This window comes from Anoplolepis gracilipes, chromosome 9 (genome assembly GCF_047496725.1).
Source record: "Anoplolepis gracilipes chromosome 9, ASM4749672v1, whole genome shotgun sequence".
NCBI classification, from domain to species: domain Eukaryota; kingdom Metazoa; phylum Arthropoda; class Insecta; order Hymenoptera; family Formicidae; genus Anoplolepis; species Anoplolepis gracilipes.
The window spans coordinates 1,613,959-2,652,500 of NC_132978.1; the positions used below are offsets into that span (position 1 = coordinate 1,613,959).

General features: G+C 34.3%; 70 protein-coding genes and 1 long non-coding RNA gene across 175 annotated transcripts in view; 27 read left to right on the top strand and 44 right to left on the bottom strand.

The window, feature by feature from the left end:
• The window catches only part of Bai (transmembrane emp24 domain-containing protein bai), a 95,531-nt gene extending 54,637 nt beyond the window's left edge, over window positions 1–40,894 (top strand). Inside the window, exons 3-7 of the mRNA XM_072899137.1 lie at window positions 38,319–38,646; window positions 38,928–39,057; window positions 39,161–39,231; window positions 40,374–40,500; window positions 40,739–40,894. Of these exons, the coding sequence (XP_072755238.1) occupies window positions 38,319–38,646; window positions 38,928–39,057; window positions 39,161–39,231; window positions 40,374–40,500; window positions 40,739–40,860 (778 nt within the window). The 3' untranslated portion in view covers window positions 40,861–40,894. The remainder of the gene's footprint in view (window positions 1–38,318; window positions 38,647–38,927; window positions 39,058–39,160; window positions 39,232–40,373; window positions 40,501–40,738) is intronic.
• Window positions 8,332–35,252, bottom strand: LOC140669350 (uncharacterized). Of its 2 annotated transcripts, XM_072899119.1 has the most exons (12): window positions 34,871–35,251; window positions 21,534–21,572; window positions 19,581–19,805; window positions 18,946–19,034; window positions 18,298–18,587; window positions 14,326–14,364; window positions 13,637–13,681; window positions 13,053–13,559; window positions 12,258–12,327; window positions 10,849–11,064; window positions 10,317–10,557; window positions 8,332–9,931 (listed from the first exon to the last, which is right to left on the bottom strand). In XM_072899119.1, the coding sequence occupies exons 1-12, from the start codon at window positions 34,943–34,945 to the stop codon at window positions 9,743–9,745; spliced, it is 2,025 nt and encodes a 674-aa protein (XP_072755220.1). In that variant the 5' UTR covers window positions 34,946–35,251; the 3' UTR covers window positions 8,332–9,742. The 2 variants fall into 2 exon arrangements, with proteins under 2 accessions (XP_072755220.1, XP_072755221.1); XM_072899120.1 differs by lacking the exon at window positions 14,326–14,364 and having other exon boundaries at window positions 34,871–35,252.
• On the bottom strand, window positions 36,964–38,117 carry Srp14 (signal recognition particle 14). Its single transcript, XM_072899149.1, has 4 exons — window positions 37,960–38,117; window positions 37,816–37,888; window positions 37,503–37,615; window positions 36,964–37,427 (listed from the first exon to the last, which is right to left on the bottom strand). The coding sequence occupies exons 1-4, from the start codon at window positions 37,981–37,983 to the stop codon at window positions 37,311–37,313; spliced, it is 327 nt and encodes a 108-aa protein (XP_072755250.1). The 5' UTR covers window positions 37,984–38,117; the 3' UTR covers window positions 36,964–37,310.
• A 539-nt stretch (window positions 40,895–41,433) lies between the features above and the next one.
• LOC140669352 (choline/ethanolamine transporter flvcr2a) lies at window positions 41,434–96,668 on the bottom strand. Of its 6 annotated transcripts, XM_072899125.1 has the most exons (10): window positions 96,538–96,668; window positions 95,664–95,895; window positions 49,034–49,223; window positions 48,263–48,484; window positions 47,476–47,700; window positions 45,438–45,579; window positions 44,797–45,002; window positions 44,521–44,624; window positions 44,117–44,224; window positions 41,434–43,851 (listed from the first exon to the last, which is right to left on the bottom strand). In XM_072899125.1, exons 3-10 carry the CDS (start codon window positions 49,124–49,126, stop codon window positions 43,590–43,592), a joined length of 1,362 nt encoding a protein of 453 aa, XP_072755226.1. In that variant the 5' UTR covers window positions 49,127–49,223; window positions 95,664–95,895; window positions 96,538–96,668; the 3' UTR covers window positions 41,434–43,589. The 6 variants fall into 6 exon arrangements, with proteins under 6 accessions (XP_072755226.1, XP_072755228.1, XP_072755227.1 ...); XM_072899127.1 differs by lacking the exons at window positions 95,664–95,895; window positions 96,538–96,668 and adding an exon at window positions 82,379–82,484; XM_072899126.1 differs by lacking the exons at window positions 95,664–95,895; window positions 96,538–96,668 and adding an exon at window positions 81,669–82,054.
• On the top strand, window positions 56,186–94,588 carry LOC140669345 (uncharacterized). Of its 8 annotated transcripts, none has more exons than XM_072899106.1 (16): window positions 56,337–56,428; window positions 66,467–66,643; window positions 66,907–67,013; window positions 67,943–68,101; window positions 68,180–68,263; window positions 83,198–83,391; window positions 83,750–83,837; window positions 83,917–84,038; window positions 84,272–84,392; window positions 84,701–85,649; window positions 86,115–86,218; window positions 86,566–86,695; window positions 86,777–86,854; window positions 87,160–87,316; window positions 91,801–92,859; window positions 93,326–94,588. In XM_072899106.1, exons 1-16 carry the CDS (start codon window positions 56,349–56,351, stop codon window positions 93,626–93,628), a joined length of 3,912 nt encoding a protein of 1,303 aa, XP_072755207.1. In that variant the 5' UTR covers window positions 56,337–56,348; the 3' UTR covers window positions 93,629–94,588. The 8 variants fall into 8 exon arrangements, with proteins under 8 accessions (XP_072755205.1, XP_072755207.1, XP_072755208.1 ...); XM_072899107.1 differs by having other exon boundaries at window positions 91,801–92,844; XM_072899104.1 differs by lacking the exons at window positions 91,801–92,859; window positions 93,326–94,588 and having other exon boundaries at window positions 56,186–56,428; window positions 87,160–89,590.
• Window positions 96,669–98,050: 1,382 nt separating the features above from the next.
• On the bottom strand, window positions 98,051–101,667 carry LOC140669354 (queuosine 5'-phosphate N-glycosylase/hydrolase-like). 4 transcript variants are annotated; one of them, XM_072899136.1, is made up of 6 exons: window positions 101,447–101,667; window positions 100,609–100,842; window positions 100,150–100,309; window positions 99,728–99,841; window positions 99,200–99,231; window positions 98,051–98,755 (listed from the first exon to the last, which is right to left on the bottom strand). In XM_072899136.1, exons 1-5 carry the CDS (start codon window positions 101,564–101,566, stop codon window positions 99,218–99,220), a joined length of 642 nt encoding a protein of 213 aa, XP_072755237.1. In that variant the 5' UTR covers window positions 101,567–101,667; the 3' UTR covers window positions 98,051–98,755; window positions 99,200–99,217. The 4 variants fall into 4 exon arrangements, with proteins under 4 accessions (XP_072755237.1, XP_072755233.1, XP_072755236.1 ...); XM_072899132.1 differs by having other exon boundaries at window positions 98,062–98,755; window positions 99,200–99,388; window positions 101,447–101,665; XM_072899135.1 differs by having other exon boundaries at window positions 98,064–98,755; window positions 99,200–99,388; window positions 100,609–100,718; window positions 101,460–101,664.
• A 966-nt stretch (window positions 101,668–102,633) lies between these two features.
• LOC140669608 (uncharacterized) lies at window positions 102,634–117,962 on the bottom strand. The gene is made up of 12 exons (XM_072899607.1): window positions 117,365–117,962; window positions 116,427–116,666; window positions 112,473–112,635; window positions 110,524–110,637; window positions 109,204–109,392; window positions 108,611–108,846; window positions 107,410–107,538; window positions 106,466–106,714; window positions 105,119–105,281; window positions 104,732–104,845; window positions 104,184–104,378; window positions 102,634–103,459 (listed from the first exon to the last, which is right to left on the bottom strand). The coding sequence occupies exons 1-12, from the start codon at window positions 117,464–117,466 to the stop codon at window positions 103,212–103,214; spliced, it is 2,142 nt and encodes a 713-aa protein (XP_072755708.1). The 5' UTR covers window positions 117,467–117,962; the 3' UTR covers window positions 102,634–103,211.
• On the top strand, window positions 113,719–116,429 carry LOC140669232 (uncharacterized). Its single transcript, XM_072898876.1, has 6 exons — window positions 113,719–114,146; window positions 114,826–115,173; window positions 115,312–115,448; window positions 115,676–115,779; window positions 115,850–115,933; window positions 116,112–116,429. Exons 1-6 carry the CDS (start codon window positions 113,734–113,736, stop codon window positions 116,148–116,150), a joined length of 1,125 nt encoding a protein of 374 aa, XP_072754977.1. The 5' UTR covers window positions 113,719–113,733; the 3' UTR covers window positions 116,151–116,429.
• A 133-nt stretch (window positions 117,963–118,095) lies between the features above and the next one.
• On the bottom strand, window positions 118,096–129,196 carry Su(var)3-9 (suppressor of variegation 3-9). Of its 2 annotated transcripts, XM_072898874.1 has the most exons (9): window positions 128,988–129,184; window positions 127,579–127,642; window positions 127,136–127,246; window positions 119,984–120,217; window positions 119,739–119,897; window positions 119,273–119,502; window positions 119,056–119,200; window positions 118,771–118,940; window positions 118,096–118,490 (listed from the first exon to the last, which is right to left on the bottom strand). In XM_072898874.1, exons 1-9 carry the CDS (start codon window positions 129,057–129,059, stop codon window positions 118,254–118,256), a joined length of 1,422 nt encoding a protein of 473 aa, XP_072754975.1. In that variant the 5' UTR covers window positions 129,060–129,184; the 3' UTR covers window positions 118,096–118,253. The 2 variants fall into 2 exon arrangements, with proteins under 2 accessions (XP_072754975.1, XP_072754974.1); XM_072898873.1 differs by lacking the exons at window positions 118,096–118,490; window positions 118,771–118,940; window positions 119,056–119,200; ... (1 more) ...; window positions 119,739–119,897; window positions 119,984–120,217 and adding an exon at window positions 120,784–125,887 and having other exon boundaries at window positions 128,988–129,196.
• A 322-nt stretch (window positions 129,197–129,518) lies between these two features.
• On the bottom strand, window positions 129,519–131,804 carry Atpsyngamma (ATP synthase, gamma subunit). The gene is made up of 3 exons (XM_072898875.1): window positions 131,667–131,804; window positions 130,451–131,000; window positions 129,519–130,128 (listed from the first exon to the last, which is right to left on the bottom strand). The coding sequence occupies exons 2-3, from the start codon at window positions 130,978–130,980 to the stop codon at window positions 129,762–129,764; spliced, it is 897 nt and encodes a 298-aa protein (XP_072754976.1). The 5' UTR covers window positions 130,981–131,000; window positions 131,667–131,804; the 3' UTR covers window positions 129,519–129,761.
• A 437-nt stretch (window positions 131,805–132,241) lies between these two features.
• Nd-15 (NADH dehydrogenase (ubiquinone) 15 kDa subunit) lies at window positions 132,242–133,201 on the bottom strand. The gene is made up of 2 exons (XM_072899308.1): window positions 133,052–133,201; window positions 132,242–132,710 (listed from the first exon to the last, which is right to left on the bottom strand). Exon 2 carries the CDS (start codon window positions 132,701–132,703, stop codon window positions 132,374–132,376), a length of 330 nt encoding a protein of 109 aa, XP_072755409.1. The 5' UTR covers window positions 132,704–132,710; window positions 133,052–133,201; the 3' UTR covers window positions 132,242–132,373.
• A 633-nt stretch (window positions 133,202–133,834) lies between these two features.
• Smid (nuclear valosin-containing protein-like smid) lies at window positions 133,835–138,436 on the top strand. Its single transcript, XM_072899175.1, has 11 exons — window positions 133,835–134,243; window positions 134,438–134,656; window positions 134,732–135,070; window positions 135,151–135,453; window positions 135,678–135,897; window positions 135,986–136,268; window positions 136,352–136,838; window positions 136,969–137,136; window positions 137,199–137,525; window positions 137,647–137,865; window positions 137,949–138,436. Exons 1-11 carry the CDS (start codon window positions 134,091–134,093, stop codon window positions 138,084–138,086), a joined length of 2,856 nt encoding a protein of 951 aa, XP_072755276.1. The 5' UTR covers window positions 133,835–134,090; the 3' UTR covers window positions 138,087–138,436.
• A 173-nt stretch (window positions 138,437–138,609) lies between these two features.
• On the bottom strand, window positions 138,610–140,829 carry LOC140669388 (aurora kinase C). The gene is made up of 5 exons (XM_072899176.1): window positions 140,715–140,829; window positions 139,819–140,435; window positions 139,567–139,701; window positions 139,088–139,478; window positions 138,610–139,004 (listed from the first exon to the last, which is right to left on the bottom strand). Exons 2-5 carry the CDS (start codon window positions 140,382–140,384, stop codon window positions 138,912–138,914), a joined length of 1,185 nt encoding a protein of 394 aa, XP_072755277.1. The 5' UTR covers window positions 140,385–140,435; window positions 140,715–140,829; the 3' UTR covers window positions 138,610–138,911.
• Window positions 140,830–141,245: 416 nt separating this feature from the next.
• LOC140669378 (translocase of outer membrane 7) lies at window positions 141,246–141,888 on the bottom strand. Its single transcript, XM_072899164.1, has 3 exons — window positions 141,652–141,888; window positions 141,514–141,562; window positions 141,246–141,411 (listed from the first exon to the last, which is right to left on the bottom strand). The coding sequence occupies exons 1-3, from the start codon at window positions 141,749–141,751 to the stop codon at window positions 141,396–141,398; spliced, it is 165 nt and encodes a 54-aa protein (XP_072755265.1). The 5' UTR covers window positions 141,752–141,888; the 3' UTR covers window positions 141,246–141,395.
• A 209-nt stretch (window positions 141,889–142,097) lies between these two features.
• On the bottom strand, window positions 142,098–143,009 carry Rpii18 (RNA polymerase II subunit RpII18). The gene is made up of 3 exons (XM_072899163.1): window positions 142,862–143,009; window positions 142,458–142,610; window positions 142,098–142,375 (listed from the first exon to the last, which is right to left on the bottom strand). Exons 1-3 carry the CDS (start codon window positions 142,885–142,887, stop codon window positions 142,165–142,167), a joined length of 390 nt encoding a protein of 129 aa, XP_072755264.1. The 5' UTR covers window positions 142,888–143,009; the 3' UTR covers window positions 142,098–142,164.
• Window positions 143,010–143,702: 693 nt separating this feature from the next.
• LOC140669243 (uncharacterized) lies at window positions 143,703–147,619 on the top strand. 2 transcript variants are annotated; one of them, XM_072898895.1, is made up of 3 exons: window positions 143,703–143,986; window positions 144,065–144,180; window positions 144,265–147,619. In XM_072898895.1, the coding sequence occupies exon 3, from the start codon at window positions 144,378–144,380 to the stop codon at window positions 145,872–145,874; it is 1,497 nt and encodes a 498-aa protein (XP_072754996.1). In that variant the 5' UTR covers window positions 143,703–143,986; window positions 144,065–144,180; window positions 144,265–144,377; the 3' UTR covers window positions 145,875–147,619. The 2 variants fall into 2 exon arrangements, with proteins under 2 accessions (XP_072754996.1, XP_072754995.1); XM_072898894.1 differs by having other exon boundaries at window positions 143,703–144,180.
• Window positions 146,937–165,887, bottom strand: Setd3 (SET domain containing 3). The gene is made up of 7 exons (XM_072898896.1): window positions 165,304–165,887; window positions 163,780–164,271; window positions 163,437–163,560; window positions 149,154–149,268; window positions 148,937–149,089; window positions 148,372–148,695; window positions 146,937–148,279 (listed from the first exon to the last, which is right to left on the bottom strand). The coding sequence occupies exons 1-7, from the start codon at window positions 165,419–165,421 to the stop codon at window positions 148,154–148,156; spliced, it is 1,452 nt and encodes a 483-aa protein (XP_072754997.1). The 5' UTR covers window positions 165,422–165,887; the 3' UTR covers window positions 146,937–148,153.
• On the top strand, window positions 155,158–163,250 carry LOC140669242 (uncharacterized). Of its 2 annotated transcripts, none has more exons than XM_072898893.1 (2): window positions 155,158–156,178; window positions 159,569–163,250. In XM_072898893.1, the coding sequence occupies exons 1-2, from the start codon at window positions 156,050–156,052 to the stop codon at window positions 162,614–162,616; spliced, it is 3,177 nt and encodes a 1,058-aa protein (XP_072754994.1). In that variant the 5' UTR covers window positions 155,158–156,049; the 3' UTR covers window positions 162,617–163,250. The 2 variants fall into 2 exon arrangements, with proteins under 2 accessions (XP_072754994.1, XP_072754993.1); XM_072898892.1 differs by having other exon boundaries at window positions 155,159–156,178; window positions 159,566–163,250.
• Window positions 165,888–166,911: 1,024 nt separating the features above from the next.
• LOC140669319 (regulator of microtubule dynamics protein 1) lies at window positions 166,912–168,940 on the bottom strand. 3 transcript variants are annotated; one of them, XM_072899040.1, is made up of 5 exons: window positions 168,803–168,940; window positions 168,173–168,275; window positions 167,889–168,086; window positions 167,569–167,817; window positions 166,912–167,423 (listed from the first exon to the last, which is right to left on the bottom strand). In XM_072899040.1, the coding sequence occupies exons 2-5, from the start codon at window positions 168,254–168,256 to the stop codon at window positions 167,076–167,078; spliced, it is 879 nt and encodes a 292-aa protein (XP_072755141.1). In that variant the 5' UTR covers window positions 168,257–168,275; window positions 168,803–168,940; the 3' UTR covers window positions 166,912–167,075. The 3 variants fall into 3 exon arrangements, with proteins under 3 accessions (XP_072755141.1, XP_072755142.1, XP_072755140.1); XM_072899041.1 differs by having other exon boundaries at window positions 168,821–168,913; XM_072899039.1 differs by lacking the exon at window positions 168,803–168,940 and having other exon boundaries at window positions 166,913–167,423; window positions 168,173–168,708.
• Window positions 168,941–169,723: 783 nt separating this feature from the next.
• Capr (caprin family member) lies at window positions 169,724–174,441 on the bottom strand. Its single transcript, XM_072899165.1, has 6 exons — window positions 174,283–174,441; window positions 173,317–173,535; window positions 172,875–173,228; window positions 172,020–172,790; window positions 171,645–171,936; window positions 169,724–171,511 (listed from the first exon to the last, which is right to left on the bottom strand). The coding sequence occupies exons 1-6, from the start codon at window positions 174,394–174,396 to the stop codon at window positions 171,288–171,290; spliced, it is 1,974 nt and encodes a 657-aa protein (XP_072755266.1). The 5' UTR covers window positions 174,397–174,441; the 3' UTR covers window positions 169,724–171,287.
• A 3,849-nt stretch (window positions 174,442–178,290) lies between these two features.
• LOC140669149 (uncharacterized) lies at window positions 178,291–186,006 on the bottom strand. Of its 5 annotated transcripts, none has more exons than XM_072898692.1 (10): window positions 185,597–186,006; window positions 181,031–184,756; window positions 180,524–180,936; window positions 180,185–180,208; window positions 179,954–180,091; window positions 179,752–179,873; window positions 179,543–179,667; window positions 179,131–179,414; window positions 178,870–179,052; window positions 178,291–178,786 (listed from the first exon to the last, which is right to left on the bottom strand). In XM_072898692.1, exons 2-10 carry the CDS (start codon window positions 184,518–184,520, stop codon window positions 178,532–178,534), a joined length of 5,034 nt encoding a protein of 1,677 aa, XP_072754793.1. In that variant the 5' UTR covers window positions 184,521–184,756; window positions 185,597–186,006; the 3' UTR covers window positions 178,291–178,531. The 5 variants fall into 5 exon arrangements, with proteins under 5 accessions (XP_072754793.1, XP_072754792.1, XP_072754794.1 ...); XM_072898691.1 differs by having other exon boundaries at window positions 185,174–186,006; XM_072898693.1 differs by having other exon boundaries at window positions 180,524–180,933; window positions 185,161–186,006.
• A 473-nt stretch (window positions 186,007–186,479) lies between these two features.
• Window positions 186,480–190,892, bottom strand: Tfb1 (transcription factor B1). 2 transcript variants are annotated; one of them, XM_072898696.1, is made up of 8 exons: window positions 190,790–190,892; window positions 189,718–189,922; window positions 189,424–189,625; window positions 189,189–189,345; window positions 188,555–189,097; window positions 188,130–188,457; window positions 187,842–188,017; window positions 186,480–187,762 (listed from the first exon to the last, which is right to left on the bottom strand). In XM_072898696.1, exons 2-8 carry the CDS (start codon window positions 189,869–189,871, stop codon window positions 187,640–187,642), a joined length of 1,683 nt encoding a protein of 560 aa, XP_072754797.1. In that variant the 5' UTR covers window positions 189,872–189,922; window positions 190,790–190,892; the 3' UTR covers window positions 186,480–187,639. The 2 variants fall into 2 exon arrangements, with proteins under 2 accessions (XP_072754797.1, XP_072754796.1); XM_072898695.1 differs by lacking the exon at window positions 190,790–190,892 and adding an exon at window positions 190,531–190,672.
• Window positions 190,758–192,590, top strand: LOC140669152 (uncharacterized). 4 transcript variants are annotated; one of them, XM_072898699.1, is made up of 5 exons: window positions 190,758–191,125; window positions 191,473–191,654; window positions 191,772–191,965; window positions 192,030–192,282; window positions 192,354–192,590. In XM_072898699.1, the coding sequence occupies exons 1-5, from the start codon at window positions 191,119–191,121 to the stop codon at window positions 192,480–192,482; spliced, it is 765 nt and encodes a 254-aa protein (XP_072754800.1). In that variant the 5' UTR covers window positions 190,758–191,118; the 3' UTR covers window positions 192,483–192,590. The 4 variants fall into 4 exon arrangements, with proteins under 4 accessions (XP_072754800.1, XP_072754801.1, XP_072754802.1 ...); XM_072898701.1 differs by lacking the exon at window positions 190,758–191,125 and adding an exon at window positions 191,263–191,359; XM_072898700.1 differs by lacking the exon at window positions 190,758–191,125 and having other exon boundaries at window positions 191,253–191,654; window positions 192,081–192,282.
• Window positions 192,591–192,641: 51 nt separating this feature from the next.
• Window positions 192,642–200,934, bottom strand: LOC140669148 (uncharacterized). 2 transcript variants are annotated; one of them, XR_012047306.1, is made up of 13 exons: window positions 200,639–200,934; window positions 199,563–200,485; window positions 199,380–199,481; window positions 199,096–199,227; window positions 198,717–198,992; window positions 198,373–198,644; window positions 197,956–198,105; window positions 197,686–197,871; window positions 196,600–197,610; window positions 196,308–196,499; window positions 195,938–196,218; window positions 194,128–195,802; window positions 192,642–192,825 (listed from the first exon to the last, which is right to left on the bottom strand). XR_012047306.1 is itself a non-coding variant. In XM_072898689.1 (12 exons), the coding sequence occupies exons 1-12, from the start codon at window positions 200,800–200,802 to the stop codon at window positions 194,362–194,364; spliced, it is 5,130 nt and encodes a 1,709-aa protein (XP_072754790.1). In that variant the 5' UTR covers window positions 200,803–200,934; the 3' UTR covers window positions 193,735–194,361. The 2 variants fall into 2 exon arrangements, 1 of the variants encoding a protein (XP_072754790.1); XM_072898689.1 differs by lacking the exon at window positions 192,642–192,825 and having other exon boundaries at window positions 193,735–195,802.
• Window positions 200,935–201,757: 823 nt separating this feature from the next.
• LOC140669492 (sugar transporter SWEET1) lies at window positions 201,758–204,748 on the bottom strand. Its single transcript, XM_072899385.1, has 7 exons — window positions 204,367–204,748; window positions 204,091–204,251; window positions 203,570–203,647; window positions 203,205–203,328; window positions 202,951–203,106; window positions 202,739–202,858; window positions 201,758–202,623 (listed from the first exon to the last, which is right to left on the bottom strand). Exons 2-7 carry the CDS (start codon window positions 204,165–204,167, stop codon window positions 202,510–202,512), a joined length of 669 nt encoding a protein of 222 aa, XP_072755486.1. The 5' UTR covers window positions 204,168–204,251; window positions 204,367–204,748; the 3' UTR covers window positions 201,758–202,509.
• Mus304 (mutagen-sensitive 304) lies at window positions 204,514–209,738 on the bottom strand. 4 transcript variants are annotated; one of them, XR_012047348.1, is made up of 14 exons: window positions 209,190–209,734; window positions 208,828–209,098; window positions 208,510–208,745; window positions 208,310–208,440; window positions 208,114–208,208; window positions 207,888–208,028; window positions 207,662–207,807; window positions 207,132–207,539; window positions 206,944–207,032; window positions 206,738–206,877; window positions 206,618–206,665; window positions 205,905–206,468; window positions 205,271–205,581; window positions 204,514–204,767 (listed from the first exon to the last, which is right to left on the bottom strand). XR_012047348.1 is itself a non-coding variant. In XM_072899371.1 (14 exons), exons 1-14 carry the CDS (start codon window positions 209,493–209,495, stop codon window positions 205,355–205,357), a joined length of 2,730 nt encoding a protein of 909 aa, XP_072755472.1. In that variant the 5' UTR covers window positions 209,496–209,734; the 3' UTR covers window positions 204,514–205,354. The 4 variants fall into 4 exon arrangements, 3 of the variants coding, with proteins under 3 accessions (XP_072755472.1, XP_072755473.1, XP_072755471.1); XM_072899371.1 differs by having other exon boundaries at window positions 204,514–205,581; window positions 209,190–209,412; window positions 209,485–209,734; XM_072899372.1 differs by having other exon boundaries at window positions 204,514–205,581; window positions 209,202–209,738.
• Window positions 209,739–211,105: 1,367 nt separating this feature from the next.
• LOC140669588 (uncharacterized) lies at window positions 211,106–213,920 on the bottom strand. The gene is made up of 4 exons (XM_072899583.1): window positions 213,566–213,920; window positions 212,827–213,157; window positions 212,028–212,585; window positions 211,106–211,937 (listed from the first exon to the last, which is right to left on the bottom strand). Exons 1-4 carry the CDS (start codon window positions 213,707–213,709, stop codon window positions 211,243–211,245), a joined length of 1,728 nt encoding a protein of 575 aa, XP_072755684.1. The 5' UTR covers window positions 213,710–213,920; the 3' UTR covers window positions 211,106–211,242.
• Window positions 213,921–214,770: 850 nt separating this feature from the next.
• Window positions 214,771–218,892, bottom strand: LOC140669487 (uncharacterized). Of its 4 annotated transcripts, none has more exons than XM_072899378.1 (5): window positions 218,738–218,892; window positions 217,084–217,280; window positions 215,725–216,503; window positions 215,306–215,457; window positions 214,771–215,183 (listed from the first exon to the last, which is right to left on the bottom strand). In XM_072899378.1, exons 3-5 carry the CDS (start codon window positions 216,499–216,501, stop codon window positions 214,775–214,777), a joined length of 1,338 nt encoding a protein of 445 aa, XP_072755479.1. In that variant the 5' UTR covers window positions 216,502–216,503; window positions 217,084–217,280; window positions 218,738–218,892; the 3' UTR covers window positions 214,771–214,774. The 4 variants fall into 4 exon arrangements, with proteins under 4 accessions (XP_072755479.1, XP_072755482.1, XP_072755481.1 ...); XM_072899381.1 differs by having other exon boundaries at window positions 218,836–218,859; XM_072899380.1 differs by lacking the exon at window positions 218,738–218,892 and adding an exon at window positions 217,514–218,694.
• Window positions 218,893–219,328: 436 nt separating this feature from the next.
• Tcs3 (Probable tRNA N6-adenosine threonylcarbamoyltransferase Tcs3) lies at window positions 219,329–227,951 on the top strand. Of its 3 annotated transcripts, none has more exons than XR_012047349.1 (6): window positions 219,329–219,596; window positions 219,998–220,439; window positions 220,576–220,754; window positions 220,828–221,113; window positions 221,669–223,554; window positions 227,842–227,951. XR_012047349.1 is itself a non-coding variant. In XM_072899383.1 (5 exons), the coding sequence occupies exons 1-4, from the start codon at window positions 219,482–219,484 to the stop codon at window positions 221,097–221,099; spliced, it is 1,008 nt and encodes a 335-aa protein (XP_072755484.1). In that variant the 5' UTR covers window positions 219,329–219,481; the 3' UTR covers window positions 221,100–221,113; window positions 227,842–227,951. The 3 variants fall into 3 exon arrangements, 1 of the variants encoding a protein (XP_072755484.1); XR_012047350.1 differs by having other exon boundaries at window positions 223,190–223,554; XM_072899383.1 differs by lacking the exon at window positions 221,669–223,554.
• A 134-nt stretch (window positions 227,952–228,085) lies between these two features.
• On the top strand, window positions 228,086–274,626 carry Shab (Shaker cognate b). 4 transcript variants are annotated; one of them, XM_072899368.1, is made up of 9 exons: window positions 228,086–229,179; window positions 239,018–239,864; window positions 241,262–241,563; window positions 258,873–258,956; window positions 263,468–263,800; window positions 264,984–265,217; window positions 269,762–269,978; window positions 270,445–270,849; window positions 271,542–274,626. In XM_072899368.1, exons 1-9 carry the CDS (start codon window positions 228,118–228,120, stop codon window positions 271,799–271,801), a joined length of 3,744 nt encoding a protein of 1,247 aa, XP_072755469.1. In that variant the 5' UTR covers window positions 228,086–228,117; the 3' UTR covers window positions 271,802–274,626. The 4 variants fall into 4 exon arrangements, 2 of the variants coding, with proteins under 2 accessions (XP_072755469.1, XP_072755470.1); XR_012047347.1 differs by lacking the exons at window positions 270,445–270,849; window positions 271,542–274,626 and adding an exon at window positions 266,686–266,817 and having other exon boundaries at window positions 269,762–269,895; XR_012047346.1 differs by lacking the exons at window positions 270,445–270,849; window positions 271,542–274,626 and adding an exon at window positions 266,686–266,875 and having other exon boundaries at window positions 269,762–269,883.
• An 816-nt stretch (window positions 274,627–275,442) lies between these two features.
• Uvop (ultraviolet-sensitive opsin) lies at window positions 275,443–277,822 on the bottom strand. Its single transcript, XM_072899382.1, has 5 exons — window positions 277,429–277,822; window positions 276,960–277,175; window positions 276,399–276,780; window positions 275,767–275,951; window positions 275,443–275,689 (listed from the first exon to the last, which is right to left on the bottom strand). Exons 1-5 carry the CDS (start codon window positions 277,653–277,655, stop codon window positions 275,587–275,589), a joined length of 1,113 nt encoding a protein of 370 aa, XP_072755483.1. The 5' UTR covers window positions 277,656–277,822; the 3' UTR covers window positions 275,443–275,586.
• A 287-nt stretch (window positions 277,823–278,109) lies between these two features.
• LOC140669486 (FAD synthase) lies at window positions 278,110–283,708 on the bottom strand. Of its 5 annotated transcripts, none has more exons than XM_072899377.1 (7): window positions 283,531–283,708; window positions 281,975–282,881; window positions 280,217–280,377; window positions 279,722–279,968; window positions 279,067–279,502; window positions 278,769–278,910; window positions 278,110–278,675 (listed from the first exon to the last, which is right to left on the bottom strand). In XM_072899377.1, exons 2-7 carry the CDS (start codon window positions 282,876–282,878, stop codon window positions 278,250–278,252), a joined length of 2,316 nt encoding a protein of 771 aa, XP_072755478.1. In that variant the 5' UTR covers window positions 282,879–282,881; window positions 283,531–283,708; the 3' UTR covers window positions 278,110–278,249. The 5 variants fall into 5 exon arrangements, with proteins under 5 accessions (XP_072755478.1, XP_072755475.1, XP_072755474.1 ...); XM_072899374.1 differs by having other exon boundaries at window positions 279,067–279,520; window positions 280,217–280,398; window positions 282,762–282,881; window positions 283,531–283,707; XM_072899373.1 differs by having other exon boundaries at window positions 279,067–279,520; window positions 280,217–280,398; window positions 282,755–282,881; window positions 283,531–283,707.
• Window positions 281,310–285,634, top strand: Tub (interleukin 1 receptor associated kinase 4 tube). Its single transcript, XM_072899384.1, has 4 exons — window positions 281,310–281,851; window positions 283,848–284,096; window positions 284,217–284,386; window positions 284,929–285,634. The coding sequence occupies exons 2-4, from the start codon at window positions 283,936–283,938 to the stop codon at window positions 285,423–285,425; spliced, it is 828 nt and encodes a 275-aa protein (XP_072755485.1). The 5' UTR covers window positions 281,310–281,851; window positions 283,848–283,935; the 3' UTR covers window positions 285,426–285,634.
• Window positions 285,635–286,186: 552 nt separating this feature from the next.
• Rpl12 (ribosomal protein L12) lies at window positions 286,187–287,732 on the top strand. The gene is made up of 4 exons (XM_072899396.1): window positions 286,187–286,343; window positions 286,458–286,531; window positions 286,616–287,008; window positions 287,358–287,732. Exons 1-3 carry the CDS (start codon window positions 286,307–286,309, stop codon window positions 287,000–287,002), a joined length of 498 nt encoding a protein of 165 aa, XP_072755497.1. The 5' UTR covers window positions 286,187–286,306; the 3' UTR covers window positions 287,003–287,008; window positions 287,358–287,732.
• Window positions 287,309–289,480, bottom strand: Der-1 (derlin 1). The gene is made up of 2 exons (XM_072899395.1): window positions 288,728–289,480; window positions 287,309–288,608 (listed from the first exon to the last, which is right to left on the bottom strand). The coding sequence occupies exons 1-2, from the start codon at window positions 289,164–289,166 to the stop codon at window positions 288,286–288,288; spliced, it is 762 nt and encodes a 253-aa protein (XP_072755496.1). The 5' UTR covers window positions 289,167–289,480; the 3' UTR covers window positions 287,309–288,285.
• Window positions 289,481–290,000: 520 nt separating this feature from the next.
• On the bottom strand, window positions 290,001–292,977 carry L(1)g0320 (signal sequence receptor subunit 1 l(1)G0320). Its single transcript, XM_072899342.1, has 5 exons — window positions 292,728–292,977; window positions 292,021–292,197; window positions 291,668–291,927; window positions 291,043–291,310; window positions 290,001–290,595 (listed from the first exon to the last, which is right to left on the bottom strand). Exons 1-5 carry the CDS (start codon window positions 292,789–292,791, stop codon window positions 290,522–290,524), a joined length of 843 nt encoding a protein of 280 aa, XP_072755443.1. The 5' UTR covers window positions 292,792–292,977; the 3' UTR covers window positions 290,001–290,521.
• A 354-nt stretch (window positions 292,978–293,331) lies between these two features.
• On the top strand, window positions 293,332–296,891 carry Pick1 (protein interacting with PRKCA 1). Of its 4 annotated transcripts, XM_072899338.1 has the most exons (7): window positions 293,332–293,478; window positions 293,674–293,738; window positions 293,871–294,017; window positions 294,149–294,208; window positions 295,237–295,555; window positions 295,649–295,844; window positions 295,915–296,891. In XM_072899338.1, the coding sequence occupies exons 2-7, from the start codon at window positions 293,683–293,685 to the stop codon at window positions 296,610–296,612; spliced, it is 1,476 nt and encodes a 491-aa protein (XP_072755439.1). In that variant the 5' UTR covers window positions 293,332–293,478; window positions 293,674–293,682; the 3' UTR covers window positions 296,613–296,891. The 4 variants fall into 4 exon arrangements, with proteins under 4 accessions (XP_072755439.1, XP_072755440.1, XP_072755441.1 ...); XM_072899339.1 differs by lacking the exon at window positions 294,149–294,208; XM_072899340.1 differs by lacking the exon at window positions 293,871–294,017.
• A 1,001-nt stretch (window positions 296,892–297,892) lies between these two features.
• Window positions 297,893–299,642, top strand: LOC140669454 (60S acidic ribosomal protein P1). The gene is made up of 4 exons (XM_072899314.1): window positions 297,893–298,130; window positions 298,716–298,869; window positions 299,238–299,339; window positions 299,551–299,642. Exons 1-4 carry the CDS (start codon window positions 298,059–298,061, stop codon window positions 299,562–299,564), a joined length of 342 nt encoding a protein of 113 aa, XP_072755415.1. The 5' UTR covers window positions 297,893–298,058; the 3' UTR covers window positions 299,565–299,642.
• Window positions 299,643–299,739: 97 nt separating this feature from the next.
• On the bottom strand, window positions 299,740–304,417 carry LOC140669453 (synaptotagmin-5-like). Its single transcript, XM_072899313.1, has 8 exons — window positions 304,272–304,417; window positions 303,627–303,785; window positions 303,249–303,430; window positions 302,725–302,918; window positions 302,516–302,623; window positions 302,304–302,424; window positions 301,864–302,207; window positions 299,740–301,792 (listed from the first exon to the last, which is right to left on the bottom strand). Exons 2-8 carry the CDS (start codon window positions 303,770–303,772, stop codon window positions 301,487–301,489), a joined length of 1,401 nt encoding a protein of 466 aa, XP_072755414.1. The 5' UTR covers window positions 303,773–303,785; window positions 304,272–304,417; the 3' UTR covers window positions 299,740–301,486.
• Window positions 304,418–317,371: 12,954 nt separating this feature from the next.
• On the top strand, window positions 317,372–318,207 carry Nd-13a (NADH dehydrogenase (ubiquinone) 13 kDa A subunit). Its single transcript, XM_072899737.1, has 3 exons — window positions 317,372–317,542; window positions 317,649–317,825; window positions 318,035–318,207. Exons 1-3 carry the CDS (start codon window positions 317,375–317,377, stop codon window positions 318,098–318,100), a joined length of 411 nt encoding a protein of 136 aa, XP_072755838.1. The 5' UTR covers window positions 317,372–317,374; the 3' UTR covers window positions 318,101–318,207.
• Window positions 318,208–318,432: 225 nt separating this feature from the next.
• On the bottom strand, window positions 318,433–319,784 carry Sys1 (Sys1 golgi trafficking protein). The gene is made up of 2 exons (XM_072899736.1): window positions 319,413–319,784; window positions 318,433–319,203 (listed from the first exon to the last, which is right to left on the bottom strand). Exon 2 carries the CDS (start codon window positions 319,116–319,118, stop codon window positions 318,636–318,638), a length of 483 nt encoding a protein of 160 aa, XP_072755837.1. The 5' UTR covers window positions 319,119–319,203; window positions 319,413–319,784; the 3' UTR covers window positions 318,433–318,635.
• A 2,162-nt stretch (window positions 319,785–321,946) lies between these two features.
• Window positions 321,947–331,447, bottom strand: Cnk (connector enhancer of ksr). The gene is made up of 12 exons (XM_072899166.1): window positions 331,218–331,447; window positions 329,732–330,321; window positions 329,186–329,296; window positions 328,855–329,105; window positions 326,292–328,612; window positions 325,907–326,036; window positions 325,322–325,822; window positions 325,105–325,254; window positions 324,282–325,000; window positions 323,613–324,011; window positions 323,291–323,517; window positions 321,947–322,713 (listed from the first exon to the last, which is right to left on the bottom strand). The coding sequence occupies exons 1-12, from the start codon at window positions 331,273–331,275 to the stop codon at window positions 322,495–322,497; spliced, it is 5,676 nt and encodes a 1,891-aa protein (XP_072755267.1). The 5' UTR covers window positions 331,276–331,447; the 3' UTR covers window positions 321,947–322,494.
• A 609-nt stretch (window positions 331,448–332,056) lies between these two features.
• Window positions 332,057–340,275, top strand: Su(dx) (Suppressor of deltex). Of its 5 annotated transcripts, XM_072898996.1 has the most exons (13): window positions 332,276–332,417; window positions 332,517–332,971; window positions 333,268–333,404; window positions 334,053–334,481; window positions 334,618–336,163; window positions 336,246–336,477; window positions 336,588–336,895; window positions 336,987–337,229; window positions 337,598–337,757; window positions 337,870–338,144; window positions 338,234–338,459; window positions 338,638–338,734; window positions 338,971–340,275. In XM_072898996.1, the coding sequence occupies exons 3-13, from the start codon at window positions 333,347–333,349 to the stop codon at window positions 339,141–339,143; spliced, it is 3,747 nt and encodes a 1,248-aa protein (XP_072755097.1). In that variant the 5' UTR covers window positions 332,276–332,417; window positions 332,517–332,971; window positions 333,268–333,346; the 3' UTR covers window positions 339,144–340,275. The 5 variants fall into 5 exon arrangements, with proteins under 5 accessions (XP_072755100.1, XP_072755099.1, XP_072755097.1 ...); XM_072898999.1 differs by lacking the exons at window positions 332,276–332,417; window positions 332,517–332,971 and adding an exon at window positions 332,057–332,170; XM_072898998.1 differs by lacking the exons at window positions 332,276–332,417; window positions 332,517–332,971 and adding an exon at window positions 332,138–332,265.
• A 911-nt stretch (window positions 340,276–341,186) lies between these two features.
• On the bottom strand, window positions 341,187–343,781 carry LOC140669298 (uncharacterized). Its single transcript, XM_072899000.1, has 6 exons — window positions 343,621–343,781; window positions 342,961–343,047; window positions 342,742–342,866; window positions 342,492–342,624; window positions 342,119–342,399; window positions 341,187–341,530 (listed from the first exon to the last, which is right to left on the bottom strand). The coding sequence occupies exons 1-6, from the start codon at window positions 343,686–343,688 to the stop codon at window positions 341,409–341,411; spliced, it is 816 nt and encodes a 271-aa protein (XP_072755101.1). The 5' UTR covers window positions 343,689–343,781; the 3' UTR covers window positions 341,187–341,408.
• Window positions 343,782–344,268: 487 nt separating this feature from the next.
• On the top strand, window positions 344,269–351,432 carry Cta (Guanine nucleotide-binding protein subunit alpha cta). Its single transcript, XM_072899344.1, has 5 exons — window positions 344,269–345,586; window positions 346,344–346,604; window positions 346,727–346,777; window positions 346,955–347,172; window positions 347,260–351,432. The coding sequence occupies exons 1-5, from the start codon at window positions 345,371–345,373 to the stop codon at window positions 347,615–347,617; spliced, it is 1,104 nt and encodes a 367-aa protein (XP_072755445.1). The 5' UTR covers window positions 344,269–345,370; the 3' UTR covers window positions 347,618–351,432.
• A 1,310-nt stretch (window positions 351,433–352,742) lies between these two features.
• On the bottom strand, window positions 352,743–401,449 carry Frl (formin-like protein). 4 transcript variants are annotated; one of them, XM_072899844.1, is made up of 18 exons: window positions 401,288–401,449; window positions 400,018–400,855; window positions 365,314–365,397; window positions 363,805–363,891; window positions 362,894–363,000; window positions 362,313–362,452; window positions 361,816–361,994; window positions 361,142–361,218; window positions 360,553–360,868; window positions 360,221–360,337; window positions 359,676–359,916; window positions 359,093–359,367; window positions 358,661–358,928; window positions 358,452–358,579; window positions 357,912–358,356; window positions 357,464–357,738; window positions 357,233–357,346; window positions 352,743–354,021 (listed from the first exon to the last, which is right to left on the bottom strand). In XM_072899844.1, the coding sequence occupies exons 2-18, from the start codon at window positions 400,234–400,236 to the stop codon at window positions 353,809–353,811; spliced, it is 3,285 nt and encodes a 1,094-aa protein (XP_072755945.1). In that variant the 5' UTR covers window positions 400,237–400,855; window positions 401,288–401,449; the 3' UTR covers window positions 352,743–353,808. The 4 variants fall into 4 exon arrangements, with proteins under 4 accessions (XP_072755945.1, XP_072755944.1, XP_072755946.1 ...); XM_072899843.1 differs by having other exon boundaries at window positions 400,018–400,878; XM_072899846.1 differs by adding an exon at window positions 355,390–355,489 and having other exon boundaries at window positions 353,881–354,021; window positions 400,018–401,448.
• A 220-nt stretch (window positions 401,450–401,669) lies between these two features.
• Window positions 401,670–407,643, top strand: Mof (males absent on the first). Of its 2 annotated transcripts, XM_072899848.1 has the most exons (8): window positions 401,670–401,998; window positions 402,582–402,835; window positions 402,943–403,033; window positions 403,115–403,242; window positions 403,337–403,567; window positions 403,803–404,047; window positions 404,127–404,363; window positions 406,661–407,643. In XM_072899848.1, the coding sequence occupies exons 1-7, from the start codon at window positions 401,809–401,811 to the stop codon at window positions 404,344–404,346; spliced, it is 1,359 nt and encodes a 452-aa protein (XP_072755949.1). In that variant the 5' UTR covers window positions 401,670–401,808; the 3' UTR covers window positions 404,347–404,363; window positions 406,661–407,643. The 2 variants fall into 2 exon arrangements, with proteins under 2 accessions (XP_072755949.1, XP_072755948.1); XM_072899847.1 differs by having other exon boundaries at window positions 404,127–407,643.
• On the bottom strand, window positions 404,648–406,829 carry Daao1 (D-amino acid oxidase 1). The gene is made up of 6 exons (XM_072899849.1): window positions 406,639–406,829; window positions 405,955–406,078; window positions 405,663–405,808; window positions 405,435–405,591; window positions 405,063–405,353; window positions 404,648–404,991 (listed from the first exon to the last, which is right to left on the bottom strand). The coding sequence occupies exons 1-6, from the start codon at window positions 406,827–406,829 to the stop codon at window positions 404,878–404,880; spliced, it is 1,023 nt and encodes a 340-aa protein (XP_072755950.1). The 3' UTR covers window positions 404,648–404,877.
• Window positions 407,539–420,682, bottom strand: LOC140669758 (uncharacterized). 4 transcript variants are annotated; one of them, XM_072899842.1, is made up of 20 exons: window positions 420,466–420,682; window positions 419,874–419,942; window positions 419,431–419,787; window positions 418,985–419,065; window positions 418,780–418,924; window positions 418,170–418,643; window positions 417,747–418,019; window positions 417,461–417,669; window positions 414,864–417,370; window positions 413,477–413,836; window positions 412,552–413,401; window positions 412,267–412,435; window positions 411,919–412,116; window positions 411,408–411,764; window positions 411,017–411,331; window positions 410,714–410,876; window positions 410,188–410,629; window positions 409,484–410,102; window positions 408,952–409,336; window positions 407,539–408,823 (listed from the first exon to the last, which is right to left on the bottom strand). In XM_072899842.1, the coding sequence occupies exons 2-20, from the start codon at window positions 419,902–419,904 to the stop codon at window positions 408,524–408,526; spliced, it is 8,235 nt and encodes a 2,744-aa protein (XP_072755943.1). In that variant the 5' UTR covers window positions 419,905–419,942; window positions 420,466–420,682; the 3' UTR covers window positions 407,539–408,523. The 4 variants fall into 4 exon arrangements, with proteins under 4 accessions (XP_072755943.1, XP_072755941.1, XP_072755942.1 ...); XM_072899840.1 differs by having other exon boundaries at window positions 412,552–413,836; window positions 419,874–419,927; XM_072899841.1 differs by having other exon boundaries at window positions 408,952–409,333; window positions 412,552–413,836.
• Window positions 420,683–420,936: 254 nt separating this feature from the next.
• On the top strand, window positions 420,937–423,332 carry LOC140669382 (RAB6A-GEF complex partner protein 2). Of its 2 annotated transcripts, none has more exons than XM_072899168.1 (6): window positions 420,937–421,300; window positions 421,394–421,515; window positions 421,605–421,712; window positions 421,808–421,954; window positions 422,074–422,186; window positions 422,272–423,332. In XM_072899168.1, the coding sequence occupies exons 1-6, from the start codon at window positions 421,179–421,181 to the stop codon at window positions 422,800–422,802; spliced, it is 1,143 nt and encodes a 380-aa protein (XP_072755269.1). In that variant the 5' UTR covers window positions 420,937–421,178; the 3' UTR covers window positions 422,803–423,332. The 2 variants fall into 2 exon arrangements, with proteins under 2 accessions (XP_072755269.1, XP_072755268.1); XM_072899167.1 differs by having other exon boundaries at window positions 420,938–421,300; window positions 421,808–421,957.
• Window positions 423,333–423,425: 93 nt separating this feature from the next.
• Window positions 423,426–428,961, bottom strand: Sage (salivary gland-expressed bHLH). 2 transcript variants are annotated; one of them, XM_072899171.1, is made up of 4 exons: window positions 428,535–428,961; window positions 428,005–428,158; window positions 427,519–427,749; window positions 423,426–424,115 (listed from the first exon to the last, which is right to left on the bottom strand). In XM_072899171.1, exons 1-4 carry the CDS (start codon window positions 428,637–428,639, stop codon window positions 423,694–423,696), a joined length of 912 nt encoding a protein of 303 aa, XP_072755272.1. In that variant the 5' UTR covers window positions 428,640–428,961; the 3' UTR covers window positions 423,426–423,693. The 2 variants fall into 2 exon arrangements, with proteins under 2 accessions (XP_072755272.1, XP_072755273.1); XM_072899172.1 differs by having other exon boundaries at window positions 427,549–427,749; window positions 428,535–428,960.
• Window positions 425,419–427,512, top strand: LOC140669385 (uncharacterized). Its single transcript, XM_072899173.1, has 3 exons — window positions 425,419–425,759; window positions 426,197–426,719; window positions 427,105–427,512. The coding sequence occupies exons 1-3, from the start codon at window positions 425,450–425,452 to the stop codon at window positions 427,316–427,318; spliced, it is 1,047 nt and encodes a 348-aa protein (XP_072755274.1). The 5' UTR covers window positions 425,419–425,449; the 3' UTR covers window positions 427,319–427,512.
• An 807-nt stretch (window positions 428,962–429,768) lies between the features above and the next one.
• Window positions 429,769–433,274, bottom strand: LOC140669383 (vasopressin V1a receptor-like). The gene is made up of 6 exons (XM_072899169.1): window positions 432,839–433,274; window positions 431,839–432,046; window positions 431,376–431,470; window positions 430,677–430,972; window positions 430,248–430,388; window positions 429,769–430,042 (listed from the first exon to the last, which is right to left on the bottom strand). The coding sequence occupies exons 1-6, from the start codon at window positions 433,126–433,128 to the stop codon at window positions 429,945–429,947; spliced, it is 1,128 nt and encodes a 375-aa protein (XP_072755270.1). The 5' UTR covers window positions 433,129–433,274; the 3' UTR covers window positions 429,769–429,944.
• Window positions 433,275–461,133: 27,859 nt separating this feature from the next.
• LOC140669658 (dynein axonemal intermediate chain 3) lies at window positions 461,134–473,487 on the bottom strand. The gene is made up of 13 exons (XM_072899675.1): window positions 473,301–473,487; window positions 472,233–472,417; window positions 471,518–471,949; window positions 470,257–470,577; window positions 469,811–470,059; window positions 469,460–469,618; window positions 466,731–467,056; window positions 464,718–465,052; window positions 464,262–464,490; window positions 463,201–463,501; window positions 462,502–462,678; window positions 461,931–462,275; window positions 461,134–461,340 (listed from the first exon to the last, which is right to left on the bottom strand). The coding sequence occupies exons 1-13, from the start codon at window positions 473,485–473,487 to the stop codon at window positions 461,134–461,136; spliced, it is 3,453 nt and encodes a 1,150-aa protein (XP_072755776.1).
• On the top strand, window positions 468,068–531,567 carry LOC140669662 (uncharacterized). Its single transcript, XR_012047370.1, has 2 exons — window positions 468,068–468,744; window positions 531,450–531,567. It is a non-coding gene; the product is annotated as an uncharacterized lncRNA (long non-coding RNA).
• Window positions 511,489–891,600, bottom strand: LOC140669659 (nephrin). 15 transcript variants are annotated; one of them, XM_072899678.1, is made up of 20 exons: window positions 891,481–891,594; window positions 890,572–890,855; window positions 889,827–889,983; window positions 851,023–851,102; window positions 835,842–836,046; window positions 789,526–790,137; window positions 752,170–752,208; window positions 588,314–588,443; window positions 562,643–562,851; window positions 557,523–557,633; window positions 555,477–555,683; window positions 539,429–539,583; window positions 533,270–533,414; window positions 531,437–531,567; window positions 529,873–530,032; window positions 528,413–528,712; window positions 527,837–528,136; window positions 523,715–523,957; window positions 521,020–521,186; window positions 511,489–518,527 (listed from the first exon to the last, which is right to left on the bottom strand). In XM_072899678.1, the coding sequence occupies exons 6-20, from the start codon at window positions 789,584–789,586 to the stop codon at window positions 518,138–518,140; spliced, it is 2,748 nt and encodes a 915-aa protein (XP_072755779.1). In that variant the 5' UTR covers window positions 789,587–790,137; window positions 835,842–836,046; window positions 851,023–851,102; window positions 889,827–889,983; window positions 890,572–890,855; window positions 891,481–891,594; the 3' UTR covers window positions 511,489–518,137. The 15 variants fall into 15 exon arrangements, with proteins under 15 accessions (XP_072755779.1, XP_072755780.1, XP_072755787.1 ...); XM_072899679.1 differs by lacking the exon at window positions 851,023–851,102; XM_072899686.1 differs by lacking the exons at window positions 789,526–790,137; window positions 835,842–836,046 and adding an exon at window positions 869,679–869,762.
• A 96-nt stretch (window positions 891,601–891,696) lies between these two features.
• On the top strand, window positions 891,697–894,211 carry LOC140669660 (uncharacterized). 2 transcript variants are annotated; one of them, XM_072899693.1, is made up of 5 exons: window positions 891,697–892,178; window positions 892,310–893,161; window positions 893,270–893,416; window positions 893,520–893,753; window positions 893,835–894,211. In XM_072899693.1, exons 1-5 carry the CDS (start codon window positions 892,116–892,118, stop codon window positions 893,835–893,837), a joined length of 1,299 nt encoding a protein of 432 aa, XP_072755794.1. In that variant the 5' UTR covers window positions 891,697–892,115; the 3' UTR covers window positions 893,838–894,211. The 2 variants fall into 2 exon arrangements, with proteins under 2 accessions (XP_072755794.1, XP_072755793.1); XM_072899692.1 differs by having other exon boundaries at window positions 893,830–894,204.
• Window positions 894,212–894,336: 125 nt separating this feature from the next.
• On the bottom strand, window positions 894,337–895,461 carry LOC140669661 (iron-sulfur cluster assembly 2 homolog, mitochondrial). The gene is made up of 3 exons (XM_072899695.1): window positions 895,326–895,461; window positions 894,804–895,022; window positions 894,337–894,735 (listed from the first exon to the last, which is right to left on the bottom strand). The coding sequence occupies exons 1-3, from the start codon at window positions 895,400–895,402 to the stop codon at window positions 894,558–894,560; spliced, it is 474 nt and encodes a 157-aa protein (XP_072755796.1). The 5' UTR covers window positions 895,403–895,461; the 3' UTR covers window positions 894,337–894,557.
• A 7,860-nt stretch (window positions 895,462–903,321) lies between these two features.
• Window positions 903,322–907,425, top strand: Atg14 (autophagy related protein 14). Of its 2 annotated transcripts, none has more exons than XM_072899367.1 (9): window positions 903,322–904,318; window positions 904,518–904,623; window positions 904,924–905,005; window positions 905,076–905,313; window positions 905,476–905,666; window positions 905,731–905,887; window positions 906,089–906,265; window positions 906,367–906,490; window positions 906,597–907,425. In XM_072899367.1, exons 1-9 carry the CDS (start codon window positions 904,119–904,121, stop codon window positions 906,756–906,758), a joined length of 1,437 nt encoding a protein of 478 aa, XP_072755468.1. In that variant the 5' UTR covers window positions 903,322–904,118; the 3' UTR covers window positions 906,759–907,425. The 2 variants fall into 2 exon arrangements, with proteins under 2 accessions (XP_072755468.1, XP_072755467.1); XM_072899366.1 differs by having other exon boundaries at window positions 903,327–904,318; window positions 906,367–906,505.
• A 2,012-nt stretch (window positions 907,426–909,437) lies between these two features.
• Window positions 909,438–920,647, bottom strand: LOC140669641 (protein phosphatase 1B). 6 transcript variants are annotated; one of them, XR_012047369.1, is made up of 7 exons: window positions 920,231–920,646; window positions 918,652–919,573; window positions 918,154–918,271; window positions 915,215–915,332; window positions 914,621–914,675; window positions 913,514–913,615; window positions 909,438–910,226 (listed from the first exon to the last, which is right to left on the bottom strand). XR_012047369.1 is itself a non-coding variant. In XM_072899656.1 (7 exons), the coding sequence occupies exons 2-6, from the start codon at window positions 919,462–919,464 to the stop codon at window positions 911,981–911,983; spliced, it is 1,146 nt and encodes a 381-aa protein (XP_072755757.1). In that variant the 5' UTR covers window positions 919,465–919,573; window positions 920,231–920,647; the 3' UTR covers window positions 909,438–910,226; window positions 911,956–911,980. The 6 variants fall into 6 exon arrangements, 3 of the variants coding, with proteins under 3 accessions (XP_072755757.1, XP_072755758.1, XP_072755759.1); XR_012047368.1 differs by adding an exon at window positions 911,956–912,022 and having other exon boundaries at window positions 913,514–914,675; window positions 920,231–920,645; XM_072899656.1 differs by lacking the exon at window positions 913,514–913,615 and adding an exon at window positions 911,956–912,022 and having other exon boundaries at window positions 920,231–920,647.
• A 789-nt stretch (window positions 920,648–921,436) lies between these two features.
• Window positions 921,437–923,656, bottom strand: Trprs (Tryptophanyl-tRNA synthetase). The gene is made up of 3 exons (XM_072899655.1): window positions 923,267–923,656; window positions 922,100–923,037; window positions 921,437–922,010 (listed from the first exon to the last, which is right to left on the bottom strand). The coding sequence occupies exons 1-3, from the start codon at window positions 923,424–923,426 to the stop codon at window positions 921,843–921,845; spliced, it is 1,266 nt and encodes a 421-aa protein (XP_072755756.1). The 5' UTR covers window positions 923,427–923,656; the 3' UTR covers window positions 921,437–921,842.
• A 1,154-nt stretch (window positions 923,657–924,810) lies between these two features.
• LOC140669642 (26S proteasome non-ATPase regulatory subunit 9) lies at window positions 924,811–926,416 on the bottom strand. 2 transcript variants are annotated; one of them, XM_072899660.1, is made up of 5 exons: window positions 926,292–926,416; window positions 925,794–925,975; window positions 925,560–925,659; window positions 925,301–925,488; window positions 924,811–925,141 (listed from the first exon to the last, which is right to left on the bottom strand). In XM_072899660.1, exons 1-5 carry the CDS (start codon window positions 926,347–926,349, stop codon window positions 924,914–924,916), a joined length of 756 nt encoding a protein of 251 aa, XP_072755761.1. In that variant the 5' UTR covers window positions 926,350–926,416; the 3' UTR covers window positions 924,811–924,913. The 2 variants fall into 2 exon arrangements, with proteins under 2 accessions (XP_072755761.1, XP_072755760.1); XM_072899659.1 differs by having other exon boundaries at window positions 926,250–926,354.
• A 41-nt stretch (window positions 926,417–926,457) lies between these two features.
• On the top strand, window positions 926,458–928,358 carry Arf102f (ADP ribosylation factor 4). The gene is made up of 2 exons (XM_072899664.1): window positions 926,458–926,596; window positions 926,699–928,358. Exon 2 carries the CDS (start codon window positions 926,792–926,794, stop codon window positions 927,332–927,334), a length of 543 nt encoding a protein of 180 aa, XP_072755765.1. The 5' UTR covers window positions 926,458–926,596; window positions 926,699–926,791; the 3' UTR covers window positions 927,335–928,358.
• LOC140669637 (E3 ubiquitin-protein ligase ZNF598) lies at window positions 928,300–939,560 on the bottom strand. 4 transcript variants are annotated; one of them, XM_072899647.1, is made up of 3 exons: window positions 939,538–939,560; window positions 931,589–932,180; window positions 928,300–931,487 (listed from the first exon to the last, which is right to left on the bottom strand). In XM_072899647.1, exons 2-3 carry the CDS (start codon window positions 932,000–932,002, stop codon window positions 929,097–929,099), a joined length of 2,805 nt encoding a protein of 934 aa, XP_072755748.1. In that variant the 5' UTR covers window positions 932,003–932,180; window positions 939,538–939,560; the 3' UTR covers window positions 928,300–929,096. The 4 variants fall into 4 exon arrangements, with proteins under 4 accessions (XP_072755748.1, XP_072755747.1, XP_072755746.1 ...); XM_072899646.1 differs by lacking the exon at window positions 939,538–939,560 and adding an exon at window positions 932,880–933,448; XM_072899645.1 differs by lacking the exon at window positions 939,538–939,560 and adding an exon at window positions 932,698–932,873.
• On the top strand, window positions 933,917–971,805 carry Hnf4 (Hepatocyte nuclear factor 4). Of its 6 annotated transcripts, none has more exons than XM_072899649.1 (8): window positions 933,917–934,159; window positions 937,386–937,528; window positions 963,223–963,415; window positions 963,554–963,648; window positions 963,932–964,053; window positions 964,743–965,019; window positions 967,360–967,518; window positions 968,056–971,805. In XM_072899649.1, the coding sequence occupies exons 2-8, from the start codon at window positions 937,432–937,434 to the stop codon at window positions 968,523–968,525; spliced, it is 1,413 nt and encodes a 470-aa protein (XP_072755750.1). In that variant the 5' UTR covers window positions 933,917–934,159; window positions 937,386–937,431; the 3' UTR covers window positions 968,526–971,805. The 6 variants fall into 6 exon arrangements, with proteins under 6 accessions (XP_072755750.1, XP_072755749.1, XP_072755751.1 ...); XM_072899648.1 differs by lacking the exon at window positions 933,917–934,159 and adding an exon at window positions 935,263–935,750; XM_072899650.1 differs by lacking the exon at window positions 933,917–934,159 and adding an exon at window positions 935,263–935,618.
• Window positions 971,513–973,583, bottom strand: Psf3 (DNA replication complex GINS protein PSF3). The gene is made up of 5 exons (XM_072899662.1): window positions 973,450–973,583; window positions 973,126–973,345; window positions 972,662–972,806; window positions 972,235–972,364; window positions 971,513–972,153 (listed from the first exon to the last, which is right to left on the bottom strand). The coding sequence occupies exons 2-5, from the start codon at window positions 973,232–973,234 to the stop codon at window positions 971,926–971,928; spliced, it is 612 nt and encodes a 203-aa protein (XP_072755763.1). The 5' UTR covers window positions 973,235–973,345; window positions 973,450–973,583; the 3' UTR covers window positions 971,513–971,925.
• A 376-nt stretch (window positions 973,584–973,959) lies between these two features.
• Window positions 973,960–974,923, top strand: LOC140669644 (CREB-binding protein). The gene is made up of 3 exons (XM_072899661.1): window positions 973,960–974,144; window positions 974,220–974,540; window positions 974,630–974,923. The coding sequence occupies exons 1-3, from the start codon at window positions 974,024–974,026 to the stop codon at window positions 974,887–974,889; spliced, it is 702 nt and encodes a 233-aa protein (XP_072755762.1). The 5' UTR covers window positions 973,960–974,023; the 3' UTR covers window positions 974,890–974,923.
• A 1,421-nt stretch (window positions 974,924–976,344) lies between these two features.
• Window positions 976,345–977,772, top strand: LOC140669277 (NEDD8-conjugating enzyme UBE2F). Its single transcript, XM_072898961.1, has 5 exons — window positions 976,345–976,353; window positions 976,724–976,843; window positions 976,929–977,090; window positions 977,175–977,336; window positions 977,416–977,772. Exons 2-5 carry the CDS (start codon window positions 976,742–976,744, stop codon window positions 977,530–977,532), a joined length of 543 nt encoding a protein of 180 aa, XP_072755062.1. The 5' UTR covers window positions 976,345–976,353; window positions 976,724–976,741; the 3' UTR covers window positions 977,533–977,772.
• Window positions 977,773–978,100: 328 nt separating this feature from the next.
• Window positions 978,101–1,026,426, bottom strand: Obsc (Obscurin). Of its 13 annotated transcripts, none has more exons than XM_072898946.1 (39): window positions 1,026,277–1,026,426; window positions 1,022,125–1,022,199; window positions 1,021,768–1,021,856; window positions 1,010,463–1,010,572; window positions 1,008,913–1,009,068; window positions 1,006,860–1,006,982; window positions 1,006,407–1,006,577; window positions 1,005,260–1,005,341; window positions 1,004,327–1,004,422; window positions 1,001,791–1,001,883; window positions 1,000,109–1,000,273; window positions 999,745–999,882; window positions 998,819–999,668; window positions 998,211–998,465; window positions 997,601–997,636; window positions 995,767–996,012; window positions 995,436–995,577; window positions 994,714–995,111; window positions 993,494–994,398; window positions 992,769–993,348; window positions 991,781–991,930; window positions 990,941–991,045; window positions 989,788–990,579; window positions 988,029–988,431; window positions 987,560–987,743; window positions 987,176–987,476; window positions 986,453–987,031; window positions 985,940–986,364; window positions 985,057–985,820; window positions 984,677–984,975; window positions 983,663–984,582; window positions 983,146–983,585; window positions 982,694–982,832; window positions 982,088–982,557; window positions 981,588–981,821; window positions 981,230–981,374; window positions 980,597–981,097; window positions 979,323–980,479; window positions 978,101–978,759 (listed from the first exon to the last, which is right to left on the bottom strand). In XM_072898946.1, the coding sequence occupies exons 2-39, from the start codon at window positions 1,022,168–1,022,170 to the stop codon at window positions 978,513–978,515; spliced, it is 12,936 nt and encodes a 4,311-aa protein (XP_072755047.1). In that variant the 5' UTR covers window positions 1,022,171–1,022,199; window positions 1,026,277–1,026,426; the 3' UTR covers window positions 978,101–978,512. The 13 variants fall into 13 exon arrangements, with proteins under 13 accessions (XP_072755047.1, XP_072755045.1, XP_072755050.1 ...); XM_072898944.1 differs by having other exon boundaries at window positions 1,026,146–1,026,417; XM_072898949.1 differs by lacking the exon at window positions 1,026,277–1,026,426 and adding an exon at window positions 1,025,935–1,026,099.
• An 854-nt stretch (window positions 1,026,427–1,027,280) lies between these two features.
• Window positions 1,027,281–1,030,947, top strand: LOC140669396 (uncharacterized). 2 transcript variants are annotated; one of them, XM_072899193.1, is made up of 5 exons: window positions 1,027,281–1,027,600; window positions 1,027,674–1,028,190; window positions 1,028,470–1,029,961; window positions 1,030,346–1,030,582; window positions 1,030,685–1,030,947. In XM_072899193.1, exons 1-5 carry the CDS (start codon window positions 1,027,422–1,027,424, stop codon window positions 1,030,945–1,030,947), a joined length of 2,688 nt encoding a protein of 895 aa, XP_072755294.1. In that variant the 5' UTR covers window positions 1,027,281–1,027,421. The 2 variants fall into 2 exon arrangements, with proteins under 2 accessions (XP_072755294.1, XP_072755295.1); XM_072899194.1 differs by having other exon boundaries at window positions 1,027,454–1,027,571.
• Window positions 1,030,948–1,031,284: 337 nt separating this feature from the next.
• The window catches only part of LOC140669278 (uncharacterized), a 10,251-nt gene continuing 2,993 nt past the window's right edge, over window positions 1,031,285–1,038,542 (bottom strand). Inside the window, exons 4-14 of the mRNA XM_072898962.1 lie at window positions 1,038,458–1,038,542; window positions 1,038,276–1,038,381; window positions 1,037,763–1,037,992; window positions 1,037,015–1,037,399; window positions 1,036,503–1,036,933; window positions 1,035,043–1,035,673; window positions 1,034,711–1,034,959; window positions 1,031,985–1,032,183; window positions 1,031,755–1,031,902; window positions 1,031,505–1,031,607; window positions 1,031,285–1,031,431 (exon numbers count right to left, since the gene is read on the bottom strand). The exon at window positions 1,038,458–1,038,542 is cut by the window's right edge and continues 25 nt beyond it. Of these exons, the coding sequence (XP_072755063.1) occupies window positions 1,031,363–1,031,431; window positions 1,031,505–1,031,607; window positions 1,031,755–1,031,902; window positions 1,031,985–1,032,183; window positions 1,034,711–1,034,959; window positions 1,035,043–1,035,673; window positions 1,036,503–1,036,933; window positions 1,037,015–1,037,399; window positions 1,037,763–1,037,992; window positions 1,038,276–1,038,381; window positions 1,038,458–1,038,542 (2,636 nt within the window). The 3' untranslated portion in view covers window positions 1,031,285–1,031,362. The remainder of the gene's footprint in view (window positions 1,031,432–1,031,504; window positions 1,031,608–1,031,754; window positions 1,031,903–1,031,984; window positions 1,032,184–1,034,710; window positions 1,034,960–1,035,042; window positions 1,035,674–1,036,502; window positions 1,036,934–1,037,014; window positions 1,037,400–1,037,762; window positions 1,037,993–1,038,275; window positions 1,038,382–1,038,457) is intronic.

The following is a 1,038,542-nucleotide window of genomic DNA, read 5'->3' on the forward strand; positions in this document are numbered from 1 at the left end:
TTCAAGAAATGTATAATTTAATATATATAATTTTTTTGTGTAAATAAGATGCAATTTTGTTATAACTAAACAAATTTGAGATTTAAAAAATCATCAAAGATGTATTAAAAGTATAATGCGAGAAATTCTTTATAATTTTTTCAATTTTATCATAATGTTAACTTTATTTAATGTTAACTTTAATTTTATCTATACTTATTTTTAATTTAATAATTATAATATTGTTTACGAATGTCATTTGCGATCCTCAGTTATTCACTTTTGCAAACAATTTATGTTTGCTTAAATTACGAGTATTTTTATCTGTATACATGACTGGCTATTTTATTTTTTAATCTATTATCTGGATTTTTTTTTTTTTTTTTTAAGAAAAAATGATATAATTTATATTAAAGCGTCAAGTCGCAGTCTATTTAAATCTTTTACTTATGCACGATCCCGTATTTACTCGCGCTAAATATTTCGCTATGAGCGTGGAACACGCGATTTCCTCAGTCGGTTTCCGACCTTCTGAGCGGGAATAGCGTCATCGATTCACCATGACGACGATGCTGACGATTTCCTTCGTCATTGGCCATTCTTAGGCCGTCTTTTAGAGGTATCACCTGGCAGTCGCTTACGATGTGCTTGCGTGATGTACGACGGGAAGAATTGTTTGTTAGCGGTCGAGGGTGGTTAGGAAAATCCCTTGAAGAGGATGTACTGATTCGCTGACTAGCGTTGTCGAAATTGCATCTGAAACGATTGAAATATGGAATATGAATTGAGTGCAACTTTGAACTTAGAGATAAACCGAAAGTTCTGAAAATCAATATAGAAGGCAAAACATTATTATAGATTAATATTATTATTATACATAGCTCTCAATATTATACGAAATTATAGGTTGTTATATAAAGCATCTTATTTTTGATAATTAGACTTGTTATAAATTACATATGTAATATATAAATCCCCGAGTCTCTAACTAAACGAATTTTTTACTAGCGAACATTTAATATGATGATTTATTAAGACAATAATTTTTTTAAAATATTATAGTATGATATATAACAATAATTAAAATTTAATAAAATAATTAAATGTTTGTTTCTTTAAACATAATGTAATTATGCATTAATATTATTATTAACTATTGTTTTTAATTTATTCTTGTTAATCATTTATTTTGCACAGATAAGTTTCGTGGTTATTTGGATAATTGAGAAATTTCGTAGCGAAAGAATTTCATGACGTGAAAATTCCAATAATTATAACAATCTTTGATGTAAATATTTTACACGGGATGATGAAGCACTACAGTGTCAAAACTATGTTTTATACATGTTGCTATATTGAATATTTTTTAACAAAAAGATATCATTCTATAAAATATTACAAGTTATGAAGATTTATTTAGAAGAATTTAATTACATAAACTTCTTAACAGTTTAATATTAAAATGTACCTTTATATCAAAAGAGATCTTATGTGAATTGCAAATTACGAAGGTCTTACCCTGTTGAAATTTTAAGGAGATATTCTGAAATTTTATTCTCCGTGAAAAAAAAATATTTTTTTCACATTCCTTAATTTAATTGCAAAAATTGAAAATAAAATAGATTATTATTTACAAATATTGTTAAGAATCTATTTGAAGGAAGCTATAAGTAAAGTATTCTTGTTTACAAAGTGTGACAGGGTTTAAACAAGTATATATATATATTATACATATATTATAACATAATTTAATGAGCACAGATAATGACATCTCCTTTAATCCGTCTTTGATCCTTAAGGAGTTAATCTGGAACGTCTTGTCCTTACCCATAAACGCGTAACATACGAAATTGGAGAGAACTGCCCTATCGGCGTTCTTGGCCCTCGTTAGCAACCCTCTTACAACCATCATCGTTGGTGTAGATCAGTTAAGAGGATATCACGGATTTAGAGATTTTTTCAGTTTAAAATTGATCTTTTTTTAAGAAACGCACGTAAATCGCTCTTACACGCTGTTCGCGATATTTGCAAAGCTGTGTTTTTATAACTCCCGTTGCTAATCTGATTTTCAAGGGAAATTACTCGCGAGAATTTATGTCGAGCACCCTTTTAGCGTACCCGTGGCATAAAATTTTTTCTCGGGTCTCTGTTGGGTTGTACAACCGTCAATGCGATTGATGATAGTCCGGAAAAAAAGGATCCCGTCTTGCTTCTATTCCTATCCTCGCAGGAGACTTAACAGCATCGGTTATTGGCCGTCCCTTAAAGCGATGAGATAATATATCAGAGGCGAAAGCATAATTGGTTTCAGGAAACTCTGAAAGTAATAAAAACGCAATTCACTTAAAACTTGAATGAAATTTGTTTGAAAAGTTCCTACGAAATTTGATATTCCATTGCAGTATATCTTAAATATGATTTGAATGAATATTGCTTGTTTCGCAGTTAAAATATTTCGAAAATTATTTGATTCAAGGTAATTCAGGGTATTTGCATAATTGATGATTATTCAGATAAAAAGTATATACTCTTCCCCGAAATAATGATTGACAATTTTAATTAAGTAAATATCTTGGGTCGAGAACAAACGTTATTTCTGCAACTTTTTATTAATCATTATCTCATTATGGATGGATAATATTATTAAATTAGTTCATGTGTGATCAAATTCAGCATCGACGAAGTTTGAATTGAAGTGAATATCACACAATTGGAATTTTAATCAACTCTCTTCAATGCTTTTACTATCAACAATGTTTTTCGAAAGAAACCAATTATGCTTTTCCATCTTTCCAATTTTATTCTATTTTGCTAATTTATTTATTTTTTTTTTTTTTGTTAATTTAATTTGTGATTTAAAATATCTTTCCGGGCGTTCTCTTATCATGTGAATAGAAATATCAAAATACACGTGTGCGTTTCTCAAGCAGTGAGACACGTGCCGTAATTTACCGGCGCCAGACAACGACTTCGAAATGCCGGGAATCTCAGAACCCGTGCTCATCGTTTTCCATCTTCCGTCTCCAACGGAAAGCCATAGCTGCTTGCTACTTCGATAATCGACGCATCATGTTCGTAATAAAACCTTAGATTCGCGGCGCCGTAGTATGACGGACATGTACGCGCCCACGTGCAGCCCCAGAAAGGATATTCTCCCTAGAAAGAGATATTCCGTAGATATTCTTACGTAGATGAAGTTTTTTTCCTGAAGCACACAACTTGGTTATTTCCTCTGATTTTTGCAAAATCGAATAATTGATTGAAAAAAATTTGTCATCCATATAATTCAAGGTTAGTAATATTTTATTACTTATCTGTCTGTCATGCCTCAACCAAATCGTTTTTTAATGAGCTTGTCGATTGTAACATCGCCGAGTATAGATATTTAATGATAGGTACAGCATATCTTTAAAAAATAAGCTCCTTAGAGAATATATATATATATATATATATATATAAGTTGATTTTAAAACAATAGGTATTAAAAATTGGAAAAAAAGATTGTTCTAAAATTTAAAATTTTTTAGTTTATACGAACAGTATTTTGTAATTTATTAGTAATAAAATGAAACAAATATCTTCCGAAAAGTAAAAAGAAAAAATTGAAGAAATATATCGTACGATCGCATAAATTAGATTTCAATAGCCAGTCTTCGCTAATTCGCGTTAGTGTGTTTGAATTTATAAGTATTGCGAAGATATGTTTTTGACATTTAGTACTGATGAATATGATGTAAGAAAAGTTACTGCCGACGTACGAAAGAATAAAATATACATTCCAATTGAAAGCCGTAGACGCCTGTCGAAGAGAATGTTGAAAACTCTGCTGGGAGTCACGCCAGAAGAGATAAACGACAGCCCAATGCGACGGATATTACGTAAGGGAGCTCGTAAAGAGAATACACGATCGACTGAAATTTGTTAAGTGCGGGTAAACCACTTCAAAGAGACAGAAAAAAGAAACAGTAAATATATCCATGTCAAGTTGAGAACTGACATGAATATTGAAATTATCCATATGTGATCTATATATTTACAAAATAAAATATGCATAAAAAATTATCTCGGTTATTTAAACTTTTCTCTTTCTTTTTCATTTATTATTGTTATCATTTATATTTTCTCTTTACTTTTTCTTTCTGCAAAATATCGACAATATTATACAAATTATTCTTATATACTAGATATTGCTTTGATATCTCGAATATTGATATATAAATTGTGAGAATTTTACAATTTTTAGATAAAATGAAAAAAAATAAGATGATAATATCGACAATATTAAAAAAAATTTTTTTTATAAACGAATCTTTATTTGCTCTTAAGAGCAGATATATAGATCATCTGTTGCAATACAATACTTGCGTAAATATTTTGCTGAGAATAACGAATACTTTATAGGACAACGAAATATTATGTTGCTCTACAAAATAAAGTTTTTTAACTTTAAGGTAGTTGAAGTATTTCACTTGTTGCAGATAAATTCAAACCTTTTTTTAATGATAGATAATATTAATTTAAACATTTTGGTGCAACTTTATAGAATTTATTATGTAGTTTTAGTAATAGTGATTTAGAATATACACAATGACATGAGTGTTTATGGAAACAAATCGAATCTTTTTGATGATTAAAGTTGTAGAAAATATGAAATTCTAAAAAAATTTGCAATAAATGCAACAAAAAATTAAGAATAATTTGAAAATTATTTACGTCTAGTTTTTTACAATAATTAATTTTTGATGATGAACAAGTAGCGAATGTCAACGCAAAATTGCACTTTAAACACCAGAAATATATTTTTTGCCAAAGATGTTACATTCATTATGCTCGATTTTTCGATATGAATTGATTCAGCTTCTGAGGTGACTTTTTTTCATTTCTTAGTAGCTATGTTGTCATTTGCATTTGACAACATAGATTATGACATCTGCTGTCAAGCGAGATAGATTATAAAATTTAAAAAATGTTTATAATAATTAAAATTAAGACAAAAAAATGTTCAATTATAAATGTAATAATAATTATACTTATAATAATAATATAGTTCACTCAAGGACTGTAGCGAACTGCCCCATCTACTTTAAATCCGCTCAATTAGTCTTATTGTAAAAGCAGAAAACTAATCATATCATAGACGTAGATTGAATTTTATTAGTCGTATTAGTTACGATATTAAATTTTGGTGGGGACGCAAATATTTTTTGTAATGTAAATAATTTATAAAGATATGATAAAATCTCTTTAAAAAAATATTTACATAACATATATAGGAAGAGTGTAAAGTAAATTATGGAGGAAAATTATATTTTAACAAGTGCTATTATAGTTAATTACTAATAAATTACAAATCGACTTTAAATTTGATAATTTATTGCTAACATTAAAGCTGCGAATTTCTTTAGTCATCCTACGCACTATTATTATATATCTGCAACTCACTATCGTGACAATTCATTGTGATACGATGCTTGTGAAACCCGCGCTAGTCCCTCTTTTTATTGTCGCGACTATGACGTCAATAGTCGCTAATCTTGGAGCTCACTTCCGAAAATTATGACGCTCGCAACACGGACATTTAAAGTGATTATTCGTTTGACGATGACACATACGGCTGTCCTCTTCTATTATTTTTTATCTAGAAAATTACACGACATTACCATTGAGAAAATATTATTTATTTTATAATTATGAAATATGACGACTGTGGAAAATTAGTTTTTTTATGATATTGGATATATTAAATTTTTTAATGTTTCTTGTAAAATATATTGAATTTTTTAATATTTCTTGTAAAATATATTAAATTTTTTAATATTTCTTGTAAAAAAAAGTCGAAGTAAATCAAATGTTTGATTGAAAACATTATTCTCTACTTATTAATTATTCTCTACATATTAGTTATTCTTAGCAAAACCGAGTATATTTTTATTTTGTTTTTTTAACGGATTTTTAGAATCAAAACATAATATTGATCACAGAAAAATACGTGCCAAGCGAAAATAAATAGAATCGTCTAGGCATAATGCAGATGTAACTCGATTTGGAGCCCGCGTAAATTAGAGCAAATTTTTCTGGCCGAAATATCAATTTTTTCTCTAAACTATTATTTTTCTTCTCTCAATTCTTTATTCCTCAAGACGCAAGCGGCAAAGATTTTTTTACTGCGTGTAAATCGTCGCGGTTTGATAAAAAGAGGCTGCCGTTGTTACCCTTGGCCATCGCGATCGCGTAAACACGGCAATTGTTGACGACAATCGTCGTGTTTTTCCCGAGAGAAAGAAAACGGCTCGTTCATCGACGAAGTGCACAGCCGCGAATCGCGCGATCACAACGGTCAACGATTTTTCCACCCACGCTTTTTCCTTTTTTTTTTTTTTTTCTCTTCTTCGACTTCCAAACGAAATGCTCAATCCCGGATAATGACGCAACTGACATAACACCGGCACCGTCGTCACGAGCGACGTTATATTCTTTTTCTCGTTATCAACTCCCAAAGACTCCTCAAAGTTGCGCAATTTTTCGTCAAGGTTAAAGGATGTATAAGCTTCTTAGAAAAGAGAACATTTAATTAAGATTTAATGTTTAAATTACATGACGATAAAAATATATAATATATAATACGACGTAGAGTGCTAACGTAATAAATGAATATAATGTACGTATTATAATATAGTTACTTTTTTTTAAATTTAAGTCATATTTCATACTTTTATTTGGCGATATTTTGTAAGTATGATTCACAACTTTTGGGTCATTCAATGTATACACCCACGAAGCTTCATCCAGATTAATGAGTTCGACTTAGCAGTGTTAGACGTCAAGACCGTTATATGGAGATACAAAAAGAGAGAGAGAGTCGCTCTGAGGCAAGTTGCTGCGAGAGCTTTCGTCGGCCGAGACCGCCAATTAATCGCGTCCAAGGATTAGCGCGTCGGAATTCGTCTTATTACTATTTCCAAGCTGAATGATTCTTAAGGGCGATGGTCGAGTTATTTAACTTCGAGAAATTAGGTCAGCTTGGTGGTTTCGGATTATTTGTCGAGAAATCAGTCGGCTCGAGCTCCCAAGTTATTATTTATATTTCAAAGAGACTTGTATTCAGAAATATTTACATCTTATTTGCATTGTATGTATATATATATATATATATATATATATTGCTGAGAAAAAATTAACAAAATTAATTAGCAGGAAATTGAAAATAAGAATTAAAAAAATTAAAAGTAATAAATAAAAGAATTAATTTTTGACATGACCAGCCAATTCAAAAAATTGCAAGACGCAATTTTCCTCGAAATCTGACGTAGATATTTAGATTATTCGCGATGGCTTAATATATAACATCGCCAACTGCTTTTTCGTGCAGTAAAAAGCTTTGGGTAGTTTGCCCGTTGACGCCAGTTTTAGAGTCTGTTAATTTAACGATAGCTTTTTGCGCGTACCGAGATTGATCAAGCGTGGTGCGATGGAAGCGTCTCGATTATAAATAATTTTGTTCCAGCGACGCGTTTTACTGGCTTTATCTACACATAACACACACACACACACACACACATACACACACACACAGAGTCAGTTACAGTCAATGTAAGAACCGCAATATTACCACTGTAGGTCTGTTCAATGACAGTAGACGCATGGCGTGCATACATTTACAGTCGTGCCCTCGGTGTTTCTCACATCAGCTGGACGAGTATGCTGGCATACATATTTAACCTCGTTTTTGCTTTGAAGCCGTGTCGGGTCTTCCTTTGAGCCAAACGCGATTTGGCCCACTTCGGCCGATCGCCATTGAGAGAGACCGAAATGTTCCCCTTGTGTTTATACACGCGATGTGAAAAACATCCGCGAAAATTCCAGGCACTTGACACGAGCGAGACGACGATAAGTTTACGAGCAGTCGCGATTTACTACTTCCGAACACGTTTCCTCGCGAGAGACGCTATCCAAGTTGATTATTTGGCGGGTGAACGATTGCGAGATTTTCCAAAGGGATGTTGACTTGGATAATTCAACATAAACTCGAAAATGAGATTCTCTTGTTTGCTTGAGAATTTTAAAGGTTTTGTTTCTTGTATAATTAGAATGCTAGTGTTTTAAATTTATAATTGTAATTCTTTTTTTATTTTCTATTGAATTGGAAACGTTGATAATGATTGATATATTTATGATAATAATTAAATTTGTAAAAATGGTTACAATGTATAAAAATTGCCAAACGATAAAAAATATTCTAAAGTGTATTCATGTATTGTATTGTATTGTTTATGATAATTTTAGCTCAATTTTATGCTATTTGTTAGTATTTCATTAATTGTAATATGCGAGGTAAAATCAATTCGTCATTGCTAAACATTAACATTTATAATCTTTATTGTTTTTAATCGTAAAGAAAATAGGCATTGCGTGAGTATACATTGCGTGCTACGTCCATTACAAGTGCGCATTAAATATAACAACATAAATTAAATATTGATAAAGTCGTTACTTATTAAGTTCTGGTTTAAGTGCTTTTTTATTCCTTTAATACACAGCACACAACGATGTCCTAGTAGATTGTGCAACCTTATTTACGTATAATTTGAAGTTCGAGTCTCTCACGGCATAAAAGCAAGGAGTTTTCCGGAATAAAAGGATATAAAGTATATTTATTTTTTGTATCGAAAATATTTATACCTATTAGGTTTGCTTTATTGTGTCAATAGCATAGAAATTTTAATTATAAAATATTAAGTTTATACCTGATTGTTAATTAAGAAATTGACCTCACATTTCATTTAACCATTTCCGTGCTCCACAATTTTTTTTCACAATGCTTCTCGCAGAAAAAAAAATGAACTCCAGCTCTATGTATATGTGTTAAGTCGGAGCAAACTCCATATTGATTACTTACATTATTACCACACTTTTTTAATAAATATATTTTTTATAATAAATATAATATACTAGAGAGATACATATATGTATAAAGTGCAGACTGCCATTTCTGAACAACGAGGAATCACGAGATGGTTAATTATCAACGTGCTTCCTCGATTATTTCCGGAATCCTTGTCCTTCCGAATCGATTGCTCGGACAATCGCAGTCAAATCAATTTCATGGTTGGAGCTGGAAGCTGTTACTGTAAAAATAGACGACGACGACGAAGCCAGCTTGACTGCACGAATGAACGGCTAAAATTCGTCGCGATATTTCTACCCGATTACTATCCGAGACTATAAACGAATCATCATCACCCCACTACTGGCAGACCAACGGAAATCGATACTCATGTCAGACTCGATCTACGGGTTGCCGTTCTCCGATACGAGATAATATGGTATATGGTCAGTAATGAAATAAATACGCGCAGATGACACGAGACCACAAACGAGTCCTCAATCAGTCCTTTTGAAATCAGTTGAAAATAATCGTTAGAAATTCTATAGTTTTAGAATCTCATATCGATCCACGCGAATTATATCTTAATACGATTAACATAACTTAACATGAAATTCACAATGTAATGTATATTAATGGAACGCGAAAATTAATGTGAAATGTGCATTTAATGAAAAAATAAAAAGAAAAGAGATCAAATTAGATATTATAAAAAATGTAATTAAGATTTCTTCATTACCCAACATCTACGACGATGACGGCTTAAATAAAATTCGCAGAAATGATAGACGAAGGCGCTTTAAATCCTAGCATTTAATGATGACGGTAAAGGAACGTGGTCCATCGACGCCGCGAATCAGTCCGAGCCGGTCGGACCAATTATGCGTCCTGATCACCCCATTCGAATTCCTCGCCGCCGGAAGTGATCTCTTCGATCTGCGGTTCATCTTCATCGACCGCCAATGGTCCCGTTTGCGACTTGCTTTCAGCCCCTTCCGGTTCCTCGACGAACGGATTTTCAGTTACCTCCAAGTGCTCTTCTTCTTCGGGAACGTTCTCTTCCTCAATCTGAAAGGTGGATTCCTTGCGATTTAACTCATCTGACGGGTCTCTTCAACTATCGGTTCTTAAATAGTAACTCTATTCTTTCGCGATGAAAATTCACCGATATATATGTATATATATATATATATATATATATATATATATATATATATAGTTATGACTACACAAAGAAAGTTACTAAATATATTTAATTTAAAAAATAAGACTCTTTTTAAAAAAAAGTAAGAGCTTTTAAGATTTATATAATTTTTAAAAAAGTCTGCAATGTTACAAACATTACGTATCCTGATATTGTTAAAATTTACATCTTAAAATTTTATGTACCGCGAATAAAAAAAATCGATGATTTTTAAAGGAAATTAGGATGTTTTAAAATAACTACTCTTACCCGTGTTTCATCATCTGTAGTAACATCGCAAGGTTTTTCTTCTCTTTCTTGATCGGTTATCTCGCCAGGATCCACTGGATCTTCTGCACAGTTGATATCATTAAATTCGGTAGCTGGAACTTGCGCGGTATCTGCTTCTTCTTGCTCTTGTTTCTGCTTCTGAACTTCTTCGAGCTGTTCCTCGATTATCAACCGTTCTTGTTCTTGTATGAGAGCTGTGAGTTTCTCCTGGTTGATTAATCTGACAATAGAAAGCAATAGAGCGAATTAGATATTTTGTTGTACGATATATAAATATAATGTGACATATATTCATTAATTAAATATAACTATGGAAATTTTTATTTAGAATGTGCTAAAGAAAATATATTAATATTTATAAATGAATTATATATTTTTTGAAAGTACATATATATATATATAATTTTATTTATATAATTTATATAATTTTAATTTTTAAAATTTTTATTATTAATTAAGGTACAAGCTTTGTCACTTATGTGAGAGTTTTTTTACAAATAGCGGAACACACCTCTCTCCTTCCTCTATTCTCTCCGTTTCCTCACGTTCCGCTTGTAGCTTTGCTTCCTCCGCCTTCCTCTCGACTTCCTGTCGTTCGGTCTCCAGTATCTCGCAAAGCTCGGCTTTCCGTTCTTGTGCAAGCTGTAGTGCCTCCCACGCTTTCCTCTCCTCCATTTCAAGCTGCAGTCGTTCTTCCTCTGCAGCTTTCCGCCTCTCCTCTTCCGACCTTCAAAATGAAATTATTCGCAATTCGCGAAAGGAGTACCAGAATGTAACAAGGCAAATGTTGACATATAAAATATAAGAATATAAAATTAATTTACGAAAAAAGAATCGAAAGTCTGTGTCTTTATATTAATTTTAAGTCTGAAATCTAAATTACACACATACACACGTACAAAAATTTGAAGAAAGATTACAGTAGTTCTATATTTAATTTATATTAAACTTTAATCATTTAATTATTATCATAATTTTTTAATAAAACTCCTAAATTCGCAAAAGTTTCAAATCTGCAATTTTGTCTCATCTCTGTAATCTCTCAATTTCGACAAATTATTTACATTGTCCGTGTAAAGTTATATAGGTACATAATAAAATCTCGATAAAATCGATGCGAAAAAAATAACATATAAATCACGAGTTACATTTAAATTTGCTAATTAAAAGAAATCACGTTAAAGTGTGTGGTATGTGTAAAAAAGTTATCTGTCAAATGTTTTTTAATAAAATTTACACATTCCAGATTTTTCAATACGCATTTCCTGGATATTTTGCGCAGAATAAGATATTTAATTTTAAACTGCATGAATATAAATTATTTTTTATTTAAATATGCATGGATAATTTATTTTTGTTAAAATCTCCTTTAAAACATTTTTTTTGCATGCAAGATTATAATTGTCACCGATAACATATTAGTATTATTAAAGTATAGCTAAAAAATAGTAATAATTATTTAATAATAATAAATATATCATAATTTAATAATTTTATAAATAATAATATTATAATAATAATTTTTATTATTCTCTTCTTTTAAGAAATAATCATAATATAATATAATGATCTTATAATAAACACGAAAAATTATATATGAAAAAATTATACAAAAAAGCGCGTGCTAATTATTTATTACTTTTATATATTTAAAATAGAGTTTAAAATCTAAGTTACATTTTTAATTTATTATATTATATTGAATCACTTTATATGAACTTATATTCCATGAACTGTGGACGAAAGGTCAAAAATTTGGCACTTTGATTGTCACGAGTCATATATATAGCAGATCATTTGGCTAATTTTAATGCTAATGTTATGTAAAATGTTATCTTGTGTCTATATATTAGTAATTAATTTGAACGATTGGCACATCCGCTACTCAATTAATATCTTTCTAAAACAAAAATGACTTACTGCGCTTCCCGAGCTGCTTTAGCAAGATACTCCTCGGCTTTTCTTATGGCATCTTCTTTATCTTTTTTCACTGCAACAGGATAATTTAATTAGAATCTCGATGATAAGAAAAAATCTTACACAATACACAATGTATGTTTAATCATTTTAAATGATTTTATATCTGAATGTTTTTATATATACTTATCTTACATTTGTCAATTTTAATATATTTGTTCGCAAAATATTATAAAAACAGTTTTTTTTAATGAATATTTAAATTTTGATAATAAAATTAATCTTGATTACTCGGTATAATTAAAAATTTGTTTACAATTTTTTCCACTACAATGTATTAAATGAATTAAAATAAAAAAAAATTATAATCTCTTATTCGAATGAGAGCTATCAATATTCAGACAATTTCTAAATTGAATTCAGTTTATATTTAACTAAAAATGTTTTATGAATGATTTATTTATGCATCACGATTAAATCTGTCTCTAATGTCTTCACATTGTATAATTTTGGGGAAAATGGTGACATATATGTACGCGGCATTCTGCGAGGTCACATCGTATTCTTATGAGGAAGACATTTATCATCAAAACGAACAACGGGTCTCTGGACGCTACCTAAACTAAATACATTTATTTTCGTGCAGTCGATACGAAAAGATGCTGTTAAAAGTGATATAAGTTAACCATCGATCTTTGCCTACCCCAAAAGATACCTGCAGTTTGCGTGATAAGTTCGTTTCCGATCATCAAAATAGAATATTTCCGGTCCAATATTGATCGAGAAATTTCAACGTACCCTTTTCCTCCTTCGCTTCGTCACTTACAGCCTCCGCACTTTCGATCGGCGCATTCTCCGCGATTGGTTCCGCTGGTGCTTCCGGTTCTGCTGCAGTTTCAGGTTCCGGTTCTGCAACGGGCACTGATTCTTTTGCTGATTCCTGTACAGGCTCGGGCTCAGGTTCTTTTACTGGTTCTGGTTCCTTAATGGGTTTTGCTTCCGGTGTGGGTTCCGGTTTAGGCTCAGCTGCTTTCGCGGATTTTGTCGGTTTCGCCGATTTTGAACCTTTCATCGGTTTCGACGGTTTCACAGAAGCCAGTTCTTCGATTGGTTTCGTTTGCGGTTCCGCCACCGATTCCGGTTCTTTTGCGAGTTCGGATACAGGTTCGACTTCTTTTATGGGCTCGGCTTCTTTTACCGGCTCGGGTTCTGCTTCACGTGTCGGTTTCGGTTCTTTCTTCGGTTCTGGCTCCACTTGCTTTTTTGATTTCTTCTCTGATTTCTCTTCTAATTGTGGAGCGGGAGCTATGACGTTTACAGGTTGAATGTGAACGAGGAATGACAAGGAAAATTGATATAAATTTGCGATTTCCGCGACTTACTTATTTTCTGTTCCTGGGCTGTCGAATCGATGCCTAACGCGCGTGCTAAAAATTGTGAAAAGACATGAGACATGGAGAATGTAAGAAAAGAGGGGCACAGTAGAACATCAATCAAACTATGACAAAAAATACAAGGATGACGATTGCAATTTAAATATTATTCAAATTAGAGGAAAATTTAATTCTGTCAAAATTGTTTAAGTCCTTTGTAAGTTAAAAGTTAGACCTCTATAAGATTAGAAATTTTGATATATAAACTTATTAAATAGATAAATTTTATATTGTATTTTGTTTACAAGATATTTTTATACCTAATAAGTTCTATAAATATTAATATTCTAATATTAAATAATTTTATAATTCGAAGTTATAGTTATATGTTTTTAAATAATTTTGTTACTCAAAATTTTTTATGTTAAATAAATATAATAAGTTTATGTTGAATTAATAAGTTTATAATAAATTTATGTTGTTCTTTTTATATACAATTTTGATAAATAAAATATAGAACTGTAAACTATTGTCTGAAGACTTTGATTATATGTTTCATTTTCAACAACAGTTATGATATAAAGTTTATTTCTTTCTTAAAACGTCCCCACAATCGCGATTGTTTACTAATCCAAGTTCTACTGCACTCTATTCTTTTATTATTCGCAAGAAAGATTACTTCGTGTGTGCCTACTGACCCTTTCGCATCTCTCGTTCTGTCATTGGTTGACGGGGGGCTGTAGGGTACATGAAACGTAAAGAATCGATTAACGATAAAGGATTCTTGTGGATTTCATTAATTAAACTCAAGAAAGTGATAGAAAAAGCACAGAAAACTATATATTACGAATATTGTACGACATTATAGGAAACGATTATTATGATTACTTTACATATAGAATTGATATGAAAGTGAAGTGATGAGGCATGTATTATATGTATATGTTGGCCAATTACAGATCACATAGAATAGGAATACATATGCACTTTTATGTACACATTGGGCAATAAATATTACGTACACATATGCGGCGAATAAATTACAATAATTAGTCATTAACGAAATGGAAGTATTTTAAGGATTAAGGATGAGTTATCAAGCTTATTTTCGATGACGCGGAATTGTCGCATACGTCGATATTTTAATGTCGATGAAATCAGTGAAATTAACGAGATTGCAATTCTCGTTTTTTTTTCTGATGAAAATGATTATCACTGAGCGTCACGGTCCGAGTTAACGTGACATACGATTAAAGATCACACTTGATATATCTATAGCGATAGACTTGCCAGATTTCTGTCTCTGAAACCAGATGATTATTTTATTATAAATGAATATTTTATTGCTAAATTATACGGTTAAATCTTTTATATTCCAATTTTTTCTAACTATGTTATATTTTTCTAACGTAAACTTACATCATTAAATCAAATTACGCGTCAAAATTCAAGACTTTAATTAATATTGAACATATATGTCTTAATTTTATAAGTAGTTTCTACTGAATTTATATTCAAAGGAATATATGTATATTATAGAACTCTTTTATATTTAAACATACTTTTACGTATACCCGTTTGTTTTTTTTAGGTTTTAAGGAAAAATGTACAAAATAATTTTATTTAGCAAAATATTTCTTTTCAATTATTCCATTCAGTTAATCGATTCCACAAATAGTGGATTTCAGAGGCAAAACGATGTCGTTTGTTAAACTACGAAGCATACGAAGAAGCTTACCTCGAAAACAGTGTATTCTCGTTACGCAGCTCGCCTACTATTCCCATTACTTTCTCGTGTAAAGTAAAGTAATTGATTTGGGAACTTCCGTTTCTCTATCGAACATTATTATATTATTCGTATCTTTTTCACTATCTCAAATACGGAACAGAACAGGAGTTACAAAATCGAAAGAGTAGTGGACATCACGATGATGATAGTGTCAATATTTTTAATTTGTTTTTCTTTTTTATTATTAAACACGTGCGAGTTTTACGTTTTACTCTTGTACCAATTTAATCAGTTCCTCTTTTTTTTTATCTCTTTCTCGCATTATTGTGTTCCTTCTCTCGTGTTTGTTTCACTTCATAGATCGCATCGATCGAATACAAATAACGTTTCAATAGTCACGATGATTTTATTCGTTCGTTGCAATTTCATTAAAGTTCATCGAATAAAAATCGAATGAAAGATGCTCAGAAAATACAGCACGTTCTATGATTATTGCGAATAACGGCACATTGAAGTTTAATGAAGTGATCGACGAGTGCATGACCAGAATAGAAGAAAGTAAAACTAAAAAAGAATGAAGACGGATATTAGATTTTTTCGATCGTGATTAATCCAGCAAACGCGCACAGTAAAATAATTTCGTTTTAAGAGGATTTTTGCCAGACTTACGAACCGAATATAAAAGTATTGACAATGAATATAAAAGTACTGAAATAAAAAATATGAAAAAGCTAAAATAGATAATATTTGAAAACTAAAATTATTTTCTTTCACTTGTAGTGATCAAAATCAAAAGTAAAAATAAAATGTTGATATCAAAATCGAATGAAATTATTCTAGCAGATAAATTGATATATTTGCCTAGTTTCTACAATAATTATATTTCAGAATAAAATTTTATTTGAAAAATGAAAGTTTGTACAATTTATATATATATATATAATCCAATCTCTGATATAGAGACAAAATTATATTTGGATCTATACAATTTAGTTTTGTTGCGAAACAAAATTTCATTATTCTTTCTATCTTTATTTTTTATATCTTTTTTCTTTGATTAATTTAGAATAATCGTTATTTCTTCACGTAAATTTGATCAAGTGCTATACTATTTATACTTTAAATTTTTTATACTTTAATACTTCAGACTCTGATGCAAGACCCATTTATAATTTATTGAAGAATAAATTTTTGTTAAAAAAAATAGCTGCTTTCCGGTTCGTAGTCCTGACTTTCGCATGTCGCATAATGGTTATCGTTCTATCCTTCCACGTGCGGATGCGCCACTTCCGGAACGCAAAATTGGATGGTATCGGCCACAGTTCGTACGATGATGAATGACGAAGTCACTCTTCAGCAGCCTCGATCTCTCCCTCAGCTTCGCTCTTTTTGCTTGGCTTCTCATACAGCTCCGGCACTTTCTCTCTCCAACCTTTGCCTGAAATGTTCAAAAAAGCCGCACTGCTTCCTATCTGCCATTTGCTCTTTTATTCGCGAGCGCCACAAAATTCTGCTTTTGGCGCGCGATCCCAGTCGCTTGATTCCGCCTGGAGTCCCCTTCGTGTAAATGTCTTGCTCTCTCTCGTTCCTTCGTTTCTTTTGATTTTTTGGCTCTTGGTTTGTCTTTTTGTTACTGTGTCGTTTTGCGCTGTACTTTTCGATTGCCCGATACCGCAACAAAAAATAGCGATACGTCTGTTGGCTCGCAAAAAATTGTAAACCGCCGCCGAATCGATGAATCGTATGGTCGATGATTGAATCCATCATTCCGGTAAGAACATGATTTGATCTTTTTATTACTAAATGTAAAAATTAGTTGTACTTTCTTGGTAAAATTATTTGCTAAATTTAAAAATATATTATTTATTTTAGTTTATATCTAATAATTTGTATGAAAAAACCATCAATGATAAAATAAAAATTGACATTTTCAGGGCTAAATCACATGTCCTTTCTATGAAGATCGATTCAATTGCATATGTCTTTCCTACAGAATAATAATAATAATAATAATAATAAAAACGCGCTATTTCGCGGTCGATATTGAGTACATATTACAAGTGGTTATACAAAAACGGATGCGGGGTACGGTGGGAAGAGTAGTGTACGATTGCGTTGTTGTACGATTAGACACAATACTATCGAACAGTAATGCAGCCACGACAAAAAAAGACGTAGGTACAAAAAGACGTACAAAAAGAAAATAATAAGGAAAGATCAACTGTTGTGTGACTAACAAGAAAACAGCAAAAATACCATAAAAACACACGTGCTCGTCAGCACAAACAAAAATTTTTCAGACAGTGTCAAACCAGAGGTGTCAGCCAATCTAAGAAGAGGGATAAAAAAATATAGAAACGAGAGGGCGGGGGCGGGGGCGGTGGAACTAAAAAAAAGTAGACAAAAAGAGAGTTGCACACAACGGCGTCGTGGGGCCGTCTTTTATTTTCCCAAATCTATTTAAAAAATCGTTTTGAACTATGAGATCGTAGCGTAGCTGTTTTTTCAGAGCTTATTTCCTTAATTGAAATGTTTTTCCAGACTTAACATAAAATTTCTGTAAAAAGTATAATCTTATCGGTTTGCATTTTATCCTTTACAAAAACATATGATTTTAATCTTACTCGTAAAAAATTTCAAATAATCTAGATTAATATTATAATCGACAAGGTCATTGTACAGATCTCTCTCTCTCTCTTTAATTTTGAAAAATTTTTCGCTACGCCACTTTCCCGTTAATCTCGTGTTCCGAACTACGTTCTTCGTATATGTCGTATAATGTCTTGTCAAAACGAGACCGACGATTTTCGAACGACGTTTTGTTCTTGAAGAGAAACCTCTTCAAGATCAAAGCGAGGATCGCAATATGGTCTCATATTGTCGTTATTGTCGTCATATGTCGTTGTCATCGTCGTTTTCGTCATCATGACCAATTACTCACAGGCAGTCGCGGCCGCCTGACGATTCTTGCTGTAGTAGCTGAGGAAGTTGACGTCGTTTCGGATGTCAGCCGGTCGTAGATCCGCGACCTTGACATACGGCTTCCGGACGGATTGTGGCCTGCCAGCGACGTACTTGACGCACGCCAGGGTGCCGAAAGCGCCTCGGTCAGGCACCTCGTACCAGCCCAGGTGTTCCACCTCTTTCTTCGCGTTGTTGCGGCCGGTGAGCAGCCGGCGAACATAGTCGTGGCTGCGCATACGTTCTGGGACGATCTCCTCGGCAAAGTCGCTAGAAAATGTAAGAAAAGATCGCTGGTTACCTCGGTGCGAAAGCAACGGACGCTCTATTCCGTGACTCGAAAGCGGAAATCTCCGGAAATTGCGAAAACTTGTGCTTATTTTAGAACGGATATAACAAATGTCGTGACAAGCAGAGAAAAAAAGGATATTTGAATTTTTATTTTCCAAATCGAAGAATTATTTTAATGATTCTTGTTTTTCTCAAGAAATATAATTTATATTATTAAGACAGAGAATTAGACGTGCATTTCTTGACAATCAAGGAATCATTCAAGGGATTTTTGGAATAGATTTTCATTAATTTAGTCATCTACTTAAATGCACATCATTCTTTTTTCGTCGGATACCTTGCTACTGCCCTTGGCACAAACACGTGGACCCGTCGAAGAAGGGAATCCACTCTCGCGCGAATCTCCCTCGCCTCATCGTCAAAAAACTGTGAAAAGATACATGTGACATGTTACTATATAAACAAACCGCTCGATCTCTTGCATAAAACATAATTATAATTTGTAGCGAGAATATCATTTTTAAAAGTTAGAAATAAAACTATTTATTATTCTCCAAAATAAAAGAATTAGAAATTATTCCCTAATTTAATTTTTGCGTTGAACAGAGAGATAAATTGAAATGTACTATTCAAGAAAATATTTATCCGCTCTTTACATGCTATATTACTTAAAAATTTATCTGTTACTAAAGATGAACGTCTCGAGCATTGCAACGATACGATTCCATAGTGTCCGACATAGACGGACGTTGATGACGTATCGTTATGATGATGACGCAGATGAGAATGGCGATGATGAGTCATTCATGAATCGGCGACGTCTTACCACGTGTTCTTATGATTATGATGTCAGGCTAGTTTAGGCCGAAAAGAAAGAAAAAGAAAGAGAGAGAGAGAGAGAGAGAGAGAGAGAGAAGGAGAGAAAAAGAAAAAAAGAAAGAGTAATCAGGTTAAATCTTGTGCCAGACTTACTATGTTGTCTCGAGAGTTTAGGTACTCTTCAATGTAGGATTTGGTGGATGGTCTTGGTAGCTCACGTATCCTGTTGAGTTCGGCTGCAAGGATGCTAGGCCGTACGCGCGCCCGCACTCTTATCGGTACCATCGCGCCAGCGTAGTACACGTGATGGACCGGCGAGGTGACTATGGTGACGAGTCTCTTGTGTGCCACGTATGGCAAATGAGGAACGCTCCTCAACTGGAGGCAACGAACGTCTCGTTTTTACTAATCACCCGGCAGCAGCGAGCTGCAAAGCGGATTGCTTGGTACAAGTCAAGATACCAGGCGATCAACGCGTTTGGTGACAATATATGTTGTAAACTTTCATCAAAGATGTGCAGAATTTAAATGTTTATACTTTCAACAATTTTTAAGATAGATCTGAGATACAAATGTCAATTTATATGTTGTATAATAATTGCGAGAATAAAACTAAATTTAAGACATATGGTTGCTGAAAATATTTGCTGTTAAAAAATTATAACAATAGTCTTCAAGTTTTTACTGAAGACAAATTATTAAGGAAACATCTATTATTAAAAATAAATTTATAAATTTAATAATAATGTTGAAAAATTTGTATTCTATAAAAAATTCTAATTTACATTATATTGTTATATATCAAAGATTTTACAATAAAATTTGTATTTTAAAAGAGAGAGAAAAATTAAAAAATAAATACTTTATTAACATTTATTTTTTATTGATATAAAAATTACTGTCACCAAAAGGTTGACAATAGCAAAGCGTAGCGTTCGATGAACATCTCCAGCTATGAGCAGACCACATGCTCGACACGTAAATAGCACACAAAAGGTTTCAATGCTTAATTATATTAACGAGGGTTGCGCAACGTTAAGTTTAATGTGTCAATGAAGAACGTGACAGCGAAAATTAATCAATGTGTTACATTATCTTGAATTATGTGCGATACCGTAAAGGCGAATATTACTGCGATGAAGTAGCGCTTTAGGATTAGTAAACTTCGAAATTTGTAATTAATTAGCGCGAGACGGTGTAAGAGCGGCAAAGCGTGTCATTACGTCTATTTCAAGAACCTTTCCATAAATTACCGGCAAGTTTTATGTAACATCCTGTTGGCATTGAGGTGATAATACACAATATACATGATTGATTATATATATATATATATATATATATATATATATATATATATATATACAAGATTATTTCCAATTATATAAATTAAAAAATTTATCATTAAACAAAGTGTTAAACATTGTCATCGAATGCAAGCAAATCAAATGATCGGTCGACATTTTCTTTGATCAGATTTAAAAATTCTTATTAATTTTACAAATTTCAGAAAAATCTAAAATTGTATAAACTAATTATAAAAACTACATTGATTATAGTTATTAAAAAATTTATAATTTCTTACATATTAATCGACCTCATTATTGTTGAAGTACTTTTTGGAATTATTCGAAAATGAAAGGAAATGTCGATCTATAAAATCGTGTGAAAAGATGCCAGTCGATCCTAAAATGTCGATAAATAAATTATTATTAACTCTATTTATGATTCAGTGAAAGTTTTCAAACTTTCAAACAATCTTTGAAAAACTTTTGTTTGTGCTGTTTCAATAAGATATATTTTAAAATTTCACTGGATTGTAATATTGAATTTGCAAACTTAATTGGAGGCAAATCAATTATCAAATGAACGACGAATTACTTGTTTGCTTTTTTAATCAAAAATAATAGAAATTAATTTGTTTAGTCGATTTGTCTACTATGTGCGTTTGTAGAATTTCAATACAAAACTAGGACGAGCATATAAATCGGACGCGACGCGAAAATCAGAATCGACGATCGCACCTGTTGCGTTCTTAATGATGAAAGCAGTCGATCATTTGCAATGCACTTCAATCGTAATCCATCAGGAGCAGATGAGAATACCTACCTGAATGATGCTGGAGAGTGGTATGACGATGGGTCGATACTGCACGGTGGCGCGTTCACAGGGATGTGTTTTAATTATTTTTTTTTTTTATTTTTTTATCCGTAGAAATCCAACGATGAAGGTGTCGACGGCGGTGGCGACGGTGACGAAGAACGAGGAGTAGTCGCATGTGACAGGCAGAATAAATAGAAAGAAGAAGAACAACACTTGGTTAATGACTCAGGTGACGTGTGTATCGCTCCTTTTCCTCTTCATCCCGTTTTTTTCTTCGCTATTTCGTTTGCCTCGCGTTTGCTTAACGCTCTTTCGTGGCGTTTCAAGAGGGTTGATCAGAAGGGATAAGAAGAAGGGGCATTGGAGGAAGAAAAAGAGAGAAAAGGGCGCAGAAGATCTCGTATGCCGCGAAGAGTTTTTTTTTTTTTTCGTGATGTTTAAGATATCGACTTGGCCAATTGTCGCGTTGTGTGTCTATTGAGATGACGAACGATGATGACGATGACGATGACAATATTGATGATAATGTGTCGTTGTTAGTCACGATTAGTAGAGTTCGTTTCATCTCGCGAGAAGAAAGCAACTATGTGGAAGTTCTTCATAGTATCTTGCGATGATGTTATATATACTAATCATAATTTCAGGAGACAAGACAATAATTCTTAGAAAGTATAACAAAAGTTACAGTTCAAAAATTCGAAATCATCTATATTAATCGCTATACAGGCGCTATGACACTTGAATTATTACTAATATATGACTTTTGAAGAGAGATTTATATTTCGAAAATTAACGTAATTTGACCAAATCTCTTTATCAAATATAACGAGAATAGATAAGGTGATAAATTTCTAAAGAAAATTGTCAATAACAGTTTATTATTTCTTATATTAATATTTCATATTTTATTGCATTCAAATATTAAGTGATCCACAAAAAAAAAATATGTATTAATCAGAACTTTTTCATTTTCCGAGATTATAGATTACCTTGTAATAGAGCAATAGACATCTCGTAAGATGATACATTTTCATAGAAACATCGGATTAACACAAACTTCCCGATTGACACTCACTAAACTAAAGATTCATGAAAAACGGCTATACGAAAAATTAAAACATTCCCAAAGGAAAAAGGTGAATCTACAAGTCAGGAGAAGGCATTAGGAATAGATAATTAAAAACAAACAATCCGCGAGATTTTGAATTTTTGTAGGCGGTTTCGTGATTAAATAATTACAGGAATATATCTTCACATTGATAAAATATATATATGTAAAATTGATACAAATTTTTCTAGTACTATTCCATGCAATTTATTGTAGTGATTGTTTACAATTTTTACGCTACACGTAAAGCGCAAAAAATTTTAAAGGACTCAAAATTTTAGGTTTACAAATATACATTTTTTTAGAGTAAATCAAAAACCACCTGCAACGTGTATCGCTTATATTGATTAAAACTAAGAAACTCGATTAAAATGTCAACACGAAAAATAAACAGCTTGTTGCTCTCGATATTAGAGTGATTATCTTTATTATTATATTATCTAAATATAGCTGCGTATATCACTGGCTCGGACTACGATAATAGAGATATAATTCAAGTGACAACAGTTTAAAAATATCATATTGTTTTCCTGTTGATTGATGCACATCTTGAAGCGCAAAAAATTCTTTTTTTTTTGTTGCAAATACTTTTTTAAGAAAATCAAGCTTACAAAATTAGCGCTAGGATAAAAGGGAATCTTCAAACGGCGAACGACAGAAAGACGATATTCCAATTTCATTGATACCGACGACCAATCTAAATTAAAAATTTCCATTTGAAACTTTCCGATTCTCAAATGGTCTTTATCTTTTATGTAACAAATGAATTTAAATCGATAAGTGATCTCATTGTGGTAAAATACATTTATATGTGTGAATATCAATATTTTTTGATGCATTTTTATCATTACTGTCACTGGATCTAACTTTACAATCCTTTTTGAAAGAAAATCTCTGACAACGACTCGTAAGATCTAACTTTGTAATCTTCGTTGAAAGAAAATCTTTGTCATCGACAGATGTCCGTTCTATGTAGCATTCTCTAAATAACACGACTCGATTTCCGCGTGTTTCTTGCATCAGTCATGTTTATTGATATCAAAAGCGCGTGTTTGACGTTTGCGAGTTTGCATTCGTATTTCTATGCATTTTTAAATACATCATCGCGAATAGACGTCGAAAAGCGATATTGCAAAAAGGTTTCATAACGTTTCACATCCAAAATATATGTTTTTTTTTTTATTTCCGACACAATGTCTTTGATATCACCGAAAAAATTGCCGATGTAAAGATAATTTCGAAAGTCGTCGGAATAGATGAAGGTGGAAATGCAATCGGCGGGAGGCAGGGGGGGAGAGGACAATTTAGACCCGATAGGAGTAATGACGGTAGGTGGTGCCGCCGGGCAGACGACCGGAAGCAGTGGACTCGTAAGAGGAGCGGTAGCTCCCAGGACCGCCGCCGGATGATGTTCTAGTCGATCTCTCGGTCGAATATGAGCCGTACGGACCGCTCTCCTTCTTGACGACGCTCTCCTGGGTGTAGCTGCTCCTCTGGGGACGACTGCTATACGGATCCGAGCTGGACGAGCTGGCCGAGCTGGAGTTGGTGTACGAATAGCTGTACTGCTCTTGGGCCGACCTCACCCCGGCTTCCGGATAGTCGCGAACCACGTAGTGACGAGGCGTCTACAGATTCGGGGTTAGATCAAGGTCAAACGACATGGAGGAAAACAGGCTCGCCTCTGGAAAACGGCGCGGCGTCTCCGTCGACGAGTCCCGGCTTGATCTTTTCAATACACGATTACTGTCATATTTAATTAAATATAAAATGTCATACTAAAGCCGCGAAATGCAAAGTAACATAGAAATTCACTTATGTTAACATTAATCATTGATATCATCGCCCAAGAGATTATCAATGTATAAAGATTGTAAATATGTAAACAAGAAAATAATTTTGACAAAATAATAATATTAGATTTATATTTAATGAAATTTTTTATAAATTTATACTGCGACTGATTTCATGAGATATAAATTTCTAGATTTTTTTCGTTTCTTCAAATCTTGCGGAGTGTGGATGTTGTATAGAAGTAACATGTGTGTATATATGCCAGGCCTTATTCATCTCGGGACGACTCTCTTGGTTTTCCATCCGCGAGCCGCTAATGGATTTTCGGATCAGGAGATAGGTTGTGAAATTCAAAGATCCTGATCATATCATGATCGATTTATTCGGTCGGAGAATAGATGAAAAATATCGAGACGGATTGATAAGATTTACGTTATACGCAAAAATGTAGAGCTCTCTTTTTGAAAATTAAATTTCCAATACAGTGAATTCTTACTCTTCATTCCATTTCAAGCAAACTTTATATTTTGAAATTTACTGCCAATGAGATATATATATTTATTTATTAATAAAGATATTTAATATTAAAAAATGAAAGTTATGTCAAGGGAAAATCGACTTTAAAGAATCTATAAAAAAATAAGAATTTGCTTATTAACTCAGGAACATATATATCTTATATAAATTTTCATTTTTACGTAAAAGCTATTTTTGCCGGACATACAATTTTGATATAAATTTCCCTTTTTTTTGCGTGTTTCATGACGAAATACTCGTTTTCTCAAAATATCATCTGGCTCTGTTCTCCGACCGAGAGAGAAAAGAGGCGTAGAAGATGGAAAGTGGGCGAACAGGTGCACCGCTGCGTCGTCTGGCTTGACGTTGTCCATAACTACTTGCGGATAATTAATCCGCAACTCGGCGAGTGACGTACGCGTTCGTTTTATTCTAAGAGAGAGATTTGCAAATTTGCCGTTTTTCTTGGAGGAAGTTTGACCGATAATACCGTCCAGATGGCCGGCTGGGCTCGCGGCCAGATAAGGAAAAAGTCTGGCGAAATCCAGACGACGCTGAAATTCGTTTCGTTGGACTTTCATGAGCGCGATTAACCCTTCGCTGTATTATCTCACGCGATATTATTTTGCGTCAGCTGGATGGATTTCCACCATTCGTAGTTTGAACTTTCGCGATGTATAATTAAACTTTATATTTGTGAAAATGTAATAAACGAGATAATTTTTTTTTTTTTTTTCAAGTTTAAAACGTGATTTTCTTCGTTTTTCTGAAGCGATACAAATCTGTTTTAACTGTTTAACGTTTTCACATATTTAATTAATTAATTAATTTCACTGCTCACAGTATGATTCTGATAATAGTACGTCGCGAGTTACAATGCAAAAGGTTAATAGACTCAAGAGAGAAGGAAGAAGTACAAATGCCAGGGAAGGGAATAACATGATGATGAACAGTTTACTTGTTATTCCTACATAAAGGCAAAAGTATGATGGATCCCGGCGACATGTTTGCGCTAATAACATGTCGATCTATCTGTAGACACACAACGTGCGGGCCAACTATAAACGCGGAGCGGTATATAACATATGCATTTTTTAATAATGTCTCCTTGCAGAAATATTCAGGACACTCCGAACGCGTTGGGCAACGATACGTGCCCTTGCCAAGAAACGCGTGGGTAACATTACGAGTGTACGTGTGTATGTGTGTTGGTGTGTGTGTGTGTGTATGTTGCAAACATCTGTCCCACCACGTGTGCACTCGGTGTCTCATTCCGAATCTTCTTCGAGCGCGAAACTTTGTGTTAAATTGCGGATTCACGCATCATTGAATTTAATTACGGTTAAATTGAAGTTGCTCGATTAATCGAATATGTTCTCTCACAGTCGTGTGCGGCATGGAAAATGATTTAACTCCAGATTCGCATGCGATTTACAAAATCGCGTTAATTTGACAATGAACAGGATTGAAGAACTGTGGATAAATAACATGATTTAAATTGTCATCAAAGCGTGTTTTTTTTTTTTTTTTTTTTTTTTTTATTAAACTTCAAGAGAGAAGTGCTTTTTTTATATTATAAAATATCGCGTAAATTTCTGTATCAATATTTTTCGGAAGTAAGATTACTCAATCAGCCCTTAACGCGATTGTATCGTAAAAATTAATGTTAAACAATTTAGTAAATATCACATACAAGCCAGTTAAAGTTATTACTCTCGGAAAGATTCACAAGTCAAAGCTATACAAACTTGAATGTGTACAATGAGAATTTGTACCACTTCTTTATACTTACGAATTCTTTTATATTGATTATTATATATATATATATATATCTATTTAATTTAATCATTAATAACATAATTATCTTTTTTATTTAATTTATAATATGATAATAGAAGATGGAGGGAAGATGTGTTTAATCAGGACTTACGATAGAACTGCGCGTGATAACGCTAGATACGAAGGAATTAATTAAATCCTCGTTTAATTAATCTAGGTCATAGTCTTAGGACAAACAGGTCTGATAAATTCGTCTCTATAAAATGACATAATAACTTTATTGATTTCGTCTTACACGTGTAAATGTGTGACTATGCGCGCAATGTTCATGTTTATTAATAAAAAAAAAAATTAATCAAGATTCGGTTGAATAATCCAAAAAACGAGATGCATGGAAATACGTATACAGTACGGAATGCACTGAAACGAAAAGCACGGATTCCTACAAGTGATTTTGTACGATCGCAATCGTTTATGTTAGAGTCAGTTGAAAGAAAGAATTTTCGAGATTTATTACGAGAGATTCTACGCGTTTTCAAGCGCGTCAATCCTTCCATGAAAAAAGAGCAAACTGCAAGAATTTTCGCGCTGTGAATCCACGTTAAAAATTACAAATGAAAAATATATTTTATTCTTTTTACAAACATTCAGAGGAAAAATGTCGCTGGCAATTTTTAAAAACTCGATAATCAATGTATGAGCGTAAAGATATCTTTCCGATTACGTCCAAAAAATGCAATCGTCATTAAAATAAAATCCAACAAACTTTTAAGAGGATAAAAGTTTAACAATCCACTGAAAATATTCTTCCATAAAAATTGACCGTTAAATCTAACGATCTAATCAACTATCTATACATTGAAACACGAAATAAAAGAAGCGAGCATAATGTTACGCGCATAATCGTTATCCGAAAAAATTCGTATCTAATATGAAAAGTCATCGTTATAACGCGATTACCTCTTTGTCTCTTTATTGACAAAGCAGAGACATTTATGCAAAGAGTATAACGTGTGTCCCACAAATATCAATCGTTATTATTAATTGCATCTTGCTTTTCGAGAAGAGATTTCACAAAGTATTATCTCCCTATTTCTCTCTCTCTCTCTCTCTCTCTCTCTCTCTCTCTCTCTCTCTCTCTCTCTCTCTTTGTCTCCTTCTTTTCGTACGTCGTTAGAATCGATACCAGGACGGCGTCTGGAGAGCCATCAGGATCCTGGTGCGACCGGTAGCGGGCGTGATGACATGTTTGACTTTGCTAGACGGCCGTGCAAGTACGCCCTTTTCGAAGACGTGGCCGCGGGTGGCCAGTTCAGCAGCGGCATCCAGACCGACCTTCGACACGGCACCGCTGTCGACCAGCTGGCGGGTATGATCGTCCTTGGCGGCGTCCTTGCCGCGCACCACGCTCTCCTTCTCTGACAGGGTGACATACTGATAGAATTCCTTGCGCGGGTCCTGCTTCTTGCGGCCCCAGACAGTGAATGGTTCCGGCACCAACGACGGTCGCGGTACGAATGGCACCTTTTCCCACGGGAAGTAATCCTGCTTCTTGGTTTCCGTCTGCAAATTTGTGCCCGATAAACAATCCGTCAGGATGACGAGTCCTCGAACCGGTAAACGTCATTCGGGGCGATTATCAGTTACTCAGAATCCTCGAGTTTCTCTCGATCCACAGAGTGATTCCATTGGAATTGCGCAAAGTTTTGGTGCTTTTTTTCTTTCTTTTTTGAAAACAAGTTTCCCAGATTCATCAAGGAAAGTTGCTCACCGACGTCTCTTTGAGCTTCCACACCACTCTTCCACTACTGCCACGCCTGTTCTCTTTGCTAAACCGCGACCGTCGTCGTGGTACCGCTCGTGTTCTCCTCGATGTCCCATCCGGTGGATTAAGATTAGAATCACGGTTAATTCTGTCTTTTCTGGCTTTTTTTTTTTGGTATTACCGAATATATCCGTACAATCGGAACCAAGTTTTCTTTTTTCAGGTCACGGAATAAGAGGTGGCTTCGAGAGATTATCGAAAAACGAAGAACGTGTGCAGCGTGAATCAAAGTACTAAAATAGAAGAGATGACTACTCGCTTGAAACTGTTCTCGCACGGTCGAAAAGTAAAAAAAGTCATCCCCAAATATAGACACGATGATTGAGAGAGAAACAGTGAGATAAAGAATTATTAACATTTAATAATTTAGTGAAAACCTTGTTATGTAGTAACATTATTTTCAGAATAAATATAATTTACGTCAAATATATATAATACATATTATATATATGTATATAATATTGATGCTATCCAAAAAAAGTTATATCATATAGACATTTATAAAAACTGTTTCGAAATAAAAGAGAAAATCGTAATCGAATCTTATTTATTAATGAAATTATCAATATAACGTGTGTGTGTTTTACTATTCTTTATTTCAGCTGTCTTCTGACCAATTTAGTATCTATTTTTTTTTATAAAAGTGTTACTGAAAAATTGTTGAGAAAGGATCGAAAATTTTGATATTTCTTGAACGAAACTTCAACGACAAGTTTCTTTTCTCTGCGCAAAAATAAATAACGTTAACGGTGCTTCCAAGAGTTTGACAGTCAGACCACTCATAATCACCCCCGCAAATTCTCAAGTGCTGACTACTACTAGAATAATGTCAGATGTACGTTTATGCACAGATAATAAAGACAACAGAAACATATATATATTTTCTATTAAACTTAGCTCTTGGCTATTATTGTCATTTATTTTGTAATCATTCACATGATATGATATATTATAAGCATAAAAGAGTGACTCAAATATCTTCACATTTGCCAGATTTTATCCACATTTCAGTGACACTAATAAATATAATTAATACCTTAATAAAAAAAGATGTAAGAATACTAGAAATACATATTTAATATTGTTATGAAGAAATTTATATCATTTGAGTTTTTTTCGGTTATATATTTCTGAATCTAAAACTTCCACAAAAAGAACAACATAGCATAAGTTACTTAGTTTGGTAGCTAGCGTTAAAACATTTCGTTACAAAATTTTGACCCCGTTTTTATATTAAAATATGACATAAAAAGCTACATGCTACTGAAATACAATAGCATGCAGCAACTAGAAGTAATTTGATAATCGAGGAATAGAACATCTTTTCTGAGAGTTTTCCTTTTTCTGCGAAATTCTAATAAAAAAAGGACCAATATCGAAATCCCTCCAATCTTTTTTATTTTTTTTTCTGTTCTTCACTGTTGAAGTAAAAGCAGTGACCTTTTAAAGTAGGCATAAATCGCTCTTATAAAAGACTGAAAAACCCAGCTTTTCGCGCATAAAAAATATTAAATTCACATAACATTCGTCATCGTTTTCTAGCGAATCGTAAAGACATTAAAGTCTAGTTGGAGCATAAATCCCATAAATTTCGATATAGACTTATAGAGATATTCATATTAGAGACATTGATATAAAGTCGAAACAGGTCAAAAGAGTGTGGAGAGAAATTTTAAAGAAAAACGCGTCCCGGCTCTAAAAATAAGTCTGCCTTACGCACACTGTATATTATGAATATCACAAAGATAAAAAACAGGAGATAAAAACAAAAAGGCACATCAAGGTAAAAGATTATAATTTTTGAGAAATTTCACAGAAACTAAAACACTTGATTTATATATATAATCTGGTTCTCAATAAAAACCGCTCGCTTTGATATATACTTTTAAAAGTTTTATCATTTTCATAGGTGGCTATTTTTATTACATGATAATCAGTTTTTTGTTTCCTTAATATTAAGATGCCTATATCTGAACTAAGATTTAATCTTATATTACGAATTTCAGAGGCAGATTATTTCGATATTGGTTCAACACGTGTTCCATGAAGATACGATAGCCGAGGAGACGACGCCTCGCACAAATGTATTCGCGTCGGTTGGCGTTGGTGGGCGCGTATATGAATTCTCACGTCGACGAAATCCGACGGTGGGCGTCGCGCCGTCGGTGCGTCTAAATTAGGGCAGAGTAACGCAACACCGATTCTCTCCCCTCGAGAACGCGCAACACGACGACGGGGCAAATATCTTAATAATCATCACGTACGACGATCTGGAATGTGTTCTTCGCGCGCGTCACTGTAGCCGAATTGCTCCTCATTTCGAAATGAATTAAAATATCAATCATATCCTTACATCAAGGGAGTTTCAAGTGGATTTTTATAAATGAGCGTATTTGATTTGACACCGTTAATTTTTCATATTCGTTTATTTTTTTGTTATAATTATATCTATAATGTCATCGTAATTAATGTATATTATAATCGTAATTATATATATCTGCGTAGATGATATATTAATATAATTTAGAGCTGTATAATATTGTTGAATTTTAATCGCAATTTAGGATAATTATAATGTGTTATTGCATTATAATGTTATTACTGTAAAATCTAATTCCAAACCGTCAAACTGACAAAATAGCGTTTGACAAGACAGTATTAGGACGCAAATTACTATCTATAAAAATTTAAAAATCATGACATTTATCTGAAAAGTTTGCTTAAGTTATGTTCTCTTTAATTTTGCCTTAACTTTACAGACGGTGGCTTTAAACATTCATTAATTCTGCGAAACGTAGTCGTTTCTAATCTTTATAAATAGACGCCTATTAAGCACGAGCAACTCTCTCTCTCTCTCTCTCTCTTTCTTTCTTTTTTACTCTCTTTCTTCTCTTCGTGCCAATACTAAGTAAAGCGAATCGCTGTATGGCAGCCCAACGCTATAACTTGAACTTTCAAAACGTAAACGAGAATCTGAAGAGTCTCGCGTAATTCGTATCGCTAAAACAGGCGCGCGGGAGAAAAAAAACGCAGGATAAGATTCGGCGCAGGAACCATCTAACATCGGAAAATCCAAAATTATTATAAATAGAGCTGCCGGAGGGCAAGGAATTATAGAACGGAAGCTATTCATAGCGTTGCAGCCATTTTCCGGGACTTCGCGACGTTAAACTTAGATACCGCGTGACCCAGCGAATCTCAAATTCACTGGCAGAAAAATGTATTTGGCCGACGATCCGAGAGCCCTGTGAACAGGACTCGATAAAGTATGTATATGAGAGATTATTGAGTTATGTCCGAGAAAGAATTGCATCGCAGTTTGAAGTGCAACAAGTTTGGTTTTAGCTGCCAAAATATATGATGTCATAGAATTGACAATGATAATTATAGAGAGATTCCTATTCTTCGAATCGTGAAAGTATCCTTTGATATCCGTTTGACGAGCAAAAAAACATAAAGTAAAATAATTTGTAATTGAGATTCTTGATTATTAAAATTATTCGTGAATAATCTGGTCTTAAATTTTAAATTATTTACTTTTGACTTACAATTATCTTAAAATCACACATCACAATACACTGCTTTATTTTTAAATAAAGTATTTTTTTATTCACGGATTGATACTACTTCCCAAAAACGGTTAATAATTTCAAACGGTGACTATTAATAAATATCGTGTCTTCCTCCTGGTCTTTCCCCTTCTTCGGATGTAAAAAAAGATTTAAATTTAACCCTGACGAGTTGAAAATTAAACATAATCCTCAGGCGTTACAGTTTCCTTTGCAAGAACATCCGCCTGTCAACTATGTGCCATTTATCTCACGCTGTCTTCGGCCGCTTATCGTCAGACTGGTGATCAATGGCAACCCCTAAAGTTAACCCAGATTCCCAGTCCCTCGACAATTCTAACTATGCCTAAGAGAGATTTCTCCTCAAATAGCGATGGAGTTAAATCTTTAACGAGTAAAATTAATGATGTTTGCAATAAAATAAAACTTTTGAATCTTTCTTTTAAAGAATATTTCTTAAAGTTTGACAAATTTTTATTACAACTTTAAAGGAAAACTAAATCAATTAAAAATAAATTAACAATTGTTTTTTACGTAATAATTTTTTTAAAAATATAATTTTTTTTTAAACGTCAAACGAGAAGTTTTAAAAAAATGTTATAATAATATCCCTTTTTTTCTCTGCTTTCATCTGTTTGTTGTATCTAATTAACGTCATTCAATTCCATTTTAATTCAATAACAATCAATCAAAAAACATCAAGTAACTACCGATCGTTAGAAACATATATTGTTGCGCGGATTTTGCAAAAAATCCGCGAACGGTTCTCACAACGGATCGAGTTGCGATTAACATAAACGATGTGCAGCGAGTCCTATCGCACGCACATCACAATTTCCCTGAACGTTTCAGGGTCATGGACATGGACAACATTTATGAGACAAGAGCTAATATGCTATCCCTTGAATTTATCAAGAGCAGCCATATGAAACACGAAAACAGAAAAAATTACAAGATAAATCACAAACCCTGCGCGCGCGGGAAAGATCCTTTGCGAATCCATTTATCCTGGTGGACTCAGGTGATTGCGGTTATTTATATACATATAATCCACTTCTTGTACTTTCACTATTATTATAAAAAACACAACAACAAAAAAAACGAGAAATATTCACCGAATTTTCATCAAGCCAGGATTTGTGTTTCGCGGAATTGAATTGCGAGTTCCATGAAATTGTGCTGTGCGGACATAATGAGAATATATAATAGTTTCATGAGAGTCTCTGTCTATCCTACTAGAGTTTCCGGAAACTCCTACCGTATCCCCCTGTATCCTTTAAACTTTCGCCGGCCGGAAAGTTCAACCATTCACCGTTCTCCGGGACACCGAGTGCACGTTCTCTCGAGTACAGGAGCAGTAGTAGTAGCTGTAGTATAGTAGTAATAGTGGTAGTAGTGGTAGTAGAAGTAATAGTAGCAGTAATCTGGTAGTATAGTGCTAGTATAGTAGTAGTAGTAGTGGTATAAACACAATGGTCGGAGTGAAGTGTGGAAGTCGAGATCTGTCTCGGTGACGATTTTGGCGAGTCGCGACGTCGAGCTCGACGACGAACAGCAGCGACGAGGATTCTCATGGGATCCTCGAGAAGGACGGAGAACGCTTGGATCATCGAGGTGTTTCCGGTCGCGTCGCTCGCTCTCTGTCGTCGAGCGACCTCGTCGACGAACCAAGTGCCAAGTTCTCAATCGTCGCTTCGTGCGCACCAAGACGTCTCAATCACGGCATGTCGGTCGCGACCGCAGCAAAATCGCGACCGACCGAATGCGGGTCAACGTTGTTATACTTTGCTCTGTGACTTATTTTCTCGACGATATTATAATTCGCGGAATTAAATAAACATTTGATGTTATTCTCATTTTTCTTTTCATTGAGATCCCAAAGATATTTATAAAACTATTAATCTTAAGACTTGAACATTTTTTTGAAACGTGAATAATATTCGATGATAAATGAATGAAAAAAAAAAAGAAAAATCTTATCAATGCATCCACATACCAACATGGTGGATTAAAAATTAATAAACAGAGCATTAGACATTTTTTTTAAGATTTACATTTTTTATTTTATTATCGATGAGCTATTTTAGATGTATGTATAGTCTGAGATTGACATTGAGAGACTACGGATAAAATATATTAAAAAATATATAAAAAAAAGTCATTAAAAGATTATTTAGTCTTTTAATATCGATTCTTTTAACCTGTATAAAAATCAATTATTTAATCTTTGAATTATTATTAACATATATCGCGTTGAGCCGGTGATTGAAATTAGTTAATCATCGATCATTATTTAATAACTCGTTTTGATTCGAATTGATTTTTGGACAGCCTTGACTAATTTTTCACACAATGCTGCTAACAATATGCTTTAAATATGATTGTTGTTTTATTGCTAAAGATCACGAAATGTGACATGTTTTATTTAACAAAGTCTGAATTAACAAAGCATTTTAAATTTTGAACATCAATCAAAGACGAGTTAAATTTTTGATGTATCAAGAAACGATGGATGTATCGAATAAATAAATCGGCCGGTGAGACGTCGGCGCAATCCAGCGAGATCACAGGGGATGCTGATTTTGGCTGCTAAAAGGTACGAGGGGTTGGTATTTCCTGTCGCAAACGGGGCTCTCTCTCTTTCTCGACGTTAGTACCACGTGTAGCAAAAAACATTATTAAAACATTTCCATTTCGCCCTCTCTTGGCGTAAGGAAATAATAAAAAATGCAGAATCTCTCAGAATACTGACCGTGACGCTGTAGGATGAGACGAGCGGCCGCGAGTAGGGTCGCCGAGTCGTGTAAAAGTCGCTCTCGTAAACCATGGTTGTAGCTGTTCGGCTAGCTTGGTCTACTCTCGAGTTTTTCGGACGCTGGACTAGTTTGTCGAGGAGTCAGGCTCGCGCTCGAGCTCTCTCAACGGACGTGTCGTATTTTCGTGCGCGCGTGCGAGGGGGTAGGATACGCGACGACGATGCGGTCGCGATGAAGGTTCGTATGTTTCTGCCAGGTTCTGCTTCTTCGACTGCCGACACCGCTTCTTCTTCGTCTTCTTCATCCGGTCTCTCCTCTCCTCGATGTCCCTCTTCGTCCACTTCGTCACCACGCCACGACTCGCGGGAGAATATTGCATCACTCTTGTGGTCCCCTTCGAGACAGCCGATGCATCCGCGAAAAAAATAGATTCGTGTTAAGGTTGCAGGTGACTACTTTAACACGTCGACAATGTAAATCTTATGAGCAAGATAACCGAAATCATCCCAAATACATCTCAAAAATATTTATATAAGAATAAAAATTTATATGTAGAATAAAAAGGAAAGCATTACATTTTTTATAAATTTGTTTACTGAAAACTCAACGGTTCTCTTCTGCAAATTTATTTCTTCTTTGATCAGTTTACGCGCCTTCTGTTTGTAATAATTTTGTTTTGTGAGCCAGAAAAATGTACATTTCTAAGAATGATATTTTTAGAATGAAATATAGCTCGCGCGCATTTCTGGAACTGGACAATCGTGTCAAGGTACTTTTAATATTTTTTTTCGCGCGTAGATATAAATGAATCGATCCTCATTTTTATCATTTCAATTAATCAGTGCGTTGTTATAATGTTGCATAAAATTTCTCATTGTTACAAATAACAAAATTTTATTAATTGGTTCTCCAATGATTGAAAATTTATGGTATTAAAGCTGTAATTTTAGAAAGAAGAGATAAATTCCTTAACTGTTTCTTACTATCAAAATTTCTTGTCATCCAATTTGCGTAATTTTCCAAAATGACGAAAATGCAGTGGAGAAGATTCGTGAAGACGCGATTCACTCCCGTTTGTTTATTCGTCGTAATGTATACAATAATAAATTCATGTTATACACATTAGATATCACATTGGCAGCCCTCCAGGATTTTGCACAATGGTCCGCGTTTGGATTCAGTGCCAAAGTTTACTCGTAGAATATATAATGCCGCACACAGATTGTCGAATTACGATGATTGAGATGAGGAAAACATAATTTCATAGAGTAAAAAATAAAATCGTACTGACTGACATAATATCAATCGAAACAACTTAATTTTACGAACTCTCTTCTTACTCTCATTTAACATTATTGTCAAATAAGAACGCGCATAGTGTCGCAATTTTTATCGATAATGTTATTTTAAAAGTTTTTAAGACGCACGATTTTAGGATAAAATTCTCGATATAAATTGTTTCTTTTAAGAATGACGAAGACCAAAATCCGAAACAAAATGAATCTAATATACAGATGCAAATTATTGCACTTCTCTTCGTTTTAACAAATCAGTAAAATCTAATTCATAGCACAATCAAAATAAATTCGTTTATGTATGCAACGATTATGTAATCAGTTAATTGTTGCTCAAAAAGAAGATTTATTTATTAGTCGACAAGAGACAAACGATAAATCGATCAGATATTTTTGCGACTGAAAATTTAACTTCATAAATCTCGTGAAACGGAGACAAAAATTATTTCGCATCATTCGAAACAATATTTTTACGACAAACGATTAGACAGGTGATATATCTCGAAGTATTATTCAAGTCACTGAATCCATTGTTTGAAAGACAATAGCATCGGAATTTAATCTCTTCGAAATTTTTCCAATACAGTGCGATAAAAATATATAGAAGAGCGACAATACTCTTATACCTGAAGATATTTAAGTTTTAGAAAGAAAATTATTATTCTATCACACACACATATATAACTCAACAAAAAAATAAAATATGAAGAATATAGTGATAAAATATATGAAAAATATTATCTGAATTTATGTTTTAAATTAAGAGATTGATAAAAATAAGCAATATATAAAACTCCGTTTAAATTTGACGCCTCAGATTAAGATAGGTATTTTTAATTTTTATCCCAATTATTTATCTTAAAATCTATTTTAATCGACTAATTGTCCTGAATATTGGAATATTGTTTTATTACGATTGCACAAATTTATGAAAATGTGCGTTTATAAAATGCGATTGTATGTGTTTTCATAACAATATTATTTACCTTTTGTACATTAGTCTATACAAAATGTTGCACAAAACGCACCTTCCTCGTCGGTTTACACAGTAGATAAAGAGTGTCGATATATGGCAAACACAGTATAAAAGAGTTTAATAACAAAGAAATAAATAACTGCTACGCAGTTAGTTCTCGTTGGGTCAGTGAACCTTTGGCTTTGCTGATTTTGCCTTCTTCAGCTTCCTTAGCCCACTTATATTTGTCTTCAAGAGATTCCAATATGCCTGTTGGAATTTGTTTACATCTTTGGAATGAATCTGAAAAATAAAAATATCATGTAAGAAAGACATAAATAAGCCATTGTCATTTACCGCTAAAAAACAGATATATACAACAGTGGAAATCTTCTTATTACGAAAAGATGCTCGAACTAGGCAAAGATACTCCGTTGGAGTTGGCAGAGGAGGCCTGCCTTTCCTGGGCACAGGTTTGTTATGTCCATTAACTACAAGAAAAATAAAAAATCTCTTACAATACAAATAGAAAGAGAGGAATGTATAAAAGTATAGATTTTCACAATCCTTTTTATTTTCTTGTTAAACGTATGTAATTTATTAAAAGCCAATGTTTTCCAAATAAATTAATAAAAGTATAAAATAGTTTTTTATATTTTAAGAAGGAATGAATGAAAAACAGGATACTCACATCTTTTAATAGTGAGCGATACTGCACCAGACAAACGCGACTTCTCAAAGAGTTTGGTTAGCTCCGCTAAGAACTGCAATTAAGAGTCATCGGTTAGTCTTTCACGCTTGAGAAAACCATACCACCGGTGAAATGTCAAATTACCGCGTCATTCTCCAACAGGACCATTCTGACGATGGTAGCATATGTTAAATGTCAAAAGCCGTCAAAAGCAGTCTCCCAAAGAGATGAAATGAGAGGTTAGAAAATGCAGTCGCAATCCTTGCTTATATTGACAGAACCATAGACTATGTAAAACTCTAGAAGACGATCCACGTATATGAAATTGATCATTCGTAATGGATGTTAAATATTCCATGGGATTATATAATATATTTTTATATTTCAAGAGAAAGAGAGAGAAATGTTTTTTATAATTATATATACTTCAAACCATTCACGTTTTTGCATGTAAGAAAAAGTAATCAATCGCCAAGTAATATAAAGTTAGTGTCCTCTCTAAGTTATTACGTATTTAATGGTCAATGGCTGCCACCTCATCGTGATGTTGACGAACGTTCTGTAACTGTGGAATGCGTGGAACTTGCTGGTAATAAGTCAGACCCCATCGGAGTTTTTCCAGGACGATCATCGACAATAACAACAACCAGGATGAGCCGCGCTCACGTCAAAGCTCTCCTGGCGATTTTCTGCATCGCTCAGGTTCACGGTATCATGTTCTACCTGGAACCTAACAGCCACAAGTGTCTCAAGGAGGAGGTTCACGCGGATGTGCTCGTTACGGGCGAGTACGAGGTGTCGGAGGCGATAGGTCAGAAAACTGATTACGTGGTAAGTAGATTGTGATTTATCACAGAATACCTTTTATTCATCCTTCGTCGAAATAATGTCCTGTAAGAGCAGAGGTTAGGAAAGACATAACCATACATGTCAATGTGAACTGACAGCTGTGACAGAAAATTTCTCATTTTTTTAAGTATAATAATATATATATAAGAGTTAAATAAATAATATTTTTGTTTACAAATATAGGATTCCAAAAGGCGCATATTGTTTCTTTTATTATCATTAAATATAACAATAAATATAAATGTATAATTTTTTGCTTACAGATACAGGATTCCAAAGGACACATATTGTCCCAGAAAGAAGATATTCCTCATGGAAAGCCGTTAAAGTTCTCCTTTGTAACTGAAACTTATGATACTTTTGAAATATGCTTTGCTTCACATGTTCCAAATCGTATGTATATATTCAGGTTATTTAATTATTTATCATACCCTGTTATAAAATTCTGGTCCTTACATAAAATATGAGATTTATATGCATATATATATGATTTCAGATCAACGTGGTATTAGGCAAGAAGTTATGCTAATCACGAAACGTGGCATTGAAGCTAAGAGTTACGAAGGCGTAAGTCCCATACATTATATATGATTGTATAAATGATTATATTTATTACTTATTATATACCTATCTTATTTTCGGTATCATTTAACAAGAAACTATCTGATCTTATTTTATCTACTTTCTCTTTATATGTGGCTTATTTCCACGATGCAGTTGGTAAAGTAGAGTTTTCAATATTGTGTTTTCACATAGCATGCATTTTATCACAAACAGATTATTATATATGATAACCAACTTTAAAATTAAGCTGTTTAGGAACATAGCATAAGTTTTCATTATTTTGTGCATGAATTTATTGCTGATGTTCCATTAACACAGAATTGTTATTTCATCTGTATAAACACGACAAGTGTTTAATACTAAAATCAATTATATTTACTCTATCAATTAAACATATTATTTTATTCTATTCAGAAATTTTTACTAATTCTAACAATTGATATTTGAAACAAATATTTTGGCCATTAAAAATTATTGAAATTTTCTGTAGAAAATATCTTCTATTTTAATGATTAATTTTTAAAAAATACATTAATGGTGCATCTTCATATAACAGTAATAGAACAGTAGTAGTGACACATGCTAATACTGTTGTGAGTATTTCAGCTCTTTTTCAATAATACTAAAGACACAAATACTACTAAATTATTTCATCATATACATAGTATTTTTCAAAGATTGCAATAGAACTATTCCTCTATTATATTGTAATATTTTTTCTGTCTCTAAAACATTTGGTAAATTTAGATAAATGTAGGTTAAAATATTAATAATTAATATAATTATTTAGATATTTTTCAATAGATTTTTTATGTAGTTTTTAATATAAAACTTACATTCGAAATATATATGTCTTTAAGAATCAAAGATTTTAATAATCAACTATCCAAAATAATGAGTTGACTTTATCACATTTGGTGTTCAAAGATTAAAGCTATTGCAATCTTAGAATTTGCGAGGTCGTATAATATTTCTTGTTGCTTTGTACAAAACACATACACACAAAGATTATTCATTATTTGGCCTTAATTTTATAGTAAAAATGTGTTCTTTTTTTATTAAGTCATAATTTATATCGATACTAACAATATTGCTAATTTTTATTATCGCCGATTTCTAAGAATCGTTATTTTCTTTATTGATAGATCGGTGAAGCAGCCAAATTAAAACCAGTAGAAGTAGAATTGAAACGATTGGAGGATTTGTCTGAGGCGATAGTGCAAGACTTCGCCAGAATGCGTAAGAATGAGGAAGAAATGAGAGATACAAATGGTAAGAAAAAAAAATATCTATATCTATATAAATTACTCACAGAAAAAATACTAAAATATTACATAGCCAATATTACTTTTTCAAACAGCAAAAAAAATAGTTTTATTAAAAAAGGAAACTTTTAAATTATATAATTACAATTGATGCAAATCGAAATAGTTATATTTTCATAGTTCAGCATTGCTTTCATATCCTACTCGATAATCGAATTACGAATGGGCGTCTTTTTTTATTTCAGAGGCCACAAACACTCGAGTGCTATACTTCAGTTTATTCTCGATATGCATTCTCTTTGGTTTATCAACTTGGCAACTCTTCTATTTCCGACGTTTCTTTAGGATGAAGAAACTCATAGAATAGATTTGTAACAAATAAATTTATTTTTTGAATTTCAGTTTGTGTTATTTACAATTTTGTATTTAAATGCGGATTTAAACATTATGAAACACTTTTTACATTTGCCACAACGTAAGAAGAGTTTAAAATAAACAAACAGGAGAAATGTTACAATCATGTTACTACATTTAAATCAATGTAAAATAGGATTTCTTATCATCTCTCATACACTACACATATGTCACGTTATCGAGAACATAATATTTAAAAAATGTAAGATAGAAGGTTTCTTAAATAAAAGGTTATTGATATATAATATTAATTGTGTCTTTTTGCATACAAACATCTAGCATTAAATTAATCATTTGTCCTTCAAAATATTATATAAAATAAATGTATCATGTAAAATAAATATAATGGAAATCTTTTATTATATAAAAGAGATATCTGTATATATCAATTTTATATTGATTTTTAATTATATATTAATTTTTTAATTATATATTAATTTATATCAATATTAAAACAAGATTCGTATTTCTTATGATATATAAAAATTGACATCTCTTTTTTACAATGTAGAGCTTGATCAATATATAAAATATAAAAAATATCATTATTTTAATATTTTATTTATAAAATAGAACCATCTTATATGAGAATAATAAATGCCTTAAAAAATATAATGGAGAAATATCGCTCGGAAGACAATTTATTTGTCGGTTCGGATAATTTTAAAATTAGGATAATTGAATTTTAAAAATTGACATTGATATTGATATCGATTGATTGTAAAATATAGAACACTTTTTGCTTGTAGTATAGTCTTGAAGCAATATTAACATCAGGTCTATTTCGTATACGAATAAAAATTTAACATTATATCTAAATGCGCTCTCGTATTTAATTTTTACTTTTAGAGCCAAATATTAAATTAATGGCACACAAGATGATCGTAAAAGTTTTAAAGCAGCTTTATATTCACAGTTGGATAGCCTCTTACAGCTAATTGTAAGTATGATGACTTCTTTTCTAACAATAAATATTTTATATTTGAATGAATGTATTGTCACATACTGGATACTGTCAAATTCACTCGAGTTAATTTATAAAGATATACCCTAATAACCGTCTAGTCTTCGGCAATATTTGCAATAGGAAAATAATGTATATTTATCTTTTACTTAATGATTATTTATCATAAGATAAAATGAAGCGATTAAAGATGGAATCAAACATAACAATGATTTAAACATTATTAATATATGAAACTAACCCAAGAAAGAGACCTAAATCGTGATAATAAAGTTGCATTTCATATTCATTGGTAATATACGATAAATTACGCAACGATTTGTATAGAGCTAGTTGTAATTATCTATATACAATTATATATTTAATGCTTTCAAACCGGAAATTATTATATTATCTTCTACTTATAATTTATCACAAAATGAGCAATTAAAATTGTAGTTTCTCGCAAATGATAACAAATTGAACTAGATATATTGTACTACTGCCAAATAATACAAGAGACTAAATACAAGAGTTTTTACATATTTTAACAATAAAATGATTCATTAGTAAAAAACTATAATTGCTATTATTATCGATTTAATGTAACAATTATTATAGTGGTCATTAATCAACAATAATTAATGCCACGAGATAACAGAGAGATAGAATATATATTTGTTATCGTTATATATTACGTATCATTATCAGTTTCTACTTTATAACATATATTTTTTATCGCAATAACTTGGACAGTCATTATTATTAGGCTTATCATTTTTAATTATTCTTAAAGATTTCTATATCATTTGTAAATTTATCCACAATAAATATTTGCGGCTGAACGTTTGTACATATTCATGATTAGGTATTTCCTAATTAATGTTATGCAGCAAAAAATTTGTCCCGACTGCAAATTTTAATCAGACTAACAATAAGATCAATTTATTTTTTTTTCTTCTGATTATTGATCAATATTAAAATAAATTAATAGGAAAGCATGGAAATTGAAAAAATGCAAAAAGACAAAATTTAAATGTTAATATTGAGCGTTATAGATATATGAGAATACATGATTTTTATAACGCATAAATTGCTAAAATAATTTCTTTGCTGCATAACACTATCTAAATACTACAGTATACCTGAGATAAAGAAGACCAGCTAACAATAGGATCGAAAAGAGTTTTTCAACGATTTTTGTTTTTTTTTATTGTCATTTGTACCTCCAATAGAATACTATTTTATATCTAAGAATGTATAGCATAGAGACAAAAATATATATATATATATATATATATATTCTTTTTTCTTTGAATACTTTGGCAAATCTGATTATTAAATTTTTCCACACAAAATTATCATTTCTAAAGATATAGTTTTCTAATTTTCAAGCATCTTAATATTTAGACAACAAGCGTTCAATTAAATTTGTGTGCATCTTAAAATATAAATCTGAGAATTTTACGAACAATTATATTTTTCATTTCATAACATTCAACTAGTCTTTTTCATAATTTTTAGTTTCAGGAAAGATACATCTTTCCTCGGTAGGTACACGTGACTCAGAGAAATTTATGCGCTATTCTGGGCGCATAAAGTGTGTACTCGTGTGAGGAATAAATTAAGTCCCAAATGGACTATGACGAGGTGTTGTGAAGAGAATTGTCAAGGCGGAAATCACTCGTACCGAGCTGTGGAAGCTCATCGCTCATTACGGTTGACTGCCATTTAGAATGTCAAATCTTCGCGTTTTGGCGTCTCAGATCATTGGGTATCATGATCGTGAGCAAGGTGCCGATTCCAAGGCCGATGCACATCGCGATATTTGCCCATAAATCGCCCAATTTTCCCAACAAAAACCCATAGAGCATCGTGAAGGCGATGCCGAAAACTTGCACCACTGCGTTCAACAAACCTGCCGCCGTTCCTTCTGGTTCTGGATACGTAAGTTCAGCGGCGAATTCAAAACCGACCGGCAGATAACCGGTAATGAAGAAGCTAGAAATAGAGTTCAGAAGTTTCAAACTAAAAACGTTCTTTATCGAATGCGCGGACTTTTACAGAAGGGACAATCAATTTTAACAAGAGATTTTTTGACAAAGTCTGGTTTTTAACTAATTCAAAGATAGAATATCTTATAATAAATTTATGTTTAAATTAAAAAAGGCGCATCGCGAAAATCATAATTAAATATGTTTGTAAGAATAAAGTACTTCTTTTAAAAAAATTTTACAAATGACATAATTAAATTGCTGGAATTTACCCCAAGATGCCGGCCGTGATGTAGACAACGTATATTTTGCTGTTCAGTGTCAAAGTAAAGATTATCATTCCTAGGAAACAACATAGGTAGACTGCTAGCGTAGTCTGTCTGAAAATTTATATATTTTTCGTGTCGTTTTAATCGCATAGATCTCAATTTATATCATTCGATGAAATGATATAAATTAAAATACAGAAATATACAATGTATCATTAAATAATATATCATTTGATGAATTATTTTTACATAAATGACAAATCCTGATAAGATTTTACAATAATTATTATCAGAAACTGGATTTACTGATTTGAAAAAATCGAATTCGTTAAAATAATATTGCTGTTGTTAAAATGATAACGCTGAACAATATTAAAATATAAGCTACGAATTCATAGATTACTTACTTGAACTTGTGTGTTTTATCCAATATAACGCCGCATATAACGGAACTCAACATCCCAGTGCAAACTATCGTTAAACCGATACGACCGGCGTCCTCTTCATGTCCCTGAGAGAAAGAAAAGTTTAAAAGAAGCAAATTCTATAATTTTCCAGAGAATCGAGAAAATACACATATTGGAATATTCAATGTTAATAATTAACAATTTGTAAAATAGAATCCAAAAAGTATGTCGAAAGAAGCGAAGAACTTGCAATTTTTTAAAGGGAAATATACCTACCGGGAAATATTTGAGAACAACTTGATTTAAGAGAGTGCTTATGGCGTAAAGGACAGCGATATTGATGCCATAGCTGAATAAAAGCAACACGTAACCGAAATTGGTGAGCAGCCTCTTGATAGAACGAGAAAACGCCTCTTTCTCGACGTTCTCTCTTTGCACAGCTTGAGCAGGGCTAGGTGGTAAAGGCGGTGCCGACTTGAAAACTATAAATTACTGGTTTCTATTAAGTGATAAGAGAAAATGTGCATGTCTTGACAATAAAATTTCAGAGCTGTTTAAAAAAAATATATAAATTTGTGTAAAAATGAAATATATTATTTACTCGAAGTATCTCTTCTTGATGAGATAGCATTTCTAAAATATAATGTGCGATATTTTATAAGAAAATTATCTATATAAAATATCTTTTTAATTGTACATATGTATTGTAAAATAAATTCTTTTATATTCTTGTTTTTTAAATTGATAATCTTTTTGTAGTGAAATATTTAAATTATTAAGTCATATTGAAAGATGGGTCATCAATCATATTAATTACTTTATTTGTAAGTCAAATAATATTTTTCCTAAATTTTTTAGCTTCGAGATTTTATCATCAGATTGTATAACTATCCGATATAAATAAAAGCTAAACGTACAAAATAATATGAGGACTAGCACGAGTGTCGTGATAGCCGCCACAATATAGAACATAAGTCGCAATCCCCTTTCGACGTTGCAGTTATTGTCACTGTTGGGCACTAACATTGGTGGAAATAAAAAACCGATAGCTATACCTAGCTGCAACAGAAAGTCAAGAGACGAATGCCCTAAGAAATTGCTTTCGAGTTCTAGGAAAAAGTTTTTGAAAGAAATATTTGTTGTGTAAGTTCAATCTTTTCTGATTGCAGCATACATAACAATGCTTATCTTGAAAATGTCCATCGTATACCTAAACGAAATTTGTATTACTTGTATTTTCTGTATACATATATTTTCACAGACTTACTTATACACCGAAGGAGAACGTTTTCGTTTCCAACTGTTAAAACAAGTCATTTAAGAATTAGTGAAATGTATTTTAAAAGAACACGCCCAGCAAATTAAAATTATATTACATGAAAAAGAGACTATGTTCACTTTTTATATTTTTTATTTTGTAAATATTTTTGAAGACATTTTTTAAATTAATGTTTTATTTTTTCTAAAAATTTCAGATTCTCGAATTGAAGTGATTTAAAATTCAGATTGAGATCCATGTAAAATGCATCGAATTAAACTTCTGTTTTATTAATAGCTGAATCAATATAATTAAGGCGTGACCGCTTTTCCCGATAAAAAAACACGAATGCGACAGCTGATAAAATGATAGCGGCTGCACACAGTCCGCACCTAGGATCAATTGAATCCGATATAGGGTGAGCCCCCTGCCCCCTTCGTTTTATCCGTCCGCCCCCGCACAGACATGGCCGATCTGTCTGTCGAGGTAGTGAAATTAATCGTGGGTGTCCACTTCGACTCGGTTTCCCACCTAATCACAGTCGCAATTTAAATCTCCTGAAACACCCTTCGTCGATTAGCGAATACTCCAGACTGCTACTTCCGTTATTCCGCGCACGCGGGATCCAATTTATGTTTGCCTGCACGTGCAACGACACGTGTCGCTGTAATAATAATCAAGTGTCTTCTCGATGACGTATGTTTTCTGAAACAACGCTATTTTGTTGGAAAACGAGTCTTATATAAGGAGCTTCAAGCGACAATCTTCAAAAGACTTCAAAACTTTAAGAAACAATCAAGATTTTGTATAATAATTCCTAAGAATTGTTAGAACGATGACAATCACTTGAAATATTTTGCATACATTAAATACATAATACATTAAATAATACATAATACATTAAATTAAATTAGAGAGGAGACAATTAAATATAAAAATTGACCTTATTATATGTGTAATTATAATAATGATGAACAATGCAAATTTTTTAAAAATTTTTAACATGCTTTTACATTGTTCTTCCCGATCGAAATTATATAAAATAAAATTAAATTACATTCAACTGAATAAAAATGCGTGCAGATATGCAATAAATTTAAAAGTTAATAATTTGGAGCAAAAAAGACGGAATTATCAAGATATTCAAATATTTCTTATGTAACAGTTATTTTGTAATCTATGAGAGAAATGTAAGAATTTGATTTAATACCCATATCGCGTTGAACAAATTTATTTGTTTCATCGTTACATCGATTGTCTATTATCGCGCGCTCTTGATGCGTGTAATCAAAGATTATTTTATTGCGTGGATTAACAATTGGCGTCTCTTTTTGCTTTATGAAGTTAACACATTACGGACAGATGATATGCTGCTCGTAATTATTCCATGCTTTTAACGAAGATAATCGTATAAAGATAACGAGAGAAAAAGACAAAAAGAGATATTTGTACAAAATTAAATTCTTACTATTAAGAAAAAGTAATTGAAAGCAATTATTAATTTGAGCTTAAAAAATCTCTCAATTTTAAAGAAAAATTTAAAAATAAATTTTTAATATAATTCAAGACAATAAGTAGACATAATAATAAAAAAAATCACATTTAAATTAGACGTTATCAAATCTTTTCTAAACATCAAGTTCAAGTATTCTATTTCAAATAGAATACTTTAATGATGCATAAGGATGTTTACATACCTGATTGCCGAAGACACCGATACTGCAGGCACTGCTAACTTGATCAGGCCCGAACCATACAGCAGCCAACCGGGCTGGAACTGACAGAACGAAAGTTTGACTGACTGCCACTAGACTTTGGCCGAGAAACGTGATCCAGAAACGATCGTTAGCTATGCTGAACACCTTTATCCAGGAACCGAGGGCGGTCCCAAGTGCTCCGAAGATCACGGCATATCTGAGGCCCTAAAATCCCACCCCACCCACCGATGTGAGAGCGTTTAGATATTAATAAATATGAATCTGTGATATTATGCGGAATGAAATGTATTCGATCAACATCAACGATTACTTGAAAGAAAGTGACTTTCAAAAGATATCGTCCGTGAGATTAAATCCGGTTAGTCCTGTTGATCCCGAAATTGTATCCAAACTCATTTATTTGATGAACATTTGTTTATTCTAAGTAGAAGGAAATGTTATCGTTTGATTAGATAAGATACTACATATACTACAAGTTCTTAGTAAATTATGCAAATTTCATGTGCCGTCAAAATTCGCTATCATACTTAAAAAAAAATCAGACGAATGAGGAGGAAGTCCAATTTTGCGAATTTTCTCTAATAATTTCTAATAATTTATCTAATAAACTGTCTAATAATTTCAAAAGTCTACTATGCGAGAGAAGAAATGGTAATAAATTAAAGAAAATGATTCTGAGATACAGTATATGTAGTATATAAAGATATGTATATTTTGTTCTATTATATATATATATATATATATTGTTAATAACATTATTACTTACGAATTTATCGAGCAGATAACTAGCGGGAAATATCAACGGAATATATGTTATCATAAATATCATGCTTGTCATGTCTATCAGAAAACTCGAAACATTGTAATAGCGCGTTACAATGTTCGCTATAATACTGTATTGGATCCACTGCATGGCATTGCTCGCGCTGTATAATACGAAGAGGATAAGCATCAGCCATCTTTTCTTGTAAATTTTAATCTCCAGGCCCTACAATCAACAACATCCATTCTCGATCTTTCCATTTCTTATGCACATCAAATATCTAACTAATATTATAATATTATGTAAAAATTTAGCGACATTATCAGCCTTTTGTGTGCTTCATGTTATCGATTGGAAGAATAAAAGCTACGAAGAATTAATCCTCGGTCATTATATATCGATCGTAAAAATGACATTAAATTATGTACATGTCGGTTTCTTTTATATACATTATTATATATAAAAATGACATTAAAGCATTTTATAGTTTCATCTAAAAATGCAGAATATAAATTTTTCTTCTCTATAGAATTTCATATTTCTTTGAAAAAATCCATCTCTTTTTTAAAAATACAGATCTTGAAAAAAAAAAATTAAAGAAAAAAGAATTTTAATTAAACATATTACATAAATTTAATAATAACTCTAAGATTGAAATAATAGGTAGCTTACTAAAATAAAGTTAAATATTTGCGTCAACTCGAAGCGAAGACTCTTTCATTAATTTTTCTTTGTTTGATCTTATTGAAATTTATTCAACACAGAATTATTTACCTGTGCCGGTTGTATACCGCCTTCAACGGTCTTTATGTAATCGCCGGAAGCCTTCCCCGTTTTTTCAGACACTTGCATTCGTTCCGCCTCCATGATCAATATTAATAATATTAACGAGAGTGATTGAAACGATATTGTTGGAAGACGAATCTAAACGGTTTTTCCTCTTTCATTAATACGGCTTTACTTCCTAAAACAAGTATCGATATCATTTCTCGTATCTTGAACGTATTTCTCGAACATAAAAACTTCGATAAAAGCACAAAATGAAAACAATAAAAAATATAAATATCTGGAATGTCGAAAGCAAGATATTTAAATATTATTTGAAGCAGATTTTTAAAACGCCATTATTTCAAAAGAATGCATATATTTATCATGTTGCATAAAAACAGAAATTTCTGCGAAAATATATCGGAAAAAGTAATCTGCAATTCGCGTATTTCCGAAAAATATATTATATGTATAGCTAACATGATAATAAAACGATAATTAAGACTACTCATAAGTTGTTTTTATCTAATGTGTATTATACATATATGCGAATATATGAGTTTATATGTGCGTGATTCATGTGTACATATGTAACCGGATGCACATTGAATCTAACGATATTGAAATAGAGTATGAGTCACTTAATAAACGCTGAACATTTTTTTTATTGTACTAAATATTCAAAAATTGAATTGAACTCTCATTACTTATTTCTTTCGACATTCTTAGTAATTATGTTACAAATTTTAATCATCCATTCCACGTTGATATTCTAATTAAATATCGACGAATATTTATGATCTATAGTATTTCGCGAAACTCCAAAATTGTCAATTTCTAAAAGATAACTATTATTAAAACCTAAATAGTAAAGCTACTTAAAATTAATATTTTTCTCAAGAGAGTACTCTAAATATCATTTACATAAATTGGAACATATATACACAAAATCTTTTGACACATTTAAATCTTCAGTAACATAATTTTGCTTTTATTTATGTATATATATGTATTAATATATACCATAAAATAAAATTGGATATTCATTGTATTAATAATTATTAAATAGTATAAATAATAAATTAAAGAAGCATTATATAAATGATAAAAAAACAAAATGATAAAAGAACGAAATCAATTAAAGTATGTATATGAAATGTATATGCATATGATGCAAGAATAGAATCTATATTAGTAAGTATTGGTAAAATGTCTTCTCCTTATGTAATTTTCATAAAACACTTCAAGTTGTTTGCATTTTATTTTTAAAATGTATTGAAATATCTAAATGTTAATTTCTGATTGAAATGATTGAGAACGTTTGAAATATTCAAATATTTTATATATAAACATATGTTCGTTCAATCTTCTCGTATTAATCATGAATATTTGAAATATTTTTTCCGATTGCTTTATTCAGGCAAGTGACTCACGATCACTCCTTCATCGCGCTATTCATCACGAATGTCCTTTGGCGCGTCCAAATTCACGTACGTAGATGCGATTGCACAGATGTTACATCGGTCTGTCACGTCTCACCGCCGGCATGCCGATAACGTTGATAACGGAAAGCGACTCACTCTATCACGAATGTCGGACGTAAACTAAGTGCATCGTGAATTCTACGAGGGCGCTCGTTCTGCCACTCTCAGCGTAAATGCCTCTCTATCGTTATTCCCTTCCCCAACATCGCACGTAATCGCACGTGAAAATATTTACGCACACAAATATATCCGCCGTGTCTGTATGTGCAACGGTTACGCGCGCATCTATCAATGACGATATCGTTGACGAATGCGCCGTCGCAATTCTAGTCGTTCACGAGTGTCCGACGAGAACTGCCTCGACAATCATCTTCTCACCGTTATTATTGTTAATAACCGCGAATAAATCAGTAAATAAAAAAATTACACGAAATTACTGTGATTAAATAAGAACTTTGCAATTCAGAAAACTTGTTTCTTTGGCAATGCAATTTTAAAAAACTGAAGTTAAAAAAATTGAAGCTAACAAAATTTTTATTTCTTTTTAACGGGTGACCGATTGTATTACAATTGTATTATAATTCAATGAAATCGAGTTCAATAGGATTTATTGGAATTTATGGAATTTCAATACAATTTATTGGAATTTCAATAAGATTTATTAATTTATGGAAATGATTTGCATATTAACAAATATATGTTTTTCTATGATAAAAGATTTGGTATAGATTTAAAAAAAGAGATTCATTTTCGAAAATAATATTTTGACTTTTTTAATCATCGTAAAACGATTTTATTAACGATAACATTTCTCGATACTTTTCATCATGCACGAAATTTTCTACTCAAAAATAAAAATAAAAGAAACAACATACAACTAATTAGACAGTTTAGTCTATATCTTATGTCTGTGTATTTTAAATACATAAACAGTTTATTTTATCAATGTTATGTGCGGCTTGATAATCTTAAATCGGCATGGACAAGTTTCACCCTTCAGCTTGGAAAATTTTCAAAGAGAAACGCGGATGTATGTAAATTTCCAACATCATGCTTATCTTCTGATGACCTGGTTTCGTTCCGATATATCGCAGACTATATTCTATATATATTTCTCTTTAAAGATATATCCGTTATAACGATATAAAATTTAGAATCACGATCAAAATAACCTTTACCGAATAACCTTTGCGAAAACTGCATCAAAACATTAATTTATTTAAATATATTTTATTTAATTAACGTAAGTTAATGAGAATGTTTGATGAAATTCATAACAATCATTTAGTATTCGTATAGTTTCACATCGTAGTTTTATATAAATATCAAATTATCTCTTAATTAATATATAATTGAATTTATTCAATGCATTCCAGAATTCAGTACAAAAAATTTAATAGATATTGTTATATATATTTGTTGAAAAATAATAAAAAATTCGACGAATAAACTTATCAGCAAATATAATATTACAAAATAACTTTGTAATGTAAATTTATACGTATTATATTACAAAAAGTCAGCATTTTGAGTTTCAAAATCATTTTATAAAATGATGATTTTGCTTTATGATAATATAATGGAACGACTTTTCACATAAATACAATATTAATACAAAGTCTAACAGAAAAACATTTTCTGCCACAGTAATTTAATTTCTAAAGTGATTTCTTCATATAATAAAATGTATTTTATTTATTTATTTCAATATTATACATCAATTTTAATTAAATAATAACGTAGTTTAAAATACTTTGGTAAAATTAACTTTAGTATTTATAATATATGTATAAAGTTATATTTTTTGGTATAATAAAGTTAATTATTAAAAAATAGAAATATTAGTGCAAGATTTACTTTTTTATATTTGCATTCTTGGACAGACATTGAGAACTTATATCTAACTACATATCGATTTCAGAGATTCCATTTTTTGTCTTATCTACATATTAAGAAATCGACGCGAAAAAACTGGATTCCTGTTGAAAATATTAGATCTCATTTTAGTTCATCGTTAAGACTGAATTCTGTTCTACTTTCAATTTTAATTATCACAAACACGCGAAAATTTTCTTGAAATGCAAGTTTAATAGATTTAAATCGACTGGGGATAAAAGTGATCACTGACAGAAAGCGTGATAATTTTTCAAAACTGTTAACGTTTCTCGAGTAACACTTCTCAAGTATCGTTTTCTCTTCAGTCAGCGAAAAAATCGGTGAAAAGTCGTGTGTTTATTTGACTACCATGGCCATTGAAAAAGAAAGAAAACAATTTTTTTTAGTTTTTCGACATAGTATATACAATCAAAATGACCAAACAATTAGCGCCATTTGTAACATGCGAAATGTGAACACTAAGACTAAAGTCTTCTAATAGAGTCTTCTAGACAATCAGTGAAGTCGGCGATTAAGAAATATATCCCATATATATTTGAAAAATAGAATCATTTTTTAGTTAATATGTATAATAGGCATGAACATATTAACGATACTAGTGTCTCTAATTTTTGTCTATAAATTATTGAATTCTTTTAGACATAAAAATATTTGAAGTCTGATAATTCTTACATATAATAATTAATAATTCAAGCAAACTATTTTTAAATGAAATATATTCATGTGTGCATTTATTGTACAATATTTGCGATATAATTTACTTTTTAATTGAAAAAAATTATTATTATTAAGAAATACATAAGTTATTAATTTTCAAATTATTAATTACTTCTAATATAAAAGAGAAAAGTACATTAAAATTGTATCATACGATACTATTTCGTGTGAAATATTTAAAATTTTCTTTTACATTATGTTTATTTTGAAAAACTTATATGTAAAAAATTAGATACTAAAAAATATTCTAAATTATATACATTTATTAGGTCATATATTTAATTTCCAGGATGCGTAAGTTTCTTGAATAAAAAAATCAAAACTAATTTAAGTAAAATAAAAAATTTAGTAACAAGAGGTAAATAAGATTTTTAATAAACAGCTAAAGCAAATTATAATCTTCTTCGCAGCAGAAAAGTATCTGATAAATAATTAACTCCGATAATACCATATCTATCACGTGAACTCGTGTTCTGCCATGCAAAAAAGCTAATACGATAATGTGTTATATGATATTTTGACATTATGAAAGTACGTCAAAATTGTTCTACATCACAAGACTTCAACTGGCAATACAAACGTCACACAAGCATTGTATAAAGTAAAGTGACGTTACGTTGACAGCATTTAGTATTAAATGAATTTACGTCGCAATCTATTCATTTTCATATCAGCAGTTTTGCGACGTGACGTGATAATTACACGTCTTTGTCTTTAAGAAGTACTACGTACGCATTTAAATAAAAATGTATTAAAAAATCCTATTTTAGAAACTAAAAGAAAATCAAGTTTTTTCCTATTTTTATTTATAAATTAAATTGAATATATCATTTGATATTAACAAAAAAATTTATAAAAATTGCTATATAATAATTTGATCAGTTTAGCATTTTCTTGGCAGCTACAAAAGTGTTACTGGATAATTGTTTATATGAATTTATCTTAAGGTTTAAAAATTTACATTTATTTAAAATGTAATACAACTGATTGTGAGATATGAAAACCTTCAATATGCTCAATACCGTGATAATTCAACCACAACGAATGACTAGACCTTCAACATGCAACTACAATTTAATAATAAGAATTCGACATGCATGCACTAATATTATTTTTTACATTGAATCGATAATAAAATAAAATATTACAAGGTAATGGTTTTTATGTGATATTTTGCACTACTATTTTACTATTGTATTTTTTTATTAAAAAAAAAATCTATACAAACGTGCGTTTCTACAGATCGATGACATACTGAACACAAAAATTACGTTATTAGGATACTATTAAATGTGAAAGCGTCTAGGGTCCCGACAGGCGAAAATACATCACTGTAATTCACGTGCTTCGCGCAACACGATGAGGCAAATATCGCGCACTGTGTGAACCGACAAAGATGCAAACTTCTCTAACTCGTGAAAAGTCGTCTGAACAGTAGAATCGGAATTTACAATTAGTCGGGCCTTATCGCGAGCACGATACGTGCGAAGCGATATGCAGGTGTAATTCTTGTGAGATATTATTCGTGTAGGAATGAGAACGTTTCTTCTCTCTAAAATAGGTGAACGCCTTCTTTTCCGAGAGAGATAAATGCACGAGAAATGAATCTCGTGCAAATAAAGTGACAGTGAAATAGACAGTGAATAGAGAAATGTGAAGTATACTTCAACGATAGAGAATTAAAATTCATATTACATCAATTCAAATTCACATTTTTCAAGATTTATGGTAAAGTTGAAAAATTTCTTACAAAAAAAAATATTAGCCATAAGTTAATATTCTTCTTCACTTCAAAACTGAACTATTAAATTAGAAGTTAAATTTTAAAAATTAATTAATATTACACTAGAAAACCGACTGCATTTTTAACTTTAAATAATAAGAGAAATGAAATTCTTGCATCCGTATCTTTCACTTTGTGTTATGTAAAATGATATATTGAATATTACAAAAAGATAAAAATATGATTATAAAAACATTTTTTTCTCTTTCTGTGCAATTTTCAAAATGTAATAAATGTCACATACATAAAAATCTGAAGTAGAATATAAATATTGAAGAATTTGAAATTTTTTATAAAAAGAATTTGAATTATTTTGATTTTTAAATTTTTCAAATATTTTTTTTATTTTATAGAATTTTTCAGATTTATTGTATTTTTTGAATTTGATTATTATTAATATAGAAGAAAATACGAACGCTATTCAGTATTTTTCTCTACCAAAGGTCACGGAAAATCGATAAGAATTGAATATACGACCGATGATACTGCTCTTTAAAAATAGATCTATATTTAATTATCAAGAAGAAAAGCGCTGTCACGTTATTTGTGACTGGTATGCAATGCTTTTTACATATATGCTGCTTTTAATCGTTAAAAATGTCACGCATTCCAGAAATAAAGTATATGGTCTAAGAAGTCTATAATTGAAAACTTTTTAAAATACTTAAAAATATTTTTACATAAATTCTCCAAAATATACATGACTTGAAGATTCAATAGAATATATTTGTTCATTTTTCATTTTTTTTTTACTGAAAAAATCTTATTAAGTATAAAATGTACAAAGTGTGAAAAGAATAATGTATTTATCAAATATTTAAAATTCTTACATTAAATTATGAATAAAATAATATATAATTCGTACAAACGTGATAGCTCGAGAATTATTATATAAGAATAAAAATACTCTTTAAATAAAACAGCTTAATTCTAAATATATTAAATAAAAATTAAAATTATATGACATTAAATATAACTGAATATATGTATAGAGTAATCGTTACATTTAACACTTGGTAATGCAAATAAATCATTGAGGAACATAAAGATGATATATTGCCAACATTCGCCTATAATAAATTATAGTTTAAATGACAAAATCTTTCGGGCCACGTCCTTGCTTACGCCTGCCGATGAGTCGTAATGATGCTAATCGCTCCGAAATATTTCTGCACACTTTACGCTAGGTCGAACGATTGTTATCGATTGAATCGATATATGCATGACGCTTACGTACGTATCATATCGTGAAAAACAGTCACTCGAAGTGCGTACTTCTAATCACATCTCAGAAATATCTGCTCTCTCTTAAAAAGAAAAATATCGAATAAAAAGAAACTTATCCTTGTATCTTCTAAAAAAGTGTTCTTTCATATTTTCGTTAACGAAAATTATATTCTTGAATCTTTCAAATTTCAAATTTTGGAAGAAAACAAGAAACATGGTCGTCTCGTCCAGTATTGGTCTATTGATACTTGGAGTGGCTTCTGGGATTTTCCTTTTTATTGGACTCCGAGCGAGGTAAGTATTATGTTTTAAAGCTGATCAATTGATCGCGTAATATATTGTAGATTAAAAAATTTAAAAAGAATTCCAAATCCCTTTTCATGGAAAAAATCCTTTAGTTCGTGAATCTAATCTAATCCTTCAGGACTATTTTATTCTTTTTAAAATAATATTCTGAATATTTGAATTAAGTTTTTGGGTTTTGGATTATAAGTATTCAAAAAATCTGCAATTTTAAAATTTTTTAAATGTCGAATTTTTTTAGCGCACTAATTTTAATATCAGATCTATAATTTTTAATTATTTTTAAATGCCAAAAAGTTTGTATATTTAAAAACTTAAACCTTTTTGAATTTTTCTATGTAAATATATTTTTCCTAATTTTTTCATTAACTTTTTTCTTTTTTCATTAAATATTGTTTTCTCGTTTTTTTTAAATAATGATATAAATTATATCCAGAAATTCTAAGATTATCGATAAGTGGATTTAAGCTTATCATACATATATTATACATATACAGTATAATATCAATGTCAAAACTTTTTTATGCTTCTTCGAAAGAAAACCCGTGTTATTCACGCTAATATTATTTAAGTGTTAATGTCATAACATTATAACCATTAAAAAATCAATTACATTCTAAATGGTTTCCATTTGTTTTTTACATTTAGCATTGTTCGTATCTTTTTTGTAAACTAAAATAAACGTCATCTGTTCTCTCATAAAAAAAAGAAGAATAAATCTTCACTTTTTATTGTTTATTTCGAATACAGAGTTTTATCAAATGTGATAAAGATAACTATTATGCTAAAGATAACTATTAAAGTATGACAATACTATGATATAATATTCTTTGAGACTATTTAATTGACAAAATAATTTGGAATAGTTTATTTTGTGTTCAAATCGAAAGGCGCCACAGGCTTATTAATTTAATGCAAATCGATACCAAAACAAATGTCATCTGGTATTGTAAAATGGCGAGATAGCATTGTATTGGCTACCTTTGACCCAGATTAAAAATTAATTTTATTTTTCGTATTCCCAGCTCATGTGTCATTACTAATAATAGAAGCAATATCGTAAAATGATTTTATTGTATTGTTAGATTTTTCGATATTCTTTTATATTTGGACAGATTATTTTTGAAAAGGACGCATGTTACTTTTTGATGAGTTTTCTATTAAGTTAAAAAAATGTATACATGTACTTAATTAAAATAAACTATGTTCTTGCAGAGGACAAGTTATTTTTACGTATTATTGGATAAAATAAGATTAGTCTCTTCATCTAAATTATCTTTGTAAAAACAATAAAGATCTAAATATTTAAAATCATCAGAAGCAACTGCGAACTATAATTTCTATCTAATAGTTGGTCAAAAGACATGTAATAGAAAATTCTTAATAAATTATAAATACTAAAAATTACTATTCTCAATAAAAATATAATTATTATTTTATAATTTAAAATTACTTTAATAATTTTCTAAAACTGATTACATCTTATCTTATTTTGCTACGTCATTTTGATCCAACATTTCAAATAATAGATTTCCAAATCGCTTTTAATTCGTGTTTCTCTCTCCGTGAATCAATGTGCTTTAGCTTTCTTATATTCGCTTTAATTTTATCTATCTACATCTTATCTTATCTTACCGCACGTACTATCGCATTCTTTTTCTCCACGTTATTACACGATCGCGACGGAGAGAATGTTGCGTACAATGCTCCCGTGCGTGTAAATACCCGGTGGTACCGCGATCTCATCAGACGAGCCGATTTAGGCTCGCACGGCGTTACCGGAAGTGCCTACGCCACAGTGATGTATGCGACGTATCGACCACGTATCGACGACGTATCAATACGCAAGAACGGAGAGAAAGAGGAAGAAGAAAAGAGAGAGAGAGAGAGAAAGAGAGAGGGAAGGGAAAAGAAGCGTCATTAATTAAGGATGCACGTGGCGGTCCTGGGCGTGGAATACGTCAACGGCGAAACGTCGGACATTACACAATGACCGACCGGCGCGGCACGTATCGAACAAACAATGGATGCAACGGCGCGTAGGGGAACCGGAAGCGCCGCGTATAGGAACCGAACACCCGGGGATCCGAGCGCACCAATCTGACGCTCTCTTCCATTGTCGGGATACTCGCTGTCGTGGATAGTTGGTCATTTTCAGTGTAAAACGCTTAGAGTGAATCTCTCTCGAGTGAGCTTCGAAACGTGCGAAAATGTTAGCCCTTTAGTTCTCTATTTAGTCAATACAGCAGCTGATTGGATTCTCTCGTACGATATAATCAAGAGACTAAGTTTCCATTTTACGATGCTTAAAATCGATTCTCTATGAAGTTAGAGGTAGGGTGATCTATTGTAATGACACTCGACAATTAATTGGATTTTCTGGCTCATATTATTCGACGTCGATGAGAGAGAGAGAGAGAGAGAGAGACAGAAAGAGAGAAAGTTCTTATTCGACTTTACTTGGAACAAATTTTCTGCAAAGTTAGAAATCCGCTTTATTGTCTGCTTTAAGAACAGTAAAGTAAGAAATAAACAAACTTGATGCTACGTGCGACATTATTGCAATAACTGAGACTGACAAAATTTCTCAACGTTGGAAATTAATTTTCTACAAAGTTTCAAGTCTGCGTTATTATTTATTTTAAAATTGATAAAAAACAATATCCTCAAATATAAGAGATCATATAATTGCCAATAATAACTTCACATAATAAATCCACGAAAATTTTAATGTGTTATTTGGAAGAAAAAAACATAAGATACACAAATAAAAAAGTTGATATCAAATAAAAAAAGGAGGTAAATCACAGATCGAAATAACGTCAACAAAATAAAATAAAACAAAAATATAAAAAGTGTGAAAAAAATAGAAAATCCAGACATTTTTATCATATGAGAAATGAAACCGGAGAAACGGCGTTAGACAATAAATTGAACAGTTCGTCGTCTTTACTTTTACTCGATGACAATAGCGCGAAACGTTCGCATTTATGTTCATTGTGAGATTGAATTGAAGCTGAACGACCGATGAAACATTTTTTTCTAAGGATCCTCTGCGGGAGAAAGCGAGAGAAACGGTAAGTGTGAACAGTGACTAGATCTTGATAATTATAGAGTTTCTGCAAAGTTATACTAATAAAGTAAGAAAGTAATGTTAAGTTTTTATTCGATATTACACTAGAAACAGAATATCGTATAAACGAAAGTGATTTTTACTAAAAATAGCTCATGCGTAAATTATTATTTCTAATTGTTAAATTTCACTGTACCTTTTTCGTGCAAGAAATTTTTCACTAATTTACTTTGAAAAAGAAACGAAAAAATGTATCTTAATAAGATAATAAAATTAAAAACATAGTAAAAATTACTTAGAGAATCTTGCAATGCAATCCCGAAATAATTTCATGTATTTATTCCAAATAATTCTTATTCCAGATATTTCTTTACAAATTAATGTATTATAAGACTAATATATCAATTGTAACATATTTTATCAAGTCTACTTTCTAAAAAATTAGAACGATTTATTTGGTTGGTTAGAAAGTTTTTTCGTATTTTATGTTTATCGTAATATATAAAATACGAAAAGACTTTCTGACCAATCTGATAATTAAAAAATGATTTATATTCATAGGTTAAAAAAATCACATACATTTCTTCATTTTCCCATTATTTCATGTCTCATCTCAACAAGGGAAGTGTCTTCCAACACTTTGCTTGTAAGATAAGTTTCATAGAAGTATTTTTGTCCATTCTACAAAGTCTGTATATATATTATGTATTATACATATATCAAGAAAAAATTTATTATATAATAATCAAAGATTCATTAAGTAATGATGCGAAGTTACGCAGTTATTAAAAGTGATTATTATATAATACAAAGTAAAGAGTTACTCGATAGAGTATTACATAATCGCATTACAGCATCGTCGTGAAGATGCAAATTGTCATAAGCGGAGAAATGAGGAAATAATCGAAGTATATACACAAGAAGTTTCTCACATGTCATCGAAAACGATCAATTTTATAATCATTATTTAATATTTAATCGTTTGCTATGGACCACACTTTTTATCGGTAATAATTATTTGTTCTATAGATTAAAATTTTAGAAGATGAATAGATGTATTTTTTAACACAATGTGTGTATGTATGGCTGGCTTATTGTTAGTCACATTATCATATAAATTTAATTTATGATATGTATGCAACAGGAATAACAAATTATTTCAGACCTATAAAAAAATTTAATATATTTAATTTTTCTTCTTCTATTAAATGTAATTTATTCAATGAATGATTACACTTTCAAATAAATTATTATCACTTTGAATACTGTGATTATTTAAGAAATGAAAAAATGTTAATTATTTTCAAAACGAAATTTTGTAATAAAAATAAACATATACATGTAAAAGTATTTTCTCACATATTTATCGTCTATTCGGTAATTTCAAAGGATTATATTAATGAATATTGAACAGAAATTTATTATGTGTTTGACGCAAATTTTTAACTTTACATTAAATATTTTTACAATTTCCGCAAAAAAATACAAGTGAGTTTAGTAACATAATGTGTATTAAAATTAAGAGTGTAGTAAAAAAATATAAATATATAAAAAATGTGTATCAAAAAAGCGTATGAAACCAACATTTTCATTACATATTTTGTAAAAAGTTTATGCAGACATTCGATAATGTAATCTTTAATTAAATTTTTATTACCGTGAAAACTGTTTTATAGAGTGAAAACAATTCTAGAGAGAACAATCATAGAGGGAAAACAGCGGTGTTAATTTTTAATTCAAATGTTAATCACTTTCTAATATAAAAAAATATTTTCCAGAAACTCAGAGAACTTTATTCTCTTTAGTAAAACAAAAAAATAGAAAGAAAATTGAAGAATCAGGTACATATAATACAATTCTCTCTCATTCTAATAAATAATTCAAATTTATGTGACCATGCCACTCATTATTAATCATCTTGAAATCTCGAATTTGTTTGCATTTCGCATCTGCGTCGTGATTTAACTTTCGATGTGTTACATCATATTGTATTTTCATAAAATTAGCGACATGAATTGGCAACATTTGCCGTAGAGTAAAATAAAAAATAAGAACCAATGATTTTTCTGATCCTGTCATAATCGGACGTTTGCCGACTGTTTCGAGCGATCACCGAAATTCAGTGAAAGTTTCTATCAATCGTGAACATGGGTTACCGGTTAAAGAGAGATAAAGAGAGAGAGAAGGTGAAAGACAGAAACAGAGCAAGAGAAAGGAATACATCGTCGCGGCGTATGTAACGAAGATGGAGATTCCTACCATCGGCAAGAAACCGGCGCGCATAACCACGCGATCGTGGGTTTCCCTGGCCAACGACAGTTCACTGTCACTTTCGAGCCAACAGTCCGATACGAGGATACGATCACGCCGGTTCTCTGCGGCGCGTCTGGTCCACGGAAATGGCATGCCGAGCGAGTTAACACGTCTGCGGTCTGACCGCGTGCCAAACTCGCACTTCCGTCAACAACAGTCGAAGATGCTTGAATTGTAACTTTCTAAAAAAAACCTCAAAGTAAAACGATCTTCTGGAGAACAATAAAGACTGAGATAAAGTGCCTAGTCCAGAGTATTAAAATATTAAACTGGACTCCGGATCAGAGAATATTAAACAGTGATTGTGGACAGTTAGAGGGAAGATAAACAGAAAGACTCGAGAAGAGTGGAGAGAAGAAAAAGACTAAAAGAGAAAAAAAATCGCTTCAGGCCACCTGGAGAAACGAAAAAAATCGCAAGAGAAAAGGTACAAAGAAGGAGATATTCGATTGTAGGAATTACCTGAAAAAATTGAAGAAGCTTTCAAATTGTTTCGCAAGATGACAATATTACAGCAAGTCTGGTTTGTTGGGATAAAAGAAGATTGAGAAGACCCGAAGTGAAAGGAAGAAGAGATCATAGGTGTTGAATAGAGAGAATTATCTAAAGTGATTGACGCGTTGTAAGTAACGGGAGAAGCAATCTAATATTCGTGGAATCATAACGTGATCATGAAGTAACGGATGCACATTAGACAAGATACAAGATTTATCAAATTGAAAAGAACAAGAGGCCGTGGGAGTCTATCATTCAAGTAATTCGATCGAGAAGATCGACCAAGCTTATCGAAACAACGAGAGGAAGATCTAGTATTCTGTGAGAACGAGCTACATTGTTACAAGGAAGATATATCTATTTAAAAAAAGTTAACAAAGACACCTGATTAAGAGGATTATCTGAGGAAGATGAAGCATGAGACATAAGAAGAAGAAGAAATAGTGAAATCCGAGAAAAAGTCATGTGAATCTGGGACACGTGACAATAAAAAAACAGAATCGATCAAAGAGAAAGTCGAGAAATTTGATTGACAAAATCATCATAAAAAGAATTGAAGAGAATAATGGAACAAAAAGATATAATGAAACAAAAAGAGAACCTAATCCATCAAAAAAAATTACAAAGATCCAATTAAGATAATTACTATAATTAATAAAAAGGAACAAGAAAAAAATAATACAATTAATTTAAAAATATAACTTGAAGAAATCAAAGCGCGGTGAAAAGCACATGAATATGTCAGAAAAAAATAACAAGAAGATAATAGCAGCACAAAAATCGAGGATGCAAAAGTGAAAGACTAAGTAGGTTACTGCTTTCATCAAAAATTAAGATTTTATAATTTAAAAAAACTTTCATGGAATTAAGATTAAATTCAGTACGCCATTTCCGTGTTTATATCCTTTTTACCAGGACGTTTCTTACATTGAACTAGACATATGTGTTCCTGCATATGAATGTTTATAAAACAACACAGATTAGAAATAATTGCGTCGTTACGTAAGACAACGTAACTCTCAACGTCGATCGCGCGCGTTGGAAAGCTGTGTCGCGATCGCGTAACCGGCAAATTGGAACGCGAATTGCGTAGAACGCGATTCACAACGAGACATCGTAAATATATGTAAATGTGGATGGCCAGAAGACGGCACGGATGAACCAAGGAAGTCGTCGGGGAAAGCGAAGCTCGCAGGCCAGATGCGAAATCGTCGAATCATTGCGTGTGACATCGAAATTAGAGCCGCGCGACACGAAAACACTTTTGCGTATTAAGTTGCGATTAATTAGGTGCAAAATCTACAGACCTGGTTCAAAGTATGATCTTGGCAATTCAATGGAATCACCGAAGCCAATTGGATCAATATCAATCAGAACTAATTGCTATAAACTTTTTATTTCAAATTAATATTATAATTAATATTAATATTAATGCTATAATTTAGAAAAGAATAAGAAATTTATATTGCAAAGGAAAAAAATTTAATTAACGACAAGTTGTGATTAATTGTAAAATTATCGCTTTAAATTGAAAGTACTATGATTTAGAAAGAGAAGAGAAGTATTTATTCAAATCGGAGTAAAATTCTGCGATTACTGCAACATTGGCTAAAACTTGATTAATCCTATAATCTATTTTGCATAATTTATATGATAACATGTATCATTATATAAAAAATAATAAACAACTGATAATGAAAGGACAAAGTTAACGGAAAGACGAGTGTTACTTTCGCAAGAAAACGCATTTTGCAAGCTGCAACATGCTGATTTACGTTTTCAGCTTGATCTCGACGCTTCTAATCGAGAGTGACAAAGTCGTGCCTGGTCAAGAGAGATACAACATGGCGACCTTTATGGTCTTGTTTCTGCTAATTACCATTGAGGTGGTAGTAGTGAAGGTCGTCACTTCCGATATGGAACGAGACGAGGACAGTCACTCGCCGCTAAGCGCGGCCGCAGCGTTTTTCGATCACGAAGATTAGAAAATCAAGTGACAAGTTTAAGAATAATGATAATTTATATCAATTTCATCGAAGGTGGCATAAACGAGTGTTTAACAAATTTTTCAATAATAATAAATTTTTCAATAATATCGCACGAATATCGCAAATAAAAGTTTTTGCTCTTCTTATAATCGTATTAATTTTTATATAGTATTAATTTCTGTTTTTATGGCTAATACAATTGTTTCAAAAAATAAGTAAAATGACATAACACATGTTTTATAATCACTATGATATATATTCACGATACTTTAATATTGCAAAACTGAAATAATCAATGTGTTACAAGCATGACACATGACACATGATTTATGACATTTATATATGTTTGACTTTTGCCACTTTCCAAATAAATATAAATCGTTAATTGAGAGCGTGCGCAATGACCGAAAAAAGAATAACTAGAAAAAAATGCGCTATTACGGCACAAAATAATAGTATCCGTGTCTATTAATACGTACTTTCTATCACATTCTCTTTCGTACTATTGGCTCGCGCCAATTATAGGTCTCGATAATATAAGATCTCGTATAGCAATATATGTATACAGGGTGTCCTAGAATTGTCTTCAAATAATTTGGATTTTTTTAAATTTTACTTTAAACTAGATTTTTCTTTTAATTAAAAAAATATTTTGGGATACTTTTCAAATAACAAACTTTCAAATAATGAAAAATTTTCATTAATAAAATTTTAAATTAAGTGTAAATTAAATGTAAATAAAAAATTATTACACGACTCTCGATTAAGTCATATTCTAACATCAGGACATTATTTAAGAAAATATTTAATTTTAGTTTAGGAAACGTTATTATATTGTAAATTTGTAATATTGTAAAATATATTTAATGCTGAAAAGTACATGAATACAATGTGATGTGCCATGAAAAAATTTAGGAATTTTAAAATTTAAATTCGGTATAGTAGAAAGGAATTAATTTTTCGTATGGATTTCTGCGATCTATGTGATTATTTTGTGATGTATAAATACTTTCGTCAAAATTATTTAGTCTTAAAATTAATCTTAACAATTTTCAGTGATGATTAGTAAAAAACAAAAACAATTAATCTTGGAAATAAAATGAAAAAGTTTTTAAGTCACTTGAAGAATTTAGAAATTCTTTAGTTTTGCTATAGAAGAATAAAATTATGTCCGATTGCCACAGTTTTGCAAAGCACCCTGTATAATAAATGCGCATTGTAGTTTGTACATGCATATGCAATAAGTGCGGTTATTTTGTACCGTTACGACGTTGTAAATATGTAACGACTGTGCCCTAGAATACGTAGTTCGAGTCGATCGTTGTGGCTTCACAATATGATAAATTGCGGTAGTTTTATTGCGTGTGATATACGCTTATCCTTCGATTATTATTTTATTACTTTGTTCAATGAGTGACATGAACTACAATTATATCATCTTATGTTACAAGTGTCCATGCAAAAAATGTTTGTATCTTAGAAATAAATTTAATCAATGATTCATTCATCGAACTGCCCAGAATTTTTTTAGAGTTGATTTTTACTTCGAATTATTTTATTATTGAACAGTTCGTAAACAACAATTTTTTCAGAATATATTTTTTCTGTAAATTTTATAATATTAATTAAATAAATATGCTGCTTATTTGTAGTTTATACGTCTTTTATTTTCACACATGCACACCAAATCTATTTCTTTTAGTTTAATATATGATAATACATATAATTAGATTATAATATTGTATATATATATATATAGTATTATAATTTAATTATATTATCTATACAATATAATAATAAGATATCTAAATCAGAATCAAGATGTACGAGAGAAAAAGTAGAAAATAAATATTTAAATTATATTTAAAAATTTATAAGTTTACTACTGACTATGCAAAATGCCTACTTAATAAATTGACAACTCAGCATCATGACTTTTGTTTTCTTAGTTTGTTATATGTAGAGTCCGCTTAGATTGTATTAGAAATTACTATATACTATTAAAATGAGATCCAAATTTTTAATTTTATTTAAATTTAAATTAATTTAAAATTCAAGATAAACAATGTATTTTAAATCGGTCTACGTATGTCATCGGTATACATTATTTTTCTGGTGAAATTTTCATGATTCGCATTCTAGATAAAAACGATTTTTCAGGAAAAATTCGAAAACGAAACGAGTGGACAACGGCTGTTGCGCCTGTTGCTTGGCATCATTCTTAATCAGCCGTAGTGTGCGCTGCAACGATTGCGGCGCTAAGTCCTGTCTAAAGTCTTGTTCCCGTTGGAACACATCGGATAATGCTTGGAATTGCATATTCTGTCATCAACGAAGGTCATTTTAATACGTACTAATCACAATGTATTATTTTTTATTTTTTACATAGTTATTAATATTACTTTATTTTCTCGCAAAAATCGTTCTTTATTTTTTATGCACTATAAACTATACGAATAATTTTTGTTTAAATATGTCTCATTGTCCTTATTTTTAACAGACTTAATATTAGATCAACACGTGTAGCATTAAAGATTTTCTTCGAAGAAGAATTTATTTTTAATAAAGTTCTAAAAAAAGCATAATTCTTAATTTTGCAGAGCGTGGATAAAAAGGAATGAGAAATGTTTTGAAAATTTCGACGATACGACAAATGAAAAGGAGAAACTACATAGCTTCTTTGGAACTGCTAAATTCCACGTTGCAGGTAAAATGCGTAAAAATCGTGTTAAGTTTTTTAATGTTTAATCAAATATTTCTATGATTTACGATAAATTGTCAAAAGTTTTTCCATAATTAAACGATATAATTAATGCATAATCTTCGTTGTTTTATTTTTCTAATTTAAATATCATTATAGCTCATATATATATACAATATATATCTTTAGAAACTTTAAATATAAGAAATATGATATTCAGAAATAATGACATTATAATTAGCGTATATTTTCAACATATATATTATATTTGTTTAATTATACTTTTTTGCAATTTTGTATATCGCACATTATTTTGTTCGTGATTGGCGAATGTCTGTCCTTGTTGTAAAACGGAAAAGTCGCGTAACGGAAGGAGACTGACATGAACAGTAAGAATGACTCGAAAAGTCTCTCACGACGATGCTCATTGTTCGGTGTGCGCCGCGTGATCCACCACATAATCGTATCAACGCGCTCGATCGAGAAAGAGCACGAGCGACCTAACGGACGTGGAGGTGTATATGTGGTCCAAGATTTAGAAAGCAACTTTTCTTCGTTTCGTGACAAACGTGCAGGCGGACTGTGACAGCAGTAAAACGCGATGCGCATTTCGAATAGTATCGCGATATAAGAAATGTGTGAGATAGTGAAATGTGATATAGTATATAAATCAAACATTGAAAGAACGTGATTTTATACGAATATGATATCTGCGATTTTATAACGTAAACTTTATTGAGAAATTAATACAAGTTTGGAGCGCGTACATTTATGATAAGCACGGTTCTCTTAATTTTAATATTTACTCTTTTATACTTGTTTTTTTATATAAGCATATTACAAGAAAATTGTATTTGTGGTTTTTTCAATCAAATTTTTACCTCGAATATTAAAGATAAACTATATTTCTAAGAATTTTCAAAATGATTTTTTAGAAAATGCAGTCGCGACGAACGTTCAGGAGCAGACTCAGGAGAATCAGGAGGAAAAGCGCACGGTACACGTAATCCAGAATTTTGTTGAGCAAGTAGTCGAGGGTCTCATTGATAATGTGAACGACACATCGATCGACCGACTCTACAAAAACTCCGAATGTAAGCGTATTCTATATACTGTACCTAAAAAAATAACTAAAACAAAAACTATAATCGGAACTTAATTTCAATCAACAGACGACAAATTTTTGGACAAACATCGTTCGCCATTGATTGCTGCTTTGACTCGATTAGCTACGTGTCTGGAAACATCTCTTATGAGTACGTATACTATTCGTAATTATTTAATTTAATCGATACTTTGTTATTAATCGCATTATAAAGAGAAACAGTTTTCTTTATTACATTTAAATTTATGAATTAATTTTTTTAAGATATTTTTCAAAATATGTTGCGACTTATAAAGCGCAGTAGGTATTGCCTTAAGTTAAATCCACTTTCGCCCTGTTACGAAAAAAAAAAAAAAAAAAAAAAAAAAAAATTGATCTGATGTTATTATATCAAGTTCTTGCAGTGAAATCTTCAAAAACAAGTATCGTAACCTGCATTTAAATATTTTATACTTCGAGCTCACTAATACACGTTGTCATTTTAATCTCGTATTATCAGAAAAAAATTCGATGGATGTCATATAATTTCAACTTCTCCGCGGTACATCTATAAACGGCGCGTCCATATAGAGTGTTTCCTTCGAAATACAACTAAAATTTTATACTTGATACATCATATTTATGATATTATCATAAATTATGTAAACGCACTACTGCTTATAAGTTCAAAATTTTTAGTTATAATCATAAGTGTAATATAACATAAATGTAAAATGTAAAAAACTATTTAATTAAATAATTTAAGCATTTAATAATTTAAAAATTAAAGCCTGTGAATAACTATTTAAATTAAGAGACACTTAATATATGTTCTCATTTAAAATGAGAGAAAATCAATTCGATTCTTAAACTTGTTAAAGAAAAAATAACAACCGTCAAACTTTAACGCGATATGAGCGGAAAAACATGATCAGTACCGAATACCATTCGCGGATGAGACTTAAGGTCGACACCCGGTGTATTCTCACCTCGATCACGCACACCAGTGATTAACCGCCACCGCGATAATCCCGACGAAGACAATGCGCTCCGTTCCGCTTCAACCCTGGCTGCCGTTCTCCAGGCACTTTAATCATTATACCTGCGCCCGCGACATCTTGACGGCGAGATTACGTAAAAGACCCTGCCAGTGTTCGTAATTATCGTAGCTCATCCTCCTCTCACTTGGCTCATTCCGTGCAATTTTGCTTTCCCACGGCTGGCGCGACGCGATTCCGTTAAACACGAAAACCAGCTGCTTCTGTCGCAGCGAAAGTGGATTGCAAATTCGTTATCAACAAGTGCACGCAGAAATCGGAACACCCAGATATTGCGAACAGGAAGCCTGAGATATTCAGTGTTTATTGTTTAAAACAAATGTTTCTTTATATCTGCTTAAAAAAAAATAAAGTTTTTACCGCAATAATTCTTTTCAACTCTTTTTTCATTGATTTACGCTATATGTATATTACATTTTTTATTGTATTAAACATTATGAGATCGTATGACTGAATAGATTGTCTGATAATGTAGCTTTGCGAAAAGTTTATTTCTTTCGAGATAATATCACTGTAGTTTTTGTATTTTGTTGATAAGTTGATAATGCTATGGAATATAATTTATTAGAACCAATATGTGATACGATATTTCGTAGATTTTATTTTTATATTTAAAAAAAAAACATTTGCGCAGAATTTATATACATGTATATATAAAACATGTGTACGTAGTTCAGTGAAAAGTCGATAGATTGTGCACGCTGTACCATTACAATATTCCTTTTAAAATGTCTGATGTGTAAAATTTTACAGACAATTACTAATAGCATTTTTAATAAAAGTAACTGCAAATACAAATCTTTCAAGCATTATTTCTGATATGTTTGGTATAATACAATTAATTAACAAAAGAATAATGACAAAATTTCTTATTTTAATGAAATAAAATTTTAATAAATAGAATTACCGTTTTAGTAAAAATAACTTTGCGCAAATAAATATCGAAATCAAATTTCTATTACTGAATATCTTCTTAATATGATTTTATTTTTCGCAAGAAAATATGTATGTATAAACATCTAATTATTCTGGTTAAAAAAGAAACCTTGTAGCTTTCACACAAATCTGTTGGGTATTTATTCAAACTTGAATCACTTCTTCAATACTTTCTAATGTCTGTATTGAATTACAGGGAATAAAATTTTTTTCCAATCTTTGAATATTATTAGACTTTAACAAAAAAAAAAAAAAAAAAAAAAAAAAAAGAATTTTCCATTCTGTAGAGAATTTATCCAATTGTATCTTTGATAAATTATAAAAAAGAATATTCCGATTCTTTGCGTGATTAGCCTTATTATTTATAATGGCATGATAGTACGAACGCGTTAAAGAAAGAAACAGTCAATCGACTCAAAAAGTAGACTTGAAAGCCGATCGCCATTAACAGCGGTTTCCCGATGGCGAAAGTTGAAACTTCAACTTATTCGACGAGTTAGTTTCAAAGATACTTCGCGAAGGTGATCGTAAATATTTTTTTCAACAGCTCGAAGATTATAGAAACACTAACTTCTAGTAATCGCTTGTTTAATAATAAATTTTAGTAGCCTTATGCAATAATATATACATATTGAATTAATATTAACAATAATTTATTTTCAAGAATTTATAATAATTGGAAAAGTACTTAGGATGTCAGAATCAATATAGATATGAATAATTGAAAAAATAGATATGAATAATTGAAAAAATAAAGCAGTAAATAAAGTCTACGATTTCTGAGATTCAAGGATTTAATTAATTATGAAGCGGGAGAATTGTTTACTTAATTGTTTATGCAAAACGGTTTTTTACATAAAATTAAAAAAATTTAATCGTCATGGAAAATACAATAAATCTGAAGGAAGAGTCATAAAGAATCTTGAAATACAGCGCTTCTTTCTGAATGAATCATTGCAATTTCTGACTTGAAGGATAGATTTCTGATTAGCTGATTCGCTAATTGAAGGAAATTATAAAGGAAATAATAAATAATTGCAATGATCTTGCCGAATGATAATCATTAACAATAAGTCATCATATCTGATTCATTTCAAAAATATATAAACTCATCTCATTGAAATTTAAAAATCAGTAATACACTATATATATATATATGTATCCACAAATATCTCTTCCTCTCTCCTCTAATATATATATAAAACAAAAAAAATTTCGATAATTAAGCATGAAACAATTAAAAACTATCGAGAGCGTTATAATTTTTACGAAAAATTAACATACAAAAAATAAAAATTACTATTATGTACTCAGGAGATATCTTGAAATAAGAAAAATATAATTTAATTATAATAAAGCCTTAGAAAAGCTTTACTTAAAAATTTGACCACTTTCCTTTGCATATTTCGTACAAAAATATTTGTAAAAGACTGTTATTCATATATATTTAGAAAAAATAAAATATTTAAATTCCCATGGCGTAATATATTTATTGTAATTAAAGAAGTATTAAGAACAGAACAGTTTTGTTTTTATTAATATAAATATTTTTATTTTATTAATATAAATTTTAAAATAGAAAACAAAAAACATATTCCATAAGAGTGTAATGCAAATAACAAAACTTGTAACTAAAAATACATAATCACTCATATAAAACAATAAAATTTACAAAAGACTCTGAGGAGAGGTGTTTTCAATATTCACCATCATATTTCATAAAAAAAGATAATTAATCTCCAAATAACTGTATCTTTTTTTCACCGAATTCTAATATATGTTAACTTTGAAAAAAAATACATTTTTTTTGTGATTTTTCTCCATTTTTACAGAGATTCATTTAGAGCAGCTATCGTTTTTTGTATTAAATATACATATACTTTCAATAATGTTATTTATATTGAAATTAAAAAATTCTATTTTTATCTATCTCTATCTATCTCACTCATTAGCAAAATCAAAATTGATTGCATCATGAATTCTTTTTGAGAAAACCTCTTATTCTTATTCATTACATGTAAAATTTATAGAATGACATCGTGGAAAAATCAAGAAATTGTGTCATTCTTAAAATGATCTAATATCAATAATTTACTATTTTTTTCAAATCTGATAACGAGATTAGTATTATAGCAAAGAATGTTGAAATATAATTGATGAACATTATAAATTTTTTAAAATTTGGATTTAAATTAGTTCATAAAAAAAATTACGTCCTTTAAAAACATATGTCATTTACTAATGTACAGTACATAAAAAATACATTCTATTTAAACTAATTAATTAATTTAGAGATTACAATTGTATAAAGTGACTCACAGAACCTGACGATTTTCAAAATAAAATAAATAAATGAAATATAACTTAAATATTTATTTCTTGTCAAATAACAATGGATAGAATGCCATTTGAATATAAGTAAATTTTTTTAAAAATTTTATAAAATGAATAAGATCAAATAATATACTCAAATGGCATTATGTAATATCCTATTGTTATCTGACAAAAAATAAATTTTTTTTCAAGTTATATTTCTTTATTTCATTTTAAAAATCGTCAGGTTTCCATGATTCATCTTATATAATATTTAGAAATTTATAAACACACCCACAAGACATAGTCGACTAAAAGCTTGTCTTTTATCAACTCTTTTTTTATAGTATTTTCATACAAGTAATTAAGTATTTTCATACAATTAATTAAAATATTTCATCATACAATAGTATTATCTATATATTATACGAGTATTATCTTTTACAAAGAAATATTGCAATTACTCAAATATTTTGATATATAAATAATCGTCAATAAACAATAGAACAAATATATAATTTATCATCTTTATAGTTTATACAGAAAGGGTCATTAATGCCTTTACACATAAATTTATGTACATATTGGAACACATACAGTTTCTATATATGTATATACAAAATATATAAATATGTTGATATGTATTGATATGCATAAATTAGTTTATAAAGGCAATTATGACATCTTCTGTACATATGCACAATTAATTTATTATGGACGTGTGGAGATACGAGCGTCTCAGTACTTATTATATATCTGATATCTATATCTCAAACAATTTAATTGTTTAATTAATATTCTAATAATTTTTACACATAGCACTTTTTGTAAAACTAGCGTAGAATTTTCAAGCGCTTAAAAGCTGATAAAAAATGCTTAAAAATCGTCAATAAACAAAGCAAGACGCAATAAACTTGACATCTCAGTTTGTCTTATTTTTTTTGTTTAATAGTCAGAATTATTTTTAGTCAGTTTAATTTTATCAAGAACTGTAGAAAAATACTTTATTAAAAATAAAGCCAAAACTCTCAACAATTAATGAGTTTCCACGAAGTGAAACGCCAGTTTAACACACACGGTTGACTATTTACAAAATGAAAAACAAAATTATCAAAAAAAGAATTTTCGAAAAAATTTCCTCAATGTCAATAAAATTCCATGAGACTTCCCTGATTTTTCCAGATACAAAAGAAATCCCTGAATATTCCCGGTTTTCCATGTTTTTTCAAGAAGTAAATACCTTGATTTCCTAATTACCTATTTCTTTGATTTGCTTTATCAATATACGACTTGAATTCACGAAAAAATAAACTTAATTTAAGTTATTGCTCTAGATAATTTGATATATTTTAAATACTTATAACAACGAAATTCCAATTTTCAACTCGTCCGTTCAAGATATAATATTATTTTCACATGATTTATTTTTTTTAGAAAATGTTCCTTTACGTCACTCATCCAAGACACTTGATTTTTAATTGTCTAGTAATTGAAAATAATTTTTTTGTCACATCTATTCAAAATCGATAGCTTATTTACTGTTCCACAAATTATTCTTGAGACACCCGCATAAAATAAAATTTGCTAAACATATCCTCGCACATTTTCATTCTATGCATCTTTTGTTTTTTAAAATGAAATCATGTCACGTACTATAACCGACTTTCACAATCACGTCTTATCTAATCTAAGTAAACCTTTTTCTTAAGATTCGCGAATAAATTGTTTATGAAGTTATCAGTTTTAGAATCATCTCTGACAGCTTTTAAAAAAGAAAAAAAACACACTACATCCACGCCAATTTTATCCTTTCTGCAAGGCATGTGCTCTTTTACATACAACTATCGTTTCTAATATCAACACAATATAGAAGCCTTAGACATGATGTAACGTTTTGCTAATCACACACAAGTCGAAGTCGATTGCCGTATTAATTGCTTTACATCAATCGTCTCAATTGCATTATATTCTGTTTTCTGCATTAAAATGGATATGCATTCAATATTTAAAAGAAAAAATTCTTGACAAACTAATGTTTCTTTTTCATAGATCTTAAAGAGAGCAACAGTGCCTATATTTTTTAGTACAAAACACGGAAGAAACTGTCAAGAATTTTTAATTGACTATATGAAATAAATGAATGAGAATGTCGGATGGAGTTTTTCCGGATTCTATTAAAGTGTTTCTATTAAATTGATAACTATTAAATTGCTTTTAACACGGGATATTTCAAGGAATAATAATTTTTGTTTATGGCATGTTATGTTAATTTTTATACACCTTTTGTGAGCTCTCGATATTTTCCTTATTTATTTATCGCAGGTTTGCATTTTTGTTATAATTTTTTCATTTTATAAATAAACAAATATATATATACATATATACTAGATTTAACAAACAAGAAATCTACAAGAAATCTACAAGAAAATTCAGGCCGACACTAAAAGCAAGCAAATTTGCAGATAAGGGAAACGAGTTCCGACTCTTCCGCGAATCGAGGTGCCATTTACGCAGTTACGATTGATTAATTCAATGTTGGTTATTGACGTTGCGGAATTTATGGAGTTAAAATCGTGTATTTCTGTAACCAAACGCGTAGTAATTCCAATCCGTTTCAAGAAATAGTATAAGATTGATCCTCGTGTAATTTCAACGATTACTTTTGCTTTCTATCATGCGGGCACGAATGGTTCTCTTCTTTAGAATTTGAAAGAGAACTAAAAAGTCGCTGTCGCATGACTGAGTAGTAAATGTAGAACCGCGTTTATCAGCGCGATAACGATTGTTAAACCATAACATAGCGAACGCCAACGATTATTGGTATCGCCACATGTCTGGTATCGCTCCAATTCTTTTACTATAAGTTGTGTGGCTTCGCAAACTTAAGCTCATGTGCTAATAATTGCAGACATTGTTAAAGTTTTATCATAATCGAAAAGATATGAATAATGATATCTTGAACAAAATAGAAAACTTAAAATTCTATATTTCTTATTATATTCTTATTATATTAGATTAATACGGATAACATATAATGATTAACGTTTTCATAAAATGTAAAAGACAATTTTATTATTGTATATACATATATATATATATATATATATATATATATATATATATATATAAAGCTAATCGTTTATAAATACGATTGGCTTTACTGACAAACATCTATGCGATTACGGTCTACTGTATCTTACTACGTCTCATGCTACATTTTTACACGAGCTAAAATTGATAAGAATAACTAAGAGCTTTGCTTTATTTAGCTATTCTATAACAGAAATTAACCAAACGTTTTAATTTCTAGAATGCTACAATTTTTACAATCGCACTAATATTAAAAATTTTATTTTTTTAAAAATATTAATATGATTGTAAGTTTATAGTATTCTTATTAATTTTCTATAAAAAAAATCTTGTAAATATGTTTTCAAATATTCTATAAATATCTTAAAGAGCTTATCAAAAAAATAAAAATCATAAATTTTTGCGTAATTTTTTTTTTTTATTCGAAGTGATTATCCCAGGAAAGTTAAAATATCGTATGTCGAAATTAATTGGAACCGCAAGACAATTACAGTTTACTATGAGCCTAATTTCGAGACTTGAGCGGCCGTAATTAGCGCTAAACGCGCGTCGTGAATGCGGGCCATCGTGGTCCCACAAAACCAAGGGCCTGCCTGGGAGTCGACGACGCGACGCGGTAGAAGCGCGATTTCACGATAGAAGCGTGTTCTCTCGCAAATACGACCGACTCCCCACTATGAGGAGAAGCCATAGGTCGTACACATCGTCGTCGTACAGGTGGACGAGGACGAACGATGTGCGTGTCGTCTTTGGATTCAGTCGCGAGCGAGCGGTACGAGAGCGCGCGAGTGAGATTTCGCGCGGCCTGCGCGCGCGATTAAGAAGCGGCGATACAAATAGTCGTGACGACAGAGAAAAATATACACGGGGTACTCGGGGTGACGAATGCACCCCGTGAAAAAAACCAAGTGAGAGAGAAACGGCTAGGTGTCTTTTGACAAGTGTGACAGCTAATCTTTAATCGCCGATTATGATCGTCCGACTTTATTTACGATAAATCGGTGTAATCGGAGATAATCTGATTGATGGAAACGTTTGAATGCGTATTCTATACGAAATTGGTGAATTGACAGAAATTAACAGATGTTTGTTATGCGAAATTCAATTTCTCATTCGGAAATGTATCATTAATATATTTTCTCATAGAAAGAGAAAGTTAATTTATATATTTAAAATGTGACAAATTGTATAAATTTTAATGAATTTTTTGAACAATGATGTCATTTCGACAAATGTAAGAAATTTATAATCAAAAATAACGAGTAATTTATTACGAGTTTCTTAAACTTTCCATCAATTTAACAATTTCAGTTTAAAATCTAAAAAATTTAATGTAATTAAATTAATTTAATAATTTCCAAATATATTAATCTCGTAATGATCACACAAAGATTAAAGAACTGAATATGAAGAATAGATCCTGTCATTTTATTGTCATCATTTCTTCAGGACAGATAAAAAAAGAAGAGAAAAATTTTGCGTACGATGTCTTATATTTAGCGATCGCGTAATATTATATATTGATTATGTCGGTCTTGTACGAAATATATAAAGAAATATAAGCGATCGTATCTGGGCGATTCGCAATCGAATAAAATAAAAAAAATGTGTTCGTAGTTTGCCTAAGAAGTTTGCATTATATTAAAGTATCAAGGTTAATGCTAATTACGATAAGAGTCAATATCGGTCGCATAAGTAAAAGAAGGATAGACCTCATGTTCGAGAAATCGATTCGGAGGCCCTGAAACTAAACATTCGCTCTAAACAAGTGCTCTAACCGTTCACTTTTGATCCTACTTCACGCGGAATCAATCTAATAAATGATTTGATTTTTGTAATATAACCGCAAAAAATTCTTATAGAACTCACAGTATACGTTCAGATCAGATTGAAATAGAAACGATCTCCTAGTGATCCAAATCTGTTGTTCGTTTGTATGAAAGCTTTTAAATTGTTATCGTATTTTTTTTCTTAAACACAAAAACATTTGTATCTTTAATATTAAAAATTCTTCTAAATTGTTCTTTCGAGAAGTAAAGTTAATTTTTCCCTTTTATTGTCACTTAGCTTTTTGAAATTTAAAGAGTTTTTCGAAAAATCATAAATTTTGTTTGTTATATAAATCTCGAGAATCTACAAAAAATATATAAAATAATACATCAATGATCAAACGATTAACTGTACTATTTAACATAAATTATTATTTTTCACTTCAATTATTATGCGCTTTTCGTAATTCTTTATTTACAAATTTGTTGCCAAAACATGCTGTTAAAAGAATTCTTAGCAATTTTTGTCGAGATGTAAAACTATATGTTTGCAGCTGACATTATTTTTCGCTCTGATTTTTATAAAGAATTGTAAAGATGTTATTTATTCTGACTTGTTAACTTGTTAGTTTTATACCTTTTCAAATATTTTTGTATTCTTTAAATAAATATATAAATAATTAATCTATCTTAAAGTGAAGTCACATGAATAGGCTTTCAGCAAATGTTACTATTTAACTAGCATGAATAGTAAAAGGATTTCACATGCTAAGAAAGAGGACGATCTTATTTAGCTCTTGTTATCGTCACGCGTAACAATCTTTTATCAATGCGTGACACAACTGAACAAACTAGATACTTTTAAACCGAGAAATGAGATCATGACTTTCAGTCGTTGAATCTTTTCAGCACGATGACATCAAAATAATTTTTATGCAAACTATGAAAATGGCAGAAAGAATTAATCTTACAACTAAATGTTTTAAGTCGTGACATGTATTTTTGAAAGACGATGCTGCGCTCACCGAATTGTAGCGTAAAGTTTATACACTTGTATCGTACAATATATATCTTTTACAAACATCTGTTATTTTCTTTTCTACAGTCATTTAGAGTGTTTATTTAAAGAGTATTTTTAAAAATACTTGATGTTGAAAATCAAAACAGTGGACATCCTGCTCTGTGAGAAATTTAATTTTCTTTAGTTTGCGAAATATATATCTATACTTAACAATTAATTAAAACTAGACACATTGTATAAAAATAACACAAAAGATAAATATTCATTTTTCACAAATAATTATGAAACTGTCTTATCGAGTATGACATAAAACTCGTAGAGTTGACTATTTATAATAAAAAATGATGTAAAAATTTAGAATTTTAAAATAAATAAATATAATATTAAAATTATAAATATTATATTAACATAAAGAATATAATCTTAACAAAAAGAGAAATCTCAAAATCAAAATAAATTAAAATTATTAAATAATGTTCAATTTATTTTCGCGGAATTATACATTTAAATAGGGTTTTATAATTTAAATTGATTGTCGTAAAAATTTTAATTTCACGCATTAATATTAATAAACGATTTTACGTAAGAGTATTTATATAATATTTCCATGCATATCGTGTGTCTATTTAGCATGCAAACTAAAGTTATGCATATGAAAAATATCGAAAAACGTGACCTGCTCGATCATAAGTCCTTCATAAAGAGACTTCGACCGCATACAATATAGAGACGTAACGATAATAATAAAAAAACCACGGAAGCGCGTTCAGAAAGAATTTCAAAGTTCAAATATCAACAGCGTTGAGCTCTGTTCCGTTGCTTCGTCATTGCTATGCAAATAAGACTTTTAAGTTGCTCGTAAAAAAATAAAAAAAAAGAATAAGTCGCATTACATTATCGCACAATTTTCGTCAAGATTAATATACACATCTCAAAATCTTGACAACCGTAATTAATCCTTTATACGGTAGTAGATGCCGATAATACTTGTGCTCCAATCAAAACATAATTCGTATCATCGCGAAACTCATTATTATCATTTTATCTCATGATACACGATAACTCTTAAAAGTTATCAGAATCAACTTTCGATGTGAAATCTTTTTTATATTAAACTTTATATTTAATCCTAAACGCGAGTAAATTCCATAACACGTGATTTTACTTTTTTGTTTAAAGTCAAAAGTATATAAACTATATTTAGTAATTTTTTAAAATATTACTAAACGTCACTATATTTTTAAATTGGAAGCAATTTTAAAATTCGTAAAAGACGTATATAATATATCTAACAAAGAGAGCATAGTTATAGTTATCAAAAGTATCATGAAATAATAAAGTCTTATGCTTGACAAGTAAATGACAATCTCATTGATAAACATATAATATGCAAAAGTGCACAAGTCCTCACTCATTGTTGGCTTGTCACTCATTGCATTCAAACTTTTGCGAAGAAATTCCGGTAGTCGAGGAAATATAAAAGAATAGGAGGGAAATAGAGTAACCGTGATCGAGTTGGCGATAGGATGTGAAAGGTGCAGTTTATGCAACTGCAGTGGACCGAAGAGATGTTGACATTGATTGGTGGTCTGATCGTCGCCTATTTCATCTATGTTCTGATTATAAAGAAAAATGGTAAATATCTGTATCAAATGTTCATTTACTTTTCTTAAGTATATTCGAATCAGTACTTATCTAAATAAATTCTAAATATATTATTTTTATCAATTTTTCTGTAGCTATATTATATGTCAAATTATTATAAATTCGTAGATAATAATCTGTATTGTCCATAGATGTGCAAATATTTGAAGACATAATTTTTGTTATCATAAAAATCGTTTTATCAATATTTGTTACAATGGACATGCGTCATTGGTATGCTATAATCTTTACGCCGTAAAAAACTTTGACTTCTTATCTTCTTATCTTTAAACAATCTCTAGATAAATGAAGAACTGCAATGATCATCATTTCTTGATGAATATAATAAGAAAATAATAACCTTACATAAAACTCTTATTTTATTATATTGCAATATATATATATTTTTTTTTTCCTATTTATTATATAACTATATATCTATTTAAATTTTTCCTAACAGTAATATCAAATAGTGTAAAAAATATAGCAAAGATATTTAATATAATATTCTACACACTTTTTCCTTATTTCTTTATTTTCCTTATTAATTTACTTTAATATTATAATATATTTTAATACATTTTAAGATATTATATAATATATTATATTTTAATATATTATATATTTTTGATTTTCTTATCCCCCACACACAAACTGTTACTATTCCCATGAAAGTATATCCAGATGCACGAATTTTTTCTCATTCATTGTATATCAACGATTTCGAACTTTCGCACGAAAATTCTCGGGGCGCACATCCTCGCAAGAGATATCGTCGTTTTCTCTCTGCGCAAAACTGGTCCAGTAACCTCTTCTCCAATTCATTGAGTGCAATAGACCATTTATAATGTCGCGATCGAAGAAAAACAAAAAAAAGAAAAAAAGAAAATGCCTTGGCGCAACGGTTTTACAATTTCCGTTATCCGCATTTTTGTGTAAAAAGTTCGTGCTATATTAAAGTATCGTTGTTGAATTGAACGTTGAATTTCTCCGCGAGGAACGGGTTTCCCACATAAAACATGCTCATTACTGTGCCTTAGATAGAGTTTATCCACCAAATAATTCACATACAAATAGAAAAGTATTTATCTGTAAACCAAATTGTTATTTTATAGAGTATTGTTTCCAAATAATGTGATAATTGACGTTACGTCGTGAGAAAATCGATGATTGTTGATTTCTTTCGTAAAGTAAATTGTATGGTAAATTAATGTATTTACAGTTATGTTTCCAGTCAAAATTAAACTTGTTATAAGTAAAAGTACAAAAAGAAAATTAGCATAAAAATAAATAAAAAAATTATTCAAAATTCTGAATCATAAAAGTTTTTAGTTAATAATTTTTTGAGGTTGATTTATTATGCGTCCATGATTAATAAAGTTGACGGTTGTTACTTTGACATTATTCTTCCCTCCACAAGGTTAACATTACGTTGCAGTCACGTGAACGATGATCAAGCTTTATTTTCTGCGTCTAATCATTCACGATAAAAAAAAAGGATTATCTTGAATTAATTATGCATGATGATTATTCTTTTATATCACGCCACCAGAATATATCATTTAATGTAGTCGCACGAGGAAAGTAAAAGATCGATCAAAGGTCAATAGCAATGTCACTGCCTTTATTATCATTAACGGATCGAGAAAACGATTTTGCCTGCTAAAGCAATCTTTCTTGCATGCCGGTTAATAATACATACAACTTATGTTTAAGACGGCCGTCGCCGTCTCACGCGCAAAATACCTGTAGCCGACCTTCACCTTCTACAGCGTGAGATCAAGGCTGGATGGTCTCGGAAAGAGATCCCTGGATCGATTATGCGTACAGAATAAGTGTTTGTGTGATCCACGACGTACCAAGCGTCTGTCTGATTCACGACTGTATGGAGAGAGAGAAAGAGAGAGGGAAAGGCTTGCCTTGCGCAGTTAGCACGCAACGTGTTTATTTCCAAATTCGACGTATCCTTGAAAGGATTATTAGTCTATATGTATACATGCATATATAGGGTATCATGGATAATATAATACGCGCTTTTCTTTTCGATCAAAGATTCCTTGATTAAAATCTAGATGTTATTTTGTCGAAAATATTTTAACAGAGAAAATTTTTCAGCTCATCATCGTCGTTTCTGTAATTTTCCAAAGTATAGAAATTTGATATTTTTTTAAATAAAATTCCGAATAAACTCCTTTAAGAATTCTAATGATTATTTTGAATATATTCGCGACAGAGAGTAGAAATAGAATTGAAGATCTTTTGTGGTGATTTTTCAATTTCCGGATAAAATTGAAGACTTTCAAATTTGTGAAAGTATATACTTTTCTCTCTTTCTCAATCAACCACTAAGTATAAAAATTTTCGCAGAATGCAGATTATTCAGTAAATGAAGATGGGTGAAAATACAGACGGAAAAAATCAGCACCGCAAACGTGACTGCCGATAAAAGAACGTACCTTGAGTTTCCCGCGGAAAGAGTTCAGGAGGTCGGTGAATTTCACCTGCGACGCGTGATCCGCACGTCGGGCGAGATGAAACGCAAAAGGAAGATGCAAAAGGAAGAGAGAAGGAGAGACGGGATAAAGTCGCGAGAGAATCGTCGACGAGAGGAGTGGTTTTCGCGCGAGTGTGTATCGCCGGCAAGGTCGCGTCGGAGAAATTACGGGAGAGATGCGGCGGCAGCGATGGTATTTGCGACATTGCTGACGGCCGTATATCGCCGTTATCTCTCGCCATGGCTCGATCACGCTGAAGAAAGTTGCGGCTGGCCGTGCCGATGTCGGCGAACTGTCCGACAGTCGCTCGGAACGCTTTCCGTGGAACCGCGATGGATCCATAGGATCGCCAATCGACCGTGAATCAACAATAGTGGAGTCGCGGACGACATAAATAATATTTCTAAATGTTAGAAAAATTGTAATTTTTTTTCTTCGCCTAAAGAGGATTTTTTCCCTTTTAATATAGGCAGCGTTTTAATTTATTATTTATATTAATAATGGGTGTTATTATGGGATAAGAATGTAGTCGGTTAAATTCTCAATATGGAAAAAACATGACCTACGTCACTCTGTCGCCAAAGTCTGCGGCTAATTCATCGAAATTGGTGCGTTTAAGCTTCTGATATAACTAGGAAAGACTTATATATAGAGTTTAATTTGTATTATAATTAGAGATTTGATATGTGTAAAAAAAAGTAATGTTGAATACGTCATTCGAAGAGAATCAAGATACATTTTTGATGTCACATTCACATTAGATTTTATTTAATGTTTCAGATAAACCATCTATGGATCCGCCAGCTGCGGCGCATGCAGCTCTCAAAGAGATCGTCGAGCGAGCTGTCGTGGAAGCTCGGAAGTTACCGGGATTGGGTCCATCTGCGGATACCGAGCATCCTACAGAAAGTCGCCCAATCGCCCAATCTGATCATAGTTACGAGGACCTTCTTGCGACCGCGATACTCAATAAGGTTGCTTAATGCTAAAATATTTTATTTATAAATATCTTATACACACACACAACATACAACACACAAATTGATTATAAGAGAAATTAAAATCTGCAGTAAAAGATGAACAATTTCTTAATTATTAAATAAAATCTACATATATTTCTTAAACAAATTATTACGTAATGTGAAACGCACCTTATATTTTTTACACACAAATTATACTGTCAATTGTAAATTACGTTTGCAATCTCCGAATAAATCATGAGAGAAAGCACGTTTGCGCATGCATAAAATTTTAATATTATTTATTACTAATTAAAGTGTGTGCTGCAACTTTTTAAACTGAATATGATCAAATACACGGTGGGCATTTTAGGTCGTCGAAAGATTCCAAAGAGAACGAGTGGACGGCAACAGCAATGTACTACATGACATAGATTCGCCTAAGGCGAAATATACCACGAGTACGTAGAATTTACTTAACATGTTATCGCGCATAAAGTATGGGATGTCATATTTACGAAGACGATGTTCCTCTTTCAGCTGAGAGCGAACATGGCCTTGAGGAAGATGCGGCGAGCCACACGTCCTATCGTCGCGAATGCAACGGTAATCATAGCGCGATCAGGCGAAATGGACATAATCGGGAACCGGTGTCTTTTATGGTACGTATATCGTGATTACGATCGTACATATTTATATTTTTATATTTTTACATAGCGAAATGCAGAATGTAACGCTACCAAGACGCAAAAGATAGTGACATAATATCTATATATCAAATTTTAATTCCTCGCACGACGATATAATACAACATATATATAATCAATATAATAAAATATCATTATGTCATATTACATTTTTGAAAGAGAGAGCAAGAAACCGAATCTTATTGCAGATGGAAGAACAAATAGAAGAGGTAACTACGATCACGTCAGATGATGATGGCCACGATATAATAGAATTCGAATGCAGCAGGCGTGTTCCGTTTCCGGAACTTGGAATGGATATCGTTGACCGTCAGTACTCAATTTTCACTTAGAATATTATTTATAAAAAAAAATATATGAAATTATCATTGGAATAAATTGTGTGTACGGGAGACTATACGTTTATATACTTTAAGATTAATGTAAATAAAATCATATGACTTAGAATCATTTCGACTTTTGAACAATCGTGCAAAAATATCTATTGGTTTTTATTTTCTTAAAAAACATGCGAAAAATAAGAATTTCTTACAATTGTAAATTTCTAGCAAAAAACAAAATAATAATTTTATCGTGAATTACAAAGTGATTATTTTTTTTTTTTTTTATGAAAATAGCTCCGCGAGAGTTGTCATCGCCATCATCGTCAGATTCTTCAGATTTAGATCGCAATGAATATTCGACCAGGACAAAACGTCATGTCGCTGGTCAAGCGATAGATCTTATTTCGCCTGTCGAATCCTGGGAGGACAATTGGCTATTCCAGAAGAAGAGAACTTCTCGAACACAGCCAGATTCAGTGGCTATGTTGGTACCGAGTTCTAACGCGTATTACAAGGCCCTGATCGGCGACAGAGATGCTGAGGACACGTCAGATTTATCCGAATGTTCCTCCACGAAATCCGATGAGGAAATCGAGAAGGAGCTGATGGAAGCTATCAACAATGTGGTCCCGAGGACTCCCAGGACATCCGAATGCGACGCGAAAAATAATCAAACGGAAAATAATCCAGAAGTGCCAAATATCGTTATGCAATTCGGAAAAGACGAAATCGACATCTGTCAAGTAAGAGAAACTGAAAAAAATTTACCTGAAAATGTTTGCGAGCATTTCGATGAGAAAATTAATGAGACATTCTCGAAATCTTCGGAAATCTCGGAAAAGAAAACAATCGAGGATGTAAATGATAAAGAGAAACTAAGTGAAAGTTCCTTTGCGTTGATAACGGCGGCAAAAGAAGAAGACGAAACCAAAGAGAAACCTAAGGATACAGCCGATTGCGGCGAAAGGATAAACGCGATCACAGTGGAAAGTTCTGTGCGAAAGGACACGCAATCTGAAAAAGCGAGCGAGAGAAATGATCGAACGGACAACGTCGTCGACGAAGATGAAGAACAACGAGAAAGCGAATACACCGAACACTACGACACAGCGATCCAAAGGCACTTAGACAGTCTAACGAAAGTCGAAGTTTGCTCTGGAGAAAACGAGATAACTGACGAAACGAGTGAAACAATCGATCAGCTCAGACAATTGGAAAATAACTCGATCGAGGAACACGAAAGGTAAGATTCTCGAAATTTACTTTTTTAACCACTAATTATTTGTAATTCATCATAATTCGATAATTATAATTTAATTGATATAAAAGTGAAGTTACTGTTTATTTTTTTAATATTTTGCAAACTAAATATATAAATAGAAAATTATTAAATCTATAATTATAAATTAAATATATCTTATATTTGAATATATTATTTAAATGTATATTTTTTTATTGTATGTGTTTTTGTCAATCTTACTTTTAGTCTACATTTCTAGTTTTTTATATGCATTTTATTGGCAAGGATACAATAAATACTAATAAAATGAGCCTCTATTTCGAAATAATCACGTAATAAGCGATAATGATAGTTCGGTTCCCTATACAACACGGTATTGCATGAATTCTGTATTCTGCTATGTAATTCTTTCCATTATTTCGTCGCGACACGTTGTACTTCTTTCGTAATTCTTTTCCTTTCATACAGTGAATGCTTGCAAACCAAAGTCCAACTATCTTATGCAACGACTAATGAAAATCACATCGGTATGACGTCTGAAAACGACCGATTAAGCACCCCACCACGTCCAGGTAACTTTAATTATTCATAATAAACTTATGTATATATAATCATGGACGTCGTAATTCCACACCTTCACATTGAATTTAGAAAAAGAAATCTACTTTTTTTCATATAATTTTATAACAGAAAAATAAAATGAAATACTTCTTTTACTGATATAAAATTATATGTACGATAAAAGTATATAATTTATTATATTAATTATTATATTAAATACATATTTTTTATAGAGAGAAAAAGAAAAAAAATTTTTATTATTTTTGATGTTCTGCAATAAAACGTGATAAAAATCGAATATGAATACACATGCATTATAATATTAAGAATATAATAATAAAATATAATAATCACACAGGCACAATTGCGGAACGTGAACATAAGAAATGGGAAAATGCTCCACCGATCGAAAATAATCCTTACAGCGAGGAGAGTATACGAAAACGATGTTTGGAAAGGCAATATTCAAGAAATTCAGATATTCCAGGGTAAGAATCGAACGAAAATATTTATGAATATCCATATAATAACCGCAAAACCTTTAAAACTTGATATCTTGTTTTGTTCAGAGCTCATTATGATTTAAAGAAGTTAAACGAAGTGAATCTGGAGACGCTTCTGGCACCTGACCGTCCAGATATCAAACGGTAATTTTCATCAACTTCCTCGATATAATAATTAATATTATTCAATTTCTCCGAAGTAATAAAATATATAGAAATATCCAAATTTCCTTTTATAATTTTTTCCTCATATAAAGACGGAAAAGTACAAATATTCCAGTTAGCTTTGAGAAGGAAACTTCAAACAAATCATTTCTTTGGATAATTGTTTTGTAACTACAGTTTTTGATTAAAAATATATTCACTCAAAGTATTAATTGGATTAATAAACAAAAATTTAAGTATTATTTTGTTGTCATCGATTCGATTTTATCGGTCATTCGGCACAGATTCGGCAGGGACTACTATATCAACCAGTCGAAAGCGGCTAGCGGAGAGCGACCAGAGCAGGCTACCAGGTCAACGATGTCTTCGATGTCGAGCAGACCGAGCAGCTCACTGTCCCAGCGATCGAGCTGTACTGGCAACGAACAACACGAACAACAGGTGAGTCATCACGAGCTCGAGCAATTCGAGGCCGCCTCACTGCGCGACAGTCTTCCTAGACGACGCTGTCGCGATCCCCTTGCCAGTCCGCATTTCGCGATCAACCCCCTCCTGCATCTGAAGTTCGATCTGAGCGATCGGTTATCCCACGATGACGACGACAACCAGCAAGTCATAATCAAGGATGTCATAGAGAATAAACGAATAAACGATCGCGAAGACATGGGGAGCACGATTGAAGACACAACGGGAGATCAAAGATTTAGGAGCGAAAATTTTGAAGCGATAATTGATAGAAAGGAGAACAACTACGTTTTGCCAGAGAATTTGAGGATTGACACGAATTTCGGAAAATTAATATCGGCGGATTTGAATCAATTTTCAAACGATCGGAATGGAAATACCGATCGCGAGGCTGAAGAGCCAATAATACCGCGATACGATGCTAATCGTGGAGGTTTGCTGGACGATCAAAACGATTGCGATCCGGGTGATCATGATTCCGGAATCGGTTCGCGCGATTCAATAATCAGCGATCGCTGGCGACGACTGTATCGATTGGCAGATAACAATCGTTACAACGACGATGAGCAGATATCGTCAATCGGTGGTAAAAAATTCTGGCCGACCGGCGGATATAAATACCACACATTCGGCGGCATCAGAATCCGGCCGAAGGAAAGAGAAGACCTCGACGATCTTGAAGACGAATCAACTTCGCCACCAGAGGATCAGTTCGCGAAGGCTCATCCACTGGAGTTCGCGAAATTAAAATTTCAGACTTTTGGCGGAATTAAAAGGAGCCGAAGGATCAATAGCAACAAAATTCCGAATTATAGAAGGATCCGGTTGAGATCAATCCTACCAGAAACAGTATCTGTCGTAGCCAACGCTGACAAAAATCACGATCCAGCTATAACGGAAAAATCGAATTTTAAATTGTATTCTAACATCGATAGTTTAGGAAGCTTCGATCGGTTAACAAACTTAAATCATTCCACGAGCTTCGAAGGCTTCACTAGCATCGAGCATTCTACGAGCTCGACTTTCGAGGAGAGCGATTGGCAGGACGAAGAGGATGACGTTGCGAACAATTGGATTGCATGTAGACGCGTTGGCAAACATCGAACGACCGCTTTCAAAACGAGCTCCGCGACCAAATATAGGAATCCGATTCGTAAGAAGAAGGTAAATTCGTCCTCTCTCTGGTCCTTAGAAAACAAGGACGACGAATGGCAGGACGAGATTAATTCTATCTCCGATGACAGTATAATGAACAAATTCACGAATGACATTTCAAAGAGGCGAAAAACTACCGCATTCAGCGACGATGACATTTCGAGACGAGGAAGAGAAACGCGATCTCGAAGGTATCGGGAAATCTTTGAGGAAGGCAACGGCAGAAAGTTGGAGAAATTGATAAACAGGAACACTAAGAAGAGCCTGGATAGCTCGAAGAAACTTCGACGAGCGCAAGAACAGAAAAGCGATGATAAGAGGCAATACAGAAAGTTGTATGTGAGAAGTTTGAGTGACGTCACGATATGGTGACAATAAGCGTTAATGATGAATGGAATAAACATCGACTTCTAAAAGATGTACAAAATATATCACGTTAATAATTATAACGTGATTTTCATGAAGAAATATTCTGTTGTAGGAAAATAATCCTAAAGATATTTTTGCCATATTATATCTTAAATGCCAAGAGACTTTTTACTACTAATTAATAAAGAAAAATAGAAAAAAATACTTCAAATTGATATACACAATCAAGAATTAATGAAGGATATTGCGAAATTTTTGACGAATATTAGATATTCAGAATCCGAGCTTCCATGCGATAATTGCCGGATTATAAAAATATATTAGCAATAATTTAATATAATTGCTACAATGTTATATAATTTATTTACTTTTCTCAATACAATAACGTGCCTGAGAAAATGTATTTATATTAGTGCCGTAATTCTGTGGCCATATTTTTCAAGATAGAAGTGCCATGGCGCAATGCGCTAATACATTATGAATGAGTGCAATAATAATTATATACAAAATTAAAAAGTCAAATTTATACAATAAGTCGCAAGTGGTAAATAAATACGGGTATACAAAAATATGAGATGTATCACAATGCTGATTATCCTATTCCTTTGCAAATTTTTACAACTATTCTTTATTTCTGTTTTATAAATTGTTTTTTTTAAACATTAAACCTTAAAAATTAAATAATTTTTTGCATTTTTAATTCCAAATAATTGACCTAATTCGAGATTAAAATTAACACTTTTATATATATCTTTTTTATATATCTCATTTTGTTAATCTAAATAAATGATACAATAGAAAAACGATACAAAATATATTTAAATATAGATATTTGAAATTGTTAAAATCTTGGAAAATTATATAATTGCACACACAATATCTTGTGTGTGTGCGTATGTGTGTGTGCGTGTGCGTATGTATGTATATATTTTTTGTTTCATATCGAATATATGATAACCTAATTAATTAACTAATTTAATTAATGAGATAAAACCTGATCTTATTTTTCAATCGCATGAAACTTGCAGGTGACGGTTGTTGTTTAATATTAATTTTAACATTTACAAATTATTGCGGAAGTTTGCAAGAGTCCATTTTGAATTTCATTTTGATGATGTCGATTAAACAGGCTTTACATATTACATATTATAACTTATACCTATGTGTATATGTATACATATATATATATATATATATATATATACACACATATATATTGCATATTTTAAAAACAGATTTTTACATTAAAATTTCATATTTTTTGCATTGTAGATATGAATTTATTATTTTAGAGAGAATTATGTTATAATAAAACTTTTGCAAACTTCTAATCATGTATTATGAAAATTCTATATACAATAATTCTATAAATAATAATTATATATTATAATTTTCGAATGCCTTGACGGTATAAAATAAATTTGCACATTCGGTGCTATATGCTTTTCTATACATCAATAGAAAAAATTCATGTAAAAACATTTCAAGGTTCAGTAAAAGATTTATATATGTAGTATATTGCCATATACATTTATTAATAACGTACACTGATCGTAAATTTCATTTTTGCCAATTTTTCTTAAAATAAAGAAAGATATTTTCAAGATATCTTTAATTTTGCATCAATCATTGTTCATCATTCGTAAATGCGTTTATCGCGGTCGTACAAAATTTCTACAAAGAATTCTAATTTGTTTTCCATTCGTTCTTGATGTAATCTAATAAAATGTGAGATATGTTCGGTTCACGTTAATACGACGGAATCACACAATTTCGCATCTGAGCTACAAAAAAAGTACTTTAATTGGTAAGTACCATCTATTTTTACATATGTACAATATGGTAACTAATAAATGAATATATTAATATTTTCTATAAAGCATTTGCAAACAATAACAATTCTTATAAATTCTGTTATTACTATTCTGCAATTCAACAATTATATTGTTTACATTTTTATCTAATAATTCCTCTAAATCTATGCTTTATAAATTATTCATGGAATCATCAATATGATCCACGACAATTACTGACAATAATGATAAATAATAACTACTGGCAATTAATGATAATATTTATGCGTAATCATAACATTCTATTATCAACTTTTACAGCTTATAAATATCATATATAATACATTAGCAACAATATTAACCACATAAGAAAGCTTTTCTATTGCATGATTATTAGCATGAATAGCTTATTTTTAATTTGCAAAAGCGTATACATAACTTTTTACTTAAAACATATTGGTCATTATAACATATCGACATTTGTCTTCAAAAACTAAAATTTGTGTAAATAAAAAATAAAAATTTAGTACTCTCGAATATGATAAATTGTTATTTTTTTAAACTTTAAAAATTTGAAAATTATATTTTCAAAATAACAAAATTTATGATTAATAATTAGTATGATATATAAATTATTAATAATAAATCTATTATATTAATATTTAACATGTAGAAATTAAACTTCTATAACACTATCAGTTTCTGTCACTAAGAAAAGAAAAAAATGCTAATAAAGTCGCGACCAATATGTATTAAGCGCAAATAGGCATTCATACGATTAATAATTATTGTCAGCAACTTTTTCAAATGTCAATGATATTACAGATCACATGCGTTGTGCTAACTAACGCTAAAAATTCTTATTGTTATAACCATATTGTAAATATAAAAATCGTATATATATTATTATTCATTGTCAACATTATATATTACAGTAGATAATAATATTAATCGTATAATAGCTCTATGAAAGAGAAGAGAAGCAAAGAGAAAAGAGGTGAGAATTCTATCCATTGCAGCGTGTAAAAATAAACGAAAAGTAATGACAAAAACTCAGGACACAACGTGATTATGAAACATGCGCAGCTTTCGAATGATTTAACGCGAGACAATTAACATCAGCCAATTCTTCGTGTGTTCCAGGAAGAATCTACGATATCCAAAGAAACCGACGATATTTCAATTATGCAAGAAGACAATATAAAAGTGACGGAGGAATTGTGTCGTAGGAACAATGCCGAAGTAATTAGTCACGAAACAAATAATCGCTCTGTGAATTCGCGTACTTCGATCGATACCGACGACGATCAGAAAGTCAAATGTGACAAAGGTGCGCCTGACCAAACGACATGGAAGGATCATCAACAAACAGATGACATCTTGGAGGATCAGAGGAAAAATAGTAAAAATGAAATCAATGCCAAGCTGAACAATCAGGAGCATAATCTGGAGACAGAGTGCAAGAATGATGAGAAACGAAAGGTTCGCAAGATCGATTTGAAAGCATATGGTTTCGAGAACGAATTCACAGATAAAAAGAGAATCATCCGACAGCAGAGGGTGGTCAACAAATTGGACCTGAAGTCTTTCGGCTACCAGGACGGCCTGCGTCGCGCTTGCTCCAATAATCAACTGGATCAACCGTTGCGAAATAACGAAAAATCAAACTTGACAAGACGCGCGATTGAACGTCTAAAGTTTAAAGGATATCTGATCGACGCGCCACAGTCACTCGGTTGTAAAGATTTCGCGAAAAGTTCGAGGGATCTGCATAAGCTGCGGGATAAGGTTGAGGAAGTGGGTTTGGGATTAATATCGGCCAAATCAATGCCGAATGTTGGTGATGAAATGTATTATCATGCGAATCCAGTTCACGTGAACGAGAACCGAGATCAGCAGGACGAATTGACTGCCAGGAATTTATTGGATCGCGCAATCGATAAATCGGAGGAAGAAACAACGACGGATGAACGCGACGCGATCGTCGACGAAGACGAATCGTTGCCGAACAGTTACGATGAAATTTCTTCTGACGTGGACAGGTCTTTCGAGGATGTATTTATCAGAAGCAAGGAACAATTTCGAGCAACGGGAAAAGAGTGGCGGACGATGCCCTCGGTGAAAAGACTCGCGGAAGCGTTTGGCAGACGACAAATTTCCGAAACAGAGACTACCGTGCTAGCGAAAGTAAACAGAACTTCGGTAACTAATGAAAAAGCATTCTCACTTCAGTCAGATTTCATTTAGATCTTAATTAAATTTCAATTTAAGCTCGACATATTTGAAGAACATTCAAAGCAAGACTGAAAGAGAGAAAGATCCATATAATTTATAAAAATGCATAAAGTCTAGATAGATAAATAAACATACAAAAAGAGATAGATTTATATTAGAGATACAAAAATATAAGTAAGAAAATATTTATAATTTTATAAAGAAATTTACGTAAATTCAATTAAATATATTCATATTTAAAAAAAAAATTACAAATTATGATGACTTAACCCGTGCTTTATTTATCATATACAATAAGTTTATTGAGCATATAAAATACTTATCAAATAAAACATTTTTAAATTAATATACATTTAAATCATGCCAATAATTCATCTTATATATGCTAATAAATTTGAATATTTTATCAATTCCATGCATTTTTATCTCATAGGTGGCGAAGATAGACGATATCAAGGACAGATCGTTTACACCCGAGATACAGATAATCGAAACACCAAGACAGATGCACAGTTTGACGGCCAGATTTCTTTCAAAAGAATTTCGAGAAGGACTTCGTCAAATGCCCGGTAAAGTGTCCTCACCACCAGTCAGCCGGTCACTGATAGAAGAGCGACCAACGAATCGAACAGAAATCATACGATCGAAACGAGAAGACAACGATACAGACGTAATCTCGCCCGGCAAGCTCAAATCGAACATTATATTTTGGGAGCAAATGCAAAAAAGAAGTTAAACAGTATGCTTTTCTTTTTATTTGATAATGATAAAGAGTTAAATAGAATGAAAAGTTAAACATGATCATAATAAGATTGATTTTTTGTATATAAGTAAGAACAGCAAGCAAAATTGCAAGGTACACGATTAAAACAATGTATTATACAGTAGCGAAATACTAAAATAAATTGCGATAAAGTCAAATCACGTATTTATAAAATAGATTCTAAGAAGAAGTTAAAGACATACAAGTATGATAATTATCATAATGACATAATGATAAATAATAATTATTAGAAAATAAATTGTTTTATATCGAGGCAAAATTTATATATACATATATGTATATATTATCAAATGAAATGTCGTAACAAAATGTCGTTTTTGACAAAATTATTAAAGTTAAAAAAACAAGCTTAAAATATTTTTACAAATGTCGTAGTTAATATTTTGTATATTTATAAATAATTTTGTATATGTAGGATATTTCCGAACAAATAATTATGGAAATTTAATATACAATTATACGTCATACAAAATCAAATCAAACACTATATTGCAGGAATAATATTAAAAAAAGAAGCCGATTTGCATTTACTTTGTAATAAAATTCTTAATGTTGCTATCCTTGCGAGACTAAGGATATGTTAACGTCTACATTGAAAAAGTAATAGTCTCTCTTAGCTTTGTTATAGATCTACTTACATGATGTTATATGTAAGCATGGTAGAATAAACAAGATCATCTTTTGTTGTTAGATGATAATAACAGATGATCAATAAAAATAATTTGCATAAAGGTATGATTAAATTCGTGTCAAATGGCGTCATGACACATTAATAGCCAAAGAAAATGTTCCGAATATCAGTACTCATTAGAAATGAGAAATCAGTTAAACCCTTTCTTTCTTGATTTATATTATAGCAGTTAAATGTAAATAAAAATTATTGAATTACAAAAATATAATAGTATCTGATCATGTATAATCCATGATTTTTATCATCCATTAATTTTTAATTGTACAAATGTTGATAAATCCATAAAAAAGTATCAATATCATCTACATATTAAAATACCTCATGCCAAGATATTTAATCTATGCGACACACATAAATGTGGAATTTCATGTATATGATTTCATCAACGAGCAAATCTTTCACAAAACTAATAATTTAATTTCTATATCCGTAATGTGATTATATCAGCAAAAATTGTTGATAATGCAAAACTATTTACAAACTGTTATATGAAAAGCTACTTAATGAATATGAATGATAAGAGAAAAGTCTCTTTTGCAAGAAATAATTGAAATAATAAAGCAAAGTGCATAATAAAGTCTTTAAACAGAAACAAATATGTATTTTATGTTAAATACTCTTTTGATGCAAGATGGAAAAGAAATTAAACAATAACTTGTAAAATGTTGTGCATTATCCATTAAAATATGTAAAAAGCATAAGACAAAGTAAATATTTTTCACTTATTTTGCCAGTTTTAAATTTTAATACAAATTCTGCAATCATTCTGAATAACAATTTGATACAAGTAACAAACAGTTGAATGTAATTCAGAAAATAAAATATTGCAAGCACGAATCTTATAACAAAGTAAAATAACATGTAAAAATCGAATAAACTTAGCATAAAAAAAAAAGAATGACAACTGTGATGTAAACCACCAGAAACAAAAGCATAATATGTTATTAGTTATTTCAATCATTTAAAAAAAAGAAATATGAGTCATATCTTGTAAAAGCCAATAAAAAAGTGGGAGTGACACTAAATCATGTTAATAATACTTCAAAATATATTGACATAAATATCAATATGATAATGTTAGTATTAGGTTAATATTAAGAATTATTAAAGAATATTATTTAAAACTGAGCAAAATCAAAAGTGGGAGTGACATTAAATCATGTTAATAATACTTCAAAATATATTGACATAAATATCAATATGATACAAAATGTTGGTATTAGGTTAATATTAAGAATTATTAAAGAATATTATTTAAAACTGAGCAAAATCAAAATAAATAAGTGTTGTACTCACGATAAAAATTTTTTTGAATGCAATGTACAATGCCAAATTTCTCAGTTGGTCCATCAATTGCCCACTGCATAGTCTTTGGAGTCCAGAATGAAAATTTCAATGTATATAGTATGAATAGCCAGTCCATTGCTCTGCCATTGAACCGATAGGAAGAAACATCATGTTGATTTTTCATGAGACAGCAGGCAACTTTAGATAAGTTCTTGCTATCCCATATTATACAGCGTAACATCTATATAAATCAAATAAAATTTTATTTATTAGAATATTTCTTTGGAAACCTTCAAGTAAAGAACTAAATTTAATTGAGCAAGATGATTTTCAAATATTGCATATTATTTACAGCAATGAAATAACATATAATTACCACAATTCTTTGCAATATTCATGTGCTTTAAATCATGATTAAATTATATTTGTTAAGTACTATGCATTTTTGTATACAAAGTGTTACTCAATTCATGACTGAACTGAATTAAGATTCTACATGACGAAATGAGATAAAAACATATAATAAATGATTTCATAAGGTTTATATTTGTAAAAAAAAGTTAATATTGAATATTGAAGATTTCTTTTCTTATGCTCTTGATTCACTTCTTCATTCAAAATCCGTACCTCTTATTGACTATCTTTCACTACTTATTTTCGAGATCATTACCGAATAAAATTTATTATTCGTTATTTCACCTTTATCCTTAACCGTTTAACTTCATATTTCAAAACAAGATTATTTATATTACGATATTGGAGTCGACTTTTAAAACGGCGCGCCTAGAAAAATCTAACATAACCTAACCTAACGAATCTTTCTTGATATTCACAGAAAAAGATCTTTTCTCAAATGACTTTTCAACAAAATAAGGAAACTCACTTTCGACACGAATGCCTTTACGTCTATTGCATTGATAAATTCATCTTGCGCATTTTCGACGATGATTTCTCTGCCAACCACACAGTTCCCGTTATCCCGTCACCTGTCAACACTGCTTACGTCTTAAGGTGCCTTTTCATGCTGACGCTCGACGCTCATTGGCTCATTTTCAGCGTCAAAAGACATCACGTGACCAAAAATAAAAATACCAATTCGTCAATTTTGATCACGTGATCTGTTTTAACGCCACAAATGAGCGTCGAGCGTCAGCATGAAAAGGCACCTTTACGTCTTACGCCGGTTCCTTCAAAATGTCGATTGCGATTATTTCAATTATGATCACTTCTTTTAATATGGCTATAATAGAGAAAATAAATGTGATATTAAAATATAATGTTTTTATTTTTTTATTTGTAAAAATATATTATTCACAAATTGCATTTGCTTCTGGAATATAATATAACAACAAAAAATGAATATAATAAAATATACACACCTTTTTTTCAATCAATATCAGCCACATACAATTTAAAATTAGAGAAAAAAGCTTTTGGCTGAATAATATATATAGTATTACTTTTTTTTTAAGTATGTAAAAATTAAAATATTTTTTAAAATAAGCAAAAAAATAAGAGCACATGCTTATTACTTACAAAGAAAGGTATGAAAGTGTCCCCCTCTGATTTTAATGCGCTTTAAACATGTGTATAGTCTAGATCAAAATAGGAGAAACGTATTTTTCAAGAAATGAAAGGAGCAGGGGGATTTCGAAAAATATGATATTTCCAAAAAATTTGATTATGCAGTTTTAAAATACATTAAAAACCATAAAACCTTTATTAGAAACTTTTTTTTATGTCTCTTACCGTTTCGACAGCATTTGCTCAGAAATATATAAAAACCGATTTTTCTCGAGAGGGTGTTTCACCCCCTTAATAGTCATATCGGCACGTATAAAAAATACGTGTCTCCTATTTTGACCCAGACTATAATATATTTAAAGCGCATTAAAATCGAAGGAAAACACTGCTTTTATACCTTTCTTTGTTAGTCTACATGCATAATATGTTTATGTGTTATTAGAAAAAAATATAAACTTAAAAAAATAATAATTAAAAATTTTTAAAATGAGAATAAAGTTGCAAAATAAATAAATATATACATATATACATACACATTATTAAAGTCAGAAAGATTGTATATATTAAACTGTATTTTTAAAAAATCAAAAGAGTTAACTCTGTGCATTAATAATTGCAAGTAAGAGATAATGTAATTTAAAATTTTATAAAAATTTTGTGTCATTAAAAAAATAAAAAAAATACATCTATTATATTTCAATAAATAAATATTACACAGACAAAGAATATCTCTTTGTTACTTATTTAAATTAAATAAGAATTTGTAGGAATGGATGTGATATATAAAAATTGACAAGTAAAATAAAAATAAAAAAACTTGTAATAAAAAATAATCGATTATACAAAAACCAAAAAAAAAATCAGAGAAAAATCTATAAAAATATGACATTTTTTATATTCGTCATTACAAGCATTCAAAAGATAATTAATTGAAAAATAAATACATTTTCCATCAAATTCTAATATACATGTGTGTATTAAATTTTTTAAAAATTTTTTGCATATATTAGAATAATCTACATTATAATTTTACATATTAATATTATTATACTCAATATTACTCTAATTTATTAAAATTTGATACAAATACCTATTTGTCAAAATGCAAAATATTTTTGTATAAAAAAATCTATATCAACCGATAAAATCAGAAGCAACTGCCTTATACTATAATTAAACAATAATAATATTTATATTTTTTTAATAATTAAGATGAAATATTGAATTGTATTAATGAAGAGTATGTTGTACTTTGTCATGGCATATTGTTACAAAAACACTTGTTATATTTTAAACAGCAACTCTCAAATTAACGATGATATAATATAGTGATCTAATAATGCACCATTCTAATATAATGAAATGGTTTTTACTCTATAATTTTGTTGACAAAGTGAAACTTAAATTTAGGGTAAAATAATTATCGACCAAAATCAAGGCGTTGAATTCCTCGGTATTTACAACAGATGCTACATCTTTGCTTTTCTTTAGCACTTCTTTGCATAGTTTTGTTAAAGCAAAAAGTGAACAACCGTGTATCTCAAGTTCTTCCCTGCTTCCATATTCAAGCGGTTTATCTACAAAAAAATGCAGTAGGTTTTGATATAATTCTCTAAAAATATAATAAACTAATCATAACGGAAATAAAATTAATCAAAACAAAAAATGTTTTTTAGATGCACTTTTATATAATATGTAAAATATCATAATTAAAACAATGATAAATTTGAAAAATATTATAAAGTTATAAAGCTTTATAGCAATGTTTTAACGTCTCATAGATAGAAATCAGCTTTTAACTTATTTATCGTGATAAATCGTGCAAAATCATGAAATGTCTTTCTAATTTGTGAGTAAACAAATTTTAAGTCTCATTTGACAAAATACATTTTTTACACATCTGATAAAAGAACATATCTATTCATCATATAATACAAGTATATGTTCTTAGAATTAAAGAATATTTAGAAAATTAAAAGATTTGCTAATAATAAAAAATAATTTAATGTTAAGCATCTTACTAATATCTTCAAGTCTGGTCATAAGCCTGTCACTATAGGAAAGAACAAAAGAATAAAAGAAAAGTTGGGGATAATGTATAAACATTATAGGCATCATATTTTTTGTGTTTAGTTTAAATAATAAGTCATTATCCTTATAATAAGCCCATATATCACTCACTAGTGCTTTAGCTTTACTATGAAAACGAACTGAAAGATATTTTAATTAAAAAATATATAATATTAATAATAAAATAATATGCAAAACATGCTAAAAAATGATTTAAACTAGTATTACTACTTAATTATAAAACAAACATTACAATTGTAATTCTATAATATTTATTAATATATTTAAATACGTTTATCATAGATATTATAATAAATGGAAATAGTTCAAAATATACATCAACTTCTAAATTTACTTATTATTTAAAAAACTAAATTTATTAATATATTATTTTTAATATTTTTTTATTATTTGATGATATCGCCCGCTTTATGCGTGAGATTCTCAAATGCTTCTGTAATACCATTAACTATAATTACCCGTTAAGCCTTCGTATACTGCTTCATCTCGATACGACTCGAATTCATTGACAATTAATTTCACCAAATTATCTGCATCGTTATCAGATGCTTTTATACATTCTACAAAAGTACCTATAACAATATCGATAATATATTATTTTAATAATGCATATATCTTTTTTATATATGTTTGTATATATTTATGTATATTATATATATTTTATATATTATATGCATATATCTTTTTTTATAAATTTGTGAATGTAAACTGATATATCTAATATTAAATTACATTTCATAGAAAATATTCTTTTTTTCTTCCTAAAAGACAGAAAAAAGTTAATTGATTTTGAACGAATTATTCTGTATCGATTAAAAAATGCTGTAAAATAAATACTTTTTATTTTTATGTGTTACAAGTTTATTATCATAGTTTATACCTTTATACTTGTTCAACAAAACTTCTCCAACCTCATGTAAAATCCTACATCTTTCATGTATAAGTGGAATGGGAGTTTCATCGTCACCTCGAAATATATGTTCAAACTCACATTGCATCATTTTAGAATAACATCTAGGATCCCACGTACGCATTCCTTTCTATTGCAAATATCATATAAAAAAGTTACATAAAGTTAGCATAAACAAACAATAAGTTAAAAACTGTGATACCGACGAAAGCTTTGTCAACAAAGGAAAAAAAATTTAATATGTTAATAGCAATATTAAAAGAGGTTCAGTAATATTTTGTAAAAACAAATAAAAAGTTAATATAATAAAAATTCATATTAAATTATATTAGCAGTACATTAGAGAGTAATGAGAATGATGCACTAATGTAATAATCTTAGTGATTACAATAGTTATGTCATTCAAAAATAAATAAGCATTGCACTCACCTCGCTAATCTTTTTCATAGCAGCACATAATCCGAAGAATCCCTGTGCGCCATTAACTCTCCATTGCTTGGTATTGTTTGGATTCCAGAGAGAAAAATTTAATGTATGTACTACAAAAAGCCAATCCGCCACATTACGATCATTAATAAAGGAATAAGTGTCAAATTTTTGCAAGAAATGAGTTGAAATTGTTGGTAACTTATTTTCGAAAGTATCTAAGAAAAATTCCATTATCTGTGAATTAATCAAAATATCTATTTCAAAAATATTTTCTTTGTAAAATTCTAGAAAAGAAAGAAATCAATCCTATTAATACAACAATAACTCTCAAGTATCGCCAGTGCTCGCAACAGTAAAACGATAATAACTTCTCAGATACTTTCACAATACTTGTGTTTTGAATCACTGATTATACGAAAGAATCTCTGAATACTATATGTATATCTACGCAAATATCATGCAACTAATTATATAAATGAACTTAAAAACTATATAAATAAATAATGTCAAAAAATAAGTAAAAAACTTAGGATAGGAATGTTTTTAAAAATGTTATATACTTAACGACAAATTAATTTATATATATGTGTGTGTAGAAACTTGAAAATTCATATTTTTTCTTCGCTCAATATAATTTTTCATTTATAATAACTTCATTTTCTTATCCTTGAAAATTTTATACAAAATAAATTTTATTAAATATTTAAATAAAATTTAATTACGTTGAAAGCGCGATTTATTTAATCAATTAAATTCTTTCCGTTTTACATTTCCGAGTAAACCGTAAATATGTCGCGAAATATTTCAGTTTTTAAGAAAGATGTTAAAAAAAACATACGGTTGATGCTAACTTTTTGATGTTTTCTTCATTAATATGTACATCTTGTGCCTTTTCAGCAATAAATTTGGCCGCCAATGACTCCACCATATCACAGTCATAGCTATTACCTTCAGCCATGACGTTATTTCGCAGATTATTTAAACTGAACCGTGTAACTAATTTTTATCGTAATCACCATACTGAGATTGCCACGTTTCTTAAAAAAAAACAAATCGGACACATATTATGAAGACATAAACATAAGCATTTGTTTGTTTGTATACAAAAATACACATTAGTATCATATATTATTCGAATTATTGAGTGTTACATATGATTCAAATCTACGTTTATCGTTTGTGCCATTATATTCTTTTCCAATTATATTACTTCAATTTTTATCTATATTCTTTTATATCAAACGCTCGGAAATATAATAATTTCATGTTAGATAATATATCTTTTATAAAGAACAGACTTTTTTATTTTTTTCTTCTTTCAACTGCGCTATAAATATATACATTTTTGTACTTGAAATAAAATGGAGATGCGTTTGGTATTTGTAAAAAAAAGCGGCAAAAATAAATATTTTAGATAATGCAGCTGAATAAAATATAGCTTTTCCTGTTTGTCATTCACAATATGCAAATAATTTCTGTCTCCTAATTACACTTGGTCACATTTTTGTTTTGTTTCTTATCATATATCTAAAATGGTATAGATTCTTATTCTGAAATAAAAATTTCAAAAGACATTTATTGCAATTCTAGAAATTAATTTTTGGTTAAAATCTTCGAAATAATACTCCAGATTACTCTGATTTCCTACCAGATTTATGTCACATGTGCTAAAATATATTGTATACATTATTTAAAAAAATAATAATTAAAAAAAAGCTGTATATTAATTCGGCGTCTCTATCTTTTTTTTGTTTAATTGAAGCAACTTTTATAATATTAGTTATTATATTCAATAATAACTAATATTACATTGTTCTTAAAAAAATCAAAAAAGTTACTCCTGCAACAAATGCAGGAGATAATATAATTTAAGAACAAAAGTTTTGAATCATTAAAAAAAATGAGATAAATACATCTATTAATTCAATAAATAAACTATTAGACACCAAATATTTTTTATTACAAATTTAAATTAAAAAATTTGGTTTTTTGAAATGAGAATAATATAAAAAAATAATGACAAAATAAAAATAAAATATCTTTTAATAAAAAATAATCAATCATATAAAAAAAATCACAAAAAATTTGCGAAAACATTGCAATTCGATATTCATCTTCAAAGGTAGTCAAAATAAAGATAATTAATTAAAGAATCAACACATCTTCCTTCAAATTCTAATGTACATACATACTCTAAATTTGCATATATTTCCTCGATTTTTTCAGTTTTGCATATATGTCGGAATATATAATGTTTATTATTATTTTTCAAGTACCAATATTTACAATACAATTCTATTTGTATTAAAGTATTGGAAGCAAATAATTTTTGTATTAAAAATTTATTTCAATTAGATAAAATAAAAATTAAATAAAATAAATTCTGAATAAAATCAAGAATTGTTTATACCGTATAATTTCTAAATTATAATTTATATTTCTTCTTAGTAATTTTTAAGACGAAATATTACATTAATGAAAAGCATGTTATACTTTGTAATAACATATTATTACAAAAATACTTGTTATATTTTATATGTAAAGCCATTTTAAGATTAATAATATAAGTAATAATAATATAAGTAATAATAATATATAATATTTTAATAGTGTATTGTTCTAATATAATGGAATGGTTCTTGTTGTATACATTGTTCTTTGTCAGTTATATATTTAAACAAAAAATTATCGACCAGCATCGACACATTAAACTCTTCTGTAGATTGAACAGGTACTTCATTTATGTTACCTTTACTTATCTCTTGCACTTCTTCGCATACTTTTATAAAAGCAAAAAGTGAACAACCGCGTATCTCAAGTTCTTCCCTGCTTCCATGCTCAAGTGGTTCATCTATCAAAAAAATACAATGAGTTTTGAAATGATTCTAACAATATAGCAAACTAATTATAACAAAAGAAAAATAGGACTAAAAACGTTTTTTAAATTCAAACTTTTATGCAGTATGTAAAATACATTATTAAAAGAGTGATAAATTTGAAAGACGTTATAAAACAAGGTCTCATAGTTTTATTTAAGTCAGCTTTTAAGCTACTTAAATAATAAGATCGAGTAACGTCTTGCTTTCGAGCGAGCAAATTTTAGGTCTTATATATATATCTGGTAACAAAAATTAATATATTTAACTTCATAAAACCAATGTAATTGATTTCATAAAATATCGCTTTAAATCGGTTATCGTCTAAACAAAAATCAATAAGATTTACAAAACTGTAAAGATTTTTGCAAGATAAGTTTGCGCTTCAGATCGATCAAATTACTTAAATAAAAAATATCCCCTGCGATATAGTTACTTTCAAGATAGACATTGCAAATCTTCAATGTTGAGTAAATATGTATAGCAATACAAATCATTTTTGCGAAGAAAGTAATAAATAATTTAGAATAAAGAAGTTCATTACTGTATTCATTATGGTATCGCACATCATGAAGAAAAAAACATTATTTTTATTTATCATACAATACACAAGTATAAGTTTCGAGAGTTAAAGAATATTTTAAAAATTAAAAGATTTGTCAAGTAATTGTAAAAAATAATTTAATTTAAGCATCTTACTGTTATTTTCGAATATGTCCACAAGTCTATCACTATAACGGAGAACATTGAAATGAAGAAGAACTTGAGGAGCACAATAATTTATAAACATCGTAGACATTCTGTTTTTTGTATCTAGTTTAAATTCAAGTTTATTATTCTTATAATAAGACCATACATCGCTTACTAGTGCTCTAGCTTTATTGTAAAAACAAACTGAAAGATAATTTAATAAAGAAATGTATACTAGTAAACTAGTAATAAGAAGCATACAAAGCACGCTAAAAAATTAATCAAACTAGTATTATTGTTTAATTATAAACATTAAAATTATAATTGTATAACATTTAGTAATGTGTTTAAATACGTTTATATAATAATAGTAAATATTATAATAAATAGAAATAGTACAAAATATACATCAACTTATAAATTTATTTATTATTTAAAAAATTAATTTTATTAATATATTATTTTTACTAATTTTTTTTTATTATTTAATGATATCGCACGCCTTGTGCGCGCGTGAGATTCTCAAATGCTTCTATAATACCATTAACTATAATTACCCGTTAAGCCTTCGTATAATGATTCATCTCGATACGACTCGAATTCATTCACAAGTAATTTCACCAAATTATTTGCGTCTTTTCCAGATGATTTTATACATTCTACAAAAGTACCTATAACAATATAAAAAATTTATTATTTTAATAATAATTACGTGTATATATCTTTTTAATGAATTTTTCAATATTAACTATGATATATTTAATATTAAATCATATTTCGTAGAAAGCATTCTTTTTGTCTCTTTCTAAGAAATAGAAAAAAGTCGATTGATTTCGAGGGAATTATTTTGTATCGACTAAAAAAATGTTGTAAAATAAATATTTTTTAATTCAATGTATTTTATAAAAATTAATAATAAAAAAGTTCATTGTCATAATTTATACCTTTGTACTTGTTCAACAAAACTTGTCCAACCTCACGTAAAATCCTAAGTCTTTCGTCTATAAGCGGAATAGGAGTTTCACTATCGTCACCTTGAAACATGTGTTCGAACTCAGATTTCGTCATTTTTGTGTAACATTTAGGATCCCATATACGCATTCTTTTCTATTGCAAACATTATGCATTATGTTAAAAGATTAATATCAAAAGGATATGTTAAAACATAGACATGTTAAAACAAATTTCGAAAATAGTGCCATATATACATCTAAAGTTTCTCATTTAATTTATACATTCTAAATAACTTTTATTTCTGGACTTGATGTATTATATTATATTAACAAATGTAATATTATATTAACAAATATTATATTATATTACCTATATTTATATTAACAAATTTTAAATAAAAATTATTTAATTTCAAAGGCGCAAATAAATAGGAATATCTGTTTCTGTGTTTTATATTCTATCGTGTGTTCGCAATATTTACACATATTAGTCATGTACGATTAGCAATATAAAATAAAGTATACTTTTCATATTTTATTTTATAAACAAATTTTCATATTTTATTTTACCAAACGTAAGTAGACAAAATTAAAAATAAATTGCATAAATGCGTCATATTTCAACAATTGTGAATTCTTCATGCATAATTATGTACATTAACCATGTTATCCTGTTCTCAAATAATATAGAAAAATATGTTTTCAAAAATTTACGATGTAAATAATTTGCTATATACATCAATTGATGAACATTATAAATAAAATTTAGCAAACTGTATAAATATTTACTTCTATATAAAGCATACGGAGAAACTTTTATATTAAAGATTACTATGGTATGTAGTAATTGTGAATCATTAGGAACATTCCAAGTTAAAATGCTATGTAGAACTGTAAAAACTGACGTGATTTATGTAAAAATTACGTCAATTACGTCAATTTTTATAGTTTTACATAGTATTTTAACTTGGAATGTTCCTAATGATCTATAGTTACTACATACTATAGTAATTTTTAATATAAAATTTTCTCCGTGCATAAATTGACTTACTTACTCAAATATTTATAATAAAATATGCAAAAAAACTAAAAGAAATCACCAATACTATTATATTAGCGTATTTATCATTACTCTCTAGTGTACTGCTAATATAATTTAATTTGATTTTTTATTATATTAACTTTTTATTTGTTTTTACAAAATATTACTAAACCTCTTTTAATATTGCTATTAACATATTAAATTTTTTGTTTTTTATTGATAAAGCTTTCGTCGATATCACAGTTTCTAACTTGTTTGCTAATTTCTCTTAAAAATGAATGAGCATTTGTACTCACATCGCTAATCCTTCTCATAGCAGAACATAATCCAGAAAATCCTTGTACCCTATTAACTGTCCATTGCTTAGTATCCTTAGGATTCCAGAGAGAAAAATTTAATGTATGTAACACAAATAGCCAATCTATCGCATAGATATAAGTAGGAGGTAGATAATAATCATATCTTCGGAAAAATTTGATTGTAAACATATTAACCTTATTTGATAGACGTGCGTCATTTTCTGTTTGTTCTAAAAATCTGATCACCTATGTGAATTAACCAAAATATCTATTTTAGAAGTATTTTCTTTGTAAAGTTAAAAAAAAAATAAATTAGTTATATTCACAATAATTTTCAAATATTGCATAGTGCTCACGTTAGCGAAATAACGCAAAATAACTTTTTTGGACTGCAATAAAACAAAATAATTTCCCAATTATCTTCTCAATACTTGTGTTTTAAATCGCAAATAACACAAAAAGATTTTATGTGCTACACATATTTACGCAAAATATATCATGCAATTGATTATGTATAAATAAACTGCAGACGAAAAAATAAGTAAAAAATCTAAGATAAAAATGTTTATATAAGTGTAATACATATTTATCGGCAAATTAATTTGGAAACTTGAAAATTTAATTATTTTTGTTTGATATAATTCTTTATTTAATATTTAAGTTTTATATAATTATATAATTATTAAAGTTTCATTTTTTATTTTTAAAAAACTTAACAAAGTAAAATTTTCTAAATACATCCCTTTCCTTATAACTACGTTTTATTTTCTCGAAATAAGATCACGAAAAGAAGTTTAATTACGTATAAAAAATTGCACGCCTAATATAATTAATTAAATTTTTAATTTCTTTCTTTTCCATTCTACATTTGCGAACAAACCGCCGGATGTATCTTGAAATGTTTTGAAGTTTTTAAATAAAAGTTAAAAGGAAATGCCCACCTCCTGCGCCAATTTTTTGATGCCTTCTTCATTGATGTATATATCTTTTGCTTTTTCAGCAATAAATTTAGCCGCCAAAAACTCCACCTCATCATAGTTACTGCTATTATCTTCAGCCATGGTGTTGTGTTATATTTCGTAGACTATTTCAAACTTTTAACTGTCTGACTAACTTTTAGTCACCTTATTCAGATTGCCTGGTTAGTTAAAGTAAACAAATCCGACATATATTATTTAAGAAAGACATAAACACAAATATTTGTTCCTGTACAAAACATGTTTCGTAAATATTATTCGTATTTTTGTGTCCCACATATGATTCAAATCTGCGTTAAAAAATTATATTGTATATAATGAAATAAATAAATTTAAAAAAGAATTTGTTTTGTGTTATATACGAATTTTGCAATCTAAATTGTCAGAAAATGGGAATGTTACAGGAAAGTATGGATAGATAATAAAAATAAAAAAATAATTAAAAATAATTTTTAATATTACACAAGAAAACAATAGAGTTCTACAACAAATGCAACATTCACTCTATTATACGTAATAAATACAAATAATTATTCTAAATGTATGCTTGGTCACATCTCTATCTTTCTCTATTATAAAGTAATATGTTATAATTATAAAGTAAATATGTACATTAATTTCGAAAATATAAAATTGTATATTTTTTTGTTGTTTTATTATATTTTGATGAAATATCTACAATGGCATGCAAAATTTAATTACATTGATGCCTCGTTGTTGTGCTGCAATGGTTGCCTCCAAAGACAACAAAGTATTAAGTTTAACATTTTTTTGTCATTTTCAAATCATACTTTTACGCTGTTTATAATAAAATATTGTAGAAAAAAAAATTTAAAATTATTAAAAGTTTGTAAGCTTATATAATTTTGTATATAACATATAGTGGCGTGCAAAAGTGTATAAGTTTGGCTCAAAACTTATATACTTTTGCACGCCACTATATGTTTATAATTTTATTTTATTAGAATGTTAAAAGAAATCATTTATGTATTAAAAAATCCATTTCTCAATTGATAAAATTTAGAATCAATTATGTCATTTTTTTAGTAGTAGTAAAAAAATTGTGTTTATGATAAAAAAGACAATTGTTCTAAAACAATACATTATTACAATAAAAGAAATTTACTTTCGTGATCAATGAAATCACGACAAAGGAGTTCTAGTAGTACACACATTTAATATTTGGAAGTGGTTGTGTCTCCATCAATAGCTGATCGTGTACGTGTCGAAAATCCCACAAGAAATTATCGATTACAGTAAAATAATTAATATCTTCTTTGGGACTAACTTTCTTCGATAAATTGTCAATCTCTTTTATTTTTTTAGATAGTAATTCTATTGCAACGATCGAGCAACTACGTATCTCTACTTCTTCTTTGCTCCCGTACTTCAGCTGCTCGTCTGCAAGAAAATGCAATATTTTACTTTATAACACAGCAAATCCTTCATATATTATAAAAGTTAATTAAAGTAAAGAATATTTGGAAATTTTTATGTAGTATGTAAAATATGAATATAGTGATTAGAATAAAAAAATAGCTTGCAGCTGTATAAAATCTTTTAACAATAATAATAATTAAAAGTATAATCCAATTTTTATTTCAATATTTAATTGTATTTATTATTGGCATTCTAACTGGATTTATTGAAAAAATGTTTAATTTTCATTCATGGAATCCACAGCTTATAAATAAAGATTTTGAATAAAAATGAAAGATTTATCGTTTCTAAAGAATTATGTAACATTAAGAGTCTTACTGTTTTCTAATTTAGTCATAAGTTCTTTACTATAGCGAAGAATTCCAAAATGAAGGAGAACTTGAGAACTGCGATAATCGGCGAACATTGAAGATTGGATATATGAAGAGAATTTAAAACTCAACTTATCGTTTCTAAAACAATACCCTATATCGTTTACTAATGTGTCAAGCTTGGTCAATAGATTAACTGAAATTATTCAATAAAACGACATTATAGTATTAATTACAAATATAAAGTACATATTACTTAAATCCATTAATTACACAGCTCCACAAAAAAAAATTATCGAAAATTTAGTTCAACCAGAGTGGGTCTCCGACAAGGATTTTTGGTCATTAAATTCGAATCTGAAGTCCGTTTTCCTCCATCCTGTTTTTTTGTAAAATGGTTGAACGGTTTAAATATATTATATATGTATGATTCATTCTTTGTCAAAACGGCCATCCACCTTGCACACTTCAATGTTTGAAATAAAAAATTCTACCATGGCTTAAAATTTTCGTCTAAGTATCTACTGTTTTATGTCATATGACCTTTTTGAAAATTCAAACTTTTATTCGCGTCATACCATACACTTATACTTATAGACTGCGCCTTCTTATGGGTGACCGCACGACAACATAGAAGGACAGAGATATTGATAGACGAAAATTTTAAGCCATGGTAGAATTTTTCAGATTCGAATTCAGTGACCAAAAATCCTTGTCGAAGACCCACTCTGGTTAAACTAAATTTTCGATCATTTTTTTTTTGTGGAGCTGTGTTATAGATTAAATTATATTTCTATAATCTAGTATATTATTCTATAGTATAGTAGAAAATAAATATTTTTCACTGATGAATACTGTAGAAAAATAATTTAATCTTTGTAATATAGAAATATAATTTAATCTCTTATATTATGTTCACACAAGAACATACATTTTTTTGAAATTTTACTCTACACTTTGCAAATTTCACACTTTTACATCAGGTCTTATAATACAATACAGACCTCTCATCAATACTTATAATCAAGAATACCAAATATTAAAATACTAATCATTGAATATTATATATACAAATCTTCTAAATGTAGCATAACTTCAATCGTTAGATTTACAATACTCTCTGTGTTTCAATTTATATAAAATACTTAATATAAAAGTATTATATATATATATATATATATATATATATATATATATATATATGTGTGTGTGTGTGTGTGTGTGTGTGTGTGTGTGTGTGTGTGTGTGCGTACAGATTTGCACTGAGGGACCGTGTGTATGTATTTTATATATATATATATATAACACATTATCTAGAAATAATTACCTTCCTTATCTGCATATAGTGGTATATCTTGATATGATTCGAATTCTTTCAGTATTATCCTCCTCAATTGAGATGGATCATTTTTACACAATTCGATACATTTTCTAAAAGTACCTACAACACAACAGCGTCTTATCTACTCTGTCACCGTTAAATTATTATTTTATTGAGTGTATCTATTTATCTAATATGTAATGTCATATTACAAAATAAATCAAATTTGCAACAAAAAGTGTTTATTTTTTTATTAATAATATCTATCTTTCCGCATAGAGATTTATTTATTAATTAATTTTCCAATTGCCACATTTTGGACGACGTTTTATTTCAACTAATAAATATTATAATAATATTATATAACAAGAATATTATAATAATATAATAATTTTATATGAGCGTATGTAAAATGTAAGTTCTAAGTAAGATTGTTGGACGCTTGTTGTGTGTAAAAGTATGACATAAAAGATGTAAAAACATAAGAAAATAGTTTGAGATTAATCTTAAGATATTATAAGAAAATAATATACAAATATGAATAAAATAAAACGAAAGTTTTAATAACTTTAAGGAAAAATAATTAAAAACTATCATAATTCTTAATATTTTTTATGATCTGTAATACTAGAAAAATTAATTGCAATGTAAAGAGCCGCAAGCGTTGCGACACATAATTTTTTCGCTCATTTCTCAAAAATTTAATTTTATAAAATAATGTTATTATAAATGGATTGAATTTGGAATAAAATTGTATTTAATTTTTATTCATAGAAGAAATTAAATGCCAAATAAATAATAAGAGTTGGGGATATTAAAAAAATTATATTACATTTTAAGAAAATCTAAATATATGTATATATAATTTATAAAGTATATAGAAAACCATAAAAATTTTACTTTATAATATTTGTTTATACTACATCTTATTGTTTCGACGATAGTTACACATACAGTACGTACGAGTAGGGATAGCATACGTACGGAGGTGTTTATAATTAATTCTCGAAAATAATCTTTCGTAACGTAACTTTATTATATTTGGTTAAATTAAAAAAAATAACCTTTAATTTGGTAAAAAAAAATTTGGGTGGTAGGAGTTTTTTGAAAAAAAAAAAAAAATTTTTTTGTCATAATTTTAAAGTACTTTTGAAGTCGTTAAACTTTTTTTTTCAAAGGGATGTTTTACTCCTTAAACATGAGATTGCGCACATATAAAGAAATACGTGTTTTTTAGATTTTTGTGTTTCACACATATTTAAAAGAGATTCAAATCAGTTCCCGACAGTTGTGACAATGTCCTTTGTAAATTAACACTCAATTTTTCTTAATAACTTGCGATGTTCAAAGTTATAAACTAAGTTAAATTAGTTAAAATTAAAGTTGAAGTTAATAGTCTACAAATTAACTAAATTTACGTTAAATTAGAAGTAACTCAGTTAAAAATTAAGTTAAAAAAATTAAATTAACTTATTAAAGTTAAAAATTAATTATGCATATAAAATTCTCTATCTAAGCGATACATCCGACAAATAAAATATTAGCTTTAATATATTTTTGATACATTGCGACTAATCATTTTCACACGACTTTAATATTGATAAATTATTTTAACTAGTATAAAAAAAGTTAATAAGTTAACATCAATGTATTTAAAAATGACTAGTTTAAGTTAAAAATTAATACATTTAAAATTAACTAACAAGTTAAATTAAAAGTTATTAACTTTGTAATTGTTTAACTTAATTTTTAACTTTTTATTATAGTTACTACCCAACTCTGGCTCTGTAAAATTGTAATACATTTATTATATTTTATTAAAGCATCTTTCTTCCTATCGTTTAAAGAAAAGGAATAATTCTGATTAAATTATATTACAACGAGCAAAAGAAAATATTATAACAGACTGTATGGAAAAAATCCTTTTTTGCATGTTAAATTCTGTTGTAATTTACCTTTATATTTGCGTAACAAAACGTTTCCAACATGATGCAAAATTTTAAGTCTTTCATTTATAAGTGGAATGCTAGTTTTCTTATCGTCACCTTTGAAAATGATTTTCAACACATCTTCCTTTAAGTATGCATAATATTTTGGATTCCATATTGGTATATTGTTCTATTACAAATATTAATGTCATATTAAATATTGTACTAAAAAAGTATATTGATGCATTTAAATAAGTTTGGGAAACTTATGATGATAATATATAACAAAACTATGGACACTGAATTCATTACGAAATATTTTTACCATATCGTCTACTATACTACACATTACTAAAACAATTAGCCAATTATTTTAATTCGCGATTCTTAATCAATATAATTAAAATATTTATTTCTAAAAAAAGTATTATTCTTTATTATAATGTGCACATGCAGTTATCAAATTTTTTTATGCATTTTTATAAATATATTTACTTAAGAAATTTTAATCTTAAATCCTGCATATGTTATAAAAAATTTAAAAATTATATATATGCGATATAAAGTAATCAAGATGTTTTTCTAATATTTTCTTATGAAACAAGTGAAGAAAGATATTTACAAAATTTGTATGCACGTGTAATATTCAATAGTTATAATTGGCACTATTATAAATGTAATATTGTGTGAAAAGACAGTACTGACATGTTTTAAATTTATGACGTATTTTACCTCATATCAAAAATTGGCATGCATAATGATTGGAATTAAAAGAATCACGTAAGTATCTTTTGTATTGCACACACATGTAATTCACCGATTAACCTATATAATTAAATATCGAATATTTTTTATTTGCAATATCCAATATTTTATATGAAAATTACCAAAAATTATTCAGCCACATAAAAAAAAACAGATAAAAATCTATGTATGTTAATTCATTAGACTTCCAGTTATAAGTTACAAAATATATAATCTTTATGTTAGTACATTACGTTAATTTACGTTGCTTTAATTTATGCCTTCATGCAAAATGAATTTTTTTAAATTTAATAAATAAAAGACAAGATATCTAATCGTATAAAATAAAAAATATTGATTTAAATTATTGATCTCTATAAACCGGTTGAAATATTATATATGTATTCCTTTAAATCTTAGTATATGTAATAGGTTTACATGTGAATTAAGGGTTATTTATTTAAATAGAGACATAGACCGATTAGCGGAGACAATTCCGAAGCCGAAGGACGCCGTGCTTGAGTTCGGTCTACCGAAATGGAAAATGATGCCTCTAGAACATAAGATACCTATGATACCCGGACCCAAGGATGCTTACAATTTCACACGACGTAAGGTAGGAAAGAATCTATGGGAGATGGACGGACCGAGGCTGGAGTTCGATCTGAATGATCCTTATTGTCATGAATACGGATTCTCTTACGAACCCCTACACGATAAGTATCTACACGATTTTTTCCATAGACCGGCTAACTTGAAATGTCTACTGAAAGCCGGTCTTATCACAGTCAATATGGACGTGAAATGTTCACTGAGCGAATATAATGCCTATAGAAAATATTTGAGAAAAATACACACTGATCGTATCAGAAGGGAACTGAAAAGAAGAAATTGTTTATTCATCGAAAGCAGAGCCCTTCGTTTCGCCGAGGACCAAGCGCGCAAGGAAGCGAAAAGGTATATTTCATAATTATTATGTAGCTAAAAAAGAAAGAAGGAAAAGATCCCTTAATTTACAAAATTAAAATTTTTTTCAACCAAGAAAACCTTTGTTCTCCAGAGGATATTTCAAAATTATCGGGTATTCTTTTAAAAACAGATTTGCTCAATTTAAAATTGATTTTTAGTAAATATCAAATATAATTTTTTAGTTATAAATCATTGAAAAAGAAGAGTTTTTTATGAAGCAAAGAAACATGGAACTAAATGATTGACAAGACTATAATTTTCAACTAATTTCAAATAAAATTTATTTAGCAAAATTTTGATTTAAGAATTAGAAAGATATATATATATATATATATATATATATATATATATATATACATACATATATATATATATAAAATGCGAAAAATAAAGTTATAAAAATTACCTCTATATGTATGTTTATTATATTTTTCTCTACTATATTTTAAAAAATCGATTCTAAATTATAATTAAAAAATCTGTCATCAAAAAGATATTTGATAGTTTCAGAATCTATTCTATTCTTTATTTGTATTAGAATATGTCGAAAAATATGATGAGTCAGTTCTTTTTCTTTTTATAATTATTGATATTTTTATATTATTTTTGTTTGAGTTTATAGGATAAACATATTTATTATAGATAAATTTTTTTATGAAAATGTCAGATTAAGAGAAAAAGAAAAGTTAGCCAAAAGTAGACAGCAACGTGTGCAACAGCGACTGTTACAAAAAGAATCAAAAATCCAGAAACAAAAAGAAAGAGCGCGTAAAACAGCACAAAGATTGCAGCTGTTAAAGTTCATTAGACAAGAAGAGCAAAGGCTATTAAATATTAAACGTAAAAAACGAGCTGAACAGATCAAACAAAAATGCAAAACCGCGGCGGAGATTGCCCGACGTAAAGTGATCGATGTTTTGGCAGATTGGAAAAAAAAAGACAAGAGGCGAAAAAAAACCAAAAACATACGACTTATAAACGTTAAACAACAACAGCAGAAAGTTATAGAAGAAAGGTGTTTATATATTTTTTTGACACATTAGATTAAAAATATGAACAACATCCGTCAAAATATTTACAAACTAATTTAACGATTTTAGTTTAAATAAATTAATCTAGTAGAAAAACAGCTCTATTTTCAAAATTTTTACAGATGGAAAAAAAGACAGTACTTCCAAGAAAAGGATATTGCAAAGCAGAAAGCATTATTACAATATATAGATATTCGTCGACAACAATTTATACAGAATTATAATGACAAAATCAACAAAGAAACCGTAAAAATGCAAAGTAAGAATAGGAGAAAAATATTTCAAAATTATTATATTAATATTTACTAATATATAATTTATTACACATATTTATTGATTGTAAATTTTGAGATTGATATTATATTGCGAATTATGTAATAGTAATGTCGGATTATCATTTAGCAAAAAAACCCATAAGATGAAATAAGACAGTATTATAAACTTATAATAATTTAATTTTATTATTTATAATATAATTTTGCGTAGGACTTTTGGATAATGCAAAGATGTTTACAAATTGCTACGTTAAAAGGTATTTACCAAATGGAAGAGAACGTATTTGCTGTAAAAAATATGTAAAGAGCAATAAGGTAAAAAAACATAAAATACTTTAAGTAAGTGTAAATTTCGATTGAATTATTTTCTAATTATATATCGCAGGATAAAAAAGAAAATAAATTAAGAAATAATTCTCAAAATTCGATAAATATTTTGCCACAATTTAGAAAACAAAAAAAGCACAAGGTATGAAATTAATATTCTTAATTTGTTTTATTCAACACTTCAAATTTTAATAAAAACTATTATTTCAAATAATTGTTAAATGCAAATAGTAAATGCCAAAATGCAATACAAAAGATTGAATATATTGCACGCATAAATCGTAACAAGGTAAAATAACATGCACAAATTTGACTAACAGGAAATATTGGGCAGAAAAAAATTAAAGGATGTCAAATAATTGTAATACAAACGAAATTCATGCCAACAAAGAAATATTATAGAAATATTATATGCGTCATTAACATTGTTAAGAAACAAATATCAATACCGTTTCATAAAAGCCAATAAACAGTTTAAATTATATTTAACTTATATCATATAAGTTAACTTATATGTTAAATTATATTAACAATAGTCCAGAGTGTAACGATATTGATGTGATGATAAAATATATTAAATATAATAATATAGTATCTACAAATGTGTGTAAAAATTGTATAATTGTTGTATATACACTAATCGCTCTTTTAATAGCAACACATAATGCTTGATATCCAGTTAGTTCATTAACTGTCCATTGTTTGGTAGCCTTTGGATTCCAAAGTGCAAAATTCATGGTGTTTAAGACAAATAGCCAATCCGCCGCCTTAGAATCGTACTTATCTGGATGATACTCAAGTGTAAAACGTGAAAAATGTTTCGATATTTGAGACAATTGATCATTCTGAATATTAGTATTCAAATAAGACATCACCTACACATTATAATTGCAGTATCAATGTGTGAAATTTTCTTTACAAAGAAAACAAAAAACTTTATATTAAAATTTTAACTAAAATAATTTATATTTTCAAATTTTTAATTACTTTTGATGATGAATAAAATTAAATTAAATAAGTTGCTAGATTTTTCAAAAAATTTTAAATCATCTGCGCTAGTAAAGATTTGAATATTAAATACATATCGAAATATATGATAGATGTTTCACTAATATTATTGAGAATGTGTGTGTGTAACAGTTATATGTGGAAAGATAAGCTAAAAATGTAGAATAAAATTATTTTTGTAATGTCTTATGTTTCTGAGAAAATCAATTTCAAATTTTATAAAAATGTCTTATTCTTTAATATTTTATTTTCTCTTTTATTTAAAAAATTACTTATTAATTACTTATATTACTACTTATTAATTAATTATATTACTAGTTTTCTCTGTCGCGAATATCATTCCTACAAGATAAAATCTATTAAATATGTACGCGATTTCTATTTCTTGTCTTCTTTTTTATCATTTCATTAATCGATCATATTCCACATGATGATATTCAAATCCATTTTCGAAACCGTGTCTAATTTAATCAAACAAAATTTTGATCTAAAATATTTGTGAATAAATTACTGGAATGTCACAAGCTGTTCTGAAATTTTTCAAAGAAAAAGTAAGTAAACTCACCTCCCACTGTATTTTTGATACATCTTCTAAGCATATGGACACGTCTTTTGCATGCTTAACAACGTATTGTTTACCATCAATGAAGTCTTCTTCATTGTTCATATTATTAACGTTTTTGTTTATAATTATGTTAACTGTTAATAATTATACTTTATTAGTCGTTCCAAATTGTTAACTGTGATTACCTCAACGACACTCTTACGATTGCGAAATATATATATATAAAATCTGTTTATATTTATTTTGAAACTCTATTATCGTGTCAACACGAGAACGTTACCACGCTCTGCGCTATAATTTAATTTTAAAATGTACACCTGCTAACTGTATTTAAGTTTAAAAAAATATGAATTCTCTAATAGAAAGTGCAAATAAAATCCATACATTTTTTCATACTTTATGTTCTCGAGATAATGCAAATAATGTGTTCTCTTTTTTTCTACATCTTCTATAAATTTTTCATTTTATTCTTAATTTTGAGCCTAAAATTTTATATCTACGATTTCTAGAACTCGGACCGAATTTATCATAATAAACATAAACAATAATTTCTTTGTCTTGATTAATCAGTTAAACGTTATTTTCAAATATTATTACCAGACATTATGATATTATTACCGGTAGATTTTTTTAACGGAATTTCGAAGATTTATATCAGATTTTTAAATAAAAAACTTTAGATAATGTAGATTTTGTTTCATTATCTAAATCAAATTAAAGTTTATGAAATGTTTTATTACAAAGATACGTTTATTGTATTCTGAATAGACGTTAACAAATAAGAAAAATTATTATAGTATATAATAATTACACTCTTTTAATTTAAAAAAATGTAGATTTAAAGAAGCCATTAAATAATTTATTAGTTCATTTGAATAAATCTTTTTATTTATTTTCGATCCAGAATAGGATCTATCGTTTGACCACCACAAATCTGTCCCCATCCGATCAGACGCCAATGCTTCTCGACGCGCCTAGATAGCGCAATCTTCTCGTCAATTTCCGTGCAAACCGGATTCGTTAAGCTAATTTTCGCCAAATCGGCGCGAGTAGCCAGCACTCTGCCGCCGGTGCTTAATGAGCCAATATTTACTAACAATACTTCTCCTCTTGACAATTTTGGTACCTATAATGCCAAAGAGATATTTATGTAAATAAAAAATAATTTTAATTTTAAATAAAATGTATGTATAATTAAAGTATTTCTTACACAACAAATCTGTATCAAAATAAAATATTATAAATCTTAAAATCTAAGAATTATCGCAACAGTATTAAAGAGACAATTTTAATTAAAATATTCTTAAAATCCTGTAATCATGTTTTTGGAGAAACGAATGTTAATTTTGGAAATGTATTGTTGTAGATTTATATATAAATATTGTGGAAATAATTAGTAGACTTACTCTCGCGCCCTTTTTGTCACCCTCAGTTCTCACACCCAACAAACGTTTGAGCAGATAATAGGAAATTTCCAATTCAATAAATATTTGTGGTAACGCGCCAACACTTCCAAGAATTTGACCGACTAAACGATCAGCGCGACAGAGTGTAGGTTCGATTTTGGTTCCAACACCTTAAAATGTATAATAATCTCTTTAGGATTATTTATCATTTGCTGAGATTTTATTTATATTAGGTCAATTATTAATGCAAACATGTATATAAACAAATATTAGAAATATATTTACCTATTAAACCACCCGGTACAGCAAATTGCAATTCATTTTGTTCAGCGAACAAAGATACAATTCGCGAAAATATTGGGCGACAGGTCAGCTTACCTTCGCTGTCCTTAGACACTAATCCTGGTCGGACTTCAATTTCCATGCCGACCTAAAAAAATCATAATATTTATGATTGTTTATGTATAACCTCTTATTTAAGGATATTTAGCTTTATCTTTACCTTTAATACTCCTCTAAGGATACTTCCGCCTGCTACGCCGCCTTTTAAATCATCCACCTCACATCCTGGTTTATTAACGTCAAAAGATCGAATAACAATCAATCGCGGTTCTGATGTAAAATCTCTCATCGGTACTGGAATTTTCTTTGTAATATATTCGCAGAGTACTTCAATATTGTACTTAAGTTGCGCTGAAATCGGTATTATCGGTGCACCTTCCGCTACCGTACCTAATTTAAAGAAAATTATGTAAATATAAAATATACTACATAACATAAATAATTAACTTCTATTAATTTTTTTGTAAATAGAAAATATTTAATATTTCTATCTGTAAGTTATGGTAATTTTAGAAATGCATAAAATTTATATTCTAGATTTTATATAAATATGAAATGACGTGAAAATATAACTAATTTTACATTGAAAAACAATATAATGAAAAATAATAATAAATAATTAGCACCTTGAATAAATTTCAATATCTGTTCATACTGCTCTTTCGCTTGCGCCTCTTTCACTAGATCAATCTTATTTTGTAATATTACTATATGTTTTAGTTTCATAATTTCGATAGCCGCCAAGTGTTCCGATGTTTGAGGTTGCGGACATGACTCGTTACCAGCTGCAATTAAACAATCCATTATTCGTAAAAAAGTATTGAGATATGGGACAATTTGATAAGAGAATAAGAATATCTAAATTATTTACCGATTAAGAGTAAGGCAGCATCCATAACAGCTGCTCCGTTAAGCATAGTTGCCATAAGAATATCGTGTCCAGGACAATCAACGAAGGAGACATGGCGAACTAACTGAAATCTTCCAGAGCAAACTGGGCGCAAGCAGGGGAAGGAATCGTCTTTACTAGATCCACCGGATATGTAGCGCCCTGGTCGGGGACACTTTGGATTTTCACATTCGTAAATCTTAGCATTTGCGTATCCTGAAATAAAAAAAGCAATTAGATATAATTTACATTTCTCCCAAATTCATTTTTTTTTTTCTTCGTCCTGTTTGCGAGAACTCTTTTTGTAAAAAAAGACTGCTCAAGCATACTGTATGTTATTCAGCAACATATTATATGTGTTTATCTGAAATAAATTTAATGTTTTTGTGTGTGCATCCATTAATAAGAATTTTAATATCTCAGATTTAATATTTAATACACATCCAAAGATACATATATATATAAAAAAATTTTTCAAACAATATCTAATTTAAAATGTTCTCATCTCTTGTAATTTTTTTGTTTACCTAGAAATCTAGACGGTTTATCACTAGAAAAAGTTTATTTTATTGTTTATAAAAATTTTTAAATTAAAAAAAATTATATATATTTTATATTTATTATATATAAAATAATTATATAATATATATCATGTTCTTAAAATATTCTCCATTCACCATAGATATAAAAACATGTAGCTATTTACATGTTTTTAGATATAACAAATAGAGTTTCTTCAAAATATTCTAGCTAAGTAATTTTATGTCAAAAAACAAGTGCTCTAATTTGCATATAAATTTTTATTTCAAGTTCATTGACAACAATGACATTTGTATGAGTCTTACAGAGAGAATATGTTTTCTTAGCTATTTTGTTTTGTCTTTTAAAACTGAGAGGGCATCGATATATGTATATAAATAGAGTAATTATTATTCATACTATTTCGCATGAAAAGACAGAATAATAATAGATGAATCTTTTATAAATAAAGAAATTAGAGCAACAGATATCTGGCATATATATGTCGAAATAGATCCGAAATACTGACAATATAGAACTAAAAAGATAATTTATTTCTAATGAGCAACGTATACAAGTTCGCGTCGACTCTTTACGTTCCGAAATGGTTAAGTAAAAAAAAAAAAAAAGAAAAAAAAAGATAGAAAGAAAAACGAAATTCTAACATATATAAAACAAATTATCATATTTATTAACTATTATTAATTATTTACTATTGAAATAATTGTACAATAGCTTTGTGATTACTTAACATAATTGTTGCAACTATGTGTGGTATTAATTATATGCTAATTATTTTATATATTGATAAATATAATAAACTTAATATTTAAAGGTATGTGTATATGTGTGTGTGTGTGTGTATGTGTGTGTGTACGTGTGTGTGTCTACATTTAAACAATATGCTATTTTTTAATGTCTCTAACATTTGATTAAACGTCGTTGTATTTGTTACAGATTTCTTTGGCACAACTCTTATAATGTGATCAAATTTTTAATTAAAAAAGAACAACGTATGTGTCTGGTTGTTTGGAGGACTTAAGCACCTTATATAAATAATGCACCCCAGTTCTGAATGTAAAAAGTCGATTTCTGCCGTTCATCAATTTCAAATATCTTTCCAAAGATTCCCTAATGATTTTTATAGTGTTAAAATTACCTTACAATTTATATAGTATGAAAATAATCGAAAATATGCGTTTTCTCAGAATAAAAATAAAATACCTTTTTTACTTATATCTTAGCATTACGTTTTATCAATTTTAATTTACATATCAATTAGGATACAGAGTTGAGATTATGTATTTTAATATCAAACACACATTCTCTCTCTTTATTTTATAAATAAAGTAACAAAAGTCGTAATTGTGCTCCTCATGAACGAATTAATAAGTGATTCTGGTTATGCAAATAAAAGCAAAATAAATATGTTAATAGAATCTATAACTTACAAGATTATAACGATATTACGATTAACGTGTTAGTGAACACCGAGACATCGTGTGTACACCGATATTTTCGTAGCATTTTCATTATAACAATATTTCATGTCTAAATATATGAATTATACCCTTACAGATGAGAGTAATTCAAACTCGCAGCATCTCTTGTCATCTGACTTTCGAGATAAAGACATCGTGTTTTGTACATTTTTTAATTTTATTTCTTTAAATGCTTATAACATGAATGGAATCTATTAATATATTTAAAAGCTTTAATAATAGAAATTTTAAACTTTTTTCCGAAAGCCCTCTGACTGAAACACTGCAAAATTGGCATACCGGAAATAATATATATAAATGTACGCGCACGCAAGAAATATGAACATATATTCATATTCTCCAAAAAAAATGCAAAATTAACAAATAATTTTTATTGCCATGCTTTCTTATACAATACTGTTTCTCTATATAATAATAAAAGGAGAATACGAATTTTCGTCTCACGCGTTTACCTTTGTACAATTAGTTGAGTATAAAAATAAGCATATAGAATGTATTAAAACAAAACCACATAACAAACAGCTTTGTCATACTCTTTCATAACATTTTTCAGTATATTCAAGAAACTTAACATTAATAACTATTAATTAGATCAGTCAAAAAGTTCGGCTTCATTTACGATACAAATCTGAAACAGGCAATTGTAGAGTGTGTTGATCATTTCTAATATTATTATAAAGTTAAAATCATTTGAGCGTGGAATTAATTCATTTTATTTATGTGCAATGTGCTACTTATTATTTACCCATTTATCAAAAATAAATATTGAAAAAGTGCACATTTGCATAATATTATCAGTTAAATTTTAATAAAATAATAATATTTAGGTTTAGGTATAATATGAATATTTTCATCAAAAATAGTGCTGTCATCAAACGTATATTTGTAAAATTTATTGAAGAGACTGTTGAAAACGTCTGTTGGAAAAGAGTATACGTAATTTAGACGTGATTAATTTTAATTTAGAAAACAAGTCAAGTTATGAGATCAATTTTTTGTTTGGTTGGTTGATTAAATAAAGATCCATATTTAGAACGATTGACGACCAGAAGGATTAATAGTAGAGACAAAAATGTCCAACAACAGAGATTAAAACAAACAAAAAAGCCTGGCAAACTAGTGCTAAAAATTGATTTTTCACTCTCAGAAGATAGTACTGCCTGTATACAAAGGATTGGAATTACAAAAATAAAAATCGAATTAAACTTTTTAACTGATTACTGATATAATTTGATATGACAATAATTCGCATGACAAGTTCATTTAACGAGTCGTATTAATCGTACATCATTGACAAAATGTATAATACAATGAAATACAACAGTAATATCTTTGAAATGTATTATGTATATGTATGTGTGCGTACGTGCATGTGCGTGTGTGTGTGTGTGTGTGTGTGTGTGTGTTTTCATATTTTTCTCTTAATTTCCTCAAAAATTTTGAATAAAAAAATTGTTTAATTGTTAGAAAATTGACTCTTTAATTATAATCAAACTTTTCTATTTTGAACATATCTAAATAATCTTTTTATTCTTAGTATTGTTTCTCAATTTACTAATGATATATATGCGAAATGAGTTTTGTATTCAATATCAAGCAAATGTATGAAATAAGAAACTAGAGCTAAACAAGTTAAGAATGCCAAAAATACGGAGGTATTAAGAATTCGACTGTATTAACACAGTAATCACTGTCCGTAACTTTGCTACAAATTGGATAAACACTGCAATTTTGAGATAATAAAACTAGTCACTTGCATTACTTGAGTTATGTTTACAATATCTCACTTTACTGACAGTCATAACTCAACTCAAAAGGAAAAGTAGAATTTAAATAGATAATTAATAAAAAATTTCAGATTACTTGATCGAATTAATAAGATTACTTAATCAAATTACCTCGACCTAAATTAACTAGTCTTAAATAAATGATTTATTTCTTTCATTCTTCGAATATAATTGTTGCTAGCTCGATAATATATACAGGAAAAAACTGACCTAATCAAAACTAATATCAGTTGAATCATTAAGACAGGCAGCTCGTAACAACTGATATAATCCAAAAATAAACAATCTCTAAAATAAATACCGCCGACACGTTGCAGCGCCGCATTTGCAGAGAGTCCTATTCTTCGAGATATTTTCGGCGTTTGGTTCATTGTCCAGTAGCTGCTGTTGCATCTTCTCATTACCGCCACGTGGTGTCTGGCACGTATAATCAAAAGTAAGCTCCTCGTTCTGCTTAATGTCCTTGATGGCGAAGAGCGCGAGATTCGGCAAGTTTGGATCTAAACAATTGATCCAGATCGCGTATACCGCAAGATTTGGATCGCATGAGTGATTAATGAAGTGCGAGATGTTGCCGTACATGGCGGCGTCTACAGTGTACGGGCACTGGCCATCGGTCTCGTTGTAATCGAGATCAAAGAGATATGTACGACCGGTCACGTCGTATTGTTTGCCGCGTCTCTCCGCTTCCTCGCTACTGATCACTTCGCCCACGTACTGGATGACAAAGGTGCCCTTCTTGATCGCGCGCAGAGTACGCACACCCCAACCACGACCGTTATCCGTTCGAAAAATACATAGTTGCGTACCACTACCACGCTGCACCACACGATTCGGACAAATTAGTGCGTCGCAGGCGCAGCGCTTGTTGCATTCATAAATAGGTGTACCAGGAGGGACACGTATCCGACATGCTGACGTATACGGCAACGATGATACACCGTTCTGTGCGAAACAGCAACCAGACTTTTTACCGGATTCGCAACTGTCACATTCGCAACCGATCGGCGGATCATCCGGTATTATGACACCCGCGCCTGGCAAATAATTGTCGATGTAATAAAAGTCCTGTGGCGCGCTCTCCAAATCCACTAGATTCTCTACTCGTATCGTCGGCTTATTTTTCGTGATACTATTCATCTCGTTCTCCCAGTCCTGTAGCGACTCGAGCTGATCACGACGCAGTTCCAGCAGAAGCATGTACAGGATCTGTTGTTTTATCTTTATTTCCAGTTTGCTGCCACGCAATGGTCTATTGAGATAATGCTCAATATCTGTGTATATATTGTCATCGGCAACAGTGGCAGAGGCAACGGATGTAGTGTCATCGATCGATATATCCTTATACAAAAGAAAGTCCTCGACTTCGCGCACATTTGGATAAAAGTTTGTCTTCGCTTTGAATCGATTGATCAATTTCTGCCGTTTGTTCTCAAATTCACGCAGCAAATCCTCACAATTGAGATTGTGTAATGGCTCCCACGTATTGTACTTGATATCCCAGTTTTTCCATTTGATCAAATAGAACGCCTTGCCATTCTTTTCGCGCTTCTGTATAATCCTCTCCACTTCCCAGAGCTTGCTCGCCTGTTTGCTCGACGCGAAGGATTTGCCAGGTACTGTTAATTCACGATTGTTTTCACTGTGCTTGATATCGTGTAATAACACTCGTACCTCTTTCAATTCGAAGTCACGAGAAATCAGACTGTCATCTCGTGCGGACAATCTACCATCAGACGACGACTCGCAGTCTGACTGTCGACCATCGCTACCTGGATCTCTCATACTTCTGTTGCGTAAACGAGGACGGTTGTGTGCTTCGAGCGCCCGTTGCGTGATGACTTCTCGCTGCGCTCGCAGACGTTTCGATGATACGGAGCGGAACGTATTTCTGTTGTCCAGCTGACGGGATATATTGTTGTTGTGGCTTCCTGTGTTGAGTCTAGGCTGCTTGGCGCATGGTGCGTCAATGCTTCCAACAGGGGAGAGGTGTCGTTTTTGGTAAACGGCTGGCGTTTCACTATCTACGCTGCCGGGTATATCTGCTGATTCGCTGCTGCTACCGCAATCCACTGCGTCTGCAATGCCAAACATTTAAACAGCGTCATTGTTTCATCTTTCGTTTCCTTTTACTTGTAACGACCACTCTCTCCTTTCGCCCACTTTTCTTTTCCTTATATCTGCTTTTTTTCCATTTTTGCTTTTTTCTCTTCAAAGTTCCTTTTCACTTTTTTTCTCGACATGCCGGACGAATAATAGTAACAAATAACAATATTTTCTGAAGAGATATCCGACTTTTTTATCTTAATCACAGCTTCAGAGATTACAAAAAAATCAGAGGTTTTCACATTTGCACATTTGGCATTAAATCTATTTTTCTACTAAAACACAATGCATATTATTTCGATTTACATTTTAATGAAACGTATAACGCAATCTCTCATGACACAATTATCATATCTTATATAAAGTCTTCATGTCATCGTTATATCATAAATATCCATGTAAAAAAGCTGATAGACATTTTATTACAAATAAATTTCACTAACACACAAATAATATACAATGACGTAGGTACAAATATTATAGACATACATAAATTAGTACTAGACTATATTAATATTGTGATTTTTGTATGTGCCTCAATTTTACTGTTAAATGCTGAAGAGATTAAAATATATATTTGTGAGTAAAAATAAAATAAATAAAATCAAAGTAAAAGATCATAAATTCGCATTTTGAAAATGTACATACATTTCATCTTAAATAAATAATATAATATATGCTGTTATTAAAGCAAAAAGCAGTTTAATAGTCTGTATAATTACATTTGTGTAATTTTGGTCATAATTGCATGCTTTTCTTTGAAATAATTAATTTTAAATTGTTATTACAGTATAAAAATAATACTTACCTTTCTTTTATCTCAATTTTTCTCACATATTAAAAAAGAGAAACATTTCATAATTTAATCAAAATGACCATTCTCAACAATTGAGTAATTATTAGATCATTTGATTATTTAATATGATAATTACTATTTTAACCATAATCAATATATAATATCACCATTTCACCAAATGTCTTACACATTTGTTGTATGACATAATTAAAAAAAATATTATTTCTTTCAATAAACGTTCAAAGGATTTTTTATTGTTCATAGTTGTGCACTTTCATGAAAAAAATAAACCGACACAAAAATACTTTTGCAAAAGCATTTCAACAAGTATATTTGTGCAACATTTTTCTTTGTATTAAATTAAAAGAATTGCAATATGCAATATGTAGTGGAAAAAATATTTAATATATTTTAATGGACTCACCGAGTTTAATGGTGATATTCCTTTCTAGTTCATTTTTAAAACGAACAGTCTGCACTCCTGAAATGGCTTTTACAATTGTCGACTTGCCATGTGCTACATGCCCAATGGTACCTGTAATAAATTTAGAATACATTTAGAATAAAAATATCAAAATAATATCAAATTTTAAGGGGATGGTGGACTACCCATCGAGTTCTAATCTAACAAAACAATATATTTGCTTAATATAAAAATTGTAATTTATACACATAAAATAAAATAGGTTCTTCTGGGACAGAATTGTATGAAAGATGTGATTTTATGTGTATAAATTGCAACTTTTATATTATGCAAATATATTGTTTTGTTAGATTAGAACTTGATAGGTAGTCCAGCATCCCCTTAAAATAGAATTAAAATATATATTAAATAAATTTCAAATTAAAAAAATCTTGTATACTCACCAATATTAATTGTAGCTTGCCTGCTGATCACCTCACGTGACAATGCAGTTAATTTACTAACATCCTATGCAAAACCAAAGAATAAACATTATCTTCTTTAAATACTTACAGCACTTTACAACATCAATCAAATTCAATTTAATTAAAACCATCACTTAAGGTATTTTTAAGTGCTATTTTTATAATCGAAGTGTATTTATCTCTAATATAAAACAATATTTTTGATTTTATAATAATAATAAATAATTTATAACTATTATCATTTCTAGATTTTTATACAGAAAACTTTGATTCAAAATTAATGAAAAATTTTATTACTAAAATTTGACTTGGTGTCTATGGAAAATATTACATCATTCCGGACATCCTGTATATATGTATGATGTAATATTTTCCATAGACATCAAGTCAAATTGTAGTAATAAAATTGTTAATTAATTTCAAATCAAAGTTTTCTGTATAAAAATGTAGAAAATCGCCCGCAATACTTCGGGAAGTAGATTTATATAGCTTTTTCCTCCTTTTTGAATCTTGAATCACTTCCCGAAGTACTGCAGACGATTTTCCTGACATTATGCCTGTATGTTTTTTTTTTCTAACAGAAAAGAGATAAATGATATTTCTGTCACGGATAATCAATCACACTTCACATTTACAGGAATAAACATTCCAACCCTATCATTGCATAATTAAAATAATATTACTGCATTAAACAGAATAACGCATTTTTATAAAATTTGCAGACAGTATTAATAAAAAGTGAAAAATTCGCGGGAAAGAAAATGTACGATTGGCGTATGTTATAAGATAATCGAGAGGTATACAATCTGCTATTTTTATAAATAGTACAGTGAATAGTAAGTAAAGAATGATCGATCATCTCTTTCTATTAATAATAATTTCATATAAAATATGCAGAGGCAAAGTTAATTTCGTTGGTCAAATTCACCATAAATCTCAACCGCAATTTACGCCATTAAGGCCCGATTGCACCAACATTATTTTGGATTTAAGTGAGACTTAAACATGTGTCTATCTTTATATTTTTTTCTAAAAAGACAGATATATATTTAAGTATCGTTTAAAGCCAAAATAATGTTCATGTAATCGGGCCTAACTTCTTGATAAGACAAAATCTTAGACAGTTAAAAACTTTTGTATTTTATATTTTTCCTTTTTTTAAAGAAAACTGTTATACGAGTTTAATTTATGGTATGTGGAAAAAAAAGATTATTTTTTCAAATACGTATATATATATATATATATATATATATATATTTATATATATATATATATATTTAAATGAGTCAATATCGTCGTCCAGACGAATCAGTATGTTGGGGAAAAAACAAGGTTAAGTGGCGAGCGCAAACTGACGCGGCGCGCAAACGACCATCGTCGAGACTTACGAGCTTCGACAGGTCCTGTTTGTAGAGATTCGGCTGGCCGGTAGTAACACCAAGTCCTTCTTCGCCACCCATCTTCTATTACAGTAATGTTCAGTGTATAATTACAAGCTCGCACTTATCACGTTCGTTTCGGAAAAGTGCGAAGAACCAAGAGACTTGGCTAACGGCTCCGATCGTGACGGCAGGGGAGGTAGAAGGGAGGGAGATAAAATCGCGCCAGCGCGATGTGCGAGGTGCAAGGTACTCTCCACTCGCGCGACGAATCGTGCTCTTTCGCGATTGGTGGATACTTTTGCTCGGTGTCCACGTTTGCCTTAAGTTTTATTCGTCGATATCGAACTTCTCGAAGCTTGTTGAAAACAAACCCTTATAACATTTTGTCCTTATCGACTTTATTATTTACATGAATACTGTGTTATCTATCTATATGTTCTTATTTTATTCATCATTTATCAATTTTATATAGAATATAAAGAATTTTTGTTATGATGGGACATATTTTTTTAATTTATATTTTATTGAAACATGTGATTTCTTAACTCAATTGGTTTATTGAACAGCTTGGACATATAAATAATGTTAAGTGTGTAAAGTTCTTGGTGTTCATAAAATAATTTTATGTATAATGGAACACCGTCCAAGTTGATTGGAAATTTCATTCTTCGCCAATATACAGATTTTTCTCCTCTCGTATTTCTTCTTTTTCCAATAATGCATTCTCATTCTATTTGTTCGAACTAGAAATTGAGAAACTAATTATTCTCCAGGATATTCTTAATCCAGAGCTGCAGCACCAGAAATAATTTCAATCAATTCTCTAGTGATCACAGCTTGTCGAGTACGATTGAAAGTAAGAGTAAGTTGGTTAATCATTTCGCCGGCGTTTTTAGTGGCACTGTCCATCGCTGTCATACGGCTGGATTGTTCGCTGCAAGCACCTTCTTTCATCGAATAAAACAACAATGAGGCGAGCGAAAATTCTACATAGCTCTGTATCACCTCCTCGTCAAGCGAGTCGTATATTGATAGCTTCGGTGCGGCAATCACCGCGTTTTTATCGAATAGTGGCAGATTATCAACTGCATATGACACCACAGATTTAAATCTGTTGTATACTATACGTCCAGAACCAAAGGAATAACTGGAAAAAAATAATGCAAACAAAATTTATATTATTCTTACGTGCCATATTTTTGAAAAAATTTAATGGCACACATTCTGTATAACCAAAAGAAAAAATTCAAATAGTTAAGTTACAAATATTTAAATAGTAATATATATAAGTTAGATATAATATTTATATCTAACTACAATATAATGATAATACATACATAGTAAATTGCAATACTACAAATTAACTGTTTAAATAGTAATATAATAATTATTCTGAGTTTAAGTGATTATTATTTAGTTATTTAAGTTATATATCTTTAAATTTATATAATTAACTGAGCTAAACATACCCGCTGTTCATTATTTCTATGGCTATCTTAGCTGCATCATTGAATGTCGGTGGCTTACGGCCAACCTCGGATGCGACAAAGAGTATATTGTTTGCGAAGATTCGCTGGAGGATCGCTCGGGATTTTTCACCAACACATATGATTTTTGTGTTCTCACGTTCCTTGGGATCGGCCAGTAATTGATCGCGAATGTTACGGGATACTCCAGTATGTACAGCGCCGCACAGACCACGATCGCTGGTTATGGCAACAACGAGCTTCTTCGGCTCCTCCGGTGGTGCTTGGATCTCAGCTTGCTCATAAAACGTCTTTGTGCCAATGCCGAGAGGACGAGCCTGCTGCAAGTCGCGCTCTGCACGATTGTACTTGGCCGCCGACACCATCTTCATGGATGCCGTGATCTTTTGAGTACTTTTGACAGACTTTAGACGTATGGAGATAGCTTTGAGAGTGGCCATCCCTCTTTGTTGTTGCCATTGCTGATCCTGTGCAGCCAACCGCAGGATTGCTGACAAACGGTTGTTGAACATCGCTGTTGGATGTTAGATCCCTACAAATTTAAATTTTAGGAACTATATTCAGCACTTTTCAAACCACAATAATTATAATTATTTTGTTACAAGTTACAAAATATTTAACACCTTTATTTTTTTGTATAAAATATGCATAAATATTTCATACTATTCTTAACATTATTTATAGATTAAAACATAGAATTCAATTTTTTATTATTCTGTAGAAAATCATTAACATAATAACTACAAATATATTGAAAAATCATGATATACAGAATATTGCATGTAGCTTTATGATAATAATATATGTAAATGACAATGTTATTAAAAATAATAAATATGTTGTGTAAAAAAACTGTAAGAAAAAATTTGTGACATTTTATACTTCTCTAACTAGATATCTCTTTCTTTATGAAATATCTTTTTTCTAATGTGTAATTGTTTGCTGATAAAGTAATTATTATACGTAGAAGTCAATGTAATTGATTTAAATTAATAAATATGATATGTCAAGTCTGACAATATAATGGATAATTTTAAACACAGCCACAGTAGCACTATCATTTATGTAATAGCAGACAGGGCTGGTCAGGAAATGAGCGCGCGAATAAATCTTTTACTCATTTTCACAGAATCAGATCGAGTACGTGACACAAATATTTGGGAATAGCTCAGAGCAATGCAGATAAACCGACACTCACCAACCAATTCCGAAATAATTCCTACAAAATCACAAAAAACTCTTCACTTCTCGTTTCCGTATGCGGAAACCACGAACCACGAAGGAGATCCGTGCACACGTAACGCGACGTTAAGGCGAATTCGCAATTATCAAAGATCCACGCGTCATCTGCAAGCGATAAATGTCACTATATATTGATAGGGAAATCTGGGATGGATCTACTACATATGTAATTTATATTTTATGCTCATTCTTATTATCCACATAAATTTTATTCTATAAACATAAAATATGCATATATATATATATATATATATATATATATATATAAAAAGATATAATTATTCTAAACATCTATGTATTTTAACAGATCTCACTACAAATTGCAAATTGATTTTTTAGAGATTTTCAATGTTGTAGTTTTTTAATAGTTTATCTTTTAATAAAGATTGTATATATCTATATACAATGAATAAAATATAAATTAAAAAATAAGGGAAAGTACAAATATCAATCTTTGAATATATTGACAAAATATTTCTAGGAGTAAAGAGATAGGAAACAATAAACTAAGTTTTTTTTTTTATAGATGATAAAACATTATTGTCATCTATAATCATTTTTCACGTTTATCTATAATCATTTCACAGAGTATCATAGAGTATACGACACATATTATGTGTATCTATACATGAACTATATATCTTATAAACAAAGAACAACGATTTAAAATAGATCAAGTGGTGGAGTTTCCGCCCATAGCTTTTCTCTCTCACCATTCTTATATTGCCGATATCGCTCTTTCTGCATGACTTCAATGCGCCGTAATCTTTTTATTTTCATCACACATTCATACATATCGTCCAATATCAGTCTGCATTGTTTCTTGCCTTTATGATAACCATATGCTTCCATACAATCCATATATTGTAGTTCGTATTGCGCACACTCTTTGAGACATTGAAAATTACGTATATTACCTAAGAAATCTGTGATGGGCCCCTTAAATAAAGGAGCACCCCATCTAAATCCAGCAATATTCTCGTGATCTATCATAATGTACCTGAAAAGAGCAGAGTTAAGAAATATGCATTGCATAAAAATCATTTGACATATAGCCTGGATATAATTTTTATTATGAACAAATATTCTCTCGAATCAAGAAGTTTAATAAATTTCCAAGAGATACAGAGCTTCGACTTTAACAGTACTTCTTTGTCGAACAGCAATACATAATTGCAATATTTATATAGTAATAATTTAATGAAGAATATTAGAAGAAAAACATAAACTATATATCTATTTATTATGAAATATATATATGTATATATACATATTTCATAATTTACAGAATGTTACATGAGTAATCACTGATTTCATAAAAACGAGTACAGTATTACTTACTAGTAACATATAAAACTTTTCAATCTTTCAATTATTTATGTTTTCAATCATTGAAATCACTTGGGTTATATAATTGTGTCACCATAGATGTTATTATACATAGATATTGCTAGCATCCATAGAGATATTAGATATAGAACACGCGAGTGCTATGCTAGTCCGTAAGTAGATGCGATAAGAATTAGAAAGAGAACGCTGCATATAGGCCCTTTGCGTCCTTGTCTAATCGCGCATGCGCAAGCTGACTAGCTAGCACAAGTTTCCCTTTGCTACAAAGGGAGATGAGTATCGATCGGACAATGCTTATTGGCCAGATGAAAATGAGATCCTTTGATTGGTCAACTGTGCTGGTTACCCTAGGCATCGGTCAATTTGTGTGACGTGTCCGATCGAACATGTGCGCAATCGGGAGATATAATTTGTCCGTATCTTTGTCTAATATTCAGTGAATAACAAGGATATGCTGACAGTACTGGCAGTGAATTTTGGAACATTGTCTAATGGAGAAATCACACGGTAGGAGAATCAACGTGCGGGACAGAGGATGCGTGATTCGAACAGCCAATCAGCGCGGATAAAAAATGTGGAAGAGCGCTGATTGGCTGTTCGAATCACGCATTCTCTTTCCCGCATGCTGATTCCCGTACCGTATGATTTTACCATAAGTCACGCATGCGTAGAACGGCCAAATTGTTTGCTATACATGTCTCTTTTCGACATGTTTTTTGTCTGTTTCCTCTTATTGGGTTAGCAATACCGAGTATTACATATATATATATTGAACAACTACTGATTGGCTGACTGCCATTCATGCTCATGTCCGATTTAAGTGTCGATTATGCCGGTTTTTCCTCCTTGTGTTATGCTAGTAGTGCGGATTGACCTGCACAGATTTTGTATACCATTGTATGCTACAGAAAGTGATGCGAGTTGAAATCGCGTCAATTCAGATCGAGAGTAATTTACAGGAATAATTGTGAGACTCGTCTTTCTCAAACGATTTGCACACGGTTTCCTTGGTTTCGCTGCATCCGAGAATATGCAGAAAGTAGGCAAATTGAACTCTTCGATCGATATTATTCCATTACAAGGATCGAGTGGTGATTACAGATCAAGACACTTGGACAATAAGTACATAAGAATGGATCAGAGATATTTCCGGGATCAAACTTTGATCGCACGCGTACAAACGGTAACATCAAACGAAATTTTGATCGTTTCTTTGATGTAGTCGACAAAATTACAATATATATCATATGAACAGAATCATGAATTACTCCGATAGTTTTATGTTCTTCGAATATACAAACGCGACGTTTTAAAATCTAATTAAAAAATCCAATTTCTACATCACTATAACTGTATTTAATTTTATGTGTTTTGCAGTATATGCATGAAAATGAAAATAAGGTGTACATTGACGTCAATGAGATGGCAGATGCATTGCAGAGGCGATACAGAGACTATCGTAATAAAAAGCGTGCTGCATTTCGTGGGATGGTACGTAAGGCTTACGATGAGCTTACAGAGATATTTGCAAAGAAACCGCAAGTACGTGAATCTCCTGCATATGACGATGATGATTTTGAGGATGTTGATGTTGAGGTATTTAAATATATTGCTTAAATATTACATTTGCATAAGTGTGATGATATTTTTAACAAAACTGTTCAATTTTAGTCAGAGATGCAACACACTTCATTAGGTGAAATGTTAATACATATGTATAAGAAACAGAATGGAAACTCGAGTGACAAAGAATTGATAGACATCAGTAGCGATGATGATGTATCTAAAAATGAATCTAAGACCGGTAAAGAAAAAAAGGCAGATGTATGTAATGTTACTGATGAATCTGCGCACACACCTTTAATGACTATTTCAAAGTCAGAAACAGCTGTTCAGAAGCTGGAAATGCCTACCTCAAAACCTGAACCATCTGTGTCAAAGCCAGAAACAGATGTCTCAAAACCAGAGACACTTGTTTTAAAATCAGAAATACCTGTGAAATCAAAAGCGGTATGTGTTTTTGTACATGATTCATGATTAAGATTGTGCTAAATTATCAAGGAATAATAACTGTTGCTATCACATTTCAGCTTGTGAATGAGGTCACAAAACAGCCACTAGTAGAATCTATAAGAAAACGACAAAGGGACAAGGAAAATGATAGTGGGCAGTTTTCAGTAAAAAAGGCAAGAACTACTCCTGTTACAGAACCAAAAGTTACATTTTCTGATGTAGGAGGTAATGACAAAATTTTGAAAACTGTTTGCAAATTACTGGTCCATATGAAACATCCCGAAATCTTCAAACAGCTTGGTATATCTCCACCAAGGGGATTTTTACTTCATGGACCACCTGGATGTGGAAAAACATTATTGGCATATGCAATCGCAGGAGTAAGACTATTTAATTCTAGAAAAAATCTAACATATGTTACAAATAGAGTTATCTGTTTAGGTTATTATAATGAATAAAACAGTTGATACATTTATAGTATTAATTATTACTATAGATTATAATAGTTGTATAGAAATTATATTTTTGTTATTTTCTCTCTTTCTCTTTCATATGTAGAAAACTAGTTCTTTCTCATGATAATATTTTGTATCCTTTATATTAGGAATTAAATATACCTCTACTAAAAGTAGCAGGACCAGAGCTTGTAGCTGGAGTATCTGGTGAGAGTGAAGGTCGTATTAGAGACTTATTTGAGCAAGCTTTGGCTCTTGCACCATGCATCATTTTCTTGGATGAAATAGATGCTGTTGCACCACATAGAGCTACAGCTCAAAGGGAAATGGAAAGGAGAATTGTTGCACAATTATTGTCAAGCTTAGATGGTAAAATACTATTAATTGATGTTGTCATATGTTTTGTATTATCTATGTTGATCTTTATAAAATACAACGTTTTTCTTTTTTCTATTAGAATTGAATCTAAAGGAAAATGGAGATAGAGTATTGGTGATTGGAGCGACAAATCGACCTGATTCATTAGATCCTGCTTTAAGAAGAGCAGGACGTTTTGATCGTGAAGTGTGCCTTGGAATACCAGACAGAGAGGCAAGAGCTAAGATTCTAGCAGTACATACTGAAAACGTTGTACTGGCTCCTAATATTAGCTTGTCAACAATAGCTTCTCTTACTCCAGGTTTTGTAGGTGCAGATTTGGTTGCCTTAATTAGAGAAGCTGCTATGGTTGCTGTAGATAGGTAAATCTTTCAAATTAAATTTAATCATATGTATATACACATATGTGTGTACATATATAATATAAATAATAAAACTTTTATAGAGTATTCGTCGAGGATCTAAACAGATCAAAACAGGCAGAAAAATTGCCAGAAATAACCGAAACTGATAAGCAATTTGATAAGGAAGCAGAGACATTTGAAAACTTGAAAAATTTAGTTGATACTAATGTTACAACAGAAACATCTACTGCAATAGAAAATACAATAGAAGCTTCTACTGCAACAGAAAACACTTCAACATACCTGAGAGACTCGCCTAAAAATCCAAGCCCGGAAACTACTGAAATGGATGTAATACAAGAACATTCGCCGGATTTTTCAAGCTTACTGACTTGGTTGCATAACGAACTTCCACTTTCCTCAGAGCGTTTGTCAACCTTGTGTATTAAGCATAGTGATTTTGAAACTGCTTTACGCGTTGTTCAACCTTCAGCAAAAAGGGAAGGATTTGCAACAGTTCCTGATGTAACATGGGATGATGTTGGCTCATTGCAAGATATTCGACAGGAATTGCAAATGGCGATTCTCGTAAATATCAAGATAAAATTTTATACTTGTTATATTTTGTATCTTTTAAAGTTCTTGTAAATATTTGTACTATTTATTTTAATAACGAATTTTTTCGGCACATACATTTAAATATAATTATTTATTGCAGGCTCCTGTTAAGCATACTGAACACTTTAATGCATTAGGTTTATCTGCTGCTAGTGGAGTATTATTATGTGGTCCACCTGGTTGTGGAAAAACATTGCTAGCTAAAGCCATTGCTAATGAGGCTGGAATTAATTTTATTTCTGTTAAAGGACCTGAACTTTTGAATATGGTAAGTTTATTATAATAAGAAGAATGTAAGGGATTTAATGATAATTTGTTTTATATTTTTAGTACGTTGGCGAAAGTGAAAAAGCAGTTCGTCAATGTTTCTTAAGAGCGAGAAATTCGATGCCGTGTGTCATATTTTTCGATGAAATAGATGCGTTATGTCCTAAGAGAACAGAAGGCGATAATTCTGCAACATCACGTGTTGTGAATCAAATGCTTACAGAAATGGACGGTGTAGAGAGTCGACAGGGAGTATTTCTTATGGCTGCTAGTAATCGTCCTGATATCATAGATTCAGCTGTTTTACGACCAGGAAGACTGGACAAAATTTTGTACGTTGGTTTTCCGACAGCGTCGGATCGAGTTGATATTTTACGTGCAATAACGAAGGTATTTACATTTTTATTCTGTATATGTATGTACAAAACAAAGAAATATTTTTCTTGTATTAATAAATAAATTATATAATTTTCTCTCTTAATACAAACGAACATACTGTCATAATTTGTAGAATGCAACAAGACCAAAACTAGCTGCTGATGTTGATTTAAATCAAGTGGGATATAACGATAAATGTGAAGGTTATACTGGTGCAGATTTGGCAGCTTTAATAAAAGAAGCTGGCATGGAAGCATTGAAGGAAATAATTGCTGGTTATGGACAACCAGAAATTTCTATGCAACACATCTATCGAGCATTTGAAAAAGTGAAACCATCTGTTCGCGAGAAGGCAAGTATATAAGTATTTACTTGATTTATGTTTCAATGTATTTTAGATAATAACACAAATAACAGATAATATATATTGTACAGGACATAAAATATTATGAAAAATTTAGTAAGCTATATTCAATTAAAAAGAAATCTGAAGTTATGCCAATGGAAACACCAATGGAAACGCCACTAGATGCTCTAATTGTTGATGTAGTTATGGAACCAATGGAAACATGAAGTACAATTATTAAAAATTTAGACATTTGCTAAAGAATTCTTCCACTATCAAACACTTTACATAAACTTTTACACAAAAGAGACAAAAGGTATTTCCTTTAATGATATAGTTTAGTTTCTACATGTTGATAATTCGTAAATGGACGTAGCTTTAAATTTACTGAAGTAACGATAATCAACAATATCTGTTTAAAACGCACAATTGCGACAGAGTTTCATTATATTTCATTCTATATCATTATTTTTTAGATATGTAAGTATAACATACATAACTTGTAAAGTTGTAAAACTTCAATGTAACAAGGATCCTTGATAAAATTTTCATTAATAAAAGTTTATGTTCAATAACATTCATTTTATTATATGTGTAAATTAAATCGCACACATGTACACAAAAGCAAATATATTTTAAGTAGCATCAATCTCATGTTATCCCTCTTTAGTTTATTTGTATTCTGTATTAAATATTCTTAATAATAATAATACAAACTATATATTCATATATTCTTCATTTATTCAGTCATATTTTATTCATAGCAATTTAGTCTATTTCACTAGAAAACAGGTGCCGAAAAATTATAAAAAATGTCAATGCTATTGATATACTTTGTTGCATAAATAAATCACTTTTAATAAAATTATAAACTAAAATTCACTAAACATCCCAAAACCATGTATATGAAAGATATTTTTAAATGTCTAAACAATATGAATGAATCTATGTACAAATTATGTTTTTTTTTTATGATAATTATTGTGTTCAGAATTGTAACATTTATATGTGGTTTATACAATTATATTTTGTATTATATAATTATATTTTATTCATGCTTTTTTCTCTTCGCGATTTTTTACAATCCAAGGATGCTTAAGAACTCCGTCCATATCCAATCTTTTTTCAGGGTTAATAATTATTAACTGGAATATAATTTGTTAAAAATTAAGTTTTTTTAAAATAATATATGTACTATTAATATTTAAATTTTATTTATTAAACTAACCTTTGAAATTAAATCTCTTGCATCTTCACTGACAAAGCTTGGAAATGTGTATTGCAATTTTTTTATGTTCATATAAGTTTCGTCATTAGTTGTTGCATAAAAAGGAGGTTTACCAACCAAAAATTCATAACATAATACTCCAAGACTCCAATTATCAACTGTATGATTATGTGTTTTGCCAGATACCATTTCAGGTGGTAAGTAATCTAAAGTGCCACATAAAGTGTCTCGTCGAGAGGAAGGAGCATGCACAGACCATCCAAAGTCGGCAACTTTTATTTCGCCATTTAATCCAAGGAGTAAATTTTCGGGTTTAATATCACGATGGATAACGCTTTTACTATGACAATATTTTAAAGCGTCTGCTAATTGAGCTATAAAAGTTGCTGTTCTAAAAGTATATAAATGATTAATTTTTACTTATATAAAATGATTAATTTTTACAGCTTATATAAAATAATTTTTCAATAAATACCTACCTTACTTCATCAAATCGCTTGTTAGGTTGGTTATTTAATTCTTTATAAAGCTCTCCTCCTGGAGCATATTCTAATATTAAATAAATTCTCTTATCATCATAGAAATATCCATACATCCTTAAAATATTTGGATGCCTATGAAAATAAAGTTTATGTCGAATATTACTTTTATTTTATGTAAGTCTTATTAAACATACATGTATACATATATATATAGTCTTTAAAATAATAGATAATTGATAAAAGTAATACCTTAAATGGGTTTGAATTTCTATCTCTCTTATTACTTGATGCGTAATGTTTGCATCTGATATTTGCGATTTAAATAATACCTTCATGGCTATTATAAATTTCGTCCTTTTTTCTCTGGCTAAATACACATGACCAAATTTTCCTTTGCCTAAAGGTCGACCAATATCAAAATCTGTCAATACCCATCTCTTCTCTGTTTGATTCTCCTTTTGATTTGTATTAGCTGTATCTGAATTAGAGACTTTCTGAATATCACTACTTTTCTTATCCCTTATTTCTTTGCTATTTTCATTATTAGATTTTTGTTGATCTTGGACAACTAATTTAGGTGTTAATTTAGGCGGTGGCATTAATTCTACAGATGTTTTTGCGCTATTATTTTTTTCTAGGTCTGTAGTTTTTGTTGAACTAGTTTCACAGATCTTTTTCTTGTAGTCACTTGTATTATTTATACTTTTTAAAAAGTTACATGTTGGAGTTGTTGTGGAAATATGCAAATTCTTGAAACTACTGCCTTGTAATACTTGTTGTGTAGTTAATTGCTGTGTCTTATTTTCTTTGTCCATTCTAAGTTATGTCAATTTTTCACAGTCAATATTTTTTATCTCAAAACTTATCTATAATAAAAACAAGATAAAGAACAATACTTCTGTAGTAATTTATATATACTTCAGAAGAAAATTATATTATAATTCGTAAAGTATATATCGCTGTATCATTAATTTTTGTCATGTATTTTAGTTTTACGAATGTCAATTTGATATCACATGCACCCATAAAACTTATATCTGTTTTTAATAGTAGAATATTATATTTTTCATATAAATAATTATCTAAAAGATCGATTTAAATAATTATATAAGAATAAAAATATACAATCTCTGAAAAGTTCTTACTTTTAACGAAATGATAGCTTCAAGTGTCAATGTTGGATTAGAAACCTCTGAACCTTTCTTCAAACGGTTTATCGAAATTTAAATGAACCAAATGCTTCTCGCTGATTGGCCAATATGTCATATAACAACGAAACTATAGATGGGAAACTCGAATAATTGTGTCTCGACGGATATAAAATGGGAATTGTCCCGATTGCACACATGTTCGATCGGACACACCACACAAATCGACCAATGGTAACCAGAACAGTTGACCAATCAAAGAATCTCATTTTCATCTGACCAATAAGCATTGTGTCCGATCGAAACTCACTCTATAAAATGTTATTCGCTGAGATAGATGCAGTATGCTTTATTTGATGTAGTAACAACATGGCACAGCCAATTAGATTTGTGACGTTTTCTGCTACAAACTTTTTTTTTTTGTTTAAAAATCATACAAGATCAGTTATATATCTTCAATAAATGTTTACTGCTTGTATTTTTATTAACACAATGTTTTGGATCATACATATAATAAAAAATTATCTATTTTACTTAATGTTTTAATATTTATTCAATAAAATATAATCCATTATTCTGATTGTGGGAAGAACTATCATATAATAGTTTTTAATTATTGTATTTTATATAACATACTTGTATATAATACATATAATTTTTTAATGAAAAGAAGAGAATTCACTGCCATAGTAAGCTGAAAAAAACAAAGTGTTAGAAAATATATTGTTCTTAAAAGAATAATTTTTTGAAAAGAATAAACAGTTCTGTAAAAAAATCGTGTTGCACAGTTACTTACTTCATAAGAGTTAATTCGGGCATGCCTGGGTCTGCACCTTTTTTGAATCCTAAAAATTAATTTTTTTTAACTTTCAATATTTTGCTACATATATTTGAGATATGTATGATGTAATATAAAATTAATTTATAAATTAACCTAAGAACAGGACGGCAGGAATAAAGCCCCATTGAAACACAAATTTGCTCACATCCAAAACAATGGCTATTCTCTGTTTTGTGGTCGGATTTAAACTCATTTTGACACTTTATTGTCTCTTTAGTATTGCAATGAGTATGTCGTGTATTCGCACTAAGTAATGCTCGTGAAATAATTATCTTGCAACAACGTGCGACATGCGACTGATCAACGAGGTTATAAACAGCGATTAAAGAAACTACGAGGACCTCTGACGTGGAATCGTGAACTATATAGATCTGCATTTTTCATTCAAAAAATATAGAAAGAGAATTTTATCACGTTTTATACTTGTGATTAGTATTTTATATTTAGTTCAAGGAAATAGAACAAATTTCTTAGAAAAATTAAAATAAAAATTTTATTATATTTATATAAAATACGAGATAATAAAATAAATTATTGTATTGATAATTAGGATTAATATATAATTAGCATATGGTATACACATAATTTTATACTACTTTACTAACATTAATGATCTATTATAATAAGTTCGTCAATGCCCCAATCCTCATAACTGTTATCAGGCAGATAGCGACGTATGATTATGGGAATTTTTCGCTGCTTTAATTCCTTCATTGCAATTTGCAATGGATCAGTTTCGCCTTCTAATTCTACCATTACAGGCGCACACATTGCTATTTGTAGTGCTCTTGTGCCTAAAACCCTTGCCCTTTCATATCTGTAAATTAAATTTAATATATCATTAAAGTAATTTATATTTTCACTATGTGAAAATAGTATATTATAAATAGTATACACACTTTGTCATATATCTTGTTGTTATTCTTTTTGACTTTTGAACACCAGCAGTAGCTTCGTTAGCATTTAACAATTCAATATTTTCACCATCATCTTCCTGTGGCTCTAATTCAATGTTGTCCTCGTCGTCTACATCATCAAAATCATCTGCGACCCTACAAATAATAACATTAATTACATGTAAACTTACGAAAAAATTCATAAATTTTTACCCATTTGCTTTTCTCTATTGTTTTTAGTTTACAAAAAATAGGATATAAGTTCAAAAAATTTGATTGCTTAATTAGTGATAGTAATAAAATGCGAAATAACCTATAAAATATACATTTCTATATATGCTGATATGCATATGCCTAACTACATACTTTTGTCCGAATATATGTTAGAGAAATTGCATTATACTTACTCGTCTCCATCAAAATCATCAGCCATTATTTATTTATACAAATATATATTGTATTGTTATAAATTGTTATTTTTAAACGTATATTGAAACTCCAACAGAGAGAAGTCTGAGAGACTGAGAGACGCCACGGCCCGGTTTTACGTGATCCCTTCTCGAAAGTGATACGTCCTCTGTGGACATAAAAACGTGGACATTGAACTACATAGCCAATGTCCATGAATGTTCTCAATGGATAACGCATAATGTGCACAGTTTTGGTTGCGATCCGTGCTATGTCCAATATGAATTTTAATTTCAGTGAATTAATTTATAAAAAAAATTTTAATAATAATAGCTAATGATACATAATAGAACTAACAATATAATTTAACAAATAATTTACAGAACATACGATTTATTATCATTTTATGCGACAATAAAAATATTTCGACATTCGAAGCACATTTCTGTAATTATAATATTCGTGAGAAATCGAACGCGAATATAAAATCTAATGCTCAATTTATTTTTAATTCACTTTATTTTTATGATTTTATATAAAAATTTTTATGATATTAAAAAATTAACATTTTTCTCTAATTAAAAAAATTATGTATGTATATACACATAACAGGACTAATACTGTTCAAGGTAATTTAGAAAAATTTTCTTTTATAAAAATAACACATATATTTCTTGCGTGGCAATTTTTTTACTGATCATATTACATATCTTTTTTATTAGCTCCTGCACCAAAAAATGGATTTGGCTATGTAGTTCCGCCATTGTAAAATGAATCCAGTGGTCGCTAGCGTACTGCAAGGAAAAAGCGTCGTATGAAAAACGTCGGCGTGGCCGCTCTCAGAGGCTTTTCTCTGTTATCGGTCCAGGTGTTTGAAGGAAGTAAGAGAAGCACAAAAGACATCGGATCTTTTCTTTTACATCAATTTGCGATGTAAACGAACTATCGCTTATTTTCTAACAATTTCCTTTCTATTTCTTAAAGAAACAGTACAGTGATAAGCAATATACAAGTGCGACGAACGAAATCCTATTTTTCCATTTTTCTCTCTCTCTTGTCTCGAGGAACAGCTGATCCAGTTTTATCGAGAAGAGAAACGCTCATGTTCTCTCGAATCTCACACGGTAAACGCACAACTAACGTTAATACATTAAACGTTTTCTTGCAATTTTATCATGCTACTAAGAATAATATAAATATAGCCATTGTTTTGAAACATATATGGATTCCGAGAAAAATCAATGTTAAGGGTCGCAACGTGATAACGCGTCGCGAAAAGTGACAGGCCTTTCGTCGGCACACGACTAATTACAGTTCAGTAAGTATATATTTCTTAATTTTTGTAAAATCGCCTGCGAAAATGGAAACCCATATTTCTAACGTGTTGCTTGATTATTAATAGGATATGCAAAGGCGCCAGGTTATGTTACGACTGTGATCGTAAACATGCGTATATAACTTTACCACAATGACTGTATGATACAATATTGATGAGGCAATTTAAAGACTGACAAGATGTTAAAGTTGGACGAAATCGAATGTAAGAACATGTCCAAGAAAGCGAGGAAAAATTTGGAGGACAAGAAAAATAAATGTCACAAGAAGAATAAGCATACCACTAGCAGTGGACGCAAGTTAAGAAGCAACATGGAACAACATGTTCTATGCAAGGAAGAACCTCAGGAAGAGGAAGAGGAGACGTCGATAGAACTATTGTATCTCACAAAGGATGCTATAGACTCTAATGTTTCATGTAAATTGGAAGTGGAACCATCTGTGTCTAATGAGAACAATTATATTCTAGTACCTCCGTTGGAGAGTCTAAAAGATGCAGTTAGTATGGAGGAATTATTAGAACAGAGTATGCATAAGATCTCTAAGAATCAAAAGAACAGTAGGTGGAAACATAGTTACAAGATGATATTCTGGCGAAATTGTTTGACCAATGGTAATCAGTCGACAGGGGATGAAATCGATCAGAGCACATCCTCTGAAAAGCACGAGCGTATTCCTAACATCGAGGATTTCACATGTGAAAATTCTGGAAAAATCAAAAGGGACCAAAAATGGACGAGGAAGTTAAATCCTCTGTCCCTGCATTATACGGATAAAAATAGACCCTATTTAAAATGCTCAGCATGTGGTGCGACCTTCTTCAGCCCGAATACGTATCAGAGGCATCTAATCTCTCACATTCATGAAGTGGAAGAGAGTTACTTGTGCAATTTTTGTAATTATACAAACACAGAACTCGGAATGTTATTTGCTCATTTGACCAAGCATCAAAACCAATGTGAATCCTGCAACGAGAATCTGTTGCGCAAGGATAATTATGAAAAACATAAGCGCTCGAGCAGTTCATTAGAGTTCACGCTGAAGCGCGATCATCATGGAATGTTCGTCTGTACGGTTTGCGAATTGGTGTTCGATCTCTCGGCTCAATTGGAAAAACACTGGTTCAAACATACCTGTAAGAGACGAAAATCCTATCAGTGCAATGAGTGTAGCGGTATGTATGAGAACATGGAGACCTTGAAGAATCACATATGCTTGAAGTGTCCCATTTGCGGTGAGGTCTACGAGAGTCTGCACAGATTGAAGACACATACAAGATGGACGAAGCATAATCTAAAGTGTCCGATCTGCTCCTACGAATTTGTTCTCTCTATGGATCACAAGAAACATATGGCCCTACACAGAAAGGTTTATCAGCCCATGAAGGATTATACGCACTGTTTACGCGCGGCTGACGGCAAGACGTTTCAGTGCAATCTCTGTGACAAGATATTTTACGCCTTACCCGCTCTTTTTACGCACCTCACGGAAGAGCATGATGTTGGAAACATAAAAACGGAAGAGGCAATGGAAGATGATACTTATGAACTGAAGGGAGACGCTATCAATATCGTTGTAGTTCCTGATTTTAAAGAAACCGATGATTGTAACTACTTTGACAACTGTGAGGACATTGATCCTTTGCAACAGGAAACTGATCTCTATGATCCATCATAAAATACGAGAAAATACTGATCCGCTTGAGCTTAAGTTGTAAAAATAAAAGCAACACATTTCTTTTGGAAAGAATTGTTGGAGCTTTTGTTGTCAACCAACTTCTCAAGAATTCTCATAATATTGATACTCAAATCGGATTACCAAATGAAAAATTGATACAATTGTAAGTGCCGTTTACAAATTATAGATATGTAACTTATGTATAAAATGCTATTTTTAAAGGTGTATTATTTGCTTCACAGTTTTGATATCAATTTATACAAAACGTTAATTTTACACAGATCGTATATCATCTTTTTGTTAAACAGAATATATTGATGAGAGGATAATTAGACACATATTTTAACAATCTCAAAGTAGAAGTTAACAAAATAGCCATGAAACGATCGAAATAATAGATATTTTCTAATAAATCTAATAACGAATTCGTCTGCGTTTCGCTTACTCTACATTGATGCATATTAAAGTTTTGTGTCACGTAAAATTCTCTGAGTAAAAAACTTATCGCATATCTTGATCAATAAAATATTCGATACATATTTCAAGCAAAAGGCATAATATTTCATTAATGAAAATTATACATTTGCGAGATAATTTCACATATCATAGCCTTTAATGTGCATCAGTACGAAAATTCAAATTCGTCACACATTATTGTTGAAAAATTTAGGAACACAGGTTCAATAAATAATTATTATTAACGATTGTGATCTTAATCCATTTTAGAACAAAAAGTAACATTTTGATCAACTCATCAAAAATTTTTTCTTTAGCCAATAATTTAAAAAAAATATATATTTTAAAGAATTTGATTATATCAAAATTTCCTTATGAAATGGAATGAGGAATGAATAGTTGATATACAAAACAATAATGATCCTTTAAAATTTAGATCTAGATTTAAATTTGATTTTTTATAATTTATTAATGTTAAACATGCACACACACACGTACACACACATACATATATAATTTCTTATTTATAAAATTACATATACATACGTATTATATTTTATTTATAAAAATTTGAAACTTTTACTAACAAAAATCTTTTATTTTCTGTGGTCTTAAATTTTCTGATGGTAATGTCTTTATAAACTACTAAACAGAATTTTTAAAATGTTTAATGTAAATACATTCCATTATCATATTTAACGTTCTTTTTATGCCAAGATTACTCACTCGAAAAATTTACATCACAGATGTAATTAATTTTCCTGTAGCCCATAAAGGTACATTGATCACATTAGGAAAGGGAGGAATTAAATCTCATCATATGTGTTTTATATGTCAAGTGATATATGTTTATCTAATATCTTTTTTCAAGATTATGTTTATGTGTTGAAATATATTTAAAAAAGCGATATATTCCGCGAGCTATCAGTCCTGCTGTAGCCTGATTATAATATCTCGCTACAATTAATATCGTTAATTTTAATTAATTTTAATTAATGAAATCTGGTATTTCTTAGAGATGTAATTACTATTTTCGCAATGCATGATTTATGCAGTAACATGACAACACCGGACTAAACACAATGGCATTTTTATAATACACGATAAATACTCGAAAACACCTCGCAGGGTCGTATTTACGCGGGTCGTTCAAATTCACTCGTGCGTCAGGAAATATTTTGCAGCATTAGATAAATGTAGGTCTAATGTGTAGGCCTATAATATCATAGTTTACATTAAGAATTTCAGCTGTTATGTACTCGTTTTGAAAAATAAATGTTCATTAACAAGATTTTCTTCTGTAGAGATATCACTTTTTTTATCATATTAAAGCAGCGCAAGAGTAAAATATCAATTCTTGTAATCATAGATCACAGATCGCTTGATTAGCGTTTGATTCGTGTTACAATTTAAGAGAGAACAAATGTATTAGAAAAAAAAAGTATGAAAGTTTGCATCTCACATGAAAACAAGAATTGAAATATTCTTACTGAGCACGCAATTATTGTACAATTACATTGTATATCACTTACGTAGACGTACACATAATCGTCGATCGTTCATATAGTTCTCAGTATTTTACAATATGTCTCTCTCTTGTAATTAATATGCACATACACGTCGAGCAGTTTTATGTATTATAGGCAATAGATATATATTACGCTTTTTATTACATATAATTCGTCCGCTTTTATATTTTACTTTTATACTGAAAATCGTCGTTCAGAAATATTGCAAAAATAAAATTGATTTCTCTCGAGATGTTTTTAACTCGTAACTGTATAAGTATATATTCCCTGGCCGAAATGTAACCGATAATCATTTCAAGCCTTTATCCACTGCTCCACGTATTCTAGTGCGCCCAGAAGTATCCTTTTCTCCGTGACTCTCAATTGAATAGCCATTTTTTTTATCTGTGGCAATGTGGTCTCTAATAACTCTAGATCCTCCTGCAAGAAAAGACATTTATATTGATAACGGCATGCGATCGACACACCAGAAGACAGAATAATGACTATGCAACATCGGGTTTCACTTTCACCTTCAATGTTGTCGGATAATTAGCGATTAAAAGTTGCAGCCTAGTCAGCAAAAATTTTCTGACATTCTCTTCAACGACCGTCTCCAACGCACAGTCCATGTGCTTCAGGTCGAAGACCTTGTCCGAGCGTAACCAGTGCGCGAGCTCGGCTTTTCGCATACTGAACACTCGCAGGAAAGCCAATAACGTATCGGAAATGGGTTCCGTACCCGGCTTTAGTAAAAATTCTCCTACCGACGGCAAACCCAGTTTGCTCAATAGGTCTATGCGCTCTTTCTGAAGAGAATCTGCTTTACTGATGCCAAGACGAAGTTTAAAACCATCCTGTAAAAATTATAATATATTTATATATTATATTTATATTTGTAGAAATTGCATCGCGTAATTCTTGCGTTCATTCTTAATTACTCATTTCTCTCCTGACATTAATCAAAATACTCGATAAAAATATAATAAAACATTATTTATGTATATAATTTTTTTAAATTTCTCAATATATTAAATTATTAAATCTCTCTTTCTATAATTTTTTTCTAGTTTTTTTGTTTATTTCGAATATACATACTTGTTTGTTATTCATATAGACAAAGCCCGAATGCACGAAAAAATCGGAATTTGTTCTTGGGCCATAACTTATGAATATTTGCTCCCCTTTCTTGAAGTCTCTCAACGCATAGCACTCGCAGCGATCCGATGTCGCGTTGAAATCTGTCGTAATCTACGGCAATGACAGAGAAAACAGCATTAAATCGTCCTACGCGAGTTCATTATCCGTTACTTACTCTGCCATTCTCGTGATTGCACATATCCCACATCGGGATTAAGGCATGGATCATGCGCGAGCCGTCTGGACTCGGAATTAAATTCTGCCTCGTCATCACAGTCGAAACTGCCCAACTGAAAAAAAAAATAAACATTTTGATATCAGTAGAAATTCTGATTAAAAAGCCGATTTTTATTAATCATATAACATTAATGTAATCGATATATTGGTTTCGTTTTATTAACATGTACAATCAATAGATATTAAATATCCTCTAGTCTAATATCCAAATTTTTATCAATAATCGGGAGAATTAACTGACAATTTTTTTTTCTAAAACCGCTTCTTGATTCGAGGTGAAATCCAGTTATCGACTATCAAAAAGACCGTTGCGGCGTAATGCATGTGCATTCGCGTCAATCTCCGGAGCGTGAAGCGTCGACTTTCGCCTTCGGGGAAGATTAAGGAAACAACACTGTCAACCTGCCACGAGCGAGCGGCTACTTTTCGGGCGCACGAGAACTTGACCCAGAATTCCGGAAATGAATGTACAAGAAGACGCATTGCCGTCCGACACAGCGTACTTTCTCTCTTTCTGTCCGGAGAAACGCGCGCTTCTCACCGTCACCACCACCAGCACCAACATCATCATCCACGTGAGAGGATCGCGTGTTACTCTCGTTCACCGAGATTTTCATCGTTTACACATATAATAATGGGACCTGCGCATATATAAATTATTGTCCAATGTGCCGGTTGCGTGATCCAGAGCGTGATCTTCTTCCTTGTAGAACAAATTCCAGTAAACCGTGTCAAGCTAATTATGCCTGATTATCTTTGATAAAACCTACTCTCTCATGCAACCTTTCAAATTCATTTTGGATGATTTCTAGAATTTGAAGCAGAATTTTAGCGCTTCTTTCGACAAAATCAAAACTGTATTCTATGAAAAGCGCGATATACAATTTCAATGGATTAATTTGGAAATTTCGATGGATTAATTTGGAAACTTCAATTCGGGAAATCGACTTAGAATTCTATGTATCGATGAGATTCTATCGCTAGTTATATATATCAGGATATTAAAGATCAACGAGTTTGATTCACGAAAAAGTCAATGACCCTGTGCGAAATATATATTTAGATTCAATTGCAAAATAAATCTAGGATAAGAACAGGTTCGCTATCGTGGTTTCTCTATGCGATACCGCAAACTAACACGTCCATGCTACTTGGTACCGCTATCCATTACCTTGCACGCAAAAAGTCTAAACGAATAATCATCAGTAAATAGAACAATCGTGTCGTAATGACGATAAAAGTGAAATTTTAGTAAAAAATGTTCGTCGTAATAATCGTAGAAAATCAGGTATCCTCACTATTTTAATCGCATTTGTTAATGATAACATGAAAAAAAATAGTATAATTGGTTAATAACTGCATTAAATTATCCCTGCTAACATTTGCAGTTTATAATTTGATACAACTTTTCAAAATCGCGTGAGAAATGTGAGGTATATTTTGTACGCAATAGAAAGCATGTGAAATTAGTAAACCATCTGCACACGGTATTCGATGTTTTTATTAATGTGATAATTGCGGCGTGGAAAGATTTTTTCATATTTAATAGCATTTCCGAGTGAAGCAAGTTTGATCGCTCTGATTGTGAGAATGATTAATAAATTTTTGGATTACTTAGATTATTAAATTAATCAATGAAATATTCCAAGTAAACGATTGATTGATTAATCAAGACAAAGAATCTTGTTCTTTAAAGCCATAATAATCAAACGAGCTGTACTTTATATTATTAATGTATATTATTATTTTATATTAAAATCAAAACTCATTTATATTAAAATCAAAAACATTTTCGAACATATGTATGTTTATGGCAAATTGAATTTAATTATTTTTAAATCAATATATAATAAAATCCGTTGTTATATTTAAGATTATCTTACAGACTCCAGTCAATCAGATGACAGAATGGAATCTAAAGACATTTACTTGAGAGGATCTTAAATATAAGAATGGATTATGAATACCTTAGAGCGATCAAATCTCCTTCTCTCGAAAACGTTATAATACTCAATATTATTATTGCTAGTTAAAATTACGATAATATTTATGATATTAAAAGGAGATTTGTGACAATTATATGAAAGTTCGGATGAAATCCGTGAAAGTATGCGATACGTCTCGTATCGCGACTTCCTCGCGAGCGGAGATCTAGAGGAGAGGATATCGCGTCGAGAGTAGCGAAGAGCGCGTTCTCCGATGTTTTCGCTCGAAAAAAGCAGCGCTCTTCGTCGATCGTTTCCTCGACACAACTCTTCCAATCACTTCGCATCTACATGTCTGCATGTGTGCGTTTGTCTGTACTATATGTACACCGCATGCTGCGAAAGCAATCGGGCAACGCGATCTTTCGCGGTCTACGTTTGGCGATATGATTAACGATAACGCGCTAATAACGCTAGTATATCTCTCATCCGCAACATTTTTAATATTCGCCGCACGTTTTCTTTTCACACTGATAAATCTCAAAATGCAATCAGAATTTTGATATCGTGTTTAGTTTACATGTGACAGTTTTGCTATGACGTTTTGAAAGATATTAACAACGCATATATTAATATGTAATATGAAAATTTATCATAAAACCGTTTATTTATAAAGATGATGAATATTTTGTATTAATAATTTGAATTGTTTGCTATCAGGTTACGAAAGCAAGTAGGACACAAATACATCAGATAATTAGTATGTAACTTGCATACATGTATATGTAAATATACATCTACATATGTACATACAAAGAATTAGCTGGAGATTGCTCAAGTTTTCGTAATGAGAAATTTTTAACAAGCACATAAATATATATTTTTCTCATAATACAACAAAGTCTCTCTCTCTCTTTCTCTCTAATGACATAAAATAATATAGCTAACCGGGACAGAAACGTTACGCGGATTCCCGCGTTAGAAATCTTCAAGTGTTAATGTAATGTTTTGCAGTTATCATTAATCATCGTGAGTATAATATGTGAATACAATATCTATAATAACATTTATATAGCAATATAAAATAAATTCATCAAAACCTAATAATAAATTAGATTTTATAAAAACTAGATATGCTCTGATGCACGAGTTGTGTAACAAATAAATATGTTTTCTATACATCTTTCATAAATATTTCTCCAAATAAGCGAGATGATATTTTAACGCAAAATTACCATAGTAATGCTATGAGAAAATTTTGCAATGCGAAAATAGAAACAAATTCAAAGTAATTATATCTTGAAAGAGAGAAAGAAAGAGATTCATCATCCGATGTATCATCATATTTCCTCATATTGACACGTTAGATTGGAAAGTATCGCCGGTCAGAGAGTTCTCGACACTCTCTCGCGTACTAATATCATCCTTGTGGGTTAAAAGAACCAAGTTTTATTAGATGCACGGTAACGCGATCGCTATTATTTTCAGACTGAAACGTATTCGAGGTCGGTCGATCCCTTCGCCTAAGCGCAATCCTTCGCTTATCCCGTAGAAAGTATGCATATAGAGAAGATCTCATGATCCGCGATTCATCGCGCGACCTTCCCACGAGTATGCTCGAGTGTATATCCATTCCCTATGTGTACTAGCATTAAAGCTCATTTCAAACAATTTACATATGTGATCGAAACTCATATTGAATTTATAATTAAACTAAATAATTGCAGAGTCCTTCATATATTAGTTCAATTAAAATTTAGACTAAGATCATTGTTCCATAAAAGTCTTAATTATATTTGTTAAACGTACCTAATTTGACGTTTTGCGATTTTACTTTTTTATTTACTTATTAATTACAATATATTTTATATCACAAAAAAGACCTTAGATATATTAAATTATATATCAAATTTTCTGTAGTGTATATTCATTTCCTGTGTACTAGCAGTAAAGCTCATTTCAAACAATCTACATATGTGATCGAAACTCATATTGAATTTATAATTAAACTAAATAATTGCAGAGTCCTTCATATATTAGTTCAATTAAAATTTAGACTAAGATCATTGTTCCATAAAAGTCTTAATTATATTTGTTAAACGTATCTAATTTGACGTTTTGCGATTTTACTTTTTTATTTACTTATTAATTACAATATATTTTATATCACAAAAAAGACCTTAGATATATTAAATTATATATAAAATTTTCTGTAGTGTATATTCATTTCTTGTGTGTACTAGCAGTAAAGCTCATTTCACACAATCTACATATGTGATCGAAGCTCATATTGAATTTATAATTAAACTAAATAATTGCAGAGTTCTTCATATATTAGTTCAATTAAAATTTAGACTAAGATCATTGTTCCATAAAAGTCTTAATTATATTTGTTAAACGTATCTAATTTGACGTTTTGCGATTTTACTTTTTTATTTACTTATTAATTACAATATATTTTATATCACAAAAAAACATTAAATATATTAAATTATATAAATTTTTTATCACATATTACAGATCGTCTAAGATGAGCTTAAGGTACTTCAGCTTTTCATGTCCATCTGCATCTTGGCAAAAGATTGCATTATCATCCTCGTCATCGTCGTTTTATCGCCGTTCATTAACAACGAACTCGTGAAAGTCGTTTTCGTCAACCTCATCCTGCACATCCAATGCATACTCGAAATTTTTCGCACGCGAGTTCTTTGGAGAAATAAAAAATTTCATTGTTAATCGTGATCAATTTAAAGCTTCTTACATTTATGATCTGTATTTTTATCGTTTTACCAAAACTTAAAAAACTGAAAAAAAGTAAGTTATTCATTATTCTAATTATTTAATATATATTTTCCTCTCCCCACACGTAAAATATAAAAGTAGAAAAATATAATAAATTAAATAAAAATGTTAAATAAAAAAAAAGAAAGATGATAATTTACATTAGTTTAAACACTGAATTTTTGATTCTATAGACACTGTGTTCAAGATATCTTGTCATGGATAATGTCATAATTTCCAGAAAATTATTGTAAATTATGTTCAGTTTCTTTGAATAAATGTCTCACTTTAAAAAGAGAGGAGAAAGGAAGAGAAATTATGGTTACTATAAACGTTATCTACGTAAATTACGCGTAAAAAGATAGTTTACATAGCTTCGTCGTGTGCTATTGTTATAAATGTTCGACACAGTTTTCTACTTTATGCTCATTTGTTAATCATAATTTGTGACGTATGTATGTCATGATATAAAAATACACTTTACAGCGCACGTAATACTTTATTCTTATAATATTATATTTAATATTGTAAAATATTCATATTTAAACAATTCACAAAATAATATCATCTTATATGCATTTGTATGCATCGCATGATAAATCAATATCAACAATTCATAGTTTATTAGCGTATTCCTAATAACGTGGCACAAGCGTTAAGAGCTACCAGAATCTCGCCGCAAGCGCGAGTTCTTCATCGCAATTAAAGATTCACAGGTGATAGATACACACACACGAGATTTACGTTTAAAGGATTTTCGCTTCGAGTGCCTAACGACTTCCTTTCCTCTGCCACTCGATGCGACTGTATAGTACCGCGGATTCTGCAATCACGATAAATATGCAAATAACTAAAGTCTCTTAGTACATAAACTAACAACCTATCGAATGATCACGTGTAAATATTCATGTGTAATTACGTTTTTCATATGCCAATAGCGACTATTTATTAAACGAGATAATATATTTTGTGCCAACATTTAATCTTCTCCCATTATGATGAAATATATCAATATATACATAGCTCCCGATTGCTTATATAATATTCTATTTTAATATAATTTAATATTTTATCACATCTAAAATATGCTAGTTTATATTTCTCTCCGAGAACGTGCTACTTTCTCCAGCATCACTTTTTTCCCTTCTACAAGACGTCGAAAACGCGAGACCATCGTGTCGAAGGTAGAATACCTTCCATCATCACGTTTCTCAATTTGAATAGTGCCACGTGCACGGCGGATTCTTCGCGGATCGAATGTTATCCGATCGGATCAGTTTGTGTGTAGTTACCGGATTCATCTCCGGCGCGACTCGGTTCCGGAGAACATCTTGTCGAGAGCGGGCGAGTAGTAGTAGTAGTAGTAGTAGTAGTAGTAGAAGTATAAGACTCTACTCCTCTCGCGAGTTTCACCGACTTACTTAGGCGCGCGCTCGGAGAAAAGCGACGTCAGTTCGCAGAGGCGATTTGCCGAGAACGCAAAAGAAGCACGAGCGCGAGCGCGAAAGTTTCATAGAAAAGTTTCATAGAAGCTCGAATGTGACGTACGAGCGGTTCCTCTTTCTACGCGAGATCGAAAATGGAAAACGCATCCGCCGATCGCGACGTTTTTCGCTTGGTGATCGAGAAGAAACTTTCATGACCTAATAAAAAAAAAAAATAAAACGCAAGAGGAAACAGACGGAACAACATTCCTAGATCTCAGAGTGTCTTCATTAAAGCCAAATATTACTGGCAAATAAGAGTGATATGCGATGGATTAAAAAACGCATTGACACACAAGCTGAGATAAGCTCGCGGACTAATTAATAATTATCTCAGTGTGTTATAATTGCAATGCAAAGAGAGAGTAGAGGATTACGAGTTTGTTCCATCACAATCTACTTTTTGTATATTTTTGTAAATTTTTTGTATTAATTTAACGGACATCGGGGATTAAGTGCACATTCGCCTGTATGATTCTTGAGGAGATCCGTAGTTTGTGCAACAGGAAAAACGTGATCTTTATTATTCTGTGCGTCGCGGTCATTTACGTGCATCTCATCTGCGAGAACAAGACAAAGTGTGAGAGAGGATCGCGGTGTCGCGACGACGAGGAGGCATCGAGGTTCCTGATTGCGCTGCAACTATGCGGAAGGCGGTTTCCGTGCTCGCGCTAATCGCATTTGCGTGTGACATCTCGCGCGACCCTCTGGTCCACGGTGGCTCCATCGGGAATCCGGAAGTTGCGGGAAGAAGCGATGACTATGAGCATCAGGTAAACCGTGAAAAGCTTATTCTTACACCCCTCCGAACAAATTTACTTCGATTATACTTGAACATCTCGATTAAGCAAAAAATTTATGGAAATCTATCCAGTTTTGGGAATAAAAAAAACTACTCACGAATTAACAAAGGCTGATTTTAAAAACGCGAAAAGATTACTATAAGAGCATGTAATAATAATTTGTTAATTCGTGAGTAGTTTTTTTTATTCCCAAAACTGGATAGATTTCCATAAATTTTTTGCTTAATCGAGATGTTATATATATATGACGTAAAAGATTTATATATTTTTTATTATTTTACTATTATACATCTTGTACGTTATATCTTTTAACTATTTTAAAAAATCTGAGCAATTTATACACATTAGAAAATAATATTAAATGTTCATTATTGAATATTTCACAGATTTTACAGTGATTTTAGCGCAAAACGAGATCCTAAAGTAATCGCGATTTAGACGCGCAAAAAATTAATGACTATATATCATTGACTGCAGAGAGCCAAAAGTTGTTCTTCCGATACTTTTAACCGGTTATGTTTTTTTTTCGCGAAAACTGGTATTGATTGCGAAATTCCATAATCTTTCTGCAGCAAGAACATTCGTCATACGGTGTCACAGTGTGATTTTAACTCGAGCGAGAGAATAAATATACGCACGTCAGTCCCGACCTCTCGATTACGAAATGATTGTGACGTTCGCGGGTGACAGGTCCAAGTTCCGTCGTAATTGCATTCATTAAGTGTCATTAAACTCAAGTGATTCAAGTTAAGCGCAGGATATTAAGAATATTTTTTAATTCCGCCTTTTTGCCTGTCTGTCAGAGTAATAAAAGTTTGGCCATGACGTCTTCTTCATGATAAGTCAGTATTTTTTTCATCATAGTTGTAATCATAAATGACAAAATTAATATTTCAATATACTTAATAATTATTCACTGTTTTACTTTTCACTAAAACTTTTCATTAAAAAACCTTTGCAATGTAAATTATAGTTTTCAAAATATTTTCTCCTTTTCAATCTTAATCGACAAACTAATAAATTTAAAGCTGATTCAATGCAACTGCGTGCCATGTTTGATCATATGTCTCTTTAACTTTTAACGTCAAAATTTTAGCAAGTCAAATTAAAATAAAATCCACTGAAACTTAAATCACTAAAATTATTTTTCGATCTCTTATAACACGGAAATAATCGCAATATGGAAACAATCAATTTCTCAATCTAAATCTAATTTAATAGTTTATAGTTGAGAGAAAGTGTGAATTCTGCGTATCTGCTTACATTCTCGTGATTGCCATTATATTTTGTGGCGTATCGAAATCGACTCTAAGATTGCTCTATCGGAACGCTTTTCCTTCAGAATTTTTCGCCGATGCAGAGCCGCGAAATTGACGTACCGAGACGAGAAAACTGACGCGTAAACCACGAGAGAAAGAGAAAGCTGGCACGGCGCGGAAAGTTCGAGACTTTATTAACACTTTGTCGTATCCTTATTTCCATGTATTCCTATTATCATTTTTATCTAAAGTAAAAACACGAGAAGCCAAATCCAGTGCTTACTCCGGCAAACGCATTCTTTAGAGAGAGAGAGAGAGGCGGAAAATGCACGCAAAAAGCGCACCGATTGTTATTCTAAGATTTTTAACAAACTTGGAGAAAATATACAACTATATTTAAATTGCGGAGAATCTATGTCATAGAAAATAAAAAATTGAATTCTACAAAATACGCGTGCTGTATTAGTGTCAAAAATGATGGATCTAACAATAAGAGCAAACGCGTGGGGTCTTCGATAATCGGCGAGCGAACAAAATACGGCGAGTCATTTCCGTTACTCGCGAGAGAATAATTGTGAATAATTTCTCACGAATTCGTGATTCGCGAATATGCGAAATTGGACCGTGGAAAAATCGGAACGCGCGCGCGTGCGGTCCTTTTCATGGCGAGAAAGTGAAGTGAAAATCATCCGCGAAAGCACGGAACTTTGTACTAATGAAGTTACGAAATGCTTTAATATAACGATAACGAACCAATTGAATTAATGCTCCCTTACGAAACGCTACAATGGCTCACTTATACTTGATCTATCATTTGCGTCTAATGCACCGATACTTTAACAACGTAACGAAATATCTCGGTAATAAGGATACTATGAAACAAAATTATTTTATATGCATATAACAAATAAATAATCTCTACTAATTGTCATTAAAAATTTGAGTAGATTAAATAAATTAGTATAAAAATAATGTGTGTAAAAATTAGTTTATAATAATAATAAAAAAATATATAATAATAAAACGAGTAAATTAAATTATTTTCCTCGTTATAAAAGCAAATAACGATTAATCTTTGTATATACATATAATTTATATAATTCCGGTAGCGAATTAACTTGTATAGAAGATTCGTTTCGCAGAAAACGAGAACGGAAAAGCGTCCTCCAGGCGAAGAATCGCACTCGGCACTTTATTTCGCACGTTCTCACGCGCGCGCGTCCGGCTTGCGAAAGTAAAAGCGAGAAATCACCGAATCTCCTTTCAACTTACCGCTTGAAGAAGATCCTGACGAATAATCGAGAGATACGTGCGCAAGATCCACATGTTCGCGACGCGTACTTCCGCGACTGTTAACTCACAAATCATCATTTTTGACAAAAACGACGAATGCAAAAAATGTTCCCAATTTGTGATTATCTTTTCCATCTAACACCGTAAAAGTTTATTCTCTTTCTTCGACTTTGTATTAAAAAAATATTATTTTTTTCGATAAGATATTGATTTGCAATTTACGTAAAAATACTATTTGACAGTATTTATTATTCAAAATGTTGCAAAAAGCTCAATACTTTCTATCGTCACGGTTGTTAGTTTTACTGTTATTCGCAACCGTATGCCTCGTTTAACAACGATTTCCCGCGTGACTTGTAACGAATTGCAATTTGCCAAAGTTTATTTAACTTTATTCTCGCAAATTATTTCAAATGGCAAACGCAGCGATGCTAAGCTCATAAAAATTTCCCAGAATAACAGAATAATTTTCCAAATGTAATAATTAAATATTATAAAATATATCAGGAAGAAACTTGTACCAATATAAAAAAATAATAAATTGCTGCGAAAAATCGTTTTATAAAATTAATTGTAAAAGTAAAAAAATTAATATAATCATTCCTATATAAACATGATACTTTTCTATATCATTAAAACCTATTTGAATATTAAAACATTTTTCTTACATATCTATAGGCATTATCGTAATTGATAAAGTTTGTATTATACGAAACGATTATATTCGCATTCGTCAATTATATTAATAATAAAAACCTCTATTAAATAAATATTAATCATTAGAAAATTCCTAATTCTCTTTCAGAAGGAACCGAATGGACGGTTCAACGACGCGGAAGTGTCACGAAGATCCGTGGAGGATCTTCATGAGCGAAGTCCGAGCGAGCCCATAGGTAGATGGAGAAGCAACGGAGAGGCTCTCGAACCAAAGTGGCGAGACGGTGATTATATACCTCTTCTACCATTTTCTCACTATCGGTCCTACACAAGGGACGAGGTCGACGACGTCGAGGACTTTCCCGAAATAAGTCGTCGACCGTTCAAGCATCGTTACTCGATCGACCAACCGAATCGTCCTCGAGGAAGTCCAGACAGGCGAGGCGTTCCATCTCCGGGCAACTACGACGAAATGACATATCGAAGTCGCGAAGATTATCCGCGCGAAAAACGTCCATCGAAAAATCCGCGCGATGAGGAAGAAACGATCGAGAGCGCGGCGACCAACGATGGGAAACGCAGTCGCAACATCGTCGACGATTCGGCCAACAACAGGGAAGTCACCTCGAGATATCGCGAGGCCTTCCAGGCTCGACCTGACGAGTACGAGCACGAGTTCAACGACGAGGAATACATGAAACCTCGCCCAAGGAAAAGGAGACCACCGCAGAATTACGAGTTTGCTCTAGCGAACGAAGCATCTTCTAATGAGGAAAACGAAGAATCGAGAGATTTCTCGCCGCCAAACGGCAGTGAGAATCTCCCGGTAATGACGCCTACGTCCGACAACGAACGAGAAAACGCGCTCGAGCTGAAATCACTCTTGAAGATGCAGCAAGAAGAGGGTTTGAGTCTCTCAGAGATTTTGCAACGCAGAAATCTAAGCTTAAGCGATCTCTTGAAGGGCAAGTCCGATGTGATCAACGCTCTGAAATCGAAAATCGCCGATGAGTCCGACGAATACATCGAGGAGATGTCGAGGGTAATGTCCGATTCGTTAATGAAGCTCGCTGCAACGGGAACACCACCTTGGAAGTCCATGACGACCAAAAGTACTCCTGTAAAAATTGCTGCAAATACTTCAAATACTTCAGATAACTCCATATCCAGGATAATGATCGTCTCGCATATAGTTTCAAAGAAGTATGACGAAGTATCTTCAAACGACACACATCGCGTTAAAGAAGAATCTAAGGATGCAAAAAATATCGCAACACAATCCATGCGCGATTCTTTGTGGCGAAGAATAACTTCGACAACTCCTCCGATCGTCTCGACGGTGATTACCACGTCGACGACGTCGCCGCCGATCGCGATAAACTCCATGGAGTACTTTCTGAACGACGACGGCAACGCGGGATCGACGAGCGATCGCGTAGCAAAATTCGGAAATCTTGACGAGGACGAAATCATGGAATTCTCGGATTTTACAGACTTCAAGAAGGGAAAGAGTTCAGCGACGAACGAGAGGATCGTCTCGCAACAACAACCTCGCGATATCGAGTCCACTTTGAGCATCGAACAAATTCTTAATCCCACGGAGCGCATCGAACCGACGAGATATCGCGAGAACGATCAGAACGGCAATACTGAAAGTAATAACGATAAAAAAATTATTCAGGATAACAATCAATCAATTCTTCTTGGCGAACCGGCGTTTGCGGAGGATTATAACACGTTTATCGAAACCGAATATCAGAATGATGCTCCGATCCCTAAAGAAGATCATGGAAAGCAGAATAAAGTGAAGAGTAATCCAAGCGCTAGTCAAACTGACACTGTCACGAGTCCACTTGAGAGAAAACACATCGCGAATCCAAACGATGATACAAAGAAACTGTATGATAAGAATCACTCGACCGAGTATCATCAAGTGATCCGATCGCCGATGGAAAAGATTCACGATCGCGCGAGTCTAGAGAACCATAATAATGCAGATGGTAGGCGTTATGAAGAAGTCATCTCCGAGATCGAGCCAGAGGCACGAGCGGAGATCTTCGAGCTATTCGCGTCCGGTTCAGCCGGCAAACGATTGGAGCGGCTTCTAAAGTCGAGAAACATGAGCGTGGAGGAGTTAATAGCACTACGTCAAAGAGGGTCTAGCAAGGTGCACTTGACGGAAGTGTCGCGATTGAGAGTAACTAAACCGCAGAACAATCTTCAGACCTTGGAAACCTCCAATGCAAACAATGAAGAAATTATTATACTCTCACCAACTAAGAATGCCAATGGACGCGTGGTCGACGAAGGTAAGAAGCTCTCTGAAGAGGAAGACACGATGAGAGAGAAGACGGAAGAATCGCTGACTCAGTTCATCAAGCAAGACATCATGAGCTATCTACACAATCCGTTCTTCGACAAGGACGTGGAGAACATATCGATGTCAAGATTGTTGGATCTCGTCGAGCGTGACAAGAACGCGTCGAGGGAAACGTTTCCTGAAAATGATACACTAGCTGAACATAGCGAACTGAAGAATTCTCGTCAAGCGGTGCAGATCGTCGATTTACTTACGACATTCGGTTCTCTTCCTTTCGTAAAGGAAGTGCAGCGACAGTTTGAGACGGCCGAAATCGACAACGAATTTGAACCTAAGCTTTCGATAGACAAGGATAACGCGAGCGTAGTGTCAGTCGACGAGGAAACGAAGATCATTGGAGCCGATAACTCTTCTGGTCAATTCCATACCGGGTATGTGAAAGAAATCGTAAGGGAGGAACCGAATGTCATCGATATAAGAACGATTTATGGGGAAACAATGAGCGAGAAAGAAGAGAGAAAGACCCTGTCACATATGAAGCCAAGCATAATAGCGAGCGGCGCGATATTAGGCGTGACGATCGTCGTGTTCCTGGCGATTTTCATCGTGTGCCGGATTCGTCAGAAGCAGAAGTACACGTACAGAAACACGTTTTCTCGCGCGGTGTTCCAGAACCCGGTTATGGTGGCGAGAAAGCTGTCGAATTCCAGTAGCCTAAGCACCGTGATGGTAAACGTCGTCGCGACATCAACGACCAAGAGGCCCGAAAGAACGGAAATGCAGGAGGCCGTGGAGGAGTTTGACGGTAAAAGCGACATGGACAACGACTCGCTGGACGGAAACGACAGCTGGGAGACGATACCCGATTACGCGAAATAAAATAAAACTCATTGCCGGTACAATACGATTAGTCTATCAGTTTGATGCAGAAAAGATTTGCCACGTTTATCAAATGAAATTAAAAACAACATTATACTCATTTTTAATTGTATATTTTTTTTATTTCGTTATAATTTTTATTTTAACCGATATAATATTATCATCATTGAGATTCCCAATATATTTCTTCTATTTAAAAAATTTTTCAATTTTTTTAAGTTTATATTTCATAAAATAAGATTTAAAGAATTAAAAATGCCAATAGAAACTTTTGCATCAATCTAATAGAAAACTATCAGTATTTTCGCTTATCAAAAGTAAACTATACCATGAAAGGCTGATTGGATACCCTTAGTGAGCACCTTGAAGCACCATATTGATTAAATTAGTCGTCGTGATATTTTATCGACAAAGATTTAAAATATATATAAATATAGTTCCGTAAATGTATATATACATATTTTTCTAAATTAAGTCGACCAATACAAAATTACAGAAAAAATTTTAATTAAAATGTCATTAAAGTACCCTCTGAATAATATTTATCACCTTAGCACAAATAATCGAGTTAAATCTAATGTGACTTTATATTATTAAGTTGATAATAAGTTATATTTTGCTTAGGAAAAACTTCCATATAGAATAAGACATATTTATTTATAGGTTTATATATATATATATATATATATATATATATATTAGTTGTATTAGTTATATTTTATATATAAAATTGTAAATTTTTTACTCGTTTTATTTTATGATTACCTATCATCATTTAAAACTTAAGAGATTCGATAATGCAATTATTTGAATTACTCACCAATATTTTTCATAGGTGAAAACATCCCTGAGTATCACTGAGACGGAGTTATTGTTGCTTTGAAACACTTTGTTAAAGTAGGAATACTGCCTTGCAATATTTCGGCATTGCTTCAATGCAGCTTCTGCAAAAATAAAATAAATCTAAAAATGTGGAAATAAATACTTCAACTATTCAATTAAAGAGTACAAAATAAACTTAAATCTGAATATATTATTAATGTAAAGATTAAAATTATTATCTTTCATACATTTACAAAGAATATAAATGAAATATGGATCTTTAGGATAAAAGAGCGTGAAGAGCAAAGGTCTTTCTAAATATGATTTTTCTATGCATATACCTAATGTAGGACTGCCTTTGAGCTCAATCATATCATTGGCTTTCATGTATAAAACTGTGTTGTAACTGCTAGGAAGCATATCCAGATAAGGCTTCCACTTGGAGTTCTCCTTATGTCTCTCTACGAGAAGCGCTATCGCCAATGCCACTTGCGGCATATGTTGCACTAGTGGATCATTTTGCAGGACTGTCAGTTCTGGTGCTGCTGTATATGTACTGAAGATAAGAGCCCTCGGTATTTCCAGGATCAATTGGTTCTCAGCAAAATCAGTCTCTGCCTTTAGTCCTAAATCGCATCCCGGAAATTCGGCGATACTTGTACCATCTATGCCTGCTCCATTTTCTGTGAGCCAATTCATGAATTGTCCAATCCCCTGGGATCGCTGGGACGATTCCGTCTTCATTTCCTCCAGACGTTTAACCTTCAGCAGAACTTCTGATATATCCAAGTAGTTGTTCCATAATTGTGTCACGTATGCTGGATTGCTGCTTACTGCAACACCACCAAAATAACAAGTAAAAACAAACAATTTTCTCACAACTGAAAACAACTAAGGAATAGATTCTGATAGTCATATATACATATATATATGAAAACAAAGTATGAAAGTAATATCACAAGAAATCTTTGTCGAGCATATATTTATATCCTATCTTTTTCCATATCTTAATCAAGATTATATTTACATTAATTTATTATCAACACAATTTAATAGAAGATATGTTGTATAATGAAGAAGATATTGAAAATAGTTTGAAAGAGAGAGAGAGAGAGAGCATGACATACAAAGACAATTAGAAGATGCAAGATTCAGGGAGGCAAAGTATAATAAAAGGTATAAAGATTTAGGTATGGAGAACACAAAGCCCAACTTTTTAAGGAAAGAAATGCTTGATAGGTATATGTATGGGGATGAGATAAGAGCCCTGGTAAAATGCGGTAATCTAGAAAAATATAATAAGCATTGATTAAGTGATGAGTGTAGTGTGTAAATTTTGTAACAGAGGATGGGATAAGATTGAACACTTTGTATCGAAATGTATGGTGACGAAGGAATGATTTAGTGAGATAGGTGAAGAATGCGCTGAAGAAAGAATACCAAGAATTTTCAATGATGAATTAGATGTGAAGAAAGGTGTATTGTTAAAAAGGTTTTGGAAGGAAAAAGAAATTAGAAAGAATAAGAGTTTATGTGAGAATGTGAGAGGATGAGGGTAGATTTGAGATTTTGGAATTAAAATTTAGATAAGGTATTTATTTATGTGTATATTTATTGATGCTGTGAAAGATAGAGTAGGCATGATGTAATGATGTGATCGAGGAAAGGTATGGAAGAATGTGTGATTTAGATTTTTTGTAATCCCTTCTTGGCTTATTTGCTGATGAATAAATTATATATACTATACAATACTATTATCAACACAATTTTTCTTACTCTATCCCAAATTTTGAGAGGAAAGCATTCCTCTTTGATGTGCCGACAGTACATCGCACAAGAAGATACTCAAACGTGAAAATACTCACGATGAAAGAGTTTCTCGCACAAGGCATTGAGCTCGTTCCTCTTCGCCGCGGATATGTGCTTCTGCTGCGATGATGGGCCGTGTTGTTTACCTTTTGCGTGAGCCTTCTTCCTGCCCATTTTGGTCTACTATCTCACGGCGCTCTCGTCAAGGCTCGCCCTCAAACACATTATAATGCGTAACGCGCGGCGCCTATGACTACTGGTAAGAATAAACACTCTCTCGCCGCAACGAAAATAGCACGTACGGGTCTACCCGTACGACGCGGGTGGTGCGGGTGTCGAAATACGGGTGACATAACCTGAAAAGCGCGGAGGCCGCGTTCCACGGTATCGCGCGATTCTCGCTTCGGCCTTCGGCCTTCGGCTCTCTTCCCGCACCGCACTTTATTGATTTTTCAATTTCTGCCAGGGGGGTGGGTCACCTACTTTCTCGTAACTCCTATATACTTCTTGAATTTTACCGCTAGATCTCGATCATTTCTTCCTTGAATTACTGTACCGGCGAGCGATAAATGAAATATTTATTCCAAAATGACGTATATCCTTGATATCTGTTACAGTACATGCGTCAGTACATGCATACAAAAAATTCATAACAATATAAAATTTTATCTATATATATATAGATGCAAAAGATAATTCATTTGAGATAATATCGAATATAATTCTTCACAATTCATCTCGTAATCTCCAGACGTAACATTTCCTCGTTATTTTTACACACATGTATATATTAATATGTATATATATATATATATATATATATATATATATATATATATATATGTATAACATTATTTAAAAATTTAAATAAAAAAATATATATATAAAACATGATGTATATATATATATATATATATATTTTTTTTTATCTGGTAATTATAATAAAAACGAAACGTGACGAGTCATAATGTACATACAAACATATACGCATAAATTTCATTTATGTCTATTATAATCTATATACCTTGTAAAAATTATATGTGTGGATTCATGTACACTTTTTCTCATGTACAGCTTTTAAAAAATCCGTTTGCATTCAATGCATTTCTACTAAATCTTATTATGTGTAACTATGAAGCGTATTGTCTGCTACATAATAGAATCTTTAGAATGTATAGAGAGAGAGGCAAATATATAGATAGTATATATATATATATATATATATATATATATATATATATATATATATATATATAGATTGCAAGATTTTTCTCCCTCTCATCTCTAAGAATAACAATTAAATGATTATTCCCTATTAATTACGAGCTTTAATTTTAAGACTCAATCTCTTAGAACATATATAAATAACAATAATACATTACATATATATATATATATATATATATATAATTATATATATTATTATATAATATTTAATACTTTATATATGTTTTAAGCTTAAACTCTATACATACATATGACAATATAAATACAATAATCAAATTATATTTATAGAAATATTGTAATTATTGTATTTTATGTAAATACATATGCATTAATATAACAATATAAAATACACACATATATATATATATATATATATGTAAATAAGTGTAAAATATAATTAAAAATATAAAAAAGTGAAAACACACTGTTTATTACATACAATTACATTGTGGTTGCATAGTATCAAAAATATTTTATAAAAATAATATATACAATATATAAATCAATATATATTCAATGTATTAATATTCAAGTCATATATTTTTTCTCTTTTAAAAAAATAGTGTAAAAATATTTAAATTTATTTGTATTTTCTATGTCCCTAAACACTGCTCAATATTTTCTGTGCTTCCTGTTTCGCTTTCTGATCGTCATCATTTTTGGCAGAAAATTCAGCGGCCTTCTTCAAATATTTTATCGCATCTTCCTTACGATTTAATTTCAAATATGTTTTTCCTAACATTAGTAAATTTCGACTATAAAAGTTTGGATCAACTTTCTCAGCGTTTTCATGATACATCAATGCTTCCTCAAAAGACGAAATTGGGGGCGCTTGAAATATAACAGACGCTATCTTTCGTTGATACCACGCCAAATTTGAAATTTCATAACACCAGCATCCAAGCATATAAAATGTTGTTGCATCAGTAGGTTTTAATTCTGCTGCTCTCTACAATTTGAATAACATTAACAATAACGTTAACTGATTTCCAAGTTACAGTCATTTTCTAATATCTTCTTTTGTAAAAAAATTTAATATTTTATTATTTTTTACTTATAAACCAATATTTGTGTTTTGTTATCAAGTATCTTACCAGCAAATGTTTTTTAATGTTGTACAATTCTTTAATATGTGCTTTTGTGCCCTCCAAAGTACCCTTACTGTTAAGGAATATAGACATCCATTTATGAACGGCATAGTGATCTTCTTGAATATCAAGAGCTGTGCATATCAAATCATATCCTTCATAAATCAATTTCCGTGCTTCAACATCGCTGGCCATTTCAGACATTTTATAAATGGCTCTACATAAACGCCATAAGATGTCAACATCCTTACTATCCTATGTAAAACAAATAATTGTATAATAATTGGAGTTATATATTATAAAGATAATTAAAAAAAATTAATTACCTTATATTTTGACAAGAGATTATATATACTTTTATAGTCTCCTTGATCATAAAGTACATCTACTTTGGCAAGAAGAACCTCTTTTGTCGTAATTTGTGTTTCAGTTTCATCTTTGTTCTTTATAAATCCCCACATTCCTATTATGGTGAATGGTGACGTTATCCATAATTTTCTGATAGTTTGTATACCACTTTCCTTCTGAAAAAATAATTTTGATTTGAAAATGATTTGTTAATAATGGAATATATGTTTTATATCCATTTTGTTAGAATTCTATTTTATACCTTATAAACTGAATAAATATTTTTATATAGAATTCTTTGTAAAATTCTATAGTTTGTAACACGATAGAGTCTCTGTAGCAACATCTTGTATCTTGATTGAAAACTGATTAGAGATTTTTTTTAAAAATATAAGCAATTTTTTTTTTTTAATGAAAAATAATTAAGCTAAATTATGTCAGTGTAACAAAAATAAAACTTTAACCTACAAACCATACTTGCAACTATTTGAAAATAATTACTTTGATAGTCTAATAATTTATGGTTCTAAAGCATGGATAATTTTGATATAAACACTCATCAAAAATCATGAAATCATGATATGACAGGTATCATATTTAAGGCGTACAGTTATGGTTTTGTAAGTAAGCTAAAACTTTTTATCTGACATTAAACTTTCTAATTAAGCTGTACTGAACGAGGAAAGGGCAATGATATATCCCATATTCAATATATATATAGATATTCATATCGAATTCGATTGGACTGAATTAGTTATCGTACACAAATTATTTATATTGGCATAATTAAAAAAATAAAATAATACTAAGAGCTATTATTATTCGATAACAATAATAATATCAATTTATATTGTTATAATTATCTTAATGGTTTTTAATTATTTATATTTACATTATAAATTTGTGTAACCTTTAATATGCACCAATGGTAGCACACTGGTACATCTAACCGAATTCGCTATCAATGTTACTCAGTGATTCAGTAGTAAACAAAAAATGATAGATCCTCGGATCTATAGGCGCGTTCCGATATTCACTGCCAGTACTGAAAATCTACAATTTACGTCACGTACACTATAGATTTTCAGTACTGGCAGTGAATATCGGAACGCGCCTTATGTCTATATAATCTGTCCTTGTTTGTCATATTATCAATTGAAAATTATGTTAGAAAAAGAGATAGATAACTTTGAGAGACAGTCTAGAGGCGCGTTCCGATATTCACTGCAAGTACTGAAAATCTATAGTGTACGTAGTGACGTAAATTATAGATTTTCAGTACTGGCAGTGAATATCAGAACGCGCCTTAGAACTGTCTCTCTCAAATATCACGTGATCCGGAAGCCAGTTGATTCTAGAGGGAAGGAAGGAAGGAGAGAGAGAGAGAGAGAGAGAAAGAGAGAGAGAAAAGCTAGAAAACAGTCAATCTATATATCTACAACAATAAGGGATACAAAACGTATAAAAAGATCTAACAACGCAAACAATTAATACAAAATCTCTATTGTATATATTATATGTCATTGACAGTACCCGTAATTTTAATATGTAAATGCGATTATATTTGAAAGCGCGCTCTTTCTTTCAAGCGTATGTGATGTATTTATTAAATAAAAAGCATCAGATTTAATGTACATAATATAGTAATCTTATACAATATATCATTATTTTATTAATTATTAAGGAACACTTAATAAAAAAGATTAACGATTATATAGAATCATTGACGAGACACTTGATTATAAATTTTTGTAGATCAAGAATCCAAATGAAATCAGATCTTTCTCATATCGGGAATAAAGGCTCAATTAAGCAGGGTTGAATTAGATCTTTATTTGGAAGATACATAGGCATTCGTAGGATAGTTTAACGTTTAACGTAATCGTGACGGGGAAGGGTAAGGAGGTGATTAAACACAAATGTACAAACAAAATATGATATTTTTCATCGGTGTAAAGTGTGACTTATCGGCGGCGCACTTTGAACACACCTTTCTTCGTTTGAATCTAGTCAATAATTGTACACTGAACTCGACTTATATGCTAAAGAGCTCCGTACGCTCTTTCTCTCTCTCTCTTTCTAATCGCTTCCTCCGTTTTAAAAATAATTATACGTTTCTTTCCTTTTCTTAATACAAAAAAAATTAGATAATGCATTTTATCATAAATGAGGACATTGCACCGCGATCTCTTTCGCTTGGCGGTGTAAGGCGCGACCATTGTGCGAGAAATTTTGGGAATCACGCAGAAAAAAACAGAAGGGAGAGAGCGATAGGAATTCGAAATGTGTACAGTGTCACGATATATATGTATCTCTTTGTGAAAAAAAATGTCGCTCTTGTCAGATATTTATATATCATAACTCGTTACAACTTTCTCAAACTATCATCTCAATACGAAATTTTTAATTGTTTTCTTCTTCAAATTCGTATACCAGATACGAACTAGAAAATCGAAAAGATATTTTCAGCAGTTTGGAGAAGGCATTGCTCGCTATGTCCTCTTTTTTTCTGGTATCTTAAAAAATTCTCTGTGGAAGCGATGCGCCGCAAGACGAAGAGATAGTCGTGCAGATTGCCTATTTTATATATATATATATATTTATATATACTTATAATCATCTTAACGTTATTTTTAAATACGTTCCTGTAGTCTTTACATGAAATATTGGAGAATTCTTTTTTTTTTTCTTTTTTTTTAATAATAAAATTTTTTTCTATTTTCGTTAATCTGCTGTTGTTGCCCTGTGAAACCTGCCTTCTGTCACATAATACAATAATACTTGCACGGTAGGTTCACGCTTCTGAATTTGGTTGATTTTCCTTATATATCACAATGTGTTACCTCTGCATCGTCTTTTTTTATTAACATTAATCTTCTCTTCATAATTACAGACACCAAATTCAAATGCAAAGTTTTACTTTTTCAATGTCATATTTAAGAAACATCCTAAGCCGCAAGTCTCAGCATATGCCAACAAAAGATAAGATTCTTTAAATTCGTTTTTCGTTATCATCGTACATAACTTTACACGAAATTACATTGCAAAACTATATTTTGTGTACAACTCTAATCAGCTTTATCTTCTAAAAGATACTTAATGTATGTGCAATAAAAAAAAAAAAAAAAAAAAAAAAAAAAAACATGCAACACGGTTGCTATCGCATTACTACATCAGTCACTTAATCGATCTTTAATATCAAAGTTATTGCATATTAATACTTATGCACGTGATACCTACTTTGAAATCTCACTTCATATTGCAAATGCATTCTCGACTTAAGTTTTTTCGTAAATAGACAGTTGAATTGTAATCGCAGAACATCATTTTTATAGTGCGTTTCACTGTGTATTTACGCTAGCGTTTTGCCCTCTCGCTTATTGTGCGGGATGAGGTTTGCTACGTGGCGTATATCCACCACGGTTGGTCCTATTTTGTCCTCGATATTGTCCACGACCGACGCGCTCGTTGCGCGCACCCCTCGCTGCTCCGCCACCAGTACGTTTAAAACCGGTAGAGTAGCTATTATTTCCATCGTTGTTACCCCAAGAACGTTGCTGATATCCATTTTGGTAGTTGCTGTCGTTGCGGTAATATGTGCCTAGAAAAAAGAGAAAATTTATGCCATTTCTTGAGTTTTTCTAATAAGAAAGAGCTTTATTTAAAGAAATTGTAAAAATCTTTTCAGAAGGCTCTTACACGTACCCGTATTTAATATCTGATTGTTTTTTTACCTTGTCCTGCGCGTCCATTTTGTTGATAATTGTTCCTGGATCTGCTATTATAGCCATTAGTAGCCCCCCTTCTATTTCCCCTTGATCTATACCCACGTTGTTGATCACCCCAAGTCTGCTGTGATGTCTGTTGTTGCGACACTTGTTGGGGATCTTGAATAGATTGCTGTTGTTGATCAGACTGACTCCAATCATTTGTCTCGGTCATCTGACACCAATCGACAGATTCAGTCTGTTGTTCCAACGATGAGTCCGTAGTAGCAGTTTCATTTTGACCATTCTCAGTTTTTTCCTAAAGAGTTTACAAATCATTGAAAGTTAATAATATCAATCATTTTTTTTTTATCGATTTTATATCAGAAGAATTGAACTTACCTCTGTGGATGTTTGAGTCTCTTGTTGGTGCGGTGATCTTTGTTCATTAAAATTTTGCGTCTGTCCTTGTGGCAATTGTGGAACCGCGTTTTGTTGCTGTTGCGTTTGTTGAGGTTGAAAACCGGTCGGATGTTGCGGACTGTATTGCATGTTTGGTTGCTGATGCGAAGGTGGCATAGGAATCGGTGGCGGTGGATTAGGATTCGCGAATCCAGGAATGTGCGACATATCCTGCGGTGGTTGGTGCTGATATATAACTTGTTGAGGGACGCCCACGGTTGCATTTGCAAAGTTTTGGTTCGTAAAGGTTTGTGAAGGAATGGGCGCGTTGACTGCGGGAGGAATGTGCGATACGATGGGTGTTTGCGACGTAACATCCGGCGAATCGAGTTCGGATTCTTGTAAAAAGAAGAAGTTCGGTGTGCCTATAACATCATTGATTCGAGGCGCCGGTGGAGGCTGCTGCTGGGATTGTTGTTGAGTTTGCTGCTGCTGTTGTGGAACAAAGTTGGTGGCATTTGTATAGTAAGGCGTATCGACCGGTGCTGCTGGATGAGGTGGCATAGGCTGTGGAACGACCGAAATGGGTCCCGAGACTGGAGCAGCGCCAGAAACAACGGGAAGTGGCGCAACTTGAACTGGAAAATTTGGAATGGGTATCATGGGTTCCGGTGGAATGTGCCTGTCGTTGCCATTATTATATTCCTCGTTGATCTGTTCCTGCCCTGTTTGTGGATCGGTAAGCTTCGTTTCCACTACAGCTTCTGCAACCTATAGAAATAAAAATCACAATTAGATTATATATATATATATACACACACACACACACATACACATGTATATTGAAATATATACCTCTTCTACTGGTATTGCCTCTGAACATTCATGAACTTGGTCAAAATAACCACATTGATTGATTTTTGTAATAATCTCCTTCAATTTATTATAAGTAGTGCCAATAACTTCACGTTGTTTTCCATCCACAATTGCCACATAATGCTCTGCTACTTTTTGGACTTGTTGTCCAAATGTTAACTCGTCCTCTTCGCGTTGATGTTTCATAATTACTTCAATATATAAGTTCTCCAGGTACTTTAACTCCTCCTCTGATAGTTTTACAGCTCCGTTTGTTCCTTGAGTGAAATCATTTCTAATGGAATCAGTGGCCATGCTTACCAAGATGTGTTGAATAAGTAGCACTTCTTTTACCTGTAACCATATCACAAGCACATTTCAATATTTTCTCGAACTTAATTTCAAATATAAATAAAATTATATTTAAAATATTGATACATACTTTTGCAATGTCTTGCTGCATACGCTCGACAGCCTCTTTTCGTGCCTGTTTCTTCTGCTGTTTAACCGAATCATTGGCAATGTTGACAATTTGTTTGTACAGATCCCGAGTATTGTCCAAGGTTTGAAGCACTTCATCATATTTGGCCACTGCTGTTTTCTGGTCTGCATTCAGCTCCCTTCCATTTTTCTGCAAATCCCTATACGACTCGAGCTTGCCCTAAATTAAAAAAATTATATTTATAAATTTATCTCTTTTGTAGCTATTTATTATTCTCTCTTTTTCTCTATGTATACATTTAAATATTATTTTAAAACTTGGGAACTAAATCTTGTATCATGTTTCTTAAGATGATATGAGACACAGCAAGGTACAAAATGCATATTTAAAAAATGTTAAAATACAATTTATAATTTTAAGATATCCCGTGCTACGCGTATACGGGGAAATCCTGCGATATGATTCGATGTGGCAGCATATCAGCGTTCGCCGCAATCAAACTGAAATAGAGAAACGCCAAACGTGTCATCATGTATTTTGCGTCGCGTCGCAAGATACGCGATCATTAGTAAACTCATTATATCAGTATGTATCGGCCATGGTGTCCCGGTTAACAGTGTTAAAATGTACATCGTGTACAAAGACAAGTCTCGTGTCTCGTGCGTACAATAGAAGACACACCGCCATGATACGACGTCGCCGATAGCAAAATTGGCGCGTTCCGGACCTCGGAATTCCATTGTCGGTTCGATTCACACGTCGCCGACAATTTCTCCGACATTCGATCGCGAACAAAACGCCGACGAGACGAACTCGACGCGCGTTATAAATATACGGGAAAATATCGAGCCGCGAGCACATGGCGCATCGGGATCATGGCGGATCGCACGGTGAGGAAGCCACGGGGATTGACAGATCGACTTTTGTCTGTAATTACGACGAGTCGGCTTGTGACGTTGCATTTACCTTACGCTTCTCGAGATTCCGTATCTTATGCTCGATTACGGTGATCACTTGGCGTAGAGGTTCCACGGTCTCCGTAGAGGCCTGTTTCTCTAGTTTAGGGTTGGCAGAAGGCATCCTTCACGGGCAACAAACACGAACTGGAATCCGAACGGTAAGCAAATTGAAGCAAGTCGCGAAAGGAGTGGTGGGGATGATGGGAGTAGCAAAACGAAGTGATGGCGGGCCCGACATTGGCCGGTATTCATAGTCCGTTCTTATATATAACATCATCTACATGTTTTTAGTTGACTTAAGACTACGTTCAGCCAATCAGATGGCTGAATAGAATTTTAAGACGACGAGCTTAAATATAAGAACGGACTATGAATACCGGCCATTATCAAACAAATGAGGATTCGCATGTGCAGCGACAGATACTAAAGCCCGTATCGGATTACGCATTGAAGACATTGGAATTTGATTAATCAAATTTTAATCTATCAATGTATAATCTGACAGACAAGCAACTTATTTTGTTTCTTTTATTCTGATTGATTAATCAAACGCTACTCTAGTCCAAAGAATAAACGTAATCCAAAGATGAAAGTGTTGATTCAAATCCACATTTCCTATTGGATATCAGATGAGGTCGTATATTTATTATCTAGATATATTTGTGTATCATGATTGTAGGGTTCAAGACGCGAAGCGGTAATTTCAAATAGTTTTTTCACGGATGATATATCTATAAGATATTACTTATTATTATGTCTATTAATAGTTATATATTATATATGTAATAAACTATTATACATATAATTTATATTATTATATTAGTTATATATTTATTTGAATATTTAGATATGATGCATTTGACTTGAAAATAAAAGTATTATATATTAATGTCATTTGTATGTATACATATAATTACCGGATATTTTTATAATGAAAAAAAATTAGTATTAAAATAAAATTAAATGTATACATGAAACATACATACACTACATTTGCATATAGTAGATAAAAATTCAATAAAGAAAAAGATTACACTCGTTAAAAGCTTTTTTCTGATAATTATCATTGCAATTGTTGCTCATATTATTTTAAGGCTGTACAAAATAAAGATATGATACTCGTATATATTATTTTACGGATTCTTCCATTTTTTTTATTGAAAATGGTTAATAAAAAAACATAAATATACGAGTAATGTTTTATTATTTATAATATTTTGATCATATTTTTTTTTCTTGATCGCACGATAACAAAAAATACTGCACAGGGTCACTTTTCGTTTTATGATTAATAATTTTCATAATTAATTTGCGTGAATGAGAGAAAGCGCTAAATAAAATTTACAATCGAATAAAAATTATATTTTCAGTTATTTCCTAAAGGAAAAAATATATAATAATATTATTAATAGTTTTGCTTAATATAATATTGACAATAATGTATGTTGTATATCAAGGCTTCCGGTTCCTCTGCAACTATATTAAATTACGAGAAGCAAAAAATTATATCCGTGAATATTCTTGTCTTATTAAATTAAAATAAAATACTGTTAAAATAAGTCATTTTTTCATATATGTATATCACCATTTGTTTAATAGTATGGATTAAAATATACCTGAAAATATATCAGAAAGACTCTTCTCATAGATTAATAAATAGTTGTAAGTCTAAATCAATTTTATTAATCCATACTATTGAATGAGAATGGTAGCAAAAAAAATTTCGCAATTACAGTTTCGCTTTTGATATCGTAATTCTGCAGTGAGGAAACAGGCACCTTAACCGAGTACTACGTGCGATAACGCAATCTTATGGAAGAAGATTCGATCGAACCATATACTCACAATCAATTTACATCACTGTTCGAATTATCGCACGCAATAAAGATTACGCCCGATATGAACTATTGCATGGCACATTCGTTGAAAACAAATCTTCCGTAGCTACATATTTTATTTTATTTGTTAGTTATTCTGCGCCAGTGTCCAAATGCCCGCATTTTAGCTCTCGTATGTCAATATATAAATCATCCGATAATTTATTGTACAACCGATTTTCATCGGGATAATTGTCATTATGTGAAATTTTATACAAATTGTTCAATTTGTCGAAATATACGAAATATGTTTAAAATTTTCGTCCATACGCAGCAGCTGATCATTTCCTCACTCTCTCGCTCTATTATATCTTTACAATTTACAAATATAATTTGATACATCATCTTTGAAAAATACATTCGTTCCATACATGCACATATCACTATTCCGCTCTTTAGAAAACATTCATTTTCTTCTTTCTAATAAATCTAGAAACAAGTCAAAAACTTAAACAGTTAAAGATTTAAAACAATGATATCAATAATAGTGACGATATTATAATAATAATAATCATTGTAATATAATAATAATAATAATAATAAATTTTATGGAGTAAGCACAAATGTCGCTTGAAGTGTATTTAATATACAACGAAATTCTTATCGCACTATCTTAAGATACTTATCAACTATTGGAAAGTATTTGTCTTAACATATAATACAAATAACATATAATCCAAATATAAATATTTTTTTTTTGCTCTAATTTAAATAAAATTAAGTTTTGATTTTTGAAAATATTCCATGAAAATAGAAATATTCTTTTGATAAAAACATAAAAGTTATTTTAAATAATTTTCTAAAATTCTAAAGCAAAGGCATTTTACTTGTTTTTTGTTAATAAAAATTATTTTAATATATATTTAGTATATTAGCATAAAGAAATTATTTCAATGTTGTATTTTAATTTTTGATAATTATTCTCGTCATTTATCACATTCATTTTCAAATTTTCAAATAAATAATTTTGATATGAGAAACAGAGAATTAACAAAACATTCCTTTGTATGTCATATTGCTTTCAATTTTCCATAAATATTATTATGCTGGAGAAAATCAATGTGTAATAAATATTGCAAAATGTGAAATACAAACACCCTAAAAAAAAGAATTAGAATAACATTAGAATAATAACAATCTTTTCTTTTAAAAACCGCTTTACAACACAATGTTTAAACCATTTATACATATAATGCTCAAATATGGAAGAATTTGCATACATTACATTACATTATTATATTCCATGGGAAGAAATGTTTGTTAAACATGTTTTCTGAAATATGTAAAGTAACATTAAACATAAATATTAGGAATTGCATCTATATTATAGAACTTTGTTTTGAAATATATTAAATACAAGCATTTGATTTATTTCTCTATAGTTTTATGATATTTCAGCAATTGTCATGTTTTATGTAATTGTATGTATGCACATGTAAAACAAAATTTAGAGCAAATACAAATTGTGAAATTATTTGAAACAATATATAATTATTGTAAATTGTTTTGCGAAAAACACATACTTATATTTCTGTAAAATACTCAAAAAAATAATTTAGTTCTCTACAATTATACAAAAATTATAATTTCGTAATTTGATAAACATGATGCAAATATATTATTCAAAAAGTAGTGACGTATAATATCACGTCATATCTATGACCATTATAATATTTCAATATGTTTTGGATTTTATCATATATCGAAGCTTATATAAGATCATCACGATATAAAGACTAAACTAAATGCCTATATTCACATGAATATTAGAGTAAATTCGATTGGACTGCACTAGTGAGCACATTAAAGATATTATTATACATAAATTTACAATATAAACATAAGTAATTAAAATATTAAGATAATTAGAATAATATAAATTAATATTATTATTACAATAATAATCAATAGTTTTTAATTATTTTACTTCTTTAATTACTTATGCCAATGTAAATTTGTGTAGGATAACTTTTATGTGCATCAGTCCGCACTAGTTCATTTAATCGAATTCGTTATTAGTTTTTGCTATCATTATTATGCTATAATTATGCTATAATGGCAAATTTGGGCTAAAGCTAGACTTCTATATCAAACGTGAATATGTTACATATGTATGAATTTTTTCCTTTTGTGCTTACCTGATATACATATATGTACTATGGCTTATCACTACACTAGTCTCTCGATTACACTTTTAATTCGTCTTTTACGATATATATCTTTATAAATAAGATTCTTCACTGGTATCACATGCAAAACATGTGTTTTATTGGTGTCGATATTGGCGATAAACGTTCGTGCGTTATTAGAAATGTATCACTGAACTTGTAACAGTCTTGATGCATTTTGCATTAAATGTAAACAGTTGTCATAATACCACTAAGATGGTTCACTATGCATTTGCACATCGCTAGATACTGATTGGGGATTATGTTCGGTATTCTGTATAGGCACCTGTGAATCAGAAGTATTAGCAGTCTCTTTAGACGTAAGTACAGAAGGAGCAGTCACAGTTGTTGTCTCTGTTTTATGATTTTGTTTCAGTGATGATGACAAAATTGCTTTCGATTTCGTTTTAACTTGTTGCTCCATGCTATCAATTTCAGCCCAAATGTTTCTCACTTCTTTAAACAACTAGAAAAAAACAAAAGCAAATTTATTTTTGTTCAACAATAAGTAATGTTTATAGCTGAACAGTAAATAAAAAATATACTTACTTGATTCAACCATGCTTCATCTGCTAATAATTCGTTTAATATTATTGTAGTGTCTTTGTGTGGATCAGCCATCTTTTTATCCGCCACTCTTCTCGCACATTCCAAAAACATTAAATATTTTTGATGAGCGACTTTATTGTATAAGGCTATTTTCTTTTGACAAATGCGACACAACAAAAAGTCCTAAAAACAGATATGAGTGAATAATAATTGATACAGATTTTGTTATGTATTATTACATTTCATTTGTGCATAACATACTTTTTCATGAGGTACTCTTGGATCCGGTGGCGAACCTTCCAATGTAGTACTGTTGTATGGTTGTCCATAAAGCAGAATTCTTGCATAGATTCTAGTTTGTTGACAACCTGCACAACATTTCCCTTTAATTTCTGAAGATGGTAAATCTTTAAGCACATTAACACACGGCCACGTCGATAATGCTGTCACGACATTCGGTTTCCATTTAGTCGTAGCCAAAAGGCGACGTTTTCTCTCTTCCGTTACTTCATCGACAGTTTTAACGTTAGACAGAAAATAATCATCTAAACAATAAAAAAAAAAAAACACATTATCCTGCTAACAAAGGGACATTTGCCTACATATAATTATTATAGTATCATAACATTTAAATATAAAAATATGAAATATCAATTTATTAATTTCGTCTCACCTTGTTCCTGAAATATTTCAGTAAGGAAATTGGAATCCAAAGCTTGCGAGATCAATGTCTGTATGTACACTTCAAAATTATCTTGATATCTCTCAGTATCTTTCATAGATTTATCGATATTCTCGCTAATCACAGAAAGAAATAAACGTTATATAAAATCTATAAAACACTCGAAAGATTTGAAATATTTTTCATATACAAGTATTCACCTATCATCAACAATCATCTCGTCCCTTAAGAATTCTACAATTGTTTCTATTTTGCCCTGCTGCCAGAATTTCACCGGCACTTGTTGATATATGTGACGATTTTGTGAAACCCATGCAGAATACTGTAAAATTCATATTGTAAAATATTTAATTCGCATACTTGTGGTATAATATACTTTACAACACTTAATTATAAATTTACCGTAGATATGTTTCTGTACAAAGTTTTTCCATTGGATTTGAATGGCTCATATTTCTGAAGCAATGTTTTACCATCTATCCTCCAAAGAGGAGGATATTCTTCATCCAAATCTGTCTTAATCACAACAAACTCGCCAGACTGAAAAAAATATGAGGCAAATTATTAGTCTCTAAAAAAAAGCACATTATTCTTTAATAAATTTTAATTCAAAATAAAACTGAAGAGATTTACCGCATCTTCTGCATTGCCTAAATGCTGCATGTAAGATATGAAATTAATAAGATTATTAATTGAATTATTTCTGCAAAATATAATCAATATAATAATTCAGATTCTTGAATTTTTTGTTTGATTTAATTTTACATAAAATTAAAAAAATATATATGAAAAGTTTTAGATGTGTATGTATATGTATGTTTTATAAGAAGTTTTATAAAAAATCAATTATTATACATAAAGAAAAACAATATAAAAAAAAAACAAAAATAAATAATTCTTATAAAAATATTGTGTATCAGATCTGAAAGAGATAAATTATTGTAACAGAATAACGTTAAATGTATAATATACCTTAAATGGCGAAATATCAATATCCTCGTCACTTGCTGCCGCTACTAATTTTTCGTCAATCTTACAAGAAAGTTTGCCAACATTATTGGAATTTTTTGAAGGCATCTCGTGTTTTTTTCTCGATGATTTTTTCGAGACAAGAACTTCTCCAGATGAATACCCATCTTCCTCTAAGATTTTTCTAATCTTTTTAGTAATGACAGGTCTCAAGCGTTTTTTCCTCTTTTCATCCTCGTCTCCGACTAATTTTACAGCAGGCGTCCACGCTGGATCAGAATCGGAATCAGCCTGTTCTTCGTCATTGTCGAAATAATCAATACCCTGTTGCCGATCCAAAAATTGTTTCGCTGATGTCTTTTCCTTTGCCTTTCTTCTCGACGTCTCGCGTCTCGGAGGGAGTAATAAGGGATCTACTGTACAAAATATACATGCGTTTTTAAAGCCATGAAAAGGATAAAAAAAAAAAAAAAAAAAAAACAAAGATTTATATACTAAAGATATATTTACCTTCTTCAATTTTTTTCGAAGATTTTTTCTCCGTATCTGCTGCTGCTGTTGCTGCTGCTGCTGCTGCTGCTGCTGCCGCCGCTGCCGCTGCTGCAGCAGCTTTTCTCTTCCTATCTGTAGGTCCACCAGGCTTAATAGGCCGACCTTTTCTACCTTTACTTTCCGGTTTTACAGCAACAACTTCGATATTATTCGTATTATTCGCATTCTGCACTTTCTTTTCAGTTTTCTTAGGGGGAAATAGAAAGTCATCATCGCTAGTAAATCCGTCATCACTCGAATCAAAATTTGCTTTTTTCCTTTCTTTCGGTAATGGAAAATATCTAGGATCATTCGCGTAGTCTATCACCGGTGTTTCCTTAACTGGTGTCTCTTTAACTAGTGGCTTCTCTTGAGATTTAACAGTCTCACCGTTGGTCGAAGCTTCCGCAGGTTTACTCGGTTCGACTGGTATATACGGCTTTGACCTATTCCACGTCGCTTTTCTACCGCCGCGTATAGCAGGTGGCGGAGAAGGATCCCTTTCACCTTGGAGAAACTTTAAATAACTCGTCATAAAACCTGTATTGGGATCTTTGCTGGGCCGTTTGAAGTCTTTATTCATTTGACTCGTATTTTGCACCAATTGCTGATCTTGTTGAAGAAAACCGAGTTCCTCTTCGATATTAGGAACGACTACCTTAGGCTGGTCGTCTCTGACCTCTTGATTGTAATTGGCGTTTTGATTCGCAACATTCTCAGCACCGAACCCTATCGACGTAATTTCAACCGAAGGCTGAAACTCGTGCGGATGATGCGGATGATGACCCGCGGGGATATGGAAAGCCGGGAAATATGGGATAGGTGGTGGCGGATGATGATGCGACACCATCAACGATTGATGCTGATGAGCTGGAGTATTTGCAAAATTACTTGAATGATGTAACGAAGACTGTGAACCAAAGGCGCCAGACGCAGCGGGAAACATTTTGGTGTGTGGAGGCGGAATATTCCACCGTTCAAAGTCAAAATAGCCATTTTGTTGTTGTTGATTTGCGTTGTGATGAGCTGGCGGAGGTATCCTACCGAGGTATTCCGTCATTGTCGTGGTCCCCGTAAGCTCGTTCGGTGCTGTACCGTGACCAACAGTCTTTTCCAAATTTTTTCTCTTTTTGTTAGCATTATCGACCTTTCGTCTGTTTTCCTCAACTTGCTTTTGTTGTTCTGTCGTGCCGACCGTAACAATCGCGTGCTGTTGGGACACCTGACAGGGACCTTGTTGTAGCGTTTGCAAGTTCTTTACAATACTCATTGGATCTCCCCTGCAACTGCTCAAATCCTGTAGTGCCACTTGATTGGGTTCAAAATACGGTTGTTGTCTGTTATCCGACATGTTCACCAGCCTTTGCACTTGTTGCTGCTGAACTGGCAAGTTCTGCGCGTTCATGTCTCCCGTGTTCGCGCCGGTATATACAGAGACGGAAAACTTTCTGTTGCCATTCGTCGTTTGGCGGTTGTCATTCTCCCAGCAGACCTGTTGCTTCTGCGTCTGTGAAAAGTCTTGCTGTTGTCCATCGTATGTCGCTTTATTCTCTGTATTATAAGCGGTTTTATTGTTCTCCGTGCTAGTACCTAATGCTCGTGTAATCACCGAGGAATACGCGACTTGTCCTTGCGATGACGGCCTAGGAACAGTGACGTCCAGAGGTGATGGTGGAGTAACTTGTTGTTGCACTCCGCTTTTGTAAGGCTGTCCAGTATTTGTACACTGATTACCATTGTTCTCAGCATGTTGTTGCAACGGCGACGGCGATGACATGGTCGCCATCGGACTGTTGTACATGGGATACGCGGGACTTGGCACATGACCCAGGGGACTGGCTTGCGAATGAGCCTGCAAGGGACTTGGTCGTCGTGGAACAACAACGCTACAATCGGGTCCATTTTGCGTTGAGGTATTGGAGGAATAAGCAGAATCTGTCGAGGTCGCGGACTTGGATCTGCCTGGATGATGATATTCCGTATCGTTCGTTCCCGATCCCGTTAGATAATGTCTGTAAGATGTGGTTTGTTGTTGTTGTTGTTGTTGTTGATTTAAAACGTGAAACGCCTGCTGCTGCTGCTGAGGATGCGATTGTAGATTGCTGTTAGACGGCGTCCTCTGGCTATTTGTAAGCTTGCCACTCGAGTTGTTACAATTAGTGGAATTATTCGGAGCGTAATTCAAACCGCGATTGTCCATAATGGAGAAGCTTATCGGTGATGATTGGTTATTATCGTGTTGCTCGTTTCTCCGATGTTCAGCTCCGTGGCTGCCCAAGTCCGGATAAATCTTGGTCTGTGCTTTAGTTTGGATATTCTGTTGAGCAGTGGCAGTCGCCGCTTTGTTAGGCGGGGACGCAAAATTGCCATTGCGCGTTCCCTGCTTATCTTGCTGAATCGCTTGCGTGGAACCTGAGCGCGCGGAAGTGCTGAGAAAAATTGTCGTTGACGCAGTTGATCTTGAAGGCGGTTGCGGTATCCTATATTCCTTACCCGAGGCATTGCTCGGCGTCGACACGATACACGATTGCTGATGTTGCAATCCTGAAGACTGCACCTTTCCATTTCCAGCAACGGACTGATTACCATTTCCCGCACTCGGATAATTGTTCGTCAAAGTATCGGAACTGAAAGTACTTGTCGGTACTTGATGAAAAAACGTCTGTCTACCGCTAATCTGCACAGGAATGGATTTTACGGTAGTCGAGGTAGGCGACTGAGGTCTCACATTGACCGATTTCTTCGTGTCTTCAGTCGGGCAGCTGGCAACTTTAAAGTCCGCGCTGCACGCAGATGGACTAGTTAATTGAGATGCATTGATATTGTTTATAGTCTGCATTGTACTAAAATGTGCGTTGAAGGTATTTTCGTAGCCGCTAGTATTGCTAGATTTTGTGGAAGGCGGACCTGGGGATGACGGAACGACACTCTCGTGCGGTAAAATACCAAACGGACTAGGGAGCTGCGTATTGTTCTGAGGTGTCCAGGCCAGAGTCGATGTCGTAGGCGAAGTCGACGCTCCTTGCTCGAAAAACGTAGCTTGATGCGCCGAGCTATAATTCTCCCTCAACGTAGGGATATCGGATTCACTCGTTGTGTTTTGTTTTGTCACCGATACCGCTTGCGCTTGAGCAAGAGCTTGTCTATGTTGAGTGACATAATGTGCTTGCTTAGTATTGGGATGATGCGGGAAGAGCGGCGAAAAGACTTCGTAACCCACAGGGGGTGGAGTTAGAAACCCCCCAGGGTTAAAAGGGGACGGTTGACCCGCCAGAGTTGCTGTTGTATGTGCCGCTTGTAAAAGTAATTGCGACGTCGTTGTTGATGGCACTGCCTGTGTAACAGCCGTTGCTAAATGATGAGGTACAAAATCACTAGTTGTAGTTGGTGTTGCCGTTTGAAACGTTCCGGTGGTGCCGCCCGCAGTGAGACGATTATACGATGTATACCATGGACCAATGGGATCCATTACCCAAGCTTGGCACAATAGTGCCTCGCTTGGTACACGTTTAGTAAATTCTCCCAATTTGCAATGTAAAACATGCACTCCAAGATATTCATAACATAACTTTTTATCTCACAACTTTTATATATTTCTTTTCACTCTTTTCACTTTATGGGAAATTATACTGAAAATATTTCCAACAAATTCAGTCATAAAAATTTCACCCAACAATTGAGATTAGCGGCACAGAGTCTCTCCATCTAAAAAGAAAAAAGAACAAGATCATATATTTGTTATCTTGTAATCAAAAAATGATTATCTTATAATAAATATTCTAAACAAACTCAATATTCACATCGTTAAAAGTATTGAAATTACAATTTCTTTAAAAAATTCATTCTTTGCAATTTGTTTAGACATTATGCTGTTGCTTCAACAGACATTCAACACAATACGACCATGAGATTACTTAGTTAAAAGAAACATTAAAGAAACAAAATATAGATAACTCTACACCTTTCTTATGACAGTCTCTTTTGCCTTTATTAATTCTGTCAATAAACGCAGCGCATTCTTTTAATTATGATTTTCAGATGTAACCACGCGTAGATAAGAAACACCAACCGCGTTATAAAACGATAAAAGGTATCATCGGCTTACGTACAAGAATGACGTACATAACAATGGAAAAATGCGCACTCGGTAGCCGGCTGATTAGGCGTCTCCGGGACACACCGCGGAATCGCGCGCTCGAACGTGAATGACGGCCAATCGATCGGCGACGTTGACAGAATCCGGGATTACTCGTCTCGGTGATGTCTCTCGTGACACAGCGTTCATCTACGACGATCGGTGGCGATGACAATCGGCGCGGATGCTGCACATCCGACGATGACGGGACAGCGGAGGACGATCGTCGCATACTCGACACGGAGGTGGCCCCCGCGACACGACGACGATGACGATGATGACGACTATGATGATGATGATGATGATGATGATGATGATGATGATGATGACAACGGCGACGCTATCCTTTTCAAGAGCGCGCAGCCATACGGCAAAATATATTTCTGCCAACGAAACAATGCAACGCTCACCAGATTGCTAAACACGACGACGTCTCGGCGAACAATACGGTAAATATGGCTACACAAGCTGCTACAAGACGAGCACAGTACGACAGGCGATACCAGGCGGGCGGCACCAGCAGCAGCACCAGCAGCACCACCGGACGGCGAGTCTCGGGTCTCGGGTCTCGGCTCACATGATCCGAGCGTGTACGTTGTGCGTTCACGGTGAATAGAGCGCATTCCGGGCACCGCTTGGCACGGCGTCGCGACGTCGCTCAAAATCCTCGTATGGGCTCATTTATATATCATCTAGAATAATACCGACAACAACCGACACTCGTCGACATTCGCGTGCGCCGTGCACAATGTCGTCCCGCACTGCTGCCCATTACTGACCACCATTTTGATCCCGGTCAACAATAGACCGTGCCATCTTCCGTCTGCTTCGGGTAAATCGCGCGCACGCCGAACTTTTGAATGGATAAACAAACCCGCGTTTTTTCAAATTTTTATTCAATCAATTTATTACAACAGTTTAGTCTGCGATGTTAACTAGAGAATAAATGTGTACAAAAAAATCGTCGTTATATATATTTTGTGAAATATTTCTTTATAAAATACCTACTCGTCTTTTAATCTGCGAGAATGGCTTTTAAAGGAAGGAAATAGATGGCAAGTATACGTACAAAATCAGCAACCTGTTGATTATTAAAATGGACTCTTACTTTTGCATATTTGTTTCGCTACGTTCCAAGTTTTATTTAAAATTTAAAACAGTAAGCATTTTTATTTTAAATAAAAAAATATATACATACGAGAAAGAAAAAAGAAATTATATCTAAACATATGCAAGAATGGAAAAAGGTGAGATAAAAAAAAATATTGAAAAAAAAATATTAAATATTAAAAATTCGTAATCACAATAATAACATTTATTATAATCATAATGTAAGAATATATTTATAATATTATTAGCCTAGTAATAATTAAATAGCGTAACGCGCGAGTACAATCAATCATTACTCTGTGATTGAGAGATAGGTATCGCGTTTATATTTTTTACAACTGCCAAATTATTGCTACAGTAGAGACTGAGTAGGCAGTTTATGAGAATCCGCTGATTGCCTTACCCAGTAGTGTAAAGAAAAAATAGGATTCAACAATTAAGACACTTAGTTGAGTATGTCGCAGATATCATACAAAGTATACCAATGCCACTGTCCGTATAGAAATAAATGATAGAACTTGGAAACTCTTTGCAACAATCTTCGAGAGACGTGAGATTCGAATTTACATGATCAACTTTAATTGCTGCAAAACTGCAACAATTATTTCAACTTTGGCTTGTTACAAAAAGTGATGTAAAAATCAAAGAATAAATAGACTCGTATAAATTATTGTTTTATAGATGTAAATGAAACAGTCAAGAGTATTAATTAATTATGAACGTATTATCGAGGCAAAAAAATATATTCACAAGCTTGACTGTACAGTGGCGATATCACAGTTATTTTGATATCGTACAATACTTGCAGTCATCCGTCTCATTCAAAAAACTCTTGTTAAATCAAAATAGTCGCATATTATAGACATTATATGATTATATGCAACTACATCTTTCTCGCATAAAGATTTATGTTTCTTCTGAGCATAATGAGATATCTTTAGAACATTCGTGCGCTTTTAAATATGAACACGCTCTTTCAAACATATGTGGTATAGGTTTTTTTTTTCATTAGAAGTAAATAAATAAGCTATAAACTACATATTATGAAAATATACATAGTTACGGATTGATATATCATCTTGTGACTGAATTCGGATAATTATATTGCGAAGACAGTTTGAAAAATTATTTATAAATACGTTTAAAAATAATAATAATAAATAAAGACAGTTTGTGGCAACACAGGACGCATGTGACCTGGCATAGCTTTGGTTTTTTCCTTTTTTTTTATGTAAAATACATCCACATTAATATCTAATTACGGTAACATTACAAAATGCAATATGTGATCAATATTGCTCAGTTTATTTACGTTGCTGTTTTTAAAAGATTTTAACGGACGGCTACCTCATTTGCATCTTCCGCTGTTGCCACATTGCAAATTTTCCGTACGCAGCGGTTAGCAGTTGATTGAGATGGCTCGTCAAGTGTTGACTAACTGCAGAGAATTCTCTTTGAACACGATCCTGGAAATGGAATTTATACAATATTTAAATTGAGATCCATGGAAATCAATAAGTGAGAAATAAATAAATATGCACTTACCTCAAAGGGCTTTAGTTTAGCAGAATGAAATCTACGTAGAGACTCGTGCATTCTGATCGCTTTTTCCTCGAGTTGTGGTGTTGTTGGAGGAAAACTTCGCCAAAAGTGCCTCAATAATTCGCACGCGCATACATATACATTACACAATTCTTTCTCCAAATCCTTTGGTATTAATTCTACATAACATTTATTTAAATAATTACAAATGTATATTTGTATCTATATTGATTGAAGAATACACAGAAAAAATGAATAATAAATATTATAGATTTAATGAAATATACTTACGTCCGAGACTCTCTTCTCGGAAACCTTTCATTAAAGATCCGCCAGGTGTTAATTCACCTAAAGCCGATACTGCTGCAGCCGGACTAACTAAGGATGTTGCTGCCTGTCGCGGTAATGTGTTGCCGCACAGCCATCCAGAAGCCTCCTTTTTCAACTGGCTTAATGTAACAAGTAATTCATCTGAAGTTGGTTCTGTATTTCCATATCCTGGTATAGGTCCATGTAAATATCGATCTACATGCGATAGATTTAATGGTGTTCCCTTATTTGTATTTATGTCACAGCTCGTGTCGAGATCATCGTAAGTTATCTTTTCTTGTATTTTACGCTGTAAGAAGATATTTTTATTAACGCGTTAGATGAAACATCCTTAATTTGTTTAAGCGCCAATTATAATTACAAAAGTAGAATAGATTGTACTGTACTTTTTTAGTCTTTGGTCCAGCGTCCAGTTCGTTATTCGTAACTTTACTCGCAGACGGTGTAGATCCATTTAACTGCGGTTGATTGGTTTGCGTCGATTGTTGTTTGGCAGTGCTGGCTTTCATAACCATTATACTATGTTGATTGAACCTCTTGATCATACTTTGATGAACGATATTTCCCGATGTTTTGTCAGACTTATTACATCCGCTCCCATAGTTTTCATCCAGCGTTTGATCCTCAAAGGAAGTGATATCTACCAAAGGATCGTTTATCCCGGATTGAAGTTCCTTCTTAAGTTCTTGATCATCTATTTTGGCACATTCGGTAAAAAGATCCTTGGTCCCAGCATTGATACGATCTCTGTGAAAATAATGTGACTGAAAGAACTTTGTCCAGAAATCAGACTCTGACATTTTGTGAGGCACATTTTCCTGATGTTTCCTCTTAACGGCTGGGTAAGTCTTAAATATACATTCTATTATATCGACGGTTAAATTGTATTTTAATCCATTGCAGCCATCAGTTTGTGGTTTAATATCTGCCTGAAAAATTTAATCAGTCCTTTGTAAGTACCTTTGATAATTCGTATATTAAAAAAATAAAAAAATCTTAGAATAGAAGAAAAGCACTTACTAGAAAAGCACTATTAACTCCTATCTCTTGACGTTGAATCTTTTTGGCTTGTGTATACTCTGCGGCATGTTGAGACCAAAATTCCTCAGATGTTATAACTTGTGTGATAACTAGATCACGATACAATTGGAGCAACACAGGATGTTCTTGGAGGGTTCTAAAAAAGATATTTAGAGTTAATAAGCTATTCACGCTATTCTATTCAAATAATAGAGAAAAATTAAAGAAATTTTACCTGTTCTTTTCTTCTAGCTCTTTATTAACTTTTCTCTTAAATTTTGGTAGTAGTTGTTGTAGCAACTCCTTTACATCGTCACGGTCTTTAATTTGTGCTTCTTGTCCATTTTTATTTACAAAGTGAAATGTAGATGATGTACCATCGTGTAATACTACCTGTAATTGTATCTTTGATTTTCCCTCTGGTGATATTTTTTGCGCTGCAAGAAAGAGTCAAATATCTTTTAGTCATACAGAAATTTTATTAAGATATACTAATTCACTGTAGCTATACGATTACTTAAAATCTTACATTTTATATCAGCATATTTATGGCTGACAGATACAGTATCTCTGTTATCGAGCATCCATGCTATTCGTTCGTTCATCACATACAAAGTGCCATCTCCTTTTTTATAACGTACTTGACTCACTTGCATCAAGACATCTTCTGACGATGTAGTCATTGTGAAGATACAAAGTATAATATAATTCTTCTAGAAATAGTGGACACAATCCTAAGGAAAAGAAATATATATATTAAACAAATATGAATAGAGATGTTTCAAAGAAAAAAACTCATATATATTTTATAAAAAAATATAATATATATTTAGATTAGAAAAATGGTTATTTATTACACTAATGTATAGTTTAACCAAAAAGAGATAATTTTTTGTACAAGATATTTTGTTACAGAAGCAGGTCGATCGAAACCGACTAAATCGCGAGAATTTCCGTGCAAAGAGCGACGAGAAAATCCTCTCGTAAATATCGCGTTATCAAGTTGGAGAAGGAAACCCCATAGACCTCGAATTGTTTGTCCTTGAATATCGCGCGACGATTATGCGGCGTATCTTATCACTTCGAATAAATTTCGTTTTTTTAGCGAAAAACGCGAAGGAGAAGCGGGATATATCGCATGATTATAAAAAGAGAACGTAGTTTGACGTCGTGGATACGATACAACGTCGTGGCGCCAACACCGAGACGATGCAACGCGTCGTGGAATTGCCGTTTTTCGTCGATCGGACGTTTTAATCGGCGCGAAAATCGCTCTCCCGCGTATTAGCCCACGTTTCCCGTTCACGGCGTGCGAAATCCGACGTGAAAAGCATGCGTTTACCGGTGTCAGGTCGCCAAAAGCCGCGGAGCAGTGTGAAGGCCCGTCGGGCGGCACGGCCATGTGCAGAAACACACATCGGTGGACGCATCGCGAGCGCGAGCACGGCTACGGACGGACCGTCGGTACGGACAACACCATCGACCTGCGGCGACTGACGGCACTATGTTGCTCAAGCGACAGCGTCGTCGTCGCTTCCTGTGCGGACCGCTCGCCCTTATTTTGTCTTCCGTCTCGCGTTAGTCGCGCCTTCAATTTTCACCTGTACACGTCCAGGAATGAGTTATCTCGTGCATTTAAGAATTAAATCGGCCATGCGTCCTCTCGGTACAAATTATTTTCAATTTCTCGAGTCACGACATTGAGCACAAGTCCGTTGTGCGCCGCGCGCGTAATCACACGTGCGCATGCGCGGCCGATTCAGGCGCCAAATTATGAATCGGCTTTTGGATGAAAAGATAAATGTCTGCAATATATATATATACATATATTGAGCTTTGAAATTTTTTCGGACAAATATATAATCGAGAATTTATCTTTCTCGTATATATTAAAATCTACAAATAAACAGGCCTCGAAATAAATTGCTCCATGGAAGGTGTGTGCGAACATAAATTCCGTTATATCATAAGAAAATATGTATCTTTCGATACATTTGCGTATACACTCCTTATAAATATACAAAATTCTTATTTTAATAAGTAACGTATGTATGTATTTACATCAGATGTAATAATTTTGATCATGTAATTGGTAATTAGGTTAGATCAATATTAAGGTTACCATAGAGAGTAACATGTTACACAAGTACTGAAAAGATTGACAAAATCAAGTAAAAAAACCCAGTGATATTTTTATATACATTTATAATAACGTGGAATTATATTGACAACATATATATATACACCTTTCAAGACCAGATGCAATTATTTTCTGTCAATACAGATTTCGAGTATGTAATACGGAAACCGGAGAAGCAAAGAATATGTTTCGGTTCCGGACAGTCACGCGATACCTCCAACAAGGGAGCGAGTCCCTTTATGAAATATTACATCTTAGAAGATAATCCTAATGTAGGACCTGGCTCCTACAATGTCTTGGAATCGTTTAACTCCATTAAAACTAAGGTACAAACTTTTTCATATATATATATATATATATATATATATATATACATATCAAATGTTATTATTTTCATATTAAATTACATTAGTTATATTTATTTTTAATCTCTTTTTTACTAGCCATGTTCTCATAGCATCAGCAAAAAGGGATATAATGGCTTAGCTCGATTCGGCAAATCTATTGCTTATGTGGAAGATTATCCATCACCATGCGAATACAATGTGCCTTCCTTTCCTAAACATGTCAAATCACATAAATTTCCATTTGGATCTACCAGTGAAAGAAAATTTTTCCATGTTAACAAAAATCCAGGGTAAAGAACTTTCATATATTGTTTTCACAAAAGTTTTCACAAAACAACGCTAATTTTGATTTAGGCCTGGTATGTACGTCAGTAAAGAGATAAAAGGTATTACATTTCAACATAGTTTTGGTGGTAGAGTTAAAATGCAACTCGGGGTCGATCTCAAGTGTTGTAGTCGAAACACAGATACTTGCAAGATCTGTGGTAAAAAGCCAATAGGAGATTATTGGCATTTGAATAATAAGATCTTCTTATGCAGAATGTGTATGACACGAGAATTTCAAGAACAAGTAAAATTTAAGAAAAGAGAACTTGAATTATTCCGTGTAAGATTTCAGCATTATTAATGTAAGTTCCAATAATGTTTATATAATTATACATGATTATGTAATTGTAGAAAATAAGAGACTGCTCGGGTATTCACATTCATGAAGGCACTGATGCAAAGATATGGCTGATGCATCCTGCTTTAATCAAACAGTGGACAAGAACAGAAACATATCTTTCTGCTTATTTAAAGGATTAAAGAAAATGAAATTATAACATATTTTGAGTTTAAATCTTCATCCACTCTTATTCTGTCATTATTATTATATGTGTCAAAGAAAATTTTTTTTATAGATTGAATTTATTTCATTATTAATCAATATTTATACATTTTCATAAACTTATGTATGTCTAATTTTATAGGCGCTATATACACACAAAGATTATATAAAAATATGCGCATATATGTATAGTAAATATAATTCAAATAATAGTTTAAATATTCTGAATAATCCAGTGTCAATATTTACTTGATATTATCATTACGTATACACAGTCATCAGTCAATAAGATAAATTCTGAGTTAGTTTGGATGATACCTTCTTCAGGAAAAAGAAAATATATAATATTAAATATATCATAAGTTAATTCGAGCACCAGTATTTATTAATTACCAGCTAATTTAAGGCTCCTGTTTCCTCATTGCATTTTTGCATATATTAAATTATAATGTCAAAAGTGAAAAAATATATAACATTTCTTACAAAATATAATAATTTTTTCATATGTCATCATCACTACTCACGTTTGACGATTGGTAAAATATACTGAAAATTCTATTTTTTATTATGTAAGTACTCATATAATCTTTATCTTAAGTAACAAGCAAAAATAGAATTTATGATGAATAATCAAAATTTAGAATAATTTATTAATCTATAAACCGAGAGAAAGAGGACAATCTTCAATATATTTTGGAAATCTATATTATTGTGTGCAAACGCCCTAGTGATGACATACAAAATAAATTAACTTATTTTGCAAGAAGAAAATTCATATAATTTTTTTCTTTTAACATCACAATTCAATTTAATAATACCAGTGAAGGATCAGAAATCTTAAGCATATTTTAATTAACATGTCCACATTAAACGTTATGTTTTTAAGCAGAAATATCTTATCTAGTATAGAAGAAGGAGTTTTAATGGCAAAATCCATGTAAGTATTCCATAATATTATTACTAATATTAATATGCATTCATTTCAGAATTTACATGGCATAATAATGAATGTGTGCAATTATATTATATCATAAGATATACACCTATAAAATAAATAAATGCATATAAATAAATATATATATATATATATATATATATAAATAAAAAATATATATATATATATATAATGATATATATATATTAATATATTTATCATATATATTTATTATATATATTACACATATTTATTTATTTATTTGTAGATATATATTTTTTTATATATATTGCAGACTCATTGTAAAGTTAGTCTTTTTTTATAGAAGGCTCAAATTTTTTTATAAAAATGATGGCTTACAAAAATTCGACGTTCTATTAAAAAGCTAAATCTTATTCTTGTAAAAAAAAACTCATTAAAAAAAATTAACAAGTAATTGCATGTTGCAATGTTGTACTTATAAAAGATAAAATCAGTTTTCTTCATTATTCTATGAAAAATTTAGTAAACATTTTAATCGCAGAGTGTGAATACTATATAAAATATTTCATATTTCGTCAAAATAAATTATAAAATATACTATGATTTTCTAATAATTCTTTCATACTTTTATGCAAACTAATTAAAACGACTGTGGACATATTTATGAAAAAAAATCATATATGTGATTTTATTTAAAAAAATAGTACCTTTAAATCTCCATAAGTAATTTCAGCCATAAAAAAATTTATCATCACCATACAGTAGTTTCATTCTGTACAATGCAATTTTCGTTCGATAAATTTTTCTTTTCTACTGGCACATATAGGTTTGAAGATATTGTTGATTGTTATTAGTTCATTCTGTACACACACATGTACATACAAATTTTTTTTTCTATTTTCTAGTCTAATTACAAGTCTTACACAAGTATCCAAAAGTATTTAGCTATCTCCTGACACATCCTGAATATCGTTTTGTCGATTTATCATTACCGAAACTATCTTAGCTTCTTCCACGGGATTGCCACCTTCAGGTGCTTGTCTCGATACTCCGGGAACAGATAATTCAGTGGAGCAGTAATTCTCCATTTTGGTATCGGTTTGCTGTGTTGATGATTTAGCAAATGATGTACTATCAATTGTCGATTCTGTACTATTATCCGACATTAGATCGTTATTGTTGGATTTATAAATAACAGTTACGTCGATACTACTGTCGACATTTCCCGATACATCCGAATCTGTCAAAGTAGAAAATTCTCCCGTGTTCTCTTCAGAGTCTAATATACTTGTTCGACTTTTCGTTGGTACGTCGTTTCGAGATATAGTCGTTTTGTTCTCCGTCGAATGATCGAGTCTACTATCGCGCATCATTGCCATACCAAAACTTCTCGCGTATTGATTATCCAGCTGTTCTGCTTCTCCTTCCGGCGATACAGCAGCCGTAACTTGTAGATCTGGCAACAAATGTTGATAGAGCAGCGGATTGAATATACTGTCCAAATCCATATGACGTACATTAGAAGTGATTAGATATGTCGTTAATTCATCACAATTCGAATTGTCATTATTTTCTTCCGCAACTAATTCTTCGCGTATTACCGTCGATATTCTATTACGAGGTTGCGATTCCGATATTTGAGATGATTTGGAAAAACTTTCACCGTCGACTATATTCGTTGGATGAAAATAAGCATCCGGTTCGCTCAAGTCATCAGTTTGAGTAGGAACTGAGCAAGTATCGATACCACGATTATTCTTGTCCTTGTCCTGTGGATTATTCCTGTGTTCTCGTAAACTTGCGAATAATTCGAGAATATCTTTTTTTATTGGTATGGCCGAAGGCGGTCTGGGCGGCAAGTCCAAGGAAAGCTTATCGAGAAGATGATTTATATGCGTTTTAGTACCTCGTGCCGGATATTCTGTGCTGCTGCTTGATAGATAATTACGAGTCGAACCGTATCGATTTTGATACTGATTGTGATAGTAGCCGGGATGTTGTGCGAAGCGCGTATTGGAACCGGTGCAATACCCAGTATCAGTCGCATCCGAATTTATAGCTCTAACTTGATCAGAACCCGACTCGAAATGTGAATTATAATTACTACTTATAGCGGAAGTCTGTCCTTCGTCATTCACGAGATTTCGATCGCTCTGTATATTATTCTGTTTCGGCATTTGTGACGTGTTATTTGCAGAATTTTCGTAACTTGTAATTTGCGGTGTAATTTCGCCGTTTTTGTCATCGGTATTTTCATTGTCGCTATTTGGTTCGATCATGTCGAAATCGTTATCAAAATCATCTTCGAAAGCTGTGTTTGTGACATCACTTAAACGTGTCTGCAAACGTTTTGTGATCTCGTCTAGTTCGGTCAACTTTTGCCTGTAACATATATATCAATTATTAATATAATTAAATTTATATGAAAAATAGTGAAACATACAATAACATAAATTAAGAAGATAATTCTGATATCATTAACAATAATTAAGAGAATAATCTCGATATTATACTCACTTTAAAGACAATGACAGAAAAGACATAGACACATCTTCCAAACCATGACCCATTTCTGCTACAAATTCATTCGACTTACGATTACTTTGTGCATATCTGTCTTTATCGTGGCTTGCATATGATAACATTCGATGCGTACTATTAGATTCTGTTATATCCCTGCAAGGCGTGTTGTACAGATGCAGCCAATTTGTCTGCGATAAATTACTGCATTTCGGATTAACGGCGTCAGTTGGTGCAAATTTTTCCAAAGATAAATTATCTAAAGGTGTTACAGTTATCTGAAATTAAATTAATTGCATAAGATTTTTAATTAAATATTTTAATTAAAGATATATATCTCTTGTTCAAAATTATCACAAAAATTTACTTTAATTTGTCCATTGCATTTTCCAGTAAAATCCATAATGTGAAACCATCCAGACACTGTGGGAAATCCAGCTATCAGAACCGAGAGATCGACAGCGGAAAAACCAATCACAATGTCCTTTTCTAAATTTATTTCTGTCGACGTATCTGGATCGATCAAATACCATACTTTGAGGATTAATCTTTTTTGATTCTAAAATAGGATTAATATATAAATTATTATTATAAATAAAATATATTAAATGTAAAGTTACATATAATAAGAAATATACAATGGATGTAAAGTTACATACATTTAAAAGATCCATCGGCAGTTTTGCATCACATTTCCAATTCCATTGTGGATTACAGTTGTGCGGAAAAACATTCGTTATCATGTACGAATTCAATTGGCTATTAGAATCGAGTTTATGAGTTAAATCTTGAAAGGTCACATATGTACTCGGTTCCACAAATTCATTTGGTCCTTTTATCTTCGGCAAATGTAGAGCACATTCAATTTCTACGACAGCTCGGAAGAAAGAGTCATCGCAATCGGTATTTAATTCTTCTTTTTCCACATTTTTTTTCGTCGCGGATGAAATTGAAAGATTATCGTAAGCGTTATTTCGTTGTCGATCTAATTCTTCGTCGTACTCTGCACCGACACCAACACTTCTATACATTTCCGTAGGTAATTGAAAATCATTTCTTGGACTGCAACTATTATCGCTATTGTCAGTGAGACTATTACTATTTAACGTATTTAAACGTAATTCTTTTTCATTCATTTCTCCTTCATCCGCTTGATTCATCTCTGTTTGCGCCGACTGGTCAGTGCTGATCTTATTAATGTGTAACGCATTCGTTAAACGGTCGACTAAGGCATGTAAAGCCAATTGTTCTGGAAGTTCAATTTCCTCCACTGGTTTCTCCGATTTTGCATCTTGAAGGCTCGAGATATCCGTTTGACTTTCTTGACTCTTGTAATCGGCGCAAGTTGAATCTCGATCGGTTGTATTATAAACGTGATAAGCGAAATGATTATCGCGTGTAACTTTCCGTGAACTGAGATTTAACACCTCAGGAACATTAGACGGTAAATTCTCTTGATAAGCGTTCGTTGCATTGTTTGTATTGTCAAGAACATGACAGTGATAAACTGTTCGTGGTATGACACTAGTATTTCTTAGACCTCTTGACACTTCTAGTAATGCAATTTGCTCCGCAGTACCAAGTGCGACCAGTGCAAGCAATTCTCCGCAAGATTCTCCACTTACTGGATTATTAATATTGACCCAACCGTCTACACTTATTACAGGATACTTAAAACATATTAATTTTATATAATTAATTTCGAAAAAATTAAATCTGATGAAAGTAAGATAAATTATAATTACCTTTGACAATAATAAGTGAGGTAAAACAAGTGGATCCCTATACGCAATGTATAATTGATGCACAGGTAGTTTTGCTATTCCCAACAGATTATCTGTCTCGCTGTTTTGTCGACTGTATACTTCTATGATTATATAATTATCTCTGATTCTCTCCAATAATTCTATACCGTGAATTAATGGTACCAACTGCAACAATGTTTTTAATGTAAAACTCACTTTTGTGCTTATACTTAAAATCATTTTATTAGACATAAGAGAAAAAATATGTACTTGAAAGAAATGATAAAATGGATTTTTCGTATTACTACAGATTTGACTCGTTGCTTTGTCCTCTCGCCAAAACGCTCTACATATCAAATAAGTATTAGATTCTGGTAAATTTTTACCCTCGGCTACATATATCAAACCATGAAGTAAAACCTAAAATCAAATTCAAATGTATAGTATATAATAAGATCTGTGATACATATTTACTTAAAACATAACTATTAAATATGAACAACTGTCATAATGTATATTATTTAGTCACAACCGTACTATGCACAACTGTCAATGTTGAGTGAGAATTACTGTGATTATCTTACTGTCTATTGTTATTTCCTACTTAATAACATTTTGTTCATTTAACGCGAACAGCCAAGCAGCGTTAAAGCACTCATTCGCTTTAATTATGTCATTTAAAGTTACCTTATCTTTAGTACCATTTTCTGGGTTACTTGTATCAATTTTTTTATTATCTGAGCTTCGTTCTCGGTGCTCTGCTATATCTCTTGTAGCAATCAAATCCTTATTGTTATTACTAGTTAAACATTCAATTCGTTTGGCAGAGACGGACGAGACCTTACTACTAGGTTTGGAAGAATGAGTCCCCGTTGCATTCTTGTATTTGTTACTCGAACTCGAGTTTAAAGATTCCATCTCCAAGACAGGGATATTTTCTTTTGCAGACATTACAGCATCTAATAAAATAACTCCATTATCGAATATTCGAGACGTCTACTTAATATATTCCAAAAATATATTATACTCACCAACAAATTCTTTTCCAAAGTAAGTAAAGTCACAGCCTAATTCTACCGTGACTTTTAAATCGCCTATTTTGATGCCTTTATTAATGATAACTACACGTTGTGTGCTGCTTAAGTTTACAGTATTTGTAATGTCATTAATATTCATGGAACCAAATCCTAACTCAGTTGGGAATTTTTGATTAAGATGTCGAACAAAAATTTTAAATTTCAAGGAAAAATTTTTCTTTATAATGTGTCTCTGTATACTATAAATACCTTCAGAGTTGAAGTCAATAACTGTAAAAATTGTATGTTATTTTATTAAATTTTTATAAAAAATTGTTCTTAATTATATCTTGTGTATTTAAATAATTTTCCCCAAAATAATGTAAATCTTTACCTTGACCAACTTGTTTTTTAGCACATGTTCTTACAAATTTAATTTCTTTATTAGATTTTATATTTGTTTGTCTCGCAGATCCAAATGTTGTATCATACTGAATAAAATATGTCAGTGACAATGGTATACCATCTATGTTTGAAAAAAGAACATGAAAATTACTCAAATCAAATATTTGTATAAAATATTAAAAATATATTGATATATACATATGTATTATGTATATATAATATCTATTTTTTTAAATAAAATATTAAATAACAAGAAAAGAAAAATTTACATACGTTGCAAACATGTAGACTTTGCACGTCTATATCCTGCAGGACTCAGTGTAAAGGATTCAATGAAAATTCTTATACTATCTACATAATCCAGAGGATGTGTTCCTAAAATGTAAAAAAAATTATGTATTATTATATTCAAAGATTAATTTATTCTGTTTACAAATCTTTATAAACTTTACCAACCTTTCATCTTGTCCTCAATTGTTTCTTCATAGACTGTATCTTCTACAGGACTGTTTGATTTTACAAGGGAATTTTCTTTCTTTTTAATGCTTATACTATCTTTTTTATTAGCTGTAATTGTTTCAGATGCCAGATCTATCAAACTTGGAGTGGGAGATGTTGATCTCAATGTATTTAAAGCTTTTTTCTCCTCTGAGGAAGTCATTTCAGTCCCCAAAATATATTCGTAAAGCTTTGCTTCGTTTTCTGCTGAAGCATAAGGACATAAATCATTGCTCATTGAATTATCGCTAAGAGCTAAAGAATCATCATTATAAGTCTCCTTTAATATTGCTCCTCTAAGTCGCTGTGCTCTAGCAACAATCTGAGCAACTAATTTGTCTGTTACCATTTCATTTAATTTCTTTTTTGATTCTTGAAAATCTAGTCGTTTAGCCTTGAGAACAGATCTATACACATCACATGTATCATTGTTTGTAGAATGTGTAAAGTCTTTTTTTTTAACATCAGCATTCTTGTAGAATGTCAGTGGTATTTCTTCATTATATTGCAAATTATCAACAACTGATGCTAAAACATCACTTTTCTCTTGTTTTTTATTATATTTGCATGTTTTCAATTGCATATTTGAAAACTTTGTTAAATATGTTAATTGCAAAGAAACACGTATTTTCCCTATTCTATCACCATTGTTACTTAATATTGGAACCAACTGAGTATAATATTTAAATGTAAATATCTTAGACAAGTCTCCTACATGTGCTGTACCAATAATCTCGCGACTCTTTTCTGCAATAATCACTAATTCTACAGTTCCACAGTTTTTCAGATAATCCTCAAAAAGCGTCGTATTAGTTTTTATAGCATATATTTTAGTTGTATCCTCATCTGTTCTTGTTGTATTTGTAATGCTATCTACTGGCCTAAAAAAAAACAAAATATTTAGTGTGCATTGCATAAAAAACAATAATATTTTTAAATACATTTAATCAAGACAGATTATTCGTTGTCATTCATCTTTGTCGTCTGATTCATCATAGAAAAAAGTAGCTCCAAAGCACAAACATTACAATCACCTGAATTGAGCACTGTCGTGTTCGCCCCACCAGGAAGCCACTACCGTGACATCTCCAGGACTTCTCAGCCAAAGGACTTCATCAATAACGAGTCTCAAATTACCGTGAACTTTGCCTTCGACTAATGGTGGCAGAGATCCGTACGGCTTCGTTTCTGAATCCATTTGTTTTCCGCAAAACAACGCATAGCTGACATTTCACACATCTGTCATTGGGCTTAGGTTAAAAGCACGCCGAACAACCATGCGATATGACGTGATAGAGTAGTAACAAGGATGAATGACAGCTACTAAATTGAGTACCAGGTTAATGAACGATACAGGCTTGCCAATTTAAAAAAAAAAAAAACAGACACATAGGGCTTTTGCACACAGGACGATAGCCAATCGATTTACAGCTTGTTCATAAAAGTGAAAGATGATTGGCTGTCGAAAAGCGTGACGCTTTTTGACACGTCCAAAGTAGAATAGACTTTTAGATCTAAATGTACACCAATCAGTGATCGCAGAGCTGTTGATTTTTCGCGTTTTCCATATTTTAAATACAGAATCCTCTGATGTGGGTTTTATATGTTTTTGTATGCAGAGGGTAAAGAATGTTTCTGGTTTCAGTATTTTCCTCGGCTGTGATAGGTTTTATCAATAGAATAATTATTAATAAAATATGTCTATGGTTTTATTATTAAGAAATATAAAGTTAATAAAATGTAATATAACTTTGTTTCATTGTTTATTCGATACATTGACATTTTTTTCAGACCTAACAGTCATGATGCATGAATCTCTAGATACAACATATCCATTTCAAAAATGAACTCAGAAATAAAGACAGTCCTGTTTTCCGGACAGAAAAAAGATTCAAATGATTTTTTCAGATTTCCTTAGGATTATTCGCTTTGATTCGTTTAATCGCTAATTATTTTGACAAAATTTATACACAAAATAATATATTAAAATATAAGTAAATTAAAAAATAAATAAATAAAAAATATATATATATATATATATATATATATATATATATATATATATATATATATGACTTTAGTATGCATCAGTACAATGCATTATACTTAATCAAATTCGCTAATTCTAATAAGAGAAAAAAAAACGAATATTGTAACGAAATAAATGTTATATATTTTGATTATAAACAGCATAACATTTTATTTTACAAATCTCGTTTAGCTGTATATTTGCTGCAGGAATTCATTAGAAAAATATATCTAATTTGTATGCAATACATATAAAGTGCATCATTCCTTTTTATATCTCTCCTTCCTTCGTATCGCGGCAATGCATAGTTTATCTTTGATAAATATACTCCATAATAAATATAAACTATTCTTTGTATGTAAATTTGTTTTATATTTTTTTGTGTACGCTTGTATATGTGCATTAGTTATAGATAAACTATCTGAAATTATCTGGCAGATACTGGATTTATTCAAACTAAGAAATTATCTAACAACAATAAAAAGTTGCATTACATATCTAAAATACACTTACATAATACTGTTAAAAAAGAAATGCTTTATTAAATATACTTATTTTAAAACTGATAAAAATCTAACAATATATTTTACTGTATATCGAAATATATTCGTATATATTTCTAAAATATATAAAAGTGAAATTCTATACATTAAAACAAATCAGGTATCTGCCACGCGATTAGAAGGTCAGGTTATACTTTATGTAAAATATAAGTTTTATGTAATAAAAAGTATGGAATGTCCTTCCAGTTCTTTTTGATTTATAGAAAAATCAACAATTGCAGATCTATAGTAAAATAATCTGCTACTTTATATATACATATACTATAGAAAAATAATTTCAAACATTTTTCCCTTTTAAAATTCTGGAAGACTTTTAGTTTTCTTTTTTCTCCTCCTTCAATAATTCAGCCCCTGATTTTTTGGATGGAAATATCACAAAAAGAGATAATTGAGCTATGCTAAGAGTAAAACCAACCACATTCTGAAACTGTTTAAAAATGTATAGAGAATAATAGATACCAGTAATAATTTGCAATGTACATTAGAAGGTTATCTCGCACATTTGCTTTAAGTTTTTAAACTGCTTAGCACAGTATACTTACGATAATAAAAACGTTGTTGATGATAATACCATACAGTAACCACAGGAAACTAACTAAAGTACCCATAAAAATAAGTGGAAAAGGTAGAATTTCTGTGTTTTTTGTTCTTATAATCTCCTTCTGAAAAGCCAGCAATATTATATCAATACAAATCTTTTGAAAATATGATAAAAATATTTAATATGCATAGAGAAATTGTTAACATATCTTACAAGATGTATAAGAGGAGATGCAATTAAAAGAAAAAGGAGTACTGTAACCACTAAGCCAAATCTAAATTCGACATTTGTAGGATGTTCTATTTGTGCATACACAAGAAATATTATCACAAAGACCGTTACTTTGTATATTAATTTAAGCACTTCTTCCTAGAAAAATAAAAAGACATTACATAATAATTAGAAAATACAAGTTTAATTCAAATAGTGCAAATTAAACATATTTTAATAAAGTCTTTGTCAGATACCTTATTTGGAGCATAGTAGTAGTACACTATCATATAGATAATGTTTGTTAATAAACCAAATACATTAACATTTATCATAGTAGAATCATTTAACATCAGTGCGTATCGAAGCATCAGTATGCACCTAAAAAAACATTGTTAATTTAATTATATAATGCAATTTATTTATTTATAATTTTCTTAATATTATTATTTTATTATCATATAAGTACATGCACATGTGAGTATTCAGTTTTCAATAATTAATCAGCAATGAAAAATTTTACAAAATACACTGTTATTTAGAAAATGCAAGAGAATTTAATTAAACAATTTTTGTATTTCTAACATTTAAAAATAATATGTATATGTATGTATACACTTACAATCCTATGGCACCAAGAAAAGGCATTGAATCAACTCCCTTGGCTGTACCTTTCTTGTATATGTCCTTGCATATTAATCTAAAATTATAAAAATATAGCTGTATTAAAACTAAGTAGCATTTTTCTTAATTAATACAAATTTTATAACTTTGGATACATTGCATTGCATTATGTTTAGTAAGAAGTTTCAAGAAACAGTTCATATTACTTTGTAAGCAGATATTAAAAAATAATGATCTGCAAGATATGAAAAAAATACAAGTTCTATTATTGCAGCATAATGCTGATACAGTATAATATCAATTGTTTCAGCAGTCTTGAATTTAATTTTTTTATATATACAATATCTTTTCTATATTACAATATTAAAATAAATATGAAATATTTCTACTTAAAAACTTTCTATCTTATATCTCTCTTTCTCTCTGTCTTTCTTGTTCAAAAGATTAAATTACACTTATAAAAGATATATATATATATATATATATATATATATATATATTACGTTACAATATACTTACGTTCCAGATAACATTTGTGCCATTGTAACGTACATGGCACAAGCTCCAACAATTTCTTTATATTGTTCTAAGACCATTTTATTCGAGTTGTATACGTCAATCGTTTATGCTTATTACAATTGTACACCACTTTCACCAATTATTGTTATCAGTCTCAAGTGCTGCAAATTAATCAGATTTACTGGTCACTACTCATAGATAGATGTAGAGAACTGATTCGCGGCAATAGATTAAATTGGATCGAATGACGTCAAAGGTGCACTTAAATACACTCACCGAAAACTGCACTGAATTCTTATTTCTTTTTTCAATGATACGATTTTCGTCCTATATGGAATGTAGTGATATTTCCTTCGAATTCTTTTCCTATTTCCTTTATTTTCTCAATCTTTTCTTACTTCACTTGTAAATGATGTCTTGCAATTCTTTTTTTTTTTTTGCTGGTAAACTTGTTTCTCTGAATTTTTATCAAAGTTTCGTCTTCTTAATTCCTAGACGTTAAATTCATTGAACTCTTTAAATCCGTCACTGTTTGCCTTCTAAGAAGCATACGTGTAAAGTGATAATTAGACAAAATTGGATCCAACATTTATCAAGTATATCAGTCTTTATCAGTCGACCACTTCTGCACTCTGTTACACGTACATACACGTTTTACGTAAACACTATAACCTAGACTGGGCATAAAATTGAAGGACAACAGAATGACATAGGTGTGCGAGTTAAATTGATATGCGGACATGGCAAGGACATATTACATTATACTGTCACATCACGAATGCTCTCTGTTCAACATTACTTTTCACTTGTTGAATATAATAAAATATAGACAACATAAAAAATATTTCTGTGTATCCTATCTATTGAGTAATATAAATAAAGAACATCCATAAAAGAAAAGTATAATATACTATTATTATAAAATAAAGATATATTGTCAATAATTTTTATAAGATAAAAGCAAGAAATAAAAATGTATAAGATATATAAATATAACTTTTAACAAATATTTTTATTTTATGTAATTTCCTGCTTTTACCTGGATTATAGATAATAAAATGTGAAATTATATTTTGTAAAATTTATGTTTGTATAGTATTGAGCAATATGTGTTTCTATGTTACAATTGATATACATATTGATATAATATAATATTGAACATAATATTGTAAAGTATCACCTTGCTGGGGAGCATACATATACAACACTATATACATATGTGTGCATAAAAATATAGGGACACACTCTTGAGAATTTCATAGATTTAATTATTTTTGTATTCTGGTTTAGAATTGTACAGTGCTTTAATAGTCATATATATTCTATTATAATCTTTAATTGTTTCTATACGATCACTCTTGATTCCAGGAATAATCTTCTTTTTATTTCTAATATTTAGTTCATAAACATTTATATCTTTGTGAGGTACTTCAGTTTCATTCTGTATACTTTTATTAAACAATGTAATTTTTATAATATCTAATGCTTCTCCTAAGATGATAAAACAAATATGTATATATATTATTTGCAATCAAATATAAAGGATGTTTCAGAAATAGATGTCAAATTTTAATAGCATATTTTGCATAGCATCTTAAATATGAGAAAAAAGTCATGTCTATATGTATACATGCTCGCCGCATAAATAAATATGAAAATGGAACATTTTTTTTTCAAATTAATTGAAATAATTTTCTGGTAATAAAGTTTTTTTGTTCTTAAGTATTGTTTAGATATCTATTTCTGAAACATTCTATTTAAGATAGATTCATATTATATGACATAATGTACATTATGAATCTTATAATACTTACGTTCATTTTCATGAAGTATCAAGTCGTCGAAAAACGTGATGTTTCGTATAAATAAATTAAACATGTCTTCCATGTCAGAAGAATGCGTAAGAAATTCTGGATTACAAATCGCGAGATGGGATAAAAACATAATACCCTGTTTCAATATTTTATGTTGGATCTTTTTGATACCAAACCAAAAATTTTGATCCAACTTTTCTGGATATGTATCAGACAGATGTTTTTCCATATTCTCCCCGCTGCACGTTGTCTGTGTATAATTTTTATAATTAATTTTCTTTAAAATATAATACTTTTTGGAAACAGAAAATGAATTCTGCCATTCAGTATTATTGATTAGATCTAATTTGGTTTCTGAAGATTTTTTCAACATATTAATTGTGATTCGTAATAGTTTCATATAACAGTTGCATGATTCTGAATTCTCAATCCTTAATAAATTATTATTCGTCAACAGAATATCCCACACAGATGATATTAATCCATGTGTTATATTTATAGTAGTGAGAAAATCTGGATGAAAGTGCTCGAGTTGCATTATAAGAATTTGTAAGACACAAGCATCTAAAAGCATAGAAAGTGTACTTGTCATTGTTAGATCTATTCCCTTTAAAATAAAAAATAAGTATATCATTATAAACAAATTAACTCTGTAAAAATGTAAAATTCTATGAATTTATTATTATAAAATGGTATAAGTAAATAATAGTTACCTGGTGTAAAATGTAAAGCACCTTTCCAACCTTTTAATGCTCTTGATTCTGTTAAAATAATGATAATATCAATACACAATATACAAATCTTTTATTAGATTATGCATAATATATACTTACGTGAGCTACTACAGAGTTTTGGTACAAATTCGGTATAACATTTACTAAAAATCATTAAAAAATCTACTAATGAAACATAACAGAGCGACAATGGCCTTGAAAATACAAGTTCTTTGAAAATAAGGCAAATATATTCTAATCTGGAAAAATAAAAATCATATTAACAAATTTCCAAATGTTTAATCATAAAGATAATATTGCCGTACCCTTTCTTACAGTAACCTACTTTCCGCTGTACATTACACAGTATTTTTATTATTGCATTTATAAGACCTGTAAATTGATGAGATCTTCTCTGCAAATAATATTTATCAATTATTATCAAAGATAGAGATATTTTTATCTAATAAAAACACTGATACACATCTTAAACAATACAATAATATGTACTTACAACACGTCCTATTAAAGTAACGCATTCTAGAATGATCTCAAAAATTTCAAATTCGTGATTTTTTTTCGACCATGCATTATAACGTGTCATTTGTGGCAGGTAACGATTATAGCACTCATCATTGCGTGTCATCAATAATGACTTCCCTGCCAAGTAATTGCTTAAATATGATGATTCTAAACTGATATGCGAAAGTGCACCAAGTATTCTTCTCGCTTCGATACCGCGTTCTCCTTCATGCCATGCGTTTGCTTCACACTCAGACTTGATACAAATATTATGATTTTCATAAACATTAGAAAAATATAGATCATTCATATCTCGAATATCATCGTTTCTCATAGTTTGAAAAATCATTTCTAAAACTTTTACAACATTTAGCATTAGTTCCCTCGTAGTCAAAACTAGCTAAAAAAAGGTGAAAATGTTTATATAATAAATTGATGAATATACCTACAAATAATTCTTTATTGTGATTAATTCGATATAAATGCATTATATTACATTTAAGTAGACTGAATTTTTTATACCTTATTAATAATTGGTATACATTTTTCTGATTCTATCTCGGTATTAGCTTTTTTCTCAATAGCTGCAATTTCAAGTAAAACGAATTCTATTGTCAATTTTTTCTCATCTACTATAGTAATTACCGGTTTTACCAAATCAGGATTTTCTGCAATGTAAAATATGATTATATTAATATAATTTTTATAGGACAATAATTATAAAAAAAAATACAAATATATCTCTTACCAAAAATCCTAAATGTTTCTTCTTCTTGCAAAATAGGCAAATTTCTTCTTCCAGTCTTTCCTATGACTTTAATATTAACAATGGGTTTTTCTGGTAACGATGCTTCAAACATTAATTCTGAAATTCCAGCAAGTGGGAAATCTGAAAAAAATTTGGAACACTAATTATAAAACTCAATAACATATTGCTATTGTTATCATTTTGTATATCTTTTTAACATACTCACAAGTACTGCATGTCTGAAGTTGATAATCGTTTTTCTTATAAATATCAGCTTGTACACATACTTCTTTTACTGGATTTTTGTTTATATTTGTTAATCTATTAAATTAAAACTGATTTTATATACACTTTAAATATTGACTTCAATAATCTATATCAAACAATTTAGACTTTTAATTTTCGAGAACATCAGAGCTTACCGATTAATAGAGATGTTACATTTGCTTTTATTAAAAGAAGTGTTCATGTACAATGATTGTGGTTCTTCCAATTTAATATTTCCAGATTCTAATCGTTTACAACGATCCTGAAGATTTCCTATTTCTAAATTCTGTGAATTAATAATTAATGTTATTATCTATTTTTGTAATGTAACAGAACATATAAAATATATACTCACTTTTAATTCTAATTGTGTTTTCAACTGTTCCTTTTCTTTGTAAATTTTGTTAATTTCTAATCTATGATTATTGGCTTGTTCCTCAATTAAACGCATCTTTTCTAATTTCTCATTTTCAGCTCGTAACTGAAGCTGCTGTAATTGCTGTCGTAAATATACAGTTTCACCATCTTTAGTTGTAAAGTCATTTTGTAATTTCTTATTTTCATTTTTTAATTTCTCCAATTCTTTATCATCTATAAATACATGTATGAAGAAATTATACAAACAAAATACTTTCTTATATATTTATTTCCCTAGTATCTATAGGAATACTACCTGAAACAATAAAGTTATTTCCTTTCTGAAACGTCGAGTTGTGACTTTCTCTATTTATTAATTTATTTCTAAATTGAGAATAATTAATATCTGCAATATCCTGACTCTTGGCCTGTATATCCTTTTTTATCGTACACAAGTCAGACTTTTCTGTAGGTCGTAATAACTTTAAACGTGATGGTTCATTGCAGGTAGATGGTTTCTCTGGCAAATCTGATTTCATTGAATGCAAGCCACTTTCAAACGGTTTTGAATTGTCTAATAGGCTCGTCTTGAAAATAAAGTTTGAGTTATATATCTTTTTTGAATTATTGCATATTTTTTCTCTTAAATCGAATACTTTCTGAATATAGAAGCAGTACCTGTGAACATACTTGAGATGCAATCAGATCCATCTCTTGAATATCATCTTCGTCGAAATCGTCACCCCAGAGATCATCATACTGCGCATTTTTGTTCTCGGGGATTTTCTGTGCCCTGCTATGCTGTGGATCCCTTCCTGGAGCGTCGAATCTCGCTCTTTTCGCAGACACACGACCATCTCCCACGTCTTCAGGCCGTTTAAACATCGTAACGTCAAATATTCTATTATCAAACATAATAATATGAAACAAAGTGGCTGCAAAGACCGTTCTTTACACGTTGTTTTCTTCGTACAATTTATACATTTGTTTTCTTAGCTATCAAAAAATTTGGATATCGAAAGTCTTTCATACTGTCCTCTCGCAATAAACGAGCAAAACAAACTGCAATTACGGAATTATATAAAATCAGCCATATTTCAACGAAATAATCTTGTCACTTGTCATCACTGTAAATACATGGTATGAATACAAGCATAATGGCGCGCGCAAAAATCGTGAATTTTCTAACGCATGCGTAGTGTATGAGATCTGGTCTTTTTTAGCTGCACTACTACACTAGTTCAGATTTTATCTTTCTTCTTCCAATGCAAAGAAAAAAGAAACTCTAAACTAGTGTAGTTGGTTTAGTTAAAAAGAACAGATTTCTTATTTCTTATGTATCTGTATTCTGTACATACTTACTAAATATATACACATACAATTGATATAAAGATAGAGGGATTTAAATAATAAATTTATTATTTATAATAATAGATAATAATGTGGTTGATATTTGTTCAAGTCATTTGACAATATTATGTATGTTTTACTTAAGGGTTACTATATTTTTAAATTGTCACAAATTGATTTACTCACATTTTATTTGTATTTAAAGTTATTTTTATTGTTATATAAGATAAAATCAAAATTCATGATGCTATTTCTTACATTTTTTTCTTGTTGCATTATTATTCTATTTGTTGCGATGAGTTTTAACATTTGGTAATATAACTATGTTAAATAAAACCAGACATTATTAGCTTTAATATACACATTGATAAACACACACAAATGCACTCTCTCTTTTTAAAAAAAAGCTTAAGCAGAGTTGATACAACTATGATTGTATTAATTTATTCAAACATATAATATCCTTATTGGATCTTTGTCGAGTATATGAAAACTTAATCTAAATTTTAAAAAATTCATAGTTGCGCTACATAAAACATATTTTCAATTTGCTCGCATAATATTTTTGTTATTAAAATATTACATCTATTTTCATTGTTTTAAGTAAATGTTTTTTTATAAGAGTTCTTATAAATTCTACCAATCACTTTTCAACTTAACATATAAATAATCAATAATACTAAATTAATAATACTGAATTCACAGTTCAATGAATTAAAGTAATAATAAAAGACTAGAAAAAAAAATTAACATTAATGTTCAACATTATTAATCCACTATTAACATAAATAATCCAACTTATAATACTATGATATTACTTGTACATGTAGGAAATACTTATCAACAATTAATGTTTATGCACTTATGGTTAAAATTAAAGTATTATAAAAACTGTAAACGTTTTAAAGCTATTTAGGCAGAAAGATATACTTTTTAACGTTTTTAAGCTCTCAAAGAATATACTTGTTAAAACACAAATTTTCTTTATACTTTATATATAGATGATAAATATATGCATAATAAGTATGTACAACTTGATTCAAGGCACCATTCCCAATAAAAAAAAGCAGAACTTAATGACAAATAATTTGCTGTCATTCTTTTACTCCCGATTTGATTTCAACTAACAAATATAAGTACATAGAAATTTTTAGGAACTATTAATCGTGATGTACAAAGATAGAAGATATTAGTAGATTTCTGCACTATCTTTTAAACAAATTAATCTATGATTAATTAAAATATTCCGTTCAAGAAGAAAATATTTTATCTACAATTCAATTAACTACACGAAGTAATATAAAAATTGTAAATCGTTTATCAGGTTGCGAGCGTAATATTATAAATTACAGAACGTGATTATGAAAATCGTCTGATAAAACTAAACTTCTCCATGTATTAAATTTGACATTATCGAATCCATTTTTATAACTTGTATTTTCGATGTTAATCCTTTCGTTGAGTCTACATTGTATGAGGACCAATAACTTATCAATTCTGGAAATTCATTGTTATTGATGTATTTGACTGAGATAGAACTAAATTGATTTCGTGAATTTAAATTTGGTTGACAATCAAATCCATGGCACAATAATGTAACATCACTTTGACTAGCATTAATAGCTTGAAGAACATCTGTGTAGTTTACTAGAACTATTAGGACTCTTTCTATAAGTCTTTGCTCTGTAATAGACGCTTTTTCTACATGATCGGATAGTGAATCCATCCATTGCCAAAATTTAATAGTAAACCCGAAGGTATAAGGTTTACCTGAACTCATTAAAAATACAGGATTCGATGCAAACGCGCTCGAACTCACGTGATCCCAAATGGTTATTGATTCGTTTGTTAATTTTTGCAGTGTTAAATTTACACTAGCGCGGCAAAGTTGTCCCGGACATACTCCTTCGTTTTCCACAGTCAATTGATGATAAGGTGTAGGCTTCCAACTGGATTTTTTTTCGTATTGTTTTACTATTTCAAACAATCGTGGTTTTAAGTCTGCTAATTTCATATGTACTTCTTGCATTTTTACATTGCGGAATAATTCTTTCAAAGTCATGAATTTCAATACAGCTGCAACAAATAAGCGCTTATTAATAACAATAAGATATATAAACGTAATGTTAAAATTTTAACTATAGAATGTATTTACAGTGTACATACATTTTGCATTGTCATCGTAACAATTATAAAGTATCTTGTTATTAGAGACAAGGTTATATATATCAATAGAAGTGCAATTATTGACTAAATAACGCTCCAGTAATTGACCAGTCTTGCCAGATAGAAAAGCAAGATACAACACATTTGCATCATCTATTGCTACAGTTAATAAATCTTCAATATCATCTGCATTGATATCTGGTAGAATAACTGGTAACTTTGAAAATGTGTGAGTTGTGGCACTCCAATGAATCGTTCCAGCAATTGGTTCTATACTAACGAGTAGGCCTTGTTCACCAACAACAATGCAGTCAGGCTTTCCAGATTGATCGATATCAATACTAGTACAATCTATAATAGTAGGTGATTTTTTTAATGGAACCAACCATAGTGGCAATCCACTATTTCCTTGCATTGATATAACTCCTCCTCCTTCTGGAGGTATTTGTCTTTGTATCATTGTATTCTTTGTATCATTTTCTCTGTATTGTTCACCACGAAGAAGGAATATCAGATTGTATGGAGATCCAGGTACTGTAGTAATAGGCCCATGTATTTCTGTATTTAATATAAAAACTTTATTTATTCTCTGAATTATTTTATACTAAATTATAATTTAAATTATGTATTTAAAGATTTGGTATAATATTTAATGAAATATTTAGTAATATTTAATGCAGATAATACAGTATAAATGTATATATTTTTTATAATTATTTAAAAAAAAACAAAAATTGAAAATATATACATATATATATATATATATAATTTACAATAATAATAATAGTAATAAACTTACCAACATCTTGTAAAGTTTTATCCCATGATATTGACGATTGTGATTCAATGATTGGTGGACAAACCATTGAATTGTCACAAGGTAATACATACAAAAAAATAACTATTGTAATAATGCATAATAATATGGATGCACATAAGCAGAAACGTCTCATCGGCGACATATTTTTCCTTTTCCAGAAATCATTCTGCTCGCTTCCTTCAATTACCATTACTGGTATATCGTCCTGATAACATTTAATTGTGTTTTGTCTATTTCTTGTGCTATTTTCTAGATTTTGTGTTTCATCCAGTGGATAAAATATACCATTTTCATGACCTGAATGTAATTCCTAAATAAAAAAGATAGAGTTATAATATAAAAATTTAAATTACAAGTATCGATAGTCATATTTTCTATCATATATTCAAAGAAATATATATTTATACAAATTATCTAGTTAATATATGAATAAGTTCAATATACAAATCATTTCAAAATATTATATATATTATTAGATACAAACCTAAAATGCAATATATATAGATTATATAAATAAATACATATTTATAAAGTTTATTTGAATTTTAAGAGAGATATACATTTTTTGATCTTTAAATCAAAATAAAACATAAGATCTTATTCTTTTAATTTTATAAAAATTTTACTTTAACTTCAGAGACATGAATTAAATTTTGAAGACATATATGTTTTGACATATGTATTTTTGTAACATTTGTCATATATTAATATTTCTCACAGCTATTGTCGAGGTATTGTCGATCTTGTAGGTAGATAAAGAATGATTAGGCCGAGTTAAACGTTCTTCTTCATCCTCGGTATCGGTATTGCTTATGCTTTGTGGTAAAGGCGTGTAACCTTTGCCACTGTGATCTGTCGACATCTCGGATGTAGTATCAAACGAATATCACGCTTTTGCAATTGTTCCTCTTATACAACGGTGTAATTATTATTGCAATATTGCATGATATAGCCAGATACAAATCTCCAAATCAGGCCAAGGATAGTTAGTTAACGTAAAAACAGTACGCAATAAAGGGAAACCTGAAAATGTCCATTCTGCGCGCGTCGTTTTTCGTGGAACACTTACCTCAATAAGAAGTACGGGTGTATTCGAAAATCTACTCGGAATAGAGTAACGTTTGATGGACCAATCAGAACAAAAGTAGCAAAAACTTCCTTTGTTCTGATTGATCAATTAAAAGCTATTTTAAAATGAGTGTGTTTCTGAACGCAACTCTAATAATCGACTCCATTGAGCTGTTTAACTATGGAGCTTCATTAATGGCACGTTCAAGAATTGAAACTGATAAATTGATGAATATTTGTAATAGAAGTTTCGTTAAGAGATGGTTACAAAACTAATCTTTTAAATACAACTAAATTACTTTTCAGATATCTCACATGAATTTGTTTTATCAATATTATAAAACATGTAATAAAAAACTAATTTATACTTGATTTATTCACAAAGAATATTTCTGTTTTTTCAATTCCAAATAACGATTATGCGACAGTTTTATCTGTTCTCAATACAATACGGATAGTTGGCAAACAAAAATGAGGATTAAAAGGAATTACTTGGTCTGTTATATTGATTATAATAGATATTACAATTACTCATCTAATGTATATATATTTATATTTAATCTCTCTTTGTATATATAAAACATTAGATACAATAGATTAAATTATAATGAAAATTAAATTATTTTAAACATTTGTATATATCGAAAATAACGAAACATCAAGTTTGATTTAAGACACAGCATTTTCAAAATCGCTTAATTTTTTTCTAAATTAAATTTTTTTTCACATTTATACTTTTTATTACGATACATACAGAGCGCTTATACATATACATGTTTCCTGTGTTCTCTAAGTATACAGATATTACGATATATCTTGTCAGCATAATCTGTAATAGATTTGTTGTCATATGTATATTTTAGTGAGTGGCGTTGTTGCGACGTCCACGTCTCTTGCGACTACCACCAGAAGGACGATTTGACGACGAAGCCCATTGTTCGTAAAAGCGTTCGGCTTCGAGCCATTCCTGATACTTGTACCACCATTCTTCCCATTTAATATAATCATCAAGAGTGAGATCGCGAAGGTATCCTCTCGCTTTATAATAATCGTAACGGACGCGTACATCGTCCCAACCTTCGAAACCTCTTGGCCCTTGCGCCAAAAGCGACTCGGGGTAATGTCCGGGTGGTGGCGAATCGTAACCAAGACGCGCGATTCTCTCCTCGCCTTCTATAACGACCTTCATGGCGTTCTCGCCATCTTTCGTGATGCGCATATTTTCCATGTGCCTACGGTCGACGCTCCACTGTGCCATTTTACCAAATCTATATAAAAAAAAAATAAACACAAAAATCTATTAAATTAAAAAAAATTAAAGATAAATAGCAAATTTATCCGAGTTTTATTATTGTCCTTCTATATTAAATAATATGATTTCACGAAATACCGTTCAGATAATGTCATTCTTGGCGGTCCAACATGAGATGTAGTGGAGGAACTGTCGCTATCGTCACTAGGCGAAGATTCTGGCGGAGGTCGCATCATTTGTGACGCTCCATGACTCGAATGTGTTTTTTCCACTTTGACTGCTTTACGCATCTGCACAATTTTAATACAAGTATTCCTAACATTATATTTAATTTAATTTTAAAAGAAATGTGCCACTGTATATAACATTTAATACATTAGTGTCCAGAACAGAACTAACTATACTATATAACTTTTTATTTACTCTACATTGTATACTGCTATGTAAATATACAGTATACGAATGTATCTACACTATTAAATTCCTTCTTCATAGAATTTGCTTATTTTTACAAAAGCCTTTTTCAAGAAAGAAAAAAAGGTAAACGATCATTTTACCAATGGGATGGGATCTGGTACTCGTGGATCTTCTGGCAATCTGCTATGATCTTTCTCTTTACGGCGAATCTTGGTTTCTTTTTCTTTGAGAGTCTTGTAATCCTTCTGATGACGTGGCGGCGGCTGCGGTGCCGGCGGTGGTGTACGCGGGCGCGGTAACGGCGGGGATCGCGGTCTAGCACGCGGCGGTAAAGCTCGCGAACTGGAAGCGACCACTTCCTTGGGATGCGCTCTGGCCCGTACCGGTGTGATCGATCGCGAACGCGAACGAGACAGCGGCGCGACGCGTCGTCGTTCTTTCGGCGAACAAACGGAACACGATCTATCGGAGCACGTGCTGCCTGTGCTGGGGCTACGAGCGGCCGGTTGTCTGCCTCTATTATGTTCGCGGGAAGTACGCTCGCGTGGTGATCGCGGACTCCTCGCTCGAGGACTGCGCGGTCGCGGACTGTGGGGACTACGAGGTCGAGGGCTTCTCGGGCTTCTGGGATGTCCTCTGCCGGGTTCGCCGCTGCCGCTGGTACCACCGACGTATAACTCCTTGTATCCACTGTGACGCCATCTGTTCGGATCTCGTTCTTCCGCCTCCAACAGCTTCTTGTTCCAGTAGCTCGATTGCGATTCGCGTGCTTTCCGCATCACATTGTCTATCTCTTTTCGTTTGCTAGAACTCTCGCCATGTGGTCTGGGTTGCGATACGCTCGTGTCCATTCGCAGCCTGCTTGAGCTGCTACTGCTGCCATTGCCTCTTCTTCTATCGTAATCTCGAGACGACATTTCTAGTAACAGAAATTTAATTGTTTATTATTTCATTTTATGTTAAATTATTATAATATGTACAATCAACATAAGATTTAATTTAGATCTTTATTATAAAAAACTATATTGAAATATATCAATAAACATTTACATCTTGTAAAACGTAATATATTATTATATTTTAGAATTTTGTCTAATTATTAATTAAATATATACAAATTTATATGGGATAATCTTGGAAATATTATTACATATGTAAACAAAACTCAATGTAGCAATTAAAGATTCATCTTGTTATTGTTAGAATAGATGCAAGTAACAATAATATGATAGAGAAATATGAGTCTTAGGATATGTGCTACAAAATACTGACGGATATTTATTTTGATGCACTTTAATTTAGATCGTTTTCAGACAATGATAGATATCAATCATTATAGAGACAAAAAAAACCAAAAGAAGTATGTTCCAAGTATTTTCTAGCGATTCACCAATGTTTGAGAATTTGTATTTATTTATTATATGTATATGTCTATTACATAATATTGTTATTATTATTTTTGATTTATTTAAACAAAACTGTTATAAACGAAAATTTACCTTATAGTAAAAATGCAAGATGGAAGACCAAAGGTACAGCAAAGACTATATCTAATTAATCCAGATGTAGAGTACGTTGCAGGTATCAATAATGTTAATCCTCCATAGAAAACGCTGCAACCATAAGGATAATACGCCGGCCGCCGCGAAAGACCAGAAGGAAGTACCAGAAGCACTCGTCCTTAGAATCGACTGGCCTAAGTGAAAAATTCTACATGTCACAAATCTGGTACAAGCGTCGTCGAGTCGAGAGAAGATGTTAAAGTTAGCATTCTCTAATGTTTCGGGGGATTTTTGTTCTCACGTGAATCTCCGATTTTTTTTTTTTTTTTTTTTCTACAGTTCACATAAATATATAGTACGTAATGCGTCTCCGCTGCAAAGCGGGCACATCGCCGGACAATGCGATGCCTTACCATCGGCCACTCACCGCACGTCCAGAGATCCATGCGGTTCCGCGCGCGAATCAAACTCCGGGACAGATGAGTTCCCGAAGAACTCGTGATTATCGCGGACGCGGACGCGCGCGCGAGGGACGATCAACAAGCCTCGAGGAGGAACGAACCGAAAGTGTCGCGATCGATCGCGGTCGATCGTGATCTCGCGCCGAAAACGTGTCCTCCTCGGGCGAGGTAACGAGCCGCGCCGGCGACACTCGCGACCGGCGGGGTGTAGCGCGCCACGCGCCCAATTTAGAATCGACATTTAGCCGAGATTTAGCGGACAACTCGGCAAACTCGATTCATCCGAATGGACAACACGTCATACGTCATCTTCGCGGCAGGCATCGCTTTCCCGTTGCCCGGTTGCCCGTCACAGCGAAAGCCGGGGCACGTCGCTCGCGACGCGATCACTCGCGACGCGACATTCTACTTTTATCTTCTCCCTGGATATTTATCCCTATTAGAGAGAGACAACACAGCATCACTTTTTTTTTTTTTTTTTTTTTCTTAACTGCGTGGAAATGACGCCACACAGTTTCGCGTATGTCAAAGCTCCCACGCGGGGGGCTTTGAAGCCGCGTTAAACGGTGATATCGCGCGCGCCGAAACGACACCGAAGGGGGAGGGCGTTTATTCGGATAACGCCACGATGAAATTCGCCCGTTGTGGAATGCGTTCGAGAGAGAACCGCCCGAGGAGAGAGAGTAACCGGCATAAAGAGCGCGCGTGCGCGCACGCTCACGCGCGTCTGCCCCCTTTGCTCTGTCATTTCGTAAAAGCGAACGTTGACGCCTCTTCGCTCCCATTTTTTTCTCTCTCTGTCTCTCTCTCTCTCTCGTGCGTGTCCTCACTCTTTCTCTCTCTCTCTCTCTCTTTCTCTCCTGTCGCCGCTTGCTGCATACACACATTCGCGCACCAGATTCCTCCCTCTCTTTCTCTCTCTCCCTCTAGCATTGACTCTTACTTAATGCCGCCGTCACACAACTACTAGCGAATCGCGAAATTCGTACACGTCGAGGTATTATTTTCTCGCGTGTACATTCGCTTACGCGATCGTTACAACTCACGGAAATTCGCTTGCGCGACACCAGAAATCAATCGGCCATCTAACAAGCGACGCGATCCGATCGATCCGGATATTTTCTTTTTTTTTTTTTTTTTTTTTTTTTTTGCCGGAAGCCCACGTGTATCGCGGGACGAACGACACTCACTTTTCTTAACGCGACGACCCGATAACTTGCATTTTCTGGCACGTGTGCCGGCCAGATTCGTTCTCGCGTTACGTCGAATATGTTCACAATGGACTTACTTGGGAGACGATTTCTCTCCCGTCTACCGTCGTTCAACCATCGAACGTAAACACCGACATAGATGACGAACTTGATTTTCACAGTCGCCAATACTGCCGATTGGTCGAGCCATTTTGTGGATTGAGTTTGAAAAATCTATGCGTCGAAATAAAATATTCGATGTTATTCTACTTTGAAATCTTGAAAATATCGGAAACTTTTCTTTCTTTAAAAAGTAGTTGTCTTAAAATTAATATACAAAAAAAATGGGACGAATCGTATTTTTATTTTTCCTGTATTCCTCAAGCTCAAGAAACTTTCTGACTGATGGTCAAAATAAAATAACTCCTTACCAATCAGGATAAAGAAATTCGTACTTCCTTTGTTCTGATTGGTTCATCAAACACTATTCTATCCAACAAGTAGATTTTTGAATGCAACCTTGTATTGGCTTGAAATATTAGTCTAGTTATGCCCTCTCACGAAAAAGCAAATTAATGACAGATGATCTGTCATAGATCACGTGACGTGTGTAAATAAATATATGTATATTTTTGTTTGCGATGTGTGGTGCGGCATGATATTTATTTCAATCATTCCATTCATTTATGCGTGAATAAGTATTTATTTTGATCACCAGAAACAGAAAAATTGAAATATATAAAAATGGTGATTGCTATCGGATTCGAAGGTAGCGCGAATAAACTGGGCGTAGGAATAATTCGCGATCAACAAGTGTTATCCAACGTGCGACATACCTATGTTACTCCACCGGGAGAAGGTAACCTCAAAATAATTTTACGTATACATATATTATGTGTAAATCTGTAAACAATGACTTAATATATATGATGTAAATCTTTTTGTTATTTATTGAGCAAGATTTTACAATAAAATTTATTGATAAATTTGTGCCAAGCCTAATTTAATTTTATTCATGCAATGTAGGATTCTATTTATGATGAAAACATTTTATTAAAATAGTTAAAATATTTGTACAAAACTTACACAAAAAATAAAAATACATATTTACACATTAAATTTCACAGCATAAAATAATAAGTAAAATTTTTCTATGAATAATGTTGCTAGGTAAACATTGTTTTAAATAGACTTAATATTTATAAAAAGTTTCAATGTAAATATGCTAAAATATATAATGTAGACATATCTGTTTATTAGGTTTTTTACCTCGAGAAACAGCGCAACATCATAGAAAACATATATTAGATATTTTGCAAAAAGCCTTAGATGATGCAAAGATTAACATGAAGGATGTAGATATTGTTTGTTACACAAAAGGACCAGGAATGGGAGCGCCATTGACAGTCGCTGCTTTAGTAGCTAGGACTGTTGCTCAATTACACAATAAACCAATAGTTTCAGTCAATCACTGTATCGGTCATATTGAGATGGGGCGTTTAATTACTGGTAGCGAGAATCCTACTGTTTTGTATGTTTCTGGTGGAAACACTCAAATTATTGCATATTCTCGACAAAGATATCGTATTTTTGGCGAGACAATTGACATTGCAGTAGGAAATTGTTTAGACAGATTTGCAAGACTATTAAAGCTGTCAAATGATCCCAGCCCTGGATACAACATAGAACAGTTAGCAAAAAAGTAAGCAAATTTTTATATTTAATTAATATTCTGCTAGGATTTCATCTTGGAAATCCTCGATAAATATTATCCTTTAAGATTACACTTATGGGATCTTGTATGCTGAATTCAATTAAAATTTTATGGGTATAAAAAGAGGTGAGAAACTGGCACCACTACCGTACGTTGTGAAAGGGATGGATGTATCATTCTCTGGTATCTTAAGTCACATAGAGGAACATTTGCCCAAATGGCTTGATACAAAGGAATTTACTCCTGAAGATTTATGTTTTTCTTTGCAAGAAACTGTATTTGCCATGCTCATCGAAATTACAGGTAATTATTCATTGGATGATTTTATTTTTTATATTTTATCTCTTTTCTTGTTTAATATTAAATAATGTTGCAGAACGCGCGATGGCACACGTGAGATCGAATGAAGTATTAATCGTGGGTGGTGTAGGATGCAATGAGAGACTGCAGGAAATGATGGGTGTCATGTGTAAAGAAAGAAATGCAACTCTTTATGCGACGGATGAGCGATTCTGTATAGATAACGGTGTTATGATCGCAGTCGCTGGATTGCTTCAATACAATTGCGAAGGTGGTACTCCTTGGACACAAACTACTTGCATTCAGAGATACCGAACCGACGATGTACATGTTTCTTGGAGAGAATAAAATAATATTTTCAAGTAAGTTTTTCATTGAAATATTTAACCGTCTATATTTCTTATGATATAATATACATTCTAGAATTTTTATTATGATAGAGAATTCAGTTTTCACACTGAAATATATTTCATTTTAATCCGACTACTAAGGATGAAATTACCCTATAATAAATAATAGTTTTGGTTAGGATATTTATTGTATCAAATTATTTATATATATATATAATGATGTTTATATATATATATATATATATATATATATATGAATATGCAATCATTATTAACTTTCAAAAGTTTAAAAGTTTGTAATTTTTTTGTTGCAAACATTTAAATTAATTTAAATGAGACATTCATTATCTAAGATTTTTATAGTATTCAATGTATTAAGAAAAAAGTTAAGGATTTTAATTTTAAAAAAGTGACGAAAATAGATACTTATTTTTCTACTAAATTATCAAAAAAATTAAAAGTTTCAAGTTTAAGAGTTTTGAATTTAAAAGATAATTTTTAATAATTTGATTCTTTTATTTAAAATAAATTTCTATCAATTTTTAACAAGGAAATTATGTTTTGTAGATTAATCTTTCAACGATTTTACCACAAATGTGTTGACGTTTTTTTATACGTATTGGTATTTAATAACATGTAATTGGTATTTGAATCTGCATATTATTAAATTTGCAAGCGCGATTATGCGAATGTGCAAAAATGCCGTTAAGAATCGATCACTGGTATATTATTCGTGACGACCTCCATGCTGTCTCTAAAAATAACACCTCTCTCTCTCTCTCTATTGATGATGTGATCGTATGGGCAACAACCAGCCGTATTATCTGGAAATGTGGTGACCTGATTTCATACAGACTGGATAGATTTCCTGTCGACAGCGATCGGACAGCGATTTGCTTTGATAATGCAGTTTCGGCCTTGTGCGGCCTTTAAACTTTTTTTCGACCGATTCGATATTGACCTCGTTCTGATATGATATCGATCTGACTATTAAGTAATACGTAGAACGCTTCTTCGACGCATATAGGATGCTTTATCGATTTGCTCCTCGCGAAGAACGTTGGCGATGCGGAGGCTCAATCTCCTGGCTTCGTGTCGAAAATTCCGACTTCGCGAATTCCGATGATATTGCAGTACGAGATCGCGCGCAAGAGAGAGAGAGAGAGAGAGAGAGAGAGCCAAAAAAGAGAGCCGGGTAGGGGAAAAATAGGAATGAAAACATCGATCGGGCATGGCATTCTCTGTAAAACGTATAAAAATAATATAACAATAAAGAAATTAACGACGAAATTGTGACAAAACTATAAGACATTATTTTAATATAATATTAATTGTTCATAAGTAATTTAAAAGTAAATAAAATGTCTTCCTATCTTTCCATTCCTCTCTCCCTCTCTTTCTCTCTTGGTTTTTTAATTTTACATTTTTTTATCGATAAAAGTTAAACACGTGTTTCAAGTTTTACTTTGTGAAAGAAAAAACATACTTTATAGACATCTTCCTAACACCACAAGCTAATCCTATATTATCATTTTGTATATTGTAATTTATAAAAACGATTGGGAGACTATATAATTATATAATATAAAAGTGTCCACTCTCGCGATGACGCCGCGCCCAAAAGCGATTATACGTCTTGTTGGCCGTGTAGAGAGGAGTCGCCCGCACTTTAAAAGCACCGCTTCGTCACTGGAGCAGGGTGCGGGGACGACGCGCAACTCATCGGGGCTCGGGGCGCACAGGGTAGCTCGGGATTCGGGATAATCGCCAAGGCGCACCGCTGGCTCGCGTCCAAATAGTGCCTCTGTCGGCGCCAACAGTAGTTACAGTGGTACAGAGACTGTACCGTCACCTCTAAACTATCAAAAGAGAGCGGCCGACAGCAGGCCGGTAGTAGTAATACGTTGACAGTCGTACGATTTTCGAGTTTCTCGCGCGCACGCGACTTTTCCCCCTTTTTTTTTCTTTTTTTTTTTTTTTTATTGCCGATGACGAACCGGTAGTCGAATCGGTAGCGATCGATAGCGATATAACTGCGCGATTGTCTCCCGCCTTCTTCATCTGATTATCTCGCGTCCGATATTCAAGGTACGGGACGTCTCTTCTCGGAGCATCGCGCGCACCCTCGTGTTCGTACCCCGACCGTACCCACATTGGTTTAATCGATAGACGTACGGGGCGTCGATCGCAGCGCCCGGTGTGGAACAAGTGGTAGTGCCAGTGCGGTCGTCGTCGCCGTCGCCGCCGCCGTCGTCGTCGTCGTCATCGTCGTCGTCGTCGCCGTCGCCGTCGTCGTCACCGTCTTCGTCACTGTGCGTCATCGTTATTCCCAAAGCGGATATCGCAAGGGGATTTTGCCGGGTGACGAGATGCGACATTCCAGCGCGACACGCAACGACGCGCCGCTTCCTCGACCGAGCAGCGATCATGTTTAAAGCGGAAGCAAGAGAGAGGTGAGTAGCGCGCCAAGAGATAATCTTGCTGGTAGCTTGCTTCGCACACGCCTCTTGTCTATTTCCGTATAGTAGCTGTCGCGCGACGCACACCATCGGTACAACACGCATCGTTGTCGTTGTCGTTGTCGTTGTCGTCGTCGTCGTCGTCGTCGTCGTCGTCGTCAACAAGAATGTTCCCGGACCGCGAGACCCAGATAGCACGAGATTGTCCCCGTCGTTCGCGCTCTCAGCTGGTCGCCCTTGGATCTGTCAAGCCGCGCGTAGTGCGGTTTGAACGAGCCCCTTGAAATCGAGTCCGCTTGTAATTCGGGTCAGTGATTCGCTTCCCGTTTCGTTATTAAAATCCTTGAACAAATGGAGACTTTTAATTAATCGGGATTAATATTAGTTTTTCGAGATAATTTCAAGCGAACAGTAGTTTACGGAATTTAGGTATTCGCGGAAAATGATATATTTTTAAAAGTAACTTCTCTCGCTGGTTTTGCTCCGATATATTTCAATAATTGACGGAGTATCGTAGATTTTTCTGTGGAAAATGTAGCTTAAACTTGATTTTAAAAGACGTAAAATATGTTTTTGCAATTGTCAGCAACAAATTTGCTTTATACATTGTGAAAATTGATTGTTCAAAAGAATAATTAGCAAAAAAGAAACATTTAGGAGAGATCGACATTTGTAAAAGCTCGAGAGATTATAGTAAGCATATGGGAACGCTCAGTTTCAAAATAAAACCTTTTATATTTTTATATATAATAAAATACACTATTACGGAAGAAGTGATATAATTTTAGAATAGCTTTATAGCATTTTGTTTTATTTTTCTGTTAAAATAATGCTTGATATCTATTGTGCGTAGGTTTACGTAGACGTAGATGAGATCCCAGTCTAGTGTTGTCCTTTACTACTGTCTGACAATCACGGTCGTTACTCTACTGCTCGTAAACTACCCTGTATCGAGTGAGTCTCGAGATAAACCTATTCGACGCTCGTCAAGCAAACATATATTTTTCTCTTGATAGGTGCCCTTCGAAAATATAGACTGCGGATAAATATCTGTATCTTGTTGTTTTAATTTTCGGCAATCGTATTAGTGAATTATTCTCGTGAATCGTCAACGTTGCATTGATTCGACGCCAAAAAGTTACAGCGACGCAACCGTGATGCAACCGATTGTTGCACTTGCTGTTAAATTTTTCAAATTGTCAGAGCTCTTTATGTTCTCTCTGGTATTTTGAAAGTTGTAAAGTTCGGGAATATATTTGAAATATTTTACAGAAGATTTTGGAAATGTTTGGAAATGTATCGTAAGAACGTTTCCTTGAAATATGATCCGGTAACGAAAAAACTCTTCATATTTTTACATTATTCTTTTTTCCTTTGAACATTTGCTTGATACGTTGAAGATATTCTCCGAAAGAAAAATATATGCTAAAGTTTTCTCTGAATACATTGTTCAAATATATATGTTTGCAGAAGAAGTCTTCTCGAAAAGTTTTCTCGAAGCATATTATTTATTAAACATTTTTGTTTTATCATTTAAAGCTAAGAAAAATGGACAAATAATTTTGAGAAATAACTTGCGATAAAGACGCAAAATATGATTAAAAAGGTCAACGGAGAAAAATGCCGAATCGTGCAATCCTTAAGCTGTCATGAGAAATTGATCGCGTATCACGTAATTGCCTCATAATAATGCGTCATCCATCAATGTTGACAAATTTCGTGAGTAATTATCTTGAATATATTTTCGAAGCGCGATCTACTCGACGCAAACATCCCTCGTCGTTCCGTATAATGTTTTTTATTTGAGACTCGCTATTCCATTAAGAAAAGTTCATTGAGAATTGCTTTTTTAAATTTTCTCTCTATACAAATTTAAGATAGAAGCAGTTAAATCGCATTATAAATACCTTCTTTCTATGTAAGTATTTATGTGATAAAAATATAGATCGCATAGGTCGTAGATTTGTCCATCAATCGTATTTGTTACATGTCAATAATCGTTAATATAATTAGTCATTTCAATCATCAAGATGATTACTGAATTCGAATATCTTAATGGAATATCTCGAAATATTCGGGTATACAAGGAATTTAATTTAATAATTTAATAATTTCCTTTAGCCTTGCTCTTGTCTATTTACCCTACTAACTGATATTACTGACATTTGACTGAATTAAAATTATCGTTCAGAAATATATATCTTTTTTCATAAAAAAATAATACAATAAAATAATAATTATACTATAAAATAAAAAATAATAACGATAATAATTATACTATAAAGTTTTTTTATATATTTGAATAGATATGTTTGTGATAATTATACAGAGCAATAATTAGAGATTAATTATATACAATTGTTTTCAAGTGAGAATCCGAAATTAAGCATGAGAAAATTTACGTTGAAGGTGTTCGTAACTTTCTAAACAGTATCACGTTCTGTTCTGGACCGAAAAAGTCAAAGATCAATAGTTATTCTTCGCGCAAATGTCTTAGGATCAAGTGCGCGGAAGCGCAGAAACCGGATGTTTCACGAAGTATGCGCACACAGAAGAATTCCGACTTTATGTATGCTACGTCGTATCAGAATGTCGCGTTCTCTCCTCTCCGGGGGTCAGGTCAGGTGTATAGTCCTTTGCTAGAAAGAGAAAAAGAGAGAGCGAGATGGGAGAGAAAGATCGATTTTCGTTTCTTCGCTCTCTATATATGTATATATATGTATATTTATACGGAATGGAAAGTTCACTCTCTTTGAGAAATATCTTTCGGGAAATGCCAGGTTTATGTATAATATACTGTAATATATTCGTTATATTATATATCAGAGAGGAAAAGACGTGCGTTATATGTATATTCGTACACCCATTCACGTGTTATATTTAACAGTTTACTGATTATTGAATTATTAATTTATTATTATTTCAATGTAGTGTTATTTATATTTGACTTGAAGAAATGAATTCTTAATATTTCCCTCTCTGTTTCTATCCCCCTTCTCTCCCTTTTTCTTTTTTTCTCATACCATCTACTTTAACCGTGTTTTACTCGAGTTTTTTTGTATGTATTACAATATATGTATGTACTGATAATTTATTTAAAAATATATCTTACAGATTCCACGCATGCAAACACACATACACAGATATGTACATATATATCTGTGTATGTGTGTTTTGTATGCATGGAGTCTGTAAGATATATTTTTAAACAAAGAAAGGAAAAGAAAGGGAATAAATTAAATACAATAGAATGGAAGAAAAATAGTTTTGGCCATTTTATATGCGAGTTTTGATCGCTTAGAATAACGAATATTGCGAGTATCATTGCAGATATGATGGATATAATGCTTTTAATAAAGTTATGATTTTGCGGGGGCCATGTGGTAAATTATATCGATCATTTCTTCGAGAGTTATTTGCCTTCGAAGAAACACGCAAAAACTAGAATTTGCAGAAACAGTTTTTTTTTTAAATCTATTATCTCATTATTATCTCATAGTAACATCTTGATATATTTTTCCATTATAATATAATTAAATTTATTACATATCAGTTAATGCAGCATGCATTTTAATATTCCATGGTGGAATAAGAAATGAAAAAGTGACGCAAGAATTGTCACATAAATAAATAAATATCTTATATTTTGTATATAATAAAATAATTGGAAAAATTTTCAAATATAAGATGTATCTCTTCTTGTTATACTTATACTTTTCTAGATATTTTGATAATGAAATTCAAGAATGTGTATAGGTTTCATGTGTATTACGAATATAATCAAATTTTAAAATATTTAGATTTTAAAATAATTTGAAATTTTATTGGCAGTATTTAAATCACTTAACAACTACAATTGTCTATAACTTAAAAGTGATCAATGTAAATTAATGATTAATATATGTATGTATATTTAATTTCTAGTATTTATAATTACGAGCAAAAATAAAGAAATTGCAATGGTAAAGTCAGGACAAAGAAAATTTATGCAAGCATATGTGAAATACTTTGTTTACAAACTGTTTCAATGAATATTTTTGCTTATCCTTAAAGAAAATATCTCGCATATATATCTTGAATGCAGATTTAAATACATTCACATAGATTGTTCAATATATCCAACCGTATTTGAGATAATTAAAGAAATTTAAAATAGCGTTTTAAAAAATGTTGAATTTTAAACAGAATATCCCGCGTGTCTTGCAATGTACAAGGTATAATGTATACGTAATTATCCTTGTGATACAAACACATTTATATGATTTCTCCGATGTTTTTCAGATTATGATACGGCAGAATCTGTCGACTGAGTCGACGGAAGGGGCTGGACCGATTTACGGATGAAGCTGAAGAGCAACACCGTGGACGAGGAGGAGGAGGACGAAGAAGAAGAAGAAAGAAGAAAAAAACGAGAAAGACGCGAGATAGACTCGTCAGTTATCAGACAGGAAGTATCGGCGAACGAAAGCATCGGCGTCGAGAGCAACGCGAAGGATAATCGCCTTGCAATCGCGCTGGTGGCCGACGACTTGAACCCGCCGTCGCTCGGCGCGTCCGATGCTGAACGAGAGACGGCTCGAGGACAACACACTGGCGGACGGGGAACGTAATGGTAGCGCCGTGGTCACCGGCCCGGCGCTCTCATCGTCGTCGTCGTGTACGGTGCCCTACATCAGCACCGACCAGGGCTACGTGTTTGAGGGTGGCGGTACGACGACGTTGCAGCAGCCCGGTGCAGCCGGTCGCGGGAACACCGACTGCACCGGTGGCGGAGGAGGTTTTGGGTTCGGCGTGTCGACAGGAGTTAGATCTGGAGGTGGATTCGGCGGGCTAGGATACGGTGGAGTTGGTGCCACGGGAATCGCGGGAATGGGTGGTGGAGCAGGAGGGGCAGGGAGTGGTGGAGGAGGCACGAACAAGGAAGTCCGTTACGCTCCGTTTTCGTCGTCTGTAGGACCGGTTGGTACCGTGGCGCCGGTAAACTTACCGTCTCTACCGCCACCGCCACCGCCGCCGCCGCCGCCGCCGCCACCGCCGCCGCCGCCCCTGCCGCTGCAGATGCAGCAGCAACGTGCCTTCTCGAGGTCGATGACGTCCCTACCGCCGGAGCCGTTCATGATCATGCGTTCGAAGGCGCTGAACCGGCGTGTCTCGATCAACGTCGGCGGTGTGAAGCATGAGGTTCTTTGGCGCACCCTCGAACGATTACCGCACACGCGCCTAGGCCGGCTACGGGACTGCAACACCCACGAGGCGATCACTGAGCTCTGCGACGACTACTCCCTCATCGACAACGAGTATTTTTTTGATCGACATCCCAAGTCTTTTAGCTCGATCCTCAACTTTTATCGCACCGGCAAGCTCCACCTGGTAGACGAGATGTGCGTGTTGGCGTTCAGCGACGATCTTGCTTACTGGGGCGTCGACGAGCTCTATCTCGAGAGCTGTTGCCAGCACAAGTATCATCAACGTAAAGAGCACGTGCACGAGGAAATGCGGAAGGAGGCGGAGTCGCTCCGGCAGCGCGAGGAGGAGGAATTTGGCGACGGAAAATGTGCCCAATATCAGAAGTGGCTGTGGGATCTTCTTGAGAAACCAACCACATCCATCGCGGCAAGGGTAAGTCCAGGACCAAATTATGCGCGCGCGCCCACAAAGCAAAACACAATGCAGAGATTGCGAAACGTCGCGCATTGTTGCCTTTATTATCACGTGTAACAAGTACAATCTGTACATACAATATATAGCATATCTCTGAAAGAAAAAAAAACTTGTATAAACATATATTTCGAATAATTAGAAAATTATTTTTCTCTTATGAAAAAATTCTCGGAAAAATGAGAAATATTTTCCCAATTATTAACATTTAATTACACATATAAATAACTAACATGTGTCAATATTATTTGCTCTCTCTCTATATATATTATTTGCTAATTCTGATGGTTGTTATTTAATTGTGCTAATTGATATTTAATAATTATCCACATGAATGATTTATTAAGAAGAAGTACACACGAATACCCGATTTAATTGATTGAAAAACTATTACTGATCTTCTCAATTTTTTAACACTCTGTAGAATCGCGATTTGTTAGCGGAGAACGATTGTTGAATTTGAGCCAAGAAGTTGAGTTGTCACAACAAGGACATTAATCGACACTGATCAATTTAATCTATTTTAGACCATCGTCTCTCTTTCTCTCTCTTTGAAATGTTTTTAATACAAGAAGCTTGTGACAAAAATATTTTAGGGAACCTATATATGAGGATTCTAGGGTTTAGCAAGTGATTACTTAAAGAGTGATCTTTAATAAGGTCACTGTTTTCAGGATATATTTTATTGTTATGTTTTCATGCTGCTTTCTGGCTCATAGCTACATTCTATCTACGACGTTGGGAAGTTACCAAAACGAAATTACATTTGTTCGATACTTGTACACAATATAGTTTCTTAGATTGATTGTGTGTATTGACGACAATCTAAAAAAATTAACAAACGATAAGTTAAGTTGCACTAAGAGTTCCATTGCCAGCGACATATGTGACGGATTATTCTGTCATGTAAAAATCACATTTATATTATTTTAATATCTTAGCAGTTTATACTTATAATCTCACACACAATATATTTATATTTGAAAATGCATTTGCATGGCTTTGTCTTTTTTTCTATTCATGTTCATGATGTCTTTTATATTGTTTCTTTTTTCTTTTAAATATTTTATGTGGACTTTTGTAATATTATATTTGTAAAATATGAAATGCGCGCATTTTTATCATGCAAAAGACCTTCATTTACAAAATGCGGGGGAAATTTAAAAAATAATTACTTGATAATTTTTTAGTTAGAAAAACAAATATTGAGAAAATATTTAAAATTCCAGTTTCTCTTAAATCTAAATATTTTAAAATATTTTAAAATATTTTGAATTAAAAAATATTGTAAATTAATCTAGAGTATCTGTGTGATTTATTCTTGTTTAAAAAAGAACGTTACTTCTTTATTAATAATATTTTATCTCATTTAAAAATAATATAATTTATTATATATAATTGTACTATATATTATAATAGAACATGATAGTGGAATCTAATTATTGATGGGTCACTTAATTATTGATGTTACTATATTTGCAATGATACCGCAACAGCAAACAGATTTTATAATTTTGTTCTTTTGATTATCTCCATATTATATGTAAAATGTTAACGATCAAAATTGTCATTAAAAATTAGTTAAACTTGTTGTATTGGTTATACAATTAAGAATTTAATGTTATTAGTTTAATACATGATGACGCAACAAAAGGAGAGAATTGGACTAATCGACATTATAATCAACTATCTTGATCATTAAGTTTTACGTTTAACAAACTCGATAGCCTGACCTTTCGTTAAGGCAAACGATTCGCGACGTTTCCATCCTTTTATTAAATAAAACTTTTCTTACGTCCGTCTCGTTAAGAAATACGCGTTTATTGTCGTAATCTCCTCGTCCAATCGGACCCTCATATCAGCTCGCAATTTTTTTACGCGCGTATCGTAAAATTAACGGTATTAATAGGGATCGATAAGGTCATCGAACAGCACGCACAATTTTGTACAGATTTGGAGCGTCTTAGAATCGATTTTTATAACACGATGATGAAATTACATCTAAACTCTTTCGCTTATTACAAACACCTTTCAATCGACTTTCATTTGTATTAATCCACTTAACGATATCCACAGTTCTTTGCCGGAACCTTAATTCGAGCAAAGGTATTATTAAATCGATATTACAGCATCGATTCAACGTAGCTCGTATTATATAGGCAAACAGATTAGAAAGAAGATATGACTTCGAACTCACATCATTAGATTATTTTACAAGATGCGCTCGATCGGCAGATGACAATTAATTTTGCTGACATTCCGAGATACTCATGTTTTTTTTTCTCGCAAATAAGAAACATTGTAGTAAAAATTTTGGATTATTTAATACCACATACTTTATTACGATTGGATAATGATTAGAATCATTTTTTAAAATATTAAAATATGTTATACATATAACACACACGTAAATAAATATTACCATTTAAAGTAATAATATATCTTTATCGGAAAAGAATTATATTTCTCCATTAGTGATTACTTATTTGACACATACATTGATGTGTAATCATTTATTTACGATTATTATTAAATGACTGTAATAACACATGAAGCAATAATACGCTCGAAGGTTAGATTAGATTGTTAATAATTTCAATTTTTTTTAAAGATATATAATATTTTATATAAATGTATTTAAAAAACCAATTATTGATGTTTTGTTTAAAATATCAATCCAGTTGAAAATTCATTCTTCTAATCTATTTCTTTTATTACATTACGAGCACTAATATGACATATCTTTTCGATTGCATCGCTTTTAAGAAAATAAATCATGAGTTATAAGAAATGTCGGTGAAAGGATAATAAAGTAATTGAAAAATATTATTCGAGAATATAATTTCTAAATAGTAACATTGCCAAATCGAATTCACGTGAGTCAATTGAGCGTAACTGAATAATTCATAAATCAAGTCGTAATTTAGATCATTTTCCATCTTAGCACTAGTTTCGGGGTACTGATTAACATCATAGATAGCGTTATACTTTGGCATTAATATATCTAGACAATTTAACGTCAAATATATAACATGTCTGCTCTTACATTTTAGTGTATGAGTAAGTATGTGCATATGATACCGTAGATTTTGTCAAATAATTTCCTAACGTTGATGTCGATTTCTGTAATGTATATTTTATTTCTAGGTGGTGTTGTCCAACACATGATATTAATCTGTCTCTGTCTCCTTCTCTTATTGCAATCCAGCTTTTAATCCATATAATTTTCATATTGTGTCCCAAGCATAACCATCGTGTACTGCCGTGTAATCGGCCATCGATGATAATGGGAGTGCTTTATACGCGATTACCAGGTATCACGTTGATTCTTTCTCGACACCGCTCCCTAAGCGTCATTAATGGTTTCGCTACCAGCGATTTCAATTCGACACCACAATCATATGTATATGTATATACGCACGCGTGCCTTACGTACACTTATATGAGGACATAAAATTTGTTTATATTATTTACTTATATATTTATCATATATACAAGTTTATACTATAAACAATTTTTTATGTCGAAATATAAAAATTTGCATACAGGATGTGCCAGATTTGCAGCAGTTCTCCTTATAATAAAATATTCTAATAAGCAAAGTAAGAGAAAGATACTGTTTCTTTTTAAATTTTAAATCAAAATAGTGATACGTTGTTAGTTTCTAAAAGATTTTTTCTAATTTTCTATATTTTAGAAATATATTCATTATTTATTTCCCATTATTCTTTAATCTTGCTCTTAAGCAAGATTAAAGAATGATGGAAAATTATGTTTTAAAATATGCGCAAATAGCTAATGACCTCTAACTTTTCAATTAATCCCGAATTGATTTTTTCTTAGAGGAAAATTAATTTGAGTTTTTTTTTATTTGTTAAAGTATTTAATGTTGCAAATCGAAAAATAGCAATAAATTGTAGTTTCTTTTCAAATTTATCATATAAAGAGATTAATTTCGAATTTGTCAAAGAGTAGGTGACAGTAAAGTGACTCTGAGACATCCAGTATAATAATTATTAATGAGTAACCATGTATTAATGTGATATAACTAAAGAGATATATCATATTGTATTATTAATGCCAACCCGTTCTTATGTCGAGTCCGATGTCGATACTCGTGTGTCGCACTTAACTCTAGTATGACAAATATGAATTAAACAGTATACATCTTAGAATTGCGCACTTTCTCAGCTATGGAATTTTTAAATGTCAAAACAAAAATAAAAAATGTCATTTGTTTTAATATGAAAACAAACGACATTTTTTATTACATCGAACACTTTGCAAGTAATTGAAATGAAGCCGTTTTTTGATGAATGCCGTAATGCAAATAGATAACAAAATCTTTTTTATTTAATTTCATATAGATCTCATTATAATACAAGATTTTTAACTTGTATTTTTATGGTTGAAAATTAAAAAATTGTAAAAGAATGATATCTATTTAAATTTCCAAGGAAAATACAGAATTCCAAGTTTTCTTTTTCTCCATAATTTTGCACAAGTGAGTTCAAATATCTATAGTCAAGAAATAAAGTGCCTGGAACATCTTGCAGTATATTAGCTTAAATAATATTTGTACGCGCTGATGGCGTAAAGACAAGGATCTTGTTCTACGCGTCGTGCCAGAAATCGATTACGGACTCGACAATCAATCTCACCGTTCATGAAAGAATCTTCTTGATCCAATAACACAAGCAACAAACACTTTATCTCACAAACGTATATTTCTCGATATATACTTGACACACCACAAACAATACACATTGCACACACTGTTGCTCCGAGATGAGATGTTTTTTGTGCGGGGTTTTCACATTGCACCTAATCCTCTCCTAACTCTTAAAAGACATAAATCCCGAGAAAAATTTCAACGTGACCATCCCCTCTTTTCTCCCCAGCCCCCTCCCCCTTTTCTCTTTAAAATACATTTGTACTTCTCCAAGATCATCCCCTAAGTCGCCGGAGTCCCGACATTTTCAAGTGGCTCCCGAATCACGGTTTCTGTTGCCCTTATCTCGCTGCACGCCCGTATGATAACGGCTGCAGCACAATAATGCTTCCGTAAGCTGATACACATATATCGCACCGCACTGGTGCACCAGTTTTATCCGTCGAGACACGATTCTCTCTATTCCTCGGGGCCCTTTCTCGTCTTTCGTCTCCAAACGTGTTCCCTTTAACGGGCTTATTAATATTACAGAAACTATCGATCGGCCGAGTATATTTAGAGTATATAAGAGGTCATAACACTATAATACAATTGCCGACGAGTATACCCTTCAGCCGTGATCCGCTGGTCTCATGAGAATATTGTAAAATGTCGCGACAATGTATAGTACCTGCGCATAGATTGGTGCAAATACCGTTGTGATCGTTTTAATCAAGTTACAAGTCGAGTAGATTAGAACGTCTGAATGAATAAACGATCGGCGAATAAACGGGAGTAGTAATGGAATAGCTTATTATAGAAGTATATTGATATTTGAAAGTAAAATAACGAATCTTACAACTTGAGAAAATAGTAAGATAAATTGTCTCGTTCTTAACGTTTCCTGTCAAATTTTTTATATATTTATAATTAAATCTTAAAAATTATAATTTGCAAAATTTTTTTATTTATATACTTGTAAACAACTTTGGAAATATTCATTATGTTAAATATGTGCAAAATATATTGGAATTAAAATGAGCTATTGAATTGAATACCTATTGAATAGATCTGTGAAGCCATATTTACGTATTAGGTTTTAGATATATTGTACGCAAAAAATATACATATTTTTATATTAAATTCATAATATGTATATTATGTGCATATACATATATTTATTTAGAAAATGTTTCAGAAGTTAATGTTATGCGTTACATAAAATTAAAGACTAGTTTTCCTCAGATGCAAAATTCTTTGCTAAATATTTGGTAGCTTGATCATTTGTGTTTCTCGTACAGAGACCACTATATTAAAGGATCACGTATTAGTGAATACGTCGAGACTTCCATTATTTTCTGCATGTGGCTGGAGCAATTATTTGATGACTAATAAAAGCTGTTGTCACTTCGTAACATTAAAATGTTTTTGAAGCAACTAATTACTAACAAAATAACTGATTAACGTATATTATGTTTCTACGTCAATGTGTGTGGTTTATATATTAATTAGCTATTCGTACGCATTTATTAAAATTACTATACCATTTCTCTGCGTTCTAATGCATTGATTACAGGTGTTCGCGCATTATATGTCTTGATGTGTGAGTTTTTATTTAAAATTGTATGATTGAAGTATATATATAACAAAAGTGTAGAAATATAGAATAATAAAATATTATATATATATATATATATATATATATATATATATATAATTGTGTGTTTATGCGTGTGTACACACACACACATACACACAAAATTATACAATTATATTATTATTGTAATAGTGATATTTTATTACTCTATTTCGACACTTTTATATACTACAGTCATACAAAGGAGAATTTATACATACGTCTTGATATTGCACAATTTTAATCTGTACTAAATGCGTAATCACTTTGCAGAGACATCATTCGACATTATGCGGCTGAATGATATACTTGTCCGAATAGTAATTGTAATCATGTGTCGTCGTAAGCTTGTACTTCTCGGGGGGAGGGGGGGGAGGGGGGAGGCCGCTGCATTTTAGCCTAAACAATATGTATGAATTTTTGTGAGCCTTTCTTGTCCGCTTACTTTTCTCAATCTATCTCGGCTTCTTCTAGCCCTAGCCACAATATCTTCTTAAGTGAGAAATGTAAAGAAATAACTCGCACGAACTCGCTTTACCGCACAATACTATTGAATTCCGTTCCGCACACAAAATACACTGCACGCACCTGCTTCACAATCTTAACTATTAACACATATGTACACGCACACATACACACGCACGCGCACACACACACACATACACACACATACACACACACATACACACACACAGACACATATATACACATATATATGCACTTTATTGTACATTCCTTTGGAAACATTGATTTTAACATCGACATCTCTCTCATTCGAGATTTCCCATATAATACATTTAACCCTTTTGCGGTGATATATTGAGATCTGACAATCTTTTCTCTAATAATCTTGAAGCTTTTTAATATTCGATAACTATAGTGTCGATGAACCATTTCTTAGAATTTTTATAAGTTAATAATGTCCAAATAATAAGAAAATTTACTTTTAATCAGTTTCGAAAATGTGCTCTTTTAATTTTAATGTTGTTAACATTAAAATTAAAAAAGCATATTTAATAATGATAATTATTATTGAAATCAATGTTGGATCGCAAAGGGTTAAAATATCAATGACAAATCGATTTTTGTCCCTTCGCTGTTTTTTTTTAACTTTTGCTTATAAAACAATACATTCGGGGCAAATCTAATGAATTAAAGATCAAAATTTTCAAAAATTGACAAAAGTAATATGATTTTCTAGGATTTGAACTATGTAACAATGTTTATAAAAATTGATTGCATAAATATATATATATATATATATATATATATATTGTATATTGTATAATAATATTAATTGAAGAGTGAATTGGATTTTACATAAAAATTGCGTTTATATCTTGTGATATACTTATTTATTTCTCAAATAGCAAAATACTTAATTGTTTTTGTAGATACAAATCTTTAAAACTTTTAGTTTAGCGTCTAATATTGTTAATTTCCTCACTATCCTGTCTTTCAAGAGATAATTGTAGAATTATATGAGCAGTATAAAGCTAATCAATATTTTTATTTGTCCCCGAATGTACGCGCAGTTCCCTTATTTACTTGCGATTAAATATTGCAAAGCAAGCTCCTTGTTATGTTGAGTAATCTCATGATTTCGCTGAGTCCTCAAAGCGACGAATTGATTTCGCATTGTAGCGATTGCACTGGCATAAAAGTAGAGTGGTAATAGGGAAGGGGGTGTGAAAAGGGGAGGGACGGGAAAAATGGTACACGAGTTGGTGACTTCTCGGAAAACAAGGGCATATGGGATTCAGGTCGGGCAAGGGAGCGGGGTTTTGAAGGGACATACATATGTATTTTTATACGCTGGCCGAACAATACAATGAAAACTTGTGTGAGTCGAGCGACGTCGGGCAGACTGCGTTTAAACGACGAGACCCGATAACAAAAGCTGTGTTGCGTCATATATTTTTACGATCCATTCCCTGTTACCAAATCGATCGTCCAGTTTCACAGAAGCGTCAGCGTGACATTGCGTTCTTCTTTACGTTTGTGGTGATTAATTACCGCTTGATCAGGGTTGCGTTTTGCTTCTTCGATGGTTCATCTCTCTTTCTCTTTCTCTGTATTGGTTTCGCGAAGAACCTTATATTGCAAAAATCCTTCAAAAGCTCAATGAGACGCACTCATTAATTGTGCTACTTCTCCTAATCAAAGGCGCAAGGAAGCGCAAATTTGGAGCTAAATATTCACCCGGCAAATAGTATTTCCTTAACGATATTAGGTGTTAAATGAGCAGTAGTATTATTCATCAACAAGCTTCAATTTTAGGAAATATCGTAGTGGCTTTGACTAATTTTACAATGTTTTCATATAAAATAGAATTATGGGATGTAAAAAATGGCGCGTTAACTATTATAGTCGTTTGATTAATATTCATGTAAAAATTATGCATACATGTTGTACGTAAATATAAATGTACAACTAAAATTCGATCAGAGAGTCGCTTTCTGTGTATCGCTATAGTGTATCGCTTGCTTTACTGTATAAATACACAGTGTCATATATGCTAAAAAAATTATATTATATATTAATACATACATACATATGTATATCTGCTTTAATGTATATCGCTGCAAAGAACGTATTAATCGTATCTCCATTGGCTTCGTATTTTATTGTACTATACTTTTTCGCGCAATGAGAGCTTAAATTTTTTTCCGTCACGGTTATTATCGCTTGCCAGATATTCAACATTGATTGAATTTCTATCGTGTTTTTAATTCTATGTATCTATCACCTTTATAGAATCGAATATATATTTTTCTTGTTTTTTATCTGCAATGCTTTTTTCGACAAAATTTTTGGTATCGCGTGATTAAAAAAAAAAATTATATTTGATATTGACAACATCAAGATTCCAGGGAAAAATTGTACTCAAATTATTCCATATGTTTTAGCAATTGTGTCTATTGTTCGTCACAATAGTAGTTCGTACATTTTGATCGTAGAGAATCGCTAGAATGTAGGCAGTTATTTATTTAGGCGTGTTATTTATTACCCTCCACAATGTTTTATCGTAGATGAAAAGGGTAGCATAGCTATGTATTTATACATATGAAATTAATAAAAATTGAAACACTATTGCAACAGCGAATACGCTGAAATCGAAAGAAAAATTCTTTATTATTATTTTTTTTCCGACGAACAGTTGTTGAGATATCGTGAGTTAATGGATTGGGCGAATGTGTGACATAGCACTTTTTATACAATCGAAATTTTAATCGTAGCTTAACAACATTTCTAAATAATATCTCGAAACTGTTCATCGGAGAAATTAATGATAAGAGACTTTTCGATTCGCTTATTAGATTCAGGTATACGCTATTACAATAGTGCTTCAATTTTTGTCAATACTATGTATATAATACAAAGTACTTCGGTAGATTTGATAAAGACGGACAAAGAAAAAAAAATATTAAGAAAGGAAAGTATTTTTATAGATCGCAGGTAGTTCGCGATTGATTAGCTCCGTTTGATCGGTTGACTCGTCGCTTTTCCAGGTGATAGCTGTGATATCAATACTCTTTATTGTGCTTTCGACGATCGCATTAACTCTCAACACCATTCCTAGTATGCAAGTGAATGATGAGAAGGGGAACTTTCAAGACAATCCGCAGCTTGCTATGGTGGAAGCCGTGTGCATCTCGTGGTTCACCCTCGAGTACTTGCTTAGGTTCAGTGCTTCACCGGACAAATGGAAATTCTTCAAAGGCGGTCTTAACGTAATCGATCTGCTGGCGATACTGCCATACTTTGTATCTCTGTTCCTGGTTGAGACGAACAAGAACGCGAACGACCAGTTCCAGGACGTGCGCAGGGTAGTGCAAATTTTTCGTATAATGCGGATCCTGAGAATTCTGAAGCTGGCCCGCCACTCGACCGGGTTACAGAGCCTTGGCTTCACCTTACGTAACTCGTACAAAGAGCTGGGCTTGCTGATGCTCTTCCTGGCGATGGGCGTCCTTATTTTCTCGAGCCTTGCCTACTTCGCCGAGAAGGAGGAGCCCGGGACCAAATTCATAAGCATTCCAGAGACCTTCTGGTGGGCAGGCATCACAATGACCACCGTCGGATACGGCGACATCTACCCCACGACCCCGCTCGGCAAGGTGATCGGCAGTGTGTGTTGTATATGTGGTGTCCTGGTAATCGCGTTGCCCATTCCCATTATCGTCAACAACTTCGCCGAATTCTACAAAAACCAGATGAGACGGGAGAAGGCCATTAAGAGGCGGGAGGCCCTTGAGAGGGCCAAGCGGGAGGGCAGCATCGTGTCCTTCCATCACATCAACCTGAGAGACGCCTTCGCCAAGAGCATGGACCTCATCGACGTCATCGTCGACACCGGTAAGCGACGGATCGATGCGCTCGCGGAGGATATCTGCGATCTGCTTTGTGTCACGAGTCACGACGCGCTTCGCGTCGCCGACTTATCGAACGAACAAACTCGGCCTCGACCCGAGATCATCGTCGCGGCTCTGCGAGCCAACTTGCGAAGCGACACGCACATCGTCCTGTTTCTTATTGTTAGCTATTTTATTTTCTCTTTTTCTTTTCCCCTCAATCTTGTCTCAATCGCGATATCGTGAGATGGAGTGGACTCGTGCAGTCTAGCTTCGTTAGTTCAGTACCACTTATCACGATTAGTTTTCGAGACATTTATCGAGGCTACGATTATGTTTTAAATTAGTCTCAGACGACATGCGAGAGACCTTACTGTTACGGAATCAATTTACCATTCGACGATTCTGACACATTTCTGTAATACGTAACATCCGGCGCGGGAGCAAGGTAAAGGGCGCATGCAAACTCTAAAATTTACCGTAATTACACTATTATCGCGATTGCGCGGATAATAGGCATCTCCTTTCCCCTGTAGATCGCAGTATATTATTAACTCGTTTCTAAGTAGCGCCGAGCACCTATATGCGCTACACCACCCTATATATAATCTTCCCCCATTTCCTAAAAGTCTGGAATTAGTATTAGTAAAATTAGTTTTAGTAACAAAAACATATGTTTTGATAGATATTTATATAAGTAAATAATCATTTTTATCTACCCTTTTGATAAAGTTTTTCATTTTTTTCCTAAGTAACTTTAAATTGTTTTGAATTATATTTCTCAAAATTGTTTTTTTAATTTTAGTTTTTACAGTTGTTTTTTCTAAGAAAATATATTCTAGTATTAAAGATGAAAATTTTATATATATATATATATATATAAATCTATCTTATATATGGATCTATCTTTACTCATAAGAAAATTACGTCAGAACAAATATAGATTTAGTTTTATTGATCAGTTCCATTAATTTGTAACTAATTAATTTATTATTATTATCACAGCTTATAATTCATTCTATCATTAATGGATTATTTGTTTTAATATTTCGAACTAATTATTTTAAAGCCTATTTAGAATAATGTCTATTGAATTTTCCACAGATTCTCGACAAATCAAATAATAGTTGCAGAGATATATAAAATATTTAAATAATTACACTTACACACACCTTTTCTTTATTTCTTTCTCTTTTTTATGAGCTTATATTAGTATACAGGAATTTAAATTAAGAATTTAAATAAGTACACTATTTTTAAAAAATATCTTTTTTCTTTAATTAATAGCACTCGCTCTCTTCTTTTCGACTCCAAGCTCATTCGCTAGAAGTTCATTCAGCGGCTTACTTTTCACCCGCGCTTCATAGTGAGGAACAACACAGACCCTAAACCTGTTTTCAGGTCATAACATGTCCGGGGTGGATGGTAACAGTACAGAGGGAGAGTCCGCGTGTGGCCGCGGACCCGCTCAGACCGGGCCCGGCTGTTACCGTAATTACGAGCATTACAGCTTGTCGAAACATCGGCGCAGTGCATCCAACGCCTGCTTCCCGAACTTGCCCAACGACCTGCCCGCTACGCCCGACAGTCCGAATCGTCGGCTACTCGACTTCGCCCAGAGCGTAACAGGTGCCCAGAACGACGATTACTATCAAGACGAGGTACCGGCGCAGCACGCCAACCAAGGGAATATCACATCTAGCGTAAGTCCCACGTGGAATGTGTGCACATACAAACACTCGCGTGTACTTATGTATGGCGCGTATGGCGAGTTGTTAATGGTTCCTAACGATGCCGAGAAATTAGTAATTTAAAAGCCAGCCTTAATTAGATCTTAATGGGGAACAGCAAAAGTAAAGTCTAGACAATTTTATTTCTCGAGAATAGGATGGGAATTTCTTGCACGATATATGCTGTATGCCTTAATTCCAATTTTAATTCCATTAATCTATATATATATATATAATCAAATATGTATATACAATTTATAATATTCAAATTAATATATATGTATATCTTGTGCTAATTGTTTCATCTTTCAAATGCTATAAAAAGTATGTAAAGTATGTAAAGCGAGATTTAAAAAATGTTGAAATTATTTTTTTCTCATTATTAAAAAATGCATTTTTTTTTCTTATTCCGAAATTTGAAATAATGAACTCTACTGACTCGGTATTAGAAACCTAAGCGAATCATCCCATACGCGCATACATAGAGATCACCGACGATTGCACTGGATGCGCGATTTCACAGTAGTAATGATGTGCGTTTAGTCGGACGGAGCTGCAGCCGTCACTGCCAATACAATTTTTCGCGCGCGATATGGCTGTCTTATTTCAAATTATATATATATATATATATTTATTCAACAAATTGAGAAATATAATGGGAAATAAATCTGAAAAAATATGATACTAATACATAACATTAGTTCCAAATTAAAGATCTTAAATTAAAGATTTTTCTTCTAAATGTTTTTTATTTTTATAAATGTTATTATATAAAATAATATTAAAATAAAATATTTTAAAATAATGACAGAGAAATTATCTTTATATTGTAATCGAAGTAAAATTTTGTTGCAACATACGTTTTGAGTATCGATTCAATTATTTGTATGTATTTTAGAATTTATATATGTATGTTTTTTTTATTTGTCAATTTGTTATTACAAGTATAAATACGTGCATCCATTGCAATCGCGATAATAAAAATCAGTTCATACTCGTCGAAATCGTGTAGCTGCAGAAAACGTTTTTTTATTCTTTTTATATTTTTTTTATATCATGCAAACTGTTGTGTAATAATAAGACGACGAGGTTGAACGCGTTCAATGTGGGCAATCTACTTCTTTTTTTTACGTGTATACAAAGGAAGCACGTCGAGCACACCCTGCTCCTACCCTTAATGCGACCGTCATTAGACGCTAATTATTTGTGATTAACCAAGTATCATTTTTCACCAATGCGAATATTCCATAAATAATAATTATGCTATTACTACATTAATAATTATGCTATTTACTAATATTTATTGATGAAAATTAATCGAAGTAAAACAGTTTTTTCGAAACTTGATTTTAAAAAATAGAGGATTTAAAAGATTTTTATCAATTAAAATTAATTGTACTATACCTTAGTTATGTCATATGACACAAGAGAAAATAATTGATCTGTCAAAATATTCACTTCATTTTAAAAAAGTCGTTAAGATTTTTACGTTATTGCAAAGTACATTATATACTTTCGAGAAGATAATTTATATCAAAAAGAAACATGATTTATGAAAACAATCTCTTCATTTCTCCATTTTTTGCTCACGTAATATGATAATCTTCGAATAATTTTCTTATTAATTATTTCAGAAAATCCATTTTTGCTACGGTAGGATCCTAAAAATATTTTACGAAAGTATATAAGTAATCCAACACATTTTTTCACTAAATAATCTAATTTCTAACATAGTTTCGTTTTTTAGAGAGAAAGAAGTTTCATAGATATAATATTATAATTTTTGTTAAGTATAAGATATATTTATTGAATTTAGAGGAATAGAACATTTGGTGAATAACTGTAATGTAGATAATATTATAATAATTGTGGATTATATATGATTAATAGCTTGTTCAATGTACCCTCCAAGTAGTCTGTTTCCGCTATAAGTAGTCTTGAATAGCACACCCTAAAATTGCAAACCCTAAAATTCTCTGCTGTACTATAAAGTAGCGATTCTCAATTAGTGAAAAAAAGAAAGAAAGTTTATGAAAATAATTAAAGATTTAAGTATTTACTAAGATACTATATTATATATATATATATATATATATATATATATATATATATATATATATATATATATATATAGTGTGCAAGCTCGTATTGTAATAACAAATTTAATCTTAACAGTAAGGCTATATTAGAGCAAGTGGATTTAATGTTATTAAGTTATTTTTTATTCACTTGAGATTGTTAGTTACAACCATTATAGTGTGATATAGTGTGGGACGTTTCGATAATAACTTTTATCTCTTCAGCCACGTTTGTTACTTACATTAAAATATACGAACTTATAAATTAATCCGTGTACATAACATCTAATTATGAATCATACTGTCAATGTCACATGTGTTGTCTTCTGAGTGGTCATCGTATACATTGTGTCCTCCTCTCTTAATTAATGTGCTAACATGATGTTATAATCAAACACAGGTCCGTCAAGACTTTGCAGGAATTTTTAAGATACTGACAGTTACACTGTTGGATGCTAAATTGAGTTGAGCATCAATTAGCATCCAACAGTGTAACTGTCAGTATCTTAAAAATTCCTGCGAAGTCTTGACGGACCTGTGTTTGATTATAACATCATGTTAGCACATTAATTAAGAGAGGAGGACACAATTTTATACGATGACCACTCAGAAGACAACACATGTGACATCGACAGTATGATTCATAATTAGACGTTATGTACACGGATTAGTTTATAAGTTCGTATATTTTAATGTAAGTAACAAACGTGGCTGAAGAGATAAAAGTTATTATCGAAACGTCCCACACTATACCACACTATAATGGTTGTAACTAACAATCTCAAGTGAATAAAAAATAACTTAATAACATTAAATTTACTTGCTCGAATATAGCCTTACTGTTAAGATTAAATTTGTTATTTAAGTATATATTAAATAAAGAAAAAAAGTATATTAATAAAAATAAAATGCTGTAAAAGAAAAGATAAAGCGAAAGACTACATTTTAATGTAATAACATGCAAGTAGAAACAAAGTGGCATTTTTTTTCAATTTTAATAATTTTTTGCTTTTCTTTATTATCATAACTGCAAACTATCTCATATGTATTATCGTGACAAGTATACAATAATATCTGTATTCATGCAAACATGTAATAAAATACACTGTTCTTATAATATACAATGAATAACATGTTTATAAAATTGACAATACCTGCGTTTTGTACATTTTTTTCTCTTAAATTTAATAATTTGTAAAGAATCTCAGAATTTATAATAAAAATGTTATACCAAAGAGATTGAAAAATTAATAAACATTGAGAATCGCTGCTTGCAGAGCTACGCGCTCGATGTGATTTTTTTGTCTATCACATACACTTGTTTTTGCCCCGATATATCGATCGAACCATGCCAATTGTGTGCGATTTCCTCTTTCGTAACCGGTGAAACCCCCGCCGGCAATATTGAGTTCACGAGTTTGGTGCACGATTTCCGCGAGTCGAGTAAATATTTCATCGGAATGGCGTTGGGCGGAGTTTTTTATCGTATGTATCGCTTATTATTTCGTATTCTCACACGGAAGCTCCTCGTGCCCTTGCCGGAAAAATATTTACTCTGGAAGACGAATACATAAGACGTATATGCTTGCGCATGGAGTCGGGCAGAACGTCTTCATGGAGAATTTTATTTCCTTCTATGATCGTTCTTTTTTTTATAACATAAATATAATAACCAATATAAAATAATATAAAATCATATATCATGATATATATCATATCATTGTATTGCTTCTCCTCTGATTTATTATTTTTAATTATATTTTTATCTGTAACTTTTATCGTTACGAGAAAAAAATCAATATGTGACTTTACGTTTTAATATTTAATAATCGTATAGAATATAGAGGAATTGGTATATCGCGAATAGCGTCAAGGACTGACGCTTTCTGCGTAACATCTGTTTCCATATCGCTCTATGCGATGCATATCGCTTAATTGAAAAGGTTACGATCTGTCATATGAGATAGAAACGCAACGTAAAGATATGTACCTGTCCCCGACTTTATCGATCGCAAGTCCTACATTCATTCGATGCAATGGCTAATCCACTTATTTATAATTACTAAAATATAAATTACTCAAGATTATTTTTTTTTTAAATTTCATTGATGACGCACAGTAGTAGTGTTTTTTAAGTAATTGGTAAAAGTAGTAAATTCAAGCATCTCTATTCGAAGTTCTTTTATAATTTAGGTAGAATGCTTTTGTTTAGAATGAATAAAGTTGTAATATCATTTTTAAAAATATTCTGGCATTTAAAAGATTTAATTAAAAAATTCCATTAACAATATGTAACAATATATTGTTTCAATGTTTTAAAACAACTCATAAATAAATAAATTTTAAACCTATTTTTCATATTAATATTTAGTTGTTTAGTTTAGATTAAAAGTTACGATGTAGACAGTTTATATGATATAATCATAATAATTAAACTATTCTTTTGAGTTGAACCGTAATAATAATGTTAATGTCAGTTCGATTACGAATCTTATTAATTATATTTTTAACAGGCAATTAATTAACTCAATTTTTCTCGATTAGTAATATTTTAATTAGGCATTCGCACGCTACTCCATTTAATTGAATTTAGTCTCGCTCCGCAAATGTTACACACTGTTAATTATATCACTCACGTAAAGTGTACCTATAATGTATACTTACGATGCATTCGCACACATGTGCTACATTATATTAGAAAATTGTGTAGGGAATTCTCTCTCGTATAATTTGGACTTGCGACGATCTGTAGTTACAGTCGGGCTCAGATACATAAATAAAATAAAGGTTTGCGCAATGTTTAGTTTTCAAGCCAAATTTGGCGTGTAGCCTCTACGAGTTCTTTATGATTCATTTTTGCTCTCTATATATATATATACAATCCTTCTTGTAGTCGGACGATCTTCGCCCAATGTTTTTCAGTTTGCGAGCGAACCGACGATACGCGGAGCCCGAAAGAATGATTTAATACTGAAAAATTTCCACGGATGCTGGAATAATAAAATTTAACGGTGAACTCTAATTAACTTTATAATTAGCGGAGAAAAGCTCACTTCTAAATTCGCGTAGTTATAGCGTTCAATGCAATAAGTTTTGAGAGAACAAACTTGTGAAATGTACCGTCTGTTAGTCACTTTATAAGTTTGTGAACGGAATCCAACGACTATTCTTTTAATGAACAATATTGTCGAATTTCACGCTAATCTGTTTGGCAAAATTCCTTATTCCAGCTTCCTTGGATGTTCCCTTTTCTTGGCAACATTTACTCTTTTCAGTCGCGAACGATCATGACATTCTTATCGATCGTTTAAAACAACTATGCTGATGACGATCACAACGCGCATTTTTGTTTAACATTCGCTTATCATTTCGTTAATAAATGATATTTGATGTTGCTCTTGATGCAACGTGAAATAAAAATATGCGGGATCTCGATCTAATTCCTATATTTAGTCAAGTATCAGAAGCAAATAGATAAGCATATTATACACGTATAATACTTATATCACTTACACAAACACACACAACAAATATTATTTTAATATATATATTATTTTACTAATACACAAAATACTTGTTGTACAATTCTATCATTGATTATTCATTTATAAATTCTCTGATTCGATGACATTTGATTTTCATTTTTCACAACATTATAACTTTTAATATATCCTCTAGTAACTAAATTTTGAATTATAAGATTTTCTCTTGTGAAATATGATGTGTATTTTATTTTAATTTAAAATTACTAATTATTAATTATTTGTATCTACCAATTTATCTTTTGCTCATTCCATTTGTTTCTGAATATATTGATGTTATTGACTTGATCGTTTTTACTTGAAAATTTGCACGCAAGATTGAATCTTTCAAACTCAAGATAAGAATATTATTCACATAATTGAAAAAAATCTATTTAATATATTTTTAATAACAAATCTACATCCTTTAATAAATTAAAAATAGACAGAAAATAGGAATAGATTCAACGACCATAAAACAACAGCATTGATAGTTGTAAATAAATAACATACACAAGTATACGCATCCGCATTGGATTTTTTATTTTACGATGTTTCGCTGAGCGATAATTTGTGAAATCGTGTCTTGTTTATTTGTCTTGCTCTTCGCGTACGGTCTTATGAACACTATACATATATCAATTATATCCCTGGGCCTAAGCAGCCATAAATCCGATGCTGTTTACATGCTAAACAGACACGTCGGCATCGATCCCCACTCTTGCAATCGAACTGACAACATCCGCCAAATACGCTTTTTGTTGACGAGTCGCACGCGTCTAATAATTCTCGAGCCACGCGATATTATTTTTAACCGAGCGTGCATCACTGCGGTCCTGGAATGCTACACTCCCGAACAATGAGTACACTGTTCTCTTTTAATAGCGAAGCGGTGGCACCCGGTTCTCACGACGCGTGTCTTATTTAAGAAGATGACTCTGCTTACGAAGACGCGACGGAGGAGAGGTAGTGTCACTCATTCCGCAAATTGTCGGAGCCGCGTTGCGACGCGCGCGTTTTACATTTCCTGAAGTACGACTTTATAAATAAACACGCGCATAAACACGGGTTATGTCTTATAGTGAAACGAGATGACCACCTATTATTTCTCTTTCTTTTAGGAGATTGTTCTGACGTACGATTGAAGCTTTTTATATTCTTTACATCTTCGTTCTTTTATATTATTGACACTTGTATTGCATAAAAAAAAGGGGTGAATTTTAGTGAATGAACTTAAGTGGATGAAAACATACTCTAAGGTTGTGTCTGTCTTTTTGTATGCTTCTCTAAATCATTTTTGACGATAATTTGTGAAACTACTGCGGAAAAGTCATTGCCGGTGAAGTGAGTTTTCCGTTCTGTTCATCTAAAATTTTGATGATCTTAAATTCACTCCTGGGTAAAGAAATATTCATGCGAAACGAGAACAAGTGCAGTTCGCGTTTGCAGAATTACATAAGAATTATGTAGTCCAAATTAGGAAGAGTTAATTAGTTCAAGAGTATTCAGGAAGACTGTTTTAACTGTTGCATGTACGATATAGTATATTCAACGGCTAAAATGTGAAATTATACGTGAAAAAATTTAATAATTACAATAAAATAATAAAGGGGTGAAAATTAATAATATATGAGACGATTAGAAAAATGTTTGACATAATTTTTAATGTTATCACAAAAGAATCATATATTGCACAATTTTAAAAATATCATTAAAAAGATATATTTTTCGCGGTACTCTCTCCCCCTTTCTCTCTCTCTCTCTCTCTCTCTCTTTCTGTCTCTTTCTCTCTTTCTTGCTCTGCCTGAATAATCATGAACCGGCGGCGCGACAAGGGTGGAACCGGGCACGACTGAACTTAGAGGACTCGCGCGCGATAAATCGATCACCTGGTGACAGCTGTCTCTCTCTCACGCACTTGGTGTCGCTATGTTGCAGGCAATGTCCGACAGCGCGCATTGACCGGCATCGTTGAGCGAAGCTGCCGAGAGACACACACTCGTCACACACTCGCTCGATCACACGCAAATTTACTACCTGCTCTAATATGTCGGACCTTGCCGAGCCCTATCAACTCGCCCCCAATCGGCGATGTGTGCTGATTCTCTTCGCCTCTAAGTGTATACTCTTCTCCCTCGCCCGCCCCCACCCCCCCCCCCCCTCTCTCCCTCCTTTGACCTTCTCTCTTCGGACACGAGCGGTCTCTCCTTTCCTCATCGGGACGAACACATACGCCGGACCGTTCACAGGATGAGGGACGGGAAAACCACAAACTCTTTGAAGTAAACGCGTGAGTCGCGTCAATACGCTGATTGACGATTTGAATCAGAGACTCGCGACAACAGAAGATTAGATGTATGATTGATTCGATTGATATTTTATTTTTACTCGTTCATTTCATGTCAAAAACAATTCTGACGTACAATTATTTAGCGGTGATTTCTTATTTATGAAGAGCTACTCGCAGGATTTATCTGAAACGATTCAACGTTCAAGTTTCTTTAATATTTAAAAAGTAGTGTACCTTTTTTCATTTACATAGTTAATCGTACGCTTTCAACTGCTTGAAATTTGCATATAACTAGAAGAATCGATGAGTTGTGAACTATATTAATGAATGCGGTCCGTATTCATCCGTCCGCATTAATGCGTTCGACTGTACAATATTTTTTATTATATCAATTTCTAATCCGAATGAATAATATCGTAGTAAAATTTTTAATAATTAATTACATTAAAAATTTTTAAAAATGAATTTCTAGTAAAAAGCTAGCTCCATTCTGTTTAATAATAATCGCGCGGATAATGCTGAATGAATTATTGAATCGATATAAAAGAATCAATGTATATAAGAATATTTATAGAGGTATCACACTCTCTTATTATTGTACTATGATTTTAAATAGAATATCTTCGTGGTAATTTAAGAAGTTACCGCTCTAATCCGCGTTATATTTTATAAAATATTGATGTCTTTTAATAGAAATGCTGTTTTAAAGCATGTATTACGTCAATTTATCCTCTATCTAATCTTCTTTGAACGTGATCGACTAGCTGTGAAAATACTTTAATCACCTTTGCGAGCGACAGAAAAGCTGATGAAAGGGCAAAGGGCGACGACGCGGGAGATGTTGCCCTTCTCCTCGCACGGTCCGGTTGCCATTGAATTCAGCCAAAAAACGCGAAACGCTGGGAAAGATTATATATTGTCAAAAATTACCAACGATTTACGCTCCCTCATATATCCCGTTTTATTTTTCACTGCATTGTTTCACGCGTTATTTTTGTATTTTTATATTTGTTGATCTCTTTATTCATCATTACACGGTCATCTTTTTGCGCCAATACAATTGTCAAAATTTCCTTGTTATTGATGAAATATTAATGTATTGATAAAATATATTCATTCATTAAATCGATATAAAAAAAATAATTTTCAAGGATAAATTGTAAAAGTTTTAAATAGTTGTGTGTGTACAATTATAGATATTAAAGAAGAATATAATATATCCCATTTTTATTCTCCTTTTCAATCTTTGCTTTGACTTAATGTATAAACATAATAAATAATGTATGTATAATATTATTAAGTAACAAAAATTATTTTGTTATTTATTGCGAGAAAATTTTCAACAAATATCTAAATCTTTTTAAATCCTATGTATTGGCTCGTCAACGTATAATCATTAATCATTGTTATCTCAAAAGTTAATATTCATATTTATGTTTCATAGTGACATAAATTTATACATTGGCATGTCTCTCACGAGAAATGGATGGATCGTGTATTTTTTTTCTTATATATCTTTCATCACGACCTGTGGATTATGCGCGAGCGTACGATCGTTGAGCATGATTTATCTTGAACTTTAGAAATTGTACCATGCTCTCGCTCGACCTTCGTATTAGCTTGCGTATCGATCATTCCCGAAAAAAATGTACAATTTCATCTTTCACGTATATTTTCGCGTAACAAAAAAAATTATTTGTATAAAAAAAATTATAGCGACAGATATAATATTTAACTACAAAATTATTACAATTACGCTTTATTAAAATTATTAATTACGTATATATTATTCACATTATTTTATTTGATTTGATAACTAATCGCGGGAGATCGGGAAGATCGAGCTTTGCTCTCGCTAAAAGATATTGTCTCCGTCCTAGATACTAATCAAATACGCTGCGAGTCAGTGCATTGAAGGAATAAGCTATGTATTAGACGTATACAGAATCGCTTTGTAGTTCCGTATAGATCGCTTAATGTATACGATATCGCTCCTTTGATTGCGGTTTAATCGAATAGATGAATGATTCCTCATAATTTAATCTTGTGCACGTTACGCGGTTTCTATGACGATACGCGAATACGAATCTCTTGAAAATCAGATATTGATTGCACTCATAATGCACGATCAAACACTTTTATACATAGTATTTGGTAACATATTACATTAAATATCATGTCACTCGCATGATAGTTGAATCTAGAAAAATATATTTGAAATAAACACATCTGGACACGTTGGCATACTTAGCGCGTCATTTTTGTTACTACATTAAAATACTTTATGTAAAAAACAAGATATATACATTTTAAACACAAGAGTAATTTTAATGAAATTTTTTTTAAACACTTGAAGTTCCAAAATTTCTATGAGAAATTAACGTACCAAAGAAAGAAATTAATCAGTAAATGCGTTTTTTAAGATATTTTACAATAAGAAAACATTAATTCTAGTCAGAAAGGCTCTGATATTCTTTGATGGTTCCTACAATATTAAAAAGAAATTTGTTTCCGTGTTTATTTTATTCTCTCTTTCTCTTTTTTTTTTGTCTTGATATTCTTCATGTCATACATACATGTTAAATATATGTATATCTGATATAATTTATACAATCGATTATATCTGTATATGTATAATATGTATATGAAACATAAAATAATTTAACATTCACTAATTAGTGTGCAATGACAAAGTTGTAATACAACGTTGTGATTTTTGTAAAATACAAATATATCCAAATTATAATATATAAACTAGTGTCCGAAATATTTAAAAGAAATAATTGTGTTTTTTTAAATTATTTGATTTTTAAAGATATTTAATGAAAAAAAAATGTTCTAAAATTTTAAATTCTAAAGTTTTAATTTACATTTTTTATATAAAATCTGGTAAATAAAAATTTAATTCTTATGTAAAGAATCTAAATAATTATTGTATAAACATCTAAAGTAACTTGGAAATATGTTATATGTACATAAAATATTAATATTATAAATATTTTATTAAATATTTTATATATGTGTAAAATAAAACCTAAAATATTTTATATATGCATTATATTAGATAATGATATAAAATAGATTATTACTGCGGGGAGATAAATGTGCAATTAATTTTATGAGTAATAAATAAATTGAATCAGTTATAAATTGCTCACCCCACGATTGCTCCACAGTCGCCCGATGGTTTCCAGGACTTACTCCTCCTCTTTGGCTTATTTTTTGTTTTTTCATGGCACAACACTCGCAAAATCATAATTAATTACAAACTCACACACGTAATCGATAGAATACGACACTTTGCACGGCACTCCCGATATTAATCACGCGACGCGCATTTTATTATATTATGATGGGAGAACAACAAAAAACTGTGATCGAAGAGAATATACGATCCGCTTATTGTTAGCTGAAAATTTAAATTTGAATCGATTCAATCGCTTGTGTCTTATATATTACTTTGCTTTCAATTCGAAAATGATGTATAAATTACATTCAAATAAGCAAAGAATTCAAAACCAAAATAAAAGACGATAATATATTCGAAATATATTTAAAGAAGCAATTAGAGCCAAATACATGTGTACGTATACGTTGCTATAAAACAATTTATAATTCCTTATCGCATGGATTCTTTCAAATAAATTTGTATTATTAATTATTATTTATTAATTAATATATTATTAATAAATATTGTGCGAAATACATGTTTCGATAATTAACCATCACCGCGATACTCTTACAAGTTATTAATCGAAAATTACTTATGCGGAACGATAATTGCTAATAGTATTTCGCTGCTGAATCATGTGATTGTACTTACTCTTGCTATTGCGTCTCGAAGACTGATAACAACAAGAAGCGACTCACGCTGTGTGAATGACAGGACCCCCACCACCGCGTGAGTAAGAACAAGATTACCGCATGTAAACACGATAGGGTAGACGAACGCCAAATACTGTTAATTCAAGAAACGTGATTATTCTCCTGACGAGTATTACAATTAACAATTAACGATTTGTAAATATATTAATATGACAGCTGTTTAACAAAATATGTATTCCGCGCAATTTATTTCTTTAGGATAGAAATCGAAGCGATAGCAATTATAAATTATTATTTTTTCCTATTTAGGGCGATAAATATTTCTACAATCTTTGGATTAGAATATATTTTACATCGCTTGAGTCGAATAATAAATCAAATGAAGGAAAACCGCGATATACTTACCGTCCAATAATACATTTATTTCGTAATATTTTGTAATATTTTATGACAGTATAGTTGAATCGCGTCTTAACTCGTTTGATTTTCGTTTGATTCTTATAATAATCGCGCGATATAAAAATAAGATGTCGCTTTACAGTTATTAATCAAATATTATAGATAGAGGTCGAATTGATGGTTAATGTTTCAAATAACCAACAGTCATGATACGCGAATATTTAGAGAATCACACGACCTAATCATGCCTGATACGCACGCAAATTCATGATTGAAGCTAATCTTACATGTGTCGACAAACTTTTTAGGCGTGTTGCTTGATTATAGGGTAAAAAATGTGTAGAGACTCGCGAACTTCTCTTGCAGCCAATTAACACGTTTGAAAAATTTGTCGTGTGACCACATGTAATATCAGCCTTAAGGCCGGGTCTACAATAGATGTAGTAAGCCTTAAGCCGTAAGAAATTAACCAACTACAATTGACTTTAAAGAAGAATAATGAATATGATTGGTTCATTTCTTACGACTTAAGGCTTATTATAGCTATTGTAGACCCGGCTTAAAGCAGTCCTGATTCCGTACGCGACAGTATCACAACGTGTACATATTTCGTGATTCAATCGATCAAGGTAAATTGTGTGACAAATTTAACTATATTTTTGAATACAGAACGGTCTGCAAATATTTATCTTTAACTTGTATATTTATTCACCTATAAAACAGATAGTAACCTGAAAGAGCGAATAAATATTACTTGTTAGCAGATATAATATTGTCGCGAATGGACCATGAATTTGACCGCGCAATTTTTCAGTGTCCAAATGATCGTAGCTTCGTAATTTTTGTTCTCCCATCGCAATATAAAATAAAGTATGCATCGTGCGCAAATATTGTTGAGAGTGTGGTAAAATGTCGCATTCGACCGATTACGTGTGTGATTGTAATTGATGTTTTCGCGAACAAGTGCCATGAAGGAAACGGCAAAGGATGAACAAGAAGGAGACGTATGTCCGGAAAACATTTGGCGAAGCAGCTCCGTAAGGTGAGCAAGCTTTAACTTATTTACTTTTTTTTATTTGTTACTTGAGAAAATTAATTGCTCCTTTATTTCTTTAGTAGATTTTAATATATCTAATATGATAAATATGATGGATATATATATACATGCAAATATTTTAGATTTTATTTTAGAAAATATTTCAGACATTTAATAATATATTTATAATTAATATTTTTGTATAAATATATATAAAATGTTTCAATATTGTTTAAAATTTATAATTGTTTAAATTCTTTATATTATATAACTAAATTGTTATTAATCATATATGTTATTGTAAAATATTTTCTTTTGAAAATTAGATAACTTTTTTTTAATTACAAATTATAAATTAAATTGAACGCGAAAATAAGTATTCTTGAAATATTAATTATTTTGGATACTGCTTTATAAGTTGGATATATTTATTTTACAGATCGACATTGTACAACTCCACAGTTGCGCATCAGATTGGTGAGCATTAAATTATTTTTTATTTTATATTTTTTATATTTCTTATTTTATATTTTATTTTATATAATCTCAAGATGATGGGGATTTATGCAAAAATTATATCATATGTACATATAAAAAAATATGTGAGATATGGAGAAAAATGGGAGACAAAGAAAGAGACAGAATATTTATACGTAAAATAAAAGAAAACATCAAGATCAATTGTATCAAGAGTTTTTAAAGAATAAATATACATAAGAGAGAAAAAGAGAACAAAGAACAAGAGTATGGACTAAATGATTTTTTAGATAATCTTTTTAGATCATGATTATTATTGAATATTCTTCTTATTACAAATTATACTTTAAGCAAAATAAAAATTTTTGTTTTGGCATATAATGTGAATTTTTACAGAAATTTTGGAACTGTAATATTTTATAGTCTTTTTGCTGTTTATTTCTCTCCAGTTTGTACTTTTATGATAATTTTATTGTTTTACATGTCCTATATGTCATTATTTTTGCAGGCTTACTTATTATTATTATTAGGAAATTTTTCATTTTTTTTAAAACGCTACAACTCTTCAAATATAAAATATTTTTCTTTTATTTCTTGACAACAATCTTGTTTTTATTTTTTTAAATCCATTAAGTAATATCCCATCTTTCCATTTATTAAAGACAAACATTTTTAATACTAAAATAATACATCACAAAAGTTTCTTACGTATAAAAGTACTTACTTAATATAATCACAGACTGAATAAGGAAGACATGATAGAAATATGTGATTTATAAATTCGGAAAAATGATTAGCTTGCAATATTACTAATAACAGTTTACTAATAGGTTTCTGTTTTGAATCTATCTGAACTTCAATGAATAAATATATTAATTATAAGATATAAATTTAAATTAAGATTTTAATTTAAATTTATATTAAGATTTTTACATGTATTAAACACCTTCTATTAGAAGGAAAGTATCTGTATTTTATAATTTGGAAATGATTTATTTTTGGAAACACTTTTAATAAGACTATTATGTTATTTTTTAATGAATAATACACGTGTGAAAAATTTGTATTATGAATTTTTAAACATACATACACCCATGCATACGCGCGCATTTTTCCATTTTGCACAAGTGCATATTAATAACACGCAATGCTATTAGTACGCAAATACTGAATAAGAGATTTAAGATGACTAGATTAGTTTGCTTAGTTTAGTTTGCTTTGATGACACTTGATGATTTCATTTCAAATTATTTCTAATAAAAAGGAAAAAAAACTTATAAATCGACGCGCTTTGTACGTCCACGTGCTCGTTTAAGAATTAAGATATTTCTCGTCAAAGTAGATATTTAATAAAGTGAAGCGTCAATGTTTACAATTTCTTCGATGATTAAAAAAATCATAACGCACCATTAATCGCACTAGATCACTTCTACGTGTATTTTTTCTTCATGTTACTAGCTATTTAATCGAAAAATTAGGCTGTATTATGATAAATGCGTCATTCAACATTCGTAAAAAATATTTAACAAATAATTAACATGCATTCGTAATAAATGCAATTTTGTAATGCAATTTTTTAAAAGCTATAATGATAGATGATAAATATAACATATTACGAAATATGTGTACGCAATATGGATTTGCGCGATTTGGTGCTTATATTACTATTAAGAATGAAATATCTTTGAAATATGTGTGCGTGCATGTGTGTATGTGCGTGTACACTGCCTATACATAAACATTGTCTCACACTGTCTGTTACTTGTCTGTAACAAACATAAATATAGAGCTGCTATAATCAGAAGTCGTTCGATCTCTTTATATATTCGCGTCATTTATATACATTATTTAGTTAGAGCAAGCGAACAAAGCAATCGATGAAGTTTACTGCGAGGTTATTGCGTTGTGCGTGAAAAAAAACGAACTTTCAGTTACAGTGAAGTTCATTGCTGCGCGCGATTATCGTGAGCTATTGTTAAAAAAAGAGACTAATTAAGATTAATTAAGATAATCTCTATTCAATTTTTTTGTTATTTAAAAGTAAAATAAATACATTAATTAAAAGAAAAAGGATATAAAACTTCTTAAAATGATTAATTATCACATATAATAATATGTGATTACAACACAGTCATTGTATATATATTGGACAAATCAATTTCTCAATCTGTTACAATGAATTAGAAACAGTTATTTCTTATCTATCCTCTTTACAAGATACAGCTATTAAATTTAAAATATGTGTAATTATATTGAAAAAGGTAAGAGAAAAAAACGTGTGAAATAAAAAATTACTTAAATCTTAACTAGTCTCTCAATTCGAAAATAATACTGTAATACTTGTGATATATATAATACAACTGACCCGAATAGAGAACAATCCTCTAAACTTAAATTGACACTGGAACGCTGTGTTTTTTTTTAGCATTTGCATATATCGTAATATGGTGGAAGAGCATATTAAAATAAAGAAATCAATTGTGTCATCGTTACAGTATTTTATTAAAGTTTGATCGCGTTCGCAACGCGCCGACATAGACAGGACAGCAGCTTGAATGCGACTCGATTTCGAAAAGTACGCTTATGAAATGTGCCATTCGCGTAAGTAACGTAATAAAAAGTAATTGTGACGTCCGTCCACGCGAAATTCCACATTCCACCGATAACACGTTTTATTCGATTTTGCGTTGTTTTTTACACTCGACACTTTCAGCACCGTGTTTGTACACCTCGGTTGTTCGTTTCTCTACGGGATTGATTATTAATGATAAATTTGTTGATGAGTTTGAAATTTATTTTTCTTTTAAATCGAGAAGACTTTTAGTATTCATCATTTCTGCAAAATTTAAACGCGATAAAACTTTAAAGTTCTGAATAAAAAGACATAAAATTTTATTTTTTAATTATACTTAAGCAATTTTTAGTTGTGTAAAATTTAATTAGAAATTTTTTTTTTATTGCATATCAAAACATTACAATCACAGTATGATTTCTCGTCATGTTTTCGATAAAAAAATTGACTACAACACAAGGAAATTACTAACTATTTTATAATTTACATGATAGAATTTCGATACTATATAAATGTATCTTATATTGGCTAAACGATAAAACATTTCTCGACCGTTTAAAAAAAAAAAATTCGTCGTTTCAAAGCAAATTAAAAGCATTAATATATGGATTATAATAAAATCAGAGACGGTATTATTTTTTTCAAAGGTTCGCGTGCGCAAAATAATTAGTAAACGGTCGAGACATATTGAAACAAATTACTCGTATACACGATAAAGAGAGACGTACATTCGATCTTCCGTTTTGTGATCGTCGACATGCTGTGACAGATTTTGTTCTCAATTTCGTGTAACACGAAAACCCTGTCTCTGTCTCTTTCTCTCTCTCTCTGGCTCCACGTGATCATACGTTGCCTCGTCTTTACGCTCACATTAAGTTTGATATTTCTGCTCGCTCGCGAAGCGGTCGAACCGTTTTATCGGCAATAATCACAATCGAGGGAACAAGTGAGAGAAAGAGAGGAAGAAGGATACATTAGAGAGTAAGGAGTAAGAAAAAGAAACGCTTCGATCGCTTCCGAACCGAGGGCCGTGTGTTTACTCACGAAAAGTAAAACAGGAAATTGTGTGTGTGACCTTTTATAGGATGAAGAGAAAAAAGACAGCAGAAAATTCGAGAAAATTGATGAATTACCTAGCGAATTCGAGTGTTGCTTTTGTACTACGAAGGTATTTACGATCACTAATGTTTTTCCTCAGGCGGCACTACATACACCAATGGGCTGTCGAGCGAGTATATAATATTCGAGACTATATGAACCAGTCGCGCGTGGACAATAAAAAAATCTAATCTCTATTTTATACTATATACCGTGAGAGCGTGATATATATGTATATATATATATATATATATATATATATATATATATATATATATGCATATACATATATATTTTTTTCTCGCTCTGCATATTTCGTACTCTTCATCCGGACACAAACTTTCGCCCGTACGGCTTTACGGGCGGCATGTGATTTTCTATTTTTTTTTTTTTTTTGCCTTAATACTCTTTCTCTCTCTTTCTCTCTTTGCTTCCCGAGAAATCGAGACATATCATTCTATGCAAATCCAAGTCTATACGCTCACCGATGTGCACACTCTTTACATAGTCCACTGGGTGTATGCATTGCCTCCCCTGCCATCTCTCCTCAACGGAGCAGCACAACTTTTTCATTGATACCAACACCATCGTTCATTCTCTAAAGCTTTAGACGCAACCGCAGCTCGTCTCTCCTATCAAAACTTGCGTGCCTAATACACGACATTTTGTAGGTCAAGGCACGTGGTGTTATCGCCTATAGGGCGGTCACGCCACGCGCCGATATGCGCGATGCCTTCTCAACACCACCATTTCCCTTGATACCCTCCAACTAGAGAGCCAAATATACTTTAGAATCGATAAACGCGCGCGTATATACCTCATGTACGACGTGAGGATAATTTCCTGCCTTCAAGTTTAAAGTTAACGAGCTGCCGCACGCGAGAAATCCGCCACGCCGAACCACTTGAGTCGTTCCCTTTACTCTGATGATTAGGAATCGCCAGGGTCTTCATCTTCGTTTTTTCGCTAAAGAAAACGTGCAAAGATCATTGCTCGTAATTTAAGACTTATTATCGAATCAAAAATTAGATTATTTGTTGAAAAATCTAATCTTAAAATAGAGCTATCTAATTTTTAAAACATTATTAAAATTATAATATAAAGATATACATATAACAATGATGATTTTATTTATGGAAGGAATAGAAGTATCAGTAATAGTAATAGTATCAGTAATAGTATCAGTACATTTTTAGTTCTTTGTATCTTTGAATATCTAATCCAATTACATCTATATATTTATGTCATTTTAGGTATCATGTAATTGTCTTTATTAATATGATGTAATCTGTTATAGATTTCGTCGTAGACTTGATATTTTTAATATATACAGAATAGATATTAAATATTTAATTGTTTTTGTTATCAGCATTATTGTATTTTTAGTTTAAAAATTACAACTAACTTACGCTGCATGCAATATATACTATATTTTATATTAATACCTTAATATATTTATTTAAATATAATTACCTAAATTGAGGATTTTAAAAATTGTTTGTCAGTTCTATTTGATCCATCTTTTTTTTTTATAATTAGCGACTTTTCCATTGTATACGTTTATTCGTAAAAAGGCAGGAAATTATTCAAAGCTATTTCATAGACGAACATAAGATGTACTTATGTTCGAATAGCATATCAATAGAGAGATCGTATGTACATAAAAATATTATACTCGCCTCTCTCTTTGAATTTCTAGTTTCTTCACTGGTACAAAGTATACATGTACTCGTCCCGAAATTCATTCGCTTCATTATCTCACGCAACACGGTCGTATACTTATCACGCAATCGAATTAATTCATAGGACGAGATTTATCAACGCGTGCTCGTCGCAAAATTTTTTGTACCACGCAATTGTGGATTTAAAAATTATCGTTTTATTTAAATAAATTTACAATCGAATTTTTCTTCATTAAATTAAATAAAATTATAAAATCGTAATATAATATTGTACATTAATATAAAATCAAACATTGAATTCGTAAGATACATTGAGTAATTTTATAAATATCTTCTTGTTGATTAAATTATCAAATGTTTATCTTATATTTTATTTTCTGTCTCATAACTCAGTACAATTTTACTCAAGAGACTATGGAAAATTATGTTGAAAATTTTTTATTTTTAGTTCTATCATGCATAGTACTCATCATATTACATATATTAAGAAATACAATTTTTTTTATTGTCAACAAATCTAATTATATATATTTTGTCTTACAACACACTAAGCTCTTGTATATTTTTTAGCAAATATTAAAGAAAAAAAAGATAAAAGAAAAAAACCTATATTTTTTAATATATCACATTGATAAATCATGTCAGAAACAGTTGTTGATTATGAGCACAATTTGAGAAAATCTCGTCCCGCAGTGATGAAATAATATCTGGTGTGAATATTAGTTTCTTCTTTTAATTGACGTAACTAAAACCGCGTTATAAAATAACATAGCACAAAACTTTCGAAACCGAAATGTTATTTCGTTAATCATGCTTACAATGATACGACTGCGTGAATATCAAATCGTACGAAGACAATTGTTTTATAACATTTTCGTTGATTGAGCAGCCGAGTAAAAGGCAATGCTCGAATTTCATCGAAATAAAAGATACACCTTTAACGATCGTATATCCATTCCGCGCGAAGCGCACTATTTCAATTTCTTTTTCTTTTTTTTTTTTTTTGACGTTTATTCCGTAATATACAGAAATTTTATATTTCACTCGTTTTGGTATCAAAATTTAATAAATAATATATTATTTAATATTAAATTCATATACAATATCAGCACGTATAGAGTGTTTTATGACCGATGTAAATATTTCTGTAAGATGCATTCGAAAGATAAGTTTTGTATAGACATATTTTATTAAAAAATTGAATCGTAAAATATTCGTAATATATTATTACGTACGTGAAATTCCTGAAATATACAATATTATGGTTAAAAAGTTACTTTCTCTTTTTACAGATAAATATATAAAAATATTAAATTACAATACTTCTAACGAAAATACTAAAGACTAAAAGGCTCATAAATAACGAAAATAGATTTATGTGAAATTGATTATCGAAGCAATAATCTCATACAAATTGTTATAATTTTTTCATTTATTTTCTAAAATAATAATTTTTAATGAATGATTCTTTATTCATTTTTTCTGATAAAACTTTCTGAACCATGAAATATACGAATATTTTTTCATCGTAATTCCTGTTATTCTATCAACAAATTTATTTGGGCTAAAAATTTCTTATACATATATTTAAAAAAAAACCTAAAAAATTAATTAATTTAATATCTATTGAATTTGAAGAAATTTTGTGAAATTATATTTTTAAAAACTTAATTTTAGGATAATATTTTATTCTTTATTCAAATTACTTTTAAAGATCAACTAAATATTTTTAAAAAGAATATCATAATCACTTTAGATTCGTCATAAAAAGAAAGAGTATCAAAAAATGTGCGCTTCGCGCGTGTATAGTATTCTTTATATGATAGCACTTACGAAGGACGAGAGACAAGATCAAAGGTGATAAGGTAATCTTTTTTCTGATTATCACACATACACATACACATACACATTATTTTACACACGTATACATGCAATATACGCAAATATGTTCTATGGTACGGCATATGTATTGTCGTGCAATGGAACGTTGCATTTTTTATAAGTATGTACAATTATACCTCTATTATATCTCTCATCACTCACCAGCAACTCGAAGCATGCTTAGAGTGACAACGAGTAGCAGCGCACGGTAGACGTATCAAAAAGACTTAAAGATTGTATCTGTCTCTCCTGCATCCGGTAGGTTAGCTCTGGCAACAGAAAAGTGCTTCAGAAACGAGATCTCAATACGTGATAAAATAGTTAATTTTTCTTCTAGATGTAGATTAAGTAGATGTGTGCGATCATATCGCATATTTTCGGCGCACATTTCGTACACGCGGACGTATAATTCAGGCGAGTATAGTAGATTAGATAGTTGTCTCACACGCCAATCTCTCGCTAGAAAACTATCCTTTCACTTGTAGAAAAAGCACGTCCTTCTGTGGCTTCTTTATTTTTTATTGTCAAACGATCGCTTCGCGAACGTTGCTAATGAGACGAGCGCATTTTCCAATGGATCGACTCTCAGTTCTTGATGACTTTGAATTGACAGCGATTCCTTGCTTTCTTCTGTGTACGCGTGTTCGTATGTATGCGTGTCTGTTATTCTATCTGTAACTTGGATAGAGAAGGAAAATTTAATTGATCCGCATAAACGTTAGTCTAATATTACAAAAGGTGCGTGATAAGACGTCTTTTACATAAATGTCTTTCTAGCATCTTTTAGATTTTAGATTTACATTTATATTGCCTGAGAAATAACAGTTTTTGTGATGAAATCGATTTTAAATGTTCTCGCTTTTTAAGAAGAAAGCTCTAAATTCGAGGACAGAGTCGAGGAAGCTGCGCCTCCCTGCATCAACGTATCATAGAATTTAGACTAATTTAAGCGCGCCGCCTCCAGCACCCTTATCCCTATTCGTATAATCGAGACTTTTCATCCACCTCGTGTTTTTAGGAGTACAAAGACTTCAGCGACGCGGAGAACATAATGCCCCTTGCTACCAGCGACTTTCGTAATCCAGTGTGTCAGGAAATGAGGTCTCTCAGGTTCAATGTTGGGGGCGGCAGCAGCAGCGGGGGCGGCGGCACCGAAAGCGGTGGCGGCGTCGAACAATTAGGTTCGTCACTCGTAGAGCCGAAGATATCGCCCGTTCAACCGTCGGAGATGTTGAGCTTTACGAGGATATACAACGAGCAGGGAAGCTACGCGAAGACGTACAACGAGCAAGGGAGCGTCGACAGTTCCGACACGTACGCGAGCTGTCAAACGCATCCGTCACATTCGCAGGTACGCGAGTCGCGCGAATAATAGCGAGGTCAAACTCGCGCGTGCAGCGTTTAATCGTCACGTGAAAGTCAACACGTGATGCGAGACAATATGAAGCAGATTCGTGTAAAAATATAACATAATACGTACGTCATGTAAACCAGGGCTTCCCCCAACATCGTTCTGCCACGAGATATTGTACTTGTGAATATTTCTTATACAGTGACAACAAATCTTAAAATTATTCTTTAAAAATTACATTTAAATGGTTATTGCGTGCTTCTATCATCTTTGTCTGAATCTATTATCATTCTCTGAATCTGCCATATAAATATTTTATAATATTTCTATGTGTGTTACGATGAGACGTGAAACATACAAGGAAGCACTGATGTAAGCTGTCCCACCTTTAACGCATCACATGTTAATGAATTATTCGGCGAATTCAAAGTTGATTTGCTCTTAATAAATATAGATCTATATTTACTTGTATACGACAGATGATGTTTAATATTGAAAATTAAAGGAAACTTATTTTTTATTTACAAATTCTGTATTAAATGCACCTAATCTTTTTATCGTTATATTACCGCACTTGAAAAAATATCGTTAAGTTGTCAATTTCCCATACAATAATCTTATTCAATTAATTTAAACTGATCAATTAATTTTTAAAATGTCTCTTGACAAAAGTACATAATCATATTGTATGTATGTAGCATCTTACGCGTGGAAAGATTTTTTTTACATTTAATTAATTTATTATGTTTTTGTGACGTGCACGCGTGCGCATAATTCAACAAATAATAATAATAAACATCCAGGTCAACATAACTAAATAAATTAAATAGACATTCAATTAATTTCAAGTGGAATTGTAATTCCCGTGAAACTCTATTGTGTACGCAATGATGTATTTAACGATAAAAATTAAAAATGTGTGCTCTTTTTAATATAATGGTTGTTTATTCAATCTTCGTTATATGCAAAAATATACCCTAAATTCGTCAAGGAATCATTAACATTTGAAAACGATGAAAATGAGATATCCCCCTGCTCGCTTTACTATATATCTAATCTGCTATTACTAGACTAATATAGATTATAGTCGCCTGCACGCGAGAACATTTGTCGCTTCCGCGACGAAGTTACGCTCTATAGAGTCTCAAATCTCGGTCGCGGGACAATCCCTTCGCTTCCGTAGGGCGATCTGACTGAGGAAGCGGACAGCAATCTTTATGTGAATCCTCTGGAAGTAACGGAAAAGTGTGGAACTGGTCGTGTGAAAAAATCTATTTCCGGCGAGGTCGGCCGAAACATCATCACCGATACGTCACCCAGCATCGAATCCCTGAAGGAGATACGGTCTTCTAATGAGGCCAGCAAGGTCAACCTGAATGACATGATACCCAAGCATAGGAAGATAAGGATCCAACAGGTGAGCTCTTTAAGTTTATTTATATAATTTGTTCTGAATAATTAAATCTCTTTTTATTTTGTACTATGTGCGATTATCGATACCAATGAACGAAAATGAAATAAATTAAAGACAACGAAGTGCGACTAGTAAACTATAAAATACGAGCATAATCCCAAACTATCATTATCAGTCACTTTCAGTCTTTTCGATTTCGATTCAAATAGAATAAATGTGATATTGTAATCTCTTTCAATGATAAAGTAATTGTATATTTATTTTTTTAATATGAATTTTTTCCGTAATCATTGTTTTAATTTTCAAAATATTGTCATTGCAAGATATTACGCTGTTACATTTATTCCACATTTTCATAATCATTTCAGTCAACACTGAATATACTTTCGAATAACAGTATACCGCAGAAATTTTTTAATAAAAAGAAAACAATAGAAAAAAAAGAATTAATACAAACAAGAAATTTTTATCAAAATACTTCTTTTTATAGAAAGACTTTTTATTGAATGTAAATGTAATATCAAAATTGCACTACTATGTATATCATCGTATATTGCTAATAGCAAACGGATTTATCTACTTCCACTTATGTATATATAAAAGTAAAGGCAGATTAATCCATTTGCTAATACGATGATATACATAGTGCAATTTTTATATGAAAAGTTATAAACATATGGAAAACAAATGTTTTTTTCTCTTTCTTTCTCTCTTTCTCTCTCGCACACATAATGTTTATTGTAGTACATAAAAAAGATATTTTTTAATACCAATTTTTTTTTAGTAGTACTTTTTTAGCTATAAATGATGGAATATAAAAAGATATTTTACGATTCATATCTCAAGTTACAATGTCTATATCCGTGAGATGTGTATATGTCAAGAACTTATTACATATACATTATGAATTACATTTTTTATTTGAAACTTTTGTATGTATACACAGTTTACAACTTGTAAATAGAATAATATAATACTTTTACAGTATAACGATCTCGATCCTAATAAATTATCTTTTAATATGTATAATAAAAGTAAGAAAAAAAAATTGAAAAATATATTAAATTTCATGTGGTTGTACTAATTCTTTTTTTTCAATTTTAAAATTTCTGCTCCCGATAGGATCTACATCTTCTCTTTAAAAATAGGGCAACTCAAAAAAGCACGCTCTTCTGATTAATATGTATCATTTGATTAAAAATTTTTTTTTAATTGAATTTATCTGCCACGAACGATTTTGCAAGATTTATTAATTAAACTTGCGCAATATCCAATTTGTGACATTTTTATGAGTAAAGTTTTTATTGTTGTGGAAACCGTAATGTGCACATTAAGCAGAGAAAATCTCGTAGTGACACTTTGTGGTGTGTGTCACGTGTCACACTTTTAAAGAGATGGTGCTAGTCACATATTACACCCCATCACGCACGGCCGCACGCACTCATGCGCCGCACCTCGCTGCTTTTTTCAGCCGCAAAAACCACCGAGACTACAAGCGGAGCGCAGTTGAGCGATTGCCACAGGCTATCGTACTTTTCTGAACGCTCCGATGCTCGTCAGAGGGGAAACGCGCGATATCGCACGTTGGCGCTCGGAAACGGAAGTAAGCTCGTTCGCAGCGTGACAGCGTGTTCGTGCGCTTGGCTGGCGACAGATAGCGGGTATCGTTCACCTTGCGTCACGGAACTATCGTCTCAGGGCCAATGGCATGTGCATTATGCCCGATAAAAAGCGTAGAAAAATGAGAGACTTTATCGAACTGACAGTCGATTTTTCTTCACAGCTTAAACTGTTAATTTTCGCACTTTAAACTGAACTCAATTAGGTCAGCATCAAAGTTTTGAATTACACTTTCCACATACAAGAAAATACATCAATGAAGAAATTTACTTCTTTATTAAATTTTAATTTGTTATATTATTGAGAGATTAAATATTGAGAATGGAAGATTAAGTTTGAAGGATAATAATATTTAAAAAAATTTTTGTTACAGAAAAATTGGTGTCAAATTTGGAAAAAATATTTTTCCATTTTTATCTATCGTTCTATTACTGCGCTTTTTACCGGAAAAATTATATATATGAATCGAGAATTCTCATAATTTTTTCCATAGGAAATACAGAGAATGAAGTTAACGGAATTCTCAAGTTACGTCGCAGGATCTGCGTGATTTCAACGATTTGTTATGACAATTTCTTTTTATCAATCAAGCTGCATATTAAATGTTAAATTTTAATTTAACACATTGACACATTTAACATTTTTACCAAATTTTTATAATCGATTTTCTTAATTGATAATAATATTTATACGCATTTTTTATAGACCGCGATACAGTCACCCTTATTAGTGCAATAGTATATATAATGATGCTCGTTTAGAAGTCTAACGATTCAAGCTAATTGTATCTTTAATTTTGAACGAATAATTCGATATTCTTGTGTATTATTAATTTTAATCCGCAGTCTAAATTACGAAACGGAATTAATATGATTTTTGAGTTCAAATTAGTCAGTTTACGTCATCTTATCCCGAATGACTATTTGCCAATCTTTCAGATTAATCCAAAAACTATAAACTAATCAGATATAGTACGCACTAGAGGAATTTATTTTATTGTCAGTTAACTAATTAATATGATCATGTTATTTGGTCTATATGCTCGTCATGTATCGTGTTGTTTACACTACTTACCGTCACAAACAATACTAATTATATCTATATGTAAAATTCTTTTTTTTTTTTAATTTACATTATAAAGCTAATGTGGAAAGAAAACAAAATCTGAGTTAATTCTCTAGAATAATCGTAACACCAACGTATATATATATATATATATACCTCATTAATCATATTCATTAACAATACACATGCATGTATACTCATCTGGTAAACTTTTCATATTGATGTAACCCTCTATTATCCTCTATATCCCATAGCACATTTATATATATTTTTCTTAAGCACCTCATCTAATCCAGAATAGCATGATTAAATTAATATATTATTAGATAATACAAAAGGTATTCAAAAAATGATTGAAACCAAAGTTGGGAAGAAAAAAAAAGCAAGAGAAGATGGAAAAAAAAGAAAAGAAATTATGAATGTTTTCTCTTTTAATATAGAACGATCTTAACATAAAATTATATTTTAAAAATAGGACTTTGTTATATATTTATTTGATCATGAGTCCATTTATTACGTATATATTTTTTTTATCTAGATTTCTATTACGCGAGTTTATCATAAAGATTTAGATTAAAAAAATTTTTTTAATTGTAAAGAACATTTCTACACAAACATTTTCTACATCATTTTTTATATATTTTAATAAACATACACGACTTTACAGCAGTAATCTGTTACAGTTGTATGCATTATATCTCGTAAGCAACTGTTCGTGCTATGTCACGCATCTACCTTGAACTTGAAAATGAACTTTAAACGCTTTAAACAAAACTTACTCGTATAAATATAACCAAGGTTAACTATAATAGCACATAGTTTCCGCGTATAAATATGATAACCAATAAATAAATACAGTTGCGTAAAAAAGTACAAATAATTTATAAACATGATGTGTTTTTGTGTAAATATTAAAAATTCTTTTTATATAAATATGTCGAGCGAATAATTGGAAATTAATTAATTATTTGACGCTTTCTTGGTGATCAATGTTGCATACATTCGTAATCATATAATTAAAATACAACAGAATAATAATGCGACGATTCTTTTGTGGGAGACTATATAATATTAATCGCGTGACAAAATTTAAATTTCTCCGTGATTAAGTAATTATTATATTATATTAGATCACGCTATTGTAATTGAAAACTAAATTATGTTTTTGTCTCTTAATAATTTTAAAAAGCGATTAATATATTTCTCTTTCAAAGCTAGAATATATATTTTGCGATATATTATACGAAGTATATTACTCGTAGTATATTTGTAAAGTAATGAAACTTCCAATTTTGATCCTCAAGTCCTCTTCTTGACCAGGGACATTTGCACTTTCCACAGCTTTTACTGACCTATGTATATATTCTCTAACTTAGATTTTTATTTAAACCGAGCTAATCTTTAATTTTGTTTATTTTTATATCTTACATTAATAATGAAATAAATATTTTGCGACCTTTTTTATAATTAAAGTATTGATAGAAAGCTGTCAATTTTTTTAACCGATCTATCACGCTATATCTGACAATTCCAGCAAATCAAGTATCCTCTCCCTTCAATGTACTTAAAAATGTATTGCACATTAATGTGCATCCTTTTACCACGTTAAATGTCTCGAATTTATTATTTATACAATGATGATTTATGATCATATATATCGCAGATTTATTGCTCTGCTTGTGATCGTGCAATTTTAACGTTTATCTGTCTAACATAAGAATTTTGCGTTTTTATGGCTGAATATGCAGCAGAGAGAATACGAGGCATAATGACTCGTTTCTACTGTTGGCACATTGTTAGATACAAGCCGCAATAGTGAAGTCCAAGTACGTGATATAATCGTCAATCGCAATTGATTGCAGAGTGTAAAGCCACGGGCGCAATTCGTCAGCGATCAGGAAGGCGTGGTAGTGCGTGGTATTCTGAAGGAGGATGCTGCCAAGGAGGACAATAACAATCATTACGGAGGACTGCGCGGTGGCAAACCCTCCACGTTTGTGCCGACGAATCTGGCGTCAGCCACGCGCATCATTAATTATCATTTGTTTGGATCCCTTGGCGGGTCGAAGCACTACACGGGTAAATATTTGATTCTCATTTAATTAGATTTCCCTCTTTTCCCCCTTCTTACTGAACAAACTCAAAAGAGAACTCTGCCCCATTAACGAAACTTGCGTTCATTATTAATTTTTTAATTTTTATTTGATTTTAATTTTCATTCAGATTTTTATTGCCACTCTAATTCAGATTTCTAAAAATTTTTAATGAACAGAAAAATATGCTTATATAATAGAACACAAAAGGCGATCAGAGTTTTTAATTTTTAATGAAACTATACATATATAAAAAAATATATCCCACAAGTTGTGTTTATAGTAAAATTAAATGAACGCTAAAGATCTTCAAAGTTAAATAGTAATGAAAGAAGCTGACGATTCAAATATCTCGTAACCGTTTTATCCTTTTTGCTGGTTTGTTAATCTCCAGTTCTTTTTATCCGATTATTTTCCCGTCGCAAAGCACAACGTAATGAGATCCGTTTCAGGAGCGAGCGCTGAGAGTAAGCTCTCGTTATCGGCGGACTCCATAGATAGCGACGGCACGCCGTTTATGGATCGTCACCGGGTGTCAAAATCGATCCTTAAAAAATCTGACAGCGGCAATAATTACTACAGCAATACCGGCGATTCGGATACCGAGAAGCTGATAACGGACAGCGTGTCCACGACGAGCATGTGTGACAATGAGACGGACGCGTGCGAGTCCAATACAACAGCCAGTATACGCTCGTCGAGAAAACGTCCAGTATCGCCGTTACTTTCGCGACAGGTCCTCGAATCGATATTTCGCACAAATAATAACACTGAGAGGGAGTATACGAGCGGTGAAGGTGACGGGAAAACTGCAATCGCGAGAGCGCCGAAGATTCTATTTAGCGACATCGTGGAAGGTTCGTATGCGAATGTTCTGCAAATTAAAGAGGCAGGTGTGCATATGCAAAATGATCAAAATATTTTAATTTTCTTTTATCTTTAAGAAAAAAATAATTAATTTCCTGAGCATTTTTCAAACTATATAAAATAATTTTAGTCCAAGTATTTAAGAAAACATTAATATATACAATAAAAATAGCATGAAATCGTTTGAAATGCTGTTCTTTAAAATCATGTTTTTCGATCGTTATATATTTTTTTGGAAACTATTGGTCTGATTATCTTTTTTTACAATTTTTCAAAATGAAGAGATTGTTTAATTTAAAGAAATTTTAATTTTATCAAAAGTTATAAGAATGATTAAAATTAAGTAGCTAAATTTTATTTAAATCGTAATTAAAATTCAAGAAGAGCTTTACTTATTGTCAATAGAAAGTATTTGTCAAAATGTTATCAATCATATAAAAAAGAAAGTGAAAAGAATTATTCGGATATATTAACTCAATTAAAAGAAATATAAAGATAAGTAGTTTTGTCACGTGATTTTACAATTTCTTAAATATTCAATAAGCGTAAAAAGAAAAACTTAGAATTAATAGTAAAACAGATCGAAAGAATCTTAAATTTTCTTATACAATTGTTACAATTACTATTTTGAATGATAAGCTCTTCTTAATTAGTCGCTTCTTCATATATATATATATCGCAGAAGAGAAACACGTCCGCAGCGAAGCTGTAGCGGAAAAACAGAACAAAGAGCCAGACGAGCAGCCACGAAAGGCGAAGGTACGCGTGCAAGAAGAGTCGAAGGAAAGTCAGGCCACTACACTGATATTACGTCCTCATAAAACAAGAAAGTCAACGATGACGGAGGAAAAGAGAAGAGCCAAGTCTAGCGGACACGGTTGCACAACTTACAAGAGCTCCGACGCGAATTGTCTTCCTCAGGAATACCGTTTCTCGTCGTAGCTGCTTCCCCCGCTTCCTACGCTATTAGATGCCGCATATAGTTACATCACCGTCGTCTCATCATCATCATCATCATCACCGCCCGACGATCGCAGTCAACGTACTTGCTCCCAAGACCGTGTAATGGCTGTAATCATCTGTGACAGATACCTGACAGGTGCGTTATCCTTAACATCGATTGCACTCTGGTTAGTCTTGATTAATTAACTGTGTAATACACCAATCGTTTTGCTAAAATTAACGCTCAACGTTTTGACCCAGGATTTTTCATTACATAAATATAACGTGGATGAAGAAAAAATAGTTAATTAATCATGATAAAGGTGCAATCAATCTTTAAATATTGCAGAAAGCAACTTACTACGTATATAAGTGTAGGAATCGCGAAATAACTCACACTCAAGGGTTGTTAATGTTTTACCTAATGAATCTGTTGCGAAACGGACAAACAATATAGAACACTAAGACAGTAATTTCCAATTTTACTGTCGCATAGATAATAAGAGGACCCTGACGAGTTCAAAATTTTTAACTTGCGAGATACATAGATAGCTCCTAATTCTGAGCGCGATTTTTTTCCTTCGGTGTAATTTTGGATGAGCAAAAGGATAACTAGAGGAGAGTTTCGTTCGTTTTCATCTTGGATGAGATAACATAATTGACGTTTCAAACTGATTTTAATTGGCTCACTTGGATCCACGTCTATAAAAGCAAAAGTATTTGGGAGCGCGCGACTGGACTGCATCTTTTATCATTACATATTCAACATCATAATTGATGTATAAAATTCTTATACGCTTAGATACACGACTTTCGTGGCCGTTAACCTGCCATTTTTAACGACAATGTGTATCGCGTATGCCTAAATCAAAATCGATATCTATCTCTTCATAAAACTCATGCGATCGTTTAGAATGATAGCAAGTGTTCGCATCTCAAGATGCAGTTGCAGTAGCAATTACATATGCGTATCCTAGACGAACGGAACGGAATATAGAACAAGTATAAATCTTCGCATCGTAGATTTCGCATCGTAGTCTTACCTGAACGAACAAGCGAGTTGTTTGTCTCATTGTCAGTAGCTCGTTGCCGAGATAGATTCGTAAGTTCTCGAAATCGCATCTCGGATTATATTTGCGAGTGTAACTGTCACTTTCACGCCGAAAAATTCTCGCACTTGTGATCGATCGTTTTATCCGTCGAGACCGCATCTCGCGCCGGTTCTTTTGCAACAATCTAAATCGCGCGATGAACGCAACACTCTAGTCTAATTTTAGATGTTTATCGATGGAGTACATATCTGCAACAAGACATTTGTAGTTCATTGTTATTAGTAGTCGTAGGGGTAATATAAAGAGAAGGGTGATAAGCAAGCGTATATTATTAATGCCCGCGTGGCTCGTTGTTATTGCGCCAATGTTCTGTATAAATCGCGCGCCTCGAATATTTTCTACTTACATTCGTAAAAGTCGCTTCCGCTGCGTACACAATTTATGTATATTCCGAATGATTGGTTTCAAGTTGCTGCCTCTGCCTCTTCTTGTAGTTTTTAACAACTGTAAGGGTTGCACGAATGGATTTGAGAAGAGTGTGAGACACCATCGTGAGAAAAGCAGATGAATGAAAAAAAATGTTGAAGGAAATAATTTCCAAATATCTTGAAGCAATCATAAATTGTGTGGTACAGATGTGTATAATGACGTTCCATTCCTCGATACGCTTATCCGTCATGCTTATATTCTTATATAAGTTCAGATGCGCGATATTTTTCTTTTTTTCTGTGATGGATTACGTTCCCTTTTAAGCCCTTGTGTGTTATAAAAAACGTTATAAAAAAAAGGGTTTTTAATTACTAAAGTATACATCATATATATCCTTTTAGATGCTAATTAGAAAAACAAAATTGGAATTATATCTTTCTTATGTTTATTATTAAGATAATTTTATCGAATTTTAAGTATGAATTATTTGCTAAATGTAAACAATTTCCATGTTTCCTGTGCAAATATTTTTAAAACAAATAGAATACGGAATGGAACACAATGTAGGCTATATACGTAATCTTAATGATGATGTTCAATTTAGAGCTTTGAATTTCCATAAGGCTAGCTTTTTAATAAGCTACAAGCTACAGTGATAAATGGAATAAATTACATCTAACTTTTTAATATCTCGTATATTATAAAAAAATATAAACTATATCAAATTTTAAAATCTACACTAATTGTAAGACATCCGTGAATATATTTCTCGAAAAAGAAGAACTTATATTCTCGGAAAAATCGAGATGTTTGATTATTATCGAAGAGGGAAATAACAAGAACATCGAAGCCTTTGAAGAGAGTATGATAAATGCACCAGTCTCTGATTAAAGCACACGACGATTGTGCCAAGCAAGTGATTTCGCGAGACAAAACGCTCTTACCTTTTCACGAGCATTCCGTACATAGTTTGCGTACCTGTTATTCAGAGTCGGATACCTTACGCCGCTTATAGAGAATTTTTAAATAAACGAAATCGATGTCTTCTGCGAGCTAACGTAGTCGAATTTAAGAAGTTCCTAGGGACTGTGTAAAAGAGAAAAGATGGTTTATTATTTATTATTGTAATTGTGTATTAGCGGCAAAAAAAAAACAGCACCATTTAGAGCAGTGAAAATAGTACAAAGGATGTCATCTCGTAGAACGTGCGCGTTACGAGAAAATCGACTGGATGATAATGCTCTTTATGTAATCGTTACGAAAATGCTGTTGTCTTCGTGTTTAATTAAATTACGTTTATGACAGTTGTCGACGCTTACTCAAGGAATTTTAACTGACATTTATTTATGAATGACAACAAACAGATGTGATTCTGGCCACTTTGAAGAACCCCGCCGAATTTTTCTTCGGATTTATAGAATCTATTTATTTTTTTACCTCGACTTCTCTCTTCCATTTTCCACGCTGGCTGTAATGCAGCTGCAATGAATTATCACAATAATGTCGATATATGTTAAGCGCTAGCCATTTTTCGATCGATCGCGTAAATTTTATTTTTTCGGTCTTGTAAGGCCTATTAGTTTTAAGGCTGGTAAAAAGTATAAAAATGAATAAAATTGTAACTTGCTAGTTTTTGTTCCTTATATAGTTGTGGTTTTTCATCGCTCCAGTATTTCCCTTCAGTCTATAATGATTATTTATAATGAATAATATTAGATATTAAACGTACCTTAATCCAAAAAATTTCTGCAACTCTTTTTCTATTCAGAATAAAATTAGTATAAAATTTCGTAGAATCGACGAGATTGTCAGAATCTGAGTATCGCTCTATATTTATCTAAAAATAAACAGGTAGCTTTCCAAATAAAAAGTTTTAAAGCACTTAAAATTTCATGCATACACGGATTAAGATTATGGCAAATCTTAAATTAAAGGGAGATTTATTTATGTAAAAGCATTCATAAAATTGCATTATTTATGCGATTTATTGCATTTTCACTACACATGACCGATACTGTTTCGATATAGGGATAAGTGTCACGCTTTTATATCAATAGTCGTATTTATCATTCATACATAAAGTGAATTAGTTGCAATAGCTGTTATAAATGTTACACTTGTCAAGTTTGCACCGTTTGTTGATGGCAGAATTTATAATTATTTTTTTATTATTATATTTTATTTTATTGTATCAATGCATGATGACGTTTGCTTTTTTTCATAAAAGATACGAATTTCGCGATGACGGTGGCAACTGTGATCACTGACATAATTTTCTCTAACAATAAGTTTTTCGGACGAGATTTAGGACGAGGGTGCGTTCACTACTTCAGTCGTGGTGCTCTGCGTGTCCGCAATTGGCTTCTCTTGCAGTTCTAACCACGGTAATCGTTTTTGAAGTTCCAACCTGTGGAATAACATAATGTTAGAAGGAATATTAAAGTTCCTGATTTATATTAATATAATTATGTTAAATATATTTGCCTGTATCTCGGATGGCTTATAGCATACACATACGGATCCAAGCAAGCCACAAATTTACATGTGCACGCTGGTATCATAGTAATGCCTGGAGTTAATAAGGCTTTATTTCCGAATGCACCGATCATCGCAAGAGCGCCATATGGAGTCCATGAGAGAACGAAAAGAAAGCAAATCGTAATCGCAGCCTACAAAAAAGATACATAATATATGTCATGCAACTTTTTTTTTTAAATGCATGTATTTTAATAAATATGATAAATATAATATGATAAATATAAATAACTAAAATTTTAATCGTTAGAATTTTTATAAAATATACACATCAGGGGTTTTTGAGCAAAAGAATCAGAAAATCATATCAAAATTCTAAAACTTTGCTAATTTCACAGAAATGATTTTCAGAAAAAAAATCATTTTTAAAATTTAATATATAATACTTGTAGACATATTTAAATTTATCTGAATAAATAAAAGTTTGCTAAACATCTGCACAAACAAAATTTCAGTTTTAAAGATAAGTTTGACTTATTAACATTATAGTTTTAAAAAAGTAAAGTTTTGACTTTGAATTTCTTCGAAGATATAATTTGTATAAAAAATTATTTTATTATTATGATTAATTATTATGATACCTTGGCTATTCGTATTTCCGCACTTTGAGCATTCGCATTTGCGTTGCTTCTTAGACTTTCAACGTTCATCTTCTTCGCTTGTTCACGAAGAGCTTTCTCATGACTGACTACGTGACCGACGATTTGACTATAATAATATATGATAAGAGACATTGGTATACAATAGGAAAAGGTGAATATTGTGGCCACGAAGTATCGTATCTCTGGCGTATCTGTCAAATAATCGAAAGAGCAGCTTGTCAAAAAGCCTTCAGGCACGAAACGACCCCAGACGTGCATCAATGGCATCAAGGCCCAAGGAATCGTGTATGTCCAGATGAGCACGATAAGAAGCATCACTTGACCACGTGATAACTTTCCGTCGAGTGGTCGAGCTATAGTACTAATTTTATTTATATTTATATAAATATAAATTATATATCAGTATATGTGCATATGCAATATAGCATTTATTTTAACATATACATGTACATTAAATAGTAATATATATATATATATTATTATGAAATTTTATTAATTAAAAATTTAATATTAATTTTATTTGGAAAGGTTTTCTGATACCTGTATCTATCATATGCAATCGCGGCATTTGTCATAGCGGCTCCAATTCCACTAAGTGCTCCCATACAAGCAAAGATCTGACATCCCATATGACCCGTAGCAAATCCAGTATTAAAGGAATTATATATAAATATTGGAGCCTTAAGCATCATCATGAAATCGCAAAATGCCAAGTTCACCACAAACAAATTCGAGGGAGTTCTCAGCGATTTGGCTCTACATATAAAAGAGATGTCGACATGACTTCTTTAATTTTTAATTATAATATTTTAAATTCTGATATTTTTAATAATAAAAGATATATTAAAGATTACGAGAGAAATCCAATAAATTAGACAAAGAAATATTAAACTTTATTAATTTTTGAATATTTTTCGTATGTTTGTAAAATTGGCACAGTTTATCTATAGTTGAATAGAATTTCTTGCCAAAATATTTAATCATATGTGTATGCGTGTGCAAAACTTACGAAGAGAATATCCATAAAACCAGTCCATTTCCGAGTAGTGCCACAAAAGTGAAGAGTATATACAGAATAGCTAGCAAATAGTGAAGGGAGGGGTTGGGCTCGGGATAGACCAGCCAATGTTCCGGTATGTGGACCAATTCTTCAGCAGGTACGTTCCATCCCAACAACCGTGGTGGTCCTGCTGGCAGAATTCTCGCCTCCCAATGAACGCTTCCGTTGGTATACATATTGCGGTCTGCCAACCCCTCACCTTATTTTACTTTGTATCATTGGAGTTTTTATATGTTTTGCGGATTCAAATCCGCGAAACCTTAATCTATCTAGCTTAAATGGCTTCGAACAGAGGATCAGTCGAGGATTAGCCCCAACTTGCTGATCAACATGCTTTTTATTACATCAGATAGTTATCGAATTGTTTATAGTAGGATTTTCTTATTATTTGATTGCGCGATAGGATTCTTATTTTTGGTTTCTTAAGGAAAAAAGTATCAAAAATAATTTATTTTTTTTAAATTACATAGATGCATCCGTCATTGAGTTCAAATAATATTAAAAAGTTTAATCTATTTTTACTTGCAGAGGATAATATGCCCATACTGCAATTAATATAATTGTAAGAATAAAATTTAATTTATAAGAAAATATTTAATATTAATAATTATTGCAAAATAATTACCAATATATTATTATATATTAACAATTAATATATTAAAAATAATCATTAATATTAGTCAATTAAATACATATGCATAGAAATATATGCATATGGAATTTATAATTTTTAAAATTTATACTAAAATTTATGCTAAATTCACGTTTTATTATATTCTGCCTTCTCTTTCGGCAGATTTATCGAGCAAAGCATATGCTGGTAAATAAGATGACGGATTGTTAGGATCTTTTAACAACGGATTTCGTGTCGTGGTACTTTTGCTACCGATACTCGTGTATCCTTGATCGTAGAGCGAGCAATAAGGGATGTTATGTTTTAGTATGAATGTCCATACTTGACTGTACGACCAGTGCAAGATAGGATTAACACGCATTAATTGTGCCCAGTCCGAGTCAGTGGGCGCAAATGGCTGCAGATTTTCAGAACCCGGGTCACCTTTCCTCATTCCCATAAGACTTGCTTTCAAATTGCATCTCTCTTCCAATAATGCGGACAACGCGGATTGTATCGGCCGTTGCTTTCGTACTATTTCCAGACCATAATACTGAGAAGCTGATTCCACGAACGTTTCCAACTATTACATATAATTTTATTATATATAATTTCAATATGGTATATAAAAATACTTTAATTATATGTTACATTATTTAATCATTAATGCTCTTACCTCTGGAAAGGAATCGGCAGTTACGTATAAACATAATAAGGGCGAAATATTACGTAACTTGGCGATGGTAGCAGCTAAATGTAAGACTACTGTACAATCTTTACCACCATTAAAACTAATGAATACTTCATCTGAATTATATCTATAAAACATATACATATTTTAATAAACAGGATACCAGAACATATATATACATAATAATTCAAGATATGTGTTTGTATATATGTGCACATATAAAAGACAAATTCATTGATTGAAAATGTTGATATAGTTTTTCATTATTTATTTATGTGTATACCTATTGTAGCATTCATTTAATATATCTAAGGCACATTTAACATGCGCTTCATTTTTACTATCTTCCAGAATAGTATTCATTTGAAAACGACCGAATCCATGTTTTAGATTCATAATCTTTTGTATAGGCAAATAATACAAAAATTCTTCTTTCGCCTCCACAGTTTTTTCCTTAGATCCCTCCAAAGTAATTCTTGTAAAAGTTTGTGGTTCTGATTGCGGATAACTACCAATTTTCACTTTGCCATTCCATCGTTTTGATTGTTTATCCAAAATATTTACTATTGCTAGTTCATCTAATTCAATATCTATATGTTCATAATGTAGTGGCATGCATCCTCTCAGTCGAGATATTATTACATCTGCAGCAGCTTCGAAGTACTTTGGCGAACCAGGCAATACATATACATTTTTCACACTTATCACCGGGAAAATTTCTGAAAATTTCAATATCTCTATATCATGTATTAATATAGCATATAATATTTTGATGATAAAACATTAAATAATTTTTTCAAACATTCTTTTGTGCGGTTATAATTTTTACTCATATAAAAATTTAAATGAAATAAAATATATTATACGTGTATACCAAATATGTGAATATATGTATATGATAAAAATAAAATAAATTTTGAATAAAAATATGTACACACTTGTAGAATTAATGTTGATAATTTCACAAGAACTAGGAGCAATAGCAAGTCGTTTTATTTCATGCTGCCCAGGAATTAATCGACTATATATATCAAACAACTCCTGATGAAATTCGAGTTTTAATTCAAAAGCCTTTGCTACAGCTTCGTAAGTTACGTCATCATGAGTAGGCCCAACACCACCGGATGTAAATACAGCAGAATATTGTTTTGAAGCACTATTGATTTCTTTAGCAATGTCATACACCTAGAAACACCATTAAATATTAATATCATTATCATTATGTATGTACGAGATAATTAAAGGTATTATATTTGTTATATGAAATTATGACAATTAAAAAAATGTTTTTTAATTTTTTAATATTGTTAAAGAATAAAATATGATTGATATCTATTAATAAATATTTTTATATATAATATCCATTGTACTTGTTAAGAATATTTATCTTTTATGTTTGTATACAGCAATAATGATGATAAGATAATACATACAACATCAGGGACCACTATAACTTTCTGTAGTCTTACTCCAGCAGCAGTTAAATTTCTTGCCAGATATGATGTATTGGTATCAACTATTTGTCCGCGTAAAATTTCGTCTCCTATAGTTATCAAACACACTGTACAAGGACGACATATCCGTTGCGACATATCCTTCTAAATTCTGCCGTTCACTGAGTAAAACGAAAAAGAATAATAAAGCCAGAAATAACTCTTTTTTGTACCAACAATAAATAATATGCAATCTACAGTTTCTCTTTACTATGCATGACGTACAATATTATGATTTATGATTTTTACTTTATCTGTATCTTATCTAGTATATGATACATTTTTAACAAGTTAAACTAAATCATTAGATATTTGTCTAGTAGTGAAAAAAGGTAGGGAAGTCAAATAATAAGTGACATAACTTTTTGATATTTATTGTTATAAAAATTATATAACAAAGTAAGAGAGAAAGAGAAAGAGAGAGAGAGAGAGAGATAGTAAAATATAATATTAATAAAGTATTATATCATTTTATGTTGTACATTTTTTAAATATACATGTAGTTGAAAATAGAAAAGTGAATTATACAATTTTATTTGAATTCGTCTATTTTTCCACTTTTTGTCACAGTTGCATCTGCTCTATCTTTAAAGCTGTTGCATTTGTTTGTGCTGGCGTTACTAGAGGTTTAGACACCAGAGGTTTTGTATTTTTTTTAATTGTTTTCTTTTCGGTAGTATTAAGTTTTGCTTTGGAATTAAATACATCCTTGCGCAATTCTTGTAATAGTTGATCCATCTTGGCTGTTTTATCCTTGTCTGATATCTTATTTCCTTTTGAATCAATCTGATTTTAAAACAAAAAAATTGTTTTTTTGTAAAACATTTTTAAGTCATATTTTATTATATTCTACATATTAGTCTCTTGCATGCATTTGACTCTTTTAAAATTTTTGTAAATCTTAATCAAATAGCGAATAATATTAATTTTTATTTCACTATTGCATTTTAGATAAGTTAAACTGGCGATTTTTGCTTTGACTTGGCTTTAAATATTTCCAAGAAATCATATGTAGATTGCAATTTCATAATAATTCTTTCATTTGTACATATATTAATTTTATTTTAATTTGTAATTATCCATCACACACTTACTTTCTTGGGATTAATAATTTTCTGTGCTTTAGCTTTTAGCTTGATACTGCGAGCTGTTGCCACTTTGAAAACATTTTTGTTTTTACGAATTTCCTTCTTCTTTCCCATTGTTTTCTGTAACATCAGTGTTACATCGTTAATTACAAGTAAACTGTTATATATAATTAGTCTTTTTTAAGTTTCTTCATTGCTGGCTCCTTGTCTTTAAGCATATTTTCTTTCAACAAAAATGATACTCGAACCATTTCTTTATTTGGTGAGACATCTCTAATATCCTGTATATCAACAATAGCATCAGTAGACAGTGTATAATTAAGCTTTTCTTCAACCAATAACCTTCCAAGCTTGCAAACATTGTCTGTTTTACTTGCTTTTACAAAACAATATACATGAAATGTAAGTGGTTTGAGGCAAACTTTTTCAAACTCCTCTTGGGTAAACCAATCAGGCAATATGTCTAAGAATTCAACAGCTGATGCAGGTAAGTTCATTATTATATGTTCAGAACCAGCTAAATCTTGAGCACGTCTTGACAAAATATCATCTTTAACAATATTTCTTAAAAAATCTCTGCCATCCATGTTAAAAGCTTTAAAATTATTTTTCAATTTGTTAAGAGTGGCATTATTTTTAAGCCACTTGTACGATTCAGGATTCAAGTCATTAGCAAATACTTGGATTTTTTTTCGTGCGGCAGGAATAGCGAAGGGTCCTACTCCTGCAAATACATCGTACAGGACATCCCCTTGTGTCATAAATGTTGTCATTCGTACATGTTCAGTAGACAAACGTGAATTCCAATAAACTTGGGCGAAATCAAACTGATATGTACAACCATGTTCTTTTGTAATTGTTATTGTGTCCTTTTCACCAGCTAGAATTTCCATAGCAAAATATCGAAACGTTGTATCAATTGTATTCATTTTATTTACTACTGTTCGTACATTTGGAGTCTTGTCAAGAAAAATTTGACCAATAATACTTTTGTACGGCAAATGTACATCACGTAAATTCAACTGCATAATATGTCCCACTAAAGTATACGCTGTGGGAATTTGAATATCCTCTGGTAGAATTGATTTTAATATCTCATCACGACGCCAATTATCGTACTTCATTGTAATGCTCATCAAATCAAAATGTTCATATTGATCTGCTAGCAATTTTCTGTCATTCTCAGTAATGTCTTCAAATTTTGTGACAATGTTTGGATTTAAATAAACAATAACTCCTTCGTTTGTTTTTTGAATTGGTTTAAAATTACATATCTTTAGCAAATATTTCTTCAAGATGTGCATAATTCTTGAGACAGTAGTGTTGCATAATTTTAATGTTGGTACATTCATAATTGTTGTAAATGCATCACGATCCAAGCATGTCATACCACGTACTGACACTGGAGGAACCAGCAAGGAAGTCATAGTTGTATAAAAGCAGTACTGATATTTCAAGCAGCTAGAATGCCATATTGCACTGATGGATCTGCCAACTGCCATATACAGGATCATGGACTGCACAACAGAAATGATTTGCAATAAGAACTGTTTTATATAATTTTCATTATTTGATAAACAATAAGAAATAGTAACAATATCATTTCCTAAATACATGCAGATTTATAAAGAAGAAAGTGAAAAATATAAACTGTGTACGTTGCTGTAATTTTATTAATGAATTGGCTTATATCACAGCTGTTAAATATTGTGTTAATTAAATTTAAGTTATTTGCCAATAATCAAAGAAACAAAAATATATATATTTTATATAATTCATTAATATATTTATTAATAACTAAACGCAATATTTATTAGTATATTTTAATTATTTAGATTTTTCTAAGTGTTTTCTGATCCTGTATATTGGCAAGAAATCTTTCTTTAGCTGCATTTTTTTTTACAACTTCTTTTTATCTTTTTTTTCTTTCAAACTATAAATTTTCACTCTAAAGATAAAACGTAAAAAGCTACAGCTAAAAAAAGAGCAGATCTAAGCTTGGCAATATTATCATGCGTCTAACATCTTTTTATTATTGTAATTATATTTTAATAAACATAACGTAAAAATCGCAACAAAAAATAAAAAGGATAGATTAAGTTGCAATTATTGAGACAAAAACAAGATATTAATAAAAAGAATATAAGCTGAAATATAATTCTTTACCTGATTTATAGAAAATCCAATGTCCAATACAGATATTTCATACAAATATTCAATGTTAATAACAATTAAAAATTAAATGTTACTCGAAAAGACAATTCGATATGTAATAAAAGCATAACCCTTCTTCTTGCACAAACATGTGTCTGTTCGTTTTGATTGCACCTTGCACCTTGCACCTTCTACATTTAGGTATTTTTGACACTAGACACACTGCACGCGATTGGTTATCAAATAAAAAAATTTTCAGGATTTTAGAAATTCTCTATTCAATAGCCAATGTGTAACTTTATTGAATCTAGTATTTTTGTTTTTGGTAGATTAGCAATCTTGAATCCAAAGCTTTGCGCTTCCACCGCAGAAGTCTTCAATTCGACCACCTGTCTGTTCGTGTGATTCCTGTCAAAAATGTCTTCTGAAGTGTGTTTGGATATGGAAATACGAAAATTAAGACCCGGCGAATTGTATACCTTAAGCAATATATTAAGTATTTCTGATTCATGGAAGAAACTAATGGCTATCGTGCCTAAACAAGAAAATGTACCTAAATTCAATAATGATCATATCAGGTAAGCAGGAAAATATTCTTTACATTAATTTTCATTGTAAAAGATGTTGTTACATTGTGAAAAAGGCAAGTATTACATTTTTTTGTAATATAATATAACTCAGAGTTTTTCATTATATAGCATAATTGAGCAAACAGCATACGGAGACAAACGCAATGCAGCTGAAGTATTTTTAGACGAATGGAGTACTATGGGAAAAAAAAGGCCAACAATAAGATTATTACTGGAACTTCTTATAAAAGCGGAATTATTTAGAGCAGCTGATTATGTAGCATGTGATATACTAAAACGTAAGATTATAATATAATTTTTTTTAAATATATTTAAAGTAGTAGTTAGTAGTTTTAAATTTAATCAATATGCAGAAAATGACTTGTTGATTTCAAAAGAGTGGTATATATGTATTTTTTAGTGTATAAAATATCAAAAGGTAATTAAAAGCTGTTGCTTGATACTATAAACTATATAACAATGTTCTTCAAGTTGAGAAAGTTTATTATACTGACCAAATAAATGTTAAGAAATTAAAGATTTTCTTATAAATACTTTTACATTTCTAATGAATCTTTTTATATAAATTGTTATTCAATTAAAATGTTAAAAATATATTGATTGTATTATAGTATTGAACACATTAATATAGCATATTTTAATTTTAACAATTATTTTATTTCTACAAGTTTCAACTTTTTCTAATATAAAGCAATAATTTTCATTATTATTTTACTATCATATTATCGTATATTTTACTATCAAGTTGTGTTAAAATTTTAAAATGAAACTTATTTTGTACATTTATTCCAGAAATTCTTATTGCTTTTTAATTTTACAGGGGAAAGACCAAAAAGGCCAGATTATGGTCCAGCTGCTTCTATCGATATAAGTGATGCAGCTATAAACAAATTATTAGGAAAGCAAATGCTTTCACAGGCTGTTACATCTGCCGATCCTGTGATAGTAGGATCAACTTTAGAACTGATTTCAGAAATTAATAGAATATATTCTGATAATGACACAAATAAAGCTGTCAATGAAAATGTATTGGATGCAGATAATGTGGATGTTGATAATTCTTCAAATTATCAAAAGTCTATAGAAGTTGCTGCTTCACTTGCAAGTGTCACATCAGATTTAATAAAATTTAGTGTCACAGATATTTGTAAAGAAGTGAACAAACATACAGAGCATACATCTGCTTCAACATCCAAATATAATCCTGCAGAGATTAAAAAAGAGAATCCAGAAAAACCATTAGATGTAACAGCACAATGCTATGAATATGAAGAAGTATCATCTCAAGAATTACCAGTATGTCTTAACCAATCCTAAATAATCTAGTGCTAAAATGCTGAATGGACACATTGGTTTTCATCCAATATTTTATATATTTAAAACAGTAATATTTAATATTGGCCTAATTTGTTAATAATGATTTTTATTGAAGGAATACTTATATGTGCAATATAAATTATGTAAATAATTTTTTTTAATTAGTAGACATTTCTCATAAAAGATAGATACAAAAATATAAATGTTATAATTTAATGAGGAATATATAAATATCATAAGGAAATTAAGTACCTTAAAAGAATTATAAATTAAATTTAAAAAAAATTATATATATATATATATACAATTTTATATACACAATATTTTTAAAATAAATAATTTTATATATTCTGTAATATATATCTAAACAGTTTATTTTTATCCTTTCCATGATTACGATATATTGTATGACTATTATATAATTTAACATTTTAAATTATTTATATTATAATTTATTCAGTTTATTTAACGTTATAGTTTAAAAATATTTGGTATATCAAGGAATAAATTATGCAGGTAACAACAATTTTTATCACAGAAAAATAATTTTGACCACCGATTTTTGAAAGAAAGCTAAAGCTCGTTTCAGAGATAAGTGATGCATTAAAAATTAAAGACTGGAACCAATCAGAATAAAAGGAATTAAAGTTTCTTTCTTCTGATTGGTCAATTTTTAATCTTTATCACTTGTGTTTCTGCGCATGCGCAAGATTTGTTCATCTAGTTACGCTGTTTTCCTTTCTTCTTGCTTGTTGCTTCCTGCCCACTTATTCTTTCTCGTGTGAGGGTTGTCGCGTGGAGACGTGTATTAATTTTGCAGTTCGTCGTAATCAGATTTCATCCGTGATTTTTCTTAAAAATCTTCAACAAAAACTGTAATCATGCCTCCTAAATTCGACCCAAATGAAATCAAGAAAGGTATTTTTTAAATATCTTTTTGCGCATACACACATGATTAAGATTTTTATAACCTTTATAATCGATATAAAAGCACTAATTGTTAATTAAATTGATTTTTTGTTTCTTGTACAGTATTTTTGCGATGTGTTGGTGGTGAAGTAGGAGCCACTTCGTCCCTTGCTCCAAAAATTGGTCCTCTTGGTTTGGTAAGTTTGGAAAAACTTAATTTTTTTAGAGTTTGCATAAGCAGTAATTTATTTCATATTTAATAAATTATTTTTACATTTCAGTCTCCCAAAAAAGTTGGTGATGACATCGCTAAGGCAACCAGTGATTGGAAAGGTCTAAAAATTACAGTTCAGTTGACCATTCAAAACAGACAAGCTACAATTTCAGTTGTACCTTCCGCGGCTTCTTTAATAATTAAAGCACTGAAAGAACCACCCAGAGATCGCAAAAGACAGAAGAATATCAAACATAGTGGCAATTTGACATTTGATGATATAGTTTCCATTGCCCGTGCTATGAGAACAAGATCGATGTCGCGAACACTTAGTGGCACTGTTAAAGAGATCTTAGGTACATGTCAGTCAGTTGGATGCACCGTGGAAGGCAGACCATCCCATGATCTCATAGATGATATTAACGCCGGAGAATTAGAAGTTCCTGAAGAATAATTTTTGGTAGGTATAGAGTCCTTAATTCACTCTTTTCATTTTTCACATGATAAAATATTGTTTGAATAATTTACTAGCATTTATCATAAATTATGTGATGATAACATGTGCTAATATAGAATTTTAAATTTTTTGATGTTTAACTTTTGATAAAATTATAATGGAAAGAGTTAACTTTGGACTCTTGGTAGGGGTTGGCATCCCATCCAACTTTCTAGCATTAATTTCATTGTTTGATGTCATTGTGTGCTAGGAAGCCACATTTTAGCCACTGAGGAGACAACCTCAATAAAAAATCATATAATCTCCATGATAATAAAAATGTGTTCTTATTATTGAATATCTTTTTTTACAGACAAACTTTTGTAAGGCGTGGAAATAAAGCATTATAAAAAAAAAGTTAAATGTATCATATTTCCTTTTTAGTTTATATGTATTAAATATATCCTATTCATTTATTTCATACATCAGTACATTAACATACACAATTTTAAATTAAGAAAGACTTGTTCCTCCAAGAATATAAATTTATAGATATATCTCTACAATACAGCAAACAAGACAAAAAAAGTTTGATTTATTTGTATTATTGTTCAGAATCAACTTTTAATAATTTATTAATAAGATCAAGGTACATATCAATTTTCTACATTTCATTAAGATGCTTCTTATAAAATTTATAAGACATATATTTTTAATTCTATATTTTCTATATTTTTTCTTTTATTACTAAATATGAAAATGTACAGAAAATAAATATATACAGATTTACTTTGATGAGAGCATACTATAGATTGTAATTAGTGGTCAGTTATGTACTGCAAAGAATGTAATATGTTGTGAAGAAATTAAACAATTTATAATTATCTTGTATTCATTTGTTAAAAGTATATTCACATAGGTGTAAGTATATATAAAGTTGTGAATATATATATTTATAGTTTTTATAACAAAATTTAAATCTCTAATTTTATATATTTTTCATATAATAAAAAATATAAGACCATAATAATAATATAAAAAAAGATTTATCTGAATCTTTCTATGTTTATATAGATAATAGTATGCATATATATTATTTATTAAATTACTTTAAAATGCATATATATTTTATAGTTTAATTATTCAAGTTATGTAATAGTTTACAAAAAGAGATACTCTTGGAAGAATCGGTAACACAGACATCAAGAAACCAGTATTGCTCTTGCATATGAACCATAAGTCAAAATGAATATATATTAAGATAGAAAATTTCTTGTGTTTCAATAAGTAAATTTTGTTAATTATTGACCCAATACATGACCTCTTCCCCAGTTATGACCCCCAAATATATTTCTTCCTTGAGCATTTTGTTCTCCTGCTGGCCTATATGTTGGTGCACTTCCAAACGATCGAACCCCACTTCTTTGAGGTGGGAAATAACTTTCAAGTATTTTTGGAGTGTTGAGTAATTCTGGGCCACCAAGTTCTTGGGGATACTTAAATTTCAAGAAGACATACAGATGTCCAACTAGAATGCCAAACAGCTCCATCATTCCACCGCCAGAAATGATCAAGTTAAATCCAAACAAAACCCATGGCAGATACATGGCTTTGAATCGTGTTCCTGTCAACAGATTTATTTACATAAGCTAATATATTTTAATTGCTAAATTCTTAAGGAATTATATCGATATTGCGATACAATTTATAAATAAATAATAGAATGAGAAAGGGCAAACGTACCAAACCAAAAGTTTACGATAGCATCCTTATTCAGTTGACACCATACATACAACACGCTGAGCACCATAGGATCCATGAGCAGGGAAAGATCACCGATAAGTCCGATGATAACGCAGCATATCCAATTGAATAGTAGAAGGAAGCAATAATCCGCGGGTTTACCATCGTATTCCCCGCGCTCTAACCTCAACGAATAATTGTACAAGAAGTAGCAGTTGACCAAGAAGTGAAAGCCCGAGACCGGATTGAGCGGATAGTAAAAGACGCTCGTGACCGCTCGCCAGATTTCGAAATTATTCAAAAATCGATCGGGCCACAGTATCATCGACTCCGGGCTCAGAAGTCCGAATCTGCCGAGTAATGTCAGGACCGCGGTACACAGTAACCAGTACCTCGTAAATATTGGCAGAGTGCTAAACCAGTCTCCCACATCTGACATTTTAACGTGTCCTTTAACGTCACCCTTACCGTTCCGGTACGACGTGTGACAGCTGATCGCGAAACACTGTCAGCGAAGTAATGACGTGTGATTGCACCGTCCGAGATATACGATGTCACGAGTCACGACAGATTTCTTAGGTTACGTGTACGTACGGCATACGTGCATATAGGTTATAAAACGCGAAAACATTACAGTCTACCAGAGTGTTCTCTAGATAATCTCGAAATCATAGATATGTAGATAAAGATAAAATAAAGATGGTCCTGTATTTTTGTCTAAAGCTGTGATCAAGACTGTGATGCTACGAATGCTTCCAAACATCATTCTATCTTTATTCTCATGGAATATATAATAAGGATAGAATGATAGATTTTGAAGCATTCGTAGCGCAATCCTAACCGCAGTTCTAATCTAAGATTATGAAGATTTTCATCTAGATATTCTAAAAATAATAATGCTTTTAAAAAGAAGAACAATTCCATGTGTTTACATTGATGTAAACTAAACTTGCTAAACATTATCTTGAATAATTTTAAGAAAATATTTTTTAAATCAGAGATGATATATATTTTGATACTCTAATGAAGTGGTCATTTCCTCTTGTTGATTATCTACTTTTATTCAGAAAAAAAATTGATATCTAAGCTTATGTACATGTGTTACATTTCAAATATAAAATAGTTCTACAATAAAAAAGAACAAATTTTAACATAAAATATATCTATAGTGAAAGAACTTATTTTTTTTAGATAAATTTATAAGTTGTTTGTACAAAATTGATTTTATTATTAAATGTTTACATATTGTTACAATAATTACAGAATTACAACTTTATTTGTATCACACGCACACATTTGTGGAAATAACGTATATAAAAAATGGGCAATTAATCAAACTCAAAGGAAATATAAATCTTGCTAAGTACAATAAAATTCTGTATGTAAATTTTGTGCAAACCAAATTATTGAGTATCATTATACCATTGTCTCTATAGAATATTAAACATATATATTATAGATAAATGTTTTGTAATATTACAGAATACAGCTAAATAACTTTTTCCATAATATTGCCCAATTAAACATATATCATTAGAAAATTACACACACATACACACACATACACACACACACACACATATATATATATATGTGTGTGTGTGTGTATGTGTATGTGTGTGTACATTTTGTATAACTATTGGAACTGAATATTTCTTATTTACTCAATTTGTTTCACTAGAATTTTGGAACCTTAAATTATTTTTAAAAAATTATTGCAATTATTTTGCGCAATGCAGATTCATCTATATCAATTTTAAATAATATACATATATAAATATTAATGTATAACATTCAGTCGTCGGAACCAGCTGTTCTCTTTGCTTTTCTTTGCCTTGGACTTTGCTTTGGAGTTCTAGGAGATTTATCTGAAAAAAAATTTAGGTTTTTGTATTCTGTAAACTCTGTATTTTATTTTAAAATAGTAACTTAATTAATATAGAAATTTATCATATTAACTAAGGACTTATAACAGTATTATAACAGTGATAACATTTTTATATATTTGTTTCTGACTTCATTTTTATATATTTTATACCTTTTTGATATTTAATAACAATTGGGAAAACAAAAAGCAATGTTAATTTGTATTGTTTACTTAAAAATTCTACTAATTTCCAAAATATCAGTTAAAACCATTAGATTACTATTGAGTGTAAAGTTTTATATATATACTTGTAGAAAATTATCTTTATACCATAGATAAAAATTCACATGAAAAATTTTATTAAAAACCTACTTGACTCTTATTTTAATTCAAATTGATATAAATAAATTATATATTAATTTATGCTTGCTATTAATTTATCACTTACTGATTCTATTGAGAGTCTCCTTTGGCAACCAATCGTAATCTACATTATTTGGATTAGATGTGCCCATTTCTACTGCTGTTTTACGAGTAGTAGAAGAACGTGACTTGCGTCCCAAAGATGATAACAACTGCTGACCTCCTACAAGGGCCAGTATAATGCATGCTGCGAGGAATACATAAAGGAAAACAGTTTCTCCATCGAGACCATCATCTATTTCTATAATTTGTACAGTTTCATTAAAGACTGCTTCATTGTATGAAATCCCATTCTGCAAAAGCATAATGTATTAATATCTTCAAATAATATATTCACAATTTAGTCTATTTGAATATTGAATATAGTATATTTAAATATACTATAAAAATAAGATGTTTTAAAGAGGTTTAAAGAGTATGCAGTATTTGATAAACTAAATACAAAATTATTAATTTAACATAGATTAAAATATTAATTCTGTCAATCAGAAGCAATTTTTAATTTTAATAATATAATGATTTTCTTGTAATATTCTATGAAAACGAAAAATTATATTTTTACAAAGTTTAGTATTACATTTCCTCTTTTAAATCATCTTTTTTATGCTCTGTACGTATAACATGTTATATATATATAAATTCATACATACTGTATCTCTATAATTCAAATTAACATTCAATCCAAATGGTCTCCCAGCAAAACTTTCAGATGGTATGAAGGAATAAGCTAAGGTAGCTTCGTGCTTAGGTTTCACAACCTTGTTAAATGTAAATGTTGAAAAATTTTGAATATAAAAATTGAAGTCCATTGCATAACGGAAAGAGGCATCCAGCGATTCCAAAACAAAATCATTTTCACCCTTATTAATAAAACCCACAAGAAATTCTACTATATTTCCAGCTGGTAATTCTGTGAAATTCACAATCTATTTTAGTATCATAAAATATTACGTGATAATCTAAATAAAAATAATTAAAAGGAAGAAATATAATAAAAATGTACCAAGAGTAGAAAGCATGTTGTAAACAGGTTTTGTAAAAAGTATTGTTGTATCAGCGTCAGCTGAGGCATTACTAGTTTCTTCTACTGTTTCTTCATCTGTTATTATACTGCCTTCTTCACCTTCTACATCAACAATGTCATCAATATTCTCATCTTCTTCAGCATAGACGCCATACCCTATAAATATAAAATTAAATATAAAAATTTGTTAAATTTTTTAATGCAAGATTTGACAAAATTTTTGAGAAACATTTAAATATTATACACAGAAAGCAACAATAATAGTAATTACAGTTTTATATTATAATTTTTGCAATTAGTAACTTTTAGATTTATGAAATATATCTTATGAACAGATGTTTATGTTAGTATATTGTACAAATGAATAAATACATATATATATTTATATTTATAAAAAATTGTATAAAACCTTAACATAAAATATCCGAATTTCCTAGTTTGTTACAAAAATATCCTTCTATTTACAAGTGTTTTACAGAATTACATATTTAATCGTGCGCTTTGTAAAAATTGGCATAACAACAGCTGGAGTTTTTGAAATATTGAAAAATTTCGTTTAATCATTCGTTCGAAACAATTTTATTGATTAAACCGTCACATACGCGAGAAAAGAATGCTTATCGAGCAGTAATATATCTCTGTGTATAACCATAAAATGCACGAGTAAGTCGTTAATCGCGTATTACCTGTGTTGATTGTGAATACAATCGCCGAAACGGCGAAAAATAGAAAAATCCTAAATCCTTTCATTTTACTCCACCGCTCGGCAGACGCACTTTCTGTTAAGAATCCTAATTTATTTGATCTCACATCCACTCGCTACGATGCCGTTCGTCCTACAACGCGACGTTGCCTCGGCATAATGTCACGGCTACCATCACCAGCATCGCGCCGCGTGTCTACGTGGAGGGTCAGCAGGATAGTCGTCAGTCGTCAATTCGTCAACGTGGAACGTGGAACACGAACGCAACGCATACCGCGGCCACGGAGCACGCAAGATAAGAAATCCTTAAGCCCGTATCAGACTACACATTTGAAAATTGAAGATTGAAGATTAAAGATTGAATGTTGACCAATCAGGACAAAGAAATTTTAGTTCCTTTTGTTCTGATTAGTCAAACTCTAATCTTTTAATCTTCATTTTAATTTGCAATACCAAGACGACTATTGAAGATTAGAATTTGACTAATCAGAATAAAAGGAGCTAAAATTTCTTTATCCTGATTGGTCAAATTTCAGTTTTCATTTACGACATAGTTTATATCATCTATATATACTTATTACGTTTACGTCTCAATCTTTGAGATGGACGTGAATGACAGAAATTGACAGATAGGATGTTTGTCTCAATTGATATATATCTATATATACATATTGTCTTTTATTGTATCAAGATTTAAATTTGTACTATATCATCTTTGATTTTTCAATCTAAATGTAAAGTCATTATGCCTCGTTACGTCTCTTTCTCTAGTATATCAATAATAATTTTCACAAAATACTATTGTCAAATAACATTGTTGTCAAAATATGTTTGATTCTGAATTTATGTTAAACAGTCACAAATCAAATAAAAGTCACAAAAAGAACAAAGATTAGATAATATATAAATAACGAGTGCTAATATTACAGATTGCAAATATGACGGGCCTGGGAATGGACTTCGAAGACGACTTCTTCTTCGAGGAGGATAAAATGTTGGTTATGAAAAATTGCGGACATTGATTTTTATTTAGCTGTAATTTGTCACGCCGCATTACAGTTTTAATGTGCTTTCTTTCCTGGTCATAATATGCATGCCTGAATGCCACGGTGCGGTGGAAACACAGTTTGATAAACGATTCAACCTTATCCACGAATAGTAGCAGTCTTCAAAATTCAAGTGGATCAACTTTGGATAAAGTTTCTATTGCTCTTACCACCGTACCATCGGCTAGCATCGAATTGCACCAACTAGCTATGATGGAAGATCGCATGTACGCACTTATATTTTTATGTCACAGTTCTTATTTTGTTTTTTTACTTCTTTTGGCTTCACGCGCACCTCTTTTCGTACAAAATTTCAATTTTTTCCTTCTGTATTGTCGCTTATCAAATTGGGATTTAGACCAGACATAGAACTGGTCGAACAAGATCAATGTATGCAGCAGAAGCCTGTCAACCAGATGTAAGTTTTTTTCAAGCATTTTTGTTATCAAAGATATTTATAACACATCGAGTTATAATTTATATAATATTGAAAATAATTTTTAGTATGAAAAAACTTAGAATATAATAGGGTGAACAAGAGCAGTTTAGTTTTTCTTAAAAACAGTACTTATGGAATTTCAAATAGTACTATCATTTATAATTTTTCTTAGATAAAAAATATAAGCTTATACAAGTTTTATATTTATGATATAAATATTGCTTTTCATACAAATATATAATTGCTTAGCTGTTCTTGATAATTCTACTTTTTTGTTCTTATGATATTTTATTTAAAAAAAGAAAAAATACATAAAAGTAAAATTCTTTCTGAGTAAAATATTTTCGATGAGTAGGTTGTGGGAGCTTTTTCTAGCTGCTTTATTTCTTAATATAATTTTGGCTCTTTTAATTTTAATTCATTGTTTTATATATATATATATATATATATATATATATATATATATATATATATGTGTGTGTGTGTGTATGTATGTATGTATGTATGTATGTATGAATGAATGTATGAATATATGTATGTATGTATGTATGTATGTATTGTACATTGTAATTATGGTTAGATGTATATTATTATTTGCACGTGTATATAGAGAGAAGCTACTATTATTTGAAATTTAATTTAGACAATATATGTCAAGTAATTTTTGTGCATATAAACATTATTTTTATAATATGTAAGAAGAAAAAAAAGGAGAAACTTATATATATATATATATATATATATATATATAACGCTATAATATGCTACACATAGACTTTTATTGTGTCATATATTTATTTGAATTTTTATATCGAAATAATCTTTCTTTAGTATGCATTTTGCAAGCTTTGTAAAATTCAACTTTGTATTTGCATTTTGTGATTTATTTGAGAAATTTAGCTGTATATGTGTATATGTATTTACATTTATTGAAAACTTTATTATATCACATACATATTATATCATAAAATTTATTGTATTATACATATATATTTTTTTTCTAATAGGGGTATGACAATTACATCCGGGAATGTTATGATACAGAAGGACTCCAGTAATCTTATCGGTATAAGCATCGGCGGTGGTGCGCCACTTTGTCCATGTCTGTACATTGTACAAATCTTTGACAATACGCCCGTCGCTTTAGACGGTACTCTTCAAGCGGGTGACGAGCTCGTGGCGGTGAATGGAGCATCAGTGAGGGGGAAAACTAAAGTGGAGGTGGCAAAAATGATACAATCCTGCGATTCGCAGGTCAGCATCAATTACAATAAATTACACGCCGATCCGAAACAAGGTCGCACGCTTGACATCGCTCTCAAAAAAGCAAGTATATGCTGGCGATATGATGCTTTAATATAATGTTTATCCTATTGAAATAGCATAATTAAATTAAAATTTAAATTTTCGATTTTATAGGTGAAACATAGACTAGTCGAAGGTATGGGAAGTACTACAGCTGACGCGCTTGGACTGTCGCGAGCCATTCTCTGCAACGATGCCCTTGTCCAAAGATTGATGGCGTTGAAACGTACAGAAAATTTCTATAGAGGTCTAGTTACGCATGCCAAAGCTACGTTACACGCTTTCTTCGATCTGACACAGATCTACAAAGGTATTTTCCAATTAAATATGGAAAGTCGCACATGTAAAATTATATACTCATCTTCTGTTGTATTCTTCAGTATTCGGAGACGCGTTCGCTGCTATTGGAGTGCGAGAACCGCAACCACGAGCCAGTGAAGCTTTTAGACAATTTGGCGAGCAGCACAGGCAAATGGAAAAGTTTGGTGTGACGATGTTGAAGACCTTGAAACCAATTTTGAGCGATCTGGGAACGTACCTTAACAAGGCCATACCGGACACACGGTTGACCATCAGCAAATATGCCGACGCGAAATTTGAATATCTGTCCTACTGTCTGAAAGTAAAGGAACTGGACGATGAAGAACAGAGTTGCGCTGCTCTGCAAGAACCCCTCTATCGCGTGGAAACGGGTAATTACGAGTATCGGTTGGTACTGCGATGTCGACAAGAAGCCCGCGCGAGGTTCGCAAAGCTGCGTTCCGACGTATTAGTAAAACTCGAATTGTTAGACAATAAGCATGTTCAAGATGTTGTGTGGCAGCTACACAAGTTTGCAGCCGGTTTAGCCAAGTATTACGCTAACACGCGAGACCTGCTGTCGACGGTGACGCTTTTCCCAGTCGAGGTCGATCTATCGCATTCCGCGTTTCAGTATAAATCCATCGGACCGCAAACACTGACAGATTCAAGTGAGGATATTGAAGAGTACGAACCGGAAGATAAGCAACGCAATATAAACGAGGAACTTCTTATCGATACATCAAGTTTCCCTCCAGAACCAACCGATAATACATAGCGGCACTTATTACTGAATTTTTAAAAAAATTCCATAAGTTGAATAAAATGATTTTTATATAACAATCGACAATGTATACATAAAAGTTTCTGAATTTAATTCAAATTGTTATATATCATGTTGCATGAATGATGTATACTTGTATACATATTCCTTAAAAATTGTGATGAGTATAGGATTCTTTAATTTTCCATTACATTCTGCATTATCATTAAATGCAATAACTACATTTAATATTTTTGCATTTATTTGTTATGTACAGTACGATAGAATATAATTATTTTCACCCATATATTACAATTTGCAAATGCAAATTTTGTTTTTGAATGTTTTATTATCTTTATATCTTCTAAGGTATATTAGCAAATATTTAATTTGTTACCAAATCTTGTCTTCTAACTCAAGTTGAAGTAGTATTTATTTCAGATATAAAGTAGTATTAATTATATCTCTTAATTATATGTATAAATCTTTATAATATAATAACAATTTGTAAAATAAGCTATAGATAATATATAAGATGGAATATACAAGTGTGTGATATCACTAATGATTTACACAAATAAAATATACTACCAAAGCTATTATTTGTGACAAATATGAAGCATGTACTTTTTTGTCACCTAGTCTTGTATAAAATTGTTTTACTAACAAGAGTAAGATGTACATATATAAATGAAATAATAATCTCTATATAATATATATAACATAGACTTTTTTTCATTGTAATTAATATAATTGAATGATAAACACAAAAATAGCAAATGTAAATGCAATGCATATTATATAATTAGTTCTTTATATAGAATTATTACTAATTAATATTTGAAAATTTAAAAGTAAGCTGTATAGGCTACATATTTGATACAAAAGTTTATGATTTTGGAATTAAAGATCTTTTTTTCTAAATTTTAAGCCTAGAAAATACAAAAAAAAGGATAATAAAATATTATATTTTATTCAATTTTATAAAAATAATCTTTGCATTCGAATTTTAATTTCGAGCTAAGATATATATTATTATTTAATATCAAAAATTAAAAAATAATAAGTGATCATTTTTGCAAACTTTTTTAATAAAAATTTTTAGTTTTATTTAAATAAAAAAAATTTCTTTTAACGTTTTATATGATAAATTAATGATAGCCATGACATATATTTTTTTTTAATTCTAATACTAATATAGGTATGTTTCATATTTTAATGTTGCAGTTGCGTACGCGCATGCGCTTCGCTTGATGCGTGTGCGCATTAAATGTAGCGCCTATAGTCACGTGACATCCGCTGTGGAAGGCTCGTGGAGAGTATCTTCTATCTTCGATCTCTTCCGCTTGAATCCGGGAACTTGAGTGCTTGTTCTCTCTCGTGGAGCTAAGGTCGTATCGACAACTTGCACCAGTTTTAAAGTTCCATCTGATTCTCAGAGACTAAATTTAAACACAAAAAATGACGACCGAAGCCGAGCTCGCTTGCGTTTACTCCGCTTTGATACTCGTCGACGACGATATCGCGGTAACTGTAAGTATCGTTTCACGTGGTTTCATATCGTGGTTTAATTTCATTATTCTTACCGATCTCATTAATAAATGTGTTGCATTCTTGATATTATTTATTTGTTAAATATCGCATTTACATCGCCTACGTTTGTGTGTATTTTTATTAAAATTTTTCTATTTAAAATTACATTGTTAACCTCTCTCTTTAATCTCAAATATAGCATGATACATCTGTGAATTCTATTATATATTCTATATAGTTATACTTTTAATATACTTTAACGAATATATTCAAACGTACAAAATGCATTTATTTCTTACCAATGTTTACAGCAGAAGATTGATTTTGTTTATAACTGTAATATATATAATTGTGGTATTCATTTGTTAATATGAGAGAAATATTATAATGAAGATTGATGAATAAACTTAAATCAATTTCATTAACATAATATATTATGACTATTATAAATAAAGGCATTATGGATAAACATTTGTTGTTTGTCGCAGCTTCTTCTGTGAAAAAAATCTATGTGATAGATATTGAATAAAAAATAAGAACGTAAATGTATGGCATTATTGAATTAATTATATTTTTGTTCTACAGGGCGAGAAAATACAAACAATTCTAAAGGCTGCAAATGTAAACGTTGATTCTTACTGGCCTGGACTTTTCGCCAAGGCTTTAGAGGGTGTAAATGTTAAGGAACTGATCACCAATATCGGATCTGGTGTCGGAGCTGCACCTGCAGGAGCAGGCGGTAAATTTATTTCTTTTTTTCAATAGCTATTTACAACCATGTTTTGTAAATCTTAATTTTTCTTTCTTTAAGCTAATTAAAAAAAATTGCACATTTTTATCCTCTTCATCCACTGATCTAGACTATTCAGTTATCTAGCCCGGTCAGCAAAAGAGGAGAAAAAAAATAAAAACAAAAACTCTCTGATTTTATCCAAAGATATAATCGTCAAGTTTTTGTTAGTAACATTACACAAAAACTATTTTTATTATAATCTCAGTTTTTTAATATAATCTCACCTGTCTAATGATATTTTTACTGGAAAATCTTTTTATAAGTATTATCAATAATTCTATTTTAAAAATAACATTTATATTTTACTTTTGCAGCTCCTGCTGCTGCAGCACCTGCCAGCACTGAGGCTGCCCCAGCCAAAGAGGAAAAGAAGAAGGAAGAGCCAGAAGAAGAATCAGATGATGACATGGGCTTTGGTAAGTAATATCAAATTTAATATTTAATGTCATAAAAATATGACAAAAGAAAAATATAGACGTAAAGAACATTCAATGATTAATATAACATGTATTAGCTACGGAATATAGATATGATGACAATATTTCAAAATGAGAATACACTGAATCAAATCCTATTCAACAAAATCTTTATTCTACATTCTTAATTGCGCTATTTTTTTGGTTACAGGTTTATTCGACTAAGGTCAAGGATCGTATTGGTCCATTCCTTTTATATATGTACAGTTACATTGTACAATAAACAATGAAACAATTTGACAAGTATATACTTTCTTTTTAACCTTACAAAAGCGATCACAAACAATGAAGATATAATTTTTTTTTTTATTTTTTAATAATCTTTTTATTATGTGCTCTCTCTTTCTATATATACGAATATCAATAAAACATGCATAGAACATGTTTGACAATCTGTATATAGGATGAAAATATATTATTTTCTATCTCTGTCCTGCTATACACACATGTACATCCGAATGTCTCTATATTTGTTTTCTATAATGTGTATATTCTATCAGTGAACTACAATTCTAACCATTTTATTATATATTTTGTCTTTGGTATGCTGATTGATAATATTTTAATAAATTTAATTAATCTCACTTTATGTGATGTTTAAGCCTATTTCTTTTGCATTGTCATCAATCATATCGAATTATAATATCAGAAACGAGAAATCAAATTATTTTCTTGCAATGTATGTCGAAATAAACTTTTTTTATCATTATTCGCGTTCGATAATATAAATTAATAAAATATATCGTTTTTCGCTTCCTCAATTGATAAATAGCTGTAAATCGAGTTTTCCAGCAAGCATGCAACACAGTGTCCATTAATGCAAGAGGTAACATCAGTGTGTGTTGTTCACACTGTGTTATATTGTGTCTTGTCTCCCCTATTGTAATTCGTAAAATTTATTTTTGCTGGAAATAAGACATTGATTGAATTATATATGTGCATTTACTAATATCATAGATAATAAAAGAGAAAAGGATTTTTCCGTATATTTTACAAATCCATCCTATTAAACGCAAAGTATATGAGAAAATTCATTTATTCCAATATATTTTGTAAGAAAAGAATTTTACATGAGGTTCTCGTTTCTATGTCGTAATTCAATATGATTACAATGAGGAAACAGGAACGTTGATAACAAATTATTCCATCATTGAAAGAACCTGCTTTCATTAATGGATTCATTTTTTTTACTTTTTATATAATAATTTGTTTCGTGTAACAAAATGAAAATAACTGTATATGTATCGTTATATAGTATAGAATCAACTTGTGCAATTATTACAATTTATCATGTAATAATTTAACTTGATGACATACTTGTGCTTTTCTAAATTGATTAATTTAGATAATGTCCTGTCGTTTCATCGTTAATCAGTTGGTGTATATGGAACGGAAATGGTCGTCATAAAATTTTTGATGTACATAAAAATCTAGATGTACATCAAATTTCCTATTATTTTTTCCTTTAAACACGATAAAAAAGTATACGTATAAAATATGCACACACAGTATATAGCTGTCGATAAGATAATCTGCAAAACGTATTGAGTATTGTTCGATATGCGAATTGATCCAACTGTTCGGCGGTAAGATTCTAATATTTCATTGTCAGTTTAATAATCGATCATAAATATAATACGCATAAAATTCAGAGTAAGCAGAAGAGTAAATATCGCTATGAATAGTTTGACTGTCGCACTTGACAGACTTTACCAATTTGCTAGTAATATGCTATAAATTTCAATAAAAATAATTGTTAATTTTATACAGTCGGAAGTCATATTACGAAATCTGCAATGTTTTCAAGGTGCGTCAATGCAAAAAATATATGTACAAATTATAATTAGTTATACGGCGCCAGCGCGTCAATTTGCATCGTAAAAGAAATATATATTTGGAATCGGTATTCATTTGAATATTGAATATGTTAATTCCAATATTGAACTGCTTTATCCAATTCGAGAATAAAAAAGATGAAATTCTTAATTTTTCGTGGAAGCGTTTAGTTAATAATACACATTTCAAAACAATTATACGATACGATGCATTTTCATATATTTTACTTATATTTTAACAACGATTCTCTTCTAATCTTTCGACTCGCCGTTATCACTGTGTTGCGCTTCTGGTTCCGATAATGGTAACCATTGCGCTGACGCGCCTTTGCCGGATAATACACGCTGAAATAATTCTCTTTGGCACGAGCCGGATACCTCGCATTTGGCCAAAAGATCGCCGTTGGCTCGTAACACAGAGAATTGTAAGATACATTTTGATAACACGTCGCTACTGATGTCAAAGCTAAGGATATCGTTCCATACGGGACTAGTAGTCTCACGCTGTATACCTGATTTTTTCTTCTTAAGACTCTTACCATCCTGAATGATTGACACCTGTAACAATGCAGAACAATTAGCAACAAGAGTAAAAATATTCAAGGAAATTTTATCTATACGTTACGTACTTTTACGTATGAATTTGCGTTCGCGGGATCGTCGAGAACGGGTAAATTTCTCGCTCTGACGACGATAATTGTCAGTTTCTCTAGAGACAGCTGGTACGAGATGGAAACCATTAGTTCTCCTAGAGGTGGTGCTTTAAAACCACCCTCCACTCCGTATCGCAGAACTGGTTTCGTGAGGGTGATCAAGTTTATACCGAGATCTGACACGGAGCATAAGGGAAGCTGCACGTAACCCAAACCTCGGTGTCGTGTAAATGCATCAAAATCATAGAGCAGAATTTCTAATGTCCTTCCGGCTAATGATGATGGAGGCGTTATTTCGAAGACAAAATCCTCATCGAATACTAGAGAATGAAATCAGATGTATAAGGTATTTTTCTTATATCTTTCTTGAATAAGTTTTTTTATGATAATTTTGTGAGTAATGAGAAAATATTTACCGGGATTCAGAGTACGCCTGTGTATCGTAGTTTGCCATACGTTGCTTCGATCAGGTAGCAAACGTATCTTAGCGTAAGGATCTGCAGTTCCACTCAATTCCCGAGCACGAAGATCGTGCGCCTTTAAAGAAGAAAATTATTTTTCCAATTTACATATTTGGCGAGACGATAAATATAATACGTCACATACACGTGAGAGATAGAAATGTTACCTCGATAAGTCTCACAGTAAGTATTCCAGCGGTAACGTCGTAAATCAATCCCAATTTTAATTCACCTCTGATTTCATCAGATGATGAGGTCGAAGAGGATGAGGAGAGCTATAAATATATAAAAACACAGTTATATGACAGATGCGGTAATTATGGATGAATTAATATAATAATTATAATATAATAAAATTGTACGATATATAAAATACCTTGTGTCGTCGAGTTGACTCGACAATTTCGACACTATTTAATCGGGAGTGAGATCCGTCTATACTTCGCAGTTGCGGCCTGACGATCACCATGCGCTTCTCGGATGCGACCACTGTACCTTCCGGAAGAGGTGGCGCGAGAGGACTCAACGGAGACGGAGGGATGTCATCCGATTCCGAGAGATGCTGCATAACTGTAAAAAGAAGATCCGGATAAGAAATATATATATACAGAAGAAGAAAAATAAGGTAATTCTTTTAATTTATATATTATATATATTTTATTATCTATTCATAATTTTTTTAAGTAGCGTTGCGTATGTCATATATAAAAATTTCGAGAATAATTTTGTAAAATATATTGAAATTAAACATATTATATATCGTACTAAATTAACGTAATTCTTTTATCAAAATTACTTCAATTTTTTTCATGAAGTAATTTTTTTCTTAATATAATCATCGCGGTTTGTTTTGACAATCTGATCATTTTTTTTAATAGAATTTTTTTAAATAAAACTTACTTCTTCTAGGAGAATCGCTGGCAATGCTATCAAATACATGATCGGACTGCCATTCGTCGTCATCAGAGTGACTGTCACTACGCCTGGTAATTTTATTATCTCGCGAAAGCGCGACACCAACTAAAACATCCTTTGACGATCTGGCTGCCTCCTCGGCTCTATCTAGTAAATCCTTTTCAAACCTATAAGAGAATCGCATTATTATATTCCTTTTAGACATTTATGTATCTATAAATTATATGCAAAATAAAAATTATATTTTTTACATTTTTTGTCAAGCAATATTATCTTGTGATTTCAAAATAATTTAAGGTAATTAGCCGTCTTTATTCGAACATAGTGAATAAATGCATATCCAAAAAACACAAAGATACGTGCCAGTTAAGTGGTCCTCCGACGGAAGTAAGTAGCGGCGATCGTCGACGGCGCGCACAAATGGTGTAGACAATCACTGCCGAGATCGCCCCGGTAGCGGCTCCAACTGTGCCCAGAACGGCAACTACTCCGGCACCGTGAACATCCATCTTAATTACGAACCTGTATCCGCATCGTTACGTTTAAATCTTCCGTCAACGAATGATCTATCACGATTTACGTATCGCGACGTATTGCGACTGCAAACAGCTGTCATTCGATCTCGCCAAAAATTAATCGCAACAACATTTTCGATTTAAAACCGTAGTTTATTTTGCGAATTTTTTATCTTTCATTAACATATTTCTCTTTGTGTATATTATCTCTTTTTAATGTAAAATTGTAATTTATAAAAAGATCCAATTATTTAAGTTACTACTTAATTTCTTATTCCAGACGACGTTGATGCAACTGATACACACAAAAAAAAAATCCTTTACAAATCACTGATGATCATCTGACACTTATTGTTTTATTAAAGAGCATCTTAGGTTACCATTATAAAACGAAACACAAATAATATTTACAATGGAAATGTAACGCAAGAGACACAGAGATTATCAGTCCGACATACGGTAGAGTGAGAGATAAATGTACGTCAATACTTACTCCAGTTCGTTCCCGCGACGTTACATTATTCTCTTGTTCAACTGGAACGAGAGGCAAGGGCTATTTCTTGGCCCTCCAATAAATCACAAGAGGAACATCGCATCAGTAGCTTCGGAAAGCAATTCGTCACGTCCACTTCGCGACTGTCCACAGCTACATATATATATATATATATATATAATGTACATATATATATATATATATATATACACTCTTTCATCTTGTAGACTCACCCCCAGAAGAGCGTTTCTTTGCGCCTGCGTTCGTATACGAGCGATAACGAGGGATCATCGAGCGACCTTGAATTAGAGGGTAAAAAGCATGTTTCGTGTACGATTCGGAAAGTTTTCCTACCATCATCTCGTTTACATATGCACAAAAATAATCAAGGAGGATGGAAGTGATAAAGAAACATTCCGCAAGGCTAAAAATTTACAAAAAATTTATAGTTTAAGTTTTTTATATAAGCCTTTTAAAATTATTGAAAAAAATATTTTTCGGATAAAAAGTGTGTAATAATCATTAGCAATCAAAGTGTAATAATTTTTTACATAATTTCGACTTATTGTTTAATAATCAATCCTATTCTCGATAGCTTTAAGATCTTATTGTCAATAAATAAAAAATAATTTTAATGATTTTAAATTTTAATTTTTAATACTTTTGTATTTATTATTTCTTTCTTCTCGTTGAAATGAAGAAAAAAAAATTTAACTCTGATATAATTCGTAATTTCTTAAAATAATTTGCTGCATATAACACTTAGAACCGCGTGAGCTTAAATCCGGCACTGAGAAGAATGGCTATTTATCTACTTATCCCACATTGATACGTCAAGAAAGAAAAAGAGAGAGAGAAAGAGAGAGAGAGAGACAGAAATCGATATCTTTATTGAGATTTCTGTGCGTAATCGCACTCTAAATCGCTCTTTCGTGACCCAGTATCATTTTCGTACTAGTTCAAATCTTGAATTTTGTTTACAAAAATTTTTTTGTTTAAAATGTTTGATAAAAACTTGATATGTACATTTAATGCGATAATTTCTTTTTTTATATATCCATATATAAAAAGAGAATAAAAGTCTAGCATCGTTCTCACGAAATCTTGTTTATGGTTCGACATATATATTGCATTTTTAAGAGTACATTCCCCAAAGATATTTTTTTTCTTTAAATAAATAAATATATATATATATATATATATATATATATGTGTGTGTGTAATATGTACGAGATGTAATTAAATCAAGCAAATATTTGTTCTAAATAAAATTAAATATAAACAATTTCGTTAATTTTTAGCATCTTTATCATATTTAGAAAAACATTTTAAAAAAAATTTAAATGTACTTATATATTTGTATATTTTGACTTATTTAATTGCTGTTTTATATAGATTTAGAGAAATTTCAGTATAAGATTGTCCATTTATTGATTTAGCCATGATAAATTCAATATTAAAACAGATATTAGAGATATAAAAAAATTATATATTATATATTATATATTATATATTATATATTATATATTATATATTATAAATTAAATATATAATTTGATTTTAATTAAATATATATATATATATATATATTTTTTAAATATTTAAATATTAGTTATTATATTAAACTTTTACACATAAACATATAGGATATATAGGTAATATATATAAATACTATATAAAAATAATATGTATAAAATTATGTATAAAAATAAGAAAGAAAAAGAAAGAAACATCTTTTAGAACTTACAATTATTAGACATAAAAGGAAACAAGTCGAAACGTTATTGACTTTGATTTGCATATACTTGTGTGAATATTTATATATGCATAAATACACGCTTGTGTGAGTAACGTGTTCTTTACATTTGTAACTGAACATTTGTAGCTGTCTCTTATTTCTTCCAGGGAGAAACCTGAGAGATGCCATGAGCCCGTTTTTTTTGAAACGCTTTTTCCCCAAGACAGTGGCGCTAACTAGATCCATTTTATAGCCGGCAGAATTAAATGGCTGGATTCACTTTTTGATGCTACGGTAAAACGACCGATTGGTTCGTGTCCGTGCTGGATTTATAATTGTAGCTAGGAAAGATACACGAAAATCTTTCTATCACTATAGATTTATTAATATATATTTTATTATATCTTATTTCATCTCACATCTTTTTTCATCTTAATATATATTATAGATAACAATATAGCTATATGTACTGGTAGAGAAATTATTAAAATTATGTATATATATAAAAATTTACATATTTATTATATATATAAAATAGAAATCTTCTAAGATACAACTAATTGTATATACGTATTGTATAAAAAAATATTTTAATAATAATTTTAAAAACATATATATAATACGTGTAGATGTATGTGTATATGTTATTATTAAAATTATTTAATTACTTTTTACAAAATTATTGAACATACGCGCACATAAAGAATATTATTTGATACAATAAATCTCTAAGATACAAAATAAATTAATTATAAATTAATTGTACCTTATTGTTAGAAAACCTCTATTTTTTCAAAAATAATCGTTAACACCATTGACATAATTTTCATTACATGTTTGTTCATTATAAATTAATAAATGTAACAAGAAAACAGAATCGTTCGTACACAATATAAGATTACTTTGCAATAAGTTAAAATACATTTTGCGAATTATAAGTATTTTGTAATCGCGTTACACACTTTAAAGTGCGTTAAATGTATTAAATAATAATATAATTTTAGTTAGAGAATTTTATATGCATTATAGAATTACTTAATATATATATTTTATTTTGTCACTAATAGTATGGGAGAGGAAGAGAGAGAGAGGAAGAGAGAGAGAGAGAAAGAGAGAGAGAGAGAGAGAGAGAGAGAGAGAGAGAGAGAGAGAGAGAGAGAGAGAGCACATTGTCCTTGACGTTACGTGAAGTACATTGCCGATATTTATGTAAAATATTTTATTAATAAAAATTGAACTTTTGAAGAGATTAAAAAACACATATTACAAATTCGCAAAGAATGAATATGATATAAAATTTAATATAAAATATATTACAAAATGTGTAAAATACATTGTAAAATGTACAAAATACATATTATATATAATTAATTCAATGGTACATATAGAGAATTAATTATATTACAAATATATTTTACAAAATTTAATTAAAACGTCACCGAGAAAGGCAATTAAGAGCTAGGCGCAGATGTATACAAAATTTAATATAAAATATAATTTTAATTTTTAATTCAAAATAATTTTATTACATGGAATTATACGAAATATCCGAAATTGACCTATATAATTTATTAGAAATTTTTAAAACGTAATTGATATAGTCTATATCACGACCAAAAGATCGAATTATTAATAAATTTATCGATACGTCTCTCTCAATTAAGAAAACCTAGAATTTTAATGGAATTTTATGTTATTGTACGTATTCTTCCATTTCGTGTAATTTTACTTTTTACAATAAGTATATAATAAATATAATTCATACATATAATATAACGCAACTTAAATCTATCTCTTACGCAAATAATATCTTATACTATTTTAATAATATAATATAATATTGAAAATTCATATTTAATGTTCATATAATCTTATGCAATATAATATATAAATCTTATGCAATATAATATATAACATACCATAAATACAATGTTATACCTGTATAATATACATCTTAATCTAATAGATATGCATATTATATACGTACATACAATAAATAAGTTACATTTTTTTACGTTTTTCATAATTAAACTAAATTTTATTATAAATATAATTTTAATTTTTACCTAATAATGTTTTAATACTTGTTTTTACAGTTTTTATATGTAATTTATATTTAATGAATTTTTTATTTTATTGAAAAAAATATTAAATTTTTATATTTTTACAATTTTATATTATCTTATTTTTATATTTTTTTCCTTAAAAATAAATTTAATTTTATAATGGCTATAATTTTTCTTTTATTAAATTTTATGTCTTTTTTAACTAGCTACATCAGCAAAAACCCGATAAAGCAAGATTTGGGGAGTCCTAATTGGAAATTTGCGATTACATATTTTTCACGTATTGTGGCCAGAATTGACCACGTATTTTCAGCCAGTTGGACCTACCTTTTGTTGCTCCTGGCTATTCATTTTGACTCGATTTCTACGAGCCAGAACTTGAGGAAGAGCAGTAACTTCTTCCTACTGCCGGTTAATTATTATCGTCGGTAATAAGACGATTTATATTTGTTTAAAATCATACGATATTATAATCGTTTTGTAGACGCGTTATTCAATCGTCAAAAGTCGTAAAAGATAAATATAATCGCATACATAAAGAAAATTGTATTCTCGAAATATATACTACATAAATAGTATCTTCTCAATATTCTAAGATATTCTTAATAAATAAGCATATTTTCTTCTTTTACGTGATATATTTTGAATTACCTTATTTATAAATTAAGTAAAAAACTAATGTATATATATTTAACTTGTCAAAGTTTTAATAAATGGCAAATGTCTATTTGTAAAAATTATTTTTTAAACACGTAACTATTAACTGGGCAAATTATTTTTTGTTATTAGGATTAATAATCTTAAATATTAAATAATATAATAATAAAAAAATATTTCTCATTCAGCATATATATTCTTATATGTTAAAAATATATTCGAAACTACTCTACTCTTTATACGATTTTTCTCTTAAACTTAGAGAATGCTTTTCGCTTATTTTAAAGAAAAATATTGTACATAGATAAGTAAAATATATTCTTAAAATGAGAATATAATTTGTTCGGTGTATATATGTAAGATATATAGTATGCAAAAATATTAGCATGCATATTAACCCCTCTGTCGGCGGATCATTAAAGATTTGTATCATTAAAATTGTTTTATAAAATTCATATATACATATATATAATCAAAAAAATATTTCATGTATCTTATATAAAATTAAAATAAATATCGTATATTTTTAATTTAAAAATATTTTTCTTTTTTCTTTAATTTTTAATTTATACAAATATTATATCTATTTTAAAGTTTAAAAAATGAATTAAAAATATAAAATTTTATCTTGGAATATAATAAGTGGAGTATAATCACAAAAATAATTTTTTTTATGATTTAAAATCGACCCAAAGTTCGCCATGCACGCGACTATCCCGCCGTCCGAGGGTTAAAACAACGGATTTATCTACAATCTATACATTTGTCTACACAATCTACACTCTGTCTACATAATCTACAAATCTATACGCAAATCCGTTGTTTTAAAAAAAAGGTTTTTTGTTACTCACCGACACTGATGCGCAACGGCGGAGTTGTTGACATTGAAGCTTGTCTGTAACATACAATATAAAATCCAAATTATAGCAATGTTTAAAATAATTAATATTAAGAAATTATTATGTACTCATTAAATTTGATATTTGATGGATACAATAATAATACGCAAATATATGTGGAATAATTTTATAAATTAAAAAAATAAACTATTTTTTAAACAGAAACTTTTGTAAGATTTATGTAAAAGTCTTTATCGCTGACTCTCTTTTACTTAAATTATTCAAACAAATAAACTAAATTAATTTGTATAAGGTATTTATAATAATTAATGTAGAAATAATAAAATAAAAATAATACTTACCCTAGGGTTGCTCCGCCGGTGCAGGATGCCTCTTCTAGGCCTCCTCCTCCTCTCAGATTGTAAGGGACGTCAGGAACTATTGTTTTATACGCGCGATATACTTTTTTTAATTTGTTGAAACCACACAAAAATAAAATCGCGAAATATTTTAAACCGTACAAAAGTAAAAACGCGCGATAGTTTGACGGCACTCCCGTACTTTTACGCGCGATACTTTGACGGCACTCCCGAATTTGGGAACGATCGAAAATCCCATTTCATCACGCACGAGAATCATACTTGAAGTCGACAAGTCGGGCGCGATCAAACTCCAAGCAAGAGTTAAGAGAACGAAAACACGACCGCGATCGCGATGAAGCCGAGAGCCGAGACGAATGTCAAAAACAATAGCGCGCTATATGTCACCAAGGTCGAATGTTACTATTTTATTTCGAAATCATTTTAGACGTATTTTAATACGTTAAGATTTATCGTAGTATTATTGCATATTATTCGTATTATTATTACGTATATTATCGTCGCGAGAAACGTGTACGGCGCGCTCGACCTCGAAGTGACCGAACGCGAGGCGCACGTGCCGGCGCCGGCGCCGACATCGGAGTAAGAACACGTGCGCACACTACGCCCGCCGGAGTAAGAATGAATGACTCATGGCTGTCACTAGTCACGTACGCCGTACGCGCCGGGCTCCCCTCTCTTACTATGGAATGCATGACGTCAAAGACAAGGTCGAGTATACTCAGTCTCTCACTCTCTTTCTCCTCGCGCCAGACAATAACAAATCCACACTATACTACGTGATATAATTTAACGCGTTGAAATATGTACAATCAAATGATTCTAAAATACATATAAAATTCCTTAACTAAAATGATATTATTATTCGATTTAATGCGATATATTTAAAATACATGAAACGCGATTACGAAATGTGTGAAATACTTCAACGAAAGCAATCTTATGACTTGCTGTATGTATGACTATTATAATTGCACGATTTATTTATTATATTCGTAAAAAATTATATCAACGATGTGTGTGTATGTGTGTGTGTGTGTGTGTGTGTGTGTGTGTGTGTGTGTGTGTGTGTGTGTGTGTGTGTGTGTGTGTGTGTGTGTGTGTGTGTGTGTGTGTGTGTGTGTGTGTGTGTGTGTGTGTGTGTGTGTGTGTGTGAACAATTATTTGTAAAAGCGATAGAAATTTATATTATAGATACACATATATATTTATAGACGTATATAATAATTAAATATGAACTAATAATGAAAAATATGTACAAATTTACTGCCTTATACGTACTTATTACATTTACTAAATATGTATAACTCTCTGTAATTATAGAAATTTGTCATATTATATTAAATAAATGTTCTCTCTTTCATCGTAACTATTTAATTAATCATTCATATAAATTACTTATCAAAATTAATTAACCGAGATCATTGTTGCAAGAGACTCATATATAAGTATATTTATAATGTAATTTTATTTTATTTAATTACTGTAATTTTATACATCTATTGACTCGTTTAATTCATCTATTTGTCGCTTTGAATTTACAATTTTAATAGCAGGACCTTTGATATATTAATTTCGGGAAATGAAACTTTATTAATTACTGTTAATTAATGCCGATTATGTAATTGACATACTCATACGCGATTGATAATATGTGTCTTCTAATATCCTCGAAAGTTCAATTTTTATTAATAAAATATTTTACATAAATATCGGCAACATACTTCACGAGCAATAATGTATTTTAAAATGCTCGGAAATTCGCTTCTGAGTTATTAGGAAAACATATTTCGCAAAGAAGGTATCGTTCTTCCCGCGGATTTTAGCGATACCTTCTTTGCGAAATAAAAAAAAAGTTTCATTTCCCGAAAGCGACATAAAATTACAGTAATTAAATAAAATAAAATTACATTATAAATATACTTATATATGAGTCTCTTGCAACAATGATCTCGGTTAATTAATTTTGATAAGTAATTTATATGAATGATTAATTAAATAGTTACGATGAAAGAGAGAACATTTATTTAATATAATATGACAAATTTCTATAATTACAGAGAGTTATACATATTTAGTAAATGTAATAAGTACGTATAAGGCAGTAAATTTGTACATATTTTTCATTATTAGTTCATATTTAATTATTATACGTCTATAAATATATATGTGTATCTATAATATAAATTTCTATCGCTTTTACAAATAATTGTTCACACACACACACACACACACACACACACACACACACACACACACACACACACACACACACACACACACACACACACACACACACACACACACACACACACACACACACACACACACACACACACACACATACACACACATCGTTGATATAATTTTTTACGAATATAATAAATAAATCGTGCAATTATAATAGTCATACATACAGCAAGTCATAAGATTGCTTTCGTTGAAGTATTTCACACATTTCGTAATCGCGTTTCATGTATTTTAAATATATCGCATTAAATCGAATAATAATATCATTTTAGTTAAGGAATTTTATATGTATTTTAGAATCATTTGATTGTACATATTTCAACGCGTTAAATTATATCACGTAGTATAGTGTGGATTTGTTATTGTCTGGCGCGAGGAGAAAGAGAGTGAGAGACTGAGTATACTCGACCTTGTCTTTGACGTCATGCATTCCATAGTAAGAGAGGGGAGCCCGGCGCGTACGGCGTACGTGACTAGTGACAGCCATGAGTCATTCATTCTTACTCCGGCGGGCGTAGTGTGCGCACGTGTTCTTACTCCGATGTCGGCGCCGGCGCCGGCACGTGCGCCTCGCGTTCGGTCACTTCGAGGTCGAGCGCGCCGTACACGTTTCTCGCGACGATAATATACGTAATAATAATACGAATAATATGCAATAATACTACGATAAATCTTAACGTATTAAAATACGTCTAAAATGATTTCGAAATAAAATAGTAACATTCGACCTTGGTGACATATAGCGCGCTATTGTTTTTGACATTCGTCTCGGCTCTCGGCTTCATCGCGATCGCGGTCGTGTTTTCGTTCTCTTAACTCTTGCTTGGAGTTTGATCGCGCCCGACTTGTCGACTTCAAGTATGATTCTCGTGCGTGATGAAATGGGATTTTCGATCGTTCCCAAATTCGGGAGTGCCGTCAAAGTATCGCGCGTAAAAGTACGGGAGTGCCGTCAAACTATCGCGCGTTTTTACTTTTGTACGGTTTAAAATATTTCGCGATTTTATTTTTGTGTGGTTTCAACAAATTAAAAAAAGTATATCGCGCGTATAAAACAATAGTTCCTGACGTCCCTTACAATCTGAGAGGAGGAGGAGGCCTAGAAGAGGCATCCTGCACCGGCGGAGCAACCCTAGGGTAAGTATTATTTTTATTTTATTATTTCTACATTAATTATTATAAATACCTTATACAAATTAATTTAGTTTATTTGTTTGAATAATTTAAGTAAAAGAGAGTCAGCGATAAAGACTTTTACATAAATCTTACAAAAGTTTCTGTTTAAAAAATAGTTTATTTTTTTAATTTATAAAATTATTCCACATATATTTGCGTATTATTATTGTATCCATCAAATATCAAATTTAATGAGTACATAATAATTTCTTAATATTAATTATTTTAAACATTGCTATAATTTGGATTTTATATTGTATGTTACAGACAAGCTTCAATGTCAACAACTCCGCCGTTGCGCATCAGTGTCGGTGAGTAACAAAAAACCTTTTTTTTAAAACAACGGATTTGCGTATAGATTTGTAGATTATGTAGACAGAGTGTAGATTGTGTAGACAAATGTATAGATTGTAGATAAATCCGTTGTTTTAACCCTCGGACGGCGGGATAGTCGCGTGCATGGCGAACTTTGGGTCGATTTTAAATCATAAAAAAAATTATTTTTGTGATTATACTCCACTTATTATATTCCAAGATAAAATTTTATATTTTTAATTCATTTTTTAAACTTTAAAATAGATATAATATTTGTATAAATTAAAAATTAAAGAAAAAAGAAAAATATTTTTAAATTAAAAATATACGATATTTATTTTAATTTTATATAAGATACATGAAATATTTTTTTGATTATATATATGTATATATGAATTTTATAAAACAATTTTAATGATACAAATCTTTAATGATCCGCCGACAGAGGGGTTAATATGCATGCTAATATTTTTGCATACTATATATCTTACATATATACACCGAAAAAATTATATTCTCATTTTAAGAATATATTTTACTTATCTATGTACAATATTTTTCTTTAAAATAAGCGAAAAGCATTCTCTAAGTTTAAGAGAAAAATCGTATAAAGAGTAGAGTAGTTTCGAATATATTTTTAACATATAAGAATATATATGCTGAATGAGAAATATTTTTTTATTATTATATTATTTAATATTTAAGATTATTAATCCTAATAACAAAAAATAATTTGCCCAGTTAATAGTTACGTGTTTAAAAAATAATTTTTACAAATAGACATTTGCCATTTATTAAAACTTTGACAAGTTAAATATATATACATTAGTTTTTTACTTAATTTATAAATAAGGTAATTCAAAATATATCACGTAAAAGAAGAAAATATGCTTATTTATTAAGAATATCTTAGAATATTGAGAAGATACTATTTATGTAGTATATATTTCGAGAATACAATTTTCTTTATGTATGCGATTATATTTATCTTTTACGACTTTTGACGATTGAATAACGCGTCTACAAAACGATTATAATATCGTATGATTTTAAACAAATATAAATCGTCTTATTACCGACGATAATAATTAACCGGCAGTAGGAAGAAGTTACTGCTCTTCCTCAAGTTCTGGCTCGTAGAAATCGAGTCAAAATGAATAGCCAGGAGCAACAAAAGGTAGGTCCAACTGGCTGAAAATACGTGGTCAATTCTGGCCACAATACGTGAAAAATATGTAATCGCAAATTTCCAATTAGGACTCCCCAAATCTTGCTTTATCGGGTTTTTGCTGATGTAGCTAGTTAAAAAAGACATAAAATTTAATAAAAGAAAAATTATAGCCATTATAAAATTAAATTTATTTTTAAGGAAAAAAATATAAAAATAAGATAATATAAAATTGTAAAAATATAAAAATTTAATATTTTTTTCAATAAAATAAAAAATTCATTAAATATAAATTACATATAAAAACTGTAAAAACAAGTATTAAAACATTATTAGGTAAAAATTAAAATTATATTTATAATAAAATTTAGTTTAATTATGAAAAACGTAAAAAAATGTAACTTATTTATTGTATGTACGTATATAATATGCATATCTATTAGATTAAGATGTATATTATACAGGTATAACATTGTATTTATGGTATGTTATATATTATATTGCATAAGATTTATATATTATATTGCATAAGATTATATGAACATTAAATATGAATTTTCAATATTATATTATATTATTAAAATAGTATAAGATATTATTTGCGTAAGAGATAGATTTAAGTTGCGTTATATTATATGTATGAATTATATTTATTATATACTTATTGTAAAAAGTAAAATTACACGAAATGGAAGAATACGTACAATAACATAAAATTCCATTAAAATTCTAGGTTTTCTTAATTGAGAGAGACGTATCGATAAATTTATTAATAATTCGATCTTTTGGTCGTGATATAGACTATATCAATTACGTTTTAAAAATTTCTAATAAATTATATAGGTCAATTTCGGATATTTCGTATAATTCCATGTAATAAAATTATTTTGAATTAAAAATTAAAATTATTTTATATTAAATTTTGTATACATCGGCGCTTAGCTCTTAATTGCCTTTCTCGGTGACGTTTTAATTAAATTTTGTAAAATATATTTGTAATATAATTAATTCTCTATATGTAACATTGAATTAATTATATATAATATGTATTTTGTACATTTTACAATGTATTTTACACATTTTGTAATATATTTTACACATTTTGTAATATATTTTATATTAAATTTTATATCATATTCATTCTTTGCGAATACATTATCTTATTTCGGTATGGCGTTTCTAATTTCCTGAACTGAATAATTCATGCAGACTCGATCGACAGCTAATGAATCTTTTCGATTTTCGATCGAATAGAGAATTCGAATTTCGTTTACCGCGGAACATTTCGCAACATCTTATTGATCTTTTGATTTCTTTCTTTTCGCATCCTTCTAGCATTCTCATCACATATCCTTCTGGCTATGTCTTATCTTTAATTTTTAATAAGGCATGTTCGATGAACGAGCATCACTTGACTTCTCTGTAAAATTGATACGCAGAAATGTAAAAATGCACCGTTGCAGTTTTCACATATATTATACTCGAAAGTCTGAAATAATATATATTTATTTAGATGACTTGTCTTTCTTATTATCAACTACTGTCCAGTAACACAAAGCAATAGTAATGTAACATCAATGTTATTTTCCACTCAACGATATAATTGCAATATAACAAGCTTTGTACATAACATTTATATTGTTGAGTGGGAAATTATAACATTGATGTTACATTATTGTTCCTTTGTGTTTACTGGACAGTTATTTATGTCTTAATTTATAGTTACACAGATTTATATATTTTAATTACTCACACACACAATTATAATATCGATGTCGTTCCGAGTATTTTTTACGTAGAAAATAAATGTACACATTTATCTTTTAATTCTTAACAATAAATAATTAACGTCTTAATATAGATATAAATATATTACTATTAATTTATTGCTGATTTTTATTTTAAAATTTTAATTCTTAAAATTCTTTTTATAAATTAAATTAAAATAATTGAATTCAAAATTCATATTTTAACTGAATAAATTGAATATTTTTTTATAGAAAAATCTATAATAAACACACATGCATATATATATATATATATATATATATATATATATATATATATATATATATAATAAAAAATATTTTTGTGATAAATAAATATTAAAATATTAAATAATATTTAATAAATTAATGTTTTTAAGAATAATGATGGAATAAATAATAGAATATACTGTTCTTTTGCCTCTTTTTTCTTTTCTCTAATAGAAAAAGAACAAACACTACGTGTAATAGGAATTATTAAATAGTTTCGACAAAAGAGAGAATATTTATTTAATATAACAAATAGTAGCTGAAATTGTAGCTAAACATTTATAGATAACTTTTCTTTTCTTATTGCAAAATTTTAGACTGCGTTTGTATGACACTATAAATGCTGCAAAGATTTCGACCAATCCGGATAAAGAGAAGATCTTTGCCTCGATTGGTCAATCAAATACTTTCAGTACTTATGTACAGCATTAAAACAAACGCAGCTTTAGCTTCACATCTGTGAGTTGTAAATTTATGGATGATCAATTGTCAACAATCGTCAAATATGGCGACCAAAAGGGTGAGTGGATTATGTACCCCTTTTAGCAAATTGTACAGAAAAAATGCGTCCGCGTTAAACACAATAACGCAACGTATGTATGCAACCGTGGACGAAGGTGATACTCAAGTCACTCACACTGGTCAGGTGAACTATCCTTTATTTGTTCATTATTGATTTATTTAAAGGAAAAAGGGTCAACCCCCATTTAATAACTATTTTTTTCTTAAATTAAAATTACATACTTTATCAGGTGTTTGAAAAGGATGATTATCGTTTGGTAAGATTCATGGACAGACCAAAAGAAGTTAATAAAAATTGGGCGATTAATTTGATAAATGAAGTGCCACCATCTCCTAATAAAGAAAGAATAGTAGCTTGCGATGGTGGTGGAGGCCCACTTGGACATCCTAAAGTATATATAAATCTGGTAAGACATGTATCGATGCATACATAAAATATTTGTATTCAAGCATTTGTTGGTCAATATTCAGAGTTGAAAAAATTTAATTCATAAATAGCATTATACATAAAATAAAAATAAACAATATTATAAAAATATAATAGATTATATATTAAATATAATAGATTATATATTAAATCTATTTTTATTTTTAAAAAGAGATATTTCTTTCTTAGGATAAACCAGGCAATCATAGTTGTGGTTATTGTGGTTTGCGTTTTTATAAAGAGGATCATCATTAGGTGGATATTATATATAAGTAGTTATATTATCAATTAAAAAATATGTATATATTTTAGACTACAATATGCATGTTTTATGTTGAAATAAAATAAAATTCTGCAAGCTATACACTGCAATTTAATCATATTTCAACCGTATAAAATTGTATAAATAATATATAATAACTTAATGTTGAATGATGTATAGTACCAGTACTATGCATACTTATTTATCTACAAACAATTCAAGATTTACATTTATAGTTTATTATAGTTCCAAAAATTTGTTTAATATTATATAAATTATATATAAACTGAACATAAATTATATATAATTAAATTAAAACATAAAACTATCAGAAAATGAAATTTTGGAAGCTTATACTTATTTGTGAGAAAGTTTTAAATACATTAAAAATTAAATGACAATAGAAATCCTCCAATAAAAATTTTAATTGGCATAATACAAAGAATATGTATTTACTGAAAAGATTTTATTTATGCTTTTTTATTAATTTTTTTATCTCACAAATATTATATGCATCTCATTTGTATCTCATAAGGCTGTCTTCTGACTGTTCATACTTAAGGGTATTGCTTGCAATTCTGTTCTCATACAAAGAAATTCCCCGCAAACGCACATTATACTTAATGACACGAGATTTAAACACCACCAACTGAAGGATGTTGGATAAGTCCCATTGTACACCCAGCAACAGATCAAATGGATAAAATGGGCTGTACATGCAAAATCCATGCACAATTTCGTTCTTTGCACTAACCACCATAATGCAACTGCACCCACCAGTGCATTTAAAATAAATGTAACAATAACTAATTGTCCTCCAAAATCACGAACATGTATTTCCTTGTACTGAAAGATATAATCCAACGATTTTGTCGAACCCAATATCGATGCGACAATCCAAATCCAGAATCCGAGACAGAAATACATAATAGTCTGCACAGCAATTATCTGAGAAATTATAAGAATTGGATCCCATGTTGTCTTACGAAACTGTCCAGCAAGATTATTCATTATGTTGCACTGGAATGGCAACTTATTCCAGAAATAAAAGTTTTTTAAATGAATATATAAAAACTTTCATTATTGTGTCAAATACCTGTAAATGACAAAACTATATATATATATATTTTTTTTTTTTTTGGAAAAATAAAATATAGTAAAGTAATAAAACTTAAACGTAATAAATATTCTTTTTTGAAAAACAATAACTTTTAAAAAAATAAGCACACGAAATATATGATTTTGTTTGAAAATCTTGATTGGATAATTTAAGGCTAGAATATCACCACATAACGTAATACTTACATCTTACATTATAAACCGAAATCTTGAATATTATCGAAAATTGAATGTAGAATAATCCAATTTGTAAAGTATTTTTCCAGATATATTTCACAGAATGGATAAAAAAGAGACATACGTAAACAGAGAATTACAAGTGTAACGTGAAAACCATGTTTGCATGACCATGATTGACGTAGACAGTGTTTAAGTACAACACATAATCAGTCTGATTTTTAATAAGTTGTACAGAAAAATATCTCTTTTCTATTATAAATAAAAAAAAGATGCAAAATAATATTTATTGCAAAAAATAATATAAGTAATATTTATTGCAAAAATTATTCAATCGTAAAAACAATCCGCGTTTATTTGCTATTTGCTATATTTCATTAAATCAGCTGTGCACAATGATAAGCGTGAACTAGCAAGCTCTTGCGTTCAAGATACAAACTATTCGCATAAGGCGGGATTTATAACTTAATTTTATTTATAATTTTATTTATATATGTAGGCACAAGGATATAAAAGTTCTTATATTCGTTAAAACTCCATTTATTGAGCATAAATTATAATTGATATAATGTTAGACAACATAATATACAAAATTTAAAAAAAAGAGAAAAAAGGACTATAATTTGCTTTAATAAATATCGTTTAATTTATTTAAATACCAAATACATATATCTTATATATAGAGAGAGAAAGAAAGAGAGAGAAGAGAGCTTGTTGTATTTCATTATAATATTCAATATAATATGTATTATAATTTATATTATAATATTTATATTAGTGCAAATGTTCATATCTTTTCATGAAAGAAATTATAATGGTTTGTGTAATGTTTACTTCTAATTAAATATAAAGTATATACATAAATTAATATAAACAAAATCGAATAAATATGTATTTCATAAGATCCTCCTCTTTCTCTTTCTATTAGTTATTCTATCATCTTTTAAATTTAGAATTTTTATTTTTATAATACTTTCTCTAAAGAGTTTATATTGAGCATAAATTATAATTGATATAATGTTAGACAACATTCCATAGAAAGATATAAAAAACTGATATAAATTTTGTCATGTATTGTATGTACATACACAAGGATATTTATATATAATCTTAAAAATATACTATCTCTATCTTATTTGAATAATATTATATTTAGAAGAAATACGCAGGCACTTTAACGCACATCTTGTATATGTTTTTTTTATAATATATATAGTAATACATTTAAAATCAGGTGTTACGTAATATTTTCTTTCAATAATCTAAGAAATCTATCTAAAAATCTAAGAAATATTTTTAAAAGATTATTTATAAGAAATATAATAAGTCGAAAAAATATTATCTATATGTGTATATGAAATATTGCTAATATGTGAAGAAACTGATACAAAATAATTTTAAAAAAGTTTTAATTTCCTATATGTGAATAATGATTTGCAGCATTAAAAAGTATTCATCGTGAAATTTTAATTAATATTAGGTTAAATCATAATATGTTGTAATAGCTTGTACATTTTTTCTTTATATGGAGAATAATATAAAATTATTTAAATAAGACTGTAGCTGAAAACATCTTAGTATACATATAGTTTTACTAACTTTATACCCAGTGTAACCCTGTATACATTTCATGTTCTATATTAATTGACTGCTATCTATTAAAAGAGAAAAGTTTCATTTACAATATAAATATATACAAGATATGTAATTTCTACTGTAAATTGTTAAAAAAGCAAAAAATATATTATAAATTAGTAGTTAACAAAATAAACTAAATGTATTAAAAAAACACACAAATCCCTATTATATACATTTTTTTACATTAATATTGATAAAAAAAATACACTGTTATTCGTACATCTGTGCTTATAAATATATTGTTGTTATTGCATATTAAATGATCAAAATGTCTTTGTTTTTGTATAAAATTATAATATGTAATGAGAGATTGGATTCTATATCTTTTGCTCTTTATATCAATAAAATTTTCAAATCAAATCATTTGATAAAAAAAAAGAATAATTTTTTAAAACTACATGAAAGCATTAATGCACTAAGATACAGAATTTCAAGGCAAAAAATGTATGAGAAATTATGATTGTTTTAGCAAAGAACATTTAACAATATAGCAATAAAAAATACCTTTAAAGAGTTAATTATTTCCAGAAAATACAGATTTTTTTTAAATAGAGCCAATATGTATATGCATTATGTTTACATTAAAATAATTTATTTTTAATGAAATTGTAGTTATATTGAAAATTTTACTAATAATTCGGCTACTTTACTTGCAATAACTTTACACAAATAAATCTTTCATCAATCATGAAATATTATTTATGAAAAAAATGTGAATAAATATCTTTCCATAGTAAGAAAGTGATTATTATGCGCTATATTTAATCTTTTAAATATGATAAAATAATTGATGAAAGTTATTAATATTAATAAAGATATTATTACGGTGTGTGTATATATATATATATATATATATATATATATATATACATACATATACGTAATAAAAATTGTTAATCATGTGTCTTAAACATTATGAATATACATATATAGAATTTGTATATAATTTTATAAATTGCTTCAGAAATTACAATAAATTATTTTACAATTCAATTTTACGATTTTTCAACAAGAACAATCATACTATTAATAACAAAGTAGTTTTTTTTAATCAAAATAGATAAAACTTCGAAATAGATAAAAATCGGTAAGTTACAGTATCTAACAGGCAATGTTAGATAATATGTAGTTCAGTCTTCTCCATATTGTGACGTTAGATTCAACTCTTTGTAAAATATTTCGTCTTTAGGGCACACTTTGGAGAAAAATAAACTCTTTATAATTTCGATAACTATATGAATATATGAATAATTGTTACATTTGTGGAACCAGACAATGGACGGTCTGACTTACTTGATAATGGCAGAAAATATTCTAACTTTAATTATAATATACGATATGTAGTAAATTCAACTGTGCCTCTATATATATTAAAATATCTATCGACCAATTGATCGATCGAAAGAAATTCTTATCTTTGGTTGTTAAAGAAATGAATTTGGCTCGTTTCTTGTTATTGGGTTGTGTCTTGACTATTTTTATTGCGATTGCGCAATAACGATGCATCCGAAAGAGAGTAAGTACCAGGTTCGAATACCGGCGGATATTCTAAGCCAGGATAATCTGGTGGCGGAGATGTTGGCGGTGGTATATATGGTAACGTTGGAGGTGCCAACGAACTCCTGCTGGAATTGGAGAAGCCTCTGTGACCAGACAAATATCCACTACCATACTGTGAAAAAAATACATTGTTTTTTTTTATTGGATGTTTCACTATTAATCATTAATAAAATAAATTTGTATACAAAATTTAGTATGATTTATGTAATGAAATCGTTTTTATTGCTCTACTTTTATTATTTCACCTTTTGCACTGTCCTTTTATTATTTTTTATATTTTTTATTTCACTTGAGTATGCAAACATGCATAAAGTGAAATAAGAAGTGAAAGACAGAAAGAAAATTTGTCTATAATTTTTTTGATCAATTCCATCTATCGTATTAGTTACATTATTATTTAACATTTTAATATTTTGATTTTTGATAGCAGGAATGTCCTGATAATAATAGAAGACTTAACTTTTGTAATAATATTGTTTTAATGATGTTGAAGATGTATTGATACTAAGAATGTTTTTAAGACAAGAAATATAAAGCTAAATATAACATAATTTTGAAGGCAAGGTACAAAAAGTATGATAAATTTGTTTAAGAAGAAGTAATAGAGAAAAATGATATGAATAACTGAAAGTAGAGGTAAAGTGAGATTGGAGGTAGCAAAATATAAGAGTAAAGAATCGACTGCATACCTTTGATATGTTAGATGGTATTATATCTGGACTCCAATCACTGACTGAGCTGACTGAACTGAAACTTTGACTGAGTGTCTGAGAAGGACTATTGCCGCTGAAAGAACTGTGAGATTGACTGATTCCACTATCACCAGGACTCTGACTACCGGAACGAGAGGACAATCGATGCTGCGATTGATTAGAACATTTGTCCCGAAATAACGCTCTATGTAATCTCGGCGAGCCTGTTTGTACGTAATGATAACAAAATTTAAGATTAGTTTGCTTGAAAAAAATCGTTGTATTTTCAATATCTTTATATTTAATAGAAATTACTTGCCTAATATAGTTTTTTGAGTGTCTTTAGGAAGATCCAAAGTACAAGGTTTCTGTTGTTTCGTGCTGAATAAATTTTTCAGACGATTTCCCTTTTGCATTTGTTCGCTCTTGTCCAAATGCATTTCAAATGCAGCTTTCATACCTTCTTGTTCGAAAGGTGATGTCGTTATAGGTGGTGGTTGATATTGTGCGACGTGTTTCAAACGATTCTGATCATAATTCGAGCCTTTCTTGTCGCTACCACGTCTTAATGAGTCTAGCCAGTGTTTATCGGAAGAATTACAATCGTGACGATTAGTGAGATTGAAACTTCCTTTCCGATTAATCGTTACATTATTTGTACGTTGTTGTGCCTCGAATGATGTGTGACTCACGAGGTCACTACTAGATCCAGAATAGTCTAAATAAAAAAAAAGCCAAAATAGATTTAATTGAAATAATAATTATAACCAATAAATAAATAATTTCATTGAAGCATTAAAGCTGCTCACTGCAGTCATAATAAATTATTACATCAGATGTGAAAGTTTATATAAGTTTTTTCTGTGTATGATAGTGATAAAAAGATTAATTTATTCTGACCTATATAATGTAAGAAAAATTATTATAATTTTTTGCTTCTAACAAAACTTTTATGATTCAACATGATTCGGAAGGTTGGTAAAATTACCGTCATTTCTTATGAGACGTTTCGGTACAGTCTTGAAATCTTCTATTAAGGTACCAATACTCCTGGGTGGAAGACAATCGTGTGTCTGGTAGCTTTCATGATTGGAAGATTGTACATGAGTATTATGCTCGTAATCTCTACTGTAACTCGGAGAATCATGCTTATTTACAGGGCTATTCATTGGGCTTCTCCTATGATTTGAATCGCCTATATGTCTTGCCTGCTGTACATTCGCAAGTTCCTGCATTCTTCTTTTTTGTGTGGAACTGGAGGGATCCCATATCTTTTTCTGTCCAAGCGCGTACTTGCTACAAGATTTATCACTTACACAATCGCCTTTGTTCTCAGATCGGGCGGTAACTAAGCAGTCTCCGCTGAATTGACGCACAGTATGCTCGTGCGCATTTCTCGAGTGAGCATATGTAGTGCTACTACTTCTCGATATTTCATCGCTAGTTTTGCCATAAATACATCCAATGTCATTGTTTAAGAACATATCATTTAGCTGTCTGCTTTGCTCGCCGTACGCCGCATTATTATTTAAGTTCCTATGCTCCACATGCACGTGATCACCGGTCAAAGGTGTCACGCGTGGAGACAACGATCTATTTATCGTACTTGACCGCTGTTGATCCTCATTCTGTTGAGATAACATGAATTCTTCCAGCGTAATAAAGCTTTGCAAATCATCCGGTCTTCTATTACGGCTATCCACAGATCTGTTATAATAAAATGTTATAAAATATATTCTAATCTATTTTCTGCATAAAAAAACGTTCTTCTGCAATGTTATATTGTAAAAAAAAATATACATAAAAATTACCTATCTGTAGCACGTCGATAATCACCCATGTCTTGATTACTTGACGAGCTCGACATATCCGTACTACTCTGCGAGCCGCTTAATCCATAAAATGTGCTACCCGCGATAGTCATTTGCAAATCCGGGGAATTTGAATTAGAATCTTCTTTTCTATAAAAGGACATTATGTTAAAAGAGGATATATAATATAGGATGCTCTCGATGTTGTTATTCTTACTTGTTTGGTGTCGATGTGGGAAGTACTCTTCTGTAACTTCTAAACTGCGCTGTTGGAACTGGCATATTTTGATTTCTGGCGCCGAGAAACTTTAAATATTTTCGATCCAAGCTTGCCCCGCTAATTTCATGATGATCTTTAAATGATCCAATATCCTTTCGCACAACCTTTTTCAAAGAACCGAATGAATTCTTTTCTAGATTTGGTTTATATTCCAGGGTACACTTTGACTTGCTCTTGTGACTCTCGTTGTCGCTTTCGTCGGTTTCGCTGAAAAGTCCGGCGGTCTGATTGTGGGTGTCTGCGCCTAGAGTGCCTTTAGTGATTGCGTCCAGCCACATAATCAATGAATCCTCGGCATCGGCGGCAAAGTAAAACACCGTCCCTGTATGGTATACTTTGAAGGCATACTTTCTCGATTTTACTTCGCTAGCTGGTGATACAGTAAAACCCGTTAACACGATCAAGCAGTCGGCTTTCATACTGTCCTGTGTCTTAAATCTAAAAAATAAAATTAATATATTTATTTGTATACTATACATAGAAGTTGTCATAACACGCATCTGTCAAACAACAAAGTTTTACCTGTACAATGATGAGCACTTTAGCACGAACCAAGCCTTTGCCCATGCGCCGCCTGCTCCTCTGCTTCGGTATATCAGCCATCCTTCTAAATCACCACTACCAACTTCTTTTACGGATACGTTTCTCCTTTCTTAAAAAGAGAAAAAGCGATATATCTTTTTCATATTCTTAAATAATTTAAAATATAAGATATAGTTTTGAAAATAATATTAAATTCATATCAAACTACAATGTATTATATTTAAATAAAAAATAAATTTTGTGCAAAAATATATATAATACATATTTTAACAAATTTTAAAAAAATGTTATTGATATTACTATTGAAATAAATCTATCTCATGTATAATAAATCGAGAAAAAATCATTATTTAATTGTACTTACTTGCCAGTAACATATTACGTTTTCTGCTACTTCTGGGACTGCTATTAGATTTGCTCAAACTACTGTGTAAGCCAATACTTCTAGCTACCATCATAGCTCTATTAACAACACTTTTCTCACTTTTATCCTTGTCCGATGATTTCGTTTTTAAATCCAAAGATACCATTTGTTTCGAGTGTGTCACACCATCAGGGCACTCGATATTACGAGGAGAATGACAAGATTTATAACAGTCTGTTATAGATTGACTCGAGCAACCAAACTTTTCGACAAATGGCTCGTATTTTTCAAAAGAATATTTATCTTCCCTCGATTGTTTATTGGTATTTTCATTATATAACGAAGTATCGGATTGAGTAAACTTTTGATCATTTAGACTTATAATTTGTTGTTCGATAAAATCAATTGAATTTTCTGTATTAACGGAGGAGAAATTTTCTCTATCTTGACAATCTGAATTGCTTCTGATGTGATTCGCAGATAAATTTAAATTATCTATTTTTCTAAAGTCTCGTCTTATTTTGGGTCTCTCTGGAACTTGAGGTTTTTCCAAACGATTCGGAATTTTTAAAGGAGTATTTAATTTCAAATCGGTCACCGCAGCATGCTTTGTATAATATTTACGAGGCGGTGGTTCTGGCGGTGTTAGGTGAGATTTATTTTCAAGTCTAACAGACTCGATCTTGGGTAACTCTATATAACGGCAAGATTGTACCGTAGCCTGCGCCAAAGGCGAGTCTGCAGATTTTATTTCTTTAGCTTGTGGTTTTCCACTAATTTGCATTTTCGAAACATTCGGCAGATCGTCTTCGATAGACGATTTGACATTATTGCTTGGCAATATTTTTGTCTTGGTAGAATCCTCTTTCGATATTGTCACGGAAGACTTTTCAAGCAATTTTGCATGTTGAGTTAAGGCGCAATCGACTGTTTGCAAAATTTTACCAAATTTTTGCAACGTCTCATCTCTTTCAATGCTGTTGCTACTACTTCTATTACTATTATTACTACTGTATGCTTCTTCATTGTTTGACACTTCCGAGTTATTGCAAACAATATTTTCCCGACATTCATCTGCCAAATTTGTCGAGCAAATAGCTCCAGGATGGAGTTTGTTTATAACATCTTTTTTGCATTCAGTAGTTAATTTCTTCTCGTCACATGTATTCATTTCCGCTATATTACATTCGATATTGCTTTGGTTTTTCTCTTCTATACAATTATTGTTAGGACTCGTGTTGTTTATCGTAATGCGTATAATATTCTTACGTGAATCTAATTCCTTAGGCACTCCAAAGACACTTGCTTGTTCCTCCGCATTTCCATGCGCTATCTGTTTCTCGATGTCGTTGACTTTTCGCGCAACATTACCGCTACACATCCTTGACATGGAAATTTCTTCTTGCTCTCCATTTGTATTATTCAATTTTTCGTGATCAGTACTCTCGGTATATATACAAACATCAGTCTTTGTTGAAGCACCGCTTGGTATATTCGAAGAATGAGCAGGTAAATCTAATTTACAAAATGGACTCTGAAAAAGCGCTAATTTTCTATCCTCCTTATCCTCGGTGTCCGATAGATCATACGCGGGTGTACTGTGGCTTTTATCTAATTTACCACGTTCTTTAACATACCGTACGCCGGTCTCTGCCTCGTTTTCCGACGCATTCTTATTAATACTCCATGTATCGTCGATAAAATTATTACATTCATCCAAAGGCACGATTATATCACTTATGTTATTGCTATCGTCGACATTATTCGTCAATACTTGTTCCTTATTATTGCTATTTTTATTTGTGACGTTCGTACCGTCGTCGCAGCTTTGCGTAGAAGTAACTTTTTCCTTTGCATTGTGAATCGTTTTCTTTACATCGTCCGGATGAGTGCTTTCAACGTCGGTTAATTTTTCTTCAAACTGTACCTTCTTATCGTTTGTTTGTTCATCAGTCTTTTTTCTCTTTTTCGCCGATTCTAATCCTAAACATGTTTGCGGTCGTATATTTACTACCGGTAATACGTTATCCAAACCATGGGCACAGGACGCCGCTTTGTCGCGCAACTGGAAGGTCGTACTGTGCTCTTGCTTTAATTCCTTCCAAAATTGTTCGATATCGATCCCGTGTTTCGACGTAGGACTGGCACCCGTTATCGTAGCTCGCCTTTGGACTAAGTTTCTCGGTTTTGCAGAATACAAGCGGATAGAAAGAGGCGGTTCTACCTCGCTGTCCGAGTCGCTATCTGTAGCCATTGTATCCAACATATTAACTGTATCTAAAATACTTGCCGGTTCCGGACTGGGATTCTTTGGCATATGTCTATGTAACAGAATATTTTAATTAGAAATAAATAAAAATAAATTTATGCTTAAATTCAAAATAAAGAAGCAATAACATACATTTGTTAGACTAAAACTACGTACTACATATACATATATACACACACACACACAATTTTATTATGATGTAAATCATGTGTATGCATATGTGTCAATATTATTAGATAAAGAAAAGAATATTAGCAGCAAAAGTCACAATTAAGATGTAGAAAGACAGCTTACCTAGGTAATGGCATTGTAAAGTCAGGTATTGTTAATAATTCTGGTCTAGGAGATGGAAGATTATGTTGCCATCGTGTTGTGTAAGAGGTTTTTTTGTTACTTGGAAGTCTATATGGTTTTATATAAATTTGCCCATAAACTTTAGTATGCCTCGGCCTACGTTTTAGAGTCAGGAGGATTTCTGCTGGGCTCTCACGAAATAATTCAAGCAAATTCTTTCTCTCCCAACCAACTACCGTTTGATAATTTACCTAACAAATTTACACATATGTATATATTTTACAATTAAATAATTTACCAAAATTTAATTACAAAATTGAATTTTGCCTACCTGAACTATCTCATCACCTTCTTCCATTTTACCACATTGGTGTGCGGCAGATCCAAACTTAATTTCAGCTATTTGATGCGCTCCATGGAAGGATGGTAAAATATAAAAACCCTAAGGAATAATAAAGGAAAAAAAAGAATAAAGAATTTAACTTTCACAATTAGATAAACACTATTATAAATATGCAACATATATTTGTGAGAAAATTGTAATTAACTTAATAGGGGTATCTTGATTAAGTGCTTTCAAAGCAAATTATCTAGACAGGAAGTCACAGTCACAATATTATAGTTTGTTTGATAGAGCTTTATCAATGCAGGATGTGATGGCCAAATCATTCTAGAGTAAATATAGCTACTCAATAAGTAATTTCATATTAAGAGAAAATTTTATTGTAATAAAATATTTTAAATAAACATATGAAATCTAGATATAAATATTTAAAATAAAATATTAAACTTGAATAAAGTGTGAAAAATTGATATGATAATTAAGATCTAGCTAGCAGTTAGCAATCTAATAATTATGTAATTATTAAAAACTTACCAAATCATCACCAGATTTCTTTTTTAATGTTGCTAGATCTAAACTGGCAGGCTGTAGAATCATAGGATCATCGGTATCTTGAATAATATAATCTGCTAACTTTGCTAGTTGATCACAAGTTGTTCTGATCTCTTCGATCGGCTTTTCAGCAAATCTATCTCTTTGTGCACACGTAGCCATTTCCAAAGATAATTTCATTAACTCAGCCTTCTTGTCATTATATACCAATTGTCCACAGAATGGAGGACGATCTAGCCATCTCACTAAAGGTTTGACTGCCATCACAACTGATGCTACGTCTGATAATGTTTGAGTTGTAACAGGCTTTGAATCGGTTTGACGAGACAATTCATTGTGTAAACTGTGTGCCTGACATGAAAGTCGTAGTGCCAGTAGCTGCAGATTTTCTCTGTCCAACTCATAATGAAAATTTCTCAAATACTCCACAGCCTCAAGTATAATTTCTTGATGCCCAAGTTTTAGAACACCCAAATATTCCAAATCCTCTGGTTGTAAACTCAATAATTGTTGTCCATTAACACTATGATTCATAAAACTATGGACATAGGGAAGTATGGAATTATCTAACCCTGTAACACAAAAAAAAAAGTGATGATGATGGGAAACATTCCTGAATGAGTCATAGGTGGTAATTATATAGAATGATACTTCATTGTTCTACTAACAAAGCATTGGAAAGTTTTAGTGTATTGTAGACAAATACTGATATAACTTAAGAATTTAACAAATTATGTTTAACAATTAAATTATAATATAATCTCTTATCTGTTGCTTTGATTTTATATATGTATATAATTATTATTTATTTATTTTCCTAACAATAGAATAATAAATATCTATTTAAAATACTAGAATAATAGATAAAAAAATAATAATAGATAAATAATAAAATATGAGATTATATATAATGTAATATATATATATATATATATATATATATATATATATATATATATATTACATTATATTAAACAAAATAATCATGCTAAACTGTAAAAATACAAAATTAGTATCAAATCTGCTTATAAGATAATAAACTACAGTAATTTTTAAAAATCACTGATTATAAAAAAAATGACGTTCATTGTTATTCATTAGAGATTCGTTTTAAAGAATCGTTTAATCTTAATCGATTAAATTTCATCAAGAACACAGGAAATCGTGTAAGAATTATGCAACGAAGATCGAACAAATAAATGAATGAATGAACGAATGAATGAACGAATGAGTGAATGAAAGCAGCCTTTTACACGCATTAATAAACCGATAGGCCGAAGGGAAAGGTGGAGTGGAGCGGGTGGGAGCGGGGGAGGGTACAGGCGAAGAGAGAATGGATTTTCTCATGCACATACACATACAAACACACACATAAAATTGAATAGAATTCCGACATGCTTTTCGCGGCACTGCCCGTTTTTCCCACAATATCAAATGTGCTAATTAATTAAAAACATTCCTGTCGCACCTTTTAGCCATTCGCACACCTGATCCGTCTTCCACTCGGCTACATTGACATACGCCATTAGAGAAAAGAAGAGAGTGAGAGACCTGATTATACATATATCCCGAGATAAGAAGGTTACGATACATCCGCGGCCGTTCCGCTAATTTTCTCTCGCCTCGTCGATATGTAATTCGATTCTATGATAGGCACACGAGCGCGCGTGTCAATACGACGCGCGCGCTATACACACTGACAGACTGACACTGACATATACGCCGCATAGAAAAATCGTGAGACAAAACTGTGCGCATGCGCCAAGCGTCAGGTCTCAGTAACGTATGTACATGCATAATTTCTCTCTATAAGGATACCATTATCTATATGAGATAAAAATACACAAAATATTGAAAGAAATAATATACACATTATTTATTTTTATTTTATTTTATGATATTACTTTTTTACATTGCGTGTAAATAAAATTTATTCGTCAAATAAATACCTATTCGTCAGGTAGAATATCTTGATTGATTAATGAAAATAAAAAAATGTTCCTTTTATCTTGATTGGTCAAACAAATGTCTATTTTGCTCCGATGAGTATTTTTTTTTAGAGAACGCAACCTTTTATTACACTTGTCATGCAACGAGTTTATTGTTATCTGATTGGCTATCAGATAGAGAATTTTTAGGAAGTTTCTTGCATTAGCCAATCAGTAGCACACATTATATTTGTTAAACATACATACGTCAAGTTTGAGCTTTGCACTGAACATGTCGCGAATAATCATGAAGCATTAATATCTAGACGCGATATATCCGATCTGAAAATGTCTCTGAACTTGAAATAAAGACATTTCTAACGTTTTGTGTACATACATACAAATACGTCGGACATCAATTCGCATGTTAATCTTTCTATTTTAGAGAGAGAGAGAGAGAGAGAGAGAGAGAGAAACAACGATTCACACACACGTAAGTTATCTCCCATCGCGACATTTTTTTATCATCAGAACTCGTCCAGCATATACATATATAGGAATTCGGTGTGATTGGTTCTTTACATCTTGGTAAATATCTTTATCTCTTTTCCAAAGATGTATCTTGGAGTAGTTGTCTTTATCGGTGAGCGTGACTGAGCGTAAGCGAGACTTGCGAGTTTGCGATACAGCTTTTCGCGTGTGAAACAAACTCGGGTAAATTTCACGGATGGAAATATAAAGTATGCATATATCTAGCGCGAGACTCGCATTCCCGGCTGTCTAGCAGCGGAATATTTTTTTTAATTATAAAAAAAACAACCTGCGCGATTACTTTGCAGTCTTTCGCACACGATACGATACATAAAGAGACTCTACGTTTGACGTATGAAAAGATGGTGACCGATTGATACAGAGAGGTTTAATGATAACGCAAATCCCGAGTGTTTCCGTCAATTTTTGCCGCGATAAGATCGTTAATCGAGCGAGGGATGGAAGACGGCAGATCGTCGTTGGGGATATCGTGAACAGCCGGAGACGTCGATTTCGGTTCGTATGTCGGTTAGCTTAGTTTGTTACGAGATATTTGTTCTTTTAGTCGGGATTCTCTCAACACGAAGAGTTTGCGATAGTTCATAGAGTGTGATAACATTTCAACGACAATCGTAAGATTAAATCATCGATGATCTTGTAATTTCTCGTCCGCCCTCGTAGATATTTTTTTAGACCGAAAGAATTAGTTTCTCAGCTTTATAACATCCGATGTCAAATTGCACAGGTCTAGGAATACGTTCTTGTAAGTTGTTTAAAGATATTCTTGCTTATAATATTTTTATAGATTTGCTAGAACAGCTCAATCTGGGCAGATATGTATCATGTTACTGAGAACTTGTATAGTTTTTCAAAATAACAAAAATATTTACAACTTTTTGTTCTCCTTAAATGACAGAAATAATTGTAATATTATTTATGTTAATATATATGAATCTCTAATGATTGTGATACAAACATAAAGAGTTGCAGATAATCTTAAAGAGTTGAGAATGTATAATTTTTTATTAAACTTATATTCTCTTTCTCTCTCCCTTGCAGGTATTACAAGAGAGTAATTTGATAGGAGAATTATGAATTCTTTAAAGATATTATTTTGAATTATAATTAACCTTGTACAATGTCCCATTGCGAGGAGGAAGCGGTATCACCTGGTTTTCACCAATTAAGTATTACAAGTAAGTAACTTGAAACTTTGGAGACGATAAGACATATAAGACATGTACCATCAACATTCATAAACAAATTTTCATCAATAAACAAATACAATTTGTATAAAAATATATTTCTGAAAAACAGCAAAAGTTTTTGTACTATTATAAACTATTACATTATTTTTTTGTCTTTCAAATACTCTTATCATGTTATATCTTTGATTAAATATCTTATCTATTAAGATATATATATATATATATATATATATATATACATTTATAAGTTTTTACAACATTAATGTTGATTCTCAGTTTCTTAATTGTTGAATCAATATAAAGGTTTATTCAATTTTGGTAGTAAATTAATCAATAATTAATAAATAATGAATAATAGTTTATTTTCTTTTATTATATGTATGTATATAATGTTTTATATATACATATATGTGATATATAAAAATATTTATTTTTTAAATATATTTAAAATAATTTATATATATTTTCTTGTGAAAAAATATAATTTTATTATATGTTGTATTTAAAAGATTTGTTTATATATTTTTTTTTCTAAAATTATTTTAAATTCTTTTTTAAAAGAATGATATAAGATAATCTGAATTACATAAGCAGTCAACTAATTCTATCTTAATAATGATATTACTTTTATTTTAGTTGAAGCAGCAATATTAAGAAGTTCGACTTTCTTAAAGCCTAATCCATATATAGAGTTTTCAGTCGATGATAAAAGTCCTCGTAAAACAGAAGTATCAAAATCTACGTATCAGCCAAAATGGAACGAAGAATTCACTATACTTGTCACACCATATTCGCAATTACACTTTCGACTGCTTGACCACAGTACATTTCGCAAAGATGCGTTAATAGGAGAAAAACGGATAAGCCTATTTCAAGTATTATCACATTATAATGGCAAATTAGAAAATTTGGAATTAACATTTGATTTAATGAGTGAAAGCAAGCATGATTCTCAATTATGCAAAGTTGGTGAATTGATTACGGTATTTGATGGACTTAGAATTGATACTACTAACGAGATACCAGTAAATGTTAATGAACCACTCTGTCAAATACAATCAGATGGTAAGAAAAATTTTATCATAATTGATAAAAAAAATTTATAAAAATCAAATATCAATATAAGTCGAATTTTAATATTTAAGTTTATATCGCTAAATTTTTTTTTGTCTATTCTTTACTATAGATTATATGGTTTTAGGTGCTACAAACATTGATACAATGAATAATCGAAGTATTCTCAACGGTGGAGTCCGCGCGCGTATGAGATTGCATAGTTCAGATAGCCTTGCGCCGTCTATGTGTCGTTTGACAAATATCCATCTTAGTCCCAACTACAACAGTGGGAATAGTCAAACAAACAGTAACACAGCAAACATTGGATCTTCTACTACAGTTTCGAACGTGGACGGTACGTCGGGAAATAATGTTAACAGCAGCAGCAGCAGTAGCAGTCTCTCTGCAAGCACTTTAATGAACGGACACGCGATTCCAATAACGGATAAATCTATGATGTCCCCGGGAAATCGGCATGCCGCAGATATACGAACTTTCGCAGGTAGATTGACTATTAAGGAGCAATCTCCGGCGTCGGCTAATTCGCCGGAAGGCCGAGTGTACAGACGAGCTAGTTATGGCAATCCGGCGGAGCAGCAATCCGCGATGGTCAAATCGGATCTACGTAATATGCCGCGATCGGAACAATCCTCCTCGATGATGCCCGGGCAGCAGACGGATGTTCGCGGAATTTTGCGACAAGATCAGCCAATGGACAATTCCGGTGCTTCTCAAACCGACTTGAACGTATCTCTTCATGCAGATGCACGTAGTAGCGGTGGTGTTCTAAGAATAGAACAACCGACTGTTGTTCCATCTTCACCGGATGGTCGTGTAATAACACGATCGGAACATGCACTACGAATAGAACAACCGATTGTCGGGACACGAACACCGGAACATGCTTTACGAATCGAACAACCGACAGTTGTCACGACCTTACAAGACGGTCGTGTAGTGGCGCGATCGGAGCAATCGACAAGCGGCAATCACTTGACAGACGATTTACGCGAGACGAGACAATCTACAGAACAGTCTACGAATATTCGACGAGTGAGTACAACAAATGAGGATTTACGTACGATAAGACAACCGGAACAATCCATCGCGAACAGCATTCGTGTATCTGAGGATATACGTGGAATGAGACAGCATACCGAACAATCGACGAACAACATTCGTCTGAACGAAGATTCGCGAGGAATGAGGCAATCCGAGCAATCCGTTCGTACGGGCGAGGATCTACGCGCGGCGAGGCAACAACCTATAGAACAATCTACAAGCGTTCGCCTGCAGGAGGATTTACGAGTTCCTCGCGCAGAGCAGTCATTGAATACAGATTTACGTGGTGTTTCGCGTGGTGCTGGTCAACAAAATGCGAATATTCTGCCGACAGACGGTCACCGCACCACGTCGTCTAGCTCTCGACCGGAACAATCGACGGTGTTTTCTTTGCCCGACGGACGGACTATTTCTATCGCGGAACATATGCCCTCCCCTGCCGCATTACCGGATCCTCGTTCTAGTGTGTCGCGAATGCCGCAAACTGCGGCTTCGTTGCCAAGTCAATCTATGGCTGTACCCGCGACAGCGCAATCAGGATCTTCAGTACTGCTCGCTGAAGATGTTAATCATTCCGAAGAACCCTTACCGCCTGGTTGGGAAATGAGATATGATTTGTATGGGAGAAGGTAAGATATATATTGATTAAGTATCTTTTTAGAGAGAAATTTGTATCTTTGTCACGTTTTTTTTTTTTTTTTTTTTTTTTAGATACTACGTCGATCATAATACTCGAAGCACATCTTGGGAGAGACCTCAGCCCTTGCCTCCTGGATGGGAAGTTCGTCGCGATCCAAGAGGTAGAATCTATTACGTCGATCATAATACGAGAAGCACTACGTGGCAAAGGCCAAATACAGAAAGATTACAGCATTTCCAACATTGGCAAGGTGAAAGACAATATGTCGTTCAACAAGGCAATCAAAGGTTTCTTTATCCTCAGGTGAATGAGCTGATTAATAAACAATAAATAAAATGCTTTAAATATATTTCTACAGGAATGAGAAAAAAGATGTATTTTAACTAATTACAATTATTATAATTTTATCGTAGGCTCATGGAAATCAAGTTGCAGCGGGTCCGTCAACGTCCGCGGCCGACGATGACGATGCTTTGGGACCATTACCGGCTGGTTGGGAAAGACGAAAGCAACCAGAAGGAAGAGTTTATTATGTAAATCATAAGAACAGAACCACGCAATGGGAGGATCCTCGAACACAAGGTCAGGAAACCGGAATGGATGAACCACCATTGCCGGACGGTTGGGAAATACGATTAACAGAAGATGGAGTTCGTTATTTCGTTGATCACAATACTCGAACAACAACGTTTCAAGATCCAAGACCGGGTGCACCCAAAGGGTTTGTTATCGAACTATATTATGTCAAATTGGCGTATTATTTAACATTTAAAATATTAGATTATCATATATTTTGTTTTTCTCTCGTGCAGTCCCAAAGGTGTATACCGTGTTCCACGAGCGTATGAAAGGTCATTCCGGTGGAAATTGTCTCAGTTCCGGTTCTTATGTCAGACTAACGCGTTGCCTAACCATATTAAGATTAGCGTTAGTCGGCAGACATTGTTCGAGGATTCTTATCATCAAATAATGAATGCAGAAGCTTTCGCGCTAAGACGACGATTATACATAATATTTAAAGGAGAAGAAGGTCTAGACTATGGAGGTGTATCTAGGTATGTAATATACAAAAAATTTATATTATTGATATTTTAAATTCTAAAAAAAACTTATCTTTTGTTCTCTATATTCTAATATAGCATATGTCCAGGATGAAAATATTATTTTGTCTTTCATTTGTTTTCTTACTTTGATACATAATTGCATAAATATAACAGCAACAAATGAGGAATGTTAAGTTTAAATATTTAAAGCAAAATTGTTAATTTTGAATAAAAGAAGATAGGAAAATATGAGAAGAATTTAAAAAAAAAATCAACTGTATTATGGCTTTTATTATACATTAACATAGAGCCTCTCTCAAAACTTATTATTTGGTTTTATTACAAGAGAAATTAAAAGAAAGCATTTATGTGATTTTCAGGGAATGGTTTTTCTTACTGAGCCACGAAGTTTTGAATCCGATGTACTGCCTATTCGAATATGCCAATAAAAGCAATTATAGTTTGCAAATAAATCCAGCATCGTACGTCAATCCTGATCATTTACAATATTTCAAATTTATTGGCAGGTTTATTGCAATGGTATGATCTCTTATTTCAAATAACAATTTATATCTCGTTTTGTATCTCTTATATAACATGATTTATATGTATGTATTACTTTATATGAAGACAATTGGAAACATCTTTTCAGGCTCTTTATCATGGCCGATTTATATATAGCGGATTTACAATGCCGTTCTACAAACGCATGTTGAATAAAAAATTAGTTATGAAGGATATAGAATCCATTGATCCAGAATTTTATAAATCCCTTGTATGGATTAAGGAAAATAACATTGACGAGTGCGGCCTAGAATTGTATTATAGTGTGGATTTCGAGATTCTTGGTCAAGTAATACATCACGAATTAAAGGATGGCGGTGATAAAGTTAGAGTAGGTGAAGACAATAAAGAAGAATATATCAGGTATAATTTCTTTTCAACAACAAACGATTGCAAATTTACATCTGTAGAAAGCAAAGTTTTAATCTTGAACATTTTAATATCTTTAATAGGTTAATGACGGAATGGAGAATGACAAGGGGTATAGAGGAACAAACAAAGGCATTTTTGGAAGGCTTTAATTCAGTTGTACCTCTCGAATGGCTCAAATATTTTGATGAACGCGAGCTAGAACTTATGCTTTGCGGGATGCAGGAAATAGATGTTGAAGATTGGCAACGCAATACTATTTATAGACATTACACTCGTAATAGTAAACAGATCCTGTGGTTCTGGCAGGTTTGTTAAGTATTTTTGTCTTATTCTGACTGGATAGGCTAGGAAAATATTTATATAAATTGCTTACAATAACATAATTAAATATAAGTGCAGTATAAACTGTAATGTTAAGATATAAAATATTTTTTAATAATCATAATTTAATGTTATATTTAAACGTTTGCTATTTTTATTTCAGTTTGTAACAAGAACAGATAGTGAAAAAAGAGCTAGATTATTGCAGTTTGTAACTGGTACTTGCCGTGTACCTGTTGGTGGATTTGCAGAACTAATGGGTAAGAGATAACTTTTTTTTTAAAATAAAAACAGGAGTAAATCATTGTGTCTTGATTTTATAAATATAATATATTTTATAAATATATTATATAAATATATAAATATAGATTTAATTGGAAAATTGATACCAAAATTATTAACTATAAATATTATCAGTCACTAAGTGAAATTACTTAACAATTAAAATAATAGTTGAAGCGTATAAATAATTGTATTTTATTATGTTGTGTTATAGGAAGCAATGGTCCGCAAAGATTTTGTATAGAAAAATTTGGAAAAGATACCTGGCTGCCAAGATCACATACTTGTTTCAACAGATTAGACTTGCCACCGTACAAAAGTTATGACCAATTAGTGGAGAAATTAAATTATGCAATTGAAGAAACAGAAGGTTTTGGCCAAGAATAATTGTAATAATGCTAATTAATGGTATATAGTAGGTATGCTACATATTATGTATATGAATAGTGGATGATATATACAAACAAAATTTAGAATAGCACTACAAACCAATGGTGAAATGGAGTTTATGCTACATCTGAAATTTGTTGGGGATAACTATTATTAACAGTGTAAAGGTTGCAAATAATTAAAGATGTTTATAGGTACGTTGCTTGAAAAATTTGTATGAGGTATCGTAATAATTACATGTAAAGATAATATAATATTATCTAAATTAATATCAATTTATTTCAACTTATTTCATATCTTATTGACATTTTTTTATTTGTAATACATAAAAATTGCATAAAACGTTAATAAGACATGAAATTTAATAAAGTTTATAGTACATACATGTATATGTATATATGTATGTGCATATATATGTATAAATAGAAAAAGTTAGAATATGTATATTTTTTTGTAGCATATATACGCATCAACCAAAAAAATTATTTCAATGTTTTAAAAAATTGATTTATCTTTATTAAAAAAAAAAAATAATGTGTATAATAGAATATTGCAACCCAATTTATACAGTGCAACTTACTATTTGTATTTGTTATAATTTAGAAATCATAATTTTATATATACAGGAACAATTGAAATTTATATATTATATATAATACCTTTTACTATATTTTAATATATTTTAAAGCCTAAATACGTATAGATTTTGAAAATTCTTTCTCTTTCATAATATATATTGTACATATTAAATTTATAAATAACTATGACACGCATAATGTGTATAGATGATCAACAATTTTATCCTGGGAAGTCCACAGATAAAGTGTGGCAGTAATTATCTTTTCTATATAGCAGATATTAAAAGTATATCTGTATTTAGATAGATAATCGATATCTGCTACATAAATAGCCAACCAATAAAAAAGCCAATTACTTTTATCATTTAGTGTTTGTTATATATACTCCATGTTAATGTTATCATTTATGAGACCTATTGATTGGCATATTGCATGTTGCCTTTTAAATATGTGTGAAACACATGTGTGAAGTTACCCTGAAAAATATCAAATATTTTGTAATGTATTTACAACAACGAAAATATTAAGACTCCTGGGATTGTGATCTTAAACTTGTGTATTTGTTTACTAATAATTTGTATGTACACACAACATATCTATACAGTATACAGATAATTATTTGTGTTTGCGATTGCATAAACAGATGTGCATAATACATTGGACGACACTATTTAAATATGTATGATCTGGATTATAAAAATTGATTTAAGTTTTATTTATACATTATCGAATTATCGAATAGAAATAAGAATGTGGTATGTGCCACTTGTCATATTATTTATGTTTAGACATTCTTTTATGAAAGTAAAAAATATGTAAATTAGATTAAAAAAAATTTGTTGCACAAGATCTATTCTTGCAATGTGTTTAATATGTTGATATCATAGTTTGATAGCATTATATTCTTTTTATGTTATCTCATGTATAAAATTAATTTGTATACATATTTATAGATAACTTCAAATCTTTATTGTACGAATTTTATTTTATATCTTCATATTCTATTTGTTTTTAATATATGGAAAAAGAAAAGCAATGCTATTTTACAAATTTAGAATTAGAAAAACTATTTTTTTGGAACTCCTATATGCATATAAAATTACAAAATTAAAATTATATAAATTAAATCATTTATATATATTGCTAGCTGTTTATACAAAGAGTAAGCATTGTAATTAATATTTGAATATTTATTTCAAAAAATTTGTTTTAAAAGTTCAAACTAGTGTAGCTTTAAATAATGTGCAGATACATTTGTACTGCACGTGGTATGTGGGGTATTATGATTATCCAATTATATATATTTAATAATAGATAATAAATAAATAAATAATACTTAACAATTGAAGTTCTTATACAATGTAAAAACAGGTCAAATTCTTAGCAGTGATAGTAATTTATCACATTTAACGATTTTACTTTTCCAGTGAGAGAATTTGATTGTGTAAACTTGAAAAAAATATTTCTTTGCATAAATTATAAATTTTATTAAACATGTATATGTATATAATATATATGTACAGAATATTAATCCATGAAATAAAGAAATTTACAGTTAGAAATAAATATCAAATACTACCTTTGATTTAAATAATTTATTGGGTAGTTAATATAGATTACAAAGGAGGCATGTGTCAGCCATTAGGAAAAGGAGACTATTACTTTCTATTCACTTCATTTTCTGCTATAATTTGGGATTGGGACCAAAAAATTTTTCCCATGGAAAGTGATTTAAAGTTGTATCATGGCCATCTATGTTATCTTTTATAGTAGGTATCCACTTTTGTGTAAAGTCTTCAAGTTCACCTGTAATTTGCCAAATTTCTGTTTGTATTAATTAAATTATAGTAATTAGTAAAGAATTTAAATATCCAAATATATTTTATCCACACACACACACACACATACATACATACATACATACATAATTAATATTATGTGTACAAAGTGTCTTACATTTTAAATAGTACGTAGTAGACATAAAATATTTCAGAAACACAAAAAAGAAAAAAGAAAAAAAAAAAAAAATTGGACAAAAGTTGCAGGAAAAAGTGGAGATTAACATTTGAAATTTTTTAAATGATTTCGATATGATCTTTCAGATATCAGTTGATAATTAAATTTATCCATCTATTCCCTTTCAAATTCTACAACTGTGTCTAAAGTATTTTTTTTGATATATCAAATACAGTGTTTCCAAAATATTTTATTATATCACTTGTACACTGTGTCCATAAGATGTACCATATTATCATATATAAATTAATGTGACACAAATGTTTGGGGCGTCAAGTATATATCTATACAATATATAATTGTACATGTCAAATTATTTTATTCAGTTTTTATATATATATGAATTTAGTATAATTGTTTCTTCTTTTAAATACTTACTTTCATCCATATTAAACAAATCTTCGGATTTTGTTTCAACGCCATTTTTATCCTTTTTTGTAGTAATAACATATTTTTTGTCACCTATTTCCTTTGAAACTATTGTCTCCTCATTACCTTCACTGTCTCTGATTATTTGCTTTTGTTCTATAGTTCCATCAGATCTACGAATGATCTCTTTCCTAACAGACCTTCCAGTTGAGAAGCTGTGTGGTACAAAAGGCTTTACTGTTTCCATATTTCCTTTGTTCCACAATCTTGAAAATTCTTCTGCAGTGATTCTGTATAACAAGGGAAAGAGAGAGAGAGAGTTATGTTAAACATTCCAGACAGATAGTATAAATAAGTGAAAAAATGTATATTTAGCGCTTACTTTCCATCTAAATCTGTATCTATTTTTTTTTCTGGTGATATATTTGCATCAGGATAACATTTCAGCACTTTGTCACGTAAATGTCCATCCTTTTCAGGTTCAGCAAATGGTAATGCTCTAATGGCTTCATTTCCTGTAAGAATTATTCATTTAAAATGTGTTAAAAATATTTCTATAAGTTAATAATAATCAATAAATAAAACTCTGTACACTCCATTTATATAACAAATTTTATGCAAAATGGACATACCAAAAAATTCATTGTTGAATCCAAAAAAGAAATTTTTTAACATATTGTCCATCTGAGATTCAAAGTAACGTGTTATTTCAAGTGGGTCGCTAAAGATGCTAAAGTGCATGCTGCTTCTAGGATGTCTAGAAAATAATAACCAAATTGAGGCTAAATTTATATCGACAATAGATATTAATATATAGACATTGATAGATATAAAAATATCCTTTTTTTTACCTAAAATCATCTATGTCGTCATCATCCTCGTCGCTTTGCCAAATTGGATTTCGAAAACTGTCTCTGTGTGAATCATCATTGCCAAGCCTAAAATAATATTATTGATTAATTGCAGCTTAAAATTGTACAATCTTACTGTTATAGTCTGATATTGTTAAATATAATATAGCACAATCAATAATATGAAAAGATGAAGAAAAGAGAAAAATGTTATATATTACATTTTGTAATCTATTAAATGTATATACTTTTTTTTGAATTACATTTATATTAGAAACTAATTAAACACAAAAATAAAAGTAATTGAAAATTAAAGTTGGACAAATCGATCGAGTAAAATTCTATCTATGAAATATATCGTTGAAAATATATATGTATCATATATATAAATTAATGTAGATTTCAAATTTATCAAAGCATTTGTATAATTGATATGAATTATGCAATATTTAATATATTATGACATACAAAGTAAAAAAGATGTACGAAAAAAAAAAACATTTCAATTCTAAGATTTATAATTTATACAATCAATATTATGAAATATAAAATGTCAACCTTTTGACACGTATATAAACATCTAGAATGATCTATGATGAAATCTATGAAATATATGTATATATATATTAATACATATCATAAAATACGTCAAACTCTTACCCGCTTGTGCCAGGCTCGTTGCGACGTTTCACACCGAGAAAATTTCGAAAAAAGTCAAAGAATGACATTTCTAAAAAAAAAGTAGAAGCACTACTACGTACGAGGAACTCCAATCATCATCACACAATTGACATGAAACTACAACGAAATTACATCATGTCCACGGTTCATCCATAGCTAGAAGAAGCTCTAACACTCGTAACATATCGACCAATAAGAGCGGCGGACAAAATAATTTTAGAATTGCGTTCGAAAATTCTACTCGTAAGATATAACTCTTGATTGACCAATCAGAACAAAAGGAACTCATTTCAGTAAATAGAGTCCAATCTAGTGACAATATATTTTTTTCACGCATGCGTGACATGGCAAATACAGCGCACATATAATGGGCGCTATACATTCAAATTGTTTTAAATGATTTTTTATAAATTGTATTAAATTACTTGATTGATTTCACAGTTATAGTTTTATATATCATATAACCTTATTTATTTCACCTTTTTAATGAACTTTTATACTTCTAAATTTATTTTAAAAGTGATTAAATATAGGAATCATATAGGACCTTGTTTTACTCAAACTAAATACTTTCTTGGATATCACATCGATGCGCATGCGCGAAAAAAGGAACCCGTCTATCAACATTATTCAGTCCAACTCGGTCGCAGTGTTCGATGGTAATAGAAGGAGAATAGTCGGAGGATACTGAGTAATTAAAGTGGCATTTTTTTACTCCTCGAGTTGTGTGGTTCACGTGTTTGTGTCAGTGCCATTACCATGTAGCAGTTATCATTTAGCATTAGCAATTAGCTCAGTCGCATCGGATATCGTGCACGCGTACGTCAACACGAAGGGAAAAGGTGTGCCGCGGAGCAAATAGGTCGACTTGCCGCTTCTTAGAAACGAGAAGGAGGGAGAAAGAAAGAGAGAGAGAGAGAGAGAGAGAGAGAGAGAGAGAGAGAGAGAGAGAGGAAGAGAAAGAGAAAGAATTAAGGCGGTGCAGCGAGCAAGACGTATCAGAGAGGCGGTCGTGACACACAAAACGTGCTCGCGAGGCGACGAGAGGAGCGGCCGGTAATTACCGTGATTATTTAATCATGCCTAATTCGCGGGTGACCAGAGACGATTGCGCGAAGCGAGCAGCGACGGTGACATCGTCGGCGTGATTACTCCTTCCGCGGATGCGTCCACCCTTCGAGATGCTACCGTGTACTCGTTCGTATCCTGCGTATATCGTAACCAGGTGCTGTACGTGTGTGGGTGAAGGTGATATGCGGCTCGTTTGAAATCGATCGGGAAAAAGCCGCCCGCGTCGACGTGCGAGTGCGTGCACGATAACACTTGGTCCGCTTCTTGATGGTGGCGGTAGTGGTAGTAGTATCGCGCATTCCGGCCGGTTACACCTGGCCTGGCCGAGAAATGCAGTTGTGAATTGACGATTCTTCCAATTGTTGGTTCGTGTATTGGGGTGGGTGGATGGCAGACGGCGGCAGCTTGGACGGGTAGGGACCTTGTCATCCTCGAAGTGTGTTTGACCGATTACGCTCCGTTGTCACTTTGTCGAGAGAGATCAGAGATTGATTGTTTACGGGTCAGGAAACGAACCGTAAAACGGAGCGACGTCGCGTAAGGAACGCCGGAAGGAGGACAGAACGAAAGCGAGGAAGGAAAGTGGGAAGGTGGTGAGGAGGCGGAAGAGGGTAAGACAGAAAGGACGGACAGAGAGGGAGAAGCAGGATAGAGCAAGATGGCGAGCTCCTTAACGTGGTCGTGCTGCCTGCGTTTTAAATTCAGCCCGGAGGAGATCGAGCAACGTTACAAGAGCCAGGAGATCGATCGGATGCTGGAAAAGGATCGCCAAACGTTTCGCCGACAGGTCAAGCTACTGCTGCTCGGCGCGGGCGAGAGCGGCAAGTCGACATTCCTCAAACAGATGCGGATCATACACGGAATCAAGTTCGAGGTAAGATACGAAACATTCGGTTCGCGCATGTTCACGATCCTCGCGGTCTCGTCGATCTTCGCTGATCGGTTCTTTCGATTACTCCAGAGACCATCGACGTCGGGAACACGACGGGAACTCGATCCATCTCGTGCAGAACGCTCGGTTACTTGTTCTGCAGTTCTTCAGTTAGCAATATAGCTAGAATATTTAAATGCGATTTTTTTATCCCGATATTTTACTAGTAATTGACATTATAATCGATACAAGATATAACATATAAAGCGTCCACAAGAATAAATATAGTAAACATAAAAAACATGCTCGATACGTATGTATGTTTTTGTTTTCTAAAACAGAGTGTGTGAAAATAATAATAAATTTTTCAAATTGTAAAAAAATAAGCATTTTGAAATTTAATCGAAAATAGACGTTGTATTATATCACAAATTCAGTTATATTTATTTATTTATTATAAATTAACGAGTGCTAATGCACAACCTAATACATTATGTTGCTTTATAAATATATAAACATAAATTCTTTATAGAACAACACTAATTTACTTATAAGTATGCAATAGAGTTTTAAAAAATCTTAAATCAGTAAAGATTGATTGACTGTTTACTTTGTTTACATATGTATGTACATTTATTTTATATAGGTATATGTAATTTCTGAACAATGAATCCTTGTGTTATGAACATCTATTTTGATGCCTAATATCTTTTTGCACTTCTTTAATAAGATTTGATATCATATTTAATATTTTTTTCAGCCTGAATTAGTTAGAGAATATCAACATGTGATCTACCAGAATATAATTAAAGGAATGAAAGTCTTGGTAGATGCTAGGGATAAGCTAAATATCCCTTGGGAGAATTCTAAGAATTATGATATCGGCTTTCAATTACTCAAGTTTGAAAATACTATGGTACTGGATACTAGATTATTTTTGCATTATGTACCATCGTTACAAAGTTTATGGAAGGATGCATCGATAAGAAGAGCATTTGATAGGCGAAGAGAATTTCAATTAGTAAGACTTTCAGATTAACAAATTTCACATTACATGTATTATACATCTATATGATTATTTATTTTTGTAATTGTTTTTTAATTTTGTATGCTGAATTTATATATGCAGTTTGGTATTTTCAGAGTGATTCTGTCCAGTATTTCTTGGATAATCTTGATAGGATTGCAAAAGTGGTAATGACTTTTCTTTTTAGCAAATATAATATTCTATGTAATTAAAAAACTGTAATTTATATTGCGTTATATATTTCAATTTACTAAAATAGAAAAGTATATTATTGCTTAGAAAATATGTTATTTTTAATTTAGGCAGTTATTATTTACAGAATGTATAAGAAAAATATTTTTCAGGATTATTCGCCTACACATCAGGATATTTTACACTGTAGGAAGGCAACAAAAGGAATTTCCGAATTTGTAATACCAATTAACAATATTCCTTTTCTCTTTGTCGATGTTGGCGGCCAAAGATCTCAAAGGCAAAAATGGTACCAATGCTTTGATTGCGTAACTTCTATACTTTTTCTTGTATCATCGTCGGAATTTGACCAAGTCTTGTTGGAGGATAGGTATGTTTTATTTATGTTTATGTAATCTCTAATATATATAAAATATTTTAAAATAAAATACAATAATGTTTGTGTTTCAACTTATAGGAGAACTAACAGATTGGAAGAATCTAGAAACATATTTGATACAATTGTAAACAATATGATATTCTGTGGTGTCTCTATTATTTTGTTTCTAAACAAAACGGATTTGCTTGATAAAAAAGTGAGGTCACAAGATACAAATGTCCGTTTGTACTTTCCACAATTTGTGGGTGATCCACATTCCATGAAAGATGTGCAAAATTTTATCCTTGATATGTTTGTCTCTGTCAAGAGGGATCCAAGGAAGCCATTATTTCATCACTTTACTACTGCAGTAGACACAGAAAATATTAAGGTTGTCTTCAATGCCGTGAAGGATACTATTCTACATCGAAACTTAGAGTCATTAATGCTTCAATAATGATGTAGAAGCGAAGGAATTAAGTACATAAAGCAGCTAGTAAAACAAAGGTACACAGTAAAAATTAATATTTAATATGTATTATTAATCCAATTTGTAGTTTTCGAGGAATATATTGCAATACACAGGTCAAAATACGTTTTTGATAAGACAATATATTATGTATGAATATGAAATGAATGTTTATTTCTGTATATATAGATATGTTTATAGTAAAAAAAAAAGAGAACTGCCTGATGTAAAGATATATTAAAAATTTTAACTCTATATACACCATATACATATATATATACATACATACATACATACATACATATAAGATATATTTTCATTGTGCTTTTGATAAATATTGAATGTAAGGAGATTATTATACAAACTCTATTGTACATAAGGATATATATTATATTGTGAATAATTTCTATGATAATGAATTGACACACAAAACACATACACGCATACATATTTGTATAAAGAGAAGGAAAGTTACAAATAATTCAGTTTAGATTCTTATGTTGGTATAGATATATGTGATTCAAATATACACACGCATAATGTTTTTCCCATGTGTGTGATATAATATTTAAGATTATTGCTGGTTGTTATTAAACCAGAGTTTTTACATAAAAACATGAATATAACTTATTTCTTATTTAAGATTAACTTGATTAACGCACAAGATAAATTAAGTAACAAGAAAACCAAATACTAGGTCCAAGCCATATAAACCAAATGAAGTTAACCAGTTTGTGTTCAAATTGCTGTGGAAAAAAGTTATTGATTATTTCTTCTTTTTTGAAGAAATGATACAACATTATTCAATATAATACTGTAGTCAAACTTTTATGTCTTGGATTCTATAAATTAAACTTTTTAGACTGCTGTTGTATCATTGTCAAAAACTAAAATATAATAATTGAAGCTAAAATATGATCATATTAATCACAATTGTTTTCTTTTTTTGTATAATTATTGTTATTGAAATTTTTTATAAATCCTGTATATATTTTAATATATATAAAGCTCACTTTAGACAGAACCTCTAATTTGCAACAGAATTCGAAATAGAACTCTATGTATGTATGTTTGTGTGTGTATATGTATGTGTGTGTGAGTTTTCTAATATAAACAGAGTTTTGTTATAAATTATAGATATCTAGTGAGTTTAAAGTATGGCAGTTTTTTTTTTTTTTTTTTTTTTTTTTTGGAGTCAAAATTGGAGATACAAAATTAATTATACATTTTAGAAACAGCAGTTATTTAAAATTTTAGTATAACTGTATCATGTAATACAATTTTTCTATTCATCATAAATATTCTATTTGCTTGTTCTATAATTTTTATATATAACTGATCCTTTATTGATTATTATACATTTGAAAGAAAATTCAAATAAAATAATCAGTATTATCTTTTTCCGTACTGTGCAAAATGACATTTTTAATTTCTAATATTACATAAGGCCAGATTGAAGCAGCAATTTGTATGAATTGTCTAATATAGCATATTATAAATATAATATTGAATTTACATTTATACACATGCTTGTTTATAAATTCGGTTATCTTCTGATTTATGTGTGCAAGTAGATGTCAGTTAAAAAAGCTGGCATAATTTGGACTGAACCATTGTATTATACCAAAAATTACGAAAAATGTAAAAAAAACTATATATATCTTGTATAATCTAAATTTACTGCCCATTTCTGTTATTGGCAAAAAAAAGTTGTAATATCTTTTATATTGTATGTATATGCAAATGAATTATATTCAAAGATTTTATGTAATGATATTGATTAAGCCAAAGAATTCTATGTAGAATTCCAGGAAATTTCTACCTATATAATTTAGATTTTCATTAATTTATTTAACAATTCACAATATATTGATGTACGTATTATGTTATGTATATTTTCAAAAACATCTTGTTAATTAAGCTACAAGTTATTTTTTAATTCTATAATTAAATTATTCATTACATAAAATCTTTGTTATTTTTAATCTGCGAAAGAGTGTTGTGGTGTTTGGTAAAATGATGTACATTTACTAACAAGTAAATTTATAAATTTATAATATACACTTCCATTATTAACTAGAACAATACTGATTATATACATTTATATAAGTTATATATATATGTATATGTGAGTTAAGACTATTGAAAATTATATGATATATTTAAGTTCTTACACACATATATATATATTGGTTATAAACACAAAAAAATGGTTGATATAATCGGTATATATATTTTGTACATGATATTTTTACATTCCTATAAAAAGATAATCAGACTTAACTTATTGATACTTTTATATTTGCAAATTTTATATCATTTTTATAACATAATAATATCTCAAATATATCTTGTTTTTATATTATCTACATATACAGAATCGATTAATGCTCACACACTCTAAAGAAGGCCTATGATTTTTACATGCAGATTTATAGGAGATAAAATGTGTATACTGACACATTCGTCGCGTTAACAAATTTAGTAGATATATAATTCTAATAATTATATTTTATATATAATAAATCTGGTTCGCATACAGGTTTTTTGATATTTGAATTGTCTAAAAGAATTTATAAATAGTTCTCGTTGCGAATATTGAAATGCTGAGCATTCTGTTGGCACTGTATTTGGTACATTATCGGCCTACATCTTATAGTACGTTGCAATATTTTATTATGAATAATATTCTTAACGTATGGCGTGACGGATGTATTATATGTATTTTCTGTTAAATTTTCTATAAATGGAACAATAGGAATACACATGTAATAATGCATATGCAGACTGTATACTTGAAATTTTACTGTACTATAGACTACGAGAGTGTAGAGAATAATTATGTGATAATGATTGTTTTAAAAGTTTAGAAATTTTCAAGTTTAAAAAGATGATTTCCATACGTCCAATTTAATTCATCAAGAGTATGATGTTTCAAAACTTGTGAAGATTGTAAAGACGTATTTAAATCAAACATTATCGAAAGTGGAATATATATTTTTTATTTACATTCACATTAATAAATTCTGAAGAAAAAATGTGAATATTTATATTTATTCTTTATCGTGCAACGAGAGAAGAAATTGGAAAGAATATTAGAACAGTAAATTATACTGTCATGATTTTTGCACATCTAATGTATTTTTTGTTTCTTACAATTACTTAAAAAAAAAATAGCTCAATATATTCGTGAGAAATTCTGCAATATTTTGACATTAACACTAATATACAGGCTTACAGCAATAAAATATAATCTACTAGAACGTTGCTCGGAAATATATTATCAATAACACAATACATAAAATATAAATATAATGCTTTTGTTACTTAATATACAGGATGTCTGAAAACTACATCAAAAGATAATTTATATTTTATGGACTTCGATAAAATTAAAAATCTTTTTCTTGTGAAAAGTCACACAAAAAAACTTACCGTTCTTTGTAATGTTTCAATTTTTATTATATATTAAATATTCAATTTATTAAAAATTTTAGTAAGTTTTAAATAAAATTTATTTGAAATGAAATAAAAAAATAAGGCTTTATATTATTAATTCTTATTCTGAAAACTTTTGGATTTTCAATTATTGTTAACTGGAATTATCAATGCTTCAACGTTCTTTTGTTAAAAAAAATGATGAATTGTTTAATGTGGACATTCTGTCTATATAGTATACTTAATAGAAGCAAAACAGATTAATAAAAATCTTTGTAACATTATATATTATATATACTTCTACAATTAAAAATTTTTACTTTACCATCTTGCATTTTATTGTACATGATCTAAAGAATGTAGATATATTGTGCCTTTTGTATATTGTATATTTGTATATAAAATATATTTTACACGAATTATTATCAAAATGTAGTTTATTTGTACGAACAATAAATAAACAACTTTAATAAAATATATAAATGCGGTATTATACTAATTCACTAATCATGGCCTAACAAATATATAATATTACTTTATTAATTCATAATAAAAAATACTTGATATATAATATCAGTGGAGAAAATGTATTTGTCAATTATTGTAAATTATTTGCAATTGTATTATTAATGTATTTTTATTTTTTCACATGTGTGGAACCATCTTTTAAATGGTTATATCATTAATACACACTTATATAAATTTTAAATAATAAATAAATAAGCCATTTGTTTTGATGTATTAATTATATATATTTGTTTATATTCGATTTTTTTTATACAAAAAGCATATTGCTAATAATTTTTATAACTTATATAATGAAATGCACATTATATATATGTATATATATATACATTTTTGCAAAAAGATATTTAAGATACGTCAATGCTTCAATCCTAAAATGTTCGAAATTTCGTTAACTTTTTTTCGTCATGTGTTGTTAATGAACAATATAATGGCTCTCTAAATAATACTAATACAACACAAAATATTTTATCTAAACATCACATTGGCAATTGTTTTAATCAATATAATTACATTATTTTATATATAATCATTTATATAATTATATAAGTGATTATACATAATTTTATATATAATCACTTAAGAGTATTTTATATATTACAGTGCTATTTACATTTTTTTCCCTCTATAAGTGTATAATATATAAAAAACATATAAAAGTAAAAATATATAACTCCGTTTTTTCGAAAGCTTGAGATATGTTGTCAATTAGGAAAAGGCTCATAGAACTACAGTCTTTTGCTACAAGTTTACTTAATAACAATTTTAGAGAATGTAATGATCCACTTTTTGATTCATATTTTTGCATATTTCTTTTTTATAGAACTTTAATATATTGTATTAAACTATAGTATAAAATTCTATTATAGTCTTTTAGTTTGTGCATTATGTGAATATTCTTGATAGAAAATGCAAGGAATGTAATAAGTATGCTGCAAAAATGTTTTCGAAATATGTTTAAAGAATCTGAGAAAATTTAGATCTTTTAATATTACTTTTGTTTGTATGTCATAATAAGAGGCGCTTATATATTGAGTTATGAAAAAAGTTACACATGGAATATTACATATAGTCATTCATCATTTTTGTAATATACGATCTTATCCTTTTACTTTTGTTGTAAGAAGATATATTTTTATAACTTTCATAATATGAAAGTGTAAGCATTTATTTCGAATCTCATGCATTTGCTTTCAAGTCGTACATTTATATATTTTGTAACAGGCTTTCCCAGCTTACTGCACGTTTCGTTGGAATGTTTACAGATACCATACGTATTATAAATTTATAAAAATCTGCGACTGAGCTCTAGACCGATTCTACACACAAACTTACGTTAAGAGTTAAATGACTTTGTCCATTTGACATTAAGCAATTACAAGATGTAATTAATTTAATGAATACATATTTATATAATTGAATTATAAATATTTTCAATACATATAACAATCAACAACTAAATTTAATTAAACAATTTTATACGTTTCACGGAACAGAGTATGGAACAGAGGAAAACAAAAGTAATTATATAATCAATATACGTAAAAATTCTACAAATATAAATGTCTCGAACAGTGTTAAAAGGAATTGCATAGAAATGCAAAGAAGTGCGTCTTAATTAATGATAGTATTATGCTATCTTGGAAAGGTGCTTATACATCTTTAATTACGAGATTCATGTATAAACTATGCATATAGAAAGATCATTAAATATCAAGCGTTTTCTAAGATCTCTAATAATATATACCGTTCAGCAATAATTAATAATAATTAATACTGCCGTTCGGAAAATTTACATTCTAGAGATGTGTAAGTAAATTTCAAGTTTATGACAATTGCGAACTTTCAGCACCACTAAGCGACTTGTGCTCAAAAGTTAATTCTTGGACGTACTGAATTGATATTATTTTTAGGTTGCAGATTTGTATGCTCGTAACAGAGCATACACGTAAAAAGCTTCCAAAAATTGTGAAAATATCGAATGTATGTAATACACATATTATCTAGTTGTGTGTGCGCGCGTAGTTAATATTTTCAAAAGTACATTCTCAAACTATATATCGATGTTCTCTTTGTTAATTTGTTGTCGTTTTTTTTTATGTAAAGCTAAATTACAATGAGACTTTAATTCTGTAAATTCATCAAATTGCAAGGCAATCTTCTATAGAATTGAAGCACTTTAAGAGATGTGGATGGATTATTAGAAATGCAAAAAATTAGAGTTCAAGTTCTTCGGCAGTGCGCGATAGTCTATGATTATCGATACGTCGTCGTTGACTACGTCTCACAGCATCCGCTCTGCGATACGGTTCGGATCTGAGACCGAGAAGAATATCTTCCAAAGCACCGTTATACACCTCGTCCTGCTGCAATAGCTTCTTCTCTTGCACCAATCGCGTTTTGTTCTTTAGTTCATTTATGACAGCATCCTGATAATATACAAAGAAAACATAATATTATAGATGTTCAAACTATGCGACATATATTACTCACAAAATCATAGCTTTACTGCTATGTAAAGTTTTCAATATTAAGTTTATATATATATATATATATATATATATATATATATATATATATATCGGTTTATTAAAAAATTTGAACATAAAATTAATGAAAAATTATTTTACCTAGTCTTTAATATTTGAAAAAAAAAAATTTATTATATTAATTTTTTACTTATACTTATGTAGATCATTTATGTTATATGATATATGAAGTTTTATACAGTGATAGCAAAAGATAAGTGATAATGGGAAAATTCTCTCAAGCAACATCAATGCGAGCTAAAACATGCGAATGCATATTTTGATGCATTGTTGTTAGTATAGATGTGATGTAAAAATGAGTTTATGTAGAACATAACATATACATATACAGAGTGTCAATTATAATCAATGGTGTCAATAGTTTTGTTCAATAAATAAAGCTGATATTTTACTTTTTGAAATTTCAAGAAAATATAATTTTATCGAAATATTTTTTGTTTAAATGAAGATGCCAAGATGGTATAATTAAATTTAAAAAAAATGAAGAGGCGACTTTGATATCTTCACTTAATTTTAGACAAATATTTCAGTAAAAAAATTATCCCTCCTTTTCTAAACCATAAATATTATAAGAAAAATAACTGCTTTAATTTAATTTCAAAGAAATTTAACTCCATTGATTACAATTGGATAATAATCATCCACATATTATTCACGATAAATATGTATATGATTATATTAAAAATGTTTACTTGGATGATTCTCTCCAATTGCTTTTTTATTTTTTAATTTTAATTTCAATAAATTAAATTTAATATAAAATCTTTTTTTAATTTAATTATTTCTCAATTGTTTAGTCCACAAGATGTCCTCAATATATTAAAAAGAACGTATATAGAGATATAAAAGACTTTATAAGCCTCTACAATAGGACTCTGCTATTCTGGAGATCAATTGTCCTTTCATAAACTGGAATTCTCCTCTTGAATTGCTCTCCGACTGGTCATTTATCATATATATAACATGATCATGCATAGAATGAAAAAAAGTGGAAGGCAGTGCAATAACATTTTCATTCTACACATATGTCATTAGAATAGACTGAGTGAAGGATGCCAGAATAGCAGAATAATAGTTTCGTCTCAATGATTTCAGAATATCGAGATTCTATTGTATATAAAATAAGAAGAAAAACACTTTTCACGACTTTCAATGAAAAGTTTACATGTTGTATATAATGCGATGTTTGTGTATAGATATTAAAAATCATATGTCAACAGGAGAGAAAGTGAGTAAAGACGAACTTACATGTTGTGAATTGTTTATACATTTGTTATGTTCTGAGCTCCAGTTCATTAAGATGGCGGTGTAACAGACTCTTGTTCGAGTTACAGCAAAATTTCGGTGACTTTAAATCCAAATAAATATGTAACAAATAAGAAAACAGATATTCATGAAATGTATAGTGCTTAAGGAATTGAAATTGCTAAAAAGCCACTCGTGAAATAATCAGAATCGATGTAATTGTTGATCCCTGTAACACATGTCATGCTATTTCACAACATGCAGGAAAAAAAATGTTTTTTGTATTTATTTCTCTATATTTGTTAAAAAAAATTTCAATTTTTATATCGCGAATTTACATACATAGAAATATTTATAATATTATGTAATTTTTAATAATTACATAAATAATAAATTTTTTTTAATCAAGATTATAATGATTTTTAAGAATATAATCAAGATTATAATGATTTTGAAGATTATATAAAAACTATCCAATATGTAATTTATCTAATAATATAACTTAAATTAAAAAGGATAAATAACTTCTTATTTTAAATTTATTATTTTAAAAAACCAAAGTTTGTAAAAGTGCGAATATATCAAAATATATATATATATATATATATATATATATATATATATATATAATAATGTTGTAAAAAAAAAGTATATATATAATTATTAATTTGTAGTTTTCATTTAACAAAAATATAAAAAAAAACAAGTATTCATGCAACAAATTGATAAGATCGCGAATAAAAAAAAGTAAGCATAATTTAGAAATTTTTCTTGACAAATACGAAATAAATTAATTATTAATATATTAATTACAATATATTAATAATTAATTATAATATTTTAATTTCTTGAAACAAGCAATAATTTATATAGATTTATTCAGTTATATTTTTTTTGGTTTTTTATTTTTTACGCAATATTCCGTTATATATAAAAATATTATTCATCAATTTTCTTAGATATAAATTGTGATTATATGATGTGTGATGTATGAGTATTAATTTTAAATAAATGTGCATTGATGTTGTAGGAGAGAAGCACAGAAGATATGAAATACACAGAAAATATGAGTATAGAGAATACACAGAAAATATAAATAATACAAAATATATATATACTAATAGAAAGTGTATTTATTACAGTTATGATGCAAACAATATTAGTAAGCAGATTCATAAAAGAAAAATATTTAAGAATGTAATAGTGATATATACATATACACAGATCTAATAGAATATCTAGAGAAAGTTAAATGATGACAGTAATAATAATTTGAGATATATATATATTCAAATAAAGATTTAAAATTTTATATATATTAATATATATAATTTTAAATCTTTCTTAATTTAAAGAAACAAAAAGATTATATTATATTAGAAAGAAATATCCATTCTACCTTTATTGTGAAGATCAGAATTAAAGAAATTTACAAAATGTACATATCAAAGTCTCGGTAAATTTAATGTGTGTAAAGTAATGATCAATTTGCTAAAAAATTATATAATGTCAAAACTTCTGTTTTTTGCATTCATATTAAATTATGATATAAACAATGAGAGAAAGAGCATGTAATTATTTTTTCTAACTCTCCTGTGTTTTATAAAATATTTTTTACGTTAAAAGTAAGAATAATACATGAGTAAATTTGGCAGTTAAAGTGTTCAAAGAACACAGGAAATACACACATTAAAATAAAATATTTTTGAATTCATATATTAAGCATAGCATGTTATATATGAAGAATTTAAGAAAGATAAAGTATATTCATCTCATTTTCATAATCACCGATAGTTTACACTTGTATAAATACATAGGAATAAAATATTAAAGACATGCGACATACCTGTTGTTTCTTTTGATTCAATTTATTACGTTTTATGATTTCCTCTGAAGTATTTAAAGCTTCTGCTGCAGCAGCTTCTAACCTACGACGCTGTTCATTTTCTTGATCCGCTGCCTACAAATTCGTACAATGTTTTATTATTCAGTACATGTTATTGTGTATTTGACAGAATTGATTCAATGTAATAAGAGTTAAAAATTTCGATATATAGATAGAAGATGACTAGCGCACCTTAAATGCTCTCGCAAATCTGACAAGAAGTGAGAAAAAGGTATTAGCATCAGCTTGTCTCGGACTTTCTCCGAAAAATTCGACACATTCTCGGAAAGCTTCACCGGCAGTGCGTGCGTCAAGTTTCAAACGACGTAATTTTTCCTCAGAATTATTTAAGAAATCGCGCAATACCGTATTGTGCTTTTCTTTGCCGCGCAATTCGTATTCTTTTCGCACAAGATCCATGCCTTTTTCCAACTCGTGAACATCGGTTGTTATATTTTCAAGCGAAACTGTAATTACAATTTTACGATATAAATATGATATAAATATAAATTGAGTGACAATGTGAAATATAAATCAAAATTTTTAAGTAGTAAAATATTAAAATAGAGCTTCAATAATAATTCTTTTAATAATTGAATTTTAAGATTAATATTAAACATATAAAATAAAACGAGCATACCTGTTGCAGCCTTGTCAATGTACATCAATTCTGATTCAAAATTGATCAGTTCTGGGAACTTGACTCGTATTGTGGCAACAATATAATGTAAAAGGCACATCCTTTTATCAGTCGATTTCGTATCCAATAATGTATCTAAGCTTTGTAATTTGAAGCCGTACGCAGGGCCTCGTTTGCTACTGTTTAAATAGTTACCAAAGGCAAGAATAATTTCTAATACTGCTCTTAATTTTTTTGAGCTCTTAACCGAACTGGACGCAGATATCACAGCATGTATTTGTGGCGTAATAAGGTGTAAATTGTCGAAAAAGTTTCCTATGTAGTTCATAATTGATAACTTGGTAGATATCCTTTCTACTTTACCGAGTTGCATCAAAAATTTATCTTCTTCTGTTAACAAGTTGACATTTTTCTTTTCTATGATATATTCGCGGTAAGCCTTTATCTGAAAAGATATATTATTTGTTAGTATTATAAAACGAGTTTTTTTTCTAAATAATAACAATATTTTTATCGAATAAGCAACAGGGACAAGCGTACTTCTTGGTCTGTAGGTACCATACGTTGTAACAATTCCACATTTTCAAGCGAAAGAACTTTCAAGTCCAGAGCATTTACCGCCATTATTACTTTCTCCACTGGCATTTCCATTTTGCGACGCGATATGGCTAAAGCGAAAAGCAAACGGGAAATTAATGATAAACTTGTTTCTACGTCAGCAAACATCATAAATAAAGTTTATTACTAACCAATATTTCGCAATCGCGTGTGTTCCAAGAGTGATACATTTTCAGGCTTCTTGAATCGTTTACTGGGGAAGCTTTGAAGTCCATCAATTTCGCTGCTACCGTTGGCCACGTGTCCACTCATGCCGATCTTAAATCGCTCTTCAAAGTCAGAGAAATCAATGTAGTTGTGCAGACGATCATCATCCAGTTCATTGAAGATAGTACCCCGTACTTGATTAGGTTTCAGAGCAATCCAATTAAGCGTAGGAAGTTTGTACTTTGTTTGGACCTGAATGTGGGAATTCAATTACATAGTAAACTACATAATAAATTATTAATATAATATTAATAATAAAATATTAATAAAATATAAATAATAAAATATTAATACATAGTAAATTAAAGCAATGATCTGAGAAAAATATAAATAATGGTTACCAACAAATTACATACTTTTCGTTTAATAGTCATCGCTCCATCGGGCGCTTGCATCATGCCGGCGGGTGGCGGAGGTATAGGAACAGGTGGCGGTAATTTATGATCTCCTGAAGAAAATGGTGCCATAGGAGGCGGTGGTGGACACGGCGGCGGAGGCGGAGGTGGCGGCGCAGGAGCCGGTGGAGGCGCTTGATCCGATATCGGTGACGGTGTCGAGTTAAATATTTCAGGTGTAATATTATTCGAGTCATTTAGAGGACTCGTTGCAATACCGTTTCGTAGACTAGCGACTGAAAGATTAATAAAAATGCATTAGAGGTCTTAGTTTACGCTTGTTTTATTGCATTAATTATACAAATACAATTAAACCTCCGTATTTGTAATATTTTAATCAGTCTCTCGATTCTTAAAAAAAAAATCATACATATGCAAAATGTCGTAAAATAATTTTTTCATCTCATACATGTGATGATACATATAAAACAGTACAGGAATTGTTAAACAGTACAGGAAATAAAAGATATTAAAGATATATGGAAATGTTAAAAATACGGAGGTTTGATTGTACGATTGTACTTTGATCTAGAAAATAAAATACCTGATGAGCCTTTTGTAAGCGTATCCGTAAGACTTTCCAACTCGATTATCTTATTTTCCAAAACGCTTTGCCTTCGGGCGGAATCTTGTCTTTGTCTCTTCAAAGCCGTAAGTTCTTCTTCTACTAATCTACGTGCTTCCAAGGCGTCGGCGTATTCTACTTTTAATGCGCCTAATTCGGTCTCTAACTCCGCCAATTTTGCCAACGATTCTCTTTCTAATTCTGCCATACGATCGTGCGCCTGTAACAACAATTATGATAATTAGTAAACTAATATTATTAGTATATGAAATAATATAATATTATAATACTAATAACATTAATAATATTAATATATGTATATACTTTAATGTAATTACACCCATTATAATAAATTTCTAAATTAAAAGTGGATCGAGTTTATAATTTCTACCGCATTTTAAATATAAAATTATATATAAAATTGGAAAAAACTTATAAATTATAATTTATAAATAATATTTTATGACTCATTTTCCTTTTCAACATATCATATATAATACCATAGATAAAGCTATATCACTTACATGACCAAGTTCGTCTTCTAATTCCGCTACTTTCTCTAATGCTGCAGTCTTTGTTTCGCTGTCCTCCATCAAGGCAGCTACATCAAATACATTATCCAGATAAGCCGATATTTGAACCTACAAAAGTGAAGTATCTCGATTAACTGTTATTATTTTCAAATAAAAACAAAAAAGAGTCACAACAAATTTGTCGCTTTGCTTTTTCTGTTTTTTCGTAATTAATCAAAATTAATCGAATAAAGGTACGATTTAAAATGTATATTCATATTTATTGATTATTTACTATCCAAGGATAAGCGTTGAATTATAACAAAAATATTCAATTTACTCACTTGCAAATCTTCGCTCTCTGTGTGTCTAAGTTTCTCAAGATATTCATCTAATCCAAGTTTTGTAAACTCGTATTGCAAATGTACTCTGAAGTTCATGTCCTCGACCGAATGCACGACAATATTAACAAATTGCATACAGGCAACCATAAATTCTATATGAAAACTATCGTACTGGGTGAAATACGCCATAAGTGTCGTGAATCTTCTCCTCTCGGAACAGACTTCTTTAAAGTTATCGAACGCTGACAAAATGATTTCATGGCCGCCCTTTACCAAACAGATTGCTGCAAGGAGCTCTAGTACTAGAGCTTTCGTTCTAAAAAAGAGATTTATTAGATATAATAGTGATATATTACAACAGATTTGATTATTGAAAATAAAAAGGGAGAAAAGATAATGCGCAAAAAGATTATTTTTTTAATCTTGTATATAATTATTAAAAATTTGCATTGGTTTGAATGTGAAGCAAGCGATTAAGTATAATATAAAAAATTGTAGATATTGCTTTGTGAGCGTTTACAGCGCTTTCTATCTGACTTTCTAAGACATATGAGATACAATAATAGATAATAGACAATACATGACTCACCTCAGACTTTTATGGATTAAACTTAATGCAATACAATTGATAGCTTCTCTGTGTTGAATAACCATGTTAAATCCGTACTGTAAAAAACCAATGCAAATATATATCATACACATGTGCTTCTATATGCTTATAGATGTAAATAAAAAGATGATATATTAATACTTTTTAAATAAAAGGTATGATAGATGATTTTAATAAAAGATCACTATTCATATGTTGCGAAGAACTTGAAAAGACTATAAAAATTAGGGGTAAAAACTTATTCTATAATAATAGCTTAAAAATATCTATTATAACATTATATGTGTTCATTCTCAAAATAAATATGACAATTATAATAATATCTTCGAGAATATCTTCAGTCAGATTGAAATATGCATATAAAATAATATGTTTATATATAATTATAATCATATTAATTATAAGAATATCTTCAATCAGATTGAAATATGCATATAAAATAATATATTTATGTATGTTATATAATTTCTATTTTGAAAACTATACAAAAATATATTATATAGAATTATAATAATTTTTTTACACTTGTAACTTATAGAATTTATTTTCCAAGTTATTGCACAATACGCTAATGATAATCGTTATCTTTCGTTTTATCGAATGCAGAATTAAATTTTATCTATCTATATGTGTGCACTAGATTTCATATTAACCTTATTATTCATAATGGCACGCATGCATAATATGCAAACATGAATGTCGTCCTTTGCTTCACCCATATTTAAGCGCGCTACGTGTCGGGATCTCCTTTTGACACCAGGACTGTCTTTAAGCTCGTGAAGAGATGGCCTCAAGCATCCGTTGTTTAATGTTGAGGTATCACCGGTGCTTGCTGCGTCAATATTATTATAAAATATATAATATAATATAATTATAATCTTTTTTCAAAGATATTTTATTCGGTTATTCGAAGATATATTTTTTATTAAATAATTGAAGTAATTATTTTCTAGATAAATATGGAAGTTGGTTTGTAAGTATAAAATGTTTGTTTCTATTCTATAGACTATTCTGTTACAAGAAATTTCATATATATTATTGTTTTTCGTGAATTAAAATGCCTAAAATTTATTATGTTTATCTAAGGCTCAGATATGCTCTTTTCGTTTCAAGATTCGTTTCTTTTTTGGTTTTCTAATCGACTTCTTACCGGTTTGTAATTTTTCCTCAGAACTTGTGTGAGATTCTAAGAGCCGTTGCTCATGCCGCATCATCAGTAGCCTGAAGCTGAGGTAGTCTATCAAGGCATCTAGGCCTTGATTTTCCTCATCCAAGAACTCTCTTACCCATCTATAACACTATTCAGCTCAGAATACAGCCTTTCGAAAGGACGAGAGCACGAATGAACGAACTCTAATCATATTAGTACAATTATCTATCAATTATCATGATTAATGGTTTAGGTGATTGGCGTGATTATATAATTACATAGCGTAAAATAGAAAGTGTGGACGGAAAGTATGTATCACAATTTCAATTTTCTTCTTCTTTTTCATTTTAAATGTTAACAAGCACAATATTAAAAGTTTACAAATACTTTTAAAAATTTAGTTCACATTTATCTAATATACCATTCGCCTAAAAAACTTATCTAAAGGAAAAGTAAACGAATGTTGCTATTAAGAAAGATGATTAGTAGATACATTTTAAAGACTTTGGCAAAATAATTGAAATAATAGATGAATGATAAATAATTATTATGATGACTAAACGACTATTAGATTTGCTTACTCAATGTGATTTGTGCGTAAAGATATTTCCAAATCTCGTAATACTTGGGTCGATGTAGATTCTCCAACCATTTTCCTTTTCTGGAAGAATGTAAGAAAACGATACGACTGTGTAATCATTAGTATCGGTTTGATAGAGAACCTCTTGGGCGCGAGCGGGAAGATGTAATATAATTACTATCTCCGAAAAAAAATAAAAACAAAAATGCACGTTTATCCGTATTGTTTGATTTTCATATACTATATTGTGAAATATCAGAATCTCTAAATCAGCTAATCACACTTGTTAGAATTTAATATGCAATAGATATAATACGTGTGTTAAAAATAAATTAAACTATTTAGATTCACTGCATGTTTCGTGCTAAAAATGATTGATCTGCATTTTCTGATATTTCATACATAACAACAAAATATATAATTAAAACATTAAAAATGTAGTGACAATACGGATATATTTTTAAAATATTTTTTTTTTAAACAATCTATTACATTAAACGAGAGTCATTCGTCACCTAAATTGTTACAGATAAATATTTCTGAACTCGAATAATATCGAAAAACTGGCACTTTTATAATTGCAAGAACATGTAAAAGAATCAATTAAAATATGTAAAAAGAAACATATATATATGGTTTCATGTCGTTTAAATAACAAAGATGAGCTAGACTCAAAATGTCTAAGAAGCTGCTTCAGCTAGAAACATTTCAAATATCGTAAACAATGTATCACTTGCAATCATAAAATTATCAATAAACAGTTTCTTGATATCTTATTTTAATTAAGAAATACTGACTTGTAACAGTTACGTGACTCATCTTATATACGCGACCCAAAAACATATTGCGATACTCAAGGAGAAAAGAAGATAAAAAAAAAAAAAAAACTGAAAGAAAAATAAAGCAACGTACTCGATGGCTTCGTGATGCTTTGGGGTCCAGGTAAGTCCGTAACTTTGCCAAATAATGGGACGGTGGATCCTTAGCTTGTACTCTTTCCTGTAAATATTTCAAATATTTCAGTATAATAAATTTGTCGATTTTTTTATATAGCAAATTAACTTTGCTTTTGTTTTCATATTTTTGCAACTAATTAAATATTAAGAGAAACTCGATTTTCTTCGAAGATTTATTCGCGAAATCGATTCTGTCGCATATTAATTAATGGATACGATTTGTTTTTTCGGAGCTTCGAAAATTTCGTTTGTGTGTAGTCTGCGGTGACTTTAGCAGTTACATTTAGAGAAGGAAATGTTGCGAATACATGCCGTCGCGAGAAGGGATGCTGCGTATTTTTTTGCGGGTACATCGTATAATAAGCACGGCTGGCATTACATCCGTCTCGTGTTACACATATGGCCCTACAGGCCGGTTCAAACATACATCCAGACAAACCATCCATGACCCATGAACTATTCCCACCTTGAGAAGGCATTGATATATTTTCGTAAGATATTCTTGTATCTTTTATGTATTTTATTAAATAGGAAAAGAGATCATAAAGTATGCACGATTTATTCGTTGCAATCGAAATAAGCTTCGATTAAAACAGAATGTGTAGAATTTTGTTACTTCAATATTAACAAAAATTAACATTTTGGCAATAATAGAGAAAAAGCTATCATAAGTCATCCTGGCTTTTAGCGTACCATACTACTAATTGTTTATAATGTATTAAAACTAAAAAATGAGATTCTAAAACTTATATTAGAAAAGAGGGAATAATGATCAATAGAAATATTTAATTTTTAATATTTTACGTTCTCTTTGAAACAACTATATAAAAATAATATTGTAGACAATTCATAAATTATGAAGATTTATTGTAATAATTTTTTAAATAATTTCTAAATTATAATTAAATCTATTTCATTATAAAGATTAAAAATTAACCCGAAAAATATTTCATAATATGTATTTACTTTTTTTTTAAAAGAGTAGGTTAGTGAAAGTATTGAAACAAAAAGACAGAAAAAGAAAGATATAAATTAATAATAAACCCATGCAATTTCTTAGCCGAATCGATTATGTCATCTGTTACTCAATTCGCCGCGATTTAAATTGCTTGCTTACTTTCGCGAAATCGACGATGGTCTATGATTAAATTTTATTAATAATTTTTACAATAATCATTTGTATATAAATCACTTTCCTTGATTTATTAAAAATAAAATAAAGGAGAGCAAAATTAAAATTATTTAAAAATATTTAAGAGTAATAATATTTAATATTTTTTTGTACTATTTGACACATTATATTAACATAAAAGATTCGTTTTTGATCGCTTTTGATATTATTAGTATGCAATAAACCGATCTTTATTATATCCTCTATAGATATAGTATTAATTATATCAATTTTAGTCTCTGCTCTTTCTATATGGACTTTTATATAGTATCCTAATATTATATATATGCTTACTTGATCACATATAATGTCCCATTTCTTCTCGTTGTCGTACTGTTTCAAAAGCTTCGCCTTGTCCGGTGGCAAATCCATGGAGGCCTACAACACAAAAAGTAGCCACTTTAATATCCGTCTGGATACGAGTTCTGTTTAAAGTGAGAAATTAACGCAAAAGATCACAGCAATTTGCGCAAGATAATTAAGTAGCACGATGTATCAAAAAAATCAATAAAAATAACTAAATAATTAAAAAGGATTTTAAATGAAGAATAAAATTTGGATCTGTAATTTAAGAAGTTTGTTTTAGATAGTTTGACCCTTTTTGATCAAGGCCTTGTAATTTCGTAAATTTTTATTTTTAGGTCTACATTTAGTCTTTAATATTTTTATTGAACATTTTATTGAACTTGTACATATGTCTAATTGTAATTTGTTTATTAAACATTTTGTTTATAAGTAAACAAAATTTTTGCAAAAATGACTATTAGATTTATTCGTATTAATTTATTAAAACCTATTATTTAAATATTTATACAAAATATTTAAATATAAAATATTTTACACTCTTAATAAACTTTTATTAAGTCTCAACAATCCAATAATTAATTATTATTGTTTGATTCGCTCGATGATGTGATTAAAATAACAATTTATTTGCGAAGAAAATAAAACGTAGACTATTATAGTCTAAGATGAGTATGGTAAACGAATAATTATTATCAGAGAGCGGAAGCCACGATTGCATGACATCATCATACACACGCACATGCATACGAAAGTCTTCCTAAATAACTGAACGCTATGATGATATGATAAACGAATTTTACATATGAATTGTATAAATTGTGAATTATATACTTTGAAAAACTAATGTTAAAAAACAATCTCGTTACTGGTACTGCATAATACAATAATAAAACGTTATTATATTATGGTTAAGTGAACAGATGATAATTGCTTACGCGAAATATTTAAGCGTAAAAACTAGCAATGCGTAATAATATAATGCTTGTTCTATGTAACAGTTCATAATTGTTATGAGTTTATTAAAAGTACATTGGCATACACTTTTTTTGTTGAACAATAAAACATCAAATTTATAAGTTCGAACATTATAATGATAAAACAAACCGTTAAGAATTGATGTAGACAACTACAATTAAAAAATAAAAGTAATAACAAGCTTCTGTTTGATTGAAAATTACGTGTTTTGTGAGAGCTGATCTATGTTTAAAAAAAAATTAAATTTATAAAAAAAAACTTACAATATATGTATATACATAACATCAAATTTTATCTGTGTTTTTATTTTAACTTTTCTTCTAAATGTTTTTATATTTTATATATTTTGAATGAAATTTAAATATTATACATGTTTCAACTTCATTAAATTTCTAGACATATAATCATAGAAAAATATCAGTGTGAGTTCATGTAATATTTCATGTAAATTGATAAGTATGAAACGGTGCTAAATTGTATCAAAAGTAATTTAATATGTAAAAGATATGCACATGTCTAGCTTTCTGCTCTATTAGATGAGACACAAGATTACGGAGTATTTCGAATGCATAATCGCACGATTATTATCTTGCTCGTCGACAAACTTTTTGCTTGATCTTGTACTTTTTGGAGAAAGTTAACACGCACGTTCTCCTTCGATGACCAGAATGAGTTACTGTTTCCAGCAACGTAATACGATTTCTGTTTCCGTTTCATGGCAATAGCTACCGTCGCGTTGCAATTCTGCCGCATTAGCATAATATTTGTTCTTGAGTTATGGTTTCTACTCAACTGGAGCGAATAATTCTCTCTTTCATTTTTCGGATTTGTAGAAGAACATGGTAATGCTAGCTTTCTTCTAAGAAACTATAAAAAATATAAGCGATTTATAACGGATTTTAATTTTATTGCCAATCGCATAATAACTTCACTTTGCACTTGAAAACATTTTTTCACACTTCTACATAAGTAGTTACCATATCAGTTAATGCTATTATGTTCTTAACATATAATCTTCTCTTTCAAAAAAAAAAAAAACAAACAGATGATAGTGTATTTCCAATCTTCTATACTGCAAGTCATATTCATGTTGTGCTAGCATTCTTCTTTAATCAAAATTTAAAAGCATCAAATTTCACATTATCTTATTGTATATGTATATAATAAGTTAGTAATTAATTTTAAGATTCATGAAAAATTATATTTTTATTTGTAATTCTTTATTCAATAGTAGAATCGCGAAATTTCTTTGTCATTAATAAATAATTGAATATTATGTCTCTTTCTCTCATATTATTTAAAATTATTTATCTAATTACCATTCCTTTAACATAATTTAACAATTCGGGAAGTAAATTAAATTTCATAAATTATTAATAATAATTATTAATAAGACTGTCAATAGTAAAATAGCTTTGTAATTTTTTCAAGGAAATTCTCTGCTCTTTACAAATTGAAGAGCTTTCTATCGTATCCAACGCTTTTATAATTTAGCTCTTTAAGTCTTGAAAGCAACGCGAAATGACAGTTACTTTAAGACTACTTTGAGAGTACTTAAGAAAGTAAACAAGAGTTGGAAGCAAATGACAGTATGTATACAGAGAGTTACATAATCGATAATTCTAAGTGACGTGACGATAAGTATGTTTAATAGTCAAGTTATAGACATTGACTTCGTAGCATAAAGTTCTATTATGTAGCATAAAAGATAAAGTATAATATACAAAATGCAAGCTGTAAAAATATTAATAAAGGTTCTTATAAACTTATTTTAATCTATTTTTTAACTAATAATCAGTTTCTTTTTAAGCTGCTTGTATATAAAATTATTCATAAAATATGTGTTCAAACTTTATGTATATAAAAATGTAACAGTTTAAACATTTATCATTAAAAATATATTTGGACAAAAACTTCGTAATTAATATTATCTAATTTTTGCAAAACGTTTACGGACGATTATTAAATAATTAGTAAAGTACTGAAAAATGTAACTCATTTATCACTAGTGTGAAAATCATTTCTAGAAACATTACTACATACATTTAAATTTATACCTTATAAAAAACTTCTACATTGCTGTGAATCGTCACTAGTTAAGAACAAATTATGGGCGTCGTAAATGACAAAACTGTGACATCAAAGAACTCTTGGATTACGTTCGTCCCCTGTAATGTTCTGTTATATCTTACCAAGATAATGGAACATCACAATTAAGAAACTACGAGTATTTATTTATCATGATTCATTGCATTGACAAGACAATCACCTCGTTTATCGAAGAAATGTATCCATTTTACGTTTATCACGTCTTAAAGTTTAATTTAAGGGATCAATTTTAAAAAATTATTGATTTTTCTTTTTAGAAAAAATATATATTAATAAAATTATATACATTTTACATATAAGATATATTAATAGAATTTTACAATATAAAAACATTTATTATTTTAATTTGTACAATATTCATTTATGACATTTAAAAATTCTATTCAAAAGTATCAGGAATAAAGTGAAAGATAGCTCTATCATGGTATTCAGCACAATACAATGTCAAACTAAGAAAATATTATAAATTCTATATACATGTAGTGGGATTAGAAATGGTATTAATTACTAATTTATTTCCGCAGGATGTTTATTTTCACGATATTATTAAGATTTCTCTTCCCTCTCTTTGGATTAGTAAATTAAATATGTCGAAGAATTAGTAATTCTGGGGGAAAGTGCGAGATTTCTGTCCTATAAATGCAATTGTTAAAATGCTTCGAATGGTAGAGAGCGAGTTCAACTATGGGGTACGAACGCTGCAATCATTGGTTTCGCTTCGCTGCAATGCGCTTTCGCTTTCAGCGTGACAGAGATACGAATCTTCAATTGTGCAAAATGTTACTTGAAAAAAGATTCATCATCGCGACTGAAGATAGCATAAGTTAAAATACATAAAAATAATTCCATAAATAAATAACATGACAAAAAATAAATTTATAAATTAAAGTCTGCACGTATTTAAATAGCGAAGTGTTATTCCACATTCAGAGATTTAATCAAATAAAATAAAATATTTTAAATGAAGACTGCTGCATATTCTAGGCACACGTACTCAAGTTCTACGCATATAATCCCATATAAAATAACGTAAAAAAACAGCAATAATCTCAGAAACGATTTCCTTTTCACTATTAAGCAAACTTACTACTAGACGACGATCCTCTTTCAGGAAAAATGGGTCGGCGATAAATCCGTAGATGAGACCAGACTAAATTCTTAGTATTACATGCTACGTTGCGTTGATATAATGCAACGAGTGTTTTCGGGTCATTGGAAACGGGGCTACAGTAACGATTAGAAATAAGCGTCGCATAGTAGTAGCACGTGCAGACATTTTGAACAATGAAACGACGAACAAAATCGTATTGTTCATTAATTGTCCGGTAACTATACGTGAAATATATAGTTTTGTAAATAAATAAATATATATATTTTTTAAATTTGCTTTAAAGTAAATTGTGATTTTCTATTATTTATTTACGATAATTTTGACATTTTATAATTAAGAAACTTTACACTTTTAATAAATTATAATGTGAAACGAGTTAATAAAAGTCAATCCTAAAAGAGCTCCATAATAACAACAAGATCGAACATTATCTATTTGACACATGACAAAAAGTAATTTGTAATATATATATATATATAAGACAGTGTGTGGGAAGATTTCCTGTGCGATAAATCATGAAGGTGCATCAGAGCGAACGAATGTGTGGCCAATTGTTGTAACACGTACGAAGTGAGACAGGATTTATGGTCAGGAAGTCTTTCTGTGTCGGCAGCCTCCTCCCTCGGAAGAAAGCTCATGTTTTACGAGTATTCGTTTGGTCTTACGAATAAAATCCGATAAAAAGCCGTCATATAGGTATGCTAGTAAAAGAGAGTTAATATATTCGACGTAATTGTACGTTTGAAATTTTTCAACAAGTTCTGATCGATTTATGTATATATCAGATAAATCACTCATGCACGATCGTAATAATTACGAATATTCGCACGAAATATGTGAATATATACGCGAAGAAAATTAAAAGATGGAAAACATTCAAGTTCTTTATTTTTTCGAATTTTCTCAAATTACATTGTACTAATTTTGGAAAAGAGAATATTATGTTTTTTTCGAATAGTAAATCTCATTTTAATTTCTTCGATAAATAACGAATCTCTACATACATATATATATAAAAAAAACTTTTGCATTTGAAAATTTAAAAGAGTAAAGAATTAAGATAATAGTCGTTTTTAATAACTATTTGAGTACAGTTCTAGGAGTTTGTCAGTTGTGCTAATTGACAATTGGACAGGAAATTTTTTTTCATTAGAAAATATGCAATTCAAAAATTCTATATATCAAATGTTCTCTACTTAATAAGCATCCATGAATCACAAACTTGTACAAACTTATAACAAATATAATAAAAATATATAATAAAAAATGTAATACATTATTTATGCAAACTCTCTAGTAATAACATCAATATTAACTTTCTAATACTCTATTTTTTATAATTATATAAATTTCTAATATAATTTTAATTTCAAATTTAGGATCTAATAATTACGAAGATATGTAATGTCAAACACTGGCATATTGCGAAAAGTGATATTCTACTTTGACATTTTCGTAGAGGAAAAAACTCCTTAGAGAATCCCTCCCCCAGTAAGAGCTTTTATGCTTTAATGGTGCGATATATATTACATATATTATTGGTATAATATGTTAACAAGCCATTTTCAAAGTGTCTTGATACTTGTCACTAATACGCTTATTTAATGCAGGAAAAGAAAAGACTTTGTCGACTAATCAATTATACGACGATCATTCCTTTCAGTAAGATTAATTCTCAAATTAGTCGATTTGATGTTTCTTTGCTTATTTTTTTGTTTTTTGAACAACAATCGATGCCTAAAGGCGGTGTGTATCTCTTTCATCGCGTACCAACATGAGTATACTCGTGAATATGTGCTGTCGAGCAACGTTGCATATGTATGCGGCATGTACGTGTGAAAGCAAATCTACCGTGAATGCAATTAGACATGGACAAAGGGATGTAAAGGATTTGCACTTGTGTGCCTCTGGAGGTTTTCGACAGGAGAAAAAAAGCTCAACTCAAAAATATTTAAATAATTGAATACACATATAAAATAAGTATGGTAGTTAAGTAAGTAGTTTTTAGTGCTAATATTATTCATCAAATTGAATAATTCAGCAGAATTTTTTTCCGAATTTTTTTGTATTAAACTTCGATATGCAATATTATTAAACTGTTGTTATTCGTTATTTATAAATAATTGCTTTAAAGCCAGACATTAATGATTCTTATTAATTCATAAAAATTTAAAAAATTACAAGTTAAACAAATATATAAAATATAATTATATCCCACATATAATATCAAGATTTTTAATTCAACAGAATTCTACGAAATATATCTATAACATTTTTATTCTTTTTTAAAGATATTTAGCGCTAGTAATTATAAAGTTATAAAAATAAATAACTAGTTTAGTTAGATTAAAAAAAAAAATATATAATAGTATATTTGAAAAACTATATATATAATTCAATCAGTTTATAAAAATAAAATAATTTGTAATAATTTGGAAACATAATTTGCATTATGTTGTATTATTAAAGTCGAGTTTCTATCTTTGTCTATATGCGATAATAATTCATTTTTATTATTAAATATTAACAATAATTAACAAAATTAAGAAGATAATAATACAAAATATACGAAAACAAAAACTTCATCTGATTAATCTTCAGATATAGTATCGTGCTAACTGGTTATATTTGCACAAAGAAACGGGATCCGTTTGCAAAATGCATTCATAAATACGTTTCAGTTGTGAACGAAAGCGAATGAATGAATAGCCATTGAAAGTAGAGTTTACGTCTTTGTCAGGCATCCCGACCATTGTAGAAGTATCCTATTAGAGGTAATCCGATATCCACTAAAGCGCAATTATGTCGTGAAAAGCTGCTTCAATAAAGTATGCAAGGATAAAAAAGGCGACGCGATTCTTTTCATATTTCTTGCTTTTACATGCTATCGGTTTAAAATGTCAAAATGTTAAAATTACACTAAGAATATCAAAATATATATAAGAAATAATTTTTTTTCCTCTGAAAGTATGCGTGTATGTGTTTGCGAAAAAATCTGTTTTAACTAATACCAAAACACTTGATTATAATTTATCTCTTCATGGAATCGAAAAAAACTTTAAAACTCATTTCTATTACATCAGAAACGATTATACAAATCATTTATTAATCAGGTAAATGTCTTTATTAACGTCTAATATCTCTAAAACAATAAATTTAATATATGTGTAATACACATCTGATTATCAATATATTTAACGATTTGTATGTATTTGAATATTGCAAAAAGAGCAAACACGAAAGATTTTAACATGGCAATAAATATTTAAAGACGTTGACCAAAGAATCGACGACGTAACTTCATTTCAATACCCACAGATACCCTTCGAATATCGAATTACCTCGACACCCGAGTGGTCATATCGGCAATAAAATGACGTCTTAACGGCGTCAAGAACGAAACTAATCTTTATTGGTGAGTTCACCGGGGTTACCAATGGACTACCGCTCGTTACATGGGCATTGACCTTTGAAGCTAACAAGAGAGAGCTCTCAACTTGTGACATTCATCAATGTATATTTGGTAAAAGGGTAAGTTTTTTGAATTCATGAATGATCCTGTGCAATCTACAATTTTTCACATATTATTTTCTTTCTAGTTTGTTTGCTCTTTATTCGGCTATTAAAGAGATTTGTCGAATTTTATTTCACGTTGTGCCAGAGAAAAATGACTTCGCATAAAGTTCACGCCTATTCATGCCAATATATTATATTATGGATATTTATTCTGAATTATATAGACATACTTTTTGACACATCAGAAGCATAAAGCTCTATAGACAAATTGCTTCATGTTGTGCCCGAATCTTTTCACAGCTTTGATCCAAAGCCGAGGGGTTCTTAATCGGATCAATGGTTCTCTTATGTGGAGCGAATACTGTGCAAATTTAATGAACTACAAGTACGACATTTTTATTAAAAAGTTGGGAAATCATTCTTTGAAATTAATAAAATTTACATATTATTTTCCTATTACTATTTTTTTATAAATATATATTTTTATGATTCGTTGCCTGTGTGTATATTGATATTTTTAAATTCTTAAAATTGATATAACTATTATACTCTTTATAATTTTCCAAATTTTTAGACAAATATAAAAAAAATGTTCATTTTATTTTTATAATTATTTTGTTTTATAATTAGTATCTCTCACGCACAAAAATTATATTAAAAAAAATATAAATTTTGACCTTTCTTAAAATATAAATTTTGTCAATTTCTACTTTTCTCACATTTATCATTATAATTCTAATTATAAGTTTATTTTCTCGTTTTTGCTATATGTTTTGATTTAATAAAAATAATTATATTAATTCAAAAATATATTCTATATATACATATAAAAATTAAATTCATTGAAACTATTGGTACCCACTAACAATAAGAATTAATAATATTTCGTGTTTAAAAAATTTTTATAATTTATGATTTTTCAAATAATGTGTTTTAAGATACAATATATTCACCTCTTAACCTTCATATTCATCAACAAAATTTATGGAACGTATGTCTTGGCACAGATCCAAGCGAATTTGACGTGAACAGACTACCTCTATGTAAAGAAAATACTTTGGATGCATCACCACGTGCTATTTCATGAAATTAATGGACTCATTGTAACAATTTTATGAGCGATTCCATACACTGTATCTTTGTTAATAATTCTTGTTAATAAATTTCATTTACACACACATAGATACATGCACGTATAACACATGCATACATAAAAACACAATAAATATATAATAAGTTAAATACATTATAAAAATTTAAAATATATGAATTATATATTCGTGAGTGAAAAAAATTAACTAAAATGTTATTAAAATTTTCAAAAATAATTTAATATATAAATGTATGTGTATATATTTTAAAACAAAATGGAATTATAATACCAGAGATAAACTATGCTAATTGATTGTCTCATTAAATTTTATCTATAAGATATTGAGAGATTCTTCAATATTAAATACAAAGATGTGTAATAAATATTTAAAATTATTTCTTTTGTGTTTTTTTATTTATTAAATTTTACGACTTTGCGTTATACACGTATTGCTGAAACTATTTAATTATTTGAAATTAATCCACATATGCACGCACTTACGAACGCACGCACGCACGAATGCACGCACGAACGTACGACGCAGGTACACCCACACACGCATACATGCATAGACGACAGGATATAAAACACAAATATTTGAAAAATTTAATTACTTTAAAATATTGTGTATGTTACTATTTTAATTAACGTCTAATAATAGTGCAAATAATAATAAAAAGAATGCATTATAGAAAAATAAAAAATAACTTTGTAAAATTTTGTAGAAGTAAATTATTACACGAAGCCAGATGAAAATTGCATCCGAGGGCAGATTAATGCATGCGATTCTCCGCTCGAGATAAAGTTCACGTGACATGCAAAGATTGGAGAAAGTCGACTATGCCGATATTAAAGCTAACGATAGCAATCTAACATAATAAATATGTGGATAAATACGATCGTGCAAGAATTCGAACTAGTATTAAAGTAAAACCAATCTCGTATAAACACAAGTCTAATGAGTCAATTCTAGGCGCCCGGCGCCAGATCAGGAAGGAAACTAGAAATAAGAACATCAGGTCCTGTTTCCTCAGCTCGGCAAATTAGTCTGCATTCTACATTCGTTTTTTTCAAATGCATAGAATAAAATATTATGCGCAATATTTTATACTTGATAAACATAAAATTGTGTAATAACTTTTAATACATTTAAGATGTATATATATATATATATATATATGTAATACTTATATTAAGATTATATTTAATAAAATAAACGACTGACGAATTTCATATTAGAACAAACAGACTGAAATTTAATTTGTCTAAATCTGAACCTATCGCAATATTTATTAACTAAAACGTAGAAATAATAGTTGTTTTTCTTATTCCATTATCAGATTTTACTAATTTTAGAATCAAGATGTTTTCATTATATTTATATAGCCTTATATGTTTCAAATTACATTGTATTTTCAAGCTATCTTTACTATTTATTGTTTTTTGCAATATTTCGTATTAATGATTTAGTAATGATTTCAATTCAATATCAAATATTTAGCAAGCATTACTTTTGTGACATTAGATGCGCGTTAGCAATTACTTTTCGTGTTCTCGAGAGAAATGTTAACATTGGCATCAGCAATAGCAAACTCAAAAAGTATTCGCGAGAGCGAGACGCAAATAAATGAACATAAGAAATCCCATCAGCACAACAAGTTAAACGTATTTGTGCATGTTCAATAGACGAGCGTATACATTATACATCCTCGAAATATGAAAGAATTGGCCGTTGTCAAGTACTTAAGCTTCAGCGAACCGTCGTCACTTGAATCATACACGTCGTGCACAAGTCGTTAAAGCCATCGTTAACAACATGACACATGCATATACGCACGTGCAAAGTGCATAGAACCAGCTGAATTCGACATTATAATTTATCGAGATTCATTGTGATCAGAATTCATGATGCGTACACAGCTATTATTTTGAATTGTGGAGCAAGAAGGAATTTATATGGATTAACTGAAGCCTCTCTTTGAATTACTATTCGAATTATATTAGAATTTTTTTTCGTAACTAATTACATATTATTTAATTATTATTAAGCTGACGTAACTTCTTGTTGTTCTAATAAATTGCAAGATTTTATAATGATTAAATTTTCATTATAAATAACTTATGATAGAATAGAATTATATTAATCTAATTAATTAAGTCTTTAATTTTTATTGATAAATAATTATCAATTTCAATCCAATTACCCTTCCAAGTATCGTAATGTTTTTTTCAAAATTTTTATATAATCCTTGTTAATCTTCTTTAAAGTTATGTCACTACAAATATATATATATATATAGTATATCTCGCAATAAAATATCACACGCAATTAACATGTTTTCCTTCCTGTAATATGATGTAATATTTGACGAAAGCAACTAAATGAGATAATTGAAAATAATAAAGGACAATTTTGTGTCGACATTTTCTAATTATTTATTATTACTCAAGGTAATTATTTAATTTTTATATAATATTTATATTCGCGCGTATGTTCTCATGTTTCATTATCAGTTTGATGCTATAACAATGCAAAGTGTAATCTGCATGTTAGATTATAAATTAATAACGACAGAGGAAACTATATAACAGTAACAGCAATATTGAATTTAAAGCATCGTATATAATCAATACTGTAGTTTTTATACATATAACTCAAATCTTAATCTGATCTAGATGCTTCGCGTCGCTGCATCAATATTCCTTCCTTTGATTAATCGGACACGCAAATAAGTTGGTACATATTACATTAGGAAGTAGATCTAACAAGTATTCAATAAATAATATAACAGACCAAGTCGGGTATTGCTTGAATATTCATTAAGTTTTAAAGATCATTACAATTTTGTATTGAATTCTCGCACGTCCATAATCGTTTATTAAAAATAAAAGTTTCTGATTGTTCATATACATCCATATACATACATATACAGTTTTATTTTTTCTTTAAAGGTATATCTATGCTAACTTAATCTATCAAATGATATTAATTCTCTTGTAAAAAATACTATTTTACTTATATTGTCGTGTATGTGTATCATATACAAACTAACTGCCCAGAATCTTATCAAAACTTTCTTTTTCAAGTGACACATGTACTAACAATTTTCGATATTATGGGCATTTCTTATATGCTCACGTAAGTTACGAAAATATATTTATTACATTGAAATATAATCTAATAATAAAAAATAACAAATTTTTACTTTCGTAATTTTGTTTCTCAGAAATTTGCACTAGCTGAAAATTGTTAACAATTTCCGCTTAATAGAACTATTACGAACGCAATCTATTGTATTATATTGTGGAATTGCTATTACTGCAGAAGTACTAAGTAAGTTTCTGCGAAGCTTTATTAATTGAACTTTACTCATAAAACTATCATGTAAAAACGTTGCCACATATATATACTAAATTTAATACAAGCAACAATTATTATTATAATGAGTTTTCAGTAACAACGGATAGTAAACTTTTACGATCTCATTCGATCCGGCGATTTCGAGACGGCGCCTCGTAAAACTGAATGAGAGAGCGGCGATCTAAAATTAAGTGATAACGTCACGATGTGCACCCGGCCATGGTGACATCATCTCGCAAGTTTTGCGCATGCCTCATACGTGCATGTGTGTGTAGACCTCAGTTTCCCTCTTTTTTTTTTCTTTAGCCACTCTCTTCCTGTCAAGAGACCGTTGCAAAAATATGCTTATGTAAAGTTTTTTCCGCAAGGAATACTCGATGTAAAGTTCGTACAATGTGTATGTGTATCTCTGATGTAATTTTCATAAATCTATTACCTCCAGATTGTAAAACAAAAATATGTAGCATCAATTTTATAAGAATAAGATGTAAAATTGCAACAATTTTTCTTTGATATTAAATCTAATCCAACTCTGACTAAACTTGATTCTAAGAGAACATGAATTTTTAATTTTATAGTTTGTAATGTAATATCCTGGATTAAACGTCAAACTGGTTTTTCTTGAACTTTCTATAACTTTTTTTAGTTTTTAGTTTTTATAAATTTTATTAACCACTGTTTTAAACTTAAAGTCGATTTCTTTCTCTGTCTCTAATGTCAATTATCTGTAATCGTATTAACTTCTTATTTAAATTTTATTTAAATTAAAATCAAAGTTAATAGAGGCTAATGTGTAAACTAGACCTTTAGATTTGATCAGTATAAAACGCACATTTGTTTAGTTAAATGCGGAGTTAATACATTTGAGCTTTTTGAGGTCTGGCTTAAATATATGATCGCGGAGAAATCTCAGAAGACTCATATGCTTCTCAAGAAGAACCGAAGGTCAGAGGAGGTTTAATATAGTAGCGGGGGTGAATAAAGATCATACGGTCGACCAGATGAAACAGGTTAGGGTGGAACTAGGACGGAGGAAGGGTGAGAGGCGTATTTTAATAGACGATGCGAAGCAATCTCTAGAGGATGTTAATCCTTATGCTTCCACAATCGATAGAGAAATTATAGAATATTTTTATTTTGATAAATATAAGAAATATTATTAGTCTCACATACAGAATCTATCAGAACTTTAAATCCCCATTGCATGCATTTTTTAACATAAAAATATATTTTATATGTGCAAAAAAATTTAACATCTTAATGGAATTCCGCAACTTTAAAATATAACTCGTGTCAAATATTTATTTAATATAGCTTTATTAAAACAATCTATCAAACAAGTATCAAATAAGAACACTTTACAGGTGCAAGAAAATTTAACATATATAGAAGAGAAAGAATAGATAATATTACAGAACCTATGCCAAAGGATAATATAATATTTCTTCTGTATTGCTATTTAAAGATAATTAACGAAACTATTGTACTATTAAAAATTTACTTGCCAAGAAAAAACTTTTTTGCCAAACTTAGCGAGAAAGCTGGATATAAATCATCATGCAGATTATTATATCAGAATCATTACATTGTTTCTCAATTATAAAATTATCCTTAATAAATATGGAGAGTTTGTTTTTCAATCAAATATTTGACGATTTTAAAGCTATAACCGTACAACTATCGATCAAATATTTGACGATTAAAGCTAATAACCGTACAACTATCGATATTATTGAAACATCGTTAGCATCCTAAGCCACAATGTGTCGGTTAGTAACACACCCAGGATTATCTGTGTGGTAGTCTTTGTGGTAGTAGGTACCAGGCCGACACCCTCGTCCTCATCCACATCACGCTTGAATAAACCCACGTATGTGCGATGAGAGGGAAGGAAAGAGAGAAAGAGAAAAAGAGAGAACAAGTGAGAGGGTAACGACCCGATGGAAAGAAAGAGACGTATATTGGATTAATGAACGGTGAAGGGACATTAGAGGGAATAAACGAAAAGGGAGGCGGCGACTGTATACGAAACTTGTTTGTATATGTGTATGAGGGAAGATAACGAAGGGTTGGTCGAGAAAGAGATGAAAAATATAGTAAATGTGCAGAGACAGGAGGTATAATATAATATTAGTATAAAAAGGAACAATGAAGAAAATACTACAAAGAAATGCGAAAAAAATGAAAAATGGCGAGTATTAAGATCAAATAAAATAAAAAATTTTAATAATATTTGTGACAAGAAAGAAAAAAAAGACAATTTAATAATCTAATAAAGGAAAGAAAGGAAAGAGTGAAAAATAAGAAAGAGAAAAAATGCAGAAAAAAAGAATTGTCTACGTCTGCATATATCGTTAAATAAATTATTTCAAAAATATTTCCTATTTTAATTTAAATTATTTCTGGCATACGTATCACTATGATAAGACTTGAGAGAGCATTTGATTGTTCGCGACACGCCCTGTACGCAACCCCTGACGCGAGGAGGAAAAAGAGTAACCCCTCCGCACGCGTGCAGTTTCCATGACGGCCAATCTCATGGAAATGCAACTCCTCTCTCATGGAACGGCTCTTATTCGTTACCAAACATTTCGATTCAATTCCAGTCGCTCCGCTTTGTCATCGTTCGCTCCACGAAGTTGTCATTCGAGCATGACATTGCGGTTAAAAATGTCGCTCACAAATGTTCGAGCTAGAATTAAAATTATGTATTTTTCTGACTTCATAACATCGCATAGTTTTTCGAACAATAAGAGTCTAGGAGAGATAAACAGTTTTGAAAATTTTTAGACATTTAGAGATATAATAATATTTAACATATGCACATGCGCATACAGCTTTAACATAAGATTTATTTAAAAATAATATTTATGAAAATTTTTAATCATAAGTTAAATTCTGTTTCAGAGAATGGGTGTGTGAAGTTAGCACCCCGAAATGCAATTTTTATAGTTCTGATTAGAGTCCTAGCTTCTTCTTAAAGAGTTTGAGTTCTTTATAAAAAGTAAAAAGAGTTCCAAACTCTTTTTATTTTTTACAAAGAACTCTTAAACTCTTTAAGAAGAAGCGAGGACTCTAATTAGAACTATAAAAATTGCATTTCGGGATGCTAACTTTACACACCCTCAGAGAATTGCTTCGTAAAGAAAACGTTAGAAGTCAATAAAAATGATGTTATAAGGCATTTCTTGTGTAAATAAATTTTATGTTTTAAGGCATTCCTGTTCCCATTGTGTGGAAGGAAACTATCTAGAAAACTTAAAAGTTACGCTCTGTTATCCATCGATTTTAACGTTGCATCGTTAGCATTTTGTACGCGCCATTACTTTTATTGCTTAACTATTTATTAATATATAGCACTATCAAATAAATTCTATCATAATTCTATATATGCTTCGCTATAAAAACAGCATATGTAGACCGTAAAAGAAAATTATTCTCAAAATAAATTACATTAGATTGCTTGTTAGCAAAAATTGCATTTTGTGCAATCAAATGACGGACTTAACATAAAAAACTAATAGAGAATAATCACTAAACACAATTTTGAGAGCGTAAAAGTTATTTTATCGTAAAAACAATCATATTATATTTTCTTTAATTAAAATAATTTGTTGATAATGTTTAGAACATAATATGCGATATATACGTCAGAATAAATAAAATCTCGTAATATAAAATAATTTTAAGCCTATTGCTAAAATATATATGCTAAAATAATTTAAGTAATAATTTTCACTTTTAAAATATCTTAAGATCCCAACAAATTGCGCAAAAAAAATTTCAACTGTAATTGCGCAGATGAAAAATTCTAGTGTCTTCGGACACGAAGTAGAAGACAATCGTGCAGTTTGAGTGAAGACGTGATTTAACGAGAGTACCTGCGGTAATATCTCGTCAGAGAAGTAAAAAAAGAAAAAAAACTGATATATCTACGTTTCTGTGACTTCCGCGCATCAAGCTCAAAGAGCAATTGTTTTTAACCGCGATTGCAAACGCGCGCGACTGAGGCTCGCTTAAACAACGACTGTCTTCCTGCGATTACGATGCACATCTGCGGTCCCGCTGAATTCTTTATGACGCCTCAATATAGAGACGTACGTGCAACAACGGCTACATGTGTGAACCGGAACAGAAAGTTCATTCGCGATTTGGAGTTCTTCGAACTTTTATGCGCAAGGTAAATATTGAGACGCTCATCCTATGCTATGGAACTCGCACCGGAACTCGCGACGCGAGTTACTACAAAATAATCGCCGTGTTCTTTTTATTCGCAACCTGCCTAGATATTAGCATACAATGGTCGGGAATTATCGATCGCGGTTTAATGTCAGCGCTGGAAATGCAATCGATCGCACGTTCGCGACGCTTTCAGCCGTTTGCCTCAGAGAACGCCGATTATCATTGTCGAACAGAATCAGCAATTTCTCGTTCCGCGCCTATTCTGCTAGATAGACTGCGTTCGAAGTATCGTGACTCTGCGATGATGACCTCGCAGATATGAGCATCTAATTAGCATAAATAATTCTGATTTATGTCTGCGATAGAAACGCCATTATATCGGTTGCAAAAAGACAACGATTAATTTAGCGCACAATTCTTTGATGCACTCTACACGTTATGTAAAACTATATATGCTCAATGTTTCAGATGATTAAATTTATTCGTGACGTATTTATATATCATCAATACATGTGGAGTTATCTTGATATGTCTAAATGTTGTAATTTAAGTTATTGTACAATTAACTATAAATAATTTTACTTTATACAATTAACAAATTTGATTTTTATTCTATAACAAATAATGTATAATTTTAGAAACTATTGTGTTAATAACTATTATGTAATGTTTGTAATTTATAAAATTCAAAGTTTGAATAATTGATTAATAAAAGTATAGTATTCGATATTTAAATCTTTACGGAAAAATATGTAAAAATAATTGAATGTATGTATTATGTAATATACATATATGTAATATATATAATTTTTGAATATAATTAAAAAATTATTTAACTTTTGAAATGCATGCAATTATTTGTTATTAATCACTTTTTCAGACATTATCTTTTAAAAATTTTTTAGAAAAAATAGTCATTATTGTTTATAGCATTATTTAAAAAATATTACTATTCCGTTTTGTACCAAAATATCTTTATTGATGTAATAAAAGATCAAACATATATATGTATATAACGTATAAATAAAATAAGGAAAATTCTCATCGACATTGATCGTAAATATTGATAGTTCTTCTAATTAAGAGTAAGAGTCTCTAATTAAATGAATTAGCCAAGAATTTTCACGGTCAAGCGATAACGTTTAGGCGCCACCAGTAGCCGCCAGTGTCCCTGATGCATCGGCAGCGTCTTTTATTTACTATCCAAAAATAACTCTATTCGCACGTGCACGCCATTTGGCTATGGGCCATTTCGCGGTACGTACACACTTATTATCTCTTCTTTTCATCTCCTTTTCTTTGTCTTCTTTTACGTAAAGGAAGTTCTGACCAGTTAACGTTAACGGTGTCGTGTTTTACCTGAGATCCATCCGGCAGCGGTGCACGTGACGACGTGCACGTGACGTCGACAAGAGGTTCCCAAATCGCAGAATTGAATCGGGAAAGATTCCACACCGGATATACGAGACAATATTTTCCATAAAAGATAAAGCAGAATGATATGAATTCTCTGAATTCTCTCATCTCTCAGAATTTTTTCTCAAGGAAATTTATTAAAATTGTTAAAATTTTTTATCTTACAATTAATTAAATATGAAAAAGGGCACATTTGCATCCAGTTCCTTAAGGCTTCTGTTTTATATTTTTTGTTTTATCAGTGACGTCTTTTGTTCTATTTGCTTATATATGCATAATGTGTTTATCATTATTTGTAAACATATAATTTGATATAGAATAATTATTTTTAAAATTGTATGTAATTATATGTAATTTAATAAAGAATTGTTATAATGTGATCGCACAATATTTTCATGCTGAGATATACTTGCTTGAGAATGCAATTTCGCGTAAAAGAGAAGGAGAGAGAAAGAGAAATGAGATTCGTCGTATTGCTTAGAACACGGATACATAAATTCACTACAGATTACGTTGTCTTTTTGGTGGAAAACAAAATCCCACGGTAATAAACATTATTCCTGCGTAATTGCTCGATAAACTTAGTAACCCGGACAAACGAGTTCCACCTTCAATCGATAACATACTGATATTTTTCATAGTATCGGCCAATGCTTCTCGTAGTATGCACACGTACATATGTAGATTTCTTTCCAGGTCGAAAGTTCCTCTTCGGCGATATCTCTTCTCAATTTTTCTACTATTGAGAAATCGTGAGAAAAAGATTTATTTCCAGAAATATGCATATAGAATGTTTAATTGCTATTATAATTAAAAAGTAACTCTTTTATAAACAAATACGTTTCTATGATAAAGTTATGAAAAATTGTGAGTTATAAGTATTTATAAACCTCTATCAAAAAAATATATGTGATAATAACATATAAATAAATAATAAAATAAATATGTGTGTAATATAAAAATAATAAAAACTTAAAATTATTAAAAGAATAATATTAATGTAGATATTTACAAAAAATTAATGCAATAATACTAAAAATTCTCTGTTTATATAAATATTTCTAAAACATAAGAAATCTTGTATTGAAAAATCTTGTTCGGTAAACAGATGTATTAAGTGGTGAGAAAAATTCTTTTCTCGATAAAACTAAATATATGAAATCAAATTTATACAACTACTATATATTTACAAATATATTGCGCGCAAAAAAGATATATCGTGCAAATATCTGATAAATTCGCTATCATTTCTGAATATACCGCGTGCAAGTTATATAACATGATTTTCCGTCGCTTCTATAGCACATTCCCACAGTGCAATGAAATTGCAGCGTGCGCCATGGGTGTCATTTGGATATCCTGTTTATGCACTCGGAAGGACACGATTGCACCGCAACGCGAGACAACTATCATCTTAGCAAGAAACGCAAACAGAGGTGGACACGTGTATGGCCATTCACACACGCGAGTAAGTCATTTAATCTTTCAGTGTCGTGTTGTGTATGCCGCATATATGCTTACGTAAAAAAGTTATTTTCTTTCTACGCGAACGCTCTTATGCACGCGAGAGATATTGCCTTAATAACTTTAGTTATTCTTCTCATATATTTGCTTATTTTTATTTTCAAATTGTTTGAAATAGCTGTTATTACTCTTCCACTTAAATCGTTCCTTAATATATCCATATATTTTTGAATGATAATCAAGTTTTCTCTTTTCTAAGTACAGTGTTATCTGATGCAACAGTTTTTATCGCAAAATGGATGAATCAGCTTCAGCTTCAATTTAAAATAAAGTTTATAATTTATAATTTAAAGGCGTGAAAGCATAGAAAATCGCGTTTTTCGCATCGTGGACTTATAAACTTTAATAAAATAATTATCTGCATTAAAAATAGAAAAGAAATGAGCAAACGGTGTGTGATACCTTACTGTAGATCGAAGCAAAGAAGTAGCAACACAATACAAGAAAGACCGCCAATCTCCAATTACGGAAATTCCTGCACATTCCCGTGGTGTTTTTTGTCTCGCGAAATGCTTATGTAAACGAGTGACGAGTATTACTTCATTGATTTTATCAGTTTCGTTTTGGACTTGGTTTCGCACCTAATACAGTTGTACTTGGTGGATCTTTCTCGTGCGAACGCGTGTATATGATAAATGAGTCTACGAAGAGGGATCCTTGAAGAATATAATTCATAACGCCGCTTTCACTCGCATGAATAATTCAACCGAGTAAGGGAAACCGCGTCTATAACCATGATGCATTTATTAAATACTGGTTTCTTGCTAGAGCTTATTTATTTTGATGATAATAGCTCAAGTGGATTTAAAGTTATTATATATGTAACTAGATCTGTATAAACTCTTGACATTCCAATTTTAATAAATTGAGTTTTTAATATATGTAATAATTAAGATAAAATTGTATTTCGTGTCAATCGCAAATATCTTGTATTACTTTTAAACGATTCAATTACAAAAGAAAAAGATCGAACAATTACAAAGGTATTTGAATCAAGCGATTTTATATCAACTTTTTTTTATTTTAAAATCGAATAACAGTTACTCTTTGCATTTTTTAAATGCTATCATTTTTTTGCATTATAAAATTGATTAAACTTGCCAAATTTACATAGAGTAACATAAATATCGTTTGTAAAAGTTAGGCTTGCATTAACAATTTATCACTATCCAAATGTCAATTCCGGAAATAGATATGTAAAGATGTCATAAGCGGATTAATCACGATTAGATAATTTTCTATAAATTTTATTGCGGTTTGTTGAATACATTATATATTCTGCAATAATAACGCTTAAGTCATTTTAATGAAATGGATGATTCATTCCGTCATTTATTTTTCCTGGAAAAATTAACGACAGTTAGGACATTCATAAAGATAATGTCGATAATCAAAGCTTATGTAAACATTTCATGTTCTGTTTCAAATTTGTTCAAACAGATTGAGAGCGTTTTATAATATTAAATTAAAATAATATTTAGCAATTTTGTCAATAAAATCTCCTTATCTTTGATTATAATTCATGTATATAGTTCAACCTAACAATGATTCTTTTAATGCTAACTATATTATAGACAATAATTATGGCTAATGAAAACTTTTAATCACGAAGTGTTTACAATGCGAATCTTAACTCTGAGATTCTTTTGACCTATCTCCACAAAGAAAGTTAAACTGCACACGATTTTAATTTCATTATGGAATTTCTGACATGAGAAGCACTGACTAAAGTCATTCTATATATAGAATACGTCGGTTTTATCTCTTCCCGTGGATATTTTCGAGTGGCAGTCTTTGAGCGTGATTGTTCAACTGGAGAACCAAATCTGCTGATATATCAATGCACTTCGATTTTTTTCTCTTTCTCTTATCATTATCATGGTATTTTCTAAGTTCTGTGTTATCATTCTTCTTATTTTGATCTACCTTTCAATAATTTACAATAAAATATATGTGTAATTTAATATTTTGAATTTTATTTTGCAAACTTAAATTTACACATAAAATTATCTGTGATTTGTATATCTATTTTCTGATTTTAAAACGTATTTTTATTTTTATATTAGTCAATTAAATGTTTTAATATTGAATACTGTCAAACTTTTGAATTATAACGTGCACCGCAAAAGCTCTACGTGATTATCATTTCTTTTTTCATAAATAACGATTATCGATCGAGTGACGAGAGATTTATCAAATGTTTATTAATATTTTGAAATAGTTACATTCCGACTGAGAAAAGGAACTTTTGATATAATTATTTACAAAAGTGTTCTTGATATATAAATGTTATTACGTTAAAATTATTATTCATATACTCAAAGATTCTGAATTTATTAAATTTCTCTAGATACATCAATTTTTCCTAATAATAAAACTTCATCAACCGTCTACGAAAAAAGGTTGTCCTTCGGCCGGTTTCAGAGGGAGTGAAAGATATTTTAGTCCCAAAATAAAAATAAAACAAAAACGTAACAAACGTGATTGGATGCAGAAGCAGATATACCAAGCCTCAAAAGTCTTTTCTCTATCGAATATTTGTTTCCATTTCTATCAAAGTATTAATTCTAATAATGCCTAATTATTTTAATAATACCCTCAGGAATTTATTAAGTAATTTCATCGGTAAAATATATTTAATAAGTTGTTTTTTTCCCCGGAGAACAGAAAAATATATTTTTGCAAAAAATGTTTTATGTAATTATTTCTTAAGTTATATTTTATTTCATCTAATTATATTTTATATATGTACTATATTACTTTTCTATAGAGAAAAAAAAGACATTTTTTGTAATGAGAAATTGTCATGCACATGATATATGAAAAAATAATTTTTATCAAAAAAATTCAATTGCGTAATAAATAGTTAATAAATAAAAAATAATTAAGTTTCTTGACATACGAGCACATAAGTTTTAATGCGAGCACGATACCTTGATTTTTGAATTTTTACGTTAACGTATTGAATAATTTATACTAACGTATATTCTTCAGCGTATTCTTAGCTGATAATTTATTACTAGCTTAGTAGCGCGATCGTTTCAAAGCTGCCGTTCATCACCATTCCGAGGATGCAGCGTGCAAATAGCGACTTTATTAAAGACACATCAATAATGCAAAACGTAGGCTCTCGAGTCGCCAGGAAGGCTCAAAAGTTGGCGCGACAAGATGCCGCAGCGAAAATGCGAAAATAAATATACAGCGAGGGAAATAACCTTAGGCATATTGATATATTTTTCCATGCTTTAATAGCAATTAAAATTTAACAAAAGTTGTATATCAAAATTTTAAACTTTTCAAGCAAAAAAAAAGGAGAAAAAGAAATAGTTTCTGATGAATAACGTAAAAACGCGTGGAGAAAAATCTTTTAAAATTAAAACAAATATTTTTTGCAAAAATCATAATTATGTTTTAATATTAGTTTTAAAATAAAAATTTAAACTTAATTAAAAACTTAAAAATTTAAACTCTCTGTTTCTGACAATGAGTCTACTTTTAAAAGGAATCAGTTAAACTTTAATTATATTTAACAAATATTTATAGATGTGTTTAATAGGCAATATAATATCATCATTGATATGTTATTAACCCTGCAGTATTATGAGTATTTATATGTAATTTATTTTTAAGGTTAAAATTTCTATTTATTTCTTTTATTGTTTTTAACTTTTTTATATTTAATAAAGATAAAATTTTTTCTTATATACTCGTAATTTTTATTGACGATATCAATTTAAAAAAATAAACATATGTAATACTCTCTATTTATTTTATGAGAGTTACAAGAAATTCGAGTGTTTCATATCCTATAGTCGTTATCGTTGTAGTATTTAAAGTAAAGATATCGTAAGTATTTCTATTTTGTAAAATCCTCCAACTCGCGAGAAATTCTCTTCGTACTTCGTTCGTTCATTCGTGTTCGGGTAGTTGGCCATTCCAGTTGGCATAGTTCCAGGACCCATTGTCACGATCCACAAGAGAAGTGGGCGTCGTCGGTCAAAGGGTGGAGAAATTGTATATGTGTTAGTGGATATGTGAATACTTGTGTGTATGTATGTGTGTGTATGTGTGCGTATGAGCGCGTGCTGCTCGTGTAAGTTAGTCCCCGAGAAGAGGATAGTCTGCTTTCGTTGCTGTCAAGCCGGCGGGTACATGTATCTTCTCTATAAACCGGTAAGCTTATGCTCGGTCGACAGCTCATCCTTAAGAATGCGACAAAATTGGGCGCAGGTTAAGATAGCGTGCATTGACTTTATGATCTCTAAAACCGAGCAACATTTCTACACAAGCGGCACAGGTCCACTGCCGAATTAACGAAAGAAAGACGAAATCGTAGATGAAATAGCAAAGTTGTTGAATTACAGTATGTAATGTGTAACAATTAAAAATTCATTTGAACTCGTTCATTGATGATATAAAATTGTCTTTTTAAGATAAAGATTTTTCTCTGATTACTCATTCCAACACACGTACATCTACTGCATTTTTCACCATTATAAATTGAAATAGCAACCAGGAAGTCAGTTGAAGCTCTTTCCAGCTGCCTAGCGTTCTATAAATGTGCCTTTATATGATATATTACACTCGGGAGAATGAACACTTGGAACAATCATATATACGTATGTAAATGTATGTAACTGTTATCAATCAGTAGTAATATAATCATAATATTATCTTGATGATAAATGCGTTTATATTTATGAGTTTTGTTAGTGATTTATAAAATATATAAATATTTATATTTATAATATTTATAAATTTGAAGAATGACCTATGTACATATAATACGAAAAAAACGGAAATTAGAATAATTAAATTAATAATTAAAAATACTCGAAGAATGTTAATTTTTCTTCACAATTATAAAGTTATTAAAATTGCAAAAAATAAGATTATAAAGTTATCAAGTTATAAAACAGTAAGAGAGTTTTTTGCATTCAATTAACTCATTTTTAAACTGATATCCTGATATGAGATTATTACAAAGGGAGGAGACAATCTAGGTCGTAATTTGTATTTTAAGTCACTGATGATAGAAGTTTATATCTCGTCAAACACGTAATTAACAAACAACAGGTAATTATCCGAACAAACAGGATAACAAGGCAAAGACACGATCGGTAATAATGGCTCAACTCACACACACACACGTGAGTGTTCACGTGCATAAACGTCAAACAAAGGCGCGGAATACACGTAATACGAGTCCATATACATCATATGTTTAATAATTAGTGATATAGCCGGTAAATATGTTTTTCTTATCACAGAATTAATCAATTTGCAATATTGAAAGTTTTCTCTTTAAATTAATTTGCAAGTTTAATGTTTTGATGTTTGTAAAAATAGTTATTAGAGTGTCGCATATATAAAATATCACTTTTACATTGATAATGTCTAGATGAAATTTTTCAGAAGATAAAATATACATTTTAAAGACTCAATAATGTTTTCACATTTTTTAAGATAAAAAGTCACCTTCAGAATCTCATACTGAATTAAATAATTGTAATAAAAAAGAGCAACTAAAAATCTAAAATATATTTTTTTAACTTTATATTCCAAAAACTTATTGTAACTTTTTATATATAGAATATATATGTATGTATATTTCAAACTTTTTTCCTAAATAATTAAAATATGATTAAACATTGAAATTATTTAATTTGTTAATTATATTTTTATTGTTTATCAAATATTATAATTATGTTTTTAATTATATTGTGTAGCAAATTAGATTAGTAGATTACATACAGTTTCGTAAAAAATTTTATGTATAATCATAGTTTTGAAAATAATTATAAATTATTAAACGCATATTAAATAAATATAAAAATAATTTAAACATAGAAGTGTGATTTTGAAAAGAAATAGGTGTATATATATATATATTTGTGCAAACTTACGTCAATATATGAACATCAAATCTTAAAGCTTTTCTCAGTTATATAATTAATTATTATATACTGTATAGACACTTTGACACTTTGACTATAACTCGCGTTATTGTGCACTGACACGTGCGATATTGAAAACATGAGCCGCGTTGATTTCTTCGAGACAATAATATCATTGTGTTGCAATCAAGAACCGAGACATAATCAAATATAGAATAAAATATAAGAAAAGTACAATACGTATAAAAAATTGTAAGAAATATATATTAGTATACATTATAGATATTAAAAATAAATGCTTTTTATATCTTTTATCGATTAAGAGACACGCTTTTTTTCTGTTCATATTTTTCCATAACATATAAGACTTTTATTTATTTTAATTGGTTGAAATATTTTAAGAACAATTATCCATTTTTTCAAAAGTGTGTTTATATGTTTAATGTAGTTAAATGTAATCATTCATTACACATTTTATAATACAAAAATAATAATAGTTGGTGATATAATTCGAAGAAATAACGTTGCGTTTCCGCGATTGATTTTCGTTCCTAGTGGTTACGCAATATTAGGAATATCGATTTTCGTAATGACTGAGCGGTGATGAGAAATGACACTAGAAATGGACATAGCATTTTGTTTACCACGATATTTATATATAATTTTCCTTTCATTTTATCAATTTTTTCTAAATGTCAATTGAGCAAGGGAAACCTGTTAACAAATATCTATGTCCAATTGTGTTAAGCGACTTTTAATAATGCTTTTTTGCAATAATAATTTTCTATATTTATAACCGAGAAAAAATATGCCAATCAGCGAAAAAACAGTACTCCTCGAGTTTATAAATTATCGAAGTCAACGAAAATAATAAATATGATTTGTAGCAAATTAGAATAATTGTCTCAATTTACGTTTACAGATTCATTAAGAAAATATGTTATCGAAAGATAACTCTGAATTTCTATTTACTAAATACTAACATTTGTCACTTGCGTTTTCACACTGCGTACATGGAACAAATTGTAGAATAATGAATTTTTTCTCTACAGTGGTTGGTAGTTACTGCAGTTGAATAAATCTTAATAAATCTCGAACTCAAATCATAATTTTTAGTATATACTCTCATTGCAATAAGATATACAATACATATATATATATATATATATTTTAGATTTATAAATTTACAAATATATATATGTATATATCTTATTGCAATGAGAGTATATACTAAAAATTACGATTTGAATAATGTAACATTATAAAAAATAGTTATTTAAATCAGTTATTTAAATTATGTGTATATGTTTTACTAAAGAAAATCACAAGAAAGAACATTTTCTAACTAGTTTAATTATTATTACCTTTTAATTAATATTATTAATTTAATTATTTATTATTTACTTCCTAATTTCTGTCCATAACGTTAAAAAATAATCAATTTTAGAAATTATAAAAGCTATTTGTGTGGCACTACTTTTAGTTGATAAAATCTTTATTGGATAAAATGTTTATTTGATAATTATTATTTTCCGTTAAAAAAACAATAAGATAAATGTTTAATAATTTTATATTTATATATTTGTAGAATAATGAATCTTATAATGTACAAAATATTTTTCAACCAATCAATTTCTTACAACATTTCTTGTAGTAAAATTATCAAAGTATATAAAAATCAAATATGTTTCTCTTTGTATGAGAATTGGCATATTGAGGTAACTGTTCGTTGCGTATAATGTGTTTCCTGCACTTGTGGTTAGCCACCTCAGAAATGTGCTGACCGGTTATTGCTCTCATCTTGGCTGTTTTTTTTTATATGAATAAACTTTATGTTACAGAAAAAAATGTGATAAAAATAATATCAGATAGAATCGCTTATAAAAATCCTGCTAAATTATATACATTTCACTTTCTGTCATAAATGTATTCAGCTTTATACATTTCACTCTATTGTCATAATTTCATTTCTTGTATTCCGAAAATTGCTATTTATTTATTATATGTTTTTGTTAGCATATTTATACTATACCTGTATAAGTGTTAACGATATCTTCAGTTTGATTAAATTATTTTATTTATTTGCTTTTATATTGTTCTGACGCAGTTTAATTCATATTCAACAATTCATGATAGGTACATACACGCATGGATTTTGATTTTAAGATCGTAATAAGTGTATACTTATCTAATTTGACTAAAATATAATAAGATATACAATACAGCATAATTAACGAGAAATAAATTTCTAAATAAATTGATATTAATAAATTTGCTTGCAGAAAATTTTATTGTAAATTCACCAATAATATAATCTACTATGAAGAAATAGATGGTTAAATGGAACGAAATTAATGAAATGTACACAAGTCATGTGTATCGAAAAAAAGAAAAATTCATTCACTACGCGATGAAATGTAATAGCGCGAATAACAAGAAAATGATTCGTCTTTCAAGTCTTATATTAGATTTCCGCCTGTGGAAATCGTGAGAGAACAGGCTAGAGAAGATGAGGATATAACATCGAGGCCGGGAAAAACTTTGACGCGCCCTGCAGTCAAGTCTCGTGATTCAAGCACAAGGCGGTTTCTACGACTAATCGGCGCGGCGGCGATATGACTCATCGACAAGCATCTATAATGAAACGAAATCCCACGATAATATTTCCAGCCGCCGACGAGATGACGATGACGCGAATAATCTCGTGCTCTCTTCGAGGAGTGTCGTTAACGTTTCTCATGCCACACGCATCAACAATTTTTTGAATTTTCATCACGCAATGTGTCGTGCACTCCCTTTTCATTACTCGACGACGGATTCTCGGAGTCGGCCACCGGCTGAATCGTCCTGCCGTTATCAACGGACCGACAATCGTAAATATAACTCGCGATAGTTGACAACCCCTCTCTCAAGCGCGTACTATTCAGTGTTTCAGAACGTGACCGGCGTGCTTTGTTGGCACAGCGTTTCTCAACTTATTGTTGATTTTACGCGATATCAAAAGCATCGGAAAAGAGAGCCCGAGCCAAATTTCCAGCCTTTTCAGATAAATTTCAACATCGAGCTCTGTCGCGAATATCCATCATAATTTTCATCAAGTCAAACCCGTCCCGTCGTAAACATTTCTGCGAGATTTATAATTTGTTTACTTTAGTCACGCGTAGTTCATATGAATGAATTAACATGAATAATATTTTGAGATATTCTATACACACGTTTATATACATTATATAAAAGAAAAAAAGCAGATGCTAAATAAAAAGACTATGGCAAATTCTCCTGTTTTCAGATAAATGAAATAATTAGTAAATTATAATTATTTCAAAATGGAGACAGAACATTTATATGATTTAATTTTAATTATTTATTTTTTATTAATTAATTATATCTGTTTTCCTTTTACATATGTTTCAAGAGCTGAAATCTTTATTTCTCAATCTTTTCCCCCAAGGGTTTCTCGTTTCTCTCATTCTGATTTATTAAAATGTTGAAGAGATTTTTAGATAACATCACAATAATTTATTATCCTATCTTATCCTTGAAATAAGTAAGATTTTTTTAATTACAACCACGTAAGTTATATAATATTGAATCGTGCTAATTTTTAATCATGTCTACGACGGTGTTGTTCATCGCACATGCAGATCGGATATCAAAGCATTCGCACCATGTATTTTTCTACCCGATACTAGTGTTGGCAATATTAAAGGCTCTCTAGAGATACGATTACTTGCAAAGTAAAATCTCTAATTACAGATAAAGATACTTTCAGCACACGTTGTATATAAACACAAGTGCAAAAAAAATAATATACCTTAATTGAATCACATTGTTACATTTTTCTTTATATGTAACGAATTTAATCGTGAACTTGTAATATATGTACGCTTAATATATATGCTTATCAGAAGATTAAAAAAAGAATACTAATATACTAATATACAGCAATTTCATTATAGCTACGTATAAAAATAATTCCTAATTAGTTTAATATGTGTCAAAAATTTACACTAGGAAATAATATTGTAATTTTAAGTATAAAAAGAAATATATAAAATTATTTTTTCTTTATATAAAATTATAATACAATATTAATTTCTAGTATAAATTTTTTAAACATTATTTAATTTAGATTATTATTCTAATCAAGATCGATCTGAATTATAAAAATATCAGTTTTAGAAATAACATCGTTCAGCCACTGTCATTAAGAGGTTTACGACCTATTAATGGTGAAAACGAGCTTCTTGATGAAAAAGATACGAGATGTCGCGAAAATAATGATCCATGTTAACGTTAAAGACACCGATCGACCGCTTCGTGACAGTGAGAAGGAAAATAGGAAGAGGAAGATGTCGAATGTTGCAAGGAGCGCGCTTAACGATAATTAGCATCCTTAACGCCGCTCGTCACGTCTCATAATGCGGTCAACGGCGTTTTTCCGGCCGGTTGAGCCGGTTGAACAAAATCACCCGCGATGATCGCGTGCCGGTGCTTTCTCGATGCGGGTATAATTTCGATCTCTGGCGACGTAGATGTACAACCATTTTCCGTAACGACTTGATTGATCCTCTATTATTACGAGAACCCGCGGGAATCTTACGGTTTTTTTCATTAGTTTTGCTTGACAGTTACTAGTGGATATTACTACTACGTATATGTAAAATGTAGAATTAAATGAACGTCCCAATATCTCATTAATAAGTACAACGATATTTATTCTATATATATAAATAGAAATATTCAAAATTATTTCAAAAAAATCCAGTCCGAATTAATTAAATATCGTCGCATAATTAATTTTACGATTAATTGTAATATTTAATTATTTTACGAAATGTTAATTTTATTGTGTCCCCAAAATAATTTATTAATATTATTTCTTCGATTTAAGACATATTAATATCGCATCGTTTATTAATAAAATATTATTAATAATTTTATTAAAATTATAATATAATAAATAACCAGATTTCTCTTAAATTTTTGAATTTAAGAAGAGTACAGAAAGTTTTGGAGAATTTAAATCACTTTCGAATCTTATTTCGTGCACTTTGTTGTGTTAATAATTGCTATTTATATTTTAAAGTTCATTTAAAATATAAGCAGAGGTAAATTAGATTAATAAAAAATTAACAAAATGTTAGTATCATAACAACAAAATTTTAATTGTTTGCAGTTTTATATACGTTAATTTCTAAATAAATATTACAAAATAAGAAGCATGAGAGACACAAAGTCTTTTCGAACAAAATTTTTATACATATTTTTGTTTTATCTTCACTTTAATATATATTTCAGATTTTTTTTCTTATTAATCTTCTTTCCTATACATTTTCTTAGCCTTGTAACTTTACTCATCACTATCAAAAATTCTCGACTGACATACATTGCTCTATTTTTGAGCTTATTCCGCAAAGATATCTTTAGATGCAAAGACATGAGTTGAAAATACAGTAGCAGATATATCTGGCTACATAAAGGATTCAATGTAACGAAATACCGAGAATTATATCGATGGTTACAAAGACGGAGAGTCACGGAGGTCAAGAGCCAAGGATGGCCAGATGGAAGGGACAGTCAGACGAAAGAAGCAGAGAAAATCGAATAAAGTCAAGTTAATACAAGCTGAAGAGAAGACTTGTTGTTTACGATATGTTCGTCGTTGCCGCGACGTTGGCAGTACGATTCACAATCGAATCTTATTTGGTGAGAGTTGCTCGTAGGCGTACCATGCCCTCTTCCACCTTCGTCATCTGTCTCTCTCTCTTTCTCCTTTCTCTTTACCTTTTTTGAGCACACATTCTTTTGAACTTCTAACATTTCATTCTACGAGAAGGAGGGTTCAGGAAATTCATTAATAAATTTATTATTAATCTGACACCATTATTCAATTTCTGACAGCAAACATAAATGATTTATAAATAGTATGCAATAATTATATATATAAAATTATTATCTATATTTTTGATAAGACCTATCATGCCTCTATTCTATCAAATACGATATATATAATTAACGGGTAAAAGCGTAATCGAGCTATGCAATCACCGCTATGTGGAATTTCGATTAAACCGCGATAAAACAATTCAAGATATCGACCTCTTGCTCAAGGCGTGTCAAACGAGCATCGCTCGATCTTATCATTAAATAATTTAACGCGTTTAATCATTTCTGAGATATTAGACTATGGTTATAATAATTCATACGTGTTTTGACTTTAAAACTCATTCTGATGAAACCGTCAGAACTAATCAAACATAAATCACAATTATAATTTATACATGTGATTAATTCTTACCCTGTAATCAATGATAGATGTAGGAAATTTCTACGAAATAATTATCAAAATTAAAAAGAATACATTTTCGAACAGATTTTAGTAATACATTTTTATGTATTATGTTTTTATTTTCATTTATCAATATCTCTTTTTAAATGTGTATGCAGCAATTGAATTATAAATTATAAATTCTTTGATTTTCCTTTTAAATTTAGCATTTATTACAAACAAACATCTATATACACGTGTGCGTTTTATTATTTATACATATTTATATTTTTGAGTTATTATCTTTTTGTGCAACAATTTGTAGAAGAAAATGTCTCATTTTTTTATAAATAATATATTTCCCTTTTCCCTATTTTTGATAATATAAATATACATATATCTAAAAGTACTAACTGTCATTTACATTTTTGTTATTGTAGTTTACAGTGAGTATATATTACGTCTCAAGTTTTATAAGCTAATTAAATTTTGTTAGTATATATAAATTTGACAGAACTCGCCAGAATATGCATTTGTCACCGTGATATATCCACAATAATAAAAAGTAATATAATAAAATAATTAAATTTGAATAAAAGTCATAATAAAATAAATAAAGGAAAGAGTTATCTTTTAATTTATAGATTGCTTATTAATTTTAATAAGTTGTAATCAATTTCTCTAATTAATCATTTATTTCATTATATCACGCTATGGTCTATAGTATCAAGCTTGTAAAAATGGTATTTATATCGTGATATGTCGTAAAAGTGAGACAGCGGAATTACGAGACCGTAAATAGCGTGTTGTGACGCGAATAAAAACATTCAATTGTATAAAATCAAGGTTTGCGGTAATACCGATAATCTTTGCGTCTGTTTGTAGCCTGTCCTTCGTTAAACTTCATATTCTTGCACATTTTATGAGTCTAAATTTCCCAAACCATATTTCATATTTTCGCATTGCTAATTATTAAAAATAAGAATTCTAAATCTTTCAAAAATATATACATGATTTCTAAATTTTTCCTCTATCTAATTCCTTATTTTCGTCACACACTCATGAGAATTCTATCAATATTATCGATATGATATATTGGTTCAATAATATAGATAAATTAAAGCGTCTTTACAAATATAAAGTATGATTACAGGTAAGCATCGTACGACTCGAGCAGAGTTCAGATTCTTTTTTATAGTCTTATGTTATAAATTACAAATCACGTGTTGATACCAATCCGCTTATTATGTTACACCTTGAGGCAGTAAAGATAAATACGTGCTCTCATGTCATATCGATACGCAGCTGAACGAAAATACATGCTATCCGCTGCACACATCTCACTCACTGTTATAACCAAATTAAAGTTTGCCTGTAAACAAAGCCACTAGAGCTTGCGTCTCGTTGTCAACAAGCAATATTTATCAAAGATTTAAACATATTGACTATTCTGTATGTATAATGTATTTGAATTTATTAAAGCTAATTTTAATTATTTGATCAATTTGCGTGTTTATATCAATAAACATTTTTTTATAATTTTTTAATGTTTCATATTTATAATTTGATAATAAGAATTAAAATTAAAATTTTATTCAAAGTTTTGAGTTGAAATTCATAAAACAAATTTCGTGAAACAAATTAAAGACTATGTACAATAATTATATAGACTTAATATTAGAGATATAATTACTTGCATTTCTAAAATTTAATTCAAGAAAAGTGTATTTACATGCTGTATTTGTAACTGTCACTATAAACGTGACATTTATAAAAAATAGACTTCTGCAACTAGAAAAAAAATTTCATCAAAAAATTAACAATTTTGAAACACTAACAGAGTTAAAAAAATAATGTTTGTAAATAGATATAAATCGTGTAGTAATGATATTTAGTTTGTATTTCATTTTCAAAATATGTCATAAAATGTTTTGCAATATTCATCATCAAATATATTTTACATTATTATCAGTATTGAAATATTGATAATGAATTTTATTCGTGCAATAAAATGGATTACAAAAATATGGTATAATATAATATAGGAGTTTTATAGTCTCAACAAATGTCTTTAAAGTAAATATCTAGAGAAAGATATTTGTAATTTGTAATTTAAAAAATAATTTTGCTTAAAAAGTTTTAAATTTTAAATTCATTAAATTTATTCGCAATTAACGTTCTGTATAAAATTGTAAATTCACATAATTAGATTCTGTATTTTTAAAACATCAAAGATCAAAGAAATATGATATTGTAAAGGGTTCATTATGTCGTGCTTTCGTTCGCAAGACACGCGCCAAATGCGTGCCTTAATTGGTCATCGGGAATATTCAGATGTCGAGACAATTAACAGTCACGTGGATAGCTTGGCTATTTTATTCGAATAAAACTAATGGAGAGCAAAAAAAATATAATATAAATTTCAATAAGTTTTAAACACGTTTGCAAAGAATTTAAAATTTAAAAGTTTTGTAAAATATATTATAGAAAGATTTCCTTTTTAAAGAGGCTTATGAGTTTAATAATCCTCTTAATTTGTTTTATAAATATTTATCAAATATATTGTTCAATCACTTTCAAGTAAACATACCTGTAAGATTAATTACATCGATATAAACATGTGTTATTTCTATTAATATATTAAATGAGCAGACCTTTAAAATTACTCAAATACTCATGTCAAATACTACTCAATACTCATATATTTTTAAAAATATTAAATCGTCAAACATACAAGAGCAAGCGAAATATCAAGATTAAATGCAATTATCTACCTGTGACTGCAAAGTAATTTTTATATAGTGATTGTAACTTATTTTTATTTATCGTTTATATTTTGTATATTTATTTTACTTTATATTTTGTATTATTGCTCCTAAGATATTTTCTAATAAAGTATTTGATTGAAATAAATGTTGCGCGCAGAAATATTCACTCAAAATCACAGTCTAGAGATTGCATTCCGAAATATTATTCGGAGTAAATCTCGCTAATATAATTTAAAAAAAAAAGAACTTTTTTACATAATTTTTTATCATTGTAATATTTAGATTCAGATTTCTGTATGAATAAGACAAAACATTTCTAGAGTAAACACAGAAATTTCTCCAAATTGTCAACACGGAGAGTAATATTTCCAAGGACAGAACCGATCACAAAGTTTCATTCAACTTGTGATTTATTACGGTTAGAACGAACAGAGAGAAGAGAGATAGATTTTTTTTTCCACGTACTCACCAGCACTTTGGTGAAACGCCTCTCGAGCTCGATCGCGTCCGGCATCGGTTGTCTCGGCGCGCTGCGGACGCTGCCGCTGCGTGTGTGAGGTCCGCCCAGGCTGCCCATGCCCAGGCTGGGTTGACACGAGTGATGAGGCACGCCGGCCTTGACACCGCCGACGAATACCTCGCGAACACCGCCATCGCTCTCGCCGCCGCGGCTCTGCACGATTCCCATACCTTCGTCGGTTTTGCACGCGCGCGCGCGCGAGCGCGAGCTCGTTTTTCGCGCCGGTATGGGATTCCTCGGATTCTCGAGTCGACACGCAACCGCTGCTGCAACGCGGCTGCAGGCGTGACGTAAAAGACCGCGCGTCGACGATTGACGCGACTGTTAGCACGCACACATACACACACTCTGCTGTCGCGCGACGCACACGCGTACACACTGTAGGGAAACGTCAACAACGAGTGCGAACGCGGCGGTACATCCTTCACTTCGCCCTTGAGTCGCCGGTGGGCACCGGTGAACACTTTAGAAAGGGCGACGGTGGGCGTCCGAGACGAGTCGGGGTCCCGGGCCGGATCGTGCAACAGGTATCGCCGGACGGCCGTCCATCGCGAATAGGGAGGCTTCCACGAACTCTCACGAACGCGCGCGCGGCTTTTCAGTACCGACGTACGTCGTTCACCCTCCACCACCTTCACCGGACGAAACGTTTGCGGCATCTGCGCCGAATTCGCTGCGTCTCATCCATGCCTCCCTTCTCTCACTAGACACTTTTATCGCGCATGCGCGCTCGTGGCGCTATCCCCCTCGGCGCGAGATTCAAATGTCAAATTGCGCGTTTTAAGCTCTATTATATGTATGAAACGAGTTCTGTCATATTAAATAAATATTTTCAGAAAATCATAAATAGAAAACGACAAAGAGAGAGAAAGCGACTTGTCGGGCGATATGTCTTTATGTTTACAATATTTTGACGGCGAAAAATTAGATAAAAATTAATAAAATCTTTTTTTCTCTCATTCGCGTTATTTGCGTTGTAACGTTTACGTGGAACGATCAGGAGCTCGCATAATTGAATACTCAATGATTTTTTAACAAGGATTTAAAGATATAAAAGGATTCAATTCTTTACCTCTTTTCCTGACAAAATAAAGTAATGACTGAAATTTGTTCTCTCTCTATCAAACAGCTGCATATTTATATCGTTGAATGTTCAACAATGCAAATGGATGATTCAGCGAACGTCACTATTAAGAAAAAATGAGATTCGATTTTTTACCTAATTTTCATCATCAAAGTATTATACGATGATTATACTATTTGATCTATTTTTGACAAATATCACGAAATATCACACTGCACTTGAAGACACACAACTTTTCACGTTTCTTTGTCTTTGTTATACTATTATTAAAATTAATTAATTTTCTCGTTACAATAAGTCTCTTATTTCACTTTTATGACGCGCGAGTCTAATGCCACATAATATGTAAGCAGTCAATAAGATGTGCATACGTATTTTTTTTTTTTTTCTTTTGTGCAAAGCTACTGCGCATGCGTGGAGAAAAATCCTAGAATTATTGCGCATAATAGCAATTTTTTGGACCAATTTCTGATTGGTCAACCACTGTGCCTCTTCGGGAATGGTAGGTACATCTATATATTGCATCATAGTCATGGGTACGCGGATGTTGAGCGTTTCGTCGCGTTGTTGCGTCAATCTGTGCAATGTTCGGCTATTTTTGGTCAGTTTTCGGTGTTGAATGTGATTCTCGTGACGCGTGAATTACAGTCGGAATTATGGCCGAATCTGAACAGAGAAACAAGGACGGTTGCAACACGACGAGGGAGACAATGGTCAAGCAAGAGAAACGTGAGAATACGTTGACGAATGGCGGGAAGGGCTCCGGCGATGACGCGGACAGCCTCGAGGAGTTGCCGCTCGATATCGGCGAGCACTATCTCGTTCGCAGATCTGACGACTCCTGGCGTGCGTAAGATTCATAAGTAGTCCTCAAACTGAACAGGGTTTTTTTTTTACACCGTAATCCTGAACACGTGGGTTACTGACATTCGGACCAATATTTGTACTCTAGAATCATTTAAAACTTAAGTAAAGTTATCCAAGCACAAAGGCACAATATAAATACTTTGACAATGAAATAATTAATGTATATCTTGCTAAATTACAAGATAATATCAAAAATTTAATATTGGTCATGATATGTATTTTAACATTAAATAATTTTATGTATGTCAGAGTTTTTATCTACATCAATACAGATGATAAATTCGCAAAGTTTTTTTAAACTTTATTCAAAAAGCTGATAATTATTAATGGTTTAATAATTATTAACTATACTTTACTATTTCATAAATATTTGTTGTCTCTGTATTTCATTTCCAGCTTTTTATCAATAGTATTTGTCAAGATTTTTGAAGGATTGAAGCATTCTCTAATACTATACACATTGTTTTATTGGAATTATATTATTTTTGAACAAAAAATTAATATTAGAGGACTATTTATTTCTATTTGATATTATTACAATTGCTGTTTTATTATTGTATAGATCCTGCTGAAATTATCCAAACACGTTACAATGAGAATGAAAATCACTACGAATACTATGTACACTATGAAGGACATAACAGAAGATTAGACGAATGGGTACCTCGTGACAGAATTATGTCAAGCAGATTTGACATGAGTGAAATAGAACGGCATGATAGAAATTCTGGAACTGATCTGTTAGCAGACTCTTCGGATCGTAAAATTACTAGAAATCAGAAAAGACGCCATGATGAAATCAACCATGTACAAAAGGTAAAGGATATATTTATGTAAAAAAAAATATTGTTATAAGCAAAAGTTTTATTATTAGTTTTTTGGTATTAGTATTATATTTGACAAATTATTTTTATTATTTTTAGACTTATGCAGAAATGGACCCTACCACAGCTGCACTGGAGAAAGAACATGAAGCAATAACAAAAGTCAAATATATAGATAGAATACAGATTGGTAAGTATTATTGTATCACTCACACATTATAATTCAATTAATGCGAGAAGAATTTCATGATTTTCAAAAGTTTGTTTCTAGGCAAGTACGAGATTGACACTTGGTATTTCAGTCCATATCCAGAAGAATATGGCAAGCAACCAAAGCTCTGGATCTGCGAATACTGTTTAAAGTATATGCGTCTCGAAAAAACATATAGATATCATATGGTAAAATATGGAAGAATTATTTATATTTGTTGATTTCTTATTACATATAAGAGTATGTATGCATATGATTGATATATATTTTTTTTTGTTTTAGAGTGAATGCACTCATAGACAGCCAGTTGGAAAAGAAATCTACCGAAAAGGAACATTAAGTATTTGGGAAGTAGATGGCAGAGAACACAAGATATATTGTCAGAATCTATGTTTGTTAGCTAAATTATTCCTGGATCACAAAACGCTTTATTTCGACGTAGAACCGTTTCTTTTTTACATTTTATGTGAGGTGGATAAACATGGTGCACATTTAGTCGGTTATTTTTCTAAGGTATGCGAACTACGAACTTAAGTAAAACACTCTAAGTATCAACACCAGAAAATATAGACTTTCTTTGATTTCACTAAAGTTTTCAAAAAATTATTGAAGAAATGCTTATATTCTGCATCTTTTCTAAAAGTTCAAGTATTAGTTATCTTCACTATTTGAATTTTTTGGCTGTTTTTTTACTTAAATATTTTGTAATCATTCTATAGAATTATCATAAATTATCTTCTGTTTTCAGGAAAAAGAATCACCCGATGGTAATAATGTTGCATGTATCTTAACTTTACCACCTTTTCAAAGACAAGGCTATGGCAAATTACTGATAGCTTTTAGTTATGAATTAAGCAGAATTGAACAAACAGTTGGAAGTCCAGAGAAACCTCTAAGTGATTTAGGAAAATTGTCTTATCGCAGTTATTGGAGTTGGATTCTGTTAGAAATCCTTCGAGATTTTAGAGGAACGCTTAGTATTAAAGATCTTAGGTAAAACATCAAACACATATGTTATTAATTGTTTCAATAGCAGAATATAAAAAGGTACATAATACAAATCTATTTACAGTCAAATGACCAGCATCTCGCAAACTGACATCATATCGACGTTACAAAGTATGAACATGGTTAAATACTGGAAAGGACAACATGTTATTTGTGTCACACCAAAATTAGTGGAAGAACATATAAAAAGCAGCCAATACAAGAGGCCACGTCTTACAGTCGATAGCAGTGCATTGAGATGGGGAGCACCACCTCGGAAAAATGTGAAACCCGGCAAAAAATAGCACTTGAGTGGGCTAATGTAATTATTTTTTTCTATAGTAATATCATTATGACGACACGATATCATTTTATAACGGTCGATAAATATTTGAACATATTAATTTATGACATTCATAAGTTTATAAGCCTCTACAATGCATTTGCAAATACAATTAATATCAAGCTTCTCATCATTATATGTATCTCACAAAATAATTGATCGATAGGCAACATAAGCTTGATACAAGAATAATTGTGTATATAAAAATGAACTATAGCTCTTTAATTTCAGCGAATTGTTAGGATTTAGATTGTTAAAAAAAATACATTAAATTGCATTTATTCGATCAGTGGAATAAATATGTATCATACATCTGATAATTAATCTTCAGAAATTCTGATTGTAAGTGCATTTCGATAAACAATACCGCGCAGTATTAGATCATTCTACTTTTCATATGTAAATTCGTTAATAAAGAATGTAGCCATTTGCAGATAGAGAAGAACGTTTTTTTGTAATGTATGTACAAAATAGAAAAAAAATTTTATAATAATTATATTTTGGAGCAGGTAGCTTTATGAAATTCAACGACAGTGTCGATAGTCGCTATAGCGGTTCCTGGTGCCATGCAAACTCCGTAACCACCATGTCCGTAATTATGTACGATCTGCAAAAAAAATACGATGCAGTCAATTTATGAATTAATACGTAACTCTTTTTTACTATTCAAGTACTGACTATGGTTTTATTAGAGCAATCACTGTTAACGATATTTCCCTCCCCAATTCTAACACCGCCTTCTCTATGCGGTCGCAAACCGACTTCCTGTCGCAGGAGTTCCGCATCTTTTAAAGATGGAATCAATGTTTCGCATCTTTCGCGAATCGCTGCAGATTCGTATGGACATAGTTTTGTATTTTCGGAATCGAAGCTTCTAGATCCACCCAGAGTAACCATATCGTGGAAACCTGGTATAACATAAGTGTCAAGCTCGCCGTAAAAGAAAGTTTTAATCCACGGAGCCCTTACCTGCATAGATGAAAAATAAATAAAATGTTAAGATTGTATCGATAAGAATTGATATCGAAAGTCAAAGATATGATAGCGTACTTTGAGGACTTGACCACGTATAGAAACAAGACGTCTGTCATTGCATAATTTACGCGCTCCAAGCCCAGTGCAATTTATTACAATATCAAATTCGCCAGTTAATTCCTTGAGAGAATTTAGTTTTTTTTGTTTAAACGTAACTCCGTTTATTAGCAATCTGTAGTAAGGTATAAATAATTCAAACCATGATAATTTCTCGACTGTCAATAATTATAACATGTCATTTACTTTTGCTTAATCCATGGAAGATACAAACTGCTTTGTGTAAGAAGAGTCGAAAAAAATGACCCATATTTCCATTTGCCATAAACCAATTGAAATTCTTCCTCTGTCGCTCTTCTGTATACTGGGACTACGTTTTCAAGCCAATGATTCTAATTGAAGCAGTTAAACTAATCAGCACAAATTGAGGCGACATATATGTATGCTTACGTTATAAATTTATATCGATAAAATTCTTACGAAATAATTTTAATTTTAGTTTTAATTCTTGATAAAAGAATAATTTCTTGATCTTTACCTGAACAGTATGTGGAGATGAATTAGCAAATATATATCCAGAAATATTAGTCACTCCAGCATTAGAAGCATAATCAGATTTTCGAATGTCGTCGTAAAATTCATAAGAATCTTTTACCCATTTTCTCGAAAAATAATTTATTATAAATATAATATACGATAAAAAATCGCGATATAAGGGAGAATACATAAAAATATCTCTTCGTATATGAAGATAAATCGAAATATAAAATAAATATTCGTTCTATTTGAGAAAAATAACTTTAAAAATTGAAAATCTAAATAATATATTTCAGCCTTTTGAAACTTGAATGAGTTTTTAACGCGTGTAAAGTTATTTTTCAAGATTATTTTTACTTTTTAAATAGAATTTCTCTGTAAATTCATTTTATTATGCTGTTTATATTGTTAATTTTTTATGACAGCTTTTACAAAATAAGATACACAGAAATCTCTGATGAGAAAAATTATAATTTAAAAATTTAAGAAACACACACACCATATATATATATATATATATATATATACATATACACATTCATGTATGTATACATAAATATACATATATTATAAATATAGTTACACTAATTTTTTTTAAACACAAACGCGTTCTGAATACGAGCCAAGAGATATATATATGTGTGCGTGTGTGTGTATTGATAAAATAGCGGAAAATTTTTGTTACTTCGTAATGTTTTCCTCATTAGAGCCACCAAATGAAGCACCAACTCTAAAAATTCCTGCAGCCACATGACTGACAATATCATCATAATCTGAAGCTAAAACCGTTATATCAGCATTACGAAGAGATCCATTTTGCGCAATTGTGGCCGTCGTTAATCCGACGACTCCTCCACCGACAATAGCTACTTTCATTTCGCTTTTTTACACTGCGAATTAATAAAAATAGCTAAAACTTAATGGAATAAATTACGGCACTGTTAGAAAATTATCTTTAACTATTGAGAATTATCTACCGTTACTGACTCCTCTTACGTGTCGTAGACATGATATACTTGTAACTTGTAGCAGTAATGCAATACTTGTACGCGTTCTATTTGTGTGCATAATGATATCAATTTTCTGCTGTTATCATTATACTTAAGTGTACTTTAATCATACACGATAAGTATTTTTTTATTACAAAACACAATATTTCATTTATATTACATATTATTTAACGTTTTTTTTTTTTTTTTGAAAAATGCTGGAATTCGATTTTTGATACCCAATTATAAAAAAATAGAATTATAAAGCTGGTTGCATTTATTAGTGACTTTTCTGCAATGTATTCTATCTTTTTATAATCATATAATTTCTGTAATTTTTTTGTTCACTGAGCAGACACAGTATATTGAACGACGAATATGCGATAATATTGAGCGATTTAATAATTCTATTTGCAATGTATACTAACGTAATTTAATGTTATCTCACATTAAACATTTTATAGATGCAAAATACTTTACTTTTCGCTGAAATTTCTTTAAGAGCATTTAATAAATATATATCTATCGATATATTGTACTATCTTAAAATCTCTAAATACATAATACAGAAGAAGGCAATAGAGTAATACATGTGATTATTCTTTTTATGAAATCAAATATCATATTTTTGTGTATACTTTGTCATTATACATTAATGATAAGATTATGTTATTAAGTATTTCACACAGTAATAAGAAAAATTGCACAGGGATCTAATTTTTAGTCATATAACATTTGCATTTGAGTCACGTGTATTTGTGACAAATAATTATATATAATACAATGTGTATATACATTGCATTTTTTTGGATATGCCCTTACTTATAATAATAAATCTTGTTAAACAATATATCATGACAATTAATTACACTATATTCATTGCTATCATAATTTTCTAATATATGCGACGTTTCTCAATATCGAAAAATATACGAATATACGAACTGAATTATTATATATATCTCCTCGTTAATAGAAAGGTGTTTGGAGCTTACCATTTTCTGTTATTGAAATGGTAGATCTTTATTTTATAGTTTTTTTTTAAAGATTGTCTAAAATTTTGTCGATTTAGTGAAAACGAAATAAGAATAAAGAAATAAAAGAGACTGAGAGAAAAAAGAATGAAAAATTTTTGACTTCAAAAACTAGAGCATTGTCAAATATTCAAATGCTCACGGGATAAAAATTCTTCATATAAGATTTGCTTGCACAAAGAGGAAGAGGAAGAAAAAAGCGAAGGAAAATAACTTCCTGTTAATAAAACAAAATCTTTCTGTTAATGAGGAAATACTGTATAAATTACTAAAAATTACGCGGACGCAATAGATTAAGATTTATAATTTCTTGGTCAGGAAGTAATGATCATATTTACAATATTACTGCAAGTTCTCCGACAATTTGTATTTTCCACTTCTAACTTCGTTATTATTGAAATCTTAAATTCGAGACTAATATTCTCGTTTAGTGTCCAATCCTCAATGCATAAATCTATCACTTTCACATTGTGTTTTATGAGAAAAGAATAGTCAGTATCAAAAGAATTCGCAAAACCTGTGTACTTGATTGGTATTTGGTATTATATTAAGCCTTACTGCAAGGTTGGATGGTATAATTTAGCGGAGGAGGCGGGACCAGAAGAGGCAATGGAGTCGGCGGTGGTGGAGCTTGAACAGATGTTAAGGTGGGAGTTGTAGTTTGTGGTTGTTCGACTGTTCGAACTGTTGTATTATAAACTGAGAGATAGCTAGGCCAGAGATGTGGCGGTGGTGGAGAACCAGGAGGCGGCGGAGGTGGTGAACGATCGTCTATTTCGTCAGAGTCGTCCATCATCATGGCTGTTAATGGGGTAACGCGCGGTTTCTTCAATTTAATTATCTTCACCTGCAAAAGTATAAAAGATAAAATATATTTTAAGTAATACAATTAAAAATGTTTTCTTCCCTTCAAAAGGAAGGAAAGAAAATTTCCTTCCCTTTTTTATAAATTAAAGAATGATAAATCGCATGTACCTTGACTTTCTTCTTCGTCTTTGGTAGTCTTGCCCTTTTCTCCTGCTTTCTACTCTTTCGTGAACTGTAAATTTTGTCTTTTCTCAAATCCTTGAGTCCTTCACGCAAATCTATTCTTTTGGGAGGTGGTGGTGAAGGCATGTCGCCTTCGCCACCGCTGGGACTTGTGCCTTCACCAGGTTTTATACCATCAGCAAATTGAACTGATTTTTTGTTTCTGTTCATTTTTTTCAATAATTTTGCTGCTTTACCAGATTTGGTATCAGGTCCCGCGTCTTTGTTACATTCATTATTCTTATCTGTTTCATCATCTTTGTCACTATTGTCCTTGATATCATCTACATCCGATAAATCATCCAAGTTGCCATTAGGAATTGAGTCCCTTCTTAAAAAAAAAAAAAAAATTATTTATACAACTATATATAAATAAAATACAATATTTTGCAAATTGACGAGATAAAATACGAGATTTAGACAATAGAATGCCATCAGAGAGTATTTTTAAAAGATACTAAAACTAATATCGACGAACCTAAATCCTGGTGCAATCAAAATGCCTTTTAATGGTGGAGGTGGTAACTCTGGCCATTCTTTTGTAGTTTCAATTTCCGCTTGATCCTTATTTATATCAACGGATATTGTCGCTTCATCAGCTTCGATTCGTTGATTAATCATTTGTGATGATTTCTCTTCATCATCATTGTCATCTTCATCCTCATCCTCTGCTTCTTCTTCCTCTTCCTCATCATCTTCCGCTTCGGCTTCGGCCTCGTCTTCATCGTCATCTTCATCCTCGTCTGCGGCAGCGTCTTCGTCTTCCTCCTTTATAGATGCCACTGGCTCTTCCTCTTCCTCTTTCACAGAATTAGTTTGAGATGGGGATTCAGTTTCGGCTTGTTCTTCTCCCTCCTTCAACGCTTTCAAAACCGATGGATCTACCACAGAACCCTTACGATGATCCAACAATACTTCACCTGCTGGTCGTGACGTATTATTTTTCTCCAATAAACGCAGAGCTCGTCGATTAATCCGCTCTATTTTTTTGCGTTCCTTTTCTTTTCTGCGTAACTCGCGTAATCTTTTACGTTCTTCCCGTTCCTTGCGGCGCGTTTCGAGTATAGCTTCGTAATTATAAACAGGTTGAACTACTTCTATAACGCAAAAATTTTTTTATTCAATAATGCGTGAAATATATTCGAGACAGAAAAATATACTGACAAATTTATTTATACATACTTTGCGACTGGATTTCATTTCTTGGAAATGCTGTTGCTGTGACAGGGGAGATTGGGACAGGTACGGGAACAGGTATTGGCAACGGTAGCTGCAGTGGAGCAGCAGATGCGACAGTCGCGGCAGGAGCGAGAGTATTCGTCCCAGCAGGCGGGACGGGTAATGGGACTGGAACAGGAATGGGTACAGACATGGGAACTGAAGACGCCGACGGCGAGGGTGCCGGCACTGCTGAGGAATATAAAAGTCCATTCGATTGATCCGTACTTGTTGATTGACCGCTCCAGTCTAACGACGTAGGTACTACTTGAAGAACATTACCTACGCGGACTACCTGGCTAGATCCAGGCCGTACAGGCGGTGTGGTACAGGTTGCAGGTACTTCTCGTCGTGATGATTGCACTCCATTGAAGTCAGCAGGAACCACTTGTAAAACATTCCCAACCTTAACACAGGAGAAATAATATTTATAATTTTTTTTCAATAAATAAATATATATACAAACAAAGATATTCTATAAATCAAATACTTGTAGAACAGTAGGCTGTTGTCTGTACATCATTTGCTGTTGTTGTTGTTGAGGAGGAGACGGATACGCGATAACATTAGAATTAAAGTTGGAAGAATAATCTCCAGATACCCCAGTGGAATCCTTACTATGTTGTTTCTTAATACCCAATTCTAATTCTAACCTATAAGGAATATATGTGATACATGTGGTTGATTCTATATCGAAGAATATTTGAATAAAAGCGCAACAGATAAAAAATATAAAATTAATTTTAACAATATACAGGGGAATAGATTAGAAAAAACTAGCACAAATTCTTACCTATCATCAAGCGATAAACGTTTCGGAGAACCAGTGGTCAATTCATCTATGCAAGGAGGATAAGTTAAATTATTCTCTGTATAATAATATTCATTTCCACCTTCAATTTCATTTAGATATTGGAAATTTGCTGCGTCCATATTGCCACCCATTTCTGAGTCTAAGATGTTCGTTCCTCCTGGTGCAACTCCTGATTGAACTATAGTCTCTATACGTCTGCCCCTTTCACCACAAATATTAAGCTTCCTGTTTTCGTCCTCATCTTTCCTTTCCCTTTCTATTTCATTCAGTCTACTCCTTCCAGGCGAGGGAGATCTATATGCAAAGAATTATTCTGATTTACATCAGAGCAAGCAGACACTTTAAGGTTTAACTGCAAGTTGAATTCTACCTGGAAGACCGCAATTCGGACATTCTTAATCCACGATCGGGGCTTCTCAATCTTGACGTAGAGATCGATCTCGCTCTCGATCTTACGTCCGATGGAGATCTGCTTCTTGATCTCATTCTCGGTCTTGATCTTGACGTTGATCTAGAACGCGATCTGGATCGTGACCGTGATCTCGATTTCGACCAAGATCTTGAGCGCGATTTGGATTTTCGTCGGAATCGTTCTTGTCGTATTGGCGAATATCTCGACCGCGGCGGTGTCCGATTTCGTAATCTATGTCCTTGACGATCCAAATCCGAAATCGAGTCTTTATCCTTTTCCCATTGCCAATCTCTTCTTGTGCTCGATCTGCCATGGCTAAAAAATGAAAAATTTGTTATGCTTTTCACGCGACAGCTCTTGTAAAATAAAATATAATGATCGACAAAGATTTCATTAATGTTTTCTCATTAACATTTAGTTTCGAATCCGCTTAGTATATGTAAATGCACATAACACAAATTATAAATACCTTCTCCTATATTTCGACAGTGGTTGAGGCGAATGTATCGTATCTCTTTCCAAACTTTCTTCTCCATAATACGTTCGATCGTCATACTCGGCAGGCAAATCTTGTCCAGCGGCATAAGAATCCACAGATTCATTGCCATCTCGCAGGATATTACTGTTTTCATACTGCCAAAATGTATGATCTTCTTCTGTGTGAAATCTGTAGAATTATTCATATCCTCAATCCCACATTGTGACATTATAGATACAAGTTCTATCTTTGCTTTATTTTTTTTCTAAGTTATTAGAGAATTGTGTATAAAACGTTCAGATATATAAATAATTTCAAGGAAATATTTTAAAATAATACCTGTTATCTCTATATTTCTCAGATTCCATCGTTCTCTCTCTCAACAGCTCCATTGGATCATAAGCTCTAGCATCTTTTTCACGATCTACATCCACACTGTCATATCTCCTTCTACCCCAATCTTCACGATTTCCTTTAGAGGATGCAGAGCTATGCTTCTTGAAGTTATCTATAAGAAAATAAAAATATATATGAGACAATTTACTGAAATTAAGATAAAAATTTATTAAGATAATAATTTATTATAAAAAGAATAATCTCGCGTGTTGTTAAACTTTTTCTTACCTTCATTGTAGGAGCGTGGTGAAGATCGCATATATCTTTCTCTTCTCTCATCTGTTCGTGATCTATTTGATCGTTCATCGTCGTACCTTTCTCTTCTCTTGTCTCTATCTCGTACACTGGTAGTAGCTTCGTCTTTTCTCTTTGGACTTCTACTGCGACTTCTACTCCAACTGTGACCAGAACTTCTACTGCCGCTTCCTTGTTCCCATGAGGCGTATGGACTTCTGCTCCTTTTTCTCTTTCCTCGTCCAGAAGGACTCGACTTCCTTCGGCTATCCGCAAAGTCCGTTTTGAAACCTTTATTGTCCCTTCTGTCGGACTTTTCTCCATCGTCAGATCTCCTTTCCTTCTTATCTTTACTATAATCATGCGAATATCGTTTCTCGCTCTCTTTCTTACCAGGACTTTTTTTCCTATGTTCTCTAATAGGAGATCGTACACCTGAGACATTAACATCACTTAGATTTCGACTTGTTTTATATTTTTTCACGTCATCGTTCTTACTTTCTCTGTTGTCATAATTTTCAGACTGTCCAGATCGAATAGAAATCGCCTTTTCCGAAGCTGGAGATTGTCGTATCGCTATTACCGACGATTTGGAGGCTACAGCGAATTCAGTTGTGTCTAATAATTTGTCGACTTTGCTATTACTTTCTGTATTATACGATTTAAATTGATCTACTGGCTCTTTATTTGATAATTTTTTAATATCATTTTCTAATCCATGTGATTCTAGCAGTTTCTTTTGTATCGTTAACAATGCCGCCGCATGCTGAGCAGGATCTTGTAACGGTGTCTCTAGGATACGTTTCGTCGGCTTTACTTGTTCATTAGTACGTCGTATCAGAAGCTGTTTAGGGATAAGTTTAAGTGCGGTTTTTTCTGCGTTCGTTTCATCGTCTTTTATATGTGTTGTTAAACTTACATTAGAATTTATAACACGTTGCTTACTACGTGATCCTTCTGATCCATATTCAGCAAAAATATCCATACATACTGATTGAGAGTTATGTGTTTCTGGGCATAGTTCATTCATCGATAAATCGTCAAACAAATTGTCAGTGTTTTTAATGTCAAATTTATGGGTGGAGCTTTTATCCTCCAGTTGTACTTTGTCTTCAATTTTTTCATTTGCTGCATGTTTAGTATCACGCAGTTTTGTTAATTGTAATGGTATACCAACAGTAGGAATTGATAGTTCTTCTGTTTCAATCAACATTTCTTTTTTCTTTTTCTTAAAAGGCAAAGAAGTAGAGCTGCTACTGTCATTAGATCCTTCTACTTCCTAAAAAAACAAAAGAAATAATTATTTAAATAAAGAAAAACTATTATATTAAATATACCACAATATACACAATTATATCCAAGTAAAAAGGATATTAAAAAAGTTACATATATTGAATATCAATAAGAATTTCGTCAAGAATGTTCTCGATATTATTATTTTATTTTGTATAATAACGGAGATGTTATACTATCTTAGGCATGGTGGAAAAAATACAAGGTGAATCATTGCGCATATATCATGGGCAGAGCCTAAATTTTTAACCAATCCAACACTGCCCCATAGATCAAAGAATCAATGTTGGCCATATAGAATTATGCTTTGAGGCTCTCTTTGATTGGTTGATTGCTCTCCTCTACTTTTTAGACTGTGCAGCCACCGGAATGATGCACCTTCTATTCTTTCCACCATGATCTTAGGCATCCCCCTGAGATTAGTTCGCGCTCCAAAGTAAAACTTACAAAGATTAATAAAAAAAGATAAACTAAATATTTCTATTTTTAATTCAGAACCACAAGGCAGCAGAATAATGGTTCCTTTTTTTTACTTTTTTGTATTTTTATTTTCTTTTTAGTTCTTTTATATTTTTATATTGTTTTTTAATTTTTATAACGTTTTTTCTCGCTGCTGCGCCGCCACGCGGTTGTCGTAGACTAGTCGCACACACATACGAGCATGAACGCGCTACATATGCTCCCCACTATCAACTTCTACGCATGTCGTGTTCGCGCTTGTGTGTATATACGACTTGACGTCAAATCTGGCATGTCTGGAGTAGAAACGAATTATCGCATAGACCGAGAAGTCAAAGTTTTTAGACGTTTTTGTTTGTAAAATTATTGATGTCTATCTAAATTTTACGCTCCTTCAAATTTTCCTTTATTGCAACGCCTCCGCGTATTGACCGACACAGAAAGCTGATTCAAATTTTTTAATCTAGAATTTTCTATCAAATCGCAGATATTAATTTATAATCCTTTTGTTTGGATATATTTTATAATACTTACATGCAAGTAAAAACACTCACCTGAGACTTTTGAGAAAGTGCTGGAGAGCTAGGACTATATAATTCTATAGCTTTCTCTTTAAATTTTGCATTCAAATCCAAAATTTCTTTAAATTGATCTCTAGCCTGATGTTCCTTGGTAGATGCAATCTGCTCATCGTTTGTTTTCACAGAAATTAAATTTTTCACCGATGTATCTTCAACTTTCTTTGTTTGTACAGGTCTAGTCGCTATTTCTTCTGATGTCCATGCTCTTTCTAACGAGTCTCTACTTTGTGAGTTTTTATGATAATAATCTATCAGATCAGATGTAGCTGAGCTTTCTGAATAAGTTGCAGCGCGTGAATCTCTTTTTTCCATTTCTTCATGTTCATATTTATTAATCTTGGACCATTCTGAATATTCTTCCTCCCATATGTCTTTAGTTTCTGATTTCTCTTCGGAATGTGAACCCATATCCCAACGACTCTTTCTAACTCGCTTAGAACCAATTGATTCAAGTTTTATTTCCAATTTATTTGGTTCTTCATTGACATTTGTATCTTCATTTGGTTTAATCCATTCCTTTTCTATCCCGACAATGTCGTTAACTTTACAAATTTCTTCAGTATTCTTGCATAAAAATGATTCCTCTTCTATATCCCAATCGTCTTTTTTATGCTTAGTCTTTTGTTTCAAAAGCATCATCTCTTCCTTTTCACCTTCCTCTTGTTCTTCCTCCCATATTCTTATTGCGCATAAACGTTCCTGTCTCTTCTTCATTTCTTTTGCACTTTCTTTTTCTATTGCAATATAAGTATCCGTTTTTTCATCATATCTAACTTGCTTTTCCATCTTCTTTGATATGCTGTGACTGCTTTTTCGCTTGCTAATAGTCAGATCTGTTATTGCTATTGCTTCCAAACTATCTACTTCCCACTCATCAGCTAGGAGTTGTTTTTGACATACCTCTTTTTCAAGCTGTGTCAAAGATGGCACATTCAATGTATCAAAATCTGTTTCTCCCCATTTTTCTTTCTTTTGTTTTTTTTCCAATTTTTTTGAAAATTTGACTTCGTTTTGTATTATTTGCTGATTAATACGCTCACCTTCTCTTTCCCAATCCGCAAGAAACTCAGTGCTGCTTCTAACATCTTTCTCTCTTCTTTTCTTTCTTTTTATCTCGTGTTCCTCATCCGATTTTTCTTTTCCTTCCTGAATCCTTTCTTCATTGATTTTAGACGATCTATCTTTGTCTTGCATATTATCTCGATTATGCTTTCTTTTCTTTCGATGTGTACTTTTTTCAGAGCCATCCATCTTTTCCAATTCGCCAGTATGATCCCGACTTGACTCGCCATCATTTGATTGCAGTGTAATCATAGAATCTACTTCCCATTGTTTCATGCATTCATTATCATGCACACTTATACCACTAATAATTTTTCTCGTTGATGTGATCTGATCAGTTCTTTTTTTATCTTTAACTATAACTTCTTCTTTAATGTTTTTTATCAAAGTCCCTGAATGTAATGCCTTTGTTTCATCTGAAGATGAAGCTGTTACAGGAGATTTGGATATGATTTTGCTTATATCCCCATTATTAATAGATTTAGCTTCCTTTATTTTTTTCTTCATCTTCTTTTTTTTCTTTATATGTTCATCCGAATCGCTGCTGCTGGAATCAGTGCTCATCTTCCTCCTTCGCTTTTTCTTTGTTCGTGCAGCACGTCTTGCCTTCTTTCTTTTCTTTCCAACTGTCTTCTTCTTCCGCCTTCTTTTCCTTTTTTCGTCTGAGCTACTGGAGTCGCTACTACTACTGCTACTACTGTCAGTGCTATCAGAGTCTGAGGAAGACGAATTACTCAATATTTTGCGTTTGCGTTTCTTTTTTTTCTTTTCCTTTTCTGAGTCTGAAGAACTAGTACTACTAGACGAATCACTGCTGTACATTACTTTCTTTTGTTTTTCCTTTTTTTTTATTTCTCTCGATTCAGTGTTCTCGTCACTTAGTCGTTCAACTTTGATTCTAACATTTTCCCAATCACTGGGTATCGATTTAGAATTTTCAGATGCGTCGTTGCTGTTTGTGTGCTCAATTTGTATATTACTCTCATCAATCTGTATTTGACAATCTGTGGATATAGTAGACTCCTCACATTCTGTACTTTTTATTGATTCTTCTAAAGTTTGCAATTTATCTTTTTTCTCTTTCAATGATATTTCGATGTCCGTGTTATCTTCTACCAAATTAGATTCTATATTGAATTCATGATAAGTAAGTGGGGAAGTTTTAACAGGATTTTTCTTTGGCAAATATTCCTTAATCACATCAGTTACAGTGCATACCATCTTCATGAATTGTTCATATTCTGAAGCTAGCTTTTCATCTCCAGTAGATTGTAGCAAAGGGGATGTCGAAGCTTCATCATTTGTCGTTGTATTATCAATTGTCTTTTCACTGGATTCATTATCCCCTTTAATGTCTTCGAGGTTGTTATCAACCTTATCTTCGTCAGTTGTGCTAGAGGCTGTGGAACATCTCTCTTCTTTTAAAATAAAAAATAAATTATTATTATTTCTAAAATTTCAATATTTATTTGTTATACACATTCTCTCTATTATAAAAAGCCACTTACGTTGAGCGACGGAAATGTGTAATTTATTTATTGGTTTTTTAATCTCTTCTTTCGCTGTACCAATAGATGTCGTTTCTTCATCTTCACTATCCCACTTTGACCTGGGAAGTTGTACAGTTACTTGCCACTTAGCATCTTTATGACACTTGGTTGCATTTATTTGCTGATACCAATTACGCTTTTGCAGTGCTATGTCTTCTGTATCAAATCTACAATTATATACAAAGATCTGGAATAGGTAACGATTTGGATAGGAAATTGTTACTGAATAGACATTATGATATACCGTGGTAAAGACGCCTCGCATATGTCTCGTATTTTCTCACGACGTTCAGGAGACACAGCTTGTAGAAGTTGCGAGGTACATAAGAAAAGAGACGTACGTGGATTTTCACAATATAATAATTGAGCTCCCTTTGCTCGTTTTGTCATTTTGATCGATTCAGGTGGATATTTTTTAGGACCGTCAAGTCCTTCAGCTATTAGTGCTTGACGTTTTAGATGATAATTGTTTAACATTAACATATGTTCAAGATAACGCGCATAATCTTGTGTTGTTCTGAAAAACATAACATATATATATATATATAATGTATATACAATATATATACATGTCTACACACATATATAAACATGCGTGTATAAATATGCACATGCATATAAATTTGAAATATATTACTTAAATTTGTATGTTGTAATTGTGTTATACCTATTTCTTGCAGATCGTTCTGTATTATCGTGTCTTCTAAGATGACTGATATCATTAAGAGTTAAACCAGATTTTTGTAATTCCATCCAAGAATTACACTTCAATAATTCTTTTTCCTTCCATCTATCTTTATCTTTTTCCTTTTTATCCTTACCTTCCGCTTCCACTTCCAACATATCATTTCGTTTGTCTTTTACATTCTCTTTCTTACTATTTTTTCCTTCTCTTCTTTCTTTTGTCTCTTCCCGTTTTTCTTTAACATTTTCTTTCTTATCCTTTTCTTCTTCTTTCTTTTCACGACCCGTATCCGCCTTGCTATCTTCCCGTTTATCTTTATCATCTTTTCTTTTCTTATCTTTCTTACGTGTTTCCCTGTCTTGAGATGATTTTTGTATAGAACATTCAGTACTTTCATTTCGATCTTTTTCTTCTCGATTTGAGCTACTCCTATCAGTTTTGTCACGGTGCCGATGCCTGAAAATGATAAAATATAGAAAATAATAAAAAAGACATATTGCACATGTATAATATTAAAAAATAATATTAAAAAAGAAATTTTATTATTAGATAAAATATACATTTTTTTAAATATTATTTTCGCTCTTTGTACCTTTCTGAATATTTTCGGTTTATTGTTGATCTACTTTTCCGAGAGTCGTTTATTCCCTCGTATCTGCTTTTTATCTTTGCATGTCTTTTACTCTCCAATAAATCGGATGTATTCTTGCCAGTATGATTTTCGTCTTCCATACTTGCTATAAAAAGTTTTTGTCATTGAATATCTGATATTAATTACAACTATATAAAAATAATACCTGCTGCCATAGATGCCATGGCTAACATTTTACTTTTAGATTCTTCTCTTCGAATTTCTTCAATAGCTAAAATCTTTTCCTCTGTAAAAAATTGTAAAAGATTTCTATAATATCTTAATTATAAAATTAAACATTAAGTTCAAAATCTTTAAACTATTGGGTGTTTCCTATGTATAGTCTATAAAAAATTTAAATACTTAATCTTTTACTCTCTACAAATCAATATAAATTTAAATTGTAATTTTACATTGTTAATATATTTTATAATAAAAACAATTCTAATAAAGCTTTAACTTAATTGTAATAGTCTTGACTAAATTATTATATGGAAAAGTTTAACATTTGTTTAATTCTTCATCAATGCATTAATTTATAGTCATATAATATAAAGATGATAATTATGAGGTGCTATATACTAAAATATATAATTTTATAGTATCACATACCTGTCTTTTTTCGTGATTTATGTGTATTTGTATCATCTTGCATTGTTTTATCTTTTGTTTTTAAAGCTCTGGTGGAATGTTGTAAATTTGATTTAATTTGGGACTTGGATAATACTTTAATCTGATTAGCAAATGCCATTAATCGTTTTTTCGCTTGAATTTTTCCTAGCACTGGTTTCACTGTCTTTGGGCTTTCTAATCTTGATGTATCTCCATCACTTATTTGCCCTTTGGTACTTTCTGGTGTTTCTGGCATTTGTATGTCTGACAAGCAAATTGAGGTGTCCGGAGTTGGTTCTTCCGGCACATAAGCATCTTTTGATTGCGTGGTATCATTTGATTGAGTGTCATCTTTTTCTAATTGTATTGCACAAAGTAATCATTTAGTAGCAAATTAAATTTAACAAAGTATTTATAACACACTAGTAAAAGATATTCCTTACCCAAAAGAGCCACCCCTTCTGTCTCTGCCATTGATGGAGAGCTTTAATATCTACCTAAATTATATTTATCTGGAAGTTATATTATTCATATCTTATTAAATTAAAAAAAATTCTAATTCTGACATACAACAAATTGTATATAATTCTGAAATATTATAAAGAAAAAAGGAATATAAACAATATTAATATATATATTTAAAAAGCAACATATGATTTACAGAAAACTGATAAGGAAAATAAGACAATAAGAGACCAATAAATTATATAGTTAATATTACATAATTAAATTAAATAATTTGCTATCATTTAATAATTTATAAATCAATTAAAGTAATTTATTTTTTTTTCTCTATCATAATTATGAAAGATAAATGTATAAATATACATACAATTATCTAGGCAAATTATAATTGTAATAACACTTATTGTACATATATATTTGATAATATAGAAAAAAATATGAGTTTATTTATGTCTATTTATACTTGAGTGTGTTTACAGACTGTATGAAAAAAATTCACATTTAATGGGGGTATGTGTATGCAATTTCTTAAACATATCAGTATATATATATCTCGATCTGACATCTTACCGCGTAATTTATATAACTAAATCACTGAGAGACACATGATTTAGCCAAAGTTTTTGGCGTCAATGCGCTTTATGATTTAAAATATATACTCAAGATTACTGTAAACGTGTTTCTTGAAATGGTTCGCTGTTCTTCTATCAAAGTCAAACGAAACTAGCGCACGAAACGTACGACAGACATGTCAAGACATGTTCGACATATTGTCCAAGTTACAGGCTGCTTACCGAGCAAAACGATCAACCTAACTAAACGATAATAACTAGATCTTGTAACTATAGTTTCTAACTATTATTCTCTGACGTAGTGGTCGTTGATTGGCTCTTGGTCAGAAAATTTGTCCAGAAATTTTTCTCTCAAATTCAGATTGGGTAAAGGTATCTATGCTCCTTTTATTCTGATTGGTCAATCAAATGCTACTCCGATAATTAAATTTTTGAACGCATTCCAAAAGTATTTCGTCAGACGCCAATGTAGTGATAGGTGACAGTCAGTGACAGTAGTGGAATGTCATCTCATGTCAGCTTTGGTTGGAAATAAACACTTTACATGATTTTAAAAATAAATATGCAATAAAAAATATTATAAAATATATATAAATTAATAGACTTGTAGATTTTTTGGATCAGAAAGAGATGGAGTGTGTAAAATTGGAATCTCAATAACAAATATATCTTGATTAAAAAGATACATACGTTAACTTAAAAAGAGCCAACATGATAGAAATTACAGCGAAACTCATTCGGGGTCCTATATATTTCTCCGGAGAAATTATAGAATGTTTGGTGACGTTTACTAATCCCCCGAATCCGAATCATCAAATATCACAAAGTCACAGGTACAGAGTATAATAATATTGTCAATAATATAATAAACTATTACTTGTAACTATTCACAATTATTCACAAAGTTAATTTACATTCTCTTATAGTGATCTGTTTGAGAGTCTTGCATGGGCAAGTGCACAGGTACATTGCCAGTGTACCACGAATAGTAAAATGGTGCTTTCAGAAAAAATAAATACTACAGCTCGTTCAGTAGCAATCAATGCAAGTAAGAATTTAGAATAATTATTTTAATATTTTCTATTTTAGTATCTTTTTACTATATTTTCTTACTAATTTATTTTTATTTTATTATAGATACCACCTTTGCACCATGGCAGCAGGATAATGGTCATGTAGTACTGAATACAAAGCCAAAAATTTTGTGTTGCGATTTAAGACTGTCACCTGGAGAAAGTAAGACCTGTAAGTTTAGAAGTAATCTTAATTAAGAATGTATATCTGAACATTTTTATTTAATAATTCTTGCATATTTTATTATATTAAAATTTTCTTATTAGACATTTATCGTGAGACAATACCAAGCGATGCTCCACCTTCTTATAAAGGACAGGCTGTGAAATATTCATATAAGATAACAATTGGAACGCAAAGAGTGAATACAGTTATAAAGCTACTACGAGTACCATTTAGAGTACTATCTTTAAGTGGTAATAAAGTTGCAAGATTAAAAAAGAAATATATAGTTTTTTTTTATAAGGCGAATATCTCTTCTACATAAAGTATAATTTGTTTATTAATATATTGTTTTAATATTGTTTTACAGAATTGCCAGAGATTACAGCTTGCAATGATAGTGTAGATTTGAGTCCCAATAATCCATTTATGGAAACACAGCACAGAGAAACTCCATTAGATATTGCGCTACAAACATTACAGGTTGCCTACTTTCTTTTGTTGTATTTGATTTAAGAATTTTATATAGTGTTTCAACGCGCAATTATATCTTTTAACGATGTTTCAGAATTTAACAGCTAGACGCAGTCCAAATTTTTACAATGTGACAAACGGTCGCGGACGCGTAGTGCGATTCTGTCTTTTTAAGAATTCCTACAAACTCGGCGAGGACATAGTTGGGACCTTTGACTTTTCGAATGCGACTGTCTCCTGCGTACAGGTATCCGTATCCTTGCAGTCTGAAGAGCACGTGTCGGAAGAGTACAAGCGAGGCAAGGTCACCACACCGACGTTGATTAGCTACAACAAGCATCATGAAATGTGTCTAGGCTTGAAATACTCGCACTTGGTATTACCAATACCTCTTCACGTTACGCCAGACTTTACCACCGATTTGGTGACACTCAAGTGGCGCCTGCACTTTGAATTTGTTACGACACCAAAGCTGGTAGAAATGCCCAGCGAGAACACCATCAGCTGGCATGGACCAGCATCTCTGGATGTCGAGACGATGATTTGGGATCTTCCATTGCACATCCATCCGACCACCACGCCACCGAACACGGCGCAACAGACGAAATACAACACAATCATATAATTAACATCATAACATAGCATATATATATACGAGTATTGTATATGTAGGATATGTAAACGAATTATCTAGAGCTAGAGCAAAGATAATGTAGAAACGGAAATAAGAAATTCTCCGTTTCATGGAGAATTTCTCCGGTGACTCTCTTTCTCTCTCTCTCTCTCTCTTGCGATATACCATTATTCTCCACTATACTTTAGAAAATTTATATTCTGTATGGTAATTTATTGTACACAAGAGAGAAAGATATATTTTCGTATATTTATGAATTGGATAAGAAAGTTGCATAATGAAAGAATATGTTAGAATCACTTTTGTGAGAGCATATTTTTACATCTCTGTGATAAGTTTTATAATTATACTTTAACTATATATCACACAGCAGCATTTTGGATTACTGCGTATTAAATTCCTAATGCAGGATTGTGCTCCTACTTAGAGTAATAGTTTCTCGGAAGATTAATGACTTTGTAGGAATGATATATCACAGTGACGAAGAAAAATAGACAGACTGGTTTAATCTCTATAAATAAGGCACTCGTATAAATTTTCCTTTTTACATGATTCATGAGATTTGTTTTCTTTTTAACTGTACTTTTTTACGTTTTACTTTTTTCATAGCAATCTTGTTTTTCCTATTTTTTCCTTGAAAATCTAAATGTGTTATTTCATTCATAAAGCGAATAAAAAGGCGCAGCTAACAAAAACAGATCTTATAACAAAATGATAAATGTCTTCGAGGCCAATCTGAAGCAAAATCAAAATTATGAAATTGAAAATACATAGCGACTCTATTACAGCTATTTCTTCTATTTCACACTATTTCTTCATTGAAGGAAAAAAAATACTTTTAAAACACTCAAACGGTCAATCAATTTCTTGAAAAAGACTACGTTAGTGGCGCGTTTCGTAAGGGAACTGTCGATCGTCCTGGTCGATCGGTAGTCTCGACTGCAGGGGTGGCACCAAGGTCGGCGGCGACGGGGTTGCGAAGGATGTGTGATAATCGTATCGGTAGTAAGCTAGGGATTCCCATCGGCCCGGATGCACTTCGTAGGACGTCGGTGGGGGGGGTGCCGCGTAGTAGCCGCCACCGCCGGGTCGATCAGGCACGCTGGGCATGGGATAACTATACTGTGGCTCCAGCAGGCTTTGCAGGTGCCTGATGTATGTGATGGCGTGGCGCAGCGACTCGATCTTGGAGAGCTTCTTGCCGGGCGGCTTGCAGATCGGTAGCTTCGATCGTAGCAGCTCGAATGCGCGATTCATGTCGCGCATTCGTGTGCGCTCACGATCGCACGCCGACTTCTTGTAGTCTGAAATCGTTAATTACAGGGAGTTAACGACTGTTCTTGCTCCGGTGCACTCATTGTCGTCGTCGTTGTCGCGCGACAACGACTTACCCGAATGATTGAACGAATCAGTTGTTTTTTTTCATCGGGTGCGCTAAAATCGAACTTTTTGGAAAAGTACCTTTAGCAGAATGTTGATAAATTATGTGCATAAATATATATTAATTAATGATAAATATAAATTATATATAAACTCTTGACATGGGAATTATGAAAAGTGTGAAGAGAGAGATTCTATAAAAAATGATTATGAAAGTTTTCTTTTTCTCTGAATTATAAACAATTGAGAATAAATATGGTTTTTTGTGGCTTAATTATTATTGACAAAAATTTTATTTTAAATTGACTAGAGAATGGGTTATTGTAACTGTAAAAATATTTATTTGATAAATTATTCAATTTTATTAATAGAGAGAGAAAAGAGTTACATATGCCCAATAAAACATAGTTGCTTTATGCAAAATTGAATGATAAAAATGAAATCTCGAAATCACCAGCTCGTAATTCGAGAGACATTTCTGTAAAACAAAAAAGAGACTAATATGATTAATAAACACAAACATGTGCATAAATTTTGAGTATTTATTTGGTAAAATGTCCAAGAAAAACAGACTAAAAAAATACACCGTAATATTTTACTAGTTATTTTTGGATGGAAGCACGGAATTTGGAAAGAAATCGAGAAATATTTAAAAATGACAAACATGAAAGCAAGCCGCAAAGGTTAGAACCGATTAAAAGCGCGATAAATATTATTTAAATATGCATTAAATGAGTGTGAAGGGGGACTGTAAATATTTCTGTAAAATATATGAAATTTTACAGCTCCGGGTAATTTGTTGTATATCGCATATTAATTGCAAAACTTATCATATATTCAATGTAATTCAGTTTGTCACGTATTTGATTATGCGTCATGTGATTATTTTTCGCATATCAAATAGCGTGTCTCGCAAAAAAATTATTTTACATTAAAATCTAAGAAACCGCGATCTATCTCAAGATAATTTTTTCTTAATATTATAACGGTTCTCCCATTACAATAAGGTTTTGTTACAAATTGTATGTATTATTCGTTTTTTAAACATATTTAAATAGACAATTTTTTAAATTGATTTCGCGGAAATCAATATGACGTTTAATTAAATGACGTCTGTATCTCAAGTAGCTTGATTATATTTTGTATACAAGTAAACGTATATCTGTGTGTAATATAACATGTAACTAGGTGTTTCTAAGGCTGTAGATATTATTAGACGAGGATAGGTCCAAAAAAATTCGATAATCTTTCGAAATCCATGAGAAGATGCTACGCGATGCATGTGAGATCAACGAAAAATAATTTTTTTTTGCATATATTAAAAGGAACACGGCTGAACGAAGCGCGGTACTTTCGAGTACCCTTGCCACATACGCGCAAGAGGATGACAATGATACACGTGATACCACGAGTCTCAGATTCGGAGCCGGATCATTTCCGTGCGATTCAGGTTACGGCAAATCCTCGATGCAGAACCGCTCGAGACTGCGGCAAGACAATAGAATCTAAGCAAAGCTCAGTCGAAATGGCGCTTGTGACGTGCCACGGTTTCGGAAACATTAATCAAAGTGAGAAGTAAAAATTAAATAGCAATAAAAAACATACCTATGTCTCTATTTCTCTCTTTTTCGATCGTTCAAAATCCAAGTATTGAGTAGATAAATACGTCGACTCAATCCTCGTTATTCGTTATGATTGATCTCTGGCATAGATAAAATGAAAGAAATTGTTGATAAATAGCAACTCAAATTATTAACAATACAGAAAGAATATTTATATTTTTAATATTCAAAAAATTGTATGTTTTGTATAAATTTTATTTATTTATATATTCCAAAGAATTGTTTAAAAATACGTATGAACTGTAGACTGATTTAATATATATTAATTTTTTAATATAATCTAGTATACAAGATGAATGTTTTTATAAGCAAGAAAACGTTAACAACCGTATATAAAGTTATATCATAGTCGATAGAATGTTCATAATATGTGTATTTCGAAGATAAGAAGGAATATCAAGATATTTGCTTAGAAACCGAAGTTAGTGAGTCTTCCAGCGATCCACTGCCCTCGACGAAGCAAAAAGACATTCCAACGATTATTCAGGATGATTCCGGAAAATCTACAGAATTTCCACAAGAAGAAAACGACCAGTGTCGGCAAACCATAGGCGTTGTGTGCAAAGAGAAATTGCGAGGTCACGTGGAGGAGCGTGGCCATGAAAGCGTCGACCGGAAACAGAACTGTGGCGATCGTGTTATCAAGATCGAGAAGGAGAAGAGGTGTAATAGTTGGTGGAAGGACGGCAGGCAAACAATTTTACATTTTTTCGCCAAGATCCTGGGAAAACGCGTTAGTGTCGAAATCGACACTAACAATAAGAGATCTATGGATCGTGTCTCGCCTGTCGGCAAGCGTGTCAAGCGCGTCTCAAGGGGTGGCAAAAATCAAAACAGGAAGGGCATCAAAGGTATACGTTTGAAGAGAGTCGACAACGACTACATTGTTACGAATCACGTACATAGGTATAAAATAATTTTGTACAGAGTATATAATATAAAAAAAACACTCTTTACTGTGTGTTATCGACATGTAATTTGATTTAAAGAATCATTCAGAAATTAATGCGGATGCACTTTAAATGCGCGATCTTTTGACTTTTTAAAAGTTTCGTGATTTTTTTTGCAAGCGTATCAACTTCATAAGTTTGAACGTACATGTAAATTTGATTGACGACAATGCGTACGCACGTCTACAAATAATTTTAAACATGTCGTGCGACGCGTAAAAATGTGCACCTAAAATTGAGCGCAGTCGTGATGCGAAAATAACTCCCCTTTTTCCCGAAAATACGTGCATACACGTTTCACCCGAATTGATATTCATGCGCCTACCATATCGTATTTGCAGGAACGCAAGGAGTCGGAAGGCCACGGCGGAAAATAAGTCGCACGAGGAACAGCATCACCCTTCGATTCTCGTACGACAGATACAACGGACTCGTGACAAAAATCTACGGATCATGCTGCTGGAGCGGGAATTACGCATACGTTCATCTAAGAAAGGCACACATTTAACTACGAACGGCATTAACATCAGACAATTAAGCAGTCCTCTTTGTTGAATCTTGTAAGAAAAACTGAAACTCGCTGAAAAAAATCTGGCTTCATTTGTAGACAATTCCGATTAATTAATCGTGTCACCTCGATTTTTTCTCGGAAACGGAAAAGTGTGTCAGGGGTATCTTCTAGCACATTAATTACCTTCAATATCGTGCGATTCTAAGACGTGTAAATTAGAGTTTAATCGTGGATGTGACCTCACCAGGCGACGCGCAATTCGACATTGCCGCACCTTTCTCAGTCTGCGACGGCTCCCGTTGCACCGATTTGATGTTGGCTTCGTGGAGCATCTCGAGATGCGAGTGTCCGCCGATGATCTCCGGTTCCGGTACTCTAATTATGAGTACTCTCTCTCCATCTGGAGTCTGCTGACCGCGCGCCTCGTAGCTCGTTTCTTGCCATCTTCTTACAGGCTGTGAATGCGTAGTTTCTTCTATCGGAAACGATACGCAGATAATGATTTCGGCTACATATTAATAATCTTGTGTGATCTGCTCGAATTATGATCTAACAAGTTGAAAAAGCCAACTTTCGATTTTGTCAGTATATACAACAATGAAAATTACGTTAAAAAGCTGATTAACTGATGACGTTGATACATAATGATGGAGAACCGTTAAACTGATACATAATGGATAATTTTCTGACGTATTTTTGACGTATAGGAGAGTTTAAAGTCCTTACGTACCTGGAACTAATACTTGGTCCTGCTGATTTACCGCGGAACTCGGTGAGCTCACTTCTCGACTCGCAGCTTTCTGTTGCTGCTGTTTCGAATTCTCATCCAGGTCAAGCAACACTGGCGAACGCGTATAATCCTCTTCGTTACTCTCATTCTCGGACTGGAACATAAGTTTACTTCTTTTTTTTGCGCCGACAAGTTTGCGCAACAGATTCTAGCAGCGTAATTTTTCGATGAACCAACTTCTCTTTCTTTCTCTTCCATATGTTTTAAATTAAGAGAAAAAAACAAAATACAAATCACACGGGAAACTGCACAAGATATTGATTTTAAAATATAGCGTGTTGTTTGGAAAAATTTAATTAGAAACACAAGAAGTACAAAGTAATCCTTTATGTTACAGATTTTCATGTCAGCGCTATATATAATCCATATTTGTGATATCAGACTTGCACAAAATTATAAGAAAATGACGACAATCGATCGCGTATATTGGAAAATATTTGCAACGATTGTGTCATAAATTCCACTTGTACCTCATTCTTCGCCGATTCGGCGTGATATTCGTCCGAATTTTGCTCCATCGCAGGCACCCGATCAAGTACAAATGACATCTCCTCGTTGATTTCGGTATCATCCATCGATGCACCGTAAAGAAACTACGAAAACTGATGAATCGCCTTTCTCACCGAAGTCTGGTAAGGTATATATCACGTGGGTCTAGCGGCCGCGTTTGTCTTCGGATAAGATGTGGATCGACTATAGTCGTTTTATTAATGTTAATTTTATCCGTTTATTAAGTATTCAGGTGTTCCGTCAGGGGTTCTTAGTTTACCGCGACCAGATGGTCGCCGCAACGTGAGAGATGTACCGAATAATCTTGTGTGCCCTGCTCGAATTATATTTTAAATTGAAAAAGTTACAATAACGCCAACTTTCAATTTTGAAAACTGAGATCATTGGAAAATTGTAGAAAGTTATTGATACAATAATAATGCCAGGAAAACAAAATAATATGAAAATTGATAACTCTATAAAATAACAGCAAATGCAATTATTATCTTGTGAAATATATTGGAATATTTTTTTTTCATAATTACTATAAAAAATTTGTATATACAATTGATACAAAAAGAGCATTTTGTAGAATTTGGTCAATTTTTTATATGCTCAAAAAAAAGTAAAAAAAGATTCGTGTTTTTAATTTTTTAATCGATCGATAATTAATCTTTGAAAAAAGATTAATTCAATAGCTAGTAGTGCTTATAATGTTTATATATTTTCATTCCTAAATATTTTTTTTGTATCTTCAAAGAATTAAACGGATAGAATGATGGTGCCCTGGCACGTGTGTCTATACCTGATGCACGATATTAGCATATGAGAGCCTCTGGGATGATCGGGATAAAAATGGGAGTACAAACATCGGGACATAATAGACGTTCCACCGATGAAAATACTAATGAAGTGGAACCGTATAAAAGTATAACAGATCATGTAAGAATGGCGCACGTGGATGGAGATGCGATGGGAATTTCAAATATAATGGAAAAGAAAAGACTTGAAAGCGAAGGCATATTAGACTTTCGCCAGGTTATGCGGTATGTGATAAATATGCAAAATTGAATGTCATAAATATTTTCAAGTGACGAAGATTCATAACAATGGATATCACAACCATATGGCTAATTAGACCGAAGTAGTCTCTTATAAAAGAGTGACACTCTTTTATACAGGTATTTAAAAAAAAAGCAAATCATTTTTTAATAAAAATGGTTAAGTTTTATCAAGAAATTCTTATAAAAAAATGCTAGGCGACATTGTTATATCGCGAAACGTATCTACACATCATGTAGATACGTTTGTACAAAAAAGACTATATATTTACAATATATTCTTTATATTCAAAGCAGTTTTCAAAATGCAAACTTTGTTTCGTTTTCTTCTCACCCGAATATCTTTGAACTTGCAAGTCGCGAAATTCTAGAAATAAACGACGACGTCGTAGAAGGTACATCCGACACATTTCGACGTGCTTCTACATCTGTATGATAAAATAATATATATATAAAAACATTATTTTTATATATATGTACATGTTCTTTCTCTTTCTTTCTCTATCTCTCTTTCTCTCTCTCTCTCTCTCTCTCTCACACTCTCTCTCGTGATGTTTGTGCTCTTTACAATAAAAGTACACACATATACGAGATTGATTACAAAGTATTATATGTATAAAAAATCATGATTACCATAATTCAACGAATAATCTTTCTTTTTGTAGAAAAGAGTTGTCAATGCTGCACGTAAATCTTTGTTGAATACAAAATAAATCCAAGGATTGATGCAACTCGTGAGACTATTTAGCAGACTTAGAATGGTGAAAGCAGCTCCTGCAAATTAAAGCACAATATAAGGTAAAAACTAATAAACTTGAAGCCTTGGAATTTAGATATTAGACCAAAAAAAGTATACATATGAGAGTCTGTCATTGATACAAAGATTTTTAAAATAATAAATTGATATTGTCAAATATCATTAAATTATGTAAGACAGTTACAATTACAACTTGTTTTAAAGAATATCAATATGAATCGCTAAGTATTATATTAATTTTCGTAGCTAATAATGACGTGTCAATTACATTGATTTATGTCACTGCTATTTTACAGAGTATTTACCAGTAAAAAATGGTGAAGTGTAAGCTTTAGGATCCCACGTTGCCCAGAGTACACATCCGATAAATGGGGTACTGGTAGCAATATACAAAGTAATAACAATGATAGTCTGTTTCACGGTATTGAGCAAGGCTTTAGAGATGAAGGGATCCCGATTTTGCTGCGAGAAATTGGCTTTGTTGTTCTTTTTGAGATCAACGACTCCTGACATCTTACTGCTCATCCATATTGCTATACATATCTTTGTATACGTGTATACAAGTACTATAAAAGGTAATAGAAACTGCACGATACTGTACCTATAATTAAAAATGCAGGAGAATTACGATATTTTAAAATTTATATCCACGTCAAGCTCATATGTAATGTAAGACATATAAAAATATTTAAAATTTTGGTCCATTTTTCTATAAAAAATTATTTGATTTTTAAAACACGATTTTCTCTCTATAAAAAAAGTGTATTTATTCTACATTGCGCATTAAATTATGTAATAAAGTAAAGATATACCTAACACCTCGTTTCTTACATTTCACTTTTCATATTGATAATAAAAAATTGGCATCGTAATTTAATATATAAAAATTGTGTGTACATGAAAAAACGTTCTTTATATATTTCTTTAAAAGAAAAAAGGTGTTTATCTCTTCTCCAAAAAATTACTATATACATATATGTATAATATATAAACGTAAACATTACCAAGTGACATAAGCTCTCTCGCCATATTTCAGATAAAAGGTAGCCCAACATTCCCAAATGCCTGGCGATATTTCCTCATATGAAAATATAAAAACCTAGGATTTGTAAACAAAAAAACCTGTATTTTTTTTCTCTCTCATAATAATAATAAATATTTACAAAATTTATTTTCATGGTCCAACCGGATATACATTTATTAAAGATGTCAAGAAATTCGTAGAAGAGATTTCTCGCATGAGACAAACGGATGATACATTTATAAGCGACAAGTTCGTGCAATTAGCGCTCTCATAAATTAGTCTGTCGAGACGCGCGCTATTAGATTTGCGCGTCCCCTGTCTGCATAGGATAAAAATTAATATCTCAAGCGCTAACTGATCCGCCCTTCGTGTAAAGCAAAGTGGCAGTATGAATAAGATACGCCTTGCAAAGAGTGGAAATGCGAATTAAATTTTCAACAAACCTGCGGTACACACAGTATAGCAGCGAACGTCCATGCCCCGTATATCATCATTTTCGATCTTCTAGACGTGATGCTGCAGTAACTAAATGGATGGCAAATGGCGTAATACCTGTCTATCGCGGTAACCGTCAGGACATAGGAACTGAGATACAAACCGAATGGCTGTCCAAATTTGATCAGTTTACAGAGCACCGCTCCGCCCTGAAATCTGATGAACATTTTGTCAAACTCATTTAATCGGATCATCCATATTAAGCTGTTGAATGACGGCAGAATTCGTGCGAGAAAATGCAATAGAAATTTTTATATACTGAAGATATATTAAATTTATATAAAAAAAGTTTTTGCATTTTCTCTCAATTTTTTCAATTCGTTTGCCTATTATTTTAAAATGTTGACGAGTGAATATTTGAAAGTAATAAATTGAATTTTTATGCTATATACATAAATCACTAATAAAACGGGCAAACGGCTGTTGTTTTCAGAGTTTTAGGAATTCTCTGACAATGAGATGAGATTACATTTTTCAATTGCGAAAGGTAAGCATTGATAAAAAAAATTTTTAAATACCAACTTAAATCAATCCTGTCATATGACAGGACATCAAATGGATTTCTTGATATTGATATGATTATGTTGAAAAGAATAGAAAATTTATCTTTTTGTGTTAGTTTTCTTGAATTTTAATTTTTATATTGCAATGTATTTTTTAATTTCAAAAAATAACATTTAATTTATTTATCCGCTGCCAATTAAAACATTGATAAAATTTGGAAAGAGAAGTTTCCTTTCGTTTCCAGCATTATGTGTATTTATATATGACATAATATACACTAATTTTAAATTTTAAACATTTTTTTAAATAAAAGAACCAATAACCATATCATGGTTGCTATCAGTTTAAAGTACACAGCTGTCGTATTTTCTCTTACTAGCTTGACAAAATTATACATACTCATTAAAGAAATAGAAGGCTAATTAGAGTGACGGAGCAGTTTACCTGAATGTTATATCCCAAGCAAGTTGTGGTAAAACATCGAGCAAACCTGTCAATAGGTCGGCGATGCTCAAATGTAGAATGAAGAAATACATTCTGGTAAACTTTCGTCGCTGATAACGTTTCCTGGCATAAAGGGCAAACAAGATCAAAGCATTGCCGATGAGCGTGACGAGAAATATGTTGGTTAAAACTGCAATTTCCCATTTGGCGAGATACTCGTCTCTCGTGTCATCTGGCGGCTGCACCGAAGGTGACAAAGACGATAGCGAAGTATCCGAATCGTACGACATGTCTTTTTCAAAATAGTCTTCGCACTGTTTTTCTTCAATCTCTTTCTCCACCTTTCACTTTGTCATCTAGACAAAACTCGTCTCGAAAAAAAAGAGAACTCCAAAGATCCGCGCGGATCCGCGCCTGCTACGAGCGTGCGACGTGAAACTTGCGCGCCAATTGAATATTCATACGAACTTCCGGTAGCAATGATGTAATGGCTTCTGTAGGACACGATAACGCGCAGCAAAAGGCGATGCGATAGCCAATCAACTTATAACTTTTCCATAAGAGCGAAAAATTAATTGGCTACCGCGTCGCTTTTTGCCGCGCGACAAGCATTACCGCGTTCTATCTGTAAGAGACGTAACAACGCTCGTTGCCTCGATACCATTTTTGTGAAAAATATTGTCGAACACATCGTAAAGCGCCCTGATCGAGAACGATCAAGCACGGTTCGATGTTGCTGTCAAGAGACGAACGTATCCGGTCGAAAATCCGCCGGGCTGTTGGAGAAACGCGGGAGAGTAAAATCCGCGAACAGCGAAATCCCACGGGCAATCAGCTTTTTGCAAATCGCTTAAACAACTTTCTCGAGCTACGCAACTCACGCGAGTGCAATATCGATATTGTCACGATGTACTCGTCCGGATCGTTTCGCGTCTCGCCTCGAGTCATCCAAGAGGTGCAGAATTGACAAGAAAAATCGACGAGAAAGAACAGAGGCATATGATGTTAAAGTTCACAAAATCGTGTATGGATTATGTATTATATATGGCAATTATGTATGTGAACAGATGTAACTCACAAACATTTTTTAGTCTTTTTTTAAACGATATATATAATTCGATATATGTATATATATATAAGAAAAATTTGTTTTCTAGAAATAACTTAAAACAATAGATGCAAACTCTCTTATTGTATATAGGTATATTCGTATTATATATATTATACATATTGTGTATGTGTATATATATATATATATATATATATATATATATATATATATACTTCTGAAAAAAATATTTTCTTGTTGGATATTTAATACATTCCGTGGAAGCGAAAGTTGTTAAAAAAAATATCTTTTGCAAAACACATTTTATACCCAATGTAGTTTGAAAAGCGCATACAAATTTTAAGTTACATGAAACAAGCATAAAATTAAAGTACAACATACTCTCTTAGATTTTCATTATGCATGAATTAACCGAGGAATAACTTCAAGAAATGAACATTAATTTATTATTCATTCCAAAAAAATTATGAATCTCTTTAATATAGGTAATATATGGATAATCTATTGACCTGTTGACCTATGATAATCTATGAATATGTACACTCACATTGGCTGTTGATGGCAAAATATTATTATAAAAAACATTTTTCATAATTATAAAAACATCGCAATATCGTCACTTATCATTTTTATGAATCATACTTAAATTTATTAAATTATGTCAAAAGTTAATTTTTAAATGGGACTTTGCTAATAAAGTAGGACACTACAGAAATGAAATTATAATAATGTAAAGTCATCTGACTACAATATTTGTCGAGAATTGTAGTAAATGGTATATTATGAAAAATTATAAAGATTTTTTATGCTGGTTATACAAGTTAGTATAAATCGACGATTTTTCTCTAAAAAATTTAGAGCAATTTTTTTATTAATTTTTATATGCATATGTATGTTTTATTAATTTTTATATATGTACAATTAAAAGAATAATAAAAATTTCCAATTACTTTCAGTATTTTTAGGTAATTGATTCTGATTTGAAACGTGTATCGTTTTTCTATATCTATTTATTATTTTATTGTTCACTTTTCTTTTTTAATCGCATTTAAATTAAAAACGTTTACGTGTATTATTATAGCTTTGCTTTATAGATTCGAAGAATATTCGCAATCGAGAGGTAGAATTTCTTGAAAAATGGTTGTTTTTCACGTCAAGATATATAAAACAGTTTTTTGTTAATATGCATTAATCATACTGTAAAATGAATTGGAGCAAACATCTTATCTTAATAATTATGTTGTCTAGTTTTAATTATAGAAATTTTTTTCGTTAATAAGCAATTAATATCGATTATCGCATATCGTACAGAAGCTGTGAGGTATTGATGTCCGTGAAACATGCGACACAATCTCTTTGTGTCGTCTCGGAGGCGTTCCGTATAATTATTTATGGTAGTATCGAACGATACGAAGTGTGCACAATGGACTTTTTTATGGTGAACCATTTATCGTTCCCTGGCGTATTCGCCGAGGTCTCGCCGAAATACTTCGCAAAAAGCGTCTTCCTCTAGCGCGCGATGCAATATATGTATAATCTTGCTAATGCACTTTGACCCGCGGCAAAAATGCCAGTTTTTATCGGGTTTTTTCATTGAGTTTAAATTAAGGTCGTTTATAAGTTCACGCGCTTCGTTCGAATTTGAAAGACACGAATCGATCGACGAGAGGAAATTTAATATCACAAGATATTAATTTTTTTATAACACGTCACAGTAAAAAGATACTATTATTTTGCAAAAAAAAATTATATTTTCGCTTGTTAAATAAAACTATTGTTATCTATGACTCCATTCTAAAAATCTTACAGAAAGATGAAATATCCCAGATATAGCACGTGCATGTCAAATGACGTGCATTTGCTATCTGACAATGAAACATTGATATAATTCAAATGAAATCATACGTGACATGCCTTTTTCTAAGAAACGACAATTTTTAGATTATATCGAGTATTTTTACACATAAGTGCGTATCTAAAGATCGTGCCTCTTTTTATTTACGCTTCTCGCATGATAAAAAAAATAATATCAATGTTGTGTGTCTTTTGCTCTCTTAACTGAGGAATAATATAATATAGTGCTTTTTAATTTATTTGGTAGAATGACAATGTAAGCATGACTTGATAATTGACTCGCAGCTAGGTAACTATAATGTATAATTAATTAGTGAAACGCAATCTCGATGTAAATGCGTTCATGTGCTGGTTAATGATCGAGCGACAATGTCGAGCGGACTGGGCGTGATCGCGACACAGCTTCGGACGTTTGTTTGATCAAGGTGTAGGTATACTCGGTTCGTTTATTATGCGCCGTATGGCATTGAATGGTTAAACAGTTCAATTAAATAGACGTACCTATATGACCTGATTCACGCGGATCGCGAAAAAACGTGTGAGCTGAAAGGTCTTGGTGCGTTATATTTATCACAACTTGTTTTTTGTATGCATTTAAAATTTTAAAGTCTCACATAAAGCAAGCTCCGTAAATATATTTTACTCCTATATTCCTTACAAAGTTGAAAGTTTAACATTTTACATCGCTGTTTATCAACTTTTTCTTGTTTGTAATTCTTTTTTTTTTTTTTTTTTTGCAGTTTTCGTTTACGTAAAAGATTTTATTTTTTCGTGGTCAATTAAACAAGATATTAAAAAATTAGTATTAAAAAAAGGAAAGAAATTTCCTATGATGAACAGAAGTTTTTATATTTTGTACGTGCACTCTTTTGAAATACGATGTAGTGTTTCGAATTGAGAACCACCGCTTACATCATCCCTCACGATACATCACAGGCGCATCCCCTTTCAATGGGTGTCGCGCGTAATTGACTCAGGGGGAGGCAATCGATGCTGTTCGACTCTCTCATAACTTACTCCGCTATCGTCGACGCATTACTCCGCCCTGTGCCCAAAGGAGGGTTGTAATATCTTTGCGTTTTCTTCATTTCTATGGTCTCGGCGAGTCATGTCGGTGCCTCGTATGTGCCTGCCCTTCACCTTTTCGCCGGCGCAGCAAGTAAAGACGTTTATCATTGTCGACGCCGCTCGTCGCCCTGCTCATCCTTCTCGGTTATTACGGGTTATGAACGTCCTAGAAGACGCGTCGCACACCGCTCGATATAAAGGGAGAAAGTGATGACCTCGGCGCGCGTTCTGGAAAACCTTCATAAAGTAAATTACTATGTGCCTCACGTACATCTTATGAGGATTAAGGAGAGACGATACAGACCGGAGTAGACACCCCGCCGTCTCTCTTTTGGTGGACTTCATCCCTGTTTTTTATTCCCGACGTACTTACCGAGATGGTTGAAAATCACGAGATGCTCTCTCTTTTTCTTTCTCTCTTTCCTGCCCCGTAGTTGTACGTTTGCCGATGAAGAAAAAGGGGGACACCGCAAGTAGGGTTCAAACACAGACGGGGAAACTTGTATAGATTACAACGTTAAGCGTGTAATAAGTTCGGTTTTATTAGATTTTTTTCTTTCAGCAAAAAGAAAATAAATTCAGGCAATTTGTAATCTATTTTCTTGTTATTTTTCTTAATTGCATGTAGCGAAGAATCAGGAACGCACGGTGACTGAAGCTAATACTTTCAGAAGATCCGATAAATAAACCGCATATTACAAGCAAAATATTCAATTTCATTCCCGTCTATTTTACGTAATATTTTACTTTACAAAAAAAATAAATAAAACAATTTCTTTGAACACACAGTTATTCCACGGCAGTCTTGGAGCTCTGAAGCTTAAGTTTTATTAGTTTCCATTCTTAAATGCTTCTCTGTAGAAATTACATCATGATAAACATATCAAAGTTTCATTTATACAAGTTCTGTGTCTGTTATAAGCATTATTAACTAGATGCCTATATCGACGAGCATGCTGGAAGATATTACTGACAATGAAAGTCAGTCAGACGTCGTATTTATCTCGTTTAAGTGACAATAACAGTAGTTTGACAAAATATTGAAAAAAAAACTTTCTCAATTATTAACTGTAATACTACTTCTAAAGTTCAACAAAATTTAATATCCGTGTCAAGTATGTTTGGAATAATTAATAATGTTAGGTACAATTAATTAATTGGCATAAGAAAGTTCTCGTTTTTGCGCATCGATTTGTCATAACGATATTAAAAAACAAATAATAAAATAACCTCGACAAACATTTTATTATGTTTATTTATAAATATTCATTGCTATTAATTTTCCGTTTTATCGTAAAGAGAAACCGACTATTGGACACATTTTTTTACTTCATGAAAATCGTGTGAATCCTAAATCCTCTTGATTATCCTGATCATACTATTTTCTCCTCGCGTGTAATGCGACATTGAGGAAATCTGACAATGAGCTTTTCGTTAAGACAATTAATCGTAAATATACGAGAAGGTTCACACGAGCGAGAAGAGGGTGACGCGGAGATGGGAGAACTAAAGGGAATGACAAATATTGACGGATAAAAGAAGAGAACGATCCGGAGAACTTGGAGAGTTTGTGTGTGTGTGTGTGTGTGTGTGTGTGTGTGTATGCAGTTTAATATTAAAAAGAGGCCTTTCTCTCTCTTCCTTGATATCTACTGAAAGTCCATTCTCACTTATATTATCTCTATTGAATATCTTGCGTATTCAATATGCGATTTTCCAGTGAAACTTATAAAGATTGGAATTAATAGCGCGCCATAACGACAGCTATATAAAATGTGATCGCAGATTATATTAATAAAACGTATATTTTCATGCTGTCGTCTTGATTATTAACTATCAGAACAGTTATAGAACTGACTCTTAAATATACATACTGTATTGAAAATAACATAAACAGAGAGATTATTATATATTGTCTGAATAAACAATAATTGAATGCGTAACTTATTAGCTATTCGTTTATATTACAGAGTGTACGTGTGTGTGTGTGTGTGTGTGTGTGTGTATATATATATATATATATATGTATATATGTATATATACATACACATAGGCTGTCCAGTAATTCGTGAAAGACCTGCTAATGGCAGATTCTTGAGATCATTTGGAGACGATTTTTCCTCAACAAAAAATGTCGAGGTATCAATAATTTCCGACTTATAAGCGATTGAGAAAAAGGCGCTTTTCGCAAACTAAACTCTTTGAAATTACAAAATTACTGAAACTACATTCATCAATTAATTTCAGATAGAGTTTACTCTAATAGAATTTTAATTTAAGACTTAATTACAAAAATATATAATGTAATGATTAAAATTGGAAACTTGCAAAAAATGATGACGTTTCACGATATTTTCGCTGAGAAAAAATCGACTTCAAATGATCTCAAGAATCTGTCAGGTTTTTCACCAATATCGGACACCCTGTATATACATATATATATAGATTTGTAGATAAAAATATTAAGTTAAACGAAGATTAACTTGAAGCGTAATTAATCCTCGATTAGTTTCAAGTTTAAAGATTATATACAAAAAAATACAGTTCTGGCTGGATCAATAGTTAGATATTTAATATGTTTTTATAAAATACATTGCTACAGAAAAAAATTCATTATTCAAAGCCAAATGTTACGTGTGTGTGTGTCTATATTTACGTAATTTTTACTTAATTAAAATAATACAAATAATGTCAATGTGTCGTTACTTTTAAGAAAAATCATCTAATAAATGTAACTCTAAATAAAACTCTATATAAACAACTATGGAATTTTATCACGAAAGGGCGTAGACATCAGTCATAATTCATTTCCTAAGATCGTATTAAAATCTAAAGTATTTTATTATGATTAATTTACTTAAGTTTTAGAGAGTGAATTAAAATATTGCTGGTCGCAAATTATTCATTAAAAGTTTAGCTAGCAAAAAGGTACTTTGTTAGTTGATCTTCTCCTTCCTTCTTAATGTAAATCTGAACTGTGACTTCAATCATATTTCTTTGCATCTCGCATTCCGCTGCGTTCAATATCAAATGTAGACATTGCCATTACGTAATTTTCACGAGATGTTCTTTCCTGTGCATCGTGATTTTAGATTCAACTTTGGTAAGAAGTTGGCAAGAGAATATACAGAGTCAACAGTGTTTGTTTTATTGCCGTAGATAGGTCTCGCGCCTATCGATCGAATCTTTAAAAAGCCGTCCGCTAATGTTTGTGGTCGCAATTTGATCAATATAGAGTTAAAAATATTACTCGCGATTTTTTAAGGGCTCATTTGCGCACGTGCGATGCAAAAGCACATTTGTCGATCGAATATAAATTCGAATATCGTGATTTCACGGAATTAATTCGGGAGGCGTGGTTAATTAGGTAACTCTGTTATATATTTTAATAATTTCAACCGAGATTCAAGAAAGAGAGAGAGAGAGAGAGAGAGAGAGAGAGAGAGAGAGAGAGAGAGAGAGAGAAGGAGAGGGAGAGGGAGAGACAGAGAGAGTGCCCCACGCAATAATAAATATGCTTATAGCGCGGCGCATTCGCGTTCCAACTGATGACGGATCTCGTGCTCGCACGCGAGGTAACTAAATTGGCCAAAGTTACTGCAAATTTCACGCCCTGGTGTAAAGCAGCTCGGAAGGAAAATTAAAGAGGATGCGACTGTGTGCCGGGGCGAAACACGCAAGAAGCGGATGAAGAAAACGTAGCGCGCTGTAATTTCGCGCTTCGTAAGAGCTCTTCGTCCCCTCTCTCTCTCTCCTCTCTCTCTTTCTTTCTCTCTCTTTAGACAGACCACGACGTGCTCGCACGACTCGGCGTCGGACCCAGCAAGAACCAGTTTAGTAACCGAGGTTTAATTGTCTGTCTTCGAGGGGCTAATAGTTCTCTCTCGCGCCTGTCTTAATCAGATAACGAAGAAATTAATTGTAAATCGCGGTACGAGATGCAATTTCCTTCGCGTTCATCACGAGAATTGTATGGAGAAAAATTAACGGATGAGATTAAGGTTAATTAGAATACAGTAGGGGATTTATTACTAATAAAGTTACATTATTTATTATCATCGGAATCTTGTTACTATGTAAATAAAGAACTATGATCAGTTAAATGCTATTAAAAATATCTTCTGAATATTGCTACACAATATATAATTAATTGTGGTATTAATTGTAATTGTCTGTTGCTCTCTGGATTTGCACAAAAAAAAAGCAACGAGAGTACGAGAGTGAGAGAGAGAGAGAGAGAGAAAGAGAGAGGGAAAGAGAATTTTGAATACACGAAATAACGTTAAGCAAGGTACTTCGTCAGGATATTTCTCGGAGCTTCTTGCGCTCGAGCTTACCAAATGTTTACGCAGCACCGTGGCAAACGACGCAAAAACGACAATGTGCTCTATGTATGCTTTAAAACGGCAACGTTTCTCACGTACACAAGTCGAGAGGCAGAAAGACATCACTATTAAACTCTCTGCCCGAGCTAGACAAAAATGTATATGCGCTTGGCTTGGCTGTTGTTAAGCGTGCAATAGGCAGCCCGGGACGCTTAGTCCGCACAAGGTAACAAAACACACGGGAACTTCTGGGAAACTTCCGACCGTGACTTGAAATCTTGTTAAATAATTTAGCTCTTTTGTGTACACCCTCTCCCTTAGTTTCTTCCTCAGCTTACCACACACACGCCCGGCTTCTCTAAATGTAAAATACACATGACTAAGCTCTTTATTATGACTTGATATTCCATTCGCTCTGTTGTAATTCAGATTAATAGTCTTTTCTGTATTGCGGGCTCTGTTTGTTTTCTGTCTCGTTGCATTGCTGCCGAAAATTATCACGTAATTGAGAAATCTTGCACAATTCTGAGAAATGTATTTGTAAGATTTTTCTGACGTAATAATCGATGGAGATATTTTATCGTCATCTATGTTTTATTATTATATTAATAATATAACACACTGCTTTTTTTATTACTTTATACGATAATAATCTAAAAAAACATGTTGAAGAAACTATGAAAATTGAAAAATTGTTGCTAAGGAATGATAACTCCCGGCCTCACGTATGTATGTACATACATACACAACGTACATGTTTCACATTTTGTAGTCGAATATAGTCTGTTAATATGTACACGTCTGTCTTTGCATTAAAAAAAAAGAAAATGAGACAGAGAGAGAGAGAGAGAGAGAGAGAGAGAGAGAAGAAATACTCAAAGATTAATCGATATAAATTGTTAATAAATATTTTTTTCTGCAGCTGTTTTCAACTTCAGTAAGGTTTATTATGCATTTTTTTTGCCTTTCATAATTATTTGTTGTTAATATTGTATGATCTAAAACTAAAAAAAAATAATATATACATGTTGTGAGTGCGTGCGTGCAATATATATTTTTAACATAAAATTGAGACAATTGCAATAATAAAATTGAGATAATTGTATTATATACTCATGATACATTAATAATAATTTTAATAATTTTATGATGTATTTGTTATTTCTATATTTTGAAGCTTAACAGCTTTTATAATTTTTAATGAGTGTGTTTTCTTCCAAAATAGATGAATAATTTTGAAACATTTTTGTCATTAATTCGAATACATGTATGTTATTTATTTTTTCTATAATAAATCAGCGTAACATTGACATTACGATTAAAATTTGAATTACTTATAAAATGATGCATTTCACTTGAAATTACATTATTTTATTTATAATATATATTTTTCTTATTTATAATATTAATTTTTAATTTATTAAATTATTAAGATAACAAGTAGATTAATTAATTTATATATATATATAATTTAATAGAAGCATTTTTTAAAATTTATATGGATCTTTCTTTTCTCTTTATATTTTTAGCCAATATTTTTATAAAAGTCACACACATACGATTATACTAATAATCGAGATTAATATTGAAATAATTAACCTGTTTTGTGCAACTTTAATCAAAATTGATACTATAAGAATTATATTATTCAATTTATTTTCTATCTCATTATTTCTATTTTGAAAGAATTCAAAAGATTTATTTATTGAAATTTTACGAGATTTGTAATTTATGGAACTTCTGATTATTAGCACAAGTTTTGCCAATCTTACATTAAAAACATGTGAGAATTATCTATTTTCATTCTATTTTATATTAGATTATATATAGTTTAACATTAATATTAATGTGTAATTATATCAGAAATAAAGATATATTATTAAATATATATTATTAAATTCTTGAATTTTAAAAACATTTTTTTTTTCAAAAATCAAGCTTTAAAAAGAAAAGTTTACCCTATTTTCAATTAATTTTTGTGGAAAGAATCATTAGAACCATTTCTTCCCTCTTTTCTATTATACTATATTTCCCGACTTTTATTATGTATTGAAGTCTTTTCTTTTAACATCCTCATGACGCGTAAATGTAAATGTCACGAAACACACAGCGATAAAGAAACAGAACGACCGAAAAAATCGTTTTTTGTCTAAACTTGAAATTTTTACGAAGCGCAAAAAGGACTTGAGAAGAGTTATCTGGACTAATTGAAGTTTGCGCAACTTTAGTCGTGTTAAAAAAATGTTCCGCAAAAGAGACAGGCGAAAAAAAGTGTAGGCAAAGAATAGAGAAGATGACATAAGGACCCTTACACATGCATACACACACACACACACACACATAGGAATGAGTTTTTCTCTCTCTTTCTCAATGAGAGTCATCTCTCTCGCTGCATTTAAGTATAAAGTTACTAATGGATGTAGCACGGGTGCAGCACAAACAGCTGGTGGGGTCTGGTATAGACAACGATAAACACGGTTAGGCGACATGACTCGTTCGATGGAAAATGGAAATGGCGAGACATCGAAGCGAATGTCCATCCGCTTGTAATTTCGGCCTGACACCGAATAATTATGCTGGCATGCACGCGCTCGGCCGCGGAATTTTATCATTTCAAATACTGGCCGAATCTTTTGTCAAAAATGCTTTTAACCGATATGCATAGTCGAAATGGGTTACATCGCGCGGATTGTTACATATATTTTTTCTTTTTATGCTGTGACACGATTATACAAATTGAAAAATTATAGCATTATAACTGTAAAAAATATTCGTTATTTTAAAAGTTACATTACGTGGCGTAAGTAATTACATTTATTTTATTGCACGCCTCCCTTATTTACATTTGCTTAACTGTCCCTTATGGAATTATTTGTCATGTCTTTTCAATTGACGTCTGCCATATTTATCGTATCAATATGTGTCAATTAGATTGCTTGTCTCCTGATACATAGATTCGCATTGATCCGCAGTAGAATAATTTATATCTGAGACGACACGTATCTCGAGTTCTCTGCGGGACTGATTTGGTTTATCATTGACCTCTATCGATCACTGAAATATTTCATTTAAACGCGAGAAAAAGAACGAATAGTAGTATATTTTTTTAATTTGCGCGTTGATTCATATTACAAAAAAAAATATCAGAATATCGAGAAAAATTACGTTTTTGAAAATAAGCATGTATATTTCTTATTGTTAGTTAGATGAATATATGTGCGTATCTTTTGTTATAATTTTCTTGTATATCTATCGGATTCTTTCAGAAAATTTTTCGTTAATAATCATACAATATTTTGCACAATATACTACATTATTACTATCAGCATGCAGCTTCCACAAAGTTACGGAAGTTCTCTCGGGTAATACGGTGCTATAATCTCACCTATTAACAATTCCGTGTACACATTTTTGGGTCACAAGGAACAAGATAGAGATTGCGGCCATTACGCGAGTCTGCTCGTTGTGGCAAATGCACTAAGAAGCCCAGCAGAATGAGCCAAGCCTAAGCTTCATTAAGAACTTACTCGGCCGTCCAATGGCCGTGTTTGTTCACTGAAGTTCCAGCGCGACGTGGTAAGGGTCTAATATATGTTTACATACGAGACGACGACTTTACGTCGTTGTAGCGCCGTTTACATTATCTAACGCAATAGCCACTTATATATCTATATGTATATGTATATTTATATATATATGTGTGCGTATGTGTAGCCGTTCTTTAAAATTTAATTACGCAACTACGGTTGCGAGTTGGAATGAATCTTCCGTACACTTCGAGTAGGTGCAGCGCTCTCATTATGGGTCTTAAGCACGCCTAAGAGCTTCCATTATGTAAGATTTTTTAAGTATCTGCAAAGAGAGAGAAAGAAAGACGGAAAGAGGGAAAGAGAGACGGAAAAATTAAGTTGCCGTGCGGCGCCGCTAAGTACGCTTTAAGCGTACTCCGTAAAGAAAATAGAATAAGAGCTCATACATCTCAGCTTTCTCGAAGTCCTTAATAAAAACGCCGCGAGAAAGGCCACGAATCGCGCGATGTGCTCGATAAATTACGCTCATGGTTCAAAATACGTGCCCAAATGTCGCGTAAGCTGGAAGAATGGGACAATTAATTAGAAAATCCTTCCTGAGAATTACAAAGACGATACGATTCGATTTTGCGATACGGTTGAGAAACGTGTCATCTCAAGATACCATCCATTATCCTCTTCGCTTATCTCACATCATGAAGGGTGAAAATCCCATTGTATTTTCGAGCGATGGTTGATGCAGTTTGATTAAAAAATCTAAAATGTGATGTCAAATTTTATTAAGAAAATTTTGTATGGATTTGGCAAATATATACACATACATTAAATGTGATTATTTTTTTTAATTGCTTTGGAGAATATGAGCTGTTATTTTACTGCTGCACTGTCTTAGAAATCGTATATTAAAATTTATCGCGGCTGTTGTGCTACATAAATATCATAACGATTGACAATTATTGTTTATTTTTGAGTTTCAACAATTTCAAATTTCTATTGTGGAGAACCTATTAAAGTTTTTAGGGCGTGTAAGTATTTGCATTCACGGTGATATAGTTAAAATTGCTCGATGGTTATTCTTATAAGAGAAAATTTTCTTGCGCAAAATCTTTTTCCAGCAATTGTGTGAGTCAATATTTAAAGTTAAAAAAGTTTTAATTACGTTGTCCGATGCACCTCAAATCGATAACGACGAGCGACTCAATCAGTAATATAGTGCAAGAACAATTTTTATTTTTAATAGATTGTTTCTCTAAGATTTTTAATAAATTTAAATTATATAATTTTTTAATTATATATTTTTAATAATAAATTAATTTTAATTATATATTTAGGCAAAAATATCATATCTCAATATAGTATATATTAAATAGATAATAATATGTGCGAGAAATAAAGAAAAAATTGAAAAAATAAAACGACATTTACATACACGCATTGTTTTTAGAAGTTAATATTATTATTAAACTAAAATAATAATCCTTGTTTTCGACGTCAACAACTTTTTCAATTCGCCAACAAACAGTAGACTTAAAGCTGCTAAACTGTAAGCTTAAAAATTGCTGTGTCACAAACACTCAACCTACAAACCATTATGAAACAAAGTTGGTATTACAGACAGATTAATTTTTAATTTAATTTAATTTGTGGATGTGATCCACTTTTATATCCAGGGTTGCATCAGAATGCAAACATCTAAAATCTCGTTTGAAAATCGTAGTAATAGTGAAAATGACATTTCGCGAAAGCTAGCGTTAGGATTAGCGATCGGTGCGATTTTTTTTTCATGTAAACGTGCGTCGAACGTGAGACCCAAGGGGTGAGAAACACGAGAGAACTCGATCGGGAAGGGGTTAAATTGAGCACGATTAACGTTCAGGCGATGCTTGGGTAGTAGCACGGATTGTAGTGAATGAATCACCGGGAAATCGTATACACTGGTATTATGAACGACAAGGGGATGCGTTACACGCTCGTTCGCCACCGCGACGAGCGACATGAGCACAGAGGTGCGCTTGTAAATTCGACCGCAATATATTCGTGGCAATGGTAGAGCAATCACGCAACAGCATTGCTCGCCTGAACGTAATGAGCGATTTAAGTCGAGTTCATTGTCGGTCCATCTGTCATGACGCGTTAGTAGTACGCCTCGCTCCGAAAGGGAATCTCGAAGTGAGTTTCGCCCCCGATCGTAATGTCTTTTCCACTCCTGCATACATACATATTTTGGAATATTGCTCGAAATGCAGAAAGAGCAGAAAGAGACAGTGCACAAGTAAATTTGTCGGAGCGTGATGACTCTGAGCGAAACTTTCCTCGCTTTTTCGCCTCGACTTTCAAACATCGTACATTTTACCTAAGCTGTTTATGCGCTTTGCTCAGCGATACAAGTTCGCACGATACCAATATGTTTCTCGTGCTTTTCCTCATCTCGCAAGAGGGAAGGCGAATGATATACTTTTCCAAAAATATCATTGTCCGACACCGTTTGCGCGTGTGTTTGCGTGTGTACACGTAAGGGTCTGCATTATATATTTATATCCATAAGCTGAGCGTTTGCTGGATATTTACGACAGATTGTCCGGTTAAGCGGCTTTGCAGTTCCAATATTCTCAAAAGAGGCTGTTTCGGTGAGACTTGAGCGTACTCTTGCTCGCCCACCAACGCGACGGAAAATAGTTTTGTACGACATCGTATATACCAAGTGCATTACCTCTTGCAAAATAAATCACGTAATCGATATCGCGGTGATTCACCAACTTAACGAGAACAACCGTCTCGTAACGACGCGAAATCGATCGTGAAACAAAGAGGAATTTCACGTTCCGCAGAGAATTGTACTTCTTCAAACATGACGACCATTAGTCGTTATTTGAGGTTGTTTGTATTTGAAAAGTAAGTAAGAGAATATCGATATCGTCGTTACAAATGGAAACAAGAATTAACTTTATTTTCATGTTGATGTGATATAGGAAAAATTTTATTCTATTTTGTTTATTGATTAGATGAAACTGTAAAACTGAATGAAAAAATTGATTAAAAATTATTATTTTTTTTTTTTTTTTTACTAAAAAAAGATGACAAGAGAAAAAAAGAAAATTTCAATTACTTTATTTAGTTTTACATAAAATTCGAGACTATTATTGTTATAATTTTTGTTTAGCTATATAATAATTAAATTTTGACGAAAATTTAAGACATGTCGATTCCATGTGTTTATAAAGCATTATATGAATAGTGGAGATTAGATAAGACAGAATAGCACAGTCTTTGTTGTCTTGATATTTTTGTCTTGAAAAGGAACAATCTCGTGATATTACGCAACGAGCAACGAATACCGCTTGGTTATTACGTATTCATCCTTCGTCAAGTGAGAGAAACGACAAACGGCGAGAATACGTTGCCAACAGTATCCTAGCAGCTGTTATTAATCCACTCGTTTGTCACAAGCGCTTACCTTGTACAATCCTTCTCATCCCGGTGTCCCTTTGCGGATATTTCCTCTCCCTTTCGTTGCTTACGTTCGTTCCGCCAGTTCGTTTGCGACGATTACAGAAACATTGCATTTACATTGCGGAGCAATTTTTTTCTTATAACATCTTCAGCAAATTTATGATATAACGAGTAGTAAATATCATGTTGCATATCTTCTTTTCTTTTGAATGCAATTAAATACGTGTTCTGTGATGAGTTATGACTATATATTGTAAAGCTGGACAAAATTGAAAAATAAATATTTTAAGTAAATAAGATAAATTAATTATAATAATAAAATTAATTAATAATAAATAAATAAATAATGTTTCTCACGCTCTTAAAAATACATATTTAAAATGGATAGCACTTTGCGTTAAAGATAGTATAAATATACATATACAGTTATTATTACAGTGTAGAGATTGATTTTCTAAACTTATATCATCTTCAAAATAACTGATTTGTTATTTAATATTTATATTATATAGTAAAGTATATTATATCTTTCCAAAGTTTATATCAAATTTTCAATTTCTTTACATAGACAGTGTACGTTTAATTTTAATGTATTTTTGTTTTAAACAAATGTTTATTTATACATTTATTTATTATACATATTTATTTTTTTCTATTAGTAGAATCTATCTTAATATAGCATTGATAATATTGATATATAATTATTCTATTTATTTGTATATATGGTTTAAAAAATATATATATTTATATAGAAAAATTACTATTTTCGTACAAAAAATTAATATAGTATTTTTGTAAAAATTTCATGATTTTTAATATAATTTTGTCAGATATATTTGTGTGTAAATAATTGTTTAATATTTTATTAATAGTTATAAGGATGATATTACGGTACCAAAGTATTTGGTGAGAAAAATTTCTACAAGCTGATCGACAGTCGAATTGAAGAAAAATTTCTAAAGTGGCCTTTTGAGCGATTCAATGCCAGAAAAGGTCACTAAAGTGGTCTTTAGTTCGATAAAAGTTCCTCACGATAAGTGATTCGCAAATGTTGTCATATTTTGCTAGTTATTTGTGAAAAAAAATATAATTTGAAGAAAAGTAATAATAAAAATAACATTTTTCACTTATGTTATTATTTCAATTAAATAAGTTTTAATATTATCGCATAGAATTAATATACTAGTATTTTCGAACATCCATATTAAGATATTTTTTATACGTCTGAGTACATGAGACTTAAGACCGACAGAAAAGTGAACTACTTGATTAAGGCAGCGGAGAAATTATTCTCGCATAATTTCATTATTCTCCTCGGCAATGAAGGGGTTAAAGGGGTTAAACATGAAAAGGAACACACGGTTGGTGTACGTTTTTTTTCGACTGGAGAACATATTTATTTCTTCACCCTTTATCTTCACCCGGCGCGGCGCCGAGGGCGCCGATATAGGACGATCGGAAGCGGCAGACTAGCCGTAATCGATCGGGTCGAGCCAGTGATTAGCGTGTAATCGAATAAGGCCGAGCGATCGTCGATTAGCGATAACCGATAGCCATCCCGTTAGGTAACCGATAAATTGCTGCACACACATATAGACACACACGCGCACGTACATATACTCACGTGTTCGCTATCCACGTCGCCCCGGGCTGCTGCACGACGCGAATGAGAGAAGAGGGCACCGTGATTGGGCCCCCTTGAATTCCCCCGAGTACCCGTAAGTCGACCTCGACAGGGCAGCTGGTGCGAGTACCCCGCGTTTAATATTCCGTCTAATTCAGCAAATAGGAATGCAATGAGATGCGAGGATCCGCAGATGGATTTGACCTGATCTAGTTCGCCAAAATGGTATTTTGCGTATCGCGAAATAGGCAATGCGCCTCCGGTATTGGGATCGGCGTCCAGGTGCAAATTAGTAAATTGCGTATCATCGATTTAGCACATGAAACTCTATCAAGTGTTATGTATTTTCTACAAAGAAAATATAATAATATCGATAGAGTTGTCTATCGTTGTCAATGAAGCTTATGTTAATTATTAGAAAAAATGCGAGCAACTTACAAATATATTAATGCAGAAAATTTTAAAGCGAAATAAAATTCTTTTGATCTTTAGCGGACGGAAATTAATCTCCTATACATCACGTACATCACGTATCGGAGCGTACAATGTTAATCTGGGGATTTTCGTACCTTTCAAAATACATATTGTGTTTTAAATATATTTTTTTAATATTTATTTAGATATTAACACGTATCTCTCTTTAATACAGCGATAAATATCCTGCCATATATATCAACAATCAGAAAAAACAGAATTAACACGATTAAAATGTATTATATGTGATAATTGTCGTAATCACGATCACGTGTTTAATAGATATTCTGCAAACAATGCAAAAGAAATAAATTTTTTTGTACTTAAGGACCTTACTACTAAAAGTGTAAAATGCTTTTACTTCGAAATGATCTTGCTAATCTGATATGTAATGTTTTTTTTTTGCTTTTATGATATTAATTTTTTTGTGAACAACTGATTATATTTCAATCTAACGTCTGTCTTTTTCGCTAACTGCGTCAAAACGAAATTCTACGTTTCGCTTGTCGAAATCTTCTCGAGATACTTTAACCGGCAAAAATCGACCCGCGTTTTAACGCCCGTGGATTAACAGAAAATTTATCACGACGATTTATATACGCGCGGTTTAAAGGGCGAATCTGCGAAAAACAGAGGAAAAACGAACACGACAGTCCCGGGATACACCCTCTCTTACTCCCGGTTCTGTCATGGAGAAACTCGTAAGAAAACAGGAAACCGACTCAACCGCACTTCTTCGGCGTATTTCTCGCAAAAAGAAAGGAGAAGTACTGTCGGGGGAGAATTTCAGTTCCTTCTGTTTGTTCGTCCCTAAGGGATGCGTAGAATAGACGACGGTTAAACGTTTCGCGTCGACGGTTCTCGGGCACAATCGCCCGCATCCGCACGGAAACGATAGTATACTATTTTACTTGTTGCCCTGGATATTATGACTGACAATGAAATGCGTATTATGTCTCGTTACGAGTGTATCTGACTTTCATTTTTAAAGTCATACTCGAATGAGCCATAAAAATAAAGATCATTTATAACGTTACTTGAAACAACTTCATTAAATTAATGAGATCGGCAATTAATTCAAAAGAAAAAAATTAGATTTTTTTAAATTACTAAAGAATTGAGAGAAACATAAATAAACTTGAAAACTACATTTTAAGTTTAAGATCCGAGAGAAAATAATGACGGACTGAAACTCTTTTTTTAATTCTCTGTGTGATAAAAAATTGTATATCGCTTCTCAAGATACTTGGTATTATCTTTGCTAATAAGTCACCATTTAGTTCTTATGTATAAAAAATTGTTCTTTAAATTTTAATAACATTTTTTTCAGTAAAATTTTATGTAAATAATTCTTGGAGAAACGCTTATAATTACAAGATACCCTACATCTATATTTAGTTTTATTTTTATCAACATATTTCTTTCTCGACATACGACTAATAACGCGTGCAGCTCGGGAAAATTCACTTGTAAATTCATGTCACGAGACAATGGTGTGCCTAAAGGCAAGACCGGCACGTTGTAATTTCGTCTCATTGTTTCCCAAGCGTCGACGGGCGGTAGCCAATGGAAATTTAATTTTTTTTTCTTTTTCTTCCGCACCTCTCGAACTCTACTCGCACTCTCTTTAACTCTTCTTTCTTATCTTCTTCGGTCTGCCCAGGGGCGGATTTGTTTTGAAAAACGAAAAATTACTACTGAAAATTGAGTTTTACACTGTTAACTGTCAAGAGATTTTACGTTGTGGGGTATTTTGTTTAAAAATATATCTATCAATATTTGAAACTTATATATTACTAGAAGTAGAATAAAAAAAGTGTTTGTTCGCTTCGAATGTAAAATTGTAGCTTAAATTTTGTTTTATATCTATGAAATAAGAATGAAAAGGAGAAAAGCTCAATTTTATATCTTATTTATCTTGCGAAAAAGAATCTCGATGCAAACGCAGTTAGTTACAGCTCCACCGATGCTGTCAAGGAGAGTTTGAAAAAAATATTAGATCCCGAGGAAGTTAGGATCCATTCCTGGATCTATCCTCCCGGCCGATCCGTATTTCTTTTTCTTGTTGCATGTAAATTTTCCTTTTCTCTCGCGCGTTCTTTCCTTGTAAGCTACTTTTTCCTTCTCTCCGGTTACCTCGTGTTCGTATGTTGGAAGAACGACACGGTATATCTACGAAGACGAAGACGACTAGCGATGCGATTTGAAATTCAACGATGCCGGACGCGACGCGCGCCCGCCGCTCGTCCTTCTCGTGTCGGATCCGTTGTCCTGTTGTCACAGCTGCGGGTACCAAAGCTATCGTATGTCCTCGCGAGATGTACTATCCTTCCGTTTGGATTCCGCGAGACTGCCGTTACTGGTGTACGAATGTTACCGGTGTCGTTCACGCTCGAAACGTTTCGTGTGCGACGTCGGACGTATTCCCGAGCGATTAAGTTTTAAAGAGATGGATATGTAGAGCGAGTAAATTTCGTTGAATTTTGGTCAATTGAGAACTACAATATGGATTTAATTTATTAAAATAGAAGGAGAAGATTTAGAGCTAGATAATTATTAATTAATACAAAAATGTTATTAGTATTTAATATATACACGGTAAAAAATTTTGTGTTAAATTTAACACATTTCTCGTGTCCCAATTTAGCCACTCTAATTTTAACGTTAATTTAATAGAAGGCAAACATGTAAACAAATAACACAAATAATATGTAAAAAATTAACACGAAAATGTGAATTAGTGTAAGATTTACTTGTTATTGTGTTGTTTTAACTCTTAGAAACGGTAAATATTAACTCAATGAAGAAAAGTTAAAATAATAATGACAGTATGTCATATTAACATATAAGAGTATGTTAAAAATTTAACACAAAAATTTCTACACAAGAAAATTTCAACAAAAATACAAAATGTTTTTTACCGTGTATTTATTATATAATTAATGATATGTGATTATAATTAAAATTTTTTATATATACATATATTAAATTATAATTATTATTTTATGAGCCCAATTGAAATAATCTATAATTAATTTAAAATGACAGCGAATTTTATGTATATAATTTTATGTCTCTTTTAATAAGAAATATTTGAAAAGTCACAATACAAATTAAAATACAGTTCTATCAAAATATTTGGCATAAAAAATAATAGATATAAATCTATTTTGAATTCTTTATATAAATTATGTAAAGTGGGCTTTGAGAAAATTATATATTTAGATTTATGATAATAGCTTTTAAAATAAAAGAGCTATAATTAAAAAGATTTATTATTATTGATTATAATATTTATTATAATATTTTCAAGGGATATTACTATAATATATAAGATATATTATACAAGAGAGAATTACTTGTGTTTCGTTATTTGTTATCAGTGTTCATTGTTTATAAGTGTTAGTTCTGTTCTGGAAACAGCATGTACGTGCAATAAAACGAATTGTAAACGATAGTATAGCGTATAACAGTTTTTCTACTGTTAGAATGAACGGGGAGAGGAGTACTCTTCTCCCCAATTTTATTGCATTAGCAATGCAACGTCGATCGGGTGCAGCGACGCGGACGGTCTTTCGTGATATCGTATTGTCCTATCTAACGTTCTTGGCACGAGTTGCTGTGCAAACGAGATTAAGGATAACGAGGATGGAATTAAGAATGGTAGGGGAATGCCACAAGATCGGGTGAGGGTGAAAAAGGAAGATGAAGGGAGGGGAAGAGATGATTCTCTTCGGACGCGGTACATCTTTTTAGCTACCATAGTTACTAAAGTTAATGGAAAGAAGTCGAGGTAGCTCTTCGTGCATTAACAATTCGAAAGGTCCTCCTGTTTCTCCCTCTCTCATTTCTTCTTCTACACCTCTTCTTCCTTTCGTCAAAGTCGCAAGTCCGCCGTAAGATTCCCATTTGAAATGGGTAGAAAGGCAATCACGATGGCATACTTTGCCTTCCTTCTTCTCCTTCTCCGGTTTTTCACCGTTTTGCGTTTCGTTAGCGCCGTAATGGCTGATGAATAATCCCCGGCAAATGAATTAAGAAAAAAGATGTCGCCGAGCAAGCAGCCTTCTCTCCTCATCGCGGCTCGCCTTCGTCTCCCCCCCGAGTTATAAATTCCCGGACTACGTCGGTAGTTAATAGAGACAATGAGAAAATGAGGTAGTTCGCTATCGCTAAAATATCGCGCTCACCACTCTCATAAATCTGACATTCATCTTATTTAAAAGCACGTTCGATGTCGCCTGTCTAAATGATGCCTTTCGCGTTTATATGATTAATTAGGTTGCTTCAAAATACAAATCATGTCACGTTCGAACGAAGGATCAATATCGACGTAATATGTTTGCGCGATACATGTAGAACGACGTTGCAGCTCGCATACTCGTTATAAATTCATTGTCTGAAAATCGTTATTCGTTCGGGTGACTTAACTGATGATGTTTTAATTGAATATTTCAACTCTAATATTGCAGCGAACACACATATATATATTTTTTTTCAATATATCTCTCTTTATTCTTTTATTGACGTAATTTTATATCAAGTGTCCACTCCCTGGAAAAATATGAAAAATCTAGAATTTTCAGGAATTTCTTTTGTATTTGGAAGAATCAGGGTAGTCTTATGGAATTTTGTTGGGATTTCAGGGAATTTTTTTGAAAATTCTCTTTTTGATAATTTTGTTCTCGTAAAAAACAGTCAACCGTGTATGTAAAATTGGCGTCTCACTTTATGGAAATTCATTAATTGTTGAGAGGATTCTGGATTTATTTTTAATAGTTGTGGAATTCTTGATAGATTAACTAAATAGTTCTGACTATTAAACAAAACAAAAGGTTCGGGATAAACTGAGATCCCAAGTTCACGCTGCATATTTATTTTGTTCGCTGACGATTTTTTTAGCATTTTTTAATCAGGTTTTAAATGCTTGAAAATTCTACTCTAATAGTTCTATAAAAAGTTCTATATGTAAAAATTATTAAAATATTAATTAAACAAATTAAATCATTCGAGATGCTGGACAAGTACCGAATACTTATATACATATACGTCATTAATGCCTTTACAAATAAATTTCTACACATACCAATACATTTATATATTTTGTATATACATATATGCAGAATCGGGAAAGTTGCTTTATAAAAGTAACTCGTTACCGTTATTTGTTATTAATTAAAAAAAAAAAATAACTCGTTACCGTTATTGTTACTCAAAAAGTAACGAATTGTTACAATTTCCATTACTTTTTTTGTATACAAACTTTATATAAAAGTTTTTTAACACAAGATCAAATTAAATTATAAATTCACATCAAACATTTTTAAACATAAAAATTTTTAAACATTATTTTACATTAAGGTAATCAAAATGATATAATTTTGCAAGTGAACATAACTGCAAATGAACTTGGCGTCTCAGTTTGTCCTGCAATTTTTAATAAAAAATTATTTAATGACTAGAACTATTTTTTTACTTTGTGTGCAAAGAATTCTAGAAAAACAAAAATAAAGCCAGAACTTTCAATAATTTAATTTTCAATAATAAAATTTTCATTAATTCATTATGAGTTTCAAAGTGAGATACCAGTTTAACACACAACTGTCAGTCAGCTAAACAAATTATATTAAAATATATTATAAATATATATATATATATATATATATATATATATTATTTTTATTTATATATTCAATGCTTTAACATATAATATTGAATGTAAAGTACATATTCTTTGTAATTCTTTTTAGTGATAAAAATGAAAATTTTGTACAAATGAAAAACGCTTATTTTATTCAGATATTTTAAATACATTTATAAATCTAACACTTGAAACTTAAAACGCTCTGTATTTTTCCTTCGTATGAATGAAAAACATTAGAAAATCCATATAATAAAAAATTTATTTTAGAGCAAGTAGTATTAAAAAAATCTTGAAAATATTCTCTTTACTTGGAATTTGAGACAAAAATATCTGGAAAATCAGAAAATTTTCAAAGAATATTTTTACAAGATTTGTGAGTAGATACTCTCTTATACATAATAGCATGTAATTTTTTCAATATATAATTGATCCCACGTTTTACCCCTATATTAATGACTCATACGTAGCGATAGTTATTAAAGGGATTACGTGGAACATGTTACCTAATAACTTATCTTGACGACGATCCGCTTCATGTTGTCAAGCGCAAGACAAATTGTGTGAACTGATTGTATTTAAGGGAATCATGGAAATCCGCAGGGCTAGATATGGGATGGGCTCTTAATCTTTTCCGTGGTCGATTGCGCGGATAAGCGAGACGCCGCGATTACTTTATCCCTCTTTATTAATTCATCTTGTATATCGCTATATATAGAGAGCTTGGGAAGGTTAATTGCTGTACGATACGTATGAAATATTAATGACCCGTGCGAGGTGATGATAATACCGCTTAATATCACGCCTTATGTCGATATAGAAACATTCAAGTCAAAGTTTAGTTAAATCACCATTTTTTATTAAAGAAAAATAAAATTTTTTGTAATTAAGTAAAAATCAAATTAATATTTATTATAACGTTATATTCAATATTATTTTTTTATATATATATATATATATATATATATATATATATATCTAATTAAATTTATTTTTATTGATTCTGTTCATATAAAAGTTGATAAAAATAAATTTAATAAATTATTATTAATTATCGCTGAATAGAATAAAATCGATAAGTTAAATTTAAATTTAATATCGTATATACCATATATAAGACAGAATAAGACAGAAGTAATGTTATATAATTCATGGAGTGATCGATGATACGTTTTTTTCTCCTCGTGACATGTTACTGTCTCGCGTTACCGATTCGTGGCGAGTATCGTTAAAAATTGATCTACGAAGTAAATGCTCGATGCGAAGTGAACAGAACGACCGATAGTTTTTACACCGGATTTTGGTATCAAGCAAATCCCAGCTGCGTCAATAATCGACGCATCCATCGTTCACCGTAGCAATTTTACGATCCTCGTTATCACTCGCGTTGAAACTCGACGGACGTGACGGTATCGCCGAAAAACCTTCTCTCACATCCTCCAAATTCACGGACAGCTGTGGTTCCGAGCCGGGACTAATTCGTGGATTCGTAAGAGATTAATTGGTAGAGAATTAAAAGTGCCGCGCGTCATCGCGTTGTCAGTGTCGATAGATATTACAGTTCGATGGAAGAAAACGCTTTTTTTTCTATGTCCATTGGTACGCTTGTTTTTAGGTACGATCGAAAGCGAGTGACTTATGTATTCGCGTTTGCAAAAACAACGTAACGGCAGAGATATTTTTAAAATCGACCGAGATATATATATATATATATATTGAAAAAAATTCTTTTGCATTTTCACATTTCGTGCAGAAATATAAAACGTTATGTTCAGGAAAAATCGATTGCAGAAAAAAAGTAAAGATTAAAATAGTCTCTCTAATTCTTTTGATTTAACGTTACATATTAGCTAATACAATAATTCCTCCAACGCTAACAATAAGTTATTTTCTTTTATTGGATTAATTTATTTTTCGAAATAAATGCGGTGCTTTTAACATAAAAATTATACATTTTGTAATATTATACGATTATATGAAATTTACCGAGAATATCTGCCCTTATTAATTATCTGTGACAAGATTTTCAACAAATTTAAAATAAATTTCTCATCATACCTCATAGAGAAGAATTTTGAGAGAGAAAATTTTTTAAGACTGCATATTTTATAATATACGTATTATACGTATATAGGATTTTTTCTATATATTTTATAATAAATGTTTAATCAGAATAAATTTAATAAAATATCTCAAAACTGACAATGGGTACATCTCCACAAGTACAAATGGGTCAGTGTAAATAATGGAAATATGTAACCTAACCCATGTAACTGGACAAGTAGCATGACATCTAAAGAAATGGAGCATATGCATACTCATTCGTAATCGAGCCGAGAGCGGTGTGATGCATTGACCAATTCATCATCGCAGTTGCATACAGCGCGCTGATCGTTGTAATGGATGAACAACTTTTGTAATCGACCACCATATTCGGCTCCTTCTCTTTCTGATTCTTGCTTTTCGAGTACAATGGACTGTCGTATATCTAGTTGTTTCACGTGCAGAGAGTGGATTATTTGGATGTAAAGTTAGCGAACTAGCGAGCGAATGTTTCGCATCGTCAATGATTCTTGTCAGTTGGATGTGCGGTCCGAAAGAAAGCGCACGCGGGAGAAAAGTCGCGAGAAACGATCGTCCCGTGCGGCGCATACTGTTCATGACTGGTCCAGGAAAACTTTGATCGTTCGGGACTCGGGACAAAGCAAATTCCAAAAAGGCGGCAAAGCGAGAAAAATAGAGAAACACTTGCACGCAAGAACGAATCTATGTCCGCTGGGATGTTCCGAACTTGGGCAATAAGACGGCAGTCAGCTGCAGAGGGTCCTGGATAGTTTCGAAAACTTGCGATACGGTAGCCGCACTCTTTCGGTCCTCTTATTTTTCCATAATAATCCATTGCTATTTATTAAGCCATTCCTTCGATTCGCATTCGTTTCTTTTACTTTTGTTTCTCTCACTCTTCTCCCTGCTCGTTAAAAACAAACTCGAGCGAATGGCACATATTAAATTACTACAAATCTAAAGTATTATCATCTTTATCTCGACAAACTTTGTGAAATGTGATTTGGAAAAGAAAAAATAAAGTTTACGCTTTCTAATATTTTACAGTAAGTTATATAACAATTTTAGCTAAACTTAAACTCACTCTTCTGGATTATTTTAGAAATCTTTCATTTTTTATTGCCATATTTTATGAGTAAATAATTTTATAAGAATTTTTGTTATTAATTTATGCGTTAATAGATATTTATAAAGTCAAACTATAATTTGCCATACAAAACTATTATATTTTCAAAACTCTTTGTTGAAAATCATTTTTTGACTCATAAACATTCGTTCTACCGCCTAACAGCGTTTCAAATAGGGTGTTCCGTTACAAAACTCGACTATTTTACGTATGAGTAGTTCTGTAAAAAGCTACATAGATACGAAAGATAGAGAGAGAAAAACAGGGAGAAAGTTGCAAAAATACCGAAAAAATATCGCGCAGCACTGTTATTTAGGAATATTTTTTGCACGCGTGTGCTTTTTTTTTTTATTTAGAGCAAGCCACACAATTTTTTATTTGTACAATAGTGACGTAAGCTTTTATGCGACACCGAAGTTTGTTTCGTTAGCAATTATAAATGTTGTTTATGAATCTGTATACGTAGTGCGATCTGCTTTGATGTCGACACCGGAGTAGTATTCAAGCATCTCAATCTATGTTTGGACGTTACCCATGAAAAAGTATCATTCTCCGTAACATCAAAGAGTAGATATTGCAGTAAATTAAATCGAGAGGAGTATGTTACTCTGGGGAAATAGAGTAGGTAAAGCCACTATATATAAGTTGCGCGCAACTCGGATCCTCGTAGATCCATTTACAGCGAGAAGGAATGACAAAGAAAAGGCAACTCGTGGTGGATAAATGGAGGAGAGAGAGAGAGAGAGAAAGAGAGAGCACAGCTAGTTTGAAATTTCAAATTCATTTACGGCCCCACTGCCGAGTTTTAATCCGTTTTAATTATGAAAAATCGCCAAGTGCTGCCGACCTACCTACCCATCTATTCCCCTTCCGTCTCTTTTGCTTTCAGACATATCTTTGCGTCGAAGCGAAGATCGTTAGTCTTTCTTAACTGCCACATTTCTCTCCTTGCGATATCCAATTACTATAATTATCTCGTACGTATTAATTACTATATAAGTATTATTCAATTGTTGTCTACATGTGGAATGGAAGAAATGTGTGAAGAATAAAATTAATTTCAATTAAATGCGTTTAGAATGTTTTCTCGAAATCGCTTTAAGATTGTTGATACACAAACTGAATTTTCATGTGTAACAATCTAATACAGCGGATAGAGAGAGAGAGAGAGAGAGAGAGACGTTGACAGAAATATTCCATTTTTATTTCTTTCAGACGTTCCATTTCCTTTGCTGTCATGTATTTCTCCTGTTTATCGACATATTCAATTACCGCGATGACATGCACATTAAATGCTACGACATCCGGGGAAGCATACACAATATATATCAAAATACACATATATTCATCATTTTCTTTTAAATATCACGATAAGACTACTGGTCAGAATATCTAGTTTCCTTGTTACGGTAGTTTTACAACATTCAGCAAACTTCGTAAAATCATATTATATTTGCGGACTTATGTTTCAAAGGTACCTGTTACAGTAGCGAGCACAATTCTGATTAAAAGGATTACAAGGAACCTCTAAATGAATGTATTGTATATGGCACTGCAAAAGTGCACGGTACTCACGTTTCATTTTCCAAAGGTACAATTATATTAAGACCATGCATTATCGCAAATGGAATCAAAATCATAAATTCAATTTTAGAATCAAAAGCTACGGGTCTACAAAGAAATATGGTTGTAGCCATATTTCTTTGTAGACCCGTAGCTTTTACATCTGATTCGTAAAATAATGTTACTATAATAGATTATAATAAGCGTATAGTATTAAATTTTGTTTATCTACAAATTATCACATATTAAAACTTTTATCTTCTTTTTTGTTGATTGTAACTAAAAACCAAGCGAATATAAACAATTACTGTGTCTCACATAATAAATTAATCTTCTGTCCTGCATTTTTCAGACAAATCTAACGAATATCCATATTATAAGAATTTGTAATCGTTAGTTACACAAATTCATGAGATACGAAAGAACGCAAGTTTAAAATGTAAAATGGAAATGTACCTTTAATGCGCACGTCTTGTATCACGTTGCAGGAAAGTCGTGATACATCGTTCACATCGTCCACTTTGCCGTCTTCTTCAGCTTGTTTAACTTCTTGAGTTCGATGTCCATCGATCTTCTTCTCGACTTTCCTTGCACGAGTACTTTGCGCCAGTTGAACGTGCGTTCGAAAGGTGCGCTCTTTAATTTGGCCAAAGCCTCGGCTTGTACTTCCATAAAATTGTATATAATTTCTTCCTTTGGGTCGGCAAAAACGTCCTTTTCAACGGAAAGAACAATTAGTATCTAAAGACAACATATCGTTAACTTATATAATTAAACACACGATATTTTTCAACATATAAAATGTAAAATAATACTTAAACAAAATATCTTGCAAAAAATAAATAAAAAATATTAGTTTGGCAAAAATATCGGTTAAGTTAAATTATTTTGCAATTTTGATCTCTAAATAAATCAAATACATAAGCGACGGATTTATTTTAAAGAGAGGAATTTATAATATAATAATTTTAAAAATATCTCTGCAATATAATCATATCTTGCAAGAAATAAATAAAAAATATTAATTTGGCAAAAATATCGGTTAAGTTAAATTATTTTGCAATTTTGATCTCTAAATAAATCAAATACATAAGCGACGGATTTATTTTAAAGAGAGGAATTTATAATATAATAATTTTAAAAATATCTCTGCAATATAATCATATCTGCGTATTGATATTTTATCATAATTAATACTTTGCATCACAATATACATTTAATTTGCGCTATTATTTACGTAAAAGAATTTTGCATTAATTATTTGCGAAGGATTTCCGCTAGATTAATTGATTCCCTTGACGTACTTCTTTTCGAAAAGCGGTTTCCTCCTTAATGAACTCGTCGATCGTTAAGCGTCTATCGGTCGCAGAGACTGGCAAAGGGGGCAACAAAGTTTCACTGCGCTCCTGCTCCGGAAAGAGGAATACGACAGCTTCCTCAAAGATCTTGTCCTGTAGGTTCAGGATCTCGCGTATCTTGCGCTTCTTTGTCCTCTTCTCCTGTCGCAATCTAAGAAGGGGCGCGCGCTGTCTTTCGAGAACGTCCTTCCTCAGCCCTTTTTTCTCTAGGATCAGTCGTTGCATGCGCTTTACTTCCATTGACATCCATCGTTCCTTGGCTTCTTCGAGGAACTGCCAGGGCTTCCGCTGCTGAATAGCACGAAATTAATTTAATAAAAAAAAGAGAGATAAATTAGAGTTTACTTTTTCGTAAGATGTGTTCAACTAAATCCGAAATATATCCGAGAATTTACAGGAGACGTTATTCACGCGATTATAAACGTTCGTGAACTCAGTTTTGAGCGTGTGTTTTATGTGAATAAAAAAAACAAAAGTCATTGAATTATTTATCAATATGTAGCATGTTAAATTGTACTGTGGTCTTCGTAGGTGTGGTTGTGCGAACAGTTGCTGCGATCGTGTCGACTTTAATCCGCTGCTCGGTTTCCAAACGTTTTTTCATCTCTGCCATTTTACCCTGGTTTTTCTTCATCTCGATATCCTCGCGATTTGTTTCGCGCCATGTTTCCTGCCAGGCTTTAAACTCTCTTATCTGATTGTATACGGAAATAGAAAATTGTTTATGAATGTAGAAGAAAAAGAAATTTTATTATCAGTTGAGACAGTTAAATTTACAGCAAATCACTGTAAAAGCAACAGAATAAAGATCTTTTTTTTTTTTTTTTTTTACGATCGCGAATTCCATTCAGATCGAATATATTTTCGTCTCATAGAAATGTAAAGTTTTATGAATCGCGTGGAGATTCAAACGCATTTTGTTCTGAATGTTACATCAATGCATCTGAAGATATCACATACCTATACATACCATTACTTTTATAATATCAACGGAATAATTATGTTTAATAATTCGTATGATTATATTAATTCTTTATTGCTTTATGCAATGTGTCTGCAATTCTTTTTTTATTCTTCATAAAGTATATTATATTCGCTTTTTAAAAAGTAAGTTTTTTAAACGAAAAAGATATTTTTGCTCAGGCACTTAATCAGACATCTAATCGATATCACTCGCTCTGTATATGTCGGCGCCTCACTTTTTATGATCCCTTACCCTTTGAACTTGTCGATCGATGAACTTTTTCAGCCACTCAACGTCGCTCACGTCGTACGTCACTAAGACACGCGGTGCCGTGAACACTCTTAGAGAACCATTGAAATCGCAAAATCCGACACATTGCGGTTCAAGCGGCAGCTCGTGCGTATAGATGCCTGTAATTATCCGTCCGGACAAGCTTTGCACGAAACTCGGCTCGTGACTCTTGACCACCAAATCCCAAATTTCTATGGTTCCATCCATTCTTCCCAAAATCAAAATGGTCGGACGCAAAATTCCCCAAGAACACGCTGTATATCTATATTTTGTAAAAAGCGACAATAGACTGACAGTCGCGCTCTTGTCGATTTTTTTCCTTTACATATGATCAATATATTGTTGTAATAATTACATTGTATTTGGAAGCTGATTTACATGTATGAGGTAAACTTTAGCTGAAAAGATTCTCATAAACGTTGGAATCGCAAGAGTTCGATTCGGCAACGTTCGAATGTACATGTATATAACTATCTATGTATCGAAAATAATTTTCATAACAGACTAGTAATAGTACGCGAGCGTGTTGTAAGTTATGATCATATTGTCATGCAGATCATATCGAAAGTTCGATTTGTCGAAAACTATGCGCGGAACGTGAAGTGCGAACGAGTTCGTGCTGGGCAATACGAAACGCTACATTGCAATTACGCACTGTGCATTGTGGCAATTTATCGCGCGAGAAGGGAAGAGAGAGAGAGAAATTGCTTGTTATTTTTATCGTTAATAAAAGGCCTGTCGTGCCGCGCTTATGTATATTCATGACCATGTTTCGCTAATTCTCGCGCTATCGACGCTTCTCTCTTGCAAGAATAATTTCTCGACTCACAATTCTCGCGATATCGCACGTTCAGTTAGTTTCAACTCCTTCTCTCTTTTGCATTTCATCTATTAAGCAGAATTAACTTTCTTCTTCGTATATATACGGCGAAAATCACTTAGCGCCCGATCGTTTACTTTAACGCGAAAGCAAAAGTGTCAGATTTATTTTACTCTGTTACCCTCTGGTTACCCTCACCCACCTGACGTTGGACTTCTTCCAAATGAGCGGCTCGCCAAAATCATCCCTCCATATAGCGAAAATTTTGCCTCCTATCGTGACCACCATCTGTTGATAATAATTGGATCTAACCGAGTGCGTCACCGGCCCGTCGTGCGTCCTCTTTATCCAAAGCCATCGTGCCGTTTCGCGATTCACGCTCACGTCGGTGGCGAATTCGTAGCCGGTCCATGTTATGCAGCCGAAATCACCTGTTGCCATAGTTCATCGCTTTAACCACTTTGCGTCGTTGATATTATTCAATTAGATCGATCTTATTAGGTAAATTTTGAGCATAATTAATGGTCTGTTTAATTAATGGAATTTAAATTGTATTAATATTAATAAACTTGGGAATATAATCGTATCGTATATCTATGTGAATAAGGCAGGAAATTGAATCGCTGTGTCTAAGGAAATATTATACGAGATCGTTCACCTTCGACGGTTCCGACGAGCATCTTTGGTTCCATGACATAGTCCGGCTTCTCGATTATGGGTCTATAGTACTTTCTAATTGTGATGTCGTCTCTTACCGGGACCGGTTCGACTTGGTCTTTGCGAAACTTTGGATTGTACATGCTGAGCGTCGTTATCACGAGCTGCCGACTCTCATCCGGATATTGAATCACGAGGATGTAATCGGGCTTCAAGACGCGATCGAGAATCTTAAAGGGCGACTTGGACCGCGTCATCAACTCCTGGATATCTGGTTGTATCTTTCTCTTTTGCTTGTTACGAACTTGTCGAATGTCCTTTTCCGAAGGTTGCCATCTTTTATAGAATTTTATTGTGTGTTCTTCATCAAAAATAAAATATATTTTTTACGTTATCTCATTGTTGATAATGAGATAACGTAATGCGAATAGTTATTAAAAGTTATAATGCCTATTTTTTTTCATACAATATGTGTGTTTTATCGTGTATGTATGTATGTGTTTTTTTTTTTATATGTGTGTACGTCAAGTATCTTGTATAAAAGATAAAATTTTAACAGTTAATGAGCTATAAGTCTGAATTTATTATGAGATTTTAATTTTAATCTTTTATTCGGGTAGAAAGATTTTTAGTGCAATTTTATGATATATGCCTTTCCCTTACTAAAATGTTGAGAGTAGGATGTAACGTCGTATCGTGCCAATTTCGTACCGAGCAAGGAAACAGTTCACTAGTGTGTGAGTATCTACATATCCATTGTGACACAACCGAAATGAAGAGCGACTCTCCCTCGCACCCCAATGGGCGCACACAGAGAACAGCGAGGGCAAGGAGGTAGTTGACAGGTTCTGAGGACTACTTCGAATAGTAAAGGACGCGGGAAGGATTAGGAGCGAGGGTTGAATACCGATCAACGATTATAGAGGAATAGTCTATCCATTTTCGGACCATATAAACGCCAACTTTGGAGGAATCACGAGGAACAGCAGCGAGTCAAGTCGCAGAACCATTACGGTTCCGCAGATCGGGGGAGTTTCTTGGAAAGGATGGGCACGGGGATGGGATGAAAGCGGAAGGCGAATCGTCGTCTCGCGTCCGGAGAGAAGGACTCGAAAGGCAAGTCGAACGGTGACGATGTTCGCTCTTTAACGTTTAGCTTGCGACAAGTTTCCCTCTCGTGGAACATTCAAAGTCGCTAACTTCCAGTCTCGGGAGACGACCGGGAACCTTTCCCGTGGTTGCCAATTGGTCGCTAGCCACAGCCATGTAGGTTGTTCTTGTATTTTTTAAGAAAAACGATATGATATTTTTACCTGGGCTACGATACTACTACAAAACTACTACGAGAAAAATATATTTTGACATCTTTTTACTTTTGAAATCAATATTTATAAGATATTTTAGAAGATGTAGCACAACATGTTAAAAATATTCATATTTTCCAACTTTCGTAAAATTATTAATAATATTTGTACTCTCTTTCTATAAATATAGACTTTTAAAATAAAATAATATTAAAATATATTTTTCGTAGTAATAAAAAATAATATATATAAGCTTCTAAGTATACAATTTTTTTCTGTTTTATAAAAGCATTTATAGGATCTTCTCTAAAAGTTTTAAATTTTGAAATCAAAGGAGCTCCATACTAGTAATTTAGAAAAATGAAAAGTCATTTTTTAAATCTTTATTATAAAAAATCATAGATTATATTTATGAAAAATGTTTCGCGCGTATAATATATTTTCCCGTTATCATATATGCATAATGCTGCACAAGATAAATATCACTTAATTTAAAATGCATACTTAAAACATATATATTGTACATATATGTACATATATCTATATATGCATACGTATAAAAATATTTTTTATTTACACACATCTTATACTCTTAAAAAATTATTTTTCCATATAAATGTTTTGAAGAAAAAATGCTTATATTTTAAAATAACAAAAGAGTTGGCTATTTAATAATAAATTATTAAACCTTGATAGACTATTGTACTTACTTAAGATCCCAGAAGGCGATCGTACCATCCTCGCTTGCAGTTACGAACTGACAGCTCAAATCGTTTAAAATCGCGTTGTCCGGCAAAGACAAGATTCGGCCGTTTTTATCGACTTTATGATGCGAGGGCAGCCAGATTACCTGGGTGATGCCCGCCTTCTGGCTGTACTTGAGCGAAGACATCGCCACCGGACTGATCAGCGACGTTACCGTCGTCTCGTGCATCCACGTCATCAGGCTCCTCATCGCGATGCTATACTTTGCTCCCGTCTGTGCTATCACCGATTCTACTTGCTCGATTTTGCCAGGAATGTCCCAGATAGCGATCTACTACAACGATACAAGCATATTTTACTACTATCCCTCTCATCTCGTTTCGTCGCATTCTACATTTTCGAATTTTACGATCGTAGTAGCAAATTTTCTATCCGTGTTTATTGCCTTTTTTTATCCAAAACTGGCTAAGTCGAGTTCGCAAAATGTATAGGATAATCAAAACAATTTGCGCGATCTCTTTCTTGTCAATAAAAAATTATTAATAAAATCATTAATACACTTATTAATAAAATATAAATCAACCCATATATATATATATATATATATATATATATATTCATTCATATTTTATTAATATAATATATATATAAATAGATGGAAAAGGTCAAATCTAACGATTATCACGATATATTAATTTAGTAACGATTAATTTGTTTATTAGTATTACTAATAAACAACATAGAGCTTATATCTAAAGATATCTTGCGCGTGAGCACTGATTAAGCGAGAGAGGAAATATTTCTTGTAGATTACGTGTGATGTATGTATGTATGTACGTGTGCGTACAAGAACACGCACATGTATGTGTATATGCGTGTGAATACATTTACTATATTTTGAGTAAGATAAAGGATAGAAAATATTTCTCTCTCTCTCTCTCTCTCTCTCTCTCTCTCTCTTTCTCTTTCTCTATTAACGAACACTTTGCAAGAATAAAAAAAGTATATAAACGGCATCTCTATAAGTGTTACAATATATGTAAAGTCTATAGTATTTATATACCGACCCCGATGTCTATTCGTTTTAATATTCCCGATAACGATCTCTTTTTATACTACGTTTGTGTTTCTCCGAAGTTGTACAAAGATTAATCGAATAACTAAAACTTCGACATTAATCTAATTATTATTATTAGATAAGCTATGTATTTTAACATTCTCGATAAAGTAGCGACATCGCGCCGCTATTTTGACAACGTCGTGTGAACGCGCCACGTGGACACGTCACGTCACGTGATCGAGATCGGAAACCGTTCACTTCACGCTTGACGTTGCCGCGCGCGTGTACAGTAATACATACAGTCGACGGTTACGGTGATTTTATGTTTCTTTTCATTTATCTCGAGCGAATATCGTATAGCAACGGATGTCGGTAGTGCTGAATTGAGTGACGAGTGATCGATATCCATATTAATTGTCGCGCGCGCGTCGTGATTAACGCATCTCTCAATATTCATAACTAATGTACGTTGCTTCGCGTTCCATTTTCCGTTACGCGCGTTTCGCGCTATTTGCTCGACCGACGACCGAGTGCCATCTAATATTCAAAACATCGAGAGGCATTGTGACAAGAGGAGCAACGAGAGACAGCCACGACGAATTAACGAAGACAGTTGAGCCGCATGCATACGATATTTGTGTTATTCGCGCTCGCCGCGATCGACAGACGCGCGCGTCACTTCTCGAATTTTCACGTCGTGATAAACAACGCCAAATCGGGAGTATCGGGTGTCGGGATATATTATATACGCGCAATTGCAATGTGTTTTTTTCGATATTTGTGACTGATATCGATTGTGTGATTATGATTGAATTGCAGAAGGACATGGAAGGAATTTGTTTACGAATGTACGTGTCTCGTGAGTAGTCAAGCGGACGCGAACGCATCGAGAGAGGCAACGAAGGATGGGAATAAGTTAATCGAGACAAAGGGAATTGTTGCACGTCTACAATATTGAGGTAAATGTTTATTTATTTGCGTTACTTACTATCGAATATTTCTTCTCAAATTCTTTTTTCTATCCTTTTTTAAATTCTATGATTATATTATCAAAAAATATTTATAAAAATATTCATATTTTTCTTTTATTATAATTAAATTGTTCCTTTTAATTAAATTGTCAAACATGATATACAGAAAAATATTTGATTATCGTAACAAAATCGTCATTGCGTATGTATAGTACGTATAAATGTATCTATGCTGCAGCGTATTCGATGTGAAAGTAAATAAATTTTGTTATTATAATTTAATTATTTAATATAACAATTAAATTTTGTCGAATAGATTTGTACTCATAAAAATATGAATTTAATTATTGTTAAACTGAAATAACTTTTGCAAATTTTATTATTGCAGCAAGACAATTTAATTAGTATATTTAAATAATTTTTATTGTTAGTAAAATTTCTCTAACAAATACTATTAATATTTTTTAGAAATTTTTTCTTGCTATACATGTAAGAAATAATGATATTTGCTAACGTCGACATAAAATGTGCTATTCTGTATTGTTCGTGAGAAAAATCTCTTTCTCTATCTATCTCATTGTGAGTAAAAAAAAATCTTTTTTCTCTATCTATCTCAGTCAGAAAAAATATCTACAGCAAAAAATAGAATATTTTGAGAGAAGAAAAGATTTGAAAAATATTATAAGTGATTGATTAAATTTACCTGGCCGTTTTTACAACCGCCTACGATAATGCTACCATCCAGAGGACAGACACCAATAGATGTTACTTCTCGCGGACATTCAAGGATCAGTTTAGGCGACAAACAATCAGTGAAGGACCATATTAGTATTCGATTATTGTTTTCACAAGCTAAGAATATCTAAAAAAAATGTGCTACTTTGAATTAAACTGTTTTTACATGTATAATATAAACGTTGCATGCGCGTTTATATTAATAAAAAATATATTCTATATTAGAAATTAATTTTTTTTTAAATTAGTCAATGTAAAGAAATTTTAAGAGCAATATATAAAAGTAAATTCGAGAAATAATCTGTGGCGATTGATAAACCTCGTCATAAGTTTTGGGACCGATCAGATTCTCGCCTTTGGCATGTTGCGTGTAAGTAGTTATCGCCGTTCCGGTCCAAAACGGATGCCAACAAAAATCGTTGATAACTTTGTCCGCGATGATTTTTCCGTCATAATAGCTCTGATGTTCTTCGTAAACTATCGGCACTAGTGCCTGCGTATCCTTTTCATTGCGCACCAGATTTGCAAAATCGTTCGTATATATATCCCACGTGGAATTCATTAAAATCTAAAAAAGAACAAAGTAGATATATTGGAGATATAATTGCTAATTGCATTATAAGCTCTTACTTAAAAATAAAATATCTTGAATATTTTGATAACTAATCTCCTAATTAAATTGCGTTTTACGCAATAAATGTTAAAATTGTTATTAAAATCTTATTAGAAAAATCGAGGCGAAAAATAATATTTGTAATGTATTACTTGGTCGCACATGTCGTCGGTATAACGTTCCAGGAAATCCTTCAAGGAGTCTATCTTGTCTTCGGTGTAAGTAGACAAATCGATTGTCTCGTATTCATACAGATATTGGTACCAGGAATTGACGGATATCGATGGCGCCGTTTGCGCCTCGTTGTGTTGTACCATTGGTATCACTTGCGTGGCCCTGCTTACCAATTTACGCCATACATTTTCGAATATTTGCCGGTACGGCAGCAACTCGATGTATCCATCTCTTTGATCATCCGCCTTTCTGTCCGTCAGATTCACTGACACGTTTAGCAAATTAGCTGTAGACGTCACCTAATAATTAAATGCAAAATATACGATCGATATCGACGATGCACATCGTACAATTTACGCAGCATATCTCACAAATATGATCATATAAATAATACTAATTTTGCGGGATTTATGAACTATTTCTTGCACTCGATTGAAAACGGGATAAAGTGATTAATAAATAATTTATTATAATTTATGAATTTGCCGCTGTATGATATTATTGTCGATTCACTGTGCAGTATTTATAGACGGGATTAGTAGAAATTTACGGTAATCGCTTTAATACCGTGGGTTGGAGTTAACATACGCGAGCTATCAATATCCATGTTCTGCACACGCGCAAGTCACGCATTAGTTAGTGCATGCTATGTTGTGTATGTTGTCGGAAGGTAATAGAAATTTTCAAAAATTTCCAACACGCTACACGACGCGAATTTGAACACGGTCGAATAGATATGCAAATCGCGAGCAGAAAGTTCGGCGAAGGAGAGTGAAAAGTCGCAAGTCGATAGCTACGTTAGCGTAGAGATATATTTGACTTGAGAACTGTTGACATTTTTGTAGTTTGCTTTAATATATTCGATAACTTAACGCTTAAAAATTATTCTTCCATTTTCTATCAATTTTTGTGTTTAATTTAACAATTAAATTTAATCCATATTATTTTATAACGGTACAAATGAATAATTCAGATGATTTATATGATAATTTTTACAACTTTGAAAATAATTTTTACAAGTTCTTAAAATATTAAATTAAACACTACATTATTCAATCCTTTAATTAGTTGTTAAAATATCATTTAGTTTTTTGTAGTTAAAAAATATTTTAGATTAATATTTTATTTCAAGTTAGAAATAGTAGATTGACCAGAGTATAACTTTTTACAACTTGATGCTAAAGAATTGAAGTTTTATGGTTCTTTAAATAGATTATGATTTTTTAATGTTATGCAAACCTCGATCTCGAATAGCGGCCTCGTATTTTTGACGACACAGGCGTCGACCTCGGCACCGCTACCTAAATCGTACCATCGACCGACAGGTTTGTAGATTGCATATCGCACGCGATTCTCGTGATTCTCTCTTTGAATTTGTAGAGACCTCATTATTGCATCTTTACTCTGTTCGGTGAGAACAATATAGAACTGTCCCTCTTTGGAAAGAGATGGTGCATAGCCGATGAGAATCTTTTCGTCAGGATATTCTTGAATCTCGTCCTTTATCGGCAGGAAGTCACTGCTCTCAGAATGCAGATCTATATTATCTTCGATGACATCCTTTCTAACGTATACCCATGGATATTCCGTAGTGACGTTCTCGCCGATGACACAACCGACGATCTTCTGCGTCAGCGGCGACAAATCGATTCTCGCTATTCCCAACATTCCCTGAGATAGAATCAAACAAATGTAATAAAGATATTTTTCTTTTTTATGTATACAAGAAACGTTTCGGATAAAAATTAGAGAGAGAGAAAAACATACATATGAGGTGTCAGAACGCTCGATTTAAATAGTGAATATTTAATTTGAGATATATTTGAGAACTAGCGATGAATTTCTTATTCGTGTGTAAATTGCCTGTAAAATTCTATTTAGTACAGCAATTCAATTAAAGACGATATGAAATTTCTAAAATAGAATAAACTGCTGTTACGGTGGAAATATTCACCATCGACACGGAATATCGAACTTTCTTCTTCGGTTCTGCAGCTATCTGCGCTATGTCAAATTTCCAAATGTCGTTCACTGACGGCCCAGAGGAAGCGAGATCGTAGATAGTCGTCCGTTTTTTCATCGGATCATCCATTTCTATACGAACGTTCTTCTTCGCCTCCTTCTCCCAATCTTGAATAGCTGAAAGGATAATGAAACAGATAAAAAGTAATTCAATTTTTTTTTAAGTAAAAAGTAATGACAATATATAAGTTAATCACAATCTTGAATCTTTAAAGTAACATACATAAATAGTAGGGCATGCGCTCGCATTTTTCGCAATTTATTAAATAAATAGTAAATTAATAATACTATTATAGCAAAATGTTAAGAGCGTTTAAATTGCTGAGGTTTAAAATAATAAAAGTAGTTACTTATTATATTTTAACAAGTTATTTAAATACAACATTTGTATATATTTATTAGATTTGCATGATTCATATATTTAAATAAATTAAAATTATAATTTCTTTTATTATCCGAACTTGCTACTTTAAATCGCGTCATTAATATTTGAATATGTACGTATTTATGGTCGACTAAGTTTACGTTTCATTGTTAATACAGTGCGTACTTCCACTCGACACGCGTATCCGATACGCATCATCGATCTTCGTTCGTGCATAATTTTAACCCATTCGTTACAAAGTTTCAATATTGGTACATTCGACATTATCGACATTCTTCTTGGTAATACAACGTGTTATATACTTTCGACAGAATACATATTGTCATTAAAGAATATGTATTTTTAAACAAATAAATTAAAATATATTAATATTACACACAAATAAAAAAAGTAACAACTATGTAAACTAAATATAGAAAAATAACAAGCGTTAACTTCAATGTTTTTTATTTTCTATATTTAATTTTTTGTAAATAACAGAAAAAATTGAAAAGAATTAACAGATCCGATGATTATAAGAGAAAAATATCATTGATAGCACAGATATATTATAAAATATATATTCACCAAAATTGTTTGGTTACTTGTCAGATTATCTTAAAAATCATAACCTACACAATTTCGCTTTTTCTTCTTCTTCCCATTCTCTCTCCTCGTAAGATTCTTCCTCTTCCGAGTCGCTAGGGTTTTCCATTTCAAAAAAATCATCTTCATATCTGTATTCTTGTTTAGTATCATTCTCTTGAAACGTTTCATCTTCCAATATTTCTTCCGTATTTTCCTCGTGTACTTCTTCGTCCATGATGTAAATTGCCTACTCGATTATATTACGTTTCCAAGACCACGTCGATGAGTTATGCACGAGCGACATATGAAGATACAACTACATACGCATTCGTAATTCATATGTATGTATGTATGTACATATATATATGCATACGTAACGCGCATACGAATCGATCGATATGACGAGACGAAAGATAGACGAAATCTTTGCGATAGGAATTGATTCACCCCGGTATAACAATTTTTTAATTTAAACTGTATAACATCGGCAACGCGGCTGACAATGTATATGGAGGTTTAACGAAATTTTGAATCGGGTACATTTGCAGTTTGATTGAACATTGAAATCTCGGGTTTCATCGTCAGACCGTCGTCCATCGCGAAGTGGATAGATGTTTCGGAATATCAATTTTTCCCTCGAAATACGTATACATGCGGGCGACGAGGGCGATTTAATTGTTTTTATATCAGGCGAATGAATCTGGTCGTTCGTGCACTTAACCCATTTCGCAAACTCGATATACCACAGGCATTGTCAGCGCTGACGAAACGTTTTGTAATCCAATGAGTGATTTAATTGCGCAGCGACCAATTCGTCGTTAAACGCGATGTATCACCAATTGATAATATTGGATTGAACAATTTATCTATTATAAATATTGCTAAAGTATTTATTAACGCAATAATGAGTAATATATTGCATATTAAATGAAAAAAGTATAAATTGTATATAATTTTGCAAATAATTATTTTTTACTATAAAATATTCATTGTATATTCTTCAAATGTGATGCGAAATATCTTTATTAAATTAAATAATTTTAAAGAAATATAATTTTTCTTTGCAATTATATATTTGAATATAAAATTGTGCAATTGTGCCATTGAGTTTGCTTGCTAGTATGCTGGGAATTGTAATTAAAAGGTTTCCATCAAACGGCTGTTTAAATGCAATTACCGACAGTATAAAATGTTTTTGTTTGTCAAAGCAAAGTTTTATTCGTCAAATGTAATAAATTATTACAACAATGAATGTTACATGCGATATCTTTTCTTTCTGATTAATATAATCTTATATAACGAAATTTGGCAATATATTTTTCATAAACGTCATAACTAGCATCAATCTGTAACTAATATTTTTGTAGTGAAAATGTTTTGCCATTGCACCAATAATTCGTTACAAAAGGCATATATTATTCATACATTCGGTAAAATATACACAAAAAGAGATTGGTGTATATCGTGGAAATGTTAAAGCGATTTTAAATTTTTCGTTTAGCAAAATTTATAACTTATCCTTCACAATACGGCAGTGAGATAAACTTACATGTACTTTGCATACATCTTAAAAATTCCCTACCCTTATAATGTTACGGTTGCGTAGAGAGGATCGCTCTACGTTAAATAGAGGGCAAATATTTATTCAAGATTACGGCAACGCAGATTACGATACGACTTTATCCTGCATGCAATGTATATATATATTTTCGCATATATATGTATGTATACATACATTGTATATGCATACATAACATGCGTACATATACGATTCTATTTAAAGAAAGGAAGCCTATGGCTATTTAATCTCGTCCGACGATGACGTTTATCTCAGTTTAGTGAATTATTTATCGAATAGACATTATTAGAAATAAAATAAATAAAAATGGAAGAAAAATGAAAATAACAAAGAAGTATGTAAATTATTAAAAACATTGAAAATTGTGAAATAAAATATCGGATGAGATTATAAGAATAAACTAGTGCAAATGCAAATTAATCGTGCACTCTGGCAATCAAAATATACCGCGTTTGAAATATCTGGCATACACATTGTTGCGTACTCTTTACGTACTATTTTATTTGCAGCATAATTCTTTCGATTTTTAAGTATTTATTAAAAATACAACGAGCGCTGTTTTTATTTTTGCATTATTTTTATTTCTTCTTTGAATGCTTACTTGAAAAATATATTTTATATTTGCCTTTTTATCTATCTTTCTTTTTTCCTATAAGTCATAAAAAAGTATCAGTTTTTTTTAAGAGCTTTCAGTTACCGTAGATTTAATTTCGCGCAAAGCGAAATATTGCATGTGCTTACGAGTTACTATTTCACGACTTTTTATATTAAAGAGATTCTTTATATATACAATTTTTTTATTTATTCGCTGTAAAACTCGCGTATTACATTATAAAGGCGGATCAGCTGCGTGAAAAACTTTGGCTACTTACTCTGTCATTTTGTCATCGCCAGACGTCAAAGCGATGCTGATGTAGTTTAAGTCTGGTATATTCAATTAAAAAATTGTCGATTGCATTATTATATGGTAACGAGATTCTAGAGTAAACATTCTGTATGTGTTTCGGCAATCGTTATTTTCAGCGTTTGAATAGTGGACCCGGTAATCGACGATTCGCACGCCCTGTTGGAAAAATAGATTCCGGCGTTTAGACAATTTGGCTTCGCGGCCGGGCGATTAATCAATTGCAAATATATACCACGTAGATTGAAAATACACGCTGCCTATTTCCTGTTTAATCGAATCAAATTGAGATGGTATTTTCCCTGTGTCCGGTCTCCCCATTTATCGGGCCGAAATGTCGAGTGGTGCTTTTCTCCCCGTTCAACGTAGAACGTAAACGACCCAAAATATACGCTCACTGACGATTAATCGATCAAAGGGAAAACCACGGAAAGTTCGTGCCGAGAAGGACATAGAAAAATATTGGGCAGAAATAACCTTTTATTATTTTCCTGATGTACATTATAGATTCGAATAATTTGCAAAATTTGGTTTTGCGATAATTTTGTCTATAAAAACGTACACGTACGAAATATTATCTTATTATTTTTAAATCACCTTTTAAATCACAATTATTATTTCTTATTCTCTGTGTGCGTAAATCTCTCATATCTCTTTATTTTTATCGTATATCTTTTTATCGTTAAATTTTTCACTTTTATATGTATATATAATAAAGAGATGAAAATAATTTATTCATAGTGAAATGATTTAAGTAGCCGGATGCAGAACTAAGAGGCACTTTTTTCGCGGAAATGCAAAGGATTTCATTGCAAACAGATGTTAAAATATATCCGGAGTCTTTGCGCGACACGTTTACTGTCGCGTTTTATTTCGAAAATTTAGAATAGAGCGCTTTTTTAAGTCCCGCCGGACGGAACTTTTATGCTGCTTTTGTAGTAGTCGACACGGCAACGACGGACATTTTATCGTTTTAGCTTTTATTCCGCGTACTCGCTCACTCGCTCGTTCGTTCGCGCGAGCTCGAAGCTCCCTGTGGATATAGAGAATCGCACGGGACAAACGCACGCGGCCCATACAAGTGACGCATTGAAAATATTGGGTTGTTTTTAACGCCACCGTTCATCCTAGCGACATGAATTTTTACGACGATTTGACAGCTGTGAGATTTTCATATGAAAGGATCTCCTGTCGAGGTCACGTCGAGAAAATTATTTGAGAAATAAAATTTATACTTCCGGCCTGGATTTTCGGAATAGACATTGGCAGCTCGTATATTGACAAACGATATTAGCACGATGTTGACTCGTGTATAAAAGCCATTTAACAAGTTAATTTCTCAGTTTTGTGACATAAAAATATATTCTGGAAAAAAAGTTATATATAAATTTATATTAAATGTGAATTTTTGGAAAAAGTACAAGCGAATATAAATTTCGATAATTATATTATATCTAACATTATATTAATGCGAAATGCAAGATATCATTAAATAGTTTTATACATATACATAATTATATAAAACATAACTGCATGTAATTATATCATTTGCACATATATTTTTTATAAACTTTATATTTAATATAAAATTTACAGTTTATATTTTTGGGAATATATTATTTTTAAATTTGACATATTAGAAAAAAATACATTTTGATATATTATAATTATTTAATTTCTAATTATTCGTTAAATACGTGTCTATTCCTAATATTGTTGTACAAGTTTCTGTTTTATTTATTTACTTCGTGGTAAAGATTTTCCGAAATTGAATCGTTTCCTTTCTCTTGCAAAAATAGAAGACAATAAATACCTTGTCGTTTGTGCTTCTGAAATTTTCATTCAAAGCGTTTCGAATGTCTGACGCGACGTGACATGAGCCCGAAATATGTATAACAGCTCAACATTCACCGAATAGACGACCGATTTAATTTTGCCGTGTCACTCGCTATCGCGCGCACACCGGCATTTAGCGATCGCGAGTTGCGCTCTATTTTCATTTCCATTATGAATAATGTCGAGGTAGTGTAAACGGCAGCGGCCTACTATGTCGTGATTTGCATGAGACCATTTTAATCGTAAAACGGCGACAACGATAATGGAACGAGGGCGATATGTAACTCGGAAAGAATTTCTCATGTTATAAGTATAAAAAAAATCATCTTGTGTGTGATGCTTCTTATCACCTCCAGTAAAATATATAAAATTAACGTATAACGATTTTTTTCTCTTTTACGTTTTTTACTTGAAAAATTTACGTAAAAATTTCAAGTTTTATATTGTGATGAATAACCACGTTCAGTACTGAATGTAAAATACGAAAATTAGTGGATTTTATATTTTCATATTCTTATATACAGTCCAATGAATTTAATATCAAATGTATAGTGGTATCTTTATTTTTATTTTCTCTATATATGCTCAACGCGTAAACTGTCTGTATTATAAATTTAAAATCAGACAATTATTTATATTATATTTTTGTTGGGGTTATATCTTTTATATGTTCAGAATTGGATAAAAGTTTAAGATGTCTAAGAAACAATTAACAATTTTTAATATATTTTATAAGAATCTTGACGATATAAGTGTGTAAAAAATAAAAGTTTGAAGTAATACAGGAATACCAACTTTACATTATTATTGTTATATAATACAAAAATTGATAATAACTTTTTAATCATTATCGCCATTTGATTTGTAATACTTTTCAATATAAATGCTAAAACTTTCGAGAAAGTGTCACATTAGCGAAAAAACTTTTAAGACACGAGAAACTTGATAAAAGATTTTTATCAGGAAAGTCTGAAAGATTCACGTAAGTTACTCTTTTTCACTTTTGTTTTATCGGTAATTGCTAAAACTATTTTTGAAATCACAAGGATCATATTTAACGATAAATTTAAAAGTACAATATAACAAAAATGTTCTATGTCCTTTCAGAATATTTTTAACGCACGAAATGACAATAAAGATTGACTATTTCGAAATACAATTCTCCAAAAAAGTATAAATCTGTAAAGTGCTCATAAAGAATTTCGGAACGCGGCCAAAGTGTACTTGGAAAAACGCGCTACACGCGAATCGCGTAGTCGGAATAAGGCCAGTATGCATTTTACAGAGGAAAATGCGGACGATATAATCCTGAAAGTCGGATACACGGCAGTGATGCGATGCAAAAGTGGCATGGCATGGTGTAGCATGGCATGCAGCATAAGGGGTTCTACGGGAGGTAGACGGAGCGGTATCGCATCGTCGACTCGTAAAATCTCATGAGGTCGCTGTCTCGGTATCGAGAGATGTCTCGTAAGCAGGATAGACGCTGGCAGCGAGGCGGAGAAAGACACGACGACGACGAAGAGGGTTGGAATGTCGCGAGACGTATATTCGATCTGAGTGAGGTAAGTCTGATCGGAAGAGCAGAAGGGGAACGGCGGTCCATCACAATTTCACATTTCACGAGCTGTTGCTGCTGCTGCTGTAGCGAGCAAGCGTTTTGCCGTGCATCTGTCGCTCGTTCGCTCGCTCGCGGCGCGATTTCCATGACCGTGGATATTTTAAAGGAAAGTTCGTCGACACGCCGTATTCGGCGCAGAAAATCTCTTTTCGTAACCTCGCAGGAAAACTCGGCGTTTCCGAAATATAATCCTGCATTTCATTCGCTCGTCTCTACTACATCTGTTAAAATGCAATTTTTGCGCGTAAAAATCGTGCAAATGATAGACAAGAAAAAGGAATACTCGTTTTAATGGCACTAATTTAGACACATATTGCATTCGTACAAGTTAACGTGCAATTGGAGAGATAGAGTTTATTATACAGATATGGAGATAAAATATTGTATTATTCATTTTTTTTTATTTTGCACCATTTTATATAAATTATTGTAGAGTAATTATTTAATATTTATTTATTTTATTTTTCCCTATCAATCAATAATAAAAAAGAAAACCATTATATCGTCAACTTTAAATGTAGTAATAATCCTTCTTTCTTAGAAAAATGCGTTTTTTTTTCATCGGAATATCACACTCGGCATTTTTAGCGATGCTTTAATTTCACTTATATAGTCCGAAAATTGTGCCAGGCCATTGTATAACTTTCGCCTCGGATATACATATTCCTCGGGGTAATCACGCGCAGACAGGTATCTCGTTAATGAAGGGAGAAAGAGGAGGCCAATCCCAGATCATCGAGATGGAAGCCGGACCGCGTAACACGATGCGTATCTGCGACGACGCGTAAGCCCGATTTACTTATCGGCGTTCTGCGAGGTCCTCTCTCAGCCAGTGGATGATGCATATCGGGTTAACGAGAGAACGTGCAACCGGGAGAAACGTGATTAGAGCGCGCGGGCGGAGGTCGTGCGCACACAGATGGACGACGGTTGGTTAATTTTCAATTAACCGAGGGAGAGCGAGCGCGCGGCTTCGCTCGGACGGGGGACACCGGATTATATCCGACGACGGCGATCGGCACGTCGGATAGCCAGGTGACTGCCGATCCGGGCTCCGCTTGTGTAATGTACACCCGGGTTTACACTACACACGTTGCGGGCGCTCCTCTTTCCGATCGCAGCCTCCCCTGAATTGATTGGACACAGCCGTGCAAGCCGTACTCGATTAAATCGTCGCGCGAATACGGACTGGTATCTGTCTCCCCCTTCTCATTATGTCTCCCACTCACCCTCTCTCTCTCTCTCTCTCTCTCTCTCTCTCTCTCTTCTCTGAGATTGCCCCAGTAAAGCCAGGTCTCTTCAAAGCACTCTGCGCGCATCAGTGTCGACGTAATCGCTAATTCATCGAGGGCTCGTGATCGGCGTCGCTATCATCTTCGCGTAATACCGCTAACGAAGTTAAATCGGGGATGTGGCTAGGAGTGGTAACCCGATATACGCATATTGCCGCTATAACGCCGTTTGCTTTAGCGTTATCCATCGTTTATTAACGATTATGTACTTCTGGGTGCAAAAGTAAATTTGTAAAATGTATATTCTTTTATGTGTGTTTATCAAAAGTTTATCTAATATATACATACATACTTTTTAATTTTATTTATTTACTTATTTAAAAAATTTAAACATACTTCAAATTGGCAAGAAAAAATTCATTATAGTAAAACGTTACAATAAAACGGAGAAAATAACAGATTTATCCTTTTTCTTGTTCTCTAACAGTGATTATGGACATTGAATTTTAAAAATGTGTCCAACTTCGCGTAATTGGTAGGCCGATATTCTTTTATCTCTCTCATTTTTTTCTGTTACATTTTATTTTTTTCTTAGTTAGTCGTTTATACTGGGGTCTTTATTCTCGCTGCTTTCTCACACCCCGAATGTGAAAAAACTCCTCCTTGCCGACGCCATTCAATTTCCCTTTTCTTCTCTCGCGAACACGACGCGAGCCGAGCCGCCATCTCGTTAGTAACGCGATCTTTTTTACGCGCGAGACAAGTAATTTTCCATCATCTCCATTTTTTTGTCCATTGCGCCGAAATTGCCGGTGCTCTCGCGTTACCGCAATTAATTTTCCGTCGGGTGGAAGCGCAGCTATCAATCGGGCGATGGTGAGGACGACGTCCTTTTTCATGGCGCAAACGTCGCGCCCATCCTTCAAGCGAAACTGAATCTTTATTACAGCGAAATACTACCCCCGTGCGGTAAGACGGGAAAACTTATTTCGTCGGAAGCTCTCGCAAGAAGATCTATATATGTCATGTGCTGCCGATTCGATCTTCAGTCTCATCTTGGACCTAGTCTCGGATGCTTGGCTCGGAAGAAAGCATCGATTCTGTTTAAAGCAGGATAAGCTTGATAAAACGGCTTAACTTCGTCAACAACCGTGAACGTGTCTTAAAATGTAAATAAATCTGACTTGCAATGGTATCTTCTTGTGAAAAATTACAAAACGTATTCTTATTTTAATGGAATCACAGAATATAATTCATAAAGAAGCTACATGTGTTATAAAAATTAAACTAAAATTAAAAAAAGAAAGATAATTATATTTATTTTAATGAACATGGTGATCTTCATTTTCACCTCAACATTGATCTTAACTCCCAAAAAAGTTGAACTATGTATAATTATATAGATCTCATTTTGCATCGAAAACATTAATAGATTAAATACATTAAATCTAGCTTTGCGTGTTAAGTAAAAATTACCAGAACTTTATTTTATACTTTGATGTCATAATTTCTCAAGTACATATGATTGCTGATTAAAGCCTATGTAGGTAATTGATTTTCGTTGAGACAACATTAAAGTCAAAATGAAGATTATCCAAGCTACTATCTTTTAAAATGAATAATTAAAAAAATAGATCACACATATTATTCCTCTCCTTTCTTCAGCAAAATATATAAACATAATATATGTATAATTTTTTAAATCTAATTTTAATTGCACAGTTGCATAATACATTACTAACAATAAGTATCGAAAAAGATTAAAATTTTGTGTAGTAGAAGTACACGAGCATCTTGATCAGAGTCAATGACTTTCGAAATTATCGGAATAATTATCGAAGCTTCGTACATATAAAGAATACGCGTATTTTTATAGCCCACTAAACGAGAAAGTTGCTTTATAAATCATTGTTCGTACAATGTGCTACTCTGTCGTTTTACGAGGCAACTTGCAGCAAGAGGTTCCTTTAGGAATTCGAGTCATGTCTCGTCGATGGAATGCCGGCTCGTTGAAGGCAAGCTCGAGAAGGGTGGGTGGGTCGGATAAAGGCGATCAACTACGAAGACGACCTCTTACCGCACCTTATACGTGTAATAACGATTAACATCGATGGTGCACCTGTCGCTCTTGTATATTGTCACAGCTTACGCTCATTGGCGGCGCTGTTAACTTGCAACGTTATCTCCGAACAACCAAGTACTTTCGGCCGACCTACTTTTGTGTAAATACCCGATTCTTCATATCTATCCAGACTAGGTACCGGAATGATAGGTAATAAAAAAAATATTTAAATTGAATATGCAGGTGTTGCAATTTTACATATAATTAAAAAAGCTGCTATTATAATAATTACGATCAAATTTATTATTTCCAATCAATCTCTACTCTTTCTCTTATGATTTGTAAATACGAATAGTTATTTTATTGGGAAACGTTTATGTGTGTGTGTATGCGTGTGTGTGGTGAAATGTGACCGGTTTGTATATTCCGTTTTTTGCATATTTAACTTTTTGGCCTGCCGTTTGTGGCTACTGCGGTGTAACTGCAGCCGAAATTTTAGTTTAATAGCCACTTGTTCCATAACTGTCAGCCTGTTGATTGTGCTGTTCAAATGGAATTGACTCCTTTTGCATCAAACTTATCGATCTCATTATATGGCATAAGATCAATGGTAAATATTATGTGGCAAAAATTTTACGTCGAACAAATTTTAAACAAAAATTTGATTGTTGAAATTTTATTAAAATTTTCAACGACCATGTTAATATTTTTATTTAATTAATTGAATTAAACTGCTTGAAACTAGAGTTGAAAATTCACTTATTCTCTCGTTGTCGAGTTCACGTACGCTTACGAGGGGCTTAACATGATTGCGAAAATAACCTGTGAGGTAGGTCATTTTCATCGTGGCGCATTTTACGCGATGGAGCGCTGAAATTCTCCACTACGATTTGCCTCAAGTTACCGATCCCGTGCAACTTCCTTCCTCTCGTATAGACGGATATCGAGTTTACAACTCCGATGTTATCTATTCGAAGCACACGATTTATGCTTAGAAAAGATGGGGTATGCCAAGAGTTGGTTAGGTCAGTGGCATGTAGAATGTGTATAAGAACGTTTCGTAACTCGATGCAATTATTGATACAGTCGAGATGTCGAGTTTAAATCATATTCTTCAAAATAATATTCAAAATAATAATTCGAGTTTGCACTCGAGTCTCTAAAAAAGATAAAATAATAGCTTGGATAAAGAAACGAAGAAAATTAAAAATTTTTTAATTGTTCTCTCACGTATCTAATAAATCTCTTTAAAAATTGTACACAAATACTCAGTTTTTTACTTTAAAAAAAAATTATTTTTATTAATTTAAGAAGAAAGGGAGCAAGAAAAATATTACTGGATACAATAATTATCTTTAGTGAAGAAAATAACAATGATTATCTTGGCAAAGTCCTGTCGCAACAACAACTGTCATTGTTATTATTTACAACAGTATAGTGTCAAAGATTACAGCTCATAATGAACAATTCATGTTTTACTTGGCAGAGACGCTCTGATTACTATACCTCTGATGAACGGCTAGTTGCATCGTCGCGAGTTTGTAAACAGTCAGTTCGTGGAATATCGGCGCATCATCAAAGTGATTAGGTGTTTGTCATTCGCGTGCGGGTGATAGTTCGATTGAATTTCTAACTCCAAAAAGTGGTTTTAATTATCGACTGCGCCCATCGAGTGTGGAGGGATAGCGGAGAAGCAATTAGCTTTTTGCACACCCGAGGTTGGCCCCTTTCCCACATTCACCGTCGCTCAAAGGAGAGAAATTCTTGCGAGAATTAAATGTCAATCAGCCATGACGTTCATTAAGCGGCGCCGTTTGTTCTGACTTTTTAGTTTTTTTTTTTCGCCGTCCGCGCAAAAGAGGACTCGTATTATCGTCATTCATGTATTCTATAATCTGGATTGTCGCATCGCATCGTCAGAATCGGTTTTTTGATCGATTTGTTTCAGAAAGATTTCTTCGCGACATGCTGTCTTTCTCGACAATATATGTACGCCCAATTTTTATATACAAAATTAACAAAAGTATCCAAAAAAGTGTGCAATCTATATTAAATATCTATTTATTTTTATAATTGTTTATTTACATTTTATTAACATTCTCAAGATTAAAATAAAATAAACAATGAAATATAACATTAATTGCCAGATATTATGCCATCAGTTAAATGTTAAATTTCTCTTGAATTTCTGTAATTTACACAAAGAGAGAGATTAAGAACCAGGGGAAGGGGGGGGGGGTGAGAGAAAGTGGGAGAAAGAGAGCAAATACACATCGTAGTATTTCGAGCACCAATACAATAATGCTTTCTAAAATTTTTATAATGGGGCCAACATTTGCACTGTGCACGATAGACAACACACGGTGTAACTTTGATAAATGGTAACGCGAGAACAGCCATTTCTCGTTTAGACGGCGGCGCTTCTTTGCGAGCTGCCTTTTCACGGCGGAATAGGCTGCCGCTTTCCTTTGCATAAAACATAATTACTTAGAACGGCGGAGAGTAATGCCGAGTGCTCTTCGAAACACAAAAGGCGACGTACACACGCTCCGAGGTATCTTAGGTAGCGTAAGCGCGACCCGAGGTGTTTCTTAGCGAAAGCATAACAGTGCGTATAAGATCAAATGCACATCCATTTCCGCGGAAATAGGTTCATTCCGTTTCGTAAGTTTCGTACAACACCTGTGTCCCGGTCTAACGCGATTAAATTTATGATCCACAGCATATCAGAGAGCTGTCATTAAAGATATATCATTACGTAATATTTTATTAAAGAAAAAAAAAGAGTCACTGCAGTATATAATTTCACGACTTATCGTTCTCCTCATCTTACTCCAAGTTTTTAGAAAACTAGTCGAGAGGTTGGACACTTTAAATTTCTCATGAATATCGCAACCCAAATGGTATCCTCGGTGACGGGAAAATGCTTTCCCATCATTCCAACGTCGTCGTCATCGATCCGACCTTCCTCTCGGAGTCGAAAGTGTAGAAATGGCCGCGCGTGCCCATTCGTATTCACGGTTACGTTCCCGACGGCAATTCTCATAAGTTTTTCCTCTAACTTTCCCGTATTCAATTTGCGTGCCACGCTGCGGTAGTCCTTCTCATTTTTCTTTATACCTTTGCAAAAAACCGTTCGGTCGCAACTCGGGTATCGCATACTCACTTTCCCAGTAAGCACAGGAGACGATGTAAGAAGCAGGGACTCTGCATATAGATATATATCACTTATATTATCGCACATATGTATATATATCATTAAGTGTTTCTAATTTCGTATCATACTGTTCGAACTGTGTCTCGAAAGAAATATTGTCTAGAAAATTGGCAAGAGACATTCTCTTCTCTTCTCGTGGAAAATTTCAGACTTTCGTTGGCAAAGTATTATACACATACTCGCGACCGACATTGCGAATCTGACATCCGCCACTTTTGCGTGATACACCGATCTTCGCTTTCGTATGCGCGTGTGCATTCGCGTGTATACATTACATATATGTGCGCGGAAAATTGCGCGTATCGTCAGGTATACATTACGCATACAGACAACACCGTCGATCCGGAGCTTTTGTGCAAGAGAACCCAAGTTCCGTGCCCCTTCCCTCACGATTCGCCTCTACGAGAAGAAGCGTCGCTCGTAATGGATGTAAAACGTATGCGGCTTGGTCCATTCTTTATCTTATACATGCCTATACACACATATATACGCGAGACTGGGGATGCCTCGAAGTAAGCGTGCATTCGTAGCAATATACTTCGCTCGTGAAAATGGAAATGGAATCGCTTTTACCGCGGCTCCGGGCTCATATCGTGTTTCGACGGTGTAAATGGGCCGGTCGGCAAATTTATATAGCCACCATATATATTATATGTATATATAAATATATATATATATATATATATATATATATAAATAAATAAATATATATATATATATAAATAAATAAATAAATATATATATATATATATATATATATACATTATAGTTTAATAATCTTTCTTTGCGATGACAACACTATATTTTTGTATAAAAAAAATTATTTCTCGATTATGCAGTTTTTTTCATAAATGAATAGTGTTATATATTTTTTGTAAGAGAATCTGCTTTGATAGTGTTGTCACGCTATGTTAAAAAAAAACTTACATTCTTTTTTTTCATGCTGATGATAATTACGCGTAGTGTATGATTTTTAAATCGATTCTGAAATGAATACCTTTTGCCAAATATTGCTGTTATAAATAATAGCGATGAAAATTATTGTAAAAACATAATACAATGAAATTGCTTCTTCTTATATAAATTTGTTAAAATTTTTCAAATTAATTTTGTTTTATTTTAAAATTCTTTTGCATCGTATTAGATATGTATTAATCGGGAAACACTAATTAAATTTCGTCGTAATGAAAATTTTTATCGATAATGATTATAATCGGTTTTCATTGTAGCAAAAGTATCTCATGTGAAACAAAATCGTGATATTGTCATATAGTAAATTATAGCATTGTGATTTATTGTTTTGTGAATATATATATATATATATAATTTTATTTATATAATTGCAATTATATCTTCAAATATGGGGATAATTTTACAATAATATACTATTCTTGTATAAAAAAGACTGAGTAATCGGAAAACAATTTTTTATATAAAAATATGATGTCATCACAACCGGAGAAAGATTATTAAACTATAATATTATTTGTGTGAAATAATTATGTAAAATAACATTAACAGCTCATAAAAAAATATACTATTACGATGATGTAACTATTACGATGATAAGCATTATATGATAGGTAATGAAAACATAATGACAACGCGTCACACAAAAGTCGATTAAATATGAATATAATATAAAATAATAGGAACGCGATAAACGTGGTAATTTAATTTAAAGCTTTTATGCTATCGTTGATCATGTATATTAGCAGCTTCAATAGCTTCGCGCTGCAGCTTTGTTCGGCAAATATAGTAGCCTATAAGTTCATTAGCTACTGTATGCATATATACGTACGGGCATATTCACAATATTGTTTGCAAATAATTGCATAAGGAAAGTAGTGAAAAAAAAGAGTTGAGTATAAAAATCGAAGCTTTGTGTGGACTCAAAATTTTAATATGATGATAGCTATGTGTAAGAATATATAAATATATATTTTTTTACATGTGTATATAACGATATTGAAAAAATGTAATAACCACGATTATGCTCATTAAATTCTCATTGCTGCAATATAGCAATCTATATATTGTATATATATATATATATATATATATATATATATATATATAATATATATATACGAGAGTAATTTTTAATAATTTTTTTCTTATTATTGTCAGTAATAGTAAATCTTAAAATGGATGGATCCTATATTATTTAATGTTTCTTTATATAATTAATATTTTATTTCTTATCGATTGTTATCATTGTCGTATGGCGAATTATTTAGGTTTTATTGCACTGTAACTATAGATTGATTGTAAACGGAAACAAAAAATTCGCGTTTTATAAAACGGTAAATTTTGAAATGCTAGCGTACGTTTTATTATTTTGTCTTTGTATTTCGGTATTTTCCTCTAGCGAGACGAAATATATACAATATATATATATATATATATATATATATATATATATATATATATATATATATATATATATAGAACATGTATATATATATATATATAGAGCATGTATATATATATATATACATATACATATATATATATATATATACACATGCTCTACCATATACGTGCCGAACAAAAACATAAACTCCGAAACTTCGGTGTACGTTACAATCGCAAACAACAGCGGCTAACTATTATTTGCTCGAAAGATCTTTTATATTCCCGAATAAACGTGAAAAAAATAATACGATTGCGTATCTAAGGCGACTATTCTAAATTCTCCAATAATTCTAATTTTAGAATTACATTTTCATTACTATTTTATTTAATAGAAGATTCGAATTTGCATATCAGTAATATAATATTAATATCATGTATCCTTGCATTAGCGATTCAGATATTACATTTCCACCAATTTTAGACCATTTTAGGGGAGTAGTTATGAAATTAATAATTTATCCTAACAATCGAAAATCAGATATATTACAGTGAGCTCTGTCAATTTTGTTAGATGTCGCATTACTGAGAGTAAGTATAATATTATTTCTGCGATGCCTCACAGAAAGCTCTATTTCTGTTTTTCGCCTCTGTTGAGATTTCTCGACAAAATTAATCTCAGCTTGAATTCATCTTGTAAATATAACTTTGTGTGTGCGCAATTTTCTCAGCATAATTCACAATCGTTGCGCTTCAAATGTCACATTGTTTCTCGAATTACTTCATTTTCTCGCGGGACAATTACTCGCGGAAAATGACGACAGCCGGCGAGGCGTGGCTTCTCGTATATCGTGTCCCTCCACCGGTCGTCTGTTTATTACGCAAACATAAATATTAATATTAATTCCGTATACACACGCGCGCGCGTACGTAGGTAGCAGTTAGTGTTTCTCGCATTTCACGTATTCCGCATGCAAACCGCTGCAGCGCGCCATCGCATAATCGATTCCACGTATCTGCGCGATGATGAATGACTTTGGAAGAGGTACTTCGGAGATAAATAAACATTTTGCGTTGCAAATATTACCTAAAGCCGCTCTGTTATTGATCGATTTGTCGAACGGCGGTTATACAGGTGGCATAACGGGAAACATGATAAGTAATATCAGCTTGAATACAAAACAGCAGCTATCACTCCGTAAATAAAGGCGTGCATCGGTTATGAAATATGTAGAAGAGAGTCACGTTACATCATGAACACGCGTAGCCGCGCTTTTCTCAACATCTACTTACCTTTTTTTTTTTTACGAGCAGATTTCGATTTTTCCAGTAATAAAAATTCCTCGAAATCGCATTTCGCGAGAATATTATGCGGCGCTTACGTAAGAGGGGTCTCCAAAAGCAAGTGTTACCAGCCATGGTGTTGATCGACCGATGGCGAGTTGCCAAGAGGGACTATCGTGATAACACGCCGGAACACAGCGTGGCGGAATGCCCCGTGGAAGGGAATAAAATTGGTCGAACGCCCGATAAATGCATCGCCCGAGAAAGACGAGGGATGAAATTCAAGGGTTTGCACAAGAGAAATGCCCTTGCGCTCTTTTGCGAACAAAGAAGATCTTATATATATTTATATATACCGGGGATCGTTAAAGGCTTACAGCACTAATGACTTTCCATATCGACGATTGCATATCCGTGCCGTTATATTTGAACTTTCCCCGTTTGTAAATCGCGTCTGTAACTTAATAAGCGACTTAATCTCAACGCTATGATCAACGTTGATTGATGACCGCGCGTGCAAAATCGTTATTACGTTCATTTATTATAGCGATTAGCGGCAGCGTGTGTTCTTCACATAACGCGTATTTGGACGTATTTTACGATGAGAAGTCGGAGGAGTGGAAGAACAATGTGCGGTTGGTTTTTCTTGTCACGAACGAAAGGGATGAACGAGGGAGGTCCCGTCTCCGGGGGCGTTGGATATAGCTGAAAGAATAACGCGAGCGTCACAATTGTAACTTTAATTTCTCGAGGCGACTATCTCGATGGAATCGCGACGGAACAATCGTGGGATAGGACTCGGATACTCGGACAGAACGGATACGGGGCCGCAAGGAAGAATGGAAGGGGAGAAAGACCGAGAATGTTATCCACATCGGTTGGTAGAGCAAATGGAAGAGAAGGGGAGGAGGTGGTAAGTTGGTTTGCAGCTTGGAAGGTTAACCCCCTGTCCTTTTGGCCCGCGTGTTTTCCTCCACCTGTTTCCACGTCCGTATGAAACTTATCCTGTTCCGAAAGTTTCGATCGTGTCGTGTTGTCGAGTCGCTTTATAACGCGGCCAACTTTTGCGCGGCGCACACACCGATCAGGTTCGGTAATTGAACTTTAGAACATTACCACGCGCACACTGCTTGCCGCTTTGATGGCAACGAGCCCGGACAGCAGTCGACGGAAGAGGGTCGATTTTAACGAAAACACCGTGTAATCGAGAGAACGACGCGCTTTTAGTAATGAAAGTAATAAAAGGAGTACCCTTGCAAAGGTCTGAAGGAGCGCGAGAATAAGAGACTAATATAAGTTGAGTCCTCTTTTTCCCAATTATATATTTTCTATACTATATTTTATAATTACCTTCTTAATGTTTTTATTCTTCTTTAATTATACAGTTTTGTTTTTCTTTTTTTTTCTTTGCTCGCAACTCTTTGTTTTTGTTAAACTTCTTTACACCATGAGTACCTCTCAGAGTATCATCTCTTTGAGGGGGTTTAACACTCTAAAAATTTAGTGGTTCGATGGTACGAAGGGAGCAACGGTGGAAAAGTAAAGAGGATGAAAAGATCGCATTCGACTTTTCCGGATGACTTTGTGAATCCTAGCTGTTCCGTGTAAGTGGCGGATAAGAGGGAAACCTTGTCGGCAAATCTACTTAACTTAATCTCGACTGTAACTTGATAGTTATTCTTTACGTAATAGTTAAGCAGCATTATAGTTCAATAGTGTGTAGGATGTAAAGAAAATTTCTTACGTTATAAAACATATTATAGTGTGTAGGATGTAAAGGAAAATTTTCAAGTTATAAAACATGTTATAATATATACGCATGGCTAAAGGTAAATTTAAATAATTCTGGAAAAAACTATTTATATTATAATGTACACTAAAAAAATTTATTTTTGAAAGGGTTAAAATAAATTTTAAAAATTGCAATAATATAATATATGCTCACTCGATGAGAGACGTATAATAAATGTGCTCGAATTAAATATTTTGCGAGCTAACTTTTCATACTTAATTTTTCATACTTTATTATCAAATTAGTGATTTCTTTAGTTTTTTTATCTCATTAAAATTTACATATAAAATATATCAGATAAATCAAATATCATCAATTTACTATTTGTCCAATTACATGTTTATCACTGTTGCATGCGTATTTAAATAACTTTTCTCTCTGAATGCGCAACATAAACGATACCAACTTTAATTTGATCACGAAAGGAAATTAAACGGTTTGTGCTAAGGCCGGCGTGTTTTACTAGAATCTATTTCGCTGCCGAATTACGAAGGCGCGTACCGAGAATTTATCGACTGACGACTTTTCGTGGGCTAGACGACCGACCAACCACCTACGTCGCCTTTGCTTTAGCGCATTCTCTACGTCGCCGCCATGAAAATTAATGAACGCCTAGAACTCCGACGAGCTTCCGTTTCCGGTCGTCCAGGCGAGCGCGAGCGAGAAACGCTGGCGGTGAGAGGGACAGAGAGAGAGAGAGAGGGAAGGAAAATCCGGAGAGTTCGGTCAGAAAACGTAGTGTTTCGCTCGTAGCTCGTTAGAATAGAGAAGGAGCGAGCAGCATAATTTCCAGTTTAAAACATTCGTTCTCGTCGCTCGTACTTTTACGCCGAGAGTTTTATCCGGGACTGACTGTTGGCTGCCACTAATAAAATGCAATCTGATATACTTTTGCAACCATTAAAGCATATTTCCCACTTAAAACATTCATCGTTAATAAGCGAGCCTAACAATAGAAACACGTGAGATATTCGCGCAAGTTTCAGCGTAAGATATTTAGAATGAAATATATCAGTGAGAAAAATGAATCTAATGTGATAAATATCATCAAAATATATTTTTCAATCGCGATTGTACGTTTCTTTTTATCTCGAATATTCTCTAAAATTGGGACTTATTATATAAATATAATGTAATATATATATATATATATATATATATATATATATATATATATAATACAATAAGTTTACAACTCATATTGTAGGTATCTGGTTTTCTAGATTATCTCGAGATTAGTCACTGATAGACCGCTGGACATTTTCAGGATATCAAGACAATATCGGTCTCTCGATATATTATCTATGTTTCTTGTCAATAAAGCTGATATTGATTGCCGATACTGTTAAAGATATGGCTTGATATCATGTTGATATTCGTTGCCAATCAAGTGTCAACGTTGCTCCAATATCAGATTGATCGTGAATTTCTGCATCGATGAGATCGACGAGATAGCTTATTACGGATTCTCTTTTCTATCCACGTCTGGGCGATGAAACAAGTTGCGAGGCATGCGGTAGAAAACGGAGTTTACATTATGACGAAAAAGGGTGGAGTTTCGGTCGTAAATCAGTTTTACCTCAAGAGTTAATCGCGGGAAAGAGACACGAATACAGGAGAGGAGAGAAGAAGAACAAAGAAGGGAAGGGAGATAGTATAGAGTAAGACGACATTTCTCCTCCTTCAGATTAGAAGCGGATAAAGCTAAGGCCAAAGCAGAGACAAGTTACCGCCGGCCGAGCTAGAGTCTTTAAATGCATAACACGCTTAATCCTACGTAATACCATGCTTCCTTATCGTTCTTTACTTTCGAGAAACGACTCTTCTCTCTGCGTCGCTATTGCTTTTGTCGCTCTATTTTGTCTCACGAGCCTTACTATCAGCCGCGACACGGCTGTTGTTTCCGTATTCGATGAACATGGCCGATCTCGGAATAACGACGAGGTTGGGAAAGAGGACTAAAAGAACAACAGAGGGACCGGTGTTCCGGAAAATAAACCATCCGTGGTGCAGTTTCGAAAAAAATTTATCTCACGGGTAAAAAAGAGGAGAGAAAACGCGCTAGATCCGTTTGGTGAATCACTGCGGAACGGAAATGGAACAAGCTGGTTCCACACACGCTGACCATAACCACTCTAAGATATTCTGTTTAAAAAAAATCGGACTCGCATCGCGTTCTTTTCCGAGACTTTGATGAATAAAATTACTTGCGAAAGAGAAGCGCTCATTTACATAGTGGATTTTACCGAAGCGACAAGACTCTAGGCGGGGTTTTGTAGTTTTATGCTAATGAGATTAATGTAACGGGATTTACGCGTAAATGACTCGCGCATTTTTTCGATTTTGCGATTGAAGTAATACGAGAGGATTTGACTCGCCCATACCCTGTGAAAAATTTGCGCTTCGCTTACGGATTTCCTAACGTCTCCGACGTCTCTACGATAATGGAGATTACGTGCCATTCGGCCTTATGTGGGTGTAAAAAATAGAAGAGACGCGTTGAGAAAGTTTCAAACCGGAGTTTCTCGCGCGTCGGCGCCATCGCGTTGCTTCGGTGAAAAAAAAATTCAAGTACTGTAGTTTTCCGAACGAGAGTGTTCGATGATTCGGATGCAGCTTCAATGATACTGCTGATTGTTTCTGCCTTTTACTTGGAAAATAGAGGCAGATGAATGCGATGCGCTACAATGAAAAAGAAAATAGAAAAAGCCGATGCTTTTATTCGCCGGTCGGGCATTTACGTCTTAATTACAGGGTGCGTACGGTTTTTGAGAGCGAAAAAATTTTCTGTTCGTACAATTCACTTCTGAATGTGTTCTGGCGCCGTCATCCGGGATAACATTATGACGCAGCGTACACGAGACGATGTAAATCCGTATTATTTCGGACGTAATGGAATCGATAGAACAGACTGGCGCCTGTTTACTTGCGAAACAAGCGGAGTCAACGAAAAATAAAAGATTAAAATAGGCGGTTCGGCGATCACTCGTGCGTTGAACGAAAATATTTTTTCCCGAGCAGCTGACCACGATATGTTTATTCCCGCCGAGCAGTCTGCGCGCGCGATTCGCGTTTTTATCCAAAATTGACCGAAAACACGGATTTTGTTTACATCTGCCGAATTATATTTTACAAATTTAGATTTTTTTTTTTCTTCAAAATTATTGGGGATAATTTGCGATCAAAGACAGAAAGGAATCTCGAGTTCTTATTGAGTGTATCTGCACGTTTTTCGCGATCGAGAAATGCTTTCACGTGCAGTATCGGTGAGATATTTTTTTTTTTTTTTTCCATCCCGAAATAACGGACACAGAGTTGAGAAACGAAACGACTTGAGGAAGAAACGTAGAATTAAACCTTGGTTGGCGTGCGCGGTTGCTGTATAAAGCATATACAGACCACGTCCATTAAGCAGTACTTACCGCGCGCGCGCGCGCGTCGAGTATGCGTCAGTATTCCGCTTTATCGATATTATTATCGTGGTTCCCATTTAGGCGTTACGTGCGTACAATGCGATTACAATTCCGTGTACGATCGTGTTTGCAATTCCATAGCGGAGCTTAAGTCAGTTTGTGGGTACAGCCGGGAAAATTGCCGCCAAGACGCAATCGACGAGAGTGTCTATATCGGAGAAAAAAAAAAAAGATACATTTGCGCGTATTTCGTACGATATCGCCCATTCTCCATAATTATATGGAAATACACATTAAACGAGTGTCTTGCGCCGTTGTATAGACAATAGGAATAAAAAACAATGAGTTATTTGCATAAAATCGATTTGCTGAATTCCGCGTCGCAGTCGCCTCGCCGACTCGGGAAGCGTCGTGGCGAGTGAAAGAAAAATTCAGGATAAATAGGAGGGTTTGATAGGCACAGGTCGCAAGGCTTGTTTCGATGCCAGCTATGTGGAAAAGAGCAATCGGTCCTGGCTTACGGCCGTTTAACGTTCTTTAGGCAAATAAAAATTGAATGTAAAGTAAATATTATTTTAACGTGGCGCGGGAAAGAGAAAAACCCTGTTATTTCTTGCGTTTTAAACGTGTTGTATAAGCAAATGCGGCGCATATAAATTTATCCTCGTTTACCGGTACCTACCTACCGTCAATATTATGTCTATACTGCAACGTTATGTACGCCTGTGATACTATTTGCCGAGCGACAGAAGCTGACACTTCTAGTTTGATATCATATAATGAATTGTCAATAATATTCCGTTCTCCATATTTCACAGGGCGTTCGCAAACTTTAAGAAACTCCGTTAAATTAATCCTGCAGCATTCCTATCTTTTTACGAAAATACATCATGCGTGTTTCGCGATATGTGATACATATAAACGCGAAAGCTAAGAGAAGAAGAAAAGAATATAAAATAAGAGATAAAAAAGACAAATGGAAAATAGGAGGTTGGGGTCAGTACTCGCTCTGGGGAGAAATAGGATTTATCCCTTCCAAATAACCGGTACCTGTCAGTGCCCCGTCGTTCGCAGGTAACAGTTGTAGAAACTTGTCACGAGGAACGACGACGTCGTACCGTCCGTTCGTGGGAATATTGCGCGAGAGGCGGAGAAGGAAAAAAGGACATAGTACGAGCGGAAAGATTGAAGAGTTAGCGAGGGTTGGAAGCGCGTGAGGAACGGGAGGGGCGCGGAAGATGGAAACGTTAGATTTTTCGTGTTCCTCGCGCAAAAGAGAGGAAGTGGATGGAAAAGCATTAGCGAGCGATAAAACCCTTCTCTCGTCTTTCTTTCTCTTTCTCTCTTTTTCTATTTTCCTCTTTCTCTCTTTTTCACTTTTCTTCTTTCCGATCGTGTCATTCTTTTTTTTTTTTTTTCATCGTGTACTTCTGTCTTCTTTATTGCCGCAAAGCGCGACGCATTTTTGTCACGCATTCAAATATTGTGCGAGGAAAAGTTCGATCCACTTTCGAAAATGCAACGACTAACAGCGGTAGGGAAGAATGTCGATGGTATGAGTAAACGAGTGTAATGTACCGTGTAGAATAGCTAGATGCGAATGCGCGCACGAATCAACGATGGTAAAAGTTGATAGCCGTTTTGACATCAGTGAATTGCAAATGTCACGAAATTTTGCGCAGTGATGTTTAATATGTAACTGCACTCCCGGCTCGATTATCGATCTTTATTTCTTGATAATTTGAGCCTGCCTTTCTTGTTTACATGTAACAACTGAATAGAATTACACGAGGCTTTGGAAAAGTATTTTGCAATATTATTATGCTTATAACCGACACATCTCTCTCTCTCTCTCTCTCTCTTTCTCAGCGCAATAGATTGCGAAGTAACAGAATTGCCGCGACAAAAAGACGTCGCATTTGTCCAGATTTCATTTTCCAAATTCTAAGTGAGAATCGAAGCATTTTCCCGTTTCCGCGGTAAAGGGCACTTTCGTTCGCGAAGGACCGCTTTGCAGAGATGGAGACTGCGCTAGAAGCTAACCGGAGAATAACCGGCGGAATCGACGAAGTCGCTCGAGCGTAGCGCGGACACATCCGTGCATCTCGGAGATTTCTCCGACAGTTCCGCTTCTGCGAATTGCTTGAATTCGCGAAACCACAGAGACTTCATCCGCTCACGTTTTATCCACCGGTGTGTCTGTGTCTTTCGATCAGCTTTACGAAAGCGTCGCCGCGATTTATAGTAGAACACGGGATTTAGTATAAGAATGAAATAAATCCATAATTTATAAGATCCGTTTTATGTATAGTTGAATGAGTTAATGCTGCGCTTATATTCAACGATCAAATTTCTCTAATAGTACTCTAGAAATATATTTTTTGTTCGCAGAATTCAATTTGCAATTTAATTGCTTTACATAATCGCGAGGAATAAATTGCCGAATTGCATATTAATATTCTTGTAAACGCGTGACCGATACTTAAAATACATTTTAAAAATTTTCTTACTTGCTTATATTGAATTCACCCTATACATACACACGCATGCACATTCATCATTCACATAATTCAACGTTGACTTTTTCTTATATTTAAAAATTATTTTTATAAATCTTTCTTCTTAAAATTTCTTAGAATTTCTTGTCGATAATTTTACATGTTATATAATTTCAAATACACACGCCTACACACAAAATATAATACATTTATTAGAGAGTCTCCAAGAACCGGATGTGCCCTTTTAGCTTAAATTAGATCATACCCAAAATTAATCCGACGTAAGCGGCGTTTCCAACGTAATCGCATTTCCTTAAGTGACACTTGAAAATCCCGGGCCTTATTGGTTCTCGGCTTAATTCAAGTACCAATTATTTTCAGAAGATTAATGTTAAGCGCGCGCGAGGTACGGGCTGTGCACTCCACTTACGGGAAGTTTATCTCGCTAAAAGAGAAACGTTACGTTCGATGATTACCTCTGTACGGAAAGAGGCAAACATACTCAACGCACGTGGGGAGGGGAGGACGAATGTTGGGGGTTTCTACTCACGATTAGCTGCGCTTTCACAGTTGTACTCTAGGATGCACTTATGTAGTTGGCAATGCGGGACCGAGAGTCGGACGCGCGTATTTGCCATGGAAAAGCATCTCTTTCTCGTGCTCTCCTTCCTTTGCCGGTGTGTTATTTTTTCCACCAGAATACCACCATTTTGATACTTTTTTCCCCCTTTTTCCTTCTCGTTCGTTCTTTCTACTTTGCGCGGTCTACCGTCCTGCGGAAAAGCTTCTTAAAAGGTGGCATCTACCTCTTTCTACGCTACTTTCTCATGCCACAATCTTCCTTTTCTACTTAGAATTTCTCGCTCGTAATTTTTAATAATATTTAATATTGTTCAAATTTTTAATAATATTCAAAACTATGTGTTAACAGAGGTCCGCTGCTCTGTAATGTTAACGCTTTAGCTTTACTTTAGCTTTTTGCCACTAAATTTAATTTTTACTTTATACCGCAAAATCTTATCAGATGATTGTGTCTTCTTTCTTGAAATATTAAAAAAAAAATTAATATTTAAGTGCAAGATTTAAACTGTTTTAAGTTTTGATAAAGAGCTAGCTCCCATTCTTCAAGATTTCAAGAATTAGTTGAAAAACACTGATATATTTTCTTCTTCCTATAAATAACGTTTTTAGAGATTAATAAAATGTCAATGATTATCTATATATGTATTTTGCACATGAAAAATAATATAATATACAATACATTTTGTTTCAGATTTAAATTGTTATCTCGAATGTCGAAAAATTTGACATTTTGATCATTTAACATTTATATCTTAAAACAATAACAGTTACATGAGATAAATCAATAACGACAGTGGCTAGAAATAATTATGTTACAAAAGAGTAATTAAACGCGGTCTAATATTTTTCCAGAGTGCAGCGCAGATAATATTTACAAGCAATTATCATGCAACTTGTATGTTGCAACATTATTTTCGCTTTATTTGGAATTGGTGTAAAACTTTATGCCAAGTATATTAAACAGCGCGCTATCGGTTTAATTGTTTGCGTTGCAACGCGAATGACACGATTAATCATTTTGAGCCGGTGCGTATCAAACAATTGAAGTTGCGAGGTACGCTGGACTAAATGGACTGAAGTAACCTGTCGCGTATCTGGAAACACGTGCAGTATATAACAGGCACGTGAGCAATGTGACGCGTTGCGATATGACGGAAGACAATGTGACAGGTGGACCAAGCGGAATAACTTATAGTAGCCGAAATATTAAAGGTGAAGAATACTCGCAGTATAATAAGTATATTTATGTATGAGAAACATTACGAGATGCAAGTTTAACTCGGAAAAGATGAGGTAAAATTCTCGGCGTATTTCAATTATTAAAAACTTGAATTATTTATAATGTATAAAATATATATGACATTTTTTATCGCGTACTTGTATACTATAGCACGAAAGTGTCATTATAAAATAAAACACTGATTTTTTTCTTTTTGATAAAAAATATTAAGGGATAAACATTTTCAAAAAATAACATTTAAATATTTCAAAATGAGTTAATTATTATTCGACTCGTTATTAGATGTACATTATTCGCGCAAAATTAATCTAAATTCTTTTCAATTTTTTTGATGAAAATAATATCATTGGTATTGATCAATGGAACTTTATTATGGAACAACTAGATATTATCAAAATAATATTCATGCATTTAAATATTAGGTAATAATATTCTGGTCTCAATATTCATATATGTTTTGTAAAGTAAATCATTATTACCATTATATAATTTTATGTATTATATATATTTATATATCTATGATATATGTATATGATATATGATTATTAATACGGTATTTTGTTTTTTTTTTTGTAAAATTATGAAAAAATCATTCTTAAATATTAATAAAATAATAAATCTGTCAAATATTATTTCCCTATTTATGAGTTAATAACTTATGACGATATAATCTCCGCATGAGAAAGTTTAAGCCAACATCGAACGTCTGCTGCGACGTTCTATCATTGAGATTTCATCAGGGGGTATCTAAGGGGTGTCATAAGCAGCTGCTGTGGACAAGAGTACTTGAAAGCACTTCTGCCCGTTCCAAACTCGAAAATAGCTCCGCTTCGTGCGTTAGTTTCGTCGTTGGGCGATGACAGCACACGGACACATCGATTTCCAAGAATTGCAGATTGTATACTAAAACGCGTCGATCTTATTAGTGAATAATCAACAATCTAATATAAATATTTAATTAAAAATTAAATATATTAAATAGAGAGATAAACAGCTTGAATTTTTTTTTTAATTAAAAATTTGCTAGCATATTAGAAATTAAAATCTATTTTATTTCTTAAATGTTTATCGTAACATTTGATACTTTTCCTTCTAATGTATTATATGGAGACATTTATTTACATTTCTCAGTAGATAATACATGTAATATTTATTATATTTCTTACAAATTGATGTAATAACAATGTGCGAACGTACCGTATAGAGTTATGAAATCATAATTTCAAATGGAATTCTGCTGTGGATATTTCGCATCGGATTTTGCGTGCGTTGAAAAGCTGTCGCATTGACATCGAGCGGATCTCGTTGGATTATCGGGCTCTCCGCGAAATTATTGCGATCGCGGAAGAACACGGATGGTATTTTGGAATTTCGAGAGAATCACGCGCGCGGTAAAGGGAAAGGGGATGGTCCGCTTGACGGTATAACCGATGGATAACAGACTAACGCTTCGTTATACGCGGACAATAACTATACCTATCCTACCTGCCGCGCTCGTGTCCGTTGAATTATTTATGCAATTAGGCGTCATCGCTGCACGTTATGCGTATCCACCGTGAATCTACGCCGCCGACAACGCCAGCGCTATTGCTGGGCGTATATATCCGTCGATTGACGGGCGTGGAAAGACTACATTCGATAGTTGACTTCGTTCCATGAATCGATCCATCGCTGCCGGAGATTCTGCGTGACTAAGCTTTAAGAGAGTGCAGATGGATACGCGCTTCCATCAACGTGTATAGTGAAAGAGAGAGAAAGAGAGGAATTTGGTCTTCTCTTTCGCTTCGATAAAAATAATAGATTTATTTATATCTCACAGAGCAAATTCAAATGTATGAGTCGTGCATGACGTTAACTCTCGAATGGCACGAAATAGAGCATGAACACATTACTGCTATCGTATTTGACAGTCATATTTAATGAAATCAGCACATTATGATTGGATCGACGCAAGTGTGATACATACAAGGTGTCCTGTAATTGGTGAAAAATCAGCGAAAATGTCAAGGCATCAATAATATTTCGAGTTATAAGCGATTACGAAAAACAGGCGCTTTTCGCAAATTTTTTGGAGTTAAAAATTACTAAAACTATATTTTTTTGCTAATTTTAGAGCTTACTGTAATAGAATTTTAATTTAAGACTTAATTACAAAGATATATAATGACAAAAATTGAAAACTAACACAAAAAGAATGACGTCCCTCGATATTTTCACAGAGGAAATATCGACTCCAAATAATCTCAATAATCTGCCATTAGCTTAGCAGGTTTTTCACCAATCAGAGGACACCCTGTATTTAGTATGCGAAATAATAAATTGTGTATTTTGTGTTTGAATTGTGTATTTTTTTCGCGTTCGTTGTAAACTTAATTTTGTTTATATCATGCTAAACGCGTGCCCTTTTTTTTAATCGTGCTACGCATCACCGGTTACAACTGCATGATTATAAACGATACGTTTTCGAGTGAATAAGACCTCCCAAATTATCCGTCGATATATTCATTCCATTAACAATTAGAAGCTTAGACGAAAAAGTAATCCGGAAAAGTTGGAGGGAATTAATAGAGCCGGTGCTCGCAAGAGCTCTAGCGGTAAGACTCTAATGGCAGTAAAATCGAATTATTTGAAATAATTCACGAAACTTGGGCGGGCGATTTGTTCGTCGAGTTTGTAGTCCGTGAAGCGCTAATTTTTCCTCTACGTGACCATCCGAGCGGCTCGTCCGTACCATAATTCGTTTTAGTAGTCGTGAATCGAGCGCGCACCTACGGCGCGATTTATTATCTCGCGAACGAAAAACTCTTAGTTCCCCGTTGGTCTATTCGACGCGTTCGTACGTCGGACGATCAGCGAAAACTCGTTGGAAAGTAGAAATCTACTCTAGATACGTGACCGGTGATTTTCGCGATTTATATCTCCGCGACTCGTGTGCGATAGCGTTTTCGCGCAAATGCATCGTGCGTTTGCAAGCTTTAAAAAGCCAATCGTGTCCGTAAAGTCCTTGGCGCCACGTGTTCAAATATTTTCATCATTAAAAGCTACGCTATTTGCGTGCGCGCGTGCTCGCGAGAGGGAGGATCGCGAATCGATGAAACGGCAGCTGCAACCCCGATACGTGGCTGTCGGAATTGCCATTTTGACAACATGTTATTTTGTTCCACTTGCCTAATGCAACTGCAAATCGCCTTTGTAAAGCCCGCTACCGACCGATATGAATTCGCAGCGCGGCAGCGCAACAAATACGAAACTGATTGTGTTACAATTCCTGTAACAAATTTCCACACATCTACATGTATTTAAATCTTTGCTTCTCGTTATATCATTATGTTATTTAATCGAAAATTATTTTACTTTACAAATCGATCGGTTTGAAAAATTCCTGGCTCCCATTTTATCTGCTTTTATTTGTTTGAGCATTCTAATTTCTTACTCTATTTTTCGTGCAGAAATTTTTGTGTTTTTATATCAAATTTTTTAATTTAAATATTATATGCAATCAGGTTTAATATTAATATTTTGCAATCATGCTTAAATTATTCCATCTCTCATATAGTGTCGCAGTACGTAAAATACATGATTTTTCATGTTTATCCATAAATGGTGCGAAGTCCATGTAACTCTTTTATACTAGGTTGTTTGTGAAACGTTTGTCATATTGTAAATTGATAATCCTGTCGACGAATTTTTGATGCTTCTATTTGTACGCGTATTCACAGCGTGTTTCTAGGGACACGCTACTCTCTTTCGCTACTCTTTCGCGTGTATATTTTATACGCAGAAAACATCACGTGTGTGCAGTATTATATCTGCTTTCCCATAAACTTCATATTTACTTTCACGTTACTTTCCGTATGTAATTAAAGTATAATTGCGTAAAATATATTAATTATCCGAAATTTTGATTTTTTTTTGTTAATTACGTATAAATTTTCTATTACACTACATTACTATGCTGTCTGCGAATTAATTATGCTTGTCGAAAAATTGTTGAATTCTTTATTGTACTTATTCATCATACATATTTCTAATTGCTTTTCGATTCAAGCATGATTGTTGCACAAAAATATTCTGTTTTATATATATGCACATAGTAAAGTTTAGTTTTAATTTTTTTTAATGAGAAAGAGAGAAAAGGAGGAAGCAAAAAAAAATAATAGATACAACAAAATTTCATGTATATATATATACTCTAAAATTTAAATAAAGGAAAAAAGCCTCACACATAAAATAATTTAAAATAAAAAATGACCATTTTTGTGTTACTCATTTATTTTTTAAGTTAATTTTATATGTATTTTATATGTATATGATATATATTTATTTTTATTTATTTATTTATGTAAATTTTGGGTTTTTTTCAATGTTGCAAATATTATCTTTAATGTTACATTATTATATTATTCTATGCAAATAAAGTTGCGCATCAGTTAGCTAAAAAAAGATAATATAACATATTTTATTTAACAAATACGCTAAATATATATTATCTTTACAAGTATTTTATTTTATCGTTTATCTTATCTGTTGTATCTGGGGATGAAATAAAGAGTTTTGTCATTATATCTAGCAATTTTACCGCGGGTTATTACCGTGAAGCGAATTTCTGGAATCGCCCTAAAATAGAGTAGACCGCCGACTAAACTAGTCGTTCGCGCTGGTATAATATCGAGAGTCCGGGAGCCACGTCATTATTAGTATGCTAACGTAAACATTACTGCCCGTGGCTATGCAGAGCCAGGTAGCGTAGTCGGTAGCGTAATCCGATACTGTTGTAGGTTATGCCGCGGGTAACTGTGCCAAAACTGGGAAGTCTACTGTAATCACGATTGGCAGGTTGGAGAGTAGAAGCGCAGATTGCACGCGGTTAGAGCTGTGTGTATAATTAATTTCAGGAAATAAAATATGGCTATTATGTATTATAAATTTTGCAACAGTTTTTTTTTTTTTTTTTTTGTTTAACTTGTATATCTTTTTTTTGTTTTAGATTTTCTTTCTATTTTTTTTTTATATCATTTTTGTTTGATCCGATAAATAACTAGTTCGCGAAAAATCTAGATATCTGGAAAATCGTTCCGCATGCCAAGGAAACCTAGCGCAAAATAAAATATGTATCGGCCACCCTCGTTTCTCTCTAGCGTCTAGTTCGTGCTGCAATCCGCCAGCAAATCCATCGGCATCGATTTATTATCCGCAAAACGAGTCTGGCTGGTCGTAAGTTCACCCGCAATCGAATTTGTGGTGGACATTGCTGAATTAATCGATAACGTAAAGATAGGAAGATGAAATTTTTTCTAAACATTTAATTAATAATATTTTTTTAAGGGAATAAGAAGTTGTTTAACAATAAATGATAATACACATTTTTTATTTTTTAAAAATATTAATAAGCGTTTTTATAAAAATGCATTGCTGCGAATATAATATTTTTCAATGACACTTAATAAAAATATGCATTAATTATTCTGTCCCATTAATTTTATTGTTTTTACGAAGGATGATTACAGCTGCTGAGTTATATTTTAATAAAATTATCAATTTTTAATCGCATATTTAATCGCGAGTCTGTGTTTAAAGTCATCTCCTATATCGCAGATGATGGTACTCAAAAAAACGGATGATTTCGCAGAAGAGAATAAGACTCGTCGTGTTGATGGCAAATATATATGTGAAATCGAGACGATCGGTGGATTCTTTATATAAGCACGTGATTTCTTTGAATTATGCTCCAATTCGTTCTCGCGTTTCGTTCTAAGCGCCTCGAGGTAATCGAGCGTCACGCCAGATCGCGTTACAAAAATCGTTTCTCGAGGCGTGAGAATCCCCCGCCGTTGGCCGGCACTTTATTGGCTCGTCCGTGACGCGTAGACCGCTTCTGGGTCTGACTAATGGCAGTGGCTGACTACTGGCGCGGTCTGACTACTGGCGATCGAGTTATCTTGTTAGCGGCAATCGATATCAGCCAACTGTGAAGAGAGGAGTTATTCTGTCAAATGATGCCATTTCAGTTCTCGACCTCTGTTTTTCTTCTCATTCCGATAATTGATGGACGAAAGAGGCATATTGTCCGTTAATGATATTTTAAGACTAAGATAAACGCGAGCGACTGAATTATACAATTACGAAATGGCAAATGAATACTCATTTCTACAAGTTTTTTAAATCCTTGATGGAATATTTATTTTACAAAGAATATTTATCTCAGTATTTCTCTCTCTCTCTCTCTTCTCAGTAGTCGTATAAATATATTCTTATCGTTTGCATTAAAAAGAAGGATAAATTTTGCAAGTAACATTCTCGATTATTGGCTTGGTTTTTTTATTTATATAGTTTTGCCAAGAGCATATATTTTTACATTTATTTAGATTTTAGCTGTTTAAGGCTGTTGCACACTTATTTTATTTTATCTTTTTGGAACAACCAGTTATGTCTTATACGAGACAATAAAGTGAACTTTGATAAGAGCCATCGTGCAAATAGAATTTCTCGTTTGCTACGTATATAGAGACGATTACATAACGTACGATAATTTGCTTCAGATAATTTAGCAAAGCGACAAAAATGAATTACTCGGTACAGTTGTGTTTTCTGTTTGCCATTTCATTTTCTGTTATATCTTGGTGCAATTTCGAACGTCGTTGAAAGGACGCCATTATCTCGAGCACGTACTTTACTCAGGCATATTTGCTTTGCACGAGTAAGTAGGTACGCAAATCAGCAGAAATAGAGAAAAATATGCCCTTGCTTCCTTAATATTCTCTCCTAGCAACACACCGGGGCGCTAATTTTATGCAACTTGGCGACTTTACTTTTAAATTTACATTCGAAATCCTGGAATAACTTTAAATCAAAGCTATCGACTATATACGTTAAAATTAATTGATATTCGTCGCGCATTAATAGACAACGCTAAACATAGCCGGAGTCAAGGTTAAAGCTGTATTTGACGAGGTGATAAAGTCACAATCGATTTTGAAAGGTTACATGCGCATGTCATTTTCTTTTATAAAGGAGCAAAGGTGAAAAATGAAAAAATGAAAATTTTCAAGCGAAAATAACTAGTCCAATTTTTCTATAAAATATTTATTTATCTAAGATATTTATGACTCTTTGTGACTTTACTTTTAAAAGAAATGCATGACGGAAGACATAATGATAATTTCATATGGAAATCCTGTACGCCGTCAGACTCATCTTCCGTAAAGAAATACGAAGCGTTTTGTGACTTGCTACTGGAGACGGAAACAATATTCTTCCTTCTCCATACCTAATAGAGGGATCCTGCTTAAGCCGTATTATCCTTGTGAAAAATTCACGGTCTCTAAAAGCACGGCTATTTCGGACCCGCTCGATCGTCTTGTATATTCGTCGCCGTCCCTGGCCCGGAATTCACATTTCCATAAGAGTCACGAGGATTTTCCCATCGAATTTTTTATCATTCCGTCATCTCTTCTCGAAACCTCTCGCGTATCTATTTACGAACCCTTAACGATGTTACAATGCACCGATCGATGGGAATAATTCATAGACGACAATATTTCATAGAGTCCTGTGACTGTTTCGTTCTTCGCTATAGACGCGCGTTAGAACTTAAATCATGTCTCGCATCCTGTCTGTTAGAAACGACACAGAGTCACGACTGTCGTCGCGTTGTTACGAGCAGTAATATGAACGTACAATTGGCATTATAGAGACACGCGACGTTAATGGACGGTTAGCGGTGAGCGGAACGGGCGATTAACTGTCAGAATAGTGAGATCAAATTGTTCCGCAAAATATTTGTCGTTTTCCATCCCGGAAAGAATGATTAAAGATCTCATGAAATTGCCATAAAATCTCATCCAATTGGCGTTACGTTTACATGTAATGTAACAAGTACTTTAAACGATATATATTTAAAGTTTTATAATTAACGTTATATGCGAGCCTTATATAGAAATAAAATTTATATTAAAATTTTTTACCTCAATTAATTGTTTCTGATTTTACATGCGGTATACAATATATATTTTCGATATTATAAAGATTAAATTGATGAAAATTTATGTATACGTATCTGCGAAAAGGTAATTTTATTTAAACATACCAAAAGTAAAAATCATCAAACTTTTTTGAGAATCTGTGAAGAAGTTTCGCGGTGAGTATAATGCACTACTTTTTGTTTGCCTTTTGTTTTAGAAAAAGTAGACAAACATTTATCTTGTGCCAACGGTGCAACGTTGCAGGAAAAATTGACAGGTTTTTTTTTTTTTTTGTTTCAAACTCTCTCTACCCTATAAAGTACCGGACACATTTATCGATTTACTTACGAAGCCAATTACGACGATGTGTAATAGCATTACTCTAACCAGTCATTCTTTTGTAGTTCTAGAAAAATAGAGCATTATCGTAAGAATGTATTCACTGTCGACGTCTCAGGCTTCCCGATATTTCGCCGGCCATGTAATCTTGATAAAAATAGAGAAAATAAATTGCCATGGAAAATGAAGGGACGGAGAGCCCCGGCTATCATCGTTCATCATTAAAAATTTTATATTATGAGGTTTATATCGCGTGACACTTCGGAAATTACAGCGAACGTGGTGTCTTATCTGTAAATATTTCAGCACGTTAAATTAGATATTAATCCTTAAGCTTCTTCAATCCATTTCAATGCGGATTGCAACTCGCAGGTTCTATAATAATAATGATAACACTGGTAGGGACTACATTTATTAAGCACATTGTGATATGATGATATTTATTGTATATAACGTGGACATAGTAAATTACTTTATGTTCTTTTTTTTACATTTTAGTTTTTTCAAATTTGAAATATATATATATTTTATTAATAGCTAATGAAAAATATAGAAAATTATTCGGCCAGTTGTGCGTAAAAGCGCAATAGTGTAAATGGCAGAAATGTATTAAAATAAGAGAAAGCTCATGTAACTAAATTTTATATTACAAAAGCTTTGATTTTATATCAACTAAAAATTACATTATTTTTATTTAATAGTGAAAAGTGTAGTATTAATGATTTTTAATTAAAATTATATGAAATATGCAAAATGTAAATATAAAAAAATAGTGCTGTGCACATATATTTTTACATTAAATAAATTTACAAATTGTTATTTGCTATATAACGTTAATTGCTTCAAGATGGAAAATAATATTAAGAAAATTTCGGTAAGCATTGTTTTTTCTGCTCGATCGTACGAGTACTCGAAACTTGGCTTCATTACTGAATTCCGTGTGTGAGTCGCGAATTTAAAGGCTACTTGCATAATGGAAACGCCCTTAGAACGATAGTGGCATATTTCATCTCTCGAACGAGTGAATGCCCCTTCTACCACTTCCCCCACGAATTATTGGTACTTTTGCGACACGGTACGTACGTGCAACTGGCTCATGACTCGTGCGTATATATTTTACCCTGGCATATTAATTAACTCCGAAGCACATAGCCAGGGTTTTTGCGCTGGTCGACTTGCGCAGTGCGAAACGTCGCGAAATTCACTTCAGCGATTATAAATGCGCTAAAATGAAACAAATAAAGGATAACGGTTCTCTAGAGGGCCGCAAATGTGGGGTACGAGCCGGATAAGCGATTTATTCTTCTCTTTACTTAAATATTTATTTCAAGTTTTAGCTTGAGATTTACGCGCTCGGTATTTTATATATTATATATTAGAATAAATGATAACCGAGCGCTTTTTATTATTGTAATTGATAATTGTGTTTTATTTCATATAATCATGATGAAAGGCAAATGGTGAACAATCAATTTTCATCAATATAATCACTTACAGCGTATTTTTCGCTTTTCCTATGTTCTTTCATCTACTAATAAAAATTAATAAATGTGATAATAATAATATAATTTCTTTATAATTTCAATCAATATGCAGATAAAGCGAATTATTCACGGATATAAAAATTTATATTATTGATTTACGTTTCGTGTTCTTTTGACATCAGTTTTTCTTAATAAGTCAAAAGACAAACTAACCAACATTCGACTGCACTTTGAATGCATTTAATTAATAAGATATTATGCATTTGTCACCATTTCTGATATTTCCGATGAATTAAATATGTTGGGCGATTAAACAAATAAAACTACACCAATATGCCCATTTTCCATTTGTGTGCAGCACGTTACGCGTATACACACGTATGTTGTATCAAGAAGCGGTTGTCATTTGGCGATCCAATTTGTTGTTTTAACAAAATAAATTACAAATTCGCGTAACGCGATTCTCTCGTCGGATCGACAGGGTTCGCGGCCTCTCGGTGCGAACTGCAGTTCAAATTGAATAATGAATCGCGTCCTATATTTTTCATTTCCGGTACTTCAAGGTTAATTAAAAAGTGCTATTTATTTAACTAGCGCGCGTAACACTGCCCTTATACAATATTACAATACTTTGGACATAATTACGATGTACGTGCTACTAACAAATCGACCGCCTGTGTTTAAAATCCTTTGACGGCTGAATTTCTCATTCCCGTCAGTGGAAAAGGTTTACGCTGGACGCGCCATATAATCGGGATACAAAACGAATTTTCCATTCGTGCCGTTCGTGTCAACGACTCGCGATTGTGCGCGATTGTGTACGCGATTGGAAAAAGGGAGGGAAGGGGGGGGGGAAACTAGCGGAAAATTTTTAAAGGCATAGGGAACGAACAAAATCTCGTTTCTCCGAGAGGGCAAAGCTCGAAAACTCGTTCCACGGCGAGCGGGCAGAGAGTCCGTAACTTAATACCCTGCCGCGTTGTCATCGCGAAAAGTAAAGAGAAATCCGACGTGTACTTAATAAGTTTTCGGTAATAACCGGAGCTCGGATCTCCATGGTGAGACGCTTGACTTCGCCGACTTGCCACGTCAGTGCCCTTATTACCCACCTACTCCACTAAAACCCTCTACTCGCGCCAGAGCGCGTAATCTTAATAACTGCCGCGATCCAGGCTCAGGCCCGGAATAACTATCAAGCGGAATTTATTCGTGGTATTTTTAAATTGCGAAGCGATAACTCTAATTTTGTTGGAATTACCGTGCTTCTCGAAGCGGTTTAAAATGAAATCGTTAATCAAGTTTTCCGACCATTTCAGACTATTACGCAATAAAATAGTAATTCGTTCTAACTACTAAATATTGCCGATAAATAAGAGTTTCCTATACGAAGCTTTTCCGGCAAAAAAAAAAAAAAAAAAAAATGATTCGAGTCAAAAGCAGATGAAACGCACATCTCACGTATATATATTTGTGTTCAAACTCTATCGGAAAGAAAGCTCACTGAAATTGTACCTACCGTTGAAGCCAGCTTTACGGCAATTGAATTTTACGTTAGCGCGACATCGGGCCGAGCGAGGGTCGGCACCGAGGAACAGTGAAATATGAATCTCGGTCGGCGAGAGCAGTCAACGAAACCGAGATAATCAAACGCCGCTATCTACCATTGCGCTCTGTAAATCCCAGAAGCAATAAAGCTGCGGTAGAGACGGATAGGGAAGCATGGGAAAAGGGCAGGAGGGCAGGAGGACAGGAGGAGAGAGACAACGGCGTACTTTCCGTTAGCACCTTCTTCCACGAATAGAATGGTTGCGCGAAAGAGAAAACGGAGAGAGAGAGAGAGAGAGAGAGAGAGGTAGGTTTTCTCCCGACGATTTTTTAATTACTCGCTCGCAATTTCGCGTCTCCGCACCAGCGCAAACGCCGACGTAAACGGCATTTCGCGCGAGGAAGACGGCCGGCAGACAATTGGCGAGAGGGACGAAGAGAGGCCGGTGCGGAGAGATGCTGTCGGAACGATCCGGGATTTATGTTATCTCTCGAGGACTCGCGGGAGGCTCGCACGTGTCGGGGAAACTGGATTGGCGGAAAAGAGGAGAGGCACGTGAAGGTCGTTCCGGCCGATATATAGGTGCGCCAGGCGGGAAGGTAACCCCCTTCACGGAGCTCTGCGAATTCTCACCTCGCTCTATCCTCGTAATCCTACCTTCCCGAGAGTAGATTACACATTATCGTGCTCGCGCGTGCGCGCTCGCACTCGCATATAGGTGCATGATAAATGAAATAATGAAACTCGGCGTCTCTGGCTCTCCGTGCTTCGAGCTCCGCGTAATTAATAGGAGGAAATGCGACAAAGTGTGTTCGTTACGGCAGCGCCGCTTCTAATTTCGTCGTGCTGTAATACACAGTATTAATTTCGCCTGCTTTATTATCCACATGTAGTATCCCGCCGTTTTTACTCTGGAATATTTAATGCGGATGTACATTACATACATTACGTAATTGATCGGGACATGTAGCAAAATTTATTATTTGTTACATCGTCAAAAGATGTGTCTTTTCGCAATCTAAAAAAATAATGAATAATATCGGCAACACACTTACCTGTAACCAGATTACAAAGATGAATCTTCACAGAGTTTTGCAAAGGTGTTAATAAATTAGTTCCAGCGAACGTTGGTTGACTTTAAATTCCTGCGTCGGAAATGAAAATTTAAAAATATTCTACCATATAATGTTGTATTATATCATACACAGATGATTGTAAAAAATCTTGATCTTTTTGTGCACTCTTGGAATTCTTTAAAGTCGTCCAAAGATCGGCAGACTCTTCTCATCTATTCGTTTTTCATATCAACACGTTTATTCTGATTACGTTGAGGTGTGTATATATTTATAGAGAGAGATCTATAATTATTGTAGATACACGTAGTATGGTCATCGCAATTTCAATATTTGACACGCTCTCATCAGGCTCATCGGATGAAATTTCACGCAACATTTGCACTCACAGACACGCGATTTTACAGAAGAATGTACAAACGAGCACGCACATTTTTACTCGGTCAGAAAATTATGTATGTACAATTCAACATATACGCGCGATTCGCCAAACTTCTTGTCGCACAATTCACGTTATTCGCATAGAAAAGAACGCAGTTATGTCAACAAAAAGTGAAAGGTCAAAAAAATACTACCGTTATTAAGCGCCAAAAATAATATTTGATGAAAAAACCATTTCAAATACTGAATTTGCAGAAACACTGTTAATCAGTTTAGTATTTAAGCTGTCAAATTTTTTTTGTACTCGATTGTTTTCGTGCCTTTCCTACTCTTTAATTATTCATTCCTAATTACGACAATAATTAATACAATCGCAAAATATTGCAACGTAACATAAATGTAATGGGAAAAGAGAATATTAGATTCACGAAGAACATCTGAGAATAAGCCATTGCGTGATGCACTCGAACGTGCTTGAATTTTTCGTCGTGTGATGTATAATGAGCAATTAATGGTCATTTCCCGGAAATACGCGGAAATTCGGACATTGTGGTGATACAGTTCGATATCCGATAGATATTCAAGAGAATGCATCGGAATATCCGTACTACGGAGTAGAGGATGTATTATTACGGATTCCGGGAAGTCCGGGATTGATGCGGCGCGATTATCGCGGCGAGTGATACGTACGAGCGCGGCGTAAATGAATATTCCGTTACAGAAAAGGACTTTTGAGAGAACCTTTATCAGAGTTTTTCACGCTTTCCTACAGGTTAATAGATTTTACCCCGCGGAGAGAAGAATTGACTTTTAGATTCGATAAGCCGGATCTCGCATAACGGGCAAGAGAGGGGAGATTTCTTTTGAAAACTGGCACGAGGCGCCGCGCCGGCCCGGGCCACCTTTGGCCTCGAGATTTCCCTTGTCGCGGATGCAACGTACGCCGCAATGCAGACACGATGTACAAAGTGCAGCTTTGCTACTTTGGAAGCTGCGGTGAAACTGAATGAGCGATCTAACGGTCGGTTCTTATTGAAATTTCGCGCGGATGGTCTGTTTTTTTTCGCGTACTTTGATCAATTGAAAAGCGTAATTTTAACACCGAACAAGACAATGTGATTAATTCATGGCGATTTGTTAACGAAAAAATAATACAATATATCTTACATCGGCCCTGCCGTGCAATGAGGACGATAATCTCTCCATTATACATGATAAAAAAATATATATGTAAAAGGAATCAAAGAGAAAATTAATAAAGTTTTTAGCGTTAAAAAAATCCGATATTTAAATCTGAATACTGCAATATTCTCAAAAATAATAATCGATACTTTTTAATTTAGCTTTTTTATTTATTAACTGTAATTATTATCATAAAATATACACACAGTGACGATATTTCCATCTATCGAAAGATAATGTGAACCGTATCTACGTGTAATGACACGCGACTTAAACATTGCAGCTAGTTGGAAACACGCAACTCGTATGATGTCACGTATTGACTTGCAATCGCTCATTCTGTGCGAGAATACGAAATTGGGTCGCGAAATTCCGGTGGTCCGCTCGTTTCTTTATCACTGTCGAAAATTTCGCGGCAACAAAACGTGCTCGTGGTATTTGACAGGAAACGTGGAATGTATTGTAGCATGCGAGAAGCGAGAATGTACGAAGGAGGCGCATGTGGAGTAGAAAACTGGCGCGTGATCGTTAACGGAGCGCGTGCTTAAAATACCTGCGAAACCGGAAGGACGCTGCCAATCGAACTTTTGTGTATGTGTACGGATACATCCGGTGTACGTATCGAGTGGATCTACACTGCAGCTATTGCACTGCAGATTATTGTACGCGTTGTACGTGGTAAGTTATAACTTTACCGAAGTACATTGTATTCAAGTGTCAAAATATTCTTTTTTTCGTAAGAGATCTCTTGGATTTTATCTCTCTTCAGAAGAAATAAAAAGGATTTTAAATTACATATTTAAGTTAAAATCCTTTAAGTAAAATATTTTCAATCGTGATTGTATGCAGAAATTTTTCTGCAAAGAAATAAAAAGAAATAAAAAAATTGTATTATTATATGTGAAAATATTAATATATAATGTCAAACAATATAATGCATAAGAACAGGATAAAAGAAGAACAGTTAAACAGCATAGTTCGATACCTTTTGAGTTGGAAGGAAAGTCGATCTTACGGAGATTTGATTGAAGCACTCGAGATATAATTTTCTTTTCTCCGTCCACTTCGATCTCGTTCGAGCGTCGGACATAAAAGAAAAAGAACCGTCTCGATTCAGCTCTTTCATTCTTGAATTCTTGAAAAATTTTTTTATTACGAAATAGCTGCGATACTCTCACTACAATAGAAAGCAAGGCGCAAATATGTTCAATATCTAAAATAATAATATATTCAAATATAGTATTAATATAGCACATGTTTCGATAACTGTCGATTAGTAAAAAAGATGTTCAAGATCCAAATAAAGCGTGAAAGAATTAATGCGTAAATTGTTCTTTACTACAGTATAAATCACGTGAGAAAATCGTGAAATAGCGCATACACACATACATATATATCTCTTTGTTTTATTATTCTTAATCCTCGACTTTGCAGAACTACCACGGTCGCAAACACACGGCAAAAGGTAGATTTACGCTCACGCGACACATACGTACATACACACACACACACACACATACACACACACACACACACACACACACATATACATACACACACACAACAGGCACACATGCGCATACGTACATATACATATATCTTTAGTTCTTTGTCTGACCATTAATCGCAATCCGATCGTTTAATTATACAGTCCCGCCCGCTCTTAAAACGGGCCTCGCCTTTAATTGGGCGCCCAAGACGATATACGCGGAGGTATTGTATTACGCACACTCTGAAAAAATATCTCAGCGCTGTACATCGGAGCATATATCTTACAAATTACGAAAGGGCGTATATGTACGCACGAAGGAACGCTCGTCACGTCGACTTTCTTCGCGTTCGTCGGTCGACGACGACAACGACGATCAATAACGTATTTTATGTCGTACGTTTAATATCGGTTAGCCACGAGAAGGAACGATAAAATTTTTTATTTTTTTTGATAGTAATCGTTAAAAAACGTACATTCAAATTGCATGTGATAAGAAACTGAATAATACATAAATAATTATTATCTCGTGAATAAAACTCGTGATATTTTTTTTTAAAGCAAAAGAAAACAAGATTCGAGTACGAATTAGAATCATCGTGTCTTTCCTTTTCCGTGAACCAACAACAAGATAATGATGCTCGATATAATTTCTTTGGGAACGTACGTAACTCTTGTAACGTCGTTAACGGATCCGTCGATATAACGATCCTTCGTGTGTCTGTTCTGTTGTCGTCCTTCGAAGAAGACGTAGGGGTTTAACCTCGAGCATCTCTCGCGAATAAAGTCTCTCTTTTCTCGATGTGTCCTTATGTACAAATTATTTACAACTGCGGTCTTCGCTGCGTATGACCGCGACGATGAGGACCAATATATGTATATATCTCTAAGATGTACACGCGTGTACATACATTTGTACGGTGCACAACGTACGGCGACGCGCGAAAGATACTCCTCTCGATTGTTCTTCGTTATTTTCGACGAATAAACTCAATGAAAACGAATGCGACATGGCAGTTGTGCGCGTTTGGCAGTCCTATAGGACACAGGTCTGTCCACAAGATTTCCTTGTAAAATAATGCACGTCGCGGCAGTATATTTTTTTTTTTTTTTTTTTTTTTTTTTTTAGGGATCGACGTAAAGTGAAGATATAATCGACCGCTAAACACTAAATTACATCGCGTGATTTGATATAAATTAAATACAGTCTTCATATGAAGAATTCATATAGATAACGAATTATTTTCAAATATATTCTTCATTCTCAAGTGCGCTTCTTTTGATTGCTAATTTTTAACGTATGATATTAGTACTCTTCAAATTGTAAATTTCAATATCAGCTTCGATGTACGAGATGATAAAAAAAAAAAACAAGTAAGCTTGTTTTGCTGGAAGGAAATATAAAAATTGATAAACGAATAAAAGATAAAATATTATTGCCGATATTTCAAGGAAGCTCAAATAAGCTCAATTAAGTTCGAAAAAAAATACAATGCGCGATGTAATTGACCGTTCATGAGCCGCTTTTAACTCAACAGTCCTGCAACGTTATTGTCTCTTTATTCACGAATGACGATCCCGTCGCAAAATATCTTCCGTTCGAACTAAATGGAATTATGAATAATGCATGAATGCTCGCGTCGCTATTGAACGATGCGCAGTGTACAAGGTACGTTTAGTAATTAGAATTAATATACATATTTTCGGAGCGCGGGTATGCTCTTTATCAACGCACACGATATAATTTCGATAATTAATCTAAATTTATATTTCGTGTCCTCGTCCTCGAGGAAAAGTTATTATTTACAATGTCTTACGAGAATGTGTGTCAGGTCATTATTTCACAAATTCTTTCTCAAGTTATTGTGGAAATACGACTTATGCGAAATTTCCGCGCAAATATTATTCACACGTCACGCGTTTAGATAAGAGAAAATTCATATAAATAGACTAGAATGATGAAAAGATAAAGCGAACGGACTACGTGAGAAAAGAGGATCGATAGTTCCGCTTATTTTATATAGTCAGCAAATTTATTCTTACCTTGCAAGTTTCTGTGGTGTGCGGCATACTGTAAATAATTCAGAATAAATGTCGATATAGAAACTGAGATTTAATTAATCAACTCCTGTCAACGTGACAGACACACTTGAAATGTTAACTGTAACATGCCGCACACATAAACGAAAGCGATTATATGTATGCTTTTTCGGGAGAATCGATCAATCGTTGAACAACAGCACTGATTTGACTGTTTAATCATTTAATTACTTTCTTCATAATTAAACTGATATTGTGCGAGATAAAATTTTATTGGCCGTGCACGAATTTATTTATAGGATTGATCGATGCGATCGGAAATTGAATAGTCTATAAAATTGTGAGTATTTTTGATACTGAAAATTCGACAAAAGAAAAAGAACGTGTCCGACATTGAGAAAAACGTCACGTCTCTCAATGTCGTAATGCTACCATGTTCTATGCGACATACTTATTCCGCGTCGCAACACGGAAATATTTTGAGGATTTTCGCGGAATAGATTGATCCTCTCCCCGTCGTAGATCTTTCCCGTCTTTGAAATTTGTCGTCGCGACGTAATCGACACGATACGGTACTCCGAGAGAGAAGGAGAAAGGGAGCATATCGATAAAGACGCGCCATTTTACGAAAATACACTCAACGCGCGACGATCTTCTTTATTCCCATACCTACTTTGTAATACAAAGTATACTCTTGGGATAGAAAATTTTTACATTCGCCGTCGCGAGATATAAGTACATCGCCTCTCGTGATACGAACATCTCGCGAAATGTAGAAATTTAGATTTTTTCGACATGTTTCTTTCCACTTTATCGGCTTTTTTTCGGTCAACCAATAGAATTTTCCATGATTTCGTAGATTTTTACACACCCGTTGATTTCCCGAAATCAAAACGATTATATAAGAATGACGATTCTCTTGTGAATAAATTCGTTTCATCACCGTGCGACGTTCTCGATCAATGGCGTTTTAGAATACACTTTTTTATACGTCTTCTTTTTAAATATTATAATATAAATTTCTCAAGTGTTTACATGTGTATTCTCTTGGAATTTTAAACTTTTTCTTGTATATGTTTTTAATTTTCATTAAAGATAATACAATGAGTTTTTGAAATCTTTAGAAATTGGATAGTAATTATCTCGATATTTTTTTTTATAGATTTGTATAATATAAGTATGTATTTATGTCATATATGTATATTTTCTCGTAAACACACAATGTAATATCTCGGATCGAAAAAAATTCAGTTGCTGCATCCGACATATTAAAACCTTTTGATATATACATATTTATCAAATTATATTATTTGAGCAGTCTTTACTGTTTAGATTCGCTATCTCGATAGGATCGCATAAATAGGTTGCATTAAAGAAATGCATTTGATTTTCTCACCTCCTCATGATCCTCGATATTCATGAGAATTCTTTACTAAAGCGCAATAGTTCGATCATCGTTGCACGATTCAAAGTTTATCCATTTCACGAGCACTGCCATTCGGCAGTAGAGTTCCTAACAGTCGTCATCGACGAAAATGTCTCGTATCTCTCGGAGAGCGAGCGATCACGTCGCAGCCGGACGAAACGCATAATTCACATCATTCGTATAGAGATATCTTTTCCCGAGAATTCGAGGACGTTTTATTTTAAAGAGAGCGCCGCGCAAAATTCTAAGGAATCGAAAGGTCGGCCACGAAGACGCGCACAATCGTCACGAGTCGGCGGCCATATCAGACGTAGTACTCGTTGACGTTGAGCGCGTCAGAATCGCGTCCCTATACGCAGCTCTCCTGGGTCGAGATGAGGGGCGTACGGACGGTGACGACCTCCCTCGCCGGGTGATGCTGCTTGCCGCTCATCACGGTGGAGACGGTAGAGTCCTGGAGCACGTTCGCCGTCGTTATAGGAGTGGTCGCGCACGACGGCGCGTTCGAGACGTCTACTTTGGGCGGCCTGGCGTTGTGATCGATGCACGCGTAGACGGTGGCTTCTTTCGTGTACGGTTTGCCGCCCACGATCACCCCGAGACCGCTACCATAACCCGGAAGACCGCCCAGACCGCCGACTCCGCCGCCGAGGCTAGCCAGTTTGGCGTCGGTCGCTAGGGTGGACAGGGTGGTGGGCCTCGCCAGGCACAGCTCGGCATATGTCACCTCGCCGGACAGCTGGAAAAAAGAAAATTGGGACACGCTACACACAAAGATCATTCGGAGAGAAAAAAGAAACCTCGGTGTTGCCGTAAAAAGAATTGTATTATTCTTTTTTTCATAAAAATTTTCACGAGACGCGAAATTAATTATCGTATAACGATGATTGTCAAAGTTATGTAAATAGTATGAGTTACGTAGCAACAATTGCGATCAAAGATACAATTACTTTAGCTGTGTATGAAATACGCGATGGAGGGCACAGAGAAGAGTCAACTCCAACTGAATGAGATTCATTGGATCATACGATGAACGTTGAATTCCACATTAGCCTTGAATCCGATTATGATTGCAGTGTGCATATTGTTTCGATCGATCGAATCGGTCGTGTATTACGCAACAAGTCCGGCTCGGATATCTAATGACACGTGGGGAACAGGAGATTAAGCTAATTTCAGTACATTAGCGTTGAATTATATAGATATGTATGCGCAGTGTAATCTTCGCTAAAGTAAATGCAACCGGGATAATGCATATACGACCGGGCATTTAAATAATCCCGTGCAACCCAACGCGAAACGCCAGCCAACTTTCGAGATAGAACCAAAGCGTTCCTAAGAAACTAAGGGGAGAGTTTTCGCGGCGCATTTTCCCTATTCCCGGGACTTAGATAATACGGACAGGTCTAACTTTCGAAATTTTCACTCCTGAATATTCCTAAGAGACCGCCCGGACTAGTTGGGTCGTATCACGGAAACTTTTGACGGCGGGAGTTCCTTCGACTGTTTAGGACGGAAACCCTCGAGTGCCCGACGCCATTTCCTATAAATTGGACGCAAAACAGCGCGGGAAATGTTCCCTCGCGATGGAACACAGGAAGGAAAGGCATAGACGTAGACGAAGTTGTTTGCAGCGAGCGGGCTACTTTATTGGATTTTATAGCGTAAAGGATTAATGAAAGAAGAAACGTGAATTCTGCTTGAATTTACAAAACGCGAACTGATGCTGTCTGCCTTTTACTATATCGTTAAGCTCTATCTATATTTTCCATACGAATTTATCGCGAAAACTCTGACAATTTTCTATATGAAAATTATATGCGAGAGACTCTAAATCATATTATTAATTTTCGAAGAAATTCCAAATTTAGCAAAAGGATTGGAACAATTGGAGATTAAAAAAAAAAAAAAAAACAACAATTAACTAGAGGTGAAATGGAATACGAAAATTCTTAGCGATAATCAAAGTTTTCCACTCTGGAGTTTTGTTCTTGCCGAGGTTTTACTAACAGAACTTTAGATCCCAGCGGTAATTAGCAATTAATTTGGTGTGAAATTGAGGGTGAAGTTTCAGCGAATCGTGACGAAAGGAACTTGAGTATGAGATTGAGGAAAATTTGAAGGAGGAAACGCGTGTGAAGGTAACGAAAAAAGGGACGGGCGAGTTTTAATTCCGATCGTTTGTCATCGCGATTGTAAAAATTCGCCTCTATAATTCGCCGATTAACGATATTGCATTGGGTGCAATATAATTTTATTCGGAAAAAGATTACGCGTTCCTACCGTCCGTTTGTATTTCGGTATTTAGGATATTTCTTTCGGTCTCGGAATGTTTCTCAAAATCGGAAAGAAACGTTGACAGTGCAATTTTCCACTTTGGAACTGCTGGCAACGTCCGCTTCCCAGTTGAAACTTTACGCAGCCCGGGTGCCATCCTCTCCGGATGGATACTGTTATTTCAAACTATACCGCTCGGACGACTTTCTCGAAAATGTTGGTCGAAGCTTATCGCGAAGGGAAAAGGCGAACGACGCGACAGAGTACGACAACGGCCGCGATTCGGCAAACTGTCTCGCTTCTTCCGTTTCTTTGCACTTCACTTTGCAGTTTCCCATCTCATTGGATAAATCTATTAATTTTATTAAAACGCTTCTGCCGCGCAGAACTAAAATGAAACTCTCGTGATTTAAATCATCGACGTTAATTGTTTAAAATCTCTCTCTGCTACAAACGATACTTGCCGCATTCACTTGCGTCTCGTGCAATCAGAACATCCATTTACATGTAATGGCTATACCAACTATATGGCATGAGTATGCACCGAGTAGGACAACAAAGTATAATTTAACACGGAATCTAAAGGGAATCGTTAGTTTGTTGGAGAATTGGCTTTTGCATGCACGGCAGTATTCGCTAAGTGTGTGTGTGTGTGTGTATGTATTTTATACACAAAGTACTATTCAATTTCCACGTTATCTCTAAGGTTTTACGTATCAAGATTTATTAATATTTACATTATAATATATATAGCAAAAGATTTTTAATAAAGTTATGTGCAATGTACAACGTCATTGTAATCCATAAAGAGCGTCATTTGATTAATGAACAATAGAAGGAGAAGAAAGGGATGAGAATCAACGTTTCGCGTCGGACGTTAATTTTCTCGCAGATAAAATCGAGAAAATTAATAAATTTCGTTAGAAAAGAACTTCCGTGTCGCGCATTACTTACCGGCAAGGTTGGATAATTGCTGTAGTCGTTATGCGAATAGGCGGGAAGTCCTTGCAGGTGATTATTCGTCTGCTGGGCCGGAAGGGACGACGGTGGAAGACCATCCGGTGTGTTTTGCGTTGCCAACGGCGTGCCGGAAGTCGAGCCGGTTAGTTGATAATCTGAATCTTTCAGTTCAAGCACATGAAAAATTTCCTCCGTTCTGCTCCGCAACAAATTACTATCGAGTATAATTTTGTTGGAAGGTTTCTGTCTGTTTTTCAAACGGTATCTCGAAATATCGCTTTTTAAAATCGATAATGTATCGTATGACTAAATGTAAACTTTTCAGATAAAATAGTAAAATAATATACAACACATGTGTTATTTATAGAAAATAAAAATATATTTGTGACTTGTGTATATTTGTAATATCTGTAAAATAAACATACCGCCACCTTTTTTTAAATAATGTATAAAAAAATGTTTATATAAAAAGATGGAATGTTTTGTTTCTTTCATGTACATATTATGAACTAACATTAATTACGTACGTGAGAGTTGCGAGATATATTTTATTGATACTATCCACTTTAGTAAGGGTTATTAGAGAGACGTTAAAGCAACGTTACAGCTGTGAATATTATTTGCAGAGTTTATTATACTATTACATATAAAAAGAAAACCACCATGTAACGTATATTCATTTATCCTATGAAATTAATTTAATCACTAATTTACATCGTGATGATGCACTGAACTTTATCGTAATAAACTAATAACTATAAAGCATTACGAATGTATCGATACGCGGCTTAATTTACCGAGGAGCGGTACGCTAATGCGATATGTTAATTAAATAGTAATTTGTACCTAAACAGATATATAACATCGATCGTGATTAAATAATTAACTAAGTAATATCGCGTCCAGAGTAATTTTCTTCATTCGATTAACATTAAATATTTTGTTTGAACGACAAATTAGCATCCCGAATATACATATATTTCGCGAATATAACTAGAAACTGTTGGATAATTATATAAAGGAAATAATAATTTACTTTTATCATGGATAAAACTCGATCGATATTTTGTTATTCGATTTAAAAAGTCTATGAAACAAAAATGATGAATTTTACATGAAAAGAATTATAAATAATTTTTTTCATGGTTGTATTACATACGATATAACAAAGCTCGCCAGTGCGATTATAACTGTTCAAATGTTGTGTATCGGATTCGCATAAGCGAGTTTGGTGAGCAGGTCTGCCTTGTAATCGGTCGAGTAATTTATTAACAAGTCGGAGGTTAAGTTCTATAGCAACCATATACTCGATCTATAACCGCTAGTACTGTTCCCGTGCATTATTATGAACGATGTAATGACGCATAGCATAGTTGTAACGCGATGCTGTTAACGAATCGCGTTACATCGGTGCGGTGCGTTGCACTCGCAATAGAGTCCTGAATTTCCGGTTTCGAGTACACTCGGTACCAAGTGTTCGCGATCGCTGTCAATCAGGCATTACGCTTGAAAGCCAGCGGCAATGTAGCTGATAAAATTTCCATGTCCAATCAAATGTCAAACTCTCGGAATAGCAATATTAATTCTATTTCTGCCTTTCTTCTTTATTTTTGCATATACATTCTGTTTGTTCGAATAAATGTTCTATTTTTAAATTTAATATTTTTTCAATTAAATATCGTTTCTTTTTCTATCGCGTAGATATTTATTTAAAGATAAAAAATTATAAAATTATAAAAAATTAAAAAATGTTAGAGGTGCTGTGTGCTTCTCTACAAAGTTACATTTTATGAAAAAATTCTAAGTAAAAATGAATCGAATAGAACTGGACGAAACAACGGGATTAAATGGATAGCGAACTCGTTTCCACGCGGCCGATTCTTTTAAATTACAGATCAAATTGGAAATCCGGTTCTAAAGTAAATTCACCAAAGCATACATAGAGAAAAGTGGAATAACCAGACACCATTTCGTTCACATACATACGTACGCATGTGACAAAAAATAATTAAAATGTCTAATATTATAAAGAAAGATCATTACATAGTTTTCATCATTTTCATTCTTTTCTATCTCGTGATGTTTACGCGGTAACAAATTTTTGCACGAGCCAACGAAAGTTTAAATTGAAATTAAGTCGCGAATTCTTCAAAAACTGCGAAATTTATTTTTCGCGAACGTAAATTTTTACATCAGTCAAAAGACAGGTACAGCATTATCGCAGCAGGAGTACGTTACGTTGTATTTCATCTCGTTCTTCGAACATAGAGAACGCAGAGAGATATATCCGTTTGAAATTTTCAGGACAAACGCGAATGTCGATCACTGCTCGATGTGCGTTATGGGTTATTCGTTATTCGTCGTTGTATACGGGACAGGCGTTACACCCTGTAGGCCGATTTACGTAGCTAAATAATTTCGTGCATTGTCCGAATTTTTTCGAGCGTGCGCTTTACGCCAGATATATGTATATTTAGAATATTTCCGAATTTTTTATTTACACATTTCCCGCGTATATAAAGTTTGCCGTCAAACGACGCAAATATTAAACAATTTGACAGTAAAAATGGCAAATGTGAGATAAATTTGTCCGAAACGCGTGCGCGTAATTTTTTGAATACATTTAAAATATCCGCATTTCTTTTTGTTAATTTTTTACATCACGTCACGAACAATTTTGAGGACATACCTTTGTTGGTCGGCACAACGTCCGGATTTCTGTCGTCTGCGTCATAAAGGTCCTCGGAACTTGGCGCGGTGGCCTTCTTTAAAGGTAAATCGCCTGGCCTTTGAGCTCGCCTCTCGCTCCTCACTTTCAACGCTGCCAGAATGGTGGCGGTGACAAGTAAAAGTGCGGTAACCACACCGATCAGACCCCCGAGTAACGGGGTGAACTCGAAGGGTACCGGAGTACCTGTGAACAAAACGCGTACTGCTCTCGTGCAAGTATGTCGATACAAGTTTCTTTGTATGTGTGATAAATTAAAAGAAGGTGATTCTCTTTTTCAAATATCTTATCAAATCACAAATAATAAGATGAAGATAAGATTGCGAATTAAATATATCTAGGGTATTCGCGTACAACGACAGCCTCTGTCTGCGTTGCACTCACACGAGATAAGATAATGAAACTAAGCAGCAACTCGCGAGAAAAGTAGCGACGGGACAATTTTCCAGACGGACTGCCGAGGGTAAACGGATTAAACGGAGTTAAAGTCGCATTACGCCGTAAAAAGATTCGAGATATTTGGCCTGCGCGCGAGAATGGGGCCATCTGACTACCAACTTACCTACCATTTCTAAGATTAATGAATTCGAATCCTTTTGATATCTCTCTACGTTTAAACACCGTCCCAGGCGACGTTTAATTTTCCACGTCTCTTCCGCAACGTCTTCCCTTCGTACTCGCGTGCGCGCGCTATCGCTCTCTACCTGTCCGTTTTTTAATCTCTTTCCTTAGCCCGGGTGCCCCTCCTCAGAGACATCGCTCGTAATTGCCACTCGTTTTAGTCACGAGCGACCGAGTGTTTTTACTCCGTGCTCCGATGCACAGCCAAAGTGCACGTTAATTTTTAATCAAGGCGAAAGTGCACCATGAGTATCCATGATATTTACCTGCCATCTGCTTTTCTTCGTCACCTCTTTCCGTCACTTTTTCCCTATTTTGTCCTAAACTGCGTCGTAAAAATACATTTCTGTTTAATGCTTTTTGTTCTCTTACATGGTCTCTTTATCGGAAAAATTATAAATCAGACTTGCATTCTTAATTTGATTTTAGTATATACTGAGAGAAAACGCGAAATTCCCCTGAAGTCTCGTGCTAAGATTTCGAACGTTCGTAAAACATTAAAGCGATAAGACGAGTAAAACGAATTTATAATATAAAGAAATCATTAATCATTCAAATTTCAGGGATCTTTCTATGAAACGACGATATATTTTTAGGTCATAGAAATTTACGACGAAAAAGATGAAGCACAGCAGCAGCGCTTATTTATTAATATATATATTCGTCATTTATAATTTTTTTCGAAAAATACGACTCTATCCTGAAAAGTTTTATTTAATATTTTAACTTTTAATTTAATTTTCTTTATTTGTGATCGCTGTTTTGTCTGTTTGATTTTCTGACTGATTCTAAAAATCTTTTTGCAAAATCAACTGGTTTTACACAAGAATATTGTGTTACATTGAATATCGATGATATTATATTTAATACATTACATTTTGTTCTGCATCAAACCTTGTTTATTTTCCGTGTGATACGAAAAGACTTTTAATAATACACCCTCTCATTGGAATAATATTTATCGAACCGCGCGATACAATACAGCAGTCGTAAGCCAGAAATTTCTGCACCGTGGAAGGCTTACGAATAATAGTACATGGAATTAAGCTCTCGTCGCGTCGCGAGCATTTGATCGTATCGCGGAAATAGAACGCTGTCTCTTCACTTTTTTTTTTTCCACATCGGTCAAAATTAAAAAATACAATAAGGTGTCCCGCATTAGCTTGTTTTTCGATATACGTATTTGACTCGTAGATGCAAAAAGGTTGCACCGGTGCGGTTTGTATGCGACCTTTGCACATGTATAATTTGTACTTTACACACCGGAGAGTACGAGGGACGCCGAGATTTTAGAAGCGCCTGCTGCTCCTCCTGGTAGCATGGCCCGTGCGAGGTCGGACGTTCGTGGGATCTGAAGCTTTTCTGCGCTTTCTCTCGGGAAAGAGAAGAGGCGCGCGAGCGAGACGAGGCGGGCGATGCGACGTAGAGAGATAGCGGATCCGGGAATTTTATTAAAGTTTCACACTCGCCGGGCCTCTCTCTCTGCCCCTCTCTCTCTCTCTCTCTCTCTCTCTCTTTCTCTCTCTTGCGCGCCCGGCGAGTGGATCGATTTTCGAACCGACCATTCCACCCGCATACGCGTATACCAGCTTATATATACCCGGTGTACGTATACACCACGTCGCGGATGTGCACTCGCCTGAACCGTGGAAACTGACCGAAAGAGCAATTTCACTTGTAAATTCGTCTCAGACCGACATATATACACACATATGCGTGTATATAAATATATATATATATATATATATATATATATATATATATATATATATATATATGTATATAGACACATATACATGTATGTATGTCCGGGTCGAGTATATCCGTTCTAGAGGGAGATAGATCTCAAATCTCTTGCTCTTCTCGTCGGTCGAGATCCCCCCAGCCAGAAATCTACGAGATGAATGCGGCTAGCGAGGGATGGATTCGACGAGATCCATTCTCTCGGGCATCTGGACCGGGCTCAACCGTGTAGGATTCGCCGGTAATTCCGCGCGCGGTTTGCGTTTCTTATGGAGCATTCGGTAGGTAAGTCGTCGTACTTTCTCCTCTTCCCCTTTCCCTTCACGAAATCCCGTTGTTTCTGTAGGGAAATATATGCATGGGGTTGCTACAAACCCTCGATGCGCCGAGATGCTAGAACTTTACTACCGAGAATCGTACGCGAATGTAAATATTTGCGAGCACGAGAGAAGGGGATGTTAAGCGGACCGAACAATCAATCTCCCTGTATCAATTTTCCGCGGTTTTATTCCGACGAATAATCATACGGACTTCATCAACGTGTTACCGTGTAGATCTGGTCGTTGGAGCGATTATATAGCTCGCGGGAATAGAAAGTTTCATGCTGCTCTCATAGATCTTTCCCACTTTCGTAATTACAGGTGGACGGCGAGATTAATTCTCGTAATTACTCATGATATACCTGTTTCTGACTGCTTGCGCTTTGCAAATATTACCATCTCCTCAGTGGAATAGAAATTTCTCTCCGTCTTTTTTTAACCAAGTCTCCTTAGCATCGGATCGAAAAAATAAGCACCATTACCGATTCAACGAGTCACGACATTTCGTATATTTCGAAGGGAGTATATAGGCATGCGGACCCTTTGGAAATCTGGCCGTAGAGTTTTACGCACCGTCAGAACCGCCGTCAATTTTTGGCCGAAACCGTTTCGTGGATTGGAAAACGTCGGAATAGATTACTACTCGCAGAGAACGGCCGTTTCGTAGAACAATCCACAATCCACAATCCACACATGCACACATCCCACACACTCGACGTAGACATAACCTGCGTAATATCCATCCAGGTGATCGTGCGTGCTTATGTGTTTGTTTGCCGACGATTGAATTTTATCGATCTAGATGCTCAATTTCCACGGTGAAACCTTTCGTATGGTCCATGTGGTCTTTAGCTGCGAGAAAGGACGAAGCGGTATATCGTGTTCGATTCGGGGATTCGGGCCGGATGAACGGATTAAAACGTTACATGGGACAATCCGCACGGGTCCGTTCAATTTAATTCGCTAATTCGATTAACCCAACGTCCTCTCGACTAGTCTCATAATTTATGGGGGTGGCGTTGCGCCGATAATTTGCTCGGACGCTTCTATCAAATTACTTATTTCAGTGACGTAGGTACGATCGATAACGTCAGACCTCGAAGCGACCCGACTCGGAGATTGTCGATCATCATTAGTGCCATCAATTTTAGATCCAAGCAAGCAACGTTGTTGCGGTTGTATTCTATATAAGGATATAAGGGTATAAAAATATAAGGATTCTTTGACAAATCATTATTTTATTATCGTTTTAAAAATTCATCTTTTCACGCGTTAGATTTTTCGATGTTTTATCATCAATTATCTCATTGTCAAATAATACTTTGCGAAAGAAACATTTTGTTATAATTTTCAAAGTTTCCGAAAAATCTTCCGACGTAATATTTCTAGCACAACTTACCAGTCTGCTTCTCGGCGACTTTGAGCGTGAAACCTTCCAATAACGTAGAATCGCTTCTTCCCTTTGCATTTACCGCGTACAGAAACATATTTAGAACCTTGCCCGGTTCTAAACCCTGTACAGTGAAAGCCGCATTATCTCTGGACGTGACGTTGGCCTGCAGGACTCCCGTGTGCTGATCGAACACTTCAAGAAGGAAGTGTTGAGGCTGACCACCGTCAAAACCAGCAGTGCATTCCACCGAGAGTGATTCGGTGGTCTGGTTGGTCAGCGTGCAGTTGTACGGAGCTTCCGGTTTGCCTGTACGCGTCATTAACATCGTTTACAATCTATATATATATATATATATATATATATATATATATATATATATATCTTCTCTCTCTCTCTCTCTATCTATCTCAACGAAAAATATTTGTGAATTACTGATTTAGCGACACAATTTAGACACAATGTTGTTCCGGCACAGCATCGCAAAACGCTCAGCATGCGCGTTTCGCAGAATGCTTCTCCGGAACTTTTCCCGGAAATCCTTAGCGATTCAGAGAGGACATACGCTGCTACGTGCGTACATACCCGCAGGAATGATGTGAAATATGCAGGCATTCTTCTGCTGCCCGGCCGTGTTACTCGCCCAGCACAACACGGTGCCGTAGTCCATTTCCGTGACCGGCCGGTATGTGAGCACGCTCTCGGTATGTCTGGTCGAATTCTTGTAACGCGCCTGGGGCACGTCGACCATCTCCTCGGTATTGTTGAAGGCCCAACGGAAGCTTTCCGGCGGCGGGAACGCCTCGACCTTGCATATCACGTGAGCGTCCTCGTGTCTCGCCACCCCGTAGATTCTCTTCTGATCCGACACGCAGATCGGTTTGTCTACAAGAGGAAATCAAATAGATCTCACTTTGTTAATCAACGACAGTTACTGCGAATTGTGATTCGCCGGAATCAAAGTGAAAAGTTTCGGAGAATTTTCAGTAGATAAAATATGTATATTTTTATTACAAATACAACAGCTCGACAACTCCCTTCTAGGGAATTCTTACGCGTTTAATATCTCGTGAGTCGTGAGTATATCTTTGAGGCAAAAATTATATAGTAAAAATAAATTATATATATAACGTAGAAATAATTATATAATAAAAATTTATGCCGAGAAAAAAATTAGATATGATTTTCACGATACAGCGGACAGAGAGAAAACCGCAGCATGCGACATGCAGATCGGAACTGTAGAGTTTACACGCATTTATTAAAAGTGCGAGGGAGAAGGGAGGGAAGGGGGGCGGCACGAAGCGGAATGACCACCGCCCGGCTTTTCGACGGAAGATCGATGGGCATTATTCGCCCGTTCGCTCGAATAGTTTCCCCATTTTTCGCGGCGCAAACGAAGGCAGAACGGGGAAAGAGGGGGAGGGAGGGGAAATCGGAGTTTGCCGGTTCGGAATAATTTGTTGGTTCGTTGTGGATCGTGCTATTTTTCTTCGTTACATTCAATCCCCTCCTTTCTATTCCATCGGCTGTTCAACCCTTTCAACTGTGTTTTTAATGAATAATTATGCCGACATCTTGATGTTTGACGTTTATTCACTCAGTAATATCCTCGGAGTCTCATAAGCCCGGTGACCAATTACGGAGGTTAGACAGTCGCGATTCTCCCGAAAGCCACTCTCTCTCTTTCTCTCTCTCTCTCTCTCTCTCTCTCTCTCTCTCTCTCGAAGGCGCTTAATAACGTCGCTATTTAAATGTCCGTCATCATCGGTTACGTTGCCGCATCGTTTACTTCGTATTACATTGAGATATTTGCGACGTTGCGACGAGTGTCTCTTGGAAATGAAAACGGAATAATCGAGATCGGCTTCGTAAAGAATGAAAATAAGAGGTGGAAACATTATTTTCAACAAAGGAGTGGTCGAGCGATATCGAGAGAGAATTTCCTCGGAATAAAATTTTTCATACAAACAAGATTTGCGCTTTGAATCGCGTGCGTTTCTAGCGCGTCAGTGATAACGCGATCAACGATAATGGGTGCTTACACATGATCTTAAGCTCCACGATATTGCTGTAGCCATCGCCTTCGACGTTGCTGGCAACGCAGGTGTAATTTCCGGCTTGGGACCGATTCACCTCTCGGAGAGCCAAACCATATTGCTGGACTATAACGCCGTTCTTCGCGTTATTCTGAATCACGTGCCCCTGGAACAATGTGCATTCGCGATTAGATTCAAGTGCCATCGTGATATCTCTCACCAAGTACCTAGGTTATTATTTCCAATCTACATGGTAATGTACGCCAATATTGCCTACTTCAAAAATCGTTGCCTATCGTTTTATGAATATAACGCTTGTATATTAATCGATCGATAATTAAACTCGTCGAAACAAAGAGAGAGAATGTAAAATTGTACTTTATGTCTAAAACAATATAATATGTAGTCTCTGTTGACGTAATATTTCACATTGAATGTTGAAATAACCCAACGATAGGCGTGTTTCAGACAACAGGATTTTACTTAATTAAATGAGGTTTTATATTGAGTTAATGAACTTCTGTGTTCAATGAACGAAATCGGTAAAGTTAAATATTTTGCGTATTTACAAAGCATTTATAAACGCCACGCCATAATACAATGTACTGTATTAAACAATACATGATGACATCAGCGTTAGCGAAGGTAGCAAGGACGCAAAATGTGAATAGACGTCGAGGAAAAATAGAAAAAAAAAAAAGGAGAGAGAAGAGACGCGTAATGAGATGTGCGAATAACGCGAACGTAAAAACGACGTCGACGTAACGAAGGGAAATTACACTACTATTTATATCAAGATACCGTAGTAGACTTTCAGCAGTGATCTTCGAAGGAGCGTAGATCAAATTTTTGCATGTTACGTGGAAAGAAAAACTACATTAATGTTTCTTTATCTCTGGAGTGAAATTCATGGAAATGAAATTGATTACATGTACTTTACTCGAAGAAAAATCATTACGATAGTCCTAATGAAAACAGTCGCAAAACAGTCAGCAAGATAAAACAACTTTTAGCACGTTTCTCTGTTATATAAATGAAAAAGTTGATTAAGATAAAGAACGAGCTAATTTAAGATTGCATTAAGAAAGATACATTTAAGATTATATTAAGGAAAGTTCTTGTGTGGTGTAATTGTATTATGTTTGCGTAATGGATGAACATTACCGTTCGCAAGTTAGTATTTAGAGAGGCAGCAGAGGTTTTAGGCATGCGGAAAGTTTGTTTCCTATTTGTCGGTTTCGACTGCAATAGCCATTATTCTGAACCAACAATTTTAGGTAGAGTCGGAACTATTCAGGCGCAAATATATCACTCGAGAGAATCCAGAGGTCATTGTTCAAATTCAAGCCTTGAGCTTTCTCAATTCGTTTATGTGTGTGTACATACACAGTTGTTTTATAAAGAATTTTATCAATTAATCTGTTAATTTTTAAATAACAGATATTGATCAATGTGTGTTTTTACTAAATATTTCGAACTACATTTAAAATTATAAACAGCATATTTTTTGCATACATATATTATATATGTACTTATGAGACCACAAAAGATCTTTTTTAATTTTACTTACATTATGCTTCCAGACCACTTTGTAGGCATCCGGATTCGCACGAACTTTGCACTCGAAATATACGTCATCGCCTTCTTCGATGTCATCCGGATTCATGTTCGAGCCAAGTTGCAAATGCAAGATTGGAACAACTGCAACGAGAAAATACGTAACGTGAGTTATTGAAACAACGTATTGATTATTTGTTTTTGTAATTTACAAAAGACTGTTTGTCGTATAAATAAAGATAAATAAATATCCGCAAAGCAATTAAAAATTGAAGAGAACGTATATAAGACATAAACAAGTCGAAATTTTTAAAAATTGTTACAGAAAAGATGACAGAAAATTACCTAGCGTTTAAAAAAATAATTAGAAACGAGCTTCTCACGTGTATGTAAGAGTATTAATATTTTTAATTTATATAAATTCTTAAATTCACATATATAAATTTATTAAAAAAAAAAAAAAAAAAAAAAACTAAATTATTTTTATGTTCCCTATATTATATTAAACATCGATCAAGGCTTCTTTTTTTTACAGCACACAAAATTATCCCTATTCAATTTTAATTGTCATATTCACGGAGAATTAAATTTCCAGCTGCTGCCCACAGAGAGAAGATCTAGAAATCTTTATTTGCAAAGATACAAATTGTTTGTCGAAAACAGTGGACTTGCCTTGCCTTGCATCGGGATTTTCGAATTCGCGAGATGTCAGCAACGCGCCGTGGCAAGCGAATAAATCGCCGCCGTGCCGAACGTTCCATTTTGGCCGCCGTCGTTGACGTCTCGTTATTGTGATTACATTCGCGTTTGCACGAACGTAATCTATATCGACGGTCTTGTTTCGGCCTGCCAAGCTTTTAACCCGTTTACCCGTCGTCCGATGCATACATATATATACATATACGTACACAGCTGTACGCGTTATGTGCCGTGCACGCGGATTTTTCGATGTGTCGATTGCGCGAAGAGCGACACGCGTTTACGAGTTTAGGACTTGATGAATCACTGCCAACCTTGTTTTTACGCGACGATTCGCATCCAAATTTTCGAAACTGTTTGTTTTTGTTTGTACCATCAGTTATATCTCAAATATATATTTTACGTCCTTTACAAGGAAAAAGAGAATTCCAGACGGATACAGTTGGAGCGCGAGCTCGCTAAAGTGAAATTTTTGCTAGGATAACATAGAAATGTTTGCAGTGCGCGTAACAATTTCATTCCCGATGAGACTTGTGTTTACTTTCATAGTCGTATAAAAATAAAAAGCGAATACCGCGCGTTTATTATACACTGAGAAATATTCTTTACTCGTTTGTTTTTATTGCGCGGCAAGGCATAAAAGAGAGAAATGATCGCGCGTTATTGTCCTATATAATAATGTTGGATCTGGAGCATTGTTGGCGCTCTCGCATAATATTGACGGCGGTGTGTTAATGAATAATGATATCAGTGATAATAATGCCGGCTCCGCAGAGCGTATCATGTTGCCATTACGAGTATGTAAACTCGTGGTCTACCCCAGCTATTGGTTTGTGATCTGATATTATCGTCATCCAATTTTTTTTTTTATACTGCCTGTACCAATATCATATATGTCGTGTATCGTAATTATTCTGATTATGCAGACGGTAGTAGTATGTCGTTGGGAATAATATTTAACAAAACACGTACATTATGTTATTGTTATTATATTATTGATAAATGTTATAGACACAAAATATGTCTATAATTACTGAATATTGAACAATTGTATTCGATTCTATGAAAACTATTGGAAAGTCTTTCATTTTCATCGCTTATATATAATTCTTTTTATTTATATTTGTATGTAAAAATGCATACTTACAAAAAACATTCAGCTTCCACGTATCCTCTGCTACGCCGCGTTGAATTTTAGAATTTTCAGCTCTGCACGTGATAATTTTATCGTGATCTAATAGAGTAGGTTGAAATGTTAAGATGGAACTCGTCATGTTACCATCCTGTGAAACCTATAACAAAATCGGGTCACAATATTCATTTTATTATTATTATTATTATTATTAACACAATTTATTAACTATCGATTAACGAGAAAAGATATTTTGTGTAGTTATATTATGTATTATAAGATGAGATAATATAAAGCTATTAATTATACGTCGTATTAAATTTTATATATTGGCACGGTCTCGAGTTCAGAAAGAGAGAGAGAGAGAGAGAGAGAGTATTGGATTTATATAAAATTATTCTCATAATCGATATATCGAAATTATAATTATGCGTTACATATTTTAATGTGCCTTATGCCGCATCTGTTAATTACATTCCCGATATTTTTTGCTACAGCGCGCTTATTAAAGTGCGCATCGTGCACGAGTAATTAGATCACGTGTACTTAATGCTAATGCTTAATATGAACGCGTTATCTGTTTTGTTAATAGCAATAAATGAACAATTTGCGACAGCAAATCAGGTATATCCACCCATTATCAGTTACGATACTGTACCAACGTTTCGTTTATTTATTTTGCGCATATGTTGTTACGTATATTAATTTGCAAGCGTTTCATTAAAGTTTCGCTGCTAATTAGTGTCGGCGCCAGATATCGCGTACAGTAGATGCAGAAATATGATATATGCATTTTAACGTGAAGGAAGAGCTAATTATAATCGACTAAGACAAGCTAACCGTAAACTATGGTTCTTTTTATTTTGCGCTTATAAATACTGTACGCAGTTGTGTAATTTTTTGAAACAATTTTTTTTTAATTTTATTAAAAAGATAACTTCGAATCACAAAGGATGGTACAGTTTTAGGCAGGTTTAATTATTCGTACTCGAACGAGGTAGCGCGCGTTTGAGGTAAGGGCTTATAAGCCAAGCGTTAATCCAGCGATAAGTCTTAATGACCGGACGAGTCAGTCCAGGAGAGGCGTTTATCACCCACCTTTGCAGGTGTAATAGGACCTGGCTTTCACGTGAGTATTTCACCCCTTTACACGGATGAATGTAACTTTAACGTAACCGGCACGAAACTAGCTTCTATATTTGCGTAAATCTACACGTGGCGTAGGTGTCTTGTCAGAAAACATGTAATTATCAAACATTTATACACGACTACATCTTTGATGCTCGCGCGCAATCTTCCTTGTGCGAGGGAGAATCTGTACAAAGTCTAAAACATTATTTAATAGCATCTGTAGATTAATTAAAATAAAAAATCTTGAAATCTCGAAAAACATCGAGATCGATATTGCACTGTAAGTTTGCAAGTTTAAGATTCTAATTTTATTATATTCACAAACGTATTGAGTATTGAGTATCTAAGTATTATGATTTTCACAGTTTATTATTATAATTTAATCGACAGAAATTTAATTTTCGTTTTTCTCAAAGAAGTATTTTTATGAAAAGTATTATAATTTTTATTTTCGTATTTTAGAAAAATAAAATTATATGGTTTTAATAGATTCAATAATTTTAATATATTTGGCTTAACTTTAATTTAAATTAATTTAAAGTTATAATAATTATTAATTTCATCATTTCTTTAGTTCTTCCGCTTTCTAAGATGTAACAAATTTTCTATTAAATAGTAAAATTATCAGCTCCAAATTAGAGTGTAATTCAATTTTACAAATATAATTAAACAATTCTCTCCCTCTTCTACTAAAACTGCGATAAATTCATGCAGCAATGATGAGAGTGACAACGAACTATCTCATAATCACGTTTGCAATCTCGTCTTATCACGTCACTCCGTATCGGTCAGCCTAATGGACTCGAAGCTAATTGAATGGCTCTAAATCAGCAGCTTTCAAATCAAAAGCTTAAGTTAATGTGCTTATGTAAAAGAGATCGGTTGTATTTGTTACTCGATTAATAACAATTTTCTCATTTTACTATCTCGTTTATATAAGAAACTTGATTGCTTTCTTGATAAATTTTTTCTGACAACTGTAGTGGATAACACGTTGTCATTGCTACTTTGTTGCTCTTTTATTTATTATTTATTATAATATGACTAAGATCAATGACTAAATAGGATCGAAAATAACCTATAAAATACAAATTTTAAATAAAAATTTCTTGAGCTTATTATTGACTCAAATCTTCAACAATAAAAAAGTATATTAATATTTGTTATAAATATTAAAATTAAATCACTTTTATCAAATTCAAAAAAAAAGATTAATTTTGCTTTTAAAATATGAATTTTATAAATTAAATTATTATTTAATTTTAAAAAAGTGAAGAGAATCTGTCTATTATAATTTTTATTAAATACTTCAAATTTTCAAAAATATTTGTATCATATTTTAAATTCTTTAAAATTTAAGGTATTGAATATTTCAAAATATTTCAAAAAGCTTAGAAAGACAATACGTATATACAGTTTTATTTTTCACACCAGTTTTGATGAAATTTGTATTGATTTAGAGAATTTATTACAAACATATTATACAACACGAATTTTCAGATTAAGTACAAAAAAAACAATGGTTTCATGCACGTAATAAGAATGCTGCGATTAATAAACTATATGCATATTTGGTCCCATTAAAAATATTAAAGTTGCAACCGTGCAATTTCCTTAAGAGCGCGATTAAAATCATATTAATACATTTTAAAAAGAGCACGCAACATTTTAGGTACTTTCGCAGAAGTAAATATAAGGTATGGGTATCATAATTATGATGCGATAGAAAAAAAACGCAAGCATATCCTGAAAAGAAATAACTTAAATTTATAACATATATACACAATTAATTTCGTTAAGGGGATATTTATGATTAACGTTATTACTGCATTTCGCTCAATTTTCAATACAAAAAGATTTGGAATATCTTAACGAGCAAATACAGATTGCAGATGAAGAGATTGAAACTTTTGCATCGCAGTGTACGTATGCGAGGGCAGCGAAGCCCGGAACGAAATTGGCCCGAAATTCGCGTGGCGGTCATAAATCGGCAAAGTCGAATCACCCACTGCCAACTATACTGTCCACAATCCACCCTCTCTTCCTATCCCCTTCTCGTTTCATCCCTGTGTTTTTCTGTCCTCTCTCTCTCTCTCTCTCTCTTTCTATTCACCGTGCCTCGATATGTCTACCGGTACCGAACTTCATTCGACACCGCGATATTATGACGTATAACGCGAGATAGCGCGAACGTGTCAGAACTGGATGCCTGGCACCGGCCAACAACGTGATCGTTATTTGCGGCGGAAAATATCAGCTCTTTGAATCTCTCCGCCACTGCGGCGGATCATCGTCGATCACAAGCGCGCGCGCGCGCATCCGCGCGAGCGCGAAATCGATCGAATCGTTATTGCAAAATTCACGCGTACGGATGGTAGCGAGGTCCGCGCGCCTACCCGCGCTCATTTTTCATTCGGAAAATTTTACTGCATCTCGATTATGCATACGGAATAGCCAGCGAGAGAGTGGCATTACGTGAAATTGTTGCACCCAGAGATCAGTATATCTTTATGGCTTCTTTGATCATAATTTATTACACAGTTCTACAATTAAATAATCACCATGTTCGTATCTTTGTACTATATCACACAAATTGTCACGTGAATTTGATTGCAAAAGGAAAATATTGTTTTTCGATACAGAGGAATATTCAAATAACATGCGTGAAATCGAATTTTTTAAAAGAATCATGGATAAGACGATAAATGAAGAGAATAGTTGGAATAGATACAGTTGGTTTTCCAATATTCATTTTAATTTTGTCCGACGAATTGTATATTTTAGACAGATTTTCTGATAAAAAACCGCTCAATAAATATAAAGATTGATTTATCAGAGAGTTGAAATACGATGGCAATTTCATTATCATTGTGCTTGCAAAAACGATATATCAAAATGAGTTTTATGTTTTAATACTTAAGATCTTTTTCCTAATCAAATTTAGTAAATAACTAAAAGAGATTTTTAGAATGTTGAAGAAACGATTTACATAATTTGAAATTTAGAAAAAATACATATATCATCCAAGTTAATTAGATTAATGTAAAAGCTAAGGATTTAAATAAAATTATATTACATCTTATACAATAGCGTGCTAAAAATTTAAGCATGACATAAATAAAAAGAGAAAAATAACGATAAGAGATTGCAGTAGACAGAAATATAATTACGCGCTTGTATTGTTCTATATTCTCAACACACTATATACATCTCCCAATATTCGAATCTGTCATATAACTATTGACAAGTCGTCGGATGATGGATGGTGTCCATCGTTCCATAGTTACGTATGTATCTATATTAGATAAGTTTGTCCTGTTTCAAGATCAGATGGATCTCCTTAATGTCAACCGTCTCAAATTCACATCTATCAATTCACTATCAATCTATCGCTTATGCAATTAATTAGAGTAGCAGGAGCAAACTAAGTAGATTAAAATGTATATGAATATTCCATTGTATATGCATCTAAAAAGTATATATTACGAGATATATATTGCGGCAAAAAACTGTTGTTAAAGTTAAAAAAATGTAATCTGAAAATATTCTAAATCATTACATATTTTAGTATCGTACTCTCTCCTCTCTTTCAAGAGAAAATCTTTTCCGTTTCGCAAAATGAGCCGAATTTCTGTACAACCGATTCAATTGCGTACGTTTACCGTTCGAACTGAAAAAAAGAAACTTAGAAAAAAAAAGAAAAACAAGCGGCATTTGCGGGAGACTCGAGCGCGGCGTGTACATCGAGATTCGAGATGCAATTTGAGGGCGGTTGGGTCAAAGAATCACGTTTCAGGAAGAGTTTGCGCCGCGGAAACGCAAGACGGGAGTAGATCGATGGTTCGCCCGAGAGTTCGAGTACGTATATACGAAGGAGTTTCCTCGTGATGTTAGGATCAAAGAGCGGGGGAGACGCGCACGCGAGATAGAGAGCAGAAGGGGGGCGAATCGCAAGAGCGAGAGCGAGAGATCACGAAAGCATCGCCGCTATCCGGTAATTGCGCCATAGCGTGTCGGAGGGGGAGCTTAATGGCAACGATGCAAATACCGATACCGGCGCTAATGTCAGTGATTTCGTGGGGAAACAGGCATCTCGAAGGAGATGCCGCATACATCGCATAGATCGCGCGGTTTTTTCGAGCCTCCTGTCGGACGCGTTAACTCTTTTCAACGAAATCCGTTTTTAATCCGTTTTTTTTTCTTTTTTTTTTTTTTATATCGTACCCCGCAGGAAACAACGAGAAACACGTGCGATGTGATGTATTTTTTTACGCCGACGTTGAATCATCTCGCGACGACAAGTTGGCGTGACTCGTCCCCAAGACAAGGTATTAGAGTTCCGCCGAATAAAAATTTCATAGACGTTCGAGATATGTCATATTACAAATAAAAGATCGGCGTGACACGAGAAGGAGAGATAATGGAGATCGATCGTTTCGGTATCGATAATAATATTAACGAGTTAGAGGTGGCGAAGGGGAAATATAAGCTACGATGAATCATTTTGTTTTTCACTCTACACTTTGGCACGAAAGCGCAGAATAGGAAATTATTTTACGGTTCGTGTCGTTTGTTTCCCTTTCTACTAGTATTTCGCCTATGACGGTTGTCACACATTAATTTTACTCGCGCGGAGCATTTTATCAATAGGAAAAACGAATATCGAATATCGTGTTTTTTGGCTCTCGAAACAGTTACAGTTGTGTGAAATCATACACGCAGAAACAAAGTAATCATCCTAGAAAAAAATACGAGTTGACAGTTTTATCAACCAAATCTTTTTAAGCGCTTGAAGAGAAATTATGACAATTATTTTCCCTTGAAAGAGTAAATTATGTTTGTAAAATACAAAGGATGTCGAAAGATACGTAACGGGTAAAAATATTTTTAACGTATTTCACGTTCATGTATCAAAATACCACGCAAGAGTTGCTTTTCATTGATATTTTGTCCCTTACACGAGACATGTTCTTCTCGCGCGATATCAAATCCTAATAAATTATTAGTAATAATGTATCGTGAGATCAGCCGTACAGGCCTTACCTTGTTCGTGTGATTATCGAGCCTCTTGCCGTCCATGTACCAGGACAGCTCTGCCGGCGGCCTTGAACCGACTGTCATGCAGTTGATGTCGTATTTCCGATTCGCGCTGAGGGGCGCGTCTTCGCTACTGAGTATCGTGACGCTCAGGGGTCTCACTGAAACACAAAGAGGAGGATCGAGGTCGATCACAAGAGTGGACCACGTAAATAGCGCGCGGACGTTGATGGACGCCCGATCAAAAAGCACGAACAAGAATTGCGGCAGCTGCGGAATTGCGGTGCTTAAAGCGGCTACGGACTTGCACCACCGTCCGCCCGCTCCCTAATGCGTTTTAAACGAGTGGTACCACGCTACAGTTACCACCCTGAACGTATTGCCGCAAAACCTACACCCTGATAGCCTCGGGGAGGGCAGTGACGCGCTAGCTCCGAACCGCGCCTCTCATAGATTAAGGACTGGTGGGCGTTTCACGTTGATTAATTGAGCCAAGTATTGAATAGTGCACAGACAAAATGGAGTTAAACATCAATCTTTAGCCTAATCTCGGGGTATTGTAAAATTAACTACCGGCGCGATAACAATGTGAAACGTCTTTCATCTTTCATTTCTGCAACCGTAAGTATTAGTATTTTATTCCTTTCAAAGAAATATTAGCAAATCTTTTCTTAAATCGTATAATTGTGAAAAATAATCGATTGTCAGATAGAAATATGAATAAAAAAAAATCTTTCAAGAGTAATATATAAATTATTGATAATAAAACTGAAAATATTAGCTCTCGATTATAGAAAGGTGTGTTTCAATAGAGAAATCCATCACCTTGAACAAAAGTTAGTTACTTAAAAGTCTCGTAAGCGGAGTGTACGCTCAATGTTTACGAGACATCAAATTGCCTCTCGTAAGAACGTCACGGTAAGTGACGGTATTGACATCTCGACGACGTGGATGAAAGTGCCGATATAGTCGCTCGATTCAACCACGAAATAAGTCTCGGTCGAATCACCCACACCCCGGCATCTTTCCATCGAATTTAATCGTCAACGGCTCGGCAAAGGAACGTCTTTCTTCGCTACGGCTGAGGAACGAAAAAAGTGCGAGTGCGACGACTAAGGGCCGGCTGTGAGAGAAAGAGAGAGAGAGAGAGAGAGAGATAGATAGATAGAGACGAACGTAGCTTGGCATAGGTAGTACAGAAGCAGAGGAGAGATTTTTCATTCAACTCGCACACCATCGCGCTCAGGGAGAGTCTGGAATTAAACTTTCAGTACGCCGAACTTTTGACTCCAATGAAAAATTTTCCTCTCTTCCTTCCTTTCGCCACGTCCACCATTACCTTCACCTTCGCTAACCTTAATCTACCAGCTACAATCTCGCCCGCCGCGTTCAATCGGCATATTGATGCTAAAAGCACGATTACCGACATAAGCCGCCGGTACTCGAGCGTCTATACAATCGTGTTGCATATTCGCATCACGCAATTCTGTGTTTATGCGGTAAATGCGGCTTTGTAATTCCGTCTTGAACGCGTTATTCAATTCTCTGATCTTCAACCCTGTGTGCTTGAAATGTAATTAGTTCATCTTCAATATCTTTTAAAAGTCACATTTTATTTCCGTGATTTCGTTTGTATTTAACAATGTTTTTTATAATGAAAAAAAAAAAATAAATAAATAAAATCTGCACACACACGCGTTCTCAGTTTTTGCAAATTAATGAAAAATTAATATTATCTTTCCCTTCTTTGACTCTATCTTTCATTATGGTACATTATGGCGTTTATCTCACAACCTTTTTATTTTGTCTCCTCTTTTTCTCATGTTTATTATTTCATTATTACGAATAAAGCAACGCATGCATATTTTTTTTTTTTTGCTTTCTCGTCATTACGTGAGTGGACTAGGCAAAAAGACGTGACTAGTAGCAACATTCTTCTCACGTTGTATAAACGTTCGTCAGCTTTTTCACGGGCTGTATTGTATGCGCTCGACGGATAGTCATGATGAACGAAGGGTTGCGCGAAAAAGTGCGTCAGTGTCCATTAAATGACCCACTGAGTGTCCAACGAGCATGTGAGCGCGTCACGATCACACGCCGATGGTCTAATGGGTGCCTGATGGATGATACGAACTAGCATTTACAAACAATGCTTCCATAGATTCGGCGAATGCTCTTTTATTGCAAGTTTTTTTAAATAAATAAATTTTGTCAATTGTATTGTTTCATATTTTGCGAGACGCATTACATATGTTAAAGAATAGTGAGAATAATTTATTAAATTGAATAATTTTATTTAATTCGAATAAATCCTCAGATATTTAACTGATAGTTGAATTAACATATAATTGCAAAATAGTTTATTTAGAAAATATAATATCATTCATAGCATATTATATTTATTCATTTATTATTAAATCTAGTTTGAAACGCAATAAGAGCATTTGAATTATTTTATTGCATATTGATTTATATTATACTTTTTTTCGGTCAGAGAATTCAGTACAATTTTTATAATGAATTCCTATCTCGAGCGAAATAGAAATAAGACTTCGTCTCATTTTATTTTGTAAAATAAAATTTTAATTGGAACTTGTTGAAGAAGAACATAGAATATTATAAGAAAACCGATAATACAATGGCAAATAATCTATCGATATGCAATTTATTCGATATCATAAAGAGAATACTAATAATTTCCGTTCTGATAATTACTCTATTTCTCTACGATAAAACTAAAACGTTTATAATATACTATTCGCATATATATTTATACGTAAAAAGCTTGAGTTGCTTAGACAGACAAACTGTAAATAATGCCAATAAAGAATGCCGATGGGCATCAAATACAATCATTCTTCGGGGGATTGTCGGCGATTGCGAAAGGATTCGATACAGTTCGGATAAGAGGCAGGGAATGACGGAATAAAAACGATACTAACGAGATCGGAGTACCTGCAAAAAAAAAAAAAAAAAAAAAGGTTAAAGAGAAAGGATGGAGAACAGAACGAAAGAGAGTTAGAGGAGAAGATAGAGCGGCTGAGTAACGAACGAGCGGACGAGGTTGAACTTATTGCTATCGCGAATTGAAAATACGTCCGTGCTTAATCCGACGGGGCTTACGGTCCCGCGTTTGCATATCCCGGCTGCCTACTTCTGCCCGGATATCCCGCAGCTACCGTCCGTCGTACCGGTAGTTTTTGGTGAGTCCACGCCGCGCCACATCCGCTCGTTACTCTCTATGTTTATTCGTATCTCGCTTTATTACGTTTCCGGATTAATGCAAAGTTGCAGACAAAAAGATTGTAGGTATTAAATGTATTGGTTGTATGCGCGACACGCACAGAATAAAAACAGAGTGTATCCGCCACGTATCCGGGCGAATAATGTTACATAAATGGACCCAAACAGAGCATACTCTGTCTCGCATCGGTTCACCCTTTTTTAACGCATCGCGAAAAATGCAAAACAATTTCCCTTCAACGTGAACAACATGTGTCATTCTAGACAGAAAGATGTCCTGCCATGATACGTGCATGAAAGATGCATATTAAATTCTCTATTCAAGGCACTTTTTAAGTTTTGTCTTGCGCAACAAGAAATATCAAAAGATACTTAAAAATTCAATACATATATCTTTTTATAAAATGTAGCGTCGCAAAAAATCCATTATTGTATCTTAAATTACGTAAAATAATAATGTAAAATTCATCCTTTTATTCAGATTGTGTAGACTAGTTTCGCGGAGATTTTCTAAGTCATTATTGATATATTTGATAAAATTTACGAATATAAATATCATAATTTATTAAATTTTGTTCGATTAAAAAAGGTGATACATTTAAAGGTTTTTAGATTTATAATCAATCGCAATAATAAAGAACCAATAAAAGTCTAAGATATATACAATATTATATGATATATATTCATATGTTTAAAAATTAATATAAAAATACTTTTATATTAAATACATTTTAGCTTAAATATATTTCGACTTTTATCTATGATAACAAACTTAGATTAATTTAATATAAATAAAAGACTGATTACTTTTGAATACCTAAATAAGTATTATATGTTCAAATCAGTGAAAGTTTTCAATAGTGGCTTAAAAATGAATGGTATATTATATCTTTACTGAGGGATTCGAGAACTTTATTCATGAATTATCATCATGTAAAATTGTTGACATGTACGTGCAAGAAAAGTGTCAAAATGCAAATCGTTGAATCAGGATTTGTCGTTTGCCAGATAAATGTTCTTCTGATTCAGTCATTCGTGCTTGTATTATTTTTTCGCTTATATAATTTTCCTATAATAAGTTGCTGATAATTTTAAAATATTTCACTCATCAAATGATAGAGATTCAAAATGAATCAAAACATCGCTAAAAGACAAACATATATGTATAATACAACATAAAGACACTTTTGATCATCGGGCAAATTATCGACATAATCTGAGTTTAAAACACAACACCGCTATATCAAAATATTGTATTCAGCAAAGCTACGAAAATAATTACTATTTTTTAAAAACTTAAAGAAAAAAATTTTGTTTATCGAGCTATATTTCACTACCGCTTTTTATCATGCGAAATGTGTATGTGAAGATGACTGCGTAGAGTGTAATTAGCATCGAAGTTTACGGAATCGCGATATTACATTGTGCGCATTGGCGCTCTAATGAGTAACTCCTGGCAATCCGCCGTGTAAATTTGTTGGTCGACTCCTGTACATTAGTAGTAACGGACGGAAGGACGCTAATGAGTAGGCGAGACCGCCTGACGCCGTGGATGTTGTTTGAATAGAGCGCAAGACAAAGTTAACTCGAACTGGTAGATGAAGAGTCTGGGAAATAGCGTCGGCGCGAGTACGACGGACAAAATTAACGGTGCGCCGGCGGTTTCTGGTTGCAAGGAATCGCGGCTATTGTGGACGCGAATCACACTGTAATTTCGATCGCCCAAAAGCGCGTCTGTCCAGTCTAAAATCCTCCCTCGCAGCAAATTCAAGCCGAGGACGAGATCAATGTGAATGCGTTTCGCTCGGAGTCGTCAACAAACGGCGTCATGGCCGCGCTTTTATTTGCGTTCATTAGCAATTGCATCGTGTTATGAAACTTTATATAACGGCGATCGAAAACAGCGGTGTTTCTAGAAACTTTGTTCAATGGTCGAGTTCGTAAATCAATTATCCGTTATTTCGTCCATGAAATGATTGCGGCCGCGCTTGTGTGAGTTTCCCGCGTATTGACGTGCGTTGCATGTGCGTAATTTATTTATCTCGTGAATTTTCAGGATATATATATATATATATATATATAATATTCATCCGCGTTCTATAAACCGACTAATCCGAGAAGTTGGTGAAAGCTTCCTTAAAATACATGGTGTGTTGTTGAAGGCTTGTAATCCATTCTCACCGGAAACCTTGACGTTATTCTTAATAATCGATTCGTACAATCTGACAAATTTTTATAATGCATACGCAGCATTTTCAACGAAATCAGAAACAATCGATGCGCTGATAATGACTTACGCATGGGAAAGCACGCTTATCATTTTCCTTAATTCCAGCTCTCTCTCTCTCTGAGTAACACACATCTATCCCGCTCAACAATGATCACCAATGATATTAATCAAGAACATTGCCGCCACGCCAGCATGTCGCTTGACAGCGGTCCGACTTTATTCGTGGTCTGTGCGTCTCTTGACAATTCTTGGAACATTTACGGCTCTCTCGTTACGTTGTCGGCGAGATCTCTCAGTGCGAGCGAGGAAAGAGGCGAGAGGGTCGCGCCGAGGGAACATTTGTAAATGTGGCTGCCGTATAACACGGGCGTTTCTACAGCTGCGGATATTGTTCACGAGTAACACAGCCTTGTCTCGAGGTCACACGAGACTCACTCGACTTCAACCGTAGTCTGAGAGGGCTCTCCTGTCTCCTTCAGAGTCTCCTGTCTCCGGTATACAATCAAGCCCCCGGCAGTTCGAGGACTTGTACCTCCTTCATTGCTTTCTCTCTTCCTCATATTCTCTTTTGTCCCTTTCTCTTTCTTTGGCTATTCCATCGGTGGCTTACCCCGTTGTCAGCATCCTTGTCGACGGCTGTATCGCGATGTCACCGGATACCACAGAGGGAAATGTTGAGGCCATCTCGTCTTGTCTTTAACTATCTCCAAGGATATGCATACAATTTGATATACATATCTGCTTTATTTCCTTCTCGCTGTACTTTCTACGCAACTTTTTTGCTGTTTATTCGATATCGTGTTTTCTTTTGTAAATTTCTTCGCGAATTTCGTAACATCGTTTATTAATGATGTCGTAAAATTTGTAAAACATTAAGCTTTGATGGCGCGGCGATCTGCTTTTGAAAGAATTATAATCTGTATTAAACGTTAGGCAAAAATATAATTGAGAACAAGTATCAAATCGATATATAAATATCTTTATAGAATTTCAGGTCATTTAATCATCTAGATCTAAATAAAACTCTTGTATAAATCTATAGTAAAAACCCAGTTATTCTTAAAATAATCGATTATTCTTAAAATAATAACTTATAAGATAATTTAAAGACTTCTCGAAATAGGAGAGATCTCGACTGCTTTCATTTAACAATATTGCGAAAGCTGAAATCTCATACTGGCAACTATTATAAGACTTTTTTTTATGATAATAAACGGACAAAATTAGATAATATTTTGAAAAATATCAAAGGTGAAGCTCTGTAAAACGAAAAGTGTGATGAAAAACGAAACAGATGCAGAAAGATTTTATATGTGAAATAGTATATATTATATTTATTATATAGTATTAGTTATTTAAATAACATATATTAATTTTATTTTTTTTAATTATATTTTTTGAAAACAATACGTTATTTTAATATAATTTTTTTCTCCTTATTAAGTGTTCACACTATTTTTATTTCAATAAGAAAAGAATTGTTTAATTTATAAACAACTATTTCTAATGTGTTTGTAATCTCTTCACTTTTTTTAATATATATAAATTAAATCTAAATAAGATAAAATAAAAATCTATTTTTATTTGTAAAACAATAATATATTAAATAATTAATTAAATCACTGTGTTAGGATAAGTCGCGAGATATTTTTAAATTATCTTGATATTAATAAGCCTCGTATAGCTCATCTAAAATATTAAATGCATTTAATTATACATTTGCGATTACCTTCTAGAAAATCGTTTCTTATATATACGTATAATATATTAATAAAATATAATCCATAAGATGGCTAAAAATTCAACTACATCTTGATTTCTACATCTTGAGATATTTGTAGATTTATCAAGTTTTATATATTTATATAGCAAATTAAATATTTAAATATTCTTAGATTAATAATATCGGTGAGTCTTTAAACGAGTATTCACTACTATTATTTCTGTGATCATTATTTCATTCTATCTGTGGTATGATTACCATATTTATAGAAAAACAATAAATGTTCCTTCTGAATGAAAAAGAAAAGTAAATGTCGGCGGAGCGGAAAAAGCAAGAGATTCGCATAAAGAAATCTCGCCTAATCTTGGGAAATGATATCGCGGATTCCCGCCGACGTAGTACGCCCGGGAGAGCCGCAAAAACGACTGAATAGTCGGTGATCGGACGGAGAGAGTAAAACGGGCTTTTCTCTTTCCTCTCCCTGGAGGGAGCCAGTTTTCCAGCCAACTCTTCCCCGAAGAGTTTCTCAATTTTCAATTCCATGAATAGTAGCGCGTGCGCCCGCGCGCACGCGTGCGCGTGTGATGTCTCTTTGCTTAAAATGGCCATCGTGGATCCCATCGATATGGATCTTTTTGTCTCACGCGACTTATCAGCCATGACGGCGAGGTAGGAGAGTCGCATTGAAAAATCACCGATTCCATTAAAAGTTGAGCGGATTTCCGGGGCTCAACTGATTCTCACTCGCCTCACGTCACAGTCCTAAAAAGATCAGCTCGGCGCGGCTTCTGAATGCTCGCTCCGTGTCGCAGAAAGCGACCTGATCACCAACAGCCAATCCGAAAGCTAAAACTCTCGTCGACATTACGAGTCTTTTTCCCGGGTTTCTTCATTTTTTTTTTTCTTCCGTTTCTCTGTCCCGTTCGCGGTCCGGGCTTACTTCTATTTCTCTCTCCATTCGCGTACCCATCATCCTTATTCTCCGCGGCCAATCTCCAAGACCGTCGCACTGTAAATCAGGCCCACCGTCACCCAATTTCGCTGGCTGACTCCATTACCAGCCAACTGCCCTCTAATTAGTCAGGCTCGATTAGGTTGGGGTGGATCAGGCTGGGCCGGGCACACGAGGTAGTGCTAGAGTTTGTTCTCTATTCCTCTCCCTCTCTCTCTCTCTCTCTCTCTCTCTCTCTCGAGAGAGAGAGAGAGAGAGAGAGAGAGAGAGAGAGAGAGAGAGAGCACCGATTCAATCCCAAGGTCGCTCTCTTTCTCGCTCTCTGCCTTCGGAACCTCCGTATTCTATTTCCATCCCCGCTATTCTGTGGCGTGTAATTCTATTTCTATCTTCCTCTTTCCCTCTCTCTCTCTCTCTCTCTCTCTCTCTCTTTCTCTCTCTCTCTCTTCTTTCCCCCTTTCTCCATCCTTGCTCCTTTTCACGTTTTAATGAAACGATAACGTACGTGATCTCATTTCGTCCGTTGTCCGGGTTTGTTCGCTTTTGACGATGTAATCCCTCATTTGCTTGCAAACTCAGAGCGCTCAGCTTTTTGGTGTAGAGTAGCTGCTTATAGTTCTGACTAATTAAATCCGAATGCAAGTCGGTGATCACACAAACGCTTAATATCCTTAGTTTACATATATATCACGCATTATTTTATAGCATGCAGTCAAAAAGTATTAATAATTAAACTTATTATGTGCGATTAACCGCGACATGATTTTGCGCGATTTGTATTAATGATTCGTATATATAATATTCGTCGGAAAAAAAATATCTGCTATTCTGTACCGAGTCGAGCAAGGACTGTGAGAAATGGAAAAAGGATCGACCCCTGTTAAGACTTACTAACAAGGGTATCAAATAAGCTCTATAAATCCGGAATATCACATTCGATACGGTACGATTCGATCAAAGGTTAGTCAGACTGATTCGTTACATTAATCTTTCCGAGGTTTTTTTTTCTCTTCCTCCCGGCGAAAGCTTGACCTTTCTCCCATTCGCAAGCAAGATTGAAACCTTTCGTCTCCGATTTCGTCGATTCGAATTATACTGCGATTACCAATTATATGACGCGGAAAATTGTTGAGAAAGAAAAAGATACAAGAAATTTAATTCCGTTATTAATATTATATATTGTATTTCACGAGAACGTATTCATCAGCATTAGATAGAAATATTCTTCTACGTTTACGCAGTAAATATACGCGGTGTAGTATAACTTTATCTACCATTCTAAAATATACGCGAGATGTATAAAAGTTTATTAAAAACATGCCCACGTAAATGTTTAACGTATATACTCGGTATCTTAATATAAGACGTCGTGCATTTATGTAACGCGACGAAAGCCTTTACAATATTCTAAAGGGCGTATAAAATCTATAAAGTTTGCTTGTTAAGCGACCAAAATAAACGAAAAGCATTACTTCTACAAGGAAAAGAGCCAAGTTTAAGGCACCATACTTTATATTGCCCAGTAGGAGAAAAGATACGGTTCAGCTGATTAGCTTCAAACTTCTCAACTATTCCGACGAATAATGAATACAATTTTATTCTTAAATCGCGAGGACGATAGTAAAGAAGTTTCCAACAAAATTATCGTTAGAAAAAGATTTCACTGAGCGACGTTCGCGCATTACTACTACCACAGATAAAATTACGAAAAGTATTCGCAATTATTTTAATTTTGCGCCGCGTGTCGTATCGGTTTTCCCTTTGCGTTTCGCGCGCGGTTTATTTCCATTTCTCATGGCTACCAGTGAACGAGCGAGCATCCCGATGAAAATAATTCGTGCGATAAACCTCTGCCGGGGAAAAATATGCCATTACCGGGCGCTCCATTTGTAAATGCGACGATTTTCGAGCGTACAAGCGTTAAATATTAATTTTCTCGGAATAATGGGATTTCAAAACCACGGTACACACAACTGAATGTGACACGCGATGTACCTCGACTGGCGGTACTTCGGAATTTGCGTAGAAAGACTCGATAAACCGTGAAATAATAATGATCCGCGATTAAACTGCGTTATATGTGCGGCCATCGTTCAGCGCGCCGTACGTTTTGATAATTTATTTCACAACGTTCGTGTATACCCCTCCTGTCACGGCTCATATTAACGACCGTGGTTTATTTATTATCAAACGTTTGCTAGCTGACCGAAGGACCAGGTCGATTTACTCTTCGATAGGGACATCAAAAATGCTTTTCCTCCATAAATCGCAGATCCGGTTCAAATGTGATTCCGTTGATTATTCTCGTATGTGATATCAAAAATCACTATATTGACATTACATTATGTATGAATATTATATACACAGAAACAATAATTATATAATTTGCTATAATTGTGTGTAAAACTTAAAAAAAATGAAAATGTAATTAATATTTTTTTCTATAAAAGAAAGAGAAAGAGAAAAAAAAAAAAGATATTTATCTTGCATAATACATTGCAGTACATTTTCAGTTATTAGAAAAGATAAAAAATGTTACTTTCATCTTTATATTGATATAAAATTAATTTTATTATAGAATATAGAATATTCTAAATTAATTTAAAGAAACGTAGAATTTTATGGTGCAGCATCCTCTATGTGTAATTTGGGTCAAAAATATTTTCCGCTTTTTATATACATTTAATCTTCTCCAAAATATCGTCCAATATCAATTAAAGAAAATCTAATCAATCATCTCATCAATTTAATGCGTTTGACTCGATTTCGTCACAGAATGTCCGTAGACCTCTTTGTCAGTGCAACAATATGAGATTTATATAAGTTTTCGCAGGCAGGAAATTGCATTTTCCCCATCCACGTCGCGAAAGTCAACCTTTCGCGACGTTAGGCGAATACTTTTCCGTCCATTCGCGATTTGCATCCATCCGACGAGCAGTCATGCAAATGCTCGAACGTATGTCCGTTGGAATCGCACAACTAGTCGGCGGGGATAAGAGGAAGGTGAGCAGGAAAGAGGCAAGAGTAACCGGGGGAGGAGGGGGTAAAGAGGTTAGAAAGCATAAAGTCGCGTGGAAATCGCTCTCGTTTGTCCATAAAAGGCGGCAGAGAGGCGGACGTAAGGACGCATACCGATAATTCCACGGAGTGCTCCATGGAATTTATGAGGTTTAATCCTTTGCGGAATCCAAGAGAGGCGGCCCTCTTTTCCTTCCTCCCCTCCCCACCTACCCCAATGCCACCGTGTACGGCGGTTTAAGAGGGTTGAGGATGATCTCGGCCTGACGGTGCGGGGAAGGGGAAGGGGAAAGGCTGCACGTCGGAGACGGCGGGTTCAAAGGTGCAAGAGGAAGAAAGCTCACCGCTCGCTTCCTGCCTTGGCGAAAGAGCGAGCTTTAACGCCGGGCAATAAAACCCGTGGAGTGGCGTAATGCCTATATACGAGTGATGCCTGCGAATATAATACCTTGAAAGATATGTAGATATACCGTACACCGTACACACAGCTTGGAGATGCATTCCAGAAGAAAGGAGAGAGCGGGGTACGGAGGGGAGGAAAGAGAGGAGCGGTGCGCTTATTTCCTGCGTTATTCGGCGAAACGTAAAGCGGAAATTAAAGCCGATAGACCGAGTAATGGCACGTGGCCCAGATAATTATGTAGTTCGTTTCACGTCTCTACCCCTTTTGCAGAATCGGTCCGAAGACTTATTTACATAACGGTTATATTGAATTGTTGCAGCGCGAGTTATATTATCTGGCGTGTATTTCTGGTCGTCGGTGCGGTGACGAGAGAGACGAGCGGTGGGATTGCATCAAATATGCGATGCGACTCATTTCGAGAATACGTGATAATTTGAGCGGAAAATTATTCGCGAGAACAAAACTGTTGCCGTTAGTTAGATAATCGTATTTAGTGTGTAAATATTTAAGTTACGACATCGGTGCGTTATATATATATATATATGTTGTTGATGTTAATCAGTCTTTGACAAAACGCGAATTTAATACGCGGGGTGTCATCTGTTCTGCTCTTGTCTATTCGCCGGATAAGATCATCGATAAACCACGTCTAAGATTCTTCTTCCTTCGTACAATATATATTCGAGATCGATGGAAGCGCGAAAGTGTTCCGCTTAATGGCTGCGGGATATAACTTTCTCGTATGTATCGCACTTTTTCAGCACCGTGCAAGCGCAGAGTCCGCAACTTTCTCATCTAATTAAAAATAATTGAATGCAAAATCCGCTTTAATTCGCCAACTTTTAGACGGCTTGTGATAGCAGCTTGTAATTATGCGCGCGAGCTATATAAGACTCTTCGCTAAAAACGCTTGCGCGCTCTCGCGTTTTTATCACCATATACCTTTATATTTTTATGACGAGTATGCATCGCTCAGTCATGACGGATATACGGCAAAAGATATGGGTGGTATGTGCCGAGTTTTTATGCCGAAAAGAGAGAGGCAACGAAGAGAGAGAGAGAGAGAGAGAGAGAGAGAGAGAGAGAGAGAAGGTAAAAGGATGACAGAACAACGATAAAAGCGGAAAAGAGAAAAAGAGCAAAGGGTTCTTTACGCGATTTATTATAATTATCACTAAAACACGGTATGCAACAATGTGCAATGACATTTAGCAATGTGGATTCGGCAGTTGTCGATGGGTGGTTCGCGATACGCGGACGTATTCAATTGATTCGCGCTGCGAATGCGTGTCATCAACGTTATAGCTCGCGAGTTCGTCGAGTTAATGCCTTTACTCGTCTTTCACGACGAGCCGGAGAAGAGAAAATGCCCGCCTTATCGATCACATTGGATTCTTCATTTACTCGATGAGAGTACGTATTACTCGGCACATTGTGCGAACGATAAAAATTCACGCCGCTAATATGCCGGAAGACGCACGTCGTATTGGCACGTCACTAATGCACCATTACTCGAATATTTCGAACGTGAAAATTGTAACGCGCACACGCATGTACATACGTGAACTATAAAAATTGAGTCCCCGCGACTTTAAGGAGGAATTAAATGGATCAAATGTTAATAAATCTAATATAATCGAATATACTAACTTTTTTATAGAAAGACTGTACCATGATTTTAATTATACGATTAACAAAAATTTATGAAAATAAAAATTTTAATTATACCGAGCATAAATATTTACTTGAACTCACAAATTAATTATTAATTATTATTTTTAGATTTAATTAATATATAATGTATCGTTAATTATTATTTTATATTTTAACAAGCTGAAAGTGCTTTGCGCAAATTCATGAATCTCGAAATCTATTAAATTTATTAACTTTTGATATAGCCGATTCGTCCAGTTCCTCCATAATTGAACGACTATTGACGCGCGTTATTCTCGAATGTTTGTCCGTAGATGCACGAGAAGTAGATATATGATGAGATAATAATTGGACGCGGGCTTACGGGACATTTGCTCTTCTTCATCGTTCGTCGCAGTTGTCGCCGTTAAATGCACGCGTTCAATAAAAAAGATCCGGATACGAGCAAAAAGAAAGATGGATTTTCGATAATTTCCCGAATGAAATCGATGTCCGTCGACATATTCGACTTGGTCTGGTCTCGTAAATTCCATTCCTCCAATGAAAATCCATGTTTTTTTTTGCGCTAGAGAGCATGCATTATCACTTTGCCAAAAAAAGTGTCTATCGAAGTTTTTTATTACCATCATCCCATCGTGAACGCTTGTTGTCGCTAATATTCCGCTAATATCCTCTTTTGTGCTCTCGTCTTTGATATTATTTACGTCTTTAGACTGACGGTAATCTGGTCATTCTTCATTTTGATGGAAAAACCAAAAGTTGGTTTTTTTAAATGGCTGTTGGCTTCTTACGACAGAGAGAGTTTCCTCGCGAATTACATCATAAAAGATCTGTATGATTATGTTGTCTTTTCTCTAAAGACTTGTAGACATTTCTCTAAAGACTTACATTCGCACATCTTCCGACGAAAAGCTTTCTCTGCTAAAACTATTAATTTTCTTTGTGAGCGCTTTGCGACCGCGTTAGTAGTTTTCCGCGGAGCTTGAGGCATCTCGCGCGAAGCGAGATAAATATTCGATTCTGAGAAGATAATAATAAGGCTGCGACATTGTCGATGAACATCGGCAAAATTGGATGAGCCAATTTCAAATGCACTCTGCGAGAGCGTGATAAAGTCGGGGAAACCGCGATGACTTTTTGCGCGACCTCGGCTGACCTCCGAGAAGAATCCCTTCTCTCTCTCTCTCTCTCTCTCTCTCTCTTGGAATTTAATAAAAATCCGAAAGCTTCCGAAATCGAGCTTGCAGTTCGCCGTCGCTGAAGAACATTATGCGGTTCTTCTCTTTCCTCGGTAATGTATTACTCTCTTCGATTCTATTTCGCTTTACTTTCCCTATCTCGCGGCCTCCAATCTCGTCTCTTTTTCTTTATTTTTGCGTTTCTCCCTTGTCCTCTCCTCCCTTCATTCCATCCTCCTCATATTTCATCGAGAGACGCATTCCCGAATAACTTTTTAGACAAATTGCGTCGCCGAACGATGCTTGGATACACCATTTCGCGGGAATTGAGATATTTGTTATAAATATTGGTAATACAACGCACGGTTTGTTATTCTGTCGACAGATCAATTGCATGTCGTCTCCCGGAGATTGCGGGACTGGATCTCAATTTAGATTAGTCTCATGCAAGAATATTATTACATGTGTGTATTATATTGTACACAAATTACATGGTATTCATATTGATGTTAAATTATACAGAGTATTTGTATAATAATTTAATATCGTATGTCAGGCAATTTTTTCTACTATATATTCTTTGACAAATAGATCGAATTTTTCTTAATGGGAATTTAAAGATAATTTTTTCGCTCTTTTTCAATTTTCAACGTTAAATATTTTCATAACTGAGCTCCAAATTAATTTTCAGTAAAATACATTTCACGTGGAAGATTGGTTAAAAATTGAATAAGTGTTGAATGACGCATATATACTTTTATGTAAAATCATCAGAGAACAGAATTTTATCTGCATCGTGGTAGAATGGCTACATAGTGAAATCTTTTGATATTTTTCACTTACAATTAGCATAAAACATTTTTTATACATAAAAGAAATAAAAAAAAAACTCTCATCCTGAATAATGAGCATCGCGAGAATTTTCAAAAGTGTGAAATAATTTCCAGTATACCGATACGCAATAAAATATTACTGTTTATTAAAGACACAATTGCAAAGATTCGCATAATCGAGATGTGAAACTCACGATCGTGTAAAAATCCCTGTGTAATTATCTCTGTCATCGGTCAAGTTTAACATTGTCTCGTAATTCTTTTTCGCGACTCGAAATTGGGAGAATGGAAATGGTGAAATACCGTGGGAGAAAGAAGAAATCGAGAGCACGTGGGCTGCGGGATAAACGGGATTGCGCGGATCCGAAGCCGTGGCCGAACCGAGAGGCTGGGTTAAATACTTTCCCGCTTCGGTATTCAGCTTCGTTTACTCGACAACGCAGATTTTCCCTTTGGTACGATTCGCAAATGCATTCCTTTTGCGCCGATTCACTGAGGGAGAGAGAAGCGAGCATGGATCGATTGTACCCTTTGGATTTATTCTCTTGAGAGACCGCGGGCGGTGTTACACTTTGTAACTACGGCGCAACAACGGAACTACGAAGCTTCATGAGTTTCAGCTATCTGTGCCTCAAGCTTTGCTCTACAAAAGTATTCTTAATATTTTATAATTTAATAACATGAAATACACTTTATACTTTTTCTTTGTACGCATTATGATATTATTATTTATACAGTTTTATTCGGGAAACATTGCGTTGGTTTCCAATTTATGAAGAAAGAAATACATTTGTTGAAAAAAAAACATAGGTAATACTTACGATGCATTTCAATCGCTACCGACATTGACGCGGGTTGACTGATATTGTTGTTGGATGCTTGACATTCAAACACCGCGTGAAGATCCGCTCTTGACAATTCGTGGATGATTAGTGTGTTCCTACGAACATCGTGGGAATCACCTGGCTCATCCTTAGAGTCTAAAAGTATCTCTCCGCGCCACCATCTCACTTTAGGTTCGGGGCGACCTAGAAACAAATGTCGTATTTATTTATAAGTTTCGAAAAAATATAAAAGACAGAGAATTTAATATTAAAAAAAAAAAAAAAATGTTTTACGTATCCTAAATGCTTTAATATTATTATTAAAATATTTAATATTTTAATTTTATTTTCTATTTTTATCCATTGCACATTCTCCATAACGACGATGATATACATATAATAGATTAGTAATAATGCGTTAATTAAAAAAAGTGCGTGTTTAAAATAGAGCACTATCTTTTATTTTTTAAAGTTTTATATTACAATTAGACATAAAAATAATTAATTGTATATCTTTAGGAACTATCCTGTTTTAAATATAACTTAATTACTTATTATGTCGAACATTACGAGTTGCGGAAAAACATATCGTTAATTAAAAAGTTAATTAAGCAAACATAATTTAGCTAAAAGCATAAAATACAATCTTTTATAATATTTTCCATAAATTGGGGATGCAAGAATAAGTTGAGTGGGTGATGTATTTGCCATTTATATATTTAGCCTTCAGCTTCAATATATTTAGCTCTCTTGAGAATACTTATGAAAGCTTAGAGGCTTGATATTTTCGATGCAAAAACTAGCTACAATATTCCGACATCGGCATATCTGCGATACATTGCACGGATAGTGCAATGTATCGCTCACTCCTTTCCCCCCTGTCTTCCCCGTGTGTTCCTGCTATCTTATACTATTTCTCCGTGAACGATCGCCGTGGGTTTCTTGCGTATAGATAGGTACGTACGTACACACTCGCCCACTCTTCGCCTGCTCTACATCAGGTACAGGCTTCGCGGTACGCGTTAATTCATAATTCATAATGGTCGTTGCGTGCGGATAATCCCTCGAGGGTGAATATCCCGTTAAAGAGAGGCGGTGAGTCGACGAGACCGTCTAGCTTATGTGCTGGGGCAACCTCATTATTTTTTACTGGACCTATTTTCGTTCAGAAGGGACAAGCAGAAAAACACGCGGCGACGAGCGGTAAGAGGGGCAATTGTAGGAGAAGAATGGAATTGTAGGCAGCGGTAAAGAGTGTATAAGAGTTGTATAGCTCTGTCGTCTCCCTCGGGTGGTGACATGCGAGGTAATAAAAATAAATTTATTATCGTTATTGTCCCTCGTCTTGCTGACACATTGGCGCGCGCCCGGATATTAAAATGTAATAGAATAAAGTGGAGTGTTGTTGTGAATGCAAATGCGTGCATCACGACTGTCACTAAAACACTCGACGCTTTGTCGAACCGTTTAACAATCTGGGCAACGGTACTCCTTCTATTTAATTCCGCGTATTTACTGTGGAAGATGAAGGATAAAGAAAAATGGCGATAAGGAAATAAGCGTTAATAAAGCGACATTCGGATTATCAAGGATTTAGAATTTCATAACGCAATAGTAAACGAGTTATTGTGAGATAATCATGTAAATGAAAGAAAGAGAGAAAATTATCCGATATAGTAAAGATTAAATATAACATACAAGTAACAGAAAGAAAATGAATCTGGAATTCAAAGAATTTGATGACGTCAAAGACTTACAGAATAATGTCGTTTATCCGTACCATCAAACTATGGTCATGTGAAGTTTTAATTAGGCGCTATAGCTAAGAATAACACGGCTCCGTTCTGCAGGGTAAATTGGATCGTGGTTGTTTTACATGCGAGAGCGAGAGAATGTTGTTGAACCAAGAGAACGTATATTCCCATTGGTCGTACCAATTATTCTGCCAACTTTTTTGCGGCATATTCACGACCATGACTTTTAAAAAAGAATACGGTTGTATTTTCATTCAATCTATCTCTCATTATAAAAACTACGACTTACCCCCAAAGACGTAGCAATGCAGTCTCATATCGCCGCCTTCTTCGTAAGGTCCGGCGACCGACGAGACGGCATTTCCTTGTTCGTCGATAATGTTCGGCTTCTGCGGTGGCACTGTAACAAGAAAAAAGAAAGGGAGATAAAATGTCACGTTCGTCACGATGCGTAGATAATTTCAAATAAGGACAAATTATTTTAGGTCAATAATTCTCAAAGAACGGAATTTATAAATAAATTTATTTAGCATAGTTTTTTTACTTATCGATCGTAAGTGTAAAACATTCAAAGTTTTATAAAATTATGCAATTTTGATACAATTTCTTCTTTATGTCAACATAATATTTTTAATGATACTATCTTTTTCTGTAGCGTGACGTATGTTAATTAGCCTTGTATAATATATAGCGTCTTGTAATTTTATAACTAACGTAAAAACTTGATAAATATTTAATCGCTCTACTCTCTTAGGTTTTCACATCACTTTTTCTGCGTCGCGGCGCAAAAAATACCTGTTGTAGAATCTGTGTGTGATCTGCTCTTACTTTGAAATTTTGATCTGCTTTTATCCGTTTGTTATAGTACGCGACTTTACAGATACAGTTGGCGCAGCCAATCGTTTGAGTGGCTTCGAGTTTGACCGCCTCTGACATCGCTACGAGCTATTTAAGCGCAGATAGGAAACTTTCCATGTAAGTCAGTAGCGTCCGGGGAGGAGTAATTCACGATACTCGTGCCACGAACACCGCACGAATAGTCGAACAAGCAGGTGTACAGGTGTTACAGGTAACCGCTTGAAACTCGTACTCGGGTAAGCGAGCTAGCACGAAGGCCATTCGCGGCTTTCGCCGTAGAGTAGTTTGGTGTACACTCGAACTCGAGAGACGAAGTAAGACATAGTATAAAAAAAAAGATCAATATTTTACGAGAAATACATCCTATATATCATAAAAACAAAAATTATAATATACATATATATATATATATATATATATATATATATAATCTATATTAATCAGCAACGTATAAATATTTCCCTTATGTCACGCGCTTGTCTAAACTATTTCAGGTTTTATATACACAAGCGGGAGATGCCTTTCAAATTGATATCAGCTACGATCCTTTCAAGATAGTTCGCAACCTCTTATTATGTCGGTGTAATTCGGTACACCCATCGTGCGCGCAATAAAGCATTTTGCGTGCAAGGAAACAATGCGCCGCGAGGTATCAAAAGGGCACGTAAGAGGGGGAGGGGGAGGGGGGTCATGCGGGAATCGTCGTGTATAGCTTAGCTCCGACATGCGGATGGGTGTGGAAGGTGGGTCTATCGTGGCGTGTAAACGCCGGCAATTGAATATCGGAAATAGCGGCGTGTCGGAACGTCAGAAGGTGAGTAGCGGGCGTATTGCCTCGAAAATAGGCTACCAGTCGCGATCGGGATGTCGGATGTCCGTCCAAACGAAACGGGCTCTACGAAAATTCACAACGGCGTATGCGGAATACCTCGGACGGAATCGATCGTTAACACGACTCCATAGAAGCGTTAAAATCACGATACACTTTTTAATTGGCATTCTTCTAAAATTTAAATTCGTAGCAGATAAAATTTTTGAAGATCCTGAACCGCGAGAATGCAATCCTCTTTCTTTTTCTCCTTATTATTGCGCGTAATTAAGGACACGGCTTTACAGGCTATAATGACCTTACATCGAGTTAAAGTTCAACCTTTCTACTTTATAATTATCCTCACGAACACTCGAACACGTGTCCGAGCAGGACAAATTGAAGCAGTGAACCGGATAGGAAATAAACCGGATTAACATGGACGCCGAGTTAAGCCGTCGGTCACGATACCGTGCAAGTGAGAAAGTCCCGACGTGAAAACGTTATCCGATACCATCTGGAAATAGCGACGAGTGAAGCACCTCTGAAAGTAGGATTATACCATATCCTCTATATTTTATATCGTGTATAATCGATACATTAGTAGATTCTTTGGTATTAACCACAGCCACTCTCCTCTTGGTACTTGCTAAATATCAGCTTTACATGTGAACAACGGTTCGAAACGTGCGCGAATTAAATTATCAAAACATGTACTGACACAATACTTGCACAAGCGATATGGATGATAATCGGTTATATGAGAATATAATAGAAATTATGTATGTTTGTACATTTTAAATTTATAATGCACTGTTATAATATCGAGTGATATATAATCTAAACGATAAGCTCAATATAAGGTAATCCTTTTCAATGGGGAAAATAATCGGAAAGTAAAATTTTTGACGATACAATACATTCAAAAACTGTGCCGGAGCAAAATTATACACATATATAATTACCTATGAGATAAGGATGATAATAATAAAGTTTTAATTTATCATGTTGTAAAATGAAAGCTTTTCGTCCAGAAAAGAAATCAAAGTTAGAAATAATAATAATAAATTAGCATTACATAACTAATTTAACTGGGAGATTTCTCTGTAACAATTAAACTATTTACTTAATTTTGAATTTCATTTAATACAATGTTAATATTGTTAAATATTAATAAAGTGTGTGTGTATATATATATATATATGTATACAATATTTTAATAACATAGCATTATATATACATACATTATATATATATATAATGTATTTTATTAATTTCTACGAAGCTTGAGAAATGGTGTTTGCAGCATTTCTCTCGCTGGCGACTGGTTTCCATTGTTCATGAACTTCGTGGAAGAACCAGGACATTTCCAACGAACATTTTCGCGTGACAAATGATATGCTGGAATTTAACGAGTTAATTTGTAGCACCTCTAAGTTTCAACATTGGCGGGAGTTGATGTGCCCTCGCAAATTATGATGTTTGGTACGTGACATGGAAGAGGAATAGTTAGAGCGTATCGTTTCCGGATGCGAGTGTATTTCGAAAATACGAAGATACATTTCTGTAGCAGGATGAGCGTCGCAGGGACAAGTAACCGCAATTAATCCGCACTGCTCCAAGAGTTAAGCTCTTTTCACGCGAAATACTTGTAGAAGTATCCGCTAACTGGAAATATACACCGGTTGTATCTAGTAGTTTATTCCTTTCTTTCAATCTTTACGCACATTTTATCCATTTATTCCAAGTGTCTTGAGTGAAAATCGCAATCATTCTATCACATTTTTTTTTTTTTTTTTTTGCGTAAAAAACGCAACATCAAAATACAATATAAATACAAAGACATTAATTTTAATCTTCAATGTATATCAGTTAGGTTAATTGTGTATTTATATTATTCCGACGATGAGTGTTTCGTACGAAAAAGCTTTTACCTCTCAATCTAACAGTAAGATTCCTCAGGGGAATGACCGCGCTAGTAGTTTTTTCTGAAGGGTTACTCCGTGAAATGAACATCCAGTAAATTGAGGAATCATGTAACGAAGTTTCTTTTCTGGAAAAGCGCTCTTTGCACGATCGCCGAAAGAAATGTCCAGTTTCGAAGTGAACGTTGCTTTTGAAAAATCTCGTCTCTTCCCAGGATACATTAAGCTTTCCAAAGTGTATAGTCGAAGCAGCGCTTTAAACGGGGATCAAACGTTCTTTGTGACAGATAAATGGTACTGCAACAATGACTGCGAGAAAGGAAGACAAAAGAAACGTGTGAATTGTAATATAAAAAAGATACTGTGCGAGAGATTCTTTTTTCACGAGATAAACAGATATACCTTCTTCGATATCCTGTTATATAATAATTTAAAAAAAATGTTATTTAATGACAGACACAGGATGAATTGCCGACTTTTTAGCACTTTTAAAATTATTATGAATGAAAACAAAGTACTTACATAGAAATTATTCTTCAGTTGTATTAAAAAAATAAAAAACAACATAATATTAGAAATATATTTTTTCATTAAATTTATATTGTATATAAGATTTATTAGTTATAAAAAAGATGCATACTAATCAACTAATAATTTTTGGAATGTTCTGTTTAATCAAAATTAATTTAACACTTATTGTAAGAATAATATAGACATAGTACAGATATAATATGACATAGAATATAGAACATAAAAAATGCGAGGTAGCCAATAGACACAATGAAGATTACGTATTTAACTATTCCAACTATGTGAAACTGACTAATGGAATTTGCTCGCATACTGTTTCCCGAACATGTATTTTCACGAATCGTGCATAATAGAATTCTATTGAAGTTCTATCGCTGTAATCAATAAATTATAACTTGGCCCATAATAACGTTTATCATTATTTTAATATTCTTCACTAATTGCAATATAAAGTTATTCATTATTATAGTTACATACACAACATATATTTGATATTGAATTATATATATAAATGAAAAAAATTGTATTTATTCATGCGATTATTTGCATTAATCGATTTGTTCTGAACTGAAATATTAACAAAGATTAATGTTTTACATGATGATTGAACAAGCTATGTTGAAGAGTGATTACAGTTTCATTAATCACTAAATAAATAAAACAAATTATTAGTTTCAAGAATGTAATGTAAACTATGCAGACTATTGTCAGATTAAATAATCTCTAATTAAACAAAAAATAAAATTAACTAATCATAAAATTGGTTGTTACGATTAATTACGAATTTTGGAAAAGTAACAATTTTTTACTGCTTTTATTATTAATATTTATCATTTCTCTTTTATAGAACGTCCTAATTAACTTGTTAAAATTTAGAAGTAAAAAAAAATTAATATATTATTTTATATTATATCATTCATATTCATAGATTTTCTAACAAAATTTTTGTAAACACAATAAATTCAAGGAATCATGTCAAACCAATGTCAAAACATTACATAATTTAAAAAATTACATATACATGAAAACAATAAGAAAATGTTGCGCACTTGTACATAATAAAAATAATTACGTATTTTTATCATCGCATAATCATTGAAGTCGAAAATAAGATGACAAAGTAACCGAAACGTCTAATTACATGGATTTCTAAAAAGATTATTTTTCTTTTTACTTGCGTCCCGTGTAACGCGCTAGACTCTTTTATTTGTCAAAATTTTATTGTCAATTGTCAAATTAGATTTACATTTTAGGCATAAAATATGTGCTGTTAAATAGAGTACAAACCTATCACTGTCAGTTGAATTCTGGAGTTTCTCGTCGGACTTGTGGTAAAGTCCACTCGGCACCTAAATTCACCTTCGTCCTGATCCTGTATGTGGTCAACTCTCAAAGTTGCTGGTTCTGTTGTTGTTCTGAAGAACGCTCGATTGTTGAGATATTCATTATCCTGCCAATGCGATGCCTTGTCCGAGTGCTTGCCGCGTAGATCGTAACTGAAACAAATATTTAAATTTTATATTTTTGATTTGTTGTAAGTGTAAGAATATTTGACTCGTCATAAATGTAATCGCGAAATAAAGTTTGTATATTGCAGTTGATATATAGATATTATGAAAACAAACGTAAAGTGAGAGAAACAAGACCGGATATTCTAAAAAACGACATATCTTGTTTGTAAGATAAATAACATGCAAAAGGTGAGAAGGGTCATTTAATCTTTGTAATCTTTAATCAATTGCGTTAAAATAAAAAAATTAAGAGCTTGTGTATATGTGAACAGAAAAACTTTTTAGCGCGAAGATTAAGTTCTTATGAAATTTCTGCAAGAGATCAAAGATAGTTCAATAAATTATCGTAAATTAAATCTGTATTGTTCAAAATATTTCATTGCAATAGATCACTTCTTTCGCAAACATATTTAATTTCACACATTTCACACATTTCTTTCGCACTCCTATAGGATTAATAAAAAGATACTAAATTTCTTAAAAAAAGTGTGAAATTCAGAAAGAGAGAGAACGAGATAAAGAAAAATGAAAAGAGAAAAAATGCTTAGTGTTTGAACAATATGATCTTTCGTATACTATAAGTGAAAATCGTATCACGACATGACTGCGCCATGTGTCGCTTTATGTTTTATATTTTTGATATTCCGCGGAGTAGGTAGCGGATCGCGATGAAAAATAAAGTGAAGCAAATACTAAACTTCAGAAGTAATATCGCGACGAGAATTTCGTTAACTCCCCCCACTCTTTAATATGTTGAGCGCTTCGTGTATATTTGATACATAGAAGAGCAAGCTGGATAATACAGGACACATACATATGACATAGTAGAGAGTATAATTTCATTAATTAATTTAATACAATATGTGGGTCCATTTCTGTGAGATAAACTTTATATTTAAAATTTTGTATACCTACTAAATATGAACTAAAAATTGTGTAATATATTTTTAATTAAATATAAATCTTGCCGTAAAAAATCCAATATTCCTGTTTTTCTCACATGCGTGTATTGTAGAGAGATTTGTTTTCAAAATCTTTTTTATACAATCTCATACAATTTTATAATTCTATACACACATGCATTATGATTAACTCGATATTTTTCGAAAATTAAAAATTACGCTTGAACGTCTCTCTTATTTCATCTAATCCTTCATCTGCTGTAATAAATGGTAATCAGGACTGGTAATTTTACATTCGAACGTGCCCTGTTGTCGCGTCGACAACACAGAAAAAGAACGTGCCAAGTTGTACACTGGGGGGGTGTTAATTAAGAATGTATCGGCCAGCCGGTCGTCCTCCATCCTCGACCGAGGAGGAAGCTGCGCTGCAACCGTCCAGACAGACGCTTCACCGCAGATCGCCCCGCGGTGCAACTCAACCCCTCGCATACCTCTCGTCCCCGGGACATCGGGAGAGCATCGAATTTGCGGAAATACCACGAGTGCCTCGCCTGGTACCAGATTCGGCCGCGCGTAGATACGGACCGGGGGATGAGAACGAAGGGGGTTAAATAGTACGGCTACGGCGCCAGTGGGGAAATCAGGGGGAGGGGGAGGGACGTCGTTGTACATTCCTCCGGTGTATTACGAGCCAGTACACCCGCCAGCTGGCGAAGCGTGTATACCGAGTCGTCCGAGAGCGCGATCGCATATGCTGAACAACAACGATGCGGACGGTACTTCCGTGGACGCATTCTCTCGCTGGTTGCATCCAGCACGTGTGTCGACGTAACACGTGTATGCACGCGCGTTTACACACACGCGTGCGCGCGTATGTACATTTCGCACGGTGGAGGTAGAAGTTAACCGAAACAGAGAAGTTGACGCCGCGAAAACGCGCGAGCTAAACATTAAAGCGAGAAACTACCCTTTTATATATATATATATATATATATATATATATATATATATATATACATACACATATTTATATATATACATACACACATATATATGTATTGTAGGTGCAACGGGCAACGTCGAGAGATCGGGGGTTCCAAACAACCTTGGCTGGTTGCTAGATAGACCAGCAGAAACGATTACTTATACAGCACGGCGTGCCTGCAAATTGCAGCACACGTAGTACGTCGTTCGAAAGTTACAGGGTACCGTAAGGGTGCACGAGCGACCGTGGAATGGCGTACACATTACCTCTTAAATTTGTCAATATAGTATGTACAGCGACAGTATTAAAGGAAACGCGCACCTTTCACATTTTCTTTTCAACACACAGGGGATACATTTATCTCATGAGAAATTAAAAATGATTTTTTATGAAACTATTCAAATTAATCCAATCTGCGTATATATATAAATAAATAATAAATATAAATAAATGAAGAAAAACGTTACGCTTCTTGAAGAAGCTGTAATTGAAAAATTAATAGTACAATAATTACGATTAATAGGATCGCGATTGAGTATTTTACTCAAGCTTGTAACATACGTAAGGATATATGCTTGACTATCGATATTGCAACGCATTGCAATGTCGTGTTAACGACGTTGCACGTGATACACAGCAAGCGTACAACAGATTAGTGGTTGGACGTTCATATCGGGACGCGGTTATGCCTGTCATAAGCCAGGGCGACCAATTATAGCGCAACATCTCTGCGTTCTCCATCAGAACGTACTACGTAACGTTTCCGGTCGCGCATGTACATACTCCACGATCGTGCGAGAAAGTTGGCGCAAAGTTTGAAATCAATCTCGCTCGTAAGCAAAATACACGTTAGGACATTATAGTGAAAAGCCAATCTAGAAATACTTTGAAGCGAATAAAATAGTAAATTTCACATTACTAAATATTGTTTTCATATACCAGGCATGAATATCCATTCAAGAAAGATAGATTAAATAATAATAAGCCGCTACTTTTTCGTGTATAAAAAGAATGCGTTCTCGTGTGCCATCGCAATTTGAATTTTCATCGTGCTTAAAAATGAGATTCCGTTGTAGCCATCGGACTACCGGATACATAGCTCTGTGTACACTTTGTATACTTTGGAATATGAAATTAGTGTATTATTATTAATGGAAGAGACACGATAGCCGCATAGCGTGCGATTATACGCTAGAAGAAAAAAAGAAAAAAAGAACGCGTATATTACAACACCGACTAGCGTTTAGCAATGCGTCACGCACGATCGTTCGCCCGTGTAATAATTCACGTTAGATTTATGCTTTGTTATACCTATCTTTTCTTATTCCGCTATTTTTATTTCTTTTCTGAATTTAGTAATGAATTTTTGTCGTCCAACAAATTGATATAGGTTCTCAATGCAAAAAATATGTAAATGTTCCTTTAATTATATTTAACAAATGTGATTATATGTCTAATTATATTACTAAATAAATTATAATCTTATAGATGAGGAATATTAAAAAAATGTCTGATGAAAAATATACTTTGGTAGAAATTTCCAAATAACGAATTCGTATTGCTGTTTCTCGAGAATTAGAGAAGATTTGTCAGAATTGTAATTTGATTTTCAAGATGCCTGTAAAGTTTACGATGCAAACGCGCCATCGGCTTTAGATGAAGTTGAAGCATCGCTGAGGAACGTTAGAAAAATGCGCGACTATTTAATGCCTATAAATTTACTATAGCGCAGCAAGAACTTCCGCCGGGGGAGTCTGTTTGCGCGCGGCATTTCCGAAACTACCGTGAAAGTTTCGAGCTCTCGTAGGAAGGGGATGGTAGTTCGCAATGGTACGGCACGATGTTGTAGCTACAGCGGGGCGGTTCGTCGTAAATTCCTACAAATACTGTAACAGGTCGACGCGTTCTATATAACAGCCGACGTTCATCCGTCGTTATATTACGGCGCTGTACGTCGTTATGAATTTTATGATCCTGCGCGCCATAAGTAATACGGGAATTTATAATCCCGCTCTTTCTCCCTTTGAATAGCACCGCCGCCGGCGTTTTGTGAAATTCGCGGCCCGCACGCTCGATCGTTATACAGCTGGAAATTTTTATCTTACACGACGATCGCTGCGAAAAGATGACGCTTTTCAGCGTTAATGAGGAGCTTTTCGTCTCTTCGAGTTTCCTATTATATAATGGAGTAAAATAAAGTATGCGATTTTAATTCACAGACACATTTTATCACCGCTGTAAGCTCTCGACTTGAGAAAATTAAAATAATATTAATTAAGGTTTATTTTTAATTATTTCTTTCACCTTTCATTTTAACATATGTATTTAACAAATGTAATAAGATAGCAAGAATAATTGAAAAGGTGAGGTGGAGAGGGTTGGTTAGAACCTAGTACAACTTTTAATACGCGTTTCCATTAAGAAAGATATACATTCAACTGTGCCGAAGTGTTAAAAAGTATTATTAAATACGATATCACATATAACGTGGCCTTGTTTGATATCTCTTGAATGCGCAAATCGTATTATTATTCTATAGTTCTATAGTTCCATCTATATGTCGTGATCGAGCAAGATAGCACTTCCGCCCATTGAGCCCATCGGGAAAGAGGGAGGTATTAAACGGAAATTGTTGACAGATGCATCCGGCCTGCAAGGTCGCAGACTCGCGTGAATTAATAACCGAAGATCCCTCTCGCAAAGAGTTAATTAGCGCATTGGCTTAATACGAAATGTCACGTGTCGAGATAATTCGCGTCCACCGGTCGGAAGCCGGCTTTCGCTTCCTCTCTCTGTCTCTCTCTCTCTCTCTCTCTCTCGTTGTATGTATCTATCTATTTATGTCGTGTATGAATCTGCGACGGATTCCGCGAATAGTGCGCTGCTTGGACATCGGACGTGACGATCGTGCATTGCCGATGCGTGGTGCATAAAGGACGTGGCGACGGCGGCGACGGCGAGCGACCCCTGGCCGTTCGTTGTGCTCGCGGCACACCGGAAGCCAACCTGATAGAATGCACGGACAATGAAGTCTCCTCTCCGTCGGAGGAAGCTGGCGCCGTCGGCTTCGACGGTACGCGCGCCCCATTGATTGGTACGCGCAACGTACGGCCGGCTGCCCTTTGTGCCCTACCTTGCTCGCGAGGTGCATTCACCTTGGTCATATTACGGTTTAATTGAAGTTGATGCCGGCCGCCTGTAAAGGCCCGGGACGATATATCGCAGCCGGGGATCTTGATGGGAAATGTAATTCGTGAGATTAAAGTGGAACGCGGGTCAAAGGATGTTAATCATTTTTAGTGCCGAACCCGGTGTCCCAAATTGTCTCACTTTTTTTGTACGTTCAAACCAGTCGCATGATGATCGAACTATTCGGCTGTGGTGGATGTACGGAAAATGTAGCTCTTTCGGAATATTTGCGCAACAAATTAAAAACATTTCATGGAGATTACATATACAAGGTTAATGATATTATGTGTATTTCGCGACATGTAAATTTCTAACATTAACTAGTAATTATTATATTTTAAAAATATATTTGTCGTTGGAAATTTTATTTTTATTTTTATGCAATGTTCCGACTAATTTCTCACATGCTTCCATTGTTTATACATATGAAATTGTCGTGATAACGATTTATCGATATGAAACGGCTTCAGTAACTATTGAACGCCGCAACTTCCAATATATCGAAAATCCGATTAAATCGAAAACGTCAATGAATCAATTTAATCGAAATAGGCAAAAATACGATTGTCTTTTCGATTATTTGAGTAATTCGATTTCGCGAACTGAATGGTTTCCCGACCAGTCATTTATCAAATAAGCCCAGCTCTAGAGACAAATTCAGATAGAATAACGATTAAATAAGTCTGTAACAAAACGTTCACTTAAATTTTCATTAAGCATTCAACTATATAAAATTACATTTCTACTATTAATCCTCGTATTACGACAGAGACAAATGTTTTTTTTTTTTTTCTTTCTTTAAAACAAAACTAATAAATTTTAAAAGTCTCGGAGAAAAATATTTTATATCTATCTCGATACAATATTTAAAAAAGTGACAATTTGTCATCAACAAAATTGTTTTCTTGACAGCCGGTAACTTGAAGCTTCTCTAATCAGATCTAATCAGCCTACCTCTAAATCCCTGTACTTGCCACGATGCATCCGGCAAGCGGAATAGCCGTTTCAATGCTCGTAATCATTATTCTCGGACGTCCCCTCGTAAAAATTGATCCTTATCGCCGAGAAAGAGAGAGAAAGAGAGAGAGAGAGAGAGAGAGAGAGAGAGAGAGAGAGAGAGAGAGAGAGAGAGAGACACGTTCTCCGGATGTTCAATTAAAGCGAGCGGCTCAAACGCGTCGATATACGGCGCGCCTAGATGCACCGGCAATGCAGACGGTCCTTCCCCTTCAACCCCCTTCGGGATTTCACCGGGCCGCATGCACACGCATGCCGCCGCACACAACCTGCGTCTCTTATCGATTTCGCGATATCGGCGGGACGCTTCACCCCGCGATGCGCCGGTCTATGGCAATTTCCGCGGCTCTCGTATCCATTTGAATAGCTAGGATAACTTCGGGAGCTAACGTCGACGGGTAGAGTATATTACCGAGCGCGCGATCGGTATTCTGGCACTCTCTCGGCCAAACTACTTCCGATCGAGGATGGGTATGGAAGGGGATTGGCGGCAGGCGCCCACGAGGGTTGGGTGGGCCTTGGAATTCATCGGCTGCCGAGGCGCGTTAAGCGTATCGCTTCCGTTCATCCGGAAACAGCTTCGATATAAATCGAGATCATTTCTGCTGAAATGAACTCGTTGCGCTCTGAATTCCGTACATATTTCTCGCACGTCTCTTTCCGAGTTTCATATTTTTGTTAAATCGTCCGATTAGCTACGTGTTCTGCCGTTTCTCACCGCAGGTAAGAGGAGCGGTGCGAAGAGAGAGAGAGAGAGAGAGAATCACGCGTCAGAAACTAATTCTGAAAGAGCAATCCATCGCAAGCGGATCACGAGAAAAATGGTATATAATTTGAAAATATGAATTTCCGCTAAATTGTACAGATGACAGATGATGATCAAATTCAGAATCTGATTGAACGCAACATCAAGCAGATTTACGCAAATTAGTAGAGTTATATCATTTTTCATGTCATTTGATGAAAAGGGAAATTCTGTTTGCGAGACAATTTTTTTTTTATAGGCATACAATGACACTGATTATAGAGACTTACTAAAATCTGTCAAACATGCAAGCATATTACAACTATAATCGGCAACATGGACATTATCTATGATGTTGATCTCAAAAAGGCAAAAGCATAAAGGCTGCTTTTAAGTCCTTGACATTTAAGTTGCATGCCGTGCATATGATCCAATATTGACGACGCAGCACTGAATTTTAATTGCTTCGATGGTCAGGCAGATTAAGCGCTTCGATTTTTCTCGGGATTTTCGCGTGAAATGAATGGCAGATATTCGACGTACTGCAAAAGCGGCACTGCTTCTCGACGTTGCCGAGAATGTTGAGAAATTTCAATTAAACTAGCGCTGGATGCCACTATGCTGCGACGCTGCGCTCGATCAAGAAGCTTCTATCGATTTTGAGCATATATACTTATATATATATATATATATATATATATATATATATATATATATATATATGCATTGTGTGTGTGTCACGGTGATCAATCACGTTTACTATGCGAACGTTTAATAGGCCGAACTGCATTTTGAGAAATGCAATAGATTCGATTTTTTAATAAGAAAGAATTAAAGCCAATCATTGATTCAACAAAGCCAAAAAATGTCGTAAACACGTTTGAAACCAGAAAGATTTCCTCCAGCGTGTTTATTTCTTCCGGTAGACTCGCGTAGTGTCTATCGTCGAAAGGAAGTGAGATTCAGAGGCAGCAACGTTGTACGCGCATAAACTATGTAACACGACAGTCTCTTCAGGACAATTTCGAGTATTCGTGTGTTGTCAGAGTGTGCAGGAATTTTGCATCGCCGTTAGTGGCACCAACACCCGCCAACTATTACCACCACCGTGTTACCAGCAACAGTAGTAACAGCCAGCAGTAGCAACAGCAGCAGTAGTAGCAGCAGCAGGAACGTCACTTCTATCTTCCTCTCCTTCGGGCAACTACTCGGGGAAGCGATTTGCATATTCATTAAATACCCACGAAGCCTACATATAGGCGCTACTCGCTTCACACCCTCGCACGTCTATACCGAGTACTTTTGCACCCTCGCTTGTAGATGCTCTCTTTCGCGGGGAGACGCGGGGAAATGCGGAGAGACGCGTAACGTCCGACAAGCACATGGATGGCGGGGCCAAAGAGGCTGTCATCGGTAAGAACCTGGACTAGGGCGTCTGTCGTTAACGAGCGAAATTTAAGACCTATTTGCATTCGGACCGTTGCCGCTTGGCGCAAGTTGATAACGACTGGATCCGCCACCTCGGTCTCCATCGGCCTCGCAGTAATGTACGTTCGCCAGTGTACTTGCAGTTACAAGGGTGTGCAGTAAGAACGCGTTTTCTATCTTCCTACGACCTGCCACACTGCAAGTAGCTCTACGCCTTTCGAGCTAGCGTTCGCTTCTGTTCGTAATTAATTCGGGCGTTGCTGTACGTATCGTCTTCTCTCTTCAGTAGCCGAAGGTAAGTTCGAAAGCGGAAGCGAAAGAGCGGGGCGTGCCAAATGGAGACCAACGAGAGGTGTCAGGCGGATGGCGAAAAAGAGGGAGAGAAAAGCACGAGGGAGAAAGAGGGAAGAAGAAGAGCCGACTTTCTAGCCCCGTAAGAGTTCTACGACGGTGCCAGTCGGCGAGCACCAGCGCCGAATTATGCATTTTCTTGTCGTCCCGTCGAATAAGAGCCAACTGAATATTAATGCCACCGGTGTAATAGTTTGTAAACTAGGTCTCCGGCTGTTAGGGGGATCGTCGTCTCCCGTCGTTAGTGCGCATAAATGTGCGCCCGTGGGCGCCGTCCGCGGAATACGACATCGCGGTGAATGACTGATATCGTCGAGCCCTGGGAATACCGAGAAGATGAATAATTAGATAAACAGAATTTACTTTGAACCTCTGAGAGAGACAATTAAATTCTTTCAGATTTTTAATATAATTAATAATGATTAAAATAAAAATAAATAGTTAAAGTGAAATGTGAATTTATGTAATGTACTGAAAACATGATTAAAAATTTCACCTCTTGTATAAAAAAAATTTCCCCAGCACAATTTTCATTCACATTAACATAACATTTCTAATAAACTTTGAAAACAGGCATAGTAAATATATATCTTTGTCGAGATATGTAACAATTAAATGCAATAGAAAGAAAATTAAAAAGTCAAAATTATTTGTGTCATTTGCCGCGTTAGATTTAAAAGAATCATTTTTTTTCTTCATATTGCAAATTTTCTCTCAAAGACACGCAAAAAGAAACAGAAAAACATTTCGTTAAAAATCTTTGAAATATTGGCAGCATCAAATTAAAATAGCTGCGAGCTACGAGTGAAAGAAACTGTTCAAGTTTATTACATTTTTGTAGCGAGTGCGTCGACAGAAGTAACTGGTCGTGTAACGCCGATGTGTAGCTCAAGTTATCGCGATATTATTACGGTAATTTCAACAAACTGCAACCTTTTCAATAGTTTAATACATGAGTACAAACGCAAGAGATCGGATTTCTGTATCACAGTTGATAAAAAAGGTAAGAGTATCCATATTCAATATTCTCAATCATGAGCAGAATTAGGAGTCTCCTCGTTTGCAGTCCCATCTTCTATATCTCCGTATTATCCATCTCTTATCTCTTACACTCTGCCGCTGTCTCTTTTTCGTCTCTTTTCGCCCATATTCTAGTGCGTTTTCTCATGTTTCGTTTCTGGCGACAGTCGAACAATCCATATGGGCGCGCGGCGCCCATTATTCATACCTATTTCTGCATCGTTGCTCTCTCTCTCTTTCTCTCTCCTCATCTCTTTCCATTTTGCAAATAACTCTTCATTTTCCGACAACACGGCCTCGCCTCACGTTTCTTTCTCGGTTTCTTTTCTTTCTGTTTACGTTCGGAAAGTTCCGAATATTGTTCGGTAAAAGACAAAATAATCACGCGACACAGTCGCTTTTATGTCAAAATAATGCCACAATATTGATAATACACATGCTTCAAAATGACAACTTAATGTGTTATAGGGATTTTTGTTCGATTACGAAAATAATATATTTTGTAAAGAGAATAAATATATATATATATATAATATATATATATATATATAATATATATATATATATATATATATATATATATATATAATATTAATATATCTTTTGATTTCTGTGAAATATATATTGGAAAAATTTTTTATTCTCTTTACAAAATATATTATTTTCGTAATCGAACAAAAATCCCTATAACACATTAAGTTGTCATTTTGAAGCATGTGTATTATCAATATATATATATATATATTTCAAAATTTCGGATTTATATATATTCGTTCGTTCTCGTGTATTTTTAGAGTACTCTCTATTTCGTGACGAGTTTTATAGGTAAAATTAGTGTTTGTAGTTAGTGCCGTTACCATACCACGTTGCATAGTAATAATAGCACATTTGCATGGTTTGTATTGTGCTTTCGGACAGACACATATCTATGTTCTCTACGAGTGGATCATGTTATTACGTTACCATGACGTAAAAGAGAGTCCTTGTTTCGTCCGAGTTACGCGTATGACAAACGATTTGTTTTACATGTCGCGTATATTTATTTACGCGTTATTAATGCACCGTACGTTGGCAAGACTCGGATACTTTATATACATATACATACATCAAGACTGCGCTCTCTCTTTATTTTCCATTACTTACAACTTGTTAGTCTCCGAACAAGTCGCTACTGTGTCACACTGAGTTATCTGAATAGAATATTCTTTTCTTTTTTGAATCGTACATATCACGATATTTTTTTTCACACACTGTCATTCGCGTTCGATACAATTGTAAAACAATAGAAATTTTCTTTTTAATTCAGTTCTATTAATACGAAAGAGTAGATAGTCGTACACACGTAATTTAAATAATGTGTTTTGAAGAAAACGATATCTGATGAGAATTTGTTAAAAATTGTTTATTTATTTATTCCTTTTAAGAGTTTAACATTTCAGAATTTTACCTCGGTTCTATTACTTTCTCGATAAACGAAAATTTATCTTTCTTAAAATACCGAATGTATATATGATGCGTTTACGCCGTGTCGAATTTTGACGAGTAGTTTCGGCCATCACGTTTTCCTAGTCGAGAGAGACGGATCTACTCTCGTGCGACGAACTGTCCTGGAAACCGCAAAGAGCGGCCCGCGCCCGCCGTAAACTTTCGAATTATCGCGTAAACATACCGCGCGCGTACATGTTTCTTCCAAGCTTTCGAGTATACGAGCACAGAGATTCGTTATGTCCGTGTGAGGATGTAGAGGAACAAACATAGTCAGAATCTCCACCTATCGTCTCCGCTCTATCCCACGTTGTCCTCGACGACGATCGTTAAGCCGCCACTCCCCGGCCCACATTAACACGTCGACTTTGGTCTCGTCATCAACCAGTGGATCTACGACGAGTTGATACGTCTCCAGACCCGTTCTCGACGCTCAGAACACTCGTAATCCTCGACAATGAGCCGTAGAACTGTGATCAACTCTTCATTGCTGTCCGGTTTGTAGACTAGAATTATCTGTCTTATCTCTCTCTCTCCCTTTCTCTCTTTTTATTAAAATAATCTTACAATCCTAATGCCGCAGTAATTAAGGCTACATGGGAGTCTAAAGTTAATAATTTGTTAAATTTATATTAAAAAATTATTTGTAAACATTCTAAATAGGAATATAATTGAAATATTGTAAAGTATTAAAGAGTTTCTATTTTTTACGTTAAATATATTACTCTTAAAAATATTTTTCAACAAAATTATCTTCCGAGATTTTCTGACAGTTCTATATTTGAAATATATATTTATAATCTTGCAATCATATTAATCATTACTGCATGATAATTTTAGCTTAAAGGAAATAATTTTTCGAAAAAATCCAAGCAAAAAAATTTTAAAGAATTTCTATTTACAAGTTGTTAGAGTAATTAATATTTCTTTTTTGAAAATTAATAAATATTTTTAAATAAAATAATTCGTCAGAATTCTCTTATATAATAGTTGGATTTAAAGTTCAAACTTCTCTAAATTTTGTTATACATTTGTTTTTGAGAACGACTTAATTCTCAATTATCCTCAAATATATTTTAAAAAAATTATTAATTTAATTTCTACTATTATGAAATCCATTAACCATCATATTTCCTTCTCTATCTTTCTCCCTTTCTCACTCGTCAGATACAGACTACTGATTTGGAAATTAGGAAGCTGTATTAAACGTGTTAATTGATAATGAAGCTTGATATCTAGCAGATCGGGAAACAATAGTGCATGATAGTAAACTATGATTGCTTGTATCGATTACATCGACTAGATTCTGCTTGCATTATTGGGAAATATAACATGATATGTGATTGATATATGTATAACTATTGAAATATAATATCTGTATGTATGAGAATTTGTCTAATCATTAGATTACTACAGTTTAAATATCTCGTTGTTATCCTCCTATTTCTCTCAACTTTACTCTAGACTCAGGTCTATCATCATCATAATTATCATCGTTATTAATTATTATTAATTATTTGCGCATAATTGATTCACTAGCGAACATTGTTAGCAGAAATAATAGCTGCTCGAAAACACTGAGTATCTCTTTTCTCTGATTGATTTTAGTTTCCGATTGATATAAACATGAATTGGCATTTGATATCCGTTGAGGGTTCGAGGTAGTTTCAATCGTGTAATATATACATATATATATTTCCGTTGAAAAATATCTGGAATATCAATCCGTTTCATCGGGATTATGACTGGCATGTTCAAAATAATCGGTTTGCTCGACTTTAATTCATACTAATAGCGGATCAGCGTTGAAGCTCAAGCCTGTTATATCGCGGACGTTGTTGCGTTTATCTCGCGGCGTTTACCTGTTGCCGGAAAATGCGCGCATTCGGTTAGTCACGACGGAAATTAGTTCGAATTATTCCGAAGCAACAGTCACCGCGAACGAGGCGTAAAGATGTAATTACTCGTTGCTGTGACCAGCAGCGGTGTAGTCATGATCCTGCGGTTGACGTTTTCTTTTTAAGTTTGCAATTATTCGAGGAGACAGGGAGAAGACGAGGAAGCGCGAACAGAAAAGAACGAGGGTAGTCCTTTTGATCGCGTTCGGTATATCAAGCCTTTAATTTTGCGTGCGAATGGAAGAGAAATAACCTGGCAACTTTCTCTCTCTCTCTCTCTCTCTCTCTCTCTCTTTCCGTTTCACTCTCTACTCGACCGCCTCTATCCACTTGCATGCCTAATATAGATGGTTGGTAATTAACTCACAAATTACGAGACCGTGGCGTTGGAACTTTCCGCTGTTCCAAGTAGACTCGAATACCGTAGGTTTCTAACTAGACAGAAGGAGGGCAGTAGGGGAAGAACGCTTTAAAGGCTTGTGATCGAAAATCCAACAAATTTTATGTCAACAAACGACATAGGATAGCGAAGTATTCCATAACGAATGGAGAAATTCAGTTAAGAAGAAAAAAAGATGTCTGTTGTATCGTGTTAATAATATGCCCTGGATTAGTCATTCGATCAAAAGATATTTAAATACTTTTTGTACAAATTTGAGTGCATTATCCCGTAATAATGCGTTTCTCCATCTAATCTCGCGTAAATTCGATGACATATATGCAAGCCGTTGAATCATTTCCATGTCGATTTTCCTCGCCCTATTCGCGGGGAGAACGACACATGGGAGAACGCAACCCCTTTCACGAAACGACCAAGAAATCGATGACGTACGATAACCACAGGGATAGCAGCGTATTAAACCACCCTTCCGCTCACTTTGTATCCTAATCACCATGAAGGATTTCCTTTCATCTTCGATATTTTCCCTCTTCTGAAAATTTTATGACGGTACGCGTTTCTATTTCAGGAAATCCTTCCCGGAAAGAGAAATATTTTAAAGTCAACCAGCAATGAGTCGAAGATAACTCAAATGCCGTCAAATATTCTCGTGTACTCGAATTAACCGTTTGTGCGAAAATCGGCCACGATATCAGATGTGCGATTAAACTTTTATCGCTCTGTAAACTTTATTCGCGCGTACCGCTTTCCTACTTGAAGTGGAAGATAATAATCGGAACTTGGTTGAAAATTCTCATGAGCCTTCGATGACGAGCAGTCGTTCGTGAAAGTTTGTAATAAGCCTCGATTCTCCGATCTTGAAGATTCCCGGTTTCATTTCGCTTTAAAGAGAACCGACATTGGGGGATAATGTTGACGGCAGCGACGCGGGCAATGGATGGCAAAAGGGATGGCAGAGATGGCGAGAAAGGGGCGGGGGAGAAGCGCCACTCGTAACAAACAAGGCGTACCGTAGAGACAAGAGCATTGTCCCTCGACTGTATGCAACTAACCCACGGTATAATGTACTCCCATCCCATCCTCCTTGGCGTCGCGCGGGACCAGGGGGAGGGTGAGACGGGGGGGGGGGAGAAGGGTGTACCTTACGCTCGCAACTACCGTACTACAGATCCAGAGGCGCCGTTACCTTCTATTATACCGTTCCTATACCGGGTAGCGTCGCTGTGCGAAACAACCGACTAAATGAAGACACATTGCTTTCATTATGAACTACCTAGTATACGGCTGACGCCGCACAACCAGCCCTTCCCGCTCTCTCGGGCCTTACATGCGATTATCTCTAGGAATAAACTAGCCAGTAGATACATAAACTCTTCTTGTATACATTAGAATACATTTCACAAAACGCTCTAAACCCATCACATTTTTCGTTCAGCGATTCCCGATTCGCGACAAAAATTTTAATATTAAAGCAGTATAATATAATGTTTAAATAATAAGATTTTAAATAATAAAAGTCGCAATCGAATAGTCAAATTTTTGAAGAATTTATTTTTATCGTAACCTGATAGAGAGGCATAATTTAATAGAGAAAAATAATGAAAATTTCATTAGATTCATAACCAGTTTTGGAACGATTTTTTCAGAATCTTTCACCATAAATAATATATGTCGTTTAACTGTCACAACAATTTGATATGTAAAGAAGTTTCAATAAAACTTTCTCAAATAACGTAAATAAATCTTACAGATCGTGTTTCTTTGACAATATCTAAATAGATTAAGAAATCATTTTGATCAATATATAAATATTAAGATATCGCTTAAGATATTATAAATTAAGATACGCTGTAAGTGATATCCTAGACTCCTCTTACATTTTCTTTTATCTATGGATAACGGAATAATGTGGAATATTAGTGGAAGCTAAGCTGAAAAACTGAGTATGTATAACGGCCGAAAAAGTACGTGCAAAGTACACATCGAGACCCTGACAAAACCGCGAGCTGTCAGGAACATCGGACGCTTTCGTGGACTCTTCCCCTTCCCTCTCCTCCTCCTCTTCCTCGTCGCGGGGCGCACGCGTTTCTTGTTACGGTCGTTATCAGCAGCTACCCTCCATCGGTCTGGAATTCGCGGATGCAGCGGCGAATTATGGTTCGTCAAATATAAACCCGCGGGGCGTCCGTTTCCGCGCAACGTCGCGCCCCGCGGGGGAGCGATTTATTAAGGTGCAAAAACGGGCCTTTAAGAACGATACTGCGGACGAAGAGGACGGGAAGAGACGTCGCTACTAAAAGACATTTGTCTTATTCAAATGGCAGCGAGTGGAAGAAGTTGAGGGAAGAAACGCACGGGATACGAGGACGAGGTGCTCCCGATGAGGAGATTGTAGGTAGAATGTGAAACACAGACAGCACATCCTCTCACCATCCTCCCCTTCTCCTCTCTTCATCTCTGTCGTCGTCCCGTCGTCCTCCCGGCGAACTCGTCGCTTACAAGCTCACCGCTGGGACCGACTCTGCAGTTTCCACTGTTTTTCACGTAATTAGAAGCCGGATAATTTATTTAACAACGCTCGACGCGCGGTCGCGCAACTTTTATTGTTTCGTGACTCCCGGCGGGTCGACGACGGACCCGGGCTTGAGGACGCAAGAAAACTAGATTGCAACGTGGATGCCGCGTTGCTGGACGCTACTTCCGCTCGCGTAAACCATCCCTTTGACGTTCACGGGCTCATTCACCTTCGGTAGTGGCGGTTTAGATGCAGAGTTTGCAGTCAACCTAGAAATGATTACTAGGGATACAGCGAATTGGATTACAATTGTGTAAATACGACGAGAGTGTAATATATATCTTTTTCTTCGTTAGAGAAGCAGTTATCAGTTGCAAAAAAATAAATTCTATCACTAATGTGTAAGTTTACAATTATTTATGACAATAGATTGTCTAGAATGACATCTATCCGTTTTTATCAGACACGGAACTATCTACGCATTTAAATAAGTTAATATTAATTTTCAATTTTTTTAAATTGTGATTGTGTATAACTATATAAAAAATATAGACATTCAAAAGATTCTCCCGATTGTATGTAACATGTAAGTTAAACGAATGATATACGTATTAATTAACGTGCGTGCGTTAAATATATGTATTAAATTTGATATTTAAAATGTTCTAAACCTTCTTCTCAGATTGTCTTATTTGAAATTAAAAATGTTCATTATACATCACCTTCTTTAATTTCAGAGGTACGACACGTCGCGTGACGCTCTTCATCGATGCGATCTGTAGATTAGAGTTTTCCTCGAAGATAACCGTGACGTTTCATTTTGTTGCAATTCTTATAGTTCCTGTCCATGCGCCGATCCAAACGTCAGTGGGCTTAACGTCGCGCGTTGACAACGTCGTGTCGCGTCGTTACGCTCTTCTCAACCGAGTGTTGCTCTCGTTAACCGGGCGTGAAAATACGCGACGTCGGTCCGCCGCCGTGACGAGATAGCTCGCGCACGATTTTCATGGTTTTTATATTTTTTTTTTGTTTTTTTTTGTTTTTGTTTTTTTTTTTTTTTTTTCTTTATCAGTCACGAGTTCCGATTTCCCGGCTGGAGTCGCTTCACACGCGCCTTTTTTTTTTAATAAATATGCATGTCGACGTAACACAGGCGGACCCGGATGCCGTTGCATTAGGCAAAAGTGCACGGCTAAGAGGCGGATGCGACGAATGTCGGCTGATATTGTTTGCCGCGCATATTATCCCGGAAAACCGGGAGCGATACCGACAATTATTATTTGTCACGCCTTGTCCGCTCTCGCCGCTCCTGGAATACCGAGACGAGCTATTAACCGGCGGACACATCCGCGTTGTATCCTCGGCTTGAGCTTCTTCCGGATATATATACCCGCTCTTTTGCCCTTCCATCCCGTTTTCAACGATTACGCAACGTTTCCGTGGCATGGCGTAACGATTACACCGTGGCCTGGCATAATTCATAATTTCATCCCGCCACGCTTTATCTCGCGAGCCATTTCGAGCAGCGATTACATATTTCGCCGCTGCGTACATCAGCGTAGTCCAGCGCGACTTTTGCGAAACAGAAACCGTAATTGCGACCCTCGGCCAGACCTCCTGCGATAGCGTGACTTCCATAGCGTTCCGCAATTATCCGGAATGCGAACTGGCCAAGCGGTATGTGTGTCGTTCTATGCTAACTTCCTCTAGGTAACTTTAACCGCTTTTGCGCGCAAAAGCTTTCTCACTTGACTCTCCTTCGACCGCTTGTTTTTTTCTATCTTGCGGTATTCTTCCCTTTTTTTTTTTTTTTTTTTTTTTTTTTTGACAATTCTCGTGAAATATGCAATGCGTATCGCTCATCAAAGTCGCGAAGCCAAAATGGATAATCGCATTATCAGGCAATATCAATGCGTCGAGAAATTACCATCCGTCACCGTCGTCAATCGTCGATATTTTGCGAAGAATTTTCCTGACAGGGATTTTTTACCCATTACGCGCGGCGCATTTTATCAAAGGCTTTCAATGGTAAATTCAATCAAAATTCGTCAAACCGAAATGACAGCTTCCGTGCGTGTACGGATGACTAGACGGACCGACTGGCAGTCCGTAGACGGACAACCATGGCCCAGCTAATAGCAGTTACGAGAGCAGTCGTGTAGCGAGACAGAAAAAACGTGATGAGACTTCTAAACGTTAGAGGAAGAGTTAGATTTAAAGTTATATTTGGAAATATCGATAGTGCAGGTAGATTTTGGGAGTCCGAGAGTTTGAAAGTTCAAATAAACAACAATGATACAACATATATACATCGGAAAAATTACGTAGAGACATACATATATAATGTCATTATTTTATTTGTTGTCTATTATTATCATTATTCTATATTAATATCTTTGATTATTTTGTAAAACATTACGTTAAGTTAAAGTTTTAAATGTCAGACGAATTAAAATATATTTTTCTTTCTTTGAACGTTTAATTAATATGATTAAAGTAAATGGAAATTTTAAAAGTTTTTCTAGTTTCTTTAAAATTTATTTTTTTTTTTTAGAGAATATCTTTCACTTTGATTTAAGTTTAATAAAGATAATTTAAATAAATGTATACTATAAAAATTTATTTTTAGAGTAATTCTAAAGCTCACATACGTATTTTTACGATATAAAGTCTCTAGTATGACTCAAGTTGATCTTGTAATTGTCTTTAACAACTTATATTGAGAGAAGAGTAAACATTGCTCGGTATGGTTCGATCAATACGCTTAAAGACTTAAGTCTTACATTTTGCATTGTCTGGTGGACTTAACTTTGCCCAAAGTCGACGTCTGACTCAACTCGCTATAGCATCACTGTGTTTGCCCGACTGCAAATTCGGCCCCACCCACTCTACTGAAACCTTTACTAAAGCATACACACATACGTACCTAAAATACACATGAATTATACAAACACACAATGTTTGCACAAAGACGAGAAAGATCGCGCGAAAGTGACAAGGAAACATGATGTTACATTTCTTCTTTTTATAGCTTTGTTTGTATTTTCGTATGATATACTGTCACGCATACTGTCAGTACGTATCGATCAAGTTATAGTCAATTTAGTTAAATATTTTACATCCATCAGGATAACGTAGACTTGTTAATCTTCTTGTATATCGAAACATAGCTGATACTAATTATAAGATAGAACAATACGGAGTTTATTCTTATCTGTATTTTCGAAATTCGATTAATCAAGCGTAATTTTTAAATCTTTATCAACCCTTTTCGAACACATAATTCCCAACAGTTCTGACTTGAAAAATGTGTAGGTATGATGAAAAGAAAATTATATTAATAGCAATCAATAGAATGTATAAAAACGTAATAAGCGTTGACTTGAGAGAGAAAACAAGAAACAAACGTGTGTAGCGATACGAATAGAAATGTCAATATCTCCTTATGTATTCCGCTTGAATATGATGCATAATAAATCATAATACAATGAACTTATAATGTCAGTATTAGCTCTCGACACGTTTCATTATGTACTTCCTCTTTCCAAGCGCACACAAAGGACATTACGTATGCGGCGCTTCCCCAATTGGCTTCCATGCTAAAACGTTTCAAAATTTCTGCTCGACTCCCGCATGGGAATGTGCAAGCGAGTCACTGACAATAAATAAAAAAAAAAAAAAAAAAAAAATAACAAACGTCTAGTTTTGCATGTAACATTTTGCAACGGCGCACGCGGAATGTATAGGAACCGCAACTCTTATGTAATATTTATACCGCGGGAGAGTCATTATGTGTACGTCTTCCGTTTGCGATCCCTCTTTCCTCGATCGCGCGACTGCCTTTGTTTCTATTTTCGAACATTCAGGTGTATACGATCGCATCGTGGTAACGGCTAAGGAACGAGATCGGCGATAATTGCCAGTGAAATAGTAATGCAAATGTGCGATAGATTAGCATGTTGGCGTACACCGGCCGGGTGAGAACTGACGCTTCTTCCCCGTTTGCACGATACGAGGAGTATAATGGCTTTCCGATATTTATAACGGACACTCGAGAGGAAGATATCGCCTTAGAAATCTCTATTTTTAATCGTAGCGAATTATAACGTGTCTCGTGTGTAAATTCTTCGAAAAGAGTATAGTTTTCCTTGTGTTTCAAAAGGGGATTATATTTTATATATCCTCAAACTCTTTAGATTAACTCCATCTTGAATATTAATGTAACGTCTCATAAACGCCGTCCACAGTAAACTTTTCCATAAATCATCTCGAGAGCAACTGGAAGAGGTATATAAAGTGAAGAAATATTTAGTGAGTTTGCTTCATGAATAGTAATCGCAACTTTAAAAATATATCCTGCTCCGTCAGGCGGAGACGTGATTATAAAGATGAAAATGTAAATGTTACATTGACGTCATCCCGACGCTTCTAAAGCAGGCAAGTTGATACCACCTGTGATTACAGGATACATAACGAAGCGCGTTTCGTAATAACGCAAAATGCAACGATCGCCACTCACCGCATGTACGAGTGCGCGCGTGTACGAGATTTGACGTTAATGAAAACGCTCGCGTACACCAATTCAACTTCAAATTGAATTCGTTTATGACATTTCGTGACTTCACAGAGAACGATGCGACAACGAAAATACAACAAAGAGCTACAGCGAAATAGTCGACGTGAAATGAGGTTGGACTATCAGAAATTGGGATATAGTACACGTATTCTGCATTTAAGTATATCTCGCAATAGTAAGACACATTTACAAGATAATGTAAAATCGCCACTTATTCGACCGACACTCTTTCTCAATCGAGTATTTAATATTAACGATATTCTTTAACCGCTCAATTAAAAGTTTAAAGATTAAAATTATTTCGCTATAATAAAAAGATTTTATTCATAAGATTTCATAAAGCAAAGTATCTGTATAAAGGTTCAAAAGTTTTCGGCTCTACGGCACTTTCGTGGTTTTCAGGAATTTTAATATAACATTAATAACGTCAATATATATTGACTTTACCGAAGTAGCGTTATAACAAGGTGCTTAAAAGTTTGCGGGTTTCCGAAACAGAATTGATTATGATCGCATAATACAAAACTTGTAATGCGATACAGCCGATGTAAACTGACATTATACCGAACAACATAGCCAAGCCTTTCAAGCCTTTCGACATCATCAAAAATAGAAGAAGAAATCGTGAAATTAGGTCAAACAATGTAATTTGAACACGCGATAGCAATGCGATATATTATTAGTTTATATTGCATTATTTAATTACGTCATAAGAGATTGCGCAATAACTTTCTTTAATTAACAATTTACTTTAATTATCATTTCGTAAGCGACAATATTTTGTGCGTTGCGGTTATTTTCAGTTTCTCAAAGAATATAAAAACATGGTAGCTATCAAAATTTCAATTTTAAAGAATTTGTAAAGATTAATGTTTATATTTATATCATTATACATAGACTCCAAGAACGTATCGACTTTCCGTTTAAAAAAATTTAATTTATCTAGCAGTCCTTATCGATTTACCGGTATGTCGAAAGTAAAATTACTGACAAATCAGATATTCACGAATAAAGCCGAAAATAGCTAATATAGAGCAATTTTCAAGATACATTGATTCAAGACAGGAGAAAATATTACACATTGACATGCTCTTTTCTTCAATTAAAATCCACTTTCTTTATTTACACATTATTATTTTTCTCACATTCCAGAAGTTGTCAATCGTAAACCATTTATCGAAAAATGATACGAAAGATTTATCGAATATTACATGTCGAAAGATGCCTTCTTTCAAATTAATTCAAATTTCTACACTTCTTATGTTTCTACTATAAATGACATTTGACATTAACACAAAATTAGCATCGCATACGATTTACGACTGTATTCGGCGCAAAAGCTGCGGCGAAAATAACGATCTACATTTTTGTTCACAAAACGCGAATTTCTTCTCTTCGTGTTCCTGTCGGATCGATACGACACACGGAGACGTACAATGTCATCGTCCCGCGTGGTCGGATATATATTTATCGACTCGCGTCAATTTTACAATCTAACGTGATTTACGAGGTGGATCCACCCGCGACGTTTTCAATGCCGGACGAAAACCGTTAGGGAGAAAATCGGTTACGTGACGAATAACATACGTACTGCGACCGTGAAATATGATCGACATTTGTGACAAAGTAGCTTCCTTTAAATCGCGCCACCGACCTGTGCGATACACCATTATCTTGCGGAATGTCTTCCAATATATGCCTTGTATACATCACCAGTTTTCTTCCCCAGTTTTCTCATATCTTTCTTTTCCTTCGAGCCCGACTCCATCATCTCGCGTCTGCGCTTTAGCCAAGTAATTCCGGGAAGGACGACCCACCATCGAAGTAGATTCACGCGACAGAATTCATCGATAACATCAGCTATCCGCGGCGGAGGATATGAGCGATTTACGATTGCCGCCGGAGTTAACAGGCGGAAGTACATCGATGTTTACTTACGCTTTATGCGCATTGTAATTCCCACGGCTATCTCGACACGCTAGTTTCCCATTAATCGATACTATATTCGCATTACCGTAATGAAAAGAGCGACGTCAAGCTGATTAGCGCGAATTAACTTGATTAAGATCGCGTCATCTCTCGATGGTCTGTAAATTAATAAGCGACCATAGATCTCGCTGTAAGCTGCAATATTCATCTATCTATTTTAGGACGTGGCTTTAGTAACTATTTCATAAAGTATTCTGTGATCCTTTTCAAATTTAGACATGCCAGACAGAAAGCAAAACTTTGTGTGCGAAACGATAGCGAAGTGAAACAGGCAATTTCAATTATAAATTTTAATTGACGATTTGAAAATAGTTACTTGAATAGAGAAAAGTCACTCTTGATGCCACAAATGCTAAATTTTCAGATTTAATTTCTATTGTACATATATATATATATATGTGATCTCTGACTTCAATATGCTGATGTGTATGCAAAATTCAATCTTTATCTAGTATTTACAGTATCGTTCTCTCTTTATTTCTCTCTGTTTATTTATTTCATATTTTTTCTCGTGACAATTGTGTTTCGAGTCGAAATAAAGTCCATGATTAAAACTTCTTACTGTTAGTAAACAAGGTTAATTACTTTTATTTATTTAAACATTAACCAAAAACTACCTTTATCCTCCTTTTTCTCTTTGAGATTTAAATATATTATTTCGTTTTAAATTTCTGAGCTACACATTTTAAAATATATAAGAGTTCTAATAAAAAGATAGAATAAAATATTAATTTTTTTCCTTGACCAAAATTTTTTCTTACATATGTAATATTTTTCTCATCCTTTTTAACGCAATTTGTAGGTATATGAAACGCACTCTCTGTGCGCGCACGCATGTGTGTGTATTTCTTCTATTTCTTAAATATAAAAATATCTCATATGGGTCGAAACGAACAGTTTCTTGTCTGCGACTTTATTCGAGGGACAGACAGCCAATTGCGAGGAATAGAGAAATTTATCTGACGAATGCGTGACTATGCAGCCGATTTGATTGCGGTCAGCGTATCGAGGAAAATGTCAAACAAACGACCCGTCGCTTTTTCATTCGGACTTTCAATTCGACGTTGTGAATTGTTGCTCGCTCGATCCGACGATTTTATCTGGCTATCGCCGGCGTATCAACGAGCAATCTTTTAGTAGCCGATACTAGCGCGAGTACTTTTCCTCGTGCGATCGAAGAATAATATTTGCAACATTTTCGCGGTAACGAAAAATGGCCCTTTCAAACTACTACTCTGGAAAACTGTCTTGAGGAGAAGCGCACGGTAAAGGCGTTTCCGAATATTCACTTAAACTTATATTTGCTCCGTTATGTATTTACATTTAGGCGTTCGGCGTAATATCAAAGACGCAGCAAAACTTTTAGGAAACTTTCGAGATTGACCCAGGAAAGTTTGGAAGGTCCCAGTATAACCGATTCCCTTTCCTTCCCCCTAACTCAGTTGCTATTTGTTTTATGCTAACATGCAGTTAATTACACCGATGCCGGAGTTGGTGTTTGGGATGCTTGATTATATTTCGCGAAACTGCGTTTAATTGCATTTTCATATGATTACGAGAAACTTACTTTGATATTAAAACGAAGACTTTTCGAATCCTGAGATTAATCGATTTTTATGATCCCCAATAAACAAGCGGAACGATTATTAGATATAAAGAAAATATTCCTTCTCTTATTTTACCTAATATAACATGTAAAAAAATTAGAAAACACAATACATGCAAAAAAATAATGGCAGACCTATTTAAATTTAAATTTCATTAGTCAGCTGGCATAAATACGCCACCCTCCCCCCTCCCCCCTCCCCCCGCTTAATACGCTTACAATAATTATCCGGCCGGTGGAATGTTTGCGGAGAGAGGTCGTAAATATGAGAGTCACCCTTAGCCGACCTCTCTGGTTTGTATTATATTTTTTTGCTCTTGCCGTTGGATTCGTGTGCTCGGGCGAGCTCACATTTTTGCAAAGGGGCCGGCTCGTATCGGGCGCAGCCATCGAGAAATCGACGTCCAGCTCGCAATACACGAAAGCGGTACACGCGAGTGTAACACGCGTGTGAATATCGCTTACGTGGACCAAGCTTGCGCGGGACTTCTTCCTATCGTCGCCCTTATCGTGACGTTTAACGAGCACGGGTCACGGGTTGTATTATCCCAGGGTGGTTCGCTTTTTATATGACCGCGCCGCGGTGTTAACTTTAACCCCGATAGGGGTTAGGAGGGACGAGGAGATAAGTGATAAAGGCGAATGCGAATGAGCTCAGCGCGAAGAAATAATTATCAATTAGATATAAAAAAGCAATAAAAAAGAAACCACAAAAGTTTTTATTGTGCCACTTGACAATTTCGTAACGGCGCACCTTACTCGCCATGTTCTACATCTAGAGTGCTAGCGTTATTTTTTTATACGATTTTGTACGTAGCAGTAACTTTCAATCCCAATGTGGCAGGAAAAGGTGAGTGATAAAAGTAGGCAAACGACATGAAAACGAAAGAAATAATTAACCATTATATCCATTGAATAAAACACTGGCTCTCTTATTTTCTCTCTCTCTCTCTTTCTCTCTTTTTAATCTTATACATTCGTTTTGCTTTTATTCTCGTCAATTTTTATACATAGATATTATTTGAATAGATACCTATTATTCGAATAAAATTCGAAACTGTATTAAACGATGCTGCAGCTTTACATATTTGAAAATATGTCGAATTGAATTTCGGTATCGATTAACCCCGGAATATCGGTAAATTCTTGAAAACTTAATATCCTGTTAAAAAAAATTACCGCGAAGCGAAACAGAGAATATATATATATATATCAGATACGGCGTAAACTATGACTTTATATATAGTCCTACATTTAACGATTCTTTACATGCGATGCACGTTGAGTTGTAGGGTTCTTGTTCTGCTCAATAACCATAAGAAGCAAGAATTAAGAGCTTACCTGTAGATCGGCATGACGTCATTTTTGTACCAGACGACCAAGATAGCAGAATCGTTGCGATGAGGTGGACGAATGTCGCATGGCAGCTCAGCTATTCCACCGAGAATCGCTTTTACGGACAATGGCGGTCCTAAAACATAAAATACTGATTAAATAGCTGTCATCTGCCATTTTCATTGTGTGATTCTACGATTTTAAAAATTTCGAAACTAGCGTAGCATTTTTATTTCTTATATTGTCCACTATCGGCAATAATCTTTATAAGATGCGCATTATATATTATTAATTATGTACGTATAATATGTAGAATTTACAAGATAAATATTACGAATTAAAATTTGATAAAAAACGATAAGGGTTCTTAAATCTATAACCCACATATAATATAACTATAGTAAATGAGTAGTACGATATTAAAACAGAGTTTATATTTATATAACTATCACGTATTCGCAAAAATATAAAAATATTTTTAATCTATTTTAAATTCAAATATATTTAATCTATTTTAAATTCTCATTCCCGATAAACTTAGATTAATTCAGTATAAATAAATAAATAAAATAAATAAAATACAGATTTAAGCATAGTTAAAAAAATCGAAGTAAATATTCAGACCAGTGCAAGTTTCTGATTAATGTTCAAAGGCTCACACTAATCTGCGAATATAAGTAGATAATTAAAAAAACTTTTTAATTATTCACAAATTATTGTTATGTAAAATTTTTGACATAATTTAGATATAAGGAAAACTAATTTTACGAGAGGACTGGATGGAATTACCATCGAAAACTATCAACTTATATATGTACATGGAAGAACTTTATTTATTGGTAAACAATATAACTTTCTCAATGTAGGAATGTTTACTAAATAATCGTTTTGCCTTTCTGTGTGTGTACGTCGTCTCTCTTCCTGTCTTTATTCCCTTTTCGATGCTTTTAGAGTAACGCACTTCTAACTATGCCATATTTGCATACCGTCAAATATGTGAATAAGGATATGTACCTACTGCTATTATATAATAAATGAAAAAAATATTAAGAACACAAAGGTCAAGGTCGAATCTAGATCTATCGTTTGATAGATACATGGTTTGCAAGTATACTATTATATTCCCTACATTTTTCTATATTTATCATAAATATCTCACGATGATAATTGGCTGATATTTTAAAAATATCTTGTTTCATAAAATCTATGTTTTTATTACCAAATAAGAATCCGAAGTAAATCGTTTACTAAAATACTTTAATAAACAAATATATTAAAATAATATATTGGAATGTGTGTACAGAGAACAAATACATATGTTTCTCACATTTCTCAGGCAAATCATTAGTTTTACATTAATGTGTGAATTTGAAACAGTAAATTATATTCAAGTATCGATATATTTCTTGCCATTTGAGTGAAAAGTTCTTTAATGGGAAATCTAAGATTCTTAGTTGCAAACAATCATTGAATTAATTGATACCAATCTAATAAAATTCCAGCTATACAGCCCAATTTTCTAATATTAAAGAGTAATCGGCGTTGTATATTTTGATATCGTTAAATAAAAATATTTATGTATTGATTTTTATTATACAGCAAAGATATTTTATTAAACATTATCATTCTTTTCAACATGAATCAAAATCTGTAAAAACAAAATCTTTCTTCTCGATAATTTTATTTTTTTGACTGTAAATATAACATACCTCTCACACACACACATACACACACGAAATAATTTTAAAAATTAATACAGACAAACATCAAAGGAAAGAGATTAATTTCGTTGATTATTTCGTTATGCAAACGAATAAAGATAACCAGAAATATATCTTTTTTATAGATACATATATAACTGCAGTGATTAGTTTGATGTTAAAAAGTTACATTACCATGCAACGAGTTTCATGTTCAATAAGAGATCTATGTTATTGCTACTCTTATATTGCATTAGCAATAACTTTGAGTGGTTATTTCCGACGTAGGAAATCCGTTTTACTTATAAATAACAGCACTGACGCAGGTGCGACACGAAAGGTGATTGCATTTCGTAGATTTACCCGTCCTTTACCAAGAAACGTATACACGGTCGCGTATTACGGCATATATAGCGCACACAGATCGCATCTACTTTCAACTTCAATAATTTTCTAAATTATGCTTTTACGTTTCGTGGTACGTATTTTACAATTTTAGAAAGTCGACTACAAAGTTAAAAAAGAAAATGCTGAATGATTTATTTATAATTAAAGTACTGCGCTGGCGAATCAATTGTCGTAATTAAAATATCACTTATGCAATTAAAAGTATCGGCTGCGTTAATGAAACACGATATTGTCATAATTATTTTGCATTTGATGAAGATAAAATTAAATATTCAAGAAATAATAATCGTCATAAAGTTAATTCGATACATTAGTTGTAATAGATTTAAAAGGAAGATCCGGTATTCAGGCGATTTACTTTTACGCGAAATAACGAAGAATTTGTTGAGAAATAATTCCGCGATATATCGACAAAATTCGTGCCAGTCTCTCCTATCGAGATGAATGATCGAATATTTCCGAGATAAAATAAAAAAAAAAAAAAAAAAAAAAAAAAGTAAATTCAAATGACGAAGATGTTGGCGTATGCAGAACAAAAGAGAGGTCACGTGACAATTTCGCGCTCCAGAAAGCGTTGTTTCCACTGGACTTCCCGGACATCGTCGGTCTGGGTCAGGTATTGAAGGATCGGCGAGAATATTTGCGGAGGAGATCGGGACGAGCGACGCGGAAGAGGATGTCAGCGAGAACAACGCGCGCCGGAAAGCGGAAACGGGGATGTATATATACGCCGGTTGTCCGAGCGTATTAAAACTGAGCGAATCGCGGATGGATTTTCTTTCCAGTCTGTCAGCCGTGGAGGAAAGGTCGATCCGTTCGCTCTCTTGCCCCGACGATGGTTGAATTTTTCCAAATTCCTCTCTCGATTTTTCGACACAGTCGATCGATAAAAGAATTCGCGTCGAGATCCCTGACTTTGTTTTGATTGACCAAACTTATTTCCGAGACAGAGTGTACATAAAATTCGCTTCAGTAAAGCAGCAACGATACCATCGATCGGCCATTACTAATTTACTTTTTTCGATAACTACTACGGAAGCTATTGATTTTGTAAAGCACCGCTAGGGTGTAATGTCTGCGAGTGTGTCCGCTGGGACAGAAAATATTCGTTGAATATAGTTTCTCAAGCTCCCAAGATAATTAATAATAATATTTTAATACGAAACGTTCCTTAAGAAAAATGATTTTTATTCTTAAAACATTCCATCACTGTATCTTTCGATTACTTCAGATGTCTTAATTGTCTCGTTAATTTTTTATCAGTTTTGAAACTTGCTTGAAAATGTATGCAAACGTGTAATTGGAGATGAATACTTTATAACGAGAAAAATTTTGAAGTGACAGTCTATAAATTTTCAAAAGAGGTATCTTAAAGTACATTATATACTAATATACAATATATACGTATGTACATTATGCATTAATATACGCAGTTATTAATTCTTTTACATCTTAAGAATGCATAGAATAACATTAATTATTTTCGTCTCATCTTCTTGAAAATGTGTTTCTCCCTCATTCGCGGCAAGCAATGCGATGTGCAAAACAAAAGTGGCGGGCATTCTATTATCAAACTTGGCGGAGCCTTTATCTTGCTTCGTCCAATTTCTGAGTTTCTGTCATAAGAGTCATTTCTCTTCCTTACATTTTCAGAGCCCCATGAGCGATAGTTCGCACGGCGCGCATATTAGGTCTCTCGTTCCAAGTTTTGAATTTTTAAGCAGAATTTTCACTCTGTGCCGCCGTCACGGGAGGGAATATATTATGCAGTCCCTAATTTACCGTCCTAGCGCGCCTCAGCCTCACGGAACGGAGAAACGAGTTTACGCGAAGGAACAAATGGAAGGCCATGGTGCCTACTTCATGGTACCGCTTATTTGAGCATTCTTTGTTTCGCATCCAACACAAAATTTGCCAGAATAAAATTCATTGTGTTCAGTCAATTATATTTTTCATAAATTATATTCAATTACAAAAAGGAGCATATTCATTTCATATTTATTTTTTTCGTCTTGTATTGTTTTTTTAACAGGGTGTCTTACATATTGCTGACATGGAATAAATTAGAATTGAGCTCGATGCCACCAAAATTTCAGTCATTTGACATGTACGAGTATTTACTTTAACTTAACGATTCTTTATCAGACTTTTTTAATAATCTTCGAGCGTTTCAAAGTTTCCGGTGAAACTATTTTTAATGAATTTCTACGGTGAGATTTTGCCCGTTTCAAATCTGTGACAACGTCACCGGCGTAGAAAAGTGTATCGAAATTTTACCGTGTAGGTGTTTTGATCCGGCGCACCTCGATGGATGGAAATCCCTTTGGCGTGTCCACGTAATATAAAACACACATGCGAGAACCGAGATATCCACGCATCGTCGTGATAGAATTTTACTTTCCGAGGTGCGCATTAATTCCCTTGATTAGATTACACGAGTTCAAGTTCCTCTGTCAACCGATCTCGCGAGGCATATAATATCCGCGCGTGCATATCGATCTCTGGGATTATCATACATGATTAGAATGATATACAATAGTTAATTACTTTGCGTCGAGTTCAATGCATTCAGAGTAGACGGAGACGTTAATTAAATTTGCAGGTAACCAAAGTGGTACTACTTCGCGCGCGAGCTTCTTTTTTCGCGCATTATACATTTATACTCGAATAAGGGGCAGCCCCCCTTTCCCTTTCACCCTCGCACAGTCATCTTCGCGCCGCGTGCTCTTCCATTTTTCTTACGCCCGTAGTTCATAGAGTTAACGTTAACGGTGTTACCCGGCACGTCGGAAACGCGCGCGGATGCTTTTACCCTTACCTACCTACCTACCTACCTACCTACATATATCTCTACGTACGTGGGATCTCTAGTCTCGCGTGTACGCCGCTGTAAGCATATAAAACAACGGTTTTCACGGCGCCCGCTAAATTTCCCTTGGGCTGCCCGCGGTGCATTATGAGTCCTGAAGGGTGGCGGCAACTGTGGATCGTTCCTGTCGCGCATCTCGTTCCCGTGCTCTCTCCTTCCCCCTCTCCCCATGTTGTTACCTGCCCAGAGGGTAACAGCGCGCGACAGTCGCGAATCATGCTGAAAAGCGTTTTGAAAAACAAAAAACAAAAAAAAAAAAACCGAGGGCTTCTGTGATGCGCCGTCTGCCTATTTGACATACTTTTGAAAAAAGGAACAACAACAAACGAAAGAGAGAGAGAGAGAGAGAGAGAGAACCGAGTGAGTAATGAGTCAGTATACAATCCCTTTCGACGACTGGCAGAAATTCTTCCTAGTCTCGTGTTTCAATGATGATTTTTCCAAACGACGGATAAGCATTGCGCTCGTACAGATTACTTTGTAAAAGTTGTTTTGCTATCGCGATGAAAACGTCGCGTTCTTTTTTGACATTTGTCTCGTAAAAATCCTCCCATGCTACACCTCGTGGTTGATGAATATTCATTGGAAAAATTATTACGCGGTGGATTAGACTCTACGCCGTAATCGACGTTATATCGAAACGTTTCACCTTTCCTCAAACTAATTCGAAATTGATCTTCTACAACGACGTGAAATAAAATTTTCGTTCCATATCGCGTTGCAGACATGTTGGAGTGAATTTCCGCCTCTCTTTCTCTCTTTCTCTTTCTCTTTCTATGAGAAAGAATAACATTGCGTACGTGATACTACTCCTCTCTTCTTTTTTCCTCCCCGGGGATCCAATTTCGGAAAGTTGTTACACGGCATGCAACAAACTAGCTCGCGAATTTCGCAAATCGCAATCCTGATGATTAATCTTCGAATATCGGGACTAGTATACGAGAGATGCGCAAAAACCGCGTAAAAAAATATATTTCACGTACAAAAAAATATTCTTAACAGTTTATTTTAGATATAAACCAAAAATACAGAGGAATTGTTATAAAAATATTTAGAATATAATGTATATAAAATTTTATTTTGCAACTCGAACGCTGAAACATGAAATATCGGTTAGCTCTGTAGATGTAACGTTGCCGTTCTTACCGGATAGTATTATTAAAGACACACGCGTGTTACGTCAAAGTGACGATTCTTTTGGAGAATTCTGTCGGAGCAAAGCGTGCTTCGCCAGCACGGATATTTACCGTGTAACGTGCCCCACCGGGCACGAGAGGAAAGTGATATCGTCGACGCAGCGGAAAAGCCGTGCTTTATGAAATGCTGCTGAATCGACGCTGCGGTTTCCGTACCTAGCGCATGGGTTTACACAAGTTTTGGTGAGCTTCGGGAGGAAATGGGTAACAAGGAAAGGTTGTCAGCGAAAATCCGAATGGACCAAGAAACAAGATCGATCGCGAACGATGAAAATTCTACGCGTCACAACCGTGCAAAAATCTCCCGTCCGAGTCGTTTCTGGTCTATTTTAGAAAAAAAAAGATGGCAAAAATAAAAATTATACACATAGTCTAGAGAAATTTGTCAAAAAATTACATTTTTTAAATAGATTTTACATGCATATATCACAGTGCATTCTACATAGTTGTAATATATTCAGAGCGTTAATTAACAAGAGTTTCAATTTGCACAGTAGTTTCCAAAGCATTAAAGCAGTAACAACGCAAATTAAGGGCAATCTGCAAGCTAACGATCAATGTACAATGTGTATGTAACTTGGAATTTGTAATAGCTGCAAGATAATAAATATATATATATATGTCAAGCTAAAAATGATTTAAAAACAGAAGCAACTTTTTTCTCTCTCTCTTTCTTAATATTTCTAATCAATTTTTTAATCACGTTGTCACATACATATAAATATAAAAAAATGAAACTAAAAGACATTTATTATTGCACGCAACATTGTACAATCAGATTAATAAAATTTAGTACAATAATACTACAATGTTCCTCGAACGCTTTACGATTGCTGATTACTTAATCGCGCGATAGCGCTATTTCGGTCTTTATGTTGCGTCGCGAGGGAAAGAGATAGGGAAAAGGATAAGACAAGATACGTGAATAGTTGGCCGATAAGGAATACGGGAATACAACGAGCGCGCTGCCGAAGCTAGAGGCCGGAAATCAGTGTTACGGCTACCCTCGTCCGGGCAAGGCTCGCGCAGAAATAACCCAAACGGGTATCCGGCTAAGCCGATAATCCGCGGGTCAGACAGTGTCGAGAAGCCGTACAACTTTGCTTAGACCCGCCCTCACTCTACGATCGTTCGTAGGAAACGTGCGGTTAGCCTGGAAGTAGCTACCGTTTCTGCGCTTTGACTACCGCCACACCTTGTAGAAATCAATTTACTCTCGAACGATTCTACGGGATCAACGGTGAAAGATTGCTGCTGCTGCTGCTACTTCGCGAAGACGAGGATTAGAGAGAATAAATACGAAAACCGCGCGAAGTCTTTAGTAATCGGAGACACGTCGATATCGTCACTTGCTAGTTCAACCGTGGCTAAGCGATAAAGTTAAACTGATTGTGAGCATAGTTCCGTGATGGAAGACAATTGACAAGTACAAGATATTCGGCTATCGAAGGTTCATTTAACTTTCGAATCAGTTTCGTCGTCCATGACTACTCTTTGACGAAATCTAAAATTATTATTTGTACGATCGTTTGATTATTTTCTTTTCTGTTTATTATAGAAAAAGACAGGAATTCTCTTATTATATAGGATAGAAGAGATCAAATCCTTTGCCTGAAACGAACATTTCAAATAAAATTTATTATAAAATATTTTTATTTTATTAATTAAATTCCATTATTAATTTCAAATTATTAATTAAACTCGTCTGAAATTAAACCCGCAAATTATAGATTAAAATAAAACCTATAAAATTTAAATTTATTTTTACCTTTCTAATATTAACATCAACTGCCGGAAATCTGATCGATTCTTTTCTCCAATAAACAGCTTCGTCTCGATTCTTCGCTCACGAAGGAAGACGGCATCCGGAAACGGGAAAACTGTGAGACCTTGCTAAATCAAGATTAACCGTCGAGATAACCCTGCATCAGATTGTGAAGAGTGAAACGCCACGTGTGTCACGTATTACATAAGAGAGAAGAAGAAAGAGAAATCATTTTCTTTCAATCGGATATCTCAAAATCATCAGATCGCTCCGGCCAGAGCGCTCGAATAATAAAATCGGAAACATCAACTCGCGTGTGTGTACGTGTATACGTTCATGTGTGTGCGAAGGCGAAGATATACGTTGTTCCGAGCGCGCAATATCGTCGAGTTTTAGGGTTTTCGCAGCTGTGACAATGGCTGTCCGCAAGAACGGTACCACACGATTTTCCCCAAAACTCTCGCCAATATCACCATAACCATAATTCCACGATTCCATTGGGAACTTTTTTCCATTCGTGCCGCGTGGCTCTAGCTACTGGTTCGCCGTATCCTTCACCGTTCTTCTCCTTCCTCTAAGGACACGTGCGAAACTTTTTGCGAACAAGACAACCACCGTAATGTAACGTTCTTCGCGGTACCAAAATTATTTTACAAAACTTATTATCCTTTCTTCGATAATCATAGTAATGCTTGAATTTTACGACACAAATAATATCATTCTATCAACTTTACAAAGTGATTGTTTTGCATAAAAAATGAAGCCATGTCTCGATTCACAAAGAGAGATAAAAAAAAAAAAAAAAAAAAAAGAAGGCGGATTGTTTTATAAATTTAATAAAAGTTTAAAGATTTGCATCGAAACACGATAATGTAAATAAAAGCAAGATTACGTATGTAACAAGAGTTTATGTCTTTGCATTCGACAAGCAGAGTCTCAATACACTCGCTCTGTCGCTCATCCTCAAGCTTTACTATACAAATAGATATGTATATAAAATATTCGTCTTAAATTTATATATCTAACAACAGCGGTTCCGCGCAAGCAACCGGGTGTGTGTTCAGCGTCATGCTTTTTGCAATCTGGTTTTCTCTCGCTCGATACTCCACTTCAAAGCGTAATGTTTAGCCGCTCTTGATCCGAGTACTCTGGTACTCTGTCGAAGGAAAATGTGAGACGAGAGAGAAAAGGGGACAAAGGAAGGCACAGTCACATAGTATCTCGCATCGATTGACAGACACACCTTGTTTCGGTGACACCTGATTGAAACGAATAACGCGCTCAGAACCTGACACACGAAGAGATGTATTAAGTCTTATCGCTTAGAAAAACAAGCTAGGGTCTTGTTAAAACAGTATCTCGTAATGTTAGACTAGAGAAAACTTTAGTGTCACTACATTTTTACTTTATATTTTGTCTTATCTATATTTTATCTAATTTTTAGCATAAAAATCTCCAATCTGCTTAAACGCGTGTATGTTTAATCTATCTATTAAATTTTTAAATACAATATTTATATATCTTTTGTCCTCGTTTAATATTGTAAGCTTAACTATTATGTATTTTTTTCACATATTTTTATAACAATTTTATTTTATTTTATTTGATTATTATAAACACAATCTTATTCAAATTATTTATTGATAATTCACCTCTTTTGTTTTATATGCTTTATTATTATTTTAATCCTTTATATATATAAAATCATCTGAACGAGATGATCAAAATATATATATATATATATATTTTTTTTTTTTTTTTTTTTTTTATCATCTCGTTCAGAAGATATAACGTGTTGCGTGTACGGCAGCTGTTTTTGTTTCTTTATTTGCTTTGGTCCGCTACTCGACATCAAAGCCGGTAGCTCGGACAATTTCGACCAACCTTGTCGTTTACGCGTCGAGTTTACTCGAGGGAAATGTGATGGAGAAAGCGGTGCGCAAAATACATCCGTTACCCGTTGATCCACTATGCAAAAGCCTACGAACTTGCTGCGCCGCAAATTGTTGTGCTTGTTTTCGCACACATTGAGTTCAAACCTGACTTGTGATTCACGTAAATTAGAAACTCTTCAAGAAACAAAGGACATACTGTATACACTGACATTCCAATTAAAGGAAGAATAATTCAGGAAGCTAATTCAAGAAGAAAAATAAATTATAATAGTAACGGTAAAAATGTATTTAGAAAAAAAAGAAATAATTACGCGTTTTTAAAATACAATACTATACTATAATATCTTTTACAACTCTATCGTTTACACACATAAACATAAAATATGTTATATTATATTAATATTATTTTATAAAAATAAAGGTATACGTGTGTATAAAAAATATGTATACAATGTGTATACAAAGATTTTATTAGTCACTGATAAATAATATTAAAATAAAATAGTAAAATGAAATATTGCAATACGCTTTTGTCCTAGTAAAAAAAAATTATTCCACAACAAATTTATAAAAGTTTTTTTTAAATTTATATTTTCATCGCTGCTATTTCCTTATGGCTTTAGTGAATATGATATGTAACAACCAGAAATCTCGGTAAAAGTGTACGCAAAAATCGAATGCTCTTGAGAGCGTGTCGATCTGGTTTCTGTGTTCGCATTTTCCAAGGAGAATAATGGATCGTGAGGTTTTCCGAGTGAGTTTACGGGAGATTCATACTCAATTCACCGCCGATAAGCTCACTCGTAAAGATAAAGACAGAGATACTAGAAAATACTCGAGGGACTCAGGATGCTTTCAGGATAGACAAGGCAATACGATTTCGAGTGAAATGCTTTTGTTTTAGAGTAAAAAGGAAAAAGGAACGCAAATGCACTTAATACAGCATTCTATTTTTCATGGCTCCTTCAGAACTCAGTCTTTTTAGTATTAATAATTGTCGAATGGAAATGCAAAAGCGATGTAAAGTGCTAAGAAAATGGCTTTGAATCAAATAAAGAAAATAAAAGATTTTACATAACAGAAAACGCTTATATAACGTAATTACCTATACAATGAAAAAGAAATAATTAAAAATACTAACTGTAAGAGCACAAAATTAAATATACATTAAGAGTAATAGAGAGAAAGAGTGAGAGAGTGAAAGCAAAATTTCACGAGATTGATTAACAAATTGTTATAAATATTTCGTAGACATTTATATAACGTATAATGTAGAAATGTATATAAATGTATATAATGTTAGAAGCTCGATTTACTATTTTATATTCCGATCTTTACTTCCTTTTGCTGTTTATATGGCAACTTTGGTGTAAGCTCGCCTTCTAATGAGTAACAAAGTTCTTTATCGTTTACGACGTCCCTTCTATCGGTGTGAAAATCTGCTCTTCCCACACTTTTCGCTACTTTCGTGTACATTTGGTCCTTTGTCTGGCACGAAGTGCCGGCTGTTGCACGTACTCGTACTTTTTCCGTCCTCCCCTTGTTCACGAGTATTCTCTTAGGTTCCGGAGATTTTGTGCACCGGAACACGGAGGTTAAGGGCGAAGGGCGAAAATGCCGTTAATGGCGTCGTTAAGGGTCTCATTAACGTTCTCGCGAGGGGCGGATAACGACGAAGTAATTAAAATTTGATCAACATCTTATAAAACCAGCTCGTCACTTTTTTTCTTTCAAACACGCAATGCGATTCTTCCTTATTCATTATTCAAAATCTTATTATTGACGTTAGATTATAATATCGAGAGACAAGTAAAAGAAACTTGTTGTAATTATTTTTTTTTTTTTTTTTTTTTTATATCATTTTTTTATGTCGAGAGTTTAGTTTAGCAATCAATGCAATTAATACAATTAATACAATTAATAACAATATTTTGAAAAATATAATTTTTCTACTTATTGGACATAAATAATGGAAACTATTTCGTCATTAAGCTTTGTTGAACATTTCATCATTGAATTTTTCAGACCGCCATCGGCTACAAACGACGCTTGATGATGAGTAGACATTTGCCTTCGCCTTAGCGCGATTTTTCGTCCGGAATTACTTACGAACCGAATCGAAACTCACTCTCGATAAGGCGAAAGAGAAATGCCACGAGAAATGTCGCGAGAGGAAGAGAAAGGAAGAGGAAGGATGATGAATAAAAGGGAGGGAACGGATGGAAGCTGCCAGGTCGTAACTATGAAACGATCTCGCCCGAGGGAACGTCCTGCGCCGTATGTCCTCTGCATACAAATACCTTTCCTATAGCCGTTCACCGAAGCTATCAGGGTTACCGCAGAAAACGGAAGACTGGCTTGCCAATTTTAAAGGGCCGTTTGTGAATGATGTACAATGTCTGCGCGTGTCTAGCTGTTCATTTGACGATACGTATATCGATATATACTGTATACGTACCTATCGATATGTACTGTAACTGCGAGATATCGTATCGGCAACAAAAACGTATCTCGCGAATACGTGTACACGAACCAGATTGTTTACGGTGGAAAGCGCTGTAATGGTTTCATGCAGTTTATTGTCAAGAGTAGACCGTCTGTCTCTCTATCCCAGAAAATAACGGAAAATAAATCAAATTCGTTCTTGATATCGGATTTAAATCGATTATACGCGTTTCTCGTTTAGTCCTTAATTTCTCGATTACATTAAGGCAGAATATGATGGAATATTAAATGGAATTTTTACATACTTGTATCGCAATTGTATAAAATATAATAGAGAACTAAGGGATTTGCGTAATTGTTCGATATATCCATAATAGAAGTGAATTATTCTTAAATAAAAAGATAAACACACAAGTAATAATTCACATTGTAAATTACTTTGTTTTCGTCGACAGTCAATTATCTTCTTATTATTTTCTGTCGCGTAAATATATATATATATATATATATGATGCAAAATTTTGCCTAATTGGAATATATAATCTGTACGCGTTAATTGGAGACAAAAATGCTCTGATAAAAGATGCATTGTACGTATTCGCGAACGCATTATCAGACTAATGCGCAAATTAATACCTATGCGGTTATTGTAATACTAATTTAATAATTTGTAATGATAGTCGAACGATTCTGATACGTTTACGTTAATGATCCGCGTTGGAAATATTCCGCTGCGATATTACGCACAGATTTAATGTTTAATTTGGCAGTTTTTCGGGTCATTGATCCATCATGTAACATCTGTTCTGTTATGCTGTCATAAAATACAACGTTCCGGCTCTCGGCGAGGGACTCTGCGTCTCACAATTTTGTTAACTTACTAATTAAAGCTGGCGCTCGATCGCAGTTGGTTTCGCTAGATGTACGTGTCGGTACGCTAAATTTAATTAAGGCGCATACGTTAATTTATTCGCATGCTCATGGGACGCATACTTTGGTTTTACAGCTTTTGTTGTGACGCGGATTAAACACGCGGCTAATAATAATAATAATAATAATAATAATAATATTAATGATAATGATGATAATAATAATAATAATAACAATAATAATAATAATAATAATAATAATAATAATTCGTAACATCGAGATACGATAATATTGCCCATAAATTCGTCCGTATCATATATTTTAACAACAACGATCGAACCATATTTTTTTACTCCACTTTCATCGCCTAATCAATGACGACGCGCATGAAACAGTCAGCTGCTCCCGCGAATGTACGGCGATTGCATCGGCTGCACCTGCATTCACCTCTTTAGATGCCGCGTCATATAGCTGCTGCGATGCATTAGATCGCCGTGGAAACTCTCAATAAGAGCGACGTGCACTTTCCCGCAACGGGCCGGGAGGCCAGGGAGGAAACGCGAAACGTCTTGCGGTTAGTTTCGAGGCGTTTCGGGGGTTGAGGTTTTACAGCGCGCGCGCACGCGAAATTCACGGAGGGGCGCACACAGAGCACTCAAAAAGTTTAGCGAGGATAAGGAGGGAGGAGAGCGAACGTTCACAAAGTGAAAGCGGTATTTCCGAAAGCGATTAGAGTTTTGTGACAGAGACGGCACGAATTCCGACAGGTATAATTACAGTCGGTGTTGCACGACTTCCTGAGTCGTGCACGAGCTTCGGTTTTTTTTTTTTTTTTTTTTTTTTTTTTTTTTTTACGTAACTTAACTGGTAATGCAAATTAAGTCCTCGGCAATTTACGATTAGTGCACGTTCAAAGTAATCGCGATTCAACGTTAGACGTTAGAACGGTAGACGCTTGATCTTTCGATACCTGACGTGTGGGCTTTACGCGCGACGGGGCATTAAAATATCGGCAGTCTGGTTTACGATCGGCAGCGGCGCTTTTATCGTGTGAACGCGCATTGGAACGTTGGGGGATGATTGGCCCTTATGCAGCCGGGACGACGTACGGGAAGTTTGAAGCACGTCGAACTTTCCGAACTATCAGCACTTAGACGATAATTCTCTTGAGGGACGAAGACCGTTCTCAGCTCGCGCGACCCTGCCTTCGTGAAAATTAATTACCCTCGTCGATCGCTTTTCATTCTCTCTTTCACCCCGTTCGTGTCTCGACTGCTTCCCTGCTCCCTTTTCACCTTCACCGAGGCACGAAACCTACCCCATCTCGTCGGCGTCGGCGTCGGCGTCGGCGTCGGCGCCAGTGACGCTCTATATGCAGGTGACAAGAAGACGGGAGAGGAAGAAAAACGGGGAGGAGAAGACGGAAGGAAGGAAAAGTCAAAGCCAGAGTGAAAAAAATGGCTCGTCTATGATGAAATAAAACGCAGCCTGCGCGAGAAATCAGGGTAGTTGCGTGAAAGCTGGCAAATTCTGTACCGGCGCGACATTCCACAATTTCCACGTACTTGGCGCGTTTCGCGTTCTTCGAGTAATTATCCGCGCATAATTGCTTCGTCCCGGTCGTATATATTGCGTACATGCGCCCCCTACTATAACACACGTATACGTTTATAAGGGCACTTGAGTATGTATATGTATAACTGTAGGGCCGAGGAAATTAAACGCGTTAAACGCCTCAGACACGCACGATTCAGATTACAACGATGGCACATATAAATTATCGCTCTAAAAATAACGACTGAATACTACTGAATCGTCTGGTACAGCGACTCGATCTTTCAGGGAGAAATTGTAGTACACACACAAAGACGAAAAAATATACTACTTTGTGTGCATTTTGTTTCTTTCATGTTGCTTCTATCATATTGCGCTGTATTCTTTAGCAACACAATGTGCTTTGTTAACAATAAGTCCTATTAAAGGCAGACTTTGTTGCACAACGGAAACGACAATTCGAAACGTTGTTAACGAGAATAGAAGTCTAAAGTGACATGTTGCAAATCAAGTTATTACATTAGAATATTCTTGCTTCTGTTTGTAAATAAATCAAATTGCAATACTTATTTGTGGAATATTGGTTTCTGAAAAAGTTTGTTAAACATGATATCTTTAAATGTCAGAGTATAAATTAATTTGGTATTACAAATACATTATATATACGTCGATATATTCGCCATATTTTTAGAAACAAGTTCTTTGATTCAATCGCTATTTCGAACATATCTCAAAATATATAAAAATATAGAAACATAGAATCTTTCAGTGAGAATAAATTTAAACATTTATAGATAACAAAGCATTTTTTAGTCAAATGGAACATGACAAAAAATAGCTCGATGATGTTGTTATTTTCTTATCAAATTAGATTTTTTGACGATTCGCATGCCACCGAGATTGGATCGATTTACGGTGTTTGGAGATATTTGGGGCACGTGGTCCGTCGCTGGCGAATTCTAATATATATGCCGAGAGTTCTCCCGTTAAGAATTCTCGTCACGCGGTAGAAGACTGGACCCGCTGGAAACAATAACCTCGCTTCTACGTAATCTCTGTTTCGAGGGGCAGTTTGGAATTTTATATAACAAATACTGTTTTTATCCGGTCTTCTACCTTTCTCGTTTCATCAGCGCAGTTCTACTTTTTTTCGTGGCTCGTTTTCCATGTATAGAATACGGTTAAAAATATATACCATCAAGAATAGAATGATTTCTCGTGCAAAAATAAATCAAAAGTGTAAAATAAAATTTTTTTTTATACGAGGCAAGTTATTTTTGTTTTTTTTTTTTGAAAAATTAGTTTTGAAAATTAATACATTTATATTTCTTGAAACTTGAATAGTCTCTAATGATTTTATGTGAAATGTTTCTAAATTTATTTCGATGACAGTTATTAATATATAAAAAAATACAATATTCAATTTCGTAAAACAATTTAAAATAATTCAAGTACAAAAAATTATAAGATATTAAAAGAGAGAGAAATCATTTCTATTTTTTTTCAATAAAAAACGTCTTTTTATATAATATAAAATCTACATTGTCGAGATGAATTCAATGATGTATAATACTAGATTATTATAGGTAATTCAAACTTTGAAAACAAATATTTTAATTCTCCAATTTTTAAAAATTATTTTGGATAATAAAACATAATGCATAAAACATTCAATTCTATACGGTATTATTATTATGCTCTTTTTTCGCTTGCACGATTTTAGATACATCTATATAAAGGCGAAAATTGGAACCACTCAACGCTATCGGGAAAAATCATTCTTCTCTCACGATTTCAAGCAAACTACTTCAAGGATTTCCGGAAATAACATCATTTCCATGTACCGTCTCTCGTTCGTGTATTGTTCCGCAAATTTCTTTTTATCACATCTCTCTTATTCTTCTCTTCATTTACTTAAAATACTTGCTGCTTCATTCTTTAGGGAATGTCGATCCTTTTATTATTCTTCATTTTCTTTTTGCAAGTGCAAAAAAAAGAGATACATATTATTCGATAAAGAAATCAGAAAATCGATTTAGTACAGTATAAAAATTTAGATAATGCTCTCTATTTTATTCTCGCCGCTCAATTCAAACAGCCATGACAAATAACAAATGAATAATAAATAACTTTATTTATAAGATATATATATATAGGCAGATATGTATATACAGATTATAATATTTTTTTAAGAATGAAAATATATTGAGCATATCAATCGCGTAAAAATATCGAATCCACAATAACGAGTATATGTGAGTTATGAACTTTGTAACATATATAGAGTTACATCGACTCACTTTACCTCATTTCCTCCTTTTACATCTTGTCGTAGTATAAAAATGGCAAAAATGACGGCTGAACAAATCGATCTGAACGCTACTTGCGCTAAAGTCTTAAAAAGAAGAAACCGAAATGAAAGAAAACTATTCTTGTTATTCTTCTCGCTGCTGCGAACTGTTCCGCCAACTCGTGATGCAAATTTTCTTCCCGTAAAAAAAAAAGTAAGGCATCAGTCCTCAGATATTCGTACCCAGAGTTCTTTTAGAATATCTTTTGAGCTTTGCTTTTTCTTCTCTTATTTCGCCAACGTGCTTCTCGAGTAGATGAGCCATTACGCAAGTGCATTTTACGAATAATCGAAAGCAGGGATTTTATACGCAGATATTAATACATTATTTGCGTTCACGGGAAATTGCATCTTCCAATCTGTATAAAATCAAAGCGAAAAAGTGAAATCTCTCTCTCTCTCTCTCTCTCTCTCTCTCTCTCTCTCTCTCTCTCTCTCTCTCTCTCTTTCTCTCTTTTTTTTTCGGATATGCGTACTTTATTTGTGTCAAAGTTACGATCAGTCTGCTTAATATCATATTTTTATTTTAAAAAGGGATTATTAGTAAATATATATATGCGCGAAAGCGCAGCTGATAGGAAAAAAACAAGCCTCAACGAGAGAGAAATAAAGAGAGAAGCTCGAGGAGATGATCCTAACAGAGATTTGCGTTGCGACGTTATCGTTACTGCATCCCAGCTATGAATGGAATTATTATCCGGCAAACGCATTCCCTATGTTTACTCTACATCTCTTCCCTTTATATCTCGCCTTCGCACCAACCTCATACTATTCTCCTCTCAAGCGCATCTCGTAACACGTGCCTGAATGAAAGCGGTTAGGTTCCCCCTATTCACATACAGAGTGGTCGAAAAGGAACGAAAGGGGAAATTGCGGTGTCGAATATCTCGATTGATAACCGAATTCAGCGATCAATGCGATGTTGTCGCGAATGGAATCTTCGACACTTGTCTGTTTCCACATCGCATAGATATAAAAAGTATCGAAATCCTTGTGTCAAAATCCTTTAATTATTAATTTTTGTCGATAACCAATTGCATACTGTATGTTATAAAAGTAATATCTTTATTTTTTTTTTTCATTACTCCATTACTTCATTACAATTTTACAACTCTGTTTAAAGTATAATTTTATCTTTACTTCCTTCAACCTTTTCATTCCGTGCCTTCCACGGCTTCTCATTTTTGTGTGATATATAAATATCTCGAGGCGTTATTTACATATAGCGCCACGTTCCTTTTTCAGGCTCGATCTATATCTGTAGCTTGGTTGCATAACGAAAACGAGGAAGGCATCGCGAATACAAGATGCGCCCCCGATAGATGGTAGAACGTGGCGAGTCACCGCAATAACCTCGCAAACGATGATCAAAGCTCGTATGGAAAGCCATGCATGAGGTAGCGATCGTTAAATGACCTTTGGAAGTTATACATCCCTAAAGCCACCTCCGAAGTACTGGACCAAGTGACCACAACTCCGAGTATTTGGCAGCTGTTTTCGTTCGGTGACGATGTACCAAAAATGGAGAATGTCCGATCGCTTGTATTCGCGTGCAACTCGAAATAGAAGAGGAAGAGAGAATGCTCATGCTAAAATATTAAACTGTAATAAATACACTCGCGCGCTCGCGAGAGTTTCAAACTTTGAATCCGTGTAAACTACAATTATACGCTCGTGCTCGCGAATATGTTTTGCCGACGTACGTCCGGCTTATCGAGCGCATAAAAATGTCACCCCGTAATTCAGGAAAGTTTTCGCGGGCGCGCGCTCGCGCTTGCATACACACACGCACACATGCACGCGTTAGTTATAATGGTGCGTACAGGTCGGTATAACGGATTGCTAATTACGAGAACGACGTGAAAACTACCGCGACATTCATCACATCAGGCATGCTCAAACTGCATCCAAAGTCTAGGTAGTTTTGATTAAGTTTCTAACGGATGGCTGGATTCGTTCTAGGATCCTGTCAGACGTCAGGGAGGTATTCGCGCGTTCTCATTCATAGCCAAGGAATAGGGTGAAATTGAAGTTGAAGTGCCTTCGTGGAGCTGGACAGGTCCGTCAAGGGTCCACAGATAGGTAAGAGAAAAGGATGTGATGGAAAAGAGATCGCGGAATGAAAAATCAAAGAGGTTGGGGGGGGAGGGGGAGGGAGGAAGAAGGAAGGAAGGAAGAGGAATCGATTCGATTGATTCTTATATATATTTTCATCGAGAACGCTACAGGCGGATAAAAGAATTCAATGTTCTTATCTCCATTCATCGTTCTACTGTATCTTTTTTCTCGTTCATCCCCTCTCTGCGAACGTTCTGATATCTTCTGCCGTGTTTTATTTTTAGATTGCCGTATATTGGATAAAGTTTGCGGCGCGATAGTGCTACATCGATCGCGCCATTGCGAAAAGTTTTACAAGAGCGCTTACTTAGTTACTTACGGATCTCTCACAATTTAGCGCCTCCCCATATTTAATAACGACTTAATAATTATATTTCGGATATCTAGTAAATTACGTCACCTGCCCCGTGTTTCTTACGTTTGTAAAAAAACATATATTCAGTTCGCGCAAATCTCGTTTTTTCAATTTAATTATTTCCCTGAAAGAGACTCTGATCTGAGATTCTCGTACTACTCCTCAGTTGCAATCTGAGAATGTCGGAATAGATCTTTGATGGGTCTTGAGAACAAGATCCCGCATCGTACGAACAACGTTCTTCGAAAGAGACTCGTGTCTACTCATCCATTGAAGCAACGTAGATGGTAGAGCATCCCGGGAAGGAGGGAGAGAGGGAGGGAGGGGGGGAGAGAAAGAGATGGGGTCAGAGAAGTAGGAGCGAGATACGCTGGAGGATGGTGCCTTGTGCTTGGAACAACGAACCGATGGAATAGACTCTTGCCGTAGACAGAGAGTGGGTGGAACGTTGATCGATTCCTCCTGCGGTTTCGTCTGGAGGGAACCTATTGACTTTCTGAAGATACGCTTTCTCGCGGAAGATCACGGAGAGGTGCATCGCCAGGGGGTGTACATAGTTCGGCGCACGGGTATGCACTGCCACGCTCCGCGGGTAAGATCACCCATTGTTTTCCGTGCTCCCTTGTCCCGACTGATGTCTCGATCTTCGATTTCGAGTCCTTTCCTCTTCTCCTCTTCGATCACCGAGATCCGCGCTATACGTTACGCCGGCGGGATCGAACGTTATCCTTGGCGCGGCGACGCAAACACGCGCTCTCGGATGAAGGTGACGGCTGAGAAAGCGTATCAAGAAGTGCATCGAGCATCGTAACATCGGGATTTCGTCGTCGAGATCGAATTAGATCGACAAAGCGACGAACGTCTGCTTGTGACACGGAAACGATATTCGCGACGAACGGCAATTTCACTGGCACTTTGTTGCGAATCCGTCGCACGGATGGTGCGCGACAGGAAGACATGGAATAAACATTGAATCGATCAAGAAGTGGAAGCGCCATTTTCATATACCCAGACGGTTCGCGTGCCGGGATCATTTGTCATGAGCGGACGCATCCGAGCGCGCGCGAGATACTGACAAGAAAAGTCATAAGTCTTCCTCCGTCGGCTTAATCGTGTCTTTCATCCTCTAACTGAAATACCCCTCGCGGCGCTTACATTTTTCCCGCGGAATTACTATGACATCGAGCAGAACGCGCGAAAAGCGACGTGCCGAAAAGCACTCCGGTAAAAAAAAAAAAAAAAAGAGGCGAGAATGATCGGTCGCTAAAGTACGATTTGTTTTTCTCTCAGGGTGGGCGAATGAAATGGGGATGATGCTCGACGCAAACTTCGTGTTACAGGCTTGTAAAAAAGCGGCCGACGGGATGAAATTAAAGGAGCGACCGCAAAAGCTCGGCCCGACCTGATACTCCGATAATTTCGGATCCTCGCGCCGCAGGTGGCGCGGAGACAGAAAAAGAAGGAGAACATCATACCGGGGGTGGAAGGGGCAGGGGGAGGAGAGGTGGAACAAAGTCGCAGGCCGCGCTGGTCGGACCGACGCCGGTGTAACCGGATGCCTTACTCCGTGCTGGCTGCCGGCCAAGGCTCGTAAATCCCAAATTACACGACGAAAGTACAGATTTCGTCTGTTCGCGTCCACAGTGGAAATTCCCGGTTCTTTAACGGAAGGCGCGGATCGTCGCTCTCATCATCGCGATTACATCGTAATTCTAGCGATCAATTACAACTGCGAGCATTCATATAAATCATCAAATAAGAGAGTATTATTTTTATCCCCAACGTGAACTTTATGCCGGTAATCATTTTTTCCCCCCAAGTATCGTCGCGTAATTTATCGCTTTCTCCATTTCGTGATGACATATTATATTTAAGGATACCTTATATCCGTTATATATATTAATAAAAACATTATTATGATAATGCAATTCGTTAGCCTGGCCAAAGAGTTAAAGATGATCAATTAAACTAAAGATTTATTCAAAGAAAATATTCAAATACAAAGTTATAAATCTTCTCACGAGCGAATATGCTCTTGGAGTTTCGCACAATTATCTTATTAATTATTCCATCGCTCACGCTTGACGTCGTCAAAGAATTTGTCTCTATTCAGCAATTTCTTTCGAGAAATATCATATTACTATTACAACGAGTTGTATTCCAGTAGCGATTCCTTAATGTGAAATTTCTTGACACGAGGAACACAAAATTGGAACGGTTAACGCCCGACTGGAGTTACCGCATCTAAATAGGAAAAGAGAGAAACAGATGCCGAGAAAAGCAGATACGAAAGAAAAGAAACTAGCTTTTCGACCCTACGTTAGGTGAAACGAAAACATTAGAAACGCGTTGAAATGATCTAAAGAGGCAAGCTTCCGTTTGAGTTAAGCTCACAAATTCGCCTGCAGCTCGACGGGGAAAAGGAGTCCCGGATGGGGAAGGATAGAGTATACGTTCCTCAGCGCACGATGACACAAAGGAGAAGAGCTTTCTAGCGGTTGAAAGAGGATTCTGAAGCCACCAACGGCCATTATATATCGAGGCGATACATCGCGAATGTACTTTCACTCGCGTCTCTGTTTCTTCTCGAATCGCCTACGGATAGCAAAATTCCAATGTATTCCAATGTATCCCAGCAAAAGGATTCGCAAACGAGTGAGACTGTGCGAGAGAGGAGAAAGACGCTGTGTACTTACGTGTATATATAACGCGCGGATACGAATGAACAAAAAGACCGAAATACCGTGAAGTAGAAAACGCTAAAGCCAATAGCGTATATCACAAGTATGAATTTGCGATCGCGTAATAAAATAGCGATAAAATCCTGGCGTAAAATTATACGTATATGTATACATATGTATGTGTATGTATGTACGTGCAGTCATATTATTCAATCTATGAGAGAAGAGAAAAAGTAAAAATAAAGTTACCATCGACACGGAATTTTACAGTACAAATTACATGAAAAATACATTCCCTTTTCCAACATTTATTGTAAAGCTAAAATATAACGACATTAAAGTATTTATTACTATAAAAATTGTAAACTATGCATTTATTTTATTGTTTGTTAACGATTATGCATTTGTTTGTGCATGGAAATTCAATAATTACAAAATACTTCTTTGTAAAATATAATATGTATATATGTATTATTAAATATTATTGAATAAAAATATTGTACTTTCTCTCTTATACATATATTAATATTCCACAATTATAAAAATTATATTGTATAATTTTTATTTTAATATTTTCTTTATGCGCTCATTATACGGTATAGCAAATAATCTTTTGAATATAATTAGCGTGTTTGCCTTTTCGCGAATAGAATCTTTCCAGAATCTTCAAATTGAAGCCAAATGAAAAGCAAATAGGCAAACAGTTACGTCACTACGTGGTAATTCTATTTTAAAACGCTGCTAATAATACGGTAATTTATGTATAATTCTTTTTGAACGCTAAAGATTAATGAAAAACGTGGGTTAACGATTACCGGCGTCGACGATAACTCTTCAGCCGAATGACGAATAGTCGATATATCGGTCACCGGAATATTACGTGTCTCCCAGATCGCGATCGTATCCGTTATTGTTATTTCCGCGTGATAATCGTATTTCGTTTCTCCACGACATAGCTTCGCTGGCTGTCCCGTCGTCCGTAGAGTACCGCGAGAATCGCGATATCAAAGTTTCACGATCGTATCCCTCCGACATATCCGCGAGAGAAGAAACTCGATAATGCCGCGAAAGAAAGGCGTTGAGAAACATCTTTGAAGATATATCAACGATGTTCGCGCGGGGCTCGAACGGCGGCTTTAAAACTCGACGCTTCCGTCTGCGTTCCCCTTTAGTTCTATCCGCGTAGCCTAGACAGCTTCCCCGTCTTTTTCAGACAGATACCTGCGATAACCTGCCGTTCCTGGATTCGACATTATAATGGCTATAGTAGGCGTTCCATTTCCGTTGCTTTCTTAGAAAACCCGGTCTTTCTTTTGACGAGGCGCTTCCCTTTTACATCCTACACTCGCCCTTTTTCTGTTCATTCAGCGAGGCATCTTCAGCCTCTCAACGCAAGACGCGGAGAGACGTTTATAGATATGCGTCATCCTTCTCTCCGTAAGAACTTCCTCTACAATCTTTTAATTATTCTGTCGTAACATACGCCACGTGTTAAAATAAAATGACGTAATATTTAAGAAAATTCGTTCGTTACAAATCGTTATAAATCGTATCTTTCTATTTTAAGAAGATATTTAGATATATTTAGACAGACATTGTATGTGTGTGTGTGTGTGTGTGTGTGTGTGTGTGTGTGTGTGTGTATGTTAAAATGTATATTACATATTGATTAGTTATATTTATATAATAATTTGGTTGATAAATGAATTAACAGACGCAAGTGTCACATATTGTACATTGCCAGCAGCATTATTCGTATACGAATATTTCGTTCGTAAAGATGTGGCGCGTGAAAAGCGTACATTTTTCTTGATTCCAGTCTTTCGGTGTAAGGAGAGCTTGCTCCAATATATACGTATATATTCTCATTTACCTTTGTTCCTTTTGTTTTCCATTCTCTCTTGCACATTTTCTATTCTTTTCAACGGAAATATAAAAGGAGAGATTTTCTCATTGCGCGTTTTAAAGTTTATTTCTATAACTCGTCAAAAATAGTGAAACTTCAAGGAAACTGTCATTGACGAACAACATAACGACGAAAATTAAAGTCGATTTCTTGCAACGAGGTCAGTTAAATCTTCAGTCTCCGATGATATGTAAATTTCTGCAATTGGCTTTAACTGGCTATGGCGCGTTCAATATGTAGATTTCGTTTAACCTCTTGGAACATGAATTATGTCTCAGCGATAAGAGCGCCTGCGATTTGATACTCCACGAAGATTATATAAAGACGATAAGAGACCTCAAGCTTGTTGACTTACGTACAATCGCAAATGTCAGCTTTTGTACTAATTTAATGACATAACTATACGTAAGTTAATAGAATTTTTTTCTGAAAAATAATTATTATATCAAAAATAATTCATATATATCTATGTATTATAATATTGTCTTTTCTACTTGGTTGTACAATAAAAGTAACGGTTTATTTTAAATTTTAAAAGAAAGAGAGAATATTTCTAATTTTATACATTAACTGAAAAAAGGAAGAGAAAAAAATGTTAATTTAATTTATTTTTGTATATCTATTATTATATATATTATATTTATCATTTATGTTTAAGTGTGCCATTACCGCGCGCATTCATTTTACGCGACGTAGAACATTTGTCGACATTTCGCGCCGCTACGCGGAACAAATGGGATAAAATATATCGCTCGCGGGGCAAATTATAAATCGCACAATCTCACGTGTGTCGCAATCGAGAACACTTAGCCGCGCATACATCAACGTCAGTTAAACGAAGGTGGGGGAATAACGAAGGCCTCTCCGAATCCGCGAGGGGTGACAAGTTCGGTTTCAACCACGTGCTATAATTTGTGACTGATAATGTCACTCCTCCCTAGTGGAATCAACTTGTTAACCCGTCCCAGTCCCTCGACTGGATCATCTATACTAGAATTATGGTGCTGTATACTATGCCGTAAACCTATTTCGCGAGAGAGCTCACAAAGATTACTACACATTCTCGCTAATGCGAAGTGAGCACGGTGAAGTTTCACTTAAGAGGTCTTGCCAACAGATATGTACCATCTGGAGCTTGCTTCCTCTCTCACAAAGAAATATCTCTTTTTACAATCTATATCTTTAAATTTATTATTCTTCTATGCATAATTTTTTGATTTTCAAATTACGTTGTATAAAATTTTTCCATTTTCAAAGATTATATGATCGATGGTAAAAATCTCAAATATAAACTTTATGGACGTAAATGTTAATCGCGACATACAAAAAGATTATATAAATCTCTCGCAATTTTTTTTTATTTTAAAGTACATTATTGGATTAGTATATATTTAAATCGAGAAATATAGTAATATTCCTTACATAGCGATATTCACGGTCTATGGCACATGAAATTTCTAGCATACAATGACATGTTTCGCGAACAGATCACCTAGGTAATTAGCAGTTGGGTTAATTCGTGTCGCAGTGCCAGTGCGCGCATTCAGGAATTAGCTTAAGGGGTAGACCACGAATAATTGTTAGTTGAATTACAGTGCTATTCTACTCATCAAACTTTCTGAGGTCGGACACACCAACTTTGGAAAGCTTTGGTTTCGTCGATGAATGCATCGTGTTTCTCGTCAAATGGAATAGTTGAACAAATGTTTTATTCCTCGACAAGCATATAAATATATATATATATATATATATATATATAATATGAAAACAGAAGAATCTAGCAGTAATGTAATTACGAGTACAAGCTCGCGCGCACGTGACAAGAACTCTTAAAACTATAGAGTTACTCTCAGAAAATAACATTCTCGATAATTAAAGTGGAAATTCAGACCGCAACGTAGCAATAAGATTGCTTGCAGAACAATTGTTATATACAAAAATTATTATATATATAATTTATAATAAGTTTCTAGATAGATATATATTTTTCTTTATTTGTCATTGGCTTCTCATAAGCAAGAGTTTTGAATGCCTTCGTGGAATACTTATTTTCAATCTATTTATCAGTTTTATTTTTCTGAATTATATTATATAAAAAAAAAATTGAGCAGATGCGTTATAAAATAGAAAGATTTTATGAAAGATTCGATGAAAATCTAAAGGATTATATGTCTTGCAACCACATACTATAATACATAGGTATGTATATTCTAAGCGAAGGAGGAAGATATCCGCTATTATCATGTCGGAAAAACACTGTTTACAATCGATATAAAGGTGTGGATATTAAAGGTCCCAATCGAGAATATCTTTCCTCGCCTCGAGAAGACGATCCTTGAAATTTCAAGCGTCTTAAACCGAAACTTAAAAACAAATCGTGAGTCGTATTAGGAGGAGTATTCGTAAGTAATTGGCAGCTTCGCCGATTGCCATTAGTACGAGCGATTATACGTTTGGAGAAGTTAGGTGCACGAAGGATGATTGGAGCACATGTCCGTCCGACAGGAATATTACCATAACGACGACAATCGTCTCTAGCGAAGCAATTACCGCGCGCAAGTTATGGCTGCGTGATACGGTGGATGTACACGTGAGGTCGGACGGCCCGCACCTACTGGAGGTTATTGATCATCGATCGGGAGGTCAACACGGCCGGGTGGCACGGCCGAATATCCGCAAGAACATCCTACACTACAGAAGGTTTATTACCCGAGGCGTTCGTTACGAAAATTAGATTGTACGTGTACGATCGAGGAGATAATTCAACGTCGTCTATTGATCGACCTTTATTCTCAGGGCTGCTCTGAAGAGAAGGTTCTCTGGTTAAATTGATAAAATTAAACTACGATCGTAGCTGAAGACAATTTCGAAATTCGTTTTAACTTGCGGAAGAACGAAAACGCTCCATCTATTTTTATTTCTGAAGCTGAACTATTTTAATTCGCCGGAAGGATTCTTCCAATTCCAAAGATCATTGATTTCTCGATAATTTCCCCAATCAAAATCAACGTTAAATTTCGCACGGAGTGCGTAACAACTACGATGTATTTGCTTTCTGCTAATTCGGAGACATCCACTAAAGAGCACGAGCGCACGCGAGAAGATCGATATCTTTAGAGGAGAATGCATCCGCGCCTTCGGATAAGTAAACGGGGGCGCAGCGGATGTCCTATCTGTTAAACGTCTTTTCTCGGTCGACGTTGCCGACGTATACCCCTCAACGTCTTTAATCTTAATCCTTCCGCGGCGCAAACAGGGGTAAGAGACGCTTATACATCCTGTTAAACCGCATTCAGGCGTCAGCGGTTAAGGCGGGCGGAATTATTGCCGCGAATTAGTGCTTCCCCGCGCCCGTAAACTTCTTCCGGCGCCCCGCCAGCCGTCGCCCCGGAGGGAAGCAGGAGGAACTTGTAGGCGAGGATAATAACGTTAATGCTGTAACGTTAATGCAGGAGGTGAGATACGTAGAATTAATACGTCGCACTTTTATCAACGTATATACTTGCGTCTCGTCGCGCGAAAGCGGCTGACGCGTGATTTGCGTTTTACAACGTTAAAAGCGACGTGAAATATAACGCACGAGAGTCGCGTATGAAGGGGAAACACAATAACAATAATGTCGCTGCAACATGTCGCATAATTCGCCGACAGAGCCCGTTTCCTCTATTCCGCCACACACATACACGCACCATTTTCACCATTATTTTTTATTTTTAATTTATGCACATTGTCTCTTTCACATCGAATGTATATATTTTACGCGCGCACTGTTAAAATCCTTTGTTGTCCGTCGTACGCTTACTCAAAATCTACAAAAATCACTCTCTATTGCCGAGGAGATAAATCTAGCGCGTAAACTCGGGTCCTTCGTCATCGATATATAGAATACGTATAAACCGATGCGTTATCTTGCGACTTCAAAGGACCAGATAAACGATAAATCAGAGCGAGCGGTCCGTTCGTATGTAATTTCGTTCCATGGCCAAGGGTCGAAATATTATGTATCGTCGGTCCGTTCCCGCGATCCTGCGCTCTCGGGGTTAATGTCGCCGTCCTTCTCCGTCAGACCCCTGGAGGAATTTCATGGGACGCGCGCGAATCTAACACGCGTCGTCGCGCGCCATCGAGCACGAAGTAACGTAGACGCTCGGGGACACGAGAAAACGGCGACGTATTAGTAAAGATGGACGCTCTCGAGATCCGGAAGAGTCGCGATTCGTCTAACGGCGACGTATAAGATCGTAACCGGCGTACGTATACCTACCTACCGGCGTTCGTGTAGGTATAAATCAAAATTGGCAGGTTTGGAATTGCGACGCGTCCGCGGAAGAGACCCTCTTCGATCCCCCGTCCCACCCTCCCTGATCGAGACGGAGAAGGGGAAGATTCGCGCGGTATGCGGGAAAGGAGAACAAGGAACGGTCGACGGGGTAGGCAGTAAATCTCGAGAGGATCGTCGAACGGTGCGAGAAAAGAGTGTCGAGGGAAGGTCGGGATGAAGAAGGGCTGAGGGGTGAGGGGTGAGGAGATAGCTGCCGCAAGGACGACGAGATGGGGTAGAATGCCACGGTAAGTGCGGCACGTTGCGACTAAACCGAGAAATCGACGTTGGCAAAGAGAGGGAGGAGGATGATGGCGCGCGATGGTGGTGGTTTAAGTCGTATAACGTCTGAGGAAGATTTAGCGTCATCGCTCGTCCTACATGTTTAATGCGGGGGTGTTTTACGCTCCCTTCGGCGACGCGCCGCTTAGCCCGCTCATTTCCAATCCGGACGCAGATTGCGGAGAGAGAGAGAGAGAGAGAGAGAGAGAGAGAGAGAGAGAGAGCAGAGGAGGAGAGAGGAGAGAAAGCGGGAAAACGCCATGTAAACGCAACTTTTATGCGTATGTAAACGCAGAACAAAATCTCTCTGGGCTGGTTACAAATTTACGACGAAAGCAGAAACTTTCGCCTCTCTCAACATTGTTCTCCATTTGGCCGTTATTATTACTTTATCATTCTCCCGCTCTATACTCGGCGACACGGCACTATTACACAATGCATTAGATAATTGGTTTTAAACTTTACGGATACTCTCGTTAATTACATTTCTTCATCTCGTTGCATTGTTTCGAAAACTTTTTCTACGAATATAAACGCTGTAATACGAAAAGATGTCGTTTTCGTTTAGTTTATTTATTATTCCAACTTCAGTTGTTTACAGTATTTACATTTATTTTTCTTATTATTTTAGGTATCTTGTAATGTATCTCAAGTATAAAAAGAATACGACGTCTTTCAATTAATTTTTGCAATGGTAGAAAAAGTATCATAACACATTTTCAGTAATTAAGTAGTTACATTTTATTAGCTTTATTACTGATCAGAAACCTATTCGTATGTTTATTGTTCATTTATATATATTCAATCAGTTCATATCGACAATTTAAAATTGAAAAATTCCAATATTTTTAAGCACAAATTACACGATCTAACTAGCGATATTTTTTTCAAATAATATTACATTATAGATTTCTAAATTTCTTTTTGGTTTTTATATATATATTTTTTATATCATACTTTTTACTATAATTCTGTACTATTCAGTGCACATATCGATTTTGATAATCAACTTTTCCAATTTGATTTCGCTTTTAAAAGCAAGACTATTTTATTCAACAGAATGCTACATCTCAATTTTGATATCTTTTTTTTTCTATGTATATTTAAACTAATATTTGCAATGATAATTTCTACAACTCGCGGCGTTTATACATGAAGAGATAAGTGTGTACTTTGCTCTCGAGTTACCGATTTCCGAAGAGAATCGCTCCATTGACGACAATTTCACGAAGAGTTTCGACGGCGTCGCGTATTTCCCGGCGAGGACGAAGCGTTCGCGTAGTCGTCGTCGTCTGCGTTTTATGCGGAATTATTCGCGCTGGTACGCGCGAGCGACGAGAACGGAGTGCAATCGGACGCACAAAGAAAACCCATTAAGATCGTGAAGCGAGCTTTCTATTAAAGCTTCCGACAGGAGCATTGAAATAAATCGAGCCGAGAATTTTAACCGACGATGGAGAAGATTCCATCCTCCACCCCTCCGGGATCGCTTAATTTTTCTTCGCGCAACACACAGGAAATGGCCGTTCTAACAACTATTTCCGGTGCGGCGTGGGTTAGGTCCAAAATGCCGGCCGGGAGGACGACAGATCGCGTAATTTCCCGGAGCGCGATTTGGCTCTCAGCATCCGGGGGCCGTTCTTTACCGGTGATATCCGACCTGCCGGGCATCTGATCCCCGGGACACGCGAGTCAGAACTTAAATCTGGCAGGCAAATGGACGACGAGCATAAATCCCGGTACGTAGCGCACGTGCCGGAAATGCCGCGAATATATTCCGGGTCAGGAGCGTTTGTCGAGACGGTGAATGCAACTAGCGTATTCATAATTATCGCGCAGATAACTCTCAAATATAATATATTGGCCGCGTCTAATTTTACAGATAATTTGTTTGGAAATCAATTGTGAATCGTTTGTGAACAGTTAAGGAATTTTGAATTTGCATTACTCGCGTATGATCTCGTCTTGTTGTGCGAAAAGTTGGCTTTTATCCTACTAAAATATAATATTAAAAAAAGATTAAATCAGCATATATAGGTTTCTCCTTCTTCCAGTCTACAAGAAAAATACTTATTTATTTTCAATTGCCTGTACTATTTGTTAATGCATGTACTGTTAATAAATAAAAAAAAAAAAAAAAAAAAAAAAAAAAAAATCACGCTGAACGACTGTATGTCCAGTATAGAGTTGACTTGCGAGCATTTTGTTTTTAAAGATTTTTTTAAAAGAGTAGATAATCTTTTAATACGCGTAGTGTATAGATTTTATGACGTGAAAAACGGACAAATGTAAATTAAAGATCATTAAGCAGAACTTGCAATGCAAATGCATTTCAGTGTGGACATGCATTTGCATCTGGATTAAATCTTCATTGCATCGGGCAATGCCAGAAATATTCATACATTAAGTGGCACACACTTTGCGTTATCTTTTTAAGCCAGTGCGGTAAAATAAATATTTTCCTGTACGTACCGTGAACGCGGCTCAAGTATATGTAACATTAAATGGAATTAATCGTAATGGAATATAGAATCGTAATGAGGAAGAAAACGAAAGAAAGAGAAGCTATATTTGAGCTTTTTATATGCTGCTCATTACAATGTGCAAATTAAAAGCTTCGCTTGCTTAATGAGAGAAATTTTGTGTAAATATTTTTATTCTTCCACTGTAAAATACTGTGTCAAGAAACCTGGAATAAAGTTTGACGGTATCAATTAAATATCCTTCTGAAACATTGTAAAATATAAAATATATATTTAAAAAATTTTTTTTTTCATAAAATATATTCTATATAATTATATTAAAAATATTTTATACAATATCTGCAAAGATGTCGTATTTAAAAAATAAGTAAAAATGACTTAAATACGCATATACTGACGAAACAAGTGGGAGATTAATAAATATTTCCCTTTATAGACCAATAGTCTATTCTGCAAAAGCAATTATCGAGCTGAGTGGTATAAATCGAAAACTGAAAATATCGCGAAATTATGAAAGAACTTTTGTATACAGCAGTGTATACAACGCATCTCCTATTTACTTATTAACGTGATAACTCGCGAGTGAAAGGTTAAAGTGTATACAAAGAGGGTCACCACGAGACATTCACAAACTTTTGATGAAATGCACTTTAACTCCCCCTTTAATGAACATCGCTGGCAAGTGTGCTTTAATTACACCGGTTAATCTCCGCAGACCTTAAAGTTTTAATGACAGCGGAGAAAAAAAAAATAGAGTTCGGAGTCAGACCTTCGAAGATTATGGACCATTTCCTCGAAAGTTTAAAAGCACGACAGGCGAAACTTGGCATCGCTCATTTCTCATGTCGATTAAAAATCTCACGTAATACGTTCGAATAACAAGTAATAGGCTATGCGAGGCAAGCTTTACAGGCCCATCGATTTAAGCCGATTAAAACTTTGTTAAAATAGTGATATCTTGCTTGGGGAGCGCGCTGTGCGATGAAGAGATAGCTCGATAAGCTTCAACTCGATCATAAATTTACCGCGTCATCCGTTTGTGTCCGTTTCCTTATTGTTGGACTTTTTCGTATTTAATTAGTGTCATTTTTTTTTCTCGCAGTTCTCCCGTCTGTCCTTCTACTCTCCTTACTGTAATCAATTAATGGTAAGTTCTTCCATAGTTCTTGACTTGCTTAGCGAGAAGAAGAACTTCAATTAAATTATCGGAAATAATTTTTTGACAAGTCCGTTCTTTTTTAATTTCCGCCAAGCAAAGATCCAATTTAAATTCATCCGTTATAAAAGTACAGAAGTTAAAAATGCTGGCGACTAGATGGTAGACCAAATTAACGCGTACACGTATTTCAATGAAACTGCATCATGGCAAACTCAAAAGACCTGTGCCTGTGAAGAGAAACTCGGGATGCGCGCGATCAAACTGGTTGGCGTTAATTAATTACGTTGGAGTAATTTATATATTCTCTCTTGGTTCTCTGCCGATCGAGCTGCCGTAAAATACGAGCGAGTGCGCTTTCAAAATAATAGAATTCGGTATGCGCATAAAAGGGCAGATTTAGTTTTTCAACATTTTACTGGCGCTGCTCTATGCTGATTCGATGAATGCGAAACACATCGTTTTTTTTTCCCTTTTATCACGTACGGTCCGGGCTCGTGCTGGCCTTTATTCAACGACGCGTATGCATCGATGATGCATTCTCGGACATCTGTGTCATTCGGGAGCTAATTTCAATCCTTGGAAAGCAATATCGTTCGCATGCATCCGCTATGTAAAGCAGCTAAAAAAAAGATATGCATTCGATATCGAAGTCTCGTGCATCAGACTCGAAATACGAAACACAAGCGAATGTGATGCAGTTCGCTACAGCAAACGATATAACGTGTCTCTTTTCACGAAGAAACAATCGCGTTTTCGTATTATTAACGATTGCGCTAGTTAAATTCCGAAAAAGAAACAAAGGTGAAAATCCCCTCTAAAATAATTGATAATGTATACTTAAATAAAACGCAAATTGCAAAGTTCAAACGGAGTTTTATTTGACGTGAAGAAATTATTCGAAAGATTAACACCACATTCAATCGGCGGGCTTTTCCTTCGAAGCGACAGCATTTTTCAAACAATTCCGAAACCAATTATCGACATTCAATTATGCAGCATACAAAAAAGTATAACGGAACGCGAAGTAAAGTGCGGACGATAAGTGAGGAGATGTCGCTCTGTTCCATTTAGAAAATTAAATGTCAAACAGCATTTTAAACAAAAAAAACCTCCCTAATGCTCCTGTCATCACTGCGCACAAAATAGTTAACAGCGCAACCCCATAATGTTCTCGAATAATATTATAGTACAAATTGTTTACACATGTTCAAAGGATGTACATGATATCTATGATTATTATTATAATATCTAAACAACGGTAAAACGAGAGAAAAGCGAGAGAGAATCACGATATTCAAGGTGAGCCGATGCTAGTGTCTCTCTGAAATTGTACGTATACATGTGTGTGTAATTAATTAATTTTATTCTCGTAATTAAAATCTTTCGCGACGAAATGCACCGGTAGTGCGTACGTGCACCCATCAGCAGAACGAGACGAATAAAAATTTAATCTTTTCTGCGTTTGTTTCTTCTTTTTCTTTTTTTGTACCGACGTTTGCAATTTTAGAGAGAGAGAGAGAGAGAGAAGAGGAAGAGGGAAAAGAGATTCTTCAGTTTTTTCTTTCTGAAAAATATTCCAGGCATACGAAAAAGAACGGGCTTTATATTCTGTCATAAGAGAATTTTCTATTTTTTTCCTTTATTATATCTCACGTACTCGAAAAATTTCCGGGAAACTATATTTAATCACATAAACAAGAGCAGCACGAATAATCATCAAATGTCATAATAACATACAAATTGATAACAAAAAAAAATAATTTTTTGTTCGATGTAACTTCGGTGTGAAAAATATTCGATTGCATCATGATTTTAAAAAAGTTTAAATGAAAATGACAGAAAAGAATTATATTAACATAATTTACTATACGCGATTTTAGAGCGTTGGAGACAGGGAGCAACGTATGATACAACATACATCTATTTGAACTTTTACTTACAATAAATACATCGTATTAACAGGGATCTAATCGCATTTCTCTGTTCTTCCGAATCTCTTTAATCGGCGAACTTGAGTACCTAAGACGCGTTAATACTTGACAAGTAGATCCACGTAATACCTAGAGAAGCGTAGCGTCTCGAAACCGCCCCGGAACATATTCCGCCACCTGAAAACGTATATATACAGACGCGAGCCGCGGAAGTGTACCGATGGTGCCGGTACAACACCAAAGCGTTGCAGTAATTCATTGAAATTACCTGAAGCACTCGACTCTGCTCTACGCGACGCGGCGCGCAACGTAACAACAATAGTAAGGAATGCATAATGGAAGGAAGCGACGCCCCGGGGCGGTAAGGTTGCCACTGCTATACCCGGGAGTGAATTTTAACGCATCCCGGGACCGGCGCGAAGGAAACGCAAAGAGGAGGAGAGAGGGAGAACGCGGAGGAATGGTATCTTTGTGTCTCCCGTGTTCTGGAATCTGGGCAAAATTCGACGATGCACGAATCCGGAGAAAACGCGACCAATGTCTTACATTGCCGGCTGACTGGCGCGCCGGTGACGAAGTCTGAACGTGACGGGAATCGTCGTCGACGGGGGATAACGAGGGCTTTTACGCCGCGCGACGATACTCGGCCGCGTATGAATCTCGCGTTAATTACGGCGGATTTTGAGCGTGCGGTTATATCTTGAGGTGAAGCCATTGTAATTCGTCGTCTGCTCCCTTTCCAAGGATATATTCAGCTTCCGAAATTATCAAGAGCGTTCCGTAGCATTTTTCTTCTTCTTCTTCAGATGTTTAACAATAAGATATACTTCCGTATACATAGTCTTTCACTCGAAAAGAACATTTTTCTTTCCCCTATAGTATATTACGTAAATCTTACATTTTTAAGAGGACAACGCAAAGCGCCTCATCTGACACTGCATTCCGTTTCTCATATCTTTCGAGACGTGCAAGGTGGTTTCTGCTATGTCTGCTCGCGCACGATAAAACAGCGTATCACGGAAACGAAGATTTGTGTCATTTCCCAGCGAGGAGATAAGCTGCGCGCAAACCACTTTCGCGTTCCGAGTAGCGTTACACGAATGTGCAACCGCTAAGAGCATTGTTATTTTCCATTATATCGCGCCCAGGATATCTCAACAATCGTATCACCTGATAACATCACACCCTCGAGCGCGCAGTTAACTTTTTCATTCTCTCTTTCTCTTTCTCTCTATGTGTAACTGACATTTCGTACATTGTGAGAAAAATCTGACAAAATCGAGATATGGATTCACCGACACGCGGTCGAATCGACATCCAGAGTTCACGCTTTTCCCCGAAGCGCAAAGACAAGCAGAAAGCTCAGGACACATAGGCAGAGGAAAGGAGTGAGAACGCGGAAAATTCTCCTAACTTTCAGCGAGGCCACCGTCAGCAGCCATCTTTCGGCGCTGGCTGGTCGGGAAAGCCAACTCGGGGGAAACTTGCTCGATTCGCCACCGACCGACATGCCTCAAGAAATCCCACGTGTCTTCTCTCAGCACCCGCACTCGCTTTTATCCTCTCTCGCAAAAATCTTTCTCTCTTCTCCTGTTCTTCCTTATCCTTTCACAACCGTTGCTCTTCGCGTTTCAACTCGCGTTCCTTTTCCACAGGGCTCGCGACACCTTTTCCAGACCTTTTCAGAAGTCTGTATATGGATCTTTGAGAATAGAGATACTGACGGATTGTCAAAGTTTCATTTAGATTTCTGACGTAATCGAAACGGACGTCTTTCACCTTCCGACGATCGTCTAGTTTGATTTCTCGACATAATGCGGATATTCTCGTTGGAAACACAAGCTATTACTAGCCAACGAGATTGACACTTTAATAAGCTCTGTCGCGTCGGAGAGTTCACAGCGTCGATTTTATTTTACCAAACGAGACCGACGAAATATCCGAGGAGATGATAATAATAATAATAGTCTTGAAACTGACAGCGCATTGCTGAAATTTAATAGAAAAGTTGTAGCTACGTTCTAAACTCGATAGAGAATAGCAGACCAAAAAATAATTTATCCCGAAGCTATTTCAAAACTAGCTCTAAACTTGATTCGTGAATCACTGATCCTCCGTCGCACACTCCTTCATTTAGCGTTTATTACGCGTGCTAATGTTGGAACAATTAAATGTTCAAAAATAAAGGAATAAAATTAGAAACGTGATAAAAGAAAGTTGAACATAAAAATAACTGCTCGCTAAATTAGACAAATTACGAAATAAGTAGAATAAATGTGTGTAGATAAAAGAATTTATAGGCGAATATCGAATTGTGTTCATTTTATAATTTTATATTCTCTCATCCTTTATTAATATTAGTAGAATATTTTCAATTTAAAATGAAAAATTAAAAAAAAAAATCTATAACAATAATCGAAATTTTACAAATCATTTCGAATTTCTGCTTAATAAAGTTATTCAAGCGAAGCTCAGACTGGTGAGTGCTTGTCACGTAAAAAAGAAAAGGGGGAAAATTCGCGAGTACGCGGCTAAAAAAAAGGCCATTTTCTACGCGCGGCCTCGCACGAAACACCATTGTTTCCGCTCGTCGGCTTGATCACAACGTATGGTCACACCATATTGCCCTCCCGTGATGCGCATTCCGAAAACGAACGTGCGAAAATGCGTTTACATAACTTCACGCTCCCGCGACGGTCTTCACCACGAAGAGCAAACTACGTTTTACGACGGACGTAATCACGACGAAGTACTTGGCGCGAAAGTAACGGGAGAAAACTTCTCGCTCTCCGAGCGGGATAAAGGTAATGAGCCCTCGTGTCGCGCGCGCTGATTTCAAGAGGGGAATCAATTATGGAGACGTGCCAGAAGTCGGTCGCGCACGTTCTCCGAATGCAATGCGACACGTGACTTTATATACTTACTCCGCTACACTCGGAAGTTACACGAACGTGTAACTTTCGCCAGGTCGGTCCCGCAAGTTGGCGAAATCATTATCGATACACTTGGAAAGTTCCGGTCTTGCGATTCCGCTACTCTTTGGAAAAAACAATTTTTTTTTTTTTTTTTCGCAGCAATAAACCGACCTACATATCGATCATTTTCAGCTGCTGCTTTCGATTTTAATAACCGGCCTCTCGAGGCGAAGAGGACTTTCGAGGCTTGTCGCGTGTTCCCTTAACGCAGAAAAGTTGCGCGATTAGGAAACTGCTTAAGGACTCGTTACTTTCAATGATGTTTCTTCTCGTTCTCCGGCGCCGTTATTATAGTCGTTGACGACGGCAACATCTACACCGACGTAACAACGACTGGGGAACGAGCCGACGCGACTCCGAAGCCAATGGCGAGCCAAAGGAATGGTACCGGCTTTATTGCCGACAAGTTTTACGAAACTTCCCGCGAACATAGCGGAGAGAAACGGAGAAAATGTATTAACTTAGTCTCGAGAGGACGGACAAACGCGAAGATTGTACTCACTTTTAATTAACAGAATCCTTTATTGCGTCGCGTCGCTAGAAGCAACTCTATCTCTTTTCCCCTCTCCTTTCGTTTTCTGGATATATAATATATACAAATGAAATAAAAATCGCAAACATACCAACGAAGGAGCTGTCAAAGGACTAACGGATTAGATGTAAGCATAAATTAAAAATTGTACATGTATGTATATGTATGGAAATATGAATGTTAATTAAATCTCTTTTTCAAATATCAAATATATCTATGTAAAAGAGAGTCTCTAAAAGATATATTGCATATAATAATATTTCGTGCGTATTTATATTTCAAAACGCGTACGCGAGTTTAGTGCAACAATAAAAGAGTGACAAAATTTTTCCTAAATTAAATTTAAAATTTTATTTTTGAGATTATAAACTTGTACATTTAATTTAACTTTCTTAATGCAAAGTGTAGCTCAATGTAATTAACACTACGGCGTAAAATGGTATACGAGCTAGCATTAAATAATGAATTACCAGTAGTACATTAAAATATAAAAGAGAAATGAGAAATATGTACCGCAGTTGAAAATTGAAGAACGATTTACTGTTTTATGATGGTTCATTTGAAATTCCACTCGATATCGCGTGTCATTTTTCATATATAAACAATCAAGGAGTATCAGATACTCTTAAATGTGATAAATCGCGTGTATTTTATCAAATTGGTTGTAAATATGTAATAAAGAAAATAGAGAGAACACGCATGACAGATATACCGTCCAACTAAAACATTGTATGTCACGCAAGATCCAACTATCATTTTTACACGAGATTCGTCGTTACAGATAACACTTTATTAATATTAGTTTTAAGTCAGCAACATCTGTAGTTGGGGCGGATGTCCAATAAACATTGGTAAGTATCTAAAGGAAACTACATAAATCCACGTGGTTATAATGGCTTTTCGATAAAGCCCGGTAAAGGTTGCTTCAAGTTCCATAAATCACGATATTTCCCACGATACAATGCGCTCTCCCTCCTTCCCTCCCTCTCTTTCTCTCTCTCTCTCTCTCTCTCTCTCTCTCTCTCTCTCTCTCTCTATCTATCTCGGTAAAAAGTAAACAGTGCACTCGGCATGCGCTCGTTTTTTCTCCCTAACCATAGGCGTGATAACTTGCACGAACATTGCGTTTTGAATATAAAACGCCCGGTAATGAAGTGCACAGTCTTATTAAACCCTTCTTTCTCTCTTTCTCTCGCCTTCTCTGCGTCGCACAATGAGATTTTGTTTTTTGCAGCGTGACAAGCATTCACATAGGGAAGGATAAGAAATACGTACGTTGAAATGCACTCACGATCGTGTGACTGCATCTCACTTTATACTCGTCTATTGTGCTTCCGCTTATCTACCATGGCAAGGGGCGAGATCTTAGCGAGAGCTAGGGGATGATTTATCGCTTTATTCGCGAAAACGACGACGGATCGACGGACGTCGGCGGATAAATGTATCGGTATAATCACGAGAGGTTTCAAGGCAAAAGACGGGTACATACTCTCACGGCATCTCATTAACAACCCTTATTTCATTAGGCTCCCTCTTCTTGCCTTGTATCTATCCGGTCGTACCGACGCTACCATCTCTACGCTCCCTCCTTTCTTCTCCTTTTACACTTCTCCTTGACTACACCTGCTTCCCCTCGCTCTTCCGCTTGAGCCAGCCTGTATTTTCACGGGGCGAAGAACGTCTGATTTATTTCCTGTCGGCGGCCAAGTAATTTCACCCGTTTGTCTCGCTAATTATTTGCTGCTGTGACTGCGTATAAATAAAATCGACTATCATTCCGCGAAGATAAAGAAACTGTCAAGTGTCTCGAAAATAATCTTGGATATAAATAAGAAGTCAACTTGGTTTTTTTATCAACATCTCGGCATTCATTATTATTAAGCGACGTTATATTAGATTAAGTATGTAACGATAACGAAATTTAGAAGATATTACTATGTTAAATAAGATAAAATACAACTTATATTGTAATATATCTTACGATACATTTAATTAATATTCATATAATTCGAAAACAAATAAGTTAATATTAAGCTACGTATGATGCGAGAAATTTTATTTATTCTTCTTGTATCTTTCTATTTTGATTTAATTTAATTGATTTGTTAATTAATTCTTTCTTTATTTTGTATAGTATAAACAGAATTGGAAATTAAAAAAAAAAAAAAAAAACTTTATCCTGCAAAGGAATAAACTAATATCAAATTATTTCAAAAATATTTTATTCATTCACTCCAATCAAATTAAAATTTTTTCCTCGTGATTGTTTATTTTCTTATAATATAAACAGAGTGTCTTTAAAATTTTATCGTGTGTTTTATAACATGTTTATATGTTTTGAAAAGAAGGCGCATAAAGGAATATGAATATAAACTCTTCGAGCAACATGTTCGCGCTAGAAAGCACTATAAAAGAACATCGATCTCATGTCGATTCAAGCGGCTTCATAATATATGCATTGAACGCGCGTGTCTGACAAAGATTTTTCGTACGTCGGAACCGGGCGCGCGGTTCATCGATAAATGTTTCGCACGTTGAAAAGAAAAATATTACGTCGAGACAATAGTGTTTCCCGGGGACCGCTCTTGTTCGCTCCAATTCTCCCTGATTTTCCGAGATTTTCACCGCGGAAGTATTCCACTAACCCCGACGCTGTTATCGCCCTTATTTACATCTTTTAGAATCCGACCTATGTACAATACCCACTCGCGGCTCTCCATCGTTTTTCTTCATCTACATATCTTTCATCTTCAAGCTATGCCATTTCAAGCGTCTCCTTCCGCAAGGTCAAAGAGATAGGGATGCCGATAGCGCGCAAAAAGGAAAAAAATTGAAATTAAAAGGCTTTGTAGAAAAGTTCGCATATATGTAATCCTTACAGTTGGAGTAACTAACCGCGAAAATGGCGTATTCATAAATCCGATATTTTGTACCCAAATGCGTAAAATGTTTCGCGAAGCAAAAGTTTGCGCGTTTTTTTTCATTACTTTTTTCACGAACGTAGAATGAAGACAGCCAAGGAAAGCTTTTGCTCGATGCTACGACGATCGATAAATCCCGAGGCTGTACTGAACTAATGTATCGGAAAAAGTTATGTTAACCGTATTATCTTAACGTAGATAATCCTGTAATTTATTTTCGCCAAAAAAGTATAGTAGCTATCTTCTTCTCGATAGAGAGTATGTATACGGTTACTTGCTCCGCATCTCGACGTTTCGCCGAGACATGCGTTTTCTTCGACAAACGTTTAAACTACGACTACGGCATAGATATCTCAATTTAATATCTATTGTTTTAATTCCTCATTCTCTCCTTTCATTTAGTTATCTTGCTTAACGAAGGCGCCAGGCGCCAGGCGCCCTTTCTTCGCGAAACAAAGGGAACCATCGTTCCTTCTAATTGAGTCTTACTGTCGTTTCGTCGTATGAAATTGGTCATCGGGGAATCAGCGCGGTTATATCGCAATGACGGGATAAGAGAGAATGAATCGGTATTGAACAAAAACGAAGTCGAAACGTTGTCGGACGAAATTTACACGAGCCGCTTAATTAGTCGCTTAATTGACGGGAGAGTTCTGGTCAGAGAGATTATGTGACCTGAATCATTAATATAATTACGTCACATTCAAAGTTAACGATCTGCCCTTGTCGCTGCTACGCTCTAGATCGATGTCTCAATTTAATCTGACCACGGAAAGCCTTTGAAACACTTGATAAAGAGAAGATGGCGGTATCTCTAATTACAGTGTTTTTGCAAATACGCAAAACTGAAAAAGTAGGTTGGATAGAAAAGTCAAGGTTACGAAGATTGGGAAGATTATAATTAAAAGATTAGGAAGAAAATATAATGAAAGATACAGAGAAATTATTATGAAACTGTCTAATTCTAATTTTACTGCAAAAGCTTGCAATACCATTTTGCTATACGTGAATTTCAAATTATTGGTTTATTTATATATTTGCAATAATTATTTTTGTAAATATAGTTGTATCGAATTATTAAATAATATTTTATAATATAACAGAATGTCTAGTAAAATCTTGTAAAAAAGTTCCTTGAAAATTTTCTGATTTTCCACGTATTTTTGTTTCAAGTTACAAAAATTCCAAGTAAAGAAAATATTTTCAAGATTTTTTAATATAACTTTTTGTAAAGAAATTTTTTTTTTTTTTTTTTATTATACTAGGTAAAACTATTTATTTAATCTACCTAGAACTATTAAATTTAATATTAATAATTAATTAATAAGAGTTTTCACAAAATGAAATCCAGCTTCATACACCCAAATGGAATTGCGTGAAATATGCTATGTGATCATCGTGACAAAAAAAAAAAAAAAAAAAAATTAATTCCACGAAAACGTAGTAAATTACCTTATTATTAAAAACCTGATGTCATCCCAAGTTTAATCCTAATCCTCTATCGATGTATTTTCGAAAGCACAAAACACTCACAAAACACTTGCACTTAAATGACCATGAGTACACTAATTAATCACTTATGATGATCGCGCGACATTTTGTACGACACTCCCGATAATAATCGCACTCCCGACGATACAAGACGCGAGAAAATCAGAGGATCAACATCGCCGGCAGTGATGGCTCCGATTAAATAATCGCGGTGACACTTTAGCACAGCAGCTATTTCCCTCCATAGGCTATCTCATAGTCGGTTTCCGTGCGATATTACGCGGTAACACGACTTGCCGCATGCATCGCCAGCAGTCGTCCCTCAGATACCGTCCCTCGTAGCGCCACGAGCCGCGACACGGCAGCCTTACCCCCTAGGCTATATAGGCTGTCTTGGTTTTTGGCGGTACGCGGCATTAACGCGCGGTATTGTACATATACATATATAAAAAAAATAGCAGGATGATTTTATTCAATATTATATATTCAATAATATTATATACGTATATTATATTTTAAAGAAATATTGCAATTATTCAAAAATCTTTAAATATCAAACTATTGCGTAATCATTTATAAACAATAAAAAAATATACATAATTTATAATTTTTATACATATATGCATAATTAGTTTTTTTCTAGATGATCGGAAAATATCTCGCGGAGCACGCACTCGATACATTATATAGTTCAATAGTCTGATGTAAATTATTAGATATAGTGTAGTGATGATTATAAATCGATTCTGGTAGCATACGGAGGAAGTGGCTTTTTCTGTCATCACTGCGTGTGCGTGATAGGCGCGTGTAGCTCTCGTCGATGTATTCTGAAAATCGTCCCTGTTTTTTCCCCGTAATACACGCTTCGCGTTGTACATGTTACCGCTCTATATTTTTTCTTTCGCGACGAAATAATATGATAAAAATTTTTACATGGAGAAAATATTATAGTAAAAATTATAATATATAATCATGGAATATGTAATCATAGAATATACTGCTTAATGTATAAATATATATTATATACGTATATTTTGTATATAAGTATATACAAAATATACGCGCTTAATATTTTTATTCAATAATATATGTGAATATTACATACGAGTATTATGTTTTATGAAGAACTATTACAATTTCAAATTTTAATGCAAACAACTCGACAAATAAATATACAATCGTTAACAAATAATTTATCATCTGTATAGTATGTATATGTGCACAATTATTATAGACAATTTATTATAGACGAAACACGAACGTCTCACCTCGGTATTTATATATACGGCGTCTCAAATAATCTAATTTTTAATTAATATTTTAATAATTTTTATGAATAGATGCTTGTGAGGCATTCTAGTGTGAACTATAGAGATTTTAAATTACAGATAATAATAGTAGATTATATATATATTAATAATATAATATATAAAAAAAAAACTATAAATAATTATAATTATAATTATAATTTAGTTCTATATATATTATATTATTAATATACACATATATATATATATATATATATTAGATTATATGTAATATACAAGACTATACTTTATAATATGTTGCATCACACTGTAATATATTAATTATGTTTGCAATCTTTCTATATTCTATGGAATATAATTATATCTATATTATTCTTTTATGTCGTTCTGTAGTCACTTATATTTAATTTCTGAACAGATTTCTAAATATCCGTAAAAATTATTAGAATATTATTAAACAAATTAGATCGAGACGCCGGTATAACACGAAATATCATTTATGTTTAATGTTTCGGGCGATCTGATTTGTATAATTTATAATCTAATAATTTTTACACATAGAACTTTTTTGTAGAACTATTGCAGCACTCTCAAGCGTCTCAAAATCTGGAGAGAAGAATGCTTTATTCCAAGAAGTAATAAGAATAAAAAAATTGTCGAAGAACAAAGTGAGACGCAGCATAAACCTGGCGTTTTAGTTTGTCTCGTTTTTTCCCCGGGTTATTCTTTTAATGGCTGGTATTATTTGTTTAATATATCAAAAATTCTAGAACTATTAAAAATAAAATCTATTATATAAATAAAAATTATAAAAAATTAAAAAAATAAAAATATTCAACAATTAATGAGTTTCCATAAAGTGAGACGTCAACTTCACACACATATTGCACGAAATATGCTATGCAATAATCGCGACAAAAAAATAATTTAATAATACGTAATAAGTCACTTTGTATGTAATAAATTATCTGATTGCTAATTTTTAATTGAAATTTCTATTTCTTATCAATATAAAATAAAAATGAGAAAATATTATAAAATTATACGTAATCAATATAATTAACATGATTATATTTTGTAGCTCGCTCTCTGAATTTTTCGTCTTTAATTTGCTAATAATTTTCGAATTAAAAACACACAGTAATACACGAGTCGCAAAATCGAGTAATTTAAATAACGAAAAGCATTGATGCATCAACCGCTAATTATTAATTAATTTGAAATTTAAGATAAATTCAATAGAATAATTACCGTGTATATTTATTTTATAGTCGCAAAAGTACAATGTGCTAAATATTTTGTGGTGATAACGGATATTATTAACTATTCACATATAGTGTGTTCGATTCTCATAATATACATAACGCGCTAGTGTGTTTACATGCGACTACTTTGTTATTATTTGAGCGGTGAGACTCGAGCAAGCCAGGTAACGGCACGAGCCGCATTGTGTGTTGCATTATCTCTCGAGGCACAATCGTGGCAAATATTAGAAGATGTTTAACGTGATTATGTTCTATGCCTGTGCTTATTATAATTATCTATCCACGCGATTAACTCTAATGCGTTTTAACTCGTGTCACGCGGTATTAGATTGAAATAGTCGATATCATATTTTTGGTCATCAATAAAACGTCTCGGATATAAGATAGCTCTACTCTAGCATTAAGTTTAGCAATAGCCTTTAATTAGTAAGTAAAATTTATCTAATCATGCGTATATTTTGATATTTACGCAATAATTAAGTGCGCAATTAGCATCGTCATGCAAAATGCTGTGTGATTGTCGTATTCTATCGATTAGAGCGCGGGTGATTGTAATTAATTGTGTTTCTGCAATTGAATAACATTATTGTGAACGTTACAAAGGAGCAACAAAGGATGAAAGCGGAGCAAGAGGGAAAGCACCAGATGATAGCAAAGCAAAAAAATGTTAAGTAAAAAAATGTACATATGTGTGTGTTGTGTATATATATATATATATATATATATATATATATATATATATATATATATATATATATATTGTATATTAATTTACATTATTTAACTTATTATTTATTTGTGTGTAAAATTAATTGGTCAATTGTGTATGAAATTAATTATCTCCGTAATAGTGAGATCAATTTTACATTATTATGAAACATAATACGTAATAAAATAATTTAGATGTTGTATATTTTGAAAAAGAGAGAGAAAAAGATATATATATATATATATATTTATAATAAAATTAACATATATTATGTGTTATATTTTTACGTAAAATATAACATATTTAAAAAAATATTATACGTTTAAGATTTATAATCAATTAAATTATTTATATTAAAATTAGGAATTTATTTTATAATTATTATAAATATATAAAATATAGTATTAAATATATTTTATATAGTAATTTATATAATAATTATATGTATATATAATGAGAACGTATATACGTAATTACAAAAAAATATCTTCTTTTATAAAACCTTATTTAAAAAAATTTTTTTTAAAGTGAAGAAACATGTATTTTTTATTAAATATTTGTTTAAAGAGTATATATATATATATATATATATATATATATATATATATATATATATGATAAGTTCTATTGTGTACAATAATTATTTTTTAAGTAAATTATTAAGTATTAAAACTAGCTCTTACACTAACAGATCTTGTTAAAGTTAACATATTTCATATATTTTAAGCGTAAAAAAAAACTAAATTTTATTTTCAAAAATTATTATTGTCTAATTTACAATCATGTTTGAATGTATAATTATATATACAAAGCATTGCTATAAATTCTAAAGAAAAAAAATAATTTGTAGTTTACATATATATATAAAATAAAGCGATGAATCTTTATTTCAAAAATTAATGTATCATACGGGATATTTACGCATTAATAATTAAAGAGAAGCTTAAAGATAGCTTTCAATTAATCGCACACCAAGTGGTCTAAAATAAATTGTAGTAGTCTGACTATTTAAGTAGTGAAATTTACTTTGAAAATTCCTTAAGCATTTATGCGCGTTGTATTCGTATCGTTAAACTCATTTTGTGGCGGATTTATGTATACAGCCGTGCATGCAAATAGTCGGAGTTAGTCTCGCGCATATCGAGAGAAACGCACACGAGCAAAGCTTTTCGTGATTTTGCAGCCGTAACGATTGCGTCGTCCTCTCGCGTTCCACGTTTTAGCTTCGATAAAACGAAAATGTATAGAAGCAAGTAGAACCTTTCGTAGTCAGATGGTGGAACATCGAGTATGTACACGATCGCGAGAACCGGGAACGTATACGCGATTCAACCGCATTAGCACGCGAGGACACGGACGTTTCAACGACTCGATTAGAGATAAGACGCAAATGTATAAAGTCGCAAGAACATAGTGTGCGAGGGGGATTCTCCCTCTGTACAATTTAATAAAATTTGCGTTCAATGATAGCCTCATCCTCGTTAGAGATCGAAGAGCGTGTCATCGTGTTTGCTATAAAAAAAAAAAAAAAACATAACGAACAAAAATTAGAAAAGGATATCTAAAAAATAAATTAAAGCAAGAAAAAAAAGAGTCATCTAACTTTTACAAATTTTATTGTATCTTTTTTAAATCTATCTTATCGATCTAAATTTAACGATTCGATTTTTACTCATACATTCTAATATAAGATATCGCAAATGGATGATCAAAAATTTCTTCTCTTAGAGCGCTGTAAAGTTAGTAACAAATTAATAAATAAATTGCGCGAATTCTAATAAATAGATATCGAGCAGCGATATTAAATGTCATTTTAATGAAGTTATTGCGCCGATGGCACAATGCGATTTATGACCTCTCTCTCTCTCTCTCTTTCTCTCTCCCTTTCTAAGGTGTGATAATAGAAATACACAACTTTCGACGCCGCGGTCGTGTGTGTGGTCGCAACAAAAGGAACACATTTACCTCGGCTCTAGCTAAATGATAGATTATACGACGAGCCGTATATATTTTGCCAACGTACGAATATGATCGATGCTTATTACCGAGCCAAACCGGAATAATAGACGGTAATTGATATCGTAACATTACACTTGCCGTCACTATCGCGGCTGTAATTATTGTGTCACGCGATAGTGGTAAACGGATCTTAATTATATTAACTAAAGTGATTTTATTCGACGTACGCGTGACGTTTTGAAACTGATATCTAATTTTGCGAAAATTTTATCAAGATATTAAATAAAATTGAATAAATCTTAAAATTAAAATCATTTAGAATTCACCGGTACGTGTAATGCGCAAAGTTGTAATGGTATATTGATCTAGAAAATATAAAATATACATACTGATTATATATACATAACAGTATTCAGAATATATAATAAGTTATCAGGTAATCAGGTTTCAAAAAATTATAAATACTTAAGATGGGCTATATGCACAATACAAGATTGACATTATATTATTATAAGTGACATTTGCATAAATATAATATATCAATCAATAGTGCTGACACTTCCATCAAGAAATGAACTTCACGTAGTCATAATTTCAAACCTTGATAAAAATTGTAACTTTAGATCATGACAAATCTATTAAATGATAAATATTCACTATGATACATTAAGTTTAAGAATTTTAAGCTTAGCTTCTTTTCTTATTTCGTTTATCTTTGATCGAGTTCTTTAAAATTACCTTTAATGATTAACTGTAATAACGCAACGAATCTTTAATCAGACGAGAGATGTAGAATAGAAAGTTAATTCAAAGATTTACAATTTTCACATAATATAACAGTATATCTCTATATTACTATACGGTCACTACTTCTTGTATTGCTTGTATATCCCGACGAGATTTTTAATCAAGCTATCAAATATTGATCAGACGGTCGCCGCATTATCAGAAATTATAACTTACATCTACGGCGTTTATCAATATTTTCGGTTTATTAAAAGTACCAACATTATTGATGTTTATTTAATTTCTCTCTTTCTCAATCACGATAGAACAAATATACTATAAATACACAGATATATAAATTATATAGATAAACATTATGTTCAGAGAATAAATCTCATTAAATAAAAAATTGTGATTTAAAAAAATATATATAAAAGCAATTTTCTCAATCCATAAAAATATACTTTTTACATTAGAAACTATAATTGAAAAATAATACTTGAAAAGAAAAAAATGAAACAGAAAGAGAAAGAGAGAGAGAGAGAGAGAGAGAGAGAGAGAGAGAGAGAGAGAGAGAGAGAGAGAGAGAGAGAGAAAGAAAAAGAGAAATAGTACTAAAAGAAATATTCTTTGAAAAGTTATAATGACAAGCGTATCTACATATCTACGAGTCACTCGGAACTTTTGAACATCGAGTGTCCGCCGTTCTTGACGTCTTTGTAACGGAAGAAACGAGCTACAATTTACGGTGGGACGGCCGGCGGTTGCAGCCAAGAAGTTCTTCGATAACGATTTTCCCGGGACAGCCAGTTGGTCCTGACCTTATCCCCTGTCCGGGAAAACGGCCCGTTCCCGTCCCTCTAAATTAAAGACGGTTTGATTTTTGAATCGGGCGCGAGCGCACAGCCCGGGATACGGGAGTTTTACGTTTCTTCCTTCGGAAGTAGTTACTCCGCCAATAGCTCAATAAAGTCCGCCCGAGTTTTCCTCCAGGGAGATCTGATTCCAACTTTCGCGCATAAAGAAAACTTTGGGCGCGCAGTCTTTAAAAGATTATATTTTATAATCTCAAACACATTTTCGAATCCGTGTGATTTCCACGCGGTCAAAAATCCGCCTTTTACTCTTCTGCAAGGCAAATGCGACGCGGAGATTACAGATTCGATATTCCATATCAGACGATTCAAATATATTTTATAATAAACTATTTTCATCGTTATTAGTCGAATTATTGTAAATATATTACTTACTGTAATTAAATTTTGTGCAAAAGGAATATAAACTATATGCAACTACTACTATTCTTAGAGTTTGCAATATGTTACAAACATAAATATAATTCATACGGCACAAAATTTCATTTATGCAAGTTTATTATTCATATTGTTTTGCCGATATTTCTGGTACGTGTTGCGAAGGAAGAGAGAGAAGGTAACAGTATTTAATAATAGTTTCCAAAACTAATGCTTAAATTTCTAATATCTTTTCCCTGGTCAGAAACATTATTTATAGAAAATGTTTACATTGCAAACACTGATATTGCAAAACACGGAAAAGTTACAGGCTACTGAACTTTTTACTAATAATAATAAGGATGAAATATATATAGCCATAAATTTATTTTATGATAAAACTGTTTTCATAAAAGTTTACACAAAAATGTAAATAACAATTAAAAACTATATATTATTAATATTATTCTTTGTCAATAAAATAATCTGTAAGCCCGGTTTTTGAATTTTATCGCATTAAAAATAATTTTAAACTAAAAAATATTTGCTTCTTTTGTAAATTTCTATCTCTCTGTGAATACTTAAAATACATACAATGTGTTCCACATACAGAGTATTATATAAAATGTATTCATGAAACATCCATTTTCATAGATTTATGTGTGTATTTACAAGAAATATCTGATATGTTTATATCTTCACTTTTTTGTGACAGTCGCAGCGACAGACTCTTCGTTGCATAAATAATTTTTCATGTGCATACACTTTGTCAAGTGCAAATTATAATTGACAATTTAAGATAATATTGCATTCGTTAAAAACGTCACGTAAACATCGCGGAATCTTATTTGACATGTCTCATATTATGTCACATGATTTTTGTGCTTAATTAATTTGAAAAATGCACTCTTTTAGATGTATGTACATACGGTTGCAAAATAAGCTGTATTACGTGCCAAGTTTTTTCTTCGTGCATATCGAGCGCATATATTTTCTATTTATAAACAATTAACGATCTAGAAATTCATGGTGCAAAAACGTTCATTTTGTTTGCATGAAAAACTTTATTTGCAGAGTTCCATTGACCTTTTAACACGGAATTCTTAACTAATAACTAACTTACACGTTTTATAGCATTAAACCCGGGCGATAGGTAGTAAATAAAATGAAAGGAAAGATACGAACGCAGGCGCGCGCAAATAATTGAAATTTCAAGGCGGATATTACATCGATCTTCGACGATACAGCGCGGAAGTAAAGAACTTTATTCCGAATTCTGTTTCGTTCCAATGTTACTTGATTAAGTATAGAGAACCTGTCCGCGTGACTTCTGGTTGAAACAAATACGTCGTACCGAAAAGCCGTCCTCGTCAGTCTCCTGAAATTTTGACGAGAACGCGTCATGAAGCCACTGTCGAAAAGTCGCCGGAAAAATCACGCTCTCTGCAAAACGGAAGCCAACCGAGGATACACCGTAAGCGGTGACAGGAAGGAAGCCCGGAAAGAGACAAAAAAAAAGAGAGAAAGAGAGACAGAGAGAGAGAGAGAGAAAGAAGGGTCATAGTAGTTTGGATGTGCAATTTTTCAGAAGCGTCGCGCACACCAACGATAGAGACAAGGGAGAGATACAGAGAGAGAGAGAGAGAGAGAGAGAGAGAGAGAGAGAGAAAAGGAAATAGAGGAAGAAAGAGAGAGAGAGAAAGTAGAAACGGTGGTCGTAACAGTAATATCGCGATACGAAAGAGAAGCTGCTAGTATACCTCGCCCTCGCCATCTCGTTTCCCTTTCCTCTACGAGGGTATAACAAGAAAATAATAGAAACGAGCGGCGCGCGTCTGTATAAACCAAGAGTAATGTGGGCTTCGCGCGGCAAGGGATACACGGATTACGACAGGCTTCCTTTTAGCGCGGGGGATTCATGCGGGGATCACCCTTTTCTTATCTCGCGGGCGACGAGATATTCCCCACTCATCCAGTTTTGGCGTATCTCGTTGACCTAAATGCGCGCGCGTTTAATACTTCCTCTCGTATGACGGAATGTTAACGCAAGAAGAAACTGTCATAGTATTTACAGTATCATGCAAATATCATATCGCCCATATCGACATTAATAGCTACAATACGTAAGATGTATTTTTTTTTTTTTTTTTTTTTATCTTCCCGTTTCGTAAAATTAATAACGATTTTTATCTGATAAATGGAGATGTGCAGATACGTAGGTACAAATATTACGTATTTTATTTGCGTAGCGTTGCGTAAGCTAAACTGAAAAATGGGACAGGGAAGACTTGTGCGATATTTTTATTCGTCCGAACATATACCCTTTCGTATAATAACTGAGCTTCGAACAAAAAGTTATATGTTGCGGATGTGATGAAACTCGTGCACGATGTGGTATTTAATAAAATGGAAAAAGTCCGGGGAAAGGGGAAAGAATATGAAAAATACTGTTTTAATTAAAATTATAATCTAATGAACATAATTAAAGCAAAAGCATACGGGGGAAAACGTGCAATGCCGCGCAGCATACCAGAATTGAGAGAATTAATTAAAACACCGTTGGGGAAAACGTCAATTTTAATCCACAGAGTTAATGCTAGCAGAGAGAATTTCAAACGGAATCGAATCAGTTATTGTTCGAGATCTTTGGAGCGTATCGCGCGAATCAATCGCGTTAAATCGCATCTTTCGTTGATCGCAATCTTCTTCGTTCCTATTTTTTTGCGTCTTTCGTGCACAATCATGCAGTGCGTTCCAGGATCTCTTCTAGGAGAGCTTTTCGACCATCTTGCATTTTTGACCTACTGCTCCGATTTAAACGAAGCACACATCAACCCGATGAGATATAGTTTCTCGCGGTCAAGGCTTAAGAGATAAAAGACTCGAGCTGAACGTATTTCGGTTCGATTGCCGGGAACTTTGTTATAAAAGACTTTGTACGAGAGGTAGAGAGAAACTGCTGGCGTAGACGAAGGGTGGAAAGATGAGAGGGGGAGGAGTGGATGGAAGTAAAGCGCGCGAACGGCAGCGAAAGCGAAGTACGTGAGAAGATTCGAGAGAAACCGTGATATCACTGTCGACTGCTGGTGCGAATAACGCGTACCTGGACCGGCAACATCGCTGACGGAAAAGCGAGAGCGGAGGATAGCGCTTGCATTAAAATTGCCGTGCCACTTTCCGCGATAGCGGACAATATTTTTGCCGGGGGGGGAGACTCTATAAGGCACCCCGCCTTTTAGAGTTCGCGTGTTTCCAGCGAGAAAGAAGATAGAAACGAGAATTGAACGCATTGGCGCGCGCGGACGAGAGAGGCGGAAAATCGGCCACACGAATTGAGTTTGGCGCGAGTAAAGAGGATGAGAGCGAAATAAGGGGAACGAAAGTGTGAGAGTGCGCGTTCGCCACTGATTGAGAGAAAAGCAGCGACTCTGTGAGAGAAGGAAGAAACGAGAGAAAGGGAGAGAAAAGTCGATGGGAGGAGACAGATAAAAAGAGTACGCAGCGAACGTGGATAAATGGCCAAATGACCATGGAGGCTTAACTCGCGCACCCTTTCCGCGTCGAGGGTCGTAAACGCCGATATTTAGGGGATGTTTTTGCCGTGTACATTGTGCGGTCGAGAATGGGAAATGGGGACGAACGGTGGCATTTTTTTCCCCGCGGTATTTTTCGCGCGCGCTTTCCGCCGCGAGGAGAGAGAGAGAGAGAGAGAGAGAGAGAGGGAGAAAGTGAAAAAAAAACGGAGAAGAGGGATGAGAGGGATGGAAGAAGAGTATAATGGCGCGACGCGCTATGATCCATTCGCGGTTAACGGTCGTATATACCGGGATACACCCGCGTAATTATTAATGAAGAACAACGCGCGCACACGGGACGATAAAACTTTCGACCTTACGTCGTAGAATGGATTTACGTCCCGCCGGGCCGACGGTGATTGTAAATCGCCGGACCCTGCGTAATTGTTCACGAGAGCGGCTCGTTCCACCAGGACGAACGTCGCGTTTGTCGCTCTTTAAGCCCCAGAACCGTGTAATAATTTTATACGTCGTATATAACGCTCTTTCCCATCGTCATTGTTATATTTTTCGCATTTTTTTTTTTCAGATATCACGTTAAGAATGTGACAGAGGTACAAAGTATAATTTTCTCCCAAGAGATATTTTCACGATCGTTTGTGAGAGCAGCGTTAAAGCTCCCGAACATGATCATTTTCTATTCATTTTTTGTATAAAACGTCAAAATTGTATTCAGTCAAAAAAAAAAAAAAAAAAAAATATCGTTACTTTATATCGCAGAACAGACTCGAGTGATCTTCAAATCGCGATCTAATGAAAGAGCGATATTATTCCCTTTTGGTTGCTCCGTTCACGTTTCGTACGCGCACAGCGGATTTATTAAAGTCTTCAAAGAGGCGGGAAATACGATATATACCAGCGCACGGAGTCAATTACCGCAAATTGAACTTTCAGTTCGGCTCTTTTCATTCAATCCAGCACCATGCACGCTCTCCTCTCTCTATCGACTCTCGAATTCGCTTAAGTTCCATTTAATTGTAAGTATCCGGATATAAAGGACTACGGTTTGTAGGAAACTTTCGCACGTTTACAGATTGAGATACTCGTGTAATTTTTTTCGCGGCTTCAGATTTTTATCCTCGTGTTACAGATAATCAGCTGAAGAATATTATTAATAAAACGTTATCTTTATGAAAATAATTATAAATAATCTGCATCTGCCTCAATCGTGCAATATTCTTTTATCATTAAACTATTTAATAACAAGACATGTGATAAAAACGGAGAAAAGAAAAGAATTAATTGGTTTACGTTGCGTTTAATTTCGACGCAAAGATATTCTTGGCAAATAAATTTAGTTATTGCAGTGACAGTTGGTCATTCCAATCATTTTCAAAATGCACTCTGCAGTCTGCAACAGTGCAATATGTGCATGCAAAAGCTGTCTATACGCTTTATATGTTTGAAGTAAGAAGATATATATAGACGGACATGTGCTTCAAGAGCTACCTGCTTTGCAAATTACAGAACGTCAGTGCGTCAGTCAAATGCAGCTTGCATTTAATCGCGACTTCAGTGCACTCTCGGTCACATAATTGATCCCATGAATAATTCTAGGATGAAATGTTGCTGAATTCGTTTGCGACAGGTGCGACGAAGAGAGAAGTGTGCGCGGTAAAGTGATGTCGAATTGAAATTAAATATGATAAGAACGCAACTGAGATTATAAAAGAACTTTAGAAATAAACAAATAGAAAAATAACATTGAAGGTAAAGTAATATACGTGCTATCGTTATAACGAACAAGCTTTTTTTAAATACATATATATTTTCAAGATATTTTCAGTGGAATAAATTAGCTGTTTGTTTAATTCAACGTCACAGGAAATTGCTTGCCCAGGGAAAGCTTAAGTTTCTTATTTTAATGAGCATTCGTATTCTCAATATTATCGAAAAAGTTTACTCTCGCAACGTAGAAATTTCGTGCAATACAGTTTGTCTAATTAACTCATTCCAGTTATCTAACCACCACCGTAACCGCCATCTCAATCCACCGCAAGGACAATGTGCCAGACCGGAAACGCGTTAGAGGAAATCCCACGCATTCTCCCAGAAGGGAACGTCTTGTTTTCTCTTGGATAGCACTCACTTCTAGAGCGAAGTAGATTGGAGAAGGTGAACCGTCGGCGTTACTATCGCCAATGAGAGGCGACCATCATTGGCGTAGCAAGATCAATGGATCCTTTTGGAAATTTTTGTTTCAAATTTTGACCCCTCTCCTCTCTTAAAAAGGAAGTTTTCTTATTTAATTTACTTTTATTTTGCGATAAAGAAATTCAATATTTTAAATTAAATAAAACAAAGAATGATACGATGAGCTCCCGTCAGGAATGTGACATCTAACGTCACATCCAGCTGGCGTTGCAATTGAGAAAAAAACATCTGCCATCGCAAAATGTTAATTGTTACAAAATTCCAGAGAGTTTAATAACCTTGTCACGACGTTTAATCGCGATGTTTAATAAACGCTCGTAAAATTATAAGAAATGCGAAGGGGGAAAAAAGTAAAAAAAAAAAGAGGCGCGATTCACATCGCAATCATGGCTACGCCTCTGTCGACCGTGCACGTAGCAACGCGGGAAAGTACCGCGCGACTGCAGCAGTCTGCCGAATGAGAGTATATATCCCTTCCCGTATCTACTCGACAAAGTACACACACGCGGCAAAGTCCCGGGGTAGAGAGTCGTGGCTGGCTTAAAGCTTCCGGAGTTGAGCTTTCTCTCCTTCTACCGGGCCTCTCCCGCACGCTCGATTCCCCGGCGATGCAACCTGGTGCCCGCAGCATCCTTGTTTCACGACTCTTCTGTTTCCCCCCCTCTCTCTCTCTCTCTCTCTCTCTCTCTCTCTCTCTCTCTCTCTCTCTTTCTCTCTCGCCTGCGGTTTGACCTTCTCCAACCAGCTTACAAGTGCGCGCAATGCCCGCGTGCATGTGCACCCCATGTACGAAATACGGTTCTATATCGAAGGTAAGATGCAACGGAGAACATACCGTGGTTCGACGAAGCATATAAAGCGTGTTTATGCAATATTATAAGCTGACTATACGGCGTATACATGCCGTATTGTTTCGGCAATTGCATATATGCCTCGTCGCTCTCCAAGATATTTTGACAAAGATATAATGAAGATATTTATGCACCCTCAATGCGTTAGTTCCGTAATGTCTCGATATCGTCATCGTCAAAAGGGCCATCAGTTTAATCTGCTCGTCACTTTTCAATATCCAAGAAAGTAAGAAGCACAAGATAACTATATTTTAGACGTGCGACATACAAACACACAATACAGACACACACGCTCAAGTACTGCCGGTCGTTCGATTACTACAATCGCTCGCACAACCTCGCGACTACCGCTCTCTTTTCGGAAATGATTTCCACCCGATGGTTCCCGACAGTCTGAAAGGATTTCAACCTGATTTCCGAGAACAGTCAGAGCTCGTACATTCGCATTTCGCCGCCGCTCGCGCAGCGTTTTCTCTTACCGCGTCTTTCACCCTTTTCCCACCCCCACCCTTGAGTTCGCTTAAGCGAAACGCGAAAAGGAAATTTCGCAAGAAAAACGAATACGTTGATAAGGGTAAATTCACAGGCAGTGGGAAGTCATCGGCGCCTTTTCTCTCTTTCTCGACGCTTTTCAGTTTACAGAGCACAAACGCAATCTCTCGCAAATGTAAAGCTACATCAATATCCCGTATCAATATGAAACTTTCCAATTTATTAGAACCGAATAGATCTATAGATTAGATTGAAGGATGTAGAAAATGATTTTCCCTCGCTTCCCGCGTGTCTGCCATTTATTTGTGATTTCTTAGCCGTTTCGAGAACACCGAGAAAACGTACTTACCACGAGTCTCGAATTAATGCAAAGGAACATTCTCGCAAAAATATCGTGCGATATCGTCAGCAGGCAATTACTTAACGTTTCGCGAAGGTAAGCCATTTTCCTCTCGCCGAGATTCTGATCGTGACTTTCCTTGCCTTACCGCCTGTGCGCGTCTAGTTTTTTTTACGTTCATTTCTACCTTTTTAAATTCAACTTGCCGCAGTGATCGTATTTTTAGAGATCGTCATAATCGGAAAAGATATCGCAGACAATTTCGCTGGGACACGTCTTATAATCTCGAAACAGTCCAATTTTATGTCCTTTAATTTCATCTCCTGTGCTATATACATAAGTATAATACAAAATCTATAGAAGGAAGGAATCTTTTATGATTTTTTTAAACATCCTGTATAAATATTAATAAATATTTCCGATAGAAATATAATTTGAAACCTTACTGAGTGATATCATCACACTCATAATTTTTACCCTTTCTCCAGTTTGATTATTTAATGAAGAAACTATTCTATGAAATATATACAATTTTAGAAATTCTCAAATTAAATTATCTCGTTGCCATCATGAGTTCAATTTTTCATTTCAATGTTCATATTTCCGTTACACATTCATCGAATTTAAATATTGTATAATCTGTTAAATCGAGATGTAAGAATCAAATATTCAAGGAATCTTAACACACGTGATTAGCACATCTTTACCTTTACGTAATTAACTTTAATATTCTTCAATTTTAAAAACGTATATTTATATGATACGTTTCTAATAGATGATAACTAATGTAATATTGCTTTATAAGTCCAATTAGATGTCGTTAATTTAGATGGATAACATATAGTCAAATCCATCTCGAAATAAAATTGTTCTTTTTTTATTCTCTGTCATTACATAATCAACATTTTATCATCATTTTTTTTCAGTTTTTTTGTCGATGAGTTAAACGAGAGACCATCGCAATGCTCACGTTTGACCTAGATAAAAAAGACGGTAGCTAAAATAAAAAAAACCTGATATATAGAAAATTCGAATATTTCGGGCGCTACTATTTCGAGAAAAGTTACCGATGAGAGGTTTCAACCACGATCGCCGGCTATAAAAATGCCGCATCCGAAAGTGTATACGATCGATGATGACCGTGATCGCGATGAGAAGATGATACCGTCGAAGAGAGATCTCGAGAGAAACTTGATAGCTCGCGCCCGAGGGATCGTAAAAGCAAGCACACGGTGTTACATCACGGGTAGACGTAGTAACGGATGCGTTCGACGCCGTGAAAGTCAACGGAGAGAGGTCGATGCCGCGTTAACGATGCCGCAGTGGCGGTGGCGGTGGCGACGGCGCGCCAGTGGCTTTACATATTGTGCCCAAGCAATTGTTAACGACAATGATCGGCCTGGTTACAATCGAAATAATTCACGCGCTCGTATAACCACTGTCACGTATCCTAACGAACGTGAGTAGACATCCGGTGTAAACACTGACAAGAGAGAAAGAGAGAGAGAGAGAGAGAGAGAGAGAGAGAGAGAGAGAGAGAGAGAGAGAGAGAGAGAGAGAGAGAGAGAGAGAGAGAGAGAGAGAGAGAGAGAGAGAGAGAGATAGAGAGAGAGCTGCTGTCTTCGGCGGATCGATACCGACTATCCCCGCTCATCCTCACCTTGTCCGTTCGTCCCTGTCGCTCGACGTCGCTAACGTTTCATGCAACCGTGGCTCGGTGATCATCTTTTGAGCGTGGCGGTCGAATTACAAAGGATTTTCCGGGACGTGGTTGTGTCGGTTAAGGGACACGTGGACGGATTAGATGTCCCTGGGCTTGTATTGGATTTACAATTAAATCACCTTTCGCTCTATGGCAACAACGCCTTTAAAGCCCTTCCCCGATACTACAGCCGGGCTTTTCGGTCGAATAATTCCTTCAATCTCTCGTTAACCTCGACTTATTCAAATCGTTCAAACGCCGACGAACTCGGTCCTACGAGGACCCTTGAACCACCGTTTATTATTCCGCACTGACCGCGTGGCGGGAGAGAATAGATCATCACGCGCAGATGCAAACTCGCAGAGTTCGCGGCTATGTACCGACGACGGTTAGGATCAAGTTGGCTTCCGCTTTACGGAAATTGTATATACCGCGATGTGGAGGAAACGATAGCCTATAGTATCTTCTACCATAAGGTTCCGAGATACACTGGGGAGCCCTAAGGAAACCACCGGTAATGGCCGAACCGTCGACAGAGTAATTTGTGAATCGCTGCCGGAGGATATATACGAACGTGACTTCTTATCAAAGCCCCTCTATTTCTTAACCATTTCAACACGGCATCAACAGAACGGAGGTAAATACGATGCGAGAGAGTTGGGAGGCAACTGAGGAAAAGAATTGAGTCTCTGATCCGAGATAAATGGGGAAAATTTATGATCACCGATGAGATTCCTTCTCCCGTTAACAGGGATCGTCTCGGTAACACGGATCGTGCTGCGTTATCGTGCTTGCTCGATTTTAAGATACATCCCTTCATTTCGCACCCGATCGATTCTCACCCCTCGATATACGTTCTTGAACACGCTTAAACGCAATGAATACTTTAACACCGTTATATACAGCTCGTTTCGTACAACTATCGCTGATAAAGATGAAATTTATTGTCGCAAGTTACAGCTAGAAAGTGAGAGAAAGGGAGAACAAGTTTAACATATTTTTTAGCCAAAAACTAATTCTATATTAATTACGTTGGATGAAGCAAAATACAAGTTGGATATAATTATACAAACGTAACTAAGACTTATTTAAAATTACAAATTTTGTTTCAATGTACAAAAAAAAAAAAAAAAACAATCAATGTTTGTTTTTAATTTCCAAGCTTAAAAAAAAAAATATGAAAACTTTAATAATCTAGAATTATACATATATTGTTAACTGGAAATATAAACTTGCATAAAATTTATATATTCGTTTAACATTACGGTTTAAATTTAATCTATTAATCCGAAAAACACAAATAAGCTTTGTTATCAAAAATCGATCAAACTAACTAGAATTATTAAACTAAAATTATAAAATTAATCATTAATATTAAATATAAAATATTCTTTTAATCTTTGATTTTGTTCTATTCTCCGAGCTTTGATAATATATATATATATATATTTTATTTATTTAAATATATCATATATCTTGAATTAGAAACATAAATTCCAATATATTTTCAACGGGATTTCTATATATTATTTTTGTACGTGTTATGCGAAGAGCATCCAAAAATATGATTTATAGATGCATTTTAACGAAGGAAAAAACCGACAAGAGCACATGTTGACCATGCATAAATAACAGTAGTGACAAATTGGAGATGGATTGCAAAATTAATATTTTACGACCGTTACAAGAATCTCCCGGAATTTGTTTAGCGATTTGTCTGAATCTTGCATGCGTACCTCCCATTTTGTAGTCCATCCGAGTGTTTCAGTGATCACGTATCGCGCATGTGTGTAGATAGGCAAACGGTAGAGGGATATGTGTTCGGACCAGTAATCAAGGTGCAGCTTAGAACTGATTAATTGAAGTGAACGCCGGCTCGGAGGGCGTGACGAAGATATCTTTAAATCACAAAGCACGCGCCATTTAAATTCACCTCTTTCCGTTCCCTTTTCGTAAAGCGAGAACAGTGAATATCTCGATATTTATGACGAGATATGTAAATGCCAGTAAATTCACTTGGCAGACTTGCACCTTCGAAATGATCAACAAACTGCAATATATAACTACCAAAATTGCTTTCTGAATCGATCCAACCCTCCGTGTTCCATTTTTAAGATAAGCCAATGTGACTCGTGTCTGTTATTTGAAATTTAACATGTACATATGCGTATGCTTATGCAATGATAACATCACGATATTTGCTCAAGACCTTGTATTTTGAGATGATATCAGAGATCAATCATAAAGACATTTATTGTGACAAATTTGCAATATCTAGTTTTATCTGATAGAATTTTAATTGCACGCTTTTACAATAGTTGAATAAAAATAGGTAATCGTAATCAGGAATGTTTTCACTATTCACAATTAAAGATTATATATATATATATATATATATATATATATATATATATATATATATATATATATATATATGTTCATATTTCATGAGAAATATAGAAATTGCTTAATTTAGCATCGACAAATTTGAATAAGTATTAATATTCTTTGAAATTTTAATATGAAATTATTAAATTTAATAAGACTAAAATTAATCAGGATATATATACGTATATGTATATACAGGGTGTAACAGAGCGCCCGTATCAGGCAATTTTTTTCAAAACGATTTTATATTAAAATTTCAAGAATTGCAAAGAATATTAATACTTATTCAAATTAGTCGATGCTAAATTAAGCAATCTCTATATTTCTCATGAAATATAAGCATTATTTATACATATATAGAAATCACATTATAACGAGCAATTATGTACATATATTGCCATTAATATCATTTAGAATTTTGCTTTACCGATATTTAATTTTAAATCTCATTACACTTGATATATCATATTAATATATTCATTTCAAGAATTGAGAAGAATATTAATGCTTATACACATTTCTCGATACTAAGCTGTCTCTAAATACTTCATATGGGATATGTATATCTATTATATAGAATTATAATATAAATATAAATTAAAAGATCTTTCAGAACACGCCGTTTTTTATGTTCCCTTTTTAATTTAGCATTACATTAATTTCCTGTCTCGCGATACGACCGTGTATGTTATACCTTCTTGCATAGCCGATACTATCGCGCGGTTCGAGCTTTCTGGTCATTTTAAAGGTAGTAAAAGCAAAAAAAAAGATTCTCTTATCGTCTTAATGTGATATTATAAAAAGCAAAACACGCGTTCTGAGGCGTGGGGGCTATATTACAGTAATGCATTACTTTACGCTGTAATATTTTAAGTGGCGCGGGACAGGCGCACAGCACAGTTCCGTCTCACTCGTACACGTATACAAAACCGCGTTATCTTAATGGCAGCGACGTTAATTTTTCATGAAGCGTATGTGACAATCGTAGGCTGCGCGCCACTGCGTGCAGCTGCGGGATGCTCGCGAGAGCTCGCGCGCGATAAAAAAGGAGAAAAAAAATAACCGCGAAAGTTTGCCGCGGATTTAGTACGGTCGCTCGCCGAATTGCGAGTGGGTTGCTCCAATTCCCAGATACGCGTGTGTGCCTGCACCTGCAGTTACCGCTAAACTTCCACGAGAGGAATAAAATGCGTATATATTACAAACAAATTAAACCCTTTACTAACAATCTTTATGAAAAAAAAAAAACATTTTTATAGTTCTTTTACAAACATGACTCAAAATATTTTCATCTAATTATTTAATATTACTTATTTACTACTACTAATTTACTTAATACCAATAATTATGCTTGTGTGTGTATTATAATTGTAAAATATATAATTTTTGTCATTTCCAGGATTTTTCTCAAAGATCTCAATCTAAATAATTTCATCTAATTAATTAAAAATTAAGTACTCAATTCAATCTCATTTTATTTAATTTTTACTTAATTTCTAATTAATTTCTATCTAATTTCTAATTTTTTTAGATCTCACTCTAAAGTTAGTGATAATAATAATCTTTGATATCAATTTGGAAATGAAAGTATTTTCGATCGATTCTCAACATACTTATAATTTGTTTAATATATGTAAATATAAATGACATATATTTATAATACTTTTCAATATTGAAAGTTATAAATTTTGATATGCAATATGTATTTTATGGAATATATTGTATGTATCTAGATCTATACATATACACATATATATATTTGCGCGCGTGCTCGACCCGTTCAAAGCAAAAGATGAAAAAAATCACGGTATTAAAAGTGAAAAAAATATTTTAGTTTCAACGTAGAGAGAGAGAGAGAGAGAGAGAGAGAGAGAGAGAGAGAGAGAGAGAGAGAGAGAGAGAGAGTTTGTAGATCACGAACGAAATAATCACGAGATACAACAAAAACGGGATGAAAGAAAACGAATAAGATAGTCGGCCGTATGCTGGTTTATGTCGAGAGTCGAGACACTCTCGCATCGTCGATCGCTGACGCTTAAGTGCACCCAAGCACGCACGAAATTCTTCGTGCATTCCAATTTCTAAGTCTCATGAAGGATGCAAAACTCATTTGCGTAGTAATTAAGAATTTACCGCGTCTGGATATCTCTCTGGGTGACGGAAAGTCGGACGAGGTGTCGCGTCGTGTTATCATTGCGCGCAAACTCGACCACAATTCGTTCGCTTCGACGAGCTGAATTTCGCCGTGATTATGAGCACTTTTCGATTGGATTCGTTCCAGACATTTCGCTAAAACATTAACAAAAACGGAACACCGTGTTTATTTTAAACGAATCTAGAGTGACGCGTAAATGCGACCCGATTTGCAATATTTAATCGTTAAATCACTCACTACCAAAATTGTTGAATTAATATTGATAAATTCTATCTCATCAAAACGCTTTCATCAAATCGCCTTAATATTGTCATAAAATATTAATAGAATATTGTTTAAGTTGATTGTACCGCTCTTTGATATATTTCTCTCTAATATATTTTTGAAAGAGGATACTTGATATTATCGTGTAAAATAGAAATTGAAAGCATTCTTTCAATTTCTTGAAATAGTCAATAAGTTAGATTTTTCGATACTATATAGACATAAAAATAAAATATATTTATTGTTGTTATTGATAGCGATAGAAATAACGATAATATGTTCTTTATATTTTTAACATTGAAAATTAAATTAACCGATTAAAGTTATATATATATTTCGTATAAACAGTAAATAATAGTTAAATCGACAGTTACCGTCAGATATCAGTTTGTAAAACCTTTAAATTGTTACTAAAAACCTTTCGTTTTGATTTATTCGAGGAGAGGATAATTTATACCAATGATTAAACTTGATTAAAAAAATGAAATCTTGATTAAAAATTGTATGAGACACTGATTAGGGAATCGAATTTAGGGTCTAATTGGTAGGTCGATGCTAATGAACAGGGGATGACAAGGTGGAGAAGAGCGACGCGTAAATCTCTCCAATAAGCGTATCATCGACGGGCTAAACGCGCATGCCATCGATGCTGGCTTGTGTCGTGGCTGATTATACGGACATAAACACGAGTGGCTCGTTAAATAAGATAGAGACTTAGAAATGCACAATGCGTGAAAAGAAAAGTAAAATTTGCAATAATCTCGCGCGAGATTCCTTTTATATATATATATATATATATTGATTTAATTTTATATATATATATATATATATTGATTTAATTTTATAATATATTATTGTAACAAATACTATATATATATATATATATATATATAGTATTTGTTACAATAATATATTATAAAATTAAATCAATATGGCTTTTATACTCGTAACCCTATTCGAACAGTAATAAAAAAATCAATTAACTATGTATATCATCGGATTTTGAACAATAATAATATCATTTTATGATATTTTATGAAATGTTCATCAATCTGTACATAATTATTCCACTCCGTTTAATATAATTTATCAATAAAGCTCCAATTAATAAGATTAAAATTATATAGACTCTAAATTGCGCGATGAATCTATTATTATCAAAAATAATAATATTTGTAGCGCCTGTATTAAGTATTTAAATCAAAGCGATATTAATCAATTAATCTCTCATTAGCTAATTGATTGTTTAATAACCGTTTATTTCTCACCAATATTACGCGTAATACGTTCCGCTTAGTTTAAATTGTAATTATTACAAATGCAAAGATATATCCGAGAGAAAAAACCTTCGTTATCAATATTTCAACGGCGGAGCGTATTCTCGTCACTGTATTCGTCGGAGATTAAAAATCAATCGCGTTTTCACATTTCAAGCACTATCGCGCAAAAAGAAATAGGTCTAGGGTGTTAATCACATCACTTTGTCAGATGGTAAACCGGTGAGCAAATGGCTGTGGAAAATGGAACCAATCACCGAAATCATGAAATGTAATGCACGCTGATTTCATGAAAAGTGAACATTTTTTCCGCTATATTTATATTACTTCTATTGTTCCAGATATCTGAACGAAACACCATTAGTACAAAGTTCTCTCTCTTTCTCTCTTTCACTCGCTTTTCGCAAAAATACTAAAATAAAATAACGACCTAGAAATTAACTTTTCGATGCATAATAGGAAAGACAAATAGCTCTGTATGTTCCGTTTATAAAAAAATTGGAGATATAAATTGACATTGTCGTAGATTATTCAGTAAGTACCTATCTAGCTAATATTAATTTATTGAACGTACACTCTATCTCTCTTTTTATCATTACACAAAATTTGATATATCTTTACAGATATATTAAATCTCACAATATATATAATTCCTCACTATCTGAGAATTATCATAACTTTAGCATTACATTTTCTAGTAAATTATACTTGGATATAAAATTGCTGTTAAAGTTTCAATTAAGCTAAGTTCATGTAAACGATCCGATCGTTCGATCGTGCACTTGCGCTTAAATTGATTAAACTTTTGCCAAAACACCAGGTGTTAAGTTAATTAATAAACGATAAACAGGTTTCGCTTACACGCTTCACTGAGCGATGTTAAATCAATAAGCGACTATCAAACTTGAACGATCTGATTAATTGAAGCAGTACTTCTTGGCAGAATGGTTATTAATTGTGGTAATTGGGATCTACTTTAATGAAGCCGACAAATATAACGCAAGAAACAGAATTAATCGAAAAACAGTCACGCAATATACAAGGAGAGAAATTCCGTTTCTCCGAGAAATTTGCATCGCAGAACGGATCGTTTCACAGGACATCGGAATCCTATTTCTCGCGCAGGGAGACGCGAAGCGCCACAAGTATTCACTTCAACTACTCAAGGCTTTCATCGGTTACCATTTCTCTGTAGTTTCTATGATATACTTATAATATCGCGCTACAACACGAGATGCACACGTTGCGGTATAATCTGACGTAGAGAATTCCGTGGAATCGGATTGCGGCTTTTATAAAGCGGAAAGGGGGAAAAAGGTAAAAAAAAAAAAAAAAAAAAAAAAAAAAGACAAAGTCGGATACGAGTGAAAATGGATAAACTTTTTTTTTGCAGAGTCTCGAGAACTTTCCCATACTCGTGGATAACGGAAGAAGAAATACAGAGAGCAAAGTACAAAAGTACCACGGGTTTGAATTCAAAGTGTAATTTAGACTCACGATGTGTAATAGTATTTCATACGTTGTTACGTTCATATATGTACGTTTGTAGAGAAAATTGCTCGTATATAACGCTATTTTACTAGTTTCTACTACTTACGCTTTGTATCAAAACGCTATTCATATAGAGATGAAAGGAAAAATTATTCATTTAAAAATTAGACAGGTCAAGTGTTTGATTAAATGACTAATGAGCAAAAAGAAATGAAAATACTTTACAACGAGGTCGTTGACATTTTAACCATATGCCATTGAGAATATGAGAATTTTAATGGGAAGACTTATTTTATCGTTTGCCTTCCATCTCTTTCTATGTCGCTGATATTTTTTTCCACTTATGCTATGTACAGGAATTCTCCTTTCCCCTCTCTCTCTCTCTCTCTCTCTCCCTCTCTATTTCAGTATAATTGCGATAGTTACGCGCAAATGCTCCCAGCAAGTTCGGTCCGCAACTTCCGAAATTGCGTCGTGAAGCGATTAACTGGCATTTTATCCTCGAGTTGCGACGAGTCGGTGAATGAAATTTCGGGTAATCGCCGAATCGGCCGGTCAGCGCGTTGAAGTCCGAACGGAAACGTCAGCCGACGCGAAAACTTGCCGCTCGAGTTGATGCTGGGAATCGCGAAAGAGAGACGACAGTTTCATGAAGCGACCGTCCGTGCTCGTTGGGTCGTAACGCTGGAATTACGCGTCGTTCTAGGAGACGCGGCATTTATTCCCCAAAATTCCGACGCGATTATTATCCTCGTAGATCCCGTTTTTAAGCATGACCGAAGCGAGTGACATGTGCGCCCGAATTTGCGAAAAATACAATAGGCAAATATTCATGAAGCTTTGAAATATATTAAAAATTCTTTTAATCTCACATGAATTTCTCACACAGCAATCTAAAAATATTGAAATAATAATCCAGCAAGTAAAACATATATATGACGTAGAATCGGGATAATAAAAGTTCTTGATTTAACGAGAAAAATGACAACGGAAAGAAGCCAATGTATGAAATTACGATTGTATAAACGAATCTTGAGGAGAGAACACCTTATATATTTTTATCGCCGAGACACCGACATTCTCGGGATAAAATCAACGCCAACGACAGCATGAGGAGGCGTCTTGCCGAGTTACCGGGATAGGGGAAGGATGGACCAACGTAATCTTGCCCGAAGGAACGAGGCGGTGGAATCGGATTGCGGCGGGAAAGCAGGGTAGTACCCGGCAGTGTGTTCTCCAACAGGGTACATCGGGGAGCAGTAGACGAACGGTAGAAGTCGTCTTGGAAACCAGTGTAAGAACGTACACGGGTATATACATATATATAAAACAGGACCATGTCCTGTAGGGAGTACACGCCGCCAGCGTATTCTTCGCTAACGTATTATCGTGAAAGCCATGAGCGCAGAAATGTAAGCGCAGTTCGATAATGCAAAAAGTGTTGTATACATATATATATATATATCGACATAGAACTCATTGAATACACACAGAGTACGTATACCGAATAAAGCCAATAGATAATAATAGCAAACGACCTTTATCGCATCAATCTTCACGACTTTTGATTTTTTCAATATCAAATAATTTAATAATAAAGAAAATCTGAAATTAGATTTTTTATTTTTTAAATCTATTTAAAATTAAGCGCGAAGAATATAAAATATTAAATATACCAATAATAAATTTCAAACTTTATATTTCGGGATAATATATTTTGAGCGAATTTTTTTCTTACAATATACAATTATCGTAGCAATATGGGAGATAACGTTATCCGGAAGCGAGAGAATCGGAGAACCACTGGCGGTGCAGTGGACGCAATCATAATCTGCCGCGTACTCGAAAGCCCGGTACACCCACACCCCGGCACAGACCCCATATTTCCCATTTCCAACCCCATCCACTTCCGACCTCGCGCGCCATCCTCTATCCTCCGAGCGAGCAACCAGGCAGCCACCATGCCACCCGGTCGTTTCTTTCTTATGTACGACTGCACGTATATATCCGTGCTCTCCTCGACACCTTTCGCAAATACCGACGCGTTAGCTTGGTACATCCACATCGGATACGAGAGGCATACGTGTGTACAACACCACATACATGGTTGCGCAACAACTAGATCGGCGCGGTGGAGTCCGTTCTACGGCATACGTGTGTTGTGAAAAATCCTCGAGAAAATTCCATCGGCGAAGATGGCAGACAGTGCCGTGCGGTGATGTACCGCATTTCGAAAGTGACCCGACCGACGACGAAGCTGACGTTTCGATTTTCATGTCTTTTATTCGTGGAATTCCTCCGCAATGAAGAGGAAAGCAAAGACGAGCGAGGGAGAGGAGTTTCAGTTTGAAGGAGAGTTCTCTCTACAAGATCTGTCTTGTACGGCGTAACGCTAAAGAGTAATTCGAGTACGATTGAATGATCACGCTCGTCTGAAACGCCATCGAAAAATCGTTTTACGAGAAATATCATTCTATCCTGTAATAGGTAGCCGACACCGAAGAAACTATCCCTTACGAAATGCCATGAGTTCCTCGAGCACTTGATTGTTTGTCGACAGCGGACTCAAGTCAACAAGCTTTCGCTTGAGAGAGATCGGCTTTGCGAAAATCTCGAAAATACAATGACGGATTATGCGGCAAAATTCCTCGTAATTCCTTTTCAAAATGTACGAGAGAGAATTCACGTTTCCATAAAAAATTACGGCAATAAAAGGGATAACACGTGGCGCAGGACGATATTCGTATCTCGAGAGGGGGATGGAAGAAGGAAGAGGGAGATTAAGTAAGACGACGATAACAATTATACAGTCGCGTGTGCTACGCAAATTTTAACGAGTGCGCGCTCTCGCGTTTGCTCGCCTCCCACGGATCGATGATCCTATCTGCTTTTTATAGACTTGACCTCCCCCTCGTTTCATTTCTGCGTGCAAGCCTGTACGTCGTTTTTATATTCCTCCTGCCGCCTACCAGCGACGAAAGCTCGCCGAGCGAAAGAGCCCGGTTGCACTGACACCGTGGCAGACAACGGACAATGCCGAAAAAGCGAGTGGCAAGAGGATGAATTGATCGTGCCATTGTAGCAGAGGATTTTGCAGATCCTCGAGAGTCTTTTAGGGACACTGATGACAGATTACATGCAGATTGTGTACCCTACAAAACATTAGGCGTTTTCTGTAGAGAGAAAATTTTCAGACAAAATTTTAAACAACAAAGAGATCATTTTTTTCCTCAGACCCGTTTTTTAATCACGCAAATTTTTGCCATGTTAAACAATGTTACACATAATTCATTTACTCGGCTTAACTTATATATCGATAATTTTATTATATAATAATATTTCTATAATTAAGACACTTTAAATTTAAACTTTATTTGTTTAAGATATTTATTTAATTTATGTATTTATTTCAAATTTCAAATTCACGCGAAGATGTAACTTTAATATCAATTAGAGAGTGGGGTATCCGCAACTTTTTGAAGAATCGACAACAATCTTGGAATAATCTCGTGTAAGCTAATATTTATCATTTAAGCAGGCCAATTTCAATATCTCGTTAGCCTTTTGGGATTTCAAGTGGAGCAATATTTACCATTCCATTCGACACATTGGCGCGTGGCGTGCAAACGTGTGCAGGTGTATAACGCCATACTAAATCTATACAAGCTTACTTTGGTATTCCTGTGTTTGACATAGCTTAACTAACTAATCTATCAGCTGTGTCTATATCCGGATTTGCCAAGCATACTGTTTGCAGATTAGCCCGAATATGGTGGTAAGTGTATCAACTCAACGCGCGCTCTTGCAAGACCGTTTTGGGTATAAGTACAACGAAGTGCTGGCAATCGCGAGGAATTTCATCTCGCAAAGACGGGACATTCGTGCTAATTAAATCTTCTATGGTCGCAGGTTTCAAACAAACGATATTTACTCCCATTCTGTCATAGACAAATCAAAACTCACACTTAAAGTTACTTTCCATTCAATTGTGTAATCGGTCGAATTTATGAAAATGATTTTAATTCCAAACATTTCCAACTCTCTGTGGCATCTTGTTTAAATAGCTGTAAATATTTTATTTTGAGATAAATTTACCTTACTCTATCACGGTACATTTCACTGTACACAGTAAATATTAAATAGGATATTTACAAGAAACGACAATACAATTTAAAATTATAAACGGAAATGTCTGGAATTTTATTAAAATGACTATTACGAGATGCCAACTATTAAAAATGTAAGTGATGGACGTAAATATGTATTGCAAAATACCTGTCCGAGAGGGGTGACTGCACGATAACGAATTTATTCGCTTGATTCAACGAAATACTAACCGGAAACTGCCGTCAGTGCCGCCAAAATGGATCTGTTTGGGCAATACAGCGAACCGAAAATAGAAGCACTAGGTGAATTTCACCAAAAAAAAATCCAGTGTAGCGTCGATCCGTTGATTGCAGTGTAAATACAAATACCATGTTTATCCGTCGGATATGGATCATCAAAGTCGTGGGCGGCCGAAACTTATCGTGATCGTTCGATTGGATTATCGCACGAATCGCGAATACGGTAAACGCGATGGAACGGATGCGAAACAGGCTCGAATGTTAATGTCAGACTTATCTCTTTGAAGACTGCAACCGGTTAGCGATAGTCCAAAAAATTCAGTCGACCAACACTCACCTGCAATCAGAAAAATAGAAACATTTTGTTAGTTTGAATCTCTCGAGTAAATGAGAAAGAATGTCATATACCGAATGTGTACTACCGCGTAACGAGAAAATTTTAGGGAATCGATCGAACATGAGAGAAAAACGTTGAAAAAAGTATAAATATATCGCGAGAAGAAGGAGACGAGAAGTATTGACAGTTTGTTGCTCGAACGCCGCCGCGGCGCCGCCGCCTGAGAACGAGCTTTTCCCTAGCGATTCTGCAAGATTGCTTTCGCTATATAACGACAAACCTCGTTCACATATTCGTCAGCGGCGACGTCGCAACGCTGACGACTTTAGAAAATCTGTCCCGATCTTGCGAGTTTTGTTCTCTTCGTTACATCCAAGTATCCAAAATTTCGAACGCATCTCTCAAGTTTTCGCGCATCGCAGAACTGTCTGCGCTGAAGATTTGCAACAATTCTCTATTCCATCAACTATAATTGTATTATATATCAAGTGCATCCGAAATCTTGGTATGGAGTAGGGAAAATAGTGATTTTTGATGTATTAATATCAAAATTGAAAACGTATAAAATTTTTTTAATGTATAAAAAATATTTTCACATACGAGAAGTTCCGTTTTCGAAATAATTTATACTTTGGAAGAATTAATAACATATATTTACGTTTCTTTAAACTTAAACAACTTGTGACAATCTTATATTATACAGCGCATCGAATTTATCTTAAAGATTATCAAAATATAATATAATAGAAAATATGTATTAAAAATACCTTCAATATTCATCGATTATTCGAGCTTAAAGAAGTTCGTGAATAATATAATATGCTATTAATTTTATAATTTTTAAAGTCAATTTTTTCAAAAATGAAAATATTTTACTCTGTTTTTAACTTATTATTTTCTTGTCAATTTCATATCACGATTTTGCATTTTATATATCAACAAATACGAGAATGTAGGCTTTTCTTTATAGTATGCATAGTTTGTTATGACGTATCGCATGTGTATGGTCGATTATTATAGGCGTTCACAGGTGTACAGATTACAATGTTACTTGCGGGACGATTTATAGCGATATTAGCGATCCATTGATCATTGTCGACAGTTATACGATGCGGTATCTTTGATATTTCGCTATTTCTAGATGCGGGCGAAACGAAAATATACCGGCCCGCGACGGTTCTCTTTTTCTCTCTCGGAAAGTCCTCGAGAATTGGTTTTCACCTATTGATAAATGTCCATCACTCTTCTCGAAAACGTTTATTTCGCACATTGTCAAAATTCCGCTGACGCATCGCTCGATCACTTGTCCAACAAGCAACAGCTATTTGTAAGAGTAGATGAAGCAAGTTCGACGGACTAACTGGTTTTCACAGTAAATTGTAAGAATTTAACTGTGTGTGGATATACTTATGACAAAATAAAATATATTTTGACGTCGCAATAAGAATAATTATTTTGCACAACTCTTGTCAAGAAAAAAGACTTTAGTTTGAAGAAAAGTAAAGAGATTAGAAAATTATTAATATACTATATAATACACTATACCTATGCTTTTACAATTAATTAAAAAGTTTAAGTTCACAATTAAGTTTTTGAAGAGAAATTATTCTTTTTTCAATTATACTATACACCCTATACATATAATATAATCTGCCACAGAGATAGATTGAATATACTTCATCTCACACGTGATCGCACCACGTACATAAATACATCTTTTCTAGAAGCTATATATGAAGTTCTAACTCAATCTTACCGAAAATATTTTCCCGACATGGCGCACTGAACGCCCTTAAAATCTTTACAAACAGACAACGTGGCGCGTCTGCCTGATAAAAATTTCCTTCAAAGCGCCGCGAGCGTAACATCAGGTTGTGTAACATAGGTATGCTCTTAATATACAGAAGCTCAAAGAGAGCGTCAAAAGTGAAACCTGCATATCGCGCGAGATGCGAAAAGGAGTCTCGGGATTCAAGAGTCAGATTCACGTGGATACGATGAGAAAGATGAGCAAAGATCTCGTCGTGAAAGGGTGGTACAATATTGTACGTCTGGTGCATCTCTATTTATTTAACGCTAATAAATGGCGGCCACAAGGAAGGAAAACAACTAAAAAGCCCAGACCAAGCCCCGCTCGAAATTGATAAATCAATTTAATTTTCTGCCCGACGAAAGTTTTCCCCACGCCGTTACGGAAGCCGGTTAAATTCTACGAACAAACAACAGATACTCTCAATGAACGACAGCGGCTACGAGCGAAATTCTACTTTTCATGCTTTGTTTCGCGTATATGTATACATCACGGTCGCGCGCGCACCGCCATCGAAATCAATTTTCGTATACACTCGGCACATGTAACCTAACCTTCCTACCATTTCACTTCCACCCCTGCTCCCTTTTTTTTATGGTCGCCGGATTAGCGAACTCCACTACTCATACTGTGTCCCACACGTAAGCGAGAAGCGTACAATTTATAGAGTTTCGATAAAATAATCAACTTCTCGTCGGTGTAATTTGGGAACGGTTGGAAAAAAAAAAAAAGCGTCTGCAGATTATCGAATTCGATGGAGGGTTTATTTTTTTTTTCTTTTTTGTCTCGCGGTGTTATGTCTACGCTGCTGTAATGAAACGAAACCATAAATCGATTTTATTCGCGTCATTCACCTGGATATTATTTCGATGTGTAACATGCGATATTTTCGACCTCACGTTGATTTCGATGAATCAGAACCAATCTGGTATCGTCAAGGTAACTCGTTTTTACTCGGGGAAAAGGTTTTTCGTGCAAAATTCAACATCCTTAACTGCTGCGGAATCATTCATGTTGATGTGTAATTAATTTCTCTTGCTACTCAAAAATAAAGAGCTGACAAAAGTGTCTTTCGCGTTATTACTTCAACCTGAAAAATTTCGACGTTACGAGACGGCGAAGTACATCGCGTGCTGATCTTTCAGGCTGGAAACGCGCTATCGCATGGCTGAAACGGAAAATGCGCGCTTAAGTCGGAACTTGAAACGCGTAACATTATCGTGACGGTTCCCAGATAACATTCTGGGTTAATATACGATTATGATAGAGGCATATATTATGGTAGCGTTTGCAGAATTTATCTTGAATATTATATATACAATATAAAAGAAATTTACACTTTATGACAAATTTTTTTTCCGTTTCTTACTAGTGCTTTATAATATTAATTAATCACGCAAATGAATAAATGAGGTGTATTATTATGTATTATCTGGAGGTATGATTCCTTAAAAGTTATAAATAAAACGTGTTTATACTAAAAATTGAGGAGAAAAAATAATAGATAAAAAAATGCATTATTTGCGAATAAGATATTCTATAAAAGGCGTGTAGAAAAGTAGAGAAGACTAACAAGAAGAAAAGATATAAAAAGGTAATATGGAAAAACGAATACGAGAAATCATAAGATTATATGTATGCAAATGTACATTCTCAACGCTGGTAAATAGTAAATAAAATGATAATTAATACCTTGAGTTAAATTATTTATGTAGGTGGAAGGAAAATAAAAAGCTAACGAAAGAGCTAGTGCTTTCTGTAATTCCATATTAAAGAAGTAAGTAGAAAGCTGTGGAAGGATATTATAAACTTATGTTTATAATGTCAACTGGATTTTAAAGAATACCATATGTGGAAGAGGCAGCCACAATTTTTTACAACACTGCGTGCGACACAATACTTGTGTACAGGTTACTCTAGTTCTCTCTTGTACTAGAAAAAGGAGTGTGAAAACAGAAAGATGTACACAGGTACAATAGTTTTCTTTAATTTGCAGAACAATAAAAAGTAAATGTAGCCAATTTAAATTATCGCGCTATGTTTAAAATTAAAAGAAAAATATTATTAACAATACATTTGGAAGACTATTATGGTGCTCTTTATTCTAGCGTTATTAATAATTAATTTAACGTAAAACGAGTTAAGTTCGCGACTTCATCAGAAATACTAGTGATAAAAAAGTATGTTTTTTTTAAAGCACTGAAAAGTTACTTTTATATTTTATATTTAATAAGTTACAGAAAGAGATACACCCTTAAAACTAGATAGCAAGAGCTGTAAAAAAAATCAAAAAGATATACATTGAAATTAACAGTATAGTTAAAAAATTACTTTAAATATAATTTTTGTAAATATGTATATAATATATTACACCTAATCTAAAAGATTCGAGTGTTCGGAGCCACAATCAAACGCGTAATAAATATTTTCAACATGTTTTAGTATAGCGATTGCAGTGGCAACTCACGCGTCTGATATTAAGAACTTCTAACGGATTATAACGGACGAAAAGATCTTTGAAAGAGCAATATTCCCGGGACTGTGCCCCCATCTAGCCTGCAAAGTTATCAGTATTTATTCGCAAAGTACGCGCGTTGTACGGGAAAACTTTTTAAGCCCTCGTAAAGGATCGCTCATAGAATCGCCGGCGCGTTTCGCGGACGATCATCAGCGACCGTAAACCATCCTTTACTCTCGACACCCTGCACGCGATCTTGTACATAGTCGCGCATAAAAAATTTATAAGTGTATAAATGTGAGCGCGTGCGTAGTAGATAAAGTTCTGCAAATACATTTCCCTCTCGTTTCGTTATCGCAAATCTCAATGCGGTAAAAGCACGATACGCGATGCTTCGCTCGCTTTTAGCAAGCAAAAATATACTTTTATATATAGGATTTTGATTTCGCTGATTTAGTTAGTTGCAAATTCGTGTCACGTTGGGAAAAAGCGCAAACGATTGCGAGGTAACCGAACCGACGCGACGTTTCTATGAAACTCGATAGATCTCATTGACGTGCTCGTTATTCTTTTATAATTCAAAGTAGAAATTGGCAGATGGGATTACATCATCGATTTAATATACTTTCTTGACGGGGAAAAATCAAGCAATTTATTAGACTCTATAAGAGTTGTAGAGATTACAACATTATGATCTTTATCTTTGAAATTCGGATCCTATTTATCCCGCATATATATCAAAGTGACACGGGAACACGACGCGCTTTCACGCGTCCAGAATCAAAGCAGTTAATCGTAGAGAACGCCAATTTCCGGAGTAATTTCATCGGTAGACGCACTTTGGATAAACTTTGTCACATATGGCGATGCGGCCCGTCTCGTCGTCCCTGCCCGACTCGATCCCAACTTTGATGATTACAGCTACAACGGATGTGTGATTTTACGTATATGCTTGTGCGTATGTGTGTGTTTGTGTTTGTGTTTGTGTGTGTATGTGTATATGTATATTCGCTACACACATGCAGTGACACATCGTCGAGCGAGCCGGCGACAAAATCGAGCGAGCTTCAGCAACGCGAGATCGATCGTCATACAAGCAAAGATTTGTCGTTCTGTTCGCAACACAACTCACCCCTTCTCTTCCCCCCCCCCTCCTTTTCCCTTCGCCTCATCTCATCTCGCGCAGCAAACAGTCTGTCAACCAACCGTACAACCGATTCGCACTTTCGCCGCTGCTTGTTTCGGACATGGCTCGTGATAATCAGATCAATCGGATTTGCACAAGCTTCTCACGGCTAATATTCATGAAACTACGCCATTTCCTATGGTATTAATTCATAAATTGATCAAACGCGAATGTATGCACCATCGTGAAAGATTTCAGAAACATTCTTTGCTCGTATGATCTCGCACCATTCTCGATAAAGTCATCCAATTTTCGAGGTATCTTTTACGACGAGCTTGTAATTAACATTGTGTTCTTTAGCAGTTTTTTGTAATAAAAACCTTTTATGGGAGCTATTATGTCTTTATATATTGAGCTAATATTAACTCAGTTAATACGTTGAGTAAATTATTTTGAGTTACCGAGTAGCGAGCGATTGGTTTTTCTTTCATCCAAAGTTATTCTTATGAAAAAGATATATGTTAACTTTTAAAAAAACATTAATGTTTTTCAATAGCACAGAGAAGGATCAAATTTTCCATATTTTGATCTAAAATACTTTGTGGCACTTTGGATCTTTATAAATTAATATGTATATTATAATGAATAAATTTTATATCACATTAACTATTAAACTCACGAAGAAATTTTAGCATCGTGTCAATTTAACACGTTTCGAAATTCTTCCATTTTATATATTAAAGTACTGATAAAACCCATGTTTTATTCTCGAATGGTAATGGCAATTTAATCGTAGGATCGTGTTTCACCCGGTGACAGAAATTAAGAAACGCGACATAAACTATGTGCGCACTATCGTTTATCAGGTTTACTGTGAAACAAGGCGATTCCTATGGGGTATTTCTCCGGGAAACGATTGCACGGTGATGCAGGTAAAATTTTACGCGCTTTTGAGACCAGTAAGGAGCATCGATAGCTCATTTGATGGATTTAATTCCAAAGTTAATTCCAAAGTTAGTTGAATTTATTGTTGGAGAATTTTGGAGTCTTAATAATTTAATTTACTCTTTTATTTATTATGTTATATATTTTTTATATATAAAGAGAGAGAGAGAGAGAGAGAGAGAGAGAGAGATCGAATGCAATATTGTAAAAATATTAATAAATATGGACTTTACATATGATATTACGTAAACATGTGCGTAAGAACGAATGCATGTAGCGTGAAAATGCGCGGAGTACGAGGGGTTAAAAATCAAACATCCGCGGGAGAGCATCGATGCGGAAATGTCTATTGCGAGAAATGCACGATAACGTACGAGGTACTCTGCGAATCCCGCCAAGCAAGGTACAAAAATCCATGTATCGACTGAAACGCGTCGTCCCCCTGGAGCCCGCGTGTTAGCCTACATTGTGGCCTTACACGCGTTACCCTCGGCTTCACCTCGATTCCGAGTCGATAAATCCGCGGAATTATTTTCGCGGCGGCGGGTCTCGAGTCATCGATGCATATTCATATGAATTAGCATAGCCTCGCCTTGGGAGGCAATGCGCTCGCGGATATTTACGTACGTACATACATACGTTCGATGTCGTGTGCGTGCCTGTATGTATGTGTGTATATATGCGTGTTCTTGGATGCAATTCCACGGGGGATGCAACCATAGACTGGTACATATATGCAAATACTGTCTCTTTCTCTCTCTATCTCTCTTTCTTCTTGTCTGTCCCCCCCCCCCCTCCCCCTACGTTCTCTTTCCGACTGCTCTTGCACGCACTTATACATACACACGGTTACAGAAACTGGAAAATGAAGAGAAAGGGAACTAGTCGGCTGAAATTGGTTAGAGGTAGGAAGTTAGACAGGAGCAATATTAGACGTATGTAAATTAGAAGAATATCGCTCCGTCTACCGGACGATTCTTCCGCAATTCTCATTTAACATTTGTCGGTCTTACTATCAGCAAGTACCTTTATTAACGACATTCAATTAATTGTTACGCATTAATTGTGACTAAAGAGATGTGTTAATTCGGTTGAGCCGAGAAATGCAAATGATAAAATGGCCTGGTTATGCAAATATTTTCGTTTCGGAGTAAAATGCTACTTTGTATGCACAAACGGAGAAATGAAGGGAAATGATACGATTCAGAGAAATAGGACGTTAGACGAGAAATGTCAGACATATGTAAATAAGTGAGATATCGTAGTCTTGCTGATCCGCGCATTTCTTCGAAAGAAATTCGACGAGATCCGTTCAAACTCATCTCACTCAATGATCTCAGATTCATGATTCTCGAAACGGCTTGATTAGACTTATTGCCATGATTGCTTCATGAATGATTGACTCTTATTCGTGACTGTGCTTTCAAACTTCGTCGCTGTATGTCCGTAAATTCGTGTAATTACTTATGAAACTGTTCCAGCTCGTGCCAATCTAAAATACAGTAATTCTCAAACTTTTATATTTAATACAGCAACTTTGCTGTATTAAAAATAAAAGTTCATCCTATATATTACGTACAATAGAACGTACAATAGATAGAATAACGTTAAAATCATTTACCAAATTTCTTCCATCAAAAATAATATACATGTCCAACGCAAATCTTACAGTTTTTGAAAACCTTTGACTTATAATTTTACGGTATAAATTTTAAATTTCAATGCAGGATGACGCGAGCGAAAACACATATGGCGGGAGGTTGAACAATTTTCGGGAAACAGAAGTCCGTTTGCAAAATTACAAACATTTTCGAGATCGCGTGTACGAACGCGTAATATGATTATAAATCGCGGTACGTGTACCTGTTGCGACTGGGTTTAGAAGCTCGGCGTTGGAGATTTGCATTTTTACCGTACTCGCAATTTTGCCCTTGCCAGCCCCGTCCGGGGGACGGGAAGAGGATAGAGGAGATTTCGCGTCCATTATGGGATTACGTTGTTATCGGTTTCGAGGTAATTGTTAGTAAACTTCGTGATACAGAATGATGAAAGTTGCATATCTTTGGGCTATCTCGCACGTGTCATTCTTTCGCACGCGCACACTCTGCGCGACACAAAAAACCACTGTTAAAAATGTCATCCTGTTTGTAGTTGTGTACGCGCCCGAGGCTAAACACGAGCTGATAGCGGCTTTTAATGAATAAACATCTTGCACTTTGGAATACATGTTGCAAAAGATTACACAAAATTTCAATAAATTATGACAAAACAAGTATATATCACTAAGGTTATTATACTGACGTCATAAAATCTGTCATCGCAAAGTTCTATTAGCCTAGGCACACACACACGCAAACTTTTTTTTTATATAAATGAGACATTGACTAAATTTTATGCAGATTCTATTATTCTTAGCGATAAACGCAAACCGTTAATTTTTTACTTCGCGATAGAATGTAACATAATGCAATTGCCAAAAGAAATGATAATACGTGTAATGACAGAATGTGAAGATGATGTAAGAAGAAGTTAGGAAAAAGAGAGACTTTGAGACTTAATCCAGACAAATGATTCTCACGTCACTCGCACGTCGAGTTTGTTATCCAATCGTTTCTTCTGGAACGGAGGAAACCCATGTATCCCTCTTTGATATTCATAAGATCTATCTCCGCGAAGTAACTGTGTCGTAAAAGCATCGATCAATTTCGCCAAATGAATGTGATAGTTGCTTCCTCGGCAGTGATGGCGAAAAATTTCTACAGTAAAACCACGTTGTCCGTGGCACTTGAAATCGACATGATCGAGATTATCGGAATCCGACAGATATTGAATGAGGTTAAATACGATTGCCACACTGGTGGTTTATTCGCATATCTTTAATCGTTCCTGTCGGAAAATTAACCAAATATCCATTTTTTATTTTTTCGCGAAATACGAGTAATGATGGGACCAATTATACTGTGCGAATGACGCGCGTCAACAGTGCGATAAATAAGCAATAATAAATAATTGGCGCAAAAAAAAATAGAGTTTACGACAATTAAATTCATTTAGTGAAATTCAACGAATATCGCGCGAAGAAGATAACTTTGAAACGACAAGTGAGAAAAATGGAAATTTCGCTTCGTATGCAAACTCTATTCATGCTTTTTAACGTAAACAACCCGAGCTACTTCAAATCCTAGACAAAATAAAAATTAAATCCTAGAATATAGTTTGAAAAGTGAGAAAAGATTAGAAGTAAAATAACATTATATATATATGAGAAATTATTTTTAAAGATGTAAATGTTGTACAATTTCGAAATCACGAGCATATTTTCTTTCTTCGACAATCTTATCTTATTATATGAATTAACAGGAAATACCAATCAGTTCTCTAATCATGGATATGCACGTTTTCGATCGTTCATAAATCAAGCATCTCAAAGACAGTAAAACCTGAAAGACAAAATTAAAATATCGTGGATTCGAGCATGCCAGGTGTTCGGCCCGATTAAATCCAGATAAACGATCCCGGCCGTCGTTCTGACCGACAGGAAGATTTATCGGTTCTTCCTCAAGATCCATTTTCCCATAAAGAAGGATCTATCTATGGATACCTTTCTTTCGCATCTCTTTCTTTTCCTTCTCATGCCCTGCCGCTTTTCAATAATACGCGAGTAGGTACGTGAATGTCGGTCGCGTTTCGAAAGTCTACGAAATTAATTTAAACAGAAGAAGCACGTCGAATGAGATACATGATAAATTTTTCAAGCTCGATTAAGTATATGTATATATCTCGAATTACAATTATTATCAAGTATCCTCATCAAAATAGCGTGAAATATGACTTATAAAAATTGTCAAATGTATTTGAACGACATTATATTTCTCTCTCGATACGTTAAATGTTAAGAATCAAGTGTTATTTATTCGACATGCAATAATTTTAAACCTTGATCTTAATTCACGCGTCCACCTATTATATTAATTGACCTGTGCGTGATTTTGCCTTACGCGTTCGAACAGTATCTGACACGTCAGAGAATTGCATATCGAGCAGTATGATGTACGCAATGTTTGACATATGCACTCGCAGGACTACAAACGGCCGGCGAGGGGAATACTATATACTTTACGAGAGAGAGAGAGACATTTCCCTTTTAGTCCGATCTATATATTAATCTAGACGTCGTCCCGGATACATCAGAGTTTGTCCTAATTTATTGGTCGCACACGCAGGCGGGCGTTTACTGATTATGACGGATATTCCTTTCGACGTCGAAGGTGATACCGTTGCTCGCAGAGGCTGCCGCCCATGTCGAAGGTTTATTAAGCTGGAAATGCGGCGTGCTTGATAGGATTATTTGCGCCCTGTGAGAGATTGAATAAGACAGTGTGTCTGATTTAGCACGCGAGCCGCTCCGATCCAATTCGATTTTCGATTGTCTTTCGACACCTTCGATTCCTCTAAGTCAGATTTAGTTCGATAAGCAATGTGAAAGTGGAATCCACACAATCTTAACAAATAAAATTAACGCAAACTTTTTTATTCCACAAAGTAAAATTAATTTTCTTAAAAAATATATTTTAATAAAATATTATTTAACTAATAAAAAATGTAGTAAAATTAAAGGTTCGTTTTTTTTTTTTAATTAAAAAAAAATGTGTTTATCTCGCTAGTATATTTGTTATAACTTGTGATTGTAACGCAATATTTTCGTATTAGCTGTTCTCGCTGCAAAAATATTGTTACTCCCATATATTAATTACAAGTTGTATTGCAATTGCTACTTTCTCGTTAATTGGACAATTTATTTTCTTAGCGTCTATTATTAAGGCAATTTAGTTTATAAATTCATCGGAGTATCTCTATTAATACTATGATGCATTGAATAATGGTACTGTCTCGAAATGGAAAATACTAACAATGCATTCGCACATCTATTACTATCAAACTCGGAGATTATCACTTTGCTCAGTTGCCATAATGCTATGTTTTCGCTATGAGAGTGCGCACGAACAATTCGGGAAACAATATAATTCGGGAGAACGGATACGATTTGGGTTATTCTATAACTGAAATTATAGATCGCGAATAATTCTCTCGCGGTGAATAAATGTGCTCAAGTTACAAATTATTAACCCACCGATATCGGTGAATCATGTATAATTATTGTCCACCAGACAATCATCGACCTCTGTTATACGAATTTTCAATTAGAGAGCACGTGTTAAAAATTATTTTAAAATTTAAACACATTCTTTACATGTACAAATCAATGTTTCGATGCGTGTATAAATAAAAAATGTTGGTGACACACATATCGGCGAATTGAAGGATTAAAAAAAGAATAAATCTCATTCATATTCGAAACAGACGAGAGAGACCATGTAGTGTACTCGAGACTTATCGCATAAACTTACCGCGAATGTATATTTGTTGCAAGTATAAAAACGATATAAAAGAAAAAAGGAAAAAAAGGGAAACGTTGGCGCGCATTGTGTCACGCGCGGCGAGGCCGACAAATCCGACTTTATCCGTGCGGGAATTATGTGCGCCGCTAAGTCCGCACCGCGGGCACTTAAAATATCCCGCTAAACGGACATTTTACAGACGCACAGACCGCCTTTCGCGAAAATAAATCGCTGGCTGACAGAACGGTCGGAAAGCCAGGTGACAAATACCTCGATCGTCTCTCTCTCTCATCGAAGCCGATGTCGTAAAAAAAATACGAGCAGTTAAATAAATAGATAGGTATAAATAAGGAGCGGAAAACGCGCGGCGATCTTTCTCTTCCTTACAACGAATAAGGCCGTTTTCGCAGCCAAACTGTTCATTCCAGGAGCCTGTCCCCTTATGTCAACTCGGGAGAGACCCGAGACCGGGGAGACGGAAAATTGATTTGTTTTGCGGCGAGAAAGCACAACCCCGATACGCTATAAAGGACTTCCTCTCGTAGCGCCGGCGTTCGCCGCGGTGGAAAATCTCAGCTTACATAAACGCGACCGCGGCACTCCCGGCTCGCACTCGATCGTGTCCGCGTGTGTTGCAGCTACCTACCTACCTACCTACCTACCTACCCTATGCGAAAGCAGCCGGTATTCGCGCGCTTCGGGTGTCATAAATCATACGAGAGGCCGGGTAGAAAACGTGCGCGCGCGAGAAAGAGAAAGAGGGTGAGAGAGAGAGAGAGAGAGGGAGAAACACAGAGTAGTGGAGCGGCATAAAACATACACAGCCGGTGTGCGGCGCGTCGTATATTTCCTATATATATATACCGAAGAGGGAGGAGGGTGCATACGAACGTATACATACAGCGAGGTGCAGCACGAGGTTTCGTCTCCTTCCATTTTTGCGGTCCATCTTTTCCGTACCATCGATCCTCCATCCGTTCTCCCCTTCCCCCTCTCAATCCCCATTTTCTCCTGGCTTTCGGTCCACCGCGACTGGGGACTCCCTCCTTCTGCCCCCTTTCTCCTTGCACCACGTAATGTTCTCGGCATTTCGATACCGACGGCGCGGCCCGCCTCGTCGAACCAAGTCTCTACTCGCGCGGTTCCCAGACTCATCTGAATCTGAATACACTCCAATTTTATCGGAACTAGAAAATTTCGCAGCTACCGCTAAGGTATTTTTCTATCCGCGCCGTTAACGAACGACGTCGTCGTCGTCGTCGTCGTCGTCGTCATCGTCGTGACGGCAGATTACTCCAAGACTTTTCGTCCACGGTTTCCGTTTTGCACGAACATTTCTCGGCGAATCGATCGATGAAATAAATCACCATCTTTAATACGAGATAATTATCGGTTCGAGGATTCTGATTTTACTTGAAATATCCAATCTAGTAGACAAAAGAAATTAAAAGGCATTTCAAAAGATTAAACCGTAAAATATTTATTCACGTATTTCGAATCCAATGGGATTTTAATGATTATAATGCCGTTGCGTCTTCAACGTGCGCGTCTATTATGTTCGCCACTTGTCCGATTGCTTTCATTCAACGTGCCAAGCACGATAGCCCCATTATATCCGTATTTACAGAAAACAAGCGTTCGTCGAGTATACAAGCAATCGATAGCGGCCAACTCTCGCAACGAGAGATCGGTAAGAGTGGAGAGAGCGGTGCGCACCGCCGGCCGTACGTGGCATCCAACTCCTTTGAGACCGTTATCGCTATCCCCATCGATTTCCTGGTTAACCGCTAGAGACCGTACTATTCGACGAGAGAACTCGAATCGGTTTCCAACTGCCTCCAGGTAGCGGTATCGGGAATTGAAATCGATTCACTACGACGACCATAATGGCGTCCTCGCTGCTAATAGCATGCTCTCGTTGGTAATTCCACGAATGTGTTCTAAGTACATAGGATGCCCCTCCCTGTGATCCTAGGAATCGTTAGGAATCGTTTATCGTGACATTCGCCTTCTGTAACGCGAATTGTTTATGGAAATTCCAGAATCATGTCATTGTACGCGATCGATATCCCGAAGTCGCGTTAAAAGCACATGTTTTGAAAGAGCAACATGTTAACAAAACAAATAAATCAAGTATTCTTTTTCCGTTTTTAGCAGAATTTTATTTAAAAAAAAGGAGATATACGCTCTTTTCATAGAGGTTTGATAAATTAAAAATTGCGTTTCTTCTCTATTATGTAATGTTACACACATAATACACTCTCTCTTATTACATACACGATATACGTATAATTTTCCGTATTATAAACGTTATCGCTCTATTGTCGGAGAAATTTTAATATTAATTTGCGCGTGTTCAATACACAGAAGAGGATGTTCGTATCCAGCCGCGCTCGTATAATCCTATAATCTCCGAGGATGATTTCGTACTGGAATTATATCGAGAATTCTAATAGTCGACTCCCACGATATATTCGCGATATAATTCCGGCGCCAATACGCTCGCGTGATCAGTCGTAAAATAAGCTTCTTTATACGATAGATTGCCTCTCGACAGGAGAATATCATCATATTTATTATAGATGTATTAACGAGGCAAGGTTTAATTTGTGCTCTTCTCGATCGGCGATGTCGAAGGAAAAAAATCATTTCAAAAATTATTTCGTTCCTTTTTTAGGAACTTTTTAGGAGCTTTTAAAAATTTCTCTTATATTTAATGTTTATCGATAAAAATATCTAAAAAAAAAAGAAAGAAAATTACTTACGTGCAATCTAATTCTCGCGCTTCTAAACACTAAGAGGAATTATTTTTTATTGCAAGTATTAGATACGGTACAACATCTATGATAATAAACGAGTTGTCTCAATCTAAAAGGATATTCCAATCGATCGACTTGAACTCGACACAAGTACAAAATCACGACTACATAAACTTGGAGGGTAAGTCATAATTGCGCGACACGAATTGTATGTACGCGTTGATGTTTGAAGATTGAACGCGGTGTAGATTGGTCGTCGATACGAATAAATACGTGCCGACGTTAACGAAATTATTGGATTTCGATTAATAGCTTCCTCGGAAAACGCTCGAGGGCCCGACTTGGAGTCACACACAGACAACGAAGACGGTTAAGGCCATAACATGACGGCAGGTAAACGGATATCCGAGTGGATATTGCCGAAGGAATATTACTGTACTAACAGCCTTGGCAGTTGCTTGCTCGAATCGTTCATAGCACATCCTAACCTGGTGGTAGAGGATGGCTGCGAGGATAGGCAATCGCACGTTGCGTCGCAGTAAAACGCGCGAATGCGCTTACCGACTCGCACGCAAATATATGTGCATACACGCGACGCAAAGCAAACGGATGATCGTTCACGTTTACGACTTTATTACCGACATATCTTTCTCGTTAATCGAGTTAGTCGGCCATCGACAACGTTAGCGGCGGAAACGCGGTGGAAAACGAAGGGAATGTGCCTGTCGTTGAATCTCGCGTGATAAACGGAACCGCGACTTTCACATGGAGAAATTTATATATTCTGTACGGACGTACAGAACGTACACACACATACACACACACACACACACACACACACATATATATATATATATATATATATATACACATGTATGTGTAACAGACGCGAAAACGCTCTCCGAAACATTCGAGCACGCCAACTAATGTGTCGCCCTGGAAATTTTAGACACGATTTTGCGACCGCAAAATTCGAGGGTAATTATACGGTTAAGTTAGTCGAAGTATTACAGACACGTGACGATTTAAATGTATCTCATATTCGCGGTATATTGCGTTTGCAATTTCAAACGATGTAAAGATTTGAGAATATATTTTAGTTTGCATTTTCAATTTGGTTTTAATCAGATATATTTTGGAGAGAATAGATTTTTTTCTCCATACGCTATCCCGGGCTATTCAATGAAAATCAAAAACGATCTTTATTCCTTTCATTAAAAGGTCTGTTGGGCGTGTCCGTGTTCTCTAATTAGCACGGCGGTTCGACCTGCCAAGAGCCGTTTGCCGTGACAAAAGAAACGGATAAAGAAAGAAACGTGAGATTTGGAGGCGAAAGGACGTCGTGTCGCTCTCTGTGTTTCAGGGCAATCATGTTCTTGACAAAGCAAAAGCGTAAGAAAGCAAGCGGAACGAGGAAGAAGTGGGTGAACAGGACCGAGAGCGAGAGACACATCAAAGAGTCTCGGAGCCATTGTAACGGTGGGCGAGAGGCGGACCTTCGCAAAATTGGCTCGCCAAACTCGGTCGCGTTACTAACGCTTTAATTATTCAGCCCGAATCGCTCTGACTCGCCTCATCTACACTCGGGCTCGACTAAAGCAACCATTGCTGTTTCTCATTTCAATTTTAATCCCGCGCAATCCCGGAAAGGGCCACAAGCCGACGTTTATTAACATCTAACGAAATGATGAAAATGTCACGGGCGTAACGGACTGGCTGGCTCGTCGTAACTTTAATGCCATGAACGATAATTCTCAGCGGCAAGTTGGAGAACGGTTAATGAGATAATTGAATTTGTGTTCTTCTTGAAAGATTCCTCCCTGTTCTGCTAATTGAAGAGATAAGTAGATCAAAAATGTATATCGTATTACGTTTTCTTCCGGTTATTATTTTAAAAGTTTAATTTTAATATAACACATACACACGCAATGATAATTTAGGATGGTGACTAAAACTATCAAATAATCTAAGTTAAGCAATATGATATTTTCTACATTTAAGTCGAATCGCGAGCTTAATTCGGAACTATTTAAATAGAATACTTTCAAAAGATTTTTTTTTTTAATTATAAAAATTTAAAATGTGAGCATCTCTTGCAAAGCTTAAAAACCACAATTAAAATATCTATCTTTACACAAATCTAACATATTCTTTATTCACATACTGATATAAACAGTTTTCAACAATATAAATTTTGGAAAATAAAAAAACAGAGAGATCTCTTAACATGCGGTTTAGTTATCGCGTAGAATGAGAAAAGTGGTAATCTGTGGAAAAAAGACTGACCGCATTATGACAATTAGATTTAAAATAATTTTTGAAAAAAGTGTAAACTAAACTTTTTAATAAAATTATAAATAATGGTTTTTAAACAGTAAATTTCTGTCAAAAAGATACACAAATATTATATATTATATATTATATTAATTAACGAGGTGGAATCAACAAACGTGAAGCTAAAATATCTGCAAGCCTCATTTATATACATATTTATAATTTTATTGTGGTTTAATAACTCGAATGGTACTCTTAAATTGTTTGTCTAAAGTTTAAAGCTCTCTACATGTTATACATTCTTCCTGTGATATTTTATTGATATTGTTTTTTTTTTTCACACGTAATGATAATCCGCTGTAATTACTTATTTGAAAATAAGTGGTTGAAAAAAAATATTTATCTCCTTTAAATCTAATTCATCCATCTGATTGATTAATTATATCATTAAAATTAGTTCAATTTTTTATTTTAAAAATCTAGATAAATCTATTAAAAGTTATTTCCAGATACAGCTCATCGTTGAATATTTAAAGTTAACATTATTCAATAAACTTAATGTTAGCATACTAAACATTCAGAAAACATAATGAATAAAATTTACTTAAATGATCTTTCAACTTTGTCCTTGTTATTATAAAAAAACATGTTAACATTTAAAATTTAAATTAATTAATAATTATAAATTGTATACAAATATCGAATAGCTTATCTGCAAATATATTGAAACATGTTTTGTATTTAAAAAATTCAAGTCCTGATCCGTCTCAATCAGGAATTCAAGGCCTCATCCGTCTATCCCGGAATGATATTACATCGAATCTCTTCATTTAACAAGCGCATGTAAGGTGAGGATGCTTTTGAGCGATTGAAACGCCGCGAAATGGATAGCGTTATCCAGGTAACACCGTATCCTTAGATAATAGCGTCATTAATTTCGTAATATCTCCCTCCCCCCTCCCTAAAGTAATGCGCAAATTAACTTTCCCGGCTGCTATCGGTTTAACGAGCTGAGTTTGGTGCAAGAGAGGGCGGAGCGTCAAACTCGTTACGCACGTTGCGCGCGATATATTCGCTCCTGTCTGTGTGCAGACTGTATGAACCCGGCTTTGCAGAAGCTTGTTAACACCGTCGCAGACACGGCGGGCGTGCCCCGTTCACAGAGGAGCTTTTGATTTCGAGCCGTTCGTGCGGCGAAGCCCGCTTGTGATCAGCAGCCACCACAATACGAACGCGCGCGAATCGATTCTTAACAATGTCACTTTGCGTTTACCGCGCTAGCGCGTCGTACGCGTTGATACCGACATAATCCACAACGCCTTGAGTTGGCTCGTTGCCCGCGATACGGACGATTGTTCGTAAATCGTGAACGCAAATGTTTGGAATAACGTTTACGAAAATTGAGATGTAGATTTTTGTTCTTTTCTCTATTCAGAATTTCGTTCACAATAATCGTTACATAAAGTTTCCAGAGATGTAAATATTCGTGTGGAAAATATTTCAATATTTGATCCGCGATGAATTGTTTTGAACGAGCGGAAGTCACAGAGAAATATCGCGCATCGCCATTATTATTTCATAATAATTCCCTTCGATATTCATAATTGTTTCCAATTGTATATCCGTTTATTCGTGGTTATTTATTATCAGCGCGTAGAAAATTGATGACAGGCGCGTCGTCCGCTTGTCATTTCCGGCAACAATCGTCTACACGTCGATATCAACGTAGCTTATCGCGATACCTTCAGCGACAATGCGACACGCGCGTCGAGCGTCGATTCCCGATAATCGATAGCCGACATACGGTTTGTCATCTTTTTACGAGCGCGTCGAAAGACATCGAGTGTGTTGCTCCGAATGTTGTCCGCCAAAGGGGACACGGCTCGACACGGACGGCGTAATTTCGGACATAGAGCGGCTCGCCAACTGTCGACGACGGTCCGGTCTGGTCACCCCCGTGGGACCATGGACAATAGTGTCGCTCTTGCCACCCTGTCGGCGTTAACCACCGACATTACGGGTCGCTCTTAAACCCCCACCGAGAGAGCGAAAAAAAAAAAAAAAAAAAAAAGACAATGAGAGAGAAAGAGAGAGATACTTTACCACCCGGTGTTTCTCTTGTACAAACAAACAGCCTCTTTATTCCAGCTCTCTTTTTTCACGACGTCGGTAGAGAGCGACGACGATCTTTCTTTCCCTTTCTACCCTTCCGGGGACAGGCTCAACAGAGAGAAGAGAAATTAATTATCGCCGATGGATTCTCGCTAATGGCTCGTTACGCCGTGACGTTAACGGAGCGTTTCGTTGACAAGCAAATGAAATAAGTACAAGCGTGTAACATGCGATATTTCGTCTCGGGCGCGATGACCGACGTGTCGAATTATTGTTTCTACGGGAAATGGTGCAACGAAATAATTACGCGCGCGGATATATAATTAACGCGACGTATACCTGTCACACGTTCGCACGTTCGATTCTGGTGACTCGAATCGTTTAATTTATTCGTTCGCACCAATGGCGCGCGTGAAAACATTACAATCCGCGCTGGCTATACCGCAGCTGGTTTAAACGACTCTCCAGGCGACGATCTTTTGACAATCATCAACACGTGCGAGTGTAAATGCGATTAACTCAGACGCGGCCCGCCTTCTGCGTCACACGCGTACAATTGGCACACTCGAAATTTGAGTCGCACTCTGACGCTTACTAAGAGAAGAGAGTAATCCCTCTTTGTCTTTCGCTTTGATCGGCACTGTTCAGACTGAGCTGTAAAGGCTTGCTAATGGAGATCTTCGAACGTCATTAAAGTTGTACCGTAATTGGAGCAGCTATATGTTCATCAGTGCAAAACTCAATCCACCTTGATATATTCAATTTAATATTATTTTTTAATACAGTATAATTTAAGAGGTTTCCATATATATTTTCAATTCCATTTTTTATATTATGATTAATTTTTTAATTTCCTTTTATACACATGGTAAAAAATTTTGTATTAAATTTAACACATTTCTCGTGTCCCAATTTATCCACTCTAATTTTAATGTTAATTTAACAGAAGGCAAATATGTAAATTAATAACACAAATAATATGTAAAAAATTAACCGAAAAATGTGAATTAGTGTAAGATTTACTTGTTATTGTGTTGGTGAATGTTAACTCAATGCAGAAAAGTTAAAATAAAATAACGATAGTATGTTATATTAACATAATTTTATGTTAAAAATTTAACACAAAAATTTCTACACAAGAAAATTTCAACAAAAATACAAAATGTTTTTTACCGTGCAATATATGATTTTCCATATTAAAGTACGGTGGTAACGAAGTTTTATTATATATAATTAAACTTTTGTCAGAAAAATGTTAATTAAAAAAGTAAACATAAATGTAAATCAGTAAATTAAAGTGAAGTACAAAATATTTAAAATAAAATAAAAAAATTGAAAGATATATTCTATAATAATACTCTTAAATATACTATAAATAATATAAATATACTCTATAACTGTCAAGTATTACAGATTTCTTTTTTTATGTGCATACGCGCATTCGAGAGGATGCCATTGCAAGAAGCATTGATTTGTATCAAACGCTCAGTGAGAATCGGAGAAAAGAACGAAGTGGCGGACTTGTGAAATTAACGGCGACAATATTTTTGCCTGGCCAAGCCAAATGCTCGGACAATGCGAATAATAGCTCGACGGGGGTTCGTATCGGTAAATATACGTATGTGTGTATGTGTGTGTGTACATGTATTGCGAGTGAGAATCTCAAGAGAATAATTCCAACGTGCGGAGCACATAAGCGGTACTATCGTAAGAACCTTGGAGTGTTCAACGAGGTTTTGGCGCCTTTGTGTCACAGTCACCCTCCGTCCCGCCCTTGGTGGCATTTAACTGAATTTACGAGCCAGAAATATCGAACGCGTTATTGTCAGACTGCTCGCAAGTGATGTGGCATTACGTACCGTGATTCGTGCATTATGTCGCGCTCGCCGAGGCAAAGCGCGATTTTTGCCGACCAGCGAGTTGAAGGAATTTACCGCCTCGTCACACTTAGTCGGCCGTCAGAAATATTTGTCGTGCTATTCGTTGCATTTGCGCAAACTTTGGTCGAATGCATCCATTTACTTGCTAGGTTTTTTATAAAGATGACGAATACGCGGTACCAAGAGATTTGCCAGCTCTCTTAAGCTGACAAGACCAAATCAGCAAAATCAAATGGGACCTAATGGATTATTTAGTACTTATTTTGTACTATTTTGTACCACCAAAAATAATTTTCTACCCCATGCCAATTCAGAAAAAATCGTGGCGCTGCTAACTTAATATTAAGCTAGCAGGACCAAAAGAAAAAATTTAAAAAAATAAATAAAACAAAACAGATACAATTAGTACTGAATTTGTATTAATTTGCACCACCGAAAATAATTTTGTACTCCGTGCAAATTAAAAAAAAATTGTGGTCCTGCTAACTTAATATTCAACTATAGTAATAACCACAATTTTTTTTAATTGGCACGGGGTACACATTTATTTTTGGTGGTACAAAATTATTTTCGGTGGTACAAATTAGTACAAATTCAGTACTAATTGTATCTGTTTTGTTTTATTTATTTTTTAAATTTTTTCTTTTGGTCCTGCTTATATTAAGTTAGCTTAATATTAAGTTAGCAGCGTCACGATTTTTTCTGAATTGGCATGGGGTACAAAATTATTTTTGGTGGTACAAAATAGTACAAAATAAGTACTAAATAATCCATTAGGTTCCATTTGATTTTGCTGATTTGGTCCTGCCAGCTTAAGAGAGCTGATATTCTTACGTGTAGTTTATCATAAGAGTTAATCAATTATGTTAATAATTCCTAATTATAAAGATTATAGGGACTAATTGTATTTTAAAAAATAATACGGTATATACGAAGTTCACGTACCTATTCCTTCGAATGTCGCCGTACATATGACAAGAGCAACCTCGTGCTACGTCTGTAAAGGTCGAGCGCCGAACACTGAGTGACGATGTAAGATAATAAATTCCTTATGCCTATAAAATAATATACGTAGGTATGCCGAATATCCTTTGTAAAAAATAGTGACGCGTCCTTGTTTGTTATCCTTGGTATGCGTGACGTAGGAAGACACGGCAGAGGACATAGTGGGGGAAAGGACCGCCGCGCCGCGCGCCGCGTCACGCAGAAAGCAGAGAGACGAAAAAATTATTATTGTTCAGCCAACGCTCGCGAGAGTTAACAGGTACGTATTCGACATACATATGTCGTTTATATCAATAAAGTTTTTCTACCTCATTGTCAGTAGCTTTCGATATACGATCTATCTGATTCTTTTGTAAAACTTGTTTTACTTACAACACCTTTCGTTCTCGAGTTTCAAAATAATTTTCTTAATAAATGAGTGTATTACAATTTTTCGCTTCATCATTCGATCCTGCGATTCGTATTATCTCAATCTGAAAATGATTAATATATTACATCATCTCAATCCGCGAAAAATTCAAAGTGCGAAAAAGCATCTAAAGTATAGTTAAAGATTATTATTAGAGAAATATGTATCGCCCGTAATAAAATAATAAAATTAATAGTTAATAATATTAAATGAAAATCGCGAGAAGTATTGCTATGATATATTCGAAATAAGAATCGCAACTAGATACTAGATATGATGAAATTCATAAAAATTAAACATACTTAGCATCATACGTTTTCAGATTTCCTCCGATTTGCATGTAAATGTAATTTTCCAATCATTTTCAGATTAAATGTATAATAATATACAAATTAGCTCTTTTAAGCTGGCAGGATCAAATCAGCAAAATCAAATGGACCTAATGGATTATTTAGTACTTATTTTGTACTATTTTGTACCACCAAAAATAATTTTCTACCCCATGCCAATTCAAAAAAAATCGTGGCGCTGCTAACTTAATATTAAGCTAGCAGAACCAAAAGAAAAAATTTAAAAAAATCAGTCTTTCTTTTTCACAGAATTTACGAAGGAATTCTAACGACATTGAAACGAGTTATTACGCGCCATCAAAGAGTTGAATTAGTATCCCTTACGCGAAAAGAGTCAACGTTCTTCTTCGACTCGAGATTCAACACGGACAGGGATTCATCACGTACGCTGACCCTCCGTGGTTTATCTCTTTTTAGAGACGGCGTTCTTCCTTCCTTGGACTACTTGCGGTGTACGAAGCAAGATCTCGTTGGTGCTAGGTTTTATCTCTCTACCTCCGTCGCCGATAAAGACGACGTGGCAGAAGCCGTGAGAGATCGAACAGGCTGAACAGGCAAAGAGACGAAAAAAAAAATGAACGAAAGAAGGACAAGAGGAAGAATGGACGTCCTATCCTTCGACCGTATCACCGGTGACGGTATTGCGTGCGAAAGCATACCGCGTCGCTCTTTCTCTCTCTCTTCATCCCTTATTCGCCCTTGTTCTCTCATCCCAACCTTCCTCCTTCCCTTTACAGCAGCGACGGCTTGCCTCCTGCTCTATGGCACGGAAAATTGCGGAGCCGTCGATAGTGTTTTCCCTCTTGCCATGCTCGACCGGCGGAATTTTCGCAAGAAGGTAATACGCGGATAATAGTGAGAGCTCGGACGAAGCTCTCCGGACGAAGAGTCTCGAAAGAAAAACATAAAGTAACGCCAGGCCGGAATACCTGTCTGCCTGGTGGAACGCAATCTGCATTTTTTATCATAGCAGCGACTTGAGCGATTATCTGCCTGATCTTCATTTAGATAAGAAATAATATACGTTTTTACATTTAAAAAAGATAAAATTTCAACAAGGATAATCCACTGGATATGAGTTATTCCGAAAGAGTATCGTTGCCGCTTTCCTGCGATGCTGTCAATCGTATTAAAAAAGTGCGGAAATTCGAATTGGTGATGAGATTCACGCACTGACAGTTTGACATTTAACGGTTGAATATATACTGGGAAAATGATTGATTGAGAGCATATAAAAATAAAGCATATAAAAAATGGAAAGAAGACATTTATATGAAAAATATGGTGATTCAGTTTATTTTATGTTCGAAGCCGTGACATGCGTGTCGAATGAAATAATACCGGAAGTATAAATTTTTTTATTTTTCAAAATATAAACTCTAAATGCACGTTAATGGCGAATACAACTCAGTTAGCTTCTTCTAAATCCGTCTCTAGAACAACAAAGAAAATTAATTAACTTTCAATTAACTTTGCTCGATGTTTGAGACAAACATTGATAAAGGCTGCAACTGCTAACAATAATAACGATATTTCTAGAATTTCGAGAATTTCAGCAATAATTGCAAACAATCGTACCAGAAGTAAAAGTAAAGCAAAAATAGCAACAATGGATAATCTTGAATAATGAATGCTCTTTGCAATATATTTCGATGGATATATTCCATAAATTCAATATTTCTAGCTGCATCTTTCGATATCGAAAAGTCGGCACGTTTCGCATGTTTTCTCGGAATTTGAACGTGCCCTCGTGATCACAGTAACCAAAATACATTTGCAAGTTACATGAACTCGGTTTCTCGCGTGCAAAGTCATGCGTTTCCCTCCCGATTTGTTATGTGAGTATTATGGCGCGCAAAGATCAGACGGTGCAAACGGTCATCGTCGTAAAGACGGCACCGTTTATGAGTCCTCGTAACCTAGAGATGCGAAATCGACAATGATTCCACATCGCGTGGAAATCGTGCCCGCGGATACCCGGAAGAAAAAAAAGTAAGAACGTTTTTTCGGATTGCCTTCAAAGTTGAATGCCATATGGATAGGAATGTATCATTATATGTTATCGAAGAAGCAAATTTGCACGTGACATTTGATTTGATCGCGTGTCTTTGTGTATCTCAGGCGCGAAACATTCTTTGATATATAAATGTTTAAATTTTAGTACACTTTTTTACAAAGTCAATATAAAAGTCGGTACGAGCGAGAAAGCAAAGAATATTTATCGAAGTCATGTAAGATAAACGACGAAAATGATCGCAAATGACATGTGCATATATCTGATTTTTGTTCAAAGAACTTACAATATTCGCAAGGCGACAGTGTATATGTCGTCACGAAGCTTCGGCAAAGAGTCGGGGCTCACGGGACATGAAAGAAATGGCCAATCCTACCGCACACCAGCGTCGTGGCACCACGACAAATCTGTGTCACATTTCACTTTGACATCTTGGATAGATGACCGCCTTACCGGTAGTACGCTTTCATTATATCAACTAGGATCAAAGGAGCATTGACGGGGCCGATCGGAAGGGTAAAGAAGGAAAGATAAAAAGCGTAGAAGCATCAGGCCAGCGAGTATGATCACGGACGATAATCGAAAAACGCGCCGGATGAAAAATCGAAGAATACGACGTAAAGAAAAAATCTTGTACAGACAGAAAACGAGACCGAGGAGAAGAAGAAAGAGAGAGAGAGAGAGAGAGAGAGAGAGAGAGAGAGAGAGAGAAAGGACCTAAAGTGGGGCAGATGGCAAAGATTGAGAAGCGGGTAGCTCGTTATAACCTTCTATGTACAATACTCCCAGGACTTAGACTATTGTGAACGTAGAGTCCCCGTCAACCATCGTCGGCGTATCATTCACGTTCGCGCTATCATCCCTGTCACCCTTTGTCGCTTTCTGCCGATACAGCTAGTTCCTGCTTCAATTCCCCCCACAAAATACAAAGTCGTAGCCTAAACGGTACGGTTGTATAAAAAACAAGCAGCTATCGGAGAAATTTGGACGTATAGAGAAAAATTGACTCGTCTTTTGTTAAATATATAAATAATAAATTTTTCACACCAACTTGAAATTCTCGTGTGGTAACGGAATCTTTTAAAGCATTCAGATATATCAATATCCGAGGAGAATCGTATACCTTTATATGCGCGAGAAGAGAAAACTCGAAATATAACAAGCCCCAGGTTCGTTGACGTCCTCCGGGTCGTAGCCGCGATCGATTCCGCCAAAGCACAGAAGGAAACCAAGCGTCTCGATGGTGTAGAGAAAAGAATATACGCGTCCCTTTATTGCGATGCATGCCAAGTTCGCGCGTACAGTACGGAACGACAACGCGATGGAGTGTGCGATGCACTCAAAACCAAAGAGACAAAATCGAGAGTCAGCATCGATGCTCTCTTCTCTCACCGTTCGTCGATCGCTATAGGAAAATTTGCATAAAATAGACTTGCCAGAAAGTCTATTTTATGGTACAGGAAATTTAGATATTTCGATTCTCGGTGTGTTTTCCATGATATACATTTATATTTCTCAACAGAAAAAGAACAAGAAAGAGAGAGAGAGAGAGAGAGAGAGAGAAAATGCACGGAAGAGAATTCAATATTCTCTCGTACGGAAAACGCAGTGTCAATGACCTAGACGGCCAAGATCGAGTGTTTCTCTCCTACTCTCATCGTCGTCGTCGTCGTCGCCGTTGTCGACGATGTCGTCGTTATCCAGGCAGCAAGTATGGCCCGTGAGGCGCGTCGCGGCACTATAAAGTCAACGACGTCCCGTTGGTCCTTACGTAAGTCGTAAGAGTTTTAGGATCGCGAGCGCAAAAGAGCAACGGAATTTATTTCATTGAACATTTCATTAAAACTGGAAATTCGATAATTTATTTGTGCCAACCGTCAATTCTCTCTAATACGACACACACGAACGTTCCCGGCTCCTCCTTTCAAAAGCAGAAAAAATGTGTTTGATTGAAATTGATTGTTGATTGTTTCTGAATTTATAATAGTTCTAGAGTTGTTGATAGATTAAACAAATAGTTCTGGCTATTAAATAAAAAAAAATTGCGGGCCAAATTGAGAGGCCAAGTTCGCACGCTGCATCGCATTTTGTCCACCGACAATTATTTTAGCATTTCTTATCAGATTTTAAGCGCCTGAGAATTTTACCATAATTCTACAGAAAGTATGGAAACTATGTATAAAAATTATTAGAATACTAATTAAACAAATTAAATTGTCAAATTAAACTTATTTCAATAATTCTATCCACTTTAAGTGAGATTTCGTATTATTTCAAAATCATTTTTAATTTCTATTGAGAGTTTTATGCGCAAAAATTATTAGAATATATTTATTAAACAAAATAGATCACCCGAGACGTAAAACTTTTAAACGCTTAATATCTGACGAGAAATGCTAAAAAAATCGCCGGAAAACAAAATGAGCAACAATGCAGCGTAAATTTGGCGTTTCAATCTCGAGCCATTTGTTTGATTTAACCGGAACTATTTGTTTAATCTATCTAGTACTATTAAAAATAAAGACAGAATCAATTAATGAGTTTTCACAGAAATGAGACACCAGCTCCATACACACCCAAATGGAATTGCACGAAACACGTTATGTGATCACCGCGACAAAATAATTAATTCCGCGAATAAAACGTAATAAATTACCTTATTATTGTTCTGATAAAGCCCAATGTTATCCCAAGCCATCCTCTCTTAATCCTTTATCGATGCATTTTCGAAAGCACTCACAAAACACTTACACTTAATTAAGTTCGCAAATGTACTAATTAATCAAATATGACCATCACGTGATATTTTACACGACATTCGCGATAATAATTGTACTCCTCGGTTGCATATTTTATTTTAATTGCGACGTAGAATAACGCAAAAAATATTAAAGTTTTCATCGCGCGAGCAAATATATAATACCTAATTTTTGGATTTTATTACATTATACAGATACGTCGAATCAATACTTGTCCGCACGAATGATAAAAATACGCGTATAGCAAGTTATATACGTACAAAAACTCGGTGTGTACTCTTTTGTACGTATTAATAAATAGTATACTGAAACGATCGTCCATCTTTCAACTCGGCACTCTCGACACTCGTTCAAAACCCGCCATTTGCAATAACGCGGTGAATTATCTCAATATCACCTACGAATATTGAAAGACGTAAATCGCGATCGCGCAAACTAATGATGTACTGAGATAATCGCCTTTTCGTTGGTCAATTCGGCACTCCCGACACTTATTTGCCCGCAAAATTCCTTCTTTCAACCGATAAAAAAAAGCGACATAGTATCAACACCTTCTGCCCGGCAGATCTTCAGAAACTGATCTCTGTAGCGTGTAGCACTGTAGCATGTAACACCGGAGCTTTCAGGGCTAACTGGAATCGGTTTCTGCGCGCTTTTACTACGCGTTCGGCGCGACTGTGTTTCGCGACGAAATAATATACCTAATAATAATTTCCCTTTACACAGAGAAAATATTACAATAAAAATTAAAACATATAATATTTTTAATCGTAAAATATATTACCATGTATATACAAGAAATCACACGCGATATTTTTATTCAATAATATTATCTACAAATATTATGTTTTAAGAAAGAATATTGCAAATATTTTGATGCACAAAATAAATACATAATCGTTAATAAACAATAGAACAAATATATAATTTTTAAAAATATTTGTTTAATTAATATTATAATAATGTTTAAACATAAAACTTTTTATAGAACTATTGTAAAAACTCTCAAGCGTTTAAAATTTGGAAGAAATGTTTAAAAAATCAGACAAAGTGAAACGATCTTAGCATTTCAGTTTGTCCTGAGCCTTTTTTTTATTTAATGACCCGAACCATTCGTTTTATATAATCAATTCTGCAACTGTTAAAAATAAAACCAGAATTCTTAAAAATTAATGAGTTTTCACAAAATGAGACGCTAGTTTCACACACACACACACACACACACACACACACACACACACAAAATTATTTAACATCCGAGACGGGAAACAGAGACGAGCGTAAATAAAGCTCATGTTTTACAAGAGCGCGGACATATTTATGTACGCACAGATTGGGCGATGTGAATGTAACAACCAACACGCATCACCCATGCACTTGTGCATGCGTTACAACATTTAATACACGCGCGGTTACACCTCTACTCGCGAAATCGAAGCGCGCTCGACTGTGAAATAAAGGAATAGAGGAGAAGAGAGAGCAAGAGGATGAGGGGCAAGAAAGGAGACGCGTTCCATATGTAAAACCCTGTAGAATAGCTTATTTTAAAACGATCACGAAACGCTTTTCATGCCCAGAAGATGATGGAATCGCGCTTTCATTCGACTGCCTCGCCATGAAAAATGATCCGCGCTAACGTTCCTTCTCCCTTTTCCAAATTTTTCCACGTGTTCCCTCTTCCTCTTGTTTTTTTTTTTTTATCTTTTTTTCTCTAGGTAGATATAAACGAGTACCGCTTATACTCTCGTCCATTCGCTTCACTCGAAGGTGCGAGCTACGTGCGTCTTATATAGATAGAATAAGAACATTGACGTCAAGAAGATGACTCGTTGCTTATCTTTTTTAGATCCGAGGCGGATCAGCACATTTTACCGAAAACATAGTACATAGTGCTCTTATTGTACAATATTTTTTTCTTCGCTTGGTTATACATGCACAAAAGAATACATGTATAAATGATGACTATATACAATATCCGTTATTGAACGTAATATCGTAAAATAATTTTAAATAAATGGCGATTGTACACGGTTTCTTAAATAAAAACTGCGAAAAACATGATCGCAAAACAATGCTCGTAAAGAGCACGGACATTATTATTAAAGAAGAGTATTCAGATTAATTAAGTGATACATGTGTGTCACCTGTCACTGTACTCGAGCAGACATATTTTAAATAAATCTACAGATATCATTTCGAAGCGGCACGCGCCGCAAATATAGTAAAGTTTCACGAGTACGCTCTGTCACTTATTGATAGTCACGTGCGAGACGTGGTACAATATTTCAAAAACCGTTATCCGTTCAATTTGGCGAATTGCACGTCCTGCATGAATAGCATTACAAAAATCAATTCAGTCGCGACATAAATCTTTGCCGATGGTCATGCACATGATAGTCGTGATATGAATCGCGCGTCTTACTACCGTGTCATCGGTTCGACGATCTTCTCATCTAGATGGTTGATGGTTTCTCGCGAAAAAAAAAAAAACGCGCTTTGCTCGTCCGTTCATTCGTTGGGCAGATCGTAACGGCCGATCGATTCCGCATTCGACGTGCATTTCGATCCGGTCGAATTCCTTTTCCCCGATTCGTTCGCCGTTCCATGTTTTATTTCCACGTCTTACATAACGTACGAGAAAGCGGTTTAACGCTGTCACGTGAGGTCTCGCTGTCGCGAAAGAAGCACGAGCTGATACGGAAATTGCGAAGGGACACGGTTCGTTTGGCTTTACGGTCGGAAGTTATGACAAATCGTGCGACGCCGTCGCGCGACTGTGGCGTATATAAAGTTCCGTCCGACTCACCCGTGGACTCGACGAGGGGTGATACCCGGCGACATTCCACGATTAACGACCTCCATTCGAGAGGCCGATTTATTATCGCGATATCTGAGACGACGGCGGAGACGCGGCGCGATACCGGAAGTCAACGCCGATAGAATCTTCGCTGGCGAAGCGTCCGTAGAATGCAATTTAATCGATGAGCACACAGAGTCGCGCGCTGCAGATATTAATTATTTCCACGAAGGGAAGAAAGGGAAGGAGTGGGGTGGGGGTGCGGGGGAATTCATTCATTTATCTTATTATATATAGCGCGCGACACAGACTCGCGATGAATACACAATGCCGATAATGACTGACATCGATTTTGAAATTGGATCACCGTCGCAAAAAGGGATGTCAATTTTCATTCGACGTCATCCCTTACGTCTGAAAGGTTAAATCGAAATCGGAGATGGGCCAATAGTTCGTTTCCCTCCCACTCCCTTACCAGCTCCTCCTTCTTTAATTCACGCTCGGCCGTGTGTCGTTTTAGAGATGCGATAACAATACCCACGAGATTCGTTCCCGTTTCGCAAACTTCATTTTCGCAACGAGTAACATGCTCAGTTCTTTCGTCTCTTTCCCCTTTACCCACACGACCGCTCTTCTTCCCAACGTTTTCCTGTACGCCGACTGCCGACAATTATTAGCCATTGTCCGACGAAAAGCCCGGGAGACCGAATTACGTCGAGTTAGAACCTCGGGTCATCTCGATGTTAGCACGTGCTGGACGAGAGCCGGCAATGGGAGAAACGTTGCGAAAGCGAGAAAGAACACGAAAGAATCAAACTATCGAAAATAGAGTAGGTATACGAGCGATAGATCGAGGAAAGATATAAAGAGAGAAAGGGAGAAACATGCTAGAGGACAAGAGACCGAGAGGTGGTCACGAAGGAAAGGTTAGACATCGTATAGAGAAAAGAGACCACCCCAAGAATTATCGCCTCCTCCCCTCTTCCTTCCAGTCCTCGTAAAGAGGATCGAGTGATTTACAACGACACCCTCGCTTCCGCTTAACGACGGCGATCGGCATTATGTACGCTGGGATACGTTTTAATGGTATTCGTTCAGCGTCAATCGTCAAGCACGATTTATAATGCGGTAGCTCCGTAACGAACACCGTTGAATTTTGAAAGCCCGCCTCGAAAATAGCCCCTTGGCCAATTCGCCTTGCCATTCGTCGTTCCATTCGACGTGAATAATGAAGAGCGTTTAAGTAGACCGCTTAACGTTCGCCCGTTCTACACAATAGAGAGACGATCTTCGATTTTCTTGCACAAACATCTTGATAATTACAGAAGCTATTAACAGAAAAGTATTTAAAATAGCCATTTTTTAAATTTCACACCTTGAACAATAGATATAGTTTTTTTAAACGAATGAAAGATTTTTCCATTTCCAACGTAATATTTCAAAGTTTCCATCTCTATGCAGTACGATAATATTTTTTTTGCAAGGGAATATTCCAATCTTCTTGTCGCTAATTTTATTCGAAATGAAATAAAGTTTCTAATAATCTTCTACTTGGGACAAATTTCTTTTTTTTAACAGAGCCATTGATCTCCGGAGAGGGCACGTTTTCACCCTCGACGCGGCACCCTCGAGCACAATATCTCCCTCGAGATATTATCCGCCAAAACTATATACATGTTCCATACCCGTTTCGGTGATATTGTAACGTTAGACGTATGACCGACGCGCGGCGCGAAAGGGAGGATGTTACGCCGTATCATTCATATTCATATCGCCAAAGAGGCGTCATCCCTCTTCCCTTTGCTTGACAGCAGGCGCACCGTCGCGTCGCGCAACTCCGAACGTATTTACGGAACAGAATGCCGTTAATACGGAAGGATCGCGGCGCTCCCTCACCAACCGCAAAGAAGATTTTAAGGGGGCGAAACGAGCCGAGTCCCCTACCTTTCAACCTGCGGTATTCACGTGTCCGTTGGCCGTATACGTAAATACACCGGGAAAGATACATGGAGCCGGCGAACCGCGCTTCGTGCAGATCTCCCTCGGGAGACCGCGCCGGGTTTACCTCGCTCGCCGCGATCCCCCCTCCCCCCCCCCCCGCCTTCTTTCCCACCAACACGAGGAAAGAGCCTTTCTTCCCTTTACAGCCCGGCCGCAGGTCTGTCCATCTCTCCCTCTCTCTCTCTCTTTCTCTGCCGCTCCAATTTCCCGTCGGACGTGCGCCGGGATTTTCACGAATCGAAGGATCCGTTCTCGAAGGATCCGATCTTAAGCCGCTTGTCCGGCACGAAAGAGCTCGGACTTTCTCGCCCCCTTCCTCTTTCCTTCCTCCCCTTCGTCGCATCCGCTACCATTTTATCTATTCACTTGCGGTCGCAAACAACACGAGTTGTTTCCTTTTGCGTGGAATCGACCGCACATTTAAAATCGGCAGCCTATTATGGATGCTTGTGTAGTCATATGATCTGTACGAGATTTTAGATCAGGTGACTTGGTGACTTTTACAATATATACTGTGCAGAGAGGATAATGATTTTGGTCAAAGTACTTGTTCGACCTTTTTTCTTTTTTTTTTCTTCCCTCCGTTCGCTGCTTGCGTCGGTTAAATGTGCCTCTAGTTTAACTGAGCCCTTGTTTTCTTACCAAAAGTAGCGGTAGAAAAAAAACGAAAAGTAAGTTAAACTACGGTTCAAGTTAAACTCGTGCAACAAGATCTCTCAAACTTTATCCAAGTTCTGCTGCTCGATATCGAGGTTACGAAAAATAAAATGGTGAATTTAATTATCTATTGTAATTTCGTTAAAAAAATTTGCTTTATTATATAATGCTATATTGTATGGCTAGAAATATATTCGAGTTTGTATATGACAACCTAGTATCAATAATGATTGATTAAAGAATTTTGTTTTTCATCGTATAAAGGCATACGTATGAATGTAGTGTGGGAAATTTAATGATATGTTGCAAATATTAATGAATCATTGATCGTATAAAAGGATATATTATTTTCACAGTAATACTCGTCGAAAAGAGAAACGAACAGCTGGAAGAATAAAATATTAAACTTGTCAAAATAATGTCCCTTTAAAATGTATCTCGTTGCAATATTGCAAAACATAAATGACATATTGTGCAGAAACAAATTATATTTTAATAGATTAAAGCGGGCTTTGTGATGATTAGTTGCTATCACGATATACATCGAGAAATTTCGATGCATGTATATCGTGGCATCCATATTTCGTGTAACTTTGACGCGTCGGGCGTAACTAAAAACTAAAAGTTATTCTTCGAATATATATCAGTCCTTTATACTGTTGTGCATATAAACGGAGAATTAATTGTATATAAAAACAGAAAAGGGACTGATCGATATTCTGAAAACGTGGCGCGTTTGTTTCACCCGTTATTAAAGGCTTGCAATAATTGAATCGAGACGCGACGGTCGCAAAGGATCTTCAGCTTTCAATACATATAATGTCAATGCATAATGCAAGAAAATAAGTGGAAAGCGAAGGAAGAGAAGTTTCTTTCGTAAGATTCAAAGAGTATATACTTGAGATATGTTTCTCAAGTATCCTCGTATGAAAAAGAGAGAGGAAGTCCCTTTTCTTTTTTCCAATATACTTTTAAATCTGTTATTGCCACTTCTATAGAAATAGACTTAGGAAAAGCGTCTCGAGTGTTGCCACCAAAGTATACATTTCTTCCTGCAAGAGTCTTGCATCTTTACTTCGTGTCTTTGATTCATTATTGATGGTGCGAAGAAATTCCAGTCTCTTTAATACTTTACGATTCACGTTATACACGCCACGTTTCTTTATCACAACACGAGTTAAAACTATTTCAACTTTTCATCATGCTTCTACTAAAAAAGTTTTTGAATATAACAAGAAATTTTATGTTTATTACTTTAATGTATCAAAATCGATATTCTACTTGTCAAGTATTTTTAGGTGATAATCTGCTGTGTACACCCATATATATATACATATATACTTTCTTCGAACTTTTAATCAGGATTAACGGCAAGTAGTGCGAGAAAATTTCACGCTTTTCTATGCTCTCGAGGGACAATTCTTATTTTCTTCTCTCGTCTACAAGACAGGAAATATATTCACCCGGATAGACGGCAACTTCTTGTCCCTTTCAGTGTTAAGCATAATTTGTAGTCTATCGCAGAGAGAAAGGTAGGCGAAATCTACGCCCTTAGTAATTAAAATAAAATCAGTGAGAGAAGCCGCGTGCTTTTCGAGAGCTCTCCAGTTCGCGTTCTCAAGAAACACAGGCGCGCGTTTTCCCTCCAATAAGACGTAAAACTTTAATGATACGGCTGCGACAACTTTTACAACAAACTTTACGGCATGGAGCAAAGTCGCGTTCCGCTATTTTCCACGGTACGTTCGCTGCTTCTCGAAGCCCGTTCGACGAAATGCGAGCCGATCGAACCAAAGTCATGCCGATATTCATGGCTTTACCGGTCAGGATTGCTAGTGGTGGCGGTTTGCGGAGGTGGCATTGCCCACTCGATATATCCGAGTTAATAATTCGCGGTCCATCTCCCCTCCTGACCTCCTATCCCTCCGATCCTATCGGGAAATGTAGAGCGCACCGAACGAACATATATACGTGTGTCATTCGAAATCATTACCTCATGTACACCAGCCATACTTCGTGTAACCGCTGAATCGCCGGTTTTGCTGTACCTCTCGCACCAATGACCAGTACGGAATGACTAAAATACGCACGTACTGTGATAATGGCTCAAAATGTTACGTACTTAACTGCTAATCGAGTGTATTAAAAGTGTCTCGAATTGTCGATTTGCGCGATTACGATGAACCGCATATTATCAAACAGTATGTATGTAAACTAAATTTCGCGATGCGCTTAGAAAAAAGAAACTGTGTATGTTTTATCTCTTTGCGAGAAAAAAATGTGGATGAAAAAACTAAAAAAAAAAATCTTATCTTTATTTTTGAAATATTTCAAGTCAAAAATTTAATTAGAGAAAATCGTATAATTTATGAAGAGAGAAATAGTTCAAAACGGATATTGTAATTTTTTATGCCATTTCTACAAGTGTAAATATACATTGGTTTAAGCTTATACATGCACATCTAAATCTATTTTGAAGCGCTTTAAGATTTGATTATAAAATCAAGATTTAATTAATGTAACCATCATGAATGCTATCTCGCCGGTGGGATCGCGAGGATTTAGTCAGATCCGACTCACTTTGTAAACCATGTCCCGACTGCACCTAGAACTTGTATACCGCAGTTATCTTCCGGCTCGAGACAGCGCGATAGCGGTTTAAAGAATGAGCTCGGTGCATTACGCGTGTGCGGAAACAGTTTGCACGCGGGAAACAATTTTCACACGATCTTCATACGATTAAAGCGAGACGTTAATTTGTGAAGATTATTATGATTAAAATAAATGGCCAAAGATATATGTGTGTATAAAAAATTTAATTTTACAATATTCTTTACAATTTTAATAATATTATTATTATCAATATTAATAGTATTATAATATACAATACAATAAATGCACATATTTAGAAGTAATTTATTTTTAATTTCGAAGAAAGTCATGTCTAAAATATACCCTTTTAACTCATAATTAAAGTGGTGAAAATCATTTAAATTATATATACGACTAAAATATTAAACATTTCAAAATAAATATTAAACATTTATAGTAATTACATTTCAACTACTTGCACTTTGTATAAGATTCTAATTAAATTGCCTTCTCGATTATATATGTATATATCTATACATGCATGCGTGTGTCAATTTCTACAGCTAAATTTTAAATTAAAAAAAAAATCCCAAGAGTAATTAGATATGCACAGATTTAAGAATACGTTATTATATTACACGAAATTGAATTAATATAAAGTATCTATAAAAAATGTTATTCATAAATTTGATTTAGCACGAATTCATCATTATTTATTTGCAAAGTATTCATTAAATTTAACGCTCACTCTCCACATGTGTTTCATTATGCTAAAAGCAAACCTCTGTCTCTCTCTCTCTTTCTGCTTCTTATTCTACCCAGTCTAAAGTCGCTCGTTACAAATGCTTTTAGCTATTAAGAGCAACGATTTCGAAGATTCGCGCGATTTTACCAATCCATGACATCCGGCGCAAATGCGAGAGGCACGCACAGTTCGACTTGTTCAAAATGGCCCCTTAAACGCACCTTATTTCCGCACTATGTATATCCAGATCCCGATTCGAGGAGAGAAGGCAGGCGGAAAACCATCGCGACTGCGTGGCACGTGCGAGACGTAATATCCCGTCCCGTACCGGGCATACGAATCGTTCTCGCTATTACGGAAGAAAGCGAGGTGGAGTTCTGGATCCTCGCGAGGCCCTTTGGCACGCGCGTAACCCAGAGGGAGGAAAGCCTCGGAGGTGGGAGAGGGCAAAAGGTACGAGTCGTGATGTAGGACAAAAGCCGAAGGGAGGAAGGAAGCGAAGGTGCGAGAAGCGAGGCTTCGTCGCGTATCTTCGGAATTCAGGCTGCGCCGCTCGTTTATGAAATATCCGATATATTCCGGAGGCCGAGTGAAATTTCTAACGGAACGGAGCACCTTCCAAGGGATTCTCCAGCGCGCTTATCTACTCGACTTAAATATGTCCGTCACGAAAGATGATGTAACATTTGACATTTCACACGTCCCATGATCGCGCTTAAAACGCAGATATCTTACAAATGGATTTGCATCATAATCGAGCCCTTATATGTAATATATAGCGGTAGAGTTTCGCATAATAATGGTTTTATCTAGTTATCCTTTATGCATAGTATAATATTATCCATATTAATATTCAGATTATATATACTATCGTAAAATTCGCTGGAGAAGAAAAGAGCGACGGAATAAAAAAAAGAAATAATCATGATGATATGATGAAGGAAGAAAACTTGGAAAGTCACGTTGCTGAGAATCTGAAAGAACCTTTTGTTGTTTTGCAGGATAGAATCGTCGCGATGAACTTTCGAGGACAACGTCGCGCATCCCGCGAGCTTTAATAGTAAAGACATCTCTCGTATAACGACGCAAAGTGTATGCGTTAAGGTGGTAAATATTTATCAAGATTAGTCTCGAAGGGAGAGTGCGGCTTTTTGTCTCTCCGTGTTGTTTGTTTGTAATTCCGTGCTTTTCGCGCGCCTTCAGTCCGTGACAGACTACCTCGCCCGATTCGTTTCCACGACTCAACTATTCTCCCTCGACACCCTATATAACGTACTTGGTTATTCCGTCCCTCTATTTTTCCTTCCCTCCTCGAGGGTAGATCATTTACAACGCAACGCCGCTTGCGGGAAGTTCAAGCAGAAGGCGGAACTTTAACTTCGGACAGGCTCCTATCCGGCTGCTTTTCATTCAACGCAACGACTACAAGACGTAGACGTCGTAAAAATCACCGCCTGAAGAAAAACGACAGTGACCTGCGGACTATATTGAAAAGAAGGGTAACTCTCTCGTGACACAACAAAAATAGCATGTTGCGAGAGAAAGGCACAAAGAGGGATTTGTCCTACATAAACATCGAAAATACAGATCTCAGCGCAACAATGTGACTTCACTCGCTTTCTTCATGCATAAATACGATAGAACAGAGACAACAACTTGATGTGATTCATTTGACATAAATGGGGGTCGCAAATTCAAAAATTAATATATTTACAAAAAGCTAGCTATCCATATCATGCATTTTGCACACGTACAGCTTGCACATCGCCAGCTTATACACACATGTATACGCACGTAATGTAGTCGGCACAGTTATAATAACTGCGATCTGTTTTACAGAAACGCACAGTATCTCTCGGCGGTCGAATACGCGACTTCGTCGGCGGTGGGCGAGACTTGACGAATAGCCTAGCTCGACCGCGCGGGTAATCCACTCGCCGGAAGGTCCGAGATCTCATCCATTTTAAGCAACTTCGTCCTACTTCCACCTAGACCGCTGTACCGAGCTTTCCAACCGTTCCGAGTCCTCCTACGCGGATAGATATCTCGTGGAATATATCCTCCGTCCCTTGCTCTCGTTCGTCGTCCCTGCCCACGACCTCTCGCATATAGCCGGGCTCATCTCCACCCCTCCTGGCCGTTAGATTCTGAGAATCCTATGAGAATCCTGACCGGCCTTTCGTATATCGACCTTTGTCTCGTGGTTGCCGACCGCACGGATGACAGCCACGTAGAATTCAGAGCGAATACAGAGAACAGGGCGACACGTGGGGAATCAGTAAGGACATATATCCAATCTAAGAAAAGCAAGATTAACAGAGCGATTATCGACTTTGGACATCGTGCGTAACATTTTTGTTGCCGCATTATGTGACATGGTTTTTTCGCTCGTTAATGTGTGTGGGAAAAAATGTAATTTATTGGACAATAATTGTGAAGAATGTTTATGACAGTTTCATTTATACAGACTTTTATATATATGATGAATGAAAAATTCCCAATATAATGTACGAAGCAGTATTAATCCAATTAAATAATTTAATTTATAAATGTGCAAAATATTATAAATGAATTACATCTAACAATAAGATGGATACATAATGGAGTGGACGTCAATCGACAAACAAAAGGATAATTTTATAATTTCAGAGATAAACATAATTTGTCGAAACAGGATGACGATCGTATATCTCATATCATGTCTGATGTCAATCTCTATATGTACATATATTCCGCGATATTGCTTATAAATATCACTTTTATGTCAAATGTGAAATTATCGTGACACAAACAGAACGCTGCCTTGCCAGAAATACGAAGTCCGGCGAATAAAGACTGAAATATTTGAACGATAAGAGTATGGTAGGCAGGTTTAACGTTAAGTGGACTCTCCGTCAACCCCACATACTACTAATATTCAATTTAAATTCTGCTCACGATACACGTAAAATCGACGAGTCTGCGTTTCACGTTGTACTCTTGCATGTAGGTCTTGGCCTAAATTATATCGGAGAACACATCACGTCTAAATTCAGAAAAAAGAACGTTTCTTTTTGAGATCTGTTGCTAATGAATACCGAAATATTGAGAAAAACGGTAGAAGAAGAGAAGCGATACATATTTATTCGTCGAGAATTTGCACGTTACTAAAAACGATTTTTAAGAAAAGATTCTACAAGGATTATAGAGAACGCGGAGAACAATTTACGGTCGATTGTTCTCGAAATCAGATTGTAATCCCTCGGAAGCATTATGAATGTTGTACCATGCAACGCTGTAATAAGGTAAATCGAATATCCGCCCGAGAATCGACACCGAGACATGCAAGATGCATTTCGCTTATACGAAGAATATTGCATTATGCGGAACGTACGGCGTTACAGCATTTTTCGGTCGAGTGGAATTCGCAGGAAGAGAGAAGATGAATTTATGCGATCGATAGAAGTATCTCGACCGCTCTCTACTTCGGATTCCGGCTGCTTCTCCGCCGTCTATGATTTTATTGAATCGGATAATACATCGTATCACGCTTGAGGCGATATGTCAATGAATATCTTTCATATATTATTCTACCACAAGCCAAGCCAACAGATTAATAGAATTATGCCAATACATTTTTTTAAATAGAAATTAATATATATTATTAATATTATTATATATAATAATACTATGTTATTAATATAATATTAACGTAATATTATTATATAATATAATATTTTTAATATAAATACACGTAAATTTGATTACAAATATATTTTATATAAATATTATACATATATACATACATATTAAAGCTATGTATATGTAAATATACAATTTATATAAAATTGGCAAGAAAAAGTATTAACTAGTATTTGCAAGATGAAAATATTCATTAAAGGAAAAAAATCATATTGTATACATAGATAATTCCGGATACGTGTTATACATTGACAAAGAAGCATGTTACGTTTTATGCTATAATGTTACTTTCGCGTGCAAGGTATAGATATCGAGTACGAACTCGCGTGGTGTGAAGGGAAAGATAAATCGCTCGAATTAGTAGAAATGGTTAAAAATAAAAAAAGAATATTGGGCAATAATGTGAATAGAATATCCATAATAGAAGGTCCATAAAATTCTAAAGTCTATAATTTAAGTTACAAGTGAAAATTATTTCTTCTACCTGCATCTCTATTTATTTCGATACTCTCTTTGCTTTCGAAATATAACATTGTTAATTTAAGTGTAAATATGTTTTTGACTGTTTCTTAAATTGGCATAAATATTATTCCAGAAATGTAAAAGAGAGAAAGAGAGAGAGAGAAAAAGGTGAAGGGGAGAGTATCTGAATTAAATTTACGAAAATACATATATCTTGATGAGGGAAAAGCTGTAGCGGATAATAATTGGTTACGGTAATGCCGGCGTAAATTGATAAATTGAAGTAATTCCGATGCCAGCTAGCGATGGGAGCCGCGTAGCTACACCACAGCTGTACCAGCCAACGGTACGAAATGCATCTAATTGGTGATCCCGAAAACGCGAGCAAGCTCGTAAAGTTGGAAGCAGGACGTTATTCGCGCAAAGTCGTGCTCGCTGTTCTTGGCAGATAGCCTAATTTATCATTGTTACTGTCTCGTCTTGTTCCTGCAACGAATCGCGTGTGAGAACGCGCTCCGGCATTTTCTTTCTCCACTCTCGATCCATTACCTCTCCTCTTTCCTCAACGATTTAGAAACCATTAAAAAAGTATTATGAGAACTTGGAATTATTACACGAATGTAATCGTCACAATATTAAATGAAAGTGTACTCTAGGTTTTGTCTACTCCCCTCGTACATTTCTACTCCTAAACGTCTATTTTGTACACGTATCTTTTTCTCTTCTTTATACATGTATATTTTTTTATTTAGTTTATATATAGAATATACAATAAAACAGTTTGATAAAATGGCTGTGCTCATCAAGAGTGAAAATCTCATTTTTATATATTGCAATAAATAAGCTCGTTATTTGAATTTAATCGCGTATATTTGGAAAATTTAAATATCGAATATTAAAGGGAAAAACGATATAATACTTTGTGTAATTTTCGGTAATTTTGACTACTCGCTCTTTCTCTCTCTCTCTCTCTCATGTAAGTACTTTCTCTACGAATTACGTAACTCGTGATCTAATTTTCCTACATTACGTGCTCGATCGTGCATTCCTAGCCTCTATCTGCTAATTCGCTTTAGTTACACGTAGTGCAACGCTTGTGCAACAGGCAAAGTTTCTAAATATTCAAAATATTTTAAGTATTGGTGAATTTTAATTCACATGTCCGTAATGGTGCTTTCCGTCTGCGAAAACTTGTAAGATTAATTGAACTTATATTTGAATCGGTTGAGATACAATCTGAAAACAATTGCAGACTAGATTCAAATAAAAAATAGTACGTGTATGCACTGTCAATACAAATTTTTTTTCTCTGTTTATATGACTAACATTTTTAAAACGGAACTTTAATAGCGCCTCCGCTTTCCCTTGTTGTCATTGTCGTTATCGCTATAACCGAAAAGAATGAATAGCGCGATTCTGTCGTTAAACTGCTGAAAGAAAAATCAGTCATCCTTCTCGGCCGCCCGGCTCTCTTCTCGCCGCAAAGTTGAATAGAAGAGGAGCAACGGGGCAAAGAGGAACGGTAGATGCGCGAAGAATGTAGAAACGGGACGGCTCTTATCGAGCTTCCTTCTGTTTTTTATCTCTCGCGGATTTTGTATCTTTATTTTAGATAGCTGCCGGCACCCAGCCGATTCTCTCGGAGGCGTAGCCGCTCTGTGTAACTCCCGTCTTTCGCGGAGGTTGAACGAGAGAAAATCTCGGATAAAGAGAGCGAAGGTAGCGAGAAAGAAGCGTCCGGCTGTTGCCTCAGAAGTGGTGGACGTGAGAAAGGAGAAATGGTAAGAAAACGAAAAAGAATAAGAAAGAATCGCTTAGTGAAAGGGAGAGGAAAAGAGAGAGAGAGAGAGAGAGTAGTGGTAGGAGGACGGTTCTCTTCCGAAGGAATGGAGTTTTTAGTTCGTCCCGGAGGGAATCGTGAGGTAATAACCTTCTTCCAAGACGGTTATGTTTCATAAAAAAAAAAAAAAAAAAAAAAATGAAAGAGAAAGAAGACACCCTATTGTTCCTATTTTCGAAATAGGCGTGTGCAATTAGCTCTTCTTTGGTCCATTATCTATTTCCTGTATCTCTTTCATAATTTATCCCCCATTTTTTCCTCCCTTTTTTATTGTCTACATATGTCCCCGCGATCTCATTTCCTTCGATTTTTCTCCCCTTTTAAATATTCTTACAAAGCTCAATGTGAACAATTAAATATATTTGGTCGTAGAAAATCTCGACGGTCTTTTCTATTCGTAAGTGACGTGATACGCTCTATTGTTTAAAGGAAAGAACTCCATTATGTGCGCAAGTCTTTGCGTAGTTGAGCACAAGCACTGTAAATGGAGAGAAAAGCGCCATTTGTTCAATCGTCGGGAGAAAATGAAAAGCGTACACATTTTGTTAATTAATCGTCGGTTAAAATCACACGATACCGATTCAACTCGTCTCTTTGATGTATTATCGAATTGATCGTGCGGAAAGAATAGCTAATGTCTACAAAAAGATCGAAACAACTTCAACTTGTGCTCAATATTGAATCGGCGAGTAATGTCTTTCGATACACCGTTCCGATGCGATAATGCGACCGCCGTTATTACACGGCGGCGACGGCGGTGGGGCCACGACAAAGAGACCATCAAGGATCGTACAATGGACGATCCGCGCTAAGTGACGATGACGGGTAGGCGCGTCCCGGCGGGACGGCATAGAAGCGAGCAACGGAACGCGGTATTGATACCGGTATTTCTCGCGTAGCTCAAGCTCGACCGACAGAATTCAGAGATTCCATTTGGCATTCTCCAGAGACAACGGCTCGGGTTAGGTTGCCAGTGTGCGTGAACGCTGCAGCACATCCTCTCTCTTTCTGTCTCTCCGTTGTCTGATAGTCACGTACACACGCGCACAACACACCCATACATGCCATCCGTCCGTCTCATCGGATGCGCATTTATGTGCGTACGAGCGTATATATACCGCGGCCATCCTTGTTTCTCTCTCTATCTGTCTGTCTGTCTCTCTTAGCAACTAAGCATTATGGTCGTCAGTGACAATGGTCTGTGGTTCCTACATGTTGGATGATCCGACAATGATATACCTGTTGGCCGTTCGACAGCCGACAGGTAGTTTCCTTATGGCATGTCGCGAAGCTTCGTTGATGCCTTCCATCCATTCGCAAAACGGCGCGTGTACCGAGTCTCTATATAATACGAGGCTTCTATGACCTCTTGTATCTCTGGCGACACTTTAGGGAGGGTGAAACTCGCGCGTATGCCCTCCACTCAGAAACAACGACCCGGGCATATTACCACCATTAATCATACCTCCGTATTGAGTGGAACACTGGCGAGAGTTGGAGAGAGACCATGTTGGATGTGACGACACGGGACGTGAAAGAGAGAGAGAGAGAGAGAGAGAAAAGGAGAGAGTGGACGAATAAGTACCGATCCACTCACACGCCTCTCGACAGCTTCCCGGGCCCGGCTATCTCATTAATTATTCCAACGCTTCTTTCCCCTTCCTTCATTACCGGATATTACAGAACGTCATCGTGTTTTTACACGAGAGTGGAAAATGATGGCGGACCTTATTTCCCGACGGCGTGGATGACGTCGGCGCAATATTACGGTTGTACTACGTGTTCGTCGAGTAACGCGGGCAAACCTTTCGTTAAGCGAAATATATAAATATCGACGCGATGCACACAATGTTCAGATACATTTTATCTGAAAAAAAAAAAAAAAATATTGATAAGCTCGAATCACTGTCCATAGTAAATCAACAAATAAGACAACTTTTGATGCAATGCAATCTGTATAAAATTACATTGCTGGTTCAACAACTGACTTTCGACGAACATACGCAATGAAATTTCGCAACAATTTTATTTGAAAAACACGAGTACTGGGCAATAACGGCTATGTATATAAGCACGTTGTGTAAAATGGAAAATATAGATTACAATGTTTATTGATTCACTGTACTACCATTTATCGATACAATTGTTAAAATAATAACGTTTTGTTGATAACTCCATTTTCAAAGAGTCGACGTGTAACACGATGTAGTTCAGTCTGCGTGCGTGTAATTTACATTCTAGATCCGTTCGTCCATTACGCGACGATGTTCGTCAACAATATTTGGGTCAACCTCACGAGAACTGGTCACGTACGGATTTCGCCCTGGCAAGCTGCCGAAATTATGAAATCAGCAGTACGTGCGAAGGATTTCCTCGATATGGCGGAAACGAGGATAGCGAACGAGATGAGAGGAACGAGAGTACAAGAAAGAGAAACGCGCAAAGGGATCGAGGACAGAGGGGCGAGGCAGTGACAGAGAGGTAGACCTCTGGCTCGGGGAAGACGTATTAACCGGGCTCCCGAGAGTGCCGTAACCTCTCCTGCACGTCACCGCGCTGCGAGGCGCCCGTATGTACACGGTGCGGGCGTTATGGTGTCTCCGGAGTAGACCGCGTCTTATCAAGAAATATGGAACAACCGCGCGTAAATTGGAACGACCGCAGAGGCGAGCCCCAAGCCGGGCCGAGCCGCGTAATTATTTCTATTCAATTATGACATCGACTTCTCAGGAGCGTCGTTGGCACAAATTGGACGATACGCATCTTATCACGGCTGGATGACAAATAAATAGTTGGTCAAAAAATAACTTTTTTTTTTCTTAATCCCAAGAGAACAAGAGCAATCGATCTCTGTAGCTTTTTCATGCTGGAAATAATTTTCATCTCCACAACGTTCCATCATATCACAATTTTTCGAAATTTAAGCTTGAAATTATAAAGATTGCTTTAATGTATTTTACTTATAACTACCTTGTATGTGTATGGCGTGTAATTAATGTACGTGTTGAAAAGTTTTATTCTATTCAAAATTAAGTATATTGTTAAAACTTTTAGTTTTCAAAAAGAATTTATTGCGAAAATGATGGTTAACAAGATTTTTGTGATTAAATGTTGAGTTAATTGCGGGAAAGTCGTAAATTAAGCTATTGAAAATCACGGACAGTTTGCCAAACATTTTACAATTGCTTATTCAAACTTAAGAGTCTTTCAGATACACTGAATACAAATCTCATGTCAAAACAATTTTAAAATAGCCAAATGAATATAGCAGATGTCAAAATTAAAGATTGTCCGTGTAATCTTCAATGGCAATGAAATTTTTAGACTTTTACAAAAATTCATACATATAAATTTTTCAGATTACTGAATATAAATTGTGAATATAAATCTGTTAAAAATCAATAAATACAATTTTACGGATCCAATATGAATAGATAATTAATTATAATTTTTCTGTATTGCGTAAAATCAATCGTTCATCATGAAAATCTTATTAATCTTAATATTTTTATAATAAATTTTTTGAGGAATCAAAATTATAACAATATACGTACATCTGAAATAATTAAATTTTGTATATTACATATGTCGATATATCATAAATATATAATAATAAATTAAGTTAAACTCGGCCATATTTTATACAATTTTAATCTCAATTCTTTTAAAATTATGGAGCATTTTGCAGAATTAATATTTATTGAATATGAAATAGACTTCAAAATACTGATAACTATTCTTTCTTGGATTGTTTTTTCGGCTGTTATTTAATTAAATTTCTTCACTCCAGATTAACCGTCGGAAAAAGCGATCCGAAAAATACGTATTTTTTTAGATTTTTTTTTTATTTCGATATGGATAATGAAAAAAAAACCTATCGTAAATTCATAGAAAGATATAATAGAACGAATCGTGAACCGACTGTCATCGAACGTGCAATCGAGTACGTATGACATTACATAGTAAGTGGAAATATAGGAGTTGGACAGATGCAGCAAATTCCAAGGTTGATTGACGGAATTCGCGTCCATCGTTGTCAAGTATTTTACGCGCGGAAAGTGTTATCCCCTTGATGTCAACTTCTCATTCCCTTTCTCTCTATCGTGGATAATTAACAGTCTTGTGGCCTGGTTTCTTCGCGGTAACTTTATCACAACCGAAACTTGGCCCTTAATCGAACAAGACTCGCGTCTAACCTCGTGGCATGAGTGCGACAACCGGTCTTTTCATGCTGGAAACACGACGGGGGTGAGAGAAGAGAGAATGGCAAGGATTGCACATCGCACCACGTTATTTCGTTCCGTTCTACATTCAGAGCGAGGAAGTTTCATCGATCGTTGCGACGGAAAATGAAATCGAGCGTTTTCTCCTTGTGCCAGGATTGTTCCGTAGGATTGGACGGACGCAGACGACCCCTGAAATGTTTGTCGCAATCATCATTTGTCTTCGTGGCCACCGATACAAGCGCTACTCGTACATCCTCAGTCTTCGTATCCCATCTCTTCCTTCTCCTTCCTGCCACGGACGGAACCCTGTTCCTTCTCTCTTGATCTTGTAGTTTTGTCTCTTGATTTTTCTACCTCGATTTGCTGCGCGCCTGGCACGAGCCTCGTTCCGTTTTTCTTGCCTTTTCGACGAACGTGCGCGGAATTGTCCGGTTGTCCGTGCGATCATTCGCGAGGATGGGGGGAGCAGATGGGAACAAACGCGAAAGGGTACGAGGACTCGGAACGTACGTGTTTCGAAAAGGTACACGCCGAAAGCAGGAAACAAACAAGAGCGGAACCGGGAACTAGTTTTAAGAATTTGTTCGGTCACGTAAGCTCGGTAAGACGTTTACTCGTGACATCGATCGTCATTGCCTGTTCTCCTCTCTTTGGAATGAGTACGCTTCTCTATACTTTGCGCGAAAATAAGAAACGTGAGATTGCAGTTTACATGAACATGTATTAAAATTATAGCGCTTCTCTCGTAAAAAAATATATTAAATTTTTGTAATATTGTGAATATTACAAAGCTTTTTGCGCTTATAAATATTATAAAGAAAAAAAATGCATAGTATTGCATAGTTTATTACGGTTAAAAAATATCTATTAATTTTTTGCCCTCTTTCTTTTATGATATTTCGAGGAATTAAGATAGTATATCGCCAAATTAATCCATCAATCGTTACCTTAAAGCGTATGCCGGAAACAATTCAGCGAAAGAGAATGCAATGACTGCCGCGAAATAGACGGCGATTTTCCACGTCCGACGCGGAAATGGAAGGAAGAGAAGACCAGACGCGGGCAAGTTCAACAGATATACGAGGAACGAATCCTGAATAGCGGGCAATCCAAACCACTCTGGGGAAAAATAGTTGAACTGAAAGGGAAGAGAATAAGAAAGAAAGAGATAGAGAAGAGGGAAAAAGAGAAACAGTGATCTTCCACGAAGAGAAGAGATAACATATTTATGGATCTGCCAATGGCACTATTGTGATTACTGCAAGAACCTCACTGCTCGATGAAAAAAATTCAAGATTTTAAACAGATTATTATACTCGAAACTTAAATATAATTAGATGTAGAACAAAGCACTTACATAATTGGATATTTAATACATTCGTTGGAAAAACAGTTGCATTAACGTCTTTGTTGGTAATTTATCTTTGTAATCATCTTCACAATCTTGATTAATAATCCTAATAGTCTATAGTCTCACGCGCGAAATGAAGGGTGATGATATGAATTACACGTTATATACATCGCTATCATATAAATTGTCCCCTCCTTATTACTTTGTAACTAGTGAAATAACGCTATAACAGTGAATGATATACTCATAAAGAGTATAACGTGAGGTAGGAAAGTGGAGCCCATTAGATTATATCTTCGCCGGGATCAATACGGCGGCTTATAAGCCGACTTTCGACAAAGAATAATATCCACGATTCTTCAGTTTCATCGAACCTGGCTATTACGTTGCACGCATACATACTCGCGTTCAATTTCTTATGTCGTCAAATTGTGCTTATGTCACTGTAATTTTTCGTCACGTGCAGCAACCCTGTCTCACGACGAAATCGATCTTAAAAATTTAATGGCGAATCAGAATCAATGACAGACGCAAATTAGACAAAATATACAGTAATTGTTATTATAATATTCTCAATTATGACGCAAAAAAATAATAGATTTCTATTGATCTTTAATTATAGATTTAAAAAAATAACTTCTTTTATTGCTTGTTACTATTATAATGATTTTAAATTACTTTTTTTTTTTACATATAATGCTACAATTCCGATATGTATATTGAAAAAGTTTTTTCCATTCAATTAAATATTTTGTGAAGGGTATAAAACATTTTACACGCCATATATACGCAGTTATAGCAGCATGATGAATTATAAAGATATTTTTTTTTACATCTTTAACCTCGCATCTCTCAAAATTCTGACGTGATGGAACATCGACCTGAATAAAATAACATTTAGCATTAAAAAACTATGAGAAATTATTTCTTTTTCTCGGACTGTTTTTGTTGAACTGTATTATACACGATGTTATTCGCAAAGTGGAAAAATTTCACGAGGAATTGAGGAAATGTAGAACATTGTCATAAACCGCAAAAGAACATCACAAGAGAGAAAAAGAGGAGGGTGGAAGGTGATACGATCCGGTGAAACGACAAGTGGTGTTCCGTCGGCGTTTTATGCGCTCGATAACGATCGATGCGAAAGAGTTTTTCGCGATAACAATTTGTATGGTGGTCATCTCTTTCCAGGCGCGCTAAGTCTGATTGCAACTATTACGGCAGTTACGGCATTAAAGCGAAGGGAGATACGTAAGGGAGGAGATCTAAAGCCCCGCTGGTGCGCGATATATGACCGTAGAACGTACCTGTAATGGATGCTTATCTCACCGCATGTTACTGTGGACGCCAGACTGTCGTTTTTCCGAGTCCCACAACGGGTAATCGATTGATTCCTTTGTAAGGCCGACGACCGTATGCACATGAGGAAAAATGATAAATAAGCAACAGAATGAAGGGGCTCTCTCGCGAGGATATCGATGCTGGCGTTTATATCCGCCGATTTTTTGTCATGATCCATAAAAAGCAAAAGCATAAACGAAAGAATTCTATGAATCAACTATGTCCGAAATTAATACATCTAATACATTTCAAAGTTTATGAATTTGACGCAAAGCACTTTTAGCCTGTTAAAATATAAAATTAATTCTGATTTCGTATTGATGGATTATTTTTATCTATGGTCTTTTAACAGCGTCAATTTTTCGAAAGTGAATAATTGTAAAACGATATATTTAAATAAATTATTTTTGAAATTTAGTATTCTAATCTTTATTTAAAAGGATTTAAAAAAGGTATACATTTTTTTATATTTTTAAAAACATTTTTACATATTAATAAATTTATTGAAAATATGCTGACCCACCTGTAAAATTAAAAGGTGCTAAAAATAACAATACGGAGTAAGAGTAATAATAATTAATTTGTAAGTTAAAGTAAAAATGTGTCCCGTAAAATATAATTTAATTTTAAAATTGTAAATATTTTATATCTAATTAAATTTTATATATAATTAAATTCTTATAGTAACTGTATCACAAGAATTTTATAGTGACTGTACGCAAAAATGAATATGAAAATTTTAATTCCACAAAATAAATCTTTACTTTAATTTCCAAATTAATTATTAATTTTATATTTTAAAAAGCAAAAAGTGCTTTGCGCAATGTTAAATTCATGAATCCAGAAATGAATGAAATATAATATTAACTTTTGACATAAATGATACATAGAGTTCTTTCTTAATTATCCTCCATTTTACACATCGCAATACACACGTTTTACATATTGCAGTATAGCTCATATAGATTATACAGACGGTTTTATCGAACTAAACGTACGTATACGTATAAAGCGCAGTAACGTATCGATTAACTTTTGCGTGCTTAAAAACGGAAGTGCATTCAATGTTCAATGCGATGTGTTTATGAGCGAGCGAACTGCGCTTTATCCGTTGAATCGTTCACCGGTACTTTGAAAGGGCTTTATGTAATGTATTTTCACGCTTGAAGCATAGTGCGATGATATTAGCAAATGGGTGTTCGAATAACATAACTGACCATACGAATTGAGCTGAATAACTTTGATATAACTATACATGTGTATGTGTGTGTGTATGTGTGTGTGTGTGTGTGTGTGTGTGTATAAATGTGTATAAGTTTGGTGACCTACAGTATTTTTGTCCGAAACATATCCCATCAACGTGCGACGTACTAAACGTGCCATTCGTTGGTGTAAGATCGTCATAAGAAAGGACGGCTGCGTGAATGAAGGAGATCCTTTTTTTCTTTTTTTTTTTTTTTTATATATATGACGGAACGAGAGACAAAAAGAAATTTGAAGGGAGAAGGGTCATGCACTGTTAGAAAGACGGTCGTCTTGCCTCTTCCTCGGGGGACCTGTTTCCTACCACGGTCAAAATCGACGAGATCTTCGCTCCGGGTAACCGAACGCCCGTAAAGACGATGTCAACCGATACAACTCAGGATTGGATGGACGGGAGATGATATTGTACGGCGCCGTTCTCCTCATCATCGTCTCGCGGCCGTCGCGTCCCCTCGCATCTTCGGCAAATAAGATCTCGAGGAAAAAAAAACCGAGATATTGGATAGCCGGTTACACGGATACCTGAGCGATGTTGGAGACCATTCGCGTCCCGTATATGCGCATAAACCCGGCTACTCTAGTGTACTGTAACTCTTCTGTATTATACGCGGAGAGAAAGGATTCCGTTTCCGAAAGGTCATCGACACCATCGTGGATAAAAAAAGGCTTCTGCAATATGAATCCTGTGGAAAACCGGTCGCGTCTCTCTCTCTCTCTCTCTCTCTCTCTATTTTTTCTGGGTAGACAAAAAAGTTTTCTAACACGATATATCATTCAGGAATCCCGGGCATTTCGGGGGCAATTTAGGTTCATAAGAAAACGAATCCAGCTCATGGAAAGATAAACAAGGTATAGGAGAGAATGGAACAATCATAAGGGAAAGTGGGGGGGGGGGGGGAAAAAAGAAGAATGCGAGAGAGAAGGTCCACTTTTGCGCTTCGAGTACACTTATGTCATTGTTTTGTGTTGTTCCGTCCATTAGATACGGTTTACCGAAGAATATATAGAGTATATATATAGAGAGAGAAAGAATTTTTATCATAGTCGCGCGTGTGTACGTTCCATACATATATGAGAACGATGAATGAGCGAAGGAAGGATGGAAGGAAGGAAGGAAGGAATGAAGGAAGGAAACAAGAAAGAAAGGAAGGAAGGAAAGAGGAAAAGATGTAACACATAGCTAAACCATTGCTTTAGATCTCGAAATACTGTTCACAGCAGCAGCAGCAGCAGCAGCAGCAGCAGCAGCGGCGAGTAGCTGGCTCGTTGTTTTCTCCTCCGCCATCTCTCATGTCCCACTCCCGCAAGTTGCAAGCCAGCCCGACTACCTTCGCGAACTTTCACCTCTTTCTCTCTAGCTCCTCGTCCTAGCACCATCCCCCTGTCACTCTCGCCCTCTTTTTCTCTCTCCCTTTCTTTCTACTTTCCTCCTTTTCAGCACTCTCTTCTTTTTACCGTTCAGACATGTTTCTGCCGCACAGAAAATTTAAGACCCTGTGCATTATCGTGTAATTTAAGATACGCGAAGCGTAGCTAAAGCGAGGCGCAGACGAAAAGAGGAATAAATTATTTCATTGGTCGAGCACGATGTGTTCGTTATACCAAAGATGGGCGTATAAATCGCGTATAACTTATTACGATACCACCTAAGAGGCCAGAAGCGCTTCTCAAGAAACTACAACGTAGATTACTTGCTCGAGAGACGGATAAAGAGAAGGGATACTGGTGAAATGACGAGCACTGAGAGGCGATCGAGAGGCATTATGGATATTATCGAACCCATACCGTAATCCCACGAAAGCCGGAGGATCCAATATGCGAACGCATCGTACGGTGCGCTCGTGCAACGTTTCATATTACGTTCCATTGTTGGATATATTGCTCTAAAGTTCATCCCGACCCAAAAATTCGTAAAAGGTTAGCGCGCATCTACATTACTTACGCGGAACGAAATTCAGTCGATTTCGGCTTATGAATCGACGGACCTTTTTACGCAACAGTGTAAAGGACGAAAAGCGGGTAAATGAAAATTTTTTTCATCCCGGAAAAATCGATATCCGAATAATTTAAAGAATTTCGAATCGAGATATTTGCACGTTGGTTCGCACGCGGGATAACTGCAGCGCACAGGGAGAGAGAGTTTCGATATCGCGCGTTACTTTGTCCGCGATACTCGCGCTTTGACGTGGCCGATGTGCCAAATAACCCTGCGACATCTCGAAGCGAGCTCGCGAGTGACCGCAATGTGAAACGCTAAACTGTAAACCAAAACCTAGCTGTTCCATTCGTTTCGATAACTGTGACATACAAACCTCTCTCCTCTCCTCTCCTCTCCTCTTCCCACTCTCTCGTTGCAACTGCAACGAATGAACGCAGGTGTAGAAACGTCCTCTCTCTCTCTCTCTCTCTCTCTCTCTCTACATATACACGTAAAATCATATACAGATATATACATATACATGGTTTACGATTCTCGACACCTGCGCGCGCAATTGCGAGCAATACGTCCGAGCGAGTATATTCAACAATCTATTGTACAATCTCCTATCGGAGATATAAACTATAGCGCGCGGTATCAAGACTAGCCGAAATACGGCTATTTTGAGTCGTCTCGATCGTCTTGCCGAGCAGCATCTTACCTTTCCCTTGTACGGCAAGAACGGAATCACGTCTTATCTTCATATTGTTGCAACGAGCAAAGCTGCTGTCATCGCGTTACGTGCGGCCGAATGATTGCGTGTCTGGTACGATAAATGGGCACCCGCGGCGACGCGTCCTTGAGCTTAATCGTTTGCAAGCCACGTGTCGCCGGAGCTACTAATTTTCTGTGGCCAATTTGCGACGCGATAGTAACGTGCTTGTATCCGGCGGAATTTGTGTTAACCAAACGTAAATTAACTAAAATACAATCTTTTCCAACACGCTTAAAGATTATAACGAGCCTTACCAAGCCAGGTCGTTTGGCTGGTAGAGTTTTTTTTACGAGCAAATTACGACGCGACACGAAATTAACACGATTGCGTTTGAAAGAACTTGTTTAGCAATGTACGTAAAATGCACCAAAGTGCACTCTTCTGAAAGAAAAGCTAATTAATCGCGAAACACTATGCAAAGCAATCGGGCGAGTTGGGTCGTTAGTTGTATCGCCTGCTGTCGCAGTACGCTAACTTTCTGCGGACAAGTCGCGACACGAAACGAAAGTGCCACGCTCGTGTTCGACGAAGGAAGGATCCGTCTAGAAGGCGCAATTTATGTAGATCACGCAAACATTGCATTTTCGTGAGAAAATTTCAACGAGAATGCCGACCGACACGTCGCCAGCTCGATCGTTAGTGTCGCCTCGCACACCAAAGTATAGTAATTCTCTCTGAACAAGTTACACGAAAGCAACGCGTTTGACGCGAGCCCTTCGCCCTTTGGCAAAAAAAAGGACACGCATTTTACGTAAAACATGTACAGTTGCAGTCTCAGAAGAATACATCAATGATGCTGGAAAGGCAAGTTAACGCGATGCGACGAAATCGCATCATGCAAATTAATGTCAAAGCTGGCTAAACGAGCTTCGAAGCGACGACACCACCGGTAATAAAGTGTCACCGCGTCGACATTTTTATTTGCACACGTCGTTTCACGTGCGTTTGCGTTATAGTTTTCACTGATTTCTTCGTGGATGCTGTACCGACTAAAACACGGCAATCGTGCTTGCTCTGTTAAAAAAAAAAAAAATGGTCGTTAAGAAGTTAAAAGCATAGAAAAAACGCGAAAATTATATTGCTTAATATATTGTCTCTAAATCATATCGCATTCTAAATATTTTACCGCTGTGAAGCTCATACGTGGTTGAATAATAAAATAATTTGTGCAAAACACATATGGATATATCAACCATTCAATTATCATTCTCAGCCTTGACATGAACGTTTGATAAAACGAGATAATTGTGGCAATTTTATTAAATGTAATAAAATAATGTATGAGATGTTGAAATATATATGAGGCACAAAATATACATATTTCAACGATGTAACTAGATTTCTACGATAAGCATATTGAAAAGAGAGGGAGAGAGAAAAAGAGAGAGATTGTTATACTTATAAATTATTTCTATTATTTCTATTATTTGCAGATTAATCTAAATTCTTTCTTCCAATTCTTAATTATGAGTTTTGTGTATATAATATTAATTTATACATAACATTACGTATCTAAATATATATATATATATATATATATATATAAGAGAAAGTTTGAAGAGCTAATGGAACTAGGCCCTTGATGCAGGTTCAAAACGAGGGACGAACGTGAGCAGCGTCGATCGGTGGCAACGTGTTTTGTGACAGCTTCGAACGAAATATCTCGCCCCCCAGCCATCGTCGGCAGTTTAATGGATAAAACGATTCGTCCGGACGCGCGGATCAGCCGAATCGCGTGAAACCCCGTTACAGATCAATCCGGGTAGAATCTGATTGCAATTAAGAGAGGGCCAACATAGAGGCCGACGCGCGGTGCACGTGCCTTTTGATTAAACGCACGCGGCGAGCGTGCGAATTGGAACGGGCGCGAGGCACGATTTTCTGTTCCTATCAATTCGAGAATCGTGAAAGTTACCTCATCTCTTCCGGCGGTATTGCGGCAGTTTGATAGAACGCGGCGCGGCTACCGTTTCGCTCAATCGAATCTTTTTTGATATTCAACGAAGATAGATGCGACGAGAGATCATTATTAATTTCGAAACGGATCGGAAATTCTAAACGTCTATTAGCTAATACCTTTCACTTTGGATTAAGTATTTTTGGAGCTAAAAATTTGTGCATCATGCTTTAGAATTGACTGAAGTATCTGACAGACAAACATATGTGTATGTGTGTGTATATACATATATGAGCAGATGAAATAAATAAATAACATGTTATACAATATTAACTAATAAAATAAATTTAAATTTCAGTTTTTTAACGTTAATAATCATAATGAATATATAATAATTGAATTCAATCCAATAATATCTCATCCAAAAGTGAGAAGCATTAATAAGTCTAATATATGCCATGATAAAAAACTTATTAAATTCGACATTTTAAATCTCGAAATTTTAACATTATATTTGAATTAAATTTTATCTCTTTCTTAAAAATCTGTATGAATTTTTTCTGTTTCTATATAAAATTTAAAATTATTTCAAGTTTTTTATTCGCTAATTGAATTTACCATTTTAAGTTTTAAATTTTTGCTTCATATTATACGACCTTAAAAATCCTTAGATATTTATAAATCTTCTAGACGAGATATAAAAAAAAATTGGCGGTCGAAAAAATTAACGAGATTTTTAACTAATCCATTCAATCAATTTTGACTATCTCGTTTTTTAGAGTAATTATTTCTCCGTCTAAAAAAATTTCTCCTAATTTTTCACTCAAATCGAGTCTCAGTTCAAGTTTATTAATATTTCAATCAAGCCAAAATTACATTAGACTTAAATTCTTGTGCTAGTGAACGAAAAGCATTATAAAGTATAAATGGTCTCGCGTGTCGCGTCAGTCGTACGCTCGTTCTACTTACGCGCGTAAAAGATAAACGTGCGTCACTTGGGCCCTATTAATATCGTATCGTATCGCCGGCCAGTCAGTGGGACGGACGAGCTTGTGACGGCAAAAGCGATTGCCGACGTCCATTGTATACGGGCTCGCAGCAAGGAAAGAGCGACACTTAGTCGGTCCCGCATAAATGTACTTAAATGAATGTCGCAAGCACAACCGCTCTCCGTGTACCGCAATGTACGACGGTGGATGGTAACGTCGACGCTATTTCTTCCGTGTATAATCCTCTGTAAAGTGCGCGGAACAAAGGCATTCCAACGCAGAGGCGCACGCGCGACGCGACGACGAAATTGTTGGTGAAAAAGTGCTCTACGCGCGGTCATTTGGGATCGATTTGTACGAACGAATGGCATTGGGAGCGGCAGGTTTTATGTTGCACTATTATCGGCGGAAAGAAAAACAGATAAACGGTTAATTGGTCACCGCGGCGTCATACCAGTATATCACGATTAATGACAGCGGTTATTTTTCTCTGCGCGATATAGAAATACAGCAATATGTGCGTATATCATTTCGATTCGAATAACGCACACGTTAATCGTTCGTTGGTATTTCCATTTTTGATATTTGATTTAACATGCAAATCTTTATTATTATACAACGGTATTTAAATGATTGACTAATAAAAAAAATATAAAAGTTATTATATAATATTTAATTATTTTATAATAAACACACACTCTACACACACATAATATTAATAAGAAACAAGAAATATCATACTGGTATTGCGTATAACGATTAAGTACGTTCCTATCATCCATCTTAGCTATCAGATTATAGCAACGTCGGATCGATAAAGCCGGAAGATGAATCGGATTAGAGTTAAAACTTCACGCCTCGCGGAAAGTACAGCGCTTGGTCATAAGAGTAACTGCCTCCTCACCACCAGGTGGATTAGCAGGGTAAGCTCAAGCGAGTGGAAGAGAGTGAATCAATAAGAAAGTTTTTAATTTAAAGTCCGATATCTCTCCCGCGCGGCAGATTCCATTCGTCTGCTGCTCGTTGCGAAACATTGCGATTGATTAACTTGTACTCTCATTGACAAAAAGAGAAAACCCGAGTACCGCTGCCCGATTAAATTTGCAGCGAAACGGTATCTAATTTTCGCGATCTCATACTCGTTTCTCATTATCTGGTCACGAGATCGGATAATATGAAAGTTTGCCGGGATAACGATCAGGCGCAGAAGCACCTGGCTCGCGGCCGGCTTTGCATTTGCCGTTACTACTCCATCCTATTTTTCGCGACTTTCTCTCTTCGTCCTGCCATCCTCTCTCGTTCTCTCTCTCTCGTCCTCCCTCCCTCTCTCTCTCTCTCTCTCTCTCTCTCTCTCTCTCTCTCTCTCTCTCTTCCCTATCGCGCCGACCTTTAGTCCCGGTTATTGTCTTCTCTGCATTTTTAACGTCCTTTTATGCTTTTTTTCCAGAGGCTGCGGAGATACACCAGCAGATTATTACCACCGCACTGCGGTGCATCTCGTTCTATTATTCCCGAAGTAAGTATTCCAGTATAATTTATCGATAAAAACACGGCTAATCGAGCGGTGACTACGATTTGAAATTCTAGAAAGTGTACGCGCGCGAAAGAGCGTGTTATCGTTCACATTCGCGTATCTTTCTGTTAACTCAAGCCCGTTAAAATAATCTTTCGTTTATTTTCTTTTTTTTATTATTATTTCTATTTTTATCGATATACTTTTATTCTATTTTTACAATTGTATTCTTCTCTCTATGTTGTTTGCCTGTGGATATATTTACAAAAACTTAATCTGTAATAATAAAAAATCACAAACGCCGAAAAAACAAGTTAATTAAGTAAGTACAATATGTTGCAGAGATATTCGAAGGGAATAATGGGACGATAGAGCGGCAATTTCGATTATTCGCGTTAAATTCGCGAGAAATTCGGGTTACGGCAAATATGTAACCTGAATCTTTGATTCTCCGGCGGTTTCGATTTTGCGAGATCCTCTTCTTGATATCTGACGCGCTTGAGAAGCGCGCGCCGGGTTCTTTTCGGCGCGCGAGATTAAAGATTCCTGACCTCAATCCCATGGCAAAGGATTATCCTAGAGATATTACCGTCATCGTCGACTTTTTCCCCCTTCGCTACCTTTCATACCTACCATCGTCCTTCCCCTTTCTCTTCTCCCCCCCCCCTCGCCTCATCACTTTTCGCAATTTTTGTTTTCGATGTTTTCAGTCCTCTTTATGTTCGCCGTTCTTTCCACATTCATATGCGTCTGCTAGTTATCACGTCATACATATATGATACGCAATCACTGATCACACCAATGGTAAAAGAATGTTTTCATCGAGAATAAAAAGCGTTACTGAATTTACGGTGAAATATCTATCTCTCTCCGCAGGGAGAGAGATAGATAGCTAAAGAGAAAAAGAGAGAAAGAAAGAAAAAAAAAAGAGTACACAAAAGAAAAATAAAAGTATTGTTGCAACAAAGAATGAATATGCTGGTTCTTTTGCAGTTTCGAATGACGGCGAGTGCTCATAAGCACGAGTCTCACGATTTACATAATCTTTGTCTTTACGTCGCGTGTATTCGCATTTACATTCTGTCCTCCATTTTTATACAAATCTATTGCAATTCTAATAAAGTGACGTTTAATAAAAGCGTAGGAAAACAATGCGGTATGTAGTTTTACATATTGGAAAAATAAATCCGATAAACAGCATTTTCCACTGCGGCGTTTAATGACGCTGGAATAACGAGATTATCGACAGGTGTAAAAATAACGTAACTTGAAATACATCGCGTACATTGACACGACCGCCGCAGAATGAACAAGTTTCCTAAATAAATAGTTTGAGAAATAGCGTTAAATTATATCTTCAAGCGGATCATTTTCGAAAAGAAAACGTATTACCGTTAGAACTGAAAATTTCTTTCGCGGAAAGTTTAACTTTATCATTTAAATTTCTAAACAATATCAGCGGCCCTTCGAGCCACTTGGTTAGACTTGTGACTTTATCGCGACATCACGCCTCAGGCTTTACGCCGTATACGTAATTGTAAGAATACTCTTGGCAAGTCACGCGAATTGCCAATCCCGCTTCTTTTTGATTTATTATTCCGAGCTCGATATACAGGAAGCTGAATAAGGAACGAGTTAAGAATGAATAAATGTCGATCTTCATCTTTGTAGTCACTACGTCACTATTGTCGAAATAAATCAATGTTAATTAGCATACTCTATTCATTAATATTAATTAATTAAGTAGTATCGTTCATTATAACAAAGCTGTTAACTTTGCAGTAATGAACAAATTAAGCAGCGAATAAAATGATTGTACGGATAAATTTGACATTATAATGTTCTGCGTAACAAGCACGTGAAAGATGAGATAAAGAGCGTACAATGACCGATGATAAACAGCTGTACATGTGCTCGCGCGCGCGCGCGCGCAAGTTAATTGGCATTAATTAATGTTTTGTCGCATGCGATGGAATGCAACATCCATTAACTAATGTCAAAAGTAAATTCAGGTTGAGGCTGACGGGTATCGATTAAGGACCGATAAGACAGTTTCATATTACGTAAGTTCACGTAATGGATGATTAATGAAACTAAGTATGCACGGTTGCCACGGGAGCGGCATTAGCGAATCTTTCCAAAAATCAGTATCGCGTGTCGGTCGGCCACTTCGATATTAATAACCACGTAATCTGTATTAACAATTATTTGTTATACACGTGTACAGAGATCTGAAAAAGTCAGATCACGCTTAGTCAACTAATTTACACTTCAAGGATAAGGCTAGCGATACCGATCGCCGCATGCAAATTTAAAAAAAAAAAAAAAAAAAAAGATCTCGTACAAAATGCTTATACAAAAATTACACGAGTAGTATCCAAGAATTTTGTTTCGTATTATCTGATGACAGAATATGTCAACAAGATATTGACGAATGCTCGAATGTCTCATTTTTTGACACATCTAAGATATTTCCTCGCGTGTTATACGTTCGTTGACAGTGACATAATTGGCGGCTTGTATTTCAACCACGTTACAGCGACTCCTCCGTATTCCGCCCTTTCAGACGTGGTATGCCGACAATTTCTGCGTTGAAATGGCCCATTCGCAGCTGTGCGAATTTAGGTCACGTTGACACAAGATTCTCAGATATTAGGATCATTGAGAGAGAGAGAGAGAGAGAGAGAGAGAGAGAGAGAGAGAGAGAGAGAGAGGGAAAGAGGGAAGCTCCCGACTAGGTACGACTCTAGTTAAGTGAGAGAAGCTTCTGAAGCATTTGCTCAAGTCTGATCAAGGAACGGCGGTTCCTAATATTTGGTTTCGCTCTAGGTAAACGCGATGTAAAAGCGTAAGCGCAAAACTTCTAACCAGATCAAATTTCAGGCAACATTAATCTTATTAATCTTTCGCGGCACATTGTAGCTTGAACGATTTGTTTACCTCTAGATATTAACAATCTTGCTGCCGTTTAATTACTCTTGCGAGATGCAACTCGCCGAGTTTAATCGAGTATTTCGATCTCGCTTTTTTCTGATTAAAAAACAGAAAAATGGTCGCGATGAGAAAAGAGATTAGGACGTGAAACGGATCGCACGCGGGTACGATTTTGATTGCTTGCCGCAGGATGCACGGACGACAGCTGTTATCTGTATCAATTTGTCGCAGACACAGCCCGGACACGTAATGCGCTCGCGCCACCACGTCCCCTAAAAGCGAGTTGTAGAAACTCCCTTTGCGTGGCCGATTTCCCGCGGTAGTTGGTTTTAGCGATTGCGATGTGCGGTCTACGATGGATAGCTGGGATTCGTATCTGCGTTTCTCCTGTGGCTTTTCCGGTAAGTTTGACCAATCGGGTTCACGGCCGGTTTCGGCCGCGCCGCAATTTCCGACCGCGAGCAAGGCGAGGAAAACACCTTGCCCAGGAGTTTCCTCCTCTCTTCCCCTGTGTGTGGGTTAGTCGGAACGGAGGAGGAGGAAGGGGATTGATGCAGATGCGCCGAGAGATACGGCGAGATGCGAATGACGGCCTCTCGTGTATCTCGCGGAAGAAAGGTAGCCCCGGGCACAGCTGCCGGGCGAGCGTCTACGATGAGCACAGCAACCAACCCTCCGTCCCCTCGCGGTCTAAATTACGGAACCGAGTGGTAAGTGGCGGAAAGTGTAAGGTCGGCTCGAAGCTTAAAGTAAACTTTACTTTTCATGCCGCGCATTTGTCCGACGCATAATTCGGAGTTCATTTCAACGAGCAAAATCCCAGCAATATTTTCTCATTCTTTCTTTCTCTCTCCCTCTTTCTCTTTACTTGATTACTTTCTTACTTCCGCTCCCTGTTGCCCTCGATATAGCTTTATCTTGTAGTATCTCTATGTTGTCCCTACAAGCGATCCCGTTTGGCTTATCATTCGCTCGGCTTAACGTCGCCAGTCAACTGTACAAGAGCGCGATTAATGCCTCAATTCCCAATGTGATATGCAGATAATCGAAACTTACGTAAGCGTGGATATTGTTACGGTCCCCGGACGTCATGGTCGATCGCGTACGTGGACGTTATCGTGTGCACGATAGGATAATGCGCGTCCAAAATAACTCGCGCGGAGTAGAACGGCTTCGAGAGGGAACAATAAGACGGTGACCTCGTGCGAATTTCAAACACGTTCATGGACCGCAATAAACTTTTTGTTATTTTATTGTGTCCCGGGAAACCAAATGGCGAATGTTCCAAAGTATCCCGCGATTGTTCTACGTGCTTCTACGTTTATCTCGCTCGCGACTCGGTCGGACATACGTCGCGATACATTTCACATTCTCAGGCGGAGGAGTCGAAATGAGAAAAGTTTTTGCAGCGTAATAAGCGACGGCCGGATCTAACCTTCCCCCTTTCTTGCGCCCCACCGACTCTTGATCCGGCTGCCGCCGCGGGATTAACACTCCAGAATGGTACGATATAGCGCGAGAAATAATAAAAAGTAGAAAAAAACAAGCTAGGAAATGAGGAAAAAAAAGAATGAGAGAGAAAGAGAGAGAGAGAGAAATAAAGGGAAGAGTAAGAAACTCTCTAACGACGATTCGTACCATCCATCTAAATGACAAAAATCCCGTTTCATATCACGCCCGTAGCGACTATCTGTCGAAAAGTATACATTCTGCGAAATGGCGCAAGCACTTTATAAATGACTAATTGCAAGTATTAATTTCCTGAAGAAAATGTGTTATACAGAGCTAACAATTCGAATGTATTTTAATCTTTTGAGACTTCTTGTAAATTCTATTTATAACATTTTCAATTATGAATAAAACTCAAAAATATCTTTATTCAGAAGTAATGTATTCACGATTTAATTAATTAGTTATTACTATATAAATTATATTAAAATATTATTGCCAAATTATTCTCGCATCCTTACAATGTCCGAAACTCGAGAGCAGATTTTTTTTAACAAGTCGGTACTCAAGAAAATTTGTGGATCATTTAATAAATCTATCTTCGCTAAGATTAACTTGCATATGCGGATTTTAATTACGAGAGAAATTATGCATCGAATGAAGGTTTTGTTTGCCCTTACATTGATTCCGCCTGCACTGAAATAAGAGTCGCGAGAGCAGATGAGAGAAGAGGAAGATGAGGTAGGTCGTGAGGTAACTACCCGTATACTATATATTCTCTGGAACATTTACCATCAGGATTTCCCCAGGTGGCTGCTGTCACGTGCCACTAGGACACGTGCCAGGCGTACGTCTGAAGGGGCTAAGAGAGCTTCCTCGCGCCTCTCATTCCCCTCATCTGCTGCAATCTTTCGCTCTTTTTCTTTCTACTCGTCCTCCTCTTTTCCCATCCTGTCGTCCTTTTCCAGAGCGTTCTCTGCGAGGCAGATCCCGCAGGAGAAAAATGCGCAGGCAGAAATGTGTGCACGTCGTGCCGGTAGGGCTGTTCACGGGTCAAGCGAGAGGAAGGGCTCAAGTCACTTTGTACATTTTGCACCTCATGTCCACGTTCATCTCGCATTCGTCCTTTCGTATCACGAGCAACGCGTTTTCATTTCGCTCTCCTCTGCCTCCTGTTTTCTGACTTGCAGTCTTGATGCTTGTAACGTCGGATTAATGAATAAACCAAGATTAACAACAAAGTACCTACAATTTATGCGTCACTCGAGTCATGACGTACTTTTACGCCAAGATCAATCGTGCTTTACCTCGATAGTGCTTTACATGTTTAATATTCCTTCTCGATATTGCCCGATTTTTTTATATTAAACAGCGCAATGCTAAATGCGTTAAAGCATCGCAAACGACGTTGCTGACGAATGAGAAAACGGACGTAAAAAGATTATTGATATATATGGATATATATTCAAGCGCGAGCCGCGAGTTCTCGAGATTCATAAACTTCACGCATGATGGAAGTCCGATAATTCCATTCGCGTTGAGAATCAATGTAAATTTTGATGCGCGTGTGATTAAATGAATGCAAGATAAGGTAGGAGGGAAAAAAAGTCTCGGAATCGACTATCGGAAACTGACGTGAAATTTCTACAATATTCCGTAGCGCTATGTTTCGCTCGCGGAAAGATTTTAATTAATTCTATCTTTGCTCGCGTCCAGTCGGCATTTAGTTAGTATAAAATCAAAAGGAACAAATATCAGAATACGTTAGCAGCCATAAGTTTACATCTATTGAAATTTTAAAAAAGTTGCCAATAAGATGACAAAATCCCTTGAGATAATAAAGTAAAATACACTCTCCGACAAAAGGAAAAGTAAACTGTATTTTCTATAGTTTACTTGAAAATTCTGGAAGGAGAAACGTATAAACAAATGGTCTATGTTGATACTGGATGCGCGTCTCTCGCGTCAAGAAGAATCATGGAAAGGAGAATCTGCGAAACGCCAGGCGGTGCCGTCCGTCTGGTAAATTTACGGGCAGCGTCGGAGTTGAGTGCGCGCACTCGGAAACGGGCTCCCCGCCAGAAAAATAACAGGTAAATGGAACAGAGGAGAGCAGGACGAAAGATTGTTCATCCGGTGTGCGTCGGCGGAGATAGAAAAAGTGACCCGTCTCCGGCGCCGACATCCACCTACGTTTCCCTTTTGCACGTGCGCTTGCTTGCGTGAACCTCCTTTCTTCGGCGATATAATGCCTTCCTTGTGAGTATTCATATCCTTTCCGCCATGTCGCGCCGATTCTCTCTCAAAACAGCGTAATCTTGTATTTTTTTTTTTTTTTTTTAATCCAGGCTGTCTTTGCCTCGTTGTCAAATCATGACATGTGTAACTCTTTTTTCAATACGCGCGTGTACCTCCGTTAATCCAGTCCCCGATAAACGTGTAAATATATTACTGTCTTTCCGAAACGTCACAATTCGACAAATGCGAAAGAGAGATTTGACGATATGCAAGATAAATGACGTAAAGGGAAACGTCCGCGAACGGAAGTGCCCGCAATCATGTTTACAAGAAGAAACGAAAACGATTTATATACCGACAATACAAAGTACTATTACATTGTCGACGAAACATGATGCGTTTCTCTTCCGCTCGGTGCATCTCTTTCGATTCACCGTGCGAATCCTCCCGCGTTCCAGCTGCTTCCCTTCACATCCATCCTGCCATTCCGCACCGGTATGTACTTGGTTTTACGCTTCTCAGACTCGCGGAGTTTCAAGCGAAAGCTACCAGATTAAAAGTGGTTATTCGAGCGCGCCCCGTCGACGCAAAGGGTCCGCTTGTACGACCTCCATTAATTCTTTGTGCTCTTTTGCGCTCGCGCCTTTCCTAGAACCCGAGAGATTCAAAGGAGCATAAGCGACGGCTGTCATAATTTGGAGTAATACGACAGGCACCGACTATATATAGCTACTAACCAGATCTTTTCATTAAATCAAAAAGATTTTATATCTTACTTTGTACTTTTAAAAGATTCCTAAAATTATATAAATATATATAGAAAAATAAGAGAAAGATGTATAATCACAAATAAAATTAATAGTATTTTTTCTGACACAAAAGTAAAGTTCGTTTTGATTCTGCCAAATTTGTATAATAAACAAACATATTTTATATTATAATTGTTATGGAAAAAGGATAATAATAATGGATAAATTTTCCACGTATTTTATATATTAATTTATTCTCTCTCTAATAGTTCTCTCATAGTTTTCTTAAACTATGTTTGACCATTCTGCCCAGATTTACCCGTGACCGCGATCTACCGTGTACAAATTGTAGTCGGAAACTACTTTCGAGATCGCTTCCCTTATTGTTCCGCGCGGGCAGACTATTAAAAATGCTTTGAAAATTTGCGGAGCGTGAAGGAGACCCCAGCGATGAGATTAATTCGGAGTACGTCGTTTGGCAAGTCTCCGCCGAGACTTTCTTCGCAATAGTTTACGAGCGCGTGCTCAGCCCTTTGCAAGCCTTTAAACGGATTTCACGATGTGCCCGCATAATTAAATTATTTATCGCGGTTAACCGTGCTACTTCGTAACATCTTTCCATCTATTCGAAGACAAAACCGAATTTATCCAGAGTTTTTTAAGTGCAATTATGAAGAATCACGTCTGTACTTTCTTTCTCTCATCTCTCATTGATCCAATTGTTCCATTTGATAACGAATATAAAGAAAAACGAAAAAAAGAGAGTCTTATAGGAAATAGGTCGCGTGTATACTTAGCACATGACTATATTTTTTAATTTAGATAACTTCAGATAGTTTTCAAAACTCAAATTTTGAAGATACTAATACACGAATGATTTCACGCGTATTGTATGCATGATGTAACAAATATATTACAATTTTAATAACAAAAAATGGATAGCGTGATCTTCCTCTACTTGCCTGTTATATTATTTCATGAATATTTTACCTTCTTCTATATATATTATATATATGCATATATGTGTGCATGTGTGTGTGTGTGTGTGTGTGTGTGTGTGTGTGTGTGTAACCGTTGCATCATCAATTATTTCTCTTTTGCGCGAGGCAACACGAACGTAAAAAAATGGCTGATTAACGATACCTATCATATGTGGTCATCAAAGTAATCGATATTACGCGTTCAATTGTTAAAATTTTAACACAATTTTATTATGTATGTACATACATACATGTGTATAGAATCGAAATGCCTTAACACATGAATTTGTAGATATATAAAAGCATACATATATATATATATATATATATATATATATATATATATATATTCATTCATATATGTCTAGACATGTGTTTAAATTCACCTATTAAGGCATTGTTATTTTTTAGTTGAGAAGCATCACGAGGAACTATCGTTTCCAACTTTTTCTCCCAATCTTTTAAAAAAAAAATTGACGCTGTCAATAATACATCATCACATGGCGAATATAACTAATCGTATCATCACGTCTTTCACCCGAAATTGCGACATATTTTCTGGAACTCTGAAATTTTATTTCTCGGAGAGGACTGCGCAGGTAAAAAAAAAGGTCCATAGGGTTTCGTCCGATGAATCACGACGTGTCGTACGAAAGGAAAGCCAATGACGCAAACTTTTAAACTGCCAGTGTCTAGTGTCATCGTCCGTCGGTTGACAAGTCCAAGGGAAAGTCCACGCAGTTCTTCTCCCGCGGGATAAAGTTGTCGGCGAACCGGCGATGAGAGGTAGTCAGCACGATGAAAGGCGATAAATAAGGCTCGATTGGATTCCTGCTGGTCCTGAAAGTTTCACCGGCGAGGTAGCCCTTTAACTCTCTCGTGCTTCCCATATGCTTTTCCCCGACTCTCCTTAACTATCCATGACTCTCCCTTTTCGTCCATTCGGTCCCGCTAACTGCGCGACTAACTAGATTAATCGAACCCTCTACAGACGGAAACGAGACCGCACTTCGCCATCGTGGTACGACTCGACGCTTATCTACATCACTAGATCGTTTTTGTAATAACGATTACAAACCGGAATGCGAATATGCAATCGATTTCTATATTTTAATCTCTTTAAAAGACATCTCTATATAATCGTCGCCTAAAAATATTATCTGTGACCGAAAATCCTTGTAATATTATGAAAAATAATAATATATATAAAAAATAAATATAAATATATAATAAATAAGATATAAAAACTATATATTTCTAGAAAAATTGCATTTTTTAATTTTAATTATTACTATCAATTATTAAAAAGTAAAATTAAATTGTGTAAAATAAAAAACTTAATATTTTACAGAATATCTTTTTTAGAAAAATACTGTTCGTAAGAGTGATTAATTAAATTTACACAACTGTTGATTAATACTTTTTTACATTCAAAACACAGTATAAGTAGAGACAAGTCCAAAATTATATTCCTCAAGTTTCTTACTTCTCTTGGAAATTTAATCGCACAGCAGGCCATTTAGTATTACAAGATGCGACAGTTGAGCTCTCTAATGCGAAAGTGATTGCTAAATATGCACTCATTATTTCGCAAAGAAAGTCTATTATTCTGAGAAAGAACACAAAAGTTTATAAAAATGCAAGCGTCACGACACCCCAATTTCCATAATATACTGCCGCATCAGCAATGAAAATGCCCTAAGCTTAAAAGCAAAAGAAGATACGTAATAAAAGTTCAAATTATCCAATTTTCCACTTTGCCTCTCGTAGATGATTATGTAAGGGGGGGATTTAATATATGCATTACATATTAAATCCCCTGTCACATCTTTCGAGATAAAGAAATATATATTTCTTTAATTTCACTGTACGCGATCCATCTTTTAAGGGATTGCTCTTATATATTTAAACAAAACGGTAACTCAATTGCAACTGAAATGCTTCTAGCGAGTGATTTTTAAAGAAAAGATTTGACGTCATTCAGAATATATGTATCCGAGGAAAAGCGCCGAGAAAAGATGGTAAGGTCGATCGTTCCATCATGGCGATCAGACTCCTTTTAGCGAAGGATTATGACTTTTTATATGTCGCGAGTCTGGTTTTATCGACGAGCTCATAGTAGCCCCTCGATGGCCTTCGATATGAATAGCGTCAGAGTCGAGGACCACCGACGCGACCTTGGATCTTCGGAAACGAGTGTGAGGGAGACGACTTGACGGTCCGGGTTTCCATTTATCTCGGACGTCCATTCCCGAAGGAGCCGTCAACGTCGTCAGGAGGATCTACCGCGAATTACGGAACGCGGTGGATCCCCTCCCTCCTTTATACTGGTACGGAATTGACCGCGGCGGGATATCCCCGACATAGAACTCGATCAAATATAAATCGCGAATCCCGGCTTACGGCTCGTCCCATTCTTCGATATCGGAGTCAATCCTAGTTTACAGTCGCCGTATATGTCGCGATAGGTCGGGAGAGAGTCTCGAATCCGCAGTGCGATACATACATATTTCAGGAGGAGTCGATCGGGTAGGAGAGCGAAAGCTGAGACACGGAGCGCAAGATGCAAGAAAGGGGAAAAGAGAGAGAGAGAGAGAGAGAGAGAGAGAGAGAGAGAGAGAGAGAGAGAGAGAGAGAGAGAGAGAGGATACGATGTCGTTTCTTCTTTATCGAAAGTTGACGGACGCGGAAGCTTATAACCAACGCTCGTCCTAGTTCCAGCGCGGAGGAATACTTGATCGACAATAATATCTCGAGCGTAAACAAGTTCCAAGCAATCCATATTCCAGTCGAGGGACGAGATCCCGATGGATTATTGCATTTATAGCCGACGCATTACACGCTAACTCACGAACCGCCAACTAGTGGTTGTGTTGTTACCTGGCCGGAATTGCCACCGGCTCGGATGATAAACAACATATTGAAATACCGTCAGATTCGCGAGATTACTATTAGAGAGAGAGAAGGAGAAAAACAGAGAGAGAGAGAGAGAGAGAGAGAGGAGAAAGAGCCAACGTGCAGATTTATACATTCTGCGAAAAAATTCACAAAAAAATCTCTGATGAAAGGAAACAAGCAAAATACCATTTTCATGATTATATTTTCGTGCCTGTTGTGATTTATTTCACAATACTAAATTATCGTACAAAAATCTATCTAAAATGTAAAAAAAATCTAAAAATGATAATAAATAACGTACGTAACTCGTACGACAAGCGCAAGTATCTATGATACACCGCTTATCCGAACATTTCGTTTCCTTTCTCTCGTCGCGGAAACAAGCCATGTCGAAGCGTTTCGGAAATCCAATTTCATGGCGAAGATCTCGAACGCGTCTACGTCCGATACTCGGAGAGATGCTAGAAAACACAATGTGCTAGCTGAGTCGAGCTGGATTCCCTAAGCGTATTTGTAATACACCGATGATCTAGTAGTAGCACAGCACAGATTCCTCGTGCAATAGCTCTTTCTCAACGACACATTTGAGAAAAATTCCACTCGTCAATACTAAATTCCTGTACGCTGTATATTAAATTCCTTACCTAGTTTTTTCGTATGCACCGAATTGTAAAATTCTTGTTTTTAATATACAGACACAATATTCACAAACATATACAAACTGATCTAAAAATTGTTTTTAAAAACTGATTATGATTTTTTTGCATAATAAAAACTAAATTTTATTAAATGTTGCATTAACATTTCTGTTTTTTTTTTTTTGTCAAAAGTCACAAAACTAAATTTGAAAAAATATGTATATTTTTACATTTGAATGTAAGTCACGCACGGTTTTGTTCTTAAAATTTTAATTTATCCCTTTACAATAACACGAATATTTTTCATCGTGTATTGATGAACAAAAAATAACGCTGGTCTGATGTTTTGCATTTGGTGCTTTTAAAACATGAGACTATCGTCCAAAAACATAGGCTATGACACGCGAGAAACACGATATACATTCCATATAATCCATGTGTGTAAATCGAAACATTCCCTATATCTCGCGATATTTATATTTCTCGATCAAATTCATCGAATGCACGTAAAAATTTACTCATTTATCTCCTATATAGGTCTCCCCCACCCTCTCATTGTTCACATGACGATAAACACTGTGAAATTGATTAATGTATACGGCATGTTACACCGTACACAACTATACGCAATCACTATCGAAAATATGCGATATTCGAGTGGAGGCAAATATAAACGGCAAATATCGACGGTCAAAAAAAAACTGCGGTATTCGCCGCTCGTTTTTGCCGCGAATACCTTGTGCACCACCTCCGCAATAGTAGTACGTTTATCGTCTCTCTTTCTCCCCCTCCCTCTTTTATCCCCTTTCCCGTAGCTCGCGTGCGGAGGCCGCGCGCTGACGTTTTAATACCAACGGCAATACATTATTACGCAATTACGCTTCGATAGCAAAATAATCGAGTATGCTGTCTGAATTACACGCGGCGTTGTCCGGAACGGCGTAACGAGTATCGCGAAAGATAACGTTATTCGCCGAATTAAAAAAAAAAAAAAAAAAAAAAAAAAACTTTCCGTCCCCATGTCTGTGGGGAAAACAAAAACTATCCCCGCTGAGTTTATTTCGATCTCTTTTTTTTTTTGCATGCTGTCGTGCCATGCATTCATCACCGTGTATTCATCACGATGAAGCATCATCAACGAAATAAAGGTAAACTATTCTATCCAGGCTGACCGATGTGCGAAGCGTTACCGCATTTCCCGCGTGTGATAATAATCGAACAATCGTTCAGTGAAGCCCGGGCTTTTACGCCGGGATATGATATTTGTAACAATGCATAGATTTGTGACGATTGTAAAAGTGGAGAATTGTCATTGCAGATTCGCTTAACGAAACCTATCTGAATCAGCATGGCCTGCAAGAGAAACGTGTATGTATATTTCGTATCGTTGCAGACTGGCAATTTCACGATTTACAAATGTGCTTTCAAACTCCAAGTTCTGTTCTGCCGCAACTAGCGCGAAACTAGCTCGTAAGCGTAAAATTTTATCGCAAGAATTGTTTTCAAGATTCCAACGTAAGAAGAATACCAGCCGCAAACAATCGCGCTCGAGCCTCCGTGGGGAAAACGAGTCCGGAAGCGAAGAAACTGCTTGTGTAGTCGGACGAAACTCTGGAGAAATTGCAGCCACCAAGATCGTACGCCGTCCTTCATCATCGTCGTTTGCGTGCGAAGTTTGTGCTGACGCTTTAATACTCGCCGCACCCGATGCTTTATTACGCGATTACATCACGATGACGGAATAATCAAATGGGGGAGAACAGAAGAGGACGAAGAGGTAGAGGAGAAGAATGAAGGAAGGGGGGAAAGAAGTAGAGAAGATGGAAAGTGCGTAGGAGGGGAAGAAAAGAAGAGAGTGAAGGAAGCAAGAAAGTAGAAAAGGCTGTGGCAGAGATGAATAAAGAAGGAGAGAGGGTAAGGATGTGGAGGAATGTCGACAGCTAGCAGGTCTATCCAGCGGAATGGGAGATGGAACTCGTAGTCCGAGATAATACTACCTGGGAAATAATTGCGACCACCCCGACGAATCGGCGATGAGACTCCGCCGCCGGTAATTTGAATATATTCTAATGAAACGTTTTCTCTCGGCGCCAGTTTTCTCCTACCCCTGTGCGTTTTTCGAACGAAAATAAAAAGTATACGTTCCTCTTCCCTTCAGGGGAAATGATAATTGCGAAATCGTCGATAAAGAGAGTACATTAGTTACGAGTTTAAAAAAAAATCCCTCCATACGCGAAGGTTTTGATTCGACGACGTGCGTCGATCGTTTTTTGGCTTGGCGAGCAATAAATTCGCCAACGCGCGAAATTATTGTCGGCGATAAAGCTTCGGCGTCGCGAAAAAATGGTGACGGATGAGAAGAATTATGTTCAGTTGACAGCTCGTCGACGCCGATGAGACTTGGACGTTGAAACGCGGACGCCGGATTTGAAAATAACAGATAGCTGATGCGCGAGTAAGCGACGTGAGCTGTTGAATGTATTTTTCAGAAGGATATGTCGCGAGTGCTCTTATGTGTAACGTCGAAATACATGCGAAGAAAATTATTCAGAGAGCTAAAGTACGAATGTCGATCTTTTCGCTGCGTTTGAATAATTTCGCTTCGCAAATATAAACTTCTATATTAACCGGTGAAAATGTGTTAAATTATTACGCGTCATATATTCAATTGTAATACAACGTATTATTGGCACAATAATAATTTAACGTGCATTTGCCCCGTGGGAAGGTCGGCGATGGATATACAATGTAATATTTACAAATCTTTAAAAAGCTGCTAATCGAAACGGTAGACCAGTTTTGTTTACCTTTACGTTAAAAGCAATTTACCTATAACAAACAGTCAAATTAATATAAATTTCCACGAGCGCGGCTTCATTATTGCATAAAATGAATAACACGTGACGCGAGAGTTAAGGAGACACTATAATATTATTATTTAATTTTCTTGGCCGTCAGAAGTAATAAAACGTCGACATTCTGCAACGTTATTTGAGAATAAAATAAATATTTCGTGATGCAATTTTTCGACAAAATTCAATGGACAGAAAATACAGAGAAGTATAAAATAAACAGTCGGCTAAAATGCTCGTAGTACCTATTACAACGTCAAATAATTCTTGTCGCTAAGTTAACAGAGTGTATGCGCCGGTCATACGAGTCCACGTCGAATTTCGCTCGAAAACGCTCTATTAACTCTCTATATGTGATTTTCTCTATATGATTTTCCGCCCGAATATATACAGAAACGTGAATTAAGTTAATTTCGCGTCGGTTCTCTTCCCCACAAATAATATTTGATATCCAGCACTTCGTACGCGAGCGCATAGCTCCATTCGTATTCTCACTTATGCCGAGTATGTATTAATTTTCACGCTTTTAACCGGCACCGCGTGCAACAAAAACGATACGGAATACGCCCCAATTATCAGATTTATCGAATATCTTGTTAAAACATATGAACGGGATAATATCAATATTCAGTCGGTTGCTATTTTTGCTTATTCTTGCGCGATCAATTGCGCTACGATTATTTATTAGCATTATTTGTTTTAGCTTACAGCGCACAAGCCACGCGTCCATCATTTTCGTCGAAAATCATCGTGAAAATCAACGCTATCGCGATGCAACCTGTATGATACGATGATCGTCAAAGTTGCTACCGATTACCGCTGTTAGTTTCGCGTTGAAGCAAAAGCTGGCAATGAAACACGTACAACGCACCCGGGCGAAATTCACCGTCAATTATCGATATTGCGACCGCATTGAAAGTGACACAACAGTCCCGCGTAACCTCGGCTTGTTGCGCGTTTTCGATATACAATCCCGATCTAATTTACGAATGACACGGCATAGACTTTGCCAAATATACTGCGTGACAAAGAAATGCCCGACAGAAAGCCCGCGAAAAAATGAAAATCAAGAGTTAAAAGGATTTTCGAGACCGCAACAAAGGGTGCCGTCGATTAGTTTTGTACACAGTTGGTCCAAATTTGTTTGACCGGAGGCCAACGCGTTGATAACTTTTTTTAACATCTGACTAAAACTGTTATTATTCGGAGCACAGGAATAAACATTTTTATATAACGCGATGATAATATTGGAATATCTGGAAATTCACCAATTTCGATCACTTTCAATCAAAGTTGATAGAGTCGGTTAATTTAATTTTCAGTCAAATATGTCTAACTTTATTACATATATGCGATATATAGTATACGTATAAAATTATTTCCATAAAAATTGCTCAACTATCTTGTTTTTTTTTTTAAAATCGATAATATTCCAAATCTCTTTATTGCTCCACTTATATATATACGATATAATTATTGCCACAGAAAAGCGAAGATGAGCAAGGAACGAGCGCAGATATACGCCATTATATACGTAATGACTATATCCCAGCGAAGACTCGAAAGAGAATGTTAATCGAACGCTAATCGAAATAATGCGCTGAAAGTACGTCCGCGAGACATAGCGTATCGATTTCGCCATCGAGACGCCGCGCGCCGCTCACCGCTCACCGTCTTCCGCATCCGGGTGTGTGCGATCACGGGAGTAGACTTTTGAGAAGGTAGGAGAGAAGCACGACGAAGCCAATTAATTAAAAGCCAATCGACGACGTAGGTGCCACTCGACTTCGGCGCGAATAATCCGGCGGTGCTAGTAGTTAGCCGCGTGTATACGCGTACATATATACATATATATCTATATATATATATATATATATATATATATATATATATATATATATATATACACGTGGATATCTACATAAACGTACGTGTATTGTATGTGTGTGTGTTGTGTATACACTCGCACACATGTACATATAAGTGTACCTAACGTAGGTACTTTTCGGACGCGGACAAGTCGATTAGCATAGAGATTGAGTCGCGGCTGTTTATGCAAATGTACAACGATAATGGTAGTAGTAACGGTAGTTGACGTCGGCGACGACGAAGACGACGTTGTCGCCGTCGGGTGTGCCCCGTCTTACGCACGTAGACCCTTCGACACTACCCTCGGAAACGGTTTTTTTTCCTCTTTTAAACACGCCACGTAGTAAGACGCGCCCCTGCCACGGCCTTTATTATTATTCTAACGCCAGAGGCACAGCGACGGCCGCGGTAATGAAAATAGCGACTATCGCAAAATTAGATCGGCCAAATTTAATAAAACGCTGACCGCGGTTAATACATTATCATTGATTCGCAATGACGGTGAATTATTATGCCAGGTAAACCGCGTTGTTACGCGTTAGCCATTCATGTATCCAGCTTGTATATTGCCAACGTGCACGCATATCTTGAAGATGGAATTGAGTTTTATATTTCAACTGTAAAAATACAAAATAGTCGAGAACAGAGTAAAAAAGTGTCTCAAATTAAATAGGATCTTTCAATTATAGTTTACTGTTATTTTTCGCGTTAAAAAAAAACAATATATAGGTGATACTAAAATTTAGTTATAAAATATATAATTTCTGTCGCTCTCTTTTTTTCCTCTTTCAACGATACAAAATAATACAAACAACATTTTACAATACAATTTTTCATTGTTACTTTAACGTTTTTAAGCGTTTATGACCAACTTTGTGTATCCTTTTTATCGTGACGTAGACAAATCGACGCAATATTCCTTCCGTTCGAAAACAAGCGCGCAACAAGACGAACAGCGGCTTCGATTGATTGGTTTATCGGACTAGTATTAAATCGTTGATAATCAATTACCGACGAGAACGCGGTACGTGACTGTCGGCCAGTCCATTCGCGAACGTGGATCGCGGCTTGTGCCGAACGACATCGACGCCATTAGCATTGACATTAGCATTAGCATTAGCATTAACGCCGACACCGGCAGTAACGTTACCCCTTCCCCTCGCCCTAGTCCTCGTTGCCGTTTCTCTATGAACACCTACGTACACGTCCGCAATATCGCTGCCTGTCCTTCTGTCGGTCTGTACGCTGATCGTTCTCCTGTGTACACCAAATTCCTCGACAGCCACAAATCGGAATTGACGTTGTCGTAGCGTTAAAAAATGTTTATCGTTTATTTAAAATGTAGGTGAAAATACAAAATGCGAATTTAATTTCTTGTAAAATCAGTTAGAGAAAAGATAAAAAAAGTGGCGACTATTTTGTTTTTAAATTATAATTAAAACTCTAAAATAATAAGTTTACATGCATAGAGATATTCACTACAGATTGCTGCTTATCAGATTACATTATAATTTGGATAAAATATAACTATAACAAATTTGTTCCTTTTTTTAAGCAGATAATCTTTTTCTAAAATAATGAAAAAGTAAAAAATTTTAGAAATTGGTTCACAACATGATCATTAAATATAGAAATATATAGAATATATACAACGAAATATTATCAAAAAAGATTTTTTATTCTATTTCTGCTATCTAGATTATGTAATTCACCAAAGAAAGAAAGTCAGGAAAAAAATTGTCCAATTTTAATATAAGCCACAGATTTTTATATATTATACTAAACTGTTAACACAGTTATATCTCATATGGAGACAAATGGAAGCAGCCATTTACAATTAGGTTGAATGTAAATGTATTAATAAATGTAAGAATTCTTACACTTACATTTACTAACATATAAATTCACATTTAACTCAATTGTAAATGGTTGTCCTGGCTTGATTTGTTACATCGTTATTACCAGGCCGGGTATATTATTATATATATAGAAGTCTATGAAAACCGATGCATATAAACAAGCGACAATTGCATAAATTATGATCTAATAAATAAACTATTTATAAATGGATTAAAAGTTTACATCAATTTTGATAAAGTATCTCGTTGAAAATATAATTTACAGATTTTCTCTCCATCTCTCTAGTATTAGAATTCTTTTTCTATTAAATAAAAATAGAATGTATATATTATTCATATAGCCTACTCTTTATTTAACTGTAACTAACTCGCACTGTGAGTTTTATTACAACTGAATTGCATAAAGGAAATACGTGACAACTTTTTCGATAGTTCGATATTTTCCTGACGCGATATCCTGATAATTTTACAAAATAATGCGTGCGATCGACATATTATTTCACATGTCGGAATATATCCGATCGATATATAACAATTGCCGTGGCGGTCGATATATATATATATATATATATATATATATATATATGTAATGACATCAGAGCTTGTGTGATACTCGCAAAACTTATCGTTCCTTCCTTTAGCAATCACTTTAGCCGTGCGTTATATATATAAGTCCGGCTACTTATTTCGCGACGTGTTTTCCTCGGGGTCTACTTTTTTTCCCTATAAAGAAAGCTTCCCCGAAGTGGGATCCGCGAACACGTATACCCGTTTAGTTTCGCTCAGGCACGGAAATGACAATGCGACACACACGCGAGAAATGAAAAAATCTTGTCCGATACGGCAGATCTTTAATCTGGATCCGATCAAAGGGGGATGACTGTGGAATGAACAATGAACGCTTCTAGGTCAGGGAAAGCGGGACACGGCGAGGGATTGTCCCGCATGCATTTGAAAGCAACTTTGGAGCGAGGCTCGTCTATTGTCACGCTGATTGGAAAGTTCTTCGTTAACGCATCGCGGCATCCACACATACGGATCTAATGAGAGCCGAGGTCTTTGATTTTTCAAAGAGAATCACGAGCGCGTGCCTTGACGTGTATCGAAAGAAGCGCAATCGTCCGAACCGAGGTCTCGCACGCATAATGAATTAATCCATCAACGTTTCGCGAGTACGTTACACATGTATTGTATGTATGCATGTAATATGACGCACGTAGTTTGCGCTATAGCGTATCTGTCGCATGTTATCGGTACGATGTGTATAGTACGGTAGCGATGTAGTGCACGCGCGGCGCACGATGCAGCGACGAGAATTATTAAAATGGCATATAAATAAATGATAACGTAATACTATAAATCAACTGAGGGCAACACGGAACGGCGAGCGCGCGATTATTTATCATTATTACGCGTATTCGGTCCGCGTCCGCGTCCGCGTCCACGAACGCAACCCAGTGTGTCCGCATGCATCTTTGATAATCGCGGGATTTGCCACGATTATGATACCCAAGCTTCGACAAATACAATATACCCGTTCGTGGCGAATGAACGCTATCAGCGAGTAGTTACAGGCAAATAATTACAGACTAGACTTATAAAATAGAACACACATGTATGTATGTATAGCCATGTTTGCATTAATAATAATAAAATATTGTTATATAATATTCACGTGTATACAGAGCGATACTTGCTTTTGGAATTGAGACAACGTAAATGTAAATTTGGGATCTCTAGACGGTTTGTTTTTCTCGTCAAGTATAACGCACCGAGTAGCGTGAAACGCCCGGGGAAACGCATAGTCGCACCCGGATTTACACAGCTCGTGGGTAACTAACTTCACCGAACCGTACTCGGACCGAATCGGAGTTGTCGCCCGGCAGCAAACGTGTACGGCATATACGCATAAGGCGGATAAGGGGAAAGAGCGAAGGGGGAAAAGGAGAGTGGGGGGGGGGGAGAATTGTTGCCATTGTGCGACAAGGGTGGTGCAACGCCACGGTTATATTGTACACGCGTCAAGCTCGCCCGTATTGTTTTGCAATATTTCGCGCACTAATTGGCCTGGAAATTGCTATTTCCTGAAATTACAACCGAGCCTCGAGGTCGCTCCCATTCAGAAGACGTAATAGCACTTCGCCTCTCTCTCTCTCTCTCTCTCTCTCTGTTTCTTTGCGTAACCGCGGGCCAGTTAGCCGAATAACTCATTTCGCAGTGACTACTCCTTGTCTTCGTAACTTTTTCCCTTTCTCGTTGATCTCGAGTATGGCGCATTCACGCTATATCTATATAATTATATGTCTCTATTGCAACGAAGACTCTAGAGAACGAAAAGACGATTAACTCGCAACCATAACTCGAGCGAGGACTTTGAGAGGCAACGAATGATTTATTAATATCATTTAGTGCTCTCTCTTTCTCTTTGTCGGATAGATTTGCGAAATCTCTTTATAGTGACTTACCAAGGGAAAAGAAAAGTTTCTGCTTTCGTCTTTCGGTACGCATTATAAACCTAATCACAATCGCTGATATTAGTCGGCAACTAAACGTCGAGAGATTTTCATGTAAAATATCGATCCTCTTGCTTCATATTAGCATTTAATACCATCGTATTAAACGCGCGTTTATAATTTTTTCAATGCTCTTAATAGTCGGCGAAATTGGCTGAAACTCTCGACATTAAGACGTCAGGCTAATAAAAGTGGAAGGTATCGTTGTATCGGGCGACAATAATAAGGGCACGCTCACTCGATGCCAATTCGACGCGACGACGGTGCTGGTTGTTCCGAAATCAAAGCGGAACGGACGAAAATGGACGATAAATTTCATACGGATGTCGTTCGGCGCAACGCGGTGGAGTTGTAAAACGGTGATTTATTTACAATGCGAGCTAATTGATTTACAATCGCGGGCAGTGCCGTTTTGCAGTCGCGGTTCGCAACCCCTGCTGCGAATGAGCATTGCGCTTTCCCTCTATCGCTCCATATGCGTATATGTATATATGCCTGTATTTCGTTTTCTCTCTCTCTCTCTCTCTCTCTCTCTCTCTTCCTCTTTTCCCTCACTATTCGGATATCATTACAGTTGAGTACGGTATCAACATATCTAAACAAACGAAAAGGCAAAACGGAAGGCAAAAACAGAATATATAAGCACAGCTTTTCTGATATAAACTTTTTGAGATTGATTGAGAAGAAATTACAAAAGAATATTGCAATATTGTATATCGATCTCTTTGTAAAAAAAAAAAAAAAAACTGGTTATAAACACTAGTTATAAACACTTTTTATAAAACGCCAAATTTTTGTAGAACAGCATTTTACAGAAAATTCATTTCAGTTTTTTGTTTTATAAAAAGACTAAATTTACAACACACACACGCACACACACACACACACCCACATGTGCCATGTAATATGTATTGCAATACATGACACAATTTCGGAACGTACATAAAAAAATGCAAGAGTTTTATAAATAATACTTAAAACGAAAATAACATATGTTTAAAAATATTGATAGTAGTGTAACCTACTTTTGTCTTTTTTTTACGCGCGACTCTTCTTTTTTTCCTCATTCAGAATAGTTTGCCCTTTCTTCCTTTTGCAAGACGACAAGATTTCGTGCACAATCATAAAACTGATATAAATATATCTCGCGGATCTGACTCGCGTGTCCATCATCATCGTTGCTTGTAAAAGCCACTTTTTATCCGGCACGCGAAATTATAAAAACATAAGGCGATTGCAACGACCACGGAATTTTATGTCCGTGTACAATCGACGTGAATAAAATTCCGCGTTTTATTAAGTTTTCCAACTATATATATAATACAATATTATAAACGAAATTTATGCATAATTTATTACAAAACAAAATTATAAATTTATAAAGAGAAACGCAAAAATAAAACAATAAAGAAACACATTTAAAGAAACAGGGCACCATGTCCTGAGATTCTATAAGAACTTAATATTAAAGATAATTACATTACATTGAAAATTTTAAATATCTTGCCACGAATGAAGAGTTAAAATAAAATTTTTACAGAGTAATAAAAATCATATTTGTACCCATATGTTTAATACATTTTTTATCTTATTACATAATAATAATAACTATTCGATAAAAATTTCGAATAATATTTCAAAGTAACCATTTCTCTCTCTCTCTCTCTCTCTCTCTCTCTCTCTCTCTCTCTCTCTCTCTCTCTCTCTCTCTCTCTCTCTCTCTCTCTCTCTCTCTCTCTCTCTCTCTGTTATCAAAATCAATATAAATCTATTATTCTATTTTATTATAACACAATAAGAACAGAAACAGATATTATATTGGAATTTGATATTCTGACAAAAATGGAAAGATGTAAAATACAATGTATGTCAATTACCTGTCGACAAGTGCAAAAATTGTAGCGTATATTTTAAGCTGCTCACTCTTCAAAACGAGGTCTCTTACCCGAATAAGCTTCAGATTATATATAACGCAGTCACGCGATCAATATAACCCCGTTTCACTCAATCTCGTAATTAGCGACATATTACGTTGCTCTGTATTCTTTAACTTTGACGACGTATAATCTCTTCATGATATGCTTAAATAATGGATATACGATCTCTTAAATCAGCAATTTAATAGGAAAACATGTTATTAACGTTACAAATTTAAAACGATACATTTTTAAAACAGAAATAAATAGAAAATCTTCTAGATGCAATATGTTCTAAAATGCATGCAAATATTAGTAAAATAACATGTGTCAAATAAATTTTGCAACGGTAGGGAAGTATTAATAATTGACATATTGACAAAAACTTTTATTAACTTTTTTTATATAAAAGACAATCTTGACAGAATATGAGAAGAAAATAATCAAATTTAAAATCAAAATGTTATGCCCTATATAAAAATTACATATATATCTCTCATATATATTTTTAGAAAGAAAATTTTTAATTTGCTTTCAATATCTATTACCAATATTTCTCATAAAAGATTTAACCAAAATTTGATATTTCATCAAAACACGTAAAAACATATAAATAAGAATTAAATAAATACTAATTATGTAAAAATTCAAAAGATTATAAATGTAGTTCATATGAAATATAAAAAAAACCCCTTTGCAATTCTTCGATAATCAAACTATCGATTGTATGTACAATAGATCACAATTCTTTCGTTAATTTCAAAGCCAATCTGTATTCAAAATATATAGAATTTCTGATGACATGTTCTTGACACGGTTTCGGAAATCCTGCGACTTAGATTCTTCCCGTAGGATTCGTGTGGTCGCGTGACAACAACACGTCACCCTCCATCCAACGCGCCTTAGTTCTGATTAACGTGTACATGAGTCCTGTCGCAGGCTTGTGGCAATTTACAGCTAGGATCAGTGTCCTTTAACAGACAATCGTACTACGGGTCGTCCCTTAATCCTCGTATATCTCGGCAACTTCGCACGCTCATCCCGTTGTCGCCAGCGTGAGCGTGAGAAGGCACAGACCCGCTCTAATCAATCAAAAGCACAAAATAACAAATATTTACAATCTGCGCATCCGTCAAATTCTTGATTTCGCATTTTTGTAAAAAAAAAATTATTTAAACAATATTTTTTTCATCAAAATAACTTGTATGACGACATAAACAGCATAAAATGCACAAATTATATCTAGATTTATCTCCTTTTCTCTACTTTCCTACATCTCTGAGGGAAACATACATTTTACATCTGAAGGTACATTTTACAAGTCTCCAACTTTATATCTGCATTTTTTAATTGACTTAAAACATAGCATAAGCCACGCTGTGAGAGACATATGCTCCACGGTAAAGCTTTCCGCCATGATTCTCATTTAAGAGAAGTAACGCAGTCGAAGGATTTTCCATGAGAGATGAAAGATTAGATATGATTAGGTATCATCGTGCATGAGTAACAAAACGAAGCGTTATAAATACTGCGATTCATAAAAATATGCGCAGATCTCAGATAATGAGAAAATAAAATGGATAATTTTATTATAGTAATGAATCTAATAAAAAATTCATACCATACATAAAATTTAAATCTACGGTGCGATGTTCGATCAAATACATATTTAAAAAATTATCCGTAAAAAAGAGTTAATTAATGAAACTAGGGTAGGGATCATCGTGATCTCTGAAAAACCAGATCAAAAGTGCATTAGAAGAGTTTATAATGAACTGCCAGGCCATCGATGCAGAGCACAGTTAGTTTATTTTGAAGAGATTTAAAGAGATGTAACTTTATTTATCTGCACTAGATAAAAACCAGTCAACGTTAGTGCAAAGACAGGACTCTTTGATCAAAAGTTGACAAAGCAAAAATATCGGTATGATTTTATAAAACCATTTGCACTATAAAGTTCCATCGTGTTTCCACTTCTGTTACGACATAAACATTATCGAATATTCCTCCGTAACGAGCGAGCTATTAATACCTTAATACATTTCTTTACATATATTATACATATGTAAGTCGCGATTTTTTGTCTATTTGCGATATTTCAATTGTTACCATGTTATAATAAATTGTGTGAATCTACGATGCAATGTACGATTTTAAATATAATAGAATTTCCGTAGAATTTCCGAAACCGAGTTAAGACCATGTCATCAGAAATTCTATATATTTTGAACACAGATTGTCCTTGAAATTAACGAAACAATTGTTATCCATTGTATAATAGATAGTTTGATTATCGAAGAATTGCAAAAGGGTTTTTTATATTTCATATAAACTGCATTTATGATCTTTTGAATATTTACATAATTAGTATTTATTTAATTCTTAGTTATCCATACAACGTCCATATGTTTCTACGTATTTTGATGAAATATCAAATTTTGGTTAAACTTTTATGAAATCTTTTATTAGAAATATTGATAATAGATATTGAAAGCAAAATAAAAACTTTTTTTTTTTAAATATATGAGAGATATATGTATATGTAACTTTTATATATAGAGCATGACATTTCGATTTTACGTTTTAAATTTGATTATTTTCTTATCACATCCTGTCAAGATTGTCTTTTATATTAAAAAATTAATAAACTTTGGTAACAAAGGTGCGGACTCGCAAAGACTGAAATATCTTACGTTTGTGGCGGAAGGAATAATGTAAACGCATTTCGTAGAAGTTATTAGTAGCTTTAATCCGTCTTCAAAATCTTGAGATAAAGAGAATGTAAAGGAAATATTTAATAATCCTAAGAGATGTACGATTATTCGAATTCCTTCTGTTGATACTTGAATATTCGCGAAACTCTATAGTTGCTTTACTAATCTTTGATTCGCCGAATAAGAAGGCGGAAGTTTATCGTTAAGTTTCCCAAATGACATGTTATGTTAATGCATAATGCCTTAAAAATATCAGCACACCTTACGGTAAACGTAAAAACACAATACCGATCGCAATGACAGTAAACAGGAGTCGGAGCCGCAGGGATTTCTGTAGTATCCGGGGTCGACCGTAAACCGGAAGAGCTTATTGCGTATTCTCTGGGCAAACTAGATTCGCCGCACACATATACACACAACTAGGCCGTTGTCGTAAATAAAAAGGTAGAGCGTCGGAAGAATATAACAAGTTTCAAAACTCCGGTAATACCGGTATTATACTGGAGCGTTGTTTATTACATCTTGAAGTAGTCAATATATTATTTTATCTTAATATACAACGCAAAATAATGAAAAATAATAAAAATAATTTTTCTTCAATCGCACGACGTAATAATTTTTATATAAAATAAGCAATCTCGGCGATGGAAGAAAACTCATTTGTCAAAGTGACTGCCGCGGAATTGCAAATAAACAATAAAATTCTGTTCTTTATGTAAATCTCAGCAAATGATTTATCGGCAAGAATTTTAAATAATCAAAAGTGTATAGTTTTAATAATATATTACGTTTGGAAATTGACTGTTACGTTGAAGGGTGATGATTTAATTATTTTAGATTGTTAAAGATTTATTGTTTCCAATTTCTCAATTTCGTTTGTTCGCGGATAAAAAAAAAATTCCATTTATTTATAAAAGATTTCGTTGTGATAAAAATCTATCACAAATTACATTCTCTTGATTTTCTAGATCCATTAAAGATACATTTAACTCTCTTGCTTTATATTATACAAGATATTCCATTTCTGTCAGCGATGTCGACCATTTTGGCGATTGAAATAGCTGACAAAGAGTAGAAACTAGGTTACCTGCAGGATGTATCGCGTCGGCTAAATCATTGTGCGAGAAGACAAACATATCCCGTTACCCGCTTGATATATCTAGAATTCTACACGAACGCCACATAAAATCGCAATAGCAGCGCGCTAAATGCCGCGCGAAATCGATCATCGATGCGAATTGTAATGGCGAGGCAACCAGCAGGGTTATCAACGCTTCGAATCGCGAGACAGATTTATCGAATCATGAGTTTTGTTTATTCATTGTGTCAATCCACGAGAATTGCGATTAATGAAAAAGCTCATAAAAATTAAACAAAGATTCGGTTCTAAAAAAACCTAATCAAGAATTGAAGAAAATAATGAAAAAAAACCTAAATACACTAAAATAAATACACCAATAGCTTTCAAAATAGAATCAGATTTTTTTCAATGATAAGGCAACCAGAGTTATCAACGCTTCTTATCGTATGACAAATTTATCAAATCAAGTTTTGTGTTATTCATGGTCAAATGGCGATCATTGAGTAAGCTCGTCGCTTATAAAAATCGAACCAAGTTACGATGTCAAGAAGCTGAATTAAAAATTAAAGAAAAAAAAACAATGTTAAATACACTAAGGAAACTAGTTAAAATATTTTTCATAATAGGATATAATTTTTTCAATGTCACTATGCGGTACATAATCTTTCCAATTAATTCTTATAAAAAAAAAAAAAAAAAAGACATAAAAATTTCAATTTTATTATCAAAAATATTCTTTGAAAAATGATTGATGAATTGAAAATACAATAAAATTAAAAAGAATTAATAGTCAATAAAAAATTATTTATTAAAGTGAAGAAAAAATATGTATTTTTGAATATTACTTGGAAAATTATTTCATCGATATTATCGATATTATGTCATGAGAGCTGAAAAAAAGATTTCGAAAATCAAAAATTTCATTTTTCATATATTAAATAAATAAAATAAATATAATTTAAATTTTATGAGATTAAAATGTCAACGTTTTTACAAGAAGGAAACTTTTGAAAATGTTATTATAATTTTAAGTTTTTAATATTTTTTTTAAACGGGAAGAGCGGCTGGAAATCAATTATGTCGACGACCTTTAAATCCGTCGTTGAGGCAGCGGCAAAAGGGAGAGAACAGTCTGACGTACGGCACGCGGCAGGATTCGGCGGCTTGAAAATCAAGGGTCGACCACGAAATGCCGTTGTAGATGGGGAAGAGCGATCCGAGCGGTTGAGGGTGCAGACGAACAGACAGACAGATGGACGGACGGATGGATGGACGGTCGGTCGGTCGGTCGGTCGGTCGGTTGGCCGACCCTTTTCGCCCTTTAGCGAGGCACAATAGCCGGTCATTTGAGGGTTCTCGGACCAAACCGAGAACCGACACGGCCTCTGTCGAAGGAGCTATCCCCGCGAGTAGATAGGTAGGTAAGTGGATAGGAACATCGTCGTCCACCACTGAGAGCATCTCAGTAAAGGGGTGAGTACGCGTTACTCGAGACTCGAACTACCATCGAGCGCAGCCATCGAGAATTCGGCTTCGTCTTTCCGCCTCTCTTTCTCTCTCTCTCTCTCTCTCTCTCTCCCCCCCTTCTTGCTCTCTTTGTACTCTCCGATGTCTTACCGAGTGTAGCCGGACGGATACCTTTGCTCGTAAGGCTGCAAACTCGTCGCCCTCTTATTTTGCACACACCTTCGGGCGGTTGTGTATCTTGAGCGGCATTGTAATGGAAATTCTCCCCGCGCGTGGTATTCACCCGCCAATCATTCAGCCTGAAGAAAACACTTATCGGGGGTACCTGTCATGTCGACGGGAGACGAGGAAAAGAGAGAGAGAGAGAAAAAGAGAAAGAGAGAACGACAAAGAAGGATTGTGCCGGATATGTGGTCAAACGAAAATCGAGCGATAAAGCTTTTCATCTTCCGTATCTATTGTATGCCTCATCGACACGCGCAACTTTGATAAATTTATTCATTTCAAGGAATTTTACGCATATAATTTGACGCAAATTAACCTTTTTCAAGATTCAGCGCTACTTATATTCCACTCATCCATTAAGCTCGGTCGGTTTCAGCATCGGTTGCGGAAACCGAGATTAATAAAATAAAAAGCAATAAAATTTTTACGCTTTATTGGAATAATAGCGAATACAATGTTTATGAAGAATGTTGTTCCGTCAAATACTGCAGCGTGCGCGCACCAACTGCATTGGACGGCTATTCAGGCAGAGAGAGAAAGAGAGAGAAAACAGAGAGTAAAATTAAAAGTTAAGCGTATAAAGCTTCAATAAAGCGTTTCGCGAACGTACTGACAGAGGTAAATTGCGCCCAACGAAAATCGGGCGACCGCTCGCGACTGAGCGAGTATTAATTTATTCGCTTTGAATGCTTCTCAGACGGCGAGTCACGACGATAAAATGAATTTGCCGTTGCAGCTGACCGAGCGACAGAAATACGGTATTTTGTGTCGAGGAACGATATCGAGTAATAAAAGCTATTTACATGTCGTTGCGCGCACCAAACGCGCTCAGACGTGCTCGACACTCGTACAAACAGCGTGTACGATTAAACAGAAAGTGTGTCTCGGACTCTCTTTTATAATACGTGCAAGCATAATTTATTATTAAAATTGAAAAAAAAACTCAGAAAAGAACGTTCCAAGATTCTCAGCGAAAGATTCCACATCTTATAAAAATCTCGATATTAAAAGGCTCTTTACAATGATCGTCGCGCAAAACGGTAAACACATCGTCTCTGGGAGGGAAATTACATCGCTCGATAAGGGAAGAATCAGGCCAAATGCCTACTTTCGATGCCGAACATGAATCCCGAAGGCGTTCGCATAAATTCGGGAAGCCGCTTTTCGCGCCGATTCCTCCCGGTCGCTAAACGCCCGGTGATCCGGACCGGCGTGCTTTATGGAGCGCACCCGCCGGACGACGACGGACGAACGTGAGGCCCCATATTTCCAGCGGATGTAGAACGATTCGTGAGTCGGTATCGCAAATGAAATCACGTACTCGCCCGTTGAACGCGGAAACGACCGCCTGGTGAACGGTTCCGTATGTTTGCGAGCGCGAATACGTTCAAACGAGAAGAAGGCACGTTTGTACAAGTTGACAATTTCGTGTCTGACATTGCGCGGCTATATCTACTGAAATACTTTCGGAACGATATAACAATCACGATTTTAAATAAATTATTATACATCCTATATTGTTTCTCGACATAGCTTCCATTTTTCGATTGACTGATTCTACTTTATATTAATTATGTGTACAAAGACAAGAGAATAAAATGTATAAATGTACGTATACGTTCAAACAAAGTTTGTAGCTTAACTCGATTAATAAAAACGCAGAAAGAAGAACTAAGATTATCGTACAATTTACCGTGACACACATAATCGACCGGTTCTTTTTTCGCGATCAAATATACCCGAGTAGAATTTTGAGAATTAAGCGTGCTGGAACTCTGATATTCTCGAAACGGTATTCACGAACAACTTTTTGAAACGTTGGAGATAAAACCACCGACTCCCTTCCTCCCGTTTGTCCAACATGTTACGTGTGGAAAGCTCGCTAGGTAATACATCGCATGCGACGGAAAGAGGAAGGAGAACGAGACGCGCGCGACAATGAAGCGACGCGACGTCCGTTGGCCGGGTTCACCTGCGCCCGGGACTAAAATCAATTGTAATCAACACCGATGTATAAATCAAATCGTCCGTAGGGTAGGCAGCGAGCGGAGAATAGAAACGGTAGGAAGAGCGGCAGAGCGGCGCGCTTCCCTTCGAATGATTTGTCGATGGCACGCTTTACGAACCGTTTCCACCAGTAGTGTGCTTCTCGTACCATTCGACGTTCCCATTCGCATCCCCTACCTATAACCGTCATCGTCGTCGCATAACGTGGTCGTTCGACGCGGAAAGGAAAAGAGGGAACGTACCCGAGAAAACTTTCGCCATATCGGCGGAAGTTTCAGATCACTTATAAGGAAATAATGCCTATAACAAGACAAGATGTGTCCCATCAACCTATATTTTTTCCCAGTATCAGGAAGTATTATTATATTCAGTTATCGGACTGCGCAATCTATACGTAATATTCTTTGTCGTTACAATCTTTTTTTCTTTCAGAATTTTATAAATATAAAGATATTAATGATGCAGAAACATTGCAGTTATTTTTCCTTATCGTTAATCTTATTAGAGGAAAAATGAAGAATAATCTGTATATTCGAGCAATTGAAAATGACGATTAAATGACTGTTTGATTGTTATATAAATATAATAGTTACTTCCTTCATATATTTGTTCTAAACCATATATTAACTTATTGTTTTTTTTTTTGCTTTCGATTCTGCTTTTCGTCAATTATCGATAAATTTAGTATGACCAAATTAACACTCTCGCGACATCCTAAATTTGTTTTATTTTATAAATTTAAAAAGTCGAATAGTACTGCAGGAAATACTTTTTTAAAGTAACTTCAATTGTCATTGAGAATGACAATTTCCTGTATTCGCTCTTTCCGTTGAGAATTCATTCAACTTTATGTTACAGTAATATCAACATTTCTCTATTTTTAAATTATGAGTATGTCAAGTTTCACGCTTAAAAATTAATTAAATACAATCAAGCATCATTTCTCTCCTATATTATCCAATGTGCATATTACATGTTCACGGCAGTAACGAAATTTTGCACGAACGTAATATTACTTGAAAATTTCATGTTGCACCACATTACAAATGTCTATTGCCGCACATATGTTACATGACGTTATGCATTTCATAACATTCACTTCATTAGAAAAAAAAAATGTATTCTCACAGGCATTCCTATAAAGTCACCGGAGAGCAGTCCTGGTGCGCCAATTTAATATCCTCGCGTGCTCGAACGCACATGATACGCGTCCTTAAATTAGACTCGCTTATCGCTCATGGACTTCATACACGAGATAATACACGGTCGAGAGATTATTCAACTCGGCACGCGGCGACGAACGGAGTTGACAGGAATTTCGTTCCAAAATGGGGGTTGAATTTCGCCAGCCGAAACAATGCACAGAGAGAGAGAGAGAGAGAGAGAGAGGAGGGGAGAGAGAGGGAGAAAACGGCGTGTGTTGTCTGCCGATGTTCCGCTTTCGCCCTAAACGTCGCGCGCATACAACACGTGTCGCGATCGCGTGTGCGCGCGATGCGTGCCGCTGCACCTGTCCGAAGCTGTGTAAGCCGCCGCCCCTCGTCTCGTAACTCCGCTAATGCAGTTTTCATCGAGGAAGTTACATCGCGCGACGTACGCGAGCAAGAGTAAGCGCGGAGTTTCGGGCGGAGATGTCAGGTCCGTATACGACGGTAACTGGCACAGCTACCCTCCGATATTTGAAACAACGAGGCGAACACTCGGACGCAGGTGTCTCTCTGTTAAGAACAAATAATTTTTGTATCAACTCCTTTTTTTCTCCCTTTCCTCTTTCGTTCAACTTTATCCATGACGTTTATTTTGGTAAGAGAAACAATTATTTTCGATAAATTAATTTTTATAGAAAGAGAGAGAGAGAGAGAGAGACACTGTCCTGATTTTCTACCCGAGATAAAGACGGTTCAATTATCTTCGTCTCTGAAATTTGATGATATTCATGTATCATATTTGATATTAATAAATTAACGATACTGCGCAGATTTCCCTGTGGAAAACGAAACTCCATTCCAAAGTTTCTTACGTTAATAATAATCAAGTCATATCATGTATCTTATTAATTTGAAGATAAATTTATATAAGAGAGATATTTTAGCATCATGCGCTTCAATAATTTTACATATATCTATTTTGAACAACTTTAATAATTTTGATGGTTTATATATATATATATTAATTTTATTCCTCATTCGCTATTTTTAATATAAAATATAAGATTCGTTTATAATTAAATTGATTATATAATAATTATGAATAATAAAAATACATTGTAAAAGATGTTTTAATATAAATAATATATTTCTATAATATAAAATAATATTGTGAAATCATGTGAATACTGAATCATGAAACTATATCATAATCCACTATTATAAAAGAATCTAATTATAATTTGCGCTTCAATTAAATCGTACGATTTAATTAATAAATAAGTTAATAGAAAAGCGAACGTAGATAATTTACCAAAATCAACCGAAAAGTACGAACGTAGTTACGCAAATTATAACGTAATTACATTTCGCGGTACAATAAAATATAATTATATCCACCAGCTACATATCTAATTTCACGTATGATCGTATTAATTACTGCCAATTTCCTGTCTAATTCCAAAATACACTCATATCACGATGACGTACGACAATTACGCGCTCGCTTAATTATTTTAAAGGTCCGTCGACACGACAAGGCGGAAAGTCGCGCGCTACATTTATCGCGGAGAAAAACCTAAATCCGCGATATTCATATCCATCTCGTAGTCTCGGAGTATTGCCGGAATATCGCGAGAAGAGCGTATTTTAAGTACCGGAATAATCCGTCTCCTCGATCCGTCTGCTATCCTTCCTTTTGGCCCCTATCTTCGCCCTGCCATCATTGTGGGGCCGTACGTCTTAGCTCGTAAAACCGAGGCGGCTTATAAGCGTAAGCGGAGGGGTAATCCAAGGCAGCCACCCGTAATTTAATGACGTTTAATATGCAGCGACAGACTATTATTCTGACCTTTGCACCAGCGCGAAATTATCTCAGGACTCTGAATCGGGTAACGGCATTATTACCGAGAGCGAGAAAAGGATTCCCTCCCCTCCCTCTCCCCATTCCCCTTCGCGCGATTATTGCGCGAAATTTTAAATCACTGCCGAAAGAATTTCTCGCGACGATAAAACATTTGTTCAGATAACACGGCGACTAATGAAATTCTGACGGGTTAGAAAAATTTCATTACAATTTCTATCGAATCATATTTTGTGCCCAATATATGAAGTATAAATAAAAAATTTATTACACAATTTAGGTAAAACTCCAGGGATTCGAATCAAAATTTATATCCAGCTAGACTCAATTATCTGATGCCGCGCATACTCCGTCTTCTCGCATAACAAATTCCAATGTTTTATTAACTGAAATAACAATCCGATTAACAAGTAATCTGTTAAATTGACGTAGCAAAAACCCGTCAAAACGCAAAAATAGCGCGTTTAAACAATATCTCGTACGTTTCGCTTGAAACGGAGAGAAAGATCGCCACAATATACCACAATTTGAATCCTTTTTCAAAATAGAGATAAAACACTTTGCGTCTCGTTTTACCATGCACGATGAAATTCTGGCTGCATCGCAAAAATACCGTTGTTGCAGGGGACGTCGAGTGCACGTCGTCGACGACGCCATCGACAAGATATCGCAGATCCTGTTCTCGACTTCCGACACGACGAGATTCGATGCTCGAGACGTCAATCTGGTAAAAAAAAAAAATCTCCGTCCCTTTTTCCTTTTTGTTTTCGCTACGCGACTTTTTACCGGTAGAATCTCCGGAGGAAACTTCAAGATTACAGTTTAGATCATTAATCCGCTTAATCATTTCATGCGATCGACAGGCATCGTCTGATAAGTCGTGCGATTCGTTCATTAAGACGATCATCGCGATGACAAATTACGATTAATCTGGAAAAATTGTATTCGAATGACCTTCGAATACAGAAATATAAATTTACTCTAAAAACATGTAACATATAAAATGCAAGAGAGAAATATATTTCAATGCATAAATATAAGGTTTTTATTACGTTTGTTTGACTGACAACAATAATACATTGCTACTGATATACACAATTTCTAAAAAATAACGCTTTTTTAAAGAAAACATTATGTCATAGGCGCAAGTCGTCACGCTTTTATTATTGGTTAACCAAGCGCAATGTACAGAAATGAAACTTTTCTATTATCATGATCGCGTATCTTACCGCAGACTGAGTGGAAGACGGCCATCCCTCTTCACCGAGCTTCACCATAGTTCATTCGACACCTGATGAATAAAATATTAGTTCTCATGCATTATGATAAAAATGTTTAGGCGGCGAGCTCGTTATAGTCGCGTATCTCGAGTAGTAGTATCTCAATCCAGAGATACATATGTAGGTAAAGATAGTAAATGGTTCGTTCAATGGAATGGTTTCAAAGCAGCATACGGACAAGTGTATCGTCTCTTTGGTATTATGTGCACAGTCTCGTTCTCGAGAAACATTAAAACTAAATATCCAATCGGCTATCTAATGTTCATCATTACAGCTAAATATCGAGTATCAGTAAATGGAACGATCAAACAGACGGGATTTACGGGTCATCCCTACGCAACGACACGAACACGTACATACACAAAAGGGGAGAGGGGGGGGGGAAGACGCGCGCATTGACAAGGCACGCACAGATAAGGACGTAATTCATCACATATCTAAACATCGATCAACTAAAACTAGAGATATAATACGAAATCTTCGATCAAAAAAAAAAAAAAAAAATAAGTAAATAAATAAAAATAAAAACAAAAAAAAAAAGAAGAAAAAAAGAGAAGACAAGTCAATCGGTGTCAATCGAGTCGGAGTGGTGATGGCGTCACACACACTGCTTGATATGAAAAATCAATCGATATATAGATCAATCGGATATACACATATCCATATATATGCGTATACATACAACTTGATACGTGTGAGTCTAAGTACACATATGCAAGGATCGAGTCTGCATGTACGTATGTATAGATATATATGCTACGATTAGTAACGATCAAAGGTGGTGATTGGTGTTAGCATGGTTAGTCGAGCGACGATCGAGGCATCAAGAGAATAAAGGGAAAGGTAGATAGTGAAAGATAGAGAGAATATATATAGATAGATATGTAGTATATATATATATGTATATATAGAGATAGATAGATAGATAGAGATATAGAAGTAATAAGAATACAGGGGAAAGATAGACGAGTAATATATTATATGTAAAAGCGAAGACTATACGCGTGAGAAGAAGAAAGAAAAAGGAGAAGGACTAGGGCTTTTAGAGAAAAAAATCTACTGACTAATCCTAATTGCAAACCAAACAAACGAACCAACCTCCTCGGTAAGGCCTAGCCGAAAATGTTCGCGGGACCCCTGTAACAAAAACATATATAAATCATAAGAAATCATAGAAGAACAAAAAGAAACAACTACTGAACTTTTAATGAGTGACAGACGTATGTTACAGTAGATATCACATGAGGGCGAGAAAGGTGAAGAGATTCGACTATCTCGGGGTGTCAAACGCGTCGACGCGATTTGATCGTCGATATCCCTTCTTTCACGTCGAGTTGTTTGTTGCGACGATAAATCGGTGTCGATATTTCTCGTATTTCTCTTCTCTCGTTCCGTATCATAAAGATTCTACGGTATCTCTCGTATATATTCGTGAAAATAAAAGCGATAATAAACAAATCTCTCTAAAATTCACGGGCACAATAGTAGTCGGCTCTAATTGTAAGCGTTCGATTTCGAAGCGTGGTCGCGCGATCGATACGCGCGTATTTGCTTATAATTGCAAACGTTTTTCTGAAACTCCGGATCGGATCCGAAAACAAAAATATTCCCGTTTGACACCCCTGCAGAGATACACAGTCTGCTTTATACCTTTTTTCACGGCCGTTGCCAGTAGGGGTATGCGATCGGGATTGCGTAGGGGGGGGGGGGCGGGGGAGAAGGACGGAGGGAGGTGTTGCATTGTGGTGGCCATCGAGCGCGAAATAAAGTTTGCACCCGCTTTTCGCCCGTGATTAGCCGCTATCGAAAGCACGCTATCGACTGACGAATAGCTAACCGCAAACCGGTCGCGTTTTAAACCAGCTCTCAAAATCCAATGCGCCCGTGCGACGAGGCTCGACGAGGCTTAAATTATATGACAAAATTAAATTAGACAAAAGTTGCCGCGGAAAAAAGGTGAATTATACGCGAGGAAGTGTGCCATTCACATCCGCCATCGATACGTCACGATGTAAATCCATACGTAAAATATTTCGATCCTGTAATTTTCAATTCTAAGCGAGAAAAATGTACGCAATAAATATCTCGCAAATTGATGTAAAAATATGGGAAACACGCGCGCGCGTATTTAACGCGTTTCTCGCGTCGAAACGAAAGACGCGGATAATTATTTTAGGATATTAATTCTCCGATTACCGACACGTAACGTATCGAAAATGCAACGAGATGTATTGCATATACATATGTGTTTTTTATCTACACATATATATATATATATATATATATATAGTCTTGCAGATGTTGAATCGATAATCTCTTTCCTCCTCTCGGTTTGGCGTATAAAGGCATCGCGCACCGTTCTAATTACTCTTTCGCGCGTAAAAAAAAATGTAGTAACGCGTGATATACTACTCCCCTATATGCCGGGACGTTTACATACGGTTATAGAACCGGTTCGTATGAGAACGCGAAATATTGCATAATAAATCGTGTCCTTTATTTCCGAACGTACGTCCGGAAACTTTATTTTTCCTACCGATGCGCGTAAAACGATCATCACTCGCCCTCTATCAAAGATGAATATCTCGCTACATCGGGGGAAAACGAACGAGAGATATATGTATGGTGTTTCTTCCTCTCGGTATCGATGATTTGAGCATTTATCGTATTTCGAAACGCGCGAAAACCAAGCTCGTTACTACTTTTTTTTTTTTTTTTTTTTTTCTCCTCTCCCAATGCGATCTACCACGCAAACGCGCCGATAATACAACAAGTTTCTAATTTACAGGCGACCGCGATAAGAGACTCTGATAACGGGGGAGAGTACCTTTTACCGTTTCTGTATTATTCGCATTCATTACATTGCGGAACGCGTTCGCTAGAAGATTAAGTTTCTCCATCCGTTCGCTGCTGCTGCTACGCTTTGTTCCACTCGGCATTACGGTAGTTCATACAGAGGAGCGTATTACTATCGCTACGATGGCGCCACGCGGTTAACTTATATACGCGGGGAAAGTCGATGGATAAATGCCCCATTGTGTAAGTGGTATACCGAGATAACGGCAAAGCACGCGGATGGAAGCCTTCTCCTCGAAAAATTGAACGTTCTGCGAACGTTACGAGGAGAGATGAACGAGAATTCTCGGTGAGCTCGCGATTATCTCGAAATTGTTTCTTGATAGCGTGACACGAGGAGAGACACAAACAGAAATAAAATATCAGACAAAAGTCGGGATGAACGTTCATACATATGACATTGTTTGAAAAGAGTTATTACAAAGTACGTTAAAAGTAGATTATGTATGTGTCTTCGAAAGGAAATTATACGATCGAGTTGCTTGCGGTAAGAAAAATGGCCGTTGCTAAAAACTTAACGCAACGTTGTCGTCGAAATGATCTCGCTGCAAACTGGTTATGCGACATGATAAATAGGAAAAAATTGCTAAGTGCGATCTCTCAAGGGAAACGCGTATATATCTCACGGAGAATAAATCAGGCTCAAGATTTTAGAAGCCGGCGATAAATACGTGCGCACAGCTGGTTACAACTGCACGACGATCGATACTTCTTACACTCCCCCGGTAGTACGACTTCACTGAATGTTACGAGAACAGCTGTGCGTGCGCGACATCTTAAACTCGGAAGTCTTACCTGCGTTTAAAGACACGTACATACATACATACGTACACACACACATACAAACTTCCAACGTTTCCATTATACACGTCGAATTTCTAACTGATGATTTATTTCTTGAAATGAAATGATTAAGGAAGACATTAGAGATGTCGACATAAACAGAAAGACAAGAAACGGAAAACGAATCAGTTCACTGATCGCTGATCACTGACGCATGACGGTTGCCAGCAAAAGTTAATCAAGAACCTTGCCAGAACAGTTGGCAGTGATTACGTCGGAAGTAGAAAGTTCCGGTCACAAGGGAGATTCTGGCGCACACACAACATAATCTCGGGAATTCTACTACGGGAGTAAAGTGCGGTGATGATGGGGTAGATGGGCGGAAGTTGGTGTTAACGGAGGTGCAACGAAGGTTGCGGGAGGTTCTAAATGTGCGGCGTTCCCGTGTCCGCACTGTGTGTTACATATGTAGTTACCAAGTGTACGTGAAGAGACACAGGCGTGACCGAAAGTCTCATAACACTTGGAAACAGGTGGCGTACTCTCGTACTCTCATCTTATTGCCTCGACTAGTTCGTGCCAGAGGCAAAGAGGAAGAAAGAGAAACAGGAACGAAGAAGAAGAAGAAGCGAAAGAGAGAGAGATATATATATATATATATAGAGAAGTTGAGTCTCGCAAAAAGTAGGAAAAAGGGCGAGAATACGAGAAGCGGAAAAGGCGCGCGACGAGCTGACGGACAAACGAGAAAGAAATCCCAATTCGATGTTAACCGAGTAAAGATGTTCAGCAAAGGGAAGACAAGATGTACACAATAGACATTTAACTTTGATCACTCCCTCTATTCCTTTGTCGCTCCAAAGTTTTACAACCAAAGACCATAGAAATCTCGCATTGCTGGGAAAAAAATTTTTCCTTATATTGGAAGAATTTATTGAAGAAACGTACCTAATAAACAGCATGTGATCACCTGTGTAACTTTGTAAGTGATATATATATATATATATATATATATATATATATATATATATATATATATAAAAGTAAACTCGAAATCTTGAAATGCTTGCGTTAATACATTCACACATGCCAAAGCTGTCGTGTCTGCGACAAACGTAACTTTCTGTAAAACTGTATCATCATGAAAATCTCCATGTTTTGAGTGTCAATTGCGTGATGAAAAAATGTCCAGGCAAGTTCAATTATTTGTATACATATTGTACAACTATTCGTTTGCAATTACTAGTATCAAAAATTAAACGAACGGAAAGAATATGCAATAATTATGATACTTCAATTATCTATGTAATCATCGTTCGTCACTTGGCTGCCTTTTCATAAGGATTTGCCAAGAAATTAAAAGACGAAAAATTAAATCGATAAACCGAGATACATATAGACGTAAAATCTCATTCTTTTTACGGCAGACACATGCCGGTACTATAATATTGTCTCTGATCTCTTAAGTTGAGTGAAACAACATCGGTGTACACGATCAGACATTGAATGCGATGTCTAAATAAGCGCCTTTTTGCACGAATCAGTTTCAGGTTGCATCGCTGTGCACTTGAAACGGCTCATCGTTTGAAAGTTCTCATTTATATAGCCCTCTACTTTCAAACAATTTTCCGCAAACAGACATAGCATCACACTGAAAATTGCTTCGTGCGAAAAGAGTCTACGCGACTGCGCTTTATACAACTACACCCTATTCCATGAAGCTACTTGGCAGTTTATCGCTTTACGCCATTACATTTTGCTTTCCTTTTCACATTTTATTTTTGAGCAAACGAAAATCGTGTACAAGCCGAATGTAAAGCGCAATGCGACAAGGTGTAAAATCGTTCGCGAGATAAAATATTGATCTGGATATAAACAGAAAAAAAAAACAACTTTTACGCATTAAAGACTATAATACAATGATTATCAATTACTAATAATTACTGTAAAAAAAAAAGTATCAAAGAAACATATGAAACGCAAGAAAATTAAGATGCATACGCATCGCCGAATAAAATTGATGAAAATGATGTATCTCTCATAATTTAACGTTCCACAGGCACAAATACATCTAAGAGGAACATGCTTCGAGTAAACGAAACGGGAGACAGGCAATCGTTCAATCAGACTTTGAGAAAGAATACAACGATAACAACAACAACAACATGCAAAATTACAACAAGAAACAATCACATGATGCGTTCAAAATATATAAATCATCCCGCAAAAGTCATCTCTTCGTGAGAACCATCGATATATAAATATATATATATATATATATATATATATATATATATATATACATACATATACATATACATAAACGTGCAAGTCGTACCATCTGGCACTGCATGCAAACGCATTTACGAAAGTACGTGTGCTCTCTACCGGTCGTAAGGAAGCGTCACACGGCAAGTAGCTGTGAAACGTTGAACGCTGCGCGTCTTGGCCTCGAGAGTGTGTCACACCTGCTCTACGCGTTGTCTCGGCGTTGTAGGTGATTCTTTTCGCCGAGTCTTTCTCGCACGTCTCACCCAGTCACCTGTACCAGCGATAGATCTCGAAGTGAACGTCCAACGTGATTAAAAAAAAAAAAAAAAAAAAAAAACTGCGGCGCTTCGTAATTCGATCGCGTTACGTTCGCCAAACTGTTTCGCTCCTCGCAGGGCGGGATCGATGGACATGTCGATACCGCAAACGATGCTGTCGGTCCTCTTGCTTGGCAAGTTCGATAATTTCCAACCTTTTGCTCCGACTCGCACTTGGGCGCAACTTTGATTAATGATACCGCCGCGGCAAACTCACTTCGCGTCACTTTTCTCGTGCGTTACTTGCTATCTGCCATGTATACGCCATTATTAGCCGTATTATCGAGGCGTGAGAGGGTCTCGCAGTATGCATAAAGGCCACGACCGCGTTCAACGAAAATGAAGATTTTGCTGTTAATGATTTTATTCGACGACTCATCTCACGCGATAACGACATACGTTCATTTTATTCGGCGAGTATTTCTTGAAAATTTATCACGTGCACTCGATTTAAAACGGAAGAGGATCTAATTTATCAAGAAGAAAATGTACGGTGGCGTAGCCACCATTGAACCCGATTGCGCATTAAATTTCTTGCCGCAAAATAATTGTGTAAACCAATTCCACGCAAGACCACGCAATCAATCAGCGAACGGTTCTGCAAACACGACTTAATTAATTACCTTTCACTTTGCCGTTGTATCAATAGCTCCCACAGATTTGTTCCGCAACAGAAATCAATGATTATGCGCAATATATTAAGAGAAATTTCATTAGTTCGTTCGCCAACATTACGACCGCCGATAAAGGCAAAATTTCATCAGGCCGGGACGGTAATTATTCTATTAATTAGTTAACCTCTTGAGGGAACACGCACGCAAAATTTACCGATTATTAACAGTATGCATTGCGAGAGTGAGTATAAAAATGCACGCTTTTCATACGCGTATTTTTTATACGAGGAGATAAGTCGCGTGAAAAATGGACTGGGCCGGCCGAGCAAAAAATAGAAATAAGAATCTGTATCGCGTCGGCCCCGCCCTTGGCGATGAAACAATATCACGCAATGTCTTCGCAATTAATTCGACTATGCTGAAACGGACGATAACTTTCGTAGGCTTCTTCAGAAGAGAAACATTGAATATCTCGCGATTTGCAATATCAAAATGCCAACGACGATCGACCCGCGCCCCCAATTATAGCAATAATCGTACGGCGTATGTACAGTTAATTTGACTGATTGGTTAAGAGTAACTTTCTGATGTCTCTCTCAAATATTCCAGTTAATGTTAGTCCCGCGTATGTGTATATCATTGAATACGATCTTTCAAGCGAGTGAACTTTGTGCCATTCGTTTTCGGGAAACTTAAACCTCTCCCCCACCAAGTCTACTTCCTTCCTTGCTTCCTTCCTTCTCTCTAGCTTTCTCCCCTTTCCTCGCTCACTCTCACGCCACTTGAACCCAACGTGGTTTCTAATCCCGACTCGGCATCTGCACGACTATCATTTTATTTCGATTTAGTCTGCCTACTCCGCTCGCGCTTTGCCACGAGTGGCAAAGTTTTTCGATTTAAGTGGAGTACAACGATATATACCGGTGCATGCGAAACGTGAGAATGAGAAAACCGGAAACGGCACGAACAAATCTCCTAAATGATTCTTATTGTTAGTAGAAGAACAAGGTATCTCGAAACCATCAAATGTGTTTTTAGTCACAAACGTAAAAAAAAAAAAAAAAAAAAAAAGAAACAATAAAACTTGAGAAATGCAGTGATAGTTGTGAAGAACGAGGCAAAAATGATTCTATTGATCTGTATAATAAAAGCACGGAAAATGTTTTTGTTTTGTTGATAATTGAGAAACATAGTCTGCCATTGTCGTGTGCTTCCGCTTAACTTTATATATATTATATATTCAGTACAATGTGTATTATAAAATATAATTTCGCACGTGCAGAGTATGACAGGCGAATATTTGCGAAATTTGCCAACCGCATCCGCATAAATACGTCTGTAATTGGAACTCTTTATTCAGCGAATTCGAATGACTTCGAATATCATTTGACATTTATAACGAGCCTCGTTTCATTTGTAATACGATATTGCAAACGATATGCGAAAAACGAGCGTGTTTCACTCTCGTGTCACGGTTATCCGAAATCGTTGTTCTGCCGTAACGAGCACGTTAGTACAAATTACCATCGTTGAAATTATTGCGCTGATTGTAAATTGATAAATTTCATAAATATCGATTATCGTACAGTTATACGAGCCTCGACGTCTGATCGATCAATTCGTGCTACTCGTAGAGAAAATGATCGAACGAATCTTTCTTCTAGACTTCACGGTCTTGAAGACTGCGCCTCTAAAAGTTTGAGAACTTGAAGAGTGATTCTTTTTTTTAAAACTTTTTCGACAAATTGCTAAAGATTGTGTTTTGCGATATTTCGGTCGGATATTTAACGCTAAATCAAATTTTTACTATAATAAACAGTTTAGAAATTAAATAGTGAAATTCACATGACAGAAAATACCCGCAAAATGTGAATCGAGAGCAACATGACAATTGCACAAAATATATTGTTCTGTTTGTTTGTATTTTTATCATTATCCGTATACGAGCAAAAAATTAATTCTAACAAAAGTTTGTTTGTTTGCGCAAAAATGGCTATTATTTCGACTATGCGTACTTTTTACTTCTCTGTGATGTCTGCGTAATTTCATCTTGAATAGATAAACACACGCCTTTTACTGAACTCTGTGAACTGAAACAGTACACGCGATAGCAATCATGATTTAATTGAAGCGACATAAAGCTCATTTTTTTCACGAGCCTCATCAGATTTAAACGCCTGCGTCTAAAACAAGCCAGCTAATGCATGCTATAAATCTGAGGTTAATAATAATTTATCGTAAATCTTTTATGGTTTGATTTACGCGGCTTTTACGGCTATCTAACTTCCTGCAAGGAATCATTTTCTTACCGTGTGTGTTGCGTGTCCCATTTTATCGTCATAGCTGCTAAAATATACCCTCAATCCAAGGAATATTAGATCCTCTACATAAACCACGCGTAACATCAAATTCGCGTAATATCTCCACGAAAGGAACTTTACATAAATATGACGAGAAGCACACATAAAAATAATTCCCGAATAAAATTTACGATAGCGATAAATGCGACAATATCTCGATAACTGTTTCAGCAAATTATTTTGGCAACGCTCGTAATAAATACAGGAACAATGAAAAATAATATTGACTATAAAAACAACGTGTTATTCTTGTCCCGAAAAGTTGGTCCGTGCGCGTTGCTCTCCGTAAACAAAACCGTGGAATCGGTATTCTACTATCGTGTGTGTCGTAAACCGATGTGGGCAAATGTTTCGACTGTTGGCTGAGCAAATGTCATTAGACACGGCGATTGTTGCTGTCCCTTTATTAGCGACGAGTACGATTCTCCGTGGGAAATCTGTTGTTTATCGCCTTGAGCGACTGGAGGGGAAATAAAAGCAAATCCGTGCGAGGAGGAGCGGAGGAGATATCACCCGCAACACCATAAAGGTTGCGAGACCGAATGCACTGTCCCGCAACTGAAATAACCTGTTGTAAAATTTACGATTGTGTTGCACGCTACCGCACGCAAAATATTTCATCTCCTTACTTTATTCTGTCGATGATTTTTAACGATAACTATCCCGGAAAAAATTACTCATTTTTTTTCAATCGTTGATTCCTATTTTATAAAACTGACCTCTTTATCGACTCGTTTCTAAATCAATAACAATCGGCTTTTTAAATAACAAATATATCAATTCCGATTATTCGATTTCATTCGGGCTTGCAATTTGATACGGCGATTTCGTCATTGCAAATCGTTTAAACAAGTTTCAAATATCAATCAAAATTATATTAGACTTTTTATTTGTCTTACAACTGATTACTTTTCAACGTTAAATGATGCGCTCTAATTGCTTAATTTAAACTAATATGAGAAACGAAAAATTTAAAGAACATTTTGAAACGAGTTTTTTAGCACCGATTATTAAATACTTTACGCAGAGAAAGAAAAAAAAAGAGAGAGAGAGAGAGAGAGAGAGATGTGTGTTATTATAATAATATATATTATATATTTATATAACGTAATATATATATATATATATATATATATATATATATATATATTTGAAATAAATATTTCAAGAGCGTTATCTAAAATTTTTGTACAAACACGGTTATTCAACTAACGACCAAATATTCAAAATTAGTGCGACATAGCTTTCACAAACGGCGACCATCGGTTTTACATGTCGGTGCTATCGAAATCCAGTTATCCGTGAACAGGCAATTAATTACGTAGAATATTGTGTAATATATTCAGCCCATTTTATCAGACCGTATAATAACGCGTATAATGCAATACGTGAAGTGAACAAAATTAGACGATAACAAAGGAGCCAGATATGAATCAGAAAAATTCAAATCCATTTTTCATTCTTTTATTGATGCCAAAAAATTTGTCCAAAATATTTATTGAATTTAATATTATTTTTGTATTTCATGTTTTAATATTCGCCCGATAAATCCTGTGAAAAGTCACTCGCTTGCACGAGAATAGTTTAACTGCGCAAGATATTCAATTATTTGTAATTATATATTCGATATGAGACACTATTGTCGCAGTACGGCCATTTTCAACTCTCGAAAGTCGAGAAGTATTTCTGCTCGTTTTTGAGCAGCGAGCTTTATTATAATATAATACTCGAGTGATCAACCGCACTGTACAATATGCTGAGATACGCGCTCTTGTCCTCGACCTCGTTTCGCCTGACATGGTGGGCCTCAACAAGACGACGACATCGACCTCGGTCGCTCTTCGTATAATTAAGGCTGTTGGCCAAGCGAGATCGCCAAGCGAAATGTTCTCGACCTTCTCCTCCACGCCCTTCAGCCACTCACGTTTTCCTCCTTTCTGTCCGCGGATGAGAGAGGGGGAGGGGACACGATTAATCTTAATTTTCGACAAACTATAATCTTTAATTAAATCGCCATTGATCCACGAGTGCCAGGACTCGCCAATCAGGAACTTTTCCCCGGCGACGAGACAAGGTTTCAAGAGAAAAAAAAAAAATATGAGAGAGCGCACCCAGCCCGGGGAATCAATTTTCTGGCCAGCGGCAAGGGGGGGGGAGGTGCGGACGGGATCTAATTATCAATTTACGGATATAAATAACGGGCGGAGGCGCGGCATTGAGAGATCGAGCTCCAAACTCTCAAACTATAGAGAAGGAGGTTTTGGGCACCTGTAAATTGTTCCCTTAATCGTTCGAGAACGGATCGATACGCGATGGATCGACGAACGTGTAAGAGGTGTGCGGTTTCTTCACGACTGTCTTAGTCGAGGCAAGCCGCGTCGAAGCCTTCTAATCGGCCCATCCGTTAAGCTCTAACCGGCGTTTTCAACCTTATCGATAAATAATTGCTCGTGCTGTAACAGCGCACATCTATTATTATTAAACGGATTGGATGAAAATTGAAATTAGGCGCGAGAAACCGCGTTATTAACCGTCTCAACGAGACACAAAAATTGCTCGGCTATCGTCAGATTGCCAGGTCGGTGGCGAGTAATAAGAACGTTAAAAAAAAAATCAAAGTAACAAACGCGGAGCCGCAAACGTTTACGAAAGATCAGCAACTTCTGATGAAAATCATTATAATGTATAATTCTTCTCAGGCACACGAGATACGCCTAATCATGGTAGACCGAGTGGAGTGGTACTAGATAAGAGGTTGACGGTGGAATAAGGACAAAGAGAGGAAAATGGAAGGAAAACTCTGAGCGAGAGGAGGGTCATCGGTGTGTAAGACGAGTAGGGCATACCTCGAGCAAGTAACGGTGTAGGAAGTGGCAAAGAGGCCGTGAAATCTAGAGGGACGCCTTTTCGATCGGTCGCTGAGTGGTCCTCGAAAGGAAGTGTATCCGAGAGCGTGCTCGTGGCTTTCTTCTCCTTTTTTTTCTTACGGAAAACAACGTTCTAAAAGTGCGTTGGTGATTCTCCGCGGAACGTTCGTCTCTCGTTCTATCGTCAGCGAAAAATTAGTTTTCTTTTTTTTTTCGAATTAATACCTTTTTTAAAACGTTTCCAGAGTAATTGTTTCATGATTAACTCATTTTCTCAATTATGTTGTACGTATAAAGTTATTAACTTCACACTAATTGTTATATCAATTATTCATAATACGCGAAGAACATATATCGACATCGAATATTATTGAAGAATATTGTATCACATCTTTGGGCACCTTTAATTATAAATATTTTCCAATTTAATTACTCTCTATGAAAAATTGTAAATCTAATTCTATTATAATTTTATTTATTTAAAATATTTTATTTTCATATTTGCAATATTTAAAAGAAAACTTTGGGAAGGAAAAAAAATTGTACAAATAAATTTTTCCTGAAAAATAACAGTTTAAAATAACAATATTGACATTATTTCGACTGCGAGATGAAATCTATCGTCGATATAAATTTCCTAACACGGCCAACTTTATCCACGTCATCATGCTCGATAGCTCTTCATTATCTCTTCATCAAGAAGAGCTCGAAATTCGGAATAAGCGACATATTAATCCTCTTGAATGCGAGAACGCGATATCCTTGAGACGGAACAATATTCCGATTCAAAGGCCAGATCGTGTTGCTGCGCTACTGTGTATGTATCTCGCACTCGAGACAAGAAGCGGAAACACGCGCACAGCACACGCGCGTAATCGCACGGCACGAAACTAACACCTAATCCGACATTCTCGCGTTCGAAAACCGCGGCGTGTCTTTATCACCAGACACCAGCGGAAGAGAATCGTAATTAAAGGCCGATCGCGTTTCGCACGATGAGAATCTCTTGTCTCCGGTCTACCTAACGCGATTAAGCAGTCACTTCCACGACGAGAAGGAGAAAGAGGAGGAGGAGGATAAATCTTGAAAATTCATCGCGTACCCAAGTCCAGTCACGTCGCCGCCGACGTTCTGTATCGCCGATTTATGCGCGCACATTTTCGCGGGATTGTATTTAATTTAATCACCGCCGCCGCCGCCGCCGAGCCATTTCTGAGGGAAACTTCTGTCGGTCTTGCGATAACACGAGAACTCGTCCTTCCTTCCTTCCAGATTCACCGTCAACGCGATTACACCCGTACCTACATCTCGCATTTTTCATATCGCGTTATTCCACGTATGATTATTATGAACCGACGATCTCTCTTGACGGTTTCTAAAAAAAATGCGATAAATATGTATAATTATATATCAGTGCTGTTTTCCGCGTGATAAATAGTTGTCCATCTAAATTAGTTGAACAAATTGCGATATATTTTTGATTAAAGCAACTTTGCAAAAATTAGTAGATGTACTCGTTTAAAATAAATTTCTCTGTAATCATATGTGTATACGGGTCAACGACACGCTATAATTCTTTCAATCTTTTATCTCATTTCCATTTTACTATATTTGTATATAAAAAGATTAGTTGATGCATTCTAATGTTCTTTTTTGTTTTTTATCCGTGATACAGTATTAATGTTCCTATACTATGCACGATCGGAATGCCAATTTAAATAAACGCTGGAAATACAACGGTATGTAAATTTAATAAAAGTTCCTTCCGCGGGTAGCAAAAGTTAGAGGTGCGATATTATCGACAAATCCGAGTCCCTGAAGCGACTGCATAATGGATACTTGTCCCAAAAGCTTTATCGTTTCAGAAAGCTCTCTCCGCTCGGTGCCAGCTTTCGTCACGTTGTATTCGAGTGTGTCGCGATAAAAAAAAATTAAGTGCTAAACGTCATCACAAAAGGGAGAGCGCGATACGTGTGATATAAAAATACTCTTAAAAACGCATTAAGGTCGCGCAAAATAATACCGCGACGTGGCACTGGCCGGCCCTTATCCAAGTATCGTAGTCAAACTAATCGTGCCATCAGCTGCGTCTTGTTATAGGATTAATGAGTCTCCATGGGAAAAACATAGATAACATTTAATGAAGAGAAGATAAGGCGGCGAGACGAAAACACTATTATAGAGATCATTTCGTCCTTAATGTGAAAAGTTTTCAGCTCGTAACAGCAAAACTCTGAGAAGTAGCGAAAAATATTTTAAATAAGAAACAATTACGCAGAAAAAGAAAGAAACAAACAAATAAAAAGCAAAGATATGTATCCTCTTTAATAAACTTCTATGACGCTTTTACACGACAAGAGAGATACGTACTTTATGAATTATTATACTTTTTTTGCAAAATTATTAATGACATCCATGTATAATATATCCCATTTGGTTAATTGATAACCGTTTTAGGCTTAAAGTAAAATACTTTAAAAATCGCACGAACGACGAATCTGGTTTATTTAAATCCTTGAATAAAAACGATCCGAAAACATCGAGCTTCAACTTCTTCGTGGAAATATCGCTTGCGAGAAACGCGACGATTACATCGATGACCATTATTCCGATCCGGTCCAACGAGCGCGCCTCCGAAAAAAGCGAGAAACACAAGATACGGAGGGTCGAACACAATGGACGATTAAATATTGAATAAACGGAGTGTTCGATGGCGTCCGACGGCGGCGGCCCTGTTATTTATTCAGGTGCCACAGCGTATAATTCGTATCGCGCGCGCGAACGACGAAAAGGTGAAGGGAAAGGGAAGAGAAAGAGGAGGGACCACGATCGGTCCGCTCGTTCTGTGTAATATAGAAATGGCTTAATTACACGACCGTGTGCGAGAGTCCTGCGGGCATATCGGAAACGGTTATAATTTGTCGATGGACGTAGGAAACCCCGATCGCGGTTCGATAGATCGCCCGATGGATGACTAGTTCGTCCCTCTCGCGGCTGCAAATTTGTATAAATAGGTTGCGTTACCTGTACACACACACACACACACACACACACACATATATATATATATATATATATATACATACATATATATATATATATATATATATATATATATATATATATAGAGAGAGAGAGAGAGAGAGAGAAAGAGAGAGAGGGCATGTGTATATAGGTCCTTTTCCCTCCCGGAATATATGTTTATCAGTATTGGTCGATGCCACGTCAGATACACGCCGCGTATCGAATCGCACAAACGACATGACCACCGCGAAGTCGGCGATGAGAAATTAATAAATCAAAATTGAATCGCACGCGAGAGATCTCGTCGAACACGTCGAATCAAACATCGCGGTCGTTATATCAGTTCGGCGAAATTCCAAGCATACCAAGCACCATCCAATCACAACTGGTTCAATAACGTCTGACTTTAGTATCGGCTCTTTCGTGATTGCGCGCTGTTACTTTTCTCTCTTCCGAGCTCTTTATCGCAAGAGAGAGAGAGAGAAAGAGAGTCGTCCGACTAGTCTTAGCCACAACGTTTGCGCGAAACGATCCGCACATGCGGCCGAGAAATGATTCTCGGTGTTCACCCTTGTTCGATCGTATATAGACTCTGGCATTTTTACGTAAACACTAGCATGTGTACGAGAAGGCCGAGAATAAGGAATGCTGAGAGAAAGAAGGAGAGGGAAAAAACAGGTATCGGTGGAGCCGGAAGGTGTCGGTACTTAAGGTATATACAAGAACTGGAACGAAAGCAACCCCTTCTCTCTTTCACCTTCCTGCCGAAGGCTCCTACTCACCTGACCCGTGACACGCGAACCTCTCGAATCCTGGCTCGATCGATATGTACCGCCGCGGCAGGCCACCCCGAGGAGAACTCGGGGGTCAGTCGACCGACCCGTCGAATATCTCGTCACGAGTGTGGAAAAAAATTTTTAAGCGAAGAGAAAGAAAGAGAGAGAGAGAGAGAGAGAGAGAGAGAGAAAGGGCGGGAGTGAGAAAATGCACTCGTGTGAATAAAACGAAATTACGATAACGAGTCTATGGACTCTGTACAGCCAATTTCCGGAAATTTTTCCCCTTTGAATGTAAGCGCGGAAAGTGGAATCGATTTTTCTCATAAAGCTAAGTGAGGCGTACGACGGATATACGGGGAACATATACGCGCTTTGCGCGATCGCGCCAATTTTCGTGCCGACCGATCAGTCGCGCCCCGCGTTACCAATCATAGATTATATTCTCGTTGACCTGTTTAAGCGTACACGCGATGGAAAAGGGACATTTGATATCGCTTCTTTCGGCGTTAACCCCGTTTTCATGCGACCGCTGTTTGTCGAGTATTTTGAAGGGTTATGTGTATATATATATATAGGGACGATTTTGGTACCTCTCGTTATAAATGGATTAAAAGGGCGGCCGTCAGTAATGACCATTGATTTATCATCCTCTCAATATTCACTCGATATATACGCTGGTATGCATTCTGTTTAAAAATATGATACTTGCGCGAATTAGATGTATACAGTTAATTCTTTGTGAAAAGAAAAGAGAGAGAGAGAGAGAGCATTTCATATAAATTAAAATCTCTAAATTTTACAGGGCAGTTATATTTTTTTAGATGACTACAGAAAATTTAGATGGACGAAATAATTAAATCATTCCCATACGTCGTAAAGCCGCTTTGGCACTCGAATCTAAATCATCCATACGAATTATCGATAGAGGAGCGAACACATTATTCGAGGGAAATTAATCGAGAACTCGTTAATCGTACACGATGGATGAACGCGTCGCGTTTTTGTCACCGGATCTTAATACGTTTCGCGAACGGCAGGAAATGTACGAGAGCGGAAATAAATGTCCGGCTCGAGGACAAACGGTCGTTTGAAACGACGGTTAACCATCGTTGCGAACACACAGGTTTCGCCGACGGGCAACGCGACGGACAGGTCGCAGATCCACGGAATATTTACTCCGACTTCCGGCTGTAATTAAATCCGGTCACTATCTGAGAATGCACTCTACGAGTGCAAAACGGTGAGAGAGATATAGTCACCGGGATACCTCGCGTTGCTTAATAAATGCTTAAACATCCGCTTTTTTCGCGTCGCGACCGGCAAGACGACGAGTCGATTCAGACACTCTCCCGCAAACATCTAAATAATGCACTTGTTTATTGACAGACGAACTTTCTGGTCTGGAGATAAACTCACGGACCCCAAATGAATAAGAAATGTCCGCGACGAAACACTGGCGAGCGACTACGTCAATTACGCGGCAGCCCGAGATGATCAAAGGAAAAATCCATCTCGGAGCGCACGTCACGCGCAATTTATTTTCATCCCTCGCTCGAGAGATACTTCGGCAAATATTTACACGAGCAAAGAGCCACGCGCACGCGCGCGTCATTTTGATATATAAATTTATAAAATATCGTTGTGTGTGGTGTATGTGTGTGTTTACATCGACTTCAGTCAAAACTTGAGAGAACCTCCGCTCATATATACACGGTCCACAACGGTTGGGTCTCGGTTTTTTTTTTTTTTTTTTTTTTCCTACTCTTATTCGAAGATAAACAGTTTATGGTATATGCACTTAGTGCTCGTCTTTCGCAAACAGCATTTACGTCTATTTAAACGAGACGATTTCGCGCAGCTCTCGCTAACGAACTGAAAAATCCCGCGGAATTATTCGACGATTCGTGGGGAACGCAGCGGCGGTGGCTGCAACGTCGGTCCGCCACGTTTCGCGACATTTCCCATGATATTTCCCCAAACGCGCGCTATGCCGAAGCTCGGAAATCCAGAGGCTTTTGTCGCGTCACGTACACGCGAGTCGCCTTCTCGTTGAAAAAAGCTCGTCTTTGACGACAAACATCGCATCGAAAGCTTTCACTCGCGGTCGATGTTTGCGCATCCGTGTATATATATATATATATATATATATATAAAATACATGCGGAATAAAATATCGAATATATATCGATGCGCGTGCGCGCGCGCGCATCTTTGTACGCACGCTAGTTTATTCACGCGCGTCTCCGCGTATGACGCGCTATATCCGCAGTATCGGTTGCATGACAAGACCATCATATACAGGAAGTTGAAGAAATTTATCGTTTCCAAGAAAGTGGAGAAAAAGAACGAATCTCTTGTACAGATAAGTATGCGCAACGGAAACTTTAACGAAATAAACGAGCTTTTTTTACTTATTATCACGTATAAAATATTACTCGTATGTATGTAATACTTGTTTCAAGTCACACAATTTTCCAATAAAACTTGAAATTGAAAAAAAAAAAAAAATCATAAAGCATTAAATTATAAAAACAAAAGAGGCATAAGATGTAAAGAGTTATATAATTTTTATATTTAATTTAAACACGTGAAGTATAAATTATATAATTTTTCCATTTAGTAAATCAAATATGTCGCAAAAATGATTAACTTTATCGAATTTAAAAAAATTATATTATCTATCTTTTCGTCCAATCAATCTACTCATAAAAACCAGCTTATTGAAAGAATCTTATTAAAAGAAGTTGTAGCGGAAAAAGTTTACAACTTTCACGAAGATTGATTAATTTTCCGATATCCTTTTTATCAATGATTTGAGATACATCAAGGCAATATTAATTTGGTAGAATAAAGTTTATCCGTTAGATCACAGACCGTAATATCGTTAGTTACATGATTAAACGGATTATATCATTTATCGCATGAAATAAATTCGTTGATCTCGATGTTATTTGAATCCTGTATAAAAAGAATCACAAGAGACACATCTCTTTGATAAACACATTGCAAGTAATATATATTAATTAATAATATATAAAATTAACCATACATCTCGACTAAAATATTGTAAATCGACTTTATAATAAAGATATAAAAGATTTGACACATATCACTATTTTTCTGAGATTTCCGACAACTGTATAGATATATTACCAAATTAATATTGAAGATTAACAGACAATAGGAAAGAATTGGCATTAAGCCAAATTATCATGAAGGAAGAATCGATTTTAATTAGCTAAAAAATGGCGAGAAAATAAAGAAAGTTACGGAACAATTACAAAGTGTTGAAACTTAATCAGAGCGAGATGTCGGTGGCCGCATACAATAACTGTACGTGGTTTAGCCTATGATCCGGTCGACCGCCACCGAGAGAGAGAAGCTCGAGGAGGCGTTGCCGCGGTACTTCGCAAAGTTCTCGCCACGGTTCGGTCGTCTAGAATTTACCGCTGACGCCAATGTCCGTACCGCGTCCGCGAGAAATACCGTTTACGCCCCCTTTTTCGAGCGATCGTTCTCAACGAATGGTCCAACGCGTCCGCCGTAGGGACAAACGATTTTCACGGCACGAAAAAGAGCGGAACAAGAGAACGTATAGTGACCGAGGGAGACCGAGGGGAGGGAAATGCCGCGCTGCGGCGAAAGGAGAGAAAAGGGGCGCCGCGAAAAAGCGGGACAACGGGTCGGGGAGAGGGTGCAGAAAGAGAGAAAAGAAAGTAGGACGCGCGCGCGCGCGCGATATAAAGGAGAGGGTGGACACGACACCGTTGGTGGCGCACGACGTTTCGGAGAACAGGCGAACGAGGGTGGAAAGAGAAAGAGAAGAATTTCCTCCCCCCGCTGCGGAGGAGTGGCTGCCGCGGAGGGGAAAACGTATGACTCCTGCGTGTGACACACGGATTTCTGCCCGCCAATAACAATATTTATGAAACGCACCGAGATGTGTGTGTGCGCTGTGCGCCCGGTGCTTGTCATCTTCTTGATAAAGTATCCCTATCGGTTCTTTCTTCCTTAAAAGAATATGTCACGTTGTATAGTAGCGGTCCCCCCTCCTCCTTTGTCCCCGATTCATGCCGAGCGCGAATGAATGAAGAAATAAAAAGGGCTCTCTCGTAATTAACGTTCTACAATAATGATGTAGAATTAAGTCTGCCAAGGTATAATATTCAGATGAAGCCTGATAATGAGAAAGATCCATTATGTTGTTAAACAATTCTTTTGAAAATTTTGTCAATTTTATGCGATGTACCTTTATCTCATAACCTCATAAACGACAAAATCGAAATATTGTCATCTTGCTTGTTAAAAACATTTGTATTTAAAAAAGTCTTCTCGCGCAAATAAAAAAATTTTTTATTACAATTGTTTACTTTACGAAAAAAAAGTAACAAGAAAAACATGATGTATTTTTTTACAATTACACGTGCTTGAAATATACTTTCAACGACAAAAAGAAACAGTTACACGGTGAACCATGTTACTGTACATAATAAACATCATTTAAAACGATGAGTAGCTTAAATGGCAAATTAATGGAGCTTATTCCGCAGGTATCGTTTATGAAGCAAACACTGCGAGCCGCATTATCACATTCAAACGTTAATTAACGGATGTTGTTGAACGTAATACAAACTATTGTATTCCGTTCACATAGACTGGCGTAGGATGATTTAATTGTATAGTAACTCGTACTTACGTAAATACATTGACAAGTCATGTAAAACATTACAAAACGTTACAGTACATTCTTCTCAGTTTAACATTCTTGAAAGAATGACTAAAAGAAAGAGATGCAACGTAGAAGTATTTTACCGTTGCATCGTTCCTTTATCGTTTCTTTTTTTTCTTCTTTTTATCTCACGAATCGCACCCCCATCGATTCCGATGCATTAACATAAAATGTTGTCTCTCTGGCGTTCGATCGTCTAAATGAAAGCGATATTTCTATCATGCTACATCCTCGATATCTCGATTGACCGGTATTTTGTCCTCGAGCGACGCGGCACACTCCTTACGTATAGAATAAGCTGGTCCAGTATCGCATAATTCGACTGCTCATTTCCTCCGCGGGCGTGCAAACTAGTTCTGTAACGTGTTCTTTAACGTGTCGTTCATCGAGAAAAATAAAAACAGGTCCGGCCGGTCCGAGAATCCTCGTGCGTGTTTTAACCCTTCTCGTGCAATTAGAATTAAGCGCGTTCTTGCAGCGATGATTCTCCTTTCCAGAAATGAGACACCTGTCTAGCGTATCAAATATCGCGTACCTCGTTAACGTAAATATAATGAGAGAGAGAGAGAGACGAGAATCTTTCCTCTTTAAAATTATGCAACAGCAATATCACGTTGCGCATTATCCGCTTTAACTTGCTGGAGGTGACAACAAAGTCGCACGCGATAAGAGACCATCTCTCTCCCTTTCAATCTCTCGCTCTCCTGTCTCTCTCTCTCTCTCTCTCTCTTCCCCTCTGTCTCTGTCTTTCTGTCTGCATGCTAGATAATTATCACTTCGATGGATCGTACGATTATCGATCGTACCGCACGGGAGAAATCGTCTATACGCCTGCGGCATTTCACGCTGCGAGCAAGCCAGCAATCCCTCGCAACATTACTGAAGGTCGAAGACACTATCGATGAGCGAGATTAAAGGGAAGGTCAGGTGCATGGAACATACAAGGTGTTAAAAGGGACACGAAGCATAAAAACCGCGAGCTTGAAAAAAAAAAAACAGTTCTCTCTCTCTCTCTTTCTCTCTTTCTGCCTCTCTGTGTCGATGGTCCTAAAGAGCAGCCCGACATTTACACACAAATTCACATTACTAATTGGCGGAAATTAATTAAACACGCCGCTTTAGTCATTAACGATAGTATGGAATTGAAGTCTATTAAAAAAAAAAAAAAAAAAAAAAAAAAAAAAAGAGATTGACATAAGCAATAAAAGCACAAATGTTGTAAAATAACTGCTCTTTTAAATAATATTCCATTTGTTTGCATAATTAATAATTAAACCTAATGCAATATACGTAATGCTATAAAATAAAATTCGTTTGCGTAAAATATTTTACAGGTCAAGATAAGCGCTTCGAAAAATGATAGAAACATCCGAATAGGTAAAATTTCATTTAAACATTCCACAAAAATGGATAAAAAATAGAAATATATTTATTTATTTCTATATCACAAGATTTAAGCGAACAAAAATAAAATAATATCGAATGTGGCATATGTCGAAGAGTGTAAAAATGCTTTACAAATATATTCTTAGAGCGATATGGATCGTTCAACAAGCGAGTTTTAACCCGTGACCGTATTGTGCATTTTTATTGCAGTGATTCGAATGATCACACAAAGCATACATACATATATACATATATGTGTATGGAATACATACAAAAGAATATATATATGAAATGCTATTCGTTAAAATGTAAAATAAAACTACGCAAACGTTGCAAGTTCTGTACAATTTTAGAATGCGCTAGTCCAAATGTATATACATTTACACACATACACACAATCTGGCTTGTGAAAATTCGAATTGATAGAAATTTCAAGTAGATTCATGATTTACCAATCGCTTATACAGGCAGATGAGCAATTTCGATTGCGCGGAAATTCCGGACGATAATAAAATGATACTTCAGTGTAATAGTAAAATAGTACGCGATATTTGCAAAATCACATATATATATATATATATATATATATATATATATATATATATATATATATATACATATATATCATAGTCAACTCTTGAAATTTCAAACAAAAATCGACTGGAATTCAAACAAACTCTACATGTTGCATAAATATAAAACAGATTTTTTTTTTATTTTCGCGCGCAGTACTTAGAGGAAAAGTTTAAAAGTCAGTAGTAAACAATTTCTTCTGATCCGCTTGTGTTCTTCTCGTATGTAAAAAGATAATTTCGAGATAATCGTAAGAGATCGTAATAAATTTCGAAACTGTTGTATTTCCAGATGCAATACGTGACAATGTTTATCTGATACTCGTTGCCTACGACAATGGTAATAGACGCCACGGAAAACTAAACCACAATACTCCCTTTTACGATCTATCCTCATCTCGGGGCCGGATCCGCCTCTTAAAGCCCCGGAATCTTCGGTTCCGGGTCAATGCGATCTGGTCGATCTGGCATCATGGTGGATTTCTCAGCAGACTTTTATTGATGGAAGTAACGCATCGTGGAAGAACGAGGGCCTGCGGATTGGATATATACGTTTCCCGTACGTATCATTCACTTAGGATCCCGAAGCGTATCGCGGAACTAACGTACTTGACGTTCGTTAAGCCAGGGAGCTGTCGATACGACCGATCTTTCAGATCCACCAACAAGATCCGGCCACGAGAGTAACGACAGCGAACGACCGAGAGAAGCCTCTGTCGGATGTTGAATTTCCAGCTCGCTACACGCCAACCCCTCGCGACGGGTAAGAAGAATTCGATTTAGATCGCGGCGTACAACGCGACCAATCGTGTACGTCGTTTTGACGAAGCGACGTACAAAAATTCACAACTTTTCCTCGATATATTGCAAAATATACAAAAATTGCATTTTACGCGAAACCGACTTGCTTCGCATTAGAAATAAATGGGCCAAGTTTCGTTGGCTGATTCAAGCAAGAGACATTCGAAGACTGAATAATGGAGCCGGAGACGCAAAAGTCGGGAATTAAATCTCTGCAACGCACTATGCGCGACAGAGAATAAGCTGAACGTAACGGCGGGCTTGACGTTTAATCTGCTAAATGAATACGCTTAAAGCCGGCGCGACATTTCAAATGTGTCATCGACAGTAAACTGACGTTGATCGCGCCACATTCGATAGATTGATTTATTCCTGTTATCAGCACGTTGTTATGTAGCGACGTTCGCGATTCCAAAGGCAAATGGATGCGTCGGCGGGCCGTCAATCTATTAAAATGATTAATTTAATTTATCGCGGAAATTTTCATGGTTCTATCTATTTTGAGATGGCCAGTGTTTTGACGCATACACATTTCGTGATACGCGAGAATGGTCCGTGATAATTAGATAAGTAATTAAGAAAGACGTTAAGGAAAATAGAAATATTTATATATTAATATTTTTGAAACACACACACACACACACACACACACACACACATACTTATTCATGTCTCTTTGGTGAAGCAAAAACAAAAAGCGAAGACAAAATATCTACGAGAGACTTGCGCCGCCTTTGCTTGTTAAAATTTATTTAGTCACATTTGTGCCTTTACAAAACGCTTTCCTCTCGACGATGTTGTTGACGATGACAGTCACAGGTGACGACGACGACGACGTGCTCGACAAAAACGACGATAGTCGGCGTGCGTAAAGTTTTGTCGCGTGCACGTCACGCGCTTGCACGTACTCGGCAGGTACATATGTATTGTATGTACATGCGATACGTCGAGTATATATATCGTACAAAAATATAACATTTACATACGTCACGTGTTCGTGCATCCACTAGAGATTTAATTAAACGTATCTACATTCAAAACTGGCGCACGATAGATCTTACTTGGCCCGCCGCCGACACTCCAAGCAACTTGCACAGCATATCCAGCGAGCCTCGTTGCTTATAATGCTCTTTAATTAGCATGGGAACACTTCGACTTTCGTCGAGCTTACCCTCGTCTCGCCCGAGCAAAAGACCACCCCGCGAATCGTTTCTACGACGCCAAAATGCGATGCAGCGTATAAGTAGCGAGAAAGAGAAATAGAGAGAGAGAGAGAGAGAGAGAGAGAGAGAGAGAGAGAGAGAGAGAGAAAAGAGAGAAACTCGCTAACTCGCCAAGAAATTCAATACCGTTTATTCCCGAGACCTTTATATCGCCGAGCGAAGCGAGCGATGACGAAAAGGAAGTTGAACTTTACTACGGGACTCGAAACGAAAGTTCGAACGAATGTAAGAAGCCCTACGTGACTTGTATCCAGAAGCGAGTAAATAAATAAATAAATACACGAGAAAAATTATGGTAGAGAGTCTAAACCAATTTTCGTAAAAATATCGTAGCTAATACACATGTCCTATCTCTCTATACAATAAGTATAGACCTTTTCATAATAAATCATCATCCTCATAATTATATTAGCCATATTAATTACCTCAGCGGTATTGATCTAATTTAAAGTGGAATATAACCTGATGCGTATACATTATTTTGCTTTCGACTGACGAGACATAGTTTACTTATATTCGAGCCGAAAAGAGAAAGAAATCATCGCAAGGGAGAAACTTGAAAATAATAAATTTCTATCAGCAGTTTCGATGTACCGTTGGAAAAAGAAAAACGCATGTTCTACCCGCCCACAGCTACATTCAATTACTTACGTCGTCTCATCGTAAATGCAATCGCTGGCGCAGCGTCCAACTTGCATGTTTCCATGCATTTATACCGCTAAACGATACCTACGATGTAATTTCCGATTAAAGGTCAACTAAGAGACGCATAAGAGATACAGCAGAATCCTCGCTCGCTTCGTAGGTGGCACACGATCCCGCAATACACTTGATTACTAAATTACGAGGCACCTGCGTTGATGCGTGGGTGCACGTGTGTGCGCATTACAATGGTACGAGGACACATTATCGATTGTAATCCGAGGCCGCCTCTCTGTGGTGGTCCACGATCGAATTTCTCCCAACAGTCGGAGGATGGACACGTAGCCTTGAAAGAGATACATCGCTAGAGAATCGCTTATCGAGCAATTACCTCCATCTATCGTAGAGAAAATTCCGCATGGCATCCCCTTAATTGGATGCATCTTTCATGCGTTTCTCACGACGCGAGTTGAAATGCCGAACGAACGATCTCTCGAGTGGGTTCGCTTATGCTTATTTAAGCGCGCAATTGTACCGTACAAACGCTTAGGTGGACAACCTGCAGCTTTAGAATAACAATGTGTACCCATCTATGTCATTCTTGTATAAAGTGCCTTTGAATCGCGTCGTGTTTTCTCTTTATAAAATATACTGACAATAAGAGAGAAATTTTAAATCCTAATATTTTTTATACATGTTTAATATTTTCTTTCTCATAATTTTTTAAAACAAAATAATATTACTGTATATTTAGTAAAATTTGGATTTTATTAACTATATATATATATATATATATATGTGTGTGTGTATATTTGTATATATGTGTGTATATATATATATATATTTAAGCAAACCGGGAGGGGGGGATTGATTGAGTTTTTAATTTTACAATATAATTAAAGTACTCAAATAATTGTCCATAGTAATGTATGCATTTAAAATATGGTTCATATTCTTTTAAACATTGTACGCGAATGATCGGTAATAATCCACGTTGATTAATTAATCCGCGGTAATTCATATTTTGCACTGAAAAGCCTCACACGCACGCACAAAATACATTTCAAGAGAGATACTGTGTTATAATTTCAGAGATAGAAATAAATTAATCTTTGCGAATCTCATATATCCGAGGGACGTGTTTCTCTTTAGAAAAAAAAAAAAAAAAAAAGATTCTTCCTTCCTCCCACACTTCCACTCTCCCCTTCATCTCTCTGTCCGCTGTCACTTTCTATATTAATTCATTATATCCTCTCGCCGCGCGCATTCCAATATTTCACGTAAAATCAGGTATAACGAAAACCGGTATCTCTCGAAAGCGAGGAGGTCCTTCCATTTTGACAGAGACAGGAATCGCGGAATGTCGAAACGGACGTTGTCGCGTCGGTGCGGGGAAAGAGGAGAAGGGAAAGGGGAGGGGAGGGGGTGGCATCGATCGCAGGGGAGAGTCGCCCGCGCGCGATTTATAATATCGTCATCTTCGTTCTGATAAAGCGACAGAGTTCGTTACGCCGCGAAATTTCATCCGCGCGGGAATAAATTTCGACCTTTCGTCGAACGGTGGACGATCTTATCGGTTCTGCCAGCCGGCGGTGTCGCTAAATTATGAACCCCGGGCACACGCGAAGCTACCGATATCCAGCCGCCGCCATCCGCGACAGTCGACAGCAGCGACAGCGCAGATAGAAGGCGGACGGGAAAAAAAGTAAAAAAAGTTAAAAAAAAAAAAAAAAAACAGAAAAGAATAAAAGAACATGAAAGATCCGCCGTACTGTCCGACGTAGTTAAATATGTATGATAGAGAATGGCCGCGCGTGGACGAGACAGAGTTTTCACTTACCCGCCAAAAAAAACTCTCTCGCTCGCGCCGATGCCTCTCGTCAAACCCATAAAGACGAATATGTCCGTCGCAAAATTTCGTATATAAAATATTTTATATTTCCAGCAAGTACATCGCAAAATGTATCTATTATTACGCTTATGTTTTAACGGGGAAAAAAAAAACACGTAAAACAGAAATTTATTAATAAATATTATTATGATTTTACGTATCTCATTTCAGTCTCATGATAGTAATATTATTAAATACATTACGTTAAATTCATATAATGCGTAAATCGCCATAATGTTTGCATGTGAAATTTGAAACTCTAAAGGTTCCAATTATCGATGGTATTCGCCGATAAATGTAATATGGAAGCTATTAAATCGTCTGCTATATTTTATTAACTTTCTCTCTCTTTCTCTCTCTATCTCTTTCTGTCTCTATTCGCAATCCGCTTCCGTTACCATCTATCCGGAATATCGGTCATGCGGATTAATTGAACCAAAAATTAAGCTCAACTCCATCGATTAAAATTGTTCGTAACTTACGAGAGGACCGTGTAAACGTCGGTCGAGGGTAGTTGGAAAGACGTCTGATTAATAGTGAAACCCGTCCCACGCACGCTCCGGCACGAAGGCCAACGCCAGGTTTTTGCCCGGAACGTCCATCCGTTCCCTTCTGGGTAGCTCTCGCAACTATTGGGTCTCGTTAATTAAAAGTTACCTAATAAACCGTGCCGCGATTTCGCGACGGGACGTACGAACTGGACCGTCGTGGACACTTTTGCCGCAAGAATGAACGTCCTCCGATTCTCCAAGTGACTTGCGTAATAATAGCGTTAGAGAATGATTAATTAAAACATGATGCGGTTGCGCACAGTTTTTCAGTTCCTCGTTTTAGCATTACGGGATAACAAAAATTAAATTTCAAATAAATAGTTTTTTTATTTAATCTCTCGTTGAATTTTATTTAAAAAAGAATAAACTAAATTTCATGTTCAGCTATAAAAATATTATCTAATTAAAAAATGGATTAAATAATGATATTTTTTTATTTTGAAAAATCTATCCTCGACTTATCGTCAAGTTTCAATGGCCACATACAGCCATTTCAATTTAGCGTTTACGAAATTCTTGAAAAAAAAAAACTTAAAGAGTAACAAATCGAAGCGAGTATGAAAAATACATGAAGTGACGTAACAATTCGGAACGAAGAACGATTCGAGTCACCACCAGGGATAAAGATACAGTGGCGTAGACCGTAGGATTTCCGTTGGCAGAGAAAAGGATAAATTGAAATGTGCGACGCTACGAATGTCGCTACACCTACCTACACACATGTATATATACTGTTACTTCCCTACGTAAGTAGCTGCCGGTGTGGCAGCGGCCTCGTGCCAAACAATTTGCAATGCTGAAACGAAAAGTTGTCGAGCGCTTTACCACGCAACCCCTTCTGCCAACGAAAGAGTAGAGAAAGAGACGAGCTTGTAGACAGAAGTCACGGAGCAGACTCAAACAGCGAAGAGATGGTGGAGGCTACCTCCGTTAAGTAGACGAAAAGAAGTGACGCGAGACGAGAGAAACGGATGCGGGAGAAGGAAGGCAAAGAAAGGAGACTTTCAATGCGACAACGATTTCCAATTCGCTCTGATACGCGGTTTACTTTTCGCAACCTCAGAAAAAAGTCGGTTCTTACATTCTCTCCTCGAGTATTCCATTACTCGTCTTTCTTTCAACTTTTCGCGCAGCTTGTTGCGCCTCTTGTTTCATGTCATTTTTACCTCGTATATCGAGAAAACACATCAATACAAAGCGATTCTTTATATAATGAACCTCGTCGCGATCTTATAAATCTTTCGTTACGAGTATAATATATGTACAAGCATGGTTTTAAAAATGTTCTTAAAAAGCTATTTTTAATAAAATTGATAATATGACTTCAAATTGACATAAAACACATTTTATGCTAAAAATAATATACTCTAATATTGTGACTCATCAATTTCTGTCTTTTTTCAGTTCTCTATTTACACTGATGCCATAAGCGTTAGTAGAAGCATGACCAAGCGATCCCGTAACGATATAAAAAAAAACAGAAGACAATGAAGTTGCATAAAAAAAAAAAAAAAAAAACGGTCGAGTTTGCGTAGTAAAACGGTTGCTTTTTCTAGATTGGACTTTTCTCTACAATACTAAAATATCACGGTCGTATTTTCGCATTGCAGTCGCAACTGAATATGAAAATTTCAAACTTGGACGCAAAAACTATTCCTTGAGAATTCGTATATGTGAAGCTGACATCTCACTTCGTGGAAACTCAATTGTTGAGATTTCTGGATTTATTTTTAACAGTTTTAGAGTTCTTGACACATTAAATAAATAGTTCTGATTAAATTAAAAAAAAATTGCTTGAAATAAATGAAACACTAAGTTCACGCGTCTCACTTTGTCCACTGACAATTTTTTTTAACATTTCTTGTCTTATTTTAAACGCTTGAGAATTTTACAATAATTTTACAAAAACTTTCTACACGGTAAAAAACATTTTGTATTTTTGTTGAAATTTTCTCGTGTAGAAATTTTTGTATGTTAAATTTTTAACATACTCTTATGTTAATATAAATACTGTCGTTATGTTATTTTAACTTTTCTACATTGAGTTAATATTCACCGTTTTTAAGAGTTAAAACAACATATCTGCCTTCTGTTAAATTAACATTAAAATTAGAGCGGATAAATTGGGACACGAGAATTGTGTTAAATTTAACACAAAATTTTTTACCGTGTGATTTTGGAATAATACGAAATCTCATTGAAAATAATCGATAGTATCGATTATTGAAATAAGATCAGTTTTGCAATTTAATTTCTTCAATTAATATTCTAATAATTTTTACGCATCTTACTTTGATTCTTATACGTCCGGTGTCTTGGACGATCTAACCTATTTTGTAAATATTCTAATAATTTTTACGCATCTGTTGTAAAACTTTCAAGCGGTTAAACTCTGATAAAAAGTGCTAAAAAAAATCGTTGGAGAACAAAATGAGCAGTAATACAACGTGAATTTGGCATCTCAGTTCCGAGCCATTTATTTGACTTAATGACCAGAATTATTTATGTTTAATCTGTCTAAAACTATTAAAATCAATTAAAAATAAAACCAGAATTAATTAATGAATTTCCACGAAATGAATCGTTTATACACATCCAAATGAAATTGCATGAAATATGCTATGCGATTACTGCAGCGAAAAAATTACTTTCGCAAATAAAACATAATAAGTTACCTCATTATTGTTCCAACAAAACCCATGATGCTATCCCAAGTCTGCTCATCGTTTCTTTTGTCAATGCATCTTCGAAAACACGCACATTTGTACTCAATTCCGCACTTTCGACACTTGTTTGCCCGTGAAATTCCTTCTTTCGACCGATAAAAGACGCGAGAAACCAAAGATCACCTTCGCACGACAGTGATCTTCAGAAACAGACCTCGGTCGCGCTGTAGCACGTAGCACAGGAGTATTTCCTTCAGGACCACTGGGGTCGGTTTCTGCGCAGTAACACTGCTAGGTATTACTACAAGATCAGCTGTGTTGCGTGCAGCGCAGTCGAAGAATTCCAAGAGTCATCCGCGATGTTTTTTCTCATAATACGCTTCGCGCTGCACGCGTTACTTCTCTGTGTTCTTTGTTCCTCGACGAAATAATAATATAATAGTAATTTTTCTTTGCACGGAGAAAATATTATAGTAAAAATTACAATATATAATATTTTTAACCGTGAAATACTAACATATATAAAAGAAATCGCGCCATAACTTTATTCAATAATATTATATACGTATCATATTTATACATATTATATTTTTAAAAAAATATTGCAATTATTCAAATATTTTGATGCACAAATAAATACATAATTGCTAACAAACAATAAAACAACAAATATAATATAATGTATCCTCTTTATAGTACAATTAATTTATTACAGATGCGCGGGGATACGAATATCTCATCTCGACATTACTTATACACGTCATCTTGAATGATTTAATTTATTTAATTAATATTTTAATAATTTTTATACATAGAACTCTTTGAACTCTCTCAAGCGCTTAAAATTTGATAAGAAATAAAAAAATCGTCGACAAAGTGAGGCGCAGTATGAACTTACAAGTTTGAGCAATTTTTTTGTTTAATAGCCACAACTATTTATTTAATCTATATCAAGAATTCTAGAACTATACTAGAAATAAAGTCAAAATTTTGTAATGTTTAATTAAAAAAGGTTGATATTGCTGAAATTAATAAAATTAATAACATTAATTTGATATACTATTCTAAATTCTTAAGAATCAATGTTCATCGAAATGATCGATATCAATCAAAATATATATATATACGAATGATATGAGAATTATTCTTGTAATTTATCCAATGGCTCTGTTATAACATTTCCGTTCATATAATACAGTAATATCAAATAGTTTACATAAACAATGGGAAAATTTAGCTATGTTTATGCATATGTTTATGTAATACGATTATCTTGTTCGCAGCGGATATTAAATTCTTACTGACTCAAATATGAATTTCCAATTAAATATACATTCATAAACACCTCTCGTATTTAATCGCCATAAGCAACTGCAAGAAAAATGTTATCCGATTAATATTCGAAAGGGATATGTTTAACGTATTTGGTGTCTTTTACAAATAACGTAGTAACAAGATTTTAACTTTTCTTTTCAAACGTTGACATAATAGGATTCCAGTAAATCATTTCCATGAGAAATGTTGTGATTTTTAATTTAACATGTATACATATATGTATACACACATTCCAAATCGAATATTCCGATAATACATAATTTGTAAAATTTATACAAGACACGCATTATGTTTTTTTCCTAATATCCTTCGCCAGATCCTTCAATTGCGATAACACGCATATATATAAAGCCTCGATAGCATTGGATTTGTATAAACTATCGTACGCGATCGGTATCAGGACAATTCTCTACGTATAACGATTGCGAGTGTAACGGCGTTAATACGTGTACTTTATCGCCGTTGATCGGTGCCACGGAAGGGCTTTAAACTGCGGAAAACTGGAACGGCATACGGGGACGTGACTGCCAGCGGTGCCGGTATAACGCGCATACGTGTACAATTCTCCTCGATTAGTTTAGTCGTGGCGGGAACACGTTGCCCGCCCGCGCGCCTTGTCTCCGCTTTTCGGCTACAACCCTCCCCCCTTTTTCCCCGCGCCTTCGATTTCCCGGGTAGTTTACGGCCGTATGCAAATTCGCTGTCGATCACAAATCATTGTTGTACGATTCGAAAGTTATCCCGGTAATCGCGATAACCTCGGACCGCCGCGCCGTACGGAGCGGAGGAAATTCATGGTGCATGCAGAGAGTTCTGTATCGAATCGATACAATTAACCCTGCAAACCACAATGGGGTTGCGCGCCGTTGTATTGGCCAACACGACGTTATAATTGCCGCCGCCGTCGTGAACGGAATAGTTTTATTCATCGTGCCACTGCGTTGAATTTATGATATTTAATCCTGTCATAAACACGCACGCATTATTCTCACCATTGTTGAAATTAACCTTTTTATCCGCCGAACGTGATAGACGTTTAATAGATTGGTTTTACGAGGATCGAGCTCTTTATTCCTGACAAAAGCCGTGAAATGTGCTTTTTCGAGAGAATTCGTGAAACGTCAAAGTATACAAATAACTGCACCGTTAAAAGTGATGAGCTGTCTTCGCTCAAACATCGCTCGATTTTATCGAAATAATTTTTATACAGCAATATCTAACAATAATAAGTCATTAAATATTCATGTGTCAAAGAATATGCAATTATAATTAGTAAAGTGAAATATTTTACAAATTAAACGAAATACGAGACGAAATATTGTATATACATGTTTATAAGAAAGTAAAATAAAAAAAAAAACAAATGTAAAAAGAACCTAGTCGTAGACGTGGCATGGATTGCACTGCTCTAATAAGTACGCCGAGCAACCAGCGTTCTCCGTGACTTGGTCGCGTCTGTACAAGGCTGCAGTAAAGACTAGCGCATCTCGTGAAGCAAGCTCTTTGACGGTACGTGAAACTTATCCCGAGTATCCGAGAGCTTTAATAAGGCAGAGACCGTGCTCCGCCAAGTTCGCGATGTAAGCGCAACGGTGCGGGCAACGCCCGTCTCATCCCTATTTCCGAGCTATCATCCAAAAGGGCGCGAGATCCCTGCTCTGGTGTCCTGCCACCTTCTCATCGCCATCTGCGCTCGATTCGTCTCACGGGCCAGGTAACTCGCACCTGGCGCCGCAAACATCGGCGAAATCCGTCGAACGAGTCGTACCGGTTCGACCGGTCGTACTTAATTGAGTACGTATTTAATTGAGTCGCGGAAAGTGACATCGCGATCTGTCGCAATCTCGTTTTAGCTTGAATTAATGTAATAAAAAAAATCTATACCGTGTGGAATATAAATGTACATTCGTAGATGTTGAAAAAAGAACGGAAAATAAAGGCAGACAAGGGAATAATTTTTTTACATAGGAATGGCTCTCTCTCTCTCTCTCTCTCTCTCCCTTCGTTTTTCTCTCTTTCTCTCTCCCTCTCTCTCGGCGATCCAATTACTCAAGACGATCGTCATCCAAGTAAAGCGACGGAACAAATTATTGTTATCGTTACTATCGCCGGATCTAATCTACGAGTAGAATTGATCCACCCCCGGGACATGCTCGTTTTCCCTCCTCTTCCCTCTACTTACTCGTCCACAACTATTTATCTAAGTCCTACGTTTTCCTCGCGCATGCTTGCCGTCTCATTATCGCTTGTATAGCGTGAGGAAAAGTCGCGTAATCGCTTAATGGCCGCTCCTCTAAAACTCATTAGTTTTTTCTCTACTCCGCATAATACAGTAGATACTTGTATAACAGGATTCAAATAATTAATGCGGAAAATTGCAATCGGTGCGCCTTCGCGAAGTAATATTATAATAGGATTAATGTTCACTTAACGTTCACCTTACGAAGTAATACATTCGATCTCTATCTTTCTCTCTCTTCCTGCACTTACAAGTTATTTCAATCAATTAATAAATTATAATTATCTCTCTTTCTCGCATGAAAGATTCAACAATCGCTATGTTTAAAATCACTTTGAAAATCATTCCGCCGAGAGTTTCGCGCACCGTAAAAATTCAGCAAACTCTATAATAATCTGTATTGTACATTTCACTATCGATATATCTATAGACCCCCGCGTGAGTACTTGACACGTATTCGCGAATAATCTGAAACGTGACATCTGAGATGTTACGACGGTTATAAACGGCATCGCAATTCGCGAAACGTAATAGTGGAATGGAGAGACGGAAAAGAGCGAGGAAGGGTGAGGCTTTAAAGATACATCGCGATTTTATACTGTCGTTGCGTCGTGTAACGCGATACGGAGTTTCTGTAAATAACGAAACGAGAAATCCCGTGCGCGCCATTTTTCGCGCGCGCGAATGAAATTCGAAAGTCGACGAAAAGACCCCCGTTATTTGACTTTTAACAAATTATCCGTTCGTTTGACTAGTACTGTTTTATCTCAACTTTTTAAATCATCACTCATGTATCGCGTATCTATTTTCTGTAACGTAATTTATCTGTGTTCCATGTAATTTACGCACACAGGTCTTAATAAGAAAATGACACTTTGATCTGTGCATGAAAAGAAATAAATATATATAGCTTTAAGAAAGATTAATAGTAACACATGATGCGTCAAACAGTATCATAGAAAACAGAATAATCTCGTAATTATTTTATATGATATTATATTATTAAATCGCCTTGAAAAACATTTTAGAGAAAACCACTGGAAATAATATTGACTTTTACGGAAGAGAGAGAGAGAGAGAGAGAGAGAGAAAGGTACAGTTAGCAGTATCCGCTCAAAGAACTACGCTGCTTATTTTTTTCCTCTTATTACGATCTAATGTATCTAACGATTGCATCTCCGACGAGTCATTTGGCCGTCGAAAACACCCTCCGAAGACAGAAAGAGAAAGATAGAGAGAGAGAGAGAGAGACGGACAGCGGATGCGATTCATCGCACAGTAATCCCGCAGTATTTATGAGACGGGAAGTCGCGTGTCCCCTCTGTCACGGAGAAAAAAAGTCTGACCGGACACGCGCACGCCGTCAACCTGTTCGCTCGAGAAGCCCTGCAAGAAGCGTACGCGACCGTATGGTGGTTATCTACGAGAGGAATAAGCGGAAAGGCCAAGGGGGGATCCATGGGGACATATGTCGGGGACACGTAATTCGCCGACCACGCCTCGGTGATCGTGCGGCACGCATGCAGCACACACGCACGCACGCGTGCGGCTTGGATTCGATTACACAAAGGTGATGGCTCTTGGGGTTACTTGTACGCCACCCTTGTCGAAGACAAAAAAAAAAACACATAAGATCGCGGAGATAGCCTCCCTCCCTCCCTCCCTCTGTACGACAAACGATTATGAGAAGCTAAGATCGTAGGATCAAAAGCACAGAAGCGCAAATTATACAGACTGGATCTATCAAATATTAAATAGAATTATGTTCGTTGACTCCCGCAAAGGCAATTTCCATCATTTTCTTAAACACACGCTAGCTGATTTTTAATGAGAATTGCTTAACACGAAATGGATTTTGTATAATGATGATGATGAGTTGAAAATATATGCTCTCTCACGCTATGGAACAATTATTAATAGATAAACTATGTAAAAGCGAAAGAGATTACCGTGTTGAAATGACGAATAATAAGCTACATATATTCTACGCATATTTCATACTGTGATTTCATACTGATATTATATTATCCATTAAAAGCCATAGATTTAGCTATAGGCGAAAACGCGACATAGTATGATCGCCATAAATTTATACGTATTATATTAAAGTTATTTTCGAAAAATTGAGGCCGCATAAAAAGTTAATGAGTGTCGAACTACATTATTTGCAGTGTAGGAATAATGGCGCGCATAATTAACCGTGCAAACAGCGAGCGAAACCCTGGAAAATCAATTTAGTGAAAGCATCCACGACTTGTAAATGCTACCGATAATCCCTATGCTTTGTATTGCGTTAAAACAAGATATTTGTATATGTGTATATATGTGTGCGTGTGTGTGTTTGTGTACATTTGTACTAAACCACCGATATGTATAAATATTTTAACGACAAATAATATATATTTTAAAGGCTAAAGTAAAAAGAAAGTAATTTGTGTCGAGACACTGATATATTCTACAAATTATAATAGTAGTCACTATTTTTTAATCAATTCTTTACGAGAATGAAATTAATGAATACAAGATTATTGTAAATATTAATGTCTTTTTGTATTTACGTAACAAAAGGAAGAGGTTTAATATTATATACTGTGATTTCATCATATTCTAAATATGGTTCATAAAATCGAGACTAACGAGATTAAGAGCTGGAAAAAAAAACGATTTCCGGCATTTATCGTTGTAATCCGTGACAAGTACAATGAACGCCAATTATTTGTCGTCTATTCAATCACGAAATGAAGTTACACGAGTGTGGATGACTTCCGTCATCCGTTCGCGCACACGCAGCCCGCGTGTACTATCGATAGCTGGCGGAGTCTAAATTTGCCCTGCTTAAAAAAAAAAAAAAAAAAAACTGTAACGACGATTGGGTAGGAATGTATTTTTGGAAATCATAAAATTCTCATCGACTCGATCCGTGTGAAGGAAAATTTCGTCAGAAAAAAAACACGTTCTAAAAGAGATACGACCCTGGTATAAAAATTTCCTCTATCAAATAAACATCATCCCGCCCTGAGTGCACATCCCCGTCGTATTCGCCGCTCTTATTTCCGTCGGCGTTTCCGCGTTTCTCCCGCGCTTCAAGAGCGGGCGATTAAAGAGAGGAGAATTCTGCGAGAGGGAAACGCGACGGGAAATACTCCCGCGCAATATTGCGCGTAATGCCCGTGTGTGTCTGTAAAAAAAACTTGGTTAGTTTAAAAACAAAAACACCCCCTCCTGCTCCTCCTCCCTCCTCCCGGGAGAAAATCGCGCGGCCACTCTGGCGAAATAATATTGTTGTTGCTTTTAGGAAGCGTCCTCGCGCGACGATGATTAATGGCCGACCCGCGACAATGGGTAGACGTCAGCAGATACGCGTGAAACCACGGTGTTACACGGTGAATGTCGGCACGTGTGCGCCATTGTTAGGGAAATAGACTTGAATGGTGTGTTAAACAAATTTCACTCGCGAACGAAATATCCGACATGGATGAAAAGTTGCGTCGTGCAAGATTCTATACCGACGACAAATGTGATTTATCCCGCGGCGATAAGCTCATACAACGTAATACGGACAATCCCGGTATTATCATGTATAGGAGATTTTGAGCTTGTATGAAAAAAGCTTTTACGAGAAATTCGCGTAAATTTTAAATATTCAGCGTATCATGTATTATTACAGAAAAATATTTTTAATGACAGATTCGTAGAATATCTATGAAAGGATGTTGTTTAAGGAGTTATTTTTAGATAAATAATTATAATGTACCGACTTATAAGATACCTATTAACAATAAATTAATTTTAAAAAGATATTGTTAATTAGATGTTTATTTTTATTAATTTTTTGGTCCGTAGAATGAATGACTGTGTTTCAAAACTTGTGCGAATTACAGAGGCGTGTAATTAAAATTCGCGTTATCCTCACGTCGGATCCTGTACTCTACTTTATGCTAAAAGATGTACCTAAAAGTTACTTATGTGCACATAAAAAGTTTGACAAGAGCAAATTTGTGTCGCTTTTGTAGCCATATTTTTAGCCAATGATGCAATATTATGAGAATTAAAGTTTTCGCAAAATACAATACGTTACAATTAAATTATCGCGAAACAGAATCTATTTTTATAAAACGAATAAGTAACGTCAAATAATTAAACAAATTTCGTAGCTTCCATCATTTTCATCACCGGAAGATGGTTTTTTTTTTTTTCTCTCTTGAGTAGTAGTGCTTTACGATTATCATATAAATTATTATTACTCGCGTGATTATATTAGCGAGAAATTTTCTCTACAAATTTAACGTTTCGCGTAAAACGAGAGACACATTTTAGTGAACGGAACGCCTTAAATTTTCGCAAGAGAAAGAAATGGGCGATCTTCTCAAAGAGATCCCGAGAACGGTCTCTCTCGCGTGCACAGAGAAAAATATCGCCGAAGTACAAACCAACACCGGGTATACGGGGCTAGAGCGGGAGAACGCAAAGTAAGACATAATTGCGCCATAGTGGGGAAACGAAGAGTAAGAATAAAAGAAGATGAGGAATGCCGGGCAACAAACTGACCTTGAGCACGGACGACGGTGAGCAGGCCGGCGAGGAGAACGATCGGATGGCACCGCATCATCTTTTTCACCTTCCTTCCCGCCTCGAGGCTATTTCCACCCGGCCGTCCTCCAGCTTCGTCTTCACTTTTCTCGTCTTCGTTTCTCGCCGCACGCGTAGACAGGTCCACTTTCCCCTCACGCAACCAAAAAGAGAACACACTGCTATTACGTTCTTCTCTCGTCCTTCGCGTTCCTTCTCTCTCTCTCTCTCTCTCTCTCTCTCTCTCTTTTTATTTCCTTTTCGCTATCTACTCGTCCCCCCCGCGCAATATCCGGTCTTCCTCGCGTGCCGATCACTCGATGGTATTTCCTTGGTACCGCTTGCAACTTGATCACCGTTTAACGTCACGAAAGATCCTGCGTGCAACACACATATCACTTGTCCCCTCTCGTCCTCTCTCTCTCGGGCACGAGAGGTCGATTCCCTGAACGAGTCCAACCGCGAATTACTTGATCGCGGTAGAAAAGTGCTTCTTCGTACGAATCACGTCACCTGTTCACTGATGACCGCTCGCGGATTCTCGCAATCCCCTGTCGACGACGATCGACGACGTCCTCTCTCGCGTTCGTTCTGGAAATAGAGAGGAGGACTGTTCGACTTTACCATCACCTAAAGCCGATAGCAAAACGATAAAGCAATAATGGTGCTTTATCGCGAAGAGCGGTAGTCAGGGTCTCGAGCGTCGTCTTTCTCAATTCGGTCGGGTCGTCCTATTTCCGTACCTTGAAGAAAACTCGTCCGGATTCCCGCTCAAACGGGAATCTCTCTCGATCGTAGCGCGGGATATTAAAGCGGCGAGAACGGAAGCGGAAGGGATCGCCGACGGGGATATCACCGTGGATATGGACTAGTGGACCAGCAGGGGGCAAATCCGATGAAACGAGGGGGAAAATTTGCGCGAGAGCATCGTTCGCGCAAGTTGTCACAACTTTCGCGTTCGAGAGGTTCCAGAGATAAAATATAGAATCTCGACGCGATTATGCTTTCTCTTCTCTTCTCTTCTCTCTACCTTCTCTTCGCGCTACCTTGAAACGAACCTGATATTGTATACCTGCCAGAAAGAAAGAGAAAATCCACTGAATACGTCTCTAATGAGCTGCGCGAATTCGTTTCCGTCTGTCTTTGCTCTCTTTAAACGCTCGCGCGTTTTGTATTGAATCGCACGAAAAAAGGACAAATGCGACGTCACGACAGGCGAATCATCGTTCCTCGACGACTTTTACGATCGTCGTCGATGATCGATGAACTTGGGGTATATGAGCGCGCGTAGCAGATGATGACTTTCTGTTGAAAAACGAGACGATGCGATGCGACACATCATCCTGTCGTTGTGGCCAACCGCGGCGCGATCCTCTCGGTCCCGAATAACACTTTTGCGAGGTTTCCGAAAGCTTCCTCGGTCGTTTCTCTCTGGATGGTAACTTCCTTCGGTAGCTCTGTACTGTCTTCGCCGCCAAACCCCGGTGCATTCCTTCCGTCTCTCTCTTTTTCTCCCTCTCCCTCCTCTCTCTCTCTCTCTCTCTTTCTCCTTCTCTCACCACTTTCAACGGCACTCGACTCCGGTCCGCAACGAGACGTAATTGAATAAAACCACTAAGTGATTAATTGCCGGAGCCTCCGTGGCGTTCTTCCATACTTGGCCCCGCCAACTTGGTACTCAAGTTTAAAAGATCTCAAGCTCGGACAAGTTTAAAGAATCTACGGGAACGAAGCAGCCCTTTCACCTTGCCGATAATTTCGACCTCCAGCATCTTCATAAATGTTCTTTTCTACAAATACTAGTATATATTTTATCTCGATATTTTTTTCAGGAAAAAGATAATTATATATTATTATGAAAGAAATTTAATGCATGTAAATTACATGCGCAAATAAATTATGAATTTTTTAAAAGTTTTTCAGAAAGTACCCATCGTAATGCGTTAGTTTCATACTTTCAAAAAGTGAATATCGTTATAGCAAAATCATTTTGTGAAACAGTACCTTATTTTAGTTGATAAATTAGAATTTTGTGGACAGACAGATCAATCGATAAAGATTCGCGATGGAACGTCTTCTTCGAAGTCGCATCATTTTTTGCGAACGAATTACCAACTTTTTCTCCGTAAAAAGAATTCCAACGATAATGTTATTGCCTCTCTACTGTACTTGACTTCGATTATTTCTTGAAGTATAAAAGTCGCATTAATACAAACACGAACGATCAAGAATTTTGTAGACGTTATTTATCGAGCTAGAAAATGTAGGTATAAACTACTCGGTAACCAATGGAAATAAAATTGCAAATATTAGAATTTATACTACAAATGCTTTTATCTTTCTCTATTGTATCCCCGTTCCTTATCGCTTTAAATTCAATAAACTATGAAAAATATGATAACGAATGATATGGAATTTTCACAAACTTTTACTTTCTCACTGAATATTTCGTCGACAAACATCTGGTCGCATCCTGTGCTTAGCAAGATCCCGGTTTACTCTATTACGGATGTTATGGTTTCTCGCGCGTTCAAACATTCAATACATCACTCTAAGACGGGCTATAACATTACCTCCTGATGTATTTTCCCTGTAGTTGATCACAACGTAAAAGCATCATAAGTAGAATACGTTTAAAAATACTCGAGTGAATAAGTCAAATGTCTAGTATTAAAATAAAATGACAATCTCATAACAAATATCATTAACGAAATATTATACCCTAATAAAATGTACAATTTCATAATATCGGCTTTCTCGATACACAACGTCGTTGCTTTTCTTTTTTCGGGAAAAAGTTCGGACGGAGTTGATTCTGCTTTAATCGTGATATATGGTCCAACTTACGCTATTAAATCGAATTTACTTATACGTCTTCTCACGTTTTAGGCCGGGAGAGAGTTTTACTAGTTCAAAACTTGTGCCGCGCCGACGAACCGTGGAGGATGCGTATCCGCGCTGGAAAGTAGAATCCGATGAATTTATCGGTTTTTACGAAAGTTAAAAGTCTTGACGAGTAAGCCCCCAGATAAGCAATTTTATTGACCTTGCGGCAATATGGTCGTGCATGTTTTTTTTTTTTTTCTATTACGTGATAATTGACACTTTCGCGAGAAACTTGAGTAAACGTCAGATTCCTCTCTCATCAGCGTCACGTTTTCTCTCGATTTAAAAAACAAAAAAAAAAAAACTCGACTCGCCAATTCATCGGTTTTCATCTCTCGTGCGTTCCATCCTTTGAAACTGGATAGCTTCGCTTTTAACGGCCAGAGCAATTTTCGTCATCGAAGCGAGAAAAGAGAAGTCGCTATTTAATAACATTTCGTTACATCGTGAAAATATTTCACGTCTTCTGCAGTATCCTCGTCACGTTTCGAAGGTATACGTATTTCGCTAGCGACGATTCAGCGGCGAAAGAGAGCCGAGAGTGCTGGACGAAAAATCGTTAACTACCCGTTTCACAGCTAGGAGCCCGAGTTACCGCAACGAATCGAATTTGCTAATAGGGCTCCGACTCCCCGAGCCTGGGGGAATCAACTCGACGCGTGGCAGGCAGGCAGTTAGGATATGTGTCCTGCGGGCCGATCCTGGTGGACGAGAGGGTTACGAGGAATGTGAGAGACTGTCGCGTTAACTGAAAACGCTCGTTAAAATACGCTCATCAGTTCTCACATACGGTATTCGCGTTGCGAATTAACCCGAACGTACATTCGAGGGGAAACGCGTTCGAGAGTTAACGAGAACTGCTAGGAAGAGAGCCGCTTTTGCGGCATGGGAAATTTGGAAATATGTGCAAAAATGTGCGTCCCGTTCGGTTTCGTTTATCTTTCGGAATATTGCGGGAGTTCTGTATACGCAACATCGGAAAAAGTCCAGTGACAAGCGCAGCCGGGCTGGTGAAACGTTATAAAACGGTGTATTCGGAAACGCGGGATCGGATTAATTGAACGAATATTAAATGTCGTCCGCGTAATTACCACGGAAGTCGCGAAAGGTCGCTTCAAATGCGAAATGCGAGAAACAAAGTTAATAGAAATAAAGCACTGAACGCGCCCCTCGAATTAGGTCAGCGGAACGTTCGAGTGGCTTGTAAAAATGCTGGTTTAAAAAAGTCACTTTCCAGATCGATCGCTTTCCAGCGGATGAAAATAAAATTGATATAATCCCTAAAAATAGAATCGAGACTCAAATTCTCACTCTTCAATTCGTGTCTCGAAGAAGACGAAGAAGAAGATCATCGTTCTCTTCTGCGTGAGAATCTACGATTCGTCGCGACACAATCTAAGAAATTATTAAGTTCCATCACGAAGAAAATCAGAAAATTCCATCGATATCGAACTGTCCTAGTTCACTGCTCGTTAAGGGGTTTGGCGAATCGTCACGAGCCTACGTGCTTCATCTATCATTCAGCCAGTTGTATCATGTTTACTTAACAAAAACACCTGTCGGCACCACCCGACGGCTCTTCCACCGTTGCTGCATCGACACCGATCGTTTTGCCGATGAAAACTACGGCAATCCGGCCAGAACGTCCGCCCAATGTCGGATTCCAATCACCGCCAACAGCCGACCGATAAAAAGCCACGGAACTCGTTAAGCTACCGCGCGACCGCGGCGAATCGACGTCGAATAAGAATCGAGAGATGCGAATCTCGGTTAGAAAAGCCTCGCGATGCACTGAGAGTCACGTCACATTATCGACCTTTCGTGATTTGCAGAAGCGAAAAGGGAAAAGGGTCGAGAGAGGAAAAAAAAAAAAAAGAAAAAATAAAATAGAGAGCAAGAGAGAGAGAGAAAAAAAAACGGGAAAAAAAGAAGCGGAACAATCGAGAGAAAAGAATCGTAGCGCGATTCATTGTCGTCGGCGAGGGACGTCGTTTCCCTCAAGGGGGGTGGCCGGTAAAAGAAAGACACCTCGAGACCCCGGGACACCAGGCTTTTAAAATCGACATGGACCTCTCCTTGTAAATCCTGATGCGGAAACGTCGATTTCTTCGATCCAATCGTCCACCCGAAGAATGTACGAAGAAGTACAATTACGACGTACAATTTCGCGCGGTCGCTCGCACGCGCGACGCGACCGTACGTTTGCTCGCGGGACGCGTGTAAATTCGGAGAACCGTGTATTTAAGGCGCGCGCGCGTGATACATACACGGTACGCACGGGATACGCGTACGCTCGCCACGATCGCGGGCTCGGCACTGGCGCGCGGTGGCGCCCGGACTTTTAGTTCATGGCGCTACCGAGTAGCGTCGCGACGCCCGTGCGACTTTTCTCTCTCTCTCTCTCTCTCTCTCGCATCCCTTTCTCCCCACTATGGGAGCGGCGACGTCCGCCCGGCGCAGCAGGGCTCTTCCGCGCGAATATTCCGCCGATACCCTCTCGTCGACGATGCCCGCCCGCGATGGGAAACCCCCGGCGCACGTGCTGTCAATCAAAAGAACGCGAGATAACATCCGCGGATAAAGGCTGTCAGTCCCGCTATCTGTACTTTAGATAATGAAATCCCTAACTTCATTTTCCACGGAGTGAAAATGCGCAATTATTCCGGCGGACGTCGATCGACGTGTATATATAAGCGACATACATAATAATTTTTCAATTGCGCTTTTTTTTATTGAATTCTCTTTTTACACTTTTTTTTTTTTTCATTTCTTTCCTTTTGAAAATGTATAACAAAATTTAGCAATGTGTTATTTGAACTGCTATAAATATAGTCGATATTTAATTGATACGTTTGCTAAATTTTTTAATTAGGACATACATTTATGTACATGTAGAATAAAAAAATAACTCTATTTTTATTATTCTTTACTTATAAATGTTAAAAGTTGTGTCAGTCATATAGAAAAAAATGGTTGAATTGTATGAATAAAATTTTATCAAAGTATTACTACATATTTCTATTAAATTGAGAATGATTATGATAAAAGTTATATAATTTATTTAAAATTCTCTCTCCCTCCCTCTCTCTTTTTCTCTGGATAATATACATATACATGTATAGAGTTCCTTCTTAAACAAGTTTCTCTTGAAACGAAAATAAAAATATCAAGAAACATCATATTTAGATTACAAATGCGATAAAGTCAGGTACTGTTTTATATTTTTTATTAGCTTCGTTTTAACTTTATGTAAACTTCGATACAACTCGCTAAAAGTTTAATTCAATTTTGCGCTTATTATAAGATACGTTAAATGCGTTGGAACGTTTCACGTACATGAATACCGTGTCACGTAAAAAAATTATAATCTGCTTGAAATTCCACCACACCGCCCCACCGAATATACGCTACACGAGATCCATTTAAATTACGCAAAGCAGGAGAATCTCGTAATCTCGGGTGTCCAAGACTAGTCCTGCTCCCGGTCTCCTAATTAGTCTAATCGCTCTATGAAATAACACATAGGTACGTACGACCATATCTAAACGACCCCGCTGAGAGAATCTTGGAATACTTGATATTTTTCTTGAATAGTTTTTCTTGGTTAGCAGAATATGTTATAAAAATTATAAAAACCGATCGATACGGTCTGGTAAGAACGAATCTAAAGAAAAAAAAAACTCTACTATTATATTATCGACGATGGCGTACATTTAACGAAAAAACAGCAAACTCTTTGAGCGAATAAAAGGAGGGTCACCGACAGATATGCGTAAAAAGATGAAAATGAAGAAACACGATACTGTTTCACGCGCAACGATCGCCACGCGCTTTATACCAACTGCGTTGCCATGGTAAAGAGAAGCTTATAGGATTTCTCTCGTTTCTCACTGGTTTACTATAGTTTTCACTGAGGCGGTAAGCAGCTCTTTTCTCGGTGCGCGGCTCTTACCGAGAGCTGGAAGCTGGGATGGAGCCTTTCAAGAACGTCTTGTGTCGAACGTCTCGACGACCATGGAAATAACGGGTAAGAGGAGACAAAGAAAGAAAGAAGGAAAAGAAAAATAACAGAGAGAGAGAGAGAGAGAGAGAGAGAGAGAGAGAGAGAAAGAGAAAGAAGAGGAAGAAAGAAGGTGTCGGAGAAAGAATCGCGAGAATGGAACGCGTACACGTCAATGTCGGTAACGTACGATCGAAGGTATTTCCGCACAATTGGTCGTGATAATGCTCGTAGAACGGTAACTTAGTTGTCATCGCTATCTAACGATTCCCACAGCGGGATATCGCGGAATGATAGGGAAAATCGCGATCGGAAATCTTGCCGCGAGCTTACTGCATCATGATGCTCGTCGAACTTAATTAATTCCCGCTAATTACGAGATACGCTCTTACCCGAATGTTTGAGGAAAATTGCTCATTAATTAAAGATAATTAAGGATAGTATGAATGTATCGCAAGCTGGCAAAGTATCGCGTCTTTCAATTATCTGTCAAATCTATTTACATGTAAGATCTTATAATATAAGTACATAATCTCTTTTTCTTTCGACAAGAAAAAATATTAACTTGACGATTTGTTGACGATAATGACTAATTAGTCTTGAAAGAAAATAAATAAACGCGTGATTGATATGGAAATAAAGTCGTGTAAAGCGATACAAGCGCATCGCTGCAAAATGATGGCCAAATGTCGTAAAGTACAAGTGGTTAAACGCGCATACGGATTGCGACGAGATTCGCAACGCCTCGACTCGTACATCCTCGCGGATTAAATTTCGCGGAAAATCCCGAGAGACGAAAAAACACATTCAGCGCAAATGTCTTATAAGAGTACTGTAAGAGCTGTACTTTACATGACACATTTCGCATCGGGGTCCTTTCGCCATTGGATCGCGCTGGTGAGTAGTGGAGAGGCGAATGGAACTTCCTGTACGAAAGGACTGTAATGGCAAAACGAGCGAAAGTAATGCCGGAACTAAAGCTGCAATGACTCGAGCAAGCCGCATAACTGCAACAGCAAACTACATTCGGGCAACATTGTAACAATTGAGATGCGCTTTGGTATTACGACGTGATAGGTACCTACCTATTTACCTTGACTTCTTTGGAAGCTGGAACGCGCGCGCGGATACGAATGAATTAATTATCTCTCTCCGCAAAACGTGCCAGGAATAATATTCAAATTAATGGTTATATTTTTCCTTTACACGCGTAAATCAAATAATATAAATTAAATGTCACCACTGAATTTAATCCCATTGAAATTTAATGAGTGTGTTTTCGTTTTCGATTGTGAAAAGGAACGTGCGTCATGTACATGTACACCTAATAATATAATTTGCCGTAAATATAAGTGAAATAATTAATCACGCCCTCTCGAGCGATGGGAGTACCGTATTGTGTAGTGAGAACACGAGGTCAAGTGAACAAGCGACAAGCGTAATATTCTCGATAATTGCATCGTTTTCACACAAAATGTTGATGTACATATAAAATAAATGAAAATAAAATTTTCGCCATATAAAACGCATTGTACAAAACGAATGGCTGCTTCACAATCGTTTAAAGAGCAGAATAACTCGTAGAGTTACAGGCGTACCTACACATGGCTACTGGAAATGAATGAAGCGCTTCCGCTATCGGTGTCAGAATCCTGAAGGGGTCTCAATTCCGATTCCGATGAAATAAGTCAAAAGAGAATGTACCATTTCTTTTTCGTTGAACGCGAACTTTCAAACGTGAATATGAGAAAATTATGAGCGTGCCATCGATCATCGGGAAAATATGAATGATTCGAATCAAGGCGAATTACAAGAGCGAGCTGATCGATATTTTTCGCAGGATCGCCTCCCCCGTTTCGTGACGTACCTATTATTAATTAGCCATTAATCGGCAAATTCCGGGATAAAGCGAAAACGTCCGATTGAATGTTTTCGGACGATGAGAGGATATCGCGATACACGAACGACGGAATGTGGCACGGCAAGTGGGGCTGCTGATGCGCGCGGCAAGGGGGTGGAAAAGAGGATAAACGCGCACGCAAGCGCTCCAGCTGCACGCAATAAACGTGCATTAAGCCACGCACATGTGGTCCAAAACCATCGGGATTATGGCGAGAGCTAATTAACTCCCTCAAACGATCGCCCTCTCTCTCTCTCTCTCTCTCTCTCTCTCTCTCTCTTTCTCTCTCTCTCTCTCTCGTCCTCATCTCTTTCGTTGTACCCTATCCAGCTAAACATTGTTTTGACAAGCTGACTGATGGCGCAATAATAGAACAGATTCTCTGCTACTCGTAGGTCACAATTTGATCATTCATCGAGCAAGGAAGAAGAGGGAGGGAGATGTGTGTCAATGGGAAATATCAAATGTATCAATGTTTTATCAGCAGCCAAAGAATTTTAAGCGGAAAATATTTTGTTTTAGTGGTCAAACAGCGAAATTCCGATCACATCGGTCGCTACCCGAAGGGTAAAATATCTGAAAAGCACAAGCATTTTTTTACACGATCCGGCTCAATACGTGCGTGCACGATAATCGCTCGTGGTACAGTAGCGGCCGGCTAAACGAATTGCTATCTGGCAGCCAATTGGAATCTCGGGGCATCGAATCGCCGGGTCGCATTGTTGCAGCACAACCGTCGTCTCGTGGATATTCCCTCGCTCTTGTCCTCTCTCTCTCTCTCTCTCTCTCTCTATCGTTCTCTATCTTTGTCTCTCTCTATACGTTGCCCAGCAGCCACCACGATTCGGGACTCGGGACAGCAGGCGCGAGTAAACGCGAAGCTCGGCTGTTTGCCCTGGCGCGGCGCTCGATTAATTTCTCGTGCAAAGCCTGCGGACTCGAAGGACATTGGCACCGATTGTTTTCGGCTTTGTCGTAGCACAGCGCTGAGTAAACGTCCGGCAGAAACCCTAGTCCGTTTCCTAATTAAACCAGCCCCGTGAGACAATCGCGCCGAGATTCGAAAACGGAGATTGGCGGACGGTGCCGACTCGCAAATGATCGCACTCGCCATTTACCACTTTGACGTACATATTTGCTAAACGATAACGTGGATTTTGCGTCAAAGTGTGCGTGCACCGCACACGGTGACGCGATTTAGCTCTAAGACCGACGCGATAACTCGGGTTTAATAAAGCGACAGAAGTAATCGGACGTTTATTACAGTTCTCGGTGTTTCGAAGTAAAAGCAAAGTATTACAGCAAAGGAGGTACAAACATAGCAGCTGTGTTTAATCACCTTCTTTTCCACATTCGTTTTTTCTTTTTTATCGAAACATTTCAAGAGACATTTTCCCCTGTTTTTCTTAAAAGAAAAATGACAGAATTTTTGTAGATGATTGAAACTCTTGATTTGATTAGAGATAGAAATCTCTCCGGTACGTACGTCTTCGTCTTTTGTCATCGTCTTCGCTTGAAACATGGCAGAACGAGATGAACGGTGCGGATCCTCGGCTCGGATCGTATCGATATCCGGAGCGACGATTTCATCACGCGCGTTCGTCTATTTGCTCCTTTTCGACCTGACACGGCCCGATGAAACAGGGCCGTCGAAACGAACGACGGTGCGATGAAAGACGAGAAAACGATGAAAAGTGGACAGTTGACGAGGATTCCTTTTCAACCGATACCCCACCCGTCCGCGCGCGTGAAAGCGCCGACGAAAATTGTCACGTTTCGTTTCTCGCCCTTTTTCACCGTCTCGCCGTCTTCTTTTCTTTCCCTCCGCACCCTCCTATCTCCTCCCTAACCGCTATCTCTTTTGTTACTTCATCCGGGTGCACGGTAAAGACATTCGCTGTCGTCGTCGGTCCTACCGACGAGACGGGCGTACGGAACGTTGGACAACAGCATAATAGACCGCCACGTTCAACGGGGATGATCGCGCCCTTTGACGATAGGCCAGGCTGTCAATGGACGAATATACGCATTAGATCCGACATACATACGTAGATTCGATGCGCCTCGTGCTGCCGCGTTTCACGGTCGACCACGATTCCCATTCTCCGCAACCGCGTTGCAGCACCACGTGCGCCAAACTCGTCGTGTAATATGCATCAAAATGGAATCTAATACTGTACGATGCGAAGCCCGGTGTGCCGTCGCGCGTTTTCCTCCACACATTTTAGCGCGATCGAAATGTATGTGAAATATTTAATATTTATGTACGTCTGAGAAAAATTGCGCTTACAACCAGGAAAGAGACGATTTGTCGCGCGAGAATAAGTCGAAAATATGGAATAAAATTTTTCTTATACTTTGTACTCGTTTTCGAGAAAATGGACTTTGAAAATTGCTAAATTTTCCAAGTTATTTTTCTCTCTTTCGAAAACAAAACTTTGTATATGAGAAAACTTTGTTTTACATTTTCGAGTTATTTTTGCGTGGAAAATCGTCGAAAAGCGTCGCCGCGATTTTCGGACACACCTCCGTGCGTTGCGTAATTGACACTGCGTAAAGAGCCACGAAAAATTCTGTGCAATTCTTATGAAAATGATGGAAAATCAATCGAGAAAATTAGACACTGAAAAAACAACAATCGCGTGTCGAGGGGGATTAACACAGGTCCAGCCGTACAATTGTTTTTTACACGCGACTGCGGTACAATAGGGACACTCTTAACCCACAAATGCGCTCGTTACGACACACCCGACATGCCATTGCGGATAAAAATCCGTGATTTTTTTTATTGAGCATCAAGCGTGCCGGCTCATTCTCGGTTCTTATCGGCGTATCATTCGTCGAATAGAGGGATTGCCGTTATTTCACTCGCCTTTGTTTTTATTGTACGTACGCTCTTACACACACGCTATCTATTACTAGTAAAAACGCATACAACCATGTATGCATGTACAGTCATTTGTACCATTTGCAATCTAACACTCGCGTAAAAATCTCGAAACAATATATTCTCTACATCTATTTAATCATACATTTCTATACAATACTCATAATGCTAATAACATAGCATCTGTCGAATGCTTCACTCAAAATTCGTTCTTAATGAAGTTTCGACGTTATATTCGATACTTAATTATTCTCGAAGCTGATGAGGTATACGACGATGGAAAATATAATAATTATCGATCATAGAGAGTACAAAATCAAAACTTCCGAGAGAAAGTTTGCAAAGTTGAAAAAATCGTAAGTATATAAAATTAAAGTTTGTAAATTGAAAAAAATTGAAAAATCAAAAAAATGAAGATTCAATGATCACTAATGATCAGCGTACAATTCACGGTATTTTCCGAAGCGATAAACTCCTCGTTAAAGAGTCAATCGGTTGATTGACATATTAACAGTGGCTTTGCTCAAAAGTAAAAAGGTGACAAAGAGTGTGAGGAAAAAGAATGATTGAAAAATCTGATTATTTATTCGCATTATACAAATATTACACACGTATTCGTATTTTACGTCCGGCTCAATATTTAACGATAGGGGGTTGTCCAAAACGATGTCCATTAAAACCGGAAGTTTTCAGCCGGGATAGCACTCTTTTCAAGCTTTTTCAATCGTTGTATAGATAATGTATTTACACATGTATACATGTATGTTTTTATACATTGTGTATGATTGCAGTATAAAAATGTCACAAATTAAAACTACATTTTAGTCATGGTTAGTTTAAAACTTTAGTATAATTAAATACCAAACAATTTTCTAAGAAACAATAGTAACAACGCATTATATCTTAGAAAACAATTTTATATAAAGTTTTATATCAAAAAGAAAAATTTGAAAAGTAAAAACTTCTCTAAAGCTTATTTCTAAAATAAAAATTTTGTTTCTAACGCAAATAGATTAAGTCACCAACGAATAAACTCTATGTAATGATTATTATATAAAAATATATATTTTACACATACATACACACACACATACACACACACACACACACACAAGAAATTTGTGTATTTTATATATTTTTTAAATAAAAAAATATGCATTAAAAAATCAATTTTTTTTAACAGCAGCTGATTGTTGAAGTTAAAATAAAAAGTTTTATTTCTACAAATTTTTGCTGTTTTTCAGTTCAACAAATTCCAAATTGTTCGTAAATATTTTCGCTATGTGAAATTACACTACAAAAGAGTCGACCAATTGCAACGTCCATGCACGTAAAATTTTACCAATTAATTCTTGGACGCTTTTTTTCATCGCAACAAAGCCTATAACTGTTTATACGAAATTTTTAACATAGTCTGCACAAATATTGTCGCTCTATTTCACACAAACGTGAGTCTAAACCGGATACTCGATTCAACGCGATGACGAGTTTGAATTATTTACCAACTTTTAACGAAATTGAACTATTATTTTTATTAATTAATCGACAGTTTGCAAGATATTTGCGGTTATAAAGCGATGATAAAACACACTGACAAAGAGGCGAACTTTGATCTCTTATTCATTTGCCGATCATTTCGATGTTCCGCGAGAGCACGTCATTCTTTTAATTTTGAAACTTTACAACAGATCATCAGTTTCATCGGTCTATTCTGATTTTAAAACGACAACCTGACTCGTTAAATCTTTGATGCTCTCGTGGCCAGAGTAAAAATATCACCGTGCCCCATTAAGGAAACGCCCTGCCCTAATTAGTCTCCGATATTCCATCGACATTCCAGATCATTAAGTCAGGAAGCAAAACTTAAATTTCAAGTCTCTCGATCGTTAAGAAACGTAATGAATAACGACAGCTTGCGTCATTCCTCCTGGTTATTAGAAGGAGGTTATCTGGAATTATATAAGTATGTAAAGTCATTATTAAATATATAAAGTTCACGTATAAAGAATTAATTCTAATAATTTCGTAATATGTGTTCGTCGTTTTATTGGAAATATCTGACTGGAAATGATGACAATTCGAATGAATGACATTCGGTTATTCGATCGATTATCGAACGTTAATTCGAATCGATTAGACAAGAAAGATTAGCGCCAATCTTTCTTCGACATCAATCAAGATATCACGACCGAAAGATATGCATATGTGAGAATATTAATAATTCGTGGACGATTGTTATTGTATATAATCCGTGCACATTTGCGTGCGCGGTAATGTTTGAACGAGAACTGGTAATAATACAAAATCTGCAAAATTGAATGTCGCGATCGATGAAAGCGCCGGCGTCCGTTCGATTCGCCGAGGCGTACCACGCCCTAGCCACGTCTCTCGCCAAGGATGCACACATAACAACTAGTATTACAAAATAAATCCGCGCTCGCCGGAGAATATCGCTCTTTGATGCTTGAAAAAAAAACGAATTGCCGGAACCGTCCGAGCGATTCCTACGCCACTGTGAAAACGCGACAAAGGACGGATCGCACGGCACAATGATTTTTATAAAAAATCATTCGCCGACACACCAGGAGCGGTTCAAATTTCTATCCGGTGATCCGACGCGCGAAATAGGCAGAAAAACGGGATAACGAACAAATACGCTCCGCTATTCTCTATCGCTCGCCGCGCGATACTGTTCCGGGGTGGCGTTTAGGCCACTGGGCAACGGTAAATGGCCGAAATTGAGCCATCCCCATCAATTCGAACGTTCAGTCTACTGTCATTCGCAATCCAGTGCGAGTAATAAAAGATTTTGTATAATTATTTACAGTAGTTTATCCGGCAGATAATCTTGATCTCGAAATAAAAGTCAGGCATAAACGATGAGATTTTCGAATAATTTACATTTTAACTACGCGAGGATCATATATTATTTCTGAAATATTTTATTCTGTATTTTTTATCGATTTTTTTAAACATGTACTTGAATTTGTAAAGTTAAATAATTTTAAAGCTGCGCGTTGTTAAAAAAAAAGTTACGTATCTATATTCTAGGTAATATGCAAATTATATATAATGTGTCAAAGTTCTACCAAACGGTTGGACGACAGTTGAAGTACACGGTAAATAAATATGTAGCGTGCCCGTCATGCATATATTCTGCATTTTGTCAAAGAACTACTCGAATTTCTCTATCCGTATAGTAGTAATTATCTATTAAAATGTACAGCACTTAGGCCAAGTTGCAAACTGAATAAACTCGTTTCTTCGAGGATGGAGGTAGTATAGAATGAGGCGTGCTACGATATTAAGGTAGAAGGACACGCGAGAACGAAGCTCCTTGCGAAATTACTACGGCGCGCGTTTCGATTCGTTGCTTTACCAAGCAACGATGATTTCCCGCGGGACGAATTAATTATTAAGTAATTAATTAATTGAACGACGACTTCTGACCCGTCCGTCCCAAAACGGGAAGGCTCGGTATCTTCTGCATCTTGTATGATATCGGAGTACTCAAAGCGACATATCCGTCCGTACCAAATTGCAACCTTTAATCGATGAGAAATTAGCACTTCGCATTATAATTTTCTAAAATTAAATCTTAGACACAAATGTATAGAACAACTTGATATTATTAACAAGTACCTGGAAATCTCATATATGATATTCAACACACACATAGACCACCATATTGAAGAAAACCTACATGGAGATCATATGCTCTTCTTGTGCTTTACGTGACTTTAATGTTAGGAGCTTTAAAGTCGATAAAAGGACGGCACATATTTTGCTTCGCTCGGGCGACAGTGAATACAGAGCGTAACGAGATAAAGCGCAAAGTAAATAGGTGAAGAGCGAGAGCGCAGAGAGACAAGAGAGAAGGAAAGAGAGGCAGAGAAAAATTTGCAGCCGGGACCTCGCGACCCGTATCCCTAGTCGGTCGATCATTCGTGACGCGTCGGGCTTTTCCGATGCATCATGGGGAAAATACAGTCACTGCGAAATCACGCGCTTCTACACGAAAAGCTTATATCGGGGTGCGATTTATCACTCGTTTAACGCACGTGTCATCGAGCGGTCTCGCTCGGCAAGAGATCCGACCTCTTCCAACCGAATCGGGACCGGTTCTCCTCTCGAACACGTGTCAACACGTTCGCGAAGCCATAGCGAGCGAATAACTTGCATGTGCTTCAAACACACATTTGCGGATGTATTTTTTATGTTTGCCAACCCGATAACATTGCGATTGTGGAAACGGCCGATACCGGCGCGCCGTTATGCCAATTCAAACAATGCTATGTAAACAATGATGTAATTTTTGCCTATCGACAAATAGAGGTATGTGTACTGGAATTTTATATTTTTTTCCAACAAATTGAAATTATGTTTCATCATCGAAATGCATCAAATTTTTAACATAACGAGATTTAATTTACATTCGAGATTAGTTCTTTTATATTTGAAATTAATAAAAAGTTTCCTTCTCATTTATTTCTACGAGCGTATATACATATTCTTTCACGATGCGAAAGGCGATATCCTATAATAATAATGACAAATTATTATTTGCAAGATCCATCGATCTGTTTGAAAATAATGAAAATATGATTTTAAAATTTGTTTATCTATATATTTTCTGACTGTATTTAAGAGAACGAAACATGACGCCATTTGTTATGAATAACAAATTAAGTCTATGAGTCAGCATGACGTCCGCTGTTTCACAATTCGGTGGGTTAACGAGCTAGCTTGTTAAAAATGGAGCTGTATCATCGTTGGTGCCAGCTCGTCGATCGTGGAGGAACCTGACGTTTTAAACTGTTACATTTACGTATACATATATATATATATATATATATATATATATATATATATATATATATATATATATATAATCTGCGCACAGATTTACGTTGCTACGTTGCCGGCAGAGTGGTAGCTTTAACATTGATTATGATTGGTTTACGTGTTAAAGTGTATTTGCATAAAAGTCTCTTTCATTGGCAAGTTTTTAATGTCATTAAAATGCGCTTTGCATATTAACTCTTCGACAACAAAGTACACGGGTCCCCGTCGTCTCTCTTGAGCGGCGCGCAGCGGAGCCTGAAAATTGCGCTTGACGCTTAACGAGAGCTTTAACCGGTGTTTTTCTTCAAGAAAATTACACATAAAACGCGTACGAATAAAGCACGGTACCGATATTATATTTTTCATGACAACAAGCTTACCTCTGCTCGCGAGTGATTATTGCTACGCTTGTCCCGTTTTTTATACACAATTGTTTTACCGTTTACAGAAATCCAGTATAAGTGAATTACGCATCCGCCTGTGATATATAAGGTGTCTCGCTAATTCTCGCAACCGTTGCTTCGCAAACGAACACTATTCGCACATAATTCGTTTACACACCGACCATCGTAAAACAGTGCTATAAATGTTACATGCGCGCCCCGTACAAAACCAAACTGTTACTCCAAATATTGTCGCGTGCTTTTTTGTCGATTTTCGGGAAGCATCACTGAATTGAAGAAGCGAAAATGTAGATTATAAAGTGGGAAAAAGGGATAGAGAGAAAGAAAGAGGCGCCAAAAATGAAAAGAGGGAGAGAGCAGGCGAGAAAATCCTGGTGTGCCACCCTCCTTAGGCATTTTCAATTACGCGAAATTACCTCGGGATATTAATAATGCCGGCTGTGTGTGTGTGTGTGTGTGTGTATGCGTGTGGGAGATATTTACACTGTTGGCGCTACCGCCACCGTCGCCGTCGTCGTGTTGCTACTCTGCGGTACTGCCGTAAATAAAGTAATACGCCGGCACGGGCAAATAAAGCTTATTAGGCGGTCGCGTGCGCTGGAAATATGCGTACCACACCGGGGCACACGCGGCTACGTGGGCTACTGTATGTATAGGACGGTATGAAATCATAGCGTTCCAATCGAGAACCACGAAACGTTAGCTGTCTCAGCTGCAAGCTGCAACATCCGAAAGCGGACGCGCTTTAATTTTACTCAGTTTCATACAACTTTTTTTTTTAAAAAAAAACAAAGACAGATCTTTATCAAATTTTTGTTAGGGAAATCAAAGTTATATATAATAATTTTTAATACCTATATTAATATTAAGTTTTCATATATATGTATAATTAAAATTTGTTTATCTATAAATATAAAATGTATATATTTATTTATATGTATATTATATTTATAAACAAATTTTAAAATTGTATATTTATTGCGTATAGTAATTGATTGTAAGATATAAATATAAAACAAACAAATTTTCTACAAATAAAAGATATAAACTCTGTTCACGTGTGCTCTTGTTTTGCAGTGACTGTCACAATTATTAACTCAATTTGCGTCACTGATTCTCTCACAAATTCAGGATTAACGTTTGCACAAAAAATAGATAAAAAATTTGGCGATAATTTCAACGATGATTGGAAAAATAACAAATTTGAGAGAATCATAGGAATATGCGATTAGTTTGCTTGTATCGATCGCGTTTGGTAAAAGATCCCTTCCTGTAATCTTGAAAATTGTAGTAGCAAAAATGTTGTTTGATATTATCAAGCTTGATGAATAAACGACGTAGCTGACATAAATAATAGCTTTCAAAGCTGCGATTACTTATACATGCCGTAACGTGCATGTATATGAAATAAGTAATTCTATTTTTTTTCTCGCAGTATTCGCGTTACCAAGCACATTGCCTTCAAAAGAGAAATTTACTCGTTTCGCCCAATTCTAGTATCTTGTAATTTCGTATCGACATTTTCAACACGCAAATCTCAATCTGACTTTAATTAGTGTTTCCTTGTGTATATAAAAATATAAAAAAAGGAGCAAACTTCCTATAATTTGTACTAATTTAATTCCTGCCAATATTCCTCGCCATTTTTTCCAGTGAACGTAAGACAGCGATTTGTGTGCAATATTCCGAAGGTGTGTCAGCAAAATCTCTCATGCGGTCTTACGCGTTAATTGCTTTGCTTTGATTGCGCGCAGCCGCCGAAATTCAACGGATTTCGCAAATTAACAATCTTCGAGCCCCGCGTACTCTCTGGGTTAAATCCTGCTGCTCTTGATTCGGCACAATTAACGCACTAGCTTGTATAAATATTACATCTAAAGCGAGAATGCCAGGTAAGTCTAAAGTGATTAAGTTTGTTAAAAAGACAGGAATGAATTGATATATCGAAAAAGAAACTCAAATTGGAGTGAACTTTTGCACGCAATCTTACGTTTTGCATATGTACACGTACAAAGGGTATAATTTAAAGTTTAAAGAAAGAATCATATTATATATAAAAGTTTATATATATATACACTTTTATCGAAACACACATTCAAAAATGTATACGTAAGAGCAACTATATTTTCGAATAGATGTAGAAAAACAGGTAAGATAGCGATATTCAAATATCCTCTATTAAATTTCACTGAATTATTCATAACTGAAAACATGTTAAATCAAATATATGGATATACATATATGTTCCTTCTGTATTCTATAGAATATATAGAATATACGATATATTATTCTTCGTTATTTTAACGTAATTTATTTTTGATAAAAATAGATTATGCACGTTTGGGAGTATTTTAATTATTTGACATGTATACATAAAGTTGTATAAAAGAAAGGTTATATATTTTGTGGAAAAATAATCTGATTTCAAAAAGTAATTACTTTCGATGCGTATAAATATTTACACAAATGTTTTTATGTGTGTTAGGACACATGTCGTTTTTAATATATTCGCGACCAAAACATGACCCGGCATTCCAATATTGTATTTTAATCATGACACGTGTACGGATGAAAAATATATTTCATATGACATTAAATTGTAATTCAAGCATTTCAAGTTTCATTTACCACTTTTGATAGCTACTTTAACGAGGGGAAAACAGCCAATTGTTTCATTAATCATTTACACGCTAAGGGCTTAATTAAGCGAATTATTGATCAAGAAAAAGCTGTATTCGTCTTGTTAAGAGCCAATTGTGAAGCAGTTATGTTCATCGTAAACCAATTATCTGTCGTAATAAGTCTATTATTCAAATTTAATCTCAAGAGTTCAATCGTGTTACATGAGCGAGCATACGATTTTGCAAAAATTAGACGCGAAATCTGTTGTAAAAGTAGATGAGACACGCAAATTTCGCGGAGAATGCCTCAGTAATTCACGAGTTTGCGCCGAAAAGTTCGTGGATGATGCTGGGAAAGTATTGGCAGAGGGATGTAAAAAGGCCTCTGCCGGTGTCGGCGAGATTTAATTACATTTTTCACCGCTTCTGTGTATCAATATCAGTTTAGACTTTGGCGATTAACGGGGCCGAGAAACTCGTTGCGGTCGGTATACTCGTTGTGGGGAGAGGAAGCGGTGGGGGTTGATTGTGTAACTCTAATGCCATCTATCACGCCTTCATTCCCCATCCTCGGACCTTCCTTCCGCAAGGCAAAGCGTGAGCGGTGAAGGGCCGTGCAGGAGGGTTGGCACAGAGGAGGAGAGAGAAGGGATGCGATGGGATAAAAGCGAGGAAAAGTAGCGTCTCGAAGATGAATGGTTCGGGCATCGATGACGCCGAAGGCGCGCGCGTCAGAGAAAGAGAGAGAGAGAGAGAGAGTATCGAAAAATTTGCCGAGCAAGAAGAGTGCCAGTGCGGTTGGCGAAAAATCGCTAATGGACCATTCATTTTTATTTGGCGCGCCGCTGTGTTACTTTTCTTGCGTATCCAGGGGAGACGTGGGAGTCGTATACCGACTTTGTCCCGGGATAAAGAATTTATGCTCGCGAATGGAATTTTCCGATTATTCCCTCTCGATGCAGAGCAAAGATGTAAGTGAGAAAACGTGTACCAGTTTTCAAGATGCACCATTTTCTCAGATTTGCCGGGACTTTATTTCGGTCAATGTAGACATGATTTATAAAATATCGAGTACTTAATATAGTCCAGTTTATATTTTAATTACAATGCCAAAGATATTGTCTTCTTCACTTTCCCAGGGGGATAAAAAGCTCGCTGATAATTCTCGTTCGATGCGCGACGGTCTAACCCTCGCATCTAATCATCCATCGAACAGGAACAGGAAGGAGAGACGCGCATGCAAATAGCACATCGTCGGGATGTCCAAGAAACATTATTTCGGCAGCACCCGAGTCGGCCACGTTCTACCGATATTTCTGCAAGGTAGAACGGAGAATGCGACTTACGCTCCCGGAATGGAATAACGCGGTGGAAAATGCCGCGGGATGATGCATGCGCCAACTGGTGCCGTGGTACGGACGAGAAACAGTGTCTCACGACGAGGGGGTAGCCTCGCTTGATTCCTTCGACCTCTCGCCCGTCCGACGTCGCCGCCGGAAGCATCCGTCTCCTGCTTCCTTCCCCCTCCCCCACATCTCTTCTTCTTTCTATAGCCTCTCCTGCCTCCTCGTTGTGGATGCAAACTTTTCAACCACGCGTTTACACGTCGCCCGTCCTCGGGCAAATTTACAAACGCGCTGATAGATTTTTGTCACGGTACCGCCCACTCTCTCCTCGCATCGCGCCTCCTCGAGAAAGTTTCGCAATTTCCGCCGAAAAACGTTCCATCTACTTATTTATTTTGCGCGTAAACTGCGCGTCGTTGATTGGCATAAAATTATTTGATTTCCCGTACTGTTGAGAGATATTTTCGATACTGCTCTATATATACATAATATGTATATTATATACAATATATATAATATATATATATATATATATATATATATATATATACATAAACGTTAAATAATATATAAACAGCTAATCATTAAATGAACACACTTTTCAATCAAGTATACACTATGCCGAATGATACATCACAAAAAAAAAAGCAGCCGTAACATTCACATAGTGTACGCGAAAGTTCAATAGCCGATAAAATCAGCTTTCAACTAACAGTTATGGCCATTAGCAATAACTGAGAGCAGGAACATTAACATATACAGAAATATACACACACGAGCATAACACAGAATCCCTTCTCCCGACCGCCGAGTTGCGCGGCTGAAAATCTCGAAAATTTCGAAAATACACGAATGTGAATGCATTGATGCATCCATGCATGATACAACGTCCTAATATTTGTTTCGTCACGCCTGACGTAATTGTTACGTCAATTAATTACAGAGATAACAAGACTCTGTTTGGATCTGTCAAATTTTCCAAAAGGGTAAAGAGAAAATTTCGTGGTTATTTTCATGAAAATTATCGGTTTAATAATAAATGAATTAAAGCAAAAAACTGACCCCTAATAAGATAACTTTGTTACCGTCTTCTATCTTTTTCATTTAATATATTCATTCTTTCTCAAAATTAATGAAGAAAAAGAATGGAGCACATTTTTATATAAGATAATATCCTAGAAAAAAATGGATCACTGGTTGAGATAAATCTTATTTTTTTTTTTAAATATATAGGAGGCCAATGGTATTAGTCAATCTTTTAATTATATTTAGTTAGTAACTTTTTTCAATATTATCGATAATTCAATCTTATTTTCAATAAAATAAAGTAAAGGTAAATATGTTTGAACTTAGATATAAAGAAAGAGTATTAAATTTTTCATAAAAAGCGAAGCTAAAAGAACATTCAATATTATTTACATTACGTTTCTTTATATAGTATGATTAGATTAAGTTTATAAAAATATTTTTAATTTCAAGTAATCCGGTCAACTATGTTTGATAAGAATTTTAAACTCATTTATTTATCTTTTAAAAATACGAGAAATGAATTAATTTTAAGATAATAAAATAGAAATAGATATAAATTACTTTTAAAAGAGATATATTATTTCTTCAATTAATTTATTTTCATATAAAAATAGACTTTGAAATAAATTACAATTACTTTTTATGTATATAGAAATAAAAACAACGCTAATAAAATACGTACAGTATACGTACAGTATACAATGTGGTAGACTTTTGACAGGAAAATAATTATATATAATATTAATCAACAATAAAATTCGACATAAATGAAACTTGCAAAAAGAAAAAAGTTTTGATAATTGATTCAATAACAAATAATAATAATTATTATTTTTCTTGAAAAAGACATTTACTACATTTGGTTATTAGAAAACAATTATCTATAACTTTATTAAACATTTTGATATAGTATTATATAAAAAAATATCTCTCGGAGGTGACTTACATTCATCTGCACGGTATAATTAAAATTTATAATTTAAAAAGTTAATTCGTATCCCAGAATTATTCTAATCGACTACAGTTCTGCGTGCTTTACGAATTAATCAATAAAATCGATAATGTGATTAATTGTGTGCAATAACGGGACGGGAATTACTCTTTGTCATTCCGGAAGTCGTTATGAAAGGAAGAGCGCGGAATAAAGACTGCTCGAGAGAAGAGTCTGGATTATGGTGTTCCATAATACACGTGCATGCATATACAAATGGCAAGCACCGTCTTTCTTGCTGTCGCACCACTTTCATTAGTTTCTCCATCGTCTCTTTCTGCATTCGATTTACCTCGACAAAGTGATATTTATTATATTATATTATCACCGAATCGACGTACAATTGTCATTTCGCGTTTTCTTATTACAAGTTTTAACAGTACTAATGCTCTGTGATGTTTAATAGGAGAACAAAATATCCCGTGCCGCGGTACAGATGTATTTCGTTTTGCTTAGTTTTGTTTCATTACAGAGAAATACGGACGGAAATATTATTTCGAGAGGGAAGATACTTTACAGCTGTTTGATGTACGTTCTTCATTAACACTGATATAATATTGATGATACATCATTTAAACTCATATTCTCGTTCGGGTTGCAATGAGCCCGCTTTTTCTTTATATATCGACATCATTAAATAAATGAATAACAAAAGCACGGATAATTATGACGTTATCATAAACAATACCATATCTTTGTGTCATTAAGAGAAAGTGTGTTCAACGAGGGTAATCTCCTCGGTAATAATAAATTTGACATTTTGTCGATTGGCATTACTGGATTCAGACCTTACCGGAAATACCGGAGAGATACTTATTGGATGTTAAATGGACATTCTCCCCATAGATCTTCCACGTCGCTCCGCGCTGTCATAATGACAGCCTTTGGAAACTCGAAATACCGCAACGCGCAGTGTCCATGACTATCCAAGACGTAACCATGCAATTCCGTTGCTTTGGAATTTGCCGCGGAATGTAGCACGCGGATATCGATCTACTACCTGCAGCCAAACTGTAATAAATGTGAGGTGGGACTGCCGAAGGGTAGAGGGATACACACACACACACACACACACACATAGACAGTATGAGTGAGCATATTTTCGCGCTTGTGACCATTTTTCACATAAAAGTACCATGAAACGAATCTAACCTTCGCACAAATGAAAAACACAGCCGCAAAAATATTTCAATAAATCTAGAAAAAAATCAAAAATGGCTATGATATATGATGGTTATTAAAAAGTCGTTCAGCGTGCATTTTATTTAATTGATTTCTAACCGAGCATATTCGCAACGAAAACATACGTTTCCGCACATGCGAAAGGGAAAATATATCGGCTTATTTTAAACTATAAAAAGAAGGGAAGTTTCTCATGAGAACCATCGTATATTTTGATATCTCATCCGCAACAGAACAATTTTGTATATGTATTGTATATGTTCTATAACACCATTTATTACAGTGATAATAATTATGATACACAATATAATTTCAATACAGATTCTTGTTCCCAAATTAATTAGATAAACTTGTTCTATTTGTTACGCGAATTTATCCGAATAATTATCTGTTTTACGTCGCGCATCAAATAATTTTAGTTCCCATGTCGCTCTTTTGATTATGCATCGAATAATTTGGCTCCTAAGTCACTCCTTAGATAAGTTTTGAATCAGATTGGAGAGATTGAAATTTCACATATCCTCTAAGCACGAAAGAGGAAATCTTGACAGAATAACGATCAAGAAGTTCTGATACCTCTCCAATTCAGGAACCCGTCCGGTTGATAACATTCTCGACGACCCATTATCTACTGATTTTGGCCAGTACGGAAGGCACACTTCAGAGATTCTTCTCCCTCTCTTCTCCATCCCTTTTGTCAACGACGAGAGGCGCGGAAAAAAGGAACACCCTTCGACCTCTACACTACAGAGCTCTTGACGCCGCTATAAAAACATTCCACGAACGGGGCATAAAAGATTCCCGGTGTCAAATAAAAAGCCGCGGTTGATCAATTCTCCGGTTCCCCCCGGCATCCTGGGATACCCACAAGGAGCTTTTCCCCCAGCCTTTAGAGAGAAGAGGAATTTCATCTATAACGCGTTCTTATATCCGCGCGGATCGGCCTTCCGAACATATTCGAAGAGCCGCGATGAAATCAATTCCAAACGTCACTTTTCGCTCACCCATCTACATTTTTACCGCGCGCCTATTCGCAACGACGGACAGCAGGCCGCTATTTTGCGAAAATTCTTCACCTTCTTCGGCCAGACAGGTCAACGTACGTTTATCTCGCGTACCTGTAATGTTACGAGCAACAAATGAACCGTAGCGCGAAATTGTGGTATATATATATATATATATATATATATATATATATATATATATATCGCTCGGGAAGAAGAATGAATAAAATACCCAGAATGAAATCCGATACGATGTAAAATTTTTTCGTCGTTTATATAATATCGTAAAAATGAAATATGAAGTAAAATAAATCCGTGATATGTATAAAGTAGCTGCATTTCTCTCATAGCCGAATACGACCCCAAACTTTTTACGAAATAAAAGAAATATGGCCTGTATCGCTGTCTAAACGGCTCAAATGTGCGCATACTACATTTCCAGTTTACAAATGTTCGAATGCTGCTTTTTCACGCTGTGCATTTCCGCATGTGCTTCGAACAATTATTTATTAACTCGTAAAAGTAACGCTCTTTCGAGCATCTGAATAAGTAACCGGCGTACTAGCTTGAGTATATAGATGATATGTCGGACATACGCGAGAGTGTTTCCGACCGAGAATACGACTTTTACGAGCGCGTTGCAAGAAGATATTAGAGCTTTTTTCCTATATTCTTGTTGTCTCGCTCGTTTTCTCGATAGTACGGAAAATCCCGAAATCAACTATCCGATAAACCGGACAGACGAAAGAATAAATCAGATATAATTATGTGATAATTAACGGGATGCACCGATATTTCTCGTCGAACAACGACCTCCAATCCGATCGATAAACATTTGCATCACAAAGTAATACAATTTACGAGGTCTACCTCGATTTCTTTTTTTAGCGTTAACGAAGCCGCGATAGCGGGTATTAGCGAGTGAATATGTCGCTTACGAGCAGTAAAGTGCTAACGATTATTCGGGGAATACGAATAAACGGTGGCCACGATAGGAGAACTGGCGATACTTTGCCCGATTAGTAACGTCGCTTCACACATTGTGGTCGAGATACTTTTAATTTTATTCTTTATATAAATATACGTACTCAATATTTATACCAGAACAAAAAAGATTTATGCTAATATAAATACATTTATCGTGTAAAAATATTGTTAAAAATATAAAAGATTTTTCGGAGATATTTTTGTATTTGTTTAAAATTAAAATATGAAAAGAAAGGAAAAAAATCGATTAAAATAAAATTAAATTTAGTCGATATTAATAAGACTATTTTAATAATAGATCGCGTGTAAAAAATAGATAGATTTAATTTCTTTCTTTTTTTAAATCTTATATGTATATAAATTGATGTTTAAATGAGATCGTAGTTTAATATTTCCAAAATAAAATGTGCGTCCTCTATCTATTTTTCTAATTTTTCGAGAAAAAATGGCTTATTTTCCCGGGAACTGTTGTATTAAAATTTCAATCTTTCCAAAGTAACAACAATTTCTCATTACTGAATCTTCTCCGATTTCAGCTTTACGAAGCCCTTACAAACCCGATACAGATCTCGATGTCAGAATCGCGCTCGTTCGCTCCTTTCCGGATTACATCGTGGACAGGGGTGCCCTAATTCTCGTGGCGTAGAACGGCGGTGGGTCATAACGTTTCGACGTGGATTCAAGCGAAGCGCAGGGAGTTAAATCGAAAGGGAGGATTATTGCGACGGTATTTCGGATATCGCCGAGGGCACGTAAACTCCCGAGGGGTTTTGCCCATAGGAGAAATTCACCCAGGAGGAGTTTGGTTCGTTCTCGTACGATGGGTTGTAATCGAGGCTCGCGGAAGGATAGTGAAATAGAGGCCGCGAAGTAGAGTGGTGGTAGTGCAGCATCGAGATGGGGGAGGAAGGCGGGGAAGAAGTGATTTCGACCATAACAGCTGCTCCTCCCTGCAGCGCGACTGGGTAGCCTGAATACGGTGCCGGAGTTCCTCTGAGAGTCGCGAGTGGAGTTGGTTAGAGTGATCCAGAACGTCTAAGACGACGAGGGTTAAGCAAATGTGTGCTCTCCGACTTGGGAGGGTCTAAGATTACCTCAAAAAGATCGAGAGAGAGAGAGAGAGAGAGAGAGAGAGAGAGAGAGAGAGAGAGAGAGAGAGAGAGAGAGTCTATACCAAAGGCGCTCTCGTGGCTGCACGTTGGGAACTTTGACACAATTTCGTACCGCGAGAATCGCTTCGCGGTATCTCCGATTCCTGTATTCGAGTACTTTTCAAGTCGGTCTCCTCTTTTGGGAATCGGAGAAGAGAATAGTATCGAGTATTCCTGCACGAAAATGTCCTGCATTGATTTTACCCTTTTTACAAGTCGGAGATCGTTTCGCTTTGCCACTCGCGATATTGCGGTTAGTTTCTGTTCTTCCACGGATGCGATTATCGATACAAAATGTTATTTTTAAAGGCAGGTAGCATTGTTCACATATTTACTGTAAAAACAGATATTTCGTTCTAGTGTTAGTGCAATTAGTTAGTGTTATTTTAAGAAAGCAATGAGCAATAAGCCTTGGACGAATATAAACGTCTCCATTATCTTTATCAATTATAACGAAGATTTTTGTTTTTTACAAAATGGAAATATCTCTAGCTATTACCGTGATTCAACGTGATTTCCGTAAGCGTATTCAACGCAGCGTAATAATATCGAACGTTATATGCATTTCTCGATTCGAGTTGCCAAAGCGTTTTACCAAGAAACGAGAATTTTCCCCTGGCCGTTTCTCCGTTTTGCATGCCAAGTTCTTCTATTCACGGGGACACAGATGCGCGGCGAGAGCCATCGAACTCTCCTGCGGCTTGCTTTAATTGGGACAAATTACTCGATGTACGTGAGCCGTGATCGAACGAACTCGCAATCGCATGGTTCAAAAGCAACTTTGCATTAACCCCTGTCTCTTTGACGCCGATACCGCGAAGTACTTTGCCGACTAAATTAAATCGATCGAGTGAATAACTCTACTTGCACTCTCCTTATTCACGCTGGAAAATCTTACTTTTTCATTACACCGAATTATTCCGCATAATTTACGACTCGGTTGAAAAACATTCTATGCACATTGAATATTATCTTTCTGTTTCTGTTTTATCAAAGCTAAAATATGCCATCACATATGAAAAATCACTTTGGTATATATCTTAATAATATCAGTCTACTATCGAGATATCAAATGTAGAGAAGTAGTTGGAATCAAAAGTTATGTAGAGCAACGAAGAAAAATGCAGGGGCGAGAGAAAGTATGGGTGGCAGTGAATTTGTCGCGCGAAATATATACTGTGCCTCTGGTGTCTCATAAAAAATGATCGATCGTGTGGCAACCACCACCGCGTTCGTGACGGACGATTGAGTCCGATTGGGTTGAGAGGCCCCGGATATTAAGAAGCGTATCAATTTATAAAAGAGTGGTTCCCTGCCATTAAAGGGCCTAAACTCACGGACTCGGTTTCTCCCTCTGTGACCCGCCGTTTTATCTTACATTGCCAACCATCGAGCCGGAGGACGTCCATTCGCTCATACGATCAAGAAACCATTGAAAGTTCCATTCTCGATCCGAGATTAAGAAACTCGCTACGAAAAGCTGGGAGGAAAAAAAGGAGGGAGGAAGGAAAGAAGATCGAACGCGAATTCTGGATGCTTTCGATCATCCATCACCGGCGGTAGTAATTTGATGTCAATTTTTCGCGATTAAGTGAAAGACAGGCGTGAGTTTGGCACGAGGGAGAAATTCGAAGGGGAATTTTTGGGGAGAGGAAGGGATGGAGCTACAGGATATTTCGTTGAAATGAGTAAGTATGGGAAAAGATACTCTTTGATGAAAGTTATGTTTAGTTAAAGCAGACTCCGTTACGAAATTTATCTGTTACCTCGACCTCTTCCACCATTAAACAGAAACGAAACAGCGTTCATTTAATTTAGCAACCTTAATGAAGACTTTAAAACATGCATATTAAATGTTTAGTTTCCAGTTTAACGTTATTCGCCTAACTTGGTATTTTATCGTTTATATTTAATTTATAAGTTATACATATTCATTTCTCCTGTAGTTCAATTGTGCAAAAGTATATAAAATTTGCCTAATGTACTACAACCAATTTACGTCAAAAATAGACATTGACGCGCACAATTTTAATTTAAAAAAAAAAAGTTTGTTATACAAATAATTGCAAAATGTTGTCGATATAGTCGATAGCGATCGCAGTGTTCGATATCGACGACATCCTAGGTCCCGGTACACATGCTCAATACTATCCTCGTCCTCGTTCCGAATGATCGCCACGACGCGGCGGCGTCAGTACATACAACGTCACGTATTTGTGCGGCGGGTGACTCGTGAATTGAACGAAGCAATCAGTACACCTCCATTATCTGGTTCGGCTTCGCCGCTGCCGTGTCGGTGGAATCTCGCATTTATCTTCGTTTTCGAGAATTTATGATAGTCAGTTACCCCCGAGTGTATCCCGAGAGCTTATTTCGTTGCCAACTCTTTTTTTCGTTTCCACATCGCAGAACCGTCACGAGACATCAGTTGCCAAACGGACGATGAAACAAAGGCTAGAGATTCTCGTTATAAATCTACAACCTTTCGTTGCAAGAAATTTAAAGGTTCTGTTTTATATCGAGTAAAATAGAAAGCATCATCTGTTTTTTGACGCGCATTGCGTGTAATATAGACGAGGCTCGTGTATAAAAAAAAAGAAAAAAAAAAAACAACATTACGGGGGACGATTATTCCCTTGCTTTATGTCGCGCTTAATATCATGCAGCGGGGCGGTTGTTTACGAAACAACTAATTCGCTAACGCGCGAGTCGGATAATGCGCGAGTATCGAAATCCGATCGGACAATAGATAGGAGTAGGGGAAGGGACATGGTGGTGAACGAACGATCGTCAAAGTTGAACCCAAGTTTCGCGCGCTGTTAAATGTTTCCCATGTCGCGGTTACGTCGGCGACGCTAGACGCATTAATTCGACGGCAGTGGCGTCCCGTATTCATATTGATGCCGTACTCGACGATAATTATTATCGGAATGCCTAATTGTTGTTTGTACCCGCGCGCAGAGTACCTACCTACTACCCTCCGATTAATGCAATTTCCAATGTCGCGGTGGCACGTAAACGCGCGTACGCGAACGCGTGACACGACCGGCCACCAACGGCGGCGATGATGCTCCAATACTACACGTATATGACTTTCGAATAAAATCCCCGTACAATAAGTCAGCGGTTCTCCGAATGCTTTATCCGCGATATTCTAAACTGCAGTCCATTTTTCATCGGTACAGTCGAACACATCGCGACGATAAATTTCGTATCTCAAAGTTAAAAACAATTTATAAAACTGCTGCGCAACACACGTAGCAAAACATTCGTGGCAAGCCGTATGCTTCGAACCTTGTTTCGACGCTCCGAAAAATCACTATCAGTAGAAATAACAATATCCTTTCCTCTGCGCAATTTTAAAAATATTTATACTTATATTAAAACTGATATATAGAAAATATATTGTGTTTGAAAAAATGACACCGTAGAAAGTGTAAAATATTTTTTGAAATTATTAATAATTAGGAATCGCGCGTGTATAAATATTTTAATAAAAGCTTATTAATGACAATTCATTACAACAATTTGGGAAACCATTAATAAAGTTCAAAAATACAAAACGGTTTATTATATGAATTAATTATTATATTATTATGTGCATAATCTAGTATTATATGTATGTATGTTATCAGGAAATATCTAAAATATTACTCTTTTTTTGAAATGTTCTTGACTTACCAATCTACAATTATTCCATAAATCGAAAATGGAGCTACGTAATTAATAGCGCATATTACATTATTTCTAATGCTGGTAATATGCGGTTATATAATTACCAATTCAGGCACATACGAAACAATGCAGTCGGGGGCGATGAATCGTAAGTATACTCTACGCAACTGCAGCATTGTTATATTTTATCGAAACATAATGTATTTTCGGCACGAATTGCGATGCTTGTATTTCATAATAATGAGCTTTTATTGGTCATTCGGAACATCATGAGCGCAATGATTCTCTCTATATGAGAGAGAGAACATTTATTTTAATAGCGTACGAAAATATAATTGAAAGCATCACGATATTACAAGATTGCGATATAAAATTATGTCTCTCGTATGTATATTTAGAGTTAATTTTTTATATTTCTTTTCTACCATCATAAATAAATATAATTTTTACAATTATAATATCGATTATGAAAATATATAGAAATTAAATTAGTTTTACTGATAATTGTATGTATCAATTTCTAACGTCTATTTATGTGATTTAATGACACAATTTTCAATAGGTTTTTTTTTTTTTCACAAAGAGTCGCGATAGTGACGGCTTAAAAGAACGTGTATGAGTGGAACTTTGTTAATTAAGAGACCGAAAATGTACGATGACGCTTGTTATACACGGGACAACCAACGCTCCGGAAACATGTTTGCCTGAATACGTGTGTATGGTTGAGAAATTATTCGCATGAAGAATGTTGAGGAGGAATGGTCGTTGAGAATGGTGGCATCGTCTGGAGCCGCGGAACGGTATTTAGAGAGGAGGCCGGTGAGACATGGCGGAGGCGAGTGGATGGCGGTTGAAGGGTTGCGGTGAGTTAAAGAGAGGGCTGAAAAATTACCAACAGGGACGAGCCGGCATCCGTGTTATCCCTCCTTGTTGGTTCAACCTTGCGCGGAAACAGGACGACGAAGAGCTCGAGGCGAAAAAGAGAGAGCGAGAGAGAGAGAGAGGGGATGAAATCGGGGTGCGACGGGGTAGCGTAAAGTCTGAGCCTCTGCGGTCTCTCGGCACATTTTTTTCCGTTTAAAGCAATTTTTCTGCTCGTTTCTAGCCATCCACCCCGATCTTCCTCTCTTCCCTTCTGTGTGTCCTGCGTTACCGCAAACTCACCCTCCGTCCAGTCGTTCTCCCTGGGTCGAGTAGAGTGTATCCCAGGCTCCTCGCGGTCTCGCGATAATTGTTTAAGATTTTCTTCCTTTCCGCCTCTCGGTCGTAGAACGTCGTCCATTTCCTTAAGCAAGTCGATTAGTTACCTCTCCGCCCTTCCGCTCCTTTTGAGCTCACCCTATTCCCGAGTGACGATAATTGGTCTAGGCCGAATCAGTCTTTCTCGCCTCTTCTTTTGCTTCCGCGACAAACTCGCTCTTGAATCGACATCTCTTCAACATTGTACGAGCATACTTTAGAACTCGCTCAGAAAATGTATCTCTATGTCCTTTTATGTTGATAGTCTACTTATGCGAAAAAGAGAGAGAGAGAAAAAAAAAGAGATAGGTGAGGATTGTTAAGCCAGAAGTAACAAGAGTATAAAGTTCCGATTGTCTCGTTACGTTAGAACTCAGCGGAACACGAGCATTCAGAAATATTCAGAAGATGCCCTACTTCCTTCGAAGCCTGTCCTATTTTTTGTCGATATACTCGACAGTATTATAATTATTATTATACAAGTTAGACATTCGTAAAGGATAAAGGAGAAAATGCGGCAGTCCTTTCCCGATAGTTAGGTAAAAAGTGCGGTATTTTCATCCTCGCTGCAGAAACATAAGGATCATAATTTCCCATTCTTCTTTTTTCTCCCTCTTCCCTTCCCTCCTTCTTTGTCGTTTGTCCCTTCCAGAGAAATCTGTCGCGGGCGTGACGTTTAATTGAAAATACCATCCCGATAGAACATTCCGCGTCGCATCTGGTAAGGCTGTATGTTCGACGACGATCGATTTAAAGTCCGGCACGTCCGACGACGGGTAGCTTGGCGCGCTGGAGACACATCGGTCGCAATCCGGCAACTGGGCTCGATAAAGTGTTAACGAGCGGCGGATTTCCCATCTGTCGCGCCGCCAGAACATCGTCCAGGAATAGCGAATCGGTGGTAGAAGGAGAAAGACGAGAAGAAGGGCTGATAGAGCGTCGCGAACGGTCGTTAACGTTAATGAATAAGTAAGGTTAATTTGCGAATGAGTTTCACACTACGTGGTTAGCCGTGCTGCCGCTTGGCTACCACGCACCCGAGGGCATCCATTTCATTATCGAGAGCGGCAAGCGGTGGCTCGCCATTCGATCTCTCTTCCAATCCTTCCTTCTCCTCCTCCTCCCCCTGCTCCCTCTCTCTTTCTCTCTTTTCTTCCTCGTTTACACATTTTTCAATTCGCGAGTTCTCGCCTTGATCCCTCAATGAATATCTTTTAGTTGCTTTCACGCTACGCTGTCTTAAGCTCTCAAAAGAGCCACACGGCGGGCTTTCGCACGCTCTTTTTCGTTCTGACGAAATATTCCGAGTTTTTCATGCATAAGTAAAACCATCAGACGCGAAATATTTATGAAATATTAATACTTTTTTATTTACAAATCTCTCTAAAACAATTAGGTATATCTAGTAGACAACATGCACGGTATAGTGTGTTATTCCCAATTATAATGAAAGAAAACAGTAAATAAAAAAATATTAAACATCGCAATATAGTAAAAATATATAAATTTCCAAGTTAAAAAAATATTGGAATTTATTTTTAATTAAAAAAAAAAAAAAACGTGCAATTTTAACGTTAAAATGTCGAGCTCGATAATATGATGTACATCTGATTGTTTCACTAATTGATACGCCAAACTCGATAACTACACAGGGCGTCAGTTTTACAAGTCCCTTAAGCTTTTATAGCGTAAAAGTTACCGACTATTTCCTATATCCGCGAACGCCTTCTCAACGTCATACCCTCGCGCCAACGACATGCCAACGACATGCCAAGTTTTCGGCGTGTAACTTTCCTCTCGCGTGAAAGTTTCGGTCGGAAACTTAATTCTATGCGCGAGATACAGGCGTCGACCCGGAAATACGTAGAAATTGGTCCCTAAGGGAACACTAGGAAGATGGACGTATCGCACAACGGATATATCGTAACGTAAAAAAAAAAGATGAAAATGGGAGAGTTTCGACGAACAACAGAGATAAAGATAAGAAAAAAAAATTCACGTAACAAAAATAAGCTCATTGGAGTAGCATACTCCGCGACCGACAATCGCGCCGTTAAAGTTAATTAAAATTCCGTTATCAAAGATAAACCTTGAATTCTTGCTACGCGACGCGTCACATTTAGCGAATGACAGTAGACGGTTCACTCGATAAGGCAGTAATGCCTCACTCGCTGACATATCGTGCGGAAGGTCACGCAAGAATTTACACGAGTATGCGAGGTTCGTTCGCCGGAGAATATGCGGTTGCGCGCTTCCAGCATAAATCACTTCTCGCAATATCCATCTAGGGTCTTCCCTCGTCCGCCTACTATTCCTTAAGGCGAATGACTTTCAGCAGCAAACCTCTGTTTGAGAGGCTCTATCTTGGCCATCGACCGAGATATAAATGCTCTTCTCTCCCTCGTCTTATCTCTCCTCTTTACGCGCGCCATGTAATCTTCCTTCGTAATCGCGTGCAAATTCTCAACAATTATTGATCCATTCAAGACTGGTTGCAGAATAGATGGTTTGTAGAGAATATTGGCAAGCTTTCAACACTCTGAGCTATCTTTTTACACACGATCCCGGCGGTCGTCTACTTTTCCACTTTATAATTTTAATATTAATTGAAAAATGCATTTTATTTTTATCTTATCCTCCGCTGAATGGCATCATCGTGCTTACTTTTTAAATATTTCACACGCAAATGCACATGCTTAGCCGCGATAAACCGATGTAATACAGCGTATATTCTTCAAGTAAACTATACAGAAAATCCAGCGCATATTGCAAGGTAAATGCTTTACGTTCCGTCGATGGCTAATAAAAATATCGCTCGTCCATCATCGTCATCCAAACTGTTTTCGCCACTTGATCCTTTTAGCATCCGAAAATCTCGATAAAAATAAAAGTGAGTTTATCCGACTATATTTTCCGAAATCGCCTTTCTCGAAAATGTCTTGTCGCCGTTTAATGAACATTTCCAAAGATGCGTCTCCGAGTCCGACGACGTTCGTTAACGTTCGCTTTATCGTGGGTTCGTTTAAGCTGCACGACGGCTCCTCGAATTTCACGCTCACCACGTGTAATCTTGACGATGAAGCAAGATGAAGGGCGACGCTGAGAAGAAGGGGAGAGGGAGGAGGAGAGATTGGAGGAGAGAAAGAACGGGGAATCTATCGTGCTCCCCTGATGAGACTTAAGGTAGAACAGACTGCCGCGAGAACTAGATACTTCAAAGCGTCATTTACGGGTGAGATTGATTTAATTGAAGGGATAGCTCGAAACGAGGATTGGATGCGATCAGCCAGTCGGGCGGACGTCGCGATTTGACGCATGTCTTCGTGCTCGCCCTCCGTATATATATATATATATATATATATAGAGTCGAAGAAAACGACTTTGCCTCGACTCTTCCCTCGAATAGAACCGACGATCCTCATCGTGGACCTTCGCGGACGAATCGACAACCGTCTTGATTTGTGTGAAAATCCCAGGGATTCGTTTTAGGCTCGTTTAATCGAGACGCGCGGCCACGAGAGAGGAAACCATCGTGTGCGTTTATCGAAGGTTCCATTAAGGTAGGCTGACCGCTGTCAAACCCTTTCCTTGTAATATTAATGTCTTCCATGTAATTATATTAACAAGCTGTTATTAACCGCGCGGTAAATTCTCCGAAAGACGAAGTATTTAATAAGAAACAATCTCCTAAGGAAATCGATGAACTCAATCACGCGCGTTGCGACAATATTAAAACTACAATATTACCATCGACTTTTCGTTTCCACTCCAAATTACTTTCATGCTTTTTATTACAGCTATCATTTCTCAGAATGTATAACGGTTATTTCTCGTATCCTCCTTCCATCCTTTCTACACTTCTCGGTCCTTTTAGGGTCGTCGTCACGATTTATACAAGACATCGTTATGACTAGGAAAACATGGCAAAGATACGCTCAACGTCTTACATACATACAGGAAGAACTTTAGCTGATACTATTTGGTCATAAACGTTCCGGGTTAAAGTGGCCTTATTCTACCTTTTTATCGGCACGCTAAAGCATGCAAACGGCTGTTGTGCTTGTACGGATATGCACTGCGATCACTAAGTTGAGGTAATGGCTCCGTAATCTCTCGGGAAAATTTCACGTGTAACGATCCTTAAATAAGATCTAATGGAAGTCAATCGTATTCCCTCGAGCAATTTTCAGACTAATATTGTATGCACAAAGTAGCTTAATTGGTAATTGTTTGTATCCACATTAATAATTAAACCATTTGATTCCTACAACACAGCTGTCGTTTTTCATCTCGGTAAAGAGACTTCGTCAGTATTGGATTAGAACATTGAGTATTGTTGGAATAAGGTCAAGGAGATTCATCAACGAACTATCGTTTTAAGAAAGAGAAATTCGTTATTAAAATAAATTAATCAAATTTTAAATTATAGACTACTTATTTTATATAACTTATTTTTATTTAATTTCTTTAAATTTATTTTATATAATTTAATAGCAAACGTTGTTAACGTCTGATTATAAAAATTTGATTAATTCACATAATTCTTTAGTTTGAGAAAGAAAGAATTTATTTATTTTCAATCTTGTGCCTTTAATTGATAAAAAATTAATTAAAAAATATATATTTAAACTATTCCCCATTTATAATGAACGTTAATCGTAATATAGTTATTATATACAATTAAATCATATGTAATAATTGTTAAAATTAATAACGCCAGAAAAATTAATGTTAATTATAAAACATGCGTTAAAATCGTTCAACAAGAATCTGTTATTTATAGATAAACAGTGTTTTTAAAATGTATTATCTCACGAAATGTTTTAGGAATAGGATGTATAGGATAGGGATCTGCACAGGGAAGTGCAAGGACTCGGTTAATAATTGGCCGATACCTTAGAAATGCATAGAGTTCTGGAGCAGTTGCCGCGGTCAAGTGTCGTTGAATCAACTCAAGACTTCCTCTCGATATGGAGCCGAGTTATTATCGAAAATCCCCTCTTCACAAGATCCATGATTTGAATAAGATGGAACATTCCAGTCTATGAAATATACGCATCGCGCATCGCTGCACTTTGATATATACATATATATATATATATATATATATATATATATATATAAGAATGTTCTTTAATACGTTTTAATTACGACCGGCAAATTACGGAATAATTACCAATCGCAATCTAGCCAGAGGCAGATCACTACTAAACAATCGACAGTTTGATTGCAGATCCGCGCATAGTTTACTCGCGTAAATATAGAACGTATTAACAAGCTCCGACCTGAGGGATACTGATAATCGTGCCAATTATTGTTCATCGGTTATCGATGGAGATATTAAGCCATCAATTAGAACCGGCAACGAAATATTCATCTTACGTGTTCATATTTATGTCTTACATGTTCTCGTCGGTAATCGCTCAGAAAAATAAAACCAAAGCAAATTCGTACAATCAAATATGGCGGAATCGAATTTTTTTTATAGATAAGACAATCAAATTTTCGGAGAGGATCGTTTACGTACATATTACAGTCACGCCGTGAGTTTGGCATTATAGCGAGTAATAAAAGCATATCGCATGTCAGTCGACGATATCATTACGCAGGATCGCGCTTTATGGCGGTCATTTTCCTCCCTGTTTTGCTACCCATAATTCGATTCGAAGCTACCGTCGATACATGAATGCGATGCGAGCTTATGAATGATTTATGTATAGCAATGATTCATATCTGAAAGAATCATTACACTAAAGTCATATTACGAACGTCTGACATTTCATATACGCAAATTTACATCTGTTACAATACTGTGCTCAATCAGTCTAATATCCGCTCAACATTGTGATTTACGCGATATGAAAATGTCTATTGACACGATAACGAAATGATAATAGATCGAATAATAGAACAAGTTATGATTCTAGATCTACTCCCGTTCTTTTTTCTCGAAAGCACATATACTTTGTTCGTTTTAAATACGGAATGTTTAAAGTGTGCAGTTAAAACAACAAGAAACGTCACGCAACGATATATTTCTTTCTCGTTTGTACTATCCGGGTAAAGCAAGCCGCGTATTATCGATTCCACCATTTTCTCGTATTCACAAGTAGCTTATATGCGAGTAACATAAATGAATCTTGGCAGTAAAAGAAAAAAAAAAAGAAAAAAAAAGAGATGATAATAAGTGAGAGAACTAAATTATCCTCTTTCAACTCATGAGTATAACGAAGAGGCGATTATCCGCCCCGAGCGCGTATAAAAAAGGGGATCGGCGCTCGAAGGCTTAGGAGGGGATATTTCTCTTATTTTTTTTTTTTTTTTTTTTTTTTTTTTTTACGAAACGTCTCCCGTTCTTTACCGGACAAATCCGCATAAAATTCCATTTGCGCCGCGCGCGGCGTAACCAAAGCAGGCTACGATCCCCCGCCGTCATTCAAGCGGAATAGATTATCGCGTAACGCGTAGATAGATTGCGTCCGATGCGGATGGAGAGAGGCGAGCGATTGGCAAGGCAAAATTCCATCGAGGAGTCAGGCCGACCGGCGTGGCAAACTGAATTCCTATCGCGCTTAATCAGCACCACTGTCGGTTAACTACTTATGACAGTACATCGTCGCTCTTCGCCTCCTCCAATTACGCGACGTGCGCGCCGTTTCGGTTCATCCGCCGCGTTGTCGGCGTCGAGTCTTGACGGATTACTCGTGAATCAACGTGATTCATATCGCGCCTTCTCTCGAATTTGCGCGTGTCTATAAAAATAAAATATAATATCGCGCTATCTAACGATTTGATAAGGGCTCTCCAAGAGAAATGCGTCAAGAGCGATTAAAGTCACTTGTTTTTAGAGTGGCCCCCAACGCTCTGTTCTCGATTCGTTCGTTTCGTTGTGTTTTGTCTATCCTATTTCGAGATAAACGATTCAATTAATAGTTATACCAACTAATTTTACACCAACCACTCGTTTATCGAGACTGCGAGCTTTTAAACTCTATATAAGAAGATTCATGGAACGCCCACACACCAAATAGATATATCTCTATAACTATCGGAGAACAGATTCGTTATGGTGTTATAGGAACAGCGTAATTTCTACCCGCATAATTAATGTGTAGAATAATTTAATCGTTTGAAAAAGCAGCGTAAGAGAAAGGGCAACCAACTGGTTTTTATATCATTATACGATATCCCGCATAAAACTGACTGCGCAGAAATATAACGGAAGAATCGGAGCAGCGGTGGCGGCGGCAGCCATAAAATATTTCCGCTGCCGTAAAATCAATTCATCCAACAAGGAATTCCCTCGCGAACGTTTATTTAAAAATTCTTTGGCGATTTATCGCAAAGCATTCAGTTTCATCAACCGACGTTCAACATTACGCGCTGTGCCCGATTGGAATTCATCAATTATGTCACATGTCGGTTTTACGCGGTTCAATTTTGATGACAGCTCATATTCGGCATTAGGCGAACGTATGCCCCGTTTCATTTCATCGCCGAACAATGGAGAGAAAATGGTAGAGTGGGAAAACGAAATCAGGAGAGAAAGCCGGAGAATGAGACTGGAACTGGTCGCGTAATTAGACCCTTTAATTAAACTGCGAGAAAGGTGGGGACGGTACGAGCGACGGAACAACGAGAGTTGCGGAGAGGAGAGGGAAAGTCCGGGATGTGCAAGTGCCGCGGAAGGAGGTGGAGATGCCGGACAAAGGGAAGAAGGTCGGCAAATGTTGCAGATGGTGATGAGAAACCGAGCGAGGCAGCCGATCATCGTTTTTTTATTATGACCGCGTAATGGAAGCTGCGATAACTGACTTCATTTCGCGATTCACGCAAGCGATTCCCTCCTCCTCTCCTCTTCTACCGATTCCTCGGTGTATCTCTCGAGCCTGCATTTATCCCTCCGTTAGGTCGAATAAGCAGGCAGCAACTATTATGAACCACGACGTAAATCCAGACGTTTTATCATCTGACTCCTCTCTCATACTTCGCTTTGCTTCCTCTTTTCTTTTCTTTATTTTTTCCATTCGTTCATCGTCTTCCCGGTGATTGAGTCGCAAATCTTTCCTACGTTCGATCGAATAATGGAGAATAATCGTTCATTAGAATCGCGAAGGGAAAGTCGACGAGTTCGTTAACTCTGCAAATTGCTTAAATGCTCGTTCAATGGCAAGCACACCGGGGTCGATTATGTCGTAAGACCATGAACAATACCTAATACTACGCAGCACGAAAACCCAATATCTCGATATTGAGCTAACCAGTCGTTCCTTTTAATCTTCTCTTCAATATTTACCATTACTGTATATATACCGGTCATATCTGGAGATATCCTGTACATACATGGTTTATGGACGCTCTTACGCTTAAACCACAAATAATAAAGGGACGCGACGAGAGTTATCCCGTGAAATAACGTCGTTCCCTTCGCGCGTTACGACGTCGACGATAGATTTATCACCCGCCATTCATTGGCACCACTGTTTTGCTTTGTTTCACACGCTTTGTACGTGCATACGTGAAGCTACAAAAGGCTACCTTGGCAACATGTACGAAGCTTCGCGACCGGAGATACAAATTTCCGAGACTCATAGTCGTGTAATTTTTATGCGAACAATGTTCCTCGAGATCCGCGCCGGTCAACGCCGGACCGTTTTAATTTCCCGTCGCTTGTGAAATTATACGAGCGAGGAATATAATTTTGTCAAGAGAATTTTCCTCCCTCTTTCTCTTTCGAGATTCTTAACTTTTCGTAGCAGTTAGTACGTCCGAAGCATGACAAATGTAAGGGAAATTTAAAAGCGCGCAAATTCTATCTTTCGCGAGCAACGAACTCCCGTAGCATGAAGAAATATCTCAAGCGCCCGGCTTTCAAACTTGTACTTCCTGCTCCTCCTAATGACAGAGATTTCAAAGTCGATACTACGATCGAAGAAATTCCGCACGTTCACAATTCTCGGAAAAGTATGACCGAACGTTATAACCATAATTTTATAATCAACGCGACACGATTCTATTCTGTTGAGATATTTCTTCATCCTCGTAGCTATTTCTTTCTTGTTTAATTATAAAACGTTTAAAGCTATCGCAGTCAGTTATCTCAACTAAATTAACACAATTCCTATAATTAATATTACTCTCTTTAATCACGGATAGCAAAGATTATTATCCGACTGTTGGCAAGAAAGATTTATATATTGCGTATATTCAGTAACAGAAGAGGGATACAATAAGGGAGGAGAGCAAAATGTTATGGCTGACATAAAAATCGATCGCCAAACTGTCATCCGATTGATTGTGAAATTCTCGAATTAGAGAAAGACCGAAATCGCAACTTGTGTGCGTACGGGACGATTTTATAGTAGTTGCGTACCCGCGCAATCTTGTCGCGAGCTCCTCGGTGTTCCCGCACATAAGATTACAGCATTTCGTATTCATGCGGTAAGGTGCGACTCGGTATTCACGGACGCAAGTACGAACTCTAACTGAAGTTTACACAGGCTAAACTAGCACCAGACCGGAGACACACTCTGTGCAGCTTAATCGGGTCGGGGCAACGAATGGGACATAAACACTAACAGTGTCTGTAAAAACACGCATGCACGCTTTAATTTTAATATTCCACGTTGCGCTCGCCACAATCTCTAGCATAATTTACATACATAGAGATTATACGAATATTATATAATGCTCGAAAGGAATCTTGACTTTACCCTATGTAGCCGATGTAAAAACTTTCGTAATGTATATACTATGGAACAATTTAGAATTCGCCAATTTTTGTAATCGCCAATGTTACGACTATACAAAATGATGTTCATTACACATTTGTCAGACAAGCAGGCAAAGTACGATATTCCGTGTTCATTGATCGGAAAATCGCGAGGGGAGAGTAGCGGTATCGAAATATTAAATCCCTTTTACACGGTCTATAATTCGCGAGAAAATTTACGACAGGATTACCACGGTAATCCCAGGAGTGATATTATGCATGAAAAAGTTCTGTTTTATACTGACCAGGAATTTAAATTAGAAATTATCCTTCGAAAAACCATAGAATCGCGCATCGGACGTTATCACTCCGAAAGTCAAATTACAAAAATTCGAAATTTACTTTTTCTCACCTTTTAAGTTCTACTCGACATAAATTATGCGTAAGACTCGAGAGTAAATTTTGCCCGCGTCCAACGTAATTCTTTTCGTAAAAATACGCGAGTTAAATCATTGCAACAAACACTCAACAATCCGTTCAATTTCTTTACACGTTTCCTTTACCTGCGATCTTTACTTTCCTTAGCTTTACCTGCCTCGCGAGTCCGTTGATAAGATTACACTTTTTGCCAGCGTGTTCACGCAGCGTACGAAGCTTGCAAAAGCGCGTAATTCCTCTGCGATATTTTTTTTTAACGCTGACCAGTTCCGTTCCGTGTCCGTTTTGCTTCGTTTCTGGAACCGCACCGCTGCCGAGATTTGTTTTCCCGCTCGTTGATTTCAATATCGTTCAAGCACGCCAGGATTCCGCGGCCGGAGCGCGATAATTCACGATAGTACGCGAGATGCATATTTATAATATTCTCTCTTACGGATGCTACTACAAGTTTGAGTTTGCATAGCCCGACAGAGAGTACGCTCTGTAGCATACACCATTAATGAATATTCTCCTGCGAACACGGTGTAACGTAAGACGAGACTTCGGGGCTCGCAGTGACTTCGCGGTGCTCCCGACACACCGCCCTGCGGTGTCTTGTTTCAGAAGTTTGTAAAACGTGAATTCGTCTCTTGCCTGCATAATTAAAGCAGCTGTCAAAACTGACGACCTCAGAGTTAAATTAGATTACATAAAAAATACCTTAACGCGCTCTTTATTTCCTTATTAAATGACATAAAGTTGATATAATTCCTTATTTTGAAAGATATTACGCTCTCTTGCTTCAATATTTTTATATTTTTACATTTTATATTTATATTCCAAAATAAAATTCTCATCGAAAAGAGAGGTTTGATAAGACTTGACGTATCAAGCAACATTTGCCGAAAGTAAATCGGTTATATATCTGACACGAATTGAATTTGATTACAACCGACATTTATCTGACGTACGAAATTTAAAGTAATTTAAAGTACTTATTTAAGCGAGTAATAACAATTATAATATACATCATATAGTGCTCCTTGTTTTCTGGTCGTTGATTTCAATCCCAAGGCATATTCCTCCCTCGGTTTTGCACTCAAGCACCGAGTCGCAGTAACTCCGAAACTTCGGACAGCCCAATCACTCCTGTTAAGCTGCAGGCAGCGAATGTTGCGACCGATAAATCCCCTGATATAATGGACACGTACAATGGGGATAGTTTCCAATATTCACTAGATATTGCCACTTCTTATATACAAGATAGATAGCATTATATATTCATAGTAATGAATAATGTTGCTCATTTCGAATCTAGAGCACTTTGGCAAAAGAGAGATCAATTTTTGAGAGAGGAATAATTGTGATGCTTAATAATAGTTCTCTCTCATCATTATTTCGAAAAGGGTCATAAAGTCAACATACAACAAATACCTCGGTCCATTGCTCTAAGATGTTTCCATTTAACGTATTGATTGACTTACAGTCGACAACGTGACGAGTCGAAACCGTATCAATTGTACACTAAAAGCGAGAACGTGACCGCTACTAGAGATATTTCGTGCTTTATCGACGCGGCATTATCGTTTCGCGATATATACAAATTATTTAAAAAGTTTCCCCTCTGTTTAATTTGTAACCGACTAATCTCTTAAAAAAATGTCAAAAGTTTGTTTTCATGGGGGATCTATGAGTGCGATAAATTCAACAATGTCGCTTCATCCCTTTTATTGAGATACTATCCCTTTAAGACTCTTAAATGGCAATAGGGGATCAAGTGGCACATCATTTTAAACATTTTTTTTTATTCACTTTGCAACCGTCTTTATTTTAATTTGAGTGGATATTTTTTTATTTTTAACTGAAAGACAAATTGCACTTGAGAGTTTTAGGTATCAAAAAAACGTTTTTTACAAAAAATGTGAAATATCGAAATAATTGTCTTTGTTATTATTTAGCAAACAGCAAAGAATATTTTGTATATTTGCTACAATAAAAGAAACTGTGAAAAGAAAGTAAATAAATTCTATTCTAATTTGGTATATTTCATATTTTTTGCATTTTCAAACGTGATTTCTCGAGAAATATCCATTCAAATTAAAAAGAAAAAAAAAACAAACACGGTTGAAAGAGAATCACAAGATTTAATAAATGATAAAACAATATGACTTGACCCCTATTGCCGCTTAAGATTTTTAAAAGGGTAGTTACCCCGATGAAGAGGATGAAATGGCAACGTTAAATTTTCCGCATTCATACGTTCCCTTTGAAAACAAAGTTGACTTTTTTTGGCATTTTTTGCAAAAATTAGTCACAAAATAAACAGAGTGGAAACTTTTCAAATAAACACTCCATATGTATACATACATACATATATATATATATATATATATATATATATATATTTATATATACATATATACTACAAGAGAAGTATTATATATAAGCGGCCATCGAAGTTCTGGTACAGGGCGAGATTCTACAGGATCGGCGCCGGCTTGCCGCTGTGTTTCTCATCTACCGCCGTGTGTAGTCACTATCCAGGCGAAAGAGAGGGGGTTGGTTGGCGGTCTCGGGAACACCGGAGATTCCCAGCAGGTTCTCCCAACTAACCTATCGGTTTCTGGCCGGCTGCCCCGCTTAATGGGAATTGAGAACTTTCGACTCCGGACGCGCGATAATTCATCGCTCTCTCGCTCTCGTAGCTGGCGGCCAGCGTATGCCCTTACCGTTACGTGCCGACCTTCGACTCGTATATACGTACATACATACGATGTACGTACGCCAACGACGACGACGACGACGACGACGACGACGACGACGACAACGACGAGGATAAGTGGTGAACGAGGATGGCTCCTGTGGATCCGCTGCCGCCGCAGGCGGGTGCGAAGATACGAGCCAATTGCGGGAGTCGGAGTTGGCCTCTCTTGTACTCCTCGACATCCGCGGATGCAGTCGGCAAACGAGTTTACCGAAGCGTGTCTGTATCCGCCACCTTCTGTCTCGTTCGCTTACCCTCCTCGCATCCCTTCCCGACCTTTCTCGCTCTTAACTATTTCTCGTTCGTTACCGCGACAGAAGATGCGCCCCCCCCCCTCCTCTAAACTATTTCTCGTCTTCTCTCTCTTCTTCAGTATATTTCTATCGAGATGCGAACGATATCGCATTGTAACAGGACGTATAGAAAAGATTTCTTTGTTTATCTCTAAGACTACGATAATTATTTTTTCTTCCAATTTCTTGCGCTTTCGATATCATATATTTTTGGGCTAAACTAAACTCTTTTGTGTGTGATATAAAAAGAGACAAAATCTTTCGTTCCTTGATGTGTTGGTTTCTTAACTTACATTAAACATTATATTATAATTATAATTCGGATTTATGAATTACTTTAAATACCTTGTATTCTACGATCTACTGTGACTCGAGGGAGAGGTTTAGAAATTACTGAAACGACACTATTTTATATAATGTGCAATGCAAGTTTTATTAAGAGAACCTGGAAAACATACGTCTTAAATTATTGCAAGTTGGACGGGCCGTTAACTCGCGTTGATGTCGTTTCACCTGTTTTATAGGCCGAGTAACGAGGAGCAACTTGTCCGCGTTTACGAGCTTCTCTAGATTCTATTGCACTCCGGCATTTGTTGTAAAACGATGACCATAAGTTTAACGGTATAATTACTTTCCCGATATTCACACGGCATGAATATCTTACGACATTACGACCATATAATTCGTGAGAGCATTAACAGATTAATAAATCCCTTGTTATTCTAACGAGCGTGATTATACCACTTTGTCGCGATAAGCGATAAAGAATAAGCGAAAAAAAAAATCTAAAGCTAAAATATATAAATATACTAATAAAATTGAAAAATAATTTTATTAAAAAAAATAATATTTATCACGTTGTCATTTTTAAATTTTACATCCCGTAAAATGTGAAAATTCTTTTCTCCTATTTTATTTATATGTTATTGATTGTGTTTTTGTTGGCCTTCAGTGGTACTCACGAATTATTAGCTTCCAATTCCAAAGAATCATCCATCCTCGCTCTCTAAGCCTTTAGAGCGTTCATCCCTCATCTCCGTCTCTCCGTATCTTGGAAGCCCTCTCACGTTACAGCAGAGAACCGTGGATATTATTTCCTCATAAAGACGATCGAACAGCGTTCCTCGATAATGCAACGAGAAAGCCGATCCGTCTGTTCGTTGAATGCTGGAAACAAGACGGACATGAAGGTAATTTCTTCTACCTCGCGCGTACAGCCTTATTAAAAGGGACGCGCAACGAGATTATCGCGAGTTATCTAGTTGGTTAGTTCGTCTCAAAGTTACTCGCGGGACGAATAGCGAGAGCTACGAGAGAAGGAGATCGGAGGGAAAACGCGACAGGAGGATCGGTAGGTTTGGGGCGGATGACTTTACTCGTTAAGCAAGCCCCGAGGCTATTCGGCTCACCTAAAGATTCTATACCTGCATCCATTTCCCGCTTCTACCCCGGTTCAGCCCCTCCTTGTGTCGTCGTCGTCGTATTCCGTCAAGGACCTCGCGTCTCCGCGTTTCTCCGAGTCAAAACGTTCTCCGTTCCCTCCCTCTGTCGCGGTACCCACATGAGCTAACTCCTTCTCGACGATCGAGCTTGCATAATGGATGACGGAGGACAGACGGAAGCAGAGGAGAGAGAAATAGATGAGAGAAGAAAGGAGAGAGGGGGGGGGGAGGAAGATTAATTCGGTGAAACCTCTATCCGCGCGTTAGATCTCCCAACAGCTCCTCCCAACTCTCCTCCGGATAATGTATCGACGGGATAAACCTACCGATTTGAGCGAGTCAATTCATCGTCCGAGCTGCCAGACAAAGCGGAATAACCCCACATCGAGTGGCGACAAACGAGAAAATGGCTCTATTAACTCATAATATTTAATTAAAACGACTTTTATAAAAGCATCTTTTGATACATTATTTTTCCACGTAGGAAAAAAAAAAAAAAAGAGTAATTTTTTATAGCGTACAATTACGAAATAAGGTCTTCAGAAGCAATTAATTTTTTTATAAATTTTTTTACGTGAGAATAATATTTCTATAACATAATCGTTTTAATTTTATAAAAATCAATTTTAATAAAAAAAACTTGGCTTGAAAAGTGTGCTACATTTAAAATTTTAAATTCTCCTTTTACAAAAGAATATTTAATTAATCTTTCCATAGACCAGAAGTTAATAATAACATTTGTTTAGAAATACGAAAATTCATATTTCACAGGCACATCTTTATATATTGTTGACACGCGGTTCTTAAATTCAAGAGCATCACCGAGATTGATGCATTTTTAGAATATGAGAATGAGTACAACCTTGCAATATCGTTCTACGAGTACGAGAAACCTCTTTCTAATTTTCTGATGGCCCCGCAATCTAAACGAGCCGTAGAAAGCGGAACTCACTTTACTGTTTCCGCACTTTCAGCGCGCTGTGCACTCTCGCCGCATGTGCGAATACTTTGCGGCCACGAAGTACAGCGGCTGCATAAGTATATATACCCCGAGAGAAGTAGTACTCATTCACGGGACGCCGATAATCCGTACAGTTATCTTTCTCTCCGACCCGGAAATGACGTTATACGAAAGAGAGAAATTCGAGCCCTTACCTTCGCTCTCATTCGAATGCCGACTCGTATATCACGTTTCGTTAACGTTGCCGGTCGGATAATATTACCGTACATCGGTATGGCGAATGACAAAAAGGTTTTAATGAGCGCGATCATCATTGACGTCGCAAAGTCAAATTTAAATTGCACGCGCGACCGACGCGACGGATGAATCTATCGAACGGTAATAAAAAACGGGCGGTTAATAAAGATACCTCGTCCGGATAATTGATACTTCTGCGAACGTGGAACGAGGTCGACGACGACGACGAGAAGGATGGAAACGACGACGGCGGCGATACGTCAAAAACATTCGACCGATCTACCGCGCGCGGGGAATGAGGGGAGAAGCGAGAGACTAATGAAACGCCGGCGCATTGAAAAATGTCATTTACCCTGCGCATACATCGTCGATCTCCATCGTCGCGTAGTAAAATATCGGGTTGAGAGTCTGTTCAAAGGGGAGAGAGAGAAAGGAGAGACGGCGAGTCCAAACACACATCGACGCTGACCTGTCTCGCGTCGGGTTATCGTATTTTTAAATTCGCGCAGGATTCGTCGCGAAGAGAGAGACGAGAACCATCATCGTCACCACCACCAGCACCGACACCGGTGGATAGCGTAGGCACGCGATAATTGTGGATAATTCTCGGCGTCGCGTGCCACCCGCTTCCTCCCGTCCTCCCTAATTATATGTCTCCCAGCCCTTCCGGCGTTCTCGCGCACATTTCATATACACACATACGTAGATATATGTATATAGATATACGTATATATATATATGTGTATATATATATATATACATACATATAGGTCTCGACGCTTCCAACGAGAGAAACCGCACTAGTGGTGGAAACATGTAAGCCCTTCAGTCAGCACAAACGGGAGAGCGAACAAAGGGAGAATAGGATGTAGGATGTCCTTATCGACAGGACAACCAATATAATCATCCGCATTCCATACCATGTTACGTACATGTGATTCACATATCAATCAGGCATGTAAAACGTGTCCGGATAAGAAAGAATTAATTATCAATAAATATTAACTTATTAGAATGTTAGATTATATGCATATATGTACTTGTTGAATTACAATTTTTATATTAATAAGTAATTCGATTTATTTCATTGTACAGCTTTATCTCATTTTTGCGAATAAATTGATATTATATAAATATCGTATTTAAAGTTCATAATACGAAAAGAAAAGTTACTCGCGAAATTAATCAAATATTTTAATCATTTTATAAAATCCAACGAGAGAAACCGTTTCATTTTTCTAAAAAAAATAACAAAATAAAAAAATGAACATATGTATATACAAAAATAGATTTTTTAAATATTATCACATATTATCGGAAATATTACAAAAATTTTACGAAAATTATTCATATAATAATATTTCTGGAATAATACATATTTCTAAATATATTACATAAAGTCTTCGAAACATTTTGGTCTTTCAGTTTCGTGAATCATTATATATATAATTACTGTGCAAGACGGAAATGACTTTTATAATATGTTAAAAATAAGTATATAAAAATTTAAATTTTCAAAAAATATCAAATTAACTTTATAATCCGAAAATGTATATCCAAGAATTCAATATTAATTTTAATTAACGGCATACAAGATCTATGTATATAAAGATTGGTAAAATATTTGGCACATTTTATTTTTAATTTATTCCAACGATTATCACAAAAATAATACATCACGACGAGATATTTAAAGCAGCAGGCACTCGCAAATAATTCCTGTCACAAAGTCGTCCGCCAGACGAGAGAAACGAGACGGATAATGACTTAAACCATACGAGAAGCCAGTCACGATGGCGCGAATGTAAAATATTTCATTTAGAGAGGAGCGCAGCTCGCCGGCTGGCTAGCAGTTTAACGAAACCGTAAAGAAAAAAACTCTCGTAAAAGTCCGCGGAAAATCTATTCCGCCACTCGCTTAAATTCTACCCTGCGTCTAATAGACCCGGACGAAGAGAACAAACGGCGGATACAAAGGTCGGTGAAGACCCCAAAACGCTCTCCTTCAAACGCGATTCGCGCGCGCATAGCTCGAAAGTAATTCCAAAAGTTTCTCCGCCCCGAAGACGGGTAAACGGCACAAAGGATTTATTCGGAATGTCAAAGAGGAAGAGAGAGAGAAGACGGCGGAGAACTGTTTCTCTACTCGCGCGTACGTTGCGGATTTGTACATTTGTAAGATAACATCCGACATTCAATCTCTTTATCTCGAGATACCTTATGATTGAAAGCCATGTACTTTGTAACTGCGTCAGTCACATTTTGACATTTTATTAACGATATTCTTATAAAACCGTTTTATAAAACTTGCATCTTTGATATCATCACAGAGAAATAACAAAAATTTCAAATATCGATACAAATATATATATATATATATATATATATATATATATATATATATATATATTAATCAATACATTTCTTTATATCAATCTATGAATAGAAATAGTATCGTTTTCTATCATTTTGCAAATAAAAAGTTTTAAAAAATTTGTAAATACATGTCTATCTATCTCTTTTTAAATGAATTCTTTTCGCACTAACAATAAGCGTCATCCTGTTGTTACTCTCTCATCTTGTCTACATGTTTCGTTTAGTAATCTATCTCTTTCATCGTTCTACGTTGACTCGTCGCGCAGGTCAGGGGCCAGACATGCGAGTCCGACGCCAGTGCAATTGCATGTAATTATTCTAATTCGTGGTACGCAAGTCCAGGGCTCGCATTCGAATGCATTTACCGCATCACTTTTTGCTTTTTCTCGCCAATTCCATGGTATGGGTGCTGAATGGCAAATCATTGCCGCACGTGATACACGCATCGAATTAACTTGGCGCGCGCATCCATAAAAACGAAAAATTTTAAAGGCAAAACTGAAAAAAAGATCCATGTCGTTGGATTCTAACTCTCGAGATCGTTTCGCGTAAAATATTAGGCTTGCAAGCAACTTTGATAATTAAATATCTTTCTGATTACAATAAATTACTATTGTATTATGCCAATCGCGCATGTGAGCCTAATGTAAACCAAGCGTAAGGTTAACATTGACATCGCGACGATGCTGTTACATTGTTACATATGTCGGTTAAACGGTGCGCGGGGATAAACTGTTTATAAGCAGCGAGCAATATGTAATTACCCTCCGACGGGGACAGGCGGATAACGTCGAATCCGCGAACGTTTTCATTTCGGCAGCAAGCGGCATGTATGTATGTTAGCTCGACCGGCCGGTCTAATGGATTTGCTTTTACCTGAAATTGAATTATAACGCTGTAGCAGTTTGCGGCTTTGCCGCGTAACAAGATTTAATAAAGCACGCCCGCGCGCGTAATAATATGGTGCAGTAATAACATATGCAGTACATTACTGCGATATACATATCCCACGTGGATATACATATATCAGTGCATGGACGCGTGAAAGAGAGAGAGAGAGAGAGAGAGAGAGAGAGAGAGAGAGAGAGAGAGAGAGAGGAGAGGAGAGAAGAGGAGAGATATTACTGGCGCCGGGGTCCTCCAAAATTGCGACGCGTCGTCGACACTCTGTTATTCAGACATCGCGCACGCGCTTTCGCGACATCCGTCTCGTCGTTCGCGCAAAGGAAACGCGCGAACTTGCGATCTTATTTAGCGTACAATTTCATTTTGCACCGTCGCGTGTGGATCGACCGCGTGCGCTCGTTCTGTCTCCGTTAAGTCCGGGGACTATCGCCGGCAATCCTCTCGCAAAGACGTAACGTCGTAACGTCTTGGAAGGCGCCTCGCTGTCTTATTTCTACGGATTGCGCGATCTCAATGTAGAATACGAAAAACCAGCGAACGCTAGGAAAGAGAGAGAAGAACGGAACTTGAGCAAAGCACACGGAATGCTCCGAATTACCCTCGTCGACCGCATCGGGCGGTGCTCATAGTTACACACAGTGTCCGCGAAAGAGCACTATATTTATATTTAGAAAAAATTTAACAATTTTTTCTTTTAATTTTGTGACAATTTTGTAAAAATCCATAATTTGTAGCAAACTGATCATTTTTACGTTAAAATTTCTCTTAAGATCAATTTTTTTAAAATTAAAATTAACTGGAAAACTTTTTGAACAAAGAATCAAGTCTTTAATCTTTATATTTAACAATAATAAATATTCTGCCATTATAAAACTATCATTAATTTTTCTTTAGTATTCGCTAATATATCCTCGACGACACCCTGTATACAAGCGCCGGACAACCAGGAGGAAGAGACAGATGGATTCGGACCGACGAGCAACATGTCGTGAGAAAAAGACAAGGAGGAAAGGGCGGAGAGAAGGGTGAATAGATGTAGAATGGCAGTTTAGCGGAGATGGGTTGCTAGGAGGAAGAAAGCAAGGAAAGGAAGATCAGGAAGGAACACGTAATTCCGGGGGGCTTAGCGCGTCCCAATTTTCGGGCCAGTAAATTCCAATAACGTCCAATGCCCTTAAACTCTTCGTACATCACATCGTCTCTTGAACCAGCGATCGATTTATAACCGAGAAATTCGAGTTATCGATACCTATCGGCACCCCCGTACGCTCCCCCGCAAGCTCTTCGTAGGAATAAAGACGCGCGCCAGCCAAAGTCTCAGACAATGATTTATGAGTCATTGAGGAAGCCATTCTGACCGTATATACGATTTTCATCGCGAGTCTATCCGCGGCTTTAATGACGCGAATGGATGAAAAAACGGAGGAGAGAAAAAAAGAGACGCGTGTCGAACCACAGTCAGTCAGTTAGTTATCGAATTTTATTTCTTCTATTCTTTTTCGTTACGAAAAACAAGCAACCGGAATTCAAGTTTTCAAGTATCGTCCTTGGGAAGCAGAGACGCGGAGAATCAACGAAACCTCAGTTAACTTTAACTGCTATTTATGGGCACGACTGTACGTCTGTCGGTTGGCATGTGCGAATTTCTCATTCTTTTTTACGATCTAGCTCTTACATCTTTCCCACTCTCTACCGTACACAACTAGAGAGTTTTATAAATTATAAGAGTTCTCCCCGTCTCTCTACCAAGAGCCTTTGTCGCGAGCTTCGGAACCAGCGGCTTTCAATCAATGACCGAGTAAGATCGAATTTCCGGCGTTTTCTTGCCTCTTGTCCTGTACGACGATCCTGAAGAAATCGATTTAGCGGCGGGAATCGTCGAGGACGGCTGTGATAGGACCCGACGTGCGCAACCCAACCGATAGTATGTGCAGAATACCGTAATGCCACCGGACACCGCCGCGAACAACGCTAGAGCCAATAACTTACGCCACGCGCTTTGAACGGTCGTCCGGGCTTGTGGCTTCGTGACTAAATAGTAATATCGGGAATGCTGCGGCAGCATCGCGCACACATACAAGCAAATACGTACATCTATACCTACATGCAACGTTCCTCCCTTTTGCCGCGATGCAAGAACCGCGGATTGCGACCCGCACGAAAGTGACACCAATTCGTCGATAAGGATCAAATTCGTTTGGCGCGATTGATTCTCTATCGCAGCAACCACCAGGAATTAATTTCACCCAACGTCCTTTCAATTGAGCGTTAAAAGCTCGAGCTCCAAGATACGATGGTACGATGATATTAATTGAAATTATACGTTACATGTCACATCGTCGTATCGCTATTATAACCGAACGCAGCATAAACTTGATGATATATTCCAAGTAAATTCCTGCGTTACAAATGGCACAACACGCGGTACCATACCCACTATTAATTTCCTGTACAGCAGTGTCTAGCTAGCCAGTGGTATAATGTAGAAGTCTATGGTATCAATGTGCATCCCTCTCCACCTTTCAATGTATAAACCTATGTATATACGGTATATGTGTGTGTACGCGTGTATAGGCGACGAGCGACGCGATGTAATACAACGCAAATCATATCAACCGCGCGAAGACAATAGAAGACCAATTAATTGGATATAGGTCGCTAGACGATTACATCTCTCCAACCATTTCGCTGGTACGTTCGTATATAACGAGATATTCAATTCGCCCCGAAGCCACCACGAGAGAGAAAGAGAGACAGAGAGGGAGAGAGAGAGAGAGAGAGAGAGAGAGAGAGAGAGAGAGAGGAAAGAGAGAGAAAGAGAGAGAGAGAGAGAGAGAGAAAGGAGGTAAAAGGACAGGTCGGAGATATCGGAGAAGTGGAATTCGGATTGGGACCGGACAAAGTGACAGTCGCAAATAACGACGACGTTTGCCCTTTGACGAGCCACTCGAGACGAATTATGTTGCCATGACCTCCCACGGATCTTCACACTACAAAGAATCGACCAATTAAGGAACTCGTGCGATTACCCGGCACGACAACGATTGCGTCAACCCTTATAACTACGATCGAACTTGCCACATTTGCGTCCTGATTACTTTCAATACACAGATCTACCACAGAGTTTAATTTCGCAGCGAAAAACGTGTTTCACACGAGAAAAATATGCAAGGGCCTATCGTAGGTAAAATTACACGAAATTGAATCCAATGTCTTAGAAATTCCATAAAAAATATTCACATAATAATAGAAAAAAATTAAGAGAAAGAAAGAGAGAGAAAAAGAGCGGATAAAAACAAATGTTTTTAATTTGTATATATTAGAAAAATATAATTAATATATTTGTAAAATATTACGAGAATAAAACTTAAAAAATTATCTTCTCTCTAAATTATAAAATAAAATTGCCAAACATATTTTTTTATTTATTAATTAGTATCTACATGTGTGTGTGTATGTGTGTGTTTCAGAGAGAAAAATATATAACGCGTAAACCTTCCGTACGCATATAGATATATCGGTAACGCAAAAACATTTCGCGAATCGATACAATCATACAATTTAATTTGCAACAAAAGCTCACGGTTTCCACAAACTGTTATCGGACATCAACTCTATCCGGAAGATGTATCGTTGCACCGGAAAACATTTGATATACCTATACCTTTAGTTCGCGGCTCATTATTCTCTCGCTCTGCCAACTTTATTTGCGATTACTCCTATAGATGAGACTGCGGACAGCGGACATCAGCGTTATCTTTGTTTTGCGCGGCACAAAGCGACGTTGCGGAGCGTGTGTGCACGCGGCAACCCACACGAATAATGAAATTTCGTTACCGCAAGACAATACTGTCATGCATGCCTGGCCAGATTCTGTTGTGCCCACGGCCCGCCCCGTTGAAAGCTACACGCCGAACAACTGTTATCGCGGCAAATTGCACGTTCCTTGTGTACCATTACGAAATTCTGCGGTAACATTGTTGTCTCTTGCACGTAACCATTATGGTTTGCGAGTTATAGGTGTCTTTTTTTTTTTTTTTTTTTTTTTTTTTAACAAATATTCGACGCGTTACCGCGGGCGATCCGAAACTGGCGTGATTACGATCCGTTCGATTATTGATGCGAACGAAATCGAAAGCAGCCGCGACGCGGGTCATCGTGAATACGATTTGCATACATTATCGGAACCGAACAAATATGAATTTACTCCGCACGTTACGCATATATCGACGAATTATGTATATGCACGAAACAACAATAGAGCACAGTATTATAATAGATCTGAGTCCGTCTTATTTCATCTAGCTTTATCTCTCGAACGTCGCTCATTTCGAGAGCCTACCTTTTGCACTGCAGAATCAACAGCAGCAAGATAGTCCGAGGTCTCGATGATCAATCCGCCATTCGATAGTTCTTGCACGCGTAATAACTTTGCTTTATTTATCGGGTCTAAATCAAGTCAACGTTCTCTCCATCTTTATCTTTTTTTTTTTTTTTTTTTTTTTTTTTTTTTTTTGCGATCGGTCACAGGCGCGAAAAGGAAGAAAACAGAGAGAAAAGAGAGATGGGTCGATGAAAGAGAAAGAAAGGGTAAAAGAGGCAAAATGAAGGAAAGCGAGGTGCAGCCGCGAGAATCGGTTCGCATAGATCGTCGGCGTAGACAGCCGCGCCATTAGATACGCCCATCTCAATCACTGGCGTACGGAGGGTCATAAATTCTCGCGGTGGAGGAGATGGTGGTGATGGTGGTGGTAATGGTGGTGGCTGCGAGGAGGTTACGCCACGAATGCAGGAGGGAGCGCATGTTGCAAATGCAACGCGGGAGGAGTTTATGGTCGGGGGTCCATTCTCGCGCCTCCCGCACTTTCACCTTAGGCGAGATTAGCGATTACTCCTATAGATGATACTGTTTGCGTTGGCATGCGTGTACTTTACGGTACGATGACGATTAGGTCGCTTCCGCGACCGACACGAGTCCCGGATTCCCATCTCGCTCCCGTGAGATGAGAAATATATATTCGCCCGCGAACACGAGCCCGACGAATAATTTCGTTAAGTACGCGGGAAATGCTAATTATACGTTTAAAGTCCAGTAGGACTTCCGTTCGCTCGCAACTGCCTCGCTAATTGCCGGTAAGATATTTTTTATAGACGCGGTAAGTGCGCGTAAATGATAAAGTAAATTGCCCTTCTCTCGCACGTAAAAGACTTGGAATCTAATGACTTTCGGGTCGAGTGTCCCGACTTTATAAACGTCAATTACACATCCTCATACGAGCACTTAGCTTCGTTTTGCTCAACAGAAAAAGAAAACGATTATTTTATTCTCGATAAAAAGAGAATACGAGCGCAACGAGGTCCCCTCTAATGTCTTTTGCTCGCCAATTATACTACTTGTACGGCGACGGCTTACTTTCAGCGAAAAATTTACGTAATCAAACTTACTTATTTACTCGAAAACAACGCAATATCTTTTGAAATATACGAAGTAATGTGATAAGAATTTTCATTGAATTTTATTTTTATCTACCTAAAAAAAAAACTCTATACGATCTTACTTTTCAAAATTAAATCAGCAAAAATTACAATCAAATTATGAGTGACAAGATTTTATCAAAGATCAGTAAATATTTCACTAATCTATTTCAGTGAAAATACATTTTTTTCCACCGTCTTACATTTCACTTAATTATGACAATTGATTTGAAAAATCAATCACTATTATTACTTTTTCTCAATGAAATGTTTATCAATGATAATACATTGATTTCATTTGAGAGAATATTATTTCACTGTATGTGTACATATATAGAATATAATAAAATAATACAGCACTCTCTTAAATGAAATCAGTGTATTATCATTGATAACCAATGCTTTCACAATTATATAAAAATAGAACATTTTAAATATATATTTATATTGATTTTTATATTTTTATATCCACACAGACACATAAGAAAGATATTGAGTTCATTATTATTATTTAACATTTATGTGTTAAAATATAAAATGTTTAATAATAAATATTTAGAAAAAAAAGAGAGAGAAATGATAAAAATATGTAAAATTATAATCATATATATAGTTTACAAGTGTAGAGAAAAAAAACTTAAAATCCATGGACGTGCTAGCGTTGCTAGGACAAACTCTGACTTTAACGAAGAAGTTTATATCCTTCGTAATATTTTCATACGATAAATATTGCCGTGCGGCTCACGTTACGCGATACTTCAACGCTGACATTTATCTACGGAATTGCCTGTCCTGCTCGTGCACGCTGACAAATGCTGCGCAATGTTAGTACATACTAATGAAAATTTCATTTAAACAGGATTAGACGACGTAAATACTAATTATTATCACGGAACATTAAACTTACGACTAGACGAACTGACGAGATCGAAAAAAAAGTTACCCTCTTTACTACACATCTTAATTAACGGAGTTACCTTTCTTACCTGACATAACTTCATTATCTTCTTTAGCAGATATAATTTTCAAAGATTAAAGATTTATTAACGAGACCCGACATGTCGTTATTCTTACAACCATATGCATGCTAGTCAAAAAAATCACATGATGAAGAACAAAAAGATGCTCACCCAGCCAGTCTCATTCAGTCGCAATTAGTAAGGTGAAAAAAAGTGTATAATACGTTGAAATTGAGAAAACCAATTTATGTGCGCAACTTCTATATTTCGTGTTAGAAGTAACTTTAGCTTAAAGAGAGGGTATACGGTACGGGGGTGGGGGGTGGGGGGGTAGTCTGAAAGCGGAGATGGCGGTTATAGGGCCTGAAAGTTGCCGCGCGAGAGCGGCGGTAGGCAGTGATCGAGCGGTCGCGACTTAATGAAACTCTTAAGTGCCAACTATTAATATGGCTTCCAAGTTACCGAGAGGCCCGCTGCACTTCCGTCCTTCGCGTCCGCGTTCCCCTCCTTTTGCTATCCCATCGATTATAAGTTTCCCAGAGAAACAGCCGTATCGCGCGATTTCACGGGGAAAAAAGTGAGAAATTAATTTTATTTATTCTCTCGTATATTTTCTGTTGCTATAAAAAATGCATCAAAAACAAACAACGAGATCTATTTCTGTTAATCTGCTCTTTCCAACTCTACAAATATCATAATGTACATGCCTACTTATTACTTTATATTTCACTAAATTATCTTATAGCTCTTCTAAATACGGCTATAAGTACTAATTCTAAGTAAATCATAAAGAATCGTTATCGTACAGGATACTTGTCATCGTATAAACGGAATGTCTAATTACAATGTCAATAACTATTATCAAATTATTAAAAACCTATTGAATGTCATATACATATATTGTCCATGAGAATAAAATTAATTTTGTCATTTGAGAATATACTACTCCCGAGGATCGCAATGAATTATTATTGAATCGGTTCAGAAAATATTGTGCAAACTATACGACGTAGGCAAGAGATGAGAATAAAAATTGGAAAGTGTCAACCATTATCCCAATCAGTTGCTTTCAGACACGGGAATTCAGCGACATTTTACGCTCGCATCCGCTAAGCGTGCTAAACCGAGTTCACGCTTTGTCGCGCTTTTCAAGCAGCTGTCACGCAAGGCGATCGGCTACCGAGGTTCGCGTCCCTGTCCCCAATTTGTCTTTGAATGAAAAATTGATCCGGTTAGCGGCTGTGTTGCAGCTTGTCGGAAATTGCGAGCCGAAGAGGAAACTGGTGAGAACCGGAGAGATCGATGACGCGCGACGATATTTTATCCGTCGCGATACCATCGTGACGACGTCTCTACAACCGAATCGCGCTCCTTCGTGTGTTCGAATAATTATTTCCAATCTCGAGATTCAATCACCTGGAGTAAATTAAAATCCAGCAGAATTCCTGCTTCCTAAATCGTCATCCCACCCGCGATTGCCGTGATCGGCACCCGATTATAAAATATCGTGAATCAAGGTAACAGCTTGTAACGAGATGATATTATATGAATTTAATTAAACATAAAGTAGAAGTTTCGATATGAATATCGAGTGAAAGTAAATTTTCTATGTAAAATTAATTTCAGCAAAAATTTTAAGAGCAAACTAGACGGATCAATTATATCAAAAGTTAATAAACGTAAAACATTGTAAACATTTTCAGCCTTTGAAAATATAAAATTAATAATTAATTTGTGAGTTAAAATTTGTCCTCAGGCAGAATTAAAATTTTTATTTTTATGAATTTTTGTGTAAGTTACTATAAAATTTCCGTGGTACAGTCACTAATAAAAAGAGAGTTCGATATAAGAATAATCTACAGGGCAAATCTTTACTTTAACTCATAAATTAATTATTACTTTTATATTTTAAAAGGGTAACAATACTTTGCGCAATGTCAAATTCATGAATCTCGAACTGTATTAGATTTAATTAACTTTTGATATAGCTGATTCATATAGTTATTCGTTAAGCAAATATAACGAAGATTAAAGAACCTTTCATTATAATAATAAATCTTTATCTACAGAATGCTTTAATTCTTAATGTACATTTCTCTTATTCAATTTTCTATAGCGCTCGGTACCCCAACTAGGACTGTTTCTGACAAACGTTCTCGGACAATAAATGGCTCGAATACGCCGTTTATCTGAGACTGACGGCACTCGTGCTTTTAGTTCACTTTGCGGGCTGTGCATTTTTCGCATCCGCACGCACGCAGACGCGCCGAAAATTCGCATCCGCTGAGCATTAATCGCTTTGTCGTCACGCCCGATACCGATTCTCCTTCCTCTCTACTCCGTTTTCCTTCTCTTTTCTCCCCCTTCTCTTCCCCTTTTCCCAATCTCGTTGGCGTGCGCGGTTTTTCGATTCGGTCGCGAGACAATGAAGTCCTTATCGCCAATGGCTATCGCCACGAATGCCGAGCGAATCGGCCGCAACCGGCGGCCGTTTCTTTTCTATTTTTATCTCTCTATATAAATATATATTTTTTTTTTGTCTCTTTGGTTTACACCGGGCCATTCGCAGCTTTTACCGCAAACGTGGCACCTTTGACCGCGACGTGTCGACAGCAACAACACGCGCGCCGACTCGACAAAATTTTCCCGATTCTACGAAAGCCATTGATAACCATTCCACTTTTCTCGTTTTTAAAATTATCAGTTTCAAAATATGTTGCAGCAATGTAAGATAAATTGCGTGCTTAATGATATACATTGATTTTAGAAATCTATCGATACAATATTGTGAAAATTTAAATAATGCTTAAATAAATCACTTTCCTCAATTGTAACTAAAAGCTAAAATCTTCCTTAATTAGCATCAGAAACTTTGTAATTTAATTACTTTGAAATTGTAAGTTGCTCTGCAAAGTGTACAAGAGTACTTGTATTTTGTATAAATGATTAATTTTATATGCGCCAGCACAAAATTATTTTTTTCTACTACTAAAAAAATATTTCTTAATTAGTATATTTTAACACTTTATTCACAAAACCAAAGAGAATTACATAAATTTTTCATAATTAACATAAAATAATTTTCCAAAATTAGAGAAATGTATGTAATATGTTATATTCTCGTAATACTTGTAAAAAGAATTACATATATTTTTCTGTCTTTTTCCAAAAAATATAGTTTTTAAATAAAGTATGCATTCAAGATTGAAAAATTTTTCAGACTCATCTGCAGATAAGTATATACATGTAAAATAAATAGTTTAAATAACAATTTTCTTCTCTTGGCGATACTAATAATCTTTTAACGAGTGCGCGTAAGTTGAGCGTATGATTACCTCGTCGGCCCGGACGAAACACGTGTCGATCGATGTAAGTACATGCCTCTTACAATTAGTTCCAGAAATAGTCGCGTCGCGCATGCTTAACAACCCTGCTTAACTTTTAATAGACTCGATGGCCTAATTATGAGCCACCGCGAAGTAACGAAGTCTGTCGCCTTTACACAAGCCAATGTATTTTGGAATATACATCGTCTCTCCAAATATATACCAAAAAGGAAACATCTAAATGCTCTTACGATGTGTCAAGATATTTAGGCAACGCAAATTATATTTAGCATTTAAATTAACTAATTTATCATTTATTTAATTACTGTTTCAAATTTCTAGAAATAACCTAATCCGAAAACCATTTAGCATTCTATCGCCGCACTTATACGACAAATAGATATCGTAGGTAAAGAAAAAAAATATTTATGCAGATATACCCAAGAAATAAATTTACTCACAGGGATTGCTGCGCATCCTGTTATCGTGGTCGTCATCCAATCTCGTCGGTCGTATTCGCAAGAGAAAAAACTCTGATAATCTGAAAATATACGCAAATCAAATCCGATTGCTACTTTCAGTGCTAAAGTTTTGTATCAAAGGCAGAGGGATGCAATGCTGTTAAACAAAGATATATGGCTGACCGAACCGAAAGCGCAAACATGCATACATACATAGGTGGCTTTGATGAAAACACGTCCACCATTTTCACGAACCGAGTCGACCGGATTGAAATCGATGGATACGCGCTTCTCGAAACATGGAATTCATGCCGATCGGTACAAAGTGGCGCGCGAGACGATATCGAAACTGCATCAGCCTTGAATAGTGGTTAAAGCATCGCCTGCAATTCAACGCACCCCCGCGTACTTGATCGCTCATTGAAGGGAACGATGGGAGAGGTCGGTATGATACGGAGAAGAGATGAATACGGCAAAGCACCCATTAATTAATTAGTCGCCAAATCGACCAATCGGCCGATCTCGCGAACAATCAATGAACCGAATCGACCTGTCGCTGATTACAGAGGACGTGTACGTACGTCCTTGCGCGGCGGACCGACTGTGATTCGATGAGCCGAGTATTGTGCGATTTATCGCGATCCACGAGTGCTACGAGTAATTAAACGGATAATAAGGTAAAAGAGAAGGGAGACGGAAGAATGCAAATTTCCTCCTTCGTCGCATTTATTGCTAAAAGGCAAAAGAAAAGTATGCAAGATTTTCAAAAATTTTAAACACAGCGAGTAAAAAATTATTATGTAAAATTATACGACACGAAATCGTAACAATTGACAAATAATGTCACCTCCATGTTAAATCTGTTAAATTATTAATAATTATTATTAATTTACATCGGAATCACCATCCCGACATTGGAACCGCAATCTTAATTATATACAAATGAATAATACAAAGCGATTATTAACATCCAGAATTAAATGATGCTTAACTTGTTACTAAATCCGAAACTAACTCGCTGCCGCTATGTAACCGACGCCGGTTAAACTCATCGTAGATCTAACTCAAAGTTAACCAATCCCAGGCCAACCGCTGCGCGGTGGTCTGGCCATCCACAAAATTGTTATTTAAAGATAATTTTAGAGGAGGAAATTTCGATGGACAGTTATTTCAGTGCTGTATTTTATTTTAGCGGTAATTGCGCATATAGATTGCGACCGAAGAATAACATACGTAAATGTTAACAAGCGCATATTATAAAATACATTCTCCTAAAATAACGTAAACGACATAAAATTAATCAAGCATACAGAATATCTCAATATTTAAAGGATCGCATTCATGATATGTATTTTTCTGAAAAATTGTAATAATTATAACATCTATAGCAAAATCAAACATTCAATTAAAATTACGAGTTTTGAAAAATTAAATAATTCACTCTAACCATTCTTTTCTAGTGACATTGAAATTCTTGATTAGATGGAAAAATTTCTGTCAATTTTTCCGTTTCATTAATTATATATTCTTGTACAGCATTTTCAAAGAGAGAGAGAGAAGGAAACGCTCACGTTTAAATAATCATGTATTCACCCTTCAATCACGTATAGCAATTACAAGTTAATCAATTCCACGATCGACGGAGAAAGTTTGCGAATCGAGATGGCACGGAAAAGAGAGAGAGAGAGAGAATACGCTCCTTGCACATATAATTAAAGTAATACTTATCAAAGACGTTAGGTCTTACATGAGAATATGAGAGTGATTGGAAATTTCATTAAACCTGTTTCTTCGATTCTCAATTATTCGATTCCTGTCAATGATCCTAGTATGTAATTTTTTAATTTTTAATATCTTAATATTTTATTAAAAATATATCTTTATATCAATGTTTGATATAATCCAGTCAGTCTGAAAGCGCTATTTGGCACATTTCCAAAAACATCATGCAAATAAGCTATTATATTAACAAAGTCTGGCGATGAATTATCTTCGCAGTAAATAATACTGAAGGACGGACATTTCGCGAACAGGCGGCCGGTGGAATGCGCATTAGCTCGCACCTTCCTCTATCCTCGTAGAGATTTATTATCTCGACAACTTCTAAAGAGATACGTTATCTCACGTAGCGTGGTTACTCTTCTTCCGTAACTAAATCGCAATAAGATATACCGATCAAAGTCACAATTTAAAAACTATATCGCCAGCGAGAATCAATATATATGGCCGTGAACTCGGTAGCGTGCTCAAAATCATTAAAAATTAAAAAGCAATACAATAAATGAACATGATCTGTTAAGTATTTTTAACAAACTAAAAATTAAAAGTTATTTGCGCTTTAAAACTTGTCATTAATATAATATTGATCTGAGTTTGATCAATTTTTCAATAGGATCTTCAAAATAAGAATGCAATTTTTGAAAAGAGACGGCCTACTATGTTCGCGCATTTATTACCTCAATGACGAAAAAAGTCAAACTATTCTATAAATGGTAGCGTAACGTAGATGGGAAAAATATCTGCAGCGCACAAAAAGTATCGGATAAAATTTATTTTCCGCACGAATTCTTCGCACACTCCGTGAAGGAAAAATTCCAGAAATTGATCGGCGGCGAACCCTTCGCGATGTGAGAATGCCACCGATACCGTTGACGACGACGACGACGACGACGACGAGGACGAGGACGAGGACGAGGACGAGGATGAGGACGAGGACGAGGACGAGGACGAGGACGAGAACGACGACAACGACTACGACACGACGATGGGAAGGTAATAAGGTGGCCGTTTGTCGCTCGAGGTGTCAAATAAGCGCATCGAGGCACCCGTTAGCGGCGCGCGACTCGATCTTTTTCTCAACACGCCATGCCACATTGGCTGCTGACACATTCCACCGAGCTGTCTTCGTATTCTCGATCCTCTTTCCGCCCGCGGCACAACGCATAGAATAATAAGACCGGGCAGTTTCGACGTATATTAAACGCGAAAGAGACGGACGTATTTGTGAAGCATCGAAACGATACGATATACAAGGAACACGTGCGTTGCATTCAATATGCGTAATATAGTCGCAAACATTTGGTTGATATCTTTTTTTAGATAAATCAAAGCGAAAAAGTTGCATTTTCAATTTATGGAATGTCACACATTATTCTCGACTAATGCAGAATACATATTTATTAAAAATAATGTAAGTATTTACTCATCGTTACGTTTAGATTAAATAAAAAAAATTCTGTTCCTTACAGTTACATTATAACATCTAAGAGCTGATCGAACGGGATCGAGTTAAGAGATGCACATGTATTTTTTGCGGCGCAAACAATATTTAAAGAATAATTAATTTTCCTTCAATGCCAAGCGAATCCAAGCGAGCGTTTTTGCACGTACTTAGTCGGTCGTTACAGAAACAGCTCGACGTCGCGCGTTCCTCCCCCGGGACAGACATTATTACCACGAGCGTTACCTTACCTACCTACCTACCTACCTATACCTAGTTGCATATGTACAGAGTGGATGCATTAAATGGTCGAAGTTCGCGCGTCGAGTTCCCGAGAGTTCTTCTATCTTCCCGGCTAAGTTCACCGAGTGTCGACGCTCGATAAAAGTGTTTCTCTTTCCCCGTCCCGCCCCCCCCCCCCCCGCTCGAGTTTATACCGCCACCAAAGCCACGCCCGACGAACTTTCGGCTTCTTGACCAGGCGGTTACGCTTCTTCTTCTTCTTCTTCTTCGTCCTCATTTTTGAGACGCCCGCTCGGCACCCGCGATAACGGAGAAATCGCGCGAGCGCACGCGGTCGTCTTACATCCCGCTCTAGGGAGGAACATTAATAATCCAAGCGCCAACTATGCCAACTTACTTTGCCCAGCATATCGTAGTTACCTCTACTTAAATTATTGCCCACGTATGAGTTATTCGTTATAATAATTATGTTACAATTCGTAAATTCTCGTTACAGTATAATAGAGTGTAACTATGAGATATTATAAAGCCATTTACAATTATTTACCTTATTAAATTCTATATCCTTATTTTCATACCGAATAGAATTTTAACACCGACTTTTAGTTGTAGAAAAATGTATGTTTTCGAGACCATTGTGTACGTGTGTTTTAAAAGGTGTGAAACAACATAGTGTCCAATTAAATTCTCGTAAGTAGCCTTCGAGAAAGTAGACTCCAAGAAAAAGTAGATTTTAAGTTGATCAAAGAATTTTTCGTAGATGAAAAGAACTACAAAGGATACAACATAACTTTCTCGTATTATAGAATATTTTATAAACTTGTATTAAAAAAACCTCAGGCGATGTTTCTTTCTAATGAATTTTGCGACAATCCTTTTTAACAGTGAAAATTTCATTGGACGCCCTTCTGTTCCCTTGAAACTTTCAAATTTTCAACTTTGAATACCTCAACAACTATATCCGGGATTAAAATTCCGAAATGCCTCGCGGTTTTTTAAACGCAAAAACGTCGCATGTACGGCGCCGGCGTCTACACAATAAGAATGTATCCAAAAAGTCCTAACAGGGCGCGAAAAGCGAGGACGTCTGTGAAAAGCCGCGTAAATCCTACTCTCCCTCTCTCGCTATTTACAGCATTCGACGGCAACGCCTACGCACGTGTACGTGCATTGTGTACGTGCATACATACACGCATACGTACATACCGTGCATACATACACATCCACAGGATCGCGCCCGAGAACGGTAAATTAACCGCGGCGCGTCGAGCGGGACTTTATAATCCGGAAATTAAAGGTGTATTATATCCGGAGAGACCGAGTAGAGTGAGGGTAACCGGGGGGGGCGGGGAGGAGGCAGGGGGGAGAGGAAGAGAAAGAGAAGGATGAAGGGGGAGTGAGAGAAAGACCAGGGAGACGTGAGCCGCTAGCCAGCCTCGTGCCGTCGAGGGAGACTCGACGAAGGTGCTACCAGCGCCCATAGCGATATGCCGTCGGGCTAACGGAGAAGGGTGAAAGAGAGAGAGAGAGAGAGAGAGAGAGAGAGAGAGAGAGAAAACGATAGAAAAGGATAGTCGCTCGAGGATTATATACGGGGCGAGATAGAAGAACCGAGAGAGAGAACAGTGAGGGGGAGAGCGGTAACTTTTCTTATAAGATCTAAAGTTTCCGCGTGCGAAGGCTCGCCGCCGTTCGTTCTTTTCCGCTTCTTCCGCTTTGCCGGTATCCCCTCCCCCCCTCCCCTCCTCTCGCAATCCTCAACCGTTTTCCGTTCCGCACACATACACACACACACACACACACACACACACACACACACACACACACACACACATACACACGCATACTCTCTCACCGCCTGTGCCCGGCAGTCTCTCTATGAAGCGAGGCAAGGCGAGTTGTGCGGCGGGAAATATTAGAGCTTTTAAACGTCGTTATTAGTTTGCACGGTAAGCCGAATAACTTTCAAGCTACCGCGAGCGAGCGAGCGAGCGAGCGAGCGGCCGCGATACCGTCGAGACGGCAAGCTATACGGCTGCTCCATTGCTGCTCGTTGTTGCTCGCCCTGGAATCTCGTCGAATAACAATTTGAGTGCCGTTTACGGCAAGGGGGATTCGGGTGATTAACGTGATCTCCGATAAAACAGGACCGGCGCCGGTATCGCGCGACCGGTTGTGCTCCCCGGAGCGAGGAGAGAGGCGCGATAACGAGAGAACACCGAAAGGATTCGCCTTCGGATCGAATAATAAATCGCCGGCGATTACAAGAGGTATTCCCTAAATAAGGAAATGAAAACGTGCTCCCTTTAAATATCTCGTCGAAATATATCCGTGTGAATTCTCTCATTTTCATCCCCCCCCCCTCCCGAATGTAATCTGTTGGAGCGCCCTTTAAACGCCGCGAGAACGAATCGGGTTAATTTTCATCAAGTTTACTTCGCTTGATTAGCGAAGAACAGCGCGACAATAGACTATCTCTCTCTCTTTCTCTCTTTTCGCGGCCAGAGCACGGGAGAAATTAATTTTCACCGGGGACAAAAGCGCTTTCGGAGGAACGCGATTTCTTGCATCGCGCTCACTTAAAACGATATACGTTCGCAAAGTTTCGCCGCGACCACCCTCGGGTCCTTCGATTCCAACTTGCGAAGGGGGAGGAAAATAGTAGACACGGCTAACGCAGCAACTTTAAAGTATAAGTTATTATTGGTTTAACCTGGATTGGATATCCGGTTTCCAATCAGCACCGGGAAAGAGGTATCGCGCGAAAAGGAAGAAAGAGCAGGAGAGACAGAGATCGGACGGGAGAGAGGGAGACGAGAGTTAAAACCAACACGCCTCGCATCGATCCGTTGGCGACGGCAAACGCATTAAAAGCGCATCTAACATCTACCAGAAAGACGTATCTATACTACGTAGATGAATTATTAGCTTCTCGGAGATTGCGCCTTGACAGCGCAACGAGAAACGAAAATATATTTTCATTTTGCCGCGCGTGGAGCCAAAGACGACGTGAAATTTGCGAGAGATAGTACAAGTACAAAGCAAAGCAAAACTGTAAGGTTTCTTCTAACTCTAAAGTCGATATGCGTGAGAGTTATATAGGAGAGATGGGACGCCAAAAAAAAAAAAAAAAAAAAATAGAAAAAAAGGGAAACGCGACACACGTTTCGCTCGTTCGTTATAAAACGTTATTCGTTTTATCCTTGACGAAAAAAAGTGCATCCGATCTCGCGAGAGCCGTTCGTCTCCGGTAAAGCAACCAAGATTTCGGCGACCTCCCACACTTATGCCGGTCAAATATCTTTTTTACACAGGATAATAGCTACAAAACTATCCTATATCACATTATATCACCCTATTGGGATGCCTCCATTTTACTCCGGTGGCACATTCAAAATTTTATACAGGGCGGCGCGAAGCTAAAGAATTGTAGAATTTGCCAGTCGCAATACCTAGTTGTATCGTTCTTTCTCTCTCGTAAAATTCACATCGCACGTTTTCTTCTCGGAGGGAGATTTTTTTACTTCGTAACACAGTTCTTTTTCACATTTTGCGCAATCGTGCCAACGATGCGTTTCAATTTCGCAAATATAAGCGTATAATATCTACTCGCGAGATATGTGAAACGTTTCGCTATGCATCTCCGTCGGCGAAATTATTAAGGGCGTATTCGGGTATATCGAATTATACTTGGGCGCGTGTCTGGCGTACGGTGATTAGCATGACACAGGATAGCGCGCGAGCGCATAGAGGATTCGCATAGATATGCGTCGTATACGACTGGCTGGTCGGCCGACCGGACAGCCGTCGGTACTTTATATCGCGGATGCTCATGGACGCGAGAGATGCCCGACGCATTCGTGAACAGCCGAGAGGTATGAAGTATAGTTAATGCTTGCCAGAATTTCCCATGTGGCACGCCACGCCGCGTTCCTGTATTTTCTCGCGTGCCGCCTACGTGTGGCATTCTATTCGCGCGCACGTTGCGCGCACGTGTGACGTGTATGAAAGCGAGCGAGCAAGAGCTCGCGTGAAATGGTGATCTTAACTTTTTGTAAGACGGATGGCACGGAGCAAAGGGGTGGAGGAGAAAAAAAAATAGCGCGAGCGTGATGAGAAGGTGACTAGAGAGGAAATGGCATGAGAGAATATCCGCTACAATTTAAACAGAGTACTATTATAATCGCATCGCACGATTCATATTTTACATTTGTATGCTATAATGGGAAACCTGTCCGTTCGGCTGTCAATTATTCTATTATAGTTAGAATTAAATATTCGAATTTTAGAATTGCTTCTGTTCAAAATGATCAGAATCATCGATAGGAGGAATATGTAAAGCATATATAGACATGTATAACTCTGAAGAGAAATATATAATTTTATTCAAAATTATGAAGAAATTGTAATCTTATTTATATTTAATATAATTAAATTATTCTAGTTATTGTTAGATGGAGTACTTCTAATCAAAATGATCAGAATCGATGAAAGAAATATGTAAAGTATATATATAATTCTAAAAGGAAATGTATAATTCTATTTAAAATATTAAAGAGATTATAGTCTTATTTATATTTAATGTAAATCAATTATTCTTTATTTAATTATCTTTACCTAACAATAAATACTGTTACTGATAAATATATGCTACTGATCAAAATGATCAGAATTGATGAAAAATAGAAGCACTATAATTCTATTTAAAAGTATGAAGAGATTGTAATCTGATTTATATATTTAATTTGAAATATCTCATTTATATAATATTTAGCATACACATATAAATCTATTGTTTTATTTTGAATTTTTTATCGTTATATTTACCTTCGTATTTTTTGGCCCATTATTATAATAAATGGTACATTGTTTATAAATATTTTGGTATTATTTGGAAGAAAATTATATAAAGAGAAAAAAGAAGGAAAGGGAGAGACAGAATATCTACCCAAATCTTGTCACTTAAATTTTAGCAATTGCTGCTGGATTTTAAACCTTGCCAGATTTGGGAGTTTTACATTTATTCTACAAAAAGTTCTATGCATAAAAATTATTAGAATATTTATTAAGTAAATTAGATCGAATATAACACGAAATCTCATTTACGTTTAGCGTCTTGGACAATTTAATTTATCATACATATTTTATTATACATAATTTAATTTGTATAATTAATATTCTAAGAATCTTCATATAAATATTCTTTATAAATCTAATAAATATTCTTATATTAAATAAATAATAATTTTTATGCATAAAACTTGTAAAATTATTGCAGCACTCTCAAGTGTTTAAAATCTGGCAAGAATACTAAAATAACCATTGAAGGATAAAGTGAGACGCACCGTGAACTTGACGTCTCAGTTTGTCCCCATTTTTCTCGGTCATTCTTTTAATGGCAGGCGCTATTTGTTTAATCTAGAAAGAAATCTCTCTGTTAAAAATAAAGCTAAAACTCTCAACAATTAAAGAGTATTCATGAGACGCTAATTTTACACGTGGCTGACTCTTTACAATATGAGGGAAAAATTATCAGAAAGAGAATTTTCAAAAACATTCCCCTGATTCCTAATAAAATTCAATGATACTTCCCTGATTTTTTCAGATACAAAACAAACCTCTAAGAATTCTAGGTTTTCCAGGAAATAGACTTTGAGAGAGAAAGGACAGAAGTTGGCAAGGTGAAGGAATAGATGTCGCGGTACTGTACCAACGGCTATTATTCGGGTAAATTACCGCGTGGTTTCACCATTCGGTGAACTCCTGACCCTGAGTTTAGGCCAAGCGTGCTCGTTAAACCGATTTTGGTCCCTTAATCCCGTCGCGAATTTATATCGTGACTGGACCTCTTATCGCCGCGCGAGCACGTCGGCCAGCATGGAAACGGTGAGGAGAATGGAATTTACACGTCGCACCAGGCAAAAGTGTCGCCGACGACGACGACGACGACGACTGTTCTCGACCCCCTTCCGTTTCCAAATACACCGCTGACGTCCCCTAACAGGCTTCGAAGAGGAGCAGCACGCCTTACGTTATTTCCGGCTGGTGCCAGTGCATATTTTGCAAACGTGTTAAGAATATATTCGAAGACGTGCACGCGGGTGTGCCAATAAAATTCGTTTCCTTCTCAAATGCGAGAAGTCGAATATCCGTTTATATCGCGCGATGCTATTAGGATAAAAGTGACTTTTCCCGCGGAATTTTTCTTCTCGTCTTTATCTTACCGTCATTTTCATATCGGAAATGTACCTTCGATTATTTGATTAGTTTGACTTTGGTACTCGTGTTCCGCTCGTCGCTTCTCTAGCAAATGTATATCAACGTTTCTTGTTATCCTTCGACACGCGACGAAATATCGTTCGCTGACGGAGCTGATAGTCGCTTTTAAATCGATATCGATGAAATCAGTCGGTCGGAAAAATCCTTACTCGAGATTCTCTGAAGAGACTACGCTGCCGAACGATAATGTAGACAGAGTTTGCTCTCGTAAAATGCGAGAGCACGACCTGCGATCGTGTTATTACCTATAAAGCGGCCTCGCGATATAACCCTCGAAGAAATATAACAAAGTTAATGGCGATGAAGGTAAGCCGCCATTCTAACGCGGCAAACAACGTCTCTTTCTAGTATAATGCTGCGGAAATTCCTTTTAAAACATAATGACTGGCGTTCGATCCTTCACGTGTATAGTGAAAGTCGCTTCTCTCAGGGCGAGAAGACGTTTGCATATACTACTTGCATATACAACTCTATACCTTTGTGTCGACACAGAATAGATAAACTAGACAATCCGTATTATATCCGATAGTTTTTACTACCGCAGATATTATCGAGAAAAACTCAGTGTCTTACGGCGGTCGTTTTATAGACGCGCGCGTGACATTTATTGCCGCATAATATATATATGTGTGTGTAAGTTTTATAGTCTAGTGCGTAACATCTCAAGCACTTACTGCCATGTTGTGCGATTCGCGTGGAATATGATTTATCGTGTGAATAAATCGGATATTAAATCGTTTTAACGCAAATATAATATAAAATCTCTTTTTCAAATCGATTAGCAATTTAGCGAAACAAAATTTAGGATATAAAGTTAATTTTGTTTTCACAATAAATTTTAATATTACATACATGCATGATTATTTTCGTCTTTTAAATTTCTTTCGCGCAACAAACTTGTATCTCTTAAAATATAGAGAGAATATTGGATGCACTTATAAAATTCTTTAAAAAATAAAACTCTGCTTTATAATATTTTTTTCATTTCCGTTTGACTTGGAAGCTGTCATTAAAAATGTTTTATTTAAAAAGGCCTCTCGATTCGCTCTCTTGATACAATTTTTTAATATTGTATTAGTTGAAGAATATATACGATCGGAGAGAATGCGATAAAAACTAGATGTCCATTAAATTCAAACGTAAACTTCGATCCAAGGGAGTTGCACAGAGGTACTTTCACGCTCGATCGGGCAAATAATTTTGATCGTTTCTGTCGTTATTCTCGTTACCGTTTCCTGTCGTAAACGATGTCATCTGCGCCTCGCGGCGAGAGTTCATCATAAATGGGAGCAGACGTATGTCAGGATTTGTCGATTTGTTTTCTCGTTCACCTGGCTCCCGTCCCTTCCCCATGAAAAATTGAATGTACAGTAATTCAGCATTGATTTAATGATTACTAAGGTCTTATGATTGGCTCTAAACTTTTATATTTTTTAAAGTGATATAACGTCAGTCACTAAAGCGAAAATAAACGTGCAATTAATTTTTAATTTTACAAACTAATTTTTCATTTATCCATTTATTTTAATTGCTTGCTAAAGATTAATTTGAATAAATAATAAATTAATACAATATTAAAATCGCTTACCTCATTTCTCTATTGTCTGCTTCTTTGAACCATGTTCTTTTTTCTTGTCTTTCCTTTGCTGCTTCTTTATGACATACGACACTCATTCGCGAAAAAACGATTATTCATTAGACTCAAACAATTGTACAATACAATGTAACACTAACAATTGCATTTTAAAAGATAGGACAATGATATACGGAGTTCTACTACACTTTCTCGCAAGTCTTACTGTACAAATGACAATAAAATGATTTTTCTAATTCCTATTTCTTGTTATTTCGATTTCTATTTAAATTGCACTATTTTCTTATTCGAGTCTTGCTACTGAAATGACAAGACCACTGAACGAAATAATTACATTATTTATAGATGATAAATGTTTAATGACGCTTATCATTTCAACATCTGGCACTTGTAATTTTTCGTCAATTTAAATATATCTACTTTATTATTTTCAGATTAAGAACATGTAGTAAAAAAAAATACACAAATCATAAGATTAAGATCGAGCAATCCAACGAAAAAACCATGATACATCGTTTGTTATTAATTATTTAAAAAATATAAGAAATCTAATATTCCGCATGGATCTTCGTATCTTGTAATGTTAAATATTTTGTGGCAACAATGATTTTATTATCACACGGTATTCGACCTGCCTTTCATGCGACGTATAAACATTGCTTATGCGAGATCGTTTTGTTGATATTCGCGCGGTGGAAATCGAGTAGCGTATAGATATTGTTAATACATGATCGTTTTTGTTATCATTCACGTAACGAAGCTCAAGCGAGAAAGTCGTAGTACGAGGAGCTCCGTCTGTCGTCGAATCTTTCAAAATGCGATTGTTACATTAGATTATATACAATTGTTTAATTTTAGTGGCTAGTATCAAACGCGATCGTAATTAATCATGTTTCCGCGAGTGAGTGTCGTGTAAATGTCATAAATGAGCAGCGAAGAAAAGACAAGAAATAAGAAAATGGTCCGAAGAGGCATTGGATAACGAAGAAGCAAACATGAGGTAGACAATTTATTATTTGTTATTTGTTTAATAATTTACGAACAATTATTATACTAAATTATTATACTAATGGATAAACAAGAAATTAATTTGTAAAATTAATTGCACATTTTTCTTCGCGGAAATGATTTGGCTTACATCATTTTGAGATACAAGCTGATTAATTACGTGCCGAAAGCAATTAGTAATCATTAAATCATTGAATTATGCTATACATATATTCGTATTTAATATCTCATAGTGAAGAAGCCAGGTTAACGTATCTATTTCACCTATTACGATATTCGTGAACATAAACGCATTCGCTTTTCACATAGAACTTAAGTCGCTCTCGAAATATAGCGACACCCGCGAAATATGTTCCTATATGTATATGAAACCTCGCTAAAACCGTTGATTTGCAGCAACGAAGAGAGAGCTTTGACGGAAAGTCGAGCGAATTCATTGTTGAATAATATAGAGCGATCTAGAATGTAGAGTTTCATTTTTGCGTTCTTTCATGAAGCAATTTGCTGTATCTTTTTATCTGGATAGATACGCTCGTTATCACATATTTCTATTCTTCACATATCTATATATCTTTCACAATAAAAAAAGTTAAGAAACTCCGTGAAACGTGTTTAAGTCGAATTTTGAGATTTTGCACTTTTTCCGTGTATCTGATTGACGTTCGATGAAGGATGAATGTTTCATTATCGAGTTCAGTTCAAAAGTTAACAGTTTGTCCACAGTTCGGTGACACTTCATATTTCCATAAGCGGAGTCAGTAAATAATATATATTGATATTAAGAAATATACTAATTTAATATTATATTTATTAAATTGTCAAACTGTAGATCATTGATTGGTAATCGACGATGTGGAATAAACTTTATCCAAATTTTGCGTGCGAAACAATGACAGATGCAGCAATAATAATACGATAAAAATTATTTGTAATAAATAAATAAATATTTTACATATTTTAAATATTTTATTTAGTTTAGTAAAAATATAATTGTAATAATTATTAGTAAAATAGTAATTATATTTGTTTGAACACATTTCATGCATTTTCATTACTTTCATATTATGGACTAACATATAACGTGCGTTTTTCATATAAGCTGTTTTTCAATTTATCAAATAAATAAAGAAAAAATCTATATATTTAAAATTACTTTATATACTTTTTTTATTTTATATATTATTTTATATTTATACATATATTTTTTTATTCTTTTACAGTATAAAAAATAAGTTATTTTTGCACAGACTTATATATGAGTATATTATATATTAAAACAGAATTGATAAAAGAATTAATGGTTTTTAAGTATATATAATATAGATATATAGAATATCAGTAAAGTAACTTTAAATATATAGATTTTTTATATAATAAATTTAAAAAAATTTTATATAATAAATTAAAAAATTAAGTCTATATAAAAATCGTGCGCAAAGTGCGCATTATTTGCCAGTAAAAGGAAAAAAGAAATGCAATCTAAGTATGCTTAGCTAAATATACTTATCTCATCAAATATTCATTTTAGTGATCAATGTAAAAAATAATGTAATAATGACAAATAATTGTCCTATTAAATTATACTTGTTAAATTATTTCATTCCTTATTAAGATTAAAATTGACTCAAAATGAAAATCATTTAAATTTTAGATTCTATTATAATATTGAGAAAGAGAGGAGAAATCTATTCTATTATACAATAATGTGAGCGCGAAGAAATGGAATATAGCTTGACTTAAAAGTAGATTTCAATGAAATAACATTAATTATAAATTATAACGAATATTATTCGAATATTTATAATAAGACATATAAAAAAATATTAAAAAATAATAATAAAATATATAATAATACATATACATATAAATAATAATAAAAATAATATAATAGTAAAATAATAATATAAAATAACAAACTTGAAAAAAGATTATTATTACAAATAATTTGTTACAATTTGTAATTTGTTATCATTAAAATATATGCAAAATTTTGCGAGACTTTTAAAAACAATTTCTTTTTATTCAAACTTCTGATGCATAGTATAAACATTTCCAATGTGCACGTATTTAGTCATTTTAATATGAAATATAGTATAATGAGTGTCTAGCATTCTGTCAATCTATAGCCATGAACTCGGACCAACAAGCGATATAGATGAAATAATTGCAGATAATTTGCAGCGTCGATTGCTACGCGTTCCCCACTTGAGTCACCCTTCTCTCACTATTCTGTCTCGTCCGCCCCCTCGTTCCCCAATTATCACTCCCCTTACTTCCTGCCTCGACTATTCGTTTCTCTCCCCTTGATATTCATTTACTTCGTCAAGGTGAATGAGACGCACATCTTTACGACCTCTTCAAAGATTACTAGAAATCCTTAAATGCGTAATTTTACGAATATATATCTTTAAATGTCTAAATGTAATTATTATTCTGTAATTATATTTTCCGAAATTTTGTAATTTATATTTTAACGAGAAAGAGAGAGAGAGAGCTCTCTTATGAGCTTTTTCAAATCGCGAAAATTTCTTCAAGTTTAACAATAGTTACATCGTCTAGACAATGAATGAAACTTGCGCAATTAACAATTCAGAGTTTAATGCATTATTGTTAAAGTTTTATAAGCTAATTACAGTAATGTAGAAACATTCTACATATATTTACTAATATATTATCTAATGTAAATATGTAATTGTAATTCTACAATTACAGAAACAAATAAAGACACAGGAAAGATAATCGATTTTAATGCCGTTAAATATTTAAAAGATGTGACAGATGAAATCGCTCGCGACTCAAGTTATTTATCGTCTTGATATTTTTGAAAATCAACAAGAGTTGATAGCCGCTTTTAAGACGCCTGCTACTAGTAAAACTAATACTGGGATTCGAACTTGAGTATAGTTGTGCAAAATTGCCTATAAGCGTACAGAAGTCTTTCGTACTGCTGTTCGTGCGAGGTGCGACTTATCGAAACTTTTATGAAAGGTCCTTTTCTCGCCTCATCACGTCGGGCTCTCTCCCTTATTGACTTTAAGCCCGGGTTTGGAAATCCCCGTCACTTCGTCCCTCGTTTTTCCCTCCTCTCGTTTCTCGTCTATTCCTTCTGCGTTACATTCGACTGACAGGATTCGACGTTTCGTGACTTAATTTGTTGACACGTCGCTCGATTTGTCAACATAAGTTAGCAAGTTTACCGTTGCCCAAAGCGAATGGAAATCGATTTTGCTTGTTACCACAATTCGCGATGCGATCGCGCGTATCTTACGATTGTTAGATATAAAAAAAACCGAACAATAGCGGAAATTAATTTAAGTTATTGAATTCACGTTTGTAATAGTTGTAACAGATATTGCACAATTTATGAGCCAATATAATAATTAAGAATCAGAATTGGTTCAATTATTAAAAATCACAATCCACTAACAGAGTTAGCTCGCAGCTATCGTACAATATTTTAGTAGCGTATTCGGAATATATTAGTAAAAATTTTATCATATGCAAAAATATATCAAATGAGCAAAACATCAATGTTTTTAATTTTTTACTGTAATAATAATTAACCATTAGCAGTTAAAATACTCAAACAATAAAAACAATAAAAAAATTAAATAATTTGCATATAACCAATAAAATTTATTATTTGTTTTCAATTTTTTCATATCAATTGATTACTATAATGCGTAACATACAATGTATAAGAAATAAAAATACAAAACTAGTCAAGCAATAAAAATTAGATTAAAAGACAATCTGTATAAAATTGCTAAAAATACTTATGGAATCATTAATTATTGCATATGATAAGTAAAGTTCGAAAAAAAATTGTGTATTATAAATTCTCTAATATAGCAGAAAATTTCTGAAATTTATCACAATAAACACTCTCTCTCTCTCTCTCTCTCTCTCTCTCTCTCTCGCTCTCTCTCTTTTTAAAACAATAAAAAAGATTTTCAAAAGTATAGAATCAATCGATCCAAATTGCTGACGCTGCTAACAAGAAATTTATCTTCCAAATTGTATCGCTCTCATAACCGTACAGCTTCGGGCAAAACGGGTCAAGAGGTTGCGACCTTGATCGTTGTCAGCGCAGGGAAACTTACGATCGGATGACCGAAGGAGACCCGCGTGAGATCGGAATGACGGTTGTACATTACCAGAGGATCGCTAGGAGGCGACGATAAGCGGCTCCACGACGCTCGTTTCCACCCTACAGGTCGGAGCGACCTCTTCATCGTTCGACCTCTGATCTCGAGAGCTCTTGTATTTTATACGATTCCGTCTAAATTAAATAGAATCAGGATAATTCGATCCCGGACACGTCCGGCCGGCCGTTCCGTACGTCGTGCTATCGCACGAGCTCTCGTTGGTTTCTTGACGAAAACAGGGACGGTTTGCAAGATTTTTTTTTTTTTTAGATTGACTTGTACAAATATATTCTTGAATAAATAATAGTCTTCTTTTTAGTCTCATATACAGACGTGTTGGGACGTCAATAATTTTAATTTTATTTATTTCATAAAATGTCTTTTCTCAAATAAGCTTTAAGAGTGAGGATAGTTAACGAAACCTTATTTGCGTTATTTTATTTTATCATTAAATAATTTAAGACCTTACTAAAATATTTAATACTAAAGATATAAAACATGTATTCTAAAAAAATAGAAAAATTATTCTTTTTCTCTCCAGTCTATATACATTTATTATAGAGGTGAATCAAATATATTTGTTAAAGAAACCGCCAAATGTAGCAGAGTTGTCAAATGTTCCAAGGAGTTTTGTATAATACAATTTTGTTTAAAAATATGCACGTTTTAAAACTAATATATATTTCGTAAAATAACAAAGCAAACGTGTCTTTTGATATATCTTTATTCATGTACGTTCCCATTAGGAATCCAATCGTTAAACTTACGCTCTGGCAAGTCACGGTCCATCCCTGGACAGAAAGGTCGAATAGGGCGCGTAAATGTAGGTGCTGCCCGTCACGATAAACTAAATAGACCGTGCCATAGCCGATCCTCGGCTTATTGGAGCGCTCTTACCCTCGGAAAGTGGTCAAGATTTCACTTACCGCTGTACGGATCTCTCTCGAGGTTACGGCGATTATACATTGCTATACACTATACACTGACTTGGCCTTTATTGGCGAAAACTGTCGATTCACACAACCTTTCATGCATAATAAATTTCAATAATTATTATATAATGACGGCAAATAATCTTATTTTTTTAAGGGAATTTTAATTTTTCTTTTTAATTCTTGAAAATATAGATTTAAAAAATTCCAGAAATAACCTCATTAAAACATAATCGATATAGAACCGAAAGAACACCTAGTAGTTTTTTTTATTTTATTTCATATTGTCTTTCTTTCGTTACGCATTAAATTGCGAGAGAGAAAAATGAGAGTATAGAGAGAATAGAGAGCGAGATGTTGACAAGAATAGTTAAGGAATTTGCACCAAATTACAGAGCAATGGTGAATCCAAGGAGCTAGTCTTCAGCAGTTCGCACGGTGCGTTGTCCCGACCTCCGGTATGTATGTAGATATATATAACTGCACAGCCAGCTGTAAATTAGTGCCCCGACTAATTGGGGCACGAAATAGGATGATCAAATATGGAAAGCTAATCCGGTATTCTCTGCAAGATTTTGGTAACCCGTTTCTCTCGGTGAACGAAAATCTTTAGATGTAATGTGTATATAAGATAGATATGTATATCCCTTTCGCAATTATTACTTCATTTTTATATCATCTTTTAGTTATTTACTTTTAAAAAAAGCAACATCAGGAACTCTGGACTATTTTTAATGTCGTCGATACTGACGCGACGTCTCGCATTAAAAGATTAACATCGCGATGCAACGCCGCAAGGGATTGATCGAAAGGAATCGATAAATTGGTCGGAATGGCTTGTATCCTATCCAATCCATCCACGAGCAATTAGTTATATATGGCGATTCATACCGGCAGCCGACAGTCGGGCACCAGTATGTTATTAATAAAGCATTGTTTTCAGTCTGCCCTCGAATACGATCTCAACTCGAAGGATATCATGCGAGACTTCTATTTATCGCCGTGAGCGAGGTTCGCGAAAAGGAAAGAACGATAAACGATGTAAGATTGCCGAACCCGAAGTGGATGACTTAAAGGCATTAAAAACATACTGGATTAAGATTGCATCAAGCCGTAAGCGAGTGTGCATTTACATATATGAACGGGTGCGGAAAAATTTACTTGTTAATATACAACTTGACGGTTCAAATAAACGCCTCGTTGTAATTCTATATGAAGCTACATGAATTTACCACGCCCATGAAGTAGGGAAGACACGTGGGAGGAATACTGAATGAAATAATGCAGATTAAGATGTCATCGTTCGCCGACTATTCCTGGAAGAGGATAATTACTATTAAATGCTTGATATGTCGTAAAAATGTATATCATTTAATTATAATGTGTTACTTCGTGCGACAGCAAACTATCACGTATTATGTATTTATATTTCTTTTATATTTCATTTAGTTATTTTCTATTTGAGAATTATTGATTGTCCTAGTTTTTAAAAATATCAACACAAAAACAAACAATATAAGTTGTATCAATTTACAATCACTAAAATTACATACGATTGCAGAGTGCAACGGAAAAATGTCAGAATTAATTAATTACAATTAAAGAGAGATTTTATTTAGATTTATTTGTGACGTTACGCTTTTAATAATGCAGTCACATGCAATTACCTATCATTATATGTTTTTACGTTATATTATATTATATTGTACAATAAAAAGTTATTGATTGCAAGAGAAATTCAAAAGCACAACAAAAATTTTAGTCTAACAAATAAAATATTTTCTGCTTAAAGGGGAGAGAGCATAAAATTGCTCTGCATATAGATAAGAAATGCATGCTGAGATTATAGAAAAAAGAGGAAGGGAGGGGAGAGAAGACCGTAAGAATCGGAAAAAAAAGTGTAGAGGAGCAAGAAGACTGTTCGATTCTCGGAGGCTGATAATTTACGAACTAGCGTGATCACATCACCCTCCCCGCGATTTAGGAGCCAATTTCCAAAGTGCGAGGCGTTGCTCCTACTTAGACGTTACTCGCTTTTAGAGGGGATCGAACGGCATGACGGAGGATAAGAAGAAGCAGCGTGAAATAGCACGGCTATCGAAGAGTAACCGAGAAGGCGGCGTCCCTCTCTCTCTCTCTCTCTCTCTTCTACCTCCTTTTCTCCCTCTCCGCCGATGGGAAAGCTTCAATTTCAATTTAAATAGTTCTTACCTCCCCACGGTCAGTAGTCTTTCGTTTCAACTAATGCGTTCGGCTCTTGCTACGCATCTACTACACTCGTGTATTCGTATAAAAGGGATCGAGAGATAAAAGAACTCAGGGAGGGATAAGATAGCAGAGCGGAGGGCTGCGGAAAGCCGTTGGTTGAGAACTGCGTGATAAAGAGTGAGACAAGAGTGGAGGTGAAGGTGGAGATGGAGATGGAAAAGAAAGTAAGGACGAGAAGTTGGGAAAAGGGTTTGCAGGAGAGTTGATGGGGGTAAGGAAGAGAGGAGAGGAAAGCAGAGGCGGAGAGGTTCGGTACTTTCTTGCCTCCGCTGAAATCCAATATTCGGACAGCGAGGAAGAATCTCGGGGTGAGTTCTCCATCTACCATTTAGTTCTTAGAAATTTATATCGCGTCGCAATTTATCTCGCGTTACGCTTCTCCTCCTCCTCCTCCTTTTCCGCCTCACGCGCCACGTCCCTCGATACAAATGTAATAAGGCGACCCGGTAGGGGCGATAAATCAGATCGCGTTAGTTTCAGATGTCGTCCTGAGGATCGTTACGACCGTTGCCGCCCTCGGAAGGCTTAAAGAGAAAAAGATCGTGACACATACTTGATCCCGGCCTTACGATGCGAAACGAGGACGCGCGCGTTCGCTATCCCGATGAGCGTCTCCGACTGAGAATGAACGAGGTTTCTGACAGCTGTTTCGGATCGAAGATCTTCAATATCTGCGCAAATCTGCGATATAAAGATGCAAATCGAGCGTGTAAACTCGCGTAAGAACATAAGTCGAGCACGAAACGTCCTGCATCTCCTCATTTAAAAGTCAGTCAACTTAGTTTTTTTTATTCATTTGCAATAATAATTAAAAAAATCATTTTAAATTATTTAATAATCTTAAAAATATACAAATCATTATATAACTTTTTTTATAAAAAAAATCAACGTAGCTAAAAATAATTAATAATTTATATAATAAACTATTTAATATATTTTATATGTAGAGATATATCAAGAATGGTATTTTTAATAAAGAAAAACATTGACGCTTACGTGGCTAAATTTATTCTTCTCGCGTTTACATTAGTAAAATATTTAAAAAATGCGAACATATTCTTGCGGCCAACCTCATTTTCCGTTTAGCCGTAACATCGCGATAGAACGTTGGAAAAGAGCACTATCGCGACGAGATAATAGCGAGGCACCAACCGCAAGCTTCGGTCGGTGAAAATGGCGAGAAACAGAGAGGCAGAAAGGGAGAGAGAGAGAAAGCGGGGGCGCTGCCCCTTCGCACCAATTAAATCTAATTACTCCAATTCCCGTAAGGGTAACGTCCATCTAATTATCGTTTGACCGAAGCATGTATTAATGATGGACGGTCTCGATGTATGCGACTATGTGTAGGCGTGAGCAGGGTGTATAGCTTAAAGCAAATTCACACGCTTTTAGTACGAAAAATAAAAAAAAAAATTGTAAATATGTAATTGAGAATTGTAAGAAATTATTACAAGATCAAGATATAAACAAAGCCGTCGGATAAATAAAAGAAAATAATGTTATTAAGTATCGAAAAATGATTTGACAATTAAAAAATAATGAAAAGAAATAATAATAATTGAGATTACATACAAAAATAATAAAATTATTAAAAATGTTATTCTTTGTCAATACGTCAAATCGTTCATATTTTGTTGTTGTATTGTTTATACATTTACTTTCATTGATAATATTGTAATAATTGTTTTAAAATTTTTCAGGAATATAATGAATAATGAATTAAAGAAAAAATTAAATAATGTTCCGCATTAAAAATTAATAATAATTATTAAAAAATTATTTAAAATTATTGATTTTATTACACATTAAAATTTAATTTAATGTTATTAAATCTTATAAACAAAATTTAAATTTATAATTTATTTTATACGAAACGACTAAAAAAATTTATCGGCCTATTGATTTACGCTGATATTTTATCCGGAATAGTCATAAATCGACCGTATAAATACGACTTTAGCTCGCACGCGGTGCGTGCACAGGCATATTTTAATGGACGACGAAAGAAACTGTAATATTGCGCCGGTGGTCAGGCCAAACCACGCAGGGTCAACGGGGGTTAAATCGCTCTTATAACGAGTCGGCCGGTCGGCTGCTGCTACAGGGACCTATGCCCTATAACTCGGTGCAAACCTGACTATGGCTATCTCGATTGACGTTTCTTTCGGTTACTTGAAGCTACGTTTTTTGCGCGTGATGAATCGCGATGTCAATGTTTCTTGTAGATAAATGGGACGCATCAATTGTGCGTTAAAGGTTTAGATTTTAAAAAAATAAAAAATAAAATTTATTTTCTTGTGACAAATGTAGACGCGTATTATTTCGGAACGAGTGTCGAATAACGTCAAAACCAGTATCAAATGGCGAGCACTTGTTGCAGTACTGCATAAAAGAGCGATTTGTAAAGAGAATCTAAATTGTCGAGATAAATATATTTCTAATAGTATTCTCGCAGAAAAACAAATACACGTAAGATTAGGAAGACATGAAAAATATCATTCGAGAAAATAATAAGACGGCGCACATATAATCTCAAACGCGAATTCTGTTCATTTTCACATCGTTTCCTTCTCGCCTGCGTCATCAAATAAAACTAGAGATACATCCGCAATAACAATTTGCCATTCGCTTCCAACTGACCGGCATTAAACGAGAGCCCGGATCGGAGAGAAATTATAGCCACACCCGCATTTTCAGGCTTACGCGTTCCCTTCGTGTAAATAAGAAATACACGTCATTTGTCATCGTTACAGCTTATCTATTATAGTGTGCGGCAAATACTCGTATAATAGAATAAAATCAAATAATACGCCTGGAACGGTATATTTTTCCCAACTACGTACTGAAGAAAATTGCATGAGTTCATACTACGCACGCGTCTTTGCAATTAATTAAAATTATTAAAAATTAAAATAATTAATAAAAATTAATATAAGAAAGTGAGGCAAAAGTTAATTATATAGAAAACAATTTAAATGAGTACGTATATAAAAGACATTGACTATTAATTATTGCTCAAGAAATTTTAATCCATTATGCGTATATTTAAATAGAAAGTAAGATTTAAAAATTAAAATTAGGACAATTCATTTTGAACAGCTGCTACAAAGTCTGTAATTTAATTCGATTATTTTTTTATTAAAAAAAGTCTTTGTATTGCTTACAATCAGATATTTTCCATAGCAATGCATTGCGATTAATATAGTATTAAACAATTTATTAAGAAAGTCTGAGAACTAATTATTATCGGTTCTTAACATCATCGCGATATTTTATTCGATTCGGATAAGTCCCAATAAAAATGTAAGAAAATGATGAAAGGAATAACATCTCAACCTTATCTCGGCCGTGCGCGCAAGTATGCGCGAATGTTTCCGAAATCGATTAATATGCTAATTCGGCTACTTCCGCAAAAGTTAAATGCTCAACGTCGTCAAGGGCTTAAAGAGATACTTATACAGGGTCATAGAGATTAGCGATTATAAGCCAGCGGATAGTAGCTAGAGTTATTAATACTAACTCAATGCAATCCTCGGCAAATTCGTCGAACGGCTTTCTGAAACTTATACCTCACAACATTTCGATATAATTGATAGAGCTTTCCCTCTTTTCCCTAAAGAATTCCCAAACATTATAATTATACAATTTAAAAAAAAAAGTTCCGCCAATTAAACGTAAAAATAAAGATACGGAGAATTCTCGCGGTCGCGCGCGATAGTTTAATATTTATCGCAGTTGTCACGTTCGTTCTTTTTTTTTCAGTTTCAGTTTTTTTCTTTGCACAGTACGGTTCTTTCAAATATTCAAAAGGCGCGCCGGCCAAAAGGAAGGAACGGCCGAGACTCATTTCACAACGGAATCGTTACTTAAAGCGCGCCCGGAAAGGCAAACAAATAATACTCAACTATTCATATCACTTCTCGCCAACTTTACGATATTCTAATTACCGTCTACTGAATTCCGCATCATCCCCCGGGCATGAATATTCTTTCTCCCAGCATCCCTCTCCTCTCTCCCTCCTATCTATCTACTCTCTCGACCCTCCGCCGACCTTTTGCCTCCCTCGCCGCGCGAATCTCTGAGCGTTGCATAAATCACTCCATCCACGGCCATTACGGACAAAACCAACGTTAAAGGGGGAAGGAAAGAGGGTTTTCTTCATCCCGACGAGACTTCGAAATGTTTTCTGTGCTCCGTATGAGAATACAGCTTTTATACGCGGCGAATAATTCTCATGGATATGAACAACACGAAGGGGCGCAGAAGGGGCCATCAGTCTACTTGCCTTTCCTCTTCCCCCTTCCTAATTCGTCGAACAAAGTCTTCAAGTCAAGAACCAGCATAAAACGAAAGATATATGCATGCTTTATCAAATGCGTGTGTACTTCTTTCTATATTCGTTTATATATATTCTTCCTGCAACATCCCATCGAATATATAATCATCTGAATACGAATAAAGCCTTAATACACATGTAAACACACAAAATATCTTTAAAATTGAATTTAATTTTCAACACAAATAAAATAAGAAAGGACTCTCTCTAATATTAATTAGGTTGAAAATCTCTCTTTCTCTCATGAGAATATTACCACATGGCTCAATCTTAATCATGAGTATGCCCGTAGATAGTAGATATCCATCAAGTATGACACTACAATGGTCCCCATAATTATTGAGGATGAACTTTTTATTTGATTATCCAATGTGTCATCAGAGTGACCACACGTGTAGCCATTTCAATAACCATTAGACTCTATTTCCTTCCAAAGAGTAGTTCTGAATAATTTTCCAATCGAATAAAATATAAGTGAATTTACTAGACAAATAATACAGTATCAAATACATTTTGTATAAAAAGCACGGCGTACGTTAAGCCACTTTAATCCTTAACCGGCTATTATATATATATATATATATATATATATATCGATTTCTGTTTATATGACAGAGCTCATATCTATCTTAATTTTATTCACGTCATTATTGAGTATTATTTATTTAATTGTTAAATTGGTCTTAATTTTTAAATTAGCTAATTTTAATTTAAATTGTTGAATATGTCATGTCTTTTAATTGATACAAATATCTTCATAATCTTCATATGAGGAGCGTATATAAAAGAAAAAATCCATAACGTTGCAAAAAAAAAAAAAGAAAAATCAACAAGACTAGGTAACCAAATAATTCTCAAAATTTTTTGATGATACTAAAAAACACTTTCAATCTTGAGACGATGAGAAATTCATAAATGCACTCTGCGATTCAGATGTGAAGAGGAAGGAAAGGACATGCGTCGAAATTTTCAATCTCGACTAAAGATTTGACGCTTTATATTAAGAAACTTCTAATTTATTCGACAGCGGTAATTAAAAACGCGCATGGCTCTTTTATTTAATTTCCATGGCAGCAGGTGAAGGAAAAGCGGAAAGAGACGAGTGTCGAAAGCAAAGGAGCGAGATGCGCGAGTCGTGAAGGTGCGTCAACCGGAAACTGACGCGCGCGCACATGCCTCCCGTGGGATAATCGAGAGAAGCCATGATGAACGACGCGCCTCTTCCCGCGGGATATGACGAAACGACCGGGAGAAAGACGCTAAGACCAAGGCTGAGCCCTGGGTATCCAGAAGTTTCCCTTTTCCGTAATACGCCGCCGGAGAGTGACGATGGCCGCGTAGGGGACGGAGGACGACGATAACGACGGCCGAGAGAGAGAGAGAGAGAGAGTTGAGAGAAGGCTGCGGAAAAAAGGGGGTCACATACATACGCGTCGACGCAATAGGACGACATAAGGAGGCACCTCGGCGCAACATAAAATCGCCATTACCGTACGGCCGTATGGCGAGTTACGATGGGGGCGCGAACGTCTTCTTACGTTCTCGACGGTCCTATAAATAAATACGTCGTTCCATCTTACGTACTTCGACGGCGCGGAGTCCGTCTTCGCCGTTTCCTCGGTATGCTGGAAACGAAGTCTCTACGACGTAGCTGCTCTTGGCGTAGCTCCACGACGAAAAGTCCCATGACGACACCAACCCCGACAGCCGACGCGAAAACGAGCGACAATGCGTGTCGACTTTTCAGTTACCGAACCTCTGGCAATGCCCGTGAGGGATCGTAGCGTGATATTATCATTCAACGACGGCTATCTTGACGAATACTTTTCGATCGCGATCGATTTTTTTCGCAGAAACGAGTCGTGAAGAGATGTGTTCGTTGTCCGATTCATCTTCGTGACGATGGTCGTATCTACATATATCTGGCCTTTATACGGATTCATCTTCGTTATCGTGTAACTTCTAATGACTCTCTGAGGAAATGGCTATTCCCGGGTCCCTTAAACTTCGAAGAATTCTACCGTAATATCTATGGGCGGGCTCTCTTCTTGTTCAATTAAACGCGAGTGACTCATTCGTAATCGTACTCCACAAAGGCGGGCAGAAGGGACTTGATGTTGTGTGATTCTCGGTATAGGATGACTCTTTGGAAAAGATCCCTTTGCTATCAAAAGATGTTGAGGATTGATAAGCACGGATATGTATTAGTAAAATCGATCTCGATAACGACGTCTCAATCCGTATATGTTTTATTGTCGTAACATTAATCTCGCAAGAAATATAAAATAAAATCATCTGCGCATCCGCAATTATCCGTAAAGTTATTCAAAAACTCGTTGTTTCCTGCTGTTACTATTTACGAATCCGCGCGAGCATTTAAGAGGTAATGGAATTTAGCACTCCGGTGGCAGGAAGGATTCGAGAGATGCGCCGGAAGAAGATTGCACAAAGAGAAAGTTCCGCGAAAACAATTCGTAATATTACCGCTCGAGGAAATTGCATTAACCAGAAATGCTGACGTATGAATTAGTAAAATTGCGAGCAACCCCGTTTACGCTTATGTTAAGCACATTACTCCCGCGAATCTGACATAATCATGGACGGAGCCTGTGAATTTTGTAGAACGAAGAAAACAGAGAGTAACTTTACGAGTACCAGATTACCAGAAGAAAGGGGGTCGAGTTATTCTTAATTTAAACACAAATATTTTCAAACAAAACGTATACAGACCAAAACAATTGCCAGACGACAAGTGGATGACAACGAGAGAGAAATTAAGCAACGACAAAGGGGCAGATGTTATGAAGCGTGCCGTTGAAAGAAAACGATAAAAATGAAAGATATTGTGAGAAACGCAGAGTCACACAGTCGTTTAGACGCGTCATAAAGCATCTTCGCTCCCTGCTTCCAACCGGAGCAAACTTTACTTTCGCTTTCTCGTCTCGTCCTATCCTATCACCGCCGTATATCCGTTCCCTCGATAGATAGGCGCATCTGCCTGTCTACTGACGGCCTGCCCGACCGAAAGGAAACGATATTTTTATTAGTCATCCCGATAAATTGGTTTCGGACAACACGAAAGGATCCTGCGGCACCTTTATGTGTATCAATGTATATCTATGTGTGTGTGTGTTTCTTTCCTCTCTTTTTCTGTTTAAACCTTCTTCTTTTATTCCGAAAGCGTTCGTCTTCTCTGTTCGAGAGCAAAAAGGTAAACGGATATACGTCTACTTCGTAACTCGATACAAGTCAAACTGCGTGCGTTCGCATCGATAACGCACAAGACAGAGCCGAGTCTTTCGTGAAGGAATGTCATGTCGGAGAAAATCGTTCAAGTCTGTTCAGAATAGAATACGTTACATGTCCGCTGCATTAATAACGACATTTCGATTATTTATATACAACTTTGGATGCAATTGGTACGGTCGCACCGAGATAACAAGACGTCTTTTGAAACGCGCGAACTCGCGTCGCGGTCTCACGTTGACAGTGCAGAAAGCAGAATTCGGTGTAAACAAAGAATAAATAAAGGGCCACGCGCGTAAATACAGGGGTTGCATAGAAACCGATGACGTAACGCGGCTGTGTCACGATTCTGATGCTAATCCTCTATTTGCGTAGAATCCTAACTTGCCGTTTATCGAAAAACATAAATCTTCTATATTTTTTCTAAATTTTCACTATGGACGATTAATGTTTGATAACTCATTCAAAATAATAATTTTCGGTACGTTTTTGAAGGATTAAAAAAATTTCGTAAAGTTTATTTCCTAATTATATTGAGACTTGCTGGTTTTCAAAAAATTACATTCAGATCAAAAATATATTTATATTTATATATTATATTATATTTATATTTTTATTTATATAATTATATATTTATTTACGTATATACGTTCAGAAAATTTGCTGAATAAAATATAATTTATAAAAAAGATATAATTTTTAATGAAAACTCTTTGAAAATTTATGAGAGTCGAAAAGCACTTTGAACACAATTATAAAATTTATTTTCACCACATAAGCGTATATTCATGAACATTATTTAACCACTATTGAATTATATAACACATATAAAAATATATTTTTTAATAAGATTAATTTTTCAATAAAATAAAAATCTCTCGAATTTTTACCTTCATATTAAAAAAAATATTTAAATTTAATCTTAAATTTATTTCGCAAATCTCTGTGGGTTTACCTTTATTATTTCAGTTTCTCGAATTCAGTTACCAGTATATTAAGACAATATTCAAGATATAATTCAAATAACGTAATTCTTTTTATTACATGCATTGTATATTTGCGTTTGTATTAAAAATCAATATAACGTTTTCGAATTATACATGTACGTATCGGAAAACTGGAAATACCATTTCATTCATGCTTTTTTTTAAAACGAGTAAAATGTATTTAGGTCTCCAGTTCTATATATAGACACGCTGTTATTTCACTCGCTAACTGGCTAATATACCGACATTAACCCAATTAATTACCTCCAATGTGAGCAAGTGTTACATGGAAATTCAACGTATGACGCATCGCTTCTATCTCGATTTGACAAAGATAATGAGTCGACGACGTCTACGAGGGGAGACAATCATTGGCACATGTATAGTATGTGGATACAACTTAACACGTACATTTGTATGACTCAATGGGAAAGCTCGCATATACCAAGTCAGCTAGTGTCTCGATATTCATGAGGTTAAAACAGCTGCACGAGTAATTCTGAAGGGTACAAAAAAGGGAGAGAAAAGTGCATAATAAGCGAGAATAAAAGTAATTGACTCTCGCACGCGAGAAAGAAATTATCGCGAATATTTCATAAAATTAAAGATTTTTATTTATAAATTAAAGCACACAATTAGTTCGATAATAATTGTATATTAATAATTATGTGGTTTACATTTACAAAATTTAACGAATTATATATGTTATGTTATATTCATTTAATGTAAAGCGGGATATACAGATTGTAATAATTTATAGACTATAAATTCTAAAATTTATCGGGAGGGAGTGATAGAAATTTTATCCGTGTGCTTTGTAACGCGGATTAATGTTAACGCGTTAAAATTATTTCAACTCTATCGGATACTAGTAGAAACCTAAATAATAATATATCGATCGAATTATTGGAAAATGTGCTCGAAGCTGTGTATGAAAATTTTATGAATAATAAAATAACTTTTTAAACAGCACTTCCTTTTATTTGTAACTTTTTAAGTTGCCCAAACCATAATATCGCAAATAAGGAATTAATAATTAAAATTAGCACTTTGGTATTATATTTTCAATAGCAGAAAAAATGCATAGTATGTATCTCGATGATCCATTTCTATCATTATTTTCATTTCTTTCTTCACACTTTCAATACAAGTTTGTTCGACACAACTCTATTTATATTTAGAGACCTCTCAAATTGTATACATACAAAATCCATCAAAAACAATAGCAAATTTGTATATTATTTCAAAACATATTACATCTCTTTTCAATTTATAATAAAAATATAAAGGATATAAGTTTTAAAATGTAAAATTATTAAGAAATTTGTAAATATAAATATTTGAAAATATATACACACACAATTACGTATACAAGAAAGCAAATGAATAATATAAAGTCAAATTTAAAAATCAGACAAATTATATTACTGAAATCAGAGCAGTTATAATTAGAATATGATAATTAGAATAAGATGTTGTAAAAGTCTTTAGTGCACTTCTCGTATTTTAAACTACATAAATGTATAGTTTTACACTGTGCATCGTATCTTTTTCGATGCTAAATAACTGGTTGCTAGTTAGTGATCAAACAGAAACTTTCATCCTGTCCAACTAAGCTAAGCACAGGTAAGCTTTCATCCCATTAATGGCTACTAACATCCACAAACGCCCGCCGGCAGGCGAACAGATGCGCGCGCGTAAAAGGTCATTGTAGCAATGTACCCTGACCTTTAATATCCGGTGTATAGCACGCAGCGCAGCAGCAACGCAACATTCCTATATAGCCTAGCATCCTTTCGTGAAATTTAATCAACGTCAAGAAACTCGATCTAATCTCAAGATGATCTCGTAATGAATTTATACGTCGCAGTGTTTAGTTAACTGGTACTTTAAATAAACTCGATGTATAAACCAATCGTTTTAACATAACGACACGGTTGCCGTACAAATAAAAGTTAAATATTATATATTTTCCGACATAATATTAAGAAATATTAATGTGTAATATTTTTTGTTAAATTATTATTAATATTATTGCGACAAAAGAAAAGATTTTTTCTCAATTTTCCTGAATTTCTCCAGGATCATTATATGTCCAAATTCCCTGATCCGCGTCATTATTTTAATACGGTTCTGCAGATAATAGTCTCATTCAATGATATTTAACTTATAATTTAGAAGACTAATCTCTGAACACGCACAGATTATTTTACGAAGTTTTTTCGGACGGATTCCGATCGACAACGGCGAGAAAAGTATTTTCCTCGATTTTTATATCAGCGCCAAAGGTGGGGGAGGAAAAAAACTCCCTGAGGGAGATCGGTTGATTAAGCTATCGAACCCAGTTTCCACGTCAGTGCGCGCATTAAGAGAATTCTTTAAAGCACGAAGTGCTGTCGCGCACGAGCATCTCGTAAATGCAAACCGGACGGTATAATTAAAATGAATACACACATATCCCGTATACTTGTACAATGGCCCGTAAGAAATTGCAAATAAATTGCCTCTCGTAACCAAGGATATATTGTCTATTGGGAAAAGAGTCAACGACACGTAATTAAGTATTTCTACCCTTGGAGAATTAAATTACGCCAACGATATAAAACACACGTTATTTTACACGTGTTGTTCTCTCTTTTTCCAACAAAATATAGAAATTCAAAAAGACTCGAATATTCTCTTCGTTTTGAGTGATTCTGTCGATGGCAAGTATCAATTACACGGATACATAATGAGTATCGCGGTAAAAAAAAAGCACGATACATCCGCGCGTAAGTAGACTAGTTTTTACGGGAGTTTCCGAGAAAAGAGGATCTTATAATAGAGGGTATGTATCGTAGTACGTGGTCACATAGAAGATTTAATGCGGATCATTGAAGTGCGGCGTAATGCGCGGTTCACGGTCAAGTGATTTGCTTTCGAGTTGCGTGCGCTAAATAGCGTAGCCTTTCGGCTCGCCTTGACACGCACATGGCACGTAGGCTCGTTGCACCGCACGTGATAAAGAGTAGCCGTCGCGTATTTTGCGCAACGCGGTCGCATTCTACGTTTCCGTTAGTCGAGATAATCGGGCACGCTGACGACTGAGAATCGGAAAAGTCGATTATGTAAATATTTCAACTCTGCCATTTTGCGCCTCAAGCCAAGCAATCGCGAAATGGACGTGCGCGCGAGAAACTCGTTCATTACGCTCTGGCTGTTCCAGTTACACTGACCAAATCCGTTACGTAAAATCGGCGTAACTTGGATTAACACATGTTGACTGAATGAACGTTTCAATCACTCGGAGCGCTCCACCGTATAATTACGAGAATTATTTATTAATAATTCGTTTACATAACGATTTTCTGTGTACATATGACTCGCGATAATTTCTTCGCAACACTGCTCATTTATAGAGAAATTTATGTTATCTTACTACTAATTTTCTTATCTCTTACGAATAAATGGATGATGTATCTGAAAGATATTTTTTCAGCAGAAATACTGTCTTAACAGATTAATTAAAGTTATCTAATCCACGATATAATATGTATATGTCGAAAGCTATCTCAGGATTGAGTTAAAATCTAATTAGATTATAATCCAAGTGAGAAATTTCATATATTATATATTATATAGCTAAATCCAACGATTCTCTTCAGTTTTATTCTTTCAAATAAATGTCTGGTTTTTTTACCGAAGTAATTTCGTACAATTTGAAATCGCGTGTGTTAAATAAAATTATTCAAATCATTGAAGAGACGCTTAGAGTTAGTTAAGTCGTAAAACAGTATATTATCGATTTAACGTCAAACGGACAGAATGGAACAGAATTATTTCGAGTAGCAAGGATAACGTGATGAGTCAAAGTTTTCGACCGCCCCTTCTCGTCTCTAGTATATATCACCCCCAGTAGACCGTTTTTATTTTCGTGCATATGTGAACGCAATGCGTATATATAGTATTTATGATAGCGTGCGCGCGACTTAATAACGAGATACGAACACAGACAGCCGGTCGCTGAGTCACTGGCTGAGGCACGTTACGTCGAGCATTATGGTGCGGGTCGACGAGCCCTCCGGGGAATATCCGAACCCCTTCTGCGACGCCCTCCTATCACTCTCTCTCTCTCTGACTCCCTCTCTCCCTCCCCCGTTCCTCTTTCGTCGGACTCGTAAACAGATCCATAGACGTAATTAAATGCGAGTAAGCGCCTATCAGCCAGGTGGAAATTAGCCATTACATCTAATCTTTCCCCCGTTCTCCCGTGCAAATTATACATTGTACTTTCTTTTGCCTGTAATACGATATTTAATAATACGCAAACTGTATTTACATCAAGATAAAATTAAGAAAGAGGGAAAGAGAAAACGCGACCGAGAACGGAAAAGAGCAGATCGGCCGATTACAACTGTAATTAATTAAAAATGCAACGTCAGATTTTTACTTTTACGATGTAGGTCAAAATAATAAATATCTTCCAATCTTCGATTCATCAAATAATCGCGGTGCAGCGTAAAATCGCGGTTATATACATAGGGGCGGAAGATTGCATTTTATTACCAATATACATATTTTTAACTCTATATATTTTCTGTTCCACGCGCCTCTCCGCGCGTGCTCTCGTTATTATCGTTTAATTGCTTTGTTCCAAAATTCACGCATCAATTATCCGCAACTCGATGCACGGTATTTTAATAATTCAGCAAAGTCCACTTCCACAGATCGTAATACCCGACGCGATTACCCAAGGGTATTTAAAAACTATCGAGCCATTGTATTTGCAATATATCGTCATTATATAATATATATATATATATTAGGACGCACGCTCAAATACACACACGCAGGCAACGCACAATCGAATACGAATCAGTCGGATAATAAACGTTCTCTCGTCATTCGGCTTCACACTTTCGCACATTGCATCGGTCAGTTTTAACCCCGTGTCGGAAAGTCCCATTCGCGCGCATGCATATCAATAAGGACCCAGGTATATTCTCCCATGATACATGGACGCGTTACGTTATCCGTGCGTTGTTTCGTTTTCGTTCGTTTCTTCGGTCATTTTTCAATGCCAGCGAGCCGCGTCGTCGCGTTGTGACGCTAAATCAACAGCGCGCGTAGCACGCGCGGATCGAAAAGAGACGAGGAGGAAAAATATATAGCCGCCGCGTAACTATACGTCTCTCTTTTTTTTTTTTTTTTTCTATCTCTCTAGACGATCTCCCACAAATATATTTCCAACTAAGATTAAAAGTGGAACGATAAGGCTTTACGTCATTGGATCGGAAAAACTCGCGCCGCGCGAAGAAGGCGAGCGAGAGAATAGAAATCCCGAAGCGAGATCGTTCGAAGAGGAAGGCGAACGAATAACGAAAAGAGAATAAGGGAAAAAGAGAGAACAGAAGGAAGCTCTTCCTTACGACGAACGGTACTCGAGGCGACAATGCTCGCACCGATTACAAATTTTACGGTGCACTCGGCGCGGCGTGCCCTCGTGGCCGGATTAAAGAGAGCTTTCGAATGCGATTTATCCGGGGCGTTTCAGGATCGTTGCAAGATCATGGTGAAAAGAAACGAAGTGTATTCTGATAGTATTCCGCATAAACAACGGAAAAGATCCCGTGAGTGGATAGAGGGAACATGGGAAAGGAAAATCGCAAGAAATTAATAACTCAATGACGATTCGAACGGTAATTTTTCTCGCGAATTTGAGAGGAGATCGGAGATCGATAATGGAATAGCGAAATCTCGGCGGATACTGTAATCATACCCTTTTGCCTTTGTGGACGTTGGTTTGCTTGTTCCCTTGGAGGCAAGCCAAAATAGGAATTGGCCATTGACCAAGGCAATGGTACCTAAATTACCACGCGCCGCGCGCACTGCGAGAAACGCTCGACCCTTGTTACGTATGTCCTGTATTGGATTATCCGCGTCATGCTTTATTACGGACTAATGTCACGACAACGATGCATCTGCGACGATCGCTTCGCCGCGATAACCGTCATCGCAACTTGCCGTCATTCGGCGTGAATTCACGAGGACGAGATGAATTCCATGGAGATGATCAATTCCATGTATATCTCTCTGAAATGGAAAGCTCTCTGCAATACGTGACTATTTCATTTTAATAACAAATTCTCTCATGAATTCGAAATCTCTTTTTTCTCGAGGAAAAAATATCAAGGTATCATCAAATTACGCTCTCTTCGAATAATTGCCGATTAAAAATAAGAAGCTCTTGACGTCTCAAGTGTTCGAAGAAAAAATGTCAAATCATAGATTTATAATCTTTACAATTAATTTTTAAAATGACTTTGCTTTAAAATTTTAATTCGAATCTTTAATGGGTAAATTAATAATTCGATTAATATACTGATCCTATTAAACGTTTTCGTTAAGGAAACTTATCATTAAAATCCCCAATGGGATGGACTTGTAAATTTGAAATTAATTTTCTCGCAGAAAATATAATATCAATTTATGTAATTGTTCACGACACGTTTGAAAACTAATCGCGGATAAAGAGCGATACGAACGTTGTTCGTTGAATAGATAAAGTCAGTGAAAATCCAGAGGTGAAAGAGAGGCGGAGAAGACGTGCGATAAAAAAGAAAGAAGGACAGAAGAAAAATAGAAGCAGCGACAACGACGGCGAACGAATTCCTCTAGGCGTGAGAGAAATGTCCGCGAGAAACCCCGCCTCCGATCCCTTCCTTTCTTTGTATATTCGAAGGATTTCCACTAATGAAATAATTAAAATTACAAAGCTCCGCTCGACGAAAAGCGACGACAACGACGAAGAACGATCGTGGAGCGCCGGAACTCGGTGCTCTATTTCCTCTTTCGTCCCCGTTACCTTTACCTAACCTATCCTAGAGAAGCGTCTTTACATCTACTCCTTCGCCAGTGGGGAACCGGTAACGGTTCAACGGGAATCAATGAAAATTCCCGACGGAAAGCAGCTTTGAAATTCCATTAGAAAATCAAAGACATCCCTCGTTTTCTCCAGCTGTTGTTTCATTTATCGCCGGTTTCGTGAGTTCGCAGTTTCACTCTTTCGAACACGAATGCATTTCAGTGCAAATGCAGAGAGAAAAGCCAAAGCGCATCATCATTTTTTTTTCACAACTTGTTCATTTTTCATAAAAACTCATTAATTAAAAATTTCCCATTCAAATATGACAAACTTACGAAAAAAAATATTGATCTAATATCGGATTTTGAAAATGTCTATAATGATCATTTTCTATGACAATTTAAAGTGAATTACGACAATCGAAATAAAGACTGAAAACAGTAAGAAAAATGTAGCAGAAAATCGCAAATAAAGTTGCAGGTCGCGAGCAATCTGATATTTTTAAATACTTATGTCATGAAAGTTTAATGCATATTTCGCGGATTTAATTCATGTTCCTACATTTCTTTGCAGTCTGCTGCTTTTTTCGTCAAATTATTCGGCATGCAAAGACATGAGAATATTCAATATCAGAATGTGAGATAAACAGATCGTGTCACAGAGATAGAGACCGTATAAATAATGAATTTACTTAATTTTTATCCTGTAAAAAGAGATTCTCATTTCTCTAATTTCTACGTATTATTCGTAGACGAAACATTTCTTACAGAAATCGGAAAACTGGTTTTCACATTCTGCACACGATACAAGAACGCGTGATAATCTAAAAACGTGTGAGCATACATGGAGCACGCGCGCGCGTAACGCAATCTATGTTCAAACACCCGCAGGATCCACCGGCATCGAGTTACTCGCTTTAGGTGGTGTTATTTGAGACAACCACCTGGGGCACGTACACACACGAGACTACCGGACGTGGAACTTCAGAAACCAGGTATACGACGAAAACACTTCGCAGATGAGGACCGGGACTATTTTCTCCCGCCCTTATTTCGGCCGCTACCTGGCCCTGAAATTGACGACGCACGAAAAAAAAAAAAAAAAGTGATCGAAACGTGTTTGCACGAGATCTGCTTCCGAGATCTGTATACATCTGTAAATATCCGTAACTTTTATGTAATCCGTGCCAGAAGCATCGATTTAAACTTATATAGAATATTATCGATCTCCCGCCTGTCGCTAATATACCCTTGTATGCGAGAATTTTCGACGAAAAAAAACAACAGACTAGAAAGAAATGTAGGACATGAACTAAATCCGCGAAATATGCATTAAACTTTCATGACATAAGTATTTAAAAATATCAGATTGCTCGCGACCTGCTACTTTATTTGCGATTTTCTGCTACATTTTTCTTACTGTTTTCAGTCTTTATTTCGATTGTCGTAATTCACTTTAAATTGTCATAGAAAATGACCATTATAGACATTTTCAAAAATAACTCAAAAGATAAATTATTTTAAACTTTTAGTTTAAACTTTTAATTAAGAGTAATATATTTCATTTGCTATTATCGTTGATCGTTTAACTTCTCTCGAGAATTTTTCAATTCTCTCCGACAATCCTCGAGTATTTGCAATGTTCTAGGGATGCGCTATCAAATCATAACCAAATAGTTAGGTAACGAGATACAAACAGTGAGCGCAAGAGGGAAACTATCACAGCGAGAGATAAAGTAAGGATCAGAAGTGCAACGAACAAAGGTAGTGAATAAACTAGGAATAAAATACTCAAAGTGATCGTAATATCCATGATTATTTTAATATATGTTATAATTTATACACTTTTGCCCAAATCACTAATGCTAAAAATAAAATGAAGAAAAAATGCAATAATTAATTAATAATTAATTAATACGTAATTAAATTATTAGAAGTTATATACAATGTATATCTTGCACGATACAAAATCTTATATGCATTATTATTAATATAAATCAAATAGCAAACATTTTCATTTAAAAATGTAAATATCGACGTAAATAGTCTAAATTATTGAAGCAAAATTCGTTACAAAAGTCTGCACACATTTACATTTTTCTCTGAATCATCTGCCAAAAATTCCACGAAAGTAAAAGTTGCAATTTCACGACGTGCTTACACGCGCAACATTAACGTACGGTTAGTTTACGAACAGGAAAAGAACAATGCGGCAAAGTTTGGTAAGAAAAAAAAAATTCCGGTATTCCTCGCGCGGGGCGGGGAAAAAGATTAAATTCTCCGAAGGAGAGAGACCGAAGGCCAAGGGAATGTTTCAGCTATTTCCTATCTCGTACTTCGTTGCTTCTTTGCCTCTGGGCGTACCACTAGTTTCCGACGTTCGCCCGGCTTTCCCTTACCTTACCCTGTCCCGGAGTTTTAGGTCACGCGACTTTCTTCGACTCGCCCCTTTTCGCGACTGTAAATTCCTCGATGTCAGGTTAAAAAGGGGCCAAAACGTTCGCGGTCGAACGAGTGAACAAGCAACGGTGGCGATGGTAGTTTCTTCTCCTTCGTACTCTGTGTACTTCAACGGAAATACATCCGCAAATCTTTTTGTTCTCACCGATCTCTCATTTGATACACGAACTCTCGATGACGACATACATTCTTTTGCCGATGTACCGGGTATCACACCGAGTCGCTTTCTATCGCTCCGTTGTCCGAAACAGTTTTTTCCGCTCTGTTTGTAATTTAATCGCCGTAAAAATCACGCCGCTAAACTTCGTCCGAACGCGCTTCTCAGGATATCGCTCGTGTCATTACGTGCTTTTTTGTGAAACGTATGTAACTGAAAGCCAGCGTGCAGCGCGTGTGTAACCGAAGAAGGCCAGTGGTATTTAAATTTCTCTCTCTTTAACATAACGTCAGATGGAATTACTTGCTTTTAAGCGTAACTTTGCGCGACGCAGTGGAAAAAAACATTTTAGAATCAGTTGACTGAGAATGAAACTTGGTAAACTTTAATGGGAATATCCACAGAAAACGGATTGTTTATTATCTATTTTCTTAAATAATAGAAACGTTTAAAATAATTTTTTAATACAGTTGAATGTTGGAGGCGTAAAATATTATTTTACAAATTTAAATGTATCATTCTAAATATTTTTCTTGTTTCAATATTAAAAAAAAACAGAAAAACTTTTTAGTAAATATATGCAAAAATAAAATACATGTATAATACAATAAGTATGTAAAGTGTATGCTATCAGGAGATAACAGGTATTAAAAAAATAGAGTTAAACACGCTAGAGAAAATAAATAGAACACATTATAACATAAATGTAACGTAATGTTTTTACGAATCTTTACTATCCTTTTTAAACTGATATTTCTTTCTAATTAGAAATCTCGCGATATTTCATCGTCGTGTTTCGCCACACTAATCAAGAGGAGACGACAGAATTATCGTTGATCATGCAAATTGCACGAATTACAGCAACGGTGCGTAACGCACGCACACTTTCGTAATATAGAGATGGGAAGGAGAAGATACAGTGAGCTACTTAATGCGACGCGCGTTCGGGATGAAGATTCCCTAAAGAAAGAAGCTCCAACGAGCGTGACTAATGCCCAGATATACGTAAACGTATCTCGGCGTGGATGCAAAGAGACGAGAGAAGGAGAGGAAAGGAAAAGAAAAGAAAACGAAGACGACTCACCCTCGCAACTGCTGACTCTCCTTCGACGAGGCTCTTACTTCCGGCGAACGGAGTTGTACTCGGTGGATAGAGGCACGTTGAGAGAGAGGAGGTGGGTAGGGGCAGCAGGATGGAAGACCCGCTGTATCCGCCGACAAATACGTCGCGTCCTTCTTCGCTGAAAAAGAAACGAGAATAATAGGCGCGCTGGGAGCGAAAAGGGTGAAACAAAAAATATAAACGCGAGGGAGACGCGAGCGTGTGGCGTTTTAACATTTTGACTCGTATCATCGCGCATTCGCGGTGAAATCCGGTTTTCGCGCCAAGCGAGAAATAAAAGCATAAATATAAATGTAAATCTGTATACGGTATCCATGGTTACTCAAATTTATGCATATGTGTATATATATATATATATATTTTGACAAGATTCTGAATTATCATCGTAAACATATTTGTCAACCACTAAAGGAATGCTTGTGGGTTATTTTTACCCTATTGATATTTTAACAATAAAATATCCCGGAGGCCTTTTAATCGGTAAAAATAATGTGCAAAATTTATTTTTTTAATTTTTATCCTACATGATTATATCTTTTACAATTGTCAAGAAATATATGTAATTTTTGTAGGAATTTTTTCAAGCATTTTGAAACAGCTAAAATTATGATATTGTGACCTATATGTGACAGAGGAACAGAGCAAAAAATGTGTGATCTACAAGGGTTATGATGTTGGAACGTTCAAAATCGAATCGAACTTTTACCTTGTGAAAATATCTAGGACGATCGTTGCCTCTTCCTACATACGACTCGATAAACCGGTTATAGAAACACATAATATTTATCCGAAAATGTCCAACGTTCATTCGATTGTTTCTCAATATCAAGAAAACACACGCGAGGAAAAGATATAAATAATTCAAACGTACACTGAATTTGTCAATAGTCTCCATCTTGAGACGCGCAATACCTTACGTGCCATCTCGCGGTCAGTTTCAGTATCAACATCACGCTATCGGTCAGGTAACTAGTGTAGTTATCGATATGCCTTGGTAAATGTGCGTATGAAATATACATATATTATATATATATATATATGTGTATGATATATAAATTAATTATATATTAAATTTTATTAAATACTACACGTGCGCACGTTGTGTGCAGAACAAACTAATAATGCGTACGATAAAAGATAATATAGATTAATAATATATAGATAATAAAACTCAATAATACACACAAATGGATGAATTAAAAAATAAAAATTATTATTAATAAAAGTATATTAAATAAGAGAGAATTGTAGATTCCTCTATCTATTTTATACGTATAGTTGCGTCACAATAACAAATAGATTTTTAGAATTCTTTCGTCTTTATTAGTTAATAACATATATGAGATGATATTGCACAAATTTTTTTGTGACGCGAGAATGATAATGATTATGTTTCATGGTTAAAATTAGAGAGATCCATGAAATAAGAACTTATGATAATATTTTATCCAATGTAAGGAAATAAAAAAATATCATAATGTAAATTAAACGATCTATATATTATTAGCGTCAAGTGTAAATAATAAATAACTAGAATTTTTTAATTGACTTTCAAGTTTTTTTCACGCGAGAAATTTAATAAGTTTTGCTGACCATACGTTTCTCATAAAAATACCTGTCATTCCGTTTGAATTTCCTTATCTGTCGCGTGATTATCATTCGTTGCGTAATCACGCAATTCTTGCTAGCGATAAGATAGACACGGCCGATACGATATGTATCCGCGAAACTGAATGCGTTGGATTCATTTGAAAGTATGTACATACATACATACATAATAAAAAATATATACATATGTATGTAAGAACCAGCTTCCGTCTGGTTGCGCGCGTTCTTGACAAGTGACGTTGACTTCGCGCACGTCGCACGTCGCACGTCGCACGCTGGATTCGGTATGATTCGATAGGGCGCCTATCGCGCTTGGGGGCGTTTTATTGGAGTGCACGAATGCGTTTAGAGTGTGTGCGCTCCTTACGAAGCCGCGTTGCGTGTTGGATGGAGTGCGGGATACGATTTCGCCGATCGCGCGGCTTTACCATAATTGTCCCGAAGTCGACCAACCGATAAGCCGACGACACCGACATCGACATCGACATCATCAGGAATGCGCGATGCGTGTCCCGGCAACACGAGCACAATATCCGAAAGTCTCGTGAATCATGTCCGGGTGTCATCAATAATAATAATAATAATACGCAGCGGAATAGTCGGGGCGCGTTAACGAGACGCATAGGTTGGGGATAGGAAGGTATGGAGGGTGTCAACGGTCAGCTGCAGACAAAGTATCAGAAAATCGCTGCGGAATACTCAAAAGTGAGCAACATTTTCACAAAACCTAACAGATTTTAACTGATTTTTACGATGCACGTTACGATGACGTTTCAATATTTTATTGCAGTTTTTATTTATAGGTAGTTGTTTGTAAAAAGTAATTTTATTTGCAGATTCGTGCGCAAGTAAATGTTTTGAAAAAGGCTGTGATAGAGGAACAAGCACGTAACACCGATATTCGGAATCATTTGAAAGAGAGGGAAGTGGAACTCCGTAGAGCTGAGCAGGAAATAGACAGTTTGACATTTCGTAATCAGCAATTGACAAAGCGTATAACTGTGCTGCAAGAGGAACTTGACAAGGCACAGAATAAGTCTAAGAAAAATAAGAGCAAAGTGTCAGAAAACAATAGTCAAATTCCATCTCCGCCGCCAAACAATATCTTAGATGAAGAATTTCAGAAGAAGATAGTAGAAAATGCTCAATTATTATCACAGATTAGTGATAAAGATAGCGAAATTGAAAGTTTATACGAGAGAATACAACAGTTAGAATATAAGGTTGATTATAGCGAAAAGTCTAAAGTAGAATCAGAGTGCCAGTATCAAAGCACTATAGATAAGTTAGAAAGAGAGAGAAATGACTTACAGAGGAAATTAAATGACAGACAAAAACAAGAGGAAACTGTATCGTGGTCCAGCAATGAAGGTAGACGCGACGGTTATGATTTTGATACGAGAGGAATACTCTCAAATCATCGTCAAACAGAACCATCGCCATTTTCTTCACCGTCTGCTTCGCGTAGATCGTCAAAATCACTTGGGGAAGGAAAGCCGCAAAAACCACAAGAAGAAAGTAATGAATTTTTCTATGCAAAATCATGTGACTTAGAGAAAGAAATTAATCACTGGAAAGCTCAATATCATATACTCAAGATAAAATATGATGAATTGGAACAAAAGAAAACTGGAGCAACTTCCCAAATTGATAATGATGTATTAAAATCTATGGAAATAAGTAATATGGTATTATTATTACGTATATATATTATTCTATTCTTCTAAAGATATATATATATATATCTTGTATGTATAACTGTAGATTACTTATATAATTATATTTCTTGTTAACAGATTGGCAAGTTGAGTGTACCTTTTGCACTACCAGAAGAAATCGAAGCTCGTGAATTAAAGATTAGAGATTATTTTCTAGAAGAAATTGAAAGAATAACAAATGAAAAACACATCTGTCACATAAAAAACTTAGCTATGGCTGCTAATGTAATGAAATATATTTTAAATCTTATTTTTTTAATAAACAAATTATTTTTATATATTTCTTTTATAATATGTTATATATACATATTTGTTCTTTGTATTTTAGAGCGAAGTTATGCATGTGCAATTAGATACAAGTGAATCAAAGAGAGAGAAATGTGAAACAGCACTATTAGAGACACTTTCTAATTATAATAGTTTACAAAAGGAGAAAGAAATGCAAGATGGAAATTACAAAATACAGCTCAATACTATGAGCGAACATCTTGCTAACATGAATGAGAAACTTATCTGCCAAACAGAAGAAATACAGCAATTGAAATTTGAACTAGCTAATAAGGTAAAAATATGTACACAAGATAAACAAAGAAACTGTAATCTTTTAAGAGCATTTAATCAAAGATGTAATTTTTCAGAATAGTAAGAAAGGAAAACAAAAGTGATCCAGATCAGAATTGCAAAGAACAATTATTGACATTCCATCAGCAGTATAATTTCATTGATCATTGAATTAAATATAATTTATAATGTATATATACAGCTCGTATTACTAAAGCAGAGGTTCATGAATTTTTATGCATACTTCGTATCTTCAACTCGCGCGATAAAGAGCTCTCTAACTCGATGTTACATTATTTATAAAATCAAAATAAAAACTTATCAACAATTTTCTTTTTATAAACACTTATGTTATAAGAAACTTTTCTTCTATATTATATGTGCAACGATTATTCTTATTTGCTCATACTTATTTACAATAACGAACTTGATATAAGATAATTTATACAATCTAAATTTATTAATAATGATAAAAAGCTCTATATATATATATATATATATATATATATATAATTTTTTTAGTATTTCTTATATAAGGCATGTATAAACTGACACTTGCAATTGTAAATTGTAATCTATTCTTTATTGTATTAAAAGAGATATAAGAAATATGTACAGCTACTGTTTATAGTAAGTGTTGTGATAAAATTAATGTATAACCCAAAGCAATTGTACATATTGCTTTGTGTGTATTAATTATATAAATAAAATATAATTCATCTCAATAACATGGTTTGAAATTTAAATTTACATTATATAAGCTATAATTCTTCTTAGCCAATGTAATATAAATAAATACATTTATTTACTCCATTTTAATAGCAAAGCTCGCACCACAACTACATCCCTGTTCAGCTAATGGGTTGTTTGTTATCCTAAAGGCAGATCGTATCAATTCTGTATGGAATTCTATTGTTGAGCCCTTAACATATTCTAATGATGTAAAATCTATAATTACTTTGGTACCATCCTTCTCAAATATTCTGTAAATCAAAACATAATATTCCTATTAATCATCATTATTTACACACTAGACATTTGTGATACATACTTGTCGTCTTCCTGTATGTTTGAGTCTAAATCAAACTTGTATTGAAATCCAGAACAACCACCACCTTCCACTGTAACTCTCAAACATGCGCCATCGCTCACTATTTCCTTCAAGCGCTTTACGCAACTGTCACTGATGATTAAAGCATCTTCAGCTTTAACAGCAGTATTTGTTGATGTTTTTCGGGATGACGTGACCATAGATATATTATACCATGGACTATAAATTATAAATTCTTTAATATCAATTATATATATATATATATATATATATATATATATATATATATATATATATATATATATATATAGGCATAGTTTTTTAATTCAATATTAATTATACATACATATCTTTTAATCATATTTTTTATTAGAATATCACAATACATATAATTGCAAATATTCTGTTATGTTTTCGGAACACACACAAAATGAAATATAAAGAATTACATATTATGTAAAACTACTTCGTGATATGTAAAATTAAATACATGACAACGAAAAGAATTTTAATTTTACTCACGTCAATAATCGAGAAAAATACCGATTTGCTGCAAAATTTGAAGAGAGACCCCACACGGCATGGGTAAACTTCGCCATGTTTTATGTTTTGGACAACAGCTGTTGAGTTTGTTCCAGAGAGAACCGTGAGAGACGCCACGGCCCAGTTTTACGAGATCCCTGAAAGCGATACGCCCTCTGTGGACATTGAACTACATAGCCAACGTCGACGAATGTTCTCAATGGATAACACATAATGTGCACAGTTTTGGTTGCGATCCGTGCTATGTCCACAAAATTTATTAACACATTTTGCTTATATTCACTTTCACCTAAAAATAATTTGTTATTTCTCCACACTGGCAATAATTTACTTTTAATATCAAATAACCATGTAAATATTGTCAATATTCTAATTTTGCCAATAATATCTTGATTTTTGGTAATTCTTTTTCTTTTATTAAACGCCATTTTTACAAATTAAAACTTATTTTATATGAAAACAAAATTTTCTTTCAACAATTTAATAATTTAGAATATTATATTGTTCTACAAATACAATAATAAACTATTAGATATCGATAGATTCAATTAAATGAAATAAAAATCAGATATATTATATGTATACATATATATACAAAATTTTTTTAATTAGAGAAAAATGTTAATTTTTTACTTATTTAAGTAAAAATTGTCCGAATTATATCGTGTTCGCTGTCATAATCGTAAAAATTTCATTAATTTTCATTACATATTATTTTAAAAAAGATAAAATAAAAAATAAAAGTTTTAATTTTTACTTGACAAGCATTTTAATTTATATGACATTTAATTCATCTACTTGTCGCTTTGAATTTACAAATTTAAGAGCAGGACGTTTGATATATTAATTTCGAGAAAAGAAACTTTATTAATTACTGTTAATTAATGCCGATTATCCAATTGGCATACTTGTACGCGATTAGTAATATTTAATTCTAAACTTTGTAATATTTTACTTTAGAATATACTCATATTTTTGTGCGATCGATATCAATATCGATCGGCGAATGTCGCGGGGTTTGTGCGCGCTTCGGTGGGCGGAAGGCCCCGACCGATCGATCTATGCCGGCGCGTATCGATTCGGGTATGGATCCGCGGTTGGATCGTGATTGACGGTTTCTCGCGGGGCTCGGTTTCGTCGGCTCGTTCGGGTGGCCGACAAGATGGCCGGAAACGGAAAGGACCGCTTTGCTCGAGGCTCGTAGAGCGCTTGGATAGGATTAAAAAATGGGCGCTCTGCGCCTCTGCCCATTGTCCGGCGGGTGTTGGCCGGGTACGAGGCTAATATTTGACCACGTACTTTTCTAGCCAGTTGGACCTACCTTTGTTGCTCCTGGCCATATTCATTCTGACTCGATTTTTAGCCAGAGATCAAAGAAGAAAAATAATTCCTTCTTATTGCCGGTTAATTATTATCGCCGGCAAATAAGACGACCTGTATTTGTTTAGGATCGTACGATGTTATAATCGTTTTCTAGACGCGTTGTACGTCATTCAGTCGTTTAAAGTCGCAAAAGATAATATAATCATGTATATACTGAAAAAATTATATTCTCGAAATATATACTTTTATAAACTCTCCTTATAGATATATTCTTAATAAACGAGAATATTTTCTTCTTTACATAATACTTTTTTGACATATCTTATATATATATATATATAAATTAAGTAAAACTATGTATATATATATATATATATATATATATATATATTTAACTTGTCAAAATTTTAATAATAAATGGCAAATGTCCATTTGTAAAATTACTTTTTTTTGTTATTGGGATTCATAATCTCAAATATTAAATAATATAATGATAAGAAAATATTCTATTCAGTATATATTATATTCTTACTTGTTAAGAATATCTGAAAGTACTCTTTAGAAGATTTTCCTCTTAAACTAACTGTAAGAAGATCTTCTTAACGTTTATTTTAAAGAAATATATTATAAAGTTAAATGAAATATTCTTAAGCTGAGAATATAATTTTTTCGGTGTATGTAAGATATATTAGCATGCATGTCAATCCCTCTGTCGGCGGGTCATTAAACATTTGTATCTTTAAAATTGTTTTATAAAAATCTAATATATATAATTAAAATAAATATTTCATGTATTTTATGTCTTGCATAAAACTGGAATAAATCATATATTTTTATTTTAAAAAATTTTTTTCTTTTTCCTTCAATTTTAATATACAAATGGTATATCTATTTTAACAAAAGTTAAAAACAAAGTAAATGAAAAATGTAATATAAAATTTTCTCTTGGAATACGTACAAAGAGAAATTTTTTTATAATTTAAAATTGACCCAGAGTACGGCATGCACGCATTCCGCCGTCCGAGGGTTAAAGCAACGAATTTATCTACAATCTACATCTTTATCTACAAGTCTATTAATCTACATCTACAAATCTCTTCACAAATCCGTTGCTTTAAAATATAATAAGAGCTTTTTGTCACTCACCGACACTGATGCGCAACAGCGGAGTTGTCGATATTGAAGCTATGTTATCTGTAACATACAAAATAAAATCCAAATTATAGCAGCAATTTTAAATAATTAATATTAAAGAATTTATTATTATACTTAATAAATTTATATTCGATGCGTACAATAGTAAGCAGATATATATAAATATGCAACAATTTTGTAAATTAAAAAAAAAATTTTTTTTTAAATAAAAACTTTATAAGATTTCTGTAAAAATCTTTATCTCTGAGTTTCTCTTCATTAATTCATTCAAATAAATGAATCGAATTCATTCGTATAAAGGATTTATAATAATTAATCTACAAATAATAATATACAAATTATATTTACCCTGGGGTTGCTTCGCCGATGCAGGATGCCTCTCCTAGGCCTCCTTCTCCTCTCAGATTGTAAGGGACGTCAGGAACTATTGTTTTATACGCGCGATATACTTTTTTTAATTTGCTGAAACGGCACAAAAATAAAATCGCGCAATATTTTAAACCGTACAAAAGTAAAAACGCGCGATAGTTTGACGCCACTCCCGCACTTTTACGCGCGATACTTTGACGGCACTCCCGAATTTCGAAACGATCGAAAATCCTATTTTATCACGCGCGAGAATCATACTTGGAGTCGACAGGTCGGGCACAATCAAGCTCCGAAGAAAGAAAGATCAAAATCGGGATAAATGAACGAAAACACTATCGCGATCTCGACGAATGTCAAAAATAATAGCGCGCTATATGTTACTAAGGTCGAATGTTATTATTTTATTTCGGAGTCATTTTAGACGTACTTTAATACGTTAAGATTTATCGTAATATTATTACGTATATTATCGTCGTGAGAAACGTGTACGGCGCGCTCGACCTCGAGGTGACCGAACGCGAGGCGCACGTGCCGGCACCGGCGCCGATTCGGAGTAAAAACACGTGCGCACACTACGCCCGCCGGAGTAAGAAGGAATGACTCTTGGCTGTCACTAGTCACGTACGCCGTACGCGCCGGGCTCCCCTCTCTTACTATGGAATGCGTGACGTCAAAGACAAGGTCGAGTATGCTCATTCTCTCTCTCTCTCTCTTTCTCCTCGCGCCAGACAATAACAAATACGCGCTATACTACGTGATATAATTTAACGCGTTGAAATATGTACAATCAAATGATTCTAAAATACATATAAAATTCCTTAACTAAAATGATATTATTATTCGATTTAATGCGATATATTTAAAATACATGAAACGCGATTACGAAATGTGTAAAATACTTTAACGAAAGCAATCTTATGACTTACTGTATGACTATTATAATTGCACGATTTATTTATTATATTCTAAAAAATTATATCAATGATGTGTGTGTGTGTGAACAATTATTTGTAAAAGCGATAGAAATTTATATTATAGATACACACATATATTTATAGACGTATAATAATTAAACTTTACAAATAAATGTTCACACACACACACACATCATTGATATAATTTTTTAGAATATAATAAATAAATCGTGCAATTATAATAGTCATACAGTAAGTCATAAGATTGCTCTCGTTAAAGTATTTTACACATTTCGTAATCGCGTTTCATGTATTTTAAATATATCGCATTAAATCGAATAATAATATCATTTTAGTTAAGGAATTTTATATGTATTTTAGAATCATTTGATTGTACATATTTCAAAGCGTTAAATTATATCACGTAGTATAGCGCGTATTTGTTATTGTCTGGCGCGAGGAGAAAGAGAGAGAGAGAGAGAGAATGAGCATACTCGACCTTGTCTTTGACGTCACGCATTCCATAGTAAGAGAGGGGAGCCCGGCGCGTACGGCGTACGTGACTAGTGACAGCCAAGAGTCATTCATTCTTACTCCGGCGGGCGTAGTGTGCGCACGTGTTTTTACTCCGAGTCGGCGCCGGTGCCGGCACGTGCGCCTCGCGTTCGGTCACCTCGAGGTCGAGCGCGCCGTACACGTTTCTCGCGACGATAATATACGTAATAATATTACGATAAATCTTGACGTATTAAAGTACGTCTAAAATGACTCCGAAATAAAATAATAACATTCGACCTTAGTAACATATAGCGCGCTATTATTTTTGACATTCGTCGAGATCGCGATAGTGTTTTCGTTCATTTATCCCGATTTTGATCTTTCTTTCTTCGGAGCTTGATTGTGCCCGACCTGTCGACTCTAAGTATGATTCTCGCGCGTGATAAAATAGGATTTTCGATCGTTTCGAAATTCGAGAGTGCCGTCAAAGTATCGCGCGTAAAAGTGCGGGAGTGGCGTCAAACTGTCGCGCGTTTTTACTTTTGTACGGTTTAAAATATTGCGCGATTTTATTTTTGTGCCGTTTCAGCAAATTAAAAAAAGTATATCGCGCGTATAAAACAATAGTTCCTGACGTCCCTTACAATCTGAGAGGAGAAGGAGGCCTAGGAAAGGCATCCTGCATCGGCGAAGCAACCCCAGGGTAAATATAATTTGTATATTATTATTTGTAGATTAATTATTATAAATCCTTTATACGAATGAATTCGATTCATTTATTTGAATGAATTAATGAAGAGAAACTCAGAGATAAAGATTTTTACAGAAATCTTATAAAGTTTTTATTTAAAAAAAAATTTTTTTTTTAATTTACAAAATTGTTGCATATTTATATATATCTGCTTACTCTTGTACGCATCGAATATAAATTTATTAAGTATAATAATAAATTCTTTAATATTAATTATTTAAAATCGCTGCTATAATTTGGATTTTATTTTGTATGTTACAGATAACATAGCTTCAATATCGACAACTCCGCTGTTGCGCATCAGTGTCGGTGAGTGACAAAAAGCTTTTACTATATTTTAAAGCAACGGATATGTGTAGAGATTTGTAGATGTAGATTAATAGACTTGTAGATAAAGATGTAGATTGTAGATAAATTCGTTGCTTTAACCCTCGGACGGCGGAATGCGTGCATGCCGTACTCTGGGTCAATTTTAAATTATAAAAAAATTTCTCTTTGTACGTATTCCAAGAGAAAATTTTATATTACATTTTTCATTTACTTTGTTTTTAACTTTTGTTAAAATAGATATACCATTTGTATATTAAAATTGAAGGAAAAAGAAAAATATTTAAAAAAATAAAAATATATGATTTATTCCAGTTTTATGCAAGACATAAAATACATGAAATATTTATTTTAATTATATATATTAGATTTTTATAAAACAATTTTAAAGATACAAATGTTTAATGACCCGCCGACAGAGGGATTGACATGCATGCTAATATATCTTACATACACCGAAAAAATTATATTCTCAGCTTAAGAATATTTCATTTAACTTTATAATATATTTCTTTAAAATAAACGTTAAGAAGATCTTCTTACAATTAGTTTAAGAGAAAAATCTTCTAAAGAGTACTTTCAGATATTCTTAACAAGTAAGAATATAATATATACTGAATAGAATATTTTCTTATTATTATATTATTTAATATTTGAGATTATGAATCCCAATAACAAAAAAAAGTAATTTTACAAATGGACATTTGCCATTTATTATTAAAATTTTGACAAGTTAAATATATATATATATATATATATATATATATATATATATATACATAGTTTTACTTAATTTATATATATATATATATAAGATATGTCAAAAAAGTATTATGTAAAGAAGAAAATATTCTCGTTTATTAAGAATATATCTATAAGGAGAGTTTATAAAAGTATATATTTCGAGAATATAATTTTTTCAGTATATAGATGATTATATTATCTTTTGCGACTTTAAACGACTGAATGACGTACAACGCGTCTAGAAAACGATTATAACATCGTACGATCCTAAACAAATATAGGTCGTCTTATTTGCCGGCGATAATAATTAACCGGCAATAAGAAGGAATTATTTTTCTTCTTTGATCTCTGGCTAAAAATCGAGTCAGAATGAATATGGCCAGGAGCAACAAAGGTAGGTCCAACTGGCTAGAAAAGTACGTGGTCAAATATTAGCCTCGTACCCGGCCAACACCCGCCGGACAATGGGCAGAGGCGCAGAGCGCCCATTTTTTAATCCTATCCAAGCGCTCTACGAGCCTCGAGCAAAGCGGTCCTTTCCGTTTCCGGCCATCTTGTCGGCCACCCGAACGAGCCGACGAAACCGAGCCCCGCGAGAAACCGTCAATCACGATCCAACCGCGGATCCATACCCGAATCGATACGCGCCGGCATAGATCGATCGGTCGGGGCCTTCCGCCCACCGAAGCGCGCACAACCCCGCGACATTCGCCGATCGATATTGATATCGATCGCACAAAAATATGAGTATATTCTAAAGTAAAATATTACAAAGTTTAGAATTAAATATTACTAATCGCGTACAAGTATGCCAATTGGATAATCGGCATTAATTAACAGTAATTAATAAAGTTTCTTTTCTCGAAATTAATATATCAAACGTCCTGCTCTTAAATTTGTAAATTCAAAGCGACAAGTAGATGAATTAAATGTCATATAAATTAAAATGCTTGTCAAGTAAAAATTAAAACTTTTATTTTTTATTTTATCTTTTTTAAAATAATATGTAATGAAAATTAATGAAATTTTTACGATTATGACAGCGAACACGATATAATTCGGACAATTTTTACTTAAATAAGTAAAAAATTAACATTTTTCTCTAATTAAAAAAATTTTGTATATATATGTATACATATAATATATCTGATTTTTATTTCATTTAATTGAATCTATCGATATCTAATAGTTTATTATTGTATTTGTAGAACAATATAATATTCTAAATTATTAAATTGTTGAAAGAAAATTTTGTTTTCATATAAAATAAGTTTTAATTTGTAAAAATGGCGTTTAATAAAAGAAAAAGAATTACCAAAAATCAAGATATTATTGGCAAAATTAGAATATTGACAATATTTACATGGTTATTTGATATTAAAAGTAAATTATTGCCAGTGTGGAGAAATAACAAATTATTTTTAAGTGAAAGTGAATATAAGCAAAATGTGTTAATAAATTTTGTGGACATAGCACGGATCGCAACCAAAACTGTGCACATTATGTGTTATCCATTGAGAACATCGTCGACGTTGGCTATGTAGTTCAATGTCCACAGAGGGCGTATCGCTTTCAGGGATCTCGTAAAACTGGGCCGTGGCGTCTCTCTGGTTTGTTCTAATCCTTGTCGTCGGTACAAGCAGAGATATTTCTGCGAGTGTGCCATCTGATCAAATTGCATATGGCCACAGCCAATCATATTAATCGGTGCCTAAAGTAACTAGCAACAATTGATCAATCAGAGAATCCTATTTTAAATTGGCAATTAAGCAACTAGTTATTTAGTTTTAATTAATATATTTTATTTCTGTAATATTTATATAAGTTCTATGTTATACAATATAATGTGTTATTTTCGATATAACCTCCGATGACAAGTGTTCTAATTAGACATTAGAGAAAATAAGTTTATAGTTGATTTTTCGCGCCATTTTACATATTGACGTTCCGCGTCAACCGCGCGTATTCTCCACGTATTTCTCTTCGTGGTTTTTATTTCGTTGGAGCACGCTCCGTTAGCGTGCGAATCGTTGGATAACTTCCAATTCTATTCTAGTCAAACGCAATATTTGAATACGCACGCTCAGATTTCGCATTCACGTGGATTCAACGTCAAAAAGTTCTCAAAACAGTGATGGACATTTGATTGGTCTAACATTCTTCGATATATCACCGAAAGCTGTCATTCGTAGCGCGAACATTAATAAGCGAAAATAAATGCGCAAATTGTGAAAAATGGCAAGTTAAAAAAAGAAGTAAGATAACAACGACAAAAAAAGAATGGTGCCACAGGGCTTTTGAACGGATAAATTTTTGACGATGAGAAAGAAGAAAATAAACAGGAGATAGCGACGACACAACGCAGAATGGGATTTGCGATTGCTCTCGAGGTGATTGAACGACAATCGCGCGTACACGATAATTGCGCGTATACGAATATCTAGCACGCGTGACATGAGCATGAAAGAGAGAGGATAGACGATAGACTTGGAAAGAAAGTAAGAGAGAGGGAGAGAATACGACAAAGAGCATCGCGAGCACGGAAAGAGAAACGGAGACAGCGGCGGCGGCGCGCGAGGCGCGAATATATACAGTGGATCAGCTGATGAGGCACAACACAACACAAGCCAGTCGGTGGACAAGGCGGAAGGAGGAAGGCTAATTGTTTTCTTGTTGCTGCTGTCGTTGGTTATGGCGACGAGTAGCTCCGACGGCTCCTGCACGGCTCCCGCGGACTTTCAGCTCTCGTCCGAGCTGGAAGATGCCTCGAGTCGTCTGAGCATGAACCTGCTCAAGTGTCCGTTGTGCCATAACAGCCGTCGGATTTTTTATTGCCGCCAGTGCATCCAAAACGGCGATTTTATACACTCGAACACCGTGTACTCGGAACGGTAGGTTTGGCCACTTTTTGCTATTTCGTGACGAGGCGATTCGTTTTTACCTTTGTATTTTTTTTAAAGCATGAAATTAAACTGATTTCGTAGAATTTTTGAAGCGCGTTCTTTGGAAATACGGACGATATCATATAGCAACGACGTCCCTTTGAAATACGCACTGGTTGCGGTTATAATTATTGATGATGTTATTTAGGTTCGCGGATAAGCAGATGCGGCTCGTACGGCTAAAAGCTGCTAGAGCTCAATTGGAGGAAAAGTGTATGAAGGCTCTTGAAAGGCATAAACAAAGAGATAAGCTGGTACTGTAAAATGTGTAAAAATAAGAAATGATTTTAAGTTCTGAATTCATGTCTCTATCCATATATAAAAGGACAGTGGATTATTATTTATAGATACACATATGTTTTAATGTGTAACCAAAGAACCAAAAGAAGTTTCTCATAGCCAGTTGGTTTTTTTTTAAATAAGAAAAAATTGTTTCAGGCATTTTTATCATATAAATAATTTGAACATATGTGTAGTCACATCAATTAAAATATCTTCATATGACAGATTAACTTGGTAATACAACATTTCATACTTTAACTGTTTAATTTCAGGTTTGTGATATAAATGTATGTAAAGAAAGAATGAGACTACTTCAGTCTCTAGTAAATGAGACAAAACAGAGTATCAATAGAGGTGAGCTTCATTAATTAATGATATCTGTAATAAATATTTCTATTGTATTAATTACTTAATTTTGTTACAGGTACTCAACGTTTGAATGTTTTAAAAGATGTCAACTCTCAGTTGACTCTACGAGTACCGAGACACGAGGACAGAATAGAAAAACTACATCGCTATGTTAATGGTTTAAAAGTTAAACAAGAAAAGCAAAAAGAAGCTGTGGACAGAAAAAGAGAGCAACTAAAGAAAGTTATCAGAACTGCTGCCAAGCAATTAATTCAATACATTTTTCCATTATCCAAGGTCCAGCCAAATAAAAGGTATTACATTTATTTATTTAAGTAAAAATATTCTAAAATTATTTGTAAATATATCTAAAAATATTCTATATTTTTTTTTATGATTGCCTCTTAAAGTTTACATAAAATTACTAAAAATGCATTCTTTTAATATATATACTAATATATATATTTTATTTGTAGTTTGTGTAGCAGTGAGGATAGTGACACTACCACGTCGGACATTGTCACTAGCGCATTGGCGGATGCATCAGGTACATCGTACGTGCGTGGCAGATGGATAAGTGAGAAAGAGAATTCATTGGAAATCCATCATTGTATAGTTGAACCAACATTGCCATCAACTGGAGATTATAGTGCTTATTCTCTTTGGGGTAATTTTGTGATTATTCACCTTGATTAATGACATTGTACATAATTATAAATATATTTCTTTAGTTGCAGCAAATAAAGATGGGGTGCCAGGTGCAAACAAAGAAAATGCGATGCACAATCCAGCATATAATATTAGTGCTGCTTTAACTTACGCTACACAATTGGTTAATGTTCTTGCCTATTATGTTAATGTAAGATTACCATATAAAGTTACTTGTGGGTATGTATTATTAAGAGAAAATTATATAAGCTGCTTGCATATATTCACTTGTGTATATACATTCATTAAGTGTTTTTCATTCGGGCATCAATTTTTATCAGTTCTAAGTAATATAATATAGATAAACACACTTTAAATATTTACAGCATAAAATATCTACAAGCTTTTCTTCAATTCCTTATTATATATATCTTTTTTCAGAGAGTTTTGTGGAAATGAACTGTCGGACCAAAAATTTGCTAGAAAAGTAGCAAGGCTAAATAGTAATGTATTACATTTATGTTTTACACAAAATACTGATATAGAAGTTTTACATCCCATGCATACATTGCAAAACCTGATGCATTTGCTCAATACCGAAATTAGTGATCTTGGAAGGTAGTTTATAATAATAATGATTTTACTTTATTCTTAAAAATATAACAACACAAGTTTGTAAATTTTTGCTAATTGTTTAAATATTGTCATGTATATTATAGAGTTGGACCAATGGAAGTTGATCCATCCATAATAGCACAACTTCATAGTCAATTAATTCCTGATTTGGAGAATAGTGATGATTCAGCTTCTGATGAAGAAGATTTGTGTTGGGGATGGGAAGCTGTAAGTCATACTTCTGTAAGTTATAAATGCCCTATATAACAGATTGCAAAAGATAGAATACATAATTACAAGGTGTTTATATTTATGACATTATATGTATAAATAGGTACCAAGTATCGCTTGTCCCGAAATGACAGTACCTACTTCTGGTGCAATGATTAATCAGCAAGCTTCTAGTATGCAAGTGCATCAGAGTGTTGCTGGTGGCTTGGTAACAAGTGCAGCAGCCAGTATCGCCTCGATTTGGCGAGGTTGGACTAATAAATAATTTTTATCTTTCAGTCAGTAAACTCTTCTTTCTATATATACATTTTCATTATCTATTTCGAATTCTTCAAATCAAAGAAAGAACAGAAATTCTAGCAAAATGCTTCAAAACAGATATGTAAAGCGATATTTATATAATTATATTTATATGTCAGCAGAGGAAGTAGATATAATGCAAAAGCAGGATGTAAATATTATACATGACTTTTCCTGACTTACGCGTGACATTTAAAGTAGTTCAAATATATGCTGTGACAAGATTTTGTTAGATCTGAGATATCTAACATAATTCAAAACTAAAGTAAATAGAAAAGGATTAGTAAATATATATACGACTGTTTAATATGAATTTATGGACATTTTATATTTCAATGCACCACAGATAATAGTTTAGAATGTGATATATTAATGTGGATGTTTATGGTCTATACAAAACAGGATGTATATTAGCACAGATATGTACTCTTATAGAATTTGTTATGGTAGAATACATGAGAGTGTGCAATGACTGCCTTTTCTATGCTCATTACATTTGATGTAATTATATATCCATAGAAAAGAGATATACTTCCTTGTATTAAAAATATGTTAATAATATAATATTTTTTATATTTCGGAAAGCCGTTTTTAATGTAGCCGATATTGAAATCCGGTTGTGTAACAAATAATCTTTGAGCATCTTGCGAAATTGTGTCCAGTATTTTGCAATCTTTGGCAACAAAGAACTTCAACTGCAATAACATATTTGTTACTAAATAATACGGAATAAAAATTAATGTATTTATTTGATGTACGTCGAATGTGAATGTTGAAATATTTTACTGTTGCATACACATTGTGTGTGGATAACATCTATTATATTATTTATTATGGGTGACTATTGCGTAAAATTGTTTATATTTTCTACCATATAGTGTTAAAATAAGATTTGTTGTAAACATTTCATACTTAATAACATAAGGAACAAGTATTATAAAACCCATTAAGTTAATTGGATTTGATTGCATTAAATTATAAAAATGAGAGCATAGTGTATAGTATTGTGGTCATTGTGGAATATATGATCATCCACTATATAGACATTCTAGCACACGAGTTTACAAAGTAGATAGTTAAAATAATATTAAATTAATTTAGATCAGTCAGTCTACAATAATTCTATTTTATTTTTGTACAGCATTGAATTAAGCTTCATGTTTTTTAGATAAAAAAATAGTAACTAATATCGGGCTATCTGATATTGCGGAAAAGGCTAAGATGAAGGTAGTTAATTTATTGACAATTAAACAATACAAACAAGCATAGTTATGCCTGTTTGTATTATCCATTTCATAATTATGATAAAAATGATTTTTACATCACATTTATACTGTGAAACATTGAAATTTCTTATAAGTTACTTTTTAGATATAAAAGTGGAAATATACGAAAAAGACGTTCTGGATAGATAAATAGACTTATTCATTGTAATATTACATAATTTTCTTATGCTTATATCCATTTTCTAAATAATGTTATAGAATTTTACAACACATATGACAAATAGGAAAAGCATTTTACAAATCACATAATATATTAGAATGTTAACAGACATGAATTAAATATATAATTTAGCAAACAGTTGTATGTCTAATTTAATGATGTGTGCGTGTGCGTGTGCGTGTGCGTGTGCGTGTATGTATGTATGTATGTATGTATGTATGTATGTATGTATGTATGTATGTATGTATGTATGTATGTATGTATGTATGTATGTATGTATGTATGTATGTATGTATGTATGTATGTATGTATGTATGTATGTATGTATGTATGTATGTATGTATGTATGTATGTATGTATGTATGTATGTATGTATGTATGTATGTATGTATGTATGTATGTATGTATGTATGTATGTATGTATGTATGTATGTATGTATGTACGTATGTACGTATGTGTATATATATATATATATATAATTATTTTTTAATGTTAATGCTTGAATGTAGCATTAAAAAGGCGTTACCAGAATACATTTCAAATTAGATGCTTAAATTGGACTAGATAATAGCAAATTTTAAATTACAGCGCAACAATTTAAATCGCACTTTTGTAAATGTACAATAATAAAATATGTTAAAAATAGCATAAGTATATATTGCATACGCATGTGAGTGTGCATGTGTGACCGACCGAATATACAATTTTATCTTATTATCTTATAAAATGGCTATGTTTTATCTGAACAAAGATACATTGTGATATCTCGAATAAATAATCTGTTCTTTTTTTTAATTGTATTACTATATATTTAAGTAATATCAATATGAATATAAGAAATCTCATACTTTTTAAATATATCAATAATAGTAATGTCCATACTATTTTAGAGATCTTTTGTATCTTCTTCAATATTTTGGAATAAATATATAAAAGTAATTTGTGTAGAGTATATTGTATTCAATATGTATATCTATATAACATAAGTAAAATAGTACTAATACTGAACACTACTAAACACTAATTGATAATAAATGCGTAATAAACAAGCTAGTAAGGCAGCTTAAAGAAATAGGAATTGCTAATAAATAAGTGTCTGATATAAAAGGAAAAAGGAATATATATATATATATATATATATATATATATATATATATATATATATATATATATATATATACACACACGTATATAGGCATTATTTTTTATTTTTATATAAAAAGCAAAATATTTTTATTTATGATAGAATAAAATTGTTTCGGTCGCACAAGAAGTGCACCAAATATAATACAAAAAAGAAATTAACTAACTCTTTGGAGTTTGTTATGCACACAATCACGTACAGCAATACCAACTGAACATATACAGATCACGATTTTTACATTTATATAATAAATATTCATGCTTATATATATTTATAAATTATGCTATCTTTTAGACAAATGTCTAAACTTTTAAAATTGAGAAAATATCATTTGTACATACATATATTTTTACAAAAAGAGAAATACATCAAATCTGGAAGTTTTTTTTTAATTTGATGGGCAATACATTTTTAATTTAATAATCAAGAGTAACTCATCTTTGTCTCTGTTATGATCTGCTGAGGCTGATAAAATTTTATAAAAGTTGGACACATATTGAAGATATTTTGTATGTGCACTCACATATACATAAAAGCATTAAAAATTGTATGTTTGAGATATATAATAAAAAAAAATTTCAAATCTTTCATTATTTTCTTTTGTTAGAGAGGAAATATTTTGTACAATGTGTATTTACTAAATGTATAGTATGATACTTTTTGAATAACATAAACTACGTTTCATTATTCAATTACCATTCTGCACAGTCTCTGCTCATGTAGCACTCCACTATGACTCTTGACGATAGATATCTCATTTTCATCACTTTTGCACTGGCCAGTCTATTGCAATTTTACGTGTATGAAATCGTATACTGTATACACTAACTGCTCTGTGATTTCTGTAAGCACATCATTATATACTATTTTAATTTTTGCACACAGACATCTTTCTGAAGAAATTTGAATATGATAAAGATAGCAAATATAGCAATAGTCACACATCTATGCGTTTATCTATATTTCTGAATATACATATATATATTTTTCTTATTCATATTAGATATTTTCGAAAAGGATAACTGATTTGGCAGTGTCATTTAGAAAAAAATGTTTATGTACAATGTCGTAATAGACAATATATTTAACATAAAATCGTACATCTTTTTTATTTATATAAAACATTATCAAAGAATATAATACGAAACAATAATAGGATATTAAAATTGTGACCAATCTTTATATTAATAAGTTTCTTAAGTCAGTTTCTGATTCTAATGAATATCATCATTAAAATAATAATGTTATTGTCATTAAAGGGGAATCACATAATCGAAAATAGAAATTTAAAGATTTTTTCTTTATCGAGTGTCGCAGATTATCTAGCATTTATGTGAAGCACTCTAATAATTGCGAAAATTAGAAGATTGTTATTTAGCCGATGCTAAATTCTGCAAAAGGAATTAAATAACTATATAAACAAAATTAGGATAAAAAATGATTGTAATAGTAGGATATATGATATTAAAATAAAAATGTTTAGATAATAAAATTTGTATATATATATATATAAAATCACAATAAAATAAATCAGTGCAATCATATATATTATCCCAATATTACAATGTTATGTCAATTGAACTTAATTAATACATAATTCTATGTAACAGTGAGATTAATAAAATACTACTTTTTCGTTTTTATGAAGACATATATTTTACACAACTTTTATTTTAATAGTCCTATTCTGTAGAGTACAAATATATCGAAATATATAGTAAATAATATATATATTAAATAACAAATTGAAAAAGTATGTAAACATACTAAGTACAAGTCACACAGGTTTCTTTACATATATAACAGTAAAGAATATTTGCCATTTTATTTGTGTAAAAGTTATCTATTTAAATTTCACGAAATATTTAGCTCAATAATGTATATTATATTCAATGTGCAGAATAGGACTATATATGTAAAAAAAAGTTTATTACTACACAGAAAAAATGATAGCCCATGTTAAAATTCTAGTTCAATGTTCTACGAAGTAGCTTACATTAACACTGTTAATACTGTGTAAATGACCAATGTTGTTTGTAAAAATTGCTATCAAATTAAGATTTTTCCATTAAGTATATTTAATTCTTCATTTAAAAGCATATAGTATCTGTATAGTTCTACTGATCACTTTGCAATATGAATTGGAAACACATATCATTAATACGGGCGTTATGCCATCGTCACTAAGTGAGGCACAAAAGTTCAGCAAAAGGAGAGATACTCAGCTATCAAACTATTTTTTTTCTTTTTATAAATTCGTAATCTAGATACTCTATAATGTTTCTAGCTAAATTTCAATCACTTCAGAAAATTATATAAAGCTTTATTTATATCTGTAAATCACAATTCTGTGAGAATCTAATAATCATCTAATTTTTATTTTTTATATGATAAAATTAAGAAAGAAATGACATTTTTTTATCAAGGCGCGAAAATTCGTTGAGTTTTTAACGGTGAGCCATCCTATTCGGATAATCCAAGATGCGTTGCTTTTGTTGACACTAATAATAGTGAATAGGAAATGTTGTTTAGATTCGATGAAAATAATTAAACATGGAGATTATACCACACCTCGATGCGTCTCAGTAACATCCGTCTAAGAAGAGTCATCACGTGAAACCTCATGAACTTCCACGCCCTATCGATTAGATGTGAAACAAAAAGTTGAAAGTATATCAGCGAGATATAGTAGCATCTTCACATTTCCATTTTTTAGTGAGACATTGTTAGTAAAAATAGAGTTAATTCATTCCTCTGCGTAAGATTTATATTTTTATTTCTAATATATATTACTTTAAAACGGTAATAGAGATTGTGTATGTTAACTTTGTTAGTTTCAGGATATTCATTTTCATAACCAGAAACGGTAATATACTTTGGTACAAGTATACTTCATCGTACGAGGCCTTGATGTATAGTTTCCATTTTTTTCTTCAAAGGGTGTGTATATTTCTATATATGTATGGTGAATGATTATAAAAATTATACATAAATGAATTAATGATTGATATGCGTTAATACACACACACACACACATGCACACACACACGCACACACACACACACACACACACACACACACACACACATACATACATACATGAATGGTAAAACATATGAGAATTGCGTTGTTTTTACTCTGTTACTATTAATATTAACTGAATTGTATACAATATGTTGATTATATATATATTTTCAAATTTATCTTATATACAATAATTAAACAATAAACATTAAACAATATCTTTTATAAGTTATTATTAAATTATTTTACGTATATATAAATATAATTAAATATATTAATTAATTTAAACACTTAAATATAAAAGACTAAAAAAAAGAATAACAATATATCCCTTGATCCATTACGATGTGAAATAGCCAAATTATATAAAGTTTATGAAATAAATTATAAGAAACTATACTCAAGGCCTCCTTGCTAAGTATTTTATATATATATGTAAATAAGTTCATCTCTTTTAAATTACTTGAAAAAAATATCAGTATAACACAATTTCTCAGACAAAAATTTTCTGTGTATATACAGGACTGATAATTTTAAAACTAAACAATCAGTTTTCTCCTACTCTTCTCTTCTATTTTGCATGAAAATGCGTGTACTGGATTGATAATTCCATAAACATTTAGAACTTATTATAAATGAAGAGTAGGAAACACCGATCATAGAGAAGTAAATATATATTCTGACAGCGCTAATATTTCCTAGATCTACAAAAATATATAATTATATATAGCAATATTATGCATTTTTTATCAACATGGCAAGAGGGTATGATAGAAATATCCTACCAAGTTCTTATTAAGTTTTTCATAAAAGTCTCACTTCATGATGTATCACGTATGTATTGTAATACAGAAGTTTTTGTACACGTTGTTGAGGAAAGTACATTCTTGATGAAAGATAATGTTAAATTTGGTTCGCATATGTGAAAGAGCTATTCAAGCGGTATAAAATGTATAGTAGTTATTCTATTGTGCAAATTTTACAGTGATTAAATATTTACGGGGATACCGTTCTTTTAAAGTATCTTGAAATAAATGCATACATAATAACATATTATGCTCTCTACACTTTTTTACATATTTATATTTAAAAAAAACACACTTACACCGTCATTATTTTCTATATCATCTAGTTTTCCATTTTTATTCCAGAGCTTGTACATCTAATTTTTAATGTAGCATCTGTTTAACCCTCTGTGTGCTTATAACTGTAATATACAAATACTTTATTCCCTGAATAAAAAAGAAATTTATAAAATCCACAGTAATAGTGATAATTATATATAAAAAAGAAAATAGTTAAATGATGAAAAAAAGGTCATTGACTAATTGGGATTACATATAAACGATCTACTTTACATTTTTCTCTTGAAATATGCCATCAGTTATAAAAACATTTTCGTGTATCTGCATGTAAGGTGTTTTGTTTGTTCAACACTTTCTTTCATGCTCTAAATAAAATATTATTCAGAATAATATAGTGTGGATTAAAATTAAATACAAAGATAGACATTTATAATTATCCTTAATCCCCTGTAATTGATATTTCACTTGTACTATTATTTCATTAAAATTATTAACTGGCTTAATCTGCAAATCAATAATTTGCATAAAGTAATAGAACTTAGTTAAGTAAACATATTCGCTAGCAATACAGAACTTAAGTTTCAGCCATACTTCTTCCTCTAGCGCAATTAAACTTTATAATCTTTGAGAGAAATATATCTTTCAGCTAAATATATTACTCCCAGAAATTGTTTTAACAGCTGTCGCGATTACTAAAGTACTTACAAAGGATAAGGAAATTTTTATGTATATAGCATGAGTCTCTAAACAAATAGTAAAGATAGAAACACTCTTACAAAAACGTATATGTAATATTTCATAAAAATTTACTGAATATTTAATTGATTTACGCACTAATTTATGTTGCCAATCATAATTTACTTTAAGGATCTACTAATTATATTTCTTATGAGAAACTTAGTTCTGTCAAGACTCACGACTTTATAGAACAATTGTAATTTTTTTTTCTTTAACATTGATAAGATTTCCTTATGGATTACTATTCAAATAAATGTGTTGTTGGTAAGTTCTCTGCATCTTTATATGAATATGGAACATGTCTTATTATTATGTAATTGTACATTTGATGCAGTATAGAAAAAGATCTCGAGGGTTAGTTATGCCAAAGGGATATATCCAACACTTACACTATACGCTTTGTTGGGACATAATTCTCGAAACACTTCCTCAATGAAGGGTTGCCTGCAAGAAAAAAGAATAAGATATCATTTTATATCATTATAAAATCTCTAAGATCGCGTATAAATACTAAAATATGCACTCAAATGCATTTAGACAAGGTCAAATATAAAATTATTGGACTCTCACGACAGAAATCTAATTATATTCTGGAATCTAGCCAAATTGGTGAAAGACTGTTGATTCTGTTGTATTTGGTAGTAGCAACGCTGATGTTACAGTGCTCTCACAGAACAAGTAGAAATCACAGAAATAATAAAAAGTAAGTTGTCTATACACTTATTATAATTTTATTCCAATAGAAATGTATACCTTGTACTTAAAAAAATATATATATTTTTTTGTTATGTAGATCTGATTCATTTTTCCTTTATTATTAAAATAATATTTTTAAATATACAAAAAAAATTAACACTTAACAATGCTCGACTATAGGCAAAGAGATAATTTATGTATTATGAGAATTCACGCTAATTAGAAATATTATGACTACATAAATTATTTTTAAAAATTGTTTTAATGTTACTAAAAATGCTACTCACTTAGCATGAAGACCACCGCCTGGAGGTAGGTAAGGAAAATCTTGGTCGCTTCCTCTAAGAAGTTCAAGCATCTTTAGATAGTCAAATTCGTTCTTATCTCCCTCTAGAGCGATTATTTCTACAAGTACAAAAAAAGATATTATATTATATAAGGTACAACTTTCATCATTAAAGAAATATTAAAGTTATGTTAATATCACACAAAATATCAATAACATAATAAAATGTGTTTTTCTTAAATTAAGTGCAATTTTAACAGCTGTTATACAAATGTATGCTTAACAAAGTGCACTTGATGTACAGTGAGATAATATTTATGATTCAAATTTCCTATAAATGAAGTAAATTATCTGTTTTCTATTAGAGTTTTCATTATTTTATGCATTCATATGTGATTATAAGTGTGTCATTTTTATTTCTATTAATACCTAAATTTAAACAGAGAGAATAAATGGGACACTCTGTGTAAAAAAAAATGTAAGCTATGCTTGTATGCGCTAATTACATGATAATACTAATAATAATAAATAGTATATAATTCTCATACATGCAATTTGTCAAATGCTTTTAGAGATGATAAAATTAATTATAAAATACATAATTAACAAATATCAAGTTGTACATAAAATGTAATATAACATATTGTGTACATGCATCTACTTAGGACTGGAAGAGTAAATTGTATACACTACATTTCTTATGGAAATATACTCTTGTCTTAAGTAGATACATTTTAGACGAGCCTTTAACAAAATTAATATGATGTACACTGTCCACCTCTGGAATTGTATGTTATTGTGGGTACTACTTTAAAAAAAAATAAAATAAACAATTTTTTTACTATGTTCCTCCATAAGAAATGCATTGTTATAAAAAAGAGATATCAAAAGTATATAATATATATATAGATAATGTTAGAGATTCTCGTAAGAAAATTTGCACCTACCTTATGGTTTAGGTGAACTTTAAAAAGAGGAATACATAAAACAAGAGAGAGGAACAATTTTTTCTTATATATAACGCAGTTTTTGCTTAGATGTAGATATAATATAGAATTTTAGATTAATTTATCAACTCCAAGGGTGGAACACATCTCTCAGCAATAATAATTTCGCATTATGTTTATTAATAATTTATGCCATTATACATGACAAAATAATGTATACTCATTTTATGATATAAAGTATATAATTTCTTGTCTTCAAAAGATTTATATGAAACACATAGATTTAATTTGATTATAAATAGAGCGTTAAAATTTGTGTAATTTTACGGCAAACCTTCCTGAATGAGAATTTTATTGCAAAACTTCACAAATTTTGATGCCCTATTCATAAATATAACATTGATGCAATACTTTTAATCAACCATGTTTGTAGTAAGTAAAGTTATTATAAAATAGTTTAATGAAACACTGTAAATACTCTTTTTATGCATATAAATTTGCATTTTTTAAATATTTTTATATTATCATATACATGACGCAATTGTACTCATAATTTTAAAGCTTTGTAATATTAATAGCAGTATTAATATTTAGGAAATAAATGTTTTACAATATCATTTAATGCTCTCAATAACAGCTGTCATATCTGTTTACACAGCATTAGTTAGTAAATTTGAAACATGTGTATGTTACATTAGTCAGATATAACACAATTTTAATAACATAAGAGATCTGAGAGAACAAAACATATGAATATATAATTGCATCTGTTCTTGCATTATATATGTATCATATACTCTAAATGAATAATTTTTACAAAAATTTGATAAGATATTTATCTTGAGAAAAGATGATAGAAATAATAGATTAAAAAATAACAGATGCAACATGATAAAAGTCACTAAGGTAAAACAGATATGCACTTTTTTTATCAACATACAAGACGATATAAGACATCAACATTATTTTATAAGTGTTTCCTCATGTGGTAGATATATCTCTCACACGAGACATTAACTTTATTAATCACAAAGTGCAATGTGTTAAGAAAAGGGAATCACATATCGCGTGGTTATTGTTACATGTAGTTGGTGCAACCAATTGTGCAAGCCTTAACATTTACATTTGTTTTTAAATGACCATTAAAGTTAATGTGTGTATCAATGTTTTAAAAAATTCAAATTGTTATTACTGCTGTGCATCTTAAAACATTGAAAAATATTTTTATGACTCTCTTTTGTAAAAGATTATTTTATAATGACTAGTTACATCTTACAGCACATATGATATGCAGATTGTAAATATCAGATTATTCTAAAAATGAAATCTTCTTTAATCAGACTAGATTAGATTAAAAGCATCTATAAGAAGTACGTCGAAAATATTCTGATTTGAATTTTTTCTATAAATTTTTGAAATACGCTACACATCACTTCTAATAACACATAACAAAACAAATTATCAGTGATAATCAGTAATTTTTCTAATAATACTATTATTTTTCTGCTAATTTCTAGTTTTAAATATCTACTATAACATTTAGTTACAAATATTTGTGAAATATTGCAATTTATTGCACTATTTAAGTCATTTGTCTTATCGTTATAATATATATTGGTCTCTCTCTCTTTCTATTATTTTAATTGTATTAAACTGCAATATTCGCAGCATTACGAAATTCTAAGAATAAAAGGGAATTTACATTGCTAAAAATAGATTTTCCCATAACAACTTTCACGATAATAATAATGTCTTTACACTTTCTTTCTCTTGAAGAAAATTCTTCTTTACAATTTGGCACTAATCAAATTCTTCACAGTTCTGCATGTTTCCGTTAAATATGCATTAAGAAGAATTTGTCATTATATACTTACATTATACACTAACAAATATTAAATTATATCACGTTTGTGATGCGTATGGCATTGTGATCTTGAATTAATGCAACAACATAAAGAATATAATGAATTGAAATATGGAAAAGTTAAAGAACCTTTAATTCTCCTTGTTATAGCCGTTTCCAACTCTGCCTCCTGTCTCTGTGCTTCGGGATTTGGTTTTGGCGCAGCCGGGAACGTCACCAGAACTATACTCATATTATCTCTGCTACCCTATAATCAAATTTCAGATTTGTGTGAATATATTCTTGCATAAGAAACATTGTAATTGTTATAAGAAAATATCATAATACAGTATTTATATTTATTATTATATATATTTTATTATTTATGTATATTTTGTTTAAACTTTAAAAAGTAAAATTGTAAAGAAAATATGGGTTGACATATAACGCATACATGACAAAGAAAAATGAATCTGTATTATTTCATAATTAAAAAGTACTATCGTTTGATATTATTTTGAACTTACAATAATCTTGATATCTTAAAATAAATTAATTTGTTATTTTGATGGAATAGCAAATTTTTTAAATTTAATTATACAAACTAATAATAAATATATAAAATGTATAAAACATAACATTATATACCTTATAAAGACAAGTGTCTACAACCAAATTGGTAACTGCTTCTAAATCATCAGTTAGGAGCAGTCTTGAATGTATAAAATTACATAAATCTTCGTTGTTCATTACATCCCAAATGCCATCACATGCTAAAACTAAAAACTCGTCGTGTTCATCGTCCCTGTCTCGCACGAATATTTCGGGTTCTGGCGACACTAACTGCTCACAAGGACCTCGATCTTTTAGATTTTTGTACTCATAATCGCCCAATGCTCGGGAAACAGCTAGAGATCCGTTAACTCTTTGGATCATTACGCTACCACCTGCATTCTGAATTCTCTCTTTTTCAGCAGGTAAGACGGGCTTGTGATCCCGTGTCGAAAAGACTGGAATTCCAGATCTACAAAGTACAGCCCGAGAATCACCGCAATTGGCGATATAAATATTTTTGGGCGATATAAATGCACACACCGCGGTAGAACCGGACTTGTCCGTGCCAGAACTCATCTCGGGCAAATCTCTCATTTCGTCGTCGAGTCTAAGAAACCCGGAATGAATTCCTTGGATAACATCCTCGGCCTTAAACTCCTCTGTTTGCATTATACATTCCAGTAAATGCTCCGCACTATGCGCCGATACTAATGCACCTGCGTGGCCATCGAACACTGCAAAGTAGCTCCAATCTGAAAGACTACCCTCTAAACAGGGAATTGCTCTGTGAGCATCTTCCATTTCCATCCGCCAGCCCTGCATACTGGCAACGCCAAACCGCAAGCCATTGCCAGTGCCATGTTCGTTACACTTGTCTGTTTTCGGAGTATCCAAAAATGCCCCCATCTTACTTATCGAATATTTGTTGTATTATAATTAATTTGTTCTCTGCTCTATTATTTGATCAGCATCATTCCTAATGATCTTGAAAATGGCACTTGTGTTAAGCTTTTACCTAAAATTAAAAACATTATATTAATTATAACATTATTATATTATATTAACAGAGTTGTAAATCTGTGAATTTGCATTTTTCACAAGATCTCAGTAGATGAAATAAACTAACTATACATTGTATATTTTACAGGATGCTCTTGAAAAAAAATTTGAGCGCTGTTTGCCGATGACAATAACAATGTATCGATAACGCGGGTCGAGTAAACTCTATTACGAGTACGAGGTTCAAACGATAAAGGCCGAGATGAGACGAGTCGAGCGCATTTACACGAACGCGAGAACGGACGCGTTTTTAGAATGTGCGTGCATGCATGCGTGAGTGCATGCGGACGCGGTGGCGTACGGTTATCACCGGTGCGAGTGTATAAATCTATCGCTTACGCCACGCGCCGTCGTCGTCGTCGTCGTCGTCGTCGTCGTCGTTGTTGACGTCGCGCGATATGTAAGTACGTACGCCTCGCACGGCGTATTTTGTCACGGCACAGGGTTTGCGCGATATCGTCCGGATATCGACGGATATCGCGCAGCGATTGCCCGACCGTTCCTCGGAACCGCTTATTTGGCAACGGAGAATTTTCGCGACTAAAATAGTTTTACGCTGCTCGCTCGCACGCGCGGCTGGCTCGCACAAGCCAGCCAGAAGCGGAGAACTTACGTCGGCGGACCGTGACCGAGTATCATCGTCGCTTCAGGTACTAAACGGGGCGCGTGCTCTGACAAACTGCTGCTGCTGCTGCTGCTGCTGCTGCTGCTGCTTGTGCTCGTGCTTGTGCTGTTGCCGTTCTACCGCGCGATAATACGTCGCAGTATATCTTGCCAGACCTCGCTAACACGCTCGCATCGTGTTTTCCTCGAGACTCGGCCGTGCGAATATATATTCACCGTCACACACCACGTCTGGTCCGTTCCAGTCCGTTCGTCTTTCGCTTCTCTTCTCGCTCAGGCTGGCCCCCGTACTCGTGCCCGCTTCGCCCGTCGCCCGCTGCTGGCTGCTGCACACACGGAACACACAGAAACAACGAAATCGACTCGCATGAATGGCGGATACACACGGCGGACGGCGGTCGGCGGTCGGCGTGGCGCGCATGCGCCGGTTTATTAATAGCGACCCGCGCGCGGTCGTCACCGCCGGCCAATCGGCGACGCGCGATTTCCGTTCAAGCCCGGCCCGATATCTCGTTTTATAAGCCACGCCACACACACGGTGTGATAAAATTAACTCACGCCGCGCGCGATACTAGAATTAACTCGCGGTAATGTCGCGCTCGAACTCAGCGTTACGCCGTCGATTTCGCGCTCGATAAATTTCGCACGCTCAACGATAATTATTCGCGACGTTAATTAGCGTCGCGTCACCCATCCGGCGGTATCAATTTCGGCGAATCGCGCCGAACCTTTCAAAAGTATACGTTTCACACCGTTCGTATTATACGGTACATATATCGGATCAGTTTATTGATCGTCTAATAACCGATGGGAATTCCGCTACGGCGAGAACGTCAACGGGTCATTGGATTACACGTTATTACACCTAGATACACTCCATTAATCCGGGTTTGTTCAAGCGTCGCTCTCGCTCTATCTATATAACGCCGCTCGTCCCTCGTCCGCCGATTGAGGGATTGAAGCAATAACTCATTGATCTTCTCGCGTGCGGGCGTGTTCGTGTTCTCGCTCTCGCTTCTCGCACGTGAAAATGCGCACGATGTTCCGAGGAATCTATCGCTCTCGACCTAGTTTCGAATAATAGTGAGAAAGTAGAACGTAACGGCGGAGAGGTATTCGCGAATCTATGCGATTCACAAAAGTTTTCTCTCGCGCGACGCATGCGCGCAAATAAGAGTTAAAAATGCGGTAGATCTATTGTTTGGACATTTTTTTTTATTCTTATATCACTATTTCTTGCAGTGTGCTGATTGAAAGATCAGTATTTTGAAAATTGTCGGTGAAAACAGTCGCAAATATATATGTTTTGCGCTCCCATAAAATAACTTCAAAATTGCAGAAGAAATTTGTACATTTTTTTACAAGAGTATTTTATACAAGACTATATGAGATTATTTTTTAATTAACAAGGCAGATTGAGATTAAAAAATCGATATTTAATCTTTTATAAGGCGACAAGGATGCGCGAAAAAAAAATTTATAAAATGTACTTTATAACAATCGCTTGTAATAATACTTTGCAATAAATAAATAAATACCTAGCAGAAATGGGTGAGTTTAAAAAATATTTCGCATAATTCGGTGCATGTTACCCGTATGTGTTACTTCATTTTCGACACAAAACCGAGATCTCTAGGAATCATAAATTGTTTAATCACATCATCTGTTATTTTACTTTTCGTTTCTTGATGCGCGGCAACAAGTCGCTGTAATATATCAATCAGCTCCTTCTTCAACTCGCCCGTCAAGATTTCTCCACTGGTGTAGTCCTGAAAATAAACGAGAAATATAATATTACCCATATATTGTAATATTAATTCCAAATCAAGAAAGATGGGGGAACAGAACAAAAACTAACTTTTCTAATTTGTTCCAGTCGCTCGTCGTCCTCTAGGAAAAATCGCAACCACTGATAAGATATGTCCACCTCGCAATTACCGCCTAGCTGCCGGTGCTCCTCCACAGTCGCCTGACCACCCGAAAACGCGTGCTTGTTGACTTTGTTTTTGATCTGCTTGGCAGTATCTGTGAGAAATATCGCCGTATTGCTGTCGCTCGCCGACATTTTCGTCTTGGATCCTTGCAAGGCCGGGAAAAAGGTTGAGTGCAGCAAAGCTGGCTTGGGAAAGCCAAGTTTAGGCGCCACATCTCTCGTCATACGAAAATATGGGTCTTGATCGATCGCGCACGGTATAAGACAGTGAACCTTCGCGTTCTTGAAGATGAAGGGAAACGAGCTGGAAATGGCCGGTGCCGCTTGTGTCGGTGGAAAAGCGATCTTTGCGATCGGATCGCTATCTCCGAATCCGAAAATGCCCTTTACTTGATTGAATGTGACGCTTCTTTGTATCCTGATCATGTTCTGATAGAATGCCGAATTATTTCCTATGTGTTCCAAATCGGAAAAGATAAATGTTTTCTCAGGGTTGAAGCCACAAGCGATAATATCCCTCGCATTGGCATAGGCCAGTGTAATGGCGTCTTCTATTTTTATATTCTTCCATATAGCTTTCTCATCGTCTGTCAACTGTATGACCAAAGGAACATTGAAAACATCTTGCAACCACTTACAAAACATGAAGGGTATAAGATGTCCCAAGTGCATTGCATTAGTACTAGGTCCCCTGCCTGTGTACAGGTAAAAAGGTTTTCCCTGTTCGTAAAGATTCAAAATAGTGTGCATATCTCTGTGAGAAAAGAATATGCCTCTTCTGAGAAAGTGATGTGGTTTTTTGCCTGTAATCTTTTCAAATCTAGCTAATAGCTCATCGTCTATCTTGGAGCTCCCAAATTTTCCTGCACAACAAAATAAGGATACATGAAAATAAATTACTTATAAAGAACTCTCAACATATATAATTATTTTATTTTATTTTTTTTATAATAAACACTTGTCAAGCATATAACCTACAAAATAGAAAATCATGGAAACTCTCCAATATTCGTTTCTATTTTTCACATTTTTTTTATATATCTTAAAAGAATAATTTTTTAGTATTGTAAAATCACACAAAATGAAACTTACTGATTAACTTGTCATAATCGATGCCGGAATCATTGTTACTAGTGACTATCCATGGTGTCACAACATCCTCATCCTCGGTAACGCCGTTTAATGCGTGATCTTGAACCTGCGCATCTTCCGTCGTCATGTTTTCCCTGAAGACGTGTGCTCCAGGGTGCATACACTTATTCCTGGAAAAGTTTTTCTTTAGTGGAGCTCCGTAGCTTATGGAACAAATTACCACGTTGCAAATTGGAAAAGCTGAGGACCGGCAGTAGTATGCAGAGATCGTGAGACAAATTCACGCATGCGCAGTAGTGTTAATTTCAGTAATGTATACACTTTACCGTAATACGAATAGTATTGCGCTCCTTGCATGCGCGAAGGAATAAAAAATGTCAAAAGAAATAATGCGGACATTTCTATGTAAAGTTAAAACGTTAAATTATGCTTTCTGCAATTTGAGAGATAATTTCTTCTTATCTAATCTTATCTAAAAATCTCAAAAAGTTTCTGTTGCATTTGTATGCGGACACATCTTGTATAGCACGAATCTGCGAAGTCGGTCACGTGGACGGTGATGTCATTCACGCATGCGCATAAAGGTCCCGCCGGTGAGATTTATTCACAGATCTTACGATCTTTCCACATGTTTCGACACTACGTGAAATCACGCGTCATCCTTGATTTGCATCTGATGCGCACGCAATCGAGTCGCCGTACTATGACATTTCAATAAACACCGTAATTGCCGAAATGATGCAATCACCTGCATTATTATTTGTTGAAAATTCAATCCATTATAAAACACGCAGTATATTACAACGCAATCGATATTGAACAGAAAAATTCTTATCATTCCGTCGTCCTGCTATCCGTCCTGCATTATAATTAATAAGAGAATTGACTTAGGGTTTTATTCGAACGTTTTATGATTTACTAAATGCAAAAAGCGTAATTTCAATTTTATTGCAACAGTAGTATAATTGTTTTACACTTTTATATATATATAATTATTATTTCACAACTTTTTCAAACGTTTTTTATATATGTCATCATTAGAATTTAATTAAATCGATGTGTCATACATCGTTTCCGATACGTCATTTCTTTTGCGAAACACATGTAAGGCTCACTTCCTGGAACTTGACGAAACTCCGCTTAACAAAGAGTGTGGTTTGCATACCGCGAACGACTAATGATATCTAATGATGATATTACATACAATCTTATGATAAGATACTAAACTTGATCATTTCAATTCACGTAATTAACGTTTTCTGCATCTTTTCTTTCTTTTTATCCTTTTTTCATTTCTAAAATTCTAAACACACACATACATGTTATTATCACGTTTTAAATATAAAAGATGCAAAAAACTAAAATATTATGAAATATTTATCTTCTTGTGTGTAAGATAATTATTCTGATTTTAATTATTCTACATTATTAATATCAGTTTTATTTATAAGTTTTAATGATTATACATCCTATATAATAAAGTTTTATTTAAACTCCATTTAATCTTGCACAAAAATATATAGGATATAATAAGAACATAAGTATTAGGAATAATAATTTATAAATATGTATTTATTAAATAAGACACAAAAATAATGTGTTGAAAATAGTTGTATGTGGCTTTATGTAACACTTACTGATATAACTTTATCTCTCAACTATTTCTAAGGGTATTACATTGCAACCTAAGAGACCTTTGCCAACCCAGGGACGTGGAGTTAATGATAAAACTGTAATATTGGATCCACGTTTGATTTTTAGCTGGACTATTTTGTATCTGCTATTTTCCACTAACTTTCCAATGTCTGTTAAAGATTTGAAGTTTCGGTAATGAATGGATCCAAATTCCAATATCAGATCTTCAACTTGAATTCCCTGAAAAATCAACACTAACTTATTTCTCACTTATATTAAATAATATATAAATTTCAAGCAAATAAATATATTAATTGTAATAAATTTAGCTAAAAATACAAGAATTAAACTGATATATATGTGTATGTGCAAGAACATGAAACATATACAATAACATACTGCAATTTCTGCTGGTGAGCCAGGTGAAACTAAATTCACTCTAAGGAAAGGCTCCAGCATTTCTGTCTCATGGCTATCGGATATATTAGATACAGGTTCTTGTGTTTTACTTCCTTCCGCTAAAGCATGAATTCTGTGCAATCCTTCCTCTATCTTTTTCATCAATGCTTTATGATCGTTTGTGAGACCTGTCAATGCAATGTAATTTAAATATATACCCACAAAAATCATTATTCTCCAAACGAATGTATTTACATACATATTATTTTGTGCCTTGTGTGTCTCACTTGATAAACATCAATATCCTGTCTGGGATATCCTTCGGAGTCCACCAATGGCTCGTCCATGCCGACATGATTCTGTGTGTAACATGTATAAAAAAAATCTTCAAAAATTGACAGATCATGCTGTAGAACGACCTTGATACTTTTCGAGACAGTAATGTCATTTTTTCGACAAAATATATATACGACGTAAGATAATATATACATACGGAATTTAAAATTTCCTTCAACGTTCGCAGATTAGATTCAATCTTTTCTTTATCCTTCATCAGCTCAAGGACAGCATCTTTAGCTTCTTGCAGCTCCATGTCGACCACCATTTTTGTTTTGGTCGAGAAATGTACTGACAGGTACGTAATTGTGTCTCTCGGGCCCCATGTAAATAAGAACCCTATGTAAAAAAATTTATAACATATAAAAACAAAGCAACTCAGAAATGTTGACATCATACGACACTGCGATTCTCAGAAGAAGATTGGTCATAAGAAAAAAATAAAGAGAGAAAAAGTTTTTTTTTATTATTGGAAGAGAATAGTTAGAATTGGTCTAAATACTAAAAGAATGCGGAAAGAACGAAAGTAAAGAAAGTATAATTAAATGTATTAATTTTATACTTAGAAGACAATAATAAAAATTAGCAGGCATAAATTTCCTATTCAAATTACGCGCGTCGGGACGCGCAAAGTTGGCAACAATGCGCGGCTCACTTCTCGTTTCTCGTCGTGCGACAACCGTGCGGGAACCGCGCTTTGTCATTCTTTGCATGGTGGTCTCTGCGATTTTGTCGCAAGATAGCTTGGAATAAAAGCGATATTCGATTGGGAAAGTTAAATCGCAAGTGTCTACACCGTGAATTGATCGGCAGCTTGATCCCAACTTGGAGCGAGCGTGACGTGCGTGGCAAATCTTGCCACCTATTTCCGGCGGCTTGGCGCCTCCGGTCAACGAGGTGACGTTTACTGTTCATCGTGCTTTTCTGGGTGTGTTGCTGCCAAAGTCAGCGGGGCAAGAGGTGAGGGACACGTCTGTCTGTGTATGTCAGCTGGACAAAATATTTTACGTCAAACGGACAAAATTAAATTAAGTCGAAAACTATTGTATTGTTGTCAACCAGGGCGAGATTTTATCATCGTCTGTTCCGTGGCAAGCCATTTCCTTTTGAACCTCTACGCGACTTCTTCGAGCTTGCGCTCCGATTTCGTAAAAGATGGGTCTCACGATTAGCAGCTTGCTCACCCGGCTCTTCGGCAAGAAGCAGATGCGGATACTAATGGTGGGTCTGGACGCCGCCGGTAAGACCACCATACTCTACAAACTGAAACTTGGTGAGATTGTCACCACCATACCCACGATCGGTTTCAACGTCGAGACGGTAGAGTACAGAAATATCTGCTTCACCGTATGGGACGTGGGCGGTCAGGACAAGATCCGGCCACTTTGGAGGCATTACTTTCAAAATACTCAAGGTCTCATCTACGTGGTTGATAGTAACGACCGTGAACGTATCAGCGAGGCGGAACGTGAATTGGCAAACATGTTAAAGGAGGATGAGTTGCGGGACGCGGTGCTGTTGGTATTTGCGAACAAGCAAGATCTACCCAATGCTATGACTGCCGCTGAGCTCACGGATAAGCTAGGTTTAAATTCGTTGCGAGGACGTCACTGGTATATACAGAGTACCTGTGCCACACAGGGACACGGATTGTACGAAGGTCTGGACTGGTTGAGTAACGAACTAGCCAAAAAGTGATAGCGTCTCACTGTAATTGGTATCCTTAAGGGCTTACTCATCCACTATGAACATAGAACGGGAAGAAGTCACTCAACAATTTCCATCTTCAATCAAATTGTATCACCTATAAACGTACAGTAACAATCATGTACAGTTTAACAGTCGCTGCAAATATAATTGCTTACAGAAATTGATGCAAATGCAAACAGAGGAAATTAGGGCGATCTGTCGACTTTTTTACCTCCTAGGTATAGTAAAATTCGTGTGAACTGTGTTCCAAAAGCGAAATTTGTTTCACAGAAAAGAAATGTGTGAAAGCATTAGGACATAACATAGATTCTTGCATCATTTATAAGAATATATATAGAGGTTGTACATAATTCTAAGTTCCTTTATACATACTTATCATTAGGTCAATTCTAATTCTGCTTTTTGATACATTGAGTGACAAAGTACTTTCTTTCAACAGATTTAATTGCGAAAAATTTATTTATTTATATGTTAGATATATTACATATAAAAAAATGATGGATGACGATTTATTTTCTATATTTTAATCTATACGTCCATACTATTCATTAGGAATGACATGATGTATTATGTGATGTTATATACACAGATCGTTTGCACTTTATCCTGTTCTAAAAAAAAGATAAGTAAATTTTTAAAATAATTACTAGTTTATAAGATTTATAGATAAGTACTTGATTAACTTTAATATCGTGGAAAGAAATAAAACTTATAATGCTGGTTTTTAAACTGCAATTCTCATTTTTAATAAAAATAGACACGTTTAAAAACTGTAAGCAGCGAGTTTAAAGGTCATAATAAACCTTGAAAATATAGAAAGAATATACAAGTTAATTAGTTTTTTCACCTTATATAAAGTTAAATCGATATTGTTTTCTTTTCTCCATTAATGTTCAATAAAAATATAGGCGGATGCTAATGGAACAAGCAGGTTTAAAATATAATAGCATTCGTTTGTTTGCTCATCAAAGTTGTGTATTGTCGTGTTAACTGAATGTACAACTTTATTACAGTACAAAACAGTACAATAATGCTACAAGTACTGTATAATGTATCAAACAATTTGTTAATTATGTATGGTGTTATTTTTTCATATATATACCACAGCAATCTACTCCACATTTCTATATGTTCCAAGAAATATATCAAATAAATTATAGAAGGAACTCTTCTATTTTTTTTCTCTTTTTTTTTTGTACGAACTTTATGTACACAGGATATCTTAAAGTATAGAGCATAGACAATCGTTGAAACATTAGTGCGCCTCGTCACTACGTATAACATATGCACGCATCTTATCATCCATGTAACTTTTAACAAGGTTTTTTTGTATTCAGTAAATCGCATTTTTTATATAAAGAGTTTATTATACAAAAAAATATTCTCATCATGCCAATTGCGTCTCGAAGTATTACATCATTAATGCAACCATTCATAAAATCTCTGGTATATATTTTTTTTTCTTTTCGATTTTAATCATCTCACCATTTACTCAACAATTATCAATTGGCGACTAATCAGCATTAATTCTATGCATAAATCGTATCAACACTAATAAGAATTGATTGACTCTTGGAATAAATATTACGCACATATTCTCGCGTAGAGATAAAAACTTCCAATACGCAATAGATTATTTCGGGTGACGATAAAAATAATAAAAGCGACATATTTACATTGTTTCAGCGCTGATATCTGGCTCGCTCAAGTCTTGGAAAACGATGACGATTGACGAGGGAGTGTAATCGACTCATTTACGTACCCACGTATTTTTTGGCGGTGGCGTATTGCTCTTATTACCCAGCGCCGGGAAATGGTTTTCCAGTGTATGACTAGACATATGCATTCGAAAATCCGTGCCGCTCTTGAGAATCTGACCGCACGTTGCGCACATCTCCAGTCCTTTCGTTTTGCCGCCAACTTCCTTTTTGTACACCTTGAACAGTTCCTGTTGCTTTACGATGTCCGGCAATAGTACCAAAAGCTCGGGGAATACGCTTTCGAAAGCATTAGTACCCATAACTTCGCGACAATGCGTGTAGTACTCTTGGGCGTCGCAGGTGCCTCCGCGAAAGAGACCGCTCACGTAACGAAACTCCTCGATCTTGTCTTGCTCGATGAGGACCTCGTTGAGTTTTGCAACTAAGCACGTGTTTCGTTTCTGAAAATCTGGTGGCGATACGTAATAAGCTTGGACGGCGTGCTTGCTGCTACTGTTATCCGGTAAGATAGAGTAACTCTCGCCGGAGCTGTTCGTGAACGTCAAGCCGTTACTGCCGTGCAATTTGTCAATGCTGTTATACTTGATGGTGAAACCGGGTGGCGGCAAGGTCGATGAAGCGAAACCAGGAGGCGGATTCGTGAAACCCGGCGGTCTGCTACTATTGCTGGTGCTACCCAAAGCGGGAAAGTCTTCCGTCCGATGGATATTATTATTGGTCGTGTTCAGGCTATCTATCTTGAGCTCGCTGCGTTTTCGTTGCTTTTCTCCGTTCAAGGTAGCATTGCTTCTACTTCCGGATTCTGTATTTATAACGGTCGTAATGCCAGAATTTCCATCCGTACTAATTTTGTTCTTTTTCTTATCTTTCTTATTCGCATGCTCCGGCTCCTTCGAATTCTGCGTACTCATAATTTTGGACGAATTACTTGTGACAATATTAGAGCCTTGCGAGTTCTCTTTAGAAGCGATACAGTGACAATTATCCAAGTCATCAGTATGCGCTAGTTCGACTTCTTTCTTCGCTGCAATAGTATTTACATTTGACTTAGAGCTATTAGACTCGTTTCCGCTCGAGCTGTTACCATTCGAAGTTTGCTTCGCTTTTTTCTTTTTTGTTTTGCCTTTGGTCTGATCCGTCGTTTTTGCATTGTTGTTAGCACTAGAACTCTGCGAGTTATTTATACTCTGAGAATTCTGTCCCCACGATGGTACTACCGTGATTGTTGATTGTTTTTTCGACTTCGATGATTTAGAAGTTAAACTAGGAAAATCTTCGCCGGACTGAATGGGCGGTGGTGATGGTATGGAAGGCGGCGGCGCGACTTTCTTGGATTTCGTCGGTGCGTTCGCTGGTGTTGATTTCGAACAGGTCCACTGAAGGACTTCCTTCCACTGAGTCGAATTGGCAGTACTGGTAGACGGCTCGGTACTACCTAAGGCCGGGAAATCGGAATCTATCGACAATTGCGCGGGACGTATTCTAATGTTGGGCCCGGATACTCTGGTAGTAACGGTGCCGTTGGGCTCGTGGTTCACCTGAATAGAAACGTTCGAGGATGCGGAAGCTTTCTGACACTGTGCTATGCCACTGGATCCCGGAGCGTTACTGCTGCTGGAGACGCTGAAGTTTACCGTTTTTGAGATACTAGGACCGGCCGAGTCTAAGCCTAACGCAGGAAAATTCTCGTCTGTTACAGCGAGTGGTTGGTTTCTCACGGTGCTGCGAATGGTCACGTTTCCTCTACTCTTGGTTTGAGTCAAAGTAGGAACGACAGGAGTGGCGGCATTACCACCTAACGTGGGAAACTCGTCGGTGCTCTGTACATCAACGGAAGGTTGTCTAGTGAATGTAGGTTCGTTGTTGGAAACAAACGAATTAGATCCGCTTGGTATCGAGGTTTGTTGGTAATCTCTTGAACTATAATCTCTACCGTTGTAATCTCTCGTACTTCTCGACGTGGACGCGCCCAGTATGCCTCTTCTATTCATTCGATTTTCACCGCGTGGAGCTAAAGTAAACTCCAACTCTAATGTTCTCGCTTGCTTAGCAGCGGCTTTACTCAATTGTTTGCCGTGAACGCTAGCCTTATGCGCCTTAAGATCTATATCGGTTCGGAAAACACTCGTAAATTTTTCCTCCGCGCATACTCCTTCCTCACACAAATAATGCTCTTGTCGAAAATGGTCTCTGAGATAGTCATACGAGCTATAATACTGATGTAAACCATCCGCGTCGCAGAAATGACAGTACAAGTGATCGCGTCTCAAATGCCGATACAACTCATCGTTATCCATATATCGCTGATCACAGAATTCGCAGAGCGGATGGCCTTTATGACTTTTATCATCAATATCACCTTTTCTCCGATGCGTAGCTAGATTTGATCTCGTGTAACAACGCCTTTCATGTGAAAATATCTGAAAATAAAAAGAAGTTGTAAGTCTAGTATATATATATTGATACATAATCATTTACTTATTAAATAATTAAAACATTACATATACAAATAGCATCCTACCTTTAAATTCTCTACACATAGATCACAATAATGCAGCTCATGTCGTTGTCGCATATGATCTTTTAAGCTATTAAAACTGCTAAATACTAGCTTCTCCTTACATATCGAGCAAGTATTAGCTAATAATTCAGTGAATTTTTCCTGGATTTCAAGACTAGTGAAGTATATATCGTATCGAGTATCTAGTAGGTTTGTCATAGTCAAACTATAGAAGGGTTTGATCTCTTGCGTGAACACAACCTTTGGGAGATCCTGCCGACAAATGGGACATTCATTTTGGCGACAGAGCACCCTCATCCTGGTGCTGCACTCGTAACACACAGGATGCTCGCACATGCCAATGCTGTAGATGTCAACATTCTTATAACACACCACACAGGTATTATTATTAAAACTATCATTATTTCCAGACATCCTGGCCACAGGAATTAAGATATTCCAAATAGTCTGTTTACTTTCACAAGGAAATATTCCTCACTCTGTTCGAACTCTTGTCTGCAATATGCAGTGATTAGAAGCCTCTTCTATGCTAATAAATGTTCTTTGTTTAAGTTTTGGTCGATGACAAAGTCTTTCTGCAACACACTGGCTCCTAAAAACAAAACATAACATGAGATGTAAGACGAGACATAGGAAAGGTAATTTAATGCAACCGCAAATTATTTGCATTGTTCGCACGTTTAGACGCGATAATCATCCGTCGTATCATCCGTCGTATCAGCCGTGATCGACGTCACGCGACGCAATCCTCGAAAATATCCAATCGTGCCGAAAACTGGCGTGAGACTCCTTCCGAGACTCGTCGGCGCGCGACCGGACACGATTTTCCGAAAATAGATAACGGCCGTTCGTCGGAAATTGGCAGCGGTTTCAGCAGATGGCAGAAATTCTCGGTGGCGGACGAGGGAGGTTATCGAAATCTCACATCTCACGTAGATTGCGTAGAGTCGTGGGGGTGTTTTTTTTTTTTTTTTTTTTTTTTTTTGATCGCGCGAAATGAAATCTCGTGTGAAACGATAAATGAGAGATAAGAAAGAGAGAGAAGGAAAGAGAGAGAAAGAAAGAGACCGACGAGCGACCTCGTCGAGAAAGCGCCGACCGAATTCTACCTGTGGCCGTCCACCTGTCTGCGGTACGTCACCTCTCTCCACGCATAGACGACGGCACCAACTCGGAAGCGGAGATTATTATTCGCGTTCGCGTGAACCCGGAAACGCGCGTATGTCACCTCCGTACGCGCATGCATTCGTATTTTCGGTCGCGTCACGCGGCAGCGACAGCAGTTTCATACCGATCGGTGATATCGTTGCGGTCTACGCCGAAAGTACGTTACGTATGCACTCGGAATGCTTCCTTATCGCATGTTGTCGATTCCATAAAAATTGCGGGCACTACGGAGAAAAAGAAAAGCAAATGACAGGCCGCGATGTAACGTGGAACGCTTCGACGTGGAAGTCGCGCTCTGGAAGATTAGGACGTATTTGTCGATCTTGCTTTTTACCGACGGTCACGTATTTCGAGATTTTCGAGATTACGCGAATTTTTTGAATGACAGGCGCTGCGAAAGATGTGGGATGAAAATTTCCAAAATGAGGACTTGTACAGCAAATTCGAACAGCGAGAAAAAATTATTTTTTTTTCTTTGTGAAATGTGTGTCGCTGTTGACATGTAATGTGACATTATCGTAAGAGTTGGTTATGAGGCAACAGGCGCCATCTGTCATGGTATAAAAATATAATGGTTGTATCATAATCGTGACATTTTATATCCGGTCCCATATCGATTAGAGCTAATCCTGATAACTCGTGAGTTTCTCTTCTTGTCTGTTACACAAGATGTAAAATTTTGGAATTTTTTTTCAACTAGATATTCTTTGAATCGTTTTAAACATAAAAAGATACATACCATAAGTGAATTATTATTTAATTAAAAAGAGAAAAAAGCTCGACATATTTTTCAAGTAAATTTTGTTTTAATATCAATTTTTTTTTATTCAAGATTTTCATAATATGTATAAATATATATTTAACATTGAATGTTAAAAACTTTTAACGTAGTCTACAATGTCTGTTGTTGAGCTAAAGAATTCATTACCGAATTTTCGTAATATGTTTATCGATATAAAATTGTTAAAGTAATGAGAATTAGCAAAAAGTTCTACTCGCGGGTCACGCGAAAAGCAAAAGAATGTTGCAACTTCCGTTCTATTAATATTCGATTATTTTAATAGAGAGAAATTATGTAACGATTCGAACTACTTTTGCACATTCACGAGTGTTGGATTGATATCCTTGCGGCGATCATAATCACCGCAACTTTACATACGTAATGAGGGTGACGTAAGCAATTCCGTCGAAGGCGATGCACATACACATATACACCAAGTCCTTTAATATAAACCGAGAAAATGCGCAAACAATTATTTAATAATTCAAGGCAGTCCTCTTTTGGTTTTTGCTCGCCGCGAACCGCGCTGACCGCGGAGCTATTAATCGGGAGCGTGTGTCGTATCACCGGGCCACGTGCTTCAACAGGTACGATATGGAGAAGAGCAACTGTGACGTAACGAGGTGAGCGTGCACCTATGTAATTTAACTCATTAATCCTGTACTAGTGACGTGTTTACATATGTGACTGATAACGCGCGGATCACTGATGAACTCTTTTTTTGCATAAGACTATCATTTTTACACAAATATATGCGATGTAAATATAGATGAGTTCATTATGTTTTTTTTATTTTTAAGTTTTATTTTTCGTCTTCGGTCAATTTTTACGTTGAAAAAATAAAATAATATATTATAAATCAACAGGTTTCAGCATGCAATCCAGTGTGAATTTTGTTTTAATGACATCTTCATTTAATATAACTTTTTGTCATAGAATAAAATATTCTTTCTAGTTAGACAATTTCTAAGAATCATTTTCATTTCTTATAACAATTTTTTAAAGTTAGTAGCTTTTTTATCACTACAACAGGTTTTGATTAAATTCATATCTTTACACTGAATATGTATTATCTCACCGAAAGATCTTAAGCCAAATATCTGATAATACAATCAATCCGTCTTAACTCGGTGATAACGAAATATCTCTTTTACACAAAGACTTATTTACTTTTCTAAATGTATTATTGTGTGTCTTTGCCAGGAACTATGCTGTTTAATTATCAACTTTGTCTACGCCGAGCAATAATATTTGTCGCGATAGCACATAATAAATATTAAATAATGCGCTTTACGAATTAAACAAGAAAACAATCTATATCATAACATAAGTAAATATATATAATTTAGTCAATGAGGTAAAGAATTCTCACAGTTTAAAATTTCAGTTATACAAATCATATATCATTTATTCTATCATTTATTTTATTCGAGATTACTCGTAAATGATATTTGTAACGCGCCGAGAATAGATTACGCGTGTTCCAAGTGTTCCAACGTCGATGTACGATCTCTCGAACCGTTCGAATAAGCTGCGGAAGAGGCAGTTTATCGTCGAAAGACGCAATTATCGCCTCGAGGAGTTTTGATCCGCGGAAACGATCTCGCGCCGCGACCGTGTCCCCGTTGAACGTCGCCGCACATCGCGCACGTGTGTATATATCTGAAAAAACGTCGCGCGGCGCGCGCAACGCGACAGGCGCGCGACGCGGTGTCGGGTGTCGCAGCCCACAGTAGAGCGAACGCGTTCCGCCGGGACGGACTTTGAGCGTTTGCCGTTTGCTGTCGCGTCGCGGAGAAGAGCGCATGCGCGAGTGTCGTTCATCCTCGGCCTAGCGCGGGGAAAGCCGGAATTGAAAGCGGCCGAGAGGAACGAAAAACGCGCGACGGCAACAAGGAAAAAGAAAGAGCGAAAGGATCGTCTCTCCGTTCCGGTTTAGAGAAGATTTATCGGCATGACAAGCGCGCGTGCGCGCATCTCGGACGCGTAACAGGTGTTATTCGCGCCGGGCGCTGTCATTGACAGGGTGCGCGTGGCACCGACGGAGGAGCGTCGCGATCGCTAGTCGGCGGTGTCAATCAGGTTAGGCTTGTCTCACGCCCGCGCTTGCTCGTTTTCGTCGACGACAACGTCGGGGACGACGGACCGGCGACGAAAATCGTCGACAACGTCGTATTTGTATGTGCGATAGCGGGGGTGTATACAGGGTGTTCTGTAAGTACCCTGTCTTTTAGCACGAAATTTTAAAGCGACGCTTTTTTTCATCGGACCTTTCTGCGCGAATTATTTTGTCGGAAGAAGAAATTGTACGTGAAAAAAATTAAATAAATTCTCAGATTGTGTTGCAGCATCAAGTTATATTTGTAATCTGTTTTGAAATATTATTTCCTAGTTTGCTGAAAGCTGCAATCCGCCTTTGTAATCATTCGCCTCGGTTGTCAAGTTTCTAAAGTCGTCTAGTACAAAACGCTATTCACACACATACATATATGAATGTATTTAATCTTCTTTACATGACTCGAATGCGACAATGGAACGCGTGATTGTGTACTTGATAATTTTTAAAATAACGAGTTGATTTCTATTCTGTGAATACATCCTCTATACATGATACTTTATGTATCAAGAATTTGAAACGATAAAAATTATAGGGAGATATCGCAATCTATCTTAACTAAATGTATTAGTGATGAATTTTAAGCGAAAATCAATATTTAAAATTATGTCATTAAGGTTTTTAGTTTCTTCATCATTGTAATCACATCAAATTATGATCGCATTAAAAATATGCCGTTATTCGACACATATCGGAGGTTTGATAGATTACTAAAATATCGAAAATTATTTTCAGTTTACAGATTAATTGATAGCATATCTTAAATAATTGTTATCAAGATTCATTCATTTTGTCAGAAAATATATTCACGCAAAAGAGAAAGAAGGAAAAGATTAGATTATATACGTGTGTGAATTTACAATACAATAATAGTTAAATGCAAGGCAGTATACGTATTGTTTTTTAAAATGTTTTATCAACCTGGATATTTTATGGATGTTACGTTGATCTTAAAATAGTCAGATGTTACATATTTCGCTAAGGAAGCGTTACAAAATTTTCTAGATGAATCGCAATTTCATCCCTATTTATAACTCGACTATTTTGGACGTTTTAATTTTAACTCGTTTAGATCTCGCCTCTCAGTTTATACCCGTCGCGAGAAAAGAGCAAGAGAGAGAGAGAGAGAGAGAGAGAGAGAGAGAGAGAGAGAGAGAGAGAGAGAGAAAGAAAGAGGGAGAGAGAGAAATTAGTCTTATTCGTGCAACATTAGAATCGTATCCAACACGTATTATCGATTACAAAAATTATTTTAATTTAAGATATTCTTATCACGAGCCTCCTTTATATCCCACTTGTCCGAAATCGGAATCGATCGGATATATGTGCGATCGATTTTACTGGGCGCGCGCGAACAATACAAGAGACATAAATTTATATAAATCACGCTTCGATTTGCTGCTTCTCATCCCTCCTGCTCGTGATGTCTTTTCTAATCTCTCTGAAAGCGAAGATTAAATGGCGACCAAGTATAGATAGCATGGAGCCGTCTCGTCGCGATATCTTTGAAGTAACCGGTGAAATAGCGAGGATCAAAAAATATGATCATTGCGAGTTATTGTCCTCTCCCTTCCCTCTCGCTCTTTTTTTGACAATCAAATCCGAAGGCAGACGCCTGTCTTCAGGCATGCATCAGGATGCTGTGAACAAAATTTCTTGACTTGACTATAGAGATACAATTTCCAGTTCGGTGTCAATACCGATATGATCAATTAATTTTTATCGCTTCGCAGTTGATGGTGCAACAAAGCGAGTGGCGGGAGCGGTCCCGGCCTTGACATGGAGGGCCACGACATTCAAGAACTAGCTGTGACAGCTAAGGACAGCGTGATCGTTAGAGGCGGATATCCGGCGCCCTATTCATCACCGAACGGCAGTGAGTACTTTGATGAATATTTTATACGTAATGAGTTTAATGTCGTTTCATTCGACAATCGATTTACATAGATTAATAAACATTTACATAGATTAAAAGATGATTTTTTTCCGACGACTCTTGACATTTATAGAATTAGAAAGAATATCATGTTTTATTTATCCTCATATTTTTTGCATATGTCATTTATAAATTACATATGAAAAATATTACATTTTGAAGTTAATATTAACAACAGATATATTATATATATATATATATATATATATATATATATATATATATATATGTCGTAAGCTTTTTCGTTAAATATTAGCTATTTGTGTTTACGCATTTTATCAATACGTATACCTCGTGTTTTAATTCCGATGACGAAAATCGCGGTCCCATCTGCGTTTTGCGCTGGACACGCGCCCAAAATGCAAGCTCTTTTGCTTCGAAATGAATATTCCGCGCGCGTTTTGCGGTAGCAATTTGGCATACTCTCTATGCATCTCGTTAGGTCGCCGTAAATAGCTCATTGCGAAGGACGATTGGGGGAAAGACGTCGGCGCGACGTGCGCGCGCTTATAAAAATCGGGAAGCCGGAGTATAGAGGAGCATGCGTGTCTGTTACGCAATCGCTCGCAGACACGCATATTCTATTCGACATTCCACGGGTAAAAATTCGTGCGGGATGAACAAGCCGCGCTTGAGATAAGGAGGCTGCGTCGCGGCCGCAGATAACCCAGAGACCCCGGCTACGCAGTACCAAAATGGCGACCAGTCTGTTTAATCGATTACGCGTGCGAATCACCGGCCCCTTAAAAAAACAATCTTCTCACTGATCCGTTGAGATTATCTTCGCGAGAGAAAGAGAGAGAAAGATTGATTGAATCTGATGAGTGAAGATTCAGAAAATAGCAATTGACTTGACAATCGATTGAAAAGGTTGCATCACTATCACTTTGGGAAAGAATCAAGCTATTAATCGTTGATCGACAAAGTAATAATGAAATATAATTTACTGATAATTCTTGCATTCCAAAATAACGGTCTCTCTTTCTTTCAAGAGACAGATTTTTAGATTAGATGTGTGCAATCAGATGCTTTTCAAAACAGCAACATGGAACATAACTCTCTTTTCGATTGACGTTGCATTTTATATCCCGGCAATGTGAGTTCAAGGCGAATGTTTATCCGCTCGTCAATAGACACGAGTATGTAAAATAAAAAACAAAGTTGTTCGCGCAAGGCAATCGTTATTAAGTATTATTTTGATAATACTCGAGATCGTTTCCACGTAAAGAGGAACGGAATTTATGTGTGCGAGAATTATGTCGACGAACAAGTTTTTACAACATATTACACATTACCTATATTGTCACGATTAATATAAACGATATTAATTCTTTGTGCGCAAATATTGTTTATAAGACGAGATGGCGTATAAAAAAAGTTCTGTTCTAATTTTCTATATAAAATCATTATTTTTGTATAAGAGATTACAATTATATTTTCTGACAAATTTTATCCGTCAGTTTTTAATGTGGACTTTAGAATAATTTTGGAAATTAATTTCAGCTTTGAACGAAATAAAATCTTAAGACATAAAATAAAATTTTGTTTTATATATTCGAATTGTATATAAAACAATTCTTTTATTATTACTGAGCCCCTCAATTGATTAACAGTAATTCATCGAGGACACATCTTTGTTAAAGCACGTGGCGTGCTTGCGTGGTTATTTCCATATTCGCGACGGGCGAATATCACGTACCAAGAAGCGTGTTTACGTGAGATAACAACTAAAAAATGGGGAAATATAATTTTTTAATTTGAAATAATTATCGTAGCGAATGGTATTTTAATTCTAATCGCTTTTTTTTTTCTTTGTACCTTGATAAAGTTGACTCAGCATTTTCCGTACAAGCTCTAATAGAATGGTAGAACCGTTTCGAAACCACGAGACTGTGCGCTAAATAAGTGCTAAATAAGCACTTATCTTTATGAGAAAAAAAATTACTTACCTAAGCATATCCTCGGGTACGAGTTAAATGCCCAAGAACGAAACGCGCCATCTTCCACAACCGTGGATGGATCCTCAGATTTCTCTTGTCGGTGAATCGCGACACGTTTCGACTGCATGACAAATCGAAGGTTGCATCCTCGGCGTGTCGTATCGGCGACTTATAATAACGTTATAAACCAACCGCGCCGCGAAGGGGTCAGCCGATAACCCTCAGTAACAAGGAAAGAGCTCAACCGTCGGGTTTCCGACCGGTCACCGAGATCGTGTAATCCCGTCAATATTTGTCGCCTTCTAATCACACCTATTTAACGAAGGACAAAGGGAATTGCTTTAATATTTGTGCGAGACGATTTGGCGAGTTCAGAATTCGTTATAGAGTACGTTTACTGACGAAAATCAGAATGCCAAGAAAAAGATTTCATGGTTTCAGAGAAGGCCGATGATTGTAACGTGGATTATTTCTTATCTGATATTAAAAAATTGATTAAAGTTTCAAGGTTATTGATCATGCAATCATATTGATTAAACGAAAAAATTCTGAATGGTGTCTGGATACATTTATCATTTGTTTGACTTTTATACTTTGTCGTTTATGTCAGGATGACTATAAAGAGAACCATTATGAAATAATTTAGTATTTTTTCAACACATATATAGTTTCAATTATTTAGAATCAGTTCTTATTACCAAAGTGTGAAATTAAATATATAGATATTTTTTTTTCATTGTTTCTGGTTAATGTTCTAATTTTCGTTAATAATAATGCACTGATTATGTATATCCTAAAATGTGTTGTTGATGATTATATTTATAACCGATGCTAACGTTACTAATAATAATATAAATAATATAATAATATATAAATAATATAATAATATAAATGTGTCCTATATTTTTACGATATAAAACACAATTCACTATATTTATAGTTACACATATTGTCGAATAGTTAAGAGTAATCAGATAAAATACTGAAGAAAAATGATTAGAATAACGAATATGTATTTTGTTATTTTTTAGTTATTACAATATACAATTATAATATACAGTGTTTTGCAAAATTAATTTAAATTTACAATATCAAAAAATTTATAAAACATGGATTTTTTTCTCCCATTATTCGTTTATTAGTTATGCATATATAAATAATAATTGCATGTTTAAATTTAGCTCGTTAGAAAATCGAGCTCGTTTATCTTCGATATTAAAGATTGATTTTAATTAGCCTATAATCATTCTTGTTATAATCCGAGTATCGATGTTATAGGAATTGAAATAACGTTTACACGTGATAAAGATTTGAACTCTACATATCAATATATATATATATATATATATATATATATATATATATATTTATGTATTTATTTATTTAACAAATAAACGAAACTCAATATTAATAAATGATATTGGTTCTAATGAAAAAAATAGTTACACACCATTGAATCTCGCTATTGTTTTAAAAGCCTGTTACTTTTCCTTCATTTTTGTTATAGATTATAGATAAATGTCAAAGCTGATAACATTAGTCGTGTTATCGTTGATGATTAAACTATTGTATCGTCAGATTATAAACACATTTCACGAATGTAAAGTTGTAGACTAAAAGCTTGTTATTACTTTTGTTTTGCCAAAGCTATATATATATATATATATATATATAAAATATGTATAAAAGGATTTCTCTTAAAGAGTGTAACAAAGCAGATTCTCTGTTAATGGTAATAAACTTTCACGAATTTGTTTACCAAACATGCAACATAAAAAATATCTTGATATAAATTATCTATCCGAGTTGTAAAACTTGAAACAGACGGATAAACCTAAGTTTTATGCGCGTTAGAATTGTGTAAACTTTGAGCATATACATATATATATATATTCAGAACTCAAAGGCACGTATTTCAAGTTCACATTTATCGTTAAATGTGTGTTTAAATGTGTTTTTACACGTGTTTGCATTTAGAGTCACATTTTGCGATAAATGCTTAGAATGCGGGTCAAATGATTTAAATGTGTGTTTTTAGTGTTGTTAGTAAAATATTTTAATAAGGAATGTAAGAAAAAATGCGACTTATCAAAAATGTATTTGATATGGTTGTTACATCTGAAATTGTTTTCGTAAATAATTTGTGTGTGTGTGTTTTTGTATATGTATGTTCTATATATGTATAGTATTACATTAAAACAATTTTTTTAATTTACAATTTTTAATCTCTTTCTTGTTTTAAACTTAATATGTCGAAAATAATTAGTTTTTTTTAAACATTACAGAAATAGAAGAAACAATGTGTAATATTTTTTATAAAATAGTTAAATGAGACACACACACACACACACACACATATATATATATATATAATTAAAAATATTTCTTTAAACTTTTTCAATAATAATTAAATTAATAAATAAAATTAAAATAAGAAACAAATACGTGAGATGAAAAATACAACAAACATATAAAATGTATCGATTATGAAAGTTATGTTAATGTATGATAATCAATTCTAATCATTAAAAAATGTAAATAGACAAAAAAATTAAGAAAATTGTTTTCCGCATAATGCTCTATAGTAGTTATCATAATATAAATAATATAGCAATATTATCAATATTATTATATAAAGCAAATATTATTCTAACAATATTGGTTAGGAATTAAATTATACAATATTTATTAGTATGTGCAAAGAATAGAATATATAAGCTATAAGAATATTGATATAGCTTGCGAAAACATTAGTATCATCACTAATTAATGCTAAAATCATATGTATTAATATAGAAAGTCTCAAATATCCACAAATTTATACGCGACAGATTGATATAAAAATATATAAGTATATATATTCACACACACACATACATGAATAAATATTTCAATATTAATATAATATTGATTCACTGCTCTTGATTAATTTTTTTAAATATACTTAAAATTTCTTTAAAAATAGAGAAATTAGACTTTTATATTCAAAGGTAATGTTTTCTTAATAGAAATCTTGAATTTATTTTTCATGATTACAAATAATTCATAATAATCATACTTTATCTGTCAAATATAATCGTACACACTTTTCTTTTTTGCTATTAATATTAAATTATACTATAATTGTACAAATACATATGTATAATTTGCAATAATTCTGATAAAAATAGCTATGATTTTGCTAATAAGAAAAGCTGCCATTTTCCTGTTGTATAATATTTAACATCATTATGATTTTATAATACTTTTTTTACATGTATTGATTAAAATCCGGCTATCTATAATCGTGTAATCGATTGATGATGAATTTGCATGCGAGCATAACACGCACTTGACGCGTGTGTGCATCTTATTCTAACGAAAGTACTCTAATGTCCTTCGCGCGTCGCTCAAGAAATAAATATGCAAAACACTATATATGATACTACTAAACTCTTCTTAGAGACACATGAAATCATAGATTACATATATATCCCGCAAATTGCTGACAAATGATTTTTAATGACGAACATTTTTTTTTATGAGAATATCTAGCTAGGTTAGCATTTTTCACAACATCTAAACCTTTTTTATCATTTATTTAATTTATTTTTTTCGATTGAATAACGGAGCTCTGAAGAAAAATCTTTGTAAATCTTTCTAAAAGAATATGAAATTTCTTTTCTCGATGACTTCTTCCAAGAATAAGCATTCGCGGATATTACAATATGCAGTGCTATATTTAACGCTAAATGTTATTTTGAAGAGTATAATAGAATCATATACCTAATATTATTATCCTAGCTATTATTTTTGCTTGATGAAAAACACGTCACAATTTATAGTTTTAAACACGTTTGTCCCGAGAATACAAGTGCGTGACATCAGTCTGTTTAGGAAGGTATAATTCGTAGGACGCGCGTGACAAATTGCCTCAAAGAGGAGAATCGCAGATTATATGACGTCACTAGTAGTCATTCAGGTGATCCGCTATCGATTGCAACTTTAATCTGTGCAACTTGAGGCGTAATTAGAGAGCAATGTTAAGATAGATTATTCTCGTTGCGCGATATCGTTACAAACTCTTATCGAATCTTACACGAATTTTCCCTGCGCACAAGTTAACGTGACTCATTGACGCGATTATTATAATTAAAAATTTATATGTCACATATCACAAAGTGATTGTTGAATCGTCGATAATTAAATGCAAATACTTGAAAGAGGAGTATTTGATTTCTTAAACACGTTGAAATAAACAATAAGGCGTTTTTTACATTCGATACAATTATTCTGTAATGTTACAATACGGAAGAAACTGTCAAAACAAAATTACTTCGGAAAAACACTTATAAAAGTCGCAAAAACTATCAAAGAGATATTGAAAAATGAGATATTGTTTTATTGTCGCTAGGTGATACTGACATGTATATCTTCGCAAAAAATCGTGACGAGCACTTCGTCGACCTGGTTACTAGGAGTCGCCATTCCATCGAACACTGATTGCCATGTTTTTCTCGCATGATTGTCATTTACATAATCTCACTACCGAGTTATCGTTATACGACACGTCGATATGTCTTGTTAATGCTTTTTATAGTAATATTCGATGTTGAGTGTGTGTATAATGATTTTATACAATACAAATGCTGAATGTGTATCTGTGTATAACAATATCTTTTTACCTCACAGATAAAAATGCATATCCTGCTTCAACAAAAACTAATTCCATACGGTATTTTCAAAAATTTTAGAAATACATATGCAATTAAAATAGAATATGTGTGCATTTTCGGCATCTACAATAAAAAAAAAGTATTGACGCGTGCATATACTCAATATCAAATACTGATATTAAAACGATGATTTTAATTTATATATACAGGGTGTCTCATAACTAACGAGCCAACGCTCGTGAACGGATAGAGTACAGTGAACTGAACAAAAAAGTATTAGGTCATTTTGTGATTTTCGCAATAATTATTAAAATATTAATTAAAAACACTTAGCGAACAATATTATACATATGTACAAGATGTCCGGTAATAATCGCCCCACCTCTCTAGGGCTGATAGAGCAGGTCAAACTGAACATAAAAGTCCTGTATCATTTTCCGATTTTCGCAATAATTATTAAAATATTATTCAAAAACGCTCAGCGTAGGAGCGCGCGCCGCATATAGCGCTCAGCATACCCTGAACGTTTTTAATTAATAGTTCAATAATTATTGCGCTAATCTTAAAATGATACAGGACTTTCATGTTCAGTTTGATCTGCTCTATCTGCCCTAGATAGTTGGGGCGATTATTATCGGACATCTTGTAGATATGTATAATATTGTTCGCTAAGCGTTTTTAATTAATATTTTAATAATTATTGCGAAAATCGCAAAATGACTTAATACTTTTTTGTTTAGTTCACTGTACTCTACCCATTCACGAGCGTTGACTCCTTAGTTATGAGACATCCTGTATATATATATATTACACACTTTATATCGATAGTAATAATAATACCGAAAAATTATGATATTGCCTTAATATTTTGACAAAAAAATTATTACAAATAAAAAGTTGTAAATTTTACATATATTTGATTTGGTCTTATATTAGTATTATTGCAACCACTTACTTTTTTTAAATGTTATTTCGAATTTTATTGAATAATACTTTTGTAACAGACTATGTGCAGTAACGGTAACGAATTATTTTTGTAAAATACTCTTTTCAGCCTTTTTATGTAAAATGCAATTTTGTATTTATCAAGAATTCATAAAAATTATCTTTACAATAGGATACACTAGAAATATTTTTTAAAAACAATTTTTTTCGAATCTTATGTAAACTGTGTTCGTTATCTTCATAATATTATTTGCTTATGTGCATTTCCACTGTTATTCCGTCATTCAGCTCATATTTAGCATTCTAATATTTATCTTTCTTTTTTACAATTGGACCTTTTTTACATTGGATCCTTCTTGTATTCTTCTTTTCAATCATATTTTCTAGTTTGTAGAAATTAAGTAAACATCCCAGTATTGTTATGTACGATTCTACCGTGTACCAACGTAGCGGAGACGCCCGACGAAGATTAGATTAGCGCCGAGTCTTTCTCCCCTTCTCTGCCCTTCCCCACTGCGAGCAACATCTACCATCTACCCTGCGAAATGAAAAATCCTGTACGGCATTTAACATAGTGCCTTCGTCGAGATCACACCGCATTCGTCCTCCACGCGTCTATAAGTAATACTACGAGCAATATCGGATTATTCTCGATATCTAGCGACGACAACAGTTCGACACATCTGCGAATCTGCGTGAAAATGCATTAATCATTGTTTATAACTTTAATATAGTGTTATTATATTTGTTTACTACTTTAGAGTAGTACTTTATAGTGATTTCTGCAGCGATAAGAAGCGAAAGACAACGTAACTCGCAATGAAAATACTTGAAAACGAAGATTTTCTTTTGGATATGCAAATTGCCGATCAGATCAATTTAGATTTCATGACTGGTGAGTACTTATGAAATTTTGGAGCGATATATTTCTCTCAATTACACATGTGAAAATCGAATTCTTTGATATTTCATTTTTATAGGCGTTATACGTTCCTTTTGTGTCGACATACTCCCCGTATAATCGATAGTCGAGTATATATTCATTTTAAATTCTCAAATCAAAATTTTATCAATTGCAATCGATCCGCAATCTTACTTTTGAATATTCCATTTTAGTCGATAATTGTGTCGAAAAAATTAATATTTAAGGAGATCCAAAAACTGTTTTATATTATTGACCAAAATTTAACCTAACATGACAATATATTTGTTTAATATAAAGGTTTTGTAATTTATGCACACAAAATAAGATAGGTTTCTGCTAGGAATTGCATGAAGAAATATTTGTGAACTTTTAGAAATGATGTCTGACGTGAGTTTGTGTTTCAATCTCGCACACTCAAAGATGCACGAGATTTTTTACAGATTTAAAAAATCTTTGTTACTAGGCTTCTAAAGTCATTTCCAAAAATTTACTAGTATTCTGTTATGTTATTCCAAACGTGGACGCTATATCTCTTGCACGGACATATCGTAGAACTTTTTATATTAAATAAATATTATTACGACGTGTAGCTGTCATTTTTTAATTTTGTATCATTTTTATCTGAAGTTATTAGCCCCCGCGTGTTGTTTTTATAAGTACTTTAATTTTGCAGAAGTCATGGAAATCAATCTTCCTAGCCAAAAAGAAGAATTTCAAAATCTGTAATTCATATTCTGTCGGTAATTTTGGATCCCTTTAAAGATATATAAGTTGTTTTGTTTATATTACACGAAAAAATTAGATGGCTTGATGCAACTCTAATTATAAGTTCCAATAAATTGGAAAGAAATAAATAAAATTGTGCAAAAAATATATAAAATATTTATTATATATATTTTACATATACATTATATATCTTTCAAATATTTGTAGTGTCAAGAAGCTACCAAAGCTTTTTATTATTTTTTATTATTTAACTCAGTAAAACAAATTTAAATTTAATAGCAATATCTTTTGCAGCAAATTGATAAATATATTAATGGAAGCACTGTTTATTATTATTAATTTTCGCGTTATAAAATCGTTTTTTTTTCTTTACTAAATCTTTATATATTTGATTGTTTTGGTTGTCTCATTTTTACATTATCAATACGTAGTAATAGACTGCCAGATAAAGATTAAAAATATTTTTTCTTATACCACTGTATTCTTTATTGAATTACTTATGGTTGAATACTTTATGTTCATTAATATGATTATAAATTATCGATAATAATATTACCATATAAAAATAAAATTTATCAAATCTAGTAATCTAGTATTTAGGATCGCTAAATTGAAGAAAAAGATATTAAAGAAAAGACAATGTTTAAAATTGGATATTTTGAAAAGCAGATATTTATGGATATTTATTGAAAGCATATTATAAATGGATATATTAAATAGAAAATTTAAGAGATTTCCACTTTTACTTTTCAAATTACTCTATTGCATAAATTTTATTTATATGATTTAAACAAATTTGTTATATAAAGTTAAAAGAGCGTGATCATTTAATATTATAAATTTTAAAACAGCGTGGAATCAAAATATATAAAATCTTTATTAGAACGCCCGTCTTTAAATGCGTTTCTCGAAAGGGAGATATTGAGATAACAATAAATATATTTTCGCGTTAAAATATACTTGCATTATACCTGTTGATTTTCCGTTCGTCTTATGGAATTTATGTAAATTTACTTTTCTTCGACCATTAGCGAAAAAACAAAGTATATTCGACTCAAGTACATACTCAAGTCGTTGTACTGCGTATATACAGTACATACCGTAATAAAAAAGATGCATTTGCGGTATTTTCCTTTATTCATATTTTTCTATTAGCACGCGCTTTATATTCATGTACATTACACCAAGCATGCTTCCGTATTTCTTCGATCTTTGAATTTGAATGGAATTATAACTGTTAGTCTGCAAGATGATTAGAAGACAAAAAATGGCGTTTTTTCTATTGTAAGAAAATTAGTTAAATTATAACATACGGTTCACTCCTTTCATATAAAATAAAATATTACTAGTATCAATGTTTAAACTAGTCGAAAACGCTAGTAATCGTAGAATACATGACTTATCATTTATGAATTGCTTCATAATATTGAGAAGATTTCTTTTATTCAATTGTCTTATCTTATCTTCTCTCTCTCTCTCTCTCTCTCTCTCTCTCTCTCTCTCTCTCTCTCTTCCTGCGTAAGATAAACATAAGTTTTGCTGCATAAATATTATATATTCGATCACGTAACCCTTGCCACTATTACGGAGTCTTTTTTAAATGTGATTATATTAATCGATATTATTTGAGTGACATATATTACGTCTCAAGTAGATATTGTATTTTTAACACATTGTGTTTACACCAAAGTTGTGGACGAATAGATTATGAAATAATATTTATACTCTTGAAATTTCCCAAGTACATAATTCTCAGGGATGAAACATCATGTTATATATAGATATTTCCTCCCTAATAATAAACACAGTAACTACAAATTGAAATAATTTCTTATCTAATAGATACGATTGTTAAAAAAGGAAGAATATTGATGAAATACCACTGTCATAGATTATATTATCGTAAAATATAGTCACATTTATTATGCGATAGTATCGCAATTATCCCGACTGTGAACAGTGTACATGTTGTGCGTACGATACAAGATCTAAAAATACAAGGCAATATCAGACATCTAAAAATATCGCGCCTACTTGTATGTCGATATTTCTGTTTTCAAACGGCAGATCCACGTGTTATCGCGGTCGTCGCACGCCACCTCCACAGATTTCAAACAATGACAAAAAAGGGTGCACCGCCGGTGACACAAGTGCACAGCGATATGCATACTAATAGGCGCGGGACACAAGAAACGCGGAGGCATGAATCATTTTTATTGCTGCCTCATTGTCCGTCAGCGAGAATAAGAGCATTCTGCATTGGGCTTTATCTTTGGCCGGGAAAACTGACTCACAGTTTGGCTCCCTGTGTGTCCAGTAGCTTTATTACGCATCGCGCATTCTCTCGCCTCTGTATGTGAGTGCTCTGTTTGCGCGAAAAGCGCGAGCAATCTCAGCACTCTTTGTCATCGTCCTGTCACAGATAACGGAACAGTCGTGTCGATGACAGAAAAAAAAAAAAAATAGCGGTTTGTGGCGTGTCTCGTGTAATTATTCACGTGCGAGAAACATTGAAAGAAGTCGATCATTGAACGGATACACACGATGATTCGTATCAAATGGAAATTAATTTTTCCATGACAATTAAATTCTTCAAATGTGTATTTTAAGCATAAAATTTTCGAGATTACATTCGAGAAGGAACTTTTCGAAAGTGTTCCTTTTCGAATGTAAATTTTCATTGTTCGATTTTCCTAAAGATTGTTTGTTGCTATACGATTACCATTAATTGTTTATGCTAACAAAAAAAAATCTGCAAGTTCAAAAAATTATGAAATTTTTTAGATACAAGAATATCTCGTCACATAATATATATATATAAAGTCATACCATTTTGCGATTTTCGCAATAATTATTAAAATATTAATTAAAAACGCTTAGCGAACAATATTATACATATCTACAAGATGTCCGGTAATAATCGCCCCAACTCTCTAGGGCAGATAGAGCAGGTCAAATTGAATATAAAAGTCCTGTATCATTTTACGATTAGCGCAATAATTATTGAACTATTAATTAAAAATGCTCAGGGTATGCTGAGCGCTATATGCGGCGCGCGCTTATACGCTGAGCGTTTTTAATTAATATTTTAATAATTATTGCGAAAATCGCAAAATGATACAGGACTTTTATATTCAGTTTGACCTGTTCTATCTGACCTACCTAGAGAGTTGGGGCGATTATTACCGGACATCTTGTATATATGTATAATATTGTTCGCTAAGTGTTTTTAATTAATATTTTAATAATTATCGAAACTGCGAAAATCGCAAAATGATATAAGACTTTTTTGCTCAGTTTACTGTGCCCTACCTGCTCATGAGCGTTGGCACAAGTGCTCTGGGACACCCTGTATATACATATATATATATATTATTTTTATTTCAAATTTATTATTCAAGTGCTTCTAATTAACTGTTTATAAAGTGTTTATAATTGTTTAAATACACATACAATTATTAATTATATGGTAAAATCTTTAAATTTCATTAAAAGAGAAGAGTAACATTTCTTTCTACAAAAATCTCTTACCTCTCTCTTTTTTTATTTACGAATAATACAATAAAAATAAAAAATAGCCCAATTTTCGGAAATTTCTCTTAGAATAATTGACAGCAAAAAAATAGGAACAGTATATTATTTATTCAAATATTTTTTCTTATAGTTTCATAATTTGTTGAATTTCCGAATTGAGAATTTTTCTTTATATTATAAATACGAATGATTTTTTAGAATTATATCAAATGCAATATTTATAAACGAGAAACGAAACAAACGTGTACGTGAGAAGTCAATATATTTTTCACAACGCAAAAATCTTATATTTTATATTTTTAGTTCGTTCCGTCACTTACGTACATTCTTGCATAAAAAAAAGAACGATTTAATTTGCGCGCATTCAATCTCAGGCGTTAATTACTAATTGCTGCGATGTAATGTCATCTGAATAACTTGACTCAAAAAGGACAATGTAAAAAAGATATGCTTTTCTTTTATCGAGACAAGAACAAAGGATCTTTAGATTTGCATGCACAACATAACCATTCTTTATCGCACAACACAAATATTGAAATTACTAGTCACATATTAGAATGATTATTAATACGTATCATTTCAACGTTGTGATGTACCATTCTTTCATATGTTTTAATCAACAAATTTTTATTTCTCGATTATTTTCTCAGAGAGAAATTTTGTCATTATAATAAATGTGACATCATAATGATTTTATCATCTTCAAACTTTTTTCTGAAAACTGACACGCGTATCATTGATACGAGTACTTACGACGACACCGTTAGAACATTAATAATGTATATAAATATCGTTTTAGAATTTGATGAAAAATCCATGAAGATTTATGTGATGCGCATGATCGCGCGAACGCGCGGCCTGCCTCCCACCATCGCGGCAAAGAACGGCGGCAAAACGTGCGTACGTTTACAGCTGTTTGCCAGTCGTCACCGGACCGCCGCCGTGGTGTCTGGCGAAGGTCATTAACGCAGTCACACAATCATCATCATCGTCGTCGCGCCTGTGTGTTCTCGTTCGTCGCTTTAAATGTCCCCTAATTTTACGATATCGCGTTTAGAGAGTTATCGCTTCGTTTCAAAAGAGCCGGGACGAAGTTTATTTTCATCATCTCGCATAACAAACGTCTTACGAAAGAACCGCTGACAAGTCGAAGAGAAAGGGAGAAAGGAGAGGAGAGCCCGCGAAAGACGGAAATAGTCATTCTCGCGAGAGAAAATTGATATTGCGACGCGGCAATTGAATGACGGATAGCTGGTAAGAAAGTAAACACATCGCCAGTGGTGATCGAGAGAGTGCCGATCTATCGAAGACGTGATCGAGAACCATTCGGTTGAAAACCGGTGCTCACGATGGGCCTGGCAGGTACGTTCCTTTTATTCTCTTTGTCGCATACGCGGTCACATTAACGTTTTATTCACGTTGTTATCTGTGAGTGGAAGATTATAAGGGGATAAGTATCATTTTCCAATTGCGACAATGTTGGGATTCTTTACGGTCTCTATTACGCGTGTATTATCATTTTCGTCATTTCAGTAACTGACTTTTTACGATGGCTACGATTTCTATATTTTTATTTTCTCACATGGTATATGTTTTATATTGAGATGGGCAAACAGTTTAATAGAAAAAAATGTGAAGATTTAAATTGGAAAAATCTTTTATTCATAATGTTAATTTGAATGCATATATAGTATTTTTTATTTTCCATTTTGCTATCAGCATGGAGTGAATGAGTCACACGATTATATACAATTAGATATTATTTTATGTATAATTATATAGATATATATATCTATTAATTATATATAATTATTTTAATAAAAAGGAACAAGAATTCTATAAGTATAATAGACTATAAATTATTATTGAAAATTATATGCAAGTACATTTGATAAATAACCGTGAACTCGTTATATAACTAGAGATTCAAGTAGAGTGGTAATATTTCAATGTTTGTATATACTAAACAAATATTCTATTATTCAAACAGCGCTATAAGTGATAGAGCAAGTGAGTTAATTGTTAGAACTCGTATAGATATATTATGATGAATAAGTGCTTAAGGTTCAATAGATTTATTGATATTATTGATCTATTTGAAAACGCGTTTATATCGAATTGTCAGAACTCTATCAACTGTTACACACTTTTCAATATTATTGTTTCTATAATATTTAATTTTCACCGTTTCTATAATAAATTTTTAACTTCTATGATTATTTTGGTTTTGCTCCGTGAAGTGAATAAAAAATATATGATCCAAAATAAAATTCAAAATACTTGATCGCATAATACAAAAATTAGTTTGATCAGATTCCGAGTAGTATAACTTAAGAATTTGAAAGAATTAATTTTTTATTTAATTTTTCTCGGACGTATATATTTTTAAACATTTTTTTCAATCTTGTGAAAACGAATTCGATATTATTGACAGAATGTTGATCTCCAATTCCAGTTTTATTCAACGTTATATGAAAATACCGCTTCTTGATAATATACATACATAAAACGCGCTTGAAAACTTTCCGGCGTGTCAATTAGCAGCGTCAATAACGATCGTCCTGAAGGAAGCTTCGTTGCGCGTGACAGTCGCTGGCTTGCGTTCGATCTAATTGTGCCATGACCTAAACGTGACTTGCGTTTTCGCGTGACATTCCGCATCCGTGTGTGACTGCAAACTGCGCGTTATAAGGTCCGGTTGAATCTACAATCTCTGGATTAATTAAGCTCGCGGCTCACAATTACTGACACTGTCTCTTTTTAGAATATAGCATTCTCTGTGCGATCGGTAAAGAAAGATAATTCATTTAATTTTATACCTGATTAGTAGAAGGCGATAAAAGTTTAAGATTATTAGTTTTGGCATTTATATTACGTAAATTATCAAAATCGGGGAAAATAAGATAAGTAGATGACGAAATAAAAATAAATCAAATTAGAACACATGACTACAAGTACTCAAAGATCGATAGATGATATGAAAAGTCACCGTTATAATAAAAAAGGAAAAAAATTCTTGTATAAAACTATTTTTTGTAAATGTAATGTGCGTATTTTTTAATCAGAAACTCTTTAAATATACATTGAGCATATATAAATATTATTTCGCATACAAATCTTGATTTGTCTGATTTTAAATTCATCTTTATGCATATTTATTATAATTTATTATATCGATAACCAAATTTACTTTAAAATTCATTTGTGAATCTCTTTGAGTATTATATAAGAGATTTTTGTTTAAAACAAAATGAGTTTTTAGACTTATGTCCTTCTATGTTTCAAAATAGTTTTCTTTTGAGAGGCGTTGCAACTATGCTGTATATCCAAAGTGTCGTTCATTTTTTTATTTCACTTTTTACACTTTATGTCTACCACTTTAAAGCTGAACTATGCAACTATGTAGTATTTTAAAACGCGAAAAGTGTAAGAAAAACGCAGCTAAAATAACGCAACTGTCAAAAACAGTGAAATCTCGTAGCAGCACTCTCTTGGATAGAGAACGACGCAATTAAAAATCTCGACGATGCGGGAAAGAAAAGCCTCCTTATCATTCCAGTTGACATATCGCTGTATTATCGTCAGTAACGTCATATATATGCTTTACGAGTATGCGTGTGCAAGCAGCGATGTATCTATGTATCTTTGTCACCCCTCCTCGCTATGTTATATTTATAGCCCTAAAAATGCTGAGGAGACAGCATTCGAAATTATCTTTCAACGAGCAAATAAAAAATTTCTTCATTGAAAAAAGATTAGAAAGGTTAAAAATTTAATTTTAGTCAGAAAAAAAATCTATTTTGATCAAAAACGAGAAAAATATAAAAATATATAAATTTAAAAGTATAAAAAAAAGCTGTTCGAAAAAAAAGATATTAGCCGGGCGTTCTACTTCGTATCCTTATTACTTATTAAATGTATCCAGGGCATTAAATTTTGCGAGCTTATATTAGTTTAACCGAACGTATGGCACTGCATGTGCGTTCTACATATTGCGAGTGGCGCTACGAAGCGCTGTGTCGGGTCATGACATGCGTATGTATGCGTGCATGTGATTGGCATGCCAATATAGCATGTAAATGATAGCGAAAATTCTCATTGTAAGGAACGGAGGAAGAGAGAGGGGACAATTCGACCAAAGTACTCGATTAACGCTGCCGTTGAAGAAAGTATCTAAAACTGACGTTTCGTAATCCATTTGATATCGTTATCTGTGATTAGTATCGGGTGTTTAATATGTTTTTAATATATTATTTTAGCAATGGAAATAGGAATGCTAATGGAATAGACTTTGTACAAAAATTATTAATAAGATTCTATTATATAAAATCCGCCTGGAAATTAATTTGGAGTCAAAGTAAGAATTTCGTTGTTTGCGAGAACTCGTGCTTGGATTTCTTTGAATCTTCTGACATATCAAGGTTGGATATTAATGAAAGCCCGAATGATAAATTCGTTCGATTATAAAGATTACAGAAGATAATGTCAATTGAAGTATGGGTAAAAACGCGTGTCCGATAAACACGTCTCGCGCCGATTATATTTTCCGTTTCGTGTAGTGCAAAAGCTGAAACGTTATTATTAATCTTTATAATGGATCATTGTATTGTTCTGATAATGCTTATTTATCCCAAGTTGCATAACAGATAATCACGATATAGCGCCTTGGCTACGTTTACTTTATTTTTTAATGATGATCATTACATAAATCATTAAATAGGATGACATTTGAAGATGCGTCGGGTATAGTTTTTCACTAAAAGACTGAAAATATATTGCCTATGACATATGCATCGATAGATAATTTTTGTGAGTACAAGGACGTAGATATCCTGAATCATATCATTCATTCGATATAATGACATATCGCATGTCTCGTGCAATCATAAATTTCTTAATTTTGAAGTAGTGTAATCTAATTACTGTTATATGTATATAGATGTAGCGGTTCATATATATATTTGTAATTTGAATTTATCATAAAAATTTCCTGGAATCCGAAATGATTCATACATACATTTAGTAAGCCGTTAATTATAATCAATATTAATCAAACAGTTTATACGAAAGATTAATGATTAATCGCGTCTGGGTGATTTCGGAGGTTTTGATCGACGTTGCAAACAGAAAACAGTGCACGATAATGTACGACGAATGTTTTTCTCTTTAGCTACTGTAAACTGATTTAATGATCAACAGGAAGACGCGCATTTTAAAATTGGCCCAAGAATAATTACGTCTTCCTTTTTTTTTTCTTTTTTCTTTCGAATATGTCCTCCCTTGCCGCTATTTAACTATGCTAATATCGCGCTAACAGCCTAGGTAAACGCAATATATCTATCTATGCGCGTCACTGAAAACTCACAAAAGTAAAAAGCCTCAACAACGACGGCTTTAAACCGCGCCGCTGCTTTTTAAGCATTATTCCGTCGGCGAAGCATGCATAAGTAATTAATAACCTGCAAATTGATTCGCGGTGTCACTATGACGAGCATGTATAGTGCGTGCACACAGTGACTTAAGAAGCATTATACGAGAAGAGGTAGAGAGAAATAGAAACGCCCCGGCTTCCTTCTTCTCCTATAACCTGTATATAAACTGGAATCCATTAGTTTACTTGGTCGAGAGAGGAAGAGAAAAAAAGAGAGATAGAGAACATTACGTAATATTATACGACATGCACGCGACGCGGCTACCGCGTGTCGCAATCGTATGTCGCTGCACATTAACTTGGTAGAGATCAATTGGATACCTGAAGGAGGAAAGAGGCGTTCTCTCCACTCCGGATAGCACATATTCCATAATATGTGGTATTACAAAATATGTATATCTCTGTGAAAATATTGTTAGCTCAATTTCTCTCAGTAAAATTATCACAGAGCATGTTTAGCTTCACTAAATTATTTTTCTGTCGAATGTTTTTCATTCAGGTATATATATTAACAGAGGTGATACTCATTTAAATAAATTTATATAATATAATTTATGTAATAAATAGATGCTATAATTGCAAATCGTATGTTATGCTTATTTAGGATAAAATCATATACTCTGATAATTCCACAATTCTGATTCTATTATAAAGAGTGATAAAAATAATAGTTTGACAAAGACAAAGATTTTTATTTTATTACTTGACACACAGTATACGTAAAAATATTCATAGAATATATTATGCCGAGAAATGGAGGCTTGTATAGAAAGGGGAGAAAAAGAAGAGTAGTTTCTCTTTCTCTATCTATCTTTCTCTCTGTCTTTCTGTCTCCAGAGGAACGGGAAACTTTAATTCCGCATTACACAAAACATATTAAAATGGCAAGAGTCAAGCGTATTATAAGAGGTACTTTTTAACACTCTCGCTGGAAGCTATACGTGAAACTAGGCAGAAAAATTCCAGAATTTGTTACTATTTTAATGAGAAACGCTGATTTATGTCGTCATTAATAGCGCTCTCGATAAGTGTAGCGAAAGTGATGGCCACGAGTGAAAGCAACAGAGATTGGAAGAAAAAAGAGCATCTTAATTTATATATATATAATGATTGATTATCGCGTAATTTTTTGTCGTTTTCACACAACATAATCTTTTTAAGTATGCTGGTTACGATATATACATATATGTCGTATATATAATATATCAAGTCATATAACCAATCATAAAACTTTTAGATCTTTTTGAAGATTATTCTTACCGACGACCAGAAAGGAATAAAAAGGAACTAAGTTTGCAGCTGCAAACTTTGTTTTTCATAATACACAAGAAAGGCTCGCGATATCGCAACATTTTCCATATATGCGGTGCGTCGCGTAAGGCAAGAATATTCAAGGCATTACGAATTTTGTGCAGCCTGACGTGGCGTAACGTCTATTCAGAAGAGAGTCCATTAACTATCGAACAATCCGGTGTTAACCATGAATTATCTTTGGAATTAATTTCAACATAGCAGAAAAAAGTCTTGTGTACGTGATACCTCTTAATTTCCAACAAAATTTTAATTTCACGACGAATATTCTCATTAAAATGAAGTTTTTTTAGCTACTTACATAATCTTGTAATTTTTGTCAATGCCTTAAATTTTCAACATAAAACATTACGTGATAAAATATATTTATTAAATTTTTGGATTTTTGAATCAATTAAATGTTTTTATTTACATATTTTATTCCCAACAAGTCGAAATTAAAAGATAGGATATTAAATCGATTATTTCTTTTTATCTGCGTGCGATGGAAATTTTAACGAAGTCTCTCCGTCATTTCATGCAATGTTTCTCAGCATATATGTACAAAATTGTTCGATTGTTAAGCAAACAACGTTATAGCTTTGCGATGCAAAGTTACCTTCGATTGCAGTTCTTAGAAAAATCATGACAGAACATTTCTATGATTGACGCAAACAGCATCGACATTGTAACGAATATCGCGAGAGATAAGATTTTCGTGTGGATTAATGTCGGATGCAAAGATTAAAGACACAAATTTCAATAAGATAAAAAAAAGAGCATTTCTCTCATGAAAAGAAATACGTTTCTTTCTTGATTAAAAATTTATATACAAGTTGTGCTACAAATTCAAAATATATCTTCATCTTCCAAAATAGCCTCTTTTCTCAGTCATTCTTGACTCAGCGCATTCCTAGCGTAAACAAATAATACATATTTGCGGAATATACGCGATTATGAATGTTACGACCATCGATCTATGCGAATATTACATGCGTGTTTCTATGTAGGGAACGCGCGACTCTAACGTCCTCGAAAATAATACGAGGAGAAGATGAACAAGGATGATCGCATATGCGTAAATGTTTTTTGTTGAAACAATAAAACTCTTTTAGAGATCCTCCAGTGTGCATTATGTTCACGTGTTAGAGGTAGATGATATGCAGGCGTGCACGCGCACCTGTTGCGCTCGCACGCGTTTAAATATACACGTTACGTTTGATATGGTTAGTCGTACGCAAGAAAAGAGTAGCCGGGAGAGATTCATATATACATGTGCAATTTTGTAATATGATAGTCAGGTAGAGGAAAGATATAGTTATGCAACTTGACCGGGTTTTGACTCCCAGTAATATCGTACGGTCATAAATTTCACGACTTAACGCGAAACCGTCGCTTTTGGGAGACCCTCACGTTTTGCAAAGACAAATTACATTGAAAGGACAAATCGAGGTAAAAAAAAAAGAAAGAAGAAGAAAAAAAAAGAAGAAAATATCGCAGAGTCACACTAGATAGAGAATGGTTCGAATTGAGAGGGTGAGTGGGATTGTACAGATGTGTTATTTTTCGCGTTTATATATACGTGTACCAGTCGTAGAAATTTCTGAGTTTATTCAAATATAATTCAAGATTTTATATTAACCGCAGAGTTATCAAAGTTCTAATCTGCTGACGCAAAATGACACAGAAAACCGCGTACACGTAACGTACGACTAACGCGAATTCAATATAGGCGTCGCATTTTTCTGCGCGATGCGATAATCATTTCCTTCGTCCTATTTTTCTTTTTTCCGTTGCAATGCGTTTGCGTTACTTCCTTGTACCCGCTTCGTTTCACGAGATTCACTTTCACAAGCGTTAATACTCGTACCTATGATAGAGCTTATAAACTTGATTTTCGCCAACTGCAAACATCTTAATGGATCTGGCTCTTTTAGGTAACAGGCGAAAGAAGATCGGTTTCCTGATTAATCCTAATAAGAGCTCTACATATCAATTATCGCAAGACCGTGAATCATCAAGCGAGATTTACATCCCTAGGATGCGTAAACTCGACATACGAACCGATGACGTACGCTTTATCGGGGACGATTTATCGCGAGAGGTGTACCGTGATTGTGCCGGGACCACGCGTATACGCACATACGAATGCGCGCGCGCGCGCGCGCGTAGCAAAGCGGGTCAAGAAGTGTTAGACTTTGGCTTACATTGTGGTAGGTTCTGTCTGGCCTGCAACGCGCGTGTGATAATACATAGCGGCTTGGCAGATTATGAACCCGGATCAGGAATACCACTATATGCGCGCGAATGCAATATCATTGTTGTCATTCCAAAGTCCGGAATGCGCGATGTCTTGCGGCCGACGACGCGACGGAGAGGAAGGGTGTTGATCATTAATCAAGCCGATTAGTCGATCCGATATATATCCTATTTTCTTCTCTAATGCCAAGGTCGTGGAAACACATGGACGCGTAATTATTCCGTTGCCGAGTTATTTCGGAAAGCGCCGTATTATGCGATTATGCGATTTTGTGCTGAGTAAGGGTGAATATGAATACCGCTGAGCATGTAGAATATTTCGTGCAAAGTTGCCATTGAAAAAGTATAAGAGTTCGAGTTATATAATACAACGATCTTGAATATTTTTTTTTACTTCCATATATGGAGTGGACCCCGTTGATTCAATTATTCTTTGAATCTGAGGCTGATTGTGCGACATTCTGTCGCATCATTTACACACTTTAATTTGATATTGAATAAAAAGTTTTTCACCTTTTTTTGAATTATTCAAAAATCTAATGTAAGTAATTATTATTTAAAGCAGAAGCAAAAAGAAAATAATCATTATTTAATTTTAATAGAATAAACCAGAAGCAATATTTCTTTAAAAAAAAGTATTATAAATAGTTGCATATTTAATGCTAAATATATTTAATGTAACTACGATCCTGAATGGAAAAAATTAAACATATATTGTTATACGTTTTGCGATTATTTGAATAAGACGTGTCATATATATATACATAATACCTATTATATTGTTTCATATTTTAGAATCGACTACTCAAACAGTGAATTCATTTTTCTTTCAAAAAGTATTCTATAAATCTTTCCGGTATCTCATCAATGACAAAAATGATAATAAGAGAGAAAATAAAAATAATTGTTGGTATTCAAATTAATATTATTAAATGCTTAAATAAAACTCTTTTAATATAGAAGTAATCTTTAAATAAGAACTGATACTGACTCAGTGTCATCAAAATAAAGTCAAAAATTATTCAGGAAACGAAATACAATATATGTGTACACACATACAAACATATATATATATATATATATATATATATATATACACACACACACACTTAGCACTTTCTGTGTCTCTCTTCGCGAATGATAAAGCCGTGAAATAAATTGTTCGTATCATGTATGTACGTATATGCAACAACAGCATTTTTCTGCATTCGCGTATAAATGCATTTGATAGACCGACAAATAATCGTTGCACAAGCAATTTCGAAAGCTCTGCTGCGTGATCAGAGATCGCAAATGAAGAAAATTTGTCTTGCACTGCGATACTAGCTAGGAAATTGCAGATTTTAATAACAATCGAAAAATTACATATATTTTTATTTTAGGAAATAAATTTAAAGTTCTATTTTCTATAAAATATGTAATTAATTTTGAGTAAATATATAAACTGAAAATAAAATTTAAATACAAACGCGCACGCATACATGTACAGCATATTTATTACGATTATAGTATTTATATAGCTTTAGGTATAATATAAAAATTAAAATTTTAATTTATACATATTTTTTAATAGATTCTTAGAATTTAGTTCACTGATATACTTACTCGTATTACCATATCTCTAATGTTGAGTTAATATTTCGTTAATCTATGCTCATAAAATATGCTTTTATAATCTAATCTCAAAATACAATATTTATGCTATTTTTGCGTTATTTAAAGATTGCTGTGTCATTTTCTCGCATATGGTACTGCAATATCTTGTTTCTGCAAGATATATTTTTGACGAATCAAGTTTTTCTTTAATCAAGAATATATGTTTGTTTTTTTTATCAGGAACATAATTTTCCGTGATAACAAATTGATACAAATCACTTATTTATGATATGATTTTCGTTTGTTTTTCAATCAAGTTCTTTTTTTTCAAGATTAGATTCGATAAGTTTGATATAAGATCGGGAATTTCCTTGCCTCTGCCTTGTGACAACCGCGTTATGAATTAGATTTTTTACATATAACTATGTCGAAGCGGAAAATTATGCACAATAAGAATTTTTTCTCGTTTAACATCATTGACATTAGTCATACAACGTGTAATATTTAATGTGGCATATAGTTAAGAGTAGGATAAATTTTATATTATTTATTAAATCGTAGTTTTTACATAGTATATCTTAAAAAAAATAAATGTTAAAAAATAAAGGTTTATATAGCAGACTTGGAATTTATAAAGCATAACTTTGGCTATGTTTCGTGACAAGGTTTTCATGCGCAGAAGATATACACAATTCAATTTGCATTTTTTTCATCTTTTTAATATCTCTGCATTTAAGTATTTATATTTACAAATAATCATAGGAGTCATTAAAAAAAAAAAAAACAGTATTATGATTTTTCATCAGATGAATTTTATACCGGAATTTTAATTCGTCCAATTTATTGACGCAAATATTTCTCACAATTATGAATTGGGGCCTACTTTGCAATTGAAATAAAGAAAAGGGAATTGACTGTACGGTTTCACGTGGTTAAAGGAAAAGGACGAAGTAAAACGGTATCACGTATCAATTAATTCTAATATCGTTCATTATAAATTATTCCAAGGTCTTAGGATTTACGTCTTTCGCGTGACACGTGCATCTCGTTCTACTACGAGCCAGTTCTGCGTGAAGGCACGCACGCGAGAACTGATTAAATGTAAGAATTAAAACATCAACGCGGTGAAGCATTAAGATATTTGTATAAAATATGACGGTAATACGTCAACGATTCTTTCTCGAAAAAGAATTTTAAGAATTTCAAATTGGTTTTAATTATACTTTATATATTGTTTAATTGATTTGAAATCCGATTATTACATTGGTTTTAATTTAAGAAAATTTGTTTTTATAAATTAAATTAACTTATATTTATAAAAGTATTATAAAAGAATAAGTTTTAAAAGAAAAAATATATATTCTACTTTTATACAATATATTGTAATAATTTATCGGAAGATATAAATAAATGTTTTATATAATTTTCAAAATTTTTGATATTTTACATATAACGAATTAATAAAAATGACAACCGTGATGATTGTAAATTTTTTTTTCATAGGTATGCGAATCTCTGTTGTCAATTTTCAATACTTTCTTACAGTAGTGCGCCTAATTAAAGTTTTAATATAATATTATTTTCTATTTTTATATCGAGAGAAAATATGCATTCTAATTATTTATAATTCTATGCAAATATAAGCCACATTTTTTAACATACTCGTGCATTTTTACGAACATAATAAAATTAAGAACTTATGTCTTAATACTTATATAACTTTTGTATCGCTGATATTGTTAGCTATTTTTCGGATTCAGCATAGACTAATTAAAATTCGATATCGCAATGTGTGTAACGTGAAAAATTTCGCTACTATACGAAATAACAGACATAAGGGTATGTCGAGTCGATATTACAATTAGTTTCGAATTAGTTGAACGTCGTCATGCAGTTTATCTTTCGCATTATGTTATCGTTGTATGCAATTTCTCAAGGTCTGCGACGATTTGCATACTTAACCCCTACTGACCCAGTATCGACGCTGAAATCCATGTTATTAAAATCTAGAATTATTCGCGACCGCTCATCGGATGTGGCATAATATTACCGCTGGGAAATGTAAATGATGATAATCTAACGATATAGAATTCGTCGATTTAATTTTAGTTTTCTTCTTTTCTTTGTTTAGTCAGTGTTTCGTATAGTGTCGCGAAAAACGAAGACACGTGTGCATTTATATGGAATATGTCAGAATATTTTTTCTTATCTGGTTTCTGGAATCCGCATATCTTCGGTATGGAAGGGACGGAGGGAGTCGCTTGGCGACTTGTCAAAAGTAACCAAAGAAAGAATCTGCATAAAAGAGACATTCTTTCTGTCTTTTGTTACAGATGCGGATTTGGGGATGGCCGCGGGGGCGGTCGGCGGCCCCGTCCTGAATCTACCTCAGGTTCCGGTGGGCAACGCTGCGTGTGCCATATGCGGTGATCGTGCCACCGGGAAGCACTACGGTGCCGCGTCTTGCGATGGTTGCAAGGGTTTCTTCCGGCGGTCTGTCAGAAAGAATCATCAGTACACGTGCAGGTACATTTGTACTCTTTTGGCGATAAATACGTACACATATTCAAAATATTTTGCTTTACACCAGCGCTGCGCGAATCTTCTACGGAACCGTTCTTCTCTTGAAAAAAAGAATTTTTTTTTTTAATCGTTATTTTACAGACTTGTGAGAAAATGTCAAATCGACAAAGACAAACGGAATCAGTGTAGATACTGCCGATTGCGCAAATGCTTCAGAGCCGGCATGAAAAAGGAGGGTGAGTTTGCAATTTCGCAAATCGTTTATCTCACACATGTCTTATATACACGATAGATTTGTCTGAAGAAATGAACCCTTTATTTTAATCCTAATAATTAATAGAAAATAATAAAGTATATATTATAATACTTAATAAAACATTCAATTAATTTTATTTTCTATTCCTTTTTCTTTGAAGATCTTTTTCATGATAGATATTCCGTTTCCACGCGTGTTTGTCTTTATTTATATTTGGAAAGAACTGTATATCGATATTAATTTAAGGATATTAATTTTCACAGCCGTACAAAACGAAAGAGACCGCATAAACAATCGACCACCGAGCAACGAAAATCACACAGAAAACAGCGGCCCGTCGATGGAAGACTTACTGATGGCTGCAAGGCATATCGGAATGCTTGAGGTCAGTGAGGCTTAACCTCAGTCGAATTGAATATTTATAATTGCAATCCGCTTCTCGTTAATTTGCGCGCTGAGAGTCCGCCACGTTATCGGACTGGTATGATCGCTGACATTTAATTACGACTATTTATTTCCCTCGATTATACCTCGAGCGTTTAGTCCGTGTCATCACCTGTTAGAAGAGAATCCTTCTAAATTATCTTCTTTTTAAATTTGATTATGATCAAATCATTTACTACACTTATTTCATGTAACAATTTAAAGCGATATTAACCATATATATTTTGCAATTTAATGCTACACATTTGTAGAAGAATTAATGCGTGATTTAAATTCTCGTTTTTAATTTAGTTTTATCGCACTCTTAATCCAAGGTTAACTATTAAAAAAAATCATAATACATATATTCAATATAAGAAAAAAATAGAATCAGTACTGCGAACTCTATATTCTTGCGTTCATTAATTATTATTCCGGTCATAAATTCTTCTATATTTGCCTCACAGATTTGTTGTTTATTTACATTATAATGCGACATTTAAAATTTTTTCTTTTTGTATATTTATATTGGAAAATTGGTGTATATTAAAATATTCTCTTTAACGTAAAATATTTGTATATTAGCTTCTCGATGTATGATGTAATATATTATTCCCTTTAAAAACCGCAACGTCATGATGATTTTAACAGCTAGGCAATCCGAAAGAAGACGTTGATCCTAGTACGAAGCGGATAGCTGGCTTGAACGACGTGTGCGATAGTATGAAGGAGCAATTGCTGATCCTGATCGAGTGGGCCAAATGCATCAAGGAATTTGAGACTCTACCGCTGGACGACAAAGTCGCGTTGCTAAGAGCCCATGCAGGTGAACACTTGCTGCTGGGGGTGGCGAGACGCAGCCAGATACATAAATTGACGGACGTGCTATTGCTTGGCAACGATTGCATCATCATGAGAAACTATCCTGGTATGTAAAATTAGTGGCAATTTATTGATTAGCACGGTGTAGCTTCTGATTTCTCCTTTTTTTTCTCAAGCGAAGCAAGCGGTGTTAAACACAGAATTTTAAAATCTGTATGTCCGCAAGACGTCTCAGATCTTTGACAGAAAGAGTTTGAACGTTTATGAAATGTCATTATGAGATGTCTTTAAGTATCTTCGGATGTCTGTCTCTTCGAGATTTGTATTGTACAGGAGGCTATGCTTATCGATGATTCATAACTCCGTGTCTGGCTCCGACTTGCTCTTATTCATAACACTTCTTTATGTTCCGCTTTACTAAATAACGACATTAGATCTCATTGTGTGGGAACGTGTGTGGTTACGCTTGAAAGTTCTCTGGGACTGAGATATTCTTTTCGGACGCGTATGCGAGGTGAATGTTAGGTAAACCCTGACCAGTTTCTTCTCGCGCACGTTGCGCAAAAGTCTCATCTCATTGCGGTTCGGACGCGTTAAACGAACGTTAAATACTATTTATGTATGCAGTATGCAAAAAATAGTTACAATAAAAGTACAAAAGAATAATAATAAAATAGCTCAATAATAATAATAATAATTATTATACTAATAATAAAACTAAAAGAAATATTCGTGAAAAAAGAGTTATCTATGGTAGATATTGTAACAACATACATGAGCATAAACTTTACTTTTTGTTTTTTTAATAAATACAAATTCCGATAAAAGTAAAAGTCAATATTTCCAAATATAAACTGCGTTTCGAAAGTAAAACCCGTGGAGTATTCCATATATGGGATATCAGCACAAGTGGAGTCTTATCGAACGAGCTAAGATATCGACGACAAATTTTGTCGATATTGGAGCGATACTGATGTGTCCTTTGCGATGCAGACTATGTTAGCATCTTTTTTTTCTGAGATTCGAGCGTACACAGTGAAAGAGAGCCTCTAAATAGCCGATTCGACGGCCTTCACCTTTTTGCTTACGTAATTTCGTCGTCCACACATGCGGATAACCGCGCTGGTTCGTCGTTAAATAGCTGCTTACCGGACGCTTCCTTTATATATCTTGTTATCGCGTTTCTCAATTTTTTTGTAAAAATTGTAACCGTGTTTTATCTACTTCATAAATTTGCGAACATTAGGAGAAAAACAAATTTTTTTGGAGATAAAATAATATTTGCAAGAACCATTGCTTTCGTTTCTTTGACGTTTTTTTCTTCTTACTATAATATATAAGATACATGTAGCAGAATGATTTTATAATATTTTATCGGCACAAACACATAGGTCTTTCCCCGGATATCAAATTTATTTGGTAAGTTGTAGAATTTCTTGCATGTGGGATTTTTAAATCATATCATTCTCTTTTTTATTTTCTTCTTTTTTACGAAATTTTCTTTTCGAATTAATCACATTTAAACTCTTAATTATAAGTGATTTTTGGATCTGTTTCTTCATGCAAATTTTATATTTACGTAATCGAATATTTAATTTACGTAATCGAATTATTAATTCTTTCCTATCATCTTATGAATTTTTATTTTAAATCAAGAATACATAAAAGTATTTAAAAATTATGTTTGGAATTCATTTTATTCCAGCACTTGCATATGCTTCGTTCTCTTTCTTTTTTTTATTTTTTTTTTCAATGCAAACATATGTTTACAATTGTCATTCTTAATCATATAAAGTGCGTGTATACATGTGATGTGTATTAATTTAATTTTCGTAAATATATAATAACTCGGTGACTGTGCGACAAGATAGGTTGATTTCTACCATATATTTTCTTCTCTTCTACTTTATTGTTACGAAGAAAGAGAGCGTCGAGACAGTATTATACTAATGCATATGAAAAAGAAAAAAACGCTCTGTCACGTCACTCGTCTTGTCACACAAGTCAATCATGTTTTATTATGTAGAACATTTTTTGCGGCAGACTGTTATTTTTTTGTGATTAACTTTACTTAATGGAAAGGATTTGAGGATCACATGACACACAAAACGATTCGTTCAGTTACAAAACTTTCGTAATATTTGCATCGAAAAATATCGATGGACTCAAAACTATGTCAGAAATATTATGTTTACTTCGTAGTAATATATCGCGATACATTAGTAAACTTACAATCAGTAACTGGATGTTTCATTTGGGTGTGCACGACTTGGGGGGGTAGATAGTTGACTGAGTTCGGGATTTATGTTGTGTGCTATTCTAAAATGCATGTCGGAGAAATTTGAATGTCGATGTGGTTTGGTTTGCAAAATGTTTTTGTTTTTTTCACCGGACTCAGTTTTTACGATCACAAGAAAATATGAATGGCATAACCGCCGTCTATCAGTAATACCGTTGCAATTCGCAGAAGGAAGCAATCAGCAGGACTTAGATATCAGCAAGGTTGGCGTTAGAGTGATGGACGAACTGGTAGAACCGTTAAAGAAGATCAAGATCGACGACACGGAATTTGCTTGTCTCAAAGCAATCGTGTTCTTTGATCCGAGTAAGTATGTCTTGTTAATAAATCTGAAAGACTTACGCCGCGTATGACAATCTATTATAATAATCGTGATTCGCAATGCAAAGTTACCCGAATGCGCGACAGAGTAGAAAAAGATTGCCGTTGCATACAATAGATAGAAACGTAAATGCATTCCGTTAATATAAATCGAATGCGATTCGTTTGCAATAATCTCTCGCGATCAATTCGATCTTGTTGAGGCAATCACGTCTCGCGGGTTCGTCAAGCTTTCATAAACAACGCAAATCATCGGTTATTTATAGGTATCAGCTGATAAGGCGTTAAAATTGTGTGTCCCAATTTGTGTTCATTTCACAAGATTTGTGATGATTCCATTTCATTAATTTTATGTCGCGCTGTAGAATATCTCTCTTCATTTATCAGTTAATTTATTAACAATTAACGCAATTTGCATCGCGAATGATTATCGGAATTGGAGAATGACACTGAAGATCTTTGCGCCGTTACATACGATTATTTCATCATTATATATTTATTATTCTTCTTTCTTTTTTACAGACGCGAAAGGTTTAAGCAATGCGGAGACAATTAGAACCCTGCGCAAAAACATTCAGATAAAACTTGAGAATTATATCAGCGATTATCGCTGTCACCTCACAGGACATTTTGGCGACATCCTGCTGTTGTTACCGGCTCTGCAGTCGATCTCGTGGCAGATGATCGAACAGATACAATTCGTCAAGCTATTCGGGATGGCGCATATCGACAATCTGCTTCAAGAGATATTTTTCGGCACCACATCGGAGGTAAACGACACTATCACATCGATACCGATCTCAAATACCGCGCCGGGCAGTTACATGAGCAGCAACGAGAGTCCTACCAGTCCTTTGACGCCAGCCAATACCGGTAACCTTAGTCCGCAGGCTGATCAAATGCCCGTTATGATCCTGAGGGATTTAGCGCCAAATCAGGATTTCAGGTTCTTCAAACAAGAACCAAGTCTCGAACCTGAGACCAGCTTCTGACTAGATTGGGAACTGACTAGCCAATAATGTTATGCTCAAACAGTTGCTCAAGTAATAAATTTCTAAATAGTATATATTACGTTACCATAGCATCGAATTAAATATGAGCGATGATATTAAAGATAATGATATAAAAAGATATATCAATATATTGCAATGCGTCAGAGAAATAATGCCGAATTCGACACATTGCCGTGCGCGAAGTGAATGAATACAGGATTTTCTATCGAATACGATATCAAAATACCATAGAGCAACGTACGTCATTTTGCTAAATGACTGAAATGGGAATTAGTTGATTTTGCATTGATGTAAAAATAAAGAATTGATGCATTACGGAACATCTTTATTGCATCCATCGTATTCGATAAAGGAAATTCATATGTCTCGACGTGCATACAACACGTTAATTTTGTTATATCAAGTTGATTTCGAATGAAATTCACCTAAAAATCCAGAACCTGGTTTATACAACTTTTATACAAGTTGATAACGCAGAATATTGTAGTTTCCACGGGCATTTGATCAGTTTACGGACAATCGCGATCCGTAATAAATCTTGCAGCTGTATAAAAAACAATTATTTGGTCTCGCCGACCAAAAGATCGCTAATATAAATGTGATAAGCGATAATATTGTATCTTGCCACTACTAGTACATACTACTGTTGTAACAGTGTTCGCGCTGTCTTCGAAATATAGATCAAGGGATCGATCATGTAATTTCACGTGAAACTTTTTACTTTTCATTTTTCACTTATCCAAATTTTACGTGCAACTCTCTCAACAGCGGAAATGTAAAACTTTTCACGCATGGCGATTATGTACGTGGCTTGCGCGGAAAGTAAAATCATTAAACATTAAAATAATATATAATTATTATAATTATATCACAAGAAAATCTATAATCTACCTTTCTATCTACAATGTGATACTACAAGAATGTACCACCACATTTATTCAATTCCAAAGTACATTTATTATTAATTCCCTATATTTCCGCCTTTCCGCTAGCAACTCTCATGGCGAAAAAGTTAACGTAAAAAATTTCACATTTCCGTTGTTGGAAGAGTTTTATAATCCCGCGAAATCATAAAATTCACATAAAACTTTTCACGTTTCCGCTCTAAGGGAAAAGTTACATGATCGTTGCTCAGGATCAAAAATCGAGGAGAATAAAACATATGTGTAATGACGTGCAAAAAAATATGACAATAATAACTAGCAGTTGCTAATTTAGTTAAATTAAAGCAAGACTTGAAGTCGATATAATTAAATAATTTTCAAATTTTTTTGTTATAATGCATACAAAAAAAACTTATCAGCTGAATATTATATTTTTATCGTCACGAATTACACATAGAAATTGATTTTCTGTGTCTTATGATATCAGAATCCAAATTCAGCGAAATAATACCGGTTTCAATCTCTGATTTTAAAAGATGCAATAGGAAGTAAAACTATATCTGACTATTATTTGTACAGGAACATACAAGTATGGCAAACCAAATGAACAGATAATCTATAGAGATGTTACAAGAAATATTTTTTTACTGTTCTGCTCAATCTGCGAATGGAAATAATATTATTCTATAATTCGTGATATATATAGTAGTGTAAATATTATGATGTAATAACGTAACAATATATAATATAATAATATATACATATATATATATATATATATATATATATATATATATATACATATGTATATGTATAACATTCCAAATATAGTTGTATCGATGTTATAAGCGTTAATTGTAAATATTCCTAAAATAACTGACGGGATACGCGCGCTAAATCATCTAGCGTGAGTTCCCTGCAAAATAAAAAATGCGCCATTGCAATGCAATTTATCCTTAGTACCATAGTGATAAGAAGTGCACGCGCATTAGCCGTTTTGCACGTGCGTATACATACATCAAACTGTCAGTAAGTCAATACACAGCAGTTGTGCTTGATCAAAATGGCTAGTGCACTTTATGTGGTGTTAGGTTTTAGCGAAGTGTCTACATTGACATATTCTGGCCGGATAAAAAGCAATAATATAGTAATCAGATAAAAATAGTAATATTAATGATAGAGAAATAATGAATACGAAAATCATAATAATGTAATATAATACAGAATGGATCGGGAAAATCGCTAGTACAATCAAAATAGCAGTGATTTTTCGTATAAAAATAAGTCTGTAATAAATATATATATAGTATTCTATTAAAAACTTTACAAAATAATTTTAATAAACAATTACGTACAATTTTTCTTTAATAAGTTAAATTGTGTGTATTTAAATCATTTTACTATCTTTCTCTAAAAAATGAAGTTACTTTTATATTTATATTTATATAATAGTTATGTAGATATCTTATTTAAGCTTAAAAAGCTTATTTATTTTTTATTTTTAAAGTTAACTTTTTTTCAAAAATAAAGTATCGTGTAAGATGAATTTTATTCTACATTTTTTTACTTATTTTTCTACAACAAATTTGATTATATTACAATTTAGATTTTCCGAATTAGATCTATCTATATACATGTTATACATTGATCATACAGATTTGTACTATAATTATTGTAATCGAGAATAATCTTAAATTCAAAAAATTTAAATACAACATAAATAAATTTGTAATTTACAAACCTTTATAACACTGCAATTTATAAGACTTTAAGATTATTCTTCTTTTAATTTAAATTTTATTTTTTTTTTTTTTCATTATGATAATTGTCATATTTGTATTATTAAATTTTGAATAATTCTTCATGATATGTATTCTGTCACACATTACATTTCTACACAAAGTTTCGATATAATATGCATAGTACTATATGAAAAAACGTTTTATAGTTTGTAAGTCGTAGATTTTACTGTAGTAAGTCCGGCAAACATATATTTTCTATTTTTGTACGAAAAAGAATTTAAGTAACATTAATGTTTAGTATAAGATATATAGTGTAGTGCAACAGAAAAAACAATTATGATTAATAATGAAAAGATATTCCATTGAAAAAGTGTAACATATTAGTGTTTCATTGTACATCTATTAGGATATATATTTTAACAATTGTTAGTCGTGGGTTGTGAAATAGATATTACCACCTTTTGTTGCACGATTCTTTCTATACATTGTTAACAGTTCAAATGTGACTGATTCCAAAATGTGTAAATAAAATTTTTATTTGTTATTTAATAAATAGAACTCACACATAGATATTCTTATATAAAGGGATATGTAATTTTAATATATAAGATAATAAATTTTATTTAATACTAAGTATAATAGATATCTTATTTTCATATTATGTAATCATCTGTACAAAACTGCAATAGATTGCTCAGGTATTATAATTATACAATTTTAATATTATTTTTTTATCACAAAATTCATGTAACTTTAATCAAGTTCATAATCTGTTCGTTTACGTTTCTTAAGATTTACTGCACTTTGCGAAGTTTCGATAACGCTCGAACCTTTACTTAACCATTCATTTAATTGTAATTTAGCTGTCCTACCTACAAGAAATAAATCTCTTTCTAATCTTGGTAGTAAACTATTAAGCGTAGGGTCGGAAACAGGATTTTGTGCCCAGTCCATAACTAATCTAAATCGTGATCTGAAAGTCTAGAAAGCATAACACATAATTGAATAATCAATGTATATGAATTAACTAACCTTATTTAAAGTCAATATTAAATTACTTACCAATAACAAACTGTCAATTATCATTTCACAATCGCGATTATTAAATTTTCTTAAATACATTCCTAGTTCATAATAATACGGATTCCACTTATTTAGTACAACAGTACAGGCATCTGCTAATAAAATTTCCCTGTAATAGATGGAAAGAACAAGTTGTTACAAGGAAGTTTCCTTTAATTTTTATTATTTATTAGAAATTAATTCTGCTAAGTGCATATTTTTTAGATTTATACTAATGTGATTTAGATGTAATCACTACAAGATTCTCGATTCTATATTAATAGGTTACTGTTAAGATTAGAGATAAACTTATTTCTTGCAAATAAAAAAAATCAAATTAAATGAATAAGTAAAGTTTAAACTGAATAAAACTGCATAAAATAATAAATCTTAAGATATATAAATTAACAGATTAACTCATATATACCTATAGCCTTCCTTGTATGTTTTAGGTATGTCTATACTGACTATTGATTCTTTCACTATATTCAGCGGCTGTGCTAGCCACAGTGGAAGCTCTACTTTTGTACCTATTTTTAAATCTTCAGATTCAGAAGAAAGATCTAGGAAACCTAAATATGCATGAGATAATATTAACAATTAATATTAATAATAAGCAGAACTCCAATTTGGTAAAATAAATAATAACATAAAGAGTGACACAAAGAATTATTGATTTATATAAACTGCTAATTTTATTTTGCAAATTATATTTCATATATTTTTAATATATAATTTAAAAGATTAATTAATAAATATATAACGCAGAAATTCTTCTTTGTAAAAGAGATGATATTTTTCATTATTACAATTCTATTTCAGATTCATAAATCATTCTTTGTATGTTTTCACAGACAAAAAAAAAAGGTTAAACCTCGGTTATAAACTTACCTAAACGAGGTAGTGTAACCTCGACTTTACACGATATTCGTTCCTCAGTACATAAAATATCTGTCAAGGAAAAGTAATCAGGCATATAACTGTATGACAAGGTCGCCATTTTTTTAAAGTTTTAGGAGTTTTGTTTGACAGCGTTCAAACAATTTCAAATAAACGACCGTATACCCGCACAGTCGCACACCTGTTGCATAATTATTCCAGTGCTGACAATCTGACAATACAAATATAATTTACAAATCAGAAAACAAACCGCTCACTAAGCGCTCAGTTATTCACGATTGGCGGAGCTTTTAGAATATAAGAGTACATATATACCAATCACGAACAGCTACTCACTGAGCGATCAGTGAGCGGTTTGTCTTCTGAATGCACCTACTATTGACAGCAGAGAGAAACCTGAGAGGTGCCCTCATCTTTTTCTTGAGACGTTTTTCTCCGCGGAATAGTGACGCTAACTAGATCCATTTTATAGCCGACGAAACTACATGGCTGGATCCACTTTTTGATGCCATTCCGTAATCGTTTTAGCTGCAATCGTAAAAATCAACCAATAACGAGCGTCCATTGACGGCGTCTCAACGGCGACGCTATCAATGGACGCTCGTTATTGGTTGATTTTTACGATTACAGCTAAAATTACGATTACGGAATTTACGTGTTTCTGGCTTTTAAGGTACGTGTTCATGGTGTCGCTCGTCGCTCATTTTTGGCGTCAAAACAGATCACGTGATCAAAATTGACGAATTGGTATTTTTATTTTTGGTCACGTGATGTCTTTTGTCGCTGAATATGAGCGACGAGCGACACCATGAACACGTACCTTTAGACCCGGGTTTCGCTCTTTTTGCTGGAACGTTATAAGCAGTCAAGTAGGTGGTACGGCAGTAGAATGCACAATAATCCACGCCAAGTTCCACTTAATCTCAGTCAGGAGTCAGGAACATCAACTGCAGGACAGCCAGGTCTACGGCAAGGTACTCAAGGAAAAATGTCTGTACCGACTCAAGCGGGTAAGTTTATATTTTTCTTTATTATATTAGGGTTATATATTTTTACTAAGATCTCTTTTTCTATTTGATATCCAGGAACAGCAAAATTGTCACCTGATCCTAAAAAATGTAGGCTTATTCAGCAGCATTTGGTACTACTTTTACATGCGAATATGTGCCAACAGAGAGAAAATCAAGCGAATGGCGAGATGCAACAATGTACCTTACCAGATTGTAAATTTATGAAGAATATTCTGAATCACTTGAGGAGTTGTCAAGCTGGCAAAAATTGCACTGTACCTCTCGGTAGTTTGTCCAGAAAGGTTATCTGTCATTGGAAACACTGCAATCGAAGTAAGTGCCCAGTCTGTTCACAGATAAAACAAGCAAAGAGACGCAGAACTAATCTCATTCAAGGTAATTTAAAAAAATTTTCTTTTATAAAGATAACGCATTTCTTGCGTGACAATTTTTTTACTGATCATATTACATATCTTTTTTATTAGCTTTTGATATTCAACCAATTAATCAGCCACATCCGAGTTTATCTGAGATGAGAATGGATTGTGATACTTTAAAGATTCAATGTCCGACAACAACACCAGGACTCTTACCTGGCCAAGACGTTGGAGTGCCAGTGCCTGGCATCGCAGGTCCCTCAGGTACACTGGGCAATGTTAATTTACCAGAGCAACCTCAAATACCAAATGAGTATGATATTCTATTAAGAAATTTTGTCGGTTGTTTGAAGAGCTTTATAATGTAAAATATTGTAAAAATAAATACCTTCAAAATAAATATAAATTAACTTGTTTCATTAAAACTACACAAATATTCTAAAGATTTTTTACAAGCAATAATTTAATGAAATGTTTGATTCAAAGTAGATTTTGTCAAAGTGACATATATTTTTTTAATCACTATTACATAAGTGTGAAACATTTTAACACTATAACTTGTGTTTCCTCAGCCACATTAAAATCAAAATTTAAAAACTTAAAAACACATGATGTTTGACTTATTGTTAAACTAATTAAGTGTTTCTTAGTGAAATTTCGCTTTTTTTTCTTATATACATATCATGCTTTTATTACACCTTTATAATCGTGTTAACAGTATCCTCAGGTATTATTCTCTCTTGTTGTATTTAATTATTTCTATGTATTACATGTGTCTTTCTGTTAAAAAAAAAGAAGGAAAAAAGTGAGAGAGAGAACAAATATTTTATTACTTTATTCTATATCATTATTCAATTAAATTAAATCATCATTAAAATCTTTCTATTTAATTTGTTTGAATGAATTTTGATCTCAATTATTTAATTTATATTTTAATAAATAATTATATTATAATTAATAATAAGTGATTTATATATAAATCGAAAAATACTTGAGAATAATGTATTTTAAATTTCTATATTATGATTTTTATCCAATTTTTATTAACCTTAATTTAATTATTATATTTATATTATGATAATTAAATTAATCTTAAATTAATATAATAATAAAAAAGTAAAAAAAACATATAATATCTCGATATTTCTTTTATTTTATTCAAGAATAATAAAACATATAATACAATTTGTGAATGTAACACGGACATAAATCGGTTGGTTCATATTACATCCATAATTATTTTATTATCATCGAAAGGGGATAAGGACATGTTAGTTTCAAGCGGCCGTAAAAGAAAAGTATGTATTATATTATCTAACAAACATTATTGACACTTTTTGGGGGTAAAGAGGGGGTATAGAATTCTCAAAAATGATATGCACCAAGTAAAATATGTGCCCTGTGCACATTTTAATTTTCGCGGAAAAAATTAATTTTTAAAGACGCATTCAACTGCGTAGTGTTCTTATTAGCTAGCTTTGATAGTTATTGTTTGTTTGTAAATATATTATATTCGAAATATTATCGACACTGTAAATGACTGCATTTATCCTGTTATCATCTGACTGTTGGCTCCTCTAGTTACAAGATTTGTCGCGAGAGGGATGCTGCTATACAAATCTCTGTAAGAACAGCGTAAGAACTCTTTTGTGTTACTCAATCGGTGGTTAAAATTGTATTTTAGCGTTCGTGATTTTGTCGATGATTTATAATTGTGCGTGCAAATTAATTTTCTGAAAAAAATAGAAATGAGAAAGCCTCCTTTACAGACACTTTAACGTACGAGTTTTAGGGGATACAGAAACGAAACTTCTTAAATTGACGAACGAAAGGTATATCTCATTATCGGATATTATACGTGCTGTTTTTCTAACCTAGAAATTACTTTTAACTAGTGCCAATAATTGCGTTTTTGATACTAATGTCCTTTTAATTCAATTATGATATGTATCAAGTTTTTACGATTCATTAAAAATTATGTTATCGCAATTTGCTGCTATATTTTTCAGCACTTCAGACTTTTTTTTTTCTATTATAAATTCGCGATATTTTTTTTGTTTATTTATTATAAATACAAGTTTTGTCCTGTATTCTGTTTAACATAATTTAAGATATTTATTTAACATAATTTAAGACAGTATTTATATTAATTATATAAACAAGAAATATAATATAAAGTACTTTGCTTTCTGTGACTGAAAGTTTTTAGAGCAGCTTAATATGATTACTTTACGTGGAAAACTGAAAAAGGACAATGATATAACAAATTCAAAGAACAACAATAGACGAGTTTCAATACGTGATAAATTATTGATCAAAGAGGTATTTATTATAACAAGATATAAGATATTTCTTGCATTTCTTGCTAATATTAACTAATGCAATTCATATGGATTATTTCACTTAGGTACAAGAAATGGAACAAACGTTGCCAATAACTTGTCAAGTCACATTCAAAGATCCACATTGTCTACATGAATTTATACTGTTAATTGTACCAGATGAAGGATATTGGCTCGGTGGTCGTTTCTATTTCCAAATTTATATAACAGAGGAATATAATATGGCGGTAATTTTATAGGTTACAATTTTATGTGTGGTATGATAGTGTTAAATATAAATAATTTTGTATCTTAAATTGTGCATTTCTTAGCCACCAATGGTAAAGTGCTTAACAAAATTATGGCATCCTAATATAAGTGAGGATGGTGACGTATGCCTTTCCATTTTAAGACAAAGTAGCATTGACGGATTGGGATGGGCACCAACACGCAAGCTAAAAGATGTTGTATGGGGTTTAAATTCGCTCTTTACTGTACGTATATGAGTATTTTTTACTTCATTTAGTGCAGCGAAGAAGATACGTCAGCTAAATTATATTTCGTTTTTTATAGGATCTCTTAAATTTTGACGATCCTTTAAATAGAGAGGCAGCAGATTTATTTATTAAGGACAAAGAATCTTTTCGAAGTAAAGTTAAAGATTATGTAATGCAATATGCAAAGAGATGATTTATATTGTAACATTTTAAAGCAAGACTAATTATGTACGTTCATCGTATTGGTTTCATGCCTCTTTATAGTGAATGAGTGAAGGGTTTGCTCAAATATACTTTAGATTCACATGATTTAATTTGGTTTATATCTTGCTAGTCTTTTATCTGAAAGAGATTACTGGTCTTTGAATTTTATATCATTCTTGGATTGTTATAGAGAGGAGTTATATTCATATATATTAATTATAATCTATATATATATATATATATATATATATATATATATACATACATACATATATATATATAATGTATGCAGAAATTGTAAATGTATGAAGACGATAAAAATGCATCACATGTACAATAATGTTTTCTCTCTCTATGAGACATGTAATGTGAGATGTAATGTTCCATTGGAACATTTGTAAATAAAATGGGTGTTTAATAATATACTCAAGTCTCATTGTAATTTACATGTTCTTCATAAGAAAACATAAGGATGATGTCACACATGTTTACTCAAAACATCGAATGTACTTAAATAAATGTTAGAGTATAGAAGGTCCCAAGATCAATGCGCGCAGTAATTTCATCAAATATTTATTTATAATTTTCATACAAGGCATAATCAAAATTTTTTGCTAACTTTCAAAAAATTCGATTTGCACTTGGACTGATTAAAAAGTATAGGCAACAATTCATTTGTGTTATACTCGTCGAATTAACGGACGGTTGAGAAACTTATCGTTTTATTTCAGCACCGACAAAATTCGTCGACGAAGCATCGACGATCGCGTGACGACGATATATATATCTTTGTTATATAATTACAAGTTGTAACAAATAAATTATAACAAAAGAGAAAACACAAGAGAGAATCCCTCGCGTTTCTCATCATTTCTTCTCGCTGTCCAGAGAAATGGACATTAACGCGAGACGAAATGTGTTTGTATAGTATGTGTCCATAAATATAAATAAAAAATCGCAGGTCCACTGTTAGAACGTGGTCCGTAGCTCTTCTTGTATGCTGGTCGATCTAATGAGCTTCTGTTTCGAGCCTAACAAACTCTCGCTTGTTAGGCTGCCACTTTTAGAAGCTAAATTCGACTTTTCTTCGTGATACTTCTCGTTATATTCCTTCAACCTGTTGCCTAGGAACACAGCCCTTTCGCGTTTCTTAATCATATATTCTGTCGGCAACAGCCACCTATGTTCGTGACACTCCTCCGCCATCGGTCTTTTACTGAAAAAAAATTAATATAATTTATTATTTATTATTTATTATTTATTCACACACACACACACACACACACATAAAGTTTACATTTTATATTAAATATAATTATCTAGTTGCAATAAAGTTATACAATGAAAACTAAATAAATAATTATGTTAATTTTGTTAAAAGTTCTATCTAGTTAATTATAATATCAAAAAGAGTTATTAATTAGATTTGTTGTATGATAAGAATTCGACATTGATCTGTATGTTTGACATTGAAAGTACAAATCACAGATACAATGTATAAAAGCTGGTTGAAGTTTGGAACGTTCCTGGAGCGATTTTTTAAAAAATAATTTGTTCCATTTTTCTTCCGAAGGGCGTGTCGGATCGATTCTTTTTTTATTTTGTTTTTGGCTCTCGAAGCTCTTCTGTACCAAAGGAGAAATGGAACAAATTATTTTAAAAAAAATTGCTCCAACGTTTCAAACTTCAACCAGTTGGTATAAACAGGATCTAGCGATAGATATAGCTAAATAAGAATCTGAAAAGAAAAGATCAAAGATCCTTAACGTCTCTACCAACCTTGGCGCACGTTTGAAGACCTGCATAAGAAATCTGGTTGCCTCCTGACTGAGTTCTTTGTAAAGATGTTCGAATCTGTATCTGACGAAGGATATATTCTGTCTGGTCTCATCCACGTCCTTGCCGCGGAAGGGAGAGACCCCGGAGAGCAGCACGTAGGTCAACACGCCGACCATCCATATGTCTGTCTGCGGATAGAGCGGCTCTTCGTTGTAAAGCTCGGGCGATCTGTACTCCGGGTGACCCAGTTGCTCAGGTACCGTTGTGCCCAGTCGGCTGACCCGGTGAGCGGATCCCATGTCGACCAACTTCACCTGTACCGATCGCACGGTCGACATAACGATGTTATCTGGCTGGATGTCCAAGTGGCAGTAGCCACGCCAGTGCAAATATTGCAAACCGTCGAGGATCTGCGTGATGGCATTTGCCACGCAGTTCTCCGTGTACTCATGTCGACTAGAGAAGTATGTGAGTATATCGGCGCCCTGAAGCTTCTCCATGATGAATACCGCAACCGGGGAACCAGAAGGTGTCTTGTAAGCCGCGTCTAACGTGGCTATCCGCTCGTGTCGCAGCGAGCGCAGTACCTCGTATTCCCGGTTCACCTGCTTTTCCGTGTCGAAGTCCAGTTCCAGTATCTTGGCGACGATTACGCAATCCGTGCTCTTATCCACGCCCTTTGCTACAGTAGAGTACTGGCCGCGTGACAACTCAGAGATGATGCTGTATTTGGCGGATAGTTGCGTGGTCTCGTTCGACCATTCGATTGGATGTTCTTCTACAGAGTAATCTATGTGCGGCTTGTCTTCTTCTAGAATAATCTCCTGGCCGGCTTCGGTCAACTCTTGAAGATGCCTCATCGCTCGTGTGATCTGCACCTTCGGGCAACCTGGTGGTCGCGTCTTAATCAGCTTCGATGGGATACCCTTCTCGCTCCAGCCTATACGATTGCGCGCCGCCAAGCGAAAGTTGTAGCTCGTATCTTGCTTCAGGTCACGCACCAAGTAAAACTCGTGATCGATGTTGGAAGCGACGTCTATCCAGGCGATCGAGTCACCTTCCTTGTACTGGAGGTTGTAGCACAACACGGGCGAATTGCCATCGTACTTGGGTTGTTTCCATCGCAGAAGGACTTCGGTATCCGAAACATCAGAAGCCTGAAAAGTTGAAAATAATATTTGATGATAGAAAGATGGAGAAAATCACCATATTTGCATTGTAGATTAATTTTTCGTTTACTTCACATATCTTAAAAAATCGTTCAATTATTATACCTCCGGAGAGTCCGGACCAAAAGGTACTGTTGCCAGCAACATTCTCGTCCTGACAACTGTTTGTCCTATAGGATTCCTCGCCACGACCTTGTATATTCCGATGTCATGCTCCTTTGTAGGATTAAAACTGAGTATGGATCTCCCTTCAGCGTCTTCTGTCACTTTGATTCTGTTGTTCTCTTGGATGACTATGTCATTTTTAAACCACTGTATCAATGGTTTCGGATTTCCTACTGCCAGACAGACAAGATGCGCCGGCTTTCCTTCTTCGATCGGACAGATCTGCGGTTTTTCACGGAAAAACGGAGGCTGACCCTCCTTCTTTGACTCGATTATCGCCTCGGCTTCGGCATAACTATCCAATCGAGTGCCTAATTCGTTCTTCAGACGTCTAAGCGTAAATGTATCCGCTCCATAACGATTGATACGTGCCCTCCTCTCGTCGTCGATCTCCTCGTCCATAACGTCCGTGAATCGACGACGTTCTCGTATAATGGGTGTCTAAACGAAGCCAAAAATTAAAAAAATAATTTCACAAAATGTAAAGTAATAGATGTATTGTGCAAGAAATAAAAAAAATTAAGTTTTAAATTAGTATATTTATTTCAGAGTATTCTTTAAAACTGCAAGTACCCTCCAGTCAAAACCGTTATCTTCGGCAATGGAACGCGAGAATCCAGGGCTGCGATTGCACGCGACTTTCATGTATTCACGTAGTCGTACAGGGAAGTCGGTATCTCGAAGCTGAAGAAGATACGTGTCTGGACCATTTTGATAACTAAAAGATAAAGGTAGATTGTATTATACCCTAGAAATCTGATGGAAAAGTTATATATAAAATTTCTATAACTTTATTCCAAAAAAACAATACTAAATTCTTGTAGAGTCAATCAAATATACTTTTCCTATAAACTATATTGATATTCTTTATTTACAGATACAAAATTTGTAATATTCAAATCAGATGTTTAGTCTATCAATGTCTTCTTACTGGCTTTCATTCGTGATAATCCCGATTTCCGTATCGATCGGTTCTCTGGATGGTATTTGATTCTCCCATGTCCTGGGCGAACGTTTCTTCAACGGACTACGACTCCTGTCGAGGCTAGGTTCAGGTGTGAATTTATGTCCGGGTGGATATACCATTCGCGATGGATCCTCGAAGGCTGTCTCTAGTTTGCGTCTGCGATACCACGTACGACACGAAGCATTACTGTACCAATCGCTGTAAAAAATATATCTCATTTACACTCAACCTCTAAGTAAGTGTATTATGATAAATCATATTAATTTCATATATTAATATAGATATATTTCGTGGATCTTATTTTCATTGCATATGTCTTATAAATATCATATAATCATTTTCTTTTTAAATTCCATCCTAATTAAACGAAATCACTGTATTATATCTGTGATAATCGTAAATTATATTTGCCAAAATTAATGCTATGTTTTTATAGTTCAAAAGATTAGATAATCTTTACTTACCGATAAAGTTTGTAATAATTCTTCAAGTTCTCAGAAGGTATCCTATAAGGTTCCGGCGGTGAATTATCGATGTAATTAAACCATGGATGAGCCAAAGCGGCCTTGATGTCCAGTCTTTTTTCGACATTGTACATCAGTAAACTACGTACAAAGTCTTGCGCTTCGTTCGAGATGTTCTTCCATCGATCGCCAAAGTCCCATCTACCTTCTCTGATCTTCTTCAACGTCTCTCTGTCGTTTGCACCTCTGAACGGTGAAATGCCCGACAGCAAGATATAAGTAATTATACCGACGGACCACATATCTGTGGGATAGCTGACACCCTCGTTATTAGTTACTTCCGGTGCAACATATTCCGGCATTCCGTACGCCAAGGTCATCAACTTTGTATGCGAAATTCTGCGAGCGAGTCCGAAATCTCCAATTTTCAGATCATCTCCATTGGCGTGCGAAATTAGTAGATCGCCAAGCTATGAAAAAGAAAGCGAGAGAAAATGAAATTGAATTAAAAATATATTAATCACAATAGAACTAAATTTATTATATCTTTAATTCGTGAAGGTTTCGTGTTCTTTTGAAGAAGACAATTTTTAAACAATAATGTACCGTTAGACCAAGATGCGCGTAATGATTTTGATGCATATATTCCAATCCCCACAATATCTGACGTATGTAACGAGCGATATCTATCTCGGTATAGTATTCTTGTCTCGTGAGAGTATCCACCAATTCGCCACCAGCCGCACTAAATTATTATCATTAAGGATTCTCTGCTATACATAATTTTCGTATTAATTTATAATTTCGAATAATATACGTATATTAAACTATTATATAGAATTATATAAAATTAAAATATTTTTTATCAATGAAATTAATAACAATGATAAAATAACTGAAAACTAATAGCTATTAAATAGTCATCACTAAAGAATTGAAAAGTAAACTTAAATAAACTTAAAAAAACTTTAAATAATAATTTATTTTATATTATGATAATTTGCATTAATTCTACATACAAGACGAAAAATAAATGTGCAAATGATAATAAAGGATACAGTTCCATGACGAGCGTAACCGAATCGTTAGTCTCGAAAGCGTCGTGCAGTCGCAGCAATTTGCGATGATGCAGATTATTCATCGTTTCCATCTCGTTGTACATGAGTGGCTTGAGATCACCACGCCCATGCATAATCTTAGATGCGTAATTCCTTCCGGTACTCCGTTCGACTGCGTGATAAGTAACGCCCTGAGTGCCGCGACCCAACTCATCGCCTAGATCGTATAAATCGCCGAACGGTTTGTCGCGTGGTTTCACGTCCATCTTCTTTCGATACGTTCTGTATCCGTATTCGTGCTCGTTCTCCTCCACGTGCAGCATCACTGAACAGGATATCGAACCGGCCACGTTACCTGCGCTGATCGAGTAGAGACCCTCGTCTTTGGTGATGGCCTCGTTGATAATGAGAGTCGTGGTGTCGGGTTCAATAAATTGAATCTATTTCATTAAAAATATAATAAGATTATACTTTTTAGAGTGAAATCAAGAATAATAGAAGCATGAATAGAACAAACCCTGATCCTGGAAGAAGAAGCTATAGGCTTCCAGTCCTTGTACCATTTAAGTTCCGGATAAGGTACGCCAGTTACGCGAGCAGTCAATTGACCGGTTCTTCTCACCATCACGATAGTTTCGTCGGGTCTCTCGATAAATGTAGGATACTCGGCGATCTTCAGGATAACTCTTTGCCTGGCTTCGCCGTGTTCGTTCGTAGCGACGGCTTCGTAGATGCCTTCGTCCCTCTCGAGCATCCTATTGATGAAGAGAGTTGCCTGACCATTCCTGGTGTAACTCTGATCATAACGACCACCCGATTCGATTAGCTGATCATTGAAGTAGTACGTCATCTTCGGCTTAGGATAACCGTAGACGAACCAGAAGAGATTGCAGTTATGATTCTTCACGCCATACTGCGTGTCGTATTCTTGACGCAGAAATCTAGGCGCCTGGGCGTAGCCGTCGTGCGGCGGTCGCTCGATGTCGAAGTCTTTCGGGAAATAGGGGCTGGTTTCGGGGCGGAAGTCGATACCCGGTGGTAAATAAGGGAAGAACTTGGGCGGCTCTGGCTCGAGTTTGGCACGGTAAGTTTGCGCGAACGGTGACGGATCGCTTATACCATACTTGTTCTCTACTCGAATACGGAACTTGTAGTCGCGGAACGGCTCAAGATTGCGTATGTCGCACACGCAGCTGCGAATGCCGCTACGTGCGGTAAACCAATCGCCGTCCGGCAGCTCGCACATCTCTATCAGGTAGGTTACAGGCACTCGTGGTCCGATCGGAATGGACGGCTTCCATGAGAGAGTAAGATGCCGGTCCATCATACGACTGATGATCGGACGGTCCGCTAGCGGTAGCGGAATCCCCGACTTTTGGTACTTGTCGTAATCCGTATATTGATCGGCGAGAGATTTCTTTGCGCGTGGCTCTAAAGCTGATATTAGAAAATGTCAAAATGTACAAATTTATTTATTTAAAAAAATTATTTCGTAACATTACACTGAAAATCTCATTATTAATTTACTTACATTCGTAAACCATTTCTGCGCTGCATGAATCTTCACCGTGAGGATTGAATATCTTCAGCACATATTTCCCGGCGTCTAGCTCGTCCACATTGGCTATCGTGAGCCGCAACAGGCTACCTTCCTGGTCCATCCTGATGCGATCAGTGGGCCAGAGCCTGTCACCGTTGCGATGCCATTCAAAATCAGGTTCCGGATAACCCGTGACGCACGCGGTGAACTTTGCCGGCATGCCTCTGTAAACCTCACAATCGCCGATTCTCTTCAAGAACGCTGGCGGTTCAACTTTCTGCATTTTTTGGCTGAAATTACAAATATTAATATATTTCAAAATATTAAAAAATTATCCTTCTTTTCCTACATTTGCTTCCGCTAAAGCTTACATCTTGTCAACAACAGCCAGGTTCGCCACGCATTCCGCCTCACCGCCCTTGTTAACCGCTTTACATTTGTACCGTCCCGAGTCGTCGTATGTGCAATCCTTCACGTACAGACAGCAGGCATCGCCATCACGCTTGATCTTGTACTTGTCATTATCCCGCAGAATCGGTTTGTCGTTGAAATACCATGTCACTTCTGGATGAGGTATACCAGTGATGCGTGCCGGGAATTTAGCGTCGTATGAAGGCAACTGCTGCAGGTCTGTGAACTTTTGCGTAAAGTTCGGCGACTGGTACACTTTGCGGACGATAGCGTTCGCGCTGGTCGTGTCGTCGCCTAGCGGATTACTCAGCCGACAGCCATAAACGCCTGCATCCTTGGGCTCGCACGGGTCAATCTGCAGACCAACCTTCTTGCTGTCGCAGCTCATCGTAACGCGTTCCGACGGCACAACCGGCTCGCCATCCTTGATCCAACTCACATCAGGAATCGGATTACCGACAAATGACACGTCCAACGCCAGTGGCTGGCCCTCTTCAACGGATACGTCGCGCATAGGACTGGTGAACACTGGTTTCTCTTCCGGTGTATCCGGTCTCACTTTACCAGCAACATCTAGCTTGGCTTTGCAGGACGCGGTGCCTTCTGTATTGCCGGCTATCACCTGGTACACACCAATGTCTTCCGGCGTTGCCTTGTCGAGAATTAGAGCTTGTCTACCGTCCGGTTGGCTGATGATCTTCATATGTTTGTTGTCCGGAGTAATCTGAAGGTATAATTAAAAGTATTCATCACCAATGTTACTTTAATAAAAGTTGATTTCGAAGAAATGTTACTACAGTTATAATAATATTTTATCAATGTGATAAAAAATATTATACTAACTTCTTCGTCATCTCGTAGCCATTTAAGCTCAGGCGCCGGTTTTCCTGTAGTTTTAACTTCCATCTTTACTGGGAAACCTTCGACAACGGTCTGTGGTTGAAGACTCGCAACAAACTCTGGTCTCTTCTCTCTTTCCTCTACCTCGACCTTGGCCGTACCCGTGATTTCACCAAGTACGTTGGAGACGATCAGTGAATAGGTGCCGGCATCCTCTGGACGTACATAATCCATTCTCAAGCCAATAAGACCATTTGGTTCATTCATAAAATACATCTCTTTTGTATGTCGCAACGGTATTCCGTCCTTAAACCATTGCACCTGCGGATTCGGGAAAGCTAGGACTTGTGCTTCCAGCTTCAACGGATGTCCAACCACGGCCTTCGTGTCTTCCAATGGCTTAGTGAATGATGGTTTTCTTCGTTCAGCTACAAAGAGCATCTCGTATTAAATAATAATTAGATCTTATTATAAACAACGAAGGTTTTACGAAGAAAAAAAATAAGATTTACTCACGCGTGACAGCGACAGCGCAGAGCGAGGAATTCTCGCCGCTGGAATTCGTAACGATGAGCTTGTAGGCGCCGCAATCGGTAGGTTTCACTACATCGATAGTGAGCTTCGTGGTACCATCTGGTAACGTACTGATCTTCACGTGATCGTCTGGAGTGAGCTTCTCGCCGTCCTTGAACCAAGCAATGTTGGGTATCGGACTACCGTCTATCTTAGCCTTGAGCTCCAAAGGTTCACCCTCGTCAACCTCCGCTGATCTCGGTAAAGCTTTACCGAACGTAGGTTCTGTTAACATCATGGAGAGCTTGCAACTGGTCTGCGTGCTTCCGCCGACATTAGTTGCCTTGCACGTTACCGTGCCCGCATCCTCGGCTGAGAAAGTTTTGATGGAGAAGGTACTGTCTACTATGCCGTCCACATGGCTCGTCACCTGGTGACGTTCGTCCTCTTTGACGATCTCGCCGTCCTTCAGCCACTCGACGGTCGGTCTTGGGATGCCCGTCACGCGGATCTTCAGTTCGATGTCTTCGCGATCGCTACATTGTAGCCTCGATAGTTCTTTCAGGAAGGTTGGAGCCTCGGCTGTGGAAAATACAAATATCTTTACGTTTTGAACTTGTAACAAAATTTAATTACCTAAACCAATATTTCAAAGATTCTTAGCCTTCTGTATTTTTTGCGTATGTTACATATTACATATTATTGTCGAAAGTTTTATGTACTTACTGTGAGGCGTAAGTGTGGCTTGAGCACTCACTTCGCCCAGATAATTCTTTGCCACAACTGTATAGGTTCCCTTATCCTGTAGAGTGAGCTTTTTAATGATAAGCTTGTATTTGCAGTTTCTTTTGTCTTCCACCATATCATACTGCTCGTTCTTTTGCAACTGCGTACCATCTTTCATCCATACGATTTCAGGTTTTGGATTTCCCTTGATAATAGCCTGCCATTCAACTCGCTCGTCAACCGACGCAGCGTGGTCTCTAAAGCTCTCAATTTCTGGTTGCAATAGAAGACTTAAAAATGCCTAAAGAAATACAAATCTTTGTCTCATAATTTCGTTATTAAATAATATTTTGTGTAATTTGCATTAATCTCTCTACTACTTACGCTTGACTCGCCTTCACCCCACTTATTTTTTAACTTCAAGGTATACTCTCCGGTATCTTCTTTGGTACATTTTGGTACCTTTAATGTAATTTTACTTTCCGTTAACTTATCAGCCGCCGGACCATTAATGATGGTCCATTTAAGTCTAGAATCATCAGGCGGAATTTCATTGCCTTTGCAAAACCTGAAAAACAGATATTTATATACAACTATTTTATAAATAATATTTGTCAGTAATGTATTCTATTTATACATAGATATATACATATTTTCCAAAATGAAATGATTTAGATTAATATAACAATAATATGAAAAAGAAAAGTAATATTTTTGTAATTATTTTTCTCATTATATTTTAAAAGATTTTATATCTCTTTCATTACATTCAAAAAATATTTTTTTCTAATGTATAAAATATATAGAGTTTGTAAAAACATATTCTTTACATATACACGCAATGCATATGTACCATGTGATATCCGGAACCGGGTCGGCCGTGAAGACGGCTTTAAATTCGCCGTCAGTTTCAGGATCGACATCGACGTCTTTGAGAGGCTCGCTGAACCTCGGTTTCCGGAGGTCATTGACAGTGCCGACTGTCAAATAGCCCTCTACAATTTCCTCGCCTAATTTGTTCGTCAAGATGCACGTATAGACACCTTCGTCCTCGAGAGTAGCTTTGCTGAGCTCCACTTCATATTTCTCTCCGGCAGTCGTAATCCTCACTCGTTCCCCGCTTCGAAGAGGCTTGCCATCTTTCAGCCACTTTTCGTCTGGTCTAGGTAAACCAGTGGCGTTTATCTCGAATAGCGTAGTTTGTGTCTCGAAGATCGTTCGATCGGTGAGATTTGTACTCACGATGTGAGGTGGAGCTGCGAGGAATAAGACATGAAGAATAAGTCGCAAACCTTTCTTTTTATTATGCATTCTTGAGAGCACTTAGGATGCATCATAGCTCGAAGAACATTGTTATGCACTTACTTTCTTTTGCAAATTATTTTACAATTTAGTAAGATATAATGTACATAAAATACATTTGTTTTGAATTTATTTTATTCGTATTATTTATACATGTACTAATTAAATTTTCAAATGTTATTAATTTAAAATTATTTAAAATATTTAAAATTGAAAACAACTAAGGGAAGAATATTATTAAAACTGCCCATTACTTAAATATGATCGTTTATGTATACAAAAATTGAAATAATTATCATTCTTTTTGAAAAAATATTTCACAAAAATAATTTGATCCTTCGTTGATGCATTTAAGCTCCATCATCAGCAATCAATTGCAAATTATTTTACAATTTAGTAAGATATAATGTACATAAAATACATTTGTTTTGAATTTATTTTATTCGTATTATTTATACATGTACTAATTAAATTTTCAAATGTTATTAATTTAAAATTATTTAAAATATTTAAAATTGAAAACAACTAAGGGAAGAATATTATTAAAACTGCCCATTACTTAAATATGATCGTTTATGTATACAAAAATTGAAATAATTATCATTCTTTTTGAAAAAATATTTCACAAAAATAATTTGATCCTTCGTTGATGCATTTAAGCTCCATCATCAGCTGTGCTTTATTATATCTATCAAATAATATACGTTTTTTAAAAACATATACTTACCTAAAAGCATATGGTTAAGCAGGTGCTCAGCAAACCGCATAGTGAAGATTATAAAATGGATCAACACTTTTTGTAGAACAAAAGCCATAATCTTACCTTGTTATACATATTTTTTTGAATGACGAAGAGTAGTATGGTGCTATAAGTAAATAACATAAAGCTACAAAGCAGATAGTGATATTGCACAGATAGTGATGTTGTGCATGGAAGCATAAATAACATATTTAGTAAAACGTGTATAATTATTATTATAATTAATTACATTTTTTAAATAAAATCTACATGTATCAATATATTAATATTACAAATATCAAGAAAAGAGACAGATAAAATTTCTAAAAATACTGATGCAATCTTATGAATTCTTATTAATAAACTCTCCATAATTGTTTTATGTTTCCATGCGAGCATGCGAATTGTTACCGAAATACGATGAAATTGTGAAAGTGACAACATGCGAGAAAGAAAGAGGCAAAAGAATAGATTTGAAAATCGTAGATAGATCTGACGATATTTCGATGACTTATAGTGCTGAAAGATTAGAATTAGCTACTGAAACTGATGGCATCCCTCGCAGTCATACCTGACTCTCTGCCCGACTCTTTATCGAGGATTTCGTCTAGCACGCTACGTTGTCGTTTAACACGAGCTAGAAGATTCTTCATCTCCTCATCAATCTCCTCGTCATTGTCGAGCTGTCCTCTCTGAGAACTCGATGGAGTTTCGCTCGACAACGTTGAGACTTTTGTCTCCTCAAACATCGCAGTCTCCTTCGACAATTCAACGGCAGAGTTTGGTTGATCCAGAGTTGTCTCCGCGATTCTCTTTGCTGGACTCAACTCGCTGATTGTTGGACTCTGGGCAGATAAGTTTATCTCCAAACTTTCCTGCCGTAAAGTTTGATTCGAAAGAACTTTCGTCAATGACGGCTCTTCGGATGACCGTTCTTCAAGGATGGTCTCCGTGATTTTAGAGATTCTATGCGATCTAAAGTCCTCCAAAGTTCTCTCATCTTCTGGTGTTTCGTTAAAGTAAAAATCGTCGACGATGCCGCTTGTTTTCTGATCGTCCGGAAACTGATCGGCCGATTGCACATCCTCCGTGCTAACGTCTCGTGACAAAGCCTTCAAGGTCGACTCGTCGTCGGAAACAGAGACAATCGTGACTCCACGATTAAAACCGAAGTCCGATCTTTTCTCTTCGGTCTCTGAAAACTCCTCGATCAGCACGCCGTTCGGTGGTTTCGAGTCCTCCTCTTGCACAGTGTAAGCATAAGAAGCGATTTCTTCGACACGTGGTCTCGATTCAATACCAAATTCCCGACACTCGACTTTGGTCGCCGTCATCTTGCTGATCGTATGACTTTCATCGGGACCTGTGAATGGTCTGACCTAATACCTTCGACTACTATCGCTCGCATATAATCGCGTGTATTTCTTCCATATTTTTAGAAATAATTTTCCTTTTTATAAATTACATGTTTATCGCTTGAATTTACTATGAAAGTAAACGATGACAAGAATTTTAAAATAAAATGATCTTTGAGCATGTTTAGTTTTCAAGAAACAGACATTACGGTTTCGTGTACCCTGTTTGTTTGTATAATTGTTAGTTTAAGATATCCAGACAACAGAAACGTCTAAAAGACATTGCAGAATTCTAGAAGAAGTCTTTTCGACTTTTATGTTGGCTGAATGGTGAATGATGATGTAAGTTTTTTAATGTGATGAGATTACCTGTGAGTATAGCTTCGTGTGATGTTGTAGAGGCCACGGAGATTGTGATTGTTTCATTGTCCCCTTGAATTACTTGGATGTTTTGTTTCTCCAGTTTGACGCGACCTAAATTTATCACAAATATTGTCGTGCTACAAAACTACCGCCAAACGACTCTTAATCAAATACCTTGTCAATATCAGTCGTTAAAGATAAGTAAGTGATAAGTATGATAAATTATGACATACGATGCGTCACACAAGTCTGTCTAATTTTCTAAAATCGCTTTGTGCGATTTTATAAATATTAAAAAAAAATTACAAAGAAGAGAATAATTATTTCCCGCAATTTCTTTAACATGGAAACGATTCCAATCTTGTAATTAGTCTGCCAAGATTTTGAGAAATTTACAAGCATTTGTGAGAATACTCTATCTGACTTTCTTTTAATTTATTGAGTATTACAAACTACGGAAAATGATAATTTCCCTTTCTTGTGTTAAAAAGAGTGATTTTTTTTGTTGAATTGTGCATATTATTAACTCTAACAAGATGCTTACAATTAGTTTTGTAATAAATCAAATGTAAAAAATGAAAATTAAAAAATTTTTTTAAATATAGATGTTACAAAACATAATTTGGCTCTAGCATGCAAAAATTATTAAGAAAAAATTGATTTTAGAATTAAAGTGTCTTCTAATAAAATTCTTGTCGATGCGTGCGATATACAAATCACGAGTTGGTGTTTTAATTGTCAAAGCATCTTTGTGATTCGTTATATTCCAAACGAAGCAAAGTCACTTTATTTCATTCTGATATATTATAATTTAGCTAATTATTCAAATTGACGCGCATGATTTACCTCCCAATTCCGATTCTTCAGCGCGCAGAGTCGTTTGCTCCGACAATTGTTCCTGCACTAATTTCTTCGTTCGCGTTTCTTCCATCGTCGTCTTCTCGGCCTTCTCTTTTGGAAGTTCTACCTTTTCGACCTTCTCATCTTCCGTTTTAGCTACGGAAGTACATTCTTTCGAATCTTTATCGTGATATGTTTCAAAATGCGATATGTCAGCACTTATGACATTTAGATAAAAAAATTGGGAAAATTTCCGAAGCAACATAAACGTAAAATGGATCGAAGTAAGAAAGAAAGAAAAACAGCGGACACGTTCTGCGTCAACGTCGATTATGTGACGCGTTGAAAGAGTGGTGTTCTCTCTTTTGGTTTCAGGAAATCAGGAGAAAATCTTTTTTACACACACATATTTAAACAACTAGAAAAACTATGAGAAAAATAAATCTCGATGGAACCTCGTCATTAAAGGTCGTCAAAAAATTCCCAGAGTGTCACGCTGGGAAATAGAAAATAAAACGAAAAAAGAAATTGTTTCGTTTGTGCATCCAGTACTTACTGAACGTTGTCGAAACATGACGACTTTTATCGTTGCAATTTCTCAAAAATTAGAAATATACACTGTTTATTGCTGACTACTCCGTTCTGGCAAATTTCACGATTTCAGCCATCCTCGGATTTCCTCAATTCTGTCAAAATTATCTCCGAATTTTTAACTCTAGAACTCGATTATGTCAGATTAAACGTGACTTCACACGAAAATAAATATTTATAAAATTATCACATAATTGCGATTTAATATTTTAAATTGTATACGTATAATATAATTATATTGTACATTAATATATTATATTAATTTACTATACTTTATTATTATTTTACAGATAGATAACATAACTTGCATTATTAATTTTATAATCGAATTTAGCTCGCATCAGACAGAATCGAGTTCCAGGGTTAGATTTGAAAAAAAAAACGAAAAGACAAAGATACTTACTCAACACGATAACCTTGCTCTTGCTAATAACGTAACCCAGGTCGTTCTCCGCCCGCACTTCGTACAAGCCGCCATCGCTGCCTTTTAGGAGTGTCACCGTTAAATCGTAGCTCTCATTCCGCTGACTATCTCTAGTGATCTTAATCCTGGCGTCCGCCGTCACCTCTTCTCCGTCCTTGTACCACTTGACTTTTGGATCCGGCGTACCGGATACCTCAAACTTCAATGTAAGCGTCTCGCCTTCCTTCAATCTCTGGTCTTCCAGCTTCTTCAACAGCTTTGGTCGAGTGTTTACCGTCAAGTTGGAACTACTCGAGTTCTCGCCATACTCGTTCTGCACCTTGCAGGTATAATTGCCCTTCAGCTCAGACTTCACCTCTTTCATGATAAGTTTGTAATTATCACCCTCCTCTACGCGAGTGTATTCTGTTCGTTTCTCCGTGATTTCGACATCGCCCAGGAACCAGTGCACGCTCGGCTTTGGAAAGCCTTCGACTTCCACGACGAACTCGATGTTCAGCTCGCCCTCATTTGCACTGATATCGCACAGTTTCGTCTTGAATTGCGGTATGCCACGTACCTGCGAACATTTTTTTATGAACATTTGAATTAAGTAATTAAAATGAGTAAATTATTTTTTAATTGATTTCAAAAATTTATTCTTGAATAGAAATTTAAAAGATAATTTTAAAATGCAATTCCAATGAAAAAATCAAGCAACGTACTCTGATTCTCGTATCATCCGAAATGGTTCCGTGCTTGTTCACCACTTCGGCCTTGTAAACCGCACCGTCTTCCACTTTTGCACCGCTAACTGTAAGTATATAATTGTTTCCGTTTTTCGTCATCTTTACGCGATCGCTCGCGGTTAGAAGCTGGTTATCCTTATACCAGTTCACCGTCGTCTCGCCTTCGGAGTCCACTTCGATTAAGAGATTCAACGTGTCTCCCTCGTTGATCACTCGCGGCTCGCCGAGTCTCTTCTTAATTTTCGGCGGACATTTGATGCCGACTCTCCAGATCTCGGTCGTTTGATTGACCTCATTTCGCGCGACAATCGAATACGAGCCTGCGTCGGTCAGTTTTGCATTCTTGATCACCAGTTTGTACGTGTCGTTATTCTCCTTGACAATCTTGATACGATCGCTTTCTTCGATCAGCTGACCGTCTTTGTACCATGTAACTTCCGGCGCTGGGGTAGCTTCCACTTGCACGATCATCGTGCCCGTGTCTTCAATCATAATCATCATGTCGGACTGTTTTTTCGTGACCTTCGGTGCGGACTTGACGATCAGCTCTATCTGCGTGCTGTCTTCGCCGAGATCATTCTTCGCTGTAATAGTATAAACGCCGGCATCTTTGGCGGTGACTTGTTTAATCACCAACGAGAGAGATTCCTCGTCCTCCCAGAGGTACTTGATTCTTCCGCCAGCCACAATCTCCTGACCGTCTTTGGTCCACTTGATGTCTGGCTTAGGATAACCCTTCACCTGCAAATCTAACATCGCGGAACCACCAATGTTTACTTCCGATAGCTTCGATTCCGTTTGCAATTTTGGTTTTTCCGGATCCTTCAGCAATTGATTCACCGCACCCTGCACCGTCAATTCCGCACTGCAACTAATATTCCCTGCATATTCGAGAATTATAAATTAATACATCTTGATATAGCATTTTTAGATTATATACATATTAAAAACACAAAAAAGTATTTTTACCTCAAAAGAACATCTTATTAAATATTTTTTAAACAATTTATCACATTTTGTATGATAAAAATGTAAAATAATATTTTACAAATGCTTTTTTACTATGCTAACTTTATTTATAAGAAATTTTAAATGATTCTCTTTCCAAATTATTCATGCACAACAGAAAAATAAATAAGGAATTTATTAAAACATTTAAATCACTACAATTCTCTTAAATAATAGTTGCAGTTTACCTGTGCTAGTTTGCGCTACGCATGTATAAAGACCGGCGTCCTCGGGTTTTACATGCTGGAATACCAGTGCCAGAGTATCTTCATTATCTTTGAAGAGAACCTTAAATCTGTCTTCAGGATCATACGGTTGTCCGTCGCGCGACCAATGGAATCGTGGTTCGGTTCCGAGCTCAAGAAGACCTTCAGGAAGTCCCAGGAACAGTGGCTTTACATCTGTCACCGTCACCACTCCCTCGCATGTAGCTTCGCCATAACGATTCATAGCTGAGCACGAATATTTTCCAGCGTCTTGTTTCTGAACGTCGGCAATCACCAGTTCATAAAATCCTTTCTCAGCGTTGTCCCGTATAATCTTTACGCGTTCGTTTTGTGCGTCGATCAAGACGCCATCCTTGAAGCTAAAAAATGTATATTTATCAATTTTTGTTCCAGATAAGTTAAATTTTGGAAACAATGCAAAATAATGAATATCTCAGATGTTTTTATTTTTTGAACATATCTATTGACATTTTCCAAATTTGTATATTATATGTATAGTTGAAAAAAATTGTTCAATAGCGAAACTTTTCTTCAATGTTATCTAATGTGAATAGATTATGAAATAATTTATAAATATATTGTAACTCTTTTCCTTTGGTATAAAAAATATTTTTTGTTAGTTTTTAATTTCAGAAAATACATGTATAAATTTTATCTATTTCTTTAATTAAATTTAAACTTACAACTTTATTACTGGATTGGGGTCTCCCTTGACCTTGATCATGAAGCGTAGATAGGTATTCTCAAGAAGTTCAGTGTCCTTTAAACGCACCAAGAATATAGGCGCATTTGCTTCTGCTCTTGCCTTTTTTTCTTCCTCACTCACTGCAATATTTTACATTAGAAACGAAAAAAAGATTGTTTTGACAAACATTTTTATATTTATTTTAATGTAAACAGGGAAATTAAAACATTTAAAATTTTACAAAAAGATCTAAAAAGACATCCTAATTTTAATTTCCAAGTTTCTTTTTTTTTAATTCTTTTTTATAAAAATTATAAATTATAACTTACACTGTTGAACTACTAGTTGAGCAGTGCATGTTGCCTCGCCGTTTGCATTCAGAGCACGTGCAATATATATACCGGAATCTGACTCATGAACATTCTGGATCTCTAGCTTGCACAAGGTGTCGGACATCGTAGTGACGACGCGATCGGCCAGTTTATCCTCCATTGGTTTGTTATCTTTCAGCCATTGCATTCTGACGGTCGGGTCGGTGGTTAACATCGTGCACTCGAAAGTGGCAACTTCTCCAGCTGTAAAAAGATCACTTGAATCAACGTAAAGCAATAATAGGTCATAAAATTCCGAGAAGAATATGAAGATGTGAGAAGCGAATCCATCAATTCAGAATAGATACAACTGGCCGATGTCCAAAATATTCCAAATGTGAATAATGTCCTATATTGTTTTTTAAAGACAATTCTTTTCAATAGAAAAAAATAAAAATTCCAGAATGCATTTAATATCAATATATCTGCTCAGCTCGATGATCTATCTATTATCTGGTTATATATGTCGAGTATGACTGGAATAACATAACATGTGATTCATGAAATGTATAATGTAGAAAATAAAATTTAAAATATATATTGAAGGAAGATGTTATCTCAATGATTGACTTTAATATGACAAAATATTTGGTTCACTAAGAGAGATACAAAATAACATACATATAGATATATGTTTGTAATGGAATATCTTATGCTTGATATTTTATTATCTGAGAGAGATAATTGAAGAAGTACTTTCTAAAGCGTGCTGAAATACTCTCTAAGTGTAAGTTAAAACTATAATGTAACTACTAATCCATAGACTAATACAAACTTTCAATAATAATAAAACAAGGTGTCTACTCCCTGAAAAAACATGGAAAACTTTACGGGCAATTTCCAAAGTGTCGGAATGAATTCAAAGACGAAAGTTCGTTTTATTACATATACATATTTATTAATCCTCGAAAAAATACACACCGAATTTTTTGTATGTATATAATGCATTGTACGCGGTGATTTTGTTATTATTCATGTAGCGATTCGTAATCAGAAAGATACTTGTGTATCAATAAACGTAATACATATATTGATCGAAATCGGGAGTGTCGTACAAAATGTCGCGAGTGTTTTGTGAGTACTTTTGAAGATGCATCAACAAAGAAAATTAGGAGAAAATGAGCAGGACAGGGAAGGCATGGGACAATCAGATACTTTATTACCTACGTAATTTATTACGTATTATTCGAGTATTTATTACGTATTATTCGTGAAATTAATTTTTTATCTCTATTATCGCATAGTATATTTCAATTGTGTGCGAAGTTACTTCATGGAAATTAATTAATCAGTTAAGAGTTTTGACTTTATTTTTAATAGCTCTACAGTTCTTAGCTTAAACAAATAGTGCCTGTTATTAAAACACTGGCTCGCGAAAAACGTATGTAATAAAAAAATTTATTTTAAGGAAAATTGTATTTAAAAATCTTGAAAATATTCTCTTTACTTGAAATGTTTAAAAAATACTGGAAAATCAGGGAATGTTTAGAGAATTTTTTTACAAGAGTAGACACCCTGTATAAAAGTAATATAATGACATAATATAAAAATATGTCAGAGTGTGATTGTGTATAAGATTGACGTCAGAGTAACTTGTGAGTGTAGTGAAATATAAATGTTTACTGTAGACATATAGTATATATAGCGAACATTTAGCGGCGAAGCATCTTTAACCAGCATAACAATATTAAAAGCATAATTGACTCAGCTAAAGAAGAAATGTTTTAAAGAGACATATAAAGAAATGCAGAAAAGTAAACGCTGATAAACTAAACAAAGTACATCACTTTACCTATAGCGTGTATTAATGCCTTTTTTGGTCGCTTCGCTAGAACAGTAAAATGTATCATATGTCTTGTGATTGAGTATATGAATTTGTTTTTTGCAATTATTTGTAGAAAATTTATAACATCAATTTTTTTTAAGTCTAATAATAATATAAGAATAAATTTGTTGAAAAAAATCTCCTGTCAATCGGTTAGATTATTCAAAATATAATTCCATATGTAGAATTTATTTAAATAATACTATATCTAATATAATATTATATAATATTATAATATTATATAAATACAACATGCGATTAGTGTAGAGATTATTATCCACAAATATAAATGTTTTTATCTACATATCTTGTACAAAGATATGTCACGTACTTTATTATATTATAAATTTTTTTTATTGTTTTATTTCTTATATTTTTTTAATGAAAAAATTAATTTTTAACAGCGTTGTTTTCTTTTTTTAATTCTTATATTTTGCTCATAATTTTAAAAATAAAATAATCAGTATCTTTTTTTAGCCGTTTCTTAGGCACTTTTAGACAGATATTTTTGGTATAATACATCCGGTATTAGTTACATGTGACATGTCTGAGTAAAGTTTCGACATCGCATACTTACGTTCTACACTGCATCCCTCTATTGTCTTGATAAACACTGGTTTGCCAGCATCGGAGCTGAGAGTGACTTTGGCAGTTCCCTTCTCGACATTCGGATTTGTTGCTGCACCACCGGTGATTGCAGTCTCGTACGAAGTTGTGGTTTCCGATATTTGATCCATCCCGTGCGACGCGGAAGACGTTTTCGTTTCGGCAGACGCCGTCGATTCCATGAAGGTGGATACTCCATTACGACTACTCGATATCGACGAGTATTCTACAGATGTTATAGTTGAAAACTATCTTACTATTTAAAACGTAGTGTGTTTGCAAGATTCGGATTGAAAGAGCTTGAAATTATTTTTCATTTCTCGGCATCGTAGTCCAGTAAAATAAAATAATTATCGTTAATATTTTAATTTTAAAAAAATCATTTTTAAAAAATTGATAAGAATTTATCTTACTCTGAGAGTTACTTCTTACAGTTTTAAATTGGGCACAGAAATATGTAATATACTTGCTATATTGCATGGCAGAATAAGCGACGCAACATCGATCTACATCCACCAACTTTAACATGCGACACCGAATTGCGAGAGAACATTTCTGTGATTTAATCAACGAACTTACCTTCCACAACTTTCGAGGAGGAGCTATATCGACTTGCGGAGTATCTTCGTGACATGTCTGCTTGCGCTTCCTCGATCTTGGTCTTCTTCGCTTCCGATGTGTCGGTCACAGAGTCCTTCCTCTTCTCCACAACCTTGGACTCTTTGATCGATTCTACCTTTGGTGGACCCGGATTCGCCTTGGTTTTTTCCTTCGCTTCTTCCTTCGCTTTCGATGTATCGGTTACAGAGTCTTTCCTCTTCTCTACAACCTTGGTGGACTCTTTGATCGATTCTACCTTCGGTGGAGCCGGATTCGCCTTAGCTTTTTCCTTCACCTCTTCTTTCGCTTTCGATGTATCGGTTACAGAGTCTTTCTTCTTCTCCACAATCTTGGTAGACTCGTTGATCGATTCTACCTTCGGTGGAGTCGGATTCGCCTTGGCTTCTTCCTTCACTTCTTCTTTCGCTTTTGATGTGTCGATCGTAGAATCCTTCCTCTTCTCCGCAACTTTGGTGGAGTCCTTGATCAAGTCTACCTTTGTTGGATTTGGTTTGGCTTCTTCCTTCGCTTGGACTTTAAGTGTTTCCGGATTCGCCTGTGGTGGTTCAACCTTAACCGGTGCCGGCTTGTCGTCACTCTTGAGCTCTTCCTTAGTTTCTGGTACTTCCTCGGTCACTTGAAGATCGTCCGCTGCGTGTTCGGCGAGAGCGACCAGATCACTGGCGTATTGGCGGATTTCCTTGAGCCAGTAAGCTTTGACAGGATCTTTATGAGCTATTAAAGTGATAGGATAATTGGGAATAGCCGGGTTGTGTAGTTCGAAGGATCGTATGTCACCGGGATGATCCTTTACTTCTACTTCCGGTAACTAAATAAAATAAAATGATCGAATTTATTACGTTACTCTATACATCTTAATCGCAACATAATTGATCGATACTTACTCGAATAATATCTTTTAGAACGAAAACTGATCTATCTTCCGAGATTCGTCTGACTTTGCAGACAAGAATTCGCGCTTTGAATAGAAATAAGTATCTCTCTTTGCTTTTTCCTTCCTTGTCAATAACTGTGTACCATTCCTGAAAATATGTAAACGTAGTTTTCATTCAATCTAATCAATTATAATCGCTGATTTTTTTTCTATTTATATATTTTAATTATAAAAGGGATAATTAAAAATATGTATAAGGAAACAAAGTAATAGTTTCTTTCAGGTTTTTTTTTTAATTTCTTAATTTCAGTTTTTTTTTTAAATTCTCTTTATCTTTTATTTTAATTACAATATTTTATTGCAAATGTACCTACATGCGTGAGTAGTCTACCAAGTTTGTGAATATTTCCTTTGTATCCTTCGATATTGCTTATGAATTTATTATCGGTTGCCCTGTGGGGGATTCCTAGCATCAACTCTAGCGCCTTTTGTAGATCGTCACAGTTTTCGCCTAATCGGGTCGAATACTTCACCAGCTCCTGCGAACAATATGCGCGATTCGTCAGTCAATTTATTTCTGCGCTCGAAATTTATATTTACGACCGGAATCAATTGAAATAAGATTCGTCTCAGTCTGTTCGGCTCTCATCCTTGGACCGAATTAACTTGTGTACTTGTGTATCTTGTGTACTTGGACACGCTTATTAACTGTCGTGATGTTTCACGATTATGTCTGTCTCTCTCGTGTTTGCGCAGAATTTTTCCATAAATTAAAACTGTAGCTCTTGGAGGATAATCTGCCTTGACGACGCGCTTTTAGCTCGCTAAATCCGTACAACGCCCACACATTTGTACACACAAACACGAAATGTTCTCTATAGCATCGTTTTTATACGAAGTGTCCAGATTTATCGGAAGCCACTTTACATTCCTCGACAAATTCGCGAGATTTTCTTAACATGCATTTTTAAATCTGTAAGACCGAATTAAAGAGACATTTTACATTAAAATATCATGCAAGAACTTTCGATCAAAGATCCAAGAAGAATTTGTTTTTGAGAAAATCACATTACTGCATACTTGTTTTGCAAATTTAATAAACTTGTTAATGTTAACGAGGTAATAATTAAGTGCGACATTATATTTTAAACTTCAAGCTGTAGTGCTAATGTTTGTCATCGTGTATATTTTAAAACTTGCGTTTGTTACAATGGTCTGTAACAGCAATATGAATCAACAATCACTGTATAGGCCAAGAATCATCAATTACCAAATATTCTTGCTCGTTTCTTGTTTCAATGTAAATGTTGTCGCCTTAGTCTTGTCTTATTTTCCCGGGCAATTGGCCCGCGTACTAAATAATTAATCTACTTGGCGCAGAAGGCTATATATTACAATAATATAAGAACAAGTTACATGAAAAATCCATCAGTTAACTTTAGAAGATATTTGATTTATCGTAGTCTAAAAATTAAATCCAGATAAAAATGTCTGTTGAGTCAAAGTTTGTATGTAGGACACAAACGTTACTACAGAATACTAATTCTTTTTTTCGTTTATATTAAACGATTTATATAATGACGCGGAGATGCGATTCGTGTCTCTGTGTTGATCTGTTATAAATATTTCAGGTGAATGGATAGCAATTATGTCTCGAGGAGACACGATTTCAAGGCAAAATGGAAAGCGCTTTAGCGCCGCGCTATTTCCGTCCGACGCAATAAAATTCATGTGGAAATATAGGTCGTGCTGTAAATCCTTATACATATATACTCAACTATGTGTCTGATTATCTCATTACACAGTTAATTTCATCAAATTAAAAAAATATCAAGTCTGCTACATTTAAATAATTTACTATTTATTATTCACTTTTGAAAATAATCTTTTGTGTTTCTTAAATTTGATTCATATCTATATAATGTATTATATTCTATTTTTAATTTCTATATTAAATTGATATATAATATGTTTCTATTATCGCAAATGATAATAAGATACTGAGACGAAATTTTATCGATGTGATAACAAAATAAAAATAAAATATGCAACATACCTTTAGTAGGAGCTGATAGTCGTTTATGCGTTGTATCGGGAGCTTTAAATGTTCCGATATACTTTTGTCGTCGCCCAGTGTCTGGCTCAACTCCTACAAGAAACGAAGAGATGGCACGAATAATTAGAATATGCATTTTTCAATATTCTATATACAACGTTGAGAGGAAAAAAATATATATAAAAAAATTAAATTTTTAATTTTCTTTCAGAAAAATCCTTACAAATTTCTTTACTATTCTTATACTAGATCTGTGTCCAGATCTTGCGATACCGAACTGAAGCTACGATATTCTGCTTACAATCTTGTAAATATAAATTTAACATAAATGTTCAAATTTAAAACTTTCTCTCAGACACAGACACACTAAGATCACCAATATCTTTGTACATCTATTCAAAGAGCCACAATTCGCAATTAGAGCAATTAAAGAAATATCGACACTCAGGAGAATCGCAACGCGTTCTCGCAAGATCGAGATATTCCGACGACGATTCGCGCCACAACGAACGTAATTCGATACCGGCAACACCAGAAAGTTCTGCTTAGAACAACTGTATTTTTGGATGTGTGACTGGATTTTGCGTGCAATATATACGTGTGTCATCCCCACATACGCGCGCGCGTCTTGTCATCGGGGATGTGAGACTGACGCACGATTGACGTATCGCGACGCCTCGTGACTTTGATAACAGGATAACGTTTGGAGAACGGAGAACGTTTTTTTTTTCTATTAGACACGCACCTTGAAGAAAACACCTCGAGAGCTGATCTATCTATCGTTTCGTAGTATTTATCGCCGCGGACGGACTGCGTCCGTCAAAAGTCTCGATCGGCACCCGATCGGATTCTGGGGAGGATTCTTGCTCGTATACACGACGGTGGTCAGTGGTTCGCGGTACTGTGGAGGAATCTCTCGCAACACACTAGAGGACCGATACGGCAACGGCTATACTTAGACGCCGGACGGTTTCGTGTGCGACTGACCACGCGCGAAAACAACACTAAGATCGCTTCGCGGATCGTCTCGGCACCCTCGGTTAGGTTCCGGATCCCGGTTTCTTTCTGTCGCCTTTCCTTTTACCTTCTATATGAAAGTTAGATAGAAAATATTTTCTCCCTCTCCTTTCGAGAAATAAAAAACACAGAATGTAAAAAAATCCATGAATAAAAGATAATATGTTAAGAATTTGAAATATTTTGTGTACATTATTTTTTTATTTTTGACGTTATAGAAACGTTATAAAAAAATTCAACGTTATTAAAAAAAATACCATACGTGTCATTTTATTAAAACTTAATTTTTCGTCAAATTGATATTAAAAATTAATATTAGAAAAAATTTTTTAAGTATTTCTTTCTTTAATATTAAGATTATAATCTCTTTAATATCTTTCTCTAATAAAAATATCTGAAAGAGAAAATTATAGGAAAGAACTGCATTAGAAATAATTAATATATAACAAATGTTTGAACATATATTTATGATTTTGTGAAAAAAAGAATGAGTTTAATATAAAATATTCTTTTCTATGTGATACATCACAGCATTGTATAATATGTCATGTTGCAATCTTTTTTCTATTGTATTCTAAACTTTGATAAAAATGCATTTTTCCCAGTACGTAGTATGCATCTTGATACTATCAACTGTAGGCAAGACGAAAGATGTTCCGTTCGTTAAGAATAAACTCAGCTATTTTGAGGGCTGGACACACGCCCGCATATCCCTGTCCGTTATATAATTACATCATTTTCCAATCCATACCGCCAAGGCGATCGAACATGGAAATTTGCAACGTGCGTATCGCATTATTTTATAAATTACAGTTTTATTTATTTCACAATTTTCGTAATTTATTTATGATACTTATTAAAAGTAGACGATAAAGTGAATGCTGTCGGCGCGCTATTAATAATAATTTTTTCAGATATACGTATTATGTATCTATCAAAGAATTATTATTACTATGACATTTAAATTTATTTTTTTATATATTTAATACTAAATTTAGATATTAAATAATAATTTAATTTATATCTCTTTTTATACACTTGTTCAATTATATCTAGTATTTGATATTTATATACTAACTTTTTGTATTGCCGGTTTACAATAGAATTTTGCATCTCTGTTTACATGTATTCGTTCAATTGGCATATTATAACTACAATTTTGCAAATAAATATTTGAATATTTTTGGGGTGATAATATTAGTTTACCATGATATATTTTGATATTTATATCGTTAATGCCAACTTGTTATAATTCGTATGTTTAAATTCATGATATTATTAGTGTCCCGGTTTATTTTGATGTAAATATTAAATTCAATCTGACTTGAAATTACATGTCGTGTCTTAGTTCATCTCAATTTAAAGTTAGTAATTCATCCGTAATTAGGAATGACAACAGTCTTATTAATTGATAAAAAAATTAAAAGAAATAATACAAATATGAAAAGAATTATTGTAGAAGTTTAAATATAATAATTTCTTAATTTTTGCAATTATTATAAGAAAACAAAAAGCCTACCTCGAAGTATTCGCGTACTTCATTGTTCGTCTGAAGAAATTCCTGAGCAGCTGGCTCGTCCCTGCAGTACGCCACGTGCTTGTCAAAGTCTCTTTCCTGGAATAGAATGACATTTTATTGCAATCAGTGTTTCTATTCAAACATCAACTATATAATCTCGAAGTTTAGTCGTAAAAATTCTCATCTTATATTTTGTGTATTTTTACAAGTATAGTTCGACACACATCAAAGAAACATTTTGCACCACTTTATTTGTTTTTATTCTTCGCACGAAGATAGAGATATCATACTTTTTTTAAATATTGAATAAAATGAAATTCTAATAAATCTTACTATCTTTCTATATTCCCAGGTTTTTGTTTTATAAACGAGATATGTCTTGTTAATCACATTTACATTACTGATAAATATCATAGTAATGGCATAATAATTTGACATAAGTCGAAAAATAAACAGTGCTTTTATTAATTCAAATATATTATCATGTTTATGTCACTATTATTACAAGACTAATATTTGTCACGTAAACGATTTTATGTCGAAATTAGTGAAAATCCAAAAATGGTGCAAAATTTTCTTCGACATATCTGTAACATAACATATACACATTACATAGATATACATAGATATACATTATTTTAAACAATATTGATTTATTAATTACGATTAATTAATTATGATTAAGATAACCACTTGTATAATTCATTTATTAAAAATCGTTACATATATTTTTTTTAACTTGCAAACAATAACTCCTTTTAATTTAACATTTATACAAGTACTAAATTAAATTTAAAAATACGGTTTTTAAGAAAAAAAGAGCGATTGTTTACATATACATAAAATTAGTAAATTACTAGTTAAAATTAATACAAAAATTAGCATAATATTATTTTAACAATAAAGATTACGCTAATATAAATTAAAACTTACCAGTCTCAGGAAAGTTTTGCCGAGCATACGTGGCTGATCCGCATAATACTTGACACCCTCGATCAACACCCTGCCGAACGATCTAAGTAAGGCCGGAATTAATTATCATGCCAAAATCACACCACGCCTAACATGCTACGGAATGGAATTCTGCGTCATCTTTATAGAGTGCGACACATCTCACTTAAATGCGACATGGAGAGAAAGATAATAGTATTACATACTTATGAGTACATTTTGATTATCAGTATTATTTACTGATATAAGGGGGAACGAGTCTTGTATGGGTCTTTATGAAGAAATTAGAATCTGATTTAATTCTCAGAATGAAACAGCAAGATCAACACTAACGGGAGCTAATAGATTAACATTGATCTAGTTAGTAATATAGGCAATACAGAATTAACTTGTCTAGTAACGTACATCGATATCGTGATAATGTATTGGTAATTTTCTTTCGTGATAGTTAGACAAACATTACGTTCATCTCAGGCTTGTACGACTTTATAAAATTCGATTTGTTACACGTAAAGTCATATCTAATATTTAAATAGGGTACTATAATTAATCTTTTAAAAAGCAAAAGTTTAGATATAGATTAATTTTTTTGGAACACATATACGAAGAAGCACACTACCACACAAAATACGTTTCGATATATAAACTTACGCTTAATATATCGTAATCCGCTAAAAGCGAAAGAAATCGTGTGTGCATCGTATATTGTATTGTGTAGTGTGATCGTGTGACAATTTTTACGAATTGTAATGCCAATTTAATTGATAAACCAATTATAATGTCAAAGGTAAAAATTGGTGTGTTTCTAAGTGCATGTATTTCTACAATGTTCAGTATCATACTTATGTACTTATTTGTGCAACATTTAAATGAATAATAATATATTTATATAAAAAAAATAATAAACTTTTTTTAAAGCTTACGATTGTTGTTTATACGTTATAATAAACTTTTTTTATATCTGATATTTTTAATTTCTTCATCGTCAAATTAACATAAGTATAAGTCGGTGGAAAAAGATACATGAAGTATCCAACTTTGTATTATGAAATGTATTCACGAATACTTGTGTAACATTATCGAAATGCGTCGTTTTATTTTACTACCAGTGCACGCTGTAAATACATACGTGTTATGAAAGTCAGCTATTTGTTTCAGATTAGTGAAAATAATTTCTTTGTTGTCTCGGACGCTCCGCGGGACACCAGGATTGTCGAGAGGCTTCAAGTAACGTTCGACGACCAGCTGAAGATCCCTACCGAATTCTTCTTCCGTCTCGATTAATTCTTTCACGACGGCTCTGTAAGTAAAAAAAGATATTCTTGTAGATTAAGTTTACCATATAAAGTTACAGCATATATGTATACGAAAAGTATAATTACTAGAAAATTAAAAGAAGTTTAAGAATAATTCGCTTAGACTGCAATATACTATAATAAAATATAATTAAAAACATGATGAAATAAATAATTTAAAGATAAAAATTAAAAGAGTGACGGTAAAAGATCATAATTAGAAAACTAAAAAAATGTAATTTATATAAATTTAAGAAATTGCGAGTTAAATCAATATAAATACATACTCTCGCCGATAATGAGAATCTTCTGGTCGACTCATTGATGAACTTTCTTCGCTGAGTGTTGTTTGCATTAAAATGGACATGGGCAACCATACCTGCCTTCCGTCCGATGTGCGAACGTGTACCCTAAAAATAATAAATTCTGTTAGATATGTATCATAAAAAGAAATATTTTTTGTCAGATATTTGCGCATTGTTTTTAAAGATTATATTTTTTTGGTGAAAAATTGTACAGACTTGCATAAATTTTATTGGAAGTCACATTATTAATTTCTGATAATTTCTATTCGATATTTTTAATATTTAAAAGTTTATTAAAAACATATTTCCTCCTCAAGAATGTCCACATCTTGGCTTTATCTAATAGTTGGATTAGATTCGATTGGGTGCTATCGAAAGGGTGATATAGATAGAAGGCGTTCGAGTGCGTGGGAGTCGCGCAGTTATATTTACGCAAAATGACTAAGGCTGCATGCCATCTTGTCATCGAAGTCATCGCCCATTCACAGAACGCAAAATTTGTTGGCGAATATGTTCGAATTGCGACAAGCTTTATCAATTTATGCAACATTTACATTTTCCTGAATATCACATATATAATCTAAGGCAAGAACCTCATAAATACAAAAATCAAAATGAAACTCGTTGGATAATTAAAAGTAAATTTTGCTTTTTATTGCTTCTGGAAATGCAACCCAATTTTCTTTTCGTCAATTTAATTAGATGATCACAATTAATGATAATGATTCGTAATTATAGAAGTTGAAGAATATTATTATTATTATTATTATTATTCCGTTCAATAATCATCGATTACATTTGATTGAAGATTTCTAACGCGAAACACCAGATGCTCCATTAATTCGCGAGGATCTTCCTGACATTCGAAAATTCTTTCTTAGCAATAACTTACACACTATCAGTTTTGCTGACACTCTGGCCGACCGCCAATCACGCAGAGATACGATCACGGGTGAGATATTATTGCCTTGGACGTGTATAAATGCTTAATCTTCATTAGCGTCGTCATAATTCAATGGTGTTAAATTTATTTTGTAATCGCATTTAAGTCCAAACCTGCACTCAATAGAGTTACGTAAACGATGGATGGCTTTGGTCTCATCTATTGTTATTTAAATGATCAGAAAACAGTGTGCCGGGAATTATCACGAGAATTTGCTTAACTATTTTGTATTTCTTAACAATTCTAAACACGCCAAGTCCGATATAGTTGTGAAGAGAAATTTATAGAATCACTCTTCTTAAATAGTTTAATAATATATATATTTATCTCTCTCTGCATGAGCATTAAACTTTATTTAAATTATTATAGATACTTTTGCTAAAAATATTTGGTATGCGATTCACTATAGTTCTCACACATTAATCTTAAAGTAAGAATGTCCTCGTCATGGCTACTCCGTTTTTGTTAGTTCGTCGTTAATACAGTGCATGCGATTGTATTTGATGGCATTTTACTAAACTTGAAATATAAATTTAGACGCTAGCTTTTGCGATGTGTTTATTCAACAAGATTGCTTTCCCTTTTCTTATCTTTCCTTTTTTCAGTTTTAATTTATATGATACATTTTAATATATCGATAGATTTTTTTTTTTCATATAATTGATAAACTCTGATATTTAATCAAATTATTTGTAATCTCGTCGGAATAAAATCTGTATACACTCCTCAAAGATTGATAAAGTATTTCTTGTCAAAGTTAGCATACATAAGATATCATCGTTGCATATGCGAGACCGAAGACGTCAACGATGTTTTGGCGATGACGACGACTCGTTGTCCTATAGCGACAGGAAGTCGACGATGACGTGTTGCCGAAAGTCACAGAAGTTAATGTCGCAGCCTTCATTATTCTATTTTAAGTCGGACAGATTTTATTACGAAAGCGTGATGAAACGTACGTCAAAGAAAAGTAATTTACGCTTTCGACGGTAAAATTAGCGAATGTCGGACCTTGTAATCGTCTCTCATCGTCTCGGACGATTTCCGAGGTTAAAAAAGAAATTCACGTCATTTCGGATCTCAACACTTTACCTTTGAAGGCTCAAGTCCGACTCGATACCCGAGCTGTTTCGAGCACGCGGATCCGCGTGATTTCGACGTGGACGAATCGACAACTTGTGTTTTGCGGCCGAATTGTCCAGGATATCACCGACCTCGACCTCCAAATCGGGGTCCATCTTCGCTTTCCTACAACAACGCGAAGCATCCTCTGTAAAGAGCTTCGTAAGCTCGCGTCACGAGGAAAAGTTTATAGAAAAACAGACAGAGTTTTGATCTTATATTATTATATTAATATTATATATATGTATATTATACATATTATATACATATATATTTATTAATGTTATATATTATATATTATATTAATATTATATATAATATATACATATAATATTATTACATTTTTTTAAAGAATATTATGTCTTATTTATTTGTTGTTTGACATCATCACTATTATTAAAATCAACTACATCGCAACGAATAGCGGCTCTAAAACGTGCAAAGCGATTAAAAAGCAGAGCTGATGTTTTGCAAGCGTTGCGATAGTATGAGAGTTCGCAAATTACTGGATGACATTTCGCAGTATGCTGTTCCATCTTGTTAATTTCACAGATATAGCACTGAAAACCATGTGCTGTGCTAATTTTGCGACATTTAACATCAAGGCATAGTACATAGTTGTGTGCAGGGCATTTGTTCTCTGTTATATACATATTATTCCGTAAATCCTGTATGATTTAGCAGTAGCTGTTCGCGAGATTATTATCCCCAGACCGTTGAAGATTATTCATACATGCGAATGAGCGTGTGTATACATATTTGCGGACGCACGACTAACTTTGTTGCGTAACTGCGATATCTTTACGCCGTCGTAAATTTCATGCAAATTCTCCCTTCGTTTTCTTCAATTCCACCCAACGCACAAAACATGACACGCCGAATGCCAATGCAACCACCGTGCGGCATAGAAATAGCCTCAAGCGGGTGTTTAAACAGAAGCCGAAGAAGCAGCTACCAGGGCAATGATCCTTACGCCGTACAGTTTGACATCCGGATTGACTTGACTGTAGTTAAGTTCTCCACCCCGAGAAGCCGCGAAATAGAGAAGGCGCGAAATAGGTGCGGCCGCGATTTATTATGCGTAAACAGTAGCTGCGTTCAAGACTTTACGTTATTTGTGCACGCTCTAGCGACAACGTTAAGCCAGCGTCAGTTTTAATGGCGAGACGCACCTGTTAGTCATAAATGCGTTCGATTAATCTCTCGGCTCTATCGCTTCCGCGTCTCGAGAGCCGAGATCTCGAAGATATCGGTGATAAACATTCAGGACAATCATTATCCGGCGCATCGAGGCGCGCTGAGTATGACGTGTACGCGTGCACGTGTGTGCGGGTGAGTCGCGTGAGCTATTTTTAATCATGCGGTGAATTTTATCCACCGCGCGGAACGCGCGGCTGCCACCCACGTGCACACGCGACGATGTAAAGGCACCGCGTTGACAATACGCGTCTCAAGAAACGCTGTCTTCATTTTTCTTTTCTTTAAATTTTTAATATATCCTTGAACTAAAAATTGCTTACTTCGCTGAATCGTCATGCTCGATTCCCTCGACGATGTCGCCGACGTGCACAGTGAATCCGTCTGTGTTCGCGATGTAGTCTTTCACAACGACGTAATTTTCCGTGGATCCCTGTGAACCAAAATACAGTAGCATAAATAAAAGAACAAGCAGTAGTATGTGACATATTTTAAAATTTATCTTGACATAAAATTCTTTAATTTATTCATTTATTTTATAGAATACGGATAAATTATAACAATCAGAATAGAAGACAGGTTTTGGAACCATCCAGTACTGATAGAATCACTCGGCAAAAATCTTAAATATTTATATTATATTATATTATAATATTTAATATTCATATTATATTATGAAATTGAATTTAATAACTTATTAAATAAGCCAAAATTTTTCTGTGACACATACATATAAAATCATTTATGCCGTTTCATTTTTACTATACCTTAATCGATACTGGATCATTAACATATTATTATACCTCAATATAGAATATATACTCCATCTTAAATCATTATTAATATATAATATATATAAAATAATTCATTATTAATATATAAATGATTAACCTTTTTAATTTAGTTTTAAACTAATAATTATAAATTATTAGTTTATATAAAATAAAATAATTTATTGAAAGATTTACAAGTATAGACGAATTTAATTACACTATGTTCTCCATTTTTTTCATACTTTACCCGCTCAAGACTGTTCTTTTGCCGAGCGCTATTCAATCTCTTCAGGCTCGGTGTATTCTCCCTGCTGACTGAAAGAATAGCGACCGACTGTTCGGACTTCGACAAGGTCGTACCACTGCTCTCTTGCTTGTGGGAGTTACCGTTGGCGGAACTATCCAAGCTACTAGCGACCGAAGTTGTGCCGGTGAACGTAGTGGACATCACTTCAGCGTCTGTATCTATTTCCTTTGCCATCGGACAGCAATACATAGAAAATCGATGGGCAGTCGGACGATTCAGTCTGAGTGCCGAGAACACGTGCAACGGCTCGAAATGATGTATACCGTCCTCGTCGAGAACAGTGTAGGCGACTTCGCCGGTCAGCACCGACCGGGATGCTTCTCGAGGTACAACCGCCTGCAGACCTTGTTTCAGAATCATGAAGATGGATGACGGTCTATGACTTCTTCTCAGCAGAAATTCCTCCATCGCCAAGCTGTTGTTGGCGTGCAACAACGCGGTCGGAACGTCGACCGAGGATAACAATGGACCCTCTTCGGGTACAATCATTAGCGCGGCGCTTTCTCTTACGAGAGTTCGCAGTCGCGGATCCGTTCTGGCTAGTTCAGGATCGCTGCATAACTGTCCAAGGGCGTTCTTGAAAGGCGGCCGTTCTTCCGCGAGTCTTCTCATGATCGCCAGTCTCTTCAGCACGTCCATGGTAACTTGGTCGTTCGCCAGCACCTGAGTGGATTTCTCGTCACTGATCACAGCCAGGAGACTACTCGCCGTGTCGGACATGCCCAGGGCTCGTGCTAGGCCCACTGCCTGCAGCAGCATCTCGCGTACGTCCGGTCCGTGTTGGGCGTTTAATAGCTCCTTCACGCGAATCTCGCTTGACTCCCGGACGGCCTGGACAATTGCTTTGTAAACTGTCTCAGTTGCTTCCTTCTCCGTCACCACGTTCGCCACGTGTCGCGATACGTTCTCTAGAACGAGTGAAATCAATTCGGGATCGTTTCTCGAGACAGTTCGAAAGGCCGGTCCGATCAGGTCTGTGCTATGCTCTTCTTCAAGAATCATTGACAGCTTTTCGATCACGGTGTCCACAGTGTCCACTTTTTGCAAAGACTGATCGGAACTCATAGCCGACTTGAGTATGTTAACTTTACTGTTCTTAACAGTTAGTAGTTCCGATAACACGTTCTGGCAAAGAGAACTACGGTTCTGTGGAATCAAGAGACTTTTCAGAACTTCGTCGACTGATCGATCGACGTCTTGACCGTTTTGACGCAATAATATGTTGAAGGACTCGCTAATGGAAGAATAAACAAAATCTTGAGAGTTATTATCTGACGTTATCTGTTGATCGTCCGATAACATTAAGACAGCTGCTGTAATTGCACCCTGAAGAAGTTCGATGCTGTTGTCGCCATTTGTTCCATTTTCTTTTTCTCCTTTTACAGCAGGCAAATGGATACCATTGGTTAGCACTGCTGCATTTGTGGGATTTAAATCTCGTTGTTGTTGTAAAACTATATTTTTCGCGAGTTGCGCGACCATTGACATGATTTGTGCCATCTTCACCGCCGTGCCACCTTGTAGACTCAATTTCGTCGTCGCCACGGCGAGAGCCTGCTCCACTGCCTTCGGATTTACATTTACGTCTACTGACGGCAAGCTCGTCGCGACTTTCCGTCCCACAGACAATCCTGCTTCGGATAGTTCATGTAGCATTTTAGCATCTATACTAGTCTGGCCGCGATGACGAAACCGTGGATTATAATTTAAATGCTGTGGTCGCAGCAATCGCAGTTCTTCAGGCGTGACCTCAAAGCTCTGTACAGAAAATTCCAGCTCACCCTCGGGCGTATCAATTAAATCGGGAGCAACAAAACAAGGACCTTCTTCCGTCTGAACGATCTGACCTGGTACGAAAGTCACACCCATCTCTCCCGCTTCCACTACACGACCTGGTACAAACCTGGGCCCGTCTGGTGTGTCAACTACTTGCCCGGGCACGAATCTGGATCCTTCCTCCTCAGTATAGATGACTTGACCGGGAATAAATGTTGGGCCGACCTTGGTATCGACGATCTGGCCCGGTACGAAACGCGGTCCATCTGCAGTGTTTACCGTTTGACCGGGCACAAACTTAGGCCCCGTCCGGGTCTCTACTATCCGACCAGGCACAAACTTTGGTCCGCTACAGGTGTCGATCACTTGGCCCGGCACGAACTCTTCCCCTTTTTCTGTCATGACTATCTGACCCGGTAAAAAGCCATCCTCCGTCATAACACCCGGCACAAAACGCGGCCCGTCCTTGTCGCCGCTTACTAATTGGCCCGGTACGATTTTCTTGCCTTCCGGTAGCTTCTTTACATTTTCCGGGAAAAACTCGATACCTCCCTCTGTCTGCACCATGTAGCCAAAGATCTCACGTTGCTGAAGAATCGATACCGCGTTTGTTGTTCTTGAATCCACCGGTATGCCGACGGGACCGGCATCTTGAAAAATTACTTCGTCGAATTTCTTCGCCGCAATAAACTCGAAGCCTTTTTCGGTGACGACAGTTTGTCCCGGGTAAAAAATTATGTTTTCTGGAGTTTTCATTACCTGACCCTCAATAAACTTCTGACCTTTCAGAGTATCAAGTGTCATTCCTGGCACGAATGTCGATGTATTTTCCCTGTCCTTGATAATGCCTGGTACAAAATGCTTCTCATCTGATTTCGTGGTGACATATTGTCCAGGAACGAATCGCAAACCTTCGGTTGTCAGCAGTGTTTGTCCAGGAACAAATTTAGGTTCGCCGTTTGGTGATTCGACGCATTGGCCAGGTACAAATTCATATTTGTCGTTAATAAGCACGTTCTGTCCTGGTACGAAAACCGATTCGCCGCGGTAATCCGTGACGGTCTGGCCTGCCATAAATCGGTCTCCGTCTGGAGTGACTACGATTTGTCCCGCGACGAAAGTTCCGTCCATCGTTATTTGACCGGCCACGAATTTCGGGCCCTCCTCCGTCAGGACGGTTTGACCTTCGACAAACTTGACGCCGTCACTCGTATGGAACGTCTGACCTTGAACGAAACGTTCGCCCCGCTCCGTCGTCAAGGTCTGCCCGGCGACAAACACCGGGGTTTTCGCTCCATCTGACTCTTCGACAGTGACGATCTGTCCAGGAACCAGAAGAGGCCCGTCAGGCGTGTTGAGAGTGAGTCCAGGCACAAACGTGGGACCTTGAGGCGTTTGCAGGGTCTGACCGGGCACGAAGACAGCGCCTGATGGTGTCTGTACTGTTTGGCCTGCGACAAATTTCTCCGCTGATTTGATATCTAATTTGAGACCTTTGACATTGTGTATCGTACTTTTTTTGCCGGTGGGTAGATTTCGTATCAGTTCGGGAACCTCGTCTATCCGAGGCAGACATTCCAATGCTGATTCTCCAGCTTGAACAAGTTTTTCGATTATATTCGCACTCTCTTCAAGTTCATCTTGCGAGATATTCTGAATAGCGCTTTGCAGCGTCACATTCGGGTTCGCAATTAAAGGTGTCAGAGGTTTTGCGATTGCGATTGCTTCAAAACCTCCTACGGAATCGAACATGGGACTGGTGTACAGAATTGGTTCGCGATCTATGAACTGCAGCTCGGCCTTTACAGGAACTGGCATATTTTTTATTATTGGCACGTCGGCTGGTTTAATCATATTGTTTTGAAATAAGTTCCAGTCTAATACATTAGAGATCGGTTTCGCTACGTCCTTGAGAGCATTCGAAATATTAACGATGTCGGAAGACTGAACTCTTGCTTGTTCCGCATCTACGTGCCTCCAGTTTTCCGCCAGCGTCTCCATTTTAATATCTTCCTTGATACTTCTTAACTTGAGCTGTTTGGCACGCCGGAGCTCTTCCTCGTCGGCCGCCTTCTCCTTTTCCTCGAAGATCCTCCTCGCATAATTTAACGCGGTCTGCTTTTTTCTCTTTCGCTTTCTAGCCTCGGCCTCCAGCCTTTCTCGCTCCTTCAATACTTCCTCTCGCGGTCCCAATCCGTCGTAAAGATTTTCAAAATCTTCCAGATTCTTGAAGTCCACAGACACGTTTTTGCCCCGCTTTAGTCTCAGCAAAACAGTGTCACAGTCCCGCGAGAGCATGACGTCTTTGACGTCCCCATCCCTAACAGCGGCTTCCAATTTCGCCGGGAAGACGAGACTGCATCTTCGTTCCTCCACCGTGTATACAAACTTTTCTTCCTCCTCGATGGGAGTCTCTTTCGCGTTCAGGAGCTCTCGTAAAACGCGCTGCTGCTCGCCTTCGCCCTCCAAGATCGGAAAGACGTAGCGATAGTCCTTGAGCACCACGTGCTTTTTCTTCTCGTCGACGATCAAACCGGCGGTATAGTGGTGCGGCCCCAGGCCCGAAGCGTTCGTCGTGATCTTGCATTTCGACTTGTCGTGGGCGTGCGCGCCCAGTAACACCGGAATGTAATGATGAGTCGGCAGACCATAGGACTTGCCGGTAATGCGACAGAATCGCTTCGCGTCCGCCGGACTTATTGGCGGTAACAGGGGAAAATAATTCGGCCTGGGAAGACCCCGGCTTTTACCCGTAATCCTGCAGAAGGACATTGTCCACCTCCGAGATGATCATTCGACATTCGATCTTAGAGTCATCGGTACAAGCCCTGTCGCTCTTGTTATTGTCTTCGAAATCAATTATAGCAGTAGATTATTGATTATTCTTCCGTGTTGAGTACGTGAAAATTCTGTGAGATTGCATAGATGCTTCACATTTTTTTACATTGATAATTTGAGACCCCTCAATCGGTCTTTATAATCTTAGAATCAATTAAAGCGAAAGTTGATTGAGACCGCGAGTAAATGATATGTATAGATATTGTGAGATTTTGGGTGGTCTAGATTTATCTGAATACGAATTCTCTCGCGGATGGTTCATTGATCTTAAAAACTCATTGTGAAAGCTCACGTTTTAAGCGATTATCACGGAACAAAGATTGAGCTATGCTTTCTACTTCAGGATTAAAGTGCAATTGTATTCGTTTATGCTCCCATCGTTAATAAAACCATTATACCGACGAATAAATGAACATTAACTTGAAACTTGGCATCTCGACAACGGAAATCGTGAATTCGCGCATTCGATCATTCGCACGCGTCGTCTCGCCCCCATCGAATTTTGTCTCAACGTCTTTCGTCGATTCATTTATGTTGCACGTGTCTCGATGAGTATAATTTCCGACATACACACGATCTTCTTTCCTTTTCTAAACAAAATATTTAATTCAAAACACAGTACACTTAATTTCTTATTATACGTCTTCTTAATTGACGGAGGAACTTGATTACGTATTTTTTTATATTTATAATGATTATTAATAATAAAAAAGTTTTAGCTTATCATTTTTGAATATACGGAATAATTTATCTTATTTTATTATGTACATTTTTTATTGATTCACAGATTAATTTTGTTGACATATCTACCATAATGTATTTTCTTTATAATTTTTAATTGTACGAATTTTTTCAGGATGATTTTTTACTATCAGTTAGTTTTATTATAATAAAGTAATAAAAATTTATTTTCTTCATTGCAGAGAAGAAATTCTACTGTCAAAGTTATACATGTTCAAAATTATTCTCCTCCTAAAGCTGTAGTATTTTAACCATTTGACATTTCACTTTTCGATTGCTTAATATTCTGCACACGTGTCAACTATTGAGTGACATTACACTAACTTCGCGCTCTTGTAATATTTATAAACTTGAATAAATAATTTTTGTATGTTACTACATGTTACAAATCGTAGTCTTGTAATTTCTCACTTTCACCGATATTCATTAATAAAAAATGTACATATGCGCGATTATACTGCACACGATTTACATAAATGTTTAAAAAAATGGCAAAAATATTGGTTTTTATGTAAAAAAAGCAATTAACTTGTTTTTCAGTATTTACACAGTAATTTTCTTGATTTTTTGACAGCAACAGTCTCGCGAAATGTGTGTGTATGAAAGTTCAATATTAAAAAAAAATTTCTTTCTTCATATTTATTTCTCAGGTAATTTCTGACTCATTTCTGCTTATTTGTTGAAAGTAAAAAATTATTTTCTGTTACACAAACATTTATTCTCGTTAATATCGGAATCAATCGCGTGATGTCCGATTCTCGTTCTAGTCCGATCGGATGTGCTCATTCCTTCATCATTATTTCTGTTCGATCACTCCGTCAGTTGGATTCATTCGTAGGAATTGTCGATTAAACAGTTTTAATTATTATTATCATTCGACTTTTCGCGAGATGCGCTCTCCCGAGAAAAGTGTATCGGCGAGTCGCGGCGAAAGCGAGACTACTCTCGACGTACGAAGTGGCTAAGAGCGGTTTGCACGACGAGTCTCTCTTGGCTCCCACGACCAGAAATAGCTTACCCTTCTTACACTTCTCCAATACATCTTTAGAACATAGTACACGGACCCGGATCCTCGTCAAGTCGTGTGTGGCGCATGTACACCGCGTTTTCGGCGCTCGAGAATTCGAGGGAGTTTTTCATGTCATTTGCGGGATTTCCCCGCAACGTGGAATCTCAATGGCAAGGAATGTATTCGATCGCAAACAGTAATTATAGCGATTATTACATTTTTCTAGTCGTATTTTTAAAGAACAAGAAAGACTATCATAATTTTAACTGCGATATGTAGGAATAAATTTTATTCTTTCAGAGATACGTGACAATCGATATTAATTTTACCTAACAATAAATAATTTTTCGAGAAATAAACAACTTGCCATAATAATTGAATAAAAAGACATTTCAATTAACTATGCATTTTTTCATATCAAATTGCAATTAATTAATGGCGCTCGACGTATCTATGTACAGTGCACGATTATGTTAAAAATTAAAAACGAACAAAATGAATTGCTTTTGGCTAGTTTATGATGCGTGATTATTTATTCGTATATTGCTGGTCGGGTTATACGCTTTGCATGTATAATATATTTCATCGTGAAGCAATAGTCGAGTACACGAACATTATTCAAACACTACAAAATATTTATTGCCGTTTAAATTATATAATAAAGTATTTCGTGTAAAAGTAGCGACTTTGCTATTCTCGTAAAAGTGAATCAGACAGAAACGTACGGTCAGCTAGGGGCGTTTAAATTTATCAATGTATCGATACTTTTATATATTAGATATATCATAAACATGAAATAAAAAAACACTATAATTAAAAAAACGAAATCTATACAAAACAATGAATAAAAATTTATGGAAATTGTATTATTACAATTAAGGATAATGTATAATACTTTTATTTTTCAAAAATATAATTTAAAATTTTTTGTTACCTTTGTAATACATACAATTAATAAGACGTAACTTTCAACTTATTGTAAAATAATTATATTTGAATTACATTTAATTATTTTTAATAAAATAAGCTAATAATATCAGTATCATAACCAGAATAGAATTCAAATAGAATTTGAATTCAAATAGAGTGGTGAGCATCAATTCCAGGGAGTAAAAAAATTCCTGGCACAATGATGAGTTAAAAAGAATAAGAGAACTGACCCGGATGGTTAAGTTTCTCACAGGTGCACGGACTTGCATTGTTGGCAAAATGTCGAAAGGGTGTGATAAAAATCACAATGAAAAACGATGAGAAAGAGCGATACGAGGCGTTTAAACTTAAACATCCATTCGGTGCCAATTCGTTAGCTAGTTGAGATGAAAAATCTAAGCGCAAGAATCGGCGTCTAAGAACGTGGTTGCAAATATTTTTGTACAGGCAAAGCATGCAATTTTCCGCGCGCAACTTTAATGGACCGAAACGAACGTCAACATTTTGTTCCACAGTTATTTACTGTGATTTACGATGACTGTTAGCTCCTTGCGAAGAGTAGCCTGTCAAGTGACTGATGGTGCAAGACTAATATTGATTTATAATAGAGCGGTTTATCGTGATATGTAAATGGTGCCAATCTCAGGCGAAAAATCGTATTTAATCCTGAGACAAAGAAAATGTGATCATTTATGTGTTCTATGCAAAATTAAAATAAATATAATAATTATATATCTTTTTCACCAACAATACCAATTGATGAAAATAATTTAAGATATATAGAAGGTTTAGACTGTAGAAATTACTCGTATGATTGCAAAAGTAAATGGTTAATCGTAAAAAAATGATATCAATCGCGTGTATATATTATACACGTATATATATTTTATATTCTTGTATTCTCTTTTTTCTCGAGAGAAAGATTTCGGAAAATTCAAGGAGGCGCCAGACGCGAGCATTTCGCAGGCAAAATTCGCGATCGCTCATAATAACATACTGACGACCGATAAACGCATCTGGTCGTTGTTGAAGCTATACGTGGTGAAAAGTAGGACAAAAATAGAATCGGGAATAAAAACCAACCACCAACGCACTGGGCAATCGCACCCGACGGATAAATCCCTCGGACTTTGTCCTCGGTCCGTATTAAAAATAACTTATCTGCATAAATGCAACGTTTCATTAAAAATGGGGTAAGATAGAAATTAGAAATTAAATTTGTATGTTAAAAGAAAGCTTTAACAGATAACAGATGTATGTATAAAAAAAAAATAAATTTTATTACTTACTTCTATCTTATCCACGCAGATCCAAAATTATAATAAAATATATGATATAATGATAGTAATATTATGCATCATTTTTATATCATATTATATACTTATAAAATAATCCAGTAAAGAAAAGTTGAAAAAATAATTTATTTTCTTTTTTTCATATTATTGCAATTATTTAAAATGGAGTAAATTTATATAAAACCATTAAACAAATTTTTATGATTCCTCTCTGAAATGAACAAGACTGACAATGAGACACCTGTCATATTTTATCTTCTTTCCAACAGCTAAAAGCCATTTTAAAGATGTCTAAAAAGCAATAAGACGTCTTTAAGTCGTTTTTTAAATGTCTTTTAGGAACATGTGCTATATTGCAAAGAGTGATAATTGAAAAAACCGAATAAATATCAAGTATTTTCAAAAAAAAATTTAGAAATTTGAAACTTGTTTGCTTGATTTTCCTTTAAATTAATTATTTAACAATTATTAGAAAATTAATTATAATTTGATTAAAAAATTAACTAAAATATAATTCAATTAAATTATCTGGTATTCAATATAACGCCCCGTTTATTCTCAATCTCGACGACGCAATTAACAATAATAATAATAAGTTGTCTCTCTCAGATCGCTTTGTACCAATTATCTGTCATTCATATAGTTGTGGTTCCTTATTGCATCTTATATCGCGCTAGACATAGACGACAAATTAAGATCAGAATCCTTCTCTAATTACACGCGATGTGGGTGTTGGACGATTAATTAAGCGGTGTCCATTAGATCTGAAAAACGAGGTGTCTAGGAGCGGTCGTGATGTGCGGCATCGCGAGAACGAAGCGTTATTCCAAGAAACATGAAATGCGCCGACAGAACACATCCCTCGCATGCATCATGCGATGAAGAGAATAGATTAAAAAGGTCTCACGCACACAAGTTGAGCGATGAGAACAAAAAGAAAAAGACACGCGCGAAGACGAAAGCTCGTGTATCGCGGGAGTGCTCGAAATGGCGGTGTGTAGATTTCGGCTTCTGGCAACGAACCAGGTATTCCATCTACTTCTGTCATGTACCCCGTCTCCCCAGTTTCCCCTCGATTACAGTGGTTCGCAGATTTTTCCACTGCTCCGACCCGACATGTCAAAAAAGATGCTGCCGTTGTCAAGGACGCGTCAAACGTGTGTGCTAAATGGAACGCTTGTAGTTAAAGAAAGCTCCAAGTACATTGTTTTTTATACACTAATTCTTTATAGATATAATTTGGAAAAAAATTATTTCTTGTTTTAAAAAGTACTTGGAAATTAATTATTTGTCTATGACAAATTACTCTTTAAAAGAATGTGATTATTGTTGACAAATATTACTAATGTAATTAATATACATTCTTTATTTTATAATTTTTTGTTATCTTTTTTGACACATTTTGTAAATTTAATTTACGATTGATTAATAATTGAAAATGGTCGTCACAAAATTTAATTAAAGAGCTAAAACGTGCTTATTGAAATATGTTTCAAAACCTGTCTGTATAAAACATCAATAATAATGGTATAAATTTTGAGTATATACATATATAATATTCTGTGATGTATAATTTTTCCTATGTACATAGGTACAGAGTAACTTGAAAATTAAACGAGCTTTATTCATTTAATAGCATCAATCATCACTAACATTGAGATATACGTTATTTGTTGTTTTTGGGCAGTTGTTCAAAGACATTTTGTACTTTACATGTTTTACAAGATATTCCATCAAATATAACATTGTTCACTGTAACAAATATTATTTATTCTAATTCCAGACATATCGCGTGGTACATCGTATAAAAAATTTTTTATTATGTAACTAAATCGAAGTTCTTTAATATTGACTAATTAACAAGCTAATATTAATCAATTAATTTAGACATTGTCTTTTTTTTAATTATATTTTTTATAATTTTCATCTTAATGTTTTCGAGAAATGATTATTACTCACCTTGCTCCTTAAGTGTACACTTGCGGTTACTTCTCGTTGAATTGTCGTTCCACTGGTAATGGTACGAGATGATGCCTCCAGTAAAAATTCTGTATAAACAATAATAAAAAATAGAGATATCAATTCTTTCATGATTGAGTAAATCGTCGGAAACTAATACTTAAAGCAACGAAAATTCAAACTTGACATTTATTGCATGACATGTTCGAAATTCTCGACATGCTAAATTTGAAATATGTGTACGTTTAAAATTTATTTGTTGGGTGCTTAATAATAATTAAAGTTAAAGAAAAGTAAGACATTTTTAATTATCGAGCAATTAACAATTTCCAGTAAAAGCAAAATTAATATATTTACCTTTCTTTCTTTTAGATGTGGTACTCGCTCGCGAATTGAATGCCATTTCGTTGTGTTCAATGTTACATTATTGGTCTGAAACAAATAAGAATAAAGCTGAAATATGATTTCAGCTTTGTCAAAATCAATTCTGCTTCTGTATTCTTAATAATAAGATATATCAATAGATATTATATAACAAGTATAAATTATTATTTCAATAATTATTAATGATAAATCTTTTATACATATATATATCGTATCAAGAATGAATTTTCTTTAAAGTATTTAGGCATTTTTGAAGCGCATTCAAATCATATATTTTATTCTCAAATCTGAGAAAACACATTCCTGGCGCTAAAGGTATAAATATAATAATAATGAAAATAATAAAAAATAAAGCTTACATATAAATGTGAAAATGAAATAAAGCGTATAAAAATTAATTTATCTTACTTTATATGTATATAAAAAGATCTTAATGTTATCATTGTTATACTCGGAGCAATAATGGTAACAAAAATATAAATTCAAGTATCAAATTAATATTTTTCAAAATAAATACGAGGCTCGGTGGAACTAAAGTGCAATTCTTAAAGTTTCCTCTTTCTTGAGCAGTAGGTAACTTATCTACATCAAAGAGCCGAGAAACTTGACGAATTTATCCACAAAAGATCTTAGAAAGTTATCATCCATCGCGCTGCCAGATATCTGTTTAAATCCGCATTTAAGATGACGAAATATGTAATAAAATTCGCGAGTTAGTTGCCAGCTAAATGTCAACTATATATGCGTGTTTTAGAGACGAAAAGTTTATCTACATATATCATACAAATAGCTATTTCAATTTATCTTGATGGAAATCTGTGCAATAACATGACACAAAATAAAAAATATAAATAGTTAAATTAGAACGTCTCACATTTTTTCTGATCATTTATTTCTCGAAGACTAATTAATTGTGATATTTTAATTAAAATTCAATTTATCCTAAATTGAGTCAAAAGATTTTTAATTACAGTTGAAGACATTATGCATAGATATTTCTAAGGAAAACGAGAGAGAATCACGTTATGACAGATTTTGATTCTGTCGTTAATGCCATAATTATTTAACAACCACAATAAACCGTGCGTAATGCGCGTATGAATAAAATAAACGTCAGTGGATCAACCTTTTAGTTTCGAGATTCGAAATCTATTTCCGACAATCGTCTGCCGTGATTGGCTGACTCCGCCGGCTCGTCGCGGTGTTGACCGCATTTTCTTCTGTTTCGCCGCTAATCGGGGTCACTTCCGCCATTCGATTTTCGAATTACCGGGATCTCATCGGATTGCGAGATCTAAATGCGAATAAAATGATTATCTCTGAAAAAAACTACGTCTTATAAGTTTATAAGACGTAATTGTGACGTATACCCCGAATCAGTAATTACGATTTGCGAAAAATATATTGTTATTATTCTACGTTAAATATCGCACACAGTTTGCGTTTATCGATCGTTTAAATTTCTATGCATATTTATAATATTGTAAAATTATTTTTTTAATGTATTTATTATTATAATCACGATCGATGACACAACAATTGAAAATCTTGCGTCCGCGATTTTTCGTTGAATATTTTCTGGTTCACTGTGTTGGTGGATGTTATATTCGCTGTTTCACATGGCCAAAACACATGGCCCTATCATAAGAAGAGACTTCCGAATGCAGGTCGCGATCAAAGATTAGCAGTTTAGATGGTTATTATACCGGCAGTGGTTTTGATTAAAGATGAAAGATATTGTAAATATAGATTACGTCTGCATAATAGTAAATGAGTTTTTCTATATTGTTCTATCCAATCATATTATAATCTTTTTAACTTTTAATTAAATCGATTGATTTAATTACAATGCTATAATTTAATTTCGTCGCAAAAAAATTTGAGACAAGATACAAAAATTCTTAAAACTTTGTACTAATGTTTATATTTTCATTTGCTTTAAATATGTAAGAATAAAAATTGACTTTTCCAAGATACTAGTAATACTTAATTACATTACGATCTTTGAGCGTTTTTCTCAAAATAAATCTAAAATTTATTTGCATACATACACATACACACACATAGCTCTGTTTACACGAAACTAAAAACTTGGCCTTCCTACGGTTTGATTCACTGGGATGCTTGACTCTGGGAAACCGTGCCAGGAAAATAGTGCAGCTATTTTGTGGAGCACCTTGAGCATTAGGCTAGAGCCATGCAGCATTTCATTTGGCAGAAATTTCATGCTATACAGGGTGTCCATCCATAAATGTCTATGCAAATATCTTGGTTGAAGTTATAAAAAAATTTAATAAGAGAAATTTGCACGATTTGTAGTCCGTTAAATTAAAATATAAAATATCTCTATCTTTATTAAATGTCCAATTAAAATATAAAATACTCAATTTTTGATCATCTTATCTAAGAATCTATAAAAAATAGGATGATTTCATTTTTAAAAAAATAAAGATAACTTTCATAATTCGAAAAAGTCACACTTAAAATTTTTTTTACATGCACTTTGTTGCTGATTAAAAACTGTGCAAATTTTTTTTAAACTGTTTTATAACTTCAACCAGTTGCGAGATATTTGTCCAATCATTTATAGATGGAAACACTCTGTATGTATTATCTTGTATATATTATCATAGTTGGCCGTCTCACTATTTTGCCTTTTGGCGCCAAACATATTTCACAAATATTCATATCACTTTAATCATAATTGTGAAAGAATTATAGTATATATACATGCGTTATGCGTATGTATACATAGTATGCATACATGCAATAAAAAATCAATTTGCAATCATAATTCTATCAAGTAGTTGACTTAATAAAAATGAATTAATTCTATAAACGTTTAGGATTTGACATTAAAGAATATTGAAACTTTTTTTCTCGACACAAAAGCCTTGTATATTTTTAATTACTAGGACCTATATCTTTTGATCTAAAAAAACTTGATGTGGAACACCAGTCGTTTGCTAGTACAAGTTATTTAAGTGCGACGTTTCGAAAAGTCGAGCGGACAAACAGGCGTTTACTCGGTGATGTGACACCGAATTCCAGACTCTACTAATTGACGACATTATTAATCGGCATCTGTCTCGCTCAAGCAAAATATCTACTTAGTATGCTTTCATTGGTTTGGGAGGCTCGGAATCCAAAGAGGACTATCATCGCGATATTTGCTACGAGCTTCCGCATGGCAAAATGTCAGCATTTTATATCTGTCATCTAGAACAGTCGGATAGAATTCGACGAATAGACCACGCATCGTAATATTATTATTAGGCCACCCTCGACACAACTATGTATGTCGATTGCTTCAATTTCGGCAATTGCTATACGTGATCGATAATCATCTTTTTGCTCCAAAATAAGCAAAATGCTATGTGTCAACAATTAAATTGTGAGTCAGCATGACATTATAGTCTCGATGGATTTAAAAATTATGTACAGTAAAAATAAAAATAAATATAATTATATTCAAGATTAATAAAGTTCTCATAAATAATATTAGTTAGCGACAATCTAAATTTCATTTTCTGTGTCACGAGTAAGATGCAAATTGTTTTCGCGTATTTCTATAACATCAGAAATTAAAGAAAGTTATCGAATCATAAATGATGATGGCACCTGCGCAATTCATAGCAAAATATAACAATTTTATAAATCTCTTGCTCTTGCATACAACATACACATACACATAACGCTCACAGGAGAATCGCGTCCAACCAAGAGGGTTGATTGAGGAGGGAAGGGGGATGAGATTGATGATACCCCACACGATGACCTGACCTGTCGAGCTCTGCGTCGAAATCGCCACCTTAATGCGTGTTCGACACTTGCACAACACACTCGCGCAAAAATAGCACCAACGAGCCGAGCTGACACGGGACGGCCGAGAGAAAGAAGAGCGAAACGACAGCCAGAGAGGAAGAAACGATCAGGGGAAGAAGACGAAGGCGTCCCTCGGGGGAAGAGAAAGAAGAGAAAACTGTGTACTGACCTCTTCGGGATCCCTCCGAGATGCCTCCGGCTCTCTCTTTCTCTCTCTCTTTCTCTCACCACCACCCTCTCCCGGAGGCTGTATATCGGCCTTAGTGCATGAAAGAGGAAAACGACCGCTCGGTTCCTTACTATAAGACAATCTTTCTCGGGACCGGTCTCCAGACGTCGTCGAGTCGCTCGCTCGCCACTTCGGCCACCTAGGGATCCCCGAATAAATCGCCCGAGCCGGTGAGGAAGCCAGCCGACGGCTATCTCGAGACTGCTACCAATGCCAGCGGCAACACGTCCCGATGCCCGAGCGTCGATTCTTCTTCTTCTTCTATTCTCTACCTCCTCGTCGTCATCGACGGCGTCTTCGACGCGGTGCTCTGAATCACTTTTCCAATCCTTTTCCTTTAATCGTTCGATGATATCTTTGATACGTAGGATTTCATTTTGTAAATTCACAATCACTGAGTTAACTTGAATTATTTTTTAATTTAATTTTTTATTTTTCAGATTTTATTTCTTTATTTTTCAACTTATATTTCTATAAAGAGGAGGAGAAGTGACAATAATTCCGTCTCCTCTTTCATTTAGGCCGCATAGAATATTTTAATTTTCAGGAGGCTATTTCGATTTACACAGTGCGAAAATGAAAATACAAATGTTACAAAACCATTATTATGGGAGGCGCTAATTCGTGGCGCAGTTGATCGACCGCGTTTCGACCGCTTCTAATAATAATCGATGCCTACGCCTCCAGGGATTTCACTACGGATCCAAATCGATACTATGACTGGCACAATACACAGGCCGTGTTGTACCGGCTACAATCTCTCTGCTATTGATCAACTGTGACGTCTCGTTAGAGAGCGGTTTCTAGATCGGGAGCGACGGAGATGAGATCTATTTGCGTATTGAGTCATATATTACATCGCGAATTAGTCATTTAATCGCAAAAGTTCCTAAAAGCTTAATTGTTGTAAGAAAAATAATGTGATTCAAAATTCAAACGCAATGTAATATTTTAGTTCGAAGAAACATTGCTGCAATTCTGGAAAATATTATAAACAATTAAAATAATAGTTTAACATATATTATTATCGCAATTCAATTATTACATTTAATAAATTCTTGCCGTTTGCTTTTTTTTTCGTGTGAAAACACCTTTAACCTAATGATGATCTACGACAAAACGAGATCAACGAGAAGAATAGCATTATTCGCATCTCGATTATCGATCTCAAATTTTAATCTGTCAAATATGATTAAATACGGTTAGAATAAAAAAGATGGTGAATTTTCTCATCGATAAAGCGTCAGGCTCGAGTTACGATCAAAATATAAATCTAGGATTAAAGGCAGGAGAAAAGAGGGATTTTCTCGTTAAAGTGACAGATGCTTTTGTAAATGATACCCAGGAACACAGGCAAAGGCTACAGGTACACTTGGCACCGTCTGTCTCCGGCAGGTATTCGCCGATATAATTTTATTGTGTAATAGAGTATTAATACATGAAAGCTCTTTTTCTCGCGATTAAACAGGTTCGTTATGATTATACCGTTGTTAGTCGAAATAATTTGCAATAACGCGTGCGCCGAACAATCAATCATCTCTCCTACAAAGAATTCTTTTGACACGCAAGACAACATTGTATGCAAAAGAGAAGCAATAATGAAAAGATCGAATTTGGATGAACAAAACTCTGAGAAATTTAACGAAAATATAAATCTGAAAGCTGCGCTTGATGATTCCGAACAGGAAAGGACTAAATCCTTGACACAGAAATTTGCAAATGAAGCTCTTAAATCACCACAATTACAACGCAATATAAAAAAGTTGGCAAATTTAAGCGAGCCTCGATATAGTCATTCTAAAGCGATAAAAAATTTACTGATAGATCACAAAGAGACGGGAAGTGTGTTTAAACCAGCTATAAATATAAAAAAGCTGAGTAAGTCGAATCATAAAGGAAAAAGGAAAAAGACGAGGAATAAACGTAAACATGCAATAAAACAACATAAAAAGCATCCTTGGTTACACAATCAAAATTATATTAAGGTAAGGAAAATATCATTATATTATTTATGGTATTATTATCTATTTTTTGTTATAAATCTGTAACGAAGAAATGTCACACAAGAGACAAGTCTGTAAATTTCATTTCGAGCAACTTTATTTTTTTCGAGATATTTGTGAATTTCGTGAAGAATAGATACATAACTAAACCGTTTAAAAATTATTGTCAATTCAAAATACTTTAAAAGATAATCTACATAGAAGTTCTTTCTTCTATTTAAGTCTCGATTTAATTATAAATAATTGTGCATTATTGTTTAGAAAAAGCCACAAAAAATAAATCCATCTGCTAATCTTAATGACATAAACCAGCGAAATGTCATAAATAAAGAGACATCGAGCAACTCAATAATAAAGAATAATATTATTCAACGAAATTCTATAACTGAAAATGATGCCTATCATTCTTTAAAAAATAACATCGTGAACCCTTCGCAAACAAAACGACGGCATTGGAAAATCGACGATGCGATTTCATCGAAACATGACAGCAGGATAAAACACTTAATGCGAACGACTACGAAAAATCCCAGAATAAAGGATCAAGGAATCGAATATTCCAAGTATTACAATAATAACCCCGAAGCAATTAACGTGCAATTGAAACGAGACGAAATGGAGATTGGAAATGATAGAATCGCTAGGCAAATCTCGAACGGCAGTTCTATCTTCAACAGTAATCCGTTTCATCATCGTCCGCAGTTCAAGCGACAATTCTCAAAGAATAAGAAAGTAGAAGATTCCTACAACAAGGATTTAATTTACGATAATTCGTTGAAACCTTGGGAGAGCGGTCATTCCCTGATCGCTCAATCAGAAGAAGATAATACTATCGATCACGTGCCCACGTACTCTCCGATACTAATCGATCAGAAACTCAATCCAGGAAACTTGTATTATATTCCCGACGAAACTCAAGAAGATCCGACGTTTAATCAGTTTCAAATATCGAATATCGATCGGTCTTCTAAAGATAATGTATTATTCGCCAATGGAATGGACTCTTCTACTGACACTTTGATCAATTCTGATCTCGATTGGATGCAAATTCTTACTACTAACGCGAACACAATCTTTGATCGACAAATCAAAGCCGAACAAATTCCTAGCAAAGTGGAACGGAATAGGTTGAATGTTCCTCGTCTGCATTCGAATTTAAGTATTGAATCAGAGATGAGCAAACCTGAGGAAGTGCAGGTGCTTTATCCTAACACGAGAGGTCTGACAGGAGTTTCGGTAAACGCACCGCACATCCTTCGTAAAGTTCCCGGTACCTTGAACGTATACATCGCGGAAAAAAATGTTAGGCCTGAGTTCAATGAATATGTTTATTCTACAAGACAGCCTCACAAGATTAATGATCACGTTCCGGATCTTTCTCAATCGATCGTCAATCAACCGGTGCAGCATATTTTGATTCCTGATCGAGAGAAAGATGTCACATCAAATCGATACAATCGGTATAAGAGTGATAAAAAATTAGCACTGGCTAAGGAAGTTCGTAAAGCGAAACAGGAAGCGGCTGCTCGAATTTTCCGCGAACGAAACAAGAGTGACAAGAACGAAGAGTTGGCCAATAGTGATATATACGACGATTTTACGCCCGCGACGAAGACGACGGAAGAAACACGACGAGCGTATATTTCTGCGTTAAACGAAACCAAGGAAGTCGCGAATCGGATATTAGAAAAGATTGTCGACGAACTGGAGGAGATTAAATCAGATCGAGCGACTGAGAACGAACAAAGAGAAGGTTATTATGTAATTCGAATCTCTCTCTCTTTTTCTCTCGTTTTTGCAAAATTAAATTTTAATTAGCAAAGCGTTTAATTTGCAAGATATTTAATATTACGGGTATATAACTTCATTCTTGAAAAATTTAATTTAAATTTTGATTAGCCAATATACTTATATTAAATATTATATTTATTCGAAATTTTTTTCAAGGAAAAGTCAATTCATAAATAATTCATAAATCATTACAATTGAAGTACAATAGAGAAAAAACAAAACTTTTATATTGATTTTATCTCGAATATCACAGTAATTTGACAAAATACTTATTAAAAAAACATTGTTAAATACACACACACGTATACGTACATTTTTGATAAAAAATTAATTAAACTTTATTCAGGTTTACCTTGCAAGATATCGGGATCGTGGGTAACCACGCAGGGTGGAGTGCGGATCGACATGAAAGTCGCTAATTGCACCATAAATGTGACTCTCGCCAAATTGTCGCCTATGCCTGCTTATCAGAGTTTGCTGGATCTCACCTGGAATTTGACCGGATACGCACCATTCGTGGTGGGTGGTCCATTCTCCTTGTTCGCCATTAACAATCGCACAAAGTCTCTGGCGGTATTTGCAGGTATTCGAGACGCATGTCCGAAAATAAATTATAATTTTACATTATGTGCGCGAGGAAAATTAATTAAAGAATTAAGACAAAGATCTGTGATATGATACGCAGGTGCGTGCAGAGTATGCCAAGGTATCGATACGATAGTAGGAGTTTGGTCGGTCGCTCATAATCCACTGGACTGCGAAGACTTTCAGATATCCACGAATGTTTATAACGACATATTTCGCCGTACTAAATTATCATCGGAGATGAAAAGAAAACACCGAGAGATCGTACGATTGTTTCAAAAAGATGACAAAGAGAACGCAACAATAGTCTCGAATAATACAATACAGCACAATAGCACGTTACAACGAAATAATACGTTGTAATAGAATAAAATAGAGAAAGAAAAAAATTTAAATAACGAAGAAATTTTCTTCAGGAATTAATAGAATAATAATAGATTGAAAAGCAATTAGTTAAAAAAAAGATACAAAGTCTTTTATATTAGTAATTTTTTTTGTAAACTTAAAAAAATGCAAACTTTTTTGTATTTTTCTCAAGTACCTATTAATAATTATATCAATATTGCTTTTATTGATATTGTATATCAATATAATTTAAGGAAGTATATATGTAGACAATCTAAAATAAATTTTTATTTGTAAATTTGATTAGAGGTTTAATTTTCTTATCTAATTCAGACAGAACATTGATCTTTGGTGTATGTGTGTGTGTGTGTGTGTGCACGGACAAAACAAAAAAATAATAATCCAGATGCTTATTATAATATTCCATTTGTTATTACATCTGCTTAATTGCTTTAACATCTGATAAACATTGTCGAATGACATCATAACCCGACACAACGATCTGTAATAAACTTTGACATTTAATAATCGATATTAAATAATTAATGAAAAGATGATACATTTGTATACATTACCTTCAGCGTACCAATTTGCCTATTTCGATAATCCTTGACTGACAATGACACATGTCTGCTGCCATTACCAAGTGCGTATTTTTTTATATCAAAATTTGCGTAACTAGAAAAGATCAGTTATCAAATATTAAACATTATAGCGCACACCGAAAGATTAAAATTATTTTTCCATATTCAAAGTGAATTTTTTTATGTATCGTTTTTACAACAATCCAAAAACACTACAAATAAAATAAATCACAGTACTCACCCAACTTCCTCGCATTCTTTAGTTTCGCTTTCCTCGGGTAGTGGTTCACTAATGACAATAAATTTGACGTTTGGACTTATAGATTCGGTCAACATGGAGCATAACATATTTCTCTCTACAGCCTGTGTCTTTGCATCTACTCGAAATTCTAAAATCACAATATTCATTTACTTATTCCTTTATTCTTGATTAAAAAACATTCATCTTTATATATAAATTAACAAATTTACTTTTCATATAATTGTAAAATATTTCTTGATTAGCTGTTTTTGGTTTTCTCATGGAAACAGTCTCCATATCTTCGCCGCTATATCCGAGGAAGGAATATTCCACATAAAGCAATTGTATCTCATCATTTTGCATGATAGAACTTCCGTCCAGAAGCTGTATGCTCGTTATTTCTATGGTGATCGTATCTTCTTCGGGGTTCTGAAAAAAGCAAAAATAAAAAGTTAGATTTAATAATTACGCTAAAGTACACTATAATGTTACGCACAATATTACGTATACATATTTAGATATCGATACTTTTAGATATACCCTTCTGCATTAGAAGTGTGCTAGTGTACATAATTACTAAGTTCATTAAAGATGTATCGTAAAATATCGTAAAAAGGGCGATGTTAGTATTAATAATCTCATTGTTAGTTCAAAATTTATTGTTATTTTATAAATAAATTTTATTTAATAAATAAATATCATTTTTAAATTAAATTTTAAAAAATGATAAACCTCAAATTTAATTTTCGTCAAATAATTAGAGAAATAACAGTAAAATGTATTTTAGATTTTTTAAATAGCTTTATAAGCTTATGCTCGCATGAAGCTTATGTTCGTAATCTAGCATCCTTCTCGCGAAGCATCTTAAGTTTAACTGAGCAAGTATAACTAAGAAACACTCTCGTACGCTAGTGTCATGTTGGTAATCTTGCCCGTCCACGTGATTTAACGATTTAGCTCCTGCAAATATTTTTGGACGACTAGTTGAGCGAACGTTACTTTTATCGGCATATGAATATGCGAATACGGAGACGTAATTAATTACTAATTATATTGGCAGAAGTCAACTGGCTCTTCTCCCGATACCTCTCCCAGTTTTTTTCCGAGAGAACCTCGCCCAAGTCACGGGTCACGCTATTTGTTCCTTTGAGCATCGAAATGTCCTGAATAGGACCGGAATCTCGATAATTTCCAAATTGTGCGTTTTTATTATCTTTTATACAATCGCGAGAGCTTTTCATAAGATTGCATAACGTATCTTACATTCCCGACTAATGTCCTAAACTCCTGCATGCTCGATGAATCCCGCAGTTTGTCGTTTCTCTGCCCCTCGACGTTATCGTTATCCATAAGTGCATCAGAATCTGGACTAATTGAAATCATTTATATAACTTTTATAATATATATAAAAAAAAGATAAAATTATACAAAATACTATTTTTCTGTAAGATTTTCTCTTGTCATATTTCAAAACATGACAAATTAGATTTGGTAAATAGAAGAAGAAGATAACAAAAAAGAAATCTTACCATCTTGCTGTAATCTTATCTTCTTCGGATCTTTTATTCGTATCATTGCGGAGCGGAGAAAAATCTTTATTATTGTTATTCGCGTTGTTGAAATTAGCATTTTCCTCTTCCGAATTTTCAGTTTCATATTCAAAATCTGCGTTTTTAATCATCGCAGTTTCTCACAGTTAAATTTGAATCAAATATACAACTCTTAATTATTCAATTATAAAATTACTTATTTCTACTGGCGATTGGGTTTGTAGCTCTATTGGTTCTTCGCGCTTCGTGACATCCTTTTGATCCTGTTTCTTTGGACTTTCTTCGAACTTGATCGCGTTAAGCGGAGGAGGTAGAACAAAAGTTTTTTCCATATTATTCGCGTTCTGTCTTATCGAGGGCCCTCGGAAAGCTTCTCGCATCGTTGTTATACCGCATTGCTTTTTAAAGGCTTCGACCATGTCGACGTTGCAGCTCAATCGGACCCAGAGCGATAGCTGACCGAAATTGACGCCGAAGAAGCAAGAAATAACGCTGTTGACAGGTACAACGTAATGTAGCTTGTTCTGTGGATAATCCAGGATATCCTTGATGGAGACTTTCGCTCGAGCGAGCGTGCAACTGGTATCGTTTCGACGAACAATATTCACTCTGAAGACCAGGTAATCTAATAGTACGTTCTTGAAGAAGGAAAAGAGATCCGCTATGTGATACACGGAGGACGAATTGAATATGAGATTGGGGCACTTCATTCTCGGCGTATAAGCGGTCTTTTCACCCCAAATGTCCCAGCTTATATAAATATGAAGATTGTATATGTCTTCTTCTTCTGGGATTTTCGCGATCTGACGATTTCAAAACAATAAAATAATTTTCTTCAGTTAAAAAATAAATGGCACTTGTTATATATAGCGTATGCATATAATATATCCGATAAAGTTTTTTTTAATATTTTATTTTTTATCGCGCACAATATTTTATAGTTTTTAAGTTAATAATATTATATATGAGGCTATATCCGGATAAGCATACAAAAAGTGCCCCCGACGAGTTTTCAAATAATACTTGGCCTGTCATTTCCTAATTGTAAAAAAAATTTTCCTCAAAATTTAAGCTCCTTATTAACTTTATTATTTCCTGAGTTATCAGGAAAAATGTCATTTTTGGTTTTTATTTTTCTTTTCTTCAGGACATGATAGGCCAAATGTCATTTAAAAACTCGTCGGCACTTTTAGGATGCTTATCCGGCTGTAGCTTTTATATGCTATATTAATTTCATTTGTTTATGGGAAAAATAAATAGTATGAGTGATCAACGACATCAAAATATATGGGCATAAATATGATGTGACGTAAAATAAAATCCAAGTTTATTATTTTATTTGATACGTATTATTTTATATATAATTTCTTGGCAAATTTTGATGTCGTTTTACTTGTGATACTAACCGATGTTGAAAGTTGCAGTCGCGAAATGTGAATCTCTATGAGACCTTGCCTATCGGTAATTAATAGAGGAAAGCACTTCGTCGGACACGGTGATAATTTCATACAGTCATTTAGACATTCGATTTCACAAGGTATTTTCTGCTTCTCTTCCAGACATGGGTCCTTCGTTTCGCGCATGTGACACGTTAAATTACATCTGGGATAGTGCGGTGACTTTAGTCTCTTCAGTTTTTTTATCGTTTTTTCTGCCTGAAGGAAAACCATTGACGCACGTTACGCTATATACTGAACAATTTTACATTTTACTGGGAAAACACTTTGCACTAGCTTACACAGAAGTCTTTACTGATATCGCGATATGATGATTTTCTTAGTACTTTTTCGTGAATCATAGGAAAGAATTTAATATCAAACGGACTTTTCATCGATGAACCGGTATCTTTCACTAAGACAGTTGCAGATTTCTTTCCACATGTAATATTTCTGTAATCCTCGGTGTCAACGGCGGTTAATTGAGGAGCACAGGTCGTACAATGAGGATCGGAATCTAAATTTCGCGTTACAACTTTTATTTTTATTGCGGATAAAATATCATTCATTTTTTCGCTTCCGTAGATATATTTGTCAATGCATACGATATAATTTCTATCAATTATTCTTACACAATTATCATTACCGAATTTTTTCACTGCGTCTGAACGAAGACGGCTTTGCTTAATACCACGAGTAGTTATCACAGAAATATTATTGTTAACATCAAGCGGATTCTTGATCGTAGAAACTTGATGGCTTGTAAAGGTTTTTTCTTCAGGATTGCTAAACGGTATATACTCTTGCAAAACGTCGAATAGTCGAGTCAGAAACATTTGATTTAATGCTACGTTCGGATTCTCCGCGAGCCTTTTTCGTGAACACTCAGGATTTGATTCGTCATGAAGTAATCGAGAAGATATTTCTCCAACACTGTAATAAATACTCATGATATTATATATGATGCCCCATCTTTTACATAGTATTATAAATAAAAATTTATATAGTGTATAATGTGATGATAAAAAAATAATTATAACAAAATTACAGTAAATATTATATAAAACGCTATTATAATCATATATTTATTTATAAATAGAATATATAAAATGTCCTATATACTTTTCTAGAATATTAAATTACTTTTTAACTTTTTGAACACATAAGGTTTTGTGCAATACACAAATTATTGATTTCCCTATAATCTACGATACAACAAATACAAAATGTAAAATGTTAATTATTATATTATATAGTTGTTATAAATTAAGAAAATATCCAGAGAAAGTTAAAAAATAAATATATCTATTCACATAATACATACAAGCACTAACACAATATAGAACATTTAACCAATCTTTTTTGTCAGATGTTTGTTCTGTATATAGCAATAAATTCTATATTTATATTTATATTTTTCCCATACTTGAATTTATAATATACATATTTGTTAGTTGATGTTACAAAAAAATTCCTAGCTTACAATTTTATAATTTAAGCTAAAGAAAATTAAGTATAATTATATATCTGTTCTTACGAACGTTTTTAGTACTATTTATTTTAATTCTATAATTATATTTCATAATTATCTATTTTTAATATCGATTCTTATTATCATAAATACTGCCATTACATCTGTAATGAGTTTGCGAAATTTTATCACTGAAGAAAATAATAATAAAAAGCCAATAATACTAAACGGTAAAGTCTCTGTCAATAATTAGAATCACCGAACAATAGCTTCTCGAGAGGTACGACTTGCCTGTGCCTCTGAGCTATGTCCAAAATACCCGTATATTCTTCCCTTGGAGTAATTCTCGACGCGTCAAGAGGTGTGTTAATTTGTGCCTGATCCAACAGCTTTAATATTTTTTCACGGGATAAAACATTCGTGACATTTGTTTCTGGATTCGTCTTCCATTCTTTCAACGACTGCGACGATCCCTTCTTCTCAATTTTTTTCTTCTCTTCACTTTTCGTCATTGTACTCTGTTCTTTTATGCTGGTAGTGATTATTACTGTTTGTACTGATTTATCCGCGAATAATAAACTCTCTCGCGTGATACTAACAGGTTTCTCCAACTGCATAATTTTGTCGTACATCTCGCAACATTTCATGCATTGCTTTACATTGCAATCCGATGATAGGGACATTTTTGAGACAACAGCGTCACACTTTTGCTTATGAAAAGACTAAAAATATTACAAAATTAGAACTCATTCAAGTACTTTTTATAGACAACTTCTAAAATATATATACAAATATATACTAACCCCTACTTGTACCGTCAAGGTATCTATATTTGTCTGTAATTCTTGAAGTTTTACGAGCAATCGCTCATTTGTTGCCTTTAACGCTACAATGGTCGCTTGCTCGTTACTGAATGCAATTTTCAAGGTTTGTTGATCCTGAGCACTTAAAGAAAGCTGTTTTTTTAATTCCACATTCTCGAATTCGACTTGACTGTATTTCGAAGTAAGCGCCATAAGCTCATTATTATGTTGTTGCAATATTTTAATTTCACTCATATAATCCCGTATCTGTTCATCCTTCTCGCGTAAAGTGAGCTGTGAACTCTTCGCCTTTAACATCTGATGATCAATCTCTGCTATGCGCGTCCTCTCTGACGTAAGCACAGCCGCAATCTCTTGATTATTCCTAGAAAAATCATAAATTTTTAAATTATAAACAACCTCATTCTTGACAAAAAATATTTTTATTGTAATATTTAAATTTTAAATACATATGTGTGTTCAAAATGTATTATATTCGACAAGAAGCATAATTTAGAGAGAAAGTACATAATATTTAATTAAAATATATAATATGTATTCAATTTCATACATTAAAAAATTTTTTTAATTTAGTACAATTAAAGCTTTTTATTTAGGTTCACAATTCGCGATATTTTCAGTAGTTGTGGAATAAAAATTTGTAACCTCGGAATTCCCCGCGAATAAGGAGCTCTGACTGTAATATAATACGACTTATATATTTGAGAGAGAGTTAATGAATATATACTTCGAGGTTTGTTGAAGAGACATTTTCAAGTCGTTAATTTCAATGGTCAGCGAGGTGTTTTTGTCTTGGGCTGATATTAGTTTATCATTTAACTGCTTCATCTGTCGCCAGACTCGTATATACTCCACATTTTCCGCTACCTTTTCCCTTTGAGTACTAGTCGAAAGCGTCAGCTCTTTCTCTAACTCTGTTATACGACATGTCATATCTTTCTTCTGCGCCTCGAGTTTCTACGAAGAAAGGTTGAACACTAGGTGGAAATTATGGCGCATAACATATTAATAACTTTACATATTTGCGAAATTCTAATCACCTGGGCATAAAATCGCAAAATAACTTATATGTGGGTAGTATTTAATTTTTATCTCTTTTGCTATTTTCCATCTATCATCCTATATAAATTTCTTTTATTTTATTTATTTAAAACACTTAACTGCTGAATAAAATAAATGAGATAATATGGGGAAAAACTAAATGTGTGCAAATATTTCGAGTTGTCGAATGTTGTTTTACCTCGATTTTAAGGAGACAATTTCGCATGTCACTATCATCGTCCCTTGCCGCAACGATACACTGACAGGATGGTACTCTCATGCGATTATTTTCACTTCGGCACGTCCTAAAAGAAATCGGTTCATTGTTTCATTGCATCGCGACAATGAGTCATAGCATACATCTCACATGCGTATACTTACACAAGCCCGGAAGACGACGGCCTAACGAGATTACGACTGCGCGATGTCGATCTACCGCTCAATGTGTGACTCAACAATTGATTTC

Coding starts and splice junctions, on each gene's coding strand:
- LOC140669350 (XM_072899119.1), bottom strand. CDS start 34,945: ATGGTTTACGAGAGCGACTTTTACACGACTCGGCGACCCTACTCGCGG. Junction 19,035..19,580: donor TAAACTCTCGAGACAACATA/GTAAGTCTGGCA, acceptor ATCTTTTCACAG/TTTTTTGACGATGAGGCGAG. Junction 11,065..12,257: donor AAAGCAGCTCGGGAAGCGCA/GTAAGTCATTTT, acceptor TTCATTTTGAAG/GTCGGAAGAGGAGAGGCGGA.
- Srp14 (XM_072899149.1), bottom strand. CDS start 37,983: ATGGTCCTGTTGGAGAATGACGCG. Junction 37,889..37,959: donor TCCTGTTGGAGAATGACGCG/GTAATTTGACAT, acceptor TCTTAATTGCAG/TTCTTAGCGGAGCTAACCAA. Junction 37,428..37,502: donor ATAAGAAGATTTCCACTGTT/GTATATATCTGT, acceptor TTTATTTTTCAG/ATTCATTCCAAAGATGTAAA.
- LOC140669352 (XM_072899125.1), bottom strand. CDS start 49,126: ATGGAGGCGGAACGAATGCAAGTGTCTGAAAAAACGGGGAAGGCTTCC. Junction 48,485..49,033: donor GCGGTATACAACCGGCACAG/GTAAATAATTCT, acceptor TGTTGATTGTAG/GGCCTGGAGATTAAAATTTA. Junction 45,580..47,475: donor TCGGTGTCTTCGGCAATCAG/GTATGTAAACAT, acceptor TTTCTGTTGCAG/CTAGGTATAGCTATCGGTTT.
- LOC140669345 (XM_072899104.1), top strand. CDS start 56,349: ATGGTCGTCTCGTCCAGTATTGGTCTATTGATACTTGGAGTGGCTTCT. Junction 67,014..67,942: donor TGCTAAATTCCACGTTGCAG/GTAAAATGCGTA, acceptor ATGATTTTTTAG/AAAATGCAGTCGCGACGAAC. Junction 86,855..87,159: donor GACCGTCCAGATATCAAACG/GTAATTTTCATC, acceptor CATTCGGCACAG/ATTCGGCAGGGACTACTATA.
- LOC140669354 (XM_072899132.1), bottom strand. CDS start 101,566: ATGGCTGAAGGTAATAGCTATGACTGTGATATGGTGGAGTCATTGGCG. Junction 100,843..101,446: donor TCAAAAAGTTAGCATCAACC/GTATGTTTTTTT, acceptor ATTAATTCACAG/ATAATGGAATTTTTCTTAGA. Junction 100,310..100,608: donor CTATGAAAAAGATTAGCGAG/GTGAGTGCAATG, acceptor TATTTGCAATAG/AAAGGAATGCGTACGTGGGA.
- LOC140669232 (XM_072898876.1), top strand. CDS start 113,734: ATGATGCCTCTAGAACATAAGATACCTATGATACCCGGACCCAAGGAT. Junction 114,147..114,825: donor GCGCGCAAGGAAGCGAAAAG/GTATATTTCATA, acceptor TGAAAATGTCAG/ATTAAGAGAAAAAGAAAAGT. Junction 115,449..115,675: donor AGAAACCGTAAAAATGCAAA/GTAAGAATAGGA, acceptor AATTTTGCGTAG/GACTTTTGGATAATGCAAAG.
- LOC140669608 (XM_072899607.1), bottom strand. CDS start 117,466: ATGAACAATGAAGAAGACTTCATTGATGGTAAACAATACGTTGTTAAG. Junction 108,847..109,203: donor TATGACTAAATTAGAAAACA/GTAAGACTCTTA, acceptor ATTTTCTTGCAG/ACGAGCAGCTGAAGTACGGG. Junction 104,846..105,118: donor TTTGTTGAACAAGTACAAAG/GTATAAATTATG, acceptor ATATTGTTATAG/GTACTTTTGTAGAATGTATA.
- Atpsyngamma (XM_072898875.1), bottom strand. CDS start 130,980: ATGTTCAACAACCGTTTGTCAGCAATCCTGCGGTTGGCTGCACAGGAT. Junction 130,129..130,450: donor ATAGAAATAATGAACAGCGG/GTATGTTTAGCT, acceptor ATTTTTTTCCAG/TTATTCCTTTGGTTCTGGAC.
- Nd-15 (XM_072899308.1), bottom strand. CDS start 132,703: ATGATAGATCACGAGAATATTGCTGGATTTAGATGGGGTGCTCCTTTA.
- Smid (XM_072899175.1), top strand. CDS start 134,091: ATGCAGAAAGTAGGCAAATTGAACTCTTCGATCGATATTATTCCATTA. Junction 134,657..134,731: donor TTGAGGATGTTGATGTTGAG/GTATTTAAATAT, acceptor GTTCAATTTTAG/TCAGAGATGCAACACACTTC. Junction 137,526..137,646: donor TTTTACGTGCAATAACGAAG/GTATTTACATTT, acceptor CATAATTTGTAG/AATGCAACAAGACCAAAACT.
- LOC140669388 (XM_072899176.1), bottom strand. CDS start 140,384: ATGGACAAAGAAAATAAGACACAGCAATTAACTACACAACAAGTATTA. Junction 139,702..139,818: donor GAAATTCAAACCCATTTAAG/GTATTACTTTTA, acceptor TTATTTTCATAG/GCATCCAAATATTTTAAGGA. Junction 139,479..139,566: donor AAGCGATTTGATGAAGTAAG/GTAGGTATTTAT, acceptor ATATACTTTTAG/AACAGCAACTTTTATAGCTC.
- LOC140669378 (XM_072899164.1), bottom strand. CDS start 141,751: ATGAGTTTAAATCCGACCACAAAACAGAGAATAGCCATTGTTTTGGAT. Junction 141,563..141,651: donor TCCTGCCGTCCTGTTCTTAG/GTTAATTTATAA, acceptor ATTAATTTTTAG/GATTCAAAAAAGGTGCAGAC.
- Rpii18 (XM_072899163.1), bottom strand. CDS start 142,887: ATGGCTGATGATTTTGATGGAGACGA. Junction 142,611..142,861: donor GATGATTTTGATGGAGACGA/GTAAGTATAATG, acceptor TATTATTTGTAG/GGTCGCAGATGATTTTGATG. Junction 142,376..142,457: donor ACAACAAGATATATGACAAA/GTGTGTATACTA, acceptor TTTAATTTACAG/ATATGAAAGGGCAAGGGTTT.
- LOC140669243 (XM_072898894.1), top strand. CDS start 144,378: ATGTTAAAGTTGGACGAAATCGAATGTAAGAACATGTCCAAGAAAGCG.
- LOC140669242 (XM_072898892.1), top strand. CDS start 156,050: ATGCGGAAGGCGGTTTCCGTGCTCGCGCTAATCGCATTTGCGTGTGAC. Junction 156,179..159,565: donor GCGATGACTATGAGCATCAG/GTAAACCGTGAA, acceptor ATTCTCTTTCAG/AAGGAACCGAATGGACGGTT.
- Setd3 (XM_072898896.1), bottom strand. CDS start 165,421: ATGGGCAGGAAGAAGGCTCACGCAAAAGGTAAACAACACGGCCCATCA. Junction 148,696..148,936: donor TCTATATGAATAACAAACAA/GTATGTATATTC, acceptor TAATTTTTACAG/GATGGTTTTAAACTTCGTCT. Junction 148,280..148,371: donor ATTATCCGACAACATTGAAG/GTGAAAGTGAAA, acceptor CTTTTCTTGCAG/GAGGATCTAGAGTTATTAGA.
- LOC140669319 (XM_072899040.1), bottom strand. CDS start 168,256: ATGTTGCTACAGAGACTCTATCGTGTTACAAACTATAGAATTTTACAA. Junction 167,818..167,888: donor ATCTCTTGTCAAAATATAAG/GTAATTAATTTT, acceptor TGTTTTACATAG/GATAGTAAGGATGTTGACAT. Junction 167,424..167,568: donor ACATTAAAAAACATTTGCTG/GTAAGATACTTG, acceptor TTCAAATTGTAG/AGAGCAGCAGAATTAAAACC.
- Capr (XM_072899165.1), bottom strand. CDS start 174,396: ATGCCTTCTGCCAACCCTAAACTAGAGAAACAGGCCTCTACGGAGACC. Junction 173,229..173,316: donor TGCAGCAAGACATTGCAAAA/GTATGTATCAAT, acceptor ATATGGTTACAG/GTAAAAGAAGTGCTACTTAT. Junction 171,937..172,019: donor AGACTCAAACATCCACAGAG/GTAAGTTCAATT, acceptor TAAACTCTTTAG/GAAAAAACTGAGAATGGTCA.
- LOC140669149 (XM_072898692.1), bottom strand. CDS start 184,520: ATGGATCCCATTGGTCCATGGTATACATCGTATAATCGTCTCACTGCG. Junction 180,092..180,184: donor TAGGCAATGCAGAAGATGCG/GTAAATCTCTTC, acceptor TATTTTTTTCAG/TCTGGCGAGTTTGTTGTGAT. Junction 179,668..179,751: donor GAGATGATTGTTGATGATAG/GTGAATACTTGT, acceptor TTCTGTGATTAG/CGAGAATATCGATAAATCTA.
- Tfb1 (XM_072898696.1), bottom strand. CDS start 189,871: ATGACTACATCGTCAGAAGATGTCTTGATGCAAGTGAGTCAAGTACGT. Junction 188,458..188,554: donor CTGGACCAAAGACTAAAAAA/GTACAGTACAAT, acceptor ATCTTCTTACAG/CGTAAAATACAAGAAAAGAT. Junction 188,018..188,129: donor CCGAGAAGAGAGTCTCGGAC/GTAAGTATATTT, acceptor AATGTTATGTAG/AATTAATACCAAAGGATTTG.
- LOC140669152 (XM_072898698.1), top strand. CDS start 191,448: ATGCAATTATTTTCTGTCAATACAGATTTCGAGTATGTAATACGGAAA. Junction 191,966..192,029: donor CATGTTAACAAAAATCCAGG/GTAAAGAACTTT, acceptor ATTTTGATTTAG/GCCTGGTATGTACGTCAGTA. Junction 192,283..192,353: donor GAGAACTTGAATTATTCCGT/GTAAGATTTCAG, acceptor ATGTAATTGTAG/AAAATAAGAGACTGCTCGGG.
- LOC140669148 (XM_072898689.1), bottom strand. CDS start 200,802: ATGGATTCAGAAACGAAGCCGTACGGATCTCTGCCACCATTAGTCGAA. Junction 198,645..198,716: donor CTTTGGAAAAGAATTTGTTG/GTGAGTATAATA, acceptor TTATTTTATTAG/ATGCTGTAATGTCTGCAAAA. Junction 198,106..198,372: donor AAAATGGTACTAAAGATAAG/GTAACTTTAAAT, acceptor ATTTGATTTTAG/GTTTTACTTCATGGTTTGAT.
- LOC140669492 (XM_072899385.1), bottom strand. CDS start 204,167: ATGGTCTTAGAACAATATAAAGAAATTGTTGGAGCTTGTGCCATGTAC. Junction 203,107..203,204: donor ACTACTATGCTCCAAATAAG/GTATCTGACAAA, acceptor TTATTTTTCTAG/GAAGAAGTGCTTAAATTAAT. Junction 202,624..202,738: donor TCAACAACGTTTTTATTATC/GTAAGTATACTG, acceptor ATTTTTAAACAG/TTTCAGAATGTGGTTGGTTT.
- Mus304 (XM_072899370.1), bottom strand. CDS start 209,426: ATGTTTGATAATAGAATATTTGACGTTACGATGTTTAAACGGCCTGAA. Junction 209,099..209,189: donor CATCTCAAGTATGTTCACAG/GTACTGCTTCTA, acceptor TTTATTTTCAAG/ACGAGCCTATTAGACAATTC. Junction 208,441..208,509: donor AAACACAATTAGAATTAAAA/GTGAGTATATAT, acceptor ATTAATTCACAG/AATTTAGAAATAGGAAATCT.
- LOC140669588 (XM_072899583.1), bottom strand. CDS start 213,709: ATGTCGACAGATCACAGTGGCAAAGGTTACACGCCTTTACCACAAAGC. Junction 212,586..212,826: donor TAAAACTTTACAAGATGTTG/GTAAGTTTATTA, acceptor TATTAAATACAG/AAATACATGGGCCTATTACT. Junction 211,938..212,027: donor TTACGATGACAATGCAAAAT/GTATGTACACTG, acceptor TATTTGTTGCAG/CTGTATTGAAATTCATGACT.
- LOC140669487 (XM_072899378.1), bottom strand. CDS start 216,501: ATGTCGTCTCGAGATTACGATAGAAGAAGAGGCAATGGCAGCAGTAGC. Junction 215,458..215,724: donor TACCAGATCCCATCCCATTG/GTAAAATGATCG, acceptor AAAATTGTGCAG/ATGCGTAAAGCAGTCAAAGT. Junction 215,184..215,305: donor AGAATGACATTATCTGAACG/GTATTTCGTGAA, acceptor TTTTTTATATAG/ATTTGGTAAAATGGCACAGT.
- Tcs3 (XM_072899383.1), top strand. CDS start 219,482: ATGGTGATTGCTATCGGATTCGAAGGTAGCGCGAATAAACTGGGCGTA. Junction 220,440..220,575: donor ATAGAACAGTTAGCAAAAAA/GTAAGCAAATTT, acceptor GGGTATAAAAAG/AGGTGAGAAACTGGCACCAC. Junction 220,755..220,827: donor CATGCTCATCGAAATTACAG/GTAATTATTCAT, acceptor ATAATGTTGCAG/AACGCGCGATGGCACACGTG.
- Shab (XM_072899368.1), top strand. CDS start 228,118: ATGCTGAACGAGAGACGGCTCGAGGACAACACACTGGCGGACGGGGAA. Junction 263,801..264,983: donor CGCATCCGTCACATTCGCAG/GTACGCGAGTCG, acceptor TCGCTTCCGTAG/GGCGATCTGACTGAGGAAGC. Junction 269,979..270,444: donor CGGGTCGAAGCACTACACGG/GTAAATATTTGA, acceptor GATCCGTTTCAG/GAGCGAGCGCTGAGAGTAAG.
- Uvop (XM_072899382.1), bottom strand. CDS start 277,655: ATGTATACCAACGGAAGCGTTCATTGGGAGGCGAGAATTCTGCCAGCA. Junction 276,781..276,959: donor ATTGCATATGATAGATACAG/GTATCAGAAAAC, acceptor AAATAAAATTAG/TACTATAGCTCGACCACTCG. Junction 275,690..275,766: donor ATAAGCCATCCGAGATACAG/GCAAATATATTT, acceptor GTTATTCCACAG/GTTGGAACTTCAAAAACGAT.
- LOC140669486 (XM_072899377.1), bottom strand. CDS start 282,878: ATGATCCTGTATATGGCAGTTGGCAGATCCATCAGTGCAATATGGCAT. Junction 279,969..280,216: donor TTATAGTGGTCCCTGATGTT/GTATGTATTATC, acceptor TGGTGTTTCTAG/GTGTATGACATTGCTAAAGA. Junction 278,911..279,066: donor TTAAATGAATGCTACAATAG/GTATACACATAA, acceptor TATGTTTTATAG/ATATAATTCAGATGAAGTAT.
- Tub (XM_072899384.1), top strand. CDS start 283,936: ATGTCTTCTGAAGTGTGTTTGGATATGGAAATACGAAAATTAAGACCC. Junction 284,097..284,216: donor TTCAATAATGATCATATCAG/GTAAGCAGGAAA, acceptor TTCATTATATAG/CATAATTGAGCAAACAGCAT. Junction 284,387..284,928: donor AGCATGTGATATACTAAAAC/GTAAGATTATAA, acceptor TTAATTTTACAG/GGGAAAGACCAAAAAGGCCA.
- Rpl12 (XM_072899396.1), top strand. CDS start 286,307: ATGCCTCCTAAATTCGACCCAAATGAAATCAAGAAAG. Junction 286,344..286,457: donor CCCAAATGAAATCAAGAAAG/GTATTTTTTAAA, acceptor TTTCTTGTACAG/TATTTTTGCGATGTGTTGGT. Junction 286,532..286,615: donor AAATTGGTCCTCTTGGTTTG/GTAAGTTTGGAA, acceptor TTTACATTTCAG/TCTCCCAAAAAAGTTGGTGA.
- Der-1 (XM_072899395.1), bottom strand. CDS start 289,166: ATGTCAGATGTGGGAGACTGGTTTAGCACTCTGCCAATATTTACGAGG. Junction 288,609..288,727: donor TATCGTAAACTTTTGGTTTG/GTACGTTTGCCC, acceptor ATCTGTTGACAG/GAACACGATTCAAAGCCATG.
- Pick1 (XM_072899338.1), top strand. CDS start 293,683: ATGACGGGCCTGGGAATGGACTTCGAAGACGACTTCTTCTTCGAGGAG. Junction 294,209..295,236: donor CAGAAGCCTGTCAACCAGAT/GTAAGTTTTTTT, acceptor TTTTTCTAATAG/GGGTATGACAATTACATCCG. Junction 295,556..295,648: donor TTGACATCGCTCTCAAAAAA/GCAAGTATATGC, acceptor TCGATTTTATAG/GTGAAACATAGACTAGTCGA.
- LOC140669454 (XM_072899314.1), top strand. CDS start 298,059: ATGACGACCGAAGCCGAGCTCGCTTGCGTTTACTCCGCTTTGATACTC. Junction 298,131..298,715: donor ACGACGATATCGCGGTAACT/GTAAGTATCGTT, acceptor TTTGTTCTACAG/GGCGAGAAAATACAAACAAT. Junction 298,870..299,237: donor TGCACCTGCAGGAGCAGGCG/GTAAATTTATTT, acceptor TTACTTTTGCAG/CTCCTGCTGCTGCAGCACCT.
- LOC140669453 (XM_072899313.1), bottom strand. CDS start 303,772: ATGGATGTTCACGGTGCCGGAGTAGTTGCCGTTCTGGGCACAGTTGGA. Junction 303,431..303,626: donor GTCGGAGGACCACTTAACTG/GCACGTATCTTT, acceptor ATTCTCTTATAG/GTTTGAAAAGGATTTACTAG. Junction 302,919..303,248: donor CAGCGATTCTCCTAGAAGAA/GTAAGTTTTATT, acceptor TTCTTTTTACAG/TTATGCAGCATCTCTCGGAA.
- Nd-13a (XM_072899737.1), top strand. CDS start 317,375: ATGATCAATTGTCAACAATCGTCAAATATGGCGACCAAAAGGGTGAGT. Junction 317,543..317,648: donor AAGTCACTCACACTGGTCAG/GTGAACTATCCT, acceptor ATACTTTATCAG/GTGTTTGAAAAGGATGATTA. Junction 317,826..318,034: donor CTAAAGTATATATAAATCTG/GTAAGACATGTA, acceptor TTTCTTTCTTAG/GATAAACCAGGCAATCATAG.
- Sys1 (XM_072899736.1), bottom strand. CDS start 319,118: ATGAATAATCTTGCTGGACAGTTTCGTAAGACAACATGGGATCCAATT.
- Cnk (XM_072899166.1), bottom strand. CDS start 331,275: ATGGCGTATGTCAATGTAGCCGAGTGGAAGACGGATCAGGTGTGCGAA. Junction 325,001..325,104: donor TATCGACGTGCTACAGATAG/GTAATTTTTATG, acceptor TTATTATAACAG/ATCTGTGGATAGCCGTAATA. Junction 323,518..323,612: donor CACTCAAAAAACTATATTAG/GCAAGTAATTTC, acceptor ACGTACAAACAG/GCTCGCCGAGATTACATAGA.
- LOC140669298 (XM_072899000.1), bottom strand. CDS start 343,688: ATGTCATTCTTTGACTTTTTTCGAAATTTTCTCGGTGTGAAACGTCGC. Junction 342,867..342,960: donor GACGACATAGATGATTTTAG/GTAAAAAAAAGG, acceptor ATTATTTTCTAG/ACATCCTAGAAGCAGCATGC. Junction 342,625..342,741: donor ATTCAACAATGAATTTTTTG/GTATGTCCATTT, acceptor TAATTCTTACAG/GAAATGAAGCCATTAGAGCA.
- Cta (XM_072899344.1), top strand. CDS start 345,371: ATGGCGAGCTCCTTAACGTGGTCGTGCTGCCTGCGTTTTAAATTCAGC. Junction 346,605..346,726: donor GGCGAAGAGAATTTCAATTA/GTAAGACTTTCA, acceptor TGGTATTTTCAG/AGTGATTCTGTCCAGTATTT. Junction 347,173..347,259: donor CAAGTCTTGTTGGAGGATAG/GTATGTTTTATT, acceptor TTCAACTTATAG/GAGAACTAACAGATTGGAAG.
- Frl (XM_072899844.1), bottom strand. CDS start 400,236: ATGGGAATCGTGCAGAGCCGCGGCGGCGAGAGCGATGGCGGTGTTCGC. Junction 359,368..359,675: donor GCTTACAAAAGGCTCATCAG/GTATTTTATTTT, acceptor TTAATCTTTCAG/TCGCTAGTCTACGAAACGGT. Junction 357,739..357,911: donor CATTGACAAGGCTGCAACAG/GTATGCTCGTTT, acceptor TTGTAATTACAG/TTTCGCTTGAAAATATAACA.
- Mof (XM_072899847.1), top strand. CDS start 401,809: ATGGCCGAATCTGAACAGAGAAACAAGGACGGTTGCAACACGACGAGG. Junction 401,999..402,581: donor CAGATCTGACGACTCCTGGC/GTGCGTAAGATT, acceptor ATTATTGTATAG/ATCCTGCTGAAATTATCCAA. Junction 403,568..403,802: donor TAGTCGGTTATTTTTCTAAG/GTATGCGAACTA, acceptor TTCTGTTTTCAG/GAAAAAGAATCACCCGATGG.
- Daao1 (XM_072899849.1), bottom strand. CDS start 406,829: ATGAAAGTAGCTATTGTCGGTGGAGGAGTCGTCGGATTAACGACGGCC. Junction 405,809..405,954: donor CATCTCCACATACTGTTCAG/GTAAAGATCAAG, acceptor TGCTTCAATTAG/AATCATTGGCTTGAAAACGT. Junction 404,992..405,062: donor ATTGCTCTAATAAAACCATA/GTCAGTACTTGA, acceptor TTTTTTTTGCAG/ATCGTACATAATTACGGACA.
- LOC140669758 (XM_072899840.1), bottom strand. CDS start 419,904: ATGGCAGAGACAGAAGGGGTGGCTCTTTTGG. Junction 418,020..418,169: donor GAACGATCTGCAAGAAATAG/GTATAACACAAT, acceptor TATGTTTTTCAG/AACAACACAAGATTATGCGC. Junction 411,765..411,918: donor CTGTCGAAATATAGGAGAAG/GTATTTATAATT, acceptor TTCATTTTTTAG/CCATGGCAGATCGAGCACAA.
- LOC140669382 (XM_072899167.1), top strand. CDS start 421,179: ATGATAGAAATTACAGCGAAACTCATTCGGGGTCCTATATATTTCTCC. Junction 421,301..421,393: donor CAAATATCACAAAGTCACAG/GTACAGAGTATA, acceptor ATTCTCTTATAG/TGATCTGTTTGAGAGTCTTG. Junction 421,713..421,807: donor ACCTGGAGAAAGTAAGACCT/GTAAGTTTAGAA, acceptor TTTTCTTATTAG/ACATTTATCGTGAGACAATA.
- LOC140669385 (XM_072899173.1), top strand. CDS start 425,450: ATGAGAAGATGCTACGCGATGCATGTGAGATCAACGAAAAATAATTTT. Junction 425,760..426,196: donor TTTCGGAAACATTAATCAAA/GTGAGAAGTAAA, acceptor TGTATTTCGAAG/ATAAGAAGGAATATCAAGAT. Junction 426,720..427,104: donor GTTACGAATCACGTACATAG/GTATAAAATAAT, acceptor TCGTATTTGCAG/GAACGCAAGGAGTCGGAAGG.
- Sage (XM_072899171.1), bottom strand. CDS start 428,639: ATGGATGATACCGAAATCAACGAGGAGATGTCATTTGTACTTGATCGG. Junction 427,750..428,004: donor GGACCAAGTATTAGTTCCAG/GTACGTAAGGAC, acceptor CGTTTCCGATAG/AAGAAACTACGCATTCACAG. Junction 424,116..427,518: donor GTCGAATTGCGCGTCGCCTG/GTGAGGTCACAT, acceptor TAACGATTTCAG/ACTACAAGAAGTCGGCGTGC.
- LOC140669383 (XM_072899169.1), bottom strand. CDS start 433,128: ATGTCGTACGATTCGGATACTTCGCTATCGTCTTTGTCACCTTCGGTG. Junction 432,047..432,838: donor GCTTGGGATATAACATTCAG/GTAAACTGCTCC, acceptor AATGTTCATCAG/ATTTCAGGGCGGAGCGGTGC. Junction 431,471..431,838: donor CTATACTGTGTGTACCGCAG/GTTTGTTGAAAA, acceptor TACAAATCCTAG/GTTTTTATATTTTCATATGA.
- LOC140669658 (XM_072899675.1), bottom strand. CDS start 473,487: ATGGACGAAGAAGTACACGAGGAAAATACGGAAGAAATATTGGAAGAT. Junction 470,060..470,256: donor CCGACGACATGTGCGACCAA/GTAATACATTAC, acceptor GTTCTTTTTTAG/ATTTTAATGAATTCCACGTG. Junction 465,053..466,730: donor ATCGCCTTCTGGGATCTTAA/GTAAGTACAATA, acceptor ATTCTATAAAAG/ATGGCAACCTTCGGAAAAGG.
- LOC140669659 (XM_072899676.1), bottom strand. Junction 557,634..562,642: donor AATTCAACTGACAGTGATAG/GTTTGTACTCTA, acceptor TTCTTGTTACAG/TGCCACCGCAGAAGCCGAAC. Junction 521,187..523,714: donor CGTTGTGCCGACCAACAAAG/GTATGTCCTCAA, acceptor TTGAACTGAAAG/ATTCAGATTATCAACTAACC.
- LOC140669660 (XM_072899692.1), top strand. CDS start 892,116: ATGGAGGGTGTCAACGGTCAGCTGCAGACAAAGTATCAGAAAATCGCT. Junction 893,417..893,519: donor ACTTAGCTATGGCTGCTAAT/GTAATGAAATAT, acceptor TTTGTATTTTAG/AGCGAAGTTATGCATGTGCA. Junction 893,754..893,829: donor AATTTGAACTAGCTAATAAG/GTAAAAATATGT, acceptor GTAATTTTTCAG/AATAGTAAGAAAGGAAAACA.
- LOC140669661 (XM_072899695.1), bottom strand. CDS start 895,402: ATGGCGAAGTTTACCCATGCCGTGTGGGGTCTCTCTTCAAATTTTGCA. Junction 895,023..895,325: donor TATTTTTCTCGATTATTGAC/GTGAGTAAAATT, acceptor TATAATTTATAG/TCCATGGTATAATATATCTA. Junction 894,736..894,803: donor AACATACAGGAAGACGACAA/GTATGTATCACA, acceptor TTTGATTTACAG/AATATTTGAGAAGGATGGTA.
- Atg14 (XM_072899366.1), top strand. CDS start 904,119: ATGGCGACGAGTAGCTCCGACGGCTCCTGCACGGCTCCCGCGGACTTT. Junction 904,319..904,517: donor AACACCGTGTACTCGGAACG/GTAGGTTTGGCC, acceptor GATGTTATTTAG/GTTCGCGGATAAGCAGATGC. Junction 904,624..904,923: donor ATAAACAAAGAGATAAGCTG/GTACTGTAAAAT, acceptor GTTTAATTTCAG/GTTTGTGATATAAATGTATG.
- LOC140669641 (XM_072899656.1), bottom strand. CDS start 919,464: ATGGGGGCATTTTTGGATACTCCGAAAACAGACAAGTGTAACGAACAT. Junction 918,272..918,651: donor TAGACACTTGTCTTTATAAG/GTATATAATGTT, acceptor ATTTGATTATAG/GGTAGCAGAGATAATATGAG. Junction 915,333..918,153: donor TATAACAAGGAGAATTAAAG/GTTCTTTAACTT, acceptor TTGTACTTGTAG/AAATAATCGCTCTAGAGGGA.
- Trprs (XM_072899655.1), bottom strand. CDS start 923,426: ATGCACCCTGGAGCACACGTCTTCAGGGAAAACATGACGACGGAAGAT. Junction 923,038..923,266: donor CGATTATGACAAGTTAATCA/GTAAGTTTCATT, acceptor TTTGTTGTGCAG/GAAAATTTGGGAGCTCCAAG. Junction 922,011..922,099: donor GACTGGAACAAATTAGAAAA/GTTAGTTTTTGT, acceptor GTTTATTTTCAG/GACTACACCAGTGGAGAAAT.
- LOC140669642 (XM_072899659.1), bottom strand. CDS start 926,349: ATGCAAAGAATGACAAAGCGCGGTTCCCGCACGGTTGTCGCACGACGA. Junction 925,976..926,249: donor CTTTGCGCGTCCCGACGCGC/GTAATTTGAATA, acceptor TTTTTTACATAG/GGTTCTTATTTACATGGGGC. Junction 925,489..925,559: donor CACAAGGCACAAAATAATAT/GTATGTAAATAC, acceptor TTGCATTGACAG/GTCTCACAAACGATCATAAA.
- Arf102f (XM_072899664.1), top strand. CDS start 926,792: ATGGGTCTCACGATTAGCAGCTTGCTCACCCGGCTCTTCGGCAAGAAG.
- LOC140669637 (XM_072899647.1), bottom strand. CDS start 932,002: ATGTCTGGAAATAATGATAGTTTTAATAATAATACCTGTGTGGTGTGT. Junction 931,488..931,588: donor TATGTGTAGAGAATTTAAAG/GTAGGATGCTAT, acceptor TTTTATTTTCAG/ATATTTTCACATGAAAGGCG.
- Hnf4 (XM_072899649.1), top strand. CDS start 937,432: ATGGAGGGCCACGACATTCAAGAACTAGCTGTGACAGCTAAGGACAGC. Junction 963,416..963,553: donor AATCATCAGTACACGTGCAG/GTACATTTGTAC, acceptor GTTATTTTACAG/ACTTGTGAGAAAATGTCAAA. Junction 964,054..964,742: donor GGCATATCGGAATGCTTGAG/GTCAGTGAGGCT, acceptor TGATTTTAACAG/CTAGGCAATCCGAAAGAAGA.
- Psf3 (XM_072899662.1), bottom strand. CDS start 973,234: ATGGCGACCTTGTCATACAGTTATATGCCTGATTACTTTTCCTTGACA. Junction 972,807..973,125: donor GGTTACACTACCTCGTTTAG/GTAAGTTTATAA, acceptor ATGCATATTTAG/GTTTCCTAGATCTTTCTTCT. Junction 972,365..972,661: donor ACATACAAGGAAGGCTATAG/GTATATATGAGT, acceptor CATCTATTACAG/GGAAATTTTATTAGCAGATG.
- LOC140669644 (XM_072899661.1), top strand. CDS start 974,024: ATGCACAATAATCCACGCCAAGTTCCACTTAATCTCAGTCAGGAGTCA. Junction 974,145..974,219: donor GTCTGTACCGACTCAAGCGG/GTAAGTTTATAT, acceptor TTTGATATCCAG/GAACAGCAAAATTGTCACCT. Junction 974,541..974,629: donor CAGAACTAATCTCATTCAAG/GTAATTTAAAAA, acceptor CTTTTTTATTAG/CTTTTGATATTCAACCAATT.
- LOC140669277 (XM_072898961.1), top strand. CDS start 976,742: ATGATTACTTTACGTGGAAAACTGAAAAAGGACAATGATATAACAAAT. Junction 977,091..977,174: donor CAGAGGAATATAATATGGCG/GTAATTTTATAG, acceptor TGCATTTCTTAG/CCACCAATGGTAAAGTGCTT. Junction 977,337..977,415: donor GTTTAAATTCGCTCTTTACT/GTACGTATATGA, acceptor CGTTTTTTATAG/GATCTCTTAAATTTTGACGA.
- Obsc (XM_072898936.1), bottom strand. CDS start 1,015,767: ATGTCCTTCTGCAGGATTACGGGTAAAAGCCGGGGTCTTCCCAGGCCG. Junction 991,931..992,768: donor GAGCAAGGTTATCGTGTTGA/GTAAGTATCTTT, acceptor GTACTTCCGTAG/CTAAAACGGAAGATGAGAAG. Junction 988,432..989,787: donor AGAGTCGGGCAGAGAGTCAG/GTATGACTGCGA, acceptor TATTCCTCGCAG/CTCCACCTCACATCGTGAGT.
- LOC140669396 (XM_072899193.1), top strand. CDS start 1,027,422: ATGGTGAATTTTCTCATCGATAAAGCGTCAGGCTCGAGTTACGATCAA. Junction 1,029,962..1,030,345: donor TGAGAACGAACAAAGAGAAG/GTTATTATGTAA, acceptor AACTTTATTCAG/GTTTACCTTGCAAGATATCG. Junction 1,030,583..1,030,684: donor GTCTCTGGCGGTATTTGCAG/GTATTCGAGACG, acceptor TATGATACGCAG/GTGCGTGCAGAGTATGCCAA.